Source organism: Neopsephotus bourkii, unplaced genomic scaffold (genome assembly GCF_033783945.1).
Source record: "Neopsephotus bourkii isolate Nb327-2 ecotype Australia unplaced genomic scaffold, CSIRO-AGI_Nbou_v1 NB_335, whole genome shotgun sequence".
NCBI classification, from domain to species: domain Eukaryota; kingdom Metazoa; phylum Chordata; class Aves; order Psittaciformes; family Psittacidae; genus Neopsephotus; species Neopsephotus bourkii.
The window spans coordinates 600,022-1,655,070 of NW_026900841.1; the positions used below are offsets into that span (position 1 = coordinate 600,022).

Here is a 1,055,049-nt window from a genome sequence, read left to right on the forward strand (position 1 = left end):
AACAAGACTCAGAGTGATTTGCCATATTCACTGGGAGAGAATAAAAGCGATTGCACTCAAACACCAGGGTTTGTGGCCAAGTTCACCTCATGCTGCTGGTGGTGATATCACTGTTATTTAACTTCGCTTTAGTACTTGTAAGACTGCAGTGGAAAAAAGGGAGGGTTTCAATTCTGTTTCTGTGCTTTGAGGGAGATGCAAGCTATGCTCAGAACATGGATGTAACTAACTGTTGCCCTTCCTTTAAAAGAAAAAACCCTCTATTACTCAAAAGTCAAGTTACTGTTAGAAATCTGTAATGACTAAATAAAAACGGGCACAAGAATTAGCAGCCTTACCCTAGTACCACCAGTGGGTGGGATTTTAGACATAACACAGAGATTAAAAAGCAAGTAACAGTTATAAGAAACTGTGCTTCTCCAGCTGTCATAACTTTTTTCCTTCCTTTGTCCATGCTTGATGTTTACAGTCTTGTACAGGATTGAAGGAGGCTTCTGCCTCCTCATACTTGATCTGTCACAGCAATGTAAACCCCCATGCTCCTGCAGCCATCTCTACTGTGTTTTGTCCCAGGTAGACCTGTTTCGGGGCATTTTGGAGCTCTCTCTGCTTTGAGGAAAAGCTTCAGGATCACATCTCTTTCCATGTAGGGAGGAAGAGAAGGCTTGCCCTTTCCCTGCAGTGGTCCTTGGGGGCTGCTTAACCTCTGAAAGGAGGAAAATAAGTGGGCCAAGAAGCCAGTTAGAGGGCGTTTTCCTTTGAGCAGAGCAGACATCAACTGGGGAGACGGAACATCCTTAATTAAAATGAACTAGTTCCAAGTCTGCCTAAAATAACATCTTTCAAGAGCTGGCAACCCCATGCTTGGTGTCTCAAGAAAGGTCATGCAGCCTGGTTCAAGAGTGCTCATGGCACATCCCGAAATGCTGATTCAGATTTCCAGAGCTGTCTTGACAAGTTCTCAGAATTGCTGCAGAACTTCCTCAGCAGTGCATCAGGCTGGGATTTCCAAAGGATTTAGGGCAACAGGATTCAGACATCTGTGAAAATCTCTGCCAAACATCTCAAAATGTGATGAGGAACATATCTGCAGCTATTTCAAGATGGTTCTGCCTTTCCAAAAGCTTCTTCTTCTGAACAAGGGTCTGTCCCATGGTACTTCCCTGGCAATTCAGTGACATGAGAGTTCTGATTTTTCTTGAAGTTCTTTAGGAAGCATGTCAGAATCATAGAGTCTTAGAATGGTTTGGGTTTGAAGGCAACTTAACACTTATCCAGTTCCAACCCCCTGCCACAGGGGTGAACCTTCCAAAAGAGCAAGCTGCTCCAAGCCCCATCCAACCCGGCCTTGAACGCTGCCAGGGATGGGGCAGTAACAGCTTCTATGGGCAACCTGTGCCAGCACCTCAGCACCCTCATAGTGAAGAATCTCAGTTTTTATTCTTAAATAACTTTGTATGTGATTCTTCCTTAAAGAATCAGGAAAACAAGCAAACAATCAGAATTCCCAAAAGAACCTCTCTACCTGGAAAAGGGTGAAAATCTCTCCCCATCCTGTGTGCAAAGCTCTTTCTCTGATTTTGCGGAGAGTGACTCAGGAGTGCTGAATGTCTGGGGCTCACAGTAGTGCAGACACAACTGCAAAACAAGGCTTGTGGCTATGAACTTCTCATTACTGGCAAACTGCAACAGTTCAGGTAGACCAAACCAAGTAACATAATCATGGATAGCTAGATAAAGGAAATACTTTTTTCTGCTTCGATGACACTGAACAATATTTTAGGTAAGACTGGGGAGGAGCGAGAAGGGAATTTCCATTGAGAGCGGCAAGGATCTAATTAATGCCCAGTCATGGCCCATTTATACAGGATGAAATTCATTCTGTTATGTACCACTGAAGTCAGAAAGAATGGATTTCATTTAAAGTGTGATGTTCCAGATTCCTGGATGAGACACTCAAGAGTGAATGAAGCACTGTGCAGCACAGCCTCTGAAATGAATTTTGCTGTGACCTAACAAAAACCACAGACTTGAAATTGTGATGATTCAGAAATTTTCAGCTCGCAAGAGGAGTTGTTGCAAAATATTTGGGAACTGCAGGAAGTGCTTAATGGTCTCCCTGTGTCAAGGAGAGGAATCCTGACCTCTTGTCTTTATGGTTCTTTTTCCTCTGAGTGATAATTTTAGGAGGGGATGGTTAAGCCCATGTTGCTGAAAGAATAACAAGTGACCTAGCTTGGTCCTTTCTGTACTGATTCATCTTCCCACTTTGCTATTGGAATTTGCAGGAGAACGGTTACAGGGACAGACTGTGCTCATAGTCATACGTGTAAACCCCCATGAGTGTGTGCAGTAAAGGAAATCAAGTCGATCCAGTGGGGAGGTTTATCTGCAAAGCAACACAACAGAGCAACAATAGTCAGGGAACCTTATAAGGGTGTGTGCCTTTTCTAACCAAGAGTTAAAAAGGTAGGATTTCAGCAGAAGAAAACCATGAATCAGAATACCCATGGCTAAGGCAGAGGTTTAGGACATTCTTAATCCTTATTTGGATGCAAAAACCACAGAAGGGTGGTTATAAATTCAAACTGATCTCATCCTAAGGAAGTCTTCAGGTGAATCTTCCACTCTTCCATGCTCTGTTAGCTCAAGGGAGGAACTGACAACAGAACAGACAAAGGAGTCAACATCCATTTCCCAAAATCGATAAGAGACATCTCAGAAAGTCTAACAGCATGCAATATGACAATTACTACATGTTAGTGTCATAATTACTGTCAGATTCATTTAGAAGTGAAACCAGGCTGTTCCAAGTGGTGTTGAAATAGGACTTGTAAGACTGTTTCTGGCTGCTAGCAAATAATGGCTATGCAAGAAACTAATTTAGCAATGTTGAAAATGATCATTGTGTTTTGTGTGCTTCCAGCAACGTTTTCTTAAACAAGGATCTTACATTTGTCCCTGTGTACATTTGTACACAGCATTTGTGTAACTAATGCTGTGGAAAGCATGTGACACAGTCACATATTTGCTAACACTGTATTTCTCATTCAATTTTCAGAGTGAATTCCATTTTCCGTTTTGTGTAAATACTTAGAACTGTCCCTGAAGACCTAGGTGCAGTGCAAGCTTAACATGAACTGGACTTGAAGCAGTCATGGGAAATGAGGTCCATGTCCATCATTTAGCCTTCATGAGAAGTGTGTCAAGTATATGAACCTTTTAAATGACATTTTAAAACAGTTGCTAAAAACATGCTGGAAATGGGGCTCACCAAAAGCAGCATCCTGGATACGCATCTAAAAGTCTTATTTCTTGGGAGCAGGGAGTCTCCTCATCCAATGCCAAGGCTTACAGAGGTTATAAACTCCCTGGAGAACACTTGGGCTCTGTTTGGACTGCATCTAGCACCCACAGGCTCTTTCTCCACAGTGAAGACTGCTGGTTGCTTCCTCATGTTTGCTCATTCCACCATAGCCTGTTCCTTATGGATTACCTGTACTCTTAAATTTTAAGCAGGTTTCCTCTGGCATTTTTTATTTATAATCTTCCTATTTATAATCTTCCTATACTTGAAGACTCCTCATTACCATTTCCTTTTCCATGTCAACTGAACTTAACAGGAGGACATGTTTGCATACTCACTGGCACTACATTGCATACTGAACAGAAGAAACAGAACTGAAAATTTGACCAAGACCTATGGACAGTGACTGGATAAAATGGCCTAAAATTGCCTCCTCACTGCACATACAAGTTTCCTGGAAGGAAAAGTCTTCTCTTGCACTGATTTCCACTCAGTAATGCTTCCTTTGAATCAGGATAGGTAAAGTAGACCCCAGTTACAAAGAGTCATACAGCATCAATTTGTGACAATGTGCTCTCCACCTTGTTTTTATCAGAGAATTCCAGATATGTCATAAGCTGCAATTTGAAGATGATGCTTCCTATCTTAGGTCGCAGAATAGCAGGAACACTTTCTGAAAGCAGGTTCTCATTTTAAGAAACCAGATATTTGCTAGTTTATGATGATGTTCCCTGCTCCAAAAGCTAATGCTCTCTCTCACTATGGTCACCTTGGTACTGTGATTATTTTGAGAAGTGACTGGTAACTCAACAACCACAAAAAAATGCAGCACAGTACATCTAAAAATAAAAACTAGGAGAGATGGAATTGAGCTCACCTCAATTGCAAGCTCAGGTTTCAGTTTCCAGTAAGTTTTCAGCAGGGAAGCTTGTGTTAATGTATCTGTGGGCACTCCTCATAGAGGAATAGAAATTTCTTTGAAAACAGCTACCTGACATCACAACTACGTGCTTTCCTGGCACAAAGCAGGTGCTGGATCTGTACACGGCCTACTGAAAGAGTCTTCATCCCAAGTGAGATGTTACTGCTTGTATTTCCATACAGATAATACAATTGGTTGACAGTAAGTGGAAATAAGAGCTTGGAGCTCAACTTGATGAAGAATTCTTATGGAGACCTGTGGATATTCAGTTTAAGATGTCTGGAAACACTGTAGTATACTCCACACACACATTTTTCTGGAGAGTTCTTTAACACATCAGGAATCACATCAGACTTCTAGATTAATAATCCCAAGGGTAATGGCTGGACTTGGTGAGTTTAAAGGTCTTTTCCAGCCTAGAATCAATTCTATGATTCTATGCCTGAGGGTCAGGAAGATGGTTAGCAACATGACCTTCCTGTATGATCTGAACTTGAGTGTTGGTCCAGGCACTGGACCAGAATGGGGCACACCGTTCTTTGCTCACTAGCAGCTTCCTACTTGAGAGCCACAATGACACAATGACAGTGCATGCTCTCTCCCCTCTCCTCTCCTTCAAACAATGGAAAAGAGACATACCCAAACAGTAGAGATGGCTATGAGAAAACAGTGGAAACACGATGCAAAAAAATTGTATTCAGCAGGGTTACATTAGATCATCACACTGAAGGGGTGACTTAAAATGGGGTCAAATCCTAGCACCTTTTTTTTCACTTTTCTTTTGTTCTCAGAACTGATCTTGGGCAGCAAGAAATAAAAGTCAGAGAAAGAGGCCGTTATACTTTTGAACAGAATGTAACCAATCCGGATTTTTCTTTCCAAGTGAGGTATGAAACATATTAACCTTGAGTCACCAGGAGATAAAGCATCACTTTTGGCTTCCCATTTCCAACCCTGTTCATATGTTACTCCTCACCTTCTCCCTCCCTGCAGAACATTCTTCCTCCCGAATGGAGCGGTATCAACTTACAGGCAGCATAGTCAGAGAAAGTTTGTCTCTCCCTAAAAAAAAATTTTGTTAAGCCAGATGTTCTACAAAATGGCACGACCGCCTTGCAGTCAGCTCTCCTTACGGGGGCGGGCATTCCACTCGGGACGGGCTCCCTTCGCAGCCCAGACCCGACTCCATCCCATCCGACTCGACCCGACCCGACCCGACCCGACCCGACCCGACCCGACCCGACCCGACCCGGCCCGGCTCGGCTCGGCTCGGCTCTGCTCTTTGTGGCGGCCGGACCGGGTCGCCTGCTCTCAACAGGGCGGTAGCAGCCCCCGGCCGGCCCCCGGCGACGCCGAGACCAATGGGCGCCGAGGCGGCGACGGGCTCCCCCTCCCCGCGCCGCCCGCCCTATATAGCGCCCGGGCGGCTCCGCTGTCCCGTCCTTCGGGCTGCCTGCGAGCGGCGCCGCTGTCCGTGCCGCGCCAGGATGCCGTGCCGCACAGTGTGGCGACTGGCGCTCCTCGCTCTCTGTCTGGGGGCTGCGGCGGCAGGGGGTGGTGGTGGTGGTGGTGGCGGTGGCGGCGGCGGCGGCGGCGGACACCGCCGCGGAGGCAGTGGCAAGAGCCGGCGGCAGGCGCAGACCACCTCCGTACCTCAGGGCACTCCCGCGCAGGGCAAGCGTGAGTACCGCGCCGGGATGGGGTCCCGCAGGCAGGGTATGGAGGGGGGCCGGCCCCGGCCCCGCTGGGTGACCCCCAGGTGGCTTTTCCTGGCTCCTCAGCTCGGCCCGTTGGTACCCGGCGGGACCGCACACGTGCGAGGCTGCGGCGCGGCAGCCGATGCCCGCTGCAGGCGCGTTTTGCCTGTGCCGTGCCGTCCGTAACTTCGAACTTCTCTTGTCTCTTTCCCCCTCTGCTTCTCCTTTTCTTCCCCTTCCCCCCCTCCCAGAGACCTGTTATGACAATGGAAGATATTATCAGATAAACCAGCAGTGGGAGCGCATTTACCTGGGAAACACGCTGGTCTGTACTTGCTATGGTGGAAGCAGAGGGTTTAACTGCGAAAGCAAGCCTGAACGTAAGTTGGCGGTCTCTTTTGTCTGCACCAAGACCTCAGCATGGCTTTTGATGCCGAGTAAGCTAAGCCTTGTACCGAGATATAGCTGGCAGACCGTGTTTTTCAGCTGAAGTTTGGTACTTAGGGTCAGTAACGGATCTACACTCAATTACACTGAAGATCTGGCTTGGGATTTTAAGAAATGCGTTTCATTAGTGATGGGCCTGCCAGCAGAACTCTGAGCCAAACATCACTCATCCCTCTGGAGGATTGGATCTAAACATTAATTTTGGAGCCAACCTCTTCTTTATAATGAACTGAACTGACTCCTGGACTCGCACGGGGAAGTTCAAATCTGGAGTCACTTTGCAGCTCTGGCTCTCTGCTGTTTGATTGCTTCACCCCAACTTTTCATAGTTGTGCAGTGTCGTCAGCTTGTTTAAAAATATTTCAGCTTACAGCTTTCCACAGCCCCCCCCCCCCCCCCAGCCGTGCTGTGAGCTTTCTATAACTGAGTGTAAAATGAGATTGTTTAATCTTCTGCAGAAAAAGCTTAGGTAACACAAAGAACTCTAAATGCAATGTCTGCTGGAAGGTGCATCTCTCTGGGATACAGTGTAGTTCAGATTATCAGGTGTAATCTGTCTGTATTTGTCTGAAGCCACTGGTTTGCCATAACTCCTTTAAGTTGCTGTAGAGATATAAGAGAGAAAAACTGATTCCTGGCTGATAGTGTTCATGTAAGACAGATGGGAGAGTCCCAGCAATCTCTTTTGCAAGGCTTGTGTGCTGCCTGCCTCGCAGCCAGAGTATTTTAAGGAGTACTCAGTCTCCTTACTCCTCCATAGAACAGGGTTCAATTTACCTTTCCTCCCCCTGCAAGGATTCCCAGGTTTTACAGCTTTACAGTCCAATAGCAAGTTTCCTGTATGACACAGTTAACTTTATCTTTCCAGAGGTGAAGAAGGTTGTTCTGTTGCAGATCTCAAATTTTGGTGGCAGCATTGACATAATGATTCAGTAATCTATTATTCATGCACGAGTGTGAACAACTCACAAGTAGTGCTGTTGACTTTGGGACTGCTGTAGATTTTGGGATTAATATACTCTATCTTTTGCCAAGTCAGAATGAGGATTAACATGACAAAGCACACAGCTTCTATGGGATGTTTTCTTCCTCACGTCTTTGGTTCTGTTGCACTTCAAACAGCTGGGATTGATGTTTTCAGGGCATGCCTGTCAAATGCCATGCCCAACTTCTTGCCCTCTGGGGGAGGGAAGATGGGCTATTCAGCATCATGGGGACCTTGAGGGGGTGAATTTCACCCAACTTCCTCTCTGCTGTTCCACCCCAGGAAGAAATAGGAGATTGATACGCATTTTTTCCCAGGAAAAAAGAAAAAAAAGCATCTGTGTGAGGAAGTGAGGAGTGTGTGTTTCCGTTGGCTGTGTGTGTTACTGGCATGGTTACATGAAGCTGATTTTTCTCCCCTCACAGCTGAAGAAACTTGTTTTGACAAATACACTGGATCCACTTACCGAGTAGGGGAGACTTACGAGCGCCCCAAGGACTCCATGATCTGGGACTGTACCTGCATTGGAGCTGGACGTGGGAGAATCAGCTGCACCATTGCCAGTATGTAACCAAGAGCCTATTACTAGAGCTATTGTTCCTTAGTATCATGTTTTCCAGAGAAACTTACACAGTGTTCCAAATGCCCATTAGCAAATCTTTGCGGGTTTTAATCCAAAGACTTAAAACCTTGGAACTGAAATTCTTTGCCCCATGTACAGACAGTCACAGAAACAAATTCCTCTTTTATTTAAGAGGTAAAGGGGTCTGTGTATAAACATAGGCAAAAAATTCCCGTTAGCGTCCAGCCATACAGATTAGTACATTTACTATTACACGAGTGTGTTACATCTTCACAGGTGAGTTTATGAAAACAGTCTTTTCGACTGGGAAACAAAAAAAAAATGAGAGTCTGCTCTGCAGCTGATGACAAGCATGCCAACACTTGTCCCTGATGGAACCGGGATTTGACATCCAGACACCAGCTCAGTGTGATTCTGCAATTCCATTTTGCCAGCTGGCCCCATACCTTCCTCTTGTTCCTTCTCTTCCCTTGGTTCTTTATCCCCAGCTCTGACTTTCATGTCTCTGTATTGAATCCTTTCCTTACTGAGTCAGTGAACTGTTCACCATTTCCCTCTAGTTCACAACTAGACTTTCTGGGAGCCCAGATGTAGATCACTGTGTGTCAGGACATTGAGGTTTCAAAGTTTCTGAGGCACTTTTGAGAAAAGTCTTGTTCTTAAAAGTACCCAGATTCTTGTTTTAAAACACACATTCTGATCATAAGCATTGCCACAGAGGACTCAGAAGCCAGCCATCATTATGGCATGGACAAAATATATTGAATTTAACAAGTAGAGCTGAAGCCCTTCAGAATTTAATGGCTTTTTTTGGGCAGGGATGATAAGTATTGTAAGAAAAGAAAGTCAGCAAGGAAATTGCAAACATAAAAGCAGTCTCGTTTCCTCATCATCAGCCTGGTTTAGAGCTCACTGGAGGGTCTCAGTGACTGCAATTGTCTTCAAATCTGTCTTTGTAACTCTTAGATTCCCTGCTTTCATAAATGAGCCAGTGAAACATTTTAGTGGCTCCTAATAAATGACTGGATATGTGTTCCTCCTTTATTTGTCTTGGAAGAAAACCCTGTGTTTGCAAACTGCCCTTCTCCATGTTTTTCCCTGACTGAGCCTGCACCTCAGGGCTGTGGGCAGTGGCAGGCTGGGAATCTGCCTTTCCAAAGGGTGGCATTTCCAAATCCAAAAGAACCAATGTCTGACTGGGGTGTCACACCAAGCACCTCCGACATGCTATTTAGGAATGGACACAGAGCTCTAAGCCCAAGAGGTACCACTCAGAATAAGGTGGAGGCAAACCCTCCCTCACCAGCCCTCAGGCTGAGGGAGAAACAGCACCTCCTTAGGCTGTGGTATTCCCCTTTCACCAGCTAGGTTTTGGCTGTGGTTTGAAACATGGAAGGGGTTAGATGAAGAGAGAGGATAGGACCTGAGGCTCAGAAAATGGTGGGTGCCTATGGAAAACATCAAGCGCCATTCTGCAGGCTGGAGGTGGGACAGCCATGGCTACCCTGCTCCTTCTCCTTATTGCCCCACACCTCTGCCCCAGCTGACCCCTTCCACCCCTGGCTGGGCACCCTTACACTTTTGCCACACTGCTATCCCTGGTGTGGGGCTTTACCTCAGCTCTCCTCTCTCTGCTGCAGATCGCTGCCATGAGGGCGGCCAGTCCTACAAGATCGGCGATACTTGGCGCCGGCCCCATGAGACCGGTGGCTACATGCTGGAGTGTGTGTGCCTGGGCAACGGGAAGGGCGAGTGGACCTGCAAGCCTGTGGGTAGGTGGCAGCTCCCTTCTCCCCCAGCTCAGCGAGGGTGCATGGCTCCTTCCTCCTTGTCTTCCCTGGTGCATCCCAGTGTGGGATAGCTCTGGGTGGACTCTCATCCCCTTTCCCTCTCACAGCTGAGAGGTGCTACGACAACACAGCCGGGACGTCCTATGTGGTCGGTGAGACCTGGGAGAAGCCCTACCAGGGCTGGATGATGGTGGACTGTACCTGCCTGGGGGAGGGCAGCGGCCGCATCACCTGCACCTCCAGAAGTAAGTGCTCCTTTTTATTTACCTCGAGTTTTCAACTCTGTCCTGCATCAAAAAGAAAATGGCTTCCTTTTTCACCCTGTCGCAAGCAACTGTGGTTGTAGAGGGATGGCTGCCTCTGAGAAGCAGGGAAAATAAACCCCTCTGAGGTGAGGGGAGCATTTGCTTGTTCCATTTGCGATGTGGGGACACGCTGGGGAGCTGGTGGTCTGTGGCGGGATTATTTGGGGTTTTAACCTGATTTAGAGTGAAAGGTGTGAGAAATCCGCAGCCAGCTGAGTCACAGCTGTGCATCTCCCAGGCTTCCTGACAGGGAAACTGCTTGGTCTGCAGAATGGTGGAGTTTAACTTCCTTTCTGAAGTACTTTCTCTTCAGGGAGAATTAGTTATCTACTCCAACAGCGGGATCTGTCAGATTGAAATGTTGTCTTATTTCTTCTCTTTGTTGCTGTTCAATATATATGTTAGCTGAAACAGGTTTTGTCTTGCCTGCTCTGCTGCCTTGCTTGTTAGTTTTTACTGCCATTTTGTCTTCTGTGTGGATGTGCTTCAGCAAGGCAGGTGACTGCTTTACTTTTTACATCACTGAAGGACATTACCCTAAATATTCCATTTTATTTGTATTTGCAAAGCAAACAGGGCTTTTAAAACCCCAAATCTCTCATTTATTCACATTCTGTTCCAGTTCTGTTAGGGGCAAGCTCTGCTGTGGAGCTATCATGCTTTACACCAGTTGCCTCAAGAAAGTTCAACTTTGTACCTTGCACTTTTGTCATGCAAGGTTTGGTAATGCTTCCGCAGCATTTAAATTGCCTTGTATTCAGCTGCCTTGGGGCACATGGATAATGGCTTTCAGCTGATATAAACAGCAGATCTCTAAAGAACTACAACACTTAAGGAGGATTGGGATTAAAACTGAAGATCTGGAGAGACTTGGTCAAGAAATAAGCTATAAAAGTCAAACCAGCCTTGACAATATTAAGTTTGGCTAAAAACACATGGGGAAAAGTCATTAACTGTGAAATAGGAATGAATAAATGAGAATGTGTTGTTTGTGAATTTTGGAGGAGTTACTATTACTAATAAAAATTATTTGGCAGTATCTTTCCTCCTATAGCTCAGGTCTGCACTGTTGTTTTGTAGGGGAAATTGCAATATAATGACCTGTTCATTTTTCATTTTGTTTTCAAATACAGTCAAATAAAGGTATTCTAATGTATGTATATAAAATGATAGCTATAGCCCACAAAGGGGTAATACAAAACCATGTTGGAGAGTCTTGGGTTACATGGTCTAGTGTGAGGCCCATGGCAGAGGGTTGCAACTAGATGACCTTAAGGTCCTTTCCAACCCTAACTATTTTATGATTCTACGATTACACTTCAGTATGTGTTGCAGTTATGTATCTTTTATAGACAGACTTTTCCAGAATCACAGCTGATTTCTTAGTGGACATTTCAGCTTCTCATTGTCTTGATTTGAGAATCAGCTCAATGAGACGGGTCTTTTTCACATTTGCAAAATTACATTTTGAATACTTCACCAATTTACCACTCTTCTGGCAAAAGCTGTATTTTTGGTAAATTTATATATTGCAAATTAGTAACTTGCTTTCCACATTCATATTCTATTTCATGTGCTCTTTCGGGGGCAATCTGGTATGATGCCCTTCCACAGTTCTTCATAAATCCACGTTCATTGATCCATGATTATATTTGAGCCACTGTATCAAGTTGCTTTTGAATAAGAAGGTAGAATGTTGTAATGGAAGTACAACTAGTTAATCCACGTGGATCTGGCATCAAGACAAAAGCAGTTTGTTATGCTGTCCTTTGAACCCATTTACTCAATTCATCAGGGGCTGTGGTTATTAAAGACAGCAGGGAGATTTAGAAAATCTAATATTCCTAGTATGACATGAGCAGCTTATGTTAACTTTCTTGGAGCTTCATGCACGCTTCTGTTGGAAGAAATGGAATTTAACATATTGCCCTCAAATAGGCTTTAGTTTCCTTCAACTGAAGTAGATTCCCAAACTTGAACTGTGTATAGTATGAAATTATCCAGCTACAAAGACTTCTGGTTTAACCCTCCACCCCCCAAAAAAACCCCAACATTAAAACACGTTTAAGCTTTAAGGTGTATGCTAGATAGAATGGACCTAAAATAGCTTTAAAAGTAATTAGCAGGAAGGTTTTCAATCCAGAATGTACTTTTTCACATTGATTTTGAGCATAGCTTAACGTATTCACACTGGAATGTTACAACACTGATTTTGACAACAGCCCCAGAGTTGTGGAAATAAATGTGAACTTTCTCTTAGACTAAAGCATCAGGATTTTCAGATGCTGTCAACCAATGCAGTTTAATGCAGGCTTTAGTGCATATAAGACCTATAATGGTGAGCTGCAAAAAATGAGGTGGGCTTTCAATAAAGGCTTTAAATGATCAGCTCATTTGAAAGTGTTGGTGATTAAGTACTATAAATTGCATGGTGTGGAGTCATTCGATGCAGAACTAGCTAACAGTCATGTTCCTATACAGATCGGTGCAATGACCATGACACCAAGACCTCCTACAGAATTGGAGATACCTGGAGCAAGAAGGATAACCGTGGAAACTTGCTTCAGTGCATCTGTACTGGTAATGGCAGAGGTGAATGGAAATGTGAACGACACACATCCCTGCATACGACTAGCACTGGTAAGTGGGGCATCGTAATGTGTAAGGAAGGGGAAGGGACAAGGAAAAGCACAATTTAAATGGCTAAGACTTGGGACTGAATTGTGCCATCCTAATTTAGGGATTTTAGAAGTCTTGTCCAGGAAAGATCAGCAACAAAGAGGGTCAGAGTTCAGAAAATGCTCCTTGTTTGTGCATGAGTAGATAATATTAATTTATACTTTGTTTCTGTGCACAAATGGGACTTGCACATACAGATGTGATTGCCTGCACAGCCACAGAGCAGTAAATCACTTCTAAGGCCCTGCATACACAGGAACTCTGTACTAGCTTTGTATTGGAAGCAGGGCAAGTCAAGCTGATATTTGAACTTTTTCGCCTCAGGGTAGCTTTCTTGAAATGTCCTTAATTTAAACTCCACTGAGACCATCTGGTTTCTTTGACAAGATAAATACACCTAGTAAAGGTTGAGCTTTAAAAACCAGAAATGTGTGCAATGCTATTTAATACACATTTTTTAGATAGTTTGTAATTTTGGTAGGAAATATTACGTAGTTTATACATAGCATATATTTTTTGCCCGAGGTTCATTAAAGTCTTCAGCTTTTAAATGATTTTTTTTTTTGCCATTTTAAGGATCTAGGTTTCCTGTTGGTGAATGCAGTGTAAAGCTGCTCTGTTTTCCTGCAGTACCTACACTAAATTTTTCTTGGTAAATGACCTTTAACTGTTTAGTACCAGCAGATTAACTTCAGACTCTCAGAAGGTCTGAACTTCAGCATACACAAATCTTCAAGGGTGCCAGTATTTTTTTTTTCCATTACTATTTCCCCTGTTTCAGCAGAGCTGAATTTATGAAGATGCCTGTGGGAATCATTAGCAAAAATTTCCATAATGTAGACAACAAACCTCTTTGTCTCTCCATATTATTCCAAGTGATGATGGGCCAAAAACTTTGATTCAGAGTGAAAGAATCCCAGAGTAAATGAATACATTTGTGGTTTATTTTTCTTTTTCAATGAAAAATTCTAAATTAATCCTTTTTGCTTTCTCTCCCTACTTCTTGGTAATTTTTTATTGTCTTGTCACTGACTTTGATTTTCCTATTCTACATTTCTTTCAATGAAATTAAGGAAAAAAAAAGTTTCTAAAATATTCCTATGAAAAGCAGTTGACTCTTAATCCTCTCTAAAGGCACTCTGCAGAGGCAGAAGCCAAAGGCTGTCATTAGCAGGAGTGGGAGTTCTTTTAACTTTGTAGTTTGCTAAGTGGAATAACTAAAATGTGTCTAGGGAAGCTAATAGAGTTGTGTCTTTGATATGATGGAGTGCCTAAGGTTTTATTAGCTCAGCATTTTATGGAAGCATTCTGTTGTTTAGCTTTGTATGTCATGTCTCACTTCTCTCCTATGTTCCGGTGCAGGATCTGGCTCTCCTAGCTTCACAAATGTGCAAACTGCGTTGTATCAGCCCCAGCCTCAACAGCCCCAGCCTCAGCCATATGGCCAGTGTATAACTGATAATGGAGTGGTGTACTCTGTGGGTATGCAGTGGCTCAAGACACAGGGCAGCCAGCAAATGCTTTGTACGTGCCTGGGCAATGGAGTCAGCTGCCAGGAAATAGGTATGAGTTTGCATTTCATGTCTGTTTAGTTCAGTGAGATCTCAAGACAATTGAGTGGTGTGTTAGTTTTGAAGTAGAATCCCTTATGTATGTATCAAAACTGTCTTCTGAAGAAGACATGCTGGAGAAAGGTGTAAGAGGGAAAAAACAGTTGTTTTGGTTATTTAAAGCCTAGTTCTGTAGGGCAGAAACATTTCCCAGTGAGTTATATATAACATGCTGAGGGAAAACAGAGCCCTTGGGAAGCAGCATTAGTAACTATTCAAATCAAGCTGCAATAATGTATGTTTGGAAAAGAATGTAAAAGAATGACACAGCTGTGGAGCTAAGTCGTCTGTTGGTGTGTATTGGCCCAGGTCCATGGCAGTCAGTGTGGGTTTGCAGCAGCCAGTGACTTGGCTTAGAGGGGCTATTGCTGATTTAGAACCGTAAGATTTGGGGATTGCTTTAAGACAGAATCTAATGCTATGATTTGCTTGTTTTAAAGCTGTGACCCAAACTTATGGTGGCAATTCTGATGGAGAAGCCTGTGTTCTGCCTTTCACTTATGATGGAAGGACTTTCTACTCCTGCACCACCGAAGGCCGCACGGATGGGCACCTCTGGTGCAGCACCACTTCCAACTTCGAGCAGGACAGGAGATACTCCTTCTGTACTGAGCAGAATGGTAAGTTCTTCTCAGAGGATCTTCACACGCACATGAGCCTTGTGCACTGATAGAAGAAGGAGCAGACAACATAGGGACAGATGTCCTGAACAATTCTTGCAGCCTGGAGGGACTCTAGGCATGCTTTAGCAGCAAGGCAGTCCTGTGAATGAAGGGCTGCCTGGTGCGGGGCATTTTTGTGCCCTTGGCTTCTTTGGAGGGTGATCAGGGTGATACAAGTGTATCCTTTGAGTCCTGTTCTGTCTCCTTTAAGCTGACCTTAAATTGGGAGCACCTAGTCAGGGTAGAGCTTTGGCCCAAAGGATGCTTAGTCTTTGTGTTTGCTTGGCTGAATTGCTAAAGCAATGCCCATATTAGGCTGGGAAGAAGAGGTTATCCATGGAGTACAGTTTGTGCAGTCCCTTGTCACTCCCTCTGTCCTGACTATCTAGCCAGGTTGCCATATATAGCAGTAATCTTAATGTGATTTGTGATCACTGATCAAGAGCTGGTGCATGACTAATGCAGCAGCATTCCCTCTTGTCTGTGGATGGCTGGTGTTCCCTTCACAGCACAGCTCTACCTGTGTGGTTGCACTTCTTGGAAAACCCATCAAACATCCGTGGAACACAATCCAGGCAGCTCCTCTGGGATCTGAACTTGGAAAGAATTTTTCACATTCCCACATGAAAATACCACTTGTTACACTGCATAAATTTATTTTTTCTCTTAACTCTCTTCTACTTCAGCTGTTTTTTCTAATAAAAGTCAAGACTTCCTCTGCAGTGCATACATACAATATTCTTTCTTAAGAAAAAAAAAACAAGCCCAAAACAACCTAAACACTGTCCCTGTCTCTGCACACATTCTTGTTTTAGTGAGGCTTCTTGTGCTATACTGTGGGGAATGAGAAATATCAATATAGAAAGACCTCAACAAAAGCCTCCTTGTTTTCCACTATCTGTAAAGCAGAGTTGCTCAAGAGGTGAGTAGTTCAGGTAGATTACAGCCCTCTTTCCACTGCTGCTTGCAAAACATGAAGCTTCCAACCTGCAGAGAGGTTTTGACTTGTCCTGTTGTACATAACTGAATTGTAACCCTCTCCTAAGTGCTAACGTTTGCTTTAAGCCAAAGGGCACAACTGGGTAATAGCCTCAGTGAGATAACACAGGTATGCTGAGAACTGAGTTTATTTGATTCCCTAGACCTTGGCACAAAGGGTCTACAAACCTACTTCCCAAACACAGTAAGCTTTGGGTTTTGCTGTTCCCTAGGAATTCCCATGGCTGGCTCCACAACTTCTTTCAAAGCGATGTTTGAACTGAGTTGACCTTGTGCAAGGCTTATGTTTCCAGATCTGAATTGATTAAAGCCAAGAAAAGAGGCTTGTGAATAATATACAGGGTACACATGGGAAAAAGAAGTGCTAGTTGTTTGCTTTTCAAGCTTTTCCATGCACGCTAAGGGAGAGTGCAGGCTTCATTTGCATCTGTTTTCTTTTCACTTTTGTACAGTTTTGGTCCAAACACGTGGTGGCAATTCCAACGGTGCTCTGTGCCACTTCCCCTTCCTGTACAACAACCGCAACTACACTGACTGTACTTCTGAGGGACGGAGAGACAACATGAAGTGGTGTGGAACCACTGAGAACTATGATGCTGACCAGAAATTTGGGTTCTGCCCTATGGCTGGTAAGGCTGAAAACCATAAAGGGAGTATGGAGTACCTATAAGTGGTTCTTTGAGGTGGAAAGTGAAGAGGTGCCTGTCGTTGATCAGTTAATGATGACTTCCAATGAGCTGCATTCCAACCCAGAATCCTATAAGACACTTCTGAAGTTTCATTTTGTTCTGTTTTTCTACTGATCACCTCTAGTACAGACCTAGGCAGTGCCAGGAGAATGCAATTTTCATTACTTCTTTGCTGCAAGTCAGTGGTAGGCACACTTCTCAGCTAGTACAAACTGGTATAGATCCATTAGAGAGTTTTGTAGCAAGTGAGGTTTTTATCTTTCACCTACCAAAGCTTCTCCTTAATGGCTCATCACTTTCTTTTGCCTGATCTGTGATTAGGAGTAGGTCTGTACTTACAGTATCAGTGTGCTACCCTGAAAATGGCAATAATTCAAAATCAGTATTGTGGTCCATTCCTTGGTTCATGCTTATCTCTGTGATGCCATAAGGGGACATGTGGGAGAAAATGTCACTGCCAATTCCTAAATGAAAGGCTTTTGTTAAGTAATGGCTATGTAGCATCTGAGTCCTAAAACAGCTTGTGGAACACGTGAGTCTTCAGATGGCTGTGTGCATATAAAGTCATAGATGTAACAAGAGCTGATTCTTTCATGTAGCACCTCTTGGACGTAGTACAGAAGCTATTTCTAGTAGCTTTCAAATGAGAATTAAAATGAATGAGCCCTTACAAGGAATCTGCACTTAGAGGATGTCCCCATCCAGCAAAAATGCTATTTGAAATTGAATGAGTGCCTAAAGCTTCCTTGTTAAGATGCAGAAACCACTACACAGTATGAAGGGGCATTGCAAATGGTCTAAGCCCTCAAGATCTTGTTAATTCTGGCCACATAAAGTATCCTCTTGCTTTCTTCTTAACCAGCCCATGAAGAAATCTGCACAACCAACGATGGTGTCATGTACCGTGTTGGAGACCAGTGGGATAAACAGCACGATATGGGCCATATGATGAGATGCACTTGTGTAGGAAATGGCCGTGGAGAATGGACATGCATTGCCTATTCACAACTCAGAGGTACTGATTCTCATGTTGATTTCAACACTTTTTAGTCTTAAGTGTTTGGAGGTGGGATAAATTGGTTTTCCATCATTGTGAGTTTCAGCCCAAGCTCAAGAACTATATGTTGAGTTTTTGTTTGGAGTAGAATGTGAATCGCAAGAGCAAAGTTCCTGTCTTGTTTATGTGATGGAAAATGCTATTTCAGCTTTTGCAGGCTAGCAAGCAGAGGCAAAACTTGGTTAACTTGGTCAGCAGCTATCCCTACCCCGTTTTGTCTACATGAGGAATTAGCACCACTGGGACTTTGTGGAGAGTTTGGTAGAGGCACTTCCCCTGCTCAGGAACAGACAGAACTCCAGACTAGTCTGAACTTTGAATGTATAACTGTTCTGTTTTATTGTTCTGCAGTAAAATTTTAAATTTCTCTGTGCTGGATTAGCCATTTGCTGGCTAATCTATATGAAGAGTTGGCAGGACAGCACTGAGATTACTCTTATTTATTTACTTATTTATATGAGTGGTCCAAGTGGAGAAGTGCTTAAGCAATACCAAAAAAAAAGAAAACTTAAAAGCACAGACATCTGATCATCCTACATCTAGCTCACAGCATTGGCTTCATGTCTGGAAAAGGCAGGGGGTTGCTGTCAAGCAGCCAAGAAAGGATTCTTAACACCACTGGTGAAATGGGATATAATTTATAGGGAAAAGCTCACTCAAGGGCTTTGGGAGGCTTTTTTTAAAATGTGTTTCCTTCGCAGCAATGGGAAATGCACTGCTAAAAGTTCTCGTCTGTGAAACTCCTTTTTCCACATACACATCTAGTTCTCTGCAGCTCCATTCTGGAGTTAAAGTGGTCTTTCTTGGTGAGGAGGGTGGAGATACTTAGCTTTTTCAAAAGGCAAAGGTTATCCAAGTAGAGCTGTTTAAACATAGCAGCCAGAGGAGGTCTTTGGCACCCATAGGAGGGTCTGAGCTGCTTGGGTTATCCTGACGCCATACCCGTGGTGTGGGAAACTATGATGGAGAATGAAAGCCTGGAATTAACTGAGTTGTTTCCCCAAGGACAGATGGTCTGTGATTAACTCCAGAACTGAACTTGCGTTTCTTGCATCCCAGTTAACAAAACAACATGCTTCTGCGGTGGTTTGCATGTTTGTTTGGTCTTTCTGTTCCTTGCTGTGATTAAACTGGTGGTAGGAATTCTGGGCCAGATCACAGGTTGATGTGTTGCCATTGAACCTAATAGACTGACACCACAGTACCCAAGCATGGGGTCTTTACTGTGTTTTGAGTGAATAGTAGATTAGTAAGCACTACTAGCATCTCGGGTGTGTAATAGATCTGCTCCTACCTGCTCCTACAAAGCGTAGCAAAGATACCCTTCAGAGTAACAGCATGAGGATGTTTGTTCTTCTTTGTGGTATCTTTGTAAATGTGGAGTAGCCCTTTTCTCCATGGGTAGCTCTAATGATCTCACACACCTCTCTCACACCTCAGAGGAGGCAGTAAGAGAGTTAGTGTGCTGGTTTAGATTTTCTTTCATATGTGGAATCTGCCAAAAGGAAAAATCAGACAGTTCTGTAGTTTGAGTAACATCCAGTACTTTGGACTGCACCCTACAGACCTCTTTTCTGCCAGCATTGCTTGTTTGCACACTGCTGATAAATGAAATGGGTATGCAGCACTAACCTGTGATGATCACAGATAGTAGGAGGGCTTCCTTTCGGCTGAATGGAGCTTGTCATGGTCAGTCTCTATAAGCCGATCAGGAAGAGGGAACAATGTGCCAAGCAGAAGGATTTTGTCTTAACACTTAGAGCTCTTGCTGACAAACTGTCTCTGCTCTTTCTCAAACAGACCAGTGCATTGTGGATGGTATTACCTATGATGTGAACCAGACCTTCCACAAGCGTCATGATGAGGGGCACATGTTGAACTGCACATGCTTTGGCCAGGGCCGGGGGAGATGGAAATGTGATCCTGTTGGTAAGTCACCAGCTGTTCCCACATGCCAAATGTACTCTGTGGCTATGTAGAAAGTGATTATGGTATAGTGAAACTGGTGTGTGTGTTTCGGCCCAATCTTTGCCCACTTTGTGTCCTGAATTGCACAAATGCAAAACTAGAAGTACCACTGGATATGCTGGAGGGTAGGTGAAAGGGCATTTGTAGTTTTAAGGACCTAAGCTTGGGTTATCAGACATGCTACAGAAGAAGTCAGTGATGATGCAGTTGTAATGGATCATTTCAACATACTTCTTAAGGTTGTGATAACAGGGTACTTCGGCCCTTGGCTGGGTGATTTGCCTGAATTCTTGTACCTGAGCTGTTGGTCAAGCAGGCAGGGTTCTCAGACTGAATGCTGGTAAAACAATATTCAGCTAGACACTGATGCTAGGATCAGTTTTCTTTCTCTATCCAAAAATCTTTAGGTCTCCTCACTGAACTGAGAGAGGAGCACCATCATATATTAAATTTGATTTTTTTGGCTGTCGTTTGTTCTGGCAAAGAGAAGGTCAGGATGAGAACATGTGTTAATAGCACTCTGGAGGTTAGCTAAGACCATCATGGTTCTCTGCAGGAATGGGGAGATTTAATCTCTTCTGCCTCCCCCCTTCCGTGGTGAACCATGATGGGAAGATAAGACCTAGCTATTTGGCTTGCAATTACTAAATTCAAGAGAACTTCAAACTATTTCCAAGAAAATCTGATTTATTTACAGTAATATCTGTACAGGTTTACTGGAGAAAATTGGATTGTAAAGCTCCTGAAAATTACTACTTTGGAAGAAAAGGAGGGGGAATGATTTCAGTTATCTGTAAAAGTGCAGTCAGTTCAATTTTGTTGTTTCACTCTAAAAAAAGCTTCTGTTTACCCAAGCAAGCATAATGCTAGTCCTTACTGTACATTTCCAATGAGCAAGAAACACAGGCATAAGTCAGACTAGAAAGTGTACCCAAGTGCTTGCACTGTGTTGCATTTACACTAGTTAAGCTGGTTTCAGGATTTGATCTGTCCTCCTTTGGTTTATACAATGGTAAATTGGGAAAGACTCTGCTAAAAACTAATGGGGGAGTTCCTATTTATAAAGTTTTTTATTTTACTGCTCAAGCCAGTAGGAATTTTACCATTGATTTCCTTGAGAGCAGCATGGTTTAGCTTTGGATGAGTGATGGACTTAGTTCACTGCAGCAGAACTGGGCTCCACAATAGACAGTGCAGACTAAATCCTTTCTTGAAGGAACACCCCAGTGACTTCCCTGGGAAGTTTGCCAGGTGGACAGCTTGTACCTAACAGTATCTGAAGAAATGCATCACAACTGAATTAGCTTCCTAGTAGCTAACTTAACACATGCAGTGATACATCAAGAACTTTGATCTGAGATTCAATTTCTGTTGCCACTTTGTCTTTCTGTAAGTATACTTGCAAATAAATATTTATTTTCCTATAAGCCTCATAATTTACTTTCCTGTATTTCGCATAGATTTTCACAACAATTTCTGTAATGTACAATGGTTATTGTCTCTTTTGTGCCTTTAGATCAGTGCCAGGATTCAGAGACCCGTACCTTTTACCAAATTGGAGATTCATGGGAGAAGTACGTCCATGGTGTCAGATACCAGTGCTATTGCTATGGTCGTGGTATTGGAGAATGGCATTGCCAGCCTCTGCAGACCTACCCTGGTAAGAAACCCAACTTATCTGCTGAGTTATACTTGAGGAAAGCAAACTTTCCACCCTTCAACCTGCTCAGGTTTCCTTTTTAAACAAAACTGTTTCCCTCTCTTCCTTGGCAAGCACAAATAGGTGTCATGATTAGAAAGAGGAAGTGAGGCTGTTAACAGCTATTCCTGAGGCTAGGGTTAGTTTAGAGAATGACAATCAGTTCACACAACTTGGGTTTACATTTCCTCATGGTATTTAGCAATATCACACCTGCAATCTTCAGTTTCTATTACTTAAAACTCTAATATATGTAGTCTTTTTGTTTCCACTCACTACAGAAGCAAAATCCACCATGGAGTGAAACATTTTTTCCTGATCACTGTCCTGAAGTAATTAAATATTTGGACTTTTGTTTGACCAGTCAGTTCCAGGAAATCTTTATAGGGACAGTCAATGCCTGCTTGTTGGCTTGTTGTATTACAGTTTCCTGAACAGAACGTGATAAGGAGAACCTCTCTACTTTCCTGTCTAAGGTTGCAACTGCCACTGTCTTAATTTGCTGTTAAGTAGGTCTGTGTTTGGGCTCAACACAAGGAGGAGAAGGCTGTGCTTATGTCACTGGTTCCCCAGCACATCTCTGAGCATAAATTTGGAGGAACTGCATAAAGATCAGATATGGCAGTTTCAATGCTGAGGTGATTCTCTGCTTTTATATCAAGATAGGTTAAGAAGAGTCTGTCCACTCATTAGCTGCAATATATTTATACCCCAAGTGCCCTGTAAGTTAAGAAGGCGAAAGTGAAGCTCATTCAGGAAGAGGGTTTTAGTATAAGTGCCCCTGCTGTTTATGCGAAGCCAGTATGTGCTTCACAGAAATAAGGTATCTCTTCCCTGTGGCTGGCTTCACTCACATCATATAGAAGGTCTTTGCACCAGCACCTTATTGAACCTGACCTGTACCCAGCAGTGCTGTCAGTGAACTTTGCTGCATTTCTATCTGTGGCCAGCTAGTGAGCCAGAGACAAGGCAGAAGAACACTTGGCAGCCAGAACTATGTGGACTTGCCTTTCCTTGGGGCAGCAAACTAAGGAGGGCAAGAACAGGAAGCAAGCCTTCTTTGAACTTTTTTTCTTGAGTTTCTTACTGAAGCTTGCTGAACTTCATTGACTCCTGACAGACTGCTTAAACAAACATCTTCCTGAGCTATGTGAAATATTCATGCCTCCAGACTGGAGACCAGGGCTTCGGGCTTCTTTAGACACAGGAGTGACTGAAAATGTGTAAATAAACCAAATCTAATGCTTCTGAATGTAGATTTAGGGTTAGGTGAGCTTTGAAATTTTCTGCCTGTGGGCACAGGTTTGTTTGCCTGGAAGTCTGGTTAAATATGAAGCAGGTATATATGTTACAGAGTTGTCCAAAGAAATTATAATTAGAAATGTTGGGAGTAGGGGGAGAGTGAAGATACCTAATGGCTAAAATGAGACACTTCCTTGCAGATTCCAGGGTGCTCTTTGCTGGAATTTTCTGAGAATTAACATGAGGACATTGCTGCTGAGTCTTCAGTGACATCTCCCTAATAAGGCTAGGAGGGAGTGAAAAGAGAACCATGGGATCATAGAACCTTTCCTTCTTCACTGGGGAGCTTTGTGGAGCTGAGCCTAAGCCTGATCTAACTAAATGCAAACAGTAGTCTTAAGCATTAGGGCACTGCTGATCTTGTATTTGCATTAGTTTCTGGGCCTGATTTCAGTGTTTCAGATCAACTGATAAAGAAAATCAGCACATCAGCTCCACAGTAAAAGCCTAGTGTCTCTTTGCAGGGTGTATGCAATGCAGATCAGGAGTTTGCCGTTCCACAAGATTAGACTGCACTTGGCAGAGGTTTCTCATCTGTTTCTCTTCTCCCATTGCAGGAGATATTAATTGATGAAAGTCGTTAGTTGCTGAGGAGCTCCCTCTCTTTGAACAATGCAGCTTTGCTTTGCAGACTTTACTGGACTGCTCCAATTCTCTATTTCGTTGACAGCTCATAGGAAATTAACCCAAACAGGGGATGTTAATTTCCCCCCAAAATATATTCTAATTCATCCGTTTTTCAAGTAGTGATGAAGCATTAAGGGTGGAAAGAGAGTATCATTCATTTCCTGTATATAGCAATAGTACATGAGCCACACAACTTTCCTCCTTTTTATGACTCCTCAAAGAAGGCAGAAGAAAAACATCTTCCGTATGTTAAAAATAGCAATTTTTTTTTTCCAGGGTCATCTGGGCCTGTTCAGGTGATCATCACAGAGAGCACGAACCAGCCAAACTCTCACCCCATCCAGTGGAATGCTCCTGAACGATCTCACATCACCAAGTACATCTTGCGCTGGAGACCGGTGAGTGCCACATGCATCATCATTTTTTCACCAAAATACTGTATTTTTTTTTTTTTTGGCATTTTGTGGTGTCTGTAAGAAGTGGCTGACACTAGTTCAGCAAACTTTAGTTGCTAATTCAGTTTCCTTGTTTTGCTGAGGTCAACAGTTACTCTGAGGATCAAAGACAAGTGCTATATAACCACTTGATGCTTTCCTGCTCAAATTTTAATGGTCATTGTGTTCATGAGCTATCTTATTAACAGCGCACTAGCACAGTAAGCAGACAAGTTTATATCCTTCCTCACTTTAAGTAATGTAAATCCTTGTGGAAGCTTCTTCATCCTAAGAAACATTGGTTTAGTATCATGTGCATGCCCAAAGAAAACTGGGATAGATTTTATCCTATTAATGAGAAGTTAAAAACAAGTAGGATATGCAGATATAAACACCTAGCATAGGATTAGTCATCCCCCAATCTTTTCTGAAGTCTAAACAAAAGCTGGTTGGCCGTTGCTCGTTGGCTCATTTGTATTTGAGGAATGGTTCAGTTTAACCAAGGTAGATGAGTTGTGTTACAGATCCCCTGAGTGCAGCTTCACGAAAGACCACTTAATGATTAAGAACATTAGTACCTCAATGCTTTCTGTTATTAAAAGAACAATAGAGGCCCTGATTCAAAACCATTAAAGGAACTGGAGTCTTTTTACTGACTTCAGTGTATCTTGGATCAAGGCCTGAATGAAATGGACTTTAAAGCACTGGAGTACAAACCTCAGAGGATGGAGCATTACTTTAGAGCTTCCCAGAGAGTTCAAACACAGGGTAGGTGGGAAGAACATTTCTGTATATTGTTTTCAGATGACAGCTCAGAGTGTTATTGTGAACAGCCTTCAAATATGCATTTTCCAGCTATTCCTTCATGCCTTACTGTGTTTTTGATAAAGGAATGAGTTTAATTTGTATATTACAAATGATTTTCCTTTTAAAGGCAAAAAGTTCAAAGCTAGATTGTTTTTCAGTTTAACCCAGTAAAACTTAATCATCCAAAATGTCCTTAGCCCTGCTTCCTGGCATACTTTTCTCATCTCCTTTGACTTGATTCCATCTGTGCATTAGCTATTCCAGCCATACCTGTGTTTGAATATCAGAGTGCTTGGAAAGCACGTAGCAGATGCATCACTACATACCTCTGCTTGCAGACTAGGGAGTCTCTTACTGACTGTCATTGTTCTTTCAGAAAAACTCTGGAAGGCCGTGGAAGGAAGCCACTGTTCCTGGCTACCAGAACTCCTACACCATCTCAGGCCTGAAGCCTGGTGTGATATATGAAGGACAGCTCATCAGTGTTCAGCAATATGGCCACAAAGAAGTCACCCGCTTTGATTTTACCACAACCAGCACCACAGCAGTGACAAGTAAGTTGAACAGCAGGGCCGTGCAGCGAAGCAGAATCTCCTTCACCTAAGTCTTTGTTTCGTGCAGCCCAGGTAACACAGAAGTAGTGCTGGTTAATTAAACCTTTCCTGTTTTCTCTCTTGTAGGCAACACTGTCTCAGGAGAGACAACTCTTCTTCCTCCTATGGTTGCTACATCAGAGTCAGTCACTGAAATCACATCCAACAGCTTTGTTGTCTCCTGGGTTTCTGCTTCTGACACAGTCTCTGGATTCCGTGTTGAGTATGAGCTGAGCGAGGAGGGTGATGAGCCACAATATCTTGGTGAGACAATATTTGGGTTTACTACAGCAAAGCATTGCTAACTGTTTTCTGTGACAATCTTACCTTCTTTTTTCTAATTTCCTGTCTTAACCATGGTAATGGCAGTATCTCACAAGGATTTGAGGTTATAATAGCTATTCAGACATGAGTGTGACTGATAGACAGACACACAGGAAAAAGACCTAATAATTTTCCCTGGACTGTTGCTTTCCTCAACTCTCAAGCTTGGACTCCTGAACAGAAGTGACTTACACTGGGACTGCCAGCACTGTCACCACCTTCCTTATTTGCACAGTGGCTGCCCAGACAGCTGAGCTGTGTTGTGAAGCAGGTCCTGAGATCATCTGTCTACATAAAGTGGTTTCCAGGCAAATTGAAAGGCAATTCCCAGCTTCCCTTAAGATGCTTGGCTTCAGTTTGGCCAGTAAGGAGCTGCTTCATGGAGAATTTCCTACATCTGGCATGTAGGTGGACATCTGGGGGAAAGGGAGAGGGGAGAGAAGTTCATCAACCCTCATAATGTCATTCTTCTCTACTCATGAGTCAGTCTTTCCACATAACCTCTTCATGGGAAAATTTTTCCATAGATTTCTGTATTGAAAATGCCATTTTGGGGTATGAAATGACTATTCAGCTGACATGGCTTAATGCCAGAAGTGTGCAGCTCACGTTTCAAGCCATGCTGTCCTAGGTGTTGCCTGCCTGCTGAGCGTGGAGACCTTGTCCAGCTCTCCACACAACTTCTCTGATGTGGACTAAAGGCACAGTGCAGAACAGATGCTGTTTTATTGCAGGAATACTGTGATTCAGCCCAGATTAAAACAGAGCAGTCTCAATTGTTTCATTTGGAGAGAAAGCAAGAAGATGGGTAGAATTGCTAAGGCAGTTTTTTCTTTCCTGCCTTCCTTAGATCTTCCAAGCACCGCCACTTCTGTCAACATCCCTGACTTGCTTCCTGGTCGCAAGTATATTGTTAATGTCTACCAGATCTCTGAAGAAGGAGAGCAGAATCTGATCCTCTCTACTTCACAGACTACAGGTATGTGTGAGTGGCTGTTGCTGCACTTTGAAAGCTGTTTCTGTTGTATGCTCAATAACTTTTTGTTATCTTTTATGCTCATACTTCTGGCCTCTTCTTTTTACTTCCTTAAACAGCTCCTGATGCACCTCCTGATCACACTGTGGAAAGTGTGGATGACACATCAATTGTCATTAGCTGGAGCAGACCACAGGCTCCGATCACAGGTTTGTCTAGTTGGAGTGTACCTCTTTTATATTATTGCTAGAATCTGAAATCTAGGTAAAAAGTAAAAGTATATATGTTCTGTAATGTGCAATGGTTAATTGTCTCTTTTGTGTCATATATAATATGTCCTCTAGGACAGAGGGCTAGTGCATAATTCTGCCCAGTCTGAAAGACCAGCTGGAAAGCACATGAGCAGTTTAGCATTTGCTTGGTTTCATTGTCTGAACCAAGCAATTCAGGAGGCTGGATGCAAAACAATTCCTTCTGGATTTATGTTAAATAAAAACAAGCCCCATGACCTTCTCTTTGTATATGTCATGCAGACCATTCCATAACAAGCAAGAGAGATCCACATGTCAAATGATAGTCCAGGTCAGGTTATGCTTCGTAAAGCATTCTGTGTGTGTGATCTGTACATGGGGTGTGAGCACAAGCAAGCCATGGGTTCTGCTGAAGTTCAGGACTATTTTTATAAAACTTCAGTAGGAAGATGAGTTTAACTATCATTTTTTGGCATTCCTTGTGCTTTCTTACTGATCATGGCTGAGGACTGTATATACTTCTCTTGCTTTAGGCTACAGAATTATCTACACACCCTCGGTGGAAGGCAGCAGCACAGAGCTCAACCTGCCTGACACTGCAACCTCTGTAACACTCAGTGACTTGATGCCAGGTGTTCAGTACAACATCAGCATCTACGCAGTGGAAGAAAATCAGGAGAGTACTCCTATCTTCATCCAACAGGAAACCACAGGTGTCCCACGCACAGGTAATAGGCAGCATTAAAATCTGTCACTGAGTTTTCTTTTAGCACACAGAGCCAAGGACAATGCAAGCTCACATTGCTCTAGCTAAATGAATACTTAAATGGACTCAGTTGTAGTTTTTGTCATTGTTTTTGTGTTTCTTAATTGTAAATGTCTGTGGTACTGAAGTTTCATAGTAAAGTCATAGTAAAACAACAGTGATGAACTGACACAGTGAAGCCATCGCTCTGCATCAATTGGGGTGTAATTCCCAGGGATCAGACTGCAGGCAGATCTTGCATTGTGTCTATGGAAAAGAGAGATCAGAGTTTCCTGTGTTGTCTTAAGGGGATCCTGCTAAGAGATCTTTTTAGGAGCCTGGTATATCATTTTGCCTCCCGTACTTGGCCTACAGATGTGTAATGTTATGTACTCAGACCCCACAACACAAATCCAAATTGTTCACCTGGGTTATCCCTGTCTTTTTCAGTCCTAACCATTATTCTCCATTGCAGTCAGTGGAGGTGGGAGATTGCTCAGCACTGACTGATGTGCCAGAATAGCACCATACCATCTAAACTTGAGCCCCCCCACAATTAAAAAAATCTACTGGTTTCAGGATCCTTTAAGAATCCAATTGGCCTGAATAGCCAAACCAAAAGAAAGGATAGTGAAAGACACGAGATCTCATGTGGTAGCAGTGGAATGTGATGGTGCTGCAAGTTGCAAGTATGTGTTTGCAAATGGGAATTTACCAGGAATGAACTCAGCTCAATGTTTTTATGGTTTGGCATCAGTTTATTTCAAAAATGAGCATTGGTTAACCTTAGGGCAGTATCAGTTTCATTTGAACATAGGAGTTCAAGGCTGCCTGTCTGTGGACCAACACAGAGGGAACTGGATATTGTCTTTGACTACAAGGGACAGATCAGCCCCTGTTCTTTTTTAATAATGAAAGATTGATTTTAAGTTAATTATAGATACTGAGAACATGCCATGGGTTTGAAAACCCTCTCTTTTAATTTTAAAAGGAGGTTCCTGTTTCCAACTCCTGGAGTATTTCCCCCCCCCACCCCGCTTTTGGTTCTGCATATACTTGAATTTCCGTAGCGTATTACATCTGGTCTTTCAGTTCTCTGTCTGTGACAGCAAGATACTTTCTGTGACTAAGGCATAAAATACATCAAACTATGTAGTGACATTTTGAATTGTAGTCTTCTTGCATATTGTCTGGGAATGTGTGCAAACATGTTTATGGTAAGGTAACCATGACATTCTTAATGTGGTACATATTCTTTGGCTAGCCAAAATTAACTGGGTTTTTTTAACTCCATATAAAGCTATAGCTTCTCCTGCCAATTGCCAAGGATTCTCTCTAACACTGCTGTGTCACTGCTTTCAGATGAAGTTCCTTCACCCAAAGATCTGCAGTTTGTGGAGGTTTCTGATGTCAAGATCACCATCATGTGGACCCCGCCACAGAGCCAAGTGTCTGGCTACCGAGTGGAAGTGATCCCTGTCAATCGCCCTGGCCAACATGGCCAGAGACTGCCTGTCACCAGGAGCTCTTTTGCTGAAGTCATTGACTTGCTCCCAGGAACAACCTATCTCTTTAAGATCTTTGCAGTGAGCCAGGGCAGGGAGAGCAAACCTTTGACTGGACAGCAGACCACCAGTAAGTGCTTCATGCTTTTTTCAGCCTTTTGAAATGCCTATTTCTCTGTCACTTAAAGAAATATATAAGCAGAACACTTAAAGTGCAACAGTTATAGCCCAGGAGGTATCCTATAACTAGGATGACAGGGATGGGAATTCATTCAGTCAAACAACGATCTCTTCAGCAGATTTATCCTCCTCCAGGGCTTTCCAATGGGAGTTTAACTCTCATGGCACTTTAAAACAATTTTGTGTGGCTGGAATTCAACTTTTTTATTACTCACTGAGAATTGATGGACCCTGCAGTTCTTTACAGCACAGATCTCAGCCTTTGATTGCTTTTTTTTTTCTCTTTGTGAGGATACTTTAGGGCAGATTTCAACATGACTTAAGAGCCTTGCTGAGACTGCTCTGAAAATCCTTATCTCCTTTCTGACAGCTGCATACCTATTTGGCTCCACTGTTAGCAGCAGGAGTTCTGCATGCACATGTAAGGGCAAGCCTGGTCATTAAAAGGACTGCTTTTCAGTTTGCCAGGTCAGGCCTGGCTTTCCACAGGCTGTCTTATCACCCCAGAAATGTCACTATTATCCCAGTGGAACCTGGGGAAATGATTTGCAGTGACTTCAATGGACTGTTGACAGGACCCATGGGAGCATATGTTTTTCAGGAAGTGCTATGCAGGGTCTCTCAGAACCCAGCTGTTAATGATCTAGTGGCAGTGCAGCATCCACCAGTGTGAGGCAAGTGACAACCACAGTACACAAATGTTAGACATTGATTTTTGTTCTGCAGAAGTGCAGAGAAGAAAGAAGCAGTGGTTGGGCAAGATATAGGCTTTCAGATAGAAGAAGAGGAATTTAGCATGGGTTTGGGTGCTTATCTCCATTTTTGATTGAAAAGAGACAGATCAGACAGAAGCTGAGAAGTGGTTCACTTGGACAGAGCCTGTTTATTGGGCAGTAGAAGGGTGACTTGGTGTTTGTGGTGTTCTTTGACTGGGTCACATTATTCAAAAGACCAAAATTCAGCTATGGATGTCTGCTGCTGCCGTGGCATTTTTCAGTAAAGAGAGCAACTCCAGAGAATCCAGGCCATCTCTTACAGAGATGAGAGGGAAGGGAAGGAAATGGGATAATCTATGAGTATAGCCATGCTGTTTGAGAAATGCTACTTACTTACATCCATAAAGTCAGGAGCTGTGAATAGTGCCTCTACCTCTTACCATCCCTTGACTATGCAGGGACAATGGGGTCCTTATGTTCGCCCTTTGACATAAGTATCTGTGTGAGTGCCTTCCCTCCTCTTTCAAGTGAGGCTTTCAAAAGCAAGGGTACAGTTTAGGAGACTGGACTCCTTTGGAAGCTTTTAGAACAAGAAGAGCTCAGTTCCCAGTTAGATCTGTAATTTTAAGTGGTTGTTTTCAGGAGCCTTGGCTATGTGTAGAGTCCTTCTGAAAGTCCACACACAGAGTTGTACATTGGAGCACAGACATTTGATTCAGACAGCACAGGGCTAGTTACAAATGTCCGGAATCATTTTCCATAGGCTGTGATCATCCGCTTAACTGCTTTGCCTAAACCACATTTCAGAAAGCATTCACATAAATTGCATCCTGTAATCGAAAGTCCTGGGAAACAGAAATCAGTCAGAGTTCCCAAGGAAAACCCTGAAGCAAAAGTCTCTTCCCACGGTGTAAATGTGCTTCTCTTTTTGGCCTTCCGTTAAAAAACAGTCTACAAATAAACTCTGAGTGTGTGTGTGGCTTTTTAATCTTCCCCTTTTTCCTTTACTATGGGGAGAGGAAGTGATAAAAGCCTAATAGAGCTGGCAAATTAAATTGTGCAGAAAGGAACTGACTGCAGGCTACAAATTGGTGGAAGATAAAATCCTTGTCAGATGAGACTTAATACAGATGTTAAGTACCAAGAAGCTATAAAGTTGACTCTCAGCCTGTGGGTTGGAGATGGGCCTAAGGAGGGTCATACTCATCCTTTGCCTGTTAGAACTGTTATCTCCTCCATCTTTGCAAGTGGTGAAAGAAGGAAGTCCTTACTTCCTTTACCCTCTCTCCTATCCTGGTTTTGGCTGGGATAGAGTCAATATTCTTCCTAGTAGCTGATACAATACTGTGTTTTGGATTTAGTGTGAGTAAACAACTGGGGAGAGAACAAAAGGGACAAAAACTCCCACTGAATTACTGGGACAGTGAGGAAAACATGATTTTTTATCACAACAATGTTAGTTACTCAGGGGGAGAACTAAAAATGGTGGGTTTGCCATCAAAAAAGAGCAATTAATTTCAACGTAGAATTGGGACCTAAGGAAAATGGAAAACTTCCCACATGGATGCTATAAACTCTTCGCTGCAGTCCCACCTGCTGTACAGGACAAATTGCTTAGGTGTCTTTCCCCCTCTGAGCCTCATCTTGTCTCAGCCAAAGGTAGTGACATCTCCACTGTTCACTGGACTCCAGTGTAAGTGCTGAAGAAGCTGTGTTGCTTCAGCCTTCTGTTTATGTAGTTTGCTGGGTTATCAGTTTCAGCAGCTTCCCAGGGGCAGTGATAAAAAGGGGAGGAAGCCTGCTAAGAGTGGTTGCCTGGGTCCCGAGGGAGAGATGAGCATGCTTGGAATTGTTGGATAGTCAGTTCCAGAGTATGATTGTTTTTTAGTAGATCTGGGGACTGGTTTTCTGCTGAAAGTCGCTGACTCTTCTTTATTTTTACATGAAAATGACCAACTTGGGGGTATTTTGTTTTGGGAAGGGATTTTGAGAGGGCAGGGAATAGGGCTGGGCAAGGATTGAAAAGAATAAATCTTAATGAAAAAGGGCTAAAGTTGGGTTTCTGTGCTTATGCTGACAAGTCTGAACTGAGCTGAGCTTTAAAAAATGCTCAGCATTCATGAGAAACTATTGAAATTCCCAAGTGTGCTTGGGTTCATCTGTCTTGCCTCAGCTGTTAGGTTCACTTCCCATGGGATGGCACATATGGCAACCACCCAAATCAGCACAGCCAGGAACACACAGATCTTCCTCGTCCAGCGTACTACTGGGTGGCGCTGAGGCATGGATGTAGTAATTTCACGTCTATCAACATAAAAAGGACATGTAGCTGTTGGAGCAAGTCCAGAGGAGGGCCACGAGGATGATCAGGGCCTGGAACACCTTCTGTATGCAAACAGGCTGAGAAAGTTGGGGCTGTTCAGCTGGGTGAAGAGAAGGCTACGTGGAGACCTCGTAGCAGCTTCTAGTGTCTGAAGGGAGCTACAGGGATGCTGGGGAGGGACTCTTCATCAGGGACTGTAGCAATAGCAGAAGGGAGAATGGGTTCAAACTGAAACTGGGGAAGTTCAGGTTAGATGTAAGGAAGAAGTTCTTTACTGTAAGGGTGATGAGGCTCTGGCACAGGCTGCCCAAAGAAGTGGTAAATGCTCCACCCCTGGCAGTATTAGAGGCCAGGCTGGGCAGAGCGTTGGGCAACATGGTCTAATGTGAGGTATCCCTGCCCATGGCAGGGGTTGGAACTATATGATCTTAAGGCCCTTTTCAAACCATTCCATGACTCTGTGATTAACAGATCTGTCCTGGTTCCTACCTTCTCTCTTCCCTACTGTTGCACTAACACCCTGACTGAGAAATACAGTCTCAACAACCTCATTGTGTACCTGTGTTTTTTTTTATGGTAATGGACTGCCTTGTAAGTAGGGGTGAAGTACAGATTCAACTGGGAAATTGATTCCTATTATGCTTTTTTTCTTCCCCAGAGCTCGATGCCCCCACCAACCTGAGATTTCTCAATACCACGGAACATTCAGTGTTAGTGTTGTGGATGCGCCCCCGCGCTGTGATCACAGGATACCGGTTGACTGCAGGTCCCACAAGAGGAGGTCAACCAAGGACCTACAATGTAGGACCATCTGCCACCAAGTATCTTCTCAGGAACTTGCAGCCTGGCACTGAGTACACTGTGTACCTTGTGGCAGTTAAAGATGACTTGCAAAGTGCCAGAGAAACTGGAGTCTTCACAACTTGTAAGTACGACAGACTCCTCTTCCTTAACACTGGCCCTCCTTCAAAATTTGCGCTGAAAGTGTCTATTGTGAATTGGTTTACAGAAGAAGCCTTTTGAAGTACCATTCCGGTAGAACCGCTTGGGAAATATTCCTTGTTCTTCTTTCTGAACTATTTGTCAGGATAAAAGATAGTAATTTGCACTAAAAAGCTTTTAGTGCAAATTTATTTCAGCTTTTTCGGTCATTAAAGACAAAAGGGAAACTACTAACTACTGGTACTTCAGGTTTTGTTTAACTGAATAACAAAGAAATTTGGTTTTACTTGATCTTTCCAGTTGTTTGGTTTTGGCAAACAAAAACAAGGAATCAAGGAAAGGGAACAGCAGCCTTAAACTGGGCAAGGAATAATTAGTCTGTCATCTGAATAAAGTTGAAAGCAATTGTTTCTCAAATCCAACCATACCAGCTCAACTGTAGTTACAAAACTGATACAAACATTGTTTTCTAGCATTTTGCTTCTTTATTTCAGTCACATGTGCTGCTGGGTTGGAAAAAATCCTGAGCAAATTTAGAGAGGAAAAGAAGTTCCATTAAGAACCCACATGTACATATAGAAAGAACAAATACATTCACTGTTTAAAAAATGATGGAGCCATCATATAAAGTATCAAAATTCAAAGCCATCCAAGCCCAGAACCACATCCTCTTTTCAAAAGACAATGTGGTTTCTTTTAGAACAATGTGAAAGGGTTCAAACTTCTAATCAGAGTAACACTGTTAACACTGGCAAGATTCTTTTTTTATTAACAGGCAGCCTTATCTACAAATATTTCTCAAGATATGATTTGGTATCATAGATTAATATTGCCTTCAAAATTGGGCTTATCTGAATGAAACCAGTCCAGTTCAAGACTATAGATTAATAAAGCAGGTCTCTTCATTGATAGTGAGGTCAATGCAGATTAAACTCGGTGGAGTTATTCTGACTCATTCTGGGGTACACAAAGGCTTTGGCTTCTGTGTGATGCTCCTGGAAGATATCAATGAGACCACAAATTCCTCAGACAGACTTTGAGCTCCTTTTCACTCTGCTGACTTCAAAAGCGTTGAAGCTGTTGGTGAGGAATAAGATGGTCCTAACTGGGACAGCTGGATGACAGACAAGGGTGTAGTGTTCTGCTGATCAACTGGCATATGGTGGGTGAAGGAAAAAAAGCTGGGGTTTGAGGAACTCTTTAGATATCATGCCAAAACCAATATTCCTCAAATTCTTGGGGTTGGATGCATATAGGAATCATGAGGCCCAGTTCAATATTTTCCTTTTTCTTAGGAACAACAAAAGCACTGCCAGTTGTGTACTGGGTTGATCAAATCCAGCAGCAGAAAGAAGTCACCTGTCAGACCTCTTGCAAATCACTGGATTTTTAGAAATAATATAGTTGAGCACCTATCACATACCCCTTGCCGTTTGAACTGCTGTAGGTCAGGTTTTCTAGCTACCACCACAGCAGCAAGATTCCAACTCTGTCAATTCACTTCACAGATCAGCCTGCTGGCTCTGTTCCTCCTTTTAACACAGAAGTGACTGAGACTTCTATTGTCATCACCTGGACACCTGCCCCAAGGATTGGTTTCAAGGTAGGAGGATTGATCTTGTGTTTCTTTCTCTTGCTTCATCGTGATAGGAAGGGCAGATTAAAGCTGTTTACTGTGGACTGCATTGAAGACAGCACAAAGTACAAAACACATGCTGTTTACAGGGAGCAGGTCTAGGTTACAGAAGTCAATGCAAGTGTCTCAGCTGGGCTTCAGGTTGAGTTCCTCAGTGGGACATCTAAAAAAAGGATACAGGGTGAACAGTTGGCATTCAGCATAAGGGCCTATGATACTCATATTGGGTAAGTCAGGATGATGATAGTTAGCTAGAATTAGGATTATTTCAGACTGGAAAGCAAACTTTCTGCTTCTCTGCAGCTGGGTGTGCGCCCAAGCCAAGGTGGAGAGGCTCCTCGGGAAGTCATCTCTGATTCTGGCAGCATTGTGATATCTGGCCTGACCCCTGGAGTGGAGTACACCTACAACCTCACAGTCCTGATGGACGGCCAGGAGAGAGAGACTCCAATCATCAGGAGAGTGACTACACGTATGACACATTTGCTTTTCCACAATTATTCCTTCTTCTACTTGTTTCCCTTGTGCGCCCTTGTGCTGTCTTCTGGAACTCAGTTCTAGTCTTTTCCTCCTGTCATGGTTTGGAGGGTGTTTTTCTTTTTGATGCATAGGTGACAATAGCACTAGCTTATGCAGTGCAGGGTCATAACTTGAGAATAATATTTTTAAGTCATTTTGAAGGGTGAGGATAAAAGGTAGGGAGAAGGGACGCAAGGGAGCTAGCATGATTCTCAGTGCCACAAATAACCCATTTGTCTTAATGCTTGCAGCACTGTCTCCACCAACCAACCTGCGCCTGGAGCCCAATCCTGATACTGGGATCCTGATAGTCTCTTGGGATAGAAGCACAACTCCAGGTAACTATGTCAACTTGCACTATACTCAAACCTTCTGTTGTGTCAGAATGCCAGCATTTGTTCTGTGGTGATCTGCAAGTCATTAAGGAGACTTTAATGAGAAGCATGCTGTAATTTAAGGAAAACTTTACATATATTTGAATATATTAAGGATATGATGCAGTTCTCGGCAACGTGATCTAGTTGAAGATGTCCATGATCATTGCAGTGGGTTGGACTAAGTGAGCTTTGAAGTTCCAACCCCCTGCTACAGGATGTCTTCCACTAGAGCTGTTATTCCAAGCCCCATCCAACATGGCTTTGACCACTGCCAGGGATGGAGCAGCCACAGCTTCTCTGAGCAACCTGTGCCAGGGCCTCAGCACCCTCACAGGGAAGAACTTCTGCCTAAGAGCTCATCTCAATCTCCCCTCTAGTTAATAGCCAAGTTAAAACTATTACCCCTTGTCCTGTCGCTACATGCTCTTGTAAAAAGTCTCTCTCCAGATTTCCTGTAGGCCTCTAGGTACTGGAAGACTGCTCTAAGAACTCCCTTGAGTCTTCTCTTCTCCAGGCTGAACAAGCCCATCTCTCTCAGCCTGTCTTTACACAGAATGTAATGTGTTTGCTTCAGTTGTTTATACTGAGACCTGACGTAAATAAATACATCATGAGATTACTGCATACTGGTATATCTGTATTTCAGGCATCAGTGGATACCGAGTGACCACTTCTCCTACCAATGGGCAGCAGGGCTCTACCTTGGAAGAAGTAGTAGGTGCAGATCAGACCACCTGCACCTTTGAAAACCTAAACCCTGGTGTGGAGTACAATGTCAGTGTTTACTCAGTCAAGGACAACCAGGAGAGTATCCCCATCTCTGAAACCATCACACAAGGTAATGAAAGGATGAACATCAGTTTTAGCTACTCAAAAGTCAAATTGCTGAGCCCGAGAGCTCTGTATTGCAGAACTCAAATATTAGTCTGATGGCAGAGGGCTTATATATAGTCTTAAGACGCAGAATAGCCATGTACTAGCATATGACAGAGCAGTTTTTATACCCATTTACTTCTCTGCATGGGCAGCCTACACTGTCTGTCAACAGGGTGGTGGTAAAGAGATGGGTCTGTTTTATCAGTACACTGAGCTGGAATGGCACAGAGATTTAACGTGGCTCTGAAGTGCCCTAACATCTGGAGTACAGCAGGTGGAAAAGAGAAGTAGGTGAAGAGAGATAAGAGTGGGAAGCAGCACAGGAGAAATTTTGGCAGCAAAAGTGGTGGAAGATCACTTCAGCACAATGGAGAGGAAAACCAAGACTGAAAGTTCCATCACTGTAGCAATTCTGGGACACAAAGTGGTGTGTGCCACCTCACGTTACATACTGTGATGATTGCAGAAACCACCTTTGTAGCCACAGTAGCAAAATCAATATGCATCTCCCCAAATGGTTTCATTTCATTTTCCTTTGTGAGGGCTTTGTTTGTTTGTTTTTGTTTCTGCTGAGCCCTGAAATGATGCCAGCTACTGTGTTTGCTTGCTTTTATAACACTGCTTTAAAATTTCTGTGCTTCACTGAAGTGCTGTATGCTCCCTGGGGGCGAACGAATACTGTGATACTGCATAATTAAAGCAGTAATAGCTTTGGCCCTTTACCATCTTCTAGTGGGGGAAAGCTAAGGATGTACGTCTGGCTTTTAGCACTCTTTGCAGGTGATATGGTACACGCATTCCATGTGGATAAACAATGATTTTACAGAAAAGTGGCTTTTTTTTTTTTTTTGCATCTCTTGTGTAAAGTATGTCTTTCCACAGAAGGACATTAAAATTGAAATAACCACTGTTATTAAAGGCAGGCCTTTGGAATTATTAGTCCCATAATTCCTTTTGAAGCTAACTCATAATAATCCAAGAGAATGGATACTGAGTCATGCATCCTTGACTCACCTTTGGGTGTCTGATCCTGAGTGAGAAAGAGCATGCATAAGCTCCCACTGATTTCAGGATCACCCTGCTAAAGTTCCACATCCAAATCTTGTGACTTAAATCAATACCAGTCAATTGACTTGAGCAACTGAGGGTTTGGCCATTGTCAGTTAAAGAGGCATCTAACTTTCCCTGCTCCCTGCCCAATTCTGTTGGTCCTAACATGCAGGAAAAGAACAGCTTTGCTAATAGGAATAATATGGATAGGGAAAACAGTCACAGCTGTGCTTGTTTGTCATACAGAAATTTAGACAATATCTAGGTTATGAAAGAGGATCCTTGCTGAGTGCTCAGTGCTCAGTTCAGAGATTTTGAACAATTCAGCCAACAAATCAAGTCAGCCTGTTGGCCACATCATGTGCTGGGCATAACCTCTGAATATAAGAACATTGTCACTTACAGAATACTTTCCATCTAATGCTTATTTTAAACCATTTGCCATCTCTCTGAGGAAGTATTTAATTATTCACTGTTCCATATCGTCTGTTTTTGCACATATATTGCAGCAGTCAGTGGTAAGGAGAACATAAGGAATTCTGGGCCAGATCCTCAAACTGTTACAGGGATTTGAGACTTTTCCCCCGAGTCCAGTGTGAATAGTTCAGGTAGTGGATGATCTACCCTGAAGCTTTGTGATGGTTCTCACCAGCTGAGAGTGAAATCTGATTTAAATAGATTGATATGGTTTATGATAGAAGTTAGACTTGCCATTTGAGCAAGACAGAAATTCTAGAGGGTAAATCAACAGTTGTTTCAGATGAGTTGTTTTATTTATATGTTAATAGACTTTGATCTCTTGTTTTCTACCTGCACAAAAAAAAAAAAAAAAAAGAGGTATGTTTTTCCTGTTTCTATTTTCATCAGAAAAAAGAGTGGTCATTATGGCTCATTGTTGCTCTAAGTAAATTTGTTGCAAATTAAGTGCCTCTTACAGGTTTTTATGAAAACCGTGTGTCTAAAGCGGCAATGCATTGTCTCAGGGGGTTGGAGTTTCAGCTTCTGTCTGCTCAGGGAGGCAGTTGGAGACTGCATTGAAGGGCACAATACAAAAAGAAGAAAAAAAGCCCCACAAACCAAAACCCACCAAAACCTCCTCCTTTTCCCCCAAACCCTATGAGAAATTCTGCAAATCACCGCAGTTGCTTCTAATGTTTTGTCAATGTTAAGAGTGATGAACACTGCTTTTTTTCTCCCTTATCTTTCTTTTGCCTCTGTATGTCTTTGCCTTTCCCATTTGCTCTTTAACTCATTAGAGGTGCCCCAACTCACTGACCTAAGCTTTGTTGACATAACTGACTCAAGCATCGGCCTGAGGTGGACCCCGTTAAATGCCTCCACCATTATTGGCTACCGCATCACAGTAGTTGCGGCAGGAGAGAGTGTCCCTATTTTTGAAGACTTTGTGGACTCCTCAGTAGGATACTACACAGTGACAGGCTTGGAGCCGGGCATTGATTACGACATCAGTGTAATCACACTCATTAATGGTGGAGAGAGCGCCCCTACCACTCTGACACAGCAAACGGGTGAATCTTGCAAACTTGTGTTTCGTGATGCGAACGGTGTTTCATGCTGTCACTGGCTGTCAGGAGGATGGGGCTTTGTCCAAAGAGGAATCGAGCCACTCACTGCAGGGAAGCCAGGAAGACTCAGCTCGCTCCTTTTGCTAAATGGCAACTGGGGATGGATAGGTGCTATTTCCAATTTGAGGTGTTTAACACTGTGAATGGCTGCAGACTTGTCAGACACATTCACTGTCTGCTATTCATATTTCTGGGATCTAGCTGGAATCAAGAGCCTGAAGCATGAGCTGTATATTCACCAGACTATGAAACTGTGATTCCCCAAAGTAAGCTTGCGAAGGGTGAAGCAGCTCAGCAGACACCCTCCCGTCTCGGTAGCTATTTGAGCTTCCAGCAGCCTGTTTCAGTGGTGGCTCCACTCTTTCCACAATGCCCCAAAGGATGCAGGTGAAATGGAATGGCCACTCCCTGTGTACAAGCCATTGACAGCCATGCCATGCCGTCAAAGGTGTCTCTAGTGCATGAGCAGAAGGCAAGCTGAAAACTGGTTCTTGCATGAAATCCTATTGTGGTTAAGGCTGTAAATCCTTTGACATGAGTAGAAGTAGAGCTATAGGAAATTAGTGATATACCTTCTCCTCTCCTATGTGCGCATGTATGAATTCTAGATGAGATGACTTCTCCATCTGTAAGCTGCTGTATGGTGACTTTAAACCTCTCATGGCTTCCACATCTGTAATATGAAATGTAGCTGCAAGAAGCATGTTACTTAAACTTGCTATCTTGTTTTCAAATTAGTCCCACAGGGTGTATTTCAAGTATCAGGAATTGCCAAGAGGTTAAAGGAACCTGACAGTAGTATAGACATATTTTTAACTACAGTAGAACTGAACGTAGTTTAGAAGTCTGTTTGCATGGATATGACCCAGTAGTTTGATATGCATGAGATGCTGATTCCCTGAACATACATCTTGATCAGCTTTTATGAATCACAGAACTAAGAGATCTGTTATTTGCCATGTAGCTGTGCCTCCTCCCACTGATCTCCGCTTCACTAATGTGGGGCCTGATACTATGAGAGTGACTTGGACTGCACCAACTTCCATCGTGCTGAGCAGCTTCTTGGTGCGCTACTCACCTGTGAAGAAGGACGAAGATGTTGCAGAGCTGACAATTTCACCCTCGGATAACATGGTGATCTTAACAAGTAAGTAGGTTACCTACAAATTTAAAGAGGCCCCTTGTATATCACATAAGATGGCGCAAAAAAAAAAAGATTGCTTACTGTAAGTACAACTGGCCAAATTCTCAGCTGATGTAAGCTAATGTTGAAGTAGCCTCCTACTAACTCACACTAAATGGGGTTTGGCCACGTGCTTTACCCAAGTTAAAGCCAAACTGCAGGAACATTTTTTCCTATCAATCCAAGGACAGTGATGAATCAGGCTGTGAGTCAATTGCATGGATTTGCAGCCTGGTTAGGTATTAAGAGTAAATACCTATTACTCACCTGGTTTGCCAGAAATGTCAAGGACTTGCAGTGCAGAGGCTCAGGAGCAGATCAGAATGTGCAAAAGGTCATTGCTCCTTTGGCTTTGTATGCTCGGGACCAGAAAATAAACACTGTTTGTAACCTTACAGGACATGGCAACAGAACATTGGGCATTTTCGAAAAGCTGACATTAATTTTTGCTGGTGCAAAAGCTCCAGCTTTTGCATTTGAAGTCTCTTTTTTTTAATCCATCCTAGACTCAGGTAGGTTGAGTTGAGTGAGAGTCAATACCCACTTTCAAAATAAGAGGCCAGATCTGAAGTTTATCTGAGTTAGAATAGCTGTGTTGGAAATCCTTGACCCTATTCCACTTTATATCAACTAAAGCTTTGGCTTGGTGCATAACTAAACTACTAGATAACTAGAAGGGACCTTGTGGAAATCTACTTGCTTCTAGCCTGTCTCCACAAACTGATGAAGCAATGATATAGGACACCATGCTCCCTCAAGCTAAAACATTGTAAGCAACCATAATTCCACAAAAAGAACTAATTTAAATTTTTGTCTGTCCTGGAGGCTCAGATCTTCTGTCAAGTCAAACCTGAATCTCTCCCTTAAGAAAGAGTTAAAATTGTGTAGACTGAATGACTTCTAGCTATTAGTAAAGAAAGATATCTGTACTTTAATTTCTCTCAAATTCCACAGATCTGCTTCCTGGTACTGAATACCTGGTGAGAGTCTACAGTGTTTCTGAGCAACATGAAAGTGCACCTTTGTCTGGAATCCAGAAAACAGGTACTTAGATGCACGTTGAAACACATGTAAGATTAATGCCATCCAGTAAGCATTCGTTTATGGGACTTTGTTGCTTGCTCTTGTGTATTGCCACCTCATTGGTGGGTCGCCAGTTAGATATGAAAGAGCAAGGCAGATGAACCTCTTGGGAAACACTAGCAAGTTTAGCATTTCTTTATGCCTGAGGGCCAGAACTTCTGTTGGTTTTAAACAGAGCACCTGGTGTGAACATACTTATGGTGTCTGCCTGAGAACCAGCCAGGCAGAGCCTGTCATATCTATCACTCAGTCTTTTGTGTTTCATAACTGTGTAATAGAGCATGCTCATGTGCATTGTTTATGTTGCGTTTGTGTGTGCCATGCTTTCTTTTCCTACAGTTGTGTTTCAGTTGTTGTTTATCTCCCTTTGATCATTAACACATACTTATTTATTTCTATGGCTAAATAGCATTTAGCTTAGGATCTGGTAGCGCTCTAGTATCGAGCATAATGAAATATGTTAGTGATCATGATGACCAGTAGTTTGGCTGAGCTCAGTCTCTTATCTCTTTGAAATACCCAGCTCTTGATTCCCCAACTGGCCTTGACTTCTCGGATATAACTGCTAATTCCTTCACCGTGCACTGGATTGCTCCTCGTGCAACCATTACAGGCTACAAAATCCGGCATCACCCAGAGCATGGTGCTGGCAGACCCAAAGAGGACCGTGTGCCTCCCTCACGGAACTCCATCACCCTTACAAACCTGCTTCCAGGGACTGAGTATGTGGTCAGCATCATTGCCATCAATGGCAGAGAAGAGAGCTTGCCTTTGGTCGGCCAACAAACAACAGGTAAGCCTTGAGAAAGCACTGGCTAAAAGTTGCCATGAGGAATTTTGGTGTCCTCTAGCAAAGTAATTGCTCTTGAACCAGATATTCCCTACCAGCTAGTAAAACTTTGCTTATGAGGAAGTGTCTATGATACTGACGTAGGGCCTTATTCAGAAAATGGCAAGAAACTATGCTACTTTCAGATCAAGTTGGATGTCTTTAGGGCCAGCAGACTTTTTTCATTACATCTAGTCCAGTACTGGATGGATTTTAACCAGGTACATCACTTGTAGAGGTGTGTGCACTGGGCTAAAAGCAAGGGAGATGAGTAGCAGAGGAGTATGATAGATGGAATATTTGACTGGTGTATGTTAACTGCATTTAAACTCTCTCAATTCTCTGTTTCTAGTGTCTGATGTTCCAAGGGACCTGGAAGTGACCCCCACCAGCCCAACCAGCCTTGTGATTTCCTGGGATGCCCCTGCAGTGACAGTCAGATACTACCGGATCACTTATGGTGAAACAGGTGAGGCTAGGCTGCTACGGCCAATCACAGAACAGAAATTCTATTCTGAGGCCATTAGAGAGCCACAGCAAATAGCAAAGGCAGGTTTGACTGTAGCAGACAAAAACCTCTTGTATCTCTGAGATTCTTGCAGCATATTTAGAGAAGATTGTAAAATGTAGGTGCTGTTTGTTTTTAAAGGAGAGCAAATCACTTTCTGTCTACCAAAAAGAGAGAGTATCTGGAGCATTCCAGACATTTAGAAGTAGTTCTCTGTACATATTTCATTCTTTTCTTTGGATTGGTCTGAAAAAGACTTACACCTAACAACCATTGAAATCAACAGGGCTCTGTCTTCAATGAATGATGCGTATAGGATTATCCTGGTTTTGGTAATGATTTAAAATGTAGAATTTAGAGATCCATTATATTTCTTTTTCCACCCAACCCTTCTTAGGTGGAAGCAGCCCTGTGCAGGAGTTTACAGTGCCTGGCACTATGTCTACTGCTACCATCACTGGCCTCAAACCTGGTGTGGACTACACCATCACCGTGTATGCTGTAACTGGCCGTGGAGACAGCCCTGCCAGTAGCAAGCCAGTCACTGTTACCTACAAAACAGGTGAGACCTGTTTAAACAAAACACACAAACCCCCCTACAGCCTATGTTCAATTATCCCCATAAATTTTTATCACTGATCCCTGGTTTCTTTTACAAATCGTGGGCTATATTGTAAGCCCATCACTTTCAGTGGAGCTGTGTATCATAGAATCATAGAATAGTTAGGGTTGGAAAGGATCATCTAGTTCCAACCCCCCTGCCATGGGCAGGGACACCTCGCTCTAAACCATGTCATCCAAGGTTCTGTCCAGCCTGGCCTTAACATCACCAGGGATGGAACATTCACAACTTGCCTTGGCAACCCATTCCAGTGCCTCACCACCCTTACAGTAAAGAACTTCTTCCTTATATCCAATCTAAACTTCCCCTGTTTAAGTTTTAACCCGTTACCCCTCGTCCTGTCACTATAGTCCCTGATGAAGAGTCCCTCCCCAGCATCCTTGTAGCCCCCTTTAGATGCTGGAAGATTGCTCTAAGGTCTCCACGCAGCCTTCTCTTCTCCAGGCTGAACAGCCCCAACTCTCTCAGCCTGACTTTGTGTGGGAGGTGCTCCAATCCCCTGATCATCCTCGTGGCCCTCCTCTGGACTTGTTCCAACAGTTCCATGTCCTTTTTATGCTGAGGACACCGGAACTGTACACAGTGCTCCAAGTGAGGTCTCATGAGTAGAGGGGCAGGATCACCTCCTTTGACCTGCTGGTATTGTGGTGCCCCAGCATGATAATGGCATGACATAGAAGGGGTTCTTCTGTGGACTTGAACTTTTGGTGGAGAGACACCCTGTGGAGTCCTGGTGGGGATACAAGCAATGTTTGACTGCTTATTTCAGAGTGGAAATCCTGTTTGCCTCTCTTATGATGGGACCACTCTTGGCTTAACTAACTCTGGTGCTTGAGGCACACTGTCATATTATGTGATCCTGATGAGACCTGGCTTTCTAATGCCAGGACTGTCATCTCACTCCTCATCTGGATATAGCCTAATCCTACTCCTTCTGCAGCTGTGGATAAAGGCATTTAGTATCCTTTAAAACAACAAAAATCCTCAGCTAATATTGATACGAAGTCAGTCACCCACACATCTTGGTTAAGGCTCTTTTGCTCCGGGCTATCATGAGGGATAAATAAGTAGCAACGTTTGTTTGCTGTTCCAAGAAGCACAGCTAGGAAAGGAAAAGCAGACTAAAATTCAGAAAGGAGGCAAGAGTGGGGGGAGGATTCCCTGTACCAACATGCTCAAAAAAACCTTTTTTTGTTGCCCAGAAATAGACACACCATCCCAGATGCAAGTTACCGATGTTCAGGACAACAGTATCAGCATCAGATGGCTTCCTTCGACATCCCCAGTCACAGGGTATCGTGTGACAGCTGTCCCCAAGAAAGGACATGGGCCCACAAAAACTAAAAATGTCCCTGCAGGTAAGAGCAAGATCTGTAAAGAATGAAAGATGTGGCCACCAGAATCAGTACTGTCAGGCACTAGGTACATGCTTGATGCTCGAATCCTGCTGACTTCAGATGGGTCTCATTCAGGAGAAGCTAAGACAAATTTTTACCCTGAAAGTTTTGCATACCGCGAAGGTTTGCTTTGGAACCCTCAGTATCTCTGAAAGGCACCTGGATTTCAAAGAAATGCCATTGGATTTTCTAGCACCCAGCGAAGCTTCCTCTGAAACCCTTTTGAAGGTCCCATAATGTGGCCCTTGCTCATTGCCTGGACTCGGTCACACAGGCTGCAGCCTTGGCCTCATTACCATAAGGCTTGCCAAGTCAGCTCTCAGGTTGCTCTCAAGAGCACAGTGTATTTTGTAGGATCAGCAGTGATTAGCACTCTAGGGATGCAGTTGGGTTAATGGTCAGACTTAACCCAGAAAATGATGAAAGCTGGTCTTCTCTTGCTTTATTTTTACTACTGTGCTGACCTGCCCTTTTAGCTGGGGGACTTTCAAACAGGTACAAATTGCAGATGCAGTGTTGTGCACTGGCAGAGAAGCATAGTGCAAGCAAAAGGCAAACTTGATATGTCAATCCCATCTTGTTTAATGATGTTTATTCATGGTATGGCTTATACAGGCCCTTCATTCAAGGCTACTTAGAGGCCAGCTCTGATGGACTAATGTTGTTCTTTCCTGCCAGATCAAACACAGGTCACTATTGAAGGTCTGCAGCCCACAGTTGAGTACATGGTCAGTGTCTACGCTCAGAATCAGAACGGAGAGAGCCTCCCCTTGGTAGAGACAGCTGTCACCAGTATGTATTTCACTTCACGGTAACAAAACAAGTGTTATCTATTGGTTTCTACCATGCAGTATCACATTCCCAGTGAAAGCAAGGGGCAGCTGCCTAGTCTCCAGGAGAATGCAAAGTGGTCTCTGCCCTGTGATAAGTACCATGCACCTAAATTGCAGATGCTGGCAAAAAAACGCAGTTTCCTTACCTCAAACAGTGGCAAAATGCAGTTCCTCACCCCCTCAAAATGCTGTGCTTCTGATTTTCTTTCACTAAAGCCACAAAGTCTTTTGGGGTTTTGTTTGCCATCAGCCAATCAGTGGGAAAAAATGTGCAAAGATCTTTCTGGAGCTAGGTGGCAAAGGTGATTACTGGCTACAAAGAGAAGGCAAGAGGGAACATGTAACTCAGAGGAGTATCCCTGATGTCAAGTGCCTTTTTCAGGGACACCTTTGGGATAGGGATTTTGATGCATGTTATTCCCTTGCTCGGGCTGGTATTCAACACCACAGCTCAGCCCCAAATACTTACAGAATTGCCCTAAAGACAAAAAGAGCTTGGGAATAGGGTCCACATCAATTCCTGGACAAAAATCACCTTTGCCAACTAGAAGATGAACTAATATAACATGGCAAATAAAAGAGTTGAAATCCTCTAGAAAAGCATAATTGGGATCCAATATAAAAATGATATGCCAGAACCTCACCTTTTGTGTAACAAATGGGTATAGCTCTGTGGTAGCCACTCCTGTGGAACAAGGCTCACTTACCTTGCTGTCCAGCACTGAGCTCCCACCTTGCTAGGAAAAGCTGATGAACTGATCAAAGTAGGAAGCGTGCATATCACCCAGTTGCACCTATGGACATTCCCTTTGCACTCAATATGAAGCTAAAAAGTTTGTTTCTAGCTGATTTGAAACTATAATATACTGAGCAATTTGCTTTCTTGGTGAATGTGTTAATTGGATATTAATTTATGAAAGAAAACAGCGGGACTGATTCTCCTTGGACTGGTGCTTTGCAGCAGCTTACAGTAGTGAAAAGCAAATGCAGCATGAAACCAAACTTCCCAAGGCAGATGGTTTGACTGGTGACCTTTAGCACTAGAAACCAGTTACTGGCTCTGATGGTAGAAACAGGGCTTAAAATTCCCACTTCCCTTTTTTCTGTTGACCACTTGAAGGTAGCTCAATGCTGCAAGAGTTGTTTGAAAGGGGTTTAGTGCTAATGGCATTCAAATATAGGTAAGGATTGGTGGCCTGGCTGCTTTGAAAGTATTAATGCGTTGGTTTTTTTTACCAAGGCCATGGTAGCCTTCCTGCTGCCTGGCACCTGCAGGCTCTCAGCCTCATTCAGCACAGTGTAAGCATGTGTGCAAGGTGCAAGCACAGAGGAGAATCAAGTCCCCCCACTCTCGCGCAAAACCGAAAACTGCTTTGCATGTAATAGAAGTGCTTTTTATTTTCCTCACCCACAATCTGCTTTTTATCACATAACCTCTTCCCGTTAATTTGCCTAACAGACATTGACCGCCCTAAAGGACTAACATTCACTGAGGTGGATGTTGATTCCATCAAAATTGCTTGGGAAAGCCCGCAGGGGCAAGTCACCAGGTACAGGGTGACCTACTCAAGCCCTGAGGATGGAATCCATGAGCTATTGCCGGCCCCAGGTGGCGAAGAAGACACTGCTGAGCTGCATGGCCTCAGGCCAGGTTCTGAGTACACTATCAATATCGTTGCCATATACGATGACATGGAGAGCCTGCCCCTCACTGGGACCCAGTCCACAGGTACACCTTTAACTACACCACCCAGTAGGCCATGGCAGCAGTGGCTTCTGCCCTGTTGGGTAAAGTGTACTTCCATGTGCAACTCTGTGCTGGGGAAGCCCCAGGGGCAGCTGAGGGGATGTGATTGCTCTTGAGAGATGGCTTACTTGGTGCTGGAGAGCTGGCTGCAAGCAAATTCAGCCTATATGCACATTAGGGAAGTTAGGGAACGCAGGAAAGATTGGCAGGATTGAAGGAGCAGATTCTAGAGGAAGAAAGAATGTCACTTCATAGCCTTGTCTTGGTCCTCAAGTGGATCACTAATGTCTGGTCTCTACTCACAGAGCCTAATTTATGGTGAACCACCCTCTCACAATGCTCTTGTCTTCAGGATGTGGGGCACCTGCAAGCAGAAGCAGTTACCAATAACAAAAAGATCAAGGCAGCTTTCATTCCCCAAGGTCCTCACTGTTGGATGGAGCAAAAGGAGCATGAAGGGCTAGGAGACTGCCTAACTCTCAGGTCTCACAGGGATCTTTCACTGGCACTACCCTAAGGACTACAGCCCTTGTGCATGCCCATGCCTCTGCTCGCATCACCTCCACAAGGAAAGGACATACTCCAGTCAGGAGAGTCCCTTATGTGCCAGTCTCATCCAATTCCATGTAGAATACATTTCAAATTTCTTTGTCAAAAAGGAAAAGGAAGCTGATAAAATTATTTCCAGCAATATAGAATCCATTGCAGATCTTCCAGCATTACCAGACATGTCCTTACGGCAAAGGTATCACCTCTGTAATAAAGGTCTTCTGTACATTTGTGGTTGAAAAGTTAGCATTATAATTCCAGGGGTGTAATGAAGACAGTGATTCCTAGTGTACAGATTGTTATGCTAAACTGAAGCTAAGTGCTATAATGATTGAAACAGCTGACTGACTACCTGCCAGAAATGCAAATATAGTCATTTTTAAACCCCGGTCTCTGGTTTACCCTTTGTGGGCTCTTCAAAAGCGTATTTGAAGTCATTCAAGACTTTCCATTGACTCTCTAGAGCTTTAGATTGAGCTTTGAGGAAAGCAACAAGGAAGAATTACCTTATATTTCCGCTCTATAAAATTAGAGAACTTCACAGCAACATGCTAATAGTGGGCATTATGGTAATAGTGTATATTTCCCTTGTTTACAGCCGAAGGATTATCAACCGTAAGGCAAGAAAATGTTTCAATGGATGCTCCTTTTTATGTAAACATTTGTTTTCAAAGACATCAATCAGATACATTCGCTCATGAACAGGCTCTTATGTGATGAGCCTTATGGCCACCATAGCTCTGCTTTTCCATTGCCTTGCTCTCTGTGTAGTAATTTACACTTGTATAAGTGGCTGTAAAATGCTTCCCCTCTGCATTTGCAGTATTTTTATATTCTCTTTGCAATTCCTGAGCCTGCTTCCTACTTACTTTTGTAAATCATCCATCCTATGTTAGAAATGAACAGAAACAGGCAAGTGAAGCAGGACTGAACTATCGGCTGTATGATGAAAAGCAGAATTAAACAGACTGGCCTACTGCAGATTTAAGCACCTCCCAAAGCCTTCAACTTATATCACAGCAAGCGTTGTTACTCAGCTAACTTCAGGGCTGAAGCATCAAGACCTTATTATTTCTGCTGGAAAGTATTACTGTAGATTTGAGCACCTCTTCCTGAATTCCTTGTCTCCTTGCACGGAGCTTTGTGCCTGTGTCTGCAGGAGACACACCACTTTTCTGCCCATCTATTTTGAGCTTAAACCTGTCTCATGTTTAGGACAAAATGTTGTTTTATCCAAGATGGTTTTCTTTAAACTAACCATGTGCCAATATGGATTTTTTCAGCAATTCCACCTCCAACAAACCTGAAGTTTACTCAGGTGACCCCCACCAGTCTTACTGTCAACTGGAATGCACCAAACGTTCGCCTCACTGGCTACCGAGTCAGAGTAAACCCCAAAGAAAAGACTGGTCCTATGAAAGAAATCAACCTTTCTCCAGACAGTACATCTGCTGTCGTGTCTGGATTAATGGTAACTCTTTTATCTGTGTAATGCAGACCATGTTGTGGGAAGATGTTAGGAAAACCTGAAGCTGATGGCTACTCAGACTTTAAATACGTGTTACCATAGATTTTAAAAGGCAAGGAGTTGGCCTGCTGAATCTGTATTCTTTTCCTCTCCTCATTGAGCACAGACTGGATGCCTTAATGAGATGGAAATTATCGGGTTCACAATCAACAGTAACCCAGTAAAATACTTTTACTCATCTTTCACAAAAGAGGTCAGATAAGCTGATCTAATGCAGAGGTTTTCAAGCTGTGATATGGGAGCTCTGGCAGTCTTTTGCCTATTTTTAAGACATCTGTAAAATATAAGTACAAAATGCAAGTCTTTTGTGAGTAGGCTTAAATTTGCTATATAGCCTTCTTCTCCACTGGAAACATTTCAGAAGTTCCTCAACTGGAAAAAGCTGAAAATCACTGCTTTTTATGGTTCCTGCTATCTTAAAAAGCTACTGATATGTTTTTAAGGAGTTTTATGAATCATTTTCAAAAATGAGCCTTAAAAAAACATTCTTCTCTAAGTGGGCTCCTGGTCTGATGCAGACAAGGACGAAAGACCATGCTGTAACTTCCACCATTCTCTTCACAGCAAGAACACCTTATCATAGCAAATGGCATCCATTAACCGCAGGATAAACAGGAGGTAAAGTAGGTTTTTCCAGAGAATCAGCTTTAAAGCACTGATTTTAAAATGAGAGATGACAAATAAGCTTCTTCCAGGATTTCATCTGCTCCTGTATGTGCACATGTGCACTACTGGTGTTATCAGCAAGGCCCATGTCTACTCTTTTGTTACAGCTGGAAATAATTAGAATTATCCCATCAATCCTTCACTGATTTCAATTATTTTAAGGTTTCACACTTCAGTGACTGGTGATTGAGAAACGTGACTCTGCCAAACTCTGAATGAGGGCAGGAGTATTTCCTGCTGTGCCTGCTCCTTCTGATAACAGGGTGTAACTGTCCATTCTAGGTAGCAACCAAGTATGAAGTGAGTGTGTATGCCCTGAAGGACTCTCTGACCAGCCGACCAGCCCAAGGGGTGGTCACCACTCTTGAAAGTAAGTAGTGAACCTTTCAAAAATGACCAGTTGGTACTGTGCTGGGTGCAGAGGCTGAGATCCTACTGCGTCAGAATTAGGGCTTGGTACAAAGCTCCAGCAAAGGCTTTCAGAAGCACTTAGCTGGTGAGATTCAGAGTCCTCCATGTACTGACAGGAGACCTTTTCCTTCTGGTGCAGATGTTAGTCCCCCTCGCAGGGCTCGTGTGACAGATGCCACTGAGACAACCATCACCATAACCTGGAGAACCAAGACTGAGACCATCACTGGCTTCCAAATTGATGCTGTCCCAGCGAGCGGGCAGAACCCCATTCAAAGGACCATCAGCCCTGATGTTAGGACTTACACTATTACTGGTAAGTGAGTAGCTTCTGCAGATACAGGTGCTTCCAGGATCATATCAGGAGGTACACTGAGTTCTTCCTCAGATTACTAACATTTATGTTTCAACTTCATTTTAGGCTTACAGCCTGGCAATGACTACAAGATCTACCTTTACACTCTGAATGAGAACGCACGCAGTTCCCCAGTAGTGATTGATGCCTCTACTGGTAAGGAACTTGTCTGACTTCTGCTTATGCTAGCACATTGTAATCACATATGTTCAGTCGGTTTTCTATATCTGACCCCATATAATACTTACTGTGACTTGCAGCAATAGGTTTTACTTCCAAGTTTGAGAAGGGTGTCAAGAAGATGAAGTTTAGGTGAAGAATATGCTTGCCTTTACTGTGTTTGACTTGTGGCCTTTTGTTTTCACCTAGCTATTGATGCTCCTTCTAACCTGCGCTTCCTTACAACCACAAGCAACTCCCTCCTGGCTACCTGGCAGCCTCCAAGAGCCAAGATCACAGGCTACATCATCAGATATGAGAAACCTGGCTCACCAGCCAAAGAGGTTCTGCCTCGCCCTCGGCCTGGCACTACTGAGGCTACTATTACTGGTACCTGTCTCTGTCTTGCGTGGGAGCTCTTCATCTGAAATGCTTAAATTTGAAGGGAGAAGGGGAAAGCCTAATCATAAAATGTGTTGATGGTCACCTAAGAGAAAGACAAAGTTTTGCCCCTTCATTGTGGTTTCTAATGACAGACAGTGGTTTTATAAGGATACTTGTCTTACTTACATGATAAACTTAACTGAGCAGATCAACCATCAGGTTAGAACAATTCACAGGTGTTTCTTCCCACTGTCACCACAGCTATCATCCATTCAAGGAAAAAGCCCTTGACCCTGGCACCCCATCAGTCACATGTCGTGAAGATTCATTATGCTTTGTGTCTGCAGCATCCATGATCCCAGCTGACATGGTCAGATTTGAAACTTGCTTCTAGGAGCAGGAGGTTGGACTCTTTGTAATCTCCTGAAAACCTCAGATCCAAAATACCCATACTGTAGCCATACCCACGTCCCTTTCTACCCTAGGTCCCACATAAAATCCTAAAAGAAAAGCAGCTCTTAAATTTCAGGTTGCTTTATGTCCTTCCTCCTTCCCTAGGTTTGGAACCAGGAACTGAATACATCATTTACATCATTGCTGTGAAGAACAATCAAAAGAGTGAACCACTGATTGGCAGGAAAAGAACAGGTAAAACGAAGCTCTGAAATGCTGTGTGCCAACAGGAGATGATGTCTTCCACTTGCAGAATGTAATCTCAGGGCTGAAATAATAATGTTATCTAAAATATGCTGTTCACACCATTCATCCACACATTTTTTATGAGTCAAATAGGCTTTATAGGGAGGTTTTCCTTTCTAGAATGCAGGAGGTAAGATTCTGAAGTTACATTAATCACATTTAGCTGTGTTTGAACCCCAAGAACAAAACAATATGCTTGGTGCTTGATTCCTGCCTGGTTAACTAACTGATAATTGAATTAGGATTAACAAACACTCACATTAGTATGCAGCACATGGTGGCCTCAAGGGCAGGGTACTTTAATTTGTTCCCCATTGCACTTCTCTTACTTACTGTAAAACCTCTGCAATGCAAGTGTAGTTTCTTACTACACACCTTGAACAGGTAACCTCTGGATATCTCTTGTAATCATTTCTTCTTAATTTGAGCAGTGCTGGCTTCTTTGGGTAGCAGTGTTCAAAACTGTTGCTCAGCTGTATAAAAACTTTGTACCAACACATTTCCTATGCCTATGTATTAAGGATATACATGTATATAAATATACCTAGAGATAGAAATTTCCTTCACAATCACAGCGATGTCACACAAAGTGTGTTGCATTTTGGGACAATTGCTAATCTCTGATGCTTGGAGCAGTGTATAGCCTCCACTCTAGCTGTTTAATTTACCATTTTTAATGCTTTGCTTTATGGCTTCTCACCTCCTTTCTTGCTAGATGAGCTTCCGACGTTGATTACCAAACCTCACCCCAACCAACCTGACATTCTGGATGTACCTTCCATTGATGAGGGCACCCCCTACCTCACCAACAATAGGTATGACAATGGAAATGGTATCCAACTCCCAGGCACCTCTGGGCACCCACAGACAATAGGACACCAGGGCCAACAAGTCTTCTTTGAAGAGCACGGCTACAGACGGCCTGTACCCACTACAGCAACACCCCTTAGGCCGGGGTCAAGGCGACAACCACCAAATGTAGATGAAGCAATTGAAATCCCTGGGTACCAAGTGCCCATCATAGTTGAACCTTCATACCCCCAGTCCCGTGGGCCCCGGCGCAATGACACCACAGGACAAGAAGCTCTTTCTCAAACAACCATCTCTTGGAGGCCGTTGCTGGAGAGTTCTGAATACATCATCTCATGTCAGCCAGTCAGCCAGGACGAGGATACTCTGCAGGTAACTGAACTCTCCTGGCATAGGAATGGTGTTGGCCTCACCTGTGGTACCAGGCATCTCTTGGGAGTGCAGTCCCTTTGCTGTGTTAAGGGAATGGCAGTGAGAGTTAGCTTCAAAAGTCTTTTTAACACGTAACTGAAACAAGGCAGGGTAAATGCCTCTCTCCTCTCCATGGTGAAGGCTACAGAATAAAACTGCTAAACCAGAAAACCCTTGGAATGCTGTCAGCATCCCACCAGGGAAAGGACAGTCAGGGAGGTGGTCGGGGGTTTCAAAGACAGATGCTGCTTCCCTGAAGACTTTTAGCCCCTCTCTTTTGTCTCCCTTGGTTTCTGTTTCCCTTAAATGGTGGTAATAACATATACCTCATGGGCTCCATCATATGCAGAGCATAGAAGTCAACCTAAACACCTATGTCTTTACTACTTACCTAGGGAGTAATCATTCTTTCTGGTGACTTGGCATTGCCTCTTGTTGCAGTTCAGGGTTCCAGGCACTTCCTCTAGTGCTACGCTCACTGGTCTTACAAGAGGGGCCACCTACAACATCATAGTGGAAGCCCTGAAAGATCACCGGAGACAAAAGGTGCTGGAGGAGATGGTCACAGTTGGCAATACTGGTAAGTAAAAGCCTTATGGAGTCCCAGTGAACCTGTGCTGTCCTTGCTTCATTTCCCTTACTCAAAGCAACCTACCTGTTGCCCAGGCTTAGGAGCAGTTCAGAAAGGAAGCTTCTCCTGACAAAGGAGAGGTCATAGCAGGACATCAGGACAAATGATTTGTGGGTTCCACTGATTCTGGATAACTGGCCCACTGACTGTATGACTAGAGCTATTCTGATCTGCTGTCTAATCATGAAAAATGTGTTTTGAGGTACCATGTGCACCTCCTCTAGGATCAGTGCCAAGGAGAAAGCAAGAGATCTGGTGTTTGCTGCTTGCAGGGGAGGTCAGGGATCATGCTGGTGTTGCACATTCCTGTCCAGTAGCAAAGGTCTGCTGTCCAAATACCACATCATGCTTACAGGAAGGTGCTGGTGGCCAGCTTAACTGCTCTGTCAGTCACTTGCCACTGCTGCTGTGTTAGCTATCCAGCAGCACCACCAGCCCATTGGGAAGGTCTGGCAGCAGGGCAGGCTGCCTGCTGAGATGCTGATCATGCACAGACAGGCAGCACTTGGAAGCCATGTGACCAACCACAAAGTACTTGGGGTCTGAGACAGCACTTGCCGCAGATGGAAAGGCCAGAGCCCACACACACCCTGTGGGACCTAGGCTTTGCCTTTAGCAGCACAGAAGTCTAGCCTGATCTGGTCTGGTCTGGTCAACAACTGGCTCTCCCTCCAGATGCTCCTGTGTGTATTTTGAGGTCAAAAAGGAAGAAGAGGACAGGATGGAAGAAGAGGAAATAAAGAGTTAAGGATTTATTTGTCCATCCATTATGCTGCTCCACGCAGCCTCCCCGGGAAATCAGGCTGTTTCTCCCCTTCCAGCGCCTCAGTTGCCTTATGTCTGTCACAGACTGAAACATGAGCTTCAAACTTGATCATCACACACTGAGCTGTTGGTGTGAAAAACCCACATTTCAATGAAGGCACATACCTAAGGTGTAAATCAGTCCGTCCTGATTTCCACCTTGGTTTGATCTCCTCCTCCCATCCCCCTGCCATGAGCTAGAATCTGAAGTGCCTCAAAAATGTGCACGTGCAGCTCCCAAGCTCCTGCTGTTCCCAGCATCTCACAGCACACTTCTCTCAAAAGCAGGCTAAGTCGGGTTGTTGCTCTCCAGCAGCAAATGCAGAAACTCACACTTGCTTAAAAGTTGGCAAATCAAAATGAAAATAGCCTCCATGTCAGCTTTTTTATCACTCAATCTCTCTGACACATGCAAATAAAAAATAAATCACAGGGAGTCTGGACTGCTGACAGAATTGTCAATATGCCCATGGGGGAGCTCCATTACAGCCAGGATATTATAAGGGAAAAAAAGCCACACGTATTCATTGAAAATCATTCTGTCTTTCAGTAGTTCCTATTGCTGTGTGTGATGCCTGTTTCCTCTCTTTCTGTTCCAGTGTCTGAAGGACTAAACCAGCCAGCTGACGACACCTGCTTTGATACTTACACTGGCTCCTTCTACTCCATTGGCGAAGAATGGGAGCGGTTATCTGAAACTGGCTTTAAGCTCTGGTGCCAGTGTTTAGGCTTCGGCAGTGGCCATTTCAGATGCGACTCTTCTAGTGAGTAGCTTGCTTTTGACCATCCCTGTCTCCAAGCTCCCTGAGCACTAATGACATGTTTGATGGAGCCAGCCTGATCCAAACATGATGCAGATGGGTGCGAGCTCTGAAGTTTTGAAACCAAAGCAGCATTTTGCATCACGAGAAGTGATGGAAAACTGGGGTTGCTCCTGAGCTGTGCAGCTTAGCTAGTAGTGCCACTCACTGCCTCAGCAATGAGCAATGCTGTATTGATACATAATGACTTGTTCACCAAAGGGAAATGTTTTATTTTCCCTACCCTTGCCAGTCATATCTAGGTAATGGGTAACAGTCAGATAGGCAAGAGGCCTAAGTGCCGGTTAAGAAGATGGCTTTGAATATTAGATTATGGTTGAATCTGCATGTCTTAAATATAAACATGGTTGTCATGGGCCAGACAGAACTTGTGTGGATTTCAGTGGGTATTACAGAAAGTCCCCAGGCTGTTTTGCAAAGCAAAAGCAACTTGTGGAACCAGCTGTGTCCCTGCCACGGCAGGAGGGTTGGACCAGATGATCTCCAGAGGTCCCTTCCAATCCTGATGATATGGTGATTTTCTCAGCAGCTCTTTGAAGCTCTGCTAAGCTCTGCAGGCACCACCTCAGCTGGGGAACTAAGATTTATTGTTGCAGGACTGGGTTTTACCTGGAATAATCTCAAATTTTGTGGAAGAAGATGGAAGAAAAGCCTGTGATTGAGTGGTTTAACACAACACATATCCAGCTAATTTAAACTGTAGAGTAAGCTCAGCATAGAGGGTATTTCTGCAGTTTGCATGGCCTCAGAGTGACTGCAGGGAAGACTTTTGTTTTACAGGATTCATGTTTATAATTCATTGTTTGATACACATGGTTTACCCACTGTTTTGCAGTCTCTGTGATACAGTTTTACCAGGTACTTGCACAAAAAGAGCATTTGAAATGTTTCTCTCCCCCTTCTTTCTCCATGTCTATTCAATTCCCTTTTCTTTCTCTTCCTCTCCTGTTATCCAGCACTCCTTTCCCTGTCCCCAGATTTTGTCACATCCTACTTACTCTTTTCCTAAGAGCCTCCAGCCATTTCCTAGAGCTGTAACAGTCTTCAGCAGTTGAAAGCTGCAGCTGAACCCATTTCCACCAGGAACTCACTTCATCCTTGGGACTTGGACAAGCTGAAAAGATCCTTTCTCCTTACTCTCTGTTGGTTGCTGAGACACCGCCAAGGTGTTCTGCTGCTGGGTTACCTCAATGTGTGAGATAACTCCTGCTTCTCTTGTTCCTCTGCCTTCTTCAGAGTGGTGCCACGATAATGGTGTGAACTACAAGATTGGGGAGAAGTGGGACCGGCAGGGAGAGAATGGGCAGATGATGAGCTGCACTTGCCTTGGAAATGGGAAAGGAGAATTCAAGTGTGAACCTCGTGAGTCCCCTTCTGATAATCTGAGCTCCCATTCAGGAAATCTCAGCATCTCAGGACCCTTCCCATTAACTTTTGGTCCTGCCATGGGTGCAAGCAGAGTATCAGGGTGTCTGATCCAGGTTTTGGAGGCTGAATCTGTGACAGATTGAATCTGTTCTCACAAGGGCTGAAGGTGTAAAAGTCACACTCCCAAGCTTGACAAGAAGAAAACTCTCTGTTGTTAGCTAGGATCACAGCACACTCAGCATCTGGCTGCCTGTGGCCCTGGAGCTACACAAGAGGGACATGTCACTGCACCAAGGGGTGTAGATTACCCTAATGAGTAACACCAGACTTTCCTGCAGGGCTTGTCACCTGAATGTCCTCTGACTTCACACTCTGAATTAAACTGTATTGCTCTTGTCAGGCAGATACCCTCATGCTCTAGTTTGAGGTGTCTGGAGAGCTATAAAAATGACTGATGTTCTCCCTGCCAGTCAGTGAGCATCTGTTCAGACAGGAGCCAGAGGCTCCTGTTCTCAGCACCAACCTCTCTGAGACTGCTTGGAGCCAAGGCCAGGCCATGCAGCTGAGCTCTGCCCATTCCTCCACAGATGAGACCACGTGCTACGATGATGGGAAGATGTACCAAGTTGGAGAGCAGTGGCAGAAGGAGTACTTTGGGGCCATCTGTTCCTGCACTTGTTATGGAGGACAGCAGGTAAGCAGGAGGGATGTGGCATGCTGAACACAGAGGGTGAAGAGAGGAGGCTGTACTGAGGGCATTCCTAAGACTGGTGGGTTTCAGGTCAGATGGTGCCTGATGCCTGGCCAAAACAGGCCTCTATAAGAGAAAAAATGACTAGCAGGAGATCTTAAATCTTGCATTAGGGCCTGTGCAAGGTAAAATGGGAGCAGCCTCTGTGGTGTTGGTGTGACTGCTGGCAGCTCCTTGGCTGCCTGCCTCAGCATGGTCTGACCAGTGCACACGTGTTGTGGTTCCCCAGGGCTGGCGTTGTGACAACTGCCGCAGACCCAGCGTGGAGGTGGCCCCCGAAGGCTCTGCTGGGCACACCTACACACAGTTTACACAGAGATACCACCAGGCCACAAACACTGTGAGTAGTTTCCTTCTCTGTGCGGGGTGTGTACAGGGCTTGAGGGTGAGAGTAGTGTGTAGTGCTCTGCTTGGTCACAAGTGCATGGTCCAGCCACTGATCCAGGAAACTGTCACTGAGCTTACCCTTCCACATGTGGTGTTGGGTGCCACACTCACATCAGTAGGATTTCTTGGTTAGTTCTGGGGCATTCCTGCATGCTCTGGCTGAGGTGGTGGTGCATGTAGTGATTTCCTAGTCTTCACTCACTGCTCTAAACCAGCTTGTGTGCTTTGTGCTGAGGAAGCCTAAGTGCTGGCAGCAATCCTCAGCCCAAACCGCAGCATGGAAGTGTCCGTCCTTACAGGACAGAGCACTAACTGATTTCCTTCCCTCCTGACAGAACGTCAACTGCCCCATTGAGTGTTTCATGCCCTTAGATGTACAGGCAGACACACAACATCCACGGGGAAAGTAACATCCAGCAAGACCTCTTGCAGCAATGGCAACAGACAAACCAAAGTCTAAATCCCTGTCTGCCAGGATTACCACCAAACTGGAGTGATGCTAAAGCAAAACTGCAGCTTTGGAGAATGGCCAAATGCTCCGGAGCCATTGTCCCAGCTTAAGCTCAACTCACAGCTTCTCCAAGCGCCACTCTTGGAGTGTTTCAGACTTTTCTCATGATTGATAGCGATTGTCTTGGTTTTGCTCAAAGTGTTGAATACCAGTCAGTATTTACAAATTTAAAGGAAATAAAAGCGGGGGGGGGGGGGGGGGGTGCTAAATCACAAATTTGGGGGGAGGAACAAAAGATTGAGGGAAAGGGGAGGGTGTAGAAATTCAAGGTTCCCGTGCTATGCAAAGAACATTTGAGTACAACATCACTGAAGTTTAGAGATAGGAAAGTCCATCAAACACTTCTGCTTACACATAAGCGTGCAGCCAGCAGTAAGATAGGAACAGCAAATCCAGTCACTGTGATATTTAAAATATGCACAGTCCTCATTCTTTCTCCATGATCCTAGTATTTTTCTAGCTGTATCTTTGTATCTCATACTGTTATTTATCAGTTTTGTTCCCCTGACTTTCAAGTGTTTTTATATGGGAATGAAATGTATTGAAGACACTTAGTATGCAGTTGACAAAGAGGAATTTGGTGTAATTATGATCAGTGATTATTTTTATACTGTAAGTGCCAAAGCTTTACTACTGTGGAAAAGAATAAAAAACAACTCTTTTAATAAAACAGATTTACAAACCAGGCATGCAATTTAAGCGCTTCTCTTTGCTACTACCATGGAATCTAGGATGAAGATTATTATTCTGAGCTGGAGTAACATTGCCTTGAAACAAGATGGAACAAACATCTCAGTGAAGCATGGAGTAAACCTCAAGAGAATACTTGTAGAGCAGTTTGCTAATTGCAGACTTCCAGCTGCACCCCCTTGCCCCAGTAGAGCCACTGTATGTATGTATGTATATATGCCATGCTGCTGGAGGCAGGGGCTTGCTTGCTTTGTGGGAATAGGTGAGGAAGGGAAAGGGAAAAGGAAGTATTCCCTGCTTTGAACAGGAACAGAGGTAGCAATGGCCTTCAGTCCAGCTAGACACTTAAATATCTATCATCAGATATGCTTTCGGTGAGGTTGAGTAGCCGAAATGAACGAGGCCATCCACACCTGTGAAATCAGAAATGTTCAAAGACTCACTGTCTGTGGGCCCAACGACTCCCACCCAGGTCCAAATTGATCCTGGGTCTCTTGAGACCCTGCTCCATGCCTTGCCCCAGAGGAGGCTACAGTTCACCCCTGTTTACAATGAAGCATCTCTTCCCCATGACCACCTAAAGGGTTTGCCTTCCTTCAGCTCTCAGCTATTCCATCTCCATTTGACCACAAGGAATTCAAATGCCCAAATCCAGAACTGAGGCTGTTGGAACAGTGAGCATGCCCTTGGGCACTGCTGCCACAGCAGCCTACAAATCCTTCATCCTGCCCTTACCTCTGCAGAAAATAAGAGGGGAACAGAGAGTGCCTGGGTCTATGCTGGCTTTCAAGTCTGCTGTGCTGCTGCCTCATGGGGTGGGGAGGGGGGTATTGGAATTCTCCTCAAAAGCTTTTTTTAAACCGAAGCCAGTCTTGATTTTACTGAACAAAGTTTGCCATAAGTCCCGTGCGCTTGTGCTGCCAACCTGCAAAACCTGTACAGCATCTGCAAGGACAGGACAAGAAAGGTTCTGTCATGATCCCTCAGACCACATCCCTCTCTCAGCTACACAAGTACTGTATTGCTCAAGTCAATGGATTTCTCTGGGTTGAATAAAGTATAGCATGAAAATAGAATCTGGCTTCTTAACACACATGGCAGATATTTTCAGAGGTTGCTACCTATAGAGCAACCAAAACATTTGCAAATGGTGAATGCAGCAGAAATCAGTTCTGTCCCACCAGCATTCAAGAGCCAAATGAGTGTTAAAAATGCATGAGAACTAAAACTGGCGTAGACAGACACACAGAATACTTTCCTGTTAAAGCACATTTCTATACACACAGTACATCTCATGTCACATCACTTGTGACAGCAGCACTCTTCTCCCTGCAGTGAGCATTATGAGATAAATGTATTTAAACACTGCACTTGCCTCAGGTCCCTCTAAAGGTTTGTTTGGGCCTTAAATCATGAGGTTTTGCATCTCTGGGAGCATCTGTTTAACATGTACCAGGGCTGGGTGTTGGGTCAGCCAGGTAAACCATCTATTTTCAGTTACATTTTACTGTAAGTTACATTCACAGGGTGCCCAGAGAAGCTGTGGCTGCCCCATCCCTGGCAGTGTTCAAGGCCAGGTTGGACACAGGGGCTTGAAGCAACCTGGTCTAGTGGAAGGTGTCCCGGGCAGTGGCGAAGGCTTGGAACTGGATGAGCTTTAAGGTCCCTCCCAACTGAAACCAGACTGGGATTTGAAACCCACCAGCAGAGCACAGCACCGGGGCAGTGGAAAGGTGAGATCCAAGGTACCAACCACACACCTTCCCTTTTAGAAACAACCAAAAGGAACCAAAGCTTCTGAAGGTTCCCATGCTTCACCCAAGATGCAGCACAAAGTGGCAACAGAACAGCAGCTAGGCCTTAAAAACACCATTTATATCAATGGTCACCTTGAGTGCTCAGAGCAACTGATGGTGTCCAACCAAAGCCACTTTCAAGGCTGGGGCAGCTGCTGCTGTTAACAGGGAGCTTTCAGATGTCCTGGGCTCCCAGTCCAGGTGCTCACAGCTATGCCAAGCCCAGTGGCATTTAAACCCTTTTTCCACAGAGGCACATCTCCACATGGTTTGTCCTCTCAGCTAGCTCAGAGCTCCAGCCAGAGTACAGGAGCAACCAGAGTCAGGACTCTGTACTGCAGGGAAGAGGCCCTTGGTGGCTGAAGGGGAAGAAAAAATGAAAGAAAATATGTGGTACTGACTGAAAAGGTGGAGAATGGCTCCTGCTCTCCTTTTACTTCCCCCCTTTGGGAGCTATTGCTCTGCCAGCACGGGACATGCTGGGATCAAGGTGCCACACAGTAACAGTGCAAACCAGACCCTGTCAGCAGCCAGCTCTTCAAAAAACATCAACTGAAGGAGCAGAACTATCCCCTCCTTGAGAAGAGACATGCCCTTTCCTATGGAAAACACATACTAAGCAGAGCTGCCTTTAATCATTGCAGATATCAAAGGGAGAAGTCATTCACTCAACTAGCAGGAGCCCAAGGTACCTCATGAGGAGCCCTTCTGGACTAGCACAGCCTGTTCTTACAAAGAGCTGTGCGAGGGGAAGGCTCACAGCTCTTCAGCCCAGCTGTCAGCAGGGACTTCCTACCAGCATCAACTGGATCCCCCCTTCAGGGAATCTCTCAGCAGTTTGGAAACAGCAGCTCCCACCCTGACCTTACAGAGCAGCAGCTGAAGCCCTTGCTTTCAGACCTGCATCCTAGGTTTGCTAGCATCTTCTACAGAAAGCTCACCTGGAAGATCAGTGTCCATTAAGTTTCATTAACAGTGCACCAAGGACAGCAAACAAAGGGTATATTATGAGCAGGAGCACAGAATTCACCAGGTGCTTATTACCAATCTATTTTAGCCAACACTCTACATGATGCAGATAAAGAATGAGCTAAAAGCTTCTGAGAGAACCTCATAGCATCTATGCACCAGCTACAGTCAGAACAGCATGGCAGAAAATACATCAGCAATAGAACAACAGTGGAGGAAAGTGTCTGAAATCCAACTTTTGAAGTATAAACTAATAAAACCAGGGAAGACTAAAAACATTGACAATCCATGGGAAGCAACAGCACAGAAAGCAGTCAGGGCCAGGGCTTGGGGTAACACATCCAACAGGCAAGCCTTAAGCAATGGACTGTTTCTACTCTGGACTGTCTTCATCTGAGCCCCAAAAGTAGGATCCTCTCTACCCTGTCCTGACTAATCCAGCCACTTGGAAATAAGCCACTTTAGACACCAGAAAAGAGAGGAGACTGCTCTCTTCAGCCAGAGCAAGGGCACACAGAATTCCTAGGCAGTACCCAGTGCCTCTGACACAAGGAGAGTGAGGGGCACACACATACATACAGGACATGGAATGACAGCATTAAAAGGAAAACCAGTGTGTGGAAAGGAAAACCAGGTGCGCAATGGGCAGGGTTGCACTCTGTGCTCCCTGGTGGAGGTCCTCCTGCAGCAGGTGGCTGAGCTGCAGGATGCTATTAATAGGCTGCAAGATGTCAGGGAAGCTGGGAAGAAGCAGGGATGCTTGCTCCAGGCCCAGACTGTGCAGGGGCCTCAAGTGTCCATCATAGCTCATGGAGGAAAAAAGGAGGTCATTAACCCAGGAAGCTGGGAATTGGTGATAAATAAAACCAACAAAAAAAGGAGGAAAAGGACAATTAAAAGCAAGGGACTTCCTCCTAAATCTGTTGTCCCCACGCAGAACAGCTTTGCTGTCCTGCAGGGGGCTCATAAGGAAATGCACTTGCACCAGAAACAGCCGGCTAATGCACTGGTAAAGAAGATCTCTACTGGTGCTGCCAGGAAAAAGCAGCGGGTTGTAGTAGTAGGGGATTCTACTTTGAAAGGGACAGAAGCACTCGTCTGTCAGCCTGACCCTGTCTCAAGGGAGGTGTGTTGCCTACCAGGGGCACGGATCAGGGATGTGGCAGAGGATGCCTGCTCTAGTAAGCCCCACGGACTATTACCCACTTCTGGTGATACATGTGGGTGCTAGGGATATAGATAGTAGTAGCCTGGGGACCATAAAGAAGGACTACAGAGCCCTGGGAGAGGCGGTTAAGGGCTCTGGAGCTCAGATAGTCTTTTCATCTATTCTCCAGGATACAGGGGAGGACCTAAAAAAACCTAGGAGGATTAGCCAGGTTAATAAATGGTTAAAAGGGTGGTGTCACAGTCAGGGGTTTGGGTGTCTTGAACATGGGACCCAAGTTTGTAGGCCAGGTCTAGCAGGGGCTGGTGGAGCTCGTCTTTTGGTAGGAGGCTTGCCAGACTGGTCAAGGATGCTTTAAAGTAGATGTGTTGGGGGAGGGGGGCATCATTCCATCCCAACACACCCAGTCAGTTGCCAGCACCTATAATAAGTGCTCGGAGCAATGTAGAGATATTCCAGCTGCTCCAGCCAATGAGCCAGCTTCATTTGGAGCTCGGCTCAGATGCCTCCACACAAACGCCCGTAGCATGGGGAGGAAAGAAGAGGAATTAGAGATGAGCGCATGTCTATGGGGGTATGATATAATAGGCATTGCAGAAACATGGTGGAATGGCTCCTATGGCTGGAGTGTTAGAATGGAAGGTTACAGACTCTTTACAAAAGACAGACCCAGCAGGAGGGGAGGGGGAGTTGCTGTTTATGTTAGGGATAGGCTGGAGAGTATGGAACTCTGTCTGGGGACAGGTGAGCAGTTGACAGAGTTTGTGGGTCAGGGTTAAAGGGAAAACAGCGATGGGAGACATTACTGTGGGGATCTATTACAGACTGCCTGATCAAGAGGAACCTGCGGATGAAGCACTCTATAGGCGGATAGGAACAGCCTCATGCTCACAGACCCTCGTTCCCATGGGTGACTTCAACCACCCTGACATCTGTTGGAATGACAGTATGGCCCAGCACAAGCAATCCAGGAGGTTCCTCGATTGTGTGGAAGGCAACTTCCTTCTGCAAGTAATAGAGGAACCGGGAAGGAGAGGTGCCATGCTTGACCTGGTGCTCACCAACAGGGAAGGGCTTGCTGGAAATGTGACTATCCAGGGCAGCCTTGGATGCAGCGATCACAAGATAGTTGAATTTGAGATCCTCAGGACAGTGAGAAGAGCGTGCAGCAAGCTCACTGCCCTAGACTTCAAGAGAGCAGACTTTGGCCTCTTCAGGAACCTGCTTAGTAAGGTTCCATGGGATATAGCCCTAGAGGGCACGGGGGCTCAAGACTGACGACTGGTGTTCAAGGATCACCTGCTACAAGCTCAGGAGTGTTGCATCCCAACTAGAAGGAAGTACAGCAGGAGGGCCAGGAGACCTCCTTGGATGGATAAGGAGCTGCTGAGGAAAATTCAAAGGAAAAAAGAGGCTTATATAAGGCGGAAGCAAGGACAGGCAGCTTGGGAAGAGTACAGGGATGTTGTCTGGGAAGCTAGGGACCAGTTAGAAATAAACTTGGCTAGGGATGTTAAGGATAACAGGAAGAGATTCTACAGGTACATAGCAAATAAAAATCAGATTAGGGAGAATGTAGGCCCCCTCAGGAAGCTCTCGGGAGAACTAGCTACACAGGATTTGGAGAAGGCTGGGGTTCTGAATGACTTCTTTGCTTCGGTCTTCACTGGCAAAGGCTCTGACCGCACCACCCAAGTCTTGGAAGGCAGACACAGGGACTGTGAGAATGAAGACCTTGGGCCCACTGTAGGAGAGGAATTGGTTCGAGACCATCTTAAAAATCTGAACGTGCACAAGTCCATGGGTCCTGATGAAATCCATCCATGGGTCCTGAAGGAGCTGGCAAATGAAGCTGCCAAGCCAATGGCCATCATATTTGAGAAATCATGGCAGTCAGGTGAAGTTCCCGATGACTGGAAAAAGGGAAATATAACCCCCATTTTCAAGAAGGGGAAATTGGATGACCTGGGGAATTACAGACCAGTCAGTCTCACCTCTGTGCCTGGCAAAATCTTGGAGCAGATTCTCCTGGAAGGCATGCTAAGGCACATGAAAAACAACAAGGTGCTTGGTTACAGCCAGCATGGCTTCACTAAGGGGAAATCCTGCCTGACCAGTTTGGTGGCCTTTTATAATGGGGCTCTGGAACTGATGGACAGGGGTAGAGCAGTTGATGTCATCTACCTGGACTTGTGCAAAGTGTTCGACACTGTCCCACACAACATCCTTGTCTCTAAATTGGAGAGACATCAATTTGATGGATGGACCACTCGGTGGATAAAGAACTGGCTGGATGGCCACACACAAAGAGTTGTAGTCAATGACTCAATGTCCGGCTGGAGACCAGTAACGAGTGGTGTCCCTCAGGGGTCTGGGTTGGGACCGGTCTTGTTTAACATCTTCATCGCTGACATGGACAGTGGGATTGAGTGCGCCCTCAGCATGTTTGCTGATGACACCAAGCTGTGTGGTTCGGTTGATACGCTGGAGGGAAGGAATGCCATCCAGAGGGACCTTGACACGCTTGTGAGGTGGGCTGATACCAACCTCATGAAGTTTAACCATGCCAAGTGTAAGGTCCTACACCTGGGTTGGAGCAGTCCCACGAACAGCTACAGGTTGGGCAGAGAAGGACTTCGGGGTGCTGGTCCATGAGAAACTTGACATGAGCTGGCTTCAGTGTGCACTCACATCCCAGAAAGCCAACCGTATCCTGGGCTGCATCAAAAGGATTGATGCAGGTTGAAGGAGGTGATCCTGCCCCTCTACTCTGCTCTTGTGAGACCTCACTTGGGAGTATTGTGTGCAGTTCTGGTGTCCTCAGCATAAAAAAGACATGGAACTGTTGGAACAAGTCCAGAGGAGGGCCATGAGAATGATCAGGGGACTGGAGCACCTCCTGTATGAAGATGGGCTGAGAAAGTTGGGGCTGTTCTGCCTGGAGAAGGCTGCATGGAGACCTCATAGCAGCCTTCCAGTATCTGAAGTGGGCCTATAGGGATGCTGGGGAGGGACTCTTTGTTAGGGACTGTAGTGATAGGACAAGGGGTAACAGGTTAAAAGTTAAACAGGGAAGTTTAGATTGGATATAAGGAGGAAATTCTTTCCTGTTAGGGCGGTGAGGCACTTGAAAGGGTTGCCAAGGGAGGTTGCGAATGCTCCATCCCTGACTGTTCAAGACCACATTAGACAAAGCCTTGGGTGAGATGGTTTAGTGTGAGGTGTCCCTGCCCATGGCAGGGGGGCTGGAACTTGATGATCTTAAGGTCCTTTCCAACCCTAACTATTCTGTGATTCTATGATTATGATCATAGACTCAATAGAATGGTTTGGGTTGGAAGGGACCTTAAAGCTCATCCAGTTCCAGCTGCCTGCCACGGGCAGGGACACCTTCCACTAGAGCAGGCTGCTCCAAGCCCCTGTGTCCAACCTGGCCTTGAACACTGCGAGGGATGGGGCAGCCACAGCTTCTCTGGGCAGCCTCTGCCAGGTTTTCTTGGTATCTTAAATGCCTCATATTCCCCAGGAAATATCTTTGCTTTGCTCACTTGAAGCAGTCTGGATCAAGCAAGCAGGCAGGGAGAATTAAATACATGTCCACACTCACAGAAAGTCAGCAGCAGAGCCAGGAATACACCAGAACTTCTGCTCTTCTCAATCTGCCTCCCACCTATGCACCCCTGCAGCTGCTTGAGCAAAGGGAACACAGGCAGACTTCCTGCTCTGTTCCAGCCAGGATTTGAGGCATGACTCAAGTGTTTATTGCAAACTTTGGACTGCTCCGTGCCAAAAACTGAACAGCTTTTACAGAACAGAACCCAAAATCATCCCTTTGAAATGGTCACAGCGACTGCCAGCAAGAAACGTGTCTGGGCTTGGCTTGGTTCATCTCCCTGTGCTCCAGATTTTCACTTTGTTTTTCTAATCGGAGTTCAAATCTGCTCAAAGCAAATTGCGCACAATAGAGAAGGGAAGTGGCTTCAGGCAAGATGCTTCCCAGATGCCTGCATGTGAACTCTGAGCTAAACTCCCTGGAATGAGAACAAGCATGTCAAGCTCCTGGCAGGAATGAGCCTTTCACCTTGGAGAACACAACCTGCCTCTCAGCCCCAAAGCACTGGCTAGGGCACAATTCAGAGGGTCTGGCACAAAGGACCTGCTCCCCTCTCCTCACAGTGGATTAGAAGCACCTGGAGAAAACTACCTGCTGATTCCCCCAAAAGCAGCTCAGTTCAGTTTACAACACAGATTCTTATCAGTTCATTAAGAAGTTGGGCATGAGCCCAGCTTTCATACCATTCCATAAGCCTTCTAATGAAGTTGTAAAGTCTGCACCGTAAAATGTACCTCAAAGATAAGCTTGTTTCCCCAAGGACAAGGTATTTGGATGACACAGGAGTACAGACTCCACATAGCTAAGAACCGTAAGTTTATTTGCAGAACACTTATTTTCTACATTGGAGGCCAACTTCTTGTGCCTTTACTCTTTGCTAACACAGGGAAAGACTCATTTACAGACCCTACAAACACTTGCTAAGCACAGGCTGTGAGTGCCTGCCAATTAAATTGGTGATACTCCAGCCACTGCTGCTGGTGAGACTGACCAAAGAGGACCCACAACGTCTCACAGCAAACTCAGTGATGAAACAGCCGGAGATTGGTGTGAATCAGGGTTATCCCCAGCTCATTGCAAGCTTCAATCACAACCTCGTCTGCAGCCGAGCCAGATGGGGCAGCGATGAACTGTACTCCACTCTGAACAAAAACAGAGAGAAGTGGAAGGATTAGAGCATGGAAAACCAAAATCCCCCTGAAAAGGAGCTGGCAGCCCCAGTCCTTCATTCGCATCCCTAGATACTAATCAATAAACAAACAAAAGCTTCCATTGCCCAAAGACATTCACAGGAGAGTTCCTTGTGTGATCAGTCAGCTCTCTCCACAGTTCAGAAGAATAAAACTGTTCCTCTGGAAGCAACAGGCCTTGTCTGTTATTCTTGCATGGTTTAATCAACTTTAATCCTCCATTCATTTTAAGTCAACAAACTGAGCAATGACTGGATAATTACTATCCACATGAGACCAGTAACCATGAGAAGCATCCTTCCCAGGATGCACTACTCCAGCTAACCGTGCAAAGCAGAGATTCCTCAGCAGTCCACACAAACTTAAAACAGAAAGCCTAGCCTGTGCAGGCATTTCCTTGCAGTCACCCTGCCACCACCTTACCCGCTTAGCTCTGTCAACGTTATCCCTGAAGGGGAAGAAGGCATCAGAGCTGAGGGACACAGCACTCAGCTTGGCAATCCACTGCTTCTTCTCCAGTTCTGTTAACTGTGCAGGCACCTCTTCAAACAGTGCCTGCCACTTCACCAGGTCTTCACCCTGGGAGAGAAAAAAGCCAGCTCAGTGCCAAAGCATGGGTCTCCCAGCAGTTCCCTGCCAGGATGAGTGGTGGCATCCCTCTGAAGCTCAGCAGGGCTTTCTGCTCACACACCTCTGCTGCTGGGAATGTCACACCCAGGGGTTTAAAATCACAAGTAGTGGTGGGGACATATTACTAACATCAGCTCTTTTTGCATTCTTTTATCTCCTTTCCTTCCCCCTCCTCATCCCAGGGTTTGAGGGATTCTTTCTCTTTTCCCTTTAATTCCAAGATGCTCTGCTTTGGCCTACCTGCAGAATGCTCTGTGTAAATGCCAGCACACACAAATGGGATCTGGCAGATGACTCAACACATGACAAACAGCAGCCTGGTTTATGATTCACCTTCTGAACAGCAGTTCTCAACCCCTTATTGATGAATCACCAGGTGCCTAATCCTGCTCTTGGCTTTCAATACTTAAAAAGGACATACTATTTTCTTGCCTCACTACTGCTTGTAACTGGGAGGTCAGAGGGATTCTGAGAACCCAGAAATGCCACACAAACAAACAGCACCATGTGAGAAGGTGCCACTGACATTAACTTTAACCTTTCCTTACTGCTGGGGGGAATTATCAGATGAAACTATGCTGCACACGAAAGCGCAGGGCAGGTTCCAGCACCAGAAGCAGTGGGTGCAGTATCACAGGGGCACTTTGCCACTATGCTATAAGGGAAGTCACCATTCTGGGCCCTGGCCACTTGATCTCTGGGATCATCTGTTACCCACACCCACAAAACTCAAGCCACTACTACATAAAGACAAAGAAGCTGGAATCTCCAGGGAAACCCCTCAGCCAGCCCTTACCTCACCAATGGTCCCAGTGACATACTGGTCAATGGCATTTGAGACCTCTGCTCTCTTCACACCTGCTTTGAACTTCATGGAGAGCACCCATGGGTGGTGCCGCAGCCACCAGTTGTTTGCCTTGTCCCCAGCCAGCCGTGTGCAGTGGATCCGGGACTGCTGGCCCGCTCCAATACCTATGACCTGCAGTAGAGAGGGACAAAGCACAGTCACATCTTGCTGCACAGGGACCACAATCAGAGCTGCAGTTTCAGCCAAGCAATAAGGAAAGGACTCCCACAAATCAGCTGCTCCTCACTGAAGCAGAGCAGGAATGTAGGTAATTACTGAGAAAAACCAGGAAAATACCTGCATCCCCTCTGCTGTAAAGCAGCGACAGGGTCAGCTCTCTGCACTCTCACTTCAGGGCTCTGCTGAGCTGAAAGCCACCACGTTCTTTCATCCTTCTAAACAACACAGCCCCCGCCATCAGAGTCAAACTGTTCACCTCGGGAGGGGGATACAATTACAGCTTTTGTTTCAAGCAAAACAAAACCCTGTTGGTTGCAGAAACAAATGTGACTGCTAAGAGAAATGGTAGGGTGCCTACCAGCTCTTGAAAGGGGCACTCCAGTTAGAGGATTAAAGTCTGAGCCCAGGTCACCCAAACACTATCAACTTTCCTTGTAGGCCAGGCATACACAGCTTGAAGAGATCAGCTGTGGTGTGTAGTGGATTACAGGGCAGTTTTTCTGTCCATAACAAACTAAATCCACTGCCCAGTGGGGGAGGCTGGTCAGTAGAACCATTGCGTTGCATGAATTGTCAAGATCCTGGAGCTACCAACACACTTCCTACTCTGCCATGTGCCCGAGAACTTGGGGCTTTTAGAATACCTGCAGCTAACCTTATTTAATGGCACTTGTATTTGATATCAGACCCAGTGCTTCCAGAAGCTAAACACAAAAGGTGATTTTTCTATTTTCTCCTAGCAGGTGCTATGAAAATACTGCATTTGCTTAGTATCCATTTGCTTTTATGAGACCACTTTCCTAGGAGTTCTCAGGCACATTCAACCTCTGTCATTTTTTCAGGTACCCTACAGATTAAAGCACATAGAAACTCTTGGGAGTCCAATGGTCAGGTCACTGCAAGCCATCTGTCACAATTCAATACACACTGCAAACAAGCTCTTGTGTCCCCTCAGAGACAAAGGCACATCTTAGGTGCTGACACTGAGTGCGGCTGGAGACATCTTGGTTATGGACACTGGTAGAACAACCCCTTACAGATGTGGTCTGCCTGCACTCACAACTGACAAGTCCAAGGGACTGAGCTGAGGTCTCTTGGGCTCCAGACTGCCTGCTGTCCCTCAGATTTGCCCCTGCCATGACCGTATGCCAGGCACACAAAGGCCAGACCCCAGACCTGGCCATCACAGCTGTCAAACTCAAGCTGGTAACTTTTCTCCATGGCTTTCAGAGCTGTGGGTTCTGCTTTCCAAAGGCAGTTCCTGCCATTTTCAAACCAGGGATCTGACAGAAAACACGTCTCTCCTGTAATTTCCTCCTGCTATGAAGCCATAGCTGAACTGTTCACCAGACTCTTTGCATGGGGATTGCTCCAGGGATACTGTGTTGAGGCTACTAGCAGTTTTGGCCAATGCCTCTGATTTTCCAGCTCAGACTGAAACAGATGGTAAAGCTGTAAGTCAAAGGGTGCCCTCAAAGGAATGAATCATTTGTCTTCTCATTCATCAAGACAGTGACTTCACCTCTTACCAGAACTGTAAAGCACGCGGCTGGATACTAGTAGCCCAAGGAGCAAATCAGAGACTTGGGCTCCTATCTAGTATCATTTGCTCAGCTATAACTGAAGTCATGGGTGCTTAACATACCCACAAGGACATTAGTATTATCATAAATACAAAATAGATGCAAAGTTTCCCATGGCTTAGTGACACCTTCCCCTCTACAAACACTCCTGACGTCCAACCTCTGCTCTCATGTCCAACTTGTTTAACCCTCAAATGCACAGGAGACCCTGCACCTCACATGATGCACACCAGCTGCATGTAGGTACATCATTTCTTCCAAACACATGTAGCCTCTCACCCTGGACAAAGGAGAGGGCTTAAAATTGTCATACACCTTTAGGCAGCCCCTAAGAGTGGGCCTAGCACTGCCAAGGCAGAAATGTGTAGCTGAGGTTGCAGATGGTGAAGAGTACTGGACAGGCTGCTGGTAGCGGGGACCAAAATACCATGAAACATTCCCAAGTTTCATGTGATGTCATGTGCCAAAAGTGCAATGTCCTGTGCCAGAATGGTGCCTCACCTTCATCATGTACTTGTGAGCTGTGGCCCTGCACTCCTGTGATGGACTGGCTCGTCTGCTACAAGCCCTGGCCTTCAGCCAGCAAGGGCAATGGTGTGCCAAAAGTTTCCAGGCCAATGCAGCCCCAACCACACACAGCTCATACACGGGCACACATCAGAGGTACAGCTTTCCTACCTGTCAGCACTCTCCTCAACAAGAGTGTTAGCCTTTTCTAAGCTACTAAAAATGTTGCATTTTAAAAAACTTTGTCAAAAGAGGCTTAAAAACTTGGCTCATGTTCAACAACTCCAAAATGGCAGGAACTCTGTACTTCAGTTGAAGTGATGCATCCTGAAAACTCTTCACAGGCACCCCAAATCTACAGAGATATTACCTGCACCACGCAGAACTGACTTTGTAATGGCTTAATGGGCAAGAGAATACAAAAGCCGCTTCTCTGTGCCTCCTTCTGATAAACCCATATTGTCCTAGAAGTATGTTCACAGCTACAGCCCAGGAGAATAAGATGCTTTTCACTGAAAAATGCCGATTCAGAGGAAGTGAAATCCTTTTTGTGCAGAAAACGTGTTCCAATGCAACACAGCATGGTGGGGAGCATTTCCTCAGTGCAGTCTGGAATTTCTGGTCTAGACAGAAGAAATCAGAAGTCTTGAGCTTCTGCTCAATGCAAACTATAGACTTGTACCTGAATCTCTCTTCACACTGTCTGAATGTACCTGTTCTCTGCCTTTTTCATTTCATGTAAAGTAAAAATCTCTCTCCCTTCCTCAAATGTTGGCTTTCCACCATACAAAACCATAGCTGAAACCTCAAAATCTTTCACAAAGGAATCCTTCACCTTCAATTTTCTGCCTTTTTTCTACACAAAAATGAACTATGTTTTTTTCAGACTTTAATGTCCTGGGAATCAAGAAGTGCTTAAGCAGGGACTAGTAAGTGTGAGGAGTAGCAGGAGACAAGAATACAGGCTGAGTAGAAAAAAATCACTTCATAAAGAAAAGCTTGGGTGAAAATTGAGAACTACTTCACCGAAACACTTTGGCTCACAGAACAGCCAAACATGCCCCGTAGTTGGAATACTGTGCAAAAGCAGACAAGATGGATAATGCCCAAAGGATCATTGCAAAATGATCCAGATTGGCCTGGATTTACTCAAAAGATTTACCCCAAATGTGAAAATAAAACCCCTAAATACATTTGATGTTACAAAGATCAAGTGAAGGACTTCACAACTGGGAAGACAGAACAATGAGATTACTGACAAATGTCTGCACCACTGGTGGAAAACAGGAAGGTAAATTAACAGGTTTGTTTAATCCTACTGTGCAGAGAATACAAAAGAGAAGAATTCTCAATTGATACTTTGAAACCTGATTATACATTAGAAAATGGTAAATCAACATGCTACAGACTGGTTTTGTGGGTGCTGAAAGTCGGACGAAACATGTGCAATTAGTGGCTGCTGGCTTCCTGCAAATTAAGTGCCACTCAAGTCCACAAAAGCTTTCCTAGAACTTATTAACACCAACACCAGCCCTTGCTGGAGCTGTCAATCCACTCAAAACCCAGCAAAGCTGTCAAAAGCGTTCTGGGTGTGTGATACACAAGAGCTTTGCTTGGCAATGGGGATGTTGGGAGGCTGAAATAAGCCCTGGAAAACCAAAAGCAGTGAAGGAAAGCTAGACTTCCCAGGCTTGGCTCATGTAACCCCAACAAAGTCAGATCCTGGAAAAGCTTTAAGCATAACACTCTGGAAGTTGCTTTCCATCCCTGGTGATGGTGCTATTGGTTTGCATCCAAATATTCCTGTACACAACTTATGCCTTGCTAAGTGATACAACCAGTAGTTACTTCTGCACCAATATGGATCTAAGCTAACCACTTAGTAAGACTGGATTTCCATGGACCTTATTTCTTTCCCCATTTATACCTTAAGAACAGGGCTCTTAACAGCCTCAGGAAGCTTTTGGAGATGTTAAAACCAGAAGGAAGCTCCCATTTGAGCTCCTCCATCACTACCTGCAGCATGTGTCACTGCTGTTTCTGCATTTGGACTGTAATGAGTCTCCCTGGGAAGATGTCAAGCTTTGATTTGAAGACCTCAGTGCAGATTCACCACCTCCTTGAGTAAGTGATTGGAACGGCTGCTGACCTTTACTGGTAAAAAAAATAATCACTTGTTTCTTTGTGCAGCACACAGAGCTCTCATCTTGACCTTCCCTGTCACACATACAGCAAACCAAGACAATGCACATGTGTATTCAGTTAAAATGTATGCCTGCAAATATGCACAACAGCACTGAAGCCCAACTAGTTAAATCCATGCCTGCCCACACTGCTTTTCACTCTTCCCTCATGCCTTATCCCTTCCATATGGTACACACATTACCACACACATTTCAGTAACATCTGCAGCACCATGTTATGTCCAGACTTGCAAAAGCACTGGGGAAATTGCTGCTGTAATGCGGGAAAAGGAGCAAAGATAGTGACACCTTTGTTCGGGGACTACAAGAACTGACACTCTTGAGGAGAGAGAACCATTTAAAACCAAGGGGGGAAAAAAAAAATCCCAAATCTGAATAGAAGAAAAATGCCAGATATCCAAAGATGTTTATTTTCAAGAACCATACAACGTATGACCCCAGCAAGAGCTGTGAGACAGCTCTGCAATGTTTCCAGGCTGTAACAACAACCTGACAAATGCAGATGGGTACCAATGCAGGAAGGACAGCACTGCAGCTCACTCACAGGCTGCACCTGCAGAGAACACTGTTTGATCCATTTTGCTGATTTATGATGTACCAAAGCCTAACATCAGAAACATTCTTTGGCTTGAATTCTGTACTTTTAAAAAATAATGCAGGCCCTTGGAAAAGTTACCATAGAAAGCAGAGAACCAGCTAAAGAACAGCATTATGAGAACAGGCTGCTGGGCAAAAATCCATTTTGTAATACATTTACAACAACTTTAGGACAACTGATTTGTTAACTGATTTTAGGGTTTAAGATTCAAGAGTCTCAACTCAAATCTCAAGTCGTATCTCAACTACACATTTCATAATGCCCCATAAATCCTATTTATCATAAATTTTTAAATCAGAGAGAAAGGAAGATTTCTAATGCTCCAAAGGGTAAAAGTAAAACATACCCCATCTTTCTTATATAAGAAGTGAAAAATCAAACTAAGAGCCATTCAGACAGTGAGAATCCATCTGTGAAAACTCCTATAATTTCCTAAGGCTCTATACAGACAACAACATATGCATATGCCCTCAAAAAATTATATAAAAGGACAAAGTAGTTAAAAAGAAATGACTCAAGGCCAGACTTGCAGAAGCACATAAGAGCTTTTCCAACCCTACCCCTGAAAGAATCGGCCCAGTCATTACCATGAATAAAGGACACCAAGGTTCTGAAGCAGCCTCTTGAGAAACAAATGTCTAGCTGCCATCCTGTATGGTGCTGTCTAGGGCAGTTCATCTGTACCTGTTTAATAGCTTCCTGTATGCTAAATGCTTTTAGAACTCAAACCTGACAAAAGCGTTATCTGACCAGCTTGGCTGTGCAACCACACTCCAGAGAGCTGCCCGATTCAGTTACCTGCCCATCCTTGGCGTAGCAAACAGAGTTGGATTGGGTGTATTTAACAGCAATGCTGGCAACAATCAGGTCTCGGACAGCAGACTCAGGCAGCTGAAACAAAACACTTGTCAACAACCATGACTAGCCATGTGCCAGTGATCTGCAAACCCCCAAAGCCATCACAAGTACTGTACCATGGACAGGGAAAACAAGGTAACTAAAAAGATCCTGTCTGGTTCAATTACCATCAAATTTTGTTTAGATTAAAAACTGTAAATGATTGGTTTGGCAGCTGATCTCATAGCTCATAGGGATTAATGATGGTCTTGGGAGTCCTGGGGTAATGGCTGATGATCTTAAAAGGTCTTTTCCAACCTAGTTGATTCTATGACTCAATCTTACCAGGTCAAGAGGGCTCCATCATTGGCATTAAGCCTGCAAAGTCTTCTGTACTCACTCATTGACATCAGATGTGCTTATAGGTAAAAAGCTAAGCACATGCTGAAGTACACACTAGACCACCACAAAACAATAGAGCTCAACATCTTCATGAAGTATTATTAAGTCTGTTCCATTACTAATTTACTAAGCTTATTTTTATTACCTCAATGCCTGAACTTGCTTCTGAGCCCAGGATTAATCACATGCTCATTAACATCTGTTTTTTAACGATAACAAGATCAAAGACAAAGAAATAACTGATAACTTCCTGATAATGTGACCAGTATTAGCAAGGCCAGGGTTTACACAACACATTGAACACAAAAGGAAGAACTAAACAGTGGGTCAGAATGAGATCACAAGAGATCCTTAGCACATGGCTGTCTCACCATAAGAAATCACACAGTAGTTTCTTACTTATAAGAAATACAAATATTTTGCTAGTCTGAGATAAAAGGCAAGGTTCAGCTCCTCTTATTTATGCAAGGAATCAAACCAAAGGCAAACTACTCTGATTTACACAAGTATATTTGGCCCAGAAATTTGCTGCACTGTCAAAACAATTTAAAAGCCAATTAAATTTCATCAAAATATTTTAAGAGCTCTTAAAACAAACCAGTGCTGACTTCCTCCACGAAAGCACACCAGCTCATTCCACCAGGATTTAAGCTCATTCATCTCCTGACACTTACATTTTTGTTCTTTGTAACAATGTTCTTGAACAAGGACTGGTCGATGACTGCATTGTTCCTCTTCTGCATGAGATGCAAGCCATAAAGAGTTCGAATCTCATTGTCGTCTGGCTCGTAATGGGGATCCATCTACAAGCCAAAGGAGAAGCCAATAAAACGCTCTTAGAGCAATTAAAAGCCTACATCTACTAACAGCTTCAGTTAAAATGCACTATCTAAGGAATCACAAAAGTAGTGAACTGTTCACGGAAAGCAATGTCAAATCATCAGAAATAATTAGAAGCAACTGGAGCAGCAAGGTCTCAACAGCACAAAGTACAGGGTGAAGAGAGGTAATGCAGTAGAGATGTTTATATACAAACGTTCACATTGCAAGCCATAATATCTACAAACTCTTCTAGGCTGGCACAGAAAGGGGAAGACATCCACACAAAGAGAGTCTTGTAGTCTTGCACAGGAAAGTAGAAACATTTCTGAGTTATTTCGTACATGCCACAAGGTACAACTCCCAGCCCTCTTTGACATTCAAGGGAAAAGAGATTGTGCCTGTTTCCAGAAATGCACTCTCTTGGGGCACTTCTCTGAAGAAGCATGCAGCAGTGTAAGGGGTAAAGTTAAATGGAACTGTTACAAACTGCATTCGGGTCTACCCTGCATGGGCTTATTTAGAATTTTGGTAGCCTCAGGTTATTGAGACATGAAGTAAACTGGATTAAGGGTATCACCTCTGAATGCGGTTTCCATAATCTGTTTACATTTGTTCTGACCAACTTTTCTTAGCATCCCTCTGCAGACAGGCCCTGAAGATACATGGTCAAGCAGTACAACCTCATCCTTGCAAAGCTAATTGAATTCAGGAAGCAATCATCTGCAAAGATTGTCTGCCATTTCATTCCTTCTTGCCTGAAGCTCCTGAGCCATCTTCTACAGCTCTCCTGGTAGTAAGCAACACTACAACTGCAGCTTCAGCTAAGCCTTGGATTTTCTTTTTGTAGCACTATAGCAAAATTCTCTGCTCATTTGTCTCTCGGAGTCAGGCAAAAATAGGACCTGTCTGGCTGCTGAGAGCACTCTGTAATCCATTAGTCATGTTCACCAAAACTGGATGATTTTGAAGTCCTAAGAATCACCGCAGAAACTACGAAGGCAAACTGATACTGACTTGACCACACTATAGTAGTATTTCTCGAAAAGCATCCTGGTTGCAGTATGTAAAGGTGCATCATCCCAGATCCAATCTCTCCCTGTGCTGCTATCTTCATCACTGACTGTCGTGTAGACTGACCTATAACCACCCCATGCCCAGACAAGAGTTCTCCCAGTGATAAGACTCACAACATCACTGAGACACTATTTCTTAGATACAAAGAATTCAGAGAGAAAACAAATTCAGGAGAAGTGAGAGGAAAGCTGGAAAGAGAGCACAGAAATTGTATCTCTTTGAAGTACTCTGGCTGGTCATAGACTCAATTACTTTAAATCCACGTCACTGTGAAAGCCAAGGAAGTCATTACAGTCATAGAGGGGAGTAATTTTATAATGACATTACTACAACACTGCTGGTGGAATTGCAGCTCATACAGGAATCCCCAAAGGCCCAAAGGAAACACTTCTGGGCACTGTAGAGGGACCTGGATCAGCCCTCCCAGCTATTTGGACACTAACTTCTGTGAAAAGCAGGTACGGGGTTACAGTGGAGCTGGAATACAAACCTGAAGGACACAGTAACCACCATTCTTCTTTCTGGAAAGGAGTTTGAGAGCTTCTTCCTCATAGCCAGGAGCTATCACACCATCAGATACCTGTAACACACAGATTTCAACTTCCATGTGAAAAAAAGAGGGGCTAATACTGAAAGCTCCACATGCCATTTCCAGAAAAGCACTGAAGGCACACCTCTTTGTGTCTGTATGTACCATATAAGAAAGGCACCATTACAGCTTTGGTTTCTGTTCTGGAAAGGAGAAACAGGGGAGTGCAGAAAGCTCTTGGTAGGACTTAGTAAAAAATAGCCACCATCACTTTCAGCAGAATGGAACTAATAACTAATATTCCTCTTTAGGTGGGGGGGGAAAATTCATGTACAACATCCCTACTTTAAAGCCGTAACAGTAAAGATGGCTTAAAAAAATAGATCTTTATTTCAAGAGTGACATGTCTAATGAGACAAAAATAGTGGCCTAAGAGCTGTTAACAGCTTAAAACTGAGGAGAGTTTCCATTCATCAGCTCCGTGAAGTGATACACACCTTTCCCATTCTTATCCTACAATGTAGGTGAGGTTTTATTTGTTTCTAAGTAATAGTATACCAAACGTTTTCCTCACAATCCAGTCAAATGTGCTCTGTCATTTGGCTGAAAATAAGCCTCCAGTGTACAAGACAGCCCTTTTCATTGTGATTTCCCCCTCTCAAAAAAACATTGTAAGCAACATATAATGGGATGAAGGTGCTTGGCAAAGCATGAACTCCCGTTTAACTTTGTATGTAAACTAGAGACTTGTGCAATACAGTAAGCTACGGAGTTCATGTTGAATCCAGCAAAGTAAAAAGTAGAGCCTGGGAAGTGGCTGAGCCTACACACAAATTGTATCAACTGGCAGGTAGCAATACACAGCCACATTCCTGCCTTGGGCAATAGGCTGGCCATCAGCTCTCCAGTCCTATTCTACTCACAGCCCTTCAACCAGTCAGATACTTGTGACAGAGTAATCAAGGCTCATTTCCGGAGGCCTACTCAGAAGCTGAGGTTTCCAATCACCTCCTTGAAAACAGCATTTCAAGCACTGCTGTTTCACAGGCTCTAGCACACATCTAGGTTTTATCTGGTAGGGAGAAAAATGTATCAAAAGATAGGTGTAAATTCTGCCCTCTGGATACAGACTTACACAAACGGACCAATAGTATTGAGTAAAATGGATCAAATTCAAACAGAATGGCTGTTACAAACCAATGACTTCATCTAGTGCAATTCTCATTTTTACACTCAAAGGCTTTGTTGCTGTTTAACTAACCTCTCTGGAAATGATCTTGGCTGTAGCCACATCGCAGATGTCAGACAGGGCAATGAAATCACCAAAAGAAGACATCCGGTCAGCACCTGAAAAATCGGATCTTCAGCAACTTATCAAACTCTAGCATAACACAAAGAAAAGTCTTTGCTCCTACAACATAGTCCATTGCCTTGAGAGCTAATAATTTAATCCTACAGCAAAAATACGAGACCATGTAAGAGCAACAAGCATGAAAAATCCTACTTCAAACACATGCACCTTTCAATATTCCAACAGTTCAGATATTCTTTCTTTTCTACTGCCTTTGTCAGAGCTCTAACTCTGTAATGACCACCTCCATCCCCACAAACAGCAATGCTGTAGCCATGGTGGCAAGAGGACAAGGCAAGAGTCATGCAGAAAAGCTTTAGATGGGAGATAGTTGGAAAAAAAGAAAGCTTTTAGCTGCCTATGCTCCCATCTGGCTTCTCCTGTAAGAAACCAGAGCCAGAAAAGTAGCTAAAATTTTTTTAATAGACATTGTGTATATTTAATGACATAGCTAAGGTGAACTCAGCTCTCACCACAGATGCTCTGCTACTTAGCAAGGACAATTCTTCTGTCCCTGCCATTCTAAAGGTTTATTTTTCTATCAATCAATCATGCAATGGCTTTCTGGGTGCAACATTCAAAGGTGGTCTTTAAAGGGTGAAAAGTGAACCCAAGCCGATGTGCCCCTTGTCAAGTAAGTTTGCTTTGTTATCTCTCATCTGTGCAGATTTTCCAGGAATGCCATGGAAAAATGAGAGAATTAGTAAAGTATCTTAGCTGAGAAAGCTATTGTTATTTACTTATTTCTGGGGGTGGGGCGGGTGGATTGTGAGCTCTGAAGAACAAAAGCATGAAAAGCACCCACCAAATACCAGGCAGAAACATTTCTACTCCAAATAAGTACTCCTGAGCACCCCATCTGCAGTGGAAAGCTGGGTGTGCTACCAGCACAGCTGTTTATCCAAATCCTTTAGCCAAAACCTCACAGATTTATACAAATATGAGCATATATACATGTTTAATTAAATAAATAAAATCTACACATCTTCTATATATATTAAGGAACAGAACCCAAAATTATTTTGGCCTCTTTGAAACAATAGGTCTGCTCATATGGAAAACAATGCTCGATAGACATTTAATTCAGTCAGTAAGAGCCTTATGGAAAAAAACCATACAGAGGAGGAATACAATGCAAAGGGAAGAGCCTGCCAAGTGCTAAGCATGCTGTTTAGGTGCTGAGAATTCAGCTCAGCTCGTTGGACACACTAGTTTATTCCTGGACTTCTCACCTCTGCTTCGTGCATAGGCAGATGCCAAGGGTGTTAAAGTCTTGTGGAAGTCGTGCACCATGCAGACTTGCGCCTCCTCTTCGCTGAGAGGTATTCCAACAGCAGCACCTAGTGGGAAATACAAGCCAGGGCACTCAGTCCTGGGACCTCCCTGGACTGCCAGGGTAAGGGACACTGATACACCGCTGACGAGGCCTGCCAAAAGCTGAAGTCTATTCAAAGAGAAAAGCATGGCAACATGGAGCCACCCTACCTGCAGGACTGACATGCTTGAAGGAGGCTGCAGCAGGAATGCCTAATGCCAGCTTGAGCTCCTTCACCAGCTGCCAGGCATTGAGAGCATCACACAGGTTGATGAACCCTGGAGAGCCACTCACCACTGCAAACACAGCACACAAATAGACGCTTTAAAGCAGGCAGACCCCTCTCCCCAGAGTCTGGAGAGCAAGCAGAAGAGATTTCTCCCCCCAACAACCAAAATAGCTATGAATTGTTCTTGATAAACTAGCTCCTAAGCACCTGGTTAACCCTGAAAAGCCTCAGTGTCTTGTAAGGAACGCACAGGCTTGAGACTGGGAACAAATGTATGCAAATACAATTCTCTTCCTTAACTGAAGCTGTTAATACGACCTTGGAGCAAGACACACACTGTCCCTATGCACATTCGCTCTTGTGAGAGGGGAACAAAGAACATCTCCCTTATGTTATTTGAGTTCTTCAACTGGCAGCCATTTGGAAGAAGAGCTATCTCTTTCTGTGGAAGTCTGCCAGAACTTGATTTTGATCAAGGTGCATAGCCAGAGTTGTTAGGGAAGAATACAAAAAGCACATCCACTAGCAGGGTAGATTTCTTTACAAATATAGTATATAAATTTCATATAGTGACGATGGCTCTGATTCAACAAGTAGTCTGGCACTAATCAAACTTTAAGCACACATTGTCTCTAACTGATGTCAACAGAACCACTCATAAACACAAAATTTAGGGCAAGTCTGTATTAAAATGCTTGATCTGATCCTTTCACCAGAAATACATGCCAAGCATGAAGCCCATTTAAAAGTCTATTCTCAAAACCTTTTGCCCTGGCTCTGCAAGAACTGCTTGTACCAACATGGCAACTCAAGAAGAGCAGCCAGACCTTCTTTCTCTCCAAAACAGGGGTATCCCTTAATGCAACAACGCTGTCATGGGTGGCACACCCTGCAAAATAGCAGATACACACCAGACATGTCTCAAACTCTTGCGAGTGAGACTTGTATCCCTTCCCTCTGCCATCACCAGCAGAAGCAGGAGTTTAAAATGCCAAGGTAAAAAAAAAACTCTCCTCAAAACCATCAAATAAACAAATAAATAAATAGACAAAAGAACAAACCCCATTCAAGCCTAGAGAAAACAGCTTAGTTTCTAGGCAGAGTAAATGGTGGCAAAAAAACCTGGGAAGACAAATAAAAAAAACAGGAAGTAGCAAAGGATCTTAAAAGGATGAGGAGGTTGTCCTTCACAAAATCCGGATCTGATTGTAAATCAGAAAGTTCATTACGTAAATCTGTTCCAATTTTCTTCAGTTTGGACACACCATCCTACACCAATAGCGAATGCAGAGCTACAGCAAGTCTTGCAGCAGACAGGCTTTTCTGTCTCACACAGCTCCACCTTTCCATTGCAAAGCTAGTGCCAGTAATAAAGTAGTTGTTAAGGCACTGCTTGCCATCCTTTGGACTAAAGTACAAGGTGATGTTTCAGTTTTAAAGACAACAAGCAGATGTGCCCAAGCACCTCCTTTCCTAGCTATCTCAGAGCTCCCTCTTGGCCAGCATGGCCTAGGCCTCACCTGTCACAGGAAGTCTGGATCTCATCGTGTAGAGCTGCGCAGGACTCTGGTGAGGATTCATACCATACCTCAGGGGCAGCTGGGACACCCCCTTGCTGTACTCCTTCCTAAAGTAGTCAGAGATGGCTGCATCATATTGAGCAGTGTGAGTGAAAGCCTGGGGACAGAACAGGGAACATTTGTCAACTTAAAAAGGATTTGGTATTTAAAGGCAATCGAGTCTGGCTTAGCCCTTCACTGCAAGCAAATAAAAAAACCTTGAGTGCAAGGTGACGTCTGGTCTCCATGGAAGTGTCTTTGTCCCTTGATGTTGCCATCTCTTTTGCTACTGCAGAGTAGTCTGCTGGGTCACACACAACTGTCACACGAGCATGGTTCTTGGCAGCTGCCCGCAGCAAGGCAACTCCTCCTGCAAGAGAAGAACGGAGGCATGAAGCACTTCCCTTCTGGACACGGCAACAGCAGCCACATCTGAAGCCAAGAAAGCACATGCACCAATGGATCATTTGTGCCTGATGAATGTGCCTCCCTCTCTCCAGCAAGAAGGGACTGCAATGGTACTCTCCAAAATGCACAAGGCTGGTGAGTTTGACTCTGTTCACTGGTGACTGGCCTTTAGAGACACAGGCAGAGCTGCAGCTGGAGAGACAGAGGAAGGAAACAGGTCCCAGGCTGCACTCAGCAGCTGGGGCAAAAATATCAAGTAGCACAACCACATCCTAACGAAGATGGCTCATCTCCATTTACCATTTAAGCACCATCCTCTGCAACAACGGGCTGAGGAGGGCTCTATAGGAAGATTTGCTTCTATGCTGCCAAGCAACAGAGGTTCTCAAAGCTCTCTGCAAATATTAACAACTCTCGCCCAGGTCCTCTGTGTAAAATAAAATGCCACACTTCCCCCTTAAATGTGACTCTGCACAACTATTACAACAGTTTAAATTATAAGAGATACTAGGCTGTTGCAAAGGAAAAGTAGAAGCTGGCACATTACTCCATAAATTATTTAATAGAGAGCTCTGCTGGGCATCATTTGAACTAAACTACTGCAAGAAAATTCAATCTCAATCCAACTTCATGGTACAGAAGTGTGCCTGTACTGTTGACAAGCTGCCAACCAGAGCTGCTGCACTGAAGAAACAGCAAGCCTTATGGGGTTAATAACTAGTTAATAACTAGCAGAAAGAGCAAAACTGCTGATGATACAGGTGTCCATGCTTCCAAACACAGGTTCCAACTACTTTTGCATATATGCAGACCAACCCCTTTCCTTGTAACAGCTTCCTGCAGCAAATTCCTCAGCAATACCCAAAGCTTTCAGTGGTTCAACTTTTCCTCTCCAAAGCTCATGGTTTTTATTTTTATGACACTGCCATACACAGCAAAAGAGGTATAATCTGCTGTGTTTAGTAGGAAGCATGCTCTACCTGGCCTTTTTTAGTACAGCCTTCTACAGTACATCAGGCTGCTTCTGGGCATGTATGACTTGCCCACCTATGCAGCAGCTTGCAAACCTGTGCAGCAGCCACTTGCCACTTTAACCATACATCTGCTTAAAAGCAATGAGGTTTACCCAACTATGCTTTCAGTCTGCCCCTTGCAACTCCTGAGCAACTTAGAAGACTTCCTTTATGGGTGTGCAAGGATACCAAATGAAAAGGAAACAATAGAGACCACTTAAAGAGACCAGAACATCGGGTATGCCTGGAGAATAGATTTGCTCTCCCTTTAACTTACCAATATCAATTTTTTCCACTGCTTCTTGCACAGCTACACCTGGAGAAGATACAGTCTTCACAAAGGGGTAAAGGTTACACACTACAACTCTGAGAATTGAGAGAAAATGTAAGGTTAATCAAAAAGACATAAAACCTGCAAATTGGGCTCAGCATGCACAGGCTACCATAGTGTGTTTGTCTTGTTTCTCTCTTAGATCAGGGACCAGCACAAAATGCTGCAGCCAAGGCTTCTTTCTCTAAAAGACTTAAGAGACAGCAGCATTCAGCCAACGGCTGATGGTACAATGCATTATGAAATTCAGCTGAACTGTGTGCACTAAACAATATTACAGCAGATAAACTATCTTCTGTAAATTGTGGTTCTAAGAGTTTCTTTAAACACCTGGGTCTGTACTTAAATGTTTAGTGACTCTGGTGTACAACTTGACCCACTTCAAAGGGCTTAGAAGTGGGCTCTCAGCAGTGCTGAAAATAGGCATCCACCAACTGTTGTAAGAGAGTAAGCACCCAGGGCAAGGTCCATTGCAAACAAAGTACAATCTCATTTTCCACAACTTCTCCTAGAGTAGAAGATGACCTACATATCACCTTGTGGACTTTTAAAATACCAACAGCATATGACGCCTGAGTGCACAGCCTGGATCCCATAAAAATCTCTGGATTACATGAAAGCAAGGGGGAGAACTGACTTTCCCTTCTCAAGACAAGACTGGACCTTGCTGGAATTAGTTTGTTCATCTGATCTGGAAGAAGCTGCAGTCTATTCCAGAAAGCATGAAGTAATAACTTGCACTGTCCCATCCTACCAGTGACACACGAACTGCAATGAATGAAGGTACATTTTTTGACCTTCACAATGTTTTTCATCCAAGTGAATTAGTTTACCCTCTTGATCTGAATATATGAAGGCACTGAACTCCCATGCATGTGCAGTATTGGCAGCAAATTGCTGTGATGCATACACTTGTGTCCAACTTTCAATATTCCTTTGTTTCCATACTGTATGATGAACTCAAGGGATGATCAGCTTCCAGTATGGTTTTCAGAACCCTCTATGTCTCTGAATTTCATACGGTGTCTTTTATTGTCTGTTCTCCCCCAATCCATTCATGTTCCTGACCTGTTGCCAACCATCTGTGGACTTTAACACTGCTAATTCTTTCATCTGTGGAAATCAAGATAAACCAATACCAAGGTTTCCTACCTTGACTTGGGAATTTAAATTTTATGCAACCATGCATAAGACACTCTGGCTGAGCATCAGCTCCTTCTGCTTTATATAAGACAATCTAAATACAAATTGTTACTTCAAATGCAAGTGCACTGTAAGTCACTTATGTAAAGGCATGTTACTCCCCCTGGAATCCAGCAGAGCCTGATTTAATATGCAGCATACTCTGAAGAGCTACTGCTGCGGAGCTGTCTTGTGGTTTTAAAGTTCAGGTTTCAAATTCAGCCTGGAAATCCATCTGAGGCATGTCAGTTTTTAAAAGTAATTTTAAAAGCAAAGATGCATTTTGGCCCAATCACCACAGTCAAACTATACCTCCCACCCTTTACTATGTTCCCTTCAGCTACTGTTTCTAAATCAGGAGCTACCCACCAACACAGAATTGGTTACTCACAATTTCTAGCGAGATGTTGAAACCAGGCAGTTAAAAATAGTCCCAAACTACCCTGCATGAGTGTACTGAGTAAACAAATTCTCACAAAACTGGAAGAAAATCTTTGGTATGTTAGTGCACAAACTGTTACTTCAGTTCCTCGCTGCCGGTCACTTGCTCCCACAATGGCTCTTGGAAAGTAAGTTTCCTGTTATCTGTGTGTTTTCTGTTTGTACAAATGCTGCATGTTCCTGGCTGTCTTTTCCTGTCTACTCTTCATTTACATGTCGAAACTCAGCAAACATTATGCAAATATCAAAGGGTATATTTACTAAGCAAGTATTTCAAAACCAGGAACTGTCATGCACCCAGAGCCAAGCTGATGGGAGATGCACCAGCTCCAAAAGTACTGAAATGAATCAAGTGTAATATGGTTCAACCTTGACTAGATGTAGTGTCAACATTCCCAGATAACCAGAAGAAATTAAAATCTCTGCTCCCTGTGGAAACCAGAATATAACTTTCTTGTTTTAGTTTTAGAATCACAGAACAGTTAGGGTTGGAAAGGTCCTTAAGATCATCTAGTTCCCCAACCCCCCTGCCATGGGCAGGGACACCTCACACTCTCTTACTACAAGTGTTGAAGGCCATGAAAATTATCAGAGGGCTGGAGCACCTCTGCTCTGGAGACAGGCTTAGAGAGCTCAGCTTGCTCAGCCTGGAAAAAAAGAATGCTCTGGGAAGACTTCAGTGCAGCTCCAGTGCCTAAAGGGGTCAACAAAAAATGTGGAGAAGGGCTTTTGACAAGGGTCTGTAGAGACAGGACAAGGGGGAATGCTTTTAAGCTGAAAGAGGGCATATTTAGATTAGCTATTAGGAAGAAATATTTCCTTATGAGGTTGGTGAGACACTGGTAAAGGCTGCCCAGAGAAGGTGCCCCCATCCCTGGCAGTGTTCAAGGCCAGGTTGGATGGGGCTTGGAGCAACCTGGTCTGGTGGAAGGTGTCTCTGTCCGTGGCAGTGGGTTGGAACTGGATGAGCTTAAAGGTCCCTTCCAATCCAAACCAGTCTGCATCTTCTGACAGAGAAAAAGGAGTCTTCAGATCTTCTGGTATGCAGATATTAAATCCCTTCTGCTCCCTTTCAGTGGCACTGACTAGTTTCCAGTGCTCATTTTTGATTACTAATTGATTGCATGATGTCCCCCAGTATTTACCTTACAAGGCTGAAATCCTGTTTGTTCATATCAGCATTATCTTCTGGAATATTGCGAGCCAAGATGCCTAGTTACAAAAAACGGTGTATCTTAATTGAAAAATAATTAAATCATCATCATTTATTTCATTCAACATCTTCCTTCAGACTGTGTTTTTCCTCAAAGTTTTTCTACCATAAATCTTCTGATTCTAGTTCAGACAACAGTCCTCAGCCCCTCCATCCATCGAAGAGAGGACACAGGGTAAACCCAAACTGCCTAGGAATAAGGAGTATTACAGCATGCAGAAATCACCAAGTAAAGACTATGCTATCAATGTTCCTTATGCTGCACACCAGACTCATCCACAGGTTAAATTCCATGGCGCTCTCTGCCCAAACAGCTCTGAAATTGACTCTGCAAAGAATGTGCAAAGGCATTTACAGAGAAGCCCTGTTACTTATAGCCCTGAGGAGGAAAAGCTCTGCTAACTGCATAGATGCCAGCACAGCAACAGAGGAAGTAATTCAGCCACTGTGCACTTCTTCACCCAGTGCTTTTCACCTCTCCTTCTGCCCCTAGAGCAAATCTGTTCTCATTATTCCACAAAGACCTTAAAAAATAAAGACATCTGTCAGCCCCTTCCCACCCTCAATTCTGTTTTAGACTGAAAAGAGATTAGCAGCAACATACCAGCATGGACTGCAGGATGAAGGGTTTTCACACGTCCACCTAACATCTCAGGGAACCCTGTCAAGTCTGAAACATCTCTGCACAATGAGAAAACATAGCATGATAATACATGTGCCATTCTGACTTTATCTATAGGTTGAATATTTATTATTTCCATTAGGACAGTAATCTAGATCTACTGGCAATGTTGGTTTTACTGCAAGGAGATTTAAAAGCTAGGAGCTTTGAAGGCTGTAAGGAGGTGAAATAAACCTAACTTTCTTTTGGTCTGTTTGTAAAAAAAAAAGACCAATCACCAGCTTTCCATCAATGACAGGGGGAGTTTAGAGAGAAAAGAAATGCATGATTCCTCTAAACTTCAGTATTTTGTATCTTGTTAAGAACACAACATATGGAAGGTGTATTCCTAAACTGCTAAGAAAAACCTGTGCTGAGTGATAGGCTATGATGCTTCCTTCATGCGGAAGGCTGGGAACTAGTTCTGAGATGACACATTAAGAGACATCTGATTGCTTTTATTATGGCTGGCATCTGTCAACTAGTTTGTAAAATGCTTCTAGGTATAGAAGGATTAGAGGAAAAAACCAAAATGTTGGTTTCATGCTCTCTCACTTTTCCCAAATGTTGGTCTTGTGCAAAAGCTACATCTGACAAAAGACAGAAAGGACACAGCTTTGTAACAGTGACCCAAACAAAAAAATTGCATAGGTTTCAATACACACACACCTCCCATGCCAAAGGGGCAACAACTGTTTTTCCCATGAATGGAAATAAAGTTAATGGGTCACACTAAACTAAGCAGTAATTTCTCAAATACACCGAAACACCCCAGATAAGCAAATCCCAACTCAACATGTTTTACAGAGAGAATCAGAAGATGTAATACGTCAGTACTCTGCTTTCCAGCTTAGCCAAAACATTAAAGTTTCACTGCTCCCTGTGCCTGCTCATGATGGTAAAGGAACAACAAAGTGGAAAGGGAAGGGCAAATGTGACCATTCTTTGCTTCAGGCTTCACTGATAGCACAGCCAAGCAAAGAAGTTGGCAAGACACAAGCAAGTTTGGCTGGAGCTGTTTTTTAATCACAGCATGGAAGAAACTAGAACGAATTTCCCCAGAATCATGGGCCAAAACATGCCCTTTCTGCAACAGTGAGTGCACACCACTTGAAGGCTCTACCCAAAAAGTTGACCATGGTGCTGGGAAAATTATATGTAACAAATAATTATTTTGTAACAAATTGTAAGTTATTTTTAACAAATGTTGAAGCTTCAGTGAGTTTCAACATACTCCTAACACGTCAGTCCTGTCCAAGAACCACGCAAAGATCACCGGGCCCTGAAGAGCAGCACTAGGGGCAGATTATGAATGTCAAGAGAACAGACCATCTCATAGGGAAAAAAGCCAGCTCAAGACAGACAAGGCACCATCTCTCAATAGCTGTGTGCTGTCCTGTACAGTAACACTCTTTGGCCTCAGTTAACCAAGTTAACCAAGGTCAACCTTGCTGGTCAAGGTGGTGCTGAAGTTTGCCTTAGGAAACGGTGTTGGTTGTTCTTTTTGGGGGGGGGAGGGGAAGAGTTGTTTTCAGAGTAGTTTTCCTTACAAATGGAGAAAATTTAAGCAACCTTAGGACCGAAATGAGCACGTTTAGTAGAGATGTATAAAAAAATGTCTGTACCTGACAGGCAAGCCAGCATCTCTCAGAGATTTGGCTGTTCCTCCAGAGGCGATCAAACCCAGGCCAAGAGCATTCAGACTCCTTGCAAATTCCACAAGGCTGGTCTTATCAGAGACACTGAGCAAAGCTAACAGGTGGGAAAGGCACAAATATTGTGGGTTTAAAGGTGGAGTAGAGAAAGAAAACAACAGGATTAAGAGTCAGAAGCCTTTGCAAGCTCTGTAACTTGTGAATCTTCTCCGATGTGAGGTACTGGGAATTAGGAGCTGACCTCCAGCCCCTCACACACCACAGCGGAAAAGCCCCTTCCACAGACGCCCTCGCACCCTGCCTCAGGGCGAAAGCGCGGGAGGCCAGTCCCTCACCGCCGGCCGCTGTCCCATCTCCTCCCCACACAACGGCGGCCGCCGACCAGCTCCAACCCAAGCCAAGGTATAACCAACCACCCAAAAGGGAAAGGCGCGGCCCCCAACCCCTCCGGGCACAGGAACTACCGGGTTAGAAGCGACAAACCCGCTCCCAGACGAGCGGCACCCGACCGCCCCTCGCCCTCCGGGGCTACCCTGTTTAGCTAACTCGGCGGATTACGCCTCAGCCCAGCGGGAGGGAAGCCTCCCCTCACCCCCAAGCCTCCATGGCTGCTCCAAGTGCAGCGGGCGGGCGCGCGCTCGCGGTTCACCCTAGGCAGCCAAGGCCTCGCCGGCCCCGCATTACCGAGCTGCTGCCGGGCAGCCATGGCACCGTCGGTGGGAGCGCGCTGGCGGCGGTGGAGAAAAAGGCGAACGGTAGCGGCCCGGCGGGATTTGGGTGGCCCCTGCACCGGGGGGCGGGAGCACTGGGGGGCTGGTCCCGGATGGGGAGGGGAGTAAAGGGGAGGCGGTGGTGGGGGTGTGTGTCACGTTGTGGTGTCAGTGACCGAGCAGGCTGCGGGTGCCCCTTGTGCGCTTTGGGAGTGAGAGAAAGGCTCTGGCGGGAAGGCGGGGCTGTGATGAGGAGGGGGAAACGCCGGAGGGCAGCCCTTTCGCTGCCCAGCCCGGGCTGCCCATGGCCGCGCCCCTAGGCATCAGGTCGCCGTTGGGACAGGGTGCGAGCTACAAGCGCGGTACAAGCACCTTCAGGTCATGATACAAGTTCTTCTTGGGGCCTCTTCAGCGACAGAAAGCCCAGCTTATTCTGCTGGTGAAAATGAGGTGCAGGTGAGGCAATGCCTCGTTGCAGGAAGGATAGTTTTTCACAAAAATTCTTCTTGGAATTTCACGTGTGGAAAATCCACTTGGAGAGCTTACAACCTACTGACAAGCAGGGATAAAGGCAAAACACTTGTTTACCAAGTCCGAGGTAAAAAAATAAGGTTTCAAACAATAAAACGGTGCTTCTCTTTATTTTTTATTTTCCTGTGTATATAGATTAATGGGAGGAGCTTTTGTCCCCCACAGGCCTCCAAGTTTTGGGGACTCTTTGCAAAGGAGTTCATTTTAGCCTGTGGTTGTCAGGTAGTGCTGACAGAACATGTTGGTTTTAACACTGATGGTTAAAATCTCTGCTGTGCCACTGTTCAACAGGCTTAAAATGCAGCAGTGGGACAGCAGCAACTTGTGCTGCTTCACAGGTAGAGAGCTCTGGAGTTAATTTGCAACACAACCCCTGCCCTTCGCAGGGTGCCCAAAGAAGCTGTGGCTGCCCCATCCCTGGCAGTGTTCAAGGCCAGGCTGGGCAGGGCTTGGAGCAACCCGATCTAGTGGAAGGTGCCCCTGCCTGTGGCAGGGGTTAGAACTGGATTTGCTCTAAAGCCCATTCCAACTCAAACCATTCCGTGCTTGATTCACCATGCCAGTGTTTGCACGAGGCTTCTCCATGCTTGTCCTGTCACTTCAGCAGCATGCACTCAGTGCTGCCATTCCCAGCCAGTAGCATTGTCCAGCAAAACAGCAGATATTTTGCAGGTGTCAGGTCCAGATGGCTGGGGCCTGGTTGCCTTTGTATAACATGTAACATGTCAGGGATGTGCTTTCTGGAGTAGCAGGGCCTGGTATATGGGGTTTAATCGGGCCCTTAAGCAATAAAACCAGCATGGGCAGACCCCTAAGACATCCCCACATACATCTTTCATGGTTTTCATTGTTCATGTAGGTAGTCACAGCACACTTGAAGCTTCCTGAGCAGGCAACTGCATTAGGCTCTCCACTTCATTTAAAAAAAAAAGAATAAATGCATGAAAGTTTCTAGATCTTGTAGAGAAGAAGCTGGGAAGTGCAAAACAAGTGCAGCTGCAAGGCCCAGAAACGGCTGCTTTGATTTGTGAATCTCGTGGGCTTCGGTAGTGTTGTCTGTGTAAGTAAGAGTCAAGCAAGAAATACTAAACACACTGAATAAAGCCAGTATATGTATTATTCTTAGTAGCAGCTACTGACAAGCAGTAATAAATTACTGTGCAGAAGTGTGGCTGGGGCCAGAGGAAAATATACTGTTAAGTGGTACATGAGCACTATCATTATGAAAATACACACCTTTGTGAGAATAAAAGTTGCACAAAGAGTACAGGTCTGTGCAGCTAAGGTGGGCTTTGGGAATGATTAAAGTATGTGAAAATGAAAAATTCAACTGAGCTCTGCATATTTATCCAGTGTTGGAGAGCAATTGTGTACTCTGGTGCCTACACACGAGGAGCAGCATTTGGGAAGCGGGGTGTTTTGTGCTACTGCTGGAGCTGCATGCGAGCAGGTGGCCCCTTCAGCCTGTGAAGAGAACAGGGCTGCTGGTGCTTTCAGACAGTGGGAGGGACGTTATCAACACAAATAGTGGCATTTTCTTTTTTGGTTCATCCAGCAGTTTGCTGTCCCTTAGCCCATGAGACAAGGTTTCTGTTTGCACAGGGGCTTGCGTAGCAGGAGGGCAGTTTGGGTTTACCCTGTGTCCTCTCTTGAACTGATGGTCAAGAAGGGGCGTTTTGGCTGTATGCTGGAGGGGCGTGTGGGTTTGGATCTGATAGATAGCTCCTGGCTTTGGGATGGCTACACAGGGAAAGCAAACAGTCTGCCTCCTCAAAGGTTTAGTTTTGCTTTATAGAGCTTAACTAATTAACTGGTTTGGTGATGTTTAGAGGATGTTCAGATATCCTGTGCTCTGCACATGTGCCATCATTTATTCAGTAGGAATGAGGTCTCACTGAAGGTTTTGTCCTGGTGTTTCAAAGCGTTGCAGAAGCTCATCTTGAGCCAAGAATGCAGTAATATCATAATGGAAATAATGGGAAGAGGTAAATACTGGAATTCCCAAAATCACATTAAGGTTATTGCTAAATTGTACTAGGGGCCTACATCCAAGAAAGGAAAAAAAAACAGGCTTAATTAGCAATGTGATCTGCTGTGTTAATAAGGAAAAGTAAAAAGAAGCTGAATAGAGACATACAGAAGGGGTGACATTCCTGGTTTTGTTGTTGCTAGGACAATACCCTAGGTAGCCGTCTCTTGAGACTTCAAGGAGTAATAACAATGCTTTGTCACTTGGCTCCAAGTCACTGCTCTTAAGTCTGTTTTTTGTTGATTTTCATTCCAGGCAGCACACCAAGAGGAGTGTAGAAAAAAACAGGTTAATTTGGCTGTGTATTAATTTGTTAGGGTAGGAATCCAGCTAATCCTGCAGCTGCCTGGGGGCTAGCAGTGAGGGGCAGTGAATCAAGAAGACCCAGCCAAAATTTAGGAAATCAAAGTGGAAGTCCTTGGTATGTCTGGTTTGGAGCTACCCTGACTTCAGAAATGAGGTGTCATAGGTGGTGAGTGTTCTAGCAGTGGTCTGATCTGGATCTGCTCTACTCCAGTAGACGTGTCTCATTGCAGGTATTTAAATGGGAAGCAAGAAAGTGTAAGTGGAGATGTTACATTGACGAGGGGCAGTGCTGTCACCTGCATTGTTCAGGATGTTGTTTGTTAAACACCGGGCCTCAATTTCTCAAGTCTTACAGAGTCCACAGTGTTGCAAGCACTTGTATATACCCCTATGCTCAGTATTATGAGATTACTTACTACAAAGTTGAGTAGTCCTGAAGGGGCATGCTCAAGCAGGCTTCAAATGCCCTGTCTCAAATGTTACACAACAGTGGAGATGGGAGTGGAATTTAATACAGGCTGTTTCTCAATGGTTAGTGCTATATTCAGTCATCTGTTTATCAGCCTTTTGTTTCCAGGGTTCATGAGAACTGCAGGGTGAAATCTTTTTAGTGCCTTCCAAAAGAAAAAGAGCCGCTAAGTATTGCTCTGTTAAGCTTTGTTTAAATGTTACATCACATTGCCCATGCCACTTGCCACCAGTTACCAAATGTCTGAGGTAGCCTCAGCAGCTGAGCTCATGAACAGGCTAGCCAGGAGTATTCCACGATAACTGAGAGACTCAAGAGCTGTGATGGATTCTGAGTTTCTTTCTCAACCCTTATCATTTTGGAGCAGCTTTTGTTTTACTGTGTTCCTTGGAGGTCCCATTCAAATCACATCTGTGAGGCTGGCATTCTATCTGTCAGCTGTACTTGTAAATCCGTGATCAGGGCCCACATGGCTGCAAAGATGGTGACTGGCATCCTAGCTAAAGTTCAGAGACACTGAAGAGCTTTGTGTGTACAATTTGACCTGGAGTTTGAAGTTTACATCCCCTATTCAAGCACCAACATAAGTGGTCAGTTTTCCCAAACCTTTGATATCACTGTCTAATGCTTTCCCTGTGAAAGAAGCCATTTCCTTGTAATAGAATAAATATTACAGATTTCAAGCTGAGTTATTCTCCTAATGCTCTGGATATGAATGAGACCCAAAGATGCATAAACTGAGCAACAGTTTATTTTCTAAATGTTCCCGTTCCTTTCCTCACAGAGGTGTGTTCCTCTCCAAGCATAGAAAGAGTAATAATAATAGAAAGGAAAGAAATAGTTTCTTCTGTTGTTGAATAGGTATCTACTCTACTGTATGAAACTCCCATGCAGAATGTATCTGAGAGCATTAAACCCTGCATTGGTGGTGAGGCAGCAGCCTGTAATGTGTAAGCAAAGAGGCAAAGTGATGTTTTACAGGAAGGTTGTGTGCCCTCAGAACAGCCTCAGCTGAGCAGATGGAGACAGTGGTGGTGGTACAGGGTGCAGGTGTAAGAGGAAGATGATATGTGAAGGGTGTGACTGCACAGATCTGTTTCTAATTGCAAATACGGGTTTTACAGTGAAAAAAAAAAATCTCATCCTCTTTGAGGTTCTTTATGTGCCTTCTTGAGCTGTTCATGTGGAAGGAAAAATTTCCATTAAAAAAGAAAAAAACAGAAACAAAATGGAAAAATATTTGGGAGTCTCCCTTTCCCTCCCTTCCTTCCCCCCCCCCCCCCCCCCCGTAGTTGTAAAGAAATCACATTATCCTCAACTCATACCAGGCTGGCTTACTTTTGTTTAATCTGACCATTGAGATCACTGACCCTTTCCCAGTGGAGCTGAGTTTATAGTTGTCTCCCTTCTCTTTGGACACCTGCATTGGATTACCCAGTGTCCTTGGGTAAGCAGGAATGCTGCCAAGCCGTGAACGGAAGCGGCCCCCACTAGAGTGCGCTAGGGCGGTTCAAATGGAGTGGTTTTCTTCTGGCATCACAGTGGAACCATCAAAGATGCCTATGTTCTGCAAGACAGAGGAAGTGGAAATCTGTATCATACTTTGACAAGGACAGGAGTCCATCTCAAGGTCCCTTTAATGATCTCCTATTGTCATTCATGCATTTCATAACAAACTTGCCCAGCATCACACAAGAATTTTCTGCCTCAGCCAGTATTTGTATGGAGGCTCCTAGACCTTATCCCTTCTCTTCTATCCTCATTTGCTGCAGGTTTGCTTAGTTAGCCAGCTGGAGCATAATTCCTTTCATGATCTACAGTCTAATACATAAAGATGACAGTGACACAAATCTTGGCTTTGGATTCAATTTGCATGTTAATTCATTGTTGCTCCCCAGGTACCTGGAATTTGCTCTGACAGGATCTGGGAGATGATTAAATGCTCCCTGGGTGGGGTGTTCTCCTGTCTCCTGAGCCTGGAGGGATAGGTGACATAGTTTTACTGTCCACCAGGAATCATCTGTTGTGCAGCATGGGGGTTCTGCTGCAAAAAGCAAAGCAAAAACAGGAAACAAAGCAAAAAATGTCATCAAGGAGGAGGTCTTAGTGCACAGTGCAAATAGAGTCAAGACCGATTATAAAGAGTTGAGGGGGATCTGGCAATCAGTGAAGCCTGGTGAGAGATCATGTGATACGATTAAGACACCTTCTGCTAGACCAGGTTTCTCCAAGCCCTGTCAAACCTGGCCTTGAACACTGCCAGGGATGGGGCAGCCACAGCTTCTCTGGGCACCCTGTGCCAGCGCCTCAGCACCCTCACAGGGAAGAGCTTCTGCCAGATACCTACTCTTAATCTCCCCTCTGGCAGGTTAAAGTCATTCCTCCTTATCCTATCCCTGCAGGCCCTTGTCCAAAGCCCCTTTCCAGTTTTCTTGCTGGCCCCTTTAGGCAGTGAAAGCTGCTCTATGGTCTCCCTGGAGTCTTCTCTTCTCCAGGCTGAACATGAGATGCTTTTATTCTAATAGCAGATGTTCTTAGTTGTAGCAAATATCCATTATCAAATTTTGCTGACTTTATATATAGTCTAATTTTAATAAAAACAACAACAACAACAAAAAAACCAACAAAAAAAAAAACCAAAAAAAAAAAAACAGAAGAGTGAAACATGACTTACTCCTTTCTTTTTTCCGTCATAAGTGAGTGGATCAGGTGACTGTATTTTGGGCTTAGAAACATGGATAACATTTTGAAGAAGAACCCTGGAAAAAAAAAAAAAATGTTTATTTTCTGTGTTCAAACCCAATGGCTTTGGATTCCACAGGAATTTCTTGTGCTTTCTGAAAGGCTGCTCACCTGAATGCCCTGCATTCATAATCAGCTGTGCCTCCTTTCTATTCTGACCTTCCTTGCTCTGTTTCCAGTCACAACAGGACAGATTCTGTCTTTTCAAAATCACCTCACTGATGTTTTTTGGTGAGGAATGACTAGAAAAGGAAAGATTTTTTTCCCCCAGAAAACATCACTAAACTATATCTTTTTATTTTCACTTCAATCAAAGCCAAGTTTTTCAGCTTTTCATTAAAAATCACATTTTGAAATTGATCAGGAGGCCTTAAATGAACATTTCCAGAATAAACAATGTTATTTTCCAGGTAATAACTTTTCAGAAAAACTGTGATTTAATCCTGTAGCTACTCATCCATTAACCAGGATCCCCAGGAAAATTCAGCAGGCTTTGCACAGCTCTGGGCTTGGGAAATGCAAGTTCTGCTTCCTGCATGATAATCCTGTGCAAGTCAAGTGAGGGGTGTTTGTGTTTCCTCCATGGGTAAAGATATGTCTGCATCTGCAGTGCAGTTGAAATCTATTGATGAAAAGCCCCGGCCGGGACTGGGTTACCTTAATTGTAGGCACAGACTGTGTTCATGTGGCAAATCCACCTGTAAGATGTAGGGAGCCTTCAGGATGGGAATGACAAATACCAGCCCTCATTAGGCAAAGCAGAGGTAGGTACTAATTACCCTGGAGCTGCAGTCAGGATGTATGGGTTCCTGCCAGTGTGCGAGCTGTGTCCTGACTTGCTTGTTGATTCCTGCAGTGAAGCAGTGAAGTGAAGGTGGCTGAATCAGCAGTGAAGAAGGTGGCTGGGTCTGACCCATTTGGGATGACAGCAAGATGGAGCATTGGTTTTGCAGCAGTGCATCTTTCCTCCAGACTGGCTTTCCATTGGCTCCATACATTTTAGGCATTGAAACTGTGTCTCTATGCCCATCTCTGCTCAGTGGCTCTCGTTCTGGAGTCACTGGAGCCATCAGTCATGCTTAATGGGAATTCCTGCAGAACGCAACTACAGGCTTCTAACTGTGTTCTCCAATTTACCTAACTAATGTTTTCTCCAGTCTTGGATTTTAATTACTGATAATATCATTAATCACATAATTATGGCCTCATCCCATTATCTTACAAGACTTGTGTGACTAATAACAGAACAGAGGAACACTTCTTTTTCTGTGCTTTATTGACTAATTTAATGTAGTTGAAAAAAAGCAAACATGCTGGGTATAGAAGTCCCAAAACATAACATTTTGTTGACAATGTGCAACGTTTAGATATTTCTGGAGAGCTGGAGAGGAGGATTTTATTTGTTGTTATTATTTACACTGGTTTTCATATAAATGCACACTTTGTCAGAACCTGGAAAAAGACCTGCTTGAGTCTGATCATGTCCATTTAAGTTGTCTCACAAGCACACATCAGCATTATAACAAACAGGGGAAGAATGATTTCTGCAGGGAAAAGGCAGTTTAATCATGATGGGTGAGGTAAAAATCCTTTGAATAGACCATGGGGAGTTCTTCCTTTACACATTAACTTCTGCAGAGGGCTGAAATCCCCGTGTCAGGCAGCATCAAATCCCTCTGATGCTGTAAACTACTGCAATGAGCACACCCAGATTATGAATTAAGAATGTGTGTGATTGAGTCATGTGAAATGTTCTTTCTGGATTGTTAGAGGTTTAGTGTTATGGTTTGGGAAAAGAATGGTTAATTCTTCACATCCTGACTTTCTGTTCAGTTACAGTGCCCCATCCCTGGCAGGGTTCAAGGCCAGGTTGGAGGGGGCTTGGAGCAACCTGGCCTAGTGGAAAGTGTCCCTGCCCATGGCAGGGAGATGGAACTAAATGAGGTTTAAGGTCCCTTCCAACACAAACCATTCTAGGATTCTATGAAAGCATGCTCTACTGTGGAGCTCCTCCCCACAGGCCAATCTACCATTCTGGGTTATTGTGACTGGGCAGAAAGAACCCTGCTTAACAAGGTGCCTCAAAGCTGCTGATCTGATTAAAGCCACCACCTGATTAATTCCTTCCAGTCCTTTTCCATCTTCTGATTCCACCTCTTCACTGCCATCAGTATTTATGTTCTCTGTCCAAAGACTCATTGCTACTTGGTTTGCAGCTGGCCTTTGTTGACTGCATGATTTCACTGCAGATCTTTCAATAATAATTAGTGGTTTGGATTTGTTTTTTTCTGAGAATGATGAGGCTCTTGGTGGTTTGTTTGTTTTTATTGCTTTGTTTTCTTCAGAAAATGAAGCTCTGGTTCAGTTACTGCAGAAAACTGAAAGTTGCAACCAAAAGTTGCTTGAAGGTTGAAAACTAGAAGGCAGACATTCAGTATATGTGGAGTGTTTTTATAAATCTGCCAATTTTCAAGCCAGTTTCAGTTTCCAAGCCTGACATGAAAGTTTTGAGTGTTTGTGGTAGGCAATACTATGCAAACAATATACATTTCAAACACATGTGCATCCACAAGCCTCTCATTGTTGGCACTGTGAAAATAACTGCTATTTCTCCTGTAAACAATACCGTGTAATATGATCCATACTAGTTTGATGCCCCAGTTTGAGCTTGCTTTATTTTCCCCTGATTTTTAGTTGTTTTCAGATGAGCCCTTAGTCATAGAATCACAGAATCATAGAATGGTTTGGGTTGGAAGGAGCTTCAAAGCTCATCTAGTTCCAACCCCCCTACAATAAGCAGGGACATCTTCAACTAGATCGGGTTGCCCAGAACCACATCCAGCCTGGCCTTGAATGTCTTCATGGATGGGGCATCCACCACCTCTCTGGGCAACCTGTGCTGGTGTTTTACCAACCTCATCGTTGATTCGGAGAAAACTCCAGGGACAAACTTGCCAACAAAGTTTTCAAGTTGACAAGCAAGTATTCTTTATTGCAGCACTGGGAAACATGGGGGATAACTCCTCCTAACGTGTGTCCCTGTATTGCTACACAGGCCATCCTTATATAGGCCCTGGGCATACATACATATTCATGAGGCTACATATGGATTACATTATTTTCCAGAAAGTACCCCACATGCTTACAGAATTGTGGTGGGGGTCTCTGAGGGTCATTTACTTCTTCCAACAATCTTTATCACTTCTAGCAGCCTTTGAAGCATGTGCAGTGGATGCTTATACCAGCTTAATTGGTTTGTTAACACCACAGACATAAAAATCTTCCTGTCCTTCTACTTATCACTTAGTTTAACTGCAGCCCATCCTGGACACTTGCCGTTCCCAGATACTCCTTATCCTTGCGTCCTGTACTTCTTACATTTATTTTGTACTAAGGTCATAGGGCCTAAAACTATGTGAACTATAACGGTTTATCTTGTACAAGAATTCTCAGTATGTTCTCTAGCTGTACTCCTTTTTTTCTGTGCATCATGCACTTCAATAGTTTTCCATTGCTACTGTTATAAAGCTATCAAACTTAACATTACTTAAAACTGATACGAAAGGTTTACATAGTCCATTTTGTAATTTTGTGCCCCCCTTGTCTCATCATAGAGAATTTTTTCCTCACGTCCAGCCTGAATCTCCCCTCTTTTAGTTTAAAACCATCACCTCTTGTCCTGTCACAACAGGCCCTGGTGAAAAGTCTTTCCCGTCTTTCTTATAGGCCCTTTTGAGAGCTGAAAGACTGCAACAAGGTTGCCCTGGAGTCTTCTCTTCTCCACACTGACCAACCCCAACTCTTAAGCCTGTCTCCATAGCAGAGGTGCTCCAGCCCTCCGAACATTTCTGTGGCCCTTCTCTGGACCCTCTCCAACAGTTCCATGTCTTTCCTGAGCTGAGGACTCCAGAGCTGGATGCAGGACTGCAGGTGGGGTCTTACCAGAGCAGAGCAGAGGGGCAGAACCACCTACATTGACCTGCTGGCCATGCTCCTTTGCATGCATCCCAATGTAGAACTGGTTGCCTGGGGTGCAAGTGCACATTGCCAGTTCACATCCAGTCTTTGATCCGCCAGTATCCCCACGTTCTTCTCCTTAGGGGTACTCTCAATCCCTTCATCACCCAGCCTCTATTGATACTGTGGTTGCCCTGACCCAAGTACAGGACCCTGCACTTGGCCCAATTGAACCTCATGAGGTTCACATGAGCCCACTTCTTGAGACTATCCAAGTGCCTCTGGATGGCATCCCACCTTCAGGCTGTCATCCGCACCACTCAGCTTAGTGTCTTTGCAATACTTGTCTTTCCCCCTTGTTATCTCAGACATGATCAACAGTTGTTTGCACAGGATTTTTATGAACTTCTGCACTCACTGACAATGGGCCAACTTGACTTTTGAAGTTTTCCACTTCAACATCTCCTGCAGCTTGCCATTCCTTTAATTTCTATCAGTTCTCCTGATTTTCCAGGAAGAAATTCTGATTAGGAAAAAACTGCTGGGCTATCCATCATGTGATGCCAGTCACAAGTTACATGGTGCTTCTCAGCCTGTAAGGCCCACATTGTTCTTAACCAACTGCAGTGAGCCATGGATAGAAGAGAGCTAAAAACCTGATTTCCATTGACATCCCCCTTGCCATCCTGTCTGACACTACCGAAGTAAGGCAGAGCCATTGTAAGTGCCATGTAACAGCCCAGCTGATTAAAAACCTGCAAAGCTCACAAAAGTCCCGTCAGTCAGCTTGCATGTGATTTCAGGTCCTGTTTTCATTTATTTACAGTATCACCCATTATGTGAAGAGTGTTTGCTAAACACTGAAGAATAATGGTCCCATCCCACTAGCTGACAGCAGAAAGGCTGACAAAGGGAAGGAATGCAGTAAAAGTGGTAATTTATGTCTGAGTCATGCTTCCCAGCCAGCTGTGCTGATAAAAAATGGCCAATATCATGGGAAGGCTGGAAAACAGCAACAACAAAATTACCTTTGTGGGGGAAAAACAAAAAGCCAAAATATTTAGACCAGTACTTTGACTAAAGATGACTTACTGTACACAGCATAGGGAAGGAGGGCCCAAAGAGACATTTGGGTTTATCAGATGCAGGCCTGTGTAGGCGAAGATGTTTCTGGCGTGGACACATGCACCTAAGACAACATGGAGACAGCAGCAGCAGGTCTTGCCTGCGGCACAGAAAAAGCTGATAAGGAAGCAGGAAAACAGAAAGTGCCAAGAATGAAGGATGAGAATTGGTAAATCAGGGCTGGAGTTATAAGCTGAGGGCAGTTTCTGAGGCAGGGTGGGGTGGAGTCCTTTGTCCACCTAATGCAGAGGATTCTGCAGGAATTTTGTGTTTTCATCCACCAGTGTGACTTGCGGTCTGACTTTGCTCCACTCAGGGGCAATGACAGACTCCTGTTGATTCATGGGAGCCTTAGAAATCCAAGCAAACTTGCTGTGGCAACTGGCTAATTCAATAAGAGCATTGATTTCTGCAGCTGGACAAATAAAGAGTATGAATGCAGTGTAGCTGTCTTCTGTCTCTGAGTTCATGTAACAAATGATCACTGGTTCAGGTGAGAGGAAACATTACCCCAGAGAGGGTCTTCCATGTAAAAAATTCCCCAGCTTGTGTGAGTTAGTCTTTAATGTGCCACAGATAAGAGCTAGTTCCCATTCACTGGGAACCCTTTGCCTGCATTTTGCTATGTAACCTGTCACTCTGTGTAAAGCACCCTTGGGTTCTGCTTCAGCAGTTATGGAACAGTCTGTGGCTTGATTAGAACACTGACAGTGTTCCTATGGAGAATTGGAGAGTCCCTCTTGGACTGAGACACTTCAATGTCCGCAGAAAGGTTGCTTAGAGCCATGCTTGTCTGTGCTTGGCACAGCTGAGCTGTCTGTGCCTGCTGTTCGTTGTAAAACAAAACCAGTCTCCATGCTCATACTTTTCGTCCTTTAATTCCCCAGCAACTGAAAAAGGGTTTCACTCAGCAATACCACAGTGGCACCAGTCAGTTGGTTGTTTCAGACGCTTTAGAAAATGGGAGAAGAAGAATCTCTGCATCATCTCTACCTTTCCTTCTTGCACAGGTATGTCTTACGGACTTAAAACCAAATGCCTTACCTGCATCCCATAGCAGGCACCTGGACACATTTTTCCCAGGGCAGAGCTGAAGGTGCCTCATCTCTGCTCTTTGTTGTATGCATCCATGTTGCTTAACAGGACTTAGAAGTTAGTTGCCTGGGTCCTCCTCACCTCACAGAGCAGCCAAGTTAACGGCATAGACACAGAGACAAGGATGACCTCAGAAAGCGGATGCAGGAGCCGATAGGGTTCAATACAGGTAATGGGAGTACCTCATAGCATCACTTCAGATGAGTAGTGTTACTTTTCCCCTGGGTTCAAGAGAGCCGATTTTTCCCCCACAGTGGGGAAGATGCTTGGAGCCCCACATCAAAGCCATAAAAAAGGAAATTCTCAAAGCACTCATCATTGTAGCTCAGAATGGGCCCTGATATTTTCAGGGCTGCTGAGTAGTTGCAAAATTAGTTTATAGCTTCATGACAAGTCAGTGATGCAGTATGATGACACTTCTTTCATGGGCAACTGGTTTGCCACTGTCCATTTGCAGACCCCTTTTTCCTGTTGACGCTAGCTTTAATGGTCTTCAGGCTGATGAATAAATCTTGAATTAACTGCACCACAGAACCATAGAATCATAAAGCCACAGACTAGTTTGGGTTGGAAGGGACCTTAAAGCTCATCCAGTTCCACCCCCCTGCCACAGGCAGGGACACCTTCCACTAGACCAGGTTGCTCCAAGCCCTGTCCAACCTGGCTTTGAACACTGCCAGGGATGAAGCATCCATAGTTTCTCTGGGGAACCTCTGTCAGTGCCTCACCACCATTCTCACAGTAAAGAACTTTTTCCTCAAATCTCATCTCAATCTTTCCTCTGGCAGGTTAAAGGCATTCCCCCATGCCCTGTCACTACAGGCCCTTGTCAAAAGCCCCTCTCCAGATTTCTTCTAGGCAGAAGCCCTGGCAGATCAGACTGCAGTGGTCTTGTTGACAAGACCAGTTTCCAAGAATGACTAGCCTTGCAGCACGGAACACATCCTAGTACCCCTGGCTCCTCATTTGCAGGCTGGATGATGTTTGTGGCTGCCAGCAGAGGTGGGTGCCACAAGTGTGCTGCAGCACTGGCACAGAGGCTTCTTGCTTCTGCTGTGCCCTGCTAAAGACAGTCACTTGCAGCACAAGGGCAGGCCAGGCAGTGATATTTAACAGCTACGGCTGTTTGCGTCAGTGTATGAGAGTCGGGGCACTGACCTGAGGAATGTCACATTTCCACATTGATCCATGGGCTTTGACGTAGTGCAGGCTCACCTCAGTAATAGGTGCGACATCCCAGTCTTCCATCTAACAGTTTTCCACTGCTTAAAGGGGCCAACAAGAAATCTGGAGAGGCTTTTCACAAGGACCTGTAGGGACAGAACAAGGGGGAATGGCTTTAACCTCACAGGGGAGATTGAGATGAGATCTGAGGAAAAAGTTCTTTACTGTGAGGGTGCTGAGGCACTGGCACAGGTTGCCCAGAGAAGCTGTGGCTGCCTGATCCCTGGACAGTGCTCAAGACCAGGTTGGATAGGCCTTGGAGCACCCTGCTCTAAGCAGAAGGTGTCCCTGCTTGTGGCAGGGGATTGGAACTTAAAGCTCTTTAAGTTCCTTCCAACCCAAACCATTCTATGGCTCTGACTCTTGTGATCCCAACACACTCTGACCTGTCAGAGATAGCATCTCCTATCTTCACCTTGCAACAGTAGGCTTCTCTTTTTTTTTTCCTTCTCTAGTAGCCTTCAACTGCAATAGATATGTTCTGAGACACCCCAGAAAACACAATGCAGCTTCTGCTCTTCAGCACAGGAACAGGATTTAAGAGGTGTGATAAGAGTTGTGGAGCATTAACAGTGCTAGAGGGGAGGAGGGATATTTTGATCAGTCAGTGGGATAAACGCTAAGCTGCTTTCCAATACATCCTGAGAGAAACTGGCTGTTAGAAAAATGTGTCTATTGAAAGGTCAGATGTTGTCTTGTGTTTTGAACTGACACTTGCACAGGCTGGTAAACAATACATAATTGAATACTGTAGTAGGTTAATTTTGCCTAGTTGGGGTGACCATGAACAGCCTATTAGAAAATAACAGTTTTCTCAGAGGATGCAAAATTGCTGGTTGTTGTGATTTCTGCAAATAATACTGAATCTATAACTCATTTGAGAGCAGCTTCTTGCAGTATTTGGTGGTCAAATTGGGAGTGTTAACTGGATAGATAGCTACTTAGTGTGCTTCTCTTCACTCACCATAGGAGCGTAACTCTCAGAATCCATTTTCTCGTGTGCAATAGGCAGAGACACAACAATAAGTTCAGTTTCACTACCCCCAAAAATTAAAAACTTGTGACATTTTTGCAGAAGGTGGTCTTTCTGATGTCCATGTCCCTTTAGAGTTTATGGTTTTCAGCATTTCTTTTCAGCTGTGAGAGCTGAAAAGGGGTATTTTGCTTTAAGGGAAGACAATACTCTCACTTATATAGGGGAAAAGTGAAATAGCTGAGAGCATGAAACTGCAAATGTTCTTTCAGAATAACACACAGGATTTGCTCCCAGTAAAGTGTCAGTGTTCCTGCAGGAAGCATGGAGTGCTTGCTGAAAAGCTCTGTGAAAAGCAGCATGCTTGTTTAAAAGTTCAGATACGCATTTACAGACTTGGAACTTTTTCCCCAGTAGTAAGACAGCTCCAGTCTTGTTTCTGCTGGTAGTGTCACAGCAGCTTTTTGTTTCCTAGCAAAAATTACCAGAGGCAACAGTGCTATGTTCAAGAGAGCTCTGATGGAGAATGTTCAAAAGCATTATTTGTATTCCCTTTCCAAAGCCTGGCCCCCAGAAACCTTTCTTGACATCTTCCAGGTATGAAACAGTCTTGCATGAGCTTTGGTGCTCTTCTTCATAAGATTCTTCATGTCCTCCCCACCTGCATGTTGCCAAACAGACAGCTGAAATATTACCAGCAATGCTTTCTTCTGTGGGTGGATTTAGGTTATTAATTGCTTTAAGCTAACAGAAGGGAGATTGAGATGAGCTCTTAGGCGGAAGTTCTTCCCTGTGAGGGTGGTGAGGTGCCGGCACAGGGTGCCCAGAGAAGCTGTGGCTGCCCCATCCCTGGCAGTGTTCATGTCCAAGTTGAATGGGGCTTGGAGCAACCTGCTGTAGTGGAAGTGTCCCTGCCTGTGGCAGGGGGTTGGAACTGGATGAGCTTTAAGGTCCCTTCTAACCCAGACCAGTCTGGGATTCAATTATTATTAATAAGATGGTCAGGAAGAATGGAACTATTTCACATCTTGTCAAAGCAGCACAAGTAGGATGCTGCTTTTATGAGACTTGCCACTGCCCCTCCCTTCTCTAGATCATCTCTTTCATAAGCTTGAGCTTCATAAAGTGCTGCAACAGCATGGGAAACAGCTCAGGAAGTGTCATGGTTTAACCAGCCAGCAACTAAGCCTCAAGCAGCCACTTGCTCACTCCCCCCCGATGGGATGGGGAAGGGAATTGGAAGAGTGAGAAAACTCCTCAGTTGAGATAAAACCAGTGTAGTATATAAAGCAAAAGCCACACAAGGAAAGCAAAACAAGGAATTCATTCACCACTTCCAATCAGCACGGAGGTGTTCCATCCCTAGGGCTCTATCACATGTAATTGTTACTTGGGAAGACAAATGCCATCATTCAAAGTGTGTCCCCCTTCCTTCTTCTTCCCCCAGCTTTATATGCTGAGCATGACACTATATAGTCTGGAGTATCACCTTGGTCAGTTGGGATCAGCTGTCCTGGCTGTGTCCCTTCCCATCTTCTTGTGCACACACAGCCTACTTGCTGGTGGAGTGAGAGGCAGAAAAGACCTTTACCTTGTCTAAGCACATACAGAGATGTTTTCCTTACTGCTGAGTTTCACTGTTTCCAGCACAAAACCAAAACATAGTCCCCTACTAGCTACAATGAAGAAATTAGCTCTATTGCAGCCAAAACCGGCACAGGAAGTAGTTTACAGACAGCAAAGAGAAAACTCAGGGACAGAATGACAAAGAGAAAGAAGAGAGCCAATAGCAGTTTTAAGCTCAATTCCCACTACCTTCTAAGCGGGCATTCTAGTATGGGTACATTAAGTTCACATGTTACTCAACAGCCAGGGCTATTTAGCAATAAAGACCTCTGGCACTGAAAGAGACTCCAACCAAATCTTTCCGGCCAGCAGTAAAGCAAGGAGTGTCATGCTGAAGATCACTGGGTTGCATTGCTTGTTAAGGCAAGAGGCTTGAAGCTAATTTGTGCAATCACTGCAGGTGATGTTGTCCTGTGACACCCTCACTGCCATAGATAACTGCTGTGGAGATTAAAATAGAAAACATTAAATGTAGGTCTACAAATGCAGTTCTGTAGCCACAGTAAATTAAATTGTGCACACACGCATGCAGAAAACATGAGGGCTTTTTGAAACTTGATCCAAGCTGCCTTTGGAATGGTTTTATAGCTCTTGATTGTTGTCTGTGGGGAAAAAAATAAGTGTAAGTGATGCTTGTGTGTCATGGAAAATGAGGGGGAAAAACAAGGCTCAATGTGAATGCAAGCTACAGAGTCCGGAAGTCCCAAATTTCCAAAGGAGGGAGGCAATGAAGGGTTTTCACGTTTTTTCATGGAAAAAGGAGATGCCTGACTCCACAGCTTTCCTGAGATTTGAATAATGAAATCGTTCTCACAAATGTTTATATTAAGGTTTGACTTCTGGGATAGTTTACATTGCTTCCACAGTATGCTGTGTACCTTCCTGCCATTAAGGAGAAGCCTCTGGCCTCCACAGTCTGATGCCCCAGTCCTGAAGGGAGGCGTCACAGGTTTTTCCTCCCATATATAGTATATGTTTCACTTTACAGTTGTCTGCAGAGTTAAGCATGTGTGTAAATGATTGTAAAAGTGGGGCTTTGGGTTATTTAAGGGCTATAAATTTTAAGACGGTTTCTTCTGGGGATTTTGCAGGCAGATATCAGTTTGCCATAACTTGCTTCATGTAAAGGCAGGAGAAAAATTGCTAGCTCTGCAATAGCTGTAATAGTCATGCAAGCCAGTGTCTAGATATCACAGACTGCTCAATGTGGATGTTCTTGTGCTGAGAGGAGAATTATTTCCTATGGGAGATGGCTGATCTTTTGTTTGATGATTTCTGCTATTACATGTTATGTTATTTGTGCACTCTAGGTTTCTTCATACAAGTTAAACAGCCTGCACTAGTGAGAAGGTTAATGCCTTGCTACGTCATCTGACCGACACTGGACATTATCTCCACATTTACCCTCTGATTTAACTTCTAGGAAGAAGTTATATCCAAGATAAATGCCACAGTCTCATTTGCTCTCAGAAATCTCAGAAATCTTGAATTATCAGAATGGCACAAACTGAGGTTTGCTCACCCATTTCTAGTGAGCTACATGTATATATATGTATATTATAGTCTATCTTTAAATTAGTTTTGGAAAACAAGGCATCAGTTAGCTGCTTTCAAGGGGTTACATAGGTTAGTGTCTACAGAGACATGGTAATTCTTTCCTCAAGCAGACATCTGATGCTACTTTTGTTTTCTTGGAGGCAACAAATGTTGCTTCCAGTGCATTATCAAATGTCTCATTATTAAATCATTAGAGAATGGGTTTTATAAGCATTTTGACTGTAAAAAGCCCCAGTTAATATTGTTACCACTACCTTCCAGCAATAGAGAGGAAGACATTGATGAATCCTCCTTTGATGTCTGTTGAAACAAGCTGAGGGAAAAGGGCAGACCTTTGGACTCTAAATAATGATACTATCCATAAATAATAAAGCTCTTCAAGGCCCCTGTAGACAGAATAACTTCTCCCATAAAGGTATTCATCTTCATGCACCTGCACATGTCCTGTGCTCCTGTCTTACCACTGGTGCAGCTACACTGCATGGTTATAAATTCCTTAGAGAACGTATTTCTCATGGTGGTAGTTGTAATGGCATCCAAAAGGACAAACGAGGGATGAGTGGGGGATTTTTATAAGTTAAAAGTGTTTTCCAGATAGAAATTTAGTTTGGTAGCTGCAAAGCCCAGCAAGTCATTTGGGATTTCTTGGGCTTTCGGCCAGGGAGCCCTGAGTGTAGTCACCAAACAACCTTGCTAACAGTCACGGACATCTGCCAGGCCTGCCAGACGTCCAGAGCTCCTGGACTAATGGCTGTAGACAACTTGCTTCTCAGCTTTGCAGTGCACAGGAGGACATAATGCACATAGTAGGACCAGTACAACCAGGACCTGTCTAACCTGCTGAGGAGGTCCTGCACGGTGGTTCGCTATATGCCCACCAAACATGGGGTGTTTTGGGTGTGATTGACTATCTGCGGCTATCCAGAAGCTGCTGGGCTTGCTGTGCCCTTAATAAAAAATGGTCCAACAGTACTTGGTTTAACTTGTCTTTCTCTGTTCCATCACCAAGAAAGCTTCCATGTGATGGCAAAGTTACAATAGATTCATAGAATCAGAGACTGCTTTGGGTTCAAAAGGACCTGAAAGCCCATCTAGTTCCAATCTGCTGCTGTGGACAGGGACACCTTCCACTAGACTGTGTCACCCAAGTCTCCGTCCAACCTGGCCTTTAACGCTGCCAGGGATGGAGCATGTGCCACTTATCTGGGCAACCTGTTCCAGTGCCTCACCACCCTCACAGTAAAGAACTTCTTCCTTGTATCTAACATGAACTTCCCCTGTTTCAGTTAAATCCCATTCTCCCTTGTGATATCGCTACAGTCCCCGATGAAGAGTCCCTCTCCAGCATCCTTGTAGGACCCCTTCAGAAACTGGGGTCTCCACCAGCTTCTCTTCTCCAGGCTGAACAGCCCCAATTTTCTCAGCTTTCCTTTGTATGGAAGGTGCTCCAGCCCCGATAATCCTCGTGGTGCTCCTCCAGTATCAACTCTAGACTTTGTCTTGCTGTCATTTCTTTGTGAAAAATAAAACTGCAGCAAGCTGTTAGGTAAGTCCAGCAGTGACAGCTCTCTCAGGTATAAATCTAGAGTGGGGTCTTGCCCATTTGGTTATCCAGGGATGGGCATATCCTAGCTAAAGAGCTCTGTGTGTATCAAGGACAACTCCCAAGCCAAGGGCACATCATGAAACACTAGTGATGAGGGTATACTGGTGGCAGGCAGGTGTGTAATTGCAAACCCTAGGCCTGCAGTTAAGGCCCAGATACATGGCAGCACATCTTGACAGCAATCCCCAGGAAGATGCTGCCTTGCACATCAACCACACTGCTGCCCAGCTCTCCACAGTGCAAACAGTGTACCTTGTGCTCAGGCACACACACGTTTTGAAATACAGACCATAAACTCAGAGCATGCCTTTTAATATGCCCTTCTCATCTGCATTGTGCCACCTTCAGTGAATCAGATCAAGAGCCTTCGTGAAGGACCAGGCTGTTTCCCTTTAGGAAAGGTGCTGTGGGAAAGGAGGGGTGAGCACTCTGTCCCAGGCTGATGACTGAGCCTCAGGTTGAGCCACCCTCCCCAGCCCATTCAGTGAAGATTGCCTGTCTCCATTGCACAAACCAGAGAATTAAACCCTCCTTTGGGACATGTGCCTTTTATCAATGACCTAAGAGGGAAAAGGGTTTTTTAAGTTTTCGTTTGCTATGAATTAAGGAGTTTTCAGAAACAGTCTGTAGGTGAGCAAGCCCTTCTCTGCTTCAAGTCAGTGCTCCTTCATCACTGTGGAGCTTGTATGAGAATATTACAACATGTATTTTTCTTCTTCAGCAAGTTCCCAGCTGCAGGAGCCTGACAGGCCTTGTGTAACTTGTCACCAGCACTCCCTACACTCCTTTAGATCTCAGGGTGTGGTGTTAATTAGGTGATTTTGTAATAGCACCCAGGTGACTTGGTGAGGGAGCAGCACCCCAGAAACCTATTAAATAAGAGTGTCGTGACTTTATATCCTTAGAGTACTCTCAGGTTGCTGTTTGCTTCTAGAAATTGAGTTTGTGGGGTTGCTTGTCTATTTTTTCCCCCACAGCTTCCAAACCTCTTGCTTGAATTCAGCCAGGTTAAGCTGGTGGATAAATGCCACAGAAAGGATCAGACTTGTAGGTGTTTTACAGAAATGTACTGGGTAGAAGAGCAATAATATGTTAAATACCTAGACTGAGAATGCTGTGCTTTTTTAGGTAACAGAAAAGCCATGTGGAAAGGAACATGTATGAACACCTCTATTATGTAGGGAAAACATTGTTCAGAACTCGGTTACTAAATCTGAGCAAACCTACTCTAACGAGGTGTCTTATGATACTATAATAACCGTAGTTAATGTTTCTTTCCTGTTGCTACTTTTAAGTCCTCTTATCTCAGCAGCTTAGTGATGTCTTCCCTTTTACTAGGCTTCTATTGTCTTCAGCATGTGTCAACCAAGTTTCATGAGCTTTGCTGAAGCTGCTTGGGGCTTTGAAGTGGTCTGCCATCAAGGTATGCGCTTAGCCAAGGACTTCTTAATGTTTGATATCAGATAAAACCAGTCTTGTATATCCAAAGACTCAATATTGTTTGGAGCCAAACAAAGCTTTTTTCACTAAACAGGTTTTTGGTCTAGTTGGTTGACTTTTCAACAACCAGATCTAGTGGCGCCCTCTGTAAATCTTGAACTTTTGCTTTATCTCTGTTTTGTTGATGTTTCATCAGACTTGCTTTTCAGTGATATCCTTAGATCTGAAATATCAAGCTATTTTTTAATCTTTTGCAGTCAAGGCCATTAAATACTTTCCTAAGAATGTCTTGAAGACAGGCTGAGAGAATTGGGGCTGTTCAGCCTGGAGAAGAGAAGCTGCATGGAGACCCCATGGCAGCCTTTCAGGATCTGAAGGGGTCCTACAAGGATGCTGGAGAAGTAATCTTCATCAGGGACTGTAGCAATAGCACAAGGGAGAATGGGTTCAAACTGAAATTGGGGAAGTTCAGGTTAGATATAAGGCAGAAGTTCTTTAAGGGTGGTGAGGTGCTGGTGCAGGTTGCCCAGAGAAGTGGTAAATGTTTCATCCCTGGCAGTGTTCAAGGCCAGGCTGGACGGAGCCTTGGCTGACATAGTCTAGTGTGAGGCGTCTCTGCTCATGGCAGGGGGTTGGAAGTGGATCATCTTAAGGTCCTTTCCAACCCTAACCAGTCTGTGATTTGCCCAAATATGTATTTGAGTCTTTCAGCTCACTATTTCAGGTCCTGTGGAAGGGTGTCTGTCCATCCCTGCGTGAGCGTACTTGCTGGCTGGTCCTATTTTTATGTGGGAGAAGAAAGATGAGCATTCTTTTTGAGTGCTGGTGACCACTGATCTGTCCACACTGGCTTCATGTCCTCTGTTGCAGTATCTATCAGAATATATGTTCTTAAAGTTATTTCTTCCTACTTTTTCAAGTCTACCAGCTGTGAAACCAATCTTCCATTTATTATGAAAGAAAAAATCCTTTTCTGAATCCACATGACTGAAGGTTTATTTTCCCATTGTGTGCAGATGACTATAGTTAATTTTTAACTTAATGAAACTAATCTTTCAGGAATTAGATGTTTCTGTTGCATGAAGAACAGCACATTCATACAGCTGTTTTCAGAAGTGCATCTTGCCTCTGCTGTTTCCTTATCCTTGCAATCTGTCTTTAGGCCTTTTAATTTTGAAGTTGGTTTGTTGGAGGTTTTTTGATAGCTTTGCTGACACTCTGATTTGGAAAGCACAGTTGTTCCAGCCTTGGCAATACCCATTGTTCTTTGCAAAGTCAAAGCCATTTTTCACAGTGACCTTGTTTTCACTTTATCAGTCTCACCATAAATAGTGTGATCCCTAAGTCTCCATCTGTGAGGTGCCCAGGTTCACATAATAGGACATGACCGTTGTTGTGCAGATTGGAAGCAAGCTGAATGCACAAAGAAAGAGAAATTGCAGAAAATTTGGATGCTGATAGCTGTCTAATGTCTTGTTGCAACCCTTGGCATACAATCTGGTGTTACCACTGCTGTTAACCTGGACAAAGGGTTAAAGGACATAGAATCATAGAATGGTTTGGTTTGGAAAGGACCTTAAGATCATCCAGTTCCAGCCCCCTTGCCATGGGCAGGGATGCCTCACGCTACACCATGTCACCCAAGGTTCTGTTCAACCTGGCCTTGAACACTGCCAGGGATTGGACAGCCATAGTTTCTTTGGTCACCCTGTTCCAGTGCCTCATCACCCTCACAGTAAAGAGCTTCTTCCTTATATTTAACCTGATATACTAATGAAACTTCTTCCTTACATTTAACCTGATATACTAATGAAACTTCTTCCTTATATTTAACCTGATATACTAATTGAACTTGTGATGTTACCTGCTTGAACAAAGTTTGCTTTGCGTGGGGCATGCCTGTTGTTGAGTTAAGTAATGTCCATTTGCAAGCCTTGGGATTCAGTGGATTTGTGGAGATTGAAAGTTGTACCATTGCCTGAGGAGTAAGGGTTTTGAGAAGGGGTTTTAGTTAAGGAGGCACTACACATAACTGAGCACAAGAGACCCCAATTTAGTGGGCTTGAACACACTCTGAAGAATTATACATTGCTGGGCTTATTTGCTAAACAAGGGGGTGCATAGCTCTGCTCACTATACTAGTGAGAGACTAAACTGGGGGTACTATCAGCAGCAGCTGCCTCTCACTCAACGGTTACTTGTGCCCACAACTCTTTTCTGACTAACTTTTAATCCTGATTCAGTGCTGTGTGTGAGTATTGCCACAGGAGATTGTAACTGGTGGAGAAGGGGCAGAGTGAAGCTTGCAAACGATCTGTGGCAAGGCAGGAATGCACGTGGGAGCCTCACAAATGAAGTCCTCAGCTGCTGGGTGTGGTGGGAAATGATTCATGGATTTGTAGGTTTGCCAGGACAAGATGAATGTGACCTTAGGAGCAAACGAGTAGGGTGAAAGGCTGGCTGGTAACACTGCACTTCTGAACATAGGCAACATGGCTTTACAGCAAAAAGTTGTATTTCCTTATGCTTCCCTAAATCTGCTCCTGCAGAATGTTGTTGACATAAGAGGAAAAATGCCAGTGATGAGCTCGTCTGAAAAACGTCCCAAATGTTATGGTGCCTTTTAACTCACTTCCAAGAAGCTCTGACATTTTGGTCTTGGTGTTTAGCTGCTATCAGAGGATCCCAAAACTCATACTTAGTTTGGGGGCTTATTCCTGGAAACAAGGCTGCCCTGTAAAAATAAGCAGTTAATATCCAATGGCTTTGAGCCAAATATCAGCAACGCAGTTCTTGAACTCTTTGGAGTGGACCCTGTGAGAAAAACATCCTTGTATTCCCAAGCTAATTGATGACTGTGGACCACTGGAGGGAAAAGTCATCCACAGGCATCAGGAGGAGCTGTTTTGCAAATGCATTTTAATGGAGAGGAGGAAAATCAGTAATAAATTGTGGAAATGTGTTTGCTGGTGGCAGAGTGGTCCTTTGGTGATGCCACATAATCACAGTTGCTAAAAATACTGCTGCCCATTTAGAGGGCTCTGATTCTTTTCAAAAATGCTGAGAGAGCATCTCTAAAAACCATATCCCGTTCAGGTGCCTGGAGTTAGGCACCCAGGAAATCTGAAGGAATTTACGTTTCTAAACACCTGCCATGCCTTTGGAAGGAATTTGGAGCTACCCAGAGAGTATATGCAGCCTCTCACTGGGAAATGCTGTGGGCTGCTCAACAAAAGCCATTTTTATCCTTTAGCAAATGATGTTCCAGTTAACACACAAGTCATGCGCCATTTCAGCATCACTCAACACTGCACCATGTTGCCTAATGCTGTCAAGTCCTTAGGCAACTGCTTCTCTAGTTGTGAGGAAGGCAGCGCTTTAAGTTGGCCCTAGACTTTTAACTTTTACCTTCTTTGGTGCTGTGAGTGCATGGGATGTTCTTTGATTCCTACTCATTCTGACTTCAGAGCATCCTAAACCCTGGGTTTGGTTTAAAGGCCTGTTCTTTGATGGATGGCATGAAAATGAGCAGCCATGCGCTTTGAGCTGAAGGATATTTCTACCCACTGCATGAAGGCTTTTCTTGCTCTGTTCTTCACCAGTCTCTGTTCTGGTAGAAATAGTGACACTTGTATTTTGTTGTGCCTTGCTAGTGCATGCAGCCTTAGCAAAATGCTGTCTAACAGGACATGTAAAAATGCACTTACCCTAGAGTAGGTAAGTCTGTGAGTGCCCTACACACTGGACAGGAGTGTGGGACTTAAGGCTGCTTACTCAGCAGTCCATAGCTTGATTTGTGGATAAGAGGTCACAGCTGAAGCCTATGCATAGCATCTCAGGTCTCTAAAATGTCAAAAATTTCTTTGACATCTCATGTCAAAAATTTGGTCAATATTAGCTTACACAAGCCATGGGGAAAGCTCATCTGTTGCACAGTCTGGACTTGCTCCTGAGCTACGTACAGTAACTAAATACACTGCAAACCCTGTGTAAGGAAAGTACTGTGTTCAGGGTCCTGCCTTTTCATGAGTCACAGCATTATCTCCTCGCTCCCCTGACAGGTCTCCTTCAGTTCATTCTGCTTTGCAGGGTTTTCTCTGGCATGGTAGTTCATCTGGTTATGCTGCTTCACTCGCTGTTGGTGTGATCTCTCCTCCTCCAGGTCCCTGAGGGCACCCAACCACTGTTCACCTGTGTGCTCTGGAAGTCTCTGCTGCGGGTTAGTTGTAGCATGCACAGTCACTGCAAAATTAGTATTGTGTTTGGTTTGGTTTTTTTCTGATAGCCAGCAGAAGAGGTTTTCCCTTTCTTGCCTGGCACTGACTTCAAGGGGGTAGATATTCTGCCCTGTCAGATTTGCTGCAGCTACCCCTGTGTTTAAAAGCCAAGCAAAGAGTGTTAATGATCAGATAGCTGTTTACATTTTATGGTGTTGTGAGTTTTCTGCTGTGTTTGGTCCTGTTTTGGCCAAGTAGCTAGTGAAGCATTAACTATAACGCTGGCCATTTCTTCTCATCATCCCAGTGCATTTGATCTGTAGAGAGCCCCCCACATACCTGTTTTGGCTCTGTGCAGCAAGATAGTGTTCTCTATTCATGGATCCCTCTCTTACATTGTACAGTGCTGCTGGCCCTGATATAGCAGGACCCATAAGGGCATGTCCTCCTGCAAGCATGTTTCCAGCACTCTTGCAGACCATTGAGTCATGGACTTTAACCTCTTCTTTCATGAATTCTGTCTTGCATCACTTCCCCATGTTTTCATTTCTTGTAGAGGTAATCCAGCACACTTGGGAAGCATGAGTGCATTCGTTTTTACTGAAGTAAAAACTCCTCTACTTGAAAGAATGCCTCAGAGTTTGTGAATTCTTGATGCTCTTGCTCTTTTTGACATGGCAGCTACAGCCCCTGCACGTCCCTGTAAGCCATAGCCACCACTGCATTACATGGGATTAGTTGTGTCTCTATAGACCTGCATTGGATGAAATCACAGTTCAGAGCTCCCTTGAGAGTTTCTTCAGCTTCACAGTCACAGAAGCAGATTCTTCTTTTCTTCCCTGTGATCTGAACCGATGATTTGCCATATAGCCCAGAAGAAGAAACCGGCTGAGGATTTACTGGGAAAAGGAAGAATTTGGCCTTTCCCTCCTCTCCCCTCCTGCCTATAGGCACATTTACATTTTCACAGGGACATGTCTGCTCTGGTCACTTTGTCGGAGAGTGACAATGTTGTTGCACAGCCTCCTGTGACACCTGCTGGAATTATCTAATGAGGAATTAAAAAGCAAAAGAATTTAATGGCTTAATACAGTTCTTGTGTTCTCAAACTGGAGTGCTATGGTGTTTGGGGATTTGAGTGCAGGTGCTCTGAAAGCCATCTGGCATTGAGTTATTCTGGTTTTACAGTGGTGTACTTGAACAAATTACTCTTTGGGTACTTCCCAAGAGGAATGTTTGTTGACTCAGTTCACAAAGGAAGTAAGGATGTGCATTTGCTTGGGAAAATTATTATCCAAATCATAGTGTTCTTTTGAAGCAGTTGTTTGAGTGAATACCAAAGAGAAGCAATCAGACATTTGCCTTAAAAGATCTTGGCAAACCAGTGAATGGTGAAATTATAGATTTTTCTCTCTTACCCCCTCAAAGCAGAATTATCTATATTTGGATTTCTTTTTTCAGCTCTGGAGAGGAAGTGAATCGAGTTTACAAATGGTGTTTGAACCAAACGCAATGAATCTGGCTGTGCCTCTTACCTGCAGCTGAATTGAAAGAGTGTCTTGAGGAGTCGTGCTTGTTCTCAACTCAGACCCAAATGAGATCCTTCACTCTGCTAAGGACTTTGGTAGAAAAATGTAGATCTGGGAGGTCAGATGTTTGGGTTCTTTCCGTTGCTATGAAAACTACACCAGGGAAGCCTTTTACACTCATTTTAGCTCCAGCTCCACTCCCACCGTTGGAATGTTCAATCTATTTAGACTGAAGGTATGTGGGGCAGGGACTACTCCATCTCTGTTGCTATTCCCATCTTTGAAGTAGTTCCTAACCAAGCCAGAGAAGCTGTTTCTCTTGACTGAGTACCATATCTTCCTCTCTCTTACTCTCACTTATTGCTTCTAGCAACCCTTAGATCAAAGCTTTTCTGCTCCAAGATCACCCTGGATGGCAGGGCTGCTGCTTCCGCCTTTGTCCCTGGGTGAAGTTTGACAAGGACTCATTCAAGATGTTTCTCATTTCAGAGGCACAAACTTTGTTTGTGGCTGGAAGAAATGCCATGGAGGAGAATCTTTTTTGATCTCTTTTATGAAATATGCTGGAGCAGTGAAGTCTTCCGTAGCTTACGTAAGCACAATCTCAGTGTTACCAGATGGGGTACTTGAGAGTACATGCTCCTCTCCTGAGGGGACCAGAGCTCTGCTGGATGACCAGAACTCATCAAACAAGTCTGGATCTCGGATTTGTTACAGTCGTTCGTGCAATGAGCAGTCCCCTCTGCTGTCATCGCTTCCCCCTGTACTTGCAGTTTACTCTTTCCTTCCATCTCTAGCTTTTTGTTTTGTTTGGGCTTTTTTTAGGTATGTTACCACTAGTTGGAAAAGTTCCATGATCAGTTGAATAATACCAGTGTACAAGCAACACCAGTGCTGTGAAATTTTTGTGGGCTCTGATCCTGCAATCCCATTCCCAATGGATTTGATGTGTTGTATTAAATTCCATTAGTGAAAATCCCAGGACTCATCTCCCAGCAGAAAGGGAAGATGCAGGAAGGTGAGCAATTAGATCAGTCTCTGGGAGTTTCACTTGAGTATATATTTTTTTAACTCTTTCGGTTAATTTACCTGGCTGTCTAGGTTTGAGACATTCAGAAGTATTAAAAAGCCCTGATTCCCAATCAGCAATGCCAGGAAGATGCGTGCTGCAGCCATGGATACTTTCTTCTTCCCAGCTATTCCCTGTGAAATTGGGGAAGTCGAACTGGCCTGGCAAGTGGCCTAACTCTTTGCTGTTGATGACACCTCTCCAGCAGAAGTGGTGTGTGGGCAGGCAAGCAGTTTCATCATGGGGAGGGAGGAGGCATGCATCACCTTTTGTTTAAGCAGAAGCATCTTTTTGGAATGCTATCCATTTTATCGGTTAGGGCTTGAACAAGGAGCATCCAGGAGAGGCTGGATATTGTAATTAACACAAGTGGAGACAGGCTGCTGCGCCTGCCTGCCTGCCTGGAGAGGAAGAACCTGTTGAATTTGCTAGGAGCTATTGCTGTGAGGACAAGAGCTACATTTCCTGGGAGTACAGCAGCCACAGGTGGATGAAGTAGCTGCTTTAGAGCTATGCTGTGGGGAAGAGGCAGAGGCTTGGATATTGGACACTGGATGCCCATTTGGGTTAGAGCCTCTGATTTTGCTTCCTAAGTCTGGGGAGGAAGAATACGCAGCCCCTTCACTTTTGGTCAGCTCAGCTAAGGATGGCTGCACTCTCTCAGCACTTGAGGATCCTGCTCTGGAAGAACTGGCTCAGTGTCAAGAGGCAGCCGGTGAGTGTGACAGGGGGAGCCTGGAAATCACAGGAATTGCGGAGCAAGGGGGACACTGCAGGAGAAGGAGGACACAGTTTTACAACAGAAATACTTTCAAGGTGATAGATGCACAGGGAAGGAAGGGAACGGCATGGAAGTGAAGATGAGCCTTTTAAAGCCAAAGTGATTAGGTCTTGGGTCAGAGCTCATGCATGAGGGCTCAGAAGTCTGCATTGAGTATTACGGATGCCACTGTTGTTCCCTTGGGGCAGCAGTCCCTGCAAACAAAACTATGCCCAAACTCATGGGCAGACCATTTCCAGCAATGTACAGAGAGCAATCTGAACTGCAGCAGCACCAGGGAGGAATATGTTCTTTTGGGTGGCATTGTGTGTCCAGACAAAGCCTGGCCAGTAGTTTTGCTCCAGTCTGATTTCCATACAGCTGCACTGTGATTCCAGCATAAGAAATGCTGCAGCTCATGGACTTGCATTGTGACAAGTCCTCTTGCTAGTAATCCAAATGTGGCTGGTTTTAAACTTGCTTTGCTGAATGGAAGCCTTGGTAGGTGCAGAAAATGCTGGCAAGAGAGAAAAATGGCAATGAAGGGTGTGATCTGAGGATGGAGTGAAAGGCTTCCTATCACCACATGCTTCTTGTAAGGTGCATTCTTACCAGTCCTGTCCTGCCTCTTGGTTTTGGAGCCCGATCTAGTTAGGTGCTGAGTTGACCTGACTCCTTATCATCCTCTGTAGGAGCTGTGGATGTGCTGTGCACCTCAGAGTATCTTCCACTGCTGTCAAGGATACAGAAGACTTTTTCTGGGATGCAGAGGAATCCCATCAAGTTACCCCTAAGCTCTCAAGAGAAATCCTAACAGCCTTGTTAAAAGGAGAAAATTTTCATCTCTTTCAGCTCTTTTGTCCCCACAGTCAATGGTAACCTAAGCCCTACCTGTACTTCTGACCTCATGGTCTCACTTGCTTTAATTCTGTTTTCCCAAGGAGCTGAAATATCAATTCTATAGAATTGAAATGCCAATTAAAATCTGGCAAAGTACTGATTATTTTATGGCAGCATTCCCTGCAACCCTCCTTCATTTCCCTCTCTTGCTCCAAGTCAGGGAGCTTGCTTACACTGGAGAGGGTGTGAGGAGGTAAACCCAGATCTCTGCTCCCAAACATCCTGATCTCTCTATTCTCCTGCTTGTGTTTTTTGTTTTCACATGTGTAGTCTGCCTTCATTTACAGACCAGGCTTTTAGAAAGCTTTTTTCTTTATTTTAGCATGTTTGTTTTGTAAGAAAGTTTTCCACTGTGCTGCTCAGTTTCTGATTAGGAGTGAAGGTGGCTCCTTCTGCTGCAGTGGTGTTGGCTCCCCTCACTGGTCTGATGGGTAGGGCTGACACCAGTCAGCTCCCCCCTGCAGACTCATGTGCTTTCCTACTCTGCTTGTCATCCTTTCCAGAGCTGGCAAACACATTTGCTTCTGCCTTTTGCCTTACACTTTATTTCCTCTGCAAACTCTCTGCAGATTCCCTGGAGAGAGTGCCTCTACCTGTGCACCATGGGGAGAAATCACTGCCTCTTGCATTTTTGCTGCTTCTAGGCAGTGTGATTGTTTAAACAGAATGAGGGGGGAGAGAGTGTGCCTGCATCCAGAAATGCTAACTAAGGTCTGAGAAATTAAATCTACTTTTAGCAGCAGAATAATCCAGCAACTAAAGGATTATGCAACCTACCTCACAGAGCTTGATGTCCCAAGAGCCAAACTGAGATTGGTTATGGCTCCATTCAAGTCAACATGTTCCACCTGCAACCAGTTTGGCCAAAGTGGTTGTCTTGGTTTTTGTGAACTAGAAGTGCCTGGTCAATGGGAAAGCTGTTATGTTGCAACTTGTGTGCCCAGCTACTATTTCCAAATGAATCAAAGGACAGAGGGACTAAGGGAAGAGCTGTGTGGAAAGTGGGGAGCATAAACCCTGCTTTAGCTTAAAATGGGGAGGTACAAAGATTTCCCTGAGTAGAAACAATCAGAATTCATTTCTTGCCCCAAGAATATGACAGATCTCTTGCCCTTCCTTTAGGCATCTTCTGCCTAATATCAGATTCTGTGCTGTTACCCTATAATTTTACTTTAGCCTACATGGTACTAAACAAGGAGGATGTGCTAATAATGCTGTTTGCTTGTGAATTAATCAGAGCTAAACAGCATGTTTGGGACTGATTATAGAGAAAACATATGATATAAGAAAAATGAAAATATATTAGTTTCAGTGGTCAGTCTTGTTAGAAGTTGTATATATAAAAAGCAGTAAGAGTACTGTCTGTGAAAGCTAAAATGTTGCTGAATGCTGAAGGTAGAGGAGCATCCTTTCTGAAGGGATGTGTGGGGAGGTGCCTTGTGGTTTGATGTCTGTCAGTTGTGTGCTTTTGAGGCATGAATCTTACTCCTAATTCAATGGCTGTGTCATCTCATCAGGGATGATAGGGATGGAGTTGCTGTGAAACAACCATCTTTAAGCCGAATTGCTCTCCAGGATTTGTTTTTCTGTCTGTTTGTTTTTATGTTCCAGTGACTGTTTCAGGAACTGAAAACACTTATGGGCTTGGAATTACTTTGGAAAACCAGTTTGGGGTAAAAAAAAATAGCAATGCAACAGTGAAAAATGGAATGATTTTGAAGAAAGACATCTTTGCAGCTTCTAATATTGGCATGAAAATAGCACAGCAATTTTGCAGCACGCGGTTGTTTAAGCTTAACTACTGGTGGACAGAAAGCACTATGCACTAGCCAGCTAATGCAAAAGCAGTTGCTGATTTGAATAATTGCATTTTCCTAGCTTACAAAACTCCAAGGCATGCAGTTTTAAGACCAACTCTGGGGCTCCTGCCTGGGTTGGTTTACTACAGTAGATGATTAGCAAGCTATATTTTCTTCATTCTTGTCCACTGAGACAGTCAACCCTGTGTCAGAGGCAAGACCTCTATAAATGTTCATGGGTTTTCCAAAATGCTAAGGCCAATTTTATAGCACCTCTTCCATCTCAGCTCTAAATAGAAAGGTGCCAGGGAGTTGGGCTGCTGGGGTCAGAAGCTCATATGAAGGATCCTGGTGATTGGTGTTCAAATGCGACTTCTCCAGTTGACTCATTACACAACTCCACAAATACCTTCCTTCCCTGTGCTTTGAGTTGCACATCTTTTTGATGACTACTATGAAAACATCCTTTCTTTGAGCCCTGCTGCGAGACTCAACTGCTGTTTGTGAAGAGCAGTGAAGCTTTTGGGGAAAGAAGTGCTGTAGACTTGTCAATTTACTTGTCAAAAACTTACATTTTGGGGTATAATTCAATCAAAGTCATTTTTATCCATTGTTTGAGCAGCAACATTCACTGAAAGTGAAAACAACCTTTCACACTTTATCTCTTTTATCTTGTGCTTCCAGAAGTCTTACACATCTCAGCGCGCTTTTGCTATTACATAGCAGTGTCTTAAAGCTTGTCCCCTTATAATCATCAGCCAGACTGAAGACCAGAAAGGCTTGTGTTTCTTTCAGATGTGTTATTTGCTCTTAAAATCTTACATATTTTTTTTTCTTCCTGCATAGATAATACTTGAGTTTAATTGTATGCATACCAAGATAGGAGTGATTTACAGAGCATCTCATTACTCATTTAGGGCAGCACTTGCACATTCCAACCAAGTTCTGGAGCACATAAATGTGACAAACATAACCGATCTATTTTCATTGCTGTTTTATAGGTATGGTCATTCATTTTAATTTCCTGGCCTGTGGTTGTTTTCATAATCTTGGCCATTATCCGCCTCAAATTCCCTCCAGAACCACAGCCAAACTGTAAGTAACTGGTTTGTTATGTCTTTGGGATTTCGTTCTCATTTCAGTGACTGATGTGTTAATTTGATGTGTTTTTTTACTTTTACAAATTGGGTTCTTTATAGTTTCCAGTGGAGGTTTCCTGGAATGCAGAATGCTGTAAAATGTGTGTGTTCCTCTGAGGTTGTTTCTGCTTCTATTTTATTTTTTCAAATTAGCTTTATTATTAGAAAACAACTTCAAAGCACTGTCTCATGGAGAGGCACTCAGTGCTGTTGCTGACAGCAGTATGAATTTACATGATAAATTGACGGACAAGAGGGCAGCTGGTGGAGATCTTCAGTAAAATGAGTAAGGGCGTAGGCTTCAAGTGTGATTATGAAGGTAAGGTAACAAACATGAGATTGGTTAACATGAAAGATTTTACCTTTTGTGTGTTACTGGCAAGAAGTACCGATTTAGGCAGCTTGCTACTAAGGCTCAGCTGAAGAGTGGTACCTTTTTTGGCTCCCGGGACCTGATGATGTAAGTCTGTGAGCACTTTCTAGCAAGTCAAAAAACAGCTTTTTGGGTGGGTGACTATCTGTTGGTGGTTAAATGAGTGAAGAGTTTGCACAAGCTGGTTTTGTGCTTGCAAGCCTTACTTCCTGGGTCAAGAGAACACATCTGCATTTCAGAGCATGGCTGAACCTAGATCTGCTCTAAAACACACTGATTTAGTGAGTGGTCACTGCTGTCAGAAGCAGCACATCCCAGCCCTGGGCACATTTGTTCATGAAGCGATATAGTAAAACAGAGCGAGGAGCTTATCCAAATGGAAGCCTTCTTCCTTTTCACAGTGTTAATTTTGAATTGGGTGAAATCTCTGATTCTGCTCTCTGTGGCCTCAGAAGTGCAGCCTGAAGGGAGGGGAGAGGAGTGAGTAAAAGGGCCCTCTTTCCAGTGATAGCCTGCCTTTGTGTTGGGAGGAATCAATCACTGAGCTACACTCTTCATTCATGCACCCCTTCTGCTCAATAGAGGGGTTCCTTGTTACAGAGACCCTGAAAGGTATGCAGGATTCTTGCTTCATGTTGCACAGCTAGCCTGCTGAATCACATCCCTGTGCTGCAGCACAAAGCTGTGAAGAGATATTACTGAGAGCCACAGTTTCCCAGCACAGGGTAGGAATAGGCCCTCAGAAATCACCACGCACCAGCTGATTGATAGGAGAGACACCAACAGGGACAACCTACATCAGGCTGTCATCAACTTGATAAGAATAAAGCCCTGGCATGGGCAACGTTGGATTTGTATATTTAGGGGAGGGAGACTGCTGCAGGGGGAGAAGAGGCAGTGTCTGGCAGCAGTGAGAGCAAGCAGCTGGATTCCAGTCTTTGTAGCCATCAGGTGTTTAATATACGGCTATGAGGAATCTGCTCTTGATGGCATGGATAACATGCTGGAAGTACCTCAGTGACATGTTATACTCTGATTAAAGTCTTTGCTTCTGTATAATTTGTGAGAAATGGCTACTGTGAAAAATACTAGATATGCAATTAGGTTAGCCCTTGTCCCGGAGAGCTTGCAGCCTAATCTGACTATAAGTTTGTGTATCTCAGGTTGTAATCAGGGATGGGAAGGCTGCATAAATAACTATCGAAAATGTCATAGGAAATATTTAATGGAGAAATATCTTTGTTGTCTTAGGGTGGTCTTTTGACCCAAAGCCCATCTCTGTCAGTAAAAGGCCTGTTAATATGCTTTGTAGTCTCTCCCAGACTTGAGGGTGCTAAGGCCCTGGAAGAGAGTGCCCAGAGAAACGGTGGCTGCCCCATCCCCAGCAGTGTTGAAGGCCAAGTTGGATGGAGCTTGGAACAACTGGTCTAATGGAAGGTTTCTGTGCCTGTGGCAGGAGGTTAGAACTGGATGAGCTTTAAGGGCCTTCCAACCCAAGCCATTCTGTGGTTCTATGCAATTCCCTTGAACCAGCTGAAGCAGGAAAGACAGGACGTGGTACTTTGTAAAAGCCCCAGGTCTTGCCACGTGTGGAAATGGCAGTCCTCCCACGGTACTCCATTGGTTGTGCTTTCTGCCCCAGATAAATCAAGTAAGACAAATGTCAAGAGAGGCAGCTGGATGGTAAAATATGAATTCTTTTACTCTACATGGCTATTAGTTTGAATTTATATTTATTTGGAGCACTTTGGCTCTGGATGATTGCATCTTTGAATTAATGGATTAGAAGGCATGTTCTTACGAAGCGCAAGTAGCTCCATCAGTTATGCTTTGCAGGAAAGGGGGAGATTGGGCAGGATCTTTGGACTTGTCCCCTTTTCTTCCATAGGTGGATTCTATTTTGAGACAAGTATCACAAAGTACGCAAGTCTGTCTACCTTAGAAGTGGATAACAGTAAGTCTGTATTGAAAGAGGTGCTGGAAAATAATGATTGTAATGTATTCTTGTGATCCAGATATTCAGATACCACCTAAGAATCCCAAGGGGATGGAGGAGAATGTTAACCAAAGCATCAAACAGCCAGTTTCTGCTGCTTTTCTAGTTAAATAAAGATAGCCTCTTGACTATTAATAATATTTTTTTGACACTTGGAAAAAATGTGTCAACTTTTTGCTTGAAAAGAAATAGAGAAAGTATTTGTGAACATTCTTTTCTATTAGAACATTGGACACATCTAGGAAAACTATTACAAGAGGGGGTTTTCTGTTTATTTTGAACAGGAATAAAATCCACTTTATGCTGAGTTCCAGTGCCTGCCTTAAAAAACACAATCATTAAGTAGTGATAAGAAGCTGTTTCCAGTTCTGCTGTCATGAGATTACTGTAGGTGGACAAAAAAAGTCAAGAAGCCCAGAATGAATGACACAGAGATAGAAGGAACTACTCAAATGCTAAGTTTTGGGACCTTAGTGATAACCCCACAGAAAATCAGAGTCTGTAAGTTTCTCTCATGTATTGAGTGCCACAGAAGTATCATGAAATCTATTATTTGCTCAGTTAAAATAGCTCAAATTGAAGACAGTAAGGTCTTCTGAAGGATGTCTACTATACATTCAATATATACAGAAATTACCAAGCAAATATCAATCAAGAACGAGCAAGTGGCAAGAGCTTCCCAGAAGAGCGAGTTGCTTTGAATGATGTTGTGTAGTACCTAGTGCAAGGGGAGCTTGTGCCAGACTAAAGTCTGAAGGGAAATGACATGTCAATTAAATGTCACCCATCAAGAGTATGCTCAAAGGAAAACTCAGAGCTGAGGAAAACAAGGAGCTGAAATCCATCTGTTACATAATTTTCTTCACAACTAAAGCATCTAGAGGAAAAAAAACACCTTCGCCTTTCTCCCAGGCATCTGTCTGATGATATATACCCAGGTCAGCAGAGACTGTTGTCAGGAGAAATTTAAAAGATTTCTCTCTCTTTGCATACCCAGTTCCTGTGATGATCTGAGAGTTTAACCAAACAAAACCCTCATCCAACTTACTATGCACATCACAGTTGTGGCTTTTTGACCTTGTTGTTACAGCATCTGTATTTGCTAGGAGGTACTGGGATGTGTTTTGTGGCATACATGTAGAATAAGAAGCTCTGGATTGGAAGCCTGCAGTGTGAAAGCCACTGAACTCGGTTTGATGGTATCTCCCAGTCTTCTGTGCCTCTATCACCTGTTCTCTGGAGTGAGTAGGGATGAAAGTCCCTTTCCGGCACTACCGGGTTTTGCAAGGTATGGGACCTGTATATGAGATACAATCTGTTCTTCAGGTCTCAACCCACTCAGTCTGCAGAGAAGCCCAATTACACTGTCACACCCTCCCTGCCTGCTTTCTTCCTTTTCTGTTCCCCTTCTTTTCCCTCCTGTCAGTTTGCCCTCATCATTATCCTCCACAGAAGCTCTCCTGGGTGTGGTTAGCAGTCCACTCACTCAGAAACCCTGCTCTTCAGTGCTAGACACCACTCAGCTCTGCTCCTTTGGCTTTCCAAGGGACAGCCAGTAGGCTCTTAAAGCCATACCTCATTCTGCATAGAAAGAATCTGTGTTCTTGACTCTGGCCTTAAATCCATCAATTCTGCCAGGGAATTTGTTCCCTGAACATTTTTCAGTGAAAAATGTTCTCAGTGTTTCTCAGTGAAACAACTCCTCCCACAATTTCCACCTGGATTTCGTCACTATTGTGGATATGCCTGAAGGGTGTACTGCATTCATTCATAGGTGTTTGGGATGGACTCAGTAGCAGTGCTCCACAAGGCTGCTCTTTGCAGCTAATATCTGGGGGGAATATCCTAATAGTTGAGCACTAGACTGTTGGCCAGTACCAGCATAGCTGCTGAGGTCTAGTTTAGAGCCAGAGCTGCATGCACAATTATGTAAGAGCAGATGCTCTGCTCTCACTCTTGACTCCAGTGCTCCTGGGAGAGGGCCCAGGAGAGGGGAGTCTCTGAACTACACTTCATCCAGTATTACTGTGATAGATAGCTAGGATTTGAACAGGTCCAGAATTGGCTGGGAAAATTAGTATGAATCACAGTGGAGATCTGAGAATCCTTAGGAGAGAGACTGTGGCTTGTGGTACCTGCAGACACATCTTTTCTATGACTTCTTTGCTGAGGACTGTTGCCATGTTAGAGATAACTGAGGCATAAGTTGCCCTTGTTAGAGCAGTGTCAAAAAAAGGTGGATACTCTATATTGCTTAAAAGGATAAATACAGATAGCATCCGCTTTCCCATAGGACTGAGGAAGCAGGTAAGGCAGCTGGTTGTGATGGGTACAAGGTTCTGCCAAGCACATGACAGGCAGTGCCTGTCACTCTCCATCACCCATGCCCCTTTGGCTGTTGCAGCAATGCAGTGGTAGATGAGTTCAGGGGGTCCTGCCCTGTGGGTCTGCATAACTAAGGATGTCAAACCACTTTCAGCTCTGACAACTCCCTGCCTCAATCCCAATGTGTTGCTCTGATGCAGAAGCCCCTTTGACTTTGTCCCACAGTTTCTTCCAGGAACTGAGAAAGGTCTTGAGCTAGGTTAATTCTCAACGTGAGTGATGGCTGTGTCTGCCAGTACATATGTGAGGGTAGATGGCATGGAGCAAGCTGACCACAGCACTATTCTTCCTCTGAGATACCATCCTGGAGATGAGAAAGCTCTGAAAAGATGCTTGCACTTTAAAGGAAATTTTTTTTTCACAGTTGGAGGGACCTGAAATAATTTCTTTTCCTAACAGTATGGAAAAATGAATAGGTTCCCATGCTTATTACAGAGAGTTGAGTTGGTGGCTCAGCTACATAGGTCACTCCATTCATTTGAATAAGTCATAGGTATTTATGCAAGGCATAATCCATCCCAAGGCTTCAACCTACTCTTTACAAGTACATCAGACTTCCAGATCTCCATCATTTGACTTTGGTGGAGCAGCCACAGTCCTTGTTTTCCTTTACTTTGCTTCATTTTGCTCCCCTTCTTTTCTGTCAATTTTCTCCTCTTTTTCAAACGCACACATCTCCACATCCCTGATGCTACCTACAGACTCTTCCACCTTGTGAGGGGTGACTGAAGGACATTTAGAGTTGGAGTTCCTGAGTTGCCAGTGTTGGGTTTTTTGTCCTCCTCAATGAATTACAACAGGGCATTGGGGCAGTCACTTAATTCTGACTCCCTGAGGCAGCTGAATACCAATGGTGGAACCTAGAAATGCAAACTTATTTTCCAGATGTGCTGAGCAGCTGGGCTTGGGCTGAAGTCAGCAGCTGTTGATGTGTTTCTGGAAAGTTCACTTTTGTTTAAAGAATCTAAACCTGGAATCTGGAGACTACATGGAGGCACTCAGTATTGACGTGTTGGTTTAGTAGACACAGGTTTTGTGCAGTTTGGGGGTTTTTTTCAAGAGTCTAGACATGGATTTAAGCTTTTAGGTTCCAGGTTCTTGCTGGGAATATCCTGACTCTCTTCTCAGGTCCTGTTTGTGTAGTGCCCTGCTGCTTATTTAGACAAGAGCAAGTTGGCTCTATTGCAGCAAGACCAAGTTAGCCTTTTCTGCATTAAATACTGCTTGTAAAAGCCTTGTAGGAAAAGCACTAGTGCACAGTTCCTCTTCTCTCTCTTGGTGTGTTTGTGCTTCAGGCAGTGTAGCATCCCTCCACAATACAGTCAACCTCCAGTGCCATCCCTGCTCATCAGCTTTGTCGTTTCGCCATCTCAACCTGAATTTGCAATACCTCTTTGGAGGTTTCCTTCTCCCTCCTTTGTTCTTTGTTCTTGGTTTGGAGGTTCTTTCTCCTCCCTTTACACCTACTTCTCCCACTCCTTTGCATTTTTTATGCTCTCTCATCTTTCTGATATCCCTGATCAGTACATGAAACCAACACAATCACATTCAAGTGCTGATTTTGAATTTGTTAAATCAGGGGGTGGAAGGTGAAGGTCTGTGGGAGAGAAGAACTGGCTTTCCTGGTCTTAATAAGCATGAAGCAGATGCTGTCTGTTCTGGGCTGGTCTTATTTGTGGAGCCTGAATTGCTCAAGGGAAGAATTAGGCAATAAAATGCTTCCTCCATTGAGGCCACCAATACCGAGAGGAGTCTCGCAGTGAGTTTTCTGCTGTTTTGATCTCACTGTTGTAGACAACTGAGGACATCGTGTTATTGAGACACTTGGGACAACAAGGATGCTGTCACTGTAAAGATGGAAAATGCAAGCTCTTGAATCTCCCCCCAGCCACACTGGGCATCTTGGGGGGAACGGATTTATCTGGGGTGCTGCTGAGCTTTCATTTTGAGAAACAGGATGTGGGAACTGGCATATGATTTCTAAATCAGAGTAGGCTGTGAGGTACACAGGGAAACTGATGTATGTGCAAGAGATGCACGCAACATTTTGTTACATAATTTATACAGGAGAAATAAGAAAATCCCTTGTAATTCATATGAGGGAAGGAAGATGGCTAAGGGTGAGACTGCTTAAAGCATAATGGGAAAGCAGAGGGGGAATGTGCATGCTCCAGGGACACTGAGACTTGGCCTAACACCAGATTGCCACTATTAGCGTGTGTAGTGGCTGGATTCCCTGCGCTGTGTTCCAGTGTGACTCTAATCCAATGGATATTGAGGCCTTTTGGTGTCTTGCAACTTGGGGGTAAGCTTAGGGAACCTCTTCTTTGAGTGCTGACTGCTCAACAGGTGATATCAGAAGAAGTCAGTGGCAGTTCTGCTGGCCAGCTAAGAAAAGGGTGAAAGAGATTGCCTGCTCTCTTTGGAATGGGTTTAAAAATGGCTTTTATGATATGAAAGTCAACAGTGGAATAGGGAGTGCAACATTGAACCATTAGTTCTGCTCCAGCACAGCTCTTAAGTATGTGATTAACCTGAAGTCTGAGTAATCCCATTAAAATCAATAGGACTAATTACTCCTGTGGGCTTTGGAGACACTCCTCAAGATTGGGGCTGTACTACCAGGAACTGTAACACTTACTGTCCTTACCCCTGTTTGTTGCAACAAGTGTGGGGCTGGTGTGGGCATTGATCTTGCAGGTGTGAAAAGGGTAGAGGAAAGTCTCAGCTGGCATTTGCCTCCTGGCCCTGCTCCCTCATTCCCACGTAGCTATGGAGGTCCCTTTCTCCAAGGTCACTTGTGAGTTTCAGTATACATGAATGTCAGAGTGTCACAGCAATTCAAGTGCCATGGCAATTAAATATTCTCATATCACAGATAAGGGATAGGCCAGTCATCTATTTGGGGCTTTAACCTGATCTAGTGGAAGGTGTCTTTGCCCATGTCAGGGTGTTTGGAATTAGATGAGCTTTAAGGTTGCTTCCAACCCAAACTATCCTATGATTCTATTAGGACCATTCCTCATGTGTGTAAAAAATACCCTGCTTCAAAATTAATCTTATCCCATAGATTTGATGATGGGGTTTAGTGTCTGCAGAGAGATCAAAAGTCCTAACATTATCATAAAGCTTTTCTACAAAAAATAGGCAGTTTAATTTGTTACTGATAAATATATGTGAACCAAGCTGGAGATGGGCAGATGCACATGGTTGAAGAATAACAGTATTGTCATCATGTCATGACACAGGCATGTTTGTCTTTGGCTGTTTAACAAATAAAGCATGAATTTAAAGTAATGCTGTGTGAGTACGGGAAAGATGAGAAAGGCAGTGAGAAGGTTGTGTGTACACAATATAGTTAAACATTTTGCTTAGAAAGTAGCAGTAAATATTTTCATTCTGTGTTGTGACTTCTTAGACAAATATAAATCACATCTGATAAACTCACTCTGGGTTAGACTCCCTGCTGCTGCTTGGTGATGACAGAGAGTGTGTAGGACCACAAAGCACAGTGTTCCCTCCGACACTCAAATCTTCAAAGGTTAAAGGTTTCTTCAGCTAGAATCTGAAGGGATTGTATCCAAGGGATCATAGAATCATAAAATGGCTTGGGTTGGAAAGAACCTTAAGATCATTTAGTTCCAACCCCCTGGTATGGGCAGGGATACCTCACACAAGTCGAGGGTGTGTCTAGCCTGGCCTTGAACACTGCCAGGGGTGGAGCATTCAGTACTTCTCTGGGCAACCTGTGCCAACGCCTCACCACCCTCACAGTAAAGAACTTCTTCCTTATATCTAACCTGAACTTCCTCTGCTTCAGTTTAAACCCATCATCCCTTGACCTGTCACTACAGTCCCTGATGAAGAGTCCCTCTCCAGCATCCCTGTAGGCCCCCCCTTCAGATACTGGAAGGCTGCTATGGGGTCTCCACACAGCCTTCTCTTCTCCAGGCTGAACAGCCCCAAATTTCTCAGCCTGTCTTTGTATGGGAGGTGCTCCAGCCCCTGTCATCCTTGTGGCCTCCTCTGCACTTGCTCCAACGGCTCCATGTTCTCCTTATGTTAATCGTATTTGGTAGCCACTGCCTAGTGTATTTTTGTGAATATGTCCAATTCTTTTATAAAGGAATGTCTGTTTTTCAGCATACTCCACCCTGTGGCAGTGAGTTCCACAACATTTTGGTATTTTATTTATTTTATTTTATTTTTAAAAGTCACTTTCTCTCCCTTTTGCCTGCTACCTCATGATCATAATGTGTTTCTTTGTCCTTGTGTTGCAAGGGATGTTCCTTTACTCACCCTTTTCATTGCTGATCATGGTTTTATTTATTTCTCTATCAAACCACTCTTTGGCCATCTTTTTCTTTGCTGAAGAGTCACAGTTGTTAAGTCTCTTTGTATGACTGAGCAATGATTGAATGCATTTTCACTTAAACACAATGCTTCCTAATGAAGCCATTTGCTCATTAGTGCCTCTAATTCACCAGTGAGGGAGCTGAGACTTGTATGGATTTTTTATGAACTATGGAAGGACTTAATGCATAAGGTATATGCAGTATCAGAGTGTGTGAGATCTGAAGCCAAGAGAATCTTTTCATGGCCAAGGAGTTGTAATGATACAACACTGAACTATGGATGGATAGAAAACAGAAAAACTCAGTATGCCTTTTTAAATTAATGGTGAAGGAGGAAGAAAATACAATTAATGTACCTACATTTATTTAAGAAAGCCATTCATAATGTAAATTCCACATCTTTGATAAGGAATAAATGGAATATAGATTTTGTCTGGTTTTGCAGGATAGATGGCAGAGCAAGGCAGAAAGCCCTGAAACTAGAAATACAGTGTGGGCAGAAAAGGGAGAAGGAATGCATGGGTGATCTTTAGAAAGCAAAAGAAATGGTTGTAATAGCTCCTTTTTATTTAAGGGGGTATGCATGTTCAAATGATGGGGCTGCAAAATATCTTTCCGAGTAGTAGAGCTGAGACTGGGGAACTGAGGGAAATGAAGATGCTTAGCAGTACACTGGGTGAGCTGGCTGGTAGTTTACACAGGAGACCACTTGAAAATACTACCTCTTTCCTTTCCTTTGCTCTGGTGTGGATAATAATTGCTGCTGTCCTCACAGCACTGATGTCCTTTGGCTCAGGCAGCCTCAGGTTGAAGGGAGTAACATTGGGGTTCATGGTGCTGTGTCTGTATTCTGTTAAAAAACCCAATTCCTTGAAGTCAGTGGTTGGACTCAGCTAATGCTAATGCCTGAAACCTCTGCAATGAAAGCAGCAAAATCAATGTGGCAGCATAGAACATTGTCCAGTTAGATGGAAACACTTCAGTCAATTTCAATTAATCTTATTGATTGTAGTGAAATAGTGATTTTCATCTTTCTTATGTGAAATTTATTATTACCCTGACATTTTTCATTGTTATTCTACCAAGCACCTTTACTTGAAGGAAAGATTTTTTGCTCATGTTGAAGGGAAGTATGTTGTAATTTAAAATATTCAGGAAAGTAAGATAGTTTTCTTCATTTTTTTTGGAATGGAAGAAATGTGGAAATGCCAGGATTTCCAGCGGCATGCATGTATTATAAGTGTCTTGTGTTTATTAAGACTGCTCTGCATGTCTTCGCTCTTCTCAGCTCTTGGAGATGTGGTTGGCCTGGCTAGATGATACTTGAGCATGGAGAACCAGCACTTGGCAGCTCTAAGCCCTTGGCCTCTTCTGCTCTTTGGGATTCCTGTCATGTTTTCTTTAGGTTCAGTGTCCTTCTTTCCATAGTGATAGAAAATCAAAGCTCTCAGTGAGAGGGGACAGCAAAAGCCCCTGCACTTGGGATTCTGCTGCTGGCAAACCCAGGAGTCAGTCTTTACTCACAGAATACAGATCTGGGCTCAGATTTTGGTTGCAGACAAGTCAATTTGACCAGAAATATGATGGGGTGACCTCTCAGATGTGGGGCAGCTGTGAGTGCAGTGATTTGTCCTTCTGGGCTCATAGGCAGTGTAGTGGGACCCTCCAAAGGTCATTGTAGTTTTAAGAAATTCAGAGGTTTAAAGCTAAAGGCACTGGGGAGAATGAAAAATTATGCTGTGTTGTGAATCTGCTCTATCATGTGGTGTAGGATCATAAAGATGGGGACTATAGATCTATGTAGATCCATATTCCTTGGATAGGAATCCTATCTTCCTATCTTCTGCAGCATGTAGGAGGCTGAAGGGATTCCGAACAGTAGAAATACTGACACAGTCTCCCACAGCATCCTCGCAGCTAAATTGAGGAAGTGTGGTCTGGATGATCGGGTAGTGAGGTGGACTGTGAACTGGCTGAAGGAGAGAAGCCAGAGAGTTGTAGTCTATGGGGCGGAGTCTAGTTGGAGGCCTGTATCTAGTGGAGTGCCTCAAGGGTCGGTACTGGGACCAGTATTATTTAATATATTCATCAATGATTTAGATGAGGGAATTGAGTGCACTATCAGCAGGTTTGCTGATGACACTAAGCTGGGAGGGGTGGCCGACACGCCAGAAGGCTGTGCTGCCATTCAGCGAGATCCGGACAGGCTGGAGAGTTGGGCGGGGAATAACTTGATGAAATATAACAAGGGAAAGTGTAGAGTCCTGCATCTGGGCAGGAACAACCCCAGGTTCCAGTATAGGCTGGGGAACGACCTGTTAGAGAGCAGTGTAGGGGAGAGGGACCTGGGGGTCCTGGTGGACGACAGGGTGACCATGAGCCGACACTGTGCCCTTGCGGCCAAGAAGGCCAATGGCATCCTGGGGTGTGTTAGAAGGGGGGCGGTTAGTAGGTCGAGAGAGGTCCTCCTTCCCCTCTACTCTGCCCTGGTGAGACCTCATCTGGAATATTGTGTCCAGTTCTGGGCCCCTCAGTTTAAGAAGGACGGGGACCTGCTGGAGAGAGTCCAGCGCAGGGCAACTAAGATGATTAAGGGAGTGGAGCATCTCCCTTATGAGGAAAGACTGAGGGAGCTGGGTCTCTATAGTTTGGAGAAGAGGAGACTGAGGGGTGACCTTATTAGTGTATATAAATATATAAAGGGGGAGTGTCACGAGGATGGAGCCAGGCTCTTCTCAGTGGCAAACAATGATAGGACAGGGGGCAATGGGTCCAAACTGGAACACAAGAGGTTCCACTTAAACTTGAGAAGAAACTTCTTCTCAGTGAGGGTGACGGAACACTGGAACAGGCTGCCCAGGGAGGTTGTGGAATCTCCTTCTCTGGAGACATTCAAAACCCGCCTGGACACGTTCCTGTGTAACCTTATCTAGGTGTTCCTGCTCCGGCAGGGGGATTGGACTAGATGATCTTTTGAGGTCCCTTCCAATCTCTAACATACTGTGATACGACAAAAGCCAGTAATGATGATGTTCTGTTTCAGATTGTGAAACTATCCCCATCAACTCCTGTCCTTTAAAATCTGAGGAGCTTTTGCAACTTCCCTTCAGTAATGTTTCATAGCTAGTGCTTATGTTGTGTACTAATGCAGCTGACGCGCTGGATAAATCCCAGCCAAGGGAGGGACAGGTACTTGCAAGTGTTTCCTAAAGCACTGCAGGGAGTCAAGAGCCAACTTCCTCCCTGGCTGTCTACGCAGTGGTGTATGAGGCTGGCACAGGTAAGGAATTTACATGTGTGGGCAGAGCAGCCTGTGTGGCTTTGTGGAGTCACATCTCCTTACCACAGGCAAGGGGGATGGAGGGTGGAAAGATGGAGCAGGGAGCACATTAATCTCTTGACTCACCTTCCCATCAGTAAATTCCTTCCTTTACAGGATGAGAAGCAGTTACAAGAAAAAACTCTGAGGCTGCACCGTGTTTGTCTGGGCCTTGGGCTCCAGCATCAGCCATGCTTCCTGCGCAGTGCCCTATGCTATGACTGCTCTGATCTTAGGCATGCTGGACAAAGGAAGCATGGTCAGAAGCTGAGCTTACTGTGGCTGTGCTGCTCAGCTTCTATTAAAGTTGTTGGCCCCTGTGGCCCTTGAAGGACAGGAAAGGCTTAGAGCACAATTCTATGAGGAATGACTGAGGGAACTGGGGTTGCTTAGTCTGGAGAAGTTCAGGAGGGACCTTATTGCTTTCTACAACTACCTGAAAGGAGGATGGAGCCAGGAGTTGGCTGGTCTCTTCTTCCAAGTATCAAGTGGTAGGACAAGAGGAAACAACCTCAAGTTGTGCCAGGGAAGGTTTAGACCAGATATCAGGAATAATTTATTCCTGAATTGGTATATAGGCACTGGAACAGGCTGCCCAGGGCAGTGGTGGAGTCACCGTCCCTGGAAGTGTTCACAAACCATGTAGACGAGGCCCTTAGTGACACGATTTAGTGATGGCCTTAGCAGTGCTGGGGTAAAGGTTGGACTTGATGATCTTAAAGGCTATTTCCAACCTCTTTGATTCTATAATTCTATGATTTTCAAGGCAGTATGAACAGGGAGACAAGTACTTGGTGGCTCTAATGGTGGTGAGGTTGACTGCTTGACACCTGGGAATGACAGACCTGTTACACCAGTCTGACCACCCTGTTCTTGGTTCTGTGCAGCCAGTGTGTGAAGAACGCAGGGTGCACAGTATGTCCCCTTCAGCATAATCAGCTGTCACATGGGAAAGCAGGGGTAGAATTCATCTCCCAGCTGCGTGTGTCTGTGGAAGGGGTGCCTGCATCTGAACCAGGTGTTTAAACTTTATTTGGAGTCAGTGGAGATTTCCTCCATGTAGGCAGCATAGCTAATGTAACATCAATCAATTTCATCACGATGCATCCTGTGTGTTATTTAACTGCTTTACCCAGAGCATGGTTGTGCTGATACTCAGGGTTAAAAACCAGCACAGGGCTAACTTACAGCAAATGGGAGCTCAACTCAGACATTTCAGATTCTTCTGTGTCATGGTCTGTCTTGAAAAACCTCCTTAATTCTCTAACTTCAGTCAGAGTCCAGGCCTCTTCCAGAAAAGTCCCCTCTGCATTGCCAAGAACATCATGGGGTTGCATCAGTTCATGCCTGCAGTGATTCAGTGATGGATCAGGCCCCATGGTTGTACCCAGATGCCAGCAAACCTCTCAACATCTGATGTGAGTTGGCAAAGTCTCCCTGAATACCTCAATCACATCGGGCCAATGGGATCTTCACAGGCATCGTGCCACCACCATGATTAGCAGCACTTCCAAACTATAGGTCATGAATTCCTGTCTCTTTATTTTTCAGGCTGCTGTTCCAAAATAAAAAACTAAGAAAGAACTGATACCATCACTGTGTTGTTATGCTGTACGTAAGAACAAACATATTGCAAGCATCAGTTGCTTGTGGTACAGCAACTGATTGTTTAATTGTCCATTTTGGTCAAAGTGTACCACCTTTAGGTCCAATTTTAAATTTTTTTATTACTACATATATCTCAAGAAAGCATCTTCCTCTGGATTCATCAGGATCTCTTTTGTAATTGCCTCTACACATCTAACATTGCTCCAGAGAAGACCAGTGCTCCCCAAGCTCCCAGCCTCATCTTTTCATTCCCCACTCTGCCATCCAGCTAGGAGTTACACAGCTTTAGCTGCTCCGGGTCTACTAAGAGACATGGGCTTTAGATCCTGGCCCTGGTCATCATTTCTAGATGTTCTTTACTGTGAGGGTGGTGAGGCACTGGCACAGGCTGCCCAAAGAAGTGGTAAATGCTCCAGTGTTGAAGGCCAGGTTGGACAGAGCCTTGGACGACATATTCTAGTGTGAGGAGTCCCTGCCCATGGCAGGGGGTTGGAAGTGAATGATCTTAAGGTCCTTTCCAACCCAAACTATTCTGTGATTCTATGATTCTGTGTGGATGGCAGTAGAGGGTATAGCTGTTTCCCTCCTGGCTCCTACCTGTCTCATTATGGTTATGCTCTCTGTCCTGAACCTCATGGCTTCCCAGGTCTTTGAAGCTTCATTCTGGTAGGGACACTGATAAAGTGAGGTCTGTTGTGCATTTTTTGACTGGCAAGTAAGTCCATTTCCTGCATGGGAGTGAGGGTGCAGGAGATCAGAAGGAAGATGAGAGGGAAAAAAGCCATTTTGCAATGTTGCAATTGGTGATCTCAAAGGGCAAAACATCCCAGACGGGGATGTTCCCACAAGGATGATTCCAGATTAAAGTGCCCTACTGTAAAGTTTTGCTTGTGGGCAGCAGATTAATTACACTTCAAAACCTGTATAGTGGTGTGTTTTGTCCTTTGGCCCCAACACCTGAAGGACTGCCTGCCTGTAGGGATAAGAAAGATCTTTTGCTCTCCTTGGTGCTCTGTGAGTACCAAGAGCTAGCTCAGCATGCTGTGTAACTTCTGGTGGCCTGGGGGATGCAGTGAGTGTTGGGGAATCTTCCCACAGCAGGCAGCTTTCTCCTCTGGCAGGGTATCTCCTTTCATTTTCTAGAGCAGTTCTCTGCTGAGGCATCCAAGAGAATCTCAGCACCACTCAAAATGGGTGCCTTTGACTCTGTAGGTCTCAGCAGTGCTCTGTGCCCATCACTCTCTGGACTGAAGTAGTGGTAGCTTGTGTGCTAAACCATGAGCTTTCACATTCTGATCGAAAAATGCAATGCACACTCATGGGCTGTGACCAGCTGTGCTGAGGAAAGCTCAGGAAAGACAAGTCTCCTTCAAGGAGACCAACAGTCATATCCTCATCTGGCACTGCCATTCCCTTTGGGAGCACTTCTTGTTTGAGCACTGCTATAATTAATAGATGTAGTACAAATGTAGTATGGTGTCTTTGTTGGAGGGGTTAGAGACAAAGCTGTGCCAGGGTGAGAGTCACAGGTCATCTTTCGAGACTAAAGAGTAAGGTAATCAATTACCACAAGCCTGCCTGTGGGCCTTTTGTATATGTGGCTCCTTTCCATAGTAGAAATAATAGCAATGTCCTTTGCCAGGTAATTTTCCAAATGATTATTTTAAGTAATATGTTGCTGTGATCCAGCAGAAGAGGTTTGAGATTTATTAGGATGTTTGTCCCTGAGAGGAGAAGCAGCTGGTGAACTCTGCGGGCTGGCAGTGAGCAGCATGGGGCAAGTGGCACATAAACTACTAAAGTCGCTAATTACTCAGGTCCACTCTGTGTTTGCAGAAATGGGAGACAGGGATATACATCTCACCCCACAGTGCTGGCTGCCAGCAGCACAGGTCAGCAAGCAGATGGTACAGGAGCTGCTCTGAGATGGCAGGAGACACAGAAGGAGTGATGGTGATAAATTGCTCCTCTCCCTTCCCTGGACAGGTCTGCACAAAAAGCAAAGGAGGCTTTCTGGTGCTGGATCCATTGCCGCTTCCTGTGGTAAAAGCTGAAACAGAGCTCTCGTAGCAACCTGGCTTGACACTGATCCAACCAGGACTTGGAGAACATGCTCTTATGGGTGCTTCAGGTTACTTTGGATGTATGCCTGCTTTTATTTTAGTTTTTAAAGGTAGAATTAGGATATAATAAACATAGGGTGTTTTTGTCATTTCTGGCCTGTTTCTTGCATTTTTGGAGTGGAGGGGGAAATCTGCAGTTGCTTCAGGACCAACAGGTATCTTACAAATAGCTTGAGTTTTTCTTATTAAAAAAAGCGCCTTTCATGGCTTTGGCAGTGTTGAGGAAGTGTTTCTATTGGGATTTGGCAGATAGTTCTGCCAGGGTGGAGTGAAAGAGCCTCACTGAAACTGAGAATCAGTCTATGGTTTGGGAAGAGAAAATAACACATACTAATAGAAACACATGGCAAAAAAAAAAAAAAAACAACATGCATGTCCTCATCATAATAATGGCATTTTCTTTATCCTCCTTCTAGGTTATCTTGCACCTCGAAACCTTCCTAGTGCAGGCTTCTTCCCATTCCTGCAAACTGTGCTGTGTGATTCAGATGCCAGATGTAAAGGCACGCCATACATACCAGAAGATCTACTGCCAAGACTTAATGACATATCATCTCTCAGACTGTAAGGGAATCTAAATATATCTGGGTGTTTCAAGCTGTAAAGCAAAATTTGCTTTGAGGCGGAAGGAGCAGACATTGATGTCTGTGTGTGCTGGTGTGTCCATAACAGAGAGATCTCAGATACCTGTTATAAGACAGATATAGTCTCAGATATCTGAATACTTAGAAATGAGAATATAGGCTTCAACATGGGACACTTTAAAAATCTTCATACTGGGGACAGCTATCAGTAATGTATCAATTGACCCAGGCTTGGTAGTAGAACTTTAGTCCCTGAGAGGAAAAATCCTTCTGGTCACCCAAATTAGAACAAATACATTTGTTTTTTTTTGGCATGATTGTGGCTCAGGTCCTTCAGGGTGTGAGTGGATAAGACTTGCACTAAGAGCAGCCCAGCCTGCTGGTCTGCCACTGTGTTCATCAGCTCAGGATGCTTTGGGTGGAAATGGCAAATGTTTCCAAACATCTCTAGTTCGAGGTACATTTGTTCTGGAGAGACTGCTCTTTCAGTAGATCCCCCAGGTGCCAGCTAGACTCAGTCTGGTGTCCTCTCTGCAAGCCATCAAACCTATTGGGAAACAGATGAAAACGAAGAAGTTTTTGTCCACAAAAGCATGTAGATTTGCATCATGGAGCTGGCTGGCCATGCTTTGTTGGAATGTCAGTTTGTTGAAGTGTTCAGTGGAGGCATTTTGATTTCATTGATGTTTCAGTTGAAGCCAAGTAACATATTCTTTGATACATGCCAGCCACGGTTGTTTGTATGTCTTTGCTGCCTTGGTCTGGCACACGCCTGGAGAAAATGCCACTCTGAGTCCTAGTTGTTCATCCAGAGCTGACAATCTGAGCATTTTGCATACAAGGTCCCTGTTTGCTCATCTTTGCTTTCAGGTGACAGGCTGCTCAATACTGGCTATGTCAGAGCCTCAAAACCTCCCTTGGCCAGAGCTTAAGAGTCTGAAGAGCTAAAGTAGATCCCGTACATTCCACTAGAGAACCCATTAAGAAGGGTGAGGGATCTTGGGGTGGGTTGCTTCTTAAGGGACCTCTTTAGTGCAGAGGACTGGCATTTCCTGGGTCAAGTAAATGATCAGAATGTCTCCATTGGTTAGAAAGAATCTGGATGACTAAATATATGGATGACTGGAGGTGAATCCTAATCAAATTCAAGGTCACACAGCAGAGGAGCACAGAGCCACATAGAGACTGGATGCCTGGATTCACATCTCTTCCCTCATTTCCTCATTGTAATTGTTTTTCCCTGGGCATGTTAAACAGTGGTTAATTTGGGGTATTGAAGAAATGGGAACTTCTAGTGCCAAAGCTGGAGTTTTTCTGTGGGTTTCAATAGCCATAAACCCTCCTTGCTTTCTGTTTTTGGTTTCTGTATAGCTGTTTAGGAAATAACTGTTTTTTCCTGCCAACTGAAAATCAAAGGATTTGGTAAACTGCAGCTCAGGTCACATGAGTCATTAATAAGCATCTTGACCACTATTGATGTTGGCTTTGTGAAGTGTCATACAGCTATGTGTGTATACCTACCCTTGTGTGGTCAATGTTAGCCTTAGAAATACACTGTATTCTACAAGAAAAAATCATCAACTATTAAGTAGCTACAGCAAAACTAGCAGGACACAAGCTGCAGCTTAGAATATAAAACCATTGGTGAGTTTGTCACAAAGGCAAAGCATCTGAGCAGTGATCCTTCACTGTCTGGTTGTATTATTATGTAATATCCTAGTTTGTAATATTCAGCTAATCCAGACTGTTTTATCCCCTCCCATTGTGCAAGTCACACTGAAGTTCTTATTAAACTGTTTTATACTTTGCCCTAAATCTGTGTCGTACCAGTGGCCAGTAGAGAAAATGGCAAGGTTCTCATCTTTGATCCTCTTCCTTAGAAGCACTTCATAAAAGAGAACTAGGTACAAAACCTGATCTCAACACCAATATCTTCCACCCTTTCTTTTCCTCTGTAGTGAAATATTTGGGAACGGTGAAGTAAGGTCCTGTTGTCTTCAAGGATTTCTTGTTAGGAGAGTTGTTCCAGCTGATATCAAGGACTCTTTGCTCAGTCTAAGTGTCACGAAGTTCTGCACTGTTTCTTCTTCTGAGCATATGTTGGTGGAGGACAGAATAGGACTTGATACAAGGAAGCCTTCTTTCCAGAAGTGGGAATTTAAGATGAGACCAAATGCATACGTTAAGCCTTGTATGTCATTGGTGTTCCTGCAGGGTAGGCATGAATGTGGTCCCCTCCTGTTTTGTGTCTGAGAGCGTTCACCAGAATACATTCTAGGCTTCTAGAAGGAGCCAGGCTTTTGGACAACCCAGATTTCAACACACCTCCCATGAAATCCAGCTATAGACCCATTCTAAGTCATGCAGTAGTTAAGTGTAAGCTTGATCATAAGAAACTATGTGAGTTGTTATAGGTGTCTTATTTTCTCTTCTTCCTCCCCAGTAAGCGAAGGAGCTCATCCAGTGCAGCCAAGAACAACTATTCATCACCATGGAGAGCAGAGGTTCCTAAAAGCAGTAATGCTTCACTGGGTAGGTTATTCGCTGCTCTGCAAAGTTCTGGTCTTTTTAAGGTTGAGCTTTTGAAGCTTTCTGGACAGAGATGCAATTCTTAGAGCACTGCTAAAATGATTTATGTGTTCTCTACAGGCACATGACCATGGCCATGACACTAGTGTAAATCCTTGGGAATAAGTGCAAGTAACTAGAAAACTTTCAGAATTTGGCTAAGAAACCGGGGTTAAATTTCTGCACTTCCCAGGAGCAATGTGAGCTCTCAGACTGTTTGGACATTAGTGAAAGACCTGGCTATTTAAGGAATATTGCCCTTTTACTGCCCACAAATTGTCCATAAACAGCCTACAATTTGTTTTCAAATGCATTTCTTATTCACACTTACCCAGCAAATAAGTTGTCTTCTGTGCCCCAGCAGATATTAATTGCTGGTGATGCACTCCTCTGATATGATTTTCTTCCCTGAAGGAACTCTCAGACTTAAATTTTCCATAAAATCATTACAATTATTATTTATTGATGGTAATGGCTACTCGTGTCCGCAAGCCACCATGATGGATAGTCCTTTCTCTAGGGAGCTCACGACCAAATGAATGATTACAGTTTTGCATTCTGTGACTGTTCTGCCCCAGCCATTCACAGTTCCAATTAGCATTCCTGCCAGTGCACTTGCTCTTTGGTGTAGAGGCAGAAAGAGGCAGAACAGAAGGGGCACCGAAAGATGAAGTGTGGGGGGAAAAGCAATGATCAAAGAACAGTGATGGAAACTAGCAGCTCATTTTGATGGCCGCAGATGATCAGGGAGGTGCTCAGTTCTACATCTTACTTTTGAAAAATAAAATAAAGATCACAGGTGATAGCCTTTGCTGGTGTAAAATGGCATAGTTCCTTTCATTTCTGTGAGCTGTGTGGTTTTGAGAATGCAGCTCTGTACAAGTGTTGGCTTTGGTGTGTGTCAGCTGGAGACCTGGCAGTGTGTCTCTGTGTAGAGTGGGCAGCAGTGCTCCAAATCTGTGTCAGAGCTGTTTCTGAATAACCAGTACCACATGCTGGTGCCAAAGGCACCTGGAGAGTTCTTCCTTACAGGGCTATTTGCTTGAGCTGATATAGGCTTCCTTGGAAGGCTTACCCATGTCTCTTCCTGCACAGGGGCACTGCAGAACTGGAGAAAAAAGGTGGGAATTAATGCTGAACTGTAAGCACATAGTTAAATGCATTTAATTTTTAGAAGTTCCATAAGGAAATAGTGTAATCCAGGGTTTAATTGCATCAGGAAAAAACCTTAAATAACTAATTACAGGATGCCATTGGCTGTACCATTGGGAACAGATGAATAATGATGGCCTGCCCAAAGCTGTTGTTGTCTATCTTGTCTCATGGTTTGTTGCAGCAAAGAGGTTAAAAGACATTAAATAAAATATAGTGTTTCAAACTGTTATTGCAGCGTTTAGGGATTTGGTATCTCGTGGAGAAAAACCCCTTCAGAATATTTCATTACCATCCAACTTGACTTCCAGCATCAACATGTTCAACAAAATCCTCAATTTTGGGAAGGTAAGTCTGTATCTGCATAAATGCTGAGTGCAAACATTTATGTATCATATTTAAAGACTTAGAAGCTCAAAGTACCAACATACAGCCTTCACTGGTTTCAGATCTCCCCTATTATATGAAGTAACTTTATTTTGGGAAAAGGAAGACAGTTACTGTGGGTGGATTTTAAGCTTTGTGGTAAATTTATTAACCTCTAAGCAGAAACCAGATAAACCAGACACCATGGGTCATAATAGCATGAATTACCAAACAGTCACACACAATACCCTGAGATATTTTGCTCAAAACTTGTGTGAGTTAGGGTGTTTAGAGTGTGTTTTCTTTCACATAAAATTAAAGATATGATGTTACAGGCTTTGACATTCAATTTGTTATTTACCCACAATACTCCTGGAGTGGCATCAGAGGCACTGTGTGTTTATTATGTAGGTGTTGACTATCTATAGGAACAACTACTTTTTAACATAAACTTGGTACCATGTAATGGGCACTAGCATGCTTATGTTTTTGTATTAGGCTTACAAACATTTATGCACACATTTCTCTGTTCACCTGTTAGTATTCTCTGTGTGTGTGTGTTTGTAATGACAATGCTTTTCGTATGTCAGTACTACTACTTAAAGTCTCATCACTGTGTTTAAAACTGTCCCAAACAGAGTATTGCTTTAAAACTACCTTTAACATGACATCTTATTTTTAGAGCCAGACCCAATATTCAACTGCAGCAAATCTCAAAGTCATTCTGTGTGAGGTGTTGTCACGATATGTAACACATCCTGATCTTGCTGAAGAGAAGATGGTAGCCAATATCCACCAGACATTCTGTTTTACTGACCTATCACTTTTAGAGTCATTTACCCAAGAGTTCAGAAGTCAGCTCTCTGAGGTAAGTGGGTCCTTTCCTAGTATCTGCAGCTAGTAGCTTTGTTAGTTTACACACACTGTTGCAGTGTTTGGAGATAGAATGTGACCCCAGCTGGTAGGGGTTGCTCATCTCTATACCAAAGTGCATGATGAGGCTGAGCTAATCCTTGCAAATGGAATTAGCCCAAAGACCTTGGAATTGAGTACACAGCTCAGGCAGGCAAGGACACCTAGCTGTTAGCTAGTGGCCATTAAAGGTTCTCACCGTGCCTAGGTGTTGTTTCTCCTTATTTGCCCTGCTGCAGCGATAAGTGGATAGAACAGAGTAAAGATGTGGAGTAAATAAGAATATTTAAAGCTAGGGGAGGCAATAAATTTAATTTGTGTATTACCTCAGATGTATAACTTCATCCAGTAACCCCTGCATCTGGTCCAACAATACATGACTGAAGCAGTGCTTGTCCTCGGAAAGGTATATAACTAAAGCAAATGAATCCTTTAAAGGTAATGCCTTCTTTTTTTGCCAGGGTGAGGATTGATATTAATTTTTCTTGTATTCCTAGTCTTTGGGCTGTTTGGAACATTTTGAATTGTAGGGATTGTCTAAACAGAGAATTTATTGTCCAATCAGGGATGTGAAGGTAAAGCACAGTCACTCAGTTTTTGCCTGTCACTACAGCCTTTTGAATGTATTGTTTTGTAGGGTTGCATACAAGTGCAGTGCAAGCTGAAAAGCATAAAAAGACCCACTGGCAGAAAGGGTTATTGTTCTTAAATAATTCCTTGCATTGTTATTTGTTAAGGTGCAACACAACCCACAGTACCAGGCAGCATTCGTCAATGAAATGATCTCGTTTCTAAACCTCATCTCCCAAGTGCAGAATGACGCCTCCCTGTGGCACCTTCTTTTGCTGGCCCCAGATGTGTTTCAGGGCAGCATGCAACTGCAAGACATAATTGATTTTCTTCAGAACCCAAGCAGGTAAAAATACAGAAAATGCCAGGAGAGGCACTGGAAGTTGGAGGGTTTGTGTATTGAACTGTAAGGACACCACCTCTCATCTTGAAGAAAGGGTGTTGGCTTGAAAGCATCATTTATTTGGGGGATGATAAAGTTCCATACTAATGCATCTCTAATGGTCTGTATCGACAGTAAGCAGTGCTTTGATTGTCAATGACTGTTGTGTCACTTTTTAAATGAGAGCTTGCTATGAACTCTTAGTTTCTTCCAGCCTGCTTAGAGACACTGTCATGCCCATGTGCAGACAGAAAAGGTGGTGAGTAACAGCCACTGCCTTTGGTTGAAGAAAAGCCCTTCTGTCTGGATAGATATTCTGCTAAAGCAAGCAACTGTGTTTCTTTTCAGAAAAGCACAGAGCCAAATTCAAATTGCTTTGGAGCACCTCAAGCATTTATAGGGGAGTCATAAGTTCTTTTTTGGTTTGGTTGTATTCTTTTTAAATTGATTAGCTGATTTATTGATGTTTGAGCTTTCAAGATTGGTCCTGAGAAAGCAGAGAAAAGAGGGAGCCTGGTTTTTAGCTTAAAGTGATTTGAATATGTTTGACTTTAAGGAGAAAGTACCAGTTATGTTCTTTCTCAATGGTTAGACAAAGCAGATCTGGCTTAACTCCATTAATTAACTGTGCTGAAATATTTGATGCTGTATGCAGCTAGATCAATAAAAGCTCTTCTAAAATGGGCTTAGCCTTTAAATACCTTTTCTGGTCTGTAGCTGGGCTAAACTCTCACTGATCTCTTGAAGGCTTGAGTTACTCAAGAGATTAGGGGTCTCTGTCTCAAATCATCTACTGGCTGGATTATTGACACTGCTATAAATTATTCTGAATAGTCCACCTGTTACAGTAAGCACCTGTCTTCAGACTTTTCCTTGAATGCATGAGCAGTTGGGTAAAGATGCCAAGAGAGTTTGTAGATACTTTGCCACTTTGATTATGCCCAGGCACAGAGGGACTCACTTTTCATCATAGAATCATAGAATAGTTAGGGTTGGAAAGGACTTTAAGATCATCAAGTTCCAATCCCCCTGCCATGAGCAGGGACACCTTGCTCTAAACCATATTACCCAAGGCCTCGTCCAACCTAGCCTTGAACACTGCCAGGGATGAAGCATTCACAACCTCCCTGGACAACCTATTCCAGTGCCTCACTACCCTAACAGGAAAGAATTTCCTCCTTATATCAAATCTAAACTTCCCCTGTTTAAGTTTTAACCCATTACCCCTTGTCCTATCACTACAGTCCCTAATGAAGAGTCCATCCCCAGCATCCCTATAGGCCCCCTTCAGATACTGGAAGGCTGCTATGAGGTCTCCACGCAGCCTTCTCTTCTCCAGGCTGAACAGCCCCAACTTTCTCAGCCGATCTTCATATGGGAGGTGCTCCAGTCCCCTGATCATTCTTGTGGCCTCCTCTGGACTTGTTCCAACAGATCCATGTCCTTTTTATGTTGAGGACACCAGACATCACTGGCATGTTGCCAAGGCACTTAAAGCCCCATGCATTTAATACTTGGGTAATTTGCCATACTCCATTGTGGGAACTATTTGTAAGTTTTAATGTCCTTATCCTTAAAAGAGTCAGTACCAGTGTGGCAAGAATTTTGATTTTATTCAGAGATGTTTTGTCCATGCTGTTGTTTCAGTCACAGGTTCATTGTGTTTGTTTGCATTTACTGGCTTTCAGAATCAAACCTGAAGAACCAGCACTGTCTGAGTGCCCAGCAAGAATTAGTATTTACTGTGCTGCTCTGCTTTGCTCTACAGTTATCATAGGCGCAACAAAGAGGCCCACAGAATTTCACCACCAGAAGTGTGCAGTGCTTTTATGCCTAGCATCTGGCAGTGTTAAGTGCATGAGTAAAGAGTTACTGCAACGAGATTGCACAAATAATATGTTTAATGATGCTTACAAAAGCACATCTTAGCAAGTCTGGCCATGTCTGTTACTAATGTAGTACTGATATCCCAAAAGAAAAGGCTGTCCAGGGAACTTTTTTGTAGTATAGATATGAAGATTCAAAATAAAAGAAGTTTTGCTTATTGTGGCATCAGAATTAACCATGTGATGAACACCAACTGCTTTGAAACAGTGACTTCAAAGTCATGAATTCTATAAAAAGTTTAGGAGCACATTTTATTGAACACACAAACCTGGTTTACAGGCTGAATTCGCAAATGCTCCTGTTTGTTGCTTTAAGATAGTTTTTCAGATAAGCATATAAGCTAAACTTTTTCTCTAAAGCAAATGTCTGTAAAAGCCCTGCAAGACTGAAAAAAAAAAAAGAAAGGCGAACACCACCACTTGCTTCCACAGGATCATAGAATGGTTTGGGTTGGAAGGGACTGACAAAGTTCATCTAGTCCAACCCTCCTGCATGAGGAGGGACACCTTCAATTAGATCAGGTTGCCCAGAACCACATCCAGCCTGGTCTTGAATGTCTCCAGGGATGATACACCCACCACCTCTTTGGGCATGTCTGCTACCTTCTGATCTGTATGATATGCATCCACTTTTGGCAAGCCTATGCCTCTCTCCTCCTTGGCTCTGCCATTGCTCAACTAAACATGTCATTTATAACTGCAGTTTCTTCCCCCTTTAAAACTCTTACTAACAAGCACAACTGCAGAATGGAAATGGTGAGCACCAAGTCCATGAAACCTGCATGGAGACATTATGTTAAACGAGGAGAAAAGAGTTCCCTGTTACTCTGTAAGTTGCCACTGAAATCAGCTCAGCTAGCTTCTTTGTGTGTCAGCTGCAAAACCTCAGGCAGGGGAGAGAACATGCATTTCACAGTGACCCTGTGCCTGCAGTGAAAAGCTGCTCTTTGTACGGGAGAAGCAAAAGAGAGTAATAATCACCATGAAGTTTTCAGTAACCTGCACACAGTAAGCAGACTTTTAAATTACTTCCTCTGTGATACAATATGCCTGATTATCAGCTTATTCTTTCCTAAGACTCAAAAACATTCCTTGCTTCCTTGTCAGCCTGATTATTACAGTATAAAAGAGGAAAGAAGGAGAACAGGAAATGGTAATGGTTATTTGTGATTGCTTCTTCCTTCCACATATGTTGTTCCCTAGGGATCCCTGCTCAACCTGGAGTCTTGTCTGCTTGCTTCTTGGTTTCTCTTAGAAAGAGATTCAGAGCAGCAGTGAATTACTGGGCTGACATATCACCTGGGTGTTTTCTAAGACCTTTTGTGAGGATTTAAGTGGTTAAAAATCTATAGATTTTACATAACCTTTTGAAAAAGTACTCCTAATGAGTACCACACATCTGTTTGTGCTACTATACTACCATGGTTTTCCCATCAAAGCCCATTGTATTTGTATTTTGTGCATGATGAGACAAATAATTAAAGGTCTTCTGTGTCAGGCATCTTAAGAACTGTTGTACTCCAGTTTGAATACTTGTTTTATTTCTTTTCATAAACCTGGATGTGTGTTTGTTTTTCCTTTAGCATTCTGCTGGCAGCTGAGAATGTTTCTGCATCACTTGTGACTGATGACAGATTCAAAACTAATCAGAATGGGGTTAGAGATCTTCCATATTCCCTGAGCTGCTTGGAGCAAGGTAAGACTTCTCCATATAGTCATATCTGTGCTGAAAACCTGTGGTGCTGAGGAGAAGCAAACTCTAGGCTTATACATAACAATATAGATTGCATACTATTCAGGGCTCAACATAATGAAATCTTCTTTCAACTTTTTACAAATTGAGTAAAATACCTTATTTCAAATGGAGAAGCAAAAAAAGTTTTGTTAATACACTGAATGAACATGAGTTTGCAGTCTCAGTGGAGATGGGGAGTGGTCATTTTTTATCTTGATTTTTAGGGGGTGAGAGAACATCAAAATCTGCCTGTAGTTGTGGGCTTTGTCAAATTCACCTCAGTACATCAAGGTAGGGGCCGGGGCTGGAATGCATAACAAGCAGTATTCATCAGGATTGGCCATTCCTCTAAACCCCTGTCAGCTTATAGCAGAGGCAGAGTCTTGATGTCCACCTCTAACTGAGGTTATGTGAATAGGCAAGGGAATGGTACAGCATCTAGATGCTACAAGGGTCAGATGGGTAAATGCTATCCATTCTATACTTATTTCATGGAGGTTGTGGCAGTTGAGGGGAATAAGAAGAAAGATTAATGCAATTCAAGTAAGGAGGACATGGAGATGTGTCTTGTGAGAGGACTGGACACTTGGGGATATCAAGATGAATGTAAAAGGCTATGACAGACATAAGTGATGCTGCAGACAAAGACTACACGTGAGTAGTAAAAAGTGATTCCCAGATGAAGGGGAAGAAACAAGCTGCGTAACTGATGGCGAAATGATTCTAAAGCAGGAAGAGAGCTCCATTAGCACTCAGATCACAGGGGCATTTTGCTGTTCCTGAGATGGAAAATAGTTTATACAATGGTAGATAGCATCCTGACTTTGTTCTGAAGGCCCGTAAGAATTACACCCCAAAAAAACACCCAAATTTCTAACCAGCATCTTGTGTCTTGTTATAGGAGCCTAACTTCATACATGCATGTTATCCTTGACAGATTTGTGATGCGGCTTTTCTCAGTTTCCAAAGTAATGTGATCTTTACTCTTCACATATTTGCTCTAGATAAAGGAAAAGATTTGGTGACCAGATATATTTGTGATCCCTTTGTTAACTGGAAAGACAATTGGACTTTAGTATCTGAATTGAAGGAAGTCCTGAGGTAAGATATTATCTAAAGGAATATTACTAACAGTATAATTCATATCTATGATCTTTACTCTAAATCACCTTACATTTCCACTTGCATTGATTTCATATTCACTAAAATGCTTTTTTGTTCCCCTCCAGAAAAATAAAGTCACCAGAGATTGGTGGAAAATACTCCAAGATGTCCATTAATTTGAATGAGTTAGAAGCCATACAAAAGTCTCTACATCCTTTAAAAGACTTTGAGAAAAAAATGAATAGAAGTGAATTAAAAAGCTTAAATCTATTCAGAAATTTGAAGAATGAAACATTACAGAAATTGTATGCAGTTCTTGAACTGGGAATGAATCCAAATCATGATTATAAATTAAAGGAACCATATAATAAGGAAATAATTGATAAAATCTATAACTTCACATCAATACAATTACAGAATGACTTTAATGGGACTTCCATTTTCAATATAATGACCCAGTGGAAAGAAATTCAGAGTGCTTTAAAATTAGCTACAAGGATTTGGAATCCAGTTCTGCTAAATACTTCTAATTTTAGTGCAGTGCACACTAAGGATGCTCTCAAATTTTTGCTCTCCACTAGCATGCCATTCTCTCTGGAAGACTTCAGAGACCATTTAAATGGAATGCAAGAAATGTTGTCTTTGTTTTCTGGTGATCTCCTGAAGCCTGTGTCCTACAGAAACTTTCCAGACCAGCTCCTAGCTCTCCAGAAGCTTTTTTTTATAATGACAGACAAAACCATAGGTTATCAGTACCTACTGATGCCTGTGTTTGAGCTGATGCAGAAAGTAGAAAGCTCCATGGGTGAGGCCTGGTGGGATGAGTTGAATGCCTACTGGCGCTTTGGGGAGAAACTGAGATCAATGAAGTGGAATAACACAGGCATCAGAGCCTATGGGCAGTTTTTAGATGTACTAAACAGCCATTTTCAAAAGCTCAATAATAATTCAACTGGTGTTTTCAGTGAGCAGTTGGATCAACTGTCAGAATTTATAATGGCTGTGTTTAAAGAGTTTGGGGAAAACTCTGAAGTAGCCAATATCTCACTAGTCACTCAAGCCATACAAAAGACCTTGTACATATTAAAAGACTTACAACTGAATTATAATGTCAGCAAATTAAAATCTATAGATCTTTTCTTTAATTTTGACAATAAAGCCTTTGAAAGGTTGTCTGAACTTCTGAAGACAGCAATGAAAATCCTTCGTTATACAAGTGCCAGGGAAGCTTTCAGTGAAGAAATAATGAACACTGTCTATAACCTAACACGTCTTCTACTACAGGAGTTCAGCAAGTCTTCCTTACAGCACAATACTGCACTAGAGGCAAATATTTGGCAGTTTTTGCATTTAGCCTTGAGGCCTTTCCTTGAGAACAGCAACAATGGTTATGGGCCATCCCAGAACTGCTCTGCTCAAGACATACTCCACATAACGCTAGAGATGGTGTTTGAAAACACCATTCTAAGTGAGTCCTTAGCCAGGAGCCCCTGCAAAGCCCTCTTTGATTCTGTGGTCACGGAGGCTGGAACAGTGCAGAATGACACCTTTACAGATATGTTCTGGCAGGCCTTAACAAACCTGAAACTGTCTCCAGAGTTCGCTGGTGTCTACAAGAACAGCAGTGGCCACTTTTCCAAGGAGCTGTCGTGCATCATCCAGTCTCTGCAGTTTTCTCTGAGCTTTCTTTCTGAATTAAGTGTTGTCTCCGATCTGGAAAGCTCTTGGGTAGAAGAGAAGGTGAGAGCTCTGGCTTCTTTCACAGAGGGGCTGCTGCAGAGTGATGCCTCCTGCCCTATCCCAGTCCAGGACGTGCATGATGTGCTCCCATCTCAGCTTTGGAACATGATCATTCCTCTCATACTGAATGAAACAGTACTGAACTCCCTAAATTCCTCTGACAGCTTTGCAGACTGGCATAGGCTGCCTGTGTTTTCCCATCTTTTATTGACTCTTTCCATGAGGAACAGCAGTATATATGAACTGCTACAGGTGGGCAGAAAAGCTTCCAACCAGTCGGAGTGGGCATATTTCTCAAAGCTATGGCATGCCACTGGCAATGTGTTGACCACCAAATGGAACCTAACAGAAGTGGACGAATACATGAAACTCCTGGAAGTTATGAGGAAAAGTCTGATTCTTGTGGACTTTGGGGTAGCTCCTGTGAAAACATTAGTAGATCAGACCTTTCACAGTTCTAGTGGAGGAATTAAATCCTCAGATCTGGGTGATTTGTATAGTTCCTTAAACCTCTTTTTCAATTCCACTTCTCCCACAAACAGCACTCTGGACCTAGAAAGAATATTTCCAGAAATACTACCACTGTATGAAGGTGGTGGTGAAGGATTGTTCTACCCTGATCGCTACGGAAAAGAAGATCAAGATATTCTAACCATGGCTGCCGTGATTTGGAATCAAATAATTCTAAACGGAACTCATTTTAATACAGAGAAAGCATGGGAGGCTATCAAAATGCTTGTGCTTCATGAAATCTCACTTGAAGACATTGAAAATTATCTCAGCAGAAATGAAAAACTGTTGTCATTATTTTCTGACTTCTTGTTGACCCCTGTAACTTCTGAACATCTTGCAGAACAGCTCTTGTCCCCTGAGCAGCTTCTTGCTACCCTGGCAAATGTGAGTTCCAGTGATCGTTATCTACTGATCTCTTCTTTATCTGTGCTAATGGAGAAACTCCAGAGTTCCCCTCATGAAAGGCAGGCAAATGAACTTCATGCTTTCTTGCATATTGCTGAAGTACTCCAGTCCATGAACTGGGATAGTACAGATGACCTCATTTCCCAGTTAATTCTAGACATGCTGCAAGATCAGTTCACTACTATGAAAGATTACTCCAGTCTTCCTTTCAGCAAGGAACTGGAGCAGCTGATAAACTTTGCATTCTCCATGTTTGAGCTGTATGGTGAAGACGACTCCAGAGGAACCAATATCTCCACATACTTGCAGGCCATGCAAAGGGGTAGCTTAATTTTAAAAGGTTTGCAGAAAAGCTATAACATCAGTGAGCTTGAAACTATCAACCTATTGTTTGATTTTTACAGTAACTATACCCAGAGACTGATTGGAATATGGAGTGCAGGAATGGAAGTCCTTCATGATGTCAACTTAAACAAAACATTCGAAGAAAAAATGGACGTTGTCTATAATTTCTCACATTTGCTGCTGCAGGACGAGTTCAGCAAGTCTTCCTTACAGCACAATACTGCACTAGAGGCAAATATTTGGCAGTTTTTGCATTTAGCCTTGAGGCCTTTCCTTGAGAACAGCAACAATGGTTATGGGCCATCCCAGAACTGCTCTGCTCAAGACATACTCCACATAACGCTAGAGATGGTGTTTGAAAACACCATTCTAAGTGAGTCCTTAGCCAGGAGCCCCTGCAAAGCCCTCTTTGATTCTGTGGTCACGGAGGCTGGAACAGTGCAGAATGACACCTTTACAGATATGTTCTGGCAGGCCTTAACAAACCTGAAACTGTCTCCAGAGTTCGCTGGTGTCTACAAGAACAGCAGTGGCCACTTTTCCAAGGAGCTGTCGTGCATCATCCAGTCTCTGCAGTTTTCTCTGAGCTTTCTTTCTGAATTAAGTGTTGTCTCCGATCTGGAAAGCTCTTGGGTAGAAGAGAAGGTGAGAGCTCTGGCTTCTTTCACAGAGGGGCTGCTGCAGAGTGATGCCTCCTGCCCTATCCCAGTCCAGGACGTGCATGATGTGCTCCCATCTCAACTTTGGAACATGATCATTCCTCTCATACTGAATGAAACAGTACTGAACTCCCTAAATTCCTCTGACAGTTTACCAGGCTGGAACAACCTGTCCAGACTGTTAAGTGTGGCACAGGGCGAGCTCTACATGAACGACCTGCTGCAGAGACTTCAAGGCACCTTCAGCCTCACCCAATGGAGTTATTACTCAAGCTTCTGGGATGTGGTTGAAAGTTTCCTAAACACCCAAACGAATCTAACTGAAGCAGCTGCCTTTGCAAAGTTATTGGAAGCAGTGGTAAATAACTCTGCCAGTGATGTGTCAGCTCTAGAAATCACAGAAGCCATTCACTACGTTCTCAAGAGGCTGAACTTCTCTGATCTGCTAAGTGAATTCAATACAAGTTCCAGTTCGGCTTTTCTCTCCAACAAAGCTAGTTTTGACACTGTGATTGATATTGTCACTCATCGCTTCATTGTCATGGCAGAAAACCTCTATAACAAGACTGTACCTTGGACTCAGAGTGACCATTCTCTGTCACCAGCCAGTTTAATTGCACGGTAAGTTTGTTTTTTGGGTATTGCAATAGCATTTATGGGCAGTAACCACCATTCTCATTCCAGCATGACAAGTATGTAATTTTCTTCCAGTGGAGCACCTTAAGCCTGCAATCACCAGAATTTAGGAGACTAGCTATAAGGTGGGTTAAATTGAAGAAGAAGAAATTTGTCCTTGAACTGAACATACAGCTAAAAGTGGGACTTTCAAAAATCTTCTGGTTTAGGGTGTATCAGTTCACAGTGAAAGCAGAATCCTGTAGGAGGTTTGCTACTAGTGGTAAACTCTTTGGAAACCTCTTCTTTATGGTATAACTCTCTAATTTTTGATTCTCAATCTCCCCTAGGCATTACTTTCCAACTTTTCCTTGTAGCCACAGCGAGCCTTTCAAGTGTGTTTTCTTATTACATATGGCTTGAGAGTGAATGACAGCTTTGGGAGATGAAAGTAAAAAGAATTGATGAAATATAATTGGGAGGATACCCACTTAGGAAGTGTCATGGGAGACACATGGCTTCATCTGGAATTCTTATTTACACTGCCAAGGAAAAGCATCTACACAGCTGACAGGTTGCTCACTAATGCACCTTGTCTCTGAAAGAGAAGCTGGTTTAAAATCCTATCTTATTTTTCAGATTTCTGGTTTTAGAATTTGAAAACACCATCTTACAGTTGACAGTGAATAACAGCTATAACCCCTACCTGATGTGTTTAATAAATATCACTGAAGCTGGAGACAGCAAATTGACAGGTAATCATGATTTCATTAATGTTGTGGGACTTCAGCTGGAATATGTTGTGCCTCTCTTTCCAACGTGCTTTGTCTAATGCTGAGAAGGAATGGTGCTACACTATTTTTCCTGCTGGCAATTAACTGGAGCTGTGAGACTTCAGGACACAGACTCCTTTTTTTGTTTGAGTTATGTCACATTGTGAATATAAGTTTTCCATCCAACTCTATCCAGAAGGCATGTCTACTCTTCGTGATGTGATGACAAGTTGCTGATACTCAGATAAAGAAATCTTACAAATAAGGAACCTATATTCCCTTCACAGCTATATGTACCTGTAAGATGACAGGGGTTATTTTTGAGAGTTAACATGGTATTTCACATAGATATTCATCATATGAGCTTATTGTAAAACCTGAGAGGTTTATCTGCTCACAGAATATAGCTACAGTGTGTACTCTGAAGGGCGCTGTCAGAAGTTCTGTTATCAGTGGGGTGTGGATTTCTTTCAGACCAGAGCACCTACTCAGACTGGATCCATTATAATCCAGATTACAACCTAGGTCTTGGTCTGTGATTTCAGAGGCCATGACATGATTTTGAGCCATGACAATTTGGTGGAAAAAATCAGTGATCAGTAGGCCTCAGGATAAAAGCGCTAATATTCCCATCTGCAAAGTATCTGCAAGTCTAGTGGTTTTGCCTCTAGTAACTTTTGTTTTCTTCCTTGCACAGAAAACATCACACTACTTTTGAAGCAAACTCATCTGAAAAGGAACTCTTTTATGCAAAATAATACCTCTGAGAAACATTCATCCATACCAGAGCTCCTGAAGCTAAAAGTGAGTCTCCTTAAAATGCTGACTTGAAGGACATCATGCTGTGATACATAAATGTGAAGTGGAGGTTTTGAAAAACAGCATATGGAAAAAAAGTTTCTTAAAAGAATAGCTGATAAAAACTAGGACTGAAATTCTTTTCTGCCTGCTGCCTATACTTAAAGGTCACCATCAAAATGGGCTGAGGATCTTGTCCTTATGTGAGTCCCTACCAAGTGTACCCCCGTTTTTCTGAGAAGGCAGAGGTGTTCCTGTCCTTCCACTTTGTTGGCTAGAATGGCTTCTGTTTTTCACCAGCCATCCCAAAAGAATGAGCACTGCATAGGTTGCCAGTGGCAGCATATTCTTCATAACTCAGTACAATAGTAGTTTTAAAGTTCAGTACACTGAGATTTAGCAAACCATTGTGAAGAGCAGAGATCATTCTGGGATGCCTCAGGTTCATTTGAGGTCTAGGGATTATTTTTTGAAGTCACAAATAGCAGCTGAATACCTCTGCCCAGCCAAAAATCAGTGGAATTGTTCATTCCCAACTGGTAGTTTTAAACATGGTTTAGTTACCACATGTCCAAGTCCCCACATGCTTCCTTTATCCCTAGATGTCTCACAGCACCATAATGGTTTCTGAGATTAAGCACCTAAGCAGTAGTGACTCAGGGATTTCCCTCACCAGCTTTGGATTTGGCAATGCCTCATTTGAATAAAATGCTTCTTATACCATACGTATGACCATGACTGCAGTAATAACATGCATGCATTTTATTGCATAAGGAATAGAATTTAGAACTCTTTGTTTTAATGCAATGCTGTTACTGCTTAATATATCTGTAACAATAATATGATGAGCTGCAGTGTGACAGATGCTGATAAGCACAAACCAGAAAACAGTCCTTGCCATGAGACACTGATAATGTAAGTACTGTTGCCAGACAAGAGGGTAGCCTGTAATAACAGAGTAGGCAAAGGACTATGATTTTACACAGGTTGGCAGATGTGGAAGTCCTGATGTGTAGCCACCTGTGTTTCATATGCTGTAGTACAGTTGACCAGGTGGTATCTGAAAAGTTAAACCTGTTGCACGAGGTAAATTTATTTGGTCTCTGGGAAGATTAATTGGTCAGCAGGTAAGTCCAAATGGACTATTGCTGTGTATGCATTTTGGGCAGGGGAAATGATATGTTAAGGCTTGCAAGGTTTATAGATCCTGTGCAATGTTGCATAGCTAGGTCTTCTACAGACTCATGTAGGAATGATTGTTATAAACCGGAGACATTTCAAATGAACTAAAAATTTAATACGTATTTTTAATCCTAAAGAAAAACAGAAAGGGACATCTAGACTTTTAAAAATCTCCCTTTTATAATTCTGTCACCTAAATGGTGTTTGTGCATTTGTTTTGCTTTTCACAATTTCTTTTGAAGATATCTCACCTTCGGGATCTGACAACTATTCTTTGTGACTATGAGAGCTTTAAGTCAATACAGGACATCTGCCAATTCCCTAATGTTAGTTTTGGAGAACTGTGTGAACAGAGTCAACCTTATGTGCAGCTCCTCCACACTATTGAACTGAGCAATCAAGTTGTGACCAATGTACTGAATCACAGAAGAATCTCCCAAGAGCTTCAAAATATACTTATTGGGGATGCCACGAACATCCAGACACAAGTGAAGTGGTGAGGCTCTCACTCTGCCTTAAACTGCTTTAGTATTCTGTTCTTGAAATGGCTTCTTGTCTTCTTTACATATGCTTAATTTTGTTGGTGGTTTGTTTTTTTTCTGATGTAGGTTTCAAGAAAGTGTACCAGAAATTGCTTTCTTTCAAGAGATTCCTCAATATATGACTGCTTTGAATTCCATATTGAACATCACTGAGAATTTAACATACTCTAACAAACAAGGTAGTTTTCTGTATTTACCTTACCATGTGGGCAAACATGATTCCTGGTACCATACTTTCTGCTGAAAATCCCAAGGCTTCCTTAGCTGCCAGGGAGAAGTGATGTTAATGAAATAACCATACACCATGTCCTTGGGATCTTTTATCTAGGGTAATTCTGAAGCCTGTTCTATACCACCCTTTGTTTCCCACACAGCCCAAATAGTTCTTTGTGCTGCAAGTCCAAAATGAGCAACTTTTGCCATCACTAGACCTGTCAACCACAAATCAGACTTCAAAACCTAGGAAATATGACTGTATTTTGAAAGGTTTGGGGTTTTTTATCAGCAACTATGTAACACACTTCCATACTTAACCTAAAGTCCTTTCTGTGTCCTTAAGATAGCTGTATGTCTGGAGAAAGTAATTACATTAATTGTTCTGTGATTGCTCTTTATAGAAAAGTTAAAAGATGTGTTTAAAAATGTGGACCAGCTCAAAGAAGATCTCAAAACCACAACAGGAATGCCCACAGCCAGTATTGATGCTCTTCTGGAAGCATCTCTCCCAGAAAACAGCAGTCAGGTAAGTCTGTGGTCATCCTTGCAGGAGGTCTTGTTGCTTTCTTGCTCTCAGACCATGAAAACCAGAATTTGCTAGTGAATACAGCTAAGCAGATCAGTGCATGCATGACAACCCAAAGAGAGGTGAATGATCCCATAGGGATAGACAGCATAGCATGTTATGGATCAAAGTGGCCACCAGAAGTGCAATAAGAGCAGTCATTGTCACCAGTCCAGCCATAGGAGACCAATAGCCATATGGTCTCTTTGGCTGTCACCAGCAGCTGGTATGCAGCCAGGCACTGCCTGGTGGGTGATTACTCTGATCTGCAGCAAGAGGCCAGTTCACTATAGCAGACTAATGAGGACTGAGTGGGATCATTGGTGGGGTCTTCAGTGCTGAGAAATCATTTCAGTCCAGATGGAAAAGCACACTTCTAACCATGTGAGAGAACTCAGGATCCAGAAATAGCCTCCCGTAACAAAGGATGAGCTTGACTACCTCAGCCTCCTGCACAAATAGAGCTCCAGATGCTTTTCCCCTTCCCAACCATCTTGCCTGGACTGAGCACACTCTTTTCTAAACTTCACATGCATCAGTCGATGGGAAATTGAAGCCACAAAAGTTTTTACTACTGTGCAAGCTGGGCAGTAAAACACAATCTTTAGGATTTGTCCCTTGGAGCAGGAGTAATGGGGTAGGCATTTTCTGGTTCTCAGGGTTGAAATATGACCCTGTGGAAAGAACAACAGCGAGGCAAGATTAATCCATGCATCCTAGAGTGAGCAGTCTACCCCTTAACAAATCTTTTCTTTTTTTGTACAAACACAGCTCATTTCTCAGATCCTCCAGCTGGAGTCTTGTAGCGTCCATCCTGCTGACCCACAGCTGCAAACAGTAGCGAAGGAGTTCTGCAATCTCTCTCTTCCAGAGAGGACTCGTGAGATGTACATCCTGGGGGTCACTCTGTTGCGACACTTAGACATTTACAGTTTCTTATACAAGGTTAGTGCTGGATTTGTAGAGTGCTTTCTGTAGTCTTTGCTGCATGTAGCGGCTGAAAGGTCATAAAATACCATTGCAGTGGCCAGAAGCGATGCTGATTTACACAAGCCAAAGATCAGGCTTTGCTCATACAGTGATTTTTATTGCATATCCATGCTGTGACAGTGTGGATATAAATGAGGATCCCAGCTGGTGTAAACCAGCTAACCTCATTGAAAGTCACTGTACCTACTCTAAATGCCTCCCTATTGTATATCATTTATATGCTGCACAACCTCTTGAACATTCCCCTCTGCATTCAGGCTTCCCAAAAAATAAGTCACTGGGCTAAATGTTTTGTTCCTTGGAAAGGGAAGCCCTGGAAAATTTTCTGTAAAATACATGTTCTCAATCTAGTTGACTACCAAGTTAATAAATTATTCAAATACCCCATGCATACAACCATAGAAACAAAATGTAAAAATACTATTCACAGAGAATTGCATATTGAATCTGTGTTTAAAAAAGCTACAGAAATGATCCTGGGGAAGAAGATTTATTAAATGAGGATTAATTTGGCTCAGGCCAAAAGTCACTCGCAGTGTTTGACATCTATGTTGTGCAAAACGCTACCTCATAGAGACTCAGATTATGTTCCAGCCAGTATGTGGTGCACATTTCCCAACTGTAGGTGTTCGGAAACATGCACTGTTCAGGATATGCAATATTCAGGGGAGTGTTTTCAAAAGCACTTGGGGATTTAGGAATACAAATACCATTCATTTCCTATGGGATATCCATTCCCTAAGCCTCCTTACAGATTTGTAAATCCCACAGTCTTTGTCTTGGAATTAACACACTACATGTATGTGCTCACGGATTCCTGCTAATCGTAACTGATTTCCTTCCTGCTTCTTGTAGATGTTTTTCCCTAAGGAACTTCAGAAACCCATGGACAAGATGTTAGGCTTTCTGACAAAAGTGAAATATTTCAGAAACCAGGTTGAATCTGATGTTGATCCATTACTACAAGCTATTCATTCACTGAAAAAGCTCCGGCAGTCTAGAAACATGCCACTGACTAAGGTACGTGTAGACTGCATATGCTTTGAAGGCAAAACACCACTGGAACAGTTTCCACAATAATTTCTTACCTTAGAAGCCAAAGGTGTGTTAAATCATAGATTACTGAACCTCTTTTAAAGCAGCAGTGTTCTAAGAATCTCTTTCAAACTTATACATTGCCTTCTTGGGAGAGCTTTGATTTGGAGCAGTGGGGCTGCCATGTGCTCATCACAGGAGGGACACTAGCTACATGTGCCATGAGAGGGACAGCAAGAACAAAAATACAGGAGATGGAGGACTGCCTTGAGAGGAGGGTAGAGTTCCAACAAAATACTGGCAGGGATCAGCTTGTGAAGACAGCTGGAGAACTGCCCACTAAAGGCTATCCAAAACCACACAAGTCAACAGCAAGACTTTGCTCTGGCTTTAGTGTGCATTAGATCACACCAGAAGCCTCAAGACTAACCAGAACACTGGGTATACCCCACATCCTGCTCGGACAGCTGCAGTAACATCAGCTTGTACTAATTTAGTCCAGTGCTGCATCTAGTCAATGACAGCAAAGATCACGGGAATAGTTTCTGGTAATCACTTTGCCTGGGCATTGTAGAACCGCATGCAGTCATGGGGATAGAGGATGTGCACATTTGTGTGACAAATTCTGTCTTGTAACCCAGGGTGTATATGTGTCACCAGGCACACATTACGGGCAATTCCTGTACACATATTATTGACAATATCTATGTTGGATCTCATACCTGGAAATGAGTTTACATAGCAAAGGTTAACATAAAAAAAAAAAGAGCATGATTTCCATGAAAAAGTCTCCCCCCCTTTTTTTTTTTCCATAGAGACAAACAAGAAAGCAGTGTAAAATGTCAGTCCTTGCCTTCCAATTCTGTTATTTCTTTTTTTCTCTCAGAGTGGGATGCTTTTCATGTGCAGGATTTTGTCTTTTTTGCAGGCATTATTTAAACCAAACAACTTGGGAATAACACGTGGCACATTTAAGTCAATGTCAAAAGTCCTCTGCAACCAGGAGATCACACCCCTGTTTTTTGAGTCCTTGCTTCCAGATTTTGGAGACCCTGTAAGCAACAGTTCCTATGTAGAGGATGTCTATGTCCAAAAGATGATGAGGAAATATGGAATTCCACAGGACTCCAGTAAGTCTGGCTTTTCCTTAAGGCAAAAACATTCCAGAGCCAAACTCTTTCCAGAGAGATACAGTGCTGAGCTGTTCCCCTGTGTGTCTTTGGAGGGCTGTAAGTGCTCATTATTTATGCTAGCAGAAGATCTGGGGGTTTATTTCCATTAATGTTAAAAGGAAAGCAACCTATGTAGCAGGGCAGTACTTGACACTGCACTGTTTCCCATTTGTTGATGATCTGGTCTTAGGGCTTGACAGGTCACTGCTTTTTCTTGATGTGCAGTTTTTCCAACCCTGCTGACATTATTAGCTCCTCTGAGTTCACAAAACTCCATTTAACCTTCAAGGAGAGAATCCTGGCTCAAACAGTGAGATTCTTGTTGTCTTGAGTTCAGCAACAGGAGATCTTAGGAGTGGACTGCTTTTGTTAAGACTCATTATATCAATCCGTGAAGAGGGCCCTGAAGTCATTCACTGGACACAGCCACAAACTGGGCAGATGGGAAGAAACACTGGTAGCTTTCTCATGTCTGGTCTATTTGTACTCTGTGCAATTTGTTTGCTTTTGTTCCCTTGCAGCACCATTTTGCTTATCCTTTTACCTGGACTTGGTCAAGACCCCAACTGGAGCTTTAATTTGGTCTTTTTTAAAACCTATGATTTTTGGGAAGATCCTTTACACACCAGATACCGTAGAAACTCGAGCAATCATGGGAAAGGTATGGCTCTTTTTACAGTATATCAGATTATGCCCACTCAAAAAGACTGTAATTTATCTAGCACAGGCTTGTTTCTCTGAGAGGTGCAAGTCTGTTTTCTGACTGTTTGGAGTATTAGTGAAATTATCTTTTCCGAGTTGCCCTGCTGGTCATATGAGTCATGTTTTGTCTTTGAATGAATCATACCTCCAAAAATATTGCTGTTGGTCTAACATTTAATTAATTTTTTTATGCTTTCAGTTTATGAAGTTTCAGCCCCAATGTTTTCAGCCAATAACTGATGTGTCCCAGGACAAATGCTATAACCAGTATTGCTTGCAAGCAGACCAGTGGCAGAAGGAGAGCTGATATCCAAGACATGCTCCAAATGTCACATATGAGGCCATATTTTTAAGTACTTGCATCCAAATTCAGTTTGTTTAGGGGCATTTTGCCAAACAGATAGTATGCTAAGAAAAATCCTGAGGAAACCAAATCTGGCCTTAGCTGTTTTATTGATTTTTTAATTATTTAAAAGGTGTAAGGTAATGAATAAATGAATCCTTGTATGTTGTGGGCTTTTCTGTAGTCTAATGCAACCTTGGAGCAGATGGCTGATTTAGCCCTAAAGTCCCAAGAGTGGTTGGACAAGTCTCCTGACATCATGAAATCACTGACTAAGTTAAACCAGACAGTTCCAATGATCAAGGTATGATATCCTACTTGCCCCATCTCTATTACAGGAGTGAATGGGGGGATGGATTTCTTCACTGAAAGTGGGGTTCCAGGGACCTCAGGGACATCATAGGTCAGCTGGGGAGAACCTTTTGACTAGGCTTTTGACCTCAACTTCACAGTTTCTGTACCTGCCTGCCTGTTCCTGCAACAGAAATACTCCTGACACACCTTTCCATACAGACTCTCTCCGAAATGATCTGTTTGTAATATGGCCATGCTGAAGCTTGCTGGAGGGCTCAGATGAGCAGAGAATGCTCTTCAGTTTGTAAATTAACTTTCTGCTTGATGGAGTGATCCAGCCAGGCAAGACCAGGCAAGAAATGACTTTTTCAGAAAATGAAACAGTATCTATAATAAGCATGTCGCTCTGGGTACACACATAAGAGCTAGAAGATGCCTTTGTACATCAGTGACTGTAAATAAAATTCCTTTTTCCCCTCCTAAGGAGCCTAGCCTTGCTTGGATACAGAAGGCAGTATGCTCTAATGTTTTGCATACTTGCTTCCTGTTTTCTGCAGCAAAAATTGTCTCCTTTTTTTTACAAAACTATAAAAAGTTGCTCTCTGGAACTCTAAAGAATTAGAAGTTTATTTCAGTGGGTGGAGTTCACTGTCATTTTCGTGGCACTGAGAGAAAATCCAGAGTGGACTATGCAAAAGTGAAATAAAATATTTTCTGCTGACTACACTTATTGGTGAAATAGTTAACTATTCAGCTCCCAAAAGAATCTGTCTGCTGGTCTCCAAGCTAAGTATTTGCTGCCTGTGTGAACAGGACTTAAACCAGACACAAATGAAATTTACTGCACTTCTAGAATAACAAAGATTATCCGTGATTTTTTTCATAGGACTCATGAAGACTCAATAGACAACCTCTCTTGACTCCAAAAAAACTGCTAACTTGGACTAACTAAATTTCATTGCCAGCATTTCCCCATCCTGATACACAGAGTGATTATACGGAAAGGTCAGGAAAGGAGTAGGAGGGGATTGTACAAATGCTCAGTGAGGGCAAGCTGGTCTGTTGTATTTTAGAAATACACTGAATAAGCTCAAGGGGCTTCTGGTCAAACTGATACTTTTTTTTTTCTTACTTGTTGATAGAACACCCTGAGGAACCCCTTTGTCCAGGTTTTCATCAAGCTGATGGTGGATTTGGATGCAGCTGAACTGCTGGCTCAAATAAACAAACTGGGTAAGCTTGCCCACATGTGCTGCCTTCTTATTGGTACTTCAGGTCTCCAGAGTCACCAAGCTGTAGCCATCCTCTGGTACAGTTCTTCTCTGACCAGTATCAGATGCTGTGGTGCAAGGCAATCTCAGCTGTGATTCAAACATTTTGTGGGCTATTGGAAAAGACCCTTAGAAAGTCAAAAGGCTTGTGTGAAGAGATGTTTCTTGTGAGTGTTGAAGGGATAGTAGGATGGGAATTTCTGCAGCAGAGTGTGGCCACTGGAGGACACTGTTTAGCCACAATTATAACTTCAAATGAGTAACCTGGGACTCTGTTGGGAAATGTGGAGAGCTCACTTGCATCACATAAGGGTTCAAATTAAAAGTTTTCCACAGCAGAAAAGCAAGGGGTCGGATAAAGGTGCTCAGGCTCATAAAGCCAGAGGCATCATTGCAGGAGATGCTGTGCTGGAATTTGCTGTACTCTGGTGGCCTTGCACAGGCCTTCGTGGTGAGAGTTGCTGATCTGTGCTGTGGGAATCATCAGCGACTGGCAGTGGTGGATACCTGCACAGCGTGGGGATCACAGCCCCTTCCTAGTTGGTCTTAGTGCCCTACCTGCTTTTTCAATGAGTAGCCATATATGTCAACGTAAATCTGAGTTAGGCTAGCAAAGCTCAGCATACACCAAGAGTGTTTGTAGTCTTTTGCAGTCAGAAGGATATTTGCATACTGTTTGTGATGACCCCTTTGTTATTTCGTGAGTAGCAGCTTCTGTCTTAACTGCCCGTAAAATCATCATGGTTGCAGCAGCTGTTCCGTATTAGTTACACTGCATTATGCAGTCACCTTTTAAAACAGCCAGGAAACAGCAGTGTCTTTATTAAACTGCATTATTAGGTTTAGTACACACATCAGCACAACAGACATAACTTTTCCTTGATGTGCTTGCATAAAGCACGTGCTCCCCTGAGACAGAACAGCTCAACAGACAAGTTGATTACATCAAAACCCATAAGATGTGGGATGAATGAGGAGCATCATATGCAGGTATAAAACCTCAGCAAGTTAGTAGCATCTTCCGATTTGGGATGGCTGTCACATTCCATTGGTGGCATCCTCCCTAAGGCAAACTCACGAGCATATTAAAAAGATTAACATAAAAACTGGGTCAACAACATAACTTCATTGGGCTGTTAAGTGCAGAAATGTTTTTTACATTTAATGTTCAGTATAATGGGCTTTTTCCTTCCTGTCTGATGTCATTGTTAGTGTAAAGAGCAGAATGATGTGATGATTTTTTGTTGTGTGTAATGATGCTACTGGTTTTGCTTGTGGGTTTGGTTTTTTTCAGATGATATTCGGCTGGAATTGCAGAACAACTCTGACATTGTGGAGCAGCTGAACACACTGGCTACCCTTGCTGTGAATGTGTCCTCCTGTGTCTCATTTAACCGCATTCAGGCAGTCAAAAACTTAGAGGAAATGGAAACGGTTGCTAAAGAGCTCTTTCTGAAGAATGAGCTTTTTGCAAGTATGTGACAGTCTTGAATCCCTCTGTAAATTAGCTTGGTATAGGATGGAAGCCCAGCATAAGAAGTTTGTCTTTCCATCAACAGCTCTCACCACACAGCACCTGATTTTGAGCCAGTGTGCATGGGACTTGCATACTGAGATCTCCTTGTGGCAGTGTTTTCCACTCTCCCGTTTATACTTTCTCTTCTCTTACAGCTCCACTGTCTGTATAGAAAGCCTTTGGTCAACTGGTGTTTTCTTTTGGTTAATTCTCAGTTTGAATGACACTTCACTGCCCTTAGGAGATTTTCATGACAAGTACCTTCTTTCAGGCCCCCATGGGAAAAGATCATTAAACAAGAAAGATACTGTAGAATCATTTAGGTTGGAAAATACCTTTAAGGTCTCAAGTCCAAATATGAGACAATTCCATTTATCAGAAGGTCATAAAGCTGTTGAGGTGTTCCAGCCAAACACTGCAGTATTAGATTGGGTCTTCTCAGTCACACTTTTCATATCTGTGGGATCAGATTGCAGCTTCAGATCAGAGAATAGGAACTTATATTAATTTATATTAACTTACATTAATTTGATGCAGTGACACAAATGTGTCTTATTTTTTGAAGAATGTCCAATTCCTCCTTAATTAGGATTTACTTATAAGTCCTGTGATCTGTCTGGATTTATACCTCGTAACTGAGGAGTAGATAGAAACTTTTTCTTTTCTTGTGACTTCCCACCCTGATAATACTTGTCTATTCCCATGAAAGCAGTTTTCTTCCATGATTGCCCTCCATTCCATCATATGCTTTATATATGGAATACTCAGGAAAAACATTCTGTAGGGAAAAACTTCTGTTGCCTTTATTTAAGCAAACATTTAAAAGGAAAAAATTCCCGTCTGTCAAACTGTATCTACAGCATGCCATTCCAGCTGCTATATTGATGTCTTCTGTATGGACATCTCAGCTCTGCAGGACTTTGTGTGGGCACAAAAATATATGTATAGGTTTTTATATCACAGCATCACTGCATGACCTCTATTGATGGAGTATCTTTGAGCGCATTCACAAGTGCATGTGCTGACATACCTACCAGGTATTTGACAGTCCATCTTAACTGCAAGATTTTTCCAAATACAGCCAGTTATTCTGAGAACCTTTGGGTTTTGAATGTTCATTGGGAAAATATTTAAAAGCTCTTGGAGGTGTATTTCACACCCAGAATCACTGGTCACATTTGGAAGCATGAGTAGCTGCAGTGATATATTGTTTCCACTTCTAGACACTTGATAAGCACTCTACCCCTCTAAGCATTATTTGTGCAGCAAGGAAATTAGATGATGGACTATAACGTAGAAAAGACATATAAAAATGAGGAGTTTCTATGTATCCCTGTGTACTGTTCCCGTCATGTCAGCTCTGAAGGAAAGCCTTTTATCTTTCTGTTCCAAGGTATAATTTTCAAGCTGCCTTCAAGCCATAGCACCCCTGGACACTCAGTTTATGGGGGCTTGGCCCTCCCTCCTGTGCTGAACTACACCATCCGAATGAGCAGCAGGATCACACAAACCACCAACAGAATCAGGGAGCGCATCTGGACAGTGGGTCCTCACAATTCCACCTCCCAGAGCCAGATTTACAGCCGAGCATTTATTTATATCCAGGACAGCATTGAAAGAGCCATCATTGAATTACAGACTGGCAAGAAGCCAGAGGAAATAGCTGTTCAAGTCCAGGCCATGCCTTACCCTTGCTACAATAAGGATATGTAAGTTTGTGTGCCTTTTGTTTTCATGCTTTGTCTAAGTTCATCTTGTCTGACTGGTGGAGTTCACCAGCTGTACTGGTCTCCTTAATACCATGTTCAAATGACATAGAAATAGTTTCATTTTGTGTTTTGTTCTTTTGGCTTTTTTTGGTTGGTTGGTTTTTTTTTTGTTGTTGTTTTCCCAAGGATCTGAACAAAAGAGGAAAGTTTGGACTCTAGTATAAATGGTCTATATTTAGTTTGCCTATCTTTTGTTTTCAGCACTCTGTATATACCTGAATTGTCATGGTAACTATAGGTTTTACAGCAGGTAAAATTTGCTGTCCCTGTTTGACTACATGTGGTGGAACTAAGACTTGGGTTGGCAGGACTTGGGTTAAATATGAAGTATTGGCTTGTTCTGCATGTGTTTGCATGCTGACAATGCAGCAGAACTTAGAAAATGTATTTATTGGGCAAAAAAGAGTCACTAGGTTTATGTGCTTTGTTCGTGGAGATTGCTATCCAGCTGTGATATTTGTTATTCATTCCAGTGATTCTAGCTAATGATTAGTGTATAGTGAATAGTTCTCAATACAGGTGCCTCTCAGATGCCTCAAGAGGGAAGATAAAATTGTACCATTCATCTCTGCTATAATGAAGGAGGACAGAGAATCTTTTGATGTGCTGAGTTGCCAGGTTAACAGCCTGTCACACAGAATAGTGCAGCATTATCTTTGTGGGGGCCAGAGTAGGTTCTAAACTGTGAAACAGATTGAAAAGTTTTAGATCATCTTCCTTTCCATTCATCTTTAGCCAGATCTGCAGCTAGTATAAACTGCATCTCTGCCAAATGCAACAGAGAGAAGTGAATCTCTCACAGCTGAGGACCTGTCCCTCCAGCAAGGCAGTTTCTGGTCTGTGTTAGAAAGCTGGCAAGATGGTACTTCCTCAGAGTTATTACCCTGGCAGCAGGTGGTGGCCAGACTGAGTGGAAAGCACCCAGGGAAGGGATTTCAGTGCCCGTCAGAAAGCACTGAAGGTTCTTCAGCAAATAGTATTGGTAGGTTGGACGGTCACTCCACCCTGACAAGAGTGTCTCATTTGGACCTAAGGTACAGACCAGACATAGGAGCTCTTCCTATTGAAAAGCCTGTGTGTCTACTGCATAAGCTAAAAGATTATCTGGGAGCTGTAGCTATAGGAGCTACGGCAGATCCATTAATCTCCTGTGTCAGCCTGTCACTTAAGAGAGCTGGGGACCTATAACCTCTTCTCAAGAGCAAAGTGCCTGCAAGTACACAGGCAATAAGCATTCAGTGTCAACTTCTTGTAACAAATATGTGGATTATTGCTGTGAGATAGTTTTGGACAATGATTAACTGTCTGCTTGAGGCATACTACAGTGCTTATCTGCTCCTTTTCTTGTTCTTGGGCTGCTGAGAAAAATTACCGCCTTCAGGTTTCCCTCTACACCCCAGGTTCAGAGGGACACAAGTTTGCTCAATTATTAAAATAGCTAAAGGCTTTGGATTTGCATACAGTAGTAGTCATAAAATGACTTTATTGATTGTTATTCCATAGTTACCCTCCTGTAGGGAAAAGAAGGGAATGTATATACACCAGTAAAGAGAAGATGTTGGGAAATGCTGAATTTTTAGTAGCCTAGAGATGCTGTATAAGGTGGCAGCCAAAAAGACCCCAAACAACAAAGAACTAGTAGAAAAGCTTCTTCATTGTTCTGTCTCAATATGGCTTCAGTTGCTTGGAAGCATTTCCAAAAGCTCTGGTTTATGGGAGATTTTCAACTTTACAGATAAAAAGAATTTGAAAAAACAAATGTAATCATATTATTTTCTCACTGTGATCGTTGTGTATTAAACTTTTCCCAGGAATAACACTGATTACTTTTTTTTATAAGCCAGGTTTAGAAGTGAGGGAGGAAATCGTAAGCCCTGTAGATACAGTGAAGTGAATATCCTGCTTATAAAAACTTGCTTTCCATCACAAAAGGAGAAATTTACTGTTTTCCACTGTTGTCCTTTTTTCTGTGCACATCTGGCACAAGGAAGAAGGTTTTAACTAAAGTGAAGAGCCAAGAATTGTGAAGCCATGCTATAGGCCTGGATCCCTAATAGCTATCCTGTGGGGTGATAGGACAGACACTCTGAGGGGAAGCACATGTATTCAAATCCCAGCACTAGGAAATATGGCCTGATAACAACATTTGGTCATTATATCTACTAACAGAACTGGGAATTATGGCTGACTGCTCATTCCAACTGGAATGCACCCCATCAGGGAGCCAGGAGATACCACTGACCGTGGTAGCTCCTGCTCCTCGTGCTGCTCAGCAAAACTTGCACAATGCATCTGGAAATCCCTCTGTAATTAAAAAAAAAAGAAAAAAGTATTTGAACAGTCAGGAATGTTGTGAATGGAAAGTCCAGTGAAAGGGCAAAATAGCCATTTTTGTAATTATTAATTATACTCCCCATTTTGAAGCATAAGCATGTCTTTTCCTGTGCTAAAGTATTGTTCTGACAAATATATTCTGTATAAAACCTTAATCCCCAGAACATTTTATATTCTGCTAAAGCCTGCATTTGCCTTTTACAGGTTCTTAACCAGCGTGACCTATTCTCTTCCATTTGCTCTGATGGCTGCCTGGGTGCTGTTTATAGCTGATTTTGTTAAAACACTTGTTCAAGAGAAAGATCTGAGGCTTTATGAGGTACGGTGAAACCTTCTGGGGCGTGCAGAATTATAAACAGATTTTCCTTATTAGTGGGTAGTATGTCTCCTGTGCAATATTAAATGAAGCAAAACATGCATTAAGGAAATAATATTCCAAATACCTATTGTTTTACCTGCAGTGTTTGAATTCTGACATTGTAACCAAGCTCAAAACAATAGAAATGCAGTGAGTTTGCCCTTCAAATGGTGAGAATATTGCTTTGCAGTTTTGAACACTGGAAATATGGGGACTCCACAAAGTTTTCTGAAGATTTTAAGCTCTCTAAAAATTGACTTTGAGTTGTACCTACTGGGGACAAAGACATGGAAAGTGACTTATTTCCTATCCTTGAAATGATTATACTTGATATTTCAGAAGGTGATACATATTACATCAGCTCCTCTGAAATGAAGTTTTTCATCTAGCTTGCCTATTGGAAAAGAAATGACATTGAGACCTAGGGAATTTGTTAAATTAACTCAGGTTTTTGGTCTAAACACCATCAACAGAGAACTTCTGTAAAACTAAGCTTCAGCAAGCCACAGAAGCTTGAGCAGATTTGGTTTTTATCCAGTACCATGGAGACAAATACTGATTCACCAAAATCATTTCCAGTAAAGGGCAGTCTATGAACTGTGATGAGACTAAAAATGAGTGAACCCCAGTGGGTAGCTGACAGCCCTGTTAATTTAGGGAACTCAGTTTCGCTGTCTGTAAGAAGCTGGGTGTCAGTAATCTTTTTAGGTATGCAATAATCTACAAGAAGCCACCAGCACCTGTAGTTTCTTTTGGTTTTCTAAATAGAAATTGACAGTTTTATGCATGTCTTATGGACTTGATCATCAGCTAGTAGAAATTAGCTTCCTTAAACCTTAAACCAAAAAAAAAAAGCTTCCTTATAACCATGGTAGTTCACCTATTGTGTGTTGTCTTGGAGTTGTCTGAGAAGTGGATTGGTTTCAAAGATTTTTAAAAGCTTTTACACTCAAGCCACTGGACCAATTAGCATTATTTTAAAGAACAACAAAAATGTTTTAGAAAAGTTACAAATCTAAGGCTAGAAGTTCCTCTGCTGCTTTTGGGCTACAGTGCTTCATACTTGCAGATCCAGACTGTAGCATTCCTCTGCAATAGAGTGCTTTGCAAACCTAGGGCATTGTAGAACTGTGTGTGGTTTTTTCTTGGTTATCAATATGCGTTTCAGTATGAAAGAGCATGGTTTGGTTGATGTTTTGTCTAGAAACTGAAAAAAAACCCGAAGTTCAGTATCAGGAGAAAGATCTCTTAATGAACACTTGTCATTTGTAATTCTTTTTTTCACCTTTCTCTCTGTAGTACATGAAAATGATGGGTGTTAATGCCAGCAGCCATTTCATCGCCTGGTTCATAGAGTGTGCCATCTTCCTTCTAATTACTGTCACCTTCCTCATCATTGTTCTGAAAGTGGGTGACATCCTTCCCAAAACAAACACAGCACTCCTGTTCCTGTACCTTATGGACTACAGCCTGTCCATCATAGCAATGAGCTACTTCATCAGTGTGTTCTTCAATAACACCAATATAGCAGCTTTGGTGGGCAGTCTCGTATACATCCTCACCTTCTTCCCCTTCATCGTGCTTCTTGTCATTGAGAATCATTTGAGCTTCTCTGTGAAAAGCCTGCTGGTAAGCTCTGCTTTTCAGTAACAGGGACCATGTATGTGGAAGCAGACACCTTCAATAAACTTCAGCTCTTATTATAGCTTGTGTCACAAATTGTCATGGTTGGGTGTCTTTCTAAATTCCATCAGTGAATGTTGACAGGTACGACAGGAGAGTTGGCCATGACCTGTTTGAGGGGGACCTGGAATTAGTTGTGTCCCATGACTGAAAGCACTGAAATTCAGAGAGTTCCTACCTGCCACCTGAAGAATAGTCTGAGCTACATATCTTACCCTTACAAATTGCAAATCAAACTGAGTTACTTTCAACCAACAAGAAAAACAAGGCTGTCTCAGTAAGGAGTTTAGGCTGTGAAGGAGGTCTGATTCTGCTCATGGCTGTCTCTGCTCATCCTTTAGTTTCATGTATCTCAAATTCCTAGCTGTGGAAAGAGATGTAAAATATTGCTTCTTACCAAGGCTAGAAATGGGTAGGTATTAGGTTCCAGAAGCCAGGCTTGTTTTGAATCACCCGATTCAGGAAAGAACAATTATTAGTGCTAGTGGTAAAACTATTAACCACATGGCAGGTAATTCTCAAGCACTACTGCATTTCAAAAGCCTAAAATAAAGGTCTTTATGAGGGAGGAAGCTGGGTCCTGGATATAAAGCAAAAGAAAAGCAGGCTCTAAGGAGACATTACAGCCCAGCACCAGAAGTAATGCCCATCATAAGCCTGGTCTAGTGCTTTTTGTGACTGTTGGTGGGGGGGGGGGGGAAATGCTTGTTTTTCTGGCTACTGGACCAAGCTAATGAGGTATCTTATTGTTGACTGACTTAATTTCTCTTTGAGATTAATTCATCAGTTCTTTGTTTTCAATTTTGTTTATTCCACAGAGTCTGTTGTCCCCAACTGCATTCAGTTACGCAAGCCAATACATCGCTCGATATGAGGCACAGGGCATAGGTATGTTTATTATAGGTAAAACTAGGCTTTGACTCCCATGGTTGTGACATTTCATTAACTTACATAGAGCCTGTTTGTATTTCTGAATTCCTATTTTCAGGTCTGCAGTGGGACAACATGTGTAAGTCCCCAATGATTGGAGACAACACTTCCTTTGGCTGGATGTGCTGGCTCATTCTGATAGACTCTTTCATTTACTTCATCCTGGGATGGTATATAAGGAATGTTTTCCCAGGTAAGGATACAAAACAATGAGGCTGGTACTATGCCATCTCTTGGAAAACAATGAAGAGAACACTGGCTGATTCCATGATTCAGGCAGTATGACAGTCTGCATCCACAGGATACCTCTGTTTCTAGATCAAAGGGAGTATGACTTTGTGGATGTCTGACAGTATTAATGAAACTGAGACAGAGAAAGGGAGAATTTGGGCTCCCCTGCTTATCACATGGGTAGGTGGATCTCCAGAAGAATCTGAAGCCAAGGACATGGGAGGATGTATTTGCAGTCTGATGGGTTAAAATGAGAACAGAACACATTAGCCTGCATTTGTCAGTTGAGTGATTTTGTGTTGTGTAACTTATATCATTTGATTTCAGAAAGTAATTCCTGCCTTGGGCAAGAGCCAGTACATTTGTCTTCTGCTTTTCTTCCCAAGCTAATGAAGCAGTATAGTGGCATACAGATATCTACCCAGTGGAAAATGTAAAGTACTCCTGCTCTCCAGCTATGAAGTTACTCAGAATAACAAATTAGCGAATGCTTCCTATTGTGTCAATCAGGCAAATTCTCTACCAAGTATCAGTAGTACATGAACAGATCAAGAGGGGAGAGATATCTGAGGAGTTTCTTTTTGCTATTTTGAGTGCACCCTGATAGTGATGCTTCCTGGGAAACAGATACTTGAATGAGATTCCTCTTCTTGCAGGTAGATATGGCATGGCTGCTCCCTGGTATTTCCCTTTGCTTCCGTCTTACTGGATTGAATACAACAGTTACCTCCCCTTCTGGAATGAGAAACAAAGAGGCCTTCTCTTAACCAAGCTGATGTTAAGGAAAGAAGCTACCCTCAGCAATAAGATATGTATGTGAATGCTAGATGAGGTAGTGATACTAACACATATTTTAGGTAGAAGCCAAATTTATAAAAGGTCGCCATACTCAGAAAACACGTTTCTCTATTGATCCTTATGTGCTAGCACAGGAAAAACTGGAAGCTGTTCCTTACATGAATAGAGATTTGGTTTTTAATTTATATTTGTTCTTCCTGTTTGGTTTGGAAATCCATACTGATTTTCACATGCATATTTGTGTGTGTTGTAGTTAAGCAGTTACCTTAGGTGCATGTATCTCAGACATATATCTCAGTCATACACTTTTGTTTGTGCTAGCAAATAGACATTTCCACTTGATAAAAGGGATATGTGCTTCTTTGTTCATCTCTTTAAATATTTAGCCTGTAAAATATTGTGAGATCACACATAAAAGCTTCCTGATTCTATCTAACTGAAAATAACTCAGTAGTTTTGCTGTATGTCCTCTAATTTTCTGTACTTGCTTCATACTTAGTTAGGTGCTGTGAAACATCTGAACATGAGACCTTTTCAAAAGTGATAAATGTCTATTGTCAGGAGTTATTAGAATCTGCAGAGGTAGAAAGGAGAAATCCTAGGGGGTTCAAAATGATACAGATCCTGTGAAATGTTCTCTACATTCCTAGCTGAAAATCACCTACTTTTACTGTATTTTGGTTTTAAAAGCCCTGCTTGTCTCTGAGGTGAAAAAAAAAAGTAGCACAAATAGCTGCTGCAGTGCAGTAACTGTCCTCTGACCATTCCCTTTGGTGTGTCAAAGGTGCATCCCCTCCTCCTGTGGAACCAGAGCCCACTGATCTCGCCTTGGGAGTTTCTCTCTGTGGCATAACGAAGGTTTATGGATCCAAAGCTGCAGTGGATAATCTCAGCCTCAACTTCTATGAAGGGAATATCACTTCCCTGCTGGGACACAATGGAGCTGGGAAAACTACAACCATGTGAGTATCCTTTAAAGCTGGGGTTTTTTTTATACTGTGAGGCATGATTGGGTGAACTCTTGTTCACCCAACTGGTGAGCAACTGGGGCTGAGTAGTGTTGGGAGACTGAATATGAGACTTTATTAGGCCAAATCTCTCTGTAGTTCTATCTTACTCATGGATGACCTCAGCAGTCCCTTCATCTATTAGAATTAAATGTTCTTTTCTGCTTAGGAACATGCTTTTTAATCTGGTAGGAACCTGTAATGCACAGAACAGCAACTGTTCTAGCATTTTGTTCCATTGCACTTTGGTGCCTGAGGTTTGCCTTTTCTGAAAGTTGTGGGTAGCTTGTGAATACACCATAGCAGGAGCGATCTTAGCAAGACCGCTTAATAAAGGTATACTTGAGCTGTACAAACTCATGCACTGGCTGTGCTATAATGGCAGTGGGTTAATACATTGGCCTTTCAGTCCTTCCAGCCTTGCCATTTATAAATTATTATTTGTGTTGCTAAATAACAGCACTAAAACAGACATGTAGAATTTGGTTTCTCCAGTGATATTTATGTGCATCACTCTGAAAGCAACATTAAGCTGATAAATAGAAGCCTCAGAAGAACCAAACCCAGTAAAACAGATGTGTGCTTCATTTCAGCTTGTTATCAGTTCATCTCGTATCCTGTTTGCAAAGTGTAGGCAAAGGTGATATGCAGAAAAGTATAATAGCTTCTTGAAACTTAGTGCAGGCTTCAAATCCTGAGTAAGGTCACAAGTTACTTCTTCCCTTTTTAATGATAATTAAAAGTCCCAGGAGAGAAAGAAACTCTGGGAAGATGAAGAGCAGTCTGAAACATATCTTCTCCCTTTAGTCCCTGCAGGACAGCACCAAAAATTACCTATAATATGCAAGTAGTTATTCTGAGCAGAGGGTCTGTTTGACTCACGTCTATCGGGTATTGCTAGGGAGGTAACTTGCCTGAACTAGATTAAAGCACTGCCCACTGTGAGGTGTTTTGTCTGGAAGTCCTCTCCCATTTCTTGTTAATAATGGCAGTGAAATCTTACACACGTCCATGCTCTGATGTGATTAGTAAGAGGAAGATGTGGTTTTCAATCTCTGTTGTGGCTAGCAATATGAGGCTGTCTGGATACTGCAGACAAACCTCAAAGAATGGAGACTAACTACATTATATGAATGTCCGGTCATGTGTCAGTGACATTGGATAATGGTCTGTGGGGAAACACACAAAAATAGAAAAGTACTGTTTGTCTGTGGTGGCTCCTCCCTGGAAGGCCCCGCTTTGGCTGATCCCCGGAAAAGTCGCGACCCTGGGAGACCTTTCTAGATATACCCGGCCACTTCTTCCAAAGTAGGCTGGCCCACTACATCAGAATGAGTGTGCATTTTTCCTAGTTTAAAAGCCTGAGCCTCAGGCAATGCGAGGAGTCACAACCTCATACCACCCAGATCAGCATTGCCTCTGCAGGGACGCCCACTAAGGTTGAGTGTGCCACCTCACACTGTGATGATGTTTCTCGGAGCTGGTTTCCTGATTGTCATTACATGGTCTTTAGGGTTGGTAAGATAGCCAAACATCAGAAATATCCTTTACTGTATCTTTTGTTACTCTATGTTTTCCCTGTATTAATAAACTAGTTGAGATTCTTTATTGTGTTGTGTTTCTTTCAACCCGGAATCCTCGAACGCTCGAACAAGTGATTAAATTGGAAGTCAAGGGCATTCATGAGTATTGATGTATTGGATATGCAGTGATCTTAGGAAGAGGAAAGCTGAAGAAGATAAAAGTACATATGAAAAGTAGCCAGAGTTCAGCGTGTGAGCTTGGTAGTTGCTCTTCAGTTCCTATGAGGGATAGGAGGGTGTCCTTTGATGTTAATTGACCACTGCTCTGACAAGTGCAGTGGTCAGACATGGACAAGTACATGGTCAGACAGGAGAAGAAGCAGCGATCAGTGGTCCCTGGCTGGAAGAAATGTGATGGTACTGTAAGAAAACATTGAAAGTGATGATGGATACAGGATTGTGTGAAAAACAGCCACATGAAGACAGGCTGAGAAAGTTGGGGCTGTTCAGCCTGGAGAAGAGAAGGCTGCGTGGAGACCTCATAGCAGCCTTCCAGTATCTGAAGGGGGCCTATAGGGATGCTGGGGAGGGACTCTTCATTAGGGACTGTAGTGATAGGACAAGGGGTAACAGGTTCAAACTTAAACAGGGGAAGTTTAGATTGGATATAAGGAAGAAGTTCTTTCCTGTTAGGGTGGTGAGGCGCTGGAATAGGTTGCCCAGGGAAGTAGTGAATGCTCCATCCCTGGCAGTGTTCAAGGCCAGGTTGGACGAGGCCTTGGGTAATATGGTTTAGAGCGAGGTGTCCCTGCCCATGGCAGGGGAGTTGGCACTTGAAGATCTTAAGGTCCTTTCCAACCCTAACTATTTTATGATTCTATGAAAAACTTAAATATGGCTTTCTCCTTTTTCTGACTTCCTTTTCCATATTTTTTTTTTCCCTTTCAGATCTATTTTGACTGGGTTGTTCCCTACATCATCGGGTACTATCTTTGTGTATGGCAAAGACATCAGGACTGACCAGGAAGTAATCAGGAAGAATATGGGGGTGTGTATGCAGCACAACGTGCTATTTAACTACCTCACCACAAAGGAACACCTGCTGCTCTACGGGTACATCAAAGTCCCACACTGGAGTAAACAGAAGCTCTACGAAGAAGTTAAGAGGTATAAAAATAGGCTGTCACAATTACTGTGGTAGTGCCATCCCCACTGCAAAGCTCAAGTGAATGTTGCAGAAGTGCTGCAGATCCAGCATAGAGTTCAAATAATGCCTTGGTCTGCCTAGAGGAATATATAGATATCTGTGGCTGTAAGAAAACAATGCCTCTTCTCCAGGGGGTTTACAAGCTTCTGTGGCTATTCTTTGGAGATGCCTTTATAGGCCTCAGCGTCTAGCCCTTGCTGCTTTACAATTTTCCCCAGAAAGAGGTTTAATCAACCAGTCAGAAAGATGATGTCGATTTTATTGGTTTTGTGAAGAAGTGAAGCAGCAGGAACATCCCAGGGAGTTTGGATCTTGGTGTTCTCAGATGATGAGGTTGAGCCTTTAACCTTGATTTGTCAGATGAAAACTTTGAAAACATCCTAAAAAAAATACGTGTTAGATAAAAGTCCCAGCGACTGAGCTTACAGGGTGAATCATCTCCCTGCACTGTGGCCATTCAGGAGAGCACTCCATACTTGAGCAGTTTTTCATTTGCAGTTATGGGAGGGGTTTGAGTATTTTCACATTCCCTGCTTTCAAAAGATGCCTGAAGGACAACCTTTGGGGGGTGATTTTTCTTTGTTTCAAAGGACTTTGAAGGAGACTGGCCTGTACAGCCATCGTCACAAGCTAGCAGGCTCCCAGTCAGGGGGGATGAAGAGGAAGTTGTCTATCGCTATTGCTCTCCTGGGTGGATCAAGGGTGGTGATACTAGATGAACCGACCACAGGAGTGGATCCATGCTCTCGGAGAAGTATTTGGGAAATTATCTCCAAGAATAAAAAAGGTACCATCATGAGACAATGTGCTGCCCAGGGGCAAAGGTGATTTGTGTCACTTTTGCATGTATGATATCAGTGGCTTTGAACTGTGGGGTTTGAGACCACAGAGAACAAATTCTGCGAGACTGGGATTTTGCAGACTTTCTGAGTGCATCCTGCTTGGTTTCTGTAAATTCAGAATGTCATGTGAAAAGTAAATTTACTATAATACACAATGTACAATACAGTAACTTCCAGCTTCTCTCTAATGTTGCCTTCCATCCAGTTTCACTACTAATTACAAAAAAGCCCAGTCAATTTCCACCTAATGCTCCCTATGCCATAAATCAGTCTGATGTAATCACATGTGTTTGTGGTGGCTAACATCAGCTTTGTGTTTTCCAGGCAGAACCATCATTCTCTCAACACATCACTTGGATGAAGCAGAAGTTCTGAGTGACCGAATCGCCTTCCTAGAGCATGGAGGGCTCAGATGCTGTGGTTCACCATTCTACCTCAAGGAAATGTTTGGTGATGGATATCACCTGACACTCACAAAAAAGAAGGTTTGTGTATGAGCTGGTCCTAAATTTTTAGTGTCTTGGGTAGGAAACAATCAGTTGTATGACAGGAAAGAAGGAAACATGTCACAGTGTCCCACAGAAATGAAACATGCTGCAAAAGGTTCATCTCGGTGTTAGATGTCTGCAGTGGATTGGTTGTTCCAGTATAATTTCCCTTTTGTGGAATAACTTCTTTATGTAATTGTTTTATGCCTGGGTAAAAGTGGAATGTCTGAAGCCCTTTGTTTTAGCCACACAGGTTCAAAAATACACTGTGCTGTTTCCTTGGGCTGCCAGTAAGATCATTTTCTATATGCTTCAAACACTGGTATTTGGGTTACAGTGCACTCTGCTCCAGCTTGCTCTGCTTGTCCCTTGCTAGAATTTGAACACTTCCCTTCAGAAAAACAGCCTATGTGGAGAGTTCTCCAAAACACAGCAATGTTCAGCCCCTCTATACAAAGCCTTGCAGTTCTGACAGACAAGGCAGAGGTCTGAACTTGAGCCTCCTGTATCACACATGTGCAATGCAGTCCTCTTTACCCTCCTTTCCCCACTGGGCCTTAGCTCCCTTTTGTGTAGCATGAGCATGGTCATTGCAGCACACACTGCTAGGGGCAGAGGCAGAGACGCTCCTGTTTGCAAGCCTGCATGGAGCTGAGCTAGGGCTCTCAGCAGCACAGTCTCTGAGGGGAGCCATCAAGGCTTGTTCAGGGATGCAGGCACATATTGACAGAAGCTGAGTGACAGATCCAAGGACTGTAGGATACCAAAGAACTATTGAGGATCTGGATGTAAGCATGCTGCTTCTGCAGGAGAGAACATGTGTCCCCATACTTCCCTCAAAGCAGAGGGAGGGTCTCCAGCAGGACCACTGGACCAGTCCCTGTGGCCTTTGGAAAACAGGAATGTCAGTACTCTGCTTTATTGAAAGAGAAGTTCCTGAGGGTTAAAAGCAAGGCTGGGTGCAGAGCATGAATTCTGAAGTTCAGAGAAAGCAAACAGATGGGAAGAGCCCATCTATAGCATCTGGCCTGAGGAAAAATGTTCTGCTTGCAAGGAGGAGAAAATCTGCTCTTGATATAGCATTTATTACAGTGCTGTTGGTAGTCCCAGCACACAGAATAATGTGAAGATACCATAAGAGATCAGCCCCCCTTCCAAATTGCTGGCAGTATAGATAGAGAAAATGAAAAAAGATCTGTGTGAAAGCCCCATTTTTCATGGGAAAAGACTGTATTTTTGCTGGCAGCCAAGTTCAGGTATCAGCTTCTTCTCTGCTGTACAACAAATGCTGTAGCTGGTGCAATGTGGTTGATTCAACCCAATCCTAGTATCACCATAGACAGAGGGAGCCCAGAAAGATCTGGGCTGGACCAAGGCAGGCAGAGAGCCACACCTCCCTCTTCAAGGGCTAGAAACCCACTTTCATTTCCTTTTAATATTTACCTTGAAATGTTGTATACCTGGACTGAGACCACCTGTGGATTATGCTCTGGGACAGCATTTGGGCGAAATCCTGCAGTAGGAAGCTTGACCTCACAACTCTCTCAGTGAACACAGTGTTTTCCTTGCTTTTCAGAACATGGTAGAGGAGTGTGACACCACAGCAGTGACCTCCTTGATCCAGTCCCACCTCCCAGAGGCTTATCTCAAGGAAGATATTGGTGGAGAGCTTGTGTATGTGCTTCCCCCCTTCAAGTCCACAGTTTCAGGGGCCTACCAGGCACTTCTCAGAGCCCTCGATACCAGCCTGAGTGATCTCCACCTTGGCTGCTATGGGATTTCAAACACAACTGTGGAAGAGGTATGAGCTCAGGATCCACTTGATTTAATGAAATGTTATGGTGATTAACTTCACAGCATTGTGTAGCTCTGCTTGCTGGGCTAGATGGTGGCATGTTTTGGATGTGAGAGTTGCCAGCAGGGGAAGAAGTGGTTTGGTTGTTCACTGTTGCACTTAGAAATATGTGTGTAGATGTATGAATAAATCTATATGTGTAATGATGCACAAAGTGTACCACTGTCTTAACTTGCTAACAGTTTTTCTAGCCTTTTACCTAGAAAATGAGATACTGGAGTTAAACTAAGGAGAGAGGGTAGTGGTGTGTTTCTGTTTGAGCTATTCTCTTTGTCTCTGTGAATCTGGGTTTGCTACAGATGCAGTCAGCAGGGAGGGAGTTCATCTAAATAATAAACTTCAGCATGGATGCTGTATTACAGAAATGAATCACCTGATGCATCTTGGAGTACCACAGGCACCTTTCTGCTCATGGGAAATCTCTGGTCAAATAAACACAAACATTTAGTTGCATCAGAGAAGTAAATGATAGCAGTGATGACCTTTGTCTTGCAGAAAGGAGGGTGGGACATTGTTACATTTCTTTCTTGCTTTTAAGGTGTTTTCTGAAGGTATCAAGAATGAGTTACACAGCAAGTGCAGCATGGACAGCACAACTGTGCACATTTCCAGCATGGAGGAAGATGGCACTGTCAGAGGCTAGAGGAGAAAATACCCCAGGAAACAGCCCTCCTTGTTTCCTCACTGGTTCCATGCAGGGAGAGCAGTCTGTGTGCTGCTCACTGTGTGAATGTGGAGGGTGCAGAGTTATGTAGGCCTTGAGCTAAAGTGCAGTTTCATTTATGCCTGCCTGCTGAGTAGTCATGTAGTAGGTGGTGCTAGGACAAGGTTAAGTCCAGAGCAGCTGCTAAGTTTTGTTTCCACTGCTGCAGCAGGTGACAAGGAGTTGCGCAACAATGATTTTGTACTGAAAAAAGTGAATTTCCCTCACAGAGCACAAAGAGAACAGAAAAAGGAGTGTAATTCACAATTGCTGCACCAACTGCAGCTACAAAGTGGAAGAGTAGATTCTGATTATTATTTTGGTAAATGGAGTAATTTGGACCAATTTTCCTTCATATTTTCTTGCTCCATAGGTGTTTCTCAATCTGACAAAAGAGCTAGTGAAGGACCAGAAAGAAGATGCTGCACTGCCCCAACAGCTGCCTGGAGCCAGTGGTCAGATTGGCAGTGATGAGACATCTATGAGCACAGATATCTTCACAGAAAGAGATGGTACTAAATTATGTCCAGGTTTTATTCCAGATTGGTTGCAGTTGCAAACAGTGACAGATGGACTGATGTGAGCTCCCCACATTCTTTCTTTGTTGAAAACCACATTTCCCCCAACCAAGGAATCACAGAGCAAATAAATCATTAGAAGTACAGCACTTAACAGTTGTTTAGATCCACTCCTTCAGAATAGTCTGAATCACAGAATAAATTACAGAGGGGTTTTGTTTGCATCCACCTTTCTTTAAACTGAGCCAGGTTTTAATCTAATCAAATACAGTGTGTGGGTGAAAGAGCAAATGTATACCTCTGAAAGTAATTGCTGTAGTTGATGTGGAGGATTATTTCTACATAACTAGTGGAGTTGGAGAGAAACTTTCTGTAAACCCCTTAGCCTGTTGCAAAAGCACCACAGCTCTGAGCTAGGTCCTCCTCTGTCCCAGCCATTGCAGTATGGTAAAACAGCTCAAAGGGCTAGGCAGTGGGATAAATTCACGGTCAGAAGAGAATGAGACCAGTATCTCTAAGGGTTGAGAGCTGCAGAAGGTTGTACAGCCCCAAAATATGCAAATACCTGGCTGAAATGCTTTCTCAGAGCAGGAACATTTTTTGTGTGTACAAATATACCATTAGGAAGGCATTCAAGGGGCAATGCAGAGGTATTTTTGTACTCACTTCTTAAAGCTGGCCTGCCCTGTATATGTTACTGTAAACAGTAACTCATATGCATAGAGAAGTATTTTGTGTCACCCCTAATAAGAGCAGTGAAAAGAATATGCTTTGTATTGTATTGTATAGGTTAATATTTCATTAAGAAATGTAGGCTGCACAGGATTAGGCTTTGCTTTTCGTATGCCACAGCCCTTCCATGCAAAAGATCAACTGGTTTATGTGCCTTGTTTTTGCATTTTATGATTAATTCTCTTACTGATTTGTCTAAGGACCTGCTTTCTAAATGATGACAATTTTCCGTTTGCAAATACAGGAGAATAATACATTTTTCCTGTAAGTTGCAGCTGGGTAGGCAGGATGTAAACAACTCATTGCATCTGGACACCAGTGTTCCTCTTGCAGTATGAACTCAGTATGAAGTCACTACATGTATGCATTTGGAATAAAACAAAACCAATGATGTTACATGAACTCATGAGCCAAAATCTAAGTCCTCTCCCAAGCCTGACCATTGTGCATGTTCCAACTTAGTAGTTTTGCTATCTGTAATGGAGTGCAGGAAGCTGAATGTACTCCCAGGGTATTATAACCATCAACTTCCTGCATTTCAGAAATACCGATCCATGACAAAAGACTTTCTTCTTTCATACCCAGATCAGCTCCTGATTAGATCCAAAAGCCTGCAGGGTTTGCCATTGCTGCTTAAGAAGACATCAGCATTGTTCGTTAAGAGATTCCACCATACCCGGCGGGATGTCAGAGGCTTCATTGCTCAGGTCATCCTCCCAGTCCTCTTTGTGATGGCTGCGATGGGGCTTGGGACACTGAGAACTAAGGAGACCGAATATCCCGAACTGATGCTTTCCCCTTCTCTGTATGGCACATCCGACCAGGCAGACTTCTTTGGGTGAGTGGTGGTGTTTGTGGTCCTTATAAAAAGCAAGTTTCATCATCAGGATTATTTATAAGTGCACCCAGTAGAACAGTTACCCAGATGACATGTCACTATGGGTCTGTGTAGTTACATTACGCAAGCACATGCAGAAATCCTGTTCCTAAGGGATCTCTGCAGGAGATGGCTTGACTCAGCAATCAGAAAGCTTTAAGAAAAACAAGTTCTTATTTGGAATTAACTGTGAAATATGTGAAGAACTTTCTTCGTGTTTCCCATTGGAGTCTTCTGTCCTTGTTACAGCCATACTGTCCCATGGGGATTTCTTAATATACATACTCTTCCCTCAGTGTGAAATAGAGGTCTCCACATCAGTTGCTTTCAATATTACAACTCTGGGATGAAATTGTGTCCAGCTTGTGAACTGTCTGCATTGCCCTCCTCTCTGTGGGTACAGAACATGCTTTCCTGTCCAGACCCCACTAGTCTAAGGCACACAGTCAATTTAAAGGACATTCACTTTTGCGGTGCAATTAAGATGTCACCACTTTATTATTTCATTGTGCTTAAAAATGTTATATCCCAAATGATTATAATTTGTTTCATTCTGATTTCATGGTGTGAACTGCTATCTTTCACCAGTAGTTCCCAGTTTTAAGTCAGAAATAGAAAATGTAGTTCTAAAGTAATCATGCCTGCTCTTAGGTGTTCTTTCCCAGAATTGCTCATGCTGTTCTACTCTAGTCCTTCTAGATGGGGGAATGAGCCAGAACTGCACGTCTGAGTCCTCTATTCCTCATGTTCTGTGCTTCTGCTGATGGAGCTGGGTCAAAAGCAAGAAGCATCTTCTTGAATGACCAAATCCTAAATAGACATCACAGATGAAAGAGCTGATTGAGACAAGACTGGAGACAGTGACTGAAAATTACAGTAGATGCTCTTCCCCTGGAAACTGAATTTTGATTGTCCAAAAGTTCATCAGTATCTTGCTTAAACCTAGAGGCAGCAAATCATTGGAGTAGTTGTGTGGCTCTAAACAATGAGTAGTCTTTTTAAACCTGTGTGATGATCCTCATGTACTCCATGTACTTAAGTGATTTGCAGGGCTGGCACCACAAGTAATCGTTTATTTAATATCTTAAATCCCTTTTCATTCAGACAGTTTTTCTCTGCTCGGTGCTAGTAGAAGTAGCTTGAACATTTTCCTGTTTTCTTTTATCTTTGTTAAATCTTAGGAATTTTAATGAAACCACAGACGCTTTAGTTGCTTCCATGCTTGCTTTCCCTGGGACGGATAACACATGCATGAATGAAAGCAATTCGTAAGTAGTTCTTGGTTTTCTTGCATTTGAGTTTTGAATCTGCAAGAGAATTGACATAACACTATTAGCCATATGCAGAGAAAAGAAAAATCTATCTCCTGCCTCTCTTCACATTGACTTGCAGACTCTTCCAGCTCATTAGGAGATGCCTAACCAGCCTTTTGCAAGCAGGAGCGAGCTTGTGCTGTTTGCAGACTTGAGCTGTCAATTGGATGCAAGTCAATTCTGAGCAGGAAGCTGTGTAGTCACAATTGCTGTGAAGCAGACCTCAGCCCTGCTGAGAGCCTGCATGTCTCCCATGCAGCTTGCAGCAAAGGCTTGCATCTGCCAGCACAGAACTAGGAAAACTATGCTGAAACTGGGACTTCCAACACTGTCCCAGGGCTGCGATGCTGGTGTTCTTTGTTTATGTCAAGAAATGTTCACCACCATAGCTCATTGCTAGTAGTAGTAAGGAAACAGCTTTGGTGGTAGCAGGATGCCAGAACAAGAGCAAGCTATTCTTGCATCTGGGAAGTAGTCCTTACCTCCCCAGTAATCCCAGTTATAACACTGAGCATACCCAGAAAGTTCTCTGTGTAGCTTTTGTGATCTGTTTCTAAAAGCTGTGCCATGAGGGCCGTTTTGCCTGCAGATAAATTTTCAAGGAACTGGTAGTAAAATCCTGGGCAGACTTGCATGCTCATGTGTACCATGTACCAGCAGGCGAATATTTATACTGAGTGTTTACAGTGACTGCCTAGTCAATACAGTTCATTGCAGGACTCCCCAGTTATTGCAATAACAACAGCCCTTATTTCTGCACTGTAAAATAATTTTGGCCTATGCTAACTCCTTACACTGTCTACTGTGAGAATGAGGTGGTGTCTGGATTCCTTCTGATCAGCTGAACAAATCCAGGCACAGAGAGCAGCACTGAGGTCTCTCTGCTGAGGGGCACTGAAGGCAGCAGGAAGATGGGTGTTCCCTGAAGCACCCAGAGCTGACAAAGAAGGTCTGCTTCTCTGCTGAAGCTACTCAATGCCATCCTTGCTGTCATTAAACATGACAGCAATTAGCGTCATTTGCAGACCTGAGCATAGAGAATCTCAGAGGGAAATGTGTTAATTTTCAGGCAGTGTTTAAAGGAGGACATGCTTGGCCCATGGATTAGCAGTGGAGACCAGAGAACTGAGTATTCTGCCTGCAACTGCACAGATGGCACCCAGGTAATTTCAATAAACCTGAGGAGTTTTGGGGGGATACTTGTGAAGCCTTTGTAAGTTGGGAGTGATTTTGTGGGCAGGCATGACACTAAGGAGAACTTGGTGTTCAAATTCCTCCTGTCTCTTTTTGGCCTGTTGATTTTGTACATTGGATAACCAGTGTGTGTGCACTGGTTTGGGGACAGGACAGGAAAGAGCATTCTCAAGAGATTTGCATGCCAGTATAGCTGCCTTGCTCCCCATGGTGGGAAAAGTTTTGACAGTGCTTTTGAATGTTGTATGATTGTCCCATTTAGCAGAAGTGAACATGTATTCAAGGGGAAAATTTCATCTTATACAAGTACTGTCATTATATGAAAGCACAGCTATTACTGCCGTTTGATCTTCAGAATTTAACTTTATGCAAAGTCTAGATCCATCAGCTTTTACTCTTTTCCTTATTATAAATAGTGATGATTAATATTGCTGCTATGGTGGTACACACAGAACCAGATATGAGTACTGCTGGGCTTAGTATCTTCACATGCATATGGGGAAAAGTCAGATTCTGCCTCAAGGATGTTACGCTTTTACAGTCCAGTTTGAAGCTGAGCTCTCCTTCCTCCAGTGCTCTAACATCTGTTTTCAGCTTTTTTTCCAGTAAGAAATCAGACTTACAGCGCAGCATGTTGCCATTTGTAAGATAAAGCATGTACTTACTTGAATGTTCCTAGTCATTCCTTAAAATGCATCTATTTTATGTGGTTTTCAGGACATACACTTACTTTCACATCATTAAAAGTATTGGCACCATTAGTCCAGGAAGTCAGGATAATGTTCAAAGCTGATTCTCACCTCTAGCAGGCTGTGCCTGTGCAAGTGTCCCTCAGCATGAAGGAAGCTATTTTTTTGTATTCTGATGCAAAGTTATGAACAGAAACACAGTGGGGGAGGCCAGGGTTTTTGTTATGGATGAGTTGAAAGAAGCAGCCAGAATGCTGTCTGGCAGGACACTTCAACCTTAGGAATCAGTTGATGTGACTGACCTTCAGCTTGTTAAATTATATATTCAGGGCTAATCAAGGCTTTTCTGAAGCTTGGGAAAACATTCCCAATGACTGACAGTAAAGCAAAAATGTGGAATGTAACTTCTGTGAAATGCAAGACGAGAGTTTGAGGCCACCACAGTTTCCTGTTCTGTGAGTTGTTTTGCCCTCTGCAGTTACCTGTGCAGTCACTGATGCTCTGCTAAGTAGGATCAGCCTTAATTCAGCAAAAATCTTCCTACATAGCATGAAGCACATCTCAAGGTGTCTCTGATGTCAGTTCTAGAAGCGTAGATTTAAGGAAAGGTTATTTTTAAGCACTGCACTAAATATGTTCAGGACAGCGTGCAGGGATGTATGCTGTATGTCTTTACACCCTGATTTGTGAATCATCAGCTTCTGTAAGAATCAGTTGCAGTGTTGTCATTGCCTGCTCTCAGTGTTGTCCTGGCATACTAGTTTTCAGTTAAACCAGACATTAATGGTTGTGTTTGTTTGTCTCCACTAGACATGTCCACAAACGAACTACACTCCCCCTCACAGAAGGACCTTCTCCACACGGACACTTTATAACCTCACAGGACACAATGTGGAGACTTACATTCTGGCAACCACCAAAGACTTCCTGCAGAAACGGTACAGCATGGATCTCCTCTGAACTCACTGGGAGCAGCCTCTCATTTGTATCATATCCATTGTGCTTGAAGAGGTGACAGTGCAGTAGGGTTTAGAAGGGCCTCTCTGCTGATGGTTTCTGTGAATCTGGTGAAAGGAGGTAAAATGTCCTGCAGTCGTGGAGTTAAAGATAAAAAGGTTCAAGCAAGTGGTCTGCTCGATCACAGCAGAGATAGCCTAGAGATAATGTGTCAATCACCTGGTATATTGATGGCTGAATCTGCAGACAAGGCTTTGTCTGACTCAGAAATGCTTAAAAAGGAAAATCTGACACAGCCTGTCATGAAGTAAACCCTGGGGAGAGATATTCCTCCAAGTTTGATTCTCTGAAGAGTCCCAGTGTATGTTTCACTTAAACAAGTGCATCCCTTCCAGTGAAATTAGAGGCTGAACGTTTTCTTGCACCATGGGGCTGTTAGAGCTATTAGTGTGTCTGGACTCTGTAACACAGCTGCACAGCATGTCTTGGGGCAAAAATAGCCTGTTCTTAAGGTTGTCAAGGAATATGTTCATCTGCCATTGATGTAAACTGAGCTGCTTGTCTTCTGGCAGCTGTCATCTCACTCCAATGAGGTAGGGTTAAGAGGCCACACAGCTCCAAAATGTTTCTCAAATGGAGGCTTTCAGCACAGTTTTGTGATAGTACTGTTGAGTTTCTCTTTCCCTTTTCCCCCCTCCCAAAAAAAGGGCTGTTGCAGTGGTGTTGGCCTGGCCACACACTACATACTGGGTTAAGTTCTTTTCAGTTAAGTTTGAATTAACTGGGGTGACAGTGGCATGCTAGCATGCACCAACCAAAGGGATTAAAACTTTTGAATGAGGGTAGCAATGCATTTCCTTCTGGTTTTCACTCAGGTATGGTGGCTGGAGCTTTGGGCTGCCTTTGACAACAGATCTCCAGTTTGATATCAGGCCAGTGCCTCCCAACAGAACACTGACTAAGGTAACTAACCTCTATCTGCTCATCCTAGCTTGGGATGTGTGAGACTCAGGAGAAGTGATGTCAGGTTAAGGGATGTTTCAGAAGATAGAGCTCATGAGCAGATGTTTTCACCCCTGCAGTCTTACAGCTTCATCTTAGATCTGAAAGCTATAGCTATTTGCTTATCACATGTCAGATTTAATACCTGGAAACCTTGATAGTGTTGGAAGCAGGGCAGACTCCAGTCCTTGCTCTGCTACCTTTGGCAGGTAACTTACACCTCCAACCTGGGTGTGCCTGGAGTGGGTGACAGTAAATCCCCCCAAAGTGCATGTCCTGTATTGTGATTTTTCCCCTCAGTCCTCAGGGTTTATTGCAGAGTAGGTAAGAAAAGTTATCAGAAGATGTTGATGAATGAGAAGGTGATGTCTGACGACATTTTCCCCACTGGCTTTCAAGGGGTGTTGGACATGTGACTGCTTAGATTTCTTAGGGAAGTCCCCACTGCTGATCTTCATCATATCTGACCAGAAGCCAAGTTTCTGTACTCTTTATGTCAAATATCCAGCTAGTGCTTCTTTTTGCTCTCCCAGAAGGCAAATGAAGCTGACGGGACTGCTTGTGCTGAAAGTGAAATGTGCTTGATGTGCTTTAATCACTGGACTTTAACTTGTAGAGCTTATGACTTTAGTTAACAACCATGCAATGATTCATTAGGGTAAGCAGAAGAACTCAAAAAGTTATCAGTAACAATTTATCTCCCAAATTGTTTCAATTTCTCAATGTGTGCAGGTGTGGTACAACCCCGAAGGCTATCACAGCCTTCCAGCCTATCTCAACAGCTTGAACAACTTCATTCTTCGAGCTAACTTGCCAAAAAATGAGACTTCCAGATACGGTAAGTGTCCCTTTACATGAGCAGATAATTTCCCCTTTGGGGGAAATATCATGGATCTTTGAAATTGATGACAGCACTTCGCTTCTATGAGGCCATTTTTTATTCCCAATTATGCAATTCCTTTAAAAACAGAATTCAAAAAATGAATAAATCACATATCTCATTTGTCTTTGTCAAAGGCTTAGGAGAGCTGGACAGGGGAGGACCCCAGCTCCTATGTAAAACACTTCCTTCGTCCAGAAAATGCCAGTGGTTGCTATTTGATTTATTGCCTCTCATCATGGTACTGAAATAGCTGTCTCTTGGGAGGTGCCATTAGTTATGCATAGAAAGGCTACTTTAGGTCATCTCTGGGGGTGGTTTAGGTTAGTGAATTTTAATATGTCACCCTTCTGCTGAGAGCAACTCAGGATGTGTGGGCATGTGTATGTTTGTGTTTGAATGAGAGTGAGATTAAGTGAGAAACATAATTTTCAGCTATTTTTTTCCTCTGACACACACCATACACAGACTCCAGAAACATCAATAGCCCCTTTGGGGTTATCAGTTTCCTTATCTTCTCCTCAGTAATGTAATGCAGCAACCCGAATTCCTGCTGATAAACCAGGACACTCCGTCTTACCACTTAAGAGTTTAGCCTTTGTTAAGGGTGCAGCATGGGCACACAGACAAGTCTGTGTATGTATGCCTGTCTCTGGAGATGGGGGGGGGGTGCAGACAGAAGAGAAAGCTTTGTGTTGATGCCATTTTGAGAAACCTTATACAGATATTTATGGGATCCGACGAGAGTAGCAATTAATTTTCTTTGACAAATGGTGCCCTCCCAGCCATGCCCTGGTCGTGCCTAGCACCCCTCACCTCAGAGGCCTGCTGTTCCAGGTGACAGTGAAATAGGTGACGGTGTCTCTTTGCTCATAAGACTGTTCCTCACTGGTGTGTCTGAACTGAACTATAATAGAAAAGGCATCTTGGTCTGAAGCTGAGTGTCATACCATGAATTAAAGAAACAGCAGAATGCTGATTACAAGTCCAAACAGCATGTCTTTCTTTCCACCTCCACATACCAATGCACTCGAACTCCCCTTGCAACAAGCTAAGCTGACAAGTGAAACCAGTGCCTTGTCCTCACCACCATCCTAAAATGCCCACTGGCTCATGCCTTTTTGATTTGTATGATGCCCTCTGGGTCAGAAAGTTTGAGCTCTTTGCTGTGTACTGCAAAGGCATATCACAAAGCTGCAGCCCCTGCCCAGGTGCAGAGTGAGAAGACCTGAGCCAGGCACTTCCAGCTGCAGGAACATCCCAGAGCACCTGAATTATTAAGCAGTGAAGCTTCTAGCCTTGTCTCTGTATTCCCAACACATGCTGTAGTGAGAGGAAAGGCAAGAAGTTTGTGTGAACAGTCCAAGTTTTCACAGGGAAAGTTTTATATCAGCAAAATAACAATTTTCAGTGGGAAAGAATAGCAACAGTTTTTATTCCATCTGCCCTACTGCCTATGTGTTGTTGGAAAGAAATGCTTAGTAGTAAATGACCAGACAGATAATTCCCCACTTCCCACTAATGATTCAAGCCATCGAATGGGAAAAATAAAATGAATGGATGAGGATAGCTCCCCTGGGGTAGAGTAAATCCAGTCTGAAATACAATTGAGCAGACGTTCTGCGCGGCGTGTTCCTGATAGCTAAATCTATTTGTTGTTGTGACAAATAAATGACGGTTTAAGAACCACTGAAATGGCCAGATAAAAGTACATTGTCATTTCAGCAGTTGGAAAGAGGTGCCAGTCCCACTTTAGAGGTTTGACTTAGGCTGCATAGATTTAAAAAAATAAAATAGAAAACGCTTTTTGCCGTGTCACTAAGCAAGTCATAATAGCTTTTGACTTTTGTATATCCTGCTTCCTCTTCTCTCAATCCCAACCAACAAAGAAGAGAAAGCATTGAAATGGAAATTTTGACTTCTGGCCTAAGCTTCAGTAAAGGAAAATAGCTTTATAGTGAAGTATTAACAGATTAGACAGATGGTATTTGTCTTTCTCTCTCTCTTTTTTAGAGAAGAGAAACATTTCCTGGCTGTTTGAGTGGCTTTATCAGCAGCCCAAGATTTTAATTCCATTTCTCTCACTGATGACAAGACGGAGGTTTGGGGTTTTTTCCCCCTCCAAGATGTATTTCCTGTGAAACCTTCCCCTTCAAATTCATTTGCTCAGTATGCCATTTGTGCAGCAAAACCCTCAGTCTCCTCCTTTCTGGTCCCCGTGTCAGAGTGCTCATTCTTAGGGAAAATATCCCAGAGGAGCTCTTCCCTATATAACTGTGGAAAGTCAGGCACATGACCATAGGTTCTTAAATTTTAGAGGTGGCATGTTCAAGCACATCTCTCTGGATTTAATAGCAGCTAGGGGACATCCCACGCTCCCTGAGAACTGCAGCGTTTCCATAGGTGCCTAAATATGGATAGAGAACCTTGTGTTTAGGCACATAAACATCTTAGCCTAAAGCCTATCTCAGGTGTTAGAGACCAAGGCAGAAATATTCACTGGAGGATGGAAATGAGCCCACCGTGTTCCACGTTTTGTTTCTATAGGCACAAACCCATTTTTAAGGGATCCTTTTGGAAAACATCACATGGGGCTTCCAAATGTAGTAACTAGATTTTTGCTAGTTTGGACCCTTTGGACATCTCAACAGATGCCTGTATTGAAAAAGACGTATATCACAGGAAGGTAATAGATGTGGAGGAAGGCAACAGGAATGATTTCTTTCTGATGATAAAAGAACAAATGAAGTGAGATCACCAAAGAGCAACTTAAAAATGAAACATATTCCTCAGTTTTGGATGTGTCAGTGTTGAAGAATCTAACCTAAAATACACAGATCTACAAGCGTCTGATTTCAGGTGTGGGAGTGCTCTCACTGAAGCTACTATCGGCCAGATAGATGCAGAAACAGGACCTAGGGCTTGAATTTTAGATCTGCAGTGAAGTCATAGGAATAAAAGTATGCTCAAAATTTTGCCCAAGATCACACTAAGATGACAGAGCAAAACCCAACTTTTGATCTGCTTTTCTTCTCTACACAGTTTTAGGTGTTACCATATTATCAGGAACTGGTGAAGGAAGCTTTAAGTACCCACATCTTTGATTTCTTTTCTTTTTGTTTTTGTAGGTATTTTCTTATCAGCTCACCCATATCCTGGAGGACAGAGTCAAGAACAAGTAATGTAAGAAGGTTCATGTGGCCTGAATTGTTTAGCTTCTAAAGGAGCAAACCAGCTTCTTAGAAACTAAAAACCAGCCTAAATTACTGAATATCCTTTTCTAAATGCTGAAACTGCTCTCTTCCTTGTCTTCATTCCCTCTATGCATGAATATCGTCCATGAGAGCTGCTGATTCCTGCTAGGGTTTCTTTGCAGGATCCCACATAGATGTGGAGGTCACAGTTGCGGCATCGCACATTTTTGTGCTTTGGCACAATATTAATAATTACATAATTTTCCTTTTGGCCTTTCCACTCAAGGCTCTGGCACAGTGTTATGACTCAGTGCTGTCAGTCCTTTTTGCTAGGCATAATTAACATCAGCTTTGCTTCTGAGCTTTAAACAATGCCTCTGCAATGACAGAAATCTGCCACTTGGACTCACATCTTTCTCCTCTTTCTCCCCAGGCTCAACAGCTTACTTGACATCATAGTTTCAATGTCTGTTTTGGTTGGCTACTCTATCACAACGGCAAGCTTTGTGCTCTACATGGTAAAAGAACATCAAACCAAAGCCAAACAACTGCAGCATATTTCAGGCATTGGGATGACAAGCTATTGGGTGACTAACTTCGTTTATGATCTGGTAAATAATTCACATTCCTAAATGCACCAAGAGTAGCATTACTCAGCAGGGGAAAAAATAAAGTGCTTTATTTAAAGTTAGTTGCCTAGACTTCTTAATATTATTACTACCGAGAGTGTTATGTAGTAATTGTTCTCCAAGGCACTGAAGAGTATTAAATGTGAACCGCAACACTGGATTTTGCTAAGTGAAGGCATTCCTTCTCTCTGGAGTGTATGCAAAACACTCAGCACATTTATATGAGAGCAACACACCACAGGCCAGAGCTTGATTTCAATTTTAACATGCAAGCAGCGAGCTGCTTTTCAGTTAGCTTGCGGGGCTGGATTAGTTGTCATGCAGACTTTACACATCTCGGTAAGGCTTTGGGGCTTGAGGCTACAGCCATTCTGGAAACCCTGGGAGTACAGGGTGTGACATTTCACAGCTGACACTCTCCTGTTGGGCAAAATTCCATTGCTGGGTTGAATGCTCTCTTTAAGATTATGTATTTAAAGGGTTTAAAGTCAAGGAAAGCTACCAATACAGCTATATGCTTTTGAAGACCTGAGCAAATTCCTTTCTCTGGTGCTGCACTGTGCTGCATAGATTTACCACCTTGTTTCTATAGACAGTTGAGCTTTCCAGCACTGTGCTCCATTACATCCATAGGCGTGCCCTTGTTCTCCCTGAAGTTAAGTTTCTTTATGGTAAAGAGCATTAATAGCACTGCTGGAAAGCATCACTGAGCTAAGAGGGTAAATATTCACAGTCTGTAGACTGTAGTGCTTTGTGTCTTATGAATTACCTTTGGTGCACGATGTTAAAGCCTCAGTGTAGACTATCTCTGCTCATGAGCTTTGGCATTGCCAGGTATGCTGTAATGGTGATCAGCTCTACATATCTGACACATTTCTATTGATGCAGTTCTGCTAGTGCCTAAAATCCTGGTGATATCATCAGTTCCTAAAAATATGAAATCTTCAAGGGCATTTGGGTGGCCAGCCCCCTTTGATGCAGTGAGGGCTAAGGGCTGAAATCCCTTGGGGAATATGAGCCTCAAATCTTTTTGCAGAGCACAGCTTAAGCTTCTAGGTGTATGCTAACACCAATGCACACTAACAAAGCAGGCAGATACAGTGCTCACCACTAAGTAGCCTAAACTGCCTGCTTATAGGAGCTGCTTTGATAAGGCAACAGCACAAATATCTCCTGCCTTGAAAGGGGTCTGAAAGGCAGTGTGGCAGCAGCCTGGCTTTGCAGAGCAAGGATGAGGATGAGGCAGGCCTGTGTGTACTCAGCAGTGCATATTTGTAAATCAGCCTGTGGAAGAATCCCCAGAGCCCCAGCCACAGTCAGTATTCAGTGGGCTGAAACTAATCCAGTGCTCTCGGCAGGTTGATATTTTGCAGTGAATCCCTGCCAGTAAATTCTGTTAAATCCCAAGGCTGGGGAGCAGAGGAATCTCTCAAGGCAGACGTTTGGTGGGTCCCTGGCTTGACTCAACATTAGAAAGACTAGATTTACACGGCACAGTGAAGTGGTCTGACTGCAAGGCTAACAGAAACCCCAAAGGGGTATTCTTCATTCACAACCTTTGTTTAGGCACTTTCTGCCCACAGCCCTGACTGTTAAATCTCAGCCTGTGCAAACTGGTTTTGTGGGAATTCATTTGCAAGACTCCCAAAAGCTTCAGGAGGACTGAGACCCCACCTGCATTTGGTTTCCCCCTCAGAAAAGACAAGCCACACTTGTGGGAGCAGGTTCAGACCTGGCATTGTTGCTTCTGCATAGTTCTAAGAAAAAGTTTAAGAACTGTCATCCTGATAATGTCCTTTTAATGTCATTTTGCAGGTACTTTTTATGATCCCTATTGGACTCTCAATAGCAGTTATTTCATCCTTCCAGATACCAGCTTTCTGCAACAACAGTAACTTACTTGCAGTATTTCTGCTGCTCTTACTGTTTGGGTAAGTGTGGAGCTTAGTTAACTTTGATATCATTGCACAGAGTGAGGAACTGGGTATTGCAGGCTGCTGCAGTTTGAGATCCAAGGGAGGAATATGTGGGCTTTTTTCTTCAGTGTGCACTTCACACATGGTGACTAGCTGCTCCTTTCAGGAGCAGTGAGCTAAACTATTGTCATGCCTGCTTTATTCAAAGCAAACTCTAGGGGAAGGTATGTAAATATACAGGGTCACAGTGACAGGCAAAGCTGTAACAGATGCTTACTGAACTCTTGCAAAGTTCAAGATAATAGAAGCATTTCAAAATCAGAGAAAGGAAATCAAATCAGCACCACAATTCAGGGAAACCTGGCAAAGCTGTCTCCCTGGCTTTGCGTCCTCCAGGCCCAGTCTGCTTTCAGTCAGGGCTCCATGTTCAAAGTATGTATCATAAGCTTCTCCATATTCTAACAGATACAAAGCCATTTGCCCTTCTTTAAGTTCTTTTTGTAAGTTATGTAGGTTAGTCATGTGCTAGAACAGAACTATTACACTCTCTGATGTCTTTAGTTGTTTGCTTTCAATTACTGTAGTATTCTCTGCACTGTTGGCAATTTATAGATACTCAACGTTCTCATGGATGTACCTGCTGGCTGGGTTTTTCAAAGAAACAGGCATGGCCTTTATTGTTTATGTCTGCGTCAACTTGTTCTTTGGCATCAACACCATTATCACTCACTCAGTTGTATTTCTGATCTCCCAGGAAAAGGCCACGGACCAGGTAGGAGCCATACTAATACTCAACCCTTGGTAAACCAACAGGAGGCTCTTGTTGAGTTTGGTGGCTTTGATCATGTGTGTAGTATCTAGTTGGTTTCCAGATATCTGAGGTAGACCGAAGAGAGGATACTAGCTGCAGGACTTAATGGGGCTCCCTAAAGAGAGGACATGTCTCAAATATGAATCTTGCTTGTGTGTAGATGTGCACTCCTTGCAAAGAAGGAGATGGTGGTGACAGAGGGAAGAATACAGAAAGAGAGGTAGAAAACTGCCTGTGCAGAGAAGAGCAGGAGGTGCATGCAGAGAACAGTTTGTGTTGTAAGTGACCTTAAAGCTCATCCAGTTCTAACCCCCTGCCATGGGCAGGGACACCTTTCACTAGAGCAGGTTGCTCCAAGCCCCTGTGTCCAACCTGGCCTTGAACACTGCCAGGGATGGGGCAGCCACAGCTTCTCTGGGCACCCTGTGCCAGCGCCTCAGCACCCTCACAGGGAAGAACTTCTTGCAGCACGAACTGTGGAGAGTGACAACTAAATGTCATGGCCCTGAGTCTGATGTGCTGCATTAAGCCCACCACTAGCTGTCTGTCATCTACATCTGTAATGCAATCGTCTTCTCCCTGCAAGGATGACAAATGATTCTGAGGCAGTGATGATTCCCTAAAGTAAAGCCTTCTTTTAAACTGCAATATCCCTGGGAATCACTGTGATACAATGTACACCTTACATTTAGAGTTATTTTTTTATGAAGGGCAGTCACTTTGTGAAACAATAGCTGGGTTGATTTTCCTCTCTAGCTGGACAGTTCTTCTTCAGCAACCTTCTGGATTTCAGGGATGTGCAATTCTGATCATCTTTTAGCCCTCTGTGCCTCAGTGGCAGGGAGTCAGTTTCTTTCCATGCTAATTTACTGCCTCTCCTCTTTGCTGTGTGAGCTAATGCTTTCTTCTGCACCAAAACGCACCAAATCTTTGTGTACGAGGGTTCATAAGTGTGAGGCTGTGCACTGGGCTGTTTTGCCATTAATCAGCTAGAAAAGCCCTTCTATGTCTATGAAAGACAAATCTTGTGTTTTATGGAGATGCTTGTCCAAGGGAAGTAGCTAGCACAGTGCTCCAGGGGAGTAGGCTGCTATGGCAGCTGTGTGGTTTTAGGAGGCACAGTGCAGCTCAGTGGCAGGATTCATCTCTGGTTAATGTGTGGGTATGGGGCTGCTGCATGCATAAGGTGAGCAGCTGGAGCAGCAGTGAGGGAGTCTGCAGGGAACTGGCTGCTGTTTACTATGGGTGATCACAACCTCAAAGCTGCCTGTTGACTTTTCTGACCTTGTGCCTGTGAAACGAGCTGTCTCCAGAGCTCTTTGCTCTCAAGTTATCTCTGCTCTGAGACGCAAGCAAATCCCAATGTAATTGTTACACTTCAATCCCACGGTAAAACCTATGAATTTATTCCAAGAATAAAAGCAGTGACTGACTGTGCTGCTTTTTGTTGTTGTTTTCAGGGCTTGCATGATCTCGCTGAAAACTTGAGGCATGTGTTCCTGCTGTTCCCACAATTTTGCTTTGGCTATGGCTTGATTGAACTATCGCAGGATCAGGCACTGCTAGGCTTCTTAAAAGCCTATGGAGTAGACTACCCTGACAAAACCTTCGAGCTGGACAAGACCACATCCAAGCTGTTCGCCATGTTTATTCAGGGCACTGTGTTTTTTGCCATTCGTCTTACAGTCCATGACAGGATGATTCAGAGGCTCTGGAACAACATACTAGAGTAAGTAACATCTGGAGTCTTGAAAACAGACCAAGCCGGCACTGAGTGGTTTAATTCTGGGCTCTCACACCATCATTGTCAATTACAGAGCCCATAAATTTCCAAGACGCTTTGCAAACATGGAGCAAGTTTTCTCTGGCAGCAGTCCCAGCACCTACAATAATTAGTGTATTAACTAATAGAGGTGTAGGTTACTGGAGTCTCTTGGTAGTCCTTCCTGGCTTAGACTACAGCCCTTGCTTCAGGGCTCTGGATTTGGTGGGCAGATGTTCTGATGGGGAAGAGAGGCAAACATTTGGCACATCCCTGGCTTGACTCAACATTAGGCACTTTCTACCCACCGTCCTGAATGTTGAGGCTTAGCCTGTTTTAAGTGGCTTTGTGGGAATTCCTTTGCAAGATTCCCAAAAGCCTCAAGAGGACTGAGACCATCTCCTGCATTTGGTTTCCCTTAGGAAAGCCAAGCTGCACTTGTGGGAGCAGATTCAGACCTGGAGTTGTGTAGGAGCAGTCAGTCCATTGACAACCAGCTCTGTTAGAACCTCTGGCTTGGGTGCACACAGGCAGGAATGAAAACAGTCTTGTCACCTGCATTGAGTGTGTCCACAAGGCAGGGTGTGCTCCATCCAGAGTATTTGCTGAGAAAGAGAATAAAAGTGGGATGAAAATGAATTCTGGTGGTTTTAATTCCCTTGATGGAGCAAATACCAAGAGAGAATAGAAACTGTCTGCATGTCTGAGTATTTTTTTACATGCTCTAGGATCTCACAGGACCTTAGTATCTATCCCAAGCACATAGGCCTATTGCTGTCTGCTTGCAGAGGGTAAGGTCCCCTCTCTTCCCTTGCCATAGGTTCCTGTTTGACAGAGTACATGGCAAAGCATCACTTCTGCCACCTGCAGCCGAAGAGGACGGGGATGTCCAGGCAGAGAGGAACCGGGTGGAGTCTGGCAAAGCTGACTTTGATGTGGTGCAGCTCCAGAACCTCACAAAGATTTACCACCTTCCTCACAAGCGCATCACGGCTGTGAAAAACATCAGCCTTGGCATTCCTGCTGGGGAGGTAAGCAAGGGGAAAAGGCTGCTTGCATCTTCCACCCTGAGGAGGGAAACTGGAACACATCCACAGTCCCACAGTCATCTTCTGACCTTGTCCTTGCTGCTGTCCCAGCACAACTATAATGCTTTGTTCTGCTCTGACCTCTTCCTTCTTCATGGATTCTTGAGGTTACAGTAGTGCTGAAAGGCTCCTGGTGACTCTGAGACATGAGTAACAGTATGAAGGCCCCAGAAAGACAAAAAGTGGGTGGGACAGTGATAGAGCTGTATTCAGAGGAAAGTGTTTGCTTGCTGTTTGCACAGCACCTAACACAGCCTGGGGCGTCACTGGGAATTAGCATATGGTAAATGAAGGCAGCAGAATTTGTCCAGGTGCAATTATTCATCTAAACTGCATGTGAGACAGTGAGTCAGGGTTATCTGCTTGTATTTTCCCATCAGGGAAAGACAAAACACTTCAGCTGAACACCCATTTCCATGAATCAGGACTTTAAAGAAAAAACATTCTTTGCCCATATCAGTGCAGTTCTGACTCATGAGAAAAGAAGGAAGCACACAGAGCACTTTTGAGATCCAGAGGAAAGTGGAGACCAGATTCTACCTCAGGCTGTTGTTGGGAAGCTTGGAGTTAATCCTTGGTACCTGATTTATTTTAATTACCTGGATCCCACTGAGATGAAAGGACACAGGATGCTGGGCAGGAGGACAGCCGTGGAGACTGTGGTGCTCATCTTTCTGGCAGAGGATTTTTTCCTTCTTGCAAAAGTCACCCTGATGCTGGTGGGGTTTAGGGTGCCAATCCCCATGGGTCAATCAGAGGCTGTGGCCCTGCACTGCAGACTATGCACAGATACTGTCCCTGCATGGACCCCAAGGTGGGGAAGAGCCTTGGACTGATGCTGTGCATCTGCAGTGAGCCCAGCACATGAGGGTTTTCATATCATCTGGTCTGCACTAATGACATGAAAATAACAGTAATTATCAGCACAATGGTGATTGCTTATGCAGCACACAACTGTATATCTCCAACCTTAGCAATAAAACATAGATTTTCACATGAGAAACTGAACTGCAGTACAGGAAGCCAGTTCTTAATCTTATTAATGTAGTGCATTAGGGAGATTATTTGACAAAAATCTTGTGTTGCATTAAGGTTTTATGAATGTCAGCACAAACCTCACTCACCTCATTCCTATGAATAGCTCTGTTCTTGTCAATGGAAGGCTTTGCACAAATGAGATGATGAGAATTTGGCCTGTCGGATGAGCTCACTGCAGAAATGTATCTTGCAGTGAAAGGAATGACTCTCTTAGAGATACATCTGTGATTCTTCACCGTATTAAACAATTGGTCCTAATGTAAGCTGTAGTATACTGCACCACAACCAACCTCCATTATAACATTCATGTGCTCTGGGTACCTCTACCTCTCCTGCAGTTCATCTTGCTCAAGGGTCCAGGGTAAAGAAGAGACAAGATGCACTAAGCACTCATCTCAGAGCAGTATTTCTGCATTATAAATGCAGTGTGGTTTCATTTCTACTTTTCTCTCCCTCATCCCAGTGCTTTGGCTTGCTTGGTGTGAATGGAGCTGGCAAGACAACCATCTTTAAGATGCTGACAGGTGATATTGGAGCATCCAGTGGAAGGCTGCGGGTCCAGGATCATTCTGGGTACGGAGGATGTGGTTTCTGGGGAAGGCGTGTGATCCAGTTTTTAAGGATGGATGGCAAAAGAAAAGAAATGTAAAAGTCTGAAACAAAACATTCAAAACAGAGCACAAATAAATAATGCAGGGAACTTGATTCTTTGAAGATGATGTGGTTGCTTCCCTCGGGGTCTGCATTTGGCTATTGTACCTCTGCTGTTCTCAGTGGTGTTTCTTCCACTTCGTTCCATTGCAAATAGGATCAGACTCAGATCCTCAGATGAGTGTGATCCCACTTCTGAGCTAGTATCTGGAGACCAGTAGGACTTCATCTCAAAATGCTCTACAACAGAATTGGTGGTAGCTGTGCCATCTGAAGTGCTGGGAATTGGAGAGCTATGTACTAGACATCATGTCTAACAGACATCCACAATTCCTTGTGGAACTGAGGGCCTAAAAGTTGAAGATCTGCAAATTCATAGCATTTTCCTTCAAGGGCTGGGGAAGGGAGTAGGAATCAGAATAAAGGGTTTTTCTCTCTCCTGTCTGATTCTAGAGTGCATTGGCAATTCAGTGTGTTTAAAATGACTTGCCAATTTCCTTACACAGGTCCTTGAATGACATTAGTGAGGCACACTGGTCACTCTTTGGCTACTGTCCTCAAGAAGATGCTTTGGATGACTTGCTGACTGTGGAAGAACACATGTATTACTATGCTAGGCTCCATGGCATCCCAGAGAGAGATATCAAAGGAGTGAGTAACACTGGGGATTGACTTAAAGCATTTTCCAGTTATTGAGAGCTTTTACATTGATTAATTAGTCTTTCAATAAATAGATATGAATGTGGTAACTTATGACTGGACATTGGCGTGAAAGAGGTACTCTTGCTCCCATAGGTTGTACTCCAGCTTCTCCACAGGCTGAATCTGATGCCCTACAAAGACAGAGTCACCTCTATGTGCAGTTATGGCACCAACAGAAAATTGTCAACTGCTCTGGCTCTCATTGGGAATCCATCAATTTTGCTGCTGGTGAGAAATGGGGTCTTGTTGGAGGAAGGATGAGCAGATCATTGGGCTGGCAGGGCTAGACTTTGAGAGTCTAGCAAAACCTCTGTGGGCACAGATGCTGCAAGGGATGGATCAGCCCTGGAGCCAGGCTGAGAGAGCTGGGCTGGTTCAGCCTGCAGAAGAGAAGGCTCCTTAAGGGGAGACCTTAGAGCAGCTCCAGTGCCTAAAGGGGCTACAGGAGGCCTGGAGAATGGATTTGGACTAGGGCCTGTAGGGACAGGACAAGGGGAATGGCTTTAACCTGCCAGAACAGGGGAGACTGAGATGAGCTCTTAGGCAGAAGCTCTTCCCTGTGAGGGTGCTGAGGCACTGGTACAGGGTGCCCAGAGAAGCTGTGGCTGCCCCATCCCTGGCAGTGTTCAAGGCCAGGTTGGACACAGGGGCTTGGAGCACCCTGCTCTAGTGGAAGGTGTCCCTGCCCATGGCAGGGGTTGGAACTGGATGAGCTTTAAGGTCCCTTCCAACCCAAACCATTTTATGATTCTATGTTTCAGTCAAATACATAATGCAATTGAAGGTAATCCTTCTCCCAGATCTGTACCAGAGTACTGGCAAACATAATACTAATGATGAACCTCAGAAGGCCACAAGTGTTAGGAAGATCAGATTGGGAGTGCAAATTTACATTCAGCCCTGTCTTTCCCAATAGGATGAACCAAGCTCTGGAATGGATCCAAATGCTAAACGCCACCTTTGGAAAATCATCAGTGAGGAAGTGCAGAACAAATGCTCTGTGATACTCACATCCCACAGGTAGGGCTTGTTTGGCTCTGCCTCCAGTTTCTGTGTCTGCAGAAGGTATGGAGAGACCCCTCCTTCATGCTCCCCACTGATTTCAGGGCACCAAGATCTTACAAGTTTGGGGGTTTGATGTGGCTGAATGTGGGTGCCTGCAGAGACCCACAACACTTTAGTGGGTAATGTTCTCTGATCACTAAAATAACTGGGTTTTATACCTTCTCAATGACTGATTAGAATTTCTTGGTTGTTTTTCCAGCATGGAAGAATGTGAAGCCCTTTGTACCAGGCTGGCTATTATGGTGAATGGCAGTTTTCAGTGCATTGGCTCTCTGCAGCATATCAAGAGCAGGTCAGTAAAATGCACCTATTTCACTTGCACTGAACAGGAAACAGTTACTGACTGCCAGCTTTGAGGCTCAGAACATGAGACCTCTGTTAACAGGGCATCAAAATAACATCATTTTCTGGTTAAAGTTTCTTTCAACACCATAGAAATTCCGTGTTAACTAATGCACTTTCTACTAACTCACAGCTTTTCTTCCCAGAGATGTGCTCCCCAAAGTAATCTGTTCACTCCTGAAAATGTGAAATGCATGTTAAGGTTGAGCTTCAATTTTATTAGTTATCACAATAGCTCGGCTTCTTACTAAGTTTCTCTCCAGGTTAACAACCCTGGCCCCATTCAAGCTGCACTCGGCCTGGATTTGATTTCCCTAAGGAGGCTGTGCAGCACTCTCAAAGGATCTTCTGTTTCTCTTTTCTACTGTATTAATTGTGATTTTCTCTTTTCCCTAGGTTTGGAAGAGGATTCACTGTGAAGATGCACTTAAATAGCAACTCAGTTTGCACTGAGATGTTGACAGAGTTCATGAAGTCGCACTTTCCAAATACCTGCCTGAAGGTAAACAGGACAAATGCTCTTAGGAGAGGTCCTCTCCATCCCTTAAAATTAACCAAGAGCACCTTGCAAGATAGTAATCTTGTAACATACTGTGCACATAGATCTGTGCTCTTAAGAGTAAGATATTCATACACACACACTTGCCAGTGCTATCAGAAGCATTGTCCAAGGGCTGGAGCACCCAGCCTCCTTGGTGGCTTAAATAACTTGAACCATACAGCTGCAGTGATCCTATAAATCAGCTCTGCCTCAGGAATGGTCTCACTGAAGCCTGGTCTGCATGGAGACCCGCTTCATATTCAGTGAGTAATGAGATAGTTGAGTGCTGCCAGTAACTGGGTAACTGTAAAACCAGTGTAACCAAGTCACAAATCCCATCCATTGTCCATAACCCAGACTTCTAGCTGGAAAATGATATGGCTACCCTCATGCTTCCAGCACTGGGGCTTAGTTACCATCTTCCAGCCACAAACATCATAAAAACTCCCAGTGAAGAAACACTGGTCAATACTGGACAACAATATTCCTCAACTTTGGGAGCCAGAAGGAGAGAACACACCCTCTGCCCCTTCATCCTCCCATGGTTAGCTCCTCTTTGCTTGTCTCAGCCAGACCTCCATCAGATCTGTTTGGGTGCAACCTCTTAACTTGACCCCACCACTCCTGTTCCCACAGGACAGGCATTTCAACATGGTGGAGTATCACGTTCCAGTCTCTGCAGGAGGGGTAGCTAATATATTTGATCTCCTGGAAGCCAGCAAAGAGGCCTTCAATATCAGGCACTTCTCAGTGAGTCAAACAACATTAGAAGAGGTAAGGAATTAAAGATGTGTGGCCATCCATTTAAAACTGTTAACAGGGGAGCAGACTGATGGTTACACATAATGGACTGCTGCACACAATAGACTACATTTTGAAAGGTATTTCCATCTATATTGCTCCTGAGGATATTTTATCAGTACTACTGCCTCCAGATACCTGTGCTGGCACCACGAAAACACACATAAAAAGCTGCCCGCAGCATACAGGGTCTGTTCTTCCCTCTGTCACTACTGGTTTCAACAGCCTTGTGGGTGTGGGTGAAAGGCAGGATTAGGGACCACTCCTGAGTCCAGTGCTAGGCTTTCCATCGCCCCTGGAAATTTGCCTGATTTCAGTCTTTCTTGTATTTGGGTTGTAAGTTCATTTAGCGTTACTCCAAACAGCTTCATGGTTAAGTTCCTTCCAATTTCTCTTGGAAAAAACATTCCCACTAGCATAAAAATCTTGTAGGAAACAATGGATGCTGTAAGGACTATCCAGAATAAATCATCCTGTTGAGTATCAGCACCTGATATTTTAGGTCTGTCCCAGAGACAGGGGCAAAACTGCAGCCCTATAATCCTACAAATGGTTAAACAGAGTTCCCAGTATTGTTTTAGTAAGGGGCAGTGGCTATGAGAAACAGGCAGGCACAGCACAGGAAGCCCCAGTCATGTTCTGTGAGAGGACAGTTTGGTGTATGCAAATGTGATGGCAGGTAGTGTTCTGGTGTGAGTGTTTTATGTATTCATTAGATACTTTTCAAACAAAGACTGCTAGGTGTGATTATACATACCTTTCTATATCATATGCAGTTGTGCTTGCATGGTTGTCAATTATATGGAGACAGATGGGTTTATAAAGTAATAATGTAACTGTATTACACTGCAATCAAAATGAGCCACCTCACAGGTATTATCTCACTCGTACTGATGAAACATGAGCTGCAGGACAGAGTTTTTGTGCAGGAACGTCTCCCTTTGCATCCCAGGTATCTGTTTGGCATTACAGGAGCATGCAGCCATTTCTTTACATTAGCCTGTAAAAGCCTAACTTTTGCAGTTCTCAAATCCAGTGTGAATCCATTCCTGGCCATGCTCTCCATTGACTCACAGTCCAATGAACAGGCCTTCCTTTTTTATATTCATTCCTATTATAAGTTCTTTGTGCTGTCACATACTGAATGTTTTCCTTTAAACTTGTAGGTTTTCATCAACTTTGCTAAAGATCAAGCGGATCCTGACAGTGTGGATGCAGGTCCTGATGCGACAGTGGGCAGCTCTGACACAAGTAGCCAAAATAGCACCATAAGCTCCATCTACTGAAGGGACCCAACCACAGGATATCATAGAAGCTGGGGAAAAGACCTGATGACCCCTTGTGGTTCTTCCAGCCCTGTTCTCTATGATTCTGGGATGATGGGGTTAAAAAGTCCCATTTTCTTAAAGTACTACTTCTTTTTGATATGCACTTATTTTGTTATTAGGAACATGGTAGGCATTTAAGACTGGAATTTGGTTACAAATCAGATTGGTCTTTCCACTGGTTCTTTCTCCCTTCTCCCAGTTCCTGTTTTATGATCACTGCAATGCCTGTGAGGAGTTAGTTGACATCACCTGCTGCTCATGGCATGGAGCAGGGAAGCTGTCAGCACTGTGGGGTGTTTGACAATAGAGCAGCCCCCATGGCTGCCCTCTCTGAAAGCCCACAATCTACTTGTTGCTCAGCCACAGACTTCCTGGGTGACCATGAGCATGTTGGTCAGTTTTGACAGGTTCCCCACTGGTGAAACAAGGTTCCCGGCCTTGCCCCACCTCACAGGGGTGTTGTGAGGACATAGGTGTTATGTACTGAGTCGCATGTGCAATTGGTGGGGGCCATCTTTGGTAATGACATAAAGCTTATCTGTATGTGTGCGTTATGTCAATACAAATAGAGTTATTCTAAAAGTCAGCACCACTTTATTTTGGTCCTGTAGTTTATTCCAGCTCTGCGTAACTCAAGCAAGTGCTGCAGTCCCAGGCAGTTCCTAGCTCTTGGTACCCAATGGCAGATTGTGCCACCAACCAGCGCCTTTCTCCTTTTGCCTGGTGTCCATGGCTTCTCCATTACAGCAGAAGAATGGCACGAGGAGTGAATACATTCACTGAATCCTCTCATATGAAGAAGTTTTCTTCATAAGACTGTGTTTCCCTGAGCAGAGTAAAAGCAACAGGCATCTCCCTTGCTCAGAAAAGCTCCATCTCCCAGGTGGCTCTGCCTCTCTGACTTCTTTCCAGTGACCTTCCTCCTCACCACCCGAGCGGTGGCTGCCCCTGCAACTCTAGAGCTGTGTTTTCCAACATAACAAGGGATAATCAGCTTCTGCTTTAAAGGCTCTGCCTTTGAAGGCTACAAATGAGACCTCTGCCTATCTTTGAGCAGCAGCCGAGTTCAGCGCACCAGCATGCACATCCTGCTTTTTTCCCTCAGAGTCATTAATAGGTAGAATAGTTTAATATTACTCCTTATTATACGTATCAGCATAAGGCCTCACAGACTGTTTTTGGTAAGGCACTGATGTATGTGGTGCTGTTCAAGCACATAATGAGCTTAAACTCTTTGAGCTCAATAAACTTACTGCTGCTGGTAAAAAGAGATTGATGCTAAAGCCAGGCTATACCTGCTTTGTAAGATCCAGGAAAGGCCCATGTAGCACTTGGCTTGGTGCTCTCATACACAACTCCAGCCACAGGGTTTCTTTATTCTTCTTTACTTTTTTCCTTTTTTTTCCTTTTTTTCCTTTCCCTAACCCTAACCCTAAGCTAATTTGAGCCAAAGGAAACTCTAGATGAGAGCTGCAATGACACATTTTTCTCACCCTGACCCTTAGAGCAGCTTTACTGGCTCAGTTCTCATTTGATGCTGAGGCTAGCTGAGAGAGTCACGCAAGGAAGAGGTACTTTAAATATGGAGGGTGTCTAGGATTTTACAACAGGATACTGAATTTCAGAGTTTAGCTCCTGGAAGGAGGTCGTGCCTTCTCCGTGATCTTGGTGTAAGCTTCTTACTGGAGCAGGAGGAGTTTTGTTATGGATTGGAGGTATTATCAAGCCTTGAATTACGCCTCAACCTGTTGACTGTAATTAAAACTGGAATTCATCTTCTTTCCAGAATGCATTTGACACCTGCAGTTTATAAGTAACTGAAAAAGCTGCCCAGACATTCATTGTAGCTTCTATTATGTCTCCAGCTCTGCAAAAGCTCTTTTTTTTTTCTTCTCATTTTCATTGCATATCTTATAGAGATCAGAGTATAAAATTATGCTTTTCTCTAATGGAAGGCTTGTGCTCCCTGCAAAGGACTCAGAGCATGAATGCCAATGATTTAAATGCAGCCTTGTAATACCAATCAGAGTATTATTTTATTATGTCGATGGCTTTGCAACTGCCAGCGGAAGATGGATCTTCAGACTCTGTCCAGATGTACTTTCCATTTAATTGAGGGAGACTGATACAAAGCTATTCTTTTGTCCCTTTAGAGCCTACTAATCAAACAAAAAAGAAAAAACCAGGAAGTGATTCATTGGAATACTTCAGTGAGTTGCAGTTTAATTGAGTAAAATAGAGTTTGGGAGGAGGAAAAAAAAAAGGAAAAAACCATCATTTGAGTTTCCACCCAATTCTGGCATTAATAGAAACATCTGCTCCATGCAAAATGTGTCACGGCCATGATATACGCTCCCCGTTTTCACTTGCAGGTAAAAATAAAACATCTGCTGTTGCAACCAAGTCTGTAGGTATTGGTCCAAACAAGTCAAACTTTACAGACTTAAGGGAATTTAACTGAAACCTGTGGAGAAGCAGTTACAACTGTTTAGGGGGTTGAAGCATCTGGCAAGGAGGTTGTATATAGCATCACCAGGGGCTGAATTACCTTTTCTGCCACGTTACAAATATCCATACTCTGCAGAGCCTCAGATTCAACCTGTCCCTTTTGGAGATAGGACACACCACAGGCTCAACACCAGGGCAAAAAACGTGGAAGTTAATAGTGTCCTGCCTCTGAACACCAGCTCCAGGGTTCATAGAATCCCAGACTGGTTTGGGTTGAAAGGGACCTTAAAGCTCATCCAGTTCCAACCCCTGCCACAGGCAGGGACACCTTCCACTAGAGCAGGGTGCTCCAAGCCCCTGTGTCCAACCTGGCCTTGAACACTGCCAGGGATGGGGCAGCCACAGCTTCTCTGGGCACCCTGTACCAGTGCCTCAGCACCCTCACAGGGAAGAGCTTCTGCCTAAGAGCTCATCTCAGTCTCCCCTGTTCTGGCAGGTTAAAGCCATTCCCCTTGTCCTGTCCCTACAGGCCCTAGTCCAAATCCATTCTCCAGGCCTCCTGTAGCCCCTTTAGGCACTGGAGCTGCTCTAAGGTCTCCCCTTAAGGAGCCTTCTCTTCTGCAGGCTGAACTAGCCCAGCTCTCTCAGCCTGTCTCCAGAGCAGAGCTGCTCCAGCCCTTGCAGCATCTCCATGGCCTCCTCTGGACTTGCTCCAACAGCTCCACGTCCCTCTTGTGCTGTTGCCCCAGAGCTGGACGCAGGCCTACAGAGGGGGTCTCCGCAGAGCACAGCAGATGGGGAGAATCCCCTCCCTCAACCTGCTATTCACAGGGATGCTGGGGATGCAGCCCAGGATATGGTTGGTTTCTGGATTGTGAGCACATATTCCTAACCCCTTTGTCTCTCATAGAAGGGTTCATTCTGGTTCCAGAGGTGGACAAATATACATAGCCCTGACTCTGAAAAAAACTGGCCTGTCTCAAAAATAATGAGCAGGTTGTAAACATCAGGGAAAGGATGGAGGCACTCATTTGCATACAGTGCTTGCAGTGATCTTCACCCTGCTGATGTTCAGGTGTAATAGCAGGTGCCTCCCATTGTCGGCCCTCTTTGAATCCCCTCTGAAGTTGTTGCTTTCCATGACTCTGGTTTCTAACAACAGGCAGCCAACATCCTGGTCCTTTCCTTGGTGTGAGCAGTGAGGGAAGATCATTGCGAACACTGACCCTAGTGTCCCTGGAAGGCCTGGAGAAGTGCTTTGCATACCATTGCACATCGCCTCTCCAGGAGTGAAGAGATGAATACTGCAGTCTGGGGTGGGCGGAAACAAGCTTTTTCATCTCACTTCTTTCATGCAGTCGCACTACAGCCACCCTAATAACCCTTGTTGGAGGCAGCAGGAAGCAGCAGTGCCAGGGGCAGCCCTGCCAGCATGATCATGCTGCCCCTATCTGTTAATTGGAACTGTGTGGGCCTGAGCTGAGCTTTATTGAAAACAACTCTAAAATATCACAGACACAAGGTATACAGAATTGTAAACAAGTCTGGGGCCAGGGAGTCAAGGAGGAACTTCAGGATTGGTTATGGGGAGTGTGAGACTGATTCAAATCTGTTCTGTGCTTGGAGCTGTAGACTTGGAGGTGACGATTCAAATCTCCATCCTGGCTTTCCTTCATTTATCACTTTATGCTGCCGATGGAAGCATGATGCTTCTCCAGCCTGATCCTTGCTGAGCTCTGGTCTTGATGCAAATGGCCACTGTGGGCTGGCTTCGCAGGGTGAGAAAAGGCCTGGCAGGGGCAGGAAAGCTGTCCAGTGTTAAGCAGTGTTTTCTCTCAGCCCTGACCACTGCCACAAATACAAATCCAAGGTCTAACCAGATTTTTTTTGTCCTTTTGTAAGAGCCACAGGAGTGGTTTGGTTACTGTGTTGGATCAGAAAACATGGTGCCAGGTCAAATTAACATGTCCAGGTAAACATAACCCAGCAGCCAATAAAGCAAAGGAGCAGGTGATGCCCACAGACCTGCTGCTTGTCTGGGGTCACTCCTGGGATCCAGAAATTTGAAGGATGTGACCTTGTAACAGGCTCAGGATAAAGCCCCAGCCTGTCATAAGGGCTTTGGCTTCCTTACATTGCTGCAGCTTCACTGAAGCTTTTTACAAGCCAAGAAAAATGTATACTCCTGCTCTTAATAGGGGAAGGACTTTTTGTGAGCTGGTGGAAGAAGAAAAATGGTTGTTGGATGGCAACAGCACATAGCATGATTTTACTCTTTTTTTGCAGACAACAGCTGTGATCTTGCATAGCTATAACAAAATACCAACAGTGTATTAACAGCGAGCACAACAGAGAAGAGAAGCAGTGGGGAAGGACGAAAAAAAAAAAAAAGAATTCATCAGAATTATTATTCCACGACAGTATTTAAATTAAAAAAATAAAATCACTCTAATTAATTTAGTTGTTCAGGGAGAGGGTGGAAATGAGGAAGATGGCACTGAAATAGTAAGAACAACATTAGTAAGGGACACAGCCAGCGCTGACTTACTGTTGGCTCTGCTCCTCACGCTACTTGCATACACAGTGCTGGTAATGAGATGGGCTCTGCAGCACTAGGGTGCAGCCTGTGCTCAGAGCAGTGTAGGGACACAAGGCCACCCCAAGTGGCATTAATATGGGGCCTGACCCATGTCGGGGTACAATCATTCAGCACTTGAAAGCTGGCACAAGGGCAGAGTCACAGTGGCCACATTTAGCCCAGGGTAAAGAAAACGTCCAATTTATGCTTGCAACCTATGGAGCAAAGCTTAAAGCCAGGCACCTTTCCACAGTGCTGGGTTCCTGGAGGTGCAGCCCCCTACTTTGCTAATGGGGGCTAGAAGAGACTTTTGGAAATAGGCCATTGACAGGGAGAACAATTCTAATGGCCCTGTGATGGGAGATACAAGCTTTAAGGCTCAAAGCAACATGATCTTCTACCCCAGCCTCCAGTTTAATGGAGGTTCTTGAATTTTAAGCAGTGGGCCTTTCACTACAGACAAGCATGTTGAATAGAAATGAAGCATCGCTACATAGTGCTCAGGTCTTCACTGACCCCAAAGAAACAGAAGAATGTAACTTCAGGGCATGGTAACACATATGAGATATAATCCAAGTATAATAATCCAATATAATATAATCCAAGGGTAATAATTGAGGTTTTTACCTCCATTAGGAGGTCAAGGTGAACTCTCAGTGCTCTACTATGTCCTAGTTACTAGCTGAAGGGGTTTTACACAGCCTTTGCTTTAACATGGGGTGGCTGTTTCACAGCCAGAGCCAAACAAATTGAAGCACATCCAGAATGTAATGGGGAGGAGGAAGGAGGATGATATGCCTCTCCATAACCAGACCCAGTTGGGTTATTCCCATGCAAGACAGCAATGAATTTAAGTTAAAATGATACCAACCAGACTGAAATGCAATTAAAGGAGTTCCCCTAGGTTTGCACATCCAATTAGTAGAGTACCTTTAATTACACCAGTGCACTTTCAGACACATGCTGAGAGGAGCATCAGCACAGAGCTTAAGTCTGTCTGCTGACCCATATCCATGAGGGCTCCAGAGGGTGTCTGCATCACCAAGTGGTGGTCTGCTCCTCTAGGGGGGGAAGAGCTGGGGCCCTTGCCTGAGGTAGGTAACTTAACCGTAAAGGGCTGCATCTTACTTATCTTCAGCCAGCTCTAGGAGCAAGGCAGAGGAGAAATATGGTAACCATTTTCAGCTTTGTAAGAGCACTTCTGTCTAACAAATAATTGCTGGAAAGCAATTAAGATCTAGAGGCTTCTGAAAGGTAAGAGGTTTTATACATTTTGCATGTAAGGTTTCCCTCTTGCAGTGACTTGAGCATACCCTGTTCCCAGGAACTCTGGAAGCTAAAGCACTGGAGTTGAGTTTGATAAGAAAATCATTAAAAAAAGAACCAACAGTGCAAACATTAGGAAATGCTGGGAACATGAGAGTACTTCTAGGTGCTCTTCAACCATCTTGGGGAGTTATGTGAGGTCAAAATACCCTTCTGCCTTTAATCTTGAGTGTAATAACACCCTCAAAGCAGCCAGATGATGCTGGTGCAAGTCAGGAGTGAAGTCCTTGGCTCACAGCCTTAATCAGATTCCCAGCTGAAGCCCATAGTCAGGCTGCTCTGGACTGCAGCAGGCTGTGGGACCACGTCTTGCTCCCCCCAGATTCCTTTTTAAAATCCTGTCAAAGAAAGAAAACAAAGCTGAAGGAGAGAGACTCTTTGCCTATTGTACCACCGAGTCTGAGGGCTGGTGTGTGTTGATAACCCAGGGATCCAATTTTAATGCAAGATCCCAGCAGCTTGCAGCAGATCAAGCCCCATGATCAATAATGCCAGGTGCACAGAAGCACGTGTTTGGTGCATCTTCATATGCACCTCCTGAAGTGTTTCTTTAAATACTTTCAATGTCAGTAAGATGAGCAAAGTTGAGACCATAGACTTAACCAGATTAACAATTATAATCACTCCCATCCATCACCACAAAGCAGGCTGCGATGCTGCCAGATCTGTTCTGCTTCAGGAACCCAGGAAATCAGAGCTGCACCTGATCAGCCAGACAAGGGCAGCTCGAGGCTTGCTGTAGAAAAGGAAGAGAGCGATTGCTCAGGCTGACTTCTTTATTCATTTTTTTATTAGCCTTCAGAGCCTCCCTAGAAATTATGAAAGCTTGTCTGAGAACTGTAGCACTGCAAAGGGAGAGTTTTGCTCATGGGCTGATGTTTCAGGCTGCAGTAACCCTCTGCTTGAACATGCCAGAGTGGCCCTATGGGCTTCCTCCCTCACATGGGCAGTGAGGCCCTTCCTTTAAACTGCTTTCTACACCTTCAGCACTTGACCATCCTCACCATAGACTCAGCCAGCAGCTTTAGTTTTACCCTCTAAAACACCTTTTGCCATACATTGGTGGATGGCAGCAAAGGCAAAGCTTATGTGTTTGTTATAAACCACCGTGGTTGTCTGCCTGAGGGTTGCTGGGTTAAATGGAGCTTCCTGCTCCTCGGGGTTGGGTTATAAACTGGGATTTTGGAAATTGGGCAGGAATAGGGAATACTAGGGAGTAACAGCAATGGGGACCTTCAGTGGGAGGTTGGGGGCTGAACACTAGACAGTGTATGTTCACCTAAGGTACAAGCCTGTGCTTGGGGAGGATGCTTGGGAACTGTTCTCTCATCACTCAGTTTAAATTGGGAAAAGCACCTTAAAACCCAGCAACAACAACAGCAAAATCCCAAACCCAAAGAAAAAGCACTCAAACCTTCAAAGGTCCTTAGTCCCTGTCATCCTGCATCCACTGACAATGGAGTCAGCAGAGCCCAAGGATGCAGTTTCAGACAGGGTTCATTATTTTGCACTGTTACAAAAATCCCATGTACCAACATAATTCCATGTGAAATTACTGGGTGAATGTTAGTGGGGCTTCAGCCCTGCCCTGTGAGAGCAAGAAACCTACACAGCTCCCTGGGAGAGTCTTGATGTTACAGAGGCTAGGTTTCCACAGTGAATAATCCACATGTGGTGATTTCAGTGCCTGAACTCAGCTTGCATATGATGCTAATATAGTGCCCCATTGAACAATACACTACCACTTCTCATGCTTAGTTAAATGACAGAGATAGGTGTCATCCCAGGACTGCTAAGTTTCTGTTACTCATCAGTCTTATCCTGACAAATCAATGCTGCTGTGTTTTATTTCCCTCCCACTTCCATTTTTGAGCTCTGGTTCAAGCAGAAATTATGGGGTGAGATGGCTTGACTCATGTAAGACAGGAGGCCAGCCTATGTGGTTATACAATTCCCTGAAATCATCTTAAAAGATGGGAAGCTGTTTTTCCATCCACCCAGGCTATGACATTCAGAGGTGCTCAGCACTGATTTCATTAAAACAGGAGCACTTTCCTGTCCCCAAGGGCCTGTTTGCAGGGTGGATCAGGAAAAAGGGACCTTTTGGGCTTGAATGGCTCAAGGCCAGAGCAAGAGGAGGTCCTGGCAGCGGGATGGAGCACTGTAAATGCAGGGGATGTGCACTGGCTCTGGAGGGAAAGTTTTCTGTGATGGTGCTTACAAACTATCTCACTTACTCAGAAGTGAACCGAGAGGAGGGATTATAGGAAAAACAAAGCACATAACCAGGGGTTGGTGCTTATAGCATGGTCCATCAGAGTAGCAGACCCTAACAACTCAGAGGGGAGGGTTCCATGGTGTCAGCTGCCATCGTAGTTCTGGCACTCTTCCCTGTGGAGGCTGTGAAGCCAGACGTGCCCCACAGGCCAAAGGGAACCAGCCCCTGTGGCTCTAGGGTCACGCTATCATTTCTCCTGGCAGTTTATAGCCATCCTATTTGTGGATTAAAATGCAGCCGTCAAGGCTGCTTGTACAGGATTTACGACACTGGCCTCAAAATACAGGAGAAAAGGAAAGCTGAACTCTCCTTTGATGTTTGCAAGTGTACACTGCAGACCTGAGCTGAAAACACTCTAAATAAGGATCATTAATCATCAGCTAAGCTGCACGCAGTTGCTGTTAGTTATTATAACAACATAAATCATCAGGAACTGCTACCATGTTAATTTGGATTTAGTATGGATTAGAATAGAACAAAGAACTTACATATTTAAAAAGTATATACCCTTAGTTGTAAACACATAAAGATGTGCTGGGGTTTTTGTTCCTTAGTTTCCTCCCGCTCAGAAGCAAGTCATGAAAATGCTCTGGGAGCTCATCATGTGAGGGTGTGCAATGGTTCAGTCAAAGCTACAGCACAAGGGAAGGAACAATTTGATTTACCTTAAGGGTGCATAACCCACACATTTCATATTCTCCAGAAAGGCCAGCTATACTTCTTGCTGATATATATCTATATATATATATATATACACATATATGTATATATTCCTTTTTTTTTTTTTTCCTGATTTGACTTTATTCGAGCTAAAATGGGGCTACACCACCCATACACCAGATCAAGGCCAGCAGAGGCATCAGTCTGACTGTATGCAGTGTTTTAGGTGTAGAGCTCCTGCCAGGGCTGGAAAGGTGGTCCCATCCCTCCCCAGAGAGCATTTCTGAATTCAGTGGGGATGGAGCTTTACCTCACAGGGATTTCCATCTTGGTGTTCGGACACAGCACCTGCCCTGCTCTTGAGAACTTGTGTGTAGCTGAGGAGTCTACTCAAACCTCCCCAGAATGACCTGAGCTTTTCGACACCCAAAAAAGCAATGTATACAGTGGAGCATGTGCTGCCCTTGGCATCTTCCCTTAGGATGCAATGGACACAGAGATTCCAAACTGCTTCACAGACCCATTGTAGCTTGTGTGTCACAGTGCCATTGCTGCTGTTGAGCTCTGGTCTACTGCCCCCACTATCCCCTCGGCAAAGCCAGGAAACCACACCACAACCCTTAGTGTCACCAGTGATGCCTTAGCTGTGATGCAGAGGGTTGACCAATGTACAGGGGGGTTGTACAGGGGGGTTAGAGGAATTCACTTGTTTAAGCAAAGGTATTCATGTCGGCTTCATGATTAAGAACTCCATAGCCTCCAAACTTGAAAATCTGCCAATAGGTCATTCCGACCGTATTATCTCCTTACGTCTTCCACTACACAATAAGCAACACGTTGTTCTTTTCAGCATATATGCTCCAACTCTGCAAGCTGACCCTGCAGAAAAAGAAAAATTCTACTCCGACCTGCGTCACCTCACTCAGAAAGTTCCTATAGAAGATAAGATCATAATCCTTGGTGACTTCAACGCCCGAGTAGGAAAGAACTTTGAAGCCTGGAAAGGAGTGCTAGGCAAGCACGGTGTTGGCAACTGCAATGATAACGGTCGTCTCTTGCTAGAGTTCTGTGCAGAGCAACAGCTTACCATCACCAACACTATCTTCCAGCAGAAAGACAGCTGGAAGACAACCTGGATGCATCCACGATCTAAACATTGGCACCTTATTGACTATGTTTTAGTGCGCCAGAGAAATATTCGTGATGTCTGCCAGACCAGAGTGATGCCTAGTGCAGAATGCCAAACAGACCACCGCCTTGTGCGTTGCAAACTTAATTTCCACTTCAAGCCCAAACCTAAGAGGGGCGGCATTCCAAGGAGGAGGCTCAATGTTGATAATCTTCAAATAGCTGCAGTGAGGGACAGCTTTCAGGCTAACCTTCAAACTAGGCTTGAAGACCAACTTACAGATTCTTCTCCTGAAGCGCTTTGGCAACATATCAAAAACAGCATCCTGCAGTCCTCCGTAGAATCCATTGGGTTCTCCTCAAAGAAAAACAAAGACTGGTTTGACGACAGCAACCAGGAGGTCCAGGAATTGCTGACAAAAAAGAGATCTGCTCATCAAGCACACCTCGCTCAGCCACTCTGCCATGTAAGAAAAGCAGCCTTTCGTCTTGCATGTAGCAAACTCCAACAGAAACTTAGAGACATCCAGAACAAGTGGTGGGTCAACCTAGCAGAAAAGACTCAACTATGTGCAGATTTGGGTGACCACAGAGGATTCTATGAGGCTCTGAAGGCAGTGTATGGACCCACATTCCAGGTTCAAAGCCCCTTACTTGGTGCAGATGGCCAAACGCTTCTTACAGATAAAATCTCCATCCTGAATCGTTGGTCTGAACATTTTCAAACCCTCTTTAGTGCTAATCGTGTAGTCCAAGGTGAAGGAATCCAGCACATCCTGCAACATCCGGTGAAAAACGAATTGGATTTGGCCCCTACCATGGGAGAGACTCTTAAGGCCATACAGCAGGTGAAAACTGGCAAGGCAGCTGGGGTTGACGGAGTCCCACCTGAAATATGGAAGCATGGAGGCCAAGCACTCCACGCTAAATTTCATGAGCTAGTTGTGTGCTGTTGGGAACAAGGTAAAATACCGTCAGACTTTCGTGACGCAATCATCGTCACTCTGTATAAGAAAAAAGGTGTCAAGTCAGACTGCTCAAACTACCGTGGTATAACTCTGCTCTCCATTGCTGGTAAAATTCTTGCAAGAATACTATTGAACAGACTAGTACCTGCCATCGCAGAAGAACTTCTACCTGAAAGTCAGTGTGGTTTCAGGGCTAATCGAAGTACCACAGACATGGTATTTGTTCTCAGACAATTGCAAGAAAAGTGTAGAGAACAGAATAAGGGGTTATACGTAACTTTCGTTGACCTCACCAAAGCTTTTGACACTGTGAGCAGGAAAGGCTTGTGGCTGATCGTAGAACGATTAGGTTGTCCCCCCAAGTTCCTGAAAATGATTATTCTGTTACATGAGGATCAGCAAGGCCAAGTCAGGTATGGTGATGCACTCTCTGAGCCTTTCCCAATAACCAATGGTGTGAAACAAGGTTGCGTTCTCGCACCGACCTTATTCACAATCTTCTTTAGCATGATGCTCCAAAGGGCTACAGCAGACCTCGACGAACAAGACGGCATTTATATTCGATATCGTACTGATGGTAGCCTATTCAATCTAAGGCGACTGAAGGCCCACACTAAGACCCTAAACCATCTTGTCCGTGAACTGCTCTTTGCTGATGATGCCGCCCTTGTTGCCCACACAGAAGCAGCTCTGCAGCGTTTAACATCTTGCTTTGCGGAGGCGGCTGAGGTTTTTGGGCTGGAAGTCAGTTTGAAGAAGACAGTAGTCCTCTACCAACCTGCACCGCAAGAAGATTATCACCATCCCCATATTACCATCGGCGAGTCAGAGCTTAAGACAGTTCAGCAGTTCAGCTATCTGGGAAGCATCATTTCCTCGGACGCCACGATCGACAAAGAGATAGACAACAGAATAGCAAAGGCATATAGAGCCTTTGGAAAACTCCATAAAAGAGTCTGGTGTAATAAACACCTGAAGAAAAGTACAAAGTACAAAGATCAGTGTCTACAGAGCCATTGTATTGTCTACTCTTTTATATGGGTCTGAATCATGGGTCATCTATCGTCATCACCTGCGACTCCTGGAACGCTTTCATCAGCGCTGCCTTCGTACAATTCTAAACATCCATTGGACCGACTATGTATCTAATGTTACTGTCCTCGAACAGGCAGGGGTCACCAGCATCGAGGCCACATTGCTGAAACTGCAGCTGCGCTGGGCAGGGCACGTCTCTAGGATGAAGGATCACCGCCTCCCCAAGATCGTGTTTTACGGTGAACTTGCCACCGGTAGCCGCAAGAGAGGTGCCCCAAAGAAGAGATACAAGGACTCCCTGAAACAATACCTTAGCCTTGGCCATATTGACATCCATCAGTGGTCCACCTTGGCCTCCAGTCGGGAGACTTGGAGGCACACCATACATAATGCCGCTGACTCCTTTGAGAGTTCACGAAGAACTAGTCTCGAGGAGAAAAGACAACGCAGGAAGAATCGTGTCCCACCTGTTCCACCCAAGGAGACCTTCTGCTGTGTTTTTTGTAGCCGGATTTGCCTATCCCACATTGGCCTTCTTAGTCATCAGCGCGCTTGTAGTAAGCGTGGGTAAATGCCCTTCCCAAATCTTCGTTCGCGAAGTCAAGCCATGAATGAATGAATTGTCTGTACCTATCATGCCTACTAAACAGAACAAAGGCACTAACTAATTGATAAGGAAAAGCAGACACTTGGTTCTATTGACAAGGAAGAGTAGACACCTGATTCTACTGATAAGCACCTATTGATAGGGAAAAGCAGACCCCTGAATCTACTGGTAAGGGGGAGGAGCAGATGGTTGATGGCTGGGACCAAACCCTAAGGCCATACGTGAAGACTAAAAGGTGAAAAGTTCAAGAAGAGGAAGACTCATTTACTTCATCTTGAAGACCCCTACCCACAGGAGGAAGACTCATTTACTTCATCTTGAGACCCCTGCCCATGACCAGAGGGGGCACTGCGCAGTCGCAAAGGACCTTCTAGGTCATTGTAGTAGGAAGCGGGGATAGGACATGAATATATATAGGCGTATGGTGCAACCTTATAAATGTAGAGGGAAACAACACTGAGGTATGCATGACTTTGAGGAATTATCCCCGTGCGTCTCAACGCTGAATAGAAGCATACCTACTTTACAACTTTTAACAAGTTGTGGAGTCAATCTGCGCATCAGCTGGAGGTTAGTCCTGATTAAGAAACAGGCCCTGATACAATCCTGAACAATTAGGATTTGGGGACTTGAAAAATTAAACGAAAATAAAAAGGAATTTATGTTTTGGGATGGCTCAAAGATTTCCCACAGGCTTGACACTGCAACAGTACATTTAAAAACAGGTTTGTAAGTCACTGAACAAAAGCCATACTGCATCTGCACCTTGACTCCACTGCCTCCAAACATGCAATTGCTTTTATTTGCCTCTGTCATTTTTAACCTGTGTTTTGTGCATGCCAGAACAACAGACATTGAATTTCTACTAGCACTGGGGCAGAGCTGAAGTTCACATTAATTGAAGTTGGGTTAGATATAATAACTCTAGTACAATAAGGATAGTATAGCAAGACTAATTAGAGTGGATCAAATGGTTCAAGCAACAGCAGCCACTGTATAAACCTGCACCCAGCTTCTTCAAAGGTTTCCTTGGATGTGTATCCCACTCAACTCAAGGGCAATCCAACATCTAAAAGCTGCTGCAAAGCTTTGCCTGTGTTTCCCCGAGCATCCAAGCTTGCATCGCACCGACCATATGTCTGCCTCTGCCTGCTAGCAGATTGTACCAAATATTTTCTTTTTTGATCGTGGCTGAGCAAACAAACACCATCTGTGGGGCTCGTCGAGGGAAATCCTGGGCTGATCCGCGCCAATGGGAAAGCAGCCACGCGCATCCATGGGGCCTGACGGTTCTGCCATCCATACCCTGAGACAAGAGGTTTTCTCTGCTCATCTCTGCCCACCCGCCGAGTTAAGACCTGGCATTTTGCAAACACATCTAAACTTCAGCTTTTGTTACAGAAATGCTGGGCCCCATCAAAGGAGACTGCCTGGCAGTGACCCAGGTGTGGGGACTGCCCTGGGGTAGTGGTAGGTGAAGATGGAAAGAAGGCTTTTTATTTTTTGGTTGGCTCTACACACACAGGTATTTCTTGAATATATCCATGCCGCCAGGGGCATCTTTGAGCATCTTCCAGCCATGCTCAAATCCCTGGCCTGGGTCTGATAGTGATTACTGATCTTGCTTAATCTGCTCAGAGCCAGGGGTCTGGGTGCATAGCTGGTGAGGAGTGCAAAATATTCCCTGTTCAAACCTTTGTTCCTTTGGAAGGTAAAAAACCTGGGGGGCACTGCTTGATATGGAGGGTCTGTGCCATCAATTTATGCACCTCAGATTCTGGGGAGCTGGGGAGTATCAGCAGCTGCTGAGTACAAGTGTGAACACGGTCCCCAGATGATAACTGGGTGCAGCGCTTCCTCCCACTTTGCTCTTCTGCAACTTGCCTTTCTGTCAGAAACCCCTCTTCTCCCTGTTCTGAAAAAAAACAGAAGGATAATCTCAATTTTGTAAAATCCCCCACTCTTTTGACCCAGCCAGGGACTCATTCTTCTGGGGAGTGATGGGCCTAGCAGATGCAGGTGTGAATTATCTGTCACCTTGGCTGCTTTTCAGCTCATGTTTCTCCAGTGCCAGGTCCAGAGCCTGTGCTCTGACCAAATCTTTTGTACATGTGCCCCTTGGATTTAGAAATTCTCACGGTGAAAGCAGAACTGATGAACCACAGGCTTCTCTGCTGCTGCCTTTAATTAAAAATGCCATGTCTAACACCAGCAGATGTTCCTGCTATCGAGACTTAACTAATAATTTAATGCTGACTGTGCTGCTTAGTCTGAAAGTGTAATAGACTTCTAAAATTGTTATTATTTCCACTGGGGCTCAAATCCCTCAATATCTGAAATCTTAAAACTTGCTAGTCTAATGGCCCTAACCAATTACTGCACCAAATAATTAGAGCAGCCCCGTGTCTTTCAAGTCAGCACCAAATCCCACAATACCTCTGAAGGCCATGGTGAGCTCACAGGGCTTTGTGCACACAGCAGAAGTAGACCCAGAAGGGAGGGCAAGGAGCAAAGTAAGCCTGTTAAAGGCTTTGTTTGAGACATTTGGGCAAAGAGGGAATTCAAAGTGCGAGGCTGCTCCTTCTCCCTTTTTTTTTTTTTCTCCTTCTACCGAAGCAGATCCATCCTGTTGCTTGCTGTGGGTGCTTCGCGCATTGGAGCAGGGCACCGTTTCCTGTCAGGGGGCAGTAGTTTCGGAAGGTGCTCCATATTCAAGTGGATGAAAAGAGAGGGACCCCCTCTCACAGATGCTTTGGCTCTTTCAACCCACAGGAAAACAATTGACTCGTGAGAATTGAGGGAACTGCTTCCCCCTTCCCGCTCCTTCCCGCTGCACAATGAATCATGTAACGATTGTGAATTTATTGAAGAACAGCTGGGGAACTTTGCCTATGAATTAAGTATCAGGTACCGGTGTATTTACATAAAAGGGTCTTTACCAGATGGGCAGTGCTTTGAAATGAAGCATGAGGTAGACACAGAATTTCTACCTCCCTTATCAGCTGAGAAGCTGAGCCCCATCTGTCAGCACAGGCTCAGCTCTGAAGCCCCGCATTGTTTGAAAAACACATTATCAGTTTAGCATGGGGAAGATGATCGCTGCCTCAGTGGGGTGTGGAGCGCCTGCTTCATGCACATCCCAAATGTGACTGTCGTACTCTATCACAGCACTGCTGAAACCGCTTTACTGCCTTTCTGTCAGGCAACAAATTTATGTTAAATTGTGTGGGCCTTATACTGCCTGGAATGGCTTTACTTGTACTTTAAATACTGCATAAACCACATTTAGAGATGTATTTCTCGTTTCCCCCTGTTCTCTGCATCTTTTTTTTTTTTTTTTTTTTTGCTTCTGACTGTCCAATTGGTTGCAGTAATTCACTGCAAAGGAAGATGTTTCTTAGATTTCCAAGCGCGCCAATTCCTTAACCTTTATGAAACTAGGGAGAATGAATCACTTGTGACATTTACATCTGTCAGCAAGTATTAGATGCTGCCAGCACAGGGTGGTGCTTTGCCTCAGTTTAACTTAGCTGTAAATGTTTGTAAATTTGCAAGTAATGTCTCAGCACAATGGAGACTACGTGCACACACATGGATTTATTGAGAGGGACACTAAACATATTATAGCAGGAGGGATGGAAGATGAGGTACTTATCTGTTTTACTGTCCTATACGGTACATATCGGCATCTCATATTTTGTGAACATAAATGCCAGGTTGACTCAAGAGATCTATGGATCAAGTGTTGTTTGTAACCTGAGCTGAACACTTCAAATTGTGTTAAAGTTTCATCTTGGCAGCAAAGCCTTAGCCATCTTTGGTGCACCAGGCACTGGTTCTTTGGAGCACAGGACGATTACACAATGGCTAAGAGGGAGTAGGATGTGAAGGTTGCATCTGGCAACTGTTCTTTTTTAAGGGTAAAAGTAGTGTTTTAGCTTATTTTGTGAGTTTATCCTCGTTTTGGCACTGTGAGGGAACAGGTCCTGTCCTTGTCCCAGCTCCATCTGCTGCAACCCAAGAAAAGGAGCAACAGTGCCCTGTCCAGCCGTGTCCCTTGCTGTCATCACTCTCCTGCATCCAGATGTTTTTGATGCTTTCACACATGATGGGAAAAGGCACTGTGGAATGTGTCCAGCCCCCACCTTGCTGGGCTTGGGGACAAGCTGCCCTTGGGGCAGGACAGGGCATAGGGCACCTCTCTCTGCCTGCTTCCTCCTCCAAGATAAGCAAGGAGGATGCTCGCCTGCTGCCTGGGAGCATCCAGCACCTACACGTCGCTTAACAAGGTGTGCGGTTTGCATTTGGTTTTGTTTTACTTCCGTGCTCACCTCCGTGGCTGCTGTTTCTTTCCTCAGAGCTGCTTCCCTTCATGGGAGAAGGCCTGCCGATCCCCACCACTAGGTACAACAGGCCGTTAGCAAAGGGGACACTGCTTAGTGTTATTAACACAGCAGGGGGTTTCCTGAGCACTAGAAAACAACAGGCTATTACAGAGATAGAACTGTACTTTTCACAGCTGGATCCCAGAGCACGGATGCTGCTATTGCACTGTTGATGACAACAAACAGCCCTCCTCTCTGCGCCGATGAAAATGAGATGTGTGTGGATGGGGATGTCTACGTCCATGCCTCTCCCTCCAGGCTCTCCCTCCAGGCTCTGGAGGGAGATTCTGCAAGGAAATTCTTGTCCTCTGATTCTGTGTCATCTGCAAAGGACAGGCTGTTGGCTGACCCTTCACACAGATCCACAGCTTATCATAGATAAGTATTGGAGTGATCATGAACGCAGAGAATGCCAAGACGGCATTTGCTGGGGCCAAGCAGGTTAAGAGATATGACATCATTGACTTAACAAAGGCTGAATATGCCACCATCCAAGTTACATGATGGTGTTTTACCCTGTGACATGATGGCTTGCCCCAGATGACAGTAGCAAATTTTCCTACATCAACAGAACACGATTCCCCATCCTGTGCAGTGATGACCTCCTTGCACCTATGGCTAATATTAGTAGCAAAGTATTTAACTTTCCATAAAGAAAAGAAAAGAAAAAATCCCAATTTAAACCATCTCCAGTGTTGAGGGCTATCTGGGGAAACAACCGTCAAAGCAGAAGAGTGTGAAACCTGAAAACTGAAGAATCTCCTTGGAAGACATGGATAACTTGTTAATAAATGTTTTCAGCCCCTATTTAACACCATTTAAGTAGAAGTCCTTCTCTCTAGGTGAGGTAAGAGCTGTGGAAAATGCCCCTGTTGTCACCAGTGGTCAAATGAATCCCTCTTGTTCAGGATGCCATGGCAGCATCTTGCTGCTTTCACTTTGCCTGGTGAGCAGGGACAAGATGAAACCAGCCACCCGCAGGAAGGAAACGGAGGGATAGGTGGGATGAGAAAAGCCCCTGATATTTCAGATGGGAGGCTGGGACTTGCTCTGGTGGCTGCTTTCTACGACTGCTGCCAACCAAACTTTGCAGCTCCACGCCGCCACGTCCTTTTATGATGAAGTTCCCTCAAAGAATAACTCACTCGCTTTAATCATATTTGCTGAGATTTATGGCTTGATGCTTATTCACTTCTTGACATGAAATGTCAGTAAGCCTGTTATAAATAGCTCCTGGCATTCCTGCTCTATCTTTTGTTTGGCTAGGAGTATTTCTACCTGAAAGTGATAAATTCCTGCTATAACTGCTTTATGTACTTCGGTAATTACACTGTGCAGGGATGGTGGGGCTGTGTCTGTGGAGTTACCACCTCAGAAACAGCAACCTGTAAAGAGCTGGAGATTGGGCTGAACCCTGAGGTGCTAATAGGCTGAGGGAAAAAAACACTCTCAAAAAGTAATGGTGATGGGTGAAGAACATGTCAGACTGAAGGTGGTAAATGGGTGGAAGGAAGAAAATTAGATGTTTAAAGTTAGGGTGGACTGATGCAGAGGGTTGACCAATGTACAGGGGGGTTGTACAGGGGGGTTAGAGGAATTCACTTGTTTAAGCAAAGGTATCGTCTGTACCTATCATGCCTACTAAACAGAACAAAGGCACTAACTAATTGATAAGGAAAAGCAGACACTTGGTTCTATTGACAAGGAAAAGTAGACACCTGATTCTACTGATAAGCATCTATTGATAGGGAAAAGCAGACCCCTGAATCTACTGGTAAGGGGGAGAAGCAGATGGTTGATGGTTGGGACCAAACCCTAAGGCCATACGTGAAGACTAAAAGGTGAAAAGTTAAAGAAGAGGAAGACTCATTTACTTCATCTTGAAGACCCCTACCCACAGGAGGAAGACTCATTTACTTCATCTTGAGACCCCTGCCCATGACCAGAGGGGGCACTGCGCAGTCACAAAGGACCTTCTAGCTCACTGTAATACGAAGTGGGGATAGGACATGAATATGTATAGGCGTATGGTGCAACCTTATAAATGTAGAGGGAAATAACACTGGGGCACGCATGACTTTGAGGAATCATCCCCATGCGTCTCAGCACTGAAAAAAAAGCATACCTACTTTACAACTTTAACGAGTTGTGGAGTCAATCCGCGCATCAGGACCAGCACTGGTGTGGGGCAGGCACCCCTGCTGAGGGCAGGAGACCCTCAGCATCATGACACTGGGCCCACCTGTCCTTTCTGGGCCAACATTTGGGCAGGAGATGTTTGCGCTACATTGGATCTGTTCGTTATAGAGAAACAGGTATTGGAAAGATGTATATAGATGCAACGGGCTGGGGTGCTTGCTTGGTTTGGACGCTATTGAGTACTTCAAGCTGGCTGGCAGCCAACCGGCCATTTACCTCAGCCCGCCATTTACCTCGGCCCTCCCCTCGGGGGTGGCCCCGACCCGCTCCCGAAACGCGGCTTCTCGGGACGCGCATGCGTATTGGCGGGCATGCGGCCTTCCGCGCTTGCGCAGTGGTGGCAGGCGGGGGATTCGGAGTTGTGGCGGCGGCAGCAGGAGGAGATGCGGGAAGTGTTGCGCGGCCGCTCGGGCAATCGGCCGGTTTCGGGTGCCGGCGCTCCCCTCATGGCGCTGCCCGGACCCGCCTGTGCCCGCACCCGCGCCGCGCTGGGGCGGCTGGAGAGAGCGCTGAGCTGCTCTCGCTGGTAATGGTTGCCCTCCTTCCCCTTTCTCCCGCAGCCGGCGAGCGGAGCCGCCGCTGGCGCAGTGCCCTGGAGGCCGCGTGTGTTAAAAGTGCCATGTTTCTCCTTCCTCTGCATACAGCGCCGGCGTCCTGCGGGAGCCCGTGTCCCTGGGGCAGTGCGAGCACGTCTTCTGCCTGTAAGTAGAGCGGTGCGCCGTGCTCGGCCGCCCGCCTCCCTCCCTCCCCGGCCGCCGGCGCTTCGAAGGGTTTTTCAAGTGCTGGTTTAGGCTCAGGATATTGGTCAGGTTGAAGGGAACCCTCACTCTCATGGAGGTGTGTGGGGAGGTTGTCCACTCGTGGTGGGGTAGGAGGCAAAATTTCCATTTCTTGTAATCTCCAGCTTCTTCTTGCTCCCTTCAAAACGAACAAAAAAGAGCAGCCTGGAAAAGGGGGTTTTGGTGTGCTTGAGAGGATTGGTTGTTGCTTGTCATTGCGTTGGCATTCTGCTATGTTAATGGCTTCACTCATTCATATTTGTCACTGTAACTGTTCCTGTATTCCTGTCCATCCGAACATAAGAGCAGTTAGAAACATCCTTCCAGTGGGGCAGTTCTGAGGAGGCAGTAGTCACTTGGCCTTTCTTAGAACAACTCACTGCAACATTGGTACAGTCAGAGTCTGAAACGTTCATGCTCCAGAACCTCATATGGGTAAGCCACTGGGCAGAACCTGGCTGTCGTGTATGCCACTGCAGTTCATGGCATGCAGATGCAAACATGGGGAATTCAAAGTTCAGTCATATATCTTGAACAGTTTCTTTGGACAGTACAGATGTGAACTGTATGTTAAAGTCCTGGGATTGTTACAGTGGAGAGGATAGGCCCTTTCAAACTTATGCTTGTAAGCCAGTCTAGATAGTCACCTTTTCCTCTTGTTACTACTGTAGTCACTATGTCAGTAAAAGCAGAATGCAGTCCTGCCTTCCTCTCAGCATTGTATTCGCTCCCTGTCTTTGACTGCATCTTACTTAGAGGAGCTTTAAGTGTTGAAGGCCTGAAGAGTAAAATACTAGCAAAAGTTTTTCTTGCTTTTTATGGAGTAACTGATAATGGGACAGCATCCCTTTCTCTGGTATGGATATATTAAAAGATGGACAAATTTATTTTAATACAGACATGTGAGTTCTTTTCCAGCCTTGGCCATCAATTGCTTTAGAAGATTGTGCCACCTGAAGCAAATTTTGTTGTTTGTACTTGGTGACATAACCCCCAGAAGCTTGTACGAGCTATTTATAAATATATTTTTATCTATGTTATAAAATACCTTATAATTTATTTTTTTTCCCCCATGTATAGTGTGGATTGAGGGAGGGTAATGTAAGAGTGACTTACATACGACTGTTTAGTTGTTGGGCATCTAAGGCCTTGTGGTTTTATTTTGAATAACCCCCAGTGTGTTCTAGGTGATAGATTTAAAACACCTACTGTTTGTTGAAGGATTTTTAGTTATGCTTTTGTGAGTTTGGGGTTTTTTATTTTCTAAGAAAAAGAATTGATGCAGTTTGCAGTGATGAGGCTGGAAAGAGTGGCTAATATGAACGTTAAACACTCATTAACAGCTATTTCTTACTCCAGGAAGAGGGTTTGTTTGCTCTTACCAAGTTGCTGTTATGCCTTCTCTCTTCTCATTTGCATTCCTGACCTTTTAGTCATTAACATAATGTGTCCTTTGATGATTGAGTCTTGGATAGGGGCTATTTTTTTAAATCTAAGGAAATTTAGATTAATCTGTTTACAAGCAAGTTCGGTACAACATGGATTAAAGCTGCAGTATTCTGACATGAACTGATTTGATTCCAGTGCTGAAGACAGGCATTTATTAATATGCCCAAGAAGGAGTGGGGTGAGTGGCTGAAGCTGGCTTCTGATGTATGCAGTGAAATATGTGAAGCTAATGAACTTCAATAATCGGGTCACACATAATGTGACTGGTTCTCCCTCAGCATGGTTTGTATTATGGACAGGGATATTTATTAAGATCAGTTTCTGCAGTTTTGTCTGAGTAACTCTACTAAGTTAGTTACAGTCATTATCAATTAACTATAAAACCCCAGCAGCTAGATGTAATTAGGAAATGTCATGGTATAAAAGTTGTTCTGCTTTTCCTTTGCACTACCTGTTACAGATGGAAATCTGAAGCCAGCTTTCCTAGAGAATGAGACCTGGTTGGTTCTTTGCTCCAAGTGATTTGTCAATGTCATCTAGAATATATCAAAGCCAAGAACTGTACTTCAGTCTCCTGGTTATAGCAGTGTCTCTAACAGAAGGTCTTTTGCTGGTTAAGAGCAGGCTGGTAAAAGGACAAAACATACCTAAAAATTTTTTTACTTAGCAAATTTTCTGTCTTGAAATTAACTGAAAACATGATACTTTTGTGGTGCTTGAGGGAGAGATGCCAGCGTAGAGAACAGATCTGAAAATAACGCTTCACTTAAGAAAAGTGATGGTAGTTATAACTCTGGTATTGTTCACTGATACTAGTTTTGGGGTGAAAGACTGTCAGCTTTCAAGCTGACTATGTGTTAAGAGTCTAGGTGTATAGACTTTGATCTTCCTCTCCAAATAGCAGTGCCTTGATATTACTTGCTTTCTGTTCCTCTGAATGTTTAACATGATCTGCTCACATTTAACTTTATGCCTTTGGCTAGAATTGTGTGTGCTACATGGTAGTAAGGTAACAGAGATTTTTGAAATTAATTCAGTCTTGGGTATTTGAAATCATAAGCTGTGCTTAATAGGATAGATTGGAGTTGAGAAGTAACAGTGTCCCTTGAATGTTGCAGTTTGGGTGACAAATAATAAGGTCTTCTCACTAGACTAATCAAACAAGTAAAGGATTTTAGGCTCACATGGGAAGACAAGTATTACTAAGAAGCAACAAGCATTAAATGACCTTTACTGAGGAAATGTTTGCCCCCCACCTCACCTTGATCATTTCCTGATACAAATGCTCTGAAAAAGTGATGGAATACTCTGCTCACCTGCAGAAACTTGTAGGACTACTTGCAGAAAAGAGTTCAGAAATGTGAAACTTCACAATATCAAGAAAATTTTAAGTAAGAAAAATGCAAATGATAGTTTACTGTGGGTTGTCTTTCTGTTACTTGCTTAAAAACGAGGCTGCAGAATAGCCTTACCTTTAGCTGAGGTGCACAGTTTTGATACTTCAAGCCTAATTGTAATCTGGAGACAAAACAGCAATGGAGCTTTAGCATACCTTGAAAATTTGGATCAACTCGTTAGTCAGGGGGAGTTACAAGATATGTCTTCATTCATTCAAGATGACTTTCATTCAGTGTCCTGATGAGGCTCTGGGCTTGGCTTGCTTGATTATGAATTTTCACTTGCTGTAATAAATATGTCCTCTCCTCTATTTGTGAGTAACTCACCTAGGCTTTACAGTAGTGGTTTGTCAATGCTTAAATAAGAGATTCTTGCTGAGCATTTGGGTATGAAAAGGTTGATAGTGAGTACAGTAGATAACTTATGCTGAATAATGGATTATCACATTTGACTTTCAGATCTTGTGTGGGTGACTGTGTTGGCAGAGAATGCCCAGTGTGCCACATGCCAGCGTGGGTGCAAGATGCACAGATAAACCGTCAACTTGATAACATGATTCAGCTTTGCAGCAGGCTGCGGCATCTCCTTGGTGCGGGCACCTCAGGTAAGAGCAAATCTGGGTCTCTGACTGCTACTGGATCCAGACTGCCCTGTTTCATTTCACAGGCTTGCTAGAGAATGAGCAGTGCAGCCCTGTTTAACATTCTGAAAGGATGTTCTGAATCATGTTTGGAAAATTTGATTTGAAGAGAACTGTCTGTATGGATTGCTTGTTCTTTGAATCTGTTTTACTAAAAAATCCGCATGAGTGGCTTAGTCCATAATTCATTAGAATCTGTCTTCCAAAATTAGACAGAAGTGGGATAGATTCACAAGTCACGTGGCAGTTTGTTGCACAAACCAGGGGCACAAGTTGTCACGTCTTGTGCTTCAGGGGAGCACAAATGTGTAATGTTCTGCAGTGTAAATATCTTTGGGGGGGTCATATATGCTCTTGCCTTTCTTCCTTTTGTGCATTTGTGCACTGAGACATGTGTGCTGTCCCAGTAGTTTTCAGTTTAGGGTTTTTGCACATGGAAAAATTACTGTGTTTCTTGCCCAAAGGAGAAGAAAGCAAGTCTTAACTCATTTATTTGCTGGTCCCTACCAATCAGCTAGTCTGCTACAGCAGAATTTTGTCATTGCTGACTGTGCTAGAAGGTTGCAGAGATTGTACTCTGGGAATTCATCTCTCTATCAAATTTTAGGCTGATTGTCAAAGTAGGAAAAGGTGAAGTGAAATATCATAGGTGAATGTATGTCTCTTCTGTAAGCTCAGAGGACATTTTATATAATACCAACTTTTAGAAAACATTAATTTAATTAAGAAAACATTAAATTAGTGAAATAAGAAACCATTAATCAGATACAGAAAAGGTTATTTTTCCTTCATTGTTGCTTCCTAATATATTTGTCTAAATTAAAGATTCTTTTTCTAAATCTAATCCCATCAGCACCTTCATGTTCATTTATGGGGTAGCTTTTTATTGACATGAAAATGTATTTAAGTGAAGAGGCTCGAAGCCTATGTCCAACTCTAAAGGAATATGTTCTCTATAGATATAAAATCCTATGGTGATTAAATCTTCTGGAGGTTAGAAATATAGATGATGGCTTAAATAGGATTTCAGGGAAGCATTTGAAGTGGTGAAGGTTTTTAAAAACATATTTGGAAGAGAATCTCCGAGAGGAGCTTGTTATGATGCTATAAAAGTACTTGTAACATGGTCATATTATTGATACTATTTAGATGCTTTGGAAGACTTACAGGTGGACTATCTCTTACAAATCGGTCTGATGTTTTACTGCACTAGAAGTTGAATAATACACTTAATCCCATGGTTCCTCTAAAGTAAAGTTTGCATGATGTGATCTAAACCACAGAACAAATGAGGCGATTCTTCTCATTCCTTCTTCTGACTTAAAAGGCGCTAAACTTATGAAACAATGTGGAGGTTACTTTCCATAACTTGTAGTCTTTACAGTGTCTTAAGGATTAATGGCCTTTTGGGTATTTCAGACTGAGGTTGAAGGGAAAACCTCCCAAGTTGGTTATAGGTCACTGTAAGGAATGTTTTGGATACCCAAGGATATGGGCATGCCCCTTAGAACAGCCAGTTATGTGCTGCACTATGGCAAATCACAGAATGCTGTAGCTTTAGAGATTTTGAGAGCAAATCTGTTTGATATTTTGTCACTTATCTCTGACAAATCTGTCACATCCCATAGATGTATGTCTTGAGCTTGATGTATACAAAGTGAAATATATTTAAGTTGGGAGAATCGGGGCATCTCTTGCTAAGGAATTGCTTTCGTGTTCTATAAGCACTGTATTTTTGCCACAATCCTGTCAACAGTATTTTTTTTTGTTAGAAGGTCAGAAAATGTATTTTCTGTTCCAGTAAAGAGACTGAAAAATCAATGTCTGTGGAAGAAAGGAAGAGAAGCAGTTGAAAAAGGAATATTTCCATATACTGTTTTATATACCTTTTGCATATTTATATGTCCTGTTTTGGAATAATTGTGGCTTGTCTCAAGGGTCCTGTTTGAGATCCTTGTTGACACTGAGGTTTCTAATACAAATGCACTGTACTGTCTACAACAGCCCTAGTGAACACAGCAAGTGTGTGTGTTGTCTTTAAAAACCCACAGAACTGCAGTGACTGAAGAGGATAGGGTTAAAGTCACCTGTTGAATATTTCAAGTATAAAAATCCCTGTACCCTGAAATCCCACAGTAGATTTGAGAGGGATCTCACTGTACTCCGTTGGGATAAGCATAACTTTTTATAGGCTGTGTGTGCATTCTAAAAAGCAGCAGCGAGTAACTCATCAAAGACTGCATAAACCAGCTAATACTTCCCCTTTAAACTATAGGGAAGCACAGCAAATGACACTACAGAATAGCACTGGGGTGACTGATGGGGAATTTAAAAAGTAATTTTCTACCTGAAACTGGCTAGAAAATGCAAGCTATGCATAGCAAATGTTGAGTCTCAAAATTAACTCGCTTGTTTATACCCTTAGTCTGTGGCAAGGCGAGAAGGGCTGCGTGACCATTTTATTGCCTAGCTAGTACCTTTATGAGGGTAATAGGAAGCTAACTGCCTATCAGGCTTCATAGATGGGATGTCTGCACCTCAAAACCCTTAGCTCTAATTTTGCAGCATCCAAGCCATCTTGAGAACTGAAGTTGTTGGGATGTTAAGCTTCATAGGTGGATAATTGGTTGAATTATGGACATAGTGTATAAGTATAGTTGAGGTGAAGGAAGCTGATTTACAGTTGTGATTTTGCAAGTGAATTTCTGAATGCTTCAGTAGATTTTTCTATGTTGTGTTCTTTAAAAAGAAGAGATTGTTTTAAATATTCACAACAACCAGTTATAGATTATTTTTACCTTATTTATAACACAATCTGCTTCAGTCAAGTGTTTCCTCTCCTCATACAGAGCTAGATCTTGCAGGTGTTGGTCAAAACTTCCTAAGATCATGCTGTTGCAGGTGGACAGCGGGAGAGGTTAGCTTTTGAGTAGCCTTTATAGTATCATAACTTAGTTTCACATTTACTGATGTGGAAGGAAAGATGTTGAACTCCTGTTCTAACAGATTACATTGTATTTCCATGTATGTTATGACATTTTTCATAACAGCTAAAGATGAGGTTTTGAATGGCTGGAATTTCTCCCCTTTTTCCTCGTGTTGAATACTTAACTTGCAAAATAATAATTCTTTAGTGAAGGCACTAATGTTGCACAGATGGTACCAAAGCACTTCCCTTTGATTTTTAATAAGGGACTAGTTTGTCAAAGAGATTTCTCAACTTCTCTTCTGAAACCCATAATAGAGCATAATTCGGAAGGCACACAATGTGCATCATTATAGTCTTTTGATGCAGATTAATGATAGCTAAACCACATTTTCTAATTGCTCCTTTTTTTTTTCCCTGCTCTAGCCTGTTACTGCACTACAGCAGAACTTAAGAGATGTAACTCTGTAGTTGCAGGGCACTGTATTATCTCCTAGTATTTTTGTCTACTCTCAAGCCTTTGAACACTTCAGAAGTTCAACTCTGTTAAACGTCAGCATAAAAAAACTTTTGCTTATTATGTGCAAATCAGTAATTTATAAAGAATTCAGTTACTATTTTATGTATATGAATGTTATATTTAATAGGTAATGGAGAGTAAATTTACTCCATGTATTATAGGCTGATTCCAATACTGTTGTTGTGAATACTCTTTACACTATTGCAAATGCTTAAAATCTAGAATTAGCAAGGCATGTTTTACTGATCTAGCTTGTCTCAATGCATCTCTAAAAATTTTGGGAGGATGCTTCTTAGGTATTAAAAAGACAAATCTTAATCACATACAGTAGTTTTTTTCATTCCAGTTGAGACAGTCGTTGGCTTCCAACTTGGAGACAACAAAGAATTCCTTTGGATTGATTTTTTTTAAAGAGCAGTTTTTCCTGGAGGTAGTTTAACTGACTGTACTTAGCTACCAGATAATAACCTCTTCATATAAATTAGCATTTACATAATAAGCCATAAGAACTTCCTCTCAGCTTCTTAGCTCCTCTCTCTCTTTCACAGCACTGGGTGCATCAAAGGATTAAATTTTCAGGTAGTGTAGATTGGCCATTTGTCCTTATTATTTCTACACCTTACCTTGTACATTTTGGAAATGGAGGAAAAGAGCAGCAGAGGCTTAAGAATAATGTTTTTTTGTTGTGCTAGGCAGAACTGTTCAGGTAAAGTTGATGTTAGCTACAGAGTATTCCGACAGATGGAGTCATTGAAGAATAGCTGAGACATTTTCTGCCACTCCCTGGCAGAAACTGCAGTTTGTCCCCCAGTAGGCCATGAAGATGCTCTGTGTGGCCTCTTGATGTGACAGATCTCTTCCACAGTATGCATGGCCTTTTAATCATATTCTTGGAGTGCCTCCCTGTTCTAAGACATCCAGCGTATTCTTATACCTGAAGTAGTTGCATGTGAGGAAGAATAATCCTGGGAAAGTATTTATTTCAGCAGGTTTTTAATAACCTGACTAGTAAGTCCTTGCTGAGGGACCAGTAATGAACAATCACTTTAAGAACCCTTGTGGTTAAATTCTCACAAGCTTCCTTGCTGCCAGAAGTGGCATATACATAGCTTCCAGTGTAAATACTTCATTGTGTTATGCTGCTTTAAATCATACTTCTGAAAGACAGTGCTTTTAATTGAATTTGTCACTTGGACTTTAAAGTCTTACTGTGCTATGCACATCAAAGAGAATTCCAGCCATCGCAAAATTGTTGCTTAGACTACTTTTGCAAGCTGTTTTTATTCTACTCTTTACTTGGAGATCACTGATGGTTCTAGCAAGGTAAATATTTTAGAAGGAAATCTGCTAGTTGTGTAAACAGTGAAGGCAAGACAAGTAAATAGTAACTGTGGTTTATATTTTGCATCTGTAATCAAGTTCTTCCTTTTTTTAGATGTGATTGTCAGAATGAAATTGGATAGGATGTCTTTCTGAAGGCTAGCTAGTTATGAGATTTCAGTCTCAATTTCAGTGCTTTTTTTTATCTCTGCACCAAGCCCAGCTCTACAGAAAAACCAAATAGCTGCAGTTCTGTACTAGGTTATCTTTAGATACCTAAATGATTGATTAGCTAGCCTCAAGCTATATTCTTATAGATACTTTTGGTCTGATGCCTTACTTACAGTCTTCTAAGTTATATCTCCTGATATGCAGAGTATTTTAATTCAAGTGAGAAGTAGGGTAATTTAAATCAAGACTGAGGAAACATTTAACCTTGAAATACTGCTTTAAAAGAAAAGCACATTTATTTTGGTGTTATTAGCTACACAGTTCTAAGTGAGACTTCAAGCTTCTTTTTTTTTTTTGTGGCTAAGGGATTGGGACTACTCTGCTATCTGTGAGTTTGTCACAGCTTACTGTGGAAAACAGGCTATAGTTACTAACACCACAAATAGAAGAGAAGGTGTGGAGAAAACAGATTATCTGTAGAAAGTTAATGCACTGAAGTGAAAGTAATCTATTGTTGCAGTCAGTGTCTGTCACTTTTAATAATCGAGACTTTGTATAGTTTATTTCAAGAATGTTTTAATCTTGGTCTTAGTTCTGTTTTAAAAAAAATATCACCCCACTTGCCTCACCAGAAAAAATTTTGTGTTTGATTACTATAAATTACCAAGACTTTTGTGAATGGTGGTCCCTGATGCTGGAGGCAACAGGAAGAGTGAGTTTTGTGTTGACTCTGGAGGCCTCATCCAAGTAATCTAAAATAACTTCTTGAGGAGGAGTCTGTAAAAAATCTGTTAGTTCTTTTGCACTGAAAGAATTGTTGTGAAATTAATGTCTAACTTAGATCACTTGATGTTCCTTAATTTATTCTTAAGCCATTGAGAACACCATTTATAGCCCTTGGGCTCAACTGTTATTTCATGCACTGGGAGTACAGGATATTCCCCTCTCATCTTGGTTATTAATTTGTAATTTTCTGGATAATGTGACTTATAAAATTGCTTCACCACATATTTTAAAAAAATGTTTGAGATGATCAAAAGGTTTAGTTCTGTTGGAATTATTTACTACCAAAGGGTAAAGGATCCAATGACAAGACACAATTACTTTGAGTGGTTTTGTCTATATATTGCTCTGATTCATCTGCTGTATCTGTGGAATCAGTCAGAATTTCTCAGGAATGTTCAACATTCTTATAAGGATGTTATATTTGCTTGCTTGCTTGCAGTTATTCTATCCTGTTCATCTTCAGATCAGCTGTAATATATTTTTTAGAACATTCTTTCTGATTTTTTGTGTATGCACAGACCACTTTGTTAAACCTATTTCTGAGGAAACCTCAGTAGGAGAACCAGCTTCTCTCCTTTCTCTAGCCTTGGCAGAAATCGGTGCGTGTGCTGTGTTGTGAACCTGAACTATTGAAGGAATTTCTCTACCAGAGTGCTCGCTTGCCTACTGGGTAGCTTTAGCTGCACTGGGATCTCTGAGCTCCAGAGTGGCATGTGACCTTGCCAGATGTTTTAAAGCCATTACATGTGTCTTTTTCAGAAGAAATGAAGGCACTCATAGGTTGCAGTTAGTAACACCTCATCAGTTATTACAGTTATTCTGATTTCTTTTAATCTTTGCAATGTTCTACTGAAGAGTACTCTCTAAATTTTTCCTCTTCCCTGCTGCACTTAGATTCGACAGACGGTATGTCCACACCGACCAACTCAAATGTTGGACAAAAGAATAAGAAGGAAAAGATAAAAATGTGGTTCAGCCCAAGAAGTAGGAAGATTCGATGCGTTGTGAATAAGAGTCACTCTAAGACTAAAAGTGATGACATTTTTCAAGATAAGTCTTCAGTTTACGATTTCATTTCTTCCCCTCCCCATGAAAAGCCCGCCAACCTGATAAAAAAGCCAACACAGAAACAGAGTAAGAAGATGAAGAAGAAACATCTAGCAGACATAAACAAAGTGTGGAGCTTAGAGAAGCCTGAGCAAAAAGGAAGAGTTGAAGGAAAGACTCCTAAGGAGAAGTGTGTGACCATCTGCAGTCAACCAGTAATCCTGTACACTTCAGAATCAAATAGCCCTGAAGAGACAGTCCAGCAGGAGGCTGTAAAGGAAGCTGACTCCAGCAGAAACACAGAAAATGTGGAAATACTGCCACAGGTAAAATCCTCAGGAAACAGATGTAACGGTGAGGTTGTGTGCCTTCCACAAGTCAGCAAGGAAAAAAATTGTAGTACAGAGACATCGCTGTCAATAGAAAATGAAGCTATGCCTTTAAAACGTGAAAGGGAGCAATCCAGACTTCCAGTTGCTTCTCAGTCTAAAAGACCAAGAAGAACTGAGAGGAGCATTATTGGGAAGCCAGTCAATCAGGCAGATTGCTTAGAGGAGTTGCCTCAGGGTAGCCCCATCTCCCCAGTGACTGAACACAAGACACCAGTTCAGGTTTCTTCCCCTGTGTCCAAACTCACTGACACCACCATGAAGACACGTAGTTCTGCAGTCTCTCAAGCAATAAACAGTCCTTCAGAATCTCCCTCTACCCCATCTACTTCTAAGACTTGTCATCAAGCAGAAATACCACACAGTCCTTCTGTGTTCAAGTTGCCTGGCGGTAACACAGTTGCCAGAAGAAATTACAAAGGAGAGACTTTACTCCATGTTGCTTCCATCAAGGTAGGATCATTATCTTCTACTTCAACTTTAAATAGAGGTTTGAAAAGACAATGTTGCGTTAAAAATATCCTGGAAACTAGTTACTTCAGTACATCCTATTTTTGCGGGGAAGGAGGGGAGGAAAAATCATTTTCTGGTCTTCTAGATTTATTGGGGATTTTTCAAACTGATTCTCAGATTATTATTATTATTTTTTTTAAAGAAATGGCTATTGGAATGATTGAAGATGGCTATACTTGAGAAACTCTATGTACTACAGTGCCTATTATCCCTGTGAGTTCTAGAAAGAGATAAGCATTCAGATGTTTTGGCCAGAAAGCTGTCTCTGTGAATAGTCATAAGGAGTTTAGCTAGGTGTTTCAAATCTTACTGAGTGATCTTGATCAGTTTAACTTGACCTGGTAACTCAGCCAGGTCATGAGCTGAATTATCTACATCAAAATAACTATACAACCGTCATTGACATTAACCACTATGTAATCTTTGAGATCCTCTCCCTGACGCGACTGTTGGCTCAAGAGGAAGAAAATGCTGTGCCCTGTGATTCCTATGCTGAGCCCTATGCTCTGAGTATGCTTTCCTCAGAGATAGCAGAGTTGGGAGATTTGGGACAGAGTTGGGATGTTCTCAGCGGAATTCACTTTTATGTTGGATCAATGTTATTCTTGCAGTAACAGCTGTCACTCCTTTTGCGGTTAAGTTATTCTCTCAGCCCGTTCCCGCTGTGGTAGAACATCATGGCTGTCCTTCCCTGTTGCTGTGTAAAAGCAGGCAGGGTAAGTTGAGTGCTCATAGCTAAACTCATCAGATGCACTAATGCTACAGCTCTCTTCTGAGAGGTCATTTCAAAGAGTTTGTAGTCTGGCAGTTTAATTGTACTTTGAGTTAAATCATAATATAGAAATACTGTGTGGTTAATAACCTACCTATACTGGAAGGATTGATTCACCTATAAGCATCCTGACATTTATATAGCACTTCTATTTGTGGAGACAAAGGCTGGTCTTGATAACTGTGTCCTCTTTCGAACACAGTCTGTTAAGCCACTCCTGCTGCACAAGACCTTTTTAAATGGATGTGGCAGCTGAACTGAGTTCAAATCTCATACTTTGTCATTAATACAGAATGAGGAAATGAAAATGAAACATTGTCCACACAGGACTTAAGAGCTTTAAAGGATAGATCTTTCCTCCCTTTCATCATAAGTCTTGCATATTTCTCTTTATTAAAGTACTGTTTACAAATTATCCTTCCATGATTTTCTGGGAATTTGTAAGGAATGCTATAAAATGACTGACTGGTTCCAAAAAAGAAAAAATTATCTACCTTGACAGGTTTTCGCACAGGTATGGTTCCCAGCAGTATGTATAATATTTGTGTTCCAAAAAAGTATTTAACCTAAGAAAACAGATCATTTCTGCAGTGATACACCAGTAAAGTGTTTTTTCATTGCAGAGCATTTTGAAGGTAAGTGAGTGAAAATGAAACTATTCATTCTATAGACAAAAAGGATAAAGAAGTTTTCACTCTCCAAGTGGAGTGGTGTAGCTGGCAGTGTTACAGCCCTCTGAGAAAGGGATAGGGCCATTGCAGTGGGTTGAAACGCTGACCTCCAGCTGCAGAGTAGGCAATGGGGTGGGTGTACACATGAATGCTTTTTTTCAGTGCTGTCTGTGCATTAACTGTGGTGTTGTCAGTTAATGTTTATAATTACTGAGCTAAAATGGGAAGTCACTTCTGTTCCTTGTTAATTCTGCAGTGGTTTTCCATTTGCATTGAGGTGCTCATTAGTGAAAGCTTTTTTAACTAGGTAGGGTTTCAGGGTAATGCCAAAGTTAATGCTGTCTTTTACATGTAAATAAAATAAAGCAAAGAGAGTGGTTCTTTGGTTATAGTTGTAGTTTTTGTTTCCAGCTACTAAACTTTCATTGATTCTCTGCAATGGAAAGTTGTTTTTATGTCTCTGAACCTCAGTTTCTCATATGTAGAAGGTTATACAAATGATCTCCTTTCATTTGTGGTGTTCTTAATTCTAGTTATGTAGCTTAATCATGGGTATTCTTAAGAAGTTGCTCCATCCCCTGATAGCTAGTAGATGTAGGCACTGTTACTAATTCATGTTGAAGTGGATTAAGTTGCTCAAGCCAGCATGATGTGAGGACTTCACCTTGAGTTTGTGAGGTTTGGTAACCCTTTACTTTGTAAATCAGTGAGCAAGAAATACTAGTGTTTAATTTCCATGAATCTGCTGGGGATGTGTGGCAGTTGCAAGAAAACAGGTTTTTTGCATGCAGTTGTCTTTTGTGTAAACTGCATATTTCTAGATCACTCTTCTAAACCTAGCCCTGCTATGGAATGGGCAGATGTGTGTTCTCAAAGAAACTGCTCTGGAAAATACTAGGCTTTATACTGTAGGTATATTCTAATTGTGGTTGTGGGGGTTTTGTATTCTTTTCCAGCATAGCCCTGTTGTTTTTTTTTTTTGTTTGTTTGGTTTTTTTTTTTTTTTTTTTTTTTTTTTGTTGTTTCTTGAAGAAGTATTTCTCATCCAGTTTGGTTTTATGGGTGATTTTTTTATCTTGTTCTTTCCACAGCCAGTAATGTTTTTCCATGTATGTAATGGGAAACAGACTTGTAGCTGCTGCCTTTCCCCCAAAGTGAAATAAAGTCTTAATTCTCTGGGAGTTCATTAATTATGCAAATAAATCTGTATTATTTTCATTAGCTGTTAGGATCTAATGCCCTGAATTTAATTAAAGTTAATCGAGTTCTCTTTTTTTTTTGTTGTTTAAAAGAGATAATAAGCAACATTATCAGGCATTAAAATTAAGTGTATTGTGCTGTTTCAAATGATTTAGAGGGATTGTTCCTGTTTAGTACTACTAGTTATTAATTTACTGAAATCAAAATGGTTCTCAAGAAAGGTTCTAGTGTGCATGAACTTAAAGCTGAGTTAAATAAATGTGGCTCTTCCCATAGCCAACAGCAGTCATGTTTATTTTCCTCCATAGTCATTAAAGGTAAAACTTGCAATTAGTAAAAATACAAAGCATGACCTGTTGCACTCCTAATATTCTAAATTGGTGAGAAGATGCACAATCAACAGCCCTTTATATAGGAAATATTTTACACTAAAATAACAAGTTGTTCATAGGACTGGCTCTTAAGTGACAATGGGAGCTGGGGGAAGGCTTTGATTTTTATGGTTTGAGTTAGAAGCATTTAGAGAGTTGTGCCTGTTCTGAGGGAAGAAAAAGCCTCATCTATGCAGAGCATCTACTGAGTCTGCAGAAAGGGAGAAGGGACCCTGGAACCAGTTTTGATTATTTCCTGTTCCAGGGACCTTTTAGTTTTGACAGATGACCAAGGGGGCCTTCATAAAAGCTTCACCTGTGGCTAGCCTACTGTGCTGGACTCTTCATATTCATAGAATCGTAGAATGATTTGGGTTGGAAGGGACCTTAAGATCATTAGTTCCAAACCCCTGCCACATTCAGGGACATCCTCCACTAGACTAGGTTGCTCCAAGCCCCGTCCAACCCAGCCTTGAAACCTGTCTTAATTATACTTAACCGTGTAATAACTACTAGATAATTCCGCCAAAGCCTGTGAGACTGTTCTTCCTATTTATTGCTTTGTTACCAGTTAATAGCACACTGGAAAGGAGAGTGAAAGAACATTTTGTGGCTTTGTGAGCATGGGAGGGCAACATCAGAAAACTTTATACTTTTCTCAGTTGTTTGACCTGCTCAGCTGTGCATTTCCTCGCGTTTGGCACCAGATGGGTATGTGTTTTGGTCTCTCACTGGGTGACACATGTCCATGGGAGGGAAAGTCTCTCCTCCTGCTTTTCCACTTGAGCACTGAGGGGAGTTTTGCTCCTGTGCAGACGGACACCTCCAGCCTCCCCCAAGCAGTAGCCAGTGGATTGATGGACAGCATAATTTGTGCCAGCTGCTTCACAGTGAATGAATATATCCATTGATCCAAGGTCTTATTTATCCAGACCTTGTGATTTTTTGTGGTTGGTGACTTAGCTGTGTGTGTACTATCCGTTTCATTGGAGATGAGAGGTGTGCTGGCAGAAACTTGATCTCTAAAGTTGACTCTCTAATGTTAAAGCCAAGTGCTATTAGGATTGGTAAGCAGCCCTGTAGTAGTATCCAGTCAGTAGCATATCCAGTAGCATTACGATAGTATCCACCCGGTAGCATGACGTATGAAGCAGTGTGATGGTTACAGTATGAAAATTGGCTGTGAGTCAAGGCAATCCATCTTCCCAAGTGCTGATTTGAAAGCTTAGAAGCAAATTGCCATTTCTTTTTCAATAATACTTGGTGTTACTTCTGTTTCTAAGGTGGGTTAAACTTCTTGAGTCTTTTTTTTTTTGTTAAAGGTTAACACTAGCTACTTATATGCTTGTTAGTTAATAAATGGTCTGCTGGCTGGTGAATAAATACAGAGAAATTTGAGGTGAGAAACTTGTGGGTTCCTGGAAATAGTTGGTTCCAGCATTCACAATTACTGCAAGCACTTGGTAATTCGTATTTGTCTTCTTCAACCATTTAGGAGTTGTAAATAACCTAGTTTTCTTCCCTCCCCCCTTTCTGTTCCCCCCTAAAATAACTCAGACAAATGTATTTGGGTTTGAATGGCCTTTTCTGTCATTTGTTGACCTAAAAATTGAAGTAACTTTGTTACCTTTGCAAATAAAGAGAGAAGTGGTTGAAGTGGTATAAGTTTTTACCATCATTTTAATATACTGCCCTAATTCTTTGCACCTCTCCCTTTTGAACTGGTAGAATATGTTTGCATTAATTTAAATGGGACTTTTGGGTGGAAAATATGTACAGTTAATGGAAATAGTAAAGGGTAAAATAGGAAAAAAAACCCTATAGAATAGGGTTGAAAGGACGCTTAAAGTTCTTAACCATCTGTCTGCATTAAAATCATGACACAATTGACTTGGAAATAAAAAAAAAAGAAAAGGGCAAATCAAAAAACCTTGTCTAGGTCAATGAGCTGTCTTGTTGGGCTCATGCCATCTGTCTCTGCAGCAACTAAGTTCTCCTTGGGAAGGAGGTGTATGTAAAGCTGTATACTCTTCCCTGTGTAAGCTAATGCTGTCTTCTAGATCTGCCAACAGATGGCTCCAGCGCCTTTCTTGCTTGTATGGTTTTCCTAGAGCTTTCTTAATAAGCTTTAGCAGAGGAAGAACAAACCCATTGCATTGTTGTGTTGTCACTGTACATAAGCTTTGTTGCTTTGTTTCTTCCAAACAGATAATTTTACATTCTGCAGTAGTTCCTGCCTCTTCAGAAGCTTGTTGTAATCCTTCATGGATAATGAGATTTAAAAATCAACACTTCCCTGTGAATTGTTAGCATTTTTCTACCTGGTGTTTGTCCAGTTCTCCATTTCTGAACAAGTTCTATCTACAGTTACCTTTCCACTCTGCTGTTGTCACAGATTAACACAAGCTATGAAGGCTCCTGCTGGTATCATCTGGTATGGTTATGATTCTGTATTTGGGACTGGTGACTTTATGCTGGCCTTGCTAGATCAAGGAAACTCAAGGGACCAAATGTACAAAGTTGATTTCATTATTAGTCAAAGTACAGCTTTGTGAAGCTTGTGCAAATTAGTAATTCTGTGCTGACAGGTGTAGCCTCTTCTGCTTTCTTACTTGTGGAGGAAAGATAATATGGTACATAGGTATTTCTGGCTGGCACTTGCCCCTACCAGGTTCTTACTCTTTCTTTCTTAAAGTTGAGCAAAACATTTATAAACTTTTAAATGTGAGTAATTCTATTAACTTTGTTAGAACTGTTAACTGTGTTAACTGCACTTCTTTTACTCTTGGATCATTGTCAGATGGTAGTGATCCTGCTTGCAGGAGGGACTTGGTAACATACACAGCTGATAAGGATCTGCTGCTTGAAGTTTAGTCTTCGGCTTTTTTTTAACTAAATATTCCACTCTATGGTAATTCACTAGATAGCCTCTGAGAGGACAGTTAGTGTGTTCTCCCTTCATAGAATCCTGTGGAATCAATAGATTGGTTTGGGTTGGAAGGGACCTGAAGATCATCCAGTTCGAACCCCCGGCCATGGGCAGGGACATCTTCCATTAGACAAGGTTGCACCAAGCCCTGTTCTACCTGGCCTTGAACACTGCCAGGGATGAGGCAGCCACAGCTTCTTTGGGCACCCTGTGCCAGTGTCTCACCACCCTAATACTGAAAATTTTTTTTCCTAATGTCTAATCTAAGCCTACCCTTTTTCATCTTAAAGCCATTTTTTAGTATTTTGTTAACAAATCTCTTGTAATCCTGACAGCACCCGTCCAGTCATTCCCTGCACAGTACAACTGGCATGCCAGCTTCTCCTCCCTTACTGTCACTCTCATTACTAGGTGCTGGTTTCACTTACTGCTGAGGTGATGACAATATTTGTCTTCTGTAAACAGCAAAACACCAATTTTCTTATCTTGAGGTAGACCTGGGTTTCAATCTGTGGATGTTGTCAGTGCTCATATTCACACCAGCAACATTTTCTTTGATAAAACTGCAGCGTGGTTTTACAAATCAATGTTCTGGTAACAGTTCTGAATGCCCACACAAATTATTAGTTATGCTTACTGCTTTAAAAGAGTACTCTTGAAATGTCAAACCCTTGCTGTACATGTTTGCAAACTTAACTTTAAATGATAAGCTCAGATCTTGCTCATTATAGATAATTGTATCTTCTCTCTGTAGAGAAAGATCTAATGCTGAGCGCTGTCTTAGCTGCCTCTGAATGGCTCTTCAGATTTGATGCATGTCTGTTACCTTGCAACCATAAAGAATACTCTGCTGTTAGAATTCTTTAATTGCTCTAAAAGGCAACATTTTGATGGGACACCTAAGTTGTGAATATAATGAAATGTCTCTCTGATGTGTTAATTTGCCTGTTGTAAAGGCAGTGATTGTCAACGGGTTTTTTTGGGGGGGTGAGGGTGGATGTTGAACTTACAATTGTTGCTTGCAGGATTTATATTATGCTGAGCAGTATGTCTTCATATTTTCTCCAGCTAAAGAAGAAAGCTGTTTTGTATTTAGAAAGTGTTCCTCAACAACAGATGGGATTAAGTTTATTTTAGTTGTATTTAAAGCCTAATTTAAAATTCTCTTAAGGTATGCTTGTCAGAGTCTGACTGGAGAAAAAAACCCAGTGCCAGACCCTGTTTCGGTTTGTGATCCCAAGAGTGAAGTTAAGGCACAAACGAGGTCAAGTACCCTAATCGGACAGTTTGTTCATTACAAATTACAAAGAGACAGTTATTACAAAGAAAGGTATTGCAGTAAAGGGGATAGTGATATAACAGACTGGAAAAAGGGCAAAAAATGAAGCAGAGATGAGCCACTTCTCTCAGGGTGCAGAGAGAGAGAGAGAGAGAGAGAGTCACCACCATGGACCCAGCCGTGTCCTGGGGATCCATTGTTGTCGTCATTGGTGGTGGGAGCTCTTCAGGGTTTGTAGTCTTGTAGTACCAGAGCAGACTGTCCCCCAAGAGTCCATCAGTGGTGGGTGTCCTCATGGAGGCATCCTTCTGAAGTCCCCTTGAAGGTACCCTGTGGAGTGTGTCTTGTGGCATTGCCCTCATGGCGATGTCTCAGTCGGTGGAGAGTGTCATCACAGAGGTGTCCTTCTGGAATTGTCCTCATGGCTATGGCTCCCTGGAGATGTGTCTCTTGGTGATTACAGTTTCCCCTTTTGTAAAGAGTTGGGGGTGGGGGTACGTCTGCTCTTCATGTCGCATATTACACAGTCCTGGTGAACCAGTTTCCCTGGTCTTGCAGCCAGCTCTTTGACACACGTGTGTCTGCAGCAATTCTTGGGATAATAGCTCACACCAGTCCTCAAAGTAATGGATGGAAGTGGCTTAGTTCTTTCCTTCTCATCCCTCAGACAATGGATGGCGGAGTCCCAGTTCAGCTCCTCACACCCTTCTGCCAGGCAATGAATATTGGAGTGTTACCTCAACTCCTCCCACCCATCTCTGAGACAAAAGATAGGTGAATTTCCATCTCAGCTACTTAGACCGATCTTTGAGACAATGGACAGCGGAGTCTGATCTCAGATCAGTCTCTCGCACCACCTGGTGTCTCAAAGATTGTTCTGGGTCCAGGTGGTTTTGGAAAAGAGATAGTTTAAACCACTGCTCTTTTCACTTCCGGCCTTTTTTGCACTATTTCTACAGCCAGTGGTTTATGTGGATTAATCTGATTTGCTTACTTCCGTAAGGAGAGGCAGTAGTTACGAATTGCACATTTGTTACAACATTCCAAATTAATTAAATGAGACAAGGAATAATACAAAATAAGAAAAAAAAACCATTGAAAAAACCAAATAACAAACAGAATATATTTTTTTTTTTTTTTTTAGAGGCCACAGGCCTCCAGGAAAAAGGGTCATACTGCCTTTGGACAAACTCCCAGGTTTGGACAGGAACCATGAGCCGATTTTTGAATTCCAGATATGATTCATTTTACTACTTTACCATTATCAATTTTCAAACAACTATTAGCATCATTTAATTTGTCACAATCCCCCCCTTCCACATCTAGCAAGTAGTCAAGAATCATGCAATGTTGAAATATTGCTGTCCACATTGTCTTGGCTTGGTCTGCTAACAGAGCAAGTGCACAGTTCATTCGTAACCAAATAATTCAATTTAAGTTCTAAATAGATTCTCAAGCATCACTGTCCATTTTATTAGGGTTCCAGGTAGCTGTTCTGTCATGCTTTATTATTTGTTACAGTATTTCATTAAAGCTTCCCAAGTGACTTAGCCACCCTGGGGGCCCAACAATTTGTTTACAAATATTCACTAGGTTTCCTGGAATTACAATATTTTCATTTTAATCGCACATGCATTTTTTGCTGGGTGGTGGTCTTGAGGGGTCTCTGGTGGTCATCGATATTCTTCCTCACTGTGTCTGCTGATTAACCTCTGCTTGTGCAAGAGACACTTGTGAATTAACAACTGTGTCCATGGTTTAGGTCACTTGTTAATAGAATGGTTTTTAATTTACATCTTTGCACTTCAGCTTACAATTCCCCCCTTTGAGGCTTACAGGATACACATCCTATAAACCTCATCTCAGATTATTCTCCCATATTTAATTCTGAAACACCATTGTGAACAGCAACATTGAATCATGCCTGCTAAGGTACAAACACAAATAATCATCATTATTATTAACAAATTTATAATTGCATAAACACTTCCTTGGGAAGCTAATAGCAAATCAATGGCCATACAGTTTTGTAATGCCACCTGGGAGAGGCTGGATACCTCAATCTGTAATGCCTGTAGAGGATCTGTAATTTCCCTTTCAGTGTTTTCAGTTACTGCAGTTTACAGTTATATTTTCTAATTCACTCACTCCCAACCAAGGAAGAAACCATCTAACAAAATTGTGAAATCCTGTGAAATCTTGTGGGACAACTGGCAATAGCATTATGAGTTGAGTTCTCTAGGTTGTACAAAACATGCAAAGTGAAAAATGTGGCATGAGGTCAGGCCCTACAAAACAAGTAATTCACCTTAATTATCTTCAGTGAGCTGTCAAATATATATCCATCCTCCATCCCTTTGCTCTCACAGTCAAGGGGCATAGGGGTTAGTTTTCCACCCTGTGGGTGAGAGGATATGGTATAGATTCTGATAAATCTATAAGTGGTGGGGCACTAGGGCCTTCCAAATCGTGTGGGGGGGTCTTTCATTTTCCTTTGGGCCCACAGAGTTTATTTTGGGTCACTTTAGTACCAATTTTTCAGTGGGTAATCCATCCATTAAATCTTTAGGAATACCCTTTTGCTATCCCAATGTCTACAACCTTTGTCTTTTATTAGGAATACTTCTACTCCTGGAGAGGTAAGGGGTGTCAGGCGTTTCCCATTAGTTGGGCAAGGCGGGATTTTTGCCTCTGTTTGCCTCAGTTCCTTAGTATCAATTTTACTAGAAATATTGACAGGACTGTACTTTCTCCCATAATTAATTAATTCCTGGGCAACTTCCCCCCACATCCATACTTTCTTCTCTGTCTTTTAATCGGGTGATAGGTCAGCACCAGCCCTTTCACTTTGGGATGTTGATTTTATCTTTCCCTGCAGTTGGCTCCCCATGGCTTTCAGGGAGTCAGAAAGCCCCCAAATGAGGGGAGTCATACATTTGGGATTGACTGGTAGCATCACTGGGGACTCCTGTTTAAGTCTTAAGCTCCCGATCATACATCATTTGCAGACATGCTGCTTTCTGTGCATTTTCTACCAACTGGTCGACTGTCCCTGTGATGGCGAGGGGATCTCCCCTTCCCAAAGGGTTAAGTCCTCCAGCCCAATAAGCTGCTCTTTGGGTTAAGGACCAGGGTGGGTGGTGGTCACTGGTGGTTAAAAATATTTCTGGCCCCCAATAGCCCTCAGCTTCTTTCTCACTGAGTAAAATTTGATCTCCCCCAGACAGCGACACTCTCCAAACATACTCGGTTTCTGGTTCTTTTGGGGTACGACCAAATTCCTTTTTAAGTTTAGCTAATTCCGCAGCAGTATACGGAACCTTTTTGGTGGTAATTTGTGGGAATTTGTCCTCTCCGTGCTGGTAAGTATATTCAGTTTTTCTCAAGAGTCGGAGAGAAGTGGCAGGAACTCTTGATTTTTCTAACCTTAGGCCACCTGTTCCAGGTCACTGTGGGGGTATTCAGTTGTTTTGTCCGACCCTGTAGAGGCACTTTTCTCTGCCAGGAGTTGCTCTTTCAGGGCTAATTGCAAGTAGTTAGCCTGATTTTTCTCTTTGTCTAACTGTTCTTTTAAGTTAACTACCTGGTCCTGCAGGGCTTTGACCGGGTCTTGTAAAGTTTGTATGCTCTGAGATTCAGCTGTTTGTTGTTCTATAGCCTCTACTGCAGCAGCCAAGCTGGCGCCTGGTAAGGTACAGACAATCGATTTACCCTTGCCAGCCGCAGTTTTGCCTCCTTCTGCAGGGCGCTTACTGGGTCTGTTATGCAGATCACTTTGCAAATTGTGCCAATTTTTCTTGGCCCATTCTGCCCCTAGCAGAGAGGCGCAAGACCATATAACCCATCTCTGCCCTGAGGGGCAGCTTCACTGCCAGTCATTTCTGAAAGGGCCAGTCATCGCAAGAAAGCAGCACTTTTTGTTTCAACAAAACCCACTCCTTAATTCCCTGAGAGGCACGCGTATAATAGAAAGCAAGTAAAATGGAGCAACAGGTTGGGGTAGTCATCTCAGAGAGGCAGCATGTCTATTCGAACAAAATCTACCCCTTGCATCCCTGAAAGGTACAAATGTAATACCTTACACTTTATGTGACATTATAGTGCTTTTCACTGCAAGGGATCCTGTCAGTGATGCCAATTTAATGTCAGGGTCTGGCTGGAGAAAAACCCCAGTGCTGGACCCTCTTTCAGTTTGTGATCCCAAGAGTGAAATAAAAACACAAACGAGGTTAAGTACCCTAATTGGACAGTGCGTTTATTACAAATTACAGAAAAAGTTATGAAAAAGGATGTTATTGTAATAAAGGGGATAGTGATTGGTGGACCAGTTTCCCTGGTCTTGCAGCCAGCTCTTTGACACACGTGTCTGCAGCAATTCTTGGGATAATAGTTCACACCAATCCTCAAAGTGATGGATGGAAGTGTCTTTGTTCTTTCCTTCTCATCCCTCGGATAATGGATGGTGGAGTCCCAGTTCAGCTCCTCACACCCTTCTCCCAGGCAATGAATATTGGAGTGTTACCTCAACTCCTCCCACCCATCTCTGAGACAAAAGATAGGTGAATTTCCATCTCAGCTTCTTAGAGGGATCTTTGAGACAATGGACAGTGGAGTCTGATCTCAGATCAGTCTCTCACAGTGCGGTAGAGTAACAGCTAGGAATTCCTGACTTGCCACTACTTAAGAGCATGGAACGTTCTGTATGTCATGGGTTAAACTTCTCTTCCCCCTTCCAGGTCCTAATATTTTATATATATTGCAAGTTCAGCCAAGGGCACAAGAGCTACATGCCAGTTTGTATTTACTCTCTTCACTGGGGATCACAATACCCTGGTCTAGGGAAAGTGCTAGCAGTTGTCTTGAAATGCTTGGTTGGGGTGGATCCTGAAAAAAAATTAAACCAAAAAAAACCACATCCAAAACCTACAATGAGAATAACTGGGGCACTGGTGACAAACCATGCAGAAACTACTATACTAGTTTAGCCTTTTAAAAGCTTGCATTATTTAGGTAGGTTTTGGTCATGTGGTGACGCTTGGCAATCTCCTTCCTCCCTGTTAGTCCATCAGCTGAGAAATGGTGCATGACTGCTTGTAATCTGTAATAGTGCAGGTAAATCATTCCTTTGGCCTGTTCCCAGGTTTTAGCAGAAATTTTGGAACAGAATTCATAGTGCCTCTTCCAGTAGGGCAGACCATTGCACTGGCTGCGATGGTGCAGTGAGGTTGAAGTACCAACATGCAAGGGTGCAGACTGTGCTGTGAAAGGAGAAGGGCCTCATAATCTGCTTGATTTTAGTCTCTTTGGGTTACTTTTCCCAGCTGTTTTTAAGAATATCTGCAGTGTTGAGACTTCTGTGCCTCAGCTTCCACAGGAGGCTTCTCCTTGCCTATTTGTAGCTGCATCTATATATGCTTCAATCTGTTACCAACTTTCTCTTTTATACTTGCCTTTTAAGAGTCAGAACCTGTGATTCACAGACTCTGCCCTGTTTCTTCCTTTGCCTTGTCTCAGTCTCTTCCCATAATCCCTGTGTCAGTCTCCACCCTTTTCCACATACGTTCCCTTGCTTATGTTAAAAATAGAATATAGCATTCTTACAAAAAGCAAATGAAAACTATTTGGGTAGAACAACTGTCAGAGAAAGTGTCAGTGAAATTCAACATGAATAGAAATTGCAGTGTTGAATAAAACTCTTTTCATTTGGTTCAAGACTTTTCAGGCTTATTAATTTGTTTCACCTAAGCATGTTTTTAGCCAGTTATTTAGATTAGTTTGAAAAAAAACCAATCTGAAGGACAAGTAAATTCTCAATAAATGTTCCTGACTTTAATCCTTGTAGCACAAACTTGTCCATTTATTCCGGGTTAAGTCTGTTATGTGCATTTTTATCTGACAGTATATATTTGTGTAAAGTGTGTAGGTGCTTCTAAAAGAACAGTAACAATAAACCATGGCCTCCAAACTAGTCGAGCTTTTGTTGTCTAAATGGAAGACTTGTGTAATTACATTTTTATTTATTGCAGCTAAATGTATAATTCTGCATCTTTTACTTTTTGTAGTCTTTTTGTGTCTCCTCCATTGCTTTTTAATAACTGTATGTTTTTCCTGTCTAGGGTGACTTAGCGGCTGTTGAACAACTGCTGAAAAATGGAGCAGATCCCAATGTCAAAGATAATGCAGGCTGGACACCACTGGTGGGTGCTGAAGACTTCTTTTCTGTCATCTGTCTTCTAATCACATTTCATTCCTCCTTTCCTCTCCCATGTTTTAGTTTCCTTTACATGCATTTTGGTGAAAAAAGTTTTACGCAAAGTGATTAAATGGCAATAGACAAGTTTAAAAGAATTTATTCACAATTACTGAACACTGACGTGCCCAAATCCAGCTCTCCTCTGCTGGTGTAGGGCATGCCAAGAAATTTTATTAGCCTTCAATTCTGCAAATGTAGAAAATATAACTGTGATAACTAGAAAATAATCAGTTGCAGGCAATGTGTTTATTTTGTAGGTCCTTAATGTCCTCAGTGTTTCTTAACATTTTGGAAATACATCAAGTAGTTGAATGAAAAACTTGCTTATTTGAATTACAGTATATAAACAAAAGGTTCTTTTTAACCATGACTTCTTCTCTGAAGAATACTCTTGACATAGTCTCTAATCTGGGAGGCTTTGTTCTCTATAGTCTAATTTGCATGCGATTGGCCTTTGTTCAGTTCTGTTCTGTGCTTTTTATTAGGGCTAAGTTCCAAGGTTAATTCATGTCAGGAATGTAATGCAGTATCCTAGCATCACCTTCCCCCACCATCTACCGAGAGGTATTTGAAAATGAATGTGTTAACTGGTGTGACAAAAATCCTTGCTCTGAATTCTGTTTCACTTGAGTTTCCTCTCCTATGGCTTTACTCAACTAGCACGAGGCATGTAATCATGGGCACAGAGAAGTGGTGGAGCTGTTACTGCAGTACAGGGCGCTAGTGAATACTACAGGGTACCAGAATGACTCGCCGCTTCATGATGCTGCCAGGAATGGGCATGTGAGCATTGTTGAGCTGCTTCTTTTGCATGGTGCTTCCCGTGATGCAGTGTAAGTACATGTGGAATGTTATTTTAACTGTGGCACAGCTGCAACTTCCAGGGTGTATGTTAAGTAAACATGAAGTAAAGCTGGTAATAAATGTGATTTATCTGAAGTGAGGGGGTGGGTGTTAAACATATGCTCTACTATACTTACATCCTTCTTTTCCACGTAGGTGTTTTCTTTCCATTTTGCTTTGTCCTAAGCTTTTCTGAGGATGTCTGAATCATAGATAGCTGGAGTATTGGAGATTGTAGTAGGAAAGTAACAAAATAAGCTTACCTGGTTCTTACACTTCCCTGTTGACATCTTCTTATAGCTCCTGTCATATCTAAGATGCTGAGCTAGGTGGGTTTTGAACTCCTACAGCTGTTTCTTTGTCTCTTTACTTTTACTGCACTTACAAAAAGATGTTTTAGTCCAGCCTCTACCTTCACAAGTGACATGGACACAAGCTGATATGTGGGGAGTGTGTTTCATTTTTTACCATTCTGCATTAAAGCGCTAATTCTTGGTACACTGTTTAATTAAAAAAATTTAAAGCTTAGAAATATTTTAGTTGAATCTTCTATACAGTTAAGCTTCTCAAAGATTTTGGCATTTGGATGTAGGAGGTGCGAAAGAATCCATTAGTCTATGGATAACCCTACAAGCTATAAGTTTTTCAGACACTAAATGTGGATTTAGGTGTTGTAGTATTGCTGTTGTCCAGGGCCTGTGTGTATACGATCTGAGTCTGATGCATGTTGTCCATAGATGTGTGTGTATAGTAGCACAATAGGATGAAGTCTTGCGTGACACAACTTTCCTTGCCAGATGCATAAAAAAGCATAAACAAGTTCAGTTGAATCACTTCAGCCCTCTATATTCGCTCTTGAAGCTTAGAGAATTAAGGTATTCGGTGGAAAAGCATAAGGTTTTCATAACGAGTGCTAATTTTGAATATAAGGGAGTTAAAAAAACCCAACAGAACACCACAAAACAAACCCACAAAACTTTAGCATAAAAAAATAAAACAAAGATCAACTGTTCATCTTCGCTTTGTTCTTGACAGCAAAGACCATGCATTACACGTTGAAAAGCTGACAACTTCAGAAACTGATTTCAGGCCACTTGAGTATTGCAGACTGATTTTGTGGCACTTCTTACTTGGTATTTGAAAGTCTAGCACAGTGGATGGCTTTGATGCAAGTTTTTGACAGGACTTAAGCACTGGTAGATTTGCACAGCTGAGACTCCAAATGCCAGCCGTGGACTCTTCAGGTCTTTCATTAGCCTTAGACTGTAACTCATGTGTCCATGCAAACTGAGATGAAACTGAACCTCTTTCAGCGCATTCTACATAAGCAAACATGACTTCCTGTTAAAACAGAAGCTTTTTGATCATGGAAAGAGAGCTTTCTAGAAACCTTATATGCTGTCTTAGCTTTTCACTGAATACAGGTTATGTTCAGTTGTGTATTAAAACAATGAGACATAGGATATGTCGCAACTCTGCAACTAGCTCCTTCTTAATATCAAAAATGGGTTCTAGTGCACTTCTATGTGTGCACTGTTCTTGACTTGATCTCTGGGGTACTTGGAGTAGCTAGTGTTGTGGTGTTAATAAATATATATAGCCACTTTTTTTAAACTTAAAATCTTTTGTGTGAACAAATTTAGCCACCTTTTATGTTTGTTTTGTCTGGCAATAGGAACCACAGGTGCTTTGGCAAAAGTCCAGCCCTGTATGTCGTATCTGGAAAAAGATTTCCAAATCTTCTGTAGCTGAAATGCTACTGTGCATGTTACTATTTCATTGATAATGGAAAGGGCATGTTTTTCCACATACGCTTATTTTTAGAGAAAGCATTAGAAACACAGAGAAAGGGATGTGCAAGCCAAGTGTTCAGGCTTGAGTAGCAAGATTCTACTGACCTCTTCCAAACACTGCCAAGAAACAATAGAACCAAGAACAGTATGGATGAGACTTCTGAGAATGTCTTGTGCCTCCTTTCCTTCCTGTACCCTGCTAGCTTCCAGCAATGAATTGCGCCATGATCTTTCCCTGCATCCTGACTTTGCAAATCTTACAGTATTATTTTTCTGCCTCTGGTAGTTGCCGTCCCAGTTAAACAGTGGTTGGATTTCTTTAGATAACGTGGATTTGAGCTGCCTTTAATGTAGAAGGTTGAAATTTTTTTCTCCAGGTACCCTTATAATGAAGTCACATCTGACAAGAAGGTTGCTTTTCTTTAGCGACTTTTTTTTTAAGATCCCCAAGACCTGCAGACCAGTTTTAAGAGGCAAGGGCAGGGTGATCACTTAAGAATGTACAATTAAAGTTCTTTTCAGTGTGACTAGTTCTAACTGTCCTCTTTGTACTTAATGCAGGTTCTGCTCACCATCACATTATCACTTTAGGATCTCTAAAGTAGAAATTGAGCAGTGATGAGTAAAACTTGAATCTCTTTTGAAAGGTTTATTTTTTTTAGGACTATACTTGAGGAGTGCCTTAACTTTAGAGGTACACTGTGTGTGAGCTAAGACAATGCCAAACTGATTTAACCAAACTGATAATTTGTATAATTTTGGTGGATTTAGTTTGTTTGGGATTTATTTGCTGTATGAAACTTTCTAGTTCTTCTGAGGGCTCTTCAGGATCTTAGTGAGCTAACTTTCAACCCAGGAGAGGGCCTTCTTTATCCTAGCATATTGAAGTGATTCTTCATGACCTCGTGGGGGTCGGGGGAGAAGTTTAATTAGTTCACTGCGGTTACTTAGTCTTTTCTTTTAGCTATGCTAAGTAAAATGTGAACATGATAAATGTATTCAGATGTGGCTTGGGACACTATTAAATATATAGCATGAAACCTCACAAAAGTGACTGATGTCTTGCTGCTGTTTTGACAGTAGAATTAACTCAGTTTTGTGGCTTAACGTTCCTTGTGTGTTGAAGCGTTAATCTACTGGAATAAAACCAGAACTTGTGTTGAATAGCCTGCTTAGAGCAATAGTTTTGAAATTTAGTATGATACTCAATTGTGCAAGATGAAATATTTTTTAAAGATGTGCAATATTTATTGACTGCAGGCTCCAAGACAGGTAAGATCCACTAGTCTGTAGATGGATGCAAGATACATCTAGGAGCAAACACAGCCGCTTTCTGAGGGACCCCAGTTCATGAGGCACACAGATATTAGCATAACCCTTGCTGTTAGAGAGCTGAGGCTAATTCAGTTTTAGATCATCAGGTTCACAGACCCATCAAGTACATTTCATTCCACATGTCTTTTCAGGCTAGTTCTCTCTCCTTGTGTGTTAATACCTAGTGCATTAAATGTATGTAATATGAAGCAGCTATATATCTTTTGGACCAAGTGAGTACAGATGAAAACTATCTCTTTTACCAGAAAACAAATACCGAAATCCTGGGATCTCGTTATCCCTTGGCAAAAAATTTCTTTGGAAATCTGTAAGATTTAATAGCTGTGGCACTTCATTTGCCATTTGAAGTTTTCCCTGACTGGGGAAGATAAGAACTACAAATGAAAAATATTGTATGGACCAGTGGACCTATTAATTGTCCTGGTGGTCTAGTTAATTTTTTTAAGTTAATCTCCTACACATAGCTAGTTTTTCTTTTTATGGCTTTTTTTTCATGTGCTCACTCCCTTGAATTTTTTTTTTCCTTGCTTCACAGCAAGCCAGGTGATTTGAAAAATTAGATCTGTGTTTGCAATTTCACAGTACTTCCTAAATGCTTTCACGCAAATGGGCTCTCTTTCCAGTTCTTCATGCACAGTAAGTTTAGCATTAGTAAAAATTGTTGTGTTGCCCTATTTTATTTATTTATTTATTTTAGGTGATAGCTGTCTTTTGAGTAGTTATGAAGCTGGTTCTGCCCAAACCTGTGGAAATGCTTCGGGGTAGATAGTGGTCCTCAATTATGAATGGCATAAGGGCAGAAACTTCTGTAACCTGCAGTTAATTCTAGGAGGCACAAGACCCATGACACTGACATGGTTTTGTCTGCTTTTTCTGAGTCAAGCCAGTGCAACACTTCGCTGTCTTGGTGCAAGACAGTATGCTTACCTTCCTGCTGACAGCAGGTTAATTAGAACCCTGGCCCTCTGTGGATATCTAAGATGGTCTTTGTGGTTACAGATTAAATTTTCTTCTTTTTGTCAGGTTCTCTGCTTACCATGACATTACCATACTCTCAAAATATAGGTGCTCACTGGAGATCCCCAAACTGGTCAGCTTTTCACATGGGAATAAGTGGTTACAGAACTGCACTGGGACATGGTTGCGGGACTTCCATTAAATACTGAACTCTTGTGGGACTGGGGTAAACTTTGGTTTATGCCCAGCTGTAGAACAGCAAATAACATCTGAAATTAAACTGGAGCAGCTTAAAACTCCTGATTACACAGTATTATATAGTCATTGTTTGCTTGTAGTAGAAGCTGTGCAAGTTTGGGACTTCTAAAGAATTGACAGGGGTGTCTCCTGATTTATCTTGTCTATGGTCACTTGTTTCCTGAAAGTTTAATGAAACATTTAGAAGGTAGATGTTAAATTTCTTTCTGACTATAGCGGTAACCTCTGTTGTCTTCATACCGTAGACTTCAGCAGTGTTGCACTCTAAACTGAATTTCATTTCTAAAGCTTTTGCTAAGAAGTTCTTTTATCTGTCACTCCTTAAGATACCATCTATCATCTCATGTAAAGTTACACTCAGCAGATTACATTGAGTTTCTCTTCACTGGGCTCATCTTTGTTCTCAGCAGTCATTCTGTTCTTTGGAATTTGTTCTAGCTGTAGTAGCCCTCTACTGCCTGTTCAGTACTTTAATGACTTACTAATAGGAGACTGCTTGTATCAAAGGATATTTCTGACTCTTGAATGTTTAAAACAACTTACAAAAAGCCCTTTTTCATTCTGGTAAAAAGTATGCTTTAGAGACTTTGTATTTTAGCTTAAGCACTAGAGACACTATTTATCTCTTGTAGAAACAATTGTCTTCCTTCTGAGTGTGGAACTTACCCTGCTAAGCAAACATGTGCACTGGACTTGTTCTCAACAAACCCAGACCTATAGTAGGAACACACAAACATAGTTACTGATATTTCTAAGAATGCTCTATCTGCGAGCGTGGACCTAAGATGCATGTCTCACTTAACTTTGTTTTGCAAACTTGGTCAAAATTCATGTTTTACTCTGAACAAAGTGGATGATTTCTCTTGTTTAGTTTGGCTGAATAAAGACAGAGTTGAGCGCATGCTTTTGCCAAAAGCTCTGTTTCCCATTCCTGTGCCTTACCCGTGTTCTTGTGGCTGCATAGATCTAGTCCTTGGTCCTAAAATGCATTCCTGAAATGTTAAAAATGGTTCCTCAAGCAACTGCACTTATATGTGTACCAGCCCAACAGAGAGCGGGCAAGGTCTCATTCTGATCATGATTACTTCTTGGATGCTTAGTGGGTGCCTAACTAAAAAGAACAAATCTGTTTTTCATCTCTTTTCTCTTTAAAAAGGACATGTAAATCATAATGCCATACTTGAAATCTGTTGTTAGGACATGTTCTTTGCCTTAGTTTTTATTTTACAAACTCTTTTCTCCTGTTACAGCTACTTTTCACACTTTCCTTAAGCTCAGCAAGCTGCTTTGTTACAAACATGCAGAACTCATACATCCATCCCTTAGGCTGAAGTTCCTTTTTTCAGACCTCAGCTCCCAAGTTTGTCACATTTTACTTTAACTATGCTGTCTTAACATCCTGTGAATAGCCATTAATTCTTTAATGATGCGTAATGATGGGATAGCAATGCGTGGTAAGAAGCAACTATACGATCTTAAAAAAGGAGGGAAAAAAAAAAGAAGAGAATACAGAGGGAATAGGTGGAGCTCTTGTTTGTACAGTTTCATTAGTAAAAAGTGTTCTAGATCTAACTGTGGAGGCCTATATATTTATCTATGGTAAACATTCATGATTCCGAACAGTCAAGGACCTTACTGTGACATAGGATGGGGTGGGGGAAAGACACTCTCAAACCTCTGCTACTGACATGGAGTGATTTCCCCCCCCCCCCGGGTAGCTCACAGTAAAAGATCAGCCATCTAGTCTAAAGGTGATTTTAGTGTATGTGCTTATACATCCACCCCTTCTCCTCATGCATTGTTCAAAGGAACTCTGTTCTGCAGCAGTGTGAATGGAATATTGCCTTTATTTAAAGAAAGGGCAAGAGCTACCCTGATGATGTATGACAAAGCAGGAGCAGCATGACAATATTTAATGGGCTGCAACTCCCAGGACTGGGCTGAGATTTAACCAATTATGTTTAGGCTGCAGAATTTGTATTATGCTAGCTCTCTGCTCATTAGTTCACAAAAAAGCTTGGTGTTGGTAATATTGTAAAACTAGCAACCGTAAAATACCATCCCAGGATCTTCTGTGTGGGATTTTTGTGGGTTGTTTTCCCGAGAGGCACATTAGTGAGCAGTGCTCAGTCAGGAGCATAGAAAGGTGCTAAGATCTGATGCATCTTTCAGCATTGCATTCGTTAAAGCCCCCTGGCTAAGTCAGTGAAAACTTAATAATTTGAGCTTATTTTTGGACTGGATTGGGTTATAGAATTCCCTATAAAGTTTCCTAGATTCCTTCTCTGCACAAGGGCGTGTGACTGGCTGAGAGACAGCACTTCAAAGATGCAGTGTTTTTTTGACCTCTTCAAATGTTTCATTGTTTGATGACTAAACTTAACCGGATTTCAGATACTGAGTCAGGGCTTTGTTCTTGGGGACAAGCTTCCCCTTCATAACGAGCTTTTATTACGGCTTTTGAGAGCCAGAGCTACATGAGGTGGGGAGAAGAGGATCAGCTGGATCAGCAGAATATTTCCCAAGAGTCCTGGTGGTGGATCAGCCAGTGACAAGTGGCGTCCCTCAGGGGTCTCTACTGGGACCAGTACTGTTTAATGTCTCCAACAGTTACATAGGCAGTGAGATTAAGTGTGCCATCATCAAGTATGCAGATGATGCCAAGCCAAGTAGTGCAGCTGATGTGACCGAGGGATGGGATGCCATTCAGAGGGACTTGGACAGGCTCAAGGGGTGGGCCCGAGTGAACCTCAAGAGGTTCAACAAGGCCAACTGCAAGGTCCTGTACCTGGGTCAGGATAACCCCTGCTATCAATACAAGCTGGGGGATGAAGGGATTGAGAGTACCCCTGAGGAGAAGGACTTGGGGAGACTGGTGGATGGAAGGCTATACATGACCATGGCAGGGGGATTGGAACTAAGTGATCTTTAAGGTCCCCTCCAACACAAACTACTCTGTGATTCTATGAGCTGGCAGCGTGCACTTGCAGCCCAGAAGGCCAATGCTATCTTGGACTGCATCCAAAGGAGCGTATACAGAAGGACAAGGAAGGTGGTTCTGCCCTTCTTCTCTGCCATGGTGAGATCCTGCCTGCAGTCCTACCTCCAGCTGTGGAGTCCTCAGCACAGGAAAGACATGGACCTGTTGGAGAGGGTCCAGAGGAGGGCCACAGAAATGTTCGGAGGGCTGGAGCACCTTTGCTATGGAGACAGGCTTAAGAGTTGGGGTTGTTAAGCTTGGAGAAGACTCCAGGGAGACCTTGTTGCAGTCTTTCAGTTCTTAAAAGTGGCCTATAAGAAAGATGGGGAGAGACTTTTTATCAAGGCTTATTGTGACAGGATATGAGGGGTGATGGTTTTAAGCTAAAAGAGGGGAGTCAGGCTGGATGCGACGAAAAAATCCTTTATGATGAGGCTGGTAAAACACTGGCACAGGTTGCCCAGAGAAGTGGTGGATGCCCCATCCCTGGAGGCATTCAAGGGCAGGCTGGATGTGGTTCTGGGCAACCTAATCTAGTTGAAGATGTCCCTGCTCATTGCAGGGGGCTGGATCTAGATGAGCTTTGGAAGACCTTTCCAAACCAAACCATTCTGTGGTTCTGTGTTTGTTTAACAGTGATTAGACCTGTTTTTTGTCTTCAAGCTTTTGTTCACTACTGCCCTTCAGCTGTGAAGTTGTGTGAAGACGAGATAGAAGCCATGGCTATGCTTGATGTTGTGTTTATAGCAAATCATATCTGTCTGAGTAATGCTAAAAGAATGGGGGAGGAAATGGGTCTTGAAGCATACCTAATAACTATGAGGTGCCACATAGGATGAATAGTGTTCAACAGAATTGGCAAAGCAACTAAAATCTGAATGAATTTGCTATGTGTTCTGTGGAACAGCATGCTGAGCAAAAATGAGATGCATACTCAAATTTTGGAAGTGTGAGGGAGTCACAGTTCCCAAGTAGGAAGCAGATAGCTTTTCCCATAAAAGCATAACTACATTGAGCTCCAGTGTTTAACACAGGATGTAGAATCTTCTGACATGTCTTTTATGGCAAATGGGTAAGCCAAAAATACATTTCTTGATTATGTGACTGCAATGAAATGTTAAAGCTGAAGTTTCTAGGTCTTGTGAACAATATCAAAATGCATGTTGAAACAGTTTAACAAGGACTGGGTTTATTTAACCAGACATAGTGCTCTGAACATCCCTTACTCCTCAGCTGAATGCAGCAGCTTGTAATTCAGTATCCATCTGTCTTGGATGCAATTCTTACTTGAAGCTTTGTGGGTTTTAGCTGAAATTACATATTAATAAGAATGTGGGAGGGAAAGTTTCCCAGCTAATGTTCCCAGTTAGTTAAGAATCAAGTCACATTTTATTTACTTAAACCCATCTGTGCTTGTTTTGCCAGTAATATATTTGGTCTGCGGCCTGTGGACTACGCAGAAAGTGAAAAGATGAAGTCTGTGCTAATGTTACCAGTGAAGAATGAATCATTTCCACTTAACCAACCCTCTGAGGTAAACATGCGTGGTTGTTTGGTTTTGTTTTGGTTTTGGAAATAATGTAAGTCATCCTGTAAGTATTGAAGGCTTGGACTAAAGTACAGAGCATCACCTGCTTTTACAGGGACATTTAAAATGGGCTGGGAAACTAACTCAGCCAATATTTCTAGAATGTATGTGGGACACTTACAAGCTCTGGTATTCTGTGTTATAGCTTTATCTGGGAAAACAAAGGATGTTTCTTGTAACGTGGCTTTAGCATAGAAGAACGACCCTTGTGTTATTTTTGAAGTATTGCTGATTTAACTTTGCTGTTGTTTTTCTGCATATTTGAATTCATTCTACGTACCAAACTGACTGAAAGCAGTAGCAGTCTTTGCTTTTTGTGTGCTCTTAAAATGCTGTTCCAGTATAATTCTTCGTCCAAAAATGAAGATTCCAGCTCAGCAGTTAAAAACAGGTTTTGGAAGATTGTTTTAGTGGTTTCTTGCCAAAGACTTCTCAGGACTTGTGGTCAAAATCAGGTTATCCTAATGATACCAGCAGTCCTAGTCTACTCCAGGGTATAGAACCTGTTGCGTTCTCTCCTTATTGAGGTAATAACCATTGGCCAGAAGTAAACTGTTGCAGCTAAATCTGCAAGGATCTGACTGTTACTCCCACCTGAAGCAAATGAAAGATGCAGCTTTTCTGTTGCAAAGATAACCCTCAGTATTTGCATTTGCTTTGGGATGAGTGTGTACCAATGGGTGGTTACTAGCTTGTAGGGATGACTTGATCCGAAGCCTGAGACTTCACAGTAACTGGGTCTCAAAGGTGTATCTGTACTATGGGAACTGGGAGTACTTACAAAGACCCCAGAGCTGAAGCATCACATCCTTGTCAGCATCTTTGTCTTCTTGAGCAAGTAGATCCTTTTACTTTGCATTAGCAGTATCCGCATAAAACAAACTTAAGCATTCGTTACTTACAGGGCAACATATTGGGACTTTTCAATAAAAGGAAACACACGTGTTAATTATACAGGCTACTCAACATATTGGTAGTGTAGCTGTGGGTAATACTTCATTAAAAAACGGAGGCTTTACTATATTGGGAATTATTTTTTCTTCTTCAACACTGCAGTCAGCCAGGCTGTTACCACAATGTTCAACCAGCTACATGTGTGCATACCAGTGTCCTTAGGAAAAGAACAAAAGGCAAGTAAGGAAAAAACTGATGCACAAGCTGTTTTAGTACCTTGCATAAGCTAAATGAAGTACCTCAAATGTCAAGCTTTTTTCCTCTAGGGCTGGTTTATTATACAGAGATTTATTTAAGGACCCTGTCCGCTAAGCTTGTCATGAATTGTTTTTCAAAATGCTTATTATTATAGAATGGTTTGTTTATAGATTATAGAATGGTAGAATAATAATGCTTATTATTATAGAATGGTTTGGTTTGGAAGGGACCTCAAAGCTCATGCAGTTCCAACCCCTGCCAAGGGCAGGGATACCTTCCACTAGAGCAGGTTGCTCCAAGCCCCTGTGTCCAACCTGGCCTTGAACACTGCCAGGGATGGGGCAGCCACAGCTTCTCTGGGCACCCTGTTCCAGTGTCTTACTCTTATAAATAAAACTGTTGAGTTAGTTGCTTTATTTGTGTTCCTAAACATTCAGTTTATTTCCTGCTCATTCAGGTGCTGAGCTCCAGCCAGCCAAGAGATGGACCTCTTGGTATACTGGGGAGCAATCTTAGTGTGGAACAACAGAAACAGCTGAACAAACTAACAACAGTTCTGAAGGCTCGAAAATGTACTGATTTTAACAGCAGAGGTATGTAGTCTTGATAAAATGTCTCTGTCCAAATGTAAGTAACTACAGTTCTGCACTTTATCCTTTAAGATGCTAGCTGCAACAGCATTTTTATCATTCCTGATTAGTGTAGTTTCTGAAATCTCTTGAGTTACAGCTGTAGTAGAATAATGGTGTGTTGTTGCATGTAAATATATATAAAACCTGGTTACTACAATGGGATGCTTCCAAGGGAGCCACGTTTTGGCAGTACATTTAAAATCCCCCTGTCCTCCTCAAAGCCTCTTTACACTTCTTTTACCAACTTAAAGGTCTCTGCTCATATGAGACACTATAAGATTCTTATCTTTCAGACATGAGTCTTAGGCAGATGGTGGTGCCTTTAGAAAGAGCATGTCATCGAGTAGAAGTTGGCAATTTTCTTCTCACATACTGTCTTGCTTTAAATTTGGTTCTTCATTAAGATGATACAGCCAAATTATGGGCTTTGAGTTGGGTTTCTTTTTTGTTCACCTTTGAGGAGAATTTTGTCTTAATCCCTCCTATTAGTTGTTTGGAGTGCTTCCTTTCCTGCTTGTGAAAGAAATGCTAAAGTTATTTTCCCCTACCATCTTTCACATCTTGATTATTACTCCAGTATTGTGTGTTAAGTCCTGTTAGCTCTGATTTAAAGCTGTGAGATCCCATAGGAAGTTTCCTGTCAAAGTTCTATTTAACTTTAAAAGGCCTGGGAAAAAAGGTACTATCCTATAAACCAGAGCCTCCTCTGAAGATTTAAGTGTTAGCTTAGAACTATAAAAGTATGACTTCTCTTTTTTTTCACAGCAAGTATATGTTGAAACCCACAAATTTTCTAATAGCGCTCCTACTCGATCATATCTTAGTGTCAAAAAATACACATACTTGTGCTGGAAAGAGTAGCTGATAAATTATTATAGCTTGTTTATTCTTTAAATGGTGATTGATTGCTTTTCAGCCAGGCATGGTTCTGATTTTTATGTGCTTTTAGTTCTACTGATGTCATCTCTTTCCTAGTAACTCATCTTGTTATCCCTGATGTTCCAATGCCAAAAACTGTCAAATGTATGATGGCTATTCTGACTGGATGTTGGGTCCTCAAATTTGAATGTAAGTATTGAATATATTGGATTATTTGGGTTTTTTGACCACATTGTACATGGGATTCCAGAGAAAATTTCCTTTTCTAAACCAGCCCTAATATCAATACTAGCTTAACATAAAGTGTGAGGGGTTTGGTTTTTCAACTCCTGAATGGAATGACAAGAGAATTAACTTAGATACAACTGTTCCTTCCTTGGCAAATGAGTGCATTTCATTGTTAGATGTAATGGGTTGGTCTTCCCCTAAGTATCAGTACGGAGTGAATTTGTTTATTGCTACATTAAGAGTGATTTGAAAGATTATGGAAAATATCCTGGGAGAGGAGGAAGGAAATTATTAAACTTTTGGATTTCTTGTGAATAGCTTCCCTTGAAATCAATTGGAAAGTTTTGCTTCATCAAGGCCTGTAGGAAGGTAAGGTGTTGCCTGTTTGCATATAAGCTGAGATCTGTTGAAAGTTAAGATTTCTAACCAAAGTTGGGCTGTCATCATAACCGCTGTTTGTACTTTCCACTGAAGTTCTTAATAACTTCAGTTATAAAGAACTTCAATTTCAGTTGAGAAAATTGTCAGGCTTTATGCAGGCTAAGGCAGATCAGTTGTGTATGTAACTTTCAGTACCCATTTCTGTGCGTGTGAACCCAGCAGACTGGAGTACTTGCCAACTAAAATAGTAACCTCCAAAGAAGGACGATTTGCACAGTGTCCCTTCAGCATGTGAGTAGTTTTGATGTAATTTCTCATGTAATTTGTAATTAGTTTTCATACAGCATGTGCTTTTTTGAGCAGCTGTTAAGTGGACTTGCACCCCAAATCTGCTTTTTATTCTTTCTAATGTATTTCTTAGTATGCGCTCTCACAATAGTTGTAAAAGCCATTTTCTTCCCCTTGACCTTTATGGCTAAGGCTGTTTAGCTAATAAGTACCCTACAGATGAGTTAATTATCCATGGAAAACTCAGACAAGTATCATTCTGATTTTCTACTGTGTGACTAAACATCAGAATATAAGGATTCTTTAATAGTCTAAATTTTCCAGTCATTGATGTTTATGAAGGTACTGCTTAAAGCTTCAGAAGTTGCATACTAGTTTTTTCAAATAAGGCACAACTCGGACTGTTGAAGACTGGGTTCTTTTATTCAGAGTGTTTCTGTGGCTTCCAGACAGTCAGTATTTGTTCCATGCTTTTTTAAAGGGTCTCTTGAGTTACTGTCCCTTCAGAAATGTTTTCTGCAACATTGTCTTTGTTTGTAGCCTTATGAGAGCTTGCAAAAGGAAAGCATTGTATCGTTTTTGTGCTGTGATCCTTACGAAGAGTAGCAGCTTCTCGTTGAATGTAACATGGAGAAATACTCTCTCAAGCAAGCAGATGGATTTAATAAAGTCCAGATGCTTTGTTGAGAAGCAGAAGGGAGACAGTTTTCTGTTTGGAGGTAGGGATGCAGGAGGAAACTCAGAAGACTTAGAAATGATATTTGGGTTGTATGATGGGAAAGGGTGTGTTCAGGTGCTCTGGAACAACATACTGTTTAGCTGACTGAATAACCTGTTTCTGTGGTGAATCACTTGGCAGGTTCTTGGCTTCACTCAGGTAAGGAGGTCTGCATACCTTCTATCATTCTGCTAAGATGGGTTTCCTGTATTTAATTGTATATTTTTGCTGGTCAGATGCTTAGAAAAAATCACCTGAATGGTAGGGAGATTTAATTAGTGAGACCTGAGTTTAAGTCTTTGTAGAAGAACTTTTATAAGTGATTGGAAAAGAAAACAACATAGTGTGGGAGTTATTAGAGGACTATTTTCATCTTTTTTGTTTGCACCTGACTTTTATTTTATGCTGTTAGTACTGATTAGTACAATCCTGGCTGCTAATGCCTCCAGCTTAGTAAGCAACATACTACTTAAAAGCAACTGATTCTCCTCCCTAGTGGGAAATGTTTGTAATAACTCATGGGGTCTGATGCAGCTAAGTGCCTATAATTAACAGCACCACTCCATCTGTTCCCACCAGTCTGTTATTAGTCTTCTTCAGAGTCATTGCAAGTTAAAGATTGTTATAACAAATAATGGGACTCCTGCTGATGGAACATGTGTCTAGAAAAAAGAGGTCTTTGCTTTTCCATAATTTCTGTCAATTTTGCCTTCTACTTGTTTCCTTAAATGTGATGCAAATAAGCTTTCAAAAGTGTGCACATATTGTGGCTTACTTCTGTCAACGCCACTGTAAATAGATTGAAGGAGTTGCATATAGCTCAGTGATCTAAACTGTTCAAAACCTTCATTGAACTATTTGAGAAAGCAAAGCTCAGTGTAGCACTTACTGAACTGCTGACTGTGCATAAGTGAGCATTTGAATTTTTACTACGAGGCAAGCTGCATTTGTCTGTTATTTCTAAAGTTACATTTATAGCCCCCACATAATTATACCACTTCTTTAAAAAACATCACATGCTTGCAAAACGCAGTGTTTCATTTAGGAGTGTATTTCTTATGTTAACTTTTCTGTTCTAACAGGCTTTCAAGCTGTGTTTCTTTAATAAAGAGCAGTTTGCTTTTCTTGTTTAATTCTATGGTGCTTCTGTTTACATACACACAGATAAAGCATCCATTAGTATCACTGGAGAGGAAATAGGGAATTTTCTGAGCTAAATGTAAGGTGTCTGAGTATTAGAGAGCCAAGGTTTAAATACATATCTTCATTTTTTGGGTTCCCTTTTTTCTTCAGGTAGATTGGGATGGAAGGATGCCACCACTGAGCAGTATTAGATCTTCACAGAAGAAAAATTTCACCTTAGCAGTTGCAGTTCCATATTTTCCATGTATATAATACAGTGTCAGCAATATATCCACTTTCAAACCAGCATAGGATTCAGTTGAGACACTGTTGTCACAGTGCTCCTTGCCCTTGGCCATATCTTTCATTGGTTTCATTATTTTATTGCCTTCATTATTTCTGAGATGGTAATAGGGCACAAAGTAGCGTATCATTATCCTTCTGCAAGTAGGCTGAAACAAAATTCAAGTATCACTGTATTTCCTCTGTGCTTTTTATAGATCATAGAATAATGTAATTAAACCCAGCAGAAGTCTTTAATAGTTTTTCAGCTTGTTTTTTTCTTAAACTGATTGTCATCTGTTAAAGCAGGGGATGAAAAATGATCTTGGTAATGATACACATTGGAACAAGCTTGTGTGTCAGTCTTTGCAGTGAAGCATCTGGCAGAATTCTAAGCATCTGATTGCTTAGGCCTTCATCTGTTTTGCTTACCTGGAGCAATGGCTCTGATCATATAAAAGAATGGAAAACCTCCATGGTTTTCTTGTAAGGCCCCAGAACAACTGGGAGTTGACTTGGAAAAGCTAGGGAATTGCATGACTGATGTTTTAAGGTGAAAATCTCTTTATGAATTTCTTGGAGCAATATGCCCATCCTTGTTTATGCTGTTAGACAGGAAAAGTGCAAAGTTGTTTCAGCTGACTGCTTCTCAGGCTCTACTGTCTCTCTTCCATGCATGAACTTCCTTCAGGTAACAGGTTGATACTCAGCAAAACCCTGTCTCCTGAAAGCAGCTCAAAACTTTTCATCACTGGAGTTGCCTGCTTCTTTTGCAGTTGGAGGCTTACTTCAACTGCCTCCTCCTACAAAAAACACTCAGCTCTGTGGGATGTGGTTGAAATCTGTGTATGCATGTTGTGTACTGGGTGTAAAGCCTAGGGGAATGCTTCACATCAGCAAGGTCTGAACGTGTGCACTCCTGTAGTGACTTCTGGACTTCTGGAAAAGAGGCAGCAAACAATTTTGTTTCAAATTCAGCACAAAGTTAGTTTGTGAAGCTTTTAGCGTTTGCGGAGGAGAAAATGGGGTGAGAATGTCTTCAGTGTGGTGTTTGCCCTTTTTCTGCAGAGCTCAGAAGTGGGCTGTTTTGAAATAAAGTCTACAGGAAAAGGAAACCAGGTTTCCACTATTCCCTCTGTTCTAGGTCATGCAGATACTCAGTTTTTCATATTTAGAGTCCTTTTGCTGTAACTCACTTTTACTTTGAAGAAAACATTGCATTAAGGAAGCCCATTGTAAGGAAAAGGATGCAAAATACTAATTTAACAGTATGTGATGGGATCCAGAGGATAAGCATACTTGGTGGAATTTAACATGACCTCTCCTCCCCACCTCCAGTCACCTTGGTTGGTCTAGAGGACACCTGTGGCAAACATTGATTCCTTAAAGAAGTTAGGACGCTTGGGGGTTTAAATGAAGTAGTGATTTTCATATTATATGCTCCTAGCATCTGGGAATTGATGTTTAAGGACTTCCTAAGCATCTGCTCCGTCATGTTTAATAAATATCACCTGGATAACTTGTTAACTACCTTCTTAAGCCGATTCATTTTAGTCTGTGCAGCATCTTGTGTCATTTCTGTGTGTTAGAAAAATGGACTGCTCTTGTTTAACCAAATGGGATCTCTACCTCTGTGAAAATCTCAGATTCTGAAGTTACTTTGTAAGAATATGAGACGGTTTAAAAACTCTTCTCTGTGATATAGCAGAGACCGGTAATGCTGTTGATGAGAGCAAATTGAAGCTAGCATACCAGATTTCCCTCAGGCTTGCTCTCAGTCTAGATTTCTTCCTTTTCTAGGAAAATAATCTTATCAGGCTTTATTCAATCTGCATATAAATCTTAAAACCCAGTTCAGACTGAGCTGAGGAAGTTTCAGTTGCAACCTACTAGATCTTGGATGTGCAGCATTTTATCTTCTTTGTTGCCATTGTGTATTTCTGAATTACCTTTGGTGTTCTAAGAGATTTTTTGGACTAACCCCTGCGCTTTCCTTTACTAATGCAAATCCAACAGAACTCCACTAAGGCTAATTGAGTTGCTGAGAGCTACCCCTGGGTATCTGTGGGTGATTACAACTTGTTCTTGGCAACCAGTTCTTTCTGTACTCCATCCTTTTTAAATTGTTTTTGCTGATGCAGTTAGTTTCATTATAAATCAGTAAGACTGACATAAATAAGGATTATAGGGCTCTGATCTTAAATTTTGCAAATAATGCTGTTATTTATACCAGCACTAGTAGCTCCTGTTGTATCATAGGTGAAACAATGATACTGTTAGGGTGGTCATCCTTTTACCCTGCTTGCTCCATTATATACCTGAAGGTGAGAAGGTAGGGGCAACTGTTCAGTGTATTCAGTACATCAGTGTAAGTATTGATGCTTTACTATCTTGCTAGTAATGGGGGAAAAAGATCAGTATTCTTGCCAAATGTGGTAGCATCAAGCTAAAATGTGGTTGTATTAGGCTAAAACCCTTTTTCTGCAGTATTTTGTAGGGACTTGAAAGGAGGCTCGTTTTTCTGCCAGCATTTGGTGCAGATGATTTTGTTTACATCTGCAAATCGCAAGTGTGAAATCAGCTATTTAAGAGGCTTTTAAAAATTCTAATGTTCTGTATTTCTAGGGAAGAGCCTTGTATGACCACTCTGTACATGTGATCTTGCCCCAGTAAGTTTTTCTCTCGGACAAGCTTTATTAACGAGTGCTAGCAAACAAGAACTGAACACTGCAAAACAGCTCTGGTCCACATGAAATGCCTTGCTACATGTCTTGCCTTTTAGAATCATAGAATAGTTAGGGTTGGAAAGGACCTTTAGATAACCTTGTTCCAAACCCCCTGCCATGGGCAGGGACACCTCACACTAAACCATGCCACTCAAGGCTCTGTCCAACCTGACTTTGAACACTGCCAGGGATAGAGCATTTACCACTTCTCTGGGCAACCCATTCCAGTGCCTCACCACCCTAACACAAAAGAATTTCTTCCTTATATCCAATCTAAACTTCCCCTGTTTAAGTTTTAACCTGTTACCCTTGTCCTATCACTACAATCCCTAATGAAGAGTACCTCTCCAGCATCCTTGTAGGCCCCCATTCAGATACTGGAAGGCTGCTGTGAGGTCTCCATGCAGCCTTCTCTTCTCCAGGCTGAACAGCTCCAACTTTCTCAACCTATCTTCATATGGGAGGTTCTCCAGTCCCCTAATATCCTCATGGCCTCCTCTGGCCTTGTTCCAACAGTTCCATGTCCTTTTTATGCTGAGGACACCAGAACTGCACACAGTACTCCAAGTGAGGCCTCACGAGAGCAGAGTAGAGGGGCAGGATCACCTCCTTCTACCTGCTGGTCACGCTCCTTTTGATGCAGCCCAGGATACAGTTGGCTTTCTGGGCTACAAGCGCACACTGCTGGCTCATGTTAATTTTCTCATGGACCAGCACCCCCAACTCCTTCTCCGCAGGGCTGCTCTGAATCTCTTCTCTTCCCAACCTGTAGCTGTGCCTGGGATTGCTCCAACCCAGGTGTAGGACCTTGCACTTGGAATGGTTAAACTTCATGAGGTTGGCATCAGCCCACCTCACAAGCGTGTCAAGGTCCCTCTGGATGGCATTCCTTCCCTCCAGCGTATCAACCGAACCACACAGCTTGGTGTCATCGGCAAACTTGCTGAGGGCGCACTCAATCCCACTGTCCATGTCAGCGACGAAGATGTTGAACAAGACCGGTCCCAACACTGATCTGAGGGACACCACTCGTTACTGGTCTCCAGCCGGACATTGAGCCATTGACCACAACTCTTTACGTGCGGTAATTGATGCAACTACTGTGAATAAACTAGAGGGCCATTAAAGTGTAGTTGCAGTAATCACTCTCTTTAGGGAAAAGTGCATGTTGAGTGAATAAACTTGGATCAACCTCAAACCTAGAAGGTCCACAGGTCTTACTGGCAATAGCATCAAGGAATAAATCAAGATGGGCTGAGATCCTGAGTAAGTTGAATGGTGTTACTTTATTTTAGAGCAAGAACAGACTAGACTTTTAGTCAGGTGTGCCAGTGAAGAATGTACAGTGAATGGGGGAAGGAAAAAATGTTAACCCTTACCTCTACCCCCATCTAAAATTACAGGTGTCTTCTCAAAAGTAAGTTTACTTTCCCCTCCGTTTTCAGAGAGTTTCTTTAAGGATGTTCTTGTTCTTCCAAGATTCATCCCTGTTCTGAATTGCTTTTCTCGCATAAGTACTTAAGATGTCCGTCTCAATTTCAGAAGGGAAATGGCATAGTATTGATGTTGTCCTGATCACTTTCTAATTAGGATAATAGCACTTCTTTGTTTCAGCCCATTCATTTCAGCAGTGTCTTGGCACTAAGTTCTCACTGGTGGCTTTTCAATACAGTGATGGACAAATGAGAGCCTGTAATCTCAGGAGTTCTGGGAAGCAATTTAACATAGTTCCTGTTTGAAGTCAAAGGGTGCTATACTTCTGACTTACATAGGAGTGCTGTAAGGTCAAGAGAGCTTCTGGGAATGTCCCTGTGAAAGAAGTGGAGTGATGTACCTTTGAGTGCATTATGGAATTTTATTTCCTTTTATATGTCCTCTTAATCAGCATGACACTCAGTTGGATGGAGAGACTATTAAAAGGGAACTGTCATGTTATTCAGCCCCTTACAGATGTTAGCAGCTTTAGAATTAAGAATGCCTACTCAAGAAAAAGACCTGGGCTTTAGTGAATGGATTCAGCACTCAGTTTTCACAGAAAATAAAATCCCTAGCTGTAAAAAAAAAAAAAAAAAACACAACAAAAACCAACCCAGAGGTTGGGGTTTGCTCTAATCTTCTGTTTGTATTCTGTTCATACTGCTAATCAAGTATGCTCTAATCTTCTGTTTGTATCCCTACTCATAAGTGTGAAATTGAGGGGTTTTTTTAGCACCAGGTCATTTGGTGGTGGTTGTGCTGTCTCACAGAAGGATGATAAAGCTCGTACATTCCTGGTGCTTCCAAGTGACGCTGAAGCTGATTACGCTGTCTTTGAGAAGCTCAATTTGACTGTTGGAGCCATTGCATCTGAAAATGATAATGCAAAATCAATAAACTAGAAGCAAGTGACTTGACACTAAGTTCTGTATGGAGAGGGGGGGTTAAAGAATGGGTCAATAAAATTTGTTTATAGATGCATAAGGAATTGGGTAGAAACACAACTTGAGCCCTCTCATTTTATCTCAAATATGAGAACAGGGAGATATTATTTTTTTTAATTTTCTGATTTCTTTTTTATTGTGGTATGTGAATTCTTTAATTCTTTAGTACAAAATCTCTTAAGTATGCAGGAGTCACTGAAGAGAAATGAGCGACTCAAAGCAATCAGTCTGAACAAAGTCTGCAGTTAATGGACATACTGGTCTCTGTCACTTAAATAAATTACTTTAGCTTCTTTCTTCTAATTAGGAGGTCTTCCGTGGATAGATATTCCTTGACTGTTCACCTTAAGTTTGTAAGCACCTTCCTCTGGTTGCTAACTGCATCAGTTTTCTGAATATATAGCTAGACCATGATTCTGGTGATACATGACTTCGGTCATTCCTTGTTCCTAAGGGTCTTTTGCTGTTACCTTGTCTGTACTGTCTTGTCTCTTTCCAAGTGATACTCTTACTACAGATTGGCTGTGCTGTTGGTGGTGGGATTGCCATGAATTATTTTGAAGTCTGAAACACCATCTCCTCAAACTTGATGATTCCAAAGACTGTCTTTCCTCTTTTGCTACCTGCACATAGACAAAGTGTTAGATAAGACTGCTTAAAATGTCCCCGAGCACAGTAGTTCCAAAAACATCTCTCAAATATGACAAGACCCATGAGTCAGAGCAAGTTCTGCTTCTACATCTTGCATGAAAAATGTTTGGGAATTGAAAATGTCTTAGTTTTCTACCACCAAATATCACAGAATCTGTTGCTCCACAAAGGGCTGTGTGTGTGGTAGGTCTAACGATGATGTCCCTTAACATAAGCTTATGTTAAAGGAAACACTTGGGCACTGAGAACTTACGTTCATGGCTTTTTAAGATAAAATACCTTTTGTGCCACAAGTCTGTTAAAACACAGATCTGTTGTGATTCTAGCTGGTTAAGAAAAGCTAAAAATTAATCATCAAATCATAGAATAGTTAGGGTTGGAAAGGACTGTAAGATCATCTAGTTCCAACCCCCCTGACATAGGGGTTTAATAATCAGCACTCATCATGCATACACTAGCTAGACAGGTCTGTTTGCATGTTTCCAGTTTTTCAAGGAAACAAATGTTTATCTTGTGGTCCTTATAGATATGATGAAAACAGAACGTATAGGTGAGTTTCTTTTCTTGCTCTTGCTTTGAGGCATACAGATTCCTTGGACAACTAACTTTGCTGTGTGAAATGGATGGACATATGTATGCATACAGTCATAACCTATTTTTCTAACATAGACATTCCACTAACAGTCACTTTCATAACGTACTTTTTAGTTTCTCAGGTGAGTAGCAGTACAAAAAGAAACTGTAGGTTTTTTTATTCATTCAACCTTTTATTACTTTCATATCACATTTGCTTCATTTGCTAATGCTGGCTCTGGATGCTCAATTTGTGATGTACTTATTGTATAAAACCCTCAGCTATAGTGAAGCTTTAGGTAATGAAAGTCCTTGAAATAGAGTTTTTGATTGCAGATTGAAATAAAACATGCTCTTAGTGAATGGACAGTTCTGTTCTTTAGATGAGATGTTTATTATAAGTGGCACCCATTAACATCTAGATTTTCTTGGAAGGAAAGAATAGCTGTGTAAGTTAGAGAGAAACTGACACAGGAAGTCTTGTTGAGTTGTGATGATAAAAAAATACTGAAATAACTTAGATTTATTTTTGAGTTATGAGTGCTTTGAAAATGTATTCATTGCTGTTACCAGTAATGAATATGTAAGTTGCTATTCCAGAAAATACATGACTAGGTTGCTTTTCCAGTTCATGTTAATTTTTCTCAAAGGAATGAACTACTGCAAATAATCAGTCTTATACCTGTACATGGAGGCATATTTGCCATAGTATTCAGCCAGTTCTGGTTTTCTGTATAGGTTTATCTTTATTGATTTAAGTACATTGGAGGACTTCTAGTAATTAAAATATGAATTCCCATTGCATTGTGTGAGTTACGTGAACTCGTAGTAAATTACTAACAGTTGGATATCAAGATCTCTCTACATTAGATAATTCCTATCTATTGGCTACTTACTGCCATGGTATCCAATACTTTTGTCAGTGATACTTCTCTTTATAGTCTTGTGCTTTCTTACTTTTTAGGATCAACCCCTCACATTTTACTTCTGATTTTGTTCAGTTTGTGTTCTTTAGGTACTCTGGGTTTCATATTTGTACAGTGGAAATAAGTTGCCTGAGTAAGAAATGTTGTGCAAGGCGTGAAGTGCTACTTTAACAGTTACTAGCACTGTAAATCCTCATGGAGCAGTCTACGAAATTAGCTTTGTAACCTTTTCTTGGGTAATTTTTATTAATGAGTGCAGTGTATGTGTAGGCAAAATGTTCCACCCTTGAATGGGTGACCACAGCAATCTCTTTTTCCTAAGTGAGGTCAGGTAGTACATTTAAGTGATGCTAGCAACACATTAGCACATTCTGCATTGGAAAAAAAATAACTAGGCTTAAAACAAGGTAAAACATGTTGACTCTAAAAGACAATCTCATTATGCAGCAGTGGTAACAAAAATGAATGCCACTGTTAAACCCCAGCATAAATCTCCGGTTTGTGCTGATCTTGGAATCCCACCTGATTTGTTATTTGAGGCCATAGCCCAGCTTTGTGCTTGCTTTGTAATTGCTCTTTATCAGGCGATTGCTTCCATTTCATAACTGCAGAGTTGGTTCTACATGCTGGATTTAAGCTTCCAAATGATCAGCGGTCTGACATTTGACATTAAGTGGTTGACCTTTAGTGGGTAAGAGGAAAAGCTAAAAACACCCAGTGTTCATAGCACTGATTTTAGTGTGATATTACTTCTCCTCATCTAACTTGCATCTTCAACCGTGGTTGGAAATGTTCTCAAGTTTAAAGGCAAATTTCTAAAGCACATAGGCTTTGATGCTATGTGGATGCAATATTTTGCATTGTAGGTAATCCTTTTATCTTAGTGCAACTCTTGAGTCCCTAAAATGTCATGCAGCCTCTGTAAAAACATGGGGTCTCTAATATTTGCCTTCGTCATTGCGGTCTTTGTAGGGGTACGAGCCTGTCTACGGACCACAGTTCGAGAACAAGAAGAGAAGTATGAAATTCAAGGTGGCCCACAAAGAGGCCGGCTCAACAGAGAACATCTGGTGGGTTTTATTGCTTGAGACAGATTATTTTAATGACCTTTGGTTCATGCATTATTTTTGCCCTTTGCCACATGCAAAGGTGCAGTAGATGTAAAAGTTTAATGTGGTCTTGTACAGAAACTTGATTATGTGCAAGGTGATGGAAAGAACTGCGAACACCCATAAAGCTGTCATTTTGCTCTATTAATAGATATGTTGCTATAACCTTGTCAGAGGCTGTGCTACACTCATGGAAGAAGCTGTATGGGACAGGAAGTGATGCTGCATCAGCCTTCTCTGTTCAGCTTTAGAAGTCTGTTGAAATAACCTGATGAAAGAAGAAGGGGTTTATTACTTCTTGTTTCCATCTAAGGCTACTTTTATATTTAACTGGGTTAATTTCTGCTTACTTACTAGATTACACTGGAAACGTTCATTAAATGTACTGTAACAGTAGTTGTGCAGAGTTGTAGCTCACTGTTCAAATCCTTTTATGCTGGAAAATATTTGAACATAAGCAAGAATTTGCCATGTAAGCAAGCTTTTCTTGATTGCATACTTACACTGAGGATGGTACATAGAATCATAGAATGTTCAAGGTTGGAAAGGATCTTAAGAACCCCTGTGGCATGGGTTGGGACTCTTCTAGCTTCCAGTATTGCTTATTTTAAATTATATCTTTCTGTAGGCACTGATGATTCCTTTCCACTGTTTTCCAGTGTGCTCACTTGTGATGACCTGTATTTATACTTTCTTTTTTTTCTTTCCTTCCACATAGCTGCCTAAGTTGTTTGATGGATGTTATTTCTATTTCTTGGGATCTTTCAAACATCACCAGAAGAGTGACCTTGTGGAGCTGGTCAAAGCAGCAGGAGGACAAATTCTGGTTAGACAGCCTAAACCAGACAGTGATGTGACACAGACAATAAACACGGTGGCATACCATGCAGAATCTACTTCTGACCAGAGATTTTGCACTCAATATGTGATCTATGATGTGTCTTCTAAATTCAAGCCGGAGAAAATTCGTCAAGGCAAAGTCTGGATGGCCCCCTCCAACTGGCTTATAGACTGTATGATGTCATTTCAGCTCCTGCCTGTAAAATGAGTATCCGTCTCATGAGCAGGGTTTTGAAACGTGGGTCTGGAGCAGTTGGCACGCTTTGGTAAACATTGGTCTGCAGCTGTGATCTATGTTTTGCTCTTAGGAATACAGGAGAGATGTGACGATTTCAATGAGTTGCTAAAATCACTGAAGCGCTGGAATAAGAGAGATAAACACACCTCACTGAAAAATGTGCCTTGGGTTCTTTAATATGCTTTGGTTTTGCATTTAACTGTAATAATCACTGACATTTTGTAACTAAGATTGTGCATAACGAAACCTTTTTCATTCTTGATTAGAACCAGCCCTTTGTAAGTAATAGAGCATGACCCCATTTTTTTTGTGTTTAATATCCATTGACAGGGATCTGCTGTATGCGTTATCTCATCTGTCAGATGGCATGTGATGTTTCTTGAAACATCCTACAGCAGGATTTTGAAGGAAACTCTTGGCATGGGACAAGCCTTATAGAAATTGGAGTTGAACTAATGGCCTGAATTTGTTTGAGGCAGATGATTTTGAAAACACTGTCTTTAAAATTTAATCTTGCTCTAAAATTCCTTATTAGAGGAATGCCTTATTCATGTCTGTCTTCTTTCACACTTGTAAATGTGTAACTTAAACTCTATTCTATTTTCCGAAGGTTTTTAAGCGTCGGTATCCATATTTAATTACAATGAAAAATATTTCTGTAAGTATGGATGGTTACTATCATGGTTGCTTAAAAAATCAAGGCTCAAAAGAATTGTGCCTCACTTTGCACAACTAAAATTTAGCTGTCTACATTGGAGCAATATTTGATTCTTTCATATTTGTTAGAGTGCTCGTAATGGATCGTAAGTTATTGTCAGACTTCACTCTGCTCTTATGTCATGCATCTTTTGTATGGTCTTTGTGAATTCATAACTGAAAAATGGTGTCTTGTAATAATATATAATGACAGTGGTGGTTGTGGGATAAAACAAATTTTCTTGTGTTTTGCTCTTATATTGCTTGTAATAATTAAAGCTTTTGGTGCAAGTAAGCTTGGAGTATCCTATTACATGAGCTTAGCTGCAGAGTAAGTGCACAGTGCATATATATCTCAACAGGTAAATGGAAATGTAAGTACTTTTCTGTGAACTTGATACAGATGTGAAAACAGCATATCCACTTGCAACAGCAGCTCTTCAGTGTGGGAGTTGTTTTTGGTAACCATTGCCATTGGAGATCCTATGCTGATTTTCAGTATGCTGTGTAGAACTCTTAAAACTGTACACTTCAGGTGTAAAAGGTTTAGTTTTCAATAGGATCTACTAGACTTCAGTAGCTGAAGTATCTTGATCTATCACTTGTGCTACACTGAATCATTGCTCTTCACTAAATGCAGTTCTCAAGTACTTGCACATCTGTGAGTGAGCAAAAATGCCACGAGGCTCATTAATAAATGGAACAACCCATGGTATTGATGTTTGGGGGTTTTGTGCAGACAAATACTGGCAGTAGATAAGGTTCTGAGTCAGTACTGCATGGACTTGGTCATTTATTTGAGCAATTGTTGCACATTTTAACTTGGCATTTCACAGCACATCAGTATACCAGATGTAGTATTCTTTGCACAAGTAACAGTGGATCTCTGCAAAATTCTTAAGAATGGAGCTTTTTTGCTGTGTACCAGGAAGACATTTGGCCCATCAATAATACTGCTGTAGGTTCTAGAGTCAGCAGAGGGACAGGTTTTAAGAGCCATTGTTCCTTGGCAGCTGAAAAGAAACTCTGTTAGAAAATTGCCATTTTTTTTTCTTTTAAGACACACAGAACTCATCCTTGTTCCTTTGAATAAAGTCCTGTTTTTAAGAAGATTTACTATCAACTTGCATGAAGAATTCCTCCTTATCATATTGAGGAGTGATCCTTACTCTTCTCACCAAAATGTGCTCAAGATTAACTCTGGCCCATCTCCTTCAGGTCTGTCAGGAATTCAGCTTTTGAGTGTGATTAACTTGTGTAAATGGCCATGCTTAAAGAGCCTCACAGAACCACAGGAGGTAGACTTTGATGCCAGAGCTACAGCAGGTGTCAAACACTGTTGAAGCAACAGGTAAGTACACACACAAAAAGAGATCAGTGACACAGACCCTGCTTAATTCACTCTTGCTAATTGTTGAAGCCAGAGGGGTAGCACTTGATGAAGCATGTCTAAAAAGGTCTTGTAGTAAAGATAAAACAAGTCCCTTAATCCATTGGTTGGGTTTTGGCTCGTGAAAGCAAAGGTATAGAATCATGAGGCATGTGGTGAAGGGTGTGTAGGGATCATTTCTCACTGTCTCTTCTAGTCTGAAACCAAGAGTGCAGTAAAGGAAGCAAGGAGGAGGCAGGCTTAAAACAGAAGAGGTATTTCAAGCTGTGTGAGCAGAGCTGTGGCACTGACAGCCATAGCCTCTTGTGGGTGCTGTATGCTTTGGCATAGTCTGAAGCCAGGGAGTAGATGAGTTCATCAAAGCAAATCTGTTAAAGGTTGGTAAAGAACTTCAGCTATAACATGAATTTTGATTTGCATTCTTCTGGTAAAATACATACACTTAATGTGCATTGATGATTTGGGACATTTGAAGAGGTGGAAGTCCGAAACTTGCATTCTGGATTATAGATGGTTTTGTTATTTATATCTCAAAAATGCTGTGAAACTTGGGCTAATGCGTTATCCCTTGAATTGTACTTATTTATGTAATTATGAATTAGTTCATAATTAATCACTCCAGTACTAATAACATGGCCATATGTTATTCAGTAGCCATATCTGGGGTTCAGTAATGTCAGCTTTAACATTACTAATTGTTAATAAATATACAGAACACTTCTGAACAGCTGTGGCCTGTAGTCTAAGAGAGAATATATGAAGTCTGGCTGGTTTGTTTGCTTTTCATTGTTGTTGTTTTGTGTAGGGTTTTGGAGTTTGTTTTTTGTGGGTGTGTATTGAAGTGAAAGATATTTGGGAAGAGGTCGCCTTCTTACATCCGTGTCCTGCATAGATCCCAGGGAATATAACCATAGAATCCTAGAATGGTTTGGGTTGGAAGGGACCTTAAAGCCCATCTAGTTTCAATCCCTCTGGCACAGGGACATCTTCCACTGGACCAGGTTGCTCAAAGCCCCATCCAGCCTGGCCTTGAACATTTCCAGGGATGGGGAATAGTCATGGAATGGCCTGTACTTTGGGCTGTTCGTACATCTATTTGGCTACTCATTTTCAAAGATCTCATGAGGTTTATGTATGCCTAAATCATCAATAGTTCTCTTTGGGTTTTGTTCCTCTGGCTATAAAATAAAATCTGCTTTCTGTTGCTGAGTACTGGGGATTCATTTATTATCTGAGATACTCAAGTTACTTTTCTGAGGTAGAAGGCAGTGAGTGGCCCATAAAATTTTCTTATTAGAGCAATGCAGGAGAGCTGGATGTTGCACTATTTCCCTAAGTGTTTCAGGGAAACAACATGCAAACAAGTAGTAAGTACCAGACAGTGGTAGCTACCTTTGCTCTCAAATTAGAACTTTCATGCCTGCAAGGTGCTCAGGGTCTGTTGTTTCATAGTCCTCTTCATAGGATCTTCAGAGACTGGTGTGAGTGGGAAGGGACCTTAAAGCTCATCCAGTTCCAACCCCCCTGCCACAGGCAGAGGCACCTTCCACTAGAGCAGGTTGCTCCAAGCCACATCCAACCCAGCCTTGAAGACTTAATGATGTTCCTTGGGATTCTGAATTGATAACAAGCATGGGAGGGTGCAAAGACTTGCATCTCTCTAATAACAAAGATGTCAGTAAGTGCTTCACCAGCTGGCTTTTACACAGTCTTCATTAGGCTTGAGCTAAAGGCCTCTCTTCTGCTTTATCACAAGTGTCTGAGGTGAGTTTGGGCCTGACTAAGCTCTGTGGAACACAAGAAAAAAAGTTTCCTATGATTAGCCTTGAGCTGAGAGGACCAAGAGCTATTGAAGATAAGTAATTCAAGGATGGGACTAATTCTAGGCAAGGAGTTGAAGGTGGTTGTATTCCCTGAGGAATGAGGTCCAAACTTGATCTGCAGCAGTTGTTTTATTCTGCATTCTTCTAGCAGATCCATCACTATGGCTAAAGAAACTTGCAAATATTCTAGTCCAGACAAAGATGTCTGTATGGAAGCCACAGGCTGTTGTAAAACTACATATTGGTGCACATCATTTGGGAAAAACGTGTAAACGTAAGCACCAAATGATCCTATGCATTCTGTGCTGCTTCCCGTTCATGTGAGCTAGCTTTACTGTCAGGGGTAGAGGGATGAGGAGAAAATGGGTTTAGAACTGCCAGGGCTGCAGTGCCAGTAGAGCCTCCAGCAGGATTGTCTGTTCTGGCCCATCTTGTGGATCATCTGAGCTGCCAGCAAAGTCTAGATAGCAGCCTCTTGAGATCTTGTTGAGGACAAGTCCATGAAACATGGCAGAGCAAAGCTTTTTTCCTCTTGAGCTGTTTTTACTTTAGTGCTGGAGGATTACCTGGTTTTGCTCTTGGAAATGGGGTGAATTTGATGTTAGATTAATTGGTATTAATCAGTTTGTCCCCGTATCCTTTTTCTGACTTCCTTCCATACTTTGCAATAGAAGCAGTTTGATGGCAAGGTTTGAATCTCTCTGATACCAAAGCAGACTGCACTGTGTTACAAAAGCCAACAAAGTAGGCTTAAATATCAGCTTAAAAACTGCAGAGAGAGGTCTTTGGACAGCCAGACAGTATTGGCTAGGAAATGGGCAGTAATGTCTCAGACTGAGTGAATGAAGATTCAGCTGTTTTAAATAGCAGTTCAGCATGTTCTGTCTTTTCAGACTTGTTTGATTTAAATTAATGGTAGTTAACTAGTGTTAAATTGCCCTTAAAAGCAGAAGAACATTTTGTATGTAATCAGATGGGGGGACGGGAGGAAGGTAGGAAGGTTCCCACCATCCTTATTTTATTCCTACAGAGAAGATGCATTTTCTGTGCTTCAATTCAATTCCTGGCAGGAGGTCTGGTCTGATGAAGTAGCAGAGAACCCTCAGCTCCTGCTGTGTGCTTGAGACACCTCTGTCATTCACCCAGCAGAGATGCTGAGGCAATGACAGGCTGGGATGTCTGGTACCCATGGTTTTGTTAGGCAGCAGGGGTTGTGATATCTTGCTCCAGTGGATGTTGGATGTGTTGTGCACCACAGCTGGGGGAAGTTAACCATGAAGTGCCACAGTTAGTTGCATTACAGTATCTGCCCTGGATGTCCAAGTGTATTTAAGAAGTAGAGAGGTTTCTTCCCTGATGGGCACAGCTATAAACCACAGCAGCCCTTTCTTAGGTCTGAGTTGACCTTGGGGTGATGTCTGTTCAGTTGCAGTCAGTGTGCTGAAGAGCAGTGCTGTGCTATGAGGGCTGCACAAGGATGAGTGTTGCTTACCTTCACAAGCCTGTAAGTTAAACAGATACACAGAGAATGGGGTTAAAATATGTATTAAAATATAGGATGTGAAGCAACAGCTAAGCCGACTGTCTTGCTCGGCTTGCTGAACTGATAGAAAATTACTTATTTCTTCAGCTAGTGTGGGGCTGGGTTCGTTCCTGGTTTAGCAAAATTCTCAGAATCCAAAAAGTATTTGGTGGGAGGAACAGGCATCAGACTGTCTCTTTTGGCAGTAATCAGCAGGGATTCAGTTGTGACATGAAGTGAGGTTTTCTGATTGCTATATGCACTCATGCACTCTGTGCTCCCCTGAGGAGGCCCTAGTCTTGGTTTGTGGGGTGCTAGTGGCAGCCTGACCAGGGAAACGGTTCTCTACTGCTCCACTGGAAAGGTCAGTTTTGACTAGCTAGTGCCAGGGGAAACCCAGATGAGCTCTAGTATGGATCCAGCTGGAATGCATGGTCTCCAGCAAAATTTAACTTTTCTTCAGTATAAAAGATCTGAAGGAACATTATTAAAGAAAAAGGGGCCTTTTAATATAATTAAATATTAATATGGATAATGCAATCAATGCTGTATTGATTGCGTTAGCCACGGTAATGTTTAATTCAATAAGTCCACAGTGCTGTTATTTCTCCCCATGTTTATTTTCTGCTGTGCAGCAATGTAATACCCCTATGTTCTGCCCAGCAGTATCCCCTAGGCTTAATCTAGGAGAGCAGGAAGTGATAGCGTGTGGAGAGGGCAAAGCAGCCAAGCTGTATTCTGGGTTGAATCCCTTCATGCCCCCTCAGGCTGATTGTATGAAATCAGGATCACTTGTGTGGCTGATGCAACCTGGATTCAAAACAGCTACTCTCAGTGGTATGTGTAGTTTTTAAAGCCTGCACAGTGACAATATTGCTATTAATGTAAAAATTGACCATGACCTCCATGTGCTTTCCTTCTGGAGCATGGGCCCAATGCTGTGCTTCACTCTTGCTCTCAGCAGCTGAGTCCCAGCAGGTAGAAGATTTTCTACCCTAAGCTGTCAAACATGTTTCTGAATGAGGAGGTGCCAGCTTCTGGTTTTAAACTCAGCCAAGCTTGAACAACTTTATCTGTGGTTGTAGGCAGAAGGTTTTTATTAAATTAAGCGTCACAGTTTTGTTTAACTGAAAAATTGGAGGTAGATGTTCTCCTCAGTTTAACCCACTACAGAACAAGTTTTCTGGTCCCTGGTTCTTTGCTTGCTGTGTACCTGTTGAATGAGGTTTGGTAAGAACATTCATGAGCAACCTGGAATAAGCAGTGTTCAAGGCCAGGTTGGAGAGAGCCTTGGGCAACATGGTCTAGGGTGAGGTGGCCCTGCCCATGGCAGGGGGGTTGGAACTGGATGATCTTAAGTTCCTTTCCAACACCAACCACTCTAGGATTCTATGACTTTTGGCTTCTGGTCTAAAAAAAAAAACTGCTTGAGGAAATAAACCCTGACTCAATAATGGGAGGTGGAGAAACTGCTTAACACCAGGCTCAAAGTTGCTGTGGTCTGTGCAGCAGCACACCTTCTTGTGGTGTTTCTGCAAGCCATGAGGTGTTACTTTTCCTGTGAGAGGTAGCAGCTTAGGCACCCAGAGGATGGAAATAATCATGTTGGTGCTACCCAGTCCAGCACAAGAACTTGGGAAGGAGCCCATGTGGAGTGGTGTTGCACTGCCCACCAGCCAGGCACCCACGGTGGAAGGCTGTGTTGGAGCAAGCAAAGCCATTTCATCTACCTTACCACAGCCTCCACCACAGTGCTGTGCGATGCTTGCATAGGCAGGCAAGCAAAGGGAGAGAAAGATAAAAGAAAAAGCCTGTGTTTCTGGCAATAGGAGAGGTTTATGCAGGTGCTTCAAAACTCTTTGAGGTGGGCAACAACATTCTCCTGCAAAAGAGGCAGCTGCAAAGTTCAGTTTCCCAGTCTTCACCTCTCCAGACCCTTCTTTGCAGGGTTTCTCTGCCTGAAACAAATTGGAGAGATCTCTTTAATCATCCTGAACTTGTAACCCCTTTTGCATGGGTCTCTGTCCCTGCTGTGCCCCCTTCAGATTTTTGCAGACTTTTTCACTGCATTATAACGTTTACGCACCATGATGCCCAGACATTTCCTTCTAATGGATTTTGCATTAGTAGCTAATATCGGGAAATCTAGTACCAAAAGGTTAATGTACATCCATTAGTCCTTTTTTCCCCCTCTTCTTCATGTGCTAGTAGAAGACAACCAATTTCAGTAAATACATTAGATCTGGAACGGGTCTGGAAGCACTTGAAACGCTGTATGTGCAAAGCTGTGGGGTTATTAATATTGTCCTGTCTTAAGCACCGTAGGTAAAGTGGGACTTGCAGATGTTTAATGATACCTTTCAGGTGTTTTCCTCATAAAAAGAGCTGGGTTTTTCTATTTTTTTCATCAAGTGCACTACTTGTTCTGCATCTCCTGCGTTGTGAAGGAAGCTGTGCTTCTACCCATGTGCTCTCAGCTACAGGTAAGCTAAGGAGGAACAATGTTAGGGTAGTTCAGGCTGTTGTGTGGGCAGCTGAGCCAGCTTTAACAGCTAGACCATTTCTGGACCTGCAACAAATGGTTTCCTCCCTCCTCCCCCCATAGCCAGCATGACAATTTCTGTCCTGCTAATTGGAGCGAAGCTGAACCCTGGAGCGTCTCATTGCATTCTCTGACCTGCACTTTAGACAAGGTCAAGCTTTTTCACTGAAAAAATCTATTACTCTAATGACCACAAGTGGCAGGTGCAATGCTGGAGAGGGCTGGCTATACATATGTGTTCTGCCTACTCGTATGTTTATGATTTGCAGACATTGCCATGTTCTTTAACTGAAACCTTATGTTTTAGCACCTTTGAAAATTAAGAATTCGAGTTGTGATACTCTCACTCTGGCTGGCTTTGTGTGTATTGGGTTTGTGTGGTAAGGTTTTGATAGTAGAGGGGCTACAGGGGTGGCTTGTGTGAGAAGCTGCTGGAAGCTTCCCCCATGTCTGAGAGAACCAGTGCAGCCAGCTCCAAGATGGTCCCCGCTGCTGGCCAAGTCTGAGCCCAGCAGCAATAGTGGTAGCACCTCTGGGATAAGCAATTGCAGCCAGAGAGAGGAGTGAGAATGTGAGAAACAGCTCTGCAGACCCCAAGGTCAGTGCAGGAGGAAGGAGCTGCTCTAGGTGCAGTAGCAAAAATTCCCCTGCAGCCTGAGCTGCAGACCATGGTGACAGCAGGCTGTGCCCCACAGCCTGCGGAGCCCACAGTGGAGCAGAAATCCACCCACAGCCCATGGAGGAGGAGATATCCACCTGCAGCCCATGGAGCCCGTGGTGGAGCAGATATCCACCCACATCCCATAGAGGATCCCATACTGTAGCAGGGGGATGCCTGAAGGAGGCTGTGACCCCATGGGCAGTCCATGCTGGAGGAGGCTCCTGGCAGGACCTGTGGCCCCATGGAGAAGGGAGCCTGTGCAGCAGCGGGCTTGCTCCCAGGAGCTGTGACCCCACAGGGGACCCACGCTGGAACAGTCTGTTCTGAAGGACTGCACCCCATGGAAGCGACCCTTGTTGGAGCAATCAGTTCCTGAAGGGCACAGGGCAAGCAGGATAAGGCATGGCTAGCTCACTGCTCCGTGATCCAGCAACTCCGAAGTTTGTTGCTCTTATTTCCCAGTACCATGTTGTTGCTCAGACTGAGGGTTCGTGTCTGCCACTAAAATCTGTGGCTCATAGAGAACATCTGCACTGGTCTTACTTGAGCACTAGGGTGGACATCTCTGTGATGGCCACTGCATGATGGTCTACCAGTGTGTGGGGCTCAGTTCTCAAGGTGCAATATCCCCATGCCTCTGATTTTGTCTGTTCTTCTGCTAATCTCTCTTCTACTGGAGGCTCAGCGAGTTGAAGATACTCAGGTGAAATGGGGGTACACAAAGCTGGGTGGGTGAGCAGCTCTAAATATGCAAGTTCAAAACACTGCAAAACCCAAGCCAAATGAAAAGACAAAATCCTGTGTGCTTTGATTTCACTTAATGAGGAACTATTCACAGCTTTCCATTTCTGATCTGTATCTTTCCATTTCTATTCTAATGGTAATTACTGTAGCAGTTTATTAACAAAGAAATCATTTGATAGCTTTCACATATTCCCATACTTCAGGTATCTAACAACCTATTGATTCGATAGCTTGGCAGTCTTCCTGACTGAGGAGCTGGAGTTAGAGTCTTCTTTTTTTTAAAGCACTTTGATCATTTTATATACAAAGGATAATTACTGTGTTTGAAACAAGGGCTGGATTGCAGAGTGATGCAGTCTCCAGTATGTTCTGGTGTGTGATCCCTGCCGCACTTGCAGTCAGAGCAAGCACTGTCTGCATTTTCTCATAGAAGGACTTCGAAAACTTGTCACTGGGTTGGATTTCTGATCCCTGGGTCCCTACAGTCAGCAATGGAAAGGTACGCACACCTGCAGAGAGGTAATTTCAATATCTGACACGACTGAGCCTGTCTTTATGAAGGCTTTTTGTCTTTGCAGCTGTATGCCCTGCTTGCCACTGGTGCTGTGTGGAATAGGTTTTGCAATAGCAATGTGCTCCCTCACACTGCAGACTCATGACACTGCTGGTTGCTTCAGCACCCCTCCTCTCTCTTTCCCGATGGTTCCTCATGTTCTCAAGGTGGTTGGAGAAATTTTCCCTGACAGCAGTTCACACCGGTACAGAAGACCAGGGCACTGGAGCAACAGATGTGCAGTGTGTGATGAGTGAGTCTGCAACAGTGCATGAGCCCAGCCGTGGTCCAGCCCCTCACAGGTAACCAGCAGCCAGTCTGCACTGGTGGCTGGTGTGCATGAGATGTGGCAGAGGCTCACAGCGGTGAAAAGCAAGGTGGTTCTAAAAGCAGGGCATGGTGTAGACAGCTTGTGCAAATTACTGTCATGTTTTTTGCAGGTTTCTAGCAAATTGTTCCCAATTATTTTGGAGGCCTATTTGGGAATTGTATTTCTGCTATTGAATAGCATGGAAACTTGCCTGGAAAGAGGCCCCAGCTACGTCAGTTAGACCAAGCACCTTCCATCATATCACGAGCCCTTCTAAAAGGAGTAAGAGGAGCAAGATGGATGGAAACTATCTGCTCTGAGTTTTCTCATGGAGTCTGGAAGGAACAGAAACATTTGATCCCTACAAGGAGAAGCTGCTGCTTGTGTCCTCAGAGGGCTTTTTATGCATGTGACCCTAATGGGCTTCCTAACTGCTTGGTTACTAATTCATCTTCTTCTGAAATGGCCTGGTTTGATCATTCAATGCCTAGGTGACCCTACAACCTACTGGGAATAAGGCACTGGGAGAACTTGAATTACAGGTTAGTCATTTTCCCATCTAATATATCACAGACTGAAAGCTTTATGACTTCAGAGCTTACTGTATTAATTTTATGCATGAGTGCTTTATTTTTGCCATACGAGATATATCACTGGCTTACTAGAGCAAAATATCATTAGACCTGGAAAGGGATTTGGTCACTTACACTTTGTCACCAAGGATCATTGCACATAGATTATGTAGGGCTGTGCTGTGCAATTTCTCATATGTTTATTAAGTGATTATAAATACTGAACAGTGTGCCTTCAGGGGACACTTGAGATCTGTTATTGTAGCAATATTTCATTTAGAAAGATGGCACACATGCTGTGATCTGTGCTTTGGGAGGGTCTGTTGAAGGGGTTGTGGGATGTGAAGAGAGAAGTAGCCTGCTCTGCCTTGAAGCAACTCTTGGTTTTAGCTGTTGGTTGTTGTGAATCTTCTCTCATCCTGGTGGCACATCCTGGTAGCTTGTGTCTAGGACAGGATCCTGAGATACCCAAGATGCATTCCTGCCTGCGTCGGAGCCCTTGACTACATCACATTGAACTACTTTGAGTCGTTAAGTTTTTTGTATCTCAGTTCAGGATGTCAGTCTTGAAAACACCACAAATTTGACTTTTCAGAAATGCTAAGCTCTCAGTCTTTGTTGTTTCAATACAATGAGTGGGTTTTTTTTCTATGGAACCATAAAAATCAGCTGTTTGTCCTCAACATTAAACCTAGCTCTGCAAAAGCCAGGGAAAAAGAGCCTGTGGACATACCAGTGGCTGAGGGACAACTCTGACCAACTTCTTGAGACCTTGATGCCATTTCCCACAGCCCAAAGGTGTGCAGGAGTCCACCTCAGAGCTCTTTCACTCCACCTCAGAGCTCTTCCACTCCTCAATCACCAAGACCAAAGAGCAGCCCCAGTCTGCAGACTTGGCTTTTCATTTGCTGCCCAGGCTGCTGGTAAGCTGATGTCTTGAGTCAGGTTTTCAGAAGAGCTCAGTTCCCCTCTGGTCACTGCAGTAGGTTTGGTTTTTCCACCAAAAAGTTAACTTGTAAAGCCTCTGCAAGAGAGCTGGTAAGGGCTGGGCCTCTTCTGGAAACTGATGTGTCTTTAAGTCCCTTCTTTTAATTTAAAAATTTATATGAAAGTGTTTCCTGCTGGCTATGTAAAGCACAACCTGAAAATGCAGCTGGTCTATGGATTTCCACTATAACTGAACAACACAGGCCCACCTTTGATTAAGTGATCCTTAGAAGAAAAAAAACCCCAAACCCACGCTATCTGCCTCTTAAATGTTAATTAAGAGGCAGAATTTAAATGCTTCCATGATTCATTAATGAAAAAGACCAAGATGAAGTATGTGAGCAGTAAAGAGCTGCATAAATTCACCAACAAAACTGATAGAAGCCAGCAACTGTATTCTGAGACTGCGAACACAGGGAAATGGGGTAAAAATGATTTGTGACCAGGAGGAGGAAGAATTTCCTTGTGTTACATGACTGTATGCTTTTATTAGTTTGATGATGTACAGTGGGAGTATTTATCCTGGAAATGGCTTTTTGGCTAACATTTCATTTTCCTTCCCAAACTTAGTGATATGAAGCACAGTTCTCTGCAATTGGCTATCCCAGGACTTTATTAATACCACTCGTTGTTGTTGTAAATGATCTATTGCAGAACAAGTAATAAAGCTCTTGTTTTGCAAGTAAGCAAGCCCTCACCCTTTTAGGGGAAGAATGAAAAATTTGTTAATAAAAAATAGTAAGAATGAAACTCATAATACATTGCACTGATAGTTATATCACTTTTATACTACATGCTTCTTCTCTTTAGGAATTTGAGGCCCTGCACTAATTTAATATCACTAAATTGGCCTGGTTTTGGATGTGATCTATCCTATCCTATTGCACTGCCATCCGCTGCCACTTCAATATTACACAGTGCGTCCAAATAAGAGTCTGGGAAAGTACCAAGTTCAGTTTTACCTGCAAAAGGCACAAGTTTCCAAGGTCAGAGAAGTGGTGCAGATTAGCCAGCATCTGATTAACATGTGTTTATCACCAAATTTATCACCAAATCAAGCCCTGTTGCTCGTACCCATGGGAATAATTTCCTGTGGTGAATGGAGCTATTAATTTTGGGGCTGGGGAATAGCAAGAGACTCCTGGTGTTGCTGGTGCTTGGTGTAGCATCTTTGCACGAGGCCAAGTTATTCCCATTCATCTTTTCCAGGAGCAGGTTCTGATGTATATTTATGTTTGTTGGAAAGAAAGATAGCTCAGGTGTTCTCATGTATCTTTCTTTTTCATGTTTTCTGTCCTTAGTTTCTCTTTTCTCTATTTAGGAAACATAAAAGTTGCGATACCTCAAGATTTCCCTAGGGCAAGGCTCCAGCACTGATGCCCACTGGTTCCCATTCCCTGCATGTGGAGCAAAATGTTTGCCATGTGTTACATTCCTACAGGTGGTTTTATTCTGTTTCAAAAGAATAAGACCAAATGCCACTTGTGGGGTAATACTAATTGAAAAGTGTACCTGACAAAATGACAGAAGAAGTCTGGAGTGCACACGGATTTCTTTAAATCTCTCTACCCTGCTCAAACCTGGAGAAAGTGAAACTTTTCCTTGCTGGGGTAACTCCTTCAAAGCATGTGTGTCTGCTTCACTGCTCAGAAATTCAGACATGCTTCCACCTATATTTCTATTTCTACACTGACCTACTCCTCAGGATCTTGTCTCCCGTTCAGCAACTTCTTATTTCTGCTCTTAACATGGTTTCACAGAAGAAAATTCCTCTATTTCTGCTCCAAGGCATCACAAATCACTGGTAGCATATAAACACATTGGGTGGGTTTGGCCTAGGAAATGATGGGTTTTGTTTGTGATCTACTTTCTCAGATCCAGTAGGATGGAGCCCTGGTTGTTGCTAACAATTTTGGTTAGAGGTGGGCCTGCAAATGATGCATCAGACCCCAACCTCCAGCTGGATGGAGACAAGTCTTGTATCTTCTCAGAAGCAACCAGGAGGAGCAGGCAGGGAAACCCTATTGTCTCTTGGGATTTAAGGTATCTCCAATTTTCACATGCTGTCCACTAATCCAGGGAGACTCTTACCATTAGGGAGATTTTAAAGATTGTCCTTCCCTACATACCTCCTGCTCCTTTGCCCCTGTACCTCCTTCCATTTGTTTGTCATGCTGCTGATAAAACCAGTGGGATTTAGGATGTTTTAAGTAAAAATATGAGGGCTAGAATATCCTGTAAGCTTCACAGCATGATAACAAATGCTCTTGCTTTCCAGGCATGTCTCCATTTGCTTTCTTTTCATGCTGGTGGGACAAGGAGGGGCAGTGCTACTCTTTGTTTAGAAATGCAATTAGCCCAAGTGTACAGGCCTGCAGCAAGCCAAATGGATAACCTTGAATCCAGAGAAAAGTTAGAGGAAATTTAAAGCCATCTGCAGTTCCAATGGGTCCCCACGCACCCCTTTTGTTCACAGTTTCTATTCATGCTGATAAAGTGCCAGAAGATATGCAATACAATGGGAAATTGCTTCTTTGGGTATCATAGCATCTTGACTTAGAAGTGCTTTAACCTTGGCCTCATGCTTCCTGCGGGACCTGTTGTCTTTGCTGCACAAGTACCAACACCAGCCAGGAAAGTGCAGGATGTTTCATCCTCTCGATGCCAGATGCCATGCTCTACCTGCATTAACTTGAGCTTAATGGACTGCAAAATGAGTGTTTCCATGGATAGGGGAGTGGGTTATTTGCGGGAGAGCAAGTTTTTATCTCTTCCCTTTCCCAAGGCTTTTGTCTTTTTAAAAAAAGAAAAAGAGAAATGGCAAATATAGCTAAATCATAGGCACACAGCTGGGCTCTGGGAAATCCAGAAAACTGTTTGAGCAATGCACAGGTTGCATCCCTCAAGCCAGCTAACTAATGCGAAGAGCAAAGATCACCAGTCCCTCTCCATTAAACTGAAATATTTTTATTAACTGAGTTCTTGATGGCACTGTTGAGGATGATGTATTTCTCAGCAGACCAGCTGAACACCTCAACTTGGTTTCATTTCAGACTCTTTTGAAGTCCTTCAAGGTAGAACCCAAGGCTCTGAAGGCTGGATCACGCAAGCTCCAGCCACCCCAGTGCCTGGCACACTGGCTGCATAGCCAGTGATAGGATGCTCCACCTTCACAGCCCACTCCAAGGCATGGTCTGCAGTCTCTACTCTGGTCATCATGCTCCATCTCTGGCAGTGTTCAAGGCCAGGTTGGATGGAGTCTTGGATGACATGTTCTAGTGTGTGGTGTCCGTGCCCATAGCAAGGGGGTTGGAACTGGATGGTCCTTTCCAAACCAAACCATTCTATGATTCTATGATTTAAAGGGAGAATGTAAAATCCTGGTGAGCCCCATTTTTCACCTGCTTCCTTGGAGTTTTGCCTTCCAGTTTCATATGATTTTTCCAAAACTCCCTAGACTGTGATTTAGCTGGTTCTCCAAACACAGAGGCAAGCCACCACTGAAATATGTGAAGGACAATCTGTGTAGGTAACACAATAACCCCTATGGGGAAGCAAGGGTTACCATGGAAGAATGGCCTGGTGGTTTCTCTTTGAGCTTTCAAAGGTTATTACTATAAAGAAAACAGCAGAGTGAAACACACTGTGTGATTGTGTGTGTTGTAATGACCAAAAATACCTTGACTGTGTCCTTTCCAGTGCCAGATGCCTTACAGTCTAAATGAGCTTCTTCAGTAGTGGCATTAATTATTATTGAAATCCTGTGACAGCTGGATCCACTGAAACAAGTCTAGCGCTCAGGCTTGTTCTTTCTCTCCCTTCTCTCTCCAGATCCCTCTCTTCCTGCTTCTGAAGCAGACATCCGGAAAGGGCCCTTACACCTGACTGGTCCACTGGAGAGACTGTGGGACTTTGCTGAGCCCTGTGCTGTTCAGGTGAGCAGAAAGCACTCTGCATTGCATGAAGAACACAGCTCTGAGCGTGCAGATGGGGTCAGGCATGAGTACCAGCACCAGGGATGCTGCATGAGCTGAGGGTCAGAAAGGTTGTGTTGGGAAGGCTTCCCTGATACTGTCAGGTAATGTCTTTTGGTGCTGCTCTACCCACCCTCTTGCTGCCTTCGGTGGAAAGCCCAGTGCCAAGAAAATATTGACCAGCAGCTCCCAGGGATGCAGATAACTTTAATAACTGACCCCAAGGGAATCAGCCTGGTCAGAGGTCACTGACTCCTTGAGAAAGAAGCAGCTTTGTCTGTCTCTTGCTGAATGGCCTTTGATAGTACCCAAATGACTGCCTGATATGAAAGATGAGGCCATCTGTGCAGGTGGGTGCAACCATCACCTGTCCCTCTACCTTGCTGGGGGTAACTCAGCAAGGAGTCCAACTGGAGGACACCAGTCAGTGTTGGTGTGGACACTGGCTTGTTCTGTGCCATCCCAAAGGAGCCTGACTTGGCTTTCTTGTTGGGTTCTGACTTTCCTTCCAATTTCCTAATGTGTAGTTATCACTGTGCTGGGTTTGCATAGCCTGTGTCCATAAGCATGACACATTTTGGCAATGGCTCATTCTTCACTGTCCTGGGCCGGTTATAAATAAAGCACACACAGCACAGTAAGGCCCCAAATAATATTTTATATGGCTGATCCTTTGGGTGCATAAGGGCCTCTGACTACTGTTTACCAATGGGATATCGGTGCTGGCCTGCCTGCTTCACAGGCTGTTGTCATGCACATCCATGGATACAGGAAAATGAACTGCCAGAAGGAGCTATTCAGTAAGCAAGGGCAGTTACCTGGGTTAAAATGATATGTTGTTGGGGTTTCTGTGGATCTCGGGTACTTCTTTTTTTCCTGTGTGAAGCTGCTGGAAAAAAATACCAACCATCTATTCTGTGCTCACCTGCTATTTATTTGGATGTCAGTCTGTGGCCACATTGGTTAAAGGATTTCCAAGCTCAGCTTCTGCCTAGGTGGCTTCGAAGGTGGACCAAGCTCATGGTTGTCCTACATGATCTGTGCCTTGAGAAGCCCCTCAGAGAGAACTTGGCATCACCTTAGTATGTGAACTGAGTCATGTTCCCAGAGCTCCTGTGTTCACAGAGAAGTCCTTGTCACCAAGTTGTGTTGACATTGTCCCATATTGGGCACATTTGGATGCAAAACTGCTCCTGCAGGCTGTGTCAGTGGGTTGTGCTGGCTCTTCTGGGAGCACACAGGAAGAGTGTGGCTGGGTGGGGACATGAACTGGCATCTTCCGAGAGCAGAGCTCTTTTGAGATACTGAAGTTAGTCATGCTAAAAGGATATTTTCCCCTAAAAACAACAACAAAAAACCCCAAAACTCTGAGAACGTAGGGATTATATTTGCAAATACAAGTAAATACATATGGTATGTTAAATATATAAGTACAGGCACTTAATGTCTTTCCATGTGCTCTATTCCCTGTGTTTAAAAAACTAAGCTTCTACACTAGAAAAGAAGGTGAAATTTAGATAAATTTTTCATCTTCTGTATTGACTTGCTGCTGCAAACCCATGTTATTTTGCTATATAAAAGGCATTCATTTGCTATGCATTCACATGGGTCCTCTTTTCCCTTTAACAGTCACCAAAGAGAAACAAATTATCGCTCACGCTGTGCTGGAAGCCAAGGATTTGCTTTTTGCCTTTACATTTAACAGAGCTGTGGCTGTATTGGGGTTGTCTGGGACAGCCAAGTCAAGGGGTGGTCATGTCAGATGGGACTCAACTTCTTACATGCCACTGCAGCCATTATATGCTGCTGATTCAGGATCTGGTGCTCAGCATCCCAGTACTGCACGGAGCCTTCTGGGTGGGGTGGTAGGATGGAGAGTAGCAAAAATCCTGCCTTAGCCTGGTTTTGAGCGTGCCTGCAGGCTCCTGGGGGAAAATGACATTGCCCTGCTGATGCTTCGCCGGTAATGGGGAGCAAAGACACTTTCCACCACCCTGCCAAACCCCCCAGATGTGCAGGAAATTATGCTGTAGTTATAAAATAAACTTGGATAATGGCATATTAATGAAGGCAGGGAAAAGGTGGTGTCTGGGAGTGGGCTTTCTTCCACCTGGAGGAGGGAGGCTGTGCACAGCTGCTGTGCTTGGAGAGGGGTGGCAAAAAATGGAATCACATTAAAGTGAGACTTGGGTGTAAAGCACCCCAGGAGGTAGGATCATACTCTGGCTCTGGGGGTGTTCTGCAAAATTCACTGTGACTCATCCTGAAGGTGTTGCCTCTGAGCTATCTGCTTTTTGACCCACTCTTTTGTTCCAATTAGAGACCATTTGGTTCCCTTTTCTATCCACATCTCTTAGGCTGTTATCATTTCTACCTCTCTTCATGCTGTCCTTATCCTTCATTTTCCTAACCCATCATCTCTACCTTCCCCTACATTCTGCCCTACCAAGCCCCCTATTCTTTTCTCTACCCCTCAACACCTTCCCTTTGTCCACCTTCCCCTCTTTTCCACTGCCCATAAATACCTCTTGTATTTTCAAGGAATGGCAGTGTGGGGAGATGGGAAGGACAGTGACCGTGGAGGAGGCTGTGCTCCCCCATCTAATAACATATGTATCAGACACTTTTCCCTTCAGATGGCAGCCTCTGGAAGCCCAAGACGAACCTTTCAACAAGATTAAAGAGATGGTATTAATTGTTATCGATCATGGGTCAACAAATTAAATTGCATCTGCAACTGCACCTCTGAAAGGTCTAAATAAAAAGAGTAGTTAATGGGTCTGGCTGGCCAGAGCTGTGATTAATTAAGGGGAGAAATGAACTACAACATTAAAAAAAAGGCAGAAAGGAAGGTGATTGAGATCAGGCTGAAGTCCTTTGGTGTGGCAGGTGAGCACTCAACAGCATTGCAATTCTGGATTCACCCTGCCTGGCCTGAGACAGGCTGCTATGAAGCAGAGCTGGTGGCAGTGATTTTAGAGACTCGTGCTCCAATTGCCCCAGGTGCTGTTGGAAACACTGCACACCCAGGAGTGGCAACTCTTCCACACAGACCCTCAGAAAAGACAGTCTGTGCCCATTGCTCCTCCCTGCTATCCCACTTTGGTGCTCAGGGAGAACTACACAATCCCTCATTGGGACCGTGTGCTTAATGCCCCTGGACTTGGGGGAATCAGATCCCTTCCGCCGTCTGAGCCAGCATTGATGGGGACCTCGCAGAAATATCTGATGGGATCTGCAGGGCTTCCTCCTCATTTCACCCAAACATGCTCAGTTCACTGTGTGTGGTCCCTGAGGCATCCCTCAGCCATCACCTGCAGTTTTACCCCATTTGTTTCATAGGCTCTATGCCCTGGAACAGCAAAGGGGAAAAAAAAGGAGCATCCCCATGGTGTTCAGGAATCCCATCACTGTAGGTAATGCTCTTCCAGCTCCCATCCAGCACGGTAGCCAGCACCACAACATCCCTGTGGGAGCGGGAAGTAAAGTACGCCTGGGTGGGAATAAGGGTGCCACCGCAACTCCTCGGGAAATAATGAAGAAGCACAGCATGGAATAGAGATGGTGCTTAATTAATAGTGAAGAAAATAATATGTGGGATGTATAGTGCTGTACTTGTTCCAAGCACTGTACAAACATTAACTACAGTAATTAAGCTGTAATTAATTAGAGTAACTACTAATCAGTATAAATAATGATGCATCTGGAGGTACCAAATGGAGTTTGTGAACTGAAAGCAAATTTCCATGTTCAGGAAATGGCACCAAATATAAAATGGCACCCGTAAAAGGCAAAAACAGATGGAGGTTAAAGCAAGAGCCTGGGAGTTGTGTCGGTCCACGACAGCTCCACAGAAGCGAATCCCAGTTTGGCACACATCTTGTGACAGAGCAAAGCTGATTTACCGATTCACTGCTGAGGAGCTCCCTGGGCAACCCATCCCATCCATAGGACCTCCACGACTGCTTCCAGGCTCCAAGCCCGCTCCTCCCATCCCAGCTGCACTCACCAGTGCTGCAGTCAGGGGCTGAAGCAAGGGCTGGGATAAGGACCTGGGAGCTCGAGGGGGTGAGTAAAATACACCACAAATATATAATTATGGGGATTTTTTTGCTGGTTCACACGCTTTATATTTAACAAAATAATTTTTAATAATATAGTATTTTACACATCAAATATTGTTTCTAGACACCCCCCCCCACCCCCACCCCCCAGTTTTTACAGGCTGTTTTTTCTTTTCTCACTAGTTTCAGGCACACTATTGTTTGAAAAGTTTGAAACTGGGTAGTCATTGACAGGCAACAACTGACAAGGAAACGGGGCGATGACATCTTTAATGGTACCAGTTCTACTTGCAGGAAGCCAATGCTCAGCCTGAAGTACAGTGGTGGCTGCACTCACCAGTGTTCCTCCTACCCCCTGCCCTCTGGTAAAATACAAAAATTGGGAAGAAATCAAAAATACCAAGGCAGCAGTGTGCATAATAGACAGAGCCCGACCGTGCTGATCTGCTTCGGTGGAGGATGCTGTGAGGAGGATTTGCTGCCGTCGCTGTTAAAAGCAAGTGCTGGACTGAAGTCTGAACAAAATAAGCACCACCACCCTAATGGCCATGGCCAAAATGCAGCAAACCAAGTGTGGGCAATGATGGGAAAGGCTTGTGTAGCAGAGAAATGACACTGGTGGCTTTTCTCTCACTGTATCGCTTGGAAGCTGCAGCCTGAGAAAGCAAAAGGTGTCAGTGCCAAAATCCTGAAGGGGCCCCTTGGCTGCTGGTGGGGACCACTTCTTCCCGCAGGCAGGCATATAGCTGCTTTCTGAAGAGACCCTTCCCCAGGAAATCACTTCCACAGATGCAGCCAGCTTGTCCCTGTGCACCCTGGCTTGCTTTATCTGAAGCAGAACAGATGCTCCTGGAACTGGGGGAGAGCCAGAGCCTCACCTCCCTTGGGTCTCACCCTCTGGTGCAGTGATGGGACACTTCTGCAAAGCTCCCTAAGGGCGATGGGCAGAGAGAGATCAGATGTTTTAATTCTGACTTGTGGTGGCCACGTCCCACTGTCGCTGAAGTCACGGAAACGATGCCCTTGGCTCCAGTGAAAGCTGCCCCAGTGCCAGCAAAACACGAATGGGGCAAGGCTCAGCCCAAGAGCCAGCAGAGCTGTGGTACGGGTGGGACTCTCCTCTCTCTGCTCCACCACTGACGCCTCAGCCACAGAGACAACCCAGATAACACGCTGCTTTCTTGGTGCCCTGCCAGCCCGTCCTGGCTCACCACCCCTGCCTGGTCCGTGCAGCCGGTGTTGGCTTGTTGTCCAATCAAGGTCACGGTGACTGTGTAGGTGTCTTTGACTTTATTGTCCCCACTCAGTGGAGAAAGTGTAACACAGATACAGCTTGTGTCTTGGGTGTCTGGTGGTATACCTGTGCATCTACCATGGTCTTTCTGCAGGTTACATTCCAGTCAGGGTTCTTTCTTAGCCCCTTCTTCCCCTTCCCTCCTGTCCTTAACACACACCCACCCACCTGCCCGTTACAATCACAATCAAAATGATCTATCACTTGAGTCAGCTGTATTGTCCCGAAAATCCCAGCTTAGGAAGCGTCTTAAAAAAATCATCACATTAGCAAAATAATCCTTGAATAAATAAATGTGGAAAACCCCCAGCATCCACACTGTGACAGCAGTGACTCAGGCATCACCAGTCTGAGAACTTACGCGGGTTGTTTTGCTTTGGTCCTTCCCAAATGTGACCACTGTGTCCCTGGAAAGCACTGATAATTACTAAAGCAGAGTCAATACCTAGATAAAGGATACATAATGTGTAAAGCGGGCCAGGAGCAGGACAGGAGGGAGAGGGAGACCCTTCCCCACAAGTAAAAACCTCTGCTTGTGTGAAACTCTTGCAGGTTTTGCTGGTGACCCTGTTCCAGCTGGCGGGAGGTTGGATGCATGTGCAGCATCAAAGACGTTCCATTGTCATCATCATCATCGTCATCATCGTCATCAGGGAGCTGCTTGCCCAGCAGTGCCACTGGCAGGGGATTTTCCACTACAGAGCCTGCTTGCCCTGGCACTCACGCTTGGAACACTGCGCTGGCTTCCACCAGTCCCCATTGTGGCAGTGGCAGATGTTGCAGTCATCCACCTTCACCTCGATGCCAGCAGGAATTATTGTGGTTCCTGCAAAGCAGTTTGGACCTGCAGAAACACATGTAACAGGAATAAATACCTTTTTGGTTCTAAATTGGGCATAGCAGCTCTGCTCACAGCACCTTGGAGCAGGCAGGTGCTCAGCCCCAGCCCCTTGCTGTGCTCCAGTGCTCCATTGTCACTGCTGAACTCAGCAGCAGTGCTCCCAGCCTGCTCAGTGCCAACCTTCACCACATGCTGATCACTTGCTTCATTTTTCTGGCTGCCTTCAGGCACTAAAGGGAAAATAAAAAGGCCTCAAAACTTTCCTTCTCCTGTTTGTATACTCACCTCCTTATACAAATAGCATTGGATGCCCCGTTGATGCACCCAGGATTTTCTACTCAGTTGTCCTCTAATTTAGTCTTGTCTTTCACCTAAAATTTGGCTGTGAGATGGACAACACTACGAGGACAAACATCAAAACACAAATGAGCCTTTGCCAGGTGACACTGCCTTGAGCTGCAGGGACTGGAGCCAATTCAGCCCCCAGGACCATGGAAGCCATGCCTGAATGCCCAGTAATCCCACCAGCTCAGGACTATTAGCCATAGAAGATTTATAGCATCAAATTAACAAAAATAATTCACCTTCCAGATAAGCTTTCTGATAAAACCTGGGTCTTCTCAAGGGCGATTCCTTTAATCTGCTCATTACTGCTAATTACTGTGGGCTTCTGTATTGTACAACATCAAAGCAGCAAACCAGCACGGATCTTATTTTCCTCCTCCTCTTAAAAGTCCCACAAATACCCATTGCCCAGCTGTCCCTCTGCAAACCCTCTCCTCCTCCCCTCTCGTTCCTGCATCACTTAGTGCCAGGAATTAATGGCAGAGGCAGCAGCACATGGGGAAAATAATCAAGGTGGCTGCATTCATGGTATAGGTGAAGCATGAAGACATTTCAAAAGTGTCTCGTGGCTCGAGTGCTGCTCTGAAATGTCACCCCTCAGCTGGCCACTGGTTTTAATCTATGCCTCCAGTGCACGAGTTGTATTCAATAGATGGCAGTGTGCACAGACTTGAAATTACAGGCAAGTTGTTAGTGTTTAAAATAAGGTTTAACTGTTCGAAAGGGAAAATAGGGTCCCTAGATGGCTGGAAACAGGCTGAGCTGTAGCCAACCCAGTGCTGGGCTCTCATGTTTTATAGACTCACAGAACTATTAATTTTATCTCCCTGATTTATTAGTGCCCTGACTTTATCGGTGCTCCTCAAGAACCTGCGTTTAAGCTCAACAGACCATGAGTTTGACAGGGCTGGGCTTAACCAGACTGTAGACAATGCAGGTTGCTGCTGAGCCAGACCGTGCCTGGATGTTTGCATTTAGGCAAGCTCTTGACTTTACTGAAGGCCTCCTCAAATGCGTATCAGCTCTGTAGCAACTTTTCAGTTCTATCTCAGTGAAGCCACAACAGAAGAGCCTGAGCAAGATGCCTCTGATGGCTCCTGAAGCAGAATTTGGGGTGAGTGGGTGTACCCCAGGGCTGCTGCTTCTGTCCACAGTCAGGACCTGGGAAGGCAGGCTGTGGTGCAGGGAAGCCCTGTGTCTCTCCAAGAAAGGGGGGCGTTGCCTCCTCCTTTGCCCAGCCAGCATGTGAATCCACCAGGATGCCAGGAAGAAACAGGCTTTTGCTCCAAACAGGAAAATGCAACACCACTTATTGAGCTAGAGTTCAGGCTGTGGTGAACTGCTGGCAATTGAGGAACAGTGCACTGGGCACAGGGATGTCTGCTTTGGGCTGGGCAACCGCCAAAGGTCCCCTTCAACCTCAGTCATTCCATAGCACAAAGAACTTCAAAGCCAGGAGTTACCAGTCAAGGGCATGCAGTGATATAGAAAAAACAGACTATGTACACATACGGATATACTAGACATGTTTTTCTTTACATGCATGAAAAAGTCATGTCCTGTTTTAAGTCACAAGCTGAAGATTTCCAAAACTGGCATCTCTCTGGAAAACACGATTCTGGCTGGAAAGGCTGGGATCCCAACTGCAGTTTTCCTCTGGCAACCCACTGAAATTGCTATCTCTTCACAGGGCTCTTGGGTCCCCTGCACTGGCTGTGCTGCTGCCTGTGCTCTTCATCACAGTGTTTAACTCTGCTTCATCAAGTCTGGTGGGTGTTGTTGTGTTGTGACACCCAGCGTGGGCTTCACCAGCAGGTTGGCTCATTTACTGCCATTCCATGTCCAGGGTTCAAACGCAATGAAAATGCCAATAATGGTAGATAGTTGTACTTAAAGTTGAAGTAAGCTCCTGTCTCTCTTTAACAGGATGCTCTGATTGCCTGCCGATGGCAGGGACACCCAGGATGGGTAGCCCCCCGCCCCCTCCCCGCTCCCTCAAGCAGAGAACCCTTTTCATTAAAACTTAAACAAAAAGCTTCCTCTGGAGCAGAGGGTGGCAGGGAAAATGGAAGAGTGTTTTCCATCTTGTTGCCCTGCGGCTGCCTGTTAATTATCTCATCTGAGAAGCCAATACTGCCTTGTCACCCACACACGTCTCCGGGTACTGAGCTCAGTTCAATGTGGCTGAAACCACATGGGAAGCTGGTGAAGACAGGAGCCAGCCTGTTTCATCACTCACTAGTGGGCCAACCATCACTGTCTGACCTGGGTCTGGGGACCCTGTGACCCCCTCATGTGGTGTCAGCTGCATCCCCGCACTGAAACACCGCAGCAGCAGAGGATGGCTCAGTGAGTTAGGACTGGCTGATGTGGTACTGCAAACTGGGGAAAAGCTTATTTTTCCTTGCATCCTGCTTATCTCCGTCATGGTCACAGCTGCCCTTTCTCCTCCTGGCAGTCCCAGGTTCATTCCCCCTCTTGAGCTTCCCCGGTGGGGTTATTTGGATATCCATCTCCTCTGTCATTACTTTTAAACACTACCACTGCTCTGGACCTTTCTTTTGCCCCAGCACTTTCTCAAAATAGCCACCTCTGCATTGCCAGAATGAAATGGTTTATTTTGCTCATCACAGCAAGCTCGATGGGGCATTTCTGCACCCCCACTCCCCACCCCTACGGAAAGGTAGCTTTCCACACTCCATTTGTGAGAATTGAACTTAGATTCTACCCCCTGAAAATTAACTTTCCAGCACAATTGCTATCAGCCAGAACACCTCCCTATTTTTCCCCATCTAAACTTCTCCCACCTTCATATTGGAAAAGTGGATCCTGTTTGTCAAAAATGGGATGCAGTGAGCATCACACCTGTGGCTGAGGCATGAGAAAGATGCACTCGGATACTGCACTGCTGAAATGCAATTGAAAATATGCCCACGACAAGTGGCATTTCCTATACTATGGCACAAGCCACCAGGGGGTCTTCCAGTAACATCCAGTACTAGGGGATGCTACATGGCTTTACAATGTGCCTTAGAGAGGAACTGCAGCCATGATGGGATCTCACAGCAAGAAACCAATCCTTTTTTAGCTCTGCAGCTAACCAGACTCCTTTAGGTTCTTTATTTCCCTCCCCTAGATCAGCCCCTCAGCATTTCAAAAGCTCCGTGCCCCAAAACCACACTGCTGGGGACTGTCCTGAACTGCTCCCACTGTGGCTTTGTGCTGTTTGGAGGAGCAGGCTGAGACCAGGATCTGCCCAACTGATGTAAAGAAGATCGCACCGAATGAGACAGACCAGCACAGCAATGTGCATTTGGTTTCTTTAAATTATTATTCCAAGGAAGATGCTGCTCAGAAACATTCGATAACACGTCAAACGCGTCAATACATTTACTTATAATAGCAGTAGGAACAAGAAGCTGCTTTGGGCAAGGGCTGTCATCCCGGTCTTTGTAAAGCATCTTAAACCACAAAAACAGGGCAGTAATCATCCTCTTTTCCTTGCTCAGGGAGACTGATGGGACAAGTTTGCTCCTCCCACAGACACCGTAATTGTGAGATTTGCTTTGCATAGTTAATGCTCAGACCACAGCACTCCAGGCTGTTTGCTAGAATGACTGTGAAGATTTTCATGGAGATATATTAGGGACATTCAGATGCTGCTTTGATGGGAGAGAGCTAGAAAAATCCCATATGGTTTGTTGTTTGGGAAGAGTAATGGCAAAGTTTGCACTGTATGTGTAAAACCAGATGCCTGGGTGATGACCCATGTTGTGCTGGTGAACTTCACCACTGGTATGGAGGGAATACATCTAATCCCATGCTCAGGCATTAATGCATTCCTGCTGCCTCATGCAATGCTACCCAAGGGTGTGAGATTAAGTCCTCTTGGGAGTCTGGCATGATGGTGTTATAAGGAAACTCAAAAGCCCCTTGATCTGACATTTCCTGTCAAACTGGAAAAAACTCACGACCCAAAGGCAATAGGAGCAGCCATCCCAGATCACAAGCAAACTGCATCTTCTGCACAGTCCCCACCATAGCACTATGGGGATGAGGAGGAAAACACGTGAATTCCAGAGCACACTGCAGAGATGCCAAGTTAAAGCTGGAAACAGCAGAAGTGTGCAGTCTGATGAATGCAGTGTCATGCTGATGATTTGGAGTGACTTGGTGCTGAACACCAGCCTGGCTCCTGGGGCCTGTGGGCTTCAGGCTGCTCCCAGTTACTTCTCTGGTGATTTTACTGAACTCAATAGCTTTGCCCATGGCTTACAGCAGCTCTGGGTTTAGCTTCGTGTGTGCAAAGAAGCAATAAAAGGAAATCAAATGTTAAGCACCACAGCAAGCACAAATCACTTCAGGCCAACTGTGATATTCAGATTTGCCCTGAACAGCATCTTGCACCAGGCAAAGCTCATTGCCTTCACTGGAACTTCTCATGGTACAACACCTGATTTCTGCAAGCAATGGTATTTTCTTGTTAGCTAAATATTTTCCAGTGATAATTCTGTGTCTCCAGTCACTACTTTAGGACCCTCCCCATCTCTTTAGGAAATACTAAAGTTGACTCCAAGGTAATTTACCTTATTCAGTCAATGAATAATGTCAAGGAGAGAGGTGCTGATTAGCTACACTTACCTACCCCGCACTAGTAGTTTAGACAGCTGCTAAATAGCAACTCAATATAGCAACCTGTCCCTTAGGCTCCCCTCTGATATGCCACACAATGTAAGTTGCAAGGAATAAGCAGAAAACAGTGGTGTTTTCTGACACTTATTTAGGAATGGCTAGTGCCGGAAAGCAACCCCATGGACACTCATCCAGCTGAATGTTGTCTTGATGACTTTGCTTTTGGACCTCAACCATGAACACAACAGCATGAATTTACTACTGGTCATCTGCGTGGAACTGGAGGCACCATTTCTGTGTCTTCTCAGTGGGTAGGTGGATTTTCCTTTGCATGTCTCCACAAAACAGGCATCTTCACCATGCTCCCCCATGCCATAAGCCATGCAGCCTCCCATGCCAGTGTCCAGCATGCCCAGCATTGCTTGGCTGAAACAATCACTTACAAAGCAATGGCCAGGCGAGGATTACACCCCGAAATCCACACAAGGAGGCTTGTGGACAACTCCTCAGCAGAGAGAGGCAAAATACATCAAAAATACAGGTGATCCCCAGGCTCTGGCACAGAGGGCAGGGATTGCCAGCTGTCTGCACCTTGTGCTTTTTCCACATCCAGGCTGAACTCTGTGCTCAGGAAGGGAAGAAAACCCAGCATCTTGTTTTCGATCACAGCCCCCATTTCTGTGGGTTAACGCAGCTCCTTGCTGCTGATCCTGCAGGATCTTTTCACATGTTCGTTGAGCTCTGTCAACGCTATTTAAGCAATCACTTTGGATGGCAAGGAAAGAGCGCAATTTGTGGCTGTAATTGATAAGTTGAGGAGGGAAGGAGTATTGTTTTCACTGCCTAGTATCGGGACTGCCTGTCGCCCTCTCCCCACAGGGAGGAAAAGGCAGCGGGTGAAGCCCGAGGTGAGCCAGCTGCCGATGCTGAGTTTTGCCTTACTGAGAATTAAATTAGGTGATGCTCTGCAGCAGGGACTCAAAACCCCAACAAAAGATAATAGCGCTGGAGCTTTGTTGTCTTAGAGGCTGAAGCCAAAGATCCTGGCTCAAAGCGTGGCTGAAGCCTGAGGGCGCATCAGGAACAGAGCTGCCAGAAACAGAGACTGAGAAAATTGGGGCTGTTCAGCCTGGAGGAGAGAAGCTCTGTGGCAACCTCAGACAGCTTCCAATATCTGAAGGGGGCTACTAGGATGCTGGAGAGGGACTCTTCATCAGAGACTGTAGTTACAGGACAAGGGGTGATGGGTTCAAACTTAAACAGGGGAACTTCAGGCTAGATATAAGGAAGAAGTTCTTCACTGTGAGGGTGCTGAGGTGCACAGGGTGCCCAGAGAAGCTGTGGCTGCTCCATCCCTGGTGGTGTTCAAGGCCAGGTTGGACAGAGCCTTGGGTGACATGGTCTCGTGTGCCCATGGCAGGAGGTTCAAACTGGATGATCTTAAGGTCCTTTCCAACCCTAATTATTCTATGGTTCTATGATTCTATGACTATGGCATGTGTGTGGGGGGTGAGCCCAGGTCAGAGCCTTGGTCTGTGGCTAATCACTTGGTAATGGCAGGAGGAAAGGGAGTTCACTGTGGCTCTGCCTCTTCTCTGCTTTACAAGGTGATGTCCATGCCCTCCAGGCTATGGATGACACAGCTTTTTGCAGATTAAAGGACATCCATTTACCATGCATGTTCCCAATACATACACCAGGTGAAAATACACCCCTGGACCCCTAAGTCCAACACCACCCAACCTGTACAAAGGCTCCTGCAGGGCTGAGAAATGGGACCGTTTCAGGTCAGTGCCCCCATCTAGATCACCAGTAAGACTTTGAAAGCCCCTTTCCAGTCCACTCACACGCACTGGCACCAGATGAGCTCTCCTAATATGCCTCCACCTAAATGTCAAGGCCGCATCAACGCTTCAGCCACCACCTCAATGAAATGTGGATGCTGCTCTGTCTTTGGAAAGGACTAGAAGTCGAGTCTACCAAACCACACCGGCCTCAGTGCTGCAGATTAAAAGTCCCTACAGCAGGTAAGCGGGAGATGCTAGAGGTGTCAGTGCTTGCTGCCTTACGCAAAACACTCTGCAGAGCCATTTGGCACCCCAAATGCTAATCAGCTGCACATCTCAGTGCTGGAGCACGTCAATGTTTTCAGCATGGGTAGGTGAAAGTTGGTCACCAGCACAAACAAACCATCATCTGCTTATCCCATCCCGCACCGCTGTGGACCTGTTGGTTAGCAATCGCATCCTGTGGTTGAAGGAAGCTCTACCCAGCACAGCAGATACCAGAAATGTTGCATCTACATCTGGCAATTGAAAAGGCTCCATCTCACGGTGGGGTGGGTGGTGAATGGGGGGAGGAAGGGAAAAGCAGTGCTGCTTTTTCTTTGCAACAGACCCATGAATGAGCAGTGGTAAAACACTGGCACAGGTTGCCCAGAGAGGTGTGGATGCACCATCCCTGGAGACATTCAAGGCCAGGCTGGATGTGTTTCTGGGCAACCTGATCCAGTTCAAGATGTCCCTGCTCATTGCAGGGGGTTGGAACTGCATCAGCTTTAAAGGTCCCTTCCAACCCAAACCATTCTACGATTCTGTGATGATTCTATGAAATCACTGGGTTTGTCCCATCCTTCTCCATGAGCTGAGGGATGAAAACCAAGGTAGGCATGGGAAATTCTGGGCAGGAGATGTGAGTAAGCAAAGGCTAGTGATGCCGCCAGAACACACACACACACACACACACACACACACCAGTCCCTCTGCCATTCATAAACCTCAGGAATTGCTTTGTGCCCCTTTTTTACGGTTGCTGTTGGTATTTTAAAATCTGAAAAGAAAGCCTTGCATGGACACGGGGTGTGTGTGTACACATGAGCAAAACCAAGTTCATTTCCTTTCAGCCAGTGTTTTCCTGGAAGGATGCTTTCCTGGAAGGAGCTTTCCAGCAAGCTTTCCCATCAAATTTCAGCCTGCTTCTGTTTCCATTCACCAGCACAGACAACTCCAGCCAGGTGGGTATGTCACTCCTGCCCTCTCTTACGAAAGGAGCCAACATACGGATACATGCAGTGTTGGACCAAGTGATGCTTTGGCAACAAGGCCACCTTCTGCCTGGGGTGTTTCCACTTTTAGGCAGGGTATCCCATAATGATGGCTTGTAGCTGTGGTAACAAGTGTCACTTCCTCAAGGTGACCCCAAGGTGGAAGGTTCACTTTTCCCTTACCACCTTGTCCAGCCACCCATGGGGAGACGTCATCTCCAATAAATGCCTCCAGTTTCACTCTGTTGCCTAAAATATCACAAAATGTGAACCTCTTCTTTATTTGTGGACAGACCCCACTGGCTCTGGCTAAAAGCTCCCTGCAGTCAAGTGGTGGTATCTCCACCTGCAGGCTTTCAGTCTTGCACACCACTTCCCCAAAGGATTAATCTAGTCTATAGCTTTCTGCAGCTCTTTCCATCTTTCCTGCATATTTCACTCCTCACAAGATGATGCTAACAGCCCTTCTCAAGCATTGCCTATTTACATGAGAGATTTTTCCAGCCGTAATTCATATTGCTGGGTGTCTGGAGATCCCTAAAGCTTATTTAATCTCTACATTAAAAAATACATCTTCAGTATCCAAATCAAATCTGAGCTCCTTACTCTAAGCGAGCCCTACATCATTAAAAGGAGTGCATTAAAAAGGTGAGACTGAGCTGAAAAGCTAAATACAGGGCAACAGGAGCCTTCCCACCCACTTTTGCCAGCAACGAAGCCATAAAATAAGGTAAACCACACCTGCAGCTCTCAGCCAGCGCAGTGGGACAGGGATCCCCTGGAGGCCCCACATCACCTTCTGGCTCTCCCCATGCAGCGATGTTTGCATACAACAGTAGAATAGTCTGGATTGGAAGGGACCTTCATAGGTCACCTTCACAGGTCACCTTCACAGTCCAACCCCACATCATCTAGGCTTTGCTCAGACAACCCCAAGCACCCACTGCCTTGGAGTATAATGAATGCAAGGGACACGTTCCTGTGTAACCTTATCTAGGTGTTCCTGCTCCGGCAGGGGGATTGGACTAGATGATCTTTTGAGGTCCCTTCCAATCTCTAACATACTGTGATACTGTGACCCACTCGAGTTCCCTGAATTATGACCCGGCTCCCAGTGGCACTGACTGATTTAATCCTCACTGCTTTGCACCATGGTTAGAAAATTACCAATAGTTCGTTTTCTGTCTTAATCAGGAGCAGTAAACAAATGAGGGACAGGGAGACATCCAGAAGGGAATACACCGCATTACTCCTCCTTATTGATAGCACAGTTACTTAATTTGATGTGGAGGCATAACTTCAGGCATCACTAAATACTGGAACAGGAATGTTTTGGTGCAAGGAAGATCTATGGGTGCAATTTAAAAGCAGTCTGTTTAGGAGTGCTGACGTCTGCCAGTGCCAATACAGATCCAAGCTGTGTGGACAGCCCTGAGATTATCACTCAGCAAGTTAAATAAAGACACTTAAAAAGCACCAGTTGAAAACTGCAGCCCTACTTCCCTTCATATGCTGTGCTTGTGTGATGAGCATGATGACAGGGAACCAAGCCCAAGGTTGATGGTCACCTCCAACCTGCCCATCCCTGGGCAGCACCTTCGCTTGCTTTCTGATACATAGCTCTGGCCATGATGGGGCAGCAGCAAAGCTCTGCATTAACCTTTGGGCACAGCTCAGTGCAGGGAAGACAGCATGCAGATGATGCAGAAAACCACATATTCAGTACAGGTATCTGCAGGAAACAGATCATCCACAAGCGCTGCCAATGACTGACAGCCAGTGCTGTCACCAGTGGGTATGAGGAGATGCCAGACTAGGCACTTCCAAGGGTTAAAGCCCAGAAGGAGCAGAACTTTTCCTCTAGCAGGAATATTGCGGAGTGAGAAATGATAATAAACTACCAGTAGTCTCAACCGTGAGAACACATCTTTTTAATCAGGTTAAACCATCTGAACTAGTGCAGATAATCCTGTAAAACTGATCTAGGCATGCTAAAATAAACAGGGCAAACAGTATGCTTCCTGCTGCTATAGATTCAGGGCATTCACCTCATTGTATGGGCATCTCCCCCAGCCTCTTTTGTTTCTGATCCCAGGTGCACTGAAATCAAAGCTGGAAGCACATCTGAGGGCACTTCTACTTCCTGAAAAACCTCCGTCCCCAGTCTCCCCATTTTTACTGGGTTCTTCATCCAGGGGTGCGTTATGGACTGTTAATCAGCAGGGTTGGGCATTGCTGCAGCACAAATTAATAGCTAGTATCAAATTCATAGTCATTTACCCACCCTGCTGGCTGAAATATACCCAAATTGAGGGCGGTGTTGAAGTCTAACTACTGCCACCAAAGACATGGCATGTCTTAGGATCGCTCCTCAGACAGCAGAAGATCAAATCACAGGGCTACAGACCTAGCCTGAAGTATAGGGTTTTCCTCCCCTCTTTTAATATGAAATGCTGCTTGGCATTTTCAAAGTCACCTGTGGGATTTGCACACTAAATTCTTCTTCATTTTACAAGGCTCTCCATGAGCAAATGCCTTAATCAGCACTGAAAAGTTTAGCTTATGGCAAAAAACCCGCACAGGCAGCATGCCTAGCATTGCACAGGCAGACACTGTGCATATAAAACAGCTTTTCTGAATCAGATTTTTATTGTGTACCTTCAAGGTTGAAGAACAAAACCAGTAACAACTCAAAGACAACAATAACCAGCTATTAAGTGAGAAATGCATGTTTCAACATTTACCTGACCAAACAAAGAGGATTAGCTTTGTACAGACAGCATAAAGCTTTGGGAGAATACCACACTTAAAAACTCCACAGGTAGATTTGAATTGCAGGCAATGAAAGCTACTCGTAGGTCATTATAACCTTCCAGGCTTTTAAAAAGTTGTCTAAATAGGTATTTCCCAAAATGAACCCCAACAGCACTGAAGGTACATTAATTCTTTTAATGGTTCAAGCACGGCAAATAAGGTGAGGTGGGTTTTTTTTTGGAGCTGGAATAAAATAGGTTAATTTAGAAGAAATTGATTAATAAGGCTACCATTAAAATAGTGCCTCAGCTAACAACATTACCGGATAAATTAACAGCCAAAGGGAAGAAAAGTTAGGCCTTCCAGAGGCCTTCTTCCAAGGCAAGAAATATAGTCAGAGATGTTGTGTATATGTGTATAAAACATGCTGTTGTGTTTCTGCTGCCTTCACCTCACCAGCTTGGGTACTGAGAGCAGCCATGGGACAATGCATGCTGTGGGACAAGCTCCGTTCAGGTGATCATGCCCTTGCATGGGTATTTCCCAGGTCACCCATGAAAGGAATTGGGATACAGAGGGGCAAACTCAGACAGGGACTCAGCTGGGTGTTCATCCTGCCCACTGCAACAGTGCTGGGACACATCCCAGGGCGCTGTACTTGGCCACAGGTAGGGAGCAGCAGCTCCAGCAGGCAGCAACAGCTCTTTGTCCATGCAGACGTGAGAAGAAACCCTTATCCAGAGAAGCAAATGGGCAAAAGATCCCCTGACTGCCAAAGTACCAAGTCTTTGCTCTCTGCCTGGGTTTCTCCATTCAAAGGCAAAGGTTAACAACAAAAGAATAACAACTGGGACTTTTTCTTTGGGTCTTTCAAGCTTTTAACCAACTTATTCACCTCTTGGTTGTGCTCAGTGTGAAAATTTAATGATTTTTATGGCCCATTTTAACATTTTTATGTCTTCTTTCTTCAGAAAAAAAACCCACATTCAGTGTAAGAATTAAAACAGTATTTCATTCTTAACTGCAATCACAGATGATGTATGGAAGAGAGCTGGCTGCACGTCAACTCAATATAAAGCCAGAATTGAATCTAACTTGTTCACTACAGCTGTGCATGATGTTTTATGGGATGGTTTTTATTCATATCAGTCATAAATGAAGTGGAAACTGTGACTGTGCTAATTTTGTATAAAACAGGAGGAAAATATGCAATACGGGGGTGGGGAGGAAGAACCAGGATTACCTGAGTTGTGCATTTAGATGTGCAGTCTACTGAAAACCCAACTCACTGCTGGGTAATGAAACTACAGCAGTTATTAATGCACAAGGACAGTCACCCCACCATGCATATTAGTCCTGGCAATGGTTGCCTGTTGGTATGATAAACCTCTGCACAAACACCTTGTGAAGGGGAAGAAGGGTTTCTTTAGCTGCAGGAGACCATTGCATGCTCAGGACAAGCCTTCAGCTTCTGTCAGGAAAATAGGGCAATCCAGATGACTGTGGGAATGTGTCAATTGGCAGAAAAATGTCTTTATGCCTTCCTGCCCCCATGAGATAAAATGTGATGCTTGAGAGCATCAGCATGGTCCCTTTTCCCCCCCCACCTGGTGACAGATTTTTCTGATGAAGGTTTTGAATGTGGGATCATGTTAGAAATGGAACTTTAAAGCAAAGCAAAAACTTTTCATGTGAGAGCTGCTGCTGAAACCATTTCTTTCTACTCTCATGTTGGAGCTGGGTTTTCTGCTGCCAATTTTGAGCAGAATCCAATTTTCAGACTTTGCGTGACCCAGCAGGCCCATCTCCTGCCATCTTCACCACCACTCCTCAGCCTCCTTCCCTTCACAATGACAGACAGAGAAACAGCTGAAATGAAAAGTAAATTTAATGAACATGTATAAAAGCTAAAGTTTAATTCAGGCACCAAAGGTTCCCCTTCCAGTCACAGGACAGACTCTTCTGGAGGGTGGCAAGTGGCATCAGCCTGTGAATCTGCCTTTAATTCAACTGTGTAAATTCAGGTCAGGTTGCAGCAGCAGAGCTCCCACTTTTATGCACATTCATACAAAAGACTGATTACCTGGAGAAAGGGAATAACCACAATGGCAGAAACGCAATTTCTTCATTTGCTTGGGGAATTATTTGCCTGGCACACATAAAAGGAAACTTGAGCGAACATCTCCCTTTCAATGCAGCCCCAAGCAACTGATAAGCTTGGTGTTAGAGAGAGAAGACATAGCACTGCTCTGCTGGAATCTGTAGCTCCTGAAGAAACAGGAGGAGGAAGAAGCAGGATGGATGGATGGATCTTGAGTGCACACACTGGGAGCACAAACCACTGCAAGGATGGGCACACCTCGGTCCAATGGACAGATGGGACACACAGAGGTTGATGCTTCTGGAATAAACATGCTCCTAAACCCTTCTGCTGGGACCTGCCCTGCTTTCTCCAACAGCTGCAGAAACAGCTTTAAACCATGTTTGTCCCCAGATTTTGCTCTTCCCGTTATGCTACCTGAATTTAATATCCATGGCATTTCCACAATGCTGTCTGAGGGTGCCGTACAAAGAGCCAGGTTGCTAATAAAAACAAAACGAGTGGTGCTGGTTTTGCATGTGAATAGTTGCGTCTAATGGAACCATGACATGGAAAAGGATCATCCTTTCCTTTACTAATAATTCTGTGTACCACTACAAAATACATTACCACAATCTATATGGTCTTTTACACCCTGGCAAATGCCATATGATATTATGCTGATGTATCAGGACAGGATGGTTATCCATATGGCAGCAGCTAGGAAAGACGAAAAACTGGGGAAAATTTATGGTGGATATACGCGTTTCTGCATCCCTCCCCTTCCCAAATTTTCAGAATGTTTCATTACTCTGGGCTGATTTTATCCCTTAAGCACTGGATAAAACTATTGCTCACACTCTGGTCTTGGTGCCATCATAGTATCTGAATGACTTGCAATCAAGAGCCTGTTTATCACCACAGCATCCCCACAGGGCAGGGAAGTGCACAGGGGAAACTTAGGCATAGAGGCAGTGCCCTGCTTGAGGGGATGTGGGTTAGTACAACTAAAGCCGGCAGACAACCATTTTTAATGAAACTTGTAGGAACACGACAGGTTTGAGGCTGCAAATTGGGTTCTCAAAAGTGATGGAAATTGGTTCAGACTATTGGCAGGGGAAAGGAACTGCGGGACAGAGCAGCAAAGTGACGGACAACGACTTTCAAATGAAATTTCCCATATCCAAGTGTTTCCACACTCTTTAGCAAGTATTCCCTGCCTTGTTTTCCAGCATTCATTTTGTCCTTTGGAAATGTTTCTGAAACCAGAAGGGGGATTTAGACATTAGAACAGCTACTGACCTGATACAAGTTAATGATTTTATAAAACGCCTCAAAAATGCTCTACTTTAAGAGATTGATGTTTTCTATTGTATTTTTTCAATGCCAATTAATTACTTAATTCATTAGCAATGTTACACAAGAATAGTCTTTGAAAATCTGGTGCTTTGTGTAGATGCCTTTAATTATGGATAATTAAATACTGTGGAAAGACCTGATTATACCTCTGAGCATTTTCTAATTTCAAACTGAAACACACTCTTGTACTCCTGAATGCATATACCAAAAGCTGAGCTCAACAATTACATGCAGGAAAAGGAGATGGAAAAAAACCCACCTCAAAATTCAGACCAGCCCAAACCCCACAACTAAAGTAAAAACTGCTGGGGAAGCTCAAAGGCTTTGTGCACACCCAGCCTGCTTGTTCCCAGTCCCTGCCTTGTCAGGGATACGAGCAGAAGCCCAAGTAAGCTCAACACGGAGCTGCTGCAGCCAGCAAACAAATGTGGGCTCAGGGCGACTCGATGTTAATGCCTGCTAAAGTTAGGAACAGGTTTCCAGATGGTCCTTTGTACGTATAGCTGCAACAACCGAAACTGCTACAAAGAGCAAAGCACTCTGAATGAAATCAGGGCTGACCTTGGAAGATGAAAACTTCCCAATGCCAGAAGATACTCCATTAGTTTGGCTTTGCATTCCTTCCCCTTGCTTTATTTTCTTTTTTCTTTTCTCCCCTTTATTCCTCCACAGAGACCATGGTGAGAAAGTCAGCATCCAGAGGGCTGTAAGAACCACTGTGGCTGTCTCAGAAAGGGGTTTTAATCTCAGAAGCAAGCCAGGGAAATGTTTGTTTTGAAGACATCATCGCCCCAGCACTTTCAAGACAGATCCCCTCCCTACTGCAGCTGAGATCCTGCAGGGGGGCCCAAATAAGATTTATTTTTGGCTCCTTTTGTACTCACTGGAAAAAAGCCGGGGAAAGGAGGGGCATAGATGTCTACATAAAGCCAATTAGTGCTGTCATGCCAGGCACCCTCGCTGCGCACACCTTCCCTCCCTCCTCCCCCCAGCATCTTATTTATACCACAGCCAATTCCTCCCAGCATCTCTGCCCCTCCTGTGCCCTCCACAACCAACTGTATTCTGCCTTAATTAAAAGCCACCAATGATGGTGCTGAGTGATAAAATGAGGCCAGGGGCTTTTCACTGCTAGTGGCCACTCCCACTTGGCTGACTGGGAGCTGATTTTTGCCACTGGGCAGCCTAACCCAGCTCCCTAATGAATCGTAGAATCACAGAGTGGTTTGGGTTGAAAGGGACCTTAAAGCTCATCCAGTTCCAGCCCCTGCCACGGGCAGGGACACCTTCCACGAGAGCAGGTTGCTCCAAGCCCCTGTGTCCAACCTGGCCTTGAACACTGCCAGGGATGGGGCAGCCACAGCTTCTCTGGGCACCCTGTGCCAGCGCCTCAGCACCCTCATAGTGAAAAATTTCTTCCTTATACCTAGTCTAAATCTCCCCTTAAAGTTTAAACCCATTCCCCCTTGTCCTATCGCTACAGTCCCTGATGAAGAGTCCCTCTCTGGCATCCTTGAAGGCCTCCTTCTGGGGGTTTATAACCCCTTCTTTTGAGGCCATTCCCCTTCCATCACTACTTCCCAGGCCTTTAGAACCATAGATACAAGCTAGGCTGCCTGTAAATAAAAGGAATTACCTTTACTTCACCAGGTGACCCACTTGGGAAACCCAAGTGACCATTTTGGCAGGGAAGTCCCATAAGTAAGAGTGAAACAGTTCAAGAAGGGGGTCTGGGAGGGTCAGACTAAGCACCAGGAGAGCAGAACCAAGCACAGCTCCTCTGTGTTTTTCAAGACCCTTACTCTGATACTGGCAAGATCTTTTCAGCAAAATCTGGCAGCAAACCAAAGGAGGCAGACCAGCAATATATGGGGTGTGCAGATCCTCTAAGACAATTTCCCTGCCTAGATAAATGCTCGCTGGGAGGAGGGCTGGCTGTAACTTCACCTTTGGACTCACTGCTCATCCTAAAGGGAAATGCTGCCTTGCACAGGTAATGGCAACAGCATCCTCTGATTTGGAGGGTATGAGGCCAGCTGATATGGGTGCAGGAACTGGCTCTCGCTATTTTTTGCTGTAACAACTTCACTGTCAAGCTGTTAGAACAAATGACAGAGGGGAGCAAATCCTCAGCTGTTGAAAAAGCATGGGTATTTCCCTTGGCGCAAGGCAGCCAGGCCAGTTTACACCAGTCTCAGGAACTGGACCAGTGCATTTGCTCTTAGGAGAGCACGAATGCAGCCAAGAAAAAACGTGATTTCAGTGCAAAATATAGCATATATATATAATTGTTATTATTGCAGACAGGTTTCCATTTTTAAACACAGTTTTCCAAGTCCTTATTAATTACCATTTGACATTTCCTGTAATACATTCCTTTTTTGTCTAACACAGCTTGAAAAGCAACTAGAGTCTCTCGATTCTTTCCTTGTAGCACAGTGAGGGTATCAGAGCCTCATGCACGTCAACCACAGCAACTTAAATGAAACCAAGCTAAATTCAGTCATCAATAGTTGGCAGCCACTACCCTGATCCATAACCCAGAGGGCAGGTCTGCGACTGCTGTGCTGTTGGAAAGGGGCCGGTGCCCACAGTGCTGGCGCGACTGCCGGCCTCTGCTTGCTGGGAGATAAGGGATGACGCATGGGATGCTGCTGTGGACTCAGTTCAGATGAATAATCCTCATGCAGGAGTCCCCTGGACGTCAGCAGGGGCTGCGATGAGTCAGAGATCGGAGAACAAGGCTTTTCTGGAAGGAACACCCAGCGCTGGCTTGGCCTTGTGAAATCAGAGCCTTTGACTTGCAGACCAAGCTGGCACTGACACGCTGTGTGTCGGCTGCAGTGTGTTCCCCAGCCTCTGCACACAGGCAAGCCCAAGGAGCTGAGGGGGGGATTATTCACTCCCTGGGTTTTGTAGTCCTGAAGGTATGCGGTGAGAACTGAGAGGGGATGGCATGAAAGCACGCTGGTATTTTGGTTCACAAGCCAGAAACGAGGCAAATGCACTGACCGGAGATAATGAGACTCAGAAATACTGAAGCAGTATTGAACGAGGGCTCTTCCACCCGCACCTCCTGACATTTCCCATCCATTTCAATCAGACAAGAAAGTGCAATCCAAAGTGCAAACAGCTTTGCAAATAGCAAAGCCTGCAGACCTCATCCTGCAAAGTGCAGAGGCTTTTCCAAGAAGCACTGGGTGCTGGCAGACCTCTCCCAGCAGGCATAGAAGGTGGTGGTCCCAAAGGCATCTAACCTCAGAGGAGTATATTAATCCCATCCTGGAGCTGACCACATACTTTGGCAAGGAGGAAGGATGTTTCCCATTACAATGGGGAGCTATTTCTGCTAGTCCTCTCTTACTCAAATGGGGAAAAAATGTCAAAGCTGAAAACACTTTTTGATTTTAATAAAGATCCAAGCAGGTTGTCTGAAATAATTCATTGAGTAAAAAGCTCCTTTGTTTCCTGTCTTTCCTACCTGAAACGATAAACTAAAGATCTACACCCAAAACCATGTCACCCCCTTTTCCCTCCCAGATTTAAGTGAGTTCATTTTGAAAGCATTAAACTAGGGCATTTAATCCTTCCAAGGTTTTTTCCCGATCTTTTTTAATGTACAAACAGCAAGTTTGCTATAATTGGCCTATTTCTTAGGCATGTTTCAGTGAGTCAGCATTTTCTGACCAACATATTCCCATCTTCTTCAAATACTCTCAACTGGCTGCAATGAAAAAAGTCTGAGTTTTGAAAGGTCGGGGAGAACTTTGGCTGCTCATCTTCAAACAGACCCATTTCTCTCAGTAGATCGTTGTGCAGGACATGAGTACTTTTCTTTTTGGTGCATCAGCTCCTGCTCCATTTATTCTAACAAACGTGAGCTTCCCTGCCAGGACTAATGGCACAAAACACTTTTAACTGGGAGAAGAATGTGGCTTAGCTGACATAAAATGTGTTATACCAGCTGTGGGACTCATCCGTATCTATTTTTTCCCCCTAAAAAGTGCTTACAGAATTCCTTGGGACAATTATAATTTCAGAAATGGGTACAAGTGGAATATGTATGTCCTAGAGTTTACCTGAAAGGAATAAACTTTCCACGTACAAGATATGAAACTCTGCTCACATGGTGCAGAATATGTGTCATGAGGATACAGTTGCTCTGGGATACCTTAGGGGAGCTTTGATTGCCCTTCCATCTTCCCAGGAGATGAAAACTGCTGTTGACATCTTTTGTGTAAGAATAAGGCTAAATCATGTACACGCTTAGATCATGTACATCCTGAGCTCATTGCAGATAAGGCGATGTTAGAATCACGGAATCACACAGTGATTTGTGTTGGAGGGGACCTTAAAGATCATCCAGTTCCAACCCCCTCCCATGGGCAGGGACACCTTCCACTAGAGCAGGTTGTTTCAAGCCCCATTCAACCTGGCCTTGAACACTGCCAGGCACCCCTAATAAGACTGCCAGTCTGTTGTGTTTCCATACTCTTTCAAAGGGGTTTTTAGACTGATCTTCTGAGTTTCTATCATGAGTGAATTCTGATTTTTAGGTTTTTAAGTTTCAAGAACCTGTGTACAACAAGAAATGATAAGGAATACAGGCATGCTGACACAGGGTGGCTAAGAGTGACCATGTTTTGTAATGAGACCCACTCAGTACATACTTACACCCTCAAAGGACAGGTTCCTTCCGTCCAGCAAAAACCTAGGATGTCCTCAGGACACAGAAGGTAAGAGGACCATGGGACTGTCTTTGCTAATGACCTATGGTATCACCTGGGGTGCAGCACTGCCCTTCGCCCTGCCTTCTCTCCTCCCCAATCCCTGTTTCACGTGTAAGCTCTGCACCTCATGTCTCAATACACAATGTCTCCTGGTGGCTCAGTGCTTCTGGATGGAAAAATAATAAGGGGCAAGAGTTCAGTGGCAGCAGTTCTTGCGGAGGGACTCAGAGAGCACACCCATACTGCAAAATGAAACAGGGCATGAGACTTTCCTCTGGCTCTAATGCCACATGGCAAAATCAGGCCACATCCTCACCACATGGCACTTCTCCTTGGGCCTCCTTCGGACCTCCAGACGTCCTCCAGAGGGCGCATGAGGAGTTGCCCTCTTCACCCTAAGATGTAACTATTTTGTATGCATTTTTTTGTGCTTGAGCTAGCAGGAGGGTGGCCCTGCAGCCCAGCAGGGTGAGGGTCCCTTAGCACCTGGGTTAGGGTGAAGACATGAAGACCAGCTGGGCAGTGGAGCACACAAAGCGTGCTAAAACACCACTGGGTGACTGCTGCAACTTAGGTGTGCCACCCACTACAAAGTGCTGACAATCAGGGTCCCCTAGGTGAGTTCCCTGCCCAGCTCTTTTATTTAGCTGTACCAATATAGCCAGAGGCACAAGGAACCGAACCACACTAACCCAATCAGCCAAAGCAAAGACAGCAGGATATCCTCTTTTCCACTAGGCTTTTATTTGCTGATGACTAATCCTAAGCTCTTGTGTCTTAGGCATTAATTCAGATCGATGTTGCAGAAGGGTTTTCTAAACACAAACACAGAAAGCAAGAAATTACCCCGCTAACCAGCCGAGTTCTTTGCAGCCTGTGCTACAGGAAGTGAGGTGAGAAAAGGTTCATGCTGTAGGAGCAATGCCCTGGTGCTGAGCTTTGTAGACTGCACTGAGAGCTCGAAGCCCTTGTGGACAGCCAGAGTATGAAGACAGTTAACGGAGAGGGAGAGGGGTGGGCCAAGGGGGGATGGAAGGGAATAGATGCTGAAGATTATGAGCAGAAGAGCGTCTCTGGACAACAGGAACAGGCAGTATCTCTTGGCAGGCTTGGCACTGTACCAGCCTCAAGACTGTCCTACAGGAACCTTCTCAGGCAGCACAGCTCAACCACTGTCACACAGCAGTATTGCTGCCATGTATAAAGAACACTCTTTCACCCTCACCTGGACATGATGTAACAAACTATGAGTCCCTCTGGCAAATGGTTCCACCAAACTTGCACTTGTTTTCATTCTGCCCAGGAGCTGCACTCTGTCAGCAGATCAGGGATAGCGATGACGAAAAACGCATCTTAAAAATGCTTTCTAGTCTCTCTACCTGAACTAATTGGTGAGTTGGCAAGCATAACAGGCTAGGATGATGTGCAAACATACAGTAATACCCAGAATGAGATTACTGCACCAATTTCCTTTGCAGAGGTGCGTAGGTGTAGGAGAGGCAGAAGGCTATGCTTGAAATACAGGACCCTTCCGAGGGACAGAGACACAGAAATGTGAAGGGAAGGAAAGGAAGTGGGAGGAGAAAACTTCTAAGTGCCTTTTTTAATCCTAAATTTGCTCAGACTTGCTTAGCTCTAATCTTTAATTCATATTTTCATTACAGTCTCTTTGCTTTGTAAAGTCTGCATTTCATGGAAAAGGAGCAGCTCAAACATCAATTATTTGACATAAGTCAACCCCTTGTTCAAGTCCTCTACATATATGTAGGCTCCAATAAAAGAAGCATTAAACATTCATTAAATTCGAAATACATGAAGACAGAGCCTGCCACTCTTCTCATACAGATAGGCTTAATAATCCCAACCTTCTAGAGCAGCAAAAGCAAACCCATCTCTAATCCTTTTAGAAAGCCTGACCATGCAAAACACCCCAGCCTCCTGCAGTGTGCCTGTGAGTCACACAGATATTAGCTCCTTCAGGTTCGATCCTCAGCTAGAGCAAATCACAGTAAAACAACACAGCCGGCGTTACACCAAGTGACACGTACCCAGGATTTGGCTTTAGGTTCTCTTGCAGCAAAATGGCTTACAGCAAAGTAATTGGATAATAACGTCACTTTTGGTCTTTCAAGTTACAACACAGCCCCATTCCTGCTTTAATTTCAGTCCTGACCAGGCTGCCTGTGCTCTGCAAAAGGAACCTGGTTTCCCAACCTGAACCTAGGTACTCTTCCCCCTCCCCGAAACCCCAAACCCACCCCCCCCCTACAACATACTATCCTGATTGTAGTGGATCTTCAACTACCCCTGCCATAGGCTTGTGCACACAAATTTCAGCAACATTTTTCCCAAGGAGAAACAATCACCGATGAGCAAATGCTTCTTCATAAACATTTCTGAGTTTAAGGAGCAATGCAGAGACCATGTAACGTGCTTCTCACATCTCTGTGAGCTGTGTCTGCTCAATGAGAGCTTTGGCGCAAGTCTCATCCAAGAAATGACTTTTCATAATCCTCCCAAGCCTTTCTCCTTAGGGTGCCTGTAGACATTCATTTTGGACTCTGCTGGGATGAAAGCATGGAAACATGGTTAGGGCCTGGGGTACATAAGCAGGACAGTGGCTTTCAGCTCCTATATGGCTTTTGGCTGTCTGGCAGAGTCTTCTTCCGCCTTGTTTAACATGTGAGTTACCCTCTGCTTGTTTCCTGGGCAAAGGAAGAGATCACAAATGCTTGGGAAGCATTGGCTGACCTGTGCACATGCAGATGGACATGTCGGGTTGAAGGGGGCTGCTGTCCCGCTGGCTCCCTACACAGCACTCTTTGAATGGAGCTCTTCCTGGCAGCATCCCTGTCACTCTGAGGCTACACAGTCCAGCAGCTTCTACTCTGTGTGAGCACTGAGCTGTGTGATGGAGTTAATCACATTAAGCACTGTTCAGTTCACGTCTTTTTTGTTCTCTAAAGGCTCTTCCTCTCACTTGCCTCTTTTAGTCTCTCTTTCTTCTAAACTTCAGGGGGTGGCAGATTCAACTCAGTCCTCCTCGATGCAATCCAGCACCAGGATGACCAGTTTTGAAGGTGTAACCTCTATATACCTTTCCAAAGCTTTTCACCATTATCAGATGACTCTTCCAACAACTGTGTCCACAGGGAGCAGGGCATAGTTTTGAGTTAGCAGGACATTTTAGCATCCAGATAAATCCAACTGCCTGAGGTTTCCAAAAGCAATGGAGGAGCTAGATCTTGACAGGTGCTTATGTACCTAACTCTCATCAGCTAATTCAGCATCTACATGCCTTTAATCACTTAGCCCAGAGTGATGGAGGTGAATGCGCTCCACTGAAAACCAGCTTCAGGGAAATGACATTTTTCAAGGAACAGTGAAGTAAGTACTGAAGTATTTTGCCAGGTTGGTGACTTCTTGGCCAAATATACCACCTTGTTTTCAGTCGTGATCTGCTGCCACTGTTTAAATTGATCCTTCTTTCCCCTCTGTTGGTAATCAAATCAGTCCTTTAATTGAGCTAATAGGGCATCACAGTTTACATTCCTTCTGGTAAATACAATGAACACTAGCTGTCAAACCATCAAAAATGCATCCTTTGTAGTCTCAGGAATTTTCTTCTGCATCCAGCCTTCCAAGACCATTGATTTTCACAGCTGGCCCCAGTTGCTCTGGGCTCTGTCATCACAGTGTTCAGATGGCTTCTACAGGTTCTGCAAAATTGGAAGATGACTCCTGATTAGGGGTGGCATCTCTGCATCAGGAGTCAGCCATGACACAACCACCAGCCTCCATGCGCAGGGCAAGCATTGCCTGAAGACGAGCAGGTCCTTCCTGTGACCACTCAGAGATCTGAATGGGGTGGTGGGGTCAACTGAGTACCCAAAAACCTGTCTGGCTGCCATGAATACTTTATCCACCAAGAATGAAGGGTGATGCTGCTATGCTAGGCTACCAGCTTCAGTCTCTGGGACCTTTGGAGAGGATTGTGGAGTCCAGCAAAGTCCGGTGTGGGGGATACATCTTCTTGGCTGGTCACACTCAACTTGCATCTGCACATCCAATCAGCATATTGCATAGACTTTGACTGAAGGGGTTTTAACTGCAATCTTAAAATCTGGCCATTTCAGGAATTCCTGAAATAAATTAGAAGAGGAATTTTATTGAGTTGGGGCTTTTTCTAAAGGAATTTCCCCATGGCTCCAAACCACTGTTTTCCAAAACATAAATGAACATGAAGTCTTCTCTCATCCTCTTGCCACATTTTCTGTGTCACCTTTATCCTGCAACAGTTGTATATAATCAAATGGACGAGAAAACATCCTCTCCCCAAACCTTCCTGTTTTTTTCCTCAAACTTTTAGCAATTTTTTCCACACTTCATTGATTTTTTTGTCACTGATCATGTTAGAAGCAGATGCTTTCCAAAACAATGACCTGGAGAGTCAGTGATCCACATCTTGCACATAAATAACAAGCTCTATTTATGCAATGAAGGACAGGTAACTTAATATCCAGGCACTGGATTATTCGGTATTAAAATCTTGTCACTTTTCAAGATAACTGATAATTTGGAACAATAGAGACCATGTGGGAAAGTTCTTTTTGTCAATATTGGTTAATAACATGCACTTTTAATCCACTACCTTCACCTAAAATACAATAAATAATTTACATTTATATGGCCTTTGTATCCCTCCAAATCCCAAAGGGTGTTGCAAAATAAACACCCCCTAAGATAATACCAGGGAACTGATTTGGTTGTCTCCCTGATTTGGAAGAAGAGCCCTGCTCATGAACTGCATAGCCAGCACCTCTTTTGGTGGCATCTGGATTTTCCTGGGAGGACTACCCACTCGAGTGGTATTCAGTACTAACCTTGCTTCATTTACGAATGGAGATGAAGTTACTGAACCAGTTTTTACCCAGAATGTGGCTGGGCAAGATGGGAACAGCCTGACCTCGGGACTGCATCAACTTCCCTCTGCTGTCCACAGCAGAGCTCTTCCAAAGGGACACCCCTTTAACATTTGGGAGATTCCAATGATCTCCCACTAGAAGAAAGGCATTTCTACATACCCTTCTGCTAGGAAAAGGCAGCCTTGAAGGTCAGCCCCTGGGTGTTATTCTGCAGAGTATAACATTTTTGCCACTGCATGCAGAATTCACTCCGCGACACGTGTAGCATATATTTGTTTGCTAAAGCAAACGCTGCCCCCGGCATTGACAGGCTGGGAAAATCCCTGGGGGTTTTCTGAGCAAAACATACTGTTATGGAAGGAATAGGCTGGGGTACAGAATGCTTATTGCAAATTAACTCAAACAGAGAAATAATGAGCAGCAAGTTTGGATTCTCAATAAATTAAGGGAGAAGCTCAGGTAAAATGTGGCTTTCTATGCATGGAAATACATTAATATTTATTCACTTTTGTGTTTATGGCCTCAAAGATGAAGACATTTGTATGGAATTATTAATATTTATAGCATATTAAATTAAATACCCATAAGAGCTTTGTCTGCATACATGCTGTTTTACCAAGGTAAAATCTGCTGAAGGTCAAAGGGAACTTTTACCTCTGTGTGGAGGGTAAGATCAGAGTCTAGTTTGAAATCTGTATCAATTGTGATAATTTAGAACTTTAATTAAAGACTCAGTGACAGAATATCTACGAAACGTCTTCCTGCTGCCCAGTATTTCATCACAAATGTCTCCAGAAGCCCATGCTAACGTGAGTAAGCACACTTGCCAGGAAGTATTTCATTGTTGACACGTTCGCTTTTATCTTTCTTGTTGGGTAAAGGATTCTTTTGTTGACGATCAGTGGCAACAAAAATTAAATTAGAAGCAAAACCAGATCCCCAAACAGAAATTTATAATGCTTATTCTCTTCATCCCTCAAGAAAATGGAAGTGCCACGGCAAAGTCTATTTTAGCAACTGTGTTAATGTATGTGTAAATGGGTGAAGGCGCCTTTGAAATGCTCTGAAAAGAATTTCACACTTTGGAGAGGAGAAGTTAACAATTCTATTGTGGCACTTGTTAGAATTTTTAAATTCATTTCCCTGACACAGCTGTGCCATAAAATCTCCCATGATGGCAAATTTTTGCTAACGTTGAGCTTATTTTTGGGTATGATTCTGAAGGAGCACTTTATAAAATCAGGAGAACATGGGTTGCTGAGAGCCCTGTGCTGCCCTTCTCTTGTGTCCACTTACCTCCAGCCTTTCTCCAAGCAGCTGTGAGGCCTCTAATTTGAAATTGCATCTGGTTTTTCTTTCAAGGAGCAGCAAACAATGGATGGATGAACAAGCAGCATGAAACTGAACTCCTCTAAGAGCAGTGGGCAAAGATCAGTGTGTCACTAAGTCAGCACAGCATCAGAGCAGGGACCTCCAAGACCAACTGGGGACTCCCTGCTGGAGCACATCTACTCACCCCCTCAGAAAGGGCATGTTGAGCACTCTTTGGCTCTGAACAAATAGCACTGGGGAAGGTGAAACACAATGGATTTCTCCCTTTGTGCAGAGCAGCAGGTGAGAGCTGTTTGCAGTTGGCAAAGAGAGGAACCCATTTAAACCAGATTAAGTGATGCGAATGATGATACACTGGGGATCCCCTCCCATCCCTGCATCCTTACCAGACCATGCCCAAAGGGTTGAAGGAAATGTAAAGAACAACCCTGCAGTGATGTGTAAGGATAGGCTTTAAGTACCACATGTCCCACCAATAACAAGGCTCAGCCCTCAGCAGCTGATGGATTTATGGGGAGGGAAAAGCAGAGGTTCGGAAATGAAGAGTTCAGGGTCAGGTGAGAAGACCGAGGGGAGGTATGATTAACACCACTGCAGCCCTGGGCCCAGAAGCATGGGGACTACATGGAGGATTTTTGCTCTGACAGGCTTTGGTGTTAGTAGAGTGGATGGATGTTCTCACTGAACTGCAGGAGAACCTGGGGGCAGGAGGGATAGCACAGATGGTGGCAGCCCTGAGCTTGATTTTGACAATGACAGGCAAATTTTAGATCCCGCAGAGGAGAGAGTTAACAATAGCTGACACACTCGTGTCTTGAGAAGTCACAATGACTTGAAATAACAACTCGGGGCCATAATTCTGCAGTCTGCCACTACCAGGAAAAGTGAAATCCAGTGACCTTTCACCTCCATGATAGAAACACTGCATATCATCTGGAACCATCGACCTTAAAATCTACTCTGACAAACTGAACAATGGGACATGGGAGAAGAAAACATCGTCTCTCTCCTTCACCCCCCGATTTTAGCTTCCCAGTGCCTGTTCCACATGTAATGCAGTACTCCTTGAAAGCAGAGCCAGCTTTGCATGAGCTACAGCATTTAGTGAAGCACAAGATAACACTTCCATTTCTTTTGACAGTAAGGAATAAATCTCCAAAGCCACTTGTTCAGACTGCTCTTAAAATGATGGTAGGGGAAGGGAAATTGGTATTGGCTTTTTCTGTATCTTCAGGTCAGGTATGTTAGATTCAACTGATTTTTGCATTATCATAGCATCATAAAATAGTTAGGGTTGGAAAGGACCTGAAGATTATCAAGTTCCAACCCCCTGCCATGGGCAGGGACACCTTCTACTAGAGCAGGTTGCTCCAAGCCCCTGTGTTCAACCTGGCCTTGAACACTGCCAGGGATGGGCAGCCACAGCTTCTCTGGGCACCCTGTGCCAGTGCTCACTGATTCACAGCACTTTTCCCCTTGCAAGACATAATTAAGAAAGGTGTGAAAAATCTATCTGAATGTATCGAGAGGAAATTATTCTTCCATTAATGGCAGCAAAAGCTAAACAAGAAGGTAAGCTATGCTGCTAGTAGAGTGCAGCAAACGAAGGGTAGTGTTTTAACCTAAAATGAGGATCTTTACCAAAATTTTAAGGAGCAGCTTTTGGAATGAGGATTTGCACTACACGTTGTTCTAGGGATTAACTTCCCCATCCACCCAGAAGTTGTATCCCTTGAGCTCTCCTGTTTGCCAGTCTAAAATGATGACCGCAGGGACTGAGATGAAGCTAAAATCTTTTCATCACACTGAAACATGGCACTATAACTGCCTTCACCACTTATGGAGAAAGCAAAAGCTACTGGACTGAAGGAAAAAAACAAATAAATAAAAAAAAAAAAAAAAAAAGGATTTTCAGTCATTTAAGTGGGTCTGTCAGCTTTTGTTATCTTCATGCATTTGTGAGACTGAGCTTTAATTGGCTGGCTGCAGCAGAGAGCCGAAAGATAACATTCTGGTCTCAAGATGACTAGACAGCTTAAAGCACTGCGATCCTCATTCATTAGGTAGTGTCAGAGGGATTCAGAGGGGTGAGAGACATAGCAACATCTGCTACTCTTTCACATGAAGTTCCCAAAATGTTAGAGGGAGGCAAAGGGTGTGCACCACACTTGGAGACACATCCAAGAGCAGTAACAAAATCTGTCCATTAGATTCCCCGTGACAATGGAGACTATGTTGGTGCCTACTGACTTCTAACATTGTGTGAATGATTTAATTTCATTTGTAAAGGATAATGCCAAAACTACAAGCATTGGCCAGTCAGCCCCAGCCGTGCAGGAGGAGCAGGAATTCCTACCAGATGGGGGTTTTCATACCTACAGCTAGGATGGGACGGCAGAAAGCGTTCAGCTCTCCTCCACAGCACCCCCCAAGAAACAGCCACATCACTGCACTGCCTCTCCCCTTCATCCATCACTGCTGGATGGATGAAGGGAGCTGTTGGCGCTGTTGCTGCAAGCCCTGGTCTCCCTGGCCCCAGAGATCAGGATCCCCAAGGCATACAGGCTGTTCTTAAGAGGATGGTGAGAAACACTTCCCTGCCTAAAGTAGTTTTCAGACAATTTTATATCTATACCTCCAACAGATGAGCAAAGACAGGAGTGGAGAAATTCAGCAAAACCATGGAGGAAGTGTCCTGGCTTCTAGTTCCAATCACTACACTGTGCCCTGGAGCCTCTTCACCAGGTGTCTGATTTTCTTTCTGCCCTCCCATCCTCGTTCCCATCAGTAGAAGCTGCTTCCTTCCCTTTCCTCCTTGTTACCTGGGTGCTCTGATTGTTTTTAGGAGAAAGATGATGCCCTTTCCTGGTCACCAGATATGTTGGGGACTACAACAGAGAAAGCCACCAACCCCCCCAAAGTGGGGGAGTCTGGTTATCTGGTCAGGGTGTTGGTAGGGAAATCCAGCAGCTCCTGGACCTGTGTGAAGCCACCTTTGAGTAAGCTCTCCTGGGAAGCCTGCTCACAGGCTGGATTCATGTGACGCAAACCAGATGGGAAGGAATCGACAAATGCTGCCACTGTAAATGAGGGGCATTCAGCATGGCATCCTGTACTTGATGGGAACACAGAGGCCAAACACACACAAAAGGCATTTGTTTGGGTGTAAATGAATCTGAGCTGTGGTGACAGGCACGGCAATGGCCACTGTTACCCCTTCCAGTCATCAACCCAAGACATCAATCTTGCTGAGTGCGATGAGAAACCTCACACCGAAGCACAGCAGGACATACATGAAGGTGGTGGACAGAGCTGGTTAATACAGCTTTTCTTTTAAGTTCATCAACAACTACAACCCAATGACATTTCCTGTGAACATTTTCTACTTTTCAACAGAAACATAAAGCTCTAAATGAAAACCTTTTCAAATACTTTTGAGTAAAAATAATTGTTTAATATAAACCTCAGGGTTACAAGTAGTATTTTGGGTACAATTTTCCAGACCAGAATTATTTATGCCAATTCCTTTAGTAAAAATAGTTTGCATTTCCAACTCCTTGCTTTTTCTCCATCTTAAAGAGCAGGAAATGTGTTGAAAATGTTATTTCTTTGTAAACATTTTCATTTAGATCCAAAAGCAACCATTACTCTTATCCAGCAGTGGTGATGTATGGAAGAGGAAATATATATGGACAGTGAATTCCTATCACAAGAAGATGAAACTAAGTAGCTGTTTCTTATATGTCAAGAAAGCCATGAAGATGTTTATGTGATGCTAGCTCATCTTTCAATCTCTCTTCATATGTGCACTAGAAAGGTGTTTTTTCCAGAGACATATGTGCATAGAGGCTGTGGTACAAGACTGGGGAGACCTTCTTGGAAACAGATTTCTTTTTTGAAGAGGCACTTTCAGTCATCCCAAAGCCTTTCTTGAAAGTATGGCTATAGCAGACTCCAATTCATTAAATCTTTTCAGCAGGGCAATGGGGGCCAACACTACACAGACTCCAGCACACAACTACCAATGTTACAGGCTTGGTGGGTGTCTTACTAGGGCAACTAAGATGATTAAGGGAGTGGAGCATCTCCCTTATGAGGAAAGACTGAGGGAGCTGGGTCTCTATAGTTTGGAGAAGAGGAGACTGAGGGGTGACCTTATTAGTGTATATAAATATATAAAGGGGGAGCGTCACGAGGATAGAGCCAGGCTCTTCTCAGTGGCAAACAATGATAGGACAGGGGGCAGTGGGTCCAAACTGGAACACAAGAGGTTCCACTTAAACTTGAGAAGAAACTTCTTCTCAGTGAGGGTGACAGAACACTGGAACAGGCTGCCCAGGGAGGTTGTGGAATCTCCTTCTCTGGAGACATTCAAAAGCCCCCTGGACACGTTCCTGTGTAACCTTATCTAGGTGTTCCTGCTCCGGCAGGGGGATTGGACTAGATGATCTTTTGAGGTCCCTTCCAATCTCTAACATACTGTGATAGTGTGATACCAGCCCCAATGGAAGTTTTGCCATTGATTTCTGTGAACTTTCCCCTAGTTTTAGGTAATAATAATTGGTTTCTTAATTTAAGGACAGAAACTCTCTTTTTAATTATATAGTTGAGTTCATGTTAGACTAATTATGAGAAAAAAAGCAAAGACATGAAGTGACTATCTCTGGTATCAGGACTCACTCCTGTAATGCCTTACTTAAGTCAGCAATACCATCGGCTTCAATGAGAAGACACAGGCCAGGAAGGGCAGCCTTAGTTTTCACAGTTGCCACTTGTACATGAAGCCCAGGCACAAGGGGAAGCAACAGCCCCACCGCTACCCTGTGCCGATGGAAGCAAATCTCCTGGTGATGCATCAGTAACAACATTTTAAGAAATTGTTTCCTTTATGTCTGTTTGTTAAAGCCAACACAGTACTTTCTTACCATTTTTGCAGACAGGACAACACTGTTCTGGTTCATAGACTGGGTTGACACACTCGGGAACTGCGCAGTCTGCTACAACACAGTGAACTTCATTGCTGGGCTCGCAGCGACACCATTCGCATGGCGAGGGCTAGGAACAAATCTAAAATTAGCCTATTTCCTCCTGTAGCTCACAAGTTTGCAACATTTCTATCTTGTCATAAGATAAACACATTAGCGTTCAATACCTCTTGACTGCATTCATTCATCATGGGTAATACAAATTAACCTATAGGACAAAATAGCAACACCTCAAATAGGCAACTGGAACATCAGACAAACCAGCGAACAGGATACTTGTTTTCTCAGAGCAGGTGTGGGGTGTTTTAGCTTTCATGAGGTTCTTTTGTCAAAAAGACTCAGTGGAAACCACTAGATCATCCCTCTGCTCTAACCCACTTGTTGCTACCTTACATATTTGGCTGGGAGCGCAGTTGGATTTTTGGAAGATCATGAGTGGTGGCTCATCCCAGGACAGGAGGACAGGGCAATTTTCCAGATGATAGAATTACAGAACAGTTTGGGTTGGAAAGGACCTTAAGATCATCCAGTTCCAACACCCTGCCATGGGCAGGGACATCTTCCACTAGAGCAGGGTTGTTCCAAGCCTTGTCCAACCTATTTAAACACTTCCAGGGATGGGCCATACTCATATCTCATGTAGACCGCCATTGCCAGAAAACCCCAAGCTGCTGGAAAGGTGCTGTCTGGGTGGCCTGCCCATTTGCCAACCTCTCAGTGTGCTTACACTCCCACTTTTCAGAACAGAGGAGAATAGTGTTGCTCTTGGAGGGGCAAAACCATTTTATTCTGTGCTTGTGCAGTACCTGTATCAGGGGTCTGTAAGCACTCCCATAACATAACCATTAGATCTGGTGCTGGCTCCAGTTCTGCCTGTTTCAGCCAGGTTTGTGAGCAACTGCCTCATACAGAATATGTAAAGAGCTTGAATAATTCTGCTGAATAATTAAGAGCTTGAATAATTCTGCTGAAGTCAGGGAGTTCTGGATTAAAACACCCAGCTAAACGGTTCTATTTCAGCTCCACCAATTCAAACAGGAATCTCTATCCACCTCTGAGTAACAGAATTGTCACGCTCTCACCCTTTGAAAAGCTATGGAAATCTGCTGAAAAATGTAAAGGTCAGTTTCTTAAGGTTCACAGTGTCTTACGTGTGTGCAAGTGTGAAGAAAGGATGACAACTGAGCTGAGAAAGGAGAATAAGAGGAGAATCTGAAAGGAAAATCACTTCCTTTCAGTACCTGTGCGTTCAATACACAATTCCCAATTGTTCAGCAACTGTGGGTCGATTACTGACACTTAATGTTAGTGATAAAGAAAATGTGGGTATTGAAAAAATCTTTCTGTTGCATTGATGGGAATCTGCAGAAATGAGAATTCCTTTCCCTATATATATTAAAATAAAGAGATGCAAAGGAAAGAAGAATTCATCCTCATGTGTTTCATATGCCAGTGATGGGTCACTCATTTCTACGAGACAGATACATGTGAACTCTGGTTCTGGCAGGTAAAAAGCTTTTCAGTTTGCCTCTAAGAAGCTCCGTGTGTCTTGAGTAAAATAATTTATTCCCAGGAAATTCATTTCTACCTTAAAATGCACTAATTGAAGCTTCCCTCGCTTTGTCTCAGCGTCTGCAGTCTATAATGCCCATCACCCCTCATTTGCTCACAGCTTTGGCAATTTAGATAAAATCAGCACTCCTCCAGCAAGGGAAGAAGTCTGTGGAGGTGGAATTCCTCTCTCTAATTATCTTTCCTCATTCAATCCTGCTTTGATTTCTGTCTAAAGCACCAGGAATCTAAATTCATTTGACTGACATTTCTTATTCAAGGCTATTTAATAAGAAGAAACAATACAAAAGAAAATAGAACTATTTGCTGAGGGATCAATAAGAAAATTGCTGCTTTGTTTTTACTCATCTTAATCACTAATTATATGGAGCAGTAGAACTAGATCTTGTGATTTGCAGAGGCTTTCACTGATGTATCCTTCAGGACTTGTCCCCATCTTCACTACTATAGTGGCTGCAATGCTAAGAAATACATGATGCATTTCCAGGACTGCAGCCCATCTACGGCTTAAAGATGATCAGCACAAGTAGAAGATGCCCCTGAATGACTCTGCAACTGAGTAAATGAGACATGACATTCACATCTTTTGCTTTTGCGTTGTTGGTGTAACATGAAAATGACACTGTAATAGACCATGATGTTGCTTGACACTGAAAGCAGCTTTTCAAGAGGGAAGAGCTGCACACAACTGAAGAAGGAAAGCACACCTCCATGGTACAAGCAATAAGCAGCAAACAAAAAGTCTGCTCTAGCAGAACAAGAAGACTCTTCTCAGCCACCTCCTCTTCCCCATCTTATCAAGGTCAAGCTACTTGGTCTTGCCTCCAAGATCTTCCTCTATCTGACCATTCTGCTCACTTGCCACAGTGCCCATTACCATGGCTCTTACCCAGCCCTCACCTCCATGGGTGGCTCCAGCCTTCCTGACCACTTAGTTTATAAATGCCTCAGACGTGCAAACATCTGAGTCCCTTTTCAAAAGGACTTTACCCCAAGCAAACTGATTGAGCATCTTTTTACTGTGGACTCAGCTATTAATTTCCCTGCAGCTACCCTTCTTTTGGAACAATTATGGGACATTGGCCAAGAAAGTCCTCTATTTATTTATGTAACCAGGACACAGACCAAGCAGCAAATGACAAACTGGGAATTAGTGAAAGGTGTCCCAAAGTTTTGTTTCCTGACTCATTGTTTAAAGATTCATCCCCCATGGAAAAGTGGTGGTTTACACTTTTGTAGCCACTGAAGTTCAAATGCTGGGTGACAACAGTTCCTGAGAAGAAACTCTCACCCCTACTGAAAACCAAAGTCAAAAAACCATGAAGGTTTTCTGAAGTGCAAAGCAAGGAGGGCACAGAGGCTACGCCATTCCCACACAGACAGTGCAAACACTTTAATGGTGTCTCTAAAACTGATATTCTGGAAGAAGTAGTAAGATTAAAGGATAATAAAAAGCTTGGACCATAAGATGATTTATTCACTGCACCTGTCCAAGGCAGAATAATCTCTTAGAAGATTCTCTAGGGAAGGATTTGTTAGGAAGGATTTGAAGAGATGTTGGTGCAGACATTCCTCTCACCATGAACCTAAGGGAAGGATGTTCACAGTACCCAGCCATAACATGAATACATGTCCACACAATTGCATGGTCCCTTACTGTTCAAGGTGTATTTTAAGAAATAAACCTATCATTAAAACCCAAGGCACAAACTAAGTCCTTTTGTAGAAGGTATCACTACAGCATTTTGACTTGGGAAAACTGGTGCAAAGCACTTGAAACTCCTTTTACCCAATTTTTACTTACAACAGGGGAGAGAGCACTAACCCTTGGAACTAGTGAGGAAATACTTTCTTTGATGTTTTCAGAGTAGGGTCCTATTGTGGTTAAGTTGGTGAGAAGGAGATACGTATTCAAGGGCTTTTGAGAGCAGATCAAGTGGGACAGAGAGCACAAAGGACATTCTTAGTCTCACCACTGATGGTGATTCACCTCTCCTTTGGTCAGTTGCTTCAAAGAGACTAAAATAAGCACAAGGATGTGGACCCTGAACACCCTTGTTTATAGCCACACCTAAGATCACAGCTCAGCTTCTGTTTCTCTTCTGTTCTATTGATCTCAAGGAGGGCTGTGACCCCAGGTTTGGCTGGGAGGTCAGGGTCACTCCCTGCTTCTACCTGGGCACGGCCCCATCCTGCACAGCAGGGTGACCAGAGGAAAGAGCCAGGACTCAACTGGTTGTGCGGCTGGAAAACCTTAGTCTCAGCTGCTGTCAAATGGGAAACATCTGCAATCAGCAGAGTTTGTTAATGAAGAAGGAAGGAAGGAAAATTAAAATAGAGAATAGAGAATAACGCATGGCTAATAAAGATTTTATGTGCATGAACACATAATGACAAACTTGACAGATAATATAAACAAACAAATGAAAAAGGCAGCAAAGGAAACAGAAAGAAAACCAAGATACACCTGGAGCAGGGGAAGTGAGATGTGGGTACCCTATCTCCTCATCTTCACTTTCATGCCCATACAAGCTCCCCACCATTTTTATCCTCTTTCTGGAAGCAAATGCCAGCACATGTCAGAATTATGACTGCTGAGATCATCCAGCTACTCCTCACAGTGACAAGGGAATCCCTCTCTTACGGAGCTGGGCACTACATGTGTCTTCCTTTAGTCAGCTGCTAGGTTTCACAGAACCACAGAAATACTACAGCTCTTAGAGATCCACACTTGAGGGCTTCAGCAGGACCTCAAGTCACCCAGATGGACTGCTGGACAAACAGAGATCCTATGATCAAACAATTATTCCAGAAAATAGCCTAAACCCCTCATTCTTTCCTTCTACCAGAGGGAGGTGGAGAAAAGCAAATGGAAAACTGAATTAAAAACTCAGATGCAAAACCTACTTTTATGCTTTTCTACAGCTAAAGAGATCTGAATCAAACATTTCTTTAGACCAAGGCAGCTGGTACAATCACAGAAACAATTTTAGGCAAGATCTTGCAAGAAGCTTACTGTATCTGAGCCATCTTATTTGTCACAGAAATCTTCTTGTCCAAAACACTAAACTTCACCCTTGGCTTCCATAACTACAGCACCCTAAGCCACCACTCTGCTTCCCGAAACTTGTGCAAGACTCTTCTATAACATACAGATTGCCTTGCAAAAGCTTATTACTGAGTAGTAAGTATTCTTCCTGAGTGAATGGAGGAAGAATATATATGTATATAACATTAGACTGCAGCCCCCCTCTTCCCTGACGCCAATAAGGATTCCTCTGTCTGCATGTCTGCTTGTCACTTACTCTTAGCTGCTTCTACACAAACATCTCTAGAGAGGTGCAAAGGAAGTGATTTACCTAAGACAAACAAAAAGCTCTGAAAATGACACCTGACTGATACTTTTTCTTTACCTGTTTGCTCTGTCAATCAGAAGCAATTTTCCTCAGTTTTCACTTTGCTGTCATATTCACCAGGCTAACTGCTGCTGCTTCCAAGCTCACTCATTTCAGTCCTGTATGTGGGCTATCACCCAGCTCAGGAGAGATCCCAGACCATGTTTTAAGGCTGCAGTCTCCTGCAATCAGCTGTGATTAATTCAGCTGGCTTCTCTCAGACTTGGGGTTAGATGCTCATACTGCTCCAGGAGCTGGGAAAATGGTGTCCATTTTCCAGGCAGCCTTCTGAGAGCAAAGTGTTACCTGGCACATAAGTATTTCAAGAGCTGGTGGATCTTGTGTAGTCTAACAGACTATTCACAGACCTGTAACTCCTTCAGACTTCCCACTATGTATTTAGATGCCAGCTCCCCATTTCCTCCAGGCGTGTTTAGCGCAGCCATCTCCTGAGACTCTGAACCTCTCCTCACGTTTTCAAAAGGAGACTGAATTGTGCGGTATTTTCTTCATACCTGAGTTTTCAGCCTCATGGAAGGAGGTCTACATCTTTTCTGGAGCTAGCACCCAGGCTGCTCAATAGCCCTGTAGTAATCTATTCTGAGATACGGTTAGCAGAATTTATTGGGCTGCTCTCTTCCCTCTGCTTTCTATACTTTCCAGCTAAGCCTGAAGAGGGTATTTGTACAAGAATGTCCCATAATCACACTTGAAGACCTCATCTCATTGACAAGGTCCCATGAAGTGGTCACTTAAGGACCATGTCCTCATGCTGTCTGCACAATAGTCCTTTATCAGTTATAAGCAGCTACTAGCAAACAGCTACAGAGCAATACACACTTTACAACTATTGTATCACAAATACTTGACATTTCTTCTGAGGAAGGAAATTGTAAAGCTTCACGTAAGTGCTTACAACCATCTAATCACGTTACAATAGACATAGTAGAAGACAATCTAAGTATTTCCCCTGAATTGAACTGACCTGCTATCGGGACCTGTGATGCTCTTCACAGTCAAATAGGTATTTACAATATGGGCAGAACAACTGGAGGAATCTACTTGGTTGACTGGAATTTTAAGTGTTTATAACCAGGAAATTAAGCCAGTGGGCTTGCTTTCTGAGCCACGTGGAAACCTAAGCAGCCATCAACTAGAGCAAATGCAGAGCAGACACCACTCACTGCAAAACTCATCAGCATGTTAGCTTCCAACTCCTTTAAATGAGATGCCATCATCTCCATCTCTGCTGATGTCAAGGTGGTTTTGAATGCAATAGATCTAACCCGGTACTTCTGCATGCACTTGTCAGTACCTTGCACATACTTGTCAGTATCCAGATCCACCAGCTGTATCCACATGCATGTCCTTCCTACGTGTCCCTGGGAAGGACTGGATATGTCCCATCCCCTGTCACTGCTGGACTCCAAGGGAAAGAAAGCTAAACACCATCACTGCTGACAGTCTCTCCATCTCCTAATTTTCAAGAGACTGTGGGCCAGCACTCATGTCACACTCAGCCTCCCCTCTCAGACAGGCTCATCTGACAGTGTTCTGCTCTATGCAGAGAAAACAGTGGGAAAAGCAAAGCCATGTAAAGTGAACTCTGTCAAATTGGGCACTTACACATTAAGGGTAGCTGTAACTTTTAATGACAGTAAGGAAAATGGCAATTCTGATGGAAACGATTTTTGCAGCTACAGGTTCAGGTGGTGAATTTATTGGCAGGAAGCAAAAGAGGGAAGAAAGCTAAAAATGACCTGATGAATAAAATGGGAGGCAAAAACAATTTCTGCATTATGGCTGAGGTGGAAGTCATAAACCAAGGGAGATGAATAAAAAAGAAACCAGGATAGCATTCATCAAAGATATTCCTGAAGTCAAAATTAGAATCATTTTGATTGTTACTGAAATTGCCTGTGATCTCAGCCAGGTTAGCAAGAGATTGCAGGGAAGTTCAGGGAAAGCTTTTAACTGAGAAATTCTGCAGGTGCCGAACTACAGAGAACGGGTTAGCTAGTGAGTGCCGCCTCAAGAGGAGATTGACATCAGCCCATTTCTCTTCTGGGCTGATCACTTTGCTATTAGCATAAATAATAAGTGCATAGCATATTAGCATAAATAAGTGCATAAATAACCATCTAAATTGTGTTAAAAGTCTGCTAAATGGCTCTATTTTTTGTGCATTCGTGTGTGTGCCAATACAAAAACTTGCACCAGCAAAAATTTCACTCATTTTCATCATTTACTTAAAATACAAGTCATCCATCCAGACAGTGGAGACATGGCATCAATTATGCTACAGGATCTGTAATGACTTGGGTTTTCCATAGGTGGAAAGTTGCCCAAATAAATGATCTGGTGAGTGATTATAGACAAGTGCAGTCACAGAAAACGCCACCAGGCTGCAAATGATTTTGCAACAGGAAAAAAATACTGAGTCATTAGATAATTTATTTGCAGTGAAAAACTGGAGCTGTATCCTACTTACATAGAGCACTAGCAATACAAATGAACTGTGCCACCCCAAAATTAAAAAATGCTTGCACCATCCTGCAGATCGGCTGAAACAAGGAACTGGCTTCCAAGAAGCAGCATTAAGTGGATGCTGAGATCCCGTATTTCTAAGGGAGCTCCCAACATGCACACAAACATTACTAATGTAAGACTGAAATGAAATGACAAATCTCTCACTCAATGGAAAGGATGAGAGAGAAATACATGTTAATGAAAACCTTTTCTAGAAATGGTGACTCCATCCTATACTCAAAGCAGCCCCACCAAAAGGAGGTTGAAGATGACTTGCCTATTTTCTTAGCCTACAGATGCTGCAGCTTTCCAACCAAAGCTTGATTTTAGTTACCCCTAACTGCTGCTTGTTTCTTCACAGGTACCAGAGTCTTCCCAGCAGGCTGGTGACCAGGCTTGGATTCTGGAGATAGAAAGGCATAAAGATGCTATAATCTCCTGCATTAATGTATCCCTCTCCTCCCCTCATCTCCAGACCATGCCTGTCCATACCTGGAAACAAAATGACTCCTGCCATCCTTTTGTAGAAATTCCTGGGGAGCTACTACAGATCAGTAAGCCAGATGAGGGAGAGAAGCACAGATGTGCCCCACTGTGAGTATCCTGGGCCCACATCTGATGATTCAGGATTGTGATGGCAGTGAGAGCTTTGTGGTCATGTGTTTGTTGCTATGTGGCACACAACTTTATGGGTTTAAAAGGCTCCTGGAACCACTTCTGGATCTGGAGAGTGACTCTTCCATTAGCTGATGAGAGAGAGACAACCTTGAGCTGAGCCCTGGCCCTTTTTCCACAGGAGCTGTGCACCTGCAGTCTTGTGGTTGCTCTTCTCTCCTGAGAGCAGCAGTGGAGCTCTCTGTAACAACATGACATTGCACTTCTTTCATCAGAACACTCTCTTTGTTTTGATATATGTCTCACTTTATTCGTTACTATAGTTGCACCTCACCTACCCTGGGGGGCTGAGGGGACTGGAGTTCTCTATTACTTTGGTGATAATTTTTATAACTCTATTTCAATAGTTTTTTAGTTCAGACATGCCCGGTGCACAGGGAACAAAACTCCTTTTGAAAGGTTAGGGGTATGACAGATGGGACCGTGGCTCCAGTGTGCAAAGAGCAGACCTATTTGGACACAGACAAAATGCTTGTGTGTGATTCACATTTGTTAAGCTCCTTTTAATATCAATAGGGAAAGTGAGCCCAGCTGGCAGCTTCAGCTGATGGTTGTTGGGCCGAACTGAAGGTAATCTTTAGAATCAGTCTGCTCTGTCTGAAGACAAGCTCCATGTCCCCAAGCAGCTCAGGCAGCTGGGAATGATCATGCTGGTGCATGGGTGACTCCTGGCTGGGTCACTGCAGTCCAGGGCAGGTGTGAGCTCCTCTTGCTGTAGGCACCACACTGCAGGTTTAAGTGCTGTATCACATTCAGCCTCAGCAATTCACACAGTTTTGCACCTTTTGTGTTCTAAGGGAAGGCTAATCATAAGGGTCCCACACCCCTTGTACTGCAGTAGGAGCTACTGCATCCTACTGACACACCAATATGCTCCCTCCTTCCCCCTGAAAGTAGCAGCTCCTTCCTGGATGCTTTGCTCTCATTCACCTCTGCTGAGCTCAGGATTTCCTCCAGCATGGGAGCTGAGGACAAGAGCTCACTGCTGGTCTCCATTAGCATGCTCTGTTGTTGCCTCACCTTTATCTCCTCCCAAGGAAATACATTGGCTGGAACCAAGTCTATGTCAAAGGAGCAGTCAGGAGCCGACTTGCTTTCCTCCGTTACATTGCTGAGGTTACAAGAGCTCAAGGGTGCTAAGCACCCACGATTACGTCCACACACACACATCCCCTTCTCCTTTGTTGTCTCCAGGCACTGCTTCAAAGTCCCGTCCTGGCTAGCAATGAGGTGTGTTTGTATCAGTGGGTTAACATCATGTATCTGACTGAGCTTGTGCTGCTGGTTTCCTTTGCTCCTGGGCTTCAACACTGGTCCTGTTTTCACTGCATGTCGAGAGGTGGGAGAGGGGCAAACACATCACATCAAACTCTGCCTTGCTCCTGGTTGCTTCATCTCTCTCATTCTTCATTGTCTGTACTTTTTTGAAAGCCTAGCCCGAGTTTTTATTTTCTGGCAGCTGGCAAGGCAGATTAGGCTTCATGGGAGCCCCCTTGGGCAAATTCTTACCACAGGTCAGCATCATACAAACTACATAAAGGAGAATCAAAGTGGTACCAAACTTCACACCAGTGGAATATCCTAATGGGCCACTTGTGATTCATGAAGCTGCAGCAGTTCATAGCAATGGAGAACCTGCCCCACAGAATAAAGCAGCTCTTTACTAGCTGGCACTACGCCTGCCACTTATATCCAGTTCCCATTGTTTAAACTCTCAGGAGAGAAGCCACAGCAGAGTTCAGGAGGTTTCTGTCCCTCAGGGGATGCTACTATATTTGGTTATGAGCACAAGCTGGGAAGGATATGAGATGAAAACAGGTTTGAATAGGTTATCTGTGATGAGCTGGAGTCTGCTAACACAGGGAGTACACTGGCTTAACCATCAGAAAGTTTTCCTGCCTGGGCTGACCACAGTTAACAGACTGCGAGACTCCTTGCTTTGAGGAGCTGCTTCAAGCCCTAATGCTCCTTGAAGCTTAACCATTTTATTATAATTCCCAAAGAACTACCTCTGAACTGCAACACAGAATGAAGATTACAGAAGCCTCATGCTACTTGTATTTTTATTTTGCAGCTAGACTAGGCATTGCTCACTACATGGCTTATCTAATTATATTCTTAAAACTAGTAACTAGGGTAATTAGCTAACTGAGCATTATTTTTTACGAATGCAATTCTGCATAAAGCACATTCCAGCAGCAACAAACGCACACTGCACTTCCCCTTGCTCTGGTAGAAATGGGTTTCTAACAAACTTCTCACCAATGACCTGTCAGCATTTCAGTGGATGAAATTGTTCACAATCACAAGCTGATTGTGGACCTCAGACCCAACAGCCCTACAGAAACATCTTGGGTGACACAGATGGACACAGCTCAGGAAAGCCAAGGGATGAGTGCTTCTTCCCCTGGTCCCACTGAGCATTGTCAGGCACAATAATAAAGCCTCAGACTTGATTTCACCACTCCTGGAAGGAGCTGGTAACAGTTGCATGTCCTACACATCCCATTTTCTTCACAGACCTCTTCACCGGCTGTGCAGAGGTATCTCCTCTCTTTCAGCAGCTCCCTGGATAGCCCCCAGTTCTGGAAGCGAGCACAGCGGATGAGCTATTTCCTGAAGTGGAAGCCCAGCCACAGTTTTGGCGGTACAAATGTTGGGCACAGGTTAATTCCTGTGTCATATTTACTGGAAAAATACCAACCCCTTGGGCTTGCACGTACAGGCCAAATGCTGCACTGCTCTCCTGCACCAGTGCACTGTAATTAAAACACAGGAGCTTGTGCTTAATTCCTGGTGATTCTGAATCATGCTAAAGTGCAAGTTTTGGGTCTCATCTATTTCAGTGGGGAGGTCTGAGACAGTGTGTGTGTGTGTGGCACAGCTGGCACCACTGAGCTCTGAGCTTTTGGGGCCTCCATGTGTTACTGTGATCTGGGGAAAACAACAGCATGGATTCTTGGTAGCAAAATTCTGAGTACAGCCCATCTTCTTTCCCCTATCATAGTAATATAGCTGTGCATAATGTAATATATATGTTAAAGAGTGAGTAGCTAAGTACATAACAGAATTTAAGAAATAGGTATCACTATAGATCAATGTGACATACGTATCAATTTTAGTATGTTTTCTTGATACAAGTTATGACAGAAATACAGTAAGTCAGTAATTTCAGATTCCTTTGCATAGACATTGTCACTGTAATTTTGCCAGGAGGGAGATAATAAATCATACTTTTCCATCTGACTGATGTTCTGTTTCCCCTGTCTGATTTCAATGACTGTGCGTTATCTTCAGAGCTGGCATTGTTCATGGCTCCTTTTATTAAAGCACAGGCACGTTATTGAAATTTCTTTTGTATTATGATTTTCTAGCCGTACGTGAAATTGCAGCACACGCAAGGAGAAGAAGAAGCAAAGAAGAAGACTCATTAGTTTGAGTCATAGTAGAAAAAAAAACCTGCTGCACACATCTTGGAAAGAAAAATGCCTACATTAAAATCCTCAGGCTGGCTTGGGATAGTAATCAGTTGCTTGGAATTCATGAGTGAAGCTCTGTCTAAAAACTACCAGTAATATGGAAGACAGGTTTAGTGTACTACCATAAGGTTGTAATAGTGCTATTTTTTGCAATGATGAGCTTTGACATGATTTGAGCACTTTCCAAGATTCAGGAAAGTCAACACCCCTGTAACAGAGGAGAAAACTTAGTGAAGAACCTTCCATTTCTCTCTACTTTGTCTTTCTAGCAGCCTAGTGAAGCTCCTCGGATTTAAGGTGCTGTATCTCTGTCCTCTCACGCTGATGCAAACCACAGTATCCACAGTCCAGACCTGCAGCTGGACAGTTGAACAGGGATGAAGGGCTCTCAGAGCAGCCTCTGCACCACACCAGCTGATCGATGGTTACACACTTCACCCCATCACCCTCCCTTTCAACCTAGGGCTGCAACAAACTCTTGTTTTCCCCCTAACAGCATCATCCCATCAGCAATGCTTTGGGAACGTCCCAAGTGTTTCATTCATCTTTGATAAGGCTGCACTCCAAAGCTGGGTAACTAGTGGTCAGAGCCAGGCTGTAGTTTGCACCACTTAATTTCTATTTCTGGCATGGTTCTGGGGCTGGAAAATCACTTCTTGATTTCATTGCCTCCTTTTCTCCAGCAGCAGAATGGACACACTGCATTTCATGGACTGAGAGATGCTGAGATAGCAGCTGAATACACTCCTCTATGTGCTAATGCCTTTTGATGAGAGGTCTTACTTTGTTAAGTTATATTGAGATAATTGCATTAATAAAACATTTTTAAAGAGCATTAACAAAGGAGAAGGAGGTGCCACTCTTCTGAAGAAACAGTTCCCATAATGCTGAGAATTAGTATATGATAATGCTATGCTTATATAGTCCCTCATTTATTTTGGATTCCGATTATATCCCAAGATCCCTGCTAGAGCTGGGATCCCTACTGTGCAAAGTGCTGCTCAAGAAGACATAAAGTCTACTACATACAGAAGCCCTAGCTGAAGGATTACAGATGATTTGTAGACAAAACAAAGCAATGAACTTAAGATATACTGGCAGAAAACACAGGAAAGAAAAATAAAGTAGAACTCCAGCAGTGAAATCCTGGCTCTTTTCTAGTCAGTGGAGATTTTGCCCTAGAATGAAGCTAAAATTCATAGAATTCTTTCTTTTCTATTTTGTTTGGATTTGTTTTTTACAGAGCAGAGGCCTACCCTGGAGAAAGATTTGTTCTCCCATTTTCCACACTTCTACTTTATGCAAGGGACAAACATTTGGGCACCATCTAGGCACTTTTTGAGTGTGAATGGGTTTGGGAGCAGTGAAGGTGGGAGGGAAGAGGAAAAGGAGGTGCAGAAGTCATTGGGAAGGGCAGACAGATGAAAGGCAGCATCAGAGGTTAAGCACCGGCAGAACCAAAGGCTAGAAGAAATTGCAGCTCTGTGCTTGGCAGAAAGGAGGGTGGCCACTGAAGGGCACCCAAAAAATGTCCTTGATGTTCAGAGCTGTTTCCAAGCTCAAGTTCAGGTTGAAGCGGATCTTCTCTCCTGAATACTACCAAGAAAGACAAGCTGTGATGCCAAAGCCTCTTCCATTACCACCCAACGGATAACACACCCAACGTCCTACCTGGCAAATGGAGGTATTTTAATGCCTAGAAAATTTCTGCCATTGACTTTGAGAAGGATGGCACCATGCTACCAAACCCCATATCACCGGGACTTGCTCTCCTGAAGGAAAAGGGAGCAGTTCCTGTCTGGAAGGTCTCCAATGAAGAGAATGTTTCAAGACGTTAGCTTGAAAATCTCTTGTGAACTCATCATTCATTTCCCAGTGAGGGTATTTTGCTACAAATTCACATAGGTCCATAGAAGATTATTCTGGATATGCCTATATGGAGTGGTGAGAGATCTGGGAAATTTGGAAGTGATTATGGAGTCTTCCAACTGACAGCCTAATCACAGAATCATAGAATAGTTAGGGTTGGAAAGGACCTTAATATCATCTAGTCCCAGTGGCAGGAGGCTGCCATAGGCAGGGACACCTCACACTAGACCATACCACCCAAGACTCCTCTTCATTGGCTTCTAACTGTGACTACAAATACTTCTTAACCACACTGTAAACTGCATTTCTTTAATGTGGGTATGTGTGAGCTTTTCTGTCAGCAAGTTATGCAGGAGAGTGAAAACTAATCAGCACTTAGGAAAAATGTTGTCTCACTGACATTTGCACTTCTCCTCCGTAAGCTGCCAATGAACATCCATCACGCTGGTGGTACACCGTCTCCTTAAGTTTATATAAGCTGCTGCCTGGGAACATTCATTTAAAACACAACCATGTGGACTTAAGAATACCTGAGACTGCTCTTTGAGTTGGTATTTGCTTGTCTTCTCTCTCTGGGAAGAAAGGGGAGGGTTAACAACCTCCTTGAAAGATCTCTGCTAGTACAGGCAAGTGCAGAGCATTTGGGACTCAGACCTTAACTGCCACGACTGAAATCAAAACATGGCTGATGTGTGGGAGAAAAAGCAAGCTGCTAAGTGACCCTGAGAATCCCTGCCTGATCTCTCTGGAGAAAACAGAAAGACTGCCCGAGGCTTGCAACATCCTCCACACCTTCCCCTGCAGCCACCACAGCCAAGCATCACCCTGTTTGCCTCTGAGAGGGACCAGAGGAGATGCAAGAGACTAGATTTGAGGTCAACAAGGAGAGAAGTGGAAAATGAGATAGGAAAGAGATAGATGGATGACGGTGGAAGTCACCAGACTTCTCCTTTCTCAAGCATACTGCTCCACAGGAATCAAAACCCTGAACACTGTTCTATACATTAGACATACTTGAGTCAGATCTTGATTCACCTCAGAGACTGTGCTGACCTTTTCCTGCAGGGGTTTCTATGTGGAACCACAGCCTCAGCCGAAGTTGGAGTTAAATCCCAGTCAAACCAAGGGGATAAGGCACTCTCTGTATGGGCAGCTGAGGCCCCAAGCCCACAGAGATTTCCTAGGACCCATAGCAGAGCTCTGAAGATGCTACATGGGGTTACTAAACCATCTGTGAGGAACACAAGATTTTACAGAAGTATACAAGAGAAACTGCTAATGGGTTTAGATTTACAAGTGAACTTCATTTCAGCATTTCATTTGTACCTGATAAGAATTTAAGGGCACAAGCATAAACATCAGGACAGCTTCTAAACTAGATGGCTTGTTGCTATGTTTGTATTTTGCACTTACAATTGTTACGAGTCAAAAAAAATCCAAGGTACAAGATCAGTTCACTAGAAGAAAGCTAAATATTCAAGAAATGGACCTTTATAACTACTACTGTATCGAGATACTCACAGTTACTGCCAACGTTAAGGAAAAAACACTACATTAAATTGCATTTGGATTTCTCACCGCAAACCTAGAGCAGAAATCTAGAAACCAGGCATGAAAACTTTCCTAAATGTAAACCTCTCACAGATTTTGATACCCTAGGGAAGAAAATTCCCTAGTGAAAAAAAAAAAAAAAAAAAAAAAGAAAAGTAAATCCTAATTTGTGGAAGATAAGGCAGTTGAAATTTCTACAAGATGAGTCAGTCACAGAATTCCAGACTGGTCTGGGTTAGAAGGGACCTTAAAGCTCATTCAGTTCCAACCCCTGCCATGGGCAGGGATACCTTCCTCTGGAGCAGGTTGCTCCAAGGCCCTGTGTCCAACCTGGCCTTGAACACTGCCAGGGATGGGACAGCCACAGCTTCTCTGGGCACCCTGTGCCAGCGCCTCAGCACCCTCACAGGGAAGAGCTTCTGCCTAAGAGCTCATCTCAGTCTCCCCTGTTCTGGCAGGTTAAAGCCATTCCCCTTGTCCTGTCCCTACAGGCCCTTGTCCAAAGCCCCTTTCCAGGTTTCCTGTAGCACTGGGAGCTGGTCTAAGGTCTCCCTAGAGCCTTCTTTTCTCCAGGCTGAACAAGTCCTGGCACACACAGAGATTCACATTTGCGAAAGGTTTTTAAATGGAGGCTCGTTTCAGCTGTAACGAAGCAGTGACAAGCACTTCTGTGGATGATGATTTGGAACCTACATATTAGAAAAAGTAAATCAAGTGGGTGAAAGTGTTACAAGCCCACATAAAACAGTGCCTCCCTTCTAACTGAAAACAGTCTGGGTTTGAGTTAGAATGACTGGAGCAAGCCCCTCTTCAACTTCAGTGTGTGTGGAATGGACTTGAGAAAGTTTGCAGACCTTATAAATTCAACAGGATGAGGGAAGAGCTGAGATTGGAGCCTGTAAAACCTGTGAACTGCTCAGAATGTCATCTGCGGAGACAACAGGTAAAAATCTTTGTTCTGTGAAGTAAACAGTCAAAAATACTTGGATGCGTCAACGAAGTAAAGATTTCCCCTTCATAGCAGCAGTTTCTTGAATCCAGAAGTTCTGTCTTTCCCGTAGGATTTCTAAAATCATAGTTCAGAGGTGCTCCTTTTTTCCCCCTCAAACACTCCTGAAAGTGCACAGTAATCCTCCACTACCTGAATCTCTTCCTCTACTTAGAAGCAAAAAAAGAATTTCACTATTTATTCTATGTAAAAACATAGATTAAAAGCAAAAAAACAACCCAAACCATTTCTGCCCTACTCCACAGGGTATTGAGCTCTCGGCAAAACATAGCTCCAGGTCAAAAGCTTGATGGTCAACTAAACTAAGCCTGAAGGATCTCACAGCCTGGACTGAAGGCTACTGTGTGTGTGAGTGGTGTGCCACCATCTACTCTGTGTTTCTCGGAAGATACTGGAATTTCACTTTTCAACCCACAGGTTTTGAACACAGCAAACAATGAACCAGATTGCTCTAACAGCCTTTCTCCCCTAAAATCTGTTTCTCTACCCTTCAATCCATTATCAGAGTGCAATTATTTCTTTCAGGAAAAGTGATCAGTACTTTTGTACTTCATTCACATGCAAAAGATACTTTAATGAGAAGATCCATCTCATTATTTTCCCTCTGGAATCAATCCGGAAAGGGTCCTTATACATTTCTCCTTTCTAAAATCTCTCCAAAATAGTCCTTATAACTTTCATTTAAGAACCTGACCATGTATCAGAATTGCACCTAGGTGGGATACTTTACCCCCTGACAACTCAGCACTCAAAATGGGATCACTGAACCATGATCATGGGATGAAGCTGGGATAGGCCTCCCTAGGGCAAGAAGAAACTGTTATTTAACCAATTCACAAGATCAACATCTTCACGTTCCTCAGCAGAGCAGAGAACAGGTTGATCAGGATGGCCTTCAAGGAGATGTTCCCCATATACTCGTTTTGGCTTGTGTCTATGACACTGAACTGTCTTGCCCATACTGAGAAACTGCATTTACAGATGGACAGAAAAAGATGAACATAAACAGCACATGATAAAAGGGGAAGGAACTAAATACTACCTTCACTGAAAATTACAGTATCTGGGAAAAAGGAAATTGAGACCTACGTCACCAAGAGCTTTTGAAATACACAGACCTCTGTGGAAGTACTTTCATTGTCAGAAAAGAGAATAAATTGGCAAGTGCAAAATGAGATCACGCATACAGCCATGAAAAGTTACAGGCTGTTGCTAACTATGGAGGCACAAATCTTAAAAGCCACGTGACCTGGGAGAACAAACTTGTATATTGCTATTGCCTTTAAAAACCCTGTTCTTCATTGTGAAATGCTATTTTCCTTAGGAGAATTGAAAACATGCAATCAAACTCATTAGAATGAGAGATGCAGGTTGTGTAAAGGGTAATGGGTTTTTGAAAATCTGGTCTTATTTTGAAGACATATTCCAGAAGGATTTCCTAACAACTTTCCTAATGGGAACTGAACCATTACAATTAAACCCCACACTTCTCATTACTTGATATGGTCATCTGCCTAGGAACTGATCTTCCGCCATTCTAGACAGCCTTATCACAGTTGAACTGAAAATATTAAGTATAGATTGAGACCTACTTACTTGCATTCTCATACAGTTACGAGTAACAGCTCTCAGTACCATGCCATCAGATTTTGCTATCCAAACTGGAAAAGGGTTTCTTAAAAAGCACTCAGTACTGGTTTACCACCTCTTTTATCTATCCCATTGGTAGTCCAACTTGATTCATACTATGCGCAAAGAAGGAGGTTGTTCAGAATAGCAGCTTCAGAGGGCTGGTATTTCACATGGGGGCTTCTGAATGACCACTAGCCCTCAGCGAGGGCACATAACGGGGGAGGGGGCAGCTTTTACATTAGCCAGACCTGCATCACAGCTAAAAAGGACTTCAGCTTTAGCATTAATTAATAGCTGTAAGGAAACAAGAGTGACTTTGAGAGTCCCCAACAGAAATGAATACAATTCCTAGAGCAAACTAACAGAAAATAGAAAATAGAAAGGGTTCCATACCTTAAATTCCTCCAAGATTTTGTAATTTTTCCCATGATATTCACAAAAGTTTTTCACTTCTTTGCATTCTGGACAGCATCCGTTGTGTTCCACTTTTGTACACTTTGGGTGGATTTTAGGGCATTCTGGTTGATCACAAACAGGTCCATCCTCAGTACAGACACAGGGACAGTTGGAATGCCCCGGGAAAAAACGTTCTCCCAGTTTGTACACAAAGCCACTGTCATCCACACAGCCCTTCCCTCGGTAGTCATCAAAGATCAGATTGTCATTGCTGGAGGTCTGGTCCCCTTCATCAGCAGGGTAGTCTTCATGATTGATGGCAGCTGGGGTGACCAAAGCAGGGATTACAAAAAGAAGCATCCAGGCATCATGGATACGAAGAGCCATCCCCCTCCTCAGCTGCTCCATGGGATCTCAATGCCAGATGGAAACAGCTGCTTCCATAGGGAGACCAGTGTTGTGGTCTGAAAACAAATATTTTAAAAGTGAGAAAACCCTCAAGATTCTAATAAATAATGACTTATAAAGGCCATAGTTTCAACCAGCATCCAAGAATACATCAGTGCTTTCCAACTACAAAGATAACCACCACTGTTTCATTCGAATTAAGCCTCTTCTCAGTTGCTGTTAAAGAGAATAAAGCATATGGAATACATAAATTAGACACACATGCCTTTAAGCATATGGGCACAAAATATCTTCATAGAAATGGTGGCTCACAGAATCACCTCATTTTTACTGTTCAGTACAAATTTTCTGATGCACCAGAAACTAAACTAGCTGCCTGAAATTCTAGGGGGATAGGCAGCTCTGATTTCAACACAAGTTTAAGCATGTTGTGGCTACTGTTCCTCTGTGCTATGTATAGTGCACTGCCCACTTCATTAAAATGAGGTGGGAAACCTGAGTTGAAAATGAGGTAAGCATAATCTGTAGGTAGATCTGCCCCCAATACGAAAGATGGTGCTGGGTTATACTTGGTCGATGAGCGGTGGAACAGCATGGAATTTTATATACAGCATTTCTGAAGAGGAAAAGGGACTACCTGGGCTACCAACACAGCCCAGCCTCCAGCAGGTACATATAATCCCAGCAGAAGCAAAGATGTAATTCACCTTCTCCATTATTCAGCATGTCATTCCCAGAGAGAAACGCAGCAAGCAAGATGTTAAGTGCAATGCGTGGAGCCGCTGCAATGTGTTTGCCTGATTAAGCCAGAGCCTTGTTAAAACTCTGGGAACAATGCTGCATGGTCTGACCCTGGAGAGCTCTGCTGAACCAGTTGAGCTGAGGACTGACCCAGAGCAGGAGAGGAGCTTTGCACTGCCCCCAAGGGAGAGTCACCTCCAGGCAAAGGCCCAGCACGCCTGTTGTGAGTGCACTCATGGCTGCCCATGGTGCCACCTCACTGCCACCAATGCACTGTCCTACCTACACACCCAACAGCCAGGGATGCCCCAGCATCAAAATGGTTTCTGACCTCTCCTAAGAGAGCTGGGCAAGGTATTGAAGGAAACTTTTGCATGAGATGAAATACTAGCGCTATGTGGATTAAGGAACACCGGAGGCAGCTCCTGGCACAGACCAAAAATGGACTGGTTGGAAGTGTGGCATTCCTTCTGTTGCTCCGTTCCCATAGCATGCACACACAGCTACACACAGTATACACAAACATGAATTAAACTACACACACAGAGGCAAAAACATACTCCCCTTCCACCCTTCTGGGAGATCCTTTTATGTATTGGGATTTTTGGTGGACTGCAGATGTTCAGCAATTAATTCTCCCTTAATTGAAGCAAAAAAGCAGCAGCAGGAGAAAGAAGGTTTAATCCCAAAGAAGCAGCTAAAGGACCCTGTTGACAAAGCAGTTTTTCCAAAGCCACAACAGAGGGAGACACTGGATATTACACAAGCTTTATCAAATTCAAAAGATATCTTATTAACTGAAGTACTAGCTAGGTTTCCATCACAAGGATTATGCACTCTGTTTCTACTATCAGCAATATCTATTGTAACACGTTGTTTGGGAATCAAGTGATTCATGCAGATGTGGCTGCTTTGTGTATCATCTCCAGAGCTGAGAATCTCACCCACCTACATGCTACAGGTAGGCTGCAACATTGCAGGCTGGGGGGCATTCAGAAGGAAAAAAAAAAACACAAGCAGAAGCAAATGAAGTAATTCATGTCTGGGGAAATGTGGAACAATTGAGAGAATCTGTTGAAGTTTTGATGAGGAAGCTCTGCAAATCATATATATATATACCATATATATATATATAAAAAGTTCTCCAAAGATCATAAATAAGACCACTCTATTTTGCTACAGCATCTGAGCTGTCCCACAGCAACTCACAAGGGCTCTGCTCAGCAGCGATCCTGGACGGCAGACAGACTGCAGACGTCTTGCACAGACAGATTTCAACAAGTAAACAAACGCTGCTCATCTCGGAATGAGTTTACAGATGAACTTTCTTATCATTTCTCATTATGAGACAGGCCAGCATCGTAGGCAAGTCTCAGAGTAAAACATTTCCACCCGCCTTCCCTCACCCCAAGTGAATAATTTACACTTACCTAATCAGGCTCGATCTGAAAGCTGAAAGGGGTCACAGGCCAACATGGACTAAAAGGTTGGAAACAGATTAGTAAAAGCGGTTCGTCCTAATCACATTTTCAGTGTTGACTCACGGACAAACCCTTTTCCTCCACCTCCCATCGCAAAACACGGGAAAGCAGCAGCTCAGCAACCACAACATGAGAATTAAGCTTTAACCCAGTGTTCAAGATTCAAAGCGAGCAGCGGTGAGGCGGTCCAGAGGCTGGGATGCCGCGGAGAAACCCCGATGCCAGCAGCACAGTCATCGCGGCGAACTTGGGCTGGATTTCCTCAGGTCTTGGAGAGGGGGAAGGACCGGGGGGGTGGGGGAGAAGAGAAAAAAACCCATATACATCTATATATCCCCTCCCTATGCCCAGCGGATCTCTTGCGCTCCAAGATTTGCCACGGCGAGGGAGGGAGCGGGGGAAAGGGGGCTGGTTATGCTGTGGGCAGGCGGCGGAGGGAGGGCGGAGGAGCCCCGCGGCCGGCGGGCGGGCAGCCCCGGCTCCCCTGCGGGGACTTCCCGGGCCGGGGGCCGGGCATGCCCGCTGCGGACCGCGCCGCTCCGCGCTCCCGCCTCTTGTTATTGAAATGAATTATAATTGTGGTAGGAAAAGAAGGGGGGAAAAAAGAGGGAAGAGGGGGATGAAACATGAATAAATCCGTTTGCGGAGCGCTCAGGCCCGCGGGCGCGCCACAGCCGCCGTGCCCGCGGGCGGGTGGCGGTATTTCCGCCGCTCCCCGCCGCCCGTCGCCCCAAGTCCTGCTCGCTGCTGCCGGCGTCCGGAGCTTGTGCTGCGGGGGGAGCGCCGCACCGCCGCCCTGTCTGCATGATTAAAACTTCACATCTTTCCTGTGGCTGGCACCGCGGAAGGGGCGCCCGGCTCTCGTGTCGCGTGTGGTGCTACATTAAGAATCAATCTCCTTGCAGTTCGGCTGCTCTGTCATTAGGCGTCATTGTAAAGCTGTTTCTCCAGGAAGGACCAAGAGAGAGTCTTGATGTTCGGAAAAAAACAAGAGTGTCAACAGAAAGAGGGAGAAACTGGGGGTTTTATTTGGTTAAAATACAGAATAATACTCCTTTCGGGCTGTTATTCCCACTGCACACATTAACTATGAAAACAATTTACTAAGCTCTCACTGCTCTCTTGTCAAACCGTTTTTTCCCATGAGATTAAGGTTAAGTTCAGCAGCGTGCTGGTCCTCATTTCCAGAGACAAACCTTACCGTCAGCACCCCCGGAGAGCAGCAGCCTTGCCTGGTGATGGAAACCAATGCTGTGCACTTTGCCGCTGTGGCCCCGCAGGCTGGATTGCTGCCCAGATGCAACTTGCAGAACCTTAACAGATCCATCGCCACTCGCCAGAGCCACGACCTGACCTGAAATTCAGGGGAAAGTTATCGAGGTTTGCAAAGGCAAAGCAAGACAGTGGCGCTGGGAGTTCTGAGATCGTCGTTTTAAAGATGTCCATGCACGTTCCTGTTGTCTGAGATAAATTATCGGAGAGTTGGACAGATCAATAAAGATGAGATTGGATTTTGGAGCGATTAAGTGAATCTGGGAACCCCAGCATGCTACTCATTAGGAGCACAGCTATTTTCCTTGTATTTGGATACAATTACTCAGGGCCAGATTCTGAACCAGAGACTGAGCACAAGAGAAGTAGATGCTGTTCAGATACTTGGAGGTATTGGCATCAGACTGTGCTCTTAATACTGCTTTTCTTGTACAGGTCTGTAAGAAATTAAGATCACAGAATCACAGAACGTTTTGGGTTGGAAGGGACCTTCAAAGGTCATCTAGTTCAACCTCACTGAAATGAGCAGGGACATCTTTAATGTGGGTTTTCAGCCAGGTGTCAAGGATGTCAGGTATCTGGTTGGACTTGATGATCTTAAAGGTCTTTTCCAACCTAGCTGATTCTATGATCCTCCGATTCAATTTAGCTGAACTGAGTGCCTTGTTTCCTTACCCCCTTAAGGAAAATGATGCTAATAAAACTGTTAATATAGAATTTGGGTATAGAATTACTTGCCCAGCCACCAGCTAAAGATTCTCTCCTTTTAGAAATTAACTATAGGAATCATGAGTTTCATGTACAAAAATAAAGAAATAAAAAAAGAGGATCAATACACTCATTTCAAGGCTGATGTGGGCCTCCCAACATTGGGATCATTGCACTGCCAGTCCTCATCTTGGTCAAACACCTTTTCCTATTAGGAGCAAGTTCAGTATACCCTCCAAATGATTACAGCTCTTTTTATGTATCAGGATTTTCTCTCTGAAAGCAAAGTCATAGCCAGCAGAGGAATAATTAGTATCGACTTTGACAAAGTCAATCTGGCACCAATGTCATCATTTTTGTTAAGATTATGAAAAACTGAAGTTATTTGCTATTTTTAGTCATTCAGATTATTCACCAAGTACCCAATGGGAACATATTGCCAACAGAAGTTAGTATGGAGGAATCTGTCCCAGTCTGAATAATGCACAAGCCATAGGGCCTTGGGTGTGCCTATGTGATGTACAGGGAATATATCCAGGGAATATATTGTCCCTCCATTCAAAGCAATTCTTAACAATGATGTTCTCTGCTCTGGTCATTGAGATCTGATGATTTCGTTTGGCAGCCTGGGAAGTAAACAACTGCCCTTTTCTCCATTTATCCAAGGAAACATACAGCCAAAAAGATCTTACAAATGCGCTGAGAATATTTAATCACAAGTTATGCTTAGCGTGGTCATGGATATTTGTGAAAGAAAGGGAACTAGAAAGTAGAACTAACCATGATAAATATGCCCTATTTGCAAACCTTTATAACTACCCGGCTTCTTCATCTAGAACAAAGCCTGACACAGCAAAGATCTGTAGGATGGATTAGAGTGTCCAAAGGAGCAGATGTGAATATTTATTATAAACTCTTCCAGCAATTCTTTGCTGACAGAAGCATTGCATATGGATTTCACTTGCAGCCAGACTCTCCAGGCAGTCGCTGGGATGACTTCTGTAGGAGCCAAACAAATGCCATTTCGCCTGGAGCCCTGACACCACAACAGCTGGGCAGGGGGTTAATGTCACTTTCAGCTTCTCAAACTCAATAATGAACCCACTCCTTACAAAGAGAGAGGGTCAGGAAGGAGAAAAGGTTTAGACAACAGCAGTTAACATCCAGAAAGTAAGGGCAGGACAGACTAATAACTGAGACAGCAGCTTCCATGTCTAACTCACCCCCTCACACCCTCCCGTTTTTCTAAACACTTTGCTAGGTAAGTCATACGCCTGAAGCAAAATCACAGCACTCTTATCCAGCCAGTCCATGCCAGCATCCCGACAGTACTAGGAAATGACAAAACCAATAGAGAAGAATAAAAACCAACTAGCAAGGAGGTGCAGTAGTAAACTGCACATGCCTTCATTGCCTGTACATGCTGGGGAAAGGGTTTAGGTGTATGAGGCAGCCCTGACGCAGAATGATTCTTTTCACAGGAATTTTTGTTACCTGAGTTATGGTGTATTACTGTCGTGACTATGAGCACAGCCACTGCCTTGCTCAGTATCAGCCACATGCACAGGCAAATATGTGTGAGAGGGAACAAAATGGGAGGGGAAAGCACAACATAAGAACATCTCATTTCACTCACCCTTTTATGTCAATACTGATCTATGCGCTCATAAGAATTTGTTCATTATAATGCAAACTTACTCCCTCCTTCCTTCCAAAAGGAGATGTTTCCTTTTGGAAAGAGGGAACAAATTGTGTTTTATTGCTCTTTCAAAATGTTCTCCAATTAGGAAAGGAAACAAAAACTATTACATAATAGTCATGCAAAGCTCTCTTTTAATGAAGAATACTTACTTCTGCACTGACAAAGGCACTTCGATACAACACGCAGAGGAAGGTAAAAGCCTGGAGGTAAATTTTCCTTCATAGCTTTGACCAAACTGTCAGGTGGGGCTGGTCTATGCAAACCCACTGAACTGAGCAGTTACACTGATTTGCATTGAATGGTTTCTTGCTTAGAAGATGTAGAGCCTCAAAGACTCTGATCTCCAGATCTCACAGCCTCTAGATCTCCAGCTCATGAGGCTTCCAAAAAGCCTGCTCTGGATCTGTTGGTGCACCTCCCAAACAGGCAAGACAGGGAGCTAAAATGAAGCTGTGCTTTGGCTGGCCCCACACCATTCCCGAGCTCATCCTTCTTCCTCAAACTGTCAGACAGGAGTGGTGACAAAGCATCAATGGATGCTTTTGTTGCCACAATGGAGAGACATACAGTAGCAGTTTTTGTACTAATTATAGCTGATTTGCTGTTGCGCATTGCAAGAACATAGGTACTAATTTTTCTGATGTATCCCTATTATGTCCTTAGAATAACATAAGCTCTGACCATCTGGTCATTTGCTTCAGAAAGAATGCAGTGAGTTAGAAAAGTTAGAGAGAGAAAGCCAGCAAAGGCAAATAAAGGTATAAACAACTTCTGTGCAAGGAATCGTTGAGAGGGATGACAACTTACCCCAGAAAAAACTATTTGTGCACTAAAATGTACTTGGCTGATCATGCTTTCTCCATATGCAAACCTCAAGCTTCAGTCAGCCTGTGACATCACCACTGCTTCCCTCCCTGGGGACCCATAAAGAAATCCAGAGCTGGGACAGACCCCAAACTACCACTCAGGTGATGTGGGTGAAACATGGAGTTTCCATCAAAATGTTGGTCTGACTCTTGGCTAAATGGGAGCTGCAAGGCAGCCGAAGCTGTCAGGAGCTGTGCAGCACGGGACAGGGTATTTCTGAACAGTCAGCTTGCTCCTTGGGCGGCACTGAATTTCCTCTGAGGAATCAGTGCTCTTCAGCTCCCTTTTCCCACCCAGCATTTGCATAAGCTACCTCTGTAGGTTTCCAGTCCTGGTGTCCTACAGAGAAAAAACTCTGTCCCTGATCTCATATGTGCTACCTCACCAAGCTGGCAAGGCTCTTGGTTTTAGGCACTGATTAATTACAAGTGCGGTGCTGTTGTTTGGGCTGGAAATACATTTGTATTTAAACCAAAAATCACTCATACCCTCTAGAGAAACTATTTCTATTGCTAAAACCATATCCCTACATTGTTTTGAAACCAGAACAGGATGCTGAAATTATTCAGTACCTCAAAAGATGTGATTGCTTTTAAGACACGCACCCCCCTTTGGAGAATGAGGTACTTAAAATTAATTATCTTGTACGGAAATCTGGCCCTGCACATTTTCCAAATGTATATCAAGTTACAGGCCTAAAAAATGCCATGAGCATAAAGCGTCAAAAGCTAGAATTTGGCAAAAAAGAAAAAAAAAAAAAAGTAATTTTACTGGAGTCTCCACACCGACCTAAACATGTGAGCTTAAAAACAAAGTTACTATGTTCAGTGAATCTCAGTACATATTAATAAGCAACATGCTTTTTCTCATCTGCAAGGAACTTTGCATACCTGTGCTGCTATACAAATACTAACAAATCCAGAACTACTCCAGGCATACAATATGAGATCCATCTCCTGCTTTGAACTGGTGGATACATTTAAAATAGTCCTGGTATGTTGAAGCAATCTTATTTGTTACTGCATTTCATCAGAAGGCAAAACTATGCAAGATTAATTCGCTGGATTGATGGAACCAAATTACTTGGGGTGGAGGGAACAAAACCTGTACTTGTCAGAAGACAGCTTGACAATTTATATTCCATAAGATCCGAACAGAAATCATAGCCATGATTACTGTAAAATGAATTTTGAGTAAAGCCTTGCCAAAACCACAGTAAGTACTGCTTCACTGGTTTATGCGTTCAAACAGCTGGAATGGACTGGGAAAGCCTAAAAAGCAGACCAGATTACTGGCTCTGACAGTCAATAAATTATATTGGCCAAAGCCTTAAGATTTCATCTTAAAACAACAGACCCAACCTTCCCGCTTTGCCCCAGCATATCCAGTTCATGCTGCAGACTGCTACATATGCACACTGATGTGTCCAAACAAACGACCACCACCAAGCCTCATCGGTGAGCCCTTTATAGGCACATTGAAGCATTACACTTTTCTTCAGGCAAATTAAGTTATAAATGATGCAACATTCCATTACTGAATACTCTAAAAATTCCTATTTTGCCAGACACGTACTTCATGTTTCTAGAGTAGTCTAGCACCTTAAATGTTAATAAAATAGTATTGTAACAAAAGTCACAAACTCCACATTTTGGTGTAGCCTATTAGGCTGAGACGTTCATAACTCGTAACTAGCTGTTTGCTACCTCAGAATAGTTTTTTCCATAGACTCAGTAATTAACATTAACTCTTTTGCTCAGATAGAGTGCAGAACAAGGACAGTGAAAGATGGGAAACTCTGCTTCAGCATAAATTTACTCCCAGAGCAAACAGACCAGTTGAGGTGCTGGATTTGGACAATTGCTTCTAATAAAAGTATAGCAACTCCTTTAGACTTCCTTGTGAATAATTCAGATTCAGTAACTTTCACAATTTCAAAATACTTGCACTGCCTAACTGTAAGCAAAGCATTCATCTTCAAAGACACAAACCCAGTTATTTCTTGTTTCATGAAAATTACATTCTTTCATGGATTTAAGAAATTCTGTTTATCATAACTGCATAGAAAAGCCTGAGACCATTACTGATAGCAGAGATGAAATAACGTATCAAAGAGAGAAAGGAAGAAAAGCTTTGATCAATAGGGAAATGATTTTTATACACATCAGAACCAATTTAAAGAATTCTCTGGGATCAATTTAGATAGACAGAAATGCGTCTCAGCATTTATTACCTGTGGAGGGAATATTGATCCCATCCATTGATTTCTCCTATGCATGTAGAGCAGCATCTGGTTTTGTTGTGTGGGTTTTTTTTAAAGATGCCCCAAAGTGGAGAGTATCAAGAAATTACTTAGATTTTAAGGACTTACATTAATGGTTCAACCAGTGTCATAACTCATAACTTTTAAACTCTATTTAAGAGTAAGCAATATGTAATTTAGCTTAATTTTGGCAATTGATTGTTAGTCAATAGAATATATTTTAAGAGAAGGTGGTGTGTTTTTTTTTTTGCAACCTTACTTACCAAAGGCTACTAGTTCCTTCTATAACACACTGTACCAAACATTTCCTTTCCTGTTCCCCTTTCAAATAGAATCTCTCTTCATGTTAATCTTATAAATCACACAGTATTAATGGATTACATTCCCCCTGAATGTAATCTTTTGTCATTATTGGAGCCGCAACAATTTGCATCATCATGACAATCACTTAACTTTGTCTCCTAGGAATGGGGCATCTCTCAGGTTAGGTGTAAAAGCAAAAATACCCAGTCCCTGCCCTGAATAATTTGCAGTGTAAGTATAATTAAAAAAACAACCAACCACAACACGGAATACAGCAAACAGATCAGAAGGGACAAGGCTACAGATAACTAGCCATGATCACACTTTCCTGTAGTTAACTGTTTCATAGGCATCCTGGCAGCAGGACAGGACTTGAGGCTTAAGTCTCGTTTCTGCACTGCACCATGTAGAGGTACCAAGTGCCTCCCCTCTACAAAGCTGGTTCAGGTATTTTGAATCCAGAGCAGTACCAGCTAGTATGACCCAGCCTGGACATAGCAGAGCATAACAGTGCCTATGTGACCTCCAGCCTCTGAGCTGGCATCACCTGTGCTGCAGAGAAATGTGAACTGGGTGAGCTGCGTTCCCTACTGGGAAATGAGAGGAAAGCACTGACCTGCTTTGCACCAGCTCATGAGCTGGCTCACAGTTTTCACTTGGTATGAAGTCAGACCAAGCTTTAGTGTTAAGGAAACTTTCTGAAGAGGGAGAATGGCAGATGGAGAGGTTGCCAAACACAACAGAGATTCTTCATGCAAATGTTAGTGTGCTTGCCTAAATATAAGTATATACAGTGCTCACAGACACTGCAAACTATGATTGCAGTGGCTGTAGATCACTACTGTCAGGCTAAGCAAAATGTTATTTACCAGGCAACTGGTTTCACCTTACAGTAGATGTTGCTTTTTTTTTTTTTTTGGTTCTATAAGCAGCTTTCGACAAATATAGCAATTATTTCTTGTCTTCCAAAAGTACACTGTATTTTGCTTAGGAAAGCACTTTTCTGACACTGTTGAAAGTCCTCCATTTTCAGATGTGAATAAAACCTCAAAAATATTATTTTCTTGGACATAATGACAACCCCTCCTCTCTTTGCCTTTCCACTGTGTTTATTTAGCTTTTTCATGGGAAAGGACATAGAAGAAAAATCTTGAGCAGGTTGTAATTCACGTGCAGCAATTTACTAAATATTCTCAGTAACTGAGACCAAAAGGCAAGCTGAGAAAAAGAGAAGAGGTCCAACAATCTGCTGATACAGGTTTTTAATATATTGGTACCAAAATAAAATCCTTTTGTCATTCTCTAATGTAATGACTTTTTTTTCTTCCTTTCTCAGAAGTATTTAAATAGACAGAGATTTGGCAAAGTATATTAGGGAAAATTAGCTCATCTCAGTAAGCACTTAAACTCGTGACTCACCTTATGCATATGAAGTCATTCAATTCAGCGTAATCATGTGCTTAAATGATGGCTGGATCAGGGCATCACAAACAGATTCATTATTGCAATAATGAGTTACAGCACAAGGTCTTCAAATGAACAAATTCACTTTTATCTAGCTTTTAGCAGTACACTAACAGTTAGACCTTTTAAAGAGAAAGGCAGCTTTATAGACCGAGTAGGAGCATATAATGCAGGTTTCCTAGACCCAAGTATTAGAAGAAGGTAGTAACAGCAAAATAAGTAAGTGCAGAGAAGTTACTTAGACAAATTATCCAACAGACATTTACAAAGGTGGAAAATTATTCCCTTGGGACACAGAAACGTCATATTACCCAGGAAGTGTATTAATAGAAATTCAGTTGTTACCTTTAAAAATCTGCATATAGAGATTTGTCCCGGATGAGAATTGAGTGAGTATCAGGATATGGCCTTTGGCATTTCCCTCAAAAGAATAAAGGTGTGGGGTAATGTTAGGACAACAGAAAAAGAGGACTTAACTTTTTACTGTATGGAAAACATGACCAAGATGAAGGGGCATTATTGCCAGAGCTTAAACAGATCTCAGAACTTGACAAATCCTTTTCCAGTCAAAAAAAATCACCAGAAAGTTACTCAGAGCAAAGAAACCATTTATCTGATAGGAGAAAATCCTTTATATAAAAGAATTTAAAGCCTTTTTATAATGATTTCTAGACTCAAACCATTACTGTAAAGCTACCTTTCAGCTGGACTTCAGCTTGTTTATATTAGATTTTAGTTGGCCTTTTGGATTTTCAAAATAGTTTCAAAACAAATCAGAAAGTATTAAAGCTGCACCTTTTGGAGCAAAGACTTCAAGATGTCATAACCTTTCTGGATGTGTTTATGAGGCGTGCTTGAATGTATTCAGAATATATTAAAAAATAATATACTGAGAATAAAAGGACAACAGTCTCCATCTTCTGACCAGGGCTGGAGGGGTTCTAATGAAAATTTCTACCAAAGATCCTGCTCTACTTGAAGATGTCCCTGCTCATTCCAAGGGGGTTGGATTCAATGACATTTGAAAGTCTGTTTCAACCCAAACTATTCTATGATTCTATGACTAATAGTTTTGTGCCTGTCGTGGTTTAAGCCCAGCCAGTAACACAGAACCATGCAGCCATTCTCTCACTTCCCTCACTTCCTCCCCCCAGCTCCCGGAGGGATGGGGGGGAGAATCAGAAGGATGTAACTCCCATGGGTTGAGATAAGAGCAGTCCAGTAACTAAGGTATAACACAAACCACTGCTGCTAGCACCAATAATAATAATAATGATAAGGGAAATAACAAGGGAAGAGAATACAACCACTCACCACCCACCAACTGATATCCAGCCCAACCCGAGCAGTGATCTAGCCCTTCCGGGTAACTGTCCCCAGTTTATATATTGGGCATGATGTGCTGTGGTATGGAATACCTCTTCACTTAGTTTGGGTCAGGTGTCCTGTCTGTCTCAGCTTCCCTTCCTCCCTGGCAGAGCATGAGACTGAGAAAATCCTTGGTCAGAGTAAACATTTCTGAGCAACAGCTAAAACCATCGGTGTTATCAGCACTGTTCCCAGGCTGAAAGTCAAAAGCACAGCCCTGCACCAGCTACTGAGAAGGAGAAAAATGACTGCTACTGCTGAACCCAGGAGAGTGCCTATAATAGGAACACATTATCCAGTTTTCAGTGTTACACAGAATATTTGTACGTGGACACAAATATAGGTGTCTGTGTTTCCAAGTGAATCTACCTTGAGGACAAAACAGATGAGGCACAAGGTAAATGGCATCGTGACAAAATTCCTTGGATTGCTACCACATGTGGGACCTCAGTCCCACTGAGCTCTTCCACAATCCAAAATCCCCAAAGGCAGCAAAGGCAGCTCCTGGGGAGCTGCCTGTAGCCTCATCAGAGAAATAACTTCCTGGCTGAAAAACTTCAGAGAAGGGGACACCAGTGACGTTGTTACTGTAGTGGTGCTTGTGCTGCCCAGGGCAACAATATGACAAAACTGCCAAATTTTAAAATTATGCATGAGAAGAAGGCCATGGAGGAAAAGAGTAAAGATCAGTACCATCTGATGATCTTAAAACAGGAATAAATCACCATAACATTATCTGTGTGAGTTGCCAAGATGAAGCTCTGCTTACAAAGAAGCTTTCTGAAGGACTTCCGTGAAGGCAAATGCTCCAGAGCACGGTTAAGGTTCACACTGAAATCTTATTTTGAGGAAAAAGCTTTCTTTTCTGTTAAATTTACATATTGGAAGCAGCATATAAAGTACTGTACCGTGTGTAATGTTATCTCCATCATACGTTAGCTGGTTTCTTGGTGTGTCAAGAGCCTAAGAGGAAAAAGAGTTGCACTTACATTAAATAAAAATTTTCATTAAGAAAAATAAAACTTACTGAGGGGTTAACTTGGAGAAATGAAGTCACAGCAAAACGGCCGTCACCACAAATTGAAATTTATTCTAGTTTCTGCTACAAGTAAGGTCCCTGAATATAGATTTGGGTGCAAACCCGTGCTTTCCTCTGAACTTCTTAGTTGACTGCAGCTGTACCTATTTTAAGCATTAGTATGTCTCATTTTTAAGACTTCAATGAAGTTGAGTAATGTATAAAGAACAATTCCAGGAGCTAAGCAGGACCATAGCTTCAACTAATGGAAACACCATTTTAAAAGCATTCAGATAACCTTTTAATTAATATTCTTTCTCTTTTCCTCACTCTCCATTTTCAGATGCCTGCAGTCATCCAGTTAAAGCCTCTTTGATCGTTCTTCCTTTTTCAAATGGTAAGATGGATATGCTTGTGTTACAGAAGATGAGACCAGGATGTGAACAGTGATTTATTTTTCCCTTGGACAGCATATGCATCATCCTTTCCATTAACTCTAAAGGAATGATCAGATATGTAATCTTTTTTTTGACACTGAGTGGGATTAATTTCAGCTAACCTTGCCATCCCACAGCAAAAACTGACACAAGTAGTTGGTTCATCTGTGCTCCTAACTGCAGCTACCAGTGAGAGAAACTTCCTTTTCAGAGGAGCGCAGCACCCTGCCTCTTCTAGACAGCTATTGCAGGCGCTCATGTCTGCACTGACTATAGGAATTCTACATAGCTCACCTTCAGACAGCTGAGGCAGCATGAGATCAAAACTCACTCAAAAACGTGCAAATAGGCACCTCAAAGGAATTGTCAAAATATATTCCCTAATTTGCACATACTTGTGTGTACCACAGCTTCTGAAAACATAACTAGGCATGTTCAGGTGCTTAAATACCATCCAAAGTCAGATTTACATAGGCAATGACCTCTATTAAACCCAAGGCTTCATCTGGTGAAACTCATGCTGTGGCAACAATCCATAATCTAAGTGGCATTTGGTAACAAAGCAGATCATGTGCATCATCAACATCTTGTAACCCTATTAAATCTGAGATAATGGACTTGTCTCCACTATATTTCTAAGCTCATTGAAATGGATTGTAATTAGCACTTCCTTTTTATACAAATCTCTTGACCCTAAGAGTCAGCTTTGACACAGCAGCTAATAAGCACTGCAGGTGATCAAAGCCTGAAATGAAGGTGGACTCAGACAAAGGTTTGCCCATGCAGACCTAGAAGCCAAACTTCAGATTACATTTACAGTTTAAGCAGGAGTCATGAAAACTACTGCTTCAGAGAAAAAGCACTTCTGAGGAAAAATAATACTTATCTTGCGTTACCTTACAATGTTCCACCTAAATGTTTTATCTCTGAACATACTCCTTGAGGAGAAATTGGGTGTCCTTATGAGCCCAGATCAGACCAGATGCTCTGGGTAAACACTGTTGATACAGAATGCTTTTTGCACTCCTCAGTGTTCTGTAGCAAGTAAGATCAGGAAACAATTTTGTTTTGTCCTTAAAGCTAGTTTGTTATTATCATTATTATTCCCAGCTTAAAAGGTGATGTAATGTAAGTTGATTCTGTGTTTTGCCAGAATCCTTCCCTACACAATGCTCCCTGGAGAGGAAAGTTGATGAAGGAAGCCAGTTCAGCTTGTGCAGTGCATGCCTCCAGCCTAGCCTGAGGTTACCCACCTGACTTCTCCCTGCCCAGGCTGCCATAGCTGACTGGGCATTTTCCATGGTGACTGGAAAGAGTCGAGTGGAATAAAGTGTGCTCTGCAAGTCCCCACTCTCCATTCATTCCAGAGGCAATGCTATGAGTAGCTTCAACAAATTACCTGATTTTCAGGTAAATAGTTCAGTGCCATCTTTAATCTTCCCAAATTTCAGCTCTCCTAACTCTTATGTTTCTTTTGTCTGTTTATAAACTTTTCAGGATAAAACAACAGTGAATTTTAATCCTAATCAATGCAGCTTTCAGATGCTGGCTACACTATCATGGTAATTTAAATGAAACAGTGTTACAGAATGACTTTTATCTCCCTTTAACATGACAACTAAATAGTATTTTACCATGGTAGTAAAACCACAGACACATAGGAAAACTGTGGAAAAAACAGAAGTAGAAAAACAGGCTTAATAAAATCTTCTCCAAGTAAAAGCTCAAACAGAGTCTACTTTTAATGTAAGCATGTTATTGTCGACAGTGGCATCTCTATTAGGCTTGTTCCCTTACCTATACATTCCTATTACTGTCATTTCTCAGGGTTGTCATATTCACTGCCTTGACAGCACAAACACTATGCTGTAAAATCTGTCAGAGAGGCCAGTTGATTTCCTACATCTTCTGACACTTCCAGGTCTTTAATATCAGGCTGTCAGAACACCTAAGAGAAGGGCGGGTGTTTCCCTGTTTGGTGCTGTTACTGTGACTACCATTGCACATACTTTAATCATTAGCCTTCTACTGCTATGAAATCCTGACTTTTATGCCCTTGGAGTCCCATGCTAGAAAATGCTGCTGGCATAAATCTGTCACAGAGGTTAGCTGGTTCAGTTACCCATGGAGTTATATTTGTAAAATGAAGCCTTTACGTTTTATCAAGCTTATATATTTTTTTCTTAAACTTTCTTCTGTGACTTTTTTTGTTTTTGAGAGGGGAGCTGTAGTAGATGTAATGATTATTCAGTGACAGGTGTAGGCGAAACTCAGCTGCTTAAAATAAACCTCTCTACCCCTTGATCATTTTGTCTTTAGGTGTACTAATGCAGCAGATGAGCCCGGTGGGCAGTAAGTTTTCTATAATGCAAAACTTCTTTGATTCTATCTTGAAATGAAACTGAGAGGAGAACAACAAATTAAATCAGACAGAACAGTCAAGAGCCTTTAAGCGTTCATGGCACTCACTTCCCAGGGAGGAGGGTATCTGTATTCCTGCTCCTGCTCTGCTGTTGCCCCCCCAGTGACACTGACTGAACTAGTTCCTGAGCTAGTGATTATCCTGGGATAGACCTTTTAGAATCTCTCCTGCTTTAGCATTCCACTTTGTATCCCAAAAACTTTAAAAACTGGTAAAAATGATTTTATAGCCCCCAGATCAGAGCTATAGAATATACCCTGAGATGTAGCAGTCTCTGCTACTACTAACAGCCAAATTAATCACACAGCACGGCATGACTCCACAGAAATGACATGGATTTAGGAAACCCCACTGCAAGAACTAAGAGTGTGATAAGCAAAGCACATACTTCCAGGTGGTATGAGTCAGGTAAGCTGCCAGAAAACATAGGTGGATGTTTATTGTAGCTATAAGTGACTGTATTGATGCTCCAAGAGCTTCTGTTCACAGAGAAGGGAACAAAAATTCAAGTCTTTAATTGCCAAAGAACATTTGCTGCAGAAACCTAATAACTTTTATATGCACTAATCCATGAACAACCTGCAAGAGCATTAGTGTAGAATCAACAGACTTGTGACTGCGGCAGAGATAGGGCAAATTTGGAGATCAGTTCCAACAACAGCCTTACTCCCTGACAGGACATGCAATTTAATTTCTCTGTGCCTCAGCTCCCCCTCTGCACTGGAAAGCAGTAATATCCTTCGTTCAGCTTAGACTGACTGGGGCAGGGGCTCTCACAGCTTGCCCAGAGAGCTCTGCATTAATAAAGCAATCATAAACAATAACAGTAGGATTTACTGCTGTAAATATACAGCAGATCTCCTGGCTACATATGAACACAAGGCATCAGCTGAATCATGGGAGGTAACACACACTGTCACTTCCTTGGGCTGCTCTACTCCTACTGGCTGCCAAATTGCTCTCACCTCTCGTCAAGTAATGGCCAAATACTGTAAGAAAATGCAGCCTGGCTGCTATTGCTTACAGTAATGAATGCTGCTGTCGAGTGTAACAAACGTCGTATGTCATAACAGCATTTATGACACTAATACTGAATCACTGGATTGCATCCAATAAAAATCTATGGTGAGGTAATGGGACGTAGCTAGACAGTATTGAAAAGGAATCCTAAGTTAATATAGTTCTTATAGTTTCAGGTATACACAAAATATCTTGTAATACTATGGCTAAGTGATAGTTATAAAACAAGAAAGCTAATTGTAGGATGCATGAGACATTCTGCAGATTTATGGTACTTCAAATGCAACTCCTTGCAGAGCTCCCTGACAAGGTTTTAAGCCGGGTTAACAGTTCTGACTGTTTTGTGGTGTCTGCTATGGTTTAAGTTTCTGCAAGGTATGAACTGTTTTCTGCTCATTGCCTTGGACTGACTGGTATTTTACTGTTCTTATTCACAGCCAGAAAATACTTTTAATTCTTTATGGATTATTTTACCTTGCCTGAGAAGCCAGCATAGGTCAAGTCTGGATGCGTTTGTCTCAGACCCTATATACTGACTACTGTTCCAAGCCTAAGCCCATAACATGTAACAGTTTCCAAAATAAAAATATCCTACTAGACCTAAGTAGTCTCTCATATATAAGATTAAGAAATAAACGTGCCTTGAAATGTGTTCCTTTACCTTGAACTTGCCATTTGCAATACTAGTGACTGCTTAGATCTTAGTTGCTCTTTCCTGTGCACACAGAGCCAGTTACAAACTGCTTTTACAGATGTCCTTGTAAATCCAGTCTATCCCTTACCTAGTACTGCATAAGCATGAGTAATTTAAATTATTTTCATCTAAATCCAGGTTTCCAAAGCAACCCTGTCAAATAGAGGCATTCACCTTTCTTTTGCTGAACAGCTTCAGCTAATATTTAGACAGTCATGGCATCCAAAAGAGGGAAGACTGAAGTCCTCTCCACCACTGTATTATCTTTTCTCACTGCTTTTTCTACTTTTATATTATGGCAAACCTACAGCAGTAGGAGGTAATTGTAGCTTGTAAGATCTTAGAATAACTGAATGAAAGTCCCAATGTATATATTTCATGTCTAAATATGTAATTTTCTGCAACCTTCCTGTCTCCTTTCAGTTTATCCCAAAGGGCTCCTGGTGAATACCTCACTGTTCTCCCTTTCTCTAAAAATGTGCTCTGACAGCTCTTTTCCTTCTTCATCAGTAACTTTCCTTCTTGTACTGAAGCTCTATGTTTACCTGAAGGTTCTCAGAGTCTCAGAATGGCTTAGGTTGGAAGGGATCTTAAAGCTCATCCCCCAACCCCCAGCCATGGGCAAGTACACCTTTCACTAGAGCAGGTTGTACCAAACCCCATCCAGCCTGGCCTTGAACACTACTAGGGATGGGAATTCTCAGCGTATCTCATTATTTTATATGTTCTTCATCTTCTACATCAGCCCTGTTCTTTGTTCCACACTCATTCTTCAGCTTCTCACCTATGCATGAACTGGTCTCATTGCAAGCCATGGTTTCCGGTTACCCACCCATCATTCCATCCATCAGACTAACTCATTCCCCTCTTCCAGCCCCACACAAAGCCTGCATTTGATGATTTCTAAAAACCCTCTTTTATTTAGCTTTCTAACCAGCATATTAACACAACTAGGCTCCTGTACCCTCATGTATTACTAAATCACCTAAACGGCTGTTCTGATAAGGAAAAAAAAATAAATAAAATCCTACAGAATATCACTTAAAATTGTAATTGCTTCATGCAAATTTTAAATGCCTTTCATATTACTCTTAATTAGGAAGTTATCTATTAATATTGTAGTGATATAGTCCTGTGAAGAGCCTGAGCTATTACAGTGCACATTTTTCACTGTCCAAACACAAGTCTTATTCTTTCAGTGCCTTGTGTGTTGCAACAGTACACAGACCCAGGTACCTGTCCAAGAGAAACTTAGGCTATATGGTGGGACAGAGTTCTCAGCCACACCTAGCCAAAGAAACCAGCAGCCTTTGTCTTTTTGCTTCATTTATACACAAAGCATTTAAACATTCTTCTCTGGTAAACAAGAAAGAATGATCTTAGGGCCAAATCCCAGGAGCTGCTTTGTGTACAAAGAAGCTGTGGGTAAGGTTGTGTTCCTCCACACTGGGAGAACTTTTGTTTTAGATATGCTATTGCACTCCCATGATTCCATTTCCAAAGATGCAGATCTCTTTCATGTGGATTCTCCAGGTGAATGAATGATTCCATAACACAGCTAATCTTTGCTATTAACTTTTAATGACCTCTATGATTAATTTAATCTGACATTTCCATTAGACAATACTTTTTTTGTGTCTATTCTTTCTTCCCAATCTAAGTGAGTCTCCAGATCTGCTGCCTTTGAGTTAAAAGTTGCAACTTCATGTACCTTCATGAAATTAGATTGGGTTTAAAACAGGCTTCACATCTGGTTCTGAATTCTTCTCATAAACTTGAGAGGTTCAGGATTGAGATTTTGATCACAGCCAGCAACTGCTGAAAGGAAAAACTGAGTTCCACTTCCATACCCAAAACGTGAGTTCCATATATATATCTCCAAAGGTTTGATTCAGCTTCAGCTCCTATTTTCCTTATGAAGTATTAATACATTTGCCAGGGATTTGATCTGGTTTCACAACAGCTTTAGCAACATAACCAAAGCAACCATGCCAGGCTGCATGAATGGAATTTCAACAAGAACTTTTGAACAGAAAATTCTCTTCCCAAAATTGTTTTTCTGTAATTGAAAAATGTCTTTCAAATGGAACCACTTAGCATAGTTCTGAACTGTATCCAGGATGGTCATAAACTGCTGCTCACAGGCTAAGGGCCAAGATTTTAACTTCAGATATAAATGCAGTAGGAAATGCCGATACTGCTAACACTGAAATCTGGCCTGATTAGCTTGATTTTAAAGCATTTGTTTCTTTGTTCTCATTTCTGCTTGTAAAATCAAGGAGCGTATTTAAAGCAGAGCTCAGAAGAAATATTATTTGGGAAAACTGACCATGAAAGTTCTGTCCAACCCAGGCTTCTGGTCTGTTTCAATCTTATCACTTTGCTCAATTGCTTCAAATGGAGGCTTCTCCAGACTCCCCTTTTCTTTATGAGCAATAAATAGCTCAAGAGCCTCAGCATTAGCTTCAATTCCTTCCATCAAATCATCCCAGCTATATGCAATTTCACCACTTTTTCCCTGACATCTCCAGTGAATCATCTTTAGCTTCTTCTCACAATGTCCTCCCTAATACCTACCACACTGTCATTCTGCCTTTCTCACAGCAAACTACTGCTACTGAGATTATCATTGTTAACTGTTCTTGCTGAACCACTCTCAATGGCCTCCACTCCTCAACTGCACCAAACTTCTTCCTCTGAAGATTCATTTAGGTTTTTTTCCACTCCCTCCATTCCACCTGTTTAGCTTTCAATGTCTCATTTTCCTGATTCACCCAGAAGTCTTTATGCCAAGAAGTTCCACAACTCAAATAACTTACTGATGCTTTCTTAACAAACACAGAGGACTTGAATAAGATCAATTGAAGACACTGATGTCAAATTTCCTCAATTAGAGAGCTGTTCAGCACCTGTTCTTTCATGCTGTTCATGCTTTTGATAATAGCTGTTGAGAAAACAGCCTTCCATGGGACCTACTGCAAATTCAGAAGTCTGAAAAGGGGCAGGCATTGTAGATGGCTTAATGGGTACAGATATGTCAGCAATAAATTAAGAAGGCAGCAGAGAGGGGAAAAATGCCTCTCACATTGTATCAACCTGTTTTTCTTGTTTTACCTCAGCATCAAGACCACATCTGTACAGGCAGCAACCATGCCACCTCTTTTACCTTCACTCCATCGTAATGATCAGGGTACAACTTAGGTTTTCAGAATGACTTAGGGCACCAACGTCTCAATTTCTGCTGAAAGTTGGTTTGATTTAGCATCCAACCCTCAATTATATCTCTGGTTAATGCTCCTGGTGCACTAAGAACTGTCCCATTTTCATTGCATAAGTGATATACTGTCTGAAAGATGTACCACTCTTCTGGACATAGACAACAAACAAAATAAGGACATGGATGCTTTGCAGATAGTAATCATTTAGCAAAGAAACAGAAGTTTCAAAAAGGAATCCAGCCTAAGGAAAAATGTAGTTCCTATTACAAAGACATAAACTACAAAATCTAGTTTCTGTGTTCTGTAAAATCTAGTTTCTGCTGCTGTTTCTGGGCTAGTGTGTCAAGATAACAAGGATGAGAACTCCAGCAGACAGAGGATTAATGACTAGAAATAATTTTAAGTTATCTCTTTCTCGGTCTCTACTGGTGGAATATTTTGTCCTTACAACTCTGGTTCTGCACAACAATAATTCATGGGTAAATTGGTGATTAAATCTGAGTTCCTAAAGACATCAAGTAATTGTAATAACTAGTATTAGAAAATCATTTAACTCTTAGAAACTACTGATTAACGTATAATTCATGTGATTCTTTTGGTTGTTATAAATACGATTTAATGTAAAGATAATATTCTAATCCACTGTATTAAAAAGCAATTATGACAACAGTGCATTAACTAAGAATCAGTTGCACATCCCAGAGACACTACAGATCCAGGACTTTATTAGAATACTTCACAACACATGGAGGTGACTAACAACTGGGGAGGCTATCAGTTAATCCACTTAATTATTTAATGCAATAGGATTTAATCTTCTAATGAAATTCACAGAGTTTCTGGATACTGAAAACATTGCTGGCTTTGAGCGCTAACCACAGTGCTCACTACCATGCAGATGCTCTACCCTTCATTTGCAGACATGGTATTGTGGTGGCGAATTGGTTATATGCAGCAGTAATACTAAGAAAGGCTTTGCAAAAGCCCTTTTAATGGAATTTAGAAACTGAGATGCAGGAAAAAGAAACAGCATCAGTAATGAAGCCATGCTGTGCACAACACCAGCAAACCTTCTGCAGATGTCTCCTGGCCCCTATAGAGAAACATTGAGATTATTAATGAAATTTGGAATTATTAAGGCTGTAGGTTTAGACAGAAGTGTAGAATTCTCTTTAAGTTAAAGAAATCGGCAAAGAAAAGAGAAATGCACACAGAATTACATTGTTTTAGATGCTAAAAAGATATCCTGCTTAAAAAATTAAAATCACATTTTCCCTTACTACCTGAACATCATAATTAAAAAACTTAAGTCAACGAAAACTGTTGAGTATTGGATCTGAGTGAACAGAAGTAGTTAATGGCAAATTCAGGACCAGAACCTGATCTGTTTTTCAGATCATTAAATCATGCCAGAAAACCTCTTTTTGAAATTCTCTTAGTGCTACATGGATCATAGTGGCTGCCTTAGTGCTACACAGATCATATCATAGGATGCCTGGAGTAGGAGCTTAATTCCTATGAAAGGCAGGAGTGTATTACAGATGGTTAGCATCCTCCATTGCCTGAACATGCAATTCATATGCCCATTTGTCTTCTGCACAACTACATTTCAATCTCATAGAATCATAGAATAGTTAGGGTTGGAAAGGACCTTAAAGTCATCAGGGTCCAAACCCCCGGCCATGGGCAGGGACACCTCACACTAAACCATGTCACCCAAGGCTCTGTCCAACCTGGCCTTGAACACTGCCAGGGATGGAGCATTCACAACCTCCCTGGGCAGCCCATTCCAGCGCCTCACCACCCTAACAGGAAAGAATTTCCTCCTTATATCCAATCTAAACTTCCACTGTTTAAGTTTTAACCCATTACCCCTTGTCCTATCACTACAGTCCCTAATGAAGAGTCCCTCCCCAGCATCCCTAGAGCCCCCCTTCAGATACTGGAAAGCTGCTATGAGGTCTCCATGCAGCCTTCTCCAGGCTGAACAGCCCCAACTTTCTCAGCCTGTCTTCATACAGGAGGTGCTCCAGTCCCCTGATCATCCTCGTGGCCTCCTCTGGGCTTGTTCCAACAGATCCATGTCCTTTTTATGTTGAGGACACCAGAACTGCACACAGTACTCCAAGTCTCATGAGAGCAGAGTAGAGGGGCAGGATCACCTCCTTCAACCTGCTGGTCACACTCCTTTTGATGCAGCCCAGGATACGGTTGGCTTTCTGGACTGTGAGCGCACACTGAAGCTGGCTCATGTTCATTTTCTCATGGACCAGCACCCCCAAGTCCTTCTCCGCAGGGCTGCTCTGAATCTCTTCTCTGCCCAGCCTGTAGCTGTGCCTGGGATTGCTCCGACCTTGCACTTGTCATGGTTAAACTTCATGAGGTTGGCATCAGCCCACCTCACAAGCATGTCAAGGACCCTCTGGATGGCATTCCTTCCCTCCAGCGTATCAACCGAACCACACAGCTTGGTGTCATCGGCAAACTTTCTGAGGGCGCACTCAATCCATGTCAGCGATGAGGACGTTAAACAAGACCGGTCCCAACACCGATCCCTGAGGGACACCACTCGTTACTGGTCTCCAGCTGGACATTGAGCCATTGACCACAACTCTTTGTGTGCGGCCATCCAGCCAGTTCTTTATCCACCGAGTGGTCCATCCATCAAATTGGTGTCCCTCCAATTTAGAGACTAGGATGTCGTTTGGGACAGTGTCGAACACTTTACACAAGTCCAGGTAGATGACATCAACTGCTCTACCCCTGTCCATGAGTTCCATAGCCCCATTATAGAAGGCCACCAAATTGGTCAGGCAGGATTTCCCCTTGGTGAAGCCATGGTGGCTGTCACCAAGCACCTTGTTGATTTTCATGTTTCTTAGCATCCCTTCCAGGAGAATCTGCTCCAAGATTTTGCCAGGCACAGAGGTGAGACTGACTGGTCTGTAATTCACTGGGTCATCCATTGTCCCCTTCTTGAAAATGGGGGTTATATTACACCTTTTCCAGTCATTGGGAACTTCACCTGACTGCCATGAGTTTTCAAATATGATGGCCAGTGGCTTGGCAACTTCATTCGCCATCTCCTTCAGGACCCGCGGATGGATTTCATCAGGTCCCACGGACTCGTGTACGTTCAGGTTTTTAAGATGGTCTCGAACTTGATCCTCTCCTACAGTGGGCCCAAGGTCTTCATTCTCACAGTCCCTGCGTCTGCCTTCCAAGTCTTGGGTGGTGCGGTCAGAGCCTTTGCCAGTGAAGACCGAGGCAAAGAAGTCATTCAGAACCTCAGCCTTCTCCAAATCCAGGGTAGTCAGTTCTCCTGATAGCTTCCGGAGAGGGCCCACATTGTCCGTAGTCTGTCTTTTATTTGCAGTGTACCTGTAGAATCCCTTCCTGTTATCCTTAATATCCCTAGCCAAGTTTAATTCTATCTGGGCCTTAGCTTTCCTAACCTGGTCCCTAGCTTTCCAGACAACATCCCTGTATTCTTCCCAGGCTGTCTGTCCTTGCTTCCACCTTATATAAGCCTCTTTTTTCATTTAAATTTTCCTCAGCAGCTTCTTATCGATCCAAGGTCTCCTGGCCCTCCTGCTGCACTTCCTTCTAGTTGGAATGCAACACTCCTGAGCATGTAGCATGTGATTGTTGAATATCAACCAAGAGTCTTCAGCCCCCCTGCTCTCTAGGGCTATATCCCATGGAACCTTACTAAGCAGGTTCCTGAAGAGACCAAAGTCTGCTCTCTTCAAGTCTAGGGCAGTGAGCTTGCTGCACGCTCTTCTCACGGTCCTGAGGATCTCGAATTCGACCATCTCGTGATCGCTGCATCCAAGGCTGCCCTGGAGCATCACATTTCCAAAGAGCCCTTCCCTGTTGGTGAGCACCAGGTCAAGCATGGCACCTCTCCTTGTCGGTTCCTCTATTACTTGCAGAAGGAAGTTGCCTTCCACACAATCGAGGAACCTCCTGGATTGCTTGTGCCAGGCCGTACCGTCATTCCAACAGATGTCAGGGTGGTTGAAGTCTCCCATGAAGACAAGGGCCTGAGAACGTGAGGCTGTTCCTATCTGTCTGTAGAATGCTTCATCCGCAGGTTCCTCTTGATCAGGCGGTCTGTAACAGATCCCCACAGTAATGTCTCCCATCACTGTTCTCCCTTTAAACCTGACCTGCAAACTCTCTGTCAACTGCTCACCTGTCCCCAGACAGAGTTCCATCTCAATTTTGTTAATAACTTGCAGCTGGAATATGTCAGAGAAAGCAAGAAGTAAGATCCCAAATGACAGTAACCTGGGATCACCCATGGGGACAGTGCGGTGGGCTGGGCTTCCTCCAGAAATGATAGATAATCCCCCCTGAGTTAGATTTCTAGAGTGGAATGAGAAACTGCCTTTTTGCTGATTGATACTAGCCATGAGGGAAGTAGCTAAGCAGAATCAGGGAAGAGTTAGGAAAATGGCTTCCCAAGTAAGCACAATGATATCCTGAGATGAACTATGAATATGTTTGCCCATACGTTCTTGCCATCACTTCACGATTCAGCATTCCCATTTCCCTCCCATCTATTCTGTGATTTCAAGGCAAACCAAAACTAAGACAATGTTGTGAATATATCCAATTTGCTTAAAGAACAAAGATTTTCTCCTCCTGATTGCATGTGGCTGAACTTTATGAGCTGCATTTATATTGCCTCGTTTGCAGTGTCTGGGGCCAATCTGGGTAGTTTTAAGTAAGAGATATTCATTTAGCAGAAACAGGTAATTCACTATCTGAATTGTTTAGGCAAATTTTCTGCACTATCAAAGCTTTAGTTTCTAATATGGAGCTTACCTAGTACTCTTTGAAATAAATGCACACCTAGAATCTTTTACTGGAGTTTCACAGCTAGAAACCTAAAGCTGGATTAAAAAATTATGACATCAGGGGCAAAATACCGGCATCATCAAGTCCTGAAATTCATTTCTCTGTTCCTACTACTTTTAAGCTCCAGAATTCTGATCTTGGGGACATGATGGAGAATAAATACATGCTTCGTATTTTATTTATTTGTATGTTATTAAGTCTTATTTGTGCTTCACCCAGGTACAAGTAACAATGAGAATTTATTTCACGCCACAGTAGGTCATGTCATCAAAAGCCATTATTCCCATTGGAAATACTGCAGTTGCTTGCAGGCCTAGAAGAATATGATATTCCTGACTCAAGATCCTGTGATGGGAATGAAATTCATGGTAAGTCCGTAATTACATCTGGTCCTATACCGTGAAGATACAGGGACTCAGAGACAAGTGTGTCAATACTCTGTGTTTATATTTTTGCAAGATAGCAGAAATTCAATTTTATTCAGCTCTTTCCCAGTGACTTTCTGCAACTACGTATCAGCAGAACTTTTTTTCCCTTTTTATTTTAAAGATAAATTGCTTGGTGCACTATCGAGGATACTTAGAATTTAAGAATAGAATCTATTAGTCTGTCACTCTTCCAGAGACACAGACCTTGAAGAGTCTGAAGAAGTAGTCTTTATGTGACAGCATAATAAGGATGTCAGGCACCCTCCCTCCTCCCCAATCTTCTTGAATGACGTTTTCCCCAGCAGGGAAAATTAATACACTTCAAAAGCTATAACATGCTGGAAAACATACAGCAGCCATCAGCATGATTTTCTAAAATGAAGCAGTATGGAAACCACATTCTTAATCAACTTTTGTAAACCAGCTCTCCTACTTTAGAAATAGAAAAAAAAAAACCCTAACAAAAAATGTGCTTCATAATGCTTTTACTCTGTAGCATTAGATTTGCTAGTGAAGTGTGGAATACTTTTCTTCTTATGTTATTAAATTTCAAAGACACATTCCTTGGGGCTTGTCTTAAGTCTGTCATCTGTGCTGCTAGTAAAGACTCTTAACACTTGGACAGCCCCATCCCTCCCCTTGGATCCCACCAGCAAATCAATCAAAATAGCACCATTTCTCTTCTGCAGCATGCCAGAAAATGTTGATATTTCATCACTGCTTAGCTGGCTTTTGTCATCACTTGAGAGTTGTCTGTATCACTTAGCAAGAAAGGGAGGTGCACAAAGGGGTTATCTCCTTAGTGTCAGAAGAAGTGTGATTATGTTATTTGATCACAGTGAAGAGAGCGGCTAGTATCTCACAAAGGATGGGAAAGAGACAAAGTTAGGGAATTCAACTGAGGCAAAATAATAAGAGAAGGAAAGAAAAGAGGAAAAATAAAGTGAAAATAGAGTGAATAGAAATAAGAGGAAAATGATAAAAGATCAAGGGATATGAATAAAAAAAATGTTATGTCAACAGGACAAACAAACATGCTAGAAAAAATAAACTGACACAAAAGGAAACTATAAAACAAACCAGCAGATTCAACTTTGAAATAAGAAGCAAGGAATGATTATTGATGTTCTCCTCCCCATCACTACCTTTTATACTTTTTACTAGGTGTGTGCAGAGACTATATATAAATTAATGCCCATCAGTGGAAAACAAAAGTCAAACACCACTTCAGAGAGAAAAGTCTACTGTTTCCTGACTTGCTGTAGATGGGAACCTTTGCTTTCTGGTACTTCTAAGGACCTCAGTAGAAGTTCAAGGTTCAGACCAAGCTGAAAACAGATGCTCTTGACAATGATTCATATCAACAAAAAGGAGGCATACTCAAAGAACTTAAATGTTTGTGACACCAACCTGCCTTTGCTCAGGGAAATATTAAGACTCTACTTAACAAACCAGTTCTGCCATTTGCATCAGGCATGTGATGGAGAATCAAAAACTACTACAGAAATCCATCAGCAATCCAAGAGTCCAGGAGTATATTAGGGACTGCCATGAAAGAGCAGAACTGAAGTTATGAGTCTTGCAGGTGGAATGAGATGGTCTAGAATGGTGTTAAAATGAACAGCTCAGATCTGAGCTTAATGTCACAGAGCCAGCACAGTGGAACAAGACAACTTCAGCATCAACTAAGGCCTTTAAAATCCCTCAGAACACAGCTGAATTAGGCCGAGTAGATCTGGAAGCATCTTTGGGGAAAAATTAAGAATCAAACGGTGTCTCCCACTGACTGAGTGCAGAGATGTAGCTTATATGTATTTCAGAAGATCAGTCACAGGAAAAACAGTGCTGGATCTGCATTGTGTTTGAAACTGAGAAGGCAACTGGTAGTTGGTGGTAGTTTAAAGCACTGCCAGTTTACTGATTAGCTCCCTTAGAAATAAAACAGAGATGACAGATGATGATGTCCCTATCACTGAGCAATAGTTTTGCTACACAAATCATGTTACTTTCTGTTTAGAGGCAGCATGGTTATATCATTAAAAGATTTGCTGACAGCTTCTGTTATTAATGGTCCCAAATGTGCCTCCTGCCATCTGTGATGGGCAAAAGATAGTAGCAGGCAATGAAGTGCACGGAAGTTAGCTTTCCTGACTACTACTTGAGAAAAAGGCAGATTTCTTTTTTTAAGAACAGATCTGTTTCTTAGTGACCCTTAAGAATACTCTTGATACGAGTCATCTGCTTTGTAAAAATACTGTAATTTCACAGGGAAGAGCCACTATTCTAAGGCATAAAGATACAGTTTGCACTTATGGACATATTTTCATTATAAGTATGTTGGGACGGGTATGTTAGTCAACCAAGCTGCGGCTAAGACAGCAGTGCCAGATTTCTCACATCAACTGTCTGAAGATTTAAAAAAACCAACTTGAAAAATTATCAAAAACCCAGAACAAGCTGCAAAATGGCTTTTTTTTTTTTTTTTTTTTTTTGCCTTTTTTTTTTTAAATCAACAGAATCCAACTGACTTGGGGCTTGATGACTGCTATGAGCATTTCTGCAAGCACGATGGGAGAGAAAAGCACGTAAAGGACTGAATTTTACTGACAGGTCAAGTACCAGCAAAGGTGGCTTTGCTGGCAGGCTAGTTAGATCTCAATTTATCCAACATAATGAACACATATTCTCTTTTCATTCTAAACAGAAATTATAATCTATCTCTGAATAGAAAAGTTTCTCAATCCTGTAATTTGCAGTCCACTAAATACACAAAATCTATTAAGCTTTATAATGTTTATAATGAGGTTCTAATCATGCTAAAAATTGTGTCTTTACAGAATCTTCAGGTGCAGCATTGCAGGATGAGGACTGGATTTGCATCTGCTTTGGCTGTTCTCAGAACTAGCATCAAAGAAACTTTCTTTGGAATAGAAAAAGATGAATGCCAAACTCTTCTTGAATAAAAAAAGGAAGTCTTTGAAAGTGAAGTTGAAAAAACTTAGCCGTTTTTTTCCCTTTCTTAAGTAAACAATGCAAATAAAAATATTTGACACTGCTGGTTTATGATGGAAGGATAAAAACATTTTAGGGTCAAGTTCAGTACACAGAAGTGAATTACTGATGTTGCAAGAAATCCTGCCATCAGTTGCAGCAGGCTGCACTCAAAAGACAGACCTTTTCTTGAATTAAATGATGCTATTAATTTGCAACAAAAAATGAGGGTGGTAACATTTAATATGAAAAGCAAAACCAAAACTCTAAGCTGTAAACAGTTTCTCTACAGAGATGCACTTGAGCCTGAGAATAGCACAGAATGAACAAGGTGGGTGTGGGGGAGGAAAGGCAGCATAGCTATAAATGTTGTCTTAAACAAGTTCAATCTATGACTTTACTACAGCATTTGCATACCGTGTTATTTTAATCATGAGTAATTACTAAGAAACAAAAGCAACTCATGGCAGGGTAAGTGCTGTAATAAAGAAATCATTAAAAACATATGGGGATTTCTATTAAGACCAGATTTTAAGAGGGTCATTCTTTTAATTTTAGTATTGCCAGCATAAAACATAACTCAGTGCAACAGAGCTCAGCTTTTATTTAGGCAGTTATTCTACTGGATTAATATAACGGTAATAAAAAAAGAAGGGGTCAGTATTTGTATTTAATCTATTCTAGTGTCAAATTAATTAATTTAACAATGCTCACACTGAGTCCATCTTAGGTGGGGTGTGGATGTTTGGTTTCAGGGTCTTAGTTCCATGGCAGCGTGACAAGGTGTCTCATATTGTACCAGAAGGACCCCTGGCTGGAGAACGTTGTCTCAGGGTTTCAGTAATGAAAAGATGTGAGCCGATCCCATGTCCATATTGCAGATATACTCAGTTCTTGTATCAGTATACTTACGCTGATTCTCAGCAGCATCAAAACAGCATAGCACCACTGTAATAAGGAGGAGAATTAAGCCCCAATATCTCTCTCTTACATGTCTCAGCTTTCACCTGGAACTTCAGACATGAAATAGAAAGCCAAGGGTTTCCTCCCAAGAAAAAAAAAGCTAGTGCTTTGCCGGTAGATAATCCTTAAAACCACCAAAAGTAGAGAAGACAAGAAAAGGAAGAGATCAAACCAGTGCATATTCTCCTTCATTTACATTCAGTAACTTTGTATGTGAGCATAAAGCTGTCTGCAGAATACTTGGGAAAAATCACTGGAAGGCAGATTTGTTCACAGTTCTCATCTCATGGTCCCTTTGCATGTGAAATTCCTATTAACTTGTGCATTTGAAACACAGGCAGGATTCTGCACAAACTTGCCCAGGCATCCTCAATGTATATTCATTTAGATACCAGAATAAAAACCAGTCAGGCACTGCATACTTCTCTGTAAGGACACTTCAAAAATACAATTCAAATTCTCTTTTAAAGATGATAGTTGAAATTTCATGTCCACACTGTGAGAGAGGGGAGTTTTTGCAGGCAATTTAGAACTACTACTACTTCCAGGTCGGTAGGAATCAACTCATCCAGCTGGTCATCCAGATATTAAATGAAAGAATGGCCATTATCCAAAGCTGGGTTTCTGATAGCTTCAGATTGGAGAGGCTGTGGACAAGCTGTCACTACCAACAGATGCATGTTCTGTAGCATCCTGGCAGCAGATGCTGCTGCTGCTGACAGGATCTACAGCACTGGGGATGGATGAGAGTGCCTTTCTGCTGTGGCACCAGAGAGACTTGTCTAGTGCTCAAAAGCATCTGCAGGGAATTGCAAGACAGAAAACTATTTCTTACTCAAATGGACATAAACTCCCCACATGGGGGCAGAGAGAAAAACATGGGCTGGGAAGAGGCGTACAGAGTAAATAATTAAGAAAATAAAATGCTGGAAAAATGAATCTTCAGAGAAAGGAAAAAAATACATGTGCTCATTGAAGTGAGAAATGCGACATTTAAATGCCCCAGTAAGTTTCTACGAGCAGTCATGGTAGCTGTGTTGTTACAGGGTGTGAAGGATTTCAGCCTTTATACTTCAGGACATAAGGCAGTTGCTACCTGCTTGAGGCTGGCCAGAACTGCATGCCACACACCCTTCCCTGGCATGATATCCATTATAGGGGTTTTCAACCATCTTCTGAAGCATCTGGTCTTGGCTCCTGTCAAAGGCAAGACACCTTAGCAACTCCAGATAAGCCATTGCTCTCATGCGTTATGGCGATTTCTGTGTTCCTACAAATGTCTAGATTAAACTCTATTTTTCTTTCAGCTAAATGGTTCACTTTAAAAAATAGCTCATAGAAATACATGGTGGAAAAAAAAGAGACAGTGACCTGCCCAGAATATTTTGTGTCTATGAAAATTAAAATATAGTATCAAGGGATTTGTCTAGAAATTATTTTAATAAAAATCGTATTATACCGTGCAATACAATGTCAGGCAATAGGTATTCCCAGTCAGCTAACAACCAATCACACCAGATTGAGGAGATCAGATTGATGCCTGTTTACTTACTCTGATGGTGCATTGTGACAAACCCCCTAAAAGGTTAACTTGGATTGCAGTGGTTCTTCATAGTAAAGAAAACCTTAACTGGAAAGCCTGGATGAATGCTAATTTAACAAGGCTGACAGTGCCAAAAGAGTTCCTATCAAGAACAGTGAAAAATTACCCCTGGGGTTTAAGCTAAAAAAGGGCATGGAACAATTTCTGAAAAAGTGAAAACTCTTTTGATTTTAAATCCTTGCAAAGCAAAGTCAAGTTGAAGCTGTCACTGTAATCTGAATGAAAGTTTTCATTTCAAATCCCTCACAACCTATAACGTTCTGATTTTAAAGGTTAAACAAGCAGTAGAAATGCAAGTTGATTAACCCTTGTCTTCCCCTCTCCAAAACCCCAAATCAACTAAACCTAAACCAGCTAAACTAGTTGGAGGCCAAATCTAACATGCTAGCTGACCGCTGGTGGAAACACTGGTGGATGAGGAGGAAGATGAAGAAAACAGGAACTCTATTAAACTTGAAAATTATGTCATAGAAGATTTCACTCATCTTAAACTTCTGGCATCAGCTACTACTTAAAACAGAGAGGGAAGAGTTCTCTCTCGAGAACTCTAACATACATGAACACATGAGGAAAATGTCCAATTCCTCTTTGCCAGTCAGGTTTGTCAGAATGAACAATTCCCAATCCAAAGCAATTTCCTCCTCCTACTTTATCAAAATAAGGACTCTCTTGAGTCCTTCCCCCCCCCCCCCCCCAAAACCTGGGAGTTATATCTCTCTGCCCTCCAGAAAAGCAAGGATTTATGCTAATTAAATTCATTTCTTTGGAAGGAGAACACTCTTCTGTACTGCTGTTTTCATTACAGCACTACAAGCTCTTGTCTTCTTCACGAAGCAATAAACACAAATGACCTTTTGTATGTATGTGTGAACTGGCAGACAGCAAAGATCCACAGGTTTGGAAAGACACACAGGACATATAGAGGAAGAAGGAAATACTTTGCTATAACATAACCAGTTACACAAATTTTCAGTATGCAAATATCTTCATCAGCTTCCAGTGAAGGAATGGCTTCCAAGAAGATATCCATATCTGAAAAGTTAAGCATGTGACTCATGTTACTGAGAGAGATCAGAAGGACAGGTCACTTATTATTGCTGTGGTTCTCTCATTTTTTCCCTCACAGTCTGCCTTCCCCTTCCCCCATCAATGCAGTGGCATGCAACCTATCTCTTGATTTATGTCATCTCTAAATTTGCATCATATGAAGCTAAGTGACTAGGTGACAAAGTTCTGGAGATATCATGACTTAAGATCTCTCATCAGTTTAACCTGTTTTCCTGTTCTGCAGAAGACAGGCTATACAATAAAAGAAGTGACACAGAATTATTGCCTTTCAACCCTAAGAAAGGAGTGAAGTTTTTCTCTGAGTTTAGCTTTCACATAGCATCCACCCAAGGCAGATCTCCAGCTCAAAGAGATTCCTGGTTTTGCCATCAATAAAGGAAGACAAATTGACTTGCTCTTGTCTGATTTTTTTTTCCCCCAGATGTTTTCCCTAATGAATGCATCAGGAATCACAACTCCCAACTGCATAAAAATGAATGACCTCTGCAACATCCATCTAAATTTGAGCAAGAAAGTACTGGCTGGTTATGCATGACCCAGTTTGATGAAGTTGCTTATCTAAAGCTCTAGGCACCTTCAGCATCAAAGTCTAATAGCAGGAATAAATAAACAGAAACCACAGCCACAACAGAAGTGCCAGAAGCATAGGAATGCTTGTAAGACTTCAGTACCCTTCATTCCAGCTGAGAACGGTAAGAAATGTCTTGTTTTAAGCTGGCTAACATTGGAAAATCAAATCCTAAGGGATGAAAAGTGTTGATACATGATGTTCCATGTTTCAGGTTCAGGTTCAGAACTAAACTTTTGAGGAGATTTGCATGGGGACAGGAAACAGGATGATAGATGGGATAGTTAAGCATTATACCCTTGTTGCAGGCATTCAGCAAGAGGCAAAAGTTGTTATTATCAACACCATCTTGATAAGTCAGGAAAAAAACTCTAAGGGTTGGACTAGAGTGCAAGTACGAATATGTTGGAAATCTCACCATATCTAGCCTTAAAGGTCCTGCAAAATGTCCACAGTTAAGTCCCATGCTTGTCATTGGGGAAACACAGCTACAGAACTAAAAGTTTCTGTATCTGTAAGAATTTGTAATTAAGTTTTCATACAGAAGAAACAGAGATTTGCTGGATTTTGTAACCAAGCTGACTAGAACCACAATGAGGGTAACAGAAGTGAGCACAACTACCATAAACTGACAAGTCAACAGTAACAGCCTGAACAAAATCGTGGCCATTGAGGCAAGAAAGAAGTTTTAGCATTCATCAGAAAGTGTAGCCAACTGCCATGTGAGCAGTGTGCCTTTGAATCTATCCAACACACTCATGTTAATCTCCTTCCAAAATCGTCCTTCTTCTGAAGTCACTGGGGACACAACTTCACTCTTACTGCTGAAAAAACCTTTCCATTAGAAATGCAAAACCAACAGGCAAATGTTAAAAAAAGATTTATATCACACAAAGAAATTCCACATAAGTTTAAAATTTTTGTCTGCATTGTGTCTTATGTCCTAGTATTAAAGCTGTTGATTTCAGTTAGAATCCTGTCCATTGAGCATAAATCTACTCATCACTTAATCTTCCTAATACCATTAGGAGTGCAGTAGGATTCTTCCAAACTAAGGGTGGGATGATCTATTAACATTCTAAGTGTGTTTTCATGCAGGGTTGCCGGTAACAATATAAACAAATTCCATAAAGAATGAGTAGTTTCAATATGTTATTTACTGAAACCTGAAAACAGAACCACTGCCTCATCAAAGGGATTGTTTAGGCTTTTTAGGAGACTTCTGCAGAATTTATTAGAGATGAAATTAAAAGTGTTCTGTAAAAATATGATGGGGTTCTGCAGAAATGATTAAGAAATCCTGCTGTGGTGAGCAGAGAATACTTTTTACTCCATGTAATTGTAAAAAAACAGTGAAATGAATAGAGAATTAAGGGGCAGACACTTGGCATTTGGCTCAGTGGAAGGAGGATTAGTCTACCTGCTGTAGATCAGGAGCCGCAGGTTTCTGTGTGTGCATTTACAAACTCTACAGAAAAAGAAGACTTGTTTACCTTCCTTGCATTCATCGATTAAATGAAAACTGAATGAAGTAAAGGGAGAAGTGCTTACAGTCCAACAAAGGCTACCTACTGAATACACCCAGCTATTTCCTTCTTGATTTTCTTTCTTTCTGCTCTTGGCCTTTCACATATTCACCCCCACTACACACAAACTCGGAAAAAATATTATATAAAAATACAAGCTTGTGAAAAAGCTTGTATTAAAGAAATATTATTGTATTAATATTGTATTAAGAAATACAACTTCTTGTGAACACACTTTCCTGAAATAGAATGATAAAACTTCCCTATCCCTGTCAGTGTTCAAGGCCAGGTCAGACAGGGCTTGGAGCAGCCTGGTCTAGTGGAAGGTGTCCCTGCCTGTGGCTCAGATGGGCTTTAAGTTTCCTTCCAACCCAAACCTGTCTGTGATTTTGTAACTCTTCCAAAGTAAATCTGAAGTGTCTTTTTTTTTTGGTACATTGCTTTAAGGATCATACATAAGCAATAAAAACAGAACAAATTTGTCTGCTTTTTAAGGGGTTTTTTATGCCAGACTAACTCCAAGGGTGAAGCCATATGCATTTAAAAGACTATTGTATGTTGGAATCACTATGCACAAGTAAATGATGGAAATATTAAAAAAACAATAAAATGAGCCAGGAGTTAGGAAAAAGCATAGTTAGAAATTTCTAAATTGGTACCAATAGTTACAACCCATCAAGATAAAACAGGCAGAAGAGAACCATATAGTTAGATTTGGGATAAGACTAAAGAATGGATTAAACTTTTCATGTGGTGTCATACTTTTCATGTGGTGTCAAAGTACCCTATAAAGTATTAGTTACCATTTCTACTAACCATGTCCACTTCCTATCATCTTCAACAGAAAACAAAACAACAAAATCCACTGCAACACTTCAAGATAGAAATTACATATGTGTAAATGTTTTGTGTTTTTTCCATAAATGACTTCCACCAGGTTTGAAACAATAAATCATCTCCTTTTTTCATCTATTCCTATCTCCTTTTAATGTCTTATTTGGTTATCTTAGCAATACTTTTTTTCTTTTTTAACCCAGGCTAAGGAGTCCAGGACTCATGAATTTAAAAAGCATTTTTGGCTTTGCTGACAGCCATAAGGAGCCCCACTGTGGTTAGCAGGAGATGAGCATGCAGTCAGGAATGATATCCCTTCTCTTATGACCCCCAGTTTTCCTGTCAGACAAAACACTTCACAGAGTTGTAAGATAAAGGTCTAGGATAATTTCTGAGGCCACAAAGACTCTGAAACACATTTTAATATTCTTTTTAATGGTATAAAAAAGGGACAGAAGCAGTACTAGTGCTATAAATGACTTTGTGAAGAATCTCTCCTGATCTTCACACCCCAGACTCTCTGTCACAGGCACAAGTCTAATGTTTTCATTCATCATCTCAGCATAGATAAAAATGATCAATTTTTTTGAGGGGCCTAGTGTCTTTGCATTACTTCTTCTAAACACAGAAACTTATCTGTTCAAGGTGGGTGCCTGGCTCAACCATGACCTTGTCAATCTCATTAAGTCTTGAATGAATTTTCTCAAATTTTCTTATCAATCAAGGTAATTGCTTCTTGCAGGAAATCCAATCTTCTGTTAACCACATCATTACCTGGTGATCGAAGTCCTCAAGCTCTGTGTAAGCTGGAATCACTCAGTTCACCCGAGAGAATACAGAAGCCTAAATGCGTAAACAAATCTCCACAGGTCATTTCCATTTCAGCAGCTATTCCCCAGTCTGTCAGATACCTTGAAATACTTTTAAGAATTAAAAATACTTTTACATCAGGCTTTAGAATAATAAAAGATGACACCATCCTTGAAAAGGCCATGTAAAATGAAAAGAAGATGAAAAGAAGGAAGAGAAAAATCACTGGAAGAAGTGCATTTTAAGCAGGGATCTGAATAGTATAGTAGATAAAACCCCAAGAATGGAAGAAAGATGGGGGAAAAAGTTCATTTAATCTAAATCCTCCCTGCCTGGGAAAGAGTATAAGAACAAGGCAGGAACCTACTGATACCTCCTCAAAGTAGTTTCCTGCCCATCAGCAACCCGCAGGCTTCCTGAGCTGGGGCACTCTGGTTATATTTAACAGCCCACACTGCATTTTTCTTTTGTGATTCTGACCAGCTGATTTGAACCCACACAAGCTTTTAGCACAAACAACATCTCCATCTCTGTTTTACCCATGAGTGGCTCAGATGCTATGTTAATTCAGGCCAGAGATAAAATACTAAACTTTGAAATATGGGAATGTAATTAAGGTGATTGTGATGAAAGGTTTGGGGAGGGCTTGGAGCAAGTGAGACCGGCTGTTCTGTTGATACAGAGCATAGGAAGATTTGCCACGAGGTGCCCTACTTTCAGAGACACTACATATGCTCCTCTACCAACACAACAGCTCTCATGCTGTGGAGACTGGTATTGCATGCTAATAATTCTGAGCTTTTATGAATCAAAAATAATGATTTCATGCAGAAAAATAAATTTGTATTTCCAGTACTAATTAGTATTTTCATCAACATATAGCTCTGATCTTTAATTTCAGTATTTCAAAAGGAAATATATTAATATAGAAATACGTGGATGAAGAACTCGGTGCATAAAGAACTGGCTGGATTGCCGCACACAAAGAGTTGTGGTCAATGGCTCAATGTCCAGCTGGAGACCAGTAACGAGTGGTGTCCCTCAGGGATCGGTGTTGGGACTGGTCTTGTTTAACATCCTTGTTGCTGACATGGACAGTGGGATTGAGTGCGCCCTCAGAAAGTTTGCCGATGACACCAAGCTGTGTGGTTCGGTTGATACGCTGGAGGGAAGGAATGCCATCCAGAGGGGCCTTGACACGCTTGTGAGGTGGGCTGATGCCAACCTCAAGAAGTTTAACCATGCCAAGTGCAAGGTCCTACACCTGGGTCGGAGCAATCCCAGGCACAGCTACAGGTTGGGCAGAGAAGAGATTCAGAGCACCCCTGCAGAGAAGGACTTGGGGGTGCTGGTCCATGAGAAAATGAACATGAGCCGGCTTCAGTGTGCGCTCACAGCCCAGAAAGCCAACCGTATCCTGGGCTGCATCAAAAGGAGCGTGACCAGCAGGTCGAAGGAGGTGATCCTGCCCCTCTACTCTGCTCTCATGAGACCACACTTGGAGTATTGTGTGCAGTTCCGGTGTCCGCAGCCTAAAAAGGACATGGAACTGCTGGAATAAATCCAGAGGAGGGCCACAAGGATGATAAGGGGACTGGAGCACCTCCCGTATGGAGACAGGCTGAGAAAGTTGGGGCTGTTCAGCCTGGAGAAGAGAAGGGTGCGTGGAGACCTCATAGCAGCCTTCCAGTATCTGAAGGGGGCCTATAGGGATGCTGGGGAAGGACTCTTCGTTAGGGACTGTAGTGATAGGACAAGGGGTAATGGGTTAAAACTTAAACAGTAGAAGTTTAGATTGGATATAAGGAGGAAGTTCTTTCCTGTTAGGGTGGTGAGGCACTGGAATGGGTTGCCCAAGGAGGTTGTGAATGCTCCATCCCTGGCGGTGTTCAAGGCCAGGTTGGACAGAGCCTTGGGTGACATGGTTTAGTGTGAGGTGTCCCTGCCCATGGCAGGGGGGTTGGACCCTGATGATCTTAAGGTCCTTTCCAACCCTAACTATTCTATGATTCTATGATTCTATTGTCTTATCCTCTCCCCTAAGAACCTAGGCAGAAGTTCTTTCCCTATTAAATTAGTGTGCTGCTGCAAAGCTGTAGGAAATCTAACCAGATTCCTGAATAAAATCAACAAATTCCTTCTCTGAGTAATCTGAGGTGACTATGCACGCATACAGGTGGATGTGTTAAGTTAATCCCTTAACTATTTTTCTATAGGTACATATAGACTTTTTACCAGCTTTAATGTGAGAAAATATAGAATCCAGCCAGCAATGCATCTATAAGCCTTCCAATTCACCCCAACTAACAGTTACACAAATGCTGGGTCTGTTGATTTTCTCTGCGATGCTGGCTGACAGTACCAAATAAACTCGAGTCAAACTCTGCTCTTTCAGGAAAACTGTGTTTAAATTTTCTTTCATCTCATGTCCACTTCCACACAACACAAGTAATTCATCATACTGCAAACCCTATTTTGCACTACAGTAAGTATTTCTCAGTCTGTTAAGCTGCAGATTAATTTTCCTCCCATTTCAAGCCTGTTACATTAATTGGAATGGTTACTTCTGTTTCCAAACTTACTAGCTTAATAGAGTAACTCAGATTGAATGGATGAGAGGGAAAGGTGTTTCTCAGTGGTTAGAGTAACTAGCTAGTATCTGGCTAGTGTTTGATTAGAATTTGCACTTCTCTTGATCCCAACTAATTAACACTCATTCATAAAACTTACTGAGCAATGTTGTACTTACAATACACAGCTGCAACAGAGAACCTTCCAGAGAACATGTCAAACCCCTGTCTCAAGCCATCTCTGATGCTGGACAGTGAGCCCAAAGGACCAAGCATTTACATGCTGAGCAAAGATATCCACAGCTTGAAGATGACATGGGGTTCTGCCCATTTGGAAGAACTACAACTTCAAGTCTTCTGGATAAGACTCAGAAATGACCTAAGGCAGATCCAGGAGCTAAGCCAGATCTAGGACCTAAGAGATTGTGCTCAGTGGGATGTGGTAAGGTGTTAAACCTCTTGCAAGGACTATTTGGTACTACACTATTCAAGTGACCACAGCCATCCTGCATCACCGGTAGGACTTTGGCACATCCAGATAGAGACTGCACCTCCACATACTGCGGACCTAAGGATTTATAATTACAGTCAGATTCTGTCATTTCCTTCCCCTTACCCCTCTCAAGAAGCCTAACAATATGACTGAAACAGAATAATCACTTTTATGGAGGCTTTTGTAAAAAGATCACTAAGAAGAACAGAAAACATGCTGTCACTAGAGAATTGTGGTTATCAGCCGGAGGGCTGAAGAACAAGAAAATGACTGTGATTGTACTTTACAGTTCACCTCTTAGACAAACACACAGAACACAAGCAACCCAAGGACAAGGGCAGCACAGAAAAGGAGACACATGAGTGAGCTACACAAAGTCACCAGCCACTTTATTTTCCCTTTTACATGACCCAAATCTCTCCCTTTTATCTCTTGCTCTGGTCTCTTAAGGAAAATAAATGCTGGATTTCTGGATAGCCTGCACTTTCACAATAACTATATTTAAGCCTGAAAAACATTTTTGGCTGACTGCAAAATTTCAAGACATGTTTTGCATTAAAAATAAGACAAAGGCAACCACAAGGTCTTCATCTTTTAAGAAGTGGAATTCTCCAGAGTCAGTGTCCCTCCAAGGCAGGAAAGGACAACTTTCCTACTTGCAGACTCCTAGGTAGTTCTGCAGAATCTTATAGAGTCCTTATAGGATGCATTTCAATACTATTAACTAGGAGGAGTTAGCCATTAGTCACGAAGAAGACTGCAGCAGATGAGTATGTCCAGACTTAAAACTATTCAGAAAAATATTCACAAATTACTATTACTTACATAGAAGATAGTGACAAAATAAGCTTCAGTCATCTCTCTTGCTTCTCTCCATAGCTGAAGGTGAGAGATGGGCCTCTCCAGAGAAGTCTAACCTCAGGGTGTTGAATGGCCTTCAGCAAACCTGATTTCTCTCTCCACTAGCCTAAAAAGGGATTGAAGATAGTCTGGCTTTCCAAACCCGATATTAGCATATGTCACCTCATGTAGTGGAAGCCTAAGAAAGCTCCTTCTGGGGATGTTTAATCCATTCTGATAGGTATCTCACATGCCTGCAGTAATGACAGGATCTCAGGAAATGACATTATTATACAGTGAGAGCTTTATTTTATCATTTTTACTAGCCTAGTCTATGTGCCGTTTCCCCCCAAGGATCTCAATCAATGATCACAGCTCTATTCAGCACCAAAATGTATTCTTATATAGCAAGAGTAGGATCCCAATAAACTGTCACACCATTACTATACACTAAGAACATACTGCTGACATTTAAGATAGGTAAATTAATATCTTGATTTTTTTTAAATGACTATGGGAGTGTGTTTACAGATGCAGAATTAAGCCTTTGCTCTATTATTCATGAGCACTGTTGCTACTGATGTGAATGTCTCATATACTAATTGAGTTTAAAGGTTATGGTGCACCCTTCCAGATGCAGCGGTCCTTTTAATCAGCAAAACAAATAATGCAGTACATTCATTAACAAGGTTTTAAAAAATTTGTTTGGATGATAGACAGAAGTCAAGCATTAAAAATCTTCACTTGAGATTTCCCTTTTCTAATGCTTAATGCTCCTTGCCTATAAGTATGGAATTATCTGTAAAGCTAATACCAAGGTAAAAAGAAATATAAAATTATGGCTAAATAAATGATTGCTTCTTTGTTGCTCATGCATCATATAATTAATACCATGATGTGATCTAACATGTTAAGGAAATAAGAATTTGCCATGAGCAGGCTGAAAGCAATTTGTTTATTAGTTTACTGTGATTCAGTTTATGAGAATGTGCTTCACTGATCTTTGCAAAAAAACTTTAATTGGAAATGAATATCACAATCTATTTACCACACCACTAAGCCCAGTCTGCTACAGTTCATTTAAACTACACCTGCTACTTAATTTTCCAGTATGAGAAAAACTTTGAATTAATACAATAAGAAGCAGTTAGAAAGTAGGCTCAGTAGACCACTGTTTTAATCAAGGTGTTCCTTGCGTGCCCTTATGCAATTCTGCTAGGAGCTGATTGGGATTTTATGTAGCATTCACATCAGAGCTTGAATTCAGACACTGTGCATTTTGATTACTACTTGCAACATGCAAAGTCACTCCTCCTTTGCCTGAGAGATCTAAAACCTATATCCAGTATGCAGATTCAGAAGAAATATTCCAACACTTTGGACCATCAACCATCAAGAGCTAAAAAGGCTAAAATGAGCCTTTTCAATTTCTTGTTTGATCTTTGAAGATTTAAAGTGGAGCCAGTGCCATGTGTACCTAGAAAAGTGAGTCGAGGAAAATGACAACAGGGTCTAATACCTTCATATCCTAATCCCTCTGTTTAAGCAAGTGTCAGAGCAATCCTAAAGGTCTTGGAGTCTCTGGAAATACTATTTCTGTGTGCTTTTTCCAAGGACATATACCATATCTGCCACCTTTATTTCTGGGTGGGGCAAGTCCTCCCTTTTAACTGGCTGACTAGAGATGAAAAATGACCCAGGTCCATGTTTTCTGATACCATGGTACAGAATTCAGGTTAGAGACAACTCCTGCCAAAACAGGGACAAAAAGCATTGCCAGGTTCAGCTGGCTTAATGCAGGTCTTCACACCCCACTCCTCTGATCTGAAGCACACCCTCATGGCTCAGCTCAGATTTATAAGCACCTGATTTATAGTCAGAAATACGAAATTTCTCACAACATTCCATGTGGCCCATGACCAAGTGCAAACTCCGGGCTGTTAGCATTTAAAAACAGGACAGCAGGAAGCATGCAGGATGGGAGGGAAGAAGAGAAAGGCTGAGCCCCAGTGACTGTGGACTTGCCATGAGCAGTTACCGCAATGACCTGGCTGCAGTGAGCATCCCACCTCTTTCAAGAATCAGCCACTAGCACAGCTTGGCAGTATAAAGCAAAGCATCACACCACACAGCAGCAGAGCTCAGTTACTCAGGCGAGCAGCTGGCCAGGTGAAGTTACACACACTGAAGTTACATCCCACTTTACATTAGGGATGAATGAAAAAATCAGGGATAACAAAAGATGGATTTTGAGATCTCTGACAGTTTTTCATAACTGCTTCCCTGGACTCTCTTCTATTCAACATAGCTGTGAAAATACAAACAAACCCCTAAATGGGCTAGGACTGGGAGACTTTTCCCCCAAATCCCACTCACAAGTAGCCTCCCCCTGCCCCGCCTTCTTTCCACGAGTCAGTCATTTCTGTGCTTAACTGTGGGGCCAAGATTTCAGCTTGTTTTAGTAAGGTTCCTCAACAGTGAGCTTACTAAAAATAAATAGCTCTTTCTGATGCAATACGTTTATCCTGATTAAAAATCAAGACTGCAGTGAAACACTGTAGTCTACTTCACGAAGCCTTTTTCATTTTAACACTGTGTCTAATTAATAGAGTTCTTTTAACACGACTGCCCTTTGTGTAATATTTTAAGGGATTCTGAAAAATTAATACTTTAACAGGTTATACTCAGATCGTTATAATTTTTCATTAAAGATGTTTTGTGGGGTCAACTTCTGACCCTGCAGTTTGCAAAAATGGAAGGCACTAACTGCTGCAGAGTTATCCTAGATTTATCACAGCAAGAAAATGTGGTACTGCAATGCCTCCTTGGGAACTCTGCCCTCTGGCTAGTCAGATGGTCTCTGACAGAATGATGTTTTCTCTTAGAAACACCCATTCGTCAAAATTGAAACTGTTCCCCTCAGTGAAGAGGCTTCTGGGGATTCTCCAGACCTGGAAAAATGTTGGAACAAATTTAGGAATGACCAGAAGGTTTATTTTGATGTATCTGGGATAAGAAACCTCAAAGGGAGTTTTGCTTAAAACTGCTTTTCATTTTGAAATTTAATTTCACATTGCTTTCCAAAAAAGGTGAAATATATTAAAGATTGAAGACTGTAATAAAATATTTTTAAGATATAAAAAATTATTTTAAAATGTAAAAAATAAATATTTTCACTGGTCACATGATTTTTTCCCCTCTCTTTGCCAATATTGAAGATTACCAGATCACCTTTTATCTCAAGTGGGAATATTCTTACAGGAAGGCATGAAAGGTTTCTGTTTAGGTCTATTCTCCACCCTGTGAAGAGAGAGCTTTTCAGTGAGTACCTGTGCATGAAATGCAGAAGTGCTCACAACATGGCCAAATACTTTGGAAAGCCAAGATCTGCTGAGGATGGAGGCAGCTCAGAGGTCTGTGTGACGAGCTGCACTAATGCTTCACTGCACCAGAGATGAAGGAGAAAACCCTTTAGCAGGACCCATTTTTCCTGACTTTCTGCTTGGGCCTATGAGTTGGACCATTACATTAATTTTCCTGCACTCAAATTGTTCCCTACTGGCTTGTGAAAGTATGATTAATATTCTTCAGGAATCTGTTATTAATTCTTCATTACAGTGTAGTCGCACAAAAGGCAAGGAGAATATTATGTCTGGCTTGTTGCACCTCACCAACCATTTCAATAAATATCTTAAAGAACAGAGTGTGTGCAGAGAATGAAGAGTATCCAGGATTGCTTACATTCCATGCACTGCAAAATAAATCACCAATCTGTCTGATTGAATAAAAAAATACAGAGCAGAGTTAAATCAGAGTTGGATGTTGAAAAGTACAGTATTGTGAATGTACCTTAATATATTCAGCACTGAGATGGGTATGTATTATATATTATTTATTTTAGCTGCACAAAGGCAAAAAGGTGGCTTTTATAAGCTATATTGTTCTAATAAATATCATGGTTCCAAAACAAAATTATGAATGGTATTAAAAATGAAGTACACCCAAAACATGTGACCTGTAAATAAAGAATATCCTATGGGAGAAAAAAGAGCTCAAAGAATTCACCAGTGAATAAATACAACACAGCATAATTACAGGCTCTTGTGTTTTTCAGCCAGGGTACAATCATACAGTTTACTCAAAAGTCTTCTAATAGCCTCTGGGTACATACTCCATTTATGAGAAAGCTTTCTATTGTGAGCTCTCTCTTCCCCACCTGACCCTCCACACTCTTCAAATGTACTTTTGGGGAAAAAAGTCTGCACTTGAAAGTGGATGGAGTAGATTCTTGGAGAAATAATTGGCTTTTTGGAGTTCTAATTTTGACCATTCTCCTCTTCTCAGATCCTCTGAAGTCCAAATTTCACTCATGTTCACAGCTACTTTTCAGTTAACTCTGACTCACTTTGGACCACTTTTTTTTTTCCCTAGGTCTCAGATTTATTTATTTAGTATCTTTTTCTGTCTATTAAAGAGAGGAAAAATATTAATAATTCATTTATGCTAAGTTATCACCTTACTATTTTTAGTTAGGACAATTTAGCAACTCAATCATTTGAAAGATACTATACTACCATGATAATCCAAGTATGTGTGATCACACATATTTAATGCCACCTGTGCCTGCTTCCCCCCATTACATATCTCCTGGCAATATGAAAGAGTAAAGACAGAAAGAGACAATTTTGTAAGGTCCTAATAGTTATGCCTAACTAAAGTAATGTGGCATTATGAGTGGACTGCAGCACTGTGTGTTAATTCCAGCTTAATAGGGGTTTGGCTATTTCACCATCAAGTCAAATGAGATCTGGTATTTTTTTTCCCTCCAGGTTACAGTTATTCAATGAAACCACTGTGAGTTTTGGGGAATATATAAGTATTTATACATAGTACTTTGACTCTTTAGTTTGAGACTTCTACAACATAGGAAAACTCATATTGGAAACCCAGTTAAAACCAAAGTCAGAGAGATCTTTTATAGAGATTATTTACTTTAAAAGGACCCAAACATAATACCTTCAATCCATTTGTCAGTGATAAAAATGGATTTGCCTCTTTCTTGCTTTGATCAATGGGAATTTGGTTGGTTGTGAGGGAGTTAAGCTTTCCAAAGGCAAAAAAGGCTGCTATAGGTTGTGTTTGTGGAAGCACCAACTAGAGACAATGATAAAATTTGACTGATTTGCTAAACCATGAAATGAAAGCTTGCTTTGTTCAGAGCATTAGCACATTTTCTTTTAACTGTGTATTTATTACAGAAGGTGCACTTAAAAAAAGGCAAACAAACAAAAAGATAATAAAGCTATCGGGATTGGGATCAGGGGGATATTGAATCAAAACGAGGTTCACTCAGTTAACCACTAGCAAAAGTTTGTATTGAGATACATTTTAAAGCAGTCTTGGGATCCAAAATGAAACTGTCTAGATATGAATCTGAGTCAGTTCAAGAATACTGTTATTATTACAGAGAAAGCTGAAGCTTTATGAATGAAGGTAGATTGTCTAATTGAAGGTACAGGACTGGATATAGCACCAGTGTCAGAGTGAAAAGGATAGAAGTAGCTTCCTCTCCCACCTTGAATTACATGTTGAAGTGGATTACAGAAGACACACATTCTAATGAAAGGTACTGCAGCGTGAACACTCCTGTGATTACAATGAGATGAGAACTTGTTCTCCAAACCCCACTCTCCAAACCTCTCTTCCTTCCAGTGCCTTGGCACTCCTAAGAGCTTTCAATCACTCCTTGCAGTTAAGTACTATCTCATTTCCCTCCTTCTCATCATCTACCTGCTTCTGCTCCAATTTGTTCCTTTAACAGCATAGTAAACTTCCTTTCCTCCTGCTCAGTAACTAACCTCATCTTCAAACGTGACCTCCAGCCTTTGTCATCTTTACAGGGGGAACCTTGCAAGTACAGGTACTGTGTTAAGAGGAGGGGTTTCACTGAAGCTTTTATTGATGCACATTTCCCAAGGCACACAGTGCAATGCCCAGGGAAGCAGCAAAGCCAGGATGGACCAAGACAAGGTATTTTAAGAAGTAACGAGACACTGTTGCTTTTCCTCCTGTCTCTTGCCATCATACTAATGAACTGTGGAAGGTAGAAGTTCAGGATTAAACATGAATGTCCCAAAAGATGGACATGTGTCAGTTCAGAGCATGCAATAAACAGAATGAGATCTTGATCTTTATGATGTGTCATTTTAAATAAATCTTTAATCTTCATAAACACATATGAAAACCCCTACAGTACCACATGTGAGAGGTAAGGTACATCTCACCCTGCTTGAGCTATCTACAGGTTATATTTCTACACTACATTTGTGAATTATTTAAACTATTCTTGGATGAGATGAATCATCATTCAGAAAATAGCTCTTTATGTCTCCTGAGACGACAGAGGAAGCAACTTCTAAATGACTAGTCAATTGTGATGGGGTCTTTCACAGACAGATGAACAAACCATACAAACTGTACAAATTAGGAAGGTGTAACGAAATATTTTGCCTGATTCTCAAATGAAACCTGTTAATTGGCTATTCTTTGCAAACTACTGACTTTCTTTAAATATATTTAAACAACATAATGTACCTAGAGAACCAACTTCTATTGTTACTTCGAAGCCCTGATGTCAATTTGGTAAACTTTGGAGAAGCAGTCAGATGCAAGTTGGAATTGTCTCTAAACATAAAGACACAGGTTTAACACAATTCTGTCTTACAAGATGAATGGTTCACAGGAAAAGTTTCTTTTGTAATCAGTAACTGATTCATTCTTAAATGACTGATCTTCTTCATACCACAAAATAATCTGTTCACATTCAATGTACCACCCAAACCTGGCAGAGAAAAATATTGAGGAAACGTAGTTACAGCTGACATGAAAATATAAAAGATCTCCAATAATATAAAATAAGCAGTAGATTTGATAATAGAATATGGTGAACACTGTCCTGGGTTCAGCAGTAGCAGTCATTTTTCTCCTTCTTAGTAGCTGGTGCAGTGCTGTGTTTTTGACTTTCAGCCTGGGAACAACGCTGATGACATTGATGTTTTTAGTTGTTGCTCAGAAATGTTTACTCTGACCAAGGACTTTCTCAGCCTCATGCTCTGCCAGGGAGAAGGGGGAGTTGGAAGGAAGCAGAGAAGGGACACCTGACCCAAACTAAGTGAAGAGGTATTCCATACCACAGCACGTCATGCCCAATATATAAATGGGGCGGGCAGTTACCTGGAGTGGCTAGATTGCTGCTCAGGTGGGGCTGGGTATCAGTCGGCGGGTGGTGAGTGGTTGCATTCTCTTCCCTTGTTATTTCCCTTACATTATTGTTGGTGGTAGCACCAGTGGTTTGTGTTATACCTTAGTTACTGGACTGCTCTTATCTCAACCTGTGGGAGTTACATTCTTTTGATTCTCCCCTCCATCCCTCCGGGAGTTGGGGGAGAAAGAACAGGGGGAGTGAGCAAGCAGCTGCGTGGTTCTGAGTTACTGGTTGGGCTTAAAACACGACAACACAACTCCGGAATATTTATTCATCATCTAGGTCTGTACAAATCTGCACTGACATTCTGATCTGGATAAACTACACAGGTTTTGATCTGTCTCTGGAAAGACTGAAAAATTGCTGTTTCACCCAGGATATATACTAGAGAAGGCTTTTCATATCATTCAAATGAGCACATAGTGTAGAGGAAGAATAAGAAAATTCTGATTCAAAATCAAATCTGAACAGAAACAGGGGCTGTGAAAATTGGGATTCAAATTGCATAGTCTGGATCTGAAATGATGCAACTTAAAGATTCAAAGCAACTCCAGTTACAGCTAATCAACAGGAATATGTTGAATTTGTAAGGGCCAGATTCTAGATACTTTACTCATATAGAATTAGCAGCCTTCCTTTACAAAAAGCCCCTCATAAATCAGTAAGTCTACTCTTGAAGTAACAATATCACATCCAATATTCCCTATAAGTTGATATAAACACATCAAGATGTCTGGTAGAGATAGTCCCTACTATCTGCAGCTTCATAGCATTGAGTAGTTGTCATCCTAATATTGATTACTGGTTAGATTACAGATGCAGATCACAGATGTGTGTGAAGGAGAGATTTCCACAACATATCAAAGTGGAATCATCTTTCTCATGAAACCAAAATAGTTTTAAAACCAACATTTTCTGCTTGGGTTTAAACACTAAGATGCCTTGATGGCTTTCAACACAAAGATTCACTGCATATTTATTCTAATCAAGCTCCTAATACATACAGAGATGAGTCCTAATGAGTTACAATCTTTAAAGAAAATATCTAGGAGCCACTGCAGACAACTCGGTAACACACAGCAACATTCACACCAGCAAACCAGGCAGCAGGCTCCATGATACAGGAGTTCCAGTATGAAATACGTATTAAATGTTGGCATTTCATAGTCTGAAAAGACACACTGAGATGTGGTCACTCTCACTTTGAAAAAGTAAAAATAGAAGCAAACATATTTCAGGGAAAGAAAGCAATGGGCAGTTGGTCATAGGGATAAATAGGCACATTACAACACTAGTGAAGGAGTATTAATGCCTGTTTCAAAGCTCCTCATGCACCTTCATCTGGAATACTGTGTAAACTGTAGTTTTAACAGCTACAGTGGAACCACTGGCAAGCCCAAGAAGAAGATCAAGGAAATGAAGAGCCTAAAAGATGCAATGTAGCCATTAAAAAATGGGGTCTGAGTGAGGATAAGTCTGATGGAATAATGTAAGCTACAAGAGTAAGCCTATTTTAAGTGAAAGGAAAACATACAGGAAGATAATTCAGGAGGAACTGACAAACTATGAATAAATGTAACCTAGAAATGAAACCCACTAGAAATGTGAGGTCTTCAAACAGCCTTACAGTAGGATTAGTGGTGGGCAAAAAACGCAAAACACTCAAATGATTTTTACAAGGAGCTTGAAACTTTATGTATGAGGAAAAAAACTGTCTGGGGTTGCTCCACTAAGAATAGCACTACAACATCTGTGGTTTAGGACATAAATCGACCTTCAGCAGGAGTTGAGGTGAAACCACTACACTATACATACCTCTGTAGAGTGTAAAAATAGACTACAGGAAGAGTCAGGCTATTTCAATAAGGGAAGAAGTACATAAACCTCTTTTATAAGCTAACTGAAACCAGGGGTTTTCCAGTACTTTCAGTGGAATATGAGATGTACCTTAAACTTGCATGTATTTCATTAAGTTTTTCACTTATATATTTTGTTTTCAATGGCTAAAAATTACTAGGCATACCAAGATTCACTTGCCACCCAACCTTTTTAAAGGTCTGTAAGTTAACGGATCTAATATTTAGAGATGTTTTTACCCTTTGTACATTCCTATAACTTCTGAAGAGTAGCAACAGGAAAAATTGCTGTGAAGTTTTCTCATCTGGTTAATTTATCTGGAGAAAGACTTAGAAAAACATGCAATACAAAAAGCATTTCAGCTTGAGAGGGAAAGGGAAGGGACACAGACATTATAGGCAGAGATGATGGAAAGGAAAATAGGAAGGGAAAGACTTTAAATAGTAATGTCTTGGCAATAAATGCCAGCCTATCTGAATTTGAATTCAATGGAAAGAAAAAGCAGATAAAAAAAGATGCAAATAACAATATCTTGAATTGTTAAAGACATTGTTTTCTCTTTGGAATAATTGCTTTATCACACACATTAAAATGTATTATTTGCTTCATTAATCACACTCATTTCCCTTCCAGAGGTATGGATATGTTCACCACTTATTTCACAAGACCAATATAAAAAGGTTGAGCTTTTATTTTCTTTCAAGTATTCATTCAGTCTGATTACAGCAAAAGAACATTTCCACCCCAAAAAAGTTTAGATGCTTTGTATCTGAATATACAGGGGGCATCTTTTGCCCACCTGTATTTTCAATTCCAAATTACTTTTTCTGACTCAGGAAAGAGAGATCAGTGATTTCTTTCTGAATGGATTACCAAGAGTAAAAGATCTGTATTTTGGACTTGGAGAGAGCAAAGCCAGCTGTAGCATAAGTTAAAAGGTGAAGAAGATGAGAAAAAACATGCAGGAAAAAACCTGCATACAGGTATGCTTCTAGAGTTACATAGTTCTCAGTTAAAACAACATGTACTAATAGAGGGAATAATGAAGACTAAAAAGGAAACAGTCTACAGAAACTGAATGGAGTCAAACATTAAGGGTTAGAAATACACAGGGAAATTACTTACTGAATCATCCAAAGAAAGAAAGGATATGTCATTTTAACAAACTGAGAAAAGCAAAGTTCAGCAATACCACAGTTTAAATGCCTCTCCTTAAGATGTATTAAATGAAATTCATTTAATATAAAGTAAGCTTTTCCTGAATTTCTGGGCAGAATTTATCTTTGTGCAAGGAGAAAAGGAGAAAGGCAAGTGAGACTGCACTGAATAATGATCAAGAGAAGAAGGGGAAAATTTCCAAAGACAAAATCCGTTGGTGGAGGGCTGCTTGGAAAAGGGTGCTCTTCTTTCCATAGAAAAGAACTCTGGATGATCAAGAGACACATCATCAGAATATTTTTTCAGCCAATATGTTAGTCAATCAGACCAGAATTGCTTTCACAAAGGAAAACTAGCCAATTGGTACTTATCATTGAAAGTATTGCTTTGGTATGAATTTACAGAGAATTCATTAAAACTGTGCTCTTGGGCAGGTGTTTTTCCTGGAAACTAAAAGAAGAAAAGAGAAATCTTTAATAAAAAAGAGAAAAAAATCCTATAAAAGTAACAAATGAAAGTCAGATTCACAGCTGGTATAAAACCAGAAAGAATTCTTTGTCTTCTTATTGAGGACACACTTGTAGCAAAAGAGAATGGCAGTAGAGGTACCTGTCCCTGCTGAGGGCTTTCCCATTGTCCCCCTCTCATCCTCCACAAAGCAATGACTGGACTTTGTTTGGCTTTTACTTTTTCCACAAATTATATCCCAGTAGCAAAATCACCTTTCCGCACATGAAATGCTTGCTAAGAGCATATAACAGAGCTGCATCTGGGACATAGCTCCCTTCTCAGCACAGGGATTAATTTGACACAGTAGCTGCGGGTCATGTCCTATGTCTGCACAGAGGGGTACCTGTACTTTGAATAAAGGTTTTTTTCTCAGTATGCTCAAAAAATTATGATCCGAATCTTCATCCATTATACAACAGTAGACACACTTTAGAGTTACACAAATGTCACTCTCCAGCAAGGAAAATGGCACGGAAAAAAACAGAGCCCAAGTTTTCAGCATGAGAAAATTGACACCTCCAAGTCAAGTGACCTCAGCTGAGGTTCTGGTTTATTGGTTTAAACACCCTTTTCACCTTGAAAGATAAAGTTTTCATGTACCTGATTTCTTCACATCAGCTACAGCATCTCTTGAGTTATATATCTTTATTCCTGAAAAGCAGAGGTGGCAGCATGTTTACCACTTGTTTCTACAAGTTAGATGAGCTCCCTGGTTAACTGGTGAACTCCAGAGCTCCTAAATCGAGAGAAGTGCTCATATGAACAACTGTTCTTAATGAATCTGCATCTTAGTAAACTGCAGCTAAGTTTAATATTAATTTTATTTTACTGAATCTCTTTTCTTGCCTCTGATAACCTTTATGTGCGACTACTTCACTAAAAGCTCTAAATATTACATTTTTATTTGTATGTTAATCTAAATTGCTACTTAAACAAAAAGGACAGGATTGGAATGATCACAAATGTAAACAAAGTCTACTCAAGTATCTTCATCCTCTGTGCCACAATGGTATGTATGCACTTAAAGCATTTTGCTCATTAAACACGAAGTGTTGGAGCAATATAAAATGCTGCTAACCTTCTTCTAATGCATCATTGGTTTGGAATAAAGCTTTTTATCCCCTTTGAGCTCAAGTGGCTAGATTGCCTGTGAATAATTAACAACAAAACAAATTTACCTGTGTTTGCCAGGAAAAAAAAAATAATCCTGCAATTTAGTAGACAAAGGGTAGAGAGTAACATCACAATCCAAAATCAAGGAAACTCCAAGGTAGTACCTGGTTTGCAACAATATCAAATCCTATATGATAACATATTATCCTGCCTAGGATAGTTCCCATCTGCATCTACGAAGACATAGTGGCACTGAATGTGAGTATCCTTCCCCAGCATCCTGAGACTGCCACCTCATCCTCATCCCCTTTTATGGGGATGAGGCTCACCTCATCCTCTTTTATGAATATTCATCCATTCTGCAAACAATGTGAGCCCACCTGCCTGAAGTAAAGTTTGCTCCCTCCATTGCAAAGAGTGTTTCCCTGTCCAACTGGTGTTAGGCAATATATGAAACAGACAAAAGGCAGAAACCAGCCTCTGCCCTTCCTCTCTCTCTCAAAAGTTGGTATACCCTCTCTACCTTTCTCTGCAACTAAATTTTAAGTTCTTGAAATAGTTAAATATTGTCTTCAGGGCAACAAGGGGAAAACTCTTAAATTCTTATGCAATATGAACAATATCCAATAATCCAGATGTAGAGCAAACAGCCTGAGACTTTTAATGTAAAAACCTCAAGACTTTTTAGGATTCATTTTGGTGGAAAAAAAAAAAGAAAAAAAAAAGCTGTTTGTTATCTAGGAATGGCCACATTATTTGAGTTCTTACAGCCAGCATAAATGAAAAGCAGAGCAAAGTCCACAGAAACCAAAAGCTCAGGAATATTCCTGGCAGAAATACCTAAAGATGTTGATCCATCAGATACACAAGAGTGGGTGTCCCTGAGCCCTGAGCACCATGACCAGTCATACTCAGATCAAACTCACACACCTCATAGGTTTCTCTTTACCAAGAAACACATTCGGCTAAGAGTGCTTCTCTGGTAGAAAAAAAAAAAAAAAAAGATATAAACTCAGAATGATAGTATGGAAAAATAATCCATATTCTCTGTACCAGGCAGTCACACTAAATGCACATGATATGCACTATATGATCCCATTTACTGACTGTGAACTGCTTGAAGGCACAGTGGATTCATTCCTCTGAATGGTCAGACACGGATTATTGTTATTACCGCTTATTTTACAGAACACAAATAGTGAGCTAAGCACTTCAGAAAAGTAGAAAGATATAGTCGCCTTATCCAGTAGCTGTGTTAATTCATGGACTGAAACCCAGAGTTTAGGAACTCCCCTTTCTTTCTGGTACATCTTCCACAATTTCCAAGGTACCCAGAAATCATGGAACTGAAGGGGAATATGAAGGAATAATTCAGGTTGCTGCAGCATGAAGGCCTAAGGCAATTAATTCTTCAGTCGACAAAGTACTGCATGCATTTCTGTAACAACCTGAGATATGCCAAATGAGGAAAGAAAAAAATCTCATTAACATAATGACTTCTAAAATTTGAATCTGAGGAATGCAGACACCAAGATATTAAAACTTTTGAAACATGCATTTATATACAGGCACAGCAAGATGTTTGTCTCCTTCATTTGCATACACACAGCCAGAAGTGGTAGAGACAGCCTACCCACTTAGATTTGGTTCTAAGGCACACCTCACCTTTCCTAAATCAGATTTCTCCACACAGCAGCAGAGGTGCACAGTAATTTCCTATTGCGCTTCAGAGGCCAAATCACAGCTCTGACAAGAGAGTGGCTCCTTGATTCTAGCAAGAATTGCATGTAGCTATAGACAAGACATTTTATCCCTTTCCACAGAGGATTTAACTCCATTGTCAGTCGATCATCCTGAAGAATATCAGGAAGCCATCTGAAATAACTCACTTTCATCTGCCACTTTTACTAGCTTTAACTAAGTACCTAAGTATATCTCAAGTCAACAAGTATATCTGAGCAAACATACTCTTCCCTTCCCCCCCCCCCCCCAAGTAAATCTAGTTATTGCATATCTGATTCTGGAAGGACTTCTCAGTTCTGCAACAATAGTCAAACAATAGATACAGATTTGACATCTCTAGGAAAGAACATACTTGTAGACTATTAAGCTAACTGAAGTTATGTCCATAGTTATCTGCATCAATTTCCAGTAGCTCCAAAGCCACATATAGCACCAGGCTCACTTGCACAGGGTTTGCCCAAAGCACAGGTGGTTAGTGCTGGTAGAGCAACTGCACACCTACTTCAGATACTCTTATTCCCACATTTATTGTGCACCACGTACATACCTGCGAGGCTGCTACATGGGAACAGCATTAAGAGCCACAACCCTGAGAGTATTACCTTTAAAAAGAGTCTGTTTTTCACTTGTTCTGCAGACACGCCCTTCATAAATGCCAACGGCAAACTTACAAGGGACTCTACAATTCTCCTCCAATAAGTTATATATGATCCAAACCCAGCAACTTCACTGCTCCATGTCAGCGATGGGGCAACTATCCAAATAAACACAGAAAAGCAAACCATGGTATGCATGTTCTGTGCATGTCAGTGAAATGAAGAAAATGTGACAAGATGACTTGTGGATACTGCAAACAGCTTGCACTACGCCATGGCTGTGACAGAGCAGATAGGGGGTTGGCTTGACTAGCCTGATTTTGCATGTGTCCTCTGCAGCAACATAGGATCTTATCAGCAGCTCACACAAACATCTTTGTTCCTCCTTCCCTGCAGTCTGTACATGCAGCACAGACTTCTTCAATGGCTTTGTTAACCATCACATTGCCTTTTTCACATTTCTAGACCTATCTGTTTCAAAATTATTATAAGAAAACAACTAATAGCAACATTTACAAAATCAGGAAAAAAACTGATATATTTGCATGATGTTTTTTCCATATAGACAAGCATTAAACAGCTGCTTTTCTGAAGAAGTAGCAGCAACACAACAGGATTTAATTTAATTGGTGTCTAGAGCTACCTGCAATACCCACAAAATAAAGACCCGACAACAGAGAAATCATTTAAGGCATTTTGAAGAAGCATAAAACATAACACACCACCAACAATATTCTGAACATATGGTTTTCTTGAGTCTCATTCCTGTGAACTGGTTATAGATGACTTTTCAAAATTAAAAGCAATAACAGAACTTCTCAATAAATCACAATACAGAAGTTGCTGGTAAACTCATTATGGCAAAGATCTGTCTTGATACCAGCAAAACAACAACTTCTAATAATTCTTGTACTGAGTTTCTCTCTTATGGGTATATATATTACCTCTTACTACACTACATCCCAGTGGTATATATTAGATAGCACTTTTTCCACTCCCATGCTTCATGTCACTTGTATATGCTCATATAAAACCTTGGGGCTTATGTAAGTTCCTGGGAGAAAAAAAGCATACCTATATGGATAAAGATAACACCAGGACAATGCCATGTGAATTCCAATTTCAGCTTGGAGGAGTTGCTGTACAATACAGACACCAATAGACCAGCTGTGTGGGTGTACCTGGAGGAGGGATGCAGCAATTCACAGCTGTTTCACTGCCCTTACAGACATGTTTCCAGCTCTTATACCACAATCTGGTCGCTGTTCTGCTCTAACTTCTGCTGGATCTGAACCAGGCTGGAAATGAAAACTTTAGGTCTCTTGTCAGATCCACTCTGAGTCAATATACAAGGAACCTGGAGAGGGACTATTCATCAGGGACTGTAGTGATAGGACAAGGTGGAATGGGTTTAAACTTAAACAGGGGAGATTCAAGTTACATCTTAGGCAGAAGTTCTTCCCTGTGAGGGTGCTGAGGCGCTGGCACAGGGTGCCCAGAGAAGCTGTGGCTGCCCCATCCCTGTCAGTGTTCAAGGCCAGGCTGGACAGGGCTTGGAGCACCCTGCTCTAGTGGAAGGTGTCCCTGCCTGTGGCAGGGGGTTGGAACTGGATGAGCTTTAAGGTCCCTTCCAACACAAACCATTCTATAATGATTCTATGGATGTGAATTCAAGATTTGGATTTGTTAAACCATCATTCTTCCTGAAAAACTGCTTGGCAGTGGCTCTAAGAAGAAAAATCTATTTTCCATCACGCAGTGTCACGTTTCTCTTTAGATTAATCCCTTCTTCGTCTTAATAATGCGCATCCATTCAAACCCATAAAGAAGAGTACTGTAGTGTCAAAATGCCTGACAACTCCCACAACTTTGGCACCGATGTTACCGAGACGATGAAAGGCATGTCCAATGGCAATGCCTGAAAGGTTTGATACATGGCATTTCCACAAATTCTGCAGACTGTGAAAAGACCCCCGTCCACAGTGTAACAAGAACTCCTGTTAAATTTAAGATTCTTCTGCTTTCTCCCTTTCAGGAACTGTGATTTTCAGGAGTTGTCACATGTGTTTCAATGTTCCGTAGAGAATAAACCAGCCTGAATGTTTCTTTTGCTATTTTAATTAAGCTCAAGCTTCTACCTACTTACATTTTCTTTAAAAATGCATAAAACTATGAATTAAATATATGCATTATTACTCATCAAATTGTTTATCTCTGTACTAATTTTATATATCTACACAGATTAAATATTCATGTGTTCCTTCTCCTTTTCAAAGCATCCTATGTCCTAGTTCCTTTTCTTCCACATTGGTGTTTTCAGTATAAGCTGAAGATCATCTAGGTAAAAGTATCCTTAGGGACTTCTGCCTAAAATTTCCAAATTAAGTGGGTTTTTTTTTCCTATATTAGTACTGGAGAGCTGTCCATATGCTTATGTTAAGCCTGACAGATCTTTGATTACCCCTCAGCTTGTAGTTATGGAGCTATAATGCAGTTTAGATACATTCCAAAGTTGTTAATGGCTCAACACACTGAGACCTTGAAGAATAACAACCAAGGTTATTTAGTAATGTAACGCAATAAAACAAAATAGGCTTCACCAGGTATGCAAGAGTAGTAAATGCTTTGCTGATTTTAAGGCATATGTTTCTTTTCTCCAAACATAAATGATTTAACTGCTAGACACACGCACAAACACAAAATCACAAGCCAGATTTACTGCAAACTTTGCAAGCTGCAATAAATAGGTAAGGACATAAATTGCTGGCAATTAGGAATTTACTGAAGAGGGTAGTTAGGGGAATTGCGCTGATTCAGACAGATGAAATGCAAATACATTGTGCTTACGTATACAGGGCCGCTGCACCTGTGCCCTAGCTAAAGCACTAAATCAGCAAGCGCAAACCAATCCGAGGACCCCGAGGATGCACATCACAATGTAGCAATGAAATCTTAGAGATATGCTGTTTCCACTGATGTTAACCGGGCCTGTGCTTGTTTGGCACCTCTGAAGGCCGCACCAACGCTGTATTTATAAACCAAAAACATACAAACAAGCACTGACTGCCACCAACACTGCTTTTAAGTACACACCTGAGGCATTGTGAAACTGTTATGGCAGCAAGATGCTGGAAGTCCTTCTCTCAGAGAATATCTCACTGCTCCCCTGTGTCCCACTTTCGTGTCACACTGAAAGGTGACACTTGTTACCCTAAGAACTCACTAGCACTGTACAAAGTGACTGGCTATAGACGAATGATCATCAGCAGAGGCACTGTTTTGGCTCCTGGAGATTACATGGCTGAGTGAGGCCATTCATGCATGGCATGGATCAAAATGTCCCCACTGCCTGTGGGTTAGCAACCCTCCATTTACGGAGCTACTGCTCTACCAATGTAGTCAGCTTTCAATGCATTGCTGTGGAGTACCCCAAGCTGAGGAAAAGGGGTTGGGTGGAATACTTCTACTGGGAACACTCACAATGGCAATGCCACTTCTATATGGGCTCTGGCAGCAGGCTGAAACAGAAGGCTGATGACTTACAAGCCAAAAGAAATACAGGTGAGAAAGAGCATATTTGAATGGCTGTAGGCCAAAACACACAGGAATCACACACAGACTCAGCAAAGCACACACACAAATGGAACAGACCACTGTAGCTGTCACAGAGCCTTGGTGGGCAGGAATGCTCACAACTTTCCCTGCCATTCCTTCAGCAGTCCTGGCCCAGGACAGGCGTAATGCAAATCCCCAGTCTGCTACAGAAATGGCAGATGAACTTCCTTGCAGAAATTGATCTTAAGCAAAATCTGCCATGAAAAGTCCTTCTCTTTCTGCTCCAAGTACATGATTCAATAACTTAGGATTGCATTTAGCATCCAGTTGTTGGTATTCATGATTGCTTGAATCTCTGCACTGGTGCATGCAAGGTCCTCTGCCCTCAGATCAAGTGGGTATGGCATCCAGTGGAGACAGCCATTGGCAGGAGTAATAACTATTGCTCTGATTCAGTCTATAGCTAAAATAAGCTGTAACACAAGCCAGGCACAAGGGAAATCCATTCAATGAGCAGCTTGAACAAATCTATGTTCAATTAATGTAGCTTTTCAAACACTGTGACAGTGTTTGTGTGCTAAGAAGATGGTTAAGACATTGCTGCCACCAATCATTACGGCAGTTCTCCTTCCTCTCGGGAAGCAGTGTCAGTCCAGGAATGGAGCACAATTAGCAGTAACAAGAGAGTATGTGGGGGAGTGCAGGATGAAAGGCAAGACTGAAATGACTATAGAGGCATCCCTTAGGAGAAAACAAACTTATGAAGAGAGGATAAGGGCACAGAGGTAAAAGACAGAAAAAGAAGGAATGGGGAAAACATCAGAGACAAGAACAGCTGGAGAGGAGAAAAGGAAGGAGAGAAAATCTTGATGAAAAAGGAGTCTGAAGAAGAACAAACATTATTCTGTTATCCATGGTGTTAATGTTGTCTAATTTGGGGTAGATTTGTATCTTCTGTTCCTTGCTCTGCCCTCTTTGTCATAACTGCCCAGTTCACTCCACCTATTGCATTTGGTCAGCACAGAGAAGAAACAACACCAAGCTACAGAACTGGCCATTTTCTGCCAGATATAATGTATAAGGGCTGAACTCCACTACATATTTCGCTATTCTCTACTCTGTCCTCTCCCCAGTCAGTCATCTTCATGAAACCTTAGGGAGTTTGCCATCTCATCATGCTGCCCCTCCTTCCCGTTTAGCAAACAGGTACCAAGTTATTAAAGGAGGACTGACAAACTCATGGAGGGTCTGACAGATGGACCAATTATATAAACCTTCATTCCTTAGGCATCCAGGCTGAAAAGAGGAACAAACCATGAGGAACATGAATCACACTAGGAGTAGAAGGAAAGTGGCTGAAGGAGTGGGGGAGCAAGGGAGTACAAGACAAAGAGAGTTGAAGGGTAAGGGAATGGCCAACAGTAGGTGGTGATGTTACTGGAAGAGGTCTGGAATGACATGTTAGAAAAGGCAGCTGGTTTTGAAAGGAGAGTGTAAAGCTGCTGTAAAGTTGCTCTGTAATGACAGGAGTGCCCTTGGAGAATGAGTTTGCTGGGAATGTTCCCCAGGAAGTAATAAAGGGAGCAAAAGAAGTTAGAGGATAAGGTTAAGGACAGAAAAGCTGTGAATAAATGTTGAAATCTTCAAGAAATGAAGAAAAAATTAAGAATAGAAAAGATCTCTCATTTGTGCAAAGTGAGATTCACCAAATTCAATGTTGCTATGGTGATTTATACCACCTGAGGACCTAGGTTCAACTGTTTAAGGCAATGCATATAATTATGTTTTTTATTTTCCAAATAAGTACTTGTAGCCTATTGCTTATATATAATGTGTTTCATAATTCAGAATTCTGCTGTGGTTTGACAGCTGACTGATGTACTTTCATTACTAAAGCCAGTAGCAGTTTTAACTGGAAGAGTGCAATTAAGAAGTATGTTATGAAACAAATGCCTTTTATAACTTAAATGACATTTGAAGAAATGTGGATTGCTTAGCAGACATGTAAAAAAAAAAAAGAAGCAAAATTCAGTCTATAGAAGATTGGTTTCATTTTAAAGGTAAAGGAAGGTCAGTAACAAAGGGTAGTCCTTCAACAGTCGTGTGTCACCCTGTGTAGACAGCAGGGATCCAAGAATCCAGTTCAGCATTACTACAAAGTTCTCCTCCAACTTTCGGCAAGTTATTTAAATCCCTATGTTTCTGTTTCTCAACCTCAATAACTGCTGGAACAAAACTTACCCTAAGGATGTATTTTGAGACTTCAGTAATAATTCCTAAGTGCTTTGGAAAGTGCTACATCATGTAAGTGAAGAATGTCATTATTAAAATTGTGCTTCAGAAATCATCACTAACAAGGATTTGTTCTATAGCTAAAACTGCGCCAAAAACATTATTAGCTTGCAAATCACAAAGCTCCCATCGACACACAGCCGAGAGCTGTGAATGTACTGCAAGGGATACGTGCACCCAGCATCACTGTGTGTTGTAATGCTCAGCTGCTACTACCAGTTAACCTGCAGCAGTGCAAAGCTCACTGCAGACCCACATGCACAGCCCCTTTTCATCTGCAGACATCCAACCAGCAGTACCTCAGCTAAATATTAAATATCTTTAGATTAATTATGCTGGCAGATGCTACTGCAGCATAAGGGTAGCCTAGCAAACACAAGTAATTGCCAGGCTTAGCAAGAGGGGGAGTATGGTCATGCTGGGGTGTCACAGGCTTGATTCCTGTTCTGGGGTCTGACTGACACTGACAGTTATGCTGTTCCTTGGTGGTGTTTTTTAGGAAATGAATTTGTATCTGGTTAGGATTCTAGGACACCTTTGTTTGCACAGATGTTAGTTTGGTACCGCCATTGGCTTCATATTGAAAAATCATATTTCAAGACACATTTTAGAAAGCAGCCTGATTGAATACAATATAGGGAGGGGGTTTTATTTAGGAGAATAAGGAGTGTATGTAAGCTGTAAAAGATGCATTAATTATGTGAAAAGGAGGCCTGTCTCTGTCTCACTTCACAGAGGAAGTTATTAAGTTAATGCTATCAGAAAAGGTGTTAACCATTTTCTTAGAGAACACACTCTTTTTCGTGTAAACTGTTTAATACTCTGAAATTTTAGGAAAGCTGCTTGTGATTTGGAAGTGGCCTAAGTTGTTATTTCTCTCTAATATGCAGGACAAATGTTCACATCACCTGGCATTGTTTTTATGTAAACATTGAGATGACTGATTATGTAATACAACAAGGTTACATGATGCTGTGACTGCCTGCTAATGTGAAAAGCTTGTTAGGTTAGCTGTCTCCTTGTCTGGCAGTGCTTAACCATCTTTGCCTACAAACTCAGATGGAAAAATAATCACTTTTCTAAACACTATTTCAGAAGAAGAGGCAGCATCTTCTGCAACAGATTCGTCATTATCCTCTACCAAGATTTCATTCAAAAAAACAGTATTTTGAAGCATCCAAGGTACGTTATGCAAAGGTAAGCCTCTGAACTCATTTCAATGTTTTTTAAACTTCCTTTAAATTTCAACTTCTTTTTACCCAGATAGGGTAAAAAGCCTATTTTAGAAAATAATAACAAAAAGACTTAAAATCCTACCTCTGGTCTGCGAGTTTCATGAAACAAGAACAGATGCAAGCAAAATTTTGTTATATATGTAGTGCACAGATTGTGTATGCCCAGACTGAAACGCTTACTAAAACATCACAGTGCTGAGCCAATTGAAGGCTCAAAGCTAATTCTGCAGCTAGACATACTTGAAAAATAGAAGTTTTGACACCTTCTATGAAAGGGTGAGAAAGCAGCTGTTACGAACATTCTTCAAATTGAATGTTGAAATTGTTCATACAGTACTTTTTCTGCAATACAGTATGTGGCTAACTTCTATAGCTGGGATGCCTCCCAAGGGAGATGCATCTCTCCAGATGAGAACCAGTGGCTTAATGCACATATTCCTGATGACTGAAAATGGTTATATCCTTGATTTGCATCCTCCAGGACAGCACCTTACACAGCTTTTTGGAGCAAAGGACAAATACTTGCCCTGTGTTCATGAATCTTAAGTTTAATCCAGTTGGCCACAATGGAAGTACATATACTGCTTCATTTAACTGTGATGCATCAAACACAATGCCAGTTTTGTGTTGATTTGCAAACTACTTATTTCTCTGCGGTGTATATAAAGATGGAACACTGTAATGGGGCTCACTGCTAGTGTTGGAATGCTCTACTCCCCCTTCAAAAACAAACCTATTGACTACGGTGAAACTAAAGAGGAGACACAAAAGGGACTGTAAACATAGTGACTGGAATTAGATCACAGTTTTACTTTGGAATGCTTCCTGTCTTATATAAAACTATTCCTCATCACTGCTTGTTTTTTGGCAGTGATGTGCCTTACAAAGTTACAATGAAGATCAACCACTTCTGCACCAACAGAAAGAATCCAAACCTCCTATTTGCTTTGTAGAGAAAAGTCTTGAGTCTCAGTCTGAAGAAACAAAAGGAACACTTCCTGCTGTTTTCAGGGTTTGTTTTAGATAAAATAAGTCGATATTCAACAATTCAGAATAGTTCTTGCCTCAGCCCAGGCCACAAAAATCACGATGAGCCTCTGCCCCAGTCTTAAGGCTGGCTGGGCTCTGCACCCACTGCATCATTTTGAAGACTTGCTCTATGCACCTCTTCAACTGCCTCATCTTTACTTACATTGTACCGTCTCGCCTGCCTCCACTGCTTCTCATTAGCTGTTTCATGCACTGCACAACACACTGAGACGTCTGCATTGGCTGGGCTTTTAACTGCTGCTCTAATTTTCAATAATTTCAGAATACTACTAATGAAGGTGCATAAATACTTGACAGGTTTGCACAAATGCTCTCCCACAGTCTCCACCAGTAGCATCTTTCAGAACTTGGTAGCACACCCTTAAAGCTGCAAAGTTGGGAGGGGGGGAGGATTTGTTGTGTTCTGGAAAAATGAGGCATACGAAAGTCACTGCAATCAATCTGAATTTCTTCCTGTTAAAGTCTAACCCTGTTTTACAGCTTTGTTTTGTTAGTTTTTGCCAAATCCCCAGATTCATCTTGTAATAATGTGCTCTCTCCCCAGAGACTGAGCTGGTGCCTTCCATCAGCACCAGTCTTCCAGAAGCCCCACTTAGCTCACAAAACAAACACAATGTTTGGCATAATATTTCAAAAAGGTCATACTGTGCTTCCTAACTTAATGGCCATTTATATTGCTTTACAACACTTGAATTCACACTCAGCTACCAAGTAGAGCCATGACATCTAAAAATAAATGCTTAAAAGCCAAATAAATAAAAAAAGCCCTAGATACCTGCATTAGGAAATGTTTTCTGTTTATCTGAAGGTAAATTCTGATGCCCTACTTCACAAGTCCTTTAACTCAAGGGTACATCTACTGAAAATAGCAGGATAGATACCGAGGTCGTTACTCCCAAGTTTTAGTGACATAGGTTCCAAAATACTCATAATCTTCTTCATACAACCACCAGCAAAGAGTACTTTGAATTTAGTATGTATTATCACATCCTTTGAAAGAAGGAAAAGGTATTAGTCATAGAAATTACAAAATGGTTTGGGTTGGAAGGATCTTAAGACCATCTGGTTCTACTCCCATGCCACAGGCAGGGACACCTCACACTAGACCACGTTTCCACAAGCCCCTGTGTCCAACCCAGCTTTGAGCACTGCCAGGCATTGGGCAGCCACAGCTTCTCTGGGCAACAAGGTCCAGAGCTTCACCAGCCTCACAGTAAAGAACTTCTTCCTTATATCTAACCTAAGTCTTCCCTGTTTCAGTTTTAACCCATTACCCCTTGTCCTGTCGCTACAGTCCTTGATGAAGAGTCCCTCTCCAGCACCCCTGTAGGCCTCCTTCAGACACTGGAAGGCTGCTCTGAAGTCTCCACACAGCTTCTCTTCTCCAGGCTGAACAGCCCCAACTTTCTCAGCCTGTCTTCGTATTGGGGGTGCTTCAGCCCCATTATCATCCTTGTGGCTCTGATTCACAGAGGAATTCAAAGCACCCATATGCCATGTGCAACAGTCAGAGACCTGCTCTACATGTACATGAACTAGTGCCAATCCGCAAGCCTGGAAACCACACCAGGCCTATGAATCTTAGCTCAGCACTCCACTCCCCCCCCTTCCCTGGTCCCTGGCTCACATGTGATTTCTGATTAGTGAAAAGGAATTTCACTACAGCTGACAGTGCCATTTTAGAATGCAGCTGCTGAAAAGTCAGAAAAGAAGCATTTGCCCATAGGTAACCACTTAAAGTAAAAAGCTGATAGTAACTCTTCTTTTGCTGAAATGGAAAAGTTTAAACCTAAGCTATTGTTTCTTTGAGGCAGTACAATCTGATTAACCAGCACAACAAAACTTCACAGGAATTTAAAGCAAGCACAGCTTGCAAATACAGCCATTGTGATTAAAGTAAGTTATCCTTTTCCACAATTACATACATCCATAGATAAAGATGTATTCTACCAATTCATTCATTTATATAGAAAATCAGCTGAAAGGCACAGGGCATTTACTTACTTCTACTTGAACCACTGCCTCCATACTCTTTTTACCTGCACAAGTGAAGTAGCCCCACATGGAGACCACTTTAGCACTTACTACAAGTGCTAAAGCCACAAAATTGAAACAGGGACAGGTACACGGGTCACAAACAGTTAAAAGGCTGATGCTTCCCACAACACATTCTTTACCCTACCTGTAGTATTTGCAGCAATTCCCTATGCTTTAAGGGAGAGTCACTGCAAATGTCACTGACCCAATTTTTGTTTCCTAATTTGTATTTTCTTGTACATATTTCATTTTATTGCCTTTCAAGCTACACCAAATCTTTCAAAATTGCAGTGTGCCAAAATTGTAGGCAATCCACACTGACAATTTCACGTCTGGGAATCCTCCCTCAGTGTTCCCACTTATTCAAACCACAGGTTTTCACTCACTTGCTTATAAAGATATAGTAATCCTAGTACTTCAAATGTGCACATTCAACATTATGTTTCCTAGAAAATGTTAAAAAAATCCCTATTCTATGAAGAATTACTATATCAAGCTCTCTATTGGCACATCAATATCACAGTAGATCTGAAAAAGGTACCCAAAATGAAAAGCATAATTTTGCTCTTTTTACATTACTTTTCAAGTAGCTATGCTATGTAATTCTCTGGTATTTTAAAATTCTCCATTTCCTAACACTAGATGATAAAGGCTAGATTAACCTAAAGAAGTTACTGTAATTAGCAATGTCCAGATTTAATGTGATATGCAGTTATTTCTGTATTTCTGATATCCTGTGAAGCTTATGCTGATATCACATTGGTTTATGTGCAATGTGTCTTAAATTTAATGCATGTTTTACACTAATTTCAGATCTCCACAATTTTCCTTTAGGATAATTATGGAATGGTGATTAAGGCATGAATACAAAAGGCTAAGAGAACGTTTATCCTAAATCCAGATGCCACAAAAGCCATTTGTAATTTTCCAAGTGGAGGTGCACTTATGAATATTACACAGATCTCAGGCAGCTCCACTCAGCTGTTTTTCCCCTAACATCACTATTCAGCCTTCCATAATTTCTGTCTCTTTGATCTCTCCTCAAAATATAGTCTGAATTTAATGACAGCCAAAGATGCTGGGGGGCTTTTCATTACTTCTGAGAACTTTAGGTGAAAAAATCAGTACGTACTACTCTCAGGCAATGGCTCTTTTCTCACACTATATCAAGAGCCATTCCATTAACTTCATCTGCATGGCACTGGGAGTGGAAGACCAAACTGGAAGTATTACTCCTTCCTCTAAAAACAACAGTAAAAAAAACCCCAAATTTCTCCAACAGTTGCTACCTCTAGATAGAAAAGTGACAGTAGTTGTCTAAAACTTTGCATCTTACAGATCTAATGCTCCACAGACCTGCTCTGCTGTACCGAGTAGGATGGGAGATGGCCAAGGATGAAAAGAACATTTTCCTTTCTATTTATTAAGATTCTGGAAGTGCCACAGCTAGAGTCCTGCCTGCCCTAAAACCAGGAAAAACCACAAAACAAGCAGAAAGTCTGCCAAAAAGAGGATCTCTGGTTTCACACTGATCATTCCAAACTGCAGCGAACATCTGACTCACAGAAGCCCCGAAGAACTGATTCAGACCCTACAGAGCAGCTGTCACAGCTGAACATCAAACTACAGGGTTTGGTACCACACATCTAACTGGGGTTTTAATGCTAAAGCTGATGTTTCTGTCTCCATACAGCCTTACCACTGGCTGTGCAGTGACCTGGTAGTATTCCACAGGTGTATAAAACATGAATGTCTGCCATGAGACAGAACAAACAAATATTTAAAACTAAAATAACCTTTTCTGTTCTACAAAAAGAGACACTGCAATATTCTGAAGTGAGTAGCAGAAGTATCACAAGTTGTGATAAATCATTTCATCTTATAAACTTTCTTCCTTTGGGCACAGACTACTTTCAGTATTTATGATTTAAAGAACTAAATGATATTCTTCTATGAACAGAGAGAATAAACTGGAAATCAGATGCATGGTCATCCCCCATCACATTTTTGTGGATCCATAATGAAATATTTGAGAAACTGTATATGCTGCCTCTGATCATGATTGTTCTGTTCATTAGCAAGTACACTTTCAGCCACAGTGCCAATTAAATCTACTTAGCTGTGTTTGGAAGTTAATTAATAGTAAATTAAGGTTCTGAATTTCATACATATTTTTAATCCATACATTAGATTTATCTCATGGCTGGCATTTCAGAAGAATTTTTCGTCAAATTATTTTTATCTAAGAAAGTGAGCTACTAAAATGGCATTTGTGCTCCACTTCATGGTGTCATTAAAGGGCATCCTTCAGTATTGGCAAGGAATCCTTTCTGCCTCTTTGTATTTGTAGTTGCTGTCTATATTGCACTACCATTAATAGAACTTGTGTCAAAAACTATAAGAATAGATCCTTCAGGCTCCTAATAGACTTCACCCTTGTCTACTCACACTCACAGGACACTGTTACTCTTCCACCTAGCAGGCTACCAGATGTGGTAAATGGAAGCCAAATGAAATCATCTACTCTTCAGATCAGTAAGTATAGGTAAGACAGATTTTTTTTTCTTTTTCTTTTTTCACATTAAGATATTTATTTCATAGAGTCCCAGAATGGTTTGGGCTGGAAAGGACCTTAAGATCATCCAGTTCCAACACCCTGCCACAGGCAAGGACACCTTCCACTAGAGCAGGTTGCTCCAAGCCCCTGTGTCCAACCTGGCCTTGAAAACTGCCAGGGATGGGGCAGCCACAGTTTCTCTGGGCACCCTGTGCCAGCGCCTCAGCACCCTCACAGGGAAGAGCTTCTGCCTAAGAGCTCATCTCAGTCTCCCCTGTTCTGACAGGTTAAAGCCATTCCCCTTGTCTTTTCATAACATGGTATATACAGTATTTATAGTATTTAATGATATGGTATATACCAAATTATATGGTATTATCTAACTAATTTCTGTATACTAGAAATTAATTAAAACTGACATGCAAGAGTAGAAAAAAGTTAAACACCACCTCAAGAAAACAGTGAAAGGGCTCATAATTATTTGTCAAGCTTTCTTGGTAATTAGCTGACAGACATAAGCTTTGTATCACCATATTTTTCACAGGGAATTAGCTAGTTCTTTCCTCAGTTTGCTTCTATAGATGCTATGGGCTATGACGTATTTCCAAGTCCAGACTGGGGTTGAGATGCCACCTCAGCCATGGGTCACTAAGACACCTCAGGAAGGGGCACACTGTAAATCCCTTTTGCAACAGGAAATACAGCAACAGGCCTGAGCTAAACACGGTGTTTCCTGAGACACCTTTTCGTTGCTCAAGAAAAAACAAGGATCAGGCAGAGAAGAGGGAGGATCCAAAATCGGGGCCTGGTGAAACTATAGTGAAAGGTGAAAGGTACTTTCTTTACTTCAGATTGTATTGCACACTACAGCAGTAACTGAGTTACAAGCCCAAATCATAATGATGGTACAACAGCCTAATTAGGTTGCTTAGCCCTGGGACTTCCTCAAGGTCAGGCCAAATCCTGTATTGTTCATTTTGCAGTGTCAGCAATACACAAGGGAGGAGGACTGCAATCCTCCAGATGAAACTGATACAGACATAGTGACTTCATTTGCATCAGCCTTCTCATACATCATGATCAAGACTTAGCAGCACAAATCCATCTCACTGAATCTCTGAGGCCATTGACTTTGGTAGAATTAAGAGACATGAAACCTCCAATGCATCTGATTCAAGACTGCAAATTGCTTGTTCAGGAGCCCATCATGATTTCAGAAGTCATTGGGAAGAACAAGGAGCCATTAGAAATGGAACATAATCAATTCTTTTTGATAACAGCTATTTTAAAGAACAGTTAAGGTCAGCTGTAAAATACAACTGTCATTGTACATCTTAGCCTGTAAAATTACTCCTTGCTAATACAGCTATTGCAGCATACACTAAGCAATCTGTGTTACGGAGCTTATGGAAACATGAAATTTGCCTAAAATCCCACCCTTTTTCAACAGGATGACACTCAGAAGGATGTCTGGAGGGATTGTTAGTTCATATGTAAAGCACTGTTCTGAGTCACCAGTCAGCCATGTGATAAAATTGTCTATGTAATTCTACTGGTGACCTACTAAATAGAAGCAAAAATCAGACATGAACCCTTAATTTACTAGTTATTCTGAAATAAAATGTGTTTTAAGTCAGTTTGTGACAGCCAGATCCTTTCTGCATGATCCACTGCATGCTAGCATGTCAGAAGACGTGACAAATAAATCACAAATCCCTGTAGTTTCTTTCAGTATCACTTTAAAGTAATGCTCCATCTGATCTTCTAATTATACTCAAATTAATTAAAACCCATTTATCACTACAAGTTCTCTGAAGTACTTGAGGATTCAAAGCCAGTTTTTCTTGCTCTGTCAAATATCCTGGTTTTCTGAGTGGGTAGGATGTGGCTTATAAATTACCATGATGGATAACTTTATGAGTAAGGACACGGGTCAGTTTTTCATTAAAATTAAAAAGTCCTGATTCTCTGTTGTGAGATTATCAAGTGCCTCTGCAATTGGAAACAAAGCACTGTCAAAGCAGACTGATGATACTCTACATCCAGATTGCCTCAGAGTAAGGAACACGTCATGTTACAGGACACTGTGTAGGCAGAAGCATTATGCTCTTTTTCAAGGACAGCAAGCAAATTCTGATTTATTCATGGAGAAGAAATTTCTTGCTGGTTGAAACTTGCTTCTATGAACACAAAGGGTCAATGTACCACTTAATTCCTGTATAAATCTTCTGAAGATAGACAAATTTCAAGCAGCACAATGTTGTATCGTTTCTGCCAATCTGAGGGAAAGACAGCCTTACTGATAATTCCTTCTTCTGATCCAAGGGTTTTGAGAGTCAGAGAAATGTGAGCAGGCTGTCAAGTTATAGGGACTGTGGGTGAAAGACAGATTTTAGGGTATTTTTTAAAATGCAGCAATGAAGCCTCCTGGCATTATTGTGAATTTTACACAGACAGAAACTAGCAAGTAGTACAAGATACAGCTGAGAATCCTTAAAGAAACAGTTGAAGGTAAACTAAAAGCAAGTCCAAAAATAGCTTGGATACTCACAGGACATGACTTTGCAACTTCATATTAGACCTTTTTATGATGGGGACAGTTGTTCCCAGGTGAAAACCTGATGGATGTCACATGGACACAGCGAAGCTGCTTACAAATTAAATATTAAGTGTACCAAGGAACTTACACTGAGAACTCTAAATTATCATCATGGCCACTTATAAGAATCATAAAAGAGTAAAGCTTGGCTAGAAATGTCATGTTTTTTTCTTTAGAAGTGCCACCTCTCTGGTTTGCACATAACTGTAGTCTTAGCCAGTGGGAGGCACTGCATCACGCCAAGGGGTTGCATTAATGCTCAAAGACTGAAAGCTGCTTTTAGGCACAGCAAGGTTCCTCTCTTGCCATTCTTGTCAAAGACAGGAGGCACCTTTACATCTCCATCCAACCTGCCACTTCTTCAACCAGTCAATTCCCAGATGAAAAGGAAACACATCTCACAGGGCTGACATTTTCCACCTAAGACAGTTTTCTGACCAGAAAGGAAGGGGGATAATCAGCAGAGAAACCTCTTGCCCTAAAAGAATAGTTGTCACCTACAAAATGCCTTCCCAAGCTCCGTATGATAAGGAAGGAACAACAGGTGAACCTCTGTGGCTCAGCTCTGCAATGTGTTGCGCCTGTACATACTTTGCAAATTTGGTGGTTATTTACTGATTTATAACTCTGTCCTTCACAGAGATTTACAAGATTGGATAAAGCAGAACAAAGAAATGCTCCAAATATCTCATCTCAAGTGAGTTAGATAGAGGGAATTTTTAATGTGTGACCTTAAACATATTGAAAGTATAAAATGGTTTCATCTGTTTTCTCAAACAAGAGAAACATCTATTCCAAGAAACTGCAGAGGACATAAACAGTACATGATGTGAATTACCTGACCTGAAAAATAAGGCTTTGGGCAAAGATGCAAACATTAATCAGCATACAAAGATAAGGAAGAGCCAAGAAATGAGGATTTTTGAATAGGAATATTGAAGATTTACCTTTTTATCATTATTTTGTGCTAAAAGGGAGATCAGGAAGCTGTCGGAATAAAGACATGAGAGATGAATGGCAGAGAAGTACATTAGATATGTTACTGAACTCTGAATAGATCAAAATAGGCAATGAACAAGACAAAAATGTAATACAGAAATACTGTAAATAATAAAAAATCACATATAAGATCATATAAAAAGGTATCTTATGTAATGCACATTATGACAAAAATCCTAATTAGATACATGAAGGCAAAAAATGTGAATCAGTTTTTTAATGGTTTGACTCCTGAAGCTTTGAGCAGTAGATTACTTAAGAGGACTTTATAATGATTTTATTACGTTCTTCCTGAAAACAACAGCTGATTCAGTCTAACACCAGACTGAACAGTAAAATGTCCAGAACAGTCTTGTCAATCACATCCAAGCTATAGCACCCAATAATATTTTACAAGGGTGTATTCTACATGCTAATATGTGAGATACAGATTGACTGTATATACCCAATTGTCTCTGCATACCCAGATTGACTGTTGAAGATCATACAGCATCACTGATTCCTCACAGCATGAGAAAGACTTTGGACAAAGACAGCTCCTGCAAGGAAAGGAAATCCTACGTGTCACTGATGGGAACCACTGAGACTTAGAGAGGGGTCTGAGAAGGGGAGATGTGTTCAGACTCTGATTTATTTAAGGTGGCTATAGGTGTCCCTGGAGAGCCTGGCTTTTCCAGGTATTTCCCTAATCCAGCATAGGGGATGCATGCTAACCAGTAAAAAGTACACAGCTTGGCACTTCCAGGAGCTCAGCATACAGACAAAGATGAATGAACAAGTATCTGCCTTTTTTATCTTTTACAGAAAAAGGAAAGAACCTAGCTCATTGAGGATAGGCATCAGCCTTCCAAGCGCACAAGTATCAGCTAGTTTTGTGGATTTCATTGACCTGAAATACAAGTTCTCAGAGTCACAATGGGAATCTTTTGAACCTACATGCTCAATCTTACTACAAAGATGTGTTTTTAAAAGAGAGGATGTAACAGTGAGCAGCAAAGCATAGTAATGATTAATATCCTGTTTGCTAGCAAGTGGTCTGAACAGCTCTTGCTCTGCAGACACTGACATTCTCTTGCCAAAGAAAAAGTGCAGTGGCATTTCACATTAAAAAAACAATGTTCATTGAAATAGAAAAAAAACAGGCTGGCACTGAGAGTTAACAACTGAGAAGGTCAGCCGAACAAACAATACACAACATATATGCCACATATTCTATGAAAGAGATATTTAATATACCCTATGCAGCATTCACTTCAGCAGTATTAATAAAGCTTACCTTAGTTTAACAAAAAGAAAAAGGAACTACATTTACTTTTCTGATTAAATGCAATTATAACTCTCAGTGAGCCCCTTTTAGCAAGGTTACTAATGGAAACACATTAATTAATGCTGGACACCTATCATTTTATTCTGGTTTTAAGAGTCACTGTTATTTGCAGTTCTGTTCCAGAAGAACAGGTAATGTTCAGAAAACCAATCAAACCTTCACAACAATTTTAGCCTCTGTTAACTAAATGCTTGTATCTTATCAGAGGAAAACCTGAAGTAAGCAACTATTAATTCTTTTTACAGAGATGGAACAGCAGAAAAAAACCTGAAAAAAAAAACCCAAGCCCTCCTACTTTCCTGATGCATATCACTACCAGGAATCAAGGACAGATAATGCTCCCTCTCTGCATTCCTAAAGGCCTTGTGGTACTCCAGAAAGGTAAGTCAAGCTCAGACGAGGATATAATTTCTATCTAAAGCTTTGTTTAGCTGGCACGTATTCCTGTGTGGCAAGAAGCTCATAGATGAGGGGATAGCAACCTGGCCCTACAGGCCAAAATCCTGATCAAAATATATGATCAACATCTGGAGAAAAAAAAAACCAAACTGTGGAGGAGCAAAAACTATGCACATCTGCAACATTTGTGCACAGAGGGGCATGTTCACAGAAGCTTTAAGTAACCAAATTAATAAAAAGAATGAAAAATGAAAGATTTCCTCTAGACTGGGGTACTAACCCTTAGCTACAATTTTTTCAGATGGTAAATAGACAGAAATACAAATTAAATACATATCAAAACAGTAGTTCCTCAAACAATGCGTTTGACTAACTAAAGTCAGGGTGTATTATCTTGTCAAGAGAATACATAAATGATAAGAAGCATAGTAGCTTGACCAAACTTCTGCCCTGTCCCCCAGCTCACTGTGTGTAGATATAAACCAGTATGATGAAGCCTATTAGAGAAAAAGGGAAATGCTTTGCGTTCCTGTTAAATAAATGGAACTTCCAAATATTTCACAATGGTCTGATTTTTAAAAAGGAAAAGCAATACAAGGAGAGAGAGCAGAAGAGACAACAGTGATGGTATTTATACGGTAGGAATCAAAAAAAGGTATTTGTAAAATCTACAGATTTTAAAATTATTCTCAAGAGATAAGCAAAGAACGGTTAAACACAAACCCTAATACAAACAGTATTTTTTGATTCATTAAATTTGAAAAGCTATTGGAAAAAGACATCTGAACATCACCAAATTTTAAAGAGATAGAAAAAGTAAATACAATTTGCATATTTATTTCTTTTCACTGAAATAAGATTAGATAATTGTAACATTTAAACAGATCCCATACTAGCTCTTCCATCTGGATGCATTAACTGGACACATTAATGGGAAAGAATCTTGCAGAATATGCAAGCTTACCAGCTGGAGTCTCTCGTGCATGGCAGGTAGTATTGACAAGATCCTGAAAAAGCAAGTGGATCCTGAACAGCAAGTGGACACTCTGTGGATACTCTGTGCTTCTCAGGCTCACAAACTGGGGTGCTAAATTTCATTCACATTGCAGAGATGGTACAAAAAAAAATCACCATGAGGATTTTACAGGCATATGCAAACACTAATGTGGAAAACAGGTAGAATAAATAGAAAAGGCCACTTTGTGATGGTAAAGGTTTTTTCACCCTCTCCAAGGAAAACCTTCAGATACAGCCACCCACTTAATACAACACCTATCACAACAGGGAAATACGTTGTAATACATTGGGCATTGCCACTTCTCCTTCCCAGACGTTTTTAGAGTCTGACAAACTGCATAGATTCTGGGAGGCGTGTGCCCTTGTAGAACTAAGCAAACAGATCCCATCTGCCCTAAGCAATGGTAATTTATAGCCTACTTCCAACATGAAGTAGTTCCATACAGACAGTATGGAAGCTGCATTAAAAAAAAACAGCTGAAGGTGATGAAATAAGATGTGGTAAAAGAGAAACTATCAAATGAGAAGAATCTTATTAATGCAAAACTTCCAGGACTGGTCCTGAGACTCATTTTATTTAGCATTTTCCTCAGTTATCTAACAGAGCACAGAATCATAGAATTAAACTAACTGAACATTAATGGCACAAAGTTAGACGGCAGTGACCATAATCACAATCGAGAAAAGCTGATGCCATTAACTACTGGAGTAACAAAAATGAAATAAATCATGATAGTAAGAAGTGCAAGGTCTTGCCCTGGAAATTAATACAAACTTCTGCTATAAACTGAGGGTACACGGTGGATATTGGCTGGTCAAAGGAATCTTCAGGGTGATACAGCCATACACATCAGTGTGATGCAACCCAAGGAGATACTGCATTGAGGTAGAAGATGGGGTGTAATAACATAAGGGTCTGGAGAGATGATCTTATGAGAGGGCATTTTAATGCCCCAGTTATCTATCCTCACAAAACAAAGGCTGACAGAGGGTACAACTGCTCTGGGAAATTCTGCTGAAGATTAAATACCAACGAGGACAGAAGGGCCAATATACACAGGAGAAGGTATGCTTAGTTTTGGCCTGGAACTTAGAATACAGTGTTTTAACTGTCCAGAGAGTAATGTTCTGAAACAGTCTTTTTAAAGCTAATAGTTTTTATGGCAAATTTTATTAAAAAAGTAAAAGAATTATCTGACATGTTTGCCTGAAATCAGAAAGAAGTAAACAGGCTCACCCAGGAGAGCTGCCTTTTACTTCTGCATTCTCTGTTCCTAATGGCCAAAGCCATCTCAGTAAGATAGATGGAGCTTCATTTCCTCTGCCAAGCCTTGATCTGAACTTACAGATCTCAGAAATCAAGGCAGTCAGAGGCAAAATAGAAGTGCAATCCATAGCCCATCCTATTGTGCTCTGTTATTTTATCCCAAATAGTCCTGTAGATAGAGCTGTCTTTGGAGACCTCTCTCCAATCTCTCAGCAAACTGGATAAAATACAGTAAAAATTTTCTATTTAATTCTGAATATTTTGGCAGTTGTTTTCGTGTGATTTCCCACATTATTTCACTGAAGGCTTTTTGAAACCTTCATAAAATTCAAACGTGCATTACAAGAAATGACTACATTTACAACCTGATATAATGTCATATAATTGCATATTAATGTAATTTTTTAAATTGCCATTTTTCCCCTGATGGCAGCAGAAATGCTCTACATTCTGCCACACACATAAATTCAGCAATATCATGTCTTGCTTTGGAATATATTAGTGTACAAGAGTGGATTTTTTCTGTCTGGCTTTGAAAAGTGAGCACTTGCTTGGTATGTGCTGTTCTTGCAGAGGCTGCTCAGCATTCTGGGCAGTGGAGAGGGTTATCCCATGTCACCAGAAAACGTTACATGACAGCCTCTGAGACATTTCCAACTGCACAGTGGTTTAGTGACTGGAATCCAACAGTAGTTTTACTATATGACTTCGAAACAAATCTAGAGCAGAGCTTTGCAGCAAAGATTTTAGATGCAGAGTACTTCAAATTCATATTTTGGTGATGTAACCATGAATTTTAAGTCATCTAACTTTAGCCTTTCTCTGTTAGAAACTCCTAAGGCAAGCTCAGTTTTCAGCTTTCAGTCTCATCTATTGTTGGTGTTCATAATCAAAATGAATGACATGAAATAATGTCATTACTACTAATAATTAAATGTTAGAATTTTAGCCTTTCTCTTTTCTCAATGTGTTAGCAAGAATTTTTGCTTTATTCACCACTGGGCAAACAGCAACCACTGATTTGGAATGGAGACAGAATTGTTAAAATTGTCCTGACCTGTTTGATTTCCCTACTTATGAGAGGATATCCCCTAGAATGACACTAAAATACTCCAAACTCTGCTTTCAGAAATCAGAAGCCTCAGAGAGCAAGGCAGCTTTAAGATAAGGCAAACCTTCAAAATGCTGAGTAATGACTTTACTCCATCAATATTTTTACTCTATCAAAATATTAGCCTTTTACTATACCACATCTTCTGTGCCACATACCGCAACTATGATGGGACTGAGAAGAAAGGAAGCCTGACAGGTCATGCTCTTATGTCTCCAGATTTTAATGGGTCTGCCAAATCTGAAGGACTCCCTCCTGCAACGGAGTTTCTGCTTTGCACAGTATTTCCCCCAGCAATGAGCAAGTTCACATACTGCTTAAAAAAAAAATAAAGCAGCAGCAGCAAGGAGGAAAGGTAGAAAGCTGTATGTAAGTTAAGAACAAACCATGGTGTAAATCTTACTGATATTTGCCAGTGAGTATTCATGTACTGGACCTGGCATGTGCAGAATTGGGTAATTCCCTCCTTATCTACCTAAGGAAACAAAATCAAAACTCTCTTGCCATTGCAGGGGAAAGAAGGGGATTGCAGCTATACTGGACCCAGCATTACACCACCAAATTCAAAAAACAGTTTCAGCCCTGACGTCCACCTGATTGGAAATGGGCTTAATGCACTGTTGGACTTTCTGTGTTTGCTTGTTGCTGGAGTTCATGTGGTAAATTCCAAGGAAAACTGACTGCAAAAGGGCTGGACAAAAAGCACTGTTGCAACTGCTTACTGATGGGAACACAGCAGGCAAGCCCCTGCTTTTGTCAGCTACTTCTTTTGAACTTTTCTAGCCTGTCCCTCCCCACAGCAGTGCTGCAACTGCAGAACCCACAGAAACCTGTGTGTATTCAGCACAAAACACAATTGTGTTTGGCAGCATTGCTCTGAAAGCAGAGCTCTGAAGCCATCTGCAGTACCTCAGCTTTCGAAAAGTGCTGGCCCTGGAGTGCTGTACAAAAGGGATGGCCTCCCCTATCCACTCCTGAGAAAACAGCCTCACCCTGCAGCGCAGTCACACTTCCATGCTGAGCAAGTGCATTTTGCTTCTTCTGTAAGTTGGGGGAAGATGACATGAACAAGAACTCTTCATTTCATGGCCTCATTTGCCATTTCTTCAACAGCAAGAGGACTAGCACAGCATACTCCATCTGTTGTAATGAAATATGAGCTTCCATTAGATGCAAATGTAGTTTGAGGCTAGTCAGAATTAATACAAGCCAGGAGTCCTCTAGCCAGAGGTTTAGGAGCCGCTGTGGTTTAGCTGCTCAAGATGCCTTTTCTATAGCTCCCAGAAATCCAGCAAGCATTTCAGAATCTCAGAATTCAGGGCTGGAGGGATTCTTAAGAGGTTATTACTCCTTCCGCCATCTCCAGGCAGGACCAACTTCACCACAAGTCTTTGTGACAGATCTTTGTTCTTAGAGCTGGAACAGCTCTTCTCAGCACTGTTTTTCAGCAACAGTTAAGCACCTTTCCTTAGAAAATCACTTACATGAAGAAGTTTGCCCCTGAAAAACTTAAGAAAAGAACAGGTATTTCACTCAGGGCAACACAATTACTGCAGTCAATGTTGATGAGGGGAACTTGAGATGTCTGGGGCCATTACTATTCTGACCCTTACAGTTGTAATTCCCAGTGTTTCTGATGGTAAAAAGCCTCAAGTGAATCTCTCATTCATGGCCTTCTGGCTTCTTAAACTCTTAGAAAGTGAGAAGATCTTTCTCTGATAATGTCAAATCAGTATCTAACATGAGAATACATTTTTCTGTATTGCAGAAGGTTACAATGCAGACTGGAATAATTTACATTACAATTGCCTGGCCTATTGTTGTAGGAAAGATCTGCAGACAGCATAATGCAGGGAAACATTTCACTTCATTTGCTGAGTTTGAGCAACCTATAAAGAGTTATTCTGTGAAGACTCCAGAGCCCAGCTGCTGCAGTGTGTGCAGGCACTATGTATTACTTCTAAAAATAGGGCACCATGGAAGAGGGTGGAAAAAAAAGGAGAAAGTCAGCAACAAAAATGCATCCCCAAACTTTCCACTTTTCTGTCTTAGCTTTAAAGGTATCTTGCACAGAAAAGATGTGATCTCGTACCCACAGACCCCTGACAGCAGGGGAGCGACACCCTGATGTTTGTTAGCTCTGTTATATGTGTTGCTGTAGAGAATAATAGAATGGTTTGGTTGGAAGGGACCTTCAAAGTTCATCTAGTCCAACCCTCCTGCATGAGGAGGGACACCTTCAACTAGATCAGGTTGCCCAGAACCACATCCAGCCTGGCCTTGAATGTCTCCTGGGATGGGGCATCCACCACTTCTCTGGGCAACCTGTGCCAGTGTTTTACCATCCGCATTGTAACAAATTTTCTCCTCACATCCAGCCTGAACTACCCTCTTTTGGTTTAAAACCATAACCTTGGATAAATCACCTATACCTGTTTCTCTGCCCATCTTCCTTTTCATTGCCTAGATTATGCAGCTTAGATTCCTAAAAGTACTTGGCATCTAATGCCTCTGTGGACACAACTCTAACTCCTCCAGGTCAAGTACTGTGTCTTACACTGTGCATATACCAGCTTTAATTTTACCTGCTGTACTCCATCACTACTGATATAAAAACTGTCATCACAGCTCAGCTCTAAGATCTCCTGTTCTACAATATGAGTTAACTTCTTTCATATATTCAAAAAAGTCAGGATAAGAATTCAAACAGAAAGCATAGTGAGAATCCATGTCACAAAACCACCATATAAAATCACCTCCAAAACAATTACACCTTGATTTTAACTGTAAAATTAATTCAGAAGAAAAGTATGGAAACATCAATTATTTTGAGAACAGAAACTCCTGCCAGTATTTGCTTCTCAGCTGACAGTGGGCTCACGATGACTTGCCTTTCCTAAGCTTTAGAAGCCTCATGTGGCCATGTCCAGAACAAGGTGACCAAGGTGAAGTCAGGACAGTTAAAAAAGTATGTTCTGACTTGGACCAGGAGCTGGACAGATGCTAACACACTCTGATTCATAAAATGTAAATCTTGCTTATGAAAACAAAGGCTAAAACGTGACCTTACTGCACATGTAAGCTTACACACCACAGCCTAAGGTACTAATTGCAGAGAACTTGTCAGTCTTATTAGATAAAGGCAGAATTAAATCCATTCTCTGGAAGAGAGAGAAAATTGGCCCTAAAAAAGATGCAGTCTCACTTAGATGCTGAGATGGTTACTGAAAGTGATGGTGCAACACCTGAATTTCTTAAATGCTTTGCAGAAGAACTACTGGGAAAAAGCTTGGTGTGTGTATATACTAACCTAGTCAGATGTTTGCAGCCTGGGTATAGGAAGATCTGTCCCCTGATACATCAAGGTCTCTTTCAAATGTTTAAATTTCTTATTATTTCTGTATTTCAACAGTGGCTCCTTCTGGCCTCAAAAAATGGATTTTGCTTTTGCCAAGCACTACTGTGGTATCTTTATCCAATCCCTGAATAGAAACCAGTGAATAACATGCCCCATTTGGCAAGTGTTTTCTCAAGTGTAAACAACTGCTTTCTTTAAAATGCCCCATCCTTACAGAAATAAACCAAATTCACCATATTAACTGACAAACTGTGTACTAAAGTACTGACAAAACCCAGCAATAAATAATAAAAGCCCAATCCCACATTTTTAAAGATGCCTTGGAGCAGAAAGAAAGGTTATCACTTTAGCTCCCAGTTTGAACAAGGATACAACTGTGTACCGTGTTTTAAAAAGTGTGGAGATGAAGAGGAAAATCACTGTAAGATTTTAAATTATTACATGGTATAGTGTAAGTTCTATAGGGACTGAAATGCTCATTTAGATGCTTCAGGTAATATTTCCATTACCAGCAATAAAGTAAAAAGTACCCAGAAGTATTTTTTCATTGTTCATCTGGCTCCTTAAGGAATTTCAGAAAAAAAAAAAAATCAAAGCATGTATCCTTTTTTCTTTTTTTATACACACTGTACATATTGAAGAAAAAAAATCATAAGAAGCAATAAAAGTAGGGATTAACAGCAGATATTTGAAATAAAAAAAATCTGAATGCTTAATTAGTAAAATTTAATGTGTCTTTTGGTCAAGAATGTTTTAGTATTCTCTACATTTTTACTTCAATATTTGGCTTTTTGCTATTTTGATACTGTTGAAAACATTTCTTTTAAAAAATAAGGCATTGCACACATAGAGCCTTCTTTTCAATAATAAATTTCAAACATTGAATATGTGAAGGAAAGGATACCTGGTCACTGTGATTTGTAGAAAAATCTTATAGACCCACAGACTTGGAGTGATTCAAATTGAAGTGACCTCTGGAAGGCATCAGTCTGAGCTTCTGCTTGAAATACTCTCTGAGTACTCTGGGAGCCCCTTAAGAAGTTAAAATCCTTCCTGGGAACCAAAGTCGAGAACTGAGATAGCCACCCAAATTCTTCCTACTAGCAGTAAAGAAGTCTTACTAGTGCAGAGCTGTGCTAATAGAATCTAAGCACAGGCTAGACTGGATCTAGATATTGCATCCAGTTTTGGGCCCCCAGCACAAGAAAGACATTGAAAACTGGACTGAGTCCAGTGTAGGCTTACCTAGATGGCCAAGGGCTGGAGCACTTTCTCTGTGAGGTGGCAGATGGCAGGAAACTGAGAGACAATGGGCATAAACTTAGTGAAAAGAAGTTTAGATTTGGTAAAAGAAAACATTTCCACAATGAGGACAGTCAAGGAGTGAATAGTGGCTGCCCAGAGAGGCTTCAAAGTATCAATCCTTGGAGGCTTTTGAGAGCAGGCTGGATAAAGCTCTCAATTAGCTTTGTCTGATGTTGTATCTGACCCTGCTTTGGGCAGGAAGCTGGACTAGAGATCTCCTGCAGTTCCTACCTGATTGCCTTATGATCATGCTTTCCCTACAACACCTAAGGCGAGTGAATTCTGAGAAAAATGGGAAAGCCACCAGATGTATGAGCTAGTAGAGAAACAGTGAGAGTGATGAGAAATCTCACTTTGTCAGTCTTCAAGCTGACCACAGGCACTTTCATATGAAAAATTCTGGACATGATCTGCTGTAAAAGCAGAACTTACAGTGTAATCGGGCAAAAAAGGATGACAAAATTGCTTTCCCAAAGCAAACACCTCATATGCATATAAACAGATGCTCTCATTGAAAAGGACATAGAAAGAGGTCAATATGAAACTTTAGATCTCTAAGCATCAGGTAAAAGAGCAGACATTCTCTGGCATTGGTTTTCTAGTGTTATCTCTGAGAACAGCTAAACTCTGGCATTGTATCCCAAGAGCTGTTCCAGTGAGACTCTTCCGGAGGAGGATGACATGAAAATAAGAAAACTCAAGGATTTTAAATTGGGCTTATAGTCAGTCCCTGTACAGACAGACGTGTACCATTCTGATGGTGAAGGTACTGTCCCAGTACTTTATTTCAGAGAAGAATCTATACTCTTCCCAAGGTGCTCCATTTTAGGAAGAGTCATCAGTGTTTAATTCAGAGAATTATACAGCACAGAGAAACTTATCCAATACACAGAGGGTTTTTTTTCATTCTTTGTAATTCTGACAGATTCCCTGATGAAGAGACAATTTATGTTTCTCTTATGCTTGTCTTTGAGAGGAGGGAAATCATACTGGAATCGAGCTTCATATTCAAGGGAACAAAAAAATACTTGGAGAAATCGCTTCAAATGAAGGCATCTCCCTATCTTGTGCAAAACCACACTGATGATGCAAAGTATTAGAGACCTTGACATCAAACCCGCACAGCAACAGAATCAGTTGATGGAACTACTCCCGCAACCATTGAAATGATGCTGTGCCTGGATCCTTCGGTGACTGCAAGCTGATAATTGAAATCCTTGTATCAAACCTGCCTTTTCTCCTTTACTTCAGAATCTTCCAAAATCCACCAGAGCTTATGCTTTGCCCTACATACAGAAAGAACCTTCACCAGGAGAAAATCTTGGGTTCACACAAAGAGTAAACTTAAGAGTTCAGTGTGCCCATTCCTCTGGGCCTGAGGCAAAGAGACAGGCCTTTTGGAGAACTAGCTTTTTGTAGGATACACCAAGCCATAGAAAGGGTACTCCAGGCTGGAAAGATGGAAAGTGAAGGACTGTGATTAGGTCAGGTTTTAGGGACAACAAACACAGAATTTTAAGCAGTGGAAAGACAGAAACTGCAGTGTCACAGTATGAACCTCTGCTGGTTGTGGGGTTTCCCTCCCTGATGCACCCTGTAATCTCTGTCTTCTCTAAGAAGTCTAACACATAAAAGTGCTAGCAAAGAAAAATTCTTAACCCCCAAGTCCTCTGCAGGCAGTACAGAGATCTTTAATACTAGCTGAGTGTGAACAGGGGAAGCCAACATGCAGAACAAAATCTGTCTATTAATGAATACCTGAATGGAAATCTGCCTTCAGGCCTGTTATACAAACTTGAGGGTGCAAAGTCTTATTCACAGTTCTTGAAATGATTTTCCACTTTTCTTTCTATTAAGGCACACATCTGCAGTGTATGAAATTATAGTTATGAAAAAATATTGTGGGAATTCAAAATATATTCCATTTTAAATACAGAAAAATGGTTAGCAGAGCATTTAAGAACCATGTTTCTATCATATTCCACAGGTTAAGATCCACCAATATCTCTAGATGAATTACATGAAGAACCAGCACTTCTGTCAGAAATGAGAAGTCACAGAAATCATTGGCCTTTGGAGACTGATTCTGGTGTTTTTCATATATTAAAGACAGGTTCCTATTAAGTCTTTGGATTTACGGTGACTGTGTCCTAAATCTTAGGAAATGCCAATATTTTCCACACTTTCTGTCCCATTTATTGCAGCATACTTCTTCGTCTTTCCGTCAGTCTCCATAATTGGTGGAAAGTAAGAGAAAAGCCCAGCATGGTGCTGAATTGATGTTACAATGATTGCTGGTGGACCTGAACTCCTTAAGGGAACAGGCTGTATTTTCACAAACGGTAGTAATCTTTTTATGTTGATAGCGGGGGCTTGGGAGGAAACCTTTGGCCAAGCAAATGGCATATCACTTAGCACAGCTCAGCGCAGGACAGGTGTTCAATGGCAGGTCCAGGGACTACCAGGGTCTACCCACAAGGTGAGTTTTTTTTTAGAACTTCCCCCCTTCCTCCTTTTTATATATACCACACTTTTTAATCCAATGCTTTTAGCCAGCAAAATTCCATCTTATTTTCTTGAATCAGAAACTACAGGGAGGTAACCTGCTCAGAATCAGCTTCTGCTACATACTATTCATAGAGCACAGCAATAACTTTATGCTGGAAAGAGTTCCTGAAGCTCAGACCCTGAGTCCGCTCTCACACTAGGTCAGTTTAGAGAATATTTGAACTTTTCTGGATGAAGACATGCATTAAAAACAGAGGCTAAGATAAAAGAAACCACCTGAAAGGTTTGTATTTGCAGTTACTCTTCAGCTACAGAGAAGCATGTGTTGCTTTCTTTTCTCTCCTGCTGGTGCTGTTTTTCATGCCTTTTTTACCAGCGATGCCTTGTTTGGTTACCTGTTTCTATCCATTCATATTGCAGAGGAGGAAAAGTAAGCAAATTATAGAGTGAACCAAAAGAAAAAGATAACAGCTTGAGATCTTTAGCAAGAAAGGATGTAATTTTATCCAGTAAGATGCACTTAAGATTTAAAAGCAAATCAAACCCAATTTATAGCTATATGGATATACATCAGTGAAATAAAAAACAACAGCAGATACTATTTCTGAATTTCAATTACTGTAAGACCCCACACATTTTAGAAATAACATTAAACAATGCTCATTAAGGCATCTGATATTTTGAAACAGATCTTCAAATGTGTATTAAAACTTTTTAAGCAATTTTTATAGAATTCAGATTTTGGCTCCCCTAGGAAAATACATTAATGAGTTGTATGCTCATTTAAGATAGACACTTGCTTCCTGATAGATCCAAGTGCTAAACAGGAAATTGTTTAGATGACTTCAAGCATTATTGCTCTCTGATATTAATGCAGCAGCATACAAATAAATAAAATGAAGCAAACTCGTTCCTTGGAACTCGCTTAAACAGCAGCATTCTAAAGTTATCCTGAATTATACTTAAAAAGTGCGATGGTTTTGTTGGTTTGTTTTAGAAGCAAAGCAAAAGTTACACATCAAAATGATGCAAATCAATCAAGAGCCTCTACCTGCACCTACGTGTATTTTCATGAGCTGTTTCATTAGTAGATAATAGGAAAGCTTTTCCTTGTGCTTACTTGTCAGCCGTTGTTGGGATTACATGCCCTCTCCTTGTTTGTCAAAGCCAAGGGAGACCTGACCTCCACTAAATCAGTGGCTTCATAGAAACCGCTGCCACAGGAGGTAGAGGATCCTGTCGCTCCCCATGCCCCCTATTCACTGAGCCTGCAATAACCTAACTTGACCTCCCTTGCCTGAATAACACTTGGCTTTCCTTATTTCTAAGCATAATCATGCATTTTGCATGAAAAGTGTATTGTGTTTGATGGCCATTTGTCAGATCACCTGTCAGCAAAGAGGTCTGTGAATATATGGCATTTGATGCAAAAGCCTCCTATTCAACGAAACACAGGAACACACAGAAGCTCATTATTTTCAGCATGAAATAAATCTATTCCCCTCACCTGGAACTGGAGAGCATCCCACTCATGGTTTAAGAACAGAATATGACAGGGAAGGAAAGAAAGAGCTGATGTATTATTCTTTGTGCAGTCCAAATTGGAAACCTACATGCCCTAATAGCATTCTGGTTCTTTGTATAATATTCCCCTCTTTCCATTAAAACCTCCAGAAATTAATAATTTAGTCTAGTCATACTGTAGGCCACATGAGTGGTAACTTTTGAATAAAACAATAATCGTTCATACTCCCATTTAAACTGCTGTAAGGCTTTTGAGGTTCATTGCCAAATAACTAACCCATCATACATAGTACGAAAAGCAGCGGTAGCTCAGTCAGCATTAACTTTAGTCTTAGGAGTTTGGTTTTAATTTATGTTGCCTTGCATGGGACTTCATATCCACAGGGAAAGGTACACACAGAGACTTTTAATTTGCAGTAACAACATAGCCAAGCCTTCTATAGCCAAATACAGCTCCAGGGTTGCCAGTCACCCCTGTGACCTTCTGCATTGCCAGGTTACAGAAACAGTTTCTAGACTGCAACCCTTCTGTCAGCCTTTTATGAAGATCTAAGCTCAGGATGCTACTATCAGGCAACACAGTGAGCACGTACACAAATCAAACCCATCTCAATATCACTACGTTTGGAAATTCCGCATTTCAGGAGCTTCAACCAAGTCTGTGACAGCATTCAACATTTATGGCACTACAGAATTCACCATTACGTCTTTGATGTGGAATTAGAGTACACAGTAAGTGAAAGAGAAAAACAAGGGAAACGAAAACAAAGGAAAGGAGGGAGGGAGAGAAGAGGGAGGGAGGAGGGAGGGAGGGAGAGAGGAGGAGGAGGAGGGAGGGAGGGAGGAAGGCAGGCAGGCAGGAAGGCAGGAAGGCAGGAAGGAAGGAAGGAAGGAAGGGAGGGGACATTTCTGTACACCACATCACTGCAGAAAACTTGACCCATATATTGCCAGGTAAACTCACGAAAAGCTGAGGTTGAAAGGTTGAAAACCTCTGCACTTTATCACAAGAGAGCACAATGGCAATTATGGAGGCTCGACCCACACCACCCTGGAGGGTTTAATCCTTCCAGGGATTAAACTGTGAAGGAGGGGTGTCAGCAGTGTTTCGCCAGCCAGGGAAATCTGCTTAGCACCGATTGCACTCACCTCTGCCTGCAGACTTCCCTTTGCTGCCTCCTCCATTTCTTAGTATTTCTATTAATTAAATTCTCCACTTCAACACACTGGCTTGAAATACAGGCAGGGCTTAGTGAACATAATTCCAGACTCCAACTGTGATATTAACACTGAAACACTCATGAAGCAAATTCAGAATTATAAAGCCTGTTACCCTCTCTTTTAAATGATGAGACCAAAAGGATTCAGATGTCTCAAACATAAGTGTATCAGAAACAGGGGCTTATGTTCGTGAGAAAGAGTCTGTTACATGCCTGTTATATGCTTCCAGATTCTCAAAAGCATTATTTTAATTTTGCCCCTTATTTCCATTATTCTCTTCCTGCTTATTCCCAAAGCCAATTAAAATGCAAACAGGAGATTTTAAAGGCTTTAGTTTGATAACAGGCGTCAAGACAAGCGAGGCATGGGACAGCACTGAAATATGGATCTTTAATGCAAGCATATTAATAGAAATAATTGGATTTCTAACATCTCACAATTGCAAGAGTACCTCATATCTTCCATTAAATCAGTTGACATCCTGCATTTGTTATTTCAAAAGTGTTATTCTTATTTCACGAGAGCGCTAAGCATATTTGGTTTGCTTTAATGAAAGCTGTGGTGTTTTCTTCTGAAGTACATACTACCTCATACCAGGTAATACATATCCATGGATATATAATGGATTCATTAAAGCCAATATGGTAAATGCCAGCCTCGCAGAAGTTAAACTCTCAATTTTGTTTTCAGCAGGGCCAGAGTTTCATTTAAAACACATAATGTGTTATTAAGCTTTTAGTCATTATAATAAAAGTGTTAGAGTTTAATCTCAACTTTTCAAAAGTGCCTATGGGAAGTAGACCTTAGCATCTAATATCCTCAGGAAATCCTGCCTTATCCCACAGCTAATTTCTTAATTTAACATCATCCTTATTTTTCATTTTCTATGTTCAATTCAAATTATCTCTCCTGGCTATGACTACTGTCAGGTGATGCCCAGTCCACCTTATAACCCCTGTTCCTGCCCCCCTTCTCTTACAAGACATTCATGCTAAAAAGCCAAAAGCAAAGGAACATGGCAAGGGACAAGGAGAGAAGAACAAATAAACAGGAGGGCAAAATTATAGTTACAATTACCCATAAACTGGTTTTGTTTACTTGTCAGACTGCAGGTTGCCTGTGGCTGCACAGGATTAAGACTACCCCATGCCCCTAATGGTACAGTTCCAAGATTATTCATCTGACCAGCAATTGTGCTGCTGCCATAAATGCTGGTTCTGAGCTTCAGCCCTCTCCGGAGAATGCATTTCTGCTCCTCTCCTTTTTGCCAGCACAAACATCCTTGTGGACTGTGCTGGGAGCTGAAGTGGAAAACAAATACAGCTGAATAGTAACTTCCATTTTTCAGAGTGGGTTTTATCTGAATTGGTTCCCCGGTCTGACTCACAAAGCAGCTACGCACCACCAATGCCAGGAAAAGGGAAGGGCAGAGAAGAAGTGTCCATCCCTCCAAGCACCACTGTCAACTTATGCCAGAACTGTTCATAGAGCTACAGCTGTGATTTGAGAGCTGAAAGCCAACCCTTCAAAAATGGGAAATGAAAACCAGCCTTCTAACTTTGTTTACAGCACATACTGCATTATGTATCTAGGCTCTTGAACAGCTTAGGAACGAAGTTCCACTGATAATGAATTAGAATTATGCCCCAGTTAGGTATGGTTATATATCCAACTCCAGCTTTTAAGCACCCATTTCAAACATTAATTAATATTGAAAAGATACATTTAATTTTTTATACTTATTCATTTTCTATTACTTATTCCAACATGAATATGTCCTTATTTGTAGCACAATAATTATCTTCTATTTTTAAGTCTTCCTACAAGCAAGTTTTCAGTTTTCTTTTCAGCTCCTTCAGATATTACCTTGTACAGAAATGCTGAAGTGCCATGTTTTTATTATCACTAATGCAGAATAAGTCATTTTGCCAGTTGAAATTATGACAACTGTGTCACAAAGAAAGAAATAAGAGCAAAACTGAGTCTATGTTTCTTTTTTAATGGTTAAAAAAAAAAGACCACTTTTGTTTTATTTCCTGGAAGAACTGTCAGAGGAAGTTGAAGCGCACTTAACATACACCCTGTGGCCTTGAACACTTCAACATTACTTCAACGTAAGAGCTGATTGGGAAATGGCTTTTCACTTCAAGGTGAAACCACTGAAATCTATCCAGGGGATTAAGGACTTCCCCAACAGCAAATTAAACATTTCAATAGGAAAGTTGGATTACATGGGGTTTTAAGCAAATGAGGGGAGAAAACAGTCACAAAGTTCAGTTCTAACGGTTCTGTTCTCAGCTCTGGATCTCTTAATTCATATACTTAAAAATATTTCATTAAGTATTTACACTCAAATAAAATAATGAGATACAAAAGTTTGAGAGATAGAAACAGTACCAAAAATGTCTGGACCTCAAATCAGGAACAAAGTAATCCATTAAGAAAATGGAGCCACAAACAGGAAAATTCCTTAATCATAATTTTATTGCAGAGTTTAATGTCAGTTTTTTAGATTCCTTGAACTCCTAATTTCCATAAATTAGCAAACCCAGATATCTTTTAATAGTAAACATAACATTGCATTTCCTGCTTGTACTGTTTGTTTATAAATATAATTACCATACACTCCGTGTATCCAGTCCCCTACAGATCCTCCTCACTGCTTCCTCCCCAGTCAAGCTTTGCTCAACATAGCTTTGCATTAGCAGAGACACAAAATGAACCTGCAAAATTTACTCAGAGATTTATTGCATACATAACACTTGAACATGTATATGCAAACTCATATTTGCATACTCAAAATGTCTGTCTGCTGTTGCCAGCATGTTTTATTTTTGCATGCTATGGCTGTCCATGCAAATTCCCTTCTAACAGCATCAATTATCACTCCCTCACAATCAATACGTTCCCTTTCCTAAAGCAATCCATTTCAGACCACATATTACTCCGCTTTCCTGTAAATCAACAGATACTGTCATGTCCCCTACACAAATGTCGTTGCCTAATTCTTTTTACTGATTCTGTCAATTATGTGCTTGTCCCTGTTTTCTTTCCCAGATCTTCAGCTTCTTCCCTCTTCTTTAGCCGAGACCCTCCTTTTCTTCATCACATGAGGGAGAAGGAACAGCAGCTCTAGCTCTTCTGTTGCCCCATTTCTCTTTCTCACCTGCTTGACAGAGAGGCACCTTCTTCCTTTGCTAAAGAAACAGCATCTCTAAAAGGCAGCATTCAGTAGAAGCCATGTAAGGGACTGTGACTAGAAGCACCTGCCAAAGACAGGAATGAACAAAATACTGCAGGGGACAAATGCTACGTGAATTTACCTCCTTAATACCTACCAAAAAATGCCATTATTTTATCTTATTTTTTATGGGAAGCACTGGTCTTGGGAGCTAAACGTTCCAGTCTCCACAGCCACAGGGACAAGGGCCAGGATGAGGCTGCTAAATGCTCTGCCCAAGGATCCTGTTAAATGAGATTCTGCATTGGGGTGTTTCTGCATCAGGGCCGACTGCATTAACCAGTTCATCATCACAGCACACATACCCCAGTGAATCAGTTAGGGGCTAGCAGATCCCAACCCACCTCATTTGAATGCTTCTGCCTGGCAGTATTGCAAAGACTGGCAATTTTGCACACATGACCAACTCGTTACCTCTCTCCTGCAAAAGTACAACATACTCTACCTTCAGACTCACTGAGGTGACCTAACCACCAGCATGCACAGACACACAACATCTGTGCATGAAATGACCGTGCTATGGGGAATTGCTCCCTAAAGGTTCATGTTACTAACCCTTAGCCTGCAGTGGTGTTAGCCTGGCTAGTGGAGTCAAGACCATAAGGAAAAGCTGGAGCTTCTCTTAGCTTTATCCTTGCAGGGCAGGCTCAGAGTCCTCAGCTTTGTCCTGATCAGAGTACACTTCACACATGAATGAAGAAAAAGTTTTGTTCTCTGAAAGAATCTAGTTCATGCTAGTTATAAGAACTGAGCTAGCTAAACCACAAACATTTTACTATTGATCATGACCATTAAATCACTTCAAAATAGGAAAATAAATGCCAATTGGACTTGTTAGACTAAATTTACTGTCACTTTTTTTCCAGGTTATTTTTTGGCTTATTTGCTTAACGACTTGCAGCTCTCTTTAATGTGCAAATATTTTCTACTGTGAATATGTAATATATAAAAAATAATCAGAAACTCTCATTCTGAAATGATGCTCTTTATTTCCTTCCTGAAAAATCAGCTGAATGAAGTCAGGTTAATTGCCTCTAAGTCTCTATGAATAATATTGCAAAGCCTTTCACTGACAGTTACACCATTCTTCTGCTAGTTGCATATCTCAGAGTTATTTCGATGTGTAACTGCAATTCCTTTTGGCTGCTAGATATGCATGTAAAGATAAAAGCCAGTAGCAAACTTCCTCAGTCTGCCTCTGGTTTTCATCAGCTTTCTATCCAGTGGGTGTAATTCTGGAGATGTTACTTGATCTAACATGCTCCAAAATAACTGAAATCTTTGCTCTCTTTAATATATTCTCTGCACACTGTCATCATTCATGCTGGTAGCAGCAGTATGTTGACTCATTATGTTGTACTAGTCTTGTTCCCCGGTCAATCTATTGGTTACAGCCAGTTTAAAACTTAGTAATAAACAGGATTCTGAGACTTTTCAAAGGACAATGGAAGTTGAATTAATTAGCATCCATCCGAAGGCAAACATATCCTCCAACAAATAGAATTGAGAAACCTCATAACCCACAAGGACAACGTTTATGGAGCTTTTACAGGCTTGCAGTACAGGAGAGCATAGCATCCTCATCTCAACCAGGCTACGGAGAAGCTAAATCTTACACAGAAATTTATTAATTATGCCTTGACACTACCAAGTTAGCCTGTTATTGACATCAGATCTCAAACTGTTCTCATTCATAACTCATCTTTGAAACCTGCAAGCATGAAGATTTGAAGCTTCTGTCGAAGCATTTCCAGGTTACACTATCAATCACACACCTAACAGAAATAAAACAACCCCAGTCTAACATTTGCATGGATAACCAGGAGGGATTCATATAAAAAGGGGGAAAAAATCAGGCCTGTTTTCTTCAAACTATCTTTACAGTATGTTCCATAGTTGGCAACTTAATGATGTTACTAACATTAACAATTACTCACAATGTAAGTGCTTTTGAAAGAACACTAAAATACTTGAAAATGGGGCCTTTGAAAAAGAGGTTAAAAAAAGGGGCATTAGTTACATGGCTGGCATTTACAGAAATAACAAAGATTATTCTTGCTTTTATGGACAACAGTAACATTTGCAGTCCAAAAAATCCTAACTGTCCTGTAACAGATGATGCTCGCCTCACTGACATGACAAATAAGAGACATTTAATTTTTAATGGCTTTTGTAATTTTCTCTTGTATTTCTTACGAGAGCAGCACACTGTGTAAAATGTATTTTAGTCTTTAGTACTTGGAAGTAACTTCACACATTATTATTCTACATTAGCTCCATTTGTTGATTTGATGACTGAAGACCTATTGGCCAGATGCAAATGCTGCTCTCGAATCTTGATCTATCACGCAGGACAGCTGAGGGTATGTCATTCCCCTTGAAGGAGATCATGAGAATTCTTGTGTAGGGTATGGTGAAAAGATAAACCAGATGCATTAATGATCAATGGAAGTTCTTGCTTTCCTGTGAGAACATTTAGCATAAAAATATAAAGAAAATGAGCCCAGGTATAAGGATAAGCCTTGTTAAAAGTATAGTCTTCCCCAATCAGAAGATGCTGGCACTGGCCTGGAATGTGTATGTTGCAGAGCTACTTGCCCTTCATCAGCCAAATGTTAACAGCCTAGAGAAGTCAACAGGAATTTTGATGTTTTACTGGATCAAGGCCAGGAAATCTAATATATTTTATTTCTAATTTCCATCATACGTGCATAAGACGATATCCTCCAATTCAGACATACATCAAATAATCACCTCAAGTGAGCACCAGGTGAAAATAGTGAGATGTGTTACGGCTTTGCTAATTGATAATATATGGCTTTAAATTAATTTTCTACTGTTAATGCCCCTTAATGGAGTGTCCTATTTCTTATTTGAAAAATGAGGGTCAGAGGAAGCAATGATGACAGACAATTACAATTTCCACTTAGGACCATTAATATGTAAATATACGGGTAAGTTAAGATTGCTAATTTAAGTTGCATAATTGCTAGATATTTTTGAAGTTAGAGCTTAATAGGTTCTGCCATTATTCACAACTACTTTATGCATATAATGTCAATGATTTTTATTCTTAACATACTATGAGTAACAGCATTGCATTAATTTTGTTAACTGATACAGGCATTAATGTCAGATGATGCCATTCAATCACTGCATTTCTTTCTAAAAATACAACAGGTTAAAAAATGGGATCGCTTACAAACCTTCATGTATTAGCTCGTGTGTCAATCACCAGTAGCTGGGTTTGAGCACCAGGTTACATACTGGGCAGATATGTCCATAATCACCCAATGGAATGTGGTTTTTTTAACCTTCCTTTGCAACATCTGATATTACTAACTTTAAAGCAGAGATATTTTTTAAAGGGCAAGACAGAGAATGGATTTGATCCAAAGATGCCCAGCTTAGCAATCCAAAAGTCAAGAGAACTCTATCAAATGTCAAGAGAAACTGGAAGAGACTTCAACAAATTATTTCTGCAGTGTTTCTCATTTATGCAATGTGTGCACAAGATAAATATTTTAACCAGTTCTAATGTAATGCTATTTTACAAATTTAATTTTATTTCAAAAATAAAGCACAGATGATGAGAATTTGCTCAGTTATGATTCTTAATGAGTATTTCACTATTACATATAACTTAGAAATCAAGACTGTCCTTTAAAGAATATAATCCTAAACTGTGGCCTGTATTACATGGACCATGAAAATAAAATCAGAAATAAAACACTGCAGCCCACTTATAACCCCAGTATATTCTTCATTTGAATTTAAACTAGAGTATATGTTCTCAGAAGAATCCTGCACAGACTGCCTCACACAAGTGTGAAAAACGACAATGGCTGTGGGATTCTTTTCAATAATATTTTAAGATTTTTATTTTTTTTTTTAAACCTGGGGTTTTCTCCTTGAGATATTTAGTGCAAATATTCGTGTGTCTCACAGTAAAAGAAAGGCTTTCAGTTTCAGGCAAGGAATATTCAGTTCTAAGCAATTTTGGTAAGATGTAATTCAATTAAATCATTAAGATCTTCGTTCTCTTTTCGTTACATGATTTAAATGCATGCCTGATAGTTTAAGAGATGCATAAAATCAAATCAAATACTATCATCACATGAAAAAACTTTTTTTTGCTCTTCTGTGTATAAAAGACATTTAGATAAACTACCTTTGAGCACATCCTAAGTATAAACAAACTTGGTGTTAACTTGTTGCGACAACCTACAAAGAAACTCTTCATTTCTGCTGCTGAAAATGGAAGAAGAGATTGGGGCCTGTGAAGAAGCAACTACCTTGTGCAATTGCCCTTTATTCTGTCTTAAATATGATGTGGCCTTTCTGTAGACAGTTCACTCATGTCACTCCAGAAGATATAAAGAATAAATCAAGCCCAGTATCTGAGCCATCTGTAATAAAGTTTTAACTACTGATTCAAGAGATATTTTTCCCATAAATTGACTTACTGTACAATTGGGATCGCTCCAAGCCTGCAAGACTTTATCTGCTGTTTGGAAATAGTAGATGATAACTCCCCCACAGCTGATACAGACAAGTAGTTAAAAAGTATTTTAAAAGATATCTTCAAAGGTCTCAATGGAGAATCCCATAATACTTCAAATTTCTTCAGCTGTGATCTACTCTTAAACATAAACCTCTTCTTTAATCCCTGGTTCGGCTGCTGGAATCACTGGATGGGTTGGGAAAAGTATTTTCTTATAGCTAAACAGGTGAGGAATACTACATCCAGATTCCTCAGAAGACACAGAGAGATCTATTTAAAATCTATTGAGAAAACACATTCTTGAAAAGAAAAAAAAAAAAAAAAGAAAGAGGTGAATGCAGTTTATGAAAAATGCCTACTAAAGGAAAAGTTAGCACAGGAAAAAAAGTACTAGTGATAGAACAGTTCAAACAGTACCTCCTGACACTATCATAATTCTAGTACAGTCAGATGGAAATTCAGTTCTTGTGGGTTACCAAGTTAAAAACCCAGGGTAGTCTGTGCATTGTTCATCTTTCTACGCTCACTTCTTCCCACAGTTCAGATGACATCTGCACACTCTCAGGTACCACTTACATAGAATCATAGAATAGTTAGGGTTGGAAAGGACCTGAAGATCATCAAGTTCCAACCCCCTGCCATGGGCAGGGACACCTCGCTCTAAACCATATTACCCAAGGCCTTGTCCAACCTGGCCTTGAACACTGGCAGGGATGGAGCATTCACAAACTCCCTGGGCAACCTATTCCAGTGCCTCACCACCCTAACAGGAAAGAATTTCCTCCTTATATCCAATCTAAACTTCCCCTGTTTAAGTTTTAACCCATTACCCCTTGTCCTGTCACTACAGTCCCTAATGAAGAGTCCATCCCCAGCAACCCTACAGGCCCCCTTCAGATACTGGAAGGCTGCTATGAGGTCTCCATGCAGCCTTCTCTTCTCCAGGCTGAACAGCCCCAACCTTGTTAGCCTGTCTTCATACAGGAGGTGCTCCAGTCCCCTGATCATTCCCGTGGCCCTTCTCTGGACTTGTTCCAACAGTTCCATGTCCTTTTTATGTTGAGGACACCAGAACTGTACACAATACTCCAGGTGAGGTCTCACAAGAGCAGAATAAAGCGGCAGGATCACCTCCTTTGACCTGCTGGTCACGCTCCTTTTGATGCAGCCCAGGATACAGTTGGCTTTCTGGGCTGCAAGCGCACACTGCTGGCTCATGTTCATTTTCTCATGGACCAGCACCCCCAAGTCCTTCTCCACAGGGCTGCTCTGAATCTCTTCTCTGCCCAGCCTGTAGCTGTGTCTGGGATTGCTCCGACGCAGGTGTAGGACCTTGCACTTGGCATGGTTAAACTTCATGAGGTTGGCATCAGCCCACCTCACAGACGTGTCAAGGTCCCTCTGGATGGCATTCCTTCCCTCCAGCGTATCAACCGAACCACACAGCTTGGTGTCATCGGCAAACTTGCTGAGGGCGCACTCAATCCCACTGTCTATGTCAGCGACAAAGATGTTGAACAAGGCCGGTCCCAACACTGATCCCTGAGGGACACCACTCGTTACTGGTCTCCAGCTGAACACTGAGCCATTGACCACAACTCTTTCTGTGTGGCCATCCAGCCAGTTCTTTATCCACCGAGTGGTCCATCCATCAAATTGATGTCTCTCCAATTTAGAGACAAGGATGTTGTGTAGGACAGTGTCGAATGCTTTGCACAAGTCCAGGTAGATGACATCAGCTGCTCTGCCCCTGTCCATCAGTTCTGTAGCCCCATCATAGAAGGCCACCAAATGAAACAGCAACATGTAGCACACTTTATCTAGAAGATGTCTATGAAAGGCTGCACCAGTGCAGTCAGGGAAATCAAGGCCAGTAAAGCCCCAGCAAAACCCCTTCAGCATGCTGCAGTCAACATGGAGAAATTAAGGATGAATCTGCACTGGCTAAAGTTTGCTGTCTCCACTGCAGGGAAGACCTCTAGATACAGCCCCTAGGTACAGAGATAAACGTCTGTAACCTCACTGGTCTTTAACTATCTAATTGACTTCTGCCTTTTTTGCCCTTCATGAAAAAAAACGCATTAACATGCCCAATCCCAAGAAGGTTCTCAATACCAGCTCCCATCATCTTCCACACAGATACCAAACCCTACACAGAAGTCAGAGGATGGGTACTTTGCACACTACATCCTACCCCAGCACTTACAAAGAGATGTCATCATGAATGTATCCCAGAACCTGCCTTTAGTCATCCCCTGTCACAAGCGTACTGCCCTTCCACCTTCCTTCTGTCTCCAAGGCATCCCAGGCCACAAAAAACAGGATTGTATGGATTAAATTACTTACCTAAGACACAGCTAGCCACTAATTATAACAGAGAGAACAAATATTAGGTAAAAATTATTCCTCACAAGTGATGCAGAAACCCTAGCAATACTTCAGCAATGAAGGATGGAAGTTCATGGAAAATCTCTGATGGAAAGGCTGTATACCGGAAAAGGATGTCGGGGCCCACTTCCTCCACATCACCCACAAGAAAGTAGCAGCAGACTCTCAGCAAGCAGGAGAATGGAACAGAAGAAAGGCATTTCAAGCCAAAGGTAATGTTAAGAAAACACTAATAAAACTGAACAGCAATAATGGATCCTTTAAAGCTACAACTTACTACTACTATGACCTTAATTTATGTGCTTCATGCACTTCACACCAAAGCAAAAGGAATTTTGCTAGGAATTGCAGTTGGTTCTATAAAACTTCAGTTGTGCAAAAGCATTAACTAATCAGTGCAGCACACTGCTGTATGTGACCCAAGTTAACCCAGCCACATTTGTGTGGACAGGCTGCTGGACTCACTGCAGTGGATGGGGTGTTATTCGAAGCGCTGCAACTAGCACCAAAGAACAATCAGGTCTTCCTGAAACACACCCTTCTGAATAAAACACAGGCAGAGCATGGCACTGCGCTTCCTCCTGCAGTGGCTGAGAAGCCCAAAATATGCAGAATATGTTGGTGGTCAGAATGGAATTACCCACTTGGGAAGAGAGCAGCACATTGGAGCTACCAGCCTTCCCAACACCTAAACCACTAAAATTGGTTGGAAACTTGGTGTTAGAAGGGAGATGAATGAAAGTACTTCAGTTCCACAGAAGCTGGCAAGAAAGAAACCCCTCCCTTATTCTAAATCTGCAATTCAAACCTGGAAATCAAGTCAAGATTTCTTTGAAGGGGCTAATTGAATTTGCTCCTTTTTGGACTTGGCCTAATTTTATTTTGTATTTGCTATGTCACTGAAGCTTATTTAAAGAACTTACACTTTTGACAATTAAATCAGAAGTTAGAACTCTTAAAGATATTTTTTTTTGTTGTTCTGAGAATCTAAAACAATTTACAGATGTTCAATAGAGTAGGAAGAAGATTAGGCTGCCAAATGAAAGAAATTCAAATGATCTTCAAAAGCTGGCCTCTCCCAGTCTTATCTTTGAGAGTGGGCAAATCCACTTTGATACTAGGATTTAATAAAAAGATCAAAAATGTCCACATGCTTATATCTGATGTTATTCAGATAATTTTGTTGTTTAAGTAGTTCTGAGGATGGAACATAAGCCAGGGAATGTACATCTGCTTCCTCTCAGCAGTAAAACATTAGCTCTACACATGCAGAACTCCTAGGACTGGGGGATACAGGGAAGCACAAAGAGTGAAGCTTGTAAATACCTTTTTCTTTGTTTTAAAAGGATTTTTATAATCTGTCACTGACCAGACACCATGTCAACAGCAAACAGGCTTTCCATTGATCAATTAGGTATACAAACCCCTATATCTTTGGTTTAGCAAGAGATGGTCTGAGGATTCAAGATGAAAATAAAAACTTGGGGAGGGGATTGATAAATAGAAGACAAGACTGTAAGCCACTGTGAGTCAAAGTTATATGTAATTGGTTGCAACCACTTTTATTCATTACAAAGTCAAAAGAGAACAAACTCATTTAATTTTATATGCTCAGTCTAGTATTTGTCTTGTAAATGTTCTAAGAGACAGCACTGAAAACATTAATTCTATAGTTTCTTATAAAGGAAAAAGAGAACAAATAGGAAGAACATTTCTGAATGATAAAATGAGGGATCTGGTGGGAATTCTGCACGTAAGATGTATTCTTCTTTAGGGAACAGGCGTAGATATAAACAGATGGGCTATATAAGCAGAATTGGCAGCTGCACAGATAGCTGCTTTCTTACATGTGATTTTTCAGACTCACCAGGGTATTCAGGACCACTCTGCTTAATTATTTTTAATATTTTGCACATTTCAGATGCTCACAATATAATGACCAAATATAAATATAATTTAAGCAAATAGTATTTTGACTCTCAATGGAAACAATACATTTTCTTCAAACAAACTACTTGAAAAGGGGACTGTCTGTTACTCCATCTGTTCACAATAGCTCGTTTAGAAATGTTTGTTTTGTTTAGAAATACCAAAACGGACTAATTGGTGGTAGACGGGTCGAGGTGTGCTTGCTGCTTTTAAATCACTGAGCATAAAAAGCTGGTTTTGGTCTTGCTGGCCCAATATAACCAAAGAAAGGAAATTCTTGAATTCATTTTCACTGGGCTACACTGCACGTATGTTCTGTACTGCGACTATTTGAGATGTTCATTTTCTGGAGAGGACAAAGTGACAAATGGTGTGTTTTCATGATGATGGCCAGGCTGTACTGGAGTACAATTCTCACCTCTCCTCCATAAATTATAAGAAAATACTAATTCAGTTAACATTAGAGAGAAGTCCAGCACAGCACACTTCAATTACATGTACGACATGTAATTGCATGTACAACATGAATGTACAACATTGCATGTACAACAATTACAGTGCTTATGGTGCAGCTGGTAGAGCCACGCTAGTAATTTGACTGGGCACATGGTATCTACCATTTTAAAGTGACAGGATCTTAATGCTCACTCTGCCAGTTCATAACAGAAAGAACAGCACCACATACCTAACAGGAGACCTTCTGGTAATAAAACCTTGTCCAGCCCTTGGAACATCATTCTAAAAAGGCCAAAGAGACTGTGAGTATGTATGCTAAGAGCAAAACTGTACAGAGCCAAAGGACTTGTACATGCACGTACTTGTACATAAGGTGAATGTCAGCTCCGTGTTAATGGGTGTGATTGTGCTCTCATCTGTTGAGCAATCCAGTCTGTGTCATTCTGGATCCATTCCACTGAATTATTCAGACATTCACTTCGGTAGTACTAAAACTTGTAATTGCAGAGAACATCAGGACAAATCATAGCAGTGAATTTCAGAGAGCAGAAGAACGTTTATCGCAGTAAAAGGAAAATAATGACAGCAAACAAATGAGCAATGCATGAAAAGGAATCATTATAAAATATGTAACAGAGTCCCTGCTTAGTGTAAGAGTTTGAAGCAGGTAGCCCCACAAGCCCTCAGGCTGGCAGCATGCATGCAGAGAGGCAATTCAAACTAGGACTCCCAGAGAAGCTGTTTGAAAAACATCACAGAGCTGAGATGTTCAACCTAAGGGGCCACTAACAAACAGCGAAGCCTTCTGCTGCATCAGACCGTATCTTCTTAGTTGGGTCCCATACAGTGTCTCAGAAAATATCCTTGACAGACAGTATGGCTCCTGCTAGACAAAAGTGGCTGAAGCTGGTTAGGTTGGACTCTAGTAACAGAAACCCAGAGCATGTTGTTGCAGTATGACAAGAAGCCAAGAAGAAATCTTCTGTGGAGGTGTGAGGCTCAGAATTCTCTTCCCTTGAAAGCACCAACACTGAGACTCAAGATGCCCTCAACTGTGGTCCCCTAAGTCACAGCTTGCCACAGTGAACCTGCTGCACAAGGTTGGTGATGCCATGGGGATGGTTCAGCACTTCCCAGCAAACAATGTCAGTTGTCTCTCTAGATTTACCTACAGCTAGGTTCCTGGGTGATACTTTAGGAGAGCATCTTTTTTTCTGGCTTTTGCTGGTATGTTCTGAGTATGGTGATGTTTAATGATTTCTGTGGGGTTGGTTCTCCATATCGATTTCCTTTCCTGTTTCCTTTCCCTATGTTTTGCTCTGATGCCAGGGAAAAAGTAGTCAATAACTTTGCCATTGTACTCAGTAACCTTTATTTTGGGTTATCATTCCCGCAGTGTCCTATCAAGCATCAGAGTAGTCTAGTAATTAAAACAAATATTCTAAGAAAAATCTACAATAAATGTGTTAATAACTAAAAATTGCAGGAGTGTACAACAATCACAATATCCGTATCATAAGGCTCAGCAGTTCCAGACTCAAATGCTTCAGATCACCTGCAGAAGCTGTAATGGGAAGGCTGTGTGTTCCTAAAGCCAGGGAGTTCACTCAATCCTGGCATTTAGATTCATAGTTCAGGGAGAAAAGTGGAGGAATCCTCTCAGGCTGAGCAAGGCAAACGCTGGGGTAGCTCAGAGGGTTCATCTGCTTAAATGAAGCCCATATTTTGCTGGTCCATTATCCAATGACTCTTAGCAACTCTACTGTGGCAGTGTCTAAACTCAGCTTGCAAGCACAGTTAAAGTATTAATTAATTATTACCAGAGACATTCTGATGTCATTCAGGTTGACTGACTAGTGTATGAAATTGAAGGAAAAAGAATATACAAAAAAAATAAAAGCCCTCAAATACTGGACACAAAATAGACAGGGCTAATTCCACTGATGTAAGCAGAGACCTGTTTTGATAAATAGATAATAGATAATATACATGTAAGTGTATATTAGAGTTTGAAGTAGACAGCTGTGACTGTAGTCTGGAATACAGAAAGGGATGATCATGAGTAAAAGGCTGTTATCAACTACTACAGTTCTGGCAAGGAAGCCAGGGAAAGCAACGAATTAGACTATATTTTAAGTTCTGCTTTTCTATGGAATGCACAATGAAATTCTCAAATTCAATGACTCTTGCATTCCAAGGACAGTGTTAACAATTTAACTCCTGATCTTAACATCCAGCTTCAATGTTACCATACAACCTCAGAGGCACATCCAGCTGAGAAACCAAAGCATCTTACATTATATAGATAGATGTCTCTGGTTGAATGAATTGCTGACACAACCCTTTACTGGCAATAATCATCCATTCCTTTAAACATGAGGTCATGCACAGAAAGCCAGGTGCCCTATGTACCAATAGTCTAAATTCCTCTCCTCTGAGATGGACTGCAAAGCCACCTGTGCATTATTTCAACCATATCCAACCAGCTTCAATCACATTAGCAAGAAGAGCTATACAGACAGCTGACTGCATTTGCAACTCCTGAGACATGCCCTGGTCAGGCTGGTTTGTTGTTCTGTTTTAAACAGAGAGCAGAAGTCCAAAATTTGATAATAAAGTGTTTAATTATTTGCCAGAATCAAAGGGTATTCAAACAGGAGTTTTATAAAACCTTAAAAATGAAATTAACTGAAATCGCTACTGAAGTACAAGACCTATTGTTTAACCTGGTCCAAGGAGCAGAGGAACAGAAAGTGGCAAACGTTACAGCAGCTTCTGAAAAGAGCTTCAGGATCTGTCAACTGCTACCTCTGATCTCTTTACAGGTCTAATAAACTCAAGTGCATGGTAAGGAATGGATTTAGTTGATGCATGGAAAAATTGTACACCGTAGCAAAGAGTTACCAGAGAAACATAGGAGTAAGGATCACCTGACTGACATAAGATACTTGAATTCCCCAAAGCTTTTGACAACGAAAGTGAGAGGAGGGAAAGCAAAGAAAAGAAGAATGTGACGTGTTCTGGGACATGTGCTAGTCAGCACATTCGTAAATATTTTCTAAAGGGTGGAAAGGTGAACATTGAGATGACATTCGTTGACAGCATAAAATTATTCAAGTTTTTCAAGACAACAGCAAGTTCCATGCTCACTGATTAATCTCAAGATGCTACCGGATTAAGTAATAAAGAGGCAGATGAAACTGAATCCCAAAATGATTCAAATGAAAATACCCTTAATGATACAAATCCAGCAAGATATAAATCAAACAAGGAGAGCATCCTTTGTCAATCAGAAGATGGCTCTCACAGCCACCGCAGATACTTCTTATAAAGCATCATCTTGATATAATGTCAGGATTTATTGGGGGGGGGGGGGGGAAGCTACCTATGAGGAAACCTCATTAGGCCTCTATTTAAAACCGTGATTTAAGCACATCTTAAATGGGTCATGCAGGCCTCATCCCTCTCCTTTGTTTCTGAAAAAAATATACCTGAAATGAGATTTACACAAGGGCAACAAATGAAGAAAGATGAGTAATGGCTTACGTGTCAGGGTGATTAAAGAGACACAGCCTCTTCAGCTCTGCAAAGAGCTTAGGGGAGGATGTGTCAGCATGAAAAGGTTGAAAAGGAACAATTATTTAATAATTCCCACATTATGAGAATCAGAATGTATCATTAAGAGATTTAAAGCAAAGGCAGGGAAGTATTTTGTCACTGCTATACGATTTATTGGTAGCTGAAATACACAGAAGTTTCAAATCAAAAGATGAGATAAGTTTAACAGAAGAGAGATCCATGAATGCCAGACCAATCACATGAAGTCCCCAGCTCTAGGAGGTCCTAATCCACAGGGCACTGGAGAAAAGTAACAGAGAAACCTCAGAGTTTACTCACTGTGTTTTTATCTATTTTCCCTAAGCATCACCTCCTGCCTGGTGCCAGAGATGGGATACTGACAAAGCAGACTTGATGATTTTAAAGGTCTTTTCCAACCTAGTTGATTCTGTGATTCTATATATAGGAGATACTGTCACCAGTTGAAAGACAAGCAAAGAAATAAATTTCATTCCAGGCAAAAAACCAAAACAGAAAGTTCAAATACCCAAGAGTCAGGCTTTGGAAGTTGTTTCTGGAATTTCTTTTCTTCTTTATTTTCTCATTCACCATTATATATAGTATTTTGCCCCAGATAAAGAAAAGGAATTGAAATACTTCATCTTGTTGTCCCAAAGTTGCACTACAAAAAAAAATGTCTATCTGCCCAGGAAATGAGCGTGTGCTTGCTGGTGTGAGCCTTTAGAATAGGACAGGCAACATTTATGAGCAGTTTGAAGGCTTCCTAGTGAATACCCACCTGGAGAAAGTGAATATACAAGTTTTGCACTCTCTCTTTTAGGTCACTTATCTAATTTTAAAATTGCAGCCAATTTTTTTCTGGGGAATAGTTCTGCATAAGTTAAATGCATCAAAGGCATCTAAAGAATGATTTTCTTAACATTGGAACCACATGAAACCCAAAGAAGTTAAAATCCTGCTTTCATGACAAAGGGAAATTTGTCTCAGGCTTCAAATTCATTTCAAGCCAATGGGTTTCTTTTGCTGGCATGCAGGCTTAACAAAAAGAGGTTGGCAGATACTGTGGTAGGAGCAGTTCTTTAGCAGTTTGTACTTTTCAGCAAACTTGATGTCTTTCCCTGTACATCATTTCACCCAGTTCTGACTGCTGGTAGCAATGGAATAACTGCAGAGAAGCCCTGAACTTTGTCTCAGTCACCTTTTTCTACTTGGCCAAAGAAATTCAAGCAAGACTCCCAGACTGGTTCATAGAAAAAATAACAAGCACTCCTAGGACATCTGTATGGAGATTATATTGGTAATCAATTTATTTTGCATAGCCCTATGGATCACTTATATTGATGATTATGTGTTTTAGCTCCTGTGACAACTTGTCAATAAAATAAAATAAAAAACGGCTAAGGACAGCATACTTTTAATTTAAAGATGATCTCTTTCTTAAAAACAGGTGCCACTTTCCAAGTGCTGAAAAGAACTAGCTCATGAATATATTTTGTTTACCAAGTGGAATATTGTTCAAGGAATCGAAACTTTCTTGTAATCACAATACATGTATCCAAAGGTGAATAATTTTCTTTTAGAGTTCAGTTACTTTTAAAAATGAATTTTGGAAAAAGAAGGAAGTTTGACAAAAATTTAGGTCTTGAGTTACTTGAAAATGTGTTACTCAAACTCATCATAGACTGGCATAGTTTTTATCCCCCCAGAGTGAAAAGGTTTACAGGTTGGTTTAGAGATATTATTTTTTTTTTACATAAAAGATTCTGACATTTCATTTCAAAGTTTTCATTCAAAATATGAACTTGCAAGGGAAAAGAATGATGGGTAAATAGACCACATCACCTAAATTATCCTTACATTTGAAAAACACACTGGAGTTACTTAGGTTGTCACAAGAATTATTGTTTTCTCCAAAGCATTCAATCCCAGTGGACCCTGTCTCCACCCATAAACAAAACTGCCCAGTTTCTTCTTTTTATATGTTCTACCCTCCCGATACAATTCTGGATAAGTCCACAAAGCTACCAGCTCACTAATGACTTTTGGTTCCTGATGAAAGTAACATCTAATCCTCACACTGATGACGATGAATATCACTGTCCCCTTTCAGATTCCCAGTCTTTGGCAGAAAATGCCATGGCTGTTCTATCTTGTATGTTTAACGTATGTTTAACACATAGCAAGTACACAAAAATACTAGGTCAATATAATACCTTATTTTAAAATTCCTTTTCTTTTAGTACAGAATATGAAAGATGAATGCAGTATTGATTTATTTCTTTACATCCAATAGAGATGCCTTACACAAAACACAAGACCTGGATAGTTGTCGATATTTAAGAGACTCTTTCATGGAAGAAATGCTGTGTTGACCTTCAGAGGTCCTTTCTCTCTGACTGTCTACAGGAGTAAGTTAATCAGGAGATGAAGCTCTTGTATCTAAGCCAGGCTTGAGATGGAGCTGTGCAGTTTGAGTGAAAGAAAGGAGTTCTCACTGTATCCCTGTAAATACACTCAAAGTGGGAATTTGCTAACTGCAGCACTCTGTAAGCTGGAATTAATATAAACAATATATATAAAATGCAATGCATGCACCTAGTAAAGTTACAAAAGCAGTAAATGCTAGAGATAAGATGTTGAATACATTATTAAGACTTGTGCCTACTTTAAATGGGATTTGAAGAAAACAAACTTGTTGCAAGCCATTTTAATTCCGTTTGTGGGCAGCTGCTAGAAAATCCAAGTTTTTAGCAGTTATGCCCCACCCGGGATGCATAAGGCTCCAGTTTTCAGCTTTTGTTAGTTTAATACAAGGATGGCAAAAATCATGTGGACATTACCTTCATTTACTTTTGGAACAAACAATTTGCTCATCACCATCTTTTCGCTGACTGCCCAAACAGCTGAAAATGTTGCTTCTCCTTGAAGAACAACATTGAACCAGTCAGATAATAATCCATTCAAACTGAGGTCCTCAAAAATCCCCTAACAGGTCAACATAATGCTCTAATGAGGAACCACCCTGGCTTCCAAAACATTTCTTTTTATGCTAGTATATGCAGGCAAGTGAGATGGGAATATTTAGTTTGGTATCTACTTGAAAAAGGCTGGCTCTATTAAATACCTGTCCATCTTCTTGCACTCCAGGGAGGTAAGCATTTCTCTGTAACAAAGATGAAGGGAATATCAATGGGGCTAATCTCTTCAAAGTGCTCAGTGCTCAAAGCAATTGCCTGCAGTAGTACACAGTCCCCACCCTCATTAGCTCAGCAAAGAAAACACAGCCGGAGACAAAATACTAACCTGCAGCTAGGGCAACAAATGTAAAATAAGGGGTTTCTACATTTTCCACCTGCCTTTTCTTTCCAAAGGACATATATTTCAAACATTTTAAATTATGTGTGTGCTGAAAATAAAGTCATATGTCTTAAGAGCCCCCTTCCTTTCTAGAATATTTAAATATTGTAGAGTTCGTTCATGTTGAAAAATGACACAACAGATATACCGTGTGGCACAACTGTTCTCCTGGTCAACAAAGGGGAAAAAATCATTGCCAACTTCTTCCCTTTTGAAAAACTGCAACAGTCAAGAAAAAAGGAGAGTGATAGTTTCATACCCCCATGAAACAAGGAGACAAAATGATCTGTCAATCAGCTCGTATTTCTGTAAATTCCAGTCTATCCACCGCCTCCAAATTAGGTCAGGAAAACAAATGTTGAGAACAAGAGAAATGAAATACAGCAGGACTGAAGGGAGAAGTGAAAATTATGAGACAAGGAAGCTGGTTAATAATGTAGTCTTCCAGCACATCCTTTTCCCATGCTGACCATAGGAATAATTAAGAATGGCCAACAGATGTAAGCACTCCTCAGAGAAAGAGGGCTGGCACAGACGTGTTATCCATCTAACTTCCAAGACCAAGTAACATGATAAGGACCAGAAAATAGGTCATGGGTTGTGTAAACCAATTCAGATCACATAGGACTCTCTCCAGGGAGTCCACTGATTCATCAGTTCAAAGACCCAGGGTGGGCAGGCTACCTAGGGACAAAACATCAATATTGGTGCACTGTCTAAGAGCACACAGTAAGGGCAACAGCATTTGCTTATTGTAAAGCTCTGCCAAAGCACGGGATTCTAGATTAGATAGAAGCACAAAAACCTTTCTACTAGTGTGGGTGAGGTGAACCAGCCCACCACCATTCCCTCTACCCCAGGAATCAGTTGTGAAAATCTTTTGCTTGTATAAAACCAGCTTCATCAGAAATGGTGGACCTGAAAGTTTATTACATAGAATCATAGAAGGGTTTGTGTTGGAAGGGGCCTTAAGGCTTACCTATTTGCAACCCCCTGCCATGGGCAGGGACACCTTCCACTAGAGCAGGTTGCTCCAAGCCCCATCCAACCTGGCCTTGAACACTGCCAGGAATGGGGAAGCCACAGCTCCTCTGAGCAACCTGTGCCAGGTCCTCACCACCCTTAAAGCCATTCCCAGAGATCAAGCAGGGATGTAAATTCAGACAAACACATATCACAAAGGTGTCTTTCATTCTTCCTGTAATCCTTGTCTGGTTGTTGATTGATGGTTCCTTGGTTAGGAAAAGTTTTATAAAGGGATACTCAAGTCTGGAGTGACAAGAAAAAGAGAGATGGACAATATGTGAAGAAGCTCCATCACTTGCAAACTGCCAGTGTAAAGGAAAATAACTTCAGCATTTAGCCCCATCCCATTTTGGAGAGTCGGAAGGAAGAAAGGTTGGTTTTTGTGACTGATTACCACTTGGCTCAGTGTCTGCAGTGTCCCCTGCACTGGCCTGGCAGAGGAGGCATGCATCAGTGATCAGACAGAGCACTGACACAGCACTTGGAGATGAGCTGAAGCCAAGAAAGTGAAGTCAAATTAAAAGCGCTGATCACCAGATAAAGAATGGAGAACTGAGAGATGCAGTGGCTGGATTTGTGCTCATCAAGCAAAACCTGTAGGAATTTGGCTCAGTTATATTTCCAAGAAACAGAACATGGGAATCCTTAGTTTGTATAGAAAAGGGTGTGTAAGGATGCAGTGAAAACACACAGACCTTGCTGTTCTGGACCCATAGCAAAGAAAACAGTTCTAATGGGACAGATATAAAACAATTCATGATGGGAGAAAGGAAAGGAACAGGTGATGTACAAGACAGTAGCTTGTGCGTTATGAATAGGCCTGAGAAAAGCCTAAATAAGAAGCCAAGCAGGCAGCAAAATAAGGAAGAACCAGTCTCACTTTTCTAGAGAGAAACATTCCAGTGTTTCAAAGGAATAAAAAAAAAGATGCTTCCTAAAAACATGGCTTGATCCCCTTGTTGCCCTGTTAGGTGAAGCTATACCACTGTAGCAAGTCCAAACTGATTACTAACCAGAACTGGGAGTTGTCCAAGATCTGTGTAAAAAAGGAAGTGCCAGGACAAATCCAAAGACCTGTACTTGTATCTCTTTCCAGCACCTATAATAAATGCTTGCAGTAATGTACAGATATTTCAGCTGCTCCAGCCAATGAGCTGGCTTCATTTGGAGCTCGACTCACATGCCTCTATACAAATGCCTGTAGTATGGGGAACAAACAAGAGGAACTAGATATGCGTGCACGTCTATGAGGGTATGATATAATAGGCATCACAGAAACCTGGTGGGATGGCTCGTATGACTGGAGTGTTGGAATGGAAGGTTACAGGCTTTAGAAAAGACAGGCCTCGCAGGCAGGGAGGGGGAGTTGCTACTATGGGGAAATCCTGCCTGACCAATTTGGTGGCCTTCTATGATGGGGCTACAGAACTGATGGACAGGGGTAGAGCAGCTGATGTCATCTACCTGGACTTGTGCAAAGTGTTCAACACTGTCCCACACAACATCCTTGTCTCTAAATTGGAGAGACATCAATTTGATGAATGGACCACTCGGTGGATAAAGAACTGGCTGGACGGCCGCACACAAAGAGTTGTGGTCAATGGCTCAATATCCAGCTGGAGACCAGTAATGAGTGGTGTCCCTCAGGGATCGGTGTTGGGACAGGTCTTGTTCAACATCTTTGTCGCTGACATGGACAGTGGGATTGAGTGCGCCCTCAGCAAGTTTGCCGATGACACCAAGCTGTGTGGTTCAGTTGATGCACTGGAGGGAAGGAATGCCATCCAGAGGGACCTTGACACGTCTGTGAGGTGGGCTGATGCCAACCTCAAGAAGTTTAACCATTCCAAGTGCAAGGTCCTACACCTGCGTCGGAGCAATCCCAGACACAGCTACAGGCTGGGCAGAGAAGAGATTTAGAGCAGCCCTGCGGAGAAGGACTTGGGGGTGCTGGTCGATGAGAAAATCAACATGAGCTGGCTTCAGCGTGCGCTCGCAGCCCAGAAAGCCAACTGTATCCTGGGCTGCATCAAAAGGAGCATGACCAGCAGGTCAAAGGAGGTGATTCTGCCCCTTTATTCTGCTCTCGTGAGACCTCACTTGGAGTATTGTGTGCAGTTCTGGTGTCCTCAGCAGAAAAAGGACATGGAACTATTGGAACAAGTCCAGAGGAGGGCCAGGAGGATGATCACGGGCTGGAGCACCTCCTGTATGAAAGACAGGCTGAGAAGTTGGGGCTCTTCATCCTGGAGAAGAGAAGGCTGCGTGGAGACCTCATAGCAGCCTTCCAGTATCTGAAGGGGGCCTATAGGGATGCTGGGGAAGGACTCTTCGTTAGGGACTGTAGTGATAGGACAAGGAGTAACTGGTTAAAACTTAAACAGGGGAAGTTTAGATTGGATATAAGGAGGAAGTTCTTTACTGTGAGGGTGGTGAGGCACTGGAATGGGTTGCCCAGGGAAGCTGTGAATGCTCCATCCCTGGCAGTGTTCAAGGCCAGGTTGGACAAGGCCTTGGGTAATATGGTTTAGAGCGAGGTGTCCCTGCCCATGGCAGAGGGTTTGGAACTTGATGATCTTCAGGTCCTTTCCAACCCTAACTATTCTATGATTCTATTTCAATCTATCTATATATCAAGCTCTCTTCACATATTAAACATCGATTTGCAGAGTTTACTACGGTCATGCATGAGTGTCCAATGAACGCATGCACAGGCATCCAATTAGCTCATGCATGAGGGCCCAATGATCTTATGCATGAATGCCCCACCAGTTCATGCATGTGTGCCCAAGCAGTTTAGGCACTGACACCCAATTACACATAAGCCTCCAATTAATTTACATGCAGCCCTGCCAAATGTTTGGCTTAAGCTGAAACTGGGAAACAGAGAAGTGTTTACTTAAGCACTTGTTTCAATCTTCATGTTTTCTTTTTTCTCAATACCCAGAATCATTAATCAGAAGTTTCCATTAATCAGAAGAAACTTAAATCAGTAAAAATTGCCCAAATTGAGACTTACCTGTGACAGCATACACATAGTCAGAACTGAGGTAGAGACTTGTTTTGAGCTACTAGGGGAAAAGCACCCTAAGGAATCAATTGATGTTATCAAGTAATCTGCCTCGGAGATTAAAGAACACAGAGCAATAAAGTGTTGCAATGAAAAAAGCTTTTTAGTCAGAAATGGGGGTCATAGGGAAAAACACACATTAATGTCAGCACATAATTGCACTATATGGACAAAATCAGATGCTGCTAAAAAGATTACTGTGGTAAATTCTGCACTGAAGGATTTTTCTCTCAGCAAGCAGAGGTTTAACTGTAAAAAAGAAGGAGATATATAAAAAAAAGAAAACTGCAGAAACTTCAGAAACTGCAAAAAAAGGTAAGATAATGAGTCAAGATCTTGCCCTTCTCTGGTTCTGTTGATTCCGGGAGGCAGACCCCTCCTGAGATCGAAGAGGTGCAGGTGCAGACCCTGCTCTCCCTACATCCAGCTGCCAACTACGAAGTCCACTGTACAGCTTCCCAGCAACAGAGAGCTTCTTCTATCCTGGAAATATCCCTGCCCTACAAAGATGAAGCTTCATCTGCTCAGTGTCACTTGAGCAATATCAATTAACCAAAATATGAACAAAAGAAAGATAAAAAACAGGTATTGGTCACCTCAATATCAGCTTGTCTTTGCAGCCAATATGCCAACCAAAACTGAGGAAATAGAAGACAAAAATAAGTGGGCCCCTGAAAGCAAGATCATACCTCTAAATAAATGAGACTGCCATATAACAAATCAATATTATTTATGTCTTATTTAAGAAATAGAATATACACTCAACTAGGCACATATGAACTTAAAAATACAATTTATATTTCTGAATTTTCCCCCTCAATTTACAAGGACTATTTCTGTCAGCTCTGTTCTAAGCACAGAAATTGCTACCAGATAAGGAATCTGAAAACTGTAATTCTGGAACTTTATCTGAATACTCAACACCATGAGAAATTCTGACAATCTAAGGTTTAATCTCCATGCCTCCATCCCTCTTGAGGCTTTTCTGAATCTCCCATGGCTTTAGTATTATCCGTAATAGCCCAAATAATGTCAAATGCAAATACTGAAATTGCTTCAGCAATCTCATCTCAGAAAATCCCATCAATAATTCTGTATTCAGTAAATGATGGGTAATATAAACTAATTCTTTAGATCACTATTTAGCACCAAAACCAACTCCAGATGCAACAGCAAACAATTGTCACCCACTGGACTAATGGCCGGCTTAATGATAATGGTCCTGTGTAATGTCATGTGGTGTGTAATTAAGCAAATGAAGCTTGCTTATAGCTAGCAATACTGAGCAGTTACCCTAACCTATATGTTAGGTTACCCCAACCCTATGGTTGACAGTGGTACCATTTGTTCCACAGTCACTTCCTAAAACACAGTGTCTCTTGAACCGCCGGAATTCCTGTCCCCTGAAATAAATCATTTCTATCACAAGGTAACATTGATCCTGGCATTTCTCAGCTTTCACATTAATTTACAACCTCTACATTATTTTAAGATACTCTCCCTCTAAATAAAACAGGTACATATTGCCCTTTTTGATGTTCAGAGGCATTGTAAGGCTATTTATTCATGCTCTGACAGAAAAATCACATACCCTTCACACATTTTTAGTGCCAAGATCAAGACTTGGATGGAGGCAGGTTAAGTGGTAACACCTCATCGTATCTCCAGATCTCAAAATATAGCAGTGTACCTTTCGAAATATTGTTTGCTTTCCCTTGGCCTTATTGTAACTGCTATTGATTTTGCACCTTTCCTGTTGTAGTGGGATTTGTTTGTTTTGTTTTGTTATGATAATAAATAAATATGTTGTAGCATATAGAGTCCTCTACAGCTTCTCTCTTACATATGCAACACTGTGTTATGATCAGTTGTATTGTTTTCTAAACAGCAAGTGGAAACACAAAAGGCGATGACAAAAAGGTGTTTAAGGGAACACTACACAGGATATAAGCATACGGAAATGCTGGTTAACTTGCATATGAAAAAAAGTGATTTTTAGTTTAAAAATCAGATACATTGGGGTCTGTCTTGCACAGTTGGTTCCACCTCTGAGGCCATTCACAGCACACAGAATTCAAAGGACACATTCATTTGTATTTCTGATATAATATTGAATAATATTCAATAATATTGAATAATATTTATGTATAATATTGAAGATCACTACTGCAGTGGACTGAGTCCTGGTCAACTCCACCCCCAGCTCTCATGGCAAGAGAAAGACTGGGAGAAAGAAGAAAATCCACATAAAGTGCAATGGTAATTAATCATGTAATTATTTCTCCTCATTCACAAGTATGTCATATCAGAAGTCCACCTGTAAGCTGACCTGAAGAAAAGCTAAGGCAGAGCCTGGCTAAAGATTTAGACACAACTTTTTTTCATTAACTTATTTGGGATCTGAGTGTGGCTCTGATAAAACTTTATAGTCAAGCATTCATGCCACAAATAATAGCACTGAGATCACCAGAGTTAGCAAGGACCAGCCCCAGTAATGCCTTCAGAAGAATCCCAGTAACTTACAAACTCACTCTTGATAGTAGCTCTTTGATAAGCAACTCCCATCCAGTGCATGTCATACCAACAAAAGATAGTGCCACTTCAAAACAAAAGGTGAGATGTGGTTGTCTACATTACATTTGCAATGCTAATTACCTGAAAACAATCCAAAGGAAAACCAAACAAAAATCTTCCATTAGCTGAGAACTTACTATGGCTGACCTCAATCGTGTTTGCTGATACTAACAAACTTTTCATAAACCCCTTCATTATCAGCTGTAATTTAAATAATTATGGGGTAGAAGTAAAAGAACTGCTCCACCATGGCTCTCTGATCTGGTAATTAAGTCTACCTGTAAGATGATGAACAACTTCTTTCCAATCTATGACTATAAATGCCATCAAGTTTTTACACTAAGTGGTATAACATCACCATGAGAGCCTGAGGGATGCAGCTGGAAGTTAAGCCACGCTTTGCTAAGGTAAGAAAAATCCACCCAAGCTCCTCCACAGACAGAGGTCCCAAATGTAACAGATGTCCCATGCCCAACAGGCTGTTAGTTAAACATAGGATATATTATCCCATCCCTATTTATATCTGGAATATTCTGGCTGTTTGATGTATTTTGACGTGGTTATTATTTTTAGTTAACTCCACTCAAATGACTGAGTAGTTTATATTGACCAAATTTCATGAATTACTGTTTAGACAAACAATGCAGGAACCTGCTGGATTATCCATGTAGCTCTCTGCTGTTGCAGGCAAGCACATCATTCAGACTTTCTCACTGATGTATCAAGGGGTCTTTTAGGATTACTCAGACCATTATGGTTTAGCAAAAAAAAAAAAACAAACAAACCAACAAAAAAACCCCTATGATAACATGGTGTCTGCATGAGTTGAACATCCACAAACCCAGGTCCCTGGGATATTCACATCAGACTAGGTCCCACACTGCATTGCAAACAGCACCCAAAGCAACTGCACCCAAGCAAGCACAGCTTTGCTAAAGAATACCACATCATTCCTCCCAGATGTGGGGCAGAAAGTCCATTCCTTCCAGCCACTCATTAAGTAAATTAAATACTGCTCCATAACAAATAGATATTAGTATGCTTGTATTTGTACAAGGTACCTATTCAGAATAGATACTGCCTGTTCATTTGGTAAGTGGATGGTGCCCTCCATCCCTGGCTAGGTGCTGTAGGCACTAACAACAACAGGAATTGCAATAGTCACTTCTAGCTAGATCTTTTTCTGTCATTAGTTAGGTGTGATTGCATCCTGTTGCATTAAGCCTCACAGAATCACAGAATGGTTAGGGTTGGAAGGGATCTTAAATTCTGATCATCCATCCCAATTTGATATCTCTGTTGTGTGGTTATTCCTACAGAGAATATTTTGAATTTTATCCAAATGATGGAAAAAATTGCCCCTTTAGATCACCTGAAGCTGATAATCTTTCTACTGGAGAGCTCCCATCTGGCTAGAAATCTTGCTACAGCATTTTTCAGGGATGTGATTCCTTTGCAAATGACCCAACATTATTAGAAACAAAAATGCAAAACTTCTCCAAGTCCTCCTGAACAAAAAATGAGCTCTTATTCCAAATTACACACAGAAAAAGAATAGTGGTTAAATTTGTAAAAAATGGACAGTGTCAATGCAATTTTTTCCCCTTGGAAATGAAAATATCTTATTTAATGGTACAGAAGAAAGATCTGTGAAATCACTATAGAAGTAACATAGAATGTGATGGCAAAGTTTTCTGCCAAGTGATTTAATATATTGGTATTACACATTTCACAGTATGTGGGTCATTATGACAAAATATCATACTATTATTTTTGTCTAATTATTCCTGAATTATATCTCATATTCTATTGAAGCATTACATTTTATCCACATAACATATAATGCAAATAGATATTTTTTTTCAATATACCTATATACATTACGTTCTATATTACTGTATTATATCACATCTTACTGTACTACCTTTGAGTAAGAACGATTTCCTAAGCGAGGCTCTAACTCTGTGATGCAACGTGAATGTTTGTCCATGCTTTGGAATTGCAGATTAATATTGGTTTTAAACCAAAAAATATGGTTTACAGCAGTCCCTCTTCAAATGAAAATCCATGTTCATTCACAATATTGCTGACATGGTAAAACAGGCTTGATGATGAAAAAGAACTGGTTAATTCAATTCTTCGTGCATAGTAAGCAGTCCTGTCAACACAATGAAGTTCTGAGGCAATTATAAGAGGATTTCGGAAGATTGGTTATGAAATGCAACTACAGAATTTGCAAGTAAAAGAACAAACAATAACGAAGAATAAACATCACCAGAATGCAGGTAATGTGGCTATGTTTTTTAACTACATTAATTCTGCATTTTATGAAGTACTTTCATAATTAATTGTACTTTCTGTTACTGCACATTTTTCATTTCATATGGATCATTAGTCCAATTTGCCAAGCTAGTCCACAGAAAACAAGGGTATTGACCATTGGCATAATCAGGCAGCTCTTCTTGAAAATCAGCACATCTATGCTGTTTCACACAAACTATCTGGTTTCAGAACAAACTACATCTGAGGATGAGAAGATAGAATCGTACCGGCATGATCAAAGACGGCCTGGTTGGCTGGATGTGGGCCTGCATCTACAGATAAAACAGGGACTGACTTCCGAATGTCCCAGAGCTTCATCATACCGGAGGAGTCGCAGGAAGCAATCAAATCACCCTGTCAATGTTGGGGAAAAAATTAAGGCATCATTTTTGTATTTCTGCAAAGAAGAAAGAGTATCACACAATGTTATTGTATGTGAGGTTGTCACAGCCACTTAACAACTATGGGGACTTGAACAGCAACAATACAGTATGACTTCTAAGGAGAACAGTTGAGGAGAAACTAAGAACAAAAGAGAAAAGAGGTTATTTTGAATTCTGATACCAGTGTCCCCTAAGAACACGGCTTGTGATTACACACTTTTTTTTTTTTCTCACAGAGACACAGAAATGGCCCTTTAGCCCTGATTTTTCACTTGTCTACTCATGCTTTCAGTGTGAAGAGTAACATTAGAGAATAACAGACACTTCATCATTCATTAACAGCTATGCTAAAGACAATCTCACTCATTTCAGTGAATCAGAAACATGCAGGGACTACCTATGCAAGGAAAGACAGCAGGAGCATGTCCCCACGCCTCTCTTCAATATTAATTAAAAAAAAATCAATAACTAAAACAGTGGCAGAAGTATTTTGAATATGTAGCATATGAACAAATGGAAAAATCCAACACGGCAGGGTAAAGAATGCCCAAATTTCACTTTGTTTAGCCAATTCCCGCCACCATGACAGAAAGAAACCCCTAGCTACCCATGCAGAAACATTTGCTTTTCATTTTAACCTCCTAAATAAAGATTTAAAATCCCCAAACCAGCTCAGCTGGTTTGCGCCCAGAGTTATCAAAGTCAATATATTTTCCAATTTATGCAAGAGTGTAAGATTAGATTAAGATATACTCTTTTGAAGGAGAAGCACAATGCTATGGAACAGGTAAAACATGGGTCAGATGCTGCATCCATGATGTTTTTATATTCAGTTAATTTTTGTGGTTTTCACATAAATAGTACCTGCAAAAAAATATGTGGAGTTATCTAGCAAATAGAGGAATTAAGATCTGAAAATATCCATTGACTTCTCAAGTAGAAAGTAATGGCCTGTGAAACACTATCATGGTATAAATATAATGAAATCTTCAGGTTCATTTGGAGGAGATCTGAGATGTCAAAACTCCATTCTAGCTTATTACAGGGAGTAATGCAGAGTAACACCAAGAATCAAAGTAATCATTGCTTGGAGAATTTAGCCAGCAATGTGCAAGCTCTCAACACCTGCTGCTTTACAGAAAAGCTCAGTAACCACAACTACATCCCCCCTCAGCATTGTGATGCTGAGCATTGAGGAAAGGCTATTTGTTTAACTTCTTCACCAACTGTACCCACCTAATTCTTTTTAATTTCATTTGGCTCCTTTCATAAAGTTTAGCCTATACAAACAAGGTTAAGCAAGCCGGTTGGGAAACAAATGACAAAAAACCCCAAATACAATAGCTACACTTTAAATTGTTGTATGGCTTAAACTCCACCTCAATACAGCAAATTTTGAACGGGGAAAAAAAAACCCCAACAAACAACCAAAACCAAAGGATCATCCTGGATATAAGACTGGAAAGGCATCAAATCCAGTCTCCTACTCTTACAATCAGTGCTTTCCTACATGTGCCACAATAAAAGTACTGAATCCCAGATTAGCTGGAGATCCCCTATCCAGCCTCCACTGCTGATCAAGAACCTGCCTTTCCTTGCATTTATAAACTTTTCAGCTCATAAGCATAAACCAGAAGTTTAAAAGCACCTTTTCACATGCCTACTATATCCTTTAGGTTAAATACAAGAGATGCTTTTGCAGAAATATTCCTCCCCTTCTCTGTCCATGATGCGTTCCACTTACAGTATTACTCATATGCCCCCCTTGGACCATATTTTCCAGGTTAAACAGCTGAAGCTCTTTCTTCTCTTCTCCCCACCCTTTTTAGACAGTATGGAATCTGGATTGACTATGAATGTACCCATCCCTGATTTTTATAAAGCAACTCTTGCAAAACTGATGACCAATTTTGGAAGCCTTGACTTTCAGAGAGCTTAAAGATGCTTATCTCAGCTAAGCAGAGGTTTCAGTAAAGCTGGCACGCGGCAGCAACTACGAAGGAGGAGGATGGGACACAAGACCAAATGCGACGTCTCCTTTCTATCATTATGTATCACTTCAGTAAATGGAAGAAGAACTGAGTATGTGCATGTAGAAAGATGCCTCCATTCCTCATTCAGCTTCTGGACCAGCTCTCCACACCTTACCATCCTCTCTCCACACCTCACTTTCATAGAATCATAGAATAGTTAGGGTTGGAAAGGACCTTAAGATCAAGTTCCAACCCCCCTGCCATGGGCAGGGACACCTCGCTCTAAACCATATCACCCAAGGCCTCGCCCAGCCTGGCCTTGAACACTGCAGGGATGGAGCATTCACAACCTCCTTGGGCAACCTATTCCAGTGCCTCACCACCCTAACAGGAAAGAATTTCCTCCTTATATCCAATCTAAACTTCTCCTGTTTAAGTTTGAACCCATTACCCCTTGTCCTATCACTACAGTCCCTAACGAAGAGTCCATCCCCAGCATCCATATAGACCCCCTTCAGATACTGGAAGGCTTCTATGAGGTACACCCAAACAAGAACATGCAGTTAACTGGCAAAACTAAACAAGCATTCCAATGTTCTTAACTAACAGGTTTCCATAATAAAAGTAAAATGAGTGGGTATATTTCTCCCCAGTTGACTACCACAATCCTCAGAGACCACTCCTCAAATTCACAGCACCTGCACCATGGCCTTATCTACCCAAAATGCAATGAGTAACAAGAATTGGATAGGCATTTCATGGACTTATGATTCATACATGCATAATACAGCTACATAATATGTAATCTGTCTCTTCTTGGTGTGCATGACAGGCAGAGCAAATCCCCATGCACCTGGTACCGTAACAAAGTAATTATCAGCTTTCTAGCCTATCATCCTTGTTATAGAGTTTATTTCGAATCATAGAATAGTTTGTGTTGGAAAGGACCCTAAAGATCATCTAGTTCCAATCCCCCTGCCACATGCAGGAACACATTCCACTAGATCAGGTTGCTCCAAAGATTATGTCCATCACTATCAATATTCCACTTGGGAAATCACTAGTATCCCTTATATCTGTTATTTCATAACTTTTAATATGACTTTGAAATATTCTTGCATTTTACTCCTAATTTTATTTTTTCTGTCCATAAAGGCATTTTAGTAAAATATACCTTTTATTTGGGGGTAGGGGTGGTTGTTTTGTTTTGTGTTAGAATACGCCTGTCTTCAAACTTGTTTTGTATGTGTCCGATATGCTTCAATTTAACAAATGCTCCTTAATTACACCTTTGGTAACTAAGCAATTTTGAACTAGATCAGTGGACAGCCCGTCTGGATAAGACTGCATATAACCCACTCAGTGTAGTTACAGAAGACACTCTAGTGCGTGCTTTTTGTCTGCTCATTAACAGGCATGCCCATGGACTTTCAGTATGACATTTTTCTCTTAAGTAACAGCAAGGGCTGGCTAATAGATCATAGTAGCATCAAGAATGCATCACTGAAATAGATACTATGCAAACATGGATCAGAGACAGTCGCTGGTGCAAAGTACAACTGTAGAGCTCTTTGACCTTCCCACTGGTCCTGACTGAAAGACCATTACTAGCTGCATAATTATGAGGAAAACAAACTGATATACTTTAATTACAGGTTCTTCCTTCCATTAGTTCATTTTGCTACCATAAAAGAAGATACATACCCCATCCTCTTTCAATCTTGCTATTTTATTCTCTGCCTTATTTTCCCCCTTGCTACCAGAGATCCCTAAGAATCACAAGGGGTAAACAAATCTTTCCTTCCCAGGAATTTACGTGATCAAATTGTTAATATATACCAGGCACACTGAACCACCCTACCTTGTTACTTAAGCTCTCTTTCACAAGGTGATTTGTACACAAAATCAGAAAGGATAAGCCCCACCCCCAACCCTTGAGGATGCCATCTGAACAGAAGCAGTGGTGGCGAAACGTGGTCTGAGAGCACCATCCCACTGTACTAGCTGCTGTGGAAACAATTGAGAGAAGATGGTCCAGCTCTAAAGAGATTACCATCTTCTTAGCAGCAAGATTAACCAGTTCTTGCTGTCAATAGTCTGCAGACTTTTTATAAATATCTTCCAGGTATAAACATACTGTGCATAAAATGCAACACCCAGTAGCATATTTTGCCAGATTCCGATGGAAAGGCAGCAGACTTTATCTGCAGACAGATATTAGAAAACATAGGGTTCTGATGGTAACACATCAACACAATGCAAACAGATTCTCTATCAGCCTCAGCATACCCAGTCCACAGATATATTATTAAATGCATTAATTATTACCGATAACTAGGCAGCTGCTAAGCTAGAAACACTCCAAAAGGACTTTGTTGATTAGCCAACTTTTATGTATCACCACTTCTTTTGATGTCATCTCTATCATGTGCCTGTTCTAAATCAAGTGAACTGAAGACACGGGGTAATAGGAAGAAATAAACCAGGAATGTAATCAAGTTTAAGGATAATTTGAAGCTACGTGCCATTCAAAGAAAAAGAAAGGGGTAAGTAATATGTTAAATGAACTCATCTGCATCTGGCTACAGGCCATTTTAAAATCTATAAAGTGGAATCACTTTGAATACTCCTATGAGCTTTTGGCTTTTTCATTCTTTTTACAGTTACTATTTTAGTTATTCCTGGAATAACTAAATATTCCTCTGGCATAACAAATTGCTGATGAGCTTAGTACCAATCTTACCAGTCTTGTTACCAGTCTCTGTACGAGGTAAAAGGAGTTTGTTTTGTGTACACAAAGTGTGGTTGAAACTCCTTGCCATTAAGCCCCAGTAGACAAAGCGGCCACATGAGGAATAGCTTCATTTACCTCAAACTGAGGCAGACTTGAATAATCTGCATTCCTAAGATGCTCCCTGTGGCACATGTCCTAAGTCACTTAAATCTACCACCATTTCCTACGTGTTTAAGTGAATATTTTTAAGAGAAGAAATCGCCACCTTCCACATTACAGCATGAAGCACATCAGAAACGTAATGAGTTACTAGATCAGGTTACCCGTAACGCAAAACCTAACTACACTCAGAAAACATAACAGGGGGCACGCATGCATGGCAGAGTTCAACCACTGTGCCACTCCATCCCATGGGGTGGAATTGGGTTTTCTGAGCCGCAGTGAGTGAAGGCAGAAGAATCTCAAGAGAATCCAGGCAGGGGCGAGTGACTTTGCTGTAGTCATTACAAGGAAAAAGATTTTAATGTCCAATTAAGCCAAATGAATTATGTAAAATATGATAAAGACGGAGGGAAAAAATGCAGATGTAGTCCATTATTAGACTGATGATTAATCAATCACCACCCATTTTTGAAATATCAGATTGAAATCACCCCAGTTTCAAATTAAAATAGCATCTTCTTAGCAAGACATGGAATTACTTATCCCAGCAAAAATACAGAGCTGCACTGATTACAACTTTGAAAGGGTAGTGGTCTATTTTTATTAATTATTTTCATCAAGAGTGGGCAAAAAAGGATGATTAAGGGTTACTGAGAGGCAGCACCAGTGCTTTCCCATATGCTTTCTTACTAGCTTTTTCCTTTGTTAGTTTTGACTTCTGCACTGTGATCTAAGAGACAAAGGACCACTCCTGTTTCAAAGCAACTGAACACCCAGAACTCAAGCAACTGGGTGTGCCTCGCTCCCTGTGACATTTTTTACAGCTTTGAGTAAACATGAACTGGTGAGACACCAGTTCTTCTGGAGTTGAGGTGAATCCAAGATATTGATGCAGAAAGAATCTCAGAAGTTCTCTCAGAACTTCACTGTTGGTTCCTGCAAAAGAGCCCTCCAACTTTATTAGCAGTTGTCAATGAACAACTTCTAATTTTGCCGTATGTAGAACTGATACAATTTGCTGCAAGAATTTGGTTGTTTTGCTATACCTATTGTGATGACTGATCTACTGTAATCCCTAGATATTATGGATCAAAGTACACGTTTTGAGCATGTACTAACTGTACATGCTCTGTGGCAAAAGCATCCTCCTCCTCTAAGCCAGCTCTACGTGCACTGAGCATTTGAACAAACAGGCAATGCAATATTTATTATGAAAAAACATTATGGATTCAAAACTACAAGAATCTGTTCCAAGCTCTCTCTTAATGCCATTTACAAGGCAGTATCAGCATCTACTCCAGTAGCCCAAAGGAGACACCTCAGGATAATGGATGTTTTATGCCCAAGGGAAGCAGGGATCATTCCTGTCCCAGCTCCGATTCCTTTGCTGCCAATTTTTCCTTCAGGCACCTCAGCAGCTGAGGATCATAATGAAGGTGGTAATCCAAAACATGCTTTACAAACATAATAGGGGAATTCTGTGTCAACGCTTTCCCCTTTCACATGATGCTGCAGCCCAGAACACAGGCATACCATCACTTAACTGTAATAAAGGTGAGAGAATGTTAGCACATCAGAAGTGCTGTTAAAATGTTCCTTCAAATAAACCACTCTAAATTATGGTTCAAGTTTAAATACTTTGCAATTACTTCTGGTACACACTGGGACCTGACCAGCTTCAGCTGTAATATGAGGATCATCTACAGGTACTCAGCAGCATGCAGCTGGAGACAGCAAGTCCTGGTGGAAAACACAAAGGGAGAGAGGCACATGGGTAAGTGCTGGCTGACATGTGAGTCCTATTAGTGCAAACAACCAAACAGAGCAAAGGGAACAAGCACACAGTCCTCAGGAGGGGTTTTGAGCAGAAGGGGTATTTACTACAGAAAGTAGAGGCACAGAGATTCCTCTTTGAAGTGAACAATGACTGGAAGTCTACTGCTATTAGAAAGTGGAGGAGAAAAAAAACGTACCAGGAAGTGGAAAAAGCATGTGGATGAGAAGTCTGTTCCGATAAATGGACAAGTATGTGCGCCGTCACATAAAGATACCAAGGTAGATCTATTTTACTTCTTATCCTCATTTTCTCACTGATGATCTTGATCAAGATGAAGATTATCATAAAATTATATTATTTCCAGGTGATTAGTTTTATCCTTTCAGAGCATAGCGAGACTCACAAAGAACACCCCTTGTGTCCACCAGAGGAGGAGCTCCATTAAAAGTAATCAGTGTAAATGGCAGAACTTTGTTGAATCAGAATTTCCAGTTCTACTGTCTTTCAGAAAGAACCATGTCTTATGGGTCTCTTGTCTTTTTACATGCACTCTTCATGCTTTCCTCTTGCTGTGGGAAACAGAGGGAATCTCTCTTCCCTTTGCCACACGGAGTAGCAGGAAGTGCCTGGTAGTGTTTGAGGGCAACAACACCTGCTAGGTTTGCAGAAACCCTTTGCATAAATTTACATAAGAAATGCAACATCACTATACTCCCTGCAGTTCCTGCTAGCTGTGGTTGACACCGCACTTGAAACAGTACTGCAAAGGAAGCAGTACCTTTTGCAGGGAAGTTTAAAATAATCAATTTTGTTTTTCCTTTCTAACCATCAAAGAAGTGCTTTTGAATTCTGGGAGCTCTGCAGTGAGAGGAGATGAATGGTAATTGCCATTTCTGGCTTTCCTCTGTCTTCTGAGAGCCACCACGACTACAGTGAAGTCAGGTGCCATCATTACCTGATTAGACATTCCTGAGAGAATAAGCATAAATTCTAGGGTACACCATGTTCATGTACAGGGATTTCATTGTCATTCAGTTCCTTAAAGCCTAAATAAGTACATTTTCTAAATCTGGGTATTACCCACTGCAATAATGCCAAAATAAAGACATAATACATACTTTCATACATTCATAAATTAGTATAGTGGCAATATATCTATTGCTGAAATGGGAAAGAGTCCATTTAAAAATGCAGAACATCTAAGTAACTAAAAGGAAATAAGTGTCACTAAACCCCATGTGCTTTTTTAACCAGGAACTATCAAAGAAACATGTAAAATTAAAAAGTTTAACTTAATATCTGGCTCTTTATCTTGTCTTTGAGCATTTTTAAAGGGAAATTAAATGCATAAAGAAGAAATACCAACAATATATAAAATATATTCACAGAAGTTTGCCCAATTCTGAACTCTGGTAAGTGTATGAATGTTTCTTCTAATTTCAAAGTATTTCAGGCAAAAGAATGCTCAGTTCAACAAATACCATCCCATTATTTCCCACAGGAGAGAGTCCTCCATGCACTCCCCCAACATGAGTCCTTCCCACAGGCTACAGCTGTTCATGACCTACTCCAGTGTGAATACATTACATGGGGTGCAGTCCTTCAGAACAGACTGTTCCAGTGTGGGTCCCCTGTGGGGTCACAGCTCCTGGGAGCAAGCCTGATGCTGCACAGGCTCCCCTCTTCATGGGGCCACAGGTCCTGCCAGGAGCCTCCTCCAGCATGGACTGCCCATGGGGTCACAGCCTCCTTCAGGCATCCCCCTGCTACAGTATGGGATCCTCTATGGGCTGTGGGTGGATATCTGCTCCACCACGGGCTCCATGGGCTGCAGGTGGATATCTCCTCCTCCATGGGCTGTGGGTGGATTTCTGCTCCACTGTGGGCTCCGCAGGCTGTGGGGCACAGCCTGCTGTCACCATGGTCTGCAGCTCAGGCTGCAGGGGAATTTTTGCTACTGCACCTAGAGCAGCTCCTTCCTCCTGCACTGACCTTGGGGTCTGCAGAGCTGTTTCTCACATTCTCACTCCTCTCTCTGGCTGCAATTGCTTATCCCAGAGGTGCTACCACTATTGCTGCTGGGCTCAGACTTGGCCAGCAGCGGGGACCATCTTGGAGCTGTCTGCACTGGTTCTCTCAGACATGGGGGAAGCTTCCAGCAGCTTCTCACACAAGCCACCCCTGTAGCCCCTCTGCTACCAAAACCTTGCCACACAAACCCAATGCATCAAAATAGAATAATAGAATAACAGAATAATAGAATAATCATCATTCCTATCCCTGGTGGACTTCAGCTGTACATTCTCAATTATTTACAGATTAAATAAATCTGATATCCAAGTACCTTCTAATAGTGATATTTATTCAGCTACAGATAAACTGTATTTTCATAATAGGGAGGCCTTTTCAAATCTGGCCCTACTTCCACTCTTGCATAAATTGATGTTAAGCTCAAGTTTGTATTATATGAACCCACATACTATACAACCATGTATACAGCACTGTTTCAAGCACTCTCCTTCCCTTTGGACATGATTTGTTAAGTGGTAAACAGTTCAAAGAATCCTCTTACCAAATACAAATAGAATACCAATATTCTATAGAAACAGAATACCAAACAGAAATGACTGGTCTAACCTTAAGTTAATTAAGCTTTTGAAAAGCCAACTTTGTACAAACAGGCTTTTTGTTGGAAGAGCTGTTACCTGTCTGCTTGCAGCCAATGCAAAACCATAGCATATGTGATCAGGTAACCCAGATAAGGGAATGTGAGACCCCCATCTACACCTGAACACAGCAGACTGGGAGTGCTGGGTGAGATGGAGGGAGCAAATTCAGTGTGAGCAGACATATCTGGATCCCTGGGCTCACAACTTAGCGCTGAGAACCTGCAGTGATTCCCATTCATGTCAGTGCTAACAGCAGCAGTGCGGATAAAGTCTCAATGTATTGAGAAAATGACTGTCACATGAGAGAGTTACAGGGTGGGGATGGTGAGCTGCCTTCCAATGTCTTTTAAAACATAATTTCCTGGGAAATATCACTTACAGAGAGAGGTTTGACTGTTCTGCAGGTGGGAAATAGAATTTAAAAGAACCTAGAAGGATCTCTGCATTCTGATTTTGCTTGGTTTGCAAAAGGACACGTTTTAAACGCAGCTGTTAAAATAAAGAATTATGCTGGGGCCTGGACTCACAGTGTCCATCTGCCACACAAAAGTCAGGCGTGCTGGGCCAGGAGAGGCATTTGAAAAAAAAAACTTATTCCTTAGGATACACAAATTAAATCTTCTCCTCCAAGAAAGAAGGGCAAAGTTTTGCACAGTGCTTGCAGTCTTGCATAATAAACAGTGCCTGCTTCGTGTAGTGTATACGCAGAGGGTCACATTCACTGCAGAACACAGAACGCAGCAAACCAAATCTCATTAAAGGAGATAATCTCTTTTTCTTATAGTTCTGAGCAAGTGGACATTGTATGTTTATAATTGTAAATATAAAGTCTGAAAACATAAAAGAAAATGCTGTACGGTCAGGTAATTCTCGGTTTCAGCTGAGGATCTTTCTAAGGGCCAATCTGACCTAAACCATACAGGTTTTTTAAGGTTACCCAAAACCAAATTACGTCAAAGTTAGTTAAAAGTGATGCCACATTTTTTCCTGTTGGGATTTACAGAAATGTCTAAAATCCAGATGCCTATTCATTACCCCAGACTTGTATCATGAAGAATTTAGACAAAGCTTCATCACATGCAAATATTTAAACAAAAGCAAAAACTGATTAAAAGCTTCAATTAGAAAAGTTAAATATTTCATTTACTGCTGGTTCAGAACAAATGAATGAGATAGTATGATGGCAGACACCTGCCTTGCTCCTAACCCATGTTCTTCATCTACATCTCCATGTGGTCCACTTCTGGAGCACAAAAGTCTCAGTGACCATGACTAGAGGCTTTCAGCCATTATGGTACATGCAGTCTGCCCCCAGGAAGAGCAGCTGTCCCTCTGCTGTCTCACTTCTATAGAGTCCATGTGCTAGTAGCTACCACATTAACCTGAGGTATGTCTTCCACTCACAGCATCAAGACCATGTAGAACTATGAGGATCCAACAAAGAGCACACACCACAAAGAAGGGACTGAAAAAACTGATCAGGCAATGTCTCCTACAGAACACAGGGCCTTAAGATAATACCTGTGGACAGGCAGATACCCATCTTGTAATACGTGGTGATGAGAAGGCTGAAAGTGATGCCTCTACAAATATTGGGTAAAAACTGTATTTCTAAGTTGGGAAAACTGTATTTCTTTTTTTCCATGGCAAAGAAAGAAAAGAGAATGTGAGGCAGCTGCTTTTTCAGCAGTGGTCAATCACAGAATCAACTAGGTTGGAGAAGACCTTTAAGGTCATCAAGTCCAACCACCTCCCCAGTACTGCCAAGGCCACCACTAAACCGCATCACTGAGGGCCTCATCTACATGGTTTCTGAACACTTCCAGGGATGGTGACTCCAATGCCTTCATTTTATGGGGAATAAATTTTTCCTCATATCCAACCTAAACCTCCCCTGGCGGTTTCCTCTTGTCCTATAACTTGTTACTTGGGAGAAGAGACGAGCCACCTCCTGGATCCATCTGCCTTTCAGGTAGCTGTAGAGAGCGATAAGGTCCCCCCTGAAACTGTTATAGCAAGATTTTTTGCTTTCCATTTCCTGATCGGTTTGAATTGCTTTCCTAGAACCTACCACCAGGAAGAAGAACAAAAGAAGGTCTTCTCAAATCTGTACTTCTCCACACTGGTCTGGGTGAATGACAGAAAAAGAACTGCATTTTGCCCAATTTAGAAGTGCATAAATAAGTTCTAGCAGCAGTTGGTGCATTAAAAACTGACACTCAAGGTTTCTTGGTCACCATCATCTACCATGAGTGAAAGAAAAAAGGCTTTTTCTCTGTCGTTGACTTGTTGAGTAAAAACCTATTACTAAGTTTTTCCTTTGCAAATGATTTCTGATAAGAAACTAGAAATTGTGATGAGAAACTGTATGACACAAACTGGGTATGACATTTAAAAATCAGGCTTGGATTTTTTTTTTCAATCCCAGCCCTTGCTAAAAGCCTGTCTCTTTTCTCAAGGACACAGGGACACCCCCACTCAAACCACTGCATCACATATCTCCTTGGCCTTTTGAACATGGTCAAACAAGTCCATACATACTGGAGCTTCCTGACAGAAAGACCTGAAGGAATTTTTTTACTTCTAGGATATCTGCTAGACATATTCTTACCTGTTTATCCAGCCTTCTATATTAGAACTCTGATGTCAGAGGCAGAGAGCAAGAATATTTAAGCTGATCAAAATTAAGATAGATCTACCTAACGTTTCCAGAGTGGTTTCAGAACAACTTATCTGGTCTACACACAATGTGTAAAACAAGCATTCATGCTAACTGTAGGAGCGTGTGAATAACAATAGCAGCAGAGATGGTAGGAAGTGATTAAACAGCATGCTTGGCCAAGGGAAGAGAGCATTTCAGCAAAATTACTTCCAAAAATAGGGAATAACATGAAAATTTCAGAGACTGGATGTGGAAGTGGCTTCTAATGCAGTTTTCTGAGAGTTTTAGTATTACTAGAAAGAGCTTTTTGCCAACAAGTGAAATGAGGGTATTGTGATGCAGATTTTGCTCTTTCCCATGACACAGAGACAGAACAGATTTACTTTGTTACTTCTAACAATATCTGATAGCTTGAAAATAGTTAACTAATGATACTAAAATCTGTACTTAAAATGTAATTCAGTTCTGTAATTATATTTCTTATGCATGGAGACAGAAATAAACTAGAGGAAGAACCTATTAGCCCTTTTGCATGTATAATTGAACACGTTTGGTATTACTAGGTAACCTCTGCAAGTAACTGGCTTTCAGTTTATGCAAAGAGGTGAACACTTGGAATACATAAATAACAATAAGAACAGATAGGGTTTGGATTTTGTATTCTGTTCTTTTCTTGTTTGTGTCTGTTAGATGCAGTCAGACGTCCCTGGCTTTTTTTTGGCCATCCATAGGAACATCTGAAAGATCTGTCTTCTGCATCATTTTGGGCACAGTAATGAATAAGAACTGACATCAAATATCAATATTATTGGCCCAGCTAAATGGTAGCTGACATCCAACTGGACTGCTGAAGAGGTAAACAAAATTGAAATTTTGTTTTTGTTTAAAAACAGTCTGACATTATTTGTCCTTCAGTGAATCAATGGAAGAATGACCAAAATGCTGTTTGCATTTTGGCTTGGGGAGGTAAAATAGGGAAGTTGCTCTATCAAGTATATTCTTTATAGTCTTCAAGGTTTTTCTAACATAAATTCTAATACCCAAACCACGTTTTTCTTGTAGGGAAACCTGGTAACTTCTGTAATGACTTCTTAACCTTCAGATACCATGCAAACACAGCATGGCAGATACTGACAAAGGTGAATGAGAATCATACCCTTATGTGAACACAAACACATATACACACACACATAAGGGAGGAAATTTTGTCTAATTTAAATTCATAATGATTCAACCAAGCAGCTACAGTATTTATACTTCATTAGCATAGGTGATTTGCCATGCTGATAAAATGTTGTGCAAAGTATGTACAAACTTTACTTCAAATGCTATTTAGGCCATACTTAGATTTTTTTATTACATGCCAACATTCAGGAACAGATCACGATTCCTTGTATGAATTGTACTGTATGCTATGGCTTTGTTTTCTCCTAGTTGTTGATCAAAACCAGGTACTGATGTAAAAACGTTAGTGGTTTGATTTTTCATGTTTGCATGAATTATTCCAGATGCATAATATCATCCCCAGAATTATCCACAAGACGGAAGGAGAGGGCCAGGGCTGACTTGGACATCCCTGCCTTGATGTCCAGATATAGGCAGTTTGGTAGCACTGGGGCTCCCTGAACCACCTTTTGCCCATCATGAGCCTACATTTGTGCAGTCATATGGAATCCACCGATTAAAGAGGGTCGCCTCAAATCTCAGTAACATTCAGGAACTGGGGAAACTGCCTCTTAGGTGCAGTCTCACTTTGTTTTCCCTAGATTTGCTATCTTTGCTTTCCACAGGTAAGGTGAGTTCACATGTATCTTTTACTGCCCTCAGAGCCTTTGAAGAAAACTGGAGCACGCACAGTGGCCTCTAAAAAAAACACCCATATAAGCGCACACATGTTTCAACTCAAAGGCTTAGCCCTCAGTGGAAAAGAAACATCTGAAACATTTGTCTCTGCAAAGTTAGTTGTGTTATGGGGCATGGGAGTAAAAAGGACAGTATCATTAACTTTTAGGAGGAAAAATGCACTTAGGTACATTTTCAGTTCAAAAGCAGCTTATGGATTTTGCTGAAATGGTCTCAAACTTTCCACAGGCAAAGAACCAGCTTGGAAAACCACAGGATCTATACACTGCTGAAAGTGTTATTTTTTCTGTCCTGATATAACCACAACTACAGAAGGCAACCACAACTGTCAGGGCAATGGCACTACCAACCAGTATCTCCAGAGCTCATGTCCCAGCACAGCATCCTCCAACAAATGGCCATGTTTCAGGTGCCAAACGGGCAGTTATGTTCCATAGAGAAATTACTAATTATGGAGTCGGAGCACTGTTAAGAGTTCTGGCTGTAAATGTTGCCCCCTTCACAAAAATCTATTAATTACAGTTTCAGAAGCATGGTTAATAAATAACACAGATTTAACCAGTTTCACAGAGTTTAATGAGGATTTATTCAATTTGTATAAATGCATTATTCTTTTTTTCCTTCTTCCTCATTCAATACTCTTCCCCTAAGATATCCCTTAATATCTGGATGCACTGCCTGGGCAGCTTGCTGATCTAAGTGGAACTTTTTTTCTTTGTTTTTGTATTTTCTCTACAGTACTTTGGGTAATTGGAATTTAACCTTCTTTAAAAAACTCCTTTGGGCACCAAGAAGTCTGAGACACGACTACCACAAGCCCACTGAAGTGGAGCTTAGGAGCCCACTTCAACTGAACTATATGCTAAGTAGAAAGAGGAGTGAATCTCTTGGGATCTTTCACCATTACTGCACCCACACAGTTCGACTTGTAGATAAGACTTCTGACAAAGCATCTGCAGACCTGTGCCATTAGGATATATTAAATAAATACTCAGGATTTTGTTAGCAATCTGCCTTCAGTTTTGCCGCTTCACACTTAAGAAATCAGACTTTTCTAATAAATCTTTGCCTGGCTGCAAAGCTGCTTTGGCCAGGCCTAGCCATTAGACTTTCTTTTGGCCACTCCAGAAGTGATCTTGCATCTTTGTCCAAATTGTCCATGATCAATCTCTAATTTCCTATGAAAGTATGGTGGAAAACACTGATTAGTTTCCATAATCCCTTCTGCTGCAAAGCTGCTTTGGCCAGGCCTAGCCATTAGACTTTCTTTTGGCCACTCCAGAAGTGATCTTGCATCTTTGTCCAAATTGTCCATGATCAATCTCTAATTTCCTATGAAAGTATGGTGGAAAACACTGATTAGTTTCCATAATCCCTTCTTTCCTCATGAAATATGTATCCTTTAACAAAATGTATTGTCACCTCAAACACCTTAATCAGCTTGCTTAAGGTGGAATGTTTTTATTTCTTAGAGGTCAAGCACTAGAGGATATGAAAACAGTTTTCAGGTTGAAAAATAGCACTTGCTTTGCTAGCTAACCAATGTTGCATCTGTAGCTTGTACAACTCAGGACCAACTGTTTAGTCTTTTCAGTACTTTTCCAGTACATACAGGGTTAATTTATATAACTGCAATTACAGCTTCTGAAATTATATTCCTCACTCGGTTTAATCAATGCTGAACTAGAGGCTTCCATTTTTACTAATTCAATCATTGAGAATGTCAACCAATGATTTTAGTCTAGAGTTTAATGCCAACTATAATATTCTTTATCAAAATAACATGCTTGTCTGGGAGATTATCAGCACAGTGTTTCAGCTTCCTGTTAATCACTATAGGTCACATTACAGCATAAGGTTCTTTGTAAATATTCATGTTAAAGACAGTGCTATAGTATTGCTATAGTATTTCCCCCACAATTCTTGCTACTCTTAAATATTTCTTGCTCTGCACCACGGTGCTTCAAAGTCCTGAGAGGCAGGTTGTGCCTGTCAAATATACAGATATGTGCATGTGGCCAAGAAAGACTTAGGATTCCTTAGGAATTCCTATTCTCCTTGACATAAGTTTATCTCACACTTTCTGTATGTCAGTCCCTCGGGTTTGTTCTATAAACAATAAAAAAGTGTAAGTTGCTAAACGAGTAGCTGATACTGTTCAAGAAGAGTATATTCAGAGTCTCCTTGAGTGGTACCTTGCTCTGCTTGTAATTAAAATGGCAGTGAGAGCACAGGAGCAGGAATGCCACTGAGATATTTTTAAGGAAAGATGGTCCCAGAGATAAAAGAGTGCGAGTGGTAGCAGAAGCCAGGACATGCCTCTCTACTTCCACACCAGTTTAAAGAGCAGTGTGGCCAGGAGAGCTAGGAGAACCATACATAGAATTAGATGATTTGGGTTGGAAAGGACCTGTCTGGCCTTGAACACTGCCAGGGATGAGGCAGCCACAGCTTCTCTGGGAAACCTGTGCCAGTGCCTCACTACCCTCACAGGGAAGCACTTCCTAAGATCTAACCTAAATCTCCCCTGTTCCAGTTTAAACCCATTACCCATTGTCCTGTAGCTACCAGAGTCCCCATCTGATATTTTTGTAGCCCCCCCCATCACATCACAAATGTTTTGATTATTTCAGAGTATTTCATATTATCTCAAAGAAATATTTTGCAAAAATGACTTCCCTTCCATTAGATCACAGCCTGTCACCAATTTCAAGCAAAATGATTCTTTCTAGACAACAGCTATAAAATTAACCATCCAGGAAAAAAAACAACAACAAACAAAACCCAAACAAACAAGCAAAAAACACAAACAAAAAACTACCAGCAAATTTCCTTTAAGTAAAGTCACTAAGTGATCATGGCAAAGGAGAATGGCTTAGATATCATGCGCTGATCAAAGGAGAAAGGAGGCAAGCACAAGGACGGGGCAGCTTCATTATAGCAGTCTCGGGGACTCTGTTCTGGCTGGCAGGTGTGTCACACTGAACTGCTTTAGATGTCATTACTATTACTGAATTCAGCTGCAGAGGTATCTACTTCACACAGAGAGACAGTATTTACCAGAGCAGGGAACATGATGATTAAAAAAACCCCACAAAATTCATACTCGGAACTTACCTTCAGGTTGAATGTAGCATGATTACAGGAATGCAGGTGACCATAGAATGTGTAGACACAGAGACCCTAGGAATTAAACATAAAACAAAGCAATTAAGTAACTTATAGTGATATAAAGTATTCTACCCTTGTAAATAGGAAGACCTTGATTTTATGGCTGTGTGCAAACCAAGGCACTTTGTGTGCTAACACCCAGCTCCTGGTTGCTAGAAGAGGAGCATATTTCTCACAATTACTAAGGAAGTACATCCTTACTTCACATAACAGCTAGCAGAGAAGGTGCATGGAAATACCACAACAAAAAAAAACATCTCCCTTGCCAGAGGGACTGAATTTGAAGGTGTAATCACTGCTGCCAGAAGACAGAGCTCTTGCTCTAAGGCAGTGATTCAGTATATGTCTCTTGATATTCCACACACATCATTGAAGTGTTCCTTAAGGAATCACAAGCATGAAATCAAAATTAATTATCTTTTGTCATCTTCCACATTAAGCCATAAGTGACCTACATAGTGCAGTAACATATGTCAGATGTCATCACTGATGTCTGACTTGTTCTCCCAGTACAAGAGGCATCCAACCACAGCATCTCCCACTAAAAAACTCCGAAGTCTACAAGACAGGAAGAAAGAGGTATTAAAAATAGATGCACTTCTCTGTTTTCATAAAAATCACTGGCTTCATAGGGTACAGCAGCAAAAATACTTTCTATTAAAAGTCCAACCTCATCCTGAAGAACAAGTTTTCACCCTAAGAAAACATTTTATTGACTCTGCAATTGAAAGGCTATTTGTTGTATTTTTCTGGAGAGACAAAACAATCCCAAACCAAGATCTAGAATTGCTCTACTTGTTCTAGCAATCCTTCTTTGTACATAATTCTAGCTTGAATCAATCTTTCAGGAGCAGGGGTAACATAGCTTAGTCATACCTCTGTCATGCTTTTAAGTTTAAACCATCAGCTTAATTCCATTATAATTTTCCCAATTAAAACAAAAATTAAAAATTGCCCCTTCTGTGACATAACATACTTGAATTCACTTTTGGATCGACAAAACCTCCTACATGAGAAGACTTTATCATCAGCATGCTTTATCAGTATGTTCTTACAGTTCGCAACAAGTCCTTTCAGGCAAGTAGTTAATGAGGTTTGACCACAAAGTAATACTGGAGGGATACTACTTGATAATACTCTGTAGTTTATATTACATCTGTGAACCATTTAGAAGTCAGTCCAACAAAACAGCAGTTAAAAGGGATTAGATTGCTGTTGTAAATATCTCAGGGGTTAAGAGCAAAAAGGGAAAAGAGCTATTGAAACTGAAGGGTAGTGTTGATGCAGGAACATAAGGGTATTCATTATCTGCAGATAAATTTCAGTTGGAAATGAGAAGACAGTTCTCAAAAGTGAAATGCAAAACCTCCCCTCCACTCCAAGAGGTGGGGCTAAAAAATTCTCATTAACTGCAAGAAGATGCTTGAAAAGGCTGGAAATAAATGACCTTTTGCTGCATATGATCTTTGCGCTCAACTTGGAAGACCAAGGGGACTCTTCCCAGTCTTGTTCATTCAGCATTAGAATACAAATATCTGGTAAATTCCAGCATTTAATGCTTCACAGAATTTCTTTGGTTTAAAAATGTCACCAAAAAAAAAAAAAAAAAAAAAAAGGCAGAAGGCTACTTTGGCAAGTGCCATTTTGTATCTCATTGTATTTGTCATTTACCATTCTGTCTTGAAGTAGTCTGCTTCAAAGCTGTAGACACTATTGAGATCAAACTAGAAAATTAGTATTATTCCCATGGAAGGATTGCAAGGCAAACAAAACAAGAATAAAATGCTCTGGACTATTAAAAACAATCCACTGTCTTTAAAGAGTAAGCACAACACCCACTATAAGCATAAAAGGATCCACAAAGCACAGTTCTTGAGTCCTCCACAGTTTTCAACAGACTTACAAGGGGAAAAATGCTAAAAAAACACTAAAAAGATGCCTATTTACATGACTTCTGAATAAAAAAATATGAACCAATAAATCCCAATGAAAAGAAAATATACATAATTATTATCCAATACTAAACTCACTGTTGGAACAGAAATTACACCAAATTCCCCAAGATTGTCAGACAAATTAAATTTTATAAAGGTAACATAACAGGAGACAAGGATAGCCAAATGCATAAGAGCAATTTAGAAAGGAAAAAAATCAAGGACATAAAATCTATCTTGTGACCTAGCAGCAATATCAATTGTACCCGATCCGTGGTAACAACAAAATGCGGGTGCTGTTTTGCATGTAAAAAGTAGTCCCTGTGAAGTAACTGCTGTTGCTCAGCAGGGCATAGTATTTATCCTCAAACTCACTCAAATACCAATATATACCCAGTAATCATTCTACAAATGCAGAGAAAGCATGCCTTCACAAACCATCATGGCATGCCACAAAATGAATGTAAATGCTCTGATTTCCCTTCTGTAAGCCAATTCACCAGAAAGCTTCTGAAAAGGATTTTAATAATAGTAATAACAATAATAAAAGCTAGACAAAGGCAATGGTTCTGTAAAGTGTTTCTCAATATTATTGCTGAAACTTAACTTCCAAATGCCACTTTATTTTTATTCAATGCACAGCTAGTGTTTTCTTTACCAACACCAGGACATCTGAGCTTTGCATACACAGATATCATGAAAACAAAACTAGAAAGATTACTATTTAGCTGTAATGTCCCAGCAAAATCAAACAGTAATAAATATTCTCATGATCAGACCTCATGTTAAGATAGGACTGAGCTTTCAGCATCAAGTGCTCAGCAGTAAGTTAATGATACCCCTTTTGTACATGCATTTTGCCTTTCAGTCTTTAATTACGAAACAGCAAATAACACCACCAGGACCCCTGCTTCATTCACTATAGAACTAACCAGGGCTTAGTCTCCCTTTGAGAAAAGTTTGGAGCACCTCTTCTTCAGGGGAATTTCACTGGAGTGCTTTGCAAATTGGTCTTTGGCTTACTAAGAGCTTCTTGTCATCCAGGAACCAGCTGTATGTATTTGCCTTTTACCTGAATTTCTTTAAGGTTCAAGATGAGCAGGAGCAAACTTCTGGGATTTGTATCACAAGGGTAAGAGCAGAGGGAAAACTAGAAGGTTGTCTTAATGATAGGGGAGTTGTCAGTTAGGGGAAATTAGGCTCCTTTGCTGCTACCTTCAAAGTCTCACTGACAATTACCCCATTGACAGAGATGACATTATCACAAATTGAGACTAGGAGAAACAACAAAACATCACAGCAGAAGTCTGCAGCTGTTAAAAGACCAATTTTTTTCCCACATTTAACCCACAGGGTGTATCCAGTCTCCCTGTGTATGACACTGTAGCAGTATAAAGGACAGTAAATTATGGAGAATATATTATTATTGCTAACTGAGTCATCAGGTCTTGATTGAAATCTTAATGGAGGAAATCTCAGTTCTATTGGCTCCTTGAGCTGCTGCCCAATTACATTAATAACCATTCTTCCTCTGCAGAAAACAGATAACAGCAATGTTCAAAGAAAATAAAATATGATGTGTTCTGAATTGTTTTGCTGTGGGTTTAGTGGGTTTTGGGTTTGTTGGTTTTGGGTTTTTTTTTCTAATAATTATTCACACATGCACACACACATATAATTTTCCAGTTTGAAACCCAGAAATTAACATTAGAATCAGCAGTTAGAAACACCATGGCATTATGTTATGGAGCAAATCAACCTCTCAGCTTGCACTGAATTCAGACATTAATTGCCTGCCTTGGACTGGAGCTATCGGAAAGGCTTCAAAGAGAGAAAACATTTCTTTTTTTCTGGTTTGTCTTTTTTTTTTTTTTAATGCAATACAGTATCGTAGAAAAGCAGCCTGACCTTTAGAACTATGGATCTAGGAACAGTAATCCTGCTGCAAAACTAGTTAAACAAGGAGCCTAAATTGGAATGATTTTTTGTTCTGACTTACACAGGCTAAAAGGCCATGATTTCAGAATCAATAGTGAAATTCTGCTGTAAATCCTCCCTATAGGCATACAAATACTAGGGCAGAACAAGACAGACTGAAGACAATCATAATTAATATATTTAGCTCTCCTTAAGTAGAATTAAGCTCAACTATTAAGTATGTAACACAGCAGTTGAATCTTCCTATACCTATTTTAATTACCAGTTCAGCAGCAACAACAAGTTTCCAAACCTAACAAGTGATAGTTCAAGCAGCTGTGGAAAAAATAAACAGTTTAAAACTGTTGAGCATCATTTAAAAACTACTTGTGTTTTTCAAGCTCTGCTGCTTTGATTATTTTTCTACATTTTGAATGCCCTGTTATACGTGAAAGTCTGACATGAAAAAACTTACTTTGCCAAGTTCAAAAATCAAGACAACAAATCCATTTGATCAAGATGAGTGTAACAGAGTAAGTGCAAAACATAATCATCTGTGTAAGTTTGATATGGTATGAGCTTTTAGATAACAACATCCGAGTATGAGATTTATCTAAACAGTGCTGAGCTAAGAGAATCATTTGTAATTTCTTGGTTCATTTAGAAATAAACTCAAAGAAATATGTTCATTCAGAAGGACTAAACTAAGAAAAGTGTTCAAACCATGAAGCACTCAACAGTGGAACTATTCACCTAATTCTCTTCACTAAAAAGAAACAAAATTTCCCAACAGTTTTTTATGAAAGCTTTACTTTCATTTGGGGGAGAAAAATGGTATCTTGAATGAAATTTCTGATCTTACATAACTAATTTTTTTCAGAAAGTCAAATAATCTAATGCTTAAGGAAGCTTCCTTCACTAAACTTGAACTTTTCCTAAAGCAAGGGTCATTTTAGGTGTTCCATGACTGGCACTATCATACAGTGGCTATCGACTCACTGGGGAAGGTCTAACCTTTCTCTCAATCCCCTCGCTGAATATGGCCAAGACTTCCTTTTTTTTTTTTTTTTTTACAGCAAAGAGCAACATTAAAAGGGCAACTCCTACTCAAACCCTTGCGTTATTCATTACACAGACTCTCTGCTTGGTCTACCTCCAGTTTGCACTAGCAAGGCACTAGAAAGCTCTGAGGGAAATGTGACATATCCAGCAGAACTATGGGCTCTGAAGTCACTTCATGCTGCAGGGGAACTGCCTGCATTGTTGCACTGGAAACTTCAAAAGGGATTTGGATCTCTTTATTAGATCATAAGCTATGGCAAGGTTAACTTCTAAAAAAGAGATTACTCATTTTCATAGGATATGACAGGTAAACAAAAAAGAAATGGAAGAAGGAGCCTAAAAACACCTCCCCCCTCTACCTTTGCAAGACAGGTCCTTTCTTTTTACTCTCTCCTTCCAGCCCAGCCTGTAATAACTCACTTCAGCAATTCCTTGCATCACACGATGCCTGTGTGACCCCCTGCAAGGTCAGCCCAGCTGCTCCCAGCAAGAGCCGCGCTCTTCTCCATCTGCCCCATCCTGTCTCATCCAGAGGGCACCACTCAGAGCAAGGCAAACCACATCCATCTCCCAGCTCCTCTCTCAGAGCCTCTTTGAGCACATGATGTACAGTATCTGTACAGTAAGCAGTGAACAAATGTGGAAAACAGTTTTACCATCTGTCACCACAGGTTTGACTTGGTAAGCTCAAACATGGTAAGCTTCGGCATGGAGTTTGCTTCTGTTCTCCTTGCTTGGAATAGATCCTGGGGGTAAAAATCATGTGGAGAAGACTGTTTCTTGATGTTAGAATAAGGGCATTACTCAGATATTTTGTAATCCTGTAATAAATATAATATATATTAATGAACAAATGATTAAATGAGTAAGATGAATTAATAAAATTAACCTCCAACCATCATTTGTGTGCCTTATTACACAAGGATTCAGGGAGGCAGGTATGTACGCATCTGCTGTTGGGCCCTTTGCTATTACAGCGATCTCTCTTTCACAGACAGCTTTCGATATTTTTTTTAAACTTTGTTCATTATATCTTCCTAAAGCAATGAAAAAGGATTTTAGATCTCTTAAAAATGCATGAACTTATATAACAGCTTTCATACTGTGAAAGATGAAAAACCTGAGAAACAGTGTTTTTTTAAACCTAGCTAATAAAAACCAGAAATAGAGCTCTGCCTGCCAGCTAAGCCTAACACCATGCTTTTTAACACAGATCAGCCTTCCTTTCACCTCACAGTTAGTAGCATCTGCTATTAAAAGTACAGGACAAAACCTAAATTAACCTTGCTCTGGGACACTCCTGAATTACCTCATTTTCCTGTATCTGAACTTTCACCTGAACACAGCATTAAAGTCTTCTGCACTGAACATGCAGTCATATTCATTTTCCTTAATTTGAAGGAAAAGTATGTTTCTAGGCCAAGACCTCGTATGCTAAATCTGTTCAAAGTGAACCTCTAAGGCTCTCCTGAAAAACACTAAAACCAGGAGTTTATAGTAAGAAATGCTGACAGATTATATTCTTGCCAGCATAATATAACCTGACTCTAAGATAAATGTTTCATGAATTAAAAAAGTTCAAAAAAGCTCCTCTGCTCAGCTTTGTTCTTGAGATGAAAGTGAATAATCTTTTTGTCTTCTACTGACAGTTGTACAGCAGTCTGTGGAAACCTGTAACCACAGGCAGTATTTAAACAGACATGATCGTGTGGGATTCTCTCCTCACTAAGCTCTTGCAAGAGACCTCAAACTTCTGACTACATAAGGAGGAAAAAAGGTTTTCTAGTAAGGAGAAACCTTCCTGAACTTTTGTCTGTGAAGAGACAGAAAAGTCATCTCTACTTGAAGAGATCACAGACCAGCACAGCTCCACAAGCATGGCCATGACAGACCATCCAGGGCGGAGGAGGGAGAAATTCCTTTGATGAACCCATCATTCCTTTAAAATAAAATAAATAGAAGAAAAATCCCTTAGAGATATTGAAATTCTTTTACTAACAGCAGATTTGTATATTATTCACCTGGTTGATATTGGCAGATGGCTTCAGTAACAGGATCAACTGCATCTTAATAAGGATTTGCAAGGCAGGTGAACATACATCACTGTCAGAACCAAAAAAAGTCAAATTTGGTTAACTGCATTTCTCCTATGCAGTATAACTCCTGGATGTTCCAGGGAGGGAAGGGCCAGCAGTGCAAGAGCAGGGATGGCCAGGGAATTCTGTACACTGAAGCCCATTAACTGAAGACTTCTCAGTATGCGATATAGCCTTTTTCCGACAGAATTAGGCAACCCATATTTACCATAAATAAAGCTTACTCTAAAGTAACTTGGTATTCTAATAGCTGGCAAAATATACCACCCGTTTTCAGGAGAGTAATGTGTGAATGACAGAAACTTAGTATGACTGTCTAACATGAAACATTATGAGTTCTATTGCTTTAATGTAAAAAAAAGATCAAAAAGATTAATTATAAATGAGTGAAAGTTGATGGAATAACTGGAAAAGATACGAGCGCAGTGAAAGCACAGCAAAAAAACAGAGAAGAGTTTCTGTTGGCTTTGAAAATGAAGTTACATGAAAGCAGAATAAAACAGTGAATGCATAATTTAATTATACATGACAAAAAGGTAGAGGGCTACATGGGAAACCCTTTCCTCCTTCCCATTTTGAAAGGCAGAAAGTTTGAAACTTAGGTTGCATGCTTGGCAAGTTTTTACTTTTCCTCTGTTCAGAAGTGACCAGCATCTGGCCTGCACAAAAAATACAGAAGGAATAAGAAGCTGCTCACATGCAGAAAGTTCAGCTTCTGCACACATATGGCTTCTACAGCTTGATCTACCACTCCTGTGCATTGTCTGCACTCAAGAATTGTATTTCTTCACCTGATAATCTAACTCTGCTTTGGTAACAGAAGTCTTAAGAAAGCAGCAACTGATCAAATCCCCATGATACCCTATCTTCTGATCTTATCTGGAGATGAGAAGTTAAGTATCAGTCTGAAGGATTTGAGTGCTTTGAAAACCTTAAGCTCAATTTCGGCCCAAATGCCAAACTGTTGCCTTAAGTGAATTTGTACCAGAACACTCGTTATTTCTCCTAACAGGAGAAGGGGAAAAACTAAGCAGCTTTAACTGAAAAAAATACAGTATAGAGGTAAAAGGAGGTACATCCACAACTGTGATTATTAAATAAAACAAATGAGGTATGCCAAAAGTTTAAAAAGGAAAATATAAGAAAAAGCTGAAAAATTTCTTCCTTTCAGAGTCAGTATAAATCAAGAGTAAGCCAATAAGATCAAAGTTATTATTTCTCTGACAGCCATTGGAGAGTGTTTACTTCTATTGGTATAAATGAATTTATAAGCCTTCTGTATTCACACTGTGAATTTTGTTCTGGCAGTCATTATGCATCGAAAGCATCTCATCCAAATTTCAAATGGCAGATGCACAGACAAAAATACCAACATGAGGAAAACAGAAAAGGGCAAAATTAACAGAACATGTCTCCAGTTCTCTTTTGTAAACCTGCAACTGCTGAATAGCACTCTTGAAGATAGGTTCCACTCGGGTCTCTATTTTCTCTACTAACCGTCAGGAAGGGATTAACTCGTTCCCAAAGTAAGTGTCTTGGCAAAGAAAACACATCACTTGCTCATCAACTGCTGCTGCTTTAAGAATCATGGTACTGCTGACCTGAGGGACTGAGATCAAAGAAGAGAATCCAGACTATTTGGCTGGAAGCATTGAAGAAGTTATTAACTGGAAAAAGAAGTCACTGAAATAAAGAAGCAATAATAAATGAATAAAAAAATAGAGACCAGTTTAATTTTAAAATGCTTTTAGATTTCACAATTTGAAAATATCATCAGAGAAAGAGGAGAAAATGTTGAAATCGGATCTTACAAGCACACTGTCTGTAGATTCTGTACACCAGATCCTGCATACACTGTCTACATATGCTGAGTGAAAGGAGAAAAAAGGATTGCAAATGCCTATCAAAAATATTCCTAATTTTCTCCAATTTCCAATTCAGAATTGTATTCAAAAGCAAATTCATGTGATATTTTAAAAAGTTATTTCTTAGAGAAAAAAGAAAGTAAAGCAAGAAGGTGATGGAAATTGTTATATTTTTTAGTAAGTCTACTGGACATCTAAGTTTTATTTAGCATTCAAAACACAAATACTTGATTCCTATCTCACTGTCTCGATAGTATTATGGTTAACTTCCATTCCATTTAGGAACAGGCAAACTTTGTCTCATAAACTTGCATGCTTTATATGTTATGGGCCTTTCATATTTGTGGCCCCTTGTTTAGCTGAAACAGATACCATGTGAAAAGGCATCATCTTTTTGGTCATTGCCTTACACTCCCACAAGGAGGTATCACAAAATGAAGCAGATCTGGGGCCTACTGAAGGTAATGACAGCTTTACTGCCAGTTTCACGAACAGCATGAGGACACATGGTAATGCCTTTGCTAGAAAAAGACTTCCACCTGATGTCAAGTTTCATTGCACACCAATTACCTATGCCAATAAATACGCTTATGCTCAGGCCAAAGATGTGTAAATACATCCTTTTGACTTCCATCACACAAAGGATTCCCACTGGAACTACCCTGCTGAATCTCAGTCTAAGGATTACTAATGTTATCTTTGACTGAAGCACTGCTCTCAGTAGAAACTGTATTCAGTCTTGGCAGTAAAGGAATTAGGCAAAATGCGAACTTTTGAAGTCCCACCTGCTTTATAGATTCTTAGTGATCATCTCACAGAAGAATTATTTTAATCATTAAAAATACACTCTAGTGGCTTAGGGTTGTTAAGCTTATTAATATTTCCCACTAAAATTAATGACTTAAGTGAAATAGGAATAAATATATTTTTTAATCCATTAATACTGGCACTGTACATAGTGACTGGATTTACAGGACTACAGAGCACGCAACTATTAATGTCACCTTCAAAGAAGCAAGTGTATAGGGTTGAAACCAGAGAATCTTTACTGGGAATATCCCACAACAAAACAAATGTCAAAATAATTTATACATACATATATATATATATATATATATACACACATGAATACATAGTGCTTCATGTGCAAGAAGGTAAGTCAAATGATAAAAATACTGGAAAAAATTATTCCAAAGCAATATGAACACTTTCCCACCACGTGTTTTTGTCTGGTGCTAACAAGGTTATTGAGGGCAGAAGGGATAAAAGCATTTAGCATCTGAGGAGCTTGAGCTTTTCACTTGTTTTAGCACCATTTTCCCAAGATGCTCACATCATGGCACAAGATGCTAGAGATATTGAAGAGAAGTGAAACTCCTGGAAGCCTTTTCAGAGACCTCTTGCAATATTACAGCAGGATTACATTACCTCTTAGATTAAAAAAAGATTCTTTCAAAGTTCAGCCTGTCAGAGTTGCCAGGATTAGATCTGGGACTAAACGTATTATGATTAAGCTAAACACTGTCTAAGTATTAGATCATAGAATCATAGAATAGTCAGGGTTGGAAAGGACCTTAAGATCACCTAGCTCCAAACCCCCCCTGCCATGGGCAGGGACACCTCAAGCTAAACCATGTCACCCAAGGCTCTGTCCAGCCTGGCCTTGAACACCACTAGGGATGGAGCATTGACAGCTTCCTTGGGCAACCCATTGCAGTGCCTCACTACCCTTACAGTAAAGAATTTCCTCCTTATATCCAATCTAAACTTCCCCTGTTTATGTTTGAACCCATTACCCCTTGTCCTGTCACTACAGTGCGTAATGAAGAGTCCCTCCCCAGCATCTTTATATACCCCTTTCAGATACTGGAAGGCTGCTCTGAGGTCTCCATGCAGTTTTCTCTTCTCCAGACTGAACAGCTCCAACTTTCTCAGCCTATCTTCATTATTCAAACAGTTCACAGGACACCTCAAGCTTGATTTTACATCGACAAAAACTCCCCAAGAAATACCTTTCCTGGGATTTTTCCCTAGTAAGTGTTGTAGCATGGGGCCCTTGTCTGAGCAAAAAGGCAATGTAAACAGCAGGTTCCCATTAAAAGAGTTGTATCATGTACAAAAAAATCACCAGTGAGTTATTAACAGCAGTCTGCTTTGTAATTGTCAGTGAAGTAATCTCATTGACACATACAAGTTAGGAAATAGAGGTCTCATTAACAAAGCCTCTAGCCTCTATTAGATCATATAAATAACCAAGAGAGCCTGCAAAAGATCGATTACAGCCTTTAAACATTTACAGAATCAGTGTTTAATTAAGACAATTTTAATACGCAAATCAAGCCTAATTATCATCATTTGTTAATGTGAAGTCTGCCTGGGTTCTAAACAGCTTCAGCTGCAAATATGGTAACAGTATCATATTTTTGCTGCTTATGTTTGCTGCTTATTTTTGCCCTGGGAAGAATTGCAGAGGAAACAATCAGGTTGCGCTGCCAGTACGTATGAAGGCTTTCAAAACCACATTTCCATTTACTGTGTGGAGATGAAGGTCAAAAAAGTGCTCAGCGTAGCATAAAATCTAGCTGAAAAGTTATGCATTTCTTCACCCGCTACTTTGTTGAGTGCTTTAATTAACATATGAAGATCGGCTGAGAAAGTTGGGGCTGTTCAGCCTGGAGAAGAGAAGGCTGCGTGGAGACCTCATAGCAGCCTTCCAGTATCTGAAGGGGGCCTATAGGGATGCTGGGGATGGACTCTTCATTAGGGACTGTAGTGATAGGACAAGGGGTAACGGGTTAAAACTTAAACAGGGGAAGTTTAGATTGGATATAAGGAGGAAGTTTTTTCCTGTTAGGGTAGTGAGGCACTGGAATGGGTTGCCCAGGGAGGTTGTGAATGCTCCATCCCTGGCAGTGTTCAAGGCCAGGTTGGACAAGGCCTTGGGTAATATGGTTTAGAGCAAGGTGCCCTGCCCATGGCAGGGGGGTTGGAACTTGATGATCTCAAGGTCCTTTCCAATCCTAACTATTCTATTATTCTATGATTCTATTTCCGTCAAACTTAAGTAACCCCTCTGGGAGCTTCTTTTAATGAAAATCTGCCCTTGTTCAGTGCAATGATTGAATAGATGGGTTTCTTACATTGTCACTCAGAAGGTGGTATTGGGAGGTTTTTTCTTTCTAGCTCCTCCGCTCTGGGAATGGTAACCCTCCTACGATGAGAAGCCACCGCATTACAGCAAAGCCCTTGGATATTAAAGTGTGAAACAAAACAAGAGAACAACACAGCCTTCAGCAACATGATGGGAGGAGCAGCCAGGGAGGAATCAAAAACAGCAAGGGAGAAAAATAAAGGCTGTGTTCTGATTCTGGAAGATGTCAAATTAAAGCCTTGAAACCCCCATGAATTCGTTTTGGGAAAGAGGGTGGGGCAGCTGCAATTCAGTCCTGGAAAAATCATTCCATTTTCCCAACACTGCTTCTCTCCTGCCTCCACAATGAGCTGCATAGGTTAAAACAAAGAGAACCACTTACCATTGGGTGGTATTGATTTGTGGTTGAGTGATTACGCATTTAAAGCTGGGGAAATCCAAAATGTTTCCGTTTGCAGCATTTTCACTGTATTTTTCTTTGCCATTATGTTTTCTTTCCTCATATTCCCAGTGCTTTAGACCCTACAGTTTCCAAGCCCTCAGTGGTTGACAGTAAAAGGAAAGCTTTCTACTTTTACTTATTGTTTAATGTATTTGGTATTTCTAAGTAAATGAGTAAAAGTAAAAATAGGAGTTGCATTTGTACCAGGCAATGAGTCTTTTAAGAGATTATGAATAAAAAACGTAATACACAGAGTAGAAATAAAATACAAGAGGCAACTTGAAAAGCCCCCAATTCAAGTGGGAGCAGAGTGGCTTTCTCCCAGCATCTTGACTGAACAGTGGATGAAAGGACTTCATAGAGACACAGCGTTTGGCTTCAGCACAGAACCATGGTTGGGAGACATCTGTCAGGCCATTACTTCCCAATGCCTTTTTGAAAGGTCCTTCCTGGAGATGTTCTTGGAGAATGGGGTGTGTTCAGTAAAACCTGTGCACACTATTGCTAGGGGAGAAATTTGGGCTTAGGGGCCTTATATAGTAAGAGCACCTAATGCTTGTGAATGTGCAGGCAATGGAGTCAAGTAACAGTACAAAGCTGCTGATGGGGCTGTGAGGCAGCTGGCAGCCGCTGGGGCTGGGTTTACAGTGTGTTCCCATGAAGTCCTGTGAGCAAAGGCACAGTGCTCCTGAACAGGCTAACAACAGCTAACGAGCTGCTATTATTCCTGGGTGAATATCTGAACCTAAGAACACCATGAGAATTTGAACTAACCATCTAGAGATGGAAGCACTTACAAAGCTTAGTCTTCTAAAGCTCACTATTAGCTATAATGAAAAATATTGACACTTAGATTAGACACTTAGATTGACACACAGATTAGTACAGGTGATCCTGCCCCTCTACTCTGTTCCCAGGAGAACCCACTTGGAGTACTGTATACAGTTCTGGTGTCCTCAACATAAGAAGGATATGGAACTGTTGAAGCAAGTCCAGAAGAGGCCATGAGGATGGTCAGGGGGATGAAGCACCTCCCATGCAAAGACAGGCTAAAAAGGTGGGGCTGTTCAGCCTGGAGAAGAGAAACTGCGTGGAGACCTCAGATCAGCTTCCAGTGTTTGAAGGTGGCTACAAGGATGCTCTTCATCAGGGACTGTAGCGATAGGACAAGGAGGTTTAAACTGAAACAGGGGAAGTTCAGGTTAGATGTAAGGCAGAAGTTCTTTACTGTGAGGCTGGTGAGGCATTGGCACAGGCTGCTCAAAGAAGTGTTGAATGCTCCATCCCTGGCGATGTTCAAGGCCAGGCTGGACAGAGCCTTGGCTGACATGGTCTAGTGTGAGGCGTCCCTGTCCATGGCAGGGGTTTGGAACTAGATGATCTTAAGGTCCTTTCCAACCCAAACCAGTCTGTGTTTCTATGATTTTCAGAGAGCCTATGGAAGCCTGAATTTCAGTGGAACTCTATAGAATGAGTGAAGCAAATATGTGTTCAGGAAATACCTGCAAACTGAAGAGCAGAGAAGAAAGACCGGAAAATAAATGGAAACTAGAATAATAGAATCAAAGAATAGTTAGGGCATATCTAGTAGGTTTTGTGGAGAAGTACTCTGTTCAGACACAGTATACATCACTGAGCTCTGAGCTACACCATCAGGATTAGAACAGGAAAGGAAAGAACGAAGGAGTATTTCAGAAGTTCAGCTCATTCTGTCATTTACTACAGTCAACAGTGCTGAGAGCTTCATACAGACATTAAACTGACAGTGAAGTGAAATGAGAAAGGTGATACCTGAGCCACTAATTCACAGCTGATGATTCACAGCCATTTTCCAGGTCCCCTCCATGCTACTTACTAACACTGGACAAGAGACAGTCCTTTCTATCCCAGCTGAAATTTCCCAGGCCATGGGATGTGCTGTGCCCCTTTATACCTGCTCTAATTTTCCAATGCAGTTGCACACAAAACCAGTGACTTCTGAAGAAAGTTCTCTTATACAACAGGTAGTTATGCTGTCCATAAATATTATTTCATGTTCTCAAGCCCAAACTTGCTATTGGTATTAAAAATATATGAAATACATTTTATGTTTGACACATTGTATGGTCTCATTATGCGTACAAATATCCATTCACTTCTGTATCCTGCTTAAGTCTTGGCCGCAGCTGCTCAAACCTGCCAGCAGCTCCAGTGATGGAAAGTTAAAAACATCCCCAAACTCCCTTCTCTAAGTGTTGTCACGTGCACTCAGCAAGATGAAGGAGTACCTGAGTCATACAGAGATCTGATAACTTCCTAAGATATATAGACATATTTCAAAGTAGATATTACTGTCAAAACCTAAAGAGGTTTAAAAATTAATTCAGAAGAAAAATTCCCCACATTAGACATGCACATCAACCACCCTGCTCTCTAACAATGTTCAGGCATCTACCAAATGAAACACTGCTTTTTATGTAGTGGTCTTCTGAGTGTTTGATCATCTGAGCATCCAAGTTTCGATACCATTGTTGTAAGAACTATCATAAATAAAAAGTACTACTACACGGCATTTTACACCTTGGAAGAGATTGAGGCTCTGTTGAAGCTTTACTCTCCAATGAGGATGGAATTAGTTCCATTTGACAATGTGAAGCAAAGAAAATATTCTGGCATACATGCTGAAAGCTGTGGGAGGAATCCTGACACTGAATTTATGCAGAGCAGTAACAGAAGTAGAGCTCTTTCATTAATTTTAGTCTGTAATTTTTCAATTTAAGCCAGGTATTTCCTGATTATTGAAAAGACAAGTAAAGATACTTAAAAAAAATTAGAAAAAAGTATGCATTCAAGAAAAAGAAGCTCAAATGGAAAACACATATAGTACTTTAAATGAAAATAACCTATAACTTGCAAATTTTCAAACAAATGTCTACAATCCCAACCAAAGCACTTGGGTTATGTTTAAAGTCATCTCTGCCCAGCTTGTGGCCTTCTTACCCTGATTGCCTGCAGGAAACTAGCAGGAAGCAGGATGCACTGTGTTCCCTCATCCCCCAGCCAGAGGATGCTTAGCAGCAGCACAGGCTGGCCCACGTTTATCATCCCTGACATGGCAGGGCTCTGCCCTTCTTGTGAGCCGTGCTGCTGTACAGCAGGGTCATTGCAATGACATGGTAGAGCTAGCGTCCGAGCTCAGGAATCAATTCATGCCCTTGCATGTCTTCAAACCACTTGTGGAGTACCTCTTATCCACGGGTAAGAATATATGGCCACAACAGCCTCTCAGGTCTCATCAGAATGTATATCTACCCGCTGTACAAGACAAGATGGCACAAGAAGCATTGCACTATGAGGTATCACATTACGTTCATTTTTTCTTCAGTGAACTGAACTGCAAATAAATGACTCATAAACCAGCATGAAATGAGGACATATCACCAACGGGGGTTTATAAACATTATTTGTTAGAAGATGTAACTCTCTTAACAATGACCCATGACTAATTTCAGGGGGTCAAAGTGATCTTTGGCCTCCACTGTGTAGAGTATTATTCTTCTCTAGAGAAGTTCAGAGGTTAATGAATAAAGTGTCAGCAAAGAAGAAATGAGACTAAGCAAGAAAATGCTCATTCTTGGGCTCTGCTATAAATAATGCTCTCATTAAAATTCTGCCTTGGAAGAAAGGCAAGTCCATTAGTCTAGGAGCTAATTTTTACTGGCTCCTTAGATGTATGCATATTAAAAATTCAGCTTTTATAATTGCCAGCCATCAACCACCTAGTCAGTGCTGTTCTTGGAGTTTTTAATTATTTACTTCATTTGCATAGACACTCCAATTTATGATCAACCATTTAGTTATCAAGGGACAGTTTTAGTAATGCCGCTTTTACATTTTTATTTATTTCCTTTGTATCTGTAGCAGAAGCGCTGCTAAACACCCATATCCCACCTCCGAGCACCACAGCAGGGTGTAAGGACAGCCCTCCTACCCAATACCTTAACCTCCACCCCAGCTCCTGCTGAAGGCCCTTGCCTGGCACCTTGGCCTCAGAAGAGGAAGGAAGAACTTACACCTTGGAATGTGCTGCCTCTTTGCTACAAGTGCTCTAGCACTTTGCCCCAAAGCTGTTCTCCTTTGGGTTTTCAGTGTGGGGCTGTTATCTGTTGCCTGAGGACACTATAACTCTGTCAAACCTCCTCCACTATCACCCTTCCTCATTACCAACAGAAAGGTCCCAGCCTTTTCTCTTCATAGGTCTAAGGAGAGATCATGTTTCTCCTTGAAATGCTGCCTGCCCAGCTCCCTGGACACAAAAAGAGAAAACACAGAAAGACACAGGCTTTGAGAAGAACAAGCTCTGCAGTCCACAGGAACCTGTCCCCTCACTTCCCCTGGGCTGCGTGGCCAGCCTGCACTACTGCTGCCAATGCTCTCTTCAGCTAGACAGCATGCCCCCTGGGCATCACTGGCCCAGAGATGGCAGTGAATCTTGAAAAGCCACCCAGTTTTTTATTCATCCTTAGAAAAAAATAAATAATTATTGAATGAAAGACATATTGTCTGTCTTCAGCGTTCAAAGGCAGGCCCCAGCAACAATGGCAGTGATTGATTGGTATCCCTGGTATCATTGTGCTCCTCCCCAGGTACCATCTCTGATGGCTTTTTACAGACAGGACACCAGACAGCAAGTGTGAAGGGAGCAAAGCAGCCTTGCCTGGCAGGAAGGGAATTGATTACCAATCCCTCTCTCTGCGAGGTAGAATTTCTTTGCTGCAATTCATACTTTTCAATGGGCTGTCTACAGACAGCCTCCAGATGGCTTTGAGGAGAAAGTGAGGGCAATGACACTAGAGATTACAAATCAATCACTATTATAGAGCCTTTTATTTGGTGGAAGCTTATGAGCAGAAAACAGATACCAAAAATACATAATATGTCCTGATTTTTGTTTGCTGTTTCTGTTCCTCAAGCTCTTTTATGTCCTCTTTTCCTCCTGACACCACTGCTTTCTCTTCTTTCACTGTTTTTACTTCCATCTTTCTTACTACATATTTCTCATTTATACTTGATTTTATCCTTCTGTCATCTTTTTCACTGCTAACCTACACCATCCATAGTTACCTGATATGGAGGTAAAACATGATCTTTCTACTATATACTGTCGTCTTCCCTTCCCAGACCCCTCTTCTCAAAAAATGGGACAATGACACTGTCAGAGAATGGAGCAAGGTCTGCCTAATTTTTGTTTTGAAGCCATCACATATCCTGACTGATTTTGCTCATAGCATTAAGTCAGGTTTAGTATGATAGGATCCACACAATAAGGGGACGAGGTAACAGAGAGTCCGGCAAAAGATGATTGTAGCCCCTCAGCCACAATATAAAACATCCAGAGAAAGTTTCTCATGTGTCAGGGAACACCCACACTGCTGGGCATGAATGTGACACTTGTCACATGTGTGACACTTCTCATCAGTGCATTAATTTTATAAGGGAGATCACGGCTGCAGTCCCAGGCAGCCAGAAGCAATTACAGGTTTCTGAGTTATGACACTGCTGTAAAGTAGACTACACGACACAGTTCAAGTCAGTCATGTTCTACAATCAGACGAATTACTGCAACCAGCGAGTAACACCTTCATAGGAATACGAGACCAGAAAGCAGTGGACTGAAGACCACAGAGAAAACACTTTGCAGTGTGGTGTGCAAGTGCCATGAAATCAGCATGGCTTGTATAGCAGGGTGAAGCTGAGCTTTGAAGTGTCTTGCTAAAGAAATCACCGTGTCCTTTCACACCTCATTCAAACTCTTGAGAAACAAGTGAGATGTCAGAGGATGTGTTTTTTTACTGAAGTTTGTTCCATTTTGATATATCTCTGATTGCATTCAAAACACAGAGATCTGAAGTTGCATCTATGATGATTTTTCTGATGGCATGAATTCCAGCCAGACACACTGGGCTCCCCAGGTCTCTGAGCAGCTCTTTTGCACTGTGGCCTTCAAGGGCTGTCCTCTGCCCACCTCAGAAGCCCTTTTGATGGGGCTGGCACCAAAACTCCCCTTTTTCCCCAGAGGATGAAGAGAATTTTCACTGGGACACTGCCTAGCACACAAGTTTGTAAAATAAAGACGTTTCTACAGAAATATTTGGGTTAATGATGACATTCCCTTTCATCAGATAATTTTCAAACAATGTTAAGAGAGATTTTGCGTTTAGATTTGTAACACATGCTTAACCTCTACAATTAGTTGGAAAACTATATACAACAATAATTGCCTTTACTCTATTGATTCAGCTATTGGAAATTCTGAGATTTTGACAAAATACTTATTTTATTACGCCATTTCTGACAGTCAAATATTGCTGAGATGAAATAGCAGGCAATTATTTTAATACACTCTTACTGCACACTACTTTAGAAGAGTGTTCTAAATTGCTAAAGACAGACCAATTTATCTAAACAGAATTATTTAATACCAGTACGAATTATTGTTATAGAGGCACGTAGGCAGAAACTATGGATGGAAACTGCAAATCTTTTTCCATTTCTTGTCTTAAATTTAGAAAAAGAGGGCTGCTCCAGCACAAGTCAAAACAGTGCATTATACAGCAGAAAGAACATGTCCTCCTTCAAAATCCCTGCTGATTTGGCGATGCTCAGCAAGCATATATTATTAGACACCGTTTGCAATCCATGTTTCCCACACCTGAAGGCTTGATCATTTCCCCTCAGCCCATATACACAAGGGAAGAAGATTTATAGAAAAGGAAAACAAATTTTGGTGTCTTTTTTGGTCTGTGAATGTTGGCAGTAAGCCACTGTTTCACTGAATGTGTAATTTTATGTTAGGGGCAGATGTTTATTTAAATCATTTAAATCTCTGTCTTTTCTGTTTTAGACACATTTAGTATTAAGGGATGCTCCCTGAGTAACAGCATTCATTAAAAGTTAATTAAAAGGAAGTTAAAGGAGAAGGGATTACTTTTTTCATACCACCAACAGACATTTGTTTTGCCAGGTTAAAAATGAGAAAATTTGGAACAAGGTGTGAAAACCGGCGTGCCATATTTTTAGGAAGAAATTTTATTATCTGTTTCCTTACATGTTCATTAGGAATTGCAGTCCCCTTTCTCATGTTAAATGAGACTAACAAGTAAAGATAAGTTGCTTCTTGAACTTGCTTAATAATTCAGCTTTTCAAAAGTGGAAGGTGTGAGTCAAATAGCAGGCAGTTATGGGCTGCCACCACAAAACCAAGCCATTTTGAACAAGACATTAGTCGACGATATTTACAGGTTTTTTACTTATTACACAGTGTTGAATAATAACACCTTTATCATTTTAGGTTTAATACAACTATTTACTCTCGACTACCAATTCATGTTTCTGAGAGAGCAATATATAGATAGAAAAACGTGTGCACACACACTCCCCCCCACTCATAAACACACACTTTTTAACTTTCAAGTATGCGTTCAACCATAGTAACTCAGACTTCACTGGAAACACTATGATCTAAATTAAAAATAAAAACCTGATATAACTATAGAATCGCAGCCTGGTTTGTGTTGGAAGGGACCTTAAAGCTCATCCAGTTCCAAACCCTGCCACAGGCAGGGACACCTTCCACTAGAGCAGGGTGCTCCAAGCCCCTGTGTCCAACCTGGCCTTGAACACTGCCAGGGATGGGGCAGCCATAGCTTCTCTGGGCACCCTGTGCCAGCACCTCAGCACCCTCACAGGGAAGAGCTTCTTCCTAAGAGCTCATCTCAGTCTCCCCTGTTCTGGCAGGTTAAAGCCATTCCCCTTGTCCTGTCCCTACAGGCTCTTGTCCAAAGTCCCTCTCCAAATTTCTTGTAGGCATTCTTCCTCCAGAAAAAGAGTACTTTTCATATTAAAAAAAAAAAACAAAAAACCAAAAGAATGTCACAAAGGGAAATAAATAAAATAAAATAAAATAGCCACAGCAAAGCTGCTCTACTTAAAGCAGGACAATGATGCTTGTAAAATAAAGCCCTCAAGCTCCAAAGATGTTATGTGCCCTGACATCAGGTCTCAGAAAGACTCTATTGAGGGGAGTGCTCATGTGCCCTTCAGGCTGATCAGCTGCAGGGTGTCCTCAGCCAGCCAAGGGAAGGCAGTGCTTAGCGGAGGAACATCAGTCCTCTCCCTGCCCATGCTCAACTGAATCTAGCTGAACTTCAGCATCATGGGTCATGTCTGCTGCTGTTGGTGACAGGGGGAATTTGAGACATTAGGCTCCTGCATTATTCAGAGAGGCACTGACAAAGGGCTGTCTTTTAATAACATGATTAAAAGGGGACCAAAAATGAGAATACTCTGCAAATCCACAGCAGATCTTGCAAAATCCATTTGCCAGATTTGGAAAGGAAAGATTTTGAATGGAACCAAATTCACCAGAACCCCTGCCCTTAAACCAAAATTATTCAAATATGTCACACAGTTTTTCCCAGAATAAAAACCACTTCATTTTTTTTTTCATCAAAGCATTTTGCATTTCCTATTCCATTTCCTATGAATTCAGCATTTTTAAGAATGGAAATTATACTTAGTACAAAGATGACTAATGTTTATTAGCACTTTGTGTAAAATAAAATCCTTCATCGCCAAGTTTCTTATGTCTAGAGGTCTGACTTTAACTTATCCTGTCTCTCTTATAGTGGCAGTGCAGGAGAACCACAGATATAACTTGGGGGTTGGTGGGAGAAAATGCCTGATAAGGCATGTTTATGAGCTCTCCCACACACAGGTTTCTCCACTTCTTACTTAATCAAAGCAGAGTATGATGGCCGGGACCAACACAAATGGGTGACTGTATGCAGATTTTCTCTGAATGCAGAAGGTAAATAAAAGAAAAATGACAAAAGACTGTATTCATTACAATTATAAACATCTAAATGTGCACATAAATATATGGAGTTGACACAAGACTTTCTCAAGATGCTTCATGTTTCCCAAGGCACAGGCTCTGCCATAAGTGGACACAGAATCACAGAATCATAGAATCATGGAATCAACTAGGTTAATTCCAGAAAGCATTGAGTCCAACACCCAGCCCTCGATGATTCCATCCCAACTAGTAAAACTAGTTGTGTGCCATTACTGGAAGGGGCTGGAAAGGGGGATGGGTTGGGCAGCAGGATTGGAGTGGGTAGATCTTGGAGTACGATGTACAGAGTGTCCCACCTGGCCTTATTCTAGTCCTGACTACGCTCCTACTTTTCAAGAACTTTTTGCTAAAGCAACTCTTTGTTGCTTTTGCACAAACCCAGTATAAAACAGAAGAGATTTAAATAAAGAGTAGGACTGTGTCACAGTCATATCAACATACATCACTGAGTACCTCCCTTCCTGTGAGCTTCTTCACAGCAGAAAATTGGACCATTGATACTGGACCACAGTCATCAACAGGGGAAGATTATGTACAAAGGCTTTGTCACATTGCTAAATTTTGCTTCTCACCTATCAGCTATGTCCCAGTGTTTCCAATCTATGTGTGATAAATACCTTCTAGTTGAAAGATTACTGCTCTCTATAAAACATTTCTGAGGGGAAAGAAGGGTGAAATAAACAATTGACTAAGGGACTGGCATACAAAATATTATTGTTTGCAGAACACTGGCCCGAAACCCATTTGGAGGCAGAGAAGCTGGGCTTGAGCCACAAAAGAGGAAAAACAGGAATGCAATAATCACGTATTTATTTTTAAAGAAAGTGAAAAGCTAAATAAGCTGCAAAACCAGTATTTACCAGTAAATCCTTTCTATCCTGGAAACCATGCAGGAACATGCATCATATGCAGGAACAGTCAGTTCTCAGGAGATCAACTAGTGGTACCTTCATGGCAGCATCTCATTCCTCCTGTTTTGGTGCCAGAACACTTTAGGTCCTGAAACAATTAATTTTAGTAGTGCTGCAGCAAACCATTGCCAGAAATCTGAACTTGAGGGACAATGATGCTGCTTCAGAAGCTTGCTCTTCTTCCCCAGCTCTAAAATCACCTCACAATCAAGAGGGGCTCTGAGACTCCTGAAAAGAAGCTGATGGAACTCAGCCTGCCAGGAAGCAGGGACACAAAGCATCCAGACAGCATTTGTGAAGGAATTAGTGCACTTACCATTGGATTTGGCATGCGGTAGTGTGTGAGACTGGGATTTATGGTAGTGATGAGGAATTGTGTGCTGATTGCTTTGATAAATGTGCATCCTTGAGGTATGCTTAATTGTTCTAAGGAAATAAAGGAGATACCATTAAACACAGGAGGCAAAAACACACAGAAGAATCTGCAGGCAGTCCCACAGCACTCAGAAGGGAAGTTTGCCTCCAGATGAAGAGCCTGAGCAAACGTTAGGATGAAAGAAAACCTGGCAGGTAACTAAAATGACACAGCACTTCACACCACTGACTGGAATACCATCCTGTTGTTAGTGAAATCCAACTGGGTCAGAAACAGAGAGAGATCTCTTTTCATTGCTTCACATACATTACAGCATGTAATTAGCTTTGTATTCATTGCTGCTGAAAGTGGAGAGACTTGGGGTTCTCAGGATAACAGAACACACAGTTCTCCACAACGTGAGTCACTATAAGTTGTGACAATTTCACAGTTACGATGCTATCACATCACCTTGTGCAAGGCAACAAAAGAGCATGCACTCCTATTTCTATTGGCAATATGAAATCCCATCAGGGTAGTCTACTGGAGCAATTTTAGATAGAACTGTACAACACAAATTAGGTGCTGCCTCATTGCTTCTCCTCTCCAATAGCCCCTGCTAATGTTTCCCAATGTCCCCACACCAGAAGTTCCTTCTGAGGACAACTGTCATGTACTTCTTATTCCACCTCCACCATTTTAGCAACCAGGTCTACCTACAGAATAACCCATTCCAGAGGTTTGTATTTTATAGCCTCAGCTGAATCATCTTTAGATTATTAGTGCAGCACACTCTGAGATGCCAAGACTCTTACCTTTTAATGCGTCTTTTTCACACATCATACTGCAGTCTACATCAGCAAGAAAGGGTGAAAGGGCAGCCGGAAAATTGCTGAAGAGATATTCCTGCTACTCAAAAGCAAATTCGTGAGACTGTGTGAGGAAGAGAAGCATCATCTCCCAAATTTCATACCAGTTTCACACCACACCAACCACGTTGCCTCTTAACATACAATGTCATCAACTATTTATTATGCTTACAAATGTGGAATCTGAATTCAATTATAATCAGAGTTGCACTTTGGTCTTGGACCATAAAATGTGAACACCACCTCTCTGCTGTTGCCTTGGGAGTATCAGAGGATAAAGCTGTTTTAAGCCTGTGTCTGCCTGGCAGTTCCCTGTACATTAAATGCATACTACAAAAACTGTATCGTATAGGAAATATTTGAAGAACAAATTACCCCCTGCAAACTTTCACTATCCATCGACACTACATGGGGCACCCTATTCAAAAGCACTTTGGGAGCCTTCAGCTTTTGCTTCAAAAGTAGGACCCTCAAGTATTTTGCAGATGCCACTTCCAACTGACTACTTAAGCCTTTTCGAAGCAGCAAGAAAATATTTTTTAAGCAAGTACCTTGCAAGCTCTAAAATTCACGTTTTCTGAACATACAGCTGAAGTAATCCCAAAAGTCTGCCTACTTTTCAGCTCAAGCTGTTTCTCAGACAGTATCTCCTTTGCTATTACGAAAAGGACATGTGAAGGAAATCTAAAAAAGCCACCCACTGAGGCTGTGGGAAACCAGAATGGGAACAGATCTATACACAAGCAGTAGTGGGTAGGAGTAGTCTATACAAAGAAACATTCATTTATCACCAACATTTTGAGCCAGTATTTACCAAACTGGAAACCTATTTATTAAAACTGTACTTCTTCCCTCACAATGTTATTGTTAGTAGAAAGGAAAGGGATTTTTAAGGTTTTGGGTTTGTTTGGGTTTTAATAGATCTTTTTGAGGATGTGTAGCCACAGTCAGGATGTCATTAGAGTTCTGAAACTTAAGTTCTTACAGCTACATCTGGGAAGGGATAGTGGAATACATGGTTTGGTATATAACAGCTTATGCTTGGACTAGAGAGTCTAGTGTAATCTTAGTGTGAAAGTAAAAACTCATCATCATATTCTTTATAGACAAGTGTGCCTGGATGCCTTACTTCAACTTGACAGAAAAGCAGCTCTGTACTTAGTAGCACATAAAAACAGCTCGTGGGGAATCCAGATGCAAGGAAAGATAGCAAACTACCCACTCTTTTGCTTCTGCATAAAATAAGCAGTAGAGCACTGCAGGTGTGCAAGTGGACAGGCAGGCATGCTGATCTACTAAGAGGACCTTTACACAAAAGTTCACGTTTACAGTCTGCTTTCTTTAATTAATATGTGAGGAAAGAAGATTCCTCAGTTAATTGTGGAACGGAAAAAAGAGCATTTAGGATTCAATGCCTTTAACTTAATAGACTAACATATTTATCTGTTTCTCATACAACCTGAATGGCACAGTAATTTTCCCCCCCACTGCCTTCTCAAGAATAGGATTTGGTTCTGAGCAAATGTGTTGAAGCAAAATCTAACTGTAGCAGACACAATTACTGTCTAGAGAAAGCGTTTACAGTTGCTGTGCAGAGTGACTATTAATGGGAGCCCAGTTTCCTGAATGCCTATAAAACTCACAATATTAGACGACTCCTAGATACCCCTGGTATATATATTTTTTAAGTACATGCTTATCTCAATTCTGTCTCCCATGATTTAATGAATTTCCCTGTGCCCAGGAATACATGTTCCCCAGGCACAGGAGGTGCTGACTACGGCAGGTGTTCGCTTAGCAAATTTCCACATCCATGCTTCAAGGTTTGGATTAGTTTCCGATTAGCTTGCATGTGCAAGCAGTATGGTGATACTGAACTACATTTATAACAGGCTCCAGAACAGGCTGTCTTCTTACCTATGAACTACTGCACCAATTAGCTACTTTTGCAGTGATAAGTAAGCTAGGCAATTTATACTGAAAGATCTGTGGCAGAGGGTAAAGTATTTGTAACAGAGCTTTCATCTCAAATGTGTTTCCTTCCCTGGCTTGTCAGCACATAATAGTTAAATATCAGAGATGATGCAAAAGCTGTGACTGATTTTCCTTCATATAACATCATGAGCACCTTGTGTAAAGCCCTCAGTTCAAACAGTACAAAACTCAGGAGTTCTTCATTCAGGGGAAGGCAAGCAGTGCCTGCCTGCATACCTTGCTTGCGAGTGACTATTTTTTGCTTGTAGATTCCAGGCTTTCTGTCAGTTCTTAAATCCTCTGGTGTCACCTCTCACTGCTGCTCTGTCAAAGGCAACAATGCTAAGTAGCCTTTTGAAAATTTTCTGGCAAACACCTTTATGTTTTCCTCCTGCTTCCTTTCACGCCTATAAGCATCTATGGATGAACTTGAATGACCTCTAAAATTTCCCCTTACTTCTCATGCTTATAAAAAAGTTGCTAATAAATGTTCTGTGTAGTACAAAGCATTCTTTATGATGTTAAATAATAACATAATAGTTTCACAGTTTTTTTTTTTCTCTTTGGCTGAAGCTTCAGGCTTCTGCCACGGTTATCAACTGTCCTGAGTAGCAGCACACTATGGCTATGTACCTCCTACTGCACATCCCACAATGGAGGTCTGGTCTGGGAAGAGAGGTGTTAATATAATATCAACTAAGTAAATGTAGCCATTATTTTTAATTAATTTAGGTATTGTGTGGCCAGTGGTAATCTCGGAGGCACATTATTACATACATACACACACTAAATTGCTTTTTTACTAATGACTCATTTGTTTTATTCTTGCCTCTTTCAAGAAAGCGATTAAGTTGAAAATGACCTTTTGAAGATTGTACTTGTGGACCGATCTTTTCATTTTTAATTACTTACTTTGCTTTAATTGTTACATTAGGAACTATTAGGAAAGCAGCCAGCTTCATAATCAATAATTTAATTAGATGTTTAGGACCAAGAAGTCAATGCAAATGTTATTCTGCAGTCAGGCCTTTCCCAAAGCCTTTCAAAGAACTTTACTCCCCTTTTGTTTCAAAGTGACATTGACGACATAAAAATTAAATTCATACTTACTTCAATATATCATGCATACACATTACTGATCTACACAGGCAGCTGGTAACAAGTTCAGATTCAGGTCAATCTATTTGCTGCCCAGACAGGAATATAGCCTGCTTCTCTCACTTCATTTCTGAATAATCAGTGACACAGCCAAATGCCATTACATTGCAAACTCCAGCACACCACGAGCCACACTATCCAAGTGTTTACTGAAATCTATAGCCAGACTTTTCCCCTGGCTAGAACTTCAAATATTTTAAATGCATCTATTTATAGTTCTCTAATTGCTACTAATATTCTAAGATAACCATCAGCAACTGAAAACTGTTCCACTCTTAATTTTACAGCCGATGAAATCTGATTCAATCAGGCATGAATTAATACCCTCCTCAATTCCACTGATACCTCTCTGCTTGCCCTTGCAAGTTTACAACACAGCAGCATCAGTGATACATCACAGGGAACTGTCAGTGGAGCTGTGAATTGCATGGCCTGGTGCCTGGAATATGGATATCCCTCATTTGTAATTATAGGCATGTGTTTCACATTCAGAATGCCTTGCCCAGAAGCAACCCCCTATCTGATAAGGTGTAAGTAATAGAAATGAGTGTGCCAAAACATCTCCCCATCACCCATCACTGGATTAGGGGGACCATCCTGGGGAATGTGAGAGAAACACAGCACGTGGATGAAAGAGAACCTTAAACCAGAACAAAAGCCTTGGTGAAAGGCATAAAACCTTGCAGAAGGGTGACCTGCTAGGAGGGAGGCAGGGAATCAGACAGATGCACCCAGACTTGCTAGAGAATGGTCAGAGGACTCCTCTGACCATGGGAAAGGCAGTGATACCAGAAAGCAGCCAAGACTTGCCCTAAGACACACAGTAAGTTAAAACTTGGCCAGGTTGCACTGCAAGAAGCCTTGCCTGGAGGATGCAAACTTCCAGCTACAAGGAAGAAACTTGGGCAGATCCCCTGGGAAACCATGACCGTAGAGGAAGGAAAGCATCAGACTGCAGAGAACCCCATTGCTCTTTTCTTTAGTAACAGCTTAAATGACTGTGAACATCATGTTGAGAAGGTGTTATTTTAATCTAACTAAATAATTACATCACTGCCAAGATAAAGCCATTTATACATTTCACACGGATTAGGAATCAGGACAGATATTAAGCTTTAACATACAGAACTATCTTGTTTTCTTAAAGACTTCTCCTTGAAATGAAGTTTACTTAGCCTGGAGACAAGGCAGAAGATGATGTGTTAAAAGGGCCTGCCTTCCCACTGGCAACAGGACTCTGAGATCCAGTGGACAGGCCCAGGCATGTCAATGAACAAGAACAGCTTAATAAAACAATAATTATAACCTCTTCAGACCCACTAATTCACTTAGAGCTTTAGAACCTCAGAATCCTTTAGGCTGGTAAAGACTTTTAAGATCATCAAGTCCAACCACTGAGATTTGCAGAACAAGGTAACTTGTCTGATCTAAAATGTTTAGTGTCTAATTTAAAGATAGTTTAACAGGGAAAAAAAAACAACAAACCAACCATGAGATCAAATGATTATACAGTTTGTTAAACTTTGGATTTAATGGTTTCATTTCAGAGCAAAGTCAGGAAGGCAACAAAAGGGAGGGACTAGTCAATGGCAGGCCAAATGAAAGCCAGCCATAGTTCCAGCCTGAGGGTTATTCTCGGGACAGCAGCCAAATAGTTTGAAAGACAATGGTATTCCTGCTTCCCTAGGAAAAGGAAAACCCCCACAGCAAAACAAGAACAAAGGATACTTTCTTGCTTGCGTCTGGGTCAACTGATCCGAATTGCAGAGTTATATGCTCATTAGTTGAAATATTTTATTTTAACCTGCCTTTTCCCACTGAAGTTGTTTTGGAGGAAAGTCAAAAAGTAACATTTTTTACAAATTACAGTGACCATACCAAGCTTTTTTCCCCAATTATTTCAAGATTAGAAAGAAATCAAGACATTTCCCCTCAGCCATGCTTTTGATTTTGAAAAATATTGGCACTAAGTCTCTAGGTAAGCATCCCAAACAGATTTCACATAAACCTCTTCAAGTTTTAGTTTTGTTTTTCATGTTATTACTTCTTGGAAAAAACATAATCTGTATTCAAAGCCACTCGTTCCTGATTTCATATTTCACTGTAACTCAAATTCCCTTTTGCATTAAGTCAGGGAGTTTTAAAATATGAGCCCATTATTTACAAATACATAGAACAGAATGAGGACCACAAAATTTGTTACACTTCATGCCAGGACTTAATCCTTGCATATACCTTGTTTACAGGAGAATAATTCAACTACAACACTTTGCATGGAAGAGCTCTTCATGTCCAACACTGACAACTTAAATTTTTGACCTACTTTTGAAGAGGATTGACTTGAACCAGAAACTGCTTGTCAGATGTTTTTTTTTAAATGACCCATCCTGTCTATTCATTCAGCTCTTGAAGTCGTCCCTCAGGAGTTCAAATAAAGCTGACAAATCCAATGCACTCGTAATTTTGTGTCTAAGGTGTTTACTGAGGAATAAATCAAGTGGATAGGCCAAAAAACGTAAAGACAACCAGATGGATTTTCAAAACAACTCCCTTTGGCTGCTCCAAATGAACACAGGTATAAAAGCCCCCACTGAGAACAGGCAGTATCCCTACAAAGATCTGGGTGTTCCCACAGACTTTAAGCTACCGCCAAAATGTTATGACAAAATCCATGTTGAGAAACACATAGTTTAGAAGATAATGTATATTTCACTGGAAGAAACAAAAATATAACAAGGCTTTTTTTTTCTTTTTGGAATTACTAATTTGAAAATTACTAAATTCTGACAAAATCAACACTAAAAAGTGAGTGGTCTAAAAGACAATTTCATTAGAAGAAAGAAAAAAGGTTCTCTAAGGAAATTACTAGTTTGGAACAGTTCCACTGAATTAAATCAAGTAAGCATTAACTCACTTTTAGGCACAATCCAGTTGCATTAGGAACCATGGCAGAGTTGTCCCATGCCATATTTCCCCATGGTGGGGAAATATGGACTTCTGTTGTGAAGGAAAACATTGCAAGACTGGAGCTTAGATCAGCATCATTGTAATTATTCCACATCCATAGGAAACACGTCAGCAGCTAAACCCTCATCATTGAAATGCCACACCACAGCTGGCAACAGCAGGGAGCTCAAAAATGGGTGTATGTGAGTGTTTATTCCCTGGTAGGACACAGTGTGAAAAGCCCTTTAAATAGCCACTGTCGTTAAATGATCTGGATGCCTTAAATGCTGAACATTATGCCTTTTACAAGACTGCAAAAATGCAAACTGCACTGCCCCAAATTCTTGGGGATTTACTCTGCTATTTCTTTGAACTCACAGACCCATCATTTTGGGGTCTAAGAGTGTATGGGGTAGATCATAAAAAGCCAAGAAAGAAAAGTCCCAGGCAGCGTCCTACCACCACCCCCTGTACCCACATGGTAGAACAAGGCTGGTGAGGCTACTGTGGACCAAGGGATAGGTGGTGCCTGACAGCAGGTCTGAGTATCCACTGCCATTTCTACCAGATGTGGCATTCATTTGGGTTTCCCTGGTGTTGTCCAGAGACCTAATCACACAGCAACTTAAACTCTATCAAACCTTGTCTAGCATTCAAAAGCCATTGGCCGAAAATGATAAGCAGACAGTTACTAGGAAGTAACTCTTTAAAAAGGGCTGTACATACTCTCTTTTATCCAATGCCACATTTAAAGAAAAAGAGACCTGGCCTAAAGGAACATCCAGCTGCTTCTCACTCTCTTCACTGACTACTTCTTCCTAATGGCTTTCTTCTAATATAATGTTGCCCTAGAGTCCCAGCCTGCCCTAGTAATATAAAGTGTGCCTGTAACCACTCCTGAACCATTCCCATGGGCTGAGAGAGAACTGATTTCTTCACATGTGTTAAGAGATACCCCTGCATGAGCCTGAAAGAAGGCTCTGCCTGGATTCCCACTCCCCTCCCTTGCTTTGGGGCATAGGGAAGCTTTACATCAGGAGTATGATGGCCACAGCCAGATTCTGGCTCAATGAGAATGAGTTAGCATTACTGGCAGCTATTTGCTGCTGCTAAGGCAGGAGTTTGGACAACCTCATTCTGCTTTTTTTCCTTTTTCCACCGAGGTTGCTGCCTGCATTATTCATCAAAGACCACACTACCTCAGAGCTCCCAACTTCTGATTGTGCTGTTCAGTCCAAAAACTAGTGTCAAGGATAAAATTTGATGCACAGAGCTAGAACTTGCATCTTGTCACTGTTCTGCTGAGCTGTCATACCCATATTTAAGTCATCTTTGACCCAAACAGTAAAAAGCTGACACACTTAATGCTTTCCTGTCTGGATGTCAGGGATATTAGTTTGATAGTGGGGTGGGAATAGGATCCTTTCATCTGTGTTATGTGCCAACGGTTTTCTACTAAAGGAATGCAGAAAAATAAGAGCTTGTCTTAAATCACTGGGCTACACTGCACACAATCAGAAATACATCATGAATAATTAAAAAATAAAACTACAAGCACTTGAATACCAGTGACCAGTAGAGACCAAGTTAGGCAACAGTTATCAAACAATATCTTGAATGTTTATTATTTCACAGGCTCAAATAGAAAAAGCATTGTACGAATCTAGCTTTTTACAGAGCTGTGCATGTAATTGACTTCAATAACAAGAACAGTAACGCTGATATGAATGGGACTGTCCAGTTAAGTACACACACAAGTCTTCCCAAATCCTTGTGAGACACATTCCTTAGGGCATTACTACTGAATGCTGACTTCTAAATGACAGTCACTGCAGAACTTTTTCAAAAATAAAATATCCACTTAGAGAACCTGACATTTCAAAAATCAGAAAGCAGATGAGACAGTTACTAAATCAATAAGTTTCAAACATGTAGAATGAAAAATGAGAGTACTTTTCCCCCCCTGTATTTAATTATTTAAGAGTATAAATATTTGGCATTTTATCTGTCTGAGAACGAGCAAAGATTCAGCTTGGCTAAAATGTTACCCAGACAGATCTGACAAGCCCCAAGAAATTACTCATCAGAATGTGGGAAATGCAGATGAGTGGCAGACCACTTATCATGAGAAGAATTAACCCAGGCAGGTGAACTTGTACTCTTGGGGTATCATGCTCTTTTGCACCTCTCGTATTTATCATTGGACACACTTTGCAATTCATGGGTAGAGATGCTCACTCTGATGTGTCAGCAAGAAAATATTCTGGCGCAAAGCCAGAATATACTTGTCTTTCTATGAAACTGGCATAAAGATAAATAAATTCCCCAGCTTATCTTGGCACAAGAGCCATCAGCTTTACTGGGAAGAGATTCCTACCAGTGAATTGCAGCCTCTGTCTCACCCATCTAATCTACTGTGAGTCTGGCACAGCATCAGGATGGTTCTTATCCAAATCCAGTACCAACTCCCTGTTTTCTCCCAGAATGTTTGAAAAGTGCCATAATCATCTAAATAGTATTCATCCTTCTGTGTTCTAATTTCTCTATAGGCAACATCTAAGGTTAAAATTACAATGTGCTGCAGATTTTTTTTGGAAACACTAGATCTTACCCTGTGTTATCCGGGGGGGGGAAATAAAAAAAATAATGAACAAAGTAATGTCACACATTTCTAAAGTCTAAAGGCTGCATTATAACTTCAGCTTAGTAATTACGAAGATTTATGTCCCACTCTGCCCCAAATCCAGAGCTCATTGTCCATTCAACTTACACTGCTCTGACTTACAGTTCTCTGCATCCATTATCTTTAATAATAAAGAGCTGACTGAAGTTAATGATTGAAAAGCAAGATGTGGTTAGTAATATGAATCTAATTTATGAGAAAACAAACCAGAGTATGATTTTCATGTTTCATTAAAATTATCTTAAATGCACTCTTTAATGCTAATTGATCTCATAGAGGTGAGAAAAGACTCTGTTTCAAATTAATGGGGGAAAACCATTCATCTTCCTTCTGGAGGGAACATTTAATATCGTTCAGCATTTAGAGGGAGATAGATAGCATCTTCACAGTGATTTCACCACTTAGAGTGATGATTCAGTGTGGGCCCATAACTGAATCCTGCAAGATTTCCCACTGAATAGGGAAACAATTCAACAGAATAAACATGCCACACAAAATATTTTCACAAAAGGTCTTTCCTACCATAAAAAATTATCCAAAGCTGAAAAAAATTGTTAATGAAAATTGAAGGGGTTTTTCCATAAGTTTATCAAAGAAAAGCTTTTGTGTAATTCTGTTATTATGTTATGAACAGGAAATTACTGAGACATCTGCAAGACTAAGTTCCTTGCAGGATTAATTAAAAGCAAGAAAAAAGCAGCAAACTGTTTTTCCACCCAGCTTTTAACTTTTGCTTATATTTCAATATTTTTCTCTCAGTTTGAATTATTTGTATTCAGATATCAAATATTCTTACAAACCAGCACAGCTAAGAATAATGAGTCTTGACTGGCTTAATTTTAACTGGTACTTTATGCCCAGGATTATTATGAAATGACCTTCTGTGCAGTCTGTTTCTATGAACCATAAATAGAAATAGCTTACTAAGCATCTCAAGTATTTCACTGCCATTTTCATGTCAGTTTTTCCTACCCTATGTTTGTATAGCTCTGATGACAACACCTATTAGTTAGTACACAGCAACAGTTCTTTGCCGCCTTCTTCTCAAATCACTTCCATGAATACAACCTTCCCTGTCCGGGGCTGGAATCTTGTATCTTTACATTGTTTGAGAAATGCAAAGTGACAGTAATACCAACTGAAGTAGCAACTTGAGCATTTCAAGAGTTGCTCTATAAGAAGTATCACAACAGCAGCAATAACTATTGAATGCTCCAATAGTAGAAGAAAATGACTCTTGCCTTGTTCTGACATTCCACTTGAACATGATTTACATATTCAGTCTGCAAAGCAGCAGCAACAAATACACCCTCCAATATAATACATTCATTTATACTTATAGCAAAGAATGAAGGTAGAGAATAAGATGCAGCAGTCTGGACACTACCTACAGTGATACATTATGGAGAAAACAATACATATTCCATGAGAAATCAGCAGTGAGTTCTGGGAGCAAGGAGGGAAATCTCTTCTATGGAGGAAGAATAAATATACTAGACTTCTCTGTAGCATGAAGTTCTCCTATGTCACTTTCTCCCATTTCCTTTGTATGTAACCTAAAGCACATGCCAGCACTTACAAAAGAAGCATGGCAAAGCTGACTTTCAGCTGCTCTATTGACCTGACAGAGCGCAGTGTGCAGCAATACCACCTTCCAGACCGACCATCAGCTGGGAACACCACCACCACCAAACTAAGTCTCCCTGTTTATTCAGTGATCTCAGTGCATGTCCATATGTTGCACTGTGAGGACTCAGATGATTCAGATGTCAAGGAAATGTGATATGGTGATAATTTTGCTCAGAAGATAATAGCTGTGTTAGTGAATACTCTAGTGCCACATCATCCTTTATATCTATTTTGATTTTATAATCGTTTTCATTTTTCTTATACCATACATGCCCTCACTTTCTTTGAATTCAAGAAAGACCAAGAAAAAGGCTGCTTACCGTTCTGGCATCCCACAGAGACAAAGTCTTGTCAGCAGAGCTAGTGAGAACAATGTTGGAGAATGGAAGAAACTCAATGCTATTGACTGAATCCTTATGGCCACACATTGTGTATTTGCATTTCTCACTGCAAAAGAAAATAACAGGAATACAGCACTTACCATTCAGGATAATAATAACAAGAGAAATGTTCAGGTAAATTAGCAATGCATTTCAGGTGTATTTCCTAGCTACTCTTTAGAAAAGATGAACATTGACAGCTATTCATCACCCAAGCACTCCACCACAGAGAAAATAAAAAGCCAAGACAGTTTGTGTGCGATTCTCAGTAATGAAGGCTGTAGTGGGAAGGCAAAAGGAAATGGAGAAGCAGGTTTTAAAAGACTGAATTGTAAGGAGCAACAATGAAAGCACCACTTTATGTTTCCTGGGTGCGTTCTCAAAAACCTTGCTGATGTAGAATTTAAAAGGAACATGGATAAAAAGGTAGGACAGGGACAGCACCATTTACTTTTTAAAGATACCTTATTCCTTCTTGCTTACAAAGGATCTAAGAAATGTATAGCACCGTGCCAACATGTACCTCAAAGTAAGCCAGAGAGGGCTGGCAGCCTCACTTTCTTCTAAAGGTCTGCAGAAAGACTTGTAGAAACTAAGTGATGTCAGGAACTTCTTCACTGGGGGTGAAGTATTGTCACTGTGGACACTCAAGAGGCCTTCTTCCCTACTATGGACAAGCTTCACCAGTAGCCATTGTAAGCTGTAGGTTCTTAAAGCAGATGTGAAGAAATAGAGGTGAAACCCAAGCATGGAAGTCTTTGCTATGAACTGACCACAACTTAGATGGAATTACTCTGTGACATAGCTTTGGAAGTTCTTTCAAGGCTGAAGACTTTCAACTGTCCTGTTTTCTGTCAGCCGATTAGCTATGAAGTAATACCCTAAGGAGTTTTGCTTTGCTTTCTTGTCTGTTTGTTTTCTTACCTTTTAATGTGTAAATTTCTGAAACAACACTATTGATCCTTCTCAGTTCAGGGTATGAACCTGAATACAAGATGGGAAGCTTTTCCCATTGTAACAAATAGAGATGCAACCACTATGACAATGCTGTAGAGAATCAGTTCTCTCACAACCTAGCCTGAAGTTGGCTATCTAGCTATGATCTGTACAAGCTTTTGGGCTTCTGTTCTGTTTTCTGCATGCACACCAGAGAAGAAGATTCCTTAGAACGGAGTCCAGGAGAAGAGAAAGAAATGCCCAAGGATTCCTCACCAGAACAACACAGAAGGTAACAAACAAATCTGGGATTATTCAGACTGCATAGAATGGTAAATGCTTAACTCTTACCCAAGCATGTCAAGAGGGGAGACAACTGAAATAAACCTGCATTCATGACTTATGCCTGTATGCATGAGTCACCCATGCTGATAAGGCCTTCAGTCTATGATTTCTTTACACATACATGAAGCTTCATGAATTTACAGTGTTTGAATCTTTGTATCTTGTGAAAACATACAGGCAGGTGAGCATACTATGGAAAAAGCAAGTCAGTTCTATCCTCTTTGTCCAGATGAGTCAAAAATAGGGTGAAAAAAAGAAAAGCCAACAACTCATCATAAATTATTGCAGCTTTCAGTGAGAGCTCACAATTTTATTTCTTGCTCATGTGATTCTGACAGTAGAAACACACCTACCGTGAGCTGGCTGCTGAATATATCACTGGGGCTTGTACATTAGATTACTGGGTGGCTCTTAGCAGAGAAATTTCTTACAGTATTTATTAAGGAAGCTGTCAGCAGGGGGAATTAAAAAGGTGACTTTTTCTTTATTTTTTTTATTTTTCTTCCTGCCTGTTATGTCACCAGAAGACTCTTGGAGCTCTTGCAGGTTTCGGATAAACAGCACAGAAGATCAGTATCTGCAGATCAGGTACAGGCCAATAGAGCTAAAAGGTTTTGATGGACACTTACCCCTGATCCCTCATCTAATAAAGTGACCTCTCAGACCTATTTTAATGCCTCTCCATTTCCCAGACCAAAATCCATATGCTGGGCTGAGCTGAACACCAGGCCTGTCCCTACAGAAGGGAGATCAGTTGTTTCTGAGTAGAAATATTATCCAGGAAATATTTTTCAAAGGACTATTAGATTCCACTGGTATAATTTTAAAGAACCTATGTTTTTCTATTATAGATAATACACTATATTCAATATATTCAGTATTTTGATATTATCTGTTATACAGACTACATGTGTTACTTTATCACAAGGACTTGTTTTAAACTAGTCATAAAGTACTGTGGCTGTTAGAGCTCGGTGCACAAGATATTCATGATCACTTGACGTAAGACAATAAAATAACTTCAGTGAAATATTTTTTTTGTTTCACAGTCTCATGGTAATGTTTTACACCACAGAATATGCCCTCCTCAGATCATATACTTTTATTCGTGTATAGGTATGCCATGATTTAAAAGTGACCCCTGATTTCCTGCTTGCCTGTTACACTGTAAGGACTTGGGGCTGCAGCTTCTAATAAGCAAAATTCTGCTATGCATTTTTGTGGGCACTTATTAGGTTTGAAAACACTGACAACCTTATATACCACAGTGGGACAGTGTTCACTAGAAGAAAAAGGGCTATTTTCCTGTAACAAGAGAATGTATGCATGTATGTAATTTTCAAAGACAAGGGAAACCAACATCTTAAACATGCTTGAGGGGGCTTGGGGTGAAAGAACATAGGAAAATGAAGGAAAGTAAAGGAAAAAAAGCAAAGAAGATTTTGTTTGTGAGGCACTGACATAAGATATGGCCCATCCCAGGCAGACAGGCTGCAAGAACAGGCTTGTGAGAGATTAATTAGGTGCCAAAGCAGGAAGGCCCACTCAGAATCCCTTAGCAAGGTGAAAATGGACTAAAGTGATGGACCATGACAGCAGCAGAAGGGAAGAAATGATTTGTATTTTTCCGTTAAGAACATAAACACCCAATGCTGATGCAGTTGTCTGTCTCTCTCCTTGCCACTTCCATATCACTGTGTACTGATGAGTGAACTCTGGCTCTCAAGATTTAATTTACCACTCTGGTAACTGACTGACTGGTATTTCTAAGAACCTCCAACTGCTACATAAAATACCTCATCTTTCCTTCCAGCTGAGATAATTTCAGCAAGACTCTCTTGTATACAAGCTATCTTTTGGTCAGAAAGGGGAACGTTTTATTTAGATGTTCCTTTTCCTCTGACATGAAGGGTAGAGAATTGCCCTGGTTTTCACTCAAGCTCATATTTTTATGCAATGGTTCAAGTTTATCTGCATTAGAACAGATCTGTAGCAACTTTCATTATCTAATTTTTTTTCTCATGGTGAACACATAGCCTCATGGGTACAAGTTTCACCAGCTCTGAGCAATTTAGTTCAGAAGATAGAATCATCTAGGAATAGTAGTTTAGGAATTTGCAGTACCCTTGTGGCTTACATCCAGACGCAAAGAGGTCCTGAACAAATACTGCCATTGTAGGCATGAGAATACCGCTCAGTATTTAGCAGATTGCATTTTGAACCTCATCACAGTCACTGATTCCAACCCTCATCCTTCACCTCAGTTACTACTACTTTTTCAACATAAAACATCAGTTAACACATTTTCTTGACTCGTGACTAATTATCCTTGGTATTCCCTTTTTCTCTACAAAGTCAATTTCCCTTTCCTTAAATCCAGGTAAGGGAATGACGTCCATCAATAAATCAGCCCTAATTCTACCTCACCAGGTTTTGATTTTCCTTAGCAGGTTCAAACAAACACAGACAGACTGTTACAGTTCTAAAGCAGCACACCTATAGCATAAATCTTGCCTTTAAATTAATCATACCATTATCGATATCACTAGCTCAACAGTGATGGGCAAATTTTACTTGCTCAATTTTTAGAGATTTCTTTTTTGAGAATCACATTTCAGAATGGTTCATTCGAATTCAAAAGGGCTTTCAGTAAAACCACATTGAAAACAGAAGATTTGAAACACTTCCACTAACATGAGACTTCACTGAATATTAAGAGACTGCTGTCTCTACACTGATGTACAATAGCAGCCAAATAATGCACTAGTGAGATGTTTCATCAACTGTACAATAGCAAAAGAAAATACAGATAGTGGGCAGGTTTCTTTTCCCTGTGTACTTTCCTGTCTGCACAGATGGAGTTGAAACTCAGCGAGGACAACAAGTTGGCAAGCCCTGATGAGAACATTTGACAACTGCCTGGAACATGTTTACTGCTAAAGGCTATTTAGAGCACAAAGCACTGGACAACCTGCAGTGCTCCACACCAGCTTAATACTCATTTCAAAAGACACACAGGAAATCAGAGCAACAAGTGAGATTACATGTTGCCAACTCATTTGCTATTTAAGAGTTTTAACACCCAACACACACATGCTTACTAGCAATCCTATGAAAACAGGACAAGCTCTGAATCCTTTCTTGGTTTTTGTTGTGTTGTTTGTTGTCTTTTTTTTAAACATATGGTTTCTATGTTCAGATCCAGTTGAAAAAAATGAGGGGTTGGGGAGTAATATAACTTCAGTGATTAATTAGGTAGCCACAGAATCCCAGGCTGGTTTGTGTTGGAAGGGACCTTAAATCTCATCCAGTTCCAACCCCCTGCCACGGGCAGGGACACCTTCCACTAGAGCAGGGTGCTCCAAGACCCGTCCAGACTGGCCTTGAACACTGCCAGGGACGGGGCAGTCACAGCTTCTTTAGGCAACCTGTGCCAGTGTCTCACCACCCTCACAGTTAAGAACTGCTTTCTAAGATCTCATCTCATTCTACTTATTTTATTGCTGTGCCATATTAAATCTCAATTTCAAGCATGGTAATTAAAAGTACCTACAGAGCCTATCAAAATTAATGAGATTTTTGCACGTACTTTTGAGCCATTGCCTCTACCAGCCATCTTTTTACAAGCCTTCCAAAGGAATACATTAAATGCACGCTCAAACTGTACTATCTTTCCCAACAATGACTCTCTCAAATCCATGGAATGAACAAAAACCTAAACCCTTTCTCATGCAATCACCAGAAGGTAAAATATCAAGATAAATTATACCAGAAAGTCACCTGCTATGAAGATGGGCACAAAAATTCTCAGCAAGTTTCATAAGGTCACACAACAACCAGCCTCCATTCCTGTTATGGTGATATAATTGTAACAGCTAAAGGAGAAAACTTTTTGCAGAACCAAATCCTGTACTATTATATGGCTTTGTCTCCAAAATGTTCTTAAATTAGGCATAGAACTTTTCCAGCCAAGATCAATGGGCAAGTATAGCATATAGGCTGGCTTAAGACATTAAAATGCCAGTCTGGGTTATGCTGTTATAAATGCATGCTATCATGTCTTTACATTTTATGACCTCTATTTTATTTCCAGGTAGCTTCACATATGACACACCCAATTATTCATGTCAAGAATGTAAAACTACCAGTATTTCAGCAAAAAGCACCTACCATCATTTATGACAATGATTTTTTTTTCTTGACCCATTATTTCACTAAATATAACACATTTTAGAAGACACTGACACGTGAGAACACTTCCTCCATTTGTCTCTGAAAAGATATATGCCAGTATGATGTTGTCAATATGAACTACTTTGTTCAATTATTACTTATCTTCCATAAAATGAAGCTGTCTTCAAATTGTGAACATTCATTCATGACCTCGTTCAAACCACTGTTTGACAGTTTGAAAATGCAGTGCTAAAGTATAGGCTACAACTACTGTTGTGAAAATGTAAACATTTCTTCTCCAGTATTTAGAAGCATTTAGAAAGAAAATACAAATTAAATCCTTCTCTGTAATTTATCTTCATACATGGAACGTTTTAATCTTCACAACCTGAGTGCTCTGCAAAACAAAGAGCAATCCCCAATTTAAAAGAAGCTGTAAATCAGGGCTTCTCTAGCAAGGGTCAGTTACTCCCAAGTTATTAAATCACATGAAATCACTTTATATTGTTGGTTTTCAGTAACTGTAATTGTTAGACATTTTAAATTCACAGTGAGCAGAAGCAGGATTAAGTATTAAACTTTTCTATCATCACTCACATCAGAGGCTGCTTTGAGCTCAGCGAGGTAAGGCTGGCTGAAGCACACAAGCACAGTGTCTACATCCTGCTCCCACTGAAAGGAACACAAGGTTTGCCACTGATGTCAGCAGGAGTAGGATTAGATCCAGGTTTATCACCACAGAAGCCTGACAGCTCACACTTTTGGCCTAGTGCACAGTAAACTGAGCATGTAAAAGGAAAGTGATCTCTGAAGGCTTAACTGTAAGTTCAAGGGTGCAACTCTTTCCCTTCCTCTATTCTTTTTCTCCTCCTTCTGCCAAAAGCAAAGCCAAGGCTTAGCAACTAGGAAGGCTTGGCCAAAGAAGAAAGAACCCCAAACGATATAAATGTTTTATTAACATTTTCTAGGTATATAAACAAACATTACTTATCTAACTCAGCGAGTTTACAAGCCTGCAATAAAATACTGCTACATCCTTTTCTTAGACCTCCTTGAGAAATTGGGAAGCTGGGAGTCATTCTTTCAAATCACGGAGGTTCTGAAATAGATCAAATTGCTTCTTTTAATTAAAAGAACATAAGTTAACTTTAATACTTACATTTTTGTCTTGTTTGGTCAGATTAGAAAGCCTGCAGCAGTTTGTTTTCCAGAGTGCAGATTTATTCTCTGAAATTTGACAAAGTTCTTTTCCTCTTACTTTTCAGGAGCTAAACAGAGCATGGCAGCTTCTCTTTAGCAGCAATTCATAAAGACTGAACAAAACCGTTTGCAGCCCTGCTTCAGCTCCTGCTGAAATCAGTAATAAAATCCACAGTGGTTTAGTAGATGAACAGGTAGCACGCTGTGGGTGGGAAGTGTAGTCTCAGTCCTCTTCTGGCCCTGCTTGTACAATGAACACCTTGCACACACAGGGTGAGCTTCAATGCTCGCACAGGATGGAATGATGCCTTCAGGTAAGCCCCCAGTGTAGACTGAATTTGTCTAACCTATTATGAAAGCCCTCCCCTTTAGTAAAACTCTAAGAGAAAACTGAAAGGCAACATGTAAGCTTGACTGGTCCTTAACTTTGGACCTCATTTGATGAGGTCTGAGCACAGACTGCTCCCCAGCCCAATCTGGTTCCACATATTTTGGGGTTCAACCTTGCAAGTACCATGTGTTAAAATCTACCTAAAGCAGGAATATGGGACAAAAGCAAGTCCATCAAAGCACACCTATAAGCTTGTCTGTAAACCCTTCCTCCAACTCAAAACAGATACAGGGTTCTCTTCTTCTGCAGTGCCACCTCCAGTAGCAGTGCACAACCCTGCTACCTTTTATGCATTTGTGTGCTGTTAACAACCTACTCAGGAAATAGCAACACCCAAATGGAACATGAAAGCTATTTTGTTGTGTTGTGTTTGAGATTTATTTCAACTCCAGAGACCATGTCTCCTTAAATAATTTGCTGTTCTAAAAATTACTTTGTCCTATTTCTATGATTTGAAAGAGCCTCTTTGCAAACAATACCCAGAAAGGGAAAACTGGACATACTTGAGAACACAAAAAATACAAGTAAGCACATGCAGAACAGAGAGGCCAGTGCATTACATTTAATAAAGTCTAATAGCTTGAACTTCAGATTCAGCAAGGTCTAATATTGAGGGACATTTCGTCAGAACTCCCCTAATAAATTTATAATTAACCATCAGAAAGCAATGCTCCAGTCAGATCTCCATTCTGCAGTGAAATCAGAGAACAGCCAAATAACCACAGCCTTTGAAATAGTGTTCTATAAATGCAGGATAAAGGGGCTGCAAAAATTCATGCCTTATCTTTAGGATTAAAATGCTTATTTGTCTCAATTCCTTTTAATTTATATAACAGAATCCATATTATTGGAAAAGTAGCCAATTATAACACTATATTTATTTTTCTGGAAGAGCTCTACCATGTGTATTTTAGTAGAAGCTGTGTATTTATCGAGTGTGTGGAAACTTCCACTACTAGTGAGATACTGATCACGTTACTAAGACATATCACTGAGAAATAAAAACACTCTCAGGCAAAAAAGAACAAAGGCAAAGTTTTAAGGACACTCTGGTTGCTATGGTGTTGAACATACACTTGACTGCCTGATGCTAGCCTGCAAAATAAGAACCTTTATATTCTGCCAGTGATTATTGAGCATGTTTCCTCATAGAGCACAAAGAGACAGTGGTTGGTTGGGGTTTGCAGAACAAAAGACTTGCACAGGTACCATGTTTGGTTAGTGCTGTCTAGCAAAATTAGACAAAAAAGGAAATATAAGCAATTACATTATGTTCTCTTTGAGTGATTGAATACTACTCAAAACCAGGATCTATTTTGATAAACACTGAAAATAATAAATATGATTGATAATAGCTTGATATGTACTCTTATGGAAATTGCAAATTACTGAATTAATATTCTTCTACTTTGGCTTTCACTAGAAGGTGTGAAAAATTGACAGAGTATGCCAATAAGCCACCTCTTTTTTTGCTGGCCTGAAACATGAATAATGAATCTGCTCACAATTATACTTGAGATTTAGCCTCTTAACATTTTACACTTCTTCGAACAAGTGAAGTGTTATGTAAGAAATATTGTTATTTGTGTTATTTTCTGTTTCCTGATAAAGAGGTTTTGATCTGAAGCTTAATTTTTATAAAAAGGAAAAATGAAATAATAAGGCAAAAGATCTCTTAGGAATGGTTTAAAGTCTTTTAGTTCTAACCTTTACTGTTAATGTATGACTTTGAATTAATATAATTAAACCTATGTAATCACAGTGTAAACCTCAAAAAAGTGTCACTGTAAAAAACAACAGTATCCACAATCACAAGAGCAGACTGATTTCTGAAGCAATATAGTGATGCTGTAGAATCCTTTAGAGATGCTACAGATGTGCTGGAACAGCACATCTTCAAATGTAAGTATTTACTTACATGTTCATCTGAACCAGGACCAGAAGACACATCACTTTGCCAAACATAGCTTTAAAATAGCAACAGAAATTAGTAGTCTTGTAGCTGTTTCAGAGACATCAACAAGTGATCACCGTGAATTGAAACAACCATTTTCTCCTGTATAGCTGTTCTCGACTGAGTCACAGCAGTAAGGGAGGCCAGAGAAGCCTGAATGCCTCAGCAGCACAACATGTCCACCCTAACAGCAGAAAAAGGGCTGCAGTTGCCAGGTCTGTCTTCAGGATGCAAGGAATACTTTTCAGTGGGTTTCAAGAGGACAAGCGCTGAGATTAAAAGTTTTGCAATATAGCACATATATTTTCATACCAGATGGTAATATAGTATTCATTACCTTTTACTATGTAGGTTCAGTTGAACTCTGTACCTTGTCATGGTATCTTTAAAATCTCACTAGTCAACACCTAATTGTTGGCAGCATCAGGCTCTTCTCAGGCTCATAGCAACAGCTGTTGCAAAAGCTCACTTTGCACTGAAATTGGGCTCCAAATCAACTTTGTTAATTTATTTCAGCTACTTGAGTTTGAACAGAAGCATATTACTTATGATCTAGATTTTTCAGAAGTCAGACGTAGTTTTTTATGCTTCAACTTTGGATTACTTTTCATTTGAAAAGGGCCATATTTTTCCCAAGGTTAGAATCAGGTCAATAAAAATGACTTTGAAAGTCATGGCACAGGAACAAGATTTAGGCACTTACATCCAGAATCTAGATCTTAATAAGCTGCCTTTTCAAAGCGCATCTCAGTCATATACAGAACCTTGCTGTTGCTTGTAAGCATCAGTAAAAGGCCCATGTCTGGGAATGGTAAAAAGTATTTTTACCTTGAGGATACTTAGCAATTTGTAATCTTTCCCACCCCTGACCTCAGTCAGAAACAATGAACTTGTTAAAGACTACTCTAAGGAGCTTAACTTAATAGGCATTCCTACAACATACAGCCATGGGATTTGGACCCCGCATAAACTGCATTGGTACTCGCTCTTAACATGACATCCTAAGATGACACAGGAGTGCACACCTTAGATTCCTTGATCATATTTCAAAACCTAGGTTTATTTCTTCCTTCTGCCTCAGGAAGGTCAACACCTATGTATGAAACCACCTGTTCATGGCTATAATTTTCTAACTTTTTCATCGAGTCTGGCTATCTGCAGGTAATAAATGTAGTCAGCTGAAGAAAAAAAATAATTCTGCAGACCAACGGTCAGAGCACTCAGAAAGACAAGATCTGAAACCGTCCCCCTCCAAGGTCAGCTCTTCTATTTCATAGTTATTGAATAAAGTGCCATTTTGGTCCTTAGGGCAGGAACTAGAACACAATCTTCTCTTTCTCTAGGATGCCTGGGTCTTCCTTGTAACATACAGAAAGCAAAATCATCTATCCCAGAATTACTGACATCAGTCAAGGGGCAAGGAGCACTCAGGTTCAGAAAGGTACATGGTGATGCTTATATTATTTTTAGACTCTAACCCTTGCTCAGCACTTTCTGCAAATAAAGCTTCCTTCAGGGATTTTTTTTTTGTTGTTGTTGGACAGTTAAAGACAGGAGCACCTGAAACCACTTATTGAAAACCATAGTCTTATTTTATTAAACAATTATTTCCTACTCCCTCAAGGCATCTGGGTACTAGATAATCAGATAAGCACAATCTCAGTAATAATAAAATAGATATAAACCACTTAAGCTGACATTAAACACTGCAGAACTAGTACAAGCACGTTTTCTGCTCAGCAGTTCTGCAGACAAATAAGCAGAGCCTCGCTCCCTGGTGCCACTGGGTTATCCTCAATTATCATATCAGCTGACATCAGCACTGAACTGATGGCCTGTTTCTGCAGGCAGTATGGAACCTGCCATGGCTTTCTTATTCTTGCCCCCCCTCCCCCCCTTTTTTTTTTAAATACAAAACCTTTACAGGTAGAATTTCTGCCTTTTCTGGCTCACCCTGAGCAACTAAATCCAGATGTCTCTTAATTAATCCAAGAACTTAACTGCTGTTGAATCTGGAGGGTAACAGTATACATGTATTTTGATGGATCACTGCCAAGTGGTTTAATTTTGTGTGTGTATATTAGTGCTTTTGTTAGAACTGCTCTATTCAAATAGGGTTTTGTCCTGGTTTAGGCTTCTGCTGTTCAAATATTGGGGAAAATGTGAGCCCCCTAAATTCAATATCCAGCTTTCCTTTACGGTGTTTCAAGCACTGTGAAGAATTTCTCTGTCGTTTCTTTCATTCTCTTCTTTTTTGCCATTTCACTCTTCTACTTGATTACATTAAGATAAAGAATATGGCATTATATGCACAAATACTGACTGGTCACACATAACATTGAAAATGAGGAATGTCACAATGAAAAGCAAAATTTGAAACCTCTTTACACCAGAAGACAAGACAAACTTACTATGCTATACTGGAATGCACATTTCCTATTGAATCCTGGTATCTTACTGTGAGGCTGATACGATCTATTTTGTCTGAAAAGTCACTGAAGAATGGAATATGTAATTGCTTTTTATAGGATTTTAAGTCTGTAACAATCTATAACAGCACATTTTTAACAAATGCTATTTCTGCAACACTGAAGTCCAAAATATCTTGCCAAAGCCTATTCTGAGTTTATTCCATAGAGATCTACCATGGCATATTCTCTACATCCTTGTACATTTAGGATGAGATTTCCAAACTTCCCTGACAATGGAGAGTCTCAGATTCATATAGCTTTTGGGGGCCTAAATAAGCAATCCTTAACGGGAGTTGATAACCAACAGACCTGTACATGACAAATACAATATGCTCATTCCAACAGATTTTCAATCATCACTTTTTAAAGAGCCAGCTGTTGGTTCATATTAAATGAAGGGAGCCCACTGTCCTGGGTTTAGCAGTAGCAGTCATTTTTCTCCTTCTTGGTAGCTGGTGCAGTGCTGTGTTTTGACTTTCGGGCTGGGAACAGAGCTGATAACAATGACGTTTTGGTTTGGCCAAGGACTTTGTGAGCCTCATGCTCTGCCAGGGAGGAGGTGAAGCCAGGAGGGAGCAGAGACAGGATACCTGACCCAAACTGACCAAAGAGGTATTCCATACCAGAGCACGTCATGCCCAGGATGTAACTGGAAGTGACCCGGAAGGGGCTAGAGTGGACTGCAGGGTTGGAGGAGGTATCGGTCGGTGCTTAGTCAGGCTGGGGGGGCGAGTTATTGGTCACCTGGGGATGAGGTGTTGTATTCTCTTCCCTTGTTATTTCCTTTATCATTACTATTATTGGTGGTAGCAGTAGTGGTCTGTGTTATACCTTAGTTACTAAACTGTTCTTATCTCAACCTGTGGGAGTTGCATTCTTTCTGATTCTCCTCTCCGTCCCTCCAGGAGTAGGGGGAGGGCAAGAAGGGGCGGGGGGGGGAGGGGGGGGAGGGGAGTGAGTGAAAGCTGTCTGTCTGGGGTTAAACCACAACACCCACCCTCTAGGGAGCCCACCCTCTAACATCTGTTTAGGTAAGAACTCTTGTTATGCGACTTTCCAGAATTAGGCAGAAGCTGACAAGGACAAAACTTGTCTCACTGAAGAAGAATAAGTGACTCTCAGGGCTTCTGTTTTCTAAGAATCAACATGAACCTACACGAAGGATGACCCAGGTTGTCACTGTTTCTAAAACAAAATTCTTGCCTGCCTTCCGAACAAAAAATCAACTGTTGCAAAGCTACCAACAAAAGGGAAAGACTGAAGCAAGAACTAGATATGAGACCAGCAGAATGAATCCCAAGAACTGAACTTCATCCATAAAACTGATTTTATTCATCTATGAGGCGTCATACTCACTCCCAACAAAAAGCCAAACAACCTAACATAATTTCCACCATTTGGTGCTCTAGCTTTACAGTCACAAAATTCTATAGAGTAATAAATGGAGAAAGCAGTGCCAGTACTTCACAATTTAATTTCACCAACTTTGTAATTCTTTTCTGTTATGTGAGATTAGACTGATACCTCTATATTTTAGTCCCAGCCCATAGTCAGGAAGAGTTGTGTAAACAGCACAGATAACTTACACTGTTCGATGCGCATGTAAAAGGCTTTCTGCCAGCTGTGTTCCCTGAACATCACATACAAATGCAGAAGGCATCAAAACTATACACAAACCATTAATTACTCTACTAATTACCTTACTGTGTTGTGATACAGGAAATGCCTTTATCAACAAAGTAAGATAAAGAAAAACCTGCAGTCTCAAACTCAAAAATGCAGTGACAAGTGAAAGAGGCCCCTCTTTATTGATTACTGTACTGCAAACCAGGAATTCCAGTCCTTACTTTTAAAACAAAAAACTATTATATATATATATATATATATATATATATATAAAGGAATAGTGCAGAGAACCATGAGAGCTTGGGTCAGTACTGTGGTATTGTAAATTAATATACATTTACATGTTAATGGATGAGTTTAATCTAGAGCATGCAGATTCACTGCATAAAAAGCAGTGCCATTCTTGTTGTATATTTTCTTCTACATTTTAAATTTACTGACATTCCTTTAGACAGATTAAATGAGCAAGTCCTTTTTGAAAACAGTACAACAAAGCTGAAATGCAATAAATATAAGCACTTTAATATTTAAGTGAGGAAAATGAATTTCAGTGTGTTTTCAAATTGGTTTTCTGCAGTGCAGAGTTTCTTTATTTGTCCAAATAAAATGGATTTGAGTGGGTGGCAGCTTTAAGGAGATATGCAGCACTATTCGATGGCTTTGTGAACTTGGGAAGATATTATGAATAATGGATTTGCTGTGCTCGTAGTCAAGGAGCCACAACAAAAACAATATCATTCTAGGTTCTCTAATAAGCAGCTGTTGGAATAGAGGCCTAGCGATTTAAGCTACAGGTGCTAGTGTTTTTTATTCTGAACATTGCAGCAAACTATGGGACTGGCTCTCTGTTTTCAGCAGGAAAACTACTAAAACAAACAATGTGAAGGCCTAAATTCCCAAGGCTACCTCTACCACTCTGCTTTGCTGCTTTCTTCTTAGAAGGCCATCTTTATATTACACACTTATCTTTATATTGCCCCCACTCATCCCACATAGAATCCTCCCCTAGAAAAGGGCTGGAGGAAAAGTTAACTTGAAATACATTCACAAAATACAAGAATACTGGTTTAGTTTCCTCCTTTTATGGGTCTTAACATATATTCCCCTTCTTAAGGGGAGAGAGTCCTCGGCTTTTTTTAGTAATGAATTTAAATACCTAAATTTCATCAGCAAACTATTCACTCTTACGCACAACTGGAAACAGCACCCAACTGTTTTAAATATAGACAGATTTGACCAAAATAACTTTGAGGAGTGTACTTCTCAGTCCCTTTAAGAAGAATCTGGCCTCAGTGTAATGAAAAATAACAACAGTTTGGGACATGTAATCCATTCCTAACGGCGTGCAAGTTTTCAGTGCTTGACACTACAGGACTGCATGCTTCAGAGTATATGCCACGATTTTAGTACTGGCACTGTAATTCTAGTAGTTTTGCCATCTTCTGATCATGTTGGTAAGTACATCTCCGTCAAATCACTACTGTGTTCAGTTGCACATATCAAAGCTTAGTTTGTACTGTAGTTGTAGATGCTGAATATGCAATCAAAGTACTGTCAAGCCAAAGCTGACAGGGTGACTTAAAAGGTTGACATACTCAGAATCAGGTTTTGGGCAGCATTGCTAGATGCTAACTTCACACCTAGTTAGCAGCTGCCTCCTCAAGCCCTTACTTTTATTATAACCCTCCAAACACAGTTAGCTCAGTGTACATGACTATTAAATAAAGTCTGATATTAAAAATACTATGAAAAGGGCTTTTGAATCTGCAGAATATCCCAACACCTGCAGAAGATCCCATATAGCTTCTTTTTTATTATTATTTTGTTAGAACTTCAGAGTTTAACTTCAACTATGTTCCCACTGTGCAGCTAACTAGCATGCCCTTTCTGCAATAGAAATGGTTCATGACTGTTCTGTATTAAATAATTCACAAATTTTGTTGACATTTTACTGCAGTCCCAATGTTAAGACTCCATTATCTAGAATTTTTGTTTTGGTGACAGAAATATGTTTGAAAGAGATACTAAAGTATAAAGAAATTCATTGGTTTTGCATCAACTGGGTAATTCCAATACATATTTAATAGGTTTCCCACAGATACACATACTTTTGCAGGCTCTGAGTTCAGTAAATACGTGCATAAATATTGCCTTTCAGATGGTGAACTGATTCCTAGCTGGGAAATATGCTGGCCAGTCTAGAAAGAGATTTCTGCCTGATGTCATACCTCAATTCATATCAGAAAACCTACTCTGAGTATTGGAAGTGCAGAAGGGAAATTGCCAACACTTTTGTTTTCTTCATTCTGATCTTCACCTGTTTTCATTATAAAGGCCAGACTGGTTATGTAAACAGTTCAAAGATTTAACCATTTGTATCGTGTTGACATAAGCTTTAAAGCTTTCAAAGTCTACCCTAAAGATCTGGCTTAAAGAAAAATCCACAGTGTACCAAAGAAACTGTTTTATATGTCCTACGTACTAAATGGTAGGACTAATTTAAGAAATAGAAAAGGAAACAGAAATGTAAGATTTAGAGCAGAAATGAGCCACAAATGTTGAAAACCACCACTGTTGGGCTAAAAGCAATATTCATTTGCCTTTTAAGAAGGTAAAACCACAATTCAATATCCTCCAACTTCAATAAAAGAACCAGAAGACTCTTTCTGTACATAGAAGTCATTGTTTAAGGATTAAGAGGTAACTTGTGTTCATATTCCAGCTGAGGCTAATCAAAGATGAATGTAGTTTGCTTGAACAGGATACAGATGGTACACAGCTATAGTTCCAGCATTTGGGACAGAAAATAATCTGACAAGATTTTGTGTAAAGTCTTAACACTTAATTATTTTTTTTAAAGTGGGGGGGAGGAGGGGTGTGAAAAGAAAAAAAATCACAAAAAAATTTAAAAGCAAACCCCTCACACACACATCTCTGAAGACTGTCTCAGAGCCAGAGGATAAGAATTTAAACAACAGGAATTTATATGCATAAAGACGTCCATCACAGCAGAGTTTCATTTTGAAATCAAATGACCAACTCATATAATTTCAAACTAGAAGGCATTATCAGCTAAAAGTAGTTCAATATTCAGGTGAATATTTCTATCAAAGTACTGCTGCTTATGAATAGTAAGACACATTCCTGTTCTTGTAAATTCCCTGGAGATACAAACAGGGAAACAATCTACAATTAGTTGTGTTGCAGCACACTTTGATTTTGGGTAACAGCACTCCACTTTAACATGTATCACAGGCTATATGTGTAATATTTGCACTAACTGGTACTGACAGGATATGGTTGTGATGATTGAAATCCATCATTTTAATGAACTGTTGTCTGCACTAAATTCTGTAATAATATCTGACAGCTTTCACTGCTGTATGAATTACTCTGTTGGTACAATTAATTTTTGTTTTGGTTGAGATACTGTAAGACAGTATTTCTAGGAAATCAGGTTGCGTGAAGAAAAGATTGCCAGAAATGAGTGAATGTAACATGAAGAAGAAAGAAAACAACTGGATAATGAGTCTGGGTATGTAGTGAAAAACTATACTGACTTACAATGTGCAGAATGTCTGCAGTGCTGACCTTCTGCATTTGAATACTGAATGTGGGACCGTGGAAACACCTTGTCAAGATTCCTAACATTTTGCAGAAGGCATAGTTATAATACCCGCACTCTTGCAAATAAGACAAGGAATTCAACTTTCACATTGTCAAAGAGAGTAAAACCGCAACTGAGCCCACCTACAGTATACACAATCAAAGTGGACTAAGTTTTCCAGACTTCCCAGATGTTTTGGTTAGGATTTGATGGAAGGAAGCTTAAGTACCAGGTTCATAATTCACCCTGCTCCTGAACTAGCTCTCACCGAACCTAGGAAGCGTTTTGACAAATAAGGTAAACCAAGTGGAAAGGTTTTTCAACTTACAGAGTATCACATTAACTTAGCATTTCAAACAAATAGAGCATTATGCTGTTAAACAGGAATCTCTCAGCCAGCTACATGTAATTCAGCAAATTTGTGCATCCCTCGGCTGACAGAGGGCAACTGGAACATAAAACTACTCAATCAACAGCATATAATAAGTTTTTCCAAGCCATATTGGATGCTGACATAATGGAAGCAAGGAACTGGTGAGATTATAAAAGGGTACATCATTTTATGCAAATCCAAGTGCAACTTTCTCTGCTATCTTACCATAAAAGAAGATGGAAATCTCATGTAGATAACTGATTGCAGAGCTCAGATATACTAAAAACATTTGCAGAGCTAAGAACTCAGACATTTTAGGAAGCAGCTCCATTCACTACACCCTAGTTAAAAAAAAAGTAGTATTTTGATTCCCCCTCCCCCTTAATCAAAACCAGTGCTGCACATTTCAAGACTAGTAGCAGAAAGCAGAAAGCAAAGCTTTCATTTCTGCTTTTCATTTTCATTTCTGTCCTTTCAAAACTTTAGAAAAAAAAAAGTCAAAATATTTTTTATATCTAAAAAAGTATTTTCTGTTTTAACTACATTCACATATGCTTCTTATGTACAAGCTAAATTGCCACAGACAGTTCCAGTGAAAAACAGAGAACATTGATTTATCTAGACCTGTAGCCAACAACCACCAACATAAACATTTCAGCAGAAGCTACACAATTCCTGTCATGTTTAGCAGTGTAATTCCATAGAGACACGTCTCTACTGTGTCCCAAGTGGTGATTAGTTTACGTTACAAAGTGTGAAGACTGACAGTCTTTGCAATATTGCTACCAGCATATGCTTTTAATGTGTGCTTTGAACATTGCTATGCAACTGCAGACGAGTCCAACATTGCTTTATCGCTGGATCTTGTAAGTGACAGAGAAATAATAACCACATAAACAACATGTTTCTCATGAATCTATATTACTACTGAAAATCCAATTCCAATTTTCTTTCTTCTCAGCTGGTAGGAAAATTTGAGGACAATTCATTTTGACATTTTTTTAATGTTACCAAGGAATGTAAAGTTAGGTTTGTTAATGATGACTTCAGCAGTAACTTCCTGTATGGCCTCGAGTAAAGCACTTCACCTCTTGCTTAGTTCCACCAAATGTAAACAATTGTACCATTTGTCCAGTTTAGGCATTCCATGGGATTTAGGCAAAGACTTGTCTGGTTGTTTTGAGCTGCAAATATATGACCATATTAAGCATTTCTCATGATTAATGCCTGTTGTCTTGTACTAACTCGGTAATGTGACTTAAATAAGTTTACAATATGGAGTTCAAGCTACACTTCTTGATTAAGTTTTCCACTTCAAGATTCATCTTTTCCAGTATTATGAAGATTAAGCTGTATTTTTCCCTTAACTGAACAGCCCTGCTTTGGATATCATTTTTTACCCTCATAATTCACATGTTCAAATTGATTTTTACAATTGGCTCTCTGGGAATTATAATAACTAGGTTTTAGACTTTCTTGGTCCTGAAAAATGTGTTATGGAACTCAAGCACAATTATAAATTTGGAGACTTGGGCATAGGTCTCATTTTGATTTGAGGGATTAATAGCAGGTTGTCTCTCCAGTGCTCCTCAGAGGATTCAGAAGGGAATTCTCCTTCATCAAAATGGCAAGCATTTCCTGATGTGCTGTCAGGACAGACATTACAAACTACCCAAAGATGGTCCTTCCACATTTCCTCTGAGTTCTTCTACCTGCCTTCTAATTTCCTGGAGGACATTTGTCTTCTCTGAATACAGAATAGCCTCACTTTTACTGGAATCAATTAAACATGGTATCTGGCCAGAAGAGCTTGTGGCTTCTGTCCCACTGAAAAAGTGAGTCAGATAAGTGTCATCTGAAAAGGGGTATTTGACAAGGACTGGTTACACACCCTCATTCTCATTCAGAATGTAGAAGTATGACTCCATTTTGGAACTAGACAATCTTTATGAGTTTCTTCAAGGGAGATTTTATAAAGTCCTGATATGGATACATTTGTGAGGTGAGAAATAACTACAAATTTGATAGCAAATACATCATTTTAAAGTTGACCATTGCGTAAGGAAAAAGGAAGAAAAACAGTACGAATGTAAAAGATGTCAGGAGAAGTTAGGCTAAACTGTGCCTTTTCACATTACTCTGATGGTACGAAGCAACTGGTTTGACTAGCTGACTTGGTAATTCAAGAACCAGTAACTAACTTACTGAGACCAAAGCAAAGAATCCCAAATCCAACCAAAACTATAATAGCTGTTTAAAACTGATCATGTCATGCACTGCATGCTGTCAAGATGCACCAGTAATAAAAAATGTGCAGTATCATCATTGCATGGTATCATTCCAAAGAAACCTAGAGTTCAGTAGGGGCTTCCAGTTACACAAAGCCCCATCACAGCTTAATTTTTTTAAAATGTATAATAGCCCCAAAGTTCCCAAATTAAAGTGCTTTTTGAGAGGAGAAAGAAAACTATAATCAGCAGTTACTAAGTGGAGAGAAGTTATAGCAGAAGATAAGAATCCTAAAGTAGGCTTAAGAATGAAAGCAGAAATTATTTAAATAAACTAGGGATTAATTTATGTCACAAACATGTGACAGTAGGTAAAGATGTGAATTACTGCTCTTGTAAAAAAGCAAAATGTGTCAACAACTATTTTTGTGTGTATTTGGAAACAAGTAAAATTATGTATCGATAGCTTAGTATCAAGATGCTCTATCAGTGGTTGTACAGGATCATGATGGATTAGTTACTTTTTTAAGTTGCACGTGAAGAAATGCACCAATGGAATGACAGACGACTGATGTAAACAATTACATTTTTTAGAATTTGAAACTAAAATGTTGATTATGGGAGAAATTTTAGGCAGGTAAATAAATTACTGTGTTAGTGAAAAGAAGTGATGAAGTGAAAAACAGCAAACAGAAAGCAGCAACAGCACACATCTGCAAATATTTATTTACCATGAGGTCTGCTGCAGGACAATACAGAACTGTATTTCTCTGTGGCCTAATCCTGCCGTATTTCACACTGCTGAAAGAAACCAGAGGAAAAGGGAGAACAGGCCCAGCGACTATATAATGGATAAACTGGAGAAAAAATTATTCTGAATGTTCTGACTTTAGTGCAAATAATTTCTCAAGCTTAAAGCATAAATAACAATGTTTGCATTTATCATACACTCCTAGCATATGTTTGCAAAATTAAGTAGCTCCCTGTGTTTACATGAGATATATGATGTTCAGTTTGATTTGCATATCAGAGATCAGGCTGTAAATCTCTGACGATATTTACAGTTGGATAATTGAAATTAATCCTGCCAAAATGACTTTGACAGGCCTGAATTTATGGCCTGAGAAAACAATCCTGGAACTGTTTGACAGTCTATTAATACGGCTGGCTATATATTTCCAATCTGAGCTATGCTGCCGAATAAAAACCTGTTCACAAGTTACAGCCTCTTCCTTTCTTCCCTCACTTCAAGTTCCTCTCTACAATCATGAAGAAAGTAGGATCACTTTGAAGACAGCAGATATGCTAGTGCTTTGCTGGTTTTGTGGTTTTATTTTTCTACACATGGCAGGTACATTAGTTATCTTTCTCCCTTCTCAAGTTATGCCATTCTCTTTTTCATTTCCTTTCAAAGCAGCCAATTCTCCCAGCAGAAAGCATCAAGAAGTTGCAACACCAGAACTCAGACTCTCTCAAATCCTTCAATAACTTGGATTATAGCTGCATCTCAGCATGTGTCTGTGTCTTCAGGGAAGAAGAAAGGTGTCTGGATATTTGTCTCTTTGTTTGGTTTCTGTTTTGTTTTTCAAATTAGAGCATATCTTTAAATGGAAGAATAACATTGTTAACTACAAGCTACCTCACATTATTATCCTGGTAGGAATGCCATCTGTGGCTAGATATTGTGACAGAAACTTTCCGACATACCAAAAGAAAAATGCTTGTGACTAATATCCATTGCAAACAAAAAAGGAGTCGGCAGTGGTTTCACTTTCTAATAAAACAAAATTCAAACAATTAGCACCTGATGTTTTTTATCATTGGCAAAGAATTATATAATTTATTAAAACTGTTGTCAATCTTTTCCTATTTAAGAGATGTTGCACGTTATATTCTTTGGACTCCAATATGGATTTGATGACTGTGAAAGCTGCAACTTGGTTTTTGGTGCTAAAAGAGAGCAAAGAGCCTCCCCAAGTTTTCAACCACAGAGAACTCTGTCTTAAGTATTTAAAAAACTATGTTTATAGACAGAAAAAAAGTATATTTCTAATATATACTAATATATATACTTTTCAAAATCTGGAAATAAAAGCCAACTGCCATCTGTCACAGAAATGTATTTATATTTGCAGCATTTATTTACAACATACCTTTTTAAGAAAGGTGGCAGTGATAGTTTTGTTTTGCACCTTGCTTGCTTTCTTTACCTTCCCCCCAATATGCTACTTTGCAGAACCATTCAATTTAAAAGCAGGCATCCATACAAATACGTAATATTAAGGAAGAAAGACAGCTCTCATTTATAAAAAGTTAATTCCTTATTAGTGGAAAGAATAAATCACTAGATTAAACACAAAAACTGTGATGACTGATTATCATCCTACCACAAGTATGTCATCTGCTCTGCCACTGTTCAGAGATTATGTCAAAATGGCAGATTCCTGAGGAGGATAACTCTAAGATGGGAACTAGATAAACACATACTCTGTGAGGATGGGAAGAAAACAAACTTCCTAAGGATTGCAAACCCTTGTGGAAAGCCTTCCCCAACTGCCCATTTTGTTACACAAACCAAACTGCAAAAGAGTTTGAAGGAAGTTACACATTTATATGGTAGCCAGCACAGCTGGCTTCACTCATATCAGTGAACACCAGGTATGTAACAAATACACAGGTGACACTCAGCCAATTAGTTTCGTGAGTAGTACTGCCAAGCCAAAATACACTGCAGGCTCTCTACAGGTATAGCATTGCTGTATATAAGCATCAACAAATTAACAATCCAGACTGGAAACTACCAGCCTCATCAATCTGCCAATAGGTTTCCCTTATTTCCACATCTCATCACGTATTCACGCATTCTAATTGAGCATAAGGATCAATTGTAGCTGCCTTTTCTGCAGAATCAGATCTTCAGGTGGGAAGTCTTAAGCTTGAAACAGCTATGTCCTATCATCATCAAATCCCTTTCTACAGAAGGTCTTCAAGAGCATCTAAGTTTTCAATTGAAAACACTTTCTCCTAAGTGCACTCACCACATACCTTCTACAGCACATCTTACAAACTTATCTAGACTAGCTAAACAGAACTCAGTGGTATTTTGAACTCAGGTAATGTAACTTACATGAGCACATGGGCTTTTATTGTGACCAGACTGAAATTCCACCAGTGAGAATTCCAAGTGAGGCTTTTTTATTTCATACTATGAATACTCCTATTTTAAACTTACTGTGCCACGTTTTTGTGCCACCTCCTGCTCCCTCTAGCCACTGAGATTTTTTCACGTCTAAAGGTTTCAATAATTACATGGTGATAACCAGCTTTTCACATCATGGCTCTGCTCCTTACTCTCTTATTTTCAAATGCAAAATGCACATCAGATACACTGAAGGTAGAAATGAAAGCTGGTAATGAGTGTGAGTGGGAGGCATGGGTTGGTGATGAAGATTTGCTTTGATTCCTCTGACTACAAAAGATTCCTCAGTAGAGAAGATATTTTAAAGTGCCTAAACAAAACCTTTGTCTATGCAAATGCAAAACCATTCTGACATAAAATTAAAACTATTCTTAGTATTATTTCTTAAAGGTCATGAATATGCCATAAAGGATAATCAAAGTATTAAAATCCTACAACAAGTTAAGTAAAGAGGCAATACAGTAGATCTCTGATGCTTTCATTTCTAAGCAAAACACTGACCATTAATTCTTATTACTGACAGTAACAGTGGATACATCATTTGTTATCAGAACTGGCTGACAATTTCTGTTACAAAACTCACTTCTCAGTTGTCTTGAACTTTGCCGAACTTTAACTGCTTTCTCTATGATTTCATAAAAACTGAGTATTTCTTTCAAGCTTTTGCTTTAAAAAGCTGCTCTCAGCTTTGACAAAATAATCTGGAATAATACATGAAAGGATACAGTGCTTACCCCATTTTGTAAGCAATATTTTTATGATTATTTAATGCTTCCTCAATTCAGGATTTGAAAAGCAAGACTGAAAATCTGATACTGACAGTTTTAATTAGTTCTCAAGAAAATCTGGCTGGATTACAACAGTTTGAAAAAATCTCAACTCATACATGCTTATCAGAGAAGTACTTCACTAGTACAAGAAAACTCCTCAGCACTCATGGTTCAGAAAAGCACATTCCTAAAATTGGTCTCTAGGTCGCGGTTACAGGCCTCACTGAAATGGCAACCAATGGGGAGTGGTCTAGGCAAAAGTAACAGAAGAAGAGTCTCCCTTGCTTTTTCAGGGGAGCTTCTTGCCCTGCAGTGGCCAACAAGCTTGAAGGAGTATTTCACCTCATCCAAACGTAAAGGAAGAAAAAGACTGAGTGGAAATGGAAAAATCCATTAGGAACTAGATGATCTTAAAGATCTTTCCAACCCTAACCATTCTGATTCTATGACTAGATAATAAAGAAAGGGGGAAAACACCTGTGAGACTGAAGACTTGTCTGTGGATTTATGACATTCAGTTGTTAAAAATCAGACCTAGAACAGTACAGTGATGTCAGTCACGCTACACCTATGTCATTCAAGAGTCTAGAAGGAACAGTTTGGACTCCTTTAAGGTGTACATTAATCAAAATATGTCACCTCAAATATAACTGAAGAGAGCTGAGGAACTAATAATTAATTGGTAAGCAAGAATATACCATTATTATAATATTATAGAAGCACCTTCATAAAAATGCATTTGCCTGGATAATAAAGTAAATGCTGATTTATTAATCAGGAGTCACCTTGCCAAAACATACATAATGAATAAATTTCCACTTGTCCAACCTTGAAGTGTACTGTATACTCATGAGCTAGAAATACTGTATAGAAAACTTACTTAAATGTTTGTTCAATTACTTGTTGAAATTACATACTGAAGTTCCACAAGGGTCTGACCTTAAAAAGCAAACAAACAACACAGAATCACAGACACCAAATAAAAGCAAGTACATTTTTTTGGCTCTATCTTAAATTAAGTCCTTCCCAGCTCCCTATTTAGTAAAGCTTTTGTCTAGTGTATCACATAAAAGTTTCTGTACCACTCCCTTTAATTTATCTCTGTTCTTAATGTGAAATCTACAAATTGATGCTAGGTATCTCTCTCTGACTGGGCTAAAACATACAGCTTATTAACTAAAACTGCCAAGTGGCTAAGAAGGAATCTCCATACCTGTTAATATTCCATATTTTGCTCGTGTTGTCCATGGAGGCAGAAGCCACAAAATCACCACACGTATGCCACGAGCAGTCCCATACAGCTTGGGTATGTTCTACTAAAGTCAGAACACAGGCACGTTTTGAGAAGTCCCATAGCCGCAGTGTGGTATCCCCACTTGAAGTGACCAGCTGGGTGCCACTGTTACCAGGAATAAAAATAAAGAGTACTTTTTAGCAAGAACAAGGTAAGGTTTTTCAGAGTACACAGAAACTAATTCAACCATGTTTAGAAAGACAGGTTAAGGAGAAGCTGTTGGTTTTACATTAAAATATATATGAACAAAAAATTATGTTTGAAAACATTCAGAGTTTTACTTCACATGGTTTTCTGACACATGATAGATGCTGTGGTCTTGTATTAAATACACTACCAAAATAAAAGGAGATATGAAGTAGCTATCTTCCATCAGGTTTTTCTCTCTTCCAACTCAGTATAAACACTTTAACACATTCACTATCTCTTGAGTCATTGTTATGTTATAGAAATTAAATATACAGAGTTAACTCAGACCTTTTGGCCAAATATTCAGGTACAAACTAGTATTGATCTATTTCAATTAAGCATGACCAACATATGGCTTCAGACTACAAGTCCATCTGGTTCAGTACCATGGTATACAACAACCAGTAGGGGATTTTTTATAAGAAGAAAACAACAAGATGTAGAATGGTTCTTCTGTTAATGTCCCACACCTGTCCTGTGGCTCAGGATTCTTTGAGACAGAAGCACTTTTATTAGCATGCAGCCATAGAGGTTTTTTCCATGACTAGTGGATTTTTCACCATATCCAGACCTTTGGCACCCACAATCTCCTGTGTCAGTGAATTCCAAAATTTAATTATGCCCTGTGTGAAAAACTGTTCTGGGGTCTTCAATATCTTACTTCATTGGATGCTTCTAATCCTAATACTGTGATTAAAAGAAAACCCTGACTACACATTTACTGTCTCTAAACCAGTGGTTTTAGGACCCTATCATATTTTAACCACAAAGCAGAAGACTCCTCCTCTACTGACTCATACCTCATAGAGACATCATTCCACCTCTCTGGTCACATCTACCATCTTTCTCATCTATCCACCTCATTCTCTTCCTCAACTTCCAATATCATCTAATAACTTAGGTTCCAGCACAGCTCCCTATGGGACTCAAATAATAATTTCTCCACTCTGAAAGTGTCATTTTATTCCCATCCTTTCTCCAGTTTTTAAACTCTCAATATAAATTTTCTTTTGATTCAGGACAGTTTGGCTTCTTTGAAAGTTTATGTCAAATGACTATAAGAATAATTTTCTGAAGATCTGAGCATACTGAATTTATGAATCTCCCTTGACCAAATGCTCAGCAAGCCCTTCATAGAGCTCTAATAGATTTTTGAGGCTTCATTTCCAAAGCCATGCTGAGACCTCCCAATACTTCACTTCAACAAATGTATTCATGTATCCTGTAATTTTGCTTCTGAATATAATTTCTACCATCCTTCCCAATATAAAGCTTAAATCTACTGACCTTTAGCCCCTTCATTCCAAAGTCCTTTAAAATACTGAAAAAAGTTAATGTAGCTTTCTCAAATTATACCAGGAACAACTCAGACAAATAAACAAAAATACATGCCAAATTATTTTAACCTTGGATTTTCAGACCAATTTCTGCTGTTATCTCACCAACATCAGTAAGAAGATCTTGCCTTTAGGATCCAGTAAACTCTGCTCTCATTTGAACAATGAAAAATGTGCTATCACAGGTGATATAAATCCTTCCAAAGTTCTGGATCTAAAACTGTGGGAACTGAAAACAGCCCAAGGCTTGATCCTAAGCATTTACTATAAAACATCATCCTAAGAATAATCTCAGAGATTCACTATTCCAGTGTAAAACAAAAATGAAGGAAAAAAAAAAAGTCTGGGAGGAGTGGTGTCAACCTTTTTCTTTTATATTATCCCTTTCCTCCTTTTCCAATAGGTGCCTGTAAATTGTTCTGTAAAAAGCACCTACTAAGACAGCTTGAAATATGTGCATAATTTATCTGATAGATCTTAAAGGGGAACTTGCCATTATGAAATATCACCTCCCTAAACTTTAGACTATTTTTAACACTTAGGGTTTAGATTGCTATTTTTGGCGAAAATATCATTAGAATCCTCATTAAGACAGTTACACCCCCATGCCAAAGACAAAGCTTTGAGAGATTCATCTCTCAAAAATTTTAACACTGCTCAGGACTAATTCTGAAGTTTTTCTGACATATACCAAAGCACAAATGCTTGGAGCCCAGCTATGGTTTTGGAGGAGACCCTAATTTTGTCAGGCTGCTGGAAAAAAATGTGCTTTTATTAATGAAACACTTGTACTTTCAATAACTTAAGCTAGATCTCACTTCTGGAGACAGATAAAATTGAAATGACAAATTATCATGCCCCTTATACATTTATAAAATAAGAGCTTAAAACAAATTCAGAAGCAGGTACTAGGTGGGAGTGATGAAATCTATAATTGATTCAGAGGGCAGTATGCACTGCCACTGTTGTGAATCGCAGAAAGAGATTTATTGCTTATGCATTTTTTAATATATAATCCAAAAAATGCTACATGAAGAACCGGTTCCTTGGGCTGAATTTTAAGAATACACCATCTAGGCAGCAATGAAAATCTTTCAGAAAACAGATATGAGCAGGAAGGTAGTTCAAATGGATTCAATTTGGCAATATGTGGCAGGGGAAAGAGCTACAAATGAGGTTTAGCGCTCCTCACAGATCAAAGAAGGAAAAAGTGGAGATCAAAAACAAAAGCAAGGCTTGTGCAGGAGAAAGATTTGAAGGACAAAATGATCACAGAAGCAAGTGCAAAAATACTCAGGAACAGAGTGATCCAGTGCCCATTGCCATGCAACACATCCTAATATTCCCTGTGTGTAAAAGAAGCACCACTTCCTTAAAGAGAGGGGAGCTGCATCAACTGAGGGTCTGTAATTCTGCATGAACGTCAGCAGTCTGGGAAGCACAAACTGCTGATTGTAGGAATGATGGCTGTCAGAGCTGGTTTAGCACTTGGTCTGCACTTTGTGGTCATGAAAACTTCACTGCACACTACTATTCAAACCAGACACACACATAAAGAAAAAAAAAAAATTCTGTGTCAAGCTAAGTCAGGCATCTTGGAAAAAATCCTAGTTAATTCATAGCTGATTAATAATTACATGCTTTTACTCACTGCCAAACAACACATTGTTTTGGTCCTGGGAGATAAAAGAAACACTCCAAATTTGGAGGTGATATTTCGTTACCCATCACTGCGACACTTTTCTTACTATGTTATTGCTCTATACGTATGATACAAGATTATCTGAGGCGAAAAAAATAGCAGGGAAAGTAGGTATTTTTCTTGACTTAGGTTGTCAGTTTAACAGTCTATGATGCCCACACAGCCTTCTACCATACAACTGATTTTTGTATTAAAAACATACAGAAATATGATATAAATGTTCAGCCTTAATTAGCAGCAGCAATATATATAACCTCCATTTAAAATTGAGATTGATAAATAACAGAGAAAGCTGTAAGAAATCCTGTGCAGTGTGCGTATCTTTAATTCAGAGGATAATAAACCACTGTAATTCTTTATTTATCAAAAAAATCAAAGAACCAGGCAACATATTAGGAGAGAAGAGCAACACAAATCCTATTTTTTCCTGTCACTTGAAACACACTCACATATATGCAAATAACTTTGCTACATTTGGTGCCAGCAAGGTTTGTTTACAGAAAGTAGCAGTACATTTGTGCTTAGTGCTCTATGGACCCCATTGGTTGGGACTATATGGTCTTGCTTAGTCTCTTTTGGTGTTTAAACCTTCTAGCAACCAAAGCACTATGAGGCCTGTATAGTTTAGAACAAAGTATCTGTGTAGAAAAAGCCTTCAAAAATTATAGGCAGTGGAGAGCCTGTGCCACCACCTGTAACCCCTGCATTGTCTCTATGGATAGATCTTTTTTCTTAATATTACATACTTTTAATATTAAGATTACAACTGATTTTGGGTATTCCTAACTGATGCTATAAACTTGCCCTTCCAGAAACAATCAGAGTGGAAAAAAAAACTTCGGAAATGTTAATTCCATGGTCCAGAAAAGCAGATAGAGCATTAACTTCTCAAACCTTTGCAAATACTTCCTCACTCATATTTTAAACACACATTTCATTATACATTTTTCCTTCTTCCAGCTTTAGTGTTCTCACTCCAAGATGCCATCCCATTAATACTTACTGAGTTGCAGGGTCATCTTCAGCACAACATGAGCCTTTGGCACGGTTTCCTACAACCTTTCAGGTGACTAATCACTTTTCAGGAATCCCAGTAAAACAAAGGCAGTAGCTACACTAATACGTTGCCCTGTAAATATATTCTAACATAGTATCAACAGTCAAAGCAGCTTCAAATGTTGTACCTTGTTCAAATATTTCTGGACAATGAACTCAGATCAGAACCTCAAGCTATTCCTGTGGGATTATTCAAGTTACCTCTGAAGAGGCTGTGGAAAGCAGAGCTAGCAAGCTATTCTGCTTCACCGCATCAGCTGCCAAGCAGGACACAGATCTCATCCTTCAACATTTACAAGGGCTGTCATTTTGCATCAACCAGAACAAATGATAAAGCTATTTGTATCATTAGATCTAGCTGCCCAGGACATCCCACAGTCAGCCTCTCATACCACTGACTGGAGCAATACCTCTTCATAAGCACTGAGCACTCTTGGTAAGGTTTATTCTGAGTACTGGTGGAGACAGAGATCAGCTTACTTGGTAAATAACCGTAAAGAAGACAGATGTGTCCAACATATCTCAAGAGTTAATCACAGGAATATTATTTTTAGCAGTTGCCAGGGCCAGTACTGTGAACCAGACAATTTTGTTACTGTATTCTACATGACATTAAGTGAACATAGCAACATCTGTGCTACTACCATTTGTATGTACTATTTATATAGTGCTATGGACATGCCTGGTGTTCTGCAGGCAAACTAAGATACAGCTCCTATCTTGAGACAATTCCAATCTAACTCAAAAGGTGATGAGCAAAGACTTACAGTGCTGTCAAATAAAAGGTCTCAAAACAGCACACTAAAACAAGCACAACCAGATTTTAAGTTTTGCGTCCTAAAAGAGCTGTAGCAACAGGTAGCATCTGACTGGAACTTAACTGTACAACATAAGCATCAGCAACTCAACAGCAAATTTTAAACACAGAATCACAGAATAGTTAGGGTTGGAGAGGACCTTAAGATATCAAGTTCCACCCCCCTGCCATGGGCAGGAACACCTCACACTAAACCATGCCACCCAAGGCCTCGTCCAACCTGGTCTTGGGCACTGCCAGGGATGGAGCATTCACAACTTCCCTGGGCAACCCATTCCAGTGCCTCACCACCCTAACAGGAAAGAATTTCTTCCTTATATCCAATCTAAACTTCCCCTATTTCAGTTTTAACCCATTACCCCTTCTCCTATCACTACAGTCCCTAATGAAGAGTCCATCCCCAGCATCCCTATAGGCCCCCTTCAGATACTGGAAGGCTGCTCTGAGGTCTCCACGCAGCCTTCTCTTCTCCAGGCTGAACAGCCCCAACTTTCTCAGCCTGTCTTCATACAGGAGGTGCTCAAGTCCCCTGATCATCCTTGTGGCCCTCCTCTGGACTTCTTCCAACAGTTCCATGCCCTTTTTATGTTGAGGACACCAGAACTGCACACAATACTCCAGGTGAGGTCTCACAAGAGCAGAGTAGAGGGGCAGGATCACCTCCTTCGACCTGCTGGTCACGCTCCTTTGATGCAGCCCAGGATACAGTTGGCTTTCTGGGCTGCAAGCGCACACTGCTGGCTCATGTTCATTTTCTCATTGACCAGCACCCCCAAGTCCTTCTCCGCAGGACTGCTCTGAATTTCTTCTCTGCCCAACCTGTAGCTGTGCCTGGGATTGCTCCGACCCAGGGGTAGGACCTTGCACTTGGCATGGTTAAACTTCATGAGGTTGGCATCAGCCCACCTCACAAGCATGTCAAGGTCCCTCTGGCATTCCTTCCCTCCAGCGTATCAACCAAACCACACAGCGTGGTGTCATCTGCAAACTTGCTGAGAGCGCACTCAATCCCACTGTCCATGTCAGCGACGAAGATGTTAAACAAGACCGGTCCCAACACCGATCCCTGAGGGACACCATTTGTTAATGGTCTCCAGCCGGACATTGAGCCATTGACCACAACTCTTTGTGTGTGGCCATCCAGCCAGTTCTTTATCCACCGAGTGGTCCATCCATCAAATTGATGTCTCTAATGCATGTTTCACACACAGTGAAGATCATTAGAGAATGAACGGTCTTTTACCATGGTGATTGAAAAACACTTTAAAATCAATATTCCAATTGTTTAATTGGAAAAAACATGTCTCTTTTATTTACCTCTATTCACATAATTATTCTAAAGCAAAATTCTAACAGCTACTCTACTATTTGCAGTATTAGGGAAGGTAGACCCTAAGCACAGCAAAGCACAAGGGAAGAACTGCAAATACTGTTAAAAAATAACTTTATTTTTTCTGACATTTTACGCTAGGGCAAAGAGGAAACATAAAGAAAGGAAAAGTCTAGCAAAACTGAGTTACTCCATGAAGATCAGAATTAATGAAGTCTGAATGCCTATGGAAATATCTTTTGCCTCCTCGTGCCATCATCTAAGCTGTTTATTAATTAAATATATCAGGAATTGATCAAACCTTTACACTTCTGTCTTCCAAGTCTTGGCAGAATTATCCTGCAGGCTAAAATTTACTAGAGAGCATAGAAGACAGTGTAAGGAACATGCTCAGAAGTGAAGGGTGGTGAGGGCAGTACATCCTCATAACCTGCATTTTCCTTGGAAACAAGGTTAAAAACAGTCACCCAGACATTGCACTTAGGAAAGTATGTACCTCCTAATGGGTTCTCACCTTTGGTTATGAGGGCTGTATTTAAACACCTTATTTTCCATTTCATATTAAAACCAATGTAAGGAAATGTAATACTAAACCTCAGTTCAGCTGTGCAACCATTGTAGTTCTTCACTGTCCTACTTTGCTGTGGTGTGTTTTTGTCATAGCCTCTCATTTTTACCACACCAGAGAAGGTGAAAATCAGGCTGAATTTAGAAAAGGTTGGGCTTAAAATATTAATAAAAAATTTCCCATTAAAAAGTATTAAAAATGCAATAAGAGATTTTTTTTTTCCATACCAGGCAGAAGACTTCCATAGTTCCTTGACAAAGGATGATGTGGATCCAATGCTTTGTGGGTACAAAGGAAGATGGGAATTTCAAGAAGAGGAATACATCAGGGATCACATGGAAACTGCATCTGGCCCAAGAACCCAAGAGCCCAGGAGGGTAATAAGACAAAACCTCAAAAATGCCTTCCCTTATTCTTAACCATCCTTAGGCATCCTCTGGTCCTCGCTGCTGGGGACAGGATGATGGTCCAGAAGAATCTGGCATGTGCAGCCATCCTCATGATCTTAGCCTGTATTTGAACAATACACTCAGTAGCAAAGATTTAGTTTCTAATAGATTTTGTAACCTTGAAACAGACTTGAGATACAGTTCACTTTTTTGCTACTGGAACGTGGAGTTACATTAATTATTTACAATGACATTTCTTATTAAAACCCCTAGGGTTTTTTTATATCTATGGTTCATTTTGGGTGTTGCTTTCATTATCCTCATGGACTATGTGTCTAAGATACATTTTATGTAGTAATATGGTTCATCTTTCAGAATCATCTTAAGCTCAATTTTACTCCTGTTTTATTCATAGACAAAATGTCATTTATACAGAAGGTGAATGCTGGAATGCTCGGCAGTAGAAATATGAAAATACCTTTTCCTCAGTTATCAACAAAGCTGGGGAGGGGGGAAGAATTAAATTTCAAAATGCAAAATGAATCATAAACTGACATTCTATAAACCAATGAAGAAGTTTCAAAGACAGGAAGCACTGCAGTAACCAGCAGATGGTGGATGGCACATAGGTACATGGCTTTTTGTCTGAGAAAAAAAATTCAACCATCCTGCAAAAAACAGTGGCACCAGGCTGTTGGCTGGAAATCTTCAGAAAGCTGTAGATGCATAGTATGCCAAGTGCAAGGCTCAAGGTAATTTTTCATTCTACATTACCTAATTGATAGATCTTTTTATCATATTTCATGCTTATATTATTGACCCAAGACAGGGTAACTGTTTACCCCCTGCCATTCTACCTGGCTTACAGCTGGGTGTGACATCAAAGGAAAAAAATAAAGCAGTCTTTTGGCATAGCACCATTTGTCACTGCTTCTAGATCACACACTGGGGTAGTTGTAATAGTAGTAATCTTTTCTTTTAATGAAATTCACTTCCATTATTAATACTTCCTTGAGGTCACACTACACTTCAAAAGTAACACATCTGTGATAACTTAAATATAACATGCTTATATTGCATATATGCATATAACATACATAATATGTTGTATTTTATAACATATATAAAATACATATATATATATTTTTAGGCAGCAAATTCAAGTAATTTATAAACAAGTTTCAACCTAACATCTTCCATATTTCAAAGCATTTTCCCTTTCTGAACTGATGACAGAAGCTGGCATATCCAACCAAACAGACACAGAGAAATTTTGTTTCACCTGGCACCTTTCCCACTGCTCTTACCAGCTTGTCTCTGTCCCAGTGCACAATTACTCCTTTATTTCACACTCCATAGTTCTGCATTCAGAATCATTATGATGATTTTTTTGTTATGACCACAAGGTAGCAGATTGTTCCAATTCACTTCATCATCTATACAGTCAGGCCTGCTACATTCAAATCCATTAGCTTGCTAAGATTAGCTTGGTACCCCCACATTCACTGCAGGCTAGTCTTTTTAATGTACAAAAAATGAGTTGGCTGTCTTTCAATGTCATGTAATTAAAAGTGGTTAAATGAGATTTAAAAATAATTTAGGCACCTAATAGAAGCCAGGTTTTAGTACATGTAAAATTGCCTTTTAGGAGGCTTTGGAAGCACACCAGGTAAGGAATAAAATTGAAAAGACAACAGATAAACTAGTTGCAATATTTGGAGATTAGGTGTAGCAAAATGCATGTCAGCAGGACGGCAGGCGCTAGACAATGCAGAGCTCTATGAAAGATTTAAAGACCAGTGAATAATCACCTTTTATAAACAACAACAAATGATAACAACAATAACAACAAATAATAAAAAATGAGGTCTCTTCTAAAAGGTGTCTGCCAGTGCATGTCCAGCACCCCACACCCTACACCAAAGTTCTACACCTATTTACCAAAGAGTAGAGCATTTGGGCATCCTATTTGAAGTAGGGAGCTTGTAAGAGCCTATCCAGTGGTATCTCCAACAGTTACAAAAGCTGCTTATGCTGAAGGCAAACATTATTTCTGTATCCAGTTGTGGCACCTTGCTGTAGGATATTGCCAAGTAAATTTTATTCCACTAAATTCATGAGAAATAATTATTTTACCTGAAATTAAATATAATGAGTAAACATTTCAAAACTACCCTATTTTCCAGAAACAGCATCTATTCTGTACCATTCCAATACTTTCCCTCAAATAACACCAATGTAAGTTAAAGTCTTCCTATACACTATCCCATTTTATAAATAAATTTATGTATCTAGCCCACATAAAATCACACACAGTACCAATCAATAACCATAATAAACATTACACAATGTGCTATTACAGTGTGATACTTAATCTCAAGATGGATCCCATATAGCATGGGTTGTTTTTCCTTCATTGGAGTGTCTCCAAACCCTCTAATTTTAATGAAGGGCTGTTGAAGCAGGGAAAAATGTAGTTTGGAAGGAATTCAGATACATGAATTCCATGTACAGAACTGATTTATGACCTATATTAGCAATGATAATCCTGTGTCACAGTTCCACTGAAAGGCAAAGCTGTGGATCGGTCAATTTATTACCATCCCCAAAAGGTTGTCCAGTGATGTCTAATTTCAATCAATAGCCAGTAATGAACCACAGCCATTAATCCCATTTGCAAGTTTGTACAAAGTATCATTTTCAAGCTGCATATTCATATGCATAGAGACTTCAGTGAGTGTATAGAGATTTCACAGCCTGTGGCAATTTCTGCACTGGGATTTGAACATTTCCCAGGCACCTGGAAAAATGTTTAACTCACTCTGTGTAATGATCTCAACAGTGAAGCCCAAGATAACACGCAAGACAGCGTGCTAGCCAAGTGTTTGCATTTTAGGCAACTGATGATCTTACTAAGCCATTCCCCAGGGATTTGAACATAATCAAAGGCAGCGAATGAGTTAATGGAGACAGTGATCAATAACTGCTGAAGTCTGAGAGTGGAAGAGATGGAAATGCTGAACATGAACAGAATCTTGCGTTAGTACAAGAGAAGCAGCATACCAAAATTAGTACAATCTTCCACTCTTCACAGAAAGGCTTTGTATAAAAACTGAATATTCATTCATGAGGCCATGTAGTCTAACACCTGACTGCTCAACAAAGGGGGAAAACTGAAAAAACCTGAAAGCCTCAAACCCAGCAACTCTCAAAGCTGATCTAAAGTGTGGCCCTATCTAGTGTGACTGTCTTCCTGTTCCTCATTCGTTTTACATATACTCTACTCAAATGCAAAGAATACAATTACAAGAAGCTAAGAAAATCTTCCATATCCACATCCTTCAACGGTTAGACAAGTCCTGAGGCTCATTCACAGTCAGTCAACTTCCCCTGCTACTTGTGCTACTGCAACTGTTTCGTACCTGAAGTTATCCAGATGAATGCAACAATACAGCTTGAGAGAAAATACATAAATAGAACAAATAAATGACAGTACAATTTGTATCTGGTTTGTACTCAAGACAAATTTTCCTTACTTCAACCATTAAACCTAATTGCATACTAACAATTTTTGAAGTAATTCACAACTGAAAGCAAGGTCTAGCCCTTGACATAAGGTCTAGTCCTTGAAAAAAAATTCATGCCAAGAAAACCAGAATTTCCATGGATCAATCCCACAACATATTGCTCCAGGGTTAGGGCATTAATGCCACATGGTTTACTAAAAACCCCCATATCAAATACCGAAGAAATACATTGGGAATGCTATAGATATACAATGAAATTACATAGTATCCAGGACTAAACCAACTATATTTAAATCCTTGCAATAATAAAACTTGGTATCTGAGCTAAAGTACCTAATTAAAGGTAATGCATCACCAACCAGTAAGTACTCATCACATCAATGTCTCTTGAACTGTACTGGTTAGATCATTTTGTGGCAAGATGAAATAAATGAAGCACCCTAATGCTATGGTACAAAAGAGAAGGTCCTGACTTCACATGTGACAAACTGGTAATCAAGTTTTTCCTCTGATTCAGAATGCTATTTTTCACTTATTGTGACTAAGATGAGGTTTCATCATGTTCACATTTGCATTTCATGGAGCATTCTTCAGGCACACATTCCCTTTGTTAGCATTATATTAGAAAAAAATTAATTCGTAGAAAAACTGGAAATGAAGTTTCCTGGCAGCTAAGTTCTCCAAACAGGCTCACTGTGCACCAGAACTGTCCAAGTCCAGGCACTGGAAGTGAGTGGCTGCATACGGACTTCAGAGAGGCTCAGAATCCTCCACTTCCACAGCTCTGGCACAGGCACAGAAAACCCTCCAGCACCAGGCAACACAGAGATTTGAACCTCCATCTAAATATATAACCAAAGGAGTCAGTCATAAAGACAAAAAAAGCCCCCTCATCTTCTAAAATATTTTTTTAAAATACCAAAGCAGTACTTCTATAAAACCTAAGCCTCCTACCTTGAAAAGAGGCATTTCAGTGCAGTGCAATTTTTGCAAACACTCTAAATAGAATCATAGAATCACAGAACAGTTAAGGTTGGAAAGGACCCTAAGATCATCTAGTTCCAACCGCCTGCCATGGCCAGGGACACCTCACACTAAACCATGTCACCCAAGCCTTGAATGCTGCCAGGGACAGAGCACTCACAATCCCCCATTCCAGTGCCTCACCACCCTCACAGTAAAGAATTTCTTCCTTATATCCAATCTAAACTTCCCCTGTTTCAGTTTTAACCCATTACCCCTTCTCCTATCACTACAGTCCCCAATGAAGAGTCCCTCCCCAGCACCCCTATAGGCCCCCTTCAGATACTGGAAGGCTGCTATGAGGTCTCCACGCAGCCTTCTTTTCTCCAGGCTGAACAGCCCCAACTTTCTCAGCCTGTCTTCATACAGGAGGTGCTCCAGTCCCCTGATCATCCTTGTGGCCTTCCTTTGGACTTGTTCCAACAGTTCCATGCCCTTTTTAAGTTGAGGACACCAGAACTGCACACAATACTCCAGGTGAGGTCTCACAAGAGCAGAGTAGAGGGGCAGGATCACCTCCTTTGACCTGCTGGTCATGCTCCTTTTGATGCAGCCCAGGATACAGTTGGCTTTCTGGGCTGCAAGCGCACACTGCTGGCTCATGTTCATTTTCTCATTGACCAGCACCCCCAAGTCCTTCTCCGCAGGACTGCTCTGAGTTTCTTCTTTGCCCAACCTGTAGCTGTGCCTGGGATTGCTCTGACTCACGTGTAGGACCTTGCAGTTGCCATGGTTAAACTTCATCAGGTTATCATCAGCACACCTCACAAGCGTGTCAAGGTCCCTCTAGATGGCATTCCTTCCCTCCAGCATATCAACCGAACCACACAGCTTGGTGTCATCAGCAAACTAAATACTTGGGGGTTTATTTCCATTTCAAGTATCTGAAACATTGCCTCAATTGAATTGCCATTCTCTATTTAAGTCTAACACTAATGTTAGTTATTTTAACAGCTACACTTTAGGAAATGCACATTTGAACAATATAACAAACATGGATATCTCCCCATCTACTCCACTAGAATTCAGGGAAAAAACAATTGCCTTTATCTCACAGATGAAAACAATAATGAACCAACTATGTTAAAGGCATCAAGATTGTAATTGCACACTAGGAAACACAACACAGAAGGATATATTGACAGATATTTTGATGTGTATAACTCTGAATAGAATGAATAACTCGATCCACAGAAACACAGGATAGACCAGTGAAACTGAGAGCAGCCCAAGCAAGGAGGCAGCTAGCTCTCTGTGCTTCCAACTTCCCATCCTCAAATGCGCATGCAGATGAACCTAGAAAAAACCTAAACTACTCACAGTCTGAAGCAACCATGGTGAGCAACATATTTTCTTTCACAACCTGAGTAAATAGATTGAAGATCCACAAAACTGAGTGCATGTGGTGATTCTCAGGCAGCAGCTGTATGAGGACTAGCAGAAACTAAAAATCATGGTGACAGGTAGGAAAAGAAATCCAAGCACACCCTGAAGTGGAAGAAAATTGCTCAAATTTTTCCCAGAACATATTCATGGCTTCCCTGAAGCTGAACTAGTAGGTTTAGAAGTATATTATTTTATTGGTACTTTATAAAGAGACTTCAGTTGCATATTCCTCCTCCTTTTCCCTATCAAACTGGCTATGATAGAAATTATTTTCTTCCTTTTAAATAAATACCAGATCTAATTACCCACACAGTTGATCAGAATGTTTCCTCTTCATTTCCAAGAGTCAAAACAATCACATCAAAACATTACTGCATTTGAATAACTGAATAAACTTTTGCTGAAAAGAGAAAGATTAAACTTGACACCTGTTTTGTGACACTGATAATCACAATGCCTCTTCAACCAGTATGATTATAGTGCTTTAATGCTCCCAATATTAATTACGGCTGTTTTCGAGTCCAAAATGCAGGTAAGGAGAGAATGAATCACACAAGACAATCATTTAAGAATAATGAGAGAATTCTATGTGAGCAAAGCATCCAGTACATCTGAAAACTATTTACCTTATATACAAGCATAAAATTTGAATGATAAATTATGAAGATAAGATAAACAATAATTTAAATAACACTATACAAAGACTAGCAATCTTTTTATTTCCATTAGGAGTTCAAATGTATCCAAGATCACAAATCACGGGTATGAAGACTGAGACCTTTTCAAAAGGGGTTTTAAAGACATGTTCTGTATCTGTGATGAAGGGGCAACAAGTTAATCACTAACGGCATTAGCTCAGTTGAAAAAAAAAAAAGACAGAAGATAGCAAATGAACAAGGTGAAGATTAGACAAAAGAAACCACAGACCCCCTATAAGAACTCCTTAATAAAATCTGAGTTTGAATTGTTCGATTTGACCAAAGTGGTATCTGCTACTACCATCTTAAAATTGTTTCAAAACCAAAACTAGTGATGACGTACCAGTCCATTGATATCCCTTCTCACTTTCTCAGGAAGATTCTTTGAAAAACTGTGGGCAAGGGTTCAATTTCAACTGAAAGACAGTGCGTGTACATCTGTGTAAGCTTGGCCAAACTCTTAACATCTAAGAAGAAAAAAGAAAACACCCTCTTGGTAATTATATATAAGTACTAAACGGAAAAGTACAGAAATATTGTCCAACATATTACATAATTAAAAATTAGTAAATTCAAGAGGTATTGCTTGGTTAGGAAAATGTAATTCTTCCTCAAATGTATAGCTGTATGAATAACTTGTTTCAGCAGAAAGTAACAGAAATGAAAGTCTCGTGTTATCACAGTTTCAATTTTTCAAGCTGCTGACAATTCTGACCTTGACCCATTGGCTGAGTCCTCCCCTCTAGCCCCTTGTCTTCTCCTTAGGGGTAAACCAGCCATGGGGCTTCATTTGGCACCAGCTGCTGAATGCCTGCTGGAGCAGCAGCTGCTCCAAGTGGCATAAGCCACAGGGACGTGCAGATTCTGGTGTTGCATCTGGCTAAGGGGGTGGTGGGGACTGAGCCTCCTCCAGTAAGTGCAGAGAGCTGGTCAGCTCAGGGGTTGATGCCCCTGATGTTTCCCTGGGTATTTCCCTATGTATTTCATAAGTCAGAGTAACACTGCTTTGAAGCAGATTGCCTCCAACTCTTTTCCTTTGCCCTCTTACATACATTTTAACTCTCCTAGTCTAGTCTTTGCTTTAACTGAAAGCAAACTGCCACGGCAATAGTCTTAACTCTGGGGAACTCAGGACTAACATGGAATTTGGTAGCTTGCTTGGAAGCTCCCATAAATGCCCTGTGAAACAAGATTCACATTTCAGATGCCACATTCCTTTTTCCCCCACCAAGACAGAGAGAGAAGTTTCTCACTATGTATCCACACAAAAGAAAACATACAAGGAAACAAAGAAGCCAACTACACTTTTCAAAATGTTTACAACTGCAACTCCTTACCAATACACAAGAATCAAAAAAGAGAAAAAGCAGTCACTGTAAGCATCCTATCATAAATTCCTAAAATGCAAGAGACCTTATTTTGTTTCAGTTACGATAATGCCTTAAAGGCTTCAGCAAAGCACCACAACCAGCCACTCCAAACACCTTTTAACCAGCTCCCACTGTTCAAGAGCTTTTTAAAAATCTAAGCCATGCTGCTAGCAGGCAGGAAATACCTAACAAGACAATCAACAAATTGGCTGTGATACCTCTGGGCTTCAAAATTATATGTTGTGGTTTACCTTAAATATTTGAAAGGCTTCCTACGATTTATTAGTTTTACACAAAAACTTCAACAGGTTTTCAATCACTGGTTTTGAAACTCAGTGTGTAAGCCACATGTGAAACTAACTAAATAGTGGTTTTATCAAAGGGCAGCATTTCATTACAATATATTTTCTTCCTGTAATTATTTCAAATCTACATTTGAATTGCTCAATGGGAGGACCGCTTCATCTGTCAGCCAGTTTCCTCCCTTTCCTCTCCTCAACTGTCATCAGCATTTCTCTCTCCTGCTGTTTGCTGAATTATTGTAATGGAGATATTATTAGTGAATCACTCTGCCTTTGAGTGGTCAATATTTCCACCAACCAAGAAATAGAAGCCAAAGGTAGTTTTTCATTAAAACATGGTCATTCTGGATGAAAAGTGAAGCCTATTCAGTAACTACATCATGGAACTGAAGGCTGTTTGCTTTTTAAAATCAATATAATGATAGACTCTTAAGGCTCCTGAGAAAAAAGAAAGAAGCTGCATTTTGTCCGGCAAAGTATTTCTAGTTTAGAATTAACTTTCAAGGACAGTTCTGGTAACAGAAGGATATATTTAAAAATAGAAAAAGCGATGCAAAATCTAAACAAATTTCTACAATTAAGGCAGCTATGAGTCAACTTCAAAATGCATGCAACAGTGACTTTTATTTTTGTCTTTGTATTTGTTTGCCTTCTTAATCCTAGAAGTGGAAAAATACTTCTTTATAGCAGAGGTAACAGCCTTGCAGAACACTAACAGTCTAATTATTACTGTTTTAAAGTCAAACACTGCAGGTGGCCCATGGTCTTCCAATACAACTGTCTCAAAGACAGAAGATCAGAAAGACTGGGGGAAAGGAGACACCTGATGTTCTGGCAACAAAGAAAATCTCCAGAAGATTGGACAGCTGCTGGGTATGCTGGCCTGTGTAAGAAAACACTCCTCAGCATGACAGGAGCAGCAGAAAAAAAGGCAAATTCTGAACAACAAACCAGGATCTAAGCATGTAGCAAAGCTACAATTATTATAATTCCATATTTTCCAAAAGAACAACTGATCTCTCTGTAGAAAAATAAAATGAGAAAAAAACATTGCTTTTTCTTAACGGATACTCACCAGTAGTTAACACAGCCCTCTGAAAGGATATAAAGCATATTAGATAAATATATAGATACACATCCCCAAACCCCAGAGAATAACCAACACTTACACATGCTGAAGAGATTAGTATGGGTAGAAACATTTGGCTTGTGGGAGTGGGTGGAAGGGGAAAAATTTTAATCAAATCCATTACCTGGTTATTGATTTCTCTTTGCCAGACTGATCCTGTAGAATACTTATAAAGCCTTTGACATTGAGATGTTTGGCCAAAGATATTGGATTAGACTAAGCAAAAGCTGAGCTTCTCATGTAATCTCTCATATTTCATTTATATATGATTTATTTCTTTGTCCAGCAGAGGCTTTTTATTGATAAAAATAACGAGATTGAGAATCCCAAAGGAAATCTAATGCCCACCCACTCAAACATGTTTCTGAAGCAAAAATAGTAGGCTTTGTAGGCCTGAGAAGGAATGATGTTATGGGAAGACCGTTTCCTTTTATGAAAAGTATGAAGCTTGACAAGGATTTTGAAACAAAAAAAAAGCTACTTTTGAAATTAAAATTCTGCTATGCTTGAAAATACCAAGTTAAACACAGTTAAAAACATTCACCAGGGAGCTGATCAAAACACTTCTAAAATAGTTTTTTCCTTGCAGAATAAATGACTGCAACTTTTTTTCTTTTGACTTCCTATAGTAGCTCAGTTTGATAAAACATCTTAAAATATGTCTAGTCAGCTAAATATGATGCCTTACTTAAAGCCAGTTAGACAATAGGAAATTAATTGTGCCACTCAAAAGAAGTTTCTAACCATTGCCAAATTTAATATGCAATCTGGTAACTAAAGGCTTTGCTGAACTACATGAGAATTTAAGATTCTCTAAGAAATTAAATCATGTCTTTTCAATACAGATGCTGTTCAAAAGTCCTAAGCAAAATGTACAGACTTTCATGCATTTCTTTAATAGATATTAATAGTAGTAAAATGATAAATAGAAACTCTGTTTCTGCAGTGTACCCTGACTTAAGTTTTAAAGTCTCTATTTCGAGGCACAGATCAGAATAATCCTATTCCACTGACAGCCAACAGAGGCCTTTGTGATTAACAGGAGTCTTAGAACTCTCTTATGTTAATGCTTAAAGCAGAGTTAGTGGCTTTTAACTCTCAGCCTTGTTTCACATATAATGTGGAACTCAGCATCTATGACTCAAAAGCCAGCAGAAAAGTCTTTTGAAGCTCACTGTTTATGGACCATTTATTAGCAGTAATTTCCAAGATCCTTCCACTGAGAGGACCAAGTCTGTCTGTCCCAATAGTCAGCCAAAAACGGTGAATGCTGACATTTTTCTTCCTCCTCCTCCTCCTCCCTGGATCTGAGGTATACACAGCAGCTTGCCTGATCAGTCTTACTCTTCATATGAGTACAGAGCTTCCCTTACCAATGACTCCTGTGAAACCTCCTAGGGAAGTGAGGTCCCTTCCTTCCCCATATGTACCTACAGGCCGTGGGCCATGAGTATTGTTACCCTACAAAGTCTAGATTTGCCTTGTTTCAGCTCCTTACTCTCAGGATGAATTAAAGTATGGTATTCCATACTTTGAAGACTGATGGACAGCTTTTTTCCTAAGATTCCTTCATACAAAACCCTCTGTAGTCCATAATGAATCCATCAGCTCCTGAATGGGCAGAATCCATCTCTGGGATGTGTTGCACTTGCTGCATATCTGCAGGCTACCTGGGCAGCCTGTGCTCAGTACTCCTGAATCGCCTGGAAGGAGCTGACAAACTGGAAGTGTATTGCAGAGCAGTTGAATGCCTACACAATTAATTATCTGGGAGGCCTAGGGCCTGCATAGACACTTTGGAATTGGGCAGTTATCCCATGAAAACACACAAAACTCTTCAGTGCCACCAGAAATACAGTCTGGATGACAATGAAGGGTACCTGAGCACATCACATCTGATATTTTACCATCATGGAATTATTGAAAGGGCCCCTGATGCAGCTGAATTCTCATCCTGTTCTTTCCTGACATCTCAAAGAACTTCCTTTGGTCATGAGTAGGTTAACATGTATGGTGTTATCTTAGCGTGACTGTTGAGCCAGCCTGGGCAGGGGCTTTATGGGATGGGTGGTAACAAAATGCAACACTTTAAAATCACTAACTCCAAAACTATTTTCATGTTGCCAGATATTATGAAAAGCCCCAAAAGTGTATGTGAAGGTCTCTAACTAGAAAGAGCCTCCAGCAGCACAGTCAAATCACACAACTGAATGTTAAATTACATCTTACATACAGACAAATGCTGCTCTATTTAACTAAAACTAACAAGCATCAGCTTGTAGCAATATTTTATAGATCATAACTTCAGTGGCAACTGTGTGGTCTTGAAGTCTCCCCAGTTTCACCAAATAACTGTAGCATCAATATTTGAAAGTGGGTCCATTAAACAAAATGGAATAATAGATATTTCCTGTTTCTTCTCATAGAAATAAAAATACATCTCAGACCAGCCTTAGGAATTATTATTATGAGGAATATATTTGATGTCCATAGAATTTTTTAAATTATCCTGCTCTTGTGGCTACAGACCCTACTTACTCAGGATGTCATCAAGTGCTTTTCATTTGATGAGGCTTCATGGGCCATATACAGTTTTAGTTATTCAAAAAACATTCTTTGCAATATGTAATCAGAAAGAAAGCAGCCATTTATTTTGAGTGTCAGATTGTCTGTCTGAATCTCTTCATACGCTGCAGATGTTTCTCACCACACACTGATAAATGAGAATATTATAGTTGGCAAGAAGGTTGGTATGGACTGATGCATCAGCATTTATCAGTAACGGGACTCTCCTCAACAGGGACCAAGTGCTATAAAGGTAGTGGGTAAAAACAGAAACATGCTGCCTGCTTGTAATTCATTTTGATAATTAAAGCACAAGAGTGTCCACTGTGAAATTCCAAAATTACACATGTACCTTCAAGTTGCCAAGACTGACTGTTGCTCCTTAATGTTTCCCTCCTTCTCCAAGCAGAAGTTCCCTGGGATACAGTGAGCAATGAATACTGTCAGATTCTGCCTGCTACATTTGAACAACTGATCTTGGCTGGCTTGAAATTCTGCCTACTTCTCCTTTCTGTGCATGCCTTTCTCACTGTATTTTGCCCCTCTTCCTCATTACTCCTGTGTTACTCATCTTGAGCATTGAATTTCCACTAGAAACAGGGCATAGCTGAAGTCAAAAGCAAGCCATAGCTTTTGGCTGCTTATGTATTAGCCAACGTAAGTTCAGCAGTGATTCTGTGCTGCTCAGCCTTACGCAGCTGGAAGAGACCTTGGTTTTAGAGACAGGTGCTTACGCCTTTCTGCAGACCAGGCATTCATAAATGTTTCACGGCTGACTACCCACAGCCCCCCAGCCAAGTAGGCAGCATCAAAATCACGGCCCCTTCACAGCCTGCTCTAATGTGTTACTGAATTCCTCTAAAAGCTTCTGGTGTGAATTCAAGCCCCTCTGGAGTTGCTATTCCCTCCCCAACCCATTCAACCACATCCTTGCATCCAACCTCAACATATTTTGCTAATTCTTTCTGTACTGTCCCTCTGCAAGGCTGGCTTCCTCATCTCTCCACGCATAGGTTTTCATCACAGTAACATTACTTTCTTCAGCTTCGAGAGATACATTCTTGAGCTGCTTCTGTTCTTTCAGAACATGGCTTGCTCTTTTGGCCCAACACCTCATCTTTCTCTTGTACCCCCTCACTGGCACTTTTTTCTAGGCCATCAAACATTAACTACCTTTATTTTCAATATGTTTGATGCATGAATCCAGTTATCCTATTTATTTTTTTTTTATTCCCCTAATTACTGAGGGGACAATACCCACCTCCAGTTTTCCAATAGCAACAGAACTTAAAGAAAAACCCTGTGTTCAAAACAGCTGCTGTGGGGTTTTTGGTATAATAAACAATTTGATAAAAGTTTTGATTTATTTCCTCAGTAACTGTGAGAGTTGAAATAACAACAGAAAGAATACAAGCAATTCCGCTTCTGTCTCATGTGAACAGGACATTCCGAATGAGTTGACGACAATTTTCAGTGTGCATTCTAAATAGCTGTTAAGAACCTACAGTTATTCCACAGACTCGAACAATGCATGAAAAGGGCTACAAACATTTTAGAACAGTTGACTTGATTAATATTTATGAATATATTAAGGACACTATGTATTTTACCAGCACATATGCAGAACAAGAACACAGTATTCTACTACTGACTGGGATTTTATTGGGCATTAACATACACCTCTGCTATGCTGCAAAGCTTCACTCTTCAGCCACCCAGGAAGGTTAGTAATAAAGATAAAAAAATCTAGTATATGTCACAAAACATCTTAATGAAATTAGAGTATGGTTCTTAAAGGTGAAGCATTTACATTGTCAGCTTACTCTGGAAACTGGCAGAAGCAGCATATTTTTGTTAAAACAAACCATGTAGACGAGGCCCTTAGTGACATGGTTTAGTGGAGCACTGGGCAGTGCTGGGGTAAAGGTTGGACTTGATGATCTTAAACGTCTTTTCCAACCTACGATTTTTGACTGCTATTCCAAACATCTGGGCCACCTGGTATCTGCAGGTACACTAAAAAGCTCTTCAGCTATCCAGATTTTTAACATGAAGCCCATGTGGATAACGGTCAGAAGCCATTCTGACTCCCTCACTCCTTCATGCATATAAAAGATAAATTGAAAATATTCCTAAATTTTTCAACAGTGACAGGAACTTGCAATAGCTAATTCATCACAAAGGACTCTTCAGACACATGAAGTAAAAATAGTGTTTGTTTCTGAAGTCTGACCAGTTGTCACCTGAGCTTCAAAAAGGAAGCCCTGCTCTCCTCCCTTCTTCTAGCTGCTACCTCCTGTAGATGACAGGATCTGTTTGAAGTTTTACTTTTATTCTAAAAGCTTAAGGCAAAATTCTAATCTCAGATCTGCAAAGATTCTCACATCAGAGATGTTCTGCTCTCCCCACATGCACAGAGCTAGTTTGCTGCCCTTAGTGTCCTGGGAGCTACTGCCATGCAGGGAGAACACATGGGGAACTTAGACCCTTTGTACAGACTGACGAGCACTGAGTGCAATGCAAAAAATCATACACCAACAGACTCTGAAACTTCAGCAAACCACACACCCTCACCTCACTCCTCTTTGCTCAGATGCGAAGCAGATGTGTTTTTAAGCAAAAAAAAAATTGTGGAATGACGCATATTGTCAGTGGAGGGGAAAATGAGAGACCACAACCCCCTCCATCCAACAGTTCTTCAGAAACTCAGTGGTCCTTGCCTCTAAGGTTCAAGCGCATTATGATAGTTAAGGATATTTTTGTACATCAGTACTGGGAAAGATTCAAATGACAATTATCATCACTAATTTGTATTAATCAGCAAACAAGGTCCAGAGCCTAAAATGTATGTTTGCCTTTCTACTGTATGCAGGTAAGTTCTTACTACAAACCCCCATTCTCTCACTGCTTTTGGAGAAGCTGTTGATATATAAACCAAACCACACCATTAGCTTGAAGATTACAGATCTTCACAGCTACTAATGAGACCTGCAACTTCACCCCTATTTACACAGTGGTGTCACTAAGACAACTGTAAGGAATAGTACACTCTGAACATGTAAAAATTGATTTCTGAGGTTTTCAGTCATTTGTATGTGCAGAAGCACCAGCTGAATTTACACCACAACTCTAGATTTCTTCCTCCTCAAATTACTAGTACACTCAGAGTCAGCATGTGGATCATTCTGATGCTGTCCAAAGATGTTTTCAAAGTGGACTGGTGTGTGTGACTCTGCATGCATGTGCATCCTTTGGATAGACATAAGATATTTCTCAGAGCAGAGGTGGAGATAGCTCTAAACCTGATTTTACAGATGGAAAGCAGAAACACAGAAATGTTCTAACTTAGGACAAAAAGGAAAGAATGCAGAAGTTTGGAAGTTGTACCCAGATTCCTGTATCAGAATTTAATAGCCTAGTGCCAGAAAAATAGTTTTCTTATCAACTTTTGCATGAATATAATTTTAAGTCTTTAAAACAGTAACAAGGCTAGAGACTATCTACATTTGATTATAGAATATAATCTATGAGAAATTTCCATTTTTAATTGTTTTTACTTCCAGAACACCTGAGAGCTAGAAATCCCCTACTTAAAAGCAAGAAGGTATGATTAAACATATTCTGTCACATTATATGTATTTCACCCAATAACGGAAGACATCATTTTAACAGCACCACTTTTGATTCACGCCAGAGCGTTCAGCAGGAGTCAATTTATACTGCAAGAGAATAATGATGTACCTCAACTCATTTTAATTTCAACAATTGAATGAGGAATAGGAAAGTGTATTGAAAGGACTGTATTCTGGTCAAAGACTAATCAGAAAATAGTTTTGATTCTCTGAGTCAGCGGGTGTCATGGTAACAATGCATTATCAAAATCTGATTAGCATGCCCAGCAGCTTTAGAAACGATAATATGCTCTTCTAATTGTATTTTCCTTTCTTCCCCTGTGATGAGTTTTATATTCGTAACAGGTAAGAGGTAAGGCAGCATTCTGTTTATCTGCAAGTTAGACTTAGGATGTCCAGCATGCTCACAAATTTTGTGCAAACTGTTAGAACAATTCTCTTACCACCTTAAAATAAGAAGCTGAGTCTTCCATTTCTCTCCTCCAGTAACTTATTTAAGTCAAATATTATTTTCTTCTTTTAAATATAGAAAATTCATTCTAAGGATATACATATGAAAAGGAGAACACTGTGAAATGGAAGCATCTTAAGAAAAAGCCTATGTTTCATAGGAGAAAGAGATGCAAGAAAAGAGTAAGTGCATGTTTGATTCACCCCAGAAAGCATGACTCCATGTTCTTGAGTTTTTGAAAGACAGAGGGGATTTTCCTGTGTTTAGATGACTCTGTGTGTGTGCCTGCTAACTATTAAAATATCAGAAATCAGGAAGAACCACAAAATTGAACAGGATATTTTTCCTTCTCATGAAGGAAAGAGCTAATACTGTTTCATAAAAAAAATACAATGAAAATAAAAGGTTATAGGTTTAATAATGCTCTTTTTATAAGTGAATCTCAGTGAGTAGCCTGGCAGACCTTTATTATGTTAACACTAAAAAATTCCATTGCAACTGTAGCCTTCCAAATCTGATGGAAAGTCATTTTAACATACAGAGTCTCAGTCTTAATAAATGTTGGGGTTTTTTTGAGAAAGAGTAAAATGGCATTTTATTTTTCAGCAGAATGACCAAGAAATCTACTTCATGTTTGGCCTATTTCCATGACCTTCATAACCTAAATATTTATTTCTTACTTTCAATATTCACTTTCATTTATTAATCAGCTTCAAAACTTTACAAAAAGAAAGGAGGAGAGCTTGTATTCTTATTCTCTAAGTAAACTCAAATACTCTTAGTCATATGACAAATAATGCCTAATACAAGAAATCAACTTTTCTGTATTATTAATAATGGAACAGTGTTTGTTATAATGCATAAACAGGGAGCAAATGAACACAGTGAAACCTAAAAAGCTTATTAATCCTTGTTACGTGCACTGGCACGCGGGCAGAGTTTAAGATACACAAAACACGAAAGGCAATCAATCTTAAGTCAATACACCAAAAGCCAGAGCAACATTTATCTACATGTTTGGAAATTCAGCAGTGAGCGCAGGGTTACACTGAGAATACAAAGTCATCAGAGTAGACAAGTGAACAAAGAAAGAGCAAATAAATATGTCCCAGAAGGGATCAGTGCTTGTTCAGGGGACTGTTTGCACTAACCTTGGATGGAAGCAGCAGCCCGAAAGCCAATCAGTGTGACCTTCACCTGTCATGACAATGTTCCCATCAGGTAAAGCCCACATTTACCAGAGGTGATCATCACTGCCAGTGACTACAATGTCTTTTTGAGGATGTAAAGCCAAGCTACAACAGAAAAGCACATTATATTCTGTATCAATTTCATTTTATGTTATATACACATCAGTGAGATTTCTTTAACTCAGGGCAACAGCTACAGAGGACTCTGATTCTAGATGGAAGGAACAAGTAGTGATGCCTTCTATGCTCCTAAGAATTCAAAACACATGCTAGAGGAGTTTCTGCTACTTCTGCAGAAAACAACAAAAGATGCCTGACTTCTGTGAAACCAGGCTTTTTTCCACCCTCTCTTGAGGTTTCAGTTGAATAAAACACTTGAATACACTTTAAAATATTTTGTTAGATTATGCTCTTACAAGCATCCGACTGAGTAATATATGAACAAGCCGTACCAATATGAACTTCAAAGAGCAGTGGCTTGTCAGTCTGCTGCTGATGACCAAAGGGAAACAGGACAAATGCTTTTGCTTTTTTTTTTCTTCATTATGCCCACAGGTCTAAAGTCTCCTACCACTGAGAAGTAACTCAACTGATAATTCAATTCAGGAGTTACAGTCTCTGCCATCACTTTATCACCTATTCACTGGGAGTAGGTCAGAAAATCCATTTCAATTCTATACTCAAAATGTGTTACATGTTTTCATTTTTTATTATGCAGCACACTGGCATGTAATGGAAATTATACACTTATCACACCCCTATACTGAAAACTCAGTTTATTTTTGATTTAGCAACTGCAGTGCAGCTTAAAATGGATCCAGGGAAGAAAATCAATCAGTTGGAAAGATAACAAGTAGCATATTTCGTATGGATTTGGTTATTTGATTTAAATTATTGTAATGCTCTACTATTTGTTGAACATCAAAAAGTATCTAGGAGTTGACTTAAGCCACAGGAGTAGATTACTTAAACATATTAAACCTGGATTTCAGAATCAAAAATGCAACTACAGGAAGAGGAATCATAACCTGCATGTGCTCCTACTTCAGCTGTGCATCAGAGCTCACAGTTTGCAGAGAAAAACACTTATTAGAACAGAATGAGAATAGAGACAGTGATAAACAGACAAATTGGAAGAGAGGTCTGAGAATGTACATTATTATAAAAATCCTTTTTTTAATAGTACCTTTCTCTTGCACTCAAATTAATTCACAAAATTCCTAAACCAGACTTACAGCTTCTACTGTAGTTTGAAAAATACTTCCCTCTATCAAATCCATGCTAAAAGCATATTGATGAAACTAAGTTTTTGTTACAAGAGACACCTATTCTTGCAGTTTAAAGGAAAGTCTAGGAAGTCTCCTACAGATTCATCAGCTGAATTTAACTGCCCGAGCAAGGAGCCTGGGTTTTACCCATTCTTTAGTTTCTTCAAGAGAAAAAAAAATTTAAATTCTGTCTTTGTCTAAAGAAGAGAAAGTCCCTTTGCATTTATAGGCAGAAAAGAGAATGAGGGAATGATCCATTTAAACTCTCCAGAGATGCACAGAGAGCAATCGTATCACTTAGACTGGCCACAACAGACACCTAGAAGAGCAAGGAGAGAATAGTGATAAAAGGAGAGAATTAAACTGAAAGAAGGCATGCCAGTGGCCTGCAAATTACAGAGAACAACTGTCCCAGAATCCCTCTACTGTTGGAGACCAGTGACACACCCAAAATCCCACTGCTGTTTTCTGCAGCAAGCATAGGCACAGACCACTGTTACTCTAGAGACCAGCTTCACAGAAAATGAGTAGGCTAATAAATACAAAGATAAATCCACACCAGGGCTGCTACAAACCCTTCCCTGATCCTCGAAAAGAGAGGACCTTCCTTCCCCACCAGTATGCACCTCACACAGAAGCGAGACCAGCACGGGAGGATCTTCTACTTGTTAGCAACAAAGTCCTAAGCTCCTCTGGATGTAGCAAGGAACGGCAAAGGAAAAAGAAATGGAAGTCGAGAAGAGGAAAGGATGCCAGCTGCAAAATGGCTGACAGCATGTGCTACTGCAGGAAGATCCATCAGTGGTTCAGGCCTGTCTATGATTTTTCAGGTTTGTGAAAAATTCTATCGCTATATTATCTGGAGAAAAAAGTCAAGCAGGCAGTGTCACATGGATACAGCTTACATTTTTCTCTTAATCTATCTTAACACATACCCCTCCAGCTTTTCCCTCTAGATATTTCTGCTATTAGTCAAAGTTCATGCCTGTTGTGAAGCCCTTCCATCAGTTCTCTCTCTTATATTCTTCTCAAATACCTGCCTTCTCAGTTGCCAAGATGTGTTATACGGTCTAACTTCAATTGCCTTCAGTCCACCTTTCACTCAAAGGAAAATACTACTTCCATCCAGATCCTGACCTTAGCCCTCCCAACACACTTCCTGTCCAACTTCTGAAATGTCCAAACTTCTTCAGTAACTGCACATTCCTAAAGAGCTTTGAGACAATCCCTAAAGTGAATTTCATAAAGAAGGAAGTATCTTGCCATCACTGTGGAGCCTGCAGATTTATTTTTCACAGGCTTGTCTTCTAATTGGAGAGCTCTTGGAGCTCTTGTAAAATGCTGTTGCTGCCCAGTGTTGTTTCTTTTTTGTCTCCATGCCATTATTACAGGCACACAGTGAGCACTATTTAATTAACAGAAAACCTGCAACACGACTCTTGAGCTGTTTCTAAGAAAGGGAAGTCCATTCATCCAAAAAGCGTTCTATATGCAACATTAATTAGGCACCCTTGTCTTCACTTCTGGCAAGCCAGCATTGTATAGATTTTTGCTTCATGTCTGTTCACAGGGTCTAATTATTTCCAGCATGGAAGACTTCGGGTAGACTGCAATGGAAATCAATAATGGAACATATGTGATAGGAACATTAGCTTTCTCCTCCTTCTCCTTTGGGATAGAAGTGGGATCAGAGGAGATGTGGCCCAGAGAAAAAAAACAAACCCTTTCAGAGTTTTGCTGCTATTGAGTATATAAATACCCGTGTTTACACAATTCATTCTAGCATTATAAGCCATGCTCATCTCTTCAGCACTTGCCATGGTAGATATATAGTGCTCCCAGTAATTTGCTTTCAGAACAATCATAAATTATTTTGACTGAACCATAAATAAAAATATTGTATCTTCAGATGCAAAACAATTTTGGTCTCAGCATGTACTATATTTGATCATTTCACACACACAAAAAAATCAACCTTCAGGTTAAAAAGTTTTAAATCCAAATCTGTCTGTGTAACTGTGTGTTTGTTTTAATACAAACACTAACCACACTGCACTGAGGCAAGGAAGATTTCAGTCAGATGTGAAGGAAAACTTTCTGTTAATAAGGTTTCTGAAACACTGGAACCCATAGCCATTTGCCATCATTACCTTGTTCTGAAAGCTCTCATCACACCTATCATGTATTACCTACAGATTACTTTCATTATGGTTAGAAGAAAGGACTGGTTGGTGTCCTGAGGTTCCTTCAAGTCCTAAGATAGCAATGTTCCTACTGAGCCCTGTTTCATTCGATGCACAAAATACACAGTGCTGGTATGCGAAGGACAATTACAAAACAATAAAAGCATCACCTCAACCCCCTGCTAAGGCATAACAGCAATTAAACCCAATTGCACAGATGCAGAACAGTAAGTCACACAAAACCTCCTATAACTTTAAAACCATTTTAGTGGCTAAAGCATCTCACAAAATCACCACATATTCAGCCATTTTTACGAGCCTCCTACAGACCTCAAGAGATTGTAGAAATAAGAAGGGTCCAGAAATAAAAATGTAACCCAAGAAGTCTCAAATTAGGCACGCTGAGAATTAAGAATGCAAAAATAATTAGTAGTCTAAGTGACTTATCCAGCCTCACCCAATTGCTCTGTGGCAGAAAGGAAGGAAAAATCCAGTTTTCTATTGTTTGACATACAGAAGTTACACATAAAAGTATGTTCTCAATATAGACAGCATTTAGCTGCCAAAATCTAAGACAGCATTCTACTGACTAGCACTTGTGATATGCAATTATTAGAACTTCATGATTTGATCAAATTTATTTATTTGAATTCCCGGATACTGGCAAAGAGGATTGTTGGTAATGCCAGTAGCTGCTTTCAGACCAGAAAGTTCTTCTGCTGCATTTCTTGCTCCAAAATATGAGAGCAGAAGAGTTCCTCCAAGACTGAAAAAAAAACCCTAAACCCAACACATTTTTCTTGATCAAAGAAATATTTTACCTAATGTGTTCTTACACAAGAATTCAGACTTGTTCGTGATATTTAGCAAAGGAAATTTCAACCTGAGAACTTACATATGGGTGAAGTTATAAATGGTTGGAAAAAAAAAATTCTATAATGAAAACTGATGGGAAATGGCAAGTTTTTCTTTACTGGTGAGGATTCTAGGTGTGTTGGAATGGAAGAACAGAGAAGTTCTGAAGTCAAGAATGCACGTAACACACACTGAATTCTGGAGAATGGCTACTGATTAAGGACATGGAGCTGCTGGAGCAAGTCCAGAGGCCATGAGGATGATCGCGGGCTGGAGCACCTCCTGTATGAAGACAGGCTGAGAAAGTTGGGGCTGTTCAGCCTGGAGAAGAGAAGGTTGCATGGAGACCTCATAGCAGCCTTCCAGTATCTGAAGGGGGGCTATAGGGATGCTGGGGATGGACTCTTCATTAGGGACTGTAGTGATAGGACCAGGAGTGATGGGTTCAAAATTAAACAGGGGAATTTTAGATTTGCTATGAGGAGGAAATTCTTTAATGTGAGGGTGGTGAGGCACTGGAATGGGTTGCCCAGGGAGGTTGTGAATGCTCCATCCCTGGCAGTGTTCAAGGCCAGGTTGGACAGAGCCTTGGGTGACATGGTTTAGTGTGAGGTGTCCCTGCCCATGGCAGGGGGGTTGGAACTGGATGATCTTAAGGTCCTTTCCAACCCTAACTATTCTATGATTCTATGATTACATGTGGAGGATCAGTACTGCTTCCTCACCTCTGCAACCGTGCAACAAGGATCTAATTATCATCAAGATGAATCTCTAAAATTGACAGATAAAGGGGTAGAAGACCACAAACAAAAAAATAATATCAATAGAAAGGCCAATTATTACCTCTCTTTTTCTTTCTGAGCAGGAAGGTAGGGACAGGGAAACAGGTAGTTAACCCCTTTGTTCACACACCTTTTGGCATATCTCTGATTTTCCTCATCTGCATCAGGGCGGTGTGGTGAGGGTGAGAATAAGAAGAAAACAAAAGCAAACAAAAGCATTTCGCACGGGATGTAAACAGAAAGCTGCCGGCACCATGGGCTTCTGTGAGGAGAGCTGAGGGCGGGGGCGGACCCGCGCCAGGCAGTCTGATCCAGCCGATTCGCACTGCCTCTCCCACAGAGCCAGCACAGGAAGTGGCGGTGCCTGTCTGTGAGTGACGAGTGGTGCTTCTGGGAGAGTCCACTAAGGACATGCACTGGCGCAGCCTGCCCAGATGGAGTTGTGGCTGCCCCATCTCCAGCAGCGTTCTAGGCCAGGTTCCAGAGAGGAAAGAGAAACAAGGGAGGGGGAACAACAGATTCAGAAACACGAAAGGCAGAGGAGTCCTGTTCCAGTGCCATTTGGAGCTCCTGCATCACCCATAAGCAGCCCAGGCTGGATCACTTTCCTGTCAGGGACTGTGGCCCACAGAGCCACATTGTGGCCTTTTCCTGAAGGACTGCAGCCGTGGGAGAGCCCAGATCAGAGCAGGGGAAAGAAAGGAGAAGTAGAAACTGCTGTGAACTGACCATACCACCCTGCCCCTCATGGAAGGGTTGAGGGGCTTGCAGCAAAGGCCTGCAGTGGAGGGGAGGAAAGGTGCTGCTTTCATGTTTATCCGTTTCTCACTACCTGAATCTGTTTTAATTAGCAATAAATGAAATTAACTTTCCCCCAGTTGAGTCTGCTTTGCCCACAACAACATTAATGGTCTTTGCCTTGAGCCATGGGCTTTCTCAGCCTGTTTTCTTCTCCTGTCCTGCCAAGGAGGGCGAGTGCACCAGTGGCAAGATTAACCCACCAAGAAATCAAAACCAAACACACCACAAAAGCCTAATCAATCATTTTGCCTGCTACAGCTTATTCTAATATGTCTTCTTTGCACAGCATCTCTCTAATACAGTTATTTCTGCCACCTTTTTATCTTGGCTTGAGCTATCCAGTCTCACCTGCCAGCATACTTCAGCAGTAATTATAACCCTGACATTTAATTCCAGGTTCTGTTATGCAAAGGCAGTGTAACTGAAAAGCATAACTTTGTATTTTTGCGAAGAGGGAAAACACTTCTTAAAGAGAAAATAAGAACTAAAACAAAAAAAGAGAAAGAATAAAACAGGAAACAAAAAAAACCAACATAAAATGAACATAAGTAGGGGAAAATACTCATAGCACAAAACTTGTATCTTTTGTTTCATTTATGTAAATGCCCATCTGGATGTCACTGATAGATCTCACCCAGAACAATGCTTAAAAATCTCTATCCTGTCTAGTGAAATTCCTGGCTGCTTCCCAAGCTCCTATGACTCAGGATTTGGGAGGGAGAAAACTTGCTAGGATCTCAACATACCTGTAGTTAACCTTCTAGACTGCCCAGCAGATCTTTGAAAATAATTAGAAAATGCTCTTCCAGAACCTTAAACCCATATCTCTAAAAGGCCACAAGGCTTCATAATTTACAGTGGTAGCTTCTTGTATTCATTCTATTCACAATGCACACAAAATCTTTAGTCTTAGCTGTACAGCAGTAGAAAACATATTTATTCATGTGAAGAATCCACACACTTCCTAACTTGCCCAAACCAGCTCTCCTCCTCACAAAAACCTTCAGAAAGTGAACACTCCGTACAGCACACAATACCTCCACATATAATTGTACCAAATACATTGTTATAACTCACAGATATAGACACAGCTTTAGTGATTAATAAAGTCCATTTTGTGATGCTCGGTCTTTGATCACTTTCTGTTTATCCACTCTTTGTGCAATTATCAAAACACATTAATTTGTGTTAGCTGACTTGTAATCTACCTATTACCACATTAGATCTGATAATGCACATGCTGGGCCAGCTGAAAATAATTTTCTTCTAAACAACAAAGTTTGGCCTTGCAGCAAATCTTAGAAAAATTCAAAATTCTCCTGCTGATCTGCATGTGGTCTGTTTAGCTCTCAGTCCTTTGAAGATATATGTACATTCCTGAATTATGCACTGATGGCATCTTGGTGATTTGACAGCATAGCAACTTACAAACATAAATAATCCTTTTCAAGATACCATCCTTAATCAGATCAGAGAACGAGGATTTTTCTAGAACCTATGTAATAATATGCAAATTGTTTATGTCCTTATAGTATTGTGTACTGTGAATCTCTGCAGCCTAACACTAAGCCTTTCATCTAAAATGCTTGTAAAGAACAACCGGCATGAATCTAAATCACTTCTTAGAGAATCTTTACTTATTCATTCCTTCCTTTTGCTTACAAGGCTGTTGATAATTACTGCTGGCCAAAATAAAAAAGAAAAAAGGATCACATAATCTACAGTGCCAGCTGTTACACAGTACAGAAACAGGGCATTTCTAACCTGCCTTAAGCCAAAGCAGCAGGCAACTCCACCTTGCTCCACAGAGAGAGCCACTGTTTATTTTCAGTTTGCAGAATCCATATATATGTATCTGAATCAATTTTTCAAGCTTAGTCAACTTACTTGGTACCCAGCGTACCTTGAGGAGAAGTAATTAAGCCAAGAAGAAAAAGAGAGCATGACAGTAGTGACAAACAAGTAGATGCAATCAGGTGTTAAAACATTGATGTCCCTTCCAGGTATCCTCCCTCTGCAGTGAAAGCTGTATTTCCTCACCTCTAATGATTTCTACCATGATTCATATTGCCCATTATCATGTAACTAATCTTTTAATATCACTTCCTTTATGAAATATGCTATGCCACTTCCTTTTAGGGAAAATCAGTCCTATACGAGTATTAAATTACAGCACTGGAAATCGCATAGAAACAGGATTAGTTTACATCTGCCATGGCTTGAAGCCAATTCTGAAAGAGTTGGCAGCCCACAGGACAACCAGGGACGATGGGCAAAGAAGTAGTCCCTATAGGTTTACACTGCACCTGTGGTTGTGAACCACTTCACAGACAGAGAAGCAAAGGGAAAGACAATGTGGGCAAACTTACGTAAGATTTTCCCTATTCAGTATATCACTGTTGCCTATTTTTTGGCCTGCACATTAGGTACTTGTTGGGTACTGAGATAATGGCTTATCTTCTTTTGTAATGAAAGACAAACTGCTTTTCTAAGAGTCAATTTTAACCTGGCCAACTTGAAAAGATGCAGATTGCTTTCACAGAACCTTTTACCTGTGGCCTGGTTTAAATTAGTTTTCATCATTACTGTTAGCAATTCCCAGTCTTCTGTTGCATGGCAGCTTTTTCACAGATGATTAGGAGCAGTGTTGTGGTGTATAAGAGTTTGGAATGAAAACTACTTGAAACTTGCCAGTTGGTAAATTCTGTTAAATTATCAAGGTTGATAAAAGAAAATATTTAAAGATATAACTTGCAATTAGAGCATCAAACTGTCAACTCACATTTCTAAATTAATAAGGAACCAAAGCATTAACGTTTCAAGGTCAGTTTCCCTTCTGTGTTTCTTTCTCACTTTTGAAGGCAGAGAAGGGTATTACGCTCTGTGCTTTATTTCTGTACTGTAATGCTGAAAAATGCTTCCATCAACAGAATTAATGGAAGCTCTTGTGGGAAGAAAGTTACATAAATAAATAGTTTCTTCACAGGTAGGACTAAGAGGCAAAGTTGATACCTATGAATCATGCTCTTCCTCTGATGATCTGTGTAACTGGATATATATGTATGAGAGAGAAATGGATTTTAGGTTCAGAATTTGTGGTAATTCTACAGTCCCATGATCCCTAAGTGGCAGGCTGCAGACCCCATGTGGCCTGCAAAGCTCTGCTGAGTAGCTTCTCTGCCCCAACTGCTAGGCAATTTTCCCCACTGAAGAAGCCCATTCAATTTTTCCATGATGTTTCAAGAGGAAAATTTTTCAGGCTGTTTGCTCCACTCCCATTTCATGCGCAGCACTACAGAAACATATGCAGAAAGGCATCATCTAATCCATGTTGTGCTAAGGAAGGACTGTGTAGACTCACCCAACACAGATTTGCGTGACTTTTCCTTGAGAAGGAGGTTCTACAGCACTTCTGGGTGGCTTTTTCTGGGGTTCATACTTCAAAAAGCATTTTCTAAAGCACAACTCTCTTCATTCTGAATGCAAAGCACAGAGGTTTCCCTTAACTCTTCTCTCAGGAATAGAGAAAACAATTTCTCTCTACCTTTTGTCTTAAAATCTATCAGATGGTTGTTACTAACATTGTCTTAAACTAGGCAAACTCAGTTCTCTAACTGATGCAGTTTTCTAAACTTTTTCAAAAGTCGTGACCAAACATGAATAGATCAACTCAGACCCCACTAACCTTATTTTGGAATAATTACCCGACATAGACACCACATCCCTCCTCACACATACCAGAATTACATTTCCTCAGTTTGTGACAGCAATGCATTGTGGACTTTGTTATCATTTTTTCTCTTCACAGCTATTTGTGTATCAGAAGTCTTTTTCCTAAATATGTCATACAGCACTTTACTGAATTTTATCTTGCTGATTTCAGACCATCTTTCTAATTTTCCCAAGTTTATTTTGAATTCTGATTCGATACAGAAAGGCATTTGCAACTCCTCACAGCTTGGTGTCATCTGCATATTTTATAAGCTATTCTGTATTCCACCATCCTCATTGCTAATGAACACACTGAACGGAACTGATTTCCTAAGTAAATTCTCACACTGAAACACACACTGCGGAGTTCAACCAAGAGGTTCCTGTGAGCCGTTTCACTGATTTCTACTAAAACATATCCTTTAGAAAGGCTATAATACATATTTTAAACCATTAAATGCAAGAAAAGCCAACATTTGATCTGCTAAATTGTCACGATAATTAGTTATCCAATTTTTGCAGAACTTGACAAAGCTTCGCTCTCTAGCTGCATATTACACTGCTCACTGTATCAGAGAGAAAATACCTATAGAAAACATTGACTTGTAGAACGTTAGACTTACTGACAGATTCTACTATATCATTCTTTAGAACTTCAGTGGATTAATCTTCACAGACAGTACCAACTGAGGTTAAGAATTCCTGAACTGTTTTGTGAAACTTGAATAGGCTGATTTAGAAGATTCAAGTAATATTTTCTGTTTGCCATTCCTGGCTCTGCTATGGAATTTTGTGCAACTGCTTGCAGAAAAATATGACCCTACTGATCATAGCTAAGTACTTTAAGACCATGTAATTTGTAGAATATTTGCTGTGTGATATATGGCATATTTGGCAAATTCTTCCCACCCCTCCTTTGCTGTCTGTAAGCCTTATGGGGAAGAAAGCAGAAAGCAAAGATCTTCAATACTGGAAAAAAAAACCTTAGAGAGACCCAAATCCACATTTCTTTACAAAGACTAGAAACAGGTCTCAGGATTCCCTTCAACTTCCTACATGTGTGTTGAAAAAGAACTTGGGATAGAAGAAGACATGTTCCAAATGCTGTTAGTTAGAGATTAAAAAAAAGCCCAACTCACCAAGCAACAAAAGTCACCCTTTATCTGCTTTACAGTATCTGTGACATTTATTCAGCCTTTTAAAGCAGAGACAATGGGCCAAATGATCTAATTGCTTAAATACCTACAGTTCTTCAGTATAATACATACCTGCAAAAATGGAATAGAATATACACATTCCATTTCAGTGCTCAGGATTCAAGTAACATTGTGGTGACCAGAATGAAATACACAAAGGTTAACCATGATCAAGTCTGTTGTGATGCCTTGACATACCATGCTGCCCTCCCTGGCATGGGAAGGTGTATGGTTGCTTTCCCATCTTTCTCTCAGCCTTGACATACCATGCTGCCCTCCCTGGCATGGGAAGGTGTATGGTTGCTTTCCCATCTTTCTCTCAAACTCCTTTTATACCATTATCATCCTAACTTTATAGTAAAGAATGCAACATCTACATTTCAACAAACCCCTGAAAGTATTTCTTGTAATGAACATTGACTGCACACAGAATAATAAACTTCATGGTCAGAGCTCCCAGTTGCCACGTATTTATCTGTATTGCCAGATGCCAGACCTTGTAAATTCTTAAGTAGCTAGTTCTAACCTTTATATAGTATAAGATACATTAAAGATTGACAAAGAGTTTTAAATAATATAAACACATACATATTAAAAATTACTTCTGGTAAGCATGAGTATCTCTGATACATATGGGAGCCTTACTGTCAAGCTGCAGGAGTCACCTGAAAGAGCCTTCATGCTGTTAAAATGTGATGCTTTTCAATACTTACTGACATCTGCAAAACAAACCTCGGAAGACTCAGTCATGCAGGGTACAAATTTTCAATTCAAAGCATATTTGGAATAAAATGCCTATTCCCAAGCCACATGCACATGAAGCAGTGGGATTCCAGATTTCAGTTTTTCACCTTTGTTAGTGTTCTCACCATCTGTTACCATTTACAGACCCCAGCTGTATGTTCTAGATCTTATGATGGTCCCAACATCCTAAATCTTCTGCTGTTCCATGGACTTCGCCTGTAGCTGGTTGCCATCAACCTCACTGAACACAGTATCATGAAGTATCAAGAAGGCTTTCTTAAACAGCCCCCCATGTAGCTATTTTGTTGGCTGCTCTTCTCTGTGGTAAACATCCCAGAACCAACCTCCTACAAAGAAACTGCTTATGTAAACTGTGCTGGAGCAGTAAAGGCAAACACACAACTAAAAGGATTATTTATTTTCAACAACAGCAGTTCGACAGCGACATTAACTTCAAGGGTTGGCATTTATCCTCCTTTCAAATGACTTTTGATTCACTTCAAACTGGGTGATAAGGAAGGATAAAGATCACTTTCAAAACACCAGTGCTGTGGTTGAAGGATACATAGTCATTGCTGCTCATTAATGACAAGTAATGAATATGCACTTTTAATGTATACGGCACAGTCCTGCTTCTGGAGCGGGAAAAAGAGGGAGAAAATAGCCTGTTGTAGTGCTGTAACACTCTTAAGTCATCATTCCAATGGAAAGAAATATGGAGTCCATATATAGGAAGATGTAAGGTTTCCTACGTGTTTGGAATCCTTTGTCTGAAAATAGCTAAAACCGTCTCAGTTTTAGTTTGCTACCACCATTTTGTGTTCCGCTGCATGTGCATTATATACCAGTTTATAACAGAGAAAAAAACCACAACAGATTCCTAATGCTTGGCTTGCATACCATCCTGCAGAGAGCTAAAGCCCTCTCAGAATCTGACCAAGTGCTACCAATCAGCCTATCAGTCATTTTTCTAAAATCATTTTTTTATACATGTAAATGTTAGCATATTACGGAAGTACTTAAGATGACTATGAATGAGGAGATGGGCTTCTGCTTATTTTTGCCAAGAGGGAGACTAGACTTAAAGGGAATGTTATTATATATGCCCATGGCAGGGGATTGGAACTAGGTGATCTTAAAGGCCCTTTCCAATCAAAACCATTCTATGATTATGCCATCTATTCTGTAAAAAAATTAGGATGTCTTCAAGAAAAAGATGGATAAACTGGGACACTGCATCTTGCACAAGTCAGTCAGAGAAGCAAGATTTGCTTCATCAGAAGCAAAGGTACAAACCACAACCTAAAAGATTAGTTTGCTTTTGAGGATAAGCACATCTGCACTGCATATTTTTATCAAGACATGGGCTACTTATTAAACAGACTCAGGTATGCTACATACTGGCAACAGCTGCTTTAGAGAATCCTTCTGGATGAACTGTTAGGATACTCACTGACTGCCCACTCTGTCATTAATGAGTCTGTATATTTTTCAGCAGTACCCATATGTGTGATATCTGTATACTGTAAAGACCATGCAAGTTGATTTAGGGTTTTGGGTTTTGTTTGAAGTACAAACCCCCGGTTCCTCTGAACTCAAAATATCAGAATATTTTGTGCCACTACCAATAATCCCTTGGTACTAACTAAAAACCATCAAACTAAACGCTTTACAAAACTAGCTGATCAAGTATAGTGTGTAAGTAGCGCTCTCACACATTGTAACACCTGTATAATGCCATTTACATTTGATCAATATAGACTGCAGACCAAACACCCCCATCATGCCTATGGAAAGCTCAATATTACTGTAAATGGAAGAACTGTTAGGATGTAGAGAGCACAGCAGAGCCCTACAGTCTATTTGTCATAGGGAAAAAAGCATCAATATGGTAATTGTAGAACTGCAAAATGCAGTTTAAAGACCAGTGCTGGTGATACTTTCATTCCACGTAGTAGGAAAACTAATGAGGCACATCTTAGATTAGTTTAGTGTAATCCTAAAAGCACTAAATAATGCTTCCTATATAAGTACTTTAAAGTAGATCGCTTAAATAAAAACAACACTACAGATTCCACTCTAATGTTACAGATGCAGAAACATAAGAGTTTAAATCACCATTAAATCAGAAATTACATGGGCTATTTTTCTTGCTATTAATTACTCCAATTTGGCAGAATACTTCACATTGTATTAGCTTCAGTTTTAATATATTGTTTCTAATTAAAAAAAAAATTAATTTAAAAAACATCTACCTTCCAAAAACCCACAAACAATAATAATAATATCCAATAGACAAAAAAAAAATATTTTAGGGGAGCCACTCTATATAAAGCTGTAACAGTCTAAAAGGAGCCACATCAGTTCCCCTACCAAGTGGAATAAGAAAAGGAAGCAATCTGAGCATGAATAGCTTAAAAGGGCAACTGTACAGACCAAAGTCTCTTACAATACCTCAGAGAGCTGGAAGTAGAGTCTCAGTCAGTAAAAGAGCTACACTGGTACCCAAGTTCAGTTTAGCAAGTGAAGGGACAGGCACCTGCTCTCTCCCATGTGGCCATTCAGTATTGTATCATGCAGAGCAGAGCAGCTACGTGGAGTGGAAGTTTGGAATGCCAGCAATGGGGATACTGTAGTCCTTTTTCCCCAGTTCACAACAAAAAAACATCCAAAGGAACATCATAGCAAGCCCAGGGTCTGGTTTGCCAAAAAATCTTTATGTGGCTTGAAAAAACAAGCACTTACAATAGTGCTGTGCACCACAGAGCTACACTTTTTTTTTAATGCAGCATCTGCCCTGAAATGGGGTGTCTTCCTGGTCTGTTCCAACAAATTCATTTTTATCCATCAGTTTCATTCCAGCTTGTAAATGGTCAGCAAGAGGTATACTTTCAAAACAGTGTTTGGGGCTATAGCAGAGCAATCTCTTTAACATCAAGAGATTTCTTTACATACCAAAATACTATTTTCCCTTGCATGTAACTGGGATAGAGTTTTGCAGCATTCACACTTGAAACCCTGCAGCCAGATGCTAAAGCCAGCGTAATCAATAGAAATCCTTTGCTCATTTAATGGGACTTGTATGGAGAATTGCTTAGAAGAAAAAAAAATACCATTAAAGTTCATGGGAATTTGGACTGACTTTGTATTTCTGCATATAGCACTGTGCAAAGAGTTGCTTAATGTGCTTGGTTCTGCCTCTGTAAATGCCACTGATCAGCTGTGTGTACCTTGCAGCAGTGCAAAAGGAAACGTTATGTCCTACTCCATGACATAACTGCACTTACAGTAATAAAATAGGGATTTATAGAAACATCTACTTTAAACTGTTTTTAAAGCTTCTGAAATATATCTGGTCTATTTTATTTTACCCCTGCAAACCTGCACAAATAAATGTACTCTGGCCATTAAGGCTTTACAGGCAAGAAAATGCAGAAAGTAGCTGTACCAAAGCATGTCAGACTACTAAACCACACCTAAAATCTCTCTCAAAAATAATAAATAAATCAGGTGCTTCATAATGTTCTATTTAAGACCTACTCCTGCAGGTACAATGAGCTGAATAGAGGAATTTGGTCTCTGTACAAATTCAGGTGTTCAAAATAAAAGGAGTCTAATGGAGGGGGGAAACAGAAATGCAGTGTCACTATGATATTTTAAAATATGATCCTATATTCTGCTTTAAGTTCCAGTTGTAATGAAGTCAAACATTTCTGTTAAATGCATAACTTCATACAGACAATTAGCCACACAAAGCAGAGCTGAACATCAAACTACAGCAATTTACGTTGGTGTCAGTAGGATTAATTACATCCTTAAACTTAACTACTGCCCTGTGTACTTAGATCACACGCACAGAACAGCTGATAGCAACACGGCACTACGCACTTATGAGCCCCTATTCCCAGCTTCCTCATATCCAGGGAGAAGATATCCCAGTTCTTCTCTGAGTTCTACACAGTAAAAAAAAAGTTTTATGAAGCTGAAATATAATTCACCTTGCCCTTGCTATTGTGTGTATATATATATAACCAAAACTTGCTATTGCAGCTGGCCTTCATATTTGCATATAATAAAGTAGAATATTGAGAACAAGCATCCATGTAATTAGCACATCAATCATGTTGTTGTTTAATATAAATGAAGAATTAATTCACTTTTCCGTAAATTCCTTCACCATAACTAATGCAAATTATTAATTAGCCAACCACAAGCAACAGAAATGCAGAAAACCACTGGAAGTAAACAAATTCCAGCAGCTGTAGCTCAGGCAGCACCCATGGTAGTGACCCAGCATCCCACCAGCCACAGCTGTGCGCAGATCACCCTGTACACAGGTTTGCCAGCTTCATCATTGAGTTGGCCATCTTCCGTTACCTGTTGGAGCACAGGTTGCTGTGAGCTCTGGTCCTCTCTGCTTAACTACTGCTACAGCTCCAATCTTCCTTGTTACTATGGTTAGTTACCGAAAGCCAAATGTTCCATTTTCAAGGGAAGCGAGAAAGCTTTATGGCATGTTCTTGACATATTTCATGAGGGCCCTGTGATAGTTTCCTGCTGGAATACCATATAACCATCTTCCTAAAAGGCTTTGTGAAATTCTTCTAAAGCTGCTGCTTCAGAGTGATGGGCTTCTCGCCACCGTGGCTGCACCAATACAAGCCAAGAATTTTGGTAGATGGTTAAGTCAAAACCACACCAGGAAGAGCAATCAGCTGTGATGTTCCACCCATTCTGTGCTTAAATGCAGACGATTCACTCTGCTGAATGACTTGCAAAGCTCTTCTTTGTGCAGCTGCAGGTAGGATCTGCTTCTTTCCTTTCTTCTTATTCAAACTCAGACAATTATTGCAAGAACTAGGCTAAGGCTCTCACTGTAAATGCACACCCACCCACGAAGCAAGCCTCTCCAAAATCAGAAAGGAATAAAATGTAGAAAGCTGTTAAGGTGTTAGTGTCTGTTGCCATAGTGTAGTTATTCACTGCTCTCCCAGACAACAGCTGCCTCACTCTGCTTTTACAGGTATCAGTTTGTATTTCTTAAAACATCAACTTACTGAACCCATTTCTCTTTTTTTCTTCTGGTTCATGCTTCCCCACACACACACAGTGGATTTCACTGCTTGTAATAGGGAATGCGCCCAGCATCTTTCAGTGCAACACTACCTTCTTTCTTCATATCTACACTGCATGCACATAGTTCATACATGTATGTTTCACTAAGATTTATAACTGGAGACAGTGATAGAAGACCATCCTTCCCTTTTTTTACCCAAACCATGTATGAAATTGTGTAGCATCCTTGTTTAAAGGCTATGTAGAAGCTATGAGAATCTCAAAAGAACTGTTATACTACTGAAAACTGGACACCATGCTGAGACATAAGCATCTAAACCATGTAGCACAGATATCTTTCCCCTTTGGGACGTTACAATTGTAAATGTCATTTTCATAATTATTTAAAAAAAAAAAAAACATTCTCCTCTTTCTGTACTTGATAGCAGCAAATCAAAAATTTCATTTCGAGTGACACTTTGAAAAGCTAGCTCATGAGAAACAGCAACTTTCCCCACTGGATCAGCATATGGTCAACTCATCAAACTTGTGGTCAATGCCCAAGAGGAACCAGTGACAAGTAATGCTCCTCAGGGCCTGGCACTGGGAGTGGTGCTATTCAACATCTTTGTCGGGGACATGGACAGTAGGATTGAGCACCTGCACAGACTTGAGAGGTGGGACTGTGTGAACTTCTGGAAGTTCAACAAGGCCAAGTGCAAGGTCCTACACCTAAGTTGAGACTTTCCCAGCACAACTACAGGCTGGGCAGAGAATGGATTGAGAGCAGCCCTGAGGAGAAGGACTTGGGAAGCATTGGGTAATGAGAAGCTCCCCATGACCCAACAGTGTGCTTGAGCCCAGAACTCTTTTGTGTGCTTGGCTGCATCCCTAGAGCATGAGCAGCAGGTCAAAGAAGGGGATTCTCCTCCTTGACTCTCTTGAGATCCACCTGAAGTACTGCATCCAGCTCTGGGTCATCCGACACAAGAGGGATGTGGACCTGCTTGAGCAAATCCAGAGGCCATGGAGATGCTGCAAGGGCTGGACCAGCCCTGCCCTGGAGATGGGCTGAGAGAGCTGGGCTGGTTCATCCTGGAGAAGAGAAGGCTCCGGGGAGACATTATATGGTTCTTCCAACATCTCAAGGGGGCTTTCTTTTACATTAAACTTTTAACTTTTAAGAAAGTCCTTTAAAACCTTGCTAAGGTTTTAGCTCCTATAAAATTTTATGCCTATATATGACTCAAAAAACACATGGGACACATCTTTCTTTTTCTTTTATACCTGTGACCATCCCTACTAGCTACCATACGCTGAAGATCAGGAGTGCACTCGTCATCAAGTAAAGGAATCATATTTTTGTTTTTTAATCAAAAGGGCTTTTGGGAAGAACACTGGCTATTAAACATGACCGTAGATTATGGCAAACAGGGTTGAAGAGTTCTTGCTGAAAACCATTATGTTTATCCTAAGAAATCAATTTTGATCATTCCAGCACCCCCAAATAACGGTTAACTGAAGCCTCTGGACACTGAGAAGTGCTGATGATCTTCAGTGCCATCCAGTCAGCTGTACAGGGTCACCTTTCACAGAAAAAAATAGGAGATTCAATTTATTAAGAAAGGCAATGGCATAAACACTCCATTGAGGGAAGACAGGTGAAATGGTTTCTATCGATTTGGCCAGCTGTCCTTTCAACATGACTTAGCCAAATATTATTCCAAAGCCTGTTTATGCTAGGAAGATGACAAATTGTAAAACTATTCCCCTGATGAAACATTTCTCTGAAATAGTGTTTAAAACCTCTGTGACTTTGAGTGTACAGGGACAAGATCGTTTGAGCACCTTGCCTGAAATCCCTTTCTTCACCTTCTGTCTGCCACGGCAGAGCCCTGGTGCTAGCTGTGGCACATGACACGTTGAGGTGAATTTGGGACTCGGCGCCTTTTCTAAACAGAGACACCTGATTTGGTACACCCGACATGGGAAAGACATGATCATTTTGGCCATTTTCTTCCACTGTCCTTGATGCTTAATTAAACAAGTCTTTCTTTGCCAGATAGATGAAAAAGGTGCCCTAAGGTTATGTGAATGCTATTTCAATTTGCCTGAGCTTCCTCCTCCTTGCATCTTTCCCCAAAACCAAATAAAACAAATGAGCACTGCTGAGTACTGGAGAAAGGAGCCAGTCCTGTGCTATTGCTCTGTGCTTAACTCTGTCTTTTCCAGCTTCTATCTATCTGTGCAGATACCCACTGCAGAAAGGACAGGATTATACAAGGATGACAAGGAATACTCCTGCAGAAGCAGTGGTAAAAGGCTGGTTGGGTTAAGAGATCCTTACCCACCGTTTTAAAGGGAAAAAATCCTATCAAATTTTATGCTGTGCATTCATCAGGAATTCCACCCTGTAGCAAACATTCCTGCCAATTAGAAGCAAGGTATAGCATAGTTCCCATGCCAGTCCAGTCCAGCAAAGCTGGCTGAGGGAAAGGGGAGTCTTCCAATGCCTGAAAGGGGCCAACAAGAATTTGAAAAAGGATTTTTTATGAGGGCATGTAGTGAGAGGACAAGGGGGAATGGCTTTAACCTGACAAAGGGAGTATTTAGATTAGACAATAGGAAAAAAATACTGTGAGGGTGGTAAAACACTGGCACAGGTTGCCTAGAGAAGGTGTGGCTGTCCCATCCTGGCAGTGGATATATATACATGGGGAGCAAGGAATCAGTCATATCAACTGGCAAGGCCTGTTCTGAGGCACCTCGCTGTCCTTGCAGGTGCTGAGACTGCTGCAAAAGCACAAGGTAGCTCTGCCAACTCTTGCGAAGCTTGTGTCCAAAATCAAGTCATTAGGTGCAGTATAGTATACAAGGAAGGTTCTATCACTGGAAGGAGGAGGAGAAGTAAAGAAGCAGTAGGAAGTGTCAAATTCTGCCAAAGGAAAACCCCCACACATATAACAGCAATCACCAGATGGCAGAATTTGCTTACAAAACCGAAAGCTATTCCCACACCTTTCAAAAGCAGGGAGTGGAGAAGTGCAGAAGTTGCTCACCTGCCACAGTTACTAGCTAGGGACAGAAAAGAGGTTAGAAAGAAATTAGAGATACAGTAGTGCTATTCAGATCTAAATGCATTCTGTACTATGAATTCCTGCTCATATACCTCTAATTCAGTGACTTTTTTTCTATTTATGTTCACTTTTCTCCTCCCTTCTCAGAATGAGAAGGATTCTAGACCATGCTTCCATGGAAAGAATGAAGCAGAAACGTAACAAACCAACTTCCAAACTGTCCTTCTCAGATGTGCAAAGAAATCAGTAAATACTCTATATTTCTACCTTGGATTGGTTGCAAGATATTAAAAAAACCATCCTAACCCAGTTTTGTAAGTCAGGTCTCTCCCAATGTCTGCCTTCAAACTATCAGATGATAAATGATCAAATGATGGGGGTTGGATGGTTGCTTTACAATTCCCTTGGAAGTGAAAAGGTTCAGCAGAAAGAATCCTATGAAAAAACAAATGCTGCCATTTCCATCTGCCATTTTACTTTGTGGATCATATGTTTTCCCACATTTTCCCATGTCCTAATGGTTGAGAGCATGGAAGAAATCCTGGACACACATTTTGAGAATTTTTTGTACTGCATCCCAACAGGTTCAGAGTAAGAGCTGTAAAACATCCCTTTTCCGATGACTCTCTGATGCAGAAGTAGCAGCCGCAACATATACACAGGAGTAGAGGGAGAAGACAAAGTACTTTTCAAATACAGAGTGAAATCTGTGTGCAATCAATGCATAAAGGACACACTGACACATACTTGAGCAGAAAGGCTCTGTAAGATAAGGAATGAGAAAAGGGCATTTTTTTCAAATAAACAAAACTGTGACAGCTTTTTCAACAAGAAAGAATTGAGGAAAAAGCAGGCCTAACAGGATAATATTGAAAGATGGAATTGTGTTTCACAGCAATTGACACGGGCGGTAAATGGTCACTGGAGGGAAAAAATCCTCAGAGTAAGAACTACACCAGAGTTCTCTCTGCTGTACCCTCACACTGCCATAACAGCTAATTACTCTGAGAAAATAATAGGTTATTTATATACATACACACACAAGAAAGAATCTATTTTCTAGCAGCCTTGCATGAATTCAAGAAAGCCACTACCAAAGCACAGCAAGACGGTTCAGTTTAATACACCAACACCAGCCTAAGCAACCCTGAAGAGCAGTCCTCCTTCTGTGTTAGCTCCATTATTGATTTTACATGCCCCACAGGGAAAAAAGAATAGTTTTGAATGTAGTCGGTAGGGCAGCTTGTTAGAGTCATTCAAAACAAAGGAACAGCGTTAAATTTGAAGTGTTTGTGTAAAGCTATGGATTCTACAAGGAATGTTTGGGGTTTTTTTTAACCCATATACACATATGAGTTGTTTCCAGCCCTTAAAAGGTCTGCTTGGTGTTTTTTATCCATCATTTCCTGATACCTGATACATGATCACTGGCATTCTCACGCCCTAGCTTGACAAAGGTGCCAGAGAGATCCTGACACACAAACTCACTTGTACTATTTGCAGGAAACAGTTTGACTAATGTGACACTCAGAAATAGTATTCCCTGCAGGCTGAAGATGAGGAAGATAGTAGCCTAACTCTTGTGGGATGCAGAAGGCTTTGTAACCATGCAGCACAGTGGCAGCAGAACTCTGCTGGGCAAGAAAACTGATATGTCACACTAAATCTGGTACGCTAGAGAGGTATGAATAGAAAGCATCCTCATATTTCACACAAATTAGAATCGGTTTCTTCTGGCCAGTGCTTAGGGGTTTCCAGTGTCAGGCTTCACATAATTGTCTATGGCAGGAGAGAACAGATAGACAGTATTATCTATTTCTACTTAATTTGTAAACTTAAAAAAAAAAAAAACAATTACAAGTTGGACAAGAGACATTTAACACATGGAAAATTTGTGTTTTCCAACTGTTTCACAGTGCCTAGAGCTGTGGGCTGGTGTCCTAAATATTCAAGAAATATATAAAAAACTCAAATGCTTAATTTCCAGAAAACTTAGTTCTGCGCTTAACACAGTAAATTTTCATTAATTCTTCCCCTAGGTTAAAAGGAAACAAATTACACTTCAGAAAATGTTAATGGAATTTCCCTACAGTTTCTCTCTTATGTACTTGCACCTGTAAATGTTTAAATATTATGAAAAGATGTAAGCAGGATGAGACAATGGGCAATTTATTCTACTGTAAGCACAGTACTGGGTAGGATGGATGGAAAACATGAAAATAAATCATGCCTGAAGCTATCTGAAAGGTCTAGAAAGCTCATTGCAACAGTTTGTCCTTAAAAGAATGGCTGAAGTAATGAAAATACTAGGTGGTGTCCTGTGAAATGGAGCAGAAATGGATGGGGATGCAAAGTTCAGTAGAGGAGAACAAATCGTAACAGGTATAGAACAAAGACCAGGAAGACAAAAGAAATAAGGTTTGGGGTGGTTTATCTATAGCAAAATAGGCAGAGAATATCACTGATAGCGAATCAAGAAGCCCAGCTGGTACTTACTACTACAAAACTGTAACAGTACACGATTTCATGCTATGTTTAGACAGCACATAGTTCTGTTTTTCCAGACCTTAGGATAAACCCACTACTGAGTCAATACATCACCATTCAAAATGAGTTGTATATGCTGTGATAATACTGTTATGTATTTTTTACTTTTTCTATTTTGACATATCCACCCACAATGAGAATCATTTCTAATAGAAAGATAAGATTAAATAGTAGAGCAAGTATTTTGAAATGTACTGTGGGGTTTTTTTTTGTCACTCTCAGTAAAATCTTCAAGCTCCTCATTTCCATTTCTTGTGCACAAATGACAAGTCAGAAGCAGAGCTTATTTCAACTGATTCACCCAATTCACTTTTCAAGTTCAAAACTGCATATGAAATTTTGCCAGTCTGCACAACATTGTTAGGCTTAGAGCAGGATGTTTCCCTGCCATGAATCAGTGGCAGAGGTTCCAGCAGCACCTCATGTGGCCAGTGTGAGGAGTCTCCTGCCAACTCATCAAGTCCTCAGTGAACATATGGAATGTTGTTTTAAACAGCACATATTTGTAGCAGCCCCTGCTTCTTCCCTGGTACTCCGAAGGTAGAATCTCCTGTAAGGTTCCCTAAGGGGCAGCACAGCTCCACAAAAGTGCAACCTTAATTCCAGTGACAGTTGCAACCTACATTTTACAAGGACCACATACATTTCATTCTGAATCTCCCAAGTATCAGGCAATTCCTAGAAAGGTGCCATCTGGGACTTTTTACAAGGGCATGTAGTGACAGGGTAAGGGGGAATGGCTTTAACTTGACAGAGGGGAGACTGAGATGTGCTCTTAGGCAGAAGCTCTTCCCTGTGAGGGTGCTGAGGCGCTGGCACAGGGTGCCCAGAGAAGCTGTGGCTGCCCCATCCCTGGCAGTGTTCAAAGCCAGGTTTAAGGGCTTCGACATATTTTGACATTCTGAAAGATGGAGAAGTTACTTTATAAATTCAGCATCAACCCAGTCTTTCACAGTAAGGGACAATCGGTTCTTCCATCTGAGCCTCTGTAGGTCGGGGTAAACCTCCAGTATTCATACAGCCACAATTGAGAGATACGGTCGATAAAGAAGGCTGGAAAATTACATGGTCCACCCAATTCAAGGGATGTGATCAGCAATAAAGTCCTGCTGACATTGTCTAAAGTGTAATTTTCCCAGGGTTAAAGATGGGGCTGAGACTATTTACCACCTTTATTCACAACCAGGATGATGGACCTGAACACATCCTCAGAAGGTTTGCAGCCCCACTAGGGTGAGCAGTCAGTCTGCTGGTGACTGGGGCTGCTGTCCAGAGGGAGCTTGCAGATTGGAAATATGTGCTGACAGAAATCTCCTGAAATATAATCCAAGCACGTGCAAATTATTGCATTTAGGATGCAAATTCTGTATAAAACTCCACAGGATAGGTGTTGGACTGACTAGTGAGCAGCTTTGCAGACAAGGACTGGGATGAAGTCAAGGGAGGGAAAGGTTGTGATGGACACAGGTTGAAAATGAGATAAATGCTTGTCCTTGTAGTAAAGAAGCCAAACACATGCCATGCTGTATTAGCAGCAAGGCTGTAGCCAACAAGTTAAGGCAGTGATAATTCCCCTCTGCCTAGCCCTTGTGAGAACACAGCTGGGGTAGTCGTTCCAGTTTTGGACAATGACAGATCTCCCAGGTGGAAGCTGACAAACTGGAATGAATCCAGTGGAGGGCTGCCAAAGCGACTGGAGACTTGATGGAGCACATGACCTATAAAGAGTCCTTTTATCAGTCTTAATACTCACCTCAGGTCAGCAATCCTGCTTTCTTTGCATGCTATCTAAAAACAGTAATCAATTTACTTGCATTTAGGAAAGATAATCAAGTACCATGAATATTTTATCTTGAAAAATAATACTAAAGTCAGTCATTTTGTCAAACAGGCCATTTTTGTAAGTTTTTTGCTAATTAAAATGAGAATTCTTCATTGCAAATCAAAAGCAACTTCACTGAATTAGAAATAATCTGAGGTGAGATTAGTACTTGTAAGAGAAAAGAAAAGCTCTGTCAACTCAGGAATCACCAGCTTCCTGAAATACATAGCTTTTAATAACTTTCTCAGAATGTACAGAATAATGGTGACTCAAGTAGTTTCCCTTAAGAGACAATTCAGACCATTTCGTCATACTGACTTAGAGCAACTTAGAGGACAAGACATGTACATCACAGCTTTCCAGTTTCATCTGACATGCTGCAGGCCTTCATGTTAGTTGGTGTATTGTTAATGACTCAGGCAAGGGAAGCACCGCTTATTCCCTGTGTTAGATGGCATTGCCATCTCAATTAGGAACAGCCTTGTTACTCTAATACATGGATTTCATCTTTGTTCATAGTTGCCTGATGGATGGTTTGTCTTAAAGCACAAGAAAGTTAAAAAATTACGGCCTTGCTATTCCCATTTTACTTAGTATGGACCTTTTATGGTCTCCCTGCCTTCACAGAGAAAAGATCTCATGCACAAGGTGCAAAACTACTCAAGGGTGTTTCTATTCTGTGATGTTTGCACACACAGATACACACCCTTTATTTGTATCCAAAAAAGTATCAGTCCTGTGTACATGCAACAAACCAAAACAAAAATCAGAAAGCAGAATTCTACCTGGAGTTGAATTTTCAGGTAATCTCAGTCCTGATATTCTGGTTTCCCCTACAAGCCCCCACAATTCAATAGTGAATTTAATGAGGGCAGAATACATTATACCATTCAAAGAGATGGGTATGGAATCTTGTTTCAATTTTAAAGAAAAAAAAAGGTCACCATTCAGTTGGTTGTAACAGAAAGTCATTTTTACTGACATAGAAAACAAAACTAGTTGAATTTTCATTTCCTTTCCATATGGTCCATAAAGAGAATCCATAAAAGAGAAAGCTATTTTAAGACAGAATGAATTAATGCAGTTTACAAAAGCCAATGAAACTATTGAGAAAACAGTCAGCATGCTACTTTTTAAAGAAAGTGTGTCAATTCAGTAAGAGAAAACTACTGGCTTATTTAAATTCATGTCTCTATATGCTGGGGTATTTTCTATCTTTCACATACTGACATATAAGTGACATGTTATTTTTTTCCCCCTATCTAAAATAACAAGGTACTGGATTGTGCCACTAATGTAAGGAACTGCACTTTTGCACAGCTGAAGAGAAAACCACATATTCAGAAGTTTCACATCTATAAATATTAATGTTTCTTACTCCAACTTCTTGAAATCAAATGATGGATTACAAATACTAAACTCTGTTTTATTGAAGTTCAGCTAAATTCTTCAGGCTTTCTGAGGTATCTTATAATTGCAAATAAAAACTATTCAAAGGTCATCATACCCCATCATAATGGAGATAGCTTGCAAGATATAAAGTACAAATTCCAGCAAAAAAAGCATGGATGGAGCACAGAAACATACCTGTCGTGTGTAATGCAGAACAGTTCTTGGCAAACTAGGAACTAACAGGCTTGTATTAAAAATTACACCCTAGTGCTGAGTTTTAAGAAGCTTTCAACTGCTTTAACACTGCTTTCAACTATCATCCTTACAGTAGTGTAGCTGAGCCTTGGCTAAATTACACAGAAATCTGTGAGTCTTCTCAGCTCACTAAAAGAAAGGCAGGATGTAGAATTCTGACCCAACTGAGCACCAAAGCAACACCTCCCACTGAATTCTCTGGAATCAGAATTTCACTCCAGTTGTATCTGATTAGGGACTGGATAGTTCTGATTTTTTAAATCTTTCAATTAAAACTTAATCCTTTAAGAACCTGATCCGTACAGGTCTTGATTTTGTACTTCCAAATATTTAATAGCACAAATCTTCCTGCTCACACAGATAATCCCATCTTCTTCAAAACCAGAAACAAATATTATGCTGTACTTAGGCTTTTACAGAGGAAAAGAAAGGTGGTCACAGATACTGACAGATACGATGAAAATGGAGCAGAGTTTGGAGAAAATAAAAGAGCAGAAGGCTGAAGTGCTGAAGAAAAAAGATGAAAGCCTGAAATCACTGAATAATGAGTGACACAGCCCCAAGAGTAGAAGAGAAGGGCACCTCTGTCAGCAGTGTTTTCTTTATACAAGAAACTGGGAGGGTACGGATAAGATGAAGGGAAGCCAGGACAGCAGCATTTTTCATCTGCGCAAGCCTGAGTACTGAAACCCCCTAAACACTGAAAAACATTGTCATCTATAAAGAGGAAAGAGGGTAGTCTTAATGGAGAAGAATAAGGAATACAAGATACCAAGGTTTGCAATAAATATGGAAGAGTAATGCAAGATTTACTAAAAAAACACAATAAAGCCAAATAGAAGCTTATACTTAATATAATAAAAAAAAACCCTGATCATTTTCTGATAGCTACAGGCTCTCTACCTCGGTCTACGAAAACTAAGCAATTGAACTTCAAAATGCCAGTTCTGCAAGGACAGATCTTGCAGTGGTATGAGCAAAGGCATATACTGTAATTTCTGCCTCTAATTTATCTATTTTCTAACATGGTTATTAAAACCCTGAAATACTAGTTATGTTTGGCAATATGTATGATAAAGACCAAGAGCAAAATACGTATGAATGTATCTGAATGCCAAGGTCCTGCCTTTCCACTTGAAAAGATGTACGTGGCAGGTTGCAAAAAATGTACATGGAAGAATATATATGTTTTAAGTTAATTATGTCCTATGGGTAGTATTTCAGAGGAAATATCAGTAACAAAATATAAAATAATAAATAGAAAAGGGATGGACTCAGTAAGGATCAGAATATTTGATTACCAAAAGGAATGCTAGGTTATGTGGTCCAGTTTAGCACACTTCAAGGAAAAGGCAGAAATTACCAATAGGGAATTAAATGCTAGAGATTATCCATATTTAAATCCTAGTCTAGAGGATTAAAGACAACAAAGACAACAAATAGATTAAAGACAACAAAGGAAGTAAGAATTTTCAATGAACCTTACAGTGTTGCTGTCAATCAGGTTAAAGTTGGAGCCTTGTTTTTCTCCCCTGTGACTCCTAAGCATCTTGTTAGATGCAATTATCAGCTGGTTAGTAACAGCAGTTTAAGTGGATGACAGAATGTGGGATTTTGTTAAACGTTCTCAAATAGACTGAAAAATGCAAACTTCTTTATTCCACTGCACACACACATACACAAGTATCCCAAAAGCTGAAGTAAGGCCCTGAGCCCTCTGGCTGATCAGATCCTGATCCACCTCTGCATGACTGGATCAGTTCTGTATCTGCTCACTGCCAGTGGGGGAGCAGTCACTGAAGCCACTATTCTATAACAAAGCAAGTTGATACTTGTATTGTGTATTCAGTTATATGCAAGTCCTGCCCCGTTCTACACAGTTTCTGATATTCTCAGTCAAGTATTTTCTAATGACCACCACATGCACATTTCTAAGTAATATAAATAGACATCTATTTTGATGAGTGCGCCAGGGGTTAAAAAGGACAGACCTGTCTTCTACAAACAGTGCTGAGTAAAAGAGAGATCCAGCTACATTACAGCTGTCACGGAATGTGCCTGCCTGTGTTGGGCACTGCTGTCCATGTGGCTGCTCTCGTGAGAAGCACACAATTGGTAGGGCAGGATTCCACAGTCCTGCAGCAGTAATATTGGAAAACCACTTCATGGGTGAGAAGCCATTAAGTCTCTGCATCATAAATATTCTTAAAATCATTGGGGACTATGTTTGGGACTTGATGATCTTAAAGGTCTTTTCCAGCATAAATGATTCGATGATTCTATACTGACCCTTTGTATGGCACAGTGCTCCTACTTTTCATTGCAGTACAGTTGCGGTCACAGGGCTCGCAAGTGGCAAGGGGTGAGAACGAGGAGCAGCAGATGGAAAACAGAGATGGGAACTGGTTGTTTAAAAAGACAAAGTAGATCTCTCAGTAGGAGCCCTGTGACACCCAAGGTTATTCAAGAAAGGATCACAGAGTTTGTACTGAGGGATGCAGCTTCTACAGTGTGACTGCTGATCAGATCCCTGAGCTCCAGCTTTTTCACCTGGAAAATGGTAATCAGAACTATTTCTAGTTTTATAAAGCTCATTGAGCTCAGTGCTGGGGGCTAAGAAAGTTCAATGAAATCTGGGTCTTAACTGTGTTGTCTTGAAATAAATATATATACACACGCGCGCGCGCGCACACACACACATATATGTATTAAATTCTACAGTGTTTTTATCTCCTCCTTTAGAGTGCAAACTTATTGTTGAAATCTTGTTATTCCAAATTGGCTTTGCAAGTACACAGTTTAACAGACAATTCTTCCTTGTATATCCACAGGGCACAAGAGATAATCTCAAAGCAAAACCTTTGAAGGAGGTTTATTAAGATTTTACATATTTTGACTACTAATAAGCTAATGAAGGAAAAAGAAAAAAGATTATTTAATGAATTTTTTTCTATAGTTGAAATTAGTGATAAAAACACCCAAAGAAATCAACATTACATTCATCAGGATGCAACAACAGCCATACTGTGGCATGAATATGGCTTGGAGGCTCAAGCGTTTATAAGGCTGTGTGTTGATTCAGGAAGGACTTCTGAATGCAATCTCCTTCCCACAATATAGGCAGAGTTACAGTTTTGCTTAGAGCCAGAATGTCATAAAATAGTTCATCCTAACACATAACCATTTGGCAAGCAAATTATGCTACGTTACATACCACAGAATAACAGCAGAGCATAATCTTCTCACTGGGAGCCTGCAGAATCCATTTTAAATTTTATACCTGAACTCTCTGGATTTAATTAGTGTGTTGCAGTATCTCAGTGTTGCTACTAATATCACCAGTAAGCAGATACCAATATTAGGGGACCCAGAAAAACCCTACTGTTTACTGTTTCTAACTAATCACAATGCAGAGACACACATACATGCTATTTAATCAGCAGGTAAGAGGTAACAATTCACACCAGTTTAGAGGCAGCAATCAGTTACTGCTCGCTTATATGCAGAATATGACAGGCCTGAGTTTGTTCCCGACTTTTTATTGTTCTCTGAAAAGCTGAAATAAATTTATGCTTTTCATAAAATTATCAACTCCTTATCCAATAATTACACCTCAGTTACCTCTTTGGTGCTTTCAGCAATATTTACTTTCCAATATTTACTGGTGTTGAGGGGCAACATTCCTGAAGGAGACATTCTGAAGTATCTCCAATGCTTTGATTTGCAAAAGCACAACTTTGAAATCCTCTCTAAGCTATCACTACCTCAAAGCTAAGATTAATCATCAGCTTTAAAACATCTAAACAAAGCAGTATTTTGTAAATAGTTAATAAGGAAATTAATAGTAGAGGACAAACACCATCAGGAGCAAGGAGTTTATTTTACTCAAATCACATTTCAAGCAAAATATAAGTGTGAAGGTCATGCTATTAGTTTAATAATACTTGGGTTAATATTTGTTCTAAGCCTCTGAATCTGTCCACTGTAAATATGGCTTTTCCTAAATCTGCAACAATCTGAATATGCTTTGTGATTGCGTATTTAATAAATCTGTTGTTAAACCTGCCTCCAGAGTTCTTATTAGGTCTCTATAACACAGTGCAGAGCATTTCTCTAATTCAAGACTTAGATGTATGGAGTCGCCAAGAAGCCAAGTGTGCCTACATTAGAAAAATCCAGATCCAGTCTCCCCTTTCTCTAAGTGCTTTTTATGTCTAAATAATTCATGCAAAAGGAATCCTCTAAAATCAGCATAATTTATCAATATTTTTTAACAGTGGCCTGATTAACTTTGCCATAGCTGGCAGTATTCATCTGTCAATAATATAACGTTAACAACACTGGAAGCCATGTAATTAAAAAGAAAAGAAACATCTGCTGTAGCATACGAATATTGACGGCTATGCATTAGAATGTCAACACACTCATCACACACAAACTCTACAAGGTCAGTTGTATATAAGATGGGCATCAAGCTCCTTAGCCTGTCATAACAACTGTAATTAAATATTCACGTAACACAGTCCTGAAGTTTCTCTAGGTTTTCAACCAAAGCCACAGAAACACATCCCTGATTTATAGACAAGTTCTTATCCTGAATAATCATTCATTTTTGAATACTAAAAATAGAGATTTTTAGACTGTCCCAACACAGCCAAGGCCAGAAGCCCCCATCACACACCTGGACACCATTCTGCCTTTTTTATATGAAAAATACTACTGTAAAGATCCACTGCTGCTGGCTTCAGACTGAGACGGAACAAAGCCCTTTTTGTCTGGATAAGCTGCTTCCTTCTGATTTCACATAGAGGTAATACCACTAGAAAACAGAGAGGAACAGCAGATGGAAGTCTCATGTCAAGCAGAAATGATGATACAACAGACAGGAAAAGTCTTCTGGCTTAAGTAAAAAACCTGGGGAGATGGTTGAGGAAAGTTCTTTGGGTTTTTATATAGATGTAAAGAAAAATACATTTCTCTGTGGAAACTGAATATGATCTACTCACTTTAAAACCTCTCCAGCCAACATTTACACAGTAACAGACTGGAGGAAGCAAGCAAACACACATACAAATTAAAATAAATGTAATCTGAGCAAATGGGCACAGCCAAAGTTGTGAAATAATGTAATCCTTCTCTAGCATAAAAGCAATATGCTACAGAACCTACTACTAAAGAATCAAATCATGCACTCCTGCAGAAAAGAAGTAGATAAATAAATAGTGAGGCAATACAGAAAACACTATGAATTAATATTCCACTCAGCTCTTGCTCTACATAGGAGAGTCAAGACGCCCAGTTTCCAAAGGATGTCAAACAAGAAAACTCACAGATAACAATCAACATTTCACTTGCATTTCAATACACAGGGAGAGAAACAAGTTTTTTGTCGTGTAGAGAACATTCTAGACTTTTTAGTGATAATGCTGACATATCTTTGTTAGACAACAGACAGACTTTCAAGAACTGCAATTTGCTGTGTATTTGCACAGCAAAATAAGAAAAAGTAAATCAAAGTTTTCTTCCTTTATGTTTTAAATAAAAATAATTACAATATTTTATTGCTGAATATAAAAACTTTTTACCATCTGTTCTGCAACTTATACTGGAATAAATATGAAACCTACCTTCACCTTTCACAGCATCACAGAATCCCAAGGGTTGGAAGGGACCTCAAAAGATCATCTAGTCCATCCCCCCCTGCAAGAGCAGGGTAACCTAGAGTACATCACACAGGAACTTGTCCAGGCGAACCTTGAATATCTCCAGCGTAGAAGACTCCACAATCCCCCTGGGCAACCTGTTCCAGTGATCTGTCACTCTCACAGTAAAGAAGTTTTTCCTGATGTTCACATGGAACCTCCTATGCTCCAGTTTACACCCACTGCCCCTTGTCCTATCACTGGACATAACTGAAAAAACCTAGCTCCATCATCCTGACACTCACCCTTTACATATTTGTAAACATTGATCATCTGCCCTTCTCATTTAAAAAGCATCCTAATAATGACATGCTAATGATTGTATCAAGAATCCCTTCTTTGGCCCCAGTATCATTGACTTTGTGCAGATCACAAGATAAATTAACATTCACAGTTTGCAATTTCTGATCTACTATCCTGGTCCTGAAAGCATATAATTTTAATTCTCAACACCAAGTTTCACTGCACTACTTTTGCCACAAAGGAATATAAATTGAAGGAGATGGAAAAGGCACTAATTTGACTGGCACTTTGCTGCTACCAAGTCACCAGCTTCCAAGTCCAGTTTAAAAATGAGCAGAAAATAACACATAAAAATTAGGATAAGCTTTTGGAGATGAAAAACATCTGCTTTCTTCCTTTCAAGGCCAGGTTGGTCACAGGGGCTTGGAGCAACCTGCTCTAGTGGAAGGTGTCCCTGCCCATGGCAAGGGGGTTGGAATTGGATGAGCTTTAAGGTCCCTTCCAACCCAAGCCATGATGTGATTCTGATTCCTTTTTTATAAAAATGAAGAGAATAATATCTACAGGACCTGCCAAAATCAGTCCTCTACCAAGCCTACTAATAATTTACTTATGTACTCTAAGCAACAGTTACAAATATTGATAGCTTAGTACTAATATAGTAATAGTAATACTACTGTAATATTTCTCCTGAGTTGTTAGTTGCAGGAAGCTAGAAAAGAATATTTTTAGGCAGAGCAGCTCTATTCTTGGAGTAAGTCCTTGGGTTGCCTACAGACAAAAGTTGGATCTCCTTGACTGAGTTCTAAAACCAGCAATACCACTCTATAGCTTTGAAAGGTGTTTTTTTCTGCTTTCATGCTGCTGAGGGAGTGTTTCATCAGATGCTCTGAGGCATACAAATTGATACACATTGGAGCAAATGGACCTTGTTCAAAACCTGCAACTGAAAGAAACATTCTCGAACAGAGTGGAAAAATTTAGCTTTGATCAAAGCCTTTATCAGACATCATCTTTAGTGTGGTTGTTCAGGTGAGCAGAGCTTTACATGGTGCTCATCCTAATATTTTTTATATGCATCCCCAGCACACACTTATGACCCTGGTGTATTCTGTGACATTCCTCTTTTCCCCCTGCAATTTCAGGTTTCATTTCTGATCCCAACATTCATGCCAAGGAACACTTGTGGGTAAAGATGCCTTTTACACATAGATTTTTCTTCTTCTTTTCTAACTATGCATAGCAGTTTGGCTTTTTCAGGAGGTTTCAGGAAATGCTGCATTTCTAGTCTAACATTTTCAGGGGAACAATATAAACTACGCATATTCTTAATGATCCAAAAATTAATCTAAAACCCTCAGTGAAACAACTCTTCAGCCAAGGCCAGAGGCAGCCTGCCATGTGCTGACCTTCACTGATACCCTTTAAAAATCTCCACATGGTTGCAGCTGCCATGGTTTCTTTTACATGTCAACAATCTTTTTTGATTGAGTGTTAAAAGAACCCCTCTTGTTACTTTTGGAAGGCAGTATTTCTCCAAGGTTTGTTAATTTAAATGAACATTTGAGTTTCTGTCTTTTAAAGGCTATTTTCTACATCCATTTTCTGAACTTAGAACAGAAGATACCTTTAGCTCCTTTAATCTTCTTGTTAGCAATAGCCATCTGTCCTTGCAAGAATCTTGCAGAGTAGCAAGAAACACAGTTGGCAATTCAAAACCAACATGTAATCATTAGTTTCAAAGTCGCATCTTAGGATCTCCAACTTCAGAGAAAAGAGCTTTTCTCCCTTCACTCCTGAAACTTATTTTAATTCTGACAACCCTGAAAACTGTGATTATACTAAAAGCATTTAAAAACTTGAAATTAAATTGCTGATATGTATTAACATAGATGCTAGCCCAAACAGAATCCTCAAATAGAAGTGTCTGAAGGGAAAACACAGAGAACACAAGGAAGGAATTATGTAGACAAACTCATACAAACAAACAAAGCAGCAGAGTGTTCTTGTTATTTGTCCTGTCGCAAACAAGAAAAAAATAAAGCATCCAAGTACAACAGCCACTACTTAATTTACAAGAAATCTGGAGGGGGGCTTTTTACAGGGCCTGGAAGGACAGGACAAGGGGAATGGATTTAACCTGACAGAACAGGGGAGACTGAGATGAGCTCTGAGGCAGAAGCTCTTCCCTGTGAGGGTGCTGAGGCGCTGGCACAGGGTGCCCAGAGAAGCTGTGGCTGCCCCATCCCTAACAGTGTTCAAGGCGAGGTTGGACACAGGGGCTTGGAGCAGCCTGTGCTGGTGAAAGGTGTCCCTGCCCATGGCAGGGGTTGGAACTGGATAAGCTTTAAGGATCCTTCCAACCTAAAGCATTCTGTGATGCCGTGATACTGACCCCAACGCTTTCAGATTCATTCCCACTGACCCACAAAACCTGCTAACATAGACACAGCCACAGAAAACCAAGCTGTCATTATGACTGGATCCACTGGCTTTGCCTGCTTGTAGTTAAAGAGTATCCTCATCTGCCCTGCAGCTTATCTTTGTAAAATAAAAAATGGCATGTCTCATCAGGTCACATAATTCACTAAGAGTAAGCAAGCTTCAGACTGGCAAAAAGAAACTGGAAAGGACAGAGCAACAAAGAACCTATTTGCATTTGAGACATTCGATGTTTAAAACAGCACTTAAGCCACCAAGAGGCAGTCATCTGTCAGGCAAGCAGAGAAGGTAACAAATACCAAGGAAAGATTTCTCCCTCCTCCAGAGGTCTGTGATTTAGCAGGCTGAGTAAAGGACTCTCTATAATCCAGGCAACAAGACAGAATGACATAAAGTGGAATTTACTAATTAAACACCAGTTGATCCAGTTCGACCCTCAGACAGAAGTTCTCCAGCAGCAGGAGAGCCCTGTCCTGGCACATTTCACAGGCGAACTAATGAGGGCAGTCAGGGTTAGCAGAAGGATGCAGCTCAGCAGTTCTTTACAACCTGGTGTTCGAGGTTCTACTTTCTTCATAGAGGACAAATACAGGCAAATAAGTCTATGAGGAAACAAAGTGCAAGCATTATATAGCACATATAGCACAAGAATATAGCGCTCATGTGCTAGGTATATAGCATGAGTTCCTCTTAGTAGCATGGTTTAGTATAAGAGCCTGTACCCTACAGATCTTTATACTAAATAAGCTAGTGATCTTTTGCCTCAATGTAATCTTAACAAAGTTATAACTAGGTAAAGTGCTCTACTGACCAGTGCTCCAAGAAAGCCGAAACTTGCTTGTCAGCTCACCAATTATCAATGAGTGAAGTTTTGCCTTCAATTATTTCTCTACTACCTAAGAAAAATCAAGCTATCAAAGACATATTAATCCTTCTGAAGATTTACATTCCAAGTGACTCAGGCAGGCAGCAGCTGCATTTTTGCTTATGACAAGGCAGAACAAACTCTGGGATGGTTTACAAACAATACACAATATGAACATGTGAAAAAAACCCAAACATTTAACATCACTGTGATGTTCCTCTAGGAACTACTTATTTTTCAAACTTAGAATGAAAAGGATAGTAAAAGGAAAATATCTCCAATGGTTCTTTTCCTTCCCCATCTTGATTACTGAAAGAGCTGTTGTATGAATTGAACAGAAAATAAAATCTAAAACATCTTCCATTAATTTAACTAGGCATTAAAATAAAGCAACTTGTTAAGTGAAAAATAGGCACAGAAATACAAAACTAGAGTAAGAAGTAATGCATATAGCTCAAGAAATTACACCAGAAAGTATTAGTTGTTTGCTAGTGGAACTCTTAGCTTTGACTACTACATTACAAATCAGGAAGTACAAACACTAAGGAATGTGGGTGATGATCTGAACATTAGGAAGTTCTTCCCTGTGAGGGTGCTGAGGCGCTGGCACAGGGTGCCCAGAGAAGCTGTGGCTGCCCCATCCCTGGCAGTGTTCAAGGCCAGGTTGGACACAGGGGCTTGGAGCAACCTGCTCTAGTGGAAGGTGTCCCTGCCCATGGCAGGGGTTGGAAAAGGATGAGCTTTAAGGCTCCTTCCAGCACAAACCAGTCTGGGATTCTGTGATGGCGTCACTTTAAACACACAAATAGAGAAGACATTCTGAAAGTAGAAATACTGATAACACATGCATTTGGAGAAACTTACTGTAAGATTGAACAGCTGTGTTCCTTAAAGAAGCTTTTCCTTTCACCAATACACTGAAATATTCAGAATTGCACAAATTAAAATACAAAATGAATAGAAGTACACATGCAAATGGAGGAGTCATATGCTGATACAGTTATTATTTGCAAAGCTTCCTTTTTGAGCTCTAGAAACAAAAGAAACCTGATCTTTGCCTTGGCTTTCTGCTGATGCTTTTGAAGATTTGTCTCCTATATATGCTTTGTTAAATTTAATCACTTGTTAAGTAATAAAATAGATTATTGTGGAGTTTTTTCCTTACAATCACAGAAAGGTAGGAACAGATGTCTCTAATCCAGGTGCCTACTTGAGGCAGGAATATCACCAACACTAGATTAAATCTGCTGTGGCTTTCTCTAGCCAGATCTTGGAAACCTCTAGGAATGGATTTTCCATTACCTGTTTCTGGGATGCCCTATCATTCTGCTGATACAGTGTTTTCTGATGTCCAATCTGCACCTCCTAAACTACATCTCATGGCAACAGTCCCATTTCACCATCTACTGCGATCATAAAGAGTTGGTTCCATTGTCTTTGTAAACCCCTTAAGAGTAGCTGTAGGTCAACTGAAGTCTCCATTCAGCCTTCTTTTTAGCTGTGAGCAACTATGTAAGATGAGCTCCCTCAGCCTCTCTTTCCAGGTCATGTACCCCATCTCCCTACTCATTTTGGTAGCCACCTGCTAGACCCATTCTGGTTTTTCAAAACCTATTTGGACACAGTAGGCCCAAAACTGGATATAACTTTTCAAGTGTGGCCTCACCAGCACCAAGTGCAGGAAGGATTATCACTTCCTTCATATCTGCTGGCCATGCTCCTCCCAGTATAGCCCAGTATGTTGTTTTCCTTCTCTGTGATGTTGCACATAGTAGGCTTATACTTAACTACGTCTTTTTCAGCTGCCATTTAGCTGGCTTCCAGTTTGTACCAATGTGTGGGGTTATTTACCCCAGGATGGAGCTCCAGGTTTTGTTGTTGTTCTATCCCCTCTTCCCATCAGGGTTTATTTGAGCTCCCCTGTCTCATGCCATTCCCTCGTGTTATTTTCAAGAGCTTCAATTGCAGATTCACAGCTGAGTACCTTTGCACATCCAGAAAGATGATGCAAATGCATCAAGCCAGGCAAGGGATTAGTTTGTGTCCTTAAGTGCCTCTGAGCACTGGATTACACGACTACATATACGTGAAAGTTGGCATGTATTCATCATATAAATTACCTGGAAATTGTCACTGATCTCTTCAGTAACTGAAACACTGACTGATGGGAGTCAGTGTTTTTAATAAAAATCACTAAATAAATTGTTAAATAAAAAGTGTCACTAAAAACCACCAAAAAATAGTTAAATAAAAAGTGTCAACTTTTTATTTACTACTACTGTGTATTTGTCTCATGACTCCTAGCTCTACAGTAACTGTGTGGAATATAAACCATTGTATTTTGTCACTATTTTAACTGATTAAAAGCATACCTTCCTGAAAACTCCAAAAGAGATAGCTAGAAGCGTATTTAGGATAACGAGGCAGAAAACTAAAGATGGGATAAAGTTCTGGATTTCCCGCTTCACTGCTTTCTGGACTTTCCATTTCAGGATCCAAAATGAATAGGGCAATAAACACCACAAAGCCTAAGCGACTGAAGCCTTAGGCTTCATTCTGAGGCGTGAGCATAGGTTTTATTTTGTAACTTCATACACACTTCACAAACATACACGTTCCACACTATTATCAGTTCAGTTCTTAGCATGAAAGACAAATTCTGCCAGTTAGCTGAATTTCCACCACAGTACCTGGGTGAAGGAGTATTAAGTCTGAGCTCAAGAGAAAGGTAATGAATTTTTGTAAGACCCTAAATCAGTGATCATCTTCACTAAGCAAAGCAGATGCATCACAAATATTTCCTGAAATATGGAAAAAAAGGAAAGTAGATCTTACACTCAAGCTGCAATCCGAATGACTAATCGCTCTCAGATAAGAAATTGAACTATTTGAAGTTGTATAGGTTCCAGTATACAAGTGCAATATATTAATGGCCTTTAAAGCTGTACATCAAGAGGAGCCATCTGGAACAGTGGTGCTCAGAGGTATGCAAACAGGCTGTGACCCACCTTGGTGCTTGCCAGTTACTATGGTCTCCAGGGGGACCTGCATTAAGCTGTCTGATATTTAAAAATTTTAAGAGTTCAGAAAGATGCTGATGCCCACTTAAGCACCTGTAGGAAGAGCATGATTTACATGGACAACAGCTGAAAAGTAAGAAACGTGGTGGTTCTCACAGACCCAGTATTTCTGACATTCCCTTCAGCAGGAAGGTTTCCCTATAAGATCACCAATTATGGAGAGTAGCTGCAGGCAGCTGTGGTGGGTTGAACTGGGTTGAATTGCTTAGCAATGGGCTCTTTACACTCATACTGACTCTGGGAATCAGTGTCTGACTCTGGCTCACACCACTGTTGTATTCTGTAGCACTAGTGTACTGTATGAAAACATAGACAATATTTGTGATTGCAGCATTCACAGAATCATAGAATCATAGAATAGTTAGGGTTGGAAAGGACCTTAAGATCATCCAGTTCCAACCCCCCTGCCATGGGCAGGGAAACCTCACACTAAACCATGTCGCCCAAGGCTCTGTCCAACCAGGCCTTGAACACTGCCAGGGATGGAGCATTCACAACCTCCCTGGGCAACCCATTCCAGTGCCTCACCACCCTCACAGTAAAGAATTTCCTCCTCATATCCAATCTAAAATTCCCCTGTTTAATTTTGAACCCATCACTCCTGGTCCTATCACTACAGTCCCTAATGAAGAGTCCCTCCCCACCATCCCTATAGCCCCCCTTCAGATACTGGAAGGCTGCTATGAGGTCTCCATGCAACCTTCTCTTCTCCAGGCTGAACAGCCCCAACTTCTCAGCCTGTCTTCATACAGGAGGTGCTCCAGTCCCCTGATCATCCTTGTGGCCTCCTCTGGACTTGTTCCAACACTTCCATGTCCTTTTTATGTTGAGGACACCAGAACTGCACACAATACTCCAGGTGAGGTTTCACGAGTGCAGAGCAGAGGGGCAGGATCACCTCCTTCCACCTGCTGGTCACGCTCCTTCTGATGCAGCCCAGGATACGGTTGGCTTTCTGGGCTGTGAGCCCACACTGAAGCCGGCTCATATTCATTTTCTCATCGACCAACACCCCAAAGTCCTTCTCCGCAGGGCTGCTCTGAATCTCTTCTCTGCCCAACCTGTAGCTGTGCCTGGGATTGCTCTGACCCAGGTGTAGAACCTTGCACTTGGCATGGTTAAACTTCATGAGGTTGGCACCAGCCCACCTCACAAGCATGTCAAGGTCCCTCTGGATGGCATTCCTTCCCTCCAGCGTATCAACCGAACCACACAGCTTGGTGTCATCGGCAAACTTGCTGAGGGTGCACTCAATCCCACTGTCCATTTCAGCGATGAAGATGTTAAACAAGACCGGTCCCAACACCGCTCCCTGAGGGACACCACTCGTTACTGGTCTCCAGCTGGACATTGATCCATTGACCACAACTCTTTGTGTGCAGCCATCCAGCCAGTTCTTTTTCCACTGATTGGTCCATCCATCAAATTGATGTCTCTCCAATTTAGAGACAAGGATGTTGTGTGGGACAGTGTCGAATGCTTTGCACAAGTCCAGGTAGATGACATCAGCTGCTCTGCCCCTGCCCATCAGTTCTGGAGCCCCAACATAGAAGGCCACCAAATTGGTCAGGCAGGATTTCCCCTTAGTGAAGCCATGCTGGGTGTCACCAAGCACCCTGTTGCTTTTCATGTGCCTTAGCATGCCTTCCAGGAGAATCTGATCCAAGATTTTGCCAGGCACAGAGGTGAGACCGACTGATCTGTAGTTCCCTAGGTCATCCATTTTCCCCTTCTTGAAAATGGGGGTCCACTGACTACAGAATTCATTTATCAGTCTCGGTAGGAAAGTGGGATAGGTTTTGATGGTTTTTTCTGACACTTGAAAGACAAGAGGTCTTACTACCCATGTAAATACTGTCTGGTTCACTGAAAATTTCCTTGGTTAACAGATATTTTTGTTCAGCTGATCTGCTGTTATGTTGGCATTCCTCCACTATGGATGGATACAACAGACATTATTTGTTGCACCTGGAGAGTCTTCTATTGATGATCCTTTGCTGTTCAGATAATAAGGCTAGTTATCCCCTCACTGTTAGTACATGCTGGAGGTTGTGCAAGCTTGTGCTTGCTTTTTCCAGTTTCTTTAGTGCTTCTGCTTCCTCCAGCTTTAGGAAATGTATACTCCCTTCTCTCCCTTCCTCTACCTAGACTATACAGACAACACTTCTGTAACAAGCCACATTTTCAACACAGGCATTGATATCTTAAGCGCTGAGAAAGCTGCTTCTAGTTACGACATTTCCTCTCAAGAGAAGCAGATTCTAAAAGAAAAGGATCAAAGTTTCCTATCATTCCTTCAGTTCTTTAGACATGAATATTCACTGTGATATATTATACGTGCCATTTTATAGTGAATAGTGGAATTCTGGAGGCTCATCCATACATGACAAAGAAAAGGCTTACCATGCAGTTACTGCAACCATCTCTCCTGCAGGATGGACTACTAGGCTAACAAATGAGGCCTCCCTTTACAACATTTGGGCACTATTCCAGCTTGCTTGCTCTACTCATCCCATCAAGGTACCACCTATCATTTGGAGACAAACAATGCTGATTGCCAAAAGTCAAGCCTTCCCTTTCATTTTCAGAAAATTTGATGATGAGGTTTGTAACCTCCCTTTAAGAGCAATATTGCATACACGTGATGTTATAATGTAATCATTGCAATAAACAAAAGTAGAAAACCACACATTATTCTTTGTCTTTCACCAAGCCATGCTAAGCAGCAGGCTTCCATGCCAACAGTCATAATACTAAAAACAGATATCAGCAAGAAAACAGTATCAACCTGTACCCAACACAACAGAGAGATCAGGAAAGCTAGTTAAATGCCAAGAGAGTCTATAAATATAATTTAACTGAGATACTGCAATTTATTGTACAACTATTTTAAGCATCACTAGCAAAATGTAATAATGTCTTCCTGTAAACCACCAGAAAACCAGACATTTTGAATATTAAACTGTCTGCAACCTTCATTCTGTGATATTGATACTAAGATAAAGTAGAAAAATAGTTAAGGTTTTTGTTAGTACTTTTCAGGGTGATAACATAAACGCCATAAAGGGAAGATCCAGTGAGAAATCAATTTGCTGCAGTGAGATCACCAAAGTATAACACTTCCATTAAAAACTGAAAGCTCTTCCTGTATTACCAATAACAAAACATTCACCATCAAAATCATCTGGGACATCTGCAAGGTTTTGAAGCAGGGCTTCACACAATCAGGAGTTATAATTTGCATTTACAAGAAATAAAGGCATCCTTTCCTTACTTTGATGTGCTAAGTGAGAAGTTAACAGGATAGTCACTTCAAAGATACCTTATTTCACTGAAGGACCTTCAATTATGCCATCAACTGGGCAAGAATTTCTCTTCCTGGCAGTCTCTGGTTATTGAGTGACACACTTTTTAAGCCACCTGTGCTTACAAAAACCACAGAGCCCGTTGTGGAAAAAAAAAAGGTAAGAAAAACACATTGCCCGTGGAAGTTATCCTGTAATATATTTTCTTTCCTCTTCTACTTAATACAGTGTTTTTGATCTCTATGTTTCTGTAGAAAACAAACTGCTTTTTTTTTTTTTTTTACCACCACTGTTGCAGTTTATTTTATATATACACATTCTAGTTAAAGCTCACAAGATAAATTAATTTTACCCTTACAGGCTAAGAGAAGAGCATAAAAGTCACGTGCTGCTGCATCTTTTAGCCAGGTTATTTTTTCCTGAGGTCAGTGAAGCCAAGGGAACAGTCTAGTTCTAAGGAGCCTTTATAAAGTCACAAGAAAAGGCAATTCATATTGCTATTCAGCAGTCCAGGTAGACATAAATTCAATGGAAGTGCCATATTTATTGAAAGTTTTAAAGAGCTTTTATGACAAAGAAAGGTTAAAATTCATTGTTTTGAATTCCATAATCTGTATTATTGCAATTCCTTTTTTCATTAAAAGTTTTGACATCTAAAAATTGTATTTCGGAACATTTAATATAATAAATGCTGTATTGTGAGATCAAAGAAGTTTTATGGATTAGTGCTGTTCAAGTACTCAATTACTACTTCTGATTTCTAAGTAAGTACTAACTTTTCATAATCATTTCCCATTCCACCATTTCTTCTATGTGCATGCAGCTAGACTTCAATATGCTTTGTAATCTGAATGAACCACACTCAAATTCTTCCATCCCATTGCAATCCAGTGCATTAAGAGATGGTCTTAGACTATAAATGTTAAAAATACCTTATGGCCATGAGCACATTACATACTAGTGACATGCGTCTGTCTCCTCAGGGAGCAGAATCACTAGCCACACACTGAGACACAGTGGTGTTTTATACAGTTTATACATGGCTTCATAGAAATGTATTCTTCACTCCCTGGAAACTCAAGAACAGTCCATTCATAGCTATTGTAGTCTGCTCAAATCAAAGAAGAAAATCACCAAAAATGAGGGTCACTTCATTCTCCCATTCTCAGTGAGAGAATTAGGTCACCTCAAACCAAATAACCACTCAATTGACAAAAAAACCCAGAAGTTCTTGACAACTACAGCCACCACTACAGAGACACCAGAACATCCCTCATGACTATTCACTGTGCCTCTGAGCCTACAACAGTTTCTATGAACACATCCCAGAGAGTTTGACTCCTTTATAACTGATTCAAGATGCGAGGAGATGCCAGCCATTTTAATGACATATCACCCAGTCACCATTTTGTGAGGTGTCTTACGGTGAGCCAGTTTCTTGTAAGGAAAGGCAGAGTTGTACCAATTCACCCTAAAGGCTAAACACAAAGAGGTGATACTTTTTAATTAATCTCATAATTTATCTCATGTTTCAATTCGTGAAGAATGCGTTATTTCAAAAGCATTTTCTCCATTTGTGAGGGGGTTTTATAGCCCAGATGCCCAGTTGGGCCTGATGAGTTCTGTTTAACATCATATGCATAATTCCGATAGCTCACTAGCAAACCTCAAAGTCACCTCAAAAAACTATTTTTCACCCAAACAGAGCTCTGAAATGATTTATTCAGATGGAAATGCGTGTTTTTAAATGAAATTGTCCTGAGGAAACAATAAGAAAACAAACATCATGACTTCTAAGTATGACTAAATTTAAGCTGCAGCCAAGCCTCACATTTACTCCCCATTTTTCCACCCAGAATAGCTGAGGCTCACATACACATATCTTGATCACTAAAAGATCACTCAAGAAACTATGCCTGATCTTTAAGCAATACAATATTTTTCCTGAAAGTAATTTCAATATTCTTAAGATACTATAATGGGAAAGGTCAAGATGTTCTCTGTTTCTTTATTTTACAACCTCATTTTCCACCTAGCATGTATTTCTTTTTCTCCAAAAGGTGAATAAAACTTCACACAAAGTTTGTAAAAAAGCTAGGTGTAAAAATAAAACAAATTTCACCTCCTCTGCAATGGGTTGTTTTTCACTTTTGATGCTTTATACTAATGTAAATCTACATGCTGTAATTTAAGTAGCAAGAAGTTTTACATCAATCTGACAGTCTTATTAGCCTCAGTAGATAAGGAAAGCAAAGAGGAAGTAGCTAATATGATGCATACAAGCTTTCTGCATCTCTCCCCTACCTTTTCACACTTCACCTTGGTACTGGAAGGACCTTAGTACTCCTAAAAAACCTGGTTAACTCTTTATATCTTCTTACTTATGTCCATTTTAAAGCTACCTTTAAATTAGTCAAGTCCTTACCCAAATGTTTAACACTGCTCTCTTGATAAAAATGCTAATAGAATACCCAGGATAATAGGCAGTTCTCCTTGTGTGATTTCATTTCTGTCTGCTCTGCTAGTAACAAAACAAGCACAAACCTGGTACAGGAAAACAGACAGGGGAACTTTTCCTCATAAATACACTAATTTCTTCATTTACTTTTGCAAAAAAAGAGAGAACAGCTTCTCCACTGACTTTTACAAGCCAGCTTGGATTTAATACTATAGTGTCTTTTCTGCTAATAGCTAAACAACAGATAAAAAGCATTTATATTGTTAGAAAAAAGAACATCGCCATGGGTGTCACTGCTCAGTGCAAGCCTGGAAGCGAAAACCTGCATAAGCCCACACTCTTGGTGGTTAGTTGATTTACCACCTTCAGCCAATAGTCTTCCAACACAGTTTACCCACAATTGCTACATAGAAAGCAATTTTTAATATGAAAAATTACAAAAATAATGATTTTTAATATTCTCAGCAGACCATTTCCTTACTCTTGTCTCTCCATTCAATTAACAAATCAAGTATTTTGCATATATTACATCTTTAAGGCATACTATGTCATAGTCTGGTATCCCACAGACCAGCCAAGTCATACATTCTATGATCCCAGACCCAGCTATGTAATTAAGAGGATCTCCATAGCAGTTTATCATCATACACATTTTCATGGCCTCAATTCATTCAGGAATTAGTTATTTTTAATTTACTTCTCAAAGAAATAAAACAGTATCTCTTACACATACAAGAGAAGGAAAACTAGGCCTAAAATGCAAAAATCCCAGAAATTAAAATAGAAACCTATTTTCAGGCTAATAGTAATAGATTCCAAGAAATCACATTCACAAAATTTAAGTAGAATTGCTATCCAGATGAAGAAGAGAAACAAAATACAACCTCAATTCCTTTAACTGAGTAATGCAGAAAAACAAACTATAAACACAAATACATGAGCTGCTGTGAATTGTCATAGCTCCATTAATTTCCACTTTACACCTGGAAATGTTCTTACCCTGACACTTAGATATGAATATCTGTTTTGTCTCTCTTCTTCTGAATTTAAAGTAGCTGTGCTGCTAGTTCAGGCATTATAGTTAATGTGAATTTACTTATTCTCATTTGTTCTGTGAAAAATGAGGGTAAGGTTTTATACTACAATGCCAATCTCATTTGGGCTTGTTTTTTATATTTTAAATATACCTATAATGCAACACTTTGCAAATCCCTGAGCTCTCCTTTCTTCTTACAAGTAGAAAAGGCACATCTGAATTATGCTCTGTTGGAACAACCCCAAGGTCTATTATAACACCCAAAACATATATCCTTCAGTCAGTGGGTTATAGAGATAATTAAGCAAAAGTGTTGAACCTTCAGCACAAGTTCATCATGAAGGAGGACTCAGATCACTTACTATGACAAGCAAATTATGTCAGAGAAAGAAAGTAAGATGCTCAACATTAATTTTATTAGTAAGATCTTGTTATTTAAAAGAAATGTGAAGGAGCCATGGAACCTGCCATGGACTGATGAAAAATACAGCAAGCTGGCTATTACTGCTTCAAAGAAAACCAGTTAGAGTGAAAAATGATACCACTATTCTACTTTCACAGGTTAAAATAAAATACGTCTTCCACCTATTCACCATAGTGCCTTTGGTGTGCAAATGAAAATGTGCCACCCATGCAGCCTCCAAAGAATAGAATGTTAACTTTTAAAGACTAAAATTCATTACTGATAACAAAATGTGATTTCTAAAGGTAGTCTTATTAAAATACTATTGCTCATAATGCTTGGTGAACCAGTACTAGAGAACCAGTACTACTGCTCTGATCAAAGATCCACATAACCCTCTATCCTATTTCTTATACTTGCCAAAAGTGAGTGTCTCGGGAAGGAAGTATAGGAAACTGTTACCTCTTGACTGTCAGCCACTTGCAGCTCAGAGACTTAATGAGCCAGATACGTGCTTTGTGAACTCCATAAATTTCTGTTTCATGACCTTCGTCTAATCTCCTGTTGGGCCTCTCCAAATATTCACAATGGATGAACACAAGATCTACCACTCTTTCATGTTTACTTTCAACATGCCTCTTGCTGGTTTAATTTCCTATCTTCTAGTTCTTGTGTTAGAAGACAGAATAAAAAAAAAAACCAAACCCCAAACTAAACCGAAAACACCGCCAAAAAATCCACCAGCCCTTTTTCACTCTTCCCAAGCCATTCATGACTCTATAGCTACCTGTGTTCCAGGCTGAAGAATCCTGGCTTACTTGGCTGTTCTTTATAAAGCAATGCTTGAACAGCCCCAGTGCTATTCTCTGGACAGCTTACGAATCCACCATATTCTTCTTAAGATGTGGGGACCAGAACTATACGAACTATTTCTAGTTGTTGGCAAACTATAGATTTAATCATTGATGTCCACTGATTTACTACTCCTTTGCTGAGAATTCTTAATGTTCAACTTTTTTTACTGCTGCTAGGTGCTGAGCTGTAGCTCCCATACAGCCACCTATCAATCTCAGACACATTAACTGAGCAGTAATGGTCAGCTCAGAGCTCATGTTTGCTGTTTTAAGTTCTCAAGTACTAAGGAAGTATCAAGTAAGACATTATGCATCACAGTCAGTAGTTAAGGTTCCAGTTCTTGAGTCAATGGGATCTGGTCTTGGTGACTCCTTACTATTCCTTGCATCCGTTTACTCCATACATTACTACTACATAACCCCATCATCTCCTAGGAGACATTCTAATGTGAGGGATATTCTGCTAAATCCCCCACATGGATATGTGAACCACATGAACACAGGTACGAATAATTACTTTAGATTCTTTGCTATGGCCTTATGTTCCTTGTCTGCTTACCTATATATTATATTGAATATCAGATACAGACATTTTCTGGCTTTCTACTTCTTAAGTGATCTTGCAAGTTTTTACTTGCAAGATTGCATTTATGTGCAATGATTACTGCCTGTCTACTAGGGGGCACAATAAGAGGTTTGCCATTGCTTTCCATTTGCTTTACACTGAGGTTTGCCATTGCTTTCCATTCATACACTCTGTGATACAAGTGTATTTTGTAAGTAGTATAATATCATCTTTATATTAACAACTATGTGTAAATGGCATTAAAGTATATTTGTGTAAAAAAGAAAACATATGAATCCCAGACTGGTTTGGGTTGGAAGGGACCTTAAAGCACATCCAGTTCCAACCCACTCCCACAGGCAGGGACACCTTCCAGTGGAGCAGGTTGCTCCAAGCCCCTGTGTCCAACCTGGCCTTGAACACTGCCAGGGATGGGGCAGCCACAGCTTCTCTGGGCATCCTGTGCCAGCACCTCAGCACCCTCACAGTAAAGTATTTCTTTCTAATATGAAGTGGTTTAAATATCTACTATGTCTTAATAATAAAAAAAAAACTCATAGTAAAAGAGGACACAGTAAAAACTAAGTTCTTGGCCTTACTTTATTCAAAAGATGAGACAAATGCTGCACAGATGGCAAACTGAAGAGATATTTATGCATGGATATGCAAAAGTCTCGAAGCCACAAGATCAAGAAATTAAATTTGAAGGGAGAGAGCAGGGTTACTTGAAAATGCATGAAAGCACAAAGACAGAAACACTGACAACAGTGTAGCTGTGGAAACATTCTAGAGGATTAGAGGAAACTAAGGCAGGCCCCTACTGCATAAAAAATGGCTCAACAGCTTTACAGATGAAAAAAGTATGAAACTGTTCACTGATAACTTGGAACAACTGCAGAAATTATAATCCAGTGAGCTGAACTGTCTCAGATAAAGATGATCCCAGCAGGAGTGGCTAGAATGAACTAGAGTAAAAGCATTGATGGTAAGGAAGGCAATTAACATAATAAAAGCGTAACTTTGAAAATACAGGATGCTTTTTTGTCCACAGCTGAAGAGAGTAAGAGCTAGAAAGAATCTAAAGGGGAGGTTGAAGAGGGAAAAAAAATGACACCAGGGACATACGTTCTAGATGATGAAAGAGATAATGATGACGTTAAAGCTACAGCAAAAGAATTCGTAGCTGAACCTGTCTAGATAACAAACATCAGCTGACTGTGGATGGTTATATGATGAGGGTGGGATAAAAGGTGAGAGACATGGGTGAGTTTTGTAGGGGAAGATACAGAGCTCTATTTTACCTTTGTTATCAGCAGGCTGTCAAGGCAGGAATGCTGAAGATGCTTGATGAAATGCATGCCTTAATAGAGGCAGGCAAACCATAGGCTGACAAACAGATTTGCAAATCATCTGCATAAAAATAGTACCTGATGATGTACGAGGAGGTCATCGAGTGGTAAGATTCACAGAGAGAAGACAGTCAGCACCACATTCCTAAAACTAAGGGAAGGAACAAGAAAAATATCTACAAAAATAATGGTGCAAGAAGCTGGAGCAGTAACTCCAGGGACAGTCTAATATACAAGAACGGAAGGAGTAGAAATGATGATAGAAAGATGAATGAGTGATCAGCTTTATAAGAAAGCATGAGGCAAAGATTATGGTCTTTGATCAAGAAATTATTTTAGGCTTGCTGAAACATTTTCTATTGTTAAAAACAGACAAATAGGAAACTAGACTAGGGTGTACTTTGAAGTAAGACTGGCAAATCCAGTGAATCAACAAATGGTAACAGGACTGGCGACACAGTCACCAGCCTGTGTAGGCTTTGGCTACAAGAGAGAATCTGGTGCATGTAAAGAATCCAAATGACAATGTCAAACAACGAAGGCCAGAGCAAAAGGCTAAACTGTCAAGTAAATAAAGATGAGGGATTATGGACTCATCATGAAGCCAAGAAGTGGGTAGGCTGTCAGAAGATATCCCAGATGCCCTCCTGAGATTAACATCAAGATTTGTATCAGTGCTACATCAGAAAAGTGTAGAGCCCAAAACAGCCAGAAGTTGGTGTCGCTCTCACTTTATCAGACTACAGTAGGCAACATGATATTATCAGTGTAACTCATTAACAAGTTTTATTTGCCTTCAAGAATATGCAAGAACTTATGTGTGACAGCCATGGAATATTTACTCAAATTGGGAAAGCTATGCAATTTACAGGAGGCAGTATCTAATTCTTTGTCTTCTAACTCATTGCCCTGTGCTTCAGCCATTTACCTACTCATGCTCAGATCATGTTTCCCCTCCTGGACTGCAAAACAACTTCTTCCTTCTTTAGCACGAAATCTACTGTTTGTCACAAAAGCATTGTGCTAATATTAACGAGTATGTCCTTCACAGGTGTTTTCCAATCCCTGCAGTCAATGTTTTCTCATTACCTAAGCAAGATTTATTAAAATAGCACTTCATTAATAAGTCTTAGAAAAGGAATGTAGCATTGCAAATGAGAAAGTGCTAAGCCGAAGATCACTCAGGTATTCTCTCAAATGTCTTTTGTGTGTTACTAGTTAAAACTCCTAAACTGCATTGGGCCAGACTGCATCCTTACCAAGTTACCTACAAACTTCCTTAAGGAACAGCCCCATAGAAATCAATAATCCTGCTTATGAAGTAACATGCTCTTCAGCGTAAAAAGGAGCCAAATAGTATTGCAATATTTCTATCAGTGCACTACTGCAATTCCCTCCCACCTATGGGATGCCAAATAAAGTTTAAGAACAGACAAGTTTTAAAATAACTGAGACCTATGAAGTTAGTGATAGCTGCTCTGGAGCAATTCACTGAAAATTTTCTATTACTGAATCTAAAAATGAATCAAAATTCACACTGGTATTGAAAGATAGGACAATTTATCTCACTTTGCTTACTTGGTAATAGGCAATTTCTCTTGCAATTGTCTTTTTAAAAAATGTATTCAATTAGCTACTTGGAACATTTGCTGTAAGCTGATACACAGGTTTTATATTATACAAGAACAAACATCTATGAAAAGCTCAGATTTTCTTCCATTTCGCTAAATACATAGAGATTGTCTCTATTATGAGTTACATGAACAGCCACATTTAAAAAGGAATGATGAACAGCTTGATACATAAAACTTTAATCAAAAACCAGAAGCTGTAGATTTACACTGGTGCAAATGAACCTCAGTCATTCTCAGAATTGTTTAGATCACTTAACTATAGAGTAAGATCATACCATTCTACATGAATGAACAGCAGAATAATTGAGGTCTTTGTGGCTGTTTACACTGTATTTACAGTTGGTTTGCATGACTAGAGCAGTAGAAAACAACTGGTGCATGCCAGTTAATCTGGCTCATTTATTTGTTCATTTATTTTGACCATGTAATTTGTTTCACAACATTTGTGCTTTAACATCATACTATAGTAAATGTAATAGAACACTCCATCAAGCCAGTAAAATCAACTGGAATATGAGCCGTCAGTACAACATAGAATCATTTAGGTTGGAAAAGACCTTTAAGGTCATCGAGTTCACCACTAAAACCATGTCACTCAGTGCCATGTCTACACGTCTTTTAAATACCCCCAGGGATGGTGACTCCACCACATCATGAGGACAGCCACCTTTGCTAAAGAACAGGAATAGAAGAGTACATTTTCTACACGGTTAGTATAATGGGAGGAGATTAGTGAGGTGTTGCTACAACAGGCAGACTAAACTCAGCAGCTCCTAGGTGTTTGCTTCCAACTTGAAAAGGTTTCACTTACTTGAAGTCAAGTCTGTTTTCTCTCCATCATCCTGTTTTATTCCACTATCAGTGGACTCCTCACTTAAAATAACAAACTGCTGAGAATCTCCAAGACATTCTGGTTTTCTTTTTTATTATTATTATGGCAGTAGAGCTTTGTATTTAAAGTCAGTTAAATGCTGCCTGCCTTCAGTTCACCAGCAGGGTTTTCCTTGGAGACTACTATTAAACTCAGTGAAGCAGATGGCTCCAAGAACATATGGGAATAGGGCATTTGAGCACTACATGTCTCCTCTCTCTTTAAAGTGTGTTGGAGCAATCAGCAGTAGTTAGTCATGTTTAAAACCTTCAGAATACCTACCTAGGCCAGATGCACAGCAGGCAGAGATGTGTGACAAGCCATAGAGTGGTGATATTCAGAACAACTACACCATAGTAATCAAGTGAAAATGTAACTCAATGTTATTTTAACATGGAAAACCATGACCTGGGCTGACAGAAGCAAAAATCATTTACATGTCTGACAGTATCACTGTTTCTCTGTTTACTACAGGCTACCATGCCAAAGATCTACTCATTGTAGTATCAGAGTAAAGAATGACATGCATTGTGTTTCATGTAAATATGCAAAGGTTTGTTTTCTTATTCATATAACAGTTATAAGACTGTCATAAGACTAGTCTGAATATTGTATTGTTATAGACTCAGTTTCCCTTTTTATATGTGGCAAAAAAATTCCCTTCACAAGGGGCTAACGTATCATGATGAAAAGGGGACAATTACATAATACTTTGGGTATTAAGTGACCAAGCATGTTCAGAACAAATTACTGCCATCTCTTACTAAAAATCGGACAGATAACTGATCCTTTCCTTCCCTTCCCCTACCCAAACAAACACTGTAGCTCTACAAAGAAATACACTGAAACCAGAGGGAGGCTACAACTTTAATAAATCAAACGACATGCTACAATTACTCTGGTTGAAAGCTATTATGTGCTTTATAAAAAAAACCTGGCTTTCTTAATTTCAATTATTTGGGAACTGTTTTGTTAAAATACTAATGCTCCATTTAACAATAAATTACTAACACATTTGGGAAACAGCTAGACTCTGTCAGGGATTTTTTAAGCAGATTTTGTTGTTGATTAATGGACAGTTCTGCTCAGAATTGATGCTATAATACAGTCCTGAGACTATGCTATGGGCAAACTGAGCTATAAAGGCAAACATCGCACCAATGTGAAGTTCTAATGACTTCAGAAGGAAGGAATGTTCTCAGAAATGTGATTATGGAATCATGATTGCACAATGTGTAGCAGAATCTCATATTTATGCTTTAATAAAGTCATTTGTTAATTAATCTTTCATTGTACAGGATTTTTCTCCTTTTTTCCTTTCACCTCTCTGTTTAAAGATTCACAGGTTTATTGTTCATATATTCTAAAAGGCTTTGCAGTCATAGTTTACTAATCATTTCCAAACAGTTACTACAGACATCTTCTGGTTTAAGTACAGCATAAAGCCAGGCAATTTCAGATGCTCTCCAATGGTAAATGGTGGAAATAAAAACTATTTTTGAATACATGTTACCATATAAATGGAAATCCTGGGAAGTTTAAAGCACTCTTTGCTTCTTGGCTTAGTGACCTGTAGAAGCAGTGCTCTTTGGGACTAGCAGTGCATCAGACATGCAAAACCTGGGCAGCAGCTCTGCTGTATGTGGAGATTTTCAATATCAGTCCTATAGCAAATAAAAAAATACAATCACAGACTAGTCTGGGCTGGAAGGGACCTTCGAAGGTTATCTAGTAAAGTACTACCGACCAATTTAAAAGCCACAGTCCCACAGGGAGGTGATCAATCAGAATTTTGTGGGATAGATTATCACAGCTGCAAAGACTTCTCGCAGTATAATCATTTAAATAAAACCAGCACACGTTGCCTGGTAACTAAACAAGAATTCTGAAGAGATGCGTCAGAAATGCTGCACAATTAAACAACTTGCCTTCTTCAAAGAAGAGACAGGTAAGTGGGAAAGAGAAAGGCCCGTTGTTAATAGTTGTTGATGACTATTGAGGAGAAATTGCTCAGCAATTTCAAATCTGCAAATGAAAATAAATAAATAAAAGTCACCACTAAATAAATAAATAAAAATAATGAAATAAAAATATAATGGAAATAATGAAAATAAATAAATAAAAGTCACTATTACTGTCAGGTTCTCATTCTGGCCACCCTCCTGCAAGCTTCTGAAGACCAGCAACACACCTACTGAAAAAGCATTTTAGCAAAGTCTCAAATCTGAACCCATGCTGAATATTGAAGTGGACATATTAAATAAACTTTTTCCCCTATTCACTTTTAGTCCATAGGTTCTGGCAGACACTACAAATATATCCCTTTAATTGTACAAATCATGACATATTAGAATACTTTGGCTCCTCTCGCTCCTGGCCCCCATCTTCTCTTCTACAGTTTCAGTGAGCTCTGTAGTCATGACAAGGAAGTTCTTATGAAAAATGCACTGATTTTTGGGTTTTGGTTTTGGTTTTGTTGAGGTGTTGTTTTTTTTTTATTGTTGTTGTGGGGTTTTTTTATCTTTTTCTAATTGCTTTGAAAAAACTGAGGTGGTTTAATTTAAGAATACACACAATATAAATTAGTATCTAGATGTCAAGGTGGATAATGCAGCTTTCCAGCATAAAATCCCAAACAGACGTCAGAAAAAACTGGGATAGGTGAGTCTATTCTCACTAGTATCTCATGCTCTACTTAACCTGTTGATTCCCAGTGCATACTAGCAACCCTTACACAAAGAATCACAATGTTTTGGGTTGGAAGGGACCTTAAAGCTCATCCAGTTCCAACCCACTCCCACAGGCAGGGACACCTTCCACTAGAGCAGGTTGCTCCAAGCCCCTGTGTCCAACCTGGCCTTGAACACTGCCAGGGATGGGGCAGCGACAGCTTCTCTGGGCACCCTGTGCCAGCGCCTCAGCACCCTCGCAGGGAAGAGCTTCTGCCTAAGAGCTCATCTCAGTCTCCCCTGTTCTGTCAAGTTAAAGCCATTCCCCTTGTCCTGTCCCTACAGGCCCTTGTCCAAAGCCCCTCTCCAGGTTTCCTGCAGCCCCTTGAGGCACTGAAGCTGCTCTGCGGTCTCCCCTTGAGGAGCCTTCTCTTGTCCAGGCTGAACCAGCCCAGCTCTCTCAGCCTGGCTCCAGAGCAGAGCTGATCCAGCCCTCGCAGCATCTCCATGGCCTCCTCTGGACTTGCTTGAAACTGCACAGTAAAGTGACTTGAAATTTCTTGTATATTCTCTCCAGTCCACAATTACTGACCGCTGTGGATATGAAAAACCTCAGTGATGACTCTGTTGGGTTGGGGAGACGAACACAGTGTCAGGAACCTGACATTTATTACTTCATATAAATGAAAATTGAAAAAATAAACCACAAAGTTATGCCTTGGACCTGTGACATTGCTACATCTGCATTTGAATCGTTCAAGACTTAATCCAGGGTCTTGAAAACTTCCAAGGGCAGAGATTGACAGCTTCTCTGCACAGCCTGTCCCAATGCTTGGCTATTTTAATGGTGAAAAAGTTCTACCCTTATATCCACTCAGACATTGATCTCCAACAACAGATATGTCCTTCATGACCTGTATTATGGAATCCTTCCATAGCAAAGGGTAAGGGCAATGAATGAATATTTTTTCCCCAGATCACAGGCCAAAATATATTTTATTGGCTGGGACCTCAGGACCTGGGTTCCAATTATTTGCATGCACACAGCTCTTACAGGTTTCAGAGGGAAAAGTACTTCATGCTCAAGAACAGAATATAACTGGAAATTACTAACTCTATTTGACATTAATATCACAATTATAGTTCATGCACTGTATCTAGTCAATTCTCTCAGCTAAATTACTTCATCTTATTTACTAATCATCTGGAGTTAGGGTTCAAGGTTTTATGATGATGGCAAAATGGAGATACAAGGGTGTCATTAACTTTGCCTCTATTATCACATTATTTTGATGAAACATGCTCAAATATGGAGGAAAAAAAATAACTTGGCAGCATATTTGATTCAAAAATATCCTAGGCACTAAATTACTAAAACATTCATTTTTTTCTTAGGGAAAGAAAAGAGATTGATTTTAAGTGAACCATTTTAAGGTTAATAATGTTTCCATATCCTGGATATATTATTTCCTAAGCTTTATGGAAAAGTTTGAATAACTTTCAAACACACATAGTGCAGAAAATAATGCACCAGATAATATACACAGAGTAAAAAAAAATATTTTCCTATTAACCTAATTGTTTCTAAACACTGATGACAATAAACCAGCATATATACTTTCTGTTCATCCCCCCTTACTGATGCTGGGGATCTGAAGGCACTTCATAAACCACACAGGAAATCTCCAAATACATGGCACAAATGAGATGTTCACATCAGCTCTCTGCAACCTTCCAGCGAGCATGTATTTACAGAGCTACATTACAACATGATCATAACATAGCCAGAAGGCACTGAGCAGCAGAGGAAGAGTGGATACATTGAAGGGCATATACACCCTATAATAAATATTCCTACAAGAACTGCAATGCTATCTTTTGCAGACTTGCAAAAGATGCAATACTGTTGCTTTCTATCTTATCTGAACAGCAGGCTGTCTTAATAGACAGCCACTAAGAAACCCAAAGGGGGAAGGATGGTATTGTATGCCTGTTCAGCTATCACCTGCTGAAACCTGGGTATTGATATGAAGCTCTAAGTCAATAGTGATATCAAGGGGAAATGATTGCTTCCATAGCAGCAATCATGCAGTGCTAAGACGTGAACCTGAATGGTGAAGTTTGTAAGAACAGAGAACATTCTGTGGCACAACTAAGCAAATTTCATTTAGTCTTTGCAAAGGAGCTGAAAAAGTTAAGGCTGTACTGACATGACAGTGGAATACATCTCTTTCTCTAACATGGTACACTACTAGAATGTCACGTTGCTCCCTGTAAGTACCATCCATGCATCTTGCACACCTGGTTTCTCCCGACTGAGCACCATCTCTGCCCTTTTCATTCCTATATGATACATCTCCACAATTTTGCCTTTATATTGCTCCCAATTCTAACTGTGTCAGGCTTTCATTCACTTTGAAAAATACCAAGAAAATGAGTTAAGAATGTCAATACAAATTTATGGAGGTGGCATTGCAATGTCAAATCAAGAATCTGGTATCAAGATGAAATACAACAGTGTCAGGATAAATGTATCAACCTGACAGCACAAAGTCAAAACGGAGCAACGTCACTGCAGATCTACAGAAACAACATTCATCTGTCAAAACTAAATCATGTCATTACACATTAAAGAATAGCTTAAATAAACTGGTAAGCATAACTCTTTGTTCAGATTAGAATATCCCACCCACACTCTCTTCCCAGCAGGGAAAAACACAAGTGTTTTGCAGCTGTAGGCACGTAAACATTGTGACTGGACTTAATACCAGAAAACCACTTAGGCTCCATGCAGGAGAGCACACTAGAATAAGGAAACTTCCAAGTCAGGACCAGCAACCACTTGTCAAAGTGCCAAAGTAATCACCAAAGAATGACCCCAGAATGAGCAGTGACTATTCACACAGTAGCGAGTTCATCCATAAACTAATTTTCAGCTCTTCACTTTCATAGAACTGAGGCATTCTTCTTAACCTGTTACAGTTCAGTCCCAAACATGACATTCCTTTCCTTCTTTTCCTGAATGGCATAACCACCCCATCACTTGCTATTAAGCGGCCAGTGTGTAGCCCCATGTAAAAGGTCTTTAGAAAGCCCTCACAACCATAGACCTGCTCTAATCCTATTTCTGGGATTAAGGTCCTCATTAACCAAAACGCAGAACACTTATTAAAAAATTTTGGACTAAACTCCACATAACTAAACACACAGTTGTTTCTCAGAATTAATAGATTATTTGAAGTCACATGTGCAAATACAAAAGGAACACTTGGAGAAATGACTGAAAGTTACCACAGTAGGAGCAAGGTCAGGTACAACAAAGAGTTAAACAGACGGACGAATGCTCCTGTAAGTCACTGAGCAGGGATTGTTTTCAGTGATGTTTGCTGTGAGTTTAAATTATAAACCATGTCCTTAATCTCTGCACTGTTCAGCCCTTCAGCCTGGTTCAGCACAGCAGTGACTACACATGGAATAAACATATCAGCTATAGGATCTCTATTTTTCAAGTGGGGAACGGAAACAATATTGTTTTGGCTTGGTTTCTGTGTACAAAGTCACTTGAGATTACAAGTCTGTTTCTTTTTGTACAGAATACAGGACTGAGTCTAAGAGAACTATCCCTTTCTTCATGGTTGATCACAGTCCTGGTTTCACTAAATATGATCGTACAAGCTCTTGGTTATAATCGCTTTAAATTTGACCTGAAACGAAGAAAAAAAAAAAGTAGTTTTCTCAATGCTACAGCTGTATCCATCAACACATCATTCACACCCTTCAAAACCCAAAACAAAGTTATTGACATTAGGAGCATATTTACAAAAATATGATGCATTAATCTGGCCCTTTGAAAGGTAGTTAATTAGAAAATAAAGAAAATACAAATGTGAAAAATGCATTCTCTCTGTCCTACTATTGTTTTAGTAAAGAAAGGAACTATAGATAAATAGAAAACTGTATTTAAAGTAATCATACTTATGAAAAAGTTTTCTTATTCCTAAGGGAAGAAAAACAGGCAAATGAAAGTTTACATGTCATTGAAGCATGTCTAACATTGGTGCTTACACTAATCTTCCTGAGGAGACCCAGTGAACAATATCCATGCTTTTCATGTTCCTAGCCAGGAACATCTTTTATTGCACTGTATTATCTCTTATATATCACTTTCCTGAAATAACTTACTGGAAAACACAACACCAAACGAGGAGAACAAAAAGGCAATCCACTTTTCATTGAGAAAGCATCACGTACGTTAGCCATTGGCTGCTACTTTCCATGACACATTGTCTTATTGTATTAAGATACCTCTTGTGAAGGCCACATTACCCAAAAGTGAAAGAAGAGATAATTATGTTTTATTTAGTACTGCTGCAGAACACATTAGTTAACCAAGCATAACCCTTATACTCTTCCACATGCTCCTATTTTCAGCAATTTCCAATTAGTTGAAGAATGCAGGTGTTGAGGACTCATACAGAAACATCCGTGCTAGTCAGTCATCTCCAGTGGAAGGCTGTATGAGTATTGTTATGGTCAATATTTCAATTACAGCTGCAAACCTGTGACCAGGAATGCATTGGAAGTTGCATTTATACCCTCATAAGACACCTAACAGCAGTGAATGGCAATTTAATGTAAGAGTAGGTATGAAGAAGCCAAGACACAACAGAGGCACTGAACTATGCCGTGCTGTTTCTGAGTCAGGACAAGCTGAGATTATCCATGGGGATGACTACAAGATGCTGTCTTGCTCCTTTCCCCAGAGCTTCAGAAACTGGAAGTGGAAACTGGAAGTGGAACTGAAGTTCAAAAGGGATTCACTGTTTGGAGGGCTTGTTTTTTCAATCAACATCAGTATGAAAACAACCTATTTCCTTTACTAACACAGTGTTATTCCTTTCTCCCTCCATCCAAAAGCCTTAAATGAAGTTAATATAAAAAAATTAGAATATTCTATCGGGAAATAGTCCAAACCTCATGGTCAGGTGAGAAAAGGTGCACAAATAAAATATTTTGCAAGCACAAACCCATACAACTTATGTCAATTGAATCATGATCACAGAAGCAAACAAGAACGTTATTCTCAGGCTGACCATTTATTTAATTACTTACCCCTTCTGTGATGAAGTATCACAAAAGCAGGAGGGCAGTCAGCTTCAGAATGATTTATTACGTGAATTCTTTCAGACAGTGCTTGACTACCTACTACACATAACCAAAGACAAGGTACAAGGTAACTTATTTTTTTACAACATGGGGAATCTTCTTCTTCCTTTACAACCCTTTCTTTTTAAGTAACAATTCTCAGCTTTTCACCCAACTTGCTATCCGATTTCGGGACAAACAGGAATCAGCAGGGAAGCTTGTTAAACAGAGATGAGATTTTCACTACAAAAGCACAGAAAACATTATCCTGATATGTTATGGAAATAGGCACAATGCACTCACACAAATTGTTGAAAGTTTCATAAATTACGTTTTCATACAGTCTTTCTAATAGAGAGGATAGCAAAGCAACAAGCTATGCTCCAAATATATTCCTTTAGCTTGGCTGAAATAACGGTAATTATCTAGCCTCTGCTTCCTACAAATTCTACAGCTACCTTTCAGGGCATGCCATATTCTAAGCCTGTTTCTTGAGTCTAATCTCAGATACCAGGGAACTCTTCAATACAATCATCTTTTTGAGCAGAGGATTAATACTGTTCAGTTACTCCTTAAGACATACCACCAGAAGCTCCCCCTTGTTGGTACCAGTTCTCGAACACTAAAGTCTTTCATAGAGCAGAATTGCAGTTCTCCCCCATGCAAGGCCTACATCTTTTCAGGCTGTATTTTGGTATACAGCATTGGTGACAGCTGTTATGAAGCATGATAATTGTAAGTTTTCAGAACTGTTGGCTCCCAAAGCTAAAACGGCATATAAATTTCAGCGGTGAAACAGATGTTAATACATATTTACATTATCTAAGCCATTACTTCTTAAATAATCTGGCTGGAAAGATTGCTTTGCATTTGCCAGTTCAAAGATCCAGTATTTCAGACTAACCAAGTAGCTTAGATTCATGAAGACCCTTTGCAGTTTGCCTTGATATTACTTTGTGAAATGGCTACTTAATACTTTGAAGTTACATACTAAAACATTTCCCATGTGGAACAAGGACAGAAGGAAAGAGGCTACTACCCAGACTAAAGGTATTTGTAATCACATTGTACTTGAACATGAAAAAAACCTAGTTCCAGCTTCTATGCCCACTTTTTGTTTCTATATGGCAGGCTGTGGATGGCCCAATTAGTACCAGGTAGTTCACAAGGTGCTGTGTAAACAAGTAAGAAAGTGTCTGCCTAGAGAGGTTCTACCTTAAGATTATGAAAAGACACAAAAGACAAAGCAGAGAGAAGAGGCAGAAGCAAGATGAACATCATGTGCATAATAAGCAATTCCCCAGTGCTACCAACACAGCTAGGAATTATGATGAGATGCTCTATGCATGCCAACAGCAAAGAAAAAGCCTCTCCTTCAAAAATGAATTCTCACATTTGCTGAGAAAACTGTATTGTTTTAATTCTGTTTCAGTTTCTCTAAATCTAAACACCCCATGGAAACAGTATCAATTCAGCCAAGTTCTGATGAAAGCCAAGAAATTCTTCATGGATTTTTAGTTGTTTCTTCCTAACTTGCCCACCAAGTTCCTTGGCCTCCTACCTGATTAAATACTTGGAAGTCAGTCTGCAAGACATGCACTTCCACAGCAGCTCAGACTATTTTCTCTTTCACACAGAATTCCATAATCTTGGATTTCTTCTCAGAAAAAGTTTAATATAAAATCCTGAAATACTGACATCTTTCACAGATCAAAACTTCAATTTATTTCCTAACTCCAAAATACATTTTAATGGTGCCACCACACAAATCATAACTACCACAATTTCACTTCAGAAATAGGGAGAAATATTGGATTTAAATTCATGTATTGCAAATAATCCAAATGGTTTAACTCTAGAGAAAATACAAACAATGGTGGTCTCTCTTTTCCAGTGCACCTATGCATAAAAGAAAAGGTAAAGAAGATAACAGTAATTTTAAGACTGTTGTGGTTTAAGCCCAGCCAGTAACTCAGAACGCAGCCGCTCGCTCAGTCCCCCCTTTCTTCCCCCCCCTCTCCCAGACGGATCGGGAGGAGAATCGAAAGAATGTAACTCCCACAGGTTGAGGTGAGAGCAGTCCAGCAACTAAGGTACCACTGCTGCTACCACCAATAATAATAATGTTGAGGGAAATAACAAGGGAAGAGGACACAACTGCTCACCACCCGCCAACCGATACCCAGCCTGACGGAGCAGTGATCTGGGTCTTCTGGGTAAATCCCCCAGTTCATATCCTGTGGTATGGAATACCCCTTTGGTTAGTTTGGGTCAGGTGTCCTGTCTCTGCTTCCTCTCAGCTTCCCTTCCTCCCTGGCAGAGCATGAGACTCAGAAAGTCCTTGGTCAAAGTAAACGTTACTGAGCAACAACTAAAAACATCGGTGTCATCAGCGTTGTTCCCAGGCTGAAAGTCAAAACCACAGCACTGCACCAGCTACTAAGAAGGCGAAAAATGACTGCTACTACTGAACCCAGGACAAAGACTTATAATGGTTTGTACAATAAATACTTGTTCATATGAAAATCCCCATTAATCCAAGTCAAACCATCACTTTCCAAAATCATTTATCAATGTGCCCAGCCCATATTCATAACATTTAACTGACTCTGAATGCAGATGTGAGGACACAGGAGTCTTCCTCTTGAGGCAGCTCCACTTTTGGAGCAAACCTGAACTCTAGATTAACAGGTGCTCCCCAAGGAAGGAAAGGTACCTCCAGAGAGGACCTAAACTCTGCCTAGAAGTGCCCCACAATGATAAGCACTCCCAAGTACTCCCGAGCCGTGTAAGTGGGCAGTGGAACAACACAAAGGAGAGAGGAAAAAGGCTTGCATGTTGTTGCCAAATCAAAGTCAACTGCAAATTCAGTACTTTCAAATGAAGCAGATAACTAACTGAATACATCACTACCAAAGATATAATGAAATAAAATTGTTTTCATCATGTATACTGAGAAAACACTGCCACACATTCCCAAGGTGCCTCTGTGTTCAATTTTCCTCACTGCACCTCTCTACCTGCATCCATGCAGGCTCTTTGCTTACAAGACCACCACGTTGCCTACCAGATTTTCAGAAATCACATTTGTCAGCCTGACCTGGGTTTGCTGATTTCTAAGAGTGTTGAGGCAGCTGAGCCTGGCCCTTATTCCTGCTGAGTACATGCAACAGCCAATTTTCCACACAAAGCCTCTACAGCACTGCCATTCTACTAAGGATGCTCTCACATCACTGGTTTATGAGGAATGTGATTAGTTAGCTGCACTCTTCCCACATACCCAGTTTCTTTACACCTCATTCCACAAAGCATAGACTTATGGTGGTCTACTTAGGAAAACGACCTCTCTTGATCTTCAAGCATCACGTTTTAAAATCCTGAACTGCAAGGTATTTCTCCTGCACAATTAATACAGGTGTAATAGATGATTGCTATGCCACAGTCTCCTTTATAGTTCACAAACATGTAAAAAACGCCTTTAGAGAGGTATACATCATAATAAACCATCTTCTAAATAGCCAGTACAGCAAAACAACTGACTTTAGCTATTGATAACATGGTATTAAAAAGGCTCAAGGTACAGCAGGGGTTTGGTTTTTATTTCTCATACATGATACAAGAAAAACAAGTCAATTACTCTGCTCTTAATAAATCTGCACATTTTGTTGTCATGACTGATATAAGCCTTTCATTTAAAGTGTTACCGCTTCTCCTCTCATTAAGATCAAGTTCAGACCCTGCAGAACTGCCAACTCCATAAGATGCTTTACAGAAGGGAGGAGACAAAACAAAAGAGGCCAACTGTTCATAGGATAACATCTTCACACTGCAGTTTAGCTGTCTACAGCAATTAGAAGAGCCTTGCTATGTATCTCATTTGGGTGACTGTTGCTTTCATTTCTAAAGTAGAATGAACAAATACATATATATGAAAAGTGAAAGTTATGATAATTTAAAAATGTGTTAACTTCTGTGAAATATAGCCTGTGGTTTATTTCTCACATGAAGCATTGAGGTGCTGATGTTAAAAATTACAGCCCACAGATATTAGAACTTCAGTTGAAAGCATCTCCTTGACAGGGCTAAGTAGTTACTCTCTAACCCTAACCCACTGCAGTCCATTATGTTGAACTACCGTTACTTCAACTACATCATCCTGTGCTTTAATGCCTTCTTCAGCAAATAATATAAAGGTTCTTGAGAAATATTTACACTACCTGCAGACAAACTGTGGTTACTTTTTGCTGGCTGTACAAGAAGAGGAGTGGAAGTTAGCATCATTACCATTTGTGCTACAATGCTCACCTAAGCTCAGGCACTAGGTGATCTCAGATTATCCAGGACTCTTGGCAGGATGCCATACACACCTGGCACAACAGCTCCTCCTATTATTACAAAGCAGCTCTATCCACAATCTAACACAGGAAGACAAAGCAGACCTAACACCAAATATATCCTAAAGTTTCACTTCCACACTGAACACAGAATAACACACTGAGACTATATCTATTCTGCTGGCCTATTTCAATTTGTTTTGACATGCTGCTTTGTTTACTCTGCGCATCATCCAAGATTTTTAGGTGCTTTAATTGTTTTTCTTTGCAGAAACTTGCATTTAATCTGAAAAAAAACCTTGAAGATTTAAAAAAAAAACTTTGTTTAAAAGTAAAGATTTGGAAAACAGATTCTACTTATATAAGAAACTGAGAAAATTTCATCTTTATAAAGTGGGTAACAGAAGACTATCATCTAGTGCTGAAACCCTGTTTACTTCTTAGTACTTGTTGCCCAATATATGGGCTTTTTCATTAAAGAAGGGGAATATATATACACATTACAGGGAGGGCTGGTTATGAAACTGGGAGATAATAAACACTTGAGTCCAAAATGTACTGGATCCTGCTCTGTGAGGGTGCTGAGGCACTGGCACAGGTTGCCCAGAGAAGATGTGGTTGCCCCATCCCTGGCAGTGTTCAAGGCCAGGCTGGACACAGGGTCTTGGAGCAAGCTGCTCCAGTGTAAGGTGCCCCTGCCCATGGCAGGGGGCTGGAACTCAATGCGGTTTAAGGTCCCCTTCCAACCCAAACCATTTATGATTCTATGATTCAGTGTTACTGCTGCAACGATGAACTGCTGCTACGCTCTAATAACCCTGCTCCCTGGCTAAGCATGATCAGTAAGCTCACTCTGTTCCTCAAGAGGCCTCTTTCTCCTTAGTTGGTCATTATAAACAAGCTGCAGATCTACTTTGTGCCAGTCTCCCTGGCCTAACTAATGCACCTCCGTTGGGTCTGTATTCCAGTAGAAATCAAGCATGTAAAACAAGGTAACCTGACTAGCCAAGAATACCTGGCATGGCTGTAATCATCTTGATGAATGGCTCCAACTGTGGAGCCCTAAATACTACACTCACACTTCGGGTTTCATATTACCTAGTTTGAAGGCTTGTATCAACACAGTATGACGCCAGCATGAGAACTGCCATGTTAATTTGCTCCTACTTACGCTGGCAGCCCTCTGTGGCCCCATGCCAAGTAACAGGCACAGACTAATATATATCTGCCATGTTTTCCTGCCTAAGAAAGGATATGAAAACAGATTACATCCACAGACTGCATCCTGACGTCCTTAGTTTTTATGCACACCCAGCCTAAGAAATTTCAAGTCTAATAGAATTTTGACTGAGAAATCCCTTCTAAAAGGAGAGTTCCTGCATTGTATGCATGGTTAGTTCTCACAAGTGTCCTGAGTACTGAGAGATAAAATTACTTTAAAAGCAGCTATAATTGCTACAGTCACATTGACTAAACTCCACTTCTGTGTATGTGTACTATGTATGTATATACTATTCCTGTTCATACTGTGTACCATGGACATACATACTACGTATTCTGAGTTCCACAAAGCAAACAAAAACAGCTGGTGCAAATAAATGTATATTTGATATGAAGAAATTCTCCTTGATATATTAAAATAGTTAAGAATAGCAAACAAAACACCAGATCTAATACAGATACACAGCTGACAAACCATGGGTTAGCTTGAGCATAATTCATGGCTCTTAGGACGCTCACAAACTTTGTGTCAAGACACACCTTATGCCGGAATCAGCACAGAGAAAAAGCACTGCAGCCCCATTTTTTGCTTCCCTCCACCTGTGTCTCTTTGCTTGTGCATAAGACCTTGTGGATATAAGACCCATAAAACAAACCACGGTCAGTGAACTCATCTGTGTTGAAAATAACTGCACTTCATTTTACTGGGCTATTTTAATCTGTACAGGCCTGCTGATCTGGTTCAGTGCAGACACTCTAAACTGAGAGTACAAAGAGGCAGGAAAAAGGGACCAAGAAAGTAGTAACATGAACTTCGCTACTTTGGCATCAACACCAGTTTATGCCTCCCTAACATGCCCACAGAACTGCAGCGCTGGTTTAGGGCAAGGCAGCCCCATGCTGCCATCTCAGCAACTATCTCAAGAACAGATCTACCTCGGTTCATTGGAATCCAAACAGCTACAAGTGAGAAAGCCTTTTCCCTACGCATCCAGGAATGTTTCTGATGTCCGAACTTAAAGACAAACTTACTAAGCCATGCACTGGGATCTTTGTATTTTGCCCAAGGTTTTTGCTTGCTTCTATTTTATATTTTTAACTCAATTTGCCTACACTGGATATTTTATAGCCTTGTCTCTTACTTTTCCCCAAAGCTTTTACTCCCATTGATATCACTCTTCCTTTAAGCAATGAAATGAGGTATGTAAGAAGAGTGAGAAGAGAGGATGCTTTTCAGAAAAGAAAATACTCAAAGCCTGATACTATTACACTGCGATGGAGACCATCTAACTCACCCTACCTGTTTTCTTTCAGATGCATTTTTCTGCAGGGAGGAGAATTTGGATGGAGAGCAGGATTTCAAAAAAATGTTTGCTGCATTAATAATTCTAAAATTTCTTCAAATAGCAAATTTGATGGAGGGGGTCCATGGGACATACAGAGATACTCTTCAGACATTGTGTTCCAGAAACAAAATGGAATAAAGCTCTGGGAAAACAGCTTAGACCTGTAGGATGTGAGAGAGGTGAAAAAAACCCCAGACGATGAAGACTCAATCCAATACTGAACCACTTTAATCTGATCTTGTCCCATCACAACAACAAAGAAGGGTAAATAGATTATTACTGCACAATCTGTTCTCTGAAAATTGCTTTCATCCAGAGCTTTTGTATTATCTTTTAGCAGCACAGTTTTTAGGCGTCTAGTGCTACAGAACAACTGTGTTTCTTAAGGTTTATAATTTGTTTGCAGCAGGATAATTCAGAAACAAGCTTGAAAGCTGGAAAGGGGCACACTGATCTGTAGATGGCCTGGCATTACCCACTGCCACAAAATGGATCATCTCTGTGACAGTAATCCCCAGTTTTCCTTAGAAGGTGGACATGAAATCCTGCTACAAAGCAGATTCTGTACAATCCCTACTACACTGTGAAATTATCAGAAGAAAAAGAACTGTAAATATCTTCACAATCCTAGTGTTCCAGTTGAGAGCATTTATTAAACCATACTAAGGTATTAAAATGTAAGTTAAATTCATCAGTACAGGAAATGAAATAAAACATTCCATATTTTCAAGACTGATTCTGCAGAAAGCTGCTGCTTGGAAAGCAACTTTCCAGTAAATCCACCTATCAAAATTCAGATAACAGTTCTGCACCAAGACACCAATAATTCCCTTTCAGTATATTTTCTGCAATATTCCACAGATGGAAGATGCCCTTGAATCAAAAGGGAAAGACATCAGGTACAATGTTTGAAGCTCACTTTCACATGCCAACTAAAGTGAATCACAGAAGATGTTCTGAGAAGAAAAATACATCATCCATGCAAAAGGGAAGAACAGTCTACCGTGCCAGGAATTATGTAGCACAGCAAAGTTGCCCAATAAACTGTTCTTATAAGCATGGTTTGGATGTGAATAGCTAAGAGAAAAGCCATTAGACAAAAACCAAACAAAAAACCCCAAACCAATCCCAAAACCAACAAAACCAGCAAAGGAAACCCATCCTTGTAAATTTGATTTCCAACATGAGATGCTTCTAGCAAATACAGACAGATTGAACTCAGTAACGTACATAAATTTAGACCGCAAAAAAGAAGTTATCTAGAAACACCTACACTTCTTATAGCAAAGAATGACCTAACCACTGAAGTGTATCTAATACCCACTTCTGAGAGTTCTGAGTACCTTTAGTCTCTTCCTCTTGTAAAGGCAAAGCCTTGGTCTAGATGCTGCAGGACTCCATCAAGATCTACAGGCCTGATTCAACTGCACAACAACCTTTGAACCTTTCAGTACTAATTTGCAAGGATTTTTCCTGTATTGCTCTAGGATATGTTTTCCATTTTGATCTGAAGCACATCAGTAGAATGCCAGTGTCTTCTTTCTCCATATGTAAAGGCAAATAGCATGAAGCTGAAGAGCAAGCATCCCCCCAGAGTAACAGGCTTAGTCCTGATTTAGATGCCTTCTTGCAAATGTACTTTTCCTTCCTGTAGTAGGATATTAAAACCTTATGGATTTAGTAGTAGTGTTGGGTAATTGCTGTCTACCTAACACTTAACGAAACCAATCTTTTCCCCATTCTTCATCAATATAGAAAACCAGCCCCTTCCAGTCTAAATGAAATATGACTAGTCCAGATGAGGCCGCAAAGATGCTGCAAAGACTGGAGCACCTGACCTATGGAGTAGGCTGAGAGAGCTGGGCTTGTTCACCCTGGAGAAGAGAAGGCTCCAGGGAACCTTACTGCGGCCTTTCATTGCTTAGAAGGGGCCTATATGAAAGATAGGGAGAGACTTTTTATCAAGGCTTGTTGATGTAAGTTGAGGGGTGATGGTTTTAAACTAAAGGAGGGGAGATTCAGGCTGTATGTGAGGAAGAAAATCTTTACGATGAGGCTGGTAAAACACTGGCACAGGTTGCCCAGAGAGGTGGTGGATGCCCCATCCCTGGAGACATTCCAGGCCAGGCTGGATGTGGTTCTGCGCAACCTGATCCAGTTGACGGTGTCCCTGCTCATTGAAGGGGGTTGGACTAGACGAGCTTTGTCCCTTCCAGCCCAAACTAGTCTATGATATAGCCACAGCAGACAGCACAACATGCAGCCACTGATGGCACTAATTAGGATGCAAACTCCTGTGCAGGCACGAGGAAGTCCTGAGAATATAAATCTTCCCATGCCTTTCTTACCCCAACCTAACCAAGTGAGCTGCCCATGGGATATTTCAATCTCTGTTTGGAGATGCTTCCTTCTATCCCAGCCCTCACAGGACTGGTTTAGTGAACCTATTCCTACTGCCAAGATAAGGCCTCCTACGTACTTAATAAGGTTTTTTACTCCTACTGAAGCCTTGTTTTCTTTAACTAGAATATAACTCCTAGCAACCAACACTATCATAAGAATTTCACCTGTGCACCTTTTGGAGCTGTCATTTCTATTTCACAGAGAACACTAAAATAAATATGGCCTTTTCTTTCAGTTAAACAACTGCCCTTATACATCCTTCATGTATGGCCACTTAATGGGTATAAAGATAATGTGCCAAATAAAAACTCTGAGTGTGTGATTTCTCATCATTATGTAACCACAGCTCCTAATATCTCCTTTCTTTCTGTAAGGCTTTAAGTAATAATAATACTTGGCACTAATATACTACTTTAAATCTTGAAAGCACCAAACAAACATGCACCTAATGTAATCTTCCCAATTTATCTATGAAAAATCTACAAGGAATTAAGATCATTAGTAATCATTATTCTATTTTTGTGAAATCATGATGGCCTACATGGTCCTAAGCGTGACAGTATTTCTATCTGCCTTGAGGGCATCACAATCTAAATTGTGAAGAATTTCCAAAGGTGCACGTTATGCTGACAGCAGAATTCAGCCCCCATAAAAGGGTTGAGATTAAATCAAAAGCCAAACTAGAGTTTAGGATGGAAAATCCAATGATTTTAACACTAAAAATAAACCTTCACCTGAAAAAATTTACTGAAAAGAAGCACAAGAAGACTGAAATCACTCACATTAAAATAAACCTGCAGATATTAAAAGATGTGTAGATATGGCACTTAAGAACATGGTTTAGGGGTGGACTTGGCAGTGTTGGGTTAATGACTGCACTCAATGATCTTAAGGTCTTTTCCAACCTAAATGATTCTATGTTCTACAGAAACCATATTCAGTTTGCACATTTACATATTTGGTGGCTTTTTCATTTTGTTTTTGTAACAAATCCTGATGCAACACATGGGGTATTTTATTAGTACTAAAATATGACTTCCTCTTGGGCTTGGACATGAAACAAATACTGTATCACTCAGCAATCTTTAATGCAGCACTAATGCGTGCATGCTAAATTACACACAAGAGCTTCAGGAATCTTTTTAAAAGCAGGATACTTACCAAACTTCCAGGCATCATGTAAGACATCCATGTACCAGCATTAAAATTAATTCTTCACATCTTGTTTGATAAACCTCACAAAACCCCATATTTGTGTTGCTCACAAAAGCACCCTGAACCATCAAACCTCTTCTCTTTGTATGATGATTCTAATGCCAAGGAAAAAAGAATCAGATATCCTTCCCAGAAAAGTCAACACTTGAGAATCAGGTGGGGAACAGAACTGCATGAAAGATATAATTTACACACAGATGAAACACTGCACTGCATATCAACTTTGTATTATTGCACTCTGAAGTCAATGATCTCTTCAAGACACATCCCAGCTGAACATTTCAGAACAGATTCCCAGAGTTCAGAATACAGCATAAAGAAAATCAGGAGCTAGCTGCTAACAAAAAATCCAGCTTTATTACTGTTTGTTACCTTCTCATTTTGGTTCATATTTGAATCTTTCATGATATCAATTGCTATCAAAAGTGAATCAGAATGGTTTGGGTTAGAAGGCACCTTAAAGATCCTCAAATTTTTCCCACCTCCTGCCATGGACAGGGACACCTTCCACCAGACTGGGTTGCTCCAATCTCTGTCCAACCTGGCCTTGAACACTGCCAGCAATGGAGCATTCACAATTCTCACAATAAAGAATTTCGTCTTTCACTGAAATGGCACATAGCTGTGTATTACATAGCTTCCTAGGAGGATTCACCATCCAACAGCAAGGTAGGGTATTAATTCATCTGCAGTATGTACTGCTCTAATCCCTATTGGCTAGGACAAATGTACTCCAACAAATGTCCCCTTAGTCAGGCAGTGTGGACATGGCCTTAGCAAAGTGAGAAAATTGAGATTATGTGTAGTAAGCAGGTAAAAGAAGACAACAGTAAAACCCAAAAGAGTGTATTTTGAGTCACAATCCCTGGAAGTATTTAGAAGATAGTCACACATGCTACCTAGGGACATGGTTTGGTGGTGGACTTGGCAGTGTTAGGTTAACAGTCTAACTTGATCTTAGGATCTTCTCCAACTTACACTATTCCACAACTCTGTGGTTCTGTACTTCTTAAAGAAAACAAAACCAAAAAACCCCAACCAACTGAACATTAAAAATAGCAAAGCCCTCAGATACAATTACAAAACATAATTAAAACTTCCAAATGAGATATAGCAGACTCCTAGTGCACAGTGATCTAAGGCACACTGGCATGTTGCAACCTGAAAGCAGGACTTCTAGCAACTCGCACGATTTACCACCTCTTCCAAAACACTATATACATTGTTTTTGCTATGTTAAAAATATTGTTAAATGTAGCACATTGAAAGATCTGAATTTAATTGTTAAAAATTACTATTGTATATTTCTTAATGAAATTATTGAGGTTTTGAAATTATTCTGCTACATCGTCTTCCAAAACACACACTAAAAGGAAGACGCCACCATCTTAAACACCAATTTATCTTGAAAGAAGGTTACTTTCCTTCACATCACAGATTTGTTTATATAAAAAACAACTAAAAGGTTCTCAACACCAATTTATCTTGAAAGAAGGTTACTTTCCTTCACATCACAGATTTGTTTGTATAAAAAACAACTAAAAGGTTCTCAAAGTAAAATAGAATTTAAGAAAATAGCATGACAGGTCTTTTACATAGAATGTAACAAGCTAAGCGTGGATAACTACCGAGAAGAAAATGGTAACTGTCTAATAAATACTCAGTTTAGATGAATAGTTTTCCATTTCTTTCAATTTTGTAGCTTGAATATGATGATTTGCTACTAAAAGATTTAATTTAAATATTAAACATACGAATTTAGAAGAATCACCCCCAGGTTTACTTGTGAATAGAGTTAACATACAAGTTCAGGGGATACCAATTATTTTGTTGAGTATGATTCACCACAAACTGAACTAAACTGAAAATGCTACTTCACGAAGTTTGACTTTACCCGAGTTAAGCCAGCTTTGGCATTAGACATGGAACTGAGTTGGGAAAAAATCCCACTTGCAACACTAAGTTCAACAGACCTCTGATCCCACTATGTTCTTATTTGATCTGCTGACAGAGTTTTGGTTGGCACCATTTTTACTGGAACTTAAAAGCCATAGGCAATTTCCTGTGGAAGCTGATGAAGGGGGAAAAAAATCCCAACTTTGCATAGCCTAGGAAAGGGAATGTAGGAGACAAAGAGGCCTCCTCACCACAGGAGAAATTTGGGAAGAAATTAAACCCACTGTCAGTGAATTGGCCTAGCTTCAGATTTGTCACTTGGTTTGATCAGTGACTTTCCAAAGGACACGAGAGGTGGGGTGGGTTGGCAAGACTCTTCCTTGCTACTACAATTACATTTCCCACATTGCTTGGCTGCAATTCCATACTGCTAGTGCAACATCCTGCCAACTGTAAGGAACTTGAGTAGCTTAACAGTTTTCATCAGAAGACAGATAATCTTACTCTTTTAACCCACTGCAGTGGTGAATTTGAATACCAAGATGATCCCATGGATTAACTCCATAGAAAGGTAAAACAAAGCAATTTTATCTTAAGGATAGGGTACTAAAAACAATCCCTCTATTCTAGATGCAGAGAAAAGCCAGTCATTTTCATACCTGTGGAGTATCAACCTTATAATTTCAGTTGCATGGAGAATTGGATACTTTTCAGCAGCAAAAGGACTATATTCTACCACCACAGCAAGCCTGCAGCAGCCTACTAGCACTGATTTCATATCATCCTCATATTACCAACCTCTCCTACTTACTACATCCTATCACAGCATTAGATCATAGAATAACAGAACAGTTTGGGCCGGAAAGGCCCTAAAGCTCATCGAATTCCAACCTCCTGCCACGGGCAGGGCCAGGTTCCACTAGAGCAGGTTGCTCCAAGCCCCATCCAACCTGGCCTTGAACACTGCCAGGGATGGGGCAGCCACAGATTCTCTGGGCACCCTGTGCTAGCGCCTCAGCATCCAGAATTTTTTCTTGCCTTCTCAATCCAGGCCAACACAACTGACCTTAATTTATGAGCACAAAGCCTTCAAAAGTCTCAGAATACCCTTGCATCATAACTGAACTGGAAACCTCAGCCAGCACAGACTAATTCATTACTGAAAAGGAATGTCTGGCAGTAAAGTGTGCCACAGACCTCTCTTAGAGGTCTTCTACTTAGTAACTCCCCTCTCTAACTACACATTGCAGAGTAGCAAGTGGCACTTCTAACTTACACATTTTCTGCACTGTAACTTTTAATACCACTAATGCATCCTCCCTATCAATGTGCTGGAGGGCAAATGCCAGAAGGATGAAGAGGCTTGGGTTTTGAGAAGGAAAAAATTGATGTGGCATTAAAAAAAAAAACCTTTGAGGTCTTCATGACCTTTGTAAGGTCATGTCCCCAGTGACAGCCAGCTCCACAGGAAAACTAAATCAAAATCATGCAGGCTGAGTAACAACACCTCTTCAAAAGGACCCATTCCAGACCCTCCACTGGAATGGTGAACACTGGCTTCAACAGAAGGGAAGAAGAGAGAACATCAGCTTCTGCTTCTTAAAATTTCATATGCAATACATCTACTTTAAAGTAGACAGGCTTTTATTTCCCCAAACAGTAATAGTTCAAAACTTCCCAGCTACAGCAAGATACACAGGCACCTATTATTTCTAACTTAAGTTCTTCCCTACTCTATTCTCTTCATATTGTTTTTTAATCTTTACTTACTATTTCAGATCTAAAATAATGTTGGAAACCCTTCTGAATGTGACAAACATTCTTTGCTTATTATCTGTAAACCACAAGATATTTGTCATACCGTATTAACAACTGACACTTTTTGTAAACACAAAGAAATACTCAGATTCAGAAGAGGAGTCGTACTGATTCATACAGGAGGCAGATTAGTAAATAAAGCAATCTTGATCTAAAAATAATTTAATTTGATTTTTTTAAGTCCCATTATTTTTCTGTGTATAGACTATGCAGACTCTATAGAAACATTCAGACTTAAGGCCAGTGTAGACATATGGCTATAGGAATCTAAAATGTAGGCTTGCAACCACAGTTTCACCCCAGAAATGCAGTTCTGTGCAGAATAAAGGAACTGTTTTTTTAATGCAGTTCTGGTAAGGAAAGCAAAGGATATTTCTGCTGGATATTTGGAACCACTATCACATTCAAAGAAATAACAAAGGACATGACATTCCCATTTTCTGTGCAGTAGCTGACCTCTCCTAGACATTTTCCAAGTAGTAATACACGCCTGTGGGAATGTGGATACAGGCACATAAAACAACTCCTATGACATTATGAAATAGACCAGAAAATGTTCCCAATTTTTATTTAGTGCATAAGAAACATTACTTAAGGGTATATATATGAGGGAGAGGAAAGAAAATAGCTCATTCATTATTTAAATTGGGGAATGGACTCAGAGAGGTTTTATTAACGTTCAAAGTAATAAAAAGCCAGAATCTCCTTACGCAGACTGTATCTGTCTAAATCCTGTTTACAGCACAGACGTTTGACAGCGCTATTGAAGTTCTAAATTATTTCTTTAGTGTAGCAGTACTTTGGGTATGTTTTTCTGCCTATTTTTCCTAATGTATTAAAAACAATCATGAAAATATCCTTCCAAGGTCACTTTACCCTATTCCTCATATAAGGTAGAATGACAACTCCATACATCATTGAAACATATTATAAAGTTTATCTAAAGTCAGTACCACAACCCGCAGTGAATCATCTTCAATCAATTAACAGATTACCTTAATTCAGCAAAATCCAGTACATGCATTTTCCTGATTAATACTTCCTATACATCTAGAGTTCTGGTAATTATTGCTAAAAGTACCAAATGAAATTAAAGATGGATTATACATTTGTAGATACAGAATGCAAGAGACTGGGAGAAATCTTCCTTCAGTAAATAACTGTGATAACTAGAGCTGTGCATGTTGCTTACAAAATTACAGTTCCCATCCAGCTTGATTTATTGGGGCCTAAATGTTGTCAGCTTAGAAAGCTTGGTATCAAGATTTCAAAAATGTGTACGCAATGTTGTATATACATTGTCATGTACTCAAAGTCATTATGGTTTTGGTCTGGGATAAGGCATTCTAGTGCAAAAGAACCTTCATCTCTGCTAACCTGTCCAGAAGTCTGATGGGATTAGTGGAGAGGCACCCCAACACAGATACTTACTGTAAAACCCCTCCAGTTCAATCCAAAGTGTAGCTGCCTCCACCAGTTCAACACTACTAGATGATTGGTTCTGCAAAACAAATTGATCACTCATACACATCTTGGGATGACCAAGAGCTAGGGCCTCCAGCTGAAGTAACTCCTGCCCTTCCATACCCATTCCAATGCCAAACCGTTTTAATAGCTTCCATGTGAAACTGCTAAGAAAGGTCCTGACTGCTGTCCTTTAAGGGAAACAACAGCTGTAAATTCCCCAAGGAAATGCTGATTAGCCAGGCTGAAGATGACAACACCTGGAGGGACTTTAGACAAGGTCCTGTAGGGACAGGACAAGAGCGAATGGCTTTAACCTGCCAGAACAGGGGAGATTTAGATGAGCTCTTAGGCAGAAGCTCTTCCCTGTGAGGGTGCTGAGGCACTGGCACAGGGTGCCCAGAGAAGCTGTGGCTGCCCCATCCGTGGCAGTGTTCAAGGCCAGGTTGGACACAGGGGCTTGGAGCAACCCCCATGGTAGGGGGGATGAACTTTAAAGTCCCTTCCAACGCAAACCACTCTAGGATTCTATGAGTCTGTGTTAAGAGCTGAAAACAATGCAAGTGTTTAAGGCATGTTAGGAGAGCCAGAAGCAAGATGAACATATCAAGGTGGAAACTCAACAGCAGTGGGAGAAAAGAGGCAGTTGGCAGACAGAAGGAAGGGAATGTTTGGTATTTACTGTCAGAGGATGGAGGCAGTGAACACAGATGAGTCTGCCTTTGTCCTGCTAACAATAGAGCACTTGTGCTCTTCTAAAACTGATGAGAGGATTTTCTTCTGTGGACTATGATTAAACCCCACTACACTGAAATTCAGGAAAATACCAAGAGTACCTAGATAATCATCCAGCAGACCAGAAACAACAGTCCTGCCTGATAAAGTGAGCCTCCTCCTGTGTTTTTCAATGACAGGTAAGAATCAGGAGCCAGTATCCTGTAACAAGATTGCTATGATAGCAGTGCTACATGAAAATGCTGGGGCTAGTTTTAAAGTTGATTATACAACCAGTAAATTTACCTTGGCAGTTTAGAGATCAGTACAGCTGCAGTGTAAAGAGATTCACGGTAGGTTACCCAAGAAAATGCGTGACAATCAAACATTTATCCCAAGCTAAACTTCATGTTGCCGGTATTGAAGCTAACTACTTGCACACAGGTTTTTGCAAGGGCACACAATACAGTAATCACTAGAGTCAGTGTTAGACATTTTCAGTTATCTGTGACTTCAAGCCATTCATTAAATTGGCCAAAGTGTAGCTATTCTAAACTAGACCTCAAAATACACAAATATTGCTACCGATTTCTACAGAGCAAACACATGGACATCTAAACAGAACTGGGAAAACTCCAGCCAGTGCAACTCGGTTATTTTACTGCAGAAAGAGTCATTAAGATTCAGAACACCGACGGGTTCAAGATAAGATTAACATGTACATGAGCTCAAATTTACCATTAAAAAAACCCCCTCAAATTAGAGATTCAGACAACAAACTTTAGTATACCACTGAAGTTAATGAGAAAGATGAAACCAGGGTTATACAGTGTACTACAGAAACTATTTTCTTCACTCACGTGCAGACCTTTCTCAGGCAAGCAACAAAGTGACTTTCAAGTAACTCCAGCCTGCCGAAACAAACAGAATTTTTCTAATTGATGAGACTTTCAGATTTCGTACATTCTCATGCCCCAACAAAACTCACGTTAACAAGACACTGCACTATCAAAATAGCTATACCAATACTCAGCACATGAAAATAAAAAGGAAACTTAACATTCTGAAGTCTTAAAATTATCTTCTCTGTAACTAAAATTGTATTACCCTGCTCTAATGAAGATATTATACCTCATTTTCTTGGATGCTCACAATCATAATTATGGCAGGTGCAGGTGAGCCCTGGAAGTACTTCTAATAGAATGTGTATCGGTTCCCCACAGGCAGTAGCATATTAATATGAAAAGACACCTCCTGTCAGAGTTAAGGAAAAGTGGAAATGGAAGCTACTTCTACAAAAAAAAAAAAAAAAAAAAGAGCCAACTCTGAGGAGAGAAGTTTAACAGAACTTAAATTTAGTTCTTTTTTCTAAGCCTCTCAGAAATATCACCATCACAGACTTTCTTACTTAGCTATCAAAATGTCTGTCCTGGGTTCAGCAGTAGCAGTCATTTTTCTCCTTCTTAGTAGCTGGTGCAGTGCTGTGGTTTTGACTTTCGGCCTGGGAACAGTGCTGCTGCTCAGTAATGTTTACTCTGACCAAGGACTTCCTGAGTCTCATGCTCTGCCAGGGAGGAGGTGAAGCCGGGAGGGAGCAGAGACAGGACACCTGACCTGAACTGACCAAAGAGGTATTCCATACCACAGCATGTCATGCCCACTGTATAAACTGGGGGCAGTTACGTGGAAGGGCTAGATCACTGCTCGAGTTGGGCTGGGTATCAGTTGGTGTGTGGCGAGTGGTTGTATTCTCTTCCCTTTTTATTCCCCTTACTATTATTATTACTGATGGTAACAGTAGTGGTTTGTGTTATACCTTAGTTACTGGACTGTCTTTATCTCAACTCGTGGGAGTTATATTCTTTTGATTCTCCTCCCCATCACTCTGGGAGACAGGGGAGGATGAATGGGGGTAGTGAGTGGCTGTGTGGTTCTTAGTTATCGGCTGGGCTTAAACCACAGCAATGTCCATACTATGCTCTTTGTAAATGCTACCAATATGAAAGATTCTTATTGATATGACAGTGGTCCTTTGAGCCACTCCTTATGCTTCAAAATATTTTTTTTTCCCATTTCTGAAGAGTTTTACACACATCCAAGCAGGCAGCTGTATGCCAGTCAGCACTGTTGGTGAAATATGACATTAGTTTCTTTAATACCTGCAAAGCGAGTATGAAAGGATCTTACAGGCATGCATTATGCTGTTAAGTCTTCTGTTCAAACAGCTGCCAAGAGGGGAAGGTGATTAAACAGTCACTATTCACATTATTACTATTTTAAAGGAAAGCTAGCAAGAATTTCAGTCCTAAACAACACCTCAGTATTCTGTATAATAGCCTGTTATTACATACACATGTATATAGCAGTAGGTTGATACAGTATATACATTATATATTCATACACATATGGAAAAAACTAAGATGTAAACAGTGTGACTGTAAGTCTCCCACTCAGCATAAGAGAATTAATTCTGCTGTCTTCAAAGGCATAGAAGCAGCAGATATGTCTGTCCTCTTACATAAGCTGTCTGCGGGAGGATGCAAGACAAAGAAAAAAGTGCACGATTCTCATCCCTTCCTGAATTTACTCTAGTTTACAAACTAACGCTCCAACAAATACAAAAGTATTTGCTACAAAGATGATCTTTTTTTCAAGATTGTCAGCGTTGTGGACTGTAAGAGCTACAGACAGACTTACACAGCTAGCAGACTAAGCCACAGAAGCTTTCAGAGCCACTGACATCCGAGTAGTTCTTCCACCTCTTCTACTCTTAATTACATCAACTCACTCAGCTGTGTACTCTTATCACCTTGCTGTACATCAGACTTTGCCTGGTTACTGCTGATCTCTGGAAACACGTCTTGTTCCCTGGGTCTGCCCAATAACAGATTTAAGATTTTATCCATCATACTTTCTGTGTCCTTAAGGAGTTATTGAGGGAGCATGGATATTTAACCTTATGGATCGCAATTTTAAAAATCATGAATTATAAACTCAGCCCCAGTTTTATTCCCAAATTAAAGACAAAAAGGAATTATTTAAAAACCTAATTGTTAAACATAAAGACTTAAAAAATATGAAACAACATTGACTTTATGTATCACAGGTGTAAAACATCTCACATACAGGGCACAGGAACTTTGTAATACATTCAATGTCTTCATGTGCCACAATTACTTTTTGGGCAGCTGAAAATGTTGGCACCTTCAGCAAAACTTACAATTGTGTGAATGCGGCCAATTACTTGGGGAGAATACCTTTTGCGTCACAATACTCAATGATAATCCTAAAGCCCTGGACCATCTCAAGCTGCATTTACGTGCATTTAGCTAATAAGTTGTTTTCAAACTTTAGCAGCATCATATACTTCTGCAAAAAGGTTTTGAAGGCTCAGACAAGCAGCAAAAAGGATGCTTCAGAATCCTTCAGACAAGGGCATTTCAGGAAAAAAAGTGCCTTTTTCTAGGGTACCTAGTGTTCTGCCTAGAGCTTCCTCTAAGACAAAGGAATAATCCTCTTAAGAGAACAGTAAGGGATGTTTACCTAACACAAATACATGCTATTTCCTGAAGAACCCCAAAAAACCCTTTTCACTGACTTTCTCTTCTCCGCTCCCTGTTCATTCTGTCTACCAGATAAGGAACATCTTGTTTATCTAGTATTCTTTCTTTTGTAGTTGTATAGGAGATAGAACAAAAGTATCACTACGATTCCTAGACTAGAAATAGATCTTCAAATTCAACTTCTTATTCCTCTACATATTTAATTGTAGAATGATCATTCAGTTGGTTGCTTTCCTCAAATGTCCCTGACTGAAAGAGAAAAAAAAAATGGGGTGGGAGGAGAGATTCTGCACTAGTTGCACTGTTGATACTTGATATTGCCTTACCCCATGAAAAGGAAACAAGTTTTGGGTTGCACAAGAACCCATTAAGTCAGGAAAAGACTTGGCTGATTTAGAGGAGGTGCTCCCCTCTCATCCTAGCCAAGTGCACTTTTGGTTCAATTTAAAATACTCCCTTGGTGCTAAATTTTTATGCACAGCTTAGGTTGGATTCTTTTCCCCACCAAATCAGAAAGGTCAACTTTGACACACTGTTTGACATAAAAATACTTCTAAATGTAATAATTAAAATGTCAAAAGCATCAAACTAAGACTATGTAGTCTGGTTGCAGACAGAACGTTTGTTTACTTAAAGCCATTTTCTCCCACTTTTCTTCCTTACCTGAAGGATACAGCAATATTGTTTGTGGACAGCCAAAACAAGTTTTTCTGCACTATATCTCAACTGCCAAACTGAAAAGAAAATATGCAGAACTCTAGAGTACCATGAGCTAGTAATACTAGCCCAGGATCTACATGTATAAGTAAAGCTATTTACAGGGAAAACAGGAAGCAAGCTGAACAGAAGAATAGAATTAAACAGATTTTCTCTTGAAGACACTACTAATCTGTACAGTCTGCTCACACATGATTTTTCATAAAAATTCTAAATTTAATTTAAATGTTTCTCTTATTTGTATGAGACAAGGAAAAGATTAATTTTTTTCCCTAAACTGTGATCTATTCAAGGAGAATGTTGTTCTTAGCTTTACTGAAATAAAGGAAACAGGCTCAAAGCATTGCTTGCAGGAATATAACAATCCCCTAATCTAAAATAATACTATGTTCTTAGAGGAACAGATGTCTTTATGGTTATACAACACATAGCTTGAACAATGAAAGTTATTCATAAAAGCCTTTAAGTCAAGTGTAATTTTTCATAGGAACTGCCAATCTAGTTGAGAATTGCAAAGAACAGAAATAAATCTGTTCTGCACTTTTCCAGTAGATTCTATACACACATTTTTACTACGCTTGTGAGTTAGAATTCTTTAACGCTAGCCCCCACTTAACTTCTAGTGTACCACATTAGAAGAGCCTTGCAATCTTAGGTACTGTTTTGTTATATGCAGATTAGTTTGCATGTGGGTAATTTATCATTTAATTATTCATTAATAATTGGAAACAGATCAAATGATTTCTCTCTTTATAGATCAGACAATTAATGGTTATTTCTATGGTAATTTGTCAAGGCACAGCTGGAAGAATTAGACAACTCTTCAGCTAAAGTGCACATAATCATTTTATCATTAACATAGTCTGAGAGATACAGTTATTTCTTCAATTATACTTAGCTATAGGAGTCCTTACTGCATTTACAAGGATGTAAGTGAGCATGTATTTTTTAAGCTATCCCAGTGGACACCTGGAAGGGTGGGTGTGCATGTTTATCAGTTTAGCAAAATACAGAATTAGTAGAACTAATTCTGTGATCATGATATGTCATTGCATTTGAAAATTTTAATTGCAGTTCTGCAAGTGCCAGAAAAGGAAGGAAAGACTACAAAACTGGGGAGCTATGCTGGCTTCAAGTATACCTTAGACTGCAATCTGTGATCAGTAGATCCTGTCCTGGAGGAGGGTTTTTCCTTACCATGTATAATTCTTGATAAGATTTCTGAGTATTCATGTTTGTAACAAATGTATGTGGCTGAAAGAAAAAAAAGTGAATTCCACCCTTGGTTCCTTTTCTCTTCAATCTTTTTTTTACTAAGCTTTTATTTTTACTGCATTGCCTACTTGGCAGAATGGTTTTTAAAAGAGAAGTGCATTAATTTTCTCTTCCATACCAAAGACAAATGTATTCAGATGCCAAAAAGTTACCTTCAGGTGAAAACCATGATTCAATGATCTGTGTACCACATTCATTTTTCCCGATTTTATTTTCATGTAATTAAACTAAAAGTTCCTTTGTTTCAAAACCCATCTTGAACAAATTTGCTAAAAGACAAGGAAAAGAAGAGATTATCAGAATCCTGAAAAATATCAACACAAACTGAACATGTGGGTCCAACCTAGTCAGACAGCCCCATCAACTGAGCTAAATTCTGCCCAGGTCATACCCACACAGGTTAAAAACATGCTTTCAACTTTACAGTCACGCTTCCCTGTACGTGACAGGGAATATATGGCTTTTCAATAGAGAAGTTCAACTAATTTTGAAACTACTTTCTAGACAGCTGAAGAATAATATTTGTTTCCTCACAGCACCAGATCTACAGTATTCCATTATGAAAAGAGGAAAAAGGCAGCATATTCAAATTGAGTTTTACAGTACTGAATTTACAGCATCAAACTGGCAACTTGCACTTGCAAAGGTTGTAGTAAAATCTTGCAAAAGATGAGCCCTGAAGCATCAGGCCAAGTCAAGCTTCACCTAAAAAAACTATTTTTGACCTTTTACTACTGTTCGCAGTGAGATGCAGGATTCGCCAAGAATGTCATCATCTTTTAATTGCATCTTAGTAATATACTTCTCTTCTTTGTTATTTATTTTCAGTCAGCTCTATTTACTAAAAAGCATACAACAACTGTAATGAAGAGGATGTGTACATGAGCTAGACAGGGTACAAGAAGAATTTTGGCAAAACAATGTATTGCTTTTTCACTTTCGCAGAGACCCTGATAAATGGCTGCAATTTGAGCTTCAAAATGAGTATCCTATTTTTAAAAAGGGAAGAGTTATAATAATGCAATTTTTTTCCAGGTTGAACGCACTTCGTACTGGCACAATATTAATACAAATATGGCCTCAATATCTTAACTCCATATACATCCTATACTGGTGTCCATTTATAATACCATTAATTTCTAATACAACAGGCCACTGGTACTTCTAAAGTGTGCAAAAAAAACTAGCTGTCAAGCAAAAGCCATCAAGCTAAAAACCGAAACCACTCACATTATGCAACTCCTCAGGCCCTTAGCATTTGAAAACCTTTTATCAAAATGACAATTATTACTGTATTTCTTTTTCATGCACATTTGTGGTGTAACTATGTATTAAAGATCACCCAAGTGCTCAATGCCAGCGGCTGTATTCAGGGGAATCCAGTGGCCAACTAGGCCACCAGCTCTATCAGGAGCAGATACAGCCACTGCATGCAGCAGCAGCCCCATCCAGTTTTTATTTCAACATGATTGGAGGTATCCAGCCCCATTCTGATGGTGAGTACAATTAAATACACACTGAAAGTAAGGATTTTATTAAACAACTGCAGGATGTGTTTGAATGCCATGCTATGTAAGAAACTTATACCAGCATCTGTTCGTTAGAGAAAATTCAAAGAAACTGGATGAGACAAGACAGACACTGGGTCGTACAAATCATTCATTTCAGTAATGAAAAAGAACATCATAAGAATCAACTTTTCTTCTTTCCTTGAACCCCAGCTATATAGATTTCCATTCAAAGTGGAGTGTGGACCATTAACAGAAACAAGGCTGAGAAAAAAACTGTTCAACAGATTTGCTTTCATTCCAAAACAATAAAGGAGCTGGAAAAGAAAAGTCAAATCCATTAACTAGGCTTTTAACTAACACTAACCTCAGTCCTGTCTAACTGGAAAACAGCAACTCAGAATAGCAGTACAAATGATGTCTGCAGCTGTAGTTAAGGCAGAGAAAGCAGCTGGACCATTTTAAAACTTGTACTCTTGAAAGCATGCAAAGCTTTAACGTAATTTTTGCAGAAAACTATAATCAAAATACAGAAATGTTTGAATAAAACCCACCAATTTTACTAAATACACTGTTCTAAACTAATTCATCAAGGTAGCCTGTGTTTAAGGTAAGGCTGGTCAAAAATCAGCTGAGGAGACAAGGAGTATTCAGCATGTCCGTAAGCAACTATTGTACAAATACCAGGATTCTAATGAAAGTCATAACAAGAAGATGTAACTGCACTGTCAGTACATAGGCAAATAATGGAGTAATAAAACTGGATGCCACTGTGGAGCAAAGCAAGAGAAATGTGGTGTAGTTCAGTACTACAAATCAGGAGATGATTCAACCGTCTACAGTATTTTCAGTTAAATTCTGGAGACAGCTGAAAGCGAGCAACGTATTTTATATGAAGAAACTGCCACAGTCTTTGGCCATAGCTTTGTGAACAGTTGAATCAAAGTAACGGTTTGTCTTAACCCTTTTTCTGCTCTCCATGATCCCCCTTCTTCCCTCACCAATTCCAGCCACACAGTTCTGCCTCCTTTCTTTCACAGGCGTCTCGGGTCCACCTGTGACTCAATGCAACCAAACCAGTGCATTGGTGCTTTTTGTGAGTGCTCTTTTGGTAGCATACCAGAGAATCACAGACCACTTGAGTGAGCTTGGACATGAACTTCTGGAGGTCATCTGGTCAAATCCCCCTGGTCAAGCAGGGCCAACTGCCCAGGACTGCGTCCAGATGAGTTTTGAAACTCTACGGATGAAGACAACACAACGCCTGTGGGCAACCTGTGCCAGTCCTTGGTCAGAATAAACAAGAGTTTTCTTAAGTGTCCACCCCTTGTTCCGGGTTAACACGTTAAACAGTCTCACACAATCAGGATCAATGGAAGGTAGGCAGAAGGAGAGGACTATCCTCTTTCAGCAGCAGTGAGCTAGGTTGTCTCATCCCGTCTGGGAAAATAAAAGCCTGCAAATGTATCAGATGAGAAAAGAAAGTATCATTTAAAAAGCACCAAAACATTTTTTAAAATGTATGTAGAAACCCAGTTGCTTAAATCCAAGAAAGATGAACCCAAACTGGAAAGGAAAAAATGGTAAAATGCACAACAAAATGGATAGCTGAAGTTACAAGAGGAGACGGACAGACTTAGCATGAAGGAGACAGGAATGCTTACAGTGTCATTTGGATTATATTACAAAAGCAAGATAACAACACTAAAATCAGTAACGGGTTTCTCATGATTAAACCTGGAATTGGAAAGCTTAGTGACTAATGAACATGAAAGGTTTTAGAAATTAATTCAAGATAAAAAAGATAAACCCCTGTTTTTAAAAAGAAATTAATTGTTAAGATGCAACTTAAAAGCATCAAACTCTGAGGTTGCCTGTATCAATACCAGAATGCAACCTGAACATCTCTTCAGTATTCCTGAACCTGCAGTATACTATGCTAGTAAAACAAGAAGTGTAAGGCTGTGTAAAATTGCAAACAGAACCTGAGCTACCTCACACATCTTTGCCATGGACATTTTCCAGGGATTGCTATAATCTTGTAGAATATATTATAAAAGTTTCTGCTATTGAAGCATCTATTCATCCTCTATACACAAAGATCTGAACTATCTGTTCATGACCTCAACAGTCTGGGGAGGTTTTCCCTTCCCTTTCTGCTTTTCCTTTTGGTTTTACTCCTTTCTCTACCTCTGCTGTTACTCACCATAAAAGAGAGCATTTGGAATCTGATTACCATTCCACAGCAGAGGCTGCAGTCCTGAATGCTTGAAAAACCTAAGTGAAACATTCAGTTAGAGACACTGCTCTGTCTCTCCATGCTGAACAATGAGTTCTGGATGCACTCTGGGCAGACAAGATCAGATACCCCTTTCACAAAGCCTAGCATCCAATTACCAAGAAGAACAAGGACTGGAGCTCAGGATCCTCTCTAATATATTAATCTCCTCTCCAGACAACAGCAAGTGCAGGAAGAACAGCAAGGGAAAATGTGGGGCTCTGAAGCAGTTTCTTTTCACAAACGGAGAGAGTTGTAATTTCCTTCAGGTTCTGAAACTCGTGGTTCAGCTAATCTTTTGTAAATGAGTGTATTCTGCAGAAGAACTGCAGATCAGATATGCTGTAAAGCATGCTAAATTCTTAGATGAACAGAGCTATACAATCAAACTTTTCCATTAGCACAGTAGGCCTGTATAGTGTTGGCATTTTTGGTTGAAGCCATCAGAAGATTAGGACATAGGAGTAAGAGTCTAAGACTTTCAGGCTCAGTCTAAGTTAGTTTTCTTAGAATCATGGAATCATAGAATAGTTAGGGTTGGAAAGGACCTTAAGATCATCCAGTTCCAACCCCCTCGCCATGGGCAGGGACACCTCACACTAAACCATGTAACCCAAGGCTCTGTCCAACCTGCCCTTGAACACTGCCAGGGATGGAGCATTCACAGCCTCCCTGGGCAACCCATTCCAGTGCCTCACCACCCTAAAAGTAAAAAAGCTTCCTCCTTATATCCAATCTAAACTTCCCCTGTTTAAGTTTTAATCCGTTACCCCTTGTCCTGTCATTACAGTCCCTAATGAAGAGTCCCTCCCCAGCATCCCTATAGCCCCCCTTCAGATACTGGAAGGCTGCTCTGAGGTCTCCATGCAGCCTTCTCTTCTCCAGGCTGAACAGCCCCGACTTTCTTAGCCTGTCTTCATACAGGAGGTGCTCCATTTCATTGGTGTGCAGCATGAAATAAGCCCTTAAATTACAGCCAACAGACTAGTGCTTGTGTTGAATACTGATTACTTGTCCACAGGCACTTACAAGTTAAAACTTGCTGGTCTCAGAAGATAACATGATTGTACCATTTTTCTTTCTAGCTGTGATCCAGCCATTTTCAATTATATAAATAGCATCATCACAGCTAATTTCATAGAATCCCAGTATGGTTTGGGTTGCAGGGGCCTTAAACCTTATCAAGTTCCAACCCCTTGCTCTGGGCAGGGACACTTTCCACTAGAGCAGGTTGCTCCAAGCCCCTGTGTCTAACCTGGCCTTGAACACTGCCAGGGACGGGGCAGCCACAGCTTCTCTGGGCACCCAGTGCCAGCGCCTCAGCACCCTCACAGGGAAGAGCTTCTTCCTAAGAGCTCATCTCAGTCTCCCCTGTTCTGGCAGGTTAAAGCCTTTTCCCTTGTCCTGTCCCTACAGGCCCTTGCCCAAAGCCCCTCTCCAATTTTTTTTTTTTTTTTGTGGGAAGCAACAATTCAAGAAGTTTAGCACTCACTAGCAAACTTTCTTTTGTGGTTCTTTTAATTACAAAGGGAGAGTGAAATACCAGTGTTTAAGATACCATCACCACATCAGTTTTTGTGTTGGGTAGCGATTTATACCAAACTTCTTCAAATCCTTGAGACATTTTTATCAACACAATAACAGCATTCAGAAGAGCATTCTCATCAAGCATACTGGCTAAATAATGCACTTCCAAAGCCCAGTAAAGTAGAACTGATGCGTCATGTAATCCCAATTTAATCATAACTCTATCAGGAGCTCAGACATTCACAGAATCACAGAATCACAGAATCCCAAGGGTTGGAAGGGACCTCAAAAGATCATCTAGTCCAACCCCCCTGCAAGAGCAGGGTAACTTAGGGTACATTCAACAGCTAAAACTCTGACTGGCCGATGCTGCAGTTCTGCATGGCTAGTTCTCACCCTTCCTTACCACCCCACAAGACATATGAAGTCCTGACTCCAAAGAACTTCAAGAAAACCTGAATCCACCATTTTGTTAACATCCTGACAGAAGATAGATTCAACACTAACAGATATGTACATTTGCCTGCTGAAACAGAATTGACATCCTTTTGGAAAGCAAAAATGCGTCTATCACAGACTTTATGGATGATGTGATAATCTGATCAATGCAAAACTTTAATCTCAGACAACTTCTCCTGCCAAGTCTAAAAACAAAACTAAAGATTACATGTTACTCAAGTGAAACATTTCTTGACAGGGAATGAGGGTTTCCCATTCAACAAAGAATGTCTTGATACCTCATTCCCAGTTACTGAAAGCATGCCTTCACAGAAATATTAAATAATCCTTCAGGTCTGTTTAAACTCCGAATTGTTTTTCTTGATCATTTTTTGGCAAGCTGTAAAAGCTAATCTCTTTGTCCATGACTGAACTTGTTGAAAATTCATGGAAAAGGATAGTTCTTGATTTTATAGTAAGCCCTCCATATTTCACTATTCTTTTTTCAAAACCTTAGTCAGTAGTGACTCATGCTGTGGGACTCAACACTGAGTTGCAGAAGACCTCATTTCTCTGAAGCCAAAGCAAAACTATCACCTGGGAACACCATCTGTGCAGTCAGTTAGATGACAAATTTCTTTTTCATTATAATAACCCATCATTAAAACAAAAATGGAATTTTTCATATAGTATTTTGACTCTCAAATGCATTTGTAGAACTAACCAGATGCCTCCTCATCCTGCCTAACTTCAATATCCATTCTCCTCCTTACTAAATCATAGCAACAAACTAGGAGATTGTCAAAGGTTTAGACTGTCAAAGGTTTACCTTTCTCATACTAACTGAAGGGAAAGAATCAGAGGCTTTATCTTAATAAAATATGTGTTCATTAATTTCTACTTGCAGAATAACTTCTATTTACCTTAAAATAAAGCTGTTCTTGCAGATACCTTAATGACCTCATCTGCTCAGTACTTGTAAAGCAAAAGAATAAAGTAAGCATCCCTCATTTGCTGCTCTGCCAAAGGAGAATTGCAGTTTCAGTATTTTAGAGCAAATGCTTTCCCTTGAAGTATTTTGTAAATCTTGTTTCTGCACTCTTAAAGATTTCTTACTTTTATTTATTTCCTAACTATGAGAAATCAGGAAAATTACCAAGTTAGTTAAGCTTGCATACTTTTCGCGTGTTAATTAGTTTTTCCACTTGGTTTGAGGATGTAAAACATGAGCATGATTCACAGCAAAAACAGTGTAAAATTAGTATGTTTAAGACTTGCAGTCAGTATCAATTATAATATAGGAGAGTTAACAAGATCTTTATTAATGTATTTATGTACTCTGATGCATTAATGCATTTTGATGGAAAATTATCAAAGGCCTCAACTGAACTCATGTAGTTTTCAAATACAGCCTCAAGCTCACTTTCAAATTTGAATAAGGATCTTGCAGAAGGGGTTCTGGACTAATGAATAATAAAGTTTTTTTTTTTAGTCAAATTCAGGTGGATCCTCATTTCATGCAATGACATATTAGCCAAGGAAGGAGATTCTGGAGATCAGCCCAAGCCTCTGCAGGGTCATCTAGACAAGTTGCTCAGGGCCATTTCCAGTTGCGTTTTGAGTATTCCAAAGTCAGTGGGGACTTCAAAATCTCTATGGGGAACTTGTTCCAAAGCTTGACCACCCCCAAGATAAAAAAGTTTGTTCTGATGTTTAAATTGAATGTGTTGTCTTTCCGTTGCAGCCAGGTTTCAAAGTCTGACTGCAGTTCAATTCAGCTGCCTTTCTAAACACTTTCTGTACAACCTGTTTCCTAGCCTGTAGCTGATTTTCAGTGCAGTAAGAATCTTTAGTCAAAGTTTCTTCTGCAGTGTTTTCAAAATGAGAGTGCTTTGGGATCATATTGATATATCTTAACATATGTATTCAGCCTAAGATTGATGTTATTATCATCAGTGTTGGCCTAGAAACTTCCATATCCTGGAAACACTGGTTAATTGGCAGAAAGATTTTAATCTGTAATCATGAGTGCTGTCAGGGCCCATATCTCAATGCAGCTGATAGCCACACAGAAAGGTTTTAAAATGCCTACTGACCTTTTGAGCTCACATTTTCTCCTCCTCTGTCTTGAACACCCTAAAGACAGAGTTCTTTTCTTTTGCGTCTTCATGGAGCAAATGAAACAAAGAATACATGAACATACACATACAAAATAAAAATAGTATCCACCCCTATTAACTCAATCTCTATCTAATCCTAGTCAAAAAGGAAATGGCTACTCAAAGTACTTAACAATTGTTATGCTTCTCTTTCAGCTCAATGAGTTAGAGAGCCAAAAATTCCAGAGAAATTATTTATGAATCACCTTTAAAAAAATAGATCATTTCAAAATTTTGCCATACCTGTTATTTCCATCTGTATCAAACATAAGTCCTTTTTTGGCTTCTGAACTGCAAATGAAATCTCTTGGTTCACTATTAAATGCTCTTCTAAGTTTCCCTTGGGTATATCAAGTTTAGTAGTTCACATATAATATCTTGATAGTCACTGTAAAGCATAAGGAATTGTACAGTAGTTCTAATTTTAATGAAAATTTAGATGATAACTTGGTGAATACAGCTTCCAGTGCAGTAACTAATAAAGAAGCTGGAAGCCTAATTCCTAGTACGCTTTCACTGCATATTAAAAAAACCAATCTGTCAAACAAAACACTTTTTCTTATAAATCATACTTTCAAATATTCATAATGTTTTATACAGCAGTGCAAACATTCCATAATATTGTATTCCTGTACCAAGCTAAGTATTTCATCAATAAAAATCACAGAACTTTATCTCAAATTTCTTCACTTAAACAGCTCAACATATTGGATTTGTCTACAGAAATATTCTTCCTGTCTCCACTACTTGCAGTCAACTAGAAGCACTGTCCTTCAAGTGCTGACTTTCCTGCAATAAAAAGAATTTATTTCCCCTTTACTTTGTTTCCTTGCAGTACATCAGGGTGTGAGAAAATAGTTATGCTGCTGTAATCTGATTTTCATTTGATTCACAGCATACTTAGGTCAGATGTTGAAAGCTCAAAAGTAAGGACACATTATAAGGTTGACAATCCTATTTTTAAACCTCTCCTGCTAGCTATGTACTTCTCCCTAGATATATTGCAGTCAACATTAAAAATAAATGTATTTAGATTATAAAGGCAACAATGCCAGCTCTGTTGAAACGTCCCCGGCATGAGTCTTTTTTCTTGACAGGTAAATACCTTCAAACTTTCATAAGCAAATGAAGCAAGAGCCCTGCAAACTCTCCCTTATTGGCCATTGATGCAGAGAGCAATTCAGCCTATACACTTTGTTTGCTCACATGTTCTGTAGAGATCTGTACTATAGTTTAAGAATAGACCAAATTTGTAACTCTTTCTGTGGAGAAATGGTTTTATTATATAGCACACGCTAATGAAATCAAAAGGTACTGAACTCCACTTATAATTCAGAATGCTTTGGGCAAATTTCACCATGATACATTCTTTCACTAACACCAACCACCAAACTATCACCACTGACAGAAAAATAAGCAGATTACAGCCAATTAGAGGGCAGGATGATAGTTTTTATCTGTAAGCAAGTAAACGAAACAGCTTAAAATCAAAACACCCATATTGTGAGTCTTTCATATGGTGACAAACCCACTACTCTGATTTCAAGAATATTCAATATTTGATACTAACGTTTGGCTCGTAACACATGGTTACTCTATCCACAGTACTATGCAACTATGCAGGACTTAACAGCCAAAGGGAGGAAGGCAGAGATTTACAAACCACACTTGACAAAGTAATCTTTCTTACAATAGCAAATTAGTGGGTTGTGGTTATTTTTTAGAAAGGTAGTAATTTGGTTTTAAATACAGATTTAAGCATAAACATTCATATTTCAAGCAAATGATTACTATGTTTAGATTAAGTTAGTTTTATTAACAGTATGTCTCAATTAACAAAGCAAAAACATCAGACCTTTATGCAGAATAATGATTTTAAAAACTATTACAGGGACATGCACCAATTAACCAAGCAGCTCACAGAACACCTTCTCCAAATTTCGGAAGGAAAAGGAGCCATGCTTCAGAGATCCTGACAATTGCTTTGTAGCAAATACTTTGCATTAAAGCAAAGTAATCCAAGCATTTTCTTAACTCTCACCTCCTAACTCTCAATCAAATATGCTATTATAAAATTCAAAATGAAAAAAAAAAGGTAAAATATAAAGACACTAAAAAGGAAAGAAGTTTCCTAGCCTGCATTCTTTCCTACTCAATAGATGTTAGGAGGAGAAGAGGAAATGAAGCAAGTAATGCAATAAAAAGTGCAAAGTCCTGTGGCAATTTCTCTGTTTCTGCTGTCCAAAAGTTATTTTATCAACTCCTTCAGCATTCTGCATTAAATGTAAAGGAGATATCGGATCACTAAGTCCATTCAGACCCCCAAAAAAAACCAACTGAAGGGTGATCAAGGTAGCCATCTGAGACCTTGTGCATATGAGAGATGAATACATCCAACAGTCGCAATTCCTCCTTGCCTAATTCCTCACTTACTTTGTAAGTTGTACTGGGATAAAGCCCCTTTGCGACAATTATTCCCTCCAGAGAGTTACTGAAACAGAACAGTGTTTGAGAGGCTTAATTATAAAATAACAAGTTATGTTTACATTGCTCATTGATAACTTTGCAAAACTAATTGATTTCAACTGGTGAGAAGCGCTAATGTTGAAGCCATACAAAATGATACAACAAAGCCTTAAGTACCATATATTCTTCACCCTTACTAGCCAGAAGGCCAAAGAACAGAAACAAAACTGAATAAAATGCAAAACACTGCGAAGTGATTTTGAAATCATTGACACAATCATTAACAACATAGGCAACTGTATTCTCATTAGCAAAGATACTCAGAAACAGAGGTGAGAAAATAATATCCAATTATTTAAATAACCTTCCTACTTTCAGGGGTTAGGATTTAATTAGGTGAACTATACAGTATCACTATAAACCATCAATACAGTTGAGTCTCCCTGGTCTTAATCTATCCTGCACATGTCTGGACACAAACTGGAAAAAATGCCAGATGATGAAAGAGCTTCTGAATGCCACTGAGAAAGTCTGTCCAGTTTTTAAGTCACAGTCCTTTAATTAAAGCTGAAAGAATACTGCCCTCCTCACTGAGCTTTTGGTTTGGTTGGCTTTTTCTTTTCCCTGTTTTTTGTACAGTAAGAGATCTATATATTGCAACGGATGAAAATGGCATTAACTTTTAAGATCATGGATGGACAGAGAAGGGTACTGAAAAAAGAAAATGCTATGTACCATTTTAAAAAGATCCTACTCCTGTTGTAAGTGCACTGATGATTTCCTTCTTGTTTTAACAAATAAGAAATACATTGACAATCTTTTTTTCTTCACTATGAGGTGCTCAGGCGCTGGCACAGGCTGCCCAGAAAAACTGTGGCTGCCCCATCCCTGGTAGTTCTGAAGGCCAGACTTGATGTGGCATGGAGCAACCTTCTCTAGTGGAAGGTGTCCCTGTCTGTGACTGGGGGTTGGTACTGGATGAGCCTTAAGGTCTCTTTCAACCCAAACCAGTCTGGGATTCTATGAATCTCATAAAACAATAAAAATGGCCAATGGAAATAGCAAACTGTTTGTAAATGTACTACAGTTCCCACAGTTGCCTATAACATAGTTCATGTAAGTAGTATCAAGAGTAATATAAAGTATATCTGAATACATGTAGGTGTGGGTGCATACCTGCATTCCAGAGCTGCAATCCTACTTTCTTCTAAAAGAGCATCTGCCCAGCTATGAATTCTCTGCTCATTAGGGAGTCTGATTTTATATCAGAAAATAAGCCCTTCTTCATCAATGAAACCAGGTACTTTCAATTTCATGAAATCAGTAGCTCCTTGTTTCTTCCCCATGTTATTAAACATATTCAAGAACCCAGAATGATCAACATAAACTAATTTCTCAGTTTTCTTTCTTCAGAATAACCATTCCCAATTTATAAGTCAATGCTCAAACTTCCTCATTTCTGAACTTTCCAATTAAAATAATGCAAGTTTATCACTCTAAGTTTATATTACCATAAGCAGTTGTATGCACTTACAGTTTTCATACATAGCACTAATGGTATTCATTAATTTGGTATTAATACCAAAACTTTCAATGGAGTTAACTTTATCATGCAGAGAATTACCAAATGCCTTAGGAAATTCATAATCATTTGTATTTTGCAGCCATAAATACTATAACAACTATTTTTATCTTGAACTCCCTTAACAGATAGGACTCTCAGCAGAAAGTTAGATTCAGTCACAAGTACTGACTGATAGTAAGTTCTAGAAGTACTGCAGCAATGTAGTAGGACCAGAATATCTGTTACAGAACAGTTTCAGCCCCGTGGTTATTCCACTTTGCCTGTTTCAAAAATTATGCAATCCTCAACATCCCTTCAGTATTTCAGAATAGTGCTTCAGCACTCAGTTTCAAATTCGCCACAGTATGAGCACCTGCAGCTCAAAAGTGACCAATGAATTAACACCTGAGAGATGAATTTTAGACAAGAGGTTAACTATTAGATGAACAAAATGCATTCTTCAAATTGAAGAAGTCAAAAAGGCTGTTGAAAGAAAATGACTCAACACAGTTACTATATATATATTTTAAGTAGAAAGCGCTGATTCCAGCTGATACTTAAATCTTATTATTAATGCATCTTTAATAAAGATTTTAGAAACTTGAGAAAAGGAAAAGCTATTTGGCAATGTTTTGTGGTCCAGGAAACCAAAAGTATTTTCCAGGACTGTGTTTGGGGCAAAAAGTAAAACAAAATCACCTAAAGGCGTATTCCCATGTAAATTTTAGAATGGATCCTTTTCCAATTGGGAAAATCTGTTTAAGCTATAGTTCTGAAGATCTATCAATGACATAACAATAAAGATACCAGATGTCTGCAAGAATATGCCTATATATACATTATGTTGAATTCCTATATCTGTCTCCAATATAAACAACCACTTTGTGTCCTGAAAATAAAATCTTGGCACCATATGTTGTTAAATGCAAAAAAGCCGGTGTATTCATTATACTTCTTGTAGCAAACCCTGTCACATTTCATTAAATGATATAATACTGTGATATGCTCAGTAATAAAAAAGCAATAAAACTTCATATTTTAATTTCTTCTGAGGAAGACACTCATGATTTATGTAGCCTTTCCTCAAACAAGTGACATCTAATGGAGTACATGACTGCTGTACATCAAGAAGGCCAAACTGGTTTGAAGAGAGAGAAAGAACCACTCATTTGTGCAAGTATCCATCTTAAAAATCAGTAGATTAGTTAAGACCAAGTGTTACCAGTAGGTTAAACAGCACCACTTTTGTGCAGAAAAGATGTGCATATCGTGTGTCCTAAATCTAAACCTTGACATTTTCTCAAAGATTTACTGTCAAATTTTGTTGGTGGTTTAAGTTTTTGGTTTTTTCAGTAATGCTCCGTTTAACAACTTAATAGACATGAAAAAGTTGAATACACAAACATGTTTTGACTCTTATTTACATAAAGCACAAAATATAAATGCACTGGATCCACAATAATCCCTATTGACAAGCAACACCTGAATTACTTGTCATTCATACTTGTCTGCATGATAATTAGGATGTAACTAACATTTTTTTAAAGCATTCTTGAAGTACTGGCTTCCTAAACTGTAATCCCAAATATGGAGCTAAGTCTGACTCAACACCTTGCTTAAGAAAGCCTAATTAAAAAAGGTCAAAGTGGACTTCAAATATAATTAAGAAAAGCTAAGTAATTTCAGTCAGTAAATATCCTACTAGTTTTTGTTTTCTTTTTATTACAAACATTTGTTGATAAAATATCAAATAAAATGGGAAAACCTGACAAAAAGGAAAAAGGTAAATGACCCCCCTTTTTGCCTCCAATCAGGATCTTGATTCCCTTTTTGTCCTGTTCTGAATGGGAGACAGTGAGTCTGGTAAAAAGCACACTCTGTAATTTCTGAACTGTAAAACCTGTGTCCTCAGGAGAGAAAACCTTTGGTATATTGTTCTTCTAGTCACCCACTTATGAATGGTATTTCAGTCTGCCTTTCAAATTCATCTGGAATTGACCTAGGAAGTCTGTCAGGTTATTGGAAGAGGAGGACACTGGTGAAAGAACAGTACTGGTGTGATAAATTTGCTTTATTATTATACAGATTTGATATTTCAGTCTCTATTGATTTCACTAAAATTCTTAGCCCTTACTCTGAGGTGGCAGAAACAGTAAAACGTGAAACACTGATGAGTTCAGGTGATAAGAGTATCAATATACTCAGCAATAATCATCTCCTTTGAAGATTTGTTAATGTGTCTAGGAAAATACTAGTACTAAAGTATTTTCATTTGTTTGTTAAATGGCTTGTATAAAGATCTAAATAAAAAGTATACAAGCAAGAAGCTGTTAAAATGTTTAATCAGAAGTTAAAAAGAGCACAAGATCTTTCTCCTTTTGTTGTAGAAATTATTTTTGCCACCCCAGACCCCCATTAAAAAAATAACCCAAACCAGTAACTTTTAGTGGGCAGCCCTGAATTCTGCTAATTGATGCATCACCTAGAGTCACTGACATAAGCAAAAAAATCAGCAAACAAAGTACATCAATAAATGTCACGGATCAGTAGCTACAATTACAGCAATTGCTTTGAGCAGTTCAGTGCACCTCTGAACCATCCACTATAGCCTTTAAATAATTTGGAAGTATGTTACGCAGGAATACTTCAGACTAAATCAGTTTGGTCACACATGCCATGCATGGGTATTTTTGCTTAGAAAGGTGTGCTGGTACCACTGCAAGTATACATTCCTACCACGACACTTGTCTAGCAGCCACTGGGGACACTGCTGCCTGGATACTGCATTTCACAAGTGAATTTTAGAAACATACACGTTAGTCACAGTGTGTTTCAACAGACAAACACGTGGCTACAGCCATACAGTGTGTGCAGGGAATGAAATGTCAATGGGTTGTTTGTATGGAGTCTAGTCATCACTAAGTGTAGCAACACTTCAACATTATACCCAGACTATCTTGATACTATATCAAAAAGTCATCAAGGTTTAAGAAAAAATAAAAACAAAAGAAACCAACAAAAGAACAATCCTTAGGGAATAATCCTATTATCTACTAATATATTTAATTTAGAAAGCTGTTGAGAAAGCACACATCTGTGAAATAATACATAGCTGTTCCATTAAGTTTTAACTCCCATTTTCTAACACCTTGTCATTGTGCTGCGAAATATAGAAGTAAACCAAGAGTCATGTTTCACAGTGCAAAGAAAAAAACAAAAAATGAACTCAGAGCAATCTTGAACTGAAATCACTAATGTGGAAAAATTAAGCATCAAAAGCTAAATGTGCCCACAACCCCCCTTTCAAGTTTTATGTCTATGACAGCTTTCAATGACATTACCACATAGTTCTTCAGGGTTGACATTGCTCAGTCATCCAATGATTAATCAAATATTTAATGTGTCCTTCCCTGAAAAGCATGTGGATTACTACCATTAGGTCATATTAATCAACTCCATATAAATAAACTCCTTATAGTGAAGACAAAATTAATGTCTTCAGTTGTGTGTTTGTTGTTTCTCTTGCTTTTACAGTGCTTTTTACTGACAGCATGTAAGTCCTTCAAACCCTGTAATCTCCTCGACCTTATAAGCAAAACTACTTGCATTTTTAAACTCACAAAAAGATGAAAAAGTGTCTGAATGAGGAGACAAAGGACCCAACTCGCCAAAATACTCACCATTACAGGACATTCAAACTCAGCTACAACTGATATCAAGTCCCACTAAGTGCTTACCTTTGGTGCAGACCATGATGTTCAAACTGGGTATGTACTAAATATACAGCATGCAAATTGAAGCAAGTAGACCAGTTTGCATTGCACAAGAACTGCCAAAACCAAATTCCTGCAAAAAGGCCACACATGGTCCCAACTTTCCAATAAGTCAAAAGGGAGGAATCACAAATGTTTTAATTTCTGTGCATTCATGTGCTATTACTGTAACAAAGTAGCAAAGAAAAACTTTGACTGGATTATTCTTGACCAGAACAGCTTATTATTTTCACTCCTTTTCTCAACAGCAATACTAAATAACAAGGATGCACATCAACACTGTAAAGTCTATAATTTGCTTATCACAGACCTATTTGGATGAAAATGAGGTATTTTCCAATGAGGTACTCTGGTAGTATACAACTCTCAGAACCTGGTATATCCTCCTTAACTTAAAGCAAAAAAAGAGTACAGACTTTTGTTTTTACAAAAATTGGGCATCGTTACTTTTTCAAATCCAATTTTCATTTATCATAAGCAACATATTATTTGAATAAAAAAACAAATCACTGCCAAGACAAACACACATCTATCACTATATGCTTTTGGAGCTGAGACATCCTTCCCTTTGTGCAATCTTAAAGCTAAATAATGCTAAAAAAGATTAGTAATAAAAATGCTTATCAAGATAGACATCAAATTCAGAGTTTTCTTTAGATTTTATCTCTATTGCACACCTCCACTGGGTCAAATATTTTATTCCTCCCATTAGATAATATAAGATAGCCAGCATTTTATACTCCAGTGAGGTTAACATCTCATAGTCCCTACTGCTTCCTAGTCAGTGACATTTCACTTGACATACCATTATTAAACATTAATTTTGTTATTACAACACATTTGAAAACTATTCAGTGAGCAAGAAAAAAAAAAAGTTGGCAGTTGCCACTGTGCCCTTTAGGAAAGTGATATTTGATAGTGATCATTTGCATATTTTCAACTGAGAATTCACTCTATGGACAGATAATATAGTGGCAGTTGTCACAGCTCCAGAGACAAGAATCATTAGGGGATTTTTTTTAACACCCTTCATCAATTCCAAACACTACATAGAACTATCATAGAACCACAGAATGGTTGGGGTTGGAAAGGACCTAAAAATCATCTAGCTCCAACCCCCTGCCATGCGCAGGGATGCCTCACGCTAGACCATGTCACCCAAGGCTCTGTCCAACCTGGTCTTGAACACTGCCAGGGATGGGGCATTTACCACTTCTTTGAGCAACCTGTGCCAGTGCCTCACCACCCTCACAGTAAAAAAAACCTTCCTCCTTATATCCAATTTAAACTTCCCCTGTTTAAGTTTTAACCCATTACCCCTCGTCCTATCACTACAGTCCCTAACGAAGAGTCCTTCCCAAGTAAATCAAGGGACAAAGGAAAGCTACTGAAGACTGAACTGAGAAGCAGTGGAAGCATGACAGCACTCATAAGAGAGAAGTCACACCAATTTCAAATTGATTTCTTGCCTAAGTATGAATGCCACAAGCAAGGCAGTAATTCTGTTCAGGCATTGCAGAACTATCAAATGTTGGAGGATACTCGACCCCTTCCCTCAGGGCACAAAACTTCTGGGAGGCAAGAAACAAACAAGCCTTCATGATTCTTGGCCACCCTATATAATGAACAACTAAAAAATGCCTTGAGATCATCCTAATTAATGCCAAACTGTAGACTACAGAATCCAGCTTTGCTTCATCTCTCCTCCACAAGCAGTCATCCAACTTCCAGTACGGATAGACCAGTAATTTATCATCAATGCTTACTGATGAAACAAGAGTTTCAGGAAGACTCATGATGCCAAGGATCATCACCTTCTCACCTCTCCCCCTAGAAACTGGTATCTTGACAGAATTAACCACCTAAGAATTCTTTGTATAATACTTTTCCAAATGAAAATGCTAAGATTATAAGACAAAAATAAACCCACCATTTTCCTGTTAGTGCAGGCATATGCCTAAGTGTAGACAATTAAATGGGTCAAGACCATGCCTTTGGCCTCCAAGAGTTGAAAACCACCATTCACAGGGATTTCCCATTCTGAATACTACTACAAGACCCCATCCTGAGTTATTTCAGTTAATGGTTCCCTTGATACACATTCCACTGCTTTACCCTGAGATAATTTGGGCCCATCATTGTGTTCTACCTCTTGATATCCAGCACTGCTAAATTAGTTTCAATTTTCACCAAAAACACTGTTATGATTCTTCAGTTCATGGTATCTGCCTCTCCTTTGTGCCCTCAACTGCTACCAAGAAACTGTCCTATACAATATATATGTCTCATATGTAATAGACTAAATCCTCTTAGACAAGGCACACTTCGTTCAAGAATCTTCTTTCCCTCTGAAAAGTTGAAATTGCTCACCACCACTACCACCAATCTGAGAAGAGCACAGCATTTTAACCCTGTCCCATATATAAACATCTCTTACATAAAATGTTGAACATAAGAGAAAAGAGAGCCGTATTTTTATGTTTCTATCAATATTGCTAGAGTAGCCAGCACACTGCAGCCATCAATAACACAATCACTTCCTTGTGACTTCCCAGCTTATAACTAAACACTGCTATTAAATGGTTATCATTTAACTTCATCAGTCTAGCACAAGCCAAGAGAATGAAGAAATTAGGAAAATAATTTCCAATCACTTACTAATTTGGCAGTGGACAGCATACCAACGCATCTTGTGGAAACTGACACCTGATGATCATTTACTTCCAGCCAATTACTATTTAATGAAGCACAAAGCCACAATGATGAAACATTCAAGGGTGATTGCAGAGTGTGTTTTCACTATCATATTATAGAATAATTAAGATAACTGTACAATTTCAGCATGGGGAAGTAAAGGCAACTAGGACTTTCAATAATAACACAATGCCTACCTGTGGCATAATAATGATGGATTGCTTTTGCTCAAGCAATCTGTGCTTAACCAGCACTCCCCATCCACCATCCATAAACACGCATCACTGGGAAGCTTTCATTGTCAAAGGATGCACTGACATGTACAGCAACATTATTTAACACTTCACAGTTATTAAATTAAAACCATACCAACATGCTAATTAACAGTATGTAGTTCAAAGTCCTGTTGGAGATACATTTCACATAGTACCCAGTAAAACAATACAATGCTTGCTTAAACTTTTTGCCAAATAGTAACAGTGATTTAAATTTTCCAGCTAATTTCTAGCTCTTTTAGGTTGCCAAAGGTATTTATCTCTACAGCAAGAAAATAATACCTCACGGTCACAACCGTGGTCTTCCACAACTAACTTTTCATCCCAATAGCAGAACTTCTAACAGTACCCACATACAAAGTTCTTAAAGTGAAACCAAAAAGTGAGTAACATGTCAGGTTTGATGTATTTAAAAAGCAGAGCTGCGTTTCTTTGTAAGTCAATTGACAGTAACCAGACTTGCCTGTCTATCTATCTTTGTCAAACTTTTTCCAGCTGGATAACCCCAATTGTTATTAAAGTTGACAAAAGACAATGATATTATTAATGAAAGCAGCTACATGATATTAGACTTTCCATTACAGTCTCCTAGTGAGCTTTAATTAATTGCATGGCTGCTACGCCTAAAAAGGCTGCAGACAAAAACAAGGGATTGGAGCAGGGGGAAGTAGGAATTTTTGACTTGTTGGTTTAAGTAAGTTTTTCAATCCATCATCTTCCTCCTCGACTGTAAATAAAATGTTGCTTCAGAAAAACCCTCTTTAGATTAACCGTATGTTTTCTTCTTCAAGCACAACCTGTATTAAATTACACATCTGTATTCACCAACTATTTAGACAGCTTCTGATACAATTAAGGTTTATATCCCATCTTCAATGATATTGTATTTGGTTAACAGATTTAGTTTTACACAAAACATTTCTGAATAGAACACAGAAATAACGGTCACAAGTCCAGAGGAGGGCCATGAGGATGATCAGGGGACTGGAGAACCTCCCATGTGAAGACTGAGAAAGTTGGGCTGTTCATCCTGGAGAATAGAAGGCCTAATAGCAGCCTTCCAGTATCTGAAGGGGGCCTATAGGGATGCTGGGGAGGGACTCTTCATTAGGGACTGTAGTGATAGGACAAGGGGTAATGGGTTAAGACTTAAACAGGGGAAGTTTAGATTGGATATAAGGAGGAAATTCTTTCCTGTTAGGGTGGTGAGGTACTGGAATAGGTTGTCCAGGGAGGTTGTGAATGCTCCATTCCAGGTGGTGTTCAAGGCCAGGTTGGACAGAGCCTTGGGTGACACAGTTTAGTGTGAGGTGTCCCTGCCCGTGGCAGGGGGGTTGGAACTTGATCTTAAGGTCCTTTCCAACCCTGACTATTCTATGATGCTATGTGCTTTGGCAACCCTTCCCCTGCACTGATGTTTACAGGATGCTCTCCTTGACCACCCAAAGGCAACAGGATGCTCTCCTTGACCACCCCTTTGTACAACCCTTCAGCTTAGCAGCTTGCAGAACCAGGCTATGCAGCTTAAGTAAAACACCTCCTGGTACTCTCAAGGTATATACTCTGTCTCTGTGGCTTTCTGGTCACTGTCTCTCCATCTGAAACTGCAAATACCATGTTAGCAGTAGAGATGCAACTCAGAGCTATGCTTGTCTGAGCTGTTTGGAAGTTATTAATAATTCACATTTTAAATTCTCTTTCTGACCCAGGAAGACAGCATGGATATTTCCCTATGAATGCTTCCCATACACTGAGCTATGTGCTTCCTATAAATAACTACATCAGCAATTCAGACATATAAATTGAATTAATCATTGCAATTCATTAGAGGCTATTAATTGCTGACACATCTAAACTGAACTACTCTTTAAAATGGGTGGCCTTTAACACCAGCTTTGAGACTTATCAACAGATAGCTAAGAGAAACCACAGATTTAGACAACAGAGGAATGATATTCCTTTACAATCAGTTTCTGACATGTAATACTTTTCTCTCTTTCAGCACAAATTTAGGCAAGGGCTCAAGAAATTAATGTTATTTCTTGGGTCATGGACTCCAAGCTCTGAAACAAGTGCTTCAGTTACCCTATCCCACTCCTGTAAGTATGAAATCCAATTGTCCCTTAATTAAAGTAAAGCATTGAAGCTTCAATAGCTTCTAAGTGCACTATTCTTTCCTTCATTTAACCTTACTTACAGGTCCTTCTAATTTAGAAAACTTCAGTTGGATTTTGCTTTTTCTGCTAGTATGACCTTATCCCTTATGGTCTTCCAATGACCTCAGACCATCTTCTGTTTTGTAGTATTAGCTAATTTTTACATAGTTATTACCTTTTACTAAGTGATTCAGCTTCTGTCCCAAACCACTCTTGTGTGCAAGTCATTAACTCTTGCTTGCTTTCTCTATGCTTTTTATTATTCATCCCACTTTGACAATGTCTTTTTTTTTTGTACCAATTTTCATTATGATCCTGCTGAAAAGTGGGTATTATAAGCATCTTCAAGTGTAAAATCCTATTCTCTCTTGGTTTACTACTTAACTCATTTACTGTCCTCTCCTTTCCAGCCTTCATTTTCATTGATCCTATCTATTCTTATGAACAGGTAAGTCGTTCAGTGTTCTGTACAACAATTCTTTTGCCTTCATTCCCATTTATGCAATTGTATTTATTATTGTTCCTAGAGTAGTACATAGGTAAGTTAAATTGGTTTTAGTTAACCTCGCAAAAAGCAATAATCAACTAAATGTTCCAGTGGCTAATATTCAAACAGGCAACTCTGCCTCCACTCACAAACAGCAGTTGGTTGATCCTGCATTAAGGAAAGGAGATTTCAGACTGAAGTGTTCAAGAGTTTTTCAGAAAAAAATTAAAAGAATATGTTAAAATATCCAAACCATGGATGGAGTATAGAAAACAAAAGGTCTCTGCATTCTCCACAGTCAACATCTGGCATGTTCTGACTTCACTCTCTGCTTTTAGAGACCACAGAGACACTCATACACACACAGGTTACATGAGCAGCTTTTCACAAAGTCATGGGCTGCACATTCACTCAGGAATTGCCAACAGCTGCATTGCTGCTCTATGTGAGCCACAGCCTTCATACATGAATTCAGGAAAGTCATCTAACAGTGTCTCAGCTTCACAACTCAAAGTCATGCTTTCATTAGCAGTTAATACACAGAAAATCCACACACACACCCCACACACACCCCCAGAAAGACACTACTGAGTATCTTCATAACCTTCAAGAAGCAAGGAGGATTGCTCATGAGACCTTTTATTTTGAGGGAATTACATATATAACACTGCAGAGGACTGATTTTATTTTAATAAACTAAAATGTCTTCTAAATTGTCCTTTAAATATATCATTTATGCGAGAAGTACTATACTGATCAGACAGGAAACTCAAAATTCAAGGCTAAGCTTGTCCCTCTTAGGTACCTCTGGCTAATCTTACTGATTTCATTATTCACTGTAAACAGAGCTGAAAACAAAGTTTTCAAATGTTCCAGGAGGGGGTTTCTCCACATACTACCCACCAGTTCCCAGAGTCAGGATTTACAATTTCTGCTTTTAGGTAGACAAATTTTTCCTTAAAACCAAAAATAAATAGTAAATTGCAGCATACACATGGCAAGCAGATAATGTTTAGGAAAAATGACAAGACAAAAAATATTCTATCTCACGGTTTTAAACAAAACTTTGAACTTGTAGTTCCCTGACAATTTCCTCATTTAATTTTGCTATCTTGGGAATTCCCACATCATGGCAGTTCTAATTCTGGACTGTTTTAGCCTTCATACTTCTTTCTGACCATCTGAAAGTTGAGAGCGATGGCCAGTCATAGTAATCATTCCACTCCTGTGGAGCAACGGTTATTCTCATGAGGGCCTGCACAACCCAGGATTAGAGCCGAGTGAGACAGCCTTGAACTCTCTCTAACTCAGCTGAGCCAAGGAGGCCTGGAGTCGAAGAAATGTAAGCAGAACGTTGAAACAGGAGCTTGCTGGCCACAAGGAATGCACCGCTTATCGCAAGGCATGCACCCTGCTGTTGTAGAGATATGTGTGTAAAACTTAACTTAGCCAATAGCAATATATAGACAGGCACGTGGACAGGTTTATGTAGCCAATGAAAGATGTACAGCTGTCACGTTAACTGTCACCAATGGTATAAATTAGGTGAGCCTGTGCAATAAATCGAACAAGAAGCATAACTCATATTGAGATTGTCTTCTTGATTTGGGTCGCTCCTCTGACATTTGGTGCCCAAACAGGGACTCGAGGTTGGACTCGGACTTCTCCAAACTGTGTCCGGCCGTTGCAGCAAAGGCACAGACGGGGGAAGCGGAGGAGCCAGCAGTGCAGGAAGTGTCTACTCGCAAAAGCAGTGAAGCTCGGCTACTGGCAAAAGCAATGAAGCTCGGCTAGGAGTGACAGCTGATGTGGCCTGCGTACCCACACCTGCACTGGTAAGACCGCACTCTAAAATCCACCATGGATTGAGAGGTGGCACTCACACTTCTAGAACAATTACTTGCTAAGCGAGAGGCTAGTGTGAGCACGAAAAAGCTCAGAGAGCTATGTTGGTGGGCGAAGGAGAAAGGACATCTTAAGGACCCACAGCTAATGTTCAGCATCGCTGAACGGAGGGAAACTGGGGACTCTTTGTGGGACGCTACCATAGGGGGGAATAAGTCTGCTAAAGACCTGGGGGTCACCTGGAGGGAGGTCATAAATCAGCGGCAGCAGATGGTGGCAGAGAAGAGGATGGCTATGGCAGCTACTAAGCTGTTGGGATCAGAAGGGCCCCCCCCGCCTGTTACACGTGTTTTTTACCATCTATTGGCCGATACAGCCAAGGGTGTTATTATCCCTATTAAGGACACACCTGAAGAAGTGGCCAAGGAAACTGATAAAGTTCTGCAGAAACCCTCACAGGCGGGGGAAAGGGAGACCCCTCCGGCCACCCCCCGAACCCACACCAAGGGGCCCCAACTCTTGTCCTTGGGAAACTCGCCCACATTACGCGACAGACGAGTCTGACATCGATTCAGAACCTGACGGCGTACCAAGAGAACCCCCTAAGACCACCCCGGGACCCCTCTCCCCTCAAAAGTCAGGACCCTCAGATAGATCTGTAATGGACATTGAAAAGGGAATAAGGGAGATGGGTGGAATTCCCTTGGGGGATGTCCAGGTGACAACTACTAATGGGGTATTAGTGAAACCCACTGCAACAAATAGTCATTGGTCTGGGGTTATCAGAGGTGCCATTTTGGAGGGTGAGTGGCAAGCAGCTTCAGCATTGGCATTCCCAGTTCAGACCATGACAACACCCCAGCGACAGCCCGGGGCACAGTGGCGTCCTTTTGACTGGAAGCTAATGCAGAATCTGCGGGCTACTGTCTCTCGGTATGGGCTTCACTCTGAACCAGCGAGACATCTTTTGTCTTATGTTTTTAGGTCAGAGGTTATGACACCTAATGATTGCATGTCACTAGCCCGTTTAGTTTTAACACCCTCTCAATACTTGCTTTGGGAACGTATAGGCCTGGCATTGTGGGATGAGATTAGTAAAGGGACAAAGGAAGCCCTGAAGTATTCTACATTTACGGAGATTGATAATTGAGACTTTAAAGGAAATTAAATCGGAAGAGGCAGCAATGGCATCTGTTTTCCTGGCTGCTGCTCCTTCGCAAAGTCAATCAGAGGTAGAGAAGAGTGCTACCTCTATGGTATTTGCACCCCCCCCCCCGTTATTCTTGGCACGGCACCACAGAAGCCTTCTCAGCATAAGGGGGAAGATAAAGTGAAATGGTGCTTGCATCCAAAAGTACAAGTAGAAAGTGCAAACGTGGTCACCTCTGACCTAGAGGAAGAAGACCCCAAATCGGAATTGGAACCAGACCCAGAGTCTCCGGCAGAACCGGACTTGTACCCTCCCCTTCCTGATCCCGACTCAGACAATTCAGACAGTTCGGCTCGTCGGCAGATGCGAACCAGCCTCAGTGATGGTCAACTGTGACAGATGCTGAAGAAATTAAAGTATTGGAGGCAAAAGAAACCTCCGAACCCTCTGCCCCACCCTCCTACAATCCAGTAGTAAAGAAAGGGGAGTGGGAGGGGGGTGTTGGGCACGGGGTAGGAGATTACGGTAATAACCCTGCTAAAGGTTGGCTGGGATGGTCAAAGATGCAATTGTTATGGGGGAATTTTCGGCTATGGGTCCCTCAGCATTCCTGGTGTTTAACCCTCCACAGGGGGGAAAGGAGTGGGAGGCATTGGATTTAAAGGCAGTAAAGGAGGCGTGTCAACCGGTAACATCCTACGGGTTAAATCATTGTATACTTGGGCAATTACTGCACATATTTTTTCTGCATATATCCTAGCACCATATGATAACCGCTCAATTGTTGCTTACTCCCCAACTTCAGATATGATTTAGAGTGAGCACAGCAGAGGAAAAGGCTGGAAAAGGCATACTGCCTATGCCACTGCTGTTAAACCCCTTTTACAATCAGGTTAGGGCGATCATGGGGGTACTGAAGGTATGAGATGTTATAATTGTGGACGGATGGGACATTGTAAAAAGAAACAGCGTACTGTAAAAGAAAAATTAGTTCAGCAGCCCCCCCCCACCCCCCACGGTGGGGTTACTGGTTTTGCAGATAAATGTATTAGATGTGACAAATTACTGCCCCAGGACACCCCCCTTGTCAGTGATTGAATGAATTGAAATTTGATCTTAGGACATCCGTTTTATGGATGTTTTCAGTTCTTCTTAAAGTGAAGGGACTAACCTTTTTTATGTTAAAGTAAAAGTTCTGCATCAAGACCTGCAGTGGGAAGGTCTCTCATATGCTCTTATCAGGAGTATTGGGCAGACTGTGATGGACTGAGGACTTATGACCCCATATACAACTCATTTAATACATTCTCTCTGTGATATTCATGTACTAGAAGCTGGTAAAAATAAGTATGTCCAGGTTTCTATTGACCTTTGGAGACCTTTATAAATACTGCTGGCCACTTCTTCCAACATAGGCTGGCCACCTGTGTCGGAATGAGTGTGCATTTTGGTCAGTATAAAAGCCCAAGCCTCATGCGATGTGCAGGAGGCAGAGCCTCTGCAGGGACGCCTGCTAAGGTGGAGCCTGCCACCTCGCACTGCGATTATGCTTTTCGGAGCTGGTTTTCTTGTTAGTCTCCACAGGGTCTTTGTGTCATGTTCTGTATGTGGGATTGTGTAGTGGAAGTAATGATTGTCTGGATTTTGTGCTTCAAATGTTGTAGTTGTGTGGACTGTGCTTGTGGGATCCCATATGTGTGTGTGTGTGTGTGTGTGTTGAGGGCAGATAGTGTTCTGTGTATTTTTTGTTGTTGGGTTCATGTAAAAGTTTCTAATAGATAGTAGTTTAATATTTTAAACAAGAAAGGGTTAATGCAAAAGTGAAGTTGCCAGCAGGTATTTATGGTTGCTGCTGAAGCAGGCAGGCGTTTATAGCTGCTGCCCAACAGGCAGGCTTTTGTAGCTGTGCAAAGCAGGGTGAGCAACTTCGGGGGAAAAAAAAAAAATAAAAAAAAAAAGGGGTTATTTGATAAGAGTTCAGTCCCCATGTTCAAAAACAGCTGCCCTCCGATTCGGCTCCCGGTGCTCCACTGGTGGAAGGACCAGGATGGACACCAGAGCCGAGGAGAGAAAAAACAAAACAAAATAAAACAAAACCAAGCTTAATATGTTTAAAGTAACCTGGGGATGAATCCAAGACTTGGAGGAACAGATAGATTGGTTGAAACAAGGACTGCTAACTGAAAAAGCGGGAGGGGTAGTGCAACCACAAGCCTTACAAGCCATCACCTAAGCAGCATCAGGGTGGCAGATACAGAACCTATCTACTTCTCAAGAACTGATAACCCGCAGGAGGGGGTACATTTGTATCCTCCTGCCTACAAGTCCATGGCGAATGCCTGCAAAGTTTGTCAAGCCCTGCCATGATCTGGACAGACGAATGGCGGAACCTGATGCCTCAGCTACAGGAGCTGACCATGAATACCCCAAGCAGAGTAAGATAGAGGAAGAGAAAAACCAGTGATTGCTAAACATCATTTGGGAGCAACTGAAAAGTAACAGCTTGAATATGTGTGCTTGTAAAGTAGCTATTGTTAGATGCTGTGATTTTGTGTATAAAACCACCTGTATTTACTAGCCAGTTACTAATAAGACAACACCTTGTATACATTTGTCACTTGTAAAAGAGATGTTAGAGTAACACCTGTATTTACTAGCCAGTTACTAGTAAGAAACTACACCTTGTACTGTATACATTTGTCACTTGTAAAAGAGATGTCAGAATATGCAAATTTGTAGTAGCTGCTAGAAAATGCTAAGGCAAAAGATAGAAATATTCCAATACAATGATAAATTAAGAGGAGGGAGAATTCCACTGGTAAGACATTTCTTTGGCTAATCCCTTGCTGGCATCAGGTGCTGTTGCACCCTGTAATAGTTACTCTGCTAATGTAAATCTGTGTGTGCCTTGCCATAATAACGACTTGTTACTGGATGAAACAGGTGAAACTCTGCATTGACAACAGGGTGCAAGGTTTGAGCTGACCAAATGCCTGCTACCACAATCAAGGGAAAGACTGGATTGGCCTCTGTGTTTGCCACCAAGAAGAACCTTTAGCTCCGCTGCTGGCTGGAGCCTAGCAGGCGTGGAGCGGTGAGGACACATGCCACGCCAGACCTTTGGGGTGACTTATATCTGATTCTGTTGTATGGCCCCAAAAAGTAGAATTGCACCTAGAGCTGAGGACGTTGACCGATGTTCAAACCCTAATGGGGGATTTGCAATGGGTCCGGCCTCTTATTGGAATTACTAACGAACAGCTAATGCCTTTACGTCCTTTGATAAAGGGTGCACAAGCTGACAAACCAGTAGTCGTTTCTGAAGAACAATGGTCGTCTCTCATGCACAGTCAGTGTTTGCTGTGATCTTGCAATGGCAAAAGAAAAACGGGGAAGACATCTTGGCTATTTTGGAATGGTTATTTTTTCCATTGCAAGCTCACAAGAGCATTCAAACATGCATGGAAGCGGTTCCATTAGAAAAGGAAGAACATGCATACTAGCCATTTCAGGAGAAGAGCCAGCTAGCATTTACATTCCTATAGCTGTGGAGGACCTAGAGTGGGTAATGGGGCATTCCGTTAGCCTGCAGATGGCCTTGATGCAATATGAAGGGAAAGTCTCGGTGGATTTACCTAACGGAAAAGAAGCCTCATTGCTATTGTCCAATGCATGGATAACATGACCAAAGTTATCCATGAGACCCATTTAGGGAAGGCTAACTGTGTATACAGATGGAGGGAAAAAATTGGCTAGTGCAGTGGTCACATGGTGCCAGGGCAATCAATGGAAACATCACAAACTTTTGCAAGGTCAGGAGATTCATTATAAACTTTAGAGTTAACTGCGGTTGTTTGGGCAATATTGCATTGGTTACATGTCCCGCTTAATGTGGTCACTGATTTGTTATATGTGGTGGGCATAGTACAATGAATTGAAGATGCATTTATTACAGAAATGCGGAATGAGCGTCTTATGACTCTTTTTCAATAATCTTAACAAGCTATCTGCCAGCGTTCAGCAGAATATTACATCATTCATATTCGGAGCCACAAAAGTCAAGATGGGTTAGCTGAAGGTAATGCAAAAGCTGATAAACTCGTAAGCCATGTTCGTCCTATCGTCAGTCAATTTGATGCTGCACAGATGGCGCATGCTCCGTTCCATCAAAATGCACGAGGCCTACGACAACAGTATCGACTAACATGGAGTGAAGCCACTGGAATTGTTTGAAGTTTTCCTCAGTGCAGCAATCATGGACCAGGACTTGGACTTGGGGTCAGCCCTCGGGGTTTGAGGGCTTTGGAGCTGTGGCAAATGGATGTCACTCATGTTTCTGAGTTTGGGCATTTGCGTTATGTACATGTTACAGTAGATACGTATTCTAAGTTTGTATGGGCTACAGCACAACCTGGGGGTTAAGTGGTTGGCTAGGTAGTTTGATTAAGGCATGCATATGTGGATTGATTGCTTTTGTTTTTGTTTTACTATTGATACCTTGCTTATTACAGTGTTTGCAACGCTTACTTAGTAGATCACTTAGCAAAATTTTCCTTGTGTGACAGGAAGCATCCTGGGTTGTGCAAAATAAAAATGGGGGAATTGTGGAGCAATGGTTATTCTCATGAGGGCCTGCACAACCCAGGATTAGAGCCGAGTGAGACAGCCTTGAACTCTCTCTGACTCAGCTGAGCCAAGGAGGCCTGGAGTCGAAGAAATGTAAGCAGAACGTTGAAACAGGAGCTTGCTGGCCACAAGGAATGCACCGCTTATCGCAGGGCATGCACCCTGCTGTTGCAGAGATATGTGTGTAAAACTTAACTTAGCCAATAGCAATATATAGACAGGCATGTGGACAGGTTTATGTAGCTAATGAAAGATGTACAGCTGTCACGTTAACTATCACCAATGGTGTAAACTAGGTGAGCCTGTGCAACAAATCGAACAAGAAGCGTAATTCATATTGAGATTGTCTTCTTGATTCGGGTCGCTCCTCCGACACACTCCCTTTCCATTAAACAGAGTTCTAGTCTCTTCTTTTGAAAGCAGCTTTTTGCATTGAAAAAAAATCAACCTGTGCATTTTATTACTGTGGTGGAAAAGTAAAAAGGATGTAAATTGTGGAGGAAGAACTCCAGAGACAATTTCTGCCCTTTCAGCACTGTTAGCTTCAGCTCGCAATAAATCCATCTGTTTGAGAGGACAAAGATGAGGGCAGCCACCCACCTGCTAAGTTCTTGTGTAAGAGAAGTGAAGTGTCCTGGAATCCAGTATTGGAGAAAGAAACCCATACTGGAAACACAACAAGCAACTGATTCTTGTAACTGGAAACATAACAAGCAACTGGCTTGTAATATTTACTAATATTAAACAGTACAATATTTACACTTCCTGATCACAAAATTATTTATATTTTGTACTAGATTACACCCAACAAGGTGCATAACTATAGCTAGTGCAGGCATCAAAATTTTTTTTTTTGTATTAAATAAGCAGTATAATACAAAAATTCTGTTAGCCTGTAGACAGCACAGCTCCCAGTCTCCTCACCACCAGTGACTTTGGTCAGAGCTCATTTTTAAGTCCTTTTATATGCATTTTGTAAAGAAGGAGCCTGAGAAACCTTATCTGACTTTAGAGCATAGAATCCTAGAATGATTCTGCCACGGGCAGGGACACCTTCCACTAGAGCAGGTTGCTCCAAGCCCCTGTGTCCAACCTGGCCTTGAACACTGCCAGGGATGGGGCAGCGACAGCTTCTCTGGGCTCCCTGTGCCAGCACCTCAGCACCCTCACAGTAAAGAGCTTCTGGAAGAGCTTGGATTGGACAACCTCTTACAGTCATTTCTAACTGTTACTATTCTATGACTCAACAACATCATTCTGGCCACAACAGAGGGCCTTTTGATAGCAGTAATCATGTCTCCTACATAAACTGGATTAAATGGAAGATTATAAACAGTGCTATTTTCTCACACAGGTAAGCTTTATTAATTTTATTGCGTGCCCATCTGCTCTTTGTTATTTCCCTGTGCTTTCTTAAAACAGGCTATCTACTTAATGGACTGAAAACAACATTAAAAGCACCTTGAAATAAAGTATTTCACTCTAGTAACTGAGAAAAGCAAAATCTTTCAAAACCACAATCCACAGCTGTTACACCTTAAAATTCAGACACACATTCAGTGATAAACGTTACTCTCTTAACAAAGCTGTAATACATGGAATGCTTAAACAGGATATCACGTATGGTCCTCGTATCTTGCTGGGTTTAGGAAATATTATTTTTACCTATTTATATGACGAAGTGCTAGACCCTAAATAAGGGATGTATATTTTCCCCTTACTGGAGTACTTCCAATCAGCCTCCAAAAAAGAAACATCCTGAAATGAATCTACACAAAGTGCAAGGTAAATCTATCTTGCTTTCTCATCCATGTTCCCTGCACTTCAACAAACATGGAGCTTAGGCTCACTTCTCCCCATCCACTCTTTCAGAGACCAGGCTCTAACAAACAGTCACATGTAGGATCCTCACTCTTGCAGGAACCTGCTTCTTAAAGGTTAACATGAAGAGCCAGGTCATGAGCATAAAAGACAGCACTTGCACCCACTATAACTAAGTACTGCTATATTAACAAGACCACCAGTTGTCCTTAAGTGAAACAAGGATGGTAACCCAGACACCACTTTTGTTTGTTACTTTATTCACCTCTTTGCTAACCCCCTTAAATTCAATCATTCAAATTTACTGGGTTTTCCCACTCAGCTGGGAATCAGTGAGTATCAGACACATACTGTTCAGCCAAGTAACTTAAATTAATAACACTCCTTGCATAATAAAAGTACTTTTGATAATAAGCTTTGTGATGAGTGATTCTTTATGCTTAACTGTTCAAATGGGACACTGGAAAAAAACTAGATAGCATTACCACAATGTCATCTTCTTGCACTTCTGAATTTTATTATATAAAGGCTTCATGAATATTGGATGAGGACAGCACATCTCTGCAAAAATAACATTAAAAGCTTTCAAACTGTCCAAATAGCACAGTTAATAAATGTTAGCATAGGTCTACATTTTGATAGGTTACATTCAAGTTCTCGTTAAACAAGCATTATATTACTATGAGGAAGCCATCCTTTTGATAATAAGTAGTGGAAGACACATAAATGGTCTATTAACGGATAAAAAGAGGAAATGAAATAACTGAAGGTCTTTTAAATCATTTGTGTGCCATTTAACTCTATTTCAGAAAGTACATGAACTTTGTGATTTAAAACAAATTTCCTAAGAGACTGATTTGCTCTTTTTCTTCTGACCCATTTCATGATTAAAAGCAGCAAAGCTGTGGGATCATAAAAGGACATATCAAACCTGCTACCTTTGCATATCCTTTAACTTACTTCATTAGTGAAATGTCTATTCACAATCAAAAATATACTTTGCTTAACAGTTTTAACGATTGCAAGACTGAATTAATGGATTTTAAAAGCTGGCACTTAATAAAAATACTAGAGTGATCCCTAAGGTCTTTAACATGACCGAACACTGATTTACTAAAAATGTACTCAGAAATATAATATATTCTATAGGTGACTTGCTAATCTGCTCAAAATTGCACACATATATAGGTGTAAGTTTGCCAAAAATCAGTATTTTAATCTTGCTCTGTGCAGCTTCTTTTTCAGAAAAGACATAACTAAGTGCATCTTTTCTGCCAATATGGCACTTCATGTAACTCTGCCACAGGCAGGGACACCTTCCACTAGAGCAGGTTGCTCCAAGCCCCTGTGTCAAACCTGGCCTTGAACACTGCCAGGGATGGGGCAGCCACAGCTTCTCTGGGCACCCTGTGCCAGCGCCTCAGCACCCTCACAGGGAAGAATTTTTCCCTAATTTCAGCTTATGATTAGTGCAAGTCAAACTTAAAAGAGCCCATAAAAACCTGATCTGTTGAGCTGTAAAAGACTGTTTCAGTTAGCTCAGATTGCTGTCATTATTTCAGATTTAATGGAATTATAATCAAAACACCATTTTTTCAAAGGTGGACATTACTCTCTAGCAATTAAGCTTCTGCAGTTAACCCTCCATAAAACTTTGAAATATATTTTTAGAGAAAATATTGATTTCTTTATTTGATCCAGTTACTAAAATGGCGACTTAAAAGAGATTTTAAAAAGGTGCTAACACTTCTAAAATCTCATTCAGATGCAATTCTAAAGGGGACTTAGAGAAGCAGCCTTTAAGCTTACTTTCCATATTTTAGTCACATCTTGAAAAGCGTTGGTATTTAGAGCATAACACAGCTCATCACATCACTGAACTTCTATATTGCATTCAGGAGAAAACACCCACAAATATCCATAAATATCTATTGGAAGAGAGAGATAAAACCACCTCCAGGAAGTACAGCAGGGAAAAACCTTTGAATTACCATTATTACAGTGGTTGCTCAGACTAACAGATTCAAGACTAATGACTAATCAGTGCCACTGATGAAAACAGAATTCCCTCTCCAACTTGCACTTGCTCTCTTAAGACTAAACCAGTATGCTTGAGAACTTGCTGCCTTCACTAAATATGATGTTTATAAAATATCCACTTCTGATTTGTTGCAGATAACTACAGGTTACAAATAGCTACTCATTAGTTGCAGAAAGGTAAATGTATCTCATCCTCATGAGTTTTTAAAATTTGAAACTCTAAAAGTGTTCCTACAATTGAAATCAAATACCTTCTGCCACAATAGAAAGATTTAATAGCTGTGACTAAATACAAGCCAATGCAAAACCTAGAATTCATTTTAATGTTGAAATTATTTCAACAGTGTGTAATTTTTTATACCTTTATGTACACAAAACCTCGAGCCTCTGCATAAACCAAATTCTTACTTTTTAGCTTAAAATTGACAGGAATGGATTTACTCAAAATATAAAATAACCCACACACATCAAAACAAAGTATTTTTTCAGTATTGACTGAAATGACATTTTTCAGCTGATTAATCCATAGACTACTGTCGTGGTTTAAACCCAGACAGACAGCTTGTGTACTCACTCCCAGTGAATGGTGCTGGGCTGGAAGCAGTTGAGGCCATCATCCCCTCCCCCCCCTTCCCTGCTCCCGGAGGGATGGGTAGGAGAATTGAAAGAATGCAACTCCCACAGGCTGAGATAAGAACAGTCCAGCAACCAATGTACAACACAAATCACCACCGCTACCACCAACGACAACAATAAGAGATAATAGCAAGGGAAAAGAGTACAATACCACCCGCTGAACAACGAGTCTGACCCGGCAGACCCCCTGTCCTTCCGGGTAAATCCCAGTTCCCTCCTGGGCATGATGTGCTGTGGTATGGAATACGTCTTTGGTCAGTTTGGGTCAGGTGTCCTGTCTCTGATTCCTCCTGGCTTCCCCTCCTCCCTGGCAGAGCATGAGGATCACAAAGTCCTTGGCCAAACCAAAACATCATTGTTTTTCAGCTCTGTTCCCAGCTGAAAGTCAAAAACACAGCACTGCACCAGCTACCAAGAAAGAGAAAAATGACTGCTACTGCTAAACCCAGGACATTATCCACCCCTTATTCCATACCATTCACGTCGTGCTCAGATCCCACATTTTCAATATACGATCACTCTTATCTCAGTGCACTCCTATCTTCATGCATATACCAGTCCCTATAAAGCTGCTGAGTCCATCTGGTCCATGATGTCAGGCTCCATCTCTTGTAACAGTCATTCAGAGCAGGAGAGGCTGTGTGCAGTATTGGATCGTTGCCTGCTGATGCTGATCGTTCCCTTACTGCAGAACTCATCTGGTTCTATCAAAGTTCATTCTCTGTTGGGATGATGGTTGAAGGGAAGTCAGGGCTAGTAGCTGGTGACCTGAAGACATCTGGTTGATGGGCTATAAAAGTATTACACAGCAGGCAACAGCATACAATTAAGTTCATTGGCTGTTTTCCCCTATGTCGTGGTTTAACCCCAACCAAGACAGCTTGTGCACTTACTCCCAGTGAGTGGTGCCAGGCTGGAAGCAATCGAGGCCCACGTTAGTGTGTCCCCCACCCCCTTCCGCAGGGGCTGCCCCCCCTTTCCCCGCTCCCAGAGGGACAGGGAGGAGAATCGAATGAATGCAACTCCCACGGGCTGAGATAAGAACAGTCTAGCAACTAATGTACAATACGAATCACCACCGCTACCACCAACGACAACAATGATAAGAGAAAATAGCAAAGGAAAGGAGCACAATACCATGCGCCGAACCACCAGTCCTACCTGGCCGACCCCCTGTCCTTCCAGCTACCAAGAAGGAGAAAAAATGACTGCTGCTGCTAAACCCAGGACACCCTAATATTAAATCCCCTTGAGGTATACATCGGACGTCCTCATCTTCCCGCATTACCCATCAAGTATATCCAGGTCCCTGAGCAAAAGCAATCCCACGAGTGGGTTTGCCTTTACTTGAAGCAGGAATAACCCAGACTGTCTTCCCCAGCAAATTCTTCATATGTACCACAGGAACCTTGTCCCCCTCTACAATATGTAAAAGCTCTGATTGGGCTGGGCCAGCCCTGTTGGCAGATCCTCTGGTGTTGACCAACCAGGTGGCCTTTGGTAATTGTTCATCCCAATGCTTGAAAGTTCCCCCACCCATTGCTCTCACTGTAGTTTTTAACAGCCCATTGTACCTTTCAGTTTCCCTAGAGGCTGGTGCATGGTAGGGGATGTGATATACCACTCAATGCCATGCTCTTTGGCCCAAGTGTCTATGGGGTTGTTCTGGAAATGAGTCCCATTGTCTGACTCAATTCTCTCTGGGGTGCCGTGTCACCACAAAATGTGTTTCTCAAGGCCCAGGATAGTGTTCTGGGCAGTGGCGTGGGACACAGTGTATGTTTCCAGCCATCCGGTGGTTGCTTCCACCATGGTAAGCACATGGCGCTTACCTTGGCGGGTTGGTGGCAGTGTGACATAGTCAGTCTGCCAGGACTCCCCATATTTATACTTCAGCCATCGTCCTCCATACCAAAGAAGCTTTAACCGTTTGGCTTGTTTAATGGCAGCACATGTTTCACACTCATGAATAACCTGGGCAATAGTGTCCATTGTTAAGTCCACCCCTCGATCACGGGCCCATCTATATGTTGCATCTCTGCCCTGATGGCCTGAAGTGTCATGGGCCCACCGGGCCAAAAATAATTCACCTTTATGTTGCCAATCTAAGTCCGCCTGAGCCACTTCAATCTTAGCAGCTTTATCCACTTGTTGGTTGTTCTGGTGTTCCTCAGTGGTCCGACTCTTGGGTACATGGACGTCTACATGATGTACCTTCACCACCAGGTTCTGCACCCGGGCAACAATATCTTTCCACAGTGCAGCAGCCCAGATAGGTTTACCTCTACCTTGCCAGTTGTTCTGCTTCCATCGCTGCAACCACCCCCACAGGGCATTTGCCACCATCCATGAGTCAGTATAGAGATAAAGTACTGGCCACTTTTCTCGTTAGCAATGTCCAGGGCCAGCTGGATGGCTTTCACCTTGGCAAACTGACTTGATTCTCCCTCTCCTTCAACTTGTCGTCGAGGATTCCATAGAGCTGCCTTCCATCTCTGGTGCTTTCCCACAATACGGCAGGACCCATCAGTAAACAAGGCATACTACTTTTCACTTTCTGACAGCTGATTATATGGTGGGGCCTCTTCAGCACGCATCACCTCCTCCTCTGGCGATATTCCGAAATCTTTGCCCTCTGGCCAGTCCATGATGACTTCTCGAATGCCTGGATGACTGGGATTTCCTATTCGAGCTCTCTGTGTAATTAGTGCAGCCCATTTACTCCATGTAGCATCAGTTGCATGATGTGTAGAGACCCTGCCTTTGAACATCCAGCCAAGCATGGGCAACTGGGGTGCCAGGAGGAGCTGTGCTTCGGTGCCAATCACTTCTGAATCAGCTCGAACCCCTTCATAGGCTGCCAGTATCTCTTTCTCAGTTGGGGTATAGCTTGCCTCGGATCCTTTGTATCCCCGACTCCAAAAACCAAGGGGTCGACCTCGAGTCTCTCCTGGAGCTCTCTGCCAGAGGCTCCAGGTAGGGCCATTCTCCCCAGCTGCGGTGTACAATACATTTTTTACATCTGGCCCAGTCCGAACTGGTCCAAGGGCCACTGCATGAACTATCTCTTGTTCAGTTTGCTCAAAGGCTTGTTGTTGCTCAGGTCCCCATTTAAAATCATTCTTCTAACGGGTCACATAATAGAGAGGGCTTACAATCAAACTGTAATTTGGGATGTGCAGTCTCCAGAACCTCACTGCACCCAAGAAAGCTTGTGTTTCTTTCTTATTAGTTGGTGGAGACATTGCTGTTATCTTGTTGATTGCATCTGTGGGGATCTGTCTACATCCATCTTGCCATTTTATTCCCCAAAATTGAATCTCCTGTGCAGGTCCCTTGACCTTATTTCGGTTTATGGCAAAACCGGCTTTCAGCAGGATTTGGGTTATTTTCCTCCCTTTCTCAAAGACTTCTTCCGCTGTATCAGCCCACACAATAATGTCATCAATGTATTGCAGGTGTTCTGGAGCTTGCCCTGTCCCAGGCGGACAGGACAATTAAACCTGTGTGTCACAGTTACTATAAACCCTTGTTATTCAACCACAGCATTTTTCAGCCTTTATATCACTTTTTATTCTCAAGACATTTGTGCAAGGGTTAATAGGAAGTAATTTAATTTTATGATTTAAAAGGAAGTAGGGACTGTAGTGACAGGACAAGGGGTAATGGGTTCAAACTTAAACAGGGGAAGTTTAGATTAGATATAAGGAAGAAGTTCTTTACTGTGAGGGTGGTGAGGCACTGGAATGGGTTGCCCAAGGAATTTGTGAATGCTCCATCCCTGGCAGTGTCCAAGGCCAGGTTGGACAGAGCCTTGGGTGACATGGTGTCGTGGTTTGAACCTAGCCAGACAGCTTGTCCACTTACTCCCCCCTCCTTCTTGCCCTCCCCCTACTCTCGGAGGAGAATCAAAAAGAATGCAACTCCCACGGGTTGAGATAAGAACAGTTTAGTAACTAAGGTATAACACAAATCACTGCTGCTACCACCAATAATAGTAATGATAAAGGAAATAACAAGGAAAGAGAATACAACACCTCAGCACCAGGCGACCAATAATTATCCCCCCACAGCCTGACCAAGCACCGACCGATACCTCCTCCAACCCTGCAGTCTACCCTAGCCCTTCCGGCTCACTCCCAGTTACATCCTGGGCATGACGTGATGTGGTATGGAATACTTCTTTGGTCAGTTTGGGTCCGGTGTCCTGTCTCTGCTTCCTACTGGCTTCCCTCCTCCCTGGCAGAGCATGAGGCCCACAGTCCTTGGCCAAACCAAAACATCATTGTTTTTCAGCTCTGTTCCCAGCTGAAAGTCAAAACACAGCACTGCACCAGCTACCAAGAAAGAGAAAAAATGACTGCTGCTGCTAAACCCAGGACATTATCCACCCCTTATTCCATACCACTCACGTCATGCTCAGATCCTACATTTTCAATATACCATCATTCTTATCTAAGTGGACTCTCATCGTAGTGCATGGACCAGTTCCTATAAAGCTGCTGATTCCATCTGGTCCATGATGCCAGGCTTCATCTCTTGTAACAGTCTTTCAGAGCCAGGAGAGCCTGTGTGCAGTGTTCACACACATGAATAACCTGGGCAACAGTGTCCATTGCTAAGTCCACCCCTCGATCATGAGTCCATCCCTATGTTGCATCTCTGCTCTGTTGGCCTTAAGGGTCATGGGCCCACCAGGCTCAAAATAATTCACTGTCCCCTTCAGCAGTTTCTGCAGCTTGTTGCTGGGGGCTCCATACAGCTGCCTTCCATCTCCAATGTTTCCAAAGCACTGGAGGGGCCCAGTGGACTCGATACTTGCCCCTACTGTCCCACATGCCCTGCCACTCATGGCTGTCCAGCCTTGGGGAAAACCTCTTGGTCCTCCCATATTGTTGTCTAACTCCAGACAAGACCCAAACCCGACTCTGCTTAACTTTTGAGATCAGACAAAATGGTGGTGGGTAAAACACACTCTGTATGTGTGCCAGCATAGTGAACACCATCACAATCAGCAGGCAGGTCCCAAGGGTACTCAAAAGCCATCCAAAACTTTCAGAACTCTCAAGCGATGCTGCTGTACTTGTCACTGGGGCTGGTGCAGCTGCTGTGCTTGCCGGCTCTCCCACCACCAGCTTCTCTTTTCCTGAGTCCAGCTCTTTCTCCTCTGCCTTGCTGGGAAATGCTGCGGGGTCTCCTGCATCCTCCTGGGGCTCGGCGGGCGGCTTCCGGGGAATGCTCTCGGCCGTCGCAGGGCTGGGCTCCTCCGCGGGGCTCGGCTCCTCCGTCGCCTTCTCCCGCTGCTCGGCAGCCGCCTCCTTCCACTCCTCGACCGCCCCGACTTCCTCCACCGGCAGCCGTTCCCTTGCGGCCTCCGGTCCCGCTCCCGCTTGGCCCCCGGGGCCGCTCTCCCGGGCCGCTTCAGCAGCCGCTGGCTCCCGGGGCCGCTCCCCCTCGGCTTCCCATAGCCTCACGAGGGCCAGGGCCAGGACGGTGAGGAGCAGCCGGACGGCCAGGGACCAGTCCATGGCCACGTCCGTCCCGCCCTGATGCTGGAGCCCGCCCGTATTACAAGTCATTGCCATAAAATACAGTGAGACAGGAACCTTAGCCCAAGCCCCACACTTGATAAACACTAACACAGCAAATACCGGCTCTAAGTAAGTTACAACATTCTGAAGCTGTGAGATCAAGAGGAACAACTCTGAGAGCCAATAAATCAGCATTGTGACGAGTGACTATTAATCCGGTCAGATCTGTTGTTATCTCAACCCCTCATGCCCCACGTTGGGCACCAAAAAAGAACTGTCGTGGTTTGAACCTAACCAGACAACTTGTCCACTTACTCCCCCCTCCTTCTTGCCCTTCCCCTACTCTCGGAGGAGAATCAAAAAGCATGCAACTCCCATGGGTTGAGATAAGAACAGTTTAGTAACTGAGGTATAACACAAATCACTACTGCTACCACCAATAATAGTAATGATAAAGGAAATAACAAGGGAAGAGAATACAACACCTCAGCACCAGGCGACCGATAATTCGCCCCCCCCAGCCCGACCAAGCACCGACCGATACCTCCTCCAACCCTGCAGTCTACCCTAGCCCTTCCGGCTCACTCCCAGTTACCTCCTGGGCATGACGTGCTGTGGTATGGAATACCTCTTTGGTCAGTTTGGGTCAGGTGTCCTGTCTCTGCTCCCTCCCGGCTTCACCTCCTCCCTGGCAGAGCATGAGGCTCACAAAGTTCCCAGCTGAAAGTCAAAACACAGCACTGCACCAGCTACCAAGAAAGAGAAAAAATGACTGCTGCGGCTAAACCCAGGACACATGGTTAATGTGAGGTGTCCCTGCCTACAGCAGGGGGGTTGGAACTTGATGATCTTAAGGTCCTTTCCAACCCTAACTATTCTACGACTCTATGTTTCTAAACAGAGCCACTCTAATGATACCAAACTAGATATGTGTTGAAAACTACCAAGCTTCTAAACTGAAAGAAATTATATTGACAACTCAGTAACAGCAAAAGCATGATCAAAATGCTTCCTTCTGGACATGACAGCAAATTTAGAGCACAAAAGTGATGAGGAACAGCTGAGGGAACTGGGGGTGTTTAATCTGGAGAAGAGAAGGCTCAGGGGGGACCTTACTGCTCTCTACAGGTACCTGAAAGGAGGACGAAGCCAGGGAGTGGTTGGTCTCTTCTCCCATGTAACAACTGTTAGGACAAGAGGAAATGGCCTCAAGCTGCACCAGGGCAGGTTTAGATGGAGCTGAGGAACAATTCCTTCCCCAGAGGGTGCTCAGGCATTGGAACAGGCTGAACAGGGCAGGGTTGGAGTCACCGTCCCTGCAAGTGTTCACACACTGTGGAGATGAGGCCTCAGTGCCATGGGTTAGTGGTGGCCTTGGCAGTGCTGGGGAATGGTTGGGCTGGATGAGCTTAAAGGCCTTTTCTAACCTGGTTGATTCTGTGATTCCATGAAATTCAAAGGGAAGGAGAGAGGAGTGCTGCTAGAAGCAAAATTCCAGGATCAGTATATAAGCCACTTTACTCACATGAAAATATTACAAATTCAAGTGCTGCTTTGTCAGGATTTAGAGCTGATCAATACACAACTTGGATTTTGCAAGTCCGCCATGAGCAGGCACTGCATCTCCTGGACTTCTACAGCTGCAGAATTTCCAGAGCCATGTACCTTGGTTACACCAAAGTACTCAAAAAATCAATTATCTCACCTGCTATAATCTGCTTATCAGATGGAACTGCAATTAAAAAAGAAGAAAAAAAAAAAAAAAAAGAGAGAGAATTGGCCTGACTGAATAAAGCACCAAAAGAAAATTGAAGAGGCAATAACACCATCTCAGTATTCAAGAGAACTGAATACATATGTGGCCATTCCACCCAGAAAAGATGAGCTACAAAAGAGGGGATATAGTAGATATAAATAGTATTTAAAGCAGGACAAAGATACAGTTTCTAAACCGTAACTGTTTGTAGGGCAGTCTATCACCAATGACAGCACAAAGCAGCATTCCTAGATTTAATGAAATGAGCTTTGTCATATTAGAAACTTGGCTCCTATTTTTAAGATCAGAAAAACACTTGTGATGGAGAAGCAGAAAAAGGTGCAGCTACACTACTGCAAAGAAGAAAAAAGAAGAAAACCAAATTTCAGCCCAGTTTCTAAGGAGCAACTCTTCTCTATACTTCCATTTTTCTCCTGTGAGAAAGTACAAAAACACCATAAAGAATAATAACCTACAAAAGTGATTTTTAACAGTAAAGTTTTACAATGCAATTTACATAAAACAGCTGTTGAAACTGCCCAAGTAGATTTGTGCAATGACAACAGAGTAACAAGCATTGCTGCTGTTACAGCAAGTGTTACTCTTACAAAAGTAAAAGCTACTGCTGCCTATGTCTACACACAAACCCTTACTGCTCCCCAGGGCCAGACAAGGGCCCTTGGCCAGAGGCAGCACCCCAAGGGTGGTCCTGACACCCAGGCATCATACAGGGCTGGTCTGCTTCAACCGCAGGGATGAAAATCTCAGTTCACACATTTAAATAAGAGGCTTGACTCATAGCTGTTAAATAAACTTATAATTCCAGTGCGGTTTACACAGGCTTTGTTATTAATATAGCACTGTAATCTGCAAAAAGATTCTGCTTACAGAAGATGATTTCCAACTACAATTATATTCAGCATACAGTGGAGCATTGCCAGACATCACTCATCACTGTATGAAACCTTTAACACAAGCAGAACTTTGTGCCCAGAGATAGGTGCTGTCTTTCTGTACAGAAGCACATGCACATACATTTATGCTTCATGGAAGAGACTGCACATCCATCCTGTCACAAGAAGGAGTTGGCGAGGTACTGTGGGTGGAGATGCAGGTACTGGGCTAGCTGACAAGTCCCATACGTAAAGCTTGTTCTCAATAGCCAGGATGGCCTATTTTTCTATTAAACACTCCCTATTCTTCTCCTGTGCAGACTGTCAATTTAAAGACATTGAAAAGACAATACTATTTCAGTTATTCAGAAATAAAATACACACCTGTCCCCTGAAGCCATTAACAGCAGCACCATTATGAGCAAACCAATGGTCTTGGACAGATTAGACCCCAGGCTTTGTAGTAATAACAGAAATGGAAAGGAAAGATGACACCAGTTATTATGCAGAATTTGTCACTGGCAATCTATGCTGCATTTTCACCAGGAAGAAGCTGTCCACAAACTGGTAGAGCAATACTACTAGACTGCAGTTCACATACTTCCTGAATGCATATCAAGAGGAACATTTAGTGGATCTAGAGGATTTAGTATTTTACAGCTGGCTTCTATCTAAGCATATCCCTAATTTTCATGTGACCATGCTGAAGTGAGTGATATAAACACATTAAGAAACAGTTACCTGTAGTATCCCTTAAAAATAAACATTCACTGCAGTAAAAGTGAAGAGATCTCTCACTGCCTGATTCATGCAGTATGACAAAAAGGACTACTATACCAAAAGTGTACTTAAAGAAAACTACACAACACTACTTTAAGACTCCATGATTCACTCTATGACAAAACTTCTGGATAATGTTTTAACTTACGCACATAAGCATGAAAGAAACAAAATACTAAGACTTTAAACATTTCAGCAGTGTGATTTACAGTGTGATTTACAGTGACTATTGAATTGCAACCCAATAGAAAAAAAACTTACTTGACAAAAAGCTTCTTTGGCTTTTATATTGGGCCAGAAAGCTACATTCCTCAAGCTATGTCCTTCACGCCACTGTTTCAAGATGAAACTCTATTCCTTGGAGTAATTCTGCAGGTACTCAGCCTTTTAATTATGAAGTTATACAAGTTTAACATCAGCTCAGCAAACCCACCATTCACTTTCACTACAAAAATCAGCCCCCTAACTGGTGTTCAGAACTTAGGCTCATCATCACCCAGTGACTCCCAAATTATCTCAGTTAGGCCATGTTGCAGGTGCATATATAAAAATAAATATATAAAAGTATAAAAGAGCAACAGAAAAAAATGTTGAATTTGAAATAAAACTGTTGAAACCTTGTGCATAAGGATTCCCATTGGTTTGCTTAATTCTGATGAGTGGAAAAATTTCTGAAGTGATATTTGGAAAACTACCTTAAGTCAACCACCTAAGTAACATTAAAACACAAATATGTGTTTCAGCACATTTTGTAAGGATCACTTTTTCAGAAGTTGCCCTTTTGTCTTGAAGGAGTATTTGTATAGAATGAGAGATTCCTAAGTGCTTTCATGTCTGTAAATTTTATCACTTGATCTATATAATTGTAACAGCAGCCTAACATTTAGATCTAACTCATCTGAATCTTACAGATACTGAAAGAGTGACACTGAAAGTTTTGATATCTAATAGATTAGATAATTTGAACAGACACATTATCAATGAAAAAGAAAGGCTGCCTTAAAAATCCATAGAAAGCAACCGAAAATGTAGATACACAAAAAACAACCCACTAAAAAAGCTTTATAGCCTTCTGAACATCATCAGTCATACAAAAAGTGAATGGCAAGAAGATGATGAAAGCTTATTTAAGCATCTGCTTGGAAAACTAAGTTTCAGTCTGAGAGCAAAATCAGCTTTAAGATGTTTTGTTAACCAGTCATCTCCCAGCTTATTATCCTACAGCTGATTTTGCCATCATAAAGATGAACTTGAAATGCTTTAGATGTCAAACTGGGCCTGAAGTAAGAGCATTACTTTGCAGTGACTTTGCTATCATTATTACTGATTAATATACCTATTTTTATGGAATGTTCTTTGTTCATGCCCTTTCTCCTTTAATTGATGTACTTTCGGTCAGAACATTTAATCTCTGGCACTTCCAAGTCATTGTACATGGCTTTGTCATCCACTGTTGTGTAATTAGATTCCATGTACTTTCCAGAGTTTGGATTGTTCAAAACCAGAAATTTCATCTTTTATGTGACCTTAGCAGATGTGGTTTGGTCATTACTCCCTTAAGCCTTTGAATGTAAAGCACACTTAGACTGGTTTTCACCAGTCACCTTTGCGGCAGTTGAAGGCAGAGTCTTCTCTTTTATTCCCACCAAAGGCCTTTTTAATGGCTCTTATACACAAAGTCTATGCAATTGAACACATAACACAAAATTCATGGAAGAAGTAGGGTTATAGTACCCACAATATACTCTTTCTGTGGCATGTTGTGAGCTTGCTGCTGTGGTTATCAGTGTTGAGGACAGGGAAGCCCTGCAGTGGCAACAGTTCTAGAAGATGTTTTGTGACACTTCTCATACTGTAATCCTAGGTTTAGCATACAACTTTTTCTTCCCTTTCTCACTGCTAAGAGAAGACTGCCAAATGGCTAACAGGTTGAAAAATGAGGTACCTTTAGCTTATATTTCTTTTTTTGTTGTTGTTCAAAACAAAATCAAGCAGTTCAAATTCCCTAAAGACAGATGAAAAGAATTACATTGAGCAGCTGAGAAACAAAAGCCACCAAGATAATTAGATTCAATTTTATTAAACAAAATACTAGTGGTGTAGATATTACAGAGAAGTGGTGGATGTGTCATCCCTGGAGACATTCAAGGCCAAGTTGGATGTGGCTCTGAGCAACATGATCTAGTGGAAGATGTCCCTGCTTATCACGGGGGGGGGTCAGACTAAATGAGCTTTGAAGGTCCCTTCCAACCCAAACTATTCTATGATCCTATCATTCTGTGATTTATGTTACAGCATGATGACACATGGAAAACCCATCAAATATGCATATGTTGTTCCCGTACTTACTGCATAAAACAATGTACAAGCATGGAAAGGAAACCACATCGCTTTCACAAGTGATGCACATAAATCCAAAACATATCAATTTCAATAGTTATGAAATATACAATGCAAGCTTCAGAAAACTCTAGCTCAAGTTCCTCCCTGAAGTAATTGGAAATTAGATGAATTGAACATGCAAGCAATAGGATAGTTCTGAAACCTGCAGAGTTTCTCGTTCCTTGTTTGCCCATTTCTAGCTGAAATGATATAAGGTTTGAAGAAGGTATCCAGGCTACAACCACACATACTGCAAGTTTTAAGTCTGCAACGTTGAATACTTCTTTATCTTAGACATGAAACACTAAGGGGAACTATATGGAAACTATTTTCAAACTCTGAAAACTAAACTTCCATGAGGTATTATTGGGCTCAACTATTCCAGCAACACAGCTTTTATGTAGCACAGGAAATAGAAATACTTGATTTTTCACAAAATAACCCTGAGTGGCCCGACCCGGCATGTTCTGCAATATCTAAGAAGCCCACATGACATGCTTTTTCATCAAAATACATCAATAGAAGCAAACACTGGTATAGGCCAGAAACTGTTAAAAGTTCTTCAAGGCAGGTCACCTTTACTTGCTGAATTTTCTTAAGATGTTTCCTTTCTTTTACTTTAAAGCTCTACATCAAAAAGAAAGCTTGTAAAAACAATTACTGAAATACTTGAGTAAGAATAGAGTAGATACGAAAACAAAAACATTTTTCAGGAAGGATTTACAAAGCCCCAGTCCCTACAAATACCATTTCATCACTCACTGAAAACTGACTCTAGTTCCTTCCAACTTTTCTGACATTAATAAAAATCTCTCAGTCACATGGATTCTCCAGTAAATATGGTATCACTGAGAAAACTCTCCACATTTGTGCACTTTACATCATCTTCTTTTTCTCTCTAATCTCATTTTCATGTGGCCACCAATTTCTACAGTGCAGTAACATACATACACACTCACACACAGCAAATAATTTCACACATCTCCCTTTCTTTAGGAAATAAAAGTGTAATGAATACTGTCAGCAGAATCGTATCATACACAAGTTTATTTCACCTTCCCACCCAATTCCCTTCCTCCTTTACTTGCTTACTCTTGCAAACTCTTGCTAAAAAGGGAAATGAAGCCTCAATTATTAAAAAATACATAAATCTTCTAATGACAGCTCATTAATCCCAAAAAAGTTGACATCTGACCAAAGAAAGTTTGTCATGTGGGTACGCTGCTTGCTATATTAGTAGAAAGGATGCAGGACACTGCCCTCTCTTGAACAGTGGTGTTTAAGCAGAGATGACCCCCTCAGCAGCCTGTCCATAGTCCCAGTGCTGGTGCTCCATTATGCCTGCTTTTGAGCAGCTATAGACTGCACTGCTTCTGCCCTCTGAGCTACTTGCCTTTCAGAGAACTACAGATCAGAAACGCATGGTAGAGCACTCATTACACCTCATTTCAAAGCAGCAGATATCTTCAGAGGCTTCCTCATCCTGTTGTGTGCTGGCCTAGAAAGCTGGCTTGGACCTGCAACCTCACTGAAGTTAGGAAAAATAATCCCACTTGCTGTGTATCCAATATTGAAATATTCTTGTCGAAAGTAAGATTTTACCCTAGGCACAGCTTTGGCATTAAGGTATTACTTTGCTGTCAGTGTTACAATTACAGATGATAACTAACTGAAAGTAAGGTAACACTGCGGAGCGAATCAAGCTCCATTCCCCAAGAACAAAAGAAACACCACAGTCCACGCTTCAGCAATAAGTACTGTGAATTAAGTCAGGACTGTGACTTGATTTTAATGCAATTACTGGTTAATTTAATATCCCCAAATCATTATTGCTCTGGGGCTTTTGCCTGTAATTCCATTAATTCTTCTCATTCAGCTTGCAGCATAGAGAACTATACTATGCTAGTGGAGAAGTTGCAATTATTTACTTTGTGCATTTCCTGCTGACTGAGGTTATTGCACCATGCAAGAAATGTCATTGTGACAGAATAAAATACTGATAATGGCGCAACATAAAGTAAGAAAAGACTGCAGTTTCATCATTTGTCATTGAGTTTTTGCCTTTTGGGTAAGCAGAAAGGCATTAAGTTGTTAAGTGAAAGCATGGCATTACTGAAAACCTATCTTCAACTGTTCAACAAGAATGAGATAATTTTTACTTTAATGAATTATTCCAAATTCCATTTAATTTACTTAACTATGAAATGCATACAGTCAGGTTCTTACTGTTTAATCCAGCAACAACTATTTAAAATGCTTATTATAAGCATGTTCAAAACTCGAATGCATGGAGATTTAGAAGATAATTGAAAAATTAAGTGACTTTTCTGTAAAAACCTAGACTACATTGTATTACTTTGTACTTCTGGGTTAAACATCAGTAATAGAAAGAATAATTAGTGAAGGAAAAGGTCACACTGCCAAGTTTTACTGGCTCTTTATCCAAGTTCTATCAAGTCAGGCCCTTTCAGTGAAAACATACAAAAAACTAATAATAACAAAAAAAAACCAAAAGAGTAAAAATTGAAATAGATTTTCACATATCCACTTACTGAGAAGGCACAGGGTTAACAACATACCAATGTTCTGGCAACCTACTCCAAACTATAATTAAACTGCCTTTAGTAGTGCCATGGTTTATATTCAGTGGCTTTTATAAAATGCAAGTACACACATAACCTTACAAAACTCAAAAGCCCCCAACCTATAAAAAGTTAAAAAAAAACAACATCACAACAAATTCATACAGATTAAAATACAACACCAGTTCATTAGAAAGGAAAAAATGTTTACTCATGTGGGAGGAAAAGAAGAAATACATAAAACTCAAAGGAATCAATAGAGCAGAAAAAAAAGCAATAGCCAAAAGGTATGTCATCAAAACATGAAAGACTTTGAAACAGGAAAACACAAGTTTGAATTTCAAACACAATGAAAAGTCCTCAGCTAAAGTGAACTGCTGGCAGAAATGCTGTCTGGTTCTACAATCAAATTCAGAATTAAAATGATAGAATTTAAAAGCAAACGGGAAAAAAACACCATTCCCCTGGTTTTGAAATGCTCTCCACAGAAACTTGTTTTAATTGGTTGTGGGTTTTGTTATTACAGTTTTTTTACTATAAGAAAGGATTCTCATGTATTCAGTCTCATATTCAGTCATGCAAAGTAAGACCAAAAAAAAAAAAAGCAAAACTCAAGCCAATTCCATTAAACTTGTCATATATTTATAAGAAACCAACACTAGAATTAGCGTACTACAAATAATTTCTGATATTTAAAGAGTTTATAGACTATAAGTAGAACAGCTGATTTAGGACTTCAAGCTTCTGACTCATGTTACTGAGTAGGGAACAGACAATTTTGCTTCTGTCTATTCTGACAGAAGAAACAATTCTGCTTCTTAAAGTCACTGTCACCATTTCAAAAGCGACAGGCTCTTTCATCTGCAAGAGCATGTCTCCAGATATGAGACTTGGGATGATATTCATTTTAATTAAACTAAGCAGAACTTTTGTATTAATAAGCATTATAATGCCTTCACCAAACACCAAAATAATGCCTTCACCAAACCCTTCAAAAACACACCCCGTTAGACAGGCAAGATACTCCACACAGAAAATTCGTATAAATATTCAGAAAGCAAAACCTAAAGTATATAGTGTTGTTAACAGGTGTTTTATCACCTGAATTTTGTAAGCCTTTCCATTTTCTCAGGGAAGGAGGTGAGAGTTCTCAACTCATGTACCTTTTGTACCATTTAATTCACACAAGTTCCTAAATGCCTCGAACATCCAGTTTTTATAATGAAAGAGCTTTCATTTATCACCCAATCACCTTCCGCTAATGTTATTCTATTACTTTCAAATGCAGTAAGAAGTATAAAACACTATGTGGGGCTTATAACAGCATGGAATGAGGACTGTATTAAAGCTGGTGCCTCTTGACCCAGAAAAAAAATACTCCCTGATTGTACATCTCATGCGGGGTAAGGACTGTCAGTCAGGCCATGCAGTAAAGGAGCAAATTGCTCAGGAAGCAGCAGGTATTTAAGACTTGCAAAGGTCTGGAAACGTGAATTTCACGGTAAATTAACATCTTAAATCAAGCTTAAAACTAGATTCATTCATTTGAAATCCTTCTCTCAACTGTAAGGTTCTGCTGATGGTACAGGCAGGTCACAAAATCAAAGTTAACACACAAACTAAATTCTACATTCTGTGATAAAAGTTAAACCATAGTTCTAAATTAAGAGTATGAGAGCTACTGACAGTACCTGAGGAAAGAGCTTCAAATGACTTCATTTCAGCAAATGTAGCACAGCTCAAAGGGTTATCTTTTATCTTTAAAAAATAGCTTTTAAAGTGATAAGCATCCATCAATGTCTGATCCAAAGTACACCAGAACAAATTAATTTCCAAGGCAGACAGGAATGCAAGAGCAGCTCCCAGTGCAAAATTAATGCTAAAAACCCCACAAACCTGACTTGGTTTTAATAAGGTGCTTATACTTGTTACAGCCGTACGCATAACAGCTCCTTGTTCTTCCCTGCAGAACACATGACACTGTCTCAGAACTGGCTTGACCTCAACAAGTGAGGAGAAACCAAAGAGTCACAGAAGAAAGACATGTAAATTAAACTATTCAAGTTTCTTTAGTTTCAAAACAAAAAGGGAAAAAGGGCCATAGAAAGAGTCACAAAGAGGTTTTACACAACAGAAAAAAAAAAAACAGAAGAGGCAACAGTGCCTTCAAAGTTCGTTCTAAATTAGACTAAAATAAATTGAATTGCTTGACATGCATTCCATAGGAAAACTTCAGACATCAAAAATGAAAAGCAAACCACTTTTACAGACTAGCACACAATGAGATTTTGCTAAAACTCAAAAATGAGACACAAAGTGGAAGACCAGAAGGACTGATATATATGACTTTAACAATAAACAGCAAATGTAAAGAATAGAAAGTTTGAAAGATGCTGTAAGACATGCCTCTAAGCATCGTTCAGGTATTCTCTGCATGTTAAAAAAGCTTCCATTACATTAAACTACATGCTTTTTTCAAAGACAACAGTGATGACAGTCTATAAGTGATGAGAGCACAGATCAAGGCATGATTACAGTAACGTGGATGAATTTAAGGATCACATCAACAATTCACTGTCTATTTAACAGTAAATTAAGGATTGGAAGACTGTTTAGTTTATGACAGATAAAGAATACTAATGCATGCTCTCGTTCCAAGTGGTAATCTTCCTGCAAAGATGCTGATTCAATGCAGAGGTCAAGTAAGCCTACATCGTTTGATTTCCTAAAAGTGAAGAAAAAGACCCACAATTTTTAGCAAAGGCCCGGTTTCTTGCTCCAGCTGCCTCCAGTATCACTCCATTTGTCAGCCTGATCAAAACTAACACAGATTCAAACCCCCTAAGTTATGAAGGCTACCAGATGTCTAGATGGAGGGGAGATAACCCCCCAGGTGAGGCATGGCATGCTTCTCTTCTCGGGCAAGTTGTCTCTCTTAGGATTGATTTAGAAACATTTTCCTCCCATTTAGTTATTTTTAAATCTTAATGTTATCTAAATATTCTTTAATTTATGTATTTTGCATAGATAGGGAAAATAGAATGAGTATAAGTGGGTGATTTATCTTTACCATGCCTGTTGCAAATTTGTCCTTCTCCCATCAACAGATAATGTTTAATCTAGTAAACTTTAGCATAATTTTAAAAAGCACTAGTCTCAAAAGTCTTACTGATCTCTAGCATTTGGAACATTATTCTTTAGGGAGCCCATTAATCTTCACAAAAAGGTCTCACAGGGCTGTACTAATTAACAGATCCAAGTAATCTCCAAAAACTGAGATACCGCCAAACCACCCTGCATGTACTCCCAGCTCATTAAAAATACCCAACCTCACTTTAACATTAAATAATTCCCACAGCACTTCAAAAAAAAAAAAAAGCTTACACAAGTACAATATTTAACAATTGTTTTAAATGCTAGGGAAATTTACTGTGATTTATTACCACAATTACACATAGTAAGCCTTTCAGAGCTCTGGTTCTAATATAAGTTAAAACTGCTACTATGCGATAATGAGCTTCATTGATATGTCCTTTCCATTTGGATTTTGTGCTCTCATTCCCCCTGCTTTTTATAGAGTGCTTTGTTCCATCTGTCCCAAAGAAATGGATTGGAAAAGAAGTGGCAAAAGCATAGAACAAAAGTTGTTTCTCCCAAACATGACCTCAGCACTACCAGAGCCACTCCTTGCACTCTAACAAAGCTTTCCTTTCAAAATTTGTGATACTAAAGAAGTTACAGCATATGTGTATTAAATAATTACAGTTACCTGGAAAATAACAATACAGAAAAAAACTCCAAGTCCTTTTCTGTTGTTGATCCTTCTCTCAACATGAATTTCCTAATCAATGGCCACAATTATTTGTTTAGCCATCCTGAATTACACAAATATACTTGAAAAGGTCATGGTTATCTTACTGGTGGTTATCGCCTGACTGTATTTTTATTAATTTCCAAATTTTTTATTAATCTCCAAAAATAAAGGTGTATAGTACGTAGTTAAACTTCCTAGGGTAAAAAAAAGATGATTCAACCTTCCCTCATCAATCCAACCACAAAAAGTATCCCTAAACCAAAACAGATTCAACCTTACTCACAATTGGTATGAAGTCTAAAGAGGGTGATGAGCTTAAGAAGTGATACTAAAGTATGACAGGAACCAATTCTAAAGAGATGAAGAAGCAAACAAGGCCAATTAGGGCATCATTTAAACATAAAAACAGGTTAAGAAGGATGCCCATGGATTAGAAACAGAGTAGAAATACTTAGCACCTACTATTAATTGAGATGGCTGAGAGCTCTTACCAGAAGAATGTAGTCAGAAAATTTCAATGACCATCCAAGTCATGCCACCATAGTCCCAACTTTATTCAAACTATGCATCTGCTGTGTTTTCTTTTTTCCTCTCCTTCCCCTAACAACCCCCAAGCATGATTGTGCACAACCCAGTTTCACCCGTGGCTGAAGTTCCCACCTGCAAGGTCACAGGACTTTAACCTCATTACAAAACATTAAACTTAGCAGTTTTTCTTTACAATCTGCAATCTGTCAATGATAAAACATCATCTTTATAAGAAGAAAGAAAACCAACCAAACAAACAAAAAAAAAAAACAACCAACCAAAAACCCCTCTGCAGCCAACCCAACAACAAACCAGAGTTAAAAGCCTTGTTTATCCCCATCATCTTCTGCATTCAAGTTTTCTGCTTCCTGAACTCTGACTTGACTTTACTCCCTTAAGAGATGGGATTTACAGGACCTCTTTGCATTTGAATGACAGGTCTTTGGGTTGGTCCTTTCAGAAAATAAAACTTGTATAATGGAATTATAAATAACTGCACAGATGTGCCACAGGTACTCATATGAAAAGCACATTCAAGTACACTGTCCTACAGTAAGTGTAAAGTGCCCCATTACATCAGGCTATGATAGGTACTGCACTGTCAGACACGGAAAACTTTAAATACCTGAAGTATACACCACAGTGTTTTGCTTTATACTATAACATGCCATACAAAATGAGGTTGAAGGACATCAGCATCAAAGGTATCATATAAGCCAGGTAAACCCATATGCCTTTACGTAGCTGGTGAGTTAAAATCAGTCCCTAGAAACTATTAAATCAAGCATTACTGTTCTATTTTCTGAGGCACAGAGTTCCATGCATGTTTAACTGCTTGCCAGTACGGATCAGGATACAGCATTATAACTCTTCCCCCCCCCCCCCCCCCCTCTGTTTTCCCCCTGACTACTTAGAAACCCAGGGAAGCTAGTTTTCAACAGAAAACTCTCACTGATCTCAGTGGCCATCAATCTTCCTTCATTTACTGTTGTCTTGTTTGTCCTTTCCCTGCTACTATCTGTCTTCTGAGAGGTAAGTGATCCATTTAAACACTGTTCAAAGCCCAGGAAAAAGTTGCCTTGTCTCCCTAACTGCCCTGAAGCCAGCCAGTAACACTGCAGTTAACACTATATTGTGGAGTAATTAAATGATGCTATATAACGTAGAATATATAGAGAATAGTAGAGAAACTACACGGATCCACACTAGAAATATTTGATTAGGTGAAACAAGTGCTGCTCATTTTCTGACTGATGGCACCTCTACTTTTGAAAGCAGCTATATAAATATGCATGTATTCTACTAAGGTATCTTTACAAGGAGGGGTATCTTAACATAACACTACTTGGGAAAGCACTATAGTATCTGGCAGCCAGCAATTCTTGTAGAATTTTACTGACCATCATAAAAGTTGTCTTTTTAAGATGTCTTAAAAGTTGATTTACAGATGTTTAGACAGCAGAAATACAAGGTTTGGTTTCCCAGTACTTTTAATCTATAACTGAACCACACAGAAAAACCAAATACCAAAGAGAAGTGTGGGGACTTTATTGATCTGAAGTTAAAAAACCCAAACATTTTAATTCAAGTAAAGTCAAGAAGAAACTGTAACTACTCTACAACTGAGAGAAAAAAATTCATCTGAATGAGTTGATGTGCCTGCCTCAGGAGTACCACACTGCTACACCAGAGGAGCAGCAGCTGTTCCCCTCAGACCTCTATGGTCTTCAGAAGCTAGAGACACTATTAACTCACGTGGTGATGAGGTTTGGCTTGCTTACTAAACATTTGGTGTCAGAGTCCTTCTCTAAAATACAGGTTAAACAGGTAAGAGTGTTCTGTTCAGGTAAGTAACTACTACAGCAACCCACAAAGCATACAAGAGCATATCAATAAGGCACTGTTTAATAGCCATTTAATGATATTAAGACTGGTAATGACACAGTGAGCATGAAAACAACAAAAGCAACAAGTAGACCCTAACCTATATTACCCAAACACCAAGAACAAAAAGTTCAGTTGGTAGCAAAACATTAGTCACTAACCAGAAGCTGGTATTAGAAAATAATCAGCATTTGTCTGCTGAAGGAAATTTATCAAGTAGGAAGTAAAATATTTTTAACCCCGTACTTCCAGGATGTGGAATAACTTGGCATGTAGTTCTAAATAACAAGATGGTGGGTTTATTTTTTTTCTTATTTTGTTGTTTTCAAACCCCTGTCATCTGAAAAGACTTGCCGTTTTCAATGTAAGAAATTAATGGAAAAGATGAAAAATAACCTTTTTTTCTGAATTATTTTTTTAAATCAATAAATATGAATAAAGCAGGCTAAAACAACCTGTCTGCAGCTACATGGAAAACCATAAGCTATAAATTTTAATACAGCAAACTTGTTTCATTTTGGACAGCCTCTACCTAAAACATGCAATTTCACATCCAGATTTGTTTATTTTTAAGGAAAACAAAACAAATACCAGCAGTAGAGAAGCTCAGTCTGGAAAAAGCTCTGGTAAACATAGAAACTTCAGTTTCCAGTGTCACAGTTCATTAGCTTTCATGACTGTGAGCACTCAAGGAAACAAGGATGATCATAGCCTTAGACAGACATTCACCTGGTTAACGTTCTATTTTCAAATGCAAATATGTCTGTTCAGGGACTGGAAATTAAAATCTCCATCAATTTCATTTTGATTATGTTAAGAGTTATAAGTCTAATTGTTTTGAAACAAGAAAAGAAAGAGATACAAGAAGGTGTGGCAAGTACTATTATAGCATTTAGTCATTTAGATTTAGGAAAATCAAGATGTTCATTCGTTTGGCTTGACAGCAGCATTTTGTTACTTGCTTACCACAGTAGACACTCTGTCCTACTCTGATAATTGAAAAATCTTAGTATGAATTTAATGCTGTAGTTTTAAGACTGAACTAAAAACTCCACAAATTTTCAAATTTTAACCACACCTACAATTGGAATGAGAGCTTCAGAATATGTCAAGCATCCCCAAGGAAATCTAACCATTTTGTCCACATCTCCATGTGGGAATTGGTCTGTTCTGAAATACTGATGCTTCATTATACACCTGTGTAGTAGCTGCTGACAGCTAGATCTGAATTAGAATTAGAGCACTTCACTGTTACAGGAAGTCTGTCTCTTAAGCTGAGCACAGCTGATGAAAATTTCCATTATACTCAAGTAATAATATTACTACCATACATGTGCTCCATTTCATAGTTCCCAAATCGCTAGTTAGAAACCCCTTACTCCTAAGCTGATCTACACAGAACCTATCATAGGTAAGAAACACAAACCACATGATCCAATTATGATGCTCAATAAATGTTCTAGTTTTATGCCAGTCCTAATTAATTATACCAGCAGCAATTTAAGTTTATTCAGTAAATAAACCCACAGCCATAACTCATCACTGCCTTTCAGCTTTCATCTGTTCATAAGTACTTGTTTCAATACAAGGACATAATATCAGTGCTGCAGATGGCAGAAACAAAAGCACCCATTAGAGACAGTGCACAGCCTCCTATGCTTATCACACCTCCTTCAAAATTAAGTTTGAAAATCTACCACTGAATTCCTGGCAGTGGCATGTTATTCCAAGCCCTGTTAACTACAGGCCAAGAATCTACCTATTTCTGGCCAAAATACTGCTATAAAAATTGGGGCTGGGTGCAAAAGTGAAACTGGGGGCAGTGGGGGGTGGTGTTCTAGAAAGGCTAACTTTGGTAAAGCGTTCCAAATATAAAGGATTGTCTATCATTTAATTTTCTGCCAACTGCATTCAAACATTTTATAATACAATGCTGAAAATTCTCAAGAGAGATCATAGAAACATCACAGAATAATAAGGAACCTTGCGTTTGACAACAGTCCATCCATCAAATCCGTATCTCCCCAGTTTGGAGAGGAGGATGTTGTGGGAGCCTGTGTTGAAGGCTTTACAGAAGTCCAGATAGACAACATCTGTAGCCTGCTCTTTGCCCACTAATGTAGTAACTTTATCATAGAAGGCCACTAGGCTGGTCAGGCAGGACCTGCCTTTGGTGAAGCCAAGATACTTTGTGGTAAATTCTGAAAGTCTCAGTATGAAGACACTTTGAGCCATGCACTCTTGAACAAGTGCCGGTTCTCTTGCACATGAGAATACACTGTGTTACAGAGCTGTGCTTTCAAGACAGAATTATAATTGAATGAAATGTAAGATTTCATATTTGTGCACTGTCTGGTATGACTGCTAACTGCTGACCTCCTGATCTCCCTACAAACCCCATTATGGGAGTTACTCCATGCTTCTAATACTGTCTTGTTTAATACATATTGCTACTTTTATTTTGCTACTCCTAGTGCTGATTTTCCTTTTATTCCATTATAATTTCAGTATTTCCTTCATGGTAAATTCTGAAAGTCTCAGCATTGACACACTTTGAGCAATGCAACTTAAAAGATTAACAGAAAAGGTAAGAGCTGAACTCAGTTTGAGAGGTAAATTTTAAAAATATTGGAAAGATACTGAAGTTGTAACCTTGGAGATGCTTTCTTCTAGGCAGCTCAGATCACCCCCTAGTGTGAAATCACAGGGCATGCTGTCTTACCTTATCTTTTAGTCAGGCATACCCGCTAAATGTAAAGAAAAGGCAATCCTCATTACTCTGAGCATAGAACCTTGTCCTGTGTTTGTTCTATCTTCACATGGAACATAAAAAATTCACTAAGACCACTTTTTATACTTTTTCTGTACCACTGTCCTGGGCAAAATCTAGAATTATGTGTCTATGTGGACTAATTCCAACCATTTTGTAACAGTTTGAAGGTTATTCCATGACATACAAAGGGTAGTATCTGAAAAACCTCTATAATGAATATTAAAAGTTAAAATTTCATTGTCACCACACTGAAGCATAAATGTTGTAAATATCCTTCATTTCTCCTTATTTCTCTCTTCTACTTAGGAACTTTCATTCAATACTGCAATGAATTTGCTCACAATCCAATAGTTTTTTTAATGTAATTTTTCTTTGGTCTGGTGGATATTTACTCACTGAAACAAGGGAGTAAATGCCCCTATTTCTTCCTATAAGTCTCTTATATTTATTCTCCTTTTCTTCAGAGACATTGCAGATATCCTTCAAGTCCTATGTTCATTTTAGTAATTGAAAATCTCCTCTAAAAATATTTAGTTAGTGAAAAAACAACTGAAGATTTTCTTTTTTAACTTCAGGCATTAAAATCCTACACCATATAACACCAACATGAGATTTTCCAAGCTGAAGAGATTAAAAGCTAGAGAATATAGAAATAGAAACTTCCATATTTATGTACTTCTGTGTTACTAGTGTACCTCTAAAGCACTGCAACCATAAATACCCAAAACCTTTAGTGATTTTACATTCAGGTTATGAACCTGGCCTGCAAATGAAGGTAGGTGATTTCAGTTCCTATTACTTCAGCCAATAAAAAAAGGTATCACTACTACAGTAGGTTTCTAATACATGTACAATGTCTTCTCATTGGTCATACTAAGAATAGGGAAGCATCAGAAGCATTACTAGATGCATTGACTATTTCTACAAGATAGTATCAACCAAAGAGAGCAAAAGGTGCTTTACGGAATTAATTGCAATACGTGTACGCTTTGGCAAACAGAAAGAAAACTTAACTGACACACAGAATCAAAACAAAGCTTCTTAGAACACTTCCTTCCATGTTCCTTGACAGAATAGTTCTGAACAGGTGCTAAAAATACAAATATATAAAATGTAGAAATAATATAATAAATGGCTTTTCAGCTTACAAGAATTTCAGGATTGAACATTAATTGAGGATCTTTTTGCAGATAACTATTTAGAATTGTAGCAAAGTCAATGAAGTATAAAGACAGACATTATTCACCTTTCACAAATCAGCATTTTTGTATTCTAGAATAGACTGAGTACTTAAAAACAAACAAAACCCCTAATAAACCCCCAAAACCTCCCACTCCACAACATTAAATCCCTCCTACAAATTCTCTTATTTTTAAAGCTCACCAATACATTTCAATAAAATCTCAACATTTTCCACCATCTTCTTCACACTTCATAAAATACACTTATAAATAAAATTAGTTTCAAAATAACTTTCTTTAAAAAGTAGCACTTCATCCTACACCACAAGTGTCAAAATTTCTTTTTCTATAAATCACATTTGGTCAAAATAAGGACACTTCAATTAAGTGTTTTAGTTATCAGCATATTTGCTGTTTAGAATACACTGACTGCTCCCAGTTAAACACTTATAAAAATATTAACACAATCTATTCAACCCTTTCTTTTCCACAGACTATTGGAAATACATGGAAAATAAACCAAATCTAGTACAGCTGACAGCTTCCAGGCATCATACCTTTTGGTCTATGGAGAATATGCAAGAGCCTTAATAGAGTTAAGACAATAGCTTTTTACAATCATGCTTTTGTAAGCAAGTACTTTCAAGTTTTTCTGCAAAGTCTGCTTCAAGGACTATGAAGGTAACTAGTAAAAAAATAAAAAATATTAAAAATTATATGCTTATTCTCTGTTGACCTTCCCTGGAAATGTTCTAGTTTTCTGATAAAGATGCTTGTTTTCTAATAAAATTAGAGATACCCAGCTCGTTTCACGTGTGCACCATAAAATAACACAACATGATTTTAAAATCTTGCTGCTACAGTTTCAAGATGCCTGTTAAAGTGACGGCCAGTACCTTCTTCCCAGAGGAGCAATTGCTTATGGCCAAAGTTGCAGACAAAGATAATGAGAAATAAAAAGACTTCTTAAGACTATGATAGTTAAAAGCTTATAGAAAGGAACAGGAAAGTATATTTACGAGGCAAAAAGTGAGTGGAACAAAGAGGCAAAGGTGGAGCTAAGGGAACCATTTACTTCTCTTATTATTTCTGTGTTAGAAAAAGCTACAAATAAGGTTGAAAAGGTCATAGGCAGGAACTGTGCATTCATACCATTGCAGCAGCAAGGCCTCACAGAGCTTATCAAAGTGTGATTCACATCGTTCTTCCTGATTATTCATGGAGAACTCGCTTTTCTCCTTATTAAACTGCATTACAGGTAGCTAAACTACATTTGCCATTTTCCTATGAGCATTTCTTCCACATAAACTGCACTGAAGCTCTTACTGAGACTGTATAATAATGAACAGAGAGAAGTCCATGAAATAATCTCTCCATTACAACGTAGGCCTTAATGCAGAAAGAAATTAAGAACTTAATTTTGTATGGGAAACAGTGATACTCTGAAATTGAAGGTTAAAGCACTGAACTGTGACTCGGAAGACATGAATTTAATTTCTGGATCTTCCACTTAAGCAACCTTGCAGGAATTGCTTCACAGGAGGATAATGCCACCTTGTAGGACTGCTGGGGAGATAGCAGGATAGTTAGACCCATATGAGCACATACACAGAGATATACTCCTACTCAGTCTTTACTGTACATTAGATCTAAATTAAATCTGCACTGCCTACTGCAGCCTGACACTCATCACACCCTGACTTGGCTTTTGAGTTTCCATCCTAGTGCTTGCAGCTGAGGCTACAGGTATCCATGTTTCTGAGAGCTGCTCAAGCCCAGGCTGCCTGCTTGTATCTCATCCAGCTGTGCCTGAGGTGGCACCAGGGTCTCTGGAGAAAGGACCTTAGGGCTAGTCTGGGTGCCTGACATCAGCCACACATGATCCGAGGACAGAGACAGAGCTGGGACAATAGGCCAGACAAAGGATATTCTTCTCATCCCATTATAGGTGTTGTTAGGTGTACCCAGCACACTAAGGTTTTAGGGTTATTTGTCACTTGCTCTTTGTCAGGATGTCAACAACTTCATTTATTTGCACTGTAAACACACCTATATACTTCTCATTAAGGTCAGGGAAATGACTTTTCACTCCTGAGGAAAAAAAAAGAAGGCATTAATGCAAGCATTTCTGAAAGGAAATTACGTAAGTTTCCTACATTGTAAAGACAGGTATAACAAATTTATTATTACCATTCATTTAATTCTACATTTGACTCTCTCATGTATTAGCGCCTTAAAAAAAAAAAAAAAAAAGAAAAGAAAAAAAGGAAAAGAGGCAGAATTGAGCATTTGAATATTTCAGCACACACAAAAATCCAATCCTGCAACTACACTGTCTACACTTATTTGGCAGACATTAAAATTAATAGCACATACATCTAAAGGTATTATTAGATACATATAATTAAAACATGTTCATACCTGTGTTTTGTGTATTTCTATATATAATTAAATCGCAGAATACTTGAGGATGAAAAGGACCTCTGGAGGTCATCTGGTCCAATCTCTCTGCTCAGGCAGATTTACATACAGCCAGCTGCCCAGGACCTTGTTCAGATGGCTTCTGAGTATCTAAAGTGATGGAGACACATCTCTGGGCCACCTGTGCCAGCTGAGCCACCCTCAAAGTGAAAAAGCATTTCCTAACATTCACAGGGAACCTCCTGTACTACAGTTTGCGCCCACTGCCTCTGTTCCTGTCACTGGGCACCACTGAAAGGAGCCTGGCTCCATCTTTTTTCTACCCTTCATATACTTGCACAAATTCATTGATGAGATCACCCCTGTGACTTCTTTCCTTCAGGCTAAACAGTCCCAGCTCTCTCAGCCTTTCCTCATAGGAGTGATGCTCCAATCCACCACCTCTGTGGCCCTTTGGTGGACTCACTCTAGTATGACTCTTGTACTAGGGAGCCCAGGACTGGACCCAGCAATCCAGGGGTGGCTTCATCAAGTGCTGAGTAGAGGGAAAGGATGATCTCCCTTGACCTCCTGGAAGCACTCCTCCTAATGCAGCCCCAGATATCGTTCACCTTCTTTGCCACTAGGGCCCCTAGGTCCTTTCCCAAGAAGCTGTTTTCCACGTAGATGATCCCCAGCTTATATTTGTGGTGCATTTGGGTTATTCCCTGACAGACGCAGGGCTTAACAATTGCCCTTGTTAAAGTTTATGAAATTGCTGTAGTTCCATTTCTCCAGCCAATGGACAGCACCATGACCCTCTGGAGTGTCATCCATTCCTTCCAGTCTGGTATTATATGCAAACTTGCTGAAGGTACATTATGCCCCATGACTCAGACCACCAATGAAGAGCTTAAGCAGGACTGGACCCAGTACTGACCCCTGGGATAGACTGCTAGTTAGTGGTCTCCAACTGGACTTTATGGCACTGATTACCACCCTCTGCACCCGGCCATTCAGCCAGTTTCAGTACACCTCAGAGTCTGTAAATAAAACTCATACCTAGTTAGTAGGGGACAGAGTTTTTTTACATGCACGTGAGACTCACTTTCTTCCTTTTGGGGCTCAGTGTTACATACACAAGTTGAAGAAGTAATTAAGGCTTTGGCTTTTGAAGAACAGTAACAGAAACAGGATACTTGCAGTTCTAACAAGATCAATTCCTTATGTAATAAGTTTTGAAAGGTTCAATATTATTATTTGCTTACAGAATTACAAGGACATAAATGGGTTTTAATGTAATGCCTTCCTGAATGATAGAAAGGAGCTCTTTTGTCTCAGCCAAATAATATAAATGTTTTGAAATCACTAACATGAAAGATCACCTGCTGAGATGGCTAGCCCCAGGGAAAGACACGTGTCTCAGGGTCCCAGGGCAGTTTTACAAGGAAATGAAATTCCAGTCTGGAACTAAATCTCAGCTGTCAGAGACACAGCTTTGAAATCCACACTTTAAACCCCCACAAATATCCTTTTAACAGTCATGGACTTGATTCTGAAGCATACACTGAAATGAGTATGATACAAAATGTGAACAGAAAAAACCCAGGTGGCTTCTCAATGACAGAAGCTAGAAGGCAGGGAGGGTCATACTGCCCCAGCAATCTATATAAGGACATGATCCAAAACCCACCCCCCTTCAATATCTGCTGCACTGGAGCTAAATTGTTCAAACTGGCTAGAGCATGAGAGGTTGGGAAATGCAGCAGCTACCTCGTACGTCATACTCCTTTAAAAAAGAGCTATAATTTCTGTAGGAAAATCATGAAGCAGCAAATGTTGCTAATGGAAATCTCCAGCTCACTGTAGCTACTCATGCAAGGAATCGGTACATGATGGCACAATTTAAAAGTGTTACTGTTAATGGAGAAATGTAATTTAATAAAAAAAAATCTTCTTTTAATATCCTAGGGAGGCAAGAAGAGGGTTTAAATAATTAATAAGGATTTATCTACATCCTTAAATTTTTCTTGTTTGACAGAAAATTTCACCACATGAAGTTTGGATCTCGGATCCTCTGTTTTCTAGCTTGTGTTAAATGAGGACTCAATATGATTCATATGACTGATCACCTTTTGGTTAATGGACCCTATTTTGCTTGGCATTGTTCAGACATGGAACAAAATGGCATTACTTCACCATTTCTAAGACAACAGAGAGACAGAAACAAATGGACAGAACACAGGAAAAAGGGAGATAACATCCATCAGCATGACAGGTAGCAGTCTCAGCAAACCATCAGAATAACTTGTCAGAACTCTACAGGCATCATAAGAAAATCAAGGGATGACAAGAAAGACTAGGAAAACGTCGCTTTGAGATGTTAATACAGAGCTCTTCCCAAATGAGAAGGGCAACAAACAACATTACCAAGATGGTTGCTTAAAAGTAGTCTGCACTACTTGAGTTGCTTCATGACACAATCTTAACAGCCTGCTCTTCCAATAAACAACTTCATGGAAACAAAAGTTTGGGAATGAAACAGAAAACTGGCATATATGTCTAAGAGGAACTAAAACAGAGTACAGCCCAGATATCAGAATTTGACTGACACAACAAAATATATAGTTTTTCTCACTACTGCCAAATTCACTCTGCCCCACCACCTTACTCTGTAAATGGAAAACTTGAAACTCTCAAGAGGTAATGTAGATAGGTATCATCTCATTTCACAGCAAACTAAAGACTATAATCTATTTCATAGTTTCTTATATCAACACACACAATCAATTATCTTTCCTTTGAAGATGATTCCTATGTGTGCATGTCTATGTGAATCAGTGTGTAAATATGAATTTATATGTTAAGAAGGAGCAAAAGTAGTAGAAGGGAACTAAAGTGGAAAGAGTACAGGGGTTTACAATACTTTCTGTAGTCTTACCTCCATAACTTCACACAAGGCACTGTAAGAATAACTTTAATTTCAATTTCTGAGTAAGTCTCATATAATCACCAACACAACTTTAAGTTCTAAGTTAATTTGCATGGTTCCCAAAGAGGTAAGTTTTTAAAAACCTTCTCTGGAATCCAGTGATAAAAAAATGGGGAAAACTAGGATAAGAAGATATGATGATGAATTAGTCCCTATAGAAACATTATCTTTTGCTGAGACCAACAGGAAAACCTTGATAATAACAAAATGTTTTGTATTTGCTTTTCTTTCTTATTATCTCCAGCTTCATATTTTGACCATGCCTGGGCAAGGCATTTGCAATTCTTTATCTTTTCCTTTTACAAAATATCAAATGAGGATAAAGGATTTGGGAACATCAGGTTTCATGAACACAAGAATAATATACATTTTCTATTTTTGCAGGTACCCTTCTCCTAAGGAAAGCATACATTTAAAATATTAGGCCATACACTTTACAAATTCTACCCGCAATCAAAAGTGGCATTTTGACAGCAATTACAATACATGATAAACATCAAACAAGCTTTGAGTGGAGAACTGTAACCTCTGGTTGTGAAGCATGGGAAGGAGGAGGACAAGACTTAAAGTAACAAAAAGCAAGGTGAAGCCTTTACTTGTCATTCAGCACAAGTTAATGGGTATTATAAAAGGTATCATTAAATTGCAAATAGCCAGTATTTTCACAACACTAATCATCTGATCTGAAATTTAAACAAGGGAAATAGTTCTATCTTCTATCTACAAAATCCATTACATTCTATGCTAAATATACTATTGCACCAATCTGAAACTCTAACGCCACTACTGCTAATGTTTCTGCCGCATCTTAGATAAGTATCTTTAAAATAATACATGGCATTTTCCAATTTTCCAACACTGTACTAACCATTATTAATGCACTGAATACTGTCTGCATCGGCATCATTCTTTTCCCAGGTGAAGACAATGTAACCCATAACAATGTAATATTGACTATGGTCATTGTAGAAGTACCTTTCATGGAAAGCAATGCAAACCCCTTGGGGCTATGTGAAAGATGCAGACAGCAGGTGAGGAGAAAGGGAACAGTAAACAAGCAAGACTAGAAAGATCATTTAGTCATTATAGATCTTCCAGTGATTCTTGTAGGCAGCATAAGATTTACCAGGATATTTAAAAGGACACTGGAGAAATGTGAAATTAATACAGAGGAGGAATGCCTGTGTGATGATCTGAAAAGTGGGAAACATGCATCTTAGTAGAAAAAGAAACATTTCCCAAAGGATCTATTTTCCCTCTCTGCAAAAAGGATTTTCAATTAATACGCATTAAAGCACTAATCTACATCAGCTTTTTGGCATGGAAAAACTGGGAATCTGGGTTTGCAGGAACTCCAGTTTCTAGAGTGATGTAAAGGAACCTAATAATATATGTAGTACATACATATATAGTGTATATAGTAATATATACACACAAGCCAAATTTTGTTTTGTAATTCTTATACATTGGTTCTGGTGAGAAAAAAAATAAATAATTTAAAAAAAACCAACAACCAAACATTTTTTCTCAAGTCAATAGAATGTTTCCTATCTATGCTATGCACTACAAGAAAATTATCATCTAGTGGATATCGATTTCCACCTTCTGTCTGTAAAATAGTCAAACAGACAATCATAATCACTATAAATACGTTTAGTGAAAGTTCAGAATTTCTTTAAATGGGTCATTTTTATTTTATTTTATTCCCTATACAGAGAATTTAATCTAAGTCATTCTGCTCTGAAAAATCTTGATTTATGCATTTAATAACCTCTTGGACTTCCAAGGAAAGCCAGCTTCAGGACTGAAAAGCAGCTATGTCAAACTGAAAATGATAACCCAAGCTCTGTGTGCATTAACTGTTCGCCATGAGATTGCATTCTATAGCATCTCATAAGGTATGTGCTCCAATTTGAAGCTCTTCTAAAAAAAAACAAAAAACAACTTCTATCCCCTCTCCGAATTTTTAGCTGCTTACAGCTAACAGGGTGCTAGAAGTAACCCTTTCTTCAGCAGAGATCTGTTTTCTGGAAACACATGGGAACCTCAGTACCTCCAATTCTGTTACAACTCTGTCAAATTTGTCTGCAATTGGGAAGTATGTTAAAAAAAAACCAAACACATCAATAGACAACATGCTGCCAGAAAAAAAGCCTACCTTTAGTCAACCAGGCTACAATACAGCCTTTAGCATTAACAGGAGAAACAAGTGTCCCTTTCAATCACTTTAAAAAGATTAATTTTAAGTACTGGCATTTAGATAGGACAAATCTTTGCGAATTGAAATAACTAAATTTTAAACGTCCTTTCCCTCCCACCCTAGACATGCTTAAACATGTAGAAACAACAACTCACCATTTACACAAAAAGATTTTTAAGCAAATGAAAAGTTCATGTTTTTTCAAGAAGGCTGTCCTGGGTTCAGCAGTAGCAGTCATTTTTCTCCTTCTCAGTGGCTGGTGCAGTGCTGTGATTTTGACTTTCAGCCTGGGAACAGCGCTGGCAACACCGATGTCTTTATTTATTGCTCAGTAATGTTTACTCTGACCAAGGACTTTGTGAGCCTCATGCTCTGACAGGGAGGAGGGGAAGCCAGGAGGAAGCAGAGACAGGACACCTGACCCAAACCAACCAAAGAGGTATTCCATACCACAGCACGTCATGCCCAGTATATAAACTGGGGACAGTTATCCAGAAGGGCTAGATCACTGCTCAGTCGGGCTGGGTATTGGTCAGCGGATGGTGAGCAGTTGTATTCACTTCCTTGTTATTTCCCTTTTCATTATTATTATTGGTGGTAGCAGCAGTGGTTTGTGTTATACCTTAGTTTCTGGACTGCTCTTATCTCAACCTGTGGGAGTTACATCCTTTTGATTCTCCTCCCCATCCCTCTGGGCGTGGAGTGGGGGAAGGAGGGGGGAATGAGACAGAGACTGAGTGGTCTGATTTACAGCTGGGCTTAAACCACTACAAAGGTGTTCAAATTCTTTTAGTTTTTTACATGCTTTTATATTCTTACATATTTAAAATTAGCATTTCTGTTCATTCTAAAGTACAATCCCAGGCCCTCACTTGATTTAAAGCATTATCTTATCTTTACATGCAGGTCAACTTCATATTGCCAGTATATGAAATTAAATACCTATTTTGGTGGTAGTGGTGGTGGGGGGTGTCGGGTCAGCTTAGTTGCTGTTTCTCCAAGCAAGTTCTAAAGTAGTTTCAAATAAGTTGAAAGACATTCAATTTATTTTCATTCCAGTAAATTGCTTTCTCAAGTGGCATTGTATCCTTAAGGTGTGATATCCAGTTATTAACTGTAGGAAATAGTTAGAATTCCCCAGCACATTATAGTATCTCTTCAGCAGTAACTAGAAGCACTAGATATAAGGATCTAGAATAAAGCTTTCAGTAAGATATAAAAATATCATTCAAGAAGGGTACAGAAAACAAAGCATACATAAAGATGTATAACATTTATCTGTTATTCAAGTGTAAGATAAAGGAAAAATTAAGGTAGAGATGTCCTTTCTTCACTAGCTTATGAGCTTCTACTACTTTGAATTACATATTTTATAGTTTAACATTCACAAGTATTTTGCAACAACATTCCAAAGTAATTTGCAGCTCAAGCCTGACTTCCTACTGCAGGTAAAGGCAAACTTTCAACAGGGCAAACAGGAAGACGAAAGTGATAACTTTAGACTTGCCCCTCTGCAGCCTGTTATGCATGTAAATCTTGTGATGATGTAGCCTGTAAAGGTTACATTTGAATTGTTATTCCACCTGATCTCCTGAAAATCTTGCCAAGTGTGGAAGTGTTTTCCACCTCCTCTAGAATGTTTTGTTTTGCTTTTAAAACCAAAACAATACAGCACACCATTCTTGCACCTTCTGTTCTTCAAACAAGCCTAATAAGCCACTAATATGAGTAGATTTACTATGGACACCTCAGAGCAACAGCAGACAGACACCAGTTGAAAGCTTTCATTCCTGATCGTACCAGTATGATGATGCAGTACAGGAGACAATTACCCAAAGTATTATTCCCTTACGAATATAGGATAGGTATTAGCCAGACAGAAAACCAGATTTGAGCACCTGAGGGTCTAAGCAGAAGCTTGCCCAGCCAGGGCAAAACTCAAAGCAGTGCAGTGGATATTTATTACAGGATTTGTGATCTTTGAGTTGTAATTATTATATGTGTATTATTAATATTTCCCTTTTCACAGACAAGACTTACCTTAACATCCACATCAGCATGTTGTAGTTTGCGCCCTCAGCTCTGATTTTACATACTGTTTCTATGGTGTACTACTCTCATCCCAACATTGACTTTTTTTTAACAAGCGAGTTGATTGTCAAGATCTTAATCTGCATTAGAATTACACTGCCCAAGTTTTTAAGCATTTAAAACGTAACTACATTCAATTATGTTTCTTGGATGCAATGAGAAATTATACTTCCAAAATTAAGTGGAGGAATACAGTTCGCCCTTCAGGGAGATACCTTCAGGAGTAATCTACTAGCAGTCTGAGTACAGTAACAAGAATTAAGCTACTTAAAGTTTGCTCAATTACTAAGGTATTGATTATTTCTTAAATCAATTAAAATATATTCATACATAGACAATGTGTCTGAACTGTCTGAACTTTGCTACTAGCTTTAACATGGGGGAGGGGGGGTTAATATCTTTATGTTTATTTGTCCTCAGCTGCAGCCAGCAAGCCCTGAAATGTCACTGCTTATAGGCTATTTGCACACTCAAGCTAATCTAAATCTAAACTCTTCTGATTTTTGACCCAAGGGAATAAACTGCAATCAAATACAAATTGCAAAAACATTCAGCACTGTAATTCAGTTTCCAGGAACCTGAGTTCATAGTTATCTCTGGTTTCCGTTTTCAGATCTACTAACCAAATCTCACCCTTCTTACATAAAAAATTAATCTGAATCTGAACAGTTCTGCCCAGGTGTTTTACTTTATTTACACTGTCACTAAATTTCATTACCTTTGCCATTTTCACATTCTTCAGAGAGAGTGCCCCCCATGACAGCTGTCAGTAGTTTTTTTCAGAAGTTTACTTAAAGCAGATGCTTCTCAATGACCTGTTGAAAAATAAAACTCATCATGTATGTAACACTAAAATTAATGTACTGTTAATGGCTCCTACCAGCTCACTGCGAAGTCATGCACTTTTAAAATGCTGCTCAGTTTATACTCTCCATATTTCAGGCATTGAGTGTATTCTTTAGGATGCATGTGTGTGGTCACTTGAATATCAATAGGAACCTCCTGGGGAAAAAAAAAAAAGGAAAAACATTATCAGTTCTCAGAAATGCTCCATAAGTTAAAATAAAGTACTACTGTTTATGGTACTATTTTGAAAATACAATTTTGTCTTATTTTTCCAATGTTTCTCCTCTGTTCCATTTTTATAATTTTTTTTTAAATCACTGTTGTCCTGATTTTATTAATTTTGGTACATACTGTTGAAGCTGAGTGCAGGTGTAACTGGGAGACTGGACTCTAGTGAACAGCTAAATACCATGATATTTTGTTAGTTTGTTCTTTTAAAACTATATGCTTACAAATTAACTTCTGGACATTTATATCAATCTAACATTGCCCTAGAAAGAGGTCAAGCATCACTACTAATCCTTACCTGCAGTCAAGACCAACCAAAAAGCCCCCAAAACCCAAAAAACCCCAACACTTCAGCATAACAGCATAACACTTCAGCATAACAGCAATGGGAAAAGAAGCAACTCTATACAGTGGATATGGTGAAGAAAAGTAAAGTATAGCAAAAAAAATTTTGCATTTATAACGAAGTTTGTGTAATAATATGGCTATGACAGAAAATTGGCCTGCTACTTCAATTGTTAATGTCAGATAGGTACCTGCTACTGGAAGAAAAGATTATGTTTAAAAAGGAAGGTTGTTGTTAGTATGAAATCTGCTGTATTAAATTCAGGATAATCTCATTTTTTAAGTAAGTGTTTGGTGGAAGACAGTCAGAATTTAAAGTCAAAATTCAGGTAAATGAATTATTTTTCCCCAAAACAGAAGCATTTTAAGATTGTTTAACAGTAAGTTTAAAACTACCAACTGAAGATACAGTATCTACCCTGCACTGGACCATCTCACTGTTAAACAATAATTCAGGAGGTCTCAGTCTTTGGAATCTGTGACTTCAAGAACAAACAGGAAAGCTAATTCTGTAATTCAAACAAAACGAATCATACAGTAGACACGAATTTAGAAAGAACTCTGAAGATAATTTTAGGTGGAACAGGACATATTAAGAGTATGCTATAGAGACATCTCTCAAGAAGTGACAAATCATCAAGAAAAACACTCTCATCATCAGATAATGGAAGGCAAAATCTGACACTTATTGAAGTGGATTGCACAGCAAAGATTCATGGATAAAGTAATTATAAAGATCCACTCCAGGACTGGATTCCCAAAAAGATCCAAATCCTTCAGATGCATCTACTGAACAGATAAAAGAATACAAAAATACTGAACACCAAGATACCCTTGAAACGTTAGCCCAGTTTTCTTGAGCTCCAGCAGTTAATCTAGAGGGATAAGAACCACAGAATTGCTGGACTGTACCATCTTAGCAGAAGAAAATCTACTTGGCTGGACACAGCAGAAACATTCATGCTATTTATCAAGAACCTTACTGTAATCTTGATACTCAGCATTCATACCATCAGACAAAGGGGGCTGACTTCAAACTGACCTCAACTCAGACTTGATCAGAATTGAGTTTTCAGGCCCCTCAACAAAAAGAAGAGATTTTCTGGAGCCAGGATTGGCTTTGCCAGATAAGGGGCAGAAGGGCAGCACGTGCAGCATGAGAAGGATTCTGAACGGAAGGGAACACACACATCAACTTCCCCAAAGAAGGAACTGGAAAATTATTCAGCATGGGCTCCAGAAACAAACTGGCCCTAAATTAGAGAGAAGATTCTTCATAATGACATTCAAGCCAAAGAAAAATACTTCAGAGCACTTCCAAGTAGCTATTTGGACACCATAATCTGCACTTATAATTTACAATCAGCTTGAAATTACTGCCCAGGATTTTAGGAAGATAAATGGCATACAACAGTATTCAAAATTCGTAACATTACTTCAGAAAGCTCAGCGCCACTGAAGAGTTGGTACTGCATCTTGATACACAACATACCGGGTTTTGACAGTATCTGCATGTGAAGGTATTAATGACATTTAAGCATCAAGTTATTATTAATGGTTAAATATGCACTTTAAAACAACAAATGGATTGTTCAGACCCCCCAAAATCCCCTGTTAGTATGGCAATAAAGCTAAACTGACAGAATTTAATGCATGTATTTTTAGTACTGGACACAGAGTAAGTCTCTGACATATCACACGTCACTGTACAGTCCAAACAGAACCAGATCATGGTCAGAGGTGACAACTATCCAGTCCACTTGGTCTCACCCACACACAGTTAATATTTCCTAAAAAGGATATTATACAAGTATGATCAAGTAGTATTAAGTTGAGGAGACCTGAGTCTGTGCTAGTTTTGTAATCTGCTCCAGGGACATTCACTGAAAAGCTGAAAAAACTCTCTTGTAGTTTCAAGAGTAAATTACAATTGCTTCGTACAATGTAGTAGTTCAGGTGCAAAGACAAGGAGGAGAAAGCTTCCAAGGTACACCAGACAGTGAAGAGAAGATGTATCATAGCATGGGGCTGAACTACAGAGAAAGAAGCTTAAATGGCTGCAAGAAGCCTCATGGAAAAAAATGGGTAAGATAAATGGCATACTACTGTCATCAAAAACTGGGCTTGAATTGGGAATGAAGGTTTTTGTGAGATTACTAGCATGGGCTATTTTCCATTTTTCTATTGGCCTATTTTGTTCTACTACTATTTTGCATGAAGAAGTACACTAAAAGGCAGATCCTTGTAGTCTTCAAAAACTTTTCTTGCAAGTATAATGCTGATAAGCCAAAACACAGATCTACATAGAGTAAATCCTGCAGCTTCTATTTCAATCAGTGTGGTCTAAAATATTTCCTAAGATTAGTCAGCAGACATGGAGATTTATTACTAACTCTAATTAACCAAGCTAAATGGCTTTATTAAAAATAGATCGTCAAAGAATGTAAAGAGGGTAACTGTGCACATTACATTTTAAGGACTACACTAGTCATTACAAAACCACTTACAAAGGCAATACAGTTTCCTGATGACTTAGCTGATCGTTCATGTTTGCCACAATTTCAGGACATCCTGCTGTGAGAAGCTTTAAAGGAAAGACTGAAATTACGTACTCTTTAAAATGCCCATCAACCACTAAGATTAAGAATGGAATAAAATCAATGTATTTTAAGCTGAAAATGTACACACACAGCAGGGATAACCACTAACGTTTTTCTATAATCTGTTTGCACTTAACTTGACGGTAGCCATCCCATTAATTTGTAGGAGTGAGCAGACAGCAAATTTCAGAACTACAGACTAACAAAAGAGTATCCTGTTGTCTCCCATTTCAAAAGTTCTCTACACTGCATGTTCTAGAAAGATACTAGCAATCAGAATCAAAATTTTTAAATTAAGAAAATAATTAAGCTAATCATGTAATGACCAGTGCACATTTGAAAGACCTGGAAGATAAGTTTTCAGTGCACTATGGCTTCAATCACATACAAGACCATTATAAAATCTAGTTTTTCATTTATTTGGTTTACTTGATTATTAAAAAAGTAAGACTGGGTCTGATGGAAGCTGTAAATTTTCACTGCTAAGTTTTGTTCCATTTAAACTATATTTGTTTCATCTTTGAAGCAAAGAGGCTACATACAGAGTTCTGTTTGCAGGAAGCCTTCTCAATATTATTATCCTATGCAAGCATTTTGTAAGCTTTTACAGATATGCAAACCTTGAACTTCAAATTGCTTTAATGATGCTCAGAAATCACATTACCAGAACACGTATCTCAACTTCCATGGAACAGCAGGGACTTAGAATGGTGACTGACATAGGACACTGGTCTCACCTTTCTTCTCTGACAGAATCTGGGCATCATGGAGAACAGAAGATCAAAATCATCCTTTATCATCTTAACTCAGATATTAGCAAGATACCTACATTCTGTACTAAGGTTCTATCTAAACATTTACATCTTGAACTAGGTATTTCACATCAATTAGATGCCTGCCTAAATACAATGTTCTATATTTCCACTTACTAGGAGTATTTCAGGATGCACTGAGAAGCAAAGAAATCAGGAAAAAAAATCAGCCTCAAAAGAAAACACTTAAATTCTTAAGAATCCACTGGAAACCTGTGGAAGATAATTGTTAACAGAATAAAAAATTCTTCTCTCTCAGATAAGAACAGCATTGGAGAGAAAGGTTAACTGTGGGAAAAAAACCCAATCAAAACCAGGAACAGAATTAGAAAATAAAATAGTAAAGTATGAATAAGTAAAGACTCAAGATTACTTTAAACCTACATTGTTATTCCAGGAAGGAATCATAAGATGTCTGTGGCTGAAGTTACATTTTTATAGTAATACATATCAAGTTCTCATTGTGTTTCAGCCATAATATTCCTGCACATTTCTGAATCCAGTTTCAAGAAAAATACAGAAGTTTTCCAAGTTTAGGAGTGATTAAAATGGGTCTGCAGTATTTATTATACAGAGAGTAAAGAGCAAAGAGCAAGGTCAAGTAACAGTGAGTATAGGCCCAGTATGTGCCACAGCCTTTGTGCAAATCTTAAAAGTTTCATGTGCTCTTTGTCATACAAAGTTTAATCTTTGAACAATTACAAATCTGATCAACCAGAATTGTAACATAAAACCCATGCAATCAACATGCTTTTTGTAAACTGTGCCTTATTCACTTTCTCAAACAATACCAATTATTAAATATAACCAGACTTACTCATTTCAGATTGAAATAATTCTAGGACAGCCTAAGCATTCTGAATAGACGTACCTGAAAGTCCTGCATTCTGCAGTAGAAAAAACTCAGACAAAGCCTGATAAAGCTACCAAGGAACTTAAAAGCAATATGAGCTTAAGGTGTTCTCTCACAGTATTTCCAAAATATTATGACTATATTGATTTATCAAAGCTTCATTGGAACTTTGATTTATGTGAGGAACACCTCAGTATGTAGGTTCTGAGCTCCTCAAAACAAACGACCTATGAAATTACAAAGGTCAATATAGATTTTCTCTTTTTTTCCCCAGATACAAATATTTATCACTGTGAAATAAGTGTGGTATCTCTAGCCTAAAAACTTCCTACAATAAAAATGCTAATAAAAAGATAGCTGCCATTCCCCAACGAATGTTGACAATGAAGTGTCATTATTTAATCCTTTTTCTATTATTTTCAACTGCTAAATCTTAAGGGTAACATAGAATCCATTACACAATATGAGATCTTGCATAACAAGGCTTTGTGAAACACAGTTATTACAAACACTGATTGCAAAGCCTGATGCTACTTCAGTATCAGCAAGGGTAATGTGCAAGAAACACATGGACTGAGCACTAAGAAGCAAAAGCAATATATTATGGTTTTGTTCACTCTTGTACCTGCAATGTACTAGACATTTGTACTATGACAAACACAAAAAGCTATTAAGCTCCTCTCTTGCATCAGTATAAAAGAGAAAGTAATGCATTTCCTGCCAGTGAAATTAAACATCGTATTTCTTTATCAGCAAAGGCAAGGAACATTACATTCAAAAATAGCAGCCCAGAAAGAATCTGTGAACCAAAACCATCCATATGTCCTCAAGTCACTGGCAATGGTAAAAGCAAATGGTGCATTGTATCTGCCGCAAATGTCTACTACAAATGAAACTACACTGTCATTGTTATCTAGAGTTCCAGGTGTAACATACAATCAGCAACTCAAAACATTAGCCATAACTCTTAGTAAGTTTACATACAGCATTTCCATAGATCTCAAAAATATAAGCAAACGAGTTTGCATTATTATCTGCATTTCTTCCATAGGCACATGGAAGACATCCCAATGCTAGATCCTTGCTATGGTAATTAAGACAAACCCATCTACAGCCCCAAGTAATGGAAGGATCTGTTACTTACCTAAAAAGCCCTATAACAATCAGGATTGCACAGACTCATAAAAGCATTCCCTACCCTAAGACCTCACAGGTACATATAAAAAACACAGCACAAGAAAAGTGTTTGCCCTGCCCCCCCCCCCCACCCTTTTAATCCCTGCTGCCCCCCGCCCTGCTTTTAATCCCTGGAACCATATCAGGATTTTGTGACTTGCCCCACATCAAGCTGAAATTCTCTAGGAGAGCCTGTAAATGAAACTCGTATTTTCAAACAGTTACTTAATTCTGTCTAACAAGATACAAATCTTGCCTTTATGGAAATTGTTCTGCAATTAAGACCATTTACCCTTAAAGCTCTTAGAAATCTTCCTTTTCTCTTCAGTCCTAAATTTTTGCAGTAAGAATGTCTTTTCCCTTCTGATAGCAGGGCTCTTCCAAATGAGCCTATAGCTTTCATTTTCCTTGAGGAAAACGCAAGAGACTCATTTGTCAAAGCATACAGAAGGCAATGAATAGATAAGTGGAACTGATCAAAATCATCCCACAGCTAAGAAAAATGTAGTATAGTTTAATACACAACAGAAAACACCCAAATCAGTTTATCTAAATCACAGCTTGGCCTTGTCTGTATCATTACTGCACGGAATTCTAAGTTTCTCCTTACTCAGAGGGTAAAAACTGAAGCCAAAAAGTAGTTTCACAATGCAACTGTGACCAGAATCAAGCTTTGTTACTTTATTTCTAAAGAAGAAAGCAAGTTTAACTGAGGCAAAGATCAATGGGCAGTAACTTGGTGATCCAAAGTCCTTCACTGATGGACGATGAGGAGCAATTTCATTTTTTTAAATATTTTTTTTAATTGATGAATACCCTCAGTAATTCCAATTCGAAAATTATCAAGGTCATTCTAAGACATGCACAAGGGGCACAACCATAGTCACACATGCCGGTGTATCCATACATTCCATTTAAAAAGCAAACACTAGATGTCTGGTTCAGAAACAAAAATAGTCATAAAAATTAAATCCTTAAGGCATAGCCAGTCTATGCCCAAGAACATGGCCTGACTTGTATCACTAAATATTTTCAAGGAAATATCTATTCTAGCCAAAAAAAAAAAAAAAAAATCAGGATTATCTCTGCTTTTCTGTACTTGGAAAAGTACTTCACTAATCACTGATAGTCCCACTTACATACCATTGAAATTATATTTTTACTTGAAGTTAAAGAGATAGGGGGAAGAAAAATAATTTTAATAATTGCTTGCTTGGTTTTCCTGAAGAAAAAAAATATTTACTTACATTATGGGGGATACATTTTGTAATTTTTTATTTTAATTAAATACATTTCAATAAATTGAAATTTCCATATTTTAGTTCTTAAATATCGAAGTAGTTCCATGAAAATCAGTAGTGTTACTCAGATACTCCTTCTTAAGTGCAATTTTCATAATAGGACTTTAGTTTTACACTAAAAGTAAAGTTTCTCAGTTTTTGGTTAAACTATCACAGCTTTCAAAACTACCTAAGGATTACTGAGTACCCACATTTTCTAATAGCAGAAATAAACAAAAGCATTTTTAAAATACAAAAAAAAAAAAAAAACATTTATAAGAATGGAAACAGTCTCAGCTGTAACTGCTCCCAATGAATGAACCTTAATCATCAGACTACCAAAAATAAGGTATGTCAAATAAGCTAAAATATTTTCAAAACCAACCTACAGTATGAGATTTTCAAACCATCATTTTACTTTTCCTCACCTTTATGTTTTTTTAAACAATCAGACAATTCCTGAGGAAAGATGTGGAAATGACCACTACTATAATGACATAACACAATACTAAAAAATTATTTTAAGGTTGAAAGTTAAGAAAGATTCAAATATGTGCCTGTTTCCTTCTTTCCCATGATGGAAATCCTAATACTATGTTCTCCAAGTATCTTCAGTTTTGGCGCAGTAGAAAGAGGTTCAAGAGGAACTAAATGCTAAGCAAGGAACTCTTGAATTAATATGAAGTGCTTTGCTGCAAGAGTGACAAAAAAAAGTAATATAAAATACAGTAGCAAAGAATTATTTTAACTTCTTCTGTTTTCCATAATTGAAGGAATAAGATGTCCTTTTTTAGGGAAGTATGAAATAAACTAAGATATTTAGTGCACCCTCTAAACAGAACACCGTCAACAAAATATTCAGTAGCCAGTGTTGTACTACTGTTTATATTGAAACAACTCAATTGCAAAATATTCCAGTGTCTGTAGTAACTCTATTACCATATATTTTGACATTATTTTATTATTTTAATCATGACCACAATTATTTTATAAACATTTGAAATGTGAGGAAAGCAAGTTGAAAGCAACAGCAGGAGAGCATAGTAAAACTTTTATCGCGTACTACATCTTGCTTGGCTTGCTAATAAAGAACAAAAATCACCTACAAAGGTTGTGGCCACAAATTCTTCTTATTCAATTATTCAGTTTATAACTCTGTTGTTTTTCCTTTTTTAAATAAGCATGAAGATATGCAATAGGGAGTAAAGTCAGATAAATTACAAAAGCAATGGTGAAACTGTTCTGTCTTCATGTTCAGGACTAGTGTATTCATGCATCTCTTCAGACTGTTTATGAACTGGTGCTAACAGTAAATTTAATTTTGAAACTGCTCCTGACAACGCCAGTTTTAAGGATCTAACAAATCAAGTCTTCCTACAGCAGTTGCCTATGCAATAAAAAAACTATAAAGTGCTACTGCTACACATATATCACTATTCCAGACACTTGATATCTTTTTGACTAGAGCTTTTATCAGCACTCAATTATAAATTTACAAAAATTATTTTCCACTATAAAAAGGATAAACTTAAAGATCAAAAGCTGCTGCACTTCACTAGTGTTTTCTTTCTTTTACTGTGGCTTTTAAAGCTGTATTTTTCAATGATTAATAATATGAGAGATTTGAAGAATAAGAGGGAACTATCAGTTATAAAAAGACCCATTCCTCAAAAGCAACAACTTCCTCCCAGTTCCAGCACTACAGCTTTTTAACTTCAAGTACCACTATTTCAGAAAGCAATGGTACAAGAAAAAAAAACAACCACACACACAAAAAAAACAACCAAACAAAAAAAACCTTACTTTGTGCAAAATATATTGCCCAACCCTAATGAAATAAAACTGCAACATTTTAGCTTCTGCTAAAAGTTCTTAGCAAGTACCAAAGTAAATCACATTTCTTAGTTTAAAGCAACATAGAATCACACACTGGTTTGAGTTGGAAGAGACCATGAGATCATCAAGTTTCAACCCCCTGCCACAGACAGGGACACCTTCCATTAAACAAGGTTGCCCCAAGCCCCTGTGTCCAACCTGGCCTTGAACACTGCCAAGGATGGGGCAGCCACAGCTTCTCTGGGCAGCCTGTGCCAGGGCCTCGCGATCCTCATAGCAAAAAGCTGATTGTGGGTGATGCTGTAAAGGATAAACATGACACCCACTGTGGGGACTATACCAACCTGTACACTAGAGAGGAATGCCCAAATCGTTATATAGCTGCTTAGATAACAGAGCTTGGAGTCTCAAGACTAACAGCTGAGAAACACACAATAACCCCTTGAGCTTGCAAAACATTGCCCATAGAACAATTAGCAAATTTAAGATGCTCTGCACCCACACAGAATGGAAAACAAATACTTTGGCTTTATAAAGAGGAACAGACTGTTTTTCCACAGAAGGAATAGTCTTCTGTAATAAACTATTCATTGAAGATATATTCCATCTTCAAAAAGGTATCTATGCTGTGCAGAAATAGTCCATGCAGCTTTTTTTCATCACTTCTACCACCCAAGCTACCTCATCAAATGTATTTTTAATCCCTTCTTTTGATTAATCTAGTCTGCTACAGGATACCACATGACCAACGACCTCTGTTAAGGCAACAAGGTGAGGAGTCACAGTGAGATTGTTACAGTGCATGAAGGTATTAATAATTCCAAGTGCTAAATTCAGTTACAGTCTCAAGGTGGTATACCGATCATCCAACTTTCAATTTACTACTCCTTGATGGTGGAAATTTAACTTAATACACGCAATTAAAATTAATTTCATGATTTGAAATTATGCAATTGAATATTACAACTCTAAAGTACAAAGTCAATACTGATACTGATATGCCTGGATTTTAAAGATCCACTTCTGATTACCATTAACAGGAATTACAAATGTAAAATTCAGTACTATTTTACTTGTAGCAATTCTGATTGTGTCGACCTGATTCTTGTCACCACAGCATCACCACATCATAACAACACAATATCCTCCTGATTGCTCTCCAAAACTGTATTTTAAGTCATACAGATAACCAATGTTTTAAAGGCATAAAACATTGTCCTGGGTTCAGCAGTAGCAATCATTTTTTCTCCTTCTTAGTAGCTGGTGCAGTGCTGTGTTTTGACTTTCGGGCTGGGAGCAGAGCTGATAACACTGATGTTTTGGTTTGGCCAAGGACTTTGTGAGCCTTGTGCTCTGCCAGGGAGGAGGGAAGCCAGGAGGAAGCAGAGACAGGACACCTGACCCAAACTGACCAAGGAGGTATTCCATACCACAGCACGTCATGCCCTGGATGTAACTGGGAGTTACCCGGAAGGGCTAGGTGAACTGCAGGGTTGGAGGAGGTATCGGTCGGTGCTCGGTCGGGCTGGAGGGGTGAGTTATCAGTCGCCTGGTGGTGAGGTGTTGTATTCTCTTCCCTTGTTATTTCCTTTATCATTATTATTATTTGTGGTAGCAGTAGTGGTTTGTGTTATACCTTAGTTACTAAACTGTTTTTATCTCAACCCATGGGAGTTGCATGCTTTTCAATTCTCCTCTCCATCCCTCCAGGAGTAGGGGGAGGGCAAGAAGGGGGGAAGTGAGTGATTGAGCTGTCTGGCTGGGTTTGAACCATGACAGTTTTTTCTGGCGCCCAACGTGGGGCACGAAGGGTTGAGATAACGACAGATCTGACCAGATTAATAGCCACACATCACAATGCTGATTTATTGGCTCTCAGAGTTGTTCCTCTTGATCTCACAGTTTCAGAATATAGTACATTACTTAGGCCCAGTATTTGCTGTGTTAGTGTTTATCAAGTGTGGGGCTTGGGCTAAGGTTCCTGTCTCACTGTACTTTATGGCAATGACTTGTAATACGGGGGGGCTACAGCAGCAGGGCGGGACGGACGTGGCCGTGGACTGGTCCCTGGCCTTCCGGCTGCTCCTCACCGTCCTGGCCCTCGCCCTCGCCTCCGTCTGCGTGAGGCTATGGGAAGCCGAGGGAGAGCGGTCCGGGAGCCGGTGGCTGCTGAAGCGGCCCGGGAGAGCGACCCCGGGAACCAAAGGGCGACGGGAGCGGGGCCGGAGTCCGCGAGGGAGCGGCTGCCGGTGGAGGAGGTCGGGGCGGTCAAGGAGCGGGAGGAGGCGGCTGCCGAGCAGCGGGAGAAGGCGGCGGAGGAGCCAAGCCCCGCAGAGGAGCCGGGCCCCACGGCCGAGCCCTGCCCCGCGACGGCCGACAGCATTCCCCGGAAGCCGCCCACTGAGCCCCAGGAGGACGCAGGAGACCCCGCAGCATTTCCCAGCAAGGCAGAGGAGGAAGAGCTGGACTCAGAGAAGCTGGTGGTGGGAGAGCCGGCAAGCACAGCAGCTACACCAGCCCCAGTGACAAGTACAGCAGCATCATTTGAGAGTTCTGAAGGTTTTGAATGGCCTTTGGGTACCCTTGGGATCTGCCTGCTGATTGTGATGGGAATCAGCATGTTGGCACACACACAAGAGTGTGTTTTACCCACCATCACTTTGATCTCGAAAGTTAAGCAGAGTCGGGTTTGGGTCTTGTCTAGGGTTAGACGACAATATAGGAGGACCAGGAGATTTTCCCCAAGGCTGGACAGTCATGAGTGGCAGGGCATGTGGAACAGTAGGGGCAATTATCTAGTCCACTGGGCCCCTCCAGTGCTTTGGAAGTGTTGGAGATGGAAGGCAGCTGTATGGAGTCCCGAGTGACAAGCTGCAGAAACTGCTGAAGGGGATGGTGAATTATTTTGACCCTGGTGGGCCCATTACACTTCAGGCCATCAGAACAGGGATGTAACATAGAGATGGACTCATGATTGAGGGGTGGACTTAGCAATGGACACTATTGCCCAGGTGATTCACAAGTGTGAACACTGTATACAGCCTCTCCTGCTCTGGAAGATTGTTACAAGAGATGGAGCCTGACATCATGGACCAGATGGACTCAGCAGCTTTATAGGGACTGGTCCATGCACTAAGAGTGCACTTAGATAAGAGTGATGGTATACTGAAAACATGGGATCTGAGCATGATGTAAATGGTATGGAATAAGGGGTGGATAATGTCATGGGTTCAGCAGTAGCAGTCATTTTTCTTCTTGGTAGCTGGTGCAGTGCTGTGTTTTGACTTTTGGCCTGGGAACAAAGCTGATAACACTGATGTTTTGGTTTGGCCAAGGAATTTGTGAGCCTCGTGCTCTGCCAGGGAGGAAGGGCAGCTGGGAAGAAGCAGAGACAGGACACCTGACCCAAACTGACCAAAGAGGTATTCCATACCACAGCACGTCATGCCCAGGAGGTAACTGGGAGTTACCTGGAAGGGCTGGGACTGCAGGGTTGGAGGAGGTATCGGTCGGTGCTTGGTTGGGCTGGGGGGGGGGCAAGTTATCGGTCACCTGGGGATGAGGTGTTGTATTCTCTTCCCTTGTTATTTCCTTTATCATTATTATTATTGGTGGTAGCAGTAGTGGTTTGTGTTATAGCTTAGTTACTAAAGTGTTCTTATCTCAACCCGTGGGAGTTGCATTCTTTTTGATTCTCCTCTAAGTCCCTCCAGGAGTAGGGGGAGGGCAAGAAGGGGGGGAGTAAGTGAACGAGCTGTCTGGCTGGGTTCGAACCACGACAAACATCTATGTTCATACAACACAGATGTACAGAACAACTACACATATAACAATCTCGCATAAATAAAACACTTTTACAAAACTCATTTGCCAAGGAGAAATTAAACACTGTTGCTGAAAATGTTGCAATAAATTATGATGATACAAGGCATGCATTTAGTTGCCTGGATTTTCATGGCAATTTCATAAGTCACAAATAACCATGTGCTATTCCCCAAGATGTTCCCTATCCCTTCCTTTAAAAGATCCATGCTTGAAAAAGCTCCTATGTTTACAACCAACATCAAAATAAACAGTAGTCCAATAAAATAAGGAAACTTCTTCCAATTATAATTTTATTTTATAGCTTTAAATTTTAATTAGGGTGCAATTTAACTTAAAATACAGCTGAAGTTTAAGAAACATATGCTACATATGCCATAGAATTCGATGAGGCAGGTTAAAAAGGGAAATGCTGCTTATGTATGTCATAGACATCAAGTTGCTTCAGTTTTCTGACATACTCCAAAACATCCTATAGTAAATTAGCAAATTTAGATGCTTTCTTCAAATAGGTAGTCGAATTTGTTTGCTTCCTTTGAACAGCCATATAAATCTAGAAAATAGTTATTAAACATCACATGTTCAGATCTAAATGCATAGGAAGTCCCCTAGATTGTACGTGTCAATCTATGGTATGATATCATAGATACCTGTGGTAGGCGAGCCTAACATGTGAGGTAATGGTCTGTGGTGGCTCCTCCCCAGCAGGTCCTGCTTTGGCTACTCCCAGGAAAGTCCAGCTTTGGGGAAACACCCGGAAAGTCCCGCTTTAGAAATCCCTGAAGAAGTCCCAACCCTTGGAGACCTTTTTAGATATTGCTGGCCACTTCTTCCAGTGTAGGCTGGCCCCCTGCGTCAGAATGAGTGTGCATTTTTGTTACTATAAAAAGCCCAAGCCTCATGCGATGCGAGGAAGCAGAATCTCATACAACCCAGGTCAGCGTTGCCTCTGCGGGGATGCCCACTGTGGTAGAGTCAGCCACCTCACACTGTGATGATTCTCAGAACTGGCTTCCTGATTGTCCTCACAGGGTCCTTGGGGTTGGCAAGATATCCTCTCTTCAGAAATATCCTTTACTGTATCTGTTAGTATCTCTATATTTTCCTATATTAATAAACTACTTGTGAGTTCTCTATTTGTGTCTCACTTCTCTCAATCTGGAATCCTCAAACTCTAGAACAATACCGTGGTATCATTATTAAATCATAATATCAAATTCATGCTTCATGTATGATTCTTCCCATTGCAATACTCAAACTGATTTAAAAACCTTAGATCTAGTATCAGCTATCTTGCTGTCCACTGACTGGGAACCTGGAGTTAAAAGAACAAATAAACTGAACAAATGGGAATAAAGACACTCAAATTCAGTAAACATTAAGGAATAAGCTACCATTAAGGAATAAGCTACCATTAAATATTTGTGTTGATAATCTGAGGTCAAAATGAAAATGAAAACGTACCTAACAAAAACAAACTCCTGATGAGCTTAATAAAATGGTATTTCGTCTAAGCTCTGTATTTGAAAAATACTTTTCTGCATTCCTGCATGTCATTCTAGCACACTGTGGTTTTGCTGTGAAATCAAAACGTATCCATATCTTCACCAAGCCAAAGCACACCCTTTACCTTCCCTGGGAACACGCTGAGCTGTAAGCTATATGGGCTGTTTTGTCCACACTTATACAGTCCTGGTTTCAGCACCAGGCCACATGGGAAGCTCATCAACTCCACAATCAGAGGAGCTCAGTGCCTCTTCTACCACGCACTGCTACTTCCTAGCCTGCATCATGGCACACACTTTACACAGCCCAACTGTACCCTATGCATCTTTGTGTTCTCACCCTGCAAGTAGGATTGCCACTGCATACCTTTCTCCTTACTGACAACATTTAAAGGACTCCTTTGCCTCCACTGGGAAGGAAGTTTGACACAGTGATGGTGCCAAAATGCAGTACTGCAGTTTCACAGCCAGGGGTAATCCAAAAAAAAGAAAATTAAGATACCCCTACACAGACAGGTCCTGTCATGCTTAAGGCTGGTAGGTCAAATACTGATTCATAATTATTAATGTGTAATGCTTTCCCAACATGGGCTTGTTAAGTCGTTATGAAGTTTAGGCCAAAAGATCATAATGAAAATGAACATCAGTTTTATCAGCTATCAAAATGTTTAGATGCTACAAAATACTGCCAAATGTTTCTTCACTAGTTCTTCCTCCAGCACATTGGTATGTCTTTCATAAGATGTATCTTCCCATTGATCAAGATGGCAAAATTACAAGCCTAAGAGTTCTGGAATAACAGCAATATCTTAATCAGAATAACTTTTTCTTAGCGTATGAGCTATCATACAGATTTGCCATGAAACTCAATTGATATATTGTCTATTTAAGCTAAACAACAGCAATTGCACATGCTCAAATTTCCAGAACTGTACACCCTGTCGCTACAAATCCTGTGCAAAGCCAGAGGGGATGAATAAGTGCCAGCAAACCACCCACAAACCATCATAGGAGTGCAAGTGGAAAACTGAAGAGAAACAGCAGTGCTGAAAGAGAGGACAAAATTCCTTAGAACCTAATACAAGATTGTACATACATTTACAGATGTTCCAAACTACAGTTCAGTTGAATTACTTTTGATTTTATTTCTAACACACACACTGTAAAAAATTGTGCTGAAAAACTATTATTTTTTGGATGATTTAGTTTGATATCATCCTATCCTGCACTTCTAATAAGAGCAAAATATGTCTTCTCCTAAAGATCCTCCTACTGCTAGTAGTGGTCAAGAGGCTGCTAGGTACTAGAGGTTCAAGTAAGTTCCCAATTTTGCCATCCTTTTATTAACTTTCCAAATACTAACAAACAAGTTTCATTTTTCCTCAAAATAATACTCCACTCCTAAAACACTGTCAGGAACCTCAGAAACTGTATTTATACTCTCAGTATTTAGTATACACTTATTTTTCACATGACATATTGTGAAATATATATATATAATATTCACATACATATTGTAATCATCTCAACTGTTATAAGGCACACAGGGTTTACAAAGGTCCATCTATCACTACAATGAACTAGTAAACACATTCAGGGGCCATTAGTTATTGATTTATTTGCAATTATCCTTTACAGATGCTGTCCATATTACTCCCTTTTGTATTTAATCATACTGCTTCAGTTTCAGGACAGGTAGTAACCATTATTCCAAGCTACACATAATGATAAATAATGAAAACAAAGCTGTAAGAGCACTGACATGCAAGTACAAAGCACTCAACCTGCCAATATTAGTGAGCAATGGATTTTTTTATAATAAAAAGTTAATTAATTGATTACTATATTTGTAAGCAGTAAGTACTATATCAAATAGTGATAATGATGATTATCTATCACTGTAGCTCAGCACAAATTATTTTCAGCACTGCAGGAAGTTGATACTAGAGAATATCTAAGTAAGGTACTGCCAGACTGACTTCAAACATGCCAGCAGGGAAACTGAAACTGTTAAAAATGCCTTAAGGTTTAAGGAACTCAGTCTGTTCTAAATTCATCAAGACACAGATTATAAAGCCAGAGAAGACAACGTCTGTAATGGATTTTGGACCACATAAAACCCAGGCCATCGCACTTTCATGAATTAATTTCTACTTGAGCTAGATATAGCTTAAAAAAGCCATTATTTATCAGCAGTTTCTTCAATACTGAAGAATTTACTGTAACTGCCAGTAAATGTGTAAAATGCCTAACCACATTCACTGTTAAAAAGGAACACTTTATATCTAATCCAGAATGTTCTTAGAGTCAATTTTCATCTAATAAATCTTATTCTACTTCTAAGTAAACAGTCCTATTAAGAATGTATTGTCACAGTTAATGACAGCTGTTAGTTCTGTGTATGATTCTAGTTCTCATCTCTAGTTCTCCACTTCATGAGTCACTTTTTGTATCTTAAAGATAGTTTTGGAAATATCCACAGATTGCTGGCACAATCTCACTGAGACAATTTCTTAGTGCAGGAGATGAAAGAAAGTAATTAGTTTATTAACACCTGACTCCTGAGTTACAAAATTGAAAGGCTGATCTTTCATGTGGGATATCGAAAGCTGCAAAATTTTATTCAATTCTTGAAACCTGGCCCATGTACTCTCAATAGGAAGTTAATTTGGTTATGTGGGTTGGGACAGGTGGCATGGGGACCTAAAATGAGTTTCCCTCTGAAAAACATCAAGGTTTCACCCAATAGATCTGGTCACTTTTTTTTAATTCAAATTCTTCTGTAAGAATGCAAGTAGCCGTTTGTGTATGTTCATATCGCCATTAGCCCCTCAAAAGCCATTCAATTTTGAAATGGAATTAGATTCTATTTGTCATCTTTGGTCTTCCTCTTCCAAGCATACAATAGCCTTCCACACACAGCAGCTTTCTGTTCCATCCACTCTGACAAAGTCAGAGGGGATATCTGAAACCAGTTCTTCACAACTGCTCATCCACAGACAAGTTCAAGATAACTTGCAATTTCATTCTAAATCTAGGCACTTGGGCACTGCCTTAACAGTTTCAAAGCTTTTATTGGAGATGTCAAATTTCATTCATCAGTAGCTACAGTACAGCGTAAGTATGAAGAGTATGGGCATTAGCTTTATTAATTTTTAAGAGTGCTATATATCAATATACCTCTGTGGACTAAGAGACCAGTTATGAGATAGCCTCCAGAATTCACTGACCACAACTTTGAGCCTAATGTTTAATGAGACAATACCAGAAATCTACACCAGAGAGAGATAAAACCCAACACAGTTTTCAGAAGAATTAAAAATTTATCTGATCACAGGTTGCAGCCTGTTCTAATTCACAGTACATTTCTAGAGAGAAAGTCTGGATTAAAAAAGAAAGTTTTAATAAAACTAAGAAGCTAGTCTGGATGTAAGGAGAGGGAGACACAAGTAGGAAAAAAAATGGCTGAGAAGAGAGCATTCCAAAAAACTCTGTTGCAGAGAACACCAAACCTAGGAGCATACAAAATTAGTTTGGAGAAAAATAAGCAAGTTGTGCAAGCAAGGCACATCCCCCAGGAAATCACAGAATACCAGCTTGGGAGGGATCTCAAGCATCATCTGGTTCAACCTATCTTGGCAAAGCATGACCTGGACTATGATGTCCCAGCACCCTGTCCAGTTAAATCTTTGTGTCCAATGTTGGAGAATTTACCATTTCTCTGGAGAGACTATTCCAATAACTGCTGTTCTTATTGTGAAAAATTTTCCTATTGTGCCCAATCAGAATCTCCCTAAAAGTAACTTGCACCCATTACCCCTCTTCTTTTCCATATGATTCCCTGGAAAAAGGCACTCTCCATCTTCTTTGTAGCAACCCTTTAAATGCTGGAACATGGTGATAAGGTCTCCCTGGAGCCTCCTTTCCTTCAGGCTGAACAACCCAGCTCTCTCAGCCTTTGCTCGTTAGAGCTTCCCAGTCCTATGGTAATCTTTGGAGCCCTTCTCTGATCCCTCTCCAGCCTGTCCACATCTTTTCTGTATAGCAGGAACCAAAACTGAACATAGTATTCCAGGTGTGGCCTGACAAGCACTGAGCAGAGTGATGTCCCTGTTGATGTAACCCAGCATCCTGTTGGCTTTCTTTGCCACAGCTGCATACTGTTCATTCATCTTGAGCTTGCAAAGGTTCTTTCCCACAGAACTGCTCTTCAATCAAGTAGATCCGAGCCTGTGAAGTGCTCTTGGATTGTGCTTACCCAAAATGCAAGACCTTACATTTGTCCTTGTTGAATTTCATAAGGCTCTTGTTAGCCCACCCATCCAGCCTATCCAGGTCTTTCTGCAGGGTGGGTCTCCCTTCTGGAATGTCTACTTTCTCACTCAGTTTGGTATTATCAAACTTCATCAGGGTACACTTGATCCCATCATCCAGATCATTTATAAAGATACTAAACAGCATTGGGCCCAACACCAATCCCAGGGGGAGCCTACTAGTGACAGGTTCCCAGTTTGAGAAGGAGCTATTCATCACCACCCCCAGGGGTGCAGCCAGTCAGCCAGTTCCCCACCCACTGCACAGACCACTTGTCCAGACTAACATATCAGTTTTTCTAGGAGAGGGCTATAGAAAACTGTATCAAAAGCCTTGGAGAAATCCAGGTAGACAATGTCCACTGCTCCCCCTGCATCAACCAAGCAAGTTATTTTGTTATAGAAGGCAGTCAGATTTGTCAAGTACAATTTGCCCCTGGTGAACCTGTGCTGGCTTTTCCCAATCACATGCTTCATTTGACTTGTGACAGCTCCTTGGAGGATTTGCTCCATCACTGACTTAAGACTGATGGACCTATGATTTTCCAGATCCTCCTTTGAGCCCTTCTTGTAGTTGGGGGTTACAATAGCCTTCTTCCAGTCTTCTGGGACATGCCCTGATCTCCACAAATCCTCAAAGATTATGGAGAACAGTCTTTCAAGGACATCAGCAGCTCTTGGGTGGATAGTGTCAGGGCCCACCGATTTGTAGGGGTCAAACTCCTGTAATAGTTCACATATCAAAACTTCCTTCACTGATGATGGGTCTGTGTCTGCAACCACCTGAATTTTTGTTCCCAAGGACTGGGGCCCAAGAGTGCCAATAAAGACAGAGGTGAAGAAAGCATTTAGAATCTGCCTTTTCAGCACTGTTACCAATTCCTCTCTCCTGCTTAACAGCAGGCCAAGATTTTCCTTCTGTTTCTGGTTGTTGTTTATGTACCTCAAGAACCCTTTTTTTGTTGTTTTTGACATCTCAGCCCAATTTCAATTCAAGCTCAGTTTTTGCTTTTCTACCTGCATCTCTGCACACTCTGGCAATACCCTTGTAGATCTCAATGGCTATTCATCCACTTTTCCATCTCTGGTATGCTCTGGAAAATACCATTTCAGATTATTATGACTATCATTATAACAAGCTATTGCCTTTGCTTCTTCCATCTACTCCTCTAGCAAAGGTTTTTTCTTCTAACTTTTTGAATTCTTGAGAATCTACAGAGGTTCAAACTCTCCCTTGACTCCTCATTCACTGGTCATAAAATTTTGCCTAACTGCCCTCAGCAGGTATGACTCTTATGCACAGGAATAACACATACAAAAAAAAAATTTAATCAATTCTAAATCTGAATTTCACTCCCACTTGTATTATGAAATAATTTGTTTCAGTAAATGTCCTTCTTGTACCCCATCTTTTTGGCATCTTCCTCTACGACTTTAGTAAAAGCTCTAGGATAGGAAGCCATCTTAATACACTCCTACTTACAGCAACCCCAAGTGGACAGGAGTAGGCAAATTAGATTTCCTTTGCCAGTATTCTACCATTATAAGTCCTCTCTCATTCTCTTTTGATTTCACAACATGAAAATTCTACTACATCTTTCCACACACAAATTTAACTGTAGCTTTTTTACTTTTATCATATGAAATTATAAATTGTATTAATCTATCCCCTTTTTTATCATCTATAATGTTTCATTGCCTCATTCTTTGTTTACTTGCAGTTCATAGTCATCTCCCAAATTTCTTACCAACCTTTTACTCTGTTCTTTTTCTAGCTTTCATGTATTTCTATGTACTTACATTGTCTGTGGAAAATGATATGGAACAACTATGCCAGTTATTCAGAAAGATCTTCCTTGCCACCTCTACTCCTACTCCCACTGGAATAAAGCTTTCTTATAGTGAAAAGAATAACATAAGTGCAGAAGTATGCTGAGAAAAAAAAAACATCGTTTCTGGAAAATGCCTTTTGGAGCTGGGTATAAAATCTACTTCTGCTGGCAAGTCTTCTTTAGTTTCTCATTTCTGATCTAGAATTCATGATTGCAAACTTCCACTTGTTGGTATTCAAGCAAACAGAATTGTTACAGCTCACTTTTCATCCACAACACAATACTCAATCACTTGTTCTCCTCTATCCTTCCCCACGCTTGCATCACCTTCTGCATTATGTTGCAAATTGCCTTTTTATATCAAACTCCCCAAAGACTCAGTCATCTTACCTTAGAGCTACCTTGCTTCCTCACCTGTCATTTCCTTCTTTTATCTTTCATTTCTACCTTCAGCTGTCATACCAACACCTTAAATTGTTTCATTTTTTGTTGGGCTTCTGCCTTCAATCTGCAGGCACTAAAGGCAATATTTGGCAAGAGCTTTTCAGACAGTGAAACTGGAAAAAAACCAACACAATTTTTACTCAAAGGAACTGCAGCTACTGAAGGCATTTAATATGTGTTTAAAGATCTTTCTCTATGTGATCACAGCCATTGCTGCACATCAGATAAAAGGCCTGTGATGTTTCAGCCATAAACTGTACTTCTGGACCCCCTTTGTGTTTACCCTAAAGGAAATCCTAATGAAGTCTTCAACTTCCAGAACCTAACTGATGAAAATTTCTGTAATACTGATTCCAAATCAGATTCGGAAATTTACGGGAATCACACTGACAGTTTTTTAGCTATTATACAGATTAGGTTTATTGTTCCATGGATTAAAATGAAGGACACATTAAGGATTGCAGCTCAGCTACATAGAGTAATACTCACTAAAACACATCAAATGTCATTCCTTTCAATTTCTAGAACTCCCACAATTGAACACATACTTATCCTTTTCTCTGGAGTTGAAAAAAACCCTTATGTTAGATGTATACAGTTGATGAATTTCAGTAAAGATAACAGCATTTCTGATTCTGTTCTCAGTATTATCTCCGCACTAATAGCTGCTTAAAACACTATCTTTTTTACTCTGAACAAAAACATTTAAAAGAAAACACATTTTAAAGTTAGAAACTCTAATGGAAATACCTACTGTACATTCAGTTATCAATATACCATCCAGAAAGACTGTTAAGTGAAATAGTTCTAGTCCCTTCATTGGTGCCAAGTCTCTTACAGAAGTCAGACATTACTGCACTAAGGGGGCACTATAGAGAAATTCATGGGTTTTGATGCCTCATCTTTTAAGCGAGATCATAGTACTGTCTTTTCTTTCTTGATAGTGAAGTGAAAGTTCACCTTTATGCATGAATTATTTCAGTATTGTCATCAACATCTAGTATATACAGTGATGGCAACCTGAATTAAGAAAATCCTTTTATGGTATACAATCAACCTGAGCCGGCTTCAGTGTGCGCTTGCAGCCCAGAAAGCCAAACATATCCTGGGCTGCATCAAAAGGAGTGTGACCAGCAGGTCCAAGGAAGTGATCCTGCCCTTTTATTCTGCTCTCATGAGACCTCACCTGGAGTACTGTGTGCAGTTCTGGTGTCCTCAACATAAAAAGGACATGGATCTGTTGGAACAAGTCCAGAGGAGGGCCACGAGAATGATCAGGGGGCTGGAGCACCTCCCATATGAAGATTGGCTGAGAAAGTTGGGACTGTTCAGCCTGGAGAAGAGAAGGCTGCGTGGAGACCTCATAGCAGCCTTCCAGTATCTGAAGGGGGCCTATAGGGATGCTGGGGATGGACTCTTCATTAGGGACTCTAGTGACAGGACAAGGGGTAATGGGTTAAAACTTAAACAGGGGAAGTTTAGATTGGATGTAAGGAGGAAATTCTTTCCTGTTAGGGTAGTGAGGCACTGGAATAGGTTGTCCAGAGAGGTTGTGAATGCTTCATCCCTGGCAGTGTTCAAGGCCAGGTTGGATGAGGCCTTGGGTAATATGGTTTAGAGCGAGGTGTCCCTGCCCATGGCAGGGGGGTTGGAGCTTGATGATCTTGAGGTCCTTTCCAACCCTAACTATTCTATGATTCTATGATTCGACCCTGCAGGAGCATAATCAGAACAGACTAATCATGTTTGGGAAGCAGTATACTAACTCCACATTTCCACCTCTGAATTAAGCTATGTGGGATTTTTTCATCCAAGGTTTTCCTGCTAATACAAACTCACACTATTTGTCTGTTTGTCTGTGCCTGTGACCCTAATACTGCCTTAAACACATTGTTTGGAGGCTTCTATCAAATTGATGAGTATATTCACTCCAAAAAAATTCCTTTTCTAACTCAGAATCTAAAGAGAATGTAAAGAACAAAGCAGAAAATAAATTATCATCACAGAAACTCAAAAGAGTAACACTTAAAAATGTCAGATGTTTCTTACTTGAGTTATAATAGTGCATAAAGGACATGGGGATAAAACAGTACAGAATTACCTGGATATTCAGGGGGTTGACAACACCAACAACCACAAAAGCAGCCCTCAAAGTAACAGCTGAGAGCAGCAGTTCAGATATCTACAGAAAAGATACTGAAGAGACAGTCTAAATATATAACCAATGTTTTTTGCACTGATATATAAGGTCTGTCTATTTGTACCTTGTATGAACACTTCAACAGAAAGGTAAAATGAAATAATCTATACAGCAGCAAGTCTTTAGCATTGTCCTGGGTTCAGCAGTAGCAGTCATTTTTTCTCCTCAGTAGCTGGTGCAGTGCTGTGTTTTTACTTTCGGCCTGGGAACAGCACTGGCAACACCGATGTTTTTATTTATTGCTCAGTAATGTTCACTCTGATCAAGGACTTTGTGAGCCTCATGCTCTGACAGGGAGGAGGGGAAGCTGAGACAGGACACCTGACCCAAACTAGCCAAAGAGATATTCCATACCACAGCACATCATGCCCAGGATGTACACCGAGAGTTACCTGGAAGGGCCAGTTCATTGCACGGTCGGGCTGGGTATCAGTTGGCCGGTGGTGAGCAATTGTATTCTCTTCCCTTGTTATTTCCCTTATCATTATTATTACTGGTGTTAGCAGGAGTGATTTGTGTTATACCTTAGTTACCAAACTGTTCTTATCTCAGCCCATGGGAGTTACATTCTTTCGATTCTCCTCCCCAGCCCTCCAGGAGTGAGGGGAGGGAAAAAGGGGGGGAGCGAGAGAGAGACTGCATGGCTGATTTATGGCTGAGCTTAAACCATGACAAGCACAAAACTAGAATTTCAGTTTTCTCAAACCAGAAAAACCCCAAAAGGCATTCCTTTCTGCATTATCTGAATAGGACCAGACAGAACTCTTACACGTGCAATACTCAGAAGAGAATTGTAAAAAAAACATATAGGTATGAAATCCTCTTTACAACTAGACAAAATCTCACCATTGTTTCAATTAACTTACACACACCTCCACAAGTTCATCTGAATTCTGTCTCAGATGTAGAAATGCTGTTAGGACACTGTAAGAATCATCACACCCTTGAAATTCCCCCCAGAAACTGTCACCTACTGGCCAGTGAATAAGAAACAAAAATGAGATTTCATGTAAAATACAAATCTAACAGCTAGCAGCCGCAGGGGTGATCCTGTGGTCTCCTCTTGCTAATGCAGATTCATTCTCCCTTGCACTGAATAACATTATTTTGATCCCAGGGTGATCCTGTTCACCTAACTAAGTCAGCGGAAAACAATCACTACCAGAAAAGCAGATTCTTCTCTGCAAAGAATGAAAAGAGAAAATAGAGAGAGAAAATTAGAACTTTATGAGTGGCAACAAGCCATTAGATCTGCTTACCTTAAGATACTACATTATGAGAAAAATAAAGCTTCAAAATATATGATACCTGACTTAAACCAGAAGCTGGATATTTGATTCTCTTTGGCATGCTCAGAAAACTTAGACAATAATATCAGTACACTCTCAGCATATAAGCCTTAAATTCTCAAAAGCATTTATGCCTTTACTCTTGCTAGCTTCTATGACAGGGAACCTGAAAACCTTTACAGAGCTTTAGATACAAAATGCTGCTAAACGTGTAGACATTATTTTGAGAAGAAAATTTGAACATTAAAGGCAATTGGTAAATGTATTGGGTGTGCAGCTAAAGCATATTAAGACATTTATAAAACACAGGTGCATACTTGTGTAGCTAAAAACAATAGCTAAATTGGAGTTGAGACAAAATCACCAAGAAGACAGCACTAGTAAAATCAAATTTCAGCTGTGTCAATATATCAGCTAGAACAGATGACAGACTAACAAAGTATTCAAATAAATTTGGCTGGGTAAAGAATCAAAAAGGTTACCATTTTCTTGTTTCCTCTCATTACTTATATTCCAGTAGCTTGCTTCTGACATGAAATTCATGATGAATGAATTCAATGAATAAAAATATTTTCAGAAGTAATAAAACAGGATTTGTAGCATTAGGAGCAATATTCATAGCTCTAAATCTCCAGTTTAAAACTTTTCTTAAATAATTTATGAATGTCAGGAAAACAAAGTTTTTATTGTAAAGAAACAGAAAAGGATTATTTCAAAGACATAAAATTTAAGACTGTCTAAAGCATCACTGAGTAGCTGATACAGATGAGTAAGAATAGTCTCTGCACAGGTGTTGGCATGTTCTGACTAAGCTCCCAACCACAGCTTTGGCACATACAGCCTGTTATGCTGCCATTGAGGCTGTCTACTCATAGAGATTACCAGATGGTGGTTAGAAGCTTAACTGTGTGTATCCTGACAAAAATGTAAATAAACTATCCAAAGATTATAAAATCTCCTTGCTGTGATTCCCAGACCAAAACTTAGTTAACTTAGCACCAAGGTTAATATATGGAAGGATATTAGTTTGGCTGTGGTTTTAGAAGAATACAGGAGTTATGGAATACAATACAGGATGTATCCAATTAACATAGGATACAATTTAACACTGAATACAATTAACATTAAATGTGTTCCAAATATCACCAGCTTTCCCCTCTCATTTTTATGTTTACACAGTATCCAAAATACTTAATTACTACAAAATAGACTGTGTACCATTAAAATTAAATAAAGCTTTCTAAATAAACAATGCTGCCAACAAAGCCCTTTCACAGCTTCTCCTCATTGATATTTCCAAAACTATTTTAGCCTGTGTGGATTTATGACTTCAAAGCAAGTGTACATATACCGATTGTCAAAAGCTTTGGCAACAGGCAAACACTGGCCTTTAACTGCTAGTTTGCAAAATAGAAGAGAACCTTGAAAGGCAAAATCAGAACAAGGAAACTTCAAACAAGAACAGAACGGGAACAGCAGAAGAAAAAGGTATCAAAGATTTATATCCAGGAACACAAGTGAACATCTGAAAAGACAAAGGGGAATGGCTTTAAACTGAAAGAAGGGAGATTTAAATGACATATTAAGAAGTTCTTTACTACAGTGAGACACTGACACAGGTGACCAGAGAAGCTGTGGCTGCCCCATCCCTGGCAGTGTTCAAGGCCAGGTTGGACACAGGGGCTTGGAGCAACCTGCTCTAGTGGAAGGTGTCCCTGCCCGTGGCAGGGGAGTTGGAACTGGATGAAGGTCCCTTCCAACTCAAACCAGTCTGGGATTCTATGATCTCTTTCAGATTACTATTATGTTTGGACAAAACCAAACATATAACACTGTCTCTCAAAGAATTCAAGTACAGTATACTCAAAGTGAGATTTATTTTTTTTAAAAGATATTTAAAGTATCTCTTATTCCATCTCTATTACTATGTTTCTTATTTGTAACAACGCAGAATGAAGGATGACATCTTCACATAAATCATTCCTGTTATCTATGCAGACACACATAGGTGGTATATTCTCCATAATTATTACATTTACATGGATATGTGTAGCTGTAATTATTTTATCTGCTGGGACTAAGCCAGGACATGTAAAACATACGGCATATCAACAGTGTTTGCATAAAGAGTGGAAAAAATAGATACTAATTTATTTACTATTCCAAACATCCTTTTATGGCTATTTTCTTAGGCTACGGGTATGAAAAATGTATATATAAACAGCTGACATATCACAGCTATATGTATTGTTCCTACATTAGCTACAAGAGCTAAATAGTCTAAACAAAATAAAGAAATAATAACCAGTATGCCACAGAAGTGTGGAAACATAATGTACACAGAATTCTTACATTAACAAGTACAACTGGTACACATGACTTTTTTTTAAAAACAACATGTATAGCATTTATTTGTTCTTTTACTTTTTACCCTATAGAAATTTGTGACAGACTTAAAACACAGCAAACAATCTCAGGTTCTGCTGTACTGCTTCAAGAGAACAATTTCTTTACAGGTGCTACAGGAAAACTGGGTAAAGTTTGAAGCACCCCTGCTAAAATAAAAGCAGTTTCAGGTACGTAGTAAACTAAATGTCTGATCATCAGGTCTGCTTTGAATGATTTACAATATATAGCATGTCATTTGAATGGCATATACACAAGATGATAAAAACTTGTAAGCAAATACAGAAAAATGTTGCTAAGTATACTGGAGACATGTAATGATTGTACGGTAATTTGCTATCACTTCAGCATGCTTCAGCCTGTGTTTTGAGCAGCAGAATTCTACATTAGAATTTCAAAGTTCTGCAAAGAGCTTTTTAATTCAGCACCTTAGTCAAAGGAATTCAGAGTATTTACAAAGAGAAGTAGGAAAGAGAAGGGCAGTTGGTAGGGAAAAGAAAGGGGGGCTGAAAGGAAGCAGGAACATAAAGCAGTCTTTTAGATAAGATGTGATAATAGTGCAAAAAGTACATTGTGATTTTTCTTTAAAAATAATAATCAAGCTCTCAGAGATCATGGCCAAATTCCACAGTAAGACATTAGACTGCACTTACACAAAGCCAAATACTTTTGCAAGATAATATAAAATCATTCTTATACTGTGTCCACAAAATTGGTGTCTGTTTAGCACATGCTGTTTACTAGGCATGCTTTACACTAGCATTGCATTTAACACAGCAGATTTAATCCACATTTATTGTCTAAATACCATTTGGTGACATTATTTCTGGTCCCATGGCATAAAAAAAAAACCCTACCTGTAAATATATCATTACAGATTACTTTCCAGCAGAAATTTTTCACCAAGGAACCTTTCCTCAGGAAAGCAAAACCCTTACTTGGAAAGAGTGAAGGTGTTACCATTTGACAACTGTTAAGTGATCTGTATGGGTGTTAAGGACAAAGAAAGTATGAATGGAGGTGCAGGGCAGCAACCTCAAAGGATCTCAGACAGAGTCAAACAATAGTTCCTCTCCATCCCCATCATGTTTCTCCTGAGGACTGAGATTATAAATTTACGGTATCCTGTCAGACCTCAGTCTCCCTGCTGAAAAAGTTCACTGTGGTTATTGCACGTAAGAGAAGATCAACACATCCATGATTATACAACTAGTTTTAATCGTGATCAAACCTGTCTGACCTAGAATTGAGCTAGAAATCCAATTATGAAAAGTCCTCTGACCCATTAACATTATCTTCCTAGAACATGTCACACCACTGGAAAATAATTACATTTTCTGAAGGAAACTGTCTGCTTATTAATTCATAAACTGTCTGGAATACAGTCTTAGCATTTATTTCATTTCACTGTATGCAAAGAAAAACAATTAAGACTACTTTGAACTCCCAGAAGTACTGCGTGAATATGCAAGACAAACAACCCTGGACATGATGAGCAGTGCATGTTCCTGACAAAGTACTTATGGTATGTTAGAGAGATTTGTTACCATGAAAATTAAATGCTAATGTCAAATTTCATTTTCCTTAAAGTGATGTTTACATATGCAAAGGCTTTGTTTAAATATTAGAAAGAAAGATTGAAATACCAAAACCTGTAACTTAGTACAGAATAGGTAATTTAAAATATAAATACCACAGTTGGTGAGCACCTGAGCCTTTCCTTCCAGATTTTAGGGGTCTGTGTATTTATTTCATATTTCAATCACATTTCAGTAATTTGAAAACGGATCTAGTTTTATCCATGAATAATTTAAGCTGAACTACATTAAAATGGAAAAACAAAAAAACAATTAGTATTACTAACTTTGGCCTCATTTCACCTACCTTCTTTTTCCTGTGAGCATAGCATACAGTAGGTCACATACTACCCTTTTAACCACATACCTGAACACCAATATAAGTTAACAGCTGGATTTTATATTGCAAAAGTTTCTTCTGGAAGACTTTATTTAACCATACAGCGGTGATTAGTCCCCCCAGTTCAAATACATTTACCATTCTGAATATTTTTACTTACAATTCCATACCATTTAATACTCTTATCTATTTTATTGATAAACACAAATACCAATGGAGATAATTGTTTTGTTGTATTTAAAACTAGAACTATATATATAGGTTCCAAAATTACTACACAAGTCTTCCCACCTCTTGCATTATAGATGTCTATTATTGAAAGACTTAAAAAAAAAAGAATTATAATTGGAAATAGACTTCTGTGGAATTTTAATGTTTCCTCTCTCTCACATACACACACACAAAAATACCTTCTTAAAAACAATCAACCTTTTCAAGTGTAATGAAGTTTACATTAATAACATTGTAACCAAGGTACCTAACCAAGAGAGCACTGCTACTTGTCTTGTACAGTGCCTTCTAATACTACTTAATGCTTGCTCTGTACTTCAGAAGTAGATAGACAGATCTCGGCAAAAGTTAAACATTCAGTTCTTCACAACTGCACGGTGAGAGAGAATTCATACTGGCAGGATCCCAAGTGGTGGCCTTTCACCTCATACATTTCAAGAAGTGTGCTGTAAGCATTGTACATTTGTTAGAGAAGGAACACGCACAACTAAACCATTCTCCTCCTTCACCCCCGCAAAATTCCCCACTGTTGTCCAAGAGAAAGTCTTGACATTTAAATTAAAGGGGAAACAAAGCATTATTATAGAGTTAATGAAATTACTCAATTATAGCCTCAAAAGCCAAACAATGCTGACATTATTGATAGTTGTACAGGCATCATTCCACCACCTGCTGTGTGCTTTGAATGGAGGCTCTTGTTCTGTTGTCAAATCACACAAAGTCAAGTCCAATCATAAAACCCAAGATGAATGAGGGAAAGCATTGCAAGAACTCCTGTGAGATAACAGAAACCCTTATGCACAACATTTCCAACTCTCCCCATCTGACAGGGCTGTCTGTCCTGAAGAAAATAGCAATGCCAATATCTATCAGTAATATTAAACAAGTATTTTAAAGTCTTCGTATTTTTTGATCTTTATATAAATTCTTTATATAAATTCTTCTTTTACATTTTCACAGCTATATTTGAAGGGGTTTAAATTAATTTCAGTAGGTCCTTTTAATCAGAAAAATAGAAGCATTTGCATATAAGAAGTAATCATTTTACTACCAGCAGTTTTTGCAAATAATTATAGCAAGAGTGAGGTTCACAGTCTTGCAGAAGACAGCCTATTATTCCAAAATCTGTCACTAGTTACACTCAACTACAGAAAGATATATAAATATGCAAAGCATATCTACAATTAGAATTAGCATCAAATGCATTTTACTTTCCAACAAATCCAAGTGAATTGCTTTCAGTCTTGGGGGCCTGTTATTTTATTATTCTTAGCAGACTATAATGACTCAAAATAAGCAACACTCTTTAGCACAAAGAAACCCTTTGGTAATTGTATCAAGTACCAATAGCTTTAGATACTAAACAATCTATTTCTAGAAATGCATGGCTTTGGGTGTCTTGATTTAACAACACTGCAATGATGGATGGAAAATTATATCTTATATAAATATTTCTTGCTGATGTATGATTATTTTTTACAGCTTTATTTGTGGCTGACATTCTTAACCATTTTCCTATTTTCTCCATGTAGGTCTGTCATATTTAAAAATACATGGTTAGGCAAAGCCTAGAACTAAGGCAATCATCACATCCTCACATACACAATATCATACACAAGCATGGATTTTATTTAAAAAGAAGTTCTGTCATTTTACCAGTTTCAAGTCTACTGTAAGTTTTTTTAAAAAGCCGAACTAATGCCTATGAAAGTATGCAATTCTTTTAAAATAAATTCCATCCAAATCAACTAGCAAACACTCTGTAGCTTACATCCAGTTAACCTTAGACCATATTCTTAACATTTCAGTCACAGAACATTAATTCCATAAGAGTCATCATATTCTAAAGATACATATTCTTTGATACTTAATATCCACTAGTACCACAGTAACACCAGCTTCCACTGTGTATGTGGGGACAGTCCCACTGAACAAGCAGCAGAGCATGATGTACTTGTTCTAGCACTACAGTCGTGCTCACCAGTTCACAAATATACGTATGATGGCTGACATATCTTTGGAATGCTTTCCCATCCCCAGACACTATTCCAAGTCTTTCCCCTTCCCCAAGCTATCAGGTCTACTGGGAATTATAAAAACAGCAGTTACAACTGGCCTGTTATTTTAGCACAAGGCAGAAAGCTTCTTCCCTTATGCACAATTTCTGGGGGGGAAATCAACCTAATAATGACAGCTAGATAGCTGAAAAAGTCTTCTGCTGGTCAATCAGTACATCCCCTTTCCCATGTTGACACCGCACCTATGTTTTTCCTTCAGAGAAATTCTATTCCAGTAACACAAACTCCCTAGGCAATCTATTCCAGTGCTTCACTCTATTTACTTCCATACATTGTTCAATATGTAATCTAAATTAGTCTTATTGGATATCTACATTATTACTTCATGTTCTAACAGACGGTTTTGTTGTTTTTCACTTTTGGTTGTTTGGGTATTTGTTTGTGTTTTGTTGTAGGGTTTCTTCCAGCAGAATTATTTTATATTTTAAGGATGCATCCTGTCTCCCCTTAGTGTTCTTTTCTGTTGACTATGTAATTTGACTTTTCACCTTTTCCTTGACAGTGTCCAAGAAACACTGTTAAATATATTCCAGCTGAAACCAAAGACAGACAGTTACGTTTCACTGACTTCTAATCATTCTCTATTGTAGATGCTCCACCTGTCTCATGAGGAGCTGTGATCAAATTGACAACAATACCGCAGACAGAGCTACATGCCGACTGAACAAAGCAAGAGGAATATTCCACATCCTGTACAAATTATTCCTGGATTCACTTCAGTATGGTGTTTGTAAAACTCACAGCCTGGTTTGGGTTGGAAGGGATCTTAAAGCTTATCCAATTCCAACCCCTGCCATGGGCAGGGACACCTTTCACTAGAGCAGGTTGCTCCAAGCCCTTGTGTCCAACCTGGCCTTGAACACTGCCAGGGATGGGGCAAGCCACAGCTTCTCTAAGTACCCTGTGCCAGTTTTTTTTTTTCCTCCAGGAAGAAGGTTGAGGGACAACACAGGCCAGGCAGAAGGTCCTGCAGACGTCCAGCAGAGCCAGTGTTCTGCCCCACTCCCAGCTCCCAACCAAACATGTCCCCTTAGGCAGCCTGTGCCAGAGCCTCACTACTCACAGTAAAAAGCTGATTGTGGGTGATGCTGTAAAGGATAAACATGACACCCACTGTGGGGACTATACCAACCTGTACACTAGAGAGGAATGCCCAAATCGTTATACAGCTGCTTAGATAACAGAGCTTGGAGTCTCAAGACTAACAGCTGAGAAACACACAATAACCCCTTGAGCTTGCACTACATTGCCCATAGAACAATTAGCAAATTTAAGATGCTCTGCACCCACATAGAATGGAAAACAAATACTTTGGCTTTATAAAGAGGAACAGACTGTTTTTCCACAGAAGGAATAGTCTTCTGTAATAAACTATTCATTGAAGACACATTCCATCTTCAAAAAGGTATCTATGCTGTGCAGAAATAGTCCATGCAGCTTTTTTTCATCACTTCTACCACCCAAGCTACCTCATCAAATGTATTTTTAATCCCTTCTTTTGATTAATCTAGTCTGCTACAGGATACCACATGACCAACGACCTCTGTTAAGGCAACAAGGTGAGGAGTCACAGTGAGATTGTTACAGTGCATGAAGGTATTAATAATTCCAAGTGCTAAATTCAGTTACAGTCTCAAGGTGGTATACCGATCATCCAACTTTCAATTTACTACTCCTTGATGGTGGAAATTTGACTTAATACACGCAATTAAAATTAATTTCATGATTTGAAATTATGCAATTGAATATTACAACTCTAAGGTACAAAGTCAATACTGATACTGATATGCCTGTATTTTAAAGATCTGCTTCTGACTGCCATTAACAGGAATTACAAACGTAAAATTCAGTACTCCTTTACTGGTAGCAATTCTGATTGTGTCGACCTGATTCTTGTCACCACAGCATCACCACATCATAACAACACAATATCCTCCTGATTGTTCTCCAAAATAGTATTTTATGTCATAGATAACCATCCTTTTAAAGGCATAAAACATCTATGTTCATAAAATATAGATGCACAGAACAACTACGCATATAACTTAGCCTGTGCCAGTGTTCAGCTGTGCTGCAATGTTGTGATTGCTGACTCACATTAAGCTTGTTTTATACAACAAAACCTAGAACCTACTCTAAATGAAAGCTATTAGGTCAACTCTTTATCTTCTTGTTCTGTATTTGTACATTTGACTGGGGTTTTTTTAAAGGTAGAACTTTGTACTTTTTCTTATATTGCATGTTATTTCTTTAGAACAATTCTCCAATAGGTCAAATTTGAAGTTGTACTCCTTTCCTCAATTTCTTTTCCACCCCCACCAAACACAGTCCACTTGGGCTGCAAATGTAGTCAGCATATTTTCTGCTCCGTTTTCTGAACAATTAATGACAACATAGCCTAGCAAGAACGTATGCACTATATCTGCATGTTTCCAATTTGGTTTCCATTCATACAGGAAAGTTCCTGTCAGGTCACATTTCCACAGCTGCTAACAGGAATGATCTGTGAAACAGTGTCCAAAGCTCTAATGAAAATATATAACCTCTTATCTCTAAGTTAAAGTTACAACATGACTTCCATCCAGGAGATCTCTTAACATGTTATGGATGCAATTCAGACTGGATTGAAACAGTTTTTCCCAGAAAATCCATTTCATGGTACTATTTTTCCTGGTTTCTTCCAGATAGTCAGCAAAATTCCACTTACTCATTACAAATTTCCTTGGGAATTTAAGTTATGTTTTCTAGTCTATAATTTCTTAGCTTTTACATTTTATCTCATTTGAAATACAGACATTGTATTTTCTTCTCCCTTCTCTAGACTTCAGTCTTATATCTTTGTAACTGGTATTAATTTTCTTTGCTATCTGTCTGAAGATTTATATACTAGTGAAGGACCACAGAAATAAGTATTCCCAGTATTACCTATCAGTCACCTGCTCTCTACTGAATCAGTGTTTCTTAGCAGTCTTACTACAAACACAAAATTATTGCCTATTTCATTTATGGCCCTTCCTAACTATTTTGGGACCTCATCTTTCCATTGCTGAACCAATATGTGCAAATTTATATTCAATCTCAATAATCTGATTAAGTAATCATTTGGGTTTAGCTTTCCTTCCATTTAAGAGCACAGAAACAGTAGTTCTTCTAAACTTTGTATACTTTTTTTCATGGAACTCAGGAGAAACTTGGGGTTTATGTATGTATATATGTTATACTTCAACCTAAATTCCTAGTAATTACAAAAGCTATGTTTGTATGATCACTGGATTTTACTTTCTATTTTTTTATTATTCCACTGGCCATAATTTCAAAACCTGTTCCACAGAACAGGTAATGCCTTCGCAAGAGAAACATCCAAAGCACCTTTTGATAAAGTCTTCTTACTCAAAATAAAACTGCAGAAAATTAAACTGCATTGCACTACATTGTATATGGAAATAGAATTTACTAAACATGAAGAAACTGCAATTGTCCTGCTAATAACTAGTGAACGCAAAGATAGAATGTACTCTGTGAGGAACCCAAAAGAACAAAAATCACAGATTCAGGATGGTTTGGGTTGGAAAGGACCTTAAAGCTCCCCCAGTTCCAACCACCTGCCATGGGCAGGGACACCTTCCAACTGGTGGACCCATCCAACTTGGCTTTTAAAATACAAAATAGAAAAAGTTCATTTCATCAGAATAATCAAATTCACATTATCAAAGGTTCTCTACAATTTTAAAGATGTGTAAGATTTTGATGCAAACGTTTAAAGCAGTACTCTATGTATATTCTTAATCTAAGAATATTTATGCTATTTCTGCTGCCTTATTAAGGGCTAGATAGGTAAACAATTTAGCCAACTTACCTGTTACTGTAGAATTTAATTGAATCTTGTAACAGAGATTTTAAAGTCAGGAGAATACATTCGCTCAGAAAAAAAAAAATTACAGTTGCTTTTTTACTGTTTCAGTGATAAACTTCATATCAAAAGGACCTTAGGTTTTAAATTATATGTCAGTTTTTACAAGCTACTACAATAACAATAACACAATATATGTCTGTCCTTGAAGTTAACGTTCTAGCTCAGCTATGAGTCATATTTGCATCTACTTAAAAGTAAGTACAAGCATTTGTTACACTACTATTTATCTACAAGACACTGAAAAGACTTTAAATCATATTCATCACCATAGTTCACTCCTGTGTAACAGTAAACACAAACATTTATAGTTTTGTCTCAAGTATATAATTTCATGACAACATATTTGCTTTTTACTGAATGTGATGTAATCAAAATGCTTAAACTTTAAAATTGGATAAACTGTCCACTCAGAAATTCTGTAAACTTTAAATGTTCACTTACATTTACTGAAGAGCCAAACACAATGCTTGACAGCGAATTTTACCAAGATCTCCCATTTATCATAACTGTACTGTTTGAACACAGAATTTTTCATTACACATATTTCTTTTATATATTCCTCACCTGAACTCCATGGAACTGATGAATTTATGTTCCGAGTCTTATTTACTTTGTGGTATAAAAAGAATTTAAATTAAATGTCATTTTAATCTGAATATGTGTAAATCAATTTTAACACAGACACCCCAAACATTCAAAATGTTATTTTCATTACCATAAATGAGAGCAATACTATCATTTATAGTACAGTCTTGAATAAAGACATTGCCATGTTGAAGCATTCTAAGAAAGTCTGTAAGTCACATAATACATGGAAGAATATAAAAGATCACACAAGTTTGATTTCAAGTATCACATAAAATGATCAAAGGAAGGCAAGGCATTCATTTATATCTTATCCTTTTGACTGGAAAAAATACTCAGACAACTAATCTGTTGAGTAAGAACACACTTTTTTAATAAAATAACTTAGATTTGAACTGTAGTTCAATAAATCTAAGCCAGAGAACAGAATTCTGTGAAGTATCTTTATTTTAAATACAATTTTAACTCGCACCTTCACCCTCTACAGACTCGTTATTTCCTCAGCCTAAGAAATAAGACAATTCATATGCATACCTAAGGTAGTGTCCTTTGTTAGGGCCAGGAGTAAATTTAGACATAACAGATGTGAAGTGAAAAAAAAGGTATTGGTCCATTGTTGAAATTATGTTAGTCTCGTACCTGAAGTTTTAAAATTACTTCTTAGCCATGGTAAAACCTAGTACATTTAAAGATGCCCATATTTTCTGATGTCTTATTTCTGGAGCTACTCCAGTTTTCTAATCCATTGATTAAATAAAGACATCAGTGCCTCTGGTAGGACTCATTTGGGAAACATAAGACCTGCAGAAACACAGATGCTTGCCAGAACCAGTCAACTAACAGTGCTCATGAATTTCAAAGAAAAAGAAAGAGCCAGACAGGCATACTACCTGTGCAGAGTTTATATATTCTGGGGGTGAAGTACAACTCCACTGAAGTTCACTATAAAAATCCTGATGACTTCAGTAGAAACAGAAACAAAAAAATAAGATTTCATAAGCCAATAAATATTCATCTGTTCACAGGTCAAAATGAAAAGAAGAGATACATCCAAGAGTCGAAGTTGGAAGCTTCTATATACTGAACAAAAAACAAGGAAAGTGAAGACAGACTGACTGGCAGGTGCCTCAGTAATACTCAGATACTAATAGCTAGGGACAACATACAGGTAATTATTTCCAGTATGTGGTGAGAAGTTTCAGACAGCAACGGATTTTTTTTTTTCTTTACTATTATATTTGGAGGTTCAGGAGAATGAAAAGGGATGAGAACAGAAATAAAGTGGTATGTTTGTCAGAGAAGAGGTGCATTGCCAGTGTCAGAAGAAATGCCCTTGCAAAACCAGATAGAAGCATACAGAAAAAACCCACCATGGAGATTTTTCCTGTGGAAACAGGGAAAGGAAAGATTAAAGTTGATTGCAACTACATCACTGTAAACACAATTCAAACTCTAATTGTGATTCGCAAACAAAATTAGGCCAGTGTAAGAGTTTTAAGAGCTTAAGAGTTTTAAGTATTAAAATATTTACCTTGATCTGGAAATATAAAAAGCAGTTAGCTAATCCCAAAATGCAAATTCAATAAATAAAACAAGTGAAATAAAGTAAACAAATTCCTTTCAAAAATAACAAAGTCCAATCAGGAAATACTTTTTATTTGCACAACTTCCAAACAGAAACATCAACAAGTATAGGAACTTTCACTGACTATGAAGAAATCACCAACTTTTTTCCCTCCGTCTCCCAGATGTTATACATTTGAGACCCAGCTGAAACAGGCTGAAATGCTTGAAAAGTTTGTAAGCACTATAGAACAGGGCAGGATTTCTCCAGCTATAACAGAAACACAACAGAGCAACAAGTATTTATAGCCAATGCTCTTCCTCTGCAGGATGATTACAGATGACTCTCAAAAAGTAGCTTGCTAGCTTCAACTCATCAGCGCTCCTGTTATTCCCTGAAAAAATAACTGCAATAGAAACTCATACTAAAAATGAGTAACTTGTTACTTACCTGTCCTATTTACTTTCATTAAGTAGGATTGCATTTAGTCATGTTGGACAAATGTCTTTCACCACAGCTTTGTAAAATTTTAAGTGTACTTTGAATTAAGATAGTGAGCAACTACAAAGAATGTTGCATACCTTTGGCTCTCTCTTGCTTGTCTTCTCTGCATCTTTGACTGGATCAGATGAAAAGCTTTCAGCATCAAGGATTTTTTGCTGCCTGACTTTCTGAAGAGCTTTCTGGGTGGGACCTTCCAGCCACTTCTTCCCTGAACATTCATGGCCTACTATAAAATAACAAGCAGCCTATCATCAGAATGCATTATTATAACTTAGTCTTAGATCTCTCTTTACTTAGTATTAGTTAGACATGCCAAATTCTAAAAGAAACACCACTTTGAAAAGATACTCAGGTTACAGTTCCATCCATATAAGTATGCCAAGACTAAATAACTCTGCTCCACAGACTGTTTTAGCGTGCTTACTAATGGTTCACTAACTAGATTTTGTTCCCAAAATGCAGCAATGATTGTAAATCTTGCACTACAGAAGAGTCACACTAAAATGGATATAGTTCTTCATGTCCGTCAAAGCCAGAAGAAACATCTCATTGCATCTTAATATCTACCACCAATGCATTATTCTGATTTCCCTGCTTTTTCTTCCCTGCACAGTCTCCCAACTCACCTTTCAAACAGGAAATTCCTTATGAATCTTGTTGCAGTGCTCTGGAGTATGTACTTGGGTTTACAGAAAAAGAACAGAATACTCAATCCCAACAGGATTTAGGCACTTACATCCCTCCAGTTCTTTGAAAAAAATCTCAAGATTGAAAAACACTACAGCTAAACCCCATATTGAAACAAATGTTCTTCACACTATGCATTTTGCTCTTGTAAAATAGTTTTATTAAAACCTTGACACCAAAATGCAAAATTTCTGACTTAAAGGGGAAAAAAAAACAAACCAAACACGCTCTCCACTCTTGAGGCAAAAAAAAAAGCAGATCAAGAAAACATGATGCCTTTCTGTATACCCAACCTGAGTAAAACTAACTGAGGAGAACTGGGCCTAAAAAAATGGTCCAATAAAATGCCTGTGTTCTCACTGCTTTATAAGTTAGAGCTAACGTCACATATCCCAAATAATAGCTTCCTCTGAGGAATGTTATACAGCAAATTCGGCGTTTATGTCACTTTCTACTCAGTAACTACTACCCACTAGCATGTGGCTCACAGATTGGGTTTGTCAGTGCTTTTGAAATATGCATACTTATAAACCAACAAGGTTATGACAGTTGAAGAGCTTAAAAAGTCAGTAACCACTAGAAAAAAAAAAAAAAGAAAGAAAAAATTGTAAAGAACTGTTACAACTGCACTAAGAAGTCAACAGCTTGTGTATATTTATTTTATATTCTGATTGCATTGTAGATGGAATGGGGACAAGCAGGCTTAAGTACGTTAACTGGTGCATTTTAAATTTTTTTTGCATGACCTTTAACAGCAATTACATCAGATCAAGGGAAGGAAAAGCACAGTTAACAGTCTTAACAATGAGTTAACTCAATCACGAGTAAAGAAACTCATTGAGTTCAACTTTAGAAAATAATTGGGTAATAAATAAGCAGCTGTTGTTTTTAGAAAAAAAAAAAAAAACCCAAGAAATTTTCTAAGCAAGTAACAGTTTTAGAACATGTTTTTAGAACCAAACGTTACAGCAGTGCCCACTCAGGTGAGCAAGTCACAATCAACACTGCTTAATTCTTTCATTAGACAAAATAGGTCTTTTTTCAGAGCACCACTTAATACTGTGTCTTGATCCATGAGTAAGGGCACAAGGGTTCTGTTAATATACACCAATAACCTAAATAAAAATCAGTTATTTCTCTTTGATAATTAGATCCCTCTATGTATGATCTTGCTGCCACATCAAGGAGAACCACACTTAAACCAAAACCAGTTCTTAATAGAAATCACCTTACACAAGGCATCCCATCATTTTTAAAAATAATCTGAGCTCAAAACACAACTATTCTTTCAGAGATGGATTCTGAGTGAGTGCAGCAGAGACAGATGGTCTACAAGACGACCAAGTCCCAATCAACTGTTAACTAATTCGTCTCAACTTAATAGCATCATTCGTATCAATTTTAAACATCAAGGTAAGTAAATAGGAAATAAAAACTTCAAGTTCTAAAAAAGTTTAATACCCCTGAAGAACAACTTTCTCTAAGGAACAGCAAAGAAACCCTGGTAAATGAATTACATACTCTGTGCTGAGAATGCTCTCTTCAACTGTTTGAAATGCATCAGGCTGAAAGCTGCTAAGTCAGATGCCTAGGTAGTAAGTACTGAATAGTTGTCCAAAAATTAACATTAACTACTACTATTTTTTCTACCTAGTAATCAGATACAAATTTACAATGCAAACTCATTGTAAATACTGTGAAACTTCTCTTTGTTCTTCAATATACACTCAAAACATACGACTCAAAATAAACCAACAAAAAACACCCAAGCAAAAACCGAATTCAAAGGACTGGATGGGCAAGACCTACTTGCCGCTATTCAAAACCTCAAACAACTCAGTAAATCCAAATCTAAAAGCCACTCAGTGTCCTTTAGCCAAAGCCAGCTCTCCAGGTGTTCTGCAGTCAAGTCAGATTGTGGAACAGAAGCAGTATCAGGAGCAGTGACAGGCATTCTCCTGCTGCCACACAGAGGCATTCTCATTCCTCCATGGTCTGCAGTGCAGTGAAAGCAGACAGCTAGCCAGAAAAGGCATCCTGTCTTGACAGCTGGTAACTTGCCAGTCTGATTGTTCATTATCTTCTAACTAAAATGTACCACTGTATTAACGCATTAAAGTCAGCCCTGAAGAGATGGCAACTGAATAAAACAGAGCTGTGGGTCTCCTTGCAGCAGAGATTTGCAAGTCCAACAGTACCAGTTCCTTCCAAACTAAAAGCTTTAGAGAAAAATGCAGAAACATTTCTCCAGTATCTATGCACTGCTTGCTTCTGAAGGCTGCATTTATACTGGCTCAGGAATAAGAGTTTGTGTTGGAGACTAGTGACTTTTTTATATATGTTATTTATGAAGTGCTCCCCTACCTGTCACTTTTTGATATTATAAAGTGCTCTCAAGATTTCTGGAGAATAAACAAGTACTGTGAAGACAGAGAATAGTTTTTAGAATCACTCAAACAACAAGCTTGAATATTTGTAATATGAAAAAGAGAGAGAGGGGGCATCTATTCTGTGAAACATTAGCATGGGGGAAGAAACTGCACTATATAACCTTAAGCCAGAGTATGATGAAAAGTTGAATGCTATTTGCTCTAAACAAACACAAAACAAAAATCCCTGTTCTCTACCTCCCTATCTGAAGGGGAATGAAAATGAGCCCTGTGCTCATAAGAGGAACAGAGGTTTACACTTTAGTTGTAACAAGATTTCAAGACTACAGCAGAATATATCCAGTATATACAGCCATAGAAACGTATTTTGGGGGCCTGAAAAATGTCTTGCTGAAGAGGTTCATACAAAAAAAAGCCATCAGAATCCAAAACCAGGAAGATACTGTGAACACTAAAGAGCCTTCCTGCCAGTACATCAGTACTTCACTGCATTAATGCGTATCAAGTCTATATTTTCAGAAGTTATTCTTTAGTAGCCATTTGCTTGTATACAAAATAAAATCATAGTTTATACTGGGTAAGACTGGGTTTATAGACTGGATAAGGACCCTTCCAAGTTCTCCCAGAAATGAAAGCAGCTATGCTTCATGTTTACAAAATGAGTAGGGTGTGTTCCAAGGGACTCCTCAGCTATGTAAGCCTCCCACCGCTGAAGAAAACCAAGACATGAGCTAGAATGAGGGCACCTTTAGATCATCAGATCTCAGTCCAGTGCTTTATAACAGGTACAAGACAACTTAGGAGACAAACTGCTTCAATCTAAATTAGATTCAATCTAAATCAGAAGGCTGCGTGGAGACCTCATTGCAACCTTCCAGTATCTGAAGGGGGCATATAGGGATGCTGGGGAGGGACTCTTCATTAGGGACTGTAGTGATAGGACAAGGGATAATGGGTTAAAACTTAAACAGGGGAAGCTTAGATTGGATATAAGGAGGAAATTCTTTCCTGTTAGGGTGGTGAGGCACTGGAATGAGTTGCCCAGGGAGGCTGTGAATGCTCCATCCCTGGCAGTGTTCAAGGCCAGGTTGGACAAGGCCTTGGGTTATATGGTTTAGTGTAAGGTGTCCCTGCCCATGGCAGGGGGGTTGGAACTTGATGATCTTAAGGTCCTTTCCAACCCTAACTATTCTATGATTCTATGATGGAATTTGAAGGACAAAATTCAACTGAATGTGCTATGCTCATAAGAGGTGGGCAGTAGCAAAGACCTGGACAGCACCTGAAATGTCTGCATTAACAGTAAGTAAGCCATCTTAATAGAAAAGGAAATGATTGGAAGCCTCTTCACTCAACAACAAATCCAAAAAGAAAGTAAAAACATTTACGTAGCTACTACCCTTCTCAGCCTTCCCTTTTCTACAGGAATTGATACAATGGAATTAAGTCCATGAACATGGGAACCAATGAAGCTTGACTGTCAAAGGCTGGAGAAACTCAGTGGCTTTTTACCTGGGGTATACTACCAGTGCAAAAGGAAGGTTAGGCCTCCAACACCCTGGAGGCAGTGGAGGGATCACGAAAGAAACGTATTAAAAAAAAAAAATCCTAATTATACAAATGATTCACCTGGAAGTTGTATAATACTTGCTACCAGGTCACCCATGTGGCTGAGAAATTTGGGGTTCTCTAATGTCAAATAAACTGCAATCTCTGGTTGCAGTTCTGCTCATGACTAGGGCAGGTACAACATTCCCTTCTCATGTGACTACTGTCTTGGTCAAAGAGATCAGAGCTCACTGTTTCCCTTTTGCATCATCTCTTCTATTTTCAGGAAACTTTTAGAAACCTAGTTTCTTTTGAGATTTATCTCATTGTCAAATATTGCTGCAATTGGAAAATAGATTCAAAATTATTATTGGAAGTGATGCTTACAAAGAATGTGCTAGCTTGGGCTTCATTTACTTAGGAAACCAGAGGTGCTTTGTTGGTTTTTTTTCTGATGGAGGTAGAAAAATAACTTTGTAATTACACATTTATTTAAAATCCAGGGAAGCAGCACAACACCATACAGATAAAAATATTCCAGCAGGTACTGTATAATTCTCACAACGTACTGTAAAAATGAGATGTGTTAAAATAAGAGCCTGAATTTCATACCACCAGTATTTTCAAAATGTTTCTGGACCACCATATGTAGCTGCTTAAGAGCGAGCTGAAAGAACACTGACATTAAATAAAAAGCGCATAAAATAATAAAAATGGACACAAAACAGATTTACAGACCAAGGTCCTTCCATAGTTACTCACACATTCCATACTGCCATCCACAGTCTCACTGTCCTTAGAGGGTACATTTTAGAATAGATATTGCAATAATAGAATTGCTGCTGTCACCAGGATAGCTGAGCAAATGTACACTGTGTAAGTATTTGAGTTACTGTTACACCACATTTTGAAATGCATCTCAACAAAAAACCCATAACCAGTCTGAGCTTGGTGATGGAAATACGTACCTTTTGTCACAGGCATCTGAATAGTACAGCCGGGCTCTAAGTTTTTTAGTGTGGCTTGCAAATCTGTAACCTAATTTCAAAAAGAGCACAGAACAAGAAGAGAGAGTATGAAAACACTGCTTTTGAACTGTCTGTTCACAACACAGCATTTAGGCCTGCATATTTAAGTAATAAATTCCATCTACATTTTTTTAATTTTCCAACTGTTGTCTCAAGTTATAAACATCACTCCTAATTCTAGACCCAGCAAAACAATGCGGTAAAATACAAACCGTCCAGAATCTCTCAAAATACTTTCACAGCTCTACAAAAACAATGCCGAATATTAGGGCTCTTACTGTACCATCAACTTTTAGCCACTGCTATCAATGCACTTATCTTTAACTTAATGGTACAATATGACATACAGCTTTGTTCTAAGAAAATGCCACAAAATACAGGGTTATGTGTTACCAAAAAAGTCACCACTCTAGAATGCATACAGTTCCTATGTGCCTACAGTTCCATAAGGTCTTACATACGTTCCTGAAATTTCATAGCATTGGAACTGTTCTCTTTTGTACTCCTGATGCAGCACAACTCTACAGAGACAGCAACCTTTCTATAGGACATTTTCTTTTACTTATTGAAATTTCAAACATATAATCCTTAGTCTTTTAGAAATTAGCCCTCAGGTGACCTGAGTAAAAACACAGACATAGGAAAGGAGGCAATGACAGATAAGGACGATTAGAAGACAGTGCAAGCATGGTAAATCCCTTTCATGTTGTCTACATATAATTGATGCTACTGTCGAAATACAATTCATCTGGGGAAGTTTTTTCCTTCTCTTTTTTAAGCAAACAACCTATTGGTTAAAGACATGCAAGACAGAATGGATGAAGAACAGAAAATTATCTGTGTTAACAGTACTTTCTGCTAAAGGAACAGTATTTTGAACACCAACCTATACATCAGATAAGATTATACAAGCAAAATATTACTGTATTATTCCACTCACAAAACAGAAAAACTGTCCTATAACCTCATGTATTTTTTCTAACTTAGGAAAGTTATTCCTGGAAAAAATAAATAGGAAATTTCTAAAGGCACAGATGGAAGTATGTGAATCTGTGGGAATATCACACCCTTCCTCAAGCTGTCAACAGTGAACGTGTAACAAGGTTTGCACATTGCTGACTCATGCAGAGCTGCACTGAGCAAGTACAGGCTAAGAACTACTACTTTGAGGGACTAAGTTTTTATATACTTTTGATATTAACATTTCCACCAAATATCATGAAACTAACTAAAACATTTTGCTTCAAACTACTGCATAAGTGAGTTGCTTTAATAGAAATATCCTGTGCATTTACCAAAGTAAAAAACAAAAGCATTCCTTACAGCTATGGAAGTGGCATTCACCATAGTGGTGTTTACCTGCCCAACAGCTCGGTCTCTCTCCAAAGTAGTTAACATTTTCTGTCTCAGAGCAGTCTGGTATTTTTCAGTCAACTGCTTGAGCACTGGTTCATATGATGCATAATGTGCCTTTAGCCTGTGAAAACGAAGAGGACAAATGATTCCTCAAAAATGAGTTAAACCAGAGATTTCTGTCTGTGTAACTTTTTCTTTATACCTAATAAAAGAATAAAAGTGACAAAAGGCCAACACGGAGGAGACAGCAAAGGTATTTAGTAGGTAACCACCCAACCAGAATACGGCAAGAAAAAAAACCAGAAGAGTGCTTCAGATTAGTAAGAGGATTCATAGACTCTTTAGTCTTACCTTTTAAAAGAATCCACCTAATTTTGACCTATTCTCAATCCTTCACACACATACTGCACATTAATTTTGTTGACAACTGTTTTCTTGCTGATGGATAATATTTCATTAGAAAAAATTTACAGCTATTATCTGATGAGCAACTAAGATTCTTATCTAGACAAAACAGTCATAATATGATTGCTCTTTTTCTTCACTGCACATTACATTTAAATACGAATTCTTCAGACCAACTAAAAATGAGATACAGATATAGATATAATCTCTCTAGAAAAACATGTGAAACTAAAAGCTTTAAAAATACTGCATCCTGCAAAAAGCTGACACACAGAGAATAAGTCAGTGAATAGTGTTCTCTTGCTCTAGTATGTATGGATTTCAAGGTTAAAGATACAGAACATGTAGCTCCTATTACACACACTGATTGATAGCAGTATCAATAAGATTCTGTCAATTGGAGCTGCAGATGTAAGCCACTCCCCAATATTGTTTTAAAATAAGCTGACAAGCATGAGCGAAGAAGAAATTTCAAACTCAACTCCGCCACCTGGCTCACTGATCTTCAGATAAAATATAAAAACTCCACTCATGAAGACAAAAGTAGAAAACCAGTTAACAGAAAACTTACAGAACCCCAGAATGACAGGATTATGAAATTAAATATTATAAAATAAATTACTCAGTACCAATGGACTAGTTTGGGCTTATTTCCAACCAAAGTAACACAGCAAGTTTTATGTAGGAAGTTCAAATGTAAAAAGACAGAAAATACCAGCTATGGTTCTGAACTTGGTGTGTTAACAAATACTCTTAAAATGGGCAAAGGCCCTAAACCCAGAAAACACTACACATTTATGGAAAGACAGCTGGCTAAAAGAAAACCTCAATTTCAAATTATTAGAAATACTATGCATTTATTAATACTACATCACACCACAAAGAATATATCACAAAATCATTAGAAATTGTTTAAGAGATATGGCAGAATGGTCTGATGGTGTTACTATTTATTAGCACACTAACTAACCGCAGCTAGCCTTACTTTAGAACTTTAAATTCCATAATGTTACCTCATTATCAGGTAATACCTGAAAAGTACACATGTATACTACATGTGTAGTAACTAAAATGATTTTTTACCTTTTGATGTCACAAATAAGCCTGTTTTTCTCCTGGACCACTCGCTTATGATGCATTCGATGGAAGTCGCGCTCCTTCTGCATTTTTAGGAAAGCCTCTTTTGCTTTGCTATATGCAAATAGAAAATTCAAGAGCAAAGTATTAGCCTGTTATTAATTGCTCATCAAGGTATGCCAAACACACATAGAATTTATTTTCAGGTGTGCACATGACTACCAAAACGAAACTGCTGGTAGTATGCCCTGTGATGGAGAACACATACTTCCCAGCACTTTTGAGGTCTTTTTGCTGCCAGCTGCTCTACAAAACTATGGGTACTCTTCACCTACCCTTTGTTCCTTTAGACAGAATCCATAAGCATTCTGGCATTATAAATCTCAGAGTTGAGGTTAACCTTACTTTAAGCATAGGGCCTCTTGTGGAGGTATATATTCAAGTTACAGGTGATTAGAAAACAACATACTTCTTGCGGGTTTAAAACACCACAGGAACATGTATTGCAATACTGATTTTCTAATATCTGCATCACATCTGGATACACAGCCAGCATAATGGTACATGCTAGAAGGGCACACACAGAAGGATAACTATCCCTGCCTTGAGAATAATGTCTTCAGAGAGCTTCTCGAAAAAATTGTGCTAGAAAGTTCTGGGTTCTATTCTATCATGTTTGCAGCCTGCCCCAGGGTGTGCCCTGTATGACAAAAGCAAGCAAAAAGAACCCATTTCAAAATTAACGGCAAACATACTGATAACTAGTTATTCTCTAAGCACATTCTACACAGCCATAGGACATCCTGAAATACTCTGCTCCATAAACATAAATTAAAATACTCTATATACATTCCATATATTTTCTCCTTGCCTTTACTGACAGTGATTTGGCAGGAAAGATTACCAGATGAATTGCTTAATTGGAAAAGAAGCCTGAAATTATCTTGCACAGAAACTGGATATTTGCTCTTTGCAAAAATAAAGCTCATTTCCTCTCTAATAGGAGATGCAGAGTTAGGAAAACCACTATGACAGTAGAGTATGCCAAAATCACAGGTCCAGGAAGAAGACTCGTAACTGCACAAATCATTTCTATTTACTATATATGCATTTGCTGCATTTATTACTTATACCAACTACCATAGTTGTATGTGTACATTTATATGTGAGTTGTTGCTTGTAGCAGGAACAATCAGAAAGATCTGAAGAGCAGCACTGTGAATTAATGCCACTATGTATCAGTCACACCTGAGAAAAAGCTGGCAGTGAAACGAAAACAGGCAGGGCTGCCCCTGTAGTAACACTGTGAACAGCTCAAAGGAGCTGTGGGTGTGGGCACAAAAGCTGTGAAAGAGAGGAACTGTTGGTATTGGGATACAAGTTACAGACCAATGATTCTGCTCAAGCTCCTTGGAACAGGGAAACTTTTGAGAGGCAAAATGAATCTGTAGTCTCAGGACAATTCTGTGAAACAACTCCATCATGACACTACTCACAAAATATGACTCGCCACAGTATCTCGAACACAAACCCTGCCCCTTCAGAGCTAGAGCAGGTGGCTTGTTTTAAAAGGAAAAAGAGATGTTGCTATTGCCATAGCCAAGGAAAAATACATTTCTTTTACTTAATATATATGTCAAAGACTGCAGGTTTCTCCAGTTAAACTTTTCCCAAGCAAGCAGTTTCATAAAAATAGCAAAAAAGGACAGGGTCCAATAAATCCAAGTAGGGGTTTGCAAAGGTGAGTTAAGTGCCTGGTTCCCACTGAGTTTAGGTGGGACTTTATTCCCAGATGCTGTAAGTTGTAGCCTTAAAATTTTAATGAAGACAGGTTAAGGAAACATACTCTTGCTTTTACTCTAATTTATATAGGATTTAGCAGCAAGCATGCTAAATGTATGATATAATTAAACAGATACATTTAAACATGGTGCACGATACAAGAAGTGTGCACTTTATTTTTTTCATGGTGTAAGCAGAGAAACATGTGCAAGAATAGTTAGATTTTAGCACAGAAACAGGAGATCAGCTGAGGATTTTATTGCTGGAAAAAGCACTAACAGTAATAATAAATATGATTTCCAGGATTGCTTTGTATTTTGACTGTTACTGTGGCTGTAAACTGGGTGTATATTTGTGAGCATGCTTCCAAAAATCAGGACAGAAAGATACTTGCAAGTGTTTAGTCTTCATAACTGACGTTTGTGAACTCAGTTACAAAGCTCACAGAAAACTGTGCATGGTTTTCCTTCTGTCTACCTAATACCGAAATCATTACCTTATTGTCCTGGGTTTAGCAGTAGCAGTCATTTTTTTCCTCTTTCTTGGTAGCTGGTGCAGTGCTGTGTTTTGATTTTCGGGCTGGGAACAAAGCTGATAAAAATGATGTTTTGGTCTGGCCAAGGACTTTGTGAGCCTCATGCTCTGCCAGGGAGGAGGGGAAGCCAGGAGGAAGCAAACAGGACACCTGACCCAAACTGACCAAAGACGTATTCCATACCACAGCACGTCATGCCCAGGAGGGAACTGGGAGTGAGCCCAGAAGGACAGGGGGTCTGCTGGGTTGGACTCATTGTTCGGCGGGTGGTATTGTACTCTTTTCCCTTGCTATTATCTCTTATCATTGTTAGTGGTGGTAGCGGTGGTGATTTGTGTTGTACATTGGTTGCTGGACTGTTCTTATCTCAGCCTGTGGGAGTTGCATTCTTTCGATTCTCCTTCCCATCCCTCCGGGAGCGGGGAAGGGGGCAAGCCCCCGGGGGGTGGGAAACGTGGGCCTCGACTGCTTCCAGCCTGGCACCACTCACTGGGAGTGAGTGCACAAGTTGTCTGGCTGGCTTTAAACCACGACACTTATAAATAGCACAGTGAGCAGTCCTAGTGATTAACACCATCTTAAACCTGATATGCCATTATGTTGTCACTGACACGTTTAAGTGCAATGGCAATACAAAGGGTCTGGTCATAGGAAAACACCAAAAATGGATAGGACTTGAGCTATTTCAATTCATCACACAGGCAGAATTTAACATTCCTATGAAATGACAATCTATTATTATTCAACTCTAGCAAATATTACTAGGATATTACAATACAAATCACAGGAGACACTGAATTAAAATTAATTAGTCTCCTGTAAGAGTTAATAATATTCAAAGACATTTAAAAAAATTCTCTTGCATATTGGAAAGAATAGCTATGCTTCCATTAGAGGTAATATCCCTTACCAATCCATCAGGGCTTAGCTGTAGCCTTCAAGATAAAAGAAAGAGAAAGGGGTTACACTTAAGGTATACTCCAACTCCTGTCACATGGCAAACTAAGGTAAAATTAGGTTTGATTTCTATCACAACACAATGTTTGGGTTTTGAAATCATCTAAATAAAGATTAGTAGCATATCTAAACCTTAAAGTAATAACTATCACTAGCTTTGGCGTAGAAGAATTATGCTAATATTTCCTTTATTGTATGCATCCAGGGATTTTGTTACATCGCAAGATGCCTTCAGACATTGGACAGGCTATGAAAAACACATACCTAATGCATACAAGAAGCAAACCTGACAATGATTTTCTCTTTAAATAGTGAAATGTAACCAGCAGCCAGCAGCCAACTCTATTAGCCTGCCTGCTTGACATGCAATCATGTAAATACTATATTAAAATACCCAAAATACAGTTACAGTTAGCTTTTAAACACTGAATCTCTTCCACCAATTATTAAACATTAAAGCATGAGGTAATTGGTTTATCCTGGGCCCCCATACTGCCAAGGTCCCAAGTAACATCTTTTCCGTAAGAAAGCTCTCAAGAATGCCAAGATATATATACCAAGCTAATATACCAAGTATAATTAAAATCTTCAAATATACTTCATGGCACTCTATCTCAACCAAAGTTTTCTGACTAATCCACAGAGCAAAACATGAGACTTTCTTTGCCCACAATTCCTTGGTTTCTAACCAGTCAAATCAACATCTTCAGTGCAGTCTGTTTTCAGTTTAAGGTAGTGAATTCTCTCTCAATACCTGAAAACTAACTGTCCTCCAGGTAATTTTTGCTCCTGCTGGAATACTTGATTTACCCTAGTAAGGGTACGAATTCCAGTATTGAATGTATGAACAACATTCAGTACAGTAAAGGGACTTAGTACAGGACAGGGTTTTTCAAAGACACAGAGGAATACCGCAACTCAAGATACATACAGCAGAAATGCTCAATTTTACAAACTCATTTACTGCTTTATTTCATTAATTACTTAAAAAAACCCAACCTACCCCCCCAATAAAAAACAAACCAAAAAAACCAAACCACAAACCCAAAACACAAACCCAAGAGAAATAAACATACCACATACAGAGTAAGTGCAATATTTAACAATAAATGCCCATGAACAGAATTTACTCAATTCTAATCTGTCATAAAAATTGCCCTACATCTCACTGTCCTCTCTGGAATACCAAACAGGTGACATGACTCATTTACCACCAGAGCATTACTATTTTAGGTTTCATAACCAAAATAGGGCACAGTGTCAGTGCGTGGATTGTCCTGTTTTGTTTTTTTTTTAGCACAATTCACTTTAGTGAATCTTAGGAGTTTTATTTAACAGGTAGCCTGTAGGAACCTATCATATTGGCAATGTCTTTTCCCTCTCCTGCTTTCTTCCTGTTGCACATTATCATGTCATCTTTCAGCCTTTTAATTAGACACCTGCTACCAAATATTGTCTGGCACCTTGAAGAGTAAAGAGACACGGGAAAAACCCAACTCATTCATAATCCCAGTGAAATGGCCTTGAGCTTTATGGTTTTAATCATGTAGTAACACGACATAGCCAAGAAAACTCTTACCAAATCATAATCCACTCAGATTACCCTGGTATAGCAAGTTCTGCTTCGTAAAAAAGAAGGTAAAAAAGAAGAGTGAGGAAAGCCTGTTAAAATTACTCTTGACAATATTAAATTTCAGAAGGGCCAGATCCTTATCTTTTTTTCTTTTACTATACATTACAGCTTCTTTCCCACTCAAATGCGAGACACAATCCTAACTATTCATTGTCCAAAGAAGCTGCAGATCAAAAAAAAAAAAAAAGGATGCTTTCTATATGGCCCATTCTCAGTGCAACAGTTGTCCTAGGTTCAGCAGTAGCAGTCATTTTTCTCCTTCTTAGTAGCTGGTGCAGTGCTGTGTTTTTGACTTTTAGCCTGGCAACAATGCTTACAACACCGATGTTTTTAGCTGCTGCTCAGTAATGTTTAATCAAGGACTTTCTGAGTCTCATGCTCTGACAGCGAGGAGAGGAAGCCGGGAGGAAGCAGAGACTGAACACATGACCCAAACTAGGCAAAGGAGCATTCCATACCACAGCGCGTCATGCCCAGTATATAAACTGGGGGGAGTTATCCAGAAGGCCCAGATCGTGGCGCAGGTTGGGCTGGGTATCCGTCAGCAGGTGGTGAGCAACTGTATTCTCTCCCCTTGTTATTTCCCTTATCGTCATTATTAATTGGTGGTAGTACCTTAATTACTGGACTGTTCTTATCTCAAACCATGGGAGTTATATTCTTTCAATATTCCTCCTCATCCCTCTCGGAGTGGTGGGAGGAAGAAAGAGGGGAGTGAGAAACAGGCTGCTTGGTTCTGAGTTGCTGGCTGAGCTTAAACCATGACAGCAGTATATTTAGACTACACAATATTTGACTTGATTATTAAAGCTGTTTCTTTAACTATTAGACTACGGTAAATTAACTTATTAAGTTAAAAAGTACTAAATCATTATCGTTGGAAAAGAATTTGATCATCATTATTATCAGCAGCAATGATTATTTAACATCTGAGTAGCTATTTTCACATAAAGGAACAATCTAAATGAAAATTAGTAGCTTGGGCAATCTTAAGGAAAAATCAAGGAGATGAAGGTAATTTTTTACAGCTCTATATTTTTAAACTATGCACTGACAAAACTGAACTGAGCACATTATTAGGTCTCAGGGTAAATTCTCAATGAACATATACATGTGCAGATGTACCATTCTTCAGAAAAGTCACATATAGTTCACTATTGCACGTCTCCACCACATAGATTAAATATTTTAACTCTATTATCACTGAAGTAAAGCTGCCTTGTAAAATCAAATACTACAATGTGCACACAGGTATAACCAAGAATGGCAATTTGCACTGACACATCATTTACCACCAGGGCCAGAGTGATAGATTTTTCTGCAATTAAAAAAAATTAATAAATGTGTGATTTTTTTTTCCTATATTAATAGCTTGAAGTAGCTGTAATTTAGAGTCCTGTATTTTAATACAAAATTCACATAACTGTTTATTTTTTAGTTCTACATATTATATTCTCATGATTCTTTGTAGTAGTTTTTTGTGATTACTGGATATTGAAAATTATTTTCTATAGCTCAGTAAACACAAATAAAAGAAATTGAGATTTTAGGTTTCTAATAGAGCTCAGAGAAACTTGAACTTTAATTATAAGTGGCACCTAGAAGTAAAAATATGTGCAGCCAGCAGAACAAACAGGAACTTACTATTTCCATTCAGACCTCAGGTTTACTTTATGTGGCCATTTACTACTGTATATCAAAGTGTCAGTAAGAACAAATAACATACTTTGCAGCATGTTTATAGTTTTCCAGATCTTTCTTCAGATGCATATTTTCAGCCTCAAGTTGCTGGTTGTGGGTGTACACAGTTGGAACCAATTCAATGTCTTTGGCTGTGAGCAGCCCTCTCTGTACAAGTTCATACCTAGTAGAAAAGAAACAGAGATATTATATTCCATGTTTCCTTTTTTCTCACTTCACTGATGTCTCCCCTCTCATACTAGCATTTACCTAAACTAGAATTACAAAGATCTTTATCATCTCAGGGCTTTTTATCATCTCAAGGCCTTTACATTCTATGATCATTAACAATTAGCAACAGTACTACCACACCACACTGTTCTATTTTACTACTTTTCATTCTAAAATGTATTACAGTTCATAATAACCAAAAGACATGTTATGCATAACAATACTTAAGGTTACACAATTGCTCTTTGCCTTCCTTTCTTCCAAACAGCTTAAACAGAAGACAGGGAAAAAATATTCTTGTTCAAATAACATTTGTATATATTCATAGTGCTTTTACATGCAAGTGTATTTTTTGAGGACTCAAATAGCGAAGCTACAGATAACCTGGATGAATGAGTCTATGAGCTATCTTCAGCATAGAATACAGAGCTCACCTAGGGAAATTTCTTCATTCCTTCCTGTTTACTTATGTTGCCCTCTCATTAAATTCTGTTTACCAATATTTACCTAATTTTACCAGCCCCCATGAAAACAGGGTTCTGTGATGTAGAAGCCTGAAGGCTACTTTAGTTAAATACTTGTACAGACTAACTTCCCTTTTGAGAAGTAAAAGGAGAATATGGAGCAGCATGTAATGCTGTGTAGAAACCTAGGAATACCTATAGCTCCTGGTAATGAAGCCTACTCAGTCTCATATCTTTTAGGACTACCCATCTTTCAGTAGGATGTCAATAAAAGCTAAGAATACTCTAACTGGCAGTAAAAAGGATATAGGCATTAATACCATTCATATTAGGCTTATTTTAAAGGCATTTAACTATAGAGCAATTGAAAATACCTAAATATCTTCTATACAAAAAGAAAGCAGTGATGTCAGAAAAAAACCCTTTGAAACAGTATGGAAAGCACAACAGACTGGCAGTCTTATTAGGGATGCCTGGCAGTGTTTAAGGCCAGGTTGGACACAGGGGCTTGAAGCAACCTGCTCTAGTGGAAGGTGTCCCTGCCCATGGCAGGGGGTTGGAACTGGATGATCTTTAAGGTCCCCTCCAACACAAATCACTGTGTGTGATTCACAGAAGCTAAATTTAATAAAAAAAAAAAAAGTTGACAGGCACTACACAAAATAAATGCTTCTGCAGAACTCTGCTTGTTCAAGGAATCATTATAAGTGATCTGTCAAAGTGTTTTGAAAGACATGAAGATTCAGGTCTATATATATGAACATAAGAATTAAGGGGCAGGCTGGCAGGGGCGATACTGTTGTGGGGGTCTATTACAGGCCACCGGATCAGGGTGAGGAAGTTGACGAGGTCTTCTACAGGCAGCTGAGAGCGGCCTCACAGTCACAGCCCGTGGTCGTTATGGGGGGTTTTAACTTCCCTGATGTTTGCTGGAAGGACTACTCAGCAACCCAGCCGCAGTCCAGGAGGTTCCTCCAGTGTATGGATGATAACTTCCTCATGCAAATGGTGGATGAGCCAACCAGGAGAGGTGCGCTGCTGGATCTCATCCTCACTAACAAGGAGGGTCTGGTTGAAGGAGTGAAGGTTGAGGGCTGCCTTGGTTGCAGCAACCACGAGATGGTGGAATTCAGGATCTTGTGTGGTAGGGCCAGTAGAGTAGCAAGTAGAATCGCAACCCTGGACTTTAGCAGGGCAAACTTTGGCCTCTTCAAGCAATTGCTAGGGGACATCCCATGGGCTAGGCTGCTTGAAGTTAAAGGGGCCCAAGATAGTTGGTTGACGTTCAAGGACTGCTTTTTCCGAGCTCAAGATCAGAGCATCCCGACATGTAGGAAGTCAAGGAAGAGGGTCAGGAGACCTGCGTGGCTAAATAGGGAATTGCTGGGTATGCTGAAGTGGAAGAGAAGAGTTTACAGGTCATGGAAGGAAGGGCTGGCCACTTGGGAGGAATATAAGGCTGCTGCTAGAGGATGTAGGAAAGCAGCTAGGATGACTAAGGCCTCCTTGGAATTAAAGCTGGCGAGAAGGGTCAAGGACAGCAGAAAGAGCTTTTTCAAATACATGGCAGATAAAACTAACACCAGAGGCAATGTAGGCCCACTGATGAAAGGGGCGGGTGCCCTGGTGACAGAAGATACAGAGATGGCAGAGTTACTGAATGCCTTCTTTGTCTCTGTCTACTCTGCCGGAGGCAGTCCTGAAGAGCCCTGTACCGCTGAGACCTCTGATGAAGAGAGGTCAACGGAGAGGTTTGCCTTAGGCGATGAGGAATGGGTTAAAGACCAGTTGAGCAATCTGGACATCCAGAAATCCATGGGTCCGGATGGGATGCACTCGTGGGTGCTGAGGGAACTGGCGGAGGTCATTGCCAGACCGCTCTCCATCATCTTTACCAAGTCTTGGGAAACGGGAGAGGTGCCTGAGGACTGGAGGAAAGCAAATGTCACTCCTGTCTTCAAAAAGGGCAAGAAGGAGGACCCGGGTAACTATAGACCCGTCAGCCTCACCTCCATTCCTGGGAAAGTGATGGAACACCTTATCCTTGGTGCCATCTTAAGGCATATCAAGGATAAGAGGGTTATGAGGGGCAGTCAACATGGCTTCACCAAGGGGAAGTCATGCTTGACCAATCTCATAGCCTTTTATGAGGAAATAACACGGTGGATGGATGATGGCAGAGCGGTGGATGTGGTCTACCTTGACTTCAGCAAAGCATCTGACACAGTCTCCCACAGCATCCTCACAGCTAAATTGAGGAAGTGTGGTCTGGATGATTGGGTAGTGAGGTGGACTGTGAACTGGCTGAAGGACAGAAGCCAGAGAGTTGTAGTCTATGGGGCAGAGTCTAGTTGGAGGCCTGTATCTAGTGGAGTGCCTCAAGGGTCGGTACTGGGACCAGTATTATTTAATATATTCATCAATGATTTAGATGAGGGAATTGAGTGCACTATCAGCAAGTTTGCTGATGACACTAAGCTGGGAGGGGTGGCCGACACGCCAGAAGGCTGTGCTGCCATTCAGCGAGACCTGGACAGGCTGGAGAGTTGGGCGGGGAATAACTTGATGAAATATAACAAGGGAAAGTGTAGAGTCCTGCATCTGGGCAGGAACAACCCCAGGTTCCAGTATAGGTTGGGGAACGACCTGTTAGAGAGCAGTGTAGGGGAGAGGGACCTGGGGGTCCTAGTGGACGACAGGGTGACCATGAGCCGACACTGTGCCCTTGTGGCCAAGAAGGCCAATGGCATCCTGGGGTGTGTTAAAAGGGGGGTGGTTAGTAGGTCGAGAGAGGTCCTCCTTCCCCTCTACTCTGCCCTGGTGAGACCGCACCTGGAATATTGTGTCCAGTTCTGGGCCCCTCAGTTTAAGAAGGACAGGGACCTGCTGGAGAGAGTCCAGCGCAGGGCAACTAAGATGATTAAGGGAGTGGAGCATCTCCCTTATGAGGAAAGACTGAGGGAGCTGAGTCTCTATAGTTTGGAGAAGAGGAGATTGAGGGGTGACCTTATTAGTGTATATAAATATATAAAGGGAGAGTGTCACGAGGATGGAGCCAGGCTCTTCTCAGTGGCAAACAATGATAGGACAAGGGGCAATGGGTACAAACTGGAACACAAGGGGTTCCACTTAAACTTGAGAAGAAACTTCTTCCCAGTGAGGGTGACAGAACACTGGAACAGGCTGCCCAGGGAGGTTGTGGAGTCTCCTTCTCTGGAGACATTCAAAACCCGCCTGGACACGTACCTGTGTAACCTTATCTAGGTGTTCCTGCTCCGGCAGGGGTATTGGACTAGACGATCTTTTGAGGTCCCTTCCAATCTCTAACATACTGTGATACTGTGATACATACTGTGATAAGATGCTTTTGTGCAAGCAGACGTTGCAGAGATGATTCCAGAATCCAGAACACATATGTACAAAAGAGCTATTTCTTATCTGTTTCTGTCCTGAACACAGAAAAGCAAGACCTTCAGTTCATACAAGCCCTTACACACCCAAGGAAGATGAAGACATTGTGCACTACTGTAGCCATATCAGTTCAGCATAGGCTCAATGGAGCTATAAATAATTTATACCAGATAAAGACAGCCCCACCATCAGCTTCCCTGCTGATTGTGACTGCAGCTGGAAGAAGCTCTTCATGGGAATTCACTGGGAGGAGTAGTATGAACATTTTTTTGCCTTTCAGGTGAAAAATATATTGAACCTGTGGGATTTTTTTTTGCCCAGTAGAAAGGAAGTATGAAAAGAACAGCAGTAATTCGAAATAAAACTAATACTAAATGCTATCTCCCACACTTGGACACAAGTAGCAGATTTGAAACTTGAAGACAGGAAGCACAGCATAGCTAGATTAATAAAACATGCTATAGGAACAAAAAGTGGTTTTAGGATAAGGGATCCTGGGCTGCATCAAAAGTGTGACCAGCAGGTCAAAGGAGATGATCCTGCCCATCTACTCTGCTCTTGTGAGACCTCACTTGAAGTATTGTGTGCAGTTCTGGTGTCCTCAACATAAAAAGGACGTGGAACTGTTGGAACAATTCCAGAGGAGGCCACGAGGATGATCAGGGGACTGGAGCACCTCCTGTACGAAGACAGGCTGCGAAAGTTGGGGCTGTTCAGCGTGGAGAAGAGAAGGCTGCGTGGAGACCTCAGAGCAGCCTTCCAGTATCTGAAGGGGGGCTATAGGGATGCTGGGGATGGACTCTTCATTAGGGACTGTAGTGACAGGACAAGCGGTAATGGGTTTAAATTTAAACAGGGGAAGTTTAGATTGGATATAAGGAAGAAGTTCTTTACTGTGAGGGTGGTGAGGCACTGGAATGGGTTACCCAGGGAAGTTGTGAATGCTCCATCCCTGGCAGTGTTCAAGGGCAGGTTGGACAAAGCCTTGGGTGACATGGTTTAGTGTGAGGTGTCCCTGTCCACAGCAGGGGGGTTGGAACTAGATGATCTTAAGGTCCTTTCCAACCCTAACTATTCTATGATTCTAACTCAACAAGCAACTTTTACTTAACATCCTCAAAAAACAGAAAAAAAAAAAAAGGTGGGGGGTGGGGCATGTTAGTAGCTCTTGTATTCAAATTGCATCCAATTATAGTCAGCTACTTACCTACAGCCTCTCGACACTTCTAGGAATGCTCATCCCTATGAATTAAGCTGTCACTCCCAGTCACCACCAGTAAATGAAAGACTTTTCAAAAGTTAAACTGAACACATCCAAAGTAAAATTCTTTCTACCATCACTTTGTTTTCCTAAGCAAATCAGAGTGGAAATAGGCTTTAACACTAAAAGAAGCTTAGTCTCCCCCCAGTAAATATTGACTGATGAGCAGGTACAATTCCTGCTGGAAATATTGCAAAATAAGGCCACTTTTCATCACAACTCTACATACTCCTTTATTTGCCAGAAAAAAATTCTCAACTGAATGACCTAACTGCACGTCATGAAAACCATTACGCTTCTACATGAAGACACATCAGACATGGATAATTGATGAATTTAGCCTCCAGCAGAGCTAAGAACTCTGAAAGACAATTTAAATGAAATACAATTAATGCCAATAAATTCACTATGCCCTTGTCTAAAAACAGTACTAAAAATGAAGGCTTTTGTGCATGTAGCTGACATGGAGCAGCTACAACTCCGCAATAAAACTGCACTGTGAAATCTCATTATCTTTCATCAACCTAGTCCTGTAAAACTTCTAGAACTCCTACATATCTAGCTGACTGCCAAATAGCTTTTGTTCTCGCTTCTTTCCATTACAGAAGGGAACTGGGTTGCAAATTACATTAGTTAGTTCCATGCACACACAGGTATTTTCCTAAGCTTTTCAGAAATGAGTAATTATCCTTGAATCACTATTTAAAATTAAGCAAGAATCTGGAAATCTAATGTCAACTATGATTTTATGATCAAGCCCCGTGCAGACTGACTAAAACCAATACATTGCAACTATATATATATACATTACACTGAATTCAAGATTCTTAAAGGAATCAGGTTGCAGAGACTCTACTGATAGGTACCACAGAACAGTTCTTTCCTAAGGGATAACTCACCTAGAGATGCACTCAGGGATTAAAATTTCAAATTTTGGGTTTTACAAGAACTTCTTACTGAAAGTTATCATTCCAACTGATAATGTTTTAAACCATTTCAACAGAAGGCTAAGAAAGAAATGACAGCAGAAAAATAAAGCACCTTTTTGTCCTAGTCTACTCCTCCAATCCATAACAGTGTGTAAGTACAAAAATCTCTATTATCAAGTTGTGCAGGCAAGAAAGTAGGTATGCCCAGCTGTCCTTTTAAAAATCAAACTTGCTATTACTTCACTTGTGTTCTGAGCCAGTTCTAATACAAAAACTGAATATGTTTTAGTTTGATGCTGTCCTGAAACTGATAACCCTTGTTTCTCTTGGGAATTATGAACTCGGAGCAACAACATATATTAATGTAACCGTATGATTTCCAGGCCAAAGAGGGCAGAGAGCAGACACAGCTTAGGCATGCCTGGAATAAGCAGATTGTTTCCACTGTCTTCAGAGAGTTGTGACATGGATGATCACAACCTATACCCATTTTCTTCAATCTGCAAAAAGGAATTTTTCTGTAACAAATTTACCCTTTATGCTCAGAGCAGACAAGTAGCTTTGTTGTAGGTGCTCTGTTATGCACAACCCAGGTGATTTTTGCAAGGCACACAAGAAGATAAACATAGCTTTTAACCTTGCTTGGTCATCTACATTTAGTCACAGCAAACCACATTAAACAGAAAAGAATTTTCAAATCACATTTCTATAATCACTCAGCAACTCTCCTTTTACTCTCAAGCTGAAACACTGCCAGGTCTCCAAGAATACTTAGAGATACCAGCCCAATGAGTATACTAACTAATCACAGCGATAACTTTGTGCATATTTGAGAACAGCAAATGATTCATCTGTTCATCAGACTGGCAACATGCTGTCAGCAGCAGTGAGCTCTCTGGGATTAGGAGGAATGGTCTGTCAGATGCATGAATTTACAGTTGATCAGCCCTTGCACTTCATACTTCAAAGCTGCCAATCCAATATATTTAATAAGCAACTAAAGCACTATAAAGTTCTGTATATCAAACAAACAGAAAATTTAATGGTAAATTAGATACTCTAAAAATAATTTAAATCTCTTTTTTAGTTCCCTAAAGTATAACTGGAAAAAAAAAAAAGTGTATGTGCAAACAAATCTACACAAGTACAAAAATCATGACAAGTGTGATGCAATTACACACTACACCATAGAAAAAAAGTGGGTTTTGCTTAAAGTAAAACAAAATCAAATCCTAACATTTCATATAGCTGGAGAGAATAACAATGTTTTCTCAAACTCTGAAGTAAACACAGATAATTTAGTCCAATTAAAGTGACCTTTAGATCTCAGACAGACAATTATTTCAAAGCAAGCCTCTTGATACATTTTCTCTATGTTAATTAATTTCTCATTTTAAATTCCATTAGGACTTGATCACCACAGCATGAGAGTGTGTCATCCCAATACATAATGAGAAACCCAAGTACACTAATTTGCTCTCACTTTCATTAATATGTCAGTTATCTATTTCAAATCAACATGAAACATTTTTAAATAAGGTATTAATGCAGAAAAAGTCTCAATACAGTAAGAGCAGAACCTGATACAATGAGCCTATTTGTAATGCTGCAGAAAATAAAATATTACTTATAGAGAAAATATGTATGTATAGCTAAGGATTTAGAAGATAGGGTTTGCTAAGACCTGCACTTGCTCTGTGTGCAAAAAGCACTTTGAATTTTGCCATTGATATAAATTCAGGCTAAGTGCTTCAAAGAAAGCTCTAGTTTCATAAAAAAGATGCTATTTATATCTGTCTAGTATTAATTCTCTTTTAGCCTAAAAAATTTCAGACTTCAAACCTGATGCTATTCATATCAGTTCTTTTGTTTAAAGTATAGGGCTCTTTCTCTAAGGAGTCATTTAAGTTGCATTGTTATCCTATAAAAAGCTGATCATCATTAATTCCAAAGGCAACGCCTGACTGGCGAGCTCTACACTAGCAACACCAGAGCCTTGCAAACAACAGCAATGACTCCCCATTAAATCCATTTTCTAAGAAAATTTAAAAGCTTCAAGGCCTTTGTAGGAAAAAAAATGTTTAAAGACTGACTACAAGATAACTCAAAGAGAGGTGTTTCCAGTTCTCAGAATCCTTCCAATGCAACTTACAGATTCAGAGCAAGCCTCTAAGTAAAGTATTTCAAAATAATTTTTTTACAATTGTCATCATTTGCTACAAAATAATTCAGTTCCCCTCTTGAGCTTTGCAGCATTCCCGGCACATCATTCTTACTGAATTATAGAAAAAGTATGCATCATGTGGGATTCCATATGTGAAGCACAAGAAAGTGGAGTATTTAGACAAAGCTGCATGTTTAAACTTCTTTACAACAATGGACAAAATCCCTGCAATCTATAAAAGCTAGGGGAAAAAAATAACAGCTCAGGAGTTTACTCTTCTAATTACTATAAGAATTAAAATTTTAGGGAAAAAACAACTATATTATTTTGACTGATGTACCAAAAATTAACAAGTATCAAAAATTGTGATTATTCTACTTAAAACGATGAAATCTGCTTAGCTATGATGAATATCCAAATCCACCCAGTTACAGTGCACATACTGTAGCATACTACAAAATATTGAGTTTTTAAGCAAGCACTTGTGTTTTGGAAACTAAGAAAATAACAAAGCCACATGATTTCTCAGCACTGCTGAAGTGAAATCAGTCTTTGCACTGTAGCTGGTCTTAATTTTCATTGGTAGTCAGTGGAGAGCAGAACATACTTAAAAAAATACAACTGAATTAATTTGTCTTAAAGGAGATGGCTTAAGCAAGTCAGACGATTTGCATCCTGAAAAAGAGTATTTCTCTTAATTGGTCACAAAAGAGGCCACAGATGACCACTTCAAGTTTGTCAATGTCTACAGTTAGATGAAATGCACCCGGTTCTTCAGAGATACCTGTTCAGGAGCTCCCTGAAGTAAGCTTTCTTGAAAGTCTGTCCTCGAAACAACAGTTTGCAGCCTCATTCTCAACATCAATATAGTTATCTGGCAAAGCACTATATGTTTAAGATTGACTTTTAATTAAAAGAGTTTTCTGGAAATATATCCTGAAATACTGGAAATATTTGAGTTCTGAGCATCTACTTCATAATTCTCAGAGTTTTAAAATACTTTACCATTCCGTTTGAAAGCAGTCAAGGGTTCTGGACATTCCCAGTCTGACCAGGAAATTGCAGAAGAAGTCGTCCATTGCTTCAGGTATTTCAGAAACTGATTTCTCAGGGGTCAGAACTGATTGCAAAGCCTGAAATTGAAATTTAGTAATTGTTATTAATCATAAAAGAGAAACCTAATTTTAATATCTTCTATTTCTGAAGTCATTTTAAGTCACAAATCTACTGGAGTAAAGCTGAATGCTTCCTTTGTAATCACTGTTCCTTCTAATGTCAAGGACTGTAAAAGGTTATAGAGAAATAATTTAAAAATCACCTCATTTAAGCAAGTATATTGAACCTGCCATAATCTGATATGGACCCGAACTATTTAAACTGATGGATGATCCTGTGTCAATGACCAGAGAGAAAATATTAGTTCTCACACTCCTGTACCCTTCAGCAACCTCCAAAACTACTGATGAGAAAAACCATCATTCTTTTAATGAAAAAAGCCAAATTCCAAGGTGATGGCAAAATGGCTTATATTCTTTTTGTAACAATGAATGCAATGGAGAGTGAAAGAACTGCATCTCCATCATTAGATCTTTTAGGAAGTCACACAAAGATCAACTCTCCCTTTTCTTCCCAACACCCTTAGGCAGGCAGTGAATGAAGCTGCCAGACACTGCTACAAGTGTTAGCAGAATGCAGATGGTGTACTGAGGCTTCATATACAGCTCATCCAGTGCCACCAAGATAGACAGCTATTCAAGATAAGTTCAGCTCATGGGTCAACCACAGTTGCCAAAAGCAGAGTCAAAACAAAATAGAAATCCTACCACACACGGGGGGGGGGGCCCCCCCCGGAGCAGAAATAACAATAATACTAAAAAAAGAGCTTTCACGGTTTTCTCTCACAATGCAAATTTCTTTCCCTCACTCAACCCCATTCAGCCAACTCAGTGCACAGTTTGATATTAATCTCTCCTAGAGAGATTTCAAGATGCAAGAAGTATAAAAAAGTAAAATATGACCCAGTCTGAGACTATTCCCCCCTCCCTCCCAAATGCATTTAAAGATAACCAGATGAGAGACGCTGCCACAACTTGGCAGCCAAAGGTTTGCTTATTTTATTCAGGAACTCATTACAACAATTTGACATACCTAAATATGAGGGTCTCAGCATTTGGTAACTTCACACAGGCACAGCGCTACAGTGGACTTGCTCAACAACACAGGCTATTGTTTATGACTATTACATTGCACATGCTTGCTTCCTGGTGAGAGGGTAACAATCATCTGGGGCTTGACAACCATCACTTAGTGCACTCCTGAAACTCAGGTTCTATGATAGCATATTCTACATATTAATAAAAAAAGATACCGCTGTAAAGGTGAGAAGCAGAAACAGCTTCCACACATGCCTAGCTCCTTTTACTTTCAACACTAACAAAACTGAAGAAAATCCGGTGAGATAGTCATCAAGACGTGCTAAAAGCTGTGACTATGAATTATTTCCCTCCAACCATTTATAAAAGAATCTGTAGGCCAGGGATTTTTGATAACTCCATTCATTTATGGCTTATTCATGTCCTTAGTGGGAGCCCTATCAACATGACTGTATAAATTTCCTGGAGATAAAGGCATTTCTCTTGATAAGATAAAAGCACTGGAAAAATCTCATAGCCTTTTAGTACAGTACAGAAAACATTGTGCTTAATCCAAGCAACCTACCTAATATAAACAGGAAGAATTGTAAAGTACAATCAAGGCCATGTAGCAATGTAGTATGAATAATACAGTATGCCACACGCAATGTAGAATTCAGCATATTTTCATTACTATAGATACAGTACATCAGACAAGTCTATTTTCTAATTGTGGTAACACAAGAACCAAAAAGTGTACATCTGCAGACATGCAGCTGCATCGCTTTTCTTGCTTATTTTCTTTCTTTATTCTAAGTGAGGCAAATATCTAATATTGTTGGTCGTAGTTTCCCCAACACATCTATAAAGGCAGCCTTTGAAAAAAATGACACAGTTTGATTCCCTTAATAAATGGAGTTATGATAGAAATTCATCTGTGCAGAAGTGAATTTATTGGCTAGATGCTAGTACTGACAATCATTTCAGGAACCAAAGCTCAAGCTGAGAACAATACAGGGGAAAATGAAAGCAGTCTAACAGACATAGCATTGGAACAGGGCCTCAGGAAACCAGAACTATATTCCTAGCTCTTCCACAGACTTTGTGAGAGATATAAGGCTAACTAACCACTTGCTTTAATTGTAACCTTGGATGACTACCCACAGAATAGCATAACAGTATTTTTTCATATATATTTACCTATTTAGGAAAAGGCAATTTGTGAACCAAGTATGTTCTTGTTAAACTTGTTAAACTAAAAAGAATGCAAGAAAGGAATTCATGGATTTGTAACATGCTCAAACAAATAAAAAAAGATCAAACCTACATTAAAAACAAAGTTAACGAAGGACAATGTAACTTCATGTCATCATTTGGGATACTAAGGAAATAAAGATCCTGGAATGGAAGCGGAACAGCTGTAACTACTGGACAAAGTATTTCAGCCAGCTTTCCTTCACGTGTGGTTTTCCGGAAGTTCTGTATCCTTTTCCTAGGGTCACTATCACCTGATGATTTTCTTTCACAAGCAAAATATTCTGCTGCTTGCATTTAAAATTTGTATTACTTTGCAATGCCTCAAAAGAAAGGAAAAATCATGAGTTGTGACTAAGAAGGACAAATAATGACCAGAACATGAACAGCAGGCAGAACCACTGCTATCCAAAGCACGTGTTGCCCAGCACAGCTGTATTTGCAATCAGCTATTTCATCACCAGACTAGGGAGAAATGGTATTTAGAGATTAGAGCTCCACCACCCTCATTTCCCTGTTGAGATTCAAACAAAAATATGAACTGTAATCATTGAGGGAGCCTCAAACTCCTTTATGACCAGTAGTTCCACTGCATGCATGCAAAGATCAAGAAAACATGCCTCAAATATCCCTTTTAAAACATACCTTTGATTCCTACACACAAATTTCTTTTTGAAAGGTGAACAGCATCACCTCTCCTTTGCCTATGCTTGCTGTCCTCCATTTAGTAATTAGGGATAATTACTTTCAGAAGAAAGTTTGAAAATAAGCTTCTTTCTTAGATTTTCCTGGTTACACTTGTCCTTTTCAAAGAGAGTAAAAGAAACTAATCCCTCAGTTTAGAAACTGTGAATATTTATATTATCTGCATTTGGAAAATCAGTTAAATATTTTTGGCTAATCACTTTATCTCTGCCTTCTCTATATAATTTCCTTAAAGATTTGCATCTGGTATTGAAATGCAATCTTTATTACAGTGTTAGATATACAAGTTACTATGAACAGCAAATATACACAATCACTTAAAATTGTTTATCCCAGAGTAGCTATTCCAAGATATGATTATTACCTAATTTCAGCCATGATTAGAAGGTAATACTTGAAAAGGGTACTAATTATTTACTGGGTGAAGAAGACAGTCTTCTACTGTGCTTCTTAGCTCAGAGTTGGATATTGAGTCAATATTAATACACAGGAAACAGTGCTTCTAACTTGGGTCACCAAAAGAATTTGCTGCAGCACGAGGTTTGTCCAGTGAGTCAGCATCAAATAATACAGTCACCAAGCCTCACAAAATATACAGTAAGTTGTTATGAAACCTGTCAAAGAACTATTTAGTGTATTAAAATATTTTTCTATTCATGTCTTTCTGTCTAAAGGCTGAAAATAATATTTCAGTTTCAAAACTACAAAAAAGTGAGCTCTCCTCCTGAAAAATGAGTCAAGAAGCAAGAAGCCAGACATCTAGTAGCATAACCACAAGTCAAAGAGTTTCAGCATATATGTTCTTCTCTTGTTTTAGTGAAAGGTAACACTTTCTTCAGGTTGATTAAATGGGATAGATATTGTTTCCTCAAAGTTCAGCAAAAAAGGAGGTAAAATATTATTTAAATATAGCACTGTCAAAAGATCAATAGATCAAAGAATTTCTTCCTTGTCTTGCTTCTTATTTGTATGTCAACTCACACAGACATAACTTCAATTATCTCTAAATAACATAAGAATTGCCACTACTTGGTTAACAATAAGCATATTCAGCCTTAAAAAAATCTGCTGTCTTTCCTTTTGTTTTCAGTTAGATTCAGCTACAATACATGAGACTCCAGCATTGTCAGCTTTCATTCAAAATTTCATCTAGAATACAAAACTGATCTGTTTTGTACTGAACTGCTGCAAAAGAAAATGCACATCTTCCCTCCATTTTGATGTTAAGAATCATTCACCTTATTTTCTCTTTGCATTACTAACAATTTGCTTTTGCAAAACAAAGATTATGACAATACCTTAGTGATGGCTGTATGATAGTGGTGATATTAGAAACAGCAGGGAAAAGCACTTTTCCATTAGACTGCCACAAGCACATAACTCCAGGTAAAACATTTTGGGAAACACAATATAACAATCCCACTGTGTAAGTCTGAATTATTACATGACTGTTCCGAAATCAAAATGTAAGTGTAAGAAGTGTCAAAAATGAATGGTGTGAAATGACTGATCATTTCATTAATGCTTTAACATAGTATAACTGCCCATTCTTTAGTTTCAATATATCAATAATTTTTCTAGCAACGCACTCAAATGTATAAACTTCTGTGACTCTGAGGCATAGTCAGGGATCACACTCCCATTCAATAAACTCAGAAAAAGAAACAAACCATAAAATACTGATACATTGCCACAGTATTTTTATATTTTAAAGACACTATATTTGTTACATGTATGTGCAATATCAGGTTCCTTACGGATCATGAAATTAACAGAAGTTAGATAACGAAACCCAGGAAAAATAAGTTGCCTTTTCCACTGTGGCATATGCTTACCTCTAGAAATTTCTAAAAAGTAAGGAGACGATCTTTACCTCACAAATATTTCATAATTAAATTAAATTATGATCTGTGAATTTTAATTACAAACGTTTGTTTAATTACAGAATTACAAACGTTTAGGTAACTCTTACTAAGATTTGGGCATCTTCAGCCTGCTCTTCAATAGTCCGCAAAGCCTTTGCCAGATCCTCGTCATCTTCTTGAAGACTGGATTCATCATCTGGTGGAACCTAAATGAAATTATTTGAAGTATCAACATATTTTATATCTCTTTCTTCCAGAATACAACCATTTTCACTTCCAGTACAACTACTGAAAATAATCTCATTCTTGGTAAAATAATAATTTCTCATATTTAAATACAATTTATAATACTGAAATATTCTTTATAAAGGCTGAGATGTAAATAGGATTACTTGCATCTTTAAGAAAATATTTAATGTTCAGATGTTCAAAGTAAAACATAAATCAACTGACAATAAATCTTCTCTTGAAAAATAAAGATATGCCTAGCATCACCACAGTTTGTAAAAGATTTGTGTCATCTGCCAGCACTTTTTTTATGACTGATGAAGTAAAACAGAAGAATGAAACATGAATTGCCTCCCATCTATATATCAGAAAATCATCAATTTAGTAAATTACCTCTTCATACTGGTGATCATCCTTAGAGACATCTGTTATGGTAAATTCTGCACCTCTTGTTAAGTCTGAAACAGCTGACGCATGTGATGAATTCCAACTTTAAATAAGAAGTATCATAAAGCAAACATCTATAAATCTGTTACTACCACCTTTCCCCTTGTTCTTTCTGACACAAGACTTGACACTTCTAGGCTTTCAGCCTTTAGCTGAACAACCTCCAGTGAAAACAATGGGCACAGAGAATTCTCTCAGAGAACAGCAATTTTTTAAATCAAATTCAGATGTGCAAGTTCAAACATGGACACCTGAGATCAAGTACTGAATACCAGAGAACCATTTACCACAGCTGATACAAATGCCTTAATTACAGCACAGCTACAATAAAAAAAAAAAAAGATCAGGAACTTTCAAAACGTAAAAATTCATTTGGCAATTACCTACAGTTCCTCCAAATGTTTTGCACTCAAATTTTTCATTCCAAGTAACAGCAAATGGTGCAAAATTAAAAACCCAAATATTTTTTCATCGACTATCCTCACAGCCCATTAAAGTATAACTAAAATGTTTTTAGCAAGATGCTCTGTTGAGAGTTTCCATAGGAAATCAGTTAGCCTATAAATGACCCATGTAAATAAACCAGAATTAAATTTCAACAAAAACAAAACCAGCAATTCAGACTTCACACACAGAGAATAAAGACATGATTTTCCAGCTTTGCATCAGGTTTCCCAAAACTGAGTTATTCTCCCAAACACCAGGCCTTTTGCTACATCTCTCACAGTGTAATACATATGTAAAAGTATCATCTGTATCCAAGACCCCAGCATCAACAAAACTATCAGTTAAATTGTAACCATCTGGAAGGGTAACAGCTGAAGATCATGTCCCAGAAAAAGGACAAATACCATTTGGTTTTTAGAGTTTTTTTTTAGGGTTTGAGATAAAAGATGGAGAGATGCCATTTTCTCTTGTAAACAACATGAGAAAAAAAAAAATAGGGAAGTCACTGAGTGACTAAAGGCATAATTTTCAGTAATCAAGGCAAAACACATCTGTTTACCTCCCACTGCACAGAAACACTACACATGTACTGTAAAAATTGCATACAGAAACAGGAAACTGCCCTGAACACTTAGAATCTCCTGTCTAGGCTTAGTACAAGAAAGCAAATGCCTGTAATACCCCCTGAATTTACTTATCAACCTACTGCATCAGAGAATGCAGATATGCAAGTCAGGACATAAGTCACCACCTCTCTGTATCTCTAATTTCACTCTCTGTTTCTAGCTTCACTCTCCATTTTATAGCTTGACTGATTCTTAGAATGACTAATTCTAAAACCCGAACTATGCAGAAACTCCTCTCCAAAAAATGTTTACTGTACTTTCTTTCATAAGGAAGAGAAAAAAAGGAAGGAATCCCCAAACTGTTAGGCGTAAATCTGTTTTCTATCACACCAGAAGAAATCTGGATTTATTCTTCTGACTTTAAAGGGAGGGCAAAGAAATTGCACAGTTCAACAAATGTATCTTCTCTCAGCATGGACCACAGGTGGATCCAACAAGGGAAGCAGAGAACCAAGATGAAAATAGCTGATGTTGAGATATGACTTTCAAGAGCTGATGCAGGGACCCAACCACTGGGCCAGCTTTCAATTGTCTGCCTGCCAACAGGTCCTCACATCACTGTTTGGCCACATCCTAATAGAAGCGCTCTCGATTCCTGAACTTTGTTCCTTCAATTCAGAGGAAAGTTCATCCGAACTGCTGATTACATAAGAAAAAGGGAACAGCAGCAAAGTATGAGTGCAGAGCAGTATCATAGAACCCTAGAATAGTTAGGGTTGGAAAGGACATTAAGATCATCAAGTTCCAACCCCCTGGCCATGGGCAGGGACACCTTGCTCTAAACCATATCACCCAAGGCCTCATCCAACTTGGCCTTGAACACTTGCCAGGGATGGAGCATTCACAACCTCCCTGGGCAACCCGTTCCAGTGCCTCACCACCCTAACAGGAAAGAATTTCCTCCTTATATCCAATCTAAACTTCCCTGTTTAAGTTTTAACCTGTTACGCCTTGTCCTATCACTACAGTCCCTAATGAAGAGTCCCTCCCCAGCATCCCTATAGGCCCCCTTCAGATACTGGAAGGCTGCTATGAGGTCTCCACGCAGCCTTCTCTTCTCCACGCTGAACAGCCCCAACTTTCTCAGCCTGTCTTCATGCAGGAGGTGCTCCAGTCCCCTGAACCTCCTCGTGGCCTCCTCTGGACTTGTTCCAACAGATCCATGTCCATTTTATGTTGAGGACACCAGAACTGCACACAGTACTCCAAGTGAGGTCTCACGAGAGCAGAGTAAAGGGGCAGGATCACCTCCTTCGACCTGCTGGTCACACTCCTTTTGATGCAGCCCAGGATACAGTTGGCTCTCTGGGCTGCAAGCACACACTGAAGCTGGCTCATGTTCATTTTCTCATCGACCAACACCCCCAAGTCCTTCTCCACAGGACTGCTCTGAATCTCTTCTCTGCCCAACCTGTAGCTGTGCCTGGGATTGCTCTGACCCAGGTGTAGGACCTTGCACTTGGCATGGTTAAACTTCATGAGGTTGGCATCAGCCCACCTCACAAGCATGTCCAGGTTCCTCTGGATGGCATTCCTTCCCTCCAGCGTATCAACCGAACCATACAGCTTGGTGTCATCGGCAAACTTGCTGAGGGCGCACTCAATCCCACTGTCCATGCCAGCGACAAAGATTTTGAACAAGACCTGTCCCAACACCGATCCCTGAGGGACACCACTCGTTACTGGTCTCCAGCTGGACATTGAGCCATTGACCACAACTCTTTGTGTGCAGCCATCCAGCCAGTTCTTTATCCACCGAGTGGTCCATTCATCAAATTGATGTCTCTCCAGTTTAGAGACAAGGATGTCAAGTCCAGGTAGATGACATCAACTGCTCTACCCCTGTCCATCAGTTCTGTAGCCCCATCATAGAAGGCCACCAAACTGGTCAGGCAGGATTTGCCCTTGGTGAAGCCATGCTGGCTGTCACCAAGCACCTTGTTGTTTTTCATGTGCCTTAGCATGCCTTCCAGGAGAATCTGCTCCAAGATTTTGCCAGGCAGAGGTGAGACTGACTGGTCTGTAATTCACTGGGTGATCCAATTTTCCCTTCTTGAAAATGGGGGTTATATTTCCCTTTTTCCAGTCTTTGGGAACTTCACCTGACTGCCATGATTTTTCAAATATGATGGCCAGCAGCTTAGCAGCTTCATTTGCCCGCTCTTTCAGGACCCGTGGATGGATTTCATCAGGACCCATGGACTTGTGCACACTCAGATTTTTAAAATGGTCTCGAACCAGTTCCTCTCCTAGAGGAACCTCTACTAGAGGCACAGGTTAGTCATTTGAACCAGAAGAACCAGTTCCTCTCCTAGAGGAACAGGTTAGTCATTTGAAAAAGCAAGAAGAATGCTTGCAGCAGCCAAGTCACAACTGAAGACAGTAGTACTGACTGACTAGTTAGGGTAATGTTCTAAGACCCCCTTTTAAAACTAGATCAAGATACCCTAGCACTAGCTAGCTAATTACAAATTTCTCTTTAAAGAATGAGACTTTTAAGTGTGGCAATGTCTGTAGAGCATGAGTATTTGGGTATAACATTTTTTCTATGAAGCAGGGGAGAATTCCCACACATATGTAGTAATTCTATGCATGAACTAAGTATCTGCATACTTCTCTGGAACCTTTAAGCCTCTTTGTTACTTTCCAGCGCAGTATTTATCAACTTCAAAATACTGTACCTGGCAATTTTTCACACATTAGTGATTTGAACAGAGTCTGTTTTTCTAAAGCTATCTTTTGTATGATTCCCCACCCCCATCTCAACTACTTCTTTCTGCATTTATCAAATCTTTCACTGCAGTAAGAAACATCACTACAGCACTTGATAAGTAAACTACTTTCAAACACTGCTTTTTCCTGAATTTTCTGTGACCTGATTGTCCTTGCAATCCACTACTATCTAAACTAACATGTCACTGCAAACATCACGCACAGGCTGAAGTATTACTTAAAATCATCCACTTTTTTTTTTTTCCAAAAAAATCCATAGCCCAGTGTACAATAAAAAAGGAATTAATTTTAAGCTACTGTATTTTCCCAAACACGGTCTTTTTTTATACACATCCTGATGCAGTGTTTTAAGCACACCACAGTATGAAAACAACTCTGCAGTTTCAAGAAAGTAGGAACTGAGGCACAATCTCCTAAAGGATAATCCTTGGGGTTTTTTTGGTTTTGGTTTTTTTTTCATATTCTCTTACATTCACATCTTAATTCTCACAAGGCAGGAAAAACTAAGATTCTGTTTGGCATCTAAAACAATGATGGAAAGATCTTTTTGATTTGGCAGCTCACATCTACAAGAGACCAGATAGAGCTAGTCTGACCTAGTGCCAAAACTAGAATTTAGGTCATCTGACCAAAAATTACACTTTGAAAAGCCATAAACTAACAGTATTTGCTACAACTCAACTGTAAAATGAAGTCAAACTGAGGGTTGTGGGGTTTCCCCTCTAAAAGCCACAACACATGAAATTATGTCTAGGTTATTGTATCATTATCACTTTGTCATACACATTACTAAGCAAAACCGTGAATATCTAGCCAGTTACTAGGTGTGGAAGGCACTGAGAAATTAAAGGAGCACTTTGACAGCACACTGGGACTGTGAGCCTTGTCACTCCTCTGCAGATAAATTGCACTTACTGATCAACAACTAGCACAAAGTTCTCCCATTTCAGAATTCTACCTCTTGCTTAGCCTCACCCATCAGCAGGGGAAGATTAAAGTTACCTTACTTTTCCTGAGGATCACTAAGGGACTGTTACCATCAGCAGTGAAAATAACCACCACACTAGAGAGAGCAAGACGCTAGCCTTCTTCACAGGGAATACCCCCATTGTCCCTTTCTAGCCCCCAGGGGCTAGAACTCACAAAAAAGAATCAACAGGGAGTGGGCTTTTGTGGCTTTTTTCTCCCCTTCTTCAGTTAAACAACACAGCTCCCAGCGCGGAGTCAGGCACGCCTCCCTGCCCTCGCCCTGCCAACAGCCCGCAAGTTGCAGCCCAGGCGTCCCCCCGCCTCAGCCACACGCTGAAGAGGCGGGCCCGGCCGCACCGCTCCCCTCCCTGAGGTGGGGAACCAGCGGGACCCCGAGGCACCCTGCACCCTGCACCCTCCAGCCGCGCGCCTAGGGCGAGAAGGAGGAAAGCACTCCTGAGGAAGGATACTTTGCAGGCAGAACGACAGCTCAGAGCGTGCAGCCTCCTCCATGGCCACCGCCGCCTCCGCGTTGTGCCGTTGCCAGGGCAACCTCTCGCGAGAAGAGGCACCCGCCTCACGGCGAGCCCCCGAAGCGGTAGGAAAGGCGGGAAGAGACTCTGGGCGGCATTTCCATTAGCGTAGTTCCCCTCAGTCTTAGTCAAACTTCACCTTCTGGCTCCCGGGAGTCCCAACAGGTGCTGGCTGTAAGTCGAGGCGAAGCTCCTCACGCCTTTTACTCATGAGGGAACGGCCCTGGGGGGTCCACGAGGACATTTCTGCAAGTTTTCTAGAGTGGTCACTGAAGAAGTTGGGGTTGGCGTCATTGTTCCCTCAGCGCCCTACCCGTCTGTTGATGCCGTTCTGTTCAGGGGCCACTGCGTTTTCTTATACGGCATGAAAACAAGGGAGGGAAAAGTCGCTTCAGTCTCATAAGAAGGGACTAATTTTTTATTTAGAGGGAGCATTTTGTAGTCAAAATGGGTTTGCTGGTTTACCTGCGCTCAGTCCTTCGGGACGCCTTAAGTTAATTTGCCGCAGTACGTTCAAATTTGATTAAGGGCAGGAGTTTTCCCAGGCAAAAGTTCAGGCAAGAAGTATACTATTTATTGTGGGGAATAGCATAGGAGTTTGAGATAAGGGTGCAGGAGTCAACAGGAACTTTTCTGTACTTTTTTCCTTTTATTTTAAAATAAAGTTGGAGGTCCCAGTCCTAAGTTTCCAATGAGTTAATAGGCGCTGCATGCAATAGGAATTCAGGAACTGGTGCTTGGTAACTAAAAACAATTGCGAAAAGTCTCAGAAAAAAAAAAAGTAATGAAGTGTTAATAGCTAGGCTAGAAAAAGAAGAAGGTGCCAGTTTTGTTTGCAAGCTTAAAAATAACAATTGAAATGCAGTCTGAAGATAGGATGGAAGTGGGTGAAATTGCATTATATAATTCAATTCAGCCCTGAGCCTGAAAGAACAGGATGCAATCCTGCAAAAGAGGGCCTGTCAGCTATTAAAGTATTATTTTAGCATTTATTTTCCAGAGATTGTCACACAAGATTAAGTCTCCAATGGGAGAGGAGTGACATTAGGGAGAAACCATGAGTACTTTGGCAGTGTTGAAGTCTCCAGTTTGTAATAAAAGAATATTTTGGCACAAGATCTTCACAATACTGCTAAGGCAACGAGAACTGTTGTATTCCTTCACAGATGCTGTCATGTGAGCCTCACCTACTGGGTTGTGTTTGATACATGGCAGGGCTTGAACTCATCTGGGTTCACGAGACAAAGGGCAGAGGCTCACATACCCTTCTTTTTGTCTCATGGGTCTGGGTTTTTTTTTTCTTCAGAGTTGAAGTGATGTGACTGGAACAATATTCTTTCATCCATATTCAACCAAGTAGAGCAGTCCTGAACTTCAGCTGAGAATCTCAGAAGAAATAACAAAGAATAAGCAGAAGTATCATCTTAAAACACAGCACCCATGGGTCAGTATTTCTAAAACTGCAGGATTAAAAAGGGTCATAATGCAGTTGGGATGACTCCAGGTGAAAGTGTTGTTCTCTTTAAAGTAGCACCCAATTCACAACAAACACAGAATAAGTACAGCTGTACTTAAATGTCATACAGTAGAGCACAGCTGGATGTCATAAGTTAAGACCACTCCTCTCAGCAACAGGTTTACTGTTAGCCTTTACACAGAGTAGAATAATCAAAAGGCTAAGCAGTACCCTTCTCATCCTTCTCCACTTGTTAGAGTTTTCTCTGGCTCGACAAGCCTAACTTTGTCCTACAAATCTTTCCCAAGATTTCTGTCTCACTAAAATATGGAAATGTATCCACAATTGAAGAAGGCTGATGAAAGCTGAAATAGGGCTCACAGAAATGCTCAAGGGAAGATTAAGATTGGAAAAGAATTAATAATGAAGAACAAAAGGAACTAAGTCTTCTTGGTTTATTAAAGGAATAGTTAAACAGCTTGATCAACGTTGCACAGGTAATATATTTGAAAAGAAAGGCTATGCAAAGATAGAAACATGCAATCGCATCAAGAATTAAATAAAAACAAATTGCAACTAAAAACAAAGAGCAAATTTTTAATGAGTAACTATTTGACTGATTTTTCTAGTATAATGGAAACTGTTCCTGGAGGATTTCAGCGATTACAGAGTTCTTTATAAAAGATATATTCCACATGCAGACTTCAGCCAGTTCAGAATGTCCTATGGCTTGCCTTCTCAAAAAAGTCAGATGTGGTCATTGCAATAGCGCTGTCTATGAAAAACAGTTGAAATGAGATGATAACCAGTTCTGCCATATGTGGAGACTTGCCAGTATTCTAAAGGACCCATAAAGTTTTACTTGTTTGCTTTTCAAGAATCAGCCAGTCCATGATTTGTTATTTTTCAAAGGTTTAAAGCACTGTTTGGAAACAGCATTTGGTTGGCAACTTCCAAACTATGTGTCATCCCGTTGTGACTATAAGTGACCTGATAGTACAGTAATTTTCCTTCAAAAGGCATAAGAAGCCAGCTTGTTTCTCTCTACCTTGTTGAAAGCCACCTACCATGAATACATTATATTGGGTAATTGCTAAGCTGAAGTCAAAACACCCAATTCACCCTGCTTTATAGCCTCATAACAGTCTGAGATATAAATTATCATCATCTCCCAAATGGCAATAACCAATGTTGTTACTGTATCCCATAATTTCTCATCAGAAAGATACACAAGTAGCATATGCTATAGCTTGAGCATTTCATTAGACAGGCTGTTTGCTTTTCTCACACAGCAAGACGAAGCCATACACTTCCGCAGATATATCAGCCAGACAAGTTAGTTTTTGAAAAAGATCATTCATGAAAACTGAGTAAACTGGAATGCTCCGGAAATGTTGTACTTGCTCCCAAGCCTTCAAGGCCAGATACTCTTCCAGCTTTACACCACCAACTGAAGGACTGTGAGACTATACTCCAAGCAAAATATTCCCTCCTACTGAATTCTACAAGCAAACTGACCACAATTCTGATGAGTTAAAAAAGAACATCTATGCAAGCTACTTGCAGTGACTTTCCCTCCCCTGAAGGAAGATGTCCAAAAGGTGCAGTGTATGCACTCCATCAAAACATAAGCAGCCAAAGAATTGTCTGCTCCACCGATTTTTACACACCCATTTCTGATTGTTCTTCAGCACAGTTTGGGGGGAGAAGGTACAAGGGAATGTCATCAGTTCAGCTTTCTGAATGAGCATATAGCATTGCCAGGAGCACTGTAACGGCAGTATTATGGTGACAGTCAAGAGGCTGTTATCTGCATGATCATGGTGAAGCAAGGGACAACAGCTGGAAGGCAGAATGAGTTGGCAAACATCGTGTTCCAACTTCTGCTGTGCCATCTGGCTTCCAGTTAGGTGACTGACATTAAATGTATTTTCTCGGTATTGCCATCTGGCAGCTGCTTGTACAACAGCAGAGTAACATGGAGAATCTGGCTAACAGTTATGCTGAGAATCATATCAAGTATACTTGCAACATAGACTCTGAAATGAAAAAAGCTTACAAGGGAAGTGTCTTTAACTGCTGTCATTCTATGCACAGAGTCTTGCAGGTAGGGAACATTCACCTTCCCAAAATTACAGGAACAGGACTTTCCCCACTCTGCAATAATGCATGCCAGAGGTATTTTTAATAAAGGAAGCAAATTAAGCAAATTGATTATTACAAAAGTCTCAAAAAGGTGGTGCTTTAACAAGTTTAATCTAAAAATGTAAGGATTATCAAATACACTGTAACTACAGTATGAAGTACAGGGCAATACCTGTGATGCAAAGGCTTCATACTTACAAAGGTCACATTTGTAAAGCTTAGAGACCATAGTAACTTTGCTGCGCTTTAAACGTAGCAGTAGGGGGTGCTTTAAATAATGTAGTAGGATTGTCAGTAAATATGATCTCATGACAGCTTAAATCAATATATTTTCTGGTCTGCCTGCTGCTGTGCATTTCTGCCTCTTTCCTTGCGCCTGTGCTGGTGCTCATATGATTCTCAAATAATTTAAACCTGAAAAAGCTAATCTGGACAGAAAAAAAGGGGGGTTGGGGAGGCTTTTTTTTGGGGGGGGGCTTTGAGAGGTGCGAATGCTAGGAAAAGCAATACTAAAATTCTAGAGACTTTGCATTCAGAGTTAAGGTGAAGTTAATAAATGCTGTACTTTTTTGTCTTTATAGAAGAAAGTATTTTATTGAAAGCATAACTAGCATTAGCTGGAATACTAATTGTATTATTTAATGACCTAGTCCAAAAGCTGGTTTTCTGTGGTAAATTGCTAAAATCTAGTCTGGCTTCAATTACACAGCTATTTCACAGGACAGAATGAGGCAATGCTGTGCTCCAAATCCAATGATATGAGTGCAGACAGCAGTATGAAGAGGTTTGACTGCACTTGCAGAAAAATGCGGGAGTGAACAACCAAGTATTTTGTCAATAATGCAGAGTGACATTGGTACAAGGTGATAACACATAGCACAGGCTTTACAGGGCACAGTAGTGTAAAGTGCAGGTTTCCCACTGCAGACACTGGAATTTCAATGTCTATAGCCTAGTCGCAGAAGAACTTCTACCTGAAAGTCAGTGTGGTTTCAGGGCTAATAGAAGTACCACAGACATGGTATTTGTTCTCAGACAATTGCAAGAAAAGTGTAGAGAACAGAATAAGGGGTTATACGTAACTTTCGTTGACCTCACCAAAGCTTTCGACACTGTGAGCAGGAAAGGCTTGTGGCTGATCTTAGAACGATTAGGTTGTCCCCCCAAGTTCCTGAAAATGATTATTCTGTTACATGAGGATCAGCAAGGCCAAGTCAGGTATGGTGATGCACTCTCTGAGCCTTTCCCAATAACCAATGGTGTGAAACAAGGTTGCGTTCTTGCACCGACCTTATTCACAATCTTCTTCAGCATGATGCTCCAAAGGGCTACAGCAGACCTCGATGAACAAGACGGCATTTATATTCGGTATCGTACCGATGGTAGCCTATTCAATCTAAGGCGACTGAAGGCCCACACTAAGACCCTAAACCATCTTGTCCGTGAACTGCTCTTTGCTGATGATGCCGCCCTTGTTGCCCACACAGAAGCAGCTCTGCAGCGTTTAACATCTTGCTTCGCGGAGGCGGTTGAGGTTTTTGGGCTGGAAGTCAGCTTGAAGAAGACAGTAGTCCTCTACCAACCTGCACCGCAAGAAGATTATCGCCATCCCCATATTACCATCGGCGAGTCAGAGCTTAAGACAGTTCAGCAGTTCAGCTATCTGGGAAGCATCATTTCCTCGGATGCCACGATCGACAAAGAGATAGACAACAGAATAGCAAAGGCATATAGAGCCTTTGGAAAACTCCATAAAAGAGTCTGGTGTAATAAACACCTGAAGAAAAGTACAAAGATCAGTGTCTACAGAGCCATTGTATTGTCTACTCTTTTATATGGGTCTGAATCATGGGTCATCTACCGTCATCACCTGCGACTCCTGGAACGCTTTCATCAGCGCTGCCTCCGTACAATTCTAAACATCCATTGGACTGACTATGTATCTAATGTCACTGTCCTCGAACAGGCAGGGGTCACCAGCATCGAGGCCACATTGCTGAAACTGCAGCTGCGCTGGGCAGGGCACGTCTCTAGAATGAAGGATCACCGCCTCCCCAAGATCGTGTTGTCCGGTGAACTTGCCACTGGTAGCCGCAAGAGAGGTGCCCCAAAGAAGAGATACAAGGACTCCCTGAAACAATACCTTAGCCTTGGCCATATTGACTACCATCAGTGGTCCACCTTGGCCTCCAATCGGGAGACTTGGAGGCACACCATACATAATGCCGCTGACTCCTTTGAGAGTTCACGAAGAACTAGTCTCGAGGAGAAAAGACAACGCAGGAAGAATCGTGTCCCACCTGTTCCACCCAAGGAGACCTTCTGCTGTGCTTTTTGTAGCCGGATTTGCCTATCCCACATTGGCCTTCTTAGTCATCAGCGCGCTTGTAGTAAGCGTGGGTAAATGCCCTTCCCAAATCTTCATTCGCGAAGTCAAGCCATGATGATGACATTGTAGTGTATAATATAATATATTCTATCCACATTATCTATAATAATAATATTCTATCCACAACAATGCTGCTGTTTGCAAGAACTGTAGCCCTCCCATCTTCCACTGTTAATGCCTTTGTAAATTCTCAGGAGCATTGAACAGATGATACACTTTGACTCTCCCTGAACTAAATTTCAGAGTATTTCTGCATCACAGAGAAGAATAAGTTGTTCTGAGAGAGAGGTGACATCAGTTTTTGTTTTAGAAGTCTAAGTGACCCATGTTCTCTCTAAAATCCTAACTAATGATCATCTGTTCCTGATAATTATAGGCTTTTCATTTCCTATCTTCTCTTTGAAATGAAGTTTAGTTAATATGCTTTTCAAATGTAGGCAGCTTTGATCACAAAGCAGCCAATACATTCCTACTACAAGCTAAAAAAAATTCACCCTGTGACAGTTGTAAAAAGGAAAGCCACCATCCTTACACAAATGGCCAGAGGAAACAAAGTGCTATATTATCCTAGTCTGTACTTAGTAATAGAGGCAAGAATTGAGATGCCATCATGTCAGAAAACATGCAGACTAAAAGACAAGCAATGGAAAAGCTATCAGAAATTCCATTTGTTTATTTTACCATGCTTCCAAGTAATCCACTTCTTGTTACCCAGGGAGTGCATCTTCCTGTTGGAAGTCTGAATCCCATACTAATTAGCATGTGCCAGAATAATTTTAGCTGCTCAATTTTGATAGTATGTACACATATTAAGACCCAACACAACCAAATTCTGTCAAAATCAAATTAAAAATATACATAAAAGAATATATCTAGGAAAAAAAATATTTGATACTGTTGAGTCCTTCAATAAAATTTTCTCCCTGTACCCAGTCCTCTCTTACCTGTGTCAGACTGGTTTGGGTTGGAAGGGATCTTAAAGCTCATCTAGTTCCAAACCTCCTTCCACAAGCAGGGACACATTCCACTAGACCAGGTTAATCAGATAAGCCAAGCCTTTTGTCCTGTCTTTTCACTGTTGTTGCCGCAAAACCCATTTGCCTGTTCTTTGCTGCTTTCCCTACATGGACTTATTGCTTCCTTTTCACTTGGGTTTTCCCTGTTCCGGCCAACCTAACTTGAAATCCGACCATTTCATGTGCGGTTTTAACAAGCTTGACAATCCTTGGATATCTCTTCAGCACACATATTTTCAGAGCTGCACCTAGAAGACACTGTGTACTCCTGTTCCAAGAAAGCAAATTAGTCTTAATTAATCTTAATTCAGAGAGGTCACAGAATTTGGTGCAAGATGGGCAAGGACTAGCAGGGGATTTGTAGCCAAAAGTAGCATTTGCTGCTAGAATATTTAGGTGAGCCTTTCACCTATTGCTTAAAGCCGTTTTTATTGATCAAGACTGGGCATGGAATTTCAGCTTCCTCTCTATTATTGTTTATTCTTAGTGCAGTGTTATTTTCTCACACATGGAGTGTGAAGATACAAATAATTAGAAGTCAAGTCATCCACCTCTAATCTGTCTTTATTCAACTGAGGGTGGCAATGCACGCTTGTTGCTGGGTATTAATGTATAATGGAGACTGCCCAGTCTTTACATTCATCTTGCTTTGTTATTATCAACAGAGAGGGACAGTTTTGTAAAAATCCTACATTTTGGATAAAAGGTAGTGGGTTGTTTTTTTATAACAAAAGTCTTCCATATCCAATACTGATTGTCATTTGTGGTGTGAATGAAGCGTTTTATGGTTTTCATTTTCATGTATGGCCGATGAAAGCAGTTGTACAGTATTGACAGCCTGTATTTAAATGTCAAAGCTCTGCTTTGTGGTTTATGTAATACTTTGTTTAAATATTGAAGTGCCACAAAATTAAAGTCTGAAAAAAAAATATGTTTACGTTCTTTGCTTTTGCTTTCATATTGCTTATATGCAGATATTATTTTGGTTATCAAGCCATTTGCTCATTTTGTAATAGAATAGAATGAGCAAATATTGGTAATTCAGCTTCTTTTAAACTATGCCTAAATCTTGGGCACACTGTGTTCAGTTTGAATATGCCCAAACTGGTTTTAAATGGTCTAGCTTATACAAAGAAATTCAATTCTATGTAAACTCTTGCTATAACTCACACCACTTTTTCTTTGAGGTATGTTACCAGTAATTTAGAGCCAAATCCCTAAGATAAACTTGAGAAACTAGAGAGGCCTCATCAGGAGTCCAGGCACCTGAAACCAAGAGGAAATTCCTCTAGGTTTTCACTGACTGTGAATCCATGAAACTGACTATTGCAGCTTTGTCCTCTTTCTGAAAAGAGCAATTGTAGTGCCAGTATCCAAAAGAGGCTTGCTGTGTATGGGCCCCCACTTTTCTCCAGTCCTCTCCCTGAAGTCAGGGATGAGGTACCCAAGCCCTCTATAAGATGTTATTTTGGATACAACACTTCCCAGTGCTGTGTTTTGACCAGATGAGACAGTTCCTTGGTCTGTGTGTTGATTGCTATAGCACCATCCTAAAGCAGCTAGATGTCTAAAACATGCATTTACCAACGGGCTGTTGATTCCTCTCCACTAGCCAGGAATTTGGAAAAAAAAAAAAAAAAAAGTGTAACCTTACTTTTGACAGTAGTTTATTCCAGTAGAAGTTATGCTGTTTCAGGAGCTGCTTCAGGACTACAAAATCTATTACCTATTTAGATTAATCCAATTATTTTCTTAAAACAGCTCCATGTAAAGACATTTCTGACCCTTCAAAATACACAGTTGGTTCAGAGGAGAAGAATCAGAATTCCCTCACCTCAGTTCACCTGTAATAACATCTGAACATGTATTTGTACTTTCCTGGGACATAATACAAGTCTCTTCATAGGCCAGTGTGACCAGCTGTCTGACTAGCTACTCCCTTAAAAATCCACAGCTTGCCTTGCCGCACTCTGTATAAAAACTCTTAAAAATGGTGCTGTTCAGGTTTAACTGTTCAATACCTGCTTGGCAAAGTGCAGTTCCATGTCTGCTGCTCTTTCACAGGCCAGAATCAATTCAAACCCCACATCCTGGAGAAGAGAGGGCTGCGTGGAGACCTCATAGTAGCCTTCCAGTATCTGAAGGGGGCATATAAGGATGCTGGGGAGGCACTCTTCATTAGGAACTGTAGTGACAGGACAAGGGGTAATGGGTTAAAACTTAAACAGGGGAAGTTTAGATTGGATATAAGGAGGAAATTCTTTCCTGTTAGGGTAGTGAGGCACTGGAATGGGTTGCCCAGGGAGGTTGTGAATGCTCCATCCCTGGCAGTGTTCAAGGCTAGGTTGGAAGAGGCCTTGGGTAATATGGTTTAGAGCAAGGTGTCCCTGCCCATGGCAGGGGGGTTGGAACTTGATGATCTTAAGGTCCTTTCCAACCCTAACTATTCTATGATTCTATGATTCTATCAGAGCATAGCTCCCTATATTGCAGTCTATATGATAGTGAGAATGAAAGTACAGAAAGAAAAGGAAAGCAGGTTGAGTAACCCATAGATATCTCTTTCAACATTTCCATCACAGATGTGCAGTTTCACTTTCTACACTTTATAAAGTGTTTGGGGTTGTTTTGTTTTTTTTTAAAGCAGAAGGAAACATTACAGTCTTCACAAGCTAGGGACTACAAATCAGTATTTTTGCACAGATGACAAGTGACTACGGTTGTAATTCCCACTCTCACAGAAGGCAAGATCACTTGCTTAAAGAAAAACAACTTTGTGGACAAAACCAGCAAGCACAGTAGCCCTATAGATTTTGACTCTATAGCAAGTGTCACAACAGAAAACTCTTTTTCTAAACAGCTCTAGGCTGTTTAATTGGACATTTTCAGGCTGGACATGTCACTTGCCTCAGTTTCTAGAATCCACGAGACTCCCAGCATGAAATTGGGCTTACAGCATGATGGCACCTGAAGTGAACAAAGACTGAAGGTGTTTCGAGCTACAGCCCTATCAGTGCCCTCCTTCTCCACTGCTAAAATGGGGGTGAATGCCCTCTTGCTAACCTCAGCTGTTGCCCGATACCCTCAAGTGAAGACTGCAGTCCGTACATGAAAAGTACTGTAACCATTAAAGCACTATGCCTGTTTCATTACCACACAGAGCATGTCTCAGTTAACATTTGATTAACACTACCATTAGTGTAAATTTATTTCAACAAGTAGCCATGATTCTCAACTTTGAGAAACAACTGATGAAATTGATCCCTGTTGTTTGGGTAGGACAGCAGTACTGATAACACACAGACCACGAACTTCATTCTGAAAGTCCAGTCCAAACTGGCACCAAAAGCTGGAAACCAGCTCTGGGTCCTGGTTTCATTAGATGGACTTTGTCAAGTCACCCAAAGCCTCCATGCACATGTATGTAAATCTAGATATCAGCTTGGCAGCTTAGTGTGCCTTAGAGTTATCAAGCATGATAAACTTTCATTGCAAATATAATTTCATAGAGCCACCAGTTGCTAGAGTACAACTTTGTTTACCACAGTTATCCAGACCATCTCAATTCATCACACACTGCTATACCATAAATTTGTTTCATTTACCATGCTATTTTTCATGCTGTTTTCATCTACCATGCTAGAGTATGGAACTCTGTCTGGGGACAGGTGAGCAGTTAACAGAGAGCTTGTGGGTCAGGGTTAAAGGGAAAACAGCGATGGGAGACATTACTGTGGGGATCTGTTATACACCACCTGATAAAGAGGAATCTGTGGATGAAGCACTCTATAGGCAGACAGGAACAGCCTCACGCTCACAGGCCCTTGTCTTCATGGGAGACTTCAACCACCCTGACATCTGTTGGAATGACGGTACGGCACAAGCAATCCAGGAGGTTCCTTGATTGTGTGGAAGACAACTTCCTTCTGCAAGTAATAGAGGAACCGACAAGGAGAGGTGCCATGCTTGACCTTGTGCTCACCAACAGGGAAGGGCTTGTTGGAAATATGGCACTGTAGGGCAGCCTTCGATGCAGGGACCACGAGATAGTTGAATTTGAGATCCTTAAGACAGTGAGAAGAGCGTGCAGCAAGCTCACTGCCCTAGACTTCAAAAGAGCAGACTTTGGCCTCTTCAGGAACCTGCTTAGTAAGGTTCCATGGGATATAGCCCTAGAGGGCACGGGGGCTCAAGACTCTTGGTTGGTCTTCAAGGATCACCTGCTACAAGCTCAGGAGTGTTGCATCCCAACTAGAAGGAAGTGCAGCAGGAGGGCCAGGAGACCTCCTTGGATGGATAAGGAGCTGCTGAGGAAAATTCAAATGAAAAAAGAGTTTTATAGAAAGTGGAAGCAAGGACAGGCAGCCTGGGAAGAGTACAGGGATGTTGTCCGGGAAGCTAGGGACCAGGTTAGGAAAGCTAAGGCCCAGTTAGAATTAAACTTGGCTAGGGATATTAAGGATAACAGGAAGGGATTCTACAGGTACATAGCAAATAAAAAACAGACTAGGGAGAACATAGGCCCCCTCAGGAAGCTCTCAGGAGAACTAGCTACACAGGATTTGGAGAAGGCTGAGGTTCTGAATGACTTCTTTGCCTCGGTCTTCTCTAGCAAAGGCTCTGACCGCACCACCCAAGTCTTGGAAGGCAGATGCAGGGACTGTGAGAATGAAGACCTTGGGCCCACTGTAGGAGAGGAATTGGTTCGAGACCATCTTAAAAATCTGAACGTGCACAAGTCCATGGGTCCTGATGAAATCCATCCGCGGGTCCTGAAGGAGCTGGCAAATGAAGTTGCTAAGCCACTGGCCATCATATTTGAAAAATCATGGCAGTCAGGTGAAGTTCCCGACGACTGGAAAAAGGGAAATATAACCCCCATTTTCAAGAAGGGGAAAATGGATGACCCAGGGAATTACAGACCAGTCAGTCTCACCTCTGTGCCTGGCAAAATCTTGGAGCAGATTCTCCTGGAAGGCATGCTAAGGCACATGAAAAACAACAAGGTGCTTGGTGACAGCCAGCATGGCTTCACCAAGGGGAAATCCTGCCTGACCAATTTGGTGGCCTTCTATGATGGGGCTACAGAACTGATGGACAGGGGTAGAGCAGTTGATGTCATCTACCTGGACTTGTGTAAAGCGTTCGACACTGTCCCACACAACACCCTTGTCTCTAAATTGGAGAGACACCAATTTGATGGATGGACCACTCGGTGGATAAAGAACTGGCTGGATGGCCGCACACAAAGAGTTGTGGTCAATGGCTCAATGTCCAGCTGGAGACCAGTAATGAGTGGTGTCCCTCAGGGATCGGTGTTGGGACCGGTCTTGTTTAACACCCTCGTCACTGACATGGACAGTGGGATTGAGTGTGCCCTCAGCAAGTTTGCCGATGACACCAAGCTGTATGGTTCGGTTGATACGCTGGAGGGAAGGAATGCCATCCAGAGGGACCTTGACACGCTTGTGAGGTGGGTTGATGCCAGCCTTATGAAGTTTAACCATTCCAAGTGCAAGGTCCTACACCTGGGTCGGGGCAATCCCAGACACAGCTACAGGTTGGGCAGAGAAGAGATTCAGAGCAGCCCTGTGGAGAAGGACTTGGGGGTGCTGGTCTATGAGAAAATGAACATGAGCCAGCTTCAGTGTGCGCTTGCAGCCCAGAAAGCCAACTGTATCCTGGGCTGCATCAAAAGGAGTGTGACCAGCAGGTCGAAGGAGGTGATCCTGCCCCTCTACTCTGCTCTCGTGAGACCTCACTTGGAGTACTGTGTGCAGTTCTGGTGTCCTCAACATAAAAAGGACATGGATCTGTTGGAACAGGTCCAGAGGAGGCCACGAGGAGGTTCAGGGGACTGGAGCACCTCCCATATGAAGACAGGCTGAGAAAGTTGGGGCTGTTCAGCCTGGAGAAGAGAAGGCTGCGTGGAGACCTCATAGCAGCCTTCCAGTATCTGAAGGGGGGCCTATAGGGATGCTGGGGATGGACCCTTCATTAGGGACTGTAGTGATAGGACAAGGGGTAATGGGTTCAAACGTAAACAGGGGAAGTTTAGATTGGATATAAGGAGGAAATTCTTTCCTGTTAGGGTGGTGAGGCACTGGAATGGGTTGCCCAGGGATGTTGTGAATGCTCCATCCCTGGCAGTGTTCAAGACCAGGTTGGACAAGGCCTTGGGTAATATGGTTTAGAGCGAGGTGTCCCTGCCCATGGCCAGGGGGTTGGAACTTGATGATCTTAATGTCCTTTCCAACCCTAACTATTCTATGTAATTATATGATTTTCACAACAGCCTTCTTCCTAGGCACATATTCTGTTTCTTTCACTGTACTCTATCAGCTTTATCTTTCCACTGGTTACAGCTAATGAGGACTGAGCAAGCTATGCTATTGTAGATGTAAAACGTTGATGTTGTAAGTGGTTCATATCCAGTGTCCTGCCTATGTTCCCAACATGGGGAGGGTAAGGGGAACCTCATGAAGAAGCAGGACTCTGTATAGCGGCCTCCCTGCTTCCCTGGCCATAGTCACTGCTTTCTGTATCTTCCTCAAAGCTGTCCAGGAGAAAAGGCTAAGCAAAACTTGGACCAGGGTCAGCTGATTTCAACACCAAAGCTTGTACCCATCTGCTGTGAAGAGCAGACCATGTCCAGTGGATCAGATATGAAAAACTAGAACAGAGGGTTTCCACGTCTGAATTGCATATACAGAGGACCATTAAGCCGTGTGCCATTATCAGTGTGTGTGAGAACTCTTGGCTTTGCCCGTCAAAGTTCCCTGCTTTTTCTGTAATTATATCAGTGAAAATGAGGGTCCTTAATGGTGATATTTATAATCTTTGTCTGAACCATCCTCTTTACTCCTTAGTCATTACTGCATAAAGATCTACTTCTGCACAGGGAATTTATATTCCAACTGTGTCAATTCCTCTAATGGTGTATTGGCTGGTTCTTTATTAAAGGGAAAATTCAAGACCTGTTAAAGGAAAAGATCCGGTGGGGGTGAATGGTCTTTGAGTCAGGTCCCCGTGAAAGCTTTTTTCCTCCTCACAAAGCAGAGTAAATTTCCACAGACTAAACAGAAACAACCCATCAATAGCAAAGAAAGCAAAAATTTGCTGTTTTCTTCTGTTCTTCTCAGGTGTTGTCCCATCAACTTGTCTCCTACAGCAGTGACAAACCACTGCCAGTGAGGACACGCACATGTTGTCCACAACTGAAAAAGGAGAAACAGTGAATCTAACAAAAAAAATTCTTTCCTCCAAACTACTAATACAGTAGTTAAATTGTGTATTCAGGCACATGGTACCCCCTCCTTCCTGCAGCACTTGGTCCTTAACAGAAAACCCATCCATGGCAAAGCCAGGATCCCTGCCAGGCAGAGCCACACACTCCAAGCACTGCTTTTACTTGGATTTCTCATCTGTCCCAGGGACCTGTCAGGGTGATTACCCTACAGCCATACAAAGCACTGTTTTACCAGTGCCATGTCAGTATAGTTAAGTGTCTTGAACAGCCCATGGACCCTCATCTTCTGGTTACCTTCTCCTAGCATAGACAGACCTAAAAATCCCTTTTCCTTGCCTCAGCTTTTAGTACACCGGCAAGATATCTTCTCTCCACATCACAGTTTATCCTTCCCTTAAACAAGAAAATTATGTTTTAATGCTTTAAAGAAGCAAGGCACATCGAAATAATCAGATATTTGAGCCTTAAGTGTGAGGCCATCTTGTAGCTCATGCTTTGCATTCATTACGGTGTTTCCCCAAGGATGTCATGTTACCCGGTTTCTCTCCCAACCAGCAACTTTACAAACTGACAAACTATAACAAGGGCTTCTGCTACAGAATCAAGAATCAATAGCTGTCTACTTGGATAGCCTCAAAAAGTGCTTAACTTTTAATTGAACACTGGAAACAAAATTGCAAAGCATGAGAGCTCAAAACAGCATGAATCCTGCATAATTATCTTTCTCCTTGCAGCTCCTTATGCAGACTGGAGACTAATTAAACACATGCGCAGCCTAGGAAATGATTTGCAAAGATCTATCTTCTGTCAGTTTACAAGGGGACCTCACCAGAAGCACTAGCAAGGAACAGGAGCCATTGCCAGCTGTCTTGTACTGTCATCTTTGCTAGTGCCTTGGCTTTTAATTTCAGCCATCTAGAGCAAGGGCAAACTAGATTTTGCATTTACTGTGCAAGGAGATGAACAAAGTTCAGGACAATGGTGAACTCAGGGCCCAGGCTTCAAGGGTAACATAAACAAATACACAAGGATCTTAAAGCATTTTGGTGCTGTCTTCATGTACTCTACAAATATATTTTTAATTATTAAGAGACCTTTCCTACCGTGACCCATTTATAGCATAAAGCAAATTGAAACAAGCACTTAACTTTCTTCCTTCTGCTGCAGAAAAGCAAAACCAAGTAACACCCTAAACCTTAAAACTTACTCCTTATCATGTTAACAAAAAGGCCTAAAGCATCCATTTAAAAAAACCCACTTAGTAAAATGCTTCTCCAACACACAACCACTGCCTTCCACTTGCTCACCAGGGCCTTAAATCATGTCTCTTTTCACGTTCAAAGTGAAAGCACCTGTGTAGGCTGTCTCTCAGCTGGCAGGATCAAATTGGAGCCCATCAACCATTGCCCTAATAAAAGGCAGTATTAACTTTTATTCATTCAAATCAGCATTGACCAGAAGCAGTTACTGAGGAGCAGGAAGACATCGGGATGTCAGTATGTGGCGCTCAAGGCCAGTGTAATTACCACAGAAATGAAGGATGCTGTGATCAGTCCCAACAATCGTGTGCAATTATAACGGAAAATTCTGATCCTGTGTGGTTTTCATCCTGCCTGCACCCTCTGAAGGCTCATGTTGTTCAAAGGGTTGTGGTTTCCATGAGTCTGGAGTACAAAAGCATCAGCTGCTCCAAAACCTGTAGCTGCTGAGTACTTTTTTAAGGTGATGATGCCAATCTTCAAATGATATTTCCCACCAGTAAGGCAAGAGAAAGGAGACTGCACTGCCCATGAACGGTGCTGCTCCAGGCTTTCAACCCCCTGTGCAAATTGAAATGAAATTTTAAGCGTGTTATGGCACTGCAAGGCTCTGGCAGAATAGTTTAGCGCTACTTCAGGATCCCAAGAGGGCTGATGGAGCAAGACTGCAAGACTTTGGATGCATCAGTCTCTCCAATAAAGCATTAATTTTAGATATCCAAAAGCCTGAAATCCCACAAGCAGAGGGATGCCTTCCTAAAAACACGTTTGCTGCAAGTGGGACTGTGGTAGAAGTTGGGAGGGGAGAGATCTTCCAGGATGAATGAGCTTTTCTCACCTTTACCAGCAATTGCACTCCGTCATCATTTTAAAACCTCCCACGTGAATAGATGCACTGCTATATCCTGTCTCCACTTCTCCATATCCCTAGCTCTTCATGCCACACATCCCCTTCCTCCCTCTGCACCTGGGGAGCACAGGAAGTGTTGGGGGGATGCATCATTGGCAGATGACTGGTTTCTCGTTCTGACTCACCCTCTGGATGAAATCCTTTTCATTAGCAACAGGATCCCCTGCCCCAGTGGGAATATTCTGTCTCCAAGCTCCATCTGTCCCCTTTCCAAAATGCTGAAAGAGGCAGGAGACAGCAGGGACAAGAACACTGGATGTTCACATGTGTCCTCGCTATGTCAAATAGCAGGCTCAGATTCAGCTCGGTGAATGCCAGCTGGCCACATGTAGGCTGCCTGGGGCTACTTCATGCCATAAAATATCTCAGAGCTGTCAGAGTAACACTTCTCATTTCAGCGTGGTGAAACACCAGCTCTGAAGGCGCTTCGCAGGACCAAACAGCTTTGTGTCCCCACATGCATCCAGCCCTGTGCTCCTCTGCTTATGTAGCCCTTACAGCTCAGCACTAACAGCTCATGCAGGATGCACAGCTCCTGCGAGCCCGGCCGGGGCTGCTGCAAGTCCCCATTGCACGGCCAATGCTGCCACCCTAATGCAAGGCAAAGAATAGATCTGCACCAGGCAGGAGGGAAAAGCTCTGTCCCCGTTCCTCTGCACAGCCCTGCAGTGTACACACGGAGCCCAGCAGGCAACCGAGCAGGAGGCATGGAGCTGGGGGATGCTTTACCCACTGGCTATCAGAGGTTCAAGAAAAGGCACAGTATCCTGCAAGGTGCAGGAGTTTATGGGAAAGCCATCCCAGGCTGGTAAGGAGAATGCCCAGCCCTATAGGTGAGGCTCTTGCTGCTGGAGAGCAGGGAGAAGAGAGGCCAAACAAAGACATAATAATTTCTTATATACTCTTTCTCACACTCGTATGATGAGAAAAACTTAAGAGAAACCTTAAAAGATTATCCCGCAGAGCATTAAACTGGTGGGAAAAGAGCTGTCATTTTTATCCATCTGAAGACATTAACATGAATATTTAAAAAAAAAAAAAAAGCCTCGAAATTTGCAGAATAGCTAAAATAAAGGTTCTTGGCTATTAGTTTAACATTTCCTCTATGTGAATATTTCACTAATTGCTCCTCCAATGGAAATTACCTCCCGAAAGCAGGCGGGGGGCCGCTGGGCCGCCCATCCGGTTAGGTAAATGGCAATGCTGACATCTACTGTCGGCATCACTGCCGTTCATCCATCCAGCCCAACCCGGGCGTTGTAAACAACGAGTCTGGCTGAGGGCAAACACACGTATACCAATAAACTAACGAAATATAACTCAAGCCACTGTGTTACCACCCCAGAGAACGATCTGAAGTGCAAATATTCATAGAAGAGTGCATTGCACTGATGTAATTTTTATTACTGGGCAAAGATACCTTCAAAATATCCATACTCTGTGCAGGTAAATATTTGCTTTCTTTAGGAGACCCACAGGACTTTTGTACATTAATTCTCTCTCCCTTCCAGATTTATTTTCTCTATTAAGCTTTACACTGTTCCTTTCATCCAATTAGTACTAAAATCTTTTTTTTTCATCACGGCGCAGATAGGAAACATGTTTTGTTCCCTGCAGCAAGAAAGAATAAACTGCCAAAAAAAAGCCTTAAAGATTACAAATGAAGCTTATAACAGTGTGCCTCTGCTGTGGTGCTTGAACACTGCGTCTATAAGAGCATTTAAGTGACATTCAGAAGCCCCTTGTTGCGTACATTATAGGAACCATCAGCAGCAGAAGGAATAAACCTTGAAGCTGCAAAGCAAATGCAATACCGAGAAAAACTGGAAATTAATTGAAATGGAGGAATTGTGGATGGCTGTGCATATGTTAGGGGGGACAAGCAGCATCCACTGCTTCCCACACAGCAAAGCAGGCGAAGTGGCTGTCAGTTGTGAATCAACGAGTTGTAGAAGTTTATCGGAAGATGAGTTATTCCTAATTAAATTTTTTAAGAGTGCCTTACTGAAGCACTCCCAATTGTAAGCAATTATTTTATTTATAAACTGGTAAAACAGCTGTTCCCACTAATGTCTTCTTGACACATTATCACAGAATCATAGAATGGTTTGGGTTGGAAGTGACCAGTTCCAACCCCTGCCATGGACAGGGACACCTTCCACTAGAGCACGTTGCTCCAAGCCCCTGTGTCCAACCTGGCCTTGAACACTGCCAGGGATGGGGCAGCCATAGCTTCTCTGGGCACCCTGTGCCAGTGCCTCAGCACGCTCACAGGGAAGAGCTTCTGCCTAAGAGCTCATTTCAGTCTCCCCTGTTCTGGCAGGTTAAAGCCATTCCCCTTGTCCTGTCTCTACAGGCCCTTGTCCAGGCTTCTTGTAGGCCCTTTAGGCACTGGGAGTTGCTCTAATGTCTCCCCAAAGCCTTCCCTTCTCCAGGCTGAACTCAGCTCTCTCAGCCTGCCTTCATAAGAGAATCATAGAATAGTTAGGGTTGGAAAGGACCTTAAGATCATCAAGTTCCAACCCCCCTGCCATGGGCAGGGACACCACGCTCTAAACCATATCACCCAAGGCCTCGTCCAACCTGGCCTTGAACACTGCCAGGGATGGAGCATTCACAACCTCCCTGGACAACCTATTCCAGTGCCTCACCACCCTAACAGGAAAGAATTTCCTCCTTATATCCAATCTAAACTTCCCCTGTTTAAGTTTGAATCCGTTACCCCTTGCCCTGTCACTACAGTCCCTAATGAAGAGTCCCTCCCCAGCATCCCTATAGCCCCCCTTCAGATACTGGAAGGCTGCTCTGAGGTCTCCACGCAGCCTTCTCCAGGCTGAACAGCCCCAACTTTCTCAGCCTGTCTTCATGCAGGAGGTGCTCCAGTCCCCTGATCCCCTGATCATGGCCTCCTCTGCACTTCTTCCAACAGTTCCATGTCCTTTTTCTGCTGAGGACACCAGAACTGCACACAATACTCCAAGTGAGGTCTCACAAGAGCAGAGTAGAGGGGCAGGATCACCTCCTTTGACCTGATGGCCACGCTCCTTTTGATGCAGCCCAGGATACCCAGGTTGGCTTTCTGGGCTGCAAGCGCACACTAAAACTGGCTCATGTTCATTTTCTTATCGGCCAGCACCCCCAACTCCTTCTCCACAGGGCTGCTCTGAATCTCTTCTCTGCCCAACCTGTAGCTGTGCCTGGGATTGCCCCAACCCAGGTGTAGGACCTTGCACTTGGCATGGTTAAAACTTCATGAGGTTGGCATCAACCCACCTCACAAGCGTGTCAAGGTCCCTCTGGATGGCATTCCTCCCCTCCAGCATATCAACCGAACCATACAGCTTGGTGTCATCGGCAAACTTGCTGAGGGTGCACTCAGTCCCACTGTCCATGTCAGAGATGAAGATGTTGAACAAGACCGATCCCAACACCGCTCCCTGAGGGACACCACTCGTTACTGGTCTCCAGCTGGATATTGAGCCATTGACCACAACTCTTTGTGTGTGGCCGTCCAGCCAGTTCTTTATCCACCGAGTGGTCCATCCATCAAATTGGTGTCTCTCCAATTTAGAGACAAGGATGTCGTGTGGGACAGTGTCGAACACTTTGCACAAGTCCCGGTAGATGACATCAACAGCAAGCAGCTATTGGTGTAAAGTACAACAGACTTCTGAAATGATCCTGCCATTTCTGATGTATCTCATGAAAAGTTGCTTGAAAATAACAGAATCTTGGAGCTTGTCTTTGCTCTCACATCCTTATCAGTATTCAGAGCTAGCATGCATGAGATCCAGCTGCAATGCATTGTCATGAAACTATGTAAGATCAACACCTGATGAGCATTTTAGCTATGACACAAGCTGTATTTAAGCAGGGGTGAAGGGTTTGGTGAGCTTTTTGATAAGAAAGCAGCAGTGGGGTTGGTTAGAAATTGTTTGATGAAAGGCTTCCCAAGAAGAGAATCTTCTGACAGGTTGGTAATGGTGAGGCTTTCTGGTATGCTGGAGAGCTTAAGCCAAGCCCCTCTGTTGCTCAGTTTGGGTTCCTGTATTTTCCTCTTCCTTTGGTCTTTGCTGTTCTGGAGGAACACTGTTTTTTTTTCCTTTGTTTCAGCAATATTATGTTCTCCTGAATTAGGAAGGGGGAGACCCTTTTTGCAACATGGGAAAAGGGCAGCCTACTGAGCTGTTGCCTGTTCTGATTTTTATATTGCAACACCGTTCTACTTTTGCAAAGTCTACTGCATATGTGTACTAGGAAGAGATGTTTGTTTGGTGGATGGATGCTGGAGGACCAGAGAGGTCATGGTGTTGCCTCTATCTCTCTGTTTCCTTGTGGCTAGCTCTGTTTTCCTCCTTGCAGGAGGTCACTTGTCCCTCCCGCACAAGGTTGCAATGTCTCTTGTCATGCTGTTCACTCATACTAAGAAAACACTTGCAGACATTCAGCAGGGAAGAGAACTTCGTGCCATGGGCAATGAGCACAAAAGAGCTCCCACATAAGTGGTTGGGAGGAGGAGAGGTTGTGTGAGCCAGTAAGCAGGGGGCCAGAAGTGTGTGGCATCCTGGTGGCCACAGCCCCCCCCTGCCACCACTAACAGCTATGAGGATCTGAGCTAGGATGTTGTCATCTTGGCTGAAGCTCCTTGGAGTAAAAGGTGTCTTGATACTTCCAGGAATCTCCAGTCCTTTCCCTGCAGCATAAGGAGGTCCCATCTGTAACCCTTAATCTGGGGGAGACTGGTCTATGTGGAAAATCTGCTTTGAGGGCAATGCAGTGCTTTCCAACCCAGTAATAAAATCTAGCTGCTTCTAAATAGAAAAAAAACAAAGCATTGAGTGCTGTGCTCTTCTGCCCCAAGTCAGAGCCTCCAGCTCTGCCTGCATGCCAGAGTGCCAAAGCCAGCAGTGTACCTGCAGAGCAGGGACAGAGGGGGCCTGGCAGCTCTGTGGTACCTTCATGAGTTTTTGGGGTGCCTACAACTGGCACTTTCCAACTTAAGGAAAAGTGAGATTCAGAAATAATGACACAATCTCACTTTTTCAGTGTATGAGGTAAGGAGTGCTTAAGGTACTGTGAGAAGCTGCAGGGCATGTGTGAATGCCAGCGTTTTATGGAAGGGGTGGGTTTATTGACAGCAGGCTAAAAAAAAATCCCTGCAGTTTATATTAATAAGACTGGATGTTATTGCATGTCAGGAGTTATTGTGATTATAAAGTACTTTGTACTTAGTGTGTAATGAAAACACTTGGTGCTCAGTCCCAGTTACTAACAGGAGGTGATAGTAAAGTTATCCACAATAGGCAACTTGACCTGGAACCTTCTGTCGTTTTTAATGATATTTTAGTGCTGCCTTTTGCTTTCACCTGAGTTTAAGGTAGCTTCGACTTTCATAATGTGCATATATAATAGAATCCTTGTGTAGAAAAAAGAATCTAAGGAAAGGGGACACTCCTGTTTGGTATTAATGTCCCAAACAGCCTTGCTCCATGAGTGCAGAGCCTTGTGCAACAGTGCAGAGTTGGTCCTTTAATAACATGCTCTGCTTGCTGTTCCCAGGCCTCTCATTCAGGACTATTATTCTTCTATTGAGAATCTGACACATCTTAGAAATGCCAAAAATATAACAGGGAGAAAAGGGTGGAGAAGGGTAAGTGGATGGGTGAGTCCAGAGCTAAATAATTGTTTCCAAGTGTGCTTCCTTGAGAAAACATGCTGTATTTAACACCAAAAGTGTACAGCTGTGAGTGGGGGAAAGACCCTTTCCTGGGGACCATGCTGGATTTTTTTTCTTTGCCCCAAATGCATTTGCGTATATAGAAACTTGAAAAAGCAACAGAGTTGATGTGCCCAGGGCTTCCTTTGCTACTGCCCTGTTTAGCCATTCTTTAAATGCTCAGGTGAGGAGTGGGTGTAGCTTGGTACCTGGGAATCATGAGCCCTGCAAAGGTAGGACTGGCTCTTAAGACAATGCCTTCCCCTGTTAGCTCCTGTCATGATAATACAGCCTGGTATGAAACTTTCTGCCTATGCATAATCCTTGCAACATGAGCTATTTCATACAGTGCTGGGGTTAGAGCAAGTGGGAATAACTGGGAAGGCAAATTGTTCAGCAGCTCCTTGGGTGAGGAAGGGTGTCAGAAGCAGCCTTAGGCGAAGCCCCAGTGCACACAGGTGCTGCACTGGCTCCATCTAGCTGCAGGGGAAGTTTTAGTAAATAAATCAGAAGCAGACAATGTATCCTGCTGATATAACAGAGCTGCGGTGCTCCCCTGGGAGCAGCAGGAAAGCTGGGCACAGTGGCCCCTTTCTCCTGCAGAGCTGTTTTACTTGCTGCAGTGTGGATGCAGGGCTGCAGGTATGGGAGAACCTTGCCCTTGTCTGTCTCACTGTGCCTGCAGGGAACCAGCAAAAAGCATCATGTTTGGGCTGCTTATATGCTGGGAACAAGTGCAATCTAACACTTTTTCCGGAGGCTGAGATATCTCAGTAGCTAGAAATGTGGTCATTTTGGGCAGTGAAGATAGGTGATGTCCTCTGATTTGTTTTGGACTTTTCTTCTTGTCTCTGAGCTGGGCTGGCCCCATCCAGACATGCTTGACAAGGAAACAGCTGCCAGTCATGCTCTCTCCACACGTACAAAACACTGTCAGCTATGGCTCTGGCAGCTGGGATATGTGATTCTTGGGCTGAATCAAGAAGCTGGACAAACCTGGATGAAAGGAATTGCTGCTAGATGTATTATCATTGTACTCAACAAGCCAGTCTTTTAGGTTGTGCTTACTTTATAACTAAATGCAAAGCTAGGTCCAAGGCAGAAACATGATGTAGAAGGGGAATAGAGATAAAATACACTTTAGGCAATGAATGCCAGCCTCCTTTGAGGTAAGAAGATGGATCAGGAAAGTGGCAAGGAGTATGGGATCATATATAGAATCAGTGTAGGAGCCATGAGGGCTAAGTATCATAGAATCACAAAATGGTTTGGGCTGGAAAGGACCTTAAGATCATATAGTTTCAACCCCCCTGCCATGGGCAGGGATGCTTCACACTAGACTATGTTGCCCAAGGCTCTGTCCAACCTGGCCTTGAACACTGCCAGGGACGGAGCATTTACCATTTCTTTGGGCAACCTGTTCCAATGCCTGGGATGTAGAAGGTACAAGTACCTTAGAGAATGGCAAATGTTTTACAGGCAGCCTCCCTATGAAATGCACATGGGGAGTGACCACAGATGCTTACAGGGGACTTAATTGTCCTTGCCGGCAAGGCTCATTATCCATACATAAACATATGTGCTGCTGCTTAACAGCAAAGTGCTTTTTTCCAAGAGAATATTTTAAATTTGAACTGCTTGGATGTCAAATTAGTTGAGTCTGGCTTGGTTTTAATTACATCAGCCATTGCATTGGGTGGGAGGATGAGGGGTGTGCTACTTCTTTGGGCAAAATAAGGTATGTTTGTGGAATTACTACCACTAAAACACTGTTCTGTCATTCAGCAGCCCCCCCAGGGGCAATATCAGAGGTCAGGAATGAATCTTAATGTCTGTTTCAGTGGGGTTTTACCAAGGGTTTCCTTCTTAAGAGGCTTCTACCTCATTGATTGAAACTGTCTGAAGTGAGAGCTGGGCCTTAGATCTGTTGCCCCACACCACCTGCAGCCCCTGATACAAGAGCAGGCCAGGATAGACTAGTAACTTTTTAAATGCTTGTTCTGCATTTGTGTCAGGCACTGGAGAGCTGGACCCCAGGGAAGCAGGCAATCTCCTGCAGGTATTTAACAAGGTGTGGCAGGGAAATGGGGAGAGGGCAGAGGCTCCAGAGGTAAAATTGCCATTGAAGGGGTTTTCTCTCCTCAGGCTCCATTTATAACAACCTCACTGGTGATGAAGATGAGGCCCAGGTACTTCAAAGCGTGTATAATGTTGGGAGTGGGCTAAGAAACAGCAGCCTTTGAAGTGTGACTTGAAGAATAGTGGGTTGGGCATGGGATGAGAGGGGTGAGCATCCTGACAAGTGGAACAGGTTGGGTGAAAGAGGGAGGGAATCTGTTCTTTCCCTAAACTGTTGTATTTGTGTTAAACAGGAGACCTGTTCACATCTCTGCAGTTTGGACAGGTTTTTCAAATATCCAAGTGTGGCAATAATCAAAGTGCTGGGTATTCAAGTGGTTGAAGCAGAATTGAAATGTGCCAGAACACAGCTGCTGTCAGATGGTGCTCCATGACCAGGAGCCTTATCAGGAGCTGGCGTTGACTTCCCATTTCCTTGGGCAGGAGTAAACAAAATCCCTTTGAGCAAGCGAGCTGGCCTTGCCTGGGACATGATATCCCAAGCTTACAGAGCTTGGGCAATCCTGCACTTTACAGACAATTCATTTTATAGACAACATCACCAGGGTTGTTTTACATGTACCTCAGTGCTTGGTGAAGTGCCCTGGGGGTCCCATCACGCTGCTTAGCAGCATGAAGGGACACTGCTGACACACAGCCTCTGCTGTCTGAGAATGGCATTTCTAAAGCACAGGGTGTGGGGTTTATTTATTATTTGCTAGGACTGTAAGTGATGCCCAGGACAGCGTCAGTGCCCGTCAGTGTGAGATGCATCCTTGCATGTGCTTCTCCCACAAGCAGGATGGCAGATGGTTACAAGCATGTCACTGGGGTGTCTTACGTCTAATAGCCAGCTCATTACATGTAAATGTGGATTCCTGCGAATGGTGAAAGCCTTTAAAAAGTCCATCTGTCCTCACACTGTAAACTTAGCAGGAAAAGCTCTGAGTGTGTGGGAATGGAAACCCAGTGCCTGCAGCAAGTCTGTCTCAGTTCGTACTGTTTGTGGATAAAGGTTAATAATGTTTGAAACTCTTAAGTCAGAGTTTAGTCTACCATCCTTAGGCCAAAAAACACAAACTTTAAGAATTAATTCAGAATTTCCCTTGGCAGAGCAACGCCATGAACCTCTACATCTCCTCACTGCTGGCACAGAAGGAGAATAAGTAGCATGTTTTTACTATCCACTACAACAACCCAATGTGTACAGTCAAGCCCAGACATTAAAAGGAAACCCAAACAAAACACAACAAAGCCAAAGTATAACTGACCAACCACCAAGAGATTAAAACCAAGCAAAACACATTACAGTCCATTATAATCCCCATCTCTTGTCACTGTTTCAGTGCTGAGGGCCCACATTCTCAGTTTTCCCAGATGAAGTGCTAAGCTTTCATTTCTACCTTCCCTGCTGCCATGGGCTTTTACTCACAAAAAAGAGGTTTCTAACTCCAGTGGGTCACCAAGGAAAAAAAGTGATGTCCCAGAACTGTCTGAAGTTATAAGCAATGCTAATGCATTGAGCAAAATTGGGCAAGCCAGACAATTATAAGAGCACCCAAACTCGTTCGTCATTAGTGAGATAAAAAAAAAAAAGCACAAACCCACGAAAGAAAATCCTCTAGTAAGAATAGCGGGCATTAATAGCAACCATATCTAAGGCTTGCTGGGGCTGCTGATGACTGCAGCAATACAACATGGATGTAGCTTTGAAGGAGCTTGGGGAGAGGGAGCACAGGGCTGAAGGAGCACCCTAAGACGAGGGATGCTGCCCTGCAACATCTCGCCCTCATTTGGGTTCCAAACCCCCCGGGGTTTTTTGACTTTTCCCTTGTATTCAACTATTATAAACCAAATCCTGCAGAAACAGTGGTTTTAAAGACAAGCCCCCAAATCAGGAGTTTCCATTGATTTGTTGTTTGTTTTCATTCCAGGCGTTTGAGCCCATTAAGTGTCACTGAACCAGGGTTTTCCTAACAATGGGAGTTACACATTTGCCACTGAAAAACTATGAAGTCATTTGGGGTACTGGAGGAACAGCCTTGGGATTTGGCTGCAGCTGGAGACAGTCACATTAACAGCTTTTAATTGCCATCAGCTACAACCTGAGGTCTGGAGCTTGTTAAGGAAGGAGTATGTTTGGTTTAAAAACCCCCTGCACCCCATTTAAGAGTGCCCTGAGTGAAGAAGGGGAAAGTGTGAGCTCTTGTCTGTGTAAGGTTGTGAAGCTGCTTGGTGAGTCCTGTTGCAGGTATCCTTTGGGGAGTTTGGAGTTCCAGCCCTCTGTGCCTGTGAGGATTTTGCAAGCCTGGTCCTGGGTGTGTAGCTGGTGGCTGCTGCCTGCAGCAGATGGGGTCTGTCTCTTCCAACATGGCCTAACTTGGACCTCCAGCAGTGAGCTGAGTATAAATAAGAACAATAATATCTCTGGTTTGTGCTAGTTTGGTTTTTTTTTCCCTCTTATTTGTAAATCCTGCGTGCCCAGCTTTCTGCAGCAGGCACCTGCAGAACCCAGTCACAGTCCAGGCAGGAAAGCCTCACTTGTGCTGGCAAGGTCACAACTCTTCTCCAGACCCACACGGGGCTGATTGCCCTTCTGAGGAGTTTGGTTGGAGCCTCTGAAATGACCGGAGTCTCCCACTGTGTGTAGATCCAAGGGAACAGCTCTCTCTAGTAAAGGTTGGAGCTATCAGTATTTCAACAAATAAATAGTGTTTCTGGTCAAACTGTTAGAACTTGTGTCTGAACACACGGTGAGCTACAGGCACCATAATGTTATGGAAAATACTATATCTGGGGTGACATCCCCCTGACTCTGCTCCTAGGTGATATACATAGAATCACAGAATGGTTTGGGTTAGAAGGGACCTTAAAGCTCATCCAGGTTCCAACCCCTGCCACAGGCAGGGACACCTTCCACTAGAGCAGGTTGCTCCAAGCCCCTGTGTCCAGCCTGGCTTTGAACACTGCCAGGGATGGGGCAGCCATAGCTTCTCTGGGCACCCTGTGCCAGCGCCTCAGCACCCTCACAGGGAAGAACTTCCAGTATCTAAGCTGAATCTCTCCTGCATGCCAGAAAAGTTTCTATCTTGAGGATCTTTCTGCTTAACCAGGGCTACCTGGGGAGGAAGGGAATTGCTCCGAGTTACATGGAAGCTTAGGGCAGACACATGGACTTTGCCAGTTTTCATCCTTGCAGAGCTTGCATGTAATTCCTGCAACAGTCAGCTCTCATACTGTCTGTGCAAGGGAGGGACATCCTGTAAAAATCATCAACAGTTTGTCTTTTCATCTCTTCTCACTCACTTTCCTATTTCCCAGGGACTTCTGAAAATATCAATGCTCTAACATTTGAGCAGGCTTCCTCTTATGTTTGGTCTCATCCTGCCAATCCCACCTTGCATGTCTGCTGCTTCCCTGCTCTCCTCTCACCCACCTTCCCAGGGGCTTGGGCTGCAGCCTCCTCCAGGTGTGCTGCCCAAAAGGGGCTTTGCCAAAGCCTTGTCTACAAATGTGCTGCCATAGAGGTTCTCCTTGTTTTCCCTTACCCGAATCACTGTGCCGCCTGCTTGGCTCCTCTCTTCACCATTCTCAGGATGCTCAGGTGCTGTTTCAGGGCACACCAACAAGCTTTTCCATCGCTGGCGAGCCTGCAAGGAAAGGCTGCTCTGCGTGGGTGATCAGTTTATTTTCTGTCTTTTTTTCCCTTTCCCCCTCCAGCCAGAGCCTTGGCACAATTTCTGGCTCTCCTACGTTGCCATCTGACGGCAGCGTGTGCCTCATGTAGTGCTTGGCACCCACAGGAGGGCATCTCGGGTGCAGCTCTGAGTGAATGATGGGTGAAGTCCCTGTCCTGTGTTAGGGATGTGGTGTGGCAGCGAGCAGCCAGCCCTGGGTTCCTGTGGGTGATAATTCTCTCCTAAGGCTTTTCCCTCAGTACCCTAAGGGGGGGCCTCCTCTCTGCAGAGGAGAGAGCAGAAAAAGGAAAACCAAGATTTGGGCTTCTGCACTGTGCATTAGCTGGCTTGCTTTTAGGCTGCATATAAGCATCATTTTACCTCTTATTTTTGAGACCAGGCAGACCTCCTTTATTTGTCATTGCAATTGCATAGTATGCATCACTCCATTCCCCTTAAAGAACTTGCATTGAAAATCAACTCTTTTAACTAACGGTAAAAGGAGGCTCTTCTGTTACTGAAACATGCTCGTTGGTTAATTGTGTACTTATGAATTTGCTCAGAGGGCTATGATAATCCTCAAATCTGCTGCAAAAGCCAGCCTGCTCTTCCCATCCTCTCTCCTGTGGACAGCCTGAAGTTTAAATGGTTGGAGGCACTTGGGAATGGGCCATTAGCACATTTAAATGTTTCATAAATGCTAGGAATGCCTCAGCTGGGGGGTGGTGGGGTGGTGGTATATAAAATTAGGATGTTGAATTAACTGACCAAGATAATGAATAGGTGCCCAGCTTCATGTGGGGAGGGTAGGGAACTCAATGGGAAGAGCCCTGTGCTTTGCCTGCTGAGTTACTGCTGGGATGAGGAGGCACGTGGGGTGTGAAGCTCCTGATTAAGGGATCTTGCAGGCTTGGAGAAGACTCATTGGGTTTAATGGCCAGATGGTCTGGCCTGTGGACCCAGCTGTTAAGTAAGTGGTGAAGCTCTGCTCCATTGGTGAGGTTGTGAGGAGTATAGTGGACTGATCTTTCATAGGTGAAATATTAGGGAGAAGCCATCCCAACTCTTTTGGAGCAGCAGGGGTTAGCTGGTTTTCTGCTCCTGGCCAGAAGAGGCTCCCTGCACAGGACAGAGCCTGTTTGTGCCTCTGGCATGCCTGGAGCGGTGGATGGGGCTGCTGAGCTGCTCCAGGTGCCTTTGGGGAAAGCGCTGCTAGGTTTGGGATCTGCCAAGCCTTCCCTGTGGGTAGACTGGAGGTGAAAAACAAGCAGGTTTGTTCTACGCTGAATATGCCCACGTCTTGTCACACAAATGTGCAGCATGGATGAAAACAAAAAACAAGCCACAGATGGACACTGGCAACCTGTCGCTAAGCACAAGCCTCTGAATTCAAAATAAACAGAATACAGCAGATAGTGTCTTCTGAATGGGATCACATGGATTTCCATTGTGGATATTGTAATGTCCTGGTTAGTGGTGCTGCAGGGGAGCGTCTGAGTCCAAGTGAGGTATAAAGCACCTGGGAATTGCAGCAAACTTGGTGGGATGAGACTCCTGAAGATGGCTGGACCTGTTCTGAGACTTGCAGATGCTGCTTGGGTCATTCCTGAGAAGTTTCTCCAGCCTTAGGAAGCACTAATACCAAGGACACCCCAACCTCCAGGAGCAGCTGACCTACTCCCATGCCTGTGGCTCCATGCCGTTCAGAAGTTTTTCCTTAAAGCCTCTCCTACCTCTCCTTTGCTGGTGGTGGCACCTCCTGCTTCCCTGTCCTGTGCTGAACAAGCCCAAGAGAGGAGGCAGCTCTCCCCAGGAGGTCTGGTGGGCTGCACATGACAGAAATAACTAAAGCAAACCATGTGTACGTTGTTCTCCACCATATATAACTGTCCTGGCTGAACAGGGTGATGTCTGGAGGGCAGGAGCTGAGGCAGTCGAGGGAGGAGATGGCAAAGGCATTTCTCTAGAGCTGCAGCTCCTCTGGGCTGGCTCCCATGCAAAACTTTTCTGGAGGCACTTAAGAGGCTTTGAGTTGAGCTGCTCTTTGGTGCCAAGGCTTTCTTCTCCTACCCAAGGAGATAAGAGCAGCTGCGCTTGGCCAGACCCAAGCTCCCTCTTGCCTGGTATTTTGTCTTCAGCTGAGATCAGAGGTTGTTGAGGAGGGGAAGGCGGCGCTTTCCCTCGCCTGACCTCCCTGCTGGCTGCCCATTACTGGGCCTCGCTCCTAGAGCACCAAAAAGCCTGCTGCCCACCTCTCCCTAGAAGGAGCTCCCAAACATGCACAGGGAAATCAAGGTCTAAACTGGAGAGAAAAGGTTTTTGTTGGCCGTGGTGGAGCCCCTGTGGGGTTAACTGAGCTCTGAGTAATTAAATCGTGGAGCACATGGTTTTGTGTGTGTTTGCCTAAAGTAATAAACTGAAGTGGAACACAGGCATTTCCAATCTTGCATGTTGTGGTTAGGATAGAAATGAAGATGGTCAAATGGAATTACTTCTTTATTAGCAAGGCTCAGGGGCATCTCTACACCTATGTAATTAATTTTAATTTTGCATGTAAGGATATAAAAGGGCATGGAACTGTTGGAACAAGTCCAGAGAAGACCACGAGGACGATCAGAGGCTGGAGCACCTCCCATATGAAGACAGGCTGAGAAAGTTGGGGCTGTTCAGCCTGGAGAAGAGAAGGCTGCGTGGAGACCTCATAGCAGCCTTCCAGTATCTGAAGGGGGGCTATAGGGATGCTGTGGAGGGACTTTTCATCAGGGACTGTAGTGATAGGACAAGGGGGAATGGGTTAAAACTGAGACAGGGAGATCTAGGCTAGATGTAAATGAAGATTTGGTGACCTATTTTCCTTTCATGTTTGAAAATTTTCAAGCTGATGAAAATAGAGAAGCTCCTGCTGAGAATGCCCCTCAGTAGCAGCCTGAGGAAAGGATCTCTGCAATGTCCATGTAGAGTGAAATGTTTTGTACTTGGATTTACACAGAAAGAGACTGAAAACAGAATTAATGCTCTCGTCCCACAAATATTTTCTCAAATGCCACAACTGACACCAGCCACCCCGTGGTGAGATGTGAGGGAGGACCTTGCAGATGTTCACACTGACTCTGTTCACCTTACTTGGATCAGTTGGGTTTATTACCCTATCTCTGCTCCTTTAGGTGGTATGTAGCCTCCAGGTACATCAAGGAGTCCCTTGCGTATGTTAATATACACACAGAGAGCAAGTTACAGCATAGTGAGGAGAAGAGGCCATGGAGAGACTTATTTCTGTTCCTACCTCTGCATTAAGCTGCTGAAGAAGCTGGACAAAGACAGCAGCAGCTTGACAGTGTTCTCTGCCATTGAGGCGTGTCATTTCTGGATCTGTGTGGCCTCATGTAGGGATGCTCTGAGATCTTTGCTGGACAAAAAAGCTACTCACAGTTAAGCTGATGGTGAAGACATGCTCATGAGTGCAACGCAGCTACAGATGGGATCAGGATATGCAGAAATGGGAAGTTTGGGCACAGCAAGGCGTGTGCTTGTCTCCCTTTGTGTATAGGATCATAGAATAGTTAGCGTTGGGAAGGACCTTAAGATCATCTAGTTCCAGGCCCCTGCCATCAGCAGGGAATAGAGGGAGGTATAGCCCTTCTGTGCGATTTGGTCATTTGCGTAGTAATTCAACTTAAAAATGTTTTAAAAGGGCAATGCTAAAGTACAAAGCAGAGTTACAAACTATAACCTTTATCATTACTGCTGTGAAGAAACTACTTATGCTGCTGTAGCTTTTGTTTGCTGATGAAATACCATCTAGTGGCATTGGGTGGGGGTGAGAGAGGAGCTGGGTAAAGAATAAAACCCAAACTATGCTGTGTTTTAATTGCAGCCTGGCTTTTGATCAGCTGTGTATTTGGGGAGAGAGGGGGAAAGAGGAGGCAAGAGAGAGAAATGTGGCTTTGTGTGTATTCTCTGTTACATTATTAGTCAGTAAGTCCTAAACCACCAAAGCTCCTACGGGAAGATTCATTATCGTATTAAGCACAAGACAGGGAGAGGGATGCCTTGCTGGCAGTCACAGACAGTATGTTGCTTTCTCACATTGTTTGGGCTGGCCCCCCTCCCTTTTGGGGGTGCATGCTCTAGAGAAATAGTTTAAGACACACTTGGATGGAAATAAAAAAAAAAAAAACAGAAAGAAGCAAGTGACAGCAGTGCAAAGCACTTTTTCAGCAGGCTGGAGGTTTCTAACGGCTCCCCTCTGACTTCAAACACCTCCCCAGCCTGCAGCGAGCCCTCCCTGCAGCTCTGCACCCTGATAAGCATCGCCAGTGAGAGACATCATGGTACCCGCATTCCCCTTGTGGTACCCAGCCTCACCCCATAGCATCTCCCCGTCCTCCCAAAGAGCTGGGCCCTTCAGCCCTTCTCTGGGTGTCTCCACCTCTCTACTCCTGCATTGTTGGGTTTTCTCCCCTGATGTCTTTTTCTCTCACCCTCTGAAAGCTCTTCCTTCTTTCCCCAGGGACCAGGGTGATGGGGGGAGTGATGGCCTAGCTGTGTAGGGTAGAGTGCCCAGATCTCCTTGTTGCAAGTAACAGGGGAAACAAAAGCTTTTACTTCCCAAATCAATGATTTACAGTGGCTCAGCTCACAGGTGACCAATCGGAGCCAGCGGGGGGCAAGGGGGAAGCTTAGCTTTTTGGAAAGTACTCAAGACCCATCTTCTGCCAGAAGGCAGGTTTCAGGTGTGTTGCACGGGATGCTCACTAATGAATGGCTTGGCAAACAGGTTTTCATCTTGCTCTTTCTGTTCAAAAGTGCAGGGCATGTTACCAGAGTGATGATACATTTAAAAAGTATTAAAGCCCATTTATTCTTCTTTGAAAACTAAAATAGGAGGTGCTGCTTGGATTGTTCTTTTGGTTATAAAACCCCATTCTTCTTCCTGCGAGGGAATTCTGCATTTTCAAGACTGACTAGTTCTCTAATTTGTGTCTTAAAAACAAAAAAAAACAAACCCCAAAACCAAAGATACATCACTTGTGCGTTACATTTTGTTGATGTTACTGTAAAATACATATTTGCTTGCATTCCTAATTGGGGAAGCACAGATGGCAGTGGCTTCTGCTAGAGTGGTACACTCTTTAAAATATCTGGTAACATTACAACAAAGTATAGTCATTAAAATGAGTGTGCATGCTGCAGGAGTTTCGTTCTGAGGAGCAAGGTGCCCTCTTGTTTTAAGGAGGGATGGCTTGGTTTAACTATCCCTGGGCTGGTACCTCACATGGTGGGATAAATCTGGCATGGTTCACCCAAGTATGGTGCTAGTGAAACTGCTTGCCTGGGGAAAAACTTACCCTTCCTGCATGGAGGCATTCCTGGGGCGTGATGGGCCCACAGGATCTGGAGCTGGTAGAAGGCATAGATAAGCTTATTTTGGTGTCCTGTATCCTGTGTGCAACAAAAGAGGGAGGTAAGGAGCACCGACTGCCTCGTCGAAAATGCTGACAGTGTCTTCAGGAATGGGTACCACTGCTTTGAAAGAAAAGAAATTAGGAAAATAAAACCGTAATAAAAGAAGATAACATTGGATCATAGGTTATTCATCATCATCTTCAGAATCCTGTTTGAATTCTCTCTTCTCATCCAAATCAAGCTGTCATGAGCAACCGCAGAGCAAGTGAGCAGCATTTTCCAGAGTGCTTGCAATGTGTTGGCAGTGAGCACGTGCTGGGAAGGAGGGGGAAGCTCTTTCATTTAATTTTATAAGCAGTTTTGTGCTGAAGCCCCTGCTGTCGGGTATCTGATGTTCTTTGAGATCCTCCTCTCCCCTGCTGTACCTCCCCGCTCCAGAAAGCTTGCTGTGGCCAGGGCGTTTGGCCTCATACCCTCTTGTTTGGGGACAACTCTGCATGTACCTTCCTTCGTAGAATCACAGACTGGTTTGTGTTGGACGGGACCTTAAAGTTCATCCAGTCCCAACCCCTGCCACGGGCAGGGACACCTTCCACTAGAGCAGGTTGCTCCAAGCCCCTGTGTCCAACCTGGCCTTGAACACTGCCAGGGATGGGGCAGCCACAGCTTCTCTGGGCACCCTGTGCCAGCGCCTCAGCACCCTCAGGGAAGAACTTCTTCCGTATGTCTCATCTCGATCTCCCCTTTTTCAGGTTAAAGGCATTCCTCGTTGTCTGTCAGTACCCACCCTTGTCCAAAGCCCCTCTCCAGGTTTCCTGTAGCCCGTTTAGGCACTGGAGCTGCTCTAAGGCCTCCCCTTAAGCCCTTGCAGATCTCCATGGCCTCCTCTGGACTCGCTCCAACAGCTCCATGTCCCTCTTGTGCTGTTGCCTCAGAGCTGGATCAGGACTGCAGGGGGGGGGTCTCCCCAGAGGGCAGCAGAGGGGGAGAATCCTCTCTACTGCTGCTCACACTGTGGGGGATGAAGCCCAGGACACAGCTGGCCCTCATGTTGGCAGGGTTAAACCACTAACAGCTCCTCAGGAGCTGGAGTTCCATTAACTTCGTTTTAAAAGGCTCCACTCCAGCCATGACCTCACATGTGTACTTGGTGTTATTAGTCCTCCAGTCTCCAGTGAGACTAATCATGTGCCTGGCTTCTTACTTGCAGCATCTCCATTGGCCAGGGTGCTTTTGGGTGCTTTCCCAAGCCTTTTTTGACCTGCTCAGGCTTTGGGAGACAGCAGAGTCCCCTGCCACAGCCAGGCTGCAGCAGGCATTATGAGACACTTGGTTCCATCGGCTGCTTCAGTTCTAATTCGAAGCCTGCAGTTGGGAGGCCTCTGTATCATGCTTTGCTTTGGAAATTAAGGTTGGCGGGTAAAAACCCATGCCTCTTGGAGCATGAGGGAGCAAACAGTGTGATGGCAAGGTATGGAAGCCACACATTAACTACCAACCCTGCCTGTTTTGCTTCCCTTTGCTGGAGCGAAAAAGGTTCCCATAGGATGGCTATTGGGTCATTATTGGCCTTCTAATGGCAAGAATACCCCTTGGTTGTAGCAGGATTGAAGGAGCCATAGGGAATGCCATGGATGTAAATATGTCTCATGTATGACACAAAGCGTGATCTGAGTTTGGGGTTTTTTCCATTTGTGGGTTGAATTTAGTAGGTGTATGAGAACCTGGGGGAGAAAAGCAGTCAGGTGAAGCCCTAGGGAAGGGTTTTCTTTATAGCAGCACACCTTCACATTTGCATTTTGGAGAGGGACACAGTTCCAACTCCCAGGACTAAGCAGGATGGGAAAGCTGCCTCAATGCTTCACCCAAGCTGTCCATGCAGTGCTAGGAAAGAGTCAGCCAGGGAAGTAGATGCTCCAGCTCCCTGCTCCCCCAGACAGCATCCCTTGTGGGGCAATGGGGCCTTGCTGGCAGGACGGGGTGCTCTTGGGGGGATGCTGCCAGTGGTGGTTACACAGGATCCACACAGCATGAGCAAACAGCAGCAGTCACACACACAGCACTGGTTTTGTCTAAGGTATTGATATGCCTCCAGGCAGAGCAGGCACGGGGGGAGCAGGCTGGGAGGGAGGGGGTGAGTTACCAGCTGCGTTATTAAGCCTGATCTCAAACCCTTTGAAGTCGATAGAAAAATTATCCTCAACTTTGATACACTTTGGATTGTTCCTTTTAAGTCATGCGAAAGACATTCGTGTTATTAAACCAGCAGCAGAGCACTGTCGGTTACATCTGCTTTTATTTTTTAATGGCAATGGTAGGTTTAGCCTTGGGCACTATCTGAGACTCATAAATAACCCATGTCAAGTGTAACACACCTACTGAACAGCCACAGAAGACAGAGGACTTGGCTGTTTATCTCCCTGCATTTTTCAGTAACAAGCCACTTGTACATTAGGAGGGGTAGATGTCCTCTAGCATTCATTAATAAAGCATCCTTAAACAGCCAGGCTTCTCCTTGATCATTCAGGGCTAATGCGATAAATATCTTCTTTCCACACTCTCCTGACAACTGAAAGACAGGAATGCAGTCTAACTTACAATGTTAGTTGTGCAAGAATATTACAGGGCTTGATTCTTCTGTGCATGTGTCATGTTTAGGTATGGCACCTGCTTGCTGCTGGGATAACGAAAGCAGAGCACAGAAAAAAAAGCATTTCCATTACAGCGCTGGAGTCACCCTCCCATGGTTATGGGATAGCATGAGACCCCATGGAAAATCCAGGATCAGGTCAAAACATTATTCCATAGGCTCCCATGTGGATGTGTTTGCTGCTGGGTCAATTAGGTGCAGCTGATGAAGCTCAGATGCCACCATTAGAATACCTTGGAGATTATCAGTTGTGCTTGGGAGTCAAAGCAGGCCTAAAGTATCTGAATCTGTCCATCACTGATCTCATCTAGTGCTTTGGTTTCTTTATGCCAATAGTTCATTCCAGCAGGAAGGCCTTATGTAAATATATATTACTGTTCACACTGACAAGGTATGGATATCAGCCATGCACCCATTGACCTGCAGCACCAGCATGCCCCACCGCAGCCATGGAGAAGGCAGCACAGTCACACTGGAGATTAACTTTAGACCTTCGCATCACTTCCAACACACCAGTCCTTGAAAACCCTACACATACATGAGCTTGTGTGGGGCTTTTTGCTTAACTGATGTGTTTTATTTTATTTACTTCTACTTCTTCTCGATCATGTGGGTGTCTTGTCCAAGCCCTCCCATTTTTGGAGAGGAGAACAGGACAGACTCAGCTGCTCTGAGTGTTGTGCATAGATATTCCTTCGCCGATGTTGTTACTCATCCTCTCCCTTCCCACCTCTGCTGCCTGCTAACAACCAAGAATGGGCATGCCATTCCTGAATGGCCCTGCAGCTCCAGGGCTAACACTGCAGCTTGCTGTCACAGAATAGATCCTTTGGGTTGGAAGGGACCTTAAAGCTCATCCCGTTCCAACCCCTGCCATGGGCAGGGACCCCTTCCACTAGAGCAGGTTGCTCCAAGCCCCTGTGTCCAACCTGGCCTTGAACACTGCCAGGGATGGGGCAGCCACAGCTTCTCTGGGCACCCTGTGCCAGCACCTCACCTTCTTATCTCCAGGCTGAACAAGCCCAGCTCTCTCAGCCTGTTTCTATAGCAGAGGTGCTTCAGCCCTTGGAGCATCTTTGTGGCCTCTAGTGTTGTCTCTCCTCCCATTTTATTCTGTTGATTTAACAGCAAGGCAAAGCCAGGGCTTCCCACTAAGGAAGTTTGGGGTGTTTTGTGGGGAACAAGTCTGCAAGGAGCTGTGTTTGCAGTTAAAACAGCAGGATTACTGGGGACGCCTGGTTTAGAGCAGCCTGAAATGCTCATCCCAAGAGGGTTTGTTTCTAAGCTATTTAACCCCTTAAAATAATAATTTAAAAAAAGAGGTCAACCATGAAAGGGAATTTAATAAATGCAGCTCATACATAAATATTTGCTTCTGCTCCAAAGTGCCTGATTCTTCTAGTTTCTCCTGTTAAAGAATACCCATGGGACAGCCAGTTCAAAAATGTTTCTGTTTCCAAAGCTTTTTAAGGAGCTTATGCCCGTGTAGTCTGTATTGCTCTGGGGCACGGACAAGGAAAGGAGCCAGAAGGGACCCACATACACAGCAGCAGCTTGTTGACAGCTCCCCTACTCCCTGAGCAGGGGTGCAAAGAGACCCCTTCCCTCCAGCAAGTTGTTCCCAGTCTCCTGCACCCTGACCTAGCAGGAGCCAGAGCAGCAAATTGAGGTCTGTGAGCTTTTTCCCATCCAGAGCTTGCTCACGGCTCTGCTCCATGCTTCAAGAGCAGACCCATGCCATGTATTTCTAAGCCATCCTGCTGCAGAAAGGACAAGCTGAAGGATGGGGCTTCTTGCCTGCATATGAACTGGGCTACAGGAGCCAAAACAGGATGGAGCAGGCAGGGCTTCAGGCAGGAGGCTCCTTTAGTCAATTAATCCCCCCCCCCAACACCTGCTTTAAATGATCACAAGCTGGAGGGTATTCTAAGAGAAGCTAAGAAGAAGGTGCTGCTTTATCCCTGTGGCTTTGGATTTTCACAGGAATTCTGAGTATCCAGAAAGATTTTTACTCTGTGGAGACAATGTGCTCTCAGCATTCTTCTTTTCTTATGCCATTTCATCTCCCTGATCCCTTTCTCTCCATAACTGAGCTATGTCTGTCTTTCCTCAAACAAAAGCCTCCATAAAATAATCCAGTTCAAGCATTCAACCTGCGTTTTCCTCACTGAGATTTGGACAAGCAACAGTGCTCTTTTTCAACAGAAACCTTACAGAAAAAGTGTTAATTGCTGAAGATTTGGGGCTTGGTTTTGCTAACCACAAATGCAAGTGGAAACAGCATCATAGGATACGGTTGCGCTGAAAGCTGGCAGGTGTTAAATAGCACACCCAGGGCTTCAGCATCCTCTGGCTCCGCAGCTTTGTGGTGGTTTCTGACTAATAGGCACCAACTTCATTTTTACCTTTGAGGAGCCTTGGCAGATACTCGCTGAACACCCCTGGGCCTCAAGCCACACTAAGTTAAAACCTGAGTTAAACCCTTGGAGCCATAATCCATCCCACAAACTAATGTATCAAACGGGGCTGCTCCAACATCTTAAAAGCAGCTTTCCACTCTCTTGCATGTGGGCAGAAACCCTGTATCCTAATGACGACTATATGAAACTGCCTCTTTCATGTTGAGCAATTTCGATCCAGGACACTGAACTGGCATTTTATGTATGAAGTATACCTGAGGTTAGACAGGAGATAGTTCCTTCCAACCATCAAGAAGCAACCATGAGATGGTTGCTTCCAACAGGTCTTACTTAAAGGCCATTTAAACATCTCTTTTCTATACCCAGCCTCCTCTTTCCACCTCCTGATCTTTTTCACAGATAGGAAGAAGATATTGTTTGCTGACATGATGCATTTCTAGTACCAGATGCCCCAGTGGGATATCTATATGTGTGTCAGCTAGGAGAGGCAAAGCCTGGACCTGCTTTGGTTCTATTAAACAGAGCTGTTGGCTCTAGTGCACACATGATCCTGTGTCCAGGCTTTGCACATTTATGATACTGTGTGCAAGAAGTTGGTTATGAGGCATTTCAAAATCAGGAATGCTCCAGGTTTCCCTCTTAGCATCTGCAAAAAAAAAAAAAAAAAAATGGACAGCCGGGAAGCTCATGATTCTGCCAAATCTCACAACATTTCTGCTTATGGGAAGAACGCTTAAAATGAGAGCTTTTTCTAGCCCTTGTGCTTCCAGCTGAAATGACAAACCAGAGTGGCAGGACCTGGATACCTTGGAGGGAAGAGACGCCACCCAGAGGGACCTGGACATGCTTGTGAGGTGGGCTGATGCCAACCTCATGAAGTTTAACCATGCCAAGTGCAAGGTCCTACACCTGGGTCGCAGCAATCCCAGGCACAGCTACAGGTTGGGCAGAGAAGAGATTCAGAGCAGCCCTGTGGAGAAGGACTTGGGGGTGCTGGTCCATGAGAAAATGAACATGAGCCAGCTTCAGTGTGTGCTCACAGCCCAGAAAGCCAACCGTATCCTGGGCTGCATCAAAAGGAGCGTGACCAGCAGGTCCAAGGAGGTGATCCTGCCCCTCTGCTCTCGTGAGACCTCACCTGGAGTATTGTGTGCAGTTCTGGTGTCCTTAGCATAAGAAGGACATGAACTGCTGGAACAAGTCCAGAGGAGGCCACGAGGATGATCAGGGGACTGGAGCACCTCCTGTACGAAGACAGGCTGAGAAAGTTGGGGCTGTTCAGCGTGGAGAAGAGAAGGCTGCGTGGAGACCTCACAGCAGCCTTCCAGTATCTGAAGGGGGGCTATAGGGATGCTGGGGATGGACTCTTCATTAGGGACTGTAGTGATAGGACAAGGGGTAATGGGTTAAAACTTAAACAGGGGAAGTTTAGATTGGATATAAGGAGGAAATTCTTTCCTGTTAGGGTGGTGAGGCACTGGAATGGGTTGCCCAGGGAGGTTGTGAATGCTCCATCCCTGGCAGTGTTCAAGTCCAGGTTTGACGAGGCCTTGGGTGACATGGTTTAGAGCGAGGTGTCCCTGCCCACTGCAGGGGGGTTGGAACTGGATGATCTTAAGGTCCTTTCCAACCCTAACTATTCCGTGATTTTATGACCACAAACTGCAGGTGCATTTTCAGGTCAGTGAAGGGAGAACCACCTCTCCTCAGTCCCAGTGATGTAAAGTGCTGCTAGTCTAAACTCAATTAAACCAGCATTAAGTCAAGGACAACTGCACTGGGTAGAGGCCATATCATTCCCCCAGCACATTGCAGAGATGTGGCTGAGGCTTTCCAAGCAGATGCAATGCCATCACAGCGGCCATGGGGCCATGAGTAAGGAAGCGGCTGTGTCCTCCTTCTGCCTGTCTCAGGTACAAAACCTGAGATTTCCCATCCAGTGCCACCACCTGCCCCATCTCTCACATCTCCTTGCCTTTTCCCTGTACATCTGCTCTCCACCAACAGATCTGGAACCCACAGCTGGCAAGTGGGGCCACAGCTTGCCCTGCTCTCAAACAGAGATGTTTCTTCGTTGCAAGAGAACTTTTTGGGGTGGAAAGCGTGAGAAATAAAGGAAGCACAAGAAATACATAGGGGCTCAGAGGGGGTGATGCGGGGATGGTGTAGCTGGAGCAGGGCAGATGGGGAAGCCACCACCTCCTGTTTTTTTTTCAACCCTTTGCAGTCAGGCTGTCACCCCTGATGGCTTACCCAGCCCTCTACTTTCAAAGGACCCTTTGACACCAGTTTTTAGCCAGGGTGCAATGCACACCTTTCAGACCGGTCTTGGGCAGACCTTCTTCAGGAGTCTGGACAACAGGTTTGCCCCACAGAAACCCTTCCCAAACCTTGACAGCACGAGATTCCTTCCTTCTTCCTCTCAGCCATTAGATGTTCCTCTTCATTGCCACAGTGCTTGAATTCCCCCTCTGGAATGTCAGAGCCAGAACCCTGCAGGCATTTTGGGCTGTGCATCTCAGACCCCCGCTGGCGGCTCCCCCAGACCACAGGAACATGTGGTACATCGCAGGTAGCTTCTATTTTGGTTGAACAGAGGGTTATCAAGCATCAGTACTGCATGGCACAGCCAAATTCATCTTCTGAACAACATCAGACTCCTTAAAATGCCATGGGAAGGGAGAGGGGAGTATTTTGAAGGGCTGTTAGTACAACTTTTCTTCTTTGATTTTTATAAAACTCAAACCTGAGGACTGGATTTATCAAATATCTTTTCTGGCACACATGGCAAGAGGGAGGAAAAGAGATTTTACCCATATAACACAAAGGAATTAAAACACCTCTGCAGATCTTAAAATCTCTCTTACTCCTGCATTCACTAAGAAGCTGAAGATGAGCAGAGTTTAATTTTAAAGCCTTTGTTCTGCCCCTTTGAAACAAATACTCTCTTCCTTTTGATAATGATTGAAGTGCCAGCAATTTATTTTTTAAAGGAAAAGATCACGGGAATTTCTGAGCTCCACACCCCGGCTCAAGTGTAACTTTGTCCTTGCTGAGGTGATGCTCCTGTGATTTAACTACTGTATACTTCCCACCCCGGTAACACAGGGAACGAAAAGGTGTTGCTCCAAAATAATAAATGCAGTGGCAAAGAAATTACGGCTTTAGTAAATGCTTGATGTACCAACTTCCAACAGTGACTTTGTGACACTGACTCTGGTAACAGTGAATTTGGGTTTTCAGGAAGTTTTTGTGTGTGTGTGTGTGCGCTTTGGCTTTTAAAGAGGTTACTGCAGACAATGTTGTGGACAAACTTGAAGGTGTAAGGTTTTATTCTTCCTCTGCCACTACAGATAATGAAGTTTTATCAACTCCCTTTTATTATAGTAATCTAAAACTGTGCCATGTAATAGGGTCATAAACATTTAATGAAACTGAACGCTGTATGAATAAAACCAGAGAAGCTTTAGGATGGACAAACGGAGAACAAAAGGGAATCCAAGTAACTCAGGTGACTCTAATCCAGAGCCTCAGTAAAGGATGCTCCTCTATCCTCACCTCTGTGCTGGCATATAGCCTGGGCACCTCTTGCTTAACTCCCATTAGTGGGATTTTGCCCTGCGTTTAAACTTTACCATACCTAAAGTGAGGTGTTGAAATGCAGCCCTGATCTTTATGACTTTTTTTTTCCTACTGTTTCAACCCTTCCTGGTATGTTCTGCGGAGACTTTTAATGTATTGTTTCATCACATACTTAAAACGAAGTGGATGTTAATTACTCTGATGCCACAAGAAGCATAAATACTACCTAACTGACATTCACTGGTGCGTTTCAAAGAACAGATGTGTATTACTATAGCATGGCAGTTACATTAACTGTGCAATGACAATAGGAAAAACTGTTAATAAACATCAAACTCATCTGCCTTTTACCACAGGAGAAAAAAAAGAAAGTTCAAGTGTAGTGGAAAGTTTTGGGGGTTGTTTTTTACATTACCTTTTGCTCGCTTGGTCTAAAACCTTTTGCCACGGGAGGGTTTTGGGCTGAAGAAGAGCCCACACTCTCTAATTCTGGTTTTGTGAGAGGCACCTGTGACCCTGCTTTCCATAAGGTTCGCTTGCTGAGAAGTAGCTGATGTTTGACAAAATAAGATCACATGGTCTTTGCCGTGCCAGAATTGACTTACAGTGCCCAAACACAAGTAGGCATATGTAGGGGTAGGTTTTCTTACTGGCAAACATAAAGTGGCCAGAAATATTATAGTGTCTTTTGTGTAAGGGCTGTTTGATAGGAACTGCTTATGCTCAGCAATGTGAACCTCAGTTTGTGTGGGGGTTAAAATACACAGAGAAAAAATGACCTGGAGCACCCTGGTATTAGTGACTGTGGCCTTGGTTTCATTTGTTAAAGATGGTGGATGTTGGAAACTGGATTAGAATATGGCAAATAATATTATTCCTTTGTTATTCTCCATGTGTTTTCCTTTCACATAGCTTTTGCTGGAGACTTGTTTCTGTCCTGTCTTCAGTCCATTGCCATGCCAGCAGCTATAGACTGAAAGCAAGAATAAAGATTGCAGAAGGCCAAAAATCTTAATCAATTTTTTTTAAGCAGAAAATTTCAATTTTAACTAAAATAAAATTGTAGTGAAATAATTTCCATTCACCATGTTGGGTTTGTTTTGGTTTTGTTTTTTTTTTTTTCCTTTTGAGAAAATGGAAGACTCCAAATCCAGAACTATGTTTCCAAAAGCAGAAAATTTAAACTTAGGGTGGAGATTTTTCAAGTTGACTGGCAGATATGAAAATGTAAGGGGAAGAAAAAGCCCAACAGTTTGGGGGTTGGTTGGAAAACTTTCCAGCAAATTGCACATTCTGATATCTTCTGAGGTAAATTATAAAGGGCAGTCTTCAAGTACAATATACTTGCATAGTTATTTTTTTCCTGTTTTCATACTCTGAAATAATGATCTTGACAAATTTGGAATCATGGAATGGTTTGAGTTGGAAGGGACCTTAAAGCTCATCCAGTTCCAGTGGACACCTTCCACTAGAGCAGGTTGCTCCAAGCCCCCTCCAACCTGGCCTTGAACACTGCCAGGGATGGGGCAGCCACAGATTCTCTGGGCAATCTGTGCAAGTGCCTCAATTTCTCCTAAATTCTCTCTTTCTTCTATTTTTTCAATGTTAGTATGCATGGTGTAGGTTGTGGACCAAAAGGACTAATGTGATACAGAGAACAACCTGATGGAAATTTTATTCTTCATCTTGTAGGTTTCCATGTAGGTATACCACAGGTGGGCTTTATTCCCCCTCCTTTGTTTTAGTGAAAACGGGGAACAACATTGTGAAAAGGGAAGCTTTAAAAAGAATGTGTGATCTGGAAGTGTGAGTGCATAAATTATCAGAGCCAGCTCTGGAAATGTGCATTTGCAAGTGTTACGATCAAACACGTTTCCCAAAGCAAACTGTAGTAGTTGTAAGATAAATGGCACCCCAGAGGAAAGCAATAAATAGTACAGCCACACGCTTTACTACGCCTTCATTTGTGTACTTCCATTATGTATGAAAAGGTAGAAAGCAAGCTACAGTTCCAGAAAACCCTTTGATCAGTGTATTTATTTCTCAAGTAACTTTAAAAATAATATGAAAATAAAAACCCAAACCAGAAGAATCATTGAAAGGCTGGAAAGTGGTTGTGGATTTTAAATATGCATGAAGGGCAAAAGATTGGGATGAGTACACAATTTCCCTTGAAGCCTTACCCTGGTACCCATGATACTGCAAAAAATTATTAGATCACTAGAAACAAACTCTTTTTCTGCACCATATGTTGCCCTTTCTCTGTCCTTGCTTCTTGCGTATGTGGATTATAAAATCTTTGAACCTTTGTGTTCTGTGATGGTCATGGGAGACTCTTTCAGAAAATATTAAGTAGTGTTACTATTAACATGTGTGTGTGAAATAATTTAGATTGTAAGGAGCACTTCTGGAGCTCATCTAATTCAACCTCCTGATTTAAATAGAAAGAAGATGGGAACATGAGTACTAAGATACTGGCACAGTGAAGAGGTCTCACCAGGATGCAGTAGGGTGGATGTGATGTCTGGTTCGAAACACTCAATCATTAATAAGATCAGGGTTGTACATAAGCGCCATATCCTTCATGTGGTCTTGCAAAGCAGAGACACCCTGCTTTAACTTGCATCCAAACAGGACGGGTCTTTCAGGACGATGACCTGACAGCATAAAAGAGAACAGGGATGCTGTGTTCAAACATGTCCATGAAATTGGATGATCAAAATGAGTCCTGTGCCTCTGCAAACATACAGCCTCTTCTTGTGCCACCATGCTGAGAGCTGGAGCAGATTATCCTTCTTTGCAGACCTTGAATAAGCAAATACTCAGGATGGTGATGAGGTAGGTCCTTTATCAGCAATTGCTTTGAAAAATGAAACGTGAAAATTAAACAACATCTGTATAAGCAATTTTCTCCCCCAGGAATACCACTGTGTAGAGGCAAATCTAATCTGAATAAGGAAAAGAATATTCAAACCGAAGCCAGTAGAGAAAGCACATCATTTCTGTGGACATGAACTGAGGTGGAAACTTACCCATATACTCACATTCCCATAATTATCTAAGGCATAGCCTGAAAATCCCAGGACTCTTTATTGAACCTCTTCTTTCCCCTCCCTTTTTAACATAAAATGCAATTCACTGACAAATCCTTCTGATGTAATGGATTTTTACATGCCTGAAATCATGGCTAAGCTTTAAGCAAGGAAAATCAATAAATGCATGTATATAGCAGCTTAGGATTATTTCAGTAGTGTTACCACTGCACAAGGAAAGCAGGGGAGACATATCTGCTGCTTCAGTTCAGTGTTGAGAGTGACCCCTTGCTGAAGAGGAAGCTCAGGGAGTGGTGTACCCCTCAGTAAGGCCGAAGTGCATCCCCTCTGTCCTACCATTAGCCACTGCCTCTGGGAAATGGTGACATCTGCAGATGCATGGGCTTCATATTCTCCACATAACTACCTCATCCTCTGGCCATGAGACTGTGCATTGTAGTTTGGGAGAGACTGTAATTCAGGCAAGACTAGAAACCAAAGCGAGGTGGAAGAAGGAAGCTGCTCTCACATGTGGCCTTTAACTCATTAATTAACCAGCTATTAAACATCATCAAATAATCTTGTAACTTCATCAAGTTCTGCTAAAGCAATGCATGATGATGTTTTGCTCACCTGGAGAAGTTAAATAAAAGGAGGACTGTATATCATAGAAGCATAGGATGGTTTGGGTTGGAAGAGACCCCTGAAAGTAATCTAGTCCACACCCCCTGCAATAAGGAGGAACATTTTCAACTAGATGGGGTTTGCCCAGAACCACATCCAGCCTGGACTTGAATGTCTCCAGGGAAGGGGCATCTACAGTGAAGTCAGATTATTCATTTCTGTGAGGGGTCTCAAAAAAATAATTATTTAAAATATTAGATTAGCTTGCCTGTTCTTGAAAACCCTTGTGAGACAACCTGAATGTACGAATGTTCAGACAGGGAGAGCCCAGTTTACCCTGGTTTCCTTTTTCCTTTAAGGCTGAGCCAGCTTAGGCAGTAGCACAGGCAAGGAGAATGTGCACAGATGAAGCTGTTCACTGTTAGGAAACGTTCTTCCCTGTTTAACAACAGAAGTTACTCTATACTGTCTGGAAACCGCGATAAGAAACAGGACAGTGCTTTAGAGATACCATGCTTTAAATTTTGAATAATGTACTACTGGGATGTTTCAAATAGCTAAAGTGCAAACTGATCACACAGGCATAAAAGAGCACACTGGTTACATAAAATATAATAATGTACCCTTCAGCACAGTGACATGTTGCATGCAGAATTTAATGTACTATTTGAAATCAGTAACACATAAGAGAGTGGAGAAGAGTTTCAAAGACCAGACTGGAGAAAGGAATAATACCACAGAGTAGCACATGATGATATATGACATGTGGAGGAAGCTAAGGAATTAGATTGAATGTCAGGGAAGATTGAAGTTCTCCATGAGGAGATAAATATAATCCAAACCAAAGATATTTGGTCGGTAGGAGCTACTTATAAGGCAGTCGTGTTGGAAGTGCCTAAGTGGATAGCGAATCAGATATGAGCATGCAGTGAGATTGAAAAATAAATGTATAAATGCCAATTTAATTCTGGCCTGTGCTGTGACAGGGTGGCAGAAAGGGACTCTGCTTCATACAACACACAGGCAGAGTAGGAAATACTGTATTTGAGAGTCTAAATAAAGCTCCAGCAATTGGAGGTGAGTGTGAAAAGTAACAAGGATACCACAGAGAAATTTGGGACACAGAGACGACAGACTGCCACTGGAGCAGAATTGAGTAAGTGTGGCTGAGTGGCAACCAGAACACGGATGGCTGCTTGCAAATAGCTGTTGCAGGGAAGTGTGGTGGACCATGGGCACAGCAAGCCCAAGACTGAGCAAATGAAATGTCTTCTTGAATTTCAGGGAAAAAAATGGGTCAGTAAAGCTGGTCCATTATCCTACAGAAAGGGGTAGGAGCACTGTCACTTGTCATGTAAAAGGAGTTTATACAACTGATTCCCTAGGAGTGAAAGGGAGCTTGCGTGTTACGTCATGCATTGCCCCACTTCATGGCAGTGGGCTTTTGGGGCTACCACTGACAAAGCTGAGGTCATGAGCTGTAAGGAAGAAGGGTTGAGATGGGCTAGAAGGTTGATCCACTTCTCGTTTTCTCTTGTTCTGCTCTGAAGCAGGATTGCTCAATAGCTCCGAATGTTTCAAGTACTGGGGGTGGCCAGTGGGTGTCAGTTTTGCTCTATGAAGCAGCTGATGGAGCTTCCCTTATCTAAAGTAAGAAACTGTCTCTTAAAGGAGGCAGTGGGAAAAAAAAGCATTCCCGTGGAGAAATATGAGGTCAGCCCCATAGTTCGGCATTTTGGTTTCTTCATAGCTCTGCCTGAGCAGCCACAGATAGTAATTCTTAGAGAAGTCGTCATCTTGGTTTCTCCTCTTTCAGTAACTCTGATTTTAGAGCAAGGACAACTAAGTGACCGTTTTCAACAGAGCCTCTGTCTTACAAAAGAAGAAGCCACCATCTACAGGCAGCTAGACACTTTATTTTAAAGGCTCATATGTGCAAATGTGCAAAAGTCTGACATGAGCTATCTACAATAACCTTGCTGAGAGTCATGGTTTTGTTGCCAGTCAATGAAGACAACTCAATATAGTGTAGAAATCACTTAAAAGATCCAGTCAATGCTCAAGACGTATAGCTACTTTGGATGCAATTTCCATGGAAAACATCTTCACATTTTAAGGATCGTTTTCAACAGCTATTTTTAACTACAGAGCCAAATGTAAAATTATACCCTTGTTGAATTAAAACCCATCCCGACAAAGCCAAACCAGCAGCAAGCCACTACAAAAAAAAAATGTTTGCCTTTCTAATGCAATGAGTAAGCTGAGACCTGATACTTCTATAGGGCTTCATAAGAAACGTTTGCATGAAGAAAGTTTTGTTATGAAAAGGACACCCTTTAACGGTGTACAGACACAATAAACTAGCAAAAGCAATTTGGAGAAGAATTTTTAATTAAAGGATGAAGAAAATATCTGCAAAGGTTTTTCTATTTGTGTCCTCATTCATAATGCTGTAAAATTTGAATCTTTATTTTCACTTTTGTACATCTTAGATGGGGCCTTTTCAGCTGAAGTCAGTAGGAGAATTTCTATTCATATTAGTTGTATAAGCTCAGGCTTGTGCAGTGAAGAAAAGATACCTGATAAAATGACATCTTCTTTAGCCATCATTCCACTACCTAAAATCTTAATTAGAAGAATCCCTCGTGTTGCTAATAAACAGAGAGTAACATTTGTTCTTCCAGACCTCAGAAAAAAATGAGAGTATATTGGCATAGCTGGGAGTACAAGATTGTCTTTTAATACAAAGACCAAATGATGTCTTCATTGATTTAAATCCCCAAAGGAGAACTGAAAAATAGAAACGCCGCCCTCTTAAAAATAAACAAACAGGAAAAAGGAGGCATTTTCAAACCACAAGAATGAAGTTATTCTTTCTTTGCTTGCACAGTTATGTGTGGGTAACGTCTAGATGTAGAGAAATGTTATTCCTTTCCTGGAGTAAAATAAGAATAATAAATAAAATTTTGAAAATGAAGAAATCCTCTGCCACTAACTGAATCAGTCTCCTAAAAAAAAAGGCTGTGGAGCACTCTATCAGCTCTGCTGCTGGAGCAAGACAGAGGAATGCTTTGCAATAAAAATTAACATGCAGCTTTAAAAGGCTGCGGTCAAACGCTGTTTTGTGTAACACTGAGAAGAGTGTAACAAGATGCTAATGTTTTGTTTTTATGATCTAAATTGTTGCATGTGGTTAATCAAAGTTAACCTGACTCCACTTCAAAACTGATTATGTGGCCAGTTAATTTAAGGTGACTGTATTTATATAGTCAAACTCCAGGACACTTCTGTGGTGACACTTCGCTTATGGGCACAAAAGAGGCATAAAGCCCCCCTATTCTTTAAATTTCTCTCTCCTGCACAGTCACAGAGCCTCCATCACGGCTGTATCCAAGTCCCTGCCCCTCCTGTTGAAGTGTTCCTCTTTTTTAAAACATTTGTCAGAGAAGAAATACTATCAGCTTTATTGTCTAGGTGAAGAACAGAAGTAATTCCCTGTAAGTAACTCATTTAGCCAACTGATTTCTCCAACCTCCCTGTGTAGTCACTGGAGAAAGGAATGCTCCTCTGGAGAGTGACTAACAGCGGAAATTTAATTTTGGTGCTTGGAATTGCAATTGGGAAGCATCAGTCTTTTCCATGGACTCCAGAAGCAGCCAAGGAATAGGAAGCTGAACTAGATGCCTGTAGCAGAATACCCCACGTAAATGGAGGGGGAAATGAGTATCCTATTCCAAAGCAAGGCATTGAAAGGGAGTAATCCACAACACAGGTTTAGGCTTAGTCCCTAGGCTGTCCCTCACCTCTGAGATGACAGTGTCAGCCTTTGGCTCAGCTGTGCCACTTCTGGACAGAGAGGGCCAGGCGTTTTTGTTTTCTCAGATGCTTTTATGTTCTGACTTCATTACTCACGAGGCTCTGATGTCATACCATTTCTGCAATGATCAAAAGACTGGTTTGAATGGCAGCTTCTCACTGTAGGTGTGGCACTGTCCAGTGAACTGCTTGCTCCGAGTCCATGCATTGTGCTGAGTAGCACAGAGGGGACTAAGTAACCCCTGCCCTACTCCCCTGGCCTGGGACAGCTGGGCCTGTCTTCTGGATCAGATTTTTTTGCAGAGCCACATGCCTGCAGGAGCTGTCAGCCTCAAAGATTCATTACCTATTTAGTCCCTGACAACCACTTCAACTAGTTTTCAGCCCAGCACCACCTAGCTCCCTTAAGCACTAGCATGATGCTGGAAAAGCAGTGAAGGAAGACGAATAAGGGCTAAAGAGGGTAAAGTACACACCAGTAAGTTCATGTTCACAGTTTGTAGCTATGCACACTGAACAGGGGTGATGGGGGTTTTGGAAACATGGTAAGTGAGGAGTGTAATGAAGAAACAGGGCATCCTTCAGGTGTTTTGAAAAAAGGCCCTGATACCCTGAGAGAAATCATACAACCAGTCAGGTAGAATCAGGGAAAACAGCCTGTTTAACTTCCAGGGAGATATGTGCGCTTCTGAAAGGTAAGGCAAGATGCGAGCTTAAAACATGCCAGTTACTCCCCTTGTGCACAGCATCTCTTCAGCAAAGAAGTGAGATGCCTAACAGTTCCTGCTGAGCAAGGGAGTCAGTTAGACAATCCAATTTAATGTTAAGGTCAGCTGTCTGTTTCCTTGTTTGAAAACTCTTATCCATAGTTATTCAGAGTTGAAGCTGGTTTAGTAGTGCAAGGACCCTGAAAGCACCAAAAGACCTTAACGACCCTGATCAGCCTCAGCTGGCGCCTGCACACACACTCCCACCATTGCCCAAGTAGCCCATTTAACATCAGCCCTATGATGGCTCTAGGTTTGGGGCATGCCTGTCTTCTGCTTGGCAGAAATTGTGCCTCTTTCTAGCCATGGACCTTGCTGATTCTGACCTATAGATTGACTTCTTGGCTTGGCATCTGACCTGCCTCATTGCTGGAGACTTGCGTGAGCATCAGGGTTTTTGGTGAGACCTGGCTGTCATCTCTGGCCTGCCCTGCTCCCTTTCTGGGGGTTGTGGGAACCTCACCTAGGTGGCGAGGTTCCTGCCACACTAGCCTGGGGCACCTCTGTGGCTCCTAGCCTCCAGGGAGCCACAGGCTCATGCTGTGCACTTACAGGTAGATTGGATTCAAATAGAAAATGTCCTAATTCCGTAATTAATTGCCAAGCTTCAGAAAGCAGTAGTGAGAACTCTTTGCAAGCTCAGAAATAAATGTATAGGGTGGCCTTATCTAGTCTATATTTCACCCAGGATGAGGACTCTGAATATAGCTGTAGTGTATCAGGTTGAACCCAGAAGGGAAGCGTCAGCAGCCTTATAAGACCTGCTCCCGAGATGTTTGCAGCCCAATTTGGTAGAAGACTTCAGTATGGTGGAAGCTCCTTCAAACCCAAATGGCAGCTTTTGACATTTTAAGATTCAGTCATCATGTTCTTCCTGTCATAGGGAAATGGAAGAATTCCATTCCCACCAAATATTCAGATGTTCAGTGGTACTTTGCAATACTCAACATAACTGACACCTCTGATTTTACTAAATAAACAACTGCCTATCTGCCTAAATACCTCTAGCAGCTCTAGCAATTTAAATAGATCCAGCACACTTTTTTATCAGCTGCTTCATGAACTTCATAATACTCTGTTGTTCTCTGTTTGGTATTGATTGTATGTAATTCTGTTGGTATTTGTGATTTTCAGACATAAGCAAAGCAAGAGTTAATTCTCATTTTTGTTGAAGTACTAAGCAGGAAGCTAGGTCATGCATAAATCCTCATTGTGCTAGGTGCTGTACAAGCAAAGAATAAAAATGATCCCAGGCTCAAGGCTTCTCTGTTAGTAGCTTGTGTCATAGTTAAATTTTGTTAGGACAGTTCAGAATTGCCCTTCCTCATAAATGCTATATCCGTATACATTTATATCTCCATAATAGAAGATAAAACCTGTACACTTTTACTGTTGATAATAAAACAGGAAATATAATACTGTTTTCCAAGTAACTTGGATATAGCAATTGGAATACATGGGGGTAAAGGAAATCATCTTTGTTTCTTGTATACTTCTGGGTTACATACACGTGAAATTCTCCATAGAATAAGGAAGAAGTATTTGTTGTGAAGCATCTCACACAGAGCACCACTGAATTCAGGTGGAGAGTACAGAGAAGGAGCTGGTGCCCTTTTAAGAATCAAATATTGCTTCTTGATGAATGAAGTTCTAACAGTAAAGATAAGAAAATACAGCAAACCATGTGATAGATTAGCAGAATGTTTTACAGAGTCCCCTACAAAGCATCCGCTGCTCTTGAAAAGCCTAACCAGCCCAAGTGAGAAACTATTCACAAATTTAGTATTCAGATTACATACTCTGCCTTTTCAACTGCTCTCTGTACAATGAATGCCTGTACAACTACAGTAACAGACACAGATCTACAGTTTCTGTGGCCTTTGAGCTATTATGAGTATTGTGCCTCTCCATAAATTACATCTGCATGTCCTGAAAATACCAACTGTTTTAATAGGAATTAAGCTATAGACTTTAATCTCAGTGAAATACAAGGGATACAGTATGTTGTGTCCCTGTTAAAATTAATAAAGTATGCTCTGAAGATATTCAAGGATGTTCATTATTTTCTTTATGGGTCTCTTTATGGATGCATATAAGCATAAAACAGTCCTTTATTGTAGCAAAGAGGAGGAGATGGAATAATGAACAGATTACTGCTTATATGCCTTTTAGATTGTCCAATGCACAGTTAAGTGAACAAAGGTCTGCTTTTGTCCTCTTCAAAGTATATTGGGATTTGATCCAGTTTGCCTTCAAAGTGCCCCCTTCTGCGGGTAGAGAAGAGAGGGTTCAGTCTAAAGGCAAGAAAGCAGATGCAGGGGTCTGCTGCTCTGTGGTGCTCATAGCTGTCCAAGGGACAGTGTGTGTTAGATACGCCTTTTTGAATTTGCTAAGTATAAATAGATCTGGAGCTTATGCTGTGAGGAGCTACTATTTATGTGAGTACGTAATACAAGCTTTTCAGGAGTGAACTCCTAGAATACCTTGACCTTATACAAGTATTTAAAAAAGGAGAAAAATATTTAAACCAGAATTTACACATCTGCATTATGGTTGTTTTGAATAATAATTCTCACACACATGCATATATAGGGCTTAAAACTTTCAAATAATTTGCTGAAAAGAGGCTGAGCCCATCACTAACCTCTCAAATCATGTTACTGACAACGAGGAACTGAGTTCCCCTCCCAGGGTCCTTGTGAGACAGGACAGCTCTATTATCTCCAGCACACAAGGGTAGAACTGAGGCGCAAGGGGACTAAGCAAATACCTAGAGGGACATATGGGTCTTGAGTAGGTGACTGTTGGCACCACCTGTAATTTCCAAAGTAGCTGGCCTTGTGTCCCAGGGTAGGCAGGGCTGTGCAAGTGCTCCTTACGTCTTGTTGATGAAAATAGGAGGGAAAGGGACTGCCCACCAGGCTTACAGCAGCTCCAAAAGCTTCTCTCAGAGCTATGCTGAAGTGACTTCTAATGTGGCAGAAGTCCATGGCAAAGCTGATAATTGTTCTTGGAGCATTGCTCAGTAGATGGAAAAGTCTCATTGCATTATTTACCACATTTTAGAAATGGAGAATCGAAATGCAGATAAACAATGACTTGGCTGAAACTACATGGAGGACCCTGATGGTCTCTTGATCCCAAGCCAACACGTGGTCCTCAAGATCATCACAGCTGCTTTGCTGAGAATCATCTGGGGGCAGGTGTGTGGTTGACATAAACCACTGTGGAGCTCTTGCTGCAGCCCCCAAGCTGAGTTTTGTATTGGTTTCAGTGGATTCACCCCTGTGCTGCTGTAGTGATGATGCGCTCATCTCTGCAGCGCTTGGAGTTGACAAGCTGATTTCTAAAGGCAACCCCTTTCACTTTATTCCCTGTCCCTTACTTTTCCTTTAGTCACTCCTTGTTTTCACAGCATCATTTGGTTTTGAAAGCTTATGGAGCAGCAGGATTAAAAAAATCAGAAGCATTTACTAAAGAGCATGGGTCTGGGTTTTCCCATCAGCTTCCATGGCTCAAGCAGGTTCCAGCAGCTTTGTGAGGAAAGCTGTTAGCTATTAAATTATTACCTGTAAGGAGAGCCAGCTGGAAGCTTTCAGTTTTCAACATTTTGATGAAAAGCATCATAAAAATCTTGACAACAAGGCTTGTAGCATTTCAGTGACATCTTTTGCATTTTCTCCTGCTTTTCAGTGGTCTGTGAAAGTGATCAAAGGCTTCAAAATGCTGCTGAGACCCACATCTTAGGCATTTTGACCCTCCAATATGAAGAATGAGGGAAAAAAAAAAAAAAGGCAAAACCTGAAGTGTGTGCTGTTGAGTGAATTTGGATAGCTTTTGAGAAGTCACTTTCCATCTGGAGGAGAATGTCCGTTAGGAGAGTTATTCCAGTGTAAACTGTTGTGGTATAATTACACAGCTATAGTTATGCCAGTCTATTTTCTGATGTAGGCAAGCCAAATCTAGTTGTTGAGACGTAGGTGTGGGAAACAAGAAGTGTGCTTTCTAGGCTCAGCTTTGAGTGCTCTTTCTTGCCTTGGGCCAGTCCCCTAGCCTTTCTGCCTCCTTTCTATGCAAAATGAGAAGAGTTAAACTAACCCACTTCACAGATGTGGTGTAATGACTAATTGGCTAAAATTTGTAGTGCTGGGGAGAGAGCTGTCTATTAACTTCAGTGTCTTTGGCTTGCTGAGTAATTTAATGTATTTTTAAAAGAGTTTGTCTCCCTCTCTCAAGATAGGGCTGCTCTGCCACTACAAAGGAGAGTGTCATTTGATGTGAAGAGTTTGAGCTAATAAAGCCTGGGTTTTACTTTACTGCCTCTAACAACAGTATTGTGCTCACTTATAGCTGGAGCGAGAATTAAGGCTGTAGTTAAGATTTTGCTTGAAAGCAAAAATTACAGGGACTTTGCAGACTCTGGATACACAAAGAATGTGGGTATGAAGTGTTGAAGGTACATGTGTCAGCACATGTCTGAAACTCACTTTGTGGCAGTGAAAAGGGATAACTCCCTGTTATTCCTGTTGGCTGCTCTGCTGTGTGAAAAGGCACAAGGTAGTTATGGGCAGCCTGAATTCAGCTGCTTACTAGTGTTTGTGCTCTTAAACTTATGAATTTTAAGTTAATAACACCTGTGTATATAATGCATGACAAACGCATCCACAGGATGTTTTTCCCTGTGAGGGTGCTGAGGCACTGGCACAGGGTGCCCAGAGAAGCTGTGGCTGCCCCATCCCTGGCAGTGTTCAAGGCCAGGTTGGACACAGGGGCTTGGAGCACCCTGCTCTAGTGGAAGGTGTCCCTGCCGGTGGCAGGGGTTGGAACTGGATGAGCTTTAAGGTCCCTTCCAACACAAACCAGTCTGGGATTCTTAATGGATTGTTAACTCTGGTGCCTAATAATGTCATCACCACAGTCACCACTACCCAACAGTTCAGCTTTGGTGAAAAGACACTTGAAGAAAGGATTATGCTGTTGCACTTGATCTAAGGCCTGTCCAAGGCGAGGGGGAAGTACATTCTGTGGTGTCAGCACCAAAGATGTTCCAGTGGGCTTGGGTCAGGCCCTGACGTGGGGTAGTGGCACTGGAGGGTGTTACTTCAGCCTCAGCCGTGAGGTAAAGCAGGGTTTTCCTCAGGAGAATCATGCTGGTTTTCCCCCTTTCCACACCGCACTGAATTCTCAGGAGGGGGAAATACATGAAAAGGCTTTTATTCTAACTGGGCTTTCTCTATAAGCATAACACAGAATGGAAAAGAAATTACCTCATATTTACTTTGAATGTTCATTAGATAACGGCAGCTCTCAAAGCTTCCCAGGCCCCCCCCCCCCCGGAGGGCTCCCACCGTAGGGGTAATTGGCGCCAAGCCAACGCCGGCGGGAGAGCACCGGGCCGCGCTGAGGGGTTAAAAATAGAAGTGCTGAATCATGACTCCGCCGGCAACTTCACCAGCCCGGCGGCAGCGGCTGCCGCTACTGAGGGAAGGGGAGAGGAGGAGCGGGCACGGCAGGGCGCAGGGGGTAGCCCCGGTGCTCGGAGGATGGCGGCAGCGGTGCCCTGAGGGGGCGGCGCGCGCGTGTGTCCGTCCGCGTGAGGCGCGGAGCGCACACGGCGGCGGCGGCGGCGGCACTTGTCCTTTAATCGATTGCCGAGCGTGCTGAGCGGCCCTGCCGGCGCGGGCACCCGCCCCCCGCGCCCCCCCCCCATCCCTCGCTTCTTTCCTCCCCCCTCCCGCCCCTTCCCTTTTCGCCTTCTTCCCTTCGCCTTGCCTCGCCGGCCCTTGGGTGAGGCGCCGCGGGGCGGCTGGGGCGGCGCGCACCCGCGGGGTTGCGGGAGCGCGCGTCCACGAGCGTGTCCGTGTGTTGCCGTGTCCGTGTGTCCCCGTGTGTGAGTGAGTGTGTGTGGGGAGTGAGTGAGTGAGTGCAGGCGTGCGGGCGCCGGCGGATCGGTTTCTCGGGGTTTGACCAGCTGTCCCAGGCTAACCCTGCTCTCTGAAGATGGAGGAAGTAAAAACAGGATTACCCTTAGCTACAGCTCCACTGCCTTAGTTTCCATAGCCAACTGCCGTGCACAAACACACCTCCACTAGGCAGAGGGAGCCGACACTAATAAAAACACAAACAAAAGGGGGATGGAAGTGATTCACTGCCTGCGCGGCTGAGGTAAATCTGCGCCTGGCTTCTTTTTCTTTCTTTCTTTTTTGTCCCCCCCCCCACCCCCTTTTCCCTTCCTTCTCTCCCCCCTCCCTCACCCCGGTCTTTCTTTCCCAGGTGGGGAGGACAGCTCCGTCCGGTGTGCGAGGCGGCGGCGGGGACAGCGGGCTTGTGTGTGTGTGTGTGTGTGTGTGTGTGTGTGTGCCTGCTTCTATGTATGTATGTGTGTGTGTGTGTGTCTGCCCGTGTGGAGGGGTCCCCGAGTAAAGTGCGGGTGTGCAGCATCTCCCGCACGGCGGTGGGCTCCAATGACTTGTTGCTGTTAGATCATTAAAAATAATAATAATTATGATAATGGGGAAAGAGAAAGGCAAAAACGCCGTGGGAGAGGGGCGGCGGGAGCAGTGCGTGTACCGGGGGGCGACGGGGCTCGCCCGGTCCGTTACCGCCGGCCCCAACTGCCATTTCCCTCAGCGCCCGCCGCCACCTGCGGCCCCGGGGGGCTGCGGCCTGACGCGGCGGCGGGAGGGAGGGGAGACGCAGGGGTGTGTGTGTGTGGAAGGGGATGTGTGGAAGGGAAGGGCAGAAAATAAAATAAAACGAAAAATGAGGCAGGACTTCCATGACTTTGACAGGTTGTGGTATGGGCGGGCAGAGCAGGGATGAGGCGCGGAGCCCGGTTTCGCCCAGGGCCGGAGCAGCACTCCGGGGAAGTTGGCCTAGGCGTTCTGCGCGGGGTGTGAGTGCTCCTGCCGGCCCCCTCCCCTCACCCCATCCCGCCCCGCATCCCCTCCTCTCCCCCCGTTTTCGTGCCGATTCGTAAGGAACCGGTGGATCAAGTTTTTCTCTCTCTCTCTCCCCGCTGGTTAATCGCATTGCTGTAGCACCGGCTGACCTCCCTCCCTCTCCTTCTCTCTCTCTTTTTTCTTTCTTTTTTTTTTTTTCTTTTTTTTTTTTTTTGTCTCTGTGTGTGTGTGTGCTCTTCATCTTCCTTCAAAGTATGTGCCATTCCTGACCGAGTTTCCCCGCCGGCTCGTCCCCGGCGCTGCCCGGCTCCGCATGCCCCACCTGTAAGTGCCAGGGGCGGGTTTCTCTCCCCTCTCCTTCACCCCCCCCCCCTTTTTTTTTTCCTCCATCTTTTAAAAATAATATTTTTAAAACTTTCCCGTTTTGCGCTCTCTTCAGCCAGAGCAAAACTCTCTACTCTCTCCATTCGTTGTGGAGAGGGAGGCTTGGCAGCTGGAATTTGCCATCACCAGCCTAAAAATGGTGACCAAACTTTTTCTTTTCCCCCTTCTCCTCCCTTCCTTGAAGAAATAAAAAATAAAAATCAAACCATGTTTTAATTTCGGTTATGGATGTTTCTGTGTTTCTTTTTGTCTTTCTTGCTCTTCCTCCTCCCTTCCTCCCCTTTCTTTCCTTCCACTTCATTGGCTGGGATGATCTTTCCCTGTTGCTTCTGATGTTTCTTTCTTTTTCTCAGTGTGTGCCTGCCTACCTGGACTAGGGGGAAGATAAGGTAATTTTGAAGGGCTTGAGGAAACAGCTTACCTGTTTTGAAAACTTTTTGTTTGGAGATTTCTTTTTTAAGAGTCATGTGAAAATCAGTAATTGAAGAGAGTTTGCTAGCAGCTGGGCAGGTTGAAATTTAAGTGTTATGTGCTGAATGCCTTGGGAATTTGATCTGTTTTATACCAAAGAGGAGCACAGAGAAAAGTATTTATTTATTGGGGGAAAAGGGGGGGGGGAGGGGGAAGGAAAGCGGGTTAAGGGAGGGGGAGGGAAGTGGTTTTGGAGACAAGAAGTGAAGCTGCCTGTTTTCCAGTAAGTAATGGAGAAATTCCAGGAGCCAGGGCTAAATATACTTGGCGATCAATACAGAAATGGCTCATTGTGAATAATTTAGCTGCCTGGTGCAGTGAGAGTTTTGAAACTAAAGGCAAAAAAAGAGGCCATGGAGGGAGAGGAAATAAAATTCTCCTCTGGTCATGTCAGATTCTTAACTTTTCCACTTAAAAGAAAATAGTTATAATTATTGGTCTCTTTTTTTTTCTCCTTTTTTTTTTTTTTTTTCCCTCAATATATATCAAATGATAGCTAGGGGGTGTCATTCTATACAGTTACTTGGGTTTCTGGAAAGTAATAGCTTGTTCTGTGTCAGCAAAGTGCTTCCAGAAACTTTAAGATTGCTTCACACCGCAAAATGCACGATCTGGGAGTATTTAGTGTGATGTTTGGCCCCTTGCTGTGGCAGATAAATAGGGTTAGAGTGAACAGGTGCCTGTACAGGTGTGTGTGCATGTACAGTGGTGCGAGACAAAGAGTTGTAACAGACATGGGAGGGCTTTTTTTTTTTTTGTTTAGCTCAGGATGAAATCTCTTGGAGTGTATGTGAAAAGAGCAATTGTTAGTAGTATCCATCTCTTCAAAGCCTGTTCTGGCTGTGAGCGCTGATAATTGATAAAGCATTACCATCCCAGCTTAAACAAGACAAGTGGGAAGTCAGGGAAAAACCTCTTGGATCGGGTGAAGATACAAGTAGGGGAGAAAGGGTAGTATGGTCAGACCAAAGTGATCCCAGTGCAGCCTGCCTAGGAGGCAGCTGAGTTTCTCTACTCACATAATTTTCAGGGAGAGTTCAGTGATTTGCAAATGAGCACATGCAGTACACTTGTGTGTTTCTCTAGGCAATGGTTGCAACAGCAGTAAAATGGGCAACTACTTAGGGCTTTTAAGTAAGTTTAATCATTTAATGGTTGATACTGACAGGCGTCTTTGAGGGTGTACTTTTCTGCCTTGCAGCACTGCACTTTGACTATGGAAGCAGAGGCTGCTGATGGATATATAACATGTAAGTAGTCATTTCATTTGATTATTCTGAATTACTTTTCTTCTCCCACTATCCTTTCTATAATGCAGACACTTGAAACTTTAGCTTCCTTCTGTATGATTTTTATATTGAGATGGTACTGAATTAATAGCATTTAAACATAAGTTTTGTGTATGACTGAAAATTGCATGGGGATGGGTGCATGGGTGAGTACCTCTAGGTCTAAGTATTTGCTGAGGATGAATGAACTTTGCAAACGAGAGTTCATCTTCAGAAATTCAGATTGCAGCAAGAAACTTTTTATGCCTTTCACTGTGCATTTCTCCTGTTTTCTGTGTCAGGGTTTATTTAAGTGCTTTGCTTAACTGTCAGTTAACCCAGAGCTTTTGGGGGGAAGGTCTGTATGGTGAAGTACTGTTTCAGTCTTCTCCTGCTCAGCCTGGATTCTTGGTGTCTGGAAATGGAAAAGTAAGCCTTAATTTCTGTTGAGACAAAGCAGTTGGAGCAAGGCTTGTCACAGGTGTGTGTGTGAAAGACTGGTGACAGTAGGTTTAAGGGAACTCTTAGTTCATTAAACCTTAACTTGTGGCAGCTGAGAGCTCAGTGTTTACACAGGCTCTGAAAGACCCCACCAGTGGAAGAGGAAAGGGCTGAAGGGAGCAGGCAGGTTGTAGTTCTTAATCATGGAATGGAAACTTATGGGAAACTTGTTTTGTGAAAACAGGTGACAATGAGTTTTCACCCGAAAGGGAGCACTCCGGCATGGCCATTGACCTCACCTCCAGCACACCCAATGGGCAGCATATCTCTCCCTGTCACATGGCAAGCAGTAAGTCTTTTCTTAAGCCTGTCTCTCTAGCAGTGTTTTTGGGTTAGTCTGGTCCTCCGGGTCCTCAGCTTGCTTACCAGGTCTTCACCACTGCTGTAGGCGTTGCTAATAAAAGAAGAGAAGGACAGGGTAGATCTTTTTTTTTTTTTTTATTTCTTGTTCATGCTGGTGTCTCATCTAAACATGAACGGGATTACCAGTCTGAACTATCCCAAGGTGGCATTTGAGAGCTGGTCCTTACCTGTTCCAGGTAGGAAAATACTAGGCTTGACATGTACTGATTTTGTTTCATCAGATTTTGAAATCCAAAGGGAAATTGTTATTATTATTTACTGTGCTTCTCAGAATAGCTTGAAGTAGCTTTATTTAAAAGCAAACATGCTTTATTTACAAAAAGGCTTTACTCTGGCAAAAGTATTAAGTTAAAATATCTGGGTTTGATGGCAGGTTGTATTTTACTGTTCCATGTAGAACCTTCAGCATCCTATTCATTAGGATGACAACTCCAAAAGTGGTTGGGATAATTGGAAGTTTATGGCACTTAGTAGCTGAGTTTCTAACAAACTGAAAGGATTTTGTTTTAGAATGTCAGGGGAAAAATTGAGAAAATGTAGAGATTTGGCAGTCTACTGAGAGTGTTAAGTGCTGATAATATTTTTATAATTATTTTCGTTCTATGTTTTGGAAGTAGATACATTTCGTAAAACCAGCATCCTTCCTTTTCTCTGAGTGTGAGTGCCATGGCTTGTTTTACTGTTGGTTACAATGTTATATCAAGATACTTACCTTAAAGGACCCCTGTACTTATGTTAAAGAATAATGTAACATTCTTTGCTTTCAGTATACTTTCAGAGGGTTCCTCTCTATGTGATACGTATTTTCTTCCTCGTGTAGGTACTATAGATATGTATTTATCTTTTTAAACTGTGAAAGAAAAAGAGAGCTTTCAGGATTGCTTGCTTTCAAATACACAGTGTACTGCCTCAGAGTCATTCTTACTGAGAAAAAGATGTTACGTTTCTTTAAGAATTCTTTCCTCCTGCAAATTAAGGGTAAAATGCAGTTTTTATGAGTCTTTAAAACTGAGGGTTATTATGAAGATCTTCCAATTATATACATGTTGCTAGAGAATATGGTTGCTAGTACTCTGGACTGAACTTTATATGACAACTGATCATAATTCAGCATCTTTAGACAATTCCAATGCTGCTGCACTGGGATTCTGATATATTTTATTATGTTGTAAAAGTTTTACTACTCACTTTCTTCATTTTCTTTGTTTCATTTTTATTAATGGGAAGGCTTCATTGAAAGGGGAAAAAAATCTCCCTGTTCTAAATTTTCTTTATAATCTAGACTAAAAACCAGAGTCAAATTAGGGAATAAAAAAGATCTAGGATGAAGTAATGCAAAAATACTTTAACACATTCAGTATTTTCATGTTCATTGTGTTAACATTTTCAATGTTTTTTAAGCTTTGCTAGCTTTTGCAGCACACGTATCTGCAGCCTTGCTGAATATCTCATTTTTGTAGATGTGTTTTTTGGTCTCTCACAGGTGTCTCAGCTGCTCTCATCACTGCTACTCTTCTGTTAACCATGTACTGCTGTTAAAAAATTAGGGGCTCTGCCTGGGTTTCCTAAGGCAAGCAAAACTTAAATTTGTTGCAATTTGTATACTCTGTTTTGCAGAGAGGAGGTTTGTTCTGTCTTAAACATGGAAGGTATTGATTAGAGGCTGTTGGCTTTTGTGGCAGCTGTTACACTGATTCATTTAAGGTTTTTGGCCAAATCTTGGATCTGGCATAGGTAGACTAAATCACCAGGCTGTGCTTTAGAGCTTTCCACCTGTTTTATAAGGTACAGGAAATTCTTTTAAAGGTTCTATAACCCAGGGGCCTGCGACCTCTCTTTTTTTTTTTTTTTTTTTCAGTAGTATTTATTCTTTAAAGGAGAGGTGGAGATGGGAGAGTAAGGAGGATTAGCTGTTTGAGATATTTTGTATAATGTGGTAGCTCCTGATGGACTTTTTTTTTTTTTTCATCATCCCTCATTGCAAGTGGCAGAAGTGGCTGCGTTGTACTTCAATATGGTTTTGTTTCTAGTGGAATCACTGGAGGACAGATCCACTCTGCCATTATAGTGAAGCCCAGGGCCTAGCATTCTGGCTGAGTAGGGTCTGCTGATGGAGGAGGTGGTATGTAAGTAAGTACATGGATCAGACCGCAAATATTTCACTCCTGGTTTTGTTGCCACCAGAAGATGGATGGCCCTATTTAGCTGTGTGCTCGGGACATGCACCTGCAGGTAGAGATCTAAGTTTTGACCTTTGTTCTTGCATTTCTTTGAATAGTTTTGAACTGCAGCTCTTAATTTAGCATTAATTTGTATCTGGCTCAAACAGAGACAAAACCATAAGAAGCAGATTTCTTGGATCTGTACTGAAATGACTGAGCAGCACTCTCCCAACAACAGTAAAATTATGTGCTAGGTAAAGAGTTTTCTATGTTCATTAGCCCTTGGCAATCCAAGTTAGTAGGACTTCTGGCTTTGCTACTGATGTTTTCAGGTTCTGTTCCAAAAGGTTTAAGGTTAAATATTTTGGCTGGTGTTGGAGAGTTGTCTGCTGCATCCTTTAACCTATTATCATTTTCAAGTAGCTAGACTGTATGTATAGGTTATGGATGGGGCTGACACTCAATTTTCCCTGTGAATGAGATGATCCTGAAAGATAAATCACAGTAAATAGCCTGTCATAGCTAGCTAATGATCTTACATATACCTTGTGGTATGTATCTGCCTTTAGCAGAATACTGTATGTATGTCGGCAGATGCTCTATTCTAAAATAATAATTGTAGTTTTATGTAAGCAGAGATTTAAAATATGTGTAAATAGTTAAACAGAATAAGTTGATAGATCATCTCAGTGATCTATCTAGATCTATCTAGATCATCTTCTGATCTTCCGTAGGTAAACTGTTCCCAAGGCTGACACCCAGAGCTGGGCATCAAGGGCTCAATTAACTTTGTGTTGGTACTGGAGAGTTCCCTGCATGGCCCTAAGCTCTCCTATAGACCCCACAGGATTCAAGGGAGTCTGTGTTGTTGCCTTCAGTGAATGCTGAACTGGGCTGTAAGTGATCAGGAACCTCTGAATAGGAACAGGCATGCTAATTAAAGGCTGATGGGGAATCCTTATAAAAGAGGCTTTAAAAAGAAATAATTCCCAGTCACCTCCTCATAATACCACACTGGGTTCTTACTAGTTATTAGAGGTTGTTTTGTTTTTTTTTGTTTTTCCGAAGCTTAAAATGGGCTTAGAATGTCCCCTTTAGAAACTGCAGGGCACAGTTATTTGATTAGTGAGCTCGGTGACGGCTTTGTATAGGATGAAGGATCCTTCTCGAAGACCACTTGCCTGGTATCATGCAGAAAATAATAACATCAGCTATTAGCATCTGACAGTCAGTGACAGAGGAAATTTCCTCTTAAATTAGAGACTTTACAGTGGGTGTCTCAAATAACTTTATCTTTGCTTTCATAGACAAAAGGAGCCCTTAAATGAAACAGAACAATCATAAATATCAAACCCAACATCTGATGTTTGAAACTGATTAAAATTGTGGTGCATTCTAAAGATGTGTTTGTAGTCGCTTAAAGTGTTACTAAGTTATGAGAAATAATAGATTAAGAAAACAGCCACTGTCAGCTGACTCTGTTGCTGAAACGGAGGTGATTGCATTTTCTCTGTGGTGGGGAATGATTGCGCTGTCTGACAAGAGCGCCCCAAATCTTTCTTGATTACTTCCATTTCTGAACTCCAAATTGTCATACGACCCCTGTTTTGTCACAATTGTGTTGCCTCCAGAAAAAGTTTCATGTATCAAAGCTGTATCAGCACCGTATCTGTATGGATAAAGAAACGTAACCATTGAGCTTATCTTTTGGCATGAAACTGTTTAAAATTAGAGCTTGCTTCATGCTGCACCTACACGGCAAACAAGCCTTGCCATCACTAGTCTACTGCCCAGGCAAGTGAGGCTGGACCTTGCAGTGGGATTCTTTTGGCTCAGTATATGTTTTTTCAGTAGGATGAGGTGATGGGGGCTGAGCCTCTGCAGAAGGCTTTTCTTTAGGGAGGGTGGTTGGAGCTGGCTGGGCTGGGCTGCCGGAGTGGGGACTGAATTAGTGCTTTGAGGCAGTCACTCCCCTGACATGAGCATTGGGGCATGAAGAATTCTGGCAGCCAAACTGTTGAATCCCCCTGAAGTGGGGATTCAGGTTTTCAGTTCTTCCAAGTATCTCAGAAAGTGTGAAACACTGCATATGGTGCTAAAAACTTGGACTGGATAACCTTGAGATGTGGAGGAATCTCTTCAGCAGCCTTTAAGGAGTAGGGCAGGCAGCATTTATTGGTCTGGCTATCTTTCATGTTGCCCTGGTGCTGGGAGGTGGGCTTCTGACCATCCCTTAGGATGACCTTCAGTCCTCTGTGTCTGTCTTTCCAGCCTTCACAGTATAATGTTTAGAGAGCTCAGCTGTGCCTGATACAGATGTACCTATGGTTTTGCAGGTTGAAGGGCAGTGAAGATGCTCTATGCCAAAATGAGCTTACACATAAGGGATGAGCTCAATAAAGTGTGGCAGGGAACTGGAAGAAGTGAACTCCTTTGACACTTACAGAAGCATTGACTTTGCATCAGCCTTTTAACCTCAGACCCTGGGAATTGTTGGAGGAATAATACTCACCAGAGTTTCAGCCAATGGGTTTAGCTTTCTTGAAGTTTAAGGAGGAAAAATAAGAAATAAAAAGGTGATGATCAGGCTTTGAACAGAAATCTAGGGGGTTTTGACCACACCTAAAAACTGAAGTGCTGCAGAGTAGTGTTACACTGCTTGTTTCTTGAAAAAAAAAGAAAGAGAAAAGGGGTACCTAGAAATGAAATACTTTCTGGGATGCAACTTGGATTGTTGTAACTTCATTCACAACAGCTTAGTTTTTTCACACTGATATGGTTAAAATAATGAAATAGTTCCTCTGATACAAACTCTGTGGATAAACGAACACCAGGTAGCTGCTGAAACTAATATGTGTTTAAGTAACTGCTATCCATAGCTCACACTCCAATGGCAGCGGGTTCCCCTATCGATTTTTCATATTTCTGTTACAGTCTCTCTGGCATTCCCTGTGGAGTCAGACACTCGGCTGCAAAAACATTCCTCTCTCCCAGTGAGTGTTATAACGAGGGTGGAGCAAAATGATCAGTTAATCTCATTAAAAAGGTTTTTATCCATTCTGATGGAAGCCTCCTGAGAGGTCATCTGCCAGGGCTTTGTTGCAGCACACACCTTTTCTTAGGGAGCTTCTGTTATTCACTTGGACTGTCAGGTTTGGTTAACTTTCCTCGGTACACACCCTGTTACAACACTTGGTGCTCTTGCTAGCTTTGGAGTCAGCAAGTTTTCAAAGTTTGCCTCTGGAATTTCAGTTCCTTTTCAGTCATGCCAACAAAAAGAGCAGTCCTCATCTTCCTTGAAACATGGCACTTTGATAGCAGCTGCACAATGCGATACCTGTTAGAGAGCATTTTGTCTTTCCCATCCCTGAATCTGGGGGAACGTGCCTCATGTTGAAATCGATGGGTATTTTCTCATGGGAAATTGGATCAAGGGCTTGTTTTCTATTCCTGTGGGCTACAGGCTCTGTCTAGTCCCTCAGGTAGTTGACAGTTTGCAGGACTAGGTTTTACAAGTGGAAATGCAGCTACCTGCGTCATCTTTGTGAGTTACAGAGGGTGAGCTGTGCTCATGATCCTTTCAGTGCCAAGAGAGCACCTTGAAAGATTGATGCTATTCTAGCTGTGAGGAAAAGGCTTAGCTCTCTTCTGCCTTTTCCTCAATAATCCCAGTGAAGAAAACTCCTTAGGGGATCCACCTTGAAGCAGGTTGGTAGAAACTTTAAGAGAAGGCTGTGCCACTGCTCTCTGTAGTAACAAGACCTGTTGCTAGCCCAGGTGTGGAGCCTGTGCCATAGCACAGAGTGGTGAACACCAGAGTCCAAGTGTCTGGTTGCTGCATCCCAATGGAAGAAAGCAGAGCTGTGGTTATCACTGACAAGGGATGAGGCTTGAGAGGTATGGGCTGGGTGACCCAGAGGTCCAGCTTTTCTCCTGACTCTTGTCACTGTAAGGGAGTCCTTTTGTGTTTCTGTGCTGCCTTTTTGCCCCTCTTGCCTTTTTTGGCGAATCAGAGGCTACTGATCACTTAGGATGGTACATGTTAGGCCTTGTCAAAAGTGGAAATTTTATTACAATATATACTTTGCTTAGAGGTTGTTTTACATTTCATTTTTGCAGCCCCACAATGAGACACTTTCAGAAGTACCTGAATAGCAGTGTAGGTTATTTCGTGTCCTGTGCAGGAATACTTGCGGTAGTCCTAAAGCACCCTGTTCTGGTGTGATTACATTAGAGCAACCACAGCATTTTTACTCTTCCCATACATTACCAGGTCTGTGTATGGACAAACCCGTATACACTGCCCAGCAAAATGTGCCCTTGATCCAGAGCCAGGTTTACATTACTGGCTTGTGCTGGCACTGCTGTGTCAGCCTGTGGCTTTGGAGAGCTGTAATCCCTCACAGGCATAGCAGTGTTGGCAGAAGCTCCTGCTGTGAGTGTAGCCGTGGCTGGCAGGGTCACCTGCAACTGGTGTTACAGGTGTTACACTGGAGTGTACCGTAAAGCAGCAGGCCCTGTTCCTGGAAAAGCTGATTGATGCCCCTTATTTCTATGCTGATAAAAAGCTTCCATGAATTAGAACTTTTTTTTTTTTTTTTTCTTTTTTTTTTTTTTAACTGACTTACTCTTTCTCCACACATCCTTGCTTTCTGCTTTGGAGGTTTATTCCAGTAATGCTGTGTGACCGAGGCATAGCACCACAGAGGTGGTGTACGCTGTGTGCATCATACCTGCTCTTTTAGCTCATGGTTGCTGTATTCAGCCTCTCCAGAGAGGTTACAGGGCACTGTGTCTACCCTATGGGGAAGCCAAGATTGTTGGTGATTCCTGTGCTCTTGGAGGGAATGGTATGGAGGTTGTACACCTATATGTGGTTGTAGGTCAGTCTTAGGACTAAACTGCACTCTCATCCCTGGTGTGGAGGGTGTGAATCTACTAGCTGGTGGTGAATGAAAAAGACAGCCGTTAAGTGCATGGTGTCCCTAAACAGGTAGCCTGTTTAGCAAACTGGGGTTTATGTAAGGCAGGAGCCAAGGAATCCAGTTCACTCCAGATGTGCCTCCACTCTCCCCATGAAGGCTTTATGAAGAAGCTGCACCAACTGGGGCTTTTTTACCCTTTTTTTTTCTACTGGGTTATTGGTACCACTTGTGAGGCTGTTCTGGGCACAGGTATAGTCACTGTAGTAGGGAAAGTGAGAAAGGGAAGACTATTGGGAATATTTAAGTCTTTTACCTATTACTGGGCTGGAGGAGGCCTTTTGAGGACTCAGCTCTAGTGTTTGCCCTGAAGCTTCATGCAGTGGGGATAGAAGACCCAGCTACATCTTGATGCTGCTGATGTCAGTCCCTTTGTCCTGAGGGTTGGAAGATTGAAGCAGTTTCCAAAGAAGGTAGGACATACTGAAGCACAGAAAATCCATTCATCTTGTCTGTCTGTTCTGTCTATCACCTTTTTTCTTGTGAAGTTTCCTCTTCTGTGGGGAAGTAAGGTAGTTGTGTTTCATCTCCAGCTAACAGAAGATCTGGGCAGGGCTTACAATAGAGGTGCTCCATTTGCAGTTAAACCACATACATGACAGAGCTTGACTTTTCGATGAGGGATATTTTCTTGTTTACCCCCTTTGTTCCTCCACTTGAACAAAACAAGTGTTATATTAAACATATCGATGCTGTGACCTTCAACAATAGACTGGAGTTTTTTCAGCTCCTTATGAGTCATGTTTCCCTTGCATTCCTCTCAGCCTCAAAAAAATCCGTAATTCCATCAGAAGAAAGTGATGTTGTCCTGTTTTTTTTCAAGGGACATGTGTTCCCTCAGTCCATGAAAGTTATGTTGCTGAGTGGCACAGAAAGCTGGCTGGAGAAGCCTGTGATACACCCAAGTCCATGTTATTTTTTCTCATAATTACTCTTCGGGAATTTGTGTGTGTGTAGTCATATGAGATTCCATACCTACTCTTTCCTAGTCCTCAGCTCAGCCTTTGGACATTTTATGTTTCCCTTTGCAAACAAATTTGCTTTTCAGGTAATGATCTAGCCATAAAACACAAGCTGAGAGAATTTTTGGGAACTGTATCTGTGCATCCTTTAAACTTCAGCAGCAAAAATTAAATACCCCTATCTGTCCAAAGAGCAACAAACAGGGTGATGTGAATTCCCTTCTTTTGAAAATGAAAGAAGTTTTCTTCTTTTTGTATGCAAACTGCACGCAGAAGAGGCATGAGGTCTGTTCATTTGGGGAAGAGCAGCTATTCTGTTTAGGTCATGGATGGTTTAAAAGTTTCTAGGGAAGAGCTGCAGTAGATTGAAGATCTTGTTCTGGTTAGTATTACAGGGCTGTGATACTGAGTGAAGGCTCAGGCAAAGAAGAAAATTGTGTTTGAATTTGATGGGGTTTTATCATGTTTACTGAGAAATTGATACCTAGCAGTGTGTGTTTTGCTTTGCCCAGATAATGGCTCCTGAAGGGGAACAAATCTTATTAATTAGCGTTTTTGCATACTGCTTTTAATTCCTTTCCTACGTACGGCCTTTGTGTTGCACATGCAGTGTCATGGTGAGGGGCCTCTCTTCCTGCATTTGTGGAGAGTGCAATACCTGTGCAGAGTTTGTCCCTGTAGAGAAATATTTTAGAATACGCTTTTGGGCCTTAAGTTTGCTCAGTGCCTGAGTCCTCATCACCTTTCAGAAGCAGGCATGTCCTAGACATAAATGTGTGTAATAGTTTTACAGTTCAATCTCCTTAAATTAGGTAAACTTTGCCAGTTCATTGGACCTTGTTACCAGCACAGGTGGTTCCTGTTTGAGGTTAATACATCTCCATGCAGCTGCCTGGAACAATCTGGAGTATCAGCTTTACTTGAAAGCCCCTGTTTGAAATTTTTCCTCTAGCTTAAATACACAGGCCTCTCTCTCCATCACTGTTAGGTATTATCCTTTGAATAATCTATTCTTCTGGAGTGTAATGGAATAATATCTCCTCGTTATATCATGCATTTCAACAATAAATCTTTAAGAGCTTCACAAAGGATGCCATCTGAAGAGCTACAAATGGGTGAATAAAATTATAGCTGAAGAGGTGGAGAAAAATTAGAGAAATTGATGTTAGTATGAGTTCAACTCCTATAGGTGGGAGGCAGTCGGCTTCATCATTTGCGTATGTGACTTCAGAATGTCAGATTATAGGTAGGTCACGGGTTCAAAAGAATGATGTGCTGGTTGTGTATTTAAGGGTCAAGTAGTATATGACGTTAGCAGACTGTGAGAGCTCTGTGAGTTTATTCTTGCATTCTTTTAAATTTATAGTCTATCAAAATTTCTTCATTTCCCTCAAATCCCATACATTTGAATGTGAGTACAAATGCTTTTAACAGTCAGCTGCCCCCAAATCAGCTAGTATCAGTAGAGAAGGCATGAAAATGTGTCCAGCCCTAGTTTGTGACAAGCCTGTGCATGTGAGATGTGTGTAAATACAAACGGAAGGCACTTCAGGAGAGTTTCGGTCACATACTGTGGAGACATACAGGCTTGAAAAATACTGGAATCATGCAAGTCTTATGAAATTAGGAAGCCAGAATGAGGAGAGGTATGTGACTTATGCCTCTGCTAAAGGAAAAGCTATTAAGCGCCACCCTTTTCAAATGTCAAATTCATGGGAAAAAGTTGTTGGAAGCCAGTCTCTGCTAAGGCTGCTGCTCGCAGGACCTACATTTTGTTAGATGTTTGTGCAAAATCACCTCACTGCTCGGACTGTGAGACCAGACATGACTCAGGCTATCAGCACGTAACATGGTTTCAGGTTGCCGTCTTACTGCTTTTGTGCTAAAATGCTGTAAAGAAGCATTTGCTTTTTTCTCACACTTTTCAAGTGCTTGGTTTATTTAATGTCATTAGAGCTATTGTTATTTAAATTTAGCTTCTGACTTGTAATCATTAAATATTTATAGAAAAATTGATAGCAGTGAGATTTTTTGCTCTAATAAATATATATCACATGTATTCAAAACCAAAGCAAACTGTACTGCATTCCAGGAAATAATCTCTCACGATGCTATGTAACATACTTGCTCATCTTCATGTCAAGATGCTTTATCTGTGTCCTGACTGCAGCCAATCCTGCAGTGGAACCCTGGTTGGTTTTCTTAATGGCCTATAACAACAGAGTAGGGTGTCTTAGGAAATGAGTAAAAATAGGTTTTCATTGTAGAAATGTGGATAATAATTGCAGTATAATTATTCAAGGTTTCTTAGTGACTGTATATGGGGAGATCCTTAAGTTTTATGTGGCATCTGATTTACAGCACCCCAGCAGTAGACTGCTGTGCTAGAAGAGAATGGTGCCAGGGTATTGGTTCTGATTTGCTTATGCCGATCACTATCATATGTTCTCTTTTCTCAAACATGTGGATGTTGTTTGGTGCCTCAGCTTGTCATGTTTTCCCCATCTTTGCTGTGGCATCTGAATGCCCTTATGAAACTAGTATGTGAGTCCCTTTAAGGAATTTCTAGTATGTCTCCTGTTGTGAGGTCTGTACTTGGGTCTGGGTGGAGCAAAACTAGCCCTGTTTGGGATCAGGAAAGTATTTTTAAGAGAAGGTAGCAATGTGGCTACTGACGATGGTGCTTTAAAACCATTTAAAACCAGTGTCTAGTTAAAAAAAGTGTAACTGTGACCTTAAACTGGTTTAAGGCTAGAGTTCATTGGAGGGGTATGGACAAAGGAATGGGATCTATAGGATGCCTGCCCTGCGAACAAGACAGTTGTTTCTCCAGCCTGGATCTCTGCATTGTATTTTTGTGCAACTGTAAATGGAATAGATCTTGGTAGACCATGAAAGAGATGACCTGAATTAATTGTTCTGGCCAGGTGTTTTGAAGAGGGGGACGCTTCCATTTGAGTTGGTGATGAGATATCAATTTATAATTATGACTGTAGATTGTTATAATAATTCTAATTATATATATAAACAGTTTAATCTACTATAATGTGATATGATAACATTTGCTGAGCTTTGGCTGCTTTCAGATAGTGAAAATGTGCTGGTGGTTGTTGGCTAGGATTCAGAAACATTTGTCAAAATTTTGTGCACTATGTGAACAACAAAATTTTGTGTGGATTAAGCAATTATTAATTCTCTCCTATTATCCATCAGATAAAACTACAACTAACTCATTAACCAAAATTAATGGTAAATAAAGCTGATCTGTTATTGAGGAGGCTAATTAGGATGGTAATTGTGTAATGATGATGCATTTAATTTCAAAATGCAGATTTAAAAGAATCTCTTTTTGGCAGTGATAGGGCAAGGTGTGAAATGAAGTGGGATACTTATCACTGGCATTGGCCTCTTAATTAATGCCACCAGGATTGCCTGTGGCTTTAGGCTTATTCATGCCCTCTGTAGAGCCCTCAGAAATGTCCTAATTCTGCTCACATTGAAGCCAGTAGTAAAACAGCTTTTTTTCTTACTTCAATGGGAAGAAGGTGTTACGTGGAAGCACTGGTGTAAAACATTGCATGCTCCTGGGTTTACTACTGCAGCAGCGCATCCGAATGTCTGAGCTCTGGGAATACTGGCTGTGCTTTGGGATTTGCTGCTGACTTGCCATGGAGATAGATCTGGAGTTTCAGGCCAACAGAACTGAATTGTGACTCAATGTTTTAAAAATGGTTGAGTAATTTTCAATCCAAGTTCCATTACAATATCTTATGCCGGAAGGATTATTTACTGTAGATGAGCTTGCAGCATTTTTTTCACTGATATATGTAATCTGGAATTTTAATAAGAAAGGAAGAGTTTAAATAGGATGGTGTTTTACCCAAATTTTTTTGTCCTAACAATAAGCATCACTAGTAAAATCAGCAGTTGTACCTGCTAGACTCTATGCACAATTTCTTTAATCTGTTGTCAAAAATATATTAAATGCTATTATGAGGTATAGGGTTTTTTAGCAGCGTGTGTTTTGCTTAAATCATTAACAAAGAAATGGGCACTGGATGCAGAATATATGAATCACCTTGTCTCATCCTTTCTAATCACTCTACTGATTTCTTTCCTTCTGACTTGGTTTAAAGGGAATTATAGAACTAAAAGCATTGAATTAATCTTGAATGTTCCCACTAATCAGTCTTGAAGGGAGTATTGAGCATAAATACACTTTTGCCTATTTTATTTTTAAGTTTTCCTGTAAGTTATTTTTCTTGTGCTTCCTGGTTCATGGGGAAAGAAACCCTATGAGCATGTTTTAGTTACATCACTAATATTAGAACTGAGTAATCGGGTGGCTTTGGCAGCAGCCTCATTTATAAATTGGTGGTGAGCAGATGGCTCACCGAGTTGGCATGCCAACTCCAAACTTTCACAATCATGAGTCAAGTTTGAAATCGCAAGATTGCCTTACATGCCATGAGATGATTTTTTGGGGTGTTTGTTTAATAAATGTAATTCTCGTCGTCCGTTCTCATTTCTGAGCTGTGTTTTGCACTGAAGCATGGCTTCTCAGCAATCTCTAGGGCTGGGAATTCCTGGGCTTTTTTCTTAATTTAATGAAGGTGCAGCCTCTTGAAGCCACTTACCCAAAAATCTTGCTGCTAAGAAAAAGCAGTAAATATCAGGCTAAGTGACATAAAAGTGAGACTTTGTAATCCTGGCTAACATCGGATATTTCAAATGGTTGAGATCATTCACGATTACCCTTTCAGCAGCTCCTGCTTTGTTCGTGCAATAATTTACTAGAAATAATTTGCAGGTATCTGTAATCCTGGGTATGCAAATCTGTGCCAATTTGTTTGTTTCCCAAGTGTGGGGCTTCAGTTGTTAAGCTGCATAGAGTACAAATGTTATATTTTGAAATGCAAGAGTGAATATTTTCTGTAAGCAAAATGTAGCAATAAGAAAACAGAGCTGAGCTGAAGTGCTCAGATATTCTCACTGTAAACACAGCGAAGTTCCAAAAGGGTCAGATCTTGATCCACTTGAGAATTTGGACAAATACTACTGGAAGGATTTTTTCTTTCTGTTGTTGTTTTTTGTTTGTTTGTTTTTTTGGGTTTCTTTTTTGTTCTTTTTAAGCTATTCCTTCAACTAAAATGAACATGGTGTATATGGGTTATAATGCATTGTGGGACCTGTTACAGAATGATAATTAGGCCTTAATTCCTAAATGATTCCACACAAAATGTGCTATTGTAAAGGCTGAACAACAGCATTTCATCCATAATCATGTAATTGGTGTGTGTAGCTAATTAGTGTGTGTTCAATTTAGGCCCAGATTTTTTGGAAATGTCTCCTGTTCTGGTCCTGATTTAGCAAAGCTCTTAAACAGATGATTAACTTCCACTGGCTTTAATAGGACTTAAGCACATTCTTAATCGGGGCCATTGTGTCAAATTGTGTCTCTTGGTGACAATCAGAACAACCTGCCAGAGACATAGGAAAAATATCTGTAGTTCCTCCTTAAATTTAGATTAATCATGTCTTTAATCTGTGAGGCATTTTATTTCAGAACCTGAAACACTGTATAGATCTCCTTTTTTTCTGAATTTTCTTTCTTTTTTTTTTTCTAAAAGGCAAACGATTATTGTCACAATCTAATTGTATATATAAAGTTTAAAGATTTTAACTAGCTTGGCAGGAGGCTGTTTACATCAAATCTGCTCAATACACCTTTGAGATGGAAAAGAATATTCATCGGAGTGTGCCTTGCTTGAATATAAATGTCAACGCTGATAGATATCTGTGATAGAAAATTTGTGTGGGAGTAATAATTTAGTAATAAAATAGGTCAAATTAATTCTTATGCTGAAGGGGATACCTTACAATAACCATTTTGTAATTTTATGTTTGACAGTTTGCTCTGCATTATGTGGATAGGTGGAGCCGAGATAATGTAATCCATTTCCAGCTGTAAACAAGATTGCTTTAAGAGCTGCTGTAGTAAGATGCATGTTGGCTGACTTTAAGCTGAAAGGTAATTGCCTCTGAATATTAATGTGCATGTGGGGATTTTGTTTTTAATTCTGGGATTTCGTCTTTGCCCTATAGCAGCTCTGGAGAGGCCCTTGTTTTCCCAAAACCCACTTTGCTGCTAATTGAAGCTGATGGCAAGTGTTGTGCTTTGGACCCTTTGCTTTTATTTTATGTGGCCTGTGAGAGAATGCTGTTTTCTTTGGCTATTTTCCTTTTTTGTTAACCACCTTTGAGTAGGTGAGTTGTTTTGGAGATGGTCTTGCTGTCCTGCAGCAGCTATGGCTAGTTCCTGGGCTCAGGGAGGATTGATAGGTTATAAGAAAGGGGAGAAGTTGGCTGCACTAATTGAATTGTAGCCTCTTAAGAGAAATGAAAGTTAAGGTGCTGATCCTGTGCTGCGTTAGCTGGAAAGCTTCCTCAGGAGTAATTTAGGATTTACCTAAAGCCCACTGCATTTTGTGGGAGATTCTCCATATAGTTCCAAATACTTTTGGAGTAGACCCATATCATGGGGGCAGATTTTAGATAGCGAGAAACTTAATCTGGGGGAATATCTGCTGGCTGCATTTGTATATGAAATTATTCTAGGCATCAAAGAGAACAACTAGGCCGCAATCAATTTGTACCTAGTCTTACCATTTAAATCCTAGCACTTAGCTGCTATGAGCTATTCTATTACCTGCTGCCTACAGCAAGGCTCAGCACTTGTTACAATGGGATTGGTATTGAGCAAAGTGTAACTGCAACTTTGCTCTGGAGGAAACTGCAGTCAGAGTTCTGCAGGAGCTTGAAAATCTGTTGTATGCCAGGTTATAACCTGCATGTGTTTTAAGGGCAGTGGATATGTGGGCTGTCACTGTTTAAAGATGTTATAACTGGCAAGTTAAATATAAGGCAGAAGCTCATCCCTGTGAGGGTGCTGAGGCACTGGCACAGGCTGCACAGAGAAGCTATGGCTGCCCCATCCCTGGCAGTGCTCATGGCCAGGTTGGACAGCGCTTGGAGCAACCTGGTCTAGTGGAAGGTGTCCCTGCCCATGGCATGAGGTTGGAACTGGATGAACTTTAAGGTCCCTTCCAACCCAAACCATTCTATGATTCTGTAAGTGCCCTACATGCCCTTCTAGCAGAGGTAATTATTCTTAAGGCAGACATTCAAACCAGAGTCCAATATGCCTTGTTCTCTGCCAGCATTATTTCTAAAGAGGAAAAAACAAACAAAATGGAGTATTTTTAGCTTAGATGGATTAACTAATCCAGTTTGCTGCATGGTTTCATGAAGCAAGAGGGTGGTATCTGAGCAGCAGTGGGAGCTCCTGGTGCTGATGTTTCTGCAAATGAAAAGGTATGCTGAACCAAAACGATGGGGGCAGCAGCTCAGAGGCACTGGCTTTGCACCCAGCCCCTTCTCTAGGTCACCTTTAGCTCATGCCTCATGGTTGGACTATAACCTCATATAATGTTTCTAGTTAAACAGTGGGCAGAAGATAGGTGGTGTTATGAGAGGGAGCTGCTCAACAGAGCCAGCTGTGAGTCTTCCACATCCTTGCATATTGCACAAATTTTGGGGTATTGAGGTTTTTGGTTTAGAACGATTTTTAAATTTCCCCAATGCCCTGTCTCTAGTGATTTGGTCTGATACTTCTTGAAGTCAAGGGGAGGCCTTGTGGTAATTCAGTCAGTTTTGCAATGTGATGCTGCTGCTTGTAGCAAAGCTGTTCTGTGGATGCCTTTGCTAAAAAATTACTTAGCTACAGAAACATTTGACTGTAGGCTGGTAAACAGAAAAAGTGAGGGTGTGTGGGTTTGTGAATGTATGTTGCCCATTAAGGAGTCTCACTTTATGCTGTGGCTGCTTCATTACTATGATAAAAATAACATAAAAGGATTCTAATAACTAATTAACTTGTTCACTAATGGATCAAGCATTGTCTTAAGGGCAGCAGTTTAAAGGAGTCTGTTTAATGAAAGTTGACTGGAGGTATGTCCTGTGGCTATTACAAACTTTGTTTTATAATAGCATGTATTTTTCAGTAGCTCCTTGCCATGCTGTAATGTGGTTGGAGTGGGAGAAAGAAAACTGGCCATTTCCCGGCAGATAGTGATAAGTTTCTACTCGGTCAGAATGCTCTATACAGTGTGATAGGTTTATAATTATTATCCTAAGATTGATGTCTTTTTGGGGGGAGTGTAAATTTGTGCAGCAGCAATCCATTAAGAAATCAATAATCATTCCATCCTGAAATGCAGTTTCTCTACATTATAAATACACACCAAATACTTTAAAGTCGTCTTGTCTCCCCTTCTCCACCCCACTCCTCCCACTAAACTCCCAGTTCAGTGTCCTTTGCTGTGTTGGAGAAACAATGATGGGGTAGGACTCTTCAGTTGGATAAAACCAAGGGTAGTAGCATTAACCAGTAAAATATTTTAGTGTGAACTTTGCTTCCCCTGCAGTACCCTTTTGATCATGGAGAATTTCCCCCTCTCATCTGCCTTGGTTTCATCCCTGGTAGATGGGGGTGATGAAGATTCATGCCTTGCTCCTCTCTAGAGGACTATGGAGAGGAAGTGCTGTGTAAGTGTGAAGTCATGGTATGTCTATGTTTCCTTTTCCTCACTCCTCCTCCTCATTCAGTCTTGCTTCTCCATGTAACAGTACAGAGTTTTGACTATCAGAGGCTAGCATGTCCTGCAGGACTTCCCTTTTTGCTCTGAATTCTCCCCAGCTGGGCAAACACATTCTCGAAATGTTGCTGTAAGTTATCCCCTGATCTAGAGAGCTGGAAACCTACTTTATCTCTGTGTGAAGGTTTTGTAGATGATTAGTAGGCTCTGAAGAAGACTAAGAGTAGCATTTGTGTTTCTCAGTGGAAGGCTAAAAAAGCAAGATGCTGGGCTGACCTGGTTTTGATCTTGCTAGGAAAATTATGGATGGGGCAGGGAAATGATGTTAATGTAGTAACAGCCACAAAACATGGAGTACTTGTAATATTATGTTTCCATGTCTTTTATTTTCATTCTTCCTCTACTTCCTGTTTGTTAGAGCTGGTTGAAAAATCAGTTTTAATGAAAAATACCTCCATTTTCCACTTGAGTTTAAATTACTATAATTTTTAGCCAGCTCTGCTGTTCATTAAAAATGGAGCATTCTTTAATGATAGGGTTGTATCTTACATCCCTGATACTTATCCAGGCCTAATTTCACTCTGTTTTTTCATCTGCCTCAATAAAAGGCATGCTCAGCTTGGAATGGGTGCAGTAACTCAGTACCTGCCTTTTACTTTTCTGAGAACATTGTCATCTAGTACATGGATGCTCACCAGCCTTTTCAGCTTTGAGAAGGAGAGAAAGCCCTGAGTGTTCATCACATTTTTCCTTTTGAGATTTGAGTATCTCGGGTTACGTTCAGAGGTCTAAGCGAGTGTAAAGTGTGAGGTTTGCATGTCACTTGGCACATGTAGACCTTTGCTTATCAGAACAGGCTATGGAAATATCCATAGCAGTAGAATTATTCACATATTTCAGTCTTCACAGGTTTGCGTCTTGGACAGGGGGTTTTCAAGAGCTGGTAATGAGTGAAACTGGACACTTAAAAGCCAAGAACACTGCTTCTCATCTGTGTAGTTGCTCTAATGCAAATTTAAGGCTACAGTGGTTGTAAGTTCCTCACTGTAATCCTCTTTGGGGCGAGCTTTCACACATGGCTTGATTGTGGGGCAGCTTGACTTCCACTGGTTTGCACTTGAAAGTGTGAAGTGATGGTAAGAGGAAAAGGCCCAAAAGGCAGCAAAAAAAGTTGGTCTTGTCAATTGCATTTAGTAGGTTTCCATTCAGCATTGACTTTTTGTCATGTCAATTGCTTTTTTCTTTTCTAAGGCCACAAACTCCATACTGGGTTGCCTTCCCATCAATAAAGAATACTTCCTTGCTTACCTAAAACTGTCCCTCTTGCTCAGATGATGGGAACATAAGAGTTTAGCAAAGCCTGGTACTTTGTGGGGTTTGACTCTTCTTAATTCAATACCTTGTCACTTGTGTCACTTCTCTATTGGCCCACGTACTGATCAATGGCTTTTATACATCAACACAATTCTTAATCTGCAAATAATTCCCCCTACCCCAGTCAACTTACGATGCAGAAGCAGCAGCTGATTGACAGCTGATTTTTATGTAATGATTTGCTGAAGTGTTCATGCAAATGACACGTGGCTGTTCAGTGAAATAGGAAGTCTTTATCACATCTTTTTGGGTTTTACCCATTACCTTCTTTTTCCAGTGGTTTGCAGAATGATGAGTGCTAAAAGCCCAATATCAGCTCACAGGATGCTGCGTTTAACAGATAGGGTTTCACTAGCTCTTGGTTGTATTTGTCTTAACTTTCTTTACTTCACGAGTCTCTATTTAGAATTACCTGTGAGTGGTTATTTTCCAGTGTGCTTTTTTAAGACAAACTTTCCTTTTTTTTGTGTGTGGGGTTTTTTTTGTTTTTTTTTTTGTTTTGTTTGGTTTGGTTTTTATTGTTGCTGCTGGTTTGTTTGTTTGTGTTTTGGTTTGTTTGCGTTTTGGTTCGTTGTTTTTTTTTTAATTACCAAAAGCTCATCACCATGTTGATAACTTACAAATGTGTATGTGCTCACCGATAGCTTGGATGGCATGATAGAGAAATTGCTGTAAGTGGCTCTTTGGAAAGAAAATTCTTCAAAGAGAAATATTTAACAAACTGAAGGAGATGCCATCTCAATATTTTAGAGTTAATTGGCTGTGTACAAAGCATTTTAAAACAACTTCACTGAAAATTCTTCATGCTAGGCTTGGAGTGCGTTTCTAGCAATGCTAGACACTGAGGCTACTTCAAAAGCTGGTTCCATCTAAAAAGTGCTTATTTTCCAAATTTTATTTTGTTTTCTAATTTCCAGACTCAAAACAGTTATGCATTGTAGGTATGGATCTCCCTGAGGGATTTAAGACTGTTTAAATAACAGCTTTACATATCTTCTTTTTTGTGTGTGTGTGTGCCCCTCTAGGAGTATCCTATGCTGTAGCGACTGCAAACTGCTTCCCCGTGAAAACAGTTGCAAGCTTCTCTCAGTCTATGGGCAGTAACAGTGCTGCAAATTGTAGTCAGGTCTCTGTGTTACCTCATTTTTTCTATTTCTGTTGCTGTGAGCATTATCAGAGTCTCCCAAGTGCAACACATTGACCACAAGCTATGTGAAAGGGCCAACGGTCCTAAACTACTGGTTCAACTTCATGCTTGTAGATGTGGTTTAAATCCTACTGGAATTAAAAGGGAAAAAAGGACCCCTAAGCCCCTTTATTAGTGTTAGGAGGCTATGGATAAGGTTCAGAAAGGTTTTTTTATTTAATCCAAAGGTTTTAAAGCCCACTTTAGTGATGAACAAGCAGCATCCTCTATTTTCAGAGAATGGAGGTAGATGAACTTACACTTTTAGCAAGAACCAACTGTCTTTGGGGAGCCTCACGATATCATAGGTCTGCCTTGTAGAGATGACATGGATTGCTAGACCATTTCAAAATGGATCAGGAATACAATCAAGTAGGACTCTTGAAGAGCTGGTCTTAAGTGACTTGGTCAATGACATGCAATGAGTCAACGACTGAGCCACAAACAAGCTGAAATGCCTGTCTTCCAGCTATGAGTTCACCACACCAGCATTTCTTGCTCTGTGGGTTGTATAGGAGTGTTAAATATGTTTAATGAAGCTCCCCCCTTCTTTTTCTCACCCCCAATGTTACCTCTAAAAGTCAAGGTAAACTGTAAGAAAGAAAGAAATCCCTAGCATAAAATTGGTAAGAGGAAGTAGTTCACAGCAAAATGATTTTTCTTTAAATGCTTGTGCTGGAAATTGCTCTTCCCATTTGACCCACCAAAGGTCTTCAACAAGACTTGCAAGCTGTGGGAGGATAATAGCTCTCAAATCCTTTGAGCAATGCTGTATTCAAATGGAGAAATGCTACCAAATCTTGGTCAGGTTAATTCTCTCTAGCCTGGTCGGGTAAAGGAGGGGGAAGTAAATCATTGAGTAGGTATATCTTCCATTCAGCAGGCACTGCATATGATGGGATTATTAGTATTTCTAAACTAAAGCCCCTGACAGATCCTTGGATGCTTAAAGCTGTTGTGATGCTTTACCAGATGGTTCAGAAACTCAGACTGGAATATCTCATTGGCTGGTGCTGAACAATGACATTTCAAACCCACACGTTTGTTTGGATTTTAATTTTCAGGAGGATTAAAGCTTTTTGGGATATGGGCTGTCTCTTTCCATATATACGCTCAGTACCTTATGTAGTTTAGATGCTTTTGCAGTGTCTTTCTAGTTCATCATATTACTTACGAAAGAGCAGTTTGAACTGTGGCACATTTTTAGCCATATACCTGGTCTGGCAAAGGGCAAACAGGATAAGTGTGCAAGTTGTTGCCTTGACTCATGCAACCATCATGACGACTGCAGCTGCTTTGTCTTGTAGCTGGTAATTGTGTGAACAGGTCAGTATGCTGAAACGTGCAATTTTTGATGCTGTATCCCTCTGTTCTTTTCACTTCTCAAATCTTGTCTTTGAAGCCCCAATCCTGCAAATACTAATAGGTTTGCATAACTTGTATAAAGTGGAATGTTGATGTTTATTCCTGCTAGGTGTTGAGATGTTCAATCCTGACTCTACAAAGTACTTTGAATGAGACCCCACTGCTCTGGGGGAGAAGATCAAAGGAAATTGGTTGGGTTTTACTCCCTTTCAGTCCCATGGCATTTTGAAAACAGGATGGGGTGCCTTTCTGGCAAAACGTAAAACATTTTTAGGGCTTGCCAAATTAGGCAGTCTTCACTGCCTGCCCACATGCCTCTTCTGGTTAGAACTAGGACCTTTCTGCTACTTCTTAACTGCCTTGAAGAAGGGATGGAAATATTACAATTAAATTCCTTAGGGTAAAGACTGCTAGTTTGTTGTGTGTAGATGTATTGTGTGGCGGTAGGTTACTATGGAAAAATGTAAGTGCACAGATGATTTTGGGATTGAGGGAAGGATTTGAGCTTAGTGTTTGAGGAATGTAAAACTTAAAATGCTCCTTTAAAGAACAGTTAATGCACATTCTACAGTGCAAAGAACCAGGATGCTTTGCTGACAAGTCTGAGAGCTTTTGCCTTTTTTCTGCCCTCTTACACCTGACAACTCTATTAAGAGAAAAGCATCAGTGGAGAAAGAGTTTGGTTGTGTTGGAAAGAAAAAGTACATGTTATATAATTATTTTCCTGTGTTAGTCTGGTACATTCATTTCCACTGTTCTCCATATGATTCATCCTATTTGTACATGACTGTTGCATGGTATTAAATAATGTGCAGGGGTTTTTCTGTTAAACAAGTGTTCCCTTCACTTGTCACAAAAAGCTGACACATGTTCATTCTTCAGTGAGGGAGTTCTGCATCTGTCGACACTTCAGACATAATCAGTTTAGATTTCAGCAGATGATTAGTGCTCACCTCTAACCAAACTGAGAAGCTGTTCCTCCAAATGGTAACAAATAATATCCTAATTAGTCCTCCACATAAGGAGCCCTCGCTGAAAGCTACTGATCTCGGAGGCCTTTCTGTTCTAGTCCACTGCCTTTACAGACTTTTGTATCAGCATTTATCCTGAGCTTTTATTCCCCCTGCCTCAAAATGCCTCGCAGAGCAATTAATTATGCACCTGAAGATAGGCATTAGCCACGCAACAATATTCCACACACAGTTATGAACATTTCATTAGTGCCAGTTAATTTATGTATGATTATGAAAGCAAGAGCAGGAATGCTGGGCAGGACTCCAGGATTATCCTATAGCCCTTGTAGCTGTTAAGTGTCCCTGTGAAGCTTTTTGACCCGGACAACCAGTGCAGATGAGTAGAGCTCATGCTGCTTTAAATACTGGTTTGCTCAAAGCAGGAACCTGCAGAGTGAACAGAGCAGAAAATGAAGGGAAGAGGACAACATGCAGAGCGACTCCTCTGTGCTCCAGTGAGTGGCTGGTTGTGACAGCACCAGGTTTTACCAGGAAGTTTTAAATGGGTTTATGCTTTTCTGAGTCTGATTAGCTAGTTAGCAAAACATGCCCATCCCTGTCTATTAAACTCTGTGTACTTCCTCTTAGCTAACACTATTTTGTACAAGCCTGGGGTTTTTAAATAAATAAATGCCCACAAAGACATAATTTAAGAAGTACCACTCACAGGGATGGCAAAAAAAGCCACCGGCATATCTCAGGACAAAAGTCATGTGAGCAACTATAGCTGGATTAGCGTGACCTCAATAGTACAAAGAATTGAGGAAAGAAAAGAGGGAGAGAGGATGGGAGGGGGGGGAGGGGGGTGGAATGCTGTAAGATGCCTTCTGAAACATGTGCAACCGTAGTTGTCCAGAGCTAGGCTGAGCAAGCTGAACACCAGAGTACATAAATATCCATTAGTTTAAAAAGGAAGTTTTAAAATGTCAATTGGATTTTCAGGTTCAATTCAGTAACTCTTTTAAACCCTGCTTAAGTTTGAAGGTGAGAGCGCCTATTTTAAAACATAAATTGGCAGAAAAAAAATCACTTAAATGGTAGCAGAAGTGCGGCTTAAATATTTGCTGCTGAAATGTTAAAGAATGTCTACCTACTAAAACAGGGGGTGCCACAAAATCGGTACCTAAAAGCAGAGCTTGTAGCTGAGAGGGCTTTATTACTGTGTTTGTTGCTTTTACTCTTGGTACAGGGATATTTTCTTCAGTTTATTCAGAGTTCAGTCAAAGTGAGTAAGGCAGCTAGGAGATGAAAAAGCAGAAAGATTTGTTCTCCTCTGCAAGCTGGGGAATGAAAACTGGTTTGAGAGGTTGAGGCCAATTCCAATTTGCATTCAGGGTAAGGTTGACATAAATAATGAATTTAAATATCATCTAGGAAACGAAGCTGTTAATTATCTTTAATATATTAACATGTAAAATAAATGTGTGAATAAATGAATGTTAAGCTTTTTAAATAAGTGCACAATTTATCCCCTGAGGTAACAAAAAGAAGTGCCTGATCTACTATAAAGCTTACATTTATTTGCAAAATTACTGGTCTCTGTGGCTAATAGTTTTTGTTTAGAAAACAACTGAGAAGTCTAAATGCAAGACAAGGTTAAGCTACAGTATTTTAAAGTATTTGAAGTTTCCTTGTTGCTCTTTTTAACCCCCAACTTTAAAAAGTGATTAAATCACCTGATTGTTAATAGATTCACTATGTCTTTCTCTTGAATAAAATGTATTTATCTTAGAAACAAGGCACACAGTACACCTAATCTATCTGCATTTTGGTACAGCAGCTGCTATGTTATTACTGAGAAATTTGTTAATTTAAGAGAATAAAAATTGATATGGCTATTATAAAGTGCATGAGAAAATATCTAAATGGAAGATTATGGCAGGCTATAATAGATGGGAATTATCAGGTTACTAGAAGGTTGCAAGCTCTTTCTGGTTTGGTCTCAAAATGGATTTCTTTCAAATACTTGTTAATGAATTGCCATTAAAAATGAGGAGATAACTGATTTATCTTCCAAGTCAAATCAGAAGGCAGTGTCAATATGAAAAAGAGTCAAAAAATTGTACAGAAAGGATCGACACATTTGATCTGGAGCAATGAGAATGAGATGAAACATGATAGTGCACAGTGCAAGGTTGGACACACAGGGACTAATAAGAATTTCTGTTGTAACCTGTATGGCCGAAAATGGCAGAGGAGGAAAAATATGTGAATGTTTTTAGATGACACAAGATGTCTGTCAGGCACCAACATGGTAAAGTTATGAAAAAGGCACATGCCATGATGTATTATTGCAGTGTTTCCAGTTGAGAAGGGAAATGTTGATGCTGTTTTACTATAGCATAGCCCACGCAGAGGCCTGCACTTCAGTGACGAGACGTCTTCCATTTCTTCAACTCCCTTTTCAGGGTAATTCAGATATTGCTCTTCTCTGTCAAGAAATGAAGGTTTATTCTGCCACATCTAGTCAGCCTGGTAAATTAAGCATATTGAAAGGGCATGGGACTGCGCCCATTGAAACATACAGGAAGGGGTAAATATCAGGTAGGGTGGCAAGCTATTTAAACTTACAGTCGTCATGAGGAGCTGCAGACAATGAATAAAGCAAAGTTACCCTTTTGCTTCTCCCAGAACGTGGGCAGGATTCTAACACATTTCTGAATGGGATCATATGGCATGATGGCCTGGCAGCAGTGGGCTGAAAGTCATGTACGTCAATGAGGCACCTTTTCATAATGTAGAGGTCACCAACTGTGTGGCCTGCTGGGATCCATAAGCAGTGTCTTCCCTGTCTTCTCAAATTCTCACTCAAGGGCTGATGCAGTTCTCCTCCACTCTGAAGTCCAATACAAGGTCTGCAGTGTCTGTGCACATAAGCAGGGCTTTGCTTCCTTTGTTTCCATGTACTTTCCATGACTTTCTGCAGCTTAGACCTCCAGAAGGCAAACCAAGATTTTCCTTGGCAAAACCTATTCTAGGTGTCTAGCAAGGAAGCCTTGAGATACATGGAAGTGTGGTTATGAACTCCCTATAGCTGCATTAGATGTTATGTATTTTACTGTAGAGCTGGGGGAGCTTGGAATTAGCAATGACTTAAGAGTCTGTTTCTGGTTTTGTTTGCTGTGCTGCAAGGCAATGGAAAAATGAAAGTCTTGAGACATCTATATTTCTTGCTCTGCTTAAAAGAGGAAGGTGGAAGAAGGAAAGTCATCTTGCTGAGTAGCTGTGGAAGGAGTCTAAATGTTGTGATGTTTTGGCACTGCTCAGTGTTGCTCTTTCGTTAGCTGTTGGGAGCAAGGGGACTTCTCTATAACAACCCTTGCTAGGCAAACTCAGGCCAGCCACGCAGCAGGCTAAATATTTTGAGAAGGGGAAGAACAAGTAGAAAAAAATAGCATTTTAAGCAATATGTCCCTATTCCTAGTAAATATTATTAAATACATAGTTTTTAGTCTGATGTTATTCCCTTGAAACCTTCGTTTTATACACCTTATACGAATTTTAAGTGACTTTCGGATTATTTTCTATATCCCTATACTCAGAACCTAATCTTGACTATTAGGGAAAAGTTAGATCTGGATAGTAAGTCCAAGGAGTCACTGTTCCTCATGGGCAGCAAGTGACAGAAGGTGTGTGGCTTGAAAACTTAGTGCATTCCTTATTCCGCTTGTTTTGTTCAGGGCAGGGTTAAGCCCATCTTTAATTTTAAATGACTAGTGGCAATTTTAAATGAATAGCAGCAGAAATGAAGGCTTAGGCCTGTGTCTGGAGCACTGGAGATTTAACTTAACCATGGCTAACTGCAATTCTAATGGCTGAAACATATATAATTTTTTTATTATTATTATTAAACCTACTGTAAGTTATATGTAAATTTTATAGCAAAATTTGTTTTGATCTCTATGGAAGAATGAGATATGAGAATGAAAATCCTCAGCTGGTGCCAAGTTTTCATTTAGTGTGAAGTGCCATAAGTATAGATCTAATATAGGGCTTCTGATTTAGAGCATCTGATCTTCTAGCTTACTAACTATTGTTTATCTCATTTTAAAATATCATTTTTATTTAACAAAAAGCTCCATATAAAACATTTTTTTGGTTTCCTTTCCCATATATTTATCATGAGAAGACAAGGAATGCCATTCTTCTGTAGTATGGCTGAAATCATGAGTTCACTCCAATCATCAAAATGAAATTTTAGAGTCTACTTCTCCTCTGCCATGAAATAGGATGGTGTCATGTCACTTCTGTCAGGCAAACAAGGTATGCTGCCCAGGTGGTAAATGAGGCAGGGGACTGATTTGGCCTGGTTAACTGAAATCTTTGGACAATACTTAGTAGGGCAGTGTTTTCTTACAAATAATAATTTACAATGTCTTTGAGGCTTCTAATGCCAGAACAGTCTGGGATATATTTTCAGAGCTGTGTTCTCAGGGCTTGTTAACAAATAATGGGATTTGTGCATGTACCTCCCATGAGTTGCTTTGAAAACATACCCTTAAGCGTCAGAAGATTTCTGGACACACATTTAAGACTTACTATATTCTTTAAAGGCTACAAATAGAAATTTCCTAATGCTCTCAGCTTGTATCATATCTAAAGTACATGCTAGAAGAAACTGCTGCTACAAAAGAAACAAATGAAAAAGGACTTCCTCAAAATTACCTTTTCATGCAGAATTGTTGTGTTTCTGGGCTGCCTGATGTGACAACGAAAGACGCTGGGCGTTTCTCAGAGATACATTTATGTAGGAGATATATCTATAGCACTATTCAGGGAAAAGACTATTCTAACCACCTTTACCTCAAGATATCTTGTCTGTCAACCCAGAACAAGAAATTGTGCATATCTATGCATTGAATATAATCTGGTGTTTTGGGGGGTAAAATTCACAACAGATTAGTACCCTCTCACCTTGAGGTTGGATCTTGGAATATGATAATTCGTTATCTCGTGGAAAATGTGACAAATAGGGATCAGTTCTTGGTAATTTGTTTGCCTGTCTACACCTGTTTCCTGCATGACAAGAAAAGAGAAACACATTTTGATTGAAAACTATTACTGAGGTTTTACCTCTTTCCTTTAAATAAAAAGATGAATATAATGTGCATCTGTCTTTTTCATCAAGGAATTTGGTTGCCGGAGGCAAGCTGAAAAGCTACAAGTGCAGATAGACCTTTGTGTAACGCAATATCCTTAAATATTGCATTAGCAATGTTAGTAAGACCTAGTGGGTCCAGGATTTTTCCATGCATGCAGCTTTCAGTAAAGCCAGAGAAAATCAAAATAGTGGACTTGAGAAATATCTGTGTCTAAAAGCCAGGAAGTGGAGAGGCATCTTCCTCTGTCCTCGTGATAGTTCTGCTGAATAATCACTTGGCAAACAGCTGGGACACACTGAAGAAGCTCCTGATTGCAGTTTAGGTGTAGGGTATTCTGAGAGGCTGAAGGCTTTGGTAACATTTAGCTGGATGTAGGAAATGCTGTGTGATAAGAATGGTAAATTTCCTCTTAAACCATGTTGGTGATCTGCAGCATTTGAGGTACTTAATACATATAAGCAAAGCTGATGTTTTTGTTTGCTTGATGGTGGTGGAACTAGCAAAATCGAGGACACTTTAGGGAAAGGAGACAGTCTTTGGAATGATTTTTTCACTTTTCTGCTTCCCTGAAAAAAGGATCAGGTGGCCTGTGCTCACTGTATTTTATTTCTTCTGTCCTCCTAGAGATGGATTTTTGCTCCTGGCTGGCTTTTCAGCAAAGACTAGTTCAACACAAACCAACTGATCCAGGAGCTTGGGTAGATTCATCCAGAACTGCTATTTAATAAATCTCCTCTAAGCTAAGTTAAAAACTTCAGTTTTCTTCTCCAAGTTACATTTGCCCAAGTTAACCAGGCATTGAAGCAAATCTGTTTGTTTCTATTCTCTTTACATTGCTGCCTCTTTTCTGGACCCTTTACCACTGTGAAACAGTTGGCATGTGAACTTCCTGTACTGATTAAAACATTTCCAAAAGGTCTCCTAGAAATTGTGTCTTCTACTTTTTTTTGTATTTGGTGTTTTCCCGGTTGCTTTTCTTTGAACTCTTTCCAGAATGGTGATATGTCCTTGAGGAACTGACCTGAAGGTTATACAAGTTACATGAGTATTTAGCTTAGATCCAAGTTTGGTAGCACTCTATTTAATGTAACACTTAGGTGTCTGAATAATCCTCTCCCCATTCACAAGGGGTCTGAAGACACTAGCAAGTCCCTTTGGCTTGTACAAGATTTGAGTGTACACCCAAGAATGCACACTCTTTTCTGGTTTCTGAACGAAGCCTTCTAGAAGAATAACTGTATAACTTGCTTTTTGACTGGTTCGTGTGTATGGTACTGGCATTTCTCAGCCACATTTCTACAGTGATAGCTAGTTAAGAATGGAAGAGCCTTACTGTCTTCAGCTGTTGTAGGGACAACTGTGTCTCAGTTTCCTTAAGCTCCATCTTGAATTTGGCCAGGCTTTTTGCCCCCTATCCTCCACAGCTTTTCTGGATGTTTTCCACTTTCTGGAACAAGCATCTTTGTGATCTGTGTTAAAGCAACCTAGCCTTTTTTTTTTCTTTCCGTGACCCAGTGTACTGGGTTGTGGTTTTGACTACTTGTGTATACTAACCCCCACGTATGAACTATGTAGGCACACATAGCTGCATACTGAGGAAGCTACTTCAGGCTCACATCTATAAAAAATCATTAGACATATAATAGCTCTGTTCCTTCCCTAGTCCTGGTTTCTGTTTAGTTTCATTATTTTGCTTTTTAGCAATTGTAAAATGAGGTGCAAATGCACATGCACTGGAACATGTAAAGGGACAGCAGACTAAGACCACATTATGGACTTGCTATACATTTATCAAACATATAAATAAGCGAGAGGAGTCTGTATAAATAAATGAGTACCAATGTAATTTTTAAGAGGTTTAAACTGACCTCTGGAGTGATCCTTTGATTACATTCCAACCTTGAAATATTTTCACTTTTGGTACCCTTTGGCTCCTGCTCTTAACTTTATTTACTGTATGGGCTCCTACTTTAGATCTTCTTCCAAAACTCTTCACCTTAGCTGTTGCTGTCTGGTGCAGTATCTTGTATAATGCTTTTTAGTGCACTAACATCCTCTGAAATTCCTTTAGGTCACTGCAGTACTGTCCCTGGGAATTTCAGAGGCCTTGCTGAGCGTGACCTCTTCTGCCTTGGTCCAACCACCACAGTCTTCAGCACATTGCTTTCCAGTTTTTCCTAGCTTTCCCTCTTCCTGCATGCAGTTTCCAAAACTTACTCCCTGCAGTTCATTTTTAGCATTATGGCTAATAATGTTACTGCTTATTTCTTGACCTGATATAAAGTGATACTCAACTAAAGGCCTTTCTAATGTAAGTCATTGAAGCTTAAGGCTGTGTTCAGGGTCATTTGTTTGACAGCATGGTTCTTGTGATAGACTAGAGTTAAGCTTCTTCCTATATAAAATCTTATATTTCTTTTAAAAGTTTGGTATGAATAAGAAAGTTTTTTGGCTTGCTACTCATGAGGATGCAAGTCTGTGGCCTTTTTTTTTTTTTTTTTTTATGGTATTATCTGAAAACAGCATAATATGCTTATTTCTGGTTTGCAGAGAAGGCATTTTTAGAGCAAGCTGATAGCGAGCCAAAGTCTCTGAAACCTTAAAGTTGTGGTTAGCAGACAGCCAGTCTAGGAAATTAGGTCACCATTACTTCACTTTTATATATATATATATATATATATATATATTACTCTTTTTTTTTTTTTTTTTTCTAATTCTGTAGTATGTCCTGCAGTTGACACTGTTGCTGTCTTGCCAGTGACACCAAGATGGATTGGATCCCAAGCCGGCAGCAGGAAGGAGACCAAAAGGAGAGTCTGAGGCTGCAGGGGGGTGAATTTGGGGTGTGAAATCAGTGCCAGGAGCAGAGCAGCAGTGGAAGGTGGCTGGTTTATTTGGGAAAGAAGGTCCAAGCATAAACTGGTCTTTAATACCATAGAAGTAGGTTGGGTTTGGGGATCTGGGCAGTTGACAGTCCTCATGGTAGGAATTGCTTCCCTGAGGACTTTGGCTTAGCAGAGACAAGGCCAGTAACAGCCATGGTCCTTGTGGGGAGGCAGTTGTAGGTGCTCTGCCTTCCTCAGTAGGTATTTGCCTCTGTGCTCTTGGCTGTTACAGCCTCCACTGCAGCAGAAATCATCCCCATGTGGGCTGGTGGGATGAGGTGGGAGCAAGAGTAACTTGAAAACCCAAATCTATTTATATAGATATTAAAAAATACATATTTTTCTTCTCTTAGAAATGCTATTAGCAGATTCTGGGAGTACTGAAAGCTTTATTCCCATCTGTTGCACTGTGCATGGCTCTTCTAAGGTGTGACCTTATCAAAGCTCGAATCAAAACAGAGTGAAACTCAAGGCAGGTTCGATCTAGTTGAGATTCCCTTCAGTAGACCATGGCAATGGGGAACAATGGGTGTGCTAGTAAAGTTCATTCTTTCCTTAAGTGTGGTTTTATTGGCAATGAGTATGTAAAAATAGTGCTTACTGGCTTCAGGATCCTTCCCCCTGCTTTCAGACTTCTATTTGCTCAATTTGCTTAAAAATAAGGAAGGTTTCTACTCCAACTATAGTATTGGCTGAACCAGTAGAGCCATAACTGCCATGTTAGAAGAACAGGTATTTGTGCCTTGTCAATGAGATTATTTGTTAAGCTCCAGATGCAGAACTTTTACTGTTAAGTTTTCTTCATGGACCAGGAGGAGAACAATTTAAATCTAGGATTAGTCTTCCAAGGCCAGGAAAATAAATCCTTTCAGAGAAAGCTAATGTATCATTGTAGAAAGCTGAATTTTTGGGATTGTTTTTCAGGTGTGCTTTCAGGGCTTTGTGAGGGCTTTCATGAATCGGAGGGAATTTTGTGACTAACTTGGTCATGATACCTTGTAGGGGAAAAATGAGACTGAAAGGGAAAAGAGGGATCCAGTGGGCAGATTTTACTGTTTGTACTTGTCTGTAATCCCCTGACTCTGGCAGAGTACAGGCTACTAAAGCAGATAAAGGCAAAATTGGCATTAACCTGAGTCTCTCAGCCTGCATTTAGTGTCGAGGGAAAATCTTTAACCCTAGAAGTTTGATTTTTTGGAGAAGTGGTTGTTTGAGGGAGGCAGTTCTTCATGCAAGTTGGAAGATGGGAACTGTATTTTATATACTCTTGAACTAGCTTTCAGGAGCTTAACAAGTACTTTAGTACCATCAGGTACCATCAGCCTTGGTGCTTTTTTTCCCTCTTTTTTTTTTTTTTACTGTTTCACCTGTGACAGCTTCAGTTTACAGAGTCCCATTCTTCTTGTGGAAATTTTATTGTGTGACCGTTTCCTTGTTTAGTAATACAGTGGTTTGGGAGGAAGCAACTTTATACTTTTGATCTAATTTTAAAGCCTCCAAATAGGTCATTCACTCCTCCAACCAATTTCTAAAGATTTTCAAATAAGGCCTAACTTGATTTAGAAGGTGAGGAGTAAAGTGTCAGGGCCAAAACTTTGAAGGAGCTTTCGAGTGTAACCTTATTGGGATTTTTAATGGGCTAAATACAGCATTGTCGGCAGAAGCTGTAAGCTGAGAAGCCCTCCATCTCAGCAGATCCTTGGGGATATGCCCTTGGGAGGGTTTCAGACTGCAAGAAAATGTGGAAAAACAAGAAGATTGCTCTGCAAGGATGGACATAATGTAGGGAGAGGTTGGGAAAGATAAATCCTTCTGGCCCCCTTCATTATGAGAGTAAAACGACACTTTTGGCTAGAGGCCAGTGAAACCTGGGAGATCTAGGATGGTGCAGACAGGACTAGCAACAAGTTTTGTCGGAATGGATTGGATGAGTGCAGATCTGCCTCTGTATTGTGGTTTTTGTTCTGAACACAGAGCATTAACCCCTCTGTTCCTGCTGCTTTCAAGAAGCAGATACGAGGGCGAGGCACTCAATCCCTCAGAGCAGATGGATAAAAATTGTGGTGGATTTTAATTAAACTTGGAAAAACAAGCGGAGGTAGAGGAATGCTCTGACAGAAGGTGTAGGATTGTTGGAGGAGCATGTTGTTGTGATACTGACCTGACGATACAGAGGTTAACAGCTATCCCGCCTTCCCCACGCAATCAAAATTTAGCAGCTGCGTGGAGAGGGGGCTGCCAGGCAGATTTGCTTACTCACAAGGAGCATTAAAAAGAAAATTTGGTTTTGTTTATTTTTTTATTTATTATCAAAAGAAACTGAACAAATATTTTCAGCAAGAAATGCTGCAATCTGTCATCCCGAAAGTGGTCACTTTGAGTTAAAATTTTGACATTCAACTCTTGGTTTCACCTATGGTGGTCCACCGAGGTATGGCTGAGGTGGCGCCTTCAAGGAGGCAGGGAAAAAGCTTGTGATTTTGAACCTCTGAAATCAGCTTAAATGTGGCACCTTTCTTATGCCTATGGAAACTAATTTTTCTGTACCCATAAATTTGTTATGTCTGTGATAAGTGAAGTTTGTCTTTGAACTTAGACCATTAAGGGCTACTTTTTCAAAGAATTTGGGGTCGCTCTGCTCCCTTCAGAGTACATCTACGGTGTGGCCAGAGGTGTGAATGGAGCTTCTGCTGCTTTGCCTGGGCTGGCTTTAAGTTAGCTCCTGTGTGTGTGCAGGAAGGCCCAGTGCTGCATCCCAGCAGGACAGGCATGTCATGCTTTGGGGATTGATCCTGACTGCATCCCTGGCACTGGTACCCAGGAAAGCAAGGCAGTGACTGATGCTGCCTTAAAGGAATCTCTGTTAAGTTGCCTCTGGCCAGGCAGAGCCTGTGTGTGTTTGCACAATCTCATGATCTTCAGGGGACAGTATTTTATTTTTTTTTATGGGAGTTGCATGTAAACATGGGAGGATGGTATTTAGCCTGTAAGTAGGATCTATTTGGGAATAAACCTTTTCCAGAGCTGTATAATAATAATTCTTATTTCTTCAGTTAGGGTCACAATCCTAAACAGGCTTACGTGGAAGCTTTATTGTAAGATTCACCAAGTACTGAAATTAGCCCGTTAACTTCAGGGCTTTCAAGTTAAACACGCTCTTTTTCAGAGCCTCCGGCAATAGAGCATTTCATCCAGAATAGTTGTACTGTTCCAACTGCTGTAAGTCTAGGCATGATGTCTTTCCCTTCCCAGAATAAGGAAAATGTATTTTAAAGTCCAACTTCTTACAACTAGGAGATACCAAGGAGCATTACTTTATAATGATACGAGGATACAGCTGTTTTGTTAAAATTTCCTGTCTCTTGTAGAATAGAAGGTCAGAACGACAAAAGCACCCACGGTAGGTAACTGAACTACCTGGTGTCATTTGAATTTTTCAGCAACCAAACCCCTTAGGAAATACAGTTTACATGGTGTAAGGATGCAAGGTATTTAATGTTACATCCCTTGGGCTTTTGTATGAGCAGCCCCCTAAGGAATGATACCATTGATAAAGATTCCCCCCCCCCCCCCCCTTAAAAAGTATGACTAATATTTTGCTGCTCTGAGGAAAAATGTGGGGAAAGGGTGCTGTGATGTTAACTGGGTGTAGTTTAAGGGATTCATGAACGAAATCCAAATTGCCTCATGTTTGAAGGCTTCTGAGGACACTGGAGAAGTGCAAAAGGAGTTGCTGTTTGCTGTCAGGTTGTCACCCTTAGCCCAGCTCCAGTCCTGACTTTGTACTTTTACCTACTTTGCTTCAAATAGCATCAGCCTCCACTGTTCCCAGGCTGCTTAGTTATAAATCATACCAAACCTTTGAATCCTTGAGTCATTTTTCGCTATGACTTTTCTTCCTCTGTGGTATGAAGTACACGTGTGTTATCTCCTCACCTGGAGCAGATCTGGAAGGTGGTGTGGTCTTCAGGAATGAAAACTGGGTTGGGAGGCAGGAGGTGGTGAAATCAGTGCTGGCTCACAGGGGAGAGTTAAGCAAACTACTTCACCTCTCAGTTTCATTTTTCTCCCCTGTGCAAGGAAAGGGATAGGGACACTTCTCTGTCTGCCTCCCAGGATGGGCTTTGGGCAGAGTAGTTAATTCAGTCCCACTTGAATCTTTGGAAACATCACCATGCAGGACATGACTATCCTTTAGCAGCTAATGATACGCAGCAGTGGTCTGCCATTAGCTCTGGAGTCTGTGTGGTGCATGTGTGATCTGTGCTTTCTGCGTTCCTGATCATGTTTATGTTTGGCTCTGAAGGAGGAGACATAGCGAAGGTCAGCTGTGTCCATGCATTTCAACACAGACCAGGACAAACCCGTTTTCTGGTGTGGAGCAGCTGCTTTTATGCTGTGATGTATAGTTCGGTTGTTCACAGTGATCAAAATGTGCATGTCCTTAGAATGCTGAAAAGTCACTTAGGGGAATCCTGGCTCTCACTTTTTGCTTTCCTTCTGCACTTTTACTTTATGAGCACCTTTCCTCCAATTGGGGGAAAGGCTGGCAAACAAACACCCTCCCACCTGCCAGCAAGGACCACACCTTGGGCTTCCTGAGAGTCATAGAAGTCAATAATTTATTGCAGGGAGTACAAATCTGTTTTCCAGCTCTGCTCAGGCAGCAACCGAAGAGCTCAAACCAACTGGAGATAATGCCTATTAGAATAATCTCTTACCTGAGAGCAGCCATTCTTAATAAAAGACAAATAGTCATGGTTTTTCCACCCTTATATAGCACAGAAAGCCTGTTGATCCTTTGCAGTTTCACTGCAGGAAGAAGTAATTCTATTTTCTACCACTCAGCTCAGGACCCAGGCTTTCACGGTGTCACCGTGTTGCTGTCAACAGGGAGAGAATGGGACCTTCAGCCTTTGCCTGCTTGTTCTCATAGCCTTATTACTGCAGGCTGCGTGTTGCCTGTTCTTCTGGTTACGTGTGATGAGGAGAAAATCTGGAGTTCTGAAAAGCTAGTTTAAAAACCAAAACACAGTGTTTTCTGGGAGGGGATTTTTTTTTTTAATTTCTAGGTTTTTGTGTTGCAGGTCTGGTTTAGAATATAGCTGGTGTACCTCTCTTGAGCACTAACTAGCTGTCATAAAAATTACATAAGCTATTTTTAGTGTTAATAACTAAAATAACTTTAGTATTAATAATTAAAATAACTATTTAAGAAAAAAGTTATTTTACTCTTTTTTTTTTTTTCAATGTCCAAAAAAATATCCAAACATAGCAAAATTCTCTATGTGTTTCTTCAGGACCTATTTTCCATCTGTCCTTTTCTTTTTTCCTCTTTGAGAAAACCTGTAAGGTGTCTTTTCTGTTTAAGTTTCTGACAAGGTTGCTTCTTTCAGGGAGGGCGGGGAACTGTGTGAGTCAGCTCGCAGGACTTCTGCCCTACTAATACTTGTGGAGTTAGGAGGAACTCTAGCTTCTACTAATCCATTCTTTTCCAGCGGTATGCTTTCATGCATGCTCATAACCTGGGATTAAACCTGGCTTTGCTCAGTGTCCTGGCTGGAACTTGATGGGAAGGAAGACATAGCATAGTGGACAGCCAAGTGCAGCCACGTGTCCTGGTATTTTCAGGGAGTATCACAGCATGCCAGGAATGAATCCTGAGTTAATTCCACTGGTCGCACCATTAGAGTTCAGGACTGTCCTGTGTACGTAATGTGCTTGTCTTTTAGAATGGAGTGAAACAAGTTGATAGAAACCTTTGAACTACCTGCCTCTGGCACTCACAGAGAAAGAGCGTCAGTGGTTTAGGGAAAGATAACAGCCAACAAGCTGTGGCTTCTGTGCAGGCATTGATAGGAGAAGCTCTGTGGGTAGAGAGGTCAGACTAGAAGATCATAACAACCTCTTTTGATCTTAATGTGTCTGCATCTCACCCGAGTCTGGACTTCTCAAACTGCTCTACCCCCTTCGTCATTGATAGTTTTCATTATTTCACAGTGGCTTAACAGTAGGTTCTGTCTCACCAGATGATGCTTTGTTTGAGTGCTTGTAACCTTGTTGCAAATTTGTAGTATATAAAAGCTTCATAGGTGAATGTGTCTCTTCATGTCTTTTCACTCCAGATGTTTTCTGTAGTTGCTTCTCCCATGGGAATAGGGGAAAGAAAAGGGTCTGGTCTTTCCTACTGGAGAGCAGAAGAGCAGAGCTTGGGCATTGGAAGCATCATTGACTTTGACTGCATGTGCAAGACAAGCATGCATTATCTATTTCCCGGTGTGAATTTGTATTTCTTTTTCCAAGAACCAATAAAGTAATTAAAATAAGTACAAGATTTTCTTCTGTCATAAATTAATCCATGATGTGTAAAAGGGAATTTGGTATAAGTTGCAGTAACATAAAATACTCTAAAGCTGTCTCAGATCCAGGTAGGGCTTATAATATTACAAGAACTCAACTTCAACCTAACTTAGAAAATGGAAATGAAGGCATGGGTAACCCATGTTCTTCTAGGATATTTGAAGGGACAAAACAGGCAAGAAAGTAGAACAGAAGGTGGTGGTGGCACAATCTGAGTGTCCCTGCTGAACTGCGGAAGGCATAGCGATATGGTCCATCTTTGCTTGATATCTAATGAGGATGACTTGCTCTGAAGATTGGGACCGTTGTCTTAGTAATAAATGGTTTCAGTTGTAATGGCTAGTAAAGATTTTCCAAGTTCTGTGGGAGGATCTGTGAAGTTCTGCACTGAATAGTCCTGTCCTCGTGGAGCTCATTTCAAGGAACTTCAGCCTTGCAGACGCTAGGTATCTAGTCCAAACTAGCCATTTCATCTTACTCTGTAGGCTCCTCCAGAAAATCATCATCTCACAGAACAGGTGGGATGAAATTATTTGCCCTCTGGAGATGCTTTTTATTTGGATTGACTTCACAGGGAACCTAGACAGTGCTAGCTGGGACTTGGCTAACTAGCTGTTAGATGTGTAGAACTAGGTGGCGTAAATTGGCCCTTGCAGCACTAAATGGTGAGGTGATAGTTAAGCTCACCATGGGGAAGGACAAAGACAGATGGGAATGCATGCAGCAAAACCATTCTGGAATTTGAGTATGGCAAGGACATCTCTCGTGTTGGTTACTTTAAATGCAGTGGTTGTTTTGATATACTATATGCTCATAACAGTAATGCTCTTTGTAGCATCATTCTGGGCGCTGTCTGCTAGTGGAACTCATATGCACTGTAATGAGGAGTTTGGTTAAATACACGTACCACCAGATGATTACATCGGAGATTAAACTCGGGATAAAAATGACAGACTTCTCTGTTTGCTCAGATAACAGCCATAGTAACTGCTGTACAAGCATGATGATACATTTTATTCCTTCTCTTATTACTGTGCTACCTGGCATTCTTTACAGAGGAGTAAAGTCCTGAGAAGTAGTTACTGAACTTCAGAAATAAGGAGCACTTTCACTTTTCTCTGCTTGCTTTGCTGTTATGACAAACTAAATGAACCAGCCCCAGTAAAACCCCAGTATTCTTTATGCGATGATTCACTCAGGCTTATTCCTCCACCATCTCCCGTTGCCCACCTCCTGTCTGGTTACTTAGTCTGTGGACCGCATGGAGTTCTCTGTGATATTTAAGAAGGAATGGGGGAAAGGGTCCCACTCTGCAAAGGGCTTAAACTTACATTGTGATCAGAAATCTGTCAGGGTCTTCCTTGTTCTTATGTGGCCCCTGAGAAGGAGGTGTGCCAGTTTTCATCTGCTTGAGAAGGTGACTGGACTGGCATCACACCCCGCTGCCTTTGATTCTGTCTCAGTTAAAGCAGATGCCTATTTACAGCTGAACTGGTTTAAAATGGCTTTAGGCTTTATCTAGAGCAAGGCTTTGGTGTCTGCCTCTGGATCTGTAGCTAGACAGCACAGCTGCTTTGCAAAGGGCTGGAGTCACTGAAGGAGCCTTTGTGGATTAAGATCCAACTTAGCATTTGTAGGGTTGTCACAAGTAATAGTACAGTCTAACAAACAGTGCAGTCAGTAAAACAATGCAGTCCCTCTGTGTTCTGTAGCTCTCTGCTTTAGATGAGGTGCAGAGTCCAATTTTGGAGTTACTAGGTCTGAAGCTCCTCTTGTTCACTAACCTGTAAATTCAGGAAAACAGTTTTACTGAAGGCAGCAGGGTGTCAGCAGCATATAAAACCTGCGCTGCCAGCTCTGGGCTTGCAAGTCTTGGTTGTGAGCGTGGATGGTATAGAGATTTATTTTTCTTTTTCTCTTGTAATAGCGTCCTGCTTTCTGCTGCCAATGTAGATACTGGACTTTTTTTAAGTGGAATTTCTGCTGAAAACATGAAAAGCTTGTATAAATAATGAAATTTGAGGCCAGCCTGTTATCTTCAGTGCATTCCCCACTAGCTCTGGTGCATCTCCAGATTAGTTTTGCAGGCTGACTAGACCTTTCCCTCCCCCATATCCCTTAGTCCATCAAACTGTGTCTCGATCACTACAGTTCCGAGGTTCTTTGTTGTGCTTGATTTATTTTGTTCCTCGTTGGGTTTTGGGGGGTGGGGGTGGTGTTTTAATTTGGGACAAGCCCAAATTCTGGGTAACAAACACCCTGACACCCACCCAGCACAAGTGTAGAGCTGGCTACTAATTATTTATCATTTGTTGCAAACTGTTTTTTATGAAGATCTCTCACTAGATACACAGTGCCTTAAGAGAGCAACTGAGTCTTAATCCAGTGAGCAGGAACAGTACAGAGAAGCTAGTGCAGCCTTTGACAGGTAACAAGCCGTCTTGATAGCATCTTTTGCATGAGGAGAAGGATGGGAAATGGCAAGGCCAGTTTTGGAACAACTGTATCCGTGTTTCTCTACCCTTGAGGACAAGGGGGACAAGTGCCTACATGTGGTGGATTTTGTTAGCTGGATCCAGTTGCTGTGTTGAGTTAATGAAGGTCATGTTAGTCTGTGGAATGCCAGGAAAGCAGGAGAAGCTGAAACTGAGCTGGCCCATCCCCAGGCAAACTGGTTTTAACCAGGAAAAAAGTCAGAGAATGCGAAGAAACTTCTTGTACATCACCTCAGGCAGTTATGTATTCTGTTTCCTAGTTACATTTTTTTTTTTCCTGGTATCAATTCCAAAACAAACAAATGGAGAGAGAGAGAGAGAGAGACACACACAGGGGGGAGTTGGAGGGGTAGCATTCCTTGAAATAACCCTTTAACATCTTGGGCCAAGTTCTCTTGTCCTCAGGCCTGAAGATACAGTCTGTATGTGCTGGTATTGGTAGAAAGCACCTCAGATATATGCTGTAATGATTGTAAAATGAAACTTCTGATCCCTTTTTATTCATTCAGAAGTGGAATCATATGACTGCAGCATGTATTGGGCGCTACACTAAACAGCAGGATAAAGAATTGGGCACTGCGGGTACAGGCCTCCTGACTGCTGTTGCACCTTTTGCTTACATGGGTAGAACAGAGTACTGGGCAGGAGAGGACCCTGGCATCAGTTAGAATCTGGAGGTAAAGCCCTGATGGAAGGGCTAGTAGCAAATCTGTTCAAACAGTAGCTTGGATATTTAGAAGTAGTAGTTCAGCGTAAGTATTTCCTCGTGGGCTCCCTGGGAGAAATGGCACAGTCAAGTGCAGCTCCTGGAGTGCTTTGGTTAGCTGCCCTACCTTGTGAATGCTGAAACCTCAGGTCTCCTCCAGTACTGACTGCAAATTTTCACTTCACTGGGGCATTTGCAACGCATGATTGTCATGCTGCAGTGCTTGAATAAACCTTCTTTTTTTGTCTGTGTGATGTGATCACATCCACTTTCGCTCCTACTGTGTGTTGTTCTAGTCTTTCAACTAACTTTTGACCCCCCAAAATTCAGGGATTTTATCATACCCCTCTTTGGAAAGACCATTTGATCTGCTTGAGAGCAAAAGCAGAAGACATTTCTCAACTTCCCTGTACCGCTGCCCTCTATGTCATTCTGTTTCAAGCTCCCTTATACAGCTCTTAAAGTGCTATATAAGGTTCTGAAAAGTATCACATTGCTTGGCTCGGTGGTTAAGGCAGTAGGGCACACAGTCTCTTTGGCATGCTCCAGCAGCCAGTGGAAACAAGGGTAAGCCAGCTCATGTACATCTTAGCTTTGGCAAGGATGATCAGAGCCATAGCTCAGCAAGAAATCAGCATTCCCTATGCAAGTGAAAGGTCAGGAATGCAGAAAGCTCACTGCCTTTTTAAGAAGATTGAAAGTTTGCCCTCCCTTTTTTTCCAAAAAGAGGGCAAATAGGAGGATAACAATCCCATTTTCTGGTTTGTGTTTGGCTGAGAATGTGTCATCTAATCTACTTAAGGAATGATCACATGTAATATTGTGAAGAGCTGGCAACCTCTGGGTCAAATCCATTCCATTCAGTCCTGCCGTTTGCTTGACTCACTAATGGCCAACAATGTTTGTTATCCAGCTGACATCATGTTCTTTCCTGCTCCTAAGTTCTCCAGCCAGTAGATAGAGTAGAAACAAAACCTATCAGCGTAAGCATTTCCTCCTTAAAACCTGTGGTGCTGGAATCTAGATGGGACACTGTTCTAATGAGTTCAGAGTACTATTATATTTTTCAAGGATGGGTTTCCAAACGTAAGCAAAGAAGAGAGTATAGCTTCATCAGCAGAAGCACATGTGTGTGCATATGTATATGTGTGTGTACCTTTTCTATCACAAAGCACAGGCACAAATGCACTGTTATCAGTCTTGCTGAGAGAGTGGGTGGGAAACTATTCAGAGAAGCTTTTTTCCCACTGGAAGCCTTTGGTGTCTAGAAATCAAAGCTCTCTGGAGATGTTTGCAAGTCTTGGTGAGATCTAAGTTGGGAAATTTTCTAAAATCCAGATGGAATTTCTGATGAAAGAAGATGTGCGATCAACACCCTTGCCAGCTTAGAAGGCAGAGGCTGTAGCAGTGCCACAGAGAGCTTTGGGCTTAGTCAACCTGAGCAAGTACTCAGAGTATCACTCAAAGAGAGGTTCTTGCTTCTTGAATTGGGGTCTGCTTCATCTTCATGATTTTCTCAGTGACAGCCTTGAAATTTTCTGTATAATGTATCCCTTCTTTAAAGCCAGCACTAGTCATCTGCTGTGCTTATAGAGTGAGAGAATAAAATATTTAAATATTAGGTAGGATTTTGTGAAGTGTTTCTTCAAGTAGATACTGTTCTAGCAAATGCAGTTACTTTTTCTTTCCAAATTACTTAGTGACCTATTTTGCCTTAAATTAACATCCAGATTCTGGGTTTTTTTAATCAATGTATCCTGGTCACAATGTAAGAACAACTTACTGTAATGATACAAATTAATTTTCCTTCTTAACATAGTATCCAGCCATGCTTTTCTTTCAGCATTGGAAGTAACTACTATGGAATCAGCCACATGTGATGAAGTCTTTGTGAAAGACATCTCAACTGGCATGGGGTCATGTTATGAGACATCAGCATTAGAAGTTTCTTCCCACTTGCTTGAACAATTTTGAACTTTTTTTTTGGTAGGACAAGGGGTAATGGGTTAAAACTTAAACAGGGGAAGTTTTGATTGGATATAAGGAGGAAATTCTTTCCTGTTAGGGTGGTGAGGCACTGGAATAGGTTGTCCAGGGAGGTTGTGAATGCTCCATCCCTGGCAAGTGTTCAAGGCCAGGTTGGACGAGGCCTTGGGTGATATGGTTTAGAGCGAGGTGTCCCTGCCCATGGCAGGGGGTTGGAACTCGATGATCTTAAGGTCCTTTCCAACCCTAACTATTCTATGATTCTACGATTCTAATTCCTCTTTTATGCAAAGATATGCAAAGTCCTGCCTGCCTTTTTCTTGCAGCCTGCGTTAAACTTCAGTTGTCACTTGATTTCTCATTCCAAGTTTTTCTGCATCAATTTCATTGAAACCAACAGCAGAAAGCTTAAAGGATGTAGAGAGATATTTTTTCTGAAGGGTTCATACAAGAGGCAGGCTGCTACTCCTTAGCTTGAGCCAAAATACATGGAGTGAATATTGTGCAAGTTATTTTGCAAGCAGATGTATCTTATCCCTGATAGAGAAGACACTGGCTTTACAAACGCTGGGATTCCTGTAAGCTTACAGTGAATCAGGATTTGTTTCTGCTTCCATTGACTTCAGCACATGAACATCAATCTCCAACATTAATCAATTTATTGTCACTGAACCCCCAAAAGATTAAGAATTACAACCTCTATTTTGTAGGTGAACCGAGTTGCAAAGAGATACAGCTTCCTGTTTAAATGTGTTTAGGCACCTAAGGATGCAACTAGGTGCCAAATAAGATTTATGAAAGTGCTTTAACTGATTTTGAGTGGAAGTTTAGGTCTTGGAGAAGTAAGGGGCTTTCATAAATTCAGCTAGGCACTGAGGTATCTATAGCAGCCTCCTGCTGACTTCCCTGGTCTCGCCTGCGTTTAGGAGTAGAGCTAGAGCTGAACCCAGACTTACAGAAAGGCAGAAAAGTCCATGCAGAAGATAAAAGGTGGCTCCTTGCGCAGCTTGCAGCTAGCGTTAGGGGACAGCACTACTCATGCAGATGTATACAGCCACTATTTCCCTTTTGCATTTGTTTCCAGCATCATAGTCTACCAGCATCCCCCTTCCCATCTCAGGTTATTTTTCAGCAGGATCATACAGAGGTTTCAAATGTTTGCTTTTTTTATTTTTTAGATTTGTCTTTAGTTAGTTTTAAACAGCACCTGTTTCAGAACTTCCTTGATTCAAATGAGTTCAATGCTTCCCTAGTTCCTGATGCAGGAGACAAGCTCGAGACTGGTTTGCATCCTTACAGCCTGCTGGGAATGAGCTTGCTGTGGAAATCGTTAGGTGGAAATGACAAGTAATAAATTTGTCCAAAAAGGCAGTGTGTGAGCGGGACCAGAATGAAAATCGAGTCAAGTTAGATGAAAATGTTGGGGGACAAAACACTTCAGCAACGTTAAAATAGCTTTTGATGTTTGAAAGTAGAAAACATTTCCATGTTTGTTTCAAAATGATGTATTTCAGCTCAAAAGGGCCAGCACTTGAAAGACAGAGGTTATAAAACTTCACAAATGTTTATTTTCTTTTTGTTCAAGTAGACATTTTGAGTCAAATTATTTTTGCAGCAAATGAAACATTTCTATTTGTCCTATACAATTATTTCTTTCGTTTTGTCTTTGATAGTCACTGCAAAAACTCTTATTTTCCTTATGCTCCCACCAGAATGTAAGGTTGGAGACTGGAATATTGCACCTCCATGTGTGCGGGATGCAGCTGCCTAAAATAAATCTCCAAGCTTTAAGCATCTCAGACTCTGCCTCATGGTAGATGCGTTTTTCTTACCCTCAAGTGAGAATCCTCTGTTGATGATATCTTTAGGGAAGCCAGTGATCCCAAAGCCTCAGGCCAGAAACTTGACAACAGAGCAGTAATGAGGCATTGCTTATGTGAACAGGTCACTTTCTGCAAAGACTGTATAGCATATATGCATGAATAATGTTCAGGAACATTAAAAGAAGTCAATGGATTCCCTATGCACATGGAAGCAGACAAATGTAGTATTACGTGTGATATATAAAATTCTATGCCCTACCTGGGAGTATGCATAATGCCATCCTGAACCCCTCAGGTCAAATCTGGCACCAGGGTAGTTGTATCTGACATGGTTCTGATCGTAACCTTTGCAGCTAGAATTGTGCAGCTACATACACTTCATGAGAATGTGACAAGAGAAAATTGAATGTAAAGTCTGCTAGACAGCCAATACATTTATTTTATATCTGTATATTTTCCTTGCTTGGCAATTATTTCAGCAGGTGCTGAACTACTTTCTGCTTAGTGTGAGTAAGGGAACTCAAATGGCCTACTGTAAATTCTTGATATTTCCTGTACTTATGAGAAGACATAATCATCTGCAGAACTTGTGTATTTGATGTGGACTAAGGCATTTTTTAAATAATGCTTTTATTATTTTTTTTTCTCCCCAAAGATGAAGATTGCTCATAACTAGTGGTAGGTTACTTAGTACTACATAACCAAATGTCTTTAGATTGTCACCAAACCCCTGTTATCTGTTTTTAAACTGGAGGGACAGAGTTGTCGCTCAGGTCCTTCTACATTATTTGTTGTAATCCAGGAGACTCTTAATAACAGCATTATCATTATTGGGTTATAGCCCTCCTAGATTATGATTTTTAGAACCATAAAGCAAGAGTTGCAGAGTTTCAGAGGTTGATTAATAAGAAAAATTTATTGTTATTTCTTACACTTAAATCTGCCATGCAAGTTAAAACAGCCAAGTAGGAGATCTGGAATAGAAAAGATCTGCTGTTAAACACTGAATAATCTCTAGCTCTTCTATTCAGTAGAGCTATTAAACTGTTGCTTATTGCACATCAGTATTCTGCATTTGTTAGCTGAAAAGCTACTATAGGCAGTAGCTTGAGCAGGCTATTACCATTTCTAACTTCATGCTACGACGTTCTCACTTGTCTGCATGGTTGACCCGATCCTGTATGTCATCAGGGAGGAGATGTTTAACTTGTGACACTACTAATCCTTTCCTGAAGGCTTTTTGTTCTTCCTGCACGTTGTCCTTTCATTGCTTTTTGTGAGCTGGAACATGCTTGCTCAGCCCTGATGATGAATTCATGTAATTACCTATGTATGTGCTGAAGTCCTGTTGACTTTAACGTTAAAGATCAGGGATTGCTTAAGTATTGCACTGAATCAGGACTCCCCAGGCGTTTCACATGCACAAAGTAACTTGGGAATTGGTGCACCTTCTTGTAGTTTTCCCCTGATGGGAACGAACAGCAAGCTGTGCATGGGGACAGCTGGGAGCACAGCAACCCAACAGGGCGCTTGTTTCTCCCCAGGTGAATAAGTCTGCAGAGCACAGTTGGCCTGTGTGCCTTTGCGTTAACTCAAGTGTGATATGTGGAAACAAATCATAATGTTAGACAAAGTTCAGAGTACTTGGTTAATCCAATTCTAGAAAGCCTCATTAGTCTGTGTGCAGGTACAAGTTATGCAAAAGCACATGTCTGTGCCAGGAGTCTGCATCCCAGTATAGCTATGTGTGTGTACCTCTGCAGAAACCCTGTTTGCAGGAGCTCGTCATGAAGTCTTTTCTTTCTCAGCCAAGTTCTCACACAAGGATACGGATGATTTTCCATGTGCCTCTTGAAAATGTGCTTGTCTCCACATTTTTATTTTGTTGATATAAATACACCTAATGCACTGTGATAGTGCTGTGTTTTGTAGAGAAGGCTGCACTACTGTCAAGCCCAAAAAGTCTAGGTTGGTCTTGGTGTACATAGGCATCAAGCTTTCAGAAAATATTATTGTCCTCAGCTGGAATGACTGACAGTCCTGGGAATCGCATCTGAATTACAAAAAACCTTGGGTCTCCAGTTCATATGTTGTCATAACCCAGTAGACACATTATATATTCCCTGAAGAGGCTCATTTGTGATCCTTTCTAACACAGTTTGTGCTCAGAATAGCATTAGCCCTTTGACAAGAGGGGCAATATTGCTGTTAGAGCAGTTCCAGTCTGGGCTTCTGCTGGAGCTCTGTGGCATTGCTTTCCCAGATTGATGATGGAGTGGACTTAAGCTTTCTCCACCCCTTCAGAAGTCATCCGTGCTGCTTCCTCAGTGCTTTGATATTCTGCCAGCCAAGAGAGGGAAGAGCCATTTATAAATATTTCTGGTAATACAGTAAGTACTCTCACATGTTTTGCTCACTCATTTTCCGTATCCAGAAATCTATCTGACCAGAATCAGTTCACTCTCTTTTATTAGCAGAAATAGATCCACAACAATTAAAATTGATTAAAAAAAAAAAAAGAAGAAAAGCAGCAGCAGGCACAACATTGTATTGACTGACTGTGTGTATATTCACACTGGCTTCCAGTCCATGGATAATTACCCCTCAGAGCTTGTGTGCTGTGTACAGTACAGAGATGGAATTATGCACTTTAAAGAGTTTTAGTGAGGCTCTTAGGATGCCAAATTCTTTCCTTTTTGGGTTTTTTTTTTTTTTGGTTGGTTGGTTGTGGTTTTTTTCCTTCTTTTCATTGCAGTGAGTAATGATTTTTAAATGCACATGACCCATCCTCAAAACCAAAATAAGGCATGTCAGTGATGTTTTGTGTCTGGATGCGCCTTCTCTTGAATGGACACATTAGAAGTGTGCCCATGAGGTGAAATCTGCGGCATGGTCTGAGATGTCTTGGGCTTGCTGGCTTTCTTTCGTGAGGGGAAAGGCAAATGGAACTCAGATGTTGCTTGTTCTGTTTGGCAGCAGGTACCCCAATTTGGATTGCTGCAAGGAAAGAGCACTTGAAAGAAACTGTGGGTGCAGATCCCTGACAAAGCAGACTTACTTGAATGCTAAGAACCAGTGGTGGTGGTTTCTCCAACCTCTTTATCAGAGCCAGTTGAACTGTTTTGATTTGCAGTTTCACGCACATACACAAATTAGAATATTGCCTATAAATTTCAGCCTAAATTGGTTTTGGCAAAGTGATAAGCAAGTAAAAAACAGGGCCTCATCGTAGGAAGTGTCAACCCATCTTAATTTTAGACAGAGATACCAGCTCCTCCTAGAGGAAAAGAGCCAGTACATAAATAGCTCCCAACAGATCCTTTACCCAAGGAGACAAAAGGGTGACGTGCACAAGTTGCTGCTAATGCCAAATTTAAGCTTTCCAATGGGAATGTGTCATGAGGTTTGAGTTTGTCTGTAAGATGTGACTTGATGTTTAGGCAGGAGAGTTTATTGTTGTTCTGTCATAATCTGGAGGTATTAACAGCTCTCCAGATTTGTTGGAGCTCTTTGGGGAACATCTCCAAAGGTACTATCTTGGGAGTTTAAAAAAGGAGGCACCTTTTGAAACACAGCAATTGGGAATGTAGTTGCAGGGCTGCATTACTCTTCTGTGGCAGGCACTTGTTCTTTGACAGTGGCCATGTTTATGGATTTTTATCTTTAATTTATGTTTAGTAACAGTGAATGGTGCTGCATACTGTTCCACCAGGCTGCTGTGTTAAAAGGGCTCCCAAAGACAACTTGTTGCCCAAAAAGAGATTCTATAATAGGAACAGACTGTGGCAACTATGAGGTCCCTCCACCTGCCCTGCTCTCCTGCTCAAAGATGAGTGAAGGTGAACATGGGAGAGCTTCCAGGAGCTGTATTGCGTGTACAGGCCAGCTCTCTGGATCCTGTGTCCCAGAAGGAGCAGTGTCCCTGTGTAACTTGGACTGCAGAAGCTAGAACAAGACAAACAAGGACCTTCCTTGATGCTGCCCAGCTTCAGCCCCTTAATAAAACAAAGGACACACACTGCTTTACAGGTAACCAAAGACAAACAAATGAAGTAGTTCTGCCATCCATCAGAGAGGCTGTGTGCATAGCTGTACATGGTGGCTGAACGTGCAGTTTCCACAGTAGCTGAGGTTATGGGGTGTTTTCAGGAGAGGGCTACATGTATCTCCTGAGGAAGTATGAGATGCTTCAGTCTATGAATCTGTTATGTCTCCTTCTTCATAGCTTTCCTGGAATAACACAGAGTGGTGCTCAAAGCCACTCGCAGCATCTTTCAGTGATGGTGCATCCCATGACCACCTCAGCAGTCTGAAATGCTTCAGTCTGGGGTTTGGTCCTGCAGTCCCATGTCCTTTCTTGGTTTAGCGGTTCATGGAGGTATGTGCTCATCACTCCTGGGAGGCAAATGTGGGTGCTTTTGATATTTTAGTGATTGATATGAGAAACTGTGTCTGTGTATGTGCCCATTCTTATTGTTTTAATCTAACTTGAAGAAACATTCCTTACTTGTTAGATATGTAAATTTTTAGGTACCTAATTATCTGCTTTACTTGCCAACTCTCTCCAGCCCCTTTCTTCTATGATCCCACCACCCTCTTTCCTTCTCATTCCCTTAAATATGTTTAGCTGATGAATAGCAAATCTTCTCATAGAATTCTTCAGGAATATTTACTGTAGGGCTTTGCTTTTGTTTGCTTTTCTGGTGACTTAGAGATGGCATAGTGAGAAAAGAAACATGTGAGCTAAACCTGTTGGTTTGAGCATTGTGTCAGAAAATATCCATAAATTGCAAGTTACTACACAGATGTATAGATTTAATGAGACTGTGTAATGCCATTTATTTATGCTAAAGAATCTGACACATACGGTACTGAAAAAAGTTAATACTCTAAGAGTTATTTTATATTTTTCCATTGCCATCTGTCACTGCCTACATAATAATGATACAGGTGAAAGCCTAGCACTGCTTTTTTTAAAAAAAATCAGAATGAATAGTCATTTAAATGTCTTGCTGCTTTAATAGCTGGTGTGTTTTAAGTTGTGGGAAGGAGGCAACAGAGATACCCTCCCCCTGTTTTTTGTATATGAAATTTGGGGTTTAAACAGATTTATATTCTTAAAGTGACTTCTGAGAGTGGAAGAAGATTATAACTGTTCTATCCTTTAAATTTGGTAAAGTTAAGGGACTAAACCAGACTCTGCCATCCTTTATACCATCAGTGTCTGCTTCTTGGAGTAGCCCGTTCATGTGCATCTTCAGATGGAGGTGAATTTTTGTGCTTGCCTGAATGTGCTGAATTAAGTACTGTGAATGTGATTCATCTGTGAGTGGATCTTTCTAGATCCCAGATCCCAAATCCTGGTTCCCATTGGCCATCTGAAATCAGTAAAGAAAAAAAAAAAAAAGGAAATACACTTTTTCAGCTCTCTTAAGTAAAAATGTTTCAAAACAGCACCATGCTGACAAAACTCAGCATTTACAAATACAGTGGCTTTTCAGAGTTTTCCTTTAGCTTTATGCAGTCGTACTGTGGTTAGGCAAAGCAGCTTTCCCTTTTTTGTTTTAATCACAGCGGAGTCCAACACAGCAGTGGCTGTGAAGTGTGTGCTGAGGAGTCCCTATGCTCTGATGTTTGCAGTCATCAGGGGCAGCAAATAGTCCTATACCTGGGGATTTGCCCATCGCTTTGCATCCAAGGGTGCAGACAAGGCTTTTGCTTTTACTTGAGTGAATGAAATAGGTTTTGTTGTTAATCACCTTTTTAGAATGTAGTAATGAAGACAGAAAATATTTTTGTGGCAGGTGCTTATCCTATAATTTTCCATGGGTTGATGAGTTAGGGAGGTTACTGCTTTAGAGGAGGAGGAGGACATGGCTGGGTCAGGTTGCATTAATATGATTTAGAGTTTATATAATTAAAAATAAACACATCTTTTCCCGAAAGCTGTGAATGATCCAAAGGTGTAACTTTGTAATGAAAGCCTTTCACTTATTTAAAATAATGTCTCTAATGATAAAAATGCCAAAAAATGAAGCAAAGTGCCTGGTCCAGACATAGAGAAATCATTCCATTGGCTTCCAACAACTTTTTCAGGTGTATTTTCAAATATAGTGCACATCCCTAATGGCAAGTTCCTTATAAATGAAATAATCATTACTGTTCTAATTACTATTCTTTGCGTACATTGGAAAGCATTTTAGGAAGTCATGCACTTTTTAAGAAGCAGAGATGACAATGAGTGAGCTATGAGGTTTTGGTCACTTTAAATGGATGTTATAAATCACTTTATTTTTGTTTATAAGAGATGATCTATATATAGCTGTAGTTTGTCAGCATTTTCCATTACAAACTTCTAGTTTTGGGTACCGTATAGAGCTCTCAGCAGCCTCTTAGAAAACCCACTTAGAGGTGAATGTTGTGTCATTGCTTAATGCCTATATGTTTCTTCTGCTTCCTTATTAGAATTTGAACCAGTCCTAAAAATAAAAAGGTGTTCGTGGTTTAATGTTTTGAGAGACAGTGTGTTTCACTACAGGACTGAGCCCGATTTTATTTTTTTCTTCCTTTCTCTGCTTTCCAGTTGCATCAGAAATAACTCTTGAAGTAAAAAAGAGCTGTGGTAGGAGAGGAGACTGACAGTATTTAATGTATGTGTTGCAGACGGTAAGAGACTTGCTTTAGATCAGCAAGGGAAAGGGCTGTCAAAGACCACCCACGTCCCCAAACCCTGCCTCCTGCAGCTCATGGGAACTGTGAAATGGAAGTTTACAATGAAAAGGGGCCCTGGAGAACACCTGCTATACAACACAGACAACCCCCCCTCCCCAACATCATCTGCCCGTCTGTAAGGCCTGAGGAGTCATTAAGACAAAGACTTAGTGATTAGGGTTTGCAGCAGGAGAGAGCAGGGGAGCAGGGGCTGATCAGGTGTCACCTAAAGGCAGAAAGTTTGCTAGGTGACATTTGCTCAGAGAAACATGTTTCATGCAACATAATAAGGAGATGAAAAAGTCCTACTCCCTCTCACCCCATCAAAACAGCCTGTAAAGTAGCAGAACAGATAAGTATCCAACAATTTCTCCTAATTTGACCATAAGGAAAATCCACGAGTCCAAGCCTAATAACTGGCTTAGCTTGAGCATCAGTATAGGGGACAGCAGCTAAGAGCTGAGTACTGCTGCGTTGCCCTCGTCTTTTTCAGGAAGCAGGTTCTGACACTGAATGGAAAGGGAGGAGTGGGGGTGTGGAGTCTTCATCGCATCTATAGGGAATCAACAGGAACCATGGACTGCATTAAGCACAATACCCTGTTGCACCATCATTACTTTGTAAATATAGGCAAAAAAGGAGGGGGAGATTGGGTCATCAGTACTGCTTTTCCTACCCTGGGATACGAATACATGACTCTCACTTGTGCAAGTACAAGTTGAATAGATGCATTTATGAGTGAAATTTGGCCTGAGGTCCTTCTGGAGAGGAATCTTGCAACACTGAGCCATCATATATAGTTAATTAGGAGTTCTTACTCTTGCCACTTTGGAGGTAAGCAGCATTTGTGACTTGCGGTGAGCAAACAGCCATGCCTAAAGGCTGGGCGTCCAGAGCAAATTCTGATCTAGGTACTGCCATCTTTACTTACACCAAGGTAGTTCTTACTCAGGCTCTCATCCTTTGGACTTCAGCAGACACCTCACTGTATGCAACTCAAAATTCATTGAAACCATCTGAATTTGGTCTTGTGATAGAAATTTCAGGTCTTAATGCTACAGTTGCTGGGATGCCATGTGCTTAAATCAAAGCCCTTCCAACTGTAACTGTTTAATATTTCTACAAGCTTGTATAGTCATTTGAGCATAAGAGTTGTTTCACAGGCTTAACGGCTGCAGTCTCCAGTCCTTGTGTCTGGCCGTGGACAGCTGGGTTGGGAGAAGCCACCTGGTATTTTTAAAGCGTTGCTACTGAAAACATGAGGTGACAGCCAGTGTGCTGCTCCACATCAGCCAAAGCTGGTTCTTGTGATGGCATAGTATGCTTGGTCAGAGCCTGCTCCGGCTGAAAATGGTTGATTTTTCTCAGGAAGGTTAATTTTCAACCAGGGTGGTTTACCAGCCAGTTCTATAAGAGCTTCCAGTATAAAAGATGGAAGTAGGGTGGGGAGTGAGAGGATGGCAACCATGGTTTGTGTCAGCTAAAACCTGACTGGAGCTAGGCTTAGCTATGCAACTGCATCCTAATTTAAACTAATCTTGGGTGTAACAGACCTGTTAGTCTACACTTACTGCACACACCACCTCCAGAAGATATGAAATAAGTACTCTGTTGCATTTAGCAAGAGTTTAAATTGACTTCAGAGAGGTAGCAGGCTTAAACTGAGACTCTTCAATGTGAAAACTAAGAATTTTGAAGGATGTCTAAATAAGCTGATCACTTCTCACTGTATTTCTGGCGCATTAACCACCTCCATGTGGGTTTGAAAAATCCCATTTGTAGCATGCAGAAAAGGGCCTGGCACAAAGCTCCTAAATCTTTCCCTTCTCTCCTTCTTTTTATTAGTTATAAAATGTTTGGTTTGATTTAACCATTACAAATGGACATAAGCCTGCCAGGGGTCACCCTGGCAACATGGTGTCACTATCTAAGATTCGTGCTTGCTCAGCAGACAAAAGCTAAATCTTTGGCAGCTAGTGGTAAACAAATTTGACACCCAGCATCGGGGACATCCATGTGTAATGCAAGAGGCCCTGCTCTAGGCTTTTGTCACTTGACTCTAGAAAAGAGCTGGGTAATTCCCCTTTCTTTGCAGGTGACGTTCACCCTCATTTGTTCCATCCAGCTACAGCTTCACTGTAAGTCTCCAGAAAGCCTCAATCTACTGTGAAAGCAGAACAGGCTTCCTTGAAATACACCTTTCTCAGCCCCAACTGAAACGGTTTCCATTACAGTGTTGTTAGGGCAGTGTTGTCTCTTAAATGACACCTGTGGGCGTCTTCCTTTCTCCTGAAGATCAAGGTTACCAGCTTCCAGTACCTTGAGCAGCCCTGAATCTCCTTATTCCACAGCATCACACCTACACAAGTTTTGAGGGATACCTGTATCGCACCAGCAGAATGGGAGGCCTGTTAGTTTCTCAGGAATGAAATATAATTTGCAGCTAATTTAGTTCTTAATGACAACCTGTTTGCCAAGTGTTTTGTGGCTGAGGCAAAAACAGAGCAGATTCCTTGTCTGGTTTTGCCACTGCTCAGCTGGCATTCTCACCCTTTGTATGCATGCCTTTTGAAAAAGGGAAGGCTTGCCCATGCTCCCTTGTTTACACATTTAATAGCTCACAATTAAGCCAAAATGGACTTGAAAAGCCTCGTTAATTAAGAGCCAAATTACCAGCAACAGAAACTCAAAGATGAGGTTTTCTTTTCACCCCTTTATACTGTTCCAGGAGGAAAGTATATTTAAACATGCATTCAAGTCTCACTACACTTCTGGAGTGGTGTAGACACCCTCTTTAAGGACCCATTTTGCTACCAGAGTGCTCTTAGACTGATCAAGAGTCAGGGCTCATTGTTCCCAGCTTTTAGCATTCCTTACCTTGGATTTTCAAAGTCTGTAAAGATGGAAGTGTTCTCCTTCCCCCCACTTCCTTAATTTTCAGTTTACAAAACACTGATTTGTCATTCCTGATATTAAAATTAACTATGTTCCACTCACCATTACTGAGTGTTTTTAATCGTATAGAAACATTCCACATCTGAGTCTTGAGATCTGTAAGAATAAGATTCCCAGGCTCAAAACTTGTGAGTAGCTGGGTCATTTTGTATTTGTCTTTAGCTGCCAATTAGCAATGTCATTAATCCACTGCCTAGGAGAAGTTCCTTATTAAAATAGACAGTGTCACTGACCATGGACAAGACAATATGCAGAAGGTTGTGCCATAGCTGCCTGTCATTGTGCTGCAGTAGTTAGAGCTCAGTTTCATTCTCCAGAGGGTAGTAGAAATTTCTTAATTTCTCTGCCTTCTGGGGTACAGACAGACACATTATCCAGGCTTTGAATATTGCATTGTATTGTGTTCTGGATAGGGACTCTGAAGCAGACCCTGGGAGAGCTAATGCACCACCTGCCACCCGTTATCAGAGGAGTTTGGTTAGGGAACACATTGTGTCCGCATTAGCCGCAAATGTCCTTTGCTGCGTCCACCCACAGAGCCACCTGAAGGCTCCTTGGGGGTGGCAGATTTGAATTTTGCCTCCTCAAGGATGAGTGTCTTGAAGCTGGGCCAGAGCTTTGTGTGCTGCTGGCAAGAGAAGACAGACTGGGGAAGAGGCACAGGAGGGCTGGAGGGATCAGGCTTGCTTTTTCTGCATCTCCGGGGGCAGCAGGGAGGAACTGATGGTGCATGGCTGCTGCCAGTAAAGGCTAACCTCTAGCTGGAGACCACAAACCCTTGGTGACAGTGGCCAGCCTGGTTTTCCGAGGCCACAGATAAAATAAGCAACGACCTAGGACAGCAGACAGTGGAGGAAACAGAGGGGCACGGTCCTGCTGCTTGCTCCCTGGTGTGCTGTACAGAAGGAATTTTGTTCTGGAGAGTGAACTGCACTCTAGCTTGCTTAAGGAAAAGATGACCAGTGCTTTATTTTATACCCCACCAGGGGATCAAGTCTCTCAGCAAGACAAGAGGGTTTTATTTTTCCCCCCAGATCCCACTTTTGAGGGAAACAGATTTCCATGACAGAGGATGAAATACTAGGAATAGTTTTCTTAGGTGGATCTTCCAACTTCTGGTTTGTAACTGCATTAATTTGTGGGTGAAGGAAATATTTTGGTACTGAAAACTTGCCAAAATGCTGTTTAACAGAATTGCAGTTTAATTAGCACTTAGGAGACATTAACAATAATTGTATTCAGTTTCGCCACTCAGGATAAAGTGTGATTCAGGATCAGCTGGTTGGTGCTCTGAAAGAAAGGGGAAAACAGAAAAAGGGTAAAAAAAAAAAAAAAAGAAAAAAAATTGCTGTGTGGTCTGGTGAACATGTGCCCTTAGCTTTGTGTTTATAGGTAGAAGCTTTTGTGGCTGCCTGTCTCTTTCTTCCCACAAGGTGTTGTGCTGGACTGGGAAAAAGTGGAAGGAACTTGTATTAACTGGAGGGAAAGGATTTAACTTCAAGTTCATGCTTTTGCAGTGAGCTGGATTATGGTTTATCCCTGCTGTCTCTTTTGCTGTAATTTTTAGGAAAAGTGCCAAATACTTTGAAAAAATTTTCCATTTACTTATTTATGCTTTGTTTTGCCAAAGAATGAGAAAGCCTGCCACTTTCAGCAAGCATGTGAACAAGAAAGGCGAGGGAACCCAGGGTGAAATCTCATGTGGCGACTTGTATGTGATGCAGGATAGCCATCAACATCCCTTGAATATTTCTTCTTAACAGCAGAGTTCATTATGCTCTCAAAGTTTGTGGCTGTAGGTGAAAGCAAAGACAGTGCCACTAAATGACTGTAGTTGCAAAGGCTGGCTGAGAACAGAGAAGATAAACAATATGCAATTGAAGTGCCTGTTTGTATGCAAGCTACCACACAGGCCTGATATATACACCATTATGATGTAAGGCAGCGGAGAGAACCTGATTAGCAAAGCCCTCACAGCAAGCCGAGGAGATCCCTGCTACACCAGCACTCCCCTCCTTGGAGACCTGCAACGAGTCCCAGTTGAAGGAAACCTTCCCACAGCAACAGAGGTGGCCAGAGGGTTTCTGAAAACGGCAACAGCACTGCTCTATGTGTGTGTATGTGAAGGTGAGGGAAGTAAGAAGAGTAAACAGCCAGAACAACTCTGCAGAATAGCTGGGATATGGCGAAGGATGCAAGATGAATTTCTTGGGCTTTGTGAGCTATGTGTGCAAGAGTTGTGGAGCACTGTGTGTCTGGGAGCAAATGGCTCGCTGTTTTGTTGAGCTGTTTAGCCTGTTGGATGAAAGCCATCCTTTAGCAGAAAGAAAAGCTAGGGCAAGATAAAGTAAGTGATCTTCTGGTTCGTAAACTCTTGCAGCCCTGCTTTCATTTGTGCTGAGCAGGCAGAGGTCCACAGACTGTAATGGGAAGCAGTGGTTCTCAACACTTACTGCAGTCAAGTGTATTCCATATCAGAAGTAGAGTCAAAAATCTGTATATGTAAGAAGACATGTAAGATACAAGGCTTTCTCTCTCTTGTGAGTACATATAAATATATACAGTTGTTAGGAGCTTAGGGTTATTTAGTGCATTACTGTGCAATGAGAGTGCACAGGCATGTGGCAGCAGCCTGGAGTTTTAGGTGAGGAGTTCAGGGCACTATTTCTGGCTCTACCATAGCTACTTGTGTGGTCAAGTGTATTAAATCCTGCTCCCAAGGACAGCAAACCATTTATTCGGGCTTCATTCTCAGACTTGATGAATACCCCAAAAGGCTGCTATTATTAGAGGGAACTGCCATTCCCCTAGCTCTGAAAGTCGGCTGTCCATAAATCGCCAGTGCCTGCTTTCCCTAAGGAAGTGGAACCAGGACCTTGGCTTTCTCCCTGCCAGCCTGTGGAACTTCCAAAGCTCCCACTCTTCCTCCCTTTGCTTCTCTTGCTGCTGTGGTGGGTCAGGCCCCCTCATTCTCCCCATGCAAACAGCTTCCTGTTGACCTTTTTCTGCCTTCCTTCCCTTGTTGTGGCAGCGGTGGCCTTGCAGAAGAAGCTGTTGAGAAAAACAGACCCTGTCCTTGGTGGACGGGTTATTTGCAGTTACATAAAGTTTAGGGTGTCTCTTTTATGGCCAGGTTTGGGTGCAGGAGGTTGCTGTCACCCACGTATTTCCCTGTGTGTGCTGTTGATACAGGGTTAGCACAGAGAGCTGTCCTGGGGTACTGTACTTTTCCACCATGCCAGGCACCAGCTGAGGACATGTCATGGTCAAGCTCCCAGTCCCTGCTTTTTTTCCCTTTTTTTAAGACAATAAGTGCATCTCTGGCAACAAAAATATCAATTCCCTTCTATAAATGTAGCACTTGAATATTCTGCAGTTGCAGAATGTTTGGATGATGGTGCCTGTGATGGGTACGAGTCTGCTGTGATCTGATCTGGCTGTGTCCTTGCTCTGGATGGGCTTTGCCGTAATAGTACTTTCATTCCTTAGCTCCCATTAGTGCCTTGATGAAGGGTGGAAGACGCACTTCAACAATTTTATGATTAAAAAGCAATGTCTTCCCGTTCTTTGGTCTCTGGTGCCTCTGCCCTGTTCATTATGCTTTGCCTAGGGTAGCAACAGTGATTTAGAGTTAACATCAACATCAGTCTCTGAACCTTGTGTTTTCTTTAACTGTAAATTCTGGGGAAGAAGGACGAAAGAGGAAGTCTAGGTAGCAGGGTTTGTTCTTGTGACATTTTCAGGCCTGCTGTTTGAAACTCACAGCAATCAGACACGTTTACTCATTGGGCTGCTGGACACATTCCCCTTGGTGGCTGTACTCTGGAGCACGTTTGGCCAGGGTTTGGAGGCAAGCATTTAGGCTCTTGGTCTACTGCTGTCACCAGCATTCCTGCAATGGCCTTAGTACAGAGGTCAAAGACCGCTTAGATATGAAGGCTGAATCACCTCCTTTTTAAACCCCTCAGCAGGATCAAGGCTTAGAGAAGCAGGCACGTGGGCTTGCCTTCTGGCTGACTGTGGATGGGAGAGCGTGACTCTGAGGCAGGCCTTTCAGCCACTTCAGCCAGCCATTTAGACATTGAAATTAGGGTCTCTAGTGATGACAACGCTCCTATGTAAAAAAGCCTGATGCATTCATTTTCTGTAAAGATACACTGATTCCACAAGCTCTTGATAGTTAGAGAAGATTTATCCTGTGACCTGAGGATCACAGAAATCAGTGGTGAGCCCATCAGTCTAACCAGAGAGATACAAGAGATCTTCAAGTGTGCTTATTTTACTTGCAAATATACATAAGCCAGCAGCGTAAATCTCTTCAGACCTGTTTGCCTTGGCAGTGTCCCATTTGTGTGAATCAGAAGACGGTAGCAAAAAAGCACTGGAGGTTCACCCAGTCTCCCCTCTGTCAGGAAGCCTGCCCAACTCTGGCTTCACTAGGTCCCTGTGTTTTCAGTTATCCTGCTTGCAAAGGGTGTTTGTTTCCACAAGTTGTGATGGTGCAATGAAACCCTGTCTTTGGAAACCCTTCATCTTGGTGCACTAGGCAGGAGAGACCTGGAAGAAGCAGCTGTGGCTATGTCCTTTCCTCTTGAGACTTGGGCTTCTTGAAAGGAAGGGAGCTTCTATGTTTCAAGCTAAGCAGGAGGATAAGTTCTTAAGCCTGCTGCGTCTCTGCAGCTGTTGGTAGGTGTCTGGATCACGCCATGCCTTAGTTTCTAAGCTGTAAAATAGGGATAGAAATTAAGAACTTAAATACCCCAACAAAACAGGGCCTAAGACACAGTTGTAACTTGTGGTGCCATCACCATCATCAAACTGTGAGATTGTGGTGCTGCCACCACCATGACACCCTCATGTTGGTCAGATCTTAAAGGCTGTGCATTAATACTGATAATCATAGAGATTTATCATTATATTAGTGACTGGGAACTTAGAACATACATGGGTTTAATTTTTTTAATTTTTAATTTTTTTTTATTTTTTTTTTTTATTTCAGCAAATTCAGTAAAGCTAGAAATGCAAAGTGATGATGAATTTGACAGGAAGCCCCTGTGTCAGGAAGATGAGATCAGGGCTCATGATGAAGGAAGCAGCCTGGAAGATCCTCTCACTGAGGGTAACGAGATGATGGATAACAGAAAGATCCAGGAGCTCTCAAGCGAGGGAGGAATCCGGCTTCCGAATGGTAAACTGAAATGTGACGTCTGTGGCATGGTTTGCATTGGGCCCAATGTGCTAATGGTACATAAAAGGAGCCACACTGGTAAGCAGCTGAAAGAAAATCTGATGACTGCCCATGGCGTCTGATGTTGATATTACCTGACCACTCTTCTCTCTTTCCTTTTCATTCATGGGGTAGCAGGAGGTGGGGAGGGAAAGATGGGCTTCATTGGTTTGGTTCTCTTCCTGCTCCCCAAATTCTGGTGATGCTGTGTTTCTGGCATAGTGCTTCTTTGACATTGATTTACAGCCTTTAGTTCTTAAAAACAGCACAAAAGTCTGAAAATTGCTTTTTTTACTGTTGTTTGCTGGTTTTTTACTTGACCAGGGGCAAGATAGTGGGAGTCGTTCTTTGGCATGGGTGTGTGTGTGTTCATGGGTGTGCGCATGTGCAAGGCTTTTGAGCCTTTAGGGTGAGTCTTAGGTGGTCTTCCATTGGAGGTGCCCAGAATGGAAAATATCAGAAGCTTCCTGGGGATCTCTCACCTCTTTTGCAAGTGGCTGGGCATGATGCTGGTGGTGCAACAGACCTGGGATTAGCAAACCCCACAGAGACATGCATTATCCAGCGATGTATCATGTGACAGCTCCATCAGGAAACTTCACCTGAACTACTCCTATGAGCTAGCACTTGGCTCCCCTCACCATCCAGATGTGGCATCTTTCAATGCTTGAACTCTACTATAGTTTTATTTTTGTTACTGTTAGTATTTCTAAGTTTCGAAGACCAAAACAGCTCACTGGGCTTATGGATCTGAGAATTCAAGAGGCAGACAAAACCTTTGCAGTATGCTGATTGAGGGGGCCTTTGGGGCCTGAAAGGTGAAGCCTTGAGTTCAAAATAGGGAATTTCAGGCAAATTTTGGCTAATAGGACAAACTTGGCTGCCTGAGGGGCTGGTACTGACTAGCACTCACCTCTGGTACACACCTCTGCTGCTTCTCAGGTAGGAGTGGTGGTTACCTCCAACAGGATAAAGTACAGCTGGTGCCAGAAGACAATTCCCTCTGGTTTTGCAGAGGTCTACCTGGCAGAGCCTTTATTAAAAAAAGCACTTAAGCTTGTGCTTAATTTTTATAATATTTAAGCACATGTAAGTCACCTGAAGTGCTACTGTATATGCTTAACTTAAGATACACACTTCAGTCTTATTAAGGTTAAGCACAGGTTTTTGTGCTGGAGCTTCAGGGGGTGCTTGTTCTTCATGTTTTTTGGACACAATGAAATCTACCTTTTTTCTTTTATCTTTGCTATTATTTAATGGGGTGACAGACTTGCACAGACTGTGAGATTTCTGCTAAGATATTAAAAGAAAACTGGGCTTTTCAGGTAGAATAAGAAAGACTATGCATAATCCCTTTGTAAACCTGGCAGTTCGCAGTCAAATAGTGTGCTCTTGATGTGAGAGAAATCAATAGAATTTCTGTACAGAGGAATAATAAATATATACTACATAGTTAATGCCCTGTATATAAGTTGTATTGATAATAACAGAAATATGTAATGCAAAGCATTGCAGTATCATTTATGATGCAGCTGTGATTTTAGACAGCAGTTACAACAGGGGAAAAGCACTAGTTGGAGAACCAAAATCTTGATTAACAATTTGACATGCTGTTACTAGGAAGGAGAAAGAAAATTGAGATGTACGGCCGGAGTCCCCAGCTTTCAACCTCCCTGAAAAGTTTCTGTTGGCACTTGCATGTATCTGAGCATATGTATTGTAGGTGCATCAGAGTCCATGTATTTGAACTTGAGCAGCTAAATTAGACTTGCTAAATTTAGACTTAGGTATACTTCATTAAATGGTCTGCATTTTTTTTACACACTGACTAGCTAGTGCATCTTTTAAATACAGACAAGCTGCCTTTTTCCTGTGAAAGAAGACGTGCAAATTCAAAGAGAACAGAACAAAATCTCATCTGCGTGCGGGCAAAGTGGCTGTATGCGGATGCATAGATGGGGATTGCATAACTGATAGCATTTTCCTGCAGGCTACTGCTGGTTCCTCATAGAGCCCTGACTCTTCCCATCCAAGTAGAGGAGCTGTGATATATTGCTCTATACAGATGATCTCAAGCATATAGAAATGACATTCCTTTTAACGTGCAGCTCTGTGCTCTACACTCAGTAAACCAGTTGGCAAATTTTGCGGGGGATTTTTCTTTTTCTTTCCCCCACTTTGTTTGTTTGTTTTTTAATACATGCTGCTGCTTCACTGTCCACAACAGAAGGGGAAGTTTGCTTGGATTTCCACATCCTTGATTTTAAGGAGTATTTTTAGCATACTGGTATCTGTCTTTTGAAGTGCAGTGTTTTAAAATCTATTGCCACTTCCTCAGCAGCTAGGCATGATGGGCTGGCCCCAGCTCTGGAATGAGCCCTGACCTGTGGGTAGTCTGGTTTTGCAGCCCAAGGGAGAATTGTGGAGGGAATGGAGGTTTTCCCTTGTGAGTGTAAACCAATGATATTCTTTATCAGCTAATGCAACTGTCATGTAAATCCTTACCTCTCAAAGCCAGTTTAAGTATGTTTTGGGATCTGAATGTCACCTTACTCTCTTCTTTGTCTTATACAAAACCAAAGCATGATCTGGCCAGTTACTCGTATGGGCAAAGACTGAAGTATTTTTCCTTTTCCAAAAAACCTGTCATTGTTCTATGTAAATCACACAAAATGCTGTGGTCCATAGTAGGGGCTGTAATTTGCATGTATGCTGGGACAAGAGTGTGGCTTTCCTTACACTGGGGACTTGGGCTTTGCGAGTAGCTGTGCTGTATGGCTTTGGCTGCATTACACACATAAAGGGGCACAGTTTTCTCCAGCCATTATTCATCTGTTTGTGAGAGGCAGTTGTCTTCCCTGCCACATTGTTGTAGTTCAGTCGAACAGATATAGGGATGGGGAAAATAATCTGTGCTGTGGATAAGACTTGGTGTCCCATCTATCATCCTCATGCTGGAGCATCCGTTTCCACTGACTCGTGCAGTCCTATTGTATCATATCATATAATCACAACATGGTTTGTGTTGGAAAGGACCTTAAAGCTCATCCAGTCCCAGCCCCCTGCCATGGGCAGGGACACCTTCTACTAGAGCAGGTTGCTCCAAGCCCCTGTGTCCAACCTGGCCTTGAACACTGCCAGGGATGGGGCAGCCACAGCTTCTCTGGGCACCCTGTGCCAGTGCCTCAGCACCCTCACAGGGAAGAACTTCTTCCTTATACCTAACATAAATCTCCCTCTGTCAGGTTAAAGCCATTCCCCCTTATCATGTTTCTGCAGGCCCTTGTCAAGTCCCTTTCCAGATTTCTTGAAGGTCCTCTCAGTCACCCCTTCCCATGATAGACCAAGCTGAGGATTTCTCATCCATCCTTCAGATCCACACAAGCTCTGCCTCATGCACATGGTGCAAATGATGCTCTCATCCACAGCGCCTCCGTCACAGAGTCCATAGCACTGCTCCTCCGACACTGCCCAATGCAGCATTTCTCTGAAACACCAGTAATTCAAGTGAAACATTTTTGTAGTCTGCATGATCCTCAGGAGAAGGCCTTTCTATTTATTTGTCATCACTGACAGAAAAGAAATAAAGCGTTCAATGTGGAACTTAAGCACGATGCACTCCCTGCTTTAGTGAGCAGGGTAACCCCATCCTCTCTCTCAAGTGCCACATCCTCGCGTCAGGGAAATAGCATGTCAGGTTTGATTTGTTTTCCTCCTTTCTCATAGTATCTTCTTTTGGTCCAGATTTCATATTCCAAAGCCCATAGCCTGATTTACATCATCTTTATCAGAGGTATTTTGTTATTGCAGGAGATTACTGGTCGCATAGTATTGCCACTGGATACCCCAGGGGCTTGTGCTGGGGAATGTTGAGGGAAGGGGAGAAGAAGTTAAGGTCAGTAATCCAACTTGTGTGAAGGAATGAAAGGGAATTCAGATGATTTCACACCTCTTTAGGCTCTCTGCTAGTGGGCCTGATTTAAAACTTCCTTGATTCTCATTTTTGGTAAAGCAGAAACGTTTTGCTGATGCCGCCCCGTTGCTGCCTCTGTGATCTGCAAGGTCCTCACGTTGTTCTCCCTTGCGCTGTGAATTGTGATTTTTCTCCACCATAACATCAAGTCCTTTATTTAGTCCACTGCTGGATTTTTAAATACCTTTTATCTCTAAGGGAGGCTTGGGATTATCCTCATAGAACACCCAGAGGTTAAATGCTTTCTCTGTGTGGACACAGAGGGATAGGGGCAGAGCAAAGCCATGTCCCTGCGTGTAGGGCATGACGCAGCAGGCAGTGGGGATAGTAGTCTTATCAGCAGCCCAAAGTGGGATAGGTTATTTTTCTGAGGTGATAACTGCAGGAGAGTCTCATCTCTTTGCTTGCAATCCCCGTGCTTTTTAGTACCAGTGTAATGAGGCAAGTTATGTGCCCGTGAGAGAAATCTTCAAGTTCTACTACAGGAGCTGTGGCATTATTAACTAAATATATGCAACACTGGAACTCTGAATGCTAGTTAAATTTTGGTTTTCGTGCAAAGTTCAAGTTTTTGGGACACAATAAATGAAGAAAAACCTAATTGTGCTGTTCGGTATGTAAGACTTTATGCCCAAGCCAGCTAATTAAGAGCAAATTTAAACAAATGGACATATTAACACATTGCAATTAACTCCATTGGCCTGCCTGTCTCCTTCTTCCAAAAGAAAGGTTTATTTGGTTTGATTTGTCATTTGTAACCTAGAGCAGACTGAATCAAAAATTGTAGGGCCAAACTTCTAAAAGTGCAATTTTTCTACTCAGGTTCTTAAACCTAACTATTCCAAGAGTTTCATTTTCTACTTAAGCATAAAGAAGGGGAGCTTAGATTTTGGAAATCACTGTCTGAATAAGGATGTGTTTTACTCGCAGTATGTGGTAGCTAAACTCTTCTGTTTAAACTTGTACCAGTTCACTTAGAGGATTTTTCTCTCTTAAGAATATGGTCACAAATCTGTGGACAGAGGACACTTGGAAATCACTCAGGATTTCTCAGGAATTTTTCATGAGAGATTTGCCACTAGTGTTTTATAATAAGCTGCCCTATCTGGCAGTAGATTTTTCCCAACAAAAAGCCCTAGTAAAATCACTGATTTCGAGTGACGTGCAGCCTGTTAAGTGAATCTGATAGGACAGTGAGTAGGTATGCAGGCTAGATAGTCCCCAGAATAACAGGACAGTGAGTAGGTATGCAGGCTAGATAGTCCCCAGAATAACAAATACAGAAATGGAGCAAATTCTGCTGCTTTGTCTCTTGCTTGTGTAAAGGCAGGTTGCAACTCGGTGTCTGTCAGTATGTCGGTAGCACAGCTGATATTCCATTTTGCTCCTGGGACAGCATGGGATCAGAGCAGTTGCAGCATCTTATGAACCAGGATTGAGTGTTATTTTAACTGAGTGTTAACAAAAAGCCTACTACAGAAGGGTGAAAACCAAGATTATTAGATTATTTGATTATTGCCACACTTTCTGGTGGTAGCATGGACACAGTAATTCTGCATTAAGAGGTTAAAAACCTAATTTCAATCCCTTTTGAGAAGTACCTAAACTGTCCTTTGCATATCAAAGGTATGTGCCAAAGGAAAAAAGCTGAAATATCAGATATACTTTTGGTTGATGTTAAATACGGTCCCAAGGGATCCGGTTCTTATATGTAGATGGACTTCATCCTGGCTTTCCTTGTTATTGTGAAGAGACTTTAAACCTAGTGGATTTTTAAGAAAAGGTAATTAAAACATTCAGAGGAAGGGACTTGAGCACTGCTGTTGAAATAACCAGGCCTCACTCTTAGAAGAGTGAGAGCTCCTGCATTATTTTGTGAGTCATTCCATTTGATTTCAAAGGGACAAAAGTCACCAGCCAAGGGTTATGAAGATCTAAACCTACTTGGTTGCGAAGTCTTCAGGCTCTTTGTCCTCAGTCAAATTTCAGTTTTGGTACAGAAAATATCACTGATGTATTTTGCACCAGTCTGAGATTCGAAGAAGGGTAACTCATACTGAAACTTCTGCAGAGCACTTCCGTGCTGAGGTGGTAAAGGAGAGTTCTTGTGCCGGGAAGCTTCCAATTAAGCAGAAAAAGAGTTGGTTTGTTTTTTGAAATAACATTTGACATATAGACAGTAATAGGAGGAAGTTAATCACTTTGTGTGCCTGGTTTCGGGTTATATCAGGTAGACAGTGTTCATAACTTGTGCTGTGAAGTCTCCAGGCAGCTGCTGTATGTTAAAGACACTTACGAAAGGAGATACTTGTGGAGGGACTGTGTCTTGATAATAAACCTGACTCCCTTGGTCCAATTCACCTTTCATCTCGGTGTCTGTTTACACAACAGCAAGTTAACTTGGGTACTTTAGATACTGGTGTAGCTAAAGAGCAGTAGTATTTTGTTATTATTTTTCCTGGAGGAGGCATAGCTGTATTGGATGCATGTTAAACAATAAAGTTTCAGCAGTATTTTACTGTAACTTATTTGAAATCAGACCTTTCAATTAATGCTTTATTTAACTGTAAAATGATAAAACTCCATGTATTTGTTTGTTTATTCATCACTGGGGCCATTTCCTGGCACAAGCCCCTCTTCATAAAGCTTAAGGAAAAGTAATACTTTACAACTCTGGCTTACCTTGACTAGCCCATTCCTGAAGTAGCTTTAGATAATTAACTTACCAGTGCTGGAGAACAAGGCTTTTTAGGCATTCTTGGTTTTGTCTGGCTTTACATATTAAATCTGGAGCTGGAAAGAAACATGGGGGTTTTTTGCTTCGCTGTTCCTCCCTCTCTTCTCACTCAGAAAGTCTTTTTTTTTAATCACTAACGTTTGAGGGGTTTCTGTCCTAGTTTAGCTCTAAGATAGAGAAAAGGTTTAATACTTAAAGTAGATGCCAAATATTTTGTGGTTACGTTGGAGTCACCTAGTTTCCAATCCTGAAAAGCAAAAAGCTTGCTTAGTCTCTTTTCAGTATACGTTATTCTTAAAAGGAGTTCTTATTTTAATAGATCAATAGAAGTTTATAGAGTCAAACAGTAAATACATAGCTATAAGTGGTAAAAAATGCACCACACTCATAATTGTCATTACCCTCCTGTTGTCATGTATGCCACCTGTTTAATAGTTCTATAGTTTCTGGTATGTCTGTGCTACCATCACCCCCAAAGAAAGGAAAACATTTTAAACACAGTCAGGGACTGTCATATAGAAAAGAAACTATTGAAGACTTTTGAGTGGATGTGTAGTTTGAAGTGTGATTTATCTAAGCCTATGAATAAAAGCTTTTAATTTTCACACAAGAGTAAGGTAAGCGAATAAGGATGTCGAGGTTGTTAATTTGTTATCAGGAAATAATAGCCCTGGAGGACTACATATCAGCTTACTAGGAAAAGGCAGAAGGAGAAATAATTGGAAAACAGTCTTCTCAAGGCACTGAAGTGATAAAGAAGTCTGGTTAGGTAGTATGTAGAGTGGGCATCAGACAGCATAGTTCTTGGAACACCAGCAAAATCTTATTATTCAATCTTTACATTTTGTGCACTCTTCTGTTGGATAACGGTCTCTCAGATTAGCTGTGCTAAATGGAGAAGCTGCTAATCAATAGCATGAAGGTGGGACTAAAATTAACAGTCATCCCACAAGCCTTAAACAAGGAGTAGGAATCAAGTGACTGCACAAAAGTATAACAAACAGATCAAAGCAGCTATTTACCCAAAATTAAGCCAGTAGGGAAAACTCATTCATGCTGGCTTTGAATAGATACAGAGGTTATTTAAGGTAAAATGTGCTGCTATCGCAGATTCTGTCTATTTCAAGAGATTCGGTCACTTTGTAAACAGAGTGGTGTCACCCATTTTGTGAGTATTTTCATGTCGTCTTTGCCACTGAACCATGGTGCAATGATTATTTGAATTCCTGACCAAAGGCTTTCAGCATCTCTTCGGCAGCCAGTTTATGGAGGAGTAATACCTGCCCATAAGTGGCTTCCAAAATATCAAAGGTAAATGGGTGGTATAGCAGGTAAAACACTCTAACTGCATAGTTTTAAATACAGCAGGAGTAAAAGGAAAGACTTCAGACTTAGTAAGAAACTTGCCACCTTAATGTCGTCATCCTGAAACTGAAGCTATCATTCCTAAATACTGAGAAGCGTGTCAAAGGAAGGGAGTTTGCCTGTTTTCTCAGGCAGCGAAAGCAAAACAGAAAAGGAAAAAGCCCCATGTATTTTTCTACTGCAGTCTCTGCGTATCTCTGTTATGGACATTTTGAAATGATGTAAAAGAAGATAATGGCTAATCAGATCTTTTAAGTATAGTGTGGGACTTTGAAAGAGAAACCACAAACTCTTTATTAATTCCAATGAGCTTGTGTTCAGTGTCTTGGAAGAAGAGCTTTATGTCCTGATTTTTTTTGTTGTCACTCCATAATGTTCTTGGCAAGCTTGTAGAAACCTTACTATCTTCTTCAGTGCATCTGTGGTGATTTCAGATGTAATTTCCAGCTCATGCACGTGAAATAAAGTTGCAGAGGTATGGCATACATATGGCACATATCCTGCTTTATGCTATACTCCTGGCAGGGCTCTAATGCTGGCAGTGATTTAAACCACTGAAGTAAGAACTGCTTGTGGACATCTGTAAGAGCTCTCTTCCTCCCTCTGTTTCCATTTGAATCTACAGATGTATTTTGGACTTTACACTAGACACATGAACTCTTTTGATAAAAACATAGCATTAATTTTGTCTAGGAAGGGAGTAATCATTTTAAAGCTATTGTAAAAGGCTTTGGAGAGGTGATAGATCACACAATGTGTGTGTTTTTCATGCGATCTGTGTTCAGGAGAGTGAATTCAACCTCAGAAAGTCCCACCAGGATTTAGCCAAGGCTCCATAATAGGTGATGCACTGAAAAAGTGAATGAGGCTGCTTACATCTGAAATCTGATTAACTTGGTCCTTACTTAGTGAAAATGTGTCAGTATCTAAAGCCCTGCTGCAGTAAAGCACTTCACAAGTGGCTGGCACAAGTATGTGCTCGTGCCCTATTGGTGTGTACAGTGGGACAAGCAGATGATTAGAGCTGATTGCCTGACCAAGAATGCCATAACAGACTAAGTGTTCTCAACAAATGTTGGCAAAGAGTATGCTTTTAATAATACTTCATAAAACCTATGTGAGTTTGTCTGTGGTTTTCCTCTAAATAGTGACTTTAAAAAAAGGTGTTTGTTTTTATGGACCCAGTCTCCACTGCCCAAAGCAAATACAGAGGATTAACATAAAAATAAGTTTTGGATGTGTGTGTGTGTGAATGCATGTGTTGAGGGGACAGGGTGAGGTATAGAGTTTCTATTCATTTAGATACTTTGTTTTTCATCCAACAAGTCTTTTCAGTTAGCTTTGCTAGAGCACAAATTTGCTTATTTCACAATTTAACAATGTAACATTTTTCTCAGTGTTCGCTACTGCCCAAAGCTTGTGGCCCTGGTCCTTACTTTCTTTTACTCCTTCTGTAGCACTCTAGCAATGCAAAGCAGCCTTTAAAAAGGTCTTTCAATCAAAGTATAATGTAAGCGAAAGATCTGGTTTGAAGCAAAGACCTTAGCATCTGCCCAAGTCTGGTTGTTCTGCTCAGTTCTGAATACTCATATGGATTGGACCTATATTAAAAATAGGTGCAAAGCCATAGAGAAATACTACAAACCCACAGTCATGGATCTGAATTTTGATCAGAGCTCCTCTTTTATGAAGGATAAAACCTTTGAGGTGGAGAACTTTGAGAAAATCAGGCTGCATTAATCACCTCAAGGAGAGAATCTCAAATCATTATTGGAATCTTTGCCCATTGTGCAAAAGAAACAGCCTCTGAATTTAGCAAGTGCCACGTGTGGTGGTGGGGACCATACCTGGGTAAGATGGCACTGTTACAGAGAGCAGGATAAAGGGCTTCATGCCTCTTCCAATGTTTCTTGACAGCTCTCTCCCTTCCATTTCCCTTCCAGGTGAACGCCCCTTCCACTGTAACCAATGTGGAGCTTCTTTTACCCAGAAGGGGAACCTGCTGAGGCACATCAAGTTGCACTCTGGGGAGAAACCATTCAAATGTCCCTTCTGCAGCTATGCCTGCCGACGGAGGGACGCCCTCACAGGACACCTTAGGACGCACTCTGGTGAGCCTGCCTTGTCTTCTCTTCCCTCTTGTTTTGCCCTTTGTCATTGACCTTCAAGTGAAGCAGGTTGTGAAAACAGCTATGTGGTCCTGGTGGCTCTGGGTCTGTACCATCCTCTTCAGATAGCACAGCTCTGAACTTTGGAAAAGCCTTGATGTGAATCACAAAAGTTGTGGTTAAGCCACACCTCTCCTTTTGTGCAACTGAGCTCCTCTGCTGATGCTATCGTTCTTCCCTTTGAATATCTTCTTGGGTGTATCCAGTCTTCCCTGGCAGATTGTTTTGACACTCTCAGCCCCAAAGTGGCTGTGAAATTCTGAAGACTGTAAAAAATAACTGTTCTTGGTAGCCTGCTCTTCAGTTCATACCCATTTCTTCATCTAATAAATACCATATGCTGGTGAGTTCTTACATTCTTATCTTTCAGAAATCTCCTGATTACATTTTTTATTGTTGCATCTTGCTGTAAAGTCCTACTTCATGGCAGCCATAGCACTCACCCTGAAGCAGATAGTGGAGGGAGATTAGGTTTGTCTTACCTGGCTACTTGATATATATCAAGTCTACCTGATAAAACTTTCTTGGTATGTTCTGAAAAAATATCTGTCCTATAACTGCATTTTTATAGTCATGCTGATAGCCCTGATCAAGATCACATGTGTTTCTAGTCCTTCTATGCTACACCAAAGGGCCTCATTCTGCCTACTTATTCAGTTGTGTAGGACTCTTGAGTAAGATCTTAATTTGCTGCATTTTTTATCTTCTGAGATGTGTCCAGGCCATTTATAGGAGACCGTGTTTTTCATTGTTGAATGAGCAGAGATAATTGGACTGCTAATAAGTGATAGAATTACAGATTAACATTTTGGAGGTATTAGCAAATGTGTGACTTCTGAAACACAGTGGTTGAAGTGCAGCCATAGACAAAAACTCTGCTGTGAAAATGCAATCATGGAGCTTCCTGATTCCTTGTATCTGTTTCTTCTACTGGGTCAGCCTTGCTTCAGTAGAGGTTTCTGGTTCATGAGCATTAGGTTAGTCTTAGGATACAGAGTTGCCTTGACATTTCCAGGAATCAGAAAGTATAAGCTAGTAAGCTTCTCCAGGTAGACTTTGGAGTACACAGAAGGTTGTATTGATGCAAACGCACTGCTGACAGAAAGCGTGAGCTTCCAAGTGACTGCAAGTGTGGGACTAGGCTGAGAGAATGGTGTGAGAGTTGTCAGCTGAGAGGATTCCATCTGCAAGTCAGAAGGGACAATATTTGTGGAATTGTGAGATGAAATTCTCACATATCTGACCATAACCATAGTTTCATCTTGAAATGTAGTAAAAGATAGCCACGCGTAAAATAACAAAAGGGGTTGTGACATAAAATAGTTCACGTTACAAAACACATAGAGTTTGAAGATTGTTTTCGTAATATGAATATAGATCTTGTTATCCAGATACAGCCATTGATAGAGATTGTTGGATTTTCCCATGTGAAAAGTGCATGTCTGATGTTTCTGCTTCTTGTATGAAGATGAAATGCAAAGGTGTGGGATTTTCAGCAAGCAGGTGAAACTGATTAGGCACATGAGTTCCTCTGGATCTCTTTCCCTAACTGACTTACCTGTGTTCAGCTGTGCTCAGTGGGTAATTTTATATTTTGTTTTCAGTGAAGAACGTGTCACCCCTCTCAACAGTCAGCTACACCAGTTTTAAGCAGAGGGCCAGCAGAAATAGGCAAGTGCTCCCACAATACTCAGACAGTTCTTAAGAGTAGCACTCACAGATGAAGAGTTAAAAACCTGGAATATTGCCCTAAAACCTGGTACCCACCTGTGAACATGAGCATGGGAGTTAAGATGTCATTCTGTCTACATCTTACAGGCCAGCTTTGTTGATCTGTGCATATGTACTTGAACATGGTTCATGGAGAAAATGGGAAGATGTTTCTTAGAGATTTTAAATGGTTTCTTATCTGTGTACTGTATAAGCACCTGCTGCTTTAATGAAGTACAACTCAAAAGTCCATGAAGATACAGCAATTCTAGTAAACTTCATCAAAGTTTACTAAATGATTTTATGGTGCCGTGAATGTTTACATCTCTTATTTCTGACCAGAAAAGACAATATCAGATAAAACATAGAAGGGATTGAAAACTATTTTGAAACATGAGATTTCAGTCACATTTTAATCAAGCACATTTAATATCTAAATTAAGGTGAGTCTGTATATGTTTTTATGTCTACAAAAGGAAAGCTCTTTAGATCAGATCCTCAGCTGATACAGATTGGAACCTTATCCTTTAAGCAAAGAAAGTACTGCTATTTTGCACCAGCTGAGAATCTGGGAAATGATTTCATAAATGCAAGACCAGTTTCCTTTTTCATGTTGCATGTCCTTTTCATCCTTAAATAAGAAAGTTCTATAAATTAAGAAAAACAAAAAACCACAAAACAACAATCTTTTTCTTTCCCAAGAGGGCTTTAAACTACTCTTTTTTTTTTTTTTTTTTTATGGAAGGCAGAGTATGCAAGAAAGGAATTGAATAATTCTTTTCTATCTTTTTTTTTTTTTTCCTCCCAGCTAGTTTGGTCTGTGAATTGGAAAGCACTCTGTGTCACCATTTAGTCAGTTACACACTCTCACTATTGCCAGTTAGTCAGTTCTTCCTGTGCTTAGTGCAGGGTTTTCATACAGTAAGACATGAAAGGTAAAAAAATAAGGAAATGTAATTGCAGACAGAAATCAGCAGAAACTATCTCAGAGTTATCTGAAATAGCTGAAGCTACTATCAACTTAAAAAAAAAACCCCACCAAAATTATTACAGTTCTGTTTGGGTTTTGGTTTTGTTTTGTTTTTTTGTTGTTTTGTTTTGTTTGTTTGTTTGTTTGTGGTTTGGTTTTTTGTTTGTTTGGTTTTTTTTCTGCCTGGGGTGCATTTTCTTGTTCATGCTTTTCAATATTATTTCCTATTTATTTGAAAGTGTTTCTAAGCATCACAATCCACATTTTGCTTACCCTTCTTCTGCAGAATAATAGCTTACTATATAAGTGTTCCCAGGATGTGTGGTTAACAAAATATTCCTCTGCATCTGTAATGCTGCTGCTGTTTAACCCTAAATAATTAAGGTCTATCTTGCAGTGATTTAATCTTGTGATTATTTACCATTTACTGACATATGGAGTTCTGATGAACTTTGTGTTTATATTTTCCTCCCACATGCAGCTTTTTTGATTTCAGAAATATAACGATGCCTTCAGGACATTAGTAGAATAATGCCTGTGGAGAGAATGTACAGAATTACACTAAGAGTGGGCATGAGCATCAAGGTACTTACAGGACTTTCAGATGTTGTCTTCAGAATTAACTCCATAGTTCTGTAACAATGTGATACAGGAGAGGTGCTTGAGTGTGCTTCCAGGATGTGAATTTTAAGGACAGGCTGTGGAGTGCTGGAGCAAATGTTCATAGCCCCTGCTGTGGGATGCACTTGACAAAGCAGCATGGATTGGCTTCACCTTGCCTACCTTTTGCTGTTTTCAAGGAAGAAAACATCCAGGCAAAGCCAGTCTCCTGGCAGCAGTCACAGAGTACCTGTTATCTCACCTGAGACGTGCCCATCTTCTCCATCATCTCTGTAATTGCACAGTGAAGCAAAAGCAGATACAAAACTGATGAAGCATTCTAATGTAGGCAATTAATGAACAAACCCCAGAAGTTTTAAGGAAGTTAATCTGACAAACAGTTCTGATAGTTAAAGCACCTAGATGGTGACTTCTGTAGTTGGAAAGATATGTTGTAAAGCCTGATGCTATTTTACCTTTAAAAGTTAGGCATCCTCAAAGAGGCACATAAAATTAGCAGTTATGTTTTGGCATGGATTTCTCTTATGTCTAAAATGGAGCCAGTTCAGCCCTCCCCCCATAATGCTATTGTAAACACAAATGATTTGATAATTCTTAAAGAACTCAAGGCTGTAATGATGAGCAATCTGGAAGAGCCTGTAGAAAACATTAGAACATCAGTTTTCAGAGCAGGGCTTAGGCAGCAAGCCATAAATTAAGGGTGGAATCACTTGATAAGGGGAAAACAACATACAGAATAGGTTTTGCACTATTTTGCACTAAGCAAGGTTGATGCTGTGGGCAAATAATTTTGCGATTTTTTTTTTTTTTTTTTTGTGATTAACAGACTGCCTCATTGTGCATACACACAAACTGGCCACATGAAGCCTTCTCAGGCAACCTTACTTCTGGAATTTCCTTATTTTTCCTTTATCTTGGCAACTTCAATAACGCTCCCTTACTCTGGGAATGTGTAAGTGTTACTCATATATGAAAGCAGTTTACTATTTATTTCTTCCTAAAAAACAGGTAGTCAGATCATTGTTTTTTCCTGTCATAGAAGCTTTTCCTTATAATACCTTTTAAAAAAATGTGCTTCCAAGCTCTTTCTTTCCTGTTTATAAAATGTTTTTTTCCCCTTTTCTACTTTTAACAAATATTTGCTTTTTCTTCCCCCAATTCTTCCTGCATTGCTGCTGCACATTGCTTGTTATTTACTGCCCAGCTCTTCAGTGGCACTGAAATAATGGTGTTGTTTTATTTGCAAAAGAAAAGCAGTGAAGCATTTGTTTTGAAAAGAGAGGCTTAAGCAAAAACTCCCAAAAGCACTATCTTAGCAAACATGTAATTTTTCTTTTTCTTGGTTTGCAAGTCTATCTTTCTCATGTCTTATTCTCCATAAAGACTTTTTGCTCAGCTCCTGCTGTTTGGTAGTAAGCCATTGCAGATGTCCTACATGCCTGCAATTGTATGGCTGTTGTAGGCACAAGTGAGATCTGTGTGTGTGACTGTGCTCAGAGGCAGAAGGAACCTGGTTCCTAACTCTGACGACATGCCTGGCTCAGAACCTGTTTGGGAGAGTCATCCCACCTGTGAGTGTCTCAGTCCAGCTGAAAAATGGAATGAATAAGCACAGTGCTGAAAAACACAACGCTGTGCTTGAAGTCCTGCCTATCAAAAGCCAGTGAGAATTATTGAAATAGTGGCAGAGATAGTTATTAAGGATAATGAAGAGTCAGTGTTTTAACGTGCTTTTTGTATCTTCAAGAGACTTTTACCACTATTAACATCTCCACTCTTAAAAGGCCCAGTATCTGTTCTGTAACCATGTTTTTGAGGACAGGAACAATCTAATTAGAAGAATCATGGGACCTGAAATTCTTCTTACACTCTTGAGCTGGACCACCTCAAACATATCGTGAATGGAGAAAAAAATAGTAAACATGAATAAGTAGGATACTGTCTGTGAAAAATGAAAGGTATGTGAAGAAGCAAGGGGATATTTTGCATACAAATCCCATTTCTGCAAATAGGTTAGCAAACAGCATCTTCCCTCAGTTGTGATGAGCCGTTGGGTATTTATTCTCTTGATCTGATACTTAGGGCTGTATTTAATCAGGCAGGGCTACTTTTCCTCTCAGGTTTTCTTATGCCATTTCAGTTAAACTTGGTGGAATTAACCTTGTCACAGAATCATTTTGTGGTGTTCTTATCAGAATCCAGGTTCCAAACTGTTATTAGCAGGTACACAATACAGCAGCTCATTAATGCTTCCAGTACCTAGAGACCTTCTCTCTGTGTTGTAGAGAGTGTAAAATCTCTGGGATTCTGCTTTCCATATTGTTTGTATGTGCATTTTTTGAAGGCAAAATCAGAATGTCTATAAGGGTAGTGTCTTTCATCCCCTAGGCATCCTTATTTAAAGTTTCGTCCCCCCTGTAGATTCAGCTTGTATCCCATGCTTTGCTAAATCCCTATTTGAACCTGATCCTCGAAGTGACGGGGTCCTCTTCACCTCCAGAGCACTACAGTTACAAGTATTAGTATCAGCTATATGAAAAGATCATCTTTTATGTGCTCAGAATTATCTCATTATACAAGCTTGGTCATGATAAGCCTTTTCTACAGAGCACAATTATCACTGAGAAAACATCTTTGATTTATAGGTGCTTGTAGGGTCATGATCTTTCCAGAAAAAAAATAACATTTGGGCTTTGTTTTTAGGAGAAACTTGTGAAAAGATATGGTTCTACACAAAGCAACTTGTGTTCACTTTTTGCTTATTGGACTTTTAAAAGACTTGAAATTCCATAAAGATTCCCTCTTATCTGTGGTAGTTACGGATCAATCTTTGACTGTTCAACCGAGGAGATCTGTTTCCAATAGATAAAACAGAGAAACAGGAGAAGCGGTCCTGGCAAGCAAAGGTAGATGTGCTGTGTACCAGCCTCATGAATATCCCACTCTTGCTTAAGGCTGGATATCAGTTTTTTTTCCTTCCCCATCCCCCAGGGTGTGTGATTGAGCTGACAGGGGAACAGACACTGTGTGCTTTCATGCTTCTCATGGTGCCCCAGCGTAAGCAGGAGGTGGCCGGCTTCTTCAGTGGTTGGGGTTGTCTGTAAACTGGCTGAGGAGAGAAAGACTCACCCACTCTCTTAGTGATGAGAGACACCAATACTATGGGAGTATCCTTGTTCTAAATATCAGTTCACAGCAAGATTAGTAAATGTTAAGATTTATCATGGTGTCTGTGAGACAAGTCTTGTGCCTCTTGCTGTATCTCTCAGTGGAGCCATGGCTTTACTCTGCTTCTAGTGCTTCATTCTTCAGCAGAGAGAAAAGGGAAAGCATGTCTGGAGGGAAGTTGCATCATCTCCATGATCATCTAAGTTTGCTCTCCTTAATGAGACAGAGTGGCAGAATTAGATGTTTGGTGTCAGGTTAGGTCTCTGGACTCTTGGCAAGGAAGAGTTTTGTGTTAAGGTAGCAGATCCTGCACCCCAAAAATGGGGAAGAGTACTAATGCCCCAGTCCTGCAGCTTCACCATGAGTGAAAGTTTTCCCTAGGACAGATTACAGTCCTACAGTGCAACAGGGTGCTCACAAGAAGAGGACAGGGTGTCTTTTGCCTCTTACTTTGGACCTCTCGAATGTGCTGTCACCTCATCTAGAAGGTCAGATAGCATCAAAGTACTTAAGGGTAACTAGGTCATTGCTTAGACAGCATCATCGTGGTGCAAGACTTGCATGGGATCATCCTTCATTAACTTTGTCGAGTTCCTTTCTTCCTGTGGGAATGCCTGTGCCAAGATGGAAGTGTGTGTTTGGGGTGGGACTGTTGATATCCAGTTTGTGTTTTTTCTGTCTCTCCTTTACATTAGAAATTCACATCCTGGCATTGTCAGACAGTTCTGTCCCTCTTTATGTTGCCTCAGGCTATGTACAACCAGAATGAAGTACATGGTGTTGCACTACTGGGCTGCTCATTGGAGAGGAAAGGGACACTTCTCCACTGCTGCATGATGCCTGTTCTTACGCCAGCCATCCTGCTTTGGAGGAGCAAAGAAGACAGTGGCTTTCTTTTTCCTCTGGCCTTTTATTCTGCCACAGTGCTATATGTGGGATTTCACTGACATAAAAAAAAAGCAGATGAACGTGATATGACTTCTGCATATAGAGCAGCAGCCCTTCTAAATAGCATGCCAAACCTGTTCCTTTAAACATCCAGAGAGACTGTTTCTATCACCTCTGTAGGGAGACCGTTCCACTCCCCATCTGCTTTTTATAGCTGTAACTCTCATTTGGATATTTAACCAAAACTGTCCTTCCTTTTGCTGCAGATTATTGCTGTTTGTAACACTATTTTCTGCGACTGTGAGTAATCCCTGGCCTCAGTTTGCACTGTGATAGGCTGTAGTCATTATGCTTGGCATTGATTCTATTCTAGCCTGTCTTTATCTTTCAATCCTCCCCTTTTTTTTTTCTTTTTTTTTAAGTTTTACTAATTTTGATCTATTTATTTTTTGCTACTCTTACTATTATAAGGGACCTAAATTTTGAAGTTGTTTTACACTCTGGAAACATGGGCAAGTACAGGTGCAGACCCCTTAACCTCATCTCTGCCTCAGTTGTCTGTCAGTGAAATGGAAATAAAGTGCACTTCTCAACCTTGTCACAATGGTGAGAGGGCAGCATGCACAAATGATTGCAAGGCGCACACATGCTGCTGCAATGAAGGTCATGTAAGTACGTAGCAGAGTATTCCGGTGCTGTGTGTGCCCCTGCTGAATAGCATTACATGTTATCTCCTTAAGTTTTACATAGCCTTTGTGCAGTAGTAAAATGAGATAATTACAAAGTGGAAGGAATAATAACTTTGTATTGTTCCCATAACCACTAAGGTATTATACCCTGATCCTGGTGTGATTATCTTCGACACAATAGTAAGGTGATTATTAATAATGCTAAAGGACTTACTACTTAGCCTGCAATTTTTGCATCTTGTTTCTTTCATGAACCCTATCTATTTCCTCAGCCCAAAGCCTGTGAAGTGGGTATGTGTTGTTGCCTTGTCATTATCCGTTTTTCAGTGATGGGAAAATGAAATATGAAAAAAAAACCTATGAGATCCAGTTGGCAAATTCTGGTACCTAAGCACCAAGGTAGCTTCATGTGAATCACTTGTCTTTCTGCGCCAGAACTACAACGGGCAGGCTGGCAGGTGAGGATCTAGTAGCTTAGGTATTTAAGGATGTGTAGTTCTTTTCTCCTTTAAGTTCAAGCTGTAAAGGCTTCTTGTGGCCTTGTTTTCTTTGTCATCAGGGATTGTTTCAGAAATCCAGTGTTTGTACACTCCAGTTGATGTATGTACATACAAACCCAGTTTAAGGTGTAGCTGTAAACACAGGCGTTGCATAGCCAGGCTCCACATTCCTTGGGATCTGGGTGTCACATTGCATTAGGTTAAGCCTGGAGTATGTGATGCAGTGCATCAGGAGCCCTCCTACTGCAGAGGTGGCCTTCTGAGGTAGCTGCAGTGAGTTTTGCAGAACAGAGAGCCAAGAAGTGACTGAGAACTTTCTCATGTACTTGAGATGCAAACGTGGTATTGACTTGATGAAGCCATCTCTTGGCAAAATCAATACCTCTTCTTGCACATACTCTGAACATCAAAATACCATAGCAACTCTAAGGAGGAAAAAAGTTTGGCTTTTTCCCCCCAAGAAAACTGTTTTCAAAGGCAAAAGCTTTTGCATGTTGCCTCCAAGGAAACGAGATCCAGCATTTGGACCTGGCCTTTGTCAGTTCTGAAGGACTTTGTGAAACCTTTCAGCTTGAGAAAGTTTGAGCTTGGAATGAAATGGTGGTTTGAGGCCATCTTTCCTTGGTACCTCAGAGCTGGTTTATGGGGCAGTGTGAAATGGAGAAACATCACTGACATTTTTGATAATACATGAGTGATATAAGGTGTAAGAGGGGTTATTTTTGCCATCTGGAAAGGAAACCAAGAGAAACTAAAGGGGAAAAAAATAACCTGGCTAACACCACAGCGTAGCAGAACTGCAGAAAGCTGCTACTGATATATTCTCCCAGGCTCTCAGCAACCTGTAATTATGAATTATCTGACAGCTAAGATATTGATGAATATCACTCAAGGAATATGAGAATGTCTAGATTTTTTACAGTGAACCTGTACTGAACTCTGTGTGACTCTCCTATTTATAACCCTGTGTGAAGTTCAAGGAAACTTGTCCTGGAGGTTTCCCATGAGAGGGAACTGTGTTTTTTTTACCTGACTAAAACTCTCTGGATATTTTCCCATTTTTTTATTTGATCTAAGTGTGAACTTTCTCCACCCTCTACCCCTCCTTCCTTTCTGGAGTGGTTAGAAAGGTTGATTACAGCCAGGATTACACAAGAGATGCCAGTTGCACACATGTTTTGCATAACTGTGCTGTGCTGATTTCAGACAGGGTGCCCCAAGTTCCCTCCCTGCTTTGCAACAGCGAGTCAAGATCTCTATCTTCATTCCTGAAGCTAGAGAAATGCTGTTGAGGCCCTGCCTATTGAAAGTTTGTCAAAGAGCACCTGGCTGGGACTCTCCCCAGCCACAGGGTTGCCTGTACACTGCAAAGCACTCCCTTTTGGAAAAGCCTCTACTGCAGGTTTATTCAGGCTTTTTGTATTAAATCTGCAATAGTAGCTCTGCCTCTGTGGGATGTGCTACAAGTGGTTGGTGGGACAGGGTAATTGAGAAGGATTTTCACTGTAAGGCAGCAGAGTTCCCCAGGATGCTGCAGCTGCCCAGAGACCTATGCACTCCCAATCAAGGGTGGGGAGTGTGCTCCCCAAGGATGTGTGCTCTCCCTCCCTTCCAGGGAGACAGGCATGAATGCTCTCACATGCTCCAAGATTGTCAAGGGCCTGCAGTGAGGACCCTGACTGGACAGCTAAGCTCATCCTTGCACTGATTCTGGGGCTAGTTAAATGGGGCCCTTATCTTCAAAAGCAGTGAGCTCTGTTTAGTTTCAGTGAGAGCTGGGGGCTCTGAAAGCTTAGTCCTTAGACTGTGTTTCAGTTCCTTTTGCTGGGATATAGGTAATTTCTTCTCCCTGCCTCTTTTCAGTTTGGAATAGAAGTCTAGGACAGCACATGGCCAGACAGGACCGGGTTGTGCTGACGTGCCTGTGGCATGGTCCTGTGCCATGGGATAGATCTGGTCTGGCAGGTAGGCTCAGCTCAGGCTTTTTAAGGGCTTCAAGCTCTTCCTAGAAAATAAATCACATGCAAAGGTTACACTGCTGAGGTTCTGATGATGAAATTTGTATATAGAAAAGCGGCATGGGCCATAGGCTCTCTCTCACTTGGATACCCTTCGTGTTCATGCATTTTGCTCGTCTCCTTGGAGACAGTGGCTTGTCTGAGAGCAGCTAGCCTTGGCTAGTAAAGGCCTGACATTTCTGGTTTGTGGGATGAAGCTGTGCTGCTGAATGTTCCAGCAACCACAGAGGCATGATTTGATAGAAGCATAAGCAGTTCCACGCAAGGCTTTCGTGTGAACATCTTCTTCTAATACCTCTCCGAGGACACCACTCAAGTCTCTGATGTGAAAGACGGGTTCAGATATCTTCAAGGAGAGCCCAGCAATCCCCATCCCTCGGATATCAGAAAGGTTTGAGAAATTTCTCCCTTCCCTTTCTTCCTTTCAAAGAGCTGAGTCAGCTGGACTGGCATGTCTGGAACTCTGTGGCACTGCGAGCAGGCAGTCTGCCAGCTGCATTACACACCGCATCCAAAGGAACACGTCACTCCCCTCTCTCCCTCCCCTCATTCCCAGCCCCCTCTCCCCTTTTCCCTTTGCAATCTCCACCCTCTCCCTTTTATTTTTCCTTGTTGATCCGTGTAGGTGAGTCAGAAAAACCTGCTCATCCACAACCTGTTCCTTCTTGCCAAATCCTGGAGCAGCACTCCCAGTTCTTGTTAGGTGTCAGAAATAGGTTATGAAAACAAAAGCTGATACAGGCGGTGTCCTGGGTATAGAGTGCATACTGTAAATGAAAATCAAATGCATAGTGAATGTGCCACTTAGAATGTGTTCCTAATAGAGTGATGTCTTTTGTAGAAGGCACTTTATTCTGTGATTCTTATATAATAATAGTTTTCTTCCTATAAAATACCAGGATGGAACAAGGAAATCATTTAAGGCTCTGAGAGCTGGGCTTGTTCAGCCTGGAGAAGTCTCCAGGGAGACCTCAGAGCAGCTCCAGTGCCTAAAGGGGCTACAGGAAACCTGGGGAGGGGATTTGGACAAGGGCCTGTAGGGACACGAGAAGGGGAATGGCTTTAACCTGCCAGAACAGGAGAGATTGAGATGAGCTCTTAGGCAGAAGCTCTTCCCTGTGAGAGTGCTGAGGCGCTGGCACAGTGTGCCCAGAGAAGCTGTGGCTGCCCCATCCCTGGCAGTGTTCAAGGCCAGGTTGGACACAGGGGCTTGGAGCAACCTGCTCTAGTGGAAGGTGTCCCTGCCCGTGGCAGGGGGTTGGAGCTGGATGAGCTATAAGGTCCCTTCCAACTATTCTATGATTCTGTAAGAGCAAGCATATTTACAAATTTTTAAAATAATGGATTTTAAAATAACTGGAAAGTGGAAAATTTCCGGTAGGAAAACAGGTGGTTCACAGAAGTGATTTTGAACAAAAAGACTGAGCTTTTGATATCAATTTTAGTTGTACTAATCTGAAGAAACTCCACTCTCAGAGTTTGCATTACCAATGTATTTCTGACCCCAGGAATTGAAAAATGATAACTCTGGATCCCCTCAGTTCATGGATACTTAGAAATGAGAGTGAAATGTGATAAATTATCTTTTTGTTTACTTAAGATATTTATTTTATGAGTGGGGAGGAAGGGGGAAAACATGCAGGTTAACTTTTCTCTTTGGTCAACTGACTCTGGGAGCTGAAAGCTAAAGAACAGCATAGTATTGTATCTGACTTAGGATGAAACTGCAGGTGTTGGTTAACACTATAGGAGCAACCTTGTCTCAATATACGTAGATATATTTCCATCAAGCAGTATCAACAGATTGATTTTTGCAATGTTTAGTTGGAATGAAGGTGCTCAGCTTCAAAGAATAGATCATCCACCAGGGAAAGTGCTTTGTTTGACTTATTCGTGTCACAGTGAAATGTCTGCGTTAGCTATATTGTGAAAAGTGTCTCCATTATGTGTTCATATCATTGGTCTCTACAAGCAATCAATTTTTCCCAAGGGCTAATGATGCACCAGCTTCAGGAGACTGCAAGTATGGTGTTGGTTGAGTTGCATGAGATTTCTGCCCTGAACAGCATCAAATCCAGGACTGGTCTAATCTGGCAGATGAGCAGTCCATGGAATAGGATTGCACCACTGGTGAAGAGAAAGTAAAGGGCCATTTTGTGTCAGGGATTATATAACTCATAGTGAGACACAGTCATTTCTCAGAAGGTTCAATCCCAAGGCAAGAAAACAGGAAGTTTTATTGCCCAGCCACCTTCTGCAGAGGATGCATCTAGTACAGACAAAAAGGGACTTGACAAAGGCATTTGAGACATCAGTATCGCAGGTAGGAATGAATCCAGACATCCTAAATTCCCGTCTGGTGACTTGGTTCAAGACTCTTCACACACAGAGTAAATAAAAAAAAGATACAAGAAAATGAGAAAAAGATAGTTTTGTTCTCCCAGGTATTGAGAAATGGGAAGATTTACACCCTTTCACTCTTGATTCAGACTTTGCGGAGAAATCAGCTAATTTAAATAGCCTACTAGAGCCTTCAGTGTGAACTTTTATTTTGTGACTTTTTTTTCGGGCAAGGAATCCAGTTAAGTGTGTTCAGAGTTTCCTAAATTCCCCTTTTTTACAGGAAACCTTTTTAAAGTATTTCTGGATGTTGAGAGAGCTCTGTTTTGCGTTGTCCTGCTTTACTGGCTTTACTTTCAGCCCAAGCAGTTGCTTTTTCTTTCCTTTCTTTTCATCCTTTTGGTCTAATTTCACACCCATATTTAATTTCCTTTCATTTTGTCTGCCTCCCTTTCAGCCACAGTAACAGTTTCTGAATCTATCAAGGGCTTGTAGTGCAAAACTAATTGCACCAAAAAAGAAACACCCCAAAACCCCAAATCTTTCCTGCTGGAAATTGGAATTGCTGAATTTTATTACCCACAAAAGATTAATGCAGCTTCAGTGTCAGACATACAGTTGGTGCAGAGGTTTGTGCTAGAACAGAAGCTGCCCGGTATCCCAGATTCGTCTCCCAGAGTTAAAGGATGCCATTAACCTTTAAAAGGTATCTTTATTGTTAATTGTTGTTTTGATAAGAATTGTTTTCATACAAAATGATCATAACTTCCCCCTGCCAAATACTATGGCTAATTTTGAACGTGGAGCAGTGAAGACCACAAGTGTTGGTGACAAACGTGGTGGGGGAAGGAGGCATCTGTCCAGCCCTGGTGGCAGCAGGTTTGCTTTGATGAAGCTGGAATAAATGGGAAGAGCATTTGGGAGCAGTAAACTGGCCCAAAACCCTTTATCCTGGAGGAGCCTTTAAGCATATGAGGTTTTACAAAGTATGCAACACTGTCTGCTTGAGAAAAGTCCCACTCATTTTGAGTCTCATTTCGAGCTCTTTTGTAATGTTGGTGGTAAATATATATGTTGTCAGGCAGAGAGCGATAGGAGGAGAAGGAAAACTACATAGGTAAAAAGAGTCAGTCAGCTCAATCTGTTTGACCTCAGTTGACATCTGTGCAAGGCATGACAAAACCACATGCTTGAAGAGCAGGTCTTTCCAAGGGTGACAAAGATATGGGCCACACTGGTTCTTGAGCAGAAAGGAAAGTATGAATAAAAATGTTCATGTCCCAGAGGAGCCCATTAGTTTCACAGCCTGACCTGATTTTGGAAGCAAGGTTCCCTTCACTTCTAGCCTTGATCAAAATAAGTGAAAACTCCCAACTTCAGTGGTTGGGAAAGAAGAGGAGCTGTCAGTATTGCTCTTCCCATGTCACTGTTATCTTCCTGACAGCTTACAGTTAATAGTCTGTTTCCAAAACTTTGTTTCTGACAGTAACAAGAAAAGGGAAAACTTACTTACATAAAGGGAACCTGGAGCATGTTCTTATCTCCTAATATAAGACATAAAATAGAATGGTGTCATGTGGTAAAAGAAATGCTTTTTCTCATGTAGAAGCATGTTGGTGGAACAGCGGAACTCATTGACATGGGATGAGAAGAAATGAGCTAGGGATAACTGGTTCAGAGGTTTTATGCAGGAGAAAACTAGCTCATTAAGAAAGTTAAAGGCCATGTATTCTCTCTGTCTTCCTTTGTTTATTTAGTATAAAATAACTGGTAATACTATGTTTAGCACATGCTTGCTCCAAGTAATCAATGGATTCTGTTTGCTTTATGATGCTAAAGGACTTCTGAAAGATAATACAAAGGGGCTGCACTTGAAATAAATACAAACTGTATACAGGTGATCTAAATTGACTTCAGGGTGTTGCTTCCATTGATACTACCTGTGAATCTGGCCTGACATCTACATTTGCTTTGCCCAAAGGGGGGAAAAATACCCAAAACAAACAAAAGTGCTTCTCAAGGGAGTGTTTGTCCAGCAGCATTCCTGATCTGAACCAAGGTACCCACACCCTGTGCTGAGTGTGTGAGCTGTTCCTTTCCACCTGCAGTAGAAGCTTGGCTTGTAATGATGTGTGGATTTCCAGCCACCTCCTTAAATTCTTGCTGTGCTGTGGCATTGACAGGGCAGAGAAGAACAGACCAACCTATATACTTGTTTTAATTTTTCCTATTTGCTCTGTTGCTGGAGCAGAGTTAAAGAGAAGCAAACAAGCACATTTTGTAAGGTTTGTTGTATGAACCAGTTAACTCTCAGCTTATCAAGTCAAGTTTAATATGACATTAAAGGTCTGGAGTGGAAAGTACAGAGCTGGTACATACAGTTAAGGTTTAACCTTCATCTCAAGTCGGTTCCCACCCATAACCAGTTAGCATGGAGGCACTGTAGGGAGGAGGCTCCTTTCTGAAGGCTCCTCTCTCAGATTCATTGCTAGGCCTCTCCGCCTTTAAAAGTAAGTTGCAGTAAACCTGGCTGCCTCTAAGTGACTTTGAAGTTAGCCAGGTGATAAAACCCCCAGTTATTTTGTGGACTTCCTTGGTTTCCTTAGTTCATCTCAGCACCAGAGTGCTATTTAAACAGAGTCCCTTTTTAATAGTATTTAACCGTTTCTGAGCCTGCATAGAATTCCTGGGAACCCTGCCAGTGTTGAGGTGCCTGGAGGACTGGGGTGTGCTGGTATAGAACAAGGACAATGCACCCAGTTCAGTGGCTTCACAGCACAAGTGCAAAACATTTGCAGTTGGAATTTTCACATATATCCAGGGGGGAATGTGAAAGCCCCATTGCTGTTACTATAAGATAAAGAATGCGTGTCAGGTGCCTTTTGCCAGATTTGAAGCTCTTATACTGAAAGAAATAAAGGTAAGCCAAGAGAATTATATTACGAGAGAGAGTGTCTATATAGCACAATGTGTGTTTTGGGGACGTGGAATTGGAGCAAACAGCTGTGAATGTCATCTTTTTTCAGAACTAAGTACAACTTTAGTGTCCTTATCTTTGTTTTCCTTGATGTATGTAATTTATTTGCATGGTTTCACATAGGTGCATTTTCCTTTGGGTTTTTTATGCATACATAGATACAACATAAAAACCTACAAAGTGAACTGTTTGTCTTCTGTGCTGCAAGGGAAGGAAATGGGGTGTGAGATTCTTGCTTTTCTGTTTTTAATTATTTAATAGGTGATGTGAGACTGTGGCAGGAGCCCTGCAAGTATTGGAGCTGTTAGGGAGATTTCAGTAATTCCGTGACTGTGCCAGTGAAACAGGAGTTAGTTAGTTAGTTAGTTAGTTAGTTAGTTAGTTTGTTTGTTTGTTTGTTTGTTAAACTTCTGGCACAGAAATGCCACCTACTTATTTATAACCCTTGTGGCAGAATGGAACGTTGTTTTATCTGTAAAATCCTACAGAGCAGTTAATAAATAAACACAATGTGATGAATCAGATTAAATAACAGAGCCACCAATAGCTGCAAGATAAATTGTAATAAACTACTCAAGTAATAAAAGGCTGCAGGCAGAAACATCTTGAAGGTGCAGCTAAGGACCCCAAACCCTTAGCTATTGGACGTGAGCACTCATGTTTACTGATTTACACCAGATTCTGGCTGTGTGCTTATGCGTAGAGAAGATGTAGATGATTGAAAATTTCTCCTGACTAGTGTATTTACTTATTCTCCATGTGTTCATATTTTAGTGGGTCCTTCCTCAGAGTTCACATACAATCTTATGTTTGACATTGCTTGGTGTAGAAGATCGAGGGAGGACTGCACACTAGTACAGTATTTCTAGCTAGCTGCTTATTTTACAGTACCGTAAACAACTGGCAGGTAGATGCAGGTGTCAGGCTGCTTTTTCGTGCCCTGGAGATATTTATGGGAAAGGCAAGCACAGCTAGGAAACAAAGGGTGTGTAGGTGCAATGTGTTGCCATTGGTTTACTGTGCTGATGTACTGCAAGTATCTAGTGGTGTTTCACTGCTAGCTGTATAGGCCTACTCTAATAGTATGTGATAGTGGTCAACAGAAATAACTTCATTGACTGCCGCTGTGTAAAAAGTCAGGACAAGCAATTTTTCATGTGCTAGAAGGCTCACAAATTATTGAACAGCCACATATATATCAATAGGCAATTGATGATAATCTTTACTAAGAGACATTGGGCCACGAGGTCGTGAAGTGAGTCAAGCGCTGTATTTCAAGATCCAAGTCAAGAAAGTCGTAGTTGCTTAATGGCATGTACGTAGCCTTCTCCTGATGTAATGCTGCATTTTAGGTTTTGAACCTTTTGAGGAATCCAGAGTGTCCAGAAACCTTTTTATAAGCACAGATCTGTCTGTATGTTCTCCCCTACTGCATGATCTAGTGAGCCCATCCTTTACCACGTGACCTTATAAAACCTAAAAATTGACCCAAAATACAGTAATCTAAAAGGTTTTGTAGAATGGAGACATCAGAACTCCATGAGGTCCAGAAACGTATTTGCATCCCATTAAATATACCCCAGGTATTGCTGCCTCTGCTTGGATTGGCAAGCATTAAAAGGTTAAGCCAAAGTTTTCATAATGTGTTTGGAGATTTGATTCTTTCTGAAAATCAGACTGCTTTAAGATGCCACAGGTTGGGCACTCAGAAATGGAAGTACTTGATACTGCGTGTTGCATGTCTGTGTGTGTGTGCTGTAGCAGCCTGAAGCCTTATTTTAGATATTTGCATGTTGTGACTTCTGCATGCAGATTGTCTTGGACAGTCTTGGGTTAGCTGTGGGACTTGCTGTTATTTCTGAACACCAGTATATACCCATTATTTTGTGTGTGTGTGTTTAATCTCTCAGGCAAAAAAAAGCAACGAATCAAAGAGCCCCCATGAATTTCAATGAACACATTTACAGTCATTAAGCACAGCAGCAAGATACAACATCAGAGTGGGAGGCAGTTTCCTTTGCAAAGCTACGTGCTGCTCGGAGCCAGCATGGGCTTAGGTCTCACTGTAATTTTTTTTGTGATTAATTCATTCAGGGGTGTATTATTCATGTAAATATTTTTGTGTGTGAAGCTTTGAGCTGGGCAGCTCTAGAAAAGCCAAAATGTGCTGTTTAATTACAGTAGTGAACTGTGTTATGTCTCTGCAGCCTCAGCCCTCCTGCCGGAACCTCAGCGCTGCCTTGGTGCTCCGTGGCTCCAGCAATTGCTTCCTTGGCTCAGGAAAGCTGGAGGTGGGAAGGACTGTAGCAGTTACTATATCCACCTCTTTCTCACTGTTACACTCTCTCTTTTTTGTTCTGTATGATGTCAAATGTCACTAAGCTCAGAGGCATTTTACATTTCCTGGGCTGACCATCTCATGGCCTGAAAGGACACTATGCCTACACATTCCCTTCTATGCCACCTATTTTTTTTTCCTAATTAATTTATTCCTGCTTGGTCCTCTACTGTGCACCATCCTTAATATCTCCTCCCACTCTTTAATGTTCACTCCCATATCTAATAAAATCACAGTGTATTATTAAGTCCTTAATTTCTCAGTAGAGATACAGGCCATATTTTTCTGTATCTGCCTAGTCGTGTGCGCTTCACTAAATGAGCCTCTGTGCATCTGGCAAAGGGCATAAATTCATTTACATGCTGCGAAGAAGGGATTTATTACCTTAATCATACATATGAATAATTAAAGCACAGGAAATCAGAATAACTTGCCTGCAGTCACAAAATTTGTAGCGTAACTAAGAGGTGTTCTTTATGCTCCCTAGTCCCAGCCCAGTGCCTTAATCATACTTCCTACCTCTGTATTAAGACTGATCTTAACTCTGATAAGTCTCATGGAAGGGAAAGGGCTGCTTTGTAATAGGCACCATGTAAGTGCAGAACAGCTCCACTTGCCAGAGGCTGCCAGTTTTAGGGAAGAAAGAAGAAATAATGAATTAATACTGGTTATGATCATGGCAGTGGATTCTACAGCCTCACTGATAGGTGTAGTTTCAGCCCAAAAGAATCATTGAATTCTAGAATGGATTTAGCTCATCCAGTTCCAACCCCCTGCCATGGGCACAGACACCTTCCACTAGAGCAGGTTGCTCCAAGTCCCTGTGTCCAACCTGGCCTTGAACACTGCCAGGAATGGGGCAGCCACAGCTTCTCTGGGCACCCTGTGCCAGCACGTAAGCACCCTCACTGGGAAGAACTTCCTTATATCTAATTTAAATCTTCCCATTACCCCTTCTCCTATCACTGTGTCCCTGATGGAGAGTCCCCCTCCAGCATCCCTGTAAGCCCCCTTCAGATAGCGGAACATTTTAACAACTTCGATGCTGCTTCAGAAAGCTTCACTCAGAGAGTACTGGGGTTTGCTCCAGCTCTGAGGTGCTGGGAGCTGAGTGGGAATTCAGATTTTACAGAAGTAAGTCATGCTTCATGTGCTCCTATTGAAGGGACTTCCTCAGACTGAAAGTAGCTACATCAGATGGCCACTTAGTTCAGAAATCTTGGCTGGCTTCCTTTCTAAGGCCCTCATGGGCAATAGTGCAAAAGTAATAAAAGTCTGGTGCAAACCTCAGTGCAAAGTCTCTGGTCCCTGGGCTGGGCTGCCCTACATCATACAGCTATAGTAATGCCCTTTCCTATATGAGCTGTTAGTGGTTGAGCAGTTGCAGGAAGCTGGGACATGGGCAGATGCACAGGAAGGAGTCTGCTCGGCACTGCTGCCTAGGAAAACATGGTGCTTGAAATAGGGAAATGTGGGAATAGTTAATCCTGACTGCTAAAATCCACACGTTTTGTCATTGGTCTTAAGGAAGACAAGATTTTAGCTCAGCAAAGTGTATCATTGCTCTTAACCTGCTCTATAAGCCTTTCTCATGTTATATGCTTATTGCAAGGTATTACCTGGGATGCCTTCTTATTTCTGTTTGACTTACTTTATATTCTGCTATGCACTCCCATCTCTTTTGAGAACAAAATGCTGTGCAAATGCCTTACGGGCTCTTTCTTTTGCTGACCTTTTTTTATGACTTTAAAGAAGTTTCCCTAGGACCGAGTCTGCTTTCTGTCTTGAGTATTGACCTTAGAGTTACATCATCTCGTTGTCACTGCACGCAGACTTCTCAGCTAATCAAAGTTGCCCCACAGGACTCAAAGTATTCCTAACTCAGAAACGCCTTGCCTTTTATGTCCTCCTATTCTCCTTCCTCCCTCAACATAAGCATTTTAATTTTACAAGCAAACTCTGTGAATTTCAACAAGTGGTTTACCTGTTTCATGGTAAAAATCGTACTTCAAATTTAAGCGTCTTTTTCACTGTGACTGTCATAATATTTTCCATTTGAGGCTGAGACTCCACTGTGGGTTTTCTGTGCCACATTGTCATTTGTACAAATCTGAGTTTAAACGCGTGGAAATTCTGACATTTCAGTAAGAAATGTGAAGTGTTTTTTAATGTTCTTCAAGCTGTTTCATAGGTATGGCCGCTGGGTTTTGCCCCGTGCCGTGGTCTTTCCCAGTTCAGCAACAGATTGAAGATTTCTCAAGATTTTGGGCTTGTTTGCATTCACTGAATTGCGTCATTTCTGTGAGAATGAGTGGTGGTAATGTTTTATCTGACTGCTTACCCTGAAAAGGTGATAAAGGAATAATTACCCCAGCCAGGGATTTCCAAACTGATTTTGCTTGGGTGCCACTGTCATTGGCGTTGGTGGCTACATATGGTGCCAAACGTGGTGTTGTGGTACCATGGTCTTCAGTGAGGATCTTGGAGAAGGTAGCTTCATACTGAGCAAGTTCAGCCAAACTTTGAGCGGCTTCACAGCAAAAATGGCTTTATGGTGGAAAGAACTCTCTTTAGTGGGGGATTAGGGAGGGTTTTGTTAGGTAATAGACTGTTGGGCTCTTTGCCTTCAAGTCAGTGGCCTGTAGACCAAGACTGCTCATGCCCAGCAGTGTAAGTCACATTTTTGGGGGGGCAAATTTGGGCTATTAACACTTACCTACTGTACAGTATTTGAAATCCCTCTTAGCAAACCACCGTATGAAACCACATGACTGCCATGTGGAGCAAAGAATGCTGTTGAGGCTATCACTGGAGTTGAATTCTCTAATACACTTCTGCAGCTTTCTATTGGGTAATATGAACTAGATGGTCTTAGTGTCCTTTCCAAACCTAACCATTCTTTGATTCTGTAATATGAAATACAGAAAAATATACACCCACTCGTAATGTTCATGTCCACAAATACGTATTTTGTCATTAGCTAATTTGAGAACACGAGGGGAAATTTGCAGCTATTTCAGTGACATGACATTTGTCACAATGACAAGGTTTCTAGAATCCAGACTGTAAGTGCTATCTCAGCCAGCTGCACCTCTTGCCAAACAGGTTGTGAGAACTGCTGGTGACACAAACTGCTGCTCTCAGAACTGATTCCAGTGTGGTCTGACCTAATCAATGGCACTGCAACACAGTTGCTTTGTGTAATTTTATAGTAAAAATCATAGAATGGTTTGGGTTGGAAGGGACCTTAAAAATTATCCAGTTCCAACATCCCTGTAAAATCAGTTTTACAGGTTTGGGCCTCTAATGTGGCTGCATCAGTAGAGCAGGAGGGACAGAATTTGGAAATGAACCCAAGGGACTTGTATTCAGTCCTACTCAACTGGAGCTCACAAACTTCGTTACTCACAGGTGTGTCTGAGCAGCTTCCAGTTGTGTAATAGGCAACATGACTAACATTTGTCACATGTTGTTTATTCTCTTATCTTCTCCCAGAGGAAGCAGAGTGTGTGCTGGAGTATTTCTTTCCTTGGGGAGTTATGTTCAGCAAATCCCATATTGCCTGTAGAAACTGTGCCTTTATCATTAGTTTTTATCATCTCTATGAACCTTGAATTTTGATGGAATTTGGGTAGCTGACCATACTAGATTATCATTCAAAAAGCTCGGCCTTATTGTGTGTAGATAGTTTCTGATATTGTTGCAATGCGGGAAGCAGCCATTTCAAGAGGTGTCATACAAACCTTTTTTCGGTTGTTGAATCAATTTTATGGGTGTTTTTTTTTTTTTTTTTTACTGGGAGCTTGTAACAATGTTTCTCTGTGCTAAATGATAATATATTTGATTAATTATAGCTGCCTCTTGAATAGCTGAAAGGAACCATCCCTTTCCCTCCTGTCTTACAGTTTATCTAAGTTGCTTGATAACCTGGTGTAGCCAAACCAGGTGGGCTAATTCAACCCTGCTTCAGCTTGGTTAGCTTAATGCTTTCAATTGCATCGGATTTTTTTGATTATACAAGGAGTTAGCTTCTAATAAAGGCATCAGGCTGACAGGCATTGATGCCATCTAGATGCATGATGAAGCATTGTGATGGTGATGATAAAAGTCTATCCTAGGGAGCCGCTAGTGTGTTTTCCTAAAGGTGCTTCTGGAATGAAGTGGGTAGTTTAAGAGCTGAGGCTTGATCCAGATCATTCACATCAAGGGCAATTACTCTGGGAATGATAATGAGCCTCATGCTTGGTCTCCACTGAGATTTCCAGTGTCAGCACCAGCTGCAGCAACAGCATAAAGTAGTGAGCACAATAAAATAAAGAGTGCAACAACTCTTTGGAGTAAGGCACTATTTTCCTGGGCATAAGCCTTATCTCTAAATTAGAAAGAAATAATAAAAAAATCAATGCACGGTTTGGGTGCTTAGCAAAAGCAGCTGTCTTCCTGGTGGAAAGCTTGGTTGTGTCACTGAACTGCATGCAGAAACTCTTTGAGAAAAACAGAAACTTCTGCAAGCGTGTTCAGTTAATCAAATCCCTTTTTTCAGAGACAGAAAACATTTGAAGCTTTTTGACCAACTCTGATACTAGAGGCTCAGGCTTTCTCATCTTCCATCATATGGGTGATGTGGGGCACACACTGTGGTATGTGCTAGTCCTGCAGAGGCCCCAGAGAGTTTCCCTGGCACTGGGACTTAGGAGCCTCTGCCCAGTTTAGTAGCCCTCCGCCCAGTTTAGTAGCCCTCTGCCCAGCTTGTTGTTGGCTAGGGGTGTCCTCCCCAATTTCCTCTGTGTTTTCTCCATCCCAGTGGTGAAAGTACGTTTTGACTGTAATTAGTAGAGCTTGGATTTCATGAAGTAAATGACCATGAAAAGCTTTCAGTATTGGTGGAAACCCAATAGAAACACGTATATTATCCAGCAAAGGATGTTCTGAATTTCTTTGGCTGGAAACTAAATTTCTAAGATCTTCAGAACTCTGGAAGAAGTTTGACCTCTGGAAGAAGTTTGGGGAATAAACAGGAGGAGTTAGAAGTCTGTGTGCAGTCTAAAGGCTATGATCTAGTGGCAATTGCAGAGACATGGTGGGACAGCTCACATGACTGGAATGTGGTCATGGATGGCTATGTCCTTTTTAGGAAAGATAGGTCAGCAAAGCGAGGTGGTGGAGTCGCTCTTTATGTGAGAGAGCAACTAGATTGTATTGAGTTCTGTCCGGGGCCAGATGAGGAGCAAGTGGAATGTCTGTGGGTACGAATTAAGGGACAGACTGGTACGGGTGATACAGTTGTGGGGGTCTATTATAGATCTCCTGATCAGGATGAAGGAGTTGATGAGGCTTTCTACAGGCAAGTGGAAGTAGCCTCACGACTACATGCCTTAGTCCTCACGGGGGATTTTAACTATCCCGCTATTTGCTGGAAGACTCACACAGCCAATCATTCACAGTCTAGGAGGTTCCTCCAGTGCATTGATGATAACTTCTTAATGCAAATGGTGGACAAACCAACTAGGAGAGGAGCACTGCCAGATTTAGTACTCACCAGCAAGGAGGGTTTGGTTGAAGGGGTGGTAATCAATGACAGCCTTGGCTGCAGTGACCATGAGATGGTGGAGTTTAGGATCCTGTGTGGGAGGAATAGAATACCTAGCAAGGCCACAGTTCTAGATTTCCGAAGGGCCAATTTTAGCCTGTTCAATCAACTGCTAAGAGAAGTCTCATGGAAAAGGGTACTCGACAGTAAAGGGGCTCAAGATAGTTGGTCAGCATTCAAGCACCACTTCTTCCAAGCTCAGGATCTGAGCGTCCCAATGGTCAGGAAATCAAGTAAGGGAGCTAGGAGACCAGCGTGGTTAAACAAGGAGCTGCTGGGCAAACTCAAGTAGAAAAGGAGAATCTATGGATTATGGAAAGAGGGGCTGGCCACTTGGGAGGAATATAGGACAGTTGTTAGAGGATGTAGGGAGGCAATTAGGACAGCTAAAGCCTCCTTGGAACTTAATCTTGCTAGTTGGGTTAAGGACAATAGAAAGGGCTTCTTCAAATACATAGCAAATAAAACTAACACAAGAGGCAATATAGGCCCACTGCTGAACGAGGTGGGTGCCCTGGAGACAGAGGATATAAAGAAGGCAGAGGTGCTGAATGCCTTCTTTGCCTCTGTCTTTACTCCTGCAGACTCTCCCCGGGGGGCCCAGATTCCTATTGCCCCAGAAAGAGTCAGGACAAAGGAGGAGTTTGCTTTGGTAGATGAGGATTGGGTTAGGGATCAGCTATGCAATCTGGACATCTATAAATCGATGGGTCCGGATGGGATGCACCCACGGGTGCTGAGGGAGCTGGTGGAGGTCATTGCTAGGCCACTCTCCATCATCTTTGGTAAGTCGTTGGAAACGGGAGAGGTGCCTGAGGATTGGAGGATGGCAAATGTCACACCAGTCTATAAGAAGGGCAAGGAGGACCCGGGTAATTATAGACCAGTCAGCCTTACCTCCATCCCTGGAAAGGTGATGGAACAACTTATTCTTGACTCCATTTCTAGGCATATCAAGGATGAGTGGGTTATTAAGAACAGCCAACATGGTTTTATGAGGGGGAAGTCATGTTTGCCCAACCTTATAGCCTTCTATGAGGAAGTGACTAGGTGGAGGGATGATGGTAGAGCAGTAGATGTGGTTTTTCTTGATTTCAGTAAGGCATTTGATACTGTCTCCCACAGCATTCTCATAGATAAGCTAAGGAAGTGTGGGCTTGACGATCAGGTAGTGAGGTGGATCAAGAACTGGTTGGAAGGAAGAAGGCAGAGAGTTGTGGTCAATGGTGCAGAATCTAGCTGGAGGTCTGTGACTAGTGGAGTCCCTCAGGGGTCAGTGCTGGAACCAGTGCTGTTTAATATTCTCACCAACGACCTGGATGAGGGAACCGAGTGTATTCTCAGCAAGTTCGCTGATGACACTAAACTGGGAGGAGTGGCTGACACACCAGAAGGCTGTGCTGCCATTCAGCGAGACCTGGACAGGCTGGAGAGTTGGGTGGGGAGAAATTTGATGAAATTCAACAAGGGCAAGTGTAGAGTCTTGCATCTGGGGAAGAACAACCCCATGTACCAGTACAGGTTGGGGACTGACCTGCTGGAAAGTAGCGAAGGGGAAAGGGACCTGGGGGTCCTGGTGGATAGGAGCATGAACATGAGCCAGCAATGTGCCCTTGTGGCCAAGAAGGCAAATGGCATCCTGGGGTGCATTAAAAAGGGTGTGGTTAGTAGGTCAAGAGAGGTTCTCCTCCCCCTCTATTCTGTCTTGGTTAGGCCGCATCTGGAATATTGCATCCAGTTCTGGGCCCCTCAGTTCAAGAAGGACAGGGAACTGCTTGAAAGAGTCCAGTGCAGAGCCACAAAGATGATTAAGGGAGTGGAACACCTCCCTTATGAGGAGAGGCTGAAGGAGCTGGGTCTCTTCAGCTTGGAGAAGAGGAGACTGAGGGGTGACCTCATCAGTGTTTACAAATATGTAACCGGTGGGTGTCAGGATGATGGAGCTAGGGTTTTTTCAGTGATGTCCAGTGATAGGACAAGGGGCAATGGGTGTAAACTGGAGCATAGAAGGTTCCACGTTAACATCAGGAAGAACTTCTTTACTGTGAGAGTGACTGAGCACTGGAACAGGTTGCCCAGGGGGGTTGTGGAGTCTCCCACATTGGAGATATTCAAGGCCCGCCTGGACAAGTTCCTGTGTGATGTACTCTAGGTTACCCTGCTCTTGCAGGGGGGTTGGACTAGATGATCTCTTGAGGTCCCTTCCAACCCTTGGGATTCTGGGATTCTGTGACCTTCCCCATACCTCAGCCAGCTCTGAAAATCGCAGCCAGTGGTGTTTTACTAGACTTACAGTACTGACTTAATAGCTCTTTAGTTATTACAGAATAAATGTTCATGTTCTACAAGTTTAAATTATATTAAAAGCCTTTATTAGCACAGCTTGGCATAATACACTTCTGGCTAGCTTTCTGGCCTTGGGTTAGGTCATTCTTGTGGTTTCTTAATGACATGCTATGAAGAGAATATACTTTATGAGAAACTGGTGCCAGGTTTTGCATGTATTAAGAGGCATTTAACATTTGTTCATAATGCTGCTGAGTGAAACAAAAAAAAAAGAAATTCAAGTTACAAATCATATTCACGTGGCTTGATTTTTTGTTGTACATAGCCTTTTATATTTTATTTATATATATATATAATCTGTATTTTTATATTATCCAGTCTCTGTGAATTACTTGTGGAAGCTCAGTTCTGGCATGTGACAGTCCTGTTACCAAAGTTACTTTCTATTATCTTTTAATTTCCAATCTTCCCTTAGTAATTTTGGCAACATTTTCTTAATGAAAGAACTCCTCTGGGCTATGTAATGGGTTTCCTCACAGTTGGGAGCAGAATTAGGCCACTGGGGCAGCTCATTTGAGTGAATGCAACTGTTGGTACGATGGGCAAAGTGCCTCAGAAGTTTGTTTCCCACAAGACCTGGTGACACGCAGGCAGTGCTGAGGTGTGGTTCAGCTGTTTGGTTTGTTTTACCCTCTTGTCGCCTGTTTGCTTTGCAACCAAGTCCATCTCTTTTGCCTTCTGCTGATATTGCATGTTAGTGTGAAAAAGGGATGGGGCAAAGTACCCATCAGGTGGGAGGAGGTGTGTGTAGCAGGAAAATGGGGCTGAGAAAAAGGTCTGGGACTTGAGTAACCTTTCTTAGGTGTCTTTCCATCACAAGCGTTATTTGTTGCAAAAGCGCGATTTTAAAATGGGTCGTAGTGGGTTTGACCTGATGCTCTCATTCTTTCCACAGTGGGGAAGCCTCACAAGTGCAACTACTGTGGCCGGAGCTACAAGCAGCGCAGTTCACTGGAGGAGCACAAGGAACGCTGCCACAACTATCTGCAGAATGTCAGTATGGAGGCTGCTGGGCAGGTCATGAGTCACCATGGTGGGTAGAAACCGCCTGTTGAGGTCTCTTGGACATGGAGCACCCCTTGAGGGATTTTTTTCCATCTGTTTTTCTTCCTTCCTTTCAGCTTTGATTCACTTCCATCTTTGCATCATTTTCATTTTAGAGATACATTATGCCCAGATAGGCAGGAGGAGAAAAGATGGGCTAAAGTCCTCACTCTGTCCAGTTTAATAGCAATGGTTTTGCTGTTCAGTCAGTATTTCATCTTTTATTGTGTGTAAATAGGCAAACATGAAAATAAAATAGTCATCTGTATAAAGTTACCCTAAAAATTAACTCATAGGAGGTAACGACGGTGGAGGTATTCAGAAGTCATTCTTTCTACTCCCTCTAATATTATATAACCAAAAGGGCGAAGGGTAGATACAAAAATCTCCAGAGTAGAATGGAATTCAGCAGTGTTGATGAAAGTAATTATAACCCCCAAAAATGTTTATATGCATTTACATGTGTTAGTATTAATATGTTAACTAACACTGCATGTGTTAATATACATAAAGACTGAAGATTGGCAAAAAGATTGTTGCAAGCAAGAAATGTCAAACTCCATGAATTCGTTTTCAAAATTTTCTGTAGCTATCAGTGTGGGTAATGAGCATAATGTCTCAGACTGTAGGGTTGTAGCGCTAAATGCTAAATGATTGCTATCCATAAATTGTTACAGTTTCATTCAAAGTTAATGGCTTGGAAACTGTTCTAAAACTGAACATCTTTTAACTTTTACAAGTTGTCTTTAGATGTTTGGTACCTAATCAGAAAATATAAAAAATACATGTTTTCCGTTTTGATAAAAAAATAGCATATACCTAAGAATACGAAAAATTAGATTGTAGGTAAATGAAAAGGCAAAATAATGTTTCCTTTTTTTTTTCCTCCCCATTTTGCTTTTTGTTATTGAGTGGAGTCATGTGTCTTCATTTGGAAATTAATTATGTAAAAGTTCTGAAAGGTCATTTTTAAAAACCTAAAAGTACAAGCTGAAACAAAATCTGTTCAGCATAAATAATATGGAATGTTTTCTGATGAGAAAGATCACAAAAAGAAAAATCAGAGTATTTTTCCATGAAGAATTTAATCCTAAATATATCTTATACATGCTGCCTAAATGTTCATACAGCTGTATTAGGTAATTACAAGCTTTGTAGAAATCCTGGAGACTAGAGTCAACATTTAAAATGTAATGGATGACTTTAAAGATATTTAAATTAGTGGTCATATGCTTTAGGCCTGACTTTATGCTTGTAAAAGTCAGTGGAAAGACTGATTTCAGGGCTTTGCTATTTGCAGGTACCTGTTGTGTGCACAGTCTGTTAAATGGAGTGGTTAGTTGATGGTAGGAGTTTAATCACCAACTCTATTCCCCACAAAATACACGCTCTTTCTGAGGTTGTGCTAGTCTTTTATTAGCCAGTGATTTCAGTCTGCCTTTCTTTAGAGGAATAACAGAAAGCTAATGCAGTTATGGCAGCCAGGTTGCTTTAGAGACCATGTTGCAGAGCATCTTCCCAAATTCCTCTGAACTTCTTGGTTTTATTCAGTTATATATTAAAATTAGGTTTCCTTTTGTTGATAGTGTACTTCTGAGGAAATCTAAAGCTTTTTCTAAGCTGCTTAATGCTATGACAAGAAGGCTAAGTCCTTAGCTTTGTCTATCCAGAGAAGCTGGAATGGTTGATCTTGCACTGATTTTTCTACCAGCTGAAGTTAAACCAGTGCAAACCCCATGTGGACAGTTCTTTTATTTACAGCCTGACTGACTTTGCTGAGGCTTAAAATAGAAATGTTCACACAACCACTCCACTTTTCTCAACAAAATTAGCTTAAAACAGCACTTTGAATTCAACTAGTGCCTCTTTCTCCTCCGGGCAAATATGTCTAAATCTCCCCTGGTGAATGTTTAAGGGGATATTTGATCCACTGTCTTTGTTTAGCTGTTTAGTGAGGGCACAGCAAGGACAGGCAGCAATAGGGAGCTCCAAAGTCAGTTGGGACCAGGAATAAATCTTGCCTCACATCCCAGCATCACTCCCACCTGTGAAGCTCAGCATGGGAGAGAGGATCGTGAGCACCAACCTGTAGACGTCTGCAGCAGAGTCCTTTCTCCTGGCAGTATAAAGTCAGCAGGGAGGAGAATACAAATGATTACTCAACTTAAGGTTAGGTCTTAATCTAATGCTGAAAAATGTACTGATTTTTCTCTCTCCCATCTCGCACATGGAGAAGCTATTGCAGAGGATGAGTAAGTGTATGCTTTGGAGATTTTGACCATTGGTTGATTTTGCATCACATTGGGATTTTTTTCTGACTCTTTTTCCAAATACACTTAAGTATTTTCTTCTTGCTGAGTGTTTTGAAGCCCTTGAATGCAGTTTGGTGTGGCTCCTGGTCACAGCTTTACCGTTATGCACAGAATAGGTAGAGGTGGGGATTTTTCAGCTGTGTGGGCATTGTGCTTTAAGTATGCAGGCCGCTGTGCTAAGTCTCAACCAATATAGCCAACATTTAACATCAGTCTAGCTTATTTCTGGGGAGATGAATTGTTCCAGAAAACTGGAACAATTTTCTAGACAGTTTGAATGCTCAAGTTGTTGGGTTTATAGGCATGCTACAAACATCTCCTTGGGTGCTTTCACTGTAGCCTGATGAGGTCTTTGTCTTGCAGATGGCTACATCACCTAACTAAAGCCATGGGGGGAAGCAATAGGCGGGAAAGGAGGGCTAGTTTCAGTGTGTGGGTAGGAATGTAGAAGTCTCTGGGTCTCTCTCCATCTTCTTGCAGGGTGCCCAGTTGCTTGCTGAGCTGCCCCTCCTTGTGGCTATGTCCTGTTCCCTGCTCAGCACGGTGGCTACTGCAAGAGCTCCCACTTTCCTGGCAATTTTTGACTTGGCAGTGCTGTCCCCAGAGGTAGAAATTAGTCTGTGGTCTCCTAGCTAGCAGCGTGGTGGGGGTAACTAAAGTGACAGTCTCTGAATGCCAAAAACATGACCTTTGTGGGAACAAACAGAGAAATGTTGAAGGCTAGCTATGGTTTACATCCAGTTACATGTTCATCTTCACAAAGCAAAAAGCTAAGGGAAATTCTTAAAGTGGAGTGGAGAAGCACACTCTTTTTAGGAGAAGGAGAAAGAAGCCTAGCCCTAGTCTATGTGAGGCTCAAAGGCCAGCTCTACATAAAACACACAATGGCCTTGTGTCCTTCCCTCTTAAATAGTTGCTTAAAACATCACTAAAATGCTGGTCCCACAGGAGGCTTCACACCAGGGTCCCTGGGAATATTTCCTGTCATTTCTCTGTGCACACACGCATTTTTGATAGCAATATTGTGAGCTTAGGAAAGGAAATCGAGGTTGATGGAGTAATACTAATTTATACCAGCTGAGATTTAGCCCAGTGTCTGTTGTCTGCACACAAAAGTATTTATCAGCACAACACACACCATGTATGTTGCTTGCTTCTTTTTTCCCTATTCTTTCCTCACTGAAACAGCATAAAACTTTTTTAATAGTATGTGTGGTTTCTTACAAATTAAGAAGCAAAACCTAAGTGAGAGCCACTTCAAGCACTATGATTGAAAGACCAGTGTCTTCAGGAAAATAAAGACTTTGTTCTGAAGGCCATCCAGTGAATTGAGAATTTGGGCTTAGAAGCAACATAAGTGCAATTGAAAAGATGGTGAACATCTGCATGGGCAGTCTAAGAGTGCACCCTGATAGCTGATCAAGAGCATCCTTGAACAGAAACGAACTTGAGTATGGGCTTTTCATGGACTAGATGCTTGGCTTTTAGAACAAAAAAGCCTTCCTGGGCTGAGACTGTAAGTTCAAGGCATAAAATAAGTTGCTGTATCAAAGCTAGTTATAACGTGTCAGCTGTTCTTCAGTAGCTCCCATTACCAAGGTAATGAAATATGATGAAATGTGACGCAAAAGGAATTGCATTTACTACATGAGCTTCTACCACAGAGCAGCTGATTTGTGATAACTGTTGTCTGTGTGTGATCTGTTTGGTTTTCTCTTTTTTCATTCATTCTGTTTTTCCTCAGAAAAAGAAAGAAAAATAAAAGATGCAGGCTGAACTATTTGTCCTTCATTTGTATATTTTTAAATTGAAAAGAAAGTGAATGTGTCTAGAATTGACGATGTGAGCTTTAGCTTAAGTCTTTGGGTTTCTAAAATGTGACATCTCACCTGTTTGGTCCAGTTTTGCATGCAATTTAAATGCTTTCAAAAACTTGACTATTTCCGGTTTTCCCTTCTCCCAGGAAATCTGTATCACAAAACACATTCTAGTAACTTACTCCCATCACAACAGAAATATCAGTGTGATTCTGTTGAAATAGAGCCATGCTCTGGATTATAGAATTGAGTTCTGAGGTGGAAAAAGTTCTTTCATCATGAAAGAGAAGAAAATGCTTTTATTGGTGATGATTTTACTTTTAAAAGGAGTCCAAGCAGAATTTCTGCCTGACTTAGAGAAGAGCAGATGTCTTTTTTAGCACTATTCATTTTTCATGGAAGAAAGGTTTCAAATTCTGTATATGCAATTTTACACACATATGCCCAACAGTAGAATTATTTAATTATTACTTAATTGCTATGAGACATACAAATGTCACTACATTTGGGGCTTAATCAGACAACTGTGAAAGTAGTCAGGAGGTTTTCAATTGATTTTGTTGGCAGGTGCAGCTCTATAAAGCCAATGTGCCTTTAACAGGTCTTTCTAGGAGGGATTTAAAGCCCTCTGCACTTTCCTAAGTCCTGTACACCAAGGCCTGGAAATCCTTGAAGTGGCACTCACCTGCAGACTTGGCCCATCACAGTAAGGATGGATATTGCCACTGAGCAGGGATCCAGGGTTTCACACATAGTGTGCATGCATTTGCACACATACACTGGGCTTTTGGTAAGCCAAAGGACAGTCAGATGCCAGTTCCCAGTGAAAATCAACAGACATAATCTTTCCTTTCTTCCCAAATCTCCTTGGTAAATACTTATGTAGAACTAGTGCAGATAGCTCCTGCCCAAGCATGGTATTTAAATAACCTTAAAAATTTAGCCTTAGATATTAGAGTATTCCAGACCTCCCGGTCTGCACTGGGCATTTATTAGGTCACTTGAACACTGCATCCCATTTTGTTGCAACATTAGATTCATTTCATATTTATGCTTATTCTTCCTTTCTTTCACTGAAGCCAGCAGGACTGCCTTGTAAATGAGATACCATTGTGTTTCTCAGGGGGAGCATCCTTTACAAATAAAAAAGCAGCAGAGTAAATCATTTTATAGCATATGGTAGATTCTAAGTCTCAAAGAACTCAGCTTTCCATAGCAGCAGAGGCACAAATGGAATAAAATGAAAAACTTGCCATGTTTTCTTATTATGAACGTCTGAATTGAGAAGTTCACCTGAGCAGATACTCTCTTTTGTAATTGCCTGGTATTTGCTCTTCCTTACTAGAAAGAAGGCAAAGACAAGACTTTTATCACCCCATTTTTCATTTATTATGTGCTAGCAAACAGCTGCCTGTTGAAGAACAGGGGAGTGATTATTCCATATTAGGATCCTTAAGGTAGTAAATTTACATGGGAGGAAAGTAGGCTGGTGGTGTTCATTTATGGCACAGTCTGAGGGAGAAGGTGCCTGTGACACACAAGGCTACTAAGGTGAAAGACCAGAAGAGGACTAGCAGAAGACATGGGTTTCAGTCCTCCTCTGCTACCTCTGCAATACCACCTGAGACTTCACTGGCAGATTTATCTCATTCAGAGAATGCATGGGTTGCTCGCAGTTTACAGATTGTAGGAACTCTGGGCAAGGTCATCCCAGTTTCTCATGAAATAGTTTTTGGACCTCAACCTTCCCATTAGCACATGGGCCAGTGTCTGATTCTTCTCAAGTTTCTCTTGTTACCTTCTGAAGGTGTATGAGGGACAATTAGGCCATATGTTAAATTCATGGCAGCAGAGCAGAGGTACACATCGAATCACACTTGTCAGATATTGCAAATGACTCAAACTCTCAAGGCCTGATCTGCAGCATAGTACCACTGCCTCTTTTTGGTGTTTAGGTGGTGTTGGCTGTTCCGCAAATGTGGAGCACTTGGTAGGTATTTAGTGAGTACCTGTGTATGTCAGCAATTGACATAAAACCCCGTGCAGGTTGGTCACTCCCCTGGTGAGAAGTCTGTGTTATACTTCTTTTGCTCTAGCACCTTATTCCCTAACCCAACAAGCAACAAAGAGTGAAACGAGTAAAGACAGAATGGGTCACTGATTTCTTTTTATTACCATGAAGACAATGTATGAGCATTCACCTAACAGGTAGCACAGGAATGCTCCCTGCTGATCCCCAGAAATGTGAAGACAGACACAGAAGTCTTGTGTTCACAGGCTGTTAGGTCTTGTTTGAAGGGATAAAACATAGAATCATAGAATGGTTTGGATTGGGAAGGACCTTAAGATCATCTAGTTCCGACCCCCCTGCCATAAGCAGGAATACCTTCCACAACACCAGGTTGCTTAAAGCCTCATTCAGCTTAGCCTTGAACATTGCTAGGGATGGAGTGCTCACAATTTCTTTGGGCAGCCTGCTCTGGTGCCTCACCACTCTCATAAGGTAAAGAATTTCTTCCTTATATCTAACCTGAATCTCCCCTGTTTAAGTTTGAACCCATTACCCCTTGTCCTATCACTACAGTCATATATTAATAAAAAAATTGATAGTTTCTGCAAGTGATTCTGAAGGGAATTTCCATACAATGTAATTCCTGTAAGTCCTGTAATTCCTGTTCAGTGTTTGTTGATTTTACAATCTCATGTATAGAATGGGGAAACACACTTTAATGAATAGATCCTTCATTTGGGGAGCTGTTGTCTTGGGGAATGCACAGCCAGGCCCAGGAAACACAAGTCATCAACGCCTTGTAGTTGTTTTAGTCATAGAGATTAGTGCATAAAGAAAATAAGAACGCTAAGCATGAAGTTAAAGGACTACACAAAGAATAACTAAAAAGTTACATTGACAACAGGCAACGATATTGAACGGAGAGTAACAGAAAATGTCATCTGCAGAGTGAGTTTTCAGAAGTGTACCTTCCTCACTGGGTGTCTTAAGTATTCAGAACAAATCAAGTCCTTTAGTAAATGCTTAAATTTGGGCTTCTGCTAAGTAAGATGGTCCCAAAGAAAGGCATTTTGTAAATGTAGCTCTGCTTAAATGTGACTGCTCTCTTGATGCCCAGTGTGTCCTTGCACCTTGCTTTACTTCGTGTTGCACTTGTTGGGCAATCAGCAGGGCTCAAATGATTTGTGTTGTCTGTGAAGTGTAGACCAGACTTGTCTGATATGATTTTTTGGTTTTATGTAGTACCTCCTATGGAAGATTGTAAGGAACAAGAGCCTGTGATGGACAACAATATTTCTCTGGTGCCTTTTGAGAGACCTGCTGTTATAGAGAAGCTGACAAGCAACATGGGAAAGCGTAAAAGCTCCACCCCACAGAAGTTTGTGGGTAAGCTTGAAATACGCCTTTTATTATTTTTAGTATGTAGGTATAGGTTACTTGTTTGCAATAGCCAAAAGAACGAGGGGAAAAGTAGTGCTCTCAGAACTTGGCTGTGATGGGGAAGGACAACAATGGAGATGGTTAAATAGCTGCAAGAAACCCTGAAAATTATAGAATTAGTTTTACCAACCCAGAGAATTCAAAAGTGAGGTCCCCAGAATAATGAAAGTGGTTTAGAAAATCTTGAGCTTTTTACTGTGCCTTAAGGCTGTTTTGGTTTTTTTAAACTTTTCTCTGGTCCTTCTTGAGGTTTATACTTATCTTGTCTTTGCCCCAGCAAATAAAAACTAAGATTCTCATATAATTATCTGTCTCCATATATATATGTGTGTGTGTGTGTGTGTGTGTGTGTGTGTGTTTGTGTATTAAAAAAACAAGTATCTCAAGACTTGTATTACATTCTTGAGAGTTGGTAGCAACTGGTCTGATAATACCAGAATGAGGAAGTAAAATCACATCACTTCCTTTGCTTGCTCCAAGTGCAGTGTTCTGCACACAATAAACTTATTAAGGCATGAATATAAACCACTGGATGATTTTTTTGTTACCAAATTTAGACCCCTAGGCCAAAAATTCATGTTTTGCTTTGTGTCTTGACATCTTAAAATTGTTCAGCTTCTAACAGGAGACAGTGTGAGGAATTTACTTGGCTTGAGCGGTAACTTAAAGCTTCTTTTTACTGCTGCTGAGGCAGTGCTAAACTTCTTAGGAGAGGAGCTGGGACATAGAATTATTTGGGGTAAGTGTATGCTGCTAGACTCCAAAGTCATGTAATACGCATTTTCCACACTCACTCCCTGGAAGGACAGTTGTACAAAATTTAAGGCTGTCACATAGTCATTTTACCTACACTGAGGGCACTTATGGAGAGAGGATGAGAGCACTGTAAGCAATTAACACAACCGTTTAGAAAAGTTGTTGCCCCTCAGCTAAATGCAGATTCAGATGGTTTTGTTAAATCACCACTGAAGGTGGTTTTCAGCTAACCTACATGGTTTTGAATAGTAGGGGGCTAGCAGCATGCAGCAGCTCACCTGAGGGGTACTGACACACTGACCTGGCTGCTCTCAGTCATCTGACCATTCCCAAATATCAGTGCTAAGCCAAGGTTAGGTCAGGAGCAATCCAACCCACACAAGGAAAGCTGGTGGACGTCAGTGTTTCCTATATTGTAATTAGTCCTTCTGATAGAAAAGCTTAATCCTTAGACTGTTGTCTTTAAAAGTGGTCTGAAATGGATTACTGTTTAGCTGATGAGAACTGGAGGATTTATATTTTCATTTAATTTACAGCTGTGACAACAGCGTTGAAGAGGGGGGAAATGGGAGCAGAATTCTACTGACAAACCAAATACAGCTTTATGAGACTATAAACATGGCCCCATCATAGCAAGTTTCCCTAATGTTGCCTCAGCAAGTACTGTATGTTCTTGCAGGTTGTGATCAACAGTGGTATTAGTTAACCAGGCTGACATTTAAACTGTCAGACCTCAGAAATATTACAGCCTCAAAATGAAGAAGGGCAATTCACATCTTTCACTCATTCCCACCCCCCAGGTTGTCCGCATGTGAACATAATTGTTTGCAATACCTCTCACGGTTATCTTTGCAGGGGCAAGAGACTTAATCTGGGAGGGCTGGAGACCTTGCTTTCTTCCCTTAAATCCTGGTGTACCCAAGCCTACTCCCATAAACAATATAGTTTGCTCATTATAAACCTACTTCAACTGGTTGGAAATCCTTGCCTGAGATATGCTGTAGCAGATTATTATTCTCTTCAGTAGAGTATACTACTTTGGTGCTAGATAAACTTGTTTCTTCTATAGGTGTAACAAATCATTCTGATATTCCATTTTCTGGGGCTTTTAATTCAGGGGTTTATGTGACATGCAGCTTTTTATCCAGATCCAGCTGCAGGGAAAAAGTGTCCTCTTTAATATTTACTGTGTCTTATTTTTCTGCCTTTTCTGGTCTTTCATGGCATCACAGTGTTTGAAATTAATAATAGCGGTCTCCACTTAGTTCCTTTATTATTTTTTTTCACCATGACCTCACTTTTCTTCCCGTTTTCTGCCCAGTGAAATATTGTTCAACTCTGTCAGGAAGAACTTGTAATGGTTCTCTTGCTTGCAGGAAATTTTCCTGTGCCTACTGCAAGTGTGGCACATGTCCAAAACAACTTAATGGTGTTTATGAGAAGGCCATGTAAGCATAAGCTAAAATCTTTGCATGCTACGTCTATCAATACTTTACTGCTCTTTCTGATCAGCAGTCTCCAAGGGACATTGGGTTTGGACCACTGTCTCTACTGTGGCTGAAATTTTGGAAGGTAAGGAAAGGAAGCAGCACACAGCAAATAGAGTTAATTTCTGAATGAGAGATTTGGTTATATATCCACTGTTGAGATACAGGTCTTACCAAACCTGTTGAAAACAGTGGAGGCAGAAACTGTAACTTCTTTCAATGACGGGAGAAGCACACACTAGTGAAATTGAAAGTAACGATCTTCAAGCTGATCACATGAAGCAGATTCACATATTTGCTGAAAGGAGGATGTTTGATGGCAAAAATCACTGTTGCATCATGTTAGATTAAGGAGGCCGTTGCTTTAGGACCATTTGCTCCTGTCCTTCCTTCCCTATTTTTCTCCAAATGCCTTGTGTGTAACAAAGAAATAATTTTCTACCTTGTACTTTCTCACAGCCAACCATAGGGAAACTCAGTGAGGTACATGAACATGGTGTCTAGTCAGAAGCATGTGAGCAGTATTGCTGAAGAGAGTAGGAATATTTATGTGCTTTCCTTTAGACTTGCATTTAATTACCTTCCTAATCAGGACTAAGTTCCTAAGCAAAAAGCTATGCATCATCTCCAAGGATAACATGATTGTTCTGTGGGTAATGTTAAATTATTTCTTTATGCATGATTTTAAGATAAGCCACATTAAGTGGAATGAATTATTATAGTCAAGAATAAAATGCTGAGTGATAGCTATGTTGAAATGTACTAATGCTATTTGGAAGAGATTTGGAATTGCAGTTCTGCTTCTTTCTCATGGTGGTTTATATATTTTGTTCCAAGCAATTTTGGCAAAAGGTGATAGAAGATTCTTGAGTTTTTTAATTCTTGGATAGTCAAACCCCTGTTGTCTGAAGTGACTCCTTGAATGTATTAGCTTATGCTACTGAAGAAAGGACAGGTTTATGTACCAAGGCAGTGAGAAGTAACAAAGACAATGAAAACCAAATTATTTATCAGACTTTGTCAAATCAGCTTAAAAATTTAACTGTCAACAACTAGCTAATATTTGTGTCTGTGAACACATATGAGCATGCATATCCTATAGATCTAGTTATGCCTACAACCTTTTCTATTTAAAAAGAAGAGTTGCTGTTATATGAACTTTCCTTTAACTGACACTCTAAAGCCATCACGGGAAAAGCAGTGCTGCTGAGCTGAGCCCTGATGGAAGTAATAGTAAATTGTTAACTTCAAAGGACAGGTGTGATAGGTAGGTAACGTGCCCTACAACTAGCATAATTTACCAGCATATCAGTAATGCCACTGATTTTAAAAAGTTACAAGGATGTGAATTTGGTTTCGCATGAGCCAGCTTCATCATCATTATGTATGTATTTAACCTGTGTCAATTAAAGTTGCTTTTGCCTTTTACCAAAGACACTAAGCTATAGACTGTGGTTTCTGTATTTTGTTTTCTTGCCTAAGCAGGCACTGTGGTGGTGGTCGCTATGTCTTTTTCTCAGACCAAAATATTGGGATAGGATTTTTTTCTTTTTGTGGGGGAGAACTACAAACATACCATAGCTTGACTGTGAGATGGCAGATCACCCCCAGGGCTCCTATTACTTGCTCTCTTCTGTCTCATTTTACTGACATTTCTTCTGCCAGTTGAAGGATTTAAATATTGCAGCTCTAAAGGTGCCCTTGTACCTGTTGCTCAGGTTTCTTGCTATGCAGCCCTGTTGTAAGGTATGTATGAGGCACCTCAGAGTGCAGGGGACATGTGGCACTGCCTCCTTTAATTTTGGGAGACTATGTCTAATGGTATAAACCAGCAAAGCTTCAATGACCTTGGTTCAATCCCATTTTTTACCAATTAACATGTATTTTCTAACCAAAGCGCAGACACAGTCAATTGGTCAGGAAGTCACTGCAGTCACATTCTTCACCTGAAATTAAAAAAAAAAAATAAAAAAAATAACCAAAACAAGTTGTTGATGAAGTTGCTATTTTATCCATCTCAGAACAGAAACTTTATAGGAGGTCAGCTGTGAAGCAGAAGGAGGCTAACTTGGGACTCAGAAATGAATTTTGCCCCAAGTCAGGGTGAATTTCAGAGTGAAATTCTTCCCCTCACTACCTCTTTTACAGTGAAGCCTTGGAGTGATTACATTGATTTGTCTCATTCATTTGCTCTTGTCCCTTAGGTGAAAAGCTCATGAGATTTGGCTATCCAGATATTCCCTTTGATATGAACCTAACCTATGAGAAGGAGGCTGAGCTAATGCAGTCTCACATGATGGACCAAGCCATCAACAATGCAATCACCTACCTTGGAGCTGAGGCACTTCACCCCCTGATGCAGCACACACCAAGCACAATTGCAGAGGTGGCCCCCGTCATCAGCTCAGCTTATGCTCAGGTCTATCATCCTAACAGGATAGAAAGGCCCATTAGCAGGGAAACAGCTGACAGTCATGAGAACAACATGGATGGCCCGATCTCCCTCATCAGACCAAAGAGTCGAACCCAGGATAGAGAGGGCTCCCCCAGCAATAGCTGCTTGGATTCTACTGACTCAGAGAGCAGCCACGAAGACCGCCAGTCCTACCAAGGAAACTCTGCCTTAAATCCCAAGAGAAAGCCAAGCCCAGCTTATATGAAGGAGGACACCAAGGTTTTGGATGCCACAAAAGCTTCTAAGGGCTCTTTAAAGGATATCTACAAAGTCATCAATGGAGAAGGGGAGCAGATTAGGGCTTTCAAGTGTGAGCACTGTCGCGTCCTTTTCCTGGACCATGTCATGTACACCATCCACATGGGCTGCCATGGCTACCGGGACCCACTAGAGTGCAACATCTGTGGCTACCGAAGCCAGGACCGCTATGAGTTCTCATCGCACATAGTCCGAGGAGAGCACACATTCCACTAGGCCTTCTCATCCAAAGGGGACTTGTATGAAGTAGAAGAACTGCACATGAAGAAATACTGCACTTACAATCCCACTTTTCCTCAGACATTGAGACACCTATTTTGTTGTTGTTGCTGTTGTTGTTGTTGCTGTTGTTTAATTATTATTATTATTAACCTTATTTTTTTGTGGACCCAACCTCATTTGCTCTGCCCAGCTTAAGAATGGAAAGAAGAGAGGGAAGGGATAAAAGAGGGGTTTGTTGTTGCCATCACTTTTTGGTGAGTGGCCCACCTTGCTTTCAGTGGGAATTCAAAGGCAGCCTGTTTCTTTATCAATCAGCTGTACATCATGTCCTGTTCTGGGACATCACTCACTCTGCTAGGTGCTTTAAAGTCCTGACAAGATGCCACTCATTTACAATTTCAGACAAATAGGTAGAAACATTTCAGAGGAGAGCCTTTTCCAAATGTGTAGATACAATGCGGGGTTTCGATGGCTGGAGGAGAGAGGGGGATCTTTATTCTGCAGGATGAACAATTATTTTTAAAGCAAAACTGTTAGTGATTTAGGAGCACTAATGAAAGTCAATGTTCCTTTCAAAATTACTTTCTAGGGTGAACTGTTTTCCTGGGTTCAGTGTGTATTGCCCCTCTAGAATGTAAATTTAAAGAAAAAAATAAAACCAAAATGTATGTCTTAACACTGTACCACATTACAGCAGTTTAGTTTCATAAGTCTGAGGGCCTTCTGTGGTAAGTCTGAGGCTTTGTATTTTTATTTTCCTTAACTTATGAAGCACCTTTTTTAGAATTGTTCATTTGCTGTTACTCCATGCCTATGTATTGAGTCACTGGCTTCTTAGAGACCCTCGGGAGCCTTACTTATTTAGTTGCACCCTGTGTTTTAAGGAATAGCATTTAGAAATAACTTTTACACTTGCTTCTAGGACAGTAACTGGGCTAGGAGTGGGTGAGAGAGTCTATAGTTTACTCAAGAGGTTCTGCTGCTTTTCTGAAATAATTTTTTTTTTTTAATTACGGATTTTAAGATGACAGAAGTCCTAAGTAGCAAAGTGTTCCTTTAAATATAGGTATATATAGATATATAGTTATATAATACTTTCTCAATCTATTATCACAGTGTTAACCTCTTGGCAGCAGCCTAAACTAAGACTTGCAGCAGGGAAAAAGCTAGGAACTGGATCCTTGGCCAGCATTCGTACCCTTAGCCCCACTGAATTTAATGGAACTACCCCAGCTGCTTCAGAAGCCGAGCCTTTACCATTTATTCTCTCGTTGACATCTTATTTGCTAATCTGCTGAACCAGTGAGTTCCTTTTGGTTTTAAGTCATCAGTTCTACTTTAATTTAGGGGTGGAAGTGTTTGCAGGTTTTGCTGCATAGCCTTTGCTCTTGAAGAGCACAGTATCCCTGCAAATGAGCAGATAGCACCTTCCCTGCTTCTTCAGAAAGTGATACATGGAGATGCAGGTGTTGTGCTTTGATTTGGACTTGCAGATTTCTTTTTTATTCCTATTTTATTAATTTCACTGGGAAGTCAAATGGAGAAACAGACTTCAGAGTAAGTCGTTGAACTGTAGACTGGACAAGAGCAAAAAACAAACATCAGACCTCCAATCTGTTTTGTTTCCTTTCTTTCTCTCCCAGTAAATAACAAAGCCAGCAACCACCCAGCAAGTTGCAGGTTGCATCAGTAAAAACTGGGCTTAAACCTACATGACAGATTGCCATTGAAACCCAACTGTTTGTACCAATCACAATTGAAATGTTGTTGTTTGGCAACAAGAACACAGCTTGAGAATGGAAAGATCTGCATGGTTTTAACCCCCTCCATGCACACGGTCTCCATGCGCTTGGTGAGACCTTTTCCAAAGTATAAAGTTACTAAAGTGTAAAAGAGAGAGCAAGATCAGGCCATGATGAATTCCCATCTGCTCGCTTCAATCTGCGCACTCGATGCATATGCCAGTTTGCTGTTCGTTTTGAGGGTACTGGTTTTTTTTCTTCTTCTCTTCCTAGACCTGGAGCATTTGAAAGTAGGAGCTGAGTGGTATTGATTGAAATCTTTTTATGGTGACATTCTTGGCAGCTAGAACCTGTGTTTAGAAAGGATACAGTAGATCATGGCCAGATTACCTGATGACTGCTTCCCAGCACTGAAATGCTATTAAGTAGGAGCTGGTAAAGTCTTGCAGTAGCCTATTAATTATAATACAATATGGAGAGAAATGTCATCTTGTGTAATGTGAGAGCTATGAAGGCTGGGAATATACGGGCTTTGGAGAGACAGATTTAAAGACCTATTCCCAACATTGTTCTTAATGTCATTGGGCGCCTCCCCCTCCTTCTTTCTTCATCTTAATGTAGAGGAAAGTCAGGCAAATGAACCACTGCCATCCTCCAGATCATTCTTATTTTCTTGTGCATGGTGCAATCAAAGGAGCTTGTGCAGGGGAAAAAAAGGGGAGATGCTGGAAGGCATCATTTTTATTCCTTATGGCTGATTCTCTGCAGCCATGAAGGTTGGCTTAGGAAGCAGCTGGCCATGTTCTGCATCAGGATGTGCTTGGAAATTCAGAAAAGAGGGCTTGCTTTTTGAGGTGGGAAAAGTCATCTCAGAACAATGTGCAAAGGGAGAGCTGCTGGACTTGAAGTTCAGTCAGTTTGCATGCACCTCCAGGAAGACATGTGCTTGAGCCAGAGAAAAGGGTTGCCGGCAATCTCTTTCAGTCTCTGGGGGACAACGTTCTATCCTCCCCTCTGTGGTCAGTGGAAAGAACGCAGGCTATGGTTTCTTGGAATGGTTAGCACTAGGGAAAAAGCGTTAACAACTTCTGCCTGTGTTTAGGAAAGCACCATAATACGGGAAAGGCAGAGAATAATCTCTTGTGTATCCATAAGTAAGTTGGCTGCAATTACATCTGCAGTTTGTTAGTATGCACTTTCATTCATTGATGATTCATTGATACCTCCTGTGGTGTATATTCTGTAAGTGTTTAAAATATCAAACAGGGAGGCTCAGTGGTTTTGTAGCTGGCTTCAGTTAAGCTCAACTTCTTGTTCCAATGGTAATACGTGAGATATGTATCTGAGCACCCTATGTCCTGTTATCATAGGCACAGAGAACTGGGGAGTTAGTGAGAAGAGACACTGGTTTAGCTATCTTCCAAAAACTGTGTCTTTCGGAGAACAAGAAGGTGAGGGGTTGCATTAAATCAATGCCCTTTTCTGAAGACTCAGTCAAGTTTTTCACCCTAGAGCTACGGAAAAGAAAAAGATTAAATTCTAGTTCAATTTTTTAACAGCGTTTTGGGCTAGCATTGATTTTGGCATTTGCTTACTACTGAAAATCACTGGAGGGTTTTATCTCAAGCAGTTTTCCCTACACAGAAGTGTGCAAAATGAGGCCTCAGAGATTTTTATTTTTTTCCGCTTGCTTGTTCTCCGCAGATTTCTAAGAAAAGCTCTTGAGTTTTGTCGAGTTCATTAGTCATTCAAGAGTCTACTAGGAATTTCAGTAGATAATCCTTGGCCTGTGGATCCATTTGTTCTAAGTATTTGGTGTTGGAAATCAAACCTGCCTAATTTTTATTGGGCTCTTGTGAAATTCATGGAATCAGGTTTCCAGTTAAAAACATGCATTTGCAAATTCTTGTGAACATTCCCCATTTTCATTAAAAAAAAAAGGCGCTATTTCTGCACCCATCCCTGCCAGTAAACCCTTTCGCTTCGTTTTACATCAAAAATGACGAGAGTCTGACTCAACTTGGAGTATTACAAGCCTACTAATTTCAATAGAAGTGTGACTGCTTATTCTGCTCTTGGTATGATCCATATTCTTGGAGCAAAGGGCATTACCTATGTATCTGCTGTTATGGCAAATGAATTTTACAGCCACCTCTTTGCAGTCAGTTATGAGTGCACATCAAAATATATAGCATTTTCAGTAAAGCCAGCTCTTTACTCGGTAACTTCTGGGATTAAAACAATTTTATTCTCCTTAAGAAGTGTTTCCATCTGTGATGTGAAATGTGTTTAGACATTAACCTCTATTGCTCTGTATTAGGGAGAAAGAATCAAAATCTGTTAATTGGCCTAATTTTTTAATTGTGGGGGTTTCTACCGTGTGACGTAGAAACAAACGGCCACGTGGAACTGAAGTATGTTTACTGCAAGGGGAAGAAATTCTCAATTTCAGGAATTCCCAAATTTCTTTCTGTTTACGAGGGCATTCCTAAGTTGGGGCTGTCAGGCAGAAGAGGAGGCCAGGAATTAAACAAACCCTTCAAAACTGGCTCTTTATCAGACATTATTAGTGTTGCCTTCATCCTGTGTTTGCTCTTTCATATTTGAAGGAAGCCAGACAACAGACACTCCTTCCTCCAGAAAGAAACTTTGGAGATAATTTAGGGAAAGGTGCCAAGGACAGGAGCCACAGTAATACAGTTCCTTTGCTAGATAATATTCCTTTCCTTTACTCTTGCTGTGCATTATAATGTGATGAGGAGGGGGAAAGGAGGCTGCTCTGACACCAGAGTTGCCTAAACTCAGTGTGGGATTTGAGGAAAAGTGTGATGTAATTGGCTTTGATGCCAGAAATTGGAGTCTTAGCTTGGCTTAGTATCAGTTGAAAACAAAAATGGATGGCAGTCGTGTCCTGCGGTCTAGGGCAGCTGGAGATTTTGAGAAAGTGTATTTATATATATATGGTATCATATAATTAGATATATGCTTTATTGTAAATGTGCCTTTTTCAAATGCATTTTGAAAGTTTGTGATGTCGTTCACGATATCCTACCATACCCTTTCAGAATGCATGACAAAAAACAACCCAAAGTAAACATCCCTTCTGCTATGGTGTAGCGAGGCAGATCCCTCTCCTGTTAGGCACTCTCCTTGGCAGCTTGACCCAGAGGGAGGACCATCTTTGTACTTTGCTGTGAGATTCCTGGAATTTGATGTCTTTTAGGAGTGGGAAGGGCTAAGAATTGCCCGGGCAAAGTGCATTCCAGCTACCCAGCCAGAGCTGGTCCTAACCAACATAGCATCCCCAGCTCACATTGCCCTACAGAGTTCAAGGGCAGCGCTACCTTGTTCTCCCCCTCCCGAGATTTAAGTAAAGCATGCTTGAAAACAGTCTTTGCTGTGCTTTTAAGATCCTACTGAGGAGTAGACTTTAAAGCATCCCCTACTTGCTTCAGCCTGGAAAAAGAAATCTATCATAACAAAAGTCCTTTGGAAATGCCTTGTAAGCTTGGTGGTCATGGTGCTGCCACCCTGATGATTGATGCAGCGGTGAGAGAAGCCCATCTGTAGAAGATGTTATGGGGGTTTATTAGCTAGAACACTTGGGTGAGAAGTGCAGCATTTGTTTTGGTGCTTTCCTGGCAGGTTGGTGACCTAGTTTCAGATATAGTTATTTACCCTACATGGGTGCAGTATCTAAATGTGCCAGCACAGGCACAGCGTGAGCCTGGCAGGGGAGGTGACTAGGTGAGGATGCTTTGGGTCAGGCCCTGACCCCACTGCCAGCTCCTCAGCACCTCTCTGCTGGGGTCTGGGCCTGTGGCAGTCACAGAGAATATGTGGGAGGAGGAACTAGGTAGAAAAGAGGCAGAATTTGGTTCATCGTAAATATATTCCCTTTATCCCGTTCAGAATTGTTCTGAAGTATAAGCCAAGGAGAACGTTACTGGTTTCTGTTTAGCCTCTAACCTAAAAGCATGTGAGTATGTCATTCTCCACTGAAGCTCTCAAGTGAACAGAGGACAGTCAGGAGGAGGTTGTGTGCTGACATCTTGCCATGCTGAACATTTAACAGGCTAAGATAACAATAAAACTGGTACCTAAATCACCTAGCTTTTCCAGCCTTTGGAACGGTGGTTGTCAGTATGCTCACTTGGATCCTCATTTGGGAAGATAACTGCCTGTATTCTCTCCTCTTGTAAAAAACTGCTCTACAAACTGTCCTGGGTTCAGTTTGTGTCCTTAAACCATGACACAAACAAATCACAGGACCTTATTAATCAGTGGGCAGAAATGACCATTTCAACAAAGACTTACACTGCTGTAGTAAACCATATGATTTACAGTTACAAAAGGAGTACTGTGATGTATTTACTAGCAGTATGTGAAATATTTTAAAAGAGTGAATGACGATGAAGTTAGTTCAGATCATGTCTTGAGAGAGGCTCATATGATGCATATTCCATTGGGAAGAAGGGAGCAGCTTGGCCCAAAGCTTGGGCTTGATGCTTCCTTCCTGCAGCAGGTATTGATTTAGGTACCTGCACTGCAGGCCAATAAGACATGTGAGCATGATTAGCCTCCTTGCCATCCCTTCAATTAGATCTGGAAGTACACAGGAGCTTTGCAGTTAACAGCGTGCTTAATAATTGCCATTATTTGTGAGATTGGGTCCTTAGTTGCTAATCAGTGCAGCAGAGCAGCTCTGGTTAGGTCTTAGTTGTTGGCACTCCATGGTGGGGCTCTGTGGTGAAGACGGTGTTGTAGCAGCCTTAATCCCTCACACTCGGCAGTATGTGAATGACAGCAGCTCTAGTCTGGATTATCCATCACGGATAAAATATGGGCACCTCCTGCAAGGCATGGTGGAAAGCACGACTCCGTTATTGGCACAACAAGGCCAGTTTGCAGTAAATTGGGCCATTTAGTTTTACCTCAAGTGACATCAGATAAGAAAAGCTTCTTGAAGGGGTAGAGGTCACTGAATCCCCTACTATGCACTTACCGGGTTTTGACATTGCTTCCTGGAAATGGATGTTCGTTCCTGAACACACTGTAACAAGGGAAGGACTTTTTGGTTATTTTTGTAGTTGTTCAGATTCTGAAACTGTGATCAATTATTTGATGCATTGTCAAGTGTCCTCAGAGCTTGAACATGTTCACTTCCTCTGCCATGTAGCAGTCTCCTCGGGCTTTCAGTGGTTTTCCCTTCCTCTCTTCCCATTTTCCTTCTCTGAGCTTTAAGTCTGGGCCTGCTCTTATCTTCCTGTAGCTTGGGACTTTCTAGAGGTTTGGGGGTTTCTTGGGGGGGGGGGGGGGGAGTTTTGGTCATTGGCTGTACAGTCTGTTTACATATTTTTGTACTCAAGTGTAGTTTTATATTAAAAACAGGAAAAAGAAAAAAAGTCAGCTTGAGAAAACAAAATATTAAGGTACGTCTTTGTAACACTTTAAAGACCTAAGGTACCTTCAGAGATGACTCCACAGTGATGTAATTATAATACTGTATATTTGCCTTCCTTTTTAGTTAGTTTTATTTTCTGGTTGTAACTTTTTTTTTCCTAAAATGTGTATCTTTTTATGAGAAACTGGAAACTTTTAATGCAAATGTTTAGAAAGATTTAAAATTGTAAAGTAAAAAAAAAAAAAAAAAAAAAACAAAGCAAAAAAAAAACTAAACAAAGTCATATATTTTTTTTTTCCTGTTGGAAGAAAATGCTTTAAAAAAAAAGTTTTACTACTGTTGTATTCCAGGGTGGGGGTTACCAACCCCAAATTTGCTTCTTATGTTTCATTCTTAGATCCTGCTTTCTCAATGTGCTCAATGCAGACCTGGATGATTTGCTTATGTTAGTCAAAAGAAAAAAATCACCCACAAAACCACCTTTTGGGGTTATTTTTCTGTTCAAGTGCAATACTTTCCCTGAAATCGTATTAATGTGCGGTGGTTTCTTTGTTCTTTCCTCAGTCCACTCAAATCAGTGAAGCAAAATGCTCTGTCTTAAATACATGTAAAGATAAGCGTTAAGTAAATTAGACAAAATTAGATTGGCAAAAGGTGAGAGAATGTAAGTTAAGGCTAAGGCCCATACCTTAACTCCTGCTTTTATATGATACTGAAACAATTAAGGACATACCTGTTCTTGCCTCTTCCTTTTCTAATTGCAGCTTTCTTTTTAAGAAAAGCACTTAATATTGATGTTTATTAAAAATAATACAAAGTAAAAAGATCTTTTAGTCTGATCCAAAACCCACTCAGTGGAGATTCTTGTTGATTTTGATGATGGGTTTTGGATTAGACCTAATCTCTTAGCTAGGGCAAAACTGCCATTTACTCTAATGGGAGAGATTTGCCTGCATAAGAATTACAGGACTCGTGTCCTTTATCTACCTGAGAGACCAGAAAAGCTTCTTTAGAGTTGTCCTTGTCTTATATAAGTTTAGATGGGACTTGTTTTACATATCATACATATTTATATATAGTGTATTTTTAATGCCTTCCTCACCACCACCCCCCCCCCCCCAGTAGACTGAAGCCGCTGTTCTGTAAATACATATTTAGGTACAAAATAAAACAAAGAGAGAAAATCCTGTTGAGATTTCTTTGCAAGGCAGTTGCTGCGCATGCACAGTAGCCACTTTTGTCTTTTAAATTTGTATTTAGGAGATTTCTTTTTAATAATAACAAAGGTGAGGAGACTATCCCATTCTGACTGATTGCCAAAATAATTTCCCAGACTTTTGTGTTTGAAGAAGAAAAATGCATTCAGTGGATGACTGTGGCAGTCACCCACAGGTTCACACTCCTTGGGCTGAGTTCTGGTAACCTCACATAGGTTGCTCAGGTCCTCCCACAAATGGGGACCGTGCTGGAGCAGTGGGATCATAGCAGAGCATGCACCGTTTAGTTGAGTGTAATTCAGGCTATGGGCTCTGACCTGTTTATCACAGCATCTTCCCTGACTCATAGGGATCCGCATTCTGCCCACTTCAGTGCTGGTTTCCTGAAGCAAGCCAGGTGAGTAATCTGGCAAATGACTGCTTTTCTCCCCGGTTATGATTCTTTGAGTTCTGTGACAGATAATTCTGAGCTCAAATTGAGGAACCTTTCCAATTTAAAAAAACAAATAGAAATAAAAAAAAAGAAAATCCAAGAAATGGGATTTTATTCCAAAAGCCAGTGAAGACACTGGATAGTGTCCCATTTCTTTATGCTCTTATAAAACGAGCTCAGAAATTATCACTATGACAGTGGTGCATGTGAGCAACCCTAACGTAAACCTGTATCCCCCTGCTGAGTTTTGCCGCTATAGACTGAGCTATGGGACTTGTTTTGTTTTCTTTTCATCTTAGTATATATACATGCATACATATGGTTCCACATCTGTATGTGTGTACTCTGTACATGTGTGAGTGTTGTACAGCCATGTGAGAGTGTGAGTCTGTATGTGCGTATAAATAAAAGAAGCTGCAGAAACTTTGTAATACTTTGTGAAAAGGATTATATTATAAAGGTTTGTACTGTCTTGAGTGCACAGCTACTGGAATAAATGTAGGGAATCTCAGGAACAAGCATATAATTTGTCCAAGAATTATTTCTTCTCAGAAGTGTAAGTGCAGTTTTTAATTCTGTATATTATTTAATATTTTACCAATAAAAATAAACTTCTGACACAAAAGGGTTTTTCATTCAAACTTTCTGAGAACATTGGTGTATGGGTACACTTTGCTTTCTTGCAGCAGGAAACACCTCAAAGAAATCACATTTCTACCTGATTACAAATCCCATGAATTAAATAGACTGAATGCATTATGAGTTGGGGGTTATGAAACTGGTGAACTGGGCACAGATCCACTTCTAATACTCATTTGAAGCTAATGACATTCTTTTCATCAGCTTCAGTGCAAGCTAAAGAAGTATCCCCCCTAAGGTCATACTATGTAATGTGGTGGCGTTGGTCACCTGCCACTGGGTCTGCCATGTTTTTGGAATGAGTTAGTGGCCCAAGGTCCACCTTTTTCCAGAAGGCACTCGGATTGCATAAACAATTCCTTTGAGACCTTCTCTCAGCATGGGTTCCTCTCTGTTGTATCCAGAGGCGATTTTCCCACTAGAGATTTATTGGGTAGTTCACATCACCTAATTCGTTCGTTCTTTCTTTCATAATGCAGCTATCAATCTGGTAGTCTTCACAGTGCAAACTCTTCAGAATAACAGGAAGATCTCATGAAGCTTCGTAAGTTTGTTGTTTGTTTTAAAAATCTCTTGTAAATTGTTGGTTAAAGATTAACCAGCCTCTCCCCATAATTAAAATGTTCATTACTGACATGAGAATGGAAACTCCTTGAGATAGCTTTTTCAAATACATGGCAGGTAAAACTAACACCAGAGGCAATGTAGGCCCGCTGATGAACGGGACGGGTGCCCTGGTGACAGAAGATACAGAGATGGCAGAGTTACTGAATGCCTTCTTTGTCTCTGTCTACTCTGCCGGAGGCAGTCCTGAAGAGCCCTGTACCGCTGAGACCTCTGATGAAGATAGGTCAACGGAGCGGTCTGCCTTAGTTGATGAGGAATGGGTTAAAGACCAGTTGAGCAATCTGGACATCCAGAAATCCATGGGTCCGGATGGGATGCACCCGCGGGTGCTGAGGGAACTGGCTGAGGTCATTGCCAGACCGCTCTCCATCATCTTTACCAAGTCTTGGGAAACGGGAGAGGTGCCTGAGGACTGGAGGAAAGCAAATGTCACTCCTGTCTTCAAAAAGGGCAAGAAGGAGGACCCGGGTAACTATAGACCAGTCAGCCTCACCTCCATTCCTGGGAAAGTGATGGAACACCTTATCCTTGGTGCCATCTTAAGGCATATCAAGGATAAGAGGGTTATGAGGGGCAGTCAACATGGCTTCACCAAGGGGAAGTCATGCTTGACCAATCTCGTAGCCTTTTATGAGGAAATAACACAGTGGATGGATGATGGCAGAGCGGTGGATGTGGTCTACCTTGACTTCAGCAAAGCGTTTGACACGGTCTCCCACAGCATCCTTGCGGCTAAATTGAGGAAGTGTGGTCTGGATGATTGGGTAGTGAGGTGGACTGTGAACTGGCTGAAGGAGAGAAGCCAGAGAGTTGTAGTCTATGGGGCGGAGTCTAGTTGGAGGCCTGTATCTAGTGGAGTGCCTCAAGGGTCAGTACTGGGACCAGTATTATTTAATATATTCATCAATGATTTAGATGAGGGAATTGAGTGCACTATCAGCAAGTTTGCTGATGACACTAAACTGGGAGGGGTGGCCGACACGCCAGAAGGCAGTGCTGCCATCCAGAGAGACCTGGACAGGCTGGAGGGTTGGGCGGGGAATAACTTGATGAAATATAACAAGGGAAAGTGTAGAGTCCTGCATCTGGGCAGGAACAACCCCAGGTTCCAGTACAGATTGGGGAACGACCTGTTAGAGAGCAGTGTAGGGGAGAGGGACCTGGGGGTCCTGGTGGACGACAGGGTGACCATGAGCCGACACTGTGCCCTTGTGGCCAAGAAGGCCAATGGCATCCTGGGGTGTATTAGAAGGGGGGTGGTTAGTAGGTCGAGAGAGGTCCTCCTTCCCCTCTACTCAGCCCTGGTGAGACCTCATCTGGAATATTGTGTCCAGTTCTGGGCCCCTCAGTTTAAGAAGGACAGGGACCTGCTGGAGAGAGTCCAGCGCAGGGCAACTAAGATGATTAAGGGAGTGGAGCATCTCCCTTATGAGGAAAGACTGAGGGAGCTGGGTCTCTATAGTTTGGAGAAGAGGAGATTGAGGGGTGACCTTATTAGTGTATATAAATATATAAAGGGGGAGTGTCACGAGGATGGAGCCAGGCTCTTCTCAGTGGCAAACAATGAAAGGACAAGGGGAAATGGGTATAAATTGGAACACAAGAGGTTCCACTTAAACCTGAGAAGAAACTTCTTCTCAGTGAGGGTGACGGAACACTGGAACAGGCTGCCCAGGGAGGTTGTGGAATCTCCTTCTCTGGAGACATTCAAAGCCCACCTGGACACGTTCCTGTGTAACCTTATCTAGGTGTTCCTGCTCCGGCAGGGGGATTGGACTAGATGATCTTTTGAGGTTCCTTCCAATCTCTAACATACTGTGATACTGTGATATCATCTGAATAAAACTTCATCTGCCTTTAAGACATGGTTGATGTATGTTGTCTCCAAGGAATAGTTCTGTCTGATGAGCAGAATTTCCTCTGCCTCCTTTTGCTCAGGATTGCCAGATTACTGGTTTTGCTTCAGAAAGACCAAATATTCAGCTAATGGGACAGTCCAAGTATTTAATGCAGGGAGAAGAAATCAAGTTCTACCATTGTAAGACAGAAATGACTGATTTGACTGACTCAGGGTCCTGTCCTGAAACTTACTGGAGATGGTGACACTCTTTTCATTGACTTCTGATAAGGGTTCTAAGAAGAAGAGAGGAGAACTCATAGGCAGAAACTAAATGACTGATAATCATTAAGGCTGCTGAGTCATTTGCTGGAGTGAGATTCTGTGCGTGGCCTCATGTTGTTAAGGAAGAGAATCTTCAAAATCTGGCCATGAGTCAGGGACAGTGTGTTGTTTGTGCCTGTTCAAGTGTCTGGGTGAGAGTCACACCATAGTGTACCATTGCCTTTTTCTCTAGATCACCCAGTCAGCAAGCAAAGGGCAGGTTCACCTCAGCTATTCAACTCTATCTAGGCAACAGGGAATCACGTCTAATCCTTCCCCTGCATCACTTCTGCTAGGAAACTTTTACTCTACTGAAAATAGCCTCTTCCTGCTTTATAGCAACAGAGGCCTAAAGATTACTCCAGCAACCAGTGCCTGTATATGCTATCATGGTTGAGTCTTAATTTGGTCTATGGGAGGCAACTGCTTCAAAATATTTACTCATTTTCTCTGTTACTGGGTCAAATTGCAGCAGATCTTTTAAACTGCAGCATTGCCCTTCATGTTGATTGACTGGATCAGTCTAATAGCCAGGTAAGTGATGTGTTTCTGACCAGGCTGTCTAGCACCTTAGCATTAAGCTAAGATTCCCCTTGTCACCAACAGGCAGTGACAGCACAAGTGAGCTTTGAGCAGTGCTTTCCGACAAGTGCCTTCTGCAGCTCTACCAAAACAAATATCATTTTTCCCAGTTAATAAAGATTAAGTGTTGATTCCTGGCTTTGACTTCTATAGCTCTAATATTGCTATTTTTATGCAATACTTTCAAGAAATTACTAAAGCTTCATCTAAGGGTGAATTTGTGTTTTTAGAATGTGGTGAAGCAAAGCACATTCTTCTCCATCTCTGTGCTCGGATGTCAAATCCCAGCACTCCAATGAATCATTTCCCACCAAGACACTGCAGAATATGTAACAGAATAATGGGAGTCAACAGAAGGCCCTCAAAATCACATTATGAAACTCACAAAAATTGAGGGACTAAAAATAAATTTTGCTTGGATTGCACTTTAAGCGTGCTTGTTTTGGGGGATGTTGGTTTTCTTTAGTCAATCCTAATGTAGTCAGTCCTCAATAAACCTAGTTTTAACCTTCTGCCCTTCAGTGCTTATTTTTCCTCTTCTTGGTGCATTGTATAAGCATGTCATAATTTCCAGCATGCAATTAACCATGTTTTGGTTGGGGTTTTTTTCCACAGTAGAGTACCTTAGGAGCCACGATGACTTGTGGATTCAATGAAATAGGAGTTGAGAGGATTACTGTGTAAGCACTCAGGTCTCTTAATATTTTACGACTAAGAATGGAAGCTCTTTTCAAAGGAATATGCTTGTGAAATAGCCTCTGTATGTCCTATTAACTCCTGGTGCAGAGATTAGGGATGAAGCCCCAGAATACAACATTTCCCAGGGATTTCTCTATGGAGAAACCAAGCCCTTCTAATGAGACTATATAAATGCTCAATATTATCTCATTATTTTTCATTAATCTGTGCACACCAGCCCGCCTCCACACGCTGTAATTCCATGTTACCACCCATGTTCACATTAAAATAGGAACAGATTATTCAAGACTCCCACACAAATCGTGAACCTCTATCCCTTCTGATCTGTCACTGGCCATCCCTGGGACTGAGGGATGTCTCCCCTAGGCCTGAAGAAGTCTTTAACCCTGGCAACCCTGCTCTTCAGAGCTAAATGCCTATATTTATTCCTGGCATCCAAAATCTGAGCGCGGGTGAAACTACCCTGTCAAAACTGATTTTTAACAGAAAATTGCTCTTCAATGAACCCATTCTCTATGGAAAGTGTCTGCTTTTCATAGATTTGGGAGGGTTTGGGCTTTTTTTTTTTCCTTAATAAGAAAGCCTGAAATTCTAAACCCTCCAAAGATTTCTGGGTTATTTTGTTTGGTTTCAAGAGGAAATACTTCCCTGCCCTCAACTCCTGTTTTTGTATCAGTTCAAATAATGTCAAGACACTATTTGCTGCTCTTTCCCATTATTTTCGTTACTTTTCCTGTTTCAGGCTGCCTGTATGTAGTTTATAGGGTGTGGTGAGGAATGTAAATTATTATTTTCATGTAGGTGTGGTAGCTATTCAGTTGTAAATCTTGTTTTCAATCTGACTGTTTTATTTGTGATCTGTAATATTGATCTGTCTCCAGGGCAGAGAATGCTGCAATCTATCAGGAGCAGGGACTTTCATTCCTCGCAAAAATAAAGCATTCAAAGGACTCCTAGAAATCTCCAAGATGGAAAAAAAAAAAAAAAAAAAAAAGAGATCTTGATTGAAGCCTTTCTCTTATATTTTTTTCCCCTCTTTGAGATGAGTAGAGGAATTTGTTTCTGTGGTTGATTTGCTTTTATCAGTTAGTTGCAAAATCTGCCCAGCTTCCCTTTTCAAATTCATCTCCTGTGATAGCCTGCCACTGGCTGTCTCTTGATAACTGACTTTAAAGAAACAAGTTTAAAGGTTTGCCTCTGAATGTGATCCATGACGGTGAAGAAACGGGACTAATCTACAGAAGGGAGCTCTGCAGTTGGTTGGACTGGGGTAAAGTTGTCAAGCTGTTTTCAGTTCCGCACGAGCTGTAGCAGACATGCCTGAAACACAGCTGTATTTTCACACAAGCTGTGAAGAGGCATTTTGGCAGCCCGCTGTCAGTGGTACTGCTTGATGCTATGGCTCTCCAAAGCCCTTTTCTGAACCAGCCCCATCTTAGGACGTGCTGCTGTTTAAGGCATGAGGGGTACACCCCTTGTAGGACCAGATCCTCCTCAGCTGCTACAAATCTACATGGCCTGAGCAGTCTGACTGGAGCTAAGCTGATTTACCCTGATTCTCTGCGAGTTGCAAGCACTCCTCTGAGCTCTCTGGGCTGTTGTGTTTGCTCTTGTGGATGTGCCCTCATCTGTGCATGTCCTCTTGGATGAACCTGTTCTGGAGATAGCCATTAAAGCCACCAAAATGGTGATTTATGGGTAAATCCGAACATCTAGGAGTACAGTCATTGCAGGCTTTTTGTTATAGTTGAGGCATGTAGAATCCTCAGTCACTGGCCTCCATGAAAATGAAAGTTGAGGTGTCAGATGCTGCATACTCAAAACTGATGGCCATGCTTGATGGTTTTGGACAGCATACTATGGTAAATGTGGAATCTATTTGTCCTTGGATACCTCAGTCTATTGTTATCTATCAAAGAGGTGTTTTGTTGGCTGTCCTGAAAATAACTCAAGTCCTACCAGCTTGAAAAGCTTCTCCTTTCACTGAAGTGGCAGAAATGCGCAGTGTTTGGGCAATAGTTGCATTTCCTGAGCAGTGAGTGCATGGTTTGGATGCCTGCAGTACATGCTGAGTGTTATGCTGGTGCTGTGTGGCCATGCTAAGGCATTTAAAGTGCTTTTTCTTGGGAGTTCTTTTCAAAAATTCATTTCCTCAGTTAAATGTTCTCTCTTATTTGCCTTCAACTTTTCCCCCCTTTCTTCCAGTAATAAAATGGAAGTTGTCAGTAGACGTTAGAACACAGCAAGGCTTCAATCAATCCAGGTTGATATTAATTACTTGCGTTATGTTAGTTCTTAGAAGCCATTCGGAGCTAGGTGATCTAGCAGAGAAGAAAAAATAGGTCCTAGTGAGCTCTTAACAGTTTTATCATCTACTTATAAAAAGAAACCAAGATTCTTCCCGTTTTCAAAGTCCAAAGATATTTTTGTCAAAGCATGATACCAGACTTGGAGACAGTATTCCAGTAACTGGCCCTCTGACATCTTGCTGCTTCTTGAGACTATTCCCATGTGTTTATATAAGTATATACAGAATTACATCCTTGTGTTCCAGTGAATAGCTTTTCAGTATTTGTGGAGCAGGGAGCTGTGCTTACAGTTGTGCACTGCACTTTTCCTACTGTTTAGCTGACCTCTAAGGTTTGGCTGAATCACTGCTTTTGGGAATACAGCCCCCCTCATAAATGTGACCAGCAACACTGGTCCTTGGGTGTCTGATCGCAAGCTGAGATGTACTAAAACACGTGTTGATCAAATGAGTCCAGCTACTCAACAGATCCGGATGGCTTTGGCTAACTGGCATCCTAATCTTTATCATGCTCTCACAGATCTGCCTCATCTGTGAATGTTACTGGTTCTATTTCTTGTTTAATTAGATCTTTTGATAAGATAATAAATTATCTGGCTCAAAACCAGATCTAAATGGGACCTTGCTTCCAAACACTGCAGCTGAATGATACCCTGTTCACAGTGCCTACTGAAAACTGTCCAGTACATAGATGGACTGTGATCCATTTAGTATGAGTACTGATTTTTTTGTTTTCTCTGGAGAGGAGAAAAGTGATCACAGTATCAATAGCATACCATTTTTATGCTGGCCGTATCTGCTGGAGAGGAAGCTTTTAAGGTTAAGCTGGTGTGATGCACTCTGTACAACACACTTCAACTGTTCTTAAGAGACAACTTTTTGTAACAGGTGAAAGGTGAAGGACTTTCGGGGTTTGGTATAGGCTCAGTTATGAAAGAAAGCTGAAGCTCTTCAGGAAGGAATGGTTTTGAAGATAACATCACTAGCCAGTTCATTCAGCTTCATGTGAAATTCACGATATTTTAATGATCTGCTACCCTGCCAAATTCAGATGACCGCAATACTGGCCACATACTTCATTTCATAATATGTATTGCTGCATTGCTGAGACTTCTTTGAGGCCAGGCTGTTAGCAGGGAAAACTCTGCTGTTATTTCAGGCTAATCTGTGTACATCTAAGCTGGGCTGCATAAACCATGGATGACCCCTGATGCAATTTTATCTTCAGTTGCTTGCCCCATTCTGCTACCAGGCTTACACACCACCACAGTCCCAAGCCTGACATTTCTTTTGGTGAAAATGACGGTCGAATAAGCCAAATGGTGATTTTTATAGCATAGTAGCTCTCCCACTGCTGCTCTCAGGGTACCCTCTATCTAATTCAACATTGTCAGAGCCTTTGCAGCACTTGGCTTATCCTGTTCTGCACTGGACCAAAAAGCAGGGTTAGTGCAAAGCACTGTGTATCTATCTCAGGATGTATTTAGGCAGGAGTATTCCACAACAGCTATTTTGGGCAATTTCCCCACATAGAGAAGCTCTACTGCTTATCTTGATGGAACGAAAGTCAGCCTGTTCTTCTAGATAAAATGCTTTCCCCTCCAACTGCCTGATGGCTTATCTCTGGTCTTGCAGCATCACTTGTAACCCTTCTCCTGACCCACTTAACTTTCTGCTTTTAGCAGAGCTGGGGTGGGGGCAGGGAGATTTGACTAATGAAGGATATTCACTTTCTTTTAATGTGAAAAAACTCTTCAAGTGCTCCATGCTCACTTAATTAGGAGAAAAATCTCTGTTCTTAATCAGTTGATAAATTATCTATGGGCAAAGCTCTAAGAATGTATTTCTGGTGTGTTTGGTTCATATAAATTATTTATTTATAAGGGGATAAGCATATTTAAGGATCTCCTAACAAAGAAAAGAACTTTTATATCATTTGACACTTGTCACCTTGTTTTCTTTGCCTATTTTCTGTGAAATCAGTATTTTAGCAAGCATAGCAATCTACTAATGCTCACCTTTTGAGCTTCAAAAACCAGATAATGACTAAATATAGGTAGTCAAAGCAGTGAATGCATTGTCTCTTAAATTTCAGTTTCAGCCCAGCTGCAGGTACAGTGAATGCGAACCTGTTTGTTCATTTATTTGGAATTAGGCTGGTACTTCTAAGCCATTTCCTAGTGCATGATTACCTATTGAAATGCTTTTGTCAGCTCTAGCTGGCTGGTATTCATTCAGATAGTTTCTTGCAGAACCACCATATGTGCAGTTAAGCAGGATTCAGTCTGGTTTCCTACTCTAACCAGTTTAAGGGACTGGTTAGAGGGCTGCCAAGGTGCAGGAGACAAGATGCTTGGTTGACTTTATAGTTTCAGCTCCAAGGAGAGGAAAGAAGGGATGTAAGTACGTGAACATCCTACTTATAACAGTTGTTGCCAGGTTCTGCCTTTGGGAAATGGCAAAACAAGCTGGCAAATCAGTCAGTAGATATCTTAATGTGTCACACAGCCTTTCACATTCTTTCATTTGCCTTCATTCCTTCCATTAATCGTATGAAGTATCACCGTTACACCCACTGCTTCACAAGGACAATTTCACCGCATCAATTTTGATTTTATTATCTTTTTCCATGCATTCATTCATAGGTGCAGAGGAAGAATGAAACCTGCTCTGCTTAGCCAATGTGGAGCTGTGATGTTCCTATGCTGGCGTATTGAGTTGCATCCATGTGTCACAAATCTTTTGCTTGTCACCTCCCATGTTCTTACTATTCCTTGTCACTTTAAAATGAATTCATTGCTAATCACTTACTCCACCCAGATGATACCTATTTTCTTCTACCACAAAGTACCACCTCATGCTCCATTTGGGGAGGATGGAGAGAAGGAAAAACAAAACCTGACAGTTGTGCTATGAACCAATATGATTTATATATCCCATATGGAACACTTAATCTAAACAGTATTACTAATGAAGCTAGCTCTTTGATCACAGCATTGCATCTCCAGATATTGCAGTGTAATTTTGCCTATGGAAGGGGGCAGAAAGAGGAAAGGAGTCATATCTTCCTTTCTGAGTTTGTATAGGATCTAACATTTACAGCTGTTGGTGGGGCAATTTGCCACAAACGCCATGCAAATCATAGTTATATTAAAGAACAACCATCTTCATGCATTGCCAAAGTTGCTTTTGGAAGCTGTGCTCAGAGTCAGGTTGGAGTTTTCTGAATCACAGAATGGTTGAGGTTGGCAGGGACCCCAAAAGGCCACCTGCTCCAACCCCCTCCTCAAGCAGGGTCACCTACAGCAGGTTGCATAGGGCTGTGATTTTGAGTATCTCCAAGCCTGGAGTCACCACAACTTCCCTGAGCAACCTGTGCCAGTGTTTGTAACCCTTGCAAACCCTTGTTTGTGACCCTTCTTCTTGTGCAGAGATCATGGCAGTGTTGGGAAACAGGATGCCCATGTGGATCACGGGAGGGTGTCATGCATGTAGGACGGATAAGATCAGGGCAGAGCTCCCTTTTCAGTTGGCGCCAGTTGCTGGGCTCTGCTCCCTGCTTGCTGCACGTATAGCGACAGGGAGCAGCCTTATCTATCTGCCCTGAGCAAGGAAGCCTCAAACCACAGCTAGGAACATCTTGAAACAGATTTTTGTCACCCCAGAGGAAACATCACAGGGGAATAACAGGCCCCAGTAGCTATAAACCAGTGATGACAAGATAAAGGCACCCAACTTGTCCTTTGTGCATATCTAATAGTGTAAAAGCAACTCATTTTAATCCCTTTATTTCAAGCTTGGGAGGAAGAAGGACATTTCTCTTTCTCAGCTCTTCTCACTATTTTGTTTCCTAATGTAATGTATGTGTGCACCTATTTTTTAATGTATATATAGATATGTGGGAGGCATGGGGGGGTCTGCACATTCTCTGCATGCACATACAGAGAATGGGACTTGCTAAAATGATGGGCTTTGGTATAGAGTCTGGGGAAACACAGCCCTGAAAGTCGAAAGAAGGATTTCTGCTGTGTTTTGTGGAGCATCTCATGTACCACTCAGAGCGCACAGACGTGGCACTGAAGGTGTTGCTGGACTTGGCTGACGTGTGACCTCAAGCCAGAGTTGCAGAATTAGATTTTGACCAAAGGATGCCTTATGCTTGTGGGCAGTGGTAAATGCCCGAAGAAGGCAAGGTTCTTCAGAACTTGGAAGGAAAGCTTCTTCAGAAGACAAGTTGGGTTGTTCTGGTGATTGTCAGTAGGTAGTTGAAATCTGTCACTGCTATCCTCATTAAAAGGATGGATCAAGTATTAGATCTCTGCGGAGAAGTGAAGGAAGGGGAGCCAGAAAATCACCCACAGGTGTAACGGGATCATAAAAGAAGCTGGAGTATCCCAAATAAAATTGATTCTCTTTATTTATTCCCAAGTAAGGACTTGAATCAGTATGAATCAATAATAGTCAAATCAATAAACGTATCTCAATTTAGTCTAGTTTAAAATCTATTTCAAAAGAGAACCAGAGGTAGACTCAGGAAGCGTTTTATACACTGATGTAGGAAATGCTACTGTCAGATAGATTCAGATTATCCCAGATAAGGGCATTATAACCCAGAATGAAAACAGGCAGCAGAGATATAAAAGCAAAGAACCGGTCTCTTGGGAAATGTCAAAAAGGCTGATGTGAGGAGCGGTAGTGCTTGAGTCCCAGCATCAGCTAATATTTGTATTGCTGCTGTTTGCCCTATGCTTCTGCAGAGGTGAGAAAGAGAGCTCAGTCTCCAGAAATACCAAACAATACAATTTCATTTAACTTTTGTATTTTACCAAAAAATGAGAAGTGTTCCTTGGTTTTCTTCAAAATTGACTCATCTCCGACACACCTGGCACCACTTCTGTTTTGAAGAAGGTGGTATCATTTCCCAGGCTGTAATGACTCCTGAATTCTTTGAAACCTAGTTGCAGAGTATGTTACTCTGTTTTTTTACAGTGCTTTTTAATGTGAATTGGTGTCAGTACGTATTTCTGCACTGTTTGCAACGTCTGCCACCCCAAAAAAAAGATGAAGTTAAATGTGAAAGCCAACCAAAAGCTGGAATAATGAAAAGGTCAAATATATTATTAAGCATTAAAATTCTGAGAAGTCCCTGTTGTGCAGCAGATTGTAACAAGAAGAGGAAACAGCACAGCATGAGCGATCTCTTGTGATAAAGATCTGGTGAGCAGAGAAGAGCGGAGGAAGTGGAGCACATGTGATGATTCCTGTTACAGGACGTGGCCCTCCTCCCCATCAGGTGCTGTGCTCAGGGCCTTGCCTGAAATACACTGGAATTTGGTTAAACTCAGAAATGTTTTCACCTTTTTGCTTATTTGCTGATCAAGCGAATGGGAACCTTTGTTTTTGCAGTTTTAAAAAGGCCTCTGAGGCTGAAGTCTGATCCCAAAAAGGCATCCCCAGACCTGACCTGGAAGGAGTCAGTGCCACATATTTTCAGGATCACCACCTCTGTAGCATGTCCCGTGTGTAACTCAGACACTTATTTTCCAAGACCTGGGATGGGACTACTGGCACTGTCCCATTTTGGCACCAAACAGGTTGGTACCCAGTCATCACGGCTGGTGACACGTGGCTATGAACAAAGACTCCGTTTAAGCTGTTCTTGCGAAAGACTTTAAAGGTTTTAATAGCCCCTGTTGTTACTGTAAGGATTGAGCAGCTTTGCGATATTTAGACGCATTATTTAGGGGATGAGAAACGGTTAAATGACCTCAACTACACAGTATTATACCTGTCACTCAGTACAACCCACCGTGGAGTCTTGGTTTGTGTGTGTCACTTAAAGATTAGCCTCTGCTTTTACCTGCAGGCAAGCCCAATGAACAAGGTGAGGGTGGTAGAGGGCCACCTACGTCTATACTGTAGCTGTCTTTCATCCAGCAGCATGCAGATGCCAAGTCTCAGAGGACAGAGTGAGGTAGTATGATCTCTGAGGGTGCCATCCATTCTCCTCATCAGATACCCTGCTCAGACTGGACTTGGGCTTGGCTCTGCAAGTGAGTGGATAGACGAAATTTCCTTGTCTGATGAGGACACCAGCCAGATTACAAGCAGGATGGTCTTCCTCACGCTAGCACCTGTTGGGTTTGCTAGTAGGGTTTTGCAGCCCTGATGAATTGCAAAGCAGCAGTGGGGGCATTGGTGTTTGTTTGGGTTTTTAGCCCTGATGTAGGCACACAAGAATGGGAACTGAGGAGAGAAGGAAAATGGTCAAATTTCAGGAAGCTCACCAATGGGTGATCAGTAGCTGAGGGCTGCATGGTAGATTGGGTGGGATTTGCTAATTCACCCATGCATGCAATTTCACTGAGGGACGAGAACACACGATAACATGGCAATATGTGATGAAGAGCCATGAGGAAAGCATGGAGCAAGGAGAAAAACCTGCCGGGAGGCACCAGCCAGGAACCCATGTGTAAAACCACCAGAGACCAGAGCAAGTTTAACTCTCATGCTAAGAAAATTCAACCAGGGTAATATGGATTCAAGCCTTTATGCAGACTGACTGCACGGGAGATGAGGCCCATGTTCACCCTGTACCTGCTCAGGCCACATTGCAAGTGGAGATGGTAAATCCTAGTGGTGTGTGGTTGATCTCCCCAGTGCCCTGCAGTGTGGTCTGGTCCCCGGGTTTGTGTGTGCCCACTGCACCCTAGCAAACATTGCTGCTGCAGGGCAAAAGGACTAAAATCACCTCCCTGGCCCCTGGGGGAAGTCTGTGTTAAAGCTGGGATGCTCAAGGGTTGGAATAACGGAAACAGGCGCTTCCAGGTGCTGCCTTGCTAATTACTCACCACTCATCAAAATAACTAGAAAATCATTTTGCAGATTGCATCAGTTTGTGGTTGGCTTGAACTGGTGCTTTATTCTCCAGGGCTGAAACATGCAACACTTTTGAAGGCCTGGACTTTGAGAAACCAAGGACATAAGAGGGTTTATTCATTTCTTTCTTCCCTTCCCATTCACCACAGAAGGAAGAAAAAAAATCGCAACAAAAGCCTAATTGATGCCTGTTGTTTTGCTTCCCTACATGCTTTTATTTCTCTCCGTTGCTTGCTATGTAGTGTTTTCCCTGTCTTTAGAGATGCTAGTGAAGAAGCTAAAGGGGAAATGAAACTCTGGCCACACGGTATTTTCCAGATACATATCCATTTTGCTTTGTGAAGACGAAAAGGAAAAACTCAAATCCAGCCCTGAGATGTTTCCATTTCAGGCCTTCAAATAATATTCTAACCCTCATGCAAGCACTTTAGGGCAGAAACTGCCTTGCTATGTGTGTAGATAGCAAACGAGTGATCCTTTTGTGAGTGTATTATGGGAACCACTTACATGACACTGTCCTTCTGGTCATGAAGCTGGTTTGAAGAACTGTGTGATTATCTTCTATATTTATTATTATTCTTTCCAAAAATGAAGAACTTTGGGGTTTTTTTTCCCTACTTCAGGTGCCTGCCTGGCGAGGGCCAGTTTTAGGTCAAGAGCTGGCTTTGGGAGGCAGTTTGTCAGGCAGGATTGCATTTTAATTCCTCCCTTCCCCATGGATAAACGATCGGCTTAGTTCAGGAATTCTAAAATCGTTATTATTATTCTCTCTGGGCACAAGAAACACCCCTGTAATTTCTCACAGAATATGCTTTCTTGCAGAAAAATCACATCCCCTCCCGCGCTGGTGCGTGAAATGCGTCCTTATGTAAAGAGCAGCTTAGCTCATCTGTTTATTGCTCCATCAGACTCCGAGGCCATATGTAAACGCTTGGCGTGTTTGTTTGTGTGCTGGTGGTTAATGCTCATTAAGCAGGGAGACTAATAGCACTGCCTGGAGCCAAGCAAAGTGGAAGGCAGTTGCCATACAAATTTCCCCAGCTTGATTTGGCAAGTGCAGGCAGCGCTTAACCTGCAGCATCCCTGCTGCTCCTCTTGCCCGTGTCGGCTCTGTGAGCTTGTGCCAAAGCCCAGGATGCTTTATGAACAGCATCTCTCTGTTCATCAGTGCAGAAAAGGCACTGATGGCCGGGGTGGGGGGGCAGTGGGCTGTCACTGTGCGAGGGATAATGATGGAGCCAAGTCAGGTGTCCCACTCCGCCTGGGTTTCCTGGTTTTTAGAAGCTGTGGTACTTGCTGCTGTCCACTGCTCCTCCCAGGCATCTTCTGCTCCATTTCAGTTGTGTTTTATTGGCTGATTTATCCCTGAGCTGCTACTTCTGCATTCAGGGGATTATCTGTGTGTGGCAGCAAATGGGAAACTGAGGCATCTGGCTGTAGAGTGGGTCATGTGAAATATGTCAGTGGTGGTGTAGTGCTAATCTAGGAGAAAATACCAGCAGGCTGACAGGTCAGGGTGCTGATAACTCTGCAGGCAGGAGAGACGCAGGCCAGGGCTGAAAATCTGGCATAGCACTGAGGGCAATGTGGGTTTCCCCAGCCTGTTGCATTCCACACACTTAGAGAAAAGGCTTAATTAACGGCAAAGATGAGAAGCACTTTGGGTTTGTTCTGAAGTTTTATTCTTGGGGATAAACAAGCCTTAGGTACCCAGCACAGATTTCCCCCCTCCAAAAAAGTGAAGTGGGGATGTCCACTGAGGTGGCCCATGTCTGTCAGTAAGCATGGGAACAGCTGTGATGAGAGGTGTCCACAGTCACTGCCCAGGGCATGTGCCTTATTGAAGGCATCAGATCCCAGCCCTGACGGCTCTGAAATCACCTTGTCAGCTGCACTGAGTGGATGAAATACAGCACAGACCCAGCAAGGGGGCTGATGTGTTAGGTGGTTATCAAGGAGCCAGGCTCTACATGGAGTCATAGAATCATGGAGTGGTTTTGGTTTGGAAGGGACCATCCAGTTCCAACTCCCTGCCACAGGTCTCCTCAGTTCCCTTTCTTGTGTGCCTACATCAGGGCTAAAAACCCAAACAAACACCAAAGCTCATCCAGTTCCAACTCCCTGCCACAGGCAGGGACACCTTCCACTAGAGCAGCCCCATGTAATCTGGCCTTGAACACTGCCTGGGATGGGGCATTCACAGTTTCCTCTGGGCAGCCTGTGCCACTGTCTCACCACCTTCATAGTGAAGAACTTCTTCCTAATGTCACTTGTTTCTAATAGCATTTATTACAGTTCTCTTGTTTAGACTTGGCAAGATTTGAAGGAGTCTCATCTTGTGACAGGAATCATTGCATGTGTGTGCAGCAAAGGCTGGGGTCTCACTTCAGGAAGGTATTTGAAGGTAAAACATAGCATGATGCTCCCTGCTGTCTCTTTCTGAGGGATGCTGAGGAAACACAACCACAGGGTACCCTGTTTGTGGAGAGAAGACTTGAGGCACAGTGCATCCGTTTGAACCAAGGCAGAGCTTTAGTCCCAAATTCCTTGGGAGGAGAAGGGCTCTTCATGGAGGTTTTGTATGCTGAGGATTGGGCTGGGTGCAGAGTAGGTCAATGTGGCAGAAAAGCTGGCAGTGCCCACTTTTGCCTGCCATGGGTCTCTGGCTGTGGCCATGCCAAATAGTCCAGGCATGTGCAGAAATCCATGCATGGGTAGATGTCATACTGGTAATAAAAGACCCACAACAGCAGTTAAAGCAAAGCTAATTGGTCTTGGTGGATGTGATGGGGGATTCTGCCATATGTGGCACATCTGGCTTTAAGTCTCTTGGGGTAAAGCCCATGACATGTTTCTCTTGTAGGATGATCTCAAGTCCACTGACAAAGACTCTGCTAAATGGTCAAAGAATACACAAATGAGTTCTAAAAGGGATTGTCCTCAATACTTTTGGTTAAGCAGGTAGTTAAAGTGAAGTGTTAATACTAGAAAAACTAGGCAGTTCTTACAGCATCCATGGGGTATTTCTCTGATAAGCTGTGTCTGGGTTGTACAAAAGTGTCTAAGGGACTTGAGCAGTGGAGTCTCACTCAGCTTGTCCAACAGCTTTGGGCTTCTCAACTTCTGCAAACTTCAACGTAATTTGTCTGGAAGATGAGAGTTTACATTCAAGTTGTTATCTCTGGATAATTCACTGAGTTAACGGTGTCTCACTGGCTGATGGTGGCTAAAAGTTCCCTTTTGTCCTGGGTCAATCAGTCTCAAATGACACCTTCATTCTGCAGAAAAGATGCACCTGATCTTCACACAGAGGTTGAAATTAGGTCTTGTGTTTGGGGAAAATACTTTAACTGGTAAGATATTGAATGAAACTTTTGCTTTTTCCTTCTTCATTTTTGGAAGGAGAATTGTACTATCCTTAATCTTGAAAGACTGAAGTGCCACATTGAAGAGTGAATCTAGAGCACAATGAAATCCCAGGAGTGCAGAGTTCCGGGGAGGTGAGGTGAAAGACACCACCATTCCCTCACTGAAGGTTTCATAGTCCTTTTGTTGAGCTGGGGCAACTGCCACCTGGTGCGATGCTTAGAAGGATCTTGAGACATGCAGCTCTCCCAACCCATTCACACCCCAGGGAACATCTCCATCCACTCCAAGCACAGCTTTCTGCAATGGGGACCAGCCTCTTGGGAGCTCTGGTAAGTCTCAAGGCCACAGCCTTTCACCTCCTTTCTCAAGAGCTTGGCCCAGTAAAGTCAGTGAAAGTGAGAAAGCCTTTGGACTCATGTATATCTAGAAGCACATCCATAAGGACTGATGTACTGAATACAAAACATAGTAACACTCATTCTGGAGTAAGAATTGATTTCTTTTAATTTGACTTAATACATTTTCTTATTCTAGCTTAAGAGCATCCAGAAAAGCTTTTCTAGTCAATTTTCAAGTGTCAACAAGCTGTTTTTCTTGGTCTCACAAACTCGTCTTTGAAATGGGAATGACTTAGTCTCCCATATGGTGTTGAAAGCTACTTCATAGCGGAAATGTCCTGTATATTCATACAGGATTTCAGAGGAGCAGGTGGAAATTATCTGGCAATTAAAGTTAGTGCTATGGAGCTAGGACTTGGAATGACATAGTCAGTCTATTCAAGGTTCACATCTCCCACTGTCAGCAATTGGTTACATGACTGTTCATTGTGCTGCTCCTCGGGGGGAAAAGAGGCCTTGAAGTGATGGCGAAAGATTTCAGCTGATTTCTGGTAACTGTGTTTGAGCAGCTGATTACATTTATCTGAAAGGAAATGGTTAAAAGCAGTTCTTCATCAGTTCTGGCTCTGACATCGTTCTGCAGACTTACTGGGCCACTAATGAAGAAAGTAACTTTCTGTCAATGCAGGAAGTAGCCTCACAGAAAAACGGACATTGAAAGGTCAAGGCTCTCCTCAGACATTCATGTCTAATTTTATTTCAAGCAGTAGATTTCTCTACTCACTTGAAATACTCAGGTTTGAGCAATAATACAGGATGGTTGCCATCATCCCGAAGGGGAAATGTTCACCACCCTCTTGCAGCAGCAGCTAAAGGTGCATCAGTCACCATCTTTCAGAGTTGTACAGTATTTTTGTGACTGTAGCTAATGTTAGATCAGCAGTGAAACATAGAGTCACAGAGAGGTTTGGGTTAGAAAGGACCTTAAAGCTCATTCACTTCCAACCCCCACCCACGGGCAGGGACGCCTTCACTAGAGCAGGTTGCTCCAAGCCCCATATATTTGTCTCCGTTGCTGAAGTGTCAGGATTATTGTTTTGTTTCTCCATTTATTTTGTTTCCCAATAATTTTTTGTTTCTCAATTTATGGGAAACTGATTATTCTCATAGCTCCCTGAAAGGGTTTGCTCAGGTTTTCCAGACTAACTTGACTGGAATTGTGGGGTGTCTCCAGAATTCATGACTTGTAGGGTGGAATAAGCATATATAAACAGTTGGTTTGGCTGGAAATCAGTGTACAGTATTGCTTCCAATGCATAAAGAAATGAAGCATAACACCCTACTGAGGCTCCATCAATGGACAGGAAGATTTGCTACCTGTGTCTAATAGGCACTGCTCCTGGTTACATTTCTCTCTGATGTTACAGTGAGGGACATCATGGTGTTGCTGTGAACACCCTGACAAGCAATAAGAATCCTAGAGAGCATCCTTGGCAGTGTGGAGGCTCATCCAGGCCAGACAAAACAGAAGCAAAGCCACATGGCTGGTGGGAATGCAGGACGTCCTGTGTGGTGGGAGCATGTGGAGATGCAAACTGATGGAGAGGTGTGCTTCAGGGTCAGCCATGAGGTTTTTGAGAATCAGATGGGGGGGTGTCATTCTAAAGACATGTATATTCATTAATATAATTAATATATAATAAATATATTATAACATAATATATAATAATATAAATCCTGTATATTCATTTCACCACATGAGTGGTAAAAATGAGTATGAGCAATCCAGTGACACCAGTTCCCTGGGGAACAAGTGCTCAGGTGGGATCCTAGAGCCTGGTACTCAGAGCCCAGGGCTCTCTCCATCCTGCTGGGGCCAGAATGTGATCAGGGAATTCAATGCTTGGCATGAGCAGTTTTGGAAGAAGCAAGAGTTTAGCAGGCTTAAAATTAAGCAATGAAAATTGAAAGAGAGCATCATCAATCTCAACTGGGAGTTGGTGCATTTTAAATACAGGATAGTCCTCTACTGTAACCTGTGTAAGAGTTTGCTAATGCCCCTGATATATTATAGAGGCTGAAAGAAATAGCTTTGCACAGTGGGATAAGCATGCATTTGACTTGGTTCCAGGTATAGAACAGAGAAGAGCCATCAGAACTGGAAGAAAATAGCTGCCAACAGTCCTGTCTATCTCAGATTATCCTGATTTTCTACTTGCTCTGGTAAACCCTGCTCCCTCATTCCTTCTGATGGAGTCAAGGACAGCATTTCCCTTGGAGAGCAGCTTTTGTTCCAATCAGCATTAACCACGTTTTCTCTGTAGGATATGAAGAGCGTTGGAAAGAAAAATCTCTCCTCTGCTTTCCCCTTGCTTCACTGGCATACTGCACATACTGGGTACTGAGAATGGAGGAGACATGGGGTGGAAAGAGGTCTGACCTCTAAGGTTCAGAGCATGCCAGCAGATAGAAGCAGCACCCCTAAGATGATATTCAGGAAGGCGTTTTTGATTTGCCATTGGGAGTTACCAAAGGAGTATTGTCCTCTGCTCCTGACTACAGCAACAGGAAATACCAGACCAAGCCTTTTTTCCCCTCCTCCCTGAAAGGACAGCGAGAAGCCAGGTAAGCCTTCACCACCCCTTGGTTAGAAAGCATCTGTGCTGGGGTAATCGATATGCATGGACGGGGTGGATGCAAGAAGATGCGCACTATTAAGCTGCAAGATTCTGGTCTGAAATAAACCCAGAACCTGAGTGTTTGAAGTTTCCTGACACTGCAAATGGATGCATTTTTGAAACTGTTTACAAGGGTGATTATGTGCGTGCTCTGCTGTCACAGTGGTTTAGTTTGCATGCTCATGTAGCACTGCAACTGGAGTTTTACGGTGCTTTTCCTCTTGTTGTGGGAGAAACACCTTCCCAGACACGTAAAGGACTCTGTGTTGGAATGACCAACTAGGTAAAACCATTTATAAAACAAGAATGAAAAACTGGACATTCTAACTGGAAAAATTCCAGCTTCAGGCGTCTGGGCGCTTTCGGAGTCCTTTGACATAACTTGGAAATAAACGGTTAAGAGTTGGCTAAGAATACTTGGCCATAGCCACAGATTAAGCAAAATGTCTATTTTATGCCTCTTTTCCTCACCAGGCTGTTTAAAACTGCTAAGAAATTAGTTTTCACATAGATTTTGAGCTGTATCCATTTCCCCCCCCTTCTAATAAGCAAAATACTTGGATTTTGAACAATGATGTAGATTTTAAACTAGCCAGACAATATATCTAATGGTTATGAAATACGGATGGAGTTCAGGTCATTCTTTGAGGGTAAAGATGCTGAAGAAAGCCACAATTTGGAGCAGTTCAGTTGAAATACTTTGTTGGCTGCAGCTTTGCTCTGTCCTGTGAATTTCTGTTCTTTGCCAGGGTATTTGGGATGAAGAAAAATAACTTTTAGGTAGAAAATAATACTGCAGTAAATGCAGAGTGTGTGGCATGAGTAAGCTGGATGCCACCTTTGTGGGAAGGCTTATATTGAAACTTCAAACATGCAGTCTGTAGTTTTGAAGGAGAAGGTGGTGGGATTTTGCCTTGTTTGAGGAATTTGATCTTGACCTGAATAATATAGCCTTTAAAAGCCCATAGTGGTGATGTTTGTCTTTCAGACAACTATGCAGGTGTGTACTTTTGTACCCGAAGGTATCTCTCAATGTGTTTCTTCATGGACTGAGACTCCAGAATGCCACTGAAGTGCAATAATATTGTTTAGGGAAACTGAAAACAGCCTTGCTTTGAAATCCCATCCCCTTGTTGCTAGATGCATCTGAAGGTGTGTGTAATAACTGCCCTTACAGTCATTATTATAAGCTAGATACAGTTGTAAGTAACTATAAGCTTCTCAGATACCCTAAAAACTGTGGGGATGGAAAGGAGAAATGAAAGGAGGGCTGGGGCAGAAAGAGAAGCCTATACATAGGCACACATCTGCCCTGTTATGCACAGACATGCAGGAGGGGAAAAGTGAACTTGATGAGAAGCCTGTGCTGGGTATAAGGCAGGGAGTCCCAGGGTGCTATTGCTGTGGACCTGGCAGTAGTGTCTAGCTGTTGTGATTGTCCACACATTTGCTGTTATTTGAAGGTTTGGGTCTGCTTCGGAGGGATTATTTAATGTCAGTGCAGAGCGTAAGGGCTGCTGGTTTTCATTTGTAAGAAGAGCAGCATGTTTGTTCATCAGCTGCTGCCATTGGATCTCAGGACAAAGAGGGAGGAGGACAAGATGTGTAAGTTTGGACGATGAACCCCTTTCTGCCTCAGTGATTTCTTCACAGCAAGTGTTTAGTGTGTGAATGGAGGGGGGGAGGATATTTCTTCCCTTCTCACTCAGAAATCTGTCGTATCCACAGTAAAATTCATCATTTCCAAGCTCCTTCCCCTTCCAAAAATCCTTGTGCTCTACTCACCTACCCCATGCCAGGCATGCAGCTCTGGTACCTTCCAAGCCCCTTTCTCCTCCTTCCTCCACACCTTTTCAAGGGAGTTCAGATTTGGGATGCAGGTCTCTTTTCTCCTCCCCTCCTTTCCTTTGGTGAATTACCCCAGTCCAGCCCTGGAGCCTGGGGTGGCACCAACGCTGGCAGAGGGAGGGTGAGCTCATGCCCCTGTGGCAAGGTGAGCCCAGACATCTCTTGGCAAATCTGAAGTCTCCCCAGAGCACCCCATTTTGGTGGCTTGCAGGTGAGGGAGAGGTGATAAATGAGTCACAAGAATGCTGTTCTCAATGCACAGTTAAGTGCCACAGGTCTTCAGAGTAGATCTGAAAGCGTAACTTCTCAGTACATTGCAAGCAGTCTCTGCCAAGGCAGGGAGTAGCTCCCATGCTCTCTGACAGCCCAAAAGCAGACAGGGAAGCTGACATAGTCACATTCATTATTTTGTGACATTTCAGCAGAAGGCCTGTGACAAGAGACACATGGACTGTCCAGTTCTCTGTTCCAGCTTCTCGACCATCTATGTCCTTAGAAACACAGACCTGGCAGGCACAGCATCATCTTCTGAGCCCACAGCAAGAGGTTTGCGAGCTCAGGTCCTTCCTGGACCCTCTCAGATGCTTGTCATCGATCTTGAAGATCCAGATTTGTATTAGCTGAGACGATTTTTGTTTTCGTGAGGTTCAAAGTCAGATTTTGCCAGCAGTGGCTTCAACTGTAAATTAAAACAAGTTTTGTCTGGGTGTTATCTGACACACAGCTTGCTAACTGTGGAACTAAGATGCCACTTTGGATCAAAACAAAATCCCCCTATATTAACATATTATGACTTACATTTCCTCCTGTAGAACACTGAATGGAAGCTGTTCTTCAAAGACATTTCATTGAGAAGCATCCATGGATGTTGATGGCAGCTGTCTCTCCTATCTGCTTATAGGATGCAGACATTCTTACGCAGTTTCTAGATACTACATGTGTATGTTAAACAAAGATTGGGTTTTCCTCAACCTCGCTAAGTCTGTGACTCTCATTGCTCAGGGATCATGGCACAAATGCTATTTCTTTTTTGCAGAAACAGCACAATCAGGCTATGCGATCTAACTGCGCTCTCGACTGAATGGCCACAGTGTTCATCCATAAGTACCATCATCTCATGGCAGGAATGAAATAAGCTTATTTGGGTTTTGCAGGTGACCATCCATGTTACCCAGAGACCACAAAGTATGTGCAGGAGTGTTTGATATGGATCTCACCATGCTTTTAAGGAGAATTCCCCTGGGGGTTGCAGTTTACATTTGACTTATTAATATTTACTTTCAAATGCAATATGGCAGCTCAAAGAGGAGACTTTTAATACAGACGAAGTAAAATACCAGTGAGTGTGACACTGGATCCAATGCAGATTTCTGGACAGAAACTCTGATCAGTGCAAAGAAGCTACCCTGAAGTTCTTGCTCTCCAATTAGGGAGATGTCAGTGAGCGCACAGCTAAGCAGCAGCCTAGTAAACACAGGGATGTTTGTATTAAACAGCTTTGGGGAACACAATTATTTATACTGACCTTGTTTGCCAACTCTTCCGAGGCCCAAGGAGAAAGCTTGCGATTTTGTAAGAAGTGAGGCTCCTTCATTATACTGCTTCCATCTGTCGGGTTAGTTTTTAGGATCCGTATGTATTCATCTCTAGGGGAGCAATGGGGATTTCACAGGCAAGAAAACATATGAATGAAACTTTGTCTGTTAGTGAAGGGTCTAAGAGTGCTTTCATGTGTCATATGGGCACAAACTCAATGACAGGTTGCTGGGATGTGGGCAACTTCAGGTTAGTTCCATGCTATACTGCAGAGCATGTAACATGTAACTGCTGTATCCAGAAGCATGGATGGATGGATTTATGTGCAAAGAAAGCCTTTGGGTTGCAGGACGGAAGAGAGATGAGGTAAACTCTCCCCTTGTTGTCTGTGATGATAGTTTCTGTAAGATATCATATAAGGTTGAGATTCACTTGAATGAGAGGATGACATGCAGTAAGTAACCTGAAGGTACAACCAGATGAGAGCAACCCTAAGCCTAAAGGATATGATTTCCCAAAGTGCTAATGGGACTCACCATTTCCACTTAAGTCCTATTGTAACTTAACGGGATACGTTTCCCTTTTTGGTGCCTGGTGACATTTGCAGTGGGTTAAAGGCAGAGCAGCCATCGCATCTGAAACACAGGCCTCAGCAAGCACCAGCTTGAGCAGAAGCCTATGAGAAACAGCCTGGGCTCCCCAGATCTGGTAAGTGGGGCTTCTTGTGAGAGGTGATGTGATGCCAGGCTTGAGGAGCAGTTCATGTTCACTTTATTGGAACTATTTATTACCTTCTGGAAAATGCAATTAAAAGTGAAATCACCCATTTGACATAAGGATTATTGGCCCCATGTAATTGAAGTCTGCCTGGGAGAAAAGTGCTGTGGTGAGCACAGGTGGGGTCCCAGTGAAATCCTACCCATGAAATGCCTTCCCCTGGCATGTGCATACCAGTGGAAAGAAAGATGGAATAAAAATGAATAACACTGGCTGCAGGAAAGAGGTGAAATGATTTCCTGTTACACTGAGTGTGTCTTTCCTCATTGCTGTTCCCAGTGGATAGAGTCAGGAGCAGGGCAGTGCTGCACTTGTGAGGTAATCCCCAAGCTGTACTCAGAGCTGGCAAACTCATAATGAGTTGTTACTGTTCTTCTGCACCACAGAGGCCCCATGAAGCTGTTTGTCTCTTGTCCTGCTCTTTATAGTCTTTCAGGTATATTCTTGTGACTTCAGAAGGCTCGGTCAGTCCTCTGCTCGGTATTGCTGTTTGGCAGGTTAAAACACGCCCAGAAGTCGGATGCATTGATGCTGATTTCTCCCTGTGCAGGACAGGGAGGCACATCCCTCTGTGCATGGTTGGGGCATGCATGGGAATTGCAAAACCAGGCACCTTCCTTAGGCAGGTTGCTTTGGCAGGGTTAGGACCTGAACCTTGCAGCTGCTACAGTGCACGCTCTCTTTGCAACCTAAGCTGCTGGGCACTGAGTAGCATCAGGTCATGTCCCCTACAATCTGGTTGCTGGAAGCTATCCTGCCATCACTGCCTGTGCTAGCTGGCTTAGAGTAAGGTAGCCTGTTTGCTCAAGATGCAAAGACCTCTATGAGTTTCAGTATTGCTGTTCTTGACCTCTTTTATTGAAGGACCTTGAAATGAAGGTCACTCCTGGGTCCTTTAGACGTATACCCATGTAAGTTATGAATCAGAATGGCTTGGGTTGGAAGGGAACTTAAAGCTCATCCAGTTCCAACCCCTGCCACGGGCAGGGACCCCTTCCACTAGAGCAGGTTGCTCCAAGCCCCTGTGTCCAACCTGGCCTTGAACACTGCCAGGGATGGGGCAGCCACAGCTTCTCTGGACACCCTGTGCCAGCACCTCAGCACCCTCACAGGGAAGAGCTTCTGCCTAAGAGCTCATCTCAATCTCCTCTGTTCTGGCAGGTTAAAGCCATTTCCCCTGTCCTGTCCCTACGGACCCTTGTCCAAAGCCCCTCTCCAGGTTTCCTGCAGCCCCTTGAGGCACTGGAGCTGCTCTGAGGTCTCCCCTTGAGGAGCCTTCTCTTGTCCAGGCTGACCCAGCCCAGCTCTCTCAGCCTGGCTCCAGAGCAGAGCTGCTCCAGCCCTCGCAGCATTTCTGTGGCCTCCTCTGGACTTTCTCCAACAGCTCCACATCCCTCTTGTGCTGGGGAAGTGGCATCTTAAAAAAAAACATATTCATCCCATTCTGTAGATTTTCCTACTCAACCCAACCTGGAACTTTAGGTGAGCAATGAAGAACATGGTGTGGAGCCATGCTCGTGGTCATGGAGCCCATCTCCATCTGCCTCTTTCTCAGGCCCCTGTACCTGTCTAGGCTCCAATGCTGTGGTGTTGCAATGGGGGAGCTGGTTGCAACATCGCTAGAGCAAACTGATTTTTAATTCAATATTGCCTTCACGTTGTTTTTTTCCTGCTCTGTCAGTGCTTGGTGCTTCACCTGAGGCCTGGCTTCAGGTACATGATGAGCACGGAGGGCTTTGCTTCTCTTGGAAAGTATGGGCCTTGCTAAGGTGCCTGCAGCTGCAGCTCCCAGTCCTAGGCTCTGCATAACCTCTGGCTCTGCTCCCCCCTATCCATTCGTGCTGGGCCTCCCGTTGCCTCCTGAGATGCATCTGGATCTCTTCTGAGCAGTTAGGTGCAATCTCGGCATGTCCATAAATCACTATGCATGAGTGAAAACCTTGAGAAAGCAGGAGACAAGTAACCTTTCTTCCTTGGTTCATGAGTTTCAAGGCAGTGTTGGGATTCACTGAGAAATAAGTGGTTTGTGAGCTCTTAAAAGCAAAGGAAGATATCCCATTTGATGCGATGATGGTGCGTGCCCACCTTCTTAGGGGCAAAGCAGTTGTGGCATCTCACCCTCCAGTACCAAGCCACGTTCCACTTTTCCCATGGCTCTTTCCAGTTCCCTGCAGCTAGTTTACTCTTAACTAAAGCACGCCTTGGAAGGAGGTGGCTTCCCTGCACTGCAGACAAGGTAGAGCTCTGCAGAGCTGCAACAGCAAAGTGGGGAGAGCTTTCTTTCCTTCTGCAGATCTGGGCTCTTCGGCACCCCCCCATTTATTAACCCTTGCTCTCAAACCTGTTCTCGCTCTCACACCTCCAGAGCTCTGCAGCCACTTCTTGCACCTCCCACAAGTGCACATGCTTTTGCTCCAAGAGCCTCCCTGGATTTCGGACCTGTGTGTGATCAGAATGAATTAAGACTTGGCTGAGGCATGGGATTATTGCAGACCTGTCACTTCACAGTATGTTCCTGTTACAGCCCACACTCATGTCTGCTAGTATTTTAAAGTAAACTTTAATTAGCATCTTCCAAAGGGTGTGAATAAATTGTTTTATTGTTGTTTTAGGTTTGGTTTTGTTTTAAGGAAAAGAGTGTTTACTCACCAAGGACATGTTTCCAAACTCTTCATCCACACTGGTCCTGATTTTCTGATAACTTACTGTGCATATCACTGTGAAGCTCTGCGTAATGCCATTGGTAGGGGCAAGGTTGCTCAGCTGTGGAGTAGGGCCTGACATGGAAACACATGCAAGCACTGAAGTCTTTTGGGGCCATGTTGGAGCAATGCTGTCAGACTCCTGACGGCCATGTGTCACCCATTGACTAGCAAACTATTCCAATAAGAGTCACTCTGGGCTAAGCAGATCTGTGTCTGCCTTGGTTTGGTCTAGCAGCTCCTTTACCTACAGTCTGATGGGTACAGCTTGAGCTGGGTGCCCTCGAAGTTCTTAAACAGCTTCTGTGTAACACTGCTGCAGTCCAGCAACACAGGAGAGATCCCCCCCTTACTGTAAATAACATGTTTGAGATGTTCTTTGCAAGGAGAGTAGAGCATGTTTTCCAGCCTTCACTCCAGAAAGGGTGAATCGGGTATCTGATGTGATCCAGAGAGCTGCTCATACACAGAAAAGGGACATTTTATACATGGCTGAATTCCTGCAGAATTTCTTTTGAAACTGCTGAAATTAAGTCTAATATTATTGTGAGAAGGTTTCTACCCACCCAACCTATTTACTAGGCTGAATTTGTGAATATAGTGGAATAGCGGATTGGAAGGGGATGAGCTGCAGGCCTGTTCACCTTCTTTTTGGGGAGAGCGCTAAGGAAGGGATGAGAAATCAGGCTGGGGCTGGGGTGTTACCTGGTAGCACTGGCACAGAGCAGTGATCCCCACCCCATACCGTCTGTTTTAAAAGGTGGTGTGTGATGTGAGGAAGGTAAACCCACTGCCTGGAATACTGCAGGCAGGAAGAAGTAAACTAGCAGCAGGGGGAAGAGGCTAAATTTAAAGGTCTGCGTGTTTCAGAGGACAGAAGGTGTTGACTTGGGTGAGCTGTGAGGACTCCATTGGCTTCTGCATTGCAAGGAAACGTACTTGAGCAAATGTGCTGGAATGAAGTATTCAGGCAGATAGATTTTCTCCTTTTAGTTTCACCCATGCATGGCTTCAGTTCCACCCATCTTGTTTAAACAAACATACTTGGTGGGGATAAGGCAAGGAAAATCCTGCTCTCTGCTTGTGTTTGTTCTTCCCTCTGCTCCTCCAGCAGGGACACTCGAAACACAGATGGAGCTCAAGGCGTTAGGTTTTAACAGATCCAAATCAATTTGATGTGCCCTTAAAAATTCCCGCAGTCATTTCCAGTGGCATCCACAGAGCTGCTAACAGACGAGCATGTGCCCAGTCACTAGCTGCTGCATGCATTAGTTTTCTCACATTGAAAGCCATTATTTTCCTCTAATGTGAAGGCTTCAAGTGTGCCTTTTTGGTGGCATGAACACAAGAGCATCTTTAGAAGTTACAAAGTAGTGTTATTTGGAGTAGCAACATGGGAGCAGCAGGGTGGTGGAGACCGGGTTGTCATCTTGTGCTTCTAAACTGGTTGTTCCCAGTTTCCTGGTGAGACCTGTCAGTGAGTTCCGCATAAAAAGGATCCCTGTAGGTTGCCAAAAAAAGGATAATGTCTGGAAATCGGAACACCCAATTCTCTGACCCATCAGTTGTGAAAACGGGGTAGCAGCAGTTATCAAAAGACACAACCCACTGCTTGAAGGAAGACCCTCTTCCTGCTGGGAAGGACTGGAGAAAAGTTAGCCTGCATTACGCCCTGATATGTGAAGATATGAATCAAGAGAACTTGCAGCCCATGCTGTGCTTACCCACTGGTGTATGGCATTGTCCATATTTGTGTGAAACTAGTATTTGATGGTTTGGGAAAATGGTCTTCAGAATAGGAAAGGATTATTCTATTTGTGCCACTTCTCCTTTATTCCTTCCCCCAAGGTTTCACAGAAGTGATAGTGGGCATGGACCTCAGGATGTCTGTAATCTAACCTCCCATCTGGAGCAGAACTGTCTCAACACCAAATCAGGTCGTCCGTGGCTTTGACTACCCAAGGTTTGATCCCTGCTGTGGATGGAGATGTCCACATCTTTCTGTGTGACCTGTCTGAGGTCTGTGCTACCCTCCTAGTGCAATTCTTATTCCTTGTTGTCCAATCTGAGCATTATAAACTATGCTATGTGGCTATTGCCCCTACCTGCCATTACCAAGAAGTGTGGCCCTGTCCTCATCACAGCTCCCCTTCAAATCCTGTGGGCAGGAGCTTGACTTTAGAAAGTGACCCCAATTTCCCTTTGGTATTGGTTTTATGTTCAGGCATAACTCCTCATACTCCTTGGCTTTGCTACTGGAGGAGAAAGTGGTTTTCTGTAGCCATGACCTCCCCAGCTGGGGAAGATCTGTGTCAGATTCAAGCCCTATGAGAAGGGTGGGAAAGTCCAAACCATGCAAGTCCATAGGTCAAACTCTGTCTCTGAAGAAGAGTTCACTTTCTTTCCTCCATGGCTTATTATGCTGAAGAGGGAAGAGAGGGAATCCAATCACTATTAACACTGATTATCGGTATACAGGATTATAAAGGACTGAGCTCTTATCAGGAAGCTCTGATGCAAGTTCCCGGTCTTCCCTATTCTCCTTCTCCTGACTCACCTGGTCTGTTTGCTGTGTGTTGCTCCATCCTGGGGGAAGCAGAGCACTCAACACATTGCTCACCTCTCCTGTGACCTCTCTGGTGCCACACCTTTGTTGGATGACAGCAACAAAAACAGCACAGAGAATTCCCAAAAGGGTGAGGACTCCTTAATCCCTTCAGAAAACCAACCCGATACTTCATGGGTGGGTCCCTGCTAGTCTCAGGGTAAATTAACGTCTTCCTCATCCACAGCTCTCTGCCTTTCCAATCACACTAAATGCAAGTGCCGATCCCATGTGCCTCTGGCCCGTCTGCCTCCTTGTTGGCAAAGGCAGTGCTTCATGGGGACAAAGATGTTACCCTCTAAAAATGCCATCTATTTTTCCTCTCCTTAGTTCCACACATGGCTATGTAATCATGGGTCAAGTTGTGTGCCTAGCAGCCAGTGAGGCAGTCCCCTCACCACCACTGGCTTAGAGCTGTTGGCAGTTTTGCTGTTTCTTCAGGTGATCTCCCTCAGTGTTTTCCTTAACTGTGCTTCTCTTTGGACCGAATCCTTTGTCTATTTATTTAGCATCTTTCTTCCATCCTGTATTTTGTACAGTCACATCACCATGGTATCGAGACAGTCTGTGGTCAGTACTAGATGCAGTACTAGATGTTAACCATTAAGATGCTGGAGACTTTACCTCCATTTTCAGAAATAAAGGCTAAAAGAAGCCAATCGCCCAGGTTATGCGATGGATTGCAGGTGAGCCTGAACTCACGGGCCCTATTCAGGCCTAGTTAGACCACTCTTTCCACCTGGTGCTTCAAAGAAAGACATGTTCCATAGGGCAGACCCCAGCTCACAGTCCTTTTATTAAGAAATCTTGATGTTTCCCTGCCTTTCCCTGGATCTGTAAGGCTGTGAGTTATCAAGAAAGAACATAGCAAGCCAACATCTTGTTCTACAGCTTCACCACAGGGATGATTCACATGGACTGCTGATGGCATCTGGCACTGGGTTTTGGCTGCCTTTCTGGAAATAGTGAGCTCTTTGTGGATATCTGGTCGTTAGATGATGGGTTTTTGTTTGCTTTCACCTCCACTTAATTCAGACTCAGGTGCCACACATCTTCATTAATCCTCTTAGCCACGATTTGGTTGCACCCTCTTACCTGAAAGAAAGGAATTTGTTAATGCACCGATGAAATGAGCTGCAGCAATCTGACATTCAAACCCAGACAAACAAAGCTCTCTCGACTCGCTTGGAGAAAAACCACATCAATTACACTGTCAGTTGTATTTACCTTGCACAGTCCTGAGCCATCCCAAGGCTGAAACGTGTTGTCAGTGTCTGGGGCAATGCCTCTGCGGTTAAGGATGTGCCCTGGTTGCTGGGATGCACTGGGGACACAGCACACAGGGGTGCATCCATGGGCTGAACAAAGCTGCAGGAATGCTGAAGAGCAAAGTCTCCAACACGGAACTGACACAACATCTGAGTTCAGCAAAGCTCATTTTGTAAACTTGGGCTTACAAAACAAAAGCAGAAAGGGAAAAAAGGAAGAACCTGCTGGAAAGGAGGTTCTGCAACATCAGGCACTGCATTCATTCCTGTGCCATGAGGACTGTATAGTCCAGAAACGCTCACTTTGTTTGTTTTGCCCCCAGCCTTTGCTTCTTGCTTATGTCCAGTAATTTGCACCTTACAGCACCACTCCCTTCTCCAGTCCCTGGGGTTAGAATGGAAGCTGCTTCTGATAGTAAGATGGGGGTAGCTGTCTGGGTACCCATGCAGGGGAGCAGAGAGAAAGTGCCCTGCTCAAGCTCTGGCCTTGCAACACCCATTGCTCCCATCTGCTTTTCGAAGCGCTGCTGGTACCTCACCTCCCTGAGCTCAGAAACCTGCCATCACAGCTCTCGAGAGTAGCTCTCCTCCTGAGGCTGAGGAGCAGCAAATAAGGAGGGTTTTGTTTTGCTGCCGTCTACCTCGGCACATTCGATGGGGAAAATTAAAACAGACACATGAGCGGATTAAGTGTCAGAAAACGTCTAATTATGGCTTATAAAATTACCGGCTCAGTGGCTTACGAATGGAAACGTGCAAAGGAACCCTATATCAGTGTAGCCTCCAGATTATCCCTGAAAGCCTCAGCTCCACAGAGAAGGGAAAGAAGCAAACCCTCCAGAGCAGTCCTCTACTGCCATGGAAAATGGAGAGAGTCTGGTTCCTTGGGAGCAGTTTCAAAACAGCCCTATGCTGTGCCCTGTGTTTCAAAACACCCTGTCTCCTGGAGGATAGTAAAAGTTCATGTTGCTATTCATTACATAGATCCTCTCTGCCTACTCTCAGCTATTTACGTGGTTTCTGTCATGGTTTTTGCTGAGTGGCGCGGACCAATGCTGCTCTTCGCACCGCCGCAGTGCTTGGAGTCTGTGCCCACATCTGTGATACTTCAAGAAATTCAGACAGAGGCCTTTGCCCCTTTGAATGTATGCTTTGATGGCGTAACAGTTATGGTTTGGGTATGGTTTGATGTAACTACGATTTAATACTTCTCACTTTTAAAAATTCCCCATGAAATGCAGGCATGATGGCAAATACATTTTGGTCCCAGTTTTGAGCATCATATGTTCTATGGTGTAACTTCCATGTGTTTGTAGCCTATAGGACAAAGACTGTCCCCAAAGCTGTCTGCCAAGGCATGGCAAGGGAGAGGTGTGACTTCCTAGCAGGTAATTACTTGTTTATCAAAAGTTACTGGGGGTTGTTGATGGACTTTGTGTACATGCAAAATGCATTCACAGAATACGAATTTGCCAAGGCTTTTTCCAGCAATCGCCATAAGCCTTTCCGAGTGAGTGTTTCAGTGAAACTTAGGTGCAACAGCAACTTGTACGTATGATCACTTTCCTTTTCTTTTTAAGCTTTCTGCAAGATAGCCAAAATCTCTTCTTTCAAAATGTACCAGCTGCATCTTTAACTGTTGGAGAGCCTGTATCCCTCTCTCTCAAAAACTAATACCCCATTCCTGGTATGTTGTATCCATCCTTCTGGCGGCTCAAAAGCCAAGTGCTACTGCAGAGTCCAAGGGCCAAATCTTGGATCAGCTCAGCTTGGTATCACATAGGCCATATATGCAAGGGCTTTTCCTCATAGTGACTCATGAATATAGGTGTGCCCTCAACTTCTTTTGGAGCATTTTAAGTGGAATAACTCAAATGGGAAGGGAACGCCTCATACTTTGCCTGTTCTGCTTCTACTGGTCTTGCCACAGCACTGCTGAAGACCCAAAGTTTTCGTCATGCCTTAAAGAGCTACTGGGCTCGAAGAGGTTTTCAAACTGGGTTATGCTTTATGAGAAATAGTGTTTGTCATTTTGTGTTTCCAAATGGATTGCAAGAGATGTGTATCCCTGGTCTTCATATCCGTGCAAACCTGATGGGTGTTTTGCTCAATTTTTCTATGCAATTTCCTATAATGCCTTGATTTTGTAACCAAGATGTTCTCCTTGAGAAACTCCCTGACCTACTACAGTAGGTACACAAGCTGGGCCACTAACAGCCCTCACAGTAAGCAGTCAGATCATCTTAGTAAAAAACAAGAGCTGAGGGGTGGATTTGGCAGGTGATGCTCTCAGCACTGCTCAGCATATTCGCTCAAGCACAGCATCTTCAGATTGCACATATCCTGCTTAGGCAAAGGCCTGCATATTGCTGCAGTTATCATACACATAGGTATACCTACCAGTAGAAACATGGTCTGACTATCTGGGGCCAGCTTGGGACCAGTGAGGCTGTGAGCAAATATAAAATCATAGAATAGTTAGGGTTGGAAAGGATCTTAAGATCATTCAGTTCCAACCCCCTGCCACGGGCGGGAACACCTCACTCTAAACCATGCCACCCAAGGCCTCGTCCAACCTGGCCTTGAACGCCGCCAGGGATGGAGCATTCACAACTTCCCTGGGCAACCCATTCCTGTGCCTCACCACCCTAACAGTGAGGAACTTCTTCCTTATATCCAATCTAAGTGGATATGTTAGTCCTAGTTGTAGCTCTTGTCATGAGATGGCTTTGATGGGATGTCTCTGTCATTCCATGTGCAGAGCATGACCTGGAAAGCCAGTCTGCACACATGGATATCTGTGCCACTTTTGGTCAGCACTGTGCAGTGTTTAACATCCTAAAAGAGAAATCCTGGCCCCAGTGTGGTATATGGCAAAGTCCCCATGGGGCTGAGATTTCACAGGACTCTACCAGAAATACAGCTTGTCAGATTTATGGTTTATCTTCCTCTTCCTTTGGTGCAAAGTTGCTTTGGTTTAGTTTTGTTTTTTACTTTTAACTAAAAATTACCTTTTTCATGTGCGCATCTGCTTTCCACCCCAAATCTTGGTATTTATATATCATACTACTGACAATCAAGCTGTTCTGGCTGAAAATCAAAGTATTTTTGTGAAAAATGGCATTAGTCCCTCATGGGAATTGTGGTTTTCAGCACCTTCTGTTTCCATTCTCTTTTTGCAGGCTAAGTTTTGTCGCAACCTGCAACTCCCAGGATGTGCATAGACACAGGAAGCGTGCGTGCTAAGCTATGAACATCTTTAGCTTTCAAGGTCTTATAAATTTCAGTGGGGAAAAAAGAACAGACTAAAAAGCAAAATGGGGGGGAAGAGGAGTAAAAGAAAGTCTTAAGGGGCAATAACTGAAGCTCAGTGACACATTTTTGAGTCACGATATTTCACCAAAAAATGTTTTTCTCCTATGGAAAATTCTGATAAACGCAAAATTGTGCATCAGCACTTCCTATAGGAAAATAACTTTTCCTCCAATTTTCAGTCTAGTCTGCTCCTGTAACAAGAAAAAAACGTTTTGACTGTAGTTGGCTTATGTGGGATTTTAACAACCCAACCAAATGCATCAAAAGCCTTCAAGATATTTCATAGCAAAATTCTCTGGAGTTCCACAGTGTTTGTCCAGCATCCTGAAATTCAGGAAGGTATTTTGAGACATGAAAAGTTTATTTGCAGAGTTACCAAGCTGGAGGGGTAGCTGCCTGAAATCAATCTAATTCCGTTGACTTTAGTGCTACAGTGATTTACAGCACTGGCAAGTGTCGCTCAGTGATTTGAGCTTGCAGTTTGCTGTGCGTAGAGCTTGTGCTGCTTTCATTTACCCATATGGGAAAAATGGTATAATGGGGCTGCAACTGTGCAACTGCTATAAATATGTTTGTTTCTATGAAAGGATAGGATTTTGTATGTGTCTTTAGTTGTTCGTTCAGTTGGTTTTTTTAATTTAACTGTGTTTTGCTCTCTACAACTACCTGAAAGAAGGATGGGGCTGGTCTATTCTCCCAAGTAACAACTGTTAGGACAAGAGGAAACGACCTCAAGCTGCACCAGGGGAGGTTTAGATGGAGCTGAGGAACAATTCCTTCCCCACAGGGTGCTCAGGCATTGGAACAGGCTGTCCAGGGCAGGGCTGGAGTCACCGTCCCTGCATGTGTTCACACACTGTGGAGACGAGGCCTCAGTGCCATGGGTTAGTGGTGGCCGTGGCAGTGCTGGGGAACGGTTGGACTTGATGAGCTTAAAGGTCATTTCCAAACCATCTGATTCTATAGTTCTATGTCCACAGTAGTGGTTTTCTGCTATTAACTGAGTTTTGCAAATCATAGCACCTGTGCTGAAGTACTGAGAACTGGGTGTATGTCCCATCTGAGAGAGAAAAAAATTTTTTTCAGTTTAGAAGTTCCTTTTGGAGTCGGAAAACAACACGTTCAGCTCTGCCAATCCATGGAAATCACTGGTTGTGTTTATACAGCAATTAAAGGGGGATTACAGCTGCCGTGGAGCTCAGCACACTGTCCCCTCCCCTGTGCACCCAGGAGACTCAAAGCCGCATTGTTCCCTGTAGCAGTCAGCACCAGCCTGGGGACAAGGTGGGTCGTGAAGATGGGCGAGGATGGTTTCTGCCAGGGAATGAGATTTAAAGAAAGAAAAAGATAACAAAAGCAAAGAAGAAAGGGTGGGGAAGGAGTGATAGTTTTCTTTTCTTCTTCCAAAGGTGTTTTCCATGGCTGTCCTTGGTGCAGGGCAGTGGGGAAGGGAAACATCTGTTCCAAGTGCACCCTGGAAATCACGCTTCAGGGCATGTGTTATACAAGGTTCTGTACAAGTATGTGGGCAGAGGTTGTCCTTGCCCTGAAAGCAATGATTTAGCATGAAGGACTCTGTTTGGAGGCGGCATCCTCCTGCTCTGCTCAGAGGAGCATCACTGGGGATGGGGTGAACCAGAGAGGCAAACTCATGTCTCTGTTTCAGCAAGATCCCTTGGGCTCAGTACAGCTGGACAGCCACCAGCAGAGCCGGATTCCTGCTCCCCATGGAAACAGCCTCCCGTAGCTCCTGTCCCTGCCCAGACAGCCCTAATCCTCCTTCCACAGTCACCCTGAGAAGCCTCCTGGCTCTCTTATCAATGAGGATCTGTCTTTGGCAAATATTTACAAGGCTGCTTTGCAGTGGGGGTGGTGAGCCAAGGTGGGTGACGGGGGCCCATGCCAGGGAGAAGGCACTGACTGGGACAGGATGGGGGGGGCACAGGACAGCCACAGGGTTCCTGTGGTGTGTGGGGCCACATCAGCCCCCCATCACCCTCACACGCTGGGGAGACCTGGCTGTGTTCCTGTGGGTTACAGCATCCTGACCTCTGCTGCTAGTAGAAAACCTTTAAAACAAGTGTCAGGGTGAGCCCCCCAGGAGGAGATGATCCCTTGGTGACAGGGAGCATGGTTGGAGGTGGGGCGATGTGGGTTTTCCTCAGAAAGAATGGCTTTTCTTGCAGAGCGGACAAACTTAGGGGGGAAGGGGATGCCTGTTCCATGCCAAGTACAAGTTCAAGTGCTGAGGTCCACAGGCTGTTTAAGAACAGCTTTGTAGTTAAATAGTCACATAGCTCAATTCTCAGCTTTCAGGGCTTTGCATTTTTTTAGACCCATAAGAGAACAAAATCCATCATTTATCCTGCCTCATGGGCAGGATGGAGAGTTATCCAGAAAAACGTGTGCTCTGGGCAAAGCAAGCAGCAGAAGAGACATTGGTCCCTCCCCAGTGTAAGGCACAAATTCAAGCCCATGCATGGGTTACCCTGACGGTCACATGGGTATTTATTTCCACTTGGTGGTAGGGCAGGATGTGTTTCTGTGGTGCTGTTGCAGAGGCTGTGAGCTGAAGCCCCTTTAGCAGAGGCAGCGTGCGGGCTTGAGGAGCAATGCCTGGTGGGGTTTTACAACCCTGCTTGGTAAAGGATTGGGTTTGTGGGACTGGGAGAGGAGCTCAAGCAGCCAATGAGAGATGATCCCAGTAGTGGCGTCTTGAACAGACCAGTGAGAGTCAAAATGAGTCACAAGGAGGCACTTCCTGCACAGCCTCTCCATTCCTGGGAGGTTCATGTCGGTACAGGTCAGGCTGCAGGTCCAACACCCAGATCTCAAGTGCTCAGGACTGCATAGCCGGGTTTGCACCTGAAATTCATAGTGAAACTGGTGTTCACCCCACCCATGGGGGCACACAAGGCTTGGGCAATATGGAGGCGACATGGGGATCTTCAAAGGAACTGAAAAAGAAAACACCACTCCCTGCCAAAAAAAAAAAGCCACACAAAAATACTGCCAAAATAAATCAACCCCCAAAAACAGGCTTTGGGAAAGCAGCAGGTCCTGTCCCAGCTTCTGGTCTGACCTTGGTCATGGCTATGGATGCACTGAACTGGAGTCTTCACTCCTAAAGGTGACAGCACCTATGTCCGTAAGTACCAGTGCATACAGGTGTAAGCTCACTTCTTTTCTTTCTTTCCCCACTGTAGCATGCAGTCAGTTGTGCCTCATGAATGAAAGGTGAATGTGAAAGCTGGAGGGGCTTTGCTACCTTGCTAATGGTATGTAAAATAAATGGGGCCCGAGAACCATTGAGCTGGAAGCAGTAATCAGCCTCTGTGGTAACGTCCTTCTCCCTGGACAGGCAGCATTGAGAACACAGAATCACAGAATCTTAGAATGGATTCTATGGAAGGGACCTTAAAGCTCACCCAGATCCAACCCCCTGCCACAGGCAGGGACACCTTGCACTAGAGGCGGGTTGCTCCAAGCCCCGTCCAGCCTGGCCTTGGACGCTTTCGTGGGGATTAGTTAACACTACATAGTGCAGTACAGTAAGTAAATGATATCTGGAGCCTTTTGCTGCACATGTTGGCTTTTTACATCTCCCTGTGTTGCTCTTTTGTGCCGTGCAAACTAACCAGTGGGAAAGGAGACATGCCCTGTCACTTGTGCAACAGCACAGGGGAAGATCAAGAGCCATTAAAGTTTTGGGTTGGTTCTGAAGTGCCTTTGTGCACACATCCCGTATCCCTTTTTATAACAGGATGATGCTGGTTACGGAGGTAACACTGTCAAAAACCCGGGCAAAGGAAAAAGCCTTGCATCTTCTCCTTGGGTTTGAGCCTCAGCTTTATCTCTGCTGCCTGCCAAAAGGCAAGTGGTGCCCCGCAGACTGCGTGGCTTGCAGGGCATCTAGTGGCCGGATGCTGTACGAGTGCTCAGGGCTTTGCAATGTTTCCCATATACTCTCTTCTAACAGCAGCCCTCTCATCCTGAACAGGTTAATGTCCCCATTACAGAAATACAATCAACCCCTGGAGGCTAGAAATGCGGCCACTACTCTGATTTAAAAGATATTCTCCCTTTCCTTTCCCTCTGCTCCTTCCCAAAAAGTCTGTTTGGGGTGAGAAGCAAAACTTTGCAGGTGGCTTCAATCCTCCCTCTGTTGAATGCCTGGGAATAATGCCTAGTGACAGTGTCATCCCTTCACACATCACTGTGTCTTCCCCAAGCACACCAAGGAGCTGCTGTGAGGAAGCTTGAGTGCAAACATCGGTTTGGAGGAAGCCTGTTACTACTCCATAATTTTTGGTTGCAGGTTTGGCACGGGCATGTCTCAGCTTAAAAAGACTGAAGAAATCGCAGAATTGGGTGGGAGAAAGAAAAACATCACACCCTGTTTTGCAAAGCCAACATTTCTTAGCACGCTATGGGGGTTCAGGACCAAATCTGCCTCTGCCAGCAGTGAGATGTCCAGGAAAGCATGGTACAGCTGTGCCTGCGGGCCATCCCTGGCTTCGGGGATGGGAAAGGGGCAGGGAAGAACCGGGGACACTGCAGTTATACCAAGTGCTGCCTTTTCTTTCTTTAAATATTCATAGGATGATACCTATGAATCAAGCAGTCCCTGAAAGTACAAGTGCAATGTAGCAGATTGGAGGCTGATAAAAAAGATTCTTTTGTAAGGACCTGTGACTTGTGTCTCCTGGATTTTATAGGAAAATGCACATAAAAGCAATTACTGGGGTGTGAATAATTTCATTTTGTAATGGCCTGACAGTTTTGACAGCTCTGAGCTTGTTATCTATCACAAACTTTCTTGATCTCCTAACTTTAATGTGACTTTTAATTATACTTTCATCTGAGTAAAAGGACAGACAATCTATAGTCTGGTTTTCATTCAGCCTAACATACTTAAAGCATAAGCGAAACTTTTCCTCCTAGCAGGCTAAGAAGGGTGATTTGGGTGTCTAATGTGGTACATACATGTAGAGAAAGACCCCAAACCCTAACACAAAGAGTTCAGAGTTTGTTCTTTGTATGCATGGAAGGTGAATCAGTGCTTCCTTTCCCTCCCTTATTGGAGCTTCTGGGGAAGCCATCTTCTCCTGGCTATGCCAGTGTTTGCTGGTGGGGGTTTGAGTTTGGATGCAGCTGTGGGTGTTATTCCCAGGCAGGGTGTGGTCAGGGTGAGACTTCTGGGAAGGAGATGGGGACATGAGGATGTCCCTGAGAGGCTCACTCTGCGCTAGGCATGGAGGAGGTACAGGGGTTCCCATGTGTCCCAGGCTGCAGAGAGGCTTCAGAGCTGTCTGTGGAGACAGTTTATGGCAAATGTCATTTAAAAATCATCCCAGTCCTGTTAATTGCTCTCCACGGTTGAAAAAGAATCATTCTTTCCGTTCAGAGCTTAAAAATCATCTGATCACCACAGGCCTGAGTTACCAATGCCTTTGCCATGGACCTTGCTGGGAGAGCAGTAAGCTGCATGACCTCTCCTAAAAGACCCTTTCCACTTCCAAAACACAGCCTTGCCTTCCCAGTCATGCTGATGCTCAGCAGCACTGTGCATCTTGGCCCTTATGGGCCGTGTTCCTCCAGCTCAGCCCTGGTCCGAGAGCAATGCTGTTACAGACCAGCACTAGAAGGCTAGGTATATTAAGGATTCTAAACAACTTGGAAGCTATAGTGAGGGACATCACATACACTGAATGGGGTAAAATGTGAGCAGGAGCTAAAGTGTAAATCAAAGTTAGGAAGGCTATACTAAAACTATAATAAAATCCATAATGAACAAAGCCTACTGTGTTCTGCCAGACCAGTCATTTAAAAGGTAGGAGGGACCAAAGTTTGGGATGCTTGTACAACACATTTTTTTTTCTCCCGTGTATGAGCACATTCTTTCATGTCATCATCATATATTAATTTTCCTATATGACCTGTTATGAGCGTGCCTTAGAATATTGGAAAGGAACAGCACATATGACCAGAAGGCCTCTGGAGTTGCAGAGGTATTAAATAGATCCCATACATCAGTTGTTTGTTGGTCTGTCTAGTGACAGGCTGCTGTTTATCTTATGATAAAATGGCATGTTAGGGAAGCACGTCTTTCAACTGCATTTGTATAGAGAATGTTTTTGTAGACAGAAAATATAAGGGAAAGGTAAGATGAGAAAAGTTAAATAAAAAAAAAAAGAGTAACTTGAGAAATTCAGGGGCAATAAATCACCGCAGCAGATGGTATTCATCTGTGAATGCTGTGCGGAGCTATCAGTCTAAAACATTGCACAGGAGTGTGCCATTGAAATGCAGACATAATATCTGCCCATTTTCACTGCCCGTCGTTGTGGTGCCTGGGCAGGGAAGAGGGGACTTGGTTCTGCCTGCCAACATCTCTAGGTGCCTTCAGAGCCCATCCAGTGCTCCCACCACAGCCTTGGAAAATTTGGCTCAGTGGATTAGGTGTCCATTTACTTGCTAATTCTCTTAATTATAGTGAAGAAGTGCAACGAAAGAAGTGCATTCTGAAGAATATTTGTTAAATCCATGGGATATCGATTTACAATGATCCTCCTGCCAACTTACACACTTGGAGAGAAAAATGCTTTATGTCATAGAATCATAGAATTATAGAATAGTTAGGGTCGGAAAAGACCTTAAGATCATCAAGTTCCAACCCCCCTGCATGGGCAGGAACACCTCACACTAAACCATCTCACCCAAGGCTTTGTCCAGCCTGGTCTTGAACACTGCCAGGGATGGAGCATTCACAACCTCCCTGGGCAACCCATTCCAGTCTTTCGTCCTAGGTTTTAGAGGGCTTTTGGATGTGTTGGTCCCATGTATGAGGAGACAGCCTGCAAAATGCCTACATATGACTCAGATCAGGACTTAAGTCTTATGTTGCCACCAGTGTGCAATCCAGCAGAAGCTGTTCTTGCTGTCAGGATCATTCTACAGACCCATCGTGATCACCCTAAGTGGGGCTTTTCACGTAATTCCCATGGTTGGGATATAATGGATGAGAAATAATATGTCTTAATGCAGTCTTGGGTCTACAATGTAGAGTATCATCCATGAGAAAGCATCCCCAGCTGATTGGTGGGAGCTGCTTGTTCTCCCAGAGAAAAAGGTTAAGTAGGGACCAAGTTATAAAATACTGGGAAGGTGCAATCAGCATGTCAGTCAAAAGGAAAAAAAAAAACACCAGCTTTATCAGATTTGGGATTTCTAGCAATTCTTTGAAAGTGTTGGCAAAATAGTGGGCATAAGGGAATCCAGGAAAAGATGCAGAAGTTAGCACATGGATTATGAAGCTCACATTGAGAGCTTGGGAAATTGCAGACTGCATAAACTGGGTCTTGAGTGACAGTAAGTAAACCCCTTCATCTCTTGAATCCTATTTTCGCTCTTCCTTACCTTGCAGATCGCAGTGCGAGGATAAATTCAGTAGAAGGCTGTGAAGTTATGGCAGGTCACAGTTGCATAAAATAAGGGAGTCTTTGCATTTGGGAACCTGTGATATGATTCTCTTGTCATTTAAGATTTGGCAAAGAAAAGGAAAATAAAGGCTGGTTAGGAAGCCGTGGTTGTGGCAGTGCACGGATATTTCTGTCATATATATAATTATATAAATATATACATTCTAATAAATAAACAGTGCACAGATATAATCGCTATTAGAACAACCTCCTGTGCCGGTGACACAGGTTAATAAGGGGACTGAGAAATGGGGTCTTGGGGGACCAGCTTTTGCCTGGTGGGGAGGAAGGCGGGAGCAACATGTGCACACAGGGATGCAGCCCAGTTGGGTAAACCCATTGCATTGGTTTGTGATTGGGAAAATATTTCTCCTCTTCTAGATTATAGTGGGAGATGCTGGCTTTATGCCCTGTGAGTCCTGTTTAGAATATATACAGAGTGTGGGTACTTTCTTTAACAATAAAGAAAAAAAAGTGTTGTTTCATTTGCCAGTCCTAAAATGATGATTTGTAAAGAAAAGAAAATTGATTTCAAGGCCACAGGAACAAATTGAGGGGTCAATTTTGACTTTAATTCCAACAATTAATTAAGGAACTCTTCTGGAAAGGTTTGTAAAATGAATATTGATCTCGGATCTCAGGCACTCTGCAGTCATGTCTCCGTTCTGGTTTATATCCTTCCATTTTGATTTATAGATTGGTTTTAGCAATAGTGGAGCTACATGACAGGGCTGCTCAGCAGCACTGTGCAAGCACTCATCCTGAGAGCACAAAGCTCATTGCAGTCATCTTCACAGTGGAGCCAGAATATTGTAACAGCGTGAGAAATGGATGTGTTGCTTTTGTTGTGTGCTTTGATGACCAAGACTCACCTACTGCTGTCCTGCCTCAGCTTACCCTCCTGCCTCCCAGTAAATGTCCCTCTGAGCAATTTTTGTCTCTACAGAAGTGTAAAATGAATAAACACTGTGTTAATACTGGAAGAAGCAGAAATAGTTGATAGCCTGTGATTGAAAGGAAGCTTGTCTGTAGAACGATGGCCAAGGTTGTGTTTGGTTTTTGGAGTTGTTTTGGTCAGTTGTGTTGGGATTTCTTCATGGCAGGGCTGGGGTCTTTTGCTACCGGGTATCTCTGATTACTGAAGAAGAGGTGTGGGAAGGTAAAAAGGCTCCTCCTGGTACCTGCTGCAGATAGGTTTGCTCCATTTTGGGTGTCCTGCTCAAATTGAATGTCCTGCTCCATAGCATGGGCACTACAAGTTTCAGTAGAAGTACAGCCTTCACTCCCTTAAGAGTGTGCCTTTTCTCTTTCATTGTCTTTATTCTCTCTCTTCTTCCTACTCCACTTGTTCATGGATTCAAGTGAAGGACATAGCTCTGTTTTCTGTCAATGCCTGCTCTGCCATAAATGGGAACTTTTTGGAAGGGTTAATCTGAACAGCTGTCCTTAGCACTTTACCAGTTTCCCTTCTTCTTGCAGATACCCTTTATACTGACTGCAAAACATAGATTTCTCCAGCTGGGTGTGTTGAGTTTGCCAGGAAAATTGTCTCTGCCCATAAAAAGTTTGGTGACACCAAAGCACAGTAAGTGGTGATTGCATCAAATTATTTTCTAGCATCACCTGGACCTAAACCAAGTAGCATCAGATTTAATGCTATTGCTGCAGGTAGAAGCCTGGGAAGCAAAGTTCTAGCTTCAGAAAACACTCCTACCTGCTCGGTGTAAATCATGTTTGCTCTTCACTTGGAGGATAATCAGATTGGTGATAGATATTCAAGCACAACTTGAAAAGATTAGGTGTGAATTCTAGACAAGGTGTAGAGTAAATAGTAAAAATCAAGGTTTTTAACACTGAGAATTACTGCGTGGCTGAAAAGGACCCCTGGCTCTGAAATACAGCTGGTATTTAGAGTCTTATTGTTTTATTTACTACTGCATTTAGAGCACACCCATCTAGTTAGCCAACTACTTATAAAACATATTTAATGTTTGGAGGCACTCAGTACAGCTATAAAGTGTTTTTGAAGGGCATGCAAACATAGTGTGTTAACAGCATTACATGCACTTGAGCTCCCTCTGGAAAAAAAAAAAAAAGAACCAAAGAACACAAATGAACCCCCTTTCCGAGTAGACTCGATTGTCTCATCCAGAGTTTTGTAGATGAGCTACAGCTCAAACTGGCTGACTTCCCGGTACTTGATAGGAACCATTTAAAAGGATAAACTTGAAGAGATCAATACCCCTTACATACTATAAGTGTTGTAGCAGTGAGTACTCCAGGGCTGTTAAAAACTGTGATAAAGGACTGCTCAGAAATTAAACAAGAAGAGGGGGGAAAACCCACCCGTTGGTTGTAAGGACTTAGTCCCATTTCATTGCATTGGGGATTTATCGGCAAAGCTGGAAGCTGATGATTGTCTTTCAGGCAGGTTTTCCTCTGGTTTTATTCCCAGTTTATACGGGTAGCAGCAACAATATCAGACAGAAAGTCTGTGAGCAGGCAGAAATGAGAAAAGGCGCCGGGGAGAGAGGCACCCGCGTGTGTGTTTATCCATTTATGAAAATAGGGAATCCAGAGGCAAACATGCTCAGCAGTCCCTCGGTGCAGATAATTGAAAGTGAGCGCTGAAAGCATGTGCTCCTGTTTCATGCTCCAAGGGTTAATAGTCTTCTGGGGCACTTAAGATGAAACTCCTTTGAGAGTCCACATGATATCTCCTGCCTATCCCTCAACCATTACGTTGTTTCTCCTTTCAGTAATTTCTTATTATTTAGGACAGAGTGGTGGTTATTTTTCCCTGGCAAAACTCATGCTGGCTCACCCTTCACATATCATACTCATCAAGAGGCTCTACCACTTTCCCTAAGGATCTTTGCTGCTATTTTTCCTGGTAGTGTCGGGAGGGACTGAGAGTCCTGGGAGAACCATTAGTTCTTTTTGAAAGGATTGATATGGACCTGGCTTTCTTCCAGTCCCTCCACTGCAGAAATTGTAACTTATCATTTAAAAGCATACATTATTTTTGTTAGCAGTTCAGTTACTTCATTCTCAGTTCCTTCAACTTTTCTGGATGGGTGCCATGGAAACACAAATGATTTATTATAATTTAGTGGTTGGGATTGAAAGGGCACCTCTTTATCACCATCTGTACATCTCCATCAGCTCTGGGCATGGTGCAGAGCAACCCAGCCCCAACGTCCAGTGCAAGAGGGATAGTAGGATCCAGCAAAGGGATAGAGAGCACGTTCAGCATTGGCTGCTGAAGTTGCCCAGCCATGTGGCGATGGCAGCAGCCATTTTACTCGATGTGGGGGCAGAACCCAGCTTGCTGTCGCCTTCACACCTTTCTTAAGTGTGTTGGGTTTTTGAACTGGGAGGAGTAAAAGCAAGAGATGCATCTCCTTCTGCATGCTGTAATATAAACATATACATATATTCAGGCACACATCAGGGCTGGTGAAAGATGTTACTCTGAGTTAGTAATTTTGCTGGTGCACCAAGGTGCATGCAGTGACCCTTGTCTAGCTGAATCTCAGCCTTTCCTGTAAAACTGATGTGTAAGACCATGTCTTAAACTTGTTTCGCATTATCTGAACCTTTGCTGCTTTGCTTTGCGACTCTTCTTGCTGTCCTGTTGGCATGGAAATAGAAATCAGAACAGAGACTGAAGACCCTTCAATGTCTGCTCTGTGAACCCTCCCTCTTCACTGATGTTTACAGATTCCTTTTTCCAGTTGCCCCAGATATTTTCTTCCACTCAGTAGAAGAAGCTTGGCAGAAATATTGCAATATAAGAAGTAATGAATCTGTGCTGCCCTATTGCACGTAGGAATGCTACATGTGCTGTGCTAATGAATTTATAAGCCAGAGTAATGCAACAAGCCTGCTGCTACCTCACATCTGCATGCACCTGTGGACACACATAATGCTGCCTTATGTTAATAGCAGGATGGCCAAATAATACAGGACAGCAGGCTTTCCCTCCTGAGATTATTTAGCTGATGCAGACACCAAGACCGAGCCATTTAAACTAGAAGATGCAGATCCCTGAGGCTGAACATAAAATATTTATATGAAGGGACTGTGGACCAATAAATTCCAGTTATAAATGTTTACAGCTGAAGGTAGTTATAAATAACCTCCAAAAGCAATATTTCAATCTGCACTTATTGTACTTGTACTACACATCACATTTTCAGGAAACAATAATAATTGTAGCAGGACATGGAATTAGCTCATGTTTAATGAATGATTACCCGGTTTAGTTGTGATCATTACAACATCAGGACACAATTAAAACTGTGAAATGTTGTTTGTTCTGGAGAGATGGGACTGTTTCTCCATGGCTACCATTTATATGTCCACCAATGTGTAATCTGTTCACAAGATTGTGACAGAGGTGGGTAATAAATTTTTCTGACGATTCCTGGTTCTTGAATTTCCAGTCATCTAACTTTGGCTGTGCAAGGCTCACATGGTCTTTGGCAACAGAGAGTTAAAACCAGGATAAAATTTACTCTTCATTAAGCTTAATGGCCATCTCCTACTGATCTGCAAGAACCCAAGTTTAGATCGTCGCAGGTCTTTCTCCACCTTTCCCTCTTGCATGTTCGCGGCACCCAGCATAGCTGCTTTCTCCTCATCTTCTTCTTTAACCTCTGTATCTCTTGTAGGGCAAGGCATAGGTTTGCGATTTTTTTGTTTCTTTGTCATCTTGCTATTAAGCATTGAATTTTAAAGAGAGAAATACCTTATCTAGTGACACAGGTGTAAATGCCTTGTTGACTTCTCTTGGGTTGATCCAGCCTTGTCTGGTTCATGTAGGGTGGTTTACGCTATAAAAATGAGTTACTCTTGGTGTGAGGCAAGCCCCTGCTAATAAATTTGGTTGTCTCTCTCACCTTATGGTGACTACAGCTGTGCTGTGGCAGGGACCAATAAGCTTTTTCCAGATGGGGAGAGCTCTTAGGTTGTCTCTCTGACAAATCAAGCACAGATAGGGTGGGAGATTGTAACAGAGTTACAAATAACCCTATATTGACTTTGTATTCAAGTTGGAGGACACTTACCTAACCTGAAATTCTAACAGTTGGGCTTCACTTTTCACTAGGAATGGCACCTGTACAAAACTGTAAAGCACAGTCCTTAGGGTAATGTGAGAAATGCACAGAGAAGGACAGACATCTACTGAGGCTGATTTATCCCACCCTTGTCATAGGATGCCAAGAGTCTTCTCCTAGGCTTATTGCTTGTTGTTGACTATAGACAGCACTCTACAACAGTCTCTGAATTACGAGCTTTCACTAGACAGACAGCTCTTCTGTGGCTAAATATTATGAAATGACATCTTTCCTCTCTACTTTTTTGATATCCCCTGAGTGTCTCCAGTGTTGCACACCGTGATAAATTTTCCTTTCCTTTCTTTCTGTCTTTGTCTTTCCCCAGTGCTCTGTGTCTGTCTGCCTTTATCTAGCCCACAGGTCTCTGTGGAGAAAAGACTGACTTCGGCAGGAAGTATATTCTTAGCCTTTCCCGGAGAGGACATGACTTACTGCAAGGAGAGATGGGAGCTGTAGACAGGGTGAACCACAGAGCAAGGTGCCTCCAAAGCCCTCTAGAGATAGGTCGTATGTGTTTCTTGGCCAACCTGGTATTCAGAATACCCCTGGGTACATGAAGGTGCCTGATGGGTGATGCTTTAGAAGTGAGGTACCTCTATAACTTCATGGCATGAGTCTTCTTGATAGTGCTGTGACTGTGTTGGTTTAAATGTATAGAATCATAGAACAGTTAGGGTTGGAAAGGACCTTAAGATCATCAAGTTCCAAACTCCCTGCCATGGGCAGGGACACCTCGCTCTAAACCATGTCACCCAAGGCTTCATCCAACCTGGCCTTGAACACTGCCAGGGATGGAGCATTCACAGCTTCCCTGGGCAACCTATTCCAGTGCCTCACCACCCTAACAGGAAAGAATTTCTTCCTTATATCCAATCTAAACTTCCCCTGTTTAAGTTTTAACCCATTACCCCTTGTCCTGTCACTACAGTCCCTAATGAACAGTCCCTCCCCATCATCCCTATAGCCCCCCTTCAGATACTGGAAGGCTGCTCTGAGGTCTCCATGCAGCCTTCTCTTCTCCAGGCTGAACAGCCCCAACTTTCTCAGCCTGTCTTCGTACGGGAGGTGCTCCAGTCCCCTGATCATTCTCGTGGCCTCCTCTGGACTTGTTCCAGCAGTTCCATGTCCTTTTTATGTTGAGGACACCAGAACTGCACACAATACTCCAAGTGAGGTCTCATGAGAGCAGAATAAAGGGGCAGGATCACCTCCTTGGACCTGCTGGTCACGCTCCTTTTGATGCAGCCCAGGATACGGTTGGCTTTCTGGGCTGCAAGTGCACACTGAAGCCGGCTCATGTTCAGTTTCTTATGGACCAGCACCCCCAAGTCCTTCTCCACAGGGCTGCTCTGAATCTCTTCTCTGCCCAACCTGTAGCTGTGTCTGGGATTGCTCCGACACAGGTGTAGGACCTTGCACTTGGCATGGTTAAACTTCATGAGGTTGGCATCAGCCCACCTCACAAGCGTGTCAAGGTCCCTCTGGATGGCATTCCTTCCCTCCAGCATATCAACCGAACCACACAGCTTAGTGTCATCAGCAAACTTGCTGGGGGTGCACTCAATCCCACTGTCCATGTCAGCGACGAAGGTGTTGAACAAGACCGGTCCCAACACCGATCCCTGAGGGACACCACTCGTTACAGGTCTCCAGCTGGATATTGGGCCATTGACCACAACTCTTTGTGTGTGGCCATCCAGCCAGTTCTTTATCCTCCGAGTGGTCCATCCATCAAATTGATGTCCCTCCAATTTAGAGACAAGGGTGTCGTGTGGGACAGTGTCGAACGCTTTGCACAAGTCCAGGTAGATGACATCAGCTGCTCTGCCCCTGTCCATCAGTTCTGTAGCCCCATCATAGAAGGCCACCAAATTGCTCAGGCAGGATTTCCCCTTGGTGAAGCCATGCTGGCTGTCACCAAGCGCCTTGTTGTTTTTCATGTTGTGCCTTAGCATGCCTTCCAGGAGAATCTGCTCCAAGATTGAGTCAGGCACAGAGGTGAGACTGACTGGTCTGTAGTTCCCTGAGTCATCCATTTCCCCTTCTTGAAAATGGGGGTTATATTTCCCTTTTCCCAGTTGTTGGGAACTTCACCTGACTGCCATTATTTTTCAAATATGATGGACAGTGGCTTAGCAACTTCATTTGCCAGCTGTATATGGGTGAAGGAAGATCTGCAAGGACCAAGTAATATACTGAACAAACGGCCATAGCTAGTAGAGGTCATGCAAGCATAGAGTAGAAACAGCTTGTTAATAAACCCATCAAATTTCAATGCTAAATGCAAGCCGAGCACCATTCTTCAGTGTCTGGGTAGACTAGCTGTAAGAAACCGAGATGGGCACAATCATAGGAGAGGGTTTATCGGTTGTATGGGAGAGGTGATTAGATGCCTGCCTTCTAAATGAGAGGTACCAACAATTTATAATCCAGGCAAATATTTACTGGTTTTGCAGTTAAATGTTACAACTATCTTGCAGGCAGTGTCTAGATCCACTTGGCGCGTGTTGGACTGCTGTGCTTGCTCCTCATGAAATTTAGCATCAATGGGAAAGCTGTTTGGAGGCTAAGAAGGGGCAGCACTGGAAAAATGGTGAGACAGAGTTTACTTTTCTCACATTCACCCTGGCCTAATGTACTCGGTAAGCTCCCTTCTCTCTTTCTTTCTTTTCTTTTTTAAGAGAGTACAAGAAGGCTGCCGACTTTCCCCCTCACAGTCTGCATCTCCCCTAATAACTACCTGAGATAAATTTAGCTGGGAAACCAAACTGGTTGGGCTGCCTTATGGGGGAAAGCAACCCTTTTGCAGGCTTTGATCTTCGCTATGATGTTTAGAATGTGCAAATAGGCAGAAAAAGAAGAACTGGGCAAATATTTGAATGCAGGTGTCTGTGACAGCTCCCCTTAGCAAGCACTCCACCCAAGAGCCCATCCAAGAGCATTTGGCTATGTTATCACAGGAGTGGCTCTTAAATGGGCAGATGAAGACAACAAAAGCAAGACTGAAAGTAAGGACAATTCTGCTAAGGATGCACAGCATTCCCATGCTCCCCTCCACACTTCTAAATAGGCTCTGGCATTACTGAGTTGCTGGAGCAGGTCCAGAGAAGGGCAATGGAGCTGGTGCAGGGCCTGGAGCACAAGTGTGATGGGGAACGGCTGAGTGACCTGGGGGGTTCAATCTGGAGAAGAGAAGGCTCAGGGGGAACCTGATCGCTCCCTACAACTGCCTGACAGGAGGATGGAGCCAGGAGGGGCTGGGCTCTGCTCCCAAGGGACAAGGGATGGGACAAGAGGAAACAGCCTCAAGCTGCACCAGGGCAGGTTTAGATGGAGCTGAGGAACAATTCCTTCCCCATAGGGTGCTCAGGCATTGGAACAGGCTGCCCAGGGCAGGGCTGGAGTCACCGTCCCTGCAAGTGTTCACACACTGTGGAGGCAAGGCCTCAGTGCCATGGGTTAGTGGTGGCCTTGGCAGTGATGGGGAACAGTTGGACTGGGTGAGCTTAAAGGGCTTTTCCAAACCAGTTGATTCTGTGAGGCTGTGACCCTCATGGCCAAAGAGAGTATTTCAGACAAATTTTTCCCATTAACAAAAGCAGAAAGAGTATTTCCAAAAGCACAAGTATAACCCTGCTGCCACTGGTGAAGTGCTCTTGCTCTTAAACCAAGAGCTCAGTTGAATGCTTTGGTACATTGAGACCCTGGAGTAGATACAAGATCATGCACTCTGCACCTGCCTTTGCAAATGCTTCATTTCAGGCTCTCATTCAGCTGTTTTTCAATAGCTTTGTGCAGGACAGCTAGACAAAGGGAAAAATGGGCAAAGATGATGAAAACATTAATACATAGGAAGGTTTCCATTAATTATTGAATTACTAATTCAATTATTGAAGAACAATTATTAATATTTATAGCACCCAGATTGGTGGTGATGGATTAACCGCGATGGCATAATTTAACAAATATTTTTAAAATAAAACATTTAACAAATAACATTTCCACCATTTTCCATCTTAAAGAGAAGTGTGAATGGTTCATGAATATATGTAATCTTTTCTGATTTAAAACATGGGTTTGATTATTTTATTTTTATTATGGATTGCTTTAATGTAGATTTTATCCTCAGGTTGTTTCCCAGTGAACTTCTACACTCTCTTAGGCAGAAAGAAACCTATGGCAAAATAAGTTTATAGTAACAGCACTATAAATCCACAGTGTAAGTACAAGAGTAAGTAAATGCATAATACAGCTATTTCTTTCTACTGATTTCTATTCCTGACGTCTTTGTAACACAGTGATTGATATATATGAAAACCATTTAGCATGTATTAAACTGGGGAGTCAAAATATTATTTTAAAGTTTTCCAAGTTACGCTGATCCAAATTTATGTCAGAATCCCCTGAAAGGTTACATTGGCCCGTGTTCTGCAACATTCTTTTTTCACTGCAGAAGTTCCTACATGGCACTGTAGTAAAACCCAACACATACATGTGTACCAGCATGCAAAATTTCACAAAGGACATTTCTGAAGCTAAACATCAAATGAAATTTGCAGTTTCTGCAAAACATCAGATTTGTAAAGGCTTGTTGGGCTTCTTTGTCAAAAAACGATTTGCTAATGGTTTTATCCCCGGAGTGTTTATTCTACTTGGGGGGAAAAAAGGATCTGGGGGAGATCATTCCACCTGATCTTATGATAAGCCTACACATGCCAAATTTTCAAGCCTCACCTGTAGGAACTCTCAACAGATGTTTACTCTCTGTGATATTATTGTGTTTTCTCTGAAGTATTTAACTGTGCTTCATAGGGAAAAACAATTCCTTGACTTCCTTCACAATAACATAATGTCAAAAATAGACTTGAGATCTTGTTATTTATATTACTGAAGTACTGAATGGCCTTTCCTGAGAACAGACTGTTCTAGCATCAAATAGAGTACTGAAGTACGGTGGGAGATGGTCTTTGCTCTGAAGAGCTAACGCTTGAGGTAAACAAGACAGACAAGGAGAAGACAACAAATGGAGCATCCTAGAACTGCTGCAGAGAAGCGATGAGATATAAGTAGCGAATCTTAGCCACATTCCAAAGCATCCCACCATTTCCTGTTTTTCCATATCTCCTCCTCATCCTTCCTTTCTAATAGCCAGAATGGGCCTGGGACTTGCTCCTGGTGACAAGAGGTGGAAAATTCCTCCTTTGCTTCAGTGTTTATACCAATAAATAAGCTTATTAAGGAAGCAGAACTAGAAATGCCTCAGGTTATACCTTGTAACTCAGCTGAAGATGAGCTGGTAGGGAATGAGGATGACTAAATTTCTTCATTCCTGCCTTGCAAACCACAATGACTGAACCACTATAAAAAAAATTGGGCTGTTACATTGCTATTTAGCAAATACAAACTGAAACACCACTTGTGCATCTGAAATGATGCATCTTTGCAAAGCGTGGGGATCAAACTAGCCCATCTGCCTGTACAAGTGCTTTAGTTACCTCTCCATAGGCCTGGCTAGTAAGGCTGGCTCTTTAGGAGGTCATTACCCTGAAGCTCAGAAAGGAAACTGGCTTACAGGTTCATTTTATTTAAATGTGTCAATTATTATTTATTTATTCTGGGGGGAAAAACAGCTGAAAACATGAAGCTTTTCCAAAGCATCGGATTAAGTTCCTTTCTTTGTTGGTGCCCTTTTTCAGGATGTACATGTTAGTCCATGAGAGTGCTCTGGACTTCAGTTTCTTCTGCCTTTGTTCCTATCACAGCTGTGACCTTTCTGCCATGAATTTACTAGAGAATATGTAGAAGACAAGAAAGAAAGACAAGGTGATGTTTCTTTAGCAGTTGCTGTTCTTTGAACTTCTCCAAGTGCTTTGTCGGCAAGCAAGCTCTCTTCAAGATTCTGCTTCCTCTGGTATATAGGAGGCTATTTCTTGGCATGAAGTAATTAGAGGCAAGGCAATTTTATAGCAGAAGGCATGGGGGTGCTTGCTAATCACAGCCTTCCCCCTGCTCAAGTGCTGTGATTACTGACGAACCCCTCTTTGCTGCAGGCAATTGTGTTTTCTGGGGCAAATCAGGTCACCAACATCTTCAGGCTTCCTTGTGGCTAATGCAATAAGCTGGAGCTACAGGAGACATCTCTTCAGGACAGCACTTGCTATGGATGAATGTGAGCACCCTGCAAGGTAGGGGCAGTCATTAACTGTCCACCTGGTAGAGTTTGGAGCTGGTCTGGTGGGGCGTTCATTTGCAAAGAGGTGCTTGTGCTCAACCAAGCATGAGGAGGGAATAGGTGGTATCTTCTGTTTGCTAACAGAGTTTGTGCTCCACTTGAAGGGAAGTGATTTTTCCCGACAACCCAAGTACCCCCAGAGGTAACACGTCCCTCAGATAATGCCAGTGATGTTCTTGAAACCACTGATAACCTTAGAAATGGCTCTGAATAAGCAGGATGGTGGCCTGAAGTCTTTTCACTGATGACCGCAAATGCAAATGGGGAGTTTCGTTGTACAGGATATAGGGGAAGCCCAGACATGACGCACCAAGTGTCTGAAAAGCCTGACCTACATAGTGCCCTCTGCAATTCAAATCATGATGATCTTCCAAACCAAAGCTCTTCTCACTTTGACATGTAGAGTTTGAAACTGCTGCTTGTCTACAGCTACAGGATCCGGTTGCAGGTCTGTGCCATGCAAAGAGCTTGTTTTCTGTTATGTGTTTGTGTAGGAAGATGTAGTTTATCCAAAGAGATAGCAATTCCCTTCCTCATATTTGTCACCACAGCTGGAAGCCAGAATGGATTATTTATTTTTCTTGTTGCTGTTTTTCAAGTATTAGATACCTGCAAAGAAGTAAAACTTCACTTGCTGGGACTCCTTGAAATGGTCTCATTTCAGGTTTTCCATGGAGAAGGTGCTGGTTATACCCTGCCTCATTGCTCACACAAAGGTCATTGATTCTGCACTAGGGCATGGCAGATGAATGGAGCTGTCTTTCAGGATGTGCAGCTCCTCAAGGACTGGTGCTCAAGGGAAGATGCATGACAAAACATCAGTTTTCTTTGCCAGGAGGCATAAAAACAGAGGAAAATGCAATGACAAACAGGTTTTCCTGCTTGTAGGTGTTCTTATTCTCAAAGTTTAAATCCAGAATCCATCCAATGCAGGACAGTACCTTATCCTTTACTAGTAAAGTCACACCTGGTGAGGAGAGGAAAGAGGGAGAAAGTGGTTTTCCTGGAGAAAAAGAATTCTTCCCAGTAGATGGTTCAGCCAGCCAGCAAGGATTACAACCTCTCTGGGAATCCTTTCTTTATGGCTAGTGAGAAGGTGATATTGCTAGTGACAGCACAGAAAGATTGGCTGAAATAAAATAAAGAGGTTTCCATGGTGATCCCTTCATATTGCAGTAAATTTCATCTTGCAGTCAGCCGGGTTGTGTTTCTTCCCCTGGAGGAAGAGTCCTCGGCTCCCCCTGCGTTATTAGTTACTGCTGCTGCTAACGAAATGCCAGCAGACCCCGAGCAAAGCCAGTGACAGGGACGTCTCTGCAATGGCCTTGTTAATTATCCCAAAGAAGTGGGACTGCCCAGGCAGCCCACAGGTACTTTAGAACTAATCCTGCTTTCTGCTTTAAACTGTAAATAGATAAAGAATAGATATAAAGATATAGCTGTGGTTAAAGATCAGAGAGGAAAGAAGGAGATTTCTTCCCATTTTACAGCTGGGGAAGGAAACAATAGTCAAAATGTGTAACTGCCCTAAAACCAGAGCCCAACTGCTGTGAGAGGAGGGGACTGAATGTGTAATTCCCAAACTCCAGCACAGAAGATGCCTTTCCTCCCAAGGTTAATGCTGGGGAAGGCACTGACCTGCAGAGAGGATTGCTGGCAGGGAAGGGAAGCTCTTTGCGCTTGGGTGACCAATGCAGCATCACCTAGGAAGTGGAGCGAAGGGAAGAGGTGAGGGGTCCGCTTGTGCTGGCAGAAGTGAAAACTGCCTGATGAAAGAATGACCTTTCCTTTGGGAAGACAAGGAATCCCCTCCAGCTGTCAAAGCTGATTACTCACAAGTTCCACATAAGCGTGATCTCTCCTACAGTGCCGAAGAAATGAGCAGCCGCAAGACGTGTCTCCCTGTGGGTAGGCTCAGCGACAAGCTTCCCAGCTCACTCCTGGGATGACAGCATCTTTCCATCTGCATCTGAAATTGAGAGCCACAAGCGTAGAGCGAGTCAGGCTTTGCCACCCAGAACATGCTTGACATGAAAAGCACTTCCTTAAGAACGTGTGTTATTGAATGCAAATGAACACTGCATTGAGATCATGTTAATTTCTGCTACAGAACAAATCTATCTGCTTAATGCACTACACAACCAGAAACACACTGACCTATCCATTGCCACGCTCAAACCTCTGTGTCTTTGGAACCATTTATTTTATATTGCAGGCAGTTCAAATAATGTGCTGGAGACTTAGGAAGCAAAGACAGATGTGCAGGAGAGATGCTCAGATTAATTCAAGCTGTAATGGCTCAGGGTGACTCTTGGGAGAGCAGAAGGTGTATGAGGGTGAGCTGCTCCTAAACATCAAATTTGCTGGGGTTGGCTACAAGCTCCAGCTGGGAACTTATCATGGACAAGGATAAAACGAAGCCTCTAAAGGCCACCCTCTTTTCCTTTTTACCCCTGAAGTTAATCTTTCTTCCAGAGCTTAGGAAAGCTGAGATTTGTTTATCTTGAAGCCACTGTGCTTGGCTGTAGCAAAATGCTGGATCCCACCTTCTGCTGTCCCATTTGTAAATCTGCTACTACTGCACTGTCAGCTGTGATCGCAACTCCGAGTTTGGGAAGCACCAGCCCATCCAGCCTGGCAAACACAGTCCTCGTACTGTCTTCTACCTGGGCTCTGTACAGCAGCCACAGTGGCCAACATGTGATGTTGAGGGTCCACTGGCCACCAAACCGGCCGGTTGGACAGGCTGATGCACACAGAGGTAATTGTACCATCTGCACTGGGACATGTTTCACCTCGAACCTTAATGTGCTCAGGTTTGTTGAGTCCCAGACACTTCTCAGCATAACCTTTCATTGGGTGAGGCACAATTCAAGACAACCTTCCATCAGATGGAGCTGAGACGGAGGGGATGTCAGAAACTGCTTCAACAATGGGAACTTTGTGTTGGACTACTTATTTTGCAGTTTGGAAGAAAACTGTGGCATACTCTGGCTGGAGGGCTGGATTGGTGCTCCACAAAGATGTCTTCTGAGAGGACCAGGGACATATGGGAACTTCAGCAGGAAAAGGAACTGGTATGAAGTTTCCACTGAGTGTGAAAGTCATCCCAAGTACAAATTTCCTGCCATTGTCCATGTGAATTGGGGCTCAGCCCCTAGTTTGCAGTAGGGCAGCTATAGAAACATGTTTGGCAGCCAACTTTTAATGTGCAACTGGTGCTGTTCATATTATCATGTTAAGGGAATGCTGTGATTCTTTCTGCAAAGAAAAGAGCTATTAAAAAGAAAACAAACCACAGAAAACAATGAGAGATCAAGACACATGCTGACTGGCTCTGCAAGGAGAGCTTGAGGAAGTCTTAAGAGGGAAAATAAAGAGACATAGGCTGGAGGCTGTGATTGTTACCCCAGTTCAGTGCTGTTGAGCTGCGGTGCCTTGGCACTAGATTGCTCATATCTCCCTCGCTTTTCCCCAGGAGTGGCACGTGTGTATTACTGGGGTAAATTTGCTTTGCAAATCTACCTTTGTGTCTTCAGATTAGCTGTATTTGCTCAAGGATTTTGGAGGTAATGTGGGGGAATATTCATGTTTCTATTAGTTAATATATCTGCTTTTTGTTAAGGTCGTAACAGCGTGTCATCCACGGCAAGCACTCAAAGTGGGTATTTAGGGTATTTGAGATGCATTTTTTTATTCCTTTGCTTTTAAATATTTTCTCATGATGTTACTAAGTCCACTGTGGGTAACCCTCTGCTGTGCTCACTGGACGAGTACAGCTCAGGTTGACCATGGACTCCTGTGGGAGTGCTGCTTAGCAGCAACAGCTGAAAACCCACTGAGCCTGGTACCTACAGTAAAGTCATCCAAGGACACATGTAGACATTCACTCTCAGCACCACCTCTGTAAGTGTGTGTTTGCTTTCCCGTGCTCTCTGCTGCGCTAGTGCTGCTGGTAGTGCACCCTTCATCTTTGTGCAAGCCCTCTCAGACATGCATCCTTCTGCTCAGAACCTGACAGCAAGGAGTGCAGTATGTGGTCCTCTGGTTGTGGAGACTAAACAGTTGTGTCTTGCCATGACCAGGTAACGACGTATTAATTTTGGGGTGATGTGAGGAAAAGAACAAAAGAACCCGATTGCCTGTGCTGTCAAAGCTGGAATGGGGGAAGCAAAAGGTCCCAGGCATTTGATTTAGTCAACTGCCTCTGCCAGAGGAGCCTTGTGATCCTTTCCTACTAGCCAGCTTTATTCTCAGCAGAATGGTTCGTCACAGGCCTCTTTATTTAAAGCAGAGAGAAACTCCTTTCAGGAGGAATTTTTGCCTCAGACCAGCCCTGGACCACATCTGCTGCATATCCAAATTACCTGGGACAGCTTAATGACTTCATCGTGTTGCACCTTGTAAACAGGATTTTCAGTTCGAGACCATGGGCAGATCCAGAGGAGAGTCAAAGGGTCTTGGAAGCGTAAGATGAGGGGAAGAGAACCATTCATAGCATGTTAAACTAGCCTGAAATTGCACAAAATTATGGGTTCTGATCTCAAAACTATCTTAGGGCGCCTGGCAAGAAAAGCTTCAGCTTTTTCATCAGCAACGAGGCCTGGAGGTAAGCTAGAGATAGTAGAGCAGAAGGACAAGAGCTAAAAAGGAGTGGGCTACTGCCATAGAGGCAATATTGGACAGCACATACATCTTCTCAGTACACCCAGCTGAGGCCAAGAGACTTTCATTGCACTTCCTAAAGCTGTAAAGCTTGGCCTAGCACCGAGCTGTCTGCCCTGCATCCCAGCAAACGTGACGCCAGGGAAGTGAGGGGACTGCAAGAAAAGAGCATTAACCAAAACCATGCTGCCTGGATGGCCCAGACTTCAGGGGTCACCCATGGGAGCAACATAGAACTAAACATGGTAAGCAAAGTGGCCTTGTCTGAACCTCTGCTGAGGTTCACAGAAGGCCAAAAGTATCTTCTGATGTCTCAGTCTTTGCCCTCACAGGCTCTAAAAGCAGAGAGGAGCAGTTCACAGACATACAACTGCACCTGAGGGGGGGTGGAACTGGATGGTCTTTAAAGTCCCTTCCAACACAAACCGTTCTGTGATTCTGTGATAAGTGTAGGCATCCATCCACCAGAAAGCATTAGCAGCATGCTTGAAAATTGCACTGTAGTAGGCAACCAACTCCAAGTATGTGGCATCTGCAGGAATCTGATATTCTTTACTGAAAAAGAAAAAAAAAAGGGGGCGGGGGAATCTTTACAATTCCCATTTGTTAAAAAATGTGCAAGCACCCCATTAACTCTGATGGTACGATAGTTTTGGCTAGCTGCATCGCTAAGCATGTGTTAAGCTCTGATTTAGTGCAAGAAATTACCTTTGTAACAGCAGTGGAGTCTTCTGAATGCAGTTAGCACCTCCCCAGCGCTGATAAGGTGCGAAAAATGATCTTCCCATCTACAGTTGTGTCAACTGAATGCAATTAGCACCTCTACATGTGTTTAAAATCATGACCCCAGGTTATACATTTCAGCAGCCTGCAATACATTAGCACTTAATCCCATCTTTGTGAATCAAGGAAAAAAATCACTGCAAAACCAGTGCAATGAATACAATTAAATGCCATTAACATTCCATTAACTATTTTTAATGAAGCAAATCCAATCCCAGATTGGTGAACAATGGACTGGGGACTTCTCAAAACTCACAGACAACAGTTGCTTGCTGTATAGACATGTGTCAGAGGAAGGTCTCTGTACTCTTGCTAGACCTTGTTTAAACAGCTCGGTTAGGCTGGAGTGGCAAAGACAGGCTTTTCACTTGGCTCTTCATCCTAGGGTACAGACACCCCAGGATGCTGCAGAGAGAGCAGGATGCTCCTCTTAAAAATGCTGCCTTCTCTGAAGGGAAGAAAAAGAGAAGAGAGAGGGAGGGAAAAAACACAGTAGGTATTTTTTCCTTTGGTGCAAGTAGCCAAGTTCCAGTGTGTTGCTCATTTATTATATCCCTCTCAGGCTATTAATCGCATCTTTAACTGCACTAAACCAGATTCTGTCTGTCTCTGTATGGAAGTCTTTCCATGTCCAAAGAATTATTGTCAGCAGTGTCCAAACTCCTCCTTTTCCTGCTGTTTTCCTTCCAAGTTTCACTGACTAAAAATTACTGTATGGAGGATTGTGCAAGCGGGCCTGACACAAGAGTTTCAGTAATATTTTTCTTGCAGACACAGCATGTATACAGAATGGTCATCTTCAGACATCAAATACATACACTTTTGTTATGAATACCTGAAAGCTGTAAATAAGAATGCAATGCAGACACACACCTCAATGGGATTGAAAACTGTTTTCATCCCAAACACATTTTTACATTATATATTGAACAAATGATGAGCCCAAGCCATTTTCTTTGCTGGGATTCATCTGGCCATCTTTGCTCAAAGCCATACTCTTCAAGTTTTGCTGAGATCACTGGCAACACTTCACATCAAGGAGCGTCCCAATGTTGGGGCTTAGGATGGAAGCAGGATGCAACAGTGGCAGCTTCTATATCTCACCTCTATCCATTTTTAAAAAGCCAGCTATTGATTTTTCATTTCAAGAGAGATCTGCAAGAGCTGTAAATTGGTTTTTTATTATTATTTACATTTTTTCACTAAATTTGTAATCAAAAGGGACAGATCCCCATCTGGGACACTTTGCAGTGCACGTACAGGACTTCCACTGCTGGCAGCAGCCACATGTTAGTATGGCATCTATATCTTGTTAGAGAAGAAGGAAACACCATGCTCAACTCCCTGTGTATCACAGGTCAGAAAGCCTTACTCAGTGATTCCTACACAGACCAAATAATTTCTGGCTGAACAAGGGAAAAAAACACTCGATCTCACTGTAAATTATTCTTGATCATCCTTTATTTTCTCTGTATTTCCACAATGCATGGTCTTCTGCACAGAAGTAACTGCTTTGAAAAAGATGAACATCTGCAAAGAGTTCTCTGAGAGCGACAATGTCCTGATTCTGAACCTAAATCCAAGCCCTATCCCAGTTAATAGAAATGTCTACTGCAAATTTAGATGTTCATGGGGTTTTTCAATTCTAAATGAAGCCAACACTGCTGCTACAAGTTAAGGGGGAAAAGAAAGGCTCCTTCCTTTCCCCTCTCTCCCAGGAACATGCGAGATGAAGTTACCATACAAGATGAATGTCCATCAGAAAAGTCCTTCTCACCCCTGAGAAGCCTCCAGGACAGCCAGGATATGAATGCCTGATGGTAAGTGCCTGGGACACTGCTGTTGCCTTTTGCCTTGGCACAGCAGCACAGAGTGACCTCATCCTCTATTTTCTTCTGAAAACTGCCCCCAAAAGTCCTTGTGCCAACCATAAATACTGCATCTTCATGATGTGATGGGCACATATGTTCTGCATGTTGCTGTGAACATGACCTGCGTCCCCTGGGCCAGCCAGTGCTGAACATTACATACCACAATCCACTGATTTTCTGGTGCATATGGCAAAGGGTCACCATCTATTTCCAGGTACAAAATATTGAGGTATCATGATAGACAAGGCTTGAAATGCTCCTTTTTGTAGTCTGGGGAAAAAAAAACAAAACCAAACCAAAACCTCCAACCAAACCATTCTATCTTTCTACATGCAAGCATGAGAGATTGGGTGTCTACCTCAGTCTTCTGGATCAGCAGTGTTAACCAAAAGGGGCTGCTGAAGGCAGTGGGGTCAGTGGTTAGGTCTGCCTAATGCTGGCTATTGCTTTGACTTTCTAGTGGGTCTTCTATGAGATCTACAGGTCCCAGTGTGGAAATCAGGAAAACAGCTGCACCTTTATTAGATTATGTCTTTTAGCAGTTCCTTTACTGCACTAGGATAAACACCTTTGCTATGTATATCCATGCACTGGTCTGGCATTGCTGAAAGCTACAGCATCAATCTGGCTGTGCTTCTTTTCTCAGGGCAGTTCCTGCTGGAGTCATGCTGGTTGCTGCAGTGAGAGCTGCCAGGGGTTAAACAGCATCTAAGCAAGATGAGCTTGAACCTTGTAGGCAAAGCAGTGTAAGGGGTCGCTGCTGGCTGAGGGTGAATCAGGGGGGCTGTGCTGAATTGTTGCCATCTTGCTTCTTTGGAAAGCAATGCAGTGTTGTGATCAACAAAGCAAGTCAGGAAGAAACGAATCCGTTTCAAGGGAAAGTCCTGCAGCTGGAGGTGAGAAAAGACAATTCAGCGTTATTAAGGGTAAGTGGACTTGGGGCCGTGTGCCCAGCTGGGGCCACCCGGCCCTGCGGCAGCCTCTTGCTCAGAGCCAGGACATTCTGCAGTCCCACTCAGATGCAGGCAGGAGGATGCAGCACTGACAGCCATCCATTCTGGAAATTAAATTCCACTCCCCTCGGGCGTCCTCGGCTCACAGCCCCACTCGCTTGCTGGAGGATTGCTGAGCGTGCAGATTAGTATGGGCTAAGTCCAAAACCTATGAGATCAGCGAGAAAGGCTCCAGCATCCCAAGGAGGCGTGAGCTTGGTACTCCAGGAGTGGGTTTCAGCTCACACATCTCCAGCCGTGGGCATGAGTGGGATGGAACTGAGGATCTCCTGTGCTATCTGTTGGCTGAAGGTCAGCATATAAACTATTAGATGTTGTGGGATGCAGGGCTGTCCTGCTGCTTGTGAGTGGCATGGGACAGGCAGTGTATCCCTGGAGCCTGCCTGGGCTCCCTTTTTCTCCCTCCCAGCCTGAAACCTTTCAACAAGGACTAAACTAATGGACCAAAGAGCCCAAACCTTCTTGTTCAAAGCAGTGAGAGGGGACTGGGATCAACCTCAGGGTTAAGTGTCTCTCTTTCAACCAGGGGGGAAATCGCTGTTATGATATTGTGCCTCTGTGGGCTGAAGTCCCTGCATTTGGGGAGAGGAAAATGTGAGCAGTTAACTGGAGCTAGGAGAGTACTGCTGTGTTGGCAGGGTCCAACAGGGTCTGCTTCTGGCCTCAGAAGCAGAAAATCCCCAAAACCAAAAGCGTGATCCTTGCCTGAGACTCCTGCTGGGTTTTCCAGTGGTATCCTGGGGAAAAACAGTCTGTTTAGGCTATTGAAAATGCAGATATTTATAAAACTGTATCTATTTAAACTGAGGAATGTGCTTTTTCCCAGTGAGGTCTCTGAAAAAACCAGCAGTACGTCGCTTGACCCAGGCCTTTAACTTGAACTGTCTTGGCAGTTTAATGAAACTAAATAGCTGGGCTATGGGGAGTTCATTAGTAAGTAATCCAAAGGCCAAAGCCCTGTGAGCTCGTTCAGCTTTCAAACACTTATTTGTGTTTGCCAGATTCAGTAGAGCAAAACCCCTTAATAGGCACTGGCAGTACGTGCCACATGCTCTCCTCTGATCGGGAGACAGCAACACATGCACTGGGGTGACTTCATCTTTCTGCATGAGACTTAAGGAGAAGGCCAGGACACCAAGCAGTCCCCTGTGTTTCCCTGGGCAGGCTCAGGTAGATTTGCTGAAGTGTTTCTGCTGCTCAGCTTCTCAAATCTTTTGCTTCTGGCAAACCAAGTGAGGGACTTGCATTTCCTTCCAAAAGAGCTTTCTCAGATGGCTGCTGCTGCCAGCAGTGCAGCGCTGAACCTGCAAGGGACTCTGGCTTTCTTGTCATGCGATTATGAGCTGGTTTATTGCGTGCCTTTTGCCCAGGATGTGAAGTGTCTGTAGGGTTTTGGCAGGTTGTAAAACAGGACGCAGAACTGCTGCTTATTACCTTTGAGTGGGGTTTAGAGGAGTAAGACGGGAAAGTATCTTCCTCCTGCTGCATAAAGAATTTTTGGGTTTCCAGCAACCAAGTGAACGTGCTTCAGTTTCACACTGTGGTTCACCAGCTGTAAACAAGATGAGACTGCTTTAGAATAGGTATTAGAATAAACTGTCACTGAAAGGGTGCTCAGGCATTGGAACAGGCTGCCCAGGGTAGGGCTGGAGTCACCGTCCCTGCAAGTGTTCACACAGCGTGGAGACGAGGCCTCAGTGCCATGGGTTAGTGGTGGCCTTGGCAGTGCTGGGGAGTGGTTGGACTGGATGAGCTTAAAGGGCTTTCCCAGCCTGGTTGATTCTGTGATTCCATGATTCTAAGATTTACAAATAAATGAGCTGTAGCACCACTGAGGGTTTGGCAGGGAGCTCACTAAGGGCTGCTTGAGATAGTCAAAGGAATATCTTGACTCCAGTATACCTTATTTTTTAAGCAGCATGTAAAGACCAACCAAACACTGTGCTGACACTTAGGGGTTGTCCATCAAAAGCCCTTAGGGAAGGCTCTAAATGCCACATCCTAGAAGGAGTATTTAGCTTTTAAAGAGCTGATTAAAATCTCCTACTGTGAATTTGGTAGAAGCCCAATGTAACCATGTGGTGAGCCCTTGGGCTGGAGTTGAAGGACTGTGGATTAGATTCACACAGGAAAACTTCCATGAGCTGAATTAAAGCTGGTGACGTCCTAGGAAGAAACAGGGTTTTTCTGTAATCGAGCTTTATTCTGTAGGAAAATTCTTGCTGGGCTCCAGCGTAGCTGCCACACCAGTGCTTCTAAAAGTAAATAATCCCATCTGCCATGTGCGTCTTGCAAAGAAATTGACTCTGGAAAGGTATGAATATTATAGAGGAGAAAACATCAACCTGAGTAATAGTTATCCCAAATGTTGCCAGACCTGCAGTGGCTTTAGCAGTGCAGTTTTTTTTCTGGAGTGTGCAAAATGCCCCAAGGATCAAGTAGGTTTTGAAAGGGGACCTGTGTCTTTTAATAAAGGTGCCTAAAGCTGTCTCAGTTTATACCACAGCGCTGCATCCCCAGAAGTGCCTGCACTAAATCAGGCATTGCCAAACACAACTTCCATGTCTTAAATTTACAGTATGAATAAAGAATTGGGATTTTGGAGACCTTATAGTAGCCTTACAATACCTAAATAGGACCTAGAAGAAAGGTGGAGAGGAACATCTGACAAGAGCATGTGGTAACAAGACAAGGGGGAATGGCTTTAAACTTGCAGAGGGTAGACTGAGATGAGCTCTTAGGCAGAAGCTCTTCCCTGTGAGGGTGCTGAGGCGCTGGCACAGGGAGCCCAGAGAAGCTGTGGCTGCCCCATCCCTGGCAGTGTTCAAGGCCAGGTTGGACAGAGGGGCTTGGAGCACCCTGCTCTAGTGGAAGGGGTCCCTGCCCGTGGCAGGGGTTGGAACTGAGTGAGCTTTAAGGTCCTTTCCAACCCAAATCAGTTTGGGATTCTATGGTGTTATCCAGAGGTATGATGTGAAAGTTCTTGTGACAGCTACAGGAAAGGTTAAGGTCTGCTGAAGCCCATGTAGCATTCCTATGTTCTCTTCTATGAGCTCGGGCCAGCTGCTAACCTGTGCAGGCACCTCTTTTCCTTTTTGCTAGCCTGGCTCAATGTACTCCAGGGGGCTGGCAAAAAGCCAGAACTAGCTACAGCTCTAAAAGTCTGTAGTGTGGTGTTGGGAAGAGTGGTCATGTACCTTCTCCATAAGTGCTGTATAAACATTGGCTTCCATGCTACAGCAATGAGGGGTGTGCCTTTATTCCTAAACCTTCCTTTCCATGCAAGACAGAATCCCAACAGTCCCATCCAAGCAGTCTTTCCGCACTCGCTGTGCCTATCCAAGGCAGCCCTGCAGTCGAGGTCCAGGCAGGACAAAGCCCACATACAACTTAGCCCCTGTCTCAAGATGTTACTACAAGTCCTGTGTGCCCATGCTGTGGTCATGGCACAGGAGGAGACCTGTGGATGCTTGCTCATGCACTGGGATGAGTGGCTAGAGCATGGGTAGGTCTCTCCAAGGCTAATCTTTTAGCAAGTGACATGCATGGGTCAGGTCTATAGCCCTGGCAACACTGGGTGTGTTGTTTTGCTGGGCACTGTGGGAAGCCTGTCCATAAATGTCACTAGAGTCATGGGGTATTCCTGAGGAAATGGCCTCGAACACGTGGGTTTGGGTTTAGATGGGAAAGGTGGCACTTTTCCCTGCGAGGGAAGCAGGGATGAGACAAAAGCAGCACAGCAACGACATCTTGTGATGTGCGGTGATGGCTGCATGTGCCTGCTGCGAGAGCCGAGCACGGCTGCATGAAACCCCTGGTCCCCGTGCCTCAGGAGCACTCGGCTGTGTCCTTACTAGGAGGGCAGGGAGCATGGGCAGGGAGGGACATTGTCCCCAGGGTGTTGTGATGAGCTGGAGCCAAAGCAGGGTTTTGGCAACAGCAAAGCAGGGGTGGGAGTCAAAAGGCTACAAAGGAAAGTCCCAGTTATTGCGTTCTCTCTTTTAGTGTGTCAATGCTGCATAGCACTGAAGTCCCTCTTGAGTGCTCTGGGGGAGCCTGTGCTCCATCAGTCTGCAGGTATCTTCTGGAATAGGTACACCAGTAACATTTCATTTTCTTTTTGCAAGAAGTAAGCAATTGCAAATGTTCTGCTTGATATCTGAGTATTGCTGTGGCTTCAGACCCATTTCTCATGGTATGTTCCATCCCAAACATGAGTAGTAGTACCCATCCCTTCCCACTTTGGTTGCACCAAAGAGGAGCAGTGGCAAAACTTACTCCAGACTTGCACCCTGGGGCTCAGAATTCAAGGTTTGTAGTGGAACACCTCTCAACTGAAAGGAGGTTAAGTTGCTGCCCCAACATTGCCCAGCTGCTGAAGAGCAGCCTCCAGCTCAACCCACCACGTGGACAGCCCTTCCTGAGACCCTTCAGTTGTAAGCTGGGTTGAACTATGGCCAATTTTATACTGAACTCATGCAAAATCAGCGTGTTTTGGAACTGTGGTGGCTGATCTTCTTTTTGAGACATTGTCTTTGCTCCCATCAGTGCTTCCTTGCCGAGCTTGCAAGACAGAGGTCACGCTCTGAGGTGCCAGAAATAAAGGAAAGCCTCTGCATGAAACCATACAGCATCCAGCTGCTGTTCTTAAGGTAATGATGAGCAAAAACACATTCCTGTCTCATCTATGTTGTGTTACGTCCCTGGGTAGGATTTCTGAAGACACCTACAACACGTAGCAGCAGAAGTGCTACTGAGAGTCAATGAGACTTTGTTCAGAACAGCCTCAGGTGCTTTTGAAAGACTTGCCCTCTTGTGGGTTTCTTTAAAGACTTGTAAATTATAGTTAATTCCTATGGTTTAGGTGTATTAGTTGATAGAGCCCAGGTTTACATTCCTGTCCGCCTTAGGATCTCGCTGCTGGGGCCTCCTAGTCAGCCTGGATTGAAAGTTTGGCAGGGCTCAGATGTAGCAACTCCTGCCTTAAACTGCAAGAGAGAGCCACAAAGGTTGCCAGTGTCCCCGTGTCCCATTGCCTAGCCTAAAGGGACAGGTCTGCATACCATAGCTGGGACAGTGCTCTCACACCACAAGAACTCAAACTCATCCAACACAAGCTGCTGGGGACAAAGTAAATCTGATTGTGCTCTTGTCATCCTCTAGGCCACCTCCAGCTGAGAAACCAAGCTATTCACAGGGCATCTCTGCAAGGAAAACAAGAGTGGCTGCAACGTGGTGTTGTTTGTGATGCCAATTTATCTCTTTCATGTGGAAACAGAGGTCCCTGTTGCACTCAGACTGAAATTAATACCAGCAAGGATTGTAACTAGGCCACCTGCCTAGAAAGCCATCTTCATCAGGGACTGTAGTGATAGGACAAGGGTTGATGGGTTTAAACTGAAACACAAGAAGCTCAGGTTAGATATAAGGGAGAAGTTCTTCCCTGTAAGGGTGGTGAGGTGCTGGCACAGGGTGCCCAGAGAAGTGATAAATGCTCCATCCCTGGCAGTGTTCAAGGCCAGGTTGGACAGAGCCCTGGGGGACATGGTATAGAGCGAGGTGTCCCCGCCCATGGCAGGGGGGTTGGAACTTGATGATCTTAAGGTCCTTTCCAACACTAACTATTCTATGATTCTATGCCATTATCTACCTCTGGGGGGTTTCTCATTGACTTTATTTTGAGGGGTTTTTTTTTTAGGGAATATGGGTCCTTCCAGTGTTCTTCACAGATAATCAGGAAAAAGTACCCCCCATAAATGAGATAAAAACCTGACACGGTTTTATCTACTTCATCACTAGCTATTCCAACCTATTCTGATCAGAAAAAGCATGTTGATTCCAGTGAGCCTGACCAAGGTTGTTGGCCTCTGGCAGATTAAATAATCCTGCTCTATAGGTCAGACAGGTAAAACATGGTCTGCAGGAAACAGTACGGGGGGGAAGGAGAGGGGGTGGGGCAATAACAGTCTTCCGCAGAAAAGTCACTGATTTTGTGCAGAAACCAGTGTCACATCTCAACACACCACAGGCAAGGGTGGGTGTTTTCATTTGGGTGCTTGCGCAGAACCTGTCCCTTGGGGACACCTTGCTCCTCAATCTTTATTGTGATGCTGGGCTTTGGTGTTGCACTCTATCGGAAAGGAGGCACAGCTGCCTCTGTCCTCTGGGTCTGAGGGGAAGGCTCAGCTCTCCAAGGCAATCTGCAGTGATGTGACAGCATGCCTCAATTCTGCTGTAATTTCATAGGAAAGCCTTTGTTGCCTAGCTAGATCCACAGGCAGGCTCAAAATCAAGACCAGGGTTGTCCTCTCTGTGCAAATATAAATTCAAAAGTATGCCCAGGCGGTTTGCTGCTCTAAGTCTTCCTCTGGTGGTTTGGAAAAGGCCTGATTTAATTTGTAATATCCTAGGGGGAGCTCAGAGTAAATGGTGCTGAGCAGAAGACAAAACCATGGCTACAGACAGGGGCTCCAGTCTGCACCTCAGGTTGCAGATCATAGCATCACAGTCTGGTTTGTGTTGGAAGGGATCTTAAAGCTCATCCAGTTCCAACCGCTCCCACAGGCAGGGACCCCTTCCACTAGAGCAGGTTGCTCCAAGCCCCTGTGTCCAACCTGGCCTTGAACACTGCCAGGGATGGGGCAGCCACAGCTTCTCTGGGCACCCTGTGCCAGCGCCTCAGCACCCTCACAGGGAAGAGCTTCTTCCTTATAGCCAACCCAAATCTCTCCTGTTTAATTTTGAACCCACTGCCCCTTGTCTTATCACTACAGTCGCTGATGAAGAGTCCCTCTCCAGCATCGTTGTAGGCTCCTTTGAGATGACTATTGAGTTTTGCAGGGCTTTACCAGTGTTGTTGTCATGACCCTGAAGGTGACATTGGGTAATGGAGCTATAAGTTACCATAGGTATCAGACCCAGGTTTGGAAACTTCTCTGGATCTGCCTAACCCACTATCTTGGCTGAAGCAGGGGGAGAGCAATGGCCATGGCTGCTCCTTCCTCTCTTGGAGAGGATGTTCACCCCAGAAGGGGGGCTGGTTAGAATCAAAGGTTAGCTGTGTCACTTTCTCTATCTTAATCCATGCAGACTAAAAGCCCAGCTGCTGATGGATCAGGAAACAGCAAGTCATAGTGGAAACAGCTCCTGCACTGAGAATCAGCCGTTCCCATGTCTTCCCACACTGACGACTCAAACCTTTTCATTGAAATTGGGAAGGACAGTTGGATTGTTCTTAGTCATCTCCAATGCCTGTGTGGATGAGGGTGGAGGTGGGTGGCAGGTGTGATTTCTTGGTTTGGTTTTCTTTCTTCTTTTTGCCTTATGCACATAGATCGACATGTCTGCGGTGGCGTTGCTCACAGCAGCTCCTCTGAACATTGCTCAGAGGTCCATGAGTGCTCAGGCTTGCTCTCAGGACTATGGGGGCAGCAGTAATAAATGAATGAAGACCAGAGAGCAATAAGTAAAGCTGTGAATCACCCTCAGTGTACAGAGTGTCGTGGATCGAAACAGTGGTTGGCTGACCATGGCAGGCTTGTCAAGCAGTTGCCCATCTGAGTGCAGTGGAAAAAGCTTGCAGGGTGAAGTGCTTATGAACTATTTTAAGGTTGTGGCATTATTTGTCTTACAGAGATAACTGAAGTGTTAAACCCCTTGTGGAGTTTTAATCTCTTAAAATAGAACTTTATGTGCTAGGTTTTCTGCTAATTGATGCACAAGATGGTGCATTAACATATAATACATCAGCTAACACGAAGGAGAGATTGCCCACTGAACTGCAGCTTTTGTGCAGCATCTGATGCTATGATTTTTGTAAACAACGAGAAGTCTCCTGTCCTTATGAAACCACTCCCGGGGAAGACCTGAACTCTTTGACTGATTTCTGTCATATCTCATTGTTTCTCTAGGCCTTATGAGGAGAGGTTGAGCGAAGCAGCACCCCCCACAGAGGGTCCCCACGGAGTGACAGGCTCCTGGTGCAGGTTCACCTTTTATTAGTTTCCAACAGCTTCAGCAGCACACAAAACCAGAGGAGACTTCAATCATTCTGCTGCTAGTGGAACTGCCTCCTTGGCTCCAAACTGTCTGTATAACTGCACGGGAGGAAAAACCCGCTCAAAGCTCCTTGCTGCTGATTGCCGCCTATAAAAAGATCTTGACAACCTCTCCTGTGAAAAGCTCTCACACCTCCACTTTGTAGCATGCCTTTGATGCTTTAGCAAGTGGGTAGTCCTCAGGCTACTGAAGTGCCTTTCCTTTGTCTTCTGTGCTGCTCAGCTCCTGTCTGCCTGCACAGGCATGTCCCTCCCATGGTGGATGTGGACCCCCTAGATATGTTGGAGCCCTCGCCTTCAGAGGAGGTGCTTGTAGGGGCCCTTATTTGGCTTGGGTACCACAGTTTTGTTGGCTGCAGTGACTGTAGCCTATAGATCATCAGATTTCTGGGGGAGGGAAGAAGATACTCAGCACTGAAACTAAGCTTGGGCCAGATATTCCATCCTTTACTAGGCAGGGTTCAAGAGCAATCCCTCTCTGCTCCTCAGCTTCTATTTCATGTTTGACTGATATAAAGGAAGCAGCATCCATTGGTCTAATGGGATCACAGGAAAACAATGAGGCATGAAATGATTTTTTCTTCTTTCCCAGATAAATCCCTGTTGTAAATTAAGTAGTTTACCCATTTAACTACAGGTGAATCACAGATGCCTGCATAAATCTACTGTTAATAAGGAGGGAGATTACCCAGGACAAAATTTCAGACCTCTTGGGTCTCTCTTACTAATGATGAAGTAATGTTCTTCACAAGTTATGTTATCACCGAGATAATGGGGAAGGAACATAGTGTCAGCTGCTCTCAGTGTGTGGGATCTGAATGGGGTGATATCCCCATGCTACAAGTATTATCCAGTTCTCCACACTGGAAGTTTCGATTAAAAATAAACTGGATTAGCACTGGATCAAGTTGTCCAATGGAAGCAAACCTTGGAACGGGAGGACAGCTTTCCCGAGGCCAGCAGGAGCAATCCTTTGGCAGGGCTCTGCCAGCAGGAGAGCTGGAGCCCAGGGCAGGGTGTCCTTTGCCCCTGCATGGTGAGCTCCACATTCATGAACCTCCCTGGTGAAATCTGGAATTACATTGACACCATAGCAAATGCAGTCACCTATAGCTAAGACTGGAAAGAAAGATGGGGTTCATCCTATCCTTCACTGAATTGTCTTTCAAAATGAGCTGGAAATACTGTTTCTTTTACATAGCGGATATTCATCCTTTTTAAAAGGGCTTGAAGCATGGTGAAAATTTTATCCCCATGGTTTGGGGATCAAGCCCTGAGAAGGCTTGACTGTGTGATAGGAAGAGTTAGCAATGGGAAACTATTAGTAAGGAAAGCAAGGGTTGAGCTCCTCAGGCTGCCGAGTGCAAGGCTGTCTAGTGCTAGCTGCAGGAGTCGCTGATGTTTCTGACGGGTCAAGTATTAATGAGGTCTTACCAAAGATAACAGAAAATGACTGCGAGCAGCAGGCTGTCATGGAAGTAGGAGGTTCATGTTTCATTCCTGCAGCAAGAGGTCCCCCTGTGGCTCAGACTGGCTGTCCCAGTGGTGCAGAAACATTGCTGAGGATAATCATAGAATCACATTCTCTTAAAGCCACGTTGTGATTTGGGGGGCTCATGATGGTAACTAAAGATACTTACAATCATTAAGGCACAAGCACATATCAACTGAGGCACAGTGCCATCACCTGATGCTAAAACCTCCCTCCTCCCCAGCCCAAATTCAGAAGGTGGTGTTAGCAATATGGCAGAGAAACCTTTCCAACACAACACCTACGTGTGCCTGCAGAGCCATTTCTTGATGCCCACGTAACGTGCCAGGTCAGGGGGCTCCCATGCCCTGGTGGGAAGCCTGCATGTGAGTGGATTCCCACAATAAGGAAAAGTGGCCTAAATACAGTATTTGCACAGCTTATATCTGCTTCTGGTAAACCCTCATTTCTCTGATAGGAGAAGAGATTGTCTGACATGCACCAAGCTCTCTAGGTGATGCTTCCCAAGACCCTGCAGCCTAGCATCACCCACAGCTCATGGGAAGTAGTTTTGGGGAGTAGTTTGGACCCTCCCTTTGCTGGTCCTAAAGCAGAGCCCATGGCTGCCACGTGGGCTTGGACCTCTGATCCTGGACTAAAATGTTTCCCTTTAGTGGCTCTTAGGTTATCAAGACTACAGACAAGGTTGGAGATGTAAGAGGTGTTGCCTGGGTGTTTGATTTGGGGAATTCAAGGCAGCTTATCCTCCCTGTGGAAGGGAATATTACTCAAGCACTGACTTGGTGTTTGGCAGTGACCTCTGCAGGATTTGCAAAGGTGAGGAAAGCCCTGACGTTCCATAAGATCTTGTCTGTTTTGTACATGTCTCAAGGCACAGTCTTAGGAGATCTTTAGTTGCCTAATGCAGAAGGGCTCCTGCAAGTCCAGCTCTGGATTTCAGTGGGTTTCTTATCTTCCAGTTGATTCAGCAGGGGGGATGTGTTTGCTGTTGCTGTGGGTGAGGTGTGTGTCACAGCACTGTCAACCTCCATCATGCATCCTGCTGAATCCTGCTGCACTGCACATTACATCCAGCCTTAGATCAGGATGACTAAATCAAACTCCTGGCCTTTCCCACATGTTGAGCAAAGCTGTCTTGCACTCTAAGTGCTAAGCCAGGCAGACATTCTCCTTTCTGTCAATATCAAGTTATGTACATTTTTCCTCTTGCAAAAGTTCCAGACGTAGGGAGATAAAAATACTGCCCCACTTTATGGGAGAGTAAAATGGACAAGGGGCACAGAAGGACTGTCAGATTTAGGAATTGAACCTAAACCCACTGAACGCTCTTCAGTCTTAACAGTGTGTCCTGCTTCTGAGAGGTGGTTGTGCAGCTTAGAAAATCATTTACAAAGCTCTTGTCAACAACCTTATTCAGGCAAATAAATGGGAACCTATTGCTTAATCCTGTTTTTAAAAGCACTAATATATTATCAGAGAGAGTCAGCTTCATGAAAGCACCAGCTGGAAACATAAAGTAAGTTTTCCTATGCTTTTCCATTACCTTTCCTTTTTGGGAGAAAAAAGGTTAAATACCAAAGAGAAGAAGTAAGTTAAGACGCAGATTCTAGTTCAGAGCTTAATGCTGATATTAACACTTGGTGACATGGATGCTTCTAGAACAGCCTCAACCACAGCTGAAATGCTCACAGGAAATAGGATGCTGAAATCACAGCCTTCTCAGGGAAGTATTTTTATGTTGTCTCCTCTTCTTCAGACCTGGTCTTCCACCCTCTTCTCCTGGATAATGGTTTCTGGATGTCTGCTCTTGCCTGTGCTGTTCTGCAGTCCATTTCTTTGCCTTAAATTCAATGCAGTGCTTATCCAAGGACTGCTTTGTTTCTTACTGATGATATTTAAGCTGCAATAATCCTGCAAGGGCTTTTTCTACCTGATATCAAAGACAAATGGTTTGAATTTTTATCCTGTTGTAAGGACCAGCCTATCCCTTTCACAAAAGCTGGAGTCAGCATGAGAGATTTAAGTTAAGCAGCATTTTTCCTGTTACCCAAGACATTTTTGCTTTGGTCTGGGAGTGGAATTATTTCCACAGTTATAACTAAAATAATGTTGTGTTTCTGCCTATGTTAGCAAAAAGTGTCTGATTAGTCCCCTAAAAACTCCCAAGTGCCTGTAACTTATGGCCATAGCTGACAGGATTTGGATTCAGCCCCACTTGTGGAAATCCTACCCCACTGCCTCTGCTTTCAGATCATTCCTCACATCTCTGATTTAATTTCATCTAACTATAGCTCGCTGGCAAATGACAATTCATAGTTAGGCGATTTTCAAAGTCTAATTGCTCCAGAGTTTTCTCAGTACTTCAGAATTTCTTAATTGTATTAGCCAAGGTGAGGATAATTGCTGCTTTCATATCCTTGAAATTTCTCATACAAAAGAGGCTTATGCAAGAATCTGCTTATTCTCTCCAATAAATGATCTCTCTGTTATTAAGGAGTGTGTATTGGGGGACTGCTGGGAAGCATTCCTCTGCACCATTATGTACTTGAACAAAACCTGAAACTTGCACATACAAGACTAAATTATAGTCTGGGGCAATCATCAGAACACATTTTTTTCCCTTTTTTTTTTTTCCTGGAGGTTGCTCTTTCAAAAGAAGAATAAGCCCCAGTTCTACAAATAACCTGCTATATTGCATTTTGGGGATCTGGGTGGGGGAAATCTCCTATTTATAGGTCACTAGAGCTCTAACATTGCTCCTGGTCACAGATACCGATGTTGTCTTGTTTAAAACTACTAGTCTTTGCCAATCAGTGCCTTATTTTTTGCTTTGATCATGAAATCCTCAAGCAGGGACCACTTCTTCCCCTGGTTTCTATAGCTTCAGGATCTTGAGATTATTCAGGGCTTCTACACATCTCAGCATTGTAGCTCTGTGCTTGAGTTCATACTGCAATAAAGCCACTCCAGCAGAGAATCAGGCATAATGCTCTTCCTTAAGCTCCTGCAATTAAACATATGCATGCAACAGTAAAATGCCATGTATCACTTCTGAGGCTACAACTACCATTAAAGAAAAAAGGAGGAGGATGATCCATGTATTTTCTAACATGCCAATTCGATAGACTGAATGTGGGAAGGAGGCATTCAGCGAGTCAAACACTCAATGCAAGAAGCAAGTTCTGCACAAATTGCTGATAAGGTAGACAAATTTCACAGCCCATTCTGGGGAAAATATTACATTTCATGGTGCTTTACAGATGATGGGAAATCCTATTAAAATCCTGAAAAAAATATGTATACAAGTTAAATGTGGTTATTTAAAAGCATCCATGGTTTTGGATGCAGGATAAGAAGTAAAATGGGCATCTCTTAGGGATAATAGGGAGTGTCATAGAGGTTTTACACCAGGTCCTTGGTAAAAAGTAATCTTCTTATAGTTACAGGACTGATTTCTCTTGCACCACATGAAAGTAGTCAGAAGTAGTCCAAGTATTTATTTTAATTGCTAGACAAACTCAGAGGATAAATAAGAAGAAGACTGTAATGGTGAGTATCATAGGGACTGCAAGAATATCAGACCTTTCAGGTGAGCTCTTTCCTTAGTCCAGGACTTTAAATCAAGGTGGGCTATGCCATCACTTTGAGGCAGCTGAACAATAATTTAGGAGCTTTTCCCAGTTACCGTGCCTGGCTGAAATACAGTGGTACGAGCTTTGCAGAGGTTTAAATCATCGCTTTTTAAACTCAGATGCCAGTGCTCTGACTGCAAAGCTGTGCTGATGCAGCAAGGCCTACTATATTCCCTGTCCATTCAGGTATGAAGCGGATCCACTCCCATTGGTACCTGCCTTGGCAGCCATACATTTGGTCATGTACTTTTGTTACTCATACTTCTAAATCTTCCACTTGGACTCTGTCTATCCAGCACTAGATAGGTCTCAAAGTAGCTCTAGAACTCTTGGCAGCATTGTAAATTTTCTCCAGATCAGGAACCAGCTCACCATGAATAAGCCTTGCTCTACAAACACATCAGTGTGTTTTCCTCCACTATGTTGCCTGATCATGTTTGCTTGAAAAGCACCTCCAGTGCTAGTGTTTTGCAATAGGATCTCGTTTTCTGTGAGAGATAAGGATAGGCTCTGCACCAGAGTCCTCCTAGGGACACCCTGACCTCTGGTGACCAGGTACTTCACTAACACTGTGCTCCAGGGAAGCTTTGCACTATCATGGCTTGCCTTCGCGAACGAAGGTTTGGGAAGGGCTTTACCCACGCTTACTACAAGCGCGCTGATGACTAAGAAGGCCAATGTGGGATAGGCAAATCCAGCTGCAAAAAGCACAGCGAAAGGTCTCCTTGGTGGTGTAAATGGGGCGTGATTCTTTCTACGTTGTCTTTTCTCCTCGAGACTAATCCTGTGTGTGTTCTCAAATGAGGCAACAGCGTTATGTATGGTGTGTCTCCAAGTCTCCCGATTGGAGGCCAAGGTGGACCACTGATGGTAGTCAATATGGCCAAGGCTAAGGTATTGTTCCAGGGAGTCCTTATATCTCTTATTTGGGGCACTTCTCTTGCAGCAGCCGGTGGAGAGTTCATCATAAAACACGATCTTAGGGAGACGGTGATCCTTCATCCTGGAGACGTGCCCTGCCCAGCACAGCTGCAATTTCAGCAATACGGCCTCAGTACTGGTGACCCCTGCCTATTCAAGGACAGTGACATTAGACACATAGTCAGTCCAATGGATGTTTAGAATTGTATGGAGGCAGCGCTGATGAAAGCATTCAAGGAGTCACAAATGATGGTAATAGATGACCCATGATTCAGACCCATATAAAAGAGTAGACAGTACAATGGCTCTGTAGACACTGACCTTTGTACTTTTCTTCAGGTGTTTATTTCACCAGACTCTTTTATGGAGTTTTCCGAAGGCTCTATGTGCCTTTGCTATACTGTTGTTTATCTCTTTGCCGATCGTGGCATCCGAGGAAATGATGCTTCCCAGATAGCCGAACTGCTGAACTGTGTTAAGGTCTGACTCGCCGATGGTAATGTGGGGATGATGATAATCCTGTTGCGGTGCAGGTTGGTAGAGGACTACTGTCTTCTTCAAGCCGACTTCCAGCCCAAAAACCTCAGCTACCTCCACAAAGGAAGATGTTAAACGCTGAAGAGCTGCTTCTGTGTGGGCAACAAGGGCGGCATCATCAGCAAAAAGCAGTTCACGGACAAGATGATTTAGGGTCTTAGTGTGGGTCTTCAGTCGCCTTAGATTGAATAGGCTACCATAAGTACGATATCGAATATAAATGCCATTTTATTCATTGAGGTCTACTGTAGCCCTTTGGAGCATCATGCTGAAGAAGACTATGAATAAAGTTGGGGTGAGAACGCAACCTTGTTTCACACCATTGGTTATTGGGAAGGGCTCAGAGAGTGCATCGCCATCTATTTGCACTATACTTCTCATGCACTTACACATAGAATTGCAAACCTGAACTCTCCCCAGAGAGGTGCTCCCTGTGGTCACCATGCAACTTGGTGTTTATTATATACCCTTATATTTACCTTATATATATATTCTCTTCTATATATTTTTCCCTTATATATATACCTTACATATACCCTTATATTCCCTTATGATTATTATACTCCCTTATATTCCTGGGAGTTACTGCCACCTAATGACCCAACGTAGGACCAAACACAGACACAGCTCAGCTGTGTCCCATTTCCTTGCTATAAACCTGGAACTGCTTAATTCCTGCATTAGTCTGTTTTTGTTCGCTGTAGCACTTACAGAAGTGAATTGTTTCGAGGCATAAGTCCTGGCATGTGACAAAGCCCATAGCAGATAAACTAGAATGCTTTATCTGGTTTCCCACAGGCTTGTCCTGCATCTTGACACCTCAGCATGCTCCAAAGTCTAGCCAGGAGCTGTTGCTTTTGTGTGACCTAATAAGAAACCAATAGTCTGGAATAATTGGTCTTGGGGAATTAATACCAACTTATTTGCTGAACTTCAGTAAGAACCATCACTTCTTCATGACAGTTAAGTACTGGGAGGTGCTAAAATGGTCATAAGTGACCTTCTGTAGTGAAGGATAACAAATGATTAGCTTGTGGGGGCTGTGTCCATTATCAAACACCCAGAAATATTCCCGGGGAAAAAATTGCCTTCAACCATAGATTACTTTACTAAAAATAGCACCAGGAATGACTCTTATGTCAGATGGTGTGAAATGATGTAAAAAACAAAGCCTTTTTGAGAGCCCCTATTAAGAGGGATGTATGGGATGCTGCTGTAATAGTCATTTATATGGTTGCCTGCCAGCAGGTCCACATATTTGTTACTGGCAATGAATGTCCACTCTCCTGGAAGGAAAAATTATTGTTCTCAGGCTCTGACAAGATAGGTTATCCCCTTTGGATGGAGGGAGAGGCTCTCAAAGGAAAATTATCTTCCCAGTTTCCCTCTCTGCTCCTGGAAGCTCTTCCCAGGGCATTTTGTGACTGTGCTACAAGCCAACTCAACTCCTGTGAGGTTTCACAGGGGCACACTGACTTTGGGAGTGAGAAGAGTATGTGAGGCTTTCCATCTGACTGTCAGGGATGGGAAGTGAAGCTCTGGTTGAAAGTGTAGGGATGAGACAAGAATGCTTATCACATAGCTTCTTGGAGGGAGGGAATTACAACCTGGAAGGACAAGAAGCTTTCTAACAAGAAGAACTAGAACTGCCCAGGTGTAGTGGTGGGGTGTGGAGGAGAGATGAAGGTGGCTCATTCCCAACATGTCGTGGTGCTTGAGAAGCAGAAAAAGGGGAAGGACATGCCAACGTGTTGCAGTGGCCAGAGGGAGCCCAGGACAGTAAAGGGTCAGTGCTTCCTCGCTGCTCTGTGGGCACAGCTGCTCCTCTGACCCATCTATAACATCAGGATCACTTTTGTCACTAAAAAAAACTTTTCAGAAGGGAGATCTTACTAATCTATTTTTTTTTTCTTTTAGAATTACAAAGAACTAGAAAATTACCTTTGAAAATGGGAAGGAGACTTGAAACAACTTTCAGGCATGAAACTACTTGCTATTCAGGTGTGAAACTACAGTGAGGAAGCATTTCTTGATTAGCATTTTCAACTAAAACTTAGCTCAATTACAAAACACCATGACAAGCTTCCCAAGTCTGTAAATACGCACTTAATAACATGCTCATCTACAAGAGGAAACAAAAATGATAAAGGATGGCATGAAGCAGCAAAAAACTAACACGTGCTTTTTGCTGCGGGAGCTGTTGCCATCATTCTTTAATAGTGAACCTTAGGAACTGGCTTTGCTCTCAGGACATGTGATGTCTGCTTTTATAAACATGCTCAGAAACATATTTCAAAGTGTTTGTATGAAGTGAAAAGGGCAAATGTGAAGAGAAACTGTAAGATTTTAGAAATCTTACTCCCATTTTCCAAGGGAGCTGAGTGAAAAAGTTGGACTAGGGGAGATTCATGGCTGAGCTTAGGTCCCAAATTGGGCTCAGGAGCAATGGCTGGTACTATCTGCTGACAGGGGCTGACTCATTAGCAATAAAGGTTTACAGGAAACCCCTTCAGCATGAATAGTTCTGGCCTGGGTCTTGTGTGGCACTTCCCTGCAAGACTTGAGAAGCTTCTCAGGTGCAATAAACTGGTGGCGAGGCACTACTGGCTTCCCACCGAGGATGCTGAGAGCTGCTTCTGAGGTTTAAGTAGGTTACAGCTGCCTTCCCTTTCCCATGTTCTCCTGCCAAGAGTGCTCCTGAGCCTCCTGCAGAATTGCTGGATGGCTTCTTGAAGCCCAAAGCAGGGCTGACAGCCTTCCCCCTGGAACACTTAATACTGAGAAGCCTGGTTTGCAGCTAACCAACTCTGCTGTTTCAGTGAACAATGTTCTCAAGGGTTTCTTCTTTTCGCCTTCTCTTTTGAGCAATATTTTTTTTACTCTTTCTGAGGTATGCTCTTTGCCCCATTAAATCTCCTGAAGTACCATTCAGAGACTGTGAAAGCCCCAGTGACAGTCCCTGCCTTCAGGAGACTTCACATGGTCTTCGCTGCCCTGCCAACACAAGGTGTAAATGTGGTGCTTAGGGACACGTGTTGGTGTTGCACTCGGTAGTGTTAGCTTAACAGTTAGACTCGATGATCCCAGGGGTCTTTTCCAACCTAAATGATTCTGTGATGCTAAGATAATGGGAGACTTACAGTAGGAGAAGAGGAGGAGAGGCCAGGATTCCTGACTGGGAGTTGGTTGCAGGTGAAAGCAGACTGGAAATTATCTAATGGGAAAGGTCATGTGTGGATAAAAGGAAAAGATGGGGTTGTTCTTTCATTCTTGTGTGTGTGAGTTTTAAGCTGGGTAACCTGGCTGTGTCTTCTCTTGTTTGCGATCTAAGGCTTTCTGTCTCTTTATATAGCTAAGAATGGGTACTTTCTAAAATATAGGTCCTTCATCACATTTCAGAAGGTGCAATCATGGAAGAGGAAACATCTTCTTACTCAATACAGTATTTTTCTTATGCTATGGGGTTAGAGGTTTCTCTTTCTTGTCAACCTCAAAGGTGGGCCAAATAGGGTGTTGTGGCTTGATGTTGTTGGAGGAAGCAAGCCTATATCACATCTTGTAGAGACACCACGTTGGGGCTTCCAACAAGGCTGGGAACTTATTGGTAAGAGCACCTTGAATAAGCGTTTGTGATGCTGCAATTTGTGGTGCATTGTGATGCTTTCTGGAAGTGTTTGGATAACTTAACAGGCCCCTTACAGCTTCCAAGGAGGCAAGATTTGGCCTCCTTAGTCAGTCCTTTGATGAGGAGAACATTTGTATTTAATTAATACTGTTCTACAGTAATGGGTGCAAAGCTGTGGAAAGCTGAGCAGTGATGAGAACAACATTGCCCAAGTCCAGAAATGCAGAAAGAAATTATTAGTTTAACAGGGCATGAAATTACCCTTTCTGTTTTCTACAAATTTAATCTTAGTTCACAATATAATCTGCCATGGCTGATGAAACCCCATCAGGGTTGCCCACGCAAGCAACCCAAAAACATTTGCCTTCATGTAGCTCTGAGGACTGCTAGCAGATTATCAGCCCTGAACACCAAAAGGATCCCTGGCAAAACTCACCTGGTTATTCTTTTATAACTTCTTTTTCTTCTTTATTGTCCTTAGTGACAGTGTGTCATGGGCCCACCCAGGACACGGTACCATTTTTATCAGAGCACATGGGTTTTCTGCAAGGGGCTGTGGAATGATTTGCTGCATGTGCATTAGGGCAGCTGTGTGAAGTGCGAGGATATGCTCCCTGGTCAGCAGAATCGTTACAGATCCAAATGGAGAATCCAGAAAAAGCTGAATTTGTCCTTTGAAATCACTAATGCCCAAGACATTTGGAATGAGAAACTTCACAGCTTTCTTAGAGTGGATGGATGACAACACAACGCTCTAAGGAGCTGTTTTTAATTCTTCCTAGGGAGGAAAGCTTGGTGGGTAGATTCCTGGGCTGCTTTAGGCATACAGATGTGAGAATGGGACAATGATACTGCTGCAAATACTGAATAGACTTGTGTGTCTTCATCCTCATTTTGTCACATTTAAATAGTTGATAATCTGTCCAAACCCAGAACTACTTCAGAGTAAAACTGTCTACACCCAAGAAGTCTTAAAATGTAGGTGATTGCATGAATAGTTGAAGGTCCAATAGTGGATGAGTGATAAAAGAGTGAACAGAAACTCACCCAGCTCACCTAATCCAGTCAATAGCAGAATCTCAGACCACTGCAGTAAACTGTGACTGAATATGAAATCAAAACAACTTTCCAAAAACTGGCTTTCAGCTCAGCCTTGAAAGCTGCTCCACTTCCACCCTATTTTAAGCCTATGCCAACCATTCCCAACTCTGCATCTTTTACCTCTGCTGTCTTCTCTGTGGTGTTGGTGGAGGTACTTCAGCAGAAGTGTGTAATGACACACTAATTTCTTCTTGTTGCTGTTGTGCAGATGTAAAATTAGCTGCTCATCCACTGGTAATTAGATGTGACTATCTGGCAAGTGGCCCTTTTCTGAAGAACCACTGTAGAGATGCTGTTGAATGTGATAGAGAGGGGGAGAACCTTTAAAGTTAAAACATAAACACAAACCACTTGCAAATATGTGGCAGGTGGCTGAAATTACAGCTGTTAATGGTCCTATGAAATGATTGAGTGTCCATTGCTTAAGCAGCCCCTTGAGTCTCACAGTACTTGTTCTGGCATTGAAATCAATGACAAAGCTGCCACTGATTTCCTGGGGACCAGGCAAGAACACAGATGCCTCCTACTTGTTGCAGACTTTAACTGAACCATGAGCAATGCTTTAAGAGGAAGAAATAACCCCCTGGGGCTGATCCACATATGTTTTTACACAACGCTGACTGGAGTTGCATGGAGCAACACCGATTTCTTCCTGCCACTGATACAGAGGGCTCACCAGCCCATATCTTTTATGCTTTCTAAACTACAAGACCTTTGTATGAACATCTTTAGGCAGTAGTGGGGTCGCTGAGGGCTCTTGATCAATTTTGTCTTGTCCAAACTAGCCTGACTTTAAGGAAAAGCTTATGAAGAGTAAGTAGCCTGCAGTACGTGGATTAGTTCTGAATTACCTGGTAGCAGTGCCTGTGAAACTGAAGGTGCGTGGCTGATAGCTTACTCATAAGACTTCAGAGATTTGGGTGCTTTGCTTTGAGAAGTGAAAGGCTGACACAGTCGCAGTTTTCCTTCAGCAGCACTTAGTTCTGATAGGGCATTTTCTTGATATCAGTGGGAGTTGTGGCCATAGCAAATCACACACAAGGTGCTGTCAAGTGGTTCCTGACATGGTTTAAAAGTAAGCTTATTGTGGACTGTTAAACTCTTGCAGTATCTGTCTGCTGGCATTCTTTTCTCTCCTGGTAAGCTGACTTGGCTTTTCAATGGAGACTGGATTGCAACAAAAGAAATTGGTATTTTCTCCTATGAGATGAATGGTTCATTTATGGTTGATTGTTGGATTTATTGCTTCCAGACAATATTAAAGTTGAAATGTCAATTTATATTATCTTTCCTTCAAACCTGTATCAATACCGATCCACTGAGCCACTGTTAAAGCATCAGAACAGAAGGCAGGCAGGAGAGATCTCCAGTCACCCACTGTGAAAGTGAAGACATCAGGTTCCGAAAGCCATGATCCCGCATGCTTTCCATCTATTGCTTTGCAGAGACCTCTTCATTGTGCCAAAAGCTTTTTTAAGCCAAAAACTGTGTTCAAAAGGGAAGCAATGATTGTTTCCTTGCTTATGTCCTATCATGCTGGTCATGCGTCTGCCTGGCATACGGTTTCATCCCTGAAACCCCCTTCTACTACGTGTAAGTAATAGATGCCAATCTTCCTCAGCATGTCTCAGGATATAATGTAGCCCAGAGTGATTAAGTTTGCTTTGACTTGTTCATACCACGCTGATTCATTGCCCAGATTCATTAGGCTGGAGAAACACCAATGACTTTTCAGTATTTGAGATGGGATGGATCATTAGATGCTCACCGATAGTTTAATTCTGGTTTTTGTTCTTTTTTTCCCCTTTACTCTTCATGAAGTAGACCAGAAAATTGGATTTTTAATACTTTTTTTCCTATCTAAAAATAAGGTGTAAATGTAGTAATGTATTTGGCTGTATCATTATCTGAAGTGCAAAGGTCCTAGACAGAGTCTTCTACGGGGCAACTTACCCTTAGATTTAATTTCAAACATGAGCATACCCCTGTCCTTTCAGTGAAGTTTTAGAATATTCCATACTTGCTGGGAATCTGTATGACCTTTGCAATACTTCATTTATGAGTAGTAGCATAACAAGATTAACATTGACCTTTCTTCCGTAAAGGTACTCTGTACCTTTCCCCCAAGGCCCATAGGCTGCTGTTGAGTACAACTAACACTACATATTTGAAATTGCATATTGAGCTTAATGCATAAGTAGTCTGGAAAAAAAGAAAAAGAAATAAAAAAGAGGGGGGTGGATTTACTTATTTTGTTATATCTGCTTGATGGTGCACAACTTCTCATTCTATGTAGACATGCGAAGTCAGATAGAGCACAGGTATATCGATGGACGAAAGGTAACACAAAAACTACCTTGAACGCTTGCAGATGGTGTTCATCTTGCACTGTTTTTTGTTTTAAAGTCATTACAGCCACTTGTTCTAATACACAAGTTCTCTGAAGGGCAAACAGCGTTCTCCTGTGGCTGTCCAGCATGGAGCGCCTCTGATGGTCAAAAAGGAAGCTGAGATGTCACGCTCCTTCAGTCTTGTGTCAGGGGGTGGAAACAAAGATTTGGTGAGAGGAGCAGGAATGTGATGCATCAGAGACAGAACCACTTGGAAGGTAAGGAGATCTGCTAATTCCTGCGGGCACTGCTGTCTTGGGAAGTTGCACAAGTTAATTTAAGCTGTGTTTCTGCTGAAGTCCATCCCCAGTCAAGCCAATAGTCCTCGTGGTAGTTTGCTACAGTCTTTATTTCAGAAATGCTGTTCTTCCAGGACTGGAAAACTTGATTTCAGGAGGTTATAATTTTAACTGGTGCAGAGGCAGCCATGCATGAAGTGATCTGCAAGGAAGCTGTAGTGAAGTAGTAACCTCATGGTGAGTGTACATCAGTAGCCAACAGCTTCTCCTAATTAAGATTTTTCATCTTTGGACTTAAAAAACCATCATCCAAATATATGCAGTCATCCCACTTTTGGGACCCTACACACCATCTCTGATGCTGGCTAACAGCAACGTGCTTAACAGGAAACACAAGGCTGTGCAAGTCTCCCTGGGGCCCTTGCTGTATGACAAAAGCGTCTGTAGATCCACATCTCAGCTCTGCATCGCTCATGGTTGCACAGGCTGCTGCTGTGTCTGTGAACACAAGCTCACAACAGCTTCAAATCCCTGCCTGAATTTCCAGAAAACTGGAGAAGGTACTTGCTTTCAACAGGTTTTGAGGTAGGCTGAGGCCATAGGTCTAGGCAGGCAGGCAGGCAGCAGGGTTAATGCAGTCCCTCTCCTAGCTGTAATGGCTATAAATCTTAGCCAACACCTTAGCCAAGTGAAGGCGGTTCATGCCACCAGGTATGTGGGAAGCACAGTAGCAGGTATGCTGATATATCAATTAAAAAGGATAAGGAGTCATTAGTACTGGAGTTAAAGCTGCAAGCTCAGATATGCTGAAGTGTTTTCCTTTGTGTTGGGACAGAAGCAAAAAACCTTATTTATGAGCTATTTTCCTACTTTCCCCTCAAATATTTAAAATCCAAGTTCTTTTAAAAGGTTTGCAAAGGCAGACTGTATGTGTGAGGAGAAGGGGTAGGATTGTATTTTAAACCATGTCACGTATTGCTAATTGCTATTGAGGTGACGATGGGACACAATATACCTGGGTAAAACTGTTTTAATTTAATTTAACTTGACTTGAGAATTCTTCTATTTTCTAAATCAAATGTAAACGGAAGGTGGCGGTCCTAGTTACAGGAACCACACTGAAGGTACCAGCTTCAGTTAATGTTGTCAATGTATTTGAACCCATATTATCACCTGGACTTAAAAACAATGACAGTTCTTAGGAAAACTGCTTCCAACAGAATTCTGAAACTTTTCCATAGAGCTCAAAAACTCCAATTTCTTTTTCCAGGTCAGAACCCCAATGAATGATGTGCAATGTAGAAAACAGGTTTTGAAGAAATGTGTATGTTTCCTTCCTTCTATTAAAAATTTCTAGCTAGGCCCGTTAAACAGCTCTTGTCAAACATAGGCATATTTATCTACTCTAGATAATACTGGCAGGTACCTTTGGTATCATGCATCAGTTTGATGACTGGCTCCTCTTCTTTAAACTATCATTTCCATGCATAAACCAATTTGGGAGTGGGGAAAGTATGACTTCCTTCTGGAAACCTTTAGCCCAGCAGAGAGGAAGGGAAGTTTGCTGCTGCTTTGATGAGTCCTTGGTACTGAAGATGCTTTACATCTTTACTTACTTATTGGTAACTTCATTCACCGTGACTGGCAATTTCTGTAAGAGTCGGTAAAACACTGACATCTAGTGCCTAAACCAAAGCATCCAAAAGTGGCATCACGAGATTCTAGTCTTGGGCCTCTAGCCTGGATGTTGACTGCCAACTAATATTACAGACTGGAGTATGTTATGGACATTAATATTACGGTTTAACTCCAAATCAATGGAAGGAAGCTGCTGGTTTGTGCACTTAGTGTTACAGTATGCACCTGGTGAGACAGGGTAGGAGATGAAGGTCTTTGTCCAGTAGAAGCTGGTTGTACTGGGATGCTGGATTTAGGGGTGGTCAAACACCAGGAAAAAACAGATCTATGTATTACCTCTTATTGTTCTGAATATGTAAGGATTTTTAAGAAGAATGTGTTAATATGTAGTAATATAGCACATTTAAATACAGACTATAAAGGCGGGGGGGAGAAGGCATGTTTTTTCTATGATTATGAGTATGATCCTTACTGATGCACATGGAAGAGAGTTGCAGGGTCAGGTTGTTCATCAGACCTGTAGACGTAAAGCTATTAACCAAGAAATGGCTATAGTCCATAAAGTGGCTATTGAGGGCCAGGTCTGAGAGCTGGAACCCTAACCCTGGGAGGATGCTCTCTTTGCCAAATGAATCATTACAATGCTTTACTTTCCTGATTCTCATGCTGCTTTTTATTACCTTTTGCTTTGCCTTCATTGTTCGATTGTTCAGAACAGGAGTCCTGGTGAGACACTCAGTAGGAAGGGGGAGCTCAGGTGCTCTCTCTGAAGTGGGGATGAGTTTGCCTTTTCCTCCAGAGCCAGTTCTTCCTCCTGTGCTCTTTCCCTTGCTGTAACCAGCACTCATTTAACTCCTCTGAGGTCAGACTTTAGTGGCTAAACTACCTAAAAACACAAGTTCTCCTGCCCCTGCAAAACCCCACATCATAACAGAGCATTTGAAATCCACATTAAGTTGTATTGACCTCAATGTCTTTAAACACAAAGAACCCAAACAGACAAAAACTGTTCCATGTGCTGAAGCCATCAAGGCAAACATGGACTCGTGTTATTTCTAAAGGCAACTCTGGTGTTTCCAGGTCCAGTAATGAATGAAGACAAATGGCTTTTGTGTAGATGCTCTCCTAAAAGAGGTTTATCAGGCTTCTCAGAGGCAGCATTACAGAAGTCTCTTGCCTTGCCCATGATGTATTGTGCTGAGCTGGCAGAAGCAGAAAGGCAAGAATGGAGCATGTGCTGGGAGCCACACTGAGTTGGCTATTAAAGAAGTATATATACTACTAGTTGCCTATACTTATTGCTCCAAAAGAGGTAGCTAAGTCTTTAAAATCAGCTAGGAAACCAGCTCAACAGCCTGGAATAATTATAGGGCATTTCTTCCTCATTTTCTATATAATCCATTAAGTATATCCTCTATTTATCTTCCTATTTCTGCTATGACATTTGCAGTTTATATTCTAAAGAAGTATATTTAAGGGATTAGGCAGCAGGCAGACTGATTAGATTTGGTATCTGGAATCTAAGCTCGAGAGCAAGGATTTCTTTCAGTCTGCCACCAATAGCCCATTTTGTATTTATTTTGCATCTCTTGTTCTCTAAATGTAATAGCAAATATGTTCTAAATGCTTTTGTTCTGGCTCCTGAAATACAGGAATGACAGAAACCTTCTGTGTCAGCCAGCCTTTTGGGAAACCTGAAGTCATATCAGAGTTACTGAAGTTTAATAGGTTGGGGTGGGAGGTAGTTACTTCCCATAACATCTTTCTCCATCAAGACTTTTGTTGTAACCCTGGATTCAGAATTTTTCCAGTGGCATTATAAACTGTAGTGTAAGGCCTTCTAATGTCACCTCTTACTACCATTAAGCAACCTTTATGTCATGACTTAGATTATACATTCATAACCTGCATCAAAAATGAAGATTAATAGAATGAAAGTAGATTTCTAATGTGTTGAGGTGGCATTTCAGCTGGGAATCTGAGCCAGATTTTTGTCTTGCCAAAAAAAAAAGGAGCCACACTCAATTATCTCCAATGGGGTTTCACCCAGTTTCCATCAGTAGAAATGGTGTCAGTAAATCTCACATTGGCTTTTGGCTTCACCCTTGGTTTTTTAGTAATTTCTTTAGACAGGAGATGAAAAGCCAGAAGATGAATTTGTCCTTCCATTATCAGACTGATGAACCCCTTTAAAATATGCTTTTGCCTTGCTTTTCCTTTTTCCTTTTCTTTTTCCTTTCCTTTTTCCTTTCCTTTCTCCTTTCCTTTCTCCTTTCTCCTTTCCTTTCTCCTTTCCTTTCTCCTTCCTCATCTTTCTCCCTACCAAACCACCCACAAGGACTGGAGAGGATGCAGAGAACACCGTGTGCTACAACCTTTCCCTCTTGAGGGATTCTTCAGCATCTGATATCCTGGAATATTTTCCTTGGCTGTTACAGGGAAAATCCTGGGAAATCCTTCTTTTTTCATGCAAGACAGTCTTGCCATGGTAGCTTGGAAGGAAAGGTGCTGGAGATTAGATACTTCCCCCCATCCCCCCCCCCCTTTTTTTTCTTTTTTTTTTTTTTTTGCTAGTAATAAATTCACTGGTGTGGAGTTCATAACAGCATCATGCTACTTCAGTGTCCTTCTTCTGACAGAAAGCCTAGCCAGGCATGGGTAGGATGGCAGTGAAGACAGCTTCCCATGAAATATTTTGCTGTTGGAAAAGACTGAGTTTGTTCAAATTATTATGTCACTCTAGGTAGGCAGTACACAGATGGACTTTTACGTGGCAAAGCAAGGGTGGATTGACGTGTTGGTGGCACTGTTCCGAAGGGCACCATATGTAGGACATGGCCAGCACCAGCTTTCTGTCCTGGCACCTTATGCTTAGCATCAGTCTGGACGTTCCCATTTAGGGAGCTGGCTCCTTGGTCACCGGAGGGTGCTGTGCAGTGAGGCTTTACACAGATGGAGCTCTAGGTAAGTGAGGATGTCCGTGTTGGTGGCACTGTTCCGGAGGGCACCATGGGTAGGACGTGCCCAGCTCCTGCTTTCCGTCCTAACAGAGGGTGTGGTTATTGGTTCTGGTGGAAGGGCCCGCGGTCGTGCGAAGCGAGAAGCCGCTGCCGAGAGCCACAGCCGGGATTAAACGGGAAGGAAGAGAGGAGCGGTCGTGGTGGAAACCGGTGTGAGCTGGCGTTGCCGAGGAACTGGCTGGAGCTTTCAGCCCAGCTCCGCGTGTTCTGCCCGGGAATGAAGGAAGGAAGAGGAGATCCGGGTACGAGGACCGCAGCTGCAGTAACCGGACTGCAGGAACTCCACAGGCTGGAGATGGATGGGTGGATGGGCGGGCGGGCGGGCGATAGGACACGGGGCGGCCCCGAAGGCAATGGGGGGGGGGGGAGGGGGGGGAGGGCGGGGGGGGGGCGGCCTGGGAAATTAGAGGGCGGAGCGAGGGGGCGGGGGGCGGAGTTACATCTATAAAAGGAGGTGGAGGGCGGGGCGATGTAGACAAAAGGAGGAAGTGTCAATGGGAGGGCGGAGCTATGTCCAAACAAGGAGCTGGAGGCGGGGCCAGGCGGGGCGCAGCTCCGGTGGCTCCTCCTGCCCTGTGGCTGCGGACGGGGCCGCCGCTGCCAGAGCAGCCGTTTCTGCTAGAGGCTGAGCTGCCGGTGGTTCTGGTTCTTCGTGTCCCGGCGGATAAAGCCTGGAGGGTCGGCGCCCCTCGCCCGAGCGCCGCCCGCCATTTCCCCAGCCCCTCTCCGAGCGGAGCCCGGTCTCGGGGACTGAGGCCAGTTTGGGGCACAATCAGGGCTGCGGCTCAGCAGAGCGAGGCCCGAGAGCGGGGGCTGGCCCCGATCGGTGCTGCGGGGCTGGGACGAGCACAGTGCTCCCGGGACGTGCCTGCCGAGGGGCTCCGGGCCCCGCTCCCCGAGAGAGCCGAGTCCTGCGGGGCTGGGACAGGATCCGAATCTGCCCGGGGCTTCCCGAGAGCGTGGGGCTCGCTCCCGGGCAGGGCACCTGGGCTCCGGCACACGTGGCCGGGTCCTGGGAGCGGAGACCGGAGACCGAGCCTGGGCTCGGAGCTGACCAATAAAGTCTTGGGCGTTGGATTCTGGAAACCAACCGGCTGCTGGGGCTGCTTCCTGTTCAGACACAGAGACCGGGTTCTGCGGTTTGGGAGCTTGAAACCGGGGTCAAGGAAGCCAGATTTGGGGCTCAGAAATGGAGACCAAGCCCCACATGTTGGAGTCGAGCCCGGCTCGTGATCAGTTGCAGGGCTCAAAGAGAGCCCAGGTCCTGTGTTTTGCTGCTGAAAAGCCAGGTTCAGAGCTTAGAAATGAAGTCCTGTGTATGGAAGTCTTGACATGAGGTGACTCATTGGGCTGATGCTGGGGCTCAGAAACACAGACCAAGTCCTGCACTTAAGGGGCTCAAAACCACACTCACTTGGCCAGCTTTGGGGCCCCGGGGTCAGCTCCGCGGCGCCAGGACGGATGCGACGGTGTCGGGCCCGTGAACAGCTCCGCCCCGGTGGCCGCACAAAGCCCGGGAAGCGGCGGACACCGGCAAGGCGCGGCCCCGACCCTGCCCATGCTCTCTACCCGCGACCCGAGAGGTGGTCCCGCTTCTATCGCCAGCGGAAGAGGCGGAGGGAGGGGGAGGCCGAAGAGATTCGAGCCCTGGTGGCCGCTGTCCATCACCGCGTTGTCTCTGTCCCCGCTAGTGTCTGTGCGGCTGCTCCTGGCTCCCGCGGCGGGGCCCAGGTGAGGCGTAGGGGCAGCTCGGCACCACGGAGCAGGGGCCGGGAGACCTGCTGCGGCCCGGTGGGTACCAGGGCACAGCGGGGTGGCCGGGGTCCGGTGGGGAGTGCACGGAGGAGCGGCGGGGCTCGGGGCACTGGGGAATAAAGCCCGGAGGGCCGGGGTCGCTCGACCGAGCTGCCGAGGGCAACAGGAGTAGGGCGCGCTCTACGCGTCCCTTCACACAGTTCGCAAGCACCGCCCGGCCCCGCGGGGCCGTCCGCCGCACACGGGGGTTCGGAGCTCTGGAGGGAGCTCTGGGACTCGGGAGGGAGTTTCGAGGTTTCAGGAGGGTGTTTGGGTGCTTGGGACTGTGGGCTCTGCAGCACGGACCCAGAGGGCATATCCCGGCCACAGAACGGAAAATCGAGCTGGACCAGAGCCTGAGTCCCGCGCCTTTATGCTCAGAAACGAGCCCCCGCTGGGGTTTTCTGAGGTCAAAGCCGGGGCCGGGCTGGGTGGGCGGTGCTGGGCTGAGGGACAGGGGTGGGCTGGTGCATGGACCCCTTCCGGAGGGGCGGGCAGTCCGGTCGCTTTGGGACGCCGATAAGCACCAGGCCGAATGAGGTCTGAGGTGATAGTCTCTGGCGCCAAGGGCGCTTTTCACACTGCTTCTATTGCCTAATAAATAGGCGGCTGGAGCATGTTCTTTTTAACACATGCTGGTTAACTTTTGCCCTACGGATCGCACATAGAAATGCTCAGTCTGCTCACAACACAATGGCAGAGCTTCTTATTATCCTGATCTCTGGCAAGCTACTTATCTTTTTAAGCCTAGTTCAGATTAAAGGGGCTCTTCTGGTGACCTGTACCTGTGGAGGGGATGACAGGAGGCCTCAAGGACACTTTTTCCAGTTGAAGTCAGAGTTGTGTTCTTGCTGTGCATGTGGAGATGTAAGTAGGGTCTGGAGCACTCACTGTCATTCCTGGGATTCCTTTCCTCTGCCCTTAATCTGTATGAGGAAGGAGAAAGCGTGCAGTGATAATGGCAGGATGACTATTACCAATTCTGATACGAGGTCTGGATTTTGGGGGAGGCAGGAACAGGTAAGGCAGAACCTGCCATCCCAGATACAAAGGCCACCTACACCTAGTTTAACCTCGGCCATACAGACTGTTCTTTCACCTTCTGCCTCCTGCCATGGAGTATTAGGTGGCCAAGCAAGGGTGGATTGCCATGTTGGTGGCACTGTTCCAGAGCTCACCGTGTGTAGGTGATGCCCAGTACTAGCTTTCTGTCCTGGAACCTTAGGTGTGGGAGCCAGGGCTGAACATTTGAATTTATGGAACTGGGTTCTGGGGCACCTGAAAGCACTGCCTCGAGGGGCAGTACAGAGGTGGGAGTTTTAGGTGGCAAAGTGTGGATTGCCATGTTGGTGGTAGTGTTCCAGAGCTCACCATGTGTAGATCAGCCCAGTCCACCTCACGGGAAGGGAGCATTAGCTCCATCTCCTCCCGGTGGAATGGGCATTTGCATGTCCAGACACATGGGACAGGGAACAAAACAAGTACCCAGAAACCCTTTTTTCTCACCCATCTTCCTTAGCCCTCCTGCACTTCTATACTTTCTCTGTAACCTCAGGCTAAAAATCCAACCTTCCTTCTTTTTACTGTGTTGAATATGAACATAGAGGAGGCAATGCAATTTTAAAAGGAAATGTTTTAAATGTTTTGGAGTTTGGGTGGGTTTTTTTGCTTGCTTTAACTGAGTGGAAAATCCTGATGGAGCTTATACAACCCCACCTGCAGCTGATAACACAGAGTGGTCACTTAAGGTACGATTCAGATAGAGAGTAAGGCCTCCAGCTGCAGGAGGCCTTTGTCCCCTAAATGTTCTCTAACATTTTAAGTTATCTCTCCCCTTCAATGGGAGACAAACAAGAAACAAGGAAACGGGAATGACCAACACTGGGTGCTAACTTGAGTGTTTCACATCATCCATCCATGTTTCTGCCTTCCCAACAGAAACAAAACAGCTTGCATACCAGAAAGCCATTTCTGTCCTAAACTATTAACATCACCTCCTGCCTAATTAAAGAATCGTGTCTGGGGAACCCAACCAGCAGCATATCCTGTTAATAACATAGAGCAAAGTCTTTGTCTGCTTTCAGCTTGATATGAACAGGGAAGAAACTGAGGACCTCAGCTGCAGTTTCAGAACCAAGTTTACAGTACCGGCTGCTGAAGACAAGGCTGGGGCTCTAGAAGCATTACTTACACTGGGGCTGCTGAGGGGGAAAGGGTGAGAGCTGGAAACAGCAGAACAGCAACACAACTTTTTGAAGAAGGAATTTTAGCCTTTATTCACATTTGCTGCTATTTTCAACAATAAATGCAGCTGGGATCTAGAACTAAGTACAACGAAGAAACAGAGATGTACAATGGCATACTGTCTTTCCTGCAATATCACAGCATGAGTCTGTGTCAATCAAGGATAATTCTCCTCACCCCCAGACTAGACACATACACCAAAGCTGCCTTTCTTTGTCAGAAGAGGATTCAAAATCTAGACCTCTTCTGTACAGTATATCCCTTTATCAACCCAACCCAAAAGTTTCAGAGGGTGTGTGCTTCCCACTATATCAGACCATGGGACACACAAAAAAGGATTTAGAAGCCCATTCTCTGCTTACAACAACACAAGTGGAATAAGAGATAAGAAAATGCCCTGTTTGGGGCGGGAGGGTTAAAAGGGGGGGAATCCAGGCTGCATCCTGAAGGAGCTGCTCTGCAGTATGCAACATGCTCCTGAGACAAAAATGGGACATGAGAGGACTCTGCTGCAGTGCTGTGTTAGGTAACCAATGCACCAGCACTGCCAGCTCCAAAGCCTGGTTTTCTCCAGTAAAGCCCCTGCTGCCTCCTCTGTGCTTCCCTGATGTTCAAAGGATATAGGGAATTTCAACAAGATTATTCAGAACCAGATTATCTGGAAAGCACAAGCATGTTGGCTATTTGTTAACATCTTAGAAGCTACTACCCTGTGAAAATTAAGTGGCATGCCAGAGCTGGGTGTTTTGTACTGCAGCCTAGAAAAGCCCTGCCAATATTAAGAGTCTTGTTGCACTGAAGTGTGATCTGTCTACCATAGGGAAACATTCTGAAATGCTTGAACCAGCTATGGGGAACAACAAAACTGAGATGAATAATATCTGCATAAACAGAAAAACACCTCAAACTGACCTTCAGTTTATATTCTCTTGGATAAAACTGAACATGAAACAGTGATGCCACCTGAGTTTTCAATAAGATCTGCTGAAATAAACCAAACAAGAAATACAATACAATCCCAGAACAAGCTGAAGTATGGAAATTGCAAAATCTTCATCTTCCAATGGGAGATGATCAGTTCTTCATAGTTGGAAAGCCATCTACTTAAAAAGAAAACAGGAAATACTAATAAAGCACACCAGCAGGTGAATTCTGTTTGTATGCACTCAAACTCAACTAAAAGGAACATCAGCAGTTTTAATACCCCAGAAAAAAACACTAGAAGCTTTAACAGTTTTGCTAGGCACTGCGGAAGTATCCAGCAGAATTAGGTTTTCTAGCTTCAACAACCACAAGAAAGAAGTAAGTACAATAAAGTATATCATCTTTGTGCAACAAATCATACTTGGGGGCATTTTTTTATTCAGTTAATTCAAAATTGGGTTCCCAAACCATCATTTAGGAGTACATAGACTCAATGTGTTTCACATTTCTCAAAGCACTGTTTTAGTTGTGCTTTGGACATTGGGTAATATTTAAGGCAAAAGCCATTTTTAATGCTGCACTGAATACTTTGATAGCATCACAACTCTTGTTAACTGCTGCCTACCATTAGGTTTAGAAAACAGAAGGTTAGAGCAAGCTGTTCAAGTAAGTGTGACAGCCCCTCCCTAATGAGCATAAAAGGACTTTCCAGTCCAAAACACAATTTCCAATGAAGTTCTTCCTTCCAAATTAACAAATATACAAGATCTAGAAACATTCAGATCCAACCCTAGGCCAAGTCAGCCAAATTAAAAAGCAAAATTCTGTCACGCTTTACTTTAAAGCTGAAGTTGTTATACGTTAAATACTGTGTAATACAGCTTGATATGAAACTATTATGTGTACAACTCTGGACATTCATCAGCTTGCAAGAACATAAGGCTCTGAGGTGGTGTTTCTCAGTGGACACTTACCCTTCAGGAATGTCTGAAGCTATACGCATACTAGAATTAGGACAGATGAGCTTGGAGCAGAATCTTTTAAACATATTACATGTTTCTTACTATGGAAAGATGAGAATTCTTTTCCCCATTACCTACTAACAACTTGCCTTTTTCACAGCTTCCTCATGATGGAAGTAAAAATTGTTATAGGTCAGCATCTCTTTAGCAAAGCAACAGAGAACAAAATCTATCATAGGAATAATGACTGTAAAGCCCACACACCATTTAAAAAATACCAAATCATTTGACAGGGAAAGCACAACACATTCAAGGCCATTAAAACCTTAGTAACTAAAACTATTTCCAAGTGTGAGATTTTATTTTATGAGTGTACATCCATATCTGCAGCCCTGGACAAGTCAGTGGATTAATACAGAGTTCTCTTTTGTCAAATTTATGTTGATTCACAGAGGCATCTGTAAAAGCTCACAGGGCAGTCAATGGGCAAAGTAACAAACTTATGCCGCACTAATCCTTTCAAAAAGAAATCAGACAAACATGAATCCTGGTTGAGATTCTTTCATGCTCTTCATTGCTTTGCATGTAAAATCCTATCCCATGCCTCTGTGTATTTAACACAATCTACAGTCAGTCTTTCTGACAAGGACTGAGGTTAATGTCTTATAAGCATCTATTAGTATATTTAATGCATCTATGGAAGCTTTTCTAGCCCAAGCTCCTGTTTTGTCTTACTGGGCAGAACCGCTCTACTCTTAGTACAGTTCTAGTATCTAATGTACAGCAGCTCTGGTCAAGTTAAGGCTGTGTTATGGTTTGCTTCTGCACTACAGTAACATGTGCACAGGCAGCTGACTTAGAGAATTCAGTCTGAAAAGCTACATTGAATGGGTGGCAAAGATACTCAGATATGTAAAACTTAATGCTACTCATCTTGGAAGAGGTGGTATTGATTAAAGCCAGACTTGACTCCTTGACATCCTTG

At 41.6% G+C, this 1,055,049-nt stretch overlaps 7 protein-coding genes and 1 long non-coding RNA gene across 24 annotated transcripts; 4 read left to right on the forward strand and 4 right to left on the reverse strand.

Moving 5' to 3' along the window:
• The first annotated feature begins 5,707 nt into the window (after positions 1–5,707).
• FN1 (fibronectin 1) lies at positions 5,708–60,381 on the forward strand. 4 transcript variants are annotated; one of them, XM_061348049.1, is made up of 46 exons: positions 5,708–5,909; positions 6,178–6,306; positions 7,784–7,921; positions 9,582–9,713; positions 9,839–9,976; positions 12,518–12,676; positions 14,078–14,278; positions 14,766–14,945; positions 16,439–16,615; positions 17,538–17,690; positions 19,533–19,661; positions 21,217–21,360; positions 23,605–23,726; positions 24,946–25,123; positions 25,250–25,426; positions 26,337–26,465; positions 26,582–26,671; positions 27,247–27,441; positions 28,821–29,093; positions 32,841–33,107; positions 34,633–34,727; positions 35,064–35,232; positions 35,531–35,617; positions 36,303–36,494; positions 38,839–39,111; positions 40,133–40,315; positions 41,306–41,395; positions 41,958–42,227; positions 42,616–42,732; positions 43,169–43,333; positions 44,596–44,751; positions 45,469–45,582; positions 47,083–47,352; positions 49,203–49,390; positions 50,396–50,483; positions 50,664–50,840; positions 50,946–51,035; positions 51,249–51,428; positions 51,981–52,070; positions 52,837–53,303; positions 53,784–53,922; positions 55,377–55,541; positions 56,835–56,960; positions 57,554–57,660; positions 57,947–58,057; positions 58,440–59,302. In XM_061348049.1, exons 1-46 carry the CDS (start codon positions 5,717–5,719, stop codon positions 58,512–58,514), a joined length of 7,488 nt encoding a protein of 2,495 aa, XP_061204033.1. In that variant the 5' UTR covers positions 5,708–5,716; the 3' UTR covers positions 58,515–59,302. The 4 variants fall into 4 exon arrangements, with proteins under 4 accessions (XP_061204033.1, XP_061204031.1, XP_061204029.1 ...); XM_061348047.1 differs by lacking the exons at positions 38,839–39,111; positions 58,440–59,302 and adding an exon at positions 59,347–60,381; XM_061348045.1 differs by lacking the exon at positions 38,839–39,111.
• A 7,269-nt stretch (positions 60,382–67,650) lies between these two features.
• ATIC (5-aminoimidazole-4-carboxamide ribonucleotide formyltransferase/IMP cyclohydrolase) lies at positions 67,651–90,372 on the reverse strand. The gene is made up of 16 exons (XM_061348066.1): positions 90,297–90,372; positions 89,583–89,709; positions 87,901–87,977; positions 87,229–87,295; positions 84,407–84,495; positions 82,927–83,078; positions 82,670–82,826; positions 81,091–81,216; positions 80,838–80,945; positions 79,516–79,601; positions 78,216–78,305; positions 76,504–76,632; positions 75,389–75,481; positions 69,468–69,650; positions 68,465–68,620; positions 67,651–67,993 (listed from the first exon to the last, which is right to left on the reverse strand). Exons 1-16 carry the CDS (start codon positions 90,316–90,318, stop codon positions 67,874–67,876), a joined length of 1,782 nt encoding a protein of 593 aa, XP_061204050.1. The 5' UTR covers positions 90,319–90,372; the 3' UTR covers positions 67,651–67,873.
• Positions 90,373–118,463: 28,091 nt separating this feature from the next.
• On the forward strand, positions 118,464–205,524 carry ABCA12 (ATP binding cassette subfamily A member 12). Its single transcript, XM_061348135.1, has 54 exons — positions 118,464–118,532; positions 122,278–122,371; positions 138,991–139,138; positions 141,602–141,690; positions 143,117–143,226; positions 143,927–144,112; positions 144,894–145,072; positions 148,578–148,690; positions 149,734–149,830; positions 149,959–154,116; positions 154,750–154,865; positions 155,581–155,687; positions 157,106–157,359; positions 157,472–157,584; positions 158,023–158,147; positions 158,958–159,131; positions 160,032–160,196; positions 161,140–161,341; positions 161,905–162,044; positions 162,613–162,732; positions 163,865–163,955; positions 165,288–165,467; positions 166,903–167,218; positions 169,817–169,931; positions 171,270–171,599; positions 172,472–172,541; positions 172,642–172,776; positions 173,471–173,626; positions 174,397–174,574; positions 177,091–177,309; positions 177,940–178,136; positions 178,516–178,676; positions 180,256–180,480; positions 181,611–181,749; positions 183,073–183,325; positions 184,546–184,632; positions 185,747–185,840; positions 187,371–187,498; positions 188,393–188,480; positions 189,252–189,357; positions 192,528–192,582; positions 193,027–193,204; positions 195,038–195,153; positions 195,751–195,910; positions 197,410–197,678; positions 198,532–198,742; positions 200,301–200,410; positions 200,995–201,139; positions 201,284–201,418; positions 202,107–202,210; positions 202,455–202,547; positions 202,994–203,099; positions 203,775–203,912; positions 205,106–205,524. Exons 1-54 carry the CDS (start codon positions 118,464–118,466, stop codon positions 205,223–205,225), a joined length of 11,967 nt encoding a protein of 3,988 aa, XP_061204119.1. The 3' UTR covers positions 205,226–205,524.
• A 19,722-nt stretch (positions 205,525–225,246) lies between these two features.
• BARD1 (BRCA1 associated RING domain 1) lies at positions 225,247–275,750 on the forward strand. Its single transcript, XM_061348050.1, has 11 exons — positions 225,247–225,405; positions 225,524–225,580; positions 228,964–229,109; positions 235,763–236,757; positions 250,156–250,236; positions 250,953–251,125; positions 259,884–259,992; positions 261,656–261,791; positions 262,806–262,898; positions 273,997–274,094; positions 274,852–275,750. The coding sequence occupies exons 1-11, from the start codon at positions 225,263–225,265 to the stop codon at positions 275,179–275,181; spliced, it is 2,361 nt and encodes a 786-aa protein (XP_061204034.1). The 5' UTR covers positions 225,247–225,262; the 3' UTR covers positions 275,182–275,750.
• Positions 275,751–296,685: 20,935 nt separating this feature from the next.
• On the reverse strand, positions 296,686–349,011 carry VWC2L (von Willebrand factor C domain containing 2 like). Of its 3 annotated transcripts, none has more exons than XM_061348076.1 (4): positions 348,056–349,011; positions 345,474–345,940; positions 327,310–327,439; positions 296,686–297,187 (listed from the first exon to the last, which is right to left on the reverse strand). In XM_061348076.1, exons 2-4 carry the CDS (start codon positions 345,882–345,884, stop codon positions 297,039–297,041), a joined length of 690 nt encoding a protein of 229 aa, XP_061204060.1. In that variant the 5' UTR covers positions 345,885–345,940; positions 348,056–349,011; the 3' UTR covers positions 296,686–297,038. The 3 variants fall into 3 exon arrangements, with proteins under 3 accessions (XP_061204060.1, XP_061204062.1, XP_061204061.1); XM_061348077.1 differs by lacking the exon at positions 296,686–297,187 and adding an exon at positions 318,392–320,269; XM_061348078.1 differs by lacking the exon at positions 327,310–327,439.
• Positions 349,012–349,112: 101 nt separating this feature from the next.
• SPAG16 (sperm associated antigen 16) lies at positions 349,113–772,109 on the reverse strand. Its single transcript, XM_061348067.1, is given in 13 exon segments — positions 349,113–349,460; positions 460,698–460,824; positions 477,811–477,876; positions 512,073–512,199; positions 536,619–536,804; positions 561,322–561,465; positions 709,746–709,867; positions 747,522–747,670; positions 753,038–753,107; positions 754,457–754,574; positions 755,942–756,049; positions 762,569–762,706; positions 771,988–772,109. Coding segments are annotated over 13 exon segments (1,605 nt in total). The 5' UTR covers positions 772,062–772,109; the 3' UTR covers positions 349,113–349,284.
• Positions 772,110–825,559: 53,450 nt separating this feature from the next.
• Positions 825,560–838,853, reverse strand: LOC133209390 (uncharacterized). Its single transcript, XR_009724668.1, has 3 exons — positions 838,421–838,853; positions 836,723–836,850; positions 825,560–825,887 (listed from the first exon to the last, which is right to left on the reverse strand). It is a non-coding gene; the product is annotated as an uncharacterized LOC133209390 (long non-coding RNA).
• A 34-nt stretch (positions 838,854–838,887) lies between these two features.
• Positions 838,888–952,245, forward strand: IKZF2 (IKAROS family zinc finger 2). 12 transcript variants are annotated; one of them, XM_061348056.1, is made up of 10 exons: positions 838,888–839,318; positions 840,309–840,379; positions 840,793–840,828; positions 842,112–842,160; positions 842,864–842,968; positions 900,766–901,032; positions 911,012–911,179; positions 938,287–938,424; positions 945,818–945,961; positions 950,463–952,244. In XM_061348056.1, exons 4-10 carry the CDS (start codon positions 842,127–842,129, stop codon positions 951,185–951,187), a joined length of 1,581 nt encoding a protein of 526 aa, XP_061204040.1. In that variant the 5' UTR covers positions 838,888–839,318; positions 840,309–840,379; positions 840,793–840,828; positions 842,112–842,126; the 3' UTR covers positions 951,188–952,244. The 12 variants fall into 12 exon arrangements, with proteins under 12 accessions (XP_061204040.1, XP_061204042.1, XP_061204038.1 ...); XM_061348055.1 differs by lacking the exon at positions 838,888–839,318 and adding an exon at positions 839,530–839,854; XM_061348057.1 differs by lacking the exon at positions 838,888–839,318 and adding an exon at positions 839,927–840,048.
• Positions 952,246–1,055,049: the final 102,804 nt, after the last annotated feature.

Excerpts from the sequence above, each read along its gene's own strand:
- FN1 (XM_061348049.1), top strand. The coding sequence starts at position 5,717 with ATGCCGTGCCGCACAGTGTGGCGACTGGCGCTCCTCGCTCTCTGTCTG. Across the intron at positions 19,662-21,216 it reads ATGGAAATGTGATCCTGTTG|ATCAGTGCCAGGATTCAGAG; the intron begins GTAAGTCACCAG and ends TTGTGCCTTTAG. Across the intron at positions 27,442-28,820 it reads CACAGGTGTCCCACGCACAG|ATGAAGTTCCTTCACCCAAA; the intron begins GTAATAGGCAGC and ends CACTGCTTTCAG.
- ATIC (XM_061348066.1), bottom strand. The coding sequence starts at position 90,318 with ATGGCTGCCCGGCAGCAGCTCG. Across the intron at positions 84,496-87,228 it reads CAGGATTTCAGCCTTGTAAG|AGTTGTAGTGTGTAACCTTT; the intron begins GTAAATACTGGG and ends CTCAATTCTCAG. Across the intron at positions 68,621-69,467 it reads TCACTGGGACCATTGGTGAG|GGTGAAGACCTGGTGAAGTG; the intron begins GTAAGGGCTGGC and ends TTTCTCTCCCAG.
- ABCA12 (XM_061348135.1), top strand. The coding sequence starts at position 118,464 with ATGGCTGCACTCTCTCAGCACTTGAGGATCCTGCTCTGGAAGAACTGG. Across the intron at positions 171,600-172,471 it reads TCTCTGTGAAAAGCCTGCTG|AGTCTGTTGTCCCCAACTGC; the intron begins GTAAGCTCTGCT and ends TTTATTCCACAG. Across the intron at positions 174,575-177,090 it reads GCTGGGAAAACTACAACCAT|ATCTATTTTGACTGGGTTGT; the intron begins GTGAGTATCCTT and ends TTTCCCTTTCAG.
- BARD1 (XM_061348050.1), top strand. The coding sequence starts at position 225,263 with ATGCGGGAAGTGTTGCGCGGCCGCTCGGGCAATCGGCCGGTTTCGGGT. Across the intron at positions 225,406-225,523 it reads GCGCTGAGCTGCTCTCGCTG|CGCCGGCGTCCTGCGGGAGC; the intron begins GTAATGGTTGCC and ends CTCTGCATACAG. Across the intron at positions 250,237-250,952 it reads ATGCAGGCTGGACACCACTG|CACGAGGCATGTAATCATGG; the intron begins GTGGGTGCTGAA and ends TTACTCAACTAG.
- VWC2L (XM_061348076.1), bottom strand. The coding sequence starts at position 345,884 with ATGGAGCAGCTGAGGAGGGGGATGGCTCTTCGTATCCATGATGCCTGG. Across the intron at positions 327,440-345,473 it reads AAATCTTGGAGGAATTTAAG|CCCTCGCCATGCGAATGGTG; the intron begins GTATGGAACCCT and ends ATTTGTTCCTAG. Across the intron at positions 297,188-327,309 it reads TTGTCCTGTCTGCAAAAATG|GTCCAAACTGCTTTGCAGGA; the intron begins GTAAGAAAGTAC and ends GTGTTTCTGCAG.
- IKZF2 (XM_061348053.1), top strand. The coding sequence starts at position 839,932 with ATGACTTTGACAGGTTGTGGTATGGGCGGGCAGAGCAGGGATGAGGCG. Across the intron at positions 911,180-938,286 it reads ACACCTTAGGACGCACTCTG|TGGGGAAGCCTCACAAGTGC; the intron begins GTGAGCCTGCCT and ends TTCTTTCCACAG. Across the intron at positions 945,962-950,462 it reads CACCCCACAGAAGTTTGTGG|GTGAAAAGCTCATGAGATTT; the intron begins GTAAGCTTGAAA and ends CTTGTCCCTTAG.